Raw genomic sequence first — 1,128,984 nt, forward strand, 5'->3', positions numbered from 1 at the left:
TGCGTCACGTTGTGAATACCCCGCAGCATGGCGCTGGCTTTGCACCGCCGCTGTGTCACAAAAGTGACGCAACGGCGGCGGAAATGTGGCGTAAGGGGCTTGTAAATCTGCCCCCCCAGTCCTTAGGACTTTAGATTATACCTGGATGAAACTCTGCAACATATATCCTGGAACTTCAACATTCTATATCGACTAGAAGATGGAAGAATATCCCTTGGGGTCAAGGAGTGACTCCCCTGTTCAAACAGGCACCAAATAAGCATCTTGCCGGTCTGCATGTCCAAGGCACCCAACGGATTTGTGACTCAGGACACAGACTTCCAGACTTCTCAGGGGCTGACATGAGATCCCAGCAAAGCTGAGACCTGCAGCCCTCACAAGTGACATGGAACCGGAACTCCTGGACACCATGCACATTTGCAAGTGCATCAACTTTATGAGCTTTCCCGAAGTTGTGCATTAGGCTACATGTCGTCCAAGCCCCGAGCACCATTTGCACCGAAGATTGTGGGCCTCCACTCCACGAGTGTTCCGTGGGCCCGCTTCTAGCATTTCTGCCCGAGGCTCCTTTGCGATCCCTGGTCCATCGACTGGTGGGTCCCCACAAAGGTAATTCTTCTGATTCTTGGGATTTCCTGGTTGAGCCAGACGTGCTTTGACCCCCCACCACGTGGTGAGTCCCTCAGACCTTGCTAGTCTGCACCGAATCCAATCTTTGCTTTCTGCGTAGGTTGCTGTTGCCAAAGCTTGTTGGGTCCAATCCAGATATCGACACCGCAGCACTCGACATCCTTCGTGGTACAGCTCGAATCCAGCTCCTGGTTGTCATCGACGCCTCCTGGTCCTCGTGGCTGAAGAGTCAAGCTTCACCTTCTTCACTTGAAATCACCCAACATCGGTGGGCATCTGCTCATCACCCTCCTGGTCACTGGCTAGTGACCCAGACTCTGTCCCATCTGCTTTCAGGTTCTTCAGATCTTCGATCCACCCTTGGATCCATCCGGACACTTTCGATTTGGTCGCCAGCAGCACTTTGCAGCAGCTTGCCATTGAAACGACGACGAAACCTGACACAAAAGACACCTATGCACCCGGCTTCCCTGGGTGAGGTAACTCAAGTACTCCGGTGTTCCCGTGGGTATTGACTCTAGAACTACCTAGTTCTAAAGGGGTTTGCTCCAAGTCTTCTTCCAAGTGTCCTTAATCTGTAATTTTCCAACCACGACTTTCCCCATAGAAGTTAATGGTGATTCACAGCTGTGTTTAAACACTGCACGCCTCCCTCATGGGTCCCCTGTGTTACTACCTTGGGTGGTTCCTGGTGGCCCCAGCGGTTCCGAAGGCTCTAGGCCTTGGATCTATGTCAATCGTGGTTCTTATACCACTTTCGTAGTATATGGTTTGGTACGCCCCTAGGGCTAACCATATATTGTGCTAACTTACTGTGTGCTAAATAAGTTTACTGTATGTACTTTTGCCTATAGCCTCATAAAGAGATTATAGGGATGTGTTTAGAATGAATACATATATTTTATATATATACCTGGTGTGGTTCTCCTTTCATTTGGTCATTCATGAGATTATAGACTGGTAAAACAAGCTGCTTTACATTCCTGGTAAAATAAGCTGCTTTACATTCCTTCAAGACTTAGCCTGAAGGCTGCTCTCCACAGCTACCACTAGGATCTGCTGCCAGAGCTGACGCTCGTGTTCCTTTTGTGCCCCGTGGTGCGCCTCCCCTTGACTCGCTGGTGTGAGCGTGAGCTGCAATCTGCAAGCTCTGCCCTTCGCTCCCAGCTGGAGTCAGTAGGGTCGAGGCCAGGGTAAAAGAACTACAGCGCGTCAAGCCCGGGGGACTGCGAGGACCAGAAATCCCAGCTGGGGTCAGCTGGTTCCTCTTCCCCCAGGCGACACGCCCATCTGAGTCACAACCACTGACGAGGCAGGATAAAGCTTCGTGACACCCGCTTCGCGGGCGCCACTCACCGGTTCTCTGTTCACTCTGAACTGCTGCTCATCTGTGCCTGACGAGGGATCTGTATCCCTAACTGCTGATTGTATCCCGCTTCTGCTGCCAGAGCTGACGCTCGTGTTCCTTTTGTGCCCCGTGGTGCGCCTCCCCTTGACTCGCTGGTGTGAGCGTGAGCTGCAATCTGCAAGCTCTGCCCTTCGCTCCCAGCTGGAGTCAGTAGGGTCGAGGCCAGGGTAAAAGAACTACAGCGCGTCAAGCCCGGGGGACTGCGAGGACCAGAAATCCCAGCTGGGGTCAGCTGGTTCCTCTTCCCCCAGGCGACACGCCCATCTGAGTCACAATTATATACTACAACCGGGTCAACGCGTAGCGGGACGCGTGCGGGACCAAGCGCGGGGCTAAGCCCGGGCAAAGGGCGGGCCGTCTGTGGCCGTCCGGGGACGACCGAGGACGGGACGGGCCACCCCATTTACGCTTGGCCATTGAGGATCTACCAAACCTATACTCCGAAACCAATTCGTAAATACATCTTAAGTTTGACGGAAAAATTTTCTATTAGACATCTGAAATAAAGATCCTATAATTAAATAAAATCAACTGCGGCTAACATACCATTAATTAGACCTCTGATCCCAAATATGAGGGCTGTAAAAAAACTTCGCTCACGAACAATTTATATGAGGCGTATGGGGACTGAAACAGCTGTTAGAAAGACTGCAGATAAATCATTGAAACCTGGCCAAATTTCAAGTACTCCAGCTATAAACACGTATTTTTCTACCCTTTCTAAGAAAAAAACTGTATCTTCACTTTCAACTGAAAACCAAAATAAGCTAGAACCTTCTATAAATAAGGAAAATTACGATTCTCTACCTCTCTTCGTCCAGATTATTGACAATCAAGGACAGACAAAATCTGAAAGTAATTTGGCAAATATTTCTTTCACTGGGAAAGGCCAAAATCCTCCCGTAGATACGGCTCAAATAACCCCTATAATACCAATAAGTAAACAGGATTATGAGTTACCCTCTGATGTGTTTATAAGTATGAATATGAAGCCAGAACAAGATAAATCTGAAATAATATTGAGCCAAATACATCCTTTAACCAGCTCACCAGAAAAATCCCCTATCCTATACCCTAACCAGGCCAACTTTACTGATCCAATTTTTTCACATTTAACCTTTGGAAATACTACTTCTCCTCTCTCAAAGGCGCTTTTTACACTGCAAGAAATCTTGGAATCAGTGCTTACTCATCTTGGTCAAATTCTTGCTAATTCCGATGACACTTTGGACGTGCAAATAGGAATACTGAAATACTTGGTTGAGGAAAAAAAGAAAATATTCCAAAATAAATACATATCAAAAAAACCTGATTCACTCGAAACATTAAAAGATGAAGATCTTCAAAACAATGTAAATATAACTCCAAAACAGCGAGAAGCTAGTACACAAACGAATAACATAGCAAAAATTGTGACCAAAACAAAGGAACTAAGAAAGAAGAATAATCCTCTTATTACATATTCTCTTAAAAAATTGTTTAAAGAAGAATCGGAAACCATTACTGGAAATAGTAATAAGCATTTTCCTATCTTTTCGTACAAAGTGTCTAACAACAAGCAGGATCAGGGTATTAGGGACAACAAAGTAGAGCCATTGGGCGTTACTGCTGAACAGAAAAATAGTCAACAAGAACAGTCTGAAAAAAGAAATGAGAGGGAAAATGCTAGGGGGAAGAAGAAGAGAAAACCACTAAGGAGAATACAGAGGAAAAAAGGGAATAAACTGAAATTTCAAAAATTCACTCCCAAAATCTTGATGAACTCTTCAGAAATTCAAAAATCTCCGCTGTTAACACATCTGAACCCAAAAGCTGAAGAATTCTGTCCAGTGGTAGAATATAGAACAACAGAACGAAATTCTAAGGCTACTGAAGAAGCGAATAATATTATTACGCAACCATGGGAAGGAATTCCATCTAAGCACTTAATTATAGAGGAACTGTTTCCTATTGACAAGATGCCATTGAATCGCGGTAGAATACTGAATCTTTTACAAGAAATGCCACCTCTGATCTCTCTGACAAGCAATGAAATTGATCTAGTTCTCTTTCCAAATAAAGAGAATAAGAAACTAGCACAGGTATCCTTTTTTTCGCCAGTTCTGCCTGGAATCATACTCAGGGAGAAGGAAATTCTTCATAAAAACGGCTACGATGTAATATCCGTAGTGGAACCCACACCTACTAATAATTTAAACAAAGGTATCCTAGGACAAACTAACCGAAGAAACGAAATCACTAGTACACTCTGGGGAGAAACAGTATCAAATTCCACAAGAAAAGACTCGCTAAAAATACAAGTAAAGCAAGGTGAGAGGTCAGTATGGTCCAGGGATTTAAGACCTACCGATAATGAGAACTCAACAAAATCTTGGGCATGGTTATCAGAAACCTTAAATAGTAAAAAATCTGTTAAACCTCAAAAATATCAAGTTTAGCAAAGGTCTGACGCTACTGTCCTGGAATTTGGCTGGGAAGACGGACAAAAAAATGAAGTATGTAACTGAAATCCTCCCTGACATTATTGGTTTACAGGAAACGTGGAACATTAACCCTTTTAAACAAAAAGGATACTATGTATTTGAAACCTTGGCAAAAAGATCTAGAAGGGGCCATGCCAAAGGCGGTCTAGCAATCTTATTAAAAGAAGATTACTCTTGGTCACAGGAAATAATTAATACAAATACGGATAATTTACAATGCTTAAAGGTATCTCTTAAATCCCAAATATCAGCCACTTTTTTACTACTCTTCAACATCTATGCGCCTCCCAGCATCAACTGCGATCTGTTGTTTGAACGCCTAATGGAGACCATCTCTCAAATTATTGAAGACCAACTCAATTTGCCTTATATTATAATGGGAGACATGAATGCAAAAATGTCAAACTGCGAAATAAAGAAATGGGCTCTCCTCTTCAATGAGGAATCTTTGGAAACATCACTCCCTGTACTCCCAAAAGGAATGAAATCTGATAGGAGAGGTCGCGCATTATTATCATTTCTCCCAAGAATCAACGGGACAATTTTAAATGGTAATATACATGGTGATAAACCAGCATCGTATACGAGGCAGGGTAATGGATCTCCCTCTATCCTTGACTATTTCATATGTGGGATCGGAGAAAAAGATCGAATGAGTCAACTTTCGATCACATTCAATGAGGAAAGTGATCATGCTATCCTATGTCTATCAACTGAATGGATTGTACAAGCCACTTTCCAGTATCAGCCGATATTTCATCAAACCAAACTGGAAGTAAACGCAACGAGGGGCCGAATTTATTGGGGGACAGAAAATTTGGACCACGTGAGGCTATTGGTCTCCCAAACTAATCTGTTGACTACTACATACTCAGCTGATCTTATAAAGAACTTTGACTGCATATTAAATAGGCTGAAATATGCACTACAAAGTAAGTTAGAACAAACAAAATTAAGGAAAAGCAAACGAAGTAGTAAACATAAAAAATCAAATAAACCAGTCGTAAAACAAATCAACAGGTTGATACGTGCCCAGTTTTTGAATTTCTCATTTACAAATAAAAAGGAAATCAATAGATTAAAAAATCAAATACGACGAGAAAATACTAAACAGAAAAAACTGAAGCAGGACACCAATTGGATTGAAATCCAACAAGCAGCTAAACAAAAGAACCAGCGCAAATATTGGGCCCTGATTGCAATAATGACTGGAACCAAGAAAAAGTTAGAATCAACTCCTGTTACAGAAGAAGACTGGGAAATTTACCTTCGAGAGCTATATAGTCCAAACAAGTTGATTAATAATGGTGAGGCTGAAGTACAATGTTTGGGAAAGAATGACATAAAAATTAATAAAACGTCGGCAGTGTCTGTCTCTACGATCATAAGAAGGGCAAGAAGTACTGGTGCGTCGGGACCCGATCAGATACCTATCAAGGCCTATCAAATTGACCACAAAGAGTGGGGACGGCTGCTCTCGCCACTATTTAACTATATAATCGATAGTGGCAAAATGCCAATCTCCTGGAAGGGGAGTATAATTATCCCGATCTATAAAAAAGGAAAAAGAAGCATTCCGGGAAACTATAGGCAAATTGCCCTCATGGATGCTGTCGGGAAGATTTTTGCTGCAGAAATATTGGATAGGCTGAAAACTTGGGCATTTTCCCTGGGTTTAATCCCTAAGTTTCAGTCTGGATTTCGTCCAAACCATGCAGTGACTGACAATGTAGCGATCTTCCAAACCATTCTGGATAAATATGTATCAGGGAAAAAGCAAACCATCTATGCAGCGTTCATAGACTACTCGACGGCCTTCGATCGAGTAGATAGACCGACCTTGTGGTCAAAACTGAGAAGAATGGGCATACCGGAACAGCTATTGCTTTTAATAGTGAATCTTCACAGCGACACCTGGTGCCGTATCCAAATGGGAAGCGATAAGGGTCTATCAAGGGTATTTTGCACATCAAATGGCTTAAAACAAGGGTGCCTCTTGGCTCCAATTTTATTTTCTTTGTACTTAAGTGATTTACCATCCAAACTACAACAATGTTTAAGTACGCCGCCAAAGATAGCCAATGAGTATATTCATTCCCTGCTGTACGCGGACGACATTGTCTTGTTCGACCTAACACCATTCGGACTTCAAAATCTCCTAGACACTTTACATCAGTACTCCAGGAAAAATTTCCTAATCCCAAACATAAGTAAGACCAAAGTGGTTGCTTTCTCAAACCAGAAGAAAAGGGTGAGATACGAATGGAAGTTGGGAGGGGAGAAAGTAGAGCAGGTAAAGGAATATACTTACCTGGGCAGAATTTTTTCGCAAAACACGAGTAACAACAGTCAAATTGAACACTTAAAAAGGAAAAGTGACCTACATGCTGGGGCTTTGTCCCGCCTATATTCTGCTACTGGACATAGGCACTTTTCAGCACTAATTCAAGTTTATCGAGCGAAGATTCCGCCGGTCATTTCCTATGCTTCGGAATACATTCCTATTAATCAATGGACATATATGAACTTAATTGAAGGTAAAATACTAAAAAACTTACTGAAGATCTCCACATCTACTCCAGTACAGGCGTTGAGACTGGAATGTAACATCACGAGTGCCTATGCTACAGCTGTAGCTAGTATCATAAGGTGGGCTTATAACCTTCTCCACTCTAAAGAAGGCACTCTCCGAAGTTTACTAAAAACTGAGACATTTAACATCGGTTCTACCAATCTCACTTTTACAAAAAACATGCGAGAGGCCTTTCAGCTTGCTAAAGTAAGTGTGGAAATATTGTCTACATGGTCTCCAGCCCAACTCAAACTATTTTTAAAAAAATTCACCCCTAAATTGAGTTATGACATTGACCACTCACATTGTGTTAGTTTATCTTTGTATAAGACCTATGCAGACTCCCATGAATATAAGCAATATCTGCCCTATCTAGACTATACCCTCATACACGGTGCAAGGCGCGCAATTATGATGCTGCGTCTGGGAACCCTTCCTGTACTAACTTTTATCTCTTCCTGGAGATCAGATAAGACAGCTTTATGTACCTTTTGTCAAGGGGGCAATCAGAATTTGGAACATCTTCTTTTTATATGTCCTAATACAGTAATTGTGAAGGCAAGGTTATTATGTCTTATACCCATTTACCGATCATGTAGGATCGTAAACTCAAAGGACTTTTTATTAATTTGTAAAAACCCCCCAAATGAATATGTTTGCTATAGAATTTTTAAGTTTTTGAAAATTTCATTGAAAATGTATTAAATGAGAATGTATAATGTATATATTTTATTTTGTGGTCCTCAATAGAGTACCGTTACAAATAAACTTTTTTTGACTTGACTTTTGGATAGCTTTCTGAATAGGTTGTCTTTAAACCTACCATCAATAAGGGTCGTTTGGACTGGTGCAAGGTGCCCACTAGAACAGTGGAGAGCATTTATTTATTATTTTTTTTTGAAGTTTTGTATTACCAACTTACGAGCATTCACAATCAAAGTTACAATACAGATCTTCAGGCTGCGGGGTATCAGAAAGAGGAGTTAGTTGTCTTTCCTAGAGTCAATTGTGTAATTCACGTTGTGGTCAGGAGCGCCCAAGATAGAGGGCTTTGAGAAGGAACTTGAATTTTGGGAAGGAGGTGGTCGTTCTGATGTGGGGGGGATGGAGTTGCAGATCTTAGGTGCATTTCCCGCAAAGGATTTGTTTGCGGTTTTGAGTTTCCGTGATTTCAGTGGGATGAGTAGAAGTGTGTTGGAGCTTCTGAGGTTTCTGGACTGGCCGGCCCTTTTGAGTTTGGCAGCCAGGTATTCTGGTTTACCAGTGTGCAGGGCTTTGTGGGTGAGACAGACTGTACGGAAGCTGGCTCGTTGGTCAATAGGGAGCCACTTCAGTTCCTTGAGTGCCGGAGAAATGTGTTAGAATATCTTAGTTCCTGTGACCATTCTTGCTGCGGCATTGAGTGTTGTGGTCAGGGGACCTAGGTAGGGTTTTGCTGTCCCGGTCAGGGCTGTGATTCCGTAATCAATTCTGGAGAGCACCAGTGCCTGGGTGGCTTGTTTGAGATCTTTCGGGGGGGAGGGAGGGTTTTATTTTGTATAGTAGTTTCAGATTTAGGAATGCACTTTTGGCGGCTTTTGAAATGTGTTTTTTCATGTCCAGTTTGGGGTCAAGGGTAAAACCTAGGGATTTCACTGAGTCCTTTGGTGCAAGGGCCCCATTGAGGGCATCAATGGCTTTGAGCCATTCTTTGATTTGCGGGTTATCATCACTGTTAGAAATGAAGAGAACTTCTGTTTTCTCTTGGTTGAGTTTGAGGTGGTTCGCTGAGAGCCAATGTTGGACCTCTTTGAGCGTGACATTTAGTCTGTGTATGTCTTTGATCGTGGTGGTTTCCAGATAGAGTGTCATCTGCATAGAGGTGGAAGGGGATGTTAGAGTTCCTGAGAAGAGTGGTGAGGGGTTCCATGTAGATGTTGAAAAGTTGGGGAGAGAGTACTGACCCTTGGGGAACTCCTCTGTTGACGGGAAGGGGGTCAGACTCAGCGTTATTGATTTTGATTTTTTGTGTGCGGTTGAGGAGAAAGGAGGAGAACCAGTTTAATAAGTTTCAATGCCCGCTCTTTCCTGGAGGACTTTGAGGAGCAGGTTGTGATCAACCGTGTCGAACGCGGCCGATAATTCAAGGAGAATGAGAAGGCTGCATTGGTCTGAGTCAAGTGATTTGTGGAGATCGTCTAAGCTGTTTAAGATTGCGGTCTCGGTACTGCATCCCTTTCTGCATCCTGATTGAAGAGGGTCTAGTAGCTTGATATTCTCTAGGTGTTGGGTTAGCTGTGGAAGAACACGCCAGGCCAACTTCTCACATTGGTGGCAGTGGTGGGATTCCAGCTTGCCATTGTTTTACCAGATAATCTCCATGGATTGATCATTTGAAAACCATTAAAGGTACCAGAGGTACATATAATACAAGCTTAAATACAGTAAGTTCTACTGAACTTAGAGTTGTGTGTCAAGGGCTTAGGCACACCCTTTCTAAAACTCAAGAGAGGTTTAGTAGGTAAACAACTAGAGTAGGTAATGCATACACCACACCTCACTAGTTATATCTTTAGGGCCAGGAAGTAGTCTGTCCCTGCCAGATGTCAATATGTTACAGACATCCAAGTATGACACATTCACTTTTCTAGAGTTAAGGGCTCTGTGTACTATGAGGAAACTAAAGACACCAAAAAATGCAACCACCCAACATCTCAGAGAGTTAGTTCAGGATGACCTCACTGTCAGAGAAGAGGATGCTGATAACTACAAAGATCTGGAGAGTGCCCTGATAGATGGGTTTGACCTAACCACTGAGCAGTATAGGATACAGTTCAGGGATACCCAAAAGGCCTTGGTCTTGATGGAGGATCGGAATCTCGCTGCGGATGATCACTGCCTGAGGAGGCCCGTGTCTTGGCAGCCACTGTGTTTTTCTACTCTTCCCGATCTGACCCTCCAGGTGGTGCCGGTCCTCGACTGACATCCCTTCTGGTGTTCGCCGTGCAGAGACCATCATTTGGTCGATTCAGAACTTGGCACTTGGAATCTGGAGACTCTTGCTTGGTAAGGTTGTTTCATGCGACACTTCTTGTATGTAATTGGCCAATATCTTGGAACTTGCTTGGATATATATAAATTGCAATTTATATAGACAGGTAATGAGGAGATTTTTCTCTAATTTTCTTTCTTTATTTTTTATTGGTATTTACAGGTTACATATAATAACAGACATATAAACTTGACGTTCTTAGGATGATCATCGCGTTGGGCCTTTGTGATGAGTTTGATGGTTCGACTTTGTTCACCCAGAAGGACTGGCCCACAAGAAACATGTAACACTTATTGTCGCCATTGGCGGGTTTCTAGTTAGAACATATAACATAAAACATACGTATAACATTGCATATGCTGCAATATTCTTGGCATGCCTGTTCTTAGCGCACTTCGTGGAATGTGTTGCTTGCTTGGAGGTACCAATATGGAACTGGAACGGAATCAGTCGGCTCCCCCTGAGGGGACACCAAATAGGGATATGTATATTAAAAATTGTATTTCTTCTATAATGTACAGCACATTATGGAATAAATATACTAGTAAGGATCCTGTGATGCGATGGCCTATAAATGGGTCATTTGATCTTAGAAAGATTCAGTATTTGGAACAATGTATGTTCAAGCGCAAATGTAGACAAGATATGTTTGAATGTGTATGAATGTGGGAGAAAGAAGCGCGTGAACGAGTGAAAAGAGAGCAAGCTTTGGTAGAAAAAGAAAAACGCAAAAATATCCATGCGAAAGTGCTGGAACTAAAAAATAAAGAAATGAAGGAGATAAAAGAGAGAGAGGATAGGGAGCGTAATTTACAGGTAAATGGCCAATACCCTGTCCGGCGCCCCTCTACCCTCTCCTTAATAAACCTCAGAATGATTCAATGTTGTTGGATCACTCTCCGCCTCATTATACTTTTCCCTCTGCTCTTACCCTTCATTCTGATGATGATATATCTCCTTCGGATCAGGATAAGTTAGGATTTGATGCTCAGCGAGAGACTTGCTCTTTTCTGACCGCTGACCGTGCGGCCACTCTTAGATCTGCTGCTGGTAAAGCAGCCTGTGATAACATTTCTGCTTCAGATCTTGTTGCCGATGTACAACAATGGCAGGATAGAGAGCGGTTATATTTTGTAGAAATGTTTGCCACAGAAGTAATTGCACGGTTTAGAAAACATTCCACAGATTTAGAGCCTGTTGATATAGCAAAAGATTATAAACAATTGCGTGACACTCTTTTTCTCCCTTCCCAGGTTGCTGACATAATGAGACGCGTGGTTAAACTACAAGCTGATGCCCTCCGTTTGAAAGAGGAGAAAAAGGCAGCTGCTGCAGCTGAATAAACAATTGAGACCACCGTGCCGTGGGATGACACTCCAGGGACAGATAAGAATATTGTGATTCATGTGAAACTCATGCGGGAAGCCGCGCCTTTATATGTCCCTCCTAAGGGTGCGGGAACGGACGATGATAAAGATTGCACTGATGCGAAGGGTTATTTTATTTATAATTGGGTCTATACTCCTTGGAGTAGAGCGGATGTCATGGCTCTTAAAGCTGCTTTGCCTGATCCACGGAAGAATCCGGACGCTTTTTATGAAGAAGTTGAAGGAGCCATTAGTTCTTGTACTATGACTTTATCTGATATTGATATGTTTTGGGGCTTATTCTACCCCCTGATATGTGGAGGTCTATCCGTTAAGTCTATGATCATGCAGCTCTTGGAGATGTTTGGAAGGTAATAGAGAGGATAGATGCGGAAAGAGAACCAGCACAGAAGCAGCGTCAAGAACTTTTAGACCTTCCAAAGGCTATAATAGTTAAATTGAAAACTCTTATTCCTCCTAAAAAGATAGATTGGACTGTGTTAGCATCCTGCAAGCAAAAGGTAGATGAATCGGTCTCTGACTTCTTTACACATTTTGAGGAGGCATTCCACGAATTTAGTGGCCAGTCATTGCCAGATGACATGGGCAGGCATCTGTTTGTCGATAAATTTGTCGCAAACATGTTGCCAGGAATAGCTAGTCACCTAAAGGCCATCGAAAGGTCAACGACCACGTCTTCCCCAGTCTCTCTTTTGACTATGGCTCAGTATTATGAACGTCAGGAATTGGAAGCTAAGGGCAATAAGGATAAAATAAGGAGCTGAAAACAAAGGTTATGTTAGCTCAGGCTTATGGTCCATCCTATAGAGGTGGTGGCAGTGGCGGACTTGCATCGTATTGCCCGAGCGCACCCTCTTATGCTCGGCCTACTCTGTCTTCTGATCAGTATGCTTATTGTGAGAAGATTGGACATTGGGCTGTTGACTGTCAAGAATTGCGTGCTCAGCAGTATCAGCGCGGATGGGGGCAAATGAGAAGCTGCTTAGGGTATTTAGGACATAGGGGAGGCATGGATAATCGCGTCAGGTTTGAAACTGTTGCGCATACTCAGAATTCCTCTAATACTTTTGATAGACAAAACCAATATCAAATGTCTGATTATTTATCTTCTGATTTGAATGATTCTGCTAATGCATAGGAATGGCTAGGATGGGGTAAGGAATCAGTTGAAGTCCCAGTAGATCAAAAGGGTCCCTATGCTACAGCACATCTTTTGGGTTCTAATGATCGGTTTCTGGTCGACACAGGAGCTACTCGTAGTGCACTGTCTAAACAATTGGTTCCAAGGGCTTCCTTGTCTGGCTTAACCATTACATAGATAGGTTTCGATTGGACACCTTCCCTTAGCCCACTATCACAACCACTTGCATTTCATGCTGATAAATTTACCGCTCCATGTCCATTTTTGCTTTCCCCTAACACACCGGACAATATTAAGAGTCTTGATATGCTCAAGTATTTTAGGGCTACGATACTGGACTACGCCAGCTCGCTCCTCATTGACACGGTGTTCTGTGCTGTAAACAGGCACTGCATTGCTGATGTGGATTATCTTTAGGGTTTTTTATGGCCATTATTGAGAAAGGTGTATATATTTTTGTTCACACTTTGAGCATTATTGAGATATTGATCCATGCTTTTGTCTTGAAATTTAAAAAGCTGATTATAGTGCCCATTAGTGATCCATTGCAAAGTCAGTTTTAGGAGCTGCTCTGCTTAAATCCATGAGTGGCTGATGCGTTTAAAGGAGTTACACAGCCTGAGGTTTCACTGATCAATGGTGATATAAGAGCCCAACTGTGCGTATGATGAAGAACTATTAGCGGCGATACTACGTGTCTCTCGGACCTCTTTCACGTGCTCGCCGTCCTTTTTCCCCAGCACCCCTCCCCCCCAGGGGCGGCAATCTGAGGGATAGCCCCGGGCGCCACAAGCTCTAGCTACGCCCCTGTGCACAATAGGCTAATGACAACAGCCATAGTCAAGGCTAAACATGCAATTTTGCATAGCCCATTTCAGAGAACAAACACAAATGGTACAAGAGAAAGTACACAATAGTCCTGTCTTATTGGAAGGAGATTTTAATGCAAGGGATGGTGCTGACTGTGGGGAGGGGTGGAGACCTAGTAGTTCCATCAAATACCTTCTGTTACTGTTTTAAATCTTGCAAGCAAGGACATTGATATATAACTGGGTAGTAGGACTAGGCCTTGTAACTCTAATTGACATTTTCAAATTTGATAGACCTGCAAAGAGAACATCTATTGGTGGTAAGCTAGACACCACTATTAAATATTTCAGTCTGGATTATTTGGCTTTCTTGAAATGTTCAAGATGTGAAGTTTTCCAATGGGAAGGAAGTGTTCATGTGCTAAAAGCGGTTGAGGTGCCAGCGTCGGGAAATTGATTGCCTTCCATCAAAGAATAAATACTCAACTCAAGGGACAGTATTCATTAAAATAATTTTTGGGAAAGATTCTAAACACTTGAGTTAGAGCAATACAAATGTAAACACATTTTACAAGCAATGGCCTGCGTAGGCTATAGAACAATACAGTTATAGAATACTTTCCTGTTTTATTATTTCATATTGGAGAACAGCGATCATGTTATGTACACTTACATACTCACTTACATAGAGTCAACACATTATCATTGAAGCCAACAGTGTGTTCATATGGTTCATGACATTTATCAATGACAATCTGTCAGGTTAATAGTGTCAACATTTCAACTCCAAATGGCAAATGGGATGGGATCTTCCTAGGCAAATGGGATGGGATCTTCGTAGTGGCGTCCGCCACTAACAAAGGATGGTGGGTGGCGAGAGTGAGCAAGGGGGGATGGGGACCTGTTAATAAGAATAATTAAAAAAAACGTACTTGACGCCACCGGTCGTCTCCCGCATCACGTCGCTCCTGGCAATTTTGACGGAGGTAAGCGGTAGATGACACCACTAGGCGCGTTGCCAAGTGATCAAGATCAAATAATCATTGTTTGTATAATCCTGACGAACATGTTGTCTTTTGTGAATGCATGTAGGAAATGTAATTAACTATTTTTTCTGCACTGATGTAAGTGTATGTAACATTGAAAATTTAAAAAAAACTAAAGTAACAAATAATATTAAATAAATAATTTTCAACAATCAGTGCATGTTGTTTACATTGGCAAACAGGCTAATACCCTTTGTTTGTAACAACCCTAGAATATTTAACTTTGGCTATTACAAATCTTGCTACAGTCCCTTTACCCACAAGTTAAATTGCAACGCACAATTCAGTATGTTGCGACACAACCTATTAGTACACAAATGAGTTTGCAAAATGTCAATGCATTCATAAAAGGTGGTGCGAAAAATTGCAACCAATTGTACCAAATGAATTCTTAGTATGTGAGACCCTAAATGTTAAACTTTTTAAAATAAAGTCTTAGGTTTATTCCCTTCAGTGCCAAATTATGTTATGTGTACTGTTCGTCTCCAGAACAAATCACCAGCCTTTGAGGAAGCTGTTAAGAACGTTTATTGTGATAATGAGATCTTAGTCAAATATAAGTAGGCACTAATGTCTGTGATGCGCTGATTGTGAACAAGTAATAAAGCTAGATGGGTAAAGATTGGGACTGGATGGATGTTACACTTGCTCAAGGTGATTTCAGGACTTTTTGGTCCATGATGGCACACGGAAATGTTGAAGGTTGGGCTCAAAGGGTTCCTGAAATTGCTAAAGAAGCCTGGACTATGTTTCTTTAAAACTGGCTAAAAATAAACTTTGGGACTGTTTTGTTAACGAAGAGATAGTGAATAAGAGGACTGCATTCCAGCAAGCCTATGAGGAAAGTGAGCATGTGGGTCACGTTCTGGCCTGGTCTGTAAAATCTAGGGCCAATGCCAATTGTCTATCTGAGATTTTAAATCCAAATACTAATAACATTACAGCTAGTAGTAAAGATATTCAGAATATATTTTTTCAGCATTATTCGTCTCTTTACCAGGCACCATCGGAGGTGACCAACAGGAAAGTTTGTTGAATCCAGTTTCTGCGATGGAATGTAAGGGAGCGTTGGCCACTATGGCCAATGCTAATGCAGCAGGGCTTGACGGCATATCAATCAAGGTCTATAAAGAATTTACAGTTTTTTCCGCGATATACTAATACAACCTTTTAACAAGATAATTGCAGGTGGGCTGATTTCTACCTCTTTTATCAATCACTGTGTTATGATTTTTCAAAAAAGATAAATCACCCTTTAATCCTAATTCACAAAGGCCTACTAGTTTGCTGAATGCGGACTATAAACTTTTTATGAAGTTCCCATTGCCCAGAAATTGATTCATGGAGACCAAAATAGCTTTCTCCCTGTTAGGTCTATGGTAGCTAATACCAACTATCTGATCCATGCCATAGACTTCTTCTCGGTTACTAACACCAAAGCTGCTGTAATCGTGGTCGACACGTAGAAAGCTTTTGATCTAGTTTGTTTGTCAGCTCTTTTTGAGATTTTGAGGAGGTTTGGCTTTCCGGTTTAATTCATAACTCTTCTTCTGAATCTCTGCTCAGGGGCAGTTGCTGCGATTAGTATCAATTCAAATAATGTAGGGCAAGTTCACATCTCATGTGGAACGCAACAAGGGTTTCACTGACTTTATTTACTTTCTTTATTGAACCTTTAGCCATTCTTTTACGAAACGTTGAATCTATTCAATCCCCGGTCTTGGGTATGTCCAAAATAAAACTCTTTGTGGATTTTATTATTTTATATCTTAAGGCAGATCGGGCCAATAATAAAAAAAGAATAAATTAGATTAATGAGTATAGGCTAGTCGGGGATATAAGGGATCACTGACATAATATCGACGTCACAAATATCGAGATACACAAATATCGAGTGAAAAATATCGAGTGACAAAATATCGACTCCCTATCTACAAACAGGTAAGTACCAAAATATCGACTCCAAAATATCGACTTACAAAAATATAGACTGTCAAAATATCGATTTTTTTAAATGTCTTAAAATTAAGTTAAAACTAATATAGTAATATATATATTTAATATAAACTTAGAAATAATTATTTTAAAATTTTAATTTTAATAAATAATTTCTATAATTAAAAAAATTATATCACCAAAAATAATACATATATATATATATATATATATATATATATATATATATATATATATATATATATATATCCACGCTCCAAAACACCAAGTGCATGAGTCACTCTCAGGGCGGGTGCCGAGTAACGCGGTGGTGTCCGCGTAAAATATAAAGGCTCCAATTTCCAAAAATACCCAGCCGGGTTTACAGGGAAGCACAGCACTCACACGGGCAGCAGCAGTAAATTAGCAGATCGGTTTATTCAGAAAAATAAAGCAGACGCATTTCGGGAGTAAAATCCCTTCGTCAGTGTTATCGTCAGAACGCCAACAATTACACCCTTATCTATGTTCATGCCAAATACCGACATCAACAAAGGACTAATGCATTTAGAAAAAGGTAGCGCGCCATCTTTGAGCGCCTTTGATGTTTACATTTCGTCAGCATGGGATATTGCAACGCATAATATTTACATTGTATTCAAAAACATCAATAAAGACATTGGTGTGTAATTATTTCAAAATCTCGCCGTGTATCGGCAACAGTTATAATGGACACTGAAGTCCCAACAAAGCACGAACCTGAGAAACAAAGCATTACATGTAATGCATGTTTCAAGCGAAAAACGCTACCATTAAAAATAAACGCTATACTTTAGCATGATCTTGCCGTGGATCGGCAATTGCAACCCAGTATCAGGTTGCTAAATTCTCAGGTCAGTGAAGAAAAAACACACCACAAATAAATCCCATTATGACCAAAAAACAAAAAATATACATTCACTATATACATCTTCAGAATAATATCCAGTCCAATCATCACCGGTATTGCAAACAGTTTCATAAGATTACTCATATGTTGTATAACAAATTCTTAGCCAAGGTGAGTAGCAAGTTCTTCCCCCATATTCAATCCCTTGGGAGCCTTGGTCTCGAGATCTATAATAAATCTAGATTCTAGTCTTCTCAGGACCTGTAATCGATTGCCTCCTCTAGGGTTTTCGTCCACTTGATCTAAACAGAAGTAGCGCAGCAGAGTTCTATCACTCTTATGTTTAATGGCAAAATGCCGTGCCACAGGATAGCTGAAATCTTTATTGGCAATTGCCCGCATATGCTCCAGTATTCGGAGTTTAACTGGGTTGATGGTACTACCCACTTACCTCAACGAGCATGGACAGACTAAACAGTAAACTGCATGGTCAGTGTGACAAGACATAAATTTGGTTATTTTCTTGCCACCGAGGCAGCCTGGCACCTCGTATGTCAGAGTTCTTTTACTTGCCGAGCAGGCTTTGCATTTCCCGCACGGGAAGAAGCCTTTTGCATCTTTCAGCGTCTGGGCCCCTGGAAATGTTGCCTGGAGCAACAAAGTAGTGGCTTGGAGCAGGTACATCGATGACCTGTTCCTTGTGTGGAATGGGTCTATAGAAGAGGCGAATGAGTATATCTCTGTGCTTAACAACAACAAGTGCAACCTCAAATTCACAGGGGAAATCAGTAAAGAAAAGGTTAATTACCTTGACTTACAAGTGAGTGTGCGGGATGGTAAAATCAGTACCCAACTTTATCGTAAACCGACGGCGGGGAACAGCGTTTTACACGCCTCGAGTAGCCATTCCCGCAAGCTTATTTCTAATATTCCCTATGGTGAATTATTACGATTAAAGCGTAACTGCACAGACAATGAAGACTTTGAACTAGCTGCTACCGATAGCATAGAGAGATTCCAAAATAGAGGCTATAATGGTAACCAGCTTCAAGAAACGTTGAAACAAGTCAGAAAGATACCTCGCAGCAAACTGTTTGAAAAGAAAGAGAGTATTCAATCACAAGCGGTTCAATTCCGCATGATCACACCGTTTGCTGCGAATTCATTTAGATTAAGATCGATCTTGTCCAAACATTGGCACATTCTTAAAGCGGACCCAATCATCGGTCCAGATATTCCAGCTGTGCCTTCGATCACCTTTAGGAGGGCAAGATCGTTACGAGATGAATTGGTTCACAGTTACCTTCCAGTGGAGAAAAAACGTCTAGGGACGCTGAAAGATGCAAAAGGCTTCTTCCCGTGCGGGAAATGCAAAGCCTGCTCGGCAAGTAAAAGAACTCTGACATACGAGGTGCCAGGCTGCCTCGGTGGCAAGAAAATAACCAAATTTATGTCTTGTCACACTGACCATGCAGTTTACTGTTTAGTCTGTCCATGCTCGTTGAGGTATGTGGGTAGTACCATCAACCCAGTTAAACTCCGAATACTGGAGCATATGCGGGCAATTGCCAATAAAGATTTCAGCTATCCTGTGGCACGGCATTTTGCCATTAAACATAAGAGTGATAGAACTCTGCTGCGCTACTTCTGTTTAGATCAAGTGGACGAAAACCCTAGAGGAGGCAATCGATTACAGGTCCTGAGAAGACTAGAATCTAGATTTATTATAGATCTCGAGACCAAGGCTCCCAAGGGATTGAATATGGGGGAAGAACTTGCTACTCACCTTGGCTAAGAATTTGTTATACAACATATGAGTAATCTTATGAAACTGTTTGCAATACCGGTGATGATTGGACTGGATATTATTCTGAAGATGTATATAGTGAATGTATATTTTTTGTTTTTTGGTCATAATGGGATTTATTTGTGGTGTGTTTTTTCTTCACTGACCTGAGAATTTAGCAACCTGATACTGGGTTGCAATTGCCGATCCACGGCAAGATCATGCTAAAGTATAGCGTTTATTTTTAATGGTAGCGTTTTTCGCTTGAAACATGCATTACATGTAATGCTTTGTTTCTCAGGTTCGTGCTTTGTTGGGACTTCAGTGTCCATTATAACTGTTGCCGATACACAGCGAGATTTTGAAATAATTACACACCAATGTCTTTATTGATGTTTTTGAATACAATGTAAATAATATGCGTTGCAATATCCCATGCCGACGAAATGTAAACATCAAAGGCGCTCAAAGATGGCGCGCTACCTTTTTCTAAATGCATTAGTCCTTTGTTGATGTCGGTATTTGGCATGAACATAGATAAGGGTGTAATTGTTGGCGTTCTGACGATAACACTGACGAAGGGATTATACTCCTGAAACGCGTCTGCTTTATTTTTCTGAATAAACCGATCTGCTAATTTACTGCTGCTGCCCGTGTGAGTGCTGTGCTTTCCTGTAAACCCGGCTGGGTATTTTTGGAAATTGGAGCCTTTATATATATATATATATATATATATATATATATATATAAAAACATATTATTAAATAAACATATATAACATTTTTAGCGTAGCATAGAAAATGGTTAAAATTTATTGTAACAACTATAGTGAGTTCAACATTAGCAAAAGTGTTGGATAGCGTAGAGGTAAAATTTACTATTCCCACTCCAGTGGGTGCAACAGTAGGGAAAGCGCTGGATAGCGTAGGGGTTAAAATTACTATTCCCACTCCAGGGATGTATGACGTTACAACGCATACTTTTACAACACCTACCATTACATCAAAACTTTTACAACACAAAAACTTTTACAACTCATACATTTACAACGCAAGATTTTACAACGCATATACCTTTACAACGCATACCATTACAACATAAGTATTGGTAAGTATATAATATTATTTTTAATATAAATTAATTTAAAATATTATAATATAATTTAATTTTATTTAATTGTATTTAATTAATGTAATTTAAATGTAATTTTACTTTATTTTTACAAAGTACCCCTGTACCCCAAAAACCCTAAACTGACCCTGAACCCTAAAAATACCCCTTTACCCAAAAACTGAAAACTGACCCTGAACCCTAAAAATACCCCTTTACCCCAGAAACTGAAAACTGACCCTGAACCCTAAAAATACCCCTTTACCCAAAAACTGAAAACTGACCCTGAACCCTACAAATACCCCTTTACCCAAAAACTGAAAACTGACCCTGAACCCTAAAAATACCCCTTTACCCCAGAAACTGAAAACTGACCCTGAACCCTAAAAATACCCCTTTACCCAAAAACTGAAAACTGACCCTGAACCCTAAATATACCCCTTTACCCCAGAAACTGAAAACTGACCCTGAACCCTAAAAATACCCCTTTACCCAAAAACTGAAAACTGACCCTGAACCCTAAATATACCCCTTTACCCAAAAACTGAAAAGTGACCCAGAACCCTAAAAATACCACTTTACCCAAAAACTGAAAACTGACCCTGAACCCTAAAAATACCCCTTTACCCAAAAACTGAAAACTGACCCTGAACCCTAAAAATACCCCTTTACCCCAGAAACTGAAAACTGACCCTGAACCCTAAAAATACCCCTTTACCCAAAAACTGAAAACTGACCATGAACTCTAAAAATACCCCTTTACCCAAAAACTGAAAACTGACCCTGAACCCTAAAAATACCCCTTTACCCAAAAACTGAAAACTGACCCTGAACCCTAAAAATACCCCTTTACCCAAAAACCCAAACATATAACATTTTAAAAATAATTATATACTTAGCAATACTTACGTTGTAATGGTATGCGTTGTAAAGGTATCTGCGTTGTAAAAACATGCTTTGTAAATGTATGCGTTGTAAAAGTTTTTGCGTTGTAAAAGTTTCGTTGTAATGGTAGTGCATAGTAAAAGTTGCGTTATAAACGTTGCATACCCACTCCAGTGGGTGCAACAGTAGGGAAAGTGTTGTATAGCGTAGGGGTTAAAATTACTATTCCAACTTCAGAGAGTGCAATAATAGGGAAAGTAAATACTTCACAAATAGATATAAATAACATAAATAGTAATACCAATTACAAATAAATAAAATATTTTACTTGTGTATAAAAAATATTAAATATGTATTTATAAATAAAAAATAAAATTATTTAATTATAAAAATTGCCTACTCATACTAATTAATTACCTATTAACAATAAATTAATTTACAATTTCAAAATTAATAAATTTATTTTAATTACCAATTATATTTTAATTAATTACCTATTAAAAATTAATTAACAATTAATTCAAAAAAAATACCAATAATTTAAATGACATATTTAATTAATTATAATTAAATTACTTCCCACCCTATTCCCCTATAAACCCACAACCCGCTACAGAAAATAAATTTCTTAAATTAAAATATTTATCAATTAATCAATTATAATTAATTACCAAATATATTTTAATTAATTACCAATTAATAATTAATTAACAATTAATTCTAAATAAATATCAATAAATAAATTAACATATTTAATTAATTATAATTAAATTACTTCCCACCCTATTCCCCTATAAACCCACAACCCGCTACAGAAAATAAATTACTGAAATTAAAATATTTATCAATTAATCAATTATAATTAATTACCAATTATATTTTAATTAATTACCAATTAATAATTAATTACCAATTAATTCTAAATAAATATCAATAAATAAATTAACATATTTAATTAATTATAATTAAATTACTTCCCACCCTATTCCCCTATAAACCCACAACCCGCTACAGAAAATAAATTACTAAAATTAAAATATTTATCAATTAATCAATTATAATTAAGTACCAATTATATTTTAATTAATTACCAATTAATAATTAATTAACAATTAATTCTAAATAAATATCAATAAATAAATTAACATATTTAATTAATTATAATTAAATTACTTCCCACCCTATTCCCCTATAAACCCACAACCCGCTACAGACAATAAATTACTAAAATTAAAATATTTATCAATTAATCAATCATAATTAATTACCAATTATATTTTAATTAATTACCAATTAATAAGTAATTAACAATTAATTCTAAATAAATATCAATAAATAAATTAACATATTTAATTAATTATAATTAAATTACTTCCCACCCTATTCCCCTATAAACCCACAACCCGCTACAGACTTATATTACACAAAAAATAAAAATTATTATTAACTTACCTTAAATTCGATATTTTTGTTGGCTATATTATGTCTAGTCGATATTATGTCCATTCTATATTTTTGATTCGATATTATGTCCATTCTATTCGATATTAATTTTCTCTAGTCGATATTTTTGTTGTCTATATTATGTCTAGTCGATATTATGTCCATTCTATATTTTTTACTCGATATTCTGTCCAGTCGAAATTAAAGACTCGATATTATGACTCTTTACCGGATATAAGACCATTCATAACAAATCAGAAATGTTACTGTTTAACGCTTCCACTGAGGATCTCCCTATTGTACTTAGGAACAAGTGGGAACCCTCCAGTCTTATTAGATATCTTGGTGTTTTCATTACCTCCAGCATTCTTGATTTGTATGAGATAAATTATTGCTAATTTCTTTAAAAAGTTAAGAACATTTTGGAATCCTGGAGGTTTTTGCCCCTGTCCATTATTGGCCGAGTCGCCTTATTTAAAATGTAGATACAGCCTCTCCTTCTGTTTTTCTTTTCCGTTGTGCCTATCCAACTAAGTAAAATGTTTTTTTAAGGAAATGGACGATTTGGTTAGGAGTTTTTATGGCATCAATAGCATCCACGCATTGATTTATTGGCTATCCAATTAGATTAAAACATGGCGGGCTAGCTCTACCCAACTTTTATCAATACTGTCTGGCAGCCTTTGTCGAATATCATGCACACTTATACGCTAGTCCATTCTCACCCGATACTATATTTTAAGATCCATGGTGCAGGAGATGTGGGTACAGTTGTAAATCATGTAAATGCCCCCCCAAAAACAATATACAAAATATCAAAAGCATTAATTTTGCGCAAAAATAAACTAGGGATAAAATATCAGATTGTCGATGGGCACCCGTTTTTTTTTCTGCAGGACTGTGATAGGATGGGTCTGTGGATTTCCCAATCCATAATTGTACTTTGGAGTAGATTGTGGTCCGAGTCGTTATCTGATTTTAGTATAATTGGTAGATGGAAGATCTGGCAGCAGCTAGGTCAGTTAGTCCATGAGAATCCAGTCCTTTGATTTAGCTTCGCCCAAATTTCTATTTTTTTGCTGAACCTTAATCCTGGTTTTGATCTTTTTGATTGGGTTAGAAGTTGTTATACAGTGCTACATTCGCAATATCAACAGTGCTATATTTCTAAGCATCTTCAAAAAGTTGAAGTAGCTACAGGATGTGCTATTACTCTAAATCAGTGAACAGATATTTCCGTGTTTGGGTATAAACTTATTAGAGCAGCTAATTTTAAACAAATGAACTTTTTGCAAGATGGGTTCTCTATTATACTCCTCAATTTTTAAAAGTTTTCTAATGATAATGATATTTGTTTTAGATGTACCATAATGGCACAAGGGGATTGGGCACATCTTTTTTACTTACCCAGCCCTATATTCGCTTTGGCACCAGATATTCACCTTTTTATCCTTAAGAATATAGAAAACGAGGAGCTTGGCGGGCATCCGAGATGGCCGCGTGAGCACAGCGCTCTCCGGACCCTCGCCGCTCCCGGCATCTTATCCTGGCTGAATCCTGATTTCTTGCAAGAATTCGTGTGGGGGACGTTTGGCTGATTACCCTGGCACTTTTCGGAATTTGATTTGGATATCATAATCCTGAGATATGGTGCTCTGAACTTTTGGGCTCCGCCCTTGAGGTGCGCCCGGGACGGGGTGCGGTTCTGTAGCCGTCCTGCAATTGAACAACAACGGCAGGAGATCTGGCCTTGTGGGTCCCCCCTTCCTAAGTTTCGGTTTCGATTCTGTTCCGACTTGGGCCACGGGTGTGGATATCGTGTTGCGGCTGCGACTTGGAGGCAGATCGGCTGTTGGGCTTTCATGTGACCTGTTTGCTGGCTTTGCGACCTCTACCCGAGTTGTGCCCCCTTTTTTAGTGTACTTTTGATCCTGTACTTTGGGTGTCGGGCCCGTCGAACCTGGTGGCTTGTCCTGTGACGCATCTTCAAAATGGCGGGCAGAGGGGACAGAGAGACGCGCAAGACGAAAACACCTCTGCGCGGAGCTCCAGTTCAATCAAATGTCATGGACCGTTATACCCATTCTAAGGGGTCCCCCGGAGCTGCCCTGCCTGGTTCTAGTATAGCGTCCGAACGAGTTTTGGAAGAATCGGCGGAGCCCTCCCTACAGGATATCATGGGCGCCATCTCGGGTGTGAGGGAATCCATCGGCCTACAGTACGAGGCCTTGGCCCATAAACTCGACACCGTGGCTATTGAGGTGAATCTGATTCGTGCTGATCTTGGCAAGACGAATGAGAGGGTACAATCATTGGATATTAAATCGTCTAGCCTTACGAAGGACGTCTCGGAGCTCCAGACAGAGATCGGAAATCTCCGTCGGGGGAACGACTTCATGACCCGTCGCCTGGAGGATTTTGAAAATAGGGCGCGTCGCTGCAATGTTCGCCTGGTTGGTGTACCGGAGAACCCTGAACCCCACTCGGTGGATCTCCTGGTTGAGGATCTGGTTTTGAACCATCTGGCCCCTTCTGGTCTTACAAAATTTTTCACGGTGGAACGCGCACATCGTGTTCCAGGGGGCAAAGTCAAGCCGGGAGCCCCCGCCGAGACCCATTGTAGCGAAGCTTTTTCATTATAGAGACCGGGACGCTATCCTGCAGGCCTCGCGGGTGAAGGGCCCGGTGGCCTTTGAGAATGCTACAGTGAACTTCTACCCGGACTTTTCTCAACAGGTTCAGAGACAACGTATGGAGTTTCGTGGTGCCAAGAAACGTCTTCGGGATCGGGGCCTCCGTTACGCCATGCTCTTTCCCACCAGACTTCGGGTCGAATACAATGAGCGTACCCTTTTCTTTGATCGACCAGATGCTGTTAATGACTGGCTGGACTCATTGCCTGATCGTCCTCCTGAGACTGACTCCGCCGCTCACCCGGGTGGTGCCGAAGGTGGTGTGGAGGTCTAACTGTTCGGCTCTTCTGTCTTATTTTGTATACACTATCAGGAGTGTTGGCCGGCGTCCCTCTACATTGTGATTATTCTGTCTTTCGTTTGTTATTTTTTTGTTCTTGCTGAGGTCGGGGGGTGGGTGGAACGGAGACCTTTCCTCCTCCGGGGTCTTTGTGTAGAATAGGGGTTCTTGGGCGACAGGCACACTGCAGGTTGGGGTGGCTCTTTAGCTTTTTGCAGGGGTGCAGGGTGGGGGGTGTTTCTTTTCAGTTTGGGGGAGGGGGGTTGGGAAGTTTTTTCTTTATTGTGTGTTGTTTTCAAGGCGAGTTGCTCCTGTGTTTGCTGCTGTTTCTGATGTCTAGCTCATGGACGAGGGGTCTTGGCTCGGGCGGCTGGGATGGGGGGTAGAGGGTTGAAATTACTTTCCTGGAACGTTAATGGCCTGGGAGATCGTATTAAGCGCAGTGTTGTCTTAAAATGTATACGACGTTTGTCACCGGACATTGTTTTCCTGCAAGAAACCCATTTGATCGGTAATGTTTGTTATGCAATGAATAGATGGGGCTACCGCCTTGTGGCGCACTCGGGGTTTACCTCCGGATCTAGGGGTGTGGGCATTCTTGTTCGAACCTCCCTCCCCCTGGCGATCGATGAGGTGATTCACGATGATCGTGGGAGATATATTGTTTTGGTGGGTAGATATGAGGGCCGCACCCTATCTCTCTTCAATGTTTATGTTCCCCCGGGTTTGCAGGCCTCTACTTTTACTGATTTGGGCCGTGTTCTGTTAGATCTCCCTGATAGTACTCTCTTTCTGGCCGGTGATTTTAACTCGGTGCTTTCCGGCCTTCACGATCGCCATCCCCCTAGAGATACCCCGCAGGCTCAGCAGTGGTTGGGTGGGTTTCTAGATACCTTTGGCCTTGTGGACTGCTGGCGACTGTTGCATCCTACTCAGCTCCAATACACCTTCCATTCTGGGGCTCACGGCAGTCTGTCTCGGCTGGATTATTTCCTGATGCCCGCGGCCCAAGCGTCTGCGGTTCGTGAGATTTTGCATTTGCCAAGGGGTATTTCTGATCACTCGCCGCTCTGGCTTCGTTTCGAGGTTGGGGTAGAGACGGCGGGCCGAGTGGCTCCCATTAACCCTTGGTATCTTTCCTCCCCTGAGACTCGTACCCTCTTGCTCAAGTCCATGGATGCATATTTCCTGGAAAACGAGGGGTCGGTCTCTTCGGCTGTGTCCCTGTGGGAAGCCTTTAAAACTGTGATTCGTGGGCAGGCCCTTTCCTTGATTGTTGAAGCTAAGAAGGCTGGGAGGAGGGAGGTGGTGGACCTCGAGGGTGAAATCTCTGCTTTGGGGGACGAGTTAGAGTCTGGTGTCACGCCTGAGAAACTCCATGCCCTGGGTCTAAAACAGTTTGCATATAAATCCTTGGTCACTGACGCTGCGAAGGTGATGTTTCGTGAGCAACAGGGCAGATTGTATGATGTGGGTGACAAGGCGGGCAAACTCCTAGCGTGGTTGGACAAGAAAGAAAGAGTTAATCGTGTGGTGCCCGTGATTCAGTCTGCGAGTGGTGAGAATGTGATTGATCCGACTGCTATTGTTGATCGTTTTGCGGAATATTTCCGTGTGGTATATGCTCCCGTGTCTGTAAGGGATGTTGCCGACTCCCGCCTTCTTCTGCGTGATATCACTTTGCCCTGTGTCACCGACTTGGACCGTATTGCTTTGGACTCCCCTTTTACGAATGATGAGGTAGCCACTGCAGTTCGTTCGCTCCGTTCGGGCAAAGCATTGGGCCCGAACGGTCTGCCTATTGAGTTGTACAAGTTGCGCCCCGATATGGTGGCGCCGTATCTTCGCGCCATGTTTCTAGAATCTCGTGAGCGGAACATACTTCCTTATGATCAGCGTCTGGCGACAATCGTCGTCATCCCCAAAGAGGGTAAACCGCGTGACCTCTGTTCCTCGTATAGGCCCATATCCCTATTAAATGTTGAACCTAAGGTGTTGGCTAAACTTTTGGCGACCCGTCTCCTTTCGGTTCTCGGGGATTTGGTCCATCCGGATCAGTCTGGCTTTATCCCGCATCGCAACACTGCTCTGAATTTACGTCGCCTCCACGGCGTGCTGGCGAGGGCGGGGCGTTTGACTGAACCGGCCATTTTGGCGTCCCTGGATGCCTCCATGGCCTTTGACACAGTGGAGTGGCCCTATTTATGGGCGACTCTTGAGAAATTCGGATTCGGGTGCGAATTTATTAGCTGGGTTAGACTATTGTATGCGGAGCCTCTGGCACAAGTTGTAGTGAACGGTAGAGTGTCGGCTCCCTTCTCCTTGGGCAGGGGTACCCGTCAGGGTTGCCCCTTGTCCCCTCTGTTGTTTGCGCTCGCTCTTGAACCGTTGGCGGCCTGGCTCCGTTGGGAACCATCCCTTAAAGGGATTCGTTGGGCCCCGGACTTCGAAGACCGCGTCTCGCTTTATGCGGACGACATCCTCTTGTATCTTACTTCCCCTCGCAAGTCTTTATCTGTTTTATTTGATGTTCTTGTGTCCTTTGGCGCTAACTCAGGCCTCGTCATCAACTGGTCTAAGTCCTGTGTGTACGTTTTATCTGGTGTCTTACCTCCGTTGCCGAGTAGACTTCCTCTTCAGGTGGTCCGGGACGGCTTCAAATACTTGGGGGTTTTTGTTACCTTGGACCCGTCCCTTCGTTTTGATCGTAATCTCCTTCCCCCGTTGCTTAGGCTCCGTTTGGACGTTGCCCGTTGGCGCAAACTTCCCTTGTCTCCCCTGGGTCGGGCGGCCCTGTTTAAGATGATGTCATTACCGCGGTTTCTCTACGCTCTCCAGAATTATTACGATCCTATCCCTAAGGCCTATTTTCGGGAGATTGAGAGCCTTCAGAGGCAACTTATTTGGGATGGGCGACCGCGCATTGCTCTCGCGAAACTTTCCATCCCGTGGTATGATGGGGGCATGGCGCTCCCCGATGTTAAGAGATACTACTGGGCCTCCCATCTGTCCGCTATCAATCACGCTATGTTTTCGCCAGGTCGTAATCCGGCGTTTGAGATGGATAAACTTCAGCTTCCGGGAGGTGACTTTAACAGAGTGCTCTATTCTCGCTCCGCTGGGCGCCATCTTGTGGGGCCTACTTTGATTGCTTTGTCGGTATGGCGTGCCGCGAATGTGAGCCTGGGCTGGGAGGATCGCTTGACGTTGGCGACGCCGCTTTATGCTTCAGAACGTCTGGGCGGTCTTTGGTCTTCCAAGGGTTTTGACCGTTGGGAATTGATTGGGATCTCTAAGGTGGGGGATGTGTACTCTAAAGGTTCTGTGCGCCCGTTTCAGGCCCTTCAGGCTGACTACGGCCTGAGTAGTCGGGAATTCTTTCGTTATTTACAGGTCAGGCATGCTTTGGTTTCGGTATTTGCTCCTGGCGAGATTCCGCCTGACTCTTCCCCCCTTGAAGACCGTATCCTTGACGAACATCTTCCTGATAGCACTATCTCCCTGATCTATAAAAAGTTGATTAACAATCGGACTGACTTATTGGCCCGACTTCGGGAACAGTGGGTGGGAGATGGGTTGGAACTTGATGATGAGGATTGGCAGTCGGCCCTCTCCTCCCCGAAGGAGGTGGCTATCCCGGCTCGACTCCGTCTGGTCCAATTGAAGATCCTTCATCGGGTGTACGTGACGGGGCCGCGACTGATGGTGATGGGCTTTTCCTCCGATGGATTGTGTAAGCGTGGATGTGGTTTGCGTGCTACTTTCCTGCATATTCTTTGGGAGTGCCCGATGGTGGCTGCTTATTGGGTGGCTGTGCTTGATCTGATGACTGTGGTGACAGGGATGTCCTTGCGTCCGGAACCTCGTCGCTGTCTTTTGAACGTTTGGGAGCCCACTGACTATTCGGTGGCACAGACTAGATGGGCCACCCTGGGCTACATGATTGCGAAGCGAGATATTGCGCAACTCTGGGGGGCCTCCAGGCCCCCTGCCCTCTCGCAATGGGAGGATAACATGGATTGGTCCATGTTCCGTGAGAAAACCGTCTATGTGGCCAGGGGCAGACCCAGGGCATGGGTGAAGGTGTGGGGTCAATGGAATGAATACCGTGGCGACATTTGTACTCCTCCCCTTGTGGACACTATTGAGATTACCCTGTCTCCTTAGGCTAGCGTTCTCGGAATCTTCATATAGGGACTGAGCTGGTGTTTCCGGCTCTCCCCCCCCTTCTTCCTGATCTCTGCGCCCCTCCCCCCCCCCCTTCGAACTCCTTAGTGCTTAGAATTTTGCTACTGCACTTCCGTTGCTGTCCCCCCCTTGCGTCCCTTGGGCTGACCTTCAGTGATACACTCTCGCCTTTTTTTATGTTTGTTCTTTTATAAACATAAAACCTGTTTTTTGCTCTGTATATAATGTGGAGTATTGCATTGTTGGTTGACTGTTACCTCTGCGGGCATAAATGATATGTGTCTACTCCTTTTTAGCGGCTGGCCCGTGTGGTTGTAGGCCCATCCTTGTACCTTCTTGCTTGCTCAAATAAAGGTTTTAAAAAAAAAAAGAATATAGAAAACAGTGAACCCAGGCTTATTAGTAGCACTTTTTGGGGTATTGATTGACAATAATGCCTTTACGCGTTCAAAAAAGTGGTTCAATTTTGTGGCAGCTTTGACTGCTAGATCACTCATTCTACAGTGCTGGAAATCTTCTAGATGCCGGTCTTGTCACCAATGGCATTCTAAAATGACTAGGATAAAACAGCTAGAATATTTGTATGCCAAAAGAATGAACCAAAGTGATACATTTGACCAGCTGTGGGGCTATTTCCCCATTGTGTGCATTTGGAGATATTGATATATAAGCTCAGTCGGAAATACGTATTTGCTTGCACTGAGATGTTAGCTGCTTTTACTTACTTTCTATTGTTGCTATATGGCTCTTTTGCAGTTCCTATGCATTTTTGCACAGTGTACATTGCACTTTGGTAGAATGTTCCATGCACTTTATTGTTTACAGTTAGATTAGATGGCTATTAGCTTCTCCTGCTTGCTGAATACGTTGAAGTGCCCTTTTTTTAACACAAACTTTTTTTAATTTTTATATAGAGACACAGATGGGATGTTTGATAAACCAAAGCAGTTCAACACGGTGCATTGAATTGCAATAGAGGTAGTGTTGGTAGGTGTTTACAACATATAGCATTATATCCAACAACTTTGCATTGATTCATCGGGATCACGGAGTCATCAAAGTGCAGTCTAAACTACAAATGAAGGCTAGGTTAACCTAATAACCCCCCCTCCACCTTCATAAACTAGATGTTGTCCCTGGGGACAGGAATGTGTCCATAGTGTTAGCCTAATCATGGTGTCAAATGAGATGTACTCAACAGAAACCAGGAGTACATCAGGTGTTGGTCTCGGTCACTGCGTGAGGTGAGGAGCTGAGTCCAGTCCTAGCGGTACGCTGCCTGTGGGTGTTCAGCACGTATTACTGTGGTCTTGTTGCGAGGCAGGTGATAGTGGATATCTGCTGAGGTGTGCAGGATATGCAATCTAGTTATCTATCGGGTCTAGGGCTTGGAAGGATTCCAATAGCGCATCCCATTCGAATGCTTTGGGCTTCTTCCTTAACCCGCTGTACTCCTCTCTGCGCAGTGCCTCACTCTCTGCCAGTCTCCATTTCTCTACCTCTGCCCGCCAATGGGAAACCTAGGGTGCTGTGGGAGATTTCCAGCATCTTGTTGTTAGGCGGTTCACCAACAAGAGAGTCAAGTCCACCAAACAAGTCGTCACTTTTTGGCCTTTGGGTCTAGGAACGAGGCTTAAGATACAGTGCTCCATTGAGTGCCAGGGGCTCAGTTCTGTGAGTTTACTTAAGGTGGAACTAATGAGTGCCCAGTAAGAGGATAGTAAGGGGCAGTTCCATAACATGAGGAGTAGTCTGGCGTCTGGGGCATGAGTACAGGTAGGCAGGGCTGTAGGGAACATGGTGTGTAGTCGATGTGGTATGAGGTAAGCCCGATGTAATATGGAAAACTGAATTAACTTAAATCAGGAATTGCATGAGACTTTGGGGTATTCTAGAAGGAAAGTCCTTTCCTATCTTGGAGGGTTTGGAACAGGTCTCCCTCCCATTGAGTCCGTAATGTGGACAGATCTACCAGCAGATATGTGCGAATGCTCCAATACATCCAGCGCTCCAAGTGGCTTCCATGTCCCATTGTATGTAGTGTCTGAACTAGTTCATGTGTGGTGGGTTCAGAGCCACCAGGCGCCCAGTGAAGTCGCACGTAACAGGTGACTCTGGCATGGGTCAAGAAAAATGTGTTTGGTAGCCCTTGGGTGTGAGAAAACCGGTATGGTTCAGGAGGCAATCTGCAAAAAGGTTGCCGATAGAGGTAACCCCACCCTGCGTCCAAGGTCAGAATCTGGTCAGGGTCAGAGTCCCAGATGCGGTGGGGAGGCCGCGGAGGGGTATGTTTGGGGCATAGGGTACCCAAGGAGTGGTGTAGCAGAGTGCCATTTTCCAATATGCAAAGGCAATCCGCAGCAGCAGAGAGCCATCAGCCGGTGAGGTGGAGCCCGGGCGGAATATACTATGGAGTTTGTCCTGCTTTAACATGGGATTTGTGTAGCCAATCTCTGATAGATTGTTGCCAGCCAGTATGAAAGCTACTGCAGTTACCCGCTATGCAGTATGGGGTTTAAAGCCTGGGGAATCCATCCCCCTTCTGTCAGGCAGTAGTTGAAGTTTTGCTAAATGAACCCTGTGGTGGCTATTGCTCCATATTAGATCAGTTAATAAGGTATTAAGCAGTTTGAAAATGCAAGCGGGAATTACAGCTGGTATGTTCACAAAATGGTAAAGCAGGTGCAGTAACATCACCATTTTGGCACAGGCTAATTGGCCCACCACCATTCGTGGTAGAGTATTGCAGAAACTGATTTGGGACTTAAGAGCTGTGATGGTTTTTTAAAGAATGCACTCCACAACATCCGCCGTGTCGCAACATACCTGTATTCTTAGGTAGCAGAATGAATGTTCATGTTATCGAAGAGGATGAACAACCTATAGCAGACAGCGTTGAATGAGAACGCGTAGGATTTGTCCTTCTGCAGGTTGGAAGCATGCCCTGCGTCATTGGCTGCTGCTTTTCCCAGGGTAACTAGTCTTTTTTCTACTCGAGTAAGATTTCTGAGAACTGTCCTGAGGGCACCCACAACTGATCCTATGGATGTTCCCCATTTTACCAAATGTTATGTTAAGCCATCTTTAAAGGTTTCCCATTTTTTTAGCGAGGAGAAGGTGGTGTCAGTGTTCTCAGAAAAATAATTATCTATTGTGGTGGTTAGAGTATCCCTAAATACCCTATCTTCCCACAATAGGGGTTGTACCCATCAGTCTTTCAGCTAGCATACGCATATCAATTGGGAAATGCCAACATCCCAGAACCCAGCAATAGGTGAAATCAAGAAACACCACACCAGAAGGAAATCAATATGGAGAAAGTGCACCATGCAAAGAGTTTGACATAAGGGTGTATTCAGTTATTAGCAATTAAACATACCATCTTCAACAGGTCGAACAGTAATGGAGTGGAAGACAATTACGGAAGAATGGCCTTGTTCCTGCTTTGGATAGATAGTCTGGGAATGCAGAGCCTGTGGGCAGTGTGCAATGTAGGTAGTTGCGTTGATAATAGAAATTAACCCACATAGCAGCCAACCCAAATAGCTCATTAGCCATCTGCAGCATGAACGATGGAAACAGGGCGGAGCTACCCTCGAGTCCAGTTCTGATGCACTGTCCGATGAGGGACTGGAGCTGAGAAGTGGACGGCTTGCTCAGGTGGATAAAGCAGACAGTAGTACAGCTTGTTGACTTTCTGATGCTTGTTGGGGAAATGGCGCCGTTGAGTGTCTCCGTCGTCTGTTGTGTGGAAGTCGCCACACTTTGGACATCATGAATTGAGATATGCTGGGTCTACTAGAGTCAGAGAATTGTGGCTCCACCCGATCCCACGCCAGATCAGTCACTTCAAATATGTATCTCCTGCTCATGGATCACTTTGAGCCTGGCCGGAAATAACAAGGTAAATTTAATTCCCACATTGCATAGTTGTTGCTTCACTGCTTGGAAGGATGATCTTTTACGTTGAACTTCCAGCATGTAATGCGGAAACTGATCTGTTGACCTTCCCATCCAATCTCTCATAGCAGCAGCACACTGTGAGGATCTGTGCACTAACCTTCACATTTCAAAAAAGTATGTCCCTGTCCTTGTAATTGAGTATGCCGGCTACAAATGATTTAAGGTGGCACCTGGAGCCGGGCCCCTCGCTGGCACTCTATATGTTCTTTCCACTGTGAACAGTTCAGACAAGCCTGTTGGACCTACTCAGCTGTGAATCCAGTCTTTGATATATTGAGTGGCATTAGGGCCTTCCTCCCCCTGAGGTATACCAATTATCCTGACATTATAGCGGGGTGCTCGCTCCTCTGCATCCTCTGCGCGCTCTTGTAAAGTTCATCTCTGAGAAGACTGATATGTGTTGTAAAGTAAGGGCACCCAATCGATGCTCTATTGCTGTGAGAGAGTCTCTAATCTCCGGAAGTAAGGCATTCATCGTATCCATTGATGGGCCTGGTTCTGTCGGTGGAATGCAGTCCTCTGTCGTTAACACGGGGGAGCAGTCAGATACTGCAGAGTGAGTTCGGGAGAGTTCTTGCAGGTCTTATGGCTTGGCTCTGATGCGTCCCATTGTCCCAGGGGCTGTAGTGATGGGTGCAGAAACAATAGGAAATCACCACTGTTCCTGGAGAGGCAAGGTCCCCACCTGCTGAGGGGCAGGGAGATGGAGGTAATGCGTCTGAGGACGCTTAAAGTTGCGTCTTAGGGGTATCCGCCGGCAGAGCAAAGTGCGGGGAGATCAGAGTGCTAAACCTTAGAAGGAGGAGTCAGAAGGTGGCAGTGGTTGAAGGACACAGTGGCCTCTCAGGTGCTCAATCCCTGCTTGTATACCCAGGTAGACGAGTCGATGCAGATTTCAGCCCTGGGAGTAACTGCCGTGAGATATTGTGTCTTGCTGGCACATATATTGGTTATTATCTTCAAGGCGACAGGTATCACAATTACAGTGTAGCTGCAGTCGCCTGCAGAGGTGGATCCAGACCAGCAGAGGTGTTGATCAAATTAGTACCTACCAAGTTACATGTAAGCATATGAATGTAAAGTGCACTCAGCTTCGCAGGCCGTGGCCCACCAAATAGAAACTCGCTAGGTGTGAGATAGTAATGGTAATGGGCACTGCCCTGCTTTGTTCTACTAGGTGGGCTGAAGAAGGTTATGGGGCTGCATCAGGAGCAAGCGGCCATCAGTCCCCACGGCACTGCACTGTTTCGTAAGCAGCACCTAATCCAGCTAGGTAGTCGGTGTTTTGCTATGAAAGAGGGTGCTAGTGGCCACATTCCCCTTTGTGATGCAACAGGTACCGAGTGGGGTCTGAGGCAGGGTGGTAGGAGACTAAGCCACTATGAGGAAGCCCACCAAGACCCCGCCCGAGGCAGGATCCCATCATCTGCACGCTGCAGCCTGCAACGCCTGTCAGGGCCTGGTCATAGAGGTGCGGTGGTAGTAATGGGGCCCACTGGCGAGTTCAGGGCTGTGCCGCTGGTGCAATCAAGTCTTTAAGCCTCAGCAGATGGCAGGAGAGGGTCCAGCTTGCGATCGCCAATCAGCAGTCTCGGGTGGTGGAGGCAAATTTCATCGCCATAGAGCCAACTCCGCCCAGTCCTCATCACTGGGAAGCCTACCGGACTCAGGCCCCATCTGTTGTCCCCAAGACCGCGCTCCAGCTCCCGCGCCATGGTCCGCTCCTTGTCTCAGGTAGACAATGTCATATGCAGTAGCCAGACTGGCTGCAACCACAACTGGGCCGCATGCCATATCAGTGACACCAACACCAGTAGCAGCATCCCACCTCAGGCCAGACCCTCCGTTGAAGGGCAAATCCCATCGCTGTCAGGCCCGATGTAATCAGAGCACAGCCTGCCGGGTTCAGAAAGTAGCAGTTTCACAACTTGGTGTCATGTGGGGCACTACATGGTAGCAAGATGTGTCGGTGTGTTATGAGGGATAAATAGATTAGATTATCGGGCCAGGCATGGGAGCTCCACACGCCCGCTGCCGCTATCTTCGGGAGTTCTACGTTGAAGTCTTAATAATAGCTCTATTGCACTGCACGTTTTGCACTCTATGTATGATTAGTAGTTCTATTTTATCTCTAATCGACTTTTGCACTTAATAGTCTTGGTTATTTTTTTTAATCAAGTTTACAGATATTGATATTTAGTTGCTAAAGAGGGGACTTATGAAGCACAGTTCTTTTTAGGTCTTGCCTGAGCCAACGCATGTGCTGCCCTGGCGAGACATTTAGTGTGTGGGCTTTAAAAGGCCGACCACAGCTTTTTGGCTGGCATAGAGTGTGCGGTTACGCGCACAGTGACAAGCAGAGGCGCCATCTGGCTTTCCTCTCTCTGTCATGGTACGCGCACATCGCACACCACTCGCCAGCCTGCTTTCACTTTTGCCGTCACGTACACCACTCGCGTCCTTTTTTTTTCTTTTAGCGCACGTGCGCACACAACTCCCGCTTGTTAGTTCTATTTGTCTTTCTGCACTCTATTCATCTTAGAAAGAGACTGGAAGCGGCAGCTCAGCATTGCTTCCTTCCATGTTGTTCACTCAGTGGCTGTCTCTTCTGTCAGCTGTTCCCTCATCAACCCACGTTGTTGCTACTTTGCACTTGCATAAGCGCTTCTACAATTGTAACCCACTGCCTGGTCAGACTCCCCATTCACTCTTGCTACCTATCCATCTTTTCCCTCTTTCCCTGTCTGATTTCACTTGCCATCGGACATCTGGTTTCCACTGCACTTTTCTCTCCCTTGCCGGCACCTCTGCCCATCTCCGCAAGCTTCCATCCCCCTCTCTCTAGCTTCACTCTTGCTCTTCTTCTCTGGAGTCCCTCTCACTCTCTGCTTCTCCTTTGGCTTTCCTGCTTCTCATCCTCTCTAGCTGTTCTTTGCCTTATGTCTCTCTTACGCTCTCTTTCCCTCCTCGCTTCCTCTGGTTTCTCCTCACTCCCTCAACAATCTTTTCCTTTCTCCTCTTTCTTTTCACCCTCAACCATTTTAGATCCGCCTGTTTTCCTACATCACTAGCCGATTCTATCTCCCTCACTTTCACTGGTCTCTTCCCCCCTCACTCCCACCCCCGTCCTTCACTGGCTTCTTTTCCCCTCACTAGATTCTCTCCTTCTTTGCCTTCTCTCCTGGTGCCTGCAATTTCTCATTTTCTTTAATCTTTTTCTCTCCCTTGTGTATCTCTCCTGAACCACTTAGCTCCTCCTCCTCTTTCCGCTTCCACTCTACTTCTCATCCCAGTTCTAGCCAGTCTTCCTCTCTACTCTTCACCTGCTGCTTCTCTCTCACACCCTTTCTCATCCTTTCATCCCTCTCTAACCACATCCTTACTGGCTTCTCTCCTCCTCAGTCTTGCCAGCTTCTCTCCCTTACTCCTCACAATATCTGACTAATCTCAACACCTAGCTCCCTCCTCTCTCCCCTTCTTTTTCGGTGCATTGTACACCCTATTTTTCGTTAACTTTTAAATCCTTTTGCTGTTCGGTTTCTCCTGCCTCACCTTTTTTCCACATTTACCCCAAATTCATTATCTATCTTTTCACCTCTGTTAAACATTTGTCCATCAACTGTTACAATTTGTAAAATGAATTTGAAAGCTCAATGTATCTGAGTAATAGCATCACAAAATGAGCGTGTAGATGTGCCTATCTCTGCTTTTTTGGCCTGTGATTGTGAACTTTAAATCATCACTGATTTTTCCACCTTGATCCTTCCAAGTAGAAGCGGTAATTAGACAAATGAGATTCTGCACTGAAGAGTGAAAACGTAATGGGAAAAAAATCATCAATCTATTTATCTGCTTGTCTGTCTATCTATCAATCTATCTGTGTATCTATCTATCTATCTATCTATCTATCTATCTATCTATCTATCTATCTATCTATTATATGACATTTTGAAATATGCTGGGTCTTGTGATATATCTTTAAAAAAATAGTTTTCGCAAAATTTTGAAGAACATTTTCTGAAAAAAAATACTTTTTGGGCCACAAAAGCATTGGACAGCTCTTTCAGATCCCTTGGATTTTTAGCCAGTGTGTATGAACATTATTTAGTAAACTGTACTGTTTGTCCCTGTTGTTTCAAAATTCTCACCTTTTCCAAAGTTCACCAGCCATCAGTGAGCCACGGTTAGCCCTAGCACAACAATCTTTACTTCCATACTAATCTTTTGGGTCATCTATTCAAAATGGCTCTTTTCAGGTTTTAAAGTCTTTATTTCGATAATAAAATCATAAAAGACATATATATTTTTTAAAAACATAAAGTTTTTGGACATACAGATTATTATAAAAGTTGGTATTACAGAAACCATGATTATAGCTTCAGTTACTGTATACAGATCCGAATTTCATGAAATTCATACATATAAAGTATAACATTATTTTAAAATTACGATTAAACAGCCTAGCAATACAAAGACAAACCTGACCTAAAAATTGAAGAAGATTGGAATTAAAAACATTGGAGTTAAAAAGGAAACAGGATCATAATCATTTCTGCTTACTTCTCATTCTAATCACTCATGCCCACCCCAAGAATTTGGCTACGCTCACAACAATTACATCAGAGGTGTTAGTTCTAAGTGCCCAAATAGCCTCAGCACACCCTTTGTATTTAAGTCGCTTGCAAAGGGGTTTTATCCATTTACTTCGAGGGGCTTGATAAATCGGACAGGCAAATAGAAGATGTCCCACACTCTCCTTATGTCCCGGGCACCAAGAGCAATATTCGCTCACTCCATTAAACCAGTTTTTAGTGAACGAATTCAAGGGCAAGGATCCCACAAATGGCTCTTTTCAAAAGAAAGCCAGTACAGGTTTTTGCTGTACTACCGCATATGTGACTACATTCTGGCGCCAGTTTCAGACAAGGGTGAGAGGGTCATGTTTTGGTTGACTTAATTAGCGTGCACCGTTTTACGGATGCTGCTATTTATCTCTCAGCATTTTGGCCGCTTTGGGAGTCTGTGTGCCTTTAATAATTATTGCCACAACACTGTTAATCGTCTCTATGGGCCTTATCTTACATAATTTAAATTTTGTGCAGGTTCCTTTCTTACAATGTGGGGTTACAGATATGGTCTTAAAATTACATACTCCATTTCACAGGGCTGTTAGCCAACGCCATAACTCTAACATGGTTCTCTAGCTTCTTGCTCTGCAGCGCTGGTTATTACGCCACATCCTTGTGCTTTAGGGAAATTGCTAGTGCCATATTGTGTGCCTATGCTCCCATCTACAGTATGTCATACATTATTAACAAGCATTGGCATAGCCAATAGGTCTCGCCTTTGGGACCTTATAAGTGTTTAGCCATGCAACAGGTGTTGTTGCACCAAGGATATTGTGATGCATTACTAAATACTTATAAGGTCCGGAAAGCGAGACCTATTGGCTATGCCAATGCTTGTTATGATTGTCGTCTTTTTTCACTTTCTGTAGCCTAGCTTACATGTGATATGGGGAAGGAGATGTAATGTGCTTTGTTCCACTTCTTGTGATAAATGTGAAATGAAATTGTTAATTCGCCATCTAATTAAAAAAATGTTTATTGCAATTAATGCTAATGATATCTTAGTTAAATATAAGTAGGCACTAATGCCTGTGAGGAGCTGATTCTAAACAAGAAATAAAACTACATGGGTAAAAATTGGGTCGGGATGGATGTTACGCTTGCTCCAGGTGATTTGAGTGCTTTTTGGTCCTTGATGGCACATGGAAACGTTAAAGGTAGAGCTTAAAGGTTTCCTGAAATTGCTGAAGACGATGTTTTTAATGGATTTAGGTCTCGCACCTATAACTTTATCAGGCAAAAGTTTAACTTCCACTGACTCATTGTCAGTGAAATTGCTCTCCCTCCCTCGCAGTTCCACCATTAAGTGAGGCCTTCCCCCGAGCCCCTGCACTCTTGAGTGTTGGTGTTCGAGGCCCTCCTCCAGCTGCAGTTTTTACCTGCACCTTGTCCCTGGTGGTCCAGTGGACCTCTGTCTCCTTTCTCTCACTCTGCTTTTTCTCTCCTTTTTCACTCGTTTTTTCCCTCGTTTCTATCTCCCCTTTCACTCTCCTTTTGTGTCTCTCCTCCTTTTTCACTCATGTTTTCCCTCATTTCAAGTCCCTCTTCACTCTCCTTCTGTGTCTTTCCTCCATTTTTCACTTGTTTTTCACCCTCATCTCAATCTCCCCCTTGCACTCTCCTCTGTGTCTTTCCTCCACTCTTCGTGCACATTTGTTGCCTTATTGGCACTTTCCCCTCACCTTTTGACCTTTTTCTCTGCCTTTTTCCACTCGTTTTTCCCCTGCCGCTGCTGCCCCCATGGCCCCTACTCCCCCAGCACGACCGGCACGACCTGCCCAATCCAGCTCCCTTCCCCGCTCCCGCCTCCCAGCTGTCCAGCCCTCCCCGACCCCTACTTAATGGCGGCCGATGCGGGGACAGGCGAGCAAGACCACTGACTCATTGTCAGTGAAATAGCTCTCCCTCCCTCGCAACTCCACCATTAAGTGAGACCTTCCCTCGAGCCCCTGCACTCTTGAGTGTTGGTGTTCAAGGCCCTCCTCCACCCGCAGGTTTTACCTGTGCCTCATCCCTGGTGGTCCAGTGGACCTTTGTCTCCTTTCTCCCGCTCTGCTTTTTCTCTCCTTTTTCACTTGTTTTTTTCCCTTGTTTCTATCTCCCCCTTTCATTCTCCTTCTGTCTCTCCTCCTTTTTCACTCGTCTTTCCCTCATTTCAAGCTCCCCATCACTCTCCTTCCATGTCTTTCCTCTGTTTTTCACCCTCATCTCAATCTCCCCCTTGCACTCTCCTTTGTGTCCTCTGTGTCTTTCCTCCACTCTGCATGCACTTTTGCTGCCTTATGTTCACTTTCCCCTCTCTATTTGACCTTATTCTCTGCTTTTTTTCCACCTGTTTTATTCCCTGCCACTGCTGCCCCCTCGGCCTCTCCTCCCCCAGCATGACCAGCGTGACCGGCCCAATTCAGCTCCCCTCCCCGCTCCCACCTCCCAGCTGTCCAGCCCTCCCCGACCCCTACTTAATGGCGACTGGGGCGCCAAAGGCAAGCCCGTCTACGCCCGTCTGCGCCGTCTGCTCCCGTCTGCGCCCGTCTGTGGCAATCGCGACCCGTCCATGACCAGCACCAGGAACCATGGATCTCTGCCCCCAACACTACGACCCAGCAGCACTCCACACATTTAACCAGGCCCCAACAACAACTGCAAGCTAGCTTTGCCGGCCAACACCCACGGACCTTCCGCTGTCACAGCTGCCATCAAACCTACAGCACCGCCAGGAACACGGACCCAGCACAACCCGACTGCAAGAAGACACCCAAACCGAAGACCCTGCAATGCATCCTCCTCAACGTCAGATCACTCCACAAACACACCACCGAAATCTGGGACCTCCTCGACAGCACCACCCCGGACGTAGCATTCCTTACCGAAACATGGACCAACACTCCTCGGGACCGGACATCGCCATCGCCATCCCCTAAGGATACAAGATCTCCGGGAAAGACTGCCCCAACTGCCTGGGAGGAGGAATCGCTATTGTCCACAAATCCACCCACCGCCTGAGCACACTCCCCGACGAGTCCATACACCTGATGGAACGCCTTCACTTCAAGATACTGGCCAGCCCCACCACGACCCTCCAAGGAACCCTCATCTACCGACCCCCTGGACCCCGTGGACCTTTTGCCGAAACCATCCCGGACATCCTCTCCCCGCAGGCTATTGCATCCACCAACTATACCCTGCTGGGAGACCTCAACCTACTGGACCCCATCACCACATACCTCCTGGACAACCTCCACAACATTGGACTCCGCCAGATCGTGACCGAACCCACTCACTCAGCACACACCCTCGACCCCCTCTTCACAACAGGAAACTCCATCACCTTCAGCCACACCACCGAACTGCCATGGACCGACCATCGATGCGTCCACTTCACCTTCAGAACACCTACCATCCATAGACATGGGCACCTGCTCCCACAAAGAAATTGTACCAGAATCACCGACAACCAGCTAACCTCATCTCTCAGCAACTCAAGCCCAAACCCTGCACAGATGGATCACCGACAGCACCAACACCTTAGCCCCCCTCAAGAAAAACAACAACACGCATCCCAAGAAAGCTAGATTGTTTACCACCGAACTTCGAGAGTCAAGACGCACCTGCTGCTGCCTCGAAAAGGACTAGAGGAACACCAAATCCACAGAAGCCCACAACAACTTCAGAGCCGCCACCAAAGTCCACCACCAACTCATCAGAAAAACGAGGAAAAAAGCGATTGAAGACAGAATCTCCACCCATGCACACAACAGCAAAGAACTCTTCAACATCATCAAGGAGTTCACCGCACCTTCCACCCACATCCCACCCTCACAAGACCTCTGCGACAAACTAAGCACCTTTTTCCACCACAAGATCAAGAGCATCTACGACAACTTCGATGAAGACAATCAATACACTGAACCCTCACCAACCACCACGACACCATGAAGCCAACGATTGATAACTGGACAGCCCTCACCACCGAAGACACACTGAAGACGATGAACTCAATCCACTCCGGGCCTTCACGGAATCCTGCCCCGACAACAGTTTCAACAGACCCGCAAACACCATCGCACCCATGCACTGCCACACCATCAACCGCTCCCTGGCAACCGCATTGTTCCCCGACGACTGGAAAATCACGGAGATCAACCCCCTCCTCAAGAAACCCTCAGTTGACCCCACCGACCTCAAAAACTACAGACCCATCTCCCTGCTCCCCTTTCCAGCGAAAATCATCGAGAAAGCCATCAAAAGCCAACTCGCCACATTCATCGAAGAGCACAACATCCTCGACTCCTCCCAATCCGGCTTCAGAAAAAACCACAGCACGGAAACCGCCCTCCTCGCCGCAACAGACGACATTTGCACCTACTGGACAAAGGAGAAACAGCAGCCCTCATCCTCCTCGATCTCTCAGCGGCGTTCGACCCAGTCTCTCACCGCACCCTAATACAGAGACTCCACGATGCAGTGATTCAAGACAAGGCCCTCAACTGGATCCGCTCCTTCCTCTCTGGCAGAACGCAGCGGGTCAGACTCCCCCCTTTCCCTCTTGGACCCTATACCAACCACCTGTGGAGTCCCCCAGGGATCATCCCTCAGCCCTACGCTCTTCAACATCTACATGGCCCTGCTCAACCTCATCGTCAGAACCTACGGTAGAGCTTTCCAAACTCTGTGTCGCGACACGGTACTGTGTCGGCTGACATGGGTGAGTGTGTCGCGCGATGACGCTGGTACTCCATATTACAAGGTCTGTTTCAGTTTCTTAAGGAACTTGCCGTTCATCTTGTCCAAGCCGGTTTTATTAATGTAGTTATGCTTTTATACAGCACCAGTTAGGCCCAAGGAAAATCGGAGAGCTTTACAATGAAAATGCGGTACAAATAGAAAAGGCAGTTCGTATGCCAGGGGTACGTAGAGAAAGGAGAGGCACATGCACAGTCCGGTCCGCAGAGGCGCCCCTGCTACCCATTCCCTGCATGAGTTTTAGCCCGGGGACAAGGGGAGCACAATCCTTTGGCTGCCGGGCTCCGCTGTCTGTCTGAGCCCCAGTGGCACGGAGACGCCGGGCGCTACCGCCACAATGAGGATCAAGCCCCCCCCCCCCCCGCTGGCCTGACTGACCTGTAAATGTAAAATGTAGTTGAGCTTATATAGCGCACAGCTACCCGCAGTGGGTTTCCCGGCGCTTGCTTAGGGAACCCTTCCTGATATTCCCCTGTGAGATAGCAGGGTATCCACAAGGTGAAAGTCAGGCATCCCGCCGCGAGGGGCCGTTGTGGAGATTAAGCAAGCTATTGCCCAGAGTCGCAGAGTGTGAACCCGTGAGTCGAGGAGGCACCTTTCGACTCACCGGGGCGAGAATTATCGAGTCTGTGGAATTTTTAGCCCAAGACCCGCCGAGGCGGGGAATTGAACCCTGGTCCAGGACCGATCTCAGCTTCTGGGTCTGCCGCCTCTAACCCCTGAGCCACACTTCCCCACCTGCTGCAGGGCTACGCCATGGAGGTGCTGCGCAGCGGGCGCCGGACCTGGTGGAGTTCGCTGTACTTCAGCTGCTGGGTGGCAGCCGCAGGCACAAAATTCACATCAACTTCGAACAACAACAAAAAAATCATGAGCACCACTTCCTCATCACATGATGATGTTCTATAAACAAATGAAAAGTGGAGAAGGTGAAGGTAAACCGGGTTGGTAATGCTCGAATTGATTTTTTATGCTTTGTCTTTGTTTGTTTGAGCTGACACTACGACCACGCTCCTAACTGTACAAATTATAAAAGGCTCTTCATGGGCAGCGGCAACTCTGCAGCGTGCTTCCCTTGAAAAGCCCGCTTTTACAACAGTTCGCACACAACGTCAGGCAACACAAGAATGTCAGAGATGCACGTCAGTAACTACAAATGTCTATTTTTGTCCTGTTACCGGGTGACATCAGAGCCACAGGAACATGAGTCAGGAGGGAAGGAGGAAGGGCCGGACTGGGAACCAAAACCGGCCCTGGCAAAGTGCTCGGCCGGCCCCCCCCCTCCCCACTCGGGGGGGGGGGGTTGGAGGTGCCGCCGAGCGCTTTGCTAGGGCCGGTTTTCGGCCGATTTGGTTGCAGGGCCGATTTTGCAGCTATGCTGCAAAAACGGCCCTGTAACAAAATCGGCCCCCAGGGGCCCAAAACCGGCCCCAACCCTTGCGGCGCACCGGGGGATTGCCCGGTGCCCGCTATGGCCAGTCCGGGCCTGGGAGGAAGTGAATCCACAGGTAAAAGAACGTTCCCTCCCAATGAGGAGCATGCTATTAGGTACTGAAACTACATCATCCTTGGTCTGCTTAACAACTTCGTCCAAAGAACCGAAACCTGCTTAGCACCCCCAGAACAGCAAAGTAAATACAGGAAGGGCATAAGGTACCTGGAGGGCAGCAAAATCACAGCACAAAATATGAATAGCCCTCATGTCATAGCTTTCAGAAAGTTTAAACGCGGGTCGCTTGACATTACGATGCTGGTTTACTTTTTAACGAAATGCTTTGGTCATATATTTTTTGACAGCAAGAAAAAAATGCTAATTGAGTTCAGGACAGGCTTGCGATACTACAAGTGGGGCAACTTGAAAGTTGAGAAATACAATCAGTTGGGAGTTCTCTGACAGTGAGTTCTGAAGGGGGTGGGGGCACCCTTCGAGTGCTGGTGGTGGGCAGCTGGGGTTGTAGAGTTCTAGCTGCATACCTATTTCTATTCCCATGGAGGAAGTCTCTATACATTTTGTTATTTACAATTTCTAATCTGTTACATATGTGTTTGTCCGTAGCTCTTATATGCAGTTTAATTTAACCTCCAGTTTGCTAGTAAAACTGAATTATCGTGACGCGAAATTATGCACGTCTAAAAATGCAGTTAATTTAACCACCGGATTTCTAGCAAAATTGAATTACTGTGTCTCGAAATGATGCATGTCTAAAAAGTGTGTCACCAACATGAAAAGTTTGGAAAGCACTGAACTACGGACTCAACATTGTGTCATACGCAGATGACACCCAACTCATCCTCTGCCTATCCAATAAAACCAACACCGCCAGACACAATTTTCGAGAAGGCCTGGAAGCCGTCGCCAAATGGATGAAAAACAGCTGCCTTCAACTAAACACCAACAAAACAGAAATACTCATCATGGGCCCACACCCCGACCTGGTGGCCCCCGCCCTCAGAAGTCCTCCCACCCCCATGGACCATGCATGCAACCTCAGAATCATCCTGGACTCCGAACTCAAAATGGACTGTCAGATCAACGCCGTCTCGTCCTCCTGCTTCCACACCCTCCGCCTCCAATGCAAGACTTTCAAATGGATACCCCTCTAACACAGAAAGACCGTCACTCACGCGCTGGTCACCCAGGAGACTCGGCTATGGCAACGCACTCTACGCCTGAATAAAGAAAAACCTAACAGGCAAGCTACAGAACATCCAGAACGCCTCTGCAAGACTGGTCCTCAACCTGCCACGACTCTGCCACATCTCCCAGCATCTGCGCACACTCCACTGGCTCCCCATCGAAGCTAGAGTCACTTTCAAGATGCTTACCCGATCTCACAAGGCCCTCCCCGATACCTGACCAGCATACCTGAACAGCCGACTCCAATTCCATGCACCCCAAAAGCCCCTATGATCAGCTCAGCTCTCCTACGCTGTGGTCCCCCGCACCAGAAAGACCAGATCAGGCGGATGCTCCTTCTCCTTCCTTGCAGTCAGAGCCTGGAACGCCCTCCCTCTCCACCTCAGACAGATAACATCCCTCCCCATCTTCACAAGAATCCTCAAAACCTGGCTGTTCAAAGGACCCCCTCCTTGATGGACTGGAACCTGGGAAACTCCCCTCCCCTAGCGCCTTGAGGCCCTCACGGGTTAGTAGTAGCACTTAACAAACATGTGATTGATTGATTGATTGAACTTCTAACTCTGATTTAGCTATATCAAATAAAATCACTTCTGGGAATTTGAATTCTATACTTACGTCTCTTAAAAACAGTCCTACAGCAGGCTCTGAAGGAACCTCTAATAGTGAAGAGCCAGCATTATGGATATTTCTATTTTTGCAGTTGGTCTGTCGTGTAAATTATAAGTTTTTCATGCAGCTGTAACACTGCTTAATTAGTGCGGTGCTCTTGCTCTCCCATACTCAGTGCTTGAAATGGAAAAATAGAAGTGCTGGGACTCTGTACTAGAGTACCTGCTTGTTCCTAAGAAGTGCCGGTACTCTCTAGTTAATAGTATTACATTTCTCTCTAGAAGTGTCGGTACTCTCCCTCTAAAAAAAAAAAAAGTGCTAGTGCTCCGTACTGGACAGTACCGGCCCATTTAAAGCACTGGCCATACTCTAAATATGGCCCCAATTGCTCTGTTTCATATATTTACTTTGTGGCATGTTGCCCAACAGTCAGGTACTAATGAAAATCAAAAGACCCTTTTGTTTACGTTCAGCTGATCTTCAACACTGTTGATTATGATTGTTTACAGGGGTGGTTCCTCCGTAATGGCGGAGGACCGTCGCCCCACTAGTCAGAGTGAGCTGCAGAAAAATCAAATGATATTAAAACAATAAAATCATTTTCTTTTTCTGTGAGGGGCTCTGGTGGGGCGGGTTGGGCCGTAACAGGCAGAACTGGTGGGCACTTAGAAGTGCGCATGGAAGTTTGGCCGGCCATCTCAGGCCGGTCAAACAGACATGCAAACTTCTATTTCTCCAACCCAGCTGGGTTACAGAAAAGCAAAACCAAAGGTGGTGATGGACGGAGCGTTGACAATACAAGCACTCACCCCCAGTCAACTGATCTGGGTTTAATCCATCACCGTTCTTTAGCCCACTCTGCCACCCCAGTTCAGACATGGCCATATGCAAATCAGTCTGACCCTGTGCCTCATAGGAACAGTCCAGCCCGAACTGCCAAGCCATGCCTTCCCTGGACCGGAAACAAACTTCCGAGGACCGGTTTCTGGCATTACAGCCGTCTTCAGCCCGGCTTGCTTGAATTGAATGGATTAAACCCAGATCTTTTGACTGGGTGTGAGTGTTTGATTGATTCAGATGCTCCGTCCATCACCACCCCCTTTTGTACCGCTTTTGGCCGCCATAAGTGTGGCAGGGTATGCTCAGACGTGCTCACTTTGCCACTGGATTCAAGCAAGCCGGGCTGAAGACGGCTGGAATGCCAGAAACCGGTCCTCGGAAGCTTGTTTCCGGTCCAGGGAAGACATGGCTTGGCAGTTCTGGCTGGACTGTTCCCATGAGGCACAGGGTCAGACTGATTTGCATATAGCCATGTCTGAACTGGGGTGGCAGAGTGGGCTAAAGAACGGTGATGGATTAAACCCAGATCTTTTGACTGGGTGTGAGTGTTTGCTTGATTCAGATGCTCCGTCCATCACCACCCCCTTTTGTACCGGGTTACAGAAAAGGCGCAGGCTTCCAGGCAGTGTATGAGCAGCAGAGCAGGCCGCTCAGACCATTCTTGGCGCTGCTCTCATAGCATGAGAGCAGCATCTGGATTGGGTAAGGAGCCTGTGCCTTCCCATAGACTGCCGGGATGGGAGTCTAGCACTGAGGCGGCTGTCGGGGCAGTGGAAGGTAAGGAACTTTTTTATATTCTTTTTTCCCTCAATTCCCCCCTCCGCCCACTTTTGTTGTGCGGTGGCCACAAATGATTGTTTAATAAATAGCAAACATAGAAAAAAAGGTAGAAGTAATCATTTATTTACTCCGATTATGTTGTTGCTTACTAGAAATAGGACCCAAGTTCTTTTAAGATGTCTACAGGACAAATCCTGATATATAAGGACCTTGAAAATAGGGAAATGTTTTGGCCTTAATGTTTTGCTCTATGGCTGGTTGAGCTTTCATTACCTTTGTCAAATGTTCATGCTTTCCCTTTCTAAATTAATAAAAAGGCATATGAATATTTAATCTATGCAGATGACCTAGTTTTGTCGCATCATACGCCTAGAGGTCTGCGGTATCAACTGGATGCATTGTAGCAGTATTGCAAAGACAATTACTTAACAATTAACCCGAGTAAGACCCAAATAATGATCTTTGTAGGGAAAAGCACACATAGAGCAGGTGCCAGGTAGAGTGAACCTGGAAGTTGTTTTTAATGCAAATATTTATAAGCTTTATTTGCGTGTCGTTTGAAGTGGAAATTGCACCTTGAGGTGGTTATGAATATTGCATTGACCTATCTTAATGGGCTGCGCCGTTTCTACTGTGTGTTTGGATGCCATTAAGTTGTATTTTTAAGAAAGGAGTGTAATCGAATAATAGTACTAGCAGCAATATATATGAATGCCCACTTCTGTTACTAAATTTAAACCCTAACAAGAACATCTTTGAAGGGAAATATTTAAAGAAGAGGCTTCAACTCCACAAGAGTGAAAGAGTGGAAGTGTTTTAGTTGGAATCAGGGCAGTGAAGCGTGACATTTCTCCTTGATTATTTGGGGGGACATTTCTATGCAGGCTTATCAATTATCATCAATCTGTGGCAAAAAAAGGCATTTTGGGGACCTAAAAATGAGTGAGATGAATGGCCTGTAACAAAAACTGCAAAAGCTGAGATATGTTCAGGAGACATATAAGCTGCCCTCATCCCTTGAAGCAGAAGGATCAGGCTGTCCTGCCAGGGCAGATCGTGTTTCATGTGCATTGATCTCTGAGGTTCATTCATATAGTTCAGATGTCCAGTATGTTCTTTCTAAGAGAACGTTGACCAACTCATCTGAATGTGTTTGCATATATATCACCCTATCTGTCTTTTGTAAGGAATAGGGGCATATCTTAGTCAATAACATAAGGGGAGTATAAGTCTGGGATTTCCCAAGAGGCAATGCGGTGCCATTTAAAAAAAAAGAACACTCCACCTCTGAACCTATAGTGAAGAAATATTAATATGTAACAATATCCAAGTCTGTATTTTTCGACCACAGGAGCAGAGTTTCTTCACACCTCCTACCAGCTTAGTTCTAGGATTACTTGACATGTCATTGATCGGGCTGACAAATATAACATGTATTGACATAGCCAATAGATCTCGCCTTTGGGACCGTATAATATTTAGCAAGAGCTATTGGCTTTGCCAATGTCTATCGGCTCTGTTGTAGAGCACTCTGGCTGCCGTGCACCAAGTTGAAAAGTTATAATAAAAGAGTGATATAAGCTTCTTTGTTACCTTATATATAATTAAGAAGACATTATGTACAACTGAACCACCCTATTAAAAAAACAACAGCAAACACGATTTCTAGTTTATTTGTGCTGATAATGCTGGCAGCTTCTTCCTTCCTGTTCTAATGCATGTTTGTTCCAGCTTTATTTTGTAATGGGGGGACATAAACAACGGGAGGATGGAGGTTGGGAAATAGTACCTGAGACACAACACGAGCAGTGGACGGGCACTACGGCAGAATCAACAGATGCCAGATTCCGAGAGCAGACTGAGGTGGTGCTGAGTGATGCTGAGGTGGTGGTGTGCTGGCATTGAGGAGATGCTCAGGTGATGCTGAATGATACTCAGGTGGTGCTGAGTGATGCTGAGGTGGTGATGAGTGATGCTGTGGTGCTGAGTCAAGCTAAGACGGTGACGCCGCACTGTTGCACAGGTGGTGCTGAGCTGGTGCTCAGGTGGTGCTGAGTGATGCTGAGTTGGTGGTGTGTTGATGCTGAGGTAGTGCTGCGCTGATGCTGAAGTGGTGCTGCGTTGGTGCTTATGTGCTGCTGAGATGGCGCTGAGCTGGTGCCGAGGTGGGGCTGTGCTGGTGCTAAAGTGGGGCTGTGCTGGTAGTGGTGGTGCACTAATGTGGAGGTGGTGCTGTGCTGATACTGAGATGGTGCTGTGCTGATGTTGAGGTGATGCTGTGCTGGTGCTGAGGTGATGCTGCACTGGTGCTGCTATGATGCTGAGTTGGTACTGCACTGTGGTGGTGAACTGATGATGAAGAGGTAGTGCTGTGCTGATGCTGAGATGGTGCTGTGCGTATGCTGAGGTAGTGCTGTGGTGTGCTCTGGTGATGTTGAGTGATACTGAGGTGGTCCTGAGCGATGCCGAGGTGGTGCTGAGTGATGCTGAGGTGATGCTGAGTCATGCTGAGGTGGTGGTGAGCTAGTGCTCATGTGGTGCTAAGTGATACAGAGTTGGTGCTGCGCTGAGGCAATGTTGCGCTGATGCTGAGGTGGTGCTGCACTGATGCTGAATGAAGTGGTGCTGTATCGGTCCTGAATTGCTGCTGATGTGGGGCTGCACTGGTGCTGAGGTGGGGCTGTACTGGTGCTGGTGGTACACTGATACTGAGAAGGTGCTATGCTGATGCTTAAGTGGTGCTGCTCTGATGTTGAGGTGGTGCTGCGCTGATGCTGCACTGGTGCTGAGCTGGTGGTGTAATTGTGAAGAGGTGGTGCTTAGGTGGTGCTCATGTGGTGCTAAGGTGGTGCTGCGCTAATGCTGAAGTAGTGCTACATTGTTGTTGAGTTGCTGCTGACGTGGTGCTGCGCTGGTGCTGAAGTCATGCTGTGCTGATGCTGTGGTGGGGGCTACACTGGTGGCGGTGCACTGATGTGGATGTGGTGCTGGCTGATGCTGAGATGGTGCTGTGGTGGTGTTGAGTGATGCTGAGGAGATGCTGCACTGGTGCTGAGCTGGTGCTGAGTGATGCTGTGATGGTGCTGAGTGACGCTCTGGTGGTGTTGAGTCATGCTAAGGTGGTACAGCTGTACTAGTGCTCGGGTTGTGCTGAGCTGGTGCTCAGGTGGTGCTGAGTGATGTTGAGTTGGTGCTGTGCTGAGATAATGCTGTGCTGATGTTGAGGTGGCGTTGTTGCTGACGTGGGGCTCCACTGGTGCTGAGGTGGGGCTGCGCTGGCCGTGGTGCACTGATGCGGAAGCGGTGCTGTGCTGATCTGGGATGGTGCTGTACTGATGCTCAGGTGGTGCTGTGCTGATGCTAAGGTGGTGCTGGGCTGATGCTGGGGTGGTGCTGCACTGATGCTGTGCTGGTGCTGCACTGGTGCGGAGGTGGTGCTGCACTAGTGCTGAGGTGGTGCTGAATAAAACTGAGGTGGTGCATAGGTGGTGGTGTGCTTGTGCGGAGGTGATGCTGCGGTGATGCTGAGTGATGCTTTTGTGGTGCTCAGGTGATGCTGTGCTCAGGTGGTGCTGAATGATGCTGAGTAGGTACGGCGCTAGTGCGGAGATGATGCTGCACTGGTGCTCAGGTGGGGCTGCACTTATGCAGAAGTGGTGCTGCGTTGGTCCTGTGGTCGGGCTGCGCTGGTAGTGTGCTCTGATGCAGAGCTGGTGCTGTGCTGATGCTGAGGTGGTGCTGTGGTGGTGTTGAGTGATGCTGAGGAGATGCTGCGATGGTGCTGAATAATGCTGTGTTGGTGCTGAATGATGCTGTGCTGGTGCTGCATTGATGCTGAGGTGGAGGTGCTGTGCTGATGATAAGGTAGTGCTGCGCTTAAAGTGAGGTGATGCTGTGCTGATGCAGAGGTGGTGCTGGGCTGGTGCTGAGGTGGTGCTGCGTGGGTGCTGAGGTGGTGCTGTGCTGTGCTGGAACTGAGTGATGCTGAGGTGGTGCTGCAGTGGTACTGCTGTAGTAGTGCTGAGTGACACTGACTGACTGGTGCTAAAGTGGTGCTGCGCAGATGCTGAGATGGTGTAGAATATATTGTTAAGTTACCTCACATTATATGCTGTGTTTGGAAAGCAGGAGTAGGCATCCCTTGATATTGGTTTTATTTCACCAACGATTCAAACCTAAAAGAGAGCATCAAAAGTGCACAACTTAAAGCTGCTTTCATTTTCATAAAACAGAGTAATAACAGCATGTTTCCTCTTTAATCGTATCCCACAAATGATGCTGTAAACAGCACAATTTAAATAGGTTGATCCTACTGTCGGCCATCTGCTTAAAGTACACTTCCATTAAGTAAGTATATTATTTAAGGTTTGGATATTTGAGCTAATGAAACCAAAAAAGTTATAGGATGAAAATAGCATAGCCTCCAACTGAAAAAGTGCTTGTGAAACCAAAGACAGTGGAAAACAAAATAAGGACATGATTTGAAGTCTTTGGCTGTGCACGTTCGGAAAGCCAAACAAGCCGAGTTAAAAGAAAAAGTAGCGCGCTGAAACTAACATATATGGCCATAGTGAAATGATCCATGTACCAGGGCCAGTCTCCAGGGCGTGACCAAAACAGCAAAAGGAGGGACAAATGTAAAGTAGTCATCAATGAAAACAATAGAATTTCAAAAGGCACATGAAGGAACAAATCAAAACGGATGTCTCAAGAGACAGCACATGCGCTGCCTAGGCAAGACCAAAAAACCACTACACGTAGCTGCCAAATTCCCCATGTCATATACACCACAGGCCACCACTGGTGCTTTAGTCTACAGGACGTTTCAGGCTGGTTCATTTTAGTGGTATATGCTGAATTACAAGTTTTAAGATGCAAAGATTTCCAGGGACACCTTTATTCAGTGCTGGTATTTTAGCCAATAGCACTTTCATGTGGGATTTATTAAGGGAAATATTTAAAAAATCAAGAATACAAACTCAGAAAGAATGCAGTGTTGCTGGATAAAAAGCCAAGAGTACCTCAAGGCATTACCCATTACAAGATGCCACTTAGTGCAAGGGAAAATATGGGTTTCCTACCTCTGTGTTTATGTCCCCTTGCTGCTGTTATTCAACTTCACTTCGCTACTTTAGCAGCCCAGGAAGGATTAAAGACTGAGTTGACCATGACAGGTTTTCAAATTATTTTCTGCATGTTATACACAAAAAGTTGAAAGAAGTTTAGGTTTTTTTTCTACTCAGAAACAATAATTAACAGTACATTGATTAAAAAACTATGGCCTTGTGTCTGCAGAATAGTGCAGCATGTTAATTATTCACTATTGACTCCTGTTAGAATCCTCATAATGTCACAATTTAAAACCCCTCTCAAGCCTTCAGAAGCCAGTACGGTGAGCACCATTGGGTACTACAACATTCATTACAGCATGTCATAGTGTTGGGTGCCGCTGTATCATATAAAAACATACTGCTCAACCCATTCATTCAGTGTGGGCTTGGATGCCAGAGTTTCAACGGGTCATAATATCATGTGACCAGAATATCGCAAGACAAAATATCTTCTGTGTAAAGTTAAAAGAAAATGTAAAGGAAAATACAAAGAAATTATAAAGACTTCCATACAAGTGCGGAATGCATCTACACCACTAGTTTAGTTATTTATTTACAGATGTAGTTCAAAATGATTAAATTGATATATTCGGGGCAACTTCTGTGTAACAACCCCCAATTGGATTACCTCTTAGATCCACTGGGTGTGTTTTTTTTTTGTTTCCAATCTTTTTTATTTTCATTAAGGGAAGAGGGTCACACTCCACAGGGGAGCCAGATACACAGCGATAAGCCTACAACCCTAGTCAGGGCCGGCCACGTGGTAGGAAGGCATTTCAGGTGTCAATGAATTCCAGGGGGAAGAAAAATTATTCACAGCGTTGCGCCTACAACCCCAGAGGGGCCGGCCGCGATCAAGTGGCAGATTACAACTTCAGTGAGGCCTGTGGAGTGTCAAGACCCAAAGGGCCTTTCAATGCTGTAGACGGGCAACAGGCCCGTATGTAACCATCATGTCAATGGGGCACCAGGGCCCGAAAAGGAGATAGTGATAGCAAGAGGAGGAGCAGACAGAGAAAGTTAAGCATGAAAAGAAGGTAGGATAGGAGAGCAAGAAGAAAGACAGCGCGCGGGGGAGGGAGGCTGAGAGTCCAGTCTAGTGATGGTAGCATTGAGGCGCAGCTTAGGGAAGCAGTCATGGTAGCAATCTGCTCAGGTCAGGGGGGACAATAGCATCTTCAAACAATCGCAGCATCCTAAGTTTGGTAGGCGTGTAGCGCGCCCGCTCAACTGCGCAAAGGTATTTGACTAGGGGCTGCCACACAGCTTTGAAGTGGGTAGCGCGCGCCTGCAGCCGGGCTGTAAACAGCTCCAATTTAAGGACATGCCACAGGCGCACGAACCAGGCCGCGACTGGAGGGGCCTCGGGCTTCTTCCAGTATAGGGCTATAAGCTGTTTGGCAGCGCCCAGCATTTGGAGCGCCAGGATCCAATCACTCCTGGTTAGGGCCTTTAGAGCGGCAGGCTTGACACCCAGCAGGATGGTGGTTGTGAGTTCAGGCAGAGGGAATCCCAGTACCCCCTTGATGTGGCTAAGGACCTCCTTCCAGAAGAGGGTCAGCGCCGAGCACGCCCACCAGATATGAATGAGATCCCACGTTGCAGATCATCACCGCCAACACAGGGGCGAGGAGTTAGGTAACATCTGGTGAAGACGCTCAAAGGGTGTGAAGGCGCGCGTGGCTGCCTCGTACAGTGCGTCTGCAGTCACCCAATGCCGCAGCTGGGTATACTGTAATTGCCCCGTCAAAGGGACACGGAACTCTTCCCTACATTGGGTGAAGGACTTAGTTTGCCCTCCTCAAATAGGTCTGTAACCACCCTGCAGTCCCCTTGCGTCCACTTGACAAAGGCTTGTGTTCGGTGCGCCGGCAGAAAAGACGGGTTCCCCTCAATCTGGGTGTGCGGAGAGGGAAAGGTCGTAAGGCCTCTGCGCACAGCTACCGTGTTCCAGACGTCAAGCACCGTCTTCGTAGGGACCGCCAGGTAGGCGCTCTTATAGCGTGCCGCTCGCTGATGCCAGACTAAGTCCCAAATGGTTCGCCCCATCACGGCCCGATCCATTTGAAGCCATCCCTTTTCACTCTCCGTCACTCCCCACTCCACCACAAAGCGGAGGTGCGAGGCCCAGTAGTAGTCCAATAAATCGGGGCATGCCAGTCCCCCCTGTCCCGCGGTGTCATTAACAGTTTCTGGGAGAACCGAGGCCTCTTACCGCCCCAGATGAAGTTTGTGAGGGCACGCTGGAGAGCGCGAATGTAGTGGAGCGGGATGGGCGTGGGGAGACACTGAAATAGGTACAGGATTTTAGAGAGGATTGACATTTTGACAGCGTTGAGCCTGCCCAGCCATGTCAGTACTAGGGGCTTCCACTGTCGTAATTCCTCCAGGACCGACTGTCGACACTCCCCCCAGTTTACTTGCGTCCACGTGTCCAGGGAAGGAGTGATCTGCAATCCGAGGTAACGGATGCTCTGGGCGGCCCACTGGTATGGCGCCAGATGCTTAAGGTGGGGGATGTCTGTCTCCGGAACGGTAATATTGAGGGCCCAAGACTTGCTGTGGTTAATCTTAAGGCCAGAGTCCCGCTCGAAAAGGGTCAGCGCAGAGTGGAGTGCCGGCAGGGACTCGCCAGGGCGAGTAAGGGTGAGGAGAAGATCATCAGCAAACAGTGCCACCTTGTTCTCGAAGCCCCCCATGTAGATACCATGTATGTCGGGTGCCTGACGGAGCATTGCCGCCAGCGGTTCTACCACTAGGGCGAAGAGCCAGGGCGATAGGGGGCACCTCTGCCGGGTGCCCCTGCGGATGGGGAACGATGCCGAGAGCTGCCCATTGATCCGAATCTGGGCCTGCGGGGTGAGGTATGGCGCCATGATCCTAGTGATCATGTCCGGACCCAGACCAAGCTTGCCTAGGACCACCCACAAGAAGGTCCAGCCCACCCGGCCAAATGCCTGCTCCGCGTCCAGCGAGAGGAGGCAAGCCGGAATATTCCAATGACGCGCCTTCCCCACCAGGTGGGCTATTTTGCGGACGTTGCCCACCCCTTGCCGATTGCGGATGAAGCCAACCTGATCCGGGTCCACGAGACCTGGCATGTGGGGGTCCAGACGCTTCGCCAGGAGCTTGGTGTAGATCTTAAAATCGGTGTTCAGTAAAGCTATGGGGCGGTACGAGGCGCACTGCGTCGGATCCTTTCCCGGTTTCAGAATCAGCGCTATCTCCGCCATTCCCATGTCCCGAGACGGTCCCTCCGTGTCGGTAAATGAGTTAAACAGCCTCAAGAGATGAGGGCCAAGCTGCGCCTGGAACATACGGTAAAAGGATAGAGGCAGACCATCCTGGGTGTGTTTTTTGTGTTGGGGTCTTATTTAGATCTTGGCAGATGGAATACTCCGTCACAAACGTGACAGATATCCTGTCTGCCATATTACGATCTCCATAGGATATAATGGGATCGTAATACGGTGGACAGGATATCCTTCTCATTTGTGACAGAGTATTCCTCTCCGTCAAGATCTAAATCAAGCCCTTACTCTATGTCACAAGTGGATATGGCTCAATCAGGGTCCTCCATTTTGGATGAGGGAAGAGTGTTGCAATGGTGAATATTACATGGGTTATGATCTTGTGGAGGCATTGAAGAATTCAGTTAATAAATTAGTAAATTGGGGCTCTAGTTGTAGCACTGCAACCCTTCACCAGAAAACTGAAAAGTATGCGTAACACATGCTCAGAGAGGACACAGCAACAAACCCCACTGCTCTATCAAACAAGCCTGAAACAAGAAAGAGCAAGGCCTAGGCAAAACTTGGTAATGAGCATGCTTCGCCAAGAAATTGACAAGCATGTGCGTAACCATCTATGGGCAAAACGAACTCGACCTGCCCTGGTGTGTAATGTGGCTACAGCCCCAGAAGTTGATCCCAGTAGGACCACTTTTCTCAAGAAATTCTCCAAAGATCCTAAGCAGGGCAAAGACAGGTCCTGAAAGGACTGTCAGGGCAAACTATTGGATCTCTCTGAGCCCGTTTTCAGGATCCTGTAGACAGCTGATTATGCCAAAGAATCAGGGACTCTGATACATGCCTATGTACAAGCTGGTTGGGCTGAACGAGCAGTTTACTAATTGGGGGGATACCAATTGTGCGGTAGCAGCAGAAAGACACGAAACGACCCTCTTGAAGATTGATCCCACATTTACCAAGCTGAAGCTGGATCCATGGCTAATGGCCTTCTTTTGCTGACTTTCTTAAAGGATGTGGGGAGGTTTGTCAATACATTTTTTCAAAGATATTTTTATTGGTTTAAACATAAAACGTACATCACATAGCAAATAATTACACATAGTGCACCACATGTATTACATTCACATGGTCAAAGGACTCAATCATTGTATTGTATTGTATTGTAATTGCATTTATATAGCGCTTACTACTCCTGACGAGGCGTCAAAGCGCTTTTTCTGTGGGTAGCACGCTACTCCAGGACCCTTAGAGGATTAGTGTTGAATTAGTATATTAGTGACTCGGCTCTACGCTCCTAGAAGTTACAGAGCTGGCAACCAGTACTGCGTAGGTGCCAATGTTGCAGGTAAAGAATGTACAATTTTCCCAAGTAATTTTGGGGGCGCAGATACAGTATTTTATTCACAATTGGTATCAATTGACTCAAGATAAATGGGTGATAGAGGCTATTCAAGGTTTCAAGATAGAGTTGTATGGTTTCCCTGTGCGACAGAGTCCCCTGAAGCAACTGAGTTTTTCTCTTGAGGAGCAGAATTTTATAGATGCAGAGATTCAAGAATTACTGCAGGAGGAAGCGATTTGCTTTACAAAGCCCCACCAAAGAGGTATTTGCAGTAATGGTTTCGGTGGGCAAAAAATACAGGGGTTACAGGTTAGTACTAAATTTGAAAGATTTCAATGGCTGCATCATACATTTTTAGATGGAAGGGATCCATCTTCACAGAGGTCTTGAAAATGACTGGTTAGTCTGGTTGGTTCTAAACAATGCGTAGCCTACTATCCCAATCTTTGCTCCATTCAGGAAATTCTTACAATTCCAATGGGAGAGCCAGTGGCATGAGTTCTCTGTTTCCCTGTTTGGGATGTCGTCAGTCCCATGGTGTTTAACCAAGATTAGGAAACCGATAGTAGAGAGTCAAAGGAGCCTGTTTCTTTATCTGTCTATCAATAGGCTGATGGTGGTAGTTTACGTGAGGCTCCCACTTTCTCTTCAACACAATAGCACAGCATCCATGTTGATGCGATCAGCAGAGTCTGGTTCTCATGGGGGCAGAGTTACAATTTACGGTAAATGTCTTATTCCAACTGGTTTCAGAAGGTCTAGCTTATAGATTGGTAAACGGCTTAGGTCTGCAAACTTAGTGGACCATATACCAATTTGAGGGTAAACCAATTGGTGAAAATCATTTGGTGTGTAAGTTGATGAGAGGAATCAGAAAAATATTTGACGTTGTTCTGTTTTACTCATGCAGAATAGTGTCAGATGTACATGCTTTGGATCTAACAGGTAGAGTGTTTTCTCCAGGAAGAGTTACCTTTCATATTCCTAGGCATATTAACGCATATTTTAAATGTGCAACATACCCTAGCTTTCCGGATAAACCCAGATTGTGTGCAGTGCAATGCTTAAAGACTATGAAGATTGCATTAGAAAGGTCAGAGCGGATTGTAAAGGGCAGTTGTTTATTGCTGAAAAAAACCTATAGGCCAGTGACATAAGCCACACTGGCCAGGATGTCAAAATGTCTGATGTCTGATGTCTGAAGTGGGTATTGAAAATGGCTCATGCCCAGATTCCTCGGCGACTGACGGATGAGTTATCACATCACCGTCCTGGACCGTTTTCAGCTCAAATTTCCGGTACATGAGCCATTGTGCCAACACATGATCTGGCTGAGAAGCTCCGGCCACGATTCCAGAACTGTCATTTCCACTCCTGTCTTGAAAAAGACCCGCCGTGGCTACCAATTGGGGCACCATAGGGTCGAAACGTCAACGCATTTCTGGGGGTCCAGCACAGCCAGGATTCCAACGAGAAGAATAGGAAACCTTGGTTAAAAATTGCTAGCTGGCCACTGAAACCCTTGTACATATCTGTATATATGATATTGTCTACACTGTATATATCTTTCACCCTTTGAGCACTAAAACACAATTGTCACTGAACTGCACTTTGCCACTTATGCCGACATTCTACCCATGTATTGTATGATATCATTGAATTACGCAATTGTGATAAAGCGATACAGTACAGCCAATCAGTCGATCTTATGACTTATTTGTTAAGCATTTACCTTGAAAATAATGTATATATGAGAGCATCCATCCTAGATTGCATTGTATAGCAGTACCAAAAGTAATTTTGTTTTACCCAACAGAACCACTTTCTTGTTTAACCATAAATTACCCAGGTTCTGAGGGACACAGGGTTATCCCCTTTTTCTTTCGATCGTTATGTCTGAAGCAGCTAAAGAGGTTAGTACAGTTGGAGGTCATTCAGTCATAGGTGCTATGGTGTCTCAGACATTTTTGCTGGGTTCTTAATTAGAGGACATTATGAAGGCAGCTGATTGGTCTTTGAACTGAACCTCCAAAAGATTCTATTGTAAACTGTTTACTGATGTTTCTTTGATTGTGGTGGGCAAGTTTAAACAAGCACAAGCTGAGCCGTCGGCCCTGAGATTGAATAAAACTTTTTCTAACTAACCCGTCCGGAACTTCACTTCTATTAAGCGCACGGAGGCAAGGATTATCCCACCCAAATGTATGAGGGTATTAATGATATTGTATCATGTATCTGACATTTTTTTGGGAACTAATGCTTACCTGCCTTTGTAAAAATGTTGATAAGTATTTTGAAATTAAGGTTACTTTGAACATTCTGTTTTCAGGGAATAAACAAAAGCAGGATTAGTATTCTGAGGAGTATTGTTTTGGAGTAATGCTCACAGAGAGGATGCAGGTGGCTGCGTAATATTGGACCTGGATGACTGGATGTCGAAATATGGAGATGATTCAACTCAAAGTTCAGGAACACATGGTTCATGTGAACCGTTTATGCCAGTTGAGTTTTAAAGAGGCAACAAGATCTTGTCAATCCCAGTTTGGTTGGTCTTATCCATGGTGTTCAGTGGTCTGGACTATGACATATATTGGGTTATTTATTTGGGAAATGTGTTTTTTGTGGTTTGTTTTAATTGCATGCTGTGAATTTGCAATGAAGAAAATATAAGCATAATCCTCGGTTCTGTGTCCTTAACATAAAAGAAAATTCTTTATGCAATAGCTAGATTTTTTTATCCTTTGCCACAGCCTCTGCCTTCTCAGCACATTGTGTGCCACTCACTAAGCGTTGCAGTGACTTGAAGACAGAATCCAACTTCACAGTGGCGTGCTGATGGAACCCGACCCTTCACAGGCGTGACCTGACGGAAGTACATATTTAGGGACCTTCCAACCCATACACCTGGTCTGACCTGAGCCCCTTTGTTATAAATCCAGTGTGATGTTACCTACTCTTTATGTGACAGCTAGGTTTGTTCGAGTTCTTCATTAGGCATAATAAGGTGAAGAATGTACGTTGCTGCTGTTATACAATTTTTGAGTGTCCAGGTGAATTGCTTCTTTTGTTAATGAAATGCTCTAATTATGATTTGAGATAGCTTTTTCTTATGCCCCTGTGTAAAGTTTATTGATTGTGTTGTTATTATGGGACTTAAATATATTGTTAACCTTCCTACATTGGATGTGGTGGTGGCTATTAGTCAGCTTTTAGAGACTGTGAATTAGTAAGGAATTAAATGTAAGATTTATTTTGATTGTCAAAGATATTTTAACAAAATTGTATGTTAAAGGTTAAATGTTTTAGGACTATTAAGTTGTCTAATAAAACTATAGTTGATGATAATAACCCACACAAGGCTCATACATGCTCAGGTTTTGATTGTGTTGTGTTTTTTGTTGTGTCTGGGTGTGTTTTTTTGATGTGTTGCTTCAGCATGGTCAATGGTTGCTCTGCTACTCTGTGTTTGGTGTGTGAGCCTTTTAGGTCTCGCCTACCAGACACCTCAAGCTACCTGGTTGCAAAAGACCTATTGTCCACCGATTGCTTATCATTTATTGTCTCTATTGTCACTCTTATTTGCTTGCTTCCTCTTCGATAAGTTGCCTTCCTCTTCATGTGTTTGTCCTCCACTGGAGCATAGCTTCTTTACCATTATGTTTTGATTTGCTGACTTGTATCCTTGCACTGCTCACTTTTAGACAACAACTTTTGTCTTTTTTGGTTAAGCACTCCGTCATGTGTTTTCCAGCTCTCTGTTGTGTGCTTCTCCATCTCCAATTACCCACCCCTGTGATCTGTGTTGTTTTCTCCCTCGTGTGCTGCTTGCACTCTCTTGTGCACTTTTCCTTTGTGCTCTGTGCTGCATTCTCCCTTGGGCTGCTCACACCCCCATCTGCCGGGTGGTGTGCTGTTCTCTTATGCTGCTTTTCACACTCCTTCCCTCTTCTTTTATTCCTCACCTCACCTATTCAGTTTTGCTCCCCCGCACCCTCTCCCCCCACCCGCTGGTCTGTACCCAGTCCTATTTTGTAGTTGTTTGAAGGGTTCTGGAGCATCTTGGAACGGTAAATAAAAGAAACAAACATTGGCAAAGCCAATAGGTCTCGCCTATGCAGGAACTATTGGCTTAGCCATGTTGTACGCCAGCGTGGCAGCTGTTCAGCATGGCTAAAAGTTAGTGGCATAGAGGAGAGTGGTGTGGAGTGTTGTAGAGTGAAATTGCAAAGAATGGAGTAGTGTGTTGTAGAGTGGAGTGGCAGAGAGTGTCGTGTATTGGAATGGCATAGAGTGGAGTCGCGTAGAGTGGCTGACAGTGGCGTGGCATAGAGCAGAGATGACTGGTGTTGAGTGCATTGGCATAGAGTGTTGCAGAGTATAATGGTGTAGAATGCAGCAGCATGGAATTCAGCAGCATACGATGCAGCATTGTAGAATGCAGTGGTGTAGATTAGAGTGTTGAATAGTAGAGTGCAGTGGCATAGAGTGCAGTAGTGCAGAGTGGTGTGGTGCAGAGTAGAATAGAGTGGCGTAGAGTACAGTGGCATAGAGTGCAGCGGTGCAGAGCAGAGTAGAGTGGCACAGAGAGATGCAGAGCAGAGTGGCGTAGAGTGATGCAGAGTAGAATATAGTGCTAAGGAGGGCAGTGGCATGGAGTGCAGTGAAAGCAGCAGCATAGAATTCAGTGATGTACAATACAGTGTTGTAGAATGCAGTGGCATAGATTAGAGTGGTGCATAGTAGAGTGGAGTGGTGCAGAGTTTAGTTGCAAAGAGTGCAGTAGTGAACAGTACCATGGCGTGGAATGCAATGGTGTAAAGTAGAGTGGCATAGAGTAGAATGGCAGATAGTATTGTGGCGTAGAGTGGTGAAGAGTAGAGTTGGATAGAGTGCAGTGGGGTAACGTAGGGCAATGCAGAATACAGTGCTGTAGAGTGCAGTGATGCAGAGTAGAGTGGCGTAGAGTGCATTGGCATAGAGTGCAGTATTGCAGAGTAGAGTGGCAGAGAGTACAGTAGTCCAGAGTAGAGTGTCATAGAGTGCAGTGGCGTAGATTTGAGTGGCATAGAGAGCATTGGTGTAGAGTACAGAGGTGCAGACTAGAGTGTGGTGACATAGAGTGCAGTTGTGTAGAGTAGAGTGGAGTGCAGTGGCATAGAGCGCAGTGGCATAGAGTGGGGGGTCGCAGAGTAGAGTAGAGCGACATAAAGTGCAGTGGCATACAGTAGATTGTTTCAGAGTAGAGTAAAGTTGCATAGAGTGGAGCAATGCAGGGTAGAGTGCAGTGGCATAGGCTAGAGTGGTTCAGGGTGTAATGGTGTAGAGTAAAGTGGTGTAGAGTGCAGTGGCATAGATTGCTGTGGTGCAGAGTAGATTAGAGTGGCTACAGTGGATTGGGGTAGAGTGCAGGGGCATAGAGTTGAGTGTTACAGATTAAAGTGCGTTGGCGTAGAGTGTATTGGCATAGACTGCAGTGGCATCGGGTGCAGTGTTGCAGAGTGGCATAGAGAAGAGCTGTGTAGAGTAGATTGGAGAGGCCTAGAGTGAAGTGGTATAGACTTCAGTGGTGTAGAGTAGAGTGGCGTAAAGTACACTGGCATAAAGTAGAGTGGAACAGAGACGAGTAGAGAGGCGTAGAGTGCAGTGGCGTAGATGGAGTGGTGCAGAGTGGTGTAAAGTAAGTAAGTTCATTTTTATTTTGCTTGCTTAATTAAAACCATTGCATACAATAAATGCACATTAAAATTTGAACTCCTTGCTCAAATACAGTAAATTAAAACGATGTTAAAAATGTCCACATTATTTTACACATAAAACAGTTAAAAAGCTTTTCACATAATTGTTTTTTCAATCGACCCAGTTAACACATAATCTATGAAGACTCACATCAATGATGACGTTACAATTAAACTGTCAACCCTTCAAAAAATCCCTTGCAACCTTGCTCGTTGGTATGTTAGTAGGCTGTAACCATACAGTATTTTCCCAGACTTTTTTTTTTAACAACTTCAATGCATGCCCAGTTTAAACGTCTCAGTGCCATTGTTAAAATGTTCAGTAAGATTTAACAGGACTGTTTCAGGTGACACTCAAGTTCGTTGTTGGGGAATGATTCCTAACCAAAGGAGAAAGGTGTTTCAATCTCTGTGCTGTAATATCAAGAAATGTTATAAAACCGCAGTTTAACTGCACTGACGTTGGATTAAAGCACAGCATTACTGCCTGTCTGCATGACCTGACTCCTTGCTGGTTAAACAAGCATTTACAATGCAATGGTCTCGGCATTATTAAAGGTAGAGCTATTGGCATTGCTCATGACATTTTTTTTTCATTGTTTTAAAAAAAAACATAAATAAATGGTATTGTCATTTACAATGGCAATAGGTGAGCATTAGAGAGTAGTAGAGAGTATTTGCGGACACAGAGTCGCGCACACACACACACAGACAGAGCCAAAGATTGACAGCTATGGTTCTAATCCATGCCAGTTGAGGATATATCCTCCATAAAGTAAATTCGTACCACAAACCACAACAGATGCAATTGATACATTCTCTGACGCTGTCATCAGGGATCTGATGGCTATGAGAACAACCAATAAAGGAACAATGGATAATTTTAACATCACTAAGAAGCAGAGAATGGCGATAAAGACCTTGGCTGAAGACAAATCTATCGTCTGTAAACCTTCTGATAAAGGGGGAAATATCGTGATTATGTCACGTGAAAGCTATGTGGAGGAAGCTAAACGCCAGCTACAAGATGCCCACTGCTATGCGGAGATTGACAAAAAGGAATATCTTTCAAGTATTGAGACCTTACATGAACTTTTGAGGAAATGGCACTGCAAGCAAATGTTGGAATTGGAAGAATATTTGTTTTTGAAGACCACTAATCCAATTTTACCAACATTTTATCATCTACCAAAAGTTCATAAAAACATTGATAAACCCCCAGGGAGACCAATTATCTCCTCTATTGGCGGATTGACGGAAAACCTCTCCAAACTTTTAGATCACTATCTATTTGAGTTTGTTCTGGGATTGAAGTCTTACATACGAGACACTACAGACTTTATAGAAAAAATTGAAACCTTGATATGGCAACCTACCTATGTGATGGCAACGCTCGATATAACAAGCTTATACACATGTATTGAGCATAGACAAGGACTACATGCCATAGACTACTTCCTGAGAAAGAAGCCATTAAAATACGCTATGCATAATGAAATGTTATTAGAATTGGTTAGCTTTTGCTTACACAATAACATTTTTCTTTTCCAGGAGGTCCTATATAGGCAACAGTCGGGGACTGCGATGGGTTCCTGCTTCGCCCCCAGCTACGTGAATTTATTCGTGGGCTGGTGGGAGGAGCAGGAAGCTTGGGGTCCCGCGAACGCCACATGGAACAACAAAGTGGTGACTTGGTACAGGTACATTGATGACCTGTTCCTGGTATGGAATGGGTCCATCAATGAATTACAAGACTATATCAAGCTGCTCAACCAAAATGTCTGTAATCTCAAATTTTCTGGGGATGTAAGTGACATCCAGGTCAACTACTTGGACTTGCAGGTAACTGTAAAAGATGGAAAAGTTTCCACTTCCCTTTACCGCAAGCCCACGGCGGGTAATAGTGTTCTCTTTGCAACTGGCAGTCACCCCCACAAACTGATCAACAGCATCCCCTACGGGGAATTCCTCAGGTTAAAACGGAATTGTACCCATGAGGAAGACTTTAACTCAGCGGTCTCTGATAGTATAGATAGATTTGTGGAGAGGGGTTACAAACTGAACCTTCTACTAGACACCCTAAACCGTGTAAAGAAATTGCCACGAAGTAGTTTATTTACAAAGAAAGTAAAATCTACTGCTGAAGGGAAGTTTCGTATGGTTACCACTTACTCGGCAGATTCTGCTAAACTCAGGGCAATTATGACTAAACACTGGCATATTCTAAAAACCGACCACATAGTGGGGCCAGATATACCCTTAACCCCACAACTCACTTTTAGGAAAGCCAGATCGGTAAAAGATGCAATAGTCCATAGCCATTTGGAACCTATACGGAATACCAAAGGTACACTAAAGGATGCGAGGGGTTTCTTCCCATGCGGGAGATGTAAAGCTTATGCCTTCAGTAAACGTACATTGTCCTACCATGTGAGAGGGTGTCAGAGTGGAAGAAAGATTAACAAGTTTATGACCTGTCTGACAGACCATGTTGTATATTGCCTTGTGTGTCCATGACAACTAAGATATGTGGGCAGCACGGTCAATTCCGTGAAACTAAGAGTGTTAGAACACATGAGAGCTATTATGAACAAGGATTTCACCTACCCTGTTGCCCGTCACTTCGCAATTAAACATAATAGCAATAGGGATCTATTGAGATTTTTCTGTTTGGATTGCGTCCCAGAAAGTGCAAGAGGAGGGAACAGACTTTTAACTCTCAGGAGACTCGAATCACGCTATATTATTGATCTTGAAACTAAGGCACCAGGAGGTCTCAACATGGGAGAGGAGATGGCTACTCATCTAGGATGAGTTATTTGCTTTCATAGAAAGCTGTATATTGAATGACCTGGTTATTGTGACATTGGTGAATCGTATACTATAAAATGTATAATGATGGTACCAGCAAAAGTATGAAGATACTGAATTTGTTGTGGATGATGACTTTTTATGTCTGTCAAATTCTGAACTTTAACTGTATGTAGGAGGGGTGTCTAATGAGAGAGACTAAGCGAGTGCAACTTGATGCAGCCGTTTGGCTGCAATTGCCGATCCACGGCAAGATTACTTTATGGAGGATATATCCTCAACTGGCATGGATTAGAACCATAGCTGTCAATCTTTGACGTATAATATAAGTAGTTTCACAGCTTAGCCCAATCATTGGATTACCCCGTAAACATAGATAACCCATGAGGAAATAGCGCAGGGGGCGGTTTAAGCCGATACACGGCTCTAAATGTGTTATTTGTTGAAAGAAATTCTCTAGAAAACAGCTGATAAATATGTTTTAACAAGGCATGCTGTTATTAACTTTGTGACTGTCATTGAATACTCTAAGATGGCGCTACCGCATTGAACAAGGTTATGAGTCCGCTGTCTATTTCCATGACCCATGGTGGTTTTTAAAAAATGGCGCTGCGCAGTTCACACTGTTGAACCACTGACGAAGGGACGCTGTCCCGAAACGCGTTTGCTTGAAAAATAAAAACTATTGCTGCACCTTTCTGAGCCCGGGAGTGCTGTTTCTTGGTGTCCCAACCCGGCTGGGTATGGGGATAGGAGATTGGAGCTTCAATATATATATATATATATATATATATATATATATATATATATATATATATATATATATATATATATGTTCGCTCCAAAGTGCCCACCTGGCAAGTAGCACTCCGACAACAGCTATGAAGGTAAACCTTTTTATTGGGTATGGGCAGGGTCACGCTAGCTGCATCCTTGCAGCCCTGAATTGTCATCCGCCTGACGCGTTTCGAAGCAAAGGCTTCTTCCTCAGAGGCGTGGCACAGGAAGTGCGTGTGGTCCACTAACAGTTCTTTAAATTTTCCATGCCTCAAAGCTTTCTGGGAACTGTAGTGTCCATTTCAAACCCGGAATGGGTGCACAAATCACACTGCTGGATTGTAGAGAACTTGAATAGATCTCCGCCGGCGGGACCCGCCCTCAATCCCAAACTGCTGTCCCAAATCGCGACCCGGTAGGATACCGAGCTGCATGGCCCCCAGGAGTATCAGGATGGTGCTTGCTTCACGGCTGGGCGGCCGTGTAAAAATGTTCACTCCAAAGTGCCCACCTGGCAAGTAGCACTCCGACAACAGCTATGAAGGTAAACCTTTTTATTGGGTATGGGCAGGGTCACGCTAGCTGCATCCTTGCAGCCCTGAATTGTCATCCGCCTGACGCGTTTCGAAGCAAAGGCTTCTTCCTCAGAGGCGTGGCACAGGAAGTGCGTGTGGTCCACTAACAGTTCTTTAAATTTTCCATGCCTCAAAGCTTTCTGGGAACTGTAGTGTCCATTTCAAACCCGGAATGGGTGCACAAATCACACTGCTGGATTGTAGAGAACTTGAATAGATCTCCGCCGGCGGGACCCGCCCTCAATCCCAAACTGCTGTCCCAAATCGCGACCCGGTAGGATACCGAGCTGCATGGCCCCCAGGAGTATCAGGATGGTGCTTGCTTCACGGCTGGGCGGCCGTGTAAAAATGTTCGCTCCAAAGTGCCCACCTGGCAAGTAGCACTCCGACAACAGCTATGAAGGTAAACCTTTTTATTGGGTATGGGCAGGGTCACGCTAGCTGCATCCTTGCAGCCCTGAATTGTCATCCGCCTGACGCGTTTCGAAGCAAAGGCTTCTTCCTCAGAGGCGTGGCACAGGAAGTGCGTGTGGTCCACTAACAGTTCTTTAAATTTTCCATGCCTCAAAGCTTTCTGGGAACTGTAGTGTCCATTTCAAACCCGGAATGGGTGCACAAATCACACTGCTGGATTGTAGAGAACTTGAATAGATCTCCGCCGGCGGGACCCGCCCTCAATCCCAAACTGCTGTCCCAAATCGCGACCCGGTAGGATACCGAGCTGCATGGCCCCCAGGAGTATCAGGATGGTGCTTGCTTCACGGCTGGGCGGCCGTGTAAAAATGTTCGCTCCAAAGTGCCCACCTGGCAAGTAGCACTCCGACAACAGCTATGAAGGTAAACCTTTTTATTGGGTATGGGCAGGGTCACGCTAGCTGCATCCTTGCAGCCCTGAATTGTCATCCGCCTGACGCGTTTCGAAGCAAAGGCTTCTTCCTCAGAGGCGTGGCACAGGAAGTGCGTGTGGTCCACTAACAGTTCTTTAAATTTTCCATGCCTCAAAGCTTTCTGGGAACTGTAGTGTCCATTTCAAACCCGGAATGGGTGCACAAATCACACTGCTGGATTGTAGAGAACTTGAATAGATCTCCGCCGGCGGGACCCGCCCTCAATCCCAAACTGCTGTCCCAAATCGCGACCCGGTAGGATACCGAGCTGCATGGCCCCCAGGAGTATCAGGATGGTGCTTGCTTCACGGCTGGGCGGCCGTGTAAAAATGTTCGCTCCAAAGTGCCCACCTGGCAAGTAGCACTCCGACAACAGCTATGAAGGTAAACCTTTTTATTGGGTATGGGCAGGGTCACGCTAGCTGCATCCTTGCAGCCCTGAATTGTCATCCGCCTGACGCGTTTCGAAGCAAAGGCTTCTTCCTCAGAGGCGTGGCACAGGAAGTGCGTGTGGTCCACTAACAGTTCTTTAAATTTTCCATGCCTCAAAGCTTTCTGGGAACTGTAGTGTCCATTTCAAACCCGGAATGGGTGCACAATTCACACTGCTGGATTGTAGAGAACTTGAATAGATCTCCGCCGGCGGGACCCGCCCTCAATCCCAAACTGCTGTCCCAAATCGCGACCCGGTAGGATACCGAGCTGCATGGCCCCCAGGAGTATCAGGATGGTGCTTGCTTCACGGCTGGGCGGCCGTGTAAAAATGTTCGCTCCAAAGTGCCCACCTGGCAAGTAGCACTCCGACAACAGCTATGAAGGTAAACCTTTTTATTGGGTATGGGCAGGGTCACGCTAGCTGCATCCTTGCAGCCCTGAATTGTCATCCGCCTGACGCGTTTCGAAGCAAAGGCTTCTTCCTCAGAGGCGTGGCACAGGAAGTGCGTGTGGTCCACTAACAGTTCTTTAAATTTTCCATGCCTCAAAGCTTTCTGGGAACTGTAGTGTCCATTTCAAACCCGGAATGGGTGCACAAATCACACTGCTGGATTGTAGAGAACTTGAATAGATCTCCGCCGGCGGGACCCGCCCTCAATCCCAAACTGCTGTCCCAAATCGCGACCCGGTAGGATACCGAGCTGCATGGCCCCCAGGAGTATCAGGATGGTGCTTGCTTCACGGCTGGGCGGCCGTGTAAAAATGTTCGCTCCAAAGTGCCCACCTGGCAAGTAGCACTCCGACAACAGCTATGAAGGTAAACCTTTTTATTGGGTATGGGCAGGGTCACGCTAGCTGCATCCTTGCAGCCCTGAATTGTCATCCGCCTGACGCGTTTCGAAGCAAAGGCTTCTTCCTCAGAGGCGTGGCACAGGAAGTGCGTGTGGTCCACTAACAGTTCTTTAAATTTTCCATGCCTCAAAGCTTTCTGGGAACTGTAGTGTCCATTTCAAACCCGGAATGGGTGCACAAATCACACTGCTGGATTGTAGAGAACTTGAATAGATCTCCGCCGGCGGGACCCGCCCTCAATCCCAAACTGCTGTCCCAAATCGCGACCCGGTAGGATACCGAGCTGCATGGCCCCCAGGAGTATCAGGATGGTGCTTGCTTCACGGCTGGGCGGCCGTGTAAAAATGTTCGCTCCAAAGTGCCCACCTGGCAAGTAGCACTCCGACAACAGCTATGAAGGTAAACCTTTTTATTGGGTATGGGCAGGGTCACGCTAGCTGCATCCTTGCAGCCCTGAATTGTCATCCGCCTGACGCGTTTCGAAGCAAAGGCTTCTTCCTCAGAGGCGTGGCACAGGAAGTGCGTGTGGTCCACTAACAGTTCTTTAAATTTTCCATGCCTCAAAGCTTTCTGGGAACTGTAGTGTCCATTTCAAACCCGGAATGGGTGCACAAATCACACTGCTGGATTGTAGAGAACTTGAATAGATCTCCGCCGGCGGGACCCGCCCTCAATCCCAAACTGCTGTCCCAAATCGCGACCCGGTAGGATACCGAGCTGCATGGCCCCCAGGAGTATCAGGATGGTGCTTGCTTCACGGCTGGGCGGCCGTGTAAAAATGTTCGCTCCAAAGTGCCCACCTGGCAAGTAGCACTCCGACAACAGCTATGAAGGTAAACCTTTTTATTGGGTATGGGCAGGGTCACGCTAGCTGCATCCTTGCAGCCCTGAATTGTCATCCGCCTGACGCGTTTCGAAGCAAAGGCTTCTTCCTCAGAGGCGTGGCACAGGAAGTGCGTGTGGTCCACTAACAGTTCTTTAAATTTTCCATGCCTCAAAGCTTTCTGGGAACTGTAGTGTCCATTTCAAACCCGGAATGGGTGCACAAATCACACTGCTGGATTGTAGAGAACTTGAATAGATCTCCGCCGGCGGGACCCGCCCTCAATCCCAAACTGCTGTCCCAAATCGCGACCCGGTAGGATACCGAGCTGCATGGCCCCCAGGAGTATCAGGATGGTGCTTGCTTCACGGCTGGGCGGCCGTGTAAAAATGTTCGCTCCAAAGTGCCCACCTGGCAAGTAGCACTCCGACAACAGCTATGAAGGTAAACCTTTTTATTGGGTATGGGCAGGGTCACGCTAGCTGCATCCTTGCAGCCCTGAATTGTCATCCGCCTGACGCGTTTCGAAGCAAAGGCTTCTTCCTCAGAGGCGTGGCACAGGAAGTGCGTGTGGTCCACTAACAGTTCTTTAAATTTTCCATGCCTCAAAGCTTTCTGGGAACTGTAGTGTCCATTTCAAACCCGGAATGGGTGCACAAATCACACTGCTGGATTGTAGAGAACTTGAATAGATCTCCGCCGGCGGGACCCGCCCTCAATCCCAAACTGCTGTCCCAAATCGCGACCCGGTAGGATACCGAGCTGCATGGCCCCCAGGAGTATCAGGATGGTGCTTGCTTCACGGCTGGGCGGCCGTGTAAAAATGTTCGCTCCAAAGTGCCCACCTGGCAAGTAGCACTCCGACAACAGCTATGAAGGTAAACCTTTTTATTGGGTATGGGCAGGGTCACGCTAGCTGCATCCTTGCAGCCCTGAATTGTCATCCGCCTGACGCGTTTCGAAGCAAAGGCTTCTTCCTCAGAGGCGTGGCACAGGAAGTGCGTGTGGTCCACTAACAGTTCTTTAAATTTTCCATGCCTCAAAGCTTTCTGGGAACTGTAGTGTCCATTTCAAACCCGGAATGGGTGCACAAATCACACTGCTGGATTGTAGAGAACTTGAATAGATCTCCGCCGGCGGGACCCGCCCTCAATCCCAAACTGCTGTCCCAAATCGCGACCCGGTAGGATACCGAGCTGCATGGCCCCCAGGAGTATCAGGATGGTGCTTGCTTCACGGCTGGGCGGCCGTGTAAAAATGTTCGCTCCAAAGTGCCCACCTGGCAAGTAGCACTCCGACAACAGCTATGAAGGTAAACCTTTTTATTGGGTATGGGCAGGGTCACGCTAGCTGCATCCTTGCAGCCCTGAATTGTCATCCGCCTGACGCGTTTCGAAGCAAAGGCTTCTTCCTCAGAGGCGTGGCACAGGAAGTGCGTGTGGTCCACTAACAGTTCTTTAAATTTTCCATGCCTCAAAGCTTTCTGGGAACTGTAGTGTCCATTTCAAACCCGGAATGGGTGCACAAATCACACTGCTGGATTGTAGAGAACTTGAATAGATCTCCGCCGGCGGGACCCGCCCTCAATCCCAAACTGCTGTCCCAAATCGCGACCCGGTAGGATACCGAGCTGCATGGCCCCCAGGAGTATCAGGATGGTGCTTGCTTCACGGCTGGGCATGGGCAGGGTCATGGGCAAGAGGAAGAAGCCTTTGCTTCGAAACGCGTCAGGCGGATGACAATTCAGGGCTGCAAGGATGCAGCTAGCGTGACCCTGCCCATACCCAATAAAAAGGTTTACCTTCATAGCTGTTGTCGGAGTGCTACTTGCCAGGTGGGCACTTTGGAGCGAACATTTTTACACGGCCGCCCAGCCGTGAAGCAAGCACCATCCTGATACTCCTGGGGGCCATGCAGCTCGGTATCCTACCGGGTCGCGATTTGGGACAGCAGTTTGGGATTGAGGGCGGGTCCCGCCGGCGGAGATCTATTCAAGTTCTCTACAATCCAGCAGTGTGATTTGTGCACCCATTCCGGGTTTGAAATGGACACTACAGTTCCCAGAAAGCTTTGAGGCATGGAAAATTTAAAGAACTGTTAGTGGACCACACGCACTTCCTGTGCCACGCCTCTGAGGAAGAAGCCTTTGCTTCGAAACGGGTCAGGCGGATGACAATTCAGGGCTGCAAGGATGCAGCTAGCGTGACCCTGCCCATACCCAATAAAAAGGTTTACCTTCATAGCTGTTGTCGGAGTGCTACTTGCCAGGTGGGCACTTTGGAGCGAACATATATATATATATATATATATATATATATATATATATATATATATATATATATATATATATATATATATATATATATATGTGATCAAGCCTCTTCATGAGGTGAAACGCGTCATGACAGATTGCTGGCGAAATTTTTAGCACGAAATAAAGCACCAAGAAAATGAGCACTTAACTGTGGTTTCGCTCTGGCGTTATTTGGTTTCCACTGTTTATGGGAATACGATGGATGGCGTCCTTTCCGACATATATATATATCCGCTGTATGCTTTTGAAGATTGGTGCTTGAAATAAACCATCTTGCCTTAACTTTGGGATTCACTGGTCTCTGTTCGCCACTGGCTGAAGGTTCGGGATCGTCTCTTTGGATTATATATATATATATATATATATATATATATATATATATATATATATATATATATATATATATATATATATATATATATATCCAAAAAGCCTCAGAGCAAAGGAGCAATACACCCTACAGGGCGGCGAATCAAGCACTGAATATCTGGTACCAGAAACGGGTTTTGCTCATCGTCATTTTTTTGCAACAGGAGACGGGTTGGAAGCGCGCTGGCGTTTGGCGAGGATTTGTTCAATATATATATATATTGAACAAATCCTCGCCAAACGCCAGCACGTTTCCAACCCTTCTCCGGTTGCAAAAAAATGACGATGAGCAAAACCCGTTTCTGGTGCCAGATATTCAGTGCTTTATTAGTGCAATAAATCGCCCAGCATGCCTGCCATGACGTGTTTCGCCTCTGTCAAGAGGCTTGATCACATGGTGTGTTGCTAAACACTAGAGAGGGTACTTATAGTTTAAAAAAAGGCGGGGATTAATGGCCACGTCCGATGCACTACAATCTAATAGGTTGGCTCGAATCTGAGTTGGTCACAAACGGAACTATCTCATTAATATTAATTAGATAGTTTACAAATTGCAGCTCACTCTGATTGGCCACAATTTCAGTTATGGAGGCTTGCAAGAATCTGCAGACCATTGTGTCAGTCTTTACCTTTAATAAACATTTTTTAAGCAAACCGATTTACTTTATAGAAACAGGGCTGGTTTAAAAAAAAAAAAGGATTAAAAAAAAAAACTTTCTGGAAGAGTTGACAGTGGTCTCTTGGGACCCTGCCTATTCCCCTTGAAAGTTTTGCACAATTCACAAAGGAAATGGGTACAAAGGAGACCCCATCCCTTTTGTGAATAAGTTAGTGCCCTAACTTTGTAGTCAATAACTGTTCAATAGGGGGGAGGAGCCTAGCTCGCGACCGAGATGGCCGCGCTTTAGCTCGGCTCCGTTCGCCCGCCTGTGTTTTTCACATTTATCCTGCATTTATCCTGCCCCGGGAAGCCCTCCTTGCTGTGTGGTACTACTACGACGCACTGCAGGCACTTACCACTTGTTCCGGTTGTCCTGGCTGCTGTGGGTCCGGTGCAGTGCCCCCGACCATTCCCGGGACTCGAGAGCGGACTGGCCTGGTTCTTCGTCCCGGCTCCTGGGCCGGATGCAGCCTGCGGGCTTGCCCTTCGGGGCGCGCTGGAGGTGATTGGAGGGCCGCTGTTCGTGTGAGCCGGAGGTTCCTGGCTGAGAGACTCCTGTGTGGCGGCAGCCTTGGATGGTGACGCTGCCCTTCCTTATTGGGGTTCCTCGTGTGTTCAGCTTCCTCCCCCTTTGTTCTCCGGTCCGGCCATTTTGTTCTTTGCCGCCGGACTCGGAAAACGGGACTGGCGACATTGGGGGGCCGGTGAATCCCCTTCTTCTGGTGGCCCCCCTTCCTGTCCGGGGTGTTCTTCTGCCTGTCGGCGGGACTTCATCTGCTTGACTGCCGCCCCGGCGGAGGTTGTTGGCCGCGCGGCCTGTTCGGGCTCTCAAGATGGCGACCAACCCCATTTGTTTGGGCCGGGCCCGGACGAGCACTGGGGGCCCGCCGCAAGGCCCGGGTGTCGGATACTGTGAAGGTTTTCCTGCACTTAAGGGGATCTTGAACATCCTGCTATCCTGGCGGCTCTCGGTGGCCGCGCCACTCCTGGCTCTGGAGACGGTTCCTCACTGCGGGCCTCCCGGGCCCCCACGACCGGATGAGGCATTGATATCGCGGGGTGTGGCTGGTACTCTCCTGGCGGACTCGGCCCCGGCTGCCGCCCCGGAGGTGCGCAACCTGATGGCGCCTTCTCCTCCTGTGCTGCCTCCTCTGCCCTTGGCCCGGGAGCTGGATTTTGTTTTGCCGGGCTTTCATGATTCTCCTGGTCCCTCTCAATCACCACTGCCCGATGACGTCTCCTGTGCCGGCCCGGATGGGTCGGTTTTTATGGATATATCCTTGGAACTGTGCCTGCATCGTTTGCTACATTCTGTGCTTTTCCTGGATCTTCCGTGCTTTTCTTCCTGTGACTTTTTTGGACTCCCGTTGGACTCTCCTGCTGCCTGCCTTCTGTTCTTTCTGGCAGGGTCCTCGTTGGATCGGACCCTTACTGCTTTGGATAAAAAGGGTCAGGGCTGATGAAAACTGACTCTTATATGCGGTAGCTCATGAACGGTTTGGAAGATCTCTGTGTCCTGATATGGTTCTGTGTAATTGGTTAGTGTTCCTGGACTTTGGCCTGATACTCTTTGGCTTCCCGAGGACTTGGACCTTTAACCCGGGCGGGTGGATGGGTGCGTTTACTCCTGTCTTTGGCCCTCCCCCCGTGTGTATGTTTGTATGTCTTTACTCCCTTCTTTCCTTCCCTTCCTTCCCCCCCCCCTTTTTTTTTTTTTTTTTTTTTGTCTTTTAATTCCAACTTTTCTTGCTCCACTATATTTCGGGTTCTATTTAGGGCGACAGGCACGCTGCGGGGGGGGTGGGCCGTAGCCTTCTTCAGGGGTGCAGGGTGGGCTTAGGGGTGGGTGGGGGGGGTCTTTTTGTGTCGGGGGTCTTTTTCCCCCCTTATTTTCCCCTTTTTTTGTTCTATGGCTCTTGTGTATTCACTTTTTCGGGACTCTGTCACCTCGTGTCTCCCCCGGGGGTTTTCTGTCCTTCTTCCGGTGCGTGGCTGATTGTGGTTCGCTGCCTATTCTGGTATCGTGTTTCTGTTACATCGCATGCCGGTTTTATTGTCCTGTTTTTCCCCCTGGGGGTGCATGGTCTAGCGGGTGTTCCTTTTGTTGTCATTTTCTCCCTCTTTCCCTTCCTCCTTTATGGAGGTCCCCCTTTTCCGTTGGGGTGCGTATTGCATAGTCTTTGTGATGGGGCTTTTTGATCACGTCTTCTTTGTTCGGGTAGGGGCGGAGGTGAGTGAGCGCGATTGACTGTTGCCACTGTCGCTATTTGATGGTCTGATTCTGTTTCTGTCCTTTGCTAGATTTGATTATATGGAGTCATTTTCTTACGTTGTGTTTATAAAATGGCGGCTTGCCGCGGTCCCTCCCTTGTATTCTCATAGACGGCCCGTTATTCCTTTGGTCCCCTCCCCGTGCTAGAAAATTAACCTTTATTATCCTGCTCTTGCTGAACGCTCGATGGTTTTTATTGCTTCACCAGTGCTCCTGATGTTATATCCTGTGCAGATCTTCTTTTTGTATGCTGGTTATTCGACCATTCTGTTCTGGCCAGCCCGTGGGGTTGTAGGCCAGTATTTGTGAGCTTTCATTGTTCAATAAAGGTTTTTAAAAAAATAAAATAAAAAAAATAACTGTTCAATAGTTTACACTAGGAATTCCGGTTACAAACCACTGATTCTGCTACCGATTCAGTATTTTTTAGGGACGGCCACAACCTAAATTTTCAAAATACGCAATCCGATTTTATCAGTTGGCAAACCTTTATCGACTCCTACAATTGGATGGATACATGGCCCAAAACTTTTTTTGCGATCACAAACGCCGAATTTGAGCTTTTGTGACCCCAAAAGCTTTATAGATCTAACCCTTGATTCTGAAACAGGACGGCTCAATATACAGATATATATATATTTTTCAGATTGAAGAAATAGGACTTCGAAGATGGACCCTCCTTCCCACACAGAACACTGACCTGGAAGCAGCCCAAAGAATCAGACATGAAGAGTAATGGTCAGAGACTGATCAGCTGACCACTGAAGAAACGAAGCATAGAAGTACATGCCACAGAAGTGAAGGCGAAACAGGGACACTTCTTGCTTCATTAATAAATTACATTCCCCCTATCCACCCCTGTGATGGAATTACCTAAAGAGGAGGTTACTGGCACCTTACCTCCGCTCAATGGCACATTTCTTGGTTACTTCCAAGTGTGCACATAAAACAGAGTTGAAGCTGGGGTCAAATCATCCATCCCTTCAGATCTGGTGGACAACGTGGAGGTCCAGCTCTGTTACATCTGGAAACAAAGAAGGGCGTGTGTGGACATTCCAAAATGTAAGCAAAAAATACTCGACCGGTCCCTTTCCTTTTAGGCATAGAATGTGGAACATCTCTCAGATGCTTAGGAATGCCCCATTGTACACATATTTTACTTGAAAAATGAATGAATTAAGTAATAAAATATTTACCTAAATAGCTGCTCCCTTAAAGCTCCATAAACACAGGCCAATACTTCTCAAAATCCATAGTGTTCTATTATGCTATTACGAAGTACCAATGCTTACGTCTCTGAATCCTTAGACGTCTATTACGCTAGCATGGAGTGTCAATGTCTACATATGTTAATCTATAGAACTCCATTACGCCAGTACTGAGTACCAATGCTTACCTCCCAAAATACATTAGCCTCTATGACGTTAGCATGGAGTACAATGCTTACTCCTTTAAATCTATAGGCCTCTGTTAACAAAAGTTAACTTCTCTAAATACATCAGCCTCTACTACGCATGCTTACCCTTCTAAATCCATAGGCTTCTATTACGCTTGCAAGAAGCAGAAACACCTACATCTCTAAGTGCACTCCATACGCCTGTATTACGCTAGCAAAAAGTACCGATGCTTACTCTACTGAATACATAGACCTCTATTACTCTAGCAGGGAATAGCAATTCTTACCTGTCTATAAAAACCTTTATTGTGCTAAAACCAAATTCTAACTCAATTTATTGAATTACATTTCACTTTTTTGGGACGCTCAACCAGAAACAACATTGTAACCACGATGGAAGTGTAGGCGTTTCTGATTCAAAGCTAACATACACTCTTATTATGAAATGCAAACGCATGCGCTTTATTATTTAATGATTGCATTTTCTACCATCACAAAATGTAAATATTCATGAAAACTCTTTGGATGTTTATCCACAATATTTATCTGGCTATGCCTAATGTAAACCACTCTGTTGTTAAGTCTACTCGGTGCCACACGAACGTAAAATAAGTGAAACATTAAAGATAACATTTGATCTCTGCTGAATCCCAAACACACCTGGGTCACATCTCTGGCTCCCATGTAACAGGGCAGCCAACGATTCTATCATAGGACATGCTCAAACCATGCATCTTTCCACTCACGCAAACCCTCAGATAAAGTGGCAGTGCTACATGACTACATACGTGGGCTGTTAGGCACTACAGAAATGTCAATGACAATTTAAACAAGTGGTGAAGCGCAAAGAGACTGACAATGAAAATATTAGAAACAGATTTGGGAAATCACAGCAGTGAGCCTAAAACGGAAACGCTGTTTTTTAATCTACATTGTGTATTTTGCACACTGAGTTCACCCTTTTGAGCACACCTTTCAAACAATGATAATAACAAGGGTCAAAATATTGAGGTGGCAACAGTAAAAACAATGTTGTCAGGACAAACAAGGTTTGTACAGAAAATGCCGCCGGATTCCCGCCGCGGCCGCACCGGAAGTCAGGCATGGTCGCCTGTGACGGGGCGGGGCCGCGTCCGGACCGGAAGAGAAGGCAGGCAGACTCAATGCGTCTCGCGGCCTGGGGCTCCTGTGAGCGGTGGAGAGCCCCGGGGCCGCCAGCAGGAGGTTGCGCGTCGCGTGCTGAGAGCGGAGTCCCCCGAGATTGGCCTGTTAAGTTCGGGGGGGGGGGGCTTGGTGCACTCGTGTGTGTGTGTGTGTGTATGCTCGTGTGTGTATGTATGTGTGCGACGGTGGCGGGCGGGCCTCGGTGCACTTGTGTGTGTGCGGTGTGTGTATATGTGTGGGCGGGGGGTGTCTCTGTATGTATGTGCGTGCGTGCATGGGCGCTCGTGTGTGTGTGTGTCTGTGTGAATGCGCGACAGCAGCTGGCCACAGCGAGGGCGTTCGCGTGCCAGTTTCGAATCGCCTCAAAGGAGATGCGCGCGGCCAGAATTGTCTCCTGGAAAACAGACACGCCGACAAAAGGTCTTCGGCGAACGCGCTTCCGCGCGCTTAGCCGAGACCTAAAAAAGGTTTTAATAGAGAACTCTTTATGTCCTTTAGTTTATCACATATACAAATGATGTGGATAAGATCCTCTGTTCCACAGCCACACAGGCGCCAGGGTTGAACGCCTCCTTTTCTTTCCCAAGGGGGTAAAAACAAGTTGAGCGAAACAACTCCCAAAAGAGTTTTTAAATTTATTTTGTTTGTCACTATCTTTTTTCCTGATTTGAGATAAGGTTGGGGTTTCAGTACATCATAGTTGTTTAGCACAACCCAGCCATGCGCTCGTTTTGACAGAGCTTTCTTTTCCTCTGTGGCTGATAGTAGTCGTGTTGTCCTTGTGATTATTTTTTTAAATACTGAGTGAGTCATTGAAGTATTCCAGAGGTCTGTCAGGCCTAGGGACTTGATGGAATCCAGAAGGTACTCTTTGGCTGGCGAGTTTTTAGGACGGGACAGCTCTGCCCAGACATGGTTGTTCAGAGTCCCCTCCTCGGCTGCTCTGGTCTTATGCCAGCATTTTACATGAGCTCCCCTTCTTTCTAATGATTGATGTTGAAGGCCAAATGTCAACCTTATTTTGGACCGGAGAAACATATTTAGGGAGTTTGAAGATCTGTAGGAATTTGCTATTATTTTATCTAGAACTGTTGCATCTTTGCCCTTCAATGATTCCCTCCCATACGTTATTGTGAGCTTCAGTTTTGCTCGCAGAACTTTTAAGAAAGGCTCTAGCGTTAAACCCGGCAGCAGCTTCTTCAAGGGCTTTATTGCTAGATAGGTCGTAACTCCCTTTCTTTGCAGAGATTCCATCTGTGGCTTAAAGGAGCTGTGTTGACCTAGCAGAATGCTCAAATAAGTATAACTTCAGAGACCCATTGAAATTCCTTTTCTTATGGTGGTTCACTGTCATAATTTTTGTTTTTTTTAAATTTATTTTTAAGCTGTTCCGTAGCGAAAAGTTTTGGTTGACATCAAGAAGATATTACAAGCCAATGGGGGTCTGGCTGATCAGGACTAAATCATCAGCGTAAAGCAAGTTAGACAATATTCTACTTCCCAACTTCAGAGCGTGTGATGAGCAGCTGTCCAGTTCTTCCGGTAAATCCTCCAGGAAAAGTCTACAGAGCAATGGGGTTAGGACACATCCTTGTTTTAAACCCTTAGTAGTGGGGATTCTTTTTGAAAGGTGCATCACAGCATCCAGCTTTATTCTGATCCACGTATCAGTATGCAAGTTCCTATGTTGATCTAAAAGGGGAGTTGGTATTCCCCAGCCGTCCAGTTTTCACCAGAGCTTAGTCCGATCTACGTGGTCAAAAACAGCTGTGTAATCTATAAAGCAAAGGAAAAGGGGGTATTTTCCCTGTTTCGCAGCATCCATAAGCATTGTTAAGGCCATGATGTTTGTTGTAGTGACTTGCCCTTGACGGAACACCGTTTGCGTTAGAGGTATTAGATGATTCATGGAAGCCCAACTTGCTAATTCATTTAAAATGATCCCCGCATAATATTTGGCCTCGGTGTCTATGAGGGCTATCAGTCTATAGTTGTTTGGAACGAACCTCTTGCCCTGTGTGTAAATTGGGCTAATAGTTGAACCTCTCCATGACTCTGGTATTATGGTTATTCTCAGCACATGTCTGAAAACCAGAACTAATGCATTACTCCAGAATTCCTGATCAAATTTATACAACATTGGCGGAATGCCATTGGGGCAAGGTGCTCCCGCCGGTCTGCCTCTAGCAATTTGTTTCCTTATTAGCAGTGCTGTAAGATTGTTTTCTTCCTCAGTTGGACTAAGTAGGCAATCTTGACCCACTGACGGAACCGTCTCTTGTTGTATTAATCCCGGGGGACTACTGTCCACATCCGAAGGACGATGTTGGTTTGTTATGGCCATTGTAGCGTTGTTGATGTCATTCCCCAAGTGGACAGGGGGGACAGTTGTCTCCTTCTCCTTCCCATTGAAGTGATTAAAATGGTAGTCAACCCAGGTTGTTTCGGGAAAGTTAGAATTTATGCCGGCTGCTGCAGTTTATTTACTGTTTGCCAAAACTTAGAGCTGATTGCCTGATTTGCATCGTGGAGGAGCTTCACCCATACTTCATTATCCTTAGCTCCTTTGTTGGCCCATCTCCTCCGTTTTATTGTTGTCTTTAATTCCCGAAGCGAGCTTTGCAAACTCGAGTTGTTTAGTGATTTACGGAGTCGCCTTAAGATTTGGTTTATGGATTTCTTTAGTATTTTGGAGGCTGGACTTTTTGTTGTTTTCGAAGGTACTACTGCATACCTCTGTTTTGGACCTAACCTGGTTGCAAATTTTTCACCAAGAGCTAAGACAAACTTGTCCCAATTTTCCAATGTTTGTCTACTTCATGGTTATGTAGGTCTTTAGCAGTAGAAGATATTTCCGCGATGTTTTTTGAGTTGCATCTTATTTGTTTAAGATTATTGGTTTCATCCAGCACAATGGTTTTGTAAATTTCTAGCGAGTGGCTTGAGCTTGCTTTAAGAGTCACCTCCTGTGGCATATGATCACTAAATTCATTATTGCAGATCTTAAAGGAGGCGACTCTGTTAAACAGAGTCAAGGTTGCAAACGTAAAATCTGTGAGACGATACATTGGCCGAATGATACGTTGCTGCTGGTGGATTGTCCTCCTTAAAGGGACCATATAAAGCTCTCATATTTAAATGCTCCAGATCTTGGAGCAGGTTCCTCGCACTTCTCGCAGATTTAGTGATTTTTAATGAACCTTGCACGGGGGCATCATCCTGCTTGTGTCCTAAGAGTTGCATATTAAAGTCTCCACCCAGGATAATATGGTCTATGTCCTCCTCTTTCATTACTCTCTTTAGCTCCGATGACAGCTCCTTTGCTGCTTTCAATCTTTGTTTTGGGTGCACATAAACATTACTTCCTGTGTGGTCTGGTTAAGCATGAGCTTTACTTTTATGGCCCGAATGCAACTTGGAGATGTTATTTGAATCTTTATAGGTATGATCTTGCCTATTTCTGTTATTGAGGCTAAGAGCAGTAAACCTCCCGAACGACGACCAAAGACAGATCCCATGGTAGCCGGAGTTAGATGAGACGAATAACCTTGCAGGTCATAGGGCTTGTCTTCCCAAGTCTTCTGAAGGAGAATTATATAGAAGGATTTCAAATAATTTTGCATCTCATGATCACTAATTTTGGATGCTAATCCATTGATATTCCAAACGCAGATGTTAATTTCATCTCGCTCTGCTGAAGGTGACTAAGAGGCAGGCATGTGTTGTCAATTTGAATGTGCTGATGTTATGGTTCGCTGGGATGTACGTTGTTACAACGCAGGTTGTAACAACGCATACCTTTACCACGCGGCCGCTACAATGCAAGTGGTTACCACGACTTGCGTTGGAGGGCGCGGATTTAGGATTTTTATAATTTTATATTCCAACACCAGTCCCCGTGGATACTAGGGAAGGTGTTGGAATATACATTTATAAAATTCCTTATCCCACAGCGCCCTCCAGCGCAAGTCATGGTAACGACTTGCGTTGTAACGGCCGCGTGGTAAAGGTACCGCGTAGTAAAAACTTTGTGGTAAACGTTGTTTACCGGTTCGCTGTATTCCCAGCCAGTTGTTGTAAGGTGAAGTGGTGCACAGTACAGTGCAGTGGTGTGCAGTGGTGCAGAGTGGTGTAAAGTGGTGTAGAGTGGAGAATGCATGGTGTGGTGGCACACTGCCATTACAGACAACACATTTTCCATTGAAATGACCTTCACATTTACCCAGACATACAGTTTTACTGCGCGCAAACAATAATGTATGGAAATGTCATCACGTAGTGAAATGATTTGTTTTGATCATGTTAAAGTATTTGTTTCCAACACACATCCAAATAAACAAAATATGTGCTTCATTTGAGTTCCAATTTCTTAAATACTTGTACAGTTTGTTTAAATGTTTTTGTGTCAGAAAAAAAATATTTCCTATCTTTAGTATCCAGCAAGATGTCATAAAACTCCTCTCACTTTGAAGTTAACCCCGTCTGTGCGCGCAAAATTTCCACACTGTGCGGGAGTTTTCATTAGTGGGCTGGATTCGGGCGGCCAGGGGCCATCCTCCGCACACGCCCACCGTGACGCGTGACGGCTCCCGCCCGTCACGAGCATGCAAGGGGTTAAAGAAATAAAAGTAAACACCAAGCTTTCCTGGAAGACAGAGCATGATATTTGACCTCTGTCTTTGAATGCACAACAAATATGACAAGATAAGAACAAGATTTAAAGGCCTGTTTACAGAAAGGAGCACTCGTGTAAGACTACATGGAGAGGTACTGTGAAAAGGATTTGTTCCTTGGGAGGAACAAAGTCATCCTTGAAAACCTAAAACAAATAGAGCCAGCAAATGGAAAGCCAGATTATGTGAGTTACAAATCACAAAGCCAGTGGTAAGCAAGGGGCGGAACGCATTCCCAGGGAAACTCTCTGAATGTCCCCAAGATGCCTTTAGCAATCCAGACAGAGCACTTCGACCCAAAAAATGGCACCAGCATGCTTTCGTAGGCTTGCTCATGCGCTGCTGCATGCAGCCTCACGAATTTGTGCGCCTTCGAAATTACATGATAGACTCTAGCAGCCATGCTATCGCAGCTTTTTTTCGGGGGGAGGGGGGGGGGGGGAGGGGGGGGGGACGGGGGCTGTGCTGCACAGCTTCATTCAAAGGCGAGACATTTTGCCTTTCTTAGTGCTTGTTACTTCGGCCGTAGTTACATGTTCTGCTGTTATGTTTTTAATTGTACCGCTATCCTTCTCCGTGTTTGCTCAGTAAATGTGTGGCTATGTTGCTCTTTTTGATTTTGCTGCGTGCGTGTGTCCGGCTCCGTGTTTGCTCAGTCCATGTGTGGCCGTGTTCTGTGTTTTTGCTCTGCGTGGGCATACTGCTCTCTGCCCTCTACTGTTCGTGGATCTGATATTCAAAACATTGTGGGTGTGTTACTGTGTTTGCATTGATTTGTAGATAGTGATCCGTACGTGCACTGGGGGATAGTGTGTACGCACACACCCTGATTGTTGTGCATGTGGGTGCGGCCCAGCCGTCTGAATGCTTTTTCTGAGACAGATGACATTTTTTTATGTTCAATAACAATTAAAGTTGCAATTTGATAGAAAAGACACTAGAGGGAGCTCCGGGACTAAAAATGAAGCATGTGCAGGCATAGACCACGAAACAAGAAGACGTATTTTGTTTTGCAGACCTATAGGCCAGGTGTGCAAAAATCTGGTCGCAAAATTCTTTGGGACGAGTAAAGGCTTTAAAGTACCAACGTATTTACTAATAGGTCGGTTCTTAAAAATCCGAATCGTAGTGGGTCACAATCCAACTGACCAAATAAATAACAATGGACCGCTGGCAGAAAGTGTTTTAACAGTTGCAAACCTCAGATTCGGTAAATCTGAGTGAATGTGATCACTAGAATACTTTTGGAAATGTACTAAATCCAGTTAATGATTTGAAAAATATTGTTAAATTGTTAGGAAACAATAAGGTATCAGTATTTGAAAGGGCATGTCTCTGGCATCTCTTCCAAACACCAAGGGGAATATCTAACAAATATTCTTGCAGCCACCTCGCTGCGCTGCGTGAAACGGGGAGGACAGCAATGCACTGTATTTAACAATATACAGCACGTTCCTGCTCTCTGCCTGTGCTGGCGCACAAACTGCTGCCTAGCTTCAAAGCAGGCGCCCTTACACCATAGTGCAAGGGTGCCCTCATTGTAGGCAGGGTTGTTTTTGTGCAGGAGGGGGCACAGGAAGTCCCAAATAGGAGCATTTGCGACTGTTAATATGCTTAGTACATCTTGCACTGTATGTGGAAAATGTGATGTTAGTCTTTTGTCTCTTTACCATGCCTTTTTTTGCTACATGTACAAACAGGTTTTATTTTCACAGACCCATTGTGTACAGACATTTGCAGCCCTGCTCTAACTGAGAGATCCCAAGGTGAAGGCAGAGTCCCTGGTTTTCTCCCGAAGTGTTCCTCTTCCTTGTACAATGTGGGTAACCTTCATGAGAAACTTCCACACTGGGCACCCTTGTTACCCTAAGCCTCTGTTTAAGTGTATTTCTGTCGTTTTCTCATTGTTTTAACCTACATGTGACATTGTGTAACCTGTCTTTTTATGCACCTTCTTCGGTGGTATGTTTTCAATCATTCCTGCAATGTGCTAAAATACCCTAAGTGTATTGGTCCTGGTGCGCTTTCTAACTGCAAGATCCAAGGCATCACATTCTATACTAACTTTCCACATCCTAAAGTAAAGATAACGACCTTCTCACTTTTTACTTAAAGATGATTTGAAGGGTCTCATCTAGAGTTCGGAGTACAGGTTTTATTCTGTGATTGAAAAGTTTTTACTTCCACTCAGTAAAGCTGATGGCAGTATATAAAAATAAAAACTGACAGTTCAACCACCCACTCACTTAATAGGGCAGGCAGTCGAAAGGCCAAAGCTCCAATGGCCCGTACTACATTGGGCTAAAGGGAGGAGTATGTCAGTGAAAGAGACAGAGTAGTCTCCGTCGCTGACACACTGAAAGTCCGTCCATCTCTAAATGAGGCAGGCAGAGCTTCAGGGAGGCCCTTACACATGCTGGGGTATATATATATATATATTATATTCATTGAAAAAAACATAGGTTTCAGGGGTGTTATAATTAGCTGGACATTTCACTCATACAAAACCATTGAAATTCCTCCGTTATAGTTAGTTGTACTAACTGTAACTCGCGCGCCCACAATCCACTGCTGATGATGTCATATATTATTTCATTCATGACATGGTCAGTGACCTCACTGATGACATCACTGATGAAATCTCAAATGACATCACTGATGACATCATCCAGTGAATGTGGTTTGGTTTGTTATTTAAATATATATTATATATATAGCAATCTGCATTTAAGCATCAGTGAATATATACTTATCTTGAGGGAGGATTTAGTAGCAGTGTGATTGACTGTTTACTTGACTAATTTATAGTGTCTCACTAAATATATTGGATAGTGATTAAACTGTGTGAATATCTGTATAACTTTGTCAGTTGTTGTGTAAACTGCTGCACCTGTTGGTTACTAGCTACGTGAAAGTCTATATTAGTTATTGATTAGTTAACTGAATATTTGTATGGGGGAGTGAATGTGTGTGTGGTTCGGTAGGGGGTGTGTGACTGCCCAAAGATGTGTGAATAGTTGATTCAGTAGGTATATGAGGTTAAGACTACATGTTATAACAGTTGTTAGTATGACTGAATATCTTTATGGGTGTCGTGATGAGCAAATATATCTCTCAATGGTACATATCCAACAAACTAGAAAAATAAAAGGCAGAGTATGTGACATTTGTTGTATATAAATAAGTATAAATAGGACTCAGTGATTGTGAGTGACTGTATGGATAAGTGTATACTTGTAATAGTGATTTTATAACACACTGAATATGAGTTAATATCTAGAACCAGCAGAACCTTGCTGTTTGTGTGGTTTTATGCTGATAACCTACTGGAGTCAGAGACTTTTTTGCCATTTACTTGGCCGAGCCCATTGAGGAGGTGTGAATTTCTGGCGGACCCTGATAACTAGGATCCACAGCGGGCGCCCGGGACTGCGAGGACCAGCATTCCTTTGATCATGTACAGCTGGAGCTTCTTCCGGGGCGCGCCCCGCCCCCTGCCTGTATATATCTGTCTCTCCCACCGCGCATCGCGGGACGCGCGCGGGGCTCAGCCCGGGCAAAGGGCGGGCCCTCTGAGGCCCTCCGAGGCTGGAGCAGGCTGGGCTGGGGCTACCCCTTTAGTGCACTCTATATTATATCATTTTGTCTGGTGTATGGAATAATCTATTCCTGCAGTCTCCATGCCGCAGAGACGTTGTTGAAGAAGTTGTGCTAAGTAACCCCCTTTAGTGGTACAGCGTAACTAGGGAACACCAAATTGGATTACGGTTGTTGTGTTATTTAACTTGCTTCGTTTATATATTAGCCTTAGTGTCTCTAGTGGTGTTTTACTTGCTAAAATGACTGCAAAAGAATTAAGATCTGGGCGAGTACTAGTGGGCAGGACTTGTTCTAAGACTAAATCAAATCCCCTACGAAACAAGGATACTTCTGTTATACAGTTAAAGGGAAAATGTCAATTGTATAGTTTATGGGAAAGGGGAAAGGACAAGGCCCAGATGGGAGGGCCAAAGGTAGAAGATATCAACGGTAAAGGTAAAGAGGAAAGCGAACCTATAAAGAAAGGATATAGCAATCTTGAGGATACTATGGTTCAGACACACTTAGAAAAATCTGTCTCTAATGTTGGGGTGGTCGGTTTCCAGCATCCCCCTAATTCACAGAGGGAATTAAAGCTTGTTTCTGGAGAGTCAAACCTAAATAACATTGTGCCTATTCATGGTGCTACTACTAAAACAATTGAGGTGTTAGTGCACAATTCCCCTTCTCCCTTAGAGGAAGGTCTAAATGTTTCTCGCGGCCTGTCTCCTCCTATGGTTACTCCTGATAATGATTTTACTCTTCCCGATATAGATATCGAGCTTCACAAGAGACATACCAACTATGAACACAATGCGGTTTTGGATCAAACAAACACGCTAAATGTAATAGCTCCCCCAGGGCTTCAACTCTATAATAGTACTCCATCTAATAAATCTCTATTCTCCTTATCACAGGCAAATATTTCTTTGAGCCTCGCATTTAATATTATTGATACTCATTTTAATCCCCTTACTAGGCTTGATAACCCAATTTCCGATTCTCTAACCTCTTTAGAACATTTGCTATCTTCTATCCTACTACTATTAGAAAAATTTGTTGGAGGCTCGGATTGTGTGCTAGAAACAGTAACCCAAATACTTAGGGTATTATTAAATAGTAAACAGGGGATCGATTCTAGTTTGCATCATGAGTATTCCCTTTTAGATGCGATAGTAAGTAAAGATAAGAATCCTGAGAATAAGCCTGAGACTGTTTCTCAAGCTTTAGATTTAGTTCAGATTGAACAAGATGAGAATCTCCAACATATTGTTGGAAAGAAACCAGTTGTTATCCCGGGGAATACCCTGGTAGGTACACTAAAGGCAGCTGCAGCTAATTGCATTTCTGAACTAGACCAAGAAATAGAAATCCTGTCAGATTCCGAAAAAAGGTTGTCCCCGCGCCGCACGGCCACCAGCTGCTGCGTGTGCCCCATTGCCTTGCCCTCTGCCTCGCTGCCTGCCTCGCTGCCGGCTGACCCTGCTGTCGTTTGTTTTGTCTTGTTTTGTTATCCATTTGTGCTTGTTTCTTAGTAGATTTTGCCCGTGTTAGCGTTTTTTGTCTATCATTTGTGCTTGTTTTTCAGTAGTTTTTGCCCGTTTTGCCTGTTTCCTGACTTCCTCGCCGCCCCCCGCTTCCCGCCACCACTGCTGACCCCGCCCCTTTTTTCCTTCTGTTCCCTCCCCGCTCCCGCCTCCCAGCTGCTCCGCCCACCCGCGCACTTCGCCTTATATGGCGACCGTGCGAACGCGCAGCGTTGACGCGCAGCGGACGCGCCGATTGTGCGCCGAAGGCGCGCCAAAGGTAAGCCCGTCTGCGCCCGTCCGCGACCGGATCGCGACCAGCGCCAGGACCCCTGGCCCACGAATACCCCGACCGACCCGCCTGACGTACTCCGCCGCCACCCTCATCGCACTCAACACCGGCCGACTCCCAGAATGCCACCAAGCCTCACCACGACGCACCCACGGACCTTTCAGCTGCCACGCCTGCAAATTCTCCAGCACCCGGACCTGCCGCACACCTGCACCCGCCAAGTCGAACACCAGCAGCACCCACCTCAAGTGCATCCTGCTCAACACCCGCTCCGTCCACAGACACGCCATCGAACTCTGGAACCTCCTCGACACCACTGCCCCTGACGTCGCCTTCCTCACGGAGACCTGGATGAACGCCTCCTCAGCGCCCGACATCGCCATCGCTATCCCAGAAGGCTACAAGATCGTCCGGAGGGACCGCAACGCCAACCAGATGGGAGGAGGCATCGCCATCATCCACAGGAACACCATCCGGCTCACGACCAGCACCGACAACACCTTGACCACCGCCGAACACCTGCATTTCCAGATCCACACCGACCCGAACACCACCCTCAGAGGCACCCTGATCTACCGACCCCCGGGACCACGCACACAATTCAGCGAGGACATCGCCGACTTCGTCAGCCCGCACGCCCTCCCCTCCACCGACTACATCCTCCTGGGGGACCTCAACTTCCACCTGGAGAACAACAACGACCGCAACACCAGCTCCCTGCTCGACAACCTCGCCAATCTTGGACTCAAGCAGCTGGTGTCCACCCCCACCCACCTCGCCGGACACACACTCGGCGCAGTCTTCTCCTCCAGCCCAGACATCGACTTCAGCCACGCCACAGAGCTTCAATGGACGGACCACAGCTGCGTCCACTTCACCTTCAAGAGAACGACGACCCACTACCACCAGCAACAGACCGCCCGCAGAAGCTGGAGCAAGATCACAGCAGACCAGCTCGCCACCTCCCTGAGCCAGCACCCTCCTGCCAGCTCAGCGAACCCCAGCCAGGCTGCCGACAACCTCACGAAGTGGATCAGCATCTGCGCGGACGAGCTCGCCCCGCTAAGGACCCCGCCCAGCAGACCCGGCAGCAAGAAAGCCCCGTGGTTCACAGACGAACTCAAGAGCTCCAAGAAGAACTGCCGAGCCCTCGAGAAAGTCTGGAGAAGGGAACCTACACCGAACAACAGGACCACCTTCAAGCTGGCCACCCGGAAGCACCACCAGCTGATCCGCGCCGCCAAGAAAACTGCATTCAAGGACCGACTGGACAACAACGCACACAACTGCAAGGAACTCTTCAACATCGTGAAAGAGCTATCCAACCCCAGCGCAGGAAACAACGACATCACCCCATCGCAAGACCTCTGCAACTCCCTCGCTTCATACTTCCACAACAAGATCGCAGACATACACAACAGCTTCAGCACCCAACCAACGCACACCAGGACCGAACAACCACCCCCCACCGCCACCCTCAACGCCTGGACCCCGATCAGCACCGAAGACACCATCCAAACGATGAACTCCATCCACTCCGGATCACCGACTGACCCCTGCCCTCACTACGTCTTCAACAAGGCCGACGCTGTCATCGCACCCCATCTGCGAGACATCATCAACACATCCTTCGACACCGCCACCTTCCCTGAGAGCTGGAAGCACGCCGAACTCAGCGCTCTACTCAAGAAACCCACAGCGGACCCCACCGAACTCAAGAATTACCGCCCCATCTCGCTCCTCCCGTTTCCAGCCAAAGTCATCGAGAAGACCGTCAACAAGCAGATGGCCGCCTTCCTCGAGACGAATGGATCCCTCGACCCCTCACAGTCCGGCTTCCGAGCCAATCACAGCACCGAGACCGCCCTCATCGCCGCCACCGATGACATCCGAGCCCTGATGGACAACGGAGAAACAGCGGCCCTCATCCTCCTAGACCTCTCCGCGGCATTCGACACTGTCTGCCACCGCACCCTAGTACAGCGCCTCAGCAACGTCGGAATCCAGGACAAGGCGCTGGAATGGATCATCTCCTTCCTCGACGGAAGAACACAGAGAGTCCGCCTCCCACCGTACAAGTCAGAGGCATCCGAAGTCATCTGCGGCGTCCCTCAAGGATCCTCTCTGAGCCCCACCCTCTTCAACGTCTACATGAGCCCCCTCGCTGCCATCGCACGCCAACACAACCTCAGCATAATCTCCTACGCCGACGACACCCAGCTGATCGTCTCCCTGACCAACGACCCAGCCGCCGCCAGAGCCGACCTACACGAAGGGATGAAAGAGGTAGCCGAGTGGATGACGACCAGCCGCCTGAAACTGAACTCCGACAAGACGGAGGTCCTCATCCTGGGCTCTTCACCCTCCGCCTGGGACGACTCCTGGTGGCCTCCCGCCCTGGGCACCGCACCCAAGCCAACAGACCATGCACGCAACCTGGGCTTCATCCTGGACTCCTCCCTCTCCATGACCAGGCAAGTCAACAACGTCTCCTCGGCATGCTTCAACATCCTACGCATGCTACGGAAGATCTTCTGGTGGATCCCCACCGAGACCAGGAAGACCGTCACCCAGGCCCTCGTCACTAGCCGACTGGACAACGGCAACGCCCTCTACGCCGGTACCACCGCCAAGCTCCAGAAGAGACTCCAGCGGATCCAGAACGCCTCTGCCAGACTCATCCTCGACATCCCACGTACCAGCCACATCTCCGGACACCTGAGAGACCTTCACTGGCTCCCCGTCAACAAAAGAATCACCTTCCGCCTCCTCACCCACGCACACAAAGCCCTACACGACCAAGGCCCGAGCTACCTCAACAGCCGAATCAACTTCTACGCTCCCAAACGCCACCTCCGATCAGCCAACCACGCCCTCGCCGCCGTCCCCCGCATCCGAAGAGCGACTACAGGAGGAAGGTCCTTCTCCCACCTGGCCGCCAAAACCTGGAACTCCCTCCCGACCGACCTGCGCCTGACCCAAGACCACCTCTCCTTCAGGAAGAAGCTGAAGACCTGGCTGTTCGAGTAGTAGCGGCACCCCCCCTCCCCCAGCACCTTGAGACCCCACGGGTATGTAGTGCGCTCTATAAATGCCATTGATTGATTGATTGATTGATTGATAAGGAATTATTTCCCATATTTAAACCCCATATAAACGAAGAGAAAGGGGTTGTTATGGACTCTTCGAATGTAGAAAAAAAGGAAGTAATAGGAATTCATAAAGAGCATAAAGGGAAAAAGAGGAAACCAATTAGTAGATTTGCAAAAAAAAGACAGAGGAAAATTAATTTTGATGATAATAATATAGATACTACCATAGGAAAAAATCTTTCCCAAGATTTTTTGCCTAATTTACCTCAAGACTTAATCGAGCAAACTAATTTAGATCAAGTACCTATGACTATTGAACCAAGGGGGTCCTCTAATAGCACCCATTCTGTTGAACAGATAAATCCCTCTAATACCTTATTATCAGCCCTTAATCCTTTAGCCAAGCCTTTCTCTGACATAATTACAAATGAAAGGGCTTCCAAATACTCTAATGCAGTTCCCGAAAAGGAAAGCATAGATACTTTTCTTCTAGATTTCATCCCACTGTTTGATACAGATCTTACCCTAAATAGATCTTCACTCCTCAATTGCTTCTGGGAGATTGAAAATTTGAAATTGATTCAAACTAACGATATAGATATAGTCTCCATTTTGAATTCTGAGGTTGGGAAGATAACAAGGGTCAGATTTTACTCTAAATTGGTTGTAAATCATATTTTACAATGGTCTGAAGGCTTACAAAGTAGAGGGATTGATGTCATCCCTTTTTTTGTGGTACCTCGTAATGAAAGATCTGTAAACATGCCTGTACCCCCTGTTGCAACTCTAGGTAGTACAGAAAGGCCTTCAAAAATTGATGAATTAAAAATTTGCATTTCAAAAAGCGAACGGCATGTGATTTACAAAAATCCCCTCTCTCGCCAATTAAATTCAGTAGAAGAAAGTTCTAAATGGAATTGGTTGCCAGGTGTGCTATCTAGTAAATCTATGCCTATTCTTAAACCTTATTCCTATCTTTAACACTGATTTAAAAATAATATCATGGAATACGGCTGGAATAAAAAATAGTCCAGAAAAACTACTATATTTGCACACACTTGAAGCTGATGTGATTTGTCTCCAGGAGACTTGGTGTGATGAGAAATTGTTTGCGGGAACGGACTATTACGTGTTGGATGGTACTGCCATTCCCTCTAGGAGAGGCCATGCTAAGGGTGGAGTGGCTTGTTTACTCTCCAACAAAATAAAATGGAATTTTGCCCATTACTTAGACCCTAATAATTTTTTCCAGGCAATAACGTTGTCAAATCTCATTAATGGTGACCCACGAAAATCAATTGTATTGATAAACGTCTATATTCCTCCAGATGCATGTTTTAATGTAGGTTTACAGAAGGTTTTCTCCTTCATAAAGAATCTACTTGACTATGAATTCCCCCCATATAATTCTCTTAGGGGATCTAAATTGCAAAATCTCTAAATGTAGTCTAGAGCTGTTTAGGAATAAACACAAGGAGGAATCATTACAGATACCGCAAGCACTTTTCCCTGGCAATATTAAGACCAATAAGAGAGGGAAATTATTACTAGAGGAATTGCTAGAGGTAGATAGCATTATAATCAATGGAAGGCTTCCCTCTGATAATCCAGCAAATTTTATACATAAATCTAACAATAGTGAATCTATTCTTGATTGCGTGGCTGTGAGTAGTACTTCGTTCTTTCTACTGAAAGATTTGCTGGTCTCCAACACAGATCTTAGCGACCATAAGGTACTCGCCATTACTGTAAACTTAAATCCACCCTTGACAGATCCGTGGCACATAAATAACGAGCTAGTGAACTTTGGAGCCAATTCTGGGAGATGTTACTGGAACTTTAAGGCTATTAAGGGCCTTGTGAGCATCCTAGAGGCTGCTGTGAAGAATTTGGCCCATTGGAATGGACGCGTATTAATGTGTTTTGCTGATTTCATGAATACAGTAACCTCTATTGCTAAAAAAACCTTCTCCCATAAGAAATTCTAAAACAACTCCTAGCTGCCTTCGGCACCTCAATATTGAAATAAATAAGTTGGTAAGGGAACAGTATCTCTTGTATACATCAGAAAGATACCATAAAATAGTTCTATTAAGAAGGAGGAGGAGTAGGGTGAAGGCTAAATTGAAAAAAGAGAATGAAGACACCGTATGGATTAAATTACGGGAAGCGGCACATAAGGGCCAAGCCAGAATATTTTGGTCATTAATTGGGGAGGGTTGTGGATTAAGATCTAGACCTTTACCAATTCCTATTGAAGAACAAACTTGGGTTGGGTATATTGAGAATTGATATGCCAGTAATGGATCGGTGCCCGATTATGTTAGTACACATGTGGATAGCTCTCCATATGGACCACCGTCCGAAAGGGACATTGAATTAGCCATTTAGGGCTTGCGCTCTTCTGGCGCAATGGGTCCGGAGGAGCTCCCTGTTTCGGTCATTAAACAACATAGTAAGTTATGGAGTAAAATAATTTTTCCAGTTTTTAACTTCTGTTTTTCTTGTAAAACCGTTCTCCCCTCTTGGAGGGGGAGCATATTGGTACCCCTACATAAGAAGGAGTCTGTGATGTGCCACAAAATTATCGCCAAACTGCCCTTTTGGATGCCATAGGCAACATTTTTACAAAATGCCTTCTTATGTCGATTAACGATTGGGTGTCCAAAGATGAAATATTGCCCCTTGAGCAGACGGGGTTTAGACAAAAGCATGGTACTCTGGACAATTTGACGGCACTCCAAGTCATAACAGAAAAATATGTTAAGGTTCGAGGAGGGAGAGTTTATGGTGCCTTTATAGATTTCTCCACAGCATTTGATAAAGTAGACCGATCTTTGCTGTGGAGGAAATTATTAGAACTAGGTATGCCGTCCACTCTCCTGGAGCTAATACGAGCTTTGCACTCAGATACCTGGTGCAGAGTCTTGTTAGGTGGGGAAAGGCGACAGTCTCAAGTAATTACTACAGCCAATGGGTTAAAACAAGGCTGTTTATTGGCCCCCATATTATTTTCCCTCTATATAGCTGATCTTCCTCATGTTTTGTCCTTAAGTGAAGGAATCGCTCCTGTCTTGGGGGGTATCCCAATTGTTTGTTTGATGTATGCAGACGATATTTTAATCCTGGATTTAACACCAAAAGGATTGAATAGTCGCCTGCAGGCTCTCTATAAATATGCGTAGACACACCACTTGAAGATAAATGTCTCAAAAAGCAAAGTAATGTGCATGACGGGAAGGAAAAAGATGAAATATGCGAGCTTTCCATGGTCCGTTGGGGGACAAAGATTGGAAGTGGTACAATCTTATGTCTTCCTCGGAAAAGTTATTACTAGTAATTTAAGTGAAAAGGCTCACATAGTAAATAACACCCGGAAAGCAATTGCTGAAGGTAAAAGTCTACTTTCCCTCTATAAGGCTACTGGTAGAAGGAACTTCGCCATTATGCTAGAGGTATATTGCGCTAAAATTCCAGCTTCACTACTCTATGGTATGGAAATAGTTGATATAAAAACCTGGGGCTTTTTAAAAACTGCGGAAAGCAGAATTTGGCGCAGTCTAACTACGGTTAATACAGCGTGCTCCATGGCTGCTTTTAGACTGGAATTCGACCTACGTAGCAGTTGGGTCCAGGGTTTAGCGGGGATAGTGCGCTGGGTCTTTAGTCTTGCAGGGGGAGATCCGGGTACCCTAAGACATCTTATAAAAACAGAGTTGTTAGGAAATTTTAAAGAACTTTCGCTGATTGTAGAAAATTTTAGAACAGCGGTTGATTTTCTTCAACTTGATGAATCGGTTCTTTTTTCCCTATCTGCATATCAGCTGAAGTCCATCCTGAAGTCGGCCTCTTGGGAGTTAAGATTTAGGATGGATAGGTAAGCCCGTACCCTGAAGAAAGGCGCCTCTTGGGCCATAGATACCTGCCTAATGAAAAAAGCACAACCATATGTCACCTGGAATCTTTCTCATGGTGTTCGGCGATTTTTGTTTTTATTGAGGCAGGACCTACTCCCTTTGAATATTCTTTCGTCTAAATGGCACGGCTCCTCAGCTCTATGTAATCTTTGTAACAGTTCAACTCAGGATATTACCCATGTTCTTTTTGTGTGCCCGGCATTACTTGTGCATAGGCGTAAGTGGTTGAGACCCATTTGTCTCCAATTAAGCATTTTCCCTGCCTCGTCTTTTCTAGAATCTATTCATAACCCCCCCCCCCCCCCCAATGAAATGTTTTGTTAAAGTATCTTAGCTATATATTAAAAGGTGGGAAATGTGAATTTCATTTTGTATTTTATCTCTGATTGTATACAATTGTATTTACTTTGACAAACTTTTATGTGGATCTCTTTCGAGTTCCAAAATCATAAAATACTATCTATATGAATACATGAAGTGGTGTTTGTATAAGTGTGTAGCTGAGTAAATATACGTATGATCAATTGTTTGCATAAGTGAGTAGGATGACTGCATACGTGAATAGGATGTGTGCTGGTGTGTAATGTCAATATAGGTGTATAGGTATATTTGATAGTGTTCTATTGATCATTGACAACATGTATGAGTGAATCTATAGGTAAGTGATTAGATGTGTGTGTAGATCTAGGAATCACTGAGTGGGTTTTTAGAAACTTGTATTGGTGTGTCAATGGATTCAAATATGGTACTCTGTATTTTACAGTGAGTGATGAAAGGCTATACAAGTGTTTGATGAAGTGTATCTGATTGTCACATGGATGATGTCATCTGTGATGTCATTTGAGATGTCATCAGTGATGTAATCAGTGATGTCACTGACCATGTCATGAATGATGTAATGTGTGACATCATCAGCAGTGGATTGCGGGCGCGCGAGTTACAGTTAGTACAACTAACTATAACGAGGAATTTCAATGTTTTTGTATGAGTGAAATGTCCAGCTAACTATAACACCCCTGAAACCTATGGTTTTTTCAATGAATTTCTAAGGTTTTTTAAATGATAATTCCTAACTATAACTTGCCTGAAACATGTGTTTTTTTCAGTGAATTTCAAAGGTTTTTTAAATGATAATTCCTAACTATAACCTGCCTGAAACCTATGGTTTTTTCAGTGAATTTCAAAGGTTTTTTTTAAATGATAATTCCTAATTATAATGTTCATTAAGCATATCTGTTTTTTGTATCTTTTTTAATTATCATCCCAATCTCAACCTAGTAAAAACTGCAAATATCACCACTCTTCAATTGATTCCTTCCGCCAACAAAATCGCCACAAACCACTAAAAAAATAAGCAATAGCTCCACTTACCAGTAACAAATTAACATCAACATTTAAATGGTGTAAGGAGGTCGACTATCTACTTCGTGAATTACACTCAACTCACACCCATATTTAAAGACGAATATGTGATAGAGGTACTAATCATGCACCTCTGACACCCAACAAAATCACAACACCCAGCGCCACCACAACCACCCCCTCCCACCTGCTGCCTCAGAGGCAGCGCAAAACAGAACAACAAACCTTCCCAAAGTAATATATCCCTTCAAAAGCACACTAGCTCAATGTTCATAGATGTGGCAACCAACTATGTATAAGGGAAGGAACTCGCACATCAACAATAATGTACACACTGCTAATACTACCGGTGATATGCTATACACAACTCACTATACAAACGAAAAACATTTCTGTGTGTAGATATACCATTGATACGTGTGTACTGCACAGTGGGTACAACCATATTATCTCAGACTCTGGGGAATATCTCTGTCATGTTGATGTATTATCTCCCTCACCCTTGAAGCAGAAGTGTAGTGGGCTGATCCAACGTACGCAACTCCAGCGTAAGAGTATAAATAATTAGCTTACGCCTTGGGCGTGGTTCACTTCTGCAAAGAGAAAAGGTCCTCACCCTGCCACGTGGCTGCCGCCATGACCACGTGCCGCCTCAATACAGGCCGATTGCGAACTCAGCGCCACAGCACCGCAGACTTATGTCTGTATCGACTACTACCTTCGATCTACACTGCAGACAGCAGGGTTCACAACTTGAATTCAGCTTTGGACCTACACTACGCACAGCATTGAAGTTATCATTCATTTATGTAAGGCAGAGAGAATTCTACTCTATGTCCTCAGACTTTTTTAAAATAAGTGATAAAAATTCTTCGTCTGTATCTGTGCTGAATCTGCCTTCGATCTACAGTGCGGTCAGTAGAGTTTACAACTTGATACCAGTGGCGCATTAGCACTACAGAGAACATTGAATTCAGGCTCGATTTATTTAAAGCAGAGACAATTGTACTATGTCCTCAGATTTTGTTAAAGTATGGACAGTAGGAAATTCAGCCCTCATTTATTTAATGCAGAGACAATTCTACTATATGTCTTCAGATTTTGTTTAAATAAGTGACAAAAAGCATTCCTCCATGTCTGTGTCAACTACTGCCTTCGATCTACACTGCGGACAGCAGGGTTAACATCTTGAATTCGGCTTTGAATCTATAATATGAACAGCATGAAATTTAGCCTTGATTTGTTTAAGGTAGAGATATTGTTCTTTATGTCCTCAGATTTTTTTTAAAGATATGACAAAAAGAATTTCTTGATGTCAGTGATCACTACGCCCTTCGATCTACATTGTGAGGGTAGAATGGCGATTGTACATGACACATTCCAGTAGACAAGAAACATTATACCACTGCGATCCCCCGAACCATGAATCATCGCAGAGTGCGCACACACTGAGTCCACTAACTCACTGTACGACACGTCATCTCCCTGTAGCCTTATTAAGACAGAATTCACTAGGCAAAAAACATTGCTCCCAGTGCAGCCTCCCTGCACTACGCATTATTGCAGGATACGTACAAAGATAGTACTAACTCAGTGCTCCATAAATCATCGCAAAGAAGAGTCAACAGTTTTATGTCACGGTGAGACATACTGTCCCTTTTAAATATCCCTGAAACATACATATTTTAATAATGTATTCTATACATGTTCTATCTTTCATTTCAATCATGATTACAGATGATGCAGTCCACCCTAAGATCTACATTGCGGACAGCAGGATTTACATGTTCGGCTGTTGGCCACGCCCCCCTAGGGGTATATACATTCTTTTGATAAATTTTTTATATCTTTTATTGGATCCTTGTGCGAATCCTGTATTCATCATCTACTATGGAACATACACGATTTTTTGAGCCAATGCCCCTGACGTTTTAACCCACTTGGGGCATACATGCAACACCAGGACCACGTTCATACCAGTCATGCACTAGGTTTGATCACTTGACAAGTGCACATACTCTTGGGTCTGGTCGGATTTCAGTTTGTATGATTGTCCGTTTGTCCATCAACAAAGACTAATAAAGTTACATGGACCTTGGTATTCGGAGGAGCTTAGACAAAAGAAGGCGGAATGCAAAAGACTTGAACGTGGCTGTAGGCTGACATACTCTGCTGACAGTAAGACTAGCTATCGGGCTACACTTAAAGAATACCGGAGATTGCTTATAAAAAGCAAAAGAGAATTTCTAGAAGAGAGAATAGACAATGCTAGAAATACCTCCTCGGAAATTTTCAAAATTGTCAAGTCCTTTAACAATCCCTCAGCCCTTACCCATTCCTACCCCCGACACAGAGCCTATGTAATAAACTCTCTGAGTTTTTTGAAGAGAAGATTGCCATGATATATGCATCCTTTCCAGACTCAGGAGATGATCCCTCAGTCTCTACTGATTCTGGCTTAGGAAAGCCTCCTAATATAATCTTCTCGGAGTTTGTTGATGTAGCAGAGGAAGTCTCACTCTTAGAATTACAAAAATGTAAATCGGGCTCCCCAAGTGATCCCTGGCCAGCTAAACAATATAAAATCTTAGCGAGGTTCCTTAACCCGCATTTGAGTCCCATTTGGAATTTATCTCTAATACAGGGAAAATATCCGACAGCCTGGAAACACGCCTTTCTCCAGCCGATCCTAAAAAAGGTGAATGCGGATCCAGAAGAACCGGGCAACTATAGACCCATCTCTCTTTTGCCCGCTCCCACAACGATCTTGGAGAAGCTGGCCTTCCAACAACTGGCCAGCTTCATTGAGGCAAACAACCTTCTCCATGAGTCTCAATCCGGCTTGCGGGCCGGATATAGTACAGAAACAGCATTAATTGAAATGGCCGATTCAATACGCTGGGCGGTAGATGGAGGTTCAAAGGCGGTGTTAGTGCTGTTAGACCTGTCTGCAGCATTTGACACCGTCTCACACCCCATCCTCCTGAATTGCCTTAAGGCCATAGGAATCCAGGGCACGGTATTGACTTGGATAACGTCCTTCCTCTCAGACAGTAAACAACAGGTCCGAACCCATCCTTTTACTTCACCGGTCAAACCTCTTAAATGGGGTGTACCACAAGGCTCTGCCCTGAGCCCGCTGCTTTTTAATGTTTATCTAACCCCCCTGGCGGAGATGATTGCCAAAATGGGGATCAAAATTGTTTCTTATGCTGACGATATCCAGCTTTTATTTACCTTCAAGGCGGCATCTGTCACCACTTTTGATCCCCTAAAAACATGCCTCAGAGAAATCGTGCCTGGATGGACCGCAATTTCCTGAAACTAAACACCAATAAGACTGAGATTTTATTTTTTAACCAACCCTCCCCTCTTCCCCCCTCTCTTTGGTGGCCGGAGGATTTGGGTACGACTCCTCTCCCCAAAGATTTGGTGAGGAACCTAGGAGTTATATGGGACAGTCAGCTATCCCTCGGAGTCCAGGTCCAATCTGTTGCAGCTGCTTGTTGTGAGAAAATAAAAACCATTAGGAAATTTATCAATTACTTGCCTAATACCACACGCAAAACAGTAGTACATGCCTTAATAACCTCCCATTTGGACTATGCAAATGGCCTATATCTCGGCCTCTCCCTAGGACTGATTCGAAGACTTCAGACTGTGCAAAATGCTGCGGCCCGTTTAATCTGCGGTATCCCTCTCAGACAACATATTACCCCCTCTTTGCGCCAACTTCAGTGGCTTCCCATCGCTAAACGTATTGAATTCAAGGTCCTGACACTGGCATTTCGGGTGAGCATGGGGCTAGGGCCCGCCTATCTTAGAAGGAGACTCCGCCCCTATGCTCAGTCCAGATTGTTACGGTCCAACACCCAAGGCCAGCTGATCACACCCAGATTTTAAAAAGCCAGATCCGGTGGAAAATCTTTTGAGGTGGGTGCCACTAAATGCTGGAACAGACTTCCCGCGCACCTACGGCATTTCCAGGGGGAACCTCTGTTTCGAAAAGCCCTCAAAACCTGGCTATTCAGCCGGCCGGATTAATCCCAGCCTGTTGCTCCTGCTCTTTATATTGTCTGAGAGAGCGCCGGGACACCCCGTTGGGGTAGCTGCGCGCTTAATAAGTGCCTATAATAAATAATAAATAAATACATGGACTAACTCCCTGACCCGCAAAGACCAGAATTGGCCGATCGTCTACGGGGGGAGTCCCAGATTTACTCTGGGGATTGGCTCGCATTACCACAGTGACATTTCTTGCTCACAGGACAAATACCCATACAGTGACACACATTACACATCATGATTTTATTGATGTATTTGTACTGTCTAATATGGTTGTAACCTGGTTCAAAATGGCGACCGTATTCACAGGTGTTACTGAGCCATCTGCCTTGCACAAGTCCATTGTCAGTGTTTACTTGCAAGGATGTAATGAGGCTTTTCACAATGTGCACTTTGTGTGATCAAGTCGCAAGGCGAAACGCGTCACGTTGATTTATGAAGGAATAAATCATTGTTTTTCCTGATCCTGTCTCTGGTTTCTGAGAGCGCAAGTGACTGTCCTCACTGCATTTTACATATATATATATATATTCCAGCTCCGAAGTACCCAACGTACAAAGGAGCACCCGGACCTCAGCTGCACACAAGGAGCCTTGACTGGTAAGCACGCCTTCAGCACAACAATATCCTTTAACTGTTCAAACTGCCCTGGATGCCTGACGCGTTTCGAAGTGTCCCCACTTCTCTTCAGAGGCTTTGGCAGTTATGAAGGAGCGCTTGAGGCACCACACCCCTTCTTGCTTAGATGTACGCCCTGGATGGGACTTATGGGACTTGTAGTGCCTCACGTTGCGCTAATGGTCAGTTGGTAACTTTTCAAGCCCACAGATGGGCCACGCTGTGTGGAATTCGTGCAAAATCCATACGCTGCTGTCCCATGTTCTCGGCCCGTAGTCAAGACCGCATGGCCCCCAATTCTTTCAGTGTGTTGCTCCTTCCGCGGCATGGGTCGCCGCGTAAATATTCCAGCTCCGAAGTACCCAACGTACAAAGGAGCACCCGGACCTCAGCTGCACACAAGGAGCCTTGAATGGTAAGCACGCCTTCAGCACAACAATATCCTTTAACTGTTCAAACTGCCCTGGATGCCTGACGCGTTTCGAAGTGTCCCCACTTCTCTTCAGAGGCTTTGGCAGTTATGAAGGAGCGCTTGAGGCACCACACCCCTTCTTGCTTAGATGCACGCCCTGGATAGGACTTATGGGACTTGTAGTGCCTCATGTCGCGCTAATGTTCAGTTGGTAACTTTTCAAGCCCACAGATGGGCCTCGCTGTGTGGAATTCGTGCAAAATCCATACGCTGCTGTCCCATGTTCTCGGCCCGTAGTCAAGACCGCATGGCCCCCGATTCTTTCAGGGTGGTGCTCCTTCCGCGGCATGGGTCGCCGCGTAAATATTCCAGCTCCGAAGTACCCAACGTACAAAGGCGCACCCGGACCTCAGCTGCACTCAAGGAGCCTTGAATGGTAAGCACGCCTTCAGCACAACAATATCCTTTAACTGTTCAAACTGCCCTGGATGCCTGATGCGTTTCGAAGTGTCCCCACTTCTCTTCAGAGGCTTTGGCAGTTATGAAGGAGTGCTTGAGGCACCACACCCCTTCTTGCTTAGATGCACGCCCTGGATGGGACTTATGGGACTTGTAGTGCCTCACGTCGCGCTAATGTTCAGTTGGCAACTTTTCAAGCCCACAGATGGGCCTCGCTGTGTGGAATTCGTGCAAAATCCATACGCTGATGTCCCATGTTCTCGGCCCGTACTCAAGACCGCATGGCCCCCGATTCTTTCAGGGTGGTGCTCCTTCCGCGGCATGGGTCGCCGCGTAAAAATTCCAGCTCCGAAGTACCCAACGTACAAAGGAGCACCCAGACCTCAGCTGCACACAAGGAGCCTTGAATGGTAAGCACGCCTTCAGCACAACAATATCCTTTCACTGTTCAAACTGCCCTGGATGCCTGACACGTTTCGAAGTTTCCCCACTTCTCTTCAGAGGCTTTGGCAGTTATGAAGGAGCGCTTGAGGCACCACACCCCTTCTTGCTTAGATGCCCGCTCTGGATGGGACTTATGGGACTTGTAGTGCCTCACGTCGCGCTAATGTTCAGTTGGCAACTTTTCAAGCCCACAGATGGGCCTCGCTGTGTGGAATTCGTGCAAAATCCATACGCTGATGTCCCATGTTCTCGGCCCGTACTCAAGACCGCATGGCCCCCGATTCTTTCAGGGTGGTGCTCCTTCCGCGGCATGGGTCGCCGCGTAAATATTCCAGCTCCGATGTACCCAACGTACAAAGGAGCACCCAGACCTCAGCTGCACACAAGGAGCCTTGAATGGTAAGCACTCCTTCAGCACAACAATATCCTTTCACTGTTCAAACTGCCCTGGATGCCTGACACGTTTCGAAGTTTCCCCACTTCTCTTCAGAGGCTTTGGCAGTTATGAAGGAGCGCTTGAGGCACCACACCCCTTCTTGCTTAGATGCCCGCTCTGGATGGGACTTATGGGACTTGTAGTGCCTCACGTCGCGCTAATGTTCAGTTGGTAACTTTTCAAGCCCACAGATGGGCCTCGCTGTGTGGAATTCGTGCAAAATCCATACGCTGCTGTCCCATGTTCTCGGCCCTTAGTCAAGACCGCATGGCCCCCGATTCTTTCAGGGTGGTGCTCCTTCAGCGGCATGGGTCGCCGCGTAAATATTCCAGCTCCGAAGTACCCAACATACAAAGGAGCACCCGGACCTCAGCTGCACACAAGGAGCCTTGAATGGTAAGCACGCCTTCAGCACAACAATATCCTTTAACTGTTCAAACTGCCCTGGATGCCTGACGCGTTTCGAAGTGTCCCCACTTCTCTTCAGAGGCTTTGGCAGTTATGAAGGAGCGCTTGAGGCACCACACCCCTTCTTGCTTAGATGCACGCCCTGGATGGGACTTATGGGACTTGTAGTACCTCACGTCGTGCTAATGTTCAGTTGGTAACTTTTCAAGCCCACAGATGGGCCTCGCTTTGTGGAATTCGTGCAAAATCCATACGCTGCTGTCCCATGTTCTCGGCCCGTAGTCAAGACCGCATGGCCACGATTCTTTCAGGGTGGTGCTCCTTCCGCGGCATGGGTCACCGCATAAATATTCCAGCTCCGAAGTACCCAACGTACAAAGGAGCACCCGGACTTCAGCTGCACACAAAGAGCCTTGAATGGTAAGCACGCCTTCAGCACAACAATATCCTTTAACTGTTCAAACTGCCCTGGATGCCTGACGCGTTTCGAAGTGTCCCCACTTCTCTTCAGAGGCTTTGGCAGCTATGAAGGAGCGCTTGAGGCACCACACCCCTTCTTGCTTAGATGCACGCCCTGGATGGGACTTATGGGACTTGTAGTGCCTCACGTCGCGCTAATGTTCAGTTGGTAACTTTTCAAGCCCACAGATGGGCCTCGCTGTGTGGAATTCGTGCAAAATCCATACGCTGCTGTCCCATGTTCTCGGCCCGTAGTCAAGACCGCATGGCCCCCGATTCTTTCATGGTGGTGCTCCTTCCGCGGCATGGGTCGCCGCGTAAATATTCCAGCTCCGAAGCACCCAACGTACAAAGGAGCACCCGGACCTCAGCTGCACACAAGGAGCCTTGAATGGTAAGCACGCCTTCAGCACAACAATATCCTTTAACTGTTCAAACTGCCCTGGATGCCTGACGCGTTTCGAAGTGTCCCCACTTCTCTTCAGAGGCTTTGGCAGTTATGAAGGAGCGCTTGAGGCACCACACCCCTTCTTGCTTAGATGCACGCCCCGGATGGCACTTATGGGACTTGTAGTGCCTCACGTCGCGCTAATGTTCAGTTGGTAACTTTTCAAGCCCACAGATGGGCCTCGCTGTGTGGAATTCGTGCAAAATCCATACGCTGCTGTCCCATGTTCTCGGCCCGTAGTCAAGACCGCATGGCCCCCAATTCTTTCAGGGTGGTGCTCCTTCCGCGGCATGGGTCGCCGCGTAAATATTCCAGCTCCGAAGTACCCAACGTACAAAGGAGCACCCGGACCTCAGCTGCACACAAGGAGCCTTGAATGGTAAGCACGCCTTCAGCACAACAATATCCTTTAACTGTTCAAACTGCCCTGGATGCCTGACGCGTTTCGAAGTGTCCCCACTTCTCTTCAGAGGCTTTGGCAGTTATGAAGGAGCGCTTGAGGCACCACACCCCTTCTTGCTTAGATGCACGCCCCGGATGGGACTTATGGGACTTGTAGTGCCTCACGTCGCGCTAATGTTCAGTTGGTAACTTTTCAAGCCCACAGATGGGCCTCGCTGTGTGGAATTCGTGCAAAATCCATACGCTGCTGTCCCATGTTCTCGGCCCGTAGTCAAGACCGCATGGCCCCCAATTCTTTCAGGGTGGTGCTCCTTCGGCGGCATGGGTCGCCGCGTAAATATTCCAGCTCCGAAGTACCCAATGTACAAAGGAGCACCCGGACCTCAGCTGCACACAAGGAGCCTTGAATGGTAAGCACGCCTTCAGCACAACAATATCCTTTAACTGTTCAAACTGCCCTGGATGCCTGACGCGTTTCAAAGTGTCCCCACTTCTCTTCAGAGGCTTTGGCAGTTATGAAGGAGCGCTTGAGGCACCACACCCCTTCTTGCTTAGATGCACGCCCTGGATGGGACTTATGGGACTTGTAGTGCCTCACGTCGCGCTAATGTTCAGTTGGTAACTTTTCAAGCCCACAGATAGGCCTCGCTGTGTGGAATTCGGGCAAAATCCATACGCTGCTGTCCCATGTTCTCGGCCCGTAGTCAAAACCGCATGTCCCCCGATTCTTTCAGGGTGGTGCTCCTTCCGAGGCATGGGTCGCCGCGTAAATATTCCAGCTCCGAAGTACCCAACGTACAAAGGAGCACCCGGACCTCAGCTGCACACAAGGAGCCTTGAATGGTAAGCACGCCTTCAGCACAACAATATCCTTAAACTGTTTAAACTGCCCTGGATGCCTGACGCGTTTCGAAGTGTCCCCACTTCTCCTCAGAGGCTTTGACAGTTATGAAGGAGCGCTTGAGGCACCACACCCCTTCTTTTTTTTTTTTTGTCCTCATTAGCCATGTAGTCGATCCAAATGTGCTCCTGGCCACAAGACACAAGACTCGACCCCCCCTGTAGCTCCGAGGAGCCTATTGATTAGCTCCCAGTACCCCTTCTTGCTTAGATGCACGCCCTGGATGGGACTTATGGGACTTGTAGTGCCTCACGTCGCGCTAATGTTCCGTTGGTAACTTTTCAAGCGCACAGATGGGCAGTTTGAACAGTTAAAGGATAAGGCATCCAGGGCAGTTTGAACAGTTAAAGGATATCGTTGTGCTGGAGGCGTGCTTACCATTCTTGTGTGCAGCTGGAATATATATATATATATGTATATGTTAGTGAGCAAGGCGGGAGCAAGCCGCCGAAACGCGTCTGAGCAGAAACTGATTGAAAAATAAAACGTTTGAATTGAGATACACGGAGTCAGCGCCTTCTTTGATGGCAAGTGTGGTATGGTGATAATATATGTATATATATATATATATATGAACACAAAGTTGCAGCTGTTCCCTAGACTTTATGTCGGCGGGCTCACGGCAGAGGTAGTCACCCCCTTAAATCGAACACGTTCAAACCAGCGTATCCCCTCCTTCGGTCATGGAAAGGAAAACACACAGGAGCCGTGGCCACTATTATTTGTGCAGGTTTATTCAGACACAACTTTGGTATTGAAAACCATACTTATGATATAACAGTGATTATTTTAAATTATCATTAAACGAAAGAAAGTATTGCCCTAGTGGGCAAAAACAAGTTCATTTGAAACTGAAATGCAGTATTGCCCTAGTGGGCAAAAACAAGTTCATTTGAAACTGAAATGCAGTTGTGTCCATATGGACACAACTGCATTTCAGTTTCAAATGAACTTGTTTTTGCCCATTAGGGCAATACTTTCTTTCGTTTAATGACAATTTAAAATAATCACTGTTATATCATAAGTATGGTTTTCAATACCAAAGTGCAATAAATATGAAGATAGCACGTAACTCATGGATTGAGCATGAGGATTCTGACTAGCTCAAGTGATTAATAGGCTTCACAGAAGTGCTGTCTTTTGAGACCGTAGGTTAGTGTCTCGAAGTTGCCGAATTTTGTTTAAATATGATGTTTATCTATTTTAATACAGTAATGTACTGGGCAACCATTATTATATTATTTAATGAGTTGGATATATTGTCAAAGGATACAACAGGATAAAACACTGAAATATGAACTGAAGTGCTTTGTCAAGGCACCAACGATATCCACAGGAGCCGACGATGGTCCCAACGCCCCCCCACCTCAACCACCACTCGACAATATTATCAAAGTGATTTTTGAAGCAGAAGGGAAAGGGGAAGTGGAAGAGAAAAGAGAGACAACCTTGATTGGAAGCTTCACAGCTTCTTCGTCATCTGTTTGGGAGTACTGCGGTGTACCCAAAGGGAAGATATGTTATAACATCTACTGAATTACACTTTTATTATTACGTTCTAATGCTAATGTATCTTACCCCTGTTTAGTCAAGGCTATTGCTTCTCTCTCAAGGTAATGTTATTATGTGCTCATATCAGAAACCTGCAACAACACATATATCTACAGTCAATAGTTGCGACTTAAATAAATATTCTCCTGAAACCACCCTCCAGTACCACTCATTACCAGGTGCTGATACGAATTCACTTTGACTTGTTTTCAACTGGAACTTGTCGTGAAGAGGAATAACGCTCCATCAGTAACACAAACCCTAACTATGAGTAAACTAAATAGCACAATATTGTGTAGACAGTTCAAAATTCAGAGTCAAACGGACGATTCTTTTAAGTTCAAGAGTTCAGGAATTTCCTACCGTCGAACAACTGCTGAGTTCAAAAACGAGTTACCTCACTCGTACAGGAACATTTTCTGTCACAGGACTCTGTAGCTCCCGCGTTGCGCATGCGAAAATTCTAGCTTTGATTCTTCCTCCGACTCTTCAGACTAAAACACTCTGAGTTCTGAATAGCGAAGAGGAGCACCTCTACGCTCGGGGACAGTTACAGTTGAAGTGCGTAGTTCGCCTGTGGAACGCGCACCTCGTTAGTTTGGCGGCGCTCGTGCCCTCGAACACTAGAACGCCAACCTGACCCTTGTTGTAACCATTTCAGTCCACCATTTGACGTTCTGTTTCTCCTCAGCGCTGTCAAACACTGATTCACGAAATGAGTAGATACTATATGTCTTCTTCTCCACCTTGGGTATCTAGCCTTATCCTTGAATCGTGCACGAGTTTTGGCTTTTCTGTTAGCACAGTAGGTAGTGGCCACTGTAGTCGTGACAGTACCTCCCTCCAAAGGGGGGTCCCCCATTTTTGGTTTGTTAGGGTAAGCCCTGTGGAAACTTTTGATTAATCTTGGAGCATGTACATTTGAAAATGGTTCCCAGGACCTTTCCTCTGGCCCAAAACCCTTCCAGTCAACCAAGTAATACAATCTGTTTCTGGAGATTTTAGAATCTAATATTTTACTGATCTCGAATTCATTTTCTGATTCTACATTCACTGGTATGGGAGTGTCTTTAAGTCTAGCATTCTTTGGGCTTTTTTTTAATAGGGAAACATGAAAGGCTGGATGAACCCTTAATGACTTGGGAAGCTGCAACTTAACCACAACTGGATTTATGACCTTTGAAACCTTAAAAGGACCGATAAATCTGGGTTGAAATTTCCTATTCCCTCTAAGTCTCAGATGTCTGGTGGATAACCATACCTGATCCCCAACCTCGAAACTTGCTCCCACTCTCCTTTTCTTGTCTGCCTGTTTCTTGTAGGTTTCTTTAGCTTTAGTTAAATTTCTCTGGGCCTTTTCAAAAGAAGTTTTTAACTCTATCATTACATCTGTGACAGCTGGCACGGCAACATCCTGTCTACCAATCATCAAACTAGGATGCCGACCTGAATTTAAGAAAAAGGGAGAGTAACCAGTGGAATCGTGAAGTGCGTTGTTGTAAGCAAATTCGGCCGTCCACAATAAATCTGACCAGTTTCCCTCCTGTTCCAGCAAATAGAGGCACAAATATTGCTCCAATTCCTGGTTCACTCTCTCGGTCTGCCCATCTGTTTCAGGATGGTAACTGGTAGAATATCGGGTGTCGATGCCTAAATTGTGCATGAATTTCCTCCAAAATTTCGATAGGAATTGTGTTCCTCTATCAGATATAATAATTTGAGGGACTCCATGAGCACGAATAATGTGCTGATTAAATAGTTGTACCAGTTGAGGGGCTGAAGGCACAGACTTCAATGGGACAAAATGACTCATTTTAGAAAAGGAATCTACAAATACCAATATTACTGTGTTGCCCTGACTAGGGGGTAGATCTACAATTAGGTCTAACGTCACTGTATGCCATGGATGAGGTGCATTGGGCAAGGGATGTAACAAACCCTGTGGGGCCTGTCGATTAGGTTTTCCCTTAATACAGATCTCGCAAGTTGAAACATACTGCCCCACTTGAGCCGCCATGCCCGGCCACCAAAAATATCTCCTGATTAAATCCAATGTTTTCTTCATGCCTTTGTGTCCTGCCAATCGATCATCATGACACCCACTCATGGCCTTTTCCTGCAATGCTTGAGTTGGTAGGTACAATTTCCCACCGCAGTATGGGAGCCCATTAGTCACAGTTCTCTCTTCACCTAGCTCTGCCCAATCTTTAAATTCATCATCCGAAAAGGCCTTTTGGACTTCCTTAGTAAATTCCTCCAAGTGGATTGCTCCGATGATTTTGTCTGCTGGAATAATAGGTTCCTTAGAAGGAGCTTTCTCTTCTTCACTGGAATTCATTCGAGATAAAGCATCAGCCTTTCCGTTTTGGGCTCCCGGTTTGTAAGTTATTACAAAATTGAATTCTGAAAGTACAAAGACCATCTCAGCTGTCGGGGAGTTAAAGTTTTTGCAGATTTTAAAAAATTTTAAATTCGGAGATCTGTAAATACTGTTACACAATGTTTGGCTCCCAAAAGGTAATGACGCCAGTCTTGAAAAGCTTCTTTCACCGCCAACAATTCCTTGTCGGCTATAGAATAGTTGACTTCAGACCTTGATAATTTTCTCGAACGGTAAGCCACTGGATGGAGCTGTCCCGATTGTTTGCATCGTTGGGACAATATACCCCCAGTAGCAAAGTCCGACGCATCAGTTTCCACGTAGAAAGCCTGTTCAGGATCTGGGTGCATCAAAATAGGGGCTGTGACGAAGGCCTGTTTTAGAGTCTGAAAAGCTACTTCGGCAGCGTTGGACCATTCGAACTTTTTCCCCTTTTTCAGTAGTTGAGTGATCGGTGCTACCTTGGTAGAGAAGTTTGGAATAAATCGTCGATAGAAATTGGCAAAGCCAATGAAGCTTTGTATTTCTTTCACATTTTTCGGCGATGACCAATCCTGAATCACCTTAACCTTGGACATGTCCATTTCTACTCCCTCAGCTGACAGCACAAAGCCGAGGAATTCCACTCGCTCCACATGGAATGAGCATTTCTCGAGTTTGACGTAAAGATGGTTGTCCAGTAACTTTTTCAAAATTGCTCTCACATGCTGGACATGATCCTCTTCGCAATCCGAAAAAATTAGTATGTCATCAATGTATACCACGGCGACTCTGTTTAAAAACTCCCGCAGGACGTCGTTGACAAAGTGCTGGAAAGCTGCCGGTGTGTTGCTTAAGCCATAGGGCATCACCTGATACTCGAATAATTCATATTTTGTCCTGAATGCTGTTTTCCATTCTTCACCCTCAGCTACACGGACCAAGTGGTAGGCACCCCGTAAATCCAGTTTGGTGTAGATTTTGGCCCCTTTCACCTGATCCAGGAGCTGGGAAATAAGAGGCAAAGGATATCGGTTCTTGACTGTCACTTGATTCAATGCGCGGTAATCAATGCAGGTGCGCAGAGTTCCATCCTTCTTAGGACGGAAAAACAAAGGCGACGACACTGGTGATTCTGAAGGCCGAATAAACCCTAGTCGCAGATACTCGTCCAAATACTCCTTGAGATGAACATTTTCAGCCTCGGTCAAGGCGTAGATTCGGCTACAAGGCAATATGGCCCCTGGTTCTAGCTCAATTTTGCAATCATATTCCCGATGAGGAGGGAGTCTCTCAGCATTACGCTTGTCAAATACGCTGGCCAAATCCTGGTACTCCTCTGGAACATTCTGCGTCTCAAGAACACAAATGCTGGTAGTGAGTTGTGCTAGCTCGTGAGCAGCCGAGGCTTCGGACTTGAATTTTCTGTTCCCAAAACAGTTCTTCGCACAATGCTCTGAGGTCATCTCAACTGTCCTCCTCTCCCAGTCAATGGTGGGGTTGTGTTCGGTCAACCATGGCAACCCCAAAATTAATTGAAATTGTGGCGCATCAATCAAATTGAACCTTATGTATTCGCGGTGTCCCTGCAGCCCTTCCAACTCCAGCGTCTCCGTCTCTTCAGTAATGGGGCCAGAAGTTAGGTTGGTACCGTCAACTGCCTTGACTACCTCAATGTGTTTTTTCCTGATGGCTTTGATCCAAATTTCGTTTGCATATCTCACATCGCAAAAGTTCCCTGTAGCGCCTGAGTCAATCATTACAGACACCCCTGTGATAGTTCGTGATCCAAATGTGACTGTAAACGTGAGAGTCAAGTGTGGTGCCGCTGATTGCAGAGTGTTGACCAATTGTTGATGATCTTGAGTTGACTGTTCGGAACATCCCATCAGGGCAACTCCTTCTACTGATGGGATTTCTCTTTTAACCCCAGACTGATCTTTGGTTTTTTCGGACACTCCTTTACAAAGTGTCCCGAGGCTCCACAGTACAAACATAAATTGTTAGAACGTCGTTTCTCCTTTTCCTCTTTAGTTAGAGGGCCTCTGATAGAGCCTATCTGCATTGGTTCTTCTCCAGTAGTTACGTCGGTTTTGCTTTCTGATTTGATGCGATCTAGACGGGGAATCCAGGTTCTGAAATCTTTTTTCTTCTCAGATCGTCTCTCATACAGTCTATGATCTATTTGTAATACCAAGTCTATCAATTCTGAAATTTCTTGCGGCCTCTTTGGTATTTGAGCTAAGGCGTCTTTAAACTCATCTCGTAAGCCACGATAAAAAATGGCTGAGCGCTTGCCTTCGGGCCAGTCTGTTTCCACAATTAGTTTATTAAATTAGGCAATGTACGCCACCAAATCACGATTCCCCTGCTTAAGCTCCAACAATTCATTGTCTGTGGCTTGGTTGGCGGTTCGTCTATCAAAAATTCTTAGAAATTCTTTCTTGAAGAGCTCGAAATCATACAAAGCAGGATCATTTCTGGAGATAAATGGCATGGACCAGGCAGCAGAGTCACCGCTCAAGTAGGACAGAATAAATGCAACTTTCGCTTGATCCTCTTTAAACACTACTGTTCTACATAAAAAGTGTAGAGAACACTGAGTGAGAAAGATTTGGGCCTTATGGGGGTCCCCGCTAAATCTCTCAGGGTTAGCTAACGGAATGATTGGAGCTACCGAGTGTATCACTTGAGTAGTTGCTTCTGCAGTCGATTTACGAGTGGGATCCAACCCCGGTAAAGGAGTGGTACCCGCCAAAATAGCCTCCATTTTGTGTTTGATTTGTTGAGTTTCTTGTTGGGACCTTTTGACCTCGTCTCTAAGAACCCTATTCTCCTCAGACGTGCGAGTTAGTTGATTTTGTAACCCCTCCAAAACCCCCGCCAAGGATTTTAAATCCAAACCTTCAGCCATAGTCGACTCGGGTGGATATAAAGCGGGCACTTCAATCTGTCAAGGCACCAACAATATCCACAGGAGCCGACGATGGTCCCACCGCCCCCCCACCTCAACCACCACTCGACAATAATATCAAAGTGATTTTTGAAGCAGAAGGGAAAGGGGAAGTGGAAGAGAAAAGAGAGACAACCTTGATTGGAAGCTTCACAGCTTCTTCGTCATCTGTCTTGGGAGTACTGCGGTGTACCTAAAGGGAAGATATGTTATAACATCTACTGAATTACACTTTTATTATTACGTTCTAATGCTAATGGCAGGGGCTAGGGGCCCGTCTCTCTGCTCCTCCAGCCATCAGTTACCCCCCGGCCATCATGCTCTCACTTTATCATCTGCGTCCTCCACCTCTCACAGTGCTAGAGCGCATCACCTCTCTTGGGCTATGTAGGTTCCCCTCTTCACAGTCATGTCCCGATCTGCTACCTTACCAGCTGCCTGATGCCTCACTTCCCTCTGCTTACCTGCCACCTTCCCCCGCTTCCATCCCTCTTTGCACCCCTCAGTCTACCATCAATGCGATCCTGCTGAACACCAGGTCTGCGGTCGGGCATCAGCTTGAGCTATTTCACCTGCTCGACTCTCGTCAACCCCACCTATTGTTTCTTACTGAAACTTGGTTTATGGATGACTCTCTTCCAAGCCTCTTAGCCATGCTGCCCCCGACCTATTCGGCCATTAGAATGGATCGCCCTGGGGGTAAGACAGGAGGAGGCGTCGCCCTGATCACCCACACCGATTTTCATTTCCAGACACTTTCCCTCTCCCCTATTCCCGCTGTGGACTGTCTAGTAGTCCGCTCTACTTCATTTGGGGTCCCCCTGACCTGTGTTCTTATTTATCGTCCCCCTATGTCTACCCCCCAATTCCTTAGCTCCATTGAGGACCTCTTGGCCACCTTAGTAGTAAACAACTCAGCAGTCCTGCTCCTCGGGGATCTAAACTATTGGCCAAATGACCCGGCGGAGGATGCCAGATCTAAGGAGTTCACAGCCCTGCTTACTAGTCTCAATTTCCTTCCCCAGCTTTCCACACCCACCCACACCCTAGGTCATCAGCTTGACCAAATATGGACCCTCAATATTCCTACCAACTCCCCCATCATCTCGCCCTGTCCCTGGTCAGATCATTTTCTCATCTCCTTTGCACTGAACCTTGGACGCCCGCCTAAACCCCCCCTGCCTAAAAACACCTGGTTTAGAAAGTGGGACAAGGCTGTCCTTCCTGATGTCTGTTCCTCCCTTGCGGCATCTTGCCCTGAGCTCAGTGATCTACCCCTCCCCACTCAGCTCACAGCCATCAACACCTGGCTGCTAAAGGCATGTAACAGCATTGTTCCTCTTAAGAGAGTGGCCATTAAGCGTGCCCACACTGCCAACAGATGGTTCTCTCCCCTTCTCAAAGACAAGAAGCTGGCGGCGCGCAGAGCCGAACGAGCATGGCGACGCACCTACTGCCCCCTTCTCAAAGCAAAGTACTGCCTTGTAGTCAAGGAATACAAACGAGACATACTAACAGCTAAAGCTGAGTACTTCTCCGGTAAAATCCTGGCAGCGGAAAATCAATCGAAGGAAATATTCGCCACGGTACACGAGCTTGCTGCCTCCGACAGGGTGATCTCCAAAATCCCCCCGTCTCAATCACTCTGTAATTCCCTCAATTCCTTCTTTATAGAGAAGGTGGCTCTCATCAAGGCTAACATCCCTCCCTCACTCCCTACTCCGCTCACTGTTCAACCGCCCCCCGCTGCCCCACTTCTCACTCACTTCCCCCCTCTGACACGGGAAACTCTTCTCCCCTTACTGGCTCGGGTTAAATCGGGCTCACCTCAAGACATCGGCCCGGCTTTTGCTCTAAAAGAGATCTTCTCCAGCTGTTACTCCCCGCCACTCACACTTATCAATCATTCCCTTACTACTGGCATCGTCCCAATCGCCCACAAATCAGCAGTTATCATTCCGATTTTAAAAAAGGCTGGCGCTGATCCATCTCTGCCCGCCAACTATCGTCCCATCTCCCTGCTCCCTTATTTGGCGAAGGTCTCAGAGGCTCATGTTACCCGGACTCTGAGCTCCTTCGTGGAGTCTACAGGCCGCCTCTCCTCTTGTCAGGCAGGTTTTCGTCCGCTGCACTCAACCGAGAAGGTGGTAGTGTCGGTGATGGACAAACTGAGGGAGGGCATTGACACCTGCCTCCCCCAGGCCCTGGTCCTATTAGATCTGTCCGCCGCGTTCGACACGGTGGATCATGACATTCTACTGACCCGTGTCGAGGCGGCGGGCATTGGGGGCACGGCCCATGCCTGGCTCCGGTCCTTTCTAACGGACAGGGAGCAGGCTGTCCATCTGGCAGGTTTTGCCGCCCCTCCTCGCAGAGTGACATGCGGCGTTCCCCAGGGCTCCTCTTTGTCCCCCTTGTTATTTAATTTATACATCTCACCCCTCATTTTTTCTTTACAGCAGATGGTGGTCTCGGTGTTCAACTACGCCGACGACCTCCAACTTATTTTTAACCTCTCCCATTCTCCTTCTTCCGCCCAGAATTTTCAGAGGGTGATGCTTTTCATCCAAAACTGGATGAACTGCAACCACCTCAAGTTAAATCCCGACAAAACAGAGCTGGTTTTGACTGGGAGTGGTTGCAGTCCTTGGTCCCCGTCTTTCTGGCCCGACTCACTTGGTCCCCCTCCCCCCCCCGGTCCCCAAGGTCAAAACCCTGGGCATCTTTATCAATTCCCAGCTTTCACTCCACACGCAGGTCCACTCGGTGGTATCCTCCTGCTTCTTTTCCCTCCGCACCATCCGCAAGGTTTCCCGTTTTTTTTCCGTCCCTGCCCTTAAGCTCATCCTCATGGCCATGGTGCTATCGCGCCTTGACTATGGGAATGTGGTCTATAATGGCGCCCCAGACTACCTGATTCACCGACTCCAGCAGATACAAAATCAGGCTGCCAGCCTGATTTACGGACTCCCCAAATTTCACCATACCACCCCTTTGTTGCAATCTTTGCATTGGCTACCGGTGAAGGAGAGGGCTCTCTTCAAGCTGGGTTGTATGACATACCAGGCTAGGTCTGGGACTGCCCCTGCCTTTCTTTGTGAGATCATATCTCCTTACCTCCCGGCTAGAGAGCTTCGCTCCTCTCACCAGGCTCTCTTGACAGTTCCCCGCTTCAGGAAGAAGAGGTCTGGGGGGACGAGATTCGCGGTCCTAGCTCCTTCCTTTTGGAACTCCCTCCCTCTTGCCCTCAGAGCTTCCACTTCCTATGTGGAATTTCGTAAACATCTCAAAACCTTCCTGTTTCCTAGATCTCTAGCAGTTTAGCCTCTGATCCCCGACCCCACTGGCTCACCGCTGCCCAGCGCCAGGAAACCGTCTCGGTAACAGTGCGCTCTAGAAATTCATTAAAAATTCAAAATTCAAATTCAAATGTATCTTACCCCTGTTTAGTCAAGGCTATTGCTTCTCTCTCAAGGTAATGTTATTATGTGCTCATATCAGAAACCTGCAACAACACATATATCTACAGTCAATAGTTGCGACTTAAATAAATATTCTCCTGAAACCACCCTCCAGTACCACTCATTACCAGGTGCTGATACGAATTCACTTTGACTTGTTTTCAACTGGAACTTGTCGTGAAGAGGAATAACGCTCCATCAGTAATACAAACCCTAACTATGAGTAAACTAAATAGCACAATATTGTGTAGACAGTTCAAAATTCAGAGTCAAACGGACGATTCTTTTAAGTTCAAGAGTTCAGGAATTTCCTACCGTCGAACAACTGCTGAGTTCAAAAACGAGTTACCTCACTCGTACAGGAACATTTTCTGTCACAGGACTCTGTAGCTCCCGCGTTGCGCATGCGAAAATTCTAGCTTTGATTCTTCCTCCGACTCTTCAGACTAAAACACTCTGAGTTCTGAATAGCGAAGAGGAGCACCTCTACGCTCGGGGACAGTTACAGTTGAAGTGCGTAGTTCGCCTGTGGAACGCGCACCTCGTTAGTTTGGCGGCGCTCGTGCCCTCGAACACTAGAACGCCAACCTGACCCTTGTTGTGACCATTTCAGTCCACCATTTGACGTTCTGTTTCTCCTCAGCGCTGTCAAACACTGATTCACAAAATGAGTAGATACTATATGTCTTCTTCTCCACCTTGGGTATCTAGCCTTATCCTTGAATCGTGCACAAGTTTTGGCTTTTCTGTTAGCACAGTAGGTAGTGGCCACTGTAGTCGTGACATGCTTGGGTCGCTGATATTCTACTGAAACCGTATCTGGCATGTAGCTATCACTTTAACAATACTAAAATTGTAAATGAAATTCATATGATGCAGTTATATCTGAAATGAAACAGTGCTGTCTTTTGAGACCGTAGGTTCGTGTCTCGGAGTTTCCGAATTTTGCTTAAATATGATGTTTATCTATTTTAATACAGTAATGTACTGGGCAACCATTATTATATTATTTTATGAGTTGGATATATTGTCAAAGGATACAACAGGATAAAACACTGAAATATGAACTGAAGTGCTTGGGTCGCTGATATTCTACTGAAAGCGTATCTGGCATGTAGCTATCACTTTAACAATACTGAAATTGTAAATAAAATTCATATGATGCAGTTATATCTGAAATGAAACATTGTAAGATTTATGAGGACGAAGTATTTTGTTTATGTTTGTGATCACATGACACATTACTTTACTTTATTATCCATGTTGAAATGCACAAATTTTGCCCGTGATGAAGGAGTAGAATCACTCCGAAACGCGTAGGAGGTTGTGTCTGAATAAACCTGCACAAATAATAGTGGCCACGGCTCCTGTGTGTTTTCCTTTCCATGACCGAAGGAGGGGATATGCTGGTTTGAACGTGTTCGATTTAAGGGGGTGGCTACCCCTGCCATGAGCCCGCCGACATAGAGGCTTGGGAACAGCTGCAACTTTGTGTTCATGTTATTTAAAAAAGCCCTTGCCCACACGAAGACGCCACTTGAACTAAAGCAGCGGAAGGAGGGTGTAACCGGAGCACGAGTCGAGCGAAGAGAAAGGGCAGCAGGGAGCTGCGATCTCTAAACTCGGACCTTGGAGGTGAGCCGGTAATCACGCCGCGGGTGCTGCATTCAAGTGGGGAACGATATTGTGTTAATCGGAATAGCGCGTAAGTGTCTAACTACTTGCCGCATTAGCATATGTGCAGCCCGAAAACATCGGGATTTACGAGTTTGTATGAAGCCGTAAAGTAAACATGACAGACACAAGAAACACCAAGCGGAAGGCAGCAGCAATCAAATTATTCGATAAAACTGCTCGCGTTGATAATGGCGGTGACAAAACCACAACCACCTCCAACAGCGTGAAAGACAAGAAGAAGCTATGGGATAATCTATGGAGGGTGCTCAAGAAAGAACAATCCAAATGGTGGGAAGGCACAGCCCTGCAACACTATGTAGATTGTAATAGAATACCTCGGGGTTTGCGCATTTTCATAACCCCGACACTTCAACAACCAGATCCAGAACTAATATCACAGTGGATGGAGAACAACCATAACTGTTCAATGAACATGCTAAAGTTATTAATCAAATTTGCTGAGAAAGAAAGCGGAAAACTTACACAAGAGAGTGAAGAAATAATTGCGAAACTAAAGGAATTACTTGGCGATGATGAATTTAATACAGAGATGGAAAAAATGAATAAACGGCTAGAGAAACTTGAAGAAGAAATTAAAAAGAAAAAACTATCAAAATTTGAAAGAGACAAAATTGATTACAATAATGGTCAAATTCTAACCTTTGGAAAAAAGTTTGAGAAATTAAGGAATGAAAATATTACCCAAACTAAATCCAATGAAGCAACACTACAAGGAGCGATGAGAGGTGAGGAACCCTCAGTTTCCACCAGTGGGGTATCTCAACTAACTGAACAAATTATGCAGTGTGACTCTGAACCAACACGCAATGTGCATAGCAATGATGCAGAAATACTAAAAGCACGTTTTTTAAGGGAGTACGAACTGCTGGCAAAAGAAAGGTCAAATATAATGGCTAGCAGCGACAGCCCGGCAAGAGGGCGTGGAAGAGGAGGAAGAGGAGGCAAAAAGCCAAATTATTCTATGCAGTCAGACAGCCCGGTGGGAACAAGAACGAGGGGCAAATTTGCCAAGAGAACATGAAGATCAAGACTGTGGTAAATCTTTCAAATTATAAATTGAGTGAGGACGAATTGGAGGTTTTAATGTTAGGCTTATCTTTTTTGCCCAACTTCTAATTTTAACTATACTGAAACAAGAATTGACCTATTCCATTATGTACGTAAGTTGAAACTCAAAAAGTGGTTTTCAAATAAACCCAGTAAACAAGTTACTGAACGTTCTAGTGATCATCTAGATCTCCAAATAGGAGACATTGAGACTTTACATGTGGTACACGAGTTGGCGGATGTGGAGGGGAGGGTCGATGACCCAATCTTGAATGCAGTCAATAGTGATTTGACTTTAGATTTGATGGCAACAACTCCATTCAAACCTAAATCAGTGTTTTTACCCCAAATCAATTGTGAAGCGATCAATTGTTTTGAAAAGGGAATGGTCAACGAATTGAAAAGATTGAAATCACGCAAACTATTTACGAGAATTACTTTGAATATAAACCACCGAAAAGCTCTGAATGACTTAGAATCCAATCGGGATTTTGTCATTAAACAAAGTGACAAAGGGGGTAATGTAGTTATCTGGCCCCTTGACATGTATAGACAAGAAGGATATTCACAGTTATCTGACACCAGTAGATACTGTCGGACAACCAGGGCAATGTATGATCAAGCAATGGTGATGGTATCTAATCAAATGATTAAGTGGAAAGATGAATGTATATTGAGTACTGATGAATTTTCTTATTTGGCTTGCAAATATCCGAAACTGCCTGTTTTATATTTGCTTCCCAAATTGCATAAAAATGCCCAAAGACCACCAGGGAGGCCGATTGCCCTAGAAAATACGTCTAAGTACGTAGATTATTTGCTACATCCTCTAGTACAATCTCTTCCATCGTTTGTTCTAGACACTAGCGAATTTTTTAAGACAAATCAGTGACATTGAGTGGTCTCCCAACTATCTCATGCTAGGCCTAGATGTTGGTAGCCTGTATACTAGCATTCCGCAAACTCTAGGTTTAGAAGCCTGTAAACAATGTTTTCAGAACAGACCGCTATGTTTTCTTCAACACACCGAAATGTTACTCAAAATGATTGAGTTATGTTTAAGCAATAATTTCTTTCTTTTCGACAACAACATCTACAGGCAAATCCAGGGGACGGCGATCGGAACCTGCTTCGCCCCCAGCTTTGCAGGTCTTTACCTCGGCTGGTGGGAGGAGCAGGTAGTCCACAAGATCGGGCTGTTTAAAGACCACACCGTCCTCTGGTTGCGTTACATAGATGATATCTTTTGTGTGTGGAGTGGCACTAATACACAAGCTATTGCATTTGTGGAAGCATTAAATAACAATCAAATGAATCTCCAATTTACACATCAGATAAGCAATGACACCATGGAATTTTTAGACCTCAAATTGGAAATAAAAAACAACACCATTGAGAGTTCTCTATACAGAAAAGCCACAGCTGGCAATAGCCTACTTCACGCGGGTAGTTGCCATCCACGCAATCTAATACATAGCATACCATTTGGGGAATTGTTACGAGCCCGCAGAAATTGCAGCACAACCAATAAATTTGAGAAAGAAAAAGAAATCATGAGTGAAAGATTCTTGACACGAGGCTACAGCCCTAAAAGTGTAAAAGATGCCATTACTAGAGTGGATGCTCTCAATCGGCAAGAGCTTATATTCCCTAAAAAAGATGAATCTAAGAGCAAGTCTAAAGAAATAATAAGATTCATCACTACGTATAATACACATGCATGGGAAGTGAAGAAAAGTCTCAACAAATTTTGGGAGGTCTTAAAGACCGATAATGATCTGAGAGATTGCATTGGAGATCATCCATCCTTAACCTTTCGAAAACCGAGGTCACTACGTGATCATTTATGCAGTAACATGATTTCTAACCCCAGAAAAGATAATGCGATCAAAGGCTTTTTTACTTGCAACCAATGCAAGGCCTGCAAATTTAGCAGTAGCATCAAATCTTTAAAATTCAACAACAATGAAGCGCCATGGGTCATACAAAAACATCTAAATTGTAATACTGATTATGCCATCTATACCCTTAAATGTCCATGTTCAAAGTACTACATTGGGAGTACCATTCACAAAGGTAAAAAACTGGTGTTAAACATCTGAGGGCAATTAGCAAAAATGATAAAACTTACCCGGTAGCCCGCCACTTTCATGAGCATCACAAAAGCAACGCTAATCTTGTTAAATTTGCAGTTATTGACTGTGTTTCCCCCAACATGAGAGGTGGTAATAGATTATTGGAACTTAGAAAATTGGAGTCCAAATTTATTATCAGATTTAACACCAGGTACCCCATGGGTTAAATATGGATGAGGAACTGTCAGTGCATTTACATTAAATTAGGTGTATCAACACATTGAATATAATTTTGCTGCTATGAAACTTTCTGATTGCTGTTTTTAGAATTTTGTGTGTTTTCGTCATAAACCACTTTTTTGGCTATGAAGATTTTAACAGGACTTTGCCTCTGTTATCTTATTTGTTACAGATGTACATACAAGGTTGATTGATGAAGGACTACGCAGATGACCAAGAGAGTAGTAGCCCACTGGGGCAGTATTAAGTTGGACACAACTGCATTTCAGTTTCAAATGAACTTATTTTTTGCCCACTAGGGCAATACTTTCTTTCGTTTAATGACAATTTAAAATAATCACTGTTATATCATACGTATGGTTTTCAATACCAAAGTGCAATAAATATGAAGATAGCACGTAACTCATGGATTGAGCATGTGGATTCTGACTAGCTCAAGTGATTAATAGGCTTCACAGAAGTGCTGTCTTTTGAGACCATAGGTTCGTGTCTCGGAGTTGCCGAATTTTGTTTAAATATGATGTTTATCTATTTTAATACAGTAATGTACTGGGCAACCATTATTATATTATTTTATGAGTTGGATATATTGTCAAAGGATACAACAGGATAAAACACTGAAATATGAACTGAAGTGCTTGGGTCGCTGATATTCTACTGAAAGCGTATCTGGCATGTAGCTATCACTTTAACAATACTGAAATTGTAAATGAAATTCATATGATGCAGTTATATCTGAAATGAAACATTGTAAGATTTATGAGGACGAAGTATTTTGTTTATGTTTGTGATCACATGACACATTACTTTACTTTACTATCCATGTTGAAATGCACAAATTTTGCCCGTGATGAAGGAGTAGAATCACTCCGAAACGCGTAGGACGTTGTGTCTGAATAAACCTGCACAAATAATAGTGGCCACGGCTCCTGTGTGTTTTCCTTTCCATGACCGAAGGAGGGGATACGCTGGTTTGAACGTATATATATTTTTGTCCACAGTTCATCCAAGGTGCAGGGCGCACTCACAAACAGCGCGTTCAAGTTTTTGAGGAGAACCAAGGCGCCACTTGCATCAGCAGAGCCTGACGCGTTTCAGGAATCCTCCCTTTATCAAAGGCTTTTCTGCTCCCCAATAGACGCCAACCACACAGACACCAGTCTTTTGTCCCTTTCTTTAATCATGTCATCCAATCTCAAGTGAGTAAAATCAGCAATGAATTGTGGGACTGGTAGTCTGACCAAAATAATACCCCAGTGGGCTGGTGGCGCACATTAAGGAAAATAAAATAACAATCAAAGTGAGCCTTTTCTGTTACTCCTCCTTTCAAAATAACGCCAGAATGTCCCCAAGCGCCGATCCAAGGACCAGCAGCGGAACCGCCAAACTGTCCGCGGTGATGCACCCTCGGCCGGGTCGGCCGCATATATTTTTGTCCACAGTTCACCCAAGGTGCAGGGCGCACTCACAAACAGCGCGTTCAAGTTTTGGAGGAGAACCAAGGCGCCACTTGCATCAGCAGAGCCTGACGCGTTTCAGGAATCCTCGCTTTATCAAAGGCTTTTCTGCTCCCCAATGGACGCCAACCACACAGACACCAGTCTTTTGTCCATTTCTTTAATCATGTCATCCAATCTCAAGTGAGTAATATCAGCAATGAATTGTGGGACTGGTAGTCTGACCAAAATAATACCCCAGTGGGCTGGTGGCGCACATTAAGGAAAATAAATAAAATAAACGTGTTTGATATATATATATATATATATATATATATATATATATATGTATATATATATATATATATATATATATGTATATATATATATATATATATATATATATATATATATATATATATATTAACAACGCGAAGTCCCACAGTCCTCGGGACTCGTTTTCAATAAAGAGCACTCAAAGCCGCTGTAGCGTGGTTTCGCCAAGAAGTTTAATAACAGAAGTTTATTGCAAATAATTCGCCAAGGATACAAACGCGTTTCGGCGTTGCCGCCTTTGTCAGTGTGTATATATATATATATATATATATATATATATATATATATATATATATAACTGCTCAGAACCACACCAACAGCGAGTCACTCTTCAAAGCGGGTGCTGCAACGCGGTGGTGTCCCACATAATGTATCAAAGCTCAACCACTCTTCAATTTCAATGAAAAGACAGGCAGCACTCCCGGGATTTCAGCACAGATGAGTATTTATTATCTCGACGGACGCGTTTCGGGAAAACTCCCTTCCTCGGTGTCAAACAGACGCGCTATGCGCGGCGCCATTTATAAACAGATATCTGGTCCAACCAAGACTAACACAAACAAGGGACAACCACACGATTCTCTGTGTGAGAAGCGACATGTCTGAGTGTAGTATTGATACAGTTACATATTCTCACACAACAACACATTTCTTAATTGTCTGAGAGTTTAGGTTTTAGATTTTAAATATCGCCGTGGATCGGCAATCGCGACCCAGCCGGGTCGCGAAAAGACCTCCTGTGTCGAATTTAATTGGTGGGAGCAAAATAAAGGGAGCTTTACCGCTGGACTATTCCAGCGCCAAGTGTAAGTGACATACACTATGATATTAATTTCATTTAAACCAGTACATAGTTAGGATTGTTTTCTATAGGAAATCCGCAGCATTCTATTGGGAATAACTTTGGCACCGGTTGAGGAATCTGCCTGTAATTTTCCTTAAATTGGCCTCACTGCGCTCCGCTCCTTCCCTGAAAGTTTGGGGGGGATTCGTCAAGCGGGGGCCGAGATAAAAGGGGGGTCCCAAAACGTGTTTTCCCCATGTTAATTTCCATAGGGCGGTTGGACTCACTTTTAGCCCGAACGGCTGAATGGATTTCCACAAAACTTGGCAAAATTGTAGGGACTGGTAGCCCGATGTGCCTTTGCTATGTCTCAAGATATGTGCTCCAGTGGATTTTGAGTAATTTAGGTTCAAAAATATATATATATCTGGGCGGAGCCTAACCACACATCTGATCTGATTGGCTGTCAGCACTTCATCCAAGAAGTGTTGGCAGCCATCTTGGGATCAATATACATGATAGTGATGAAGCAAAGCTTCGCATATTTTGCGGCTTGCCGAAGTCAAGAACCTCGTTTATGTGTAATAAGGTAACAAAATGTATGTTTTACTAACATTTATTCTGTTTAGGCAAAGTTCCCGAAGCTTGCCTATGTGTATTTCTAATGAATTTAATCCGTGTCCTCTAATATGGCCGCCGCTTGTATTTTAGTTACTGCGCATGCGTCAGCCACACTCACGTGTCCTGACGCGTCTGCAGAAGTGGAGGGAAAGTTATGCGCATGCGTAATTCATAGCTGTGCTTATCATGTGGTACTGCTCGTGCCACTGCTCTTGTGCCCGTATCAATGTAGCTAACATTTAGATGCAATAAGTTTATTTCTTGATGATGAGTTAAAGGTACAAACCCTGTGATGTGTTTTCATAATTACATTATTATGTATTAATTTGTTTTCGCTTACTTTTCATGTACCGCGGGAAATGGGGGTCTGAGTGAGAGGAGAGCCATATTGGAGGTCCCTTCTGCGCCTGTGCGACATTCGGCAGCACGAGGGACCTTGACAGATGGAACACCGCCAGTTGGCAGTGATGGGCAAGATGCTCCTGAGAAAGTCACCTCTGCCCTGCGAGAACAGCGAATGTGGCTTATTATATGTTACAATGTAAATGTATTGCTGCTTGCCGTGTAGTCTCTCATGGGAACCCCTATCTCAATAGGCGGTACCAGAAAATGTTAATGTGGCATACAAATAGACTGTTCTGATTGGTGTGTTACCCAAATCCTACCTTAGGACCAATCCAAATTGAGGGATTTTGACACTTTGCAACATTGGGGGGTGGTACACTGTCCCCAAACTGTATATCTACCCTGGGTTCACCTAGTGAACCGTCCGACTTGTCTGGTTTAGCTGACCTGTCACTGACCCAACGCACTCAATAGGTGACTGAAGATACAGAGCGCTGCGAAGCACTCTGTCCGAATTTGACCATAGACTGAGGTTCTACTGAACCTTAAAGTGCTGGCAAAGCACTTAGCTGGGAGTTCGCTGACCCAATCGGGGTCTGGATCGATAGCTGCAGAGCGGGTGGAGCGCAGGCGTTGCTTCCGAACTGTGGGTTCCGGTCCTGTCCTGAAGAGGGTCCTGTCCTGAGGGTTTGCTGTCCTGTCCTGAGGGTCCTGTCCTGATTCCTATTCCGAGGGTATCCTGTCCTGTCCTGGGTGTCCATTCTGCACCTGCCGTCCTTGAGGGGTATCCTTCCTTGAGGGTTTCCTGTCCTTAACTGACCCGTGGCCAGGGTTTGGTTTCCACACCTTTCTAGGTAAATATTGCTCTGAACCTCTTGAAATTCTTGCACCTTCTGAATTTCTAACTTTTGCTTTAATAAAGTTCAACATTGCATATGTGATATTTTCCATGCCTTTCTGCAACTATTGAAAGTCATTTATATTTTCCATAAGTTTATTCCTATGTCTTCTCATTTGTTAGAAATTATATTTTGCATAGCAGTGTGTCATTTCCTGATATGGTCTAGAACTTCGTTGCCTAGATTGTTCAAAGGCCCCTTCACCTTAAGTGAAGCGTGTTATTCATTATAAGCTCTCCTATAGTCACTCACACTTAGGCTATCCCTGTTTAGATAATACTGACTTGCATAGTATCTTTTCTCGTTACATTTTATTAGTACTTTGATGATTACTCTGTCATTATTTCTTTATGCCTATGTGATTTACGTTATCTTGGTTATTGATTGCCTTGTTTTATTGTACCTCATGCAAGAAAATAATGAACTTTAGATAAACATTTTAAAACTTCCAGTTGTCCGTGGTCATTTAAACAGTACTTGAATGTTATTGGTTGGGTTTGTATTTTGCTGCCTTTCCTTACAGCTAGCTCCCTGATTCATTGTGGTCATTAGGCACCCGCATCGGTGGATGGTAAGTCGGGTGCACCGAAAATTGGTAGCAGGGAACACACACACACCAACTTGGTAGAGCTCGTGAAGTCACCTGATCGATGTATATGGTGATTTGAAAAGTATATGGGCCCTGAAGCCGGAAACGGCGAAAACTATTGGTCGGGTGGCCTCGCGCGCTCTATCAGTTTTCTGGTAGCTAGAGGATGGTTAGGGACTAGTTGAGAGTAAGGCAGGGATTAGTTGGACTAGTTAAGTCGGAAGCTGCTATTATATAAATGCTGCTATAAGAGCGGCTGTTCTGAGGGAACTGATCACTCTCTTGTGAATACGCTGCTGAAATTTATGAATTACTGTATTGCCATTATTCTTGTTCTTATATTGTTATATGTACTAATCCATGCAATTGTCAATCGTTTAGTTGTATGTTGTCCGAACTCCCCGGGGAATTGAAAGGGCAAGTGGTGAATAGAATCCATTGTCCTGAGGTCACAGGTTCGAGGAAAGTTAGGTGCAGGTTAGGATAACCGGGAAGCACTAACTAGGGTTTTCTGAATACATGTGTGAATAAATGACAGTAACGGGGTTCATTGGCAAAATTCCCATAGTGGCGTAACCTAGTAAGGGTCACATCGGAAGAGTAGCAGGTTCCTCGGAGCTAGCGTGAAAGCAGAGGGGTCCGCTGAGAAACCTTAAACTCGGAATATATCCCGGAAAGAAGTGGATGAGTTTAGGGGAATAACAGGTTCACCGATGCTAGAGTGAAGGGTAGGCAGAAGAGATCTGCCCGCAGCGAGTGAAAAGTAAATGGAAGTAGTTTACTTGCAGTAAAACAATTCTTTCTCTGTCTAGACACTTGAGCACTGTGGCGAATGTGTATTTGTTGTAAATTAACCAAGCACTGAGCACTTTAAAAGAAAGAAAGTTTCCGTTACCTTGTGAAGGGAGGGAGTCAGTCGCGAAGCGCCTCTGACGTCACTCTGTGCCGCGCTGGGATTGGCAGAAGCAGCGGGCGGGTAGCGGAGCTGGAATTGTAAAGGAGGGGTGAGCGCCGGAGCGTGGGAACTGTCCCACGAAGGGGCCGCGCACCCATTGGAGGAGCTTATTTAGTGTCGCGCACCCATTGGTTGCACGAATTTCTGAAGCGCGTTCTGATTGGAGGTAGTTTGTAAACAAAGTTAGCGCAGAAGTCGTATGTGGCACTCGCAGACTACAGGAACTCGACCTGATCCAAGGCACCTAGGGTTTGAAAGGGATCAGTGGAAGACTAATAGATACGATATTATGTACAGAACCAAGAGAAAAATGTCCCTTGTAAGTAAGGTGAAAAATTATTTTAAAACGGACAAACCGATTAAATCTAGGGAAGGTGTTCTTGTCCCAGCACCCAATACTCCCGCCTCATTCATGATGTTTGACCGAGGGTACAATACCTGTGTGTGGCTGGAGAATTGGGTGAAGTACACAAAAGATGACGGAGTATTGGCTTTTCCGTTAGATGGTACTTTCAATGGTAGGATCTTATTTAATTTAAGAACCCGAATGAATGAACTGCATCCCAGACCGAGACTAACGCAGTATGAGGCATTAGAGGAATGGGAGATTGAGGCTTTTGAAAGAGAAAGACCCCGAATGGACAAGGGTTTGACCAAGTGGTACCCCAGGCAGAAACAGGAATCCAGGGATAAAAGGATGAAACAGTGGAGGCAGAGCATGATTGTTGAGGGTCTGTTTCCCATGATGCCGGCATGTCATAACATTGGAGCGGGTGAGAAAAGTACTGAAAAATGTAAGCATTGGGGGGCCCTGGGGGATTCAGATGATGAACTAATAGATGACATCTGTACCAGAAGTCCGCCACCTTACAATGAGGGAACCCGACCTTCCAGTGTAGGAGATGTTCCCCGACGCCACTTCCTAAAGGAAGAAGACAGGTCCCTGGGACTGGGAGGGGGTGGTCAAGTATTGCCCTATCCTGAAAAACCCGAACCGGCGGAAACAAGGGATATATATCCCAAAGTGCCCGCGAGCCAGGAAGAAAAATATTCACGTACGAAAATCTTTTTTCCCAGACCCTTGTATGAAAGCGAAGAGAAACCATCGAATTCAGGACTGCCTTTTGTTCAACCTCCATATGGGGAAGAGCGCAGGTCCTTTAATACTGGAACTTTATTCCCGAAACCTAATTATGGGGGAGGACCAAGTGAAACGCATCCTACTGCCCCGAGTTTTACTCCTCCATTGACCCCACAGATATTACATGACACAACTTTAAGAAGGGTACTAGTGGAAAAGGAGCAAGAGGCTCTAGCTAGACAAAGGACAGAAATAATTCAGAAAATCTCCCAGTTAAATACCAGTCCTGAGGCATTGACTATTCCAGTAACTATTGGACCGGTGGTCCCGTTATACGGAAATAGTCAGGGAAATCCGATTACTCCAGTTATGACCCCAGTCATGGCAACCCCGAGACAGGAACCGATCATCATAGATGATCAGTCCAGTGAGTGCGAGTCTGAAGTTGCGTTCTTGGAATTGCCAAACAAACAGACTGGAAAGGGAATACAGCAGAGGCATAACCCTTTTAATACAAAAGAAATTAAGTTAGAGACAGCAACAGGTACTAGGAATGTCTCTCTGGTAACTCCGGATGAAATTGAGAGTTGGAGTCGTGAATTAGAGAAGCAGACTCCGCAAACAAAACCTTTAGACCTCTACAAGCTGAGGGTCGAAATAGAAGAATTAATGGCAGGAAATGTGGGGTTGGATCGATTGAATACCTACTCTGAAGAAGAATTGTCGTTCATATGTAAAAGCTTTACAAGGAACACCAGAGTGCTCCACGAAAAACTGACCGAAACAGCAGTTAGTATGGGGGTAGATATCTCAAAATCCAAGCCCTTACAGAAACCGTACAGAGCAGACTTCTCAGACAAAGATATAGAACACCTGAATGTGGCAGGGAAGAAGTTGCAGATTAAAGAATTAATGGGGGTACTGCAGAAATGGGGAGATGTGGAAAGATGGAGAAGCAGGTGGGCGAAAAAGAGAGAAGAGGTTCGCTCCCGACAAGTGACTCCCGAGTTTGCTTTAAGAGAGGTAGAAAAACCTGAGCAGTTATGCCCCATGCGCGAAGTTCCAGGAGGGAAATATGTGCATGTCCCCTGGTCTAGGCAGGATATTGTGTCCTTCACGAACGATTTTCCAAAATTACGAGAGAAACCAGTTGACTGGTACAGGCAGGTGGAAAGGTTCGTGAAGGTACAAAAATGTCTGTGGAAAGACCTGGATGGGTTTTTCGACATTGTGGTTCCAGTAGATTTATGGACCCAGTGTAAAATAAACATAGACTGGCCGAGTGAGGAGTACCCCAGAAACAAGGAAACTGGAGAGCCGTCAAAGGATGTCATGCGAAAATATGAGCAGGTAATTCAGCATTTGAAAGAAAAGGTGCCCGCAAAGGAAACTGATTGGACAAAAATAGATAGGACAACACAGGAAAGGGACGAGACAGTGCACTCCTTCTATGAGAGGTTATTGCAGGTATTTAAAACATACAGCGGTATTGATAACATCGACCTGAAGGATATGACGCACTTTATTTACAGGTTTGTAAATGGTTTAAGACCTGAAATTTGTCAGTGGATAAAAGATAATAAAATCTGTTGGCATACTAAGAAAATGGATGAGGTCCTGCGGTACGCTAAGTACTGCGAGGACGAGATGGCAGAGAAGAAAAAGGCCCTTAAGGAAAAGGTGATGTGGGCTCAGGTGAAGCTCGCAGAACAGCAGGAAAAACAATTGAGTAACATGGTTAAAAATGCTGAGAACAAAGGTCCTGGGGGAGGGGGTGGAGGAAAGCCCCGGCCCAAATTTAGCAGGGAAGAGGCTATGAAGAAATTTCCCTGCCATCAGTGCGGCGAAATTGGACACTGGCGAAACGAGTGTCCTCAATTAGTCGATGTTAATGAAAAAACTCCTGATTTAACTCCACAGACGCAGAAAGAAAGACCAAGAAAGACTCAACCCCAGGTAAAAACAGTTCAGGTGCCTCGAGCACCCAAGCAGGTATACAGGGGAAGACAGGCAGAAGATGAAGAGATAGAGGTTTGGGAAAGCGGGGAGAACAGAAATACAGCAACTTCGCAGTATCTGCTGAATGATACCTTCCTTTGTAATGATCAGGACTGACGGGGCCTGAGAGGGGAGGACGAGGAGTGCGTACTTGGCGCTTCCTTGCCGGTAGACCAGTCTGGACCATATATTGAAGGAAAGGTTGACGGAAATGATGTCACCTTTCTGTTGGACACTGGCGCTACCCGTTCTACTGTAAGAACAGTGGACGTTCCAAACCTACCCCTCTCGGGAGAAAATATCCAAGTAGTGGGTGTATCTAATCAATTGATTAGTACTCCTGTTACCGAACCAATGGAGATTTCAATTGGAAATTTTAAACAGATGCATAGATTTGTCGTCTGTGACACCAGTCCAGTGAATCTACTGGGTCGTGATTTGCTGTGCAAAATGAACTGTACCATCTTTTGCACACCAAAAGGTGTTGAAATACAGACCCCAGATGAAGACGGCATTTATAAATTATTGTTGCTTAGACCTGACTCAGAAATTAAAAGATTGACCCTGCAGGACTTGCCCCAAGAACTCCAGGAAGCCGTAAAGCCAGAGGTGTGGGATTTCACTGGAAAAGATGTGGGGTTGATGAAAGATGTGGACCCCATACAGATAGCCATCAAGGACAATGCAGTATATCCTAACACTAGGCCCTACCGAATGAATGCTGAAGTGAAAGCAGGTGTCACTCTGGAAATACAAAAATTATTAGAAGGAGACATCATACAGGAAGTGATGAGCAGCCCATGTAACTCACCGATTATGGGCATCAAAAAGCCTAGTGGCAAGTATAGGGTAGTGCAGGACCTGAGAAAGGTTAACAAAATTGTAGTTCCTTGCTGCCCTATTGTCCCGAACCCTGCAGTGATATTGTACCAGATTCCTTGGGATGCTGAATGGTTCACTGTGATTGATTTATGTCATGCATTCTTTTCGATACCCCTGCACCCCGACAGCAAATTTCTTTTCTCATTTGCCTTCGAGGGTCACGTGTATTGTTGGAACCGGGTCCCTCAAGGGTATACAGAGAGCCCCTCTATCTTTAATCAGATCTTGAAAAAATGTCTAGAGACTTTGATCTTACCTGGGAACTCTGTGTTAGTACAGTACATAGACGACCTTCTACTGGCGTCTAAAAGTCACAGGGACTGTGTAGTTGACACCATTGCCCTCCTAAATCATCTGTGTGAGAAAGGGCATAAAGTGGCCCCTGACAAACTACAGTTCTGTGCGAAATCAGTAAAATATCTAGGACACCAGATAGAAAAGGGTGTCAGAAAAGTCACATCAGAAAGAGTGAGAATAATTCAAAAGATGCAGTTGCCCCGTACTCAAAAAGATGTCAGAATGTTCCTGGGGGTATTAGGGTACTGCAGACAGTGGATTCTGGGATTTGCAGCCTTAGCCAGGCCCTTGATAAAAATGACCACGAGAGGAATGCCAGATGTTGTAGAGTGGGACGATGAAAGTCTAATCGCTTTCACAAGACTGAAAAACTGTCTGTGTACAGCCCCTGCGTTGGGAATGCCAGATTATTCCAAAGAGTTTGCCCTTTTCTGTGACACTCGCGATAATTGCGCATTGTCAGTCCTGACTCAAGAACATGGCACGACCAGAAGGCCTGTGGCTTATTTCTCTGCCACTTTGGACCCAGTAGCTGCTGGGTTACCAGGCTGTCTGAAAGCAGTAGCTGCTACCTGTGCAAGTTTGGAACAGTGTGAGTCCATTGTCATGGGACATCCTGTGACCGTGTATGTTTCACATGGAGTGGTAATTCTATTGACCAGAACTAAAACACAGTATCTCACCCCTAGTCGGCTGACTAAATACGAGAGGATTCTTGTGGGTGCAGCAAATGTAAGCATTGTTAGGTGCGGTATTCTGAACCCTGCCACCTTACTCCCCGACCCCTTGGAAATAGAAGGTGGGGATGATGATGAACATGATTGTATTGACCTGACAGAGTTCAGTACTAAGCCACGCCCAGACATAAAAGAAGTACCATTGCCTGAGCATGATAAAGAACTATTTGTGGATGGTTCCTGTCTAAGACATGAACTAGGAGGCTTGAGTGCTGCTTATGCAGTAGTGTCTTTCACAAAAATTGAAGAAGCAGGTTACCTATATAACATCAAGTCTGCACAAGTAGCCGAATTGATAGCCCTGATAAAGGCTTGCAAAATTGGGAAGGACTTACGCATAACAGTGTATACTGACAGTCAGTACTGTTATGGAGTTGTGCATGACTTTGGCCAATTATGGCTACAAAGGGAATTCATGACTTCCTCGGGTACTCCCATTCGGAATGCAAAGGTTGTTCATGACCTTTTAGAGGCCATCCAGTTGCCCAAAGAACTGGCAGTGGTAAAATGTGCTGCTCATCAAAGGAGCATGGACAGAGTATCACTGGGAAACGATTATGCTGATCGAGTGGCCCAATGGTGTGCCAAAGATCGGTATATTGTAAATCCAAAACGAGGGGGGCCAGGAACCAGCTGCCAGCTTCAGGTGTTTGAAGAAGTGCCTACGTGGGATGAAGTGAGAGAGTGGCAGGAATCGGCTCCCTGGCAAGAAAGAGAGAAATGGAAGGAGGATGGGTGTAGACCGAGACGTGTGGATGGTGTAATTTTGGGCCCAACTGGTATGCCTGTGTTACCCCGACACTTGCTTGGCACAATGGCAAGATTAATACATGAAGGATCACACATTGGTAGGGATGCCATGATTCTGGTATTTAAACAGACTTGGTACAGTAAAAAGTTCAGGAAGGTAGCAGAGTCCCTCTGCCAGAGGTGCCTGTCATGTCAACAGATGAACCCAGGCAAGAGGACAATGGTTGAACTGAGCAGGATTGGGAGATCAGGGGGTCCCTTTATAAGGATACAGATTGATTTCATCACCATGCCCCGTTGTGAAGGGAAACGATATGTCCTTGTCATTGTTTGCGTATTTTCAAAATGGGTAGAAGCTTACCCTACTCCTCAAAGTGACGCACTGACAGTAGCGAAGTGTTTACTAAGAGAACTGATACCTAGATTTGGAATACCATACATTATTGAATCAGATAAGGGTGGACATTTCCAGAATGAAATACTGGCTGAACTGTGTAAGGCCTTTGGAATAAGGCAGAAACTCCATTGTGCATACCACCCAGAGGCTTCTGGAATAGTGGAACAAGTAAATGGAACTATCAAAAACAGACTAGCAAAGCTGACAGATGCTACTGGCATGACCTGGGTGAAGGCCCTGCCCCTGGTCCTGATGGGACTGAGAAGTGTTCCTGACCGCAAGACAGGCCTAAGTCCCCATGAAATCATTATGGGAAGAGTGATGAGACAAGCATGGGTGCCAGGAAGCAAACTGTTGAGTATTACTGATGATTTGGTGCTTGAATACTGCAGAAGATTGGGTGACCAAGTGCGTTCTATCTCTCGCCAGATTGGAGACGACGGCATCCTCAATCCAACGACTCCTCTCCACAGCTTGGTTCCAGGAGACTGGGTCAAAATAAAGAAGCACACTCGATCAAGCTGTCTGGCACCAAGGTGGGGAAAGAAACGCCAAGTAATCCTGGTAACAACCACTGCAGTGAAGGTCGCAGGTGTTCCCCAGTGGATCCACGCTGGACACACCCAGAAGGTATTGCCAGACAAAGGATTTGAAGAAGAAGGGCAACCAGCAGAGGACCCTGAAGGAGCCAGACCAGAAGCAACTGACAACGAGCAGCCCAGCACCAGTCAGGTTGCAGGAACAGCAGACGTTGGCCCAGGAGTAGTTGACTACGAACTGCCAAGAAACCAGCCTGTGGAAGAGGTCCCGGAAACTGAGCCAGGAGTAGCTGAAGACGAGCTGCCAAGCATATGGCCAGAAGAATGGATACCGATGATTGATCTGACCGAAGATCCTATCAGAACAAGAGAACGACTTAGTGAAGGTAGAGAGTGGACTAGTCAGGAAAAGCAAGGCACAGGCGAAGAACCTCAGCCGCTTGAGATTCAAATCAAAACTGAGGAAGGAGAAGGTCAGACAGGGACAGAGCAGGTATTCGATACACCACCGCTAACACCTGATGCAGATAAGGGAGAGACTAGAAATAGAGTGATAGTTCGAGCAGAAGAAAATCAAGAGATCGAAGTGCTTGAACAGGATCAGAGAGGGTTGAAAGAACGGGTTCAGGAAACAGAAACAGAAACAGAGACAATCGAAAGCCAAAAACAAAATATTCCTGAACAAGGCCAGATTAGCAACCAGGCAGAAGAATTTGATGCTAGCCCTGGAACTAGTCAGATAAGGGAGGTAGGAGAAGAAAGTGGAGAAGAATTACCACAAGATAAAGAGAACAAGAGAATAAGAAAAGAAAGTGAAGTCCAAGTACCAACTAAGAGACTAAAGAAAAGAAACAACCTTGAGCCTAGGTTTGTAAAAAGATTGAGACTAAGGATAAAGACAGTGGAAGAAAAACGTGCAGAAGCAAGAAGAAGTGCTCGAATAGCAGAGCAAGAAGAAGACTCTTCCAAAAGAAGGAGTGAGCGAATAAAAAGACAAAACAAAAAGTACAAATCTCCTGAATGGACACTGGTTTTGGAGGAACTTGAAGATCTTGATATAACTGACGTGAGCGACGGAGAACCCGTCCCAGAGTACTCAGCTGAAGAGGAAGACGAACCACCGTGAATTTGCACAAAGTAAGCTAATTGTGTGAAGCCAAAAAGAGGGGTTCGAGAGACTCCTTCTGAGCCAAAATGTCTGATTCAACAGTGAATGGTAGACCTAGTTGCAGCCGTTTTAAGACGTGTTGCAAGGTGTGTATATGTAGTGTAGTAGTGCTGATAGTTATCTGGATAGGATTAACAATTTTCATTCCCTTTGCTGTAAGTAAAGATACTAACATTGTCCCTACTGAAGTTGTAAATACCGATAATGAGGAGCTAACAACACAGAGTGTAGCACGACATGAGAGAGCTTTGAGGCAAACAAAACAGAACTTAGAAGCATCAGATGAGGGAGGACTACATTATCATGGAATGAAGAACAGGACACACTTAAATGTTTTCGCAAACTTGTTAATACACTATGTAGAGACTATGGAAATTGAAGATTGTTATGTCTGCATGAAGCTACCTACTTCGGTGGCTGAGGGCGTGACATACCATCATCTGCCATTGACATATGGAATCTCCTGTAGCATTTTAGCTAGTTTATTCTATAAAAGAGGACCGTTACAGTACTATTACTCTAACAATGACGTGATCTTTTCTGAACTTCCTATACGTGGGAACTTGAATCCTGTACATACCAAAACTGACACCATAAGATATATGGGAGACTACTTTCTGACTATAGGTAACATTGACATAGCAGACGCACACAGAGATAACTTGACTTGTTCTTTGCGTGAGCAGGAAAAGATGTTCCTGAACATGGCAGAGAAAAGGAGAATTAAAATTCAAAAGAAGGCTAATGACGAAAGTCAGAAAAGGCCAAAGTGGGCAGAGAACATGGAAGGCACCTCATCTGGTGGAGCGGGTCCTGCTCTGTTGCTGGATTTTGAAAAGAAAGGCAAGCTATGTCTTCACCGCGAGAAGACTAGCTATTATAATAATGTTTTCATTGGTTCCAGTAAATGCGAACATAATTACAAGGTAATTGGAGGTTGGGGTTTCAAAAATGGGTCAGAGCCTGTGTTTCCTGGAATTTATTATATTTGTGGGGACAAGGCTTATTTCAAATTGCCGGATCACTGGTATGGAAGCTGCTATTTTGGCATTGTCTTCCCGAAAATATACCATGTGAATGGAAAAGCTGGAAGCAATGAAGATACTAATGGCTTAGTGCGTAGTAAAAGAGAAAGTATAGGTGAAATTATGGGTAGTATTTTCAGTGCACTGATACCTGGAGTGGGAGTGGTTCTGAACACTCACAGAATTTGCAAATTGTCTACTATAGTAGATGTGCTGTCTACTGAAACAGCTCATGGATTTCTGCTGGTCAATACCGAAATGGTTGCGATCAGATCAATGGTTTTACAAAATCGACTTGCTCTTGACACCTTATTAGCGAAAGAGGGCGGAGTCTGCCGGATGTTGAAGGCGCAACATTGTTGCACTTATATTCCGGATAAAAGTGTACAGATCAAAAGATATGTGAAAAACATTACTAATTTGGCAAAGGAACTCAAACCACTCGAGGTTGATAGTGCCTGGAAGAGACTGGTAGATGGTCTCTCAAATGTAGGTCATTGGCTTGCTAGCATAGGTAAAAGCTTATTATTCAAAATTCTGATGCCAATTGGTATTATAGGTCTTATTATACTTTCCATTTTCTTATGCTGTAAATACCGCAAGCGCACCAAAAAGCACGAGGTAAATGCAAGAGGAGTGAAACGAAGTGTGGATGAGATTGAATTAGAGGAGGTGAATGATCAGATATACAAAAAGGTGAAGACTTCTCACCCTGCTAAAACTGAGAGAGAAAAGTTAGAACGGCTGCTGGAAGAAATAGAACTTTATAAAGTATGAAAGAAAGTTGGCATCTGGTTCCATTATAATTTGTGATGATAGTAAATATCATCAAAGAGGGGATTGATGAAGCAAAGCTTCGCATATTTTGCGGCTTGCCGAAGTCAAGAACCTCGTTTATGTGTAATAAGGTAACAAAATGTATGTTTTACTAACATTTATTCTGTTTAGGCAAAGTTCCCGAAGCTTGCCTATGTGTATTTCTAATGAATTTAATCCGTGTCCTCTAATATGGCCGCCGCTTGTATTTTAGTTACTGCGCATGCGTCAGCCACACTCACGTGTCCTGACGCGTCTGCAGAAGTGGAGGGAAAGTTATGCGCATGCGTAATTCATAGCTGTGCTTATCATGTGGTACTGCTCGTGCCACTGCTCTTGTGCCCGTATCAATGTAGCTAACATTTAGATGCAATAAGTTTATTTCTTGATGATGAGTTAAAGGTACAAACCCTGTGATGTGTTTTCATAATGACATTATTATGTATTAATTTGTTTTCGCTTACTTTTCATGTACCGCGGGAAATGGGGGTCTGAGTGAGAGGAGAGCCATATTGGAGGTCCCTTCTGCGCCTGTGCGACATTCGGCAGCACGAGGGACCTTGACAGATGGAACACCGCCAGTTGGCAGTGATGGGCAAGATGCTCCTGAGAAAGTCACCTCTGCCCTGCGAGAACAGCGAATGTGGCTTATTATATGTTACAATGTAAATGTATTGCTGCTTGCCGTGTAGTCTCTCATGGGAACCCCTATCTCAATAGGCGGTACCAGAAAATGTTAATGTGGCATACAAATAGACTGTTCTGATTGGTGTGTTACCCAAATCCTACCTTAGGACCAATCCAAATTGAGGGATTTTGACACTTTGCAACATTGGGGGGTGGTACACTGTCCCCAAACTGTATATCTACCCTGGGTTCACCTAGTGAACCGTCCGACTTGTCTGGTTTAGCTGACCTGTCACTGACCCAACGCACTCAATAGGTGACTGAAGATACAGAGCGCTGCGAAGCACTCTGTCCGAATTTGACCATAGACTGAGGTTCTACTGAACCTTAAAGTGCTGGCAAAGCACTTAGCTGGGAGTTCGCTGACCCAATCGGGGTCTGGATCGATAGCTGCAGAGCGGGTGGAGCGCAGGCGTTGCTTCCGAACTGTGGGTTCCGGTCCTGTCCTGAAGAGGGTCCTGTCCTGAGGGTTTGCTGTCCTGTCCTGAGGGTCCTGTCCTGATTCCTATTCCGAGGGTATCCTGTCCTGTCCTGGGTGTCCATTCTGCACCTGCCGTCCTTGAGGGGTATCCTTCCTTGAGGGTTTCCTGTCCTTAACTGACCCGTGGCCAGGGTTTGGTTTCCACACCTTTCTAGGTAAATATTGCTCTGAACCTCTTGAAATTCTTGCACCTTCTGAATTTCTAACTTTTGCTTTAATAAAGTTCAACATTGCATATGTGATATTTTCCATGCCTTTCTGCAACTATTGAAAGTCATTTATATTTTCCATAAGTTTATTCCTATGTCTTCTCATTTGTTAGAAATTATATTTTGCATAGCAGTGTGTCATTTCCTGATATGGTCTAGAACTTCGTTGCCTAGATTGTTCAAAGGCCCCTTCACCTTAAGTGAAGCGTGTTATTCATTATAAGCTCTCCTATAGTCACTCACACTTAGGCTATCCCTGTTTAGATAATACTGACTTGCATAGTATCTTTTCTCGTTACATTTTATTAGTACTTTGATGATTACTCTGTCATTATTTCTTTATGCCTATGTGATTTACGTTATCTTGGTTATTGATTGCCTTGTTTTATTGTACCTCATGCAAGAAAATAATGAACTTTAGATAAACATTTTAAAACTTCCAGTTGTCCGTGGTCATTTAAACAGTACTTGAATGTTATTGGTTGGGTTTGTATTTTGCTGCCTTTCCTTACAGCTAGCTCCCTGATTCATTGTGGTCATTAGGCACCCGCATCGGTGGATGGTAAGTCGGGTGCACCGAAAATTGGTAGCAGGGAACACACACACACCAACTTGGTAGAGCTCGTGAAGTCACCTGATCGATGTATATGGTGATTTGAAAAGTATATGGGCCCTGAAGCCGGAAACGGCGAAAACTATTGGTCGGGTGGCCTCGCGCGCTCTATCAGTTGCACCTCATTAAAAAGCATTGTAGTTAATAGAGGGTTTTAGGACTTTAGTTACATTATAAATCATTTGTTGATGGTACCATACTCATTTTAGGAATTGTGGTGTGTTCTAAGGTGATTTTACCATGTGAAAAAGCCTTCTGCTGTGATATCATGAATCATGTTTGAAAGAGAACTAATATCTCATGATTTTCCCACAGTGGTTTGGAAGGGGATCTATAAGCTAAACTGAAAGCATATTTTCTGTAAATTCACATTATCTTTCTCAGTCATGTGAGAATGAAGTCTGACATTCTCAGTAAAACATGTACATCCAACAAGGACAGAGACTGTCAGTTGATTCCTTTGTGTTCTACTGCAGCCTCCTCGAGTGTTCTAAAGAACAACTAGAGCGCTAACAGTCCTACTTATTACAAAGGTATAGCACACCTGAAGCCATCGTGATGGGAATAAAGTGGTAACTCTTAAAACATTTAATTTAAAAAGGAACAAAATGAGGGGGTATATTATGCCATAGAAAGTATTATTAGTGCTGCAGAAAGAAAAATTAGGGCACATTTTAAGTGACTTCTCAAATCCTCTGCTATTTCATTAAAAAATTCTGACATGCAGTCTCCCAAGATGGCCACCAGAGACAAAAGAGCCCAAATGTCGCCCAAATATCACCCAGATGTAGCCCAAGTATAGCCCAATGACAGAATGTCCCAGAGTGTTCTAAATAACAACTAGAGCGCTAACAGTCCTACTTATTACAAAGGTATGGCACACCTGAAGCCATCTTGATTGGAATAAAGTGGTAACTCTTAAAACATTTAATTTAAAAAGGAACAAAATGAGGGGGTATATTTTGCCATAGAAAGTATGATTAGTGCTGCAGAAAGAAACATTAGGGCACATTGTGAGTGACTTCTCAAATCCTCTTCAATTTCATTAAAAAATTCTGACATACAGTCTCCCAAGATGGCCACCAGAGACAAAAGAGCCTAAATGTAGCCCAAATATCACCCAGATGTAGCCCAAGTATAGCCCAATGACAGAATGTCCCAGAGTGTTCTAAAGAACAACTAGAGCGCTAACAGTCTTACTTATGACAAAAGTATGGCACGCCAGAAGCCATCTTGATTGGAATGAAGTGGTAAGTCTGAAAACATTTAATTTAAAAAGGAACAAAATGAGGGGGTTCATTTTGCCATAGAAAGTATGATTAGTGCTTCAGAAAGAAAAATTAGGGATCATTTTGAGTGACTTCTCAAATCCTCTCCTATTTCATTAAAGAAATTCTGACATGCAGACTGAAACATGCACTTTGAATACCAGCAGCAGACTTCCCTGGTGAGCAGTAGCTTTACTACAGTGATCTAATGAGCAACTAGAGTGCTAACATTCAGAATTTATGGCAAATGTGTGACACATCTGAATGCCTTCTTGATGGAACCAAAGTAAACAAGCATTGAAAATGCAATAGATCTCGCCATCGTTTAAGTTAAAGCCATTCTGTTTGTAATGAGGTGGCTTTTTAGCTTTGCTTTTATTTGTGTTTTTTAAACTTTCATGTAAATAACATGCATCTGTATGCATATATGTATATGTATGCATGCATTTATATTTGTATTTATATAGATATACAGATTATATATGTTTATATATGTGTGTATCTATATATATTCATACACATACATATATATAAATGCATATGGATATATATGCATATATATATGTGTATATGTGTGCGTGTAGAGAGAGGTAGAGAGGTAGAGGTGTAGAGGTAGAGAGGTAGAGGTAGAGAGGTAGCGGTAGAGAGGTAGAGACTAGTAGAGAGAGAAGTAGAGAGAGGTAGAGAGTAGAGCGTGAGTAATAGAAAGTAGAGAGTGAGTAGTAGAGAGTAGTAGAGAGCAGTAGAGAGAGTAGCAGAGAGTGAGTAGTAGAGAGCAGTAGTGTGAATAGTAGAGTGAGTAGTAGAGAGTGAGTAGTAGAGAGTGAGTAGTAGAGAGTAAGTAGTAGAGTGAGTAGTAGAGAGCAGTAGAGAGTGAGTAGTAGAGAGTAGTAAAGAGTGAGTAGTAGAGAGTAGTAGAGAGTGAGTATTAGAGAGTGAGTAGTAGAGAGTGTGAGAGAGAATAGTAGAGAGTAGTAGAGAGTGAGTAGTAGAGTGAGTAGTAGAGACTAGTAGAGAGAGAGTAGTAGAGAGTGAGTAGTAGAGAGTAGTAGAGAGTGAGTAGTAGAGTTAGTAGTAGAGAGTGAGTAGTAGAGAGAGAGTAGTAGAGAGTGAGAAGTAGAGAGTGAGTAGTAGAGAGTAGTAGAGAGTGAGTAGTAAAGAGTGAGTAGTAGAGAGAGAGTAGTAGAGAGTGAGTAGTAGAAAGTAGTAGATAGTGAGTAGTAGGGAGTGAGTAGTAGAGAGAGAGTAGTAGAGAGTAGTAGAGTAGTAGAGATTGAGTAGTAGAGAGTTAGTATTTGAGAGTAGTGGAGTAGGAGAGAGTAAGTAGTAGAGAGTAGTGGAGAATATTCCAAAGTTTGGCACAGCACCACTTGCACAATAAGTCCAATCAAATCATATCACTTAGAGTCCTTATTGAAGCGCTGAATCTTGGTGTATATTCAAATGCTTTTATTTTCCCTAAGTTTATGTACCACAGCCAGCCGAAACGTTTCGTTCTGTACAACAGAACTTCTTCAGGGCGTTCTTATTTCCTTCAAGTTATGTTGGTATCCTGTTGTCATATAACTAGATATTTCTTCCAAATGTTAGACGAGACGTAAGTACATTCTTATTCAAAGTGACTAGGTATCAATTTTACCCACACAATTCGGGCAGACTTGAGTAATTTATAGCATCCTCAAAGTCAGTCTTTCAAAAATTCCAAAGTATAGGACATGATAATCCAAATCCAAATGTTTCTCAAGAAAAGTCATTTTCAATCGTTCGGAATAACGGTGTTTGGGCAGATATGACCCAGGGACCCCCAGTATGCAAGGGGAATTAGTCCCCCCTCTGCAAACGCGCCAGTGGCCTGTGTTGCAGAGAGGTGTAACAAGGGGCATAGCCTCATTACACCTCTGCAATGCAGCCCCCTGGCGCACACTGGAGGTTCCAGGTGGGCTAGTTGGCCCCCAGGGGCCCCCAGTATGCAAGGGGAATTAGTTCCCCCTCTTCAAACATGCACGGGGGCTGCTTTGCAGAGAGGTGTAAAAAGGGGCGTGGCTTCATTACACCTCTCTGCAATGTAGTCCCCTGGCGCATACTGGAGATTCCTGGTGGGCTTTCAGGTCTTATATAGTTAGGAATTAGCATTAAAAAAGCCTTTGAAATTCACTGAAAAAAACATAGGTTTCAGGCCTTATATAGTTAGGAGTTAGCATTTAAAAAACCTATGAAATTCACTGAAAAAACCATAGGTTTCAAACCAGTTATAGTTAGGAATTAGCATTTAAAAAAACCTATTAAATTCACTGAAAAAACCATAGGTTTGACACCAGTTATAGTTAGCTGGAAATTTTACTGACATAAAACCATTGAAATTCCCACGTTATAGTTAGTTGGACTCACTATAACTTGCGCGCCTGCAATGCACTGCTGATGACGTCACATATTACATCACTCATGACATGGTCAGTGACATCACTCATGACATCACAGATGACACCATCCTTGTGACAGAGTGACAGACTTCCTTTCAGTGTAATGTAACCCTTGAAACACATATTCAAAAATAGAAACTAAAATTTTCAAAAAAATAGAGATACCCATACCAGTTACAACAACCAATTCAGTAATACCACCATCTATATACACATCCACTCATTCACCAACAGTTCTATATAGTCACTCATACATACATTCACTCATCATATGCAGTGAAACACCTATACATCCTGTTACACACAGACAGTCATCCAAAAGTTACTCACACACATAATCACGCATGCAAATAAACTATTGAACATCCATTTATTTGCATATACAGCTATACACACACTACCACCTTACTTCTAAGGAAACTTATACATACGTACTCTCTTAAACAATCACTTATAGAAACACATACTTATTTAAACAAGAACTCTTTCAATCTCTCACTCTCACATATACTCACTTATATACATCAATACTCGCATATACTAGATTAAAACATATGTAGTTACTGATAAAGACACTATTGAGACAGTCATTTACTCACTAACACACACATATACACACTCATCCACCCATACAGTCCTGCACATATGCTGTCTTCAAAACACATACAAACAGTGAGTCAGTCATTGATGCATCTATGTGCTAAGTACACACCCCCACCAAACCATACAGACACTCATACTAATACAAAAAAAAACATCTAATAACCCATATACAAACACATGTAGCTACTCACCAACCCATGCAGCCACTGATACATAAAGTGAAACACTGATACAAACATTTAAATATTTAAACAATACTCGCTAATATATGTATTCACTAAGATACACTTAATAAGCCAGTTAACCAATCAATTTTTTTTTTAAACATCCATTAAGACACTTATTTAAACATTTATTCTTCCTTCGACCTTTACATATACATATATAAAACATATTTATTTTTCAGAAAGACACACATTCACTGGATGGTGTCATCAGTGATGTCATGAGTGATGTCACTGACCATGTCATGAGTGATGTAATATGTGACGTCATCAGCAGTGCATTGCAGGCGCGCAAGTTATAGTGAGTCCAACTAACTATAACGTGGGAATTTCAATGGTTGTACGTCAGTAAAATTTCCAGCTAACTATAACTGGTGTCAAACCTATGGTTTTTTCAGTGAATATATATATATATATATATATATATATATATATATATATATATATATATATATATATATATGAATCCAAAACGGCGTGCCAGGCGCGCACTCAGGTACTATAAATCCACACCAAACAGCAGGTAGTCAAATAAAGTAGGGTTTATTCACGCCATAAGCCCTACGTGACGCGTTTCGCACTCCATGAGTGCTTGTTCACACAAAGTGCTCAGAAAGTTTTTCGTATTTACCGTGTGTTAACAATTAACATAGACAGAGGACTCACATGTGATATTTAGTGGGCGCCATCTTATAATAGGTTTACACTTGTACAACATAACGAATATGATGTTATATACTTAGTGAACATTTCATCAGAAAGCCCTGAATACTGGGCGGCCCCATATGAAATACTGGACATTCACACCCGAAAATATCGGAAAAATAAGTGAATTACGTAATCATGTTAATGTCACATTGAAAAACAATGAAAGCTCAGGAGTTAAATATGGTAAACTCATAATTACTGAGTATATGTCCCAGATAGTCCTATCTGACAACGTGCCACAGTACTAAAATACATAGGTGCCGTCTTCCAATCCGAAGCGGGGCACTTGGCACGTGATCATATTCTGAAGGTTACTATGGAGACGTATTGAGCTATGTCATTCCTGCGTGTATACACATATCGGTGTATATAAAGTCGCTACCCCCTGGTTAGTGGGTGGGTGTATAGCATACAAATATTAACACAAATAATAAACAAAATAATTGCATATCCCCTGGTTAGTGGAGGAATTCACAGTGACAAAACGAGAGTCCAGTAGACAATGTCTTATACTCTATGCACGGTCTCAAGGTGAGCAATAAGTGAAGGGTCAACCACGGAACAACCCCGTTCCACAATCCATAAATAAAGTGCACCAAATGTGAATATAAGAGACATACTTCGTCTGGAGGAAGGAGAAGGCCAGAGTTGAAAAGTACTTGGTTGCTGTAATCACAAGCCTGTGCTACAGTCCTACTGTTTCAACCTGCAGGGATCAGAGTAAAGGGGCTCAGTTAGGCTGAGAGTAAGCATAAATGAGATGTCATTCAACATGAAAGATATACATACAATACATTCATGATCATTCTTGCTGTAAATGCACATTGTATTCCTCATCAAGATTATGTCCATTCGGAAAACGTGTACAGAGACCGATGATATGTCTCGACTCTCGTTGTCTCAGTCTTAGAGCACGATTACCTCCCCTGGTGGAAAGCATTACCTGTTCGATAACAAAGTATTTAAGAAGTTTGGCATTAGAGTAATGATGGCTTTCAAAATGCCTAGCAATGGGGTACTGTTTATCTCTGTTGGTAATGGCTCTGGTATGTTCCAGTATGCGTAGTTTTGCCATTTTCGTCGTACTTCCCACATACTTTAATCCGCACGGGCATACTAATACATATATCACAAAAGTGGTAGTGCATGTTAGGAATTGTTTTATGGTTTCCATTTTGTTGGTACTTGGATTCCAATATTCCTTTACCATGTGGCTATTTGCACAAGCTTTGCAATGGCCACATGGAAAGAAGCCAGGGAGATCTACCCCACGTGGTACAATGTCACTGATAACATTATGGACTAGTAAGTCACTGAGACTGCGTCCCCTGCGGTAAGTTATGCTAGGTCTTGTTGGTATGGTTTTTCCTATGATGGGATCATTTTTGAGGATGTCCCAATTTTTTATGATGCTTTTCTTTATTTGTTTTTGATTGCCATTATAGTCAAGGATGATGCGGGTGACCCTGTTTTCATCTTGCATCGTTTCATCTTTACTTTCAGTAGTTAGTAAGTTCACTCGTTCTACTAACTTGACTTTCTCAATAGCTCTTTTGATAACCCATTTAGGGTAACCTCTGTCGGTGAACCGTTGGACCATGATTTTTTCTTCTTTGGCATAGTCTGCGATAGTGCTGCAGTTACGTTTGGCCCTGAGTAGCTCCCCATAGGGGATGCTCCATTTTAGGGGTTCAGGATGGCTACTCAAGGCGTGCAGTAAGGTGTTTCCTGCTGTTTCCTTCCGAAATAGTACTGTAGTAAGTTTGTTATCTTGGACTTTCACCTTAATGTCCAAGTATTCAATTTCCTTGTCACTGATGTTGCTTGTGCTTGGATGTTGTTATCAGTCATGTCATCAGTGATGTCATTTGAGATGTCATCAGTGATGTCATCAGTGATGTCACTGACCATGTCATGAATGATGTAATATGTGACATCATCAGCAGTGGATTGCGGGTGCACGATATATAGTTAGTGCAACTAACTATATATGGAATTTCAATGGTTTTGTGTGAGTAAAATAAGGTTTTGTAAATGCTAATTCCTAACGATATATGGTCTATAACCTATGGTTTTTTCAGTGAATTTTCAAGGTTTTGTAAATGCTAATTCCTAACTATATATGGTCTATAACCTATGGTTTTTTCAGTGAATTTTCAAGGTTTTGTAAATGCTAATTCCTAACTATATATGGTCTATAACCTATGGTTTTTTCAGTGAATTTCAATGGTTTTTAATAGCAAATATCATAAGCTGTCGAATGTCAAGTACGTGGTAAGTAAAAACATTTTCATGTTTATGCACACTGATCTGCTTTGAATGCTGCCCCCCCCCCTCATTTCTATTAGGAGTACTCTCTCTTTGCAGATAGTGAAAGGTAGTTAACGCAGGCCTTTGCCCCCGTTGTAATACGTCGTGCCTGCTTCTCTCTCCATTTGATTGATTGTTATCCAAGCATTTACTGTTTTAGAATTGGTTCTCTTTGGTTCATTCTCTATTTACAAACAAACACAGAGTCGCAATACTCTGTTTAGTCTTTGCAGATAACGAAAAATCGTGTAAAAAAACAAAAGGAATCGAGCAAAATCAGTAGGCCACTAATGGGATCTCTTTTTGACCTCGCTAAAATAGAAACATTAGGAACAACCCCTCATGACAAATACGAAACTAGTGAGATGAACTGAACTCCACACAATGATGGCTGCAAAACAGCTCGGCTCCGCCACCCACCCCGCCCAAAATAACGATAAAGAGCGGCTGCCATGATTGGTTGCGGAATGGCCACGACGGAGCTACGAAATGGTGGTGCTCTCATGCTAACCCCAGCTTCAGTCTGAAACATCCAGAAACACTGTAGACTACCAATTCGATCAGTTCCGGTAGCGCCCCAATGTAACCCGGTAGAGAAGAACTAGCCCTCCCCTCTTTGACTGATGGTTCTTGTTGCCTGTCCCTTCTGTTGTCATTTAACAGAACTATTTAGCCTGCTGAAAGGGGTTGTGTTCCGACCGCTGGTTGGTGGAGACATTTTGACTATATTCTGGACCTGCGTTGTCGCGTAATGCGTCATATGACGCGCCGCGTTAGCGCATCCGGAAGTCATCCGGGGCGCGACGCGCAGCGCGTAACGTAAGCATAACAAGTCATGTGACTTGTTAATAAAACTTTTCATTGGTTCATTTTACTTTTCTTATTCTAATGATGAAAGGCTTGGTCATATGACCTAAAAATTACGCTTTTTATTACTTCCGAACATTATTTTTTGTTAAATATATGTTATAATGTTCCAGGCTAATGTACTTTCCCGGAAAATTTACAACTGTCCTGCAAGTAAAATATATTCTTTTTTCGAGAAAAAGAGCGTTTCTTCGTCTCATGACGGAGCCGTTGAGCAAAAGAGGGTCGACCTGCTGTCTTAGTCGCCGATACGCCTGAATATGAGATTCTTATCGATCACTTTATGTTGCAGGAGTAGAAAACACAACAGCCCTTGACCATTTATCTTTACTGCGTTCCTGCGTATTATACCTTTTACTCTTCATGTAATTGGTCTGCTTTATTTCACTTGCCTTTTAATGATTCTAAAACAGTGACTATTATTAAAAACTTTACCAATGTATATACTACTACCATGTTTTCTTTTAAAAACCTTTATTGTGAAAATTTCATTATACAAATACGAGCCTATAACCACGTGGGCCGGCCACGGAGCAAACTGTAATCGTATATGATGAGTAGACATTTACACTGTAGAGGAACGTAACGGGCGGGCCATTAGGTTGCAAGAACTAAGGTGTCTAACAGTTGCGGAATTGGTGGACGTACATTTTATAATTAAAATACGACAGGGCCAGTTACAATAAAATTATCTAGATATACATTTGCGGGCAAGTACCATGGGTGACGTTAATTCGAACTTTCAATAGTACAGTAATCAATAACACATCAGAACTTAATATCAATAGGGATGTCGAAATATTCAATCAATTCTCGTCCCCGCCCGCCATGTGCTTCAAAACTGCATACGTATCTCGTGATTTCAAGGTTCTGCAACCAGTACACAACAAGGAGTTACGAGTCCCATTTATTCCGGCGCCATTTTGGGCGAGGACGGGCAGGTCCAGGATATAGTCAAAATGTCTCTAGCAACCATCGACTATGATGATGTTCATATGCTGTATTTATTAGAGTAACACTCATCTGTCCACATGAAATTAATTTGCCACAATCTAAACATGTCATTTTAATCTTTCCAAAGTTCTTCTAAATATTTGGGACCGTTTCCCTTGCCTCTGATGCTGTCAGTGCCACTTCTTTGATGAATGTACTGGCAGGTCGGGGGTTCTCCTCCAAATCTCTCTTTTATGCAGCACTATAATTAATTGGTGCCACCTCTCCATATGACGATGCATGGTATAGTTACCATAACTATATTTTTTTTCGGTTCCTCTGGAGAGTACATCGTGGCAGATGAAGCGTGTAACGTACCGGGCATTTACCTTTTTTTGCATGTACAGGAAAGGAAAAAAAAATCGAGCGTCCGAGTTCTAAGGTGTCCCAGGGCCATTTTAGTGGACCAGGCCCAAATCCAAAGAACAGGCCGCCATTTTGAGAGTCCTGTTGCAGCCGCCTGTCGCTGTAGCATCAAGAGCAGCCGAAACTCAGCTGAATGGCAACTGAAACGGTAAAGGGGCGCCCCACTACAGCAGACGAGCCTCCACCTAGGAAGGCCCGTTCACGCCGCCTCCCCCCCCCCCTTCGGGCACTCCACGCCGTTATTCGGAGCAGTATTGTAGGATGGCCACACCAGTGCGGCAACTTGCTAGACATCACCTCGGTGGTAACCGAATCTCAGCGCCTTGTGGTGTCTTCTCTTCAGAAAATATTGTTGCGCTGCCTTTGGCCCCATTCGCACATCGGTCCGCTACTGACGCCATCTCACAGGCTAATGGGGCGCCCCACGCCGAGTTTCAGCATTGTAGGATGGCCACACCAGTACAGCAACTTGCTAGACATCACCTCGGTGCCATCCGGATCTTGGCATCTCAGCGCCTTGTGGTGTCTTCTAGTCAGAAAATATTGTTGCGCTGCCTTTGGCCCCATTCGCACATCGGTCCGCTACTGACACCATCTCACAGGCCAACAGGGCGCCCCACGCCGACTTTTACCATTGTAGGATGGCTACACCAGTGCCACAACTTGCTAGACACCACCTCGGTGCCATCCGGATCTTGGCATCTCAGCGCCTTGTGGTGTCTTCTATTCAGAAAATATTGTTGCGCTGCCTTTGGCCCCATTCGCACATCGGTCCGCTACTGATGCCATCTCACAGGCCAACGGGGCGCCCCACGCCGACTTTCAACATTGTAGGATGGCCACACCAGTGCGGCAACTTACTAGACACCACCTCGGTGCCATCCGGATCTTGGCGCGTTGTGCTGCCTTCGGCCTATTCGCACATCGGTCCGCTACTGACGCGAACTCACAGGCCAACGGGGCGCCCCACGCCGACTTTCAGCATTGTAGGATGGCCACACCAGTGCTGCAACTTGCTGGACACCACCTCGGTGCCATCCGGATCTTGGCGCGTTGTGTTGCCTTCGGCCTATTCGCACATCGGTCCGCTACTGACGCCGCCTCACGTGCCAACGTATTTTCTCCGCATTTTATACCCTATGCCGCATAACAGGTCATGTGACTTGTTTATAAAACTTTTCATTGGTTCATTTTACTTTTGGTTTCCTAATGATGGAAGGCTTGATCATATGACCTAAAAATAACACTTTTCATTGGATGAAAACTTTTATTTTTTCCCAAACGATGAAAGCCCCACCTTGTTTCTGGATGTTTCAGACTGAAGCTGGCGTCACCATGAAAGCACCACCATCTCGTGGCTCCGTCGTGGTCATTCCGCGAGCAATCATGGCAGCCGCTCCCCACCAGAAGCCTGCAGGAGTCGGGGGCCCCCAAAACTTTTGATGAATCCTCAAGGCGGAGGGGACGCTTTCGAGAATGGGGTCCAAGACCTAGCAGACAAGCGTCCGATTTCCAAGGTGTCCCAGGGCCATTTCAGTGGACCAGGCCCAAAAAGGAAACAGCCTGCCGCCATTTTGAGAGTCCTGTGACAGCCGCCTATCGCTGCACCGCAAGAGTGGGCGCAACTCAGCTGAATTGCGGCTTTTGACACAGTGGACCAAAAGCGGACGGAATGGCAACTGAAACGGTAAAGGGGCGCCCCACTACAACAGACGAGACTCCACCTGGAGAGGCCCGTTCACGCCGCCTCCCCCCCCCCCCCGGGGCGCCCCACACCGTTATTCGGAGCAGCATTGTAGGATACCAAAACCAGTGCGGCAACTTACTGGACATCACCTTGGTGCCATCGTTCTGCTGCCTTGGAACTATTCGCACAACAGTTTGCTACTGATGACCCACCCCCCGCGACGCCCCACGCCGGATGCCAAAATCAGTGCGGCACCCAGGCAACATCACCTGGGTGCCGTCCAGAAATCTGGACGTTGTGCTGCGTTGGGACTATTCGCACAGCCGACCGCTACTTCGTTGTTTTTCCCTAAAAATGTTTATATGTTATTACTGTTTTTGTTTTGTTGTATATATTTATAAGTTATTAAAGTTTTATAATCTTACTACTTTGTTGGAGTGCTATATATTTTTAATGTGACACATAATTGTAAAAACTTTGATGTACAAAGAGTCATCCCTGGAATCTTCCGCTTCAGGCTCGGTCCCCTCCCCAATCACAATACAGGATGGTTTTCAGATAATAGGAACGCGTCTGCTGTGACGGATCTCATCGGGTGTGGGCCTTGATCTACTATAACTCCTTTGAAGAGGGGTGATTCTTTACAGCTGGGGCCATAAACTACATCTGCAGGGCTAGCTGATAGCCTAGGACCGGCCTGGACAATCGGACACAGAGGAAAAGAAGTGTCAGAGGGTGCGGTAGTGAATAGGGCGAAAGGGAGGTGTCGGGCGGGCACAGGGTGTGATTCTCAGGGAAGACCAGCGCAGATGGGGGGAGGTTTATTACCCATGCATAAGACAGAGAGCGGGGGTGACCACTGCCTGGGGGAGATGCTTGCGAGGGTGGGGAGCCATGCTAAGGATCGACAGCGTGCAGAGAGTGGGTCTGGTCAAGGCATCTAAAATGACTGCCGTGCACGACAAAAGTGTGGCATTTGAAAAAAGGCAAGATGGCGCAGACAATGTTTTTCAACACTTCCTGATTTCCTTCGAATCGAACGTTAACAGACGTTGGGGCATATTACCAAAGTTAAGCGATATTTATCCCTAACGATGCTTAGCAACAAATTTTTTACCGCTAAGCATCGTCAGAAATTATCGCAGATAAACCTTGCTATTATCAAGGTTTATCGCAAATACGATAAAAAACGACCGCAATGCATTAATATCGCTGAAAACTCAGCGATATTCATGCATTACCGAGCTAATGCTCTTAGCCATGTTATCCACCTCCCATTGGATAACATGGCTAAGAACTGCTCAGGGCAGGTGGTAGCTTTTGGAGATATTCGCGCTTATCGCGAATATTTCCAAAAGTTGGTAATAGGAGATAGCGATGTTAGCGACTGTTTCCAGTCGCTAACATCTTGGCATGCCCACTTTGCATGTCATTAGTGATAAATATCACTCACATGCAAAGTGGGGCCCAAGATGGTCGCTATCTCCTACTAGCGGTCGCTAACTGGTGTTAGCAACAGCTAGGTAATACAGAGATAATTTTATCTCCGCGAAGCGGAGCGCTGTTACAGATATATATCTTTTTTTTAACGTTAATTTCTCAAAATCCACTGAAGCACATATATTGAGACCTAGCAAAGGCACATCGAGCTACCAGTCCCTACAATTTTGCCAAGTTTCGTGCAAATCCATTCAGCCGTTCGATTATTATCATTATTTTTTTTTTTGCCCCGCGGGGCCCTTTTAAAACCTCCACATCAAACCTAAGAGGTCAAGGAGGATCTACTATGCCCCCTTATGGTCATTTGCCCCTTCGCTTTGGCCTCCTCTTGTCTCTCGATCCTACCGAGAGACAAGATGGCGGCCGCTACGGACTGTTTGCAATGTTTACAGACGCCGGAGAACCAATCAGCTTCGCAAAGCTCCGTAACGCGAAAAGTACGCGAAGCGGAGCGCTGTTACAGATATATATCTTTTTTTGAACGTTAATTTCTCAAAATCCACTGAAGCACATATATTGAGACCTAGCAAAGGCACATCGGGCTACCAGTCCCTACAATTTTGCCAAGTTTCGTGCAAATCCATTCAGCCGTTCGATTATTATTTATTTTTTTTTTTTTGCCCCGCGGGGCCCTTTTAAAACCTCCACATCAAACCTAGAGGGTCAGGGAGGATCTACTATGCCCCCTTATGGTCATTTGCCCCTTCGCTTTGGCCTCCTCTTGTCTCTCGATCCTACCGAGAGACAAGATGGCGGCCGCTACGGACTGTTTGGAATGTTTACAGACGCCGGAGAACCAATCAGCTTCGCTTCACAAAGCTCCGTAACGCGTAAAGTCCGCGAACCGGAGCGCTGCCTGGTCCGCTGTTACAGATATATATCTTTTTTTTAACGTTAATATCTCAAAATCCACTGAAGCACATATATTGAGACCTAGCAAAGGCACATCGGGCTACCAGTCCCTACAATTTTGCCAAGTTTCGTGGAAATCCATTCAGCCGTTCGGCCTAAAAGTGAGGCCAACCGCCCTATGGAAAACTCAATGTTAAAAACATGTTTTGGGACCCCCCTTTTTTCTCGGCCCCCCCTTGACGAACCCCCCCCAAATTTCCAGGGACTGCTCAGAAACAAAATGTGCCATTTTCCTGAAAATTTCAGCCAATTCCGTCCACAAACGCCAAAGTTATTAGACATAGAATTTTCAAAAAACCCATAGAGAAAAAATCCTAACTATATATACCTACTGGCGACCGCCAGTAGGTAATATATATATATATATATATATATATATATATATATATATATTCTTCCCACCACCGCTGGTTAGGAGTAAACTGGCATGGGCGGTCTCGTTGCAGCCACCAGCTGGCTGTATGAATTCACTCCGATACCATCGTAATATTTACCGATGAAAAACGAGACACCCAGGGCTGCAATCCTCAAGGAGTTTATTAGGCAGATGAAGAAAGTTCAGCGACGCGTTTCGCCATTACGGCTTTGTCACGCTCGTCTAGTAGCATTCAACAACGTTATTTAAACACCACCCTAGTGCACATAGAAAATATTCGTGAAATGGCGGCGGCCATTTTGTAATATGCAAACAACCAATATATCAGTGTCATTTGAGATTCAATCAACTTTTGTCTATTGCTAGGTCATAAGTCCTTATACCTAATCAAAGTAAATCTTGCGGGAACACATATATTGTATTGTCTAATCGTTCGCCACCCAAATCCATCTTACGCAAATCTTAGTTTGCAGGGTGTCATTTAAAGCTGGTAATTAAGCATATTGTTGTATTTGCGGTTAGCGTGTACAAATCCTGGTATCCTTAAACATGCTCTTGACAAATATTTCAAAACCGGCAAGGGACTCCGCCCCTACACACGTCATGGTTTGTTTACTTCCTCATGCGCAAATGTCATTTGATACAAGCTGGGAGCACATTCATGTTTTACCGATCTGCCACTTATATACAGTAATGCCCCAGTGGGCCCGCAAATAAGAAATACATAATTGAGACAACCCATCCAAATGTAGTCTGAGCATATTATGAGCATTTTTCTCCCCGTCTGCAGACGTTGATTACCCTTATGCCCGACGAGAATATTACTATCATATTCTCCTAAACATAACGCCCAAGTGGGCACTATTTTACAGATTAATCATCTCAATCAATGTCATCATAAATCCAATTCAAATTCACTGAAGAAAGGGGTGGTTTAAAGTCTCACTGTGAAATCAATGTTCAAAGTTCAATATATTGACCCATAGGTTCAGAAGTGCATATTGATTGGATCAAATCCATACTGGTCCGCCACCACGTGAAGTGTCAATTCCTAAAAATAAAATACATGATATTAAAATCAAAGAAGCTGCGGAAAGTTGTCAGAACTTATTCATACAGGTGGACTCCCAATTCTTCAGTCACATTCAATCCCTTGGGAATTAAACATTCAAAATCCACAATGTACTTGGACTCAAGTTTTCTGAGTGATAATTCTTGGTTGCCACCCCTTGAACCCAACTCAACACTGTCAATAACAACCAATTGCACCAATTGTTCATTTTGCATATGCATTTCACAAAAGTGTCTGGCCACCGGATAAAGTTTGTTATTGTTATGAATAGCTCGTAGGTGTTCCAGTACTCTTTTTTTCGCCGTATGTTTGGTACTGCCCACATACCATTTGTTACATGGACAGATCAAAATGTATACACTGTAAGTGGTATTGCATGTTAAATGTTTCCGAATCGTAAATATCCTTTTGCTATTTGGTACCATCAGTGTTTTAACATCTTTGCTGAACTTGCAAGCCTTGCATTTTCTACAACACTTGAACCCCACATCCATATTATTCAAAACAGTTTTAGAAGTCACATTGTTGTGACTGAGTTCATCTCTGAGCGATTTGCCTTTCCTAAAAGTGATTTGTGGGTTATCAGAGAGATATTTCTTCAAGTGATCATCCGTTTGTAGAACATGCCAGTGTTTTTGGAGAATCTTACGCACATTATATGATTGTTCAGAATATGTGGTAATAAATCTGATTTTATCAGTCTCTTCGTTATGTTTAGGAGAATATGATAGTAATATTCTCGTCGGGCATAAGGGTAATCAACGTCTGCAGACGGGGAGAAAAATGCTCATAATATGCTCAGACTACATTTGGATGGGTTGTCTCAATTATGTATTTCTTATTTGCGGGCCCACTGGGGCATTACTGTATATAAGTGGCAGATCGGTAAAACATGAATGTGCTCCCAGCTTGTATCAAATGACATTTGCGCATGAGGAAGTAAACAAACCATGACGTGTGTAGGGGCGGAGTCCCTTGCCGGTTTTGAAATATTTGTCAAGAGCATGTTTAAGGATACCAGGATTTGTACACGCTAACCGCAAATACAACAATATGCTTAATTACCAGCTTTAAATGACACCCTGCAAACTAAGATTTGCGTAAGATGGATTTGGGTGGCGAACGATTAGACAATACAATATATGTGTTCCCGCAAGATTTACTTTGATTAGGTATAAGGACTTATGACCTAGCAATAGACAAAAGTTGATTGAATCTCAAATGACACTGATATATTGGTTGTTTGCATATTACAAAATGGCCGCCGCCATTTCACGAATATTTTCTATGTGCACTAGGGTGGTGTTTAAATAACGTTGTTGAATGCTACTAGACGAGCGTGACAAAGCCGTAATGGCGAAACGCGTCGCTGAACTTTCTTCATCTGCCTAATAAACTCCTTGAGGATTGCAGCCCTGGGTGTCTCGTTTTTCATCGGTAAATATTACGATGGTATCGGAGTGAATATATATATATATATATATATATATATATATATATATATATATAGACACATAATGGAATAAGGTGCTTTCCACAAATTTAGCAAAATACTTGGGTCTGAACTTGACCATCTTTGAGGGACCTCTACTTACACCTTCATAAAACTTGTCAACTACGCCAGCCTCCTCCCACCCAAGGTTGTATCTGGTTACTCTACTTACGTTTCAAACTTTTCAATTGGATGTCTTTACAGCATTTCTCTTGGTCTCTCACACCTTTTTTCAATTTGGAGAACTTCTTATGACCACTCAGTGGTTTTATTACAATCATATCTCTTATATTGTTTTGCTCACAGCTTTTTTGTGGTAAATAAATAATTAATTACCGGTACTATTTTTTAATACAATCAATAAAACAGATAGCTCAATAAATAAGAGTCAGGATTCGAGGTATCTTGAGTCTACAGGCTTTAATCAGGCATAAAGGACAGGAACAGGACAGCCTGTACGGGAATAGAATGAAGGCAGCTGCCGGGGGCAGGATCTGGGAATAATGGGAGCATAAGGGGTAACTTTTTGTAACAGTCCACAGTATATATATTAAAACAATTGCATTACATTCAATACAGTAGGCGTAGCAGTAGGCGTGACTCGTAGCAGTCGCGAAAGATAAGGGCAAAATGAGGTAACAAGAAGGCGTGTACAGGGCATATACATAGACATGTGATGTAAACGTAACAGAAATGTCATAAACGGGGCGGAAACATGGAGGGGGCTACCTGAGCAGCTGGGACCTCTAACCTAGTGGTGCGCGCAAACGGGCAATGACGTGTTACCAGGGAGAACTGGGGGCTATGACTTCTGCGCTAGAAGAGGAGACTAAAGTCTGGAGTGTCAGAGCGACATGTACCTAAGGCATATCTGGTATCTGGTGTTTGGAGTACATATTGATAGAATCCAAAAGTTATCAGGGCAAAGGCTACTAGACACTAAGACTGGTGCATGCATAATTCTACATGTGTGGCGTGTGCGAGGAATATTCTATGAATATTAATACAGTATTTCTCTTACATGGAGACATAAAGGCTAGACCATGACGGAAACTATTGATGCGATGCAGTAGCTTAGGAATGCGGAGAAGGAGGGCTGGACTGATAACTAGAAACATAACATACTCTCGGCAGACTGGGAGGCAGAGCCAGGCCGGGCCGGGCACTGCGAGGCATGAAGTAAGCGAAGGGTCAGGAATGCAGGTGGGGGCTGTATCGCTCCTCGGGGAGGGTTCAGGAGACAGGAGCTGAATCTGAGTCCGGGCCTTTTTGAGGCCTAGAAACGGGGACAATTCAATGAATTAACGTGCACACTGTGAAATGTGGCAACGTAGGTTTACATAAGCCTAATATTCGTTGTTTTCACGAGGACTGGAAACTGGCATACTAGAGATGGACACAACTGTTATTGCGTCTTTAATCGATCAGAGGGGAATACATGCATATCGATCATGCACATATAACATAAGATGGGGAACACGTAGGCACATACAACATGGCAAAATTTACTTTTCCACATTCCCTCCTTGTGCCCTACGTTTCCATCAGGAAACATCAATATTCATGATACCATCTATCATTTCATATAGCATCATCTGTTCGTCTCGAATTGTCTTGGAACGGGATTTAGGACTAGGAATACAAGAGGTAGCACACATGCCGCAAATCGCAGGGCCACATTGTATACAGAGGCAGCAACTGAATATGATCATTACTGCAATACCTAGGAATGACAATACTTTCCATCCCCAGGCAGATATAATACTCCAGAGCCAACCGGACCATGTCCAGGTGCCTGGATTCTGGTGTAACTGATGGGCAATTTTATGAAGTCTGGTTATAGCTGAATAAACAGACGGCGCGTTATTAGGAATGAAAATGCAGCAACTAGATCCGATGACTCTACATGCTCCTCCTCTATCGGCCAGTATGACGTCAAGAACGAGACGATTTTGGAGCACGACAAATCTCATAGCAGATTGCTCTTCAGTTAAGTTACCTAGAGCAGAAGTAGTCTCATTCACTACTGCTTCAAGGGTTCTGGTTAATCTACGTATTAACTTACTATTCTGGACAGGTCCTATAAAGAAGAAGAAACCTTTATTGAAGTCTTGATACTGTTCTAGAGTAGTTTCAGTTTGATCGACAATTGGGGACTCGATCTCCCTTCTATGTCTGACGTGTACTAGATGTGTGTTTCTGTGATAATCAGATGGGGCTAGAAAAACTGGTGGCAGAAGGAAGGCAATGTAACATGTTCCATCCCAATTGAGGGGCAGACGAACATATGCGGTCTGACCACAAACAAAATAAGAATGATGTGAGGCTTTGAAAATAGATTTCCCACTGTCACTATACTCGACAATAGTAGTACAATCACTATGTCCTACATGTACAGAACCATTCTTTCTGACACATAATTCGCCTTTGACTGGTAGTACTGAAATAGCAGGCAAATCTGGAGTAGTATCAGACTGAACATTTAGGACCATGAAATTCGAAGAATAATTACCTAAATCATATACTTCATTTTCTAGATCTAACCCTGTTCTATGGGAGAGACCTTGCTTGTCTGGAAAACATGTTCTATTCAGAAGGGACATATCATTGGAGGATGACGTTAAAGTGGACCATGCTCCACACGAACCATTATGTGAAAACGGATAAGGAAAGAGTGGCAGAACTCCCTTCGGTGTCTGGAAAGGGGGGAGTCGACCACACACCCAACAATTAGTGGCATTGCTGGTCTGGTGTGAATAGTGCAACATTCTGATGAATGTATTATTTCGCATAGCAAGACGATAGGATAGCTCGTGAGGAGGCAGATCACTAAATGTGTGCTCTACTGTAGCATTAGAAAACATATGTACATGTGAAATTGGAAAACATAAATGTAAAGCATAACTTGTGCAGGTAACCATAAGACTCAAAAATAACAAGAAAAATAGAACAATAATACATCTTTTAGAGTTTTGACTAACTCTCTCACTATGGGGGTCTGTCTCATACATGTCAGGAACCTGTCTAACCGTTTCACCCGAGAGGGACTTAGACAATTAAACTGGCTGACTTATTTTACTAGACCGGAGTTTCTCTTTATACTCCTGTTGCGGAGTTTTCTCTAACAGGGGAACTTTGAGTTCAGAGTCTGTTTTTAGGCAGTCTTTAGGAATAAGGCAGTCCTTAGCAAAAGTCTTTTCTCGTAATCCATGGAATTTTTTGATATGGCTCAGGTGGACCCACCCCTTCCTGCCTTCAAGTTTGACGGCGGTCCTTGTTGTTAGCAACACCATGCGAGGCTTCTTCCACTGGGGCTCCAGCGGACTTGAACGATCAAAATTTCGGACCAATACATGTTCACCGGGAACGACTTCATGCGGTTTCACCTCGGTGTTGTCTGGAAATGCGGCGGCAACCTGTGAACGACAAGAGTGTAGGGCAGACATCAAGGAAGCTAGGTAATCTGTCAGCATATTACTGGAAACATCTGTAATACTGCGGGGTCTAGGTGTACCCCACATGTTTGGGGGGCGGCCGAATACGACCTCATACGGGGACAGACCTGATCTGGAATGTGCAACCATCCTCATATAAAATAAAGCAACTGGCAGGGCAACTAGCCAGTCTACACCTTTTTCTCTACATACTTTTGCAATGCGGATTTTCAAAGTCTGATTATGTCTCTCTACGAGACGGGCTGCTTCAGGATGGCGCACACAATGGAACTTCCACTGGTACCCTAACAGAAGGGAAACATGTTTCATGAGCTCAGATGAGAATGGCTGGCCGTTATCTGAATACACGACCCTAGGGAGTCCATAGCGGGGAAAGAACTCACGAACCAACTGCCTGGCAGTGGTCGCGGCTGTGTAATCTGGAACTGGATATGCTTCTTTCCACCTGGACAAAGCGCATACAACTACGAGGACATACTTGAAACCTCGACATCGCTCCATCTGAATATAATCCATCTGGAGGACTTCAAAAGGGTGGTCAGGAGGTTGGAATCCACCTTGTTCCACCGGGACACTTTTACCTGGATTGAACTGACAACATATCATACAGGTACGGACTTTCTGCTTGGCTGCAGCTCGTAAGTGCTTGTTGAACCAAAGGTTCTGAATACTGTCTAACATAGCTTTTTCTCCTAGATGTGCTGGACTATGTGCGGTATTAATAATGACTTGAACCATAGAGTCGGGGAGAAACCATGTGGCTTTTCCCTTCGTCAACCATCCTTGATCTGTCTGGACCCCTCCTTGTTCGGACCATTTCTTGATTTCTTCGGGGGTAGCGTGTAACTGTATGTCTATGACATCTTGTGTAGGGTCCTTGACTGTCATACAAGTAGTCTGATCTGGAGTGAGTGTCTGTGTCGTGTTAACTGGAATGTCTGGGGTCTGAGCTGTAAGCTTGGCTGTTCGATCTGCTAGATCGTTACCTTGGGAAATGATGTCAGTAATTTTCGTATGTGCCTTGCACTTCATGATAGCGATAGCTGTCGGTAAATGTATTGCATCTAACAGAGCTTGAATGAGGAGACCATGCTGAATCTTGGTTCCATGAGAAGTCATGAAACCTCTCTCCTGCCAGAGCACTCCAAAGTCGTGTACGACTCCGAATGCGTAACGTGAATCTGTATATATGTTTACTTTCAGGTTCTTGGCACGTATGCAGGCTTGGGTCAGAGCAACTAGCTCTGCTGCTTGAGCAGACAGGGTGTCAATACGATGTGTTTCTATAACTTCAGTTTCAGTAGTCACTGCATACGCGGCTACTAGTTCTCCTGTATTTGTTCTCATACATGAACCATCCACATAAAGTGTCAGGTCGGGATTAGGTAATGCAATGTCTGTCAGGTCTTGTCTTGGCTTTGTCATAGTGTTAACAACTTCCACACAGTCATGTGTGGCAGGATTTGAAGTAACTGACGGTAACAGTGTAGCAGGATTTAGAATGTTGCAGCGTCTGATTTCTATATGTGGCTGAAACAGTGTCAGTTCATAACCTGTTAAACGTGCAATTGTCAAGTGCTGAGTCTGTGTTCGGTTTAAAAGAACTTCCACAGAATGTGGAACTTGTACTGTCAGGGAGTGTCCTAACACTATGGAATCACTTTGTCTGATAGCTAGAGCTGTGGCTGCAACTGACTTGAGGCACGCAGGCAGAGCCTGGGCTACTGGATCTAATGTGCTCGAAAAATAAGCACAGGGTTTGTACTGTCCTGCTTGATCTTGTGTGAGAACAGATAATGCAGTACCATCACGTTCTGTGACAAAAAGTGTAAAAGGCTTACTGTAGTTCGGTGTTGCTAGAACAGGTGCTTGACATAAGGCTTTCTTTAATTCATTGAAAACAAGTGTATGTTCCTGAGTCCAAGGGAGGACAGTCGATACGGCTGCCTCCTGTGTCGTTAACTGTATCAGTGGCTTGGCTAGAAATGCATACTGAGGAATCCATTGTCTGCAATAAGAAGTGAGGCCAATAAAAGCTCGTACCTCCTTCTGTGTCTTGGGCTGTGGAAGACTCGCTATTAACTGGATACGGTCTGGTGTCAACTGCCTACCCCACTTGGACAGTAAGTGTCCTAAGTAGACCACTTGCTGGACACAGAATTGTAATTTGGAAGGGGACACCTTGTGCCCCTGCTCGGCCAGAAAATACAGAACCGTGAGTGACGCACGCTCGCAGTCACGTTCGGAACGGGCTGTGATCAGTAGATCATCGACATACTGGAGCAGGGCAGTGTCAGTTGGCATGTGAATATTGTCTAGTTGTCTCTTAAGTGCTTGACTGTAAATACTAGGACTTTCTGTGAAACCTTGAGGAGCTCGTGTGAATTTATAGCTTCTTCCATTTAAACAAAAACCGAAAAGGTACTGACTGTCTGGATGAATGGGGACACTGAAAAATGCGTTCTTGAGATCGATAACTGTGAAGAATGTAGCTTCAGAATCAAGGGCTGTCAATAGGGAAGAAATATCTGGGACTACTGGGTACTGGGGTATGATACATTTATTAAGCTCTCGAAGGTCAATCACTAATCGATATACTGGAGGTGCATTTGGATCAGTACGTTTCAGGACTGGAATGATAGGAGAATTACATACATTGGAGTCAGTTTCTACAACCACTCCTTGAGCAATAAGTTCGTCAATAATTTTGGATAAGGCTGCTACAGCCTCAGGTGGCAATCTGTACTGTCTGATTCGTGGCAAAACTATACCTTGCTTGAGAGTCACACGATGGGGTGTGATATGCATACAACCTACATCAGTTGGACCTTGCGCCCATAAATGCTGTGGTACATTCAATAATCTTGGATCAAAATCACGTAATACATAATGACCTTTAAAGTCTCTCAGAAACAATCGGACCCCTTCTGGGGAGCAGCAAATGACTGCACCTAATTCTTTTAATGTCCTAATGCCTAACAAATTTTCTGGACATGATTTCGTGAGTAACAAATCAGTAGTTCGGGACAATGGACCAACTTCTAGAGTAATTGGTTTCGAAATTTCATTAACAATCGGCTTTCCTGAAAATCCAAGGGAAACATTTCTAGAGCCTGAGAGCGGAGCCCCTGGAACCTCGTCATAACTGATAGTAGTCCTACTTGCCCCTGTATCAATCAAAAACTTTCTGTCTTTCCCTAATACTTGACTGTGTACATAGGGACCCTCTTGATCTACAGGTATCTCGATGAGAGGCAAGCCTACCTCCCTCTCTAGGCTGTTTCATGAATACTGTTGATACTCTGGATACTCTGTCTGGGCATACTGGTACATCTGCTGTGTAACATGCTGTGTTGCAGCGATAGGCTGCGGTGCTGGAACTGTCTGTTGTGCATTCTGTGGTGGCTGAGAAGTCTGTGAAACTTGTTCTTGTCTAGGCGGACGTGGTCTTTCTTTAGTCTTACCAGTAGCTATGTTGTGTTTCAGAACTGCACACTCGTTTATAAAATGACCTGGCTGTTTACAATAATTGCAAGTCCCTTTAACGGGAGCTGCAGGATGACTGGCTTGATTCGGACCCCTCTTCTGACTGTCTTGTGGAACAGATTGTGCAACTAATACTTTCATTTTCGTGTCTTTCATACGTCTCCTTTCGTGTTCTTGCTCTTCCCTGATTCTGTTCTGGTGATACTGGAGCATTTGTAACATCTGTGACGGAGTATTAGCTTGCCAACTAATTTCGACTTTCAATACTCGATTTTTAACTTGTGGACTTGAATTCTCGACCAATTTGGTAACAAAAAGATGAGGGTACGATTCACTACTTGTTTTCAGACCACTGTTAATAATAAAACATTTTTCAAATCTAGAATAAAAATCACTAGTGTCTTCATCCTGTTTCTGTTTACAAGCTGAGATTGCATCCCAATCTTCCTTTTTCGTGGCTAGTAATCTTGGCAAAACCTGTATCAATAACTTGGGCAATTCTTTAACTTTACCCCCAAGACCGGTACCTGGTACTCGTGAATTATCCTCAGCTTCTAGAGCTGTCCAATCTATCTTTTTCTCCCCCACCTCCCATTCTTTTTCCTTGAGTTTTTCATATACCCCTGCGGGCAACAGGACCTTTAACATTTTAATGATATCAGGATACGTGTATTCTCCCATACGGAGCATGTCTTTTAATTCTCGATGGAACCCTGCTGGATCTTTGTCGTGACAGGGAATTAACTTTTTCATCTCTAAGAGTTCCATCTTTGTGATAGGGGTGTAAACAAATACTCGTTCTAGCTCACCACCCGCTGTCCTAACTGGGTGTACTTCTCGTAACGGATGCTGTCTATCTATGTAGAATGATTTACTTTCTGGAGGTGAGACACGAACAAAATGCGGATTCAGAAACGTTCGATATTTGTGGCGCTGTTCTAGAATGATACTAATTAAATCAGTACCTAGACCTCTCCATCTATACTGAAGTAACTCGTTCAGAACATCATGTAACGGACCTCGATCAGAATGCTGTCCCTCATACAGTGTAATGAGGTGCTGGATCATATACATACCCACCAGTCGCTGCTCGGCTGGGGGCAGTTTCAGAAACATTTGTGCCACTATTTCGTCTGGAAAAGTGGTAGAATCAGTAGTCCATCGGACTGCTGATCGGGCTAGTTCTTGTTCATGCATGGTACTAAGTTCACTATAACCGATTCGTGATTTCAGAATGTGATCGGTAACTTGAAATACTTGCTCAAGAGAACCTTGTTCTGGTGCGGGAGGAGGGAAAACTTTCTTGTGTTCTAGGCGTGAGTGTCGGTCGGGAAGTCTAGTTCTACCTACATACGCTATTCTGGAGGGATTCTCGTCGTCTACCTCTTCATTATCAGAGTTGTCTTCTTTCTCGGTTACTTGTGCTGCTTCTCGTTTCTCGTGTAACTTTATTATTTCCCTACGGATCTTCTTATACATACTCTCTATACAGTTCTGTGTCTTGTGTCTTCCCTCGGCTATATGGTCACTCCACCTGGTCAGGCCTTTCATTTCTTCCGGATCTTTATCCGGATAATCTTGTTCTCTTATTAAACAATTAATTAGAAACTTTAAAAGCATGAGCTGAATCTCGACTTTTCTTTGGACCATGGCGTCGCCAATACTTCCTGGATCTACTCCTGTACGGATGAAACGATATATTCTGTCTAGATATCCTTTCATATTCGGCAGGGTGTCCAAATATTCGGTCACCCGTCTTACACGCAATGAATACAGGACCATATCATCATCGCCTGGGACTGGATCATAACGGCATTCGGTAAGGGCTCGCTTGATATCTGCAACTGACTAAAGTTTGGGCGAACGCTGTAAGGCTCGTTCATGTAGCTCGAGTAGCGTTATACGTCTGGGTTGAGGCGGGGTTCCAGGAGGACTCCCCCCCCCGGCTCCTAGACTAGAATCGTCGACGGGTATTGTACGTGCTGGGAGAGTGACTGATGTAGCGGGTACATGGACTGTAGGCTGGACCGGGGGTACCGTAACAGGTGCTGCAACGGGTGCCCCGGTGGCTGGAGGAACAGGAATTACATTATTTACAGGAGCTGGCGGAACAGGATTTGCATATTCTGGAACTGTATCGTCCAGATAGGACGAGAGAAAAATGTCAGCTGCGGTCGGTTTGTGACGTAGCTTAATCGGAACTAATGGCGGCGGAAAATTACATGGTGCTTCCGGGGTTGCTTTTGGCAAGCCCTCGGCAAGAAGAGGATACATACCCTTAATAAGGGCATTTCTCTGTCTGTCTGACTGTTCGGCTTTAACTCGTTCACCTACTTCGATCAATTCCCTTTCTTGGGCTCTTTCTGAGGATTCCCTACTTAATTCTGTTTTTCTGATTTCTTTTTCGGTTCTTCTATGAGATTCTTTGCGCCATAACTCGATGGCATCTTTCTGGGACTGTCTGGCGTTCTTTTTCCATAATACTTCTTCTACTCGCATGATGCACTCGGCATCCCACGTACCTGATACGGGCCATCTATATTTCTCTTCTAATTCCTTGGTGTAATCCACCCATAAGTCTAGATATAATATGGCACTTAAGCCATGCTTATGATACATAAAATGACCTGGACTGTCCCTAGGCGGGACAGGGACTGCTTCCTCGAGCAATCCTTTTCTGGTTTTTAACTGACGTAACTTCGAGAATAGAGGCATTGTCTAGGCTGGAATCTGGACACAATACAATACACGATAGACACAATAATAACTGGAAAAACAAATCACTCATACCACGACATTGAAAACACATGGAATAACATTTAAAATAACAGTTCGGACAGAACACATGAATTTCTCGAGAACAGAACTTACTAGAATGACTAGATGCACTGCTAAAACAGCACGAAACTTACCGGTCCCATAAAGAGACACGTCAGGACCCGCGTCCACCTAGGTGAACACTTCGTGTTGGATCTGCGTACCCAAACCCACGGACCAGAGACAAATTAATTGACCCTGTCTAGATACTACCCCAGCAACGGTACTCACCGGGCAGCAAGAACGGAAGGCCTCGGACTGGACTGGACTGCTACGACGACGGACTACGAACTTCGGACTTCAGTTACAGGTGGGCCTCCGGATACCTCGGACCTTGGACTCTCGGCTTGGGCTCTGGTCGGGACTCGCCGCGTTCCTCACCGCCTCGTCTGGATGCTGGACCGCAACCTCCGTCTCCTCCGTGGGCCTGAGGGATACTTGAAGCAGAAATATCTGCACGTGCACGGTATGGTTCCGTCATGGCTGCAGAGGATCAGGGGGCCTGCGTGGCTTCTCCGGCGCGTGGGGAAAGGGCAAGTCCCTATTCGGGAGCCATTATGTGGTAAATAAATAATTAATTACCGGTACTATTTTTTAATACAATCAATAAAACAGATAGCTCAATAAATAAGAGTCAGGATTCGAGGTATCTTGAGTCTACAGGCTTTAATCAGGCATAAAGGACAGGAACAGGACAGCCTGTACGGGAATAGAATGAAGGCAGCTGCCGGGGGCAGGATCTGGGAATAATGGGAGCATAAGGGGTAACTTTTTGTAACAGTCCACAGTATATATATTAAAACAATTGCATTACATTCAATACAGTAGGCGTAGCAGTAGGCGTGACTCGTAGCAGTCGCGAAAGATAAGGGCAAAATGAGGTAACAAGAAGGCGTGTACAGGGCGTATACATAGACATGTGATGTAAACGTAACAGAAATGTCATAAACGGGGCGGAAACATGGAGGGGGCTACCTGAGCAGCTGGGACCTCTAACCTAGTGGTGCGCGCAAACGGGCAATGACGTGTTACCAGGGAGAACTGGGGGCTATGACTTCTGCGCTAGAAGAGGAGACTAAAGTCTGGAGTGTCAGAGCGACATGTACCTAAGGCATATCTGGTATCTGGTGTTTGGAGTACATATTGATAGAATCCAAAAGTTATCAGGGCAAAGGCTACTAGACACTAAGACTGGTGCATGCATAATTCTACATGTGTGGCGTGTGCGAGGAATATTCTATGAATATTAATACAGTATTTCTCTTACATGGAGACATAAAGGCTAGACCATGACGGAAACTATTGATGCGATGCAGTAGCTTAGGAATGCGGAGAAGGAGGGCTGGACTGATAACTAGAAACATAACATACTCTCGGCAGACTGGGAGGCAGAGCCAGGCCGGGCCGGGCACTGCGAGGCATGAAGTAAGCGAAGGGTCAGGGATGCAGGTGGGGGCTGTATCGCTCCTCGGGGAGGGTTCAGGAGACAGGAGCTGAATCTGAGTCCGGGCCTTTTTGAGGCCTAGAAACGGGGACAATTCAATGAATTAACGTGCACACTGTGAAATGTGGCAACGTAGGTTTACATAAGCCTAATATTCGTTGTTTTCACGAGGACTGGAAACTGGCATACTAGAGATGGACACAACTGTAATTGCGTCTTTAATCGATCAGAGGGGAATACATGCATATCGATCATGCACATATAACATAAGATGGGGAACACGTAGGCACATACAACATGGCAAAATTTACTTTTCCACAAGATGGTAAATCTATCTTTTCTCGCCTTCTGCCTCTTTAAAATTATCTGGATCTCCATTTATTCTCAACCTTCCTTTCACAGCAGCGTATTTTCTAGTTGTCCACACTAGAGATAAATATGTGTTTGGTTTCATATCCTTGAAGAGTTTGAAAAGACTCCTAACTGTGGTGGTATGTGGAGTGAGTCTGCATGCCCAGAGTTTGTTGTAAATGTCCATCTTATAGTTCATACCATTACTCCTTGTAAGTTGGATACTTTCTTTCAAGGTGCCGTTGAATCTCAAAACCATCACATTGGTTTCAGGATAGTAGAGGGCTGATTTCTTGTGTCTAAACCTTTGTGTACTTAAGAAGCTCTTAATGTCAGAAGCCGCCATTCTTAGCGCCTAGCTAGGAGTTGGACTACAGCTCCCAGAAGGCAGGCACAGGTGGGTGGAGCACGTGTCTATTTCAGGACATGCCGCACGTAGGAGTACATGCGTAATTCCAATTTGTTTGTTAGGCTCTCGGCTGAGAGCGAAGTCGGGACACGAGGAGAACTGTTGTTTCCACGTCGGGGTTTTAAGTCCCTCAGACTATCTCCACCTCTGGTTGTGCTCGGCTGAGCATTCTCGAATCTGCACGGTTTCAGGGCGTATTCCGCAAAGAGGAGGTTCCCATTGCAGGAGAAGGATCAGGTTTTGTGTGGAGTCAAGTTCACGGGAGTTCTTGCCCGGGAGGATAATTGTGCTGGGAGCGGTGAGAAAAACCGCTACTTTGCTGGTAGGGCGCACTTACTCCGAGGCAGTCGGCATTTGTTCGTGGGTAGCTTGTATGGAACAATACGAGAAATTGAAAAGGATTAACTTTGGTACTGTTAACGCGGGGGATTGCTCGTTACTCCTGGATTAAGGAATGAGTCTTGATCGTGCTTTTTACAGGGATTACTTATTGACTAAAGCACTGAACTGAAGCCTTTATCTTTTTTTTCCTTTTCTGATATTTTTCTCTTCATACATGAAATATAACCGGTATGTAAGGTGGGATACTAGAACTGAATGTGTTGGAGCAAAGGTGGTGTAGGCTGGTAACCTGTTGTTTTCTCTCTGTGTTTTTGTCTCTAGAACATATCAATGTATGATTGATATTTGGTTTGGGTTCCTGAAGCAAGGGACTGTGTTTGATGCACGTCAAAGTGGATAAGGTAGTCCAGGTCCTAGTGATATTATTTGAGAGTAGTGTTGCATGCCTCAGTTTTTCACCTCTTTGTTCTTTGTCTTTTAGGTTCTTCTCCCTGCTGTCCCCATCCTTCCCTTCCCTCATTTGATGGTCCTAATACTCGTATAATTTAATAGGAGTTGGGGATGTCGAAAGGTGGAACCTTTATTGCATCATCCGGACCCTGAGGAGTACAACCCTGACACTTAATATCCCAGGTGATAAACTACACTCCATAGTCCATGAGTATTACTTTGGCAAACCCATCTCTTAGGAAATTATAGTCCTGTAGACCATAGGTGCCATCCTTATCTTCTTCTGAATTGCTTAGCTGACACTCTATGTTTTGATTATCCTTTCCACCATGAGACCAAGCCTTGTCCACCACAACACACTCCATAATATTTCCTTAACCTTGGACATCCCTTAAGGACCCTCATTGGCTAACTTTACCACTTTTCTTCCCACAATTTCTAGTGGAAAAAGTCTCAATTCTCCAAAAAGTAACATTTGTCAAACTGACATCTTATCTCTTACCCCTCAAAAGGGCCAGTGTTTGTCACTCAGTTCTCGTTGGGAGGGCCACTTATTATTAATCATCCTGCAGACCTCTGCCAACACTTAATCTTTTGGCTTCTCAGGTACTCAATTTCTTTTTGTAGTCATGGTGATAGCACAAAGTTTTACTTATTCCCAGTATTAATTTCCTAAATCACTGCTTGCTTCACCATTGCAATTAACCAACTTTCTCATAATCTACTCAAACAATCTTCAGTCACAGTATTTTACAGAGAAATCATGGTCTTGTAAAGAAACCATTCACTTCATTAGGAGATACCAGAAGATATGTAATTCAAACTTTCCTTTAATATTTCTATTTGGGGATTCTTATCAGTTTTATGTTTACATTTGTTCTACAACCAAAATATTCTAATCTCTTTATTGCACAAGTTATGTCTAAATTTGTTACCTCATTATTGAATGCTTTTTTTCTCTCTCAAGGCCCTGGAGCCACTGGTGATAGTATTTTTCCCTATGCATCAATACAGCACTGTGAGGATAGGATCTCCGAGCCCCCCTACTTACTGAGAGGAAGACCCCTAGTCCACATGGACAGACACCGCCAAGTTTGGAACACCTGTGGAAAAAGGAAGGAATGGGTTAAACTGGGCGGACACCAGCAACAAATGACACTAACGAGGAACCACTATGCTTTTGGGTAGGTGGGCGAGAAACAATCCGAGAATCCGAAAGGAGGAGACAAGGATGCTGTCGGGGGTTACGGTGAAGGTGTTTTTTTCAGGTTATGGTTATGCGCTGTACATTGGATTTGGTTATTTTGTTAACGCATCGGTAATACCTATCACGATGTAGTTTGGAAACAAATCTAGCTCAAACCGCTGCATAAACATAATGTATAAGGCACTCTGTGAAGGGTCCGCTTTAGACAGGACCGATTACTCTATCTAGGTGACGATAACAGGGTGAGAGTAAGCTTGTTCACTGCGGTGCAAACAAGGTTGGGAAAACAGATGCATGAGGGTCCTTGAACAAATCATGGGAGCCCTATAGTACTTAAATAGCGTTTCATGAAAGAAAGAAGGAACAAATTCCTGGGTTGCCAGGGAACAGTGCATCAAGGGAGGAGTACCTCAAATAAAGGAAATATAGGTGTTTGTTATTTTATTGTACCACCCTCATTTTGTCACTAAAACTACATGGCACCGCTCGTCATGTCGCCTGACGGCACGACCTCAACATCAACTCCTATGCCGACGACACCCAACTGATCCTCTTCCTCACCAATGAACCCCACACCGCAAAAACAAACCTTCACAAAGGATTGAAGGCCGTCGCCAACTGGATGAGGAACAGCCGACTGAAGCTGAACACAGACAAGATGGAGGTCCTCATCCTCGGTTCCACCCCCTCGGCCTGGGACGATTCCTGGTGGCCGATGGCACTAGGAGCACCCCCTACACCCACCGACCACGCACGAAACCTAGGGGTTGTCCTCGACTCCACCCTCTCCATGACGAAGCAGGTCAATGCCGTCTCCCCCACCTGCTTCAACACCCTCCGCATGCTTCGCAGAATCTTCAAGTGGATCCCCATCGAATCTAGGAGAACGGTCACCCAGGCCCTCGTCCGCAGTAGACTGGACTACGGCAACGCACTCTAAGCAGGAGCCCCGGGCAGACTCCTGAAACGGCTCCAACGCACACAGAACGCCTCCACACGCCTTATCCTCAACATCCCCTGCCGCAGCCACATCACACCCCACCTGAGAGACCTGCACTGGCTCCCCATCAACAAAAGGATAACCTTCAAGCTCCTCACCCACGCACACAAGGCACTCCACGACACCGGACCAGCGTACCTCATCAGCCGACTCAGCCTCTACACCCCCACCCGCCATCTCCGCTCCGCAGACCACGCCCTCGCCGCCGTCCCCCGCATCCGAAGAGTGACCGCCGGTGTCAGGATCGCCAAACAACTGGCTTCCGATTACTTGCACAGGAACAGAAGATGCTAGCTCCCAACTCCCTCTCCAGGATTCTTCAGAGACAGAATTTGATCATGTCTCTAATTAACCCCAAAGGGGGACGGGGGAATGGATAAAATAATAAAGAACAACTGAAGAGACTGGTTCTGGACCTTCAGGTTTTCTATCTGGCTCTTCCGTCAATCAACCAGGTGACCAACTTGCTGAAGATACCTAAGGAAACTAATACAAACAATTACTTAGCACCCTATTAACTCTACACTGACTCTTTAGATATTTTCTTTCTTTTATTTTTTAACATACCCCTAGTCTTTTTGTGAACCTGCCTCTCTTCTCTTTTCTGATGTCTTGTTTGAGATTTTCCTTGATCTGGAAATGCTACATCTGCAAAACATTTAACACCTTAAGTATTTCTCTACGTGTTATTTACCTATTTATTATTATTTACTGACTGTTAACTCAACTACCAGTTTAGTATTTAATAGGTGCCTTCTATTTATTTCAATTTGTCTTTGTCTTGCTGTCTGCCGGTTTTCTGGTCTTCAAGGGTTAACCAGAGCCGAGGAGCCTGAAGCGGGAGGAGTCACGGAGTCCAACGTCAGGAAGACGACAAGAAGCTCCTCTCACCAGACTTACCGAAGCTTACACCACCACCTCGCCTCGAACTAAGGACACAGGTATTTGTAATTCTTGCTGCTTTCCACTAAATTCCAGATTCTGACTGGCTCCGAACGCCGACATAAACAGAGCTACGGGACACCGAACCTTTCTGGTTTTCTTTCTTTAGTGAAGTGTGCACTCACTAAGGAGTGCGCGCGCCACCACAATTCTGCACAGGTGCTTCTCCAACCACTAGACCGCTACGCATCAAATAAGCGGCGGCCATCTTAGAATTCCGCGTTTGCCAAAACTCAGACCACGTGTGTTTTTCTTTAGGTTTCTTCTTCTTTTTGCTCAACGGGAGATTGTTAGGGAACAAACTGATGCTGCCACAAGTGCTGGGTGACCAGCGATCCTGACAGCCGGCGGCAGATCATTCTCCCACCTCGCCGCCAAGACGTGGAACACCCTCCCCATCCGCCTATGGCAGAACGAAGACCTCCTAACTTTCAGGAGACTCCTCAAGACCTGGCTCTTCGAACAGTAGCAGCGTTCCTCCCCCTAGCGCCTTGCGACCCTCATGGGTATGTAGTGCGCTTTACAAATGGTATGATTGATTGATTGATTGATTGATTGACTAAAATGAGTGTGGTGAAGGCTTAAGAACAATAAACACCAAACTACCAACTGTATACTTACTGCTGTTTCTTTCTCAAGACTCCTAGGGGAGGCCACCTAAAGAGAAAGAAAGACAACCAAACATCAGTTATACCATACCGACAGATGACAGCATCAATCCTCTTCCAAGATTCATACAAACCTTATTCTCTATTTGTATCACGAATAAATATAAAAATGTAGAAATCTACATCTTTATTTCCACCCAGCCCTCCCACAATCACCTAAACTATTGTTGCTTCCATTTGGGATTATACTGCTTCACATTTCTGGATCAAATGCTGATTATGCTCCCAACTACAGGTTGGGAGCATACTCCTCCATGTCTACGATCACTCTCACCCTCATATGTTCTTCCTTAATACTGCTCACCACCAAAATATTATGTTCGATGGTTTTTGTATAGTGCATGGCCTCCCAGCACTGCAAAACAGACACTGTAAAGACATAAGTAGCTGATATGGGGTTAATCGTAAAACAGCCAGGACTTCAAGAATTTGCGTAAGGGAAGTTCATGCTCCAGGAGGCTCAATTCCAGAGGTAAAGGATTCCAGCGTCTGGGTGCCAAAAAGGAGAAGGAACGACCACCCCATTGGGATCTACAGTTCTTGTGGACCATAGGTAAGTGAGCTAAAGAGGATCTGAGGGATCTCCCAAGCAAATATGGGGAGGCTAAATATCTCAGCAGTAGGGGGCCTTTGTTGCTTATTGAACTGTGCATGGGGCATAGGGTCTTAAATTGTATTTGACGTTCAACAGGAAGCCAGTGGAGGTCTCTGAGAGCACTAATGATTCTAAGGGATATTCATCAAAAGTCAAGCAGTGGCATTCTGCACGGTCTGCAGGCTTCTAACAACATACCCGGGTGAGCCAAGATAGAGGGTGTTCCCGTAATCAAGACATGAGTACAAGGGCCTGCATGATTACCCTACTGGCAGTAAAAGGGAGGATGTTAAGAACCTTTGTCAATAATCTCAAGATGCTGTAGCAGCTGGCAGCAGGTTTCCCTGCTTTACACTCCAGCCACATCCCAAGGCTCTTTATGGATTTTTTCGGGTGGGCAGCTTGCTCAGGCAGTCTGGTAGAGGGGTTGGGACAATACTACGAGGATTATTGTCCAGCAGCATAACTTCAGTTTTGTCCATGTTCAGTTTCAATTTACTTCACGCCATCCATTTGGCTGCTTCCTGAAGACAGGGTGTCAACGATAGGTGACTAGAGCTGGGTGAGTGGAGGTAAACAGAACCATCTATGTGACATCAGCGTAAGACACCAATGATAGCCTAACTGAGCACACAGTATCAGCAAGGGGAAGCGTATAAAGGTTAAAAAGAGTAGGGCTCATGGAAGAGCACTGAGGAACCCCACAACTGAGGTGCAGCCTAGAAGAGTAGTAGGACTGATACAGAACCTGGAAGGTAGGATTTTCCAAAACGGAGAGCCAATCTAGTTCCATGTCCTTGATACCTGCCTTTGAGATTCTCTGAATGAGAGTGGGATGGTGTACGGTATCGAAGGCAGCACTGAGATCCAACAGAATGATGGCTGCTGAACTGCCTTGATCCGGGAGATGCCTTAGTCCCTCGACCACAGCCAGCAAAGCTGTTTCAGTGCTGTGTTGCGGTCGGAAACCCATTTGAATGGGATGATGAGGTACCTTAGATTCGAGGAAGGCAGAAAGTTCTTTTAGTAACATGTTTTTTTAATAGCTTGGAAGTTCCAGGTAGCAAGGAGATTGTCCTGTAATTACTCATTCAAAGGGGTCAAGATTGTTTTTTCAGAGTGGCTTCAATATAGCATGATTCCATTGATGTGGGAGCTGCCCACAGGTTAGGGAGAGTTTTAACAGCTCTGTCAATACGGAAGCAATACAGGACGACCCATAAAGGTAATTTATCTGGAACATGGTAAGGTTTGAGATGACCTTGAGAAAGCTATCTTTTTGGTCTCGAAAAAAATTGCTAACAGATGAATCTTCCAAATTGAACATGTCAGAAAAAGAGGAATAGATGTTCCATAATTTTCTTCAGAAAAAAACATGCAAGGTTATTTGCTATGCTCAACAGAAGAATCCGGAGTGGAACTAGCTGAGGGAGGCTCGGTGATACCTTTGAGAATCTTGTAGATCTCTTTAGGCAAATTAGAGGAGTTGGCAATTTTTTAGAGTAGAAGGTGGCTTGTGACAATTTTATTTCTGGATGATATAGCCTGAGCTTCCAGTTGTCTGGGAAGGTGCCCTTTTTTGAAGGTGGTGTTGATGGTGCATTGTAGTTTGGGTGCGATGGCGACCGCAGCTCTGTGGTAGATGTGAGGGGGCAGGGGGCAGTGGGGTCCCCTGGGTGGATGCTTTTCATGGTCGAGATGGTGTCTTCTGCCGTGATCGGTGTCCAGTTGGAGATGGTGGGCTGGCTGGTGTGTCTGGGGGGCCGTCTGTTGCACCTGGTGGATGGTCGATGAAGTTGTCGTAGAGGTTTTTGATCTTGAGGTGGAAATATTTCCAAACTTGTCGCAGAGGTCTTGGGATGGGGTGATGTCTGTGGCTTCGCTGCGTGGGTTGGTGAATTCTTGAATGACACTGAAAAGTTCCTTGGAGTTGGTGGAGTTGGCCAAGATTTTGTTGTGGATGAAGTTACTCTTGGTGGCTCTGATCTGGTTGTGGTAGTCCGTCAAGGCGTCCTTGTAGGTAGTTGTCTTGATGTTTCTCCAGTTCTTCTCCAAGCATCTGTAGGTGAGTCTGGCTTCTTGGAGAGCGGTAGTGGACCAGGTGGCTTTTCTGGGGCATTGTCTGTCAGGGTTGCGTAGCGGGGTGAGCCCGTCCGCGCAGTCGGAGATCCAAGTGTGGAGTTATCTGGCTGCGTCATTTGCGTCGGGTGCCCAGGTGTGGTTGTCTTGGGTGAGGGTGGGGTTAAGTTGCTCGTCTGTAACCTTGCTTCAGTTCCTTCAATACATTGATATACTGGTAGGCACAGGCCTCGTGGCCCACAGACATAGCAGATGGGAATGTGCTCCGATGAACGTCCACCCTAGCGTGAATCGTGAGGGATCAGTTCACAGGCATCCGCGCAGTGGCGGCCACCACTAACAAAGGGTGGTGTGACAGGTGGGGGGAACATTGGGGGGTGGGAATGTGAGCGCAGAGGGGAGCAGGTTAATAATGATAACTTAAAAAACGTAGCAAAACCAAAGGTGGTGATGGACGGAGCGTTGACAATACAAGCACTCACCCCCAGTCAACTGATCTGGGTTTAATCCATCACCGTTCTTTAGCCCACTCTGCCACCCCAGTTCAGACATGGCCATATGCAAATCAGTCTGACCCTGTGCCTCATGGGAACAGTCCAGCCCGAACTGCCAAGCCATGCCTTCCCTGGACCGGAAACAAGCTTCCGAGGACCGGTTTCTGGCATTACAGCCGTCTTCAGCCCGGCTTGCTTGAATCCAGTGGCAAAGTGAGCAAGGGACTCACGTCTGAGCATACCCTGACAACTTATGGCGAACAAATCAAAACTAAAGGTGGTGATGGACGGAGCTTTGACAATAAAAAACATACCTGACGCTGCAGGCCACCTCCCGCCTCGCGTCGCTCCTGCTGGCTTCTTCCTGGTCCCAGGAGCCCCTGGGACAGACTCATATCCAGAGCAGAGCACCGCAGGGATTGGCCTGAGCGGGCAGGAAAGACGCTTCGCTCAGTTCATGGAGTCTGTGGGGTTTCTTCAGTCTGGGTGGTAAATGCAGCCAGGCTGGAGCAACCTAAATGTGCATGTGTGTCTGAAACGGTCGGCCAAACACATATGGTACTTAGGGAGTGCACAAGCACTCCTCACCCCCTCCTGTGCCCTACCCCTCCATGCACAGGGTGGCTCAGAGATGGTATTCGCACGATGAAGAGGTGCCCCGAATGTTGCGTTCGGACAAGGGCCACACCTGGTGTCGCCATTATGGTGGCTCTGATCGCAAGCTTGTGCTGCAGTGCATAAAAAATTGTACAGGGAGACATGTTGCTCCCTACTGCTCCACACGTGCGGCTGAGCCTTTTATTTAAGAGCACGCTTATGTGGGGTGACCAGACATCCCTGATTTCCCCGGAAGGTCCCGGTTTTTGGAGAAGTGTCTTGGTGTCCCGACACTATCTCCCAAATTAAAAAAAATCCAGTTTTTTGTGTAAAGCCTGGGTGGAGCAGTGAAATGTCTAATAAAAGAGAGTGGGACCCAGCACCAAAGGGGTAGGGTACCGTCAAGACAAATGTAAAAAAAATGAGATCCCCTTTGGGCAATTCACAAACACATATACTCACTCCACAGCATCAAAGAACCTAAGTTCACACAATATAATGAACAAAGAGGAAATGTAAAGAAATATTTAGGTAAAAAAAATGTCCAATACAATTTATTCAAACAAAATTAAAAACATTGTAGGTTTTCTAAAAACACATTGTCAAAGCTTTGACAATGTGTTTTTAGAAAACCTACAATGTTTTTAATTTTGTTTGAATAAATTGTATTGGAAACATTTTTTACCTAAATATTTCTTTACATTTCCTCTTTGTTCATTATATTGTGTGAACTTAGGTTCTTTGATGCTGTGGAGTGAGTATATGTGTTTGTGAATTGCCCAAAGGGGATCTCATTTTTTGACATTTGAATCAGAGAAATGTCCAGTTTTTTGTTTGTTTAGTGCCTGAATTGAGCATGCGATTAGAACCCTTGTTGCAGAAGGGTAAGTTATGTTGTGACATCACTTCGGTGAGCGTTGTAGGGCAAACAGAAATCCATTAAAGAGAGACACTATCTCTTTGGATTTCCCTTCTCTTTCTACAAAGGCAACCCACCATTGTGACCCTGCTCTGCCCTTTAAAAGGAGCGAGCCTTGAATGTATGCACATGTGTGTGTGTATATTAGGGTACCAGGCGTCCCCATTTTGCCAGGACGGTCCTAATTTTTAACCGGCTGTCCCTGCAAATTTCAATAAATGTAGCTCATGTCCCGGTTTTTAAAGAGGGTCGACTGAAAACGGTGGGAGTTTTTTTTTTATATATTTAACAAAGCAGGGAGAGTTAGCAGTTGTTTCAAGAAAGCAATTTAATTAACAGGCAAGAAACTGGGTTTAAAAATTGCATTTTATGTATGTTCTTACTGCCTGTTCTGTACTTCTTCTATTTTTATGAAATGTCCCGGTTTTTAGCTTTAAAATTCTGGTCACCCTAGTGTGTGTATATATATAGATAGATAGATAGATAGATAAATAGATAGATAGATAGATAGATAGATAGATAGATAGATAGATAGATAGATACATACACATATCTATCACACACACACAGAGTACTGTATTTCTGTATATAGGCACATATGTACAAGGATACGCAAAAACCGGGACAGCCAGATATAAAAGTAAGATGAAAGGCTTTTAGTCCTACTTTTATTTCTGGCCTGTCCCGGTTTTTGGTCCTCAAAATCTGGTCACCCTACGCTTGTGTCATGGACAAACAAGCATTTACAATGCAATGGTTTTGCCTTTGTTAAAGTTAGAGCTATTGGCATTGCTCTTGACATTTTTTTTATTTATGTTTTTTTAACATAAATAAATGGCATTGTCATTTACAATAGCAGGGCAGGGCACAGGGAAGGGGGGCGAGGAGAGACGAAGGAGAGCTGCGGGCTCAGGGAAGGGGGGGCGAGGAGAGACGAAGGAGAGCTGCGGGCTCTTGTTGTAATGCTTGCATGGATGAGTTGGTGGATGCATGCATGGGTGCATGCATGGATGGGTGTATGGATAGATGCATGGACTGGTGGATGGGTGGATGGATAGATGCATATATACAGCCAATCCCTCAACAATTTATGCAATCCACCAACAACCCATCCATGCATCCACCCATACATCATGCATACATCCATCCATTATGCATCCATCCACCCACTGTGTCCCACTCCGACCCCTCTAAATATAACTCATTTTTTTCTGTATATAGAGATGACTGTATTCACTAGTATATGCAGTAGACCTTTCTACTCTAACATTCCTATGTGACTCTTGCAGTACATCTATTCATATCCCTTCCATATGTATATAGAAATATAACGAGAATCAACAGTCTCTTCTTTGTGTGACTACATCTAGTACATTTCAATTGTTTTCCTGTTTGTATCTTTTACTTAACGCATGTAAATCAAAGTCCCTAGGTTTGGCAACTGGTTCTTATGTAAACCGCTCTGACACCTTCGGGTAAAGTTTGCGCTACATAAAATCACATTGAATAAAACTTTACCCCACAAATGCAACCATTTATTTATTTATTTACAAATTTGTACCGCGCTAAGAATCGACTCCCGAAGGAGTATCTCCGCGCCTTTTAGCACCTTCAGCGAACAAAAGAGACACTAGCTGTGTATTGTCCTAACCTCGGAGTGGAATTTTATTTCTGAAAGAGAAAGGTTTTCAATTTTTTCCTAAAAGGAAGGCGTTCCATGCACTGTCTGATAGATAAGGGAAGGCCATTCCACAATGTTGGACCTGCCACAGATAAAGCTCTAGACCCCTGTCTTGCCTTCCTAGCCATAGGTACGCATAACAGAGCCTGTTCGCTAGACCTGAGAGATCGTGTGGGAACATACGGGATGAATTTGTTGGCCAAATAGGCCGGGCCTTTCCCAGTGAGACATTTGTGCCTAGGCTTACATTTTACGGCCTCGAAGCACACAGAGAAGGGACAGTTTACTAAGTCGAGGCTTTGTAGGGTGCATGGCAGGGGACAGTTTTAGGCGCCAAGGGAGGGTAGGGAGCAGAGTCAGAGTACTTCACGGAGGTAGGGGGCAGTTTTGTCATGTTCAGGGCAGGGGGCTGCGGTACTTTTTGGAGCATGGCCTTATTTTAAAGGGCTCAGTTCAGGTGGAGGAACGGCACAAAACACGAGGCAGACAGAGGGCAGAAGGACACAAAAACGAGGGGAAACAATTATAACTGAGGGCAGATTGGCCCAAAAAAAACAGGCAGAGGGAAGAAGGACACAAAAACGAGGGGGGGGGGGGATGATTGTAACGGAGGCCAGAATGGCACAAATCACGAGGCAGACAGGGCAGAAGGACTCAGCAAGAGTTCTAAACACACAAAGCTATTGAGGCTTTCATCAAGTTACAGGAACCCCCATCCATACACCACTGCCAAGCACAGAAAAGCAGCTAATAGAAGGTAGAACTGGTGGCAGAAGGCTAGATGTCATTCTTGCTGATAAGTACTCGAGCACGAGCTCTGCTGTGTGCAGGGTGAACCCCCGAAGTTACTGAGGGCAACAGCACCTCTAAGGGAGCCCCTCTGAAGTCCTCCATTAAACGGGTAGAGCTGCTTTGATGCATCGGGATACTGCTCCCCAAACTGCCAGCCTTGACTACCTTGTTATTCTAAGAATTCGACATTTAAATGTTATCATTTAAATGATGTCAATTCCTCGCCATTGAGGTTAAAGGTTGTGTGACATCACTCCTTGTCTTGTAAAATGTTAATTCATTCTAACTTCTAAGAACTTTCTAAAATGAAGAACAAAGGGGTGCCTGACAGAGAATATGAAGAGGGGGGGCTGAAACGCAGCAGGTCTGTACTGAGAAAGAGAAGGGAGGGGATGCAGACAGGAAAGAGGACGGGAAAACAATAGAGGAGGAGCGGGAGTCGCTGATTCAAGGCTGGGTTTAGAGGACTCCAGGGCACGAACCTTCTAGATGCCATAAACCATGGGCCAGGGCGGGTTTTGGGGCTATGGGAGGGGGCCCTTTTGAGGAGGTGTCAGAGCTGGGAGTCCTTCATAGGTAATGCAGCAGAAGCTCCGGCGAATGCATGATACGCACATAAACCAATGTATTCTTCTGAACACACTCTTCAATAGAAAAGAATTCTGGGAGGAGCCGCAGTGGGTGCTATGAAGCCGACCTAACGCACACTGATGTACATGATTTATTGTTTGGGTTAAGTCCGATAGCAGCACGACATGTTGATACACTTAGATCTACGGGAGTTCGTATGCAGATTCAGTAGACGGACTATATGTAAAATATGAATCTAATGCAGGCTGAAAATGATTTGAGCTCATATTTTTGAGGAATGAGAAGGAACCATAATGGACTGTAGGGATAAAAATTAGTCAAAACAAATTGATATGACAAAGCATTCGATTTGTATTTAAAAAACACACACAAACAAATTAGGCCTCATTGGATCTACGGGAGTTCGTATGCAGATTCAGTAGAAGGACTATATGTAAAATATGAATCTAATGCAGGCTGAAAATGATTTGAGCTCATATTTTTGAGGAATGAGAAGGAACCATAATGGACTGTAGGGATAAAAATTAGTCAAAACAAATTGATATGACAAAGCATTCGATTTGTATTTAAAAAACACACACAAACAAATTAGGCCTCATTATGGGTGCAAACGTGCAGTGGCATTAAGACACAGTAAAGCATTCAGTGACTAGGTGGTGGGGGAGGTCTCAGCGCATCTGGTCCTGGGTCGAAAGGTGCAAACAGTAAGTGGGGTAAGTAGCCTTACCCAGCACCGTGTGAAATGCACGAGGGATGGAGGTCACAGGGGTAGTCGAGGGGACAGCAGCGCTGTTCACCCCGGTGGGGCTGAGACTGAAACCAAACGCCACCATTTTAGGACTTGGTGCACTGAATGTTGAACGGATCGGAGGCTGTGTCCGGCTGGTTACACATAGCTCTGCCGCGAGCACTTAAGACAACGCAAGTCTTGGGTGGGAATTCACAGGCTGGGCTGCTGCGTCCCAAGGTCATTCGGCGCCTAAAGCATTGGAGCCCACCTCTCAGAGCTACTTTCACAGTCTCTGCCCTGGATGGGCATGCCCTCGGATGCCGACTGTTCTCTGTCTGAGTCTTTCTACTTTAGCTACGCGACCGCTCTGTCTCCTGGGGCAGTGCTGCCCCCTTCCCCCCAGCACTGGTAAATTGCACTAATGACAGCCCTACTGACTACATTCAGCCATTCACGCTGCAGCTTCTGCCCATGCTCAGCACTGGGCGCCTAAACCACTGGGTGCTAAAGTAAAGCACCTCTCTTTGACCATCTGTCCCCCTATTCACAACAGGGCAGCGCTGCATTTCTTAAAAGGCGAATGCTGTTTTCACCTATGTAACCCCTGGAAAGTACCCCCCATCTCCCACCCCCAGGGAGGCTTTAAGTAGCCGCAGGAATGCCAGGGTCACGGAAGGTACACATGAGGCCATGTTTGCAGTAATTGCTTCCACTACCCCTGCACACAGCACATGGACCAGCTTTGCCTTTCACAAAGCCTGGTGGGAAGATGCCTGTGTACAGGTGTACCGAGTCAGCAGAATTCGACCTTAAGACGCGGCTGAGACTCAGCAGCTCACCTTCGCAGTACCTAGGAAAAGAGAGAAATAGTGAGAAATGGAGAGAGAGGGGAGCCGAGAATAAAAAGAGAGGAAGGGGAGAAGGACGGAGAGCGAAAGGGGAGAGAGAAAAAGAGAGGGAATGAGAATAATAAACAGAGAGAGACGAGGATAGAGGAGAGAGAATGCGGGGGACAAAGAGTGGGAGGGAGAATGAGAAAAAAGCGAGATAGCATGCTGCAGTCAGCTGTTCCTCACAAAAGCAGCCGCCATAATCTGTTTGGGTTTCAAGGACCCCGTTGTGCATGTAAATGGGATAATAATCTGGGGTGAATCCAGGGATTGTGCGCAGTGAGAAAGCGTGCTTCACTGGCCTTGGTGGCCGCCATGAGTGATTGATCGGATTCACAGCACAGAACACGACACGAAGGGAGCCATCACGGGCCAGTCCCTGGCAGGGGAGACCCGCAGATGAGAGAGGAGAAGCGCCTAATATCTGAAACTGCGTCTGCAGGGGAGCGTGTAAAACAAGCATCTCAATATATTGCCAAACAAGGCACTCACCGGGTCGCTTAATTTTTCATCTGGATTTAAATGCATCGAAAGCTATATGTTGGCAGCGAACAAAACCTTAGTACAAAATATTTACGAAAATTAGTTTATCACCTTTACTCCTCAAACACACAAATCAGGTGCTTAACACAAACATAGCACATTGAACTCCATGGGGTTCTGCCTAATACAGTAATAACTACAAATGATGTCCAGATATTTAGGGTTCACGAAATGCAAATTAGAAAAATAAGGTGAACACCTTTGGCCAAGTATTTGCCTGTCAAATGGTTACCCTGTTGTTACCCGCTTGTTTCACTTCACTTCCTTCCACTTCCCTACCCCCACATTAATACGTCCTCCTCTAAATTCCCCTCACTTTCCTTCACTACCACACCCTTTGCTTACATCCCTGTTTCTGCATCACCCCGTTTTCTTCTTCTCTGCCTTGTATCCCTTCCCTCCATGAAGCAAGATCTACTATACCTACGCCTTCCTTCCTGCCCCTCCTACGCCATTTTACAGCCCTTCTAGCGCTGTCTCTTACCTCTCAAGCTCGCCCACCACATCGGCCGCCGCCTTTTCAAATGACCCTCCTCCGGCGTTTTCTCACCTGTGTTGTTGCTCAGCCCTATTGAATTCCTCGGCGAATTCTCTCGAAGCTCAGTAACGCCCCTCTCCGGTTTCCCTCCTGGTCATTGGTGAATTTCACACCAAAGAAACAAAAAGAGGACACACGGCGCGAACCCTTGAAGACGGTAACAAAATAGAACGGGCATCTTGGAAGGGCGCGCGGTAAAATAATTGTTGACATTATCAGTAAGAGGAAAATACGTTCTTCCCTAGACTGTCAACAATTTTGTATCGCTATCACAGTTCTCTTTTAACGTTAAAAAAAATAATAATATTTCAAAAAGAAAAAACGCACGTTATTCAGCTAAACGATGATTTGTTTTCTTGTTTAAAAATTGTATGCTCGGTTCGTATTCCTTATTGAACTCGTTGCTTCAATTTTAAATTGTACACAAGGATGAAAAAAGTATCCTCGCTATATGGAACGCCGTAAAATGTAATCCTTATTATTCAGGACGAGGCTGCGACGTAAACAATGTAAACGAGCAGGAAGGCGGGTGCCGGCTCAATGCCGGACCAGATTCGGGGGCGTTGCAAAATCTAATGATATCTCTATGTGGGGTCGGGTATCCGCCCCCTCTTCCCATTGGCTAGCTCCATAAATGGAGGCTAGCCATTGGTAGAGGGCTCTGTCTGTCAATCCCAGACCAGATTCGGGGGCGTTCCCGAGAACAGGCTACGTCACCAAAATGGAAAAATTCTCGGGAACGCCCCCGAATCTGGTCTGGGATTGACAGACAGAGCCCTCTACCAATGGCTAGCCTCCATTTATGGAGCTAGCCAATGGGAAGAGGGGGCGGATACCCGACCCCACATAGAGATATCATTAGATTTTGCTAGCGCATGCGTACTTCGTACGCATTACCAGCAAAACCTAAAACAAGCATTTACAATGCAATGGTTTCGCCTTTGGAAAAGTTAGAGCTATTGGCATTGTAAATGACAAAATTTGTATTTATGTGTTGGTTTTGAAAACAGATAAATAAATGGCATTGTCATTTACATTGCCATTAGCTTAATCTCTAGCAGTCACTTTGCAGTCACTCTGCACTCCCTAGCACTCCCTAGTCACTCTGCAGTCCCTAGCACTCCCTAGTCACTCTGCACTCCCTAGCACTCTCTCTACTCTGCACTCTCTCTACTCTGCACTCTCTCTACTCTGCACTCTCTCTACTCTACCAATAGCACTTTCCCACCTCTCAAAGACCAGCAACCCTACTCTACTAAAAGTCTAACAGAGTAGCAGTCACAATATCACAAGCACTCACAGACAAGCACCACACACTACCAGCAGCGCTAACAACCCTCCGAGAGTAGCAGTCACACCCCTCACAGACTAGCACCACACACTACCAGCAGCGCTAACAGCCCTCCGAGAGTAGCAGTCACACCCCTCACAGACTAGCACAACACACTACCAGCAGGGCTAACAACCCTCCGAATGTTGTAGTCACATGCAACTAAAAGCCCCCCCATCCACCACAGACTAGCAGTCACACACAACTGGAAGCATATTCACTCCCCTCACCGGCTAGCATCCACACGCTACCAGGAGTACTTTTACACATTAGCAGTCACACATTACCTTCACACCCCACACAGATTAGTCATAACACTACCGGCAACACTCACACCCATCACTACTGAAGCACACCAAGTAGGAAACACACTTTTCTAATATAAATAGAGGTGCATAGCACAAATTCGCTTAATAAAGCAAACCTATTTTAATGAGGCAACCAAGCACTCTAGCACTCACAAAAACAATGAAATGCCTGTATTGGCAGAATGTTAGTAACGGTTTCTATAAATGGTGGACATTCTTAAAATAGTGAGGCCTACTGGCTTGGTCTATGCTTCTTATTGTTGAAGTCCGGTTGTATTCATCCTCGCTTCTGCGTATGTCACTCTAGTTCTAGTGGTGCTGCTTTTACACGCAGGAGGTATTAGTGCTTCGGAGGTGGTGATTCCGGGCTGTACTGACAGAAAGAAGCAGAGAGGGGAGAGGGGAGAGCGGGAGGGGGAGGGCGGGAGGAGGGACACGGAGAACTTCAAAACTCACCGGACTGCTTAGGCTTTCATTACCAGGCTCCGGGAGGAAGGCAGGACCACAAGGAGAGCGGGAGGGGGGAGAGCGGGAGGGGGGACGGCGGGAGGAGGGACGGCGGGAGGAGGGACACGGAGAACTTCAAAACTCACCGGACTGCTTAGGCTTTCATTACCAGGCTCCGGGAGGAAGGCAGGACCACACGGAGAGCGGGAGGGGGGAGAGACACACACACACAGAGCCAGACACACACCGGGGCACTTCTACAATGCAGCCCCAAGTGTCCTTCTGATTGTACGTCCCTCTCCGTCTATGTCAACATGACAGTATAATTTGACACATTCATTTTAGTACGACACATTACAGCCTTTGCAGACAATACACTGACAATTGCTAAACACACAATTTTTATGTTGTTTCCATTCCTTCCTCTGAAAGTGGAGCAACAACGCTTGCACACATTTTAAAATTGTGACCTATGCTCAAAACGAGTCTTTTCAGAGGCCCTCTAACCCGTGTATTCCCTGTGCGATGTAGCCTGTGCTCGTTGTATCAACTAGACGTGATTCTGTTTGTGGTGTTCACTCTACAATTTTCAAATTCAAATCAATATCCTATCTACGACTCCCTCTAGAAGTCATATTTGATGGCCCTTGTTTTAGAATTACACCTGCGCTGGAATGTGTTTGCACCCCTCCCTCACAGCCACCCCCCTTCCTTATTTCAGATATGCGGCAGTGCTCGCTGCCATCAGCAAGAAGCGCATCGATTGCAGTAATAATGCTTCTCTTGATTGTCAATCAATTTCCGGATGCGCATCTTTCATCGTGGTGGAAACGAGGAGGCGGTCGTTATTGCCGCTACGAGCCCCTACCACGCAGCATGGCCACTTCCGGTCTCGCGGGTTACGGAAGAGTGCCATCGACAGCGCTTCTGCAAATATCTGCTCTCCCATCAGCCAGACAAGATTACAGAGAATTATTATGGGTTGAGGTGCCATCCGCGGCCTCTTTTCTCATTCATGGACTTTTCCCCATTCCCTAGTTTATAAGTGTTTAAATCACCGCCGAGCAGTCGGGTGTGTGGGTTTTGCTCACGGCGTTAATCGCTCGAGACGGCAGGTGTAATGGCTCGCATCGCAAGGAAACCCAGCAGTTTAATAGTGTTGCGTGTTATCAGGTCGTTGTGAATGGCAAAATCGCTGCGCTCTTCGGAAGAAAAATCTCATTTTGCATAAGGGAGCTTGCTCGTACAAATGAGTCACTGCGCTCCTCGGGGTGAGGCTGTCAGGGTGTTTGGAAGCGGAGAGAGAGCGGCCCTATCTCCGCGCAGCTGGCCGGGCTGCATTGGTCGCCGGTGGTCAGCCAGGCGCGGCTTACAGCCTTGGCTATGACTCACTCAGCCTTCGGGAAGATAAGGCTGGCTTACCTGCCGAGGGTAATCAGATACAGGCCCCTGCGCATTTTCAGATCAGCTCAAGGCACGTGACTCCACCAAAAGTGAGAAAGATTTATGGCCTCATTTTGCGTCTGATGAGCTGGCTGCCAAACCTCTGGAGCGGTGGGAGGGGGCGGGAGAGGACACGGACGGCGGGAGGGGGCGGGAGAGGACACGGACGGCGGGAGGGGGCGGGAGTGGACACGGACGGCGGGAGGGGGCGGGAGAGGACACGGACGGCGGGAAACGTGCACAGGACAGCGAGGGGGGGGCGGAAAGGCACACGGAGGGGGCGGGAATGGACAGACTTTCAGTGAAAGGGGAGGGAACGGGAAAAAACGTAACTCCGCCCTGGGAAAAAATCTCGGGAACGCCCCCGAATCTGGTCCGGCCTTGACGGACAGATCTCTGTTCCAATGGCTAGCCTCCATTTATGGAGCTAGCCAATGGGACAGGGGGGCGTATTCCATTTTCCTTACTGAAATCAAGAGATTTCTCTGGAGGCGGAGCTAAGAGCTCCGCCCTCCAGCGTTCTGTGGAGGCGGAGCTAAGAGCTCCGCCCTCCAGCGAAACCTAAAAAAGTAATGGAACACTGGTACAGAGGAGTGATGACCTGACAGACTCGGGCGTGCGTAGCCCAGAATGGGAGCGGTGGTACAGTAGAACAGGCGTGATGATCATGCCACGATGCGTGACATTCCAATGTTGATAGAGGTTGTTGGGTAAGGTATGGGTCTATAAAGTACGTAGGAGCTGCAACGCTTCCAAAAGCATTAAACAATGCTGCGTGAAAATACAAGCAGCGTGTGCCCAGTCGGGCACACTCACTCTAGTTTCACCGCGTTGCAATGTGAACTTTCACTTCCGTCGGTTTCCATGGGAACTGTGTACACAGCCACCTTGAGAGTTTGTTAGAAACAGGCACTGAGGGCGCTCACGCGGCCCTGTTGCTAAGCAACAGGAAGCTGAAGAAGGCCTCCAAGTGATGACATGTAAAAGTATAAACACCATAGTCCCTGTCACAAGGCATTCCTTCCGGGGTTTCACGTGTGTTCTGCATTCATACGGACAATGGGTGCAGAAAGAAATCTGAACATCTATCTGTACTAATAGACCAACCGAGGCCCATTCAGGCGTCAGAGCGCTATACAGGCTCCCCCAATTCATGGCGAAGGATACATTTGGTGAATGAATCCGTTTTACTGCATTTGTTTAGAGACATTGGGCCCGGGGAGGGGACTTACTGGGAGGCAATTCCGAAGTGTGTTTCACTTCCAGAGAACGGTTGCGATAGCAACTAATGTTTTTCAATTGTTAATTGTACAGACATAAAGTGCACTCGCTACATACTCGTCGAGTCCCCTGGAAAGGATCATATTTTTGGGGCAATATAGCCAGGCTCTGATTGGGATCACAATTAGACCCGGGCACTCCCAAAAAAGTGGCCCACAGTCCCACATTTTTGGTATTTTGTTATAGCTTTATATAGCGTGAACTCGGTCCGAAAGCATTGGAGCAATTCCCATGAGCACCAGCTACATTGCACAAAATCAAATCCGTTTTTATTTCAGGTAGATTACTTGTTTTGCCCAGACTCACTGGATGTTGAGCTGACGTCAGAACGTAAACGTACTTTCTCAGTTCCAACCTCAGCAGCTCTGAGACCATAATTCTGCATCCTACGTTTTTGTCCCTCTGGTAATGGTGACCTGACAGCGAGACCTATGCAAACACTCTCCCACTCCTCCACCAAGGCCCAAAAAACACTGTGACTGAGGTGACAAAACCTGTCCCCGATGTCACTTCTCTTACTAACCTTCGCCCTGTCCCATTATAGCCTTAGGGTGTGACCTGGCCAGAGGCGATGGAAGGGGGTGGGGTCAAGAAAAGCACAGGGCTGATGCTGCTACTCCAGGGGCTTAGCTGAGAATACCCCCACAATGCCTCCTACATACTCCTACCCTCCCCACATCTGCCATGGCCTGAAAGTGATGGCCCAGCAGGGGACACAGATTCTGGGCCAGATCGCCACACGAGGCAAGGGGCGAGGTGAATAATGCCCTAAGGGCCAGAACAACACCTGGCCAGAGCCTCAGTTTGGCAGCATGGCAGGGAGTGCCCATGATACTGGCAACACTTCACAGTGGGGCCGGGGAAGATTTTGAGTTTCTGAGGGTTGGTTTACAGAGGCCCAAAAAACACGGCCCACAGATCACCCTGAGGCACCGGCCCATCGCCTAATGCCCGACTGCCCGTATCCCCAATCCGACCCTGAATGTAGCATGTGAAGCCAAAGTGAAGCGCCTATTAGCCAGCGTTAGTTATCCATTGGTTATCTGATATTGCAGCAGCCGCACCCACTTTTTATTTTTCCTCACAGAGTTCCCTCTCTTCTTCTCTGATTTCAAAGAGACGCAAGTCTGAGTTCTAAATGTTACCCCACACGGGAAACAACCTTTACAACACAGTCATTACATCGCACTACACTTACAACGCAGTCATTACATCGCAACATCCCTTACAACGCATGTCACTACAACGCAGGCATTACAGCGCATACCATTACAACGCATGACAGTACATCGCATGTCACTACAGCCCCGGCATTACAACACATACCATTACAATGCATACCATTACAACGCGTAGTACCCCTACACTATCAAACACTTACCCTACTGTTGCACCCCCTGGAGTTAGAATAGTAATTTTAACCCCAACACTATCCAACACTTACCTTACTGTTGCACCCCCTGGAGTTAGAATAGTAATTTTAACCCCTACACTATCCAACACTTACCCTACTGTTGCACCCCCTGGAGTTAGAATAGTAATTTTTACCCCTACACTATCCAATGCTTACCTTAAATGCAATGTAATGGTATGTGTTGTAATGGTATGCGTTGTAAAGGTAGTATGCGATGTAATGGGATGCGTTGTAAAGGTCGTTTTTTATTATGCGATGTAGTGTCAGCGATGTAATGGAATGCGTTTTAGTGGATGTTGCGATGTAAAAACTGCATTGTAAGTGCTTGCGTTGTAAATGTATGCGTTGTAACGTCATACATTCCCCCACACAGTTCTAACCTCTCCCTGCTTTAGGACCACTAAACAGGAACCTCCTTCAGTTCTCTGAGTCAGTAGAGTAGCCACTGTGTAATGCGTCCTAGTGCATGGACGGAAATGGGCCCCAGTCAGCTGTTTGAATGAGAAAATATAGCAATTGTCAGGGTTCAGTGGGCCCCTCTGGGCTCGGTGCCACTGCACCTGCTACACCAGTTGAATCTACGCCACTGCTCTGAGCTCTGCCTTCTTCACCATTAAATCCATGATGCTCCTTGCAACAGAACATTTCCTTTCATCCAAGGGTGTATGGGGAACTATTTTAAAGAACGGCATTCCAGGGGGCGTGTGATGGCCTATTTCGTCCACTGGGGTGCTAAAATCAGCATGAGTCCCTCCTCTTTAAATGAGCATTTCTATATTGTATTTTCACAGAAGGAAAACATAATCAATATAATTAACCAAGGTAAAACGAACATGGCTACTGCAGTGGTTCATCCCAGCTGCAAATGTAATAGTAGGGACGAAGCTGTCACAGTTGACCCTTCTCCCCGTGCTCTACCCCAATTAGCTTTTAGATCTCGCCTAAAGACACCTTTAGCTATCTTTTGTTGAAATACCTATTGTGGACAATACCAACCCTTACAGTGGGCTTTGGGGTGATAGAGCGTCATGTTAATCTGAAATTTGTAGGGGTGCATCATAATCACTGATAGTCAGCACCCTCATATCTAAAGAATGTATTAACGTGTAGTCATTAGAAATATAGTAGTAATGCAGCATATATATATGAGAGTGAATAGAAATGTAATCATGTCATTTGTGAAGTTCAATGTAGTGTTTATTAGAAAATGTATTTCGATGATGAAAAATAAATTGGTTCACGTATAAAGTGATGCATTCGATTTAAATGTGCACCATATTAAAGTCTGCACGTGTAGGTTTGCTTATTCATTCAAGAAAATGTAATGCATTAAATGTTTATAGCTGTAATGTACTAATGTGTGATCTAAATGTGTAAAGGCCTAATCGTATATACTTTTAAGAGAAGGCTTATTTGTGATTTCTTATGTTAGCTGAATTTTGTAGGCCTGAAATGTATTTTCCTTGGGAAGGCTTTCAGTCGAAGGTAGTCAGCAGATTTTGTGTGCGTGCAAGGTTACTTCGCTCACATGCTTCTTGTTGCAGGTGCAAAGACGTAAATATTGTTAGGCAGAATAACCCTTTTGTTTTAGGAGTTAGGATGGTAGGAGAAGCCGCCATGGGAGTGTACAGGGATGCAGATATGATACTTTCAGCGGAGAAGGTACCTGGGACCCGAGGACATACCAACGTTTTTTGGATGAAGTCGGAGTTTCGATGGAAAAATACAGGAGGAAGACCTTTCCGAAGGGGCGTGTAAAGGGCATGTTTGATTGTTTTGTGATTTTGTATTAGGGACAGTGCCCGAGGGTTGGAGAGCAGTTCTTAGACAGTCTTGGGCAGATTAGGAGAGAGGAAGGCAAGGGGAGAGACTTGGGTAGGAAGAAGCATCTTAGATCAAGCTCTGTAGCTTTAGCTATCGAATCATGCAAAGTGAATGCACTTCTTAGGAAGTCTTCACTACTAACACCTTTTTCTCTCTTGCCTGGGGATGATGTTAAGTAGGGATGTCATTTTAGCGGCAGTGTAGGAACAGATTAATTATTTTTCTTTTCTAGGCTAATGAAAACTAAATTAGAGATTGGACCAATCATTGGATGCCTGATGCTTTTAGAATTAACTATTCTTCTTATTCTGAGTCTGATGAGACTCCTGGGTAGGATTATGTTTGTATTTCTGCCCATTTATCTTCTTAACCTCGTGTTGAGGTGTTTGTATGTTCAGTTATTTTTGGCTTTGTAATAAATCCCTTAACATTTGATTTCAGAGTCAGTGGTCCTTTGGAGTTACAAAATTGAACAGGTTTAATTATGTGGTAATATTGAGTTTTTACCCTTTACACTTCTTAGCAGATAAAAAAGATCCAGTCGATCAAGGATTCTTATAATTGGTAAGGTAAGATATTAGATAAGATAAGAATCAGAAGTTATCAGTTGGTAGCAGACGAGGATGGTTTTCTCTAGAGTAAGGGGAGATCTAGATTAGGATAAGCGATTCCTGAGCCCATAGCCATAAAGCTAGGTGATGGTTGTCCGACGTGTCGCTGATTATCAGCAGAGGATGACGGCGTTTGATGGAAACTGACGGAGAGTGACGGTGCAGTGAAAGCAGCAGCTTGTGGGAGAGTGAGTATGAACAGAGTCATGTGTTGTTAGATTGCGGTGTTGTTTGATGTTGTGATGTCTTGCAGAGTTGGAGTGACTGTTGAGTGATTTTGAGATCAGGTTGTGAGCGCGCGCAGCCCAGGAATCTTAGGCTCGACGAGTAGCCTGAGAGATTGTGGTGTAGAAGACACCCAGAGAGTAATTGTCGACCATTGATTGGGGAGTTGTGAGACATCATTTATTACTCAGACCGAGATAGGGGGAGCGAATGTGTGAGTACGTGAGTAACCAACGCTGGACGTGGGTTGCTGTATGTGGAACATCGAGCGTTTGAAACCTATCAGCTGAGGCGATTGTCTGGTCGGACAGACGGTTGCCAGATTGAGGTAGACAATTACAGAAGACTGTGGACGGACAGTCAGAGAAGTGACTGTTTGGTCGTTTTGCGGACAAACGGTTATTTCAGAGTATGAAAGGGACATTTGAGTGAGTACGAGGAAATTGTAAAGGAGGGGAACTGCTGCGAGTGGAGGAAAAGCGACGTCAGAGGGTGCCGCGCTGCCATAGGTCGGTTGGTGTAAAGCCGCGCTGGTATTGTGGATCGTCATCAGGAAGTAAAAGTGCGCTGCGAAAGGAGGAAAGTGATTTCAGCATGAAGTGTTTTAAAGTTTGACGTGATATGTGTAGAGAAGATAAAAGGGTGGTTACTCGAGGAGGAGAAGAATCTTGTTGGTAAAGACAGGGAAAAACAACAAAGACAGGGCATGCCCAAAAGAAGATTGTGGAGGAAAGCGATAGCGACACCAATGATAGCTTGATAGTAAGGTTGTTATCGGAGAGACCGCCTCCATATAACCCAGCCTCAGAAGAGGGAAAATCAGCACCGACAGAGGGAACGGGCGGATCACAGGTTCCATCTAGTGCAGGAATAGTCGGGAAACTCTCAACTGGAGGAATAGGAACACAGACCCCAGTGACCATGGAAGTCATGAGAGTCACAGATGTTAGGAGGTTGCCGGACGCAATTATGGTGCCGGTTACCATTGGTCCCATAGTGTCAGTGTACGATCCAGATCAGGCGAGAAATGGGAGTTCATCATAGTCAGTAGTGGGAAAGAGAACTAGCTCTGGAGGAAATGGCACAGTGAGCGGAATAGCTCATTTGCCGAGGCCCATAGAATCAAGCACGCCATTGCCAGCCACTGAAAGTTCGTCAAGGGGACAGATGGAGATAGGGACGGCGAGGCCAAGAACCTTTGCCGATTTGAGATCAGACCTAAGAATGTGGGAGCCACCTGTGAGGAATCAGAAGGACAGGATGACAGGAAGATGGGATCACAGAAGCAAAGGGAACAGACCAGTCCTTAGGGATGCAGCCGAAGCGAAAATATGTAGGGAACAGAGCAGTGGAAGGGAGGAATTGAACGGTGCATCCAGTCGTGGGACTCTGAAAGCGGACATAAGGGCGAAGATGTTGGATGGAGTGAGACTGAAAGCAGAGGTAGATGAGATAATTGAGGGAAACTTGCCTTTGGCGAGAGTGGAGCACTACGAACAAGATGAGTTACTGTTTGTAGCAAAGGATGTGACTCGTAAGGCAAGGTCGGCACATGAGAAACTGTCTCAATTAGCGAAGAGGTACGAGATGGATTTGTCCAAAACAAAGACGTTGGAAGGGGGGTCACAGGTTGCTGTACAGTGATCAGGAACTGGAAGAGAAGAGGCTCATTGGGTTGAGAACTCACATTCGGGAATTGATTATAGGGATACATGCATGGAGTATGCTTGATAAGTGGGAAAAAAGATGTTCCAAAAAGAAGAGTGCCAAAAAGAGCGTAGGAGAGACACCACCTCCAGGAGGGGGGGGGGGTGTTGGGAGTGGAGAATAACCCTTTGTGAGAGGTAGCAAGTGGAGGGTATGTGCATGTGCCTTGGAGTAGAGGTGAATTGGCAGTGTTCACAAATGACTTCCCTAAGCTGAGGGAGAAGCCAGCTGAATGGTACAAACAGGTTGATCACTTTGTTAAGATCTCGAAGTTGTTTTGGATTGATCTGAATACGCTGTTTGGCATTGTAGTTCCAAGCGATTTGTGGGCAACGTGTAAAGTTGCTATTGATTGGCCTACCACTGACCCTGATAGGGATTCTGCTACGAATGATCCTTCGCCTATTGTCATGAAGAAGTTTGAACAGGTGATCACGTGGTTGAAGTCTAAGATAGCGCCACAGGATATTGATTGGGTCAAGGTAGATCGAACAGTTCAGGAACCGAAGGAGACAGTACATGAGTACTATGAGACACTTTTGCAAGTCTGTAAACAGTACAGCGGGCTAGATACTTTAGACCCCAAAGATATTGGATAGTTTGTTTCAAAGTTTATCCTGGGTCTAAGACCAGAGATTAGCCTCCTGATTCAACAGCATTTGATCTGTTGGTAGAACAGGCCAGTGAACAAAATACTGCGATATGCCAGGTATTGCAGCGATGAGGTTGACTCAAAAAATAGGAAGCCTAAGGACAAACTGATGCTAGTCCAGATGCAAGCTGCTGACTAAGGACTCCAGATGCAGCCAAATGGAGGGAAGTCAGGGAGAAAACAGGGACGCAATCAGGGAGTAACACAGAATGGTCAGGATCAGGGAAAGGGAAAACCGGTAGACCCCAAAACGGGAATGGATGTGGTGACACTGAAAAAGACTACTGCATGTCATCTTTGTCACCAGATCAGGCATTGGAAACACGAGTGTCCATTGAACCCAGAAAATCAGTTGCAGCAAGAGGTAGAGACAGTGCAGGTGCCTGAAATGGTTAATACTATGATGAAGCCACGGGCGATGAAAGGGGGGACATCGGTTCCACAAGTACAGGTTCTCCAGCCACCGACGATCCCACAAGGGGTTCGGACATACCAGCAGATGCCTCTCTTTGATGGATTTGCCCTGACCCGTTGGCAGGACGGTGCTTGAGGGGGGAGGAAGACTGCACCCTTGGGGCAGTCTTGGAGGCAGACCAGAGGGGACCGTTTGTAGAAGCTGATGTTGACGATCATCCTACCACCTTTTTGGTTGACACTGATGCTATCCGTTCTACTGGAAGATCTGCAATAGTTCACAACCTACCCCTCTCGGGACAATCAATCCAAGTTGTAGGAGTAGCGAACAAGAAAATGACAAGTCCATTGACTGAGCCGATTCCGGTGAGAATAGGAACCTTGCGAGACAGACACCAGTTTGTGGTGTGCGACTCAAGCCCAGTCTGCCTGTTAGGGAGGGATCTCTTGTGTAAACTTAACGGCACTATTTATTGCACCCCCAAGGGAGTGGAATTGCAGACCAATTACGATGATGCCTCCTTTAAGGTTGCAAATCAGCACTTGTGCATTGAGATGTAGCCTGCGGTAACTGTGGAAGAGCTTCCACTTGACTTAAGGGATAGAGTCTCGTTGAAGGTGTGGGATTTCACAGGAGAAGATATTGGACTGATCAAAGGAGTTGAGCCAGTTAAGATCCAGGTTAAGCAAAATGTGGAGTTTCCAAGAACACCTCAGTATAATCTGTCACCAGAAACGATCGCAGGGATAAAACCTGTAATCGACTCTATGATCAAGCAGGGAATTCTGAAGGAAATAATGGGCAGTCCATGCAACTCACCTATTATGGGATTGCAGAAACCAAGTGGGAAATTCAGGATTGTGCAAGACCTGCAAAAGTTCAAGACAATAGTTGTTCCATGTTGTCCAGAGGTACCGAATCCATCAGTGATATTGTTTCAGATTCCATGTAGAGCAGAGAGGTTCACGGTGATCGATTTGTGTCAAGCCTTCTTTTCGATACAACTCCATGAGGCGAGCCAATTTCTTTTTGCTTTTAAGCTGGAAAATCGTGTGTTAACATGGTGTCGTATCCCTCAAAGGTATACAGAGAGTCCATCGATCTTCAATCAGATTTTGAAAAAGAATCTTGAAAGTCTTGTGTTGCCGCAGAACTCAGTTCTCGTGCAGTACATACAACATACAAGACAAGGTGGATTTGCTATTAATGACCTGCACATCAAAAGTGTCTCCTTATTGTAATATTTCAGCAACCATATACAAACATCAAGTATTGGGTGCAAATTTGGTGTCCAACGCTCATCGACCTAGGGCGTCAAGCTCTGTATCCACAATGAGTGCAACAGATATCACATAAACAGAAAAACAGCAGAGCACATCACATATGGGTAAATTTAATCCTTTGTGCAATCTGCACTCTTCTTCAATCAATGTTCTTATGAAAGAATTTTCAATCCATGAGAGTCACGTAGTGTAGATCAGTCAGAATGTATTCTTTTGAAAACACAATGTACCACAGCCGACGTGCGTTTTGCCCTATGCAGGCTTCCTCATGGCTTGCTCACGATGTATTGCACACTTTATTTGTATGTGAGGATTTGAGTTTCCAAAATTCAAGTCTCCAATATCCAAAATACTTCATGTAAGATTCACATTAGATTCTCAGCACCCATTCGTGCATATAGTATGTAAAATTCCAAGTCCTCTGTAATCACCCTCGTTGTGGAGCCATAATAAGTTCCATCACGCGGTGTCGATAAATTCAGCATTCGTCCATGTTCAAATTCAAGTTGTTTACCGTAAACAACTTGCATTTGAACATGGACGAATCACAAGGGTGATTACAGAGGATGGTAGGAGAAGCCACCATGGGAGTATACAGGAATGCAGATATGATACTTTCAGCGGAGAAGGTGCCTGGGACCCAAGGACATACCTACGGTTTTTCGGATGAAGTCAGAGTTTCGATGGAAAAGTACACGAGGAAGACCTGTCCGAAGGGCGTGTAAAGAGCGTGTTTGACTGCTTTGTGATTTTGTATTAGGGACTGTGCCCCAAGGGTTGTAGAGCAGTTCTTAGATAGTCTTGGGCAGATTAGGAGAGAGGACGGCAGGGAGAGAGACTTGGGTAGGAAGGAGCTTCTTAGAACAAGCTCTGTACCTTTAGCTATCGAATCATGCAAAGTGAATGCACTTCTTAAGAAGTCTTCACTACTGACACCTTTTTCTCTCTTGCCTCGGGATGATGTTAAGTAGGGATGTCATTTTAGCGGCAGTGTAGGGACAGATTAATTATTTTTCTTTTCTAGGCTAATGAAAATAAATTAGAGACTGGAGCAATCATTGGATGCCTGATGCTTTTAGGATTAACTATTCTAATTATTCTGAGTCAGATGAGACTCCTGCGTAGGATTATGTTTGTATTAGTGCCCATTTATCTTCATAACCTCGTGTTGAGGTGTATGTATGTTCAGTTATTTTTGGCTTTGTAATAAATCCCGTAACATTTTATTTCGGAGTCAGTGGTCCTTTGGAGTTACAAAAGTGAACAGGTTTAATTATGTGGTAAGATTGAGTTTTTCCCCTTTACACTTCTTAGCAGAGAAAAAAGATCCTGTCGACCGAGGATTCTTATAATTGGTAAGGTAAGATAAAAGATAAGATAAGAATCCGGCGTTATCACGGTCAACCCATTGCTAATCATTGCTTGGCTTTCTTGTCAATTTAATTTGCTTGCTTTTTATTTGCTGGTTTTCCTTCCTCTTGTTTTTATATCTCCCATGCGCATAACTGCTTTCCATTTTTAGGTCTCGGCTAGAAGCGCGCGAAGCGCGTTCTCGCCAGAGAACTATAGTGATCGTTTCAGCATCTAGCCGAGACCTAACGAGTGGAGACAAGAGGTGGCCGCGCACACCATTAAGAAGCATGGCAGAGTCGGATTCTGACGTGCGTCTTGGGATTGGGTCGCGCGCGTCGGAATCCGACTCTGCCATGCGCCTTGGAAACCGAAACCTAAGAGCCGCGCGACGTGAGCTGTCTACGGTAGAAGCTCACACACGCGGCTCTTAGGTTTCGTTTTGACTTGTTTAAAAAGTGCACCTACAAGCAGTCGATCTGCACGGGTGTCAGAGTTTTAGTGGCTGTGGAGGCGGAAATGTCAGTGAAGCAGCAGATATGTTGTTTACAATTCTGGCTGAAGCGTACGCTGTCAGAATGAAGGGTTGACTTTAGCGTTGGTAACGCCCACTACAGCAATCTTTGATGACGCCCCCCTGCCCCCAAAGATAACCTTCTTCACGGATTTCCCCGCTACCACCTCAAATGATGTCCCTTAGTTCTTCTCTCATAAATTTATTTTTTATTTTCCTTTTCCTTTCTTGTGAAGGGGAAGCAAGTGCGCGCACAAACCCGTGCTCCACTTTTTTCACTTTTTTTGGTTCCCATTTTAGGTCAAGATTGGAACATTTGCTTATAATATTCTTATAGTGGGCTTTGGGCGCCCCTCTGTGCTGTGTTTGCTTTGCAGAGGCTGGTGCATGGTGCACATGACCCATTTCAGTGCCTTTAGGCCCTCTGCTCAGCTTTGCAACTATTCCTGGCCATGCAGGGCTGTCTCAAGAGTGCATGCTTCAGCACTGCCCATTGTACTACTCTGAAGAGGGTGTCCACGTCACATCCCATGCTCGGCCAATCCGATCAGGCTCCGGTTAGCCAGCTAACAGGCTCGCTTCATGAACATTTATGTTTCAAATGTCTGTAAGAAGCATTTTGCCTCGCAGAGCTCGATGCCTCCTAATAATGGACAGCCAGAGCTGATTTCTTTCATTTCTGCTCATTTATTAGGTTACCCGATCAGGAAGGCTGTACCTAGTTTCTGCGGAAGTGGAGCAGTCTGTATATAAGAATGGTTTAAAACCACCAACATGACCGTGTTACGGGGAAAAAGGGATGAGTAGTTATACAGTACCATGAAAATAATACTACTGACGTGTATGTAATGTATATTTTATGTCCAATTTAGTAGATTGGTAGAGACCCGGGCCGAGTTGCAGTTTCACCATAATCTTTAAATTGCAGTAGGTGTTGCGTGAGATTTTTGATGGGGCTCAGGTTTGTAACATCCCAGATATTATACGAGCTGAGGTGTTTTCTATTTCTGGACAGGTAGGCCTCTACAATGGGGCTCTCTACTTCTATGCCACCACAGTGAAGCTTTCTCTACAAACACTGCTGTCGGAGTTGCTCACGACTCGGCACATATTGAAGATCATGAGAAGTCTCAGGTGTGCCAACACACTGGGGACCCAGGGCAGACATTCTGGAATTGTATGAGCACTCTTTGCCACCTTTTTGTTTATCCATCCACCGGAGACATTGTAGCTCCAGGGAGAGTGACCTGAGGCAGTAGGAGAGGAGGGAGATCCAAGGAGTGGTAGTGGGTGGCACGAGGCTGGCAGTGTGCACCCAGGGAGTCATGTACATCTCGGTGCCTGATACTTGTGCTGCTCTTGTCATCATTCCACCTATTCATCCTATAACAGCCCCTCTGTTGGTCAAGTGTGAGCGATTAGATCCCTTGGCCTGAGCAGTTGTGTCCTCATCAGAGCCTTCAGAGCCTTCAGCCAAGAAGGCGGGTATTCTGTTGTTCAGAAGAACCCGCTATCTTATGCAGCTCTAGAACATAGTACCACTTTGCCTCACCCTGCTGCGTACATAGTACCCATAATGCGATGGCTTTTCCCACTCTTTCTATTTTTTTTATTTTTTTATTTTTTTTATTTTCAAAAACCTTTATTTGAGCAAGCATAGAAAAATACAAGAATGGGCCTACAACCTCACGGGCTGGCCGCTAATAATAAGGCACAAGGAATAAATTAGAAGTGTACTCCCGTGGTCAGGCACAAATCAAGTACCAAGCATTACTCCCAACATATCACAGAGCATATTGAATTTTGTTTTATACAAAAAGAAAAACAAACACTAAAAAGGCGAATGCACAGTAATCAAGGCCAGCCCAAAGAACGGAGGGGGTGGTCAACAATCAGGAGAACATACCAAGAGCCCTGAGGCTCTAACAAGGTCGGGGGGGGGGGGCAGCGGGGAGAATCGGAAATTCACAAAACAGTATGAAAAGGTTCCGGGAACGCTCGCCTAGGGAGATAGGACAACATCAGTAGTGCCTACAAGGGGAGGGGTACAGATATCCCCACGATATTCATTCCACTGGCCCCAAATCTTCGTCCACGCCCTGGGTCTGCCCCTGGCCACATATACAGTCTTCTCACGAAACATGGACCAGTCCATGTTGTCCTCCCATTTCGAGACCTCAGGGGGCCTGGATGCGCCCCAGAGTTGCGCAATATCCCGTTTCGCAATCATGTAACCCAAGGTAGCCCATCTGGTCTGGGCTACAGAGTAGTCAGTGGGCTCCCACACATTCAACAGACACCGTCGTGGCTCCGGCCGAAGGGCAACACCAGTCACAGCAGTCATCACCTCAAGCACAGCAGTCCAGTAGGCCGCCACAACTGGGCACTCCCAAAGAATGTGTAAAAAAGTAGCACTCGACCCACAACCACGCTTACATAACCCATCCAGGGAAAAGCCCATTGTCACCAGACGCGGACCAGTGACATACACTCGATGAAGGATTTTAAGTTGAACCAAACGGAGACGGGCAGGAATGGCTACCTCCTTGGGAGAAGAGAGTGCCGCTTGCCAATCCTCGTCGTCCAGTTCCAACCCATCGCCGACCCAAACCTCCCGAAGTCGGACCAATAAGTCCGCCCGATTATTGATCAGCTTCTTATAGATCAGGGAAATAGTGCTATCAGGCAGGTGCCCATCAAGGACACGATCTTCGAGGGGGGAAGACTCGGGCAGGGCCTCATCAGGAGTCAAGACTGAGGCGAGGGCGTGTCGGACCTGCAGATAACGAAAAAATTCCCTACCATTCAAACCGTATTCCGCCTGGAGGGCCTGGAACGACTTCACACTACCTTTCGAACAGACATCACCCACCTTACATATCCCAATCATATCCCAGCGGTCGAAGCCCTTAGTAGACCAGAGACACCCCAAACGTTCCGAGGCATAAAGCGGCGTCGCCAGTGTCATTCGATCCTCCCATCCCAAACTCACATTCGCGGCTCGCCACACAGTTACTGCAATCCTGGACGGGCCCACAAGATGGCGCCCGGCTGATCGAGAATAAAGCGCTCTATTAAAGTCCCCACCCGGCAGCTGGAGTCTATCCATCTCGAATGCAGGATTTCGACCCGGTGAAAACATCACGTGATTAATAGCAGACAACTGGGAAGCCCAATAATATCGCTTGATATCGGGGAGCGCCATGCCCCCGTCGTACCAAGGGATGGTGAGTTTCGCGAGGGCAATACGTGGACGCCCGTCCCAAATCAATTGCCTTTGAAGACTCTCGATCTCTCGGAAATAGGTCTTGGGGATGTCATCATAGGAATTCTGGAGCGCATAGAGGAACCGCGGCAAGGACATCATTTTAAACAAAGCCGCCCTGCCCAGAGGAGACAAAGGAAGCTTACGCCAACGGGCCACGTCCAGTCGCAATCTAAGCAACGGGGGGAGGAGATTACGCTCAAATCGGAGCGAGGGGTCCAGCGTAATGAAAATCCCTAAATATTTAAAGCCAGACTGGACCACCTGGATAGGAAGTCTGCTCGGCAATGGGGGTAAAACACCCGAAAGAACATACACGCAGGACTTGGCCCAGTTAATAACGAGGCCTGAGTTGACACCAAATGAAGTGAGAACATCAAATAAAACAGTCAGAGATTTACGCGGGGAGGTGAGATATAAAAGAATGTCGTCCGCATAAAGCGAGACGCGGTCCTCAAAGTCCGGTGACCAGCGAATCCCCTTGAGCGAAGGCTCCCACCGAAGCCATGCAGCTAATGGTTCCAAGGCGAGTGCAAAAAGCAACGGAGACAAGGGGCAGCCCTGACGGGTACCCCTGCCAAGGGTGAAAGGGGTCGAAACTCTACCATTTACCACCACTTGCGCCAGAGGTTCAGCATATAATAACTTGATCCAACCAATAAACTCAGGCCCGAAACCAAATTTCTCAAGAGCCGCCCAAAGATAAGGCCATTCCACAGTATCAAAGGCCATCGAGGCATCCAACGATGCCAAAATGGCCGGCTCCGTCAGAAGCCCCGCCCTCGCAATCGCACCGTGGAGACGACGTAGGTTAAGAGCCGTGTTGCGATGCGGGATAAATCCGGATTGATCTGGATGGACCAAGCCACTAATGACCGTCAGGAGGCGGGACGCCAGGAGTTTCGCCAATACCTTGGGCTCAACATTCAGCAGGGATATGGGCCTATAGGATGAACAAAGGTCCCGCGGTTTACCATCCTTGGGGATGACAACTATCGTGGCCAGTCGCTGATCATATGGGAGAATACCCCGTTCCCGGGACTCCAGAAACATGGCGCGAAGATACGGCGCCACTCTGTCGGGACGCAACTTGTACAGTGCAATTGGCAACCCGTTCGGGCCCAATGCTTTGCCCGAACGGAGTGAACGGATGGCAGTAGCTATCTCATCAACAGTAAAGGGGGAATCCAACGCTACACGATCCAAATCGGAGACACTGGGCAGAGCTATATCACGCAATAGAAGGCGAGAGTCAGCCACATCCCTCACAGACACAGGGGTATACACCACACGGAAGTACTCAGCAAAACAGTCAACTATTCCAATCGGGTCCGTCACACTCTCACCACTCGAAGACTGAATCACGGGCACCACACGAATAGCTCTCTCCTTCTTATCCAGCCATGCCAGCAATTTACCCGCTTTGTCCCCCACATCATACAAACGACCCTGTTGCTCCCGAAACATCACTTTAGCAGCATCCGTGACCATAGATTTATAGGCAAATTGTTTCAGACCCAGGGCGTGGAGTTTCGCAGACGTGACACCCGATTCCAAAGCAACCTCCAATGCAGAAATCTCTCCCTCAAGGTCCACCACCTCCCTATTCCTCGCCCTCTTAGTTTCAACAATAAGGGAGAGGGCCTGCCCACGAATCACCGTCTTAAAGGCCTCCCACAGGGACACCGCTGAGGAAACCGACCCCTCGTTATCTAGAAAATATGCGTCCAAAGACTGAAGCAAATGGCTGCGGGTCTCGGGGGAGGTAAGGTACCACGGATTGATGGGAGCCACCCGGCCCGCTGCCTCCACTCCAACCTCAAAACGGAGCCAGAGCGGAGAGTGGTCAGAAATACCCCTGGGTAGGTGTACAATCTCACGCACCGCTGGCGACTGAGCCGCAGGCATCAGGAAATAATCCAGTCTAGACAGACTCCCATGGGCCCCAGAGTGAAAGGTGTATTGAAGCTGAGTAGGATGCAAAAGCCTCCAGCAATCCACCAGGCCAAAGGTATCCAAAAACCCACCCAACCACTGTTGGGCCGCAGGAGTATCTCTAGGAGGGTGGCGATCGTGGAGACCGGAGAACACCGAATTAAAATCACCAGCCAGAAAGAGAGTACTATCAGGGAGGTCCAACAACACACGGCCCAAATCGGAAAAGGTAGAAGTCTGCAGGCCGGGGGGCACGTAAACAGTAAATAGAGAGAGGGCACGACCCTCATAGCGACCCACAAGGACAGCATATCGCCCCCGATCATCCTGAATCACTTCATCAATAGCTAGGGGGAGGGAAGTCCGAACAAGGATACCCACACCCCTAGAACCCGAGGTAAACCCCGAATGTGCTACGAGGCGATAGCCCCACCTATTCATCGCATGACAAACATTGCCTACCAAATGAGTCTCCTGCAGGAAAACAATATCAGGAGATAAACGTCGTATACATTTCAACACCACACTCCGTTTGATACGATCCCCCAGACCGTTAACGTTCCATGAAACAAATCTCAACCCGCTACCCCCCATCCCCCCCAGCAAAGCCAGAACCCCCCACCAATGAGCATGACACAAGAAACATCTTCAAATACAGGATAAAGTCGCCTTGAGAACAGAACACACAAACAACGAACTTCCCAACCGCCCACCCCCCAAATAACAAGAAAACACCCCCCACCCTGCACCCCTGCAAAAAGCTAAAAAGCCACCCCAACCTGCAGTGTGCCTGTCGCCCAAGAACCCCTATTCTACAGAAAGACCCCGGAGGAGGAAAGGCTCCGTCCCACCCGCCACCCCGATCAAGACCAGTAACGAGAAAAAGAACATACATCAAATCACATAAGCAGTAGAGGAACGTAGGCATATACTCCTGGAAAGAGTTATTCAAAACAAGGCACCAGGCAAAGACGAAATGTTCAGCTCTCTACACCACCTTCAGCACCGCCCGGGTGGGCATCGGACTCAGTCTCAGGAGGTCGGCCAGGCAAGGAGTCCAGCCAGTCATTCACAGCATCCGGCCGATCAAAGAAGAAAGTTCGGTCATTATACTCAACCCGCAGCCTGGTCGGAAAAAGCATAGCGTAGCGCATCCCCATGTCCCTAAGACGCTTCTTGGCACCACGAAATCCCATCCGCTGCTTCTGGACCTGTTGGGAAAAGTCCGGATAAAAGTTCACCGTGGCATTCTCAAAGGCCACCGGGCCCTTTACCCGTGATGCCTGCAGGATAGCGTCCCGATCCCTATAGTGGAAAAGTTTTGCAACAATAGGTCTCGGCGGGGCACCTGGCTTACTCTGGCCCCCCGGAACACGATGTACACGCTCCACTGTGAAAAATTTACTAAGGCCAGATGGAGAAAGGTGGTTTTGGATCAGGTCTTCAACCAGGAGATCAACCGAGTGGGGTTCTGGATTCTCCGGAACACCAACCACGCGAACATTACAGCGACGTGCCCTGTTCTCAAAATCTTCCAAGCGCCGGGTCATGAAATCGTTCACCCTACGGAGATTGCCAATCTCCGTCTGTATCTCAGAGACGTCCGCCGTGAGGCTGGATGATTTGATGTCCAATGACTTCACCTTTTCGTTCGTTTTTGAGAGATCGGCTCGAATTAAGTTCACATCGATGGCCACGGTGTCAATTTTGTGGGCCAAGGTTTCATATTGTTGGCCTATCGACTCCCTCATGCCAGAAATGGCGCCCATGATGTCCTGCAAGGAAGGCTCCGTCGACGCATCCACGACGTGGCCAGACGCACTGGGACCGGGCAGGGCAGCTCCGGGGGACCCCTTAGAGTGGGTATAACGGTCCATGACGTTAGATTGGACCGGACCCCCGCGCAGAGGTGTCTTCGTCTTCCGCGTCTCCCGGTCCCCTCTGCCCGCCATTTTGGAGATGCGTCACAAGGAGATTCACCAGGATCAACGGACCGGGCACCAGAAAGGGAGGCCTCGGGACCAAAGGACCGCAACAAGGGTACCACTAGGATAGGGACAGCCAAATAGGAGAATAGTCCAGCCAAAGGCCCGACAGCCGACTCGTGCCCTGGACCCAGCTCTGGCCCGACCCTCTCGCCGATGTCCCAGTCAGAGGCAGAATCGAAACCGAAACTTAAGAAGGGGACCCACAAGTCCAATCCCCCTGCCGTTGTTGTTCAACTCCAAGACGGCCACTGAACCTCACCCAGTCCCGGGCGCACCTCAAGGGCGGAGCCCAAAAGTTCGAATCACCGTAACTCAGGCACCCGGTGTCAAAATAAATTTCTGAAAGGTCCAGGTAGATCAGCCCAACGTCCTCTATACAAATCCTCGTGAAACATCAGGATTTATGCAGGATATTATGCCGGGAGCGGCGGGGGTCCGGGGAGCGCTGTGCTCACGCGGCCATCTCGGATGCCCGCCAAGCTCCTCCTCTTCCCACTCTTTCTAAAGCAAATCGTCATTGGCTATGAAAATGGAGCTGCCCAGGAAGCGGTTTACATGTTCAGAGTCCTAGCTTTGAATGTAATAAAACTATTTGTGTATGTCCTTCTTTTACTTGGTGCTCCTCTGTGGTATTGCGGAGTAGAACTTTTTTTGTATTCTTGTGGGCTACGACAGCTTATTTTCTCTTGCACAGTGCGTAGCCCTCCATAGTAAAGACGAAACTTGCATGTATGTGTTATCCTGTGTGTACTGACTTTCCTTACGCGTGAACTGGATACGTGTTCTTTCGCGAGGTTCTGTGTATGCATCAGTCTTGTGTTTGCCATATGCAGGATACCAGTCTGTGCGCATCTGTACTTTTAGAAGTTGCCTTTTGTGCTTTCATGCTGTGATGTATGCTGTCTATGCCTGTAGAGTTGCTTATGCAGCTCTGTACATTTGTTGCAAACTGTGCATGCACTATATCAACAAGCATTTGCAATGCAATAGGTCTCGCATTTGCGAGAGTTTAACTACTCCCGTTATTGGAGCTACTTTTTTCTTTGTTTTCATGCACTCCATGTGAGTGCTTGTGCTTTCACTCTCTATCCCATATACCAAAGCCACCAGTGCAAACCTAATTTTACAGACTTAGACTCACGCTCTGTCCCTTTGCAGATCGAGGACCATTTTCTCTGCTGTTTTAGCACACCAGCTTTACAGGTTACACCCTGATTCCCAAGCATCCTAGTCCTACAACACCTGGACCATTACCCCTACTTTCCCAATTGGGCACCTGCTCTGTTGTCTGTTTTCACTGCAGCATGTTGGTGCATTAAACATGGAGCAGTCATCCACCTCAAACACCACTTCTTCATCAAACTCTGCAGTCACTGATCTCAACCATGCCAATCCGCTGTACACAAGGAAATGTAGTTGTGCAGAGCCTGGAAGCTGAGCATCTACAACTCCGGAATGCTATCCAGTTGAAACTACATCTCCCAGAAGCTCGTCGGGACCAGACTCCTGACTGCAGGAGGGCATCTATGGGTGGGACGCACAAGCAGGAGCAGGCCGCTCATTGGAAAATAATCGCCCCTGCCCTTTGTTAGTGTGTCATCATCACAGATGCTCTCCTCCTTGCAGACTGGTCTCTTCTCTACTGGGGGGCAGATCCTTTTATTGTGAAGTAAGAAAATCATTTCTGCTCCTTCTCCCCATTGGCTCTCCAGTAGAGGATTCCTTTCGCTTCACTATTATTAACCCCTTCCATGCTGATGACGGCCGGGAGCCGTCATGGCACACAGTGCTCGTGTGCTGATGACGGCTCCCTGCCGTCATGCCCGCACCAGCGATCGGAATGTGCTGCACAGGCACAGAATCTTGGCCGCGCCCAAGGGGTTAAAGCTGTTCATTGTGACGTCCCCAGCAGTTTTCCTTTCCATAGGAGGTAGATAATTTTGGACATCACAGAGTACCCGTTGTCATGTTTCATCTGCTCTTCATTAGCGCTGCATAGTAACAAGGGTAGTGGCAGGGCCACAATGCAAGTAGCAGCAAAAGGGCACATATGCCCTGCTTTAGCTGTAAAAACTGTTGTAAGCGAGCTGTAATGTGGCCATAGGACTCCTGGGCTTTGGAGCCACTGGGCTTGTTTGTTTTCTTCAGTTTTCTGTAGCTCAAACTCGACTCAAAGATATCGGAATGCTTTACATGAGCACCAGTTACATTAACCACATGAATGCTTATGGTATTCCCCTCCTGTGCTGAGATTTGTATATTCCCTTTATTCATGACGAGCTGGGCTCGTCATGAGCGTGCGAGGAGGCTACCTCATGACGAGCCCAGCTCGTCATGAGCGTCGAAGGGGTTAAACAAGGACGCATTCATTTTTTAGGTCTCGGCTTTAGTTTCAGCTAGACAGCGCATGCACTGTCTCTTCAAAACATTTTGTTTACAAACAGTGGGCTTGCGTCCCGCTCATTGCTTTATCACTGCTTTGCTTCAGCGTTGTTCTCATTTCCTTCATTCCAGTTTGTGAAGACATGCCTATGACGCTGCTACACAACATTGCTAAAAGACAGTGACAAAGCCAAATGCCCTCTCATTGGCGAGATCTATTGGCTTTGCCAATGGTTGCTTTAATTTGGCTGATGCTCATCAGCTTTGGCCAAATGCACTTTTTAAGCCACTAGGTTTGCATTATATATATAACAAATTGGTTCTGTTGGGATGACAACTAATTTGTACCATGTATTCAATACATATAACGACAATTATTTCAAAAAGGTGATGTTTTTCCAAAACAAAACACAGTTGACCACAGAGAAAGCAAGGTAAATCTTTAGTATTTAACCTTTAGGCGGTATTCTTCAAAACGTATTAAGAATGCTGTCCACAAAAAACAATACATAAAGTCAAATCCATAAAGTACATAGTCGTGACTGGTGACTGTGTGTGGGTAACAGGTTAGACAAAGACAATCCATATCATACAATTAGACATAACCTTTGGAGTATAGGGCACACGAGTTGTTTTTAGAGGTAATAGCTGCCTCTCTGTTGGTTTTTATTTCAGTAAAAAGAAAACGAGGTGGAGACACTTAGGAGTTATTTGAATAGAAGGGGAACCAGATAAGAGTCCGCACTACAAAATTAAATAAGGTGAGGAGCGTCACTGGGAGAATGAGACAGTTCTAGTAAGGCAATTGAGATATGGTTTTATGGTCTTTGGATAAATTAAGGTTTGCGTTTATGTTTCTGTCTTTGTTTAGCTCTCTACGAGTGGATTAGCACACTGATTTTGGATGGTGCATTGGCACGAATACATTGAAGGATTACAAGGAACCTTTACAGAGTATGTTATAGGTAAATGTAGGGAACTGCGATCTGAAACTCTTTTTGAACTTAAAGTGGGGGATGTTAAAATAGAGGGGTGAAATTAGGAAAGCATAACAAGGGGCTAGTATAAAAGAATTGAAGTAATCAATTTGTATTTTGAGAATCTACTTATTGTCATTTTTTAGATTCCACAAAATTTGAATTTTGGGTCGCCTTCTGAATAATTCTTTCAGGACAGGATTTTCTGTGTAGATACAAAAGTTGGATGAAATTTGTTCAAGGTGAGCCATCATATCATGTCAAATGATGCTGTTGTCGCTAAAACGAAGCTCCATGTAATGTAAATAAATCAGTATTAAATTTGCACGAAGTTTAGTATGTTCAATAGGTAGGGGCAATCTGTTGTGATTTAACAGGTATGCTGATTTGTAAATCAGGGAGGATGTATTAGATATATAATCTGCTTAACGGTAACAGACAAGCTAAATAGTTCAATTTGTATTATATTACTTATGTATTTTATCTGATGAAAACTATTTGTAGTGATATTCTTTTTCTTCTGTTTGTACTTTTTTCACAGCCCTGATGACGCCCTGGCTCGGGACCAAACGCGTCGGCTGTTGAATATATTGTGATCTTTCGTGACTTATCAAAAGACAGAAAGAAATTGAATTTCAAAGACAGAAGAAGCTCTGAACTAATTGTTATTGTGATTTTTATATAAATAGCGTGTGTTATTGGTACGCTCCTTCCTAATGTTTGGTTTATAAATCTATGCGTGGTAAAGGAATTTTCGTGCAAAAGGTTATGCGAACAAAAAGCATTCCGTTGTAACGCATGCGTGGTAAAGGCATGCGTTGCAACGGAATGCGTTGTAACGACATACAACCGAAGGGGCTGAGAGCGGGACATATGCTCGGTGTCTCTTGCCAGGGAGAGGAGTGTGACGTGTTACTGCACAGTGTTTCTGGGGCTGGCAGGATTCTTTACCTTTAGTTCTGCCAGCGGTGTAAGGGGCAGGCACAGTGCAGCTTGGGAGGCGGAAGCATTGTGCCAGCTGCTGGTTCTGCGTTGGGCATTTATTAACTCTCGCTCCTGACAAAGCCATGATTGAACAAAGCGTGCAAATTGTCAGGTGTCCCTTATGTCATAGCCAATATTATTCTTATGGATGGAGGAACATTACTGGCTATTGAAGCATATACAAGTGAGGTTTTTACACAGGATCCATCTTGAACTGGATTAGTTGAATGTGCATTCAAATGTCACTATCAAGTAAACTAGACACATGAAGTAACTTGATTTGACATAAATCACACAATTTAGGCATGTGGGTGATCCGGCAGAATTTGAACCCAGGTTTCCTGGTCGCACATAGTGCAATTAAACAACTGACTAGATTACTTTTGTTTTCTCAATTCCCTTTACCACGAGAGGCCAGTGTTTTTGCACAATTCTGACTGATGAATAGTACACTTTGTTAAGTAAATACAGAGGTTAATTTGACACCATGTCCCAAATAAAAGGTACATGGTGAAAGCGGGGGGCTACGGGACAGCATATGCTAACATCACTGGCCTTCTTAGTGGTCAAAGGGCATTCGAAAAAAAGGTTTGAATACTGTGATTCTGAGTGCAATGGGGATGTGGTCAGTGCCCGTGAAGGCGGGATCCAATGCATAGCTAAAAATAACAACATATTCTGTGGCTGTCTTTTGATCTTTCACTATCAGGTAACCACATATAAAATAATGCACACCTTAAATAAAAAGTAAATGCAAGTTAAAAAATCAATGGGAAATTAACTATTTTATGTTATGAAACGTTTGTTGGTTAATGTGATCACTGCAGATGTGTGTGTGTGCAACCACAAGTCTATAAAATGGAATTCTGTTTGGTGACTTGTGAATGTTTAGTCCTAGGAGGTCCCTGCCCGTCACATAAAGCACAGTCAATGTGTAAGTCATTATTTTAAATTTGCATTACACACAGTGTAGGATATGCTCCCACAAAATATGGACAGAAATGTAAGTTAAAATCAAAAAAGTGTTTTCATAGTGGCCTTTTGAGTAATATGAAGATTGCACCTAGTGTAAACAGTTTTACAACAGTCCATTAGAAGAACGCATTCCACAACCCAGCTTGGAACACCCCCTACAATAACTCTGAAAAAGAATACTTTTTTTTTTTCAGGAAGCTTAAAGTGTCTCAATCAGTTAACGCCATCTCTACCGGCTCCCAAGCACCCTTTACATTTACAGATTAATCAACTGTTCAGATTTACATTTCATTTCAGGCAGCCGGCACCCTGATGAGAAGGCTTGTTTCTCGTGTATGTGCCTGCCCCTCCCTCTGAATCACAGCACAGGAGAACTTCCACTTCAGCCGGCATTTAAACTGTAACATAGGACTTTTAGCACAATGCTAAAATTATGGACAAATGCAGTCCATTGAAATCTTCATCACTTACAACAGACATTAGGGTTAATTCAAGGATAGTCTGTGAAAATTACAGACGGTTGGTCACCCTAGGTGGGTAGTGATTGAGATTTTGCAGGAGGGAAGTGGCAGCAGGGTAGTGGCTGAGGTGGTGGCAGGGGTGTTGCGGTGAGGCAGGTAGTGATGGGGGAGGGGTATAGGTTGGCACAGGTGGGTAGGAACTGAGAAGGGACTGATGGATTGTGACTGAGGTGGGGTAAGGGTGGAGGCAGGAGAGTTGTGATAGGTGGAGCAGACTAGTAGCGACTAAGGTAGGGTCACATAGCCGGTGAATAAGATATGGGCAGGGGGTTGGGTTGGGCAGGTATTGCCTGGAGAGTGGTAGGGCGTGTGATGGTCAGATGGCAGTAATGTGTGCGGTGGAGGTGTGGGCAGGCAGGTGAGAGATGACTCCATGGGAGCAGGTGAGAAAGAATAGGCCATGTTACAGAGCATGTGATACATTACATGCCACTACAACGCGGTCATTACAACGGCCGCGTTGTTACATCGCATACCATTACAACGCAAGTCCTTACAACAACTTGCTGTAGGGGGCGCGCTGGATTTTGGAATAGTATTATTTATAATTTCAACTCCAGTCTGTGAAACAGTAGGGAAGGTGTTGGATTTTAAATCCAACTCCTTTTGCCCCCTACAGAAGGTCATTGTGACGACTTGCGTTGTAATGGTTTACAATGTAACAACGCAGTCGTTGTAATGACAGCGTTGTAATGGTATGCGATGTATCGCATGCGTTGTAAATAATGTTTCCTGGTGAGAAATGACAGTTGGGTGAAGGTGGGAGTGGGGCTGTAGGATGGAGGTGGGTGGTGAATGAGATGGAGCAGGGTGTGCGTGGGGGGTTAGAGGCACGGGTGGGGATAGTGATGTTGAAATCAAGACTGGTTTGCAGCCAGTGAGGCCAAGTGCATGGAGGCAGGTAAATGAGGTCAAGGAAGAAGGGTCGGCAGGTACTCTATGACAGGGGAGGGTATTTTTAGCATTGGAGGGGTCCACGTGGGGTCAGTTTTTTTCTTTTCAGAGATGCCGTGAAATTCAGCAAATGCAGGAATACAGCATGGGGCAGCACTGCACCCCTCCAAATTCCTCTTACTTTACCAGTCCCTGTCACCATCCTGATCGTTGGTAAACTCCCCATTCCTATCCCGCTGCGTATCAATACCATCCCCTTCCCTCACACTTTCAATCTGTGGTCCTCCCTGTCCATGTCACCCTCCCCTTCCCTGTCACCCTCACACCAAACTCCTTATTTGCATTAGCCTTCCCATGCCAGTTCCTGTAACGCTGCCCATCCTTGGCACACTCCCATTCTCTTTCACACGCATTATCACCCATCTCGTGCCTGCCACACTCCATATCCCTGTCACCCTCTCAACAGCCTATACTGACCATGGTACTCCTCAAGGAGCATTTGGCCCCCTCTGGTGCAAAAAACTCCTTCTGCCCGTCATACATTCCTTGCTCCCTGACTGCAGCTGGAACTCCAAATATGGAGCTGCTTACAAGGTGGCTGACATGGGAGCTGGAACACACATCTTAAGGCAAGTAAAACTAATTCTCCTCTGGGGGGAAATCCGAGAAACTGCCCCTCTCCCTCCTTCTTGCCTTACTACCGAAGCTATGAGATATGCTCTGTATTAATTAGAGTGGTCTCCTGCCCATTTCCCCATGAAACCTAAGATATACAGAATCCCTTGGGCCAATAACTTGAAAAGCCACAGCAAAATCTCGGTGGACCTGGCTGGCACTTCCTGGATGTTGGAGCTGTGTGCACCCATCCCTACCTCCATTTGAAGCCATGCTCAAAGAGTTCTTCCTGGACTGACCAGACTGGGCTACTTTCCTGCTGAAGAGCTTGTCCATGAACTGATGCCTCCTTAACATGAGAAGGATTTCAGTTACCATCCTCAGGCCCACCTACCTTGACCAGGAGACCGTGTAAGCATTCCAAGTGAGAAACAGTAGAAGCTGTAATCGAAGAGTAGTTCCAGGTAACCACAATGATGCCAATGACAATCAAAGTGCAAGAAAGCAGCCTGGAGTAGTAACACTGCCTGTCAAGCTTACTCCCAGGTATAAATGTGAGATATGTTGCTGCTCCTCGGCCCTTCCTATCACACAACTCACTTTATCTTGCTATTATCAGGTGCGTATACATGATACCCCACTTCGGTGTACTGTAGGAATGTCCAGAGACATTTGCTACTGGCAGTCAACAACTGGTTCTAGTTCATGAATTTTATTGACTTCTCTGTAGACACCCAGGCAGCAGGGACTCGCCAATGAAGGAATTGTCCGACCACGACCAGTAGTTACAGAGATATTGTCAGCAGAAATGTCCACGGATTCCCAGGACTCCTAAACCGCTAGAAAATCTTGACCATGACCAGCCAGATCTGAGATGTAGGCCTTTGAAGCTTGTTGAGCGTTAACCCCCACACCTCTTACAGCAAGTCCCAATATCCCATGAGTACAATCCAACAAATGGCCACTTGCAAGATATCAGCCAGTTAATCAAGAGCTAAAACCAACCACACCAATCTAAGCATGCATAGAGAAAGTGTTAGACCTTGAAGGGGTTAGATTTACTACTCCCACTCTAATCTGAGCAACAGTAGGGAAAGTGGTGGACATTGGAGGGGTTAGATTTAATCTCCCCACACCAATCCAAGCAAGCATAGGGAAAGTGTTGGACCTTGGAGGGGTTAGATTCACTACTCCCATTTCAACGTAATCAGAATCAGGGAACATGTCAAACTTTGGAGGGCTTAGATGTACTATTCCAGCTCTGACCTGAGCAACAATAGGGAAAGTGTTAGACTTGGAGGAGTTAGATGTACTATTTCCACTCCAACGAACAGCAGGTAAAGTGTTGGCTTTTGGAGGGGTTAAATTTACTTTTCTTGCTCCAATCTGAGGGCCAGTGAGTAAAGTGTTACAATTTCGAGGGGGCATATTTACTATTCCAACTAGCATGTAGGCAAAAGCAGGTAAAATGTTGAACTTTTGACAGGTTAGAGCAGGTCCTCGTGCCAGCCCCCCCTGCGATAGTCTCCTGTCCTGCTTTTTCTGCAGTCCTCTGCCCTCTGCTGCCTGTCTACGTTCTGCCCTCTGTTTGTGCCTCCTCCTCTTGCTTTTCTGCCCTCTGTTTTGCCTTTTCTGCTAGTTTTTCTGCCCCGTTTGGCATTTTCGCTAGTTTTTCTGCTCTCTGTTTTGCCCTCTTCGGCTCTATTTGGCCTTTTCTGCTAATTTTTCTGCACTCTGTTTTGCCTTTTCTGCCCTCTGTTTTGGCTATTCTGCTAGTTTTCCTGCTCTCTGATTTTGCCTTTTCTGCTTGATTTTCTGCTTTTTGTTTTGCCTTTTCTGCTTATTTTCTGCCCCTTTCTGTGCCTTTTATGCCCTTTTCCTTCCTTCTCCCGCCGTTACCTCCTCCTGCCAACCAGCACCCCGCCCTCCCCAGTATCTACTTAATGTAGGCCGCAGCACAAACCCATTGAACAGGTCCTCGTGCTAGCTGCCCCTGTGACAGTTTTCCTGTCCTGCTTGCCTGCAGTCTGCTACTCTCTGTTGCCGGTTTACCACCTGCCCTCTGTTTTGCCTTGTCTGTTCATTTTTCTGCCCTCTGTTTTGCCTTAACTGCTAGTTGTTCTACCCTCCTTTTTGCCCTCTTCTGCTCTGTTTTTGTCTTTTCTGCTCGTTTTTCTGCCCTCTGTGTTGCCTTTTCTGCCCTGTATTTTGCCTTTTCGGCTTGTTTTCCTGCCCGTCCTTTCTACTTATTTCTCTGTTCTCTGTTTTGTGTTTTCTGCTTTTTTGCCCCCTGTTTTGCTCTATTTTGCTCTTTTTTGCCTTTTTCTACTCATTTCTTCCCTCTTCCTGCCATTTCCCTCCTCCCTCCATTTCCTTCCTCCCGCCACCCAGCACCCGGTCCTCCCCCAGGGCCTACTTAATGAAGGCCGCAGCATGACCCCATTGAGCAGGTCCTTGTGCCAGCTCACCCTGCAACAGTTCTACTGTCCAGCTTGCCCACAGTCCACCACCCTCTGCTGCCTGTCTGTCTGTTGCCCTCTGTTTGTGCCCATTCTGCTCGTTTTTTGCTCTCTTTTGCCTTTTCTGCTCATTTTACTGCTCGGCAGTACCACATTTGTTCCATGTCTTTAAATTAAGCTTGCACTTGCTCTGCAGTACCACATTTGTTCCATGTCTTTGAAGGAAGCTTGCACTGACATACTTACCAAGCATGCCTTTACATTAAGCTTGCATTGGTTCTGCAGTGCCATGCTTGATCCATTTCTTTCAAGGAGGATTGTGATGGTCTTGACCAGTGCTATATGTCTTACGCATATTAGTCAAGGCCCCCTTGTGCTCCCGGTGCTCTATCTAGTTCTGTGTGTTTTAGGTGTGACCAAAAGACTGTTTTAGCTGCCTCACTAGCCTCATGTTTTCTCAAGAATAATATATAATCATGCTTAGAGAAAATGGGCTTTGGGTGAGCCCACTTCTGCTATTCATCAGAGTGCCATTCACATGTTAGGTCAGCTCTTCAGAACAGCATACATATAGTTGGGTAGTAGATCAGCCCTCTTCAGCCATTGGCTCAGATGCCAATGTTTGGCTCTGCTTAGAAGACAACCACCGGTCTTTAGGATGTCAGGTAGGCTGAGTAGCAATTTTTTGCCTACTTACTCTGTGTAACTCTGCATCCAATTTTTATTTTATTTCCTCCCACGGCAGCTCACCTGCAAATGCAGACTAGTGCTAATTAAATAATGAGAGTACCAGCAGTTCCGCTGCGATTGCTATAGGACTACAACTTTTTGATGCAGAGCGCCCGGCATTACTACTGCAAGCTTCAAAACCATGCAGCCATCTTGAGACAGTATTCTCCATTTTATACTGTTGCAAGATGGTAGACCAGTGCAAAGCTTTACTTTTTAGGTTTCGACCTGGGGAGGGCACGAAGTGCCCCTCCCAGATCGAAAACTTTTGTCAAGAGTATGGATGTCGGCACCGCCTCTGTCTCTCATTGGCTAGCTCCATAAATGGAGGCTAGCCATTGGGAGACAGAGGCTGTCAATCGCGCTTTCTCTTGAAAACGCGATTCGGGAGCGTTTCGCGGTGTTTTTTTAAGCCCCGCCCCTTTGTCCTGGGCCGCGCTGCGATTGGCTGCCGGCCCGGGACACCCCCGTGACGTCATTCCCGGGCCGCACTGTGATTGGCTGCCGGCCCGGGACACTCCCGTGACGTCAGCCAATCACAGCACGGCCCGGGACCTGACTTGTTTTGTTTGTTTTCGTCGCCATGTTGACACCAAACTCCAGGCTGATGCTTCTCCCGTATGCCGAGGCCCCCTCTCACCACACCGGATCAGGTATTCATTCTCTCAGTAACATCAATTCCAGCCGGAAGAAAAGAATTTGTTACAGAATTACGGGTAATCAGGGCAAGACTCTCTGGGGCCCTGGGCCACAGCCTACTTTGCCCCTTAAATCGTCTCTGTACAACCACCAGTTTTTGACCCACCTCTTCATGAGACCTTTGGTGTATTTTGCAGACTGCAGCAAGGATACCCTCCTATCTACTACGATGCTCAACTTATACTATAGCTAGACCATTAAAATGCAATAAATGCAATCAACGTGCTCTATTTGCTCTCACCCTTGTACATAGTGGGCACCTGTATTAAACCTCACATCCATCCTATTTGGCTTAAAATAAAGTTTACGAATAATTAGGAACATTCAGTGACCAGTTTGACATTGCCCTACCAAATTATCCGCTGCTTGTCTATGGAGACCTGTGAAGTCTACTTGCATTCCTTGGCCCTAGCTCGTGGCTCATATGAGCTGTCTGAGACTGATTCATTCACTCACGTAATTAGGCAGCGCAGGACGTGTCTTTTCAAATTTCAAATAGAGTTAATATTAACATTGTCAAATAAGTCATCAGCGCCTTGCAGGACGAGGGTGATGATCTGTGATGTTTGTTGTTCTTTGGAGATGTCGGAAGATGCTCCAGGTGACGTCACCGTATCTGTTTCAATGGAGCCTGCTTGATTGGTCCGCATGACGCATGTACGTGAGGCAGCTCCTCTGTTTCGAGAACAGCATGTTCGACCACAATGGCGCTGTCAGCATTAATTAATGAGATTGGTGTAAAAGTTAAACATCACCCCGTGTCTTTGTCATGCTCCGGGTTAACTCTGATTAATGGTCTTGAGAGCTGGAGACACGTTTCCAGTTTCCACTTATGATCTGAAGAGCTTCTGAAGTAGAGCTGGGGTTAGAATTTCCTATATTCGTTCACTTATTTTCTTTAGAAATCTAACTAACTTTGGTGGCTGGCCATTTGGCATCCCATTAGTCACCTCCAAGCTCCCCCCCCCCCCCCAGATTAATTGGTATTTTCAAGTGCTTGTGAATTTTCTTAGCTCCACCCTGGAGCAGTCCACTTAGGAAGGGTGTAGGCATTGGTTTTGAGCTGAATAGTTCACGTTCTCAGTTCAACATAAGGTCTTCTATTATCTTATTTTCAATCAGTGCCTTGTTTATAAACAATTAAGCGCAAATACCAAAAGTTTTACTTAGGAACCCATCAATAGCCATGCTGGTTGCCGGGCAGGCTAAATGCCAAGGTTGCCTTGTCCGGATTACACCTCATGCATCTTTCTTTCATCTCCCTACAGCTCCTGTCTCTTTACCTTGTGTTCAGGTCCTTTGTTATCTCTTCTTTCTCCCCTTGTCACATTTGTATTCCACCTTCTTTCTCGCTTTAATTCTTTTCTCTCTCTCTTGCTGTGGGTAAAAGACTAATAATTTGAAAGAAGTTGGGGGTCCCTAAAAAAAGGAGTGCTGGTGCCTGTGATGGTGGTCAGGCCTTGATCTATGCACATAAATGATCACACGTAGTCGCTTGTATGGCAGTGGCCAGATAACTGCGCCAGGCCCGGAGCCCTGGGATTTTTATTAACTCTTTACATTCTCCTGGCGTACTCCTGGTCCTACCATCTACACCACGCAGATGGGGGTCACGGCCGCTTCCCCCAGTGCCAGCAGGAATAGTGGACTAGTGACCATCTTCTTTCCTGACAGACCTCCCATTTTAAACATGGCAGTCCAGGATAGAAAAAGTAAACAAATGCGCTACACAAACTGGGAGAAGACTTCTACAAGCCATAGATATTGGTTCTCGTTTTTTTAAGGTAGGCTCCATCACATTTGAAGTCTGTCATTAGAAAATTAAATGCTGAAAGGTGCTTTATAGCTTGAAAAATATCAGACACCGTATTTTTCGCCTCTTAATGAACCAGCCAGCCCGGTACATTTTGGAAGGCCTCCCGCACTTGGGATCTCAGCATGGCCTTACAGCAGGCTGATCCAAGGGGATGAAGATGGATTGTTGAGGGAGTGCTCAAAGTTTCTTGAGGGCCGGGGTATGCTAGGCAGCACCCAAGGTCACCAGTGCGAAGGTTCCAGATTGCCCAGGAATCTTCAGATATAGCCTCATTGCTTGTGGAGGGAGAGGCGTGAAAAAATAGTGTAACAAGCATTTACAATGCAACGGTTTCGCCTTTGGAAAAGTTAGAGCTATTGCCATTGTAAATGACAATGCCATTTATTTATCTGTTTTCAAAACCAACACATAAATACAAATTTTGTCATTTACAATGCCAATAGCTCAAACTTTTCCAAAGGCGAAACCGTTGCATTGTAAATGCTTGTTCAAATTTGTATTGTAATATATGCTCTCCACTTATCATTGGCATATTTTTTCTTGTTTTTCTTTATTTCTATATTTCTTTATTTTAAGATATGATTACACTACAAGGAAAACACCATCTCGTTTTTTAGAAGGCAAGTGAGATTTTTTTTATGCCAAGACTTTTTCCCGCAAAAGTCCACAAAGATCAGACTTACATATTCTGTACAGGTGGTACAAGTGTGGCTGAAGGGAGATTAGATAACCTCAGGGGACATTCAGCCTTCAGTTTAGTTTACTACAAGAGCTTTAAATTCCAGCAGTGGACCGATGCACCAGATACTCAATCTGTGTCTCCTATGCCACCATCTGTCCAAACTCTGCTCCTTCATAGTGAGATGTGTACCTGTGTGTGAGCAGTGTGCCTGTGTGAGTGTAGGATATCCAATATGTGTTGTGAGTGCATTGTGAGGGATGTGCCTGCTGAGAATCCTGGATTAACATTATATTATGTGAGTGACAAGTAAGTCGTCTACAGGTTGAAATGTATGCCTTTTTGAGTGCATATTGAGGCATAGGCCCGTGTGAATGCAGCATGAGGGAGTCCCCTATGTCAGTGTGAGTGTGGGATCCCTGCATGTTTTGGCTTTGTCTGCATGCACTTTATAAGGGCCAAACCTATTGGCTGTGATCATGCTTTTATGGTTATGGCTTTGACTTGCAGAAATTCAGTGCAGGTAGTGAAAACACAAATTTAAATTAAGCTTGCATTGGTTCTGCAGTGGCATGCTTGATCCATGTCTTTCAGGGAGGATTGCGATGGTCTTGACCAGTTCTATATGTCTTACGCATGTTAGCCAAGGCACCCTTGTGCTCCCAGTGCTCTATATATTTCTGTGTGTTTTAGGTGGGACCAAAAGACTGTTTTAGCTGTCTCACTAGCCTCATGTTTTCTCAAAAAATAATATATATAATCATGCTAAGAGAAAATGGGCTAAATTACATTTGAAAAAGTAAAACTTAACTTCACTAAAACATCAGAATACAAATATTATTAATAGCCCCTTATAATGATACCATAGCTAATACATATTAAATTAATTAAAAGGATAGTTTATATATTAAATAAAACAATAATATATACAATATGTAAAAACAATATTATAAATCCATAAAAATGTATATTCTTGCCGTCCATGTTCTGTCCCTCGATATTTTTGAGTTGACAATATTTTGGACAGGATATTCTTGTATTAAAATAATTTTTCTAGGATATTTTGCCAGATTACACACCCTAAAACAGTAATCGGTGACTACCCCACAATAGTGTAACCTCCCGTGCTGTCTAGCATAGGGGCGTAATGTGGCCAGGAACAGAACATTATCTCTACATTGTTTAGTTATAGATTAACTTGCTCTTCAAAGGTACTGAAGAAATCAAAAATAAAACCCGTTCACATTCTAAAACGTCTGACATCCTAAGCCAGTGGCCCACAAGATGGCGTAATCAAGGCCTTGTTTCATTTTTTTAATGTGACAACCTCACCAACATCATCCCTGTCTTACGTTTGCTGAGTATTTGCCACGGGTTCCAGAGTGCAGGAAAAACAGACCTGAGATCATCTACATTAATATGAAACACCCCTTCTCCCAATGTCTGAAGCAATTTATGCAAATATACATTAACAAGCATTGGCAAAGCCAATAGGTCTCAACTATTAGACTTTTTGAATTTGCCAATGTTTTTTAGCCATGTGTGTACAGCATCGCAGCTGTATGGCATCATTCTAGAAGTGGGTGCACGCATTCAACATGTATGAGCGTGGCTACAGACAGACGTGCTTTTTATTTTATTTATTTTATTTACAGATCCAAGATAGATCAGTAAATAAAATAAAAGGCGCTAAAAGTGCTTTTTTTTAAAAAAGTAGCACAACTCTGACCCTGCCTTGCAGGCCCCAAGTCTGCAATCTCCAGTTCTGCTCTGGGCTTGAAAGCTTCAGGTCAACTACAGTGCTGCAAGCTGTGGGTTTGAAAGGCCCCCAGTCCTGCTAAAGTCCAGGAAGGTCCAGTCCTGTTTTATTCTTGCAAGCTCTATTTCTGCTTCAATTCTGTATGGTGCAGTCCTAGCTTTAGGTAGTCCCAAAGATTCCATCGTCTTGCAATAAAGGCCCCAGTGGGCCTTTGCCCATTGAAGGATTTTTGTTCCTTAGGGTTTTTTTTCGCGTATTGGTATCTGGTATCCTCTTTGTAACCTCAGGTATACACTGTGAAGAAAAGGTGACTTCAGGAAGGGATTGCCTTTTCCTCAGATGTTCCAGGAAATATTAAAATCCCACGTAGTAAGTGATGTCTGCCATGAAGTCATAGTTCTGCCCCAAAGTGACATGACAAGAAGTGACATCTGAGGAAGTGAGTTCATAGGAGCTGGCACCGGAGGAGGACTACACACAAAGTGGTGTAGACAACTGAGCCCACCATTTAGGTCAAACCACAATCTACCCTATATTGACATTCCACCATGCAAAGCTCAGGAAGTGACATCAGACGAAGTGACATAGGCAAATTGTAGTAGCTTTTAATTAACCTGGGAGTGGATGTTTCAACTTTCTGCACTCTTTGCATAAGAATCTGGGGCTAGGGTGTGGTATGGTCAGGCATGTGAACTATCAGACGTATATCCTCTAGCTAGTGGGGTGCGCCAGGGATGTGTTCTGGCACCCCTGCTTTTCACTACCTATATCAATGATCTCAGCACCCAATTATCCACTGCTACTAGGGATGTCCCAAAACTGGCTACACCCCTGTCGTGACATTATTATATGCGGACAATGCTGTGTTAATGGCTAGGACTCCTCGTGCTCCGCGCATTCTGGTAGAACCCTTAGTTGCCTTCATGAGTAATCTTGATATGAAGACACATTTTGGCAAATCCCATATAATGGCCTGTTGGCCTGGTAGGAAAGGTTTCGCATCACTGGAGCTCCAAGAGCAGCATCTGTGCTTTGTCCAGAATTTTTGCTATTTGGGCGGCACATTTGATGCGGGTAACTCATGTCAACCACAAGTGAACGCAGCACGTCTGCGGCCGGGGAGGGCAGCTGGAGCTATGTTCAGCCTCGTCCAGAAGGACGGAAGAGGAACTATTTTTCCCTTTCTTAAGATTTACAAGTTACAGTGTGTCTCTACAGCAATCCATGGTGCAGGGGTATGGGGATGTGTGGGTACCACAATGTTTCCCCTATACAGGTAGAGGAAAATAGAATTGGTAGGTGGTTGCTTAATGTTACACCATCTAGCTCTACCTATATTTTTTGCATCCTGTAAACCCTTAACCTGAAAAATGTCACACACTCTATTAAATTATCCCCCTCCTGCTTTGGGAGAGATGTTATTGTAGATTGTTTCAGCCAGAATTAGGGTCTATCCATTCCCTGGCTGAATTATGTATCCAAATATTTAGTCGAAACTGGTCTGCCTGAAAAGTTCACGTCTCTAAAATCCATGTGCAAGTCTCACAAAAAGCTGGTTAAATCCTGTAATGCTGAGTTAATTCTCTCCCAAAGAACTGAGGCAGCTCTTAGTAACTACTCCACACAGATCTATTATATCATGCTATCAGTAGGAGATTTACTCTTTTGGAGCTCACCCGGTGGGAGAGGTCGCGCCTTTTTAGATTTAGGTCGGTACTGTGTGGCGTTTAATGTGCTTTTCAGAGGGGGGAAAGTTGTGGGATAGTAATTTGTCTACTTATCCCTGCAATCCTCCTGACAGGGTTAAAGAACCATAAGTAGCCCAGTTTCTGTACTGACGAAGCGCCATGGACCAATTTCAGATTGTAGAATGCGAAACATGTTTACCGGATTACACTACACATAATTCTACATAATTCTGTAGCAACTTGGGTACATCATATCACTATAGTAGCAACAACCTATTTTTATGTTTTTTTAACCTTGTCAGGATTCTCACATTAAAGAGTATTTTGATATCTCCTAGACAGTTTAACATTAGTTATCTTCCCACACACACCACCCCACACATCTAGGACACCCTCAAACTTGCACCTTTCACCACACAGCTTAAAAACAAAAGATCTCTGCTAAAGTGACCATTTGGGCATTGCAGCACTGACTCACGAGGAGCAAAATCCAAATGATGAAGCATGACATCCCCAGGGATGTGTGAGGGCAACAAGAAGCAGTCCTTAGCATTCCTTCCCCAGGTCTTGTCCACCATTTTGCCTCTTCCTCTAGTTTTCTGATAGGATCAGTACCTCCCCTAATTGGTTTGACCATAACCTTCGGGGCCCAGGCACTAGACCTTCATTGGCACCTAGTCCCCCTCTTTTCATGTCTTGGATACAAACTGACAACAGTGATACAGATGACTGTGGGCAAAATGCAAGAAAGAATAGTGACTGGGGTTGGTACAGCAGGAAAGATAGGCAACAGAATAGCACTGATAGATCAAGATCCTGCACAAATCATTACGTTTCCGTACCACGCTTCTTGATAAGCAGAATAGGAGTTTTACAAATGTTAGCAGCGGGGATCAAAACTTTCTCTTTTAATAATGCAGCAATAACAGGCCATTCAGCTCCAGGTCAGAAAAGATAATGAGTTATGTGAGGAAGCTCCTTCATAGTATTCAGTCGTGTCTTTACAGGGTCAGCAGTTACATAGGTGGCATGCTTGTACCACAAGCCAGAAGGGACTAGCTTTGAAACCTCAGACATATTATGAGCGCTTCAGTGCCTCATCAGGAGTGGCAAGAACTATATAAATATAGACCCTTCCCTCTTCTATCCCTCCGCTATCCTTTTCAATCCAAATAACAAACTAACATGTCCAGCGCTCAAATTAATGTCATATTTTCCTAAACTAATTCACCACTAATCCTTTTTGGGTTCTGGAGTAGCGTGCTACTTGCCGAAAAAGCATGTTGACACCTCGTCAGGGGTGGTAACTGCTACATAAATGCAATTATAATTTCAATCACATCAGACTCGATATCATCCAAATTGGCACCATCACTAGCACAACATGCAGTACAGGTCACTTTACATAAAAGCTCCCTCGCCAAAATGTTAGCAGGAGGTGGGAGTTAGGGGGAAAGCTTGTTGTTGTGAGAACGGATCAAAGAAGATGAGCATAGGACAGGTAAAAGGGCGCAAAGGCATGTGTCTGTAATGATAATTGCATAAACAGTTTTGCCCAAAAGATGAATTAGGGGAAATTCTGAAGTTTTCAGGGAAGATGAGCTAGCACCAGTATCAATGAGACACAAAGTGGATTTTCAATCAATAAAACATTAAACATCCAGCCCTTAAGGCTCTTTTTGATCAACTGTTTCTTCCTGGCTATCCTAAAACGGCAAATGTCAATTTGGGGTAGGAGGACGAGGAGGGGTGTTTAGATCATCTCTTGGAAAGAAGGCATTTGCAAGGACAATACTTTGATCTTAGTGGGTTATTTGTTCCTTTCCTATAAGGCACACTGTGATTGGCCAATTAAACCAATGCAGACAAACTCTTATTTTGCCAAGTCACATCTATTGTTCGCAGTTAACCCTGAACGAAGGCTGCCCCACTACCTCCTGAGTAGTGTCAGCAGCATTCAAATTGACACTCAAACGCTTCCTTCAGTGGGTCTATGTAACTAGTGGGTGATTCACCTTTATTTTTATTTTTTAAATATGGCTTTATTGGTATTTCGCAATGTATAACATTTACCACACATTGGTGCTACTATAGCCTCACTGAAGGTCACAGTGGTAACATCCACATGAAAATGGGCTAGTGGGCTATAAAGAAGAATATATGACGTTATAACGCAAACAATTACAACGCATGCTTTTACAACGTGGTTTTTACATCGCAACTACCATTACATCACATGATTTTACAACGCATACCATTACAACGCATTTTTAAAAACTACCATTACAACGCATACCATTACAACGCATAATACTGTTAGGGCAACAGTAGAGTAAGTGTTGGATAGTGTAGGTATAAAAATTACTATTCCCATTCCAGTAAGTGCAACAGTAAGGATAGTGTAGGGGTAAAAATTACTATTCCCATCTACCCCAAAACCCATATCCACCCTAAAACTAAAGAATCTCCATTACTTACCTTATAATGTGTTGTAATGGCATGCGTTGTAGTGACATGTGTTGTAATGGCATGCGTTGTAATGGCAATCCAGCGATACAGTAGGAAAAATGACTAGTAACATTCCAATTGATCAGGGTGCTGCCAAAACAAAAAACATACAATATTTTTATTATAACAAAAAATACAAACAGACGAAAACCTGAGAAGCGGCAACTCAATGACATTAAAATGGACTAATAAAAATCTTATTACTTGTAAGAGGGGGAACTCTGCGGGGAAGGGTGGCTAGCCCACTGGGCGCATAGCACCTGACCCACAGACTTCCGGTAGGGCAGGGGGACACGCCAGCCCTTCTAGGCCTTCCATCAGAGATCACCGTCCTGGCCGGCAGCTATCCCGGTCTTCCAAAGAAATATATCCTTTACGTGGGGGTTTCAAGTTTTTTAAGGAGTTTAAGGATATAAGTGTCCCTTAATGTGGCAGCAACCCCCCTCCATTGTAACTGCATGTCATGGGACATGGCATCCGCCATCACCCATTTATGTACCACTGGTAGCCAACAATCCGCAGAGGGGGGCTGTGCTGCCTTCCAAGATATCGCTATGGGATGCTTAAATAGGGCCACAGTCAACTCTTTTCATTTTATGTAGCGTTTGGTGAATTTTGTCTGTTTGGCGACACCCAGAAGATACAGTAGAGGATCATGCGCCAGGTGAGCCAGGTAGCTGAAATATGCTCCATCACCTGCACCTCTACTTGTGCAATTGTCGGGCAGTCCCACACCATGTATAGAAAAGTGACATCCTGGTGTCCGCATCACGGGCACAACGGGGATGTTCCTGGAAACATCTTGTGGAGCCGGTGGGGTGTAAGGAAGTTTAATACTAGTAATTGAACTGCATGAACTTCACGCGGGCATTGCGAAAAACCCACTAACTTGTTCCAGTGCCATCCTCTGCCCATACTACCCTCAGGCACTCCTCCCATCGGGGTTTACTATGTAGTATGTGATCCTTATCAGAAGCCGATAGTTACGCATATAGCCTTGTGACCGCCCGTCTGCCTAGTCCGTGTATTAGGATGCACTGTAAGACACAATGCAGCCGCAGCTCCTCTTCTCCCACTGTCCAAGTGATTCTCACCTTCAATACAAGCGTATTGCACACCAGAAAAAGACCGCCGCCCCCCCCCCCCCCAGCTCATATACATCTCGCAGGTCCTGAAAGGAGTGCAGGGTGCCCTCTTCATGCAAGTCACCTACTTGGGTTACTCCCACCATCCGCCACCGAGTCAGGTCATGTACCACCAGCAGGGCTTTCATCCCAGGTATGCTCCACAGCAGTAACTGTAGTGTGTAAGGCATTTGTCTGCGCCAGGGCTGGATATACCTATTCAGCAGAGCTTGGCTACACATGCCAGCCTGTCCAGGAACCTGTCTGGGCCAGCAGGTGTCAGCAGCCAGTCCCAGATACCACCACTCTCCAGCTCCTCCCGTATTGCCCTACTCTCCACCATTGCGTCACCAGTCAGCCACCGTATGGGCCACTGCAATTGTGCCGCCACGAAATAGAGCTTGAGGTTGGGTGCCCTCAGACCCCCGCCCACAAGCAGCAGCTGAAGCATTTGAATAGACACTCTCTTCCAAGCCCCGACCAAGTTGGCACTACCGGTAGTGCCATAGAGAAGTATAGGAGCAGTGGGGCAACTATCATCTTGTCTATAGGTGTCCATCCCATAGGTGATAGGGATAAACGCGTTCAGAAACCCAGGTACTGGTGCATGGATGTCAGGTCAGAGCCCTGCTGTGATTGCCATCTAGCAAGTCCCTAGAGGTGTGGTACATGTTAACTCCAAGATAGCAGAAGGTTTCAAGTCACCAGGGAGGCTCCCAGGTTCCAGCCCCACCAACTCTGCCTGCCCCACACTACGTAAGGGAAAGAGACAGGACTCCCGCCAATTAATTCTGAGGCCTGTATTTTCCCAAAGTGTTCCAGCAGGTTGTATAAGGTCGCTGGCAAATGTTTATAATCCCAATTATAGACAAGCACATCATCCTCATAAAGGGAAATGGTGTGTCAATAGGTCCCCACCGCCATGCCCTATTCCAGACCCTTGGTCCGCATTAGCTCTGCCAGGGGGTCCAGAGCCAGTGTGAAAATTATGGGTGAGAGGAAGCAGCCTTGATGGGTGCCCCTCCCGATCTCAAGTTGGCGCGATATGTGGTGTCCCATTCACACCCTAGATCATGGAGCTGTGCATAGCAGTTTGACCCACCCGGGGAACTCAGGTCCAATCCCCAGAACCTCTAGCACCAGTAGCAGGTGTTAGGGTTTTGCGGCGCGGGTTGCGGAGAAGACCTTGACATGTGTTTAGCCTTGGTCTCCCCCTATGTCCTTTACACACGCCCCCCACCGGTTCCTGAAATACACTACACGATAATGTTCTTTTGAGACGCTCCCTTATTCACGTAAAGGGACGCGTCTGAACGTAAGCAATTGCTTGGCTTACTGTTCCGGTACCATGCCCCTTCCTTGCTTCCTGTTTGTAGAGCAGCGCCTCTTTCCCGGCGTCTCTGCCCCGCTCCTGCTTCTTCTAGTTTCCAGACGGAATTCTGCTCTGTCCGGAACTCGGATTCCTTACCCGCTTTCTGCTATCTGTCCCACGTCGGAAAGCACTTTGGAGCGCCATCAGCATTTTGTTCTGAGAAGTCTTTATTTTCAGTTTCGGTCCCGAGCCCCCGTCAGAGCCCCATTCACAGTTGGCGCGGAGGTTCTCTGTAATCTCCGTCCTCACCGGTACTCAGTTTCTCCGACCTCAGAGTGCCTTGGAGGTTTATTTCTCCGATTTTTGGACACTGCTATTCATTTTCCTCGTATTTGGGCAATAGTTTGACCGGATGGTCATTTCTGCTTAGTGTTGATTTATTTTTGCCCTGTTGAGAGTGTGCTCGCTCCGCTTGGTAATAACTTCCCGGGCCGGGTGGCACACCTCTTGAGTGTGTGGCTGCTCCACTCTTTCCCCCCCTTGGAGAGCCGGCCAGCGCACCTCAATTCCATTCCCCCATTTATTTAGTTTGTGTGTATGGTGTACGAGTCCGTCCTTTTTCATTGTCCTGCCCTATCTAACCTGGCATCAGACTTCCCAGGTAAATCTTTTCAGCACGGACATCCATTTAAGACGCCATTGGACTTCACTGGGGTAAGTGAACCTATGAACTAAGCACATTTCAATGTAAACAAATTGGTTGTGTTAAATACTGTTTAGTAGTATTACTACCTGCCCTGTTTTCTTACAGTGTGACCACACCAGACAGACCAGCATCCTCCCTATTGTTACCTCCCCTCGTATGGGGAGAGTGGTGGACACTCCTTGGGTTTTCCCCCATACTTTTAAGGAACAGCTAGCAGGAGTGTGTCTACCATTGCATTCCTGGTACTGTTTTTTGGAGGTTAGGAGGATTTATCTTCGTTCCCGTGGAATCCAGCTTGTATCCTTTTAAAGTCTGACAGCAGGTAGGACCACCCCAGGATGTCGAACACCTTCTTGAAATCTAGGGACACCACCACAGGGAGTTCTAGGGTTCCCTCAAATGCACTCAGAATGTGATACAGCCGGCATGTGTTATCATAAGTGGCTCTTTGAAGGATAAATCCACATTGGTCATGGTGCACCAGCGACCAAAGCCAGGGAAGCAACCTATTAGCAAGCACCTTGCTTAAAATCTTATAATCAATGTAAGCATTGACAATGGTCGATAGAAGCTTACCTCAAAGGAGTCTCTGCTGGGTTTGGGCAATGCTACTATGAGGGCCTCCCATAAGGAAACAGGTAACATTCCCTGCTAATGAGCCTCCCGGTAGACCTCAAGTAACTTGGGGGCGAGCGTTGCAATGTATGCAGTATAGTATTCCACAGGAAAACGGTCAGTTCCGGGGACTTTATTCTGAACCATGTGACGGATCGCTGCCTGCACTAACTCCATTTGTAGCGGTTGCTCCAATTCCTGAAATTGTAGAGCTGTCAGGCGGGGAAGGAGAGTCTCCCATGTATAGTCTTGGATGTGTTCCGGTGGTGATCCAAGGGTGGAGAGTACAGCGCCTCGTTGTACTGCACAAAGACCTTGTTTATATCTACCTGTGCATTCATAGTATTCCCAAATGTGTCATGAATCGCTCCTATGAAAGTTCTAGGGACTGCTGACCACAGCGGCCATGCCAAAGTGAGTCCTGGTTTGCCATCATCCGCATGCTGACGAGCCAGAGAGGCCTTTTAGTCAATATTATTGAATCAACATAAATCGTCCTTATATTGTTTGCAGAGCTATGTCAAACAGGTTAATTCACCTTTATTTTGCTTGCAATTATTTGTTTTTGTCCAATCAGTTTTAGTTGGCCAGACTTCATTTATTGTATTTAGCAGTGCATACCGAGCAGTGGTCAATGTGTCATTATCTCTGGAGTCCTGTCAGTTGGCCTTGATCACCAGTCTATCTTACATGCCTGCAGGCATCCAACAATTGTTTAATGATAGTTCAGTTGGCATTGTAACTAACAATCCAGGTCTCTAGTGATACTTGGTCTGTATTACCCATACTGGATATGCTCAAAATCTGAATCCAGCAGGTTGATCCTTGGTGTGAGGTCAACTGTCCCAAAGGTCTCACTGGACTACACATCAGAGCCTTACAATAATGTGCAGCAGATTAGAGACATATTCCCAAACAAAGGCAAACACTGTCAGAGGTTCAACGTAAAACGGCTGCTTAGAAACATGTTGTGTTTCGTCAAACACCTTGGAATCATACCTCCATACCAGTAACTGGTGTGGGAGGTATGATTCCACCCTTCTAGAGGGACACATGTGGGTCTCCGGTCTACCCGGTGCCAGCTTTCTCGACCTGGCCAGCACAAAATGGATGCTGCCAGCCACAGACACAGGTCAGCACTCCTGCTGCTGAGTCAAGCTCGTGCAGAGGAAGGCATGACTGTGGGCATCCTGTCAAAGGGAGGTGTAACCAACTCCCAAACAGGATTTAGTGTTTTGGGACTGGGTGGGTGCACTCTCTGAGTGCCAGAAAGTCTGCACTGAGGGCATATTTGGTGTCCCTGTGCATAGTCCAGCAAAAACCAGTTTTGGGAGCCATTGGCACCTGCTCTGGCGCAAAACTGGACAAAGGACATGGGTGTAGCCACCCCTCTGTCCTGTCCCTCCCATAGGAGGGTCCACAGAATCTATCCAACCCCTTCCCGTGGGTATAAAGTGGGTAACCTGATCACAGGACTTTAGATTTTACCTGGAGAAGATTCTGCTAAGAAGAAATCAAGTAGTTCGACAACCGGCACGACGCTGGACAACTGAATTAATAAATACATATTTTTATTTAAACCCTGTGTGGTTCTCCTTTCATTTAGTCATTTAGGAGGTTTAGGAGGTGATATTCTGGTAAAACAAGTTGTTTTACATTCCTTCAAGATTAAGCCTGAAGGTTGCTGTCCATAGCTACCACTAGGATAGCTTTCAATAAGGTTATCTTTCACTTCATACATCATAAGGGTCGTGTGGACTGGGACAGGGTGCCCACTTTAATTAGTGGACATCATATACCAACCCACCTTTTCACAGGGGGGCACATGATGTGCCCCCTGTGTGCATGCTGTAGGAAGGTGGAATCTGACTGCATGGTTGCCCCCACCTTATTTCTGGTGTTTTGATGGTTTTTGACTTAGTTTGGCTGGGTTACTGCTATTCAGGGCCCCTGCCTATCTGCTTTCCTCTCTAAAATGATAGCTTGTACTTTAGATACACTCCAGGTTGGTTACTGGGGTACCCTTGTGAGTCCCTAGTATATGGTACCTTAGGTACTAAGGGCATAGGTACCCCAGAGGCCTACCTGGGGCTGAAGCATGTATTTTGCCACCCCTGGGAAGCCTTCCAAAATGGCACCACACGTCTGCTACTGTTCTGTGATGCAGCCAGACCATATACTCTTAAGTGCATTATAACCTCGCGGTAAATGCTAACTTTAGATTGGCTGCATGGAAACATGTCATGTTTGGTGTCAAACACTTTGGAATCCTACCCCTTGCTAGTCCTGGCTGTGGGGGTAGAATTCCACCCTCCTAGAGGGAGAGACATGTACACACTGACCTAACCGGTAATAGAAAAAATCCTAGCATCACAAAATGGATGCTGCAGCCACAGATACGGGTCTGACCTCCTGCTGCTGGACGAAACTCCGGCAGGGGAGGCCTGGACAATAGGTTTCCTGTCACAGGGAGGTGTAACCACCTCCCAGGCAGGCATTAGTGTATTGGGGCTGGGTGGGCGCATTCAGAGAATGCTTTTCAGACAGTGCTGGGGGCACACTTGGTGTCCCTCTGCATACCCCAGTTCAAACCGGTTGCAGGGGCACTCAGCCCCTGAACTGGCACGAAAATGGACAGGGGTGTAAACATCCCTCTCCCCAGACCCTCCCATAGGTGGGTCCCCAGAGTACGTCCAACCCCCTAACTCAGTATAAGTATGGGACCCTAGTCCTTAACACTTCAGATTACACCTGGATGAAACTCTGCAACATATATCCTGGAACTTCGACATTCTGCACAACTAGAAGATGAAATAATCTCCCTTGGGGTTAAGGAGTGACTCCCTTGGGGTCAAGAAGTGACTCCCCTGTTCAAACAGGCACCAAAGAAGCATCTTGCCGGTCTGCATTTCCAAAGCTCCTGCTGGACTCCGAAGTATTTGCGACTCAGGACATGGACTTCCAGACTTCTCAGAGGCCGACACAAGATCCCAGCTAAGCTGAGACCCGGAGCTCTCACGAGTGATGTGGAAATGGAGCTCCTGGACACCGTGCACATTTGCTAGTGCATCAACTTTCCAAGCTTTCCCGAAGTTGTGCATTGGGCTACATGTAGTCCAAGCCTCGAGCACCATCTGCACCAAAGATTGTGGGCCTACACTCCACGAGTGTTCCGTGAGCCTGCTTCTAGCATTCCTGCTCGAGGCCCCTTCGCGATCCCTGGTCCATCGACTGGTGGGTCTCCATGAAGGTAACTCTTCTGTTCCTTGGGCTTCCCTTGTTGCTCCAGATTTGCCCTGACTCCCCACTGGGAGGTGAGTCCCTCAGACCTTGCTGGTCTGCACCGAAGCCAATCACTGCTTTCTGCGTGGGTTGCTGTTGCCAAGGCTTTTTGGGTCCAATCAGGAAACTGACACCGCAGCACTCGACATCTTTTGTTGGACAGCTCGAATCCAGCACCTGGTCATTGCCGACGCCTCCTGGTCCTCGTGGCTGAAGAGTCAAGCTTCACCTTCTTCACCTTAAATCACCCGACATCGGTGGGCATCCGCTTATCGCCTTCCTGGTCACTGACAAGTGACCCAGATTCTGTCCCCTCTGCTTTCAGGTTCTTCAGCTCTCCGATCCACCTTTGGATCCACCCGGACACTTTCCACTTGGACGTCAGCAGCACTTTGCAGCAGATCGCCATTGAAATCGACGACGAAACCCAACACTAAAAGACACCTATACGCCCGGCTACCCTGGGTGAGGTAACCCGAGTACTGTGGTGCTCCCATGGGTGTTGTCTCTAGAACCACCTAGTTCTAAAGGGGTTTGCTCCAAGTCCTCTTTAAAGGGTCCTTTATCTTTAAAATTCCGACCGCAACTTTCCCCATAGAAGTTAATGGTGATTTGCAGCTGTGTTTAGACACTGCACGCGACCCCTTGTGTCCCCTGTGTCACTACCTTGGGTGGTTCCTGGTGGACGCAGCGGTTCTAAAGGCTCTATGACAGTCGTGGTTCTTATACCACTTTCTTAATATATGGTTTGGTACTCCCCTAGGGCTCAACATATATTGTGCTAATTTACTGTGTGCTAATTAACTTTACTGAATACACTTTTGTCTCTAGCCTCATAAAGAGACTAGAGGGATGCGTTAAGAATAAATACATATATTTTATATATATATATACCTGGTGAGAGTCTCGTTTCATTTGGTCATTCATGAGATTATAGACTGGTAAAACAAGCTGCTTTACATTCCTTCAAGACTTAGCCCGAAGGCTGCTCTCCACAGCTACCACTCTGATAGCTTTCTATATAGGTGGTCTTTAAACCTACCATCAGTAAGGGTCGTTTGGACTGGTGCAAGGTGCCCACTAGAATAGTGGACAGCATATGCCAGGCCAACTTCTCACACATGCACCCCAGTACCTGCATGGGATGGACTGCAGCAGTCCATGTGGTGCAGGGACTGTCTGTGACGTTTCCATGGCAGTGCCAATTTCATATGCACTGCCATGGGAATGCCAAAAAAGATAAAAGGTAGAAGTTGAAGGAACAATTGTCCAAAAGTTGTTCCGATCTAGTAGGTCTGGCGTCGGTTTGTTTAAAACAGATTTCACACTGGAAATTTTCCACTAGATTGCGAAAATACATTGCCGGACATAAGCTGGTTGAGCAACAATTTGCAACAGCGGCATTAAAGTTGGTGTGAAAGAGTTTAAAGTAATCATAGTTTGGATGTTGTAAGCTCTCATAGAAAGGTTATCAGGTGCAGAAATGTAATGCTGTTGAAGAAGAATTGAGTTATAGTTATAAGGTAGCTCAGGAAGCTGAAGTGGATTGTAGTTCTAAACTTCTAATACAATACATAATAACTCATTTGACAGGGTCAAAGTAAGAGATATACAATCAGAGAAGTAGCTTTTCTTGGCTGCTCTGATTTTTAAAATGTATAGGTGGCAGCTATGTTGATTTGCTCTATTAGTTTATGAATATCATGGTCTCCACATCCCTGTGGTTATTCTCTGTTCACTCTGCCCAGTTTGAGAGATTTTATTTCGTTGGAGAACCAGACATTTTTCGTTCCATATTCTTATATCCCAAGAAGTTCTGTTGAGATTTTTGCTCTTATTCTCTGTTTTTGCTCACTAAAAAAGTGATGGAAGGATTGTGGAGCTGCTATCAACGCATACCCCAATATGCACACGTCTTTATGACTCAGGAGAGTTTGACTAGAGGACTCAATATTAAATACCCATTGGTGCGTCATATAGAGGTCTAAGTATTGGTTTAAGAATTTTGTTAACAGTGCCATGTTTTACTTGATTCCCTAACATTTGATTGGTATTTTTAAAGGGGTACTGGCAAGCACCCTAACAAGACACTCTCTAGTACATCCAGGCACTGATCTGGATAATTTCCCTTTGGGGGTCTCATTACTGTTTGCTCATTAACCTCACATCCATCCATACTTCCCCAACCCATCTCCAGTTTAGGAAACTCTCTAAAGAATACTACATCTTGGAGGAGTAACACTTCACAAACCAGTTACCCCTCCTTCTGCGCGTTCAATCAATCAGTCAATCAGGGGTTTATTATAAAGCACGCTACTCACCGTGAGGGTCTGAAGGTGCTGGGTGGGGGAGGGGCAGCTCCTGGTCAGTCAAAGAGCCAGGTCTTGAGGCTCCTCCTGAAGGTTTGCAGAGTAGGGGAGCGCCTGATGTTGACTGGGAGCTCGTTCCAGGTCTTTGCTGCAACGTAGGAGATGGCTCTTCTACCTGCTCTGGTTCTGCGGATGCATGGGGTCTCTGCCAGGGCGAGGTCGGTAGAGCAGACGTTCCTTTTGGGCACGTGGAAGGAGACTCTTTCGTTGAGGTATTTGGGTCCGATGTTGTGGAGGCATTTGTAGGCGTGTATGAGTAGCTTGAAGGTTACTCTCCACTCGACGGGGAGCCAGTGGAGGTCTTGTAGGTGCTGGGTCATGTGCTCATGTCGTGGGGTTCCGAGGACGAGTCTGACTGCGGTGTTCTGGATGCTTTGGAGCTTGTGTAGCAGGGTTCTGTTGATCCCGGCGTAGAGGGCGTCACCGTAGTCCAGTCTGCTGGTTATGAGTGCGTGGGTGACGGTCTTTCTGCATCTGGGGGGATCCACGTAAAGTACTTGCAGAGGATGCGGAGAGAATTGAAGCAGGTGGAGGCGACGGCGTTGATCTGGCAGGTCATGGTGAGGGAGGAGTCTAGGATGATGCCGAGGTTTCTGGCATGGTCTGACGAAATGGGTGGGTTTCTGAGGGCAGAAGGCCAACAGGTGTTGTCCCAGGTGGTGGAGGAGGGTCCAAGGACAAGGACCTCAGTCTTCAGACCTCAGTTGACTCTGTCGTTGGCTGTGACCCTGTACAGCTCTCTGCTGCCTCTACGTTTGCACATTGGAAGTACCCATTTATACATAGGAATGCACTGATCTTATAAAGAAATTGTTAACATTAAATTAAATACTTATGTTTTGGAGAGAAACATCCCTGTGATATCTTGTAATTTCAATTAACAGAACCTTAAAATATATGCACTTATTTTATTATCGTGTTTTTTAGAGATTGAGGGATAGCAGCACAAGGAAAGGTGCTTCTTGCGTACTTGAGTCAACAATATCCAGGGACTATACAAGTTACTTATTTTGATGTCATTTCCTGTGATGTCCCATTGCAGGCAAATTAGAGGGGCCTCGTACACACTCCCTTGCACACAACCTACACAGTGTCTTGTAACTCAGGCAGCCAAGCGCTTCAGCAACCCGTATAGGGGTGGTCAAGCGCTATATAAATGTTGCTATACAGTACAGTACAATCCCCTTTCTTAGACCCGCCCCTGACACAGGCCCATGTGTCGCCTCTTCTGTATTTGATGGAAGCTTGCTGCTGCACCTATTCTGTGGATAGAGGAACTGGTTTACAGGGCTTTCACTGTCCACAGGTCGCTACTGCTTATGATCTATTCCAAGTCTGTGTGTTTAAAAACAATAAAAATAGAAATACGGAAATGAGAAACTGCGAAGGCCGGAGATAATCAGGGCGCACACTTCCTCTTATCCCAGAACGCCTTGACGGGCAGTGCCCAGCCTGCATGAGAGTTTAATAACTTCCTTACTGACGGAGCAACATCCCGAAAGCACTAACGTGATGATTAAACTCATTACCGAATAAATATATACTCGAGGAGAGCGGATGCCGCATTGTGTGAGAGGTCGGCGCAGCGCGCGCAGACGGTGACAGATGAAATGCAGCGTTTGTCCGAGCCTGGGTGAGGCCAGGCCTGAGGGTGAAGCGTGGTGGCCCTGTTGTGGTGAGAAGGACACCCTGCCAGGGTTTCTTTTAGGCACTGGGTGGAGGTAGGAGGCAGGCCTGGGCTGGGGATCGAAAAGTAGCCCTGGAAAAAATGCTCAAACGAGCCGCCTTCCTTCTTCTCCTCGGGGATCACTCTCTTTCCATCCATCCATCCATTCTCTTCTCTCCCTCTATGGTCACTTTCTTTCTGTTTCCCCCTCCCCATAGACTCTTTCTCTCTCTTGAAGCCTCTCCTGCCTATTCCAATTAACCTCTGAAAGCTGGGAAAAGCCCTGGGCTTTCAAACTCGGCCTCCAAGATCTCAGCCCACCGGGGAAATGCCCGGAGGCATGAAAAGCCTGTCCTGAAAAGCCTGTCCTGAAAAGCCTGTCCAGCTCTGGGAGGAGACAAGGTCTACTACAGGAAGAGGTGTGGTCCAGTGGTCTGGTATTTAGTAGGTAAATTGTTGATCTTTGACGATGGAGACCTGTGTTCTAATCCCGGCTTTGGCACTGGACCAAAAATGTGTCTCTGGGCACAGCAGATCATGCCATTGTCTATTATTACATCGTATATATGCATGTTGGAAAATAAAAAGGATATTTCATACGCTATCTTTGAGTTGCCACTTTCATCATCAGCGGCCGTCATCACTAATAAGTAAGTTAATAGGGATAGCCGAGCCAAGGGGCGGGCTTGGCTCTAAGAGCATGGGCCCGAGCTGAGCCCTGAAAACGTTTGTCATGTACATCATGCAACAAACATCTAGTAAAACTATGATCAAATCTCTTCAAAATTCAAAAAGATGTATTTTTAACAAATGGGTGCTTAGTAGACCAGAATATGTCACTGCATTGAGAGGCGTTTATTAAAGGTGATGTTTTGAAATAACTATGTTTAAATATCTACAGAAACATTCATTCCCTTCCCATCTACAATGCTGTTAGTGAATTAGAAGGCAAGTCAGTTGTGGACGGAATAACATTATAGTCCACTATAGTAAGCCAAACAGACAATGGGGCATATTATCAAGAACAGGCGATAAAATTATCGCCGCTTTATCGGCAGGAAACTGCCGCTAAAGCGGCGATAATGGGCTTGATAATATGCCCTTGTAAATTCCCATAGCAGCCCAGGTTAACACCAGAACCCGAGCTGCTATGGGAATTCACAAGAGCATATTATCAAGCCCATAGTTTCCTGCCGCTAAAGCGGCGATAATTTTATCGCCTGTTCTTGATAATATGGCCCAATGTTTTTTTGTGCAGCGCACATCCTGAAAACGCGTATTTGAAGGGGTTTTTATGTGGTAATGAAGAAAAGAAGGCTCAGTCCAATCAGATATTCTCCTAGGCTCACGCTATGTGGTTAAACAGGGAAGCTGGGATAAATCCCAGGTTTTCTAGTTTTACACTGTGCAATTCAGCCACTAGGTGAGGATTTCGCTCTGTTTTGTATCAAAGGTTAATGCTTTGTCTTTCATTCTTGGCATGTGACGTAACACTGGGCATACGCCACATGAAAGCTCAGCTTGGTTTGGGCCTGAGGGTGGAAGAGGACCTTGAGCTGAGCAAGAGCCATCCACCTGACTCCAACCTTCAGTGGCTCGCCCAACTCTGTAAGTCACTGCAGGGTATTAGACACAAGGGGGAGAGGTAGAGGGGGCTGTTATATGGACAGGGCCGGGCAGGCCTTCTATCCCACCGGGCATTTCCCTTGTGGGCTTGAGTCCTTGCAGACCGGGTTTAACAGCCCCAGGGTCGCTCCTGGTGCTTCTGTCACATTCCTGGAGATACATTGCGGAAGGCACATGAAGGCGTCAAGAGGGGGAGAGGGAAGGTAGAGAGAAAGCATTGAGTGAAGGGGAGAGAGAGAGGAGAGAAGGACAATGAATGGATGGAAAGAGAAGTTTCACGAGGAGACGATGGAAGCGGGGCTGGGTTGAGCACTTTTTGCCAGGGCTGCTTCCGGTTCCCAAGTCCGGCCTTGTATGTGACATTGGAGGTGGTGAGAGAGCAGTCACGCATAGATAAGTAGGCACTGCTGAGAACAGAGAGACACAGGGATCTTGTGCAGCACTGGCAGTGGTAGGATAGTTGTGTTACATTGGGTTTGAGCAGCAACGTCAGGGGCACTGTGAAACACAAGTCGCATGTATAAGTGTTTGCATTAGTGGGGGAAGAGGAGGCCCATGAGACAATGGCAGTGATGGGAGGCCAGGGGGACAAAGATATGCCTCTGTAAAATTTTAATTATGCTAACGAAATTTGCATAATTTCAGAATTTCATGTTATGTGAAATTTTACATTTTGAAGTGTAGAGTAATTTTTGCCCACAGGAGAAGGGTTCATGCAGATGTCTCACTGAGTGACATTTCCTGCTCAATCCAGTCTGCTACTAGTATTTCACAACACTCTCTTCACATGAAGTGCCTGCTTGCGGAAAAAGTCATGCATAATTTCACAAAATGTCACCATAAAATTGACACAATTTTGCATTTACCTAGGCTTCGAGTCCTGTGCGTCACTGGCAGTGATTGGAGAGGTGTGCGTTGCAATGAAAGTAGAAAGGGGACCCAGAGTGACGACGATAGCATTGTGAGTGGAGGGAGGTGTGAGACTCAGGGCGCCTCTGGGGCACTGGCAGTGGAGGGAGGGGTGTGAGACTCAGGGCACCCCTGAGGCACTGGCAGTGGAGGGAGGGGTGTGAGACTCAGGGCCCCTCTGAGGGGGGGGGGGGGGGGGGGGGGGTTGGCATGGCATTGTGTTGCCGCCCCTCAACAGCAGTGATTGGATGCTGGCGGGGCTGTGACTCAGAAGGCACTTGGTGTGCTTCCGGGGATTGCGTTTGATTGGACCGCAAAGCCCCACCCATAAAAGTGGGTGCGAGGTGGCAGTCGGGTCATTTCGCTATCGCCCTCTGCCCCGCAAGGATGCTGGCCCCACTTTCGGAAGCCCCTGTCCACGCCAAGGTGACTGGGATTACAGACGTTTGGGTCCTAGGCCATTCTTATTTCCGAACCATAAGGGAAGCCTATCTTGCATGTTCTTTCCAGTTCAGAGCCCAGCACGCCAGTTACCGCTTGCAATTTTATTCCTGAGGGGGCTTGCAGCTGGTCCAACTGAGGACTGCTCTGGACACAATGTAACCCAAGGGGGTCACGCCCCCTGGGGTCTTCATACTGCATCTGGGTGGCAACGATTTGGTGCATGTTGGTTGTCGAGGGCTGTTGTACTTGCTGATAACTGAGATTGGTTGCCTGGCTCGGACTTTCCCTCAGACAGTGCTTGCATGGCCTCATCTCAAGGTCGGAGTGGAGGGATGGAAAATCAATCCTTTTTTAATCATTCAGTGAAACAGTTGAATAACAAAGTTAGTAAATTGTTCAGCTCACCTAAGCATGCATCCATCCCTCATGGTTTCATAAAAGGAAAGCATTTTTTCTTGCAGGACGGAGTGCACCTATCGAAGACTGGTAATGATATGTTCCTTGAGAATGATTTGACTTGGCTTGCGCATCACCCTTTGTAGAGGAGCAGCATGGGGGAGGCCAGATAGTAACTAAGCTGGTCTGCAGAGGATGAGGTCATGATTGGGGGGTCAATTAAGCCCCTCCCAAAGGGGGCTGGCAGGAGGTTGAATGGAGGATCCAGGTGCGCAGGGTTTGTGAACTATCGCTGTCATCTGGCCCTTCTGACCAACCACCCGCTCATGGGCAATGAGCATGAGGCTAGCACTGGCCCTTGGGGGGAGGGGGAAGTGATGGGTGTGCCCGAGGTAGGTATCCCAGAGGGCAGATGGGCAGCTTGCACAGTTGCAACCCGAGACAGGATGCAGGTGAGTGTGGTCCTCCCCTACGGAGGGACTCACCACAGATCATTGGGCAAAAGCCTGGGCCAAGTCAGGGAGACATCACAGGAACCAATCATGATCTCACTCGAGGGCATCAATTGGGATGTGCAGGAACATGTCTAGATAGTGGTAGGAAATTGATGTCTAGCATCTCTGTTAAGGTTGAGCATGCCTCACCATGTGTAAATAAAGCTGTAAATATTAAGGGTTACTGCATATGAAATAGTTGAAATGATATTTGTTTGTCTGTTAATAATGTTTGTAATAAAATACAGCTGGGGTTTACAACCCCTGATTCAAAGAACTGTGCAAAGTTTATACCTTCAGGTGGGGGCGGGCGGGGCGAGTGGATATGGTTAGGTGTAGAGTTGGAGTGGAAGGTATTGTCAAAACCAGGCTTTGTGGGGAAGGCCCACCAGCTCGGGGGAGCCGCACGCACGGCGGTTTTGCTGCACTGGCATTAGAGATGCCGGCAGCGTACTGTGCTGCTAGCCCTCAATAACACAGGCATAGATTGGACGCGGGCAGGTGTTCACCCAGGAGGCACAAAGTGTGCTTTCGGGGTGCACGTCCGATTGGACCACAAAGCCCCGTCCATAAAAGGGGGTGCAAGGCGGAAGTCGGGCTTTTCGCTCCTGCCCACCACCTCGCAAGGACGCTGCCCCCACTGCTCCCGCTGCACCGTGCTAGCGAAGTCTTCTTTGTCCCACCCACTATCCCATAGCAATTGGGGTTACACTGTTTTTGTTTGTGGAAGTATATGGCTTGCTTGTCTTGTTGTTAATTAACCTTTTTTCTTGAGGTCGATTGCTATTGTCATCTTTTTTCTTGTGGCCTTGCGTGTGAGGTCATGATTGGGGGGTCACTTAGGCATTACCCTTTCTTACGTTTTGCGCGACAACAAGATCATAGACCCCTCCCAATGGGTGCTGGCAGGAGGTTGAATGGAGGATCCAGGGGTACGGGGGTTGCAACCAACCTGAATGCGCAATGAGCATGAGGTTACCAATTGCCCTTGGGGGAGAAGTGATTGGTGTAGGGGTTGCCCGAGGTAGGTATCTTAGAGGGCCGATTGGCCCCTTACACAGGTGCACTTCCGAGATGGGATGCGGTGAGGGTGAGTGGGGTCCTCCCCTTAGGAGGGACCCACTACAGACCATTGGGTGAAAGGCTGGGACTGGACCGGGGGATATCACAGGAACCAATTATGATCTCATCTGAAGGAATAAGTTGGGATACGCAGGAACATGTCTAGATAGTGGTAGGAAATTGATGTCTAGCATCTCTGTAAGGTTAGGTATGTATCACCATGTGTAAATAAACCTATAAATATCAAGGGTTACTGCGTATGAAATAGATGAAATGATGTGTGTTCATCTGTTAATAATGTTTGTAATAAAATATGGCTAGGGTTTACGACCCCAGATTAAAAAAATTGTACAAGGTTTATGTCTTCAGGTGGGGTTGGCGGGTGAATGGATGGGTGTGGAATTGGAGTAGAAGGTATCAGCAAAACCAGGCCATGTGACATACATACATACATACATACATACATACATACATCTCAGGATCTTTGAGGATATTAGTGCTTTAGATTGTAATCATAGTCCGATGGGATGTTCTTGTAGTAGATTTTATGAGTAAGGCAGGCACTCTTAACCTGATTATTTGGTCCAAGGACAGCCAGTTAAGCTTATGCCTTACAGTTATCACATGATCATATGTTTTTAATTTACTGACCAGTCTTACGTAATAATTCTAAATATTCAGAAGCCTAGTCGTTTTAGCTCCAGGTAAGCCTACATTTTGGGAAAAGAAGTATCCAACCTAGCTATAATGCAAGAGCAGGAATCACTTGGAAGTAATATTAATATTTTCCTAAGGCTTCATGCCTTCAGTAACCGAAAGAAACAGAGAAAATATGATAAGCGAAGCACAGTTTCTCATGAAGGATCACACTTAATGAATGGACCTTTGCCAAGGGGATTGGGGGTCTCCCATGGATTAAGGCTGTAAGCAGTTGCTTCAGCGAAGTTTCCCTCCAGAAAGGTAAGAGCTCTGGCTGTCGGTGTTAAGGTTTAGGAAAATGGGGTCCATCCATTCTGGACAGTGTCCAGGCAATCATGCAAGTTTATTTATTTATTTATTTAAAGAGTATTATATAGCGCTGGCTAGACTCGAAGGTATCAGAGCGCTTTACATAAGGTTCAACATAGTTGCAAACATACATCAGTTACAGGTTACCGTTACCAAGGATACCAGTAAAAACTTTTAAGGAGCATGGAAGAAAACGAAAATTGAGTGAGGAAGGTAAAGGGGGTAGAGTATAGATATGGCGGAGAGACAAAGGGGAGGTCTGCCCAAGGTCCGGCTGGGTAGGTGACGGCCGGGAGGAGATCTGCAGCCAATCTCCTCTTCAGCTATCAGGTAGCTCCATCGGGCATTGGTCAGATAGCTAGGTCTCAACAAAAAAACATAAAAGGGATAGAAGACGAGAAGAAAGCAGCGTAGAGGGGGAAGGGGGTAGGGTGAATGGGAAAAAGCGGGGATACGACAGAGAGACAAAGAAAAGTCTGCACAAAGTCCGGCTGGGTAGGTGGCGGCTTGGGGGAATCCATAGCCTATCTCCTCTTCAGCCACCGGACCTCAGTCAGATAGCAGGGTCTCCACAGTCGAGGGAAAGTTCAAAGAGTGCATGTCCTGGATGTCGAGCAGGATCAAGGTCAGGTGAGGGATGTGATAAAGTTCAGGTCGATGACCAGTTTGATTGTCCAGGAGTGGTCAAGCATCGTGGAGTGACCAACTGAGGCGGCCATCTTGAGGTCAGGCAAGGGGGAAAATCTATGCAGTAATGCGGGGGGAGAACAGGGAAAGTGTCCACATGTCTTCCAAGGGGGTTAGTGATGGAAAGAACAACCGCCTGTGGGAGAGGTAACCGCCATTAGCAGGTCAGGCGAGGCGCCTCCAGAGTCATAGCGCCTCTGCTCGTCTAATCTGCTGCAGGCGCTTGCTTGTGAAAGGTATCGTGCTGAGAGGATTTCTACATTTAACACCTCTGCACGTCGAATCTGCTGCATGTGCTGCTTGTGAAAGTCATCGTACTGAGGGGATAGTGCCTCTGCACATCGAATATGCTGCAGGCACTTGCTTGTGAAAGGTATCGTACTGAGAGGATTTTTATGTATAGCACCTCTGCGCGTCAAATCTGCTGCAAGCGCTTGCTTGTGAAAGGCATCGTACCGAGAAGATTTCCATGTATTGCGCCTCTGCATGTCGAATCTGCTGCAGGCGCTTGCTTGTGAAAGGTTGCAGGGAGCACAAGGGTTCCCACGCCTCCAGCACAATGTCATCGGCAAATACTTTCCCCCACTAAAATAGTCTCTAGCAGCACTGACCGCTCCCTCCAAACAGCGCTCACAGTGCTTCCAGCGGTAATGGAGAGGCCCTTGTGATACTGACCATGTTGGAGATAGCTGTGGAGTAACCTACTACAATTGAGCCTTTATGGATGGTAGGGTGCCAAGAGAAGGGGAAATCTACTGGTGGTTCAGTCCTGGCTCGGTGGGGAGGGGTAGATGTAGGCTGTGGTCCCAGCAGTGAGGCGCAGCGATCTCGAGAGGCTGAGGGGAGGGCGAAAGGGAATCTTTGCTCTCCACCCACCCCAAAGTCCGATGAAAATGCTGCTTTGTAGAAGGCCCCCCCCCCCCCGCAGACCACAGTGTGAGCAAAGTGCGCCCGGCGGCACAGGCTTACCGGCACACTTCAACGTCATCCCCAGGGCCGACACAGGGGGATCGCAGCGGCCGTGCAGGGAAAGCAGCGGTCATAGCCGCGACAGGAGCCGGCCCAGCAAGTTGGCTCAGAGATCTAGTGCTTTTTGGTTCTACTGTACCAGGATCTGTGTGCCATCCTATACGAAAATACTTGGCAACCAGAGTGGATAAGGAAAAGCAGAGGTTAAACACAGCTTTAACTTCATCAGCGGCAAGGAGGAGCCCTGCAGCATAAACACGTCCCCAGGCATGGCATAGGTATTCTGTATAAGGGTCACCACTTTTTTCATCCTTGGCCAACAGCCCGCTGTGCATGATTGCATTTGTTTGGAAAAACATTTATGATTTTTTTTCAAAACATTTATGATTATTTAAAAAAAAATATTGATTCTAGAAGAAACCTTGGAAGGTCCACTCTAGTATATAAGACCCTCATTTCCCCCTACAAATTGGAGGAGAATTCCTTCCAAGCTGAGAAGGGGTCTTGCATGCTGAATCTTTAACACGCAGCGGCTGACATCCCTTGTGGGGTGTCATCCTTGGAGCAGAGACGGGGTCCTTCGTTCTCTACCCTCAGGTGAGGGTGTTGGAGCTTCCCTAGGGGATTCTTGACTAGCCATATACATATACATGCTACATCTACATATCTAGGCTAGGTATTTTTAGGAAAATTGCGTAGGGTGCACATTATAGGAGTATGCAAACACTACTGTTTTATCTGAACTGTATATGTTCATCTTCCTAGCACAATGATAGAAATTTATCTACTATCCTCTATTGGTACTAGCAATTTCTTTCATATGCTTCTGTCTCCTGATTGTCGCAGCACATATGTTTTACACAAGACTGTCACTGGACCAATAAATATTTACTGAAACGTCCTAATCGCCATCCTGTGTATTTTCTGAGAGAAAGCTAGCACGAGTGTCTGAGCGAAAAGTACTGTACTGTATTCCATGATCCCTGAGGAATCAGGGTTGTCATGTTCAGTGGTTGCCAGAAACTACCTACACCACTGTAGACTACAGGGGCATTGTAGTGATACTGTAGAGCTACCTGGTCTAAGAGCTGACATATCCTGTAGGGGTGTCCAGAGCCTGTTTGTACACCAAGCCCTCAGTTTAGGTCATCCAAAACTTGCAGGTCCTCGGGGATTCCTAAAAACTACACAACATGGTGCCCAACGTTGGTTTGTTCTTACATTAACAGTTAAAATCAGAGTAGTTCAGTCGTACTTTCTCAGAATGCCCTACTCACACTATTCAGAGACGTCTGAAGTGCCAAGTGAGATCCGCCACAGCTGACCAGATATACCATGTGTATTGGCTGAAGGTTTAAACAAGCTAGTAGGGATAAAAATACTCCCACATTGTGCAAAATACCTAAATACTAAAAACTTTTTATTCTTCTCCTTTTGAGAATGCCTGACAACACAAGTGGTTCAGGCTCGGGGAAGACGAAGTTGCAAACGCTTTCAATGTTACAGAAAACTGCAGACATGCAGTAACAATACAATTGTTAGAACACGGAGTAACATTAACAGGTGGCTGAATTACCTTCTTGATTGAGGCACACGAGGTGTTCGGATGAGAGGTTTTCTACTATTGGGTTCAGTTCCCGCCTGCAGATCCGGTGACTAAATTGTTTCACACATACATTGTAGTTGAACCACCAGAAGAATACATTCCATACAAAGACATTGAGGTACTGTTAACGTACCAGCAACACATACACTGGTTTAGAGGCGCCCTCCCACACACAACATTTGTTATAAGACTCCGTCCACTCAGCATAGAAGGAGCGATCTGGCCGGTCTTAGCGACATACACTCCACATCCAGAGATAGATACACTACCAGTGGAGGAAGTCCGTTCAATATACTAAGACATAGTCAGGCTATACAGACACATTGTCTAGTTCGTCATGCGAACATTAACAGTCCATACATGCTCCAGTCGATCCACATCAGACCACACCTGCAATTAATCCACAGACACCAAAATCAGTGATGGGGTCAATCCCCTCCTAATGGGAGCAAATTTCATTTTGGACAGCGCAATAAATTGCACAGCTGGAAGCAGTATATCCCCATACGGGTCAGCAGGAAAAACATAGAATGAGAACCATTTGCTTGCCAATGGGGATGGTTCCCTCAATTGAGGATTGTACCACTGGGGAAAAAATCTTTGCTGCAGTTTACATCAGAATACACAGTACCCCTTCCACAGCAGTCGTTCCAGAGGTATTGAAACAGATACAGAATGAGTATGGGGCAGGACCTTCCCTGGACTTGGAGATGAAACTGATGGGTAATTTTGCCCAAGTCTCTAAAATAATGCTGAGCAACATGAAGGGGGAGGCAGCATCAGTGGCAATACATCACTGCCTAGGGGAAATAGTTCCTGTAAATAAGGAGAAAGAATTACCAAAAATGATCAAATAAACCTATGCCACATTAGGTAGAGCTAGTTTGGGAGCCAGATCAGGGAAGCCACAAATGGCAGGTAGTCCAGACAAGGAAAAATCAAAGCAAGCACCCTTTTCTTCTAAAAAGAAATGGGATAACAAACATTCTAAAAAGAATAATATAGAAAAGAATTCACGATCAAGGCGTGGGTCTCCCCAACGCAAGTCCTCGGAAAAGAAGTATAACCTTAGGAATCGTGATAACATTAGGAAACCTGATAGGTATCAGGACATTGACACATGTTCCTTTCGTTTCTTCCAGGGTTCATCAAAAACCTCAGAGAGGGACAGACAATCAGAACAAAAGACTGAAGATCAACAAAAGACAAAAAGGGAAACACATCCTAATTCAGATTACTTTTTAAAACAGGAAGATCAACCTAAAGCGAAACCTCAATTCAAAAAGAAGAAAGTAGCTAGCTGAAAAAATAGATATGCCCAGGTTACTGAGGACTCAGCTTCTGAACAGGGAATGGGCTCTGACAATGCCAGACAGCGCAGGTGAAGTAACAAAAGTTTGTCATTACCTGAAGGTTTTTTCTCGTGACGGCAGTATTGAATGAACACATCATGGTGGAAACACCTGATACAAGAGTTAGTGTCCCACATCGATTACACAAAATTGCACTCCAAATAGAGGGGGACATCTCAAAAAAAGTTAAGGGTCTCTTTTGGGAAAATTTAAGATTTGGATATGACATACTGCTAGCAGAAAAAAATGTGCCTCCTGAGTTTGTGATGGATTGCCCAAAAGAGGAAAGTGTCATTTTGCCTGCTTTCTCCAACCTTGTTCCATTATCTTTAAAATATTCATACGAGCAGGAGTGGGCGCTACCGCTCGCTCCGGCATTATACCGTAACCATGTAGGGCGGGACGTAGAGTCTACCTTCCACAAAATCCCATTAAAATCTACTCCAAGTCCACAGAGACAGTTCCCTATTAAAAACAATGCAAATAGACAGGTCAAAGAAATCTTACACCAATTGGAATATCAAGATGTGATTGAGACTTGAACCCCTTGATGAACAATCCTTTGTTTGCCGTAATGAAACCTGACAATTCATATCGTCTAGTTTTAGATTACCATCACTTAAACACTTGCATGTGAACATTTGCAGTTCAAAACGCACATAGTGCCGCATTAATGAATAACATTGTGCGGAAGAAATATAAAACAACATTAAATATCTTGAATGGATTCTTCTGCCAAAATATAGCTCCAGAAAGCAGATATTTGACAGCATTCTCTACCCTCGGCATTCAGCAACCTTTTTGTCGTTTGTCCCAGGGGTATAAAAGCAGCCCGTGGCTATTCTCGCCAAGAGTGTCAGAATTATTACAAACATGTGACATGGAGGCTGTGTCCTATGTAAATTACATCTATCTGACCGCAATCAGTTACTTTTTGGGGGGGTTACATAGCGCGAACTAGACCCGAGATATCGGGTATCAGAGCGCTTTACATAGCACAGTTTCTTTACACAAGGACACCACATTCATTTTTCTTAGGCACAGGGAGATTAAGGGCCCGATGTAGGTGGCCCAAATACCGGTGGGTAATGGTGAGATTCGGTAAACTTCACCGTTACCGACCAGTATTTAGGCATTCGTGATGTAGGGAAGGATTCGGTAATAAGGAATCGGTAAATACCGATTCCTTAATACCGATTCCTAATTGGCCTTGCGTTTAAGGAATCAGTAATACAGATTCCTTAAATGCAATGTAGAAAGCACATAAAAGAGTGCTTTTGGCCCTTAAGGAATCGGTAATTACCACCAACTTCAAGTTGGTGGTAATTACTAAGGGTTATTCGCAAAGTAGGCGTAGTAGGCAACACTACGCACACGCCATGGCGGAGCGAAGTTGCCTGCCACCCGCCTCACTCCCGTCCTCTTCTAAATACCCAAAATAATGTTAAACATTGTAAAACTAATTAAAAAGGACTTACCTGAGATGTTTAACATTATTTTGGGCATTTAGAAGAGGGCGGGAGGGAGGTGGGTGGCGCATAGTGGAGCTACGCGAAGTGTGTGACTGGGCGTAGATTCCCCCCACTTCGTGGTGTTTCTCATAGCCCCACTACGCACACTACGCCCTGGGTTAGTAATTACCGAATTCCTTTCAAAAAGCACTTTCTTGCTTTTTTTTAAGTGCCATGTGGCACACATCCATGCCCTTAGGGCATGCATGTGTGCCACATATGCACACATGCACATTTCAGGGGTGCAACAGGGTGTCCTTTGGACACCCTGGCACCCTTGAAATACCTCCCGGTATTACAGATTGGGTAATACTGAATGTCTTCACATTCATTCATTCCTATGGGCCTCCAAACCCATAGAAATGAATAGGTAGGTATTTACCGAATCTCAATTACCGATTCGGTAGTAACGAATATTAAGAATTCAGTATTTTTTACCGAATTCTTACTTACATCTGAAATACCGATTTCTAAATACCGAAATCGGTAAAATTCAGTATTTAGAATTCGGTATTTCACTTTTACCTACAACAAACCCTAAGTGATTTGCCCAGATTCCCTGGCTTCGACGTCGACCGCTCTAGCCATAAGGCTACATCCTCTCCCCACTACTTGAACACTTGAGCAGGATGAACAACATAATTGTGGGGTTCAGCAATTTAGGCTACAAATTTAATTGAAAAAAAATCAAAAATAGCCCATCTCAATGTCCTATTTTTGGGATATGAGCTATCAAGTGATGGCAAGAGCCTGGCAGCCAACTTTTTAGAAAAGTGTGTCTGCTTCAACCTCCGAAGACTCTGAAGGGTTTGCAATCCATTTTAGGATTTCTAAATTTTGGCAGAACATACATTCTAGACTATGCAGAAAGAGTAAAATCTTTGTACGACTTAATCAGACCTGATTTCACAGCACATCAGTGGACACAGCAACACATGGATACTGCCTGTTCAGTTCAGGCTGGCATGATAGCATCAAAACACTTGTACACATGTGTGATTACTACCACCTTGGTGATCCGGGTGGTCCCGGGTTTATCAGGGTATACTTACATAATTTTCAATGAAGGTGAGACAGTTCCAATTGTACATAAATCCATTTATACACAAATGCTGAAATTCCATTTGCATCAACAGAAAAAATACTCACAGCAGTACAGACTGCTGTAGTGAGAGAAAGAGCACTGGCACAGGGGAAACCCATTATCGTTGTTACCCCAGTACCGACTTTAGAGGCGGTTACCAAAGCGAGTATTCCGAAAGCAAAAGCACTGCATCCACAACGGATACAATGGGCTAATTCTCTCACTGCAACAGATGTAGATTATAAATTTGATCCTATACTGAAAAAACAAGCGTTCCCGCAGTACGAACAAGAATGCCATCTCCCAAATGAAATCCTGCCTCTAGAAAAATATAAATACATTATCTACCCTGATGGTTCTGCTTAGCCTGCCATTGGAAGTAAACAACAGTATAGCGCATCATGTGCTATAGTGAAGGGACGTATGCGGGACGGTAAGTTCCATCCCAGCAATACGACTAAACAATCTCTAGGAGATTGTACAGCACAGCTAGCAGAGCTGAAAGCCCTGATACTAGCACTACAATACAAGGATCAGGAATTCCCCAGACTGATAGTGTGTGATTTGTTTTCCTGTGTGCACTCTTATAATAAATATGTTCTTTACTGGGGCCATAATGGGTTTAGAGATTCCATGGGTTGCACAATTAAACATAAACTGCTATGGGAACAAGTGGCAAAGCTGAAAGCATGCCTGACACGGGCACAAGTTATTCACACCTTGAGTCATCAGCGTTTTGGCATACACATTGAAGGCAATTTACTGGCTGATAAAGCCGCCAAGGCGACAGTGCGAGCTGCTGCCGTTGCTGCAAGGATAGACAGAGACATATTGATAGCTGTCAACACCTCAAAGAATGTCTCTGTCATCCCGAAAGGCTTTCAACTCAAATATTCCTACAAATTAGATGTGCAAAACACACTGTATGCTCAAATTCCAGGAGTGGGGGATAGATTTATACCAAACATGGATCGCAGATTAGGTTTAATTCTAGCTGCACACAAAGGTCTGGGCTCAGCACACGCAGGAGTCACTGCTACAATTTCGTTACTGAAGCGGCGATTCTGGTGGCCAAGTTTGTCTAAACAAACGAAGGCTTATGTCTTAAAGTGCAACATCTTTCAGCAGATGAAAGGTTCCATCATAGCATGGCCACCACAAACGCCATTACTCATTTCAGACAGACCACTCGCATGTGCCTATTTGGATCACTGCGGCCCCATAAATTCAGACGGGGCTTACAAATACATCTTGGTGGCAGTGGATTCATGCTCTAGATTTCTATGGGTTTGGCCTCAGCGCTCGGCTGATGCTCGAACTGCTATAACAGATTTGCGAGTTCTCATCAGGACATAGGCAATTGGCACATTACATTCCGAAAGTGGCCCTGCGTTCAGCTTCTGGGCTTACAAGGAAGCAATGGAAGATATGGGTGTACCCTTGCGGTACTCCTCCCCCTACTGTCCCGAGGGAAATTCGGTGGTGGTGAAAAAAAAACGGGACCTAAAGCAATCCTTAAAAGCAAGGGTTTTATGTGCGGCCGATAGTTGGATGGATCACTCATATGGGGTCCAGAGAACACTAAACAACATGCCAAGAAAATCCTTGGGAGGGCTTACCCCCTAAGAGATCCTGTTTGGGACGAGAATGTGGGTACCTGACCTTGATTGTGCCAGCACAGTGGCAGATGTAAAACCATTTTAAATAGAATGATCGTTTGGCTGTTTTACAGGAACTCAATGAATTCCGGGCATTACAAAGCAACTTCCAAGTAAAACGCACCGCCACTGGGTAAGTGAAACCAGTTCCTGCCAGGGTCCCAAAGATTGAGGACCTGGTCAGAGAAAAGATCGTGGACAAGAAGGAGTTTGGGCATTTTGCAGAACACCTGTATCTGTCCTGGCGGTTCAAGGAACAAGAACAGTACTTCTTCCGCCACTTGCTGGCCAAACAGAAAAAAGATTTGTCTCCATTGATCTGATCAAACCACACTATGTGGCTGATTCTCAACAGTATGCACGTGGAGTCCTGAGCAGTCGCAGATCTCCTCTCGCTTCTATACAGGAAGTTCAGATGGAAAGACTAATAACGTTTCAAGACTCCTCTGTGCGAGATGCTGGAGTAGACAATAACAGAGTACGAATTACACCTGTTGAAACTGAACAACATCCAAATGAAACTGAAACACTGTAGTATCCCAGCACCTTGTCCATGTTAAATACATGCTTTCTCCACCACTTGCCCAGTCTGTAGAATGCTGCAGATATTATGCGCATGAGAATGTTGGGAGTCTGTGGGCTGAGGCCTTCATTTGAGATTGGGCTGAGCAGCATGTTGGCTACTCCTGGTAGGGCTGTTCCATTTGATCTACATATCTTCAAATAAACATCTTGAACATCATCTACCATGTGTGGACTTAAATATTAGATTATTTATGGTGACAAGGATGGAGAGGACCACATGCTCTACTAAGAAACTAAAGGGAAAGAAGAAGAGAGATGAAGAGAAACCAAGAGATTACAAAATACATGAAATTCATACAGATTATATCAACTGGAATTAACTAAGTGTAACAGAGTTAAGAGCGCCTTGTTGGGAGCATATGGCAGCAAGCCCCACCAGCTTCTATGCCAACGGACGGCCCAACCACCATTGCCTGCCTTATAATAATTAGGGCTCCCGGTTTTCCGTTTAAACAGGTTTTTACATATAAATACAGACGTAAAACAATTTTTCCTTCGTCTGTATTTATATGTAAAAACAGCAAAATACTCGAAAAGTTTGCCGCGCTGCCGTGCTCGAATCCAGAGTTATCTCGCCACACCCCATTCCTGCTGGCTGAAATTCCTCCCGGGCACACACCCAGCTGCGCACCGAGTACTTCACAGGTCTTTTGAAGACCATTTACTTGTTAACAAGGCTTTATCTGCTATATTTTAGTTATATGTTTTCTATTTTTTAACTGTTTCTCCCCATTTGTTTGTACGCCAGGACTGTGGCACTAGCTGTGCTCTGGGCAGTAAAGCTGATGTCTTTTGAAAACGGATTCCTCTTTATAATTGCGTTTCCTTCCAGTAGGCTGCAGAGTACCAGTACTACGTCCTTCAGTAATTTATACTTGTTAAATAACTGCTAGTCTGTGTCAGTCGCTTTACATTAGGCGCACATCACCTTCTTCTGGAGGGATTAGGAAAGCCCCTCTGCACTATTAGAAACCGCATCACCTCCACCAGTGGTTAAAAGTTACCTGTTCATTTTTATGCCATAAGTAGGTGTCGCTGTGTGAAGCAGCAGGGGCTGAACCCTATGAATATTGTAAACTGTGTGCCCTGAGGCCAAAGATGCACACACAGACAAAGCTGCTGCTTCTTTAGAACCGGTCCTGCAGCCCTTTCTGGCATCAAAACCTCCACTTCCGGGGTTCTTTATCTAAGTAAACAGCGCAGTTCCTACTACTTAGGGCCCTTATATGGTGCGCTCAACCTCCTAAGTGTCTCGCGGCGCTAAAGTCCACCCTGAAGAGCACGTCTGGAGACCAGGTGAAGTGTTCTAGCAGTTGTGACTCATGGCTGCACCATTTCATCAAATGGTGTGATGCTGGCCAACTGCCTTTATCCCTCTGTGCTTTGGTTGCCATTGTCTGTAGAAATTTAAAGTGCACTCAAACTGAACAATTATTGTTGAGTGTTGTATGTTAAGGCGTGGTATTGGCATTTCTGTAGTGCAGCATCGGCCAGCTTTGTGGCATCACAAAAGAAAGAGGGCAGTTGTTCACCATGAGGCGTGTAATAGCCAGTATATTGTTGACTGTCCCAAACATCATCGGACCCAGGTGCCCTCAAAGGTGGTTCTGGCCCTGACTCAGACACTATCATCTAAACTGAAATCACCGGCCTCCCCAGGCGAGGGACTGACTCTGCCAGCTCAATGCTGACACTGTCCCAACCCTACCGGCCTGTTGGATCCGTTCCTCCCCTCAGATTGCTGCACTCTAGGCTCTGTCTTAAAAGACCATAAATTAAAGAAGTCGCCGCACAGCTGCACATAATGTTCAGGTAATGTGTGGGTCTCGCTTTAAACCGCTTGGGGCGCAGAATTTAATACATGCAAAAGCCATTCCCGCCTTTGATCTCATCCGGAAGCAGGCAGCACGTGTCTGCCTGGGCTTTGAAAATACTAAATTCATTCACTGTCTATGGGGGCATCTGTGAAACCGGAAGGGCTGCTAATTAATGCAAAAATGTCTCGATAGTTCAGCGCTCGTTGCTGAAACATGCAGTGAAAAGCAAGTCACATGGTTGAATCCCTGGATTCCTACAAGGCTGAAAAACAATAAGTGGGAGATAGTAGCATGTGTTATCTGCAGCGCTTAGAAACAGAAGAAGTGAGTTATAAAATATACATAAAAAACAAGTTGTCATAATTAATACTGGGCTAGCCTCTAAATATAGACAACCAATAGCTTTTCAGGGATGCCAGAGGCCCGGAAGACCCCCTCCAACATGTTTGGGTTGTAAAAGACAGCCATCTAGCTGGCTTTAGATGGAAATACAGAAGCGCTGGCACATGTTTGCTCCTGATAAGTGCTTGTACTCTATCCTAAAGTGTTTTCATAGCAGAACTGAGAAACACAGGTACTCTCCTTTTCAAATTAATCAGTACTGGACCATTTAAAGCACTTCTAAAGCCACAACAATTCGCTAGTTTAAGTGAGCGCATGTGTGCATTGTCAATTTAAATAAATGTGGAAAAATTCTAGCTGTAGAGTCGTCTTTTGCTTGTGGCAAAAGCAAAAATAAATGTGAATACATACAGAAAAAAATGCCCAAAAAATAAATATGGATAAATACAGATGGAAATGGCACAAAAATAAATACCATAAAACCGGGAGCCCGACTTCTAATGCTCCATTCGTTTTACAGAAAAGAACTGTGGTTAGGAGGTGCTTTTTCACATGTGAGTGATCCAGCAACATCATTTTCTGTGGTTCACAAACTATGTTTACTCAGAGGGAGAACCCTTTGTGCCTATCTGTCATATGCATTGGGTTTGGAGCTGAACCTATGTGAGAAGGTACGCGGGACCACACAGGAACGGTGTGGCTCTACACAATTTCAGTGAAATGCTTTCACAGGCTATAAGTAAAAGTGATCATTTGTAGCAGAAACCACTTTGTAGTTTCACATTTGCATTTCCCACATGCCAGCTGACATGTCTGTGAATGCAGTGATCAACAGGGTGTGCCAGCAACCGGCGTGAACTTTTCTACCGTACTAGTCATAACGATTATCGATTTGACCTCTGCGTTAAGAAGTAAATCAATCTGCCGCTTTCACATGGGAAATGGTTTTTGAACTTGATTGCCCTTGGCCCAGTGGAGTTGTTGTACTGCTTCGGAGGCAGTTAATTTTGAGTGGCACACAAATCAACAGAGGTGAGAAAGTTTCATTATGTATCTGTTGGCATGCTTTCAATATTGGGCTTGTGTTATGGCTGGATTTAACTTAAATCGCCTAGTCTCTCTGCCTGCTGCTACAGGAGTAGCCATCAGAGGGAAATTTGTACAGTTTCCTGGGCTTCTCATTTTCCTTACATTTAGGCCGGTAGGAACAACTGTTGTGCTGCGATTCAAATTTCGAGTTCAGCACGCGCATCTTACCTGGCTCGTGGTGTGGCACAGAGCAGCTACAGAACTCCTCATGACGTCTTCCTTCTTGCTAAGCTCACAATGCTGCCTATGGACTTTTTGCAGCAGGAGCACGCCGTGAGCCAATCGGCGTGTGTCTCCTGTGCTTGCCGCCATCTTTAGATTGGTGACTGCAGGGTCTTCATCATAACCATTAATGGACCATGTGTGCCAACCATGTTTTGTCCATTAAATAAACCTAATTGTGTTTTGTAACACAATCGTCGCGGAGTAACCATAGTTTTCAACTCATTTCTTCTGGTGGTCAACAGTTTTTGATAGAGTACAAAGACTAATATAATGAAAGTTTGTGCACGTTTGGGGAGCATGGAAACACATGGCTAATGACACTTGCTCTGCTCTTTGTTCTGCTTTTGATGCACGACTACCTGGCTTCATAACTATGTGTGTGAGAGACATTCTTCAAGAGACAGCTCGGGTGAGGAGTCGCTCACCGGTGCCTACTTGATTTACATAATAGCTATAACCATTGCTTTGATGTCTTGCTCGTCAATGTAGCCTGTTTAAGTATGGTTTCTTTGATGAAAAAAGGTTTGTGTAATTTAGAGCTTAAGGATCTTAGTCATTTATCAATGTACATTTACATCAGAGTTTGCTCTAAAGTTTTGACGCACACTCACCGTCCCTCGTTTTAGGGGCAGGATTTGGGTTAGAGCCCCATTATCCTTAGTTTTACATGGATTTTCTCCCTACATGGGGAGCACACTCACCGTCCCTTGTTTTTTTGGGGCAGGATTTGGGTTATAGTCTCATTATTCTTAGATTTACATGGATTTCTCCCAACATGGGAAGCACACTCACCGTCCCTCATTTTTTTGTGGCAGGATTTGGGTTATAGTCCCATTATCCTTAGTTTTACAAGGGTTGTCTCCCTATCTAGGGAGCATACCTATTGTCTTGTTTCAGGGGCAGGAATTTGGGTATTAGTCCCCCTTTCCTCGTTTTACTTTATTCACACTATGCTGCATTGTTAACGTTCCACAACGTTGGGTGATGGGTTATGGTCCTATTCGCTTTACATTTCTAATCGTTCATGGGTTATAGTCCCACATGTTTGTTTAAAGTCATATACCCTTACTAGGGGGATGACTTTATGGGACCCAGTGCCAACGTATGTTGTTATGGGTGTCAGTCCCATTTACACATGTTTAAAGTCTTATAACTTTACATGAAGGATGACTTTATGGGTCATAGTTCCAAGGTTTATTGCCATGGGTCATAGTCCCAAATACATGTTTAAAGTCATTTTTCCTTACAAGAGGGATGACTTTATGGGTCATATTCGCAAGTGTTGATCCCTCACGTGCGGGGTGTAAGATGGGTTTTTTAGCCCCATCTTTATAACGTATGTTGTTTTCCTTATGTAGAAATGTTTCTATTTCTTTGGTTAATTATCTTTTACTGGTTGGGAGATGGGTAATATTGACATTTTTTGTTGTATTTATATCCATCTTTTCGTGTTTTTAAATTGTTCACACTCTCGGGATATTGTACTTTTCTGTATATCCCTGACTGTTGAACTATTTCATACATTCGCTCTTGTACTATGTCTTTCCTTCTCGCATGCCTGTCTGGCCAGTAGGTGTGTCTGTTGTGTAGTCATTAGTATTTTCATGCTTAGTTTTCCTCCTTGTGGTTTTCTTTCGCTGTGTCTTTTCTTTTCTCTTGTTATTTATAGAAAGGAGGATGGGTAGGTTCATCTGTCTGTTTTTCTCCTTTTCTTCTTTGTCGTTCATTTCTTCGCATCGCTGTGCTGTTTATGTATTCCTTCTTTTCCGCATTCTTTATGGTTCTTCCTGTCCAATGTTCCTTCCTTTTTGCTTTCATTATGGAAGAAAGGGGACAATGTAGTATCCTAGCACCTTGTCCATGTTATATACATGCTTTCTCCACCACTTGCCCAATCTGAGAATGTTGCAATTATGATGCACATGAGACTGTTGGGAGTCTGTGGGCTAAGGCCTTCAGTTGAGATTGGTCTGATCAGCATGTTGGCTGCTCCTGGTGGGGCTGTTCCATTTGATCTACATATCTTCAAATAAATATCTTGAACATCATCTACCGTGTGTGGACTTAAATACTGCAATCACAAATTGCAATTCAGCCCAATAATGAAATTTACATCAATGTGATTTCACAAGAAGCAACTGACAGTTCTACAAATACTGCTGAGCTCCCAAAGATGGATTGAACTGCGTCTGGCTACTTCATCAACTTCAAGGACTTTTCTTCAGATCCAAGTGAACCTGAGCAAACGCCACCCAATGCTAAGAAAGAAAGATTGTGACAATTCTATCTCTGGCTGAAAAAGAATTACTTTGTGTCCCCTTGGTTGCATCTTTGGTTTCCATTAGGGATCCTGTTCCTATTAATTTGGATTGGCATAGTAACTGTCTTTTGCCTTCTACTGAATGGACATTACCACCCACAACACTCTGCAGTACAACCTGTGAACTTGGTCTTGAAACCACATATGTCATCACACCATGAACAAACAGACTTGTCCCTAGTGAACATTACAGCAGTTCCAGTACCGGATGGTATAGTTTGCGATAGGGTTACATATGATGTATTTGGTCCTACTGAACATTTGAAAATGTCACATGTATTTAACATTTCAATGAATGATGTCATTACTCTGAGTACACTCTCTGATGATTGGGACATTGAGACTGTAAATTCTATGCTCGCAGATTTAGAACAATCTGTTGCATTTTCTTACTGTGAATTGTATGAAGACACACCTGACTTCGATCTATTATTGTTACCAGCATTTTGATCATCACTTTTTGCACAGAGCTAGTGTTCCACGTACTATAAACACTTACCATCAATGTGAACATTGCCCAACACCATCGAAAGGTAGTTCTGCCACATTCGCACAGAAATTCGCATAGCTTTCAGGGTTCAATACATCAGACCCAATGTCATACTACTGTAAGCTAGCACAGACAAATGAAGCTGCGAAGAAAATGATGCTGACAAACACCAAACTTATATATTCAGAACCCTTTATCTCCCAACTGTCTATACAAGGTTTTGACTATTAGAGGGACACGATACGCCCAAAATGCATCATGGGGACTAAAGATTTGCAGGTTCAGGGATCTGAGGCCTTATTTAGAGCTTGCCTCATTCCATTACAGATAATTTTCCTGAACAGAACAATGCAACAGACTACATGCTATGGGTTTGCAAAGATAAAAGACCTGAAAACAGCCATGCATCCCCCCACTCACACCTATTGAAGGTATATCAAAGATACACTGACAAGTGAGGAAGTGCTGTGTGCAATAAAATGGAATGGTACATACAATTACTCAACTCCCAACTGGAAGGGATGGTTTGTTTGGCCTATCAACACAAATAGGTGTCAAACAAGATTCAAGGGTACCACCAGAGGGCTTAGTATCCATAGGCCTGATCCGCGCTATGTACACTCAGATGACCCAGAGGTAGTGACTTTTTAAAGTGTTGGGAAGTTGTGCCTAGAATGGCTCAAATCTAAGCCTGGGCGGAGTCCATGGAGTTGCGCTACGCAGAACTCCGCGAAGTGGGAAAAAACATAGAAATATGCAGTTCGCGGTGATTGTTATGTGCGGATGCTTGTCCGCACTGTGCAATCATCGCAAACAGCACCTTGCACAGCACAAGCGGTCCCTTCTTTCCCTTTTCTGCCGCTCAAGTAGATTTGTGCTCGAGCGGTAGCTTTCTCTATGCGAACAAGCAGTTTCTCATCGTGAGCGGTCGCGAGCATTCACGAGCAGTTGCGAGCATACACGACCACTCGCAATGAGAAACCTGACCACCCCGCGTTGAGACATCTCGCCGGAATGTTTATTTTCCATGCTCATGCTCGTCAACTTGATGATGACGAACGTGAACGTGGAAAAATCTCACCGGGAAGTTGATTTTCCTCACTTGCGGTCGCCAACTTGACGTTGACGATTACGAGCGAGGAAAAAAACTCCGCTCCGCTGCGTGAAGCAGAGTTTTTTAGAACTCCGTGAGCTCCACGTAACTCGGAGTGCAGGAAACTCCGCGAGCGGAGCGGAGTTCACCGCCCAGGGTTACTAAAAACCTACACTACAACAGGTAAAACAGCACTCGTCTGTCAGACAACATGGATCCTAGGGATTTTTTTGCTAGGTCCCAAGAAACCGTGTAAAAAAGGCATCTTAAATGCAATCTACAATGAACTATGGAAAGTCTCCCAACAAGATGCTGCTGAGAGATTATGTGAAATTGATAGGCCTAACCTAGAAACGGTCCAGGCTGGGGTAGACAATGGTATGACCACACTTTCTTCACGCATTTATTCGCTGAGCAACATTGTGTCCTCAGCGATTGATATAATGGAACAAGATTTGTCTGATGACAAGATGTGCAATCTCAATTGTGCTCCATTTTCCTTTTAAGTTGGACGCTTCAATCATTGCATTCTGGCCCCTTGCCATGGTGGCACATTAACGGCTCAAATCTGTTTTCGGCTTACAATCTAACCAACAGACATTTGACCATGTCACGCAGAGATGTAAAATACACAATGGTGCTCATTGAAAAATTAGAGAAGTTACCTTTTACAGTAGCAGATTCACCTTCTACAGAATGGTTAATTTACTGCAATAGCATGATGCCAGTCATGACATTCCAGTTCCAATACTGCCTTAGATACATCCAAGCAGGCAGGTATGAAGCATTGGATGAAGGGAAAAAAGCACAAAGAAATGTCCTCTGGGAATAATTTGAAAGCCCTACTGTTCAGCACTTCCACACACACCACACCATACCTCAGTCATCAAACATTCAAGTTGAAGGGTTACTGTTAAGACCATATCCACAATGGGTTTACACAAGATCTTTCAAGCTATATGTCTGTCTATTCAATTTATTAAACATATTTCACAATATCAAATTAAAAAACACGTAACATGCAAAGTACTTTATGTAGAGTGACAATCATCAATAGAAAAACCTTCATATGGCTTCCAATAATTTCATACAAAGAATTAATTAAAAACAATGTTAAAAACAAAACACAAGAGTTGAAACAGACATTAATCTTTGTCATAAAAGACCATATCCATCTGTGTAAATTGCTCAGATGAACCTGATGCACTGCAGTCCATCAGCAACTAGGGTAACATCAGATTGACGGATTTATAGTGACCAAGCGTCGACGTGTTTCGATGGTTTAGTCTGGTTGAATTAAGGGTACATACAGGAAACCTGGGAGTTACCGTACAGATATAGGTGTAGAAATCAGGACACTGAAGTTTTCTTAAGTGGAACAGACTGTGAGAGGGCTTTAAGTGGATCTTTAGTGTGTAAGGAAGTCTCGCTTTATGGAGTATGTAATGCGTCAAAAGCGAATTTATCATGCTACTTAAAAGGCTCCCCGGTTGCCGTGACTCTTCCTGTTTTCGAGTTACTTTCGAATGGGAGTTATTTAATGTTGAATGATCAAGGCTGTTGTGGGATGATGCCAGGCATCGCATATCTAGTCACAGTAGACCTCAGGGATGTTTGTTGTAAGCAAGTATTGTTTCCCCCCGGCTTGCACAGTTAGGGAGGCACCACTGTGGCCTTCATTAAATGTTTCCTGTATAAGGTTTGATTCACTGAGTAGACTGAAAGCCATATTGTTTCAACAAAATATGACCTTAACTTCAGCCCGAGAGACTTTTGATCACTAGGTTGCAAGGTCTTCAGCAGAGATACAGGCCCTAGTCCCTACAAACTTACCCATCCATTTCTGAGAAATGGTTCATAGTGTATTTAACCTGTCTGTTACAGGTGGGATTGTACACTTATTTAAGCGACTGGGATCAGGACTCTTAAGCAACTTTCAGACCATCTTCGGAGTAATTCTAGCTTTCATACACTCCGTACTCGGAAGTGTTTTTTAAGGGCTTCCTTTGGTCCTGCTATCTGTAGCGGGCATTCTGATTTTAGTCCTATTGCTTCGCAATGGACGTCTCAATCCATCAAGAAATGGAGAGAACACTGCTGGAATGACGTTGTGGTGAGCGTATGGTGTTATACCTGGGTACACCTCGGCTTCGAGAGCTGAGTGAGCATTGGTTCTGGTCTTTCAGGCCAGTCTGGCTAGACTGTGTCCTGCCTGTGTTCCGCTGACATTTCTGTGGATCTGATTGAATGTTGGACCTGTGTCTGACACTTCCATTGGTTGCGCCACCAGACACAGACGTGCTCCTGGAGACCTTGCAGGCCCACGTGTACAGTTGTCCACAGCATATTTCCATTTTGATAACGGCATTCATAGAGCCTCCAATGGATGCTTCAGCTGCTGTTGGAAGGAAAATCGGGCTGCTCCTGACATACAGGCATCGGTTCAAGGTGTGTAGGCATCTAATTCTTCCCCGGTGGTGGCTGTGGGAACCAGAGATGACCATCTGTGCTCACTCAACATCATATTGGAAGTGCTGGGGGGATTGCCACCTGCTGATGCAATGTTCAGCGATGTTGAGTCTTCAGCACAGGATTCATAAACAATCTGGCCTTTCCTGTCCTGGGAACTAATCAGCATTTTTATTAAAATGTAAATTTAAATTGAAGGTCGAACCTGACTCTAAATGAGCATAATGGCTTTCAAGGTGCTCAGTGTAATAACAACCTCTCATATAAGTTTAGAGGACCTTTTGAACGCTTTTAGGAAAAATTGCCTTTTCTCTTATGGACATTTTTTACAGGCTTTTTAAGTGCTTTTTAGTGTGATTTTGTGATTTTACTTGCCTCCAGCTTTATCATTATCTAGCTAACCCGGTTGACCTTTAGATGAGGCGTGGGTGTCATGTTCGTTAGTCCAGTCCTTTCATGTATGGCCTCTTTTACATACTTTGTCACATCCACACAACAATAACGGTTCTGAGGGGTGACCTTTAACCTAGTAGTTAGTCCTGTCTCTTCGTAAACAGGCGCTTAGTATATTATCATAACAATGCTGGACCTGACATACATAAACATGTCCCCAGGCATTGCATACTTATTCTGTATAAGGTCATCACTTTTTTCATCCTTGGCCAACAGCCCGCTGTGCATGACCGTACTTGTTAGGAAATACATTTATGATTGTTGTCAAAATATTTATAATTGTTTTAAAAACATATCAATTCTAGAAGAAACCCTGGAGGGTCCACTCTAGTATATAAGACCCTCATTCCCCCTACAAATTAGAGGAGAATACCTTCCAAGCTGAGAAGGGGTCCTGCAGGCTGAATCTTCAACACGCAGTGGCTGACATCCCTTGTGGGGTGTCTTCCTTGGAGCAGAGGCGGGGCATTCGTTTTCTACCATCAGGTGAGGGGGTTGGAGCTTCCCTAGGGGATTCTTGGCTAGCTATATACATATACATGCTACATCTACATATCTAGGCTACCTACATTTAGGCAAATTACGTAGTGCATGCTTTATAGGAGTATGCAAATGCTACTGTTTTATCTGAACTGTACATGTTCATCTTCTTAGCACTAAGATAGAAATGTATCTACTATTTACTATATTGGTACTAGCAATCTCTTTCGTATGCTTCTGTCTCCTGATTGTCGCAGCAAATATGTTTTACACAAGACTGTCGCTGGATCAATAAATAGTTATTGAAATATCCTAATCGCCATGCTGTATATTTTCTGAGAGAAAGCCAGCACAATTATCTGAGCCAAAAATACTGTACTGTTTTCCACGATCCCTGAGGAATCAGGTTGTCATGTTCAGTGGTTGCCAGAAACTACCTACACCACTGTAGAACACAGGGGGATGGTAGTGGCACTGTACAGCTAGCAGGTCTAACAGCTAACATATCCTGTGGGAGGTGTAGGAGAGTAGGGTCTGCTATCCTATGGTCACCCCAATTTTTGCTTTTTGCTTCACTGGTTTTCGACTTAATGAGGCTGTGGGCCTGCTAATCAGACCCCCAGCCTGCTGTTCTCTTTCTAAATTCACAGACATGTACTATAGGTACATAACCAATTTGGTACTGGACACCTTGTCAGCCCCTATACAGTGCACTATAGGAGCCATGGGCATAGGTGCATCCAAGGCCTACCAGGGGCTGCAGCACATCTTTGGACACCCCTGGCTGGTCCTTAAATCAACACAACTGGCTGTTCACACAGCTGGGGCAAGGTGGTGTAATCACCCCTTGCTTAGATATAGTATACCTATGTCTAAACCTATATCTGGACACATATATACCTATAAGTCACTCCTATGGCAGGCCTTTACAATCCTGGAGGCAGAGTGCTTGGTTTTATGTGAGATGGAGCTCTAGCATGAGCTGAGCCTGTCTGCAGTGTTCGGAACCATTTCCTTACTGCTGTTCCAGTGATACTGCCATACCATATACTCTAAAGTGCATTATAATCCTCGCGGTTAAAGCTAACTTTGGTTTGGCTTTATCAAAACATGTCGTGTTTGTTGTCATACATTTTGGAATACTACCCCCTCGCCAATTCTGGCGACGGGGGTAGCATTCCACCCTTCTAGAGGGATAAGACATGTTACTTACTGCAAATGCGGTTAATCCTAACCAGAGCCCCAGCATCACAAAATGGATGCTGCTGCCACAGACACATGTCTGACCTCCTGCTGCTGGCCGAAACCTGGCAGAGGACGCCTGGACAAAGAGTTTCCTGTCACAGGGAGGTGTCACACCACCCCAGACAGGAGATAGTGGATTGTAGCAGGGAGGGTTGAAAGAAACTAGACACTGCCTGGGGCACACAAGGTGTTGCTGGGCAGATTCCAGTCAAACCGGTTCTGGGGCCATCCAGCCCCAGTCCTGGCGCGAAACTGGACAAAGGGAAAGGGGTGTAACCACCCCATCCCAGGTCCCACCCATAGGAGGGACCTAGCAGGTAATCCAGCCACCAGATTTGGAATATAGGTGGGAGCAGTGCCAATGCACATCAGATTATCCTGACTGAAACTTATGAAACGAAACTCTGGACCCTTCGACATCCCACTCCTCATGGAAGACTGAAGAATCTCCCCTGTGGTCAAGGAGTGACCACCCTGTGCAAACAGGCACCATCCAGCACCTCAACATTTGCTCTGTTGCAGTTCACAGCGGAACTCGAGCAACAGAGATCAACAAGAGCCAGCTTTCCTGACTTCTAACAGCCCGATCCACAGTCCATGCAGAGCTGGGACCCGTGGAGGCGACCTGAAGCGTGGGAGCAGCCATCTTGAAGTAACTACGAAGCGCTGACCATGCAGCACCCGAGGCCCCCTCGAGGCTGTGCATTGGAGTCTGAGAAGATCTAGCCCCGAGCAGCTTGTGCACCGAAGCTCACCCCTCCACACTCGACAAGTGCTGCGTGGGGCCCTTTTGCACTTTCCTGCTCGACGCATTGGTCCGGTCGCTTGCCCCTTGGCTAGTGGCCCCAGTACCAACGAAACCTTGAACTTGAACAGCTGATCTGGTTGCTCCAGATTGGCACCAGCTCCCCTGAAAAGGAGCACCCGCTCAGACCTTGCTGGTCCGGGTGTTAAGCCTTCTTTGAAACCTGCGTGGGTTGCCTTTGCCAAGGCCTGTTGACTCCGATCGTAAAGCCGACACCGCCAACAGCAAGAGCCTTTGTGGGACAGCTCGTGATTCACTCCAGGACATCCTCGGTGCCCCAGAGTCCACGTGGCAGCGGAGACAAGGCACCCGACAACGACCTGACTGCGCCCGACATTGCCTGGTTCCTTCCTGGTTCCTTCCTGGTCACTGGCTAGTGACCCAGACTCTGTCCCCTCTGCTTTCAGGTACCCTTTAACTTCGATCCACCCTTGGATCGCACCGGACACTTCTCTCCTGGACGCCTGCAGCATCTTCATCCTCAGGCACCATCGAACTGCGTGACGAAACCCGACACAGGTTGGCACCTGTGCACCCGCTTCCTGTGGGTGAGGTAACTTACTAGCGCCGGTGTTCTACACACCTCTAGTGCCTAAGTCCAAAGTTTGGTAGTCCTAGTCCAGTCGGAAGACTCCTTTTGCAATAACATTGTAACTTTTACGCACCATTGACTTTGTATTGGTGAAAGCCGTGCTTCCCGCACTGCTCCCGAATGCCGCGGGCTACTCCCGTCCTAACTGCTGTTAGTCCAGTGTAGTCCCAGCGATTCACAAGGCCCTAGGCCTTACCCCAGATCGATTAGTGATTGTTATACCACGTTTTTGATATATGGTTTGAGTGGCCACCGGCCTCATCCAAAAACATGCAACTTGTCTATGTTTAACTGTGCTTTTATTTAAACGCTTGTGCTTCATTGCTCATAAAGAGTAGTGGGGATTATTCTAAGAATAAATACATATATTTTGATAATATATAACTTGTGTGGTGTCCTTTCATTTGATATTACAGGATTGTATATGGTAAAACAGCTGGCTTCACATGTCCTTTGGAGTTAAGCTTTTAAGGCTGCTTAGTCCATGCTACCCCTAGGATAGCTTGTCTATAAGGTTGACTTACAACCACCACCATAAGGGATTGTTTGGACTGATACAGGGTGCCCACAGAACTGTGGACATCATATACCAGGCCAACTTCTCACAGGGGGTGTCCAGAGTCTGTTTCTACACCAAGCCTACAGTTTAGGTCATCCAAAACGCGCAGGTCCTGGGGGAGTCCTAGGACTACACGACAAGAGCCAGGAGCATCATTGTACCTACATAGTCATGATCTAGTATGAAGCTGATGCCATCTGTCATAGAGACAAGCACCAGCTCTGAATCCCCCATTTGGCAACAGCCCATCTGCCAGTCACCCAGCAGGTTGCCTTCTTTCAGGACAATGCACAGTTCTTTAGCTACCAGCTTTTCTAAAGTTTTTCCTAAGGCTGGTAGAAGTGTTTCCCAGAGATATATATATTTTTATGCATCAGATGCATACAGATTGAATCTTGTTTAGTAGCGTGGTAAATGCATCTCACTTTTATGAGCCCTGAACCATAACAGATAGAAGTAATAGTTTAAACAGTTCAGTGATCTTTCCAGTCAGTAAAAGCTCAAGAGCTTGGGGTTCTGCAGGGGTGCAGGGGGTCATCAGGAGAAACAACTAATAGAGGATAAGAGTGAAGCCACTACTTACTTTGATACCAACCTGAAGCTGGACCACTCTTAGGGGCTTATTTACAAGGCCCTTGTGCATCCGGTGCTTCACTTTTAATATGGGACTAAGTGACAAACCGGCAGCGCAAGGGGCTTGTAAATAAGCCCTAAATTGACGGCCTCCTGCAGCGCAAGGGACAGATTTTGTACTAGTGCATGATCCTTTCAACTTGAAGAAAAATCCAACTGGAATACACTCACTATGAAATCCATAAAACATACTTTAACAAAAAGGGTTAAAATTACAGATGAGTTACTCTTCATGCACCATAGCAGATATATTCACAGCTACTACTACTACTATTATATTCCGCAACTGCCAGTATTCATGGGTATGTTGCAAGTTTGGACATCAATTCTTTACTTTGGGTGAACCATGTACACTCACTCCTTGTGTACTGTTTTACATTCACTATCTTTGCAAAGCGAGGGCTGCATTTAAGGTTTTTAGATTCCTAAGCCTAACAAAATCAAGAATATTTGGTGATAACTGGAACTTAGGGTTACCATGTAGTACCAGGATGTACACTTCCTGCATTCTGCATGTTTGAGAGCCTCGACATGATGTACCTTGCCGACAAGAGCCGGACGGTTTCTCTTTTTTGCAGTTTTATATAGCACAAACTCGACCTTACAGTATCGGAGCACTCTACATGAGCAATAGCACACAGTCACATTCATTTTTTTAAGGCACAGGGAAATTAAGTGATTTGCCCAGAATCACAGGATATCGAGCTGACGGAGAGACTCGGACCTAGTTTCCCAGTTCCAAAGTCGACAGCTCTGGACATAATATCATATCCTCTCCAAAGCTATCTTGTGTCCTAACGTCCCATCTTACAAATACTCTAAAGGAATTGATGCCGATGGTGTATGGACAGAAAATAATTAAAGAAATGTACATAAATGACACCACTGGCCACTAATTTTCAAAAACATCTTGGAAGTGTGGGGGAAGTGAGGCCAGTTATCCCAAATAAAGTCAAAAGATTTTTTAAGACCTATTCAACTACCCTCAATGAGGTCACAAAGCACAGTTTGCTAATAAGTTTCCCAGAAACTGAAGCATAAGGTTCTATATTCCATTGAGTATTAAAATCAAACATGTATTACTCAAATCAGATCCTAAGTGTAATTGTGACTTTAACTTTGATGAGGGCTCCACCCCCACATTCAAATTCTTAGCCCCCCACCCCCAAGTTCGGGTCTAGTTGCACCCCTGATCCTAGGTGCAAACTCTTTCTCCAATAGCTGCACGAGCAACGGTGGAGGCTCTTGAATAAAACTTTGAACCTAAACTGAAGACATTGTGACTTAGGGAAGTACGCTCATTTTACCAGCTCTGGGAGTCTGGCAGCAATTTGTGGAAATTGAACAAACACCAAGCCATACACTCAAATGTTATTAATATTTCACTCATACTATATACTGCAGTTGATAACAGAGAAAGAAAGGGTAATGAGACAGATTCACAAAGGAAATCATAAATGTACAGCCATTGAATTACTTCTGTGCATGAGTGCAGATTTACAATGTTTATCAATTTACAAAACAACCCAGTAGTAAGTCTGGAAAGGAGGTCCAGTCACAGATGTGCAAGCATAATCCTGGGCATGTCAGGTGCCCTTTTTTGGGCATAGCCAGTTTCCCAATTTTTAATAGTATGAACAGTACAATCTGGAGAAATATTTTTCTCAGTGGAGAAACCCCTTCAGGGGCGGCCTTAGGCATGTGCAAGCTGTGCACCTGCACAGGGCCCCAAACCCCAGGGGTCGCCACGCCAATATATATCCTTAATATAATAATCCTCTGAGGATGGATACATATTTGCGTGACGGCCCCTGGCAGGGATTTGGCGGCCTCCGGCTCTGTTTCACTTCCAAACACCCTGACCTCGCCCCCCTCCTTTTTCACTGGCCTCCGCGCTTGCGTTCCTCCATGGGCGCCCTACCTACGCTCCCTGCCCAGGGCCGCCATTAGCCTAGAGCCGCCCTTGACCCCTTCCACTAATGCCCCTTGAAGCCGGTGGTTGTTTTGCTACCCTTCACTCCAAGAAATGGGACCTACTCCAGCTCTTGACTGGTCAAATTCAGGGACCATTGTGAGGTTGGGAAATTGTCAGAGAGGAGGTTGAGGCGTATTTCTGAGCGTTCACAGACTTTGGGATCTATGTATTTCCTCCTATTTAAAAAAAAATATTATTATAAGGACTGGTTCACTGAATACTCTATATAATAACCGAATTGCATTTCATTTGAATGTATTTGTAAACCGTCTTGACTGTTTTTTTGGTGTGTGGCCATTTATTAATGTAATCAACATTTGATTGAGTCAATATCTGTGTTTTTTAATGAAACAGTGGTTTAATCTGCAATAAAATCACGGATTAAAAAGTTTCTGCGGATAAAATTCGCGGTTTTCCCCACTTTCAGCAGAGAGCGTGGTCTGAGAAGAGCAATTTTCTGCTGCTTTTGCCAGCATTTGAGAGTCCTGCATCAGCGGAAGTTACTGAGTTTGAGCGGGCCGGAATTACCGCCCTGATGATAGAGAGCCTAGACTCGAAGATGGCCGTCACCGGGAGGCAGGAAGGATGTCCCAATGAGTTGGACAAGAAGTAGAAACGTTGGCATGCCTTTGCCTTTGTCGAACAATAGTGTAAAGTTTGTTTTGACACACACGCCTCTACACCCTGGGGGGGTCACTACGGTATGTTCATTGTCTTTAAGTTGAACTTATACTATGGCAGGAACGTGTGCGCGTGTGATGCAAAGGCTTTGACAGGAGCCAGCCAATAGACGGAACCGATAGCGAATACATTATTAGAAGCCACATTTGTAAAAAAACAAAACAAAGATTGTATTAAACATATACAGCGCATAAGTAATACCGTTGCGGACGAACCAAGACTACAAATCTTATTGCCTTTACTCTAGAACATCTTAGTAATATACAAAATAAAGTTATCTTCAAAATGTGATACCTGCCGATCTTTACATAATAAAAAACAGGCACCTACACTCTCCCTGTTCCTCAATGCCTCATCAAGAAAGTCTAGCGTTTCTCTTTACAGTCACGTGGAATAACCAGCACCCACAATCGTTTCACCACTTTGTTTTTGCTACATTTTAATTCTGTAAAAGTTGATATTGTTGCTTTGTTATTGTTGCACAATGTAATTCATTCTTTGTTTTAACCATGTATCAAAAGTTGTTGCACAATGTAATTCATTCTTTGTTTTAACCATGTATCAATGTGCTGCAACAGGTAGGGAAGTGTCATTGATGTTTTTTCTGTCTTCACTTTATCTGACTCATTAAACTGAGAACTCTTCTCACTATCCCAGGACGTATGAACTCGCATCCGCAGAACCTTTGATTCTCTTCGTTCTCAATAGTGATTAAGCTTGCTGACATTGCTTTTGGAATATGGACTTTTAGGTTAGCTCTAAAGACTCCTGTTTTCCCCAAAAATTATAAGAAAAATGTATACGTGTTTGTATGTGTGTGAATAAATTTTTATATGTAATATCTATCTATCTATCTATCTATCTATCTATCTATCTATCTATCTACACACACACACACACATATATATATATATATATATATATATATATATATATATATATATATATATATATATATATATGCTCCAGAAAAGCACCAACAACGAGTCACTCAAGCAGCGGGTGCCGTTTTTCGCGGTGGTGCCCCGCGACGTTTAACGGTTGCTCAAAATTCCCAAATAATCCCAGCCGGGTTGGAAAAATACACAGCACTCTCGGGGTTCCAGTTCTCAACAGCAAGGGTTTATTGTTCAAACAAACAAACGCGTTTCGGGAGAAACTCCCTTCGTCAGTGTTTACATGAGAACGCGCGAAGCGGCACCATTATATTGCATCACAAAGGGATTTTAGAATGGTTTTAACTATGCCTATGAATCAAGTATTCCATGTCTACAACTTTTGCCCTGTGATTGTTCATAAGACTATGCACAAGCACTTTAAACTTTGGGACACTTCGCATGCGGGTTATGTGAACAAGACCTCTTGAAGGTCGAAACGTTTTTTGGCAGAGGTGCGTGGCAACAAATAAATAGTTACGCATTGCAAATTGGGTCCTTTTTCGTCCTTGTCATCTCAAGTGGATGTTGTGTGGCGAAGTTCTGGGAGATATATATATATATATACATATATATATATATATATATATATATATATATATATATAACCGGCGTTGGAATATAGCGAGAATAGCAGCTAAATTTAACAATCATGAATGGCGCACACACATTAGCCAATATCAAGTCATTATCTTGCAAGAGACGTGGGCCCTGGATAATTGCCCATTCCACATGCAGGGATATAAGTGTTTTTTCGAACCGGCACAAGAAACCAGATCGGGGAGAGCCAAGGGTGGCTTATCAATTTATGTGAATCTGAGCTTGGAGGGTAGTTGGTCAAAAGTGGGCCGGTCTGCATGTGATTTACAGGTAGTACAGTTTAGGGGGAGAGGACTAACTATGAGAATTTTTAACGTTTACAATAGAGTCAGTGATAGCAGAAACCATTCAGTTCTTTTAGAATTGGCAACAAGACTGGGTGAAGTAAATATAGATAAGAAGGGGGTTACACCCAGCATTACTATAGCAGGTGATTTTAATTGTCATCTTTGTCAAGCGCTGGTTAGCACTGATGAAACATGGTCATCTTGCCCAGTAACAACCGGACCCCATTTTGAACATTCAGAAGCGGGCCTAACCCTCAGTAGGATTATAGATAAGCATGACCTTGTGCACACTATCAGTATGATGGCTAGGGAAGAGAATGGTACCTTACCACCCACATTCAAAGGAAGAGGGTGCCAGTCATGTATTGATTTTATATTGGTGTCAAGGGCACTTAAAAATAGAATAATCACTGTAGGAATCACATGGAGCATATTCAGTGACCACAACCCTTTAGAACTTAATCTGCAGTGTGAGGAAGCGTTTGGGGGCTGCAGAAAACATACTGGGATTATGGAGAAGGTTACTGATCAGGGACGTCGGCTCAGGTGGGTCAATTTAGATGAGGCACGTTTTTACAAGTTATTGATGGAGGTAGGCAGAGCCAGCATAGAGGGCTGTTTAGACATGGAAATAGAGGGACAATTGTTGCTGAATACATTTGGACAATTAACTGACATAGTGGACGGGTTATTGAGAATTAAGGCACCATTGAGAACCAAATCAGCACCTAGATGGTTCGATGGTAATTGTTCTCGAGCCTTAAGGGAACTCAAATTTAACCTTAAAAAAAGACCTAGGGATAACCTGGAAATACTACGGAGCAGACAGGCTTATAAAAAGGAAGTAAATAGAAGGAAAGAGGCATTAAAGGTGGAGGCCTGGGTGGATCTTAGAGAAGCCGCAGAGAGCAAGGACATGTCAGAGTTCTGGAGGGTAATTAACAACCCTTGTTTTAATGAGACTACTGTCAAGAACATAGGGTCTAACATCCTACCGGAACAATGGATTGAACACTTTAAGGGCCTATACAACCACGAGGCTGCAATGGAGGGGGATGATGTAGGTAGTACACTTCGTCATGTACCAATAGAATTCACCCTTAAAGAGATTAAAGATGGGATCGAGAGCTTGTCAAAAAATAAAGCCCCAGGTCCAGATGGGCTCCCACCTGATTTATTTTTGAGCTGTACGGACCTTTGGGCACCAATAATGACACGGGTCATTAATGCTGCTGTTAAGTCGGGTCTCCCACGATCATGGTTGACCGCCACTATAGTTCCCATCTTTAAAAAAGAAAATAGGGACAAACCGAAATGCTACCAGCCTATCTCCCTGATAGACGTGTCAGCTAAACTATTAGGGAGGGGGATTCTTAATCGCCTAACTGAGTGGGCGGAGGTAAACAATATCATCTCCAACACCCAGTACGGGTTTAGGTCAGGAAGGTCTACGGGTGATCAATGTTTGAATCTTTACATGTTAACAGCCAAATACACTAAAGTAAGTAACGAGAACATGTATTTGGGCTTTATGGATCTGGCGGCCACATTTGACCAAGTAAACCGGAAAAAATTATGGGCCATGATGCTGAGCATGGGTATTGAGGTGGGCCTGGTTAATATCTTAAGGGAGCTCCATACTGACACCTCGGCAAAAGTACGGTACAACATGGAGGGGGGTCTGACTGATTTGTTCCCCTGTAGGAGTGGGGTTACCTGAAGACTGATTGTCCCAGAGCTGGTGCACGTTTTATCCCAGTACTGCTATACGCGGACAACGCGGTTTTGCTCGCCCGTACCCAGAGGAGTCTTCAAATCCTAATAGACGGGTTTGTCAGCTTTATGGGAGAACTGGATCTGTCTGTAAATCTGGGCAAATCATTTGTCATGGTAGCAGGGCATAAACCAGGGGTAAAGCCTGCTTTCACGATTGGAAATCATAAGATCAAAAGGGTGAAGTCATTCTCATACCTAGGCATATTGTTCGATGAAGCCTTAAAATTTGATAGTCTGGTGGAAGACTGGTGTTCCAAAATGTTATCCACCAATGGAGCCATTGCAGGTTACGGCAGGAGGGTGGGCAGATGGTGCCCTGAGCAAGTAATGAACTTGTACAGCTCCATGTGTTGCTCAAAACTCACGTACGGGGCTGAAGTATGGGGTTTTGTCAATGTATGCAAATTACAAATGGAAGAAAATAGGCACTTAAGGTCAATTCTTAAAATCCCCCAAAGTATACCAGCATCAATAGCTCACAGAGAATTGGGAATGCAATACTTGGAAGATTTGATCAAAAGGAGACCAATACTGGCTTGGATTAAAATATGGTGCAATCCTGATGCCACCTTGAGTAGAGAAATCCTAAGTGACTGCCTTAAAAAAGACAAATGTATGAGAATATCATGGCTCAGCTATGTAAAGGAAAATTTGGACGCATTGGGGTATAGCTTCCTCTTTAGTAACCCAGGAAAAATTGTTCCTTCGCATAAGCTGCATATAAAGAAGGCTTTTTTAGATTTTAGAATAAAGCTTAGAGTTGAGGCAGAAGATGCTAAAATTACGGTAAGAGCACACAATTTAATAGTAACCACGGATGATATGGAGCCTTACTTGCGCCTCATGCACAATGCCCAGGAGAGGTATTTTATATGTTGTTTTAGGCTCAATTTATTACCGTTTTTATTAGCATCCCCTATGGGTTTTAACACATCAATTGAGCAGAAGGGAGCCTGCGGCTGCGACAATAGGTCTCCGCAGGACTCCCTTCATTTTGTACTTTTATGTCCCATTTATTCGATGCCAAGGCGGAAATTTTTAATCAGTGTTATTAAACGTGCTAAAATTAGACATGCAAAGACAGCTTTACTATTTCTGCAACAGGCCAATGACCCCTGGGTGTTATGTTGTGTAATCAACTTTATTAAAATTGCAGTGAGATTAAGGAGGTCCCTAGGGGATGAGTAAAAATTCCTGTGATTAGCCCTATATATTGTGTATAGTACTGCACTATGATTAGTTTTTATGCTATGTATTGGACTGTACTATGTAACCTGTTTTTTATGAATTGTATTGCAAGTTGGGTTCATTATTGATGTAATCTTTTTTTAATTGTATATAATCTGCGCTTTTATGATGGTTTTTAACCATCGAATAAAGAACTCTTGACTTAACTTGACTTGATATAGGAGACGGGGAAGCGCTACCATCTTGAAGATGGCCGACCTGCCGTAGAGCGTCAGGGGCATGCGGGACCACACCTTAAGGTCTTCCCGGTTTCGATACCACACTGGGGCCAATTTATGGTCTCTGGATACCGCCGGAACATCAGACAAGAATACTTCATTCCACCCAAAGCCAATTGAAGGGCTAAGGCCCAATCACCCACCCTCGATCCACCCCCCAAGACCCACAACGTGGACTTGCATTGGTTCATATAAAGCCCAGAGGTCTCGCCGAAAATCGGAAGGATGTGCATCAGCCGTGGCCCCGACCTATCTAAGTCAGTGAGGAAAAACAGGACATCGTCCGCGTAAAGTGCTATTTTATCCATTAGACCCGGCGCCCATCTAAAACCCCTCAGCTGGGCATCTATACGCACCCAGGCCGCCAGCGGCTCCATGGCAAGCGCAAATAAATAAGGGGAGAAGGGACAGCCCTGGCGCGTACCCCCCTACCCGCACCGATGCTGTGAGATCAGTATGAAGCAGCTGCAGATAAGCCAGGAAGCGCGGACCGAGATTGAGCCTCTGCAGCAGAGCAAACAAGTACACCCAGATCAAGGAATCAAAGGCCCTATCCATGTCAGCCAGCAGTAGCGCAGCCGGCTCCCCAAGCCGCCCACTGGCCAATACTGCATCATGGCAATGTCTAATATTATGGCGAGTCGCCCCCTGAGGCATAAACCCAGCCTGATCCGGATGCACCAATGCTGTGATGTGTGGCTTGAGCCGATTGGCCAATGCCTTGGCTAACACCTTCGCTTCAATATTAAGAAGGGAAATGGGGCGATATGATGTATGTTCCTCCGGGGGTCTGCCCGGTTGGAGGAATACTACCACCTCCGCATGTTTCCAGTCTGGGGGAAGCAAGCCGCGCTCCCGCGCCTTATCCACCACCGGCCGAAAATGTGGGGGTAATTGCACAAAAAACTGCTTAAAAAACTCACTGGGGAAACCATTTGGACCCGGCGCCTTCCCGGGATTCAACTCCCCAAGGGCCGTACCCAGCTCATCGTCCGACAGAGGCCTATCCAATTGCTCCCGTACCTCATCCAAGACGGTCTTGGGAGGAAGATCATCAATGAACTTCTCTATAACCTCCGCCGCAAGACACTCCCTTGGCGCGTACAGGACCTCATAATATGCCGCAAAGCTGGGGATTCGAGAATCGGCGCCCCGGCCGGGTCCAGGACCCGCGGCAGAGGCTGGCCGTGCCAGGTATCCTGACACAGGCGGTGTAGAATCTTACTCGACTTATCTCCCCACTGATAGACCCTGCTACGTGTTGCAAGCCAAGCTTGGCGAGCCTCGTCCAGCAGTATCGCTGCATATTGTTGCTGAGTCAACACTAGCTGCCTTCTAGCCAGGCCTCCATCCGCCTCCCGACCCCTGCGTTCCAGCGCTTCCATGTCACCTCCCGACGCACCAGGTCCCTCTGCCGCTCCCTCTGCGTGGCCACAGGAAATATCTACTCCTCGCAAAGTAGATTTCAGCGCCGCCGAAGACTCAACCGATCCCACATTAATCGCCAGGTAATTATCTATCTCTTTGGCCATGTGCTCCCTATATTCCTCTTTTTGTAGTTGCCACCCCGACATACGCCACCTGAGCGGCTACCGTCCCGGACCAATCTGAAATGTGAGAGCGACGGGTGAGTGATCTGACAAAGCCCTAGGCATGATGGTCGCCGACAGTACTCTGTGTGCAAGCACCCTGGGAACAAATATGTAATCTAACCTCGAGAATGAGTCATGGGATGTGGAAAAGAAGGTTTATTCCTGACGAGGGCCATGCAAGTGTCTCCACACGTCCGTCCAGTCTAGCCCCGTCACTAGGGAGTGCAATCACTGCTCCTCCATCTATCTCGATCCAGCTCCATTACATCATACCACTCACCTCCAATAATAGAGAAAGTGTCCGGCATATCTCCCCACAATGTCAGAAGCCGTTCCACCAGGGACCACTGTAGCGGCGGTGGGGTGTACACACTACCCAGCGTCAAAACATCCCCCCAACTCTGGCCTGTATAAAGACATACCTTCCCTGTGTGTCTAACCAAAGCTTCTCATGTACATTGGGGACCCTGCGATGGATCAATATTGCCAGCCCCCGTGAGCCCCGTGTGACCCCTGAATGAAACACCTGATGATACCCATACCGCTGCAGGCAAAGAGGTTTAGTGCCCAGCAAGTGTGTTTCCTGGAGCAGGAGCACCTCGGCCCCAGCTCTCTTGGCATAGTGAAGAACGGCCCCTCGCTTGACCTTATCCAGTGCCCCTCGAACATTCCAACTAATTACGTGTAGGGACCCAGGGGTTACCCTCTCTTCTCCCTCCGTGCCAGACATGTCAAAAAACAGACGCCCTCATGGCCTGTGCATGTGTTCCCCAGAGCGTACAAATTATGACGGGCAATCAACATGTGTGTGCAATCAAGCATAGAACAGGAACCCCCCAAACAACGCCCCAAACCCCCCACCCCATACCTCGCAAACATGGAAGTACCTATCACGGTCAAATAGGAACCATGTCCCCAACAGGGTGACAGGAACCATATCTTCCAATGGATCCCCAACTGGTCACCCAGAACACTTGGGCCTTACCCCTCCCCGCTGTCAAGAAGGCCTGGATGATCCACAGGAGTCGACGTTAGTCTCAACGCCCCTCCACCTCAACCGTCACCCGAAGTATAATTCAAGGTAACGTCTAAAGCAGGGGGGAAAGGGGAAGTGGAAGAAAAAAGAGAGACAGCCTCTGGGTGGAAGGTTTTGTCGTCTTCCCTATCTGGTTCCACTGGCGTCCTTGCTTGTAACACCTGCAGAAAAACACTGCATATAACCACAATACAACTACAACTGCAATTATCAAAAGATATACAACTTTGCACTGCTCTTACCCTGTGAACCCGGGCTATAGCCTCTCTCTCTGTGATTTGAAAGTGTGAGTATTCTGTATCAGCACCTGCACAACACAAAGCTATTAGTGTGCTATTCAAAATATCAGTGTATATGTTTTATCTTATTTATATTTATCTAATTTATCTGATACTGTCTGATACCCAATCTGTAATTAACTCCAACTGTAGATATGAGACTGAACAGGAATTCCTAATGCCCCAATATAAAGGTAGAACTCCCTAACTATGAGTAAACTAATTTTGTATTTTTTAAGGAAATAACTGATAGTTATATCGTCACTATCTCCCATGAAATGAATTCAAATGACAGTGCCTACTGGGATAAATAAGATTAGCTTCCGACGAATGTCACAAAAGGATTCTCCAAACTTGTTGTCAACACTTCTCAAGTCTTTTTCAACAGTCACAATGATAACTCTTACTGTCAATATCCCTCGTTGCGCATGCGTTTAGTTTTCTGTCTCACCAAAGGTTTGTTGACTGAATTTCTACGAAAAAGTTTGGGCACACTGTAGAGACGCTGCTTGTCCTGGAATCGTTACAGTTGCAGTGCGTAGTTCGTTAGTTGAACGTGCGCTTCAACACCGCCGTTGCTCGCGAGCCCAGAAAGACTAGACCGGCAACTTGATTTCTGTCGCGTCTCCTTCACTCTGCCATTTGCTGCATCGCAGACTCCCAATGCGGACATGCATTGTTGCAGGAATAACGACATCACTCTGTGATGTCTTCTCCACGGATATTTGGATTTAGTTTTCAAATGTAAGTTTCTTTTGTTCGTCATTCTTACAGCATGGGTGGTAGCCACAGAGGCCTTGACACCCGCCCACCACTGCCGGACCGGGTTAACAGCCCCGTAAATGTACCTGACTGGACATCACAACACAGTTTCCAGAGTCCCAGCCTCTATCGGGCCCACAAATCAGTCCGCTGAAGCCTGCTTCTCCGGAAACAAGCCCTTCTGTCGGAGGGCGGAGCTGGACAGAGACCGCCGCCTAGACCGCGATCTCCTGCTGCCACCGCATTGGCCTCGGCGGCCCTCCGGGCTGCCTCGCTCGACGATGAATCGGAATCTCTGCCAGGCGGCGTATGGACTCGCACCCTCACAGTCTCATCGGTCCATTTAAAGATTTCCTCAGGGGAATCAAAGAAGAGTGTGCGAGATCGGTAGACCACTCTCAGGCGGGCTGGATATAGTAGCGCATATTGGAGTTTTAGGTCGCGGAGGCGGGCCTTGGCTGCCATGAAGGACTGTCGCTGTTGCTGCACTAGGCGCGTGTAATCCGGAAAAATAAGGATGTAGGCGTTGTCACCGGTGAGGGATTTCTTGGCTCTGGCCTGCAGCAGGGTGATATCGCGGTCCATATAATTTAAGAATTTGGCTATGATCGGCCTCGGGCAAGCCCCTTGGGGAGGTTTCTGCATGAGGGCCATATGCGCCCGCTCCACCACAAAGCAGCGAGAGAGAGCATCAGGGGGGACCCAGCCCTCCAGTCACTGTGTTAGGAAACGCTCCACGCTATCCCTCTCGCAGCCCCCCGGGAATCCCACGAAGCGAAGGTTGTTTCGCCAAGCCCGCCCTTCGGCATCCTCAACTCGTAGCGCCAGACCTTTCTGTATTTTTTCCATAGCTGCTACTTTCTTCTTTAAGGTCGTGACATCATCCTCCACCTCAGAAATGCGGGTCTCCGTCCCCATGATGCGCTCAACTGCGTTGCATAAGTCCTGCCTCAGCAGCATGATGTCAGAGCCCACGGCCCCGATCTTGACGTCCAGCATGTTCCTGGACTGGGTAATGGCCGCCATGAGCGCCACGTTGTCAGGGACCTGGCCTTGTGATCCCTAAGCACCTGCCGCAGCCCCGGCTCCTGTAAACTTATCAATGGTGCCCTGCTTGGTGTTGCCTCCGCCGCCCCTTATCGCGCGTCATGCCGCTCAGTGGGTGCTATCCCTAGGGACCAGGGGGCGACCTCTCAAGGGGCCAAACGAGGAGACAGTCCCAGATGTAGGAGGCAAAGCCCCTGGTCAATAGCCTCTTCCTCTGGGCTGATTGCTGCTGCCACGAGGGCCGTATTATGGCCGCCAGTCCACTCTCAGCCCTATCTCAAAGGGCCTCACTGCGCATTGGCTATGGCCCGACCGGCCACCGATGAGCGCCGTGGGCCCTGGCAATGGCCGGGGGGCCGCTGAAAATACTGTGTCAGTATTGCCCAAGTGTACCTGTGCCCCCACCGCTCCCGGAGCTCCGCTGGGCGGCAGACCAAGAATTGGCTGATATCCGGCCCGCACCACAACCCCCATGCTGGCTCAGGGCCTCTGGTGACCGCTGGACATTCGGTGGCCCCAAGGGCACCACTCCTCCCCTTTCACCTCCTTCGCCGTGGCCCGACTCGGCCGCCGAGCACAGAGGCACCACCGGGGCAGAAAAGGATATTATGGGGGGAATCAGAACCCCCAGCGCCTTCTCTCACACCCCCAGCTGGACCAACCACTTACTGCCGCCCTGGAACTCCTCAAGCAGCCACTGCTCCTCTATGGCCCCTCTCCCAGGGGCTCCGGCACCACAGCCCGGGGCCTCCACCAGCACACGCCTCTCCTCTCCGCTGGCCACCTCAATCCCGGTTCCCCCCTGCGTCACTATCCCGTGGGGGGGTGAAATCCGGCGAACCCCCAGCCAACGCGTCGCCCCTCAGGCCTCCGCCTCCGGCCAGGCAAAGCACGTGATGTCCTGGCTTCACTCGGGCCGACTCCCGCTAGGCCGTCCCACCTCGTGGGTCCTCAAGCACCGCCGCCGCACTGCCCCTAGATCTCCCCATCAAGTCGGGGGACCACTCGTGGGTCGCAGGATGTTTCCCTTCACTGGGCACTCTACCGCTGATGTCCAGAGGCAGGATATTCAGGCAGGATATTGAATGGCTGGTCGGAGCGCGGTCCTCGCTGGCCAAGCCACGCCCCCAGAATCACTCATTCTTGAAAAGTATTATTCACAACTTCTGACAAACTGTGCAGCGACACCTAGGTGATCCCGTCGCAGCACAGGTTAGTCATAGATCACTCTCTTCCTCTGAGTGCTCCTCACACGGAGAAAGTGCTGGGCTTCTCCCCCTAGATAGTCTCTACTCCTGCAGGGACAGGCATACTTCTTACCTTTCTTAGCAGGCAGGCAGTCTTCTAAGAACTTTGAACAGATTCTCAGCTCTTCTAGAGGAAAATGTTGACCTCAGGTGATGTCCCCTCACTTCTGGGAAACTGACTGTCAGGCAAACACCAGCCCTGGTTCCACAGAAGCTCTTCGAGTACCCTGTGGAGCATTCCTTTCCTTGGTCAAGAAGAACTTGGGACATAAACAAAGTGGAGTGGTTTGTATCCTACCTGTATGCACATTTTCCGAGCAGGGGATCTGGTTGCACTATCTCATGTGTCAGAACAGGTTTGGATTGGTTCCCTTTCAAATATAATTCTCAGGCTGTTCTTCAGACACAAGCTTTGTGTAACGTTATGCTTCGCTAAACAGGTAGCACTGGGGCTAGCTCTAAGCAGGAGTACTCACAACAGGGGCAGTTTTCTGCACCTGGCTGTCATCAGCCTTTATGAAGAAGTAGTCTGGTTCAAGCAAAAGGGCAGACCTGGCCTAGAAACATCTTCATATTGAACAGCAGAATGTGTAGTCCCACCCTTCACCATAACATATATCAAATCAGTGTTCAGGAAGAACTAATCAGCAAATCCTTGCTTACAACGTTTTCATGGATTTTCTAAAGGTAGTCCTTTCGCCATTCACCTTACTTCAGTGTGTGGGTCTCCATCCTCCAACAACAGCAATGCAGATAATACACTTCCACAGTGTGGGGATAGCTATCTTCATCCTCCATCTTGTGCCACGCTACAACCAGGGGCTTCCAAAATGGATGCCACTGTCTTCAGTACTCACACACACACAGAGTCCTACTGACAGGGTGGAAATTTGCCTTCAATGTTAGTTGTTAAGTAAATTTTATCAGTCATAACATTTCAGTCATATTGTTTCAGTAATAGCCACCATAGTGCCAACTGAGTTCAACTCAAGTCAATGAGCTTCATGTTTGAAGGATGAGGAACCTTCATACACTAGACTAGAGAGGACATAACTCTACTTTAAAAGGTGTTCATTAAATAATATATTCACCTTCTGCATCGGCCTCACCAAACTTCAAGCAAAAGAGGCTGGCAACATTTTGATGCTCAATCCCCAGAAAAAAAAGATTGTTCACCTAAGAGCAACTGCCCATGCTTTGGTTATCTCCTATATAGACTTTGACACCTCTGTTCCTAGGGTGCCCTAAATCTCCCTTGCCACTCTCAAGGACAATGTGCATTCCACAACCAGACTCTTATCTTCAACCAGAAATGTTCATATCACCCTAATACGTAATAGTTGACATTAGAGACTCACTGAAGCAAGAGTCAAATTTAAATTGGACTACCTAGACTATAATTTGCATCTGAATAAGCATACCGCCTTAGCTAATCTTTTCACTATCTTGGACGAATAAAGAGTTCTCAGCAGTGGGAACACTTCTCTTTCAAAAGGCAGGAGATACTGGAATTCCCCCACTGAAAATCCATCCTTCTCCGGAGCTGCAATTACTCTCTGGAACTCTCTTCCCACTGATTTGTGAACCAAAGCGTCTCTTCTATCCTCCAGAAAACATTTAAAAGCCAATCATGCCCAGTTCTATCTCAAGTAGATACAGCTCTCGATCAGCCATCACCCTTGCAAAGTCTGAGCTGCCTGTTGTTTTATACCGGTTTGGTCTAGTGATAGGCACGTGTCGAAATGTGTAAATGTATGTCGTATTGTAAAGTACCTTAATACTTTACTCTATGTAAGACTGTTAAATAAATAAATAAATAAAAAGTAACGTTTTCATGTTTGGTTTCACGAAGGGATTTGTCAGGAGAGGTTCTTGGAGTAGTTTTAGCAGCTATGTTTCGGTGGCCTTTTAGAGAATGCATGTCAACTCTAGATGTGAAATTAGAGTGAATCTGATATCTGATGCCAATTGTTGGGACCTCTTGAAACATTACGTTGAGTGTGTTGTCCTGTGTGTTGATTTTGATGTATGTCAGGCAGTTTTTATTTTTATTTGCTTAGCTAATTAAAACCATTGCCATAGTAGCATTACAAAATTCATAAAACATAATTGTTAAAATCGTTTAAAAGCCAAAGATGGAAAATTCATTACAGTTAAAACACAATCAGGTTGTGCTAGTTAAGAAAAGTCAATAGATCGCTGGATGCTGAAATGTGTTTGTCTCAGATTATCTGTGTTCTGGCCCTGCTTGCCCGTTTATCCGAGCAAATTGTCGCTGCTTATTACAAAAATGTTCCCACTGCTGCCGCTGGTATCCTTGCTGAGGTTCTGCTAAAAGCCTAGTACCCATCTGGCAGTCTGTTTCGTGGTGGTGGGCTTTGCGAAGCATTCTTTAATATTTGTGGCATTTTTTGTTCAGCCATCATCAGGAATTTTACCAGTCTGCAGTTTAGTTGAGTATTTGCTGGGTTTAAGCAGGCCAGCACTGCTTGCCTTCTAGTGCGGATGTTTGAAAGGTTCTTTTAGAAGTTATTTCCGTGCTTGGTGCAGTTCTTCGCATAGGCAAATTAAATGAAGAATGTCGCCATTCTCGATATTGCACAGCCTGATGTATGTCAGGCAGGGATCTTGATCACCACCTGGATTGGTACCAGTCAAGATAAACAGTTCTTTTTGCCCAAGGGGTCGAATACTGCTACCTGCATGGAGACATTTTTCTCTGCTCTCATGCCCTAAGGTAACTCTAACCCGCTCCCAGGGGCGTAGCTTTGGGGTAGGGGGGCGGGTTACACTTCCCTAATAAATATATTTTCTAGTAAATAGTTGGGTACAGGCTCTTTCAGTTGGGTATGGTCAGGGGTTTGTCGGATATCCCCAGGATTTTTTCCATACACACAGACAAAAGCTCACACACTCTCTCTCCCTGTCTGTTTTCAAAGTCTTCAAAAATGTTTGTTGCTTTACAAAATATTATATTTCTCTTACTTAGTACCCCTACCATTCCGCATTCATCCCCCTCTCCACTGCCACTTTAGCCCCTCACAAGCGCCCTGCTGCAGTTTAATATATTTTAACATTATATGCCAGAGTGAATATTGGCAAATCTGAAGCTCACCCCCCCAATCTTACAGACCAAGCTACGCCCCTGCTCACGCCCTCGCCATGAACTGCTAATTACCCCACATATTACATCAGTCATGACATCTTCTATGTCATCATTGATAATATCACTGCAACATTCGCAATAAAATTATTGATGCGAAAACTGTGCAGGGTAGGGCTGTGAGTTATAGTTACCTTAGGGCACAAGTTAATAGTTTCTTGACTTAACTAGAACTGCTGAATTTCTATGGTTTTATGTGTGTAAAATCTGAACCTGACTATAACGCCCCTGTGACCTTTGTTTTTTTAGTGAATTTCTAAGGTTTTTTAAACTCTATTTCCTAACTATAATGGCCCTGTAACCTTTGGTCTTTTTTTCAATAGATAGATAGATAGATAGATAGATAGATAGATAGATAGATAGATAGAGAGATCCCTGCCGAGTTTACCAGGTCAATGCATGGCGTGCTACTACAGTCTGGGTTGTTTCTTTGAATTCGAGAACTTTTACTCTTGCTTATCTATACTACTATTATAAAGAGAGAACTGTGTCCTTTGAGCCAGGTAAACTCGGAAAGTACACCACCAATCGCAACACCCAATAAAGCGTTGGAAAGGGGAGGTCCAGTAGATGGACATAGGCTATATAAAAAAATATATACGTTATTTAAAAAATGTACAATAAAAAAAGTAGTCCCTTCGAAGTAGCGCCGGCCGTGTGCGCTAACCACATGCGTGCTGACATCATCATCGGAGGACGGGAGCGCGAGGAGGAGCGGCGGACAACAGCGCGGGGAGGAGCGGAGAACTTAGCCACACTGGAGCGGCCTGAGGTACGTGAACCGCGGGGAGGAGCGGTGAAGTAAGGGGGACTGGACTGCAGCGGCGGCGGACAACAGCGCAGGGAGGAGCGGAGAAATTAGCCACACTGGAGAGGCCTGAGGTACGTGAACCGCGGGGAGGAGCGGTGAAGTAAGGCGGACTGGAGCGGGATGACAGGTAAACTTTAGCGCTGCAGCGGGGCGTGTATACTGGCTTTGTTCGTTTGCAGCGTCGAATGCGTGGCCACAGTGTTAGGGAGCAGGGCATGAGCGGATGATTAGGGGCACTGAAGGTGGCGGTGAACTTGGGCTGAGGAGGTGGTTGGGGGCCTGGGTTTCGGCGACTGGGAGCAAGCCTGATTGCCCCCGGACAACGTGGGAATGGAAGTGAGCCTGGGGTTAAGCAGAGTTAAGAATAAGTACCAGCGCCCAAAACTCTGTTTAGAAGTACGGGACCAGTGCAATTACATGTCGGCGGGTGGAATACCAGCAAGCCTGATTGCCCCCGGACAACGTCAGGGCGGGCTGCTAGTTGTATTATAAAACAGGACTACAAGTCCTAAAATTCAAAGAAAATAAAATCTGGTCTGGAGCAGCACATCACACAAAGGAAAATGTATGGATAGATAGATAGATAGATAGATAGATAGATAGATAGATAGATAGATAGATAGATAGATAGATAGATAGATAGATAGATAGATAGATAGATAGATAGATAGATAGATAAAGGTGCCATTTAGATATAGCTATACTGAGCGGAGGAATATCTCAGTGAATTGGGTAAATTGGTGCAATGTATTTATATTCCTAGAAAGGGGTTCGTTTTGGTGGATTGGGCCTGTATAGTTTTCCATCCAGGGTGCAAATCTTGTAGGACTGCCCCCATTTACATTTGTTTATCAGCGAATGGGCAGTCCGAGCGGATTGGTTCCATGGATATTCTGTTCATTTGAGGAGCCTCAAAGTAGGTTGTTTTGAACTGGTCAAACACTCAAAAAGGAATGAGGGGAATGCTTGCAAATAGTATAAACCCCTAGCAATCACGCTGGGTAGCATTCCAACCCATAGTTTATCGCCCACTGAGCCACACTGGACAGAAGCCTGACTTAAACAATTTGGCACTGACCCTGCTCAAGACAAATCCAACCCAAACTGTCAGACAAACCCCCATCTAAAAGAAAGGGCAGGCAACCCCATGCCGGAATTGGCCTTTTTAGGCTTCACAAGCGAGGTAGAGTTTGGATTCGATGGCACATCGAAGAAGAAACACACATCTGGGCATAACTTTGGCCACTTAGAGCATTACATCAATCACACAAAAGGTGACGGGAGCAATGCTTGCAAATAGTCTAAAGCATGTGCCAACCACTCTAGTAGCATTCAAACCCATCATTTCTAATCATTCTGCCACTCTAGACAGAGGCCCAACAACCTCCTTCCTTTACGCAAATTAGTACCAACCTGCTCCTCAGGAGAACAGTCTTTCCCAAACTACCAGGCGAGGCTCCCTCTGGAAGGAAACCCAAGGAATCCCAGGCTGGTTCCAGCCCAGGGGGAACCTGGCTTGGCAGTTTGATCTGAACTGGTCCTACAGGAGCACAACCAAGGCTTATTTGCATATAATTGTTCTCTGTCTAGAGTGGCATGGTGGATGAAAAAAGTGGATTGGAATGCGACCACAAGTGATCGTTCGCCAGTGGCTGAGACTATGGACAAGTATACCACCAATCAAATCACTTTTGGCTTTTTCTCTGTGTTGAATACGTGTCATGAATTGGTCCATCTTCGGTGCCAAATTGTGGTCAATCGGTGTCACGTATACTTTCATCTTTGGGGCGTGTCTAATAAGATTGGTTGAATTAGTATTGTGTATAGTTCTATCATTGAAGGGCATGTCTCTTTGGATTTGGTAAATCGATTCCATATGTATTTAGATACTGGGGTGGCATATCCAGTCTCCTGGGTGCCACACATTTTTAATCCTTCTGGTGCGTCTCGATTGATTAGGGGGATTTTGGTTCCATGTGTAGTACGATCTTTGGGGCCATGTGACCTTGAATTGGGAGAATAAGAGTCACATATATTTGTATCCTTAGTAGGCATATCTCTAGAGAAGTGGGTGAACAGGTGTCATGTGTGGTTCCATCTTTGGGGGCGTGTCTCAGTGGGTGGCTGTCAGGCTTGTTTCTGTGATGGATGGAAACCATGTTATCTCCCACTGACTGCATATGTAGCCCTCATTATCTATGTATTCATGCCATCGACTGCAGTCTACTGTAACTCGAAATCAATGAGGTACTTGGAGCTAATTTCATTACTAGCTACCAGTCAATTCATGGTTTTCTTGGCATGATTTTGTCACAACTTATGACCTGTCCTTTGTGAAACACTCTCGCTCTGTTTATAAGGCAGCAAATAAATAAAAATACAATAAAAATATTTCTAAGTTCGAGCTGCGCTGCAACGCAGTGGATTTGCCTCATGTATAAGTCAGACCTGGGTGCTTTAGAAATGTGATCTTATATGAAGGGGAACTATATATCAGCATAGCTTCGAAGTTTTAAACAAGAGAATCTCCACAGCGGATCAAACAAAAAGCACCTCAAATTTCCATAGTCCCATAAAATGTTCAAACTTTTGTGCTGTTCAACCTCCAAGACCTGCTGTGGTTCGATCCTACTGGAATCCCAGATAGAAAATTTGAAGAAGATGGAGGCAGCACCAATCGCAAAGTAAGTTGCAAGAGACCAAAGTTTTTTGCAAAAATAGATTTTTCTTTTCGTTTTTTCCAGAGTGCACAAGACAGCCAACGCGTTTCACTCCCCTACCATGGGAGCTTCATCAGGGCAGAATATAATAAGTAGATTTCTTCTATCAATTCGGTATGGATGACGAAAGCAGAATGCACCACTATAATGGTACAAATACTAAAAGAGATTCCGTAATATGACTGTGTCCTGAGACGTAGGGGGCCGTGAAGTTCGTCACGTAAATCACGTAAATGTCAAACTGTCCTCACAAGATATTTATTACTATCCATAAAATTTCACGAAATGTAGAAACGGAAAGGCAGTCCTTGATAAGCTGCTTTCCTGAATAGCTCAAACAAAGGTGTACGGACGTAGAGACCCCCGGCGGATTTTGCCAAAATCCGCCGGGGGTCTCTACGTCCGTCAACTTACTTTGCGATTGGTGCTGCCTCCATCTTCTTCATAGCTTCTAAGTTTCCTAAGGTCCATGTGTGACTAGTTAGGCCTGTCTCACGTCTTTTTCTTTGAATTCTGGGACTTGTGGTTTTTTTTGCCGCAATTCTTTATTGGCATTTAGTGACGCTGTGCGCACAGTACACATTACAGTAAACAGCAAATAGTAAATTTACACATTTTGGCAGAGATGTGGTACAGAATTACAGTATCTCAGTCTGCAGAATGTAATACAAGCCCGGTGTCATAATGTGGGGCAACCCAGCTGGAGAGAGGGACCAGGGCTTCCTCCCACAGTGAGTGGTGTGGATTAGCATCTGTGCGGTTTACATTCAAGAATTAATATACAGATTCACGCCCAACACGGGACAGGGATAACAACAGCAGGTTTACAGGCAATGGTCCAAGTCCATCCAAAGACCCTGTACCCTTATAGGCAGGGCTTTAAGTGGGAAAAAAAAACTGGGGGTGCTCTAAAAGGGGCATAACACATTTCTTAAAGGGGTGTGGCCTATCCGAGTAGGTGTGTGGTCTAAATCAAGATAACTAGCATTGTGTGCTTATGAAAATCATGAAGTCGCATCCAGTCACAGAATCACCCAAAGTAGCGTTTTCCCATAGATCACAACTGTAAAACACCTTCTTATTACACTACAATGGATTAGTTGGGGCACCTAATGTGTAACTAGAGATGGGGTCAACAGAACGTACTCAGGTCTCATCAGAGAGGTATAGCTTGGTTCCTATGACAACTGAGCGTGGTACCCACAACCGGGCGTAGCCGTTGCATTTAGAGAGTCAGTCGCAACAACCAACAAGGTGATGGGAATAATTCTGGAAAGAAGGGGGTTCCCCGGTGGGTTTTAATGATGTGGGCAGGCAGATGGGGAGAAACAACTAGAGAGAGAACAAAAGAACAACCCTGCCCTTGATATATTAAGGTCCCAAGAGGGATCCAACTAATACTGGAGGAGTGGTATATCTAGGAACCAGAACTGCACAACATATAAGGCAAGTCAATGTACATATACATCAGGAGAGTTTTGACTTTTTTGTATGAATATTATTTATTAATTTATTTTGATTTTATGTATTGAAAAAACAACATACAAGAAGTGATTTACATTTTTTTTTAATACACATAGTATATACATCATCAGATATACATGATAAAATGGAAAAGATAAAATAGAGAAACAAAATTCTAAACCTGTAACAAGTTCTACCCAGCAAAGTGTTATACAACATTCATTCTTTCACATTCATTCATATCATTATGCTCATTCTCAAATTCTTACGCACAACTTTCATTCCCGAGTATAGTTCTATTATTTACAACATGGCGAGGTTCCTAGTATTTACAACATGGAGATGTTAGGTTTGTTCCAAGGGCATACGACAGTTAGGGAGATCTTGGTGGATATAGGGAAATCCTGATGTATACAGATCTGTCGTTTTCCTGGATGCGCAAGCCACAAAAGCCGACGCGCGTTTCGGTGTCAGGCCAGATGGCCACACCTTCGTCAGGGCTGAGGGATTTTTTTTGCTGGGAGGGGGACAGGTATAGGATCTGGAAATAAAAACAATATCTTAGACTTCCATACAGAGTGTAGTTTTCAAATCATATACATTAACATGCCTTATAATTTCAATAGATACGTCTTCTTGGATTTTAGACTTTAGAAATAAGGTTAAATCATCATTTTCTGGTGGCTGTGCAGTGCTAGATAACCTAGGGGTACTCCCTGTGTACGACTTTCCATTCGGTAAAGTCAATTTTGAGGCAATTAGATAACCAGGTTGAGGTGAACCATCAAACGCGTACCGTACATTCTTTCTCTCATATATATACTAATAGCACTTCCCTTATACAAACACACGTTCAATCTAGAGCATATTGTCTGGTCCTTCCCTACAAAATTATAGCTATTTTCAAGTTACCCTTCTCAGACTCTTCTTTAGAAATATTGAGTTCATTTTAGAGACCTAAATTCCCAACTGTCAACTAAATCCAAACATTTTTTAGGCTAATAGAGTTAGGAGCCAAAGAGGGAATACTGGCCAAGGTTGTTGGGGGTTTCTCTGTTTGTCAGAAATGGACTAAAACAGGACAATAGGTAAGAGAAGGTCTCACAAAGTTTTTCTCCCAACCTAGTGGGATTATTAGGCTAATGGATACAACAATTATTATAGGGAAATATTACCTATTGTTGTGGGCACATGGTCATTTCCAAGTTAATCCACGTGGTAGGCTAAAAAGCACCAACTGGTTTTATTTGTTGAATATATGGATTTCCTGAAATAACAAAACACTATGCATGAATAGAGTCCTAGATGAACAATTGGCAAGATTTCAGGGGACATGGCCTCAGTTCTATATACATTTCTAAAGAAGGGATTTTACATAAAAGTTTCATTGTTTGTTTTTACAGAATATAGAGCCTAATTACACATGAGTCTCTGTATCACGCAATATTCACACCTCTCTCACTGTCCTTCGCTGCTTACCAATGGTACTGTTTCCAATAATCTTCTAAAGAAGGTGATGGCGTACTGGGTTTCAATGCTTGGTTTTTTTGCAATAATAGTCTAGGTATCTAATTAGGGAGGAAAGTAATATTTTAGAAACTACTTTTATCGGTCACTGAGGCATTTCTAGTTTAAGCTCCTATTATTAGGCTCTGTTTAAGATATGTTCTATACTTTTAGTTGCTTACCGGGAGAGGGTCGCGTTCCCTTCCAAAGATACTGTAGGTTAGATATGGTAGCTTCCAAGCATAATTTTTAAGATGGTCGGAAAAGGAAACCTAATGAGTAAATACGGGGGTAATTAAAATCAAGGATATGCTCAGGGTTCAATACTTTTACATAAACGTTACACTAAGTAGATCCATAACAACACTCTCTCTAGGTGGCAAAGCAGCTTACCCAGGCATAGGGTCCAATTGCTTATCAACGGAGGAGGGCAGTGTAGACGAGCCTCGGTCGCATAGAGAAAAGTTTGTACAGGACCCTGCCATCAGAGAGAAGAGGGGAGATAACGAACACCTGTGTTATTTGAATATGAGATCAAAGATTTCCCTATCTCAAAAGCGGGGGCAAGGGGTCGCCATATGGGCTACCTTCCAGAGTGGTTACCTATGCCTATCGAGAGAGGGTTCTTACCTGAGGATGTCCAGGATTCGTCCTCCTTTGGGGTTCCGTCGGCGCCGATCCGCCGACCAACTGCAGCCGGAAACCACTGTCTCGTGTTGGTTATGTCTGCTAGGGTTTATATAGGCAGTCCTCGATGCGTCTCGTGATAGTATTCAGCTGTATGCTTCCCATGATAGTATTCCGCCGTATGGTGACTAATGAAAATAGAAGCAGGACATAGATCTCCTTCATAGATGCGTGGGGGCCATCTTGGAGCGGTGTGTCGAGCTTACTAAGTTCGATGCTAAAGGTTTCAGTTCATTCCCCAGATATCGAATCTTCTTGACATTTATCCAACCTGTACTGTTATTATCATTTCATTCTGTGCCATAACGTGGGGACTATTTCATATAAGCTATATAGCCACTAGGCTAATATAATGGACAAAAATGTCCATGTATAAACCAAGATAGACGAAGGCCATCTTGGAAAGGTGAATTTAGGTAGAGAGACCTCAAGTAGATAAGGTCGGTCCACATATTCAGAGGTGTCAACTGGTGACACGATTGTGTAGCTCATTTTGAGAAGTACCAATTTAGACACTTATATTTTCATGGTTCCTCCTAATGAATTGGCATGACTGAGAGAATAGAGAGAGAGAATAGAGTGAAGAGGAGTTCTTTATAACAGAGCCTGGTGCCATGGGCATTCTTCATTCAATCCCTTGTCAACTGTGTTCAGAAAAAATATCCAGAACACCTCTCGTTTTTTTCGGAGGTTTACCGGGTCGCTGCCTGGGCCAGCTTTTATTTTTTCCAAGATGAACCAACGTAGTTCCAGTTCATTATGTCCTTTTTCAAGCCAATGTGCTACAATGGGGGCTGCAATCTTCTTGTTTCTGATATTTGTTTTATGCTCCCCTATTCGCACGCGACATTCTCTCCCTGTTTCCCCAACATAGGGGAGATTGCAGGGACACAATATCAGGTATATGATATTGCTGGTGCGACAGTTGGTCATGGTAGCATGGTAGAGGTGTTCTGGATATTTTTTCTGAACACAGTTGACAAGGGATTGAATGAAGAATGCCCATGGCACCAGGCTCTGTTATAAAGAACTCCTCTTCACTCTATTCTCTCTCAGAGTATCATCATATATTTTATATATGATCTAACTGTAATCCCCTCCATTGGCTCTCTGTTTCATACTATAGACAGTCATGCCAATTCATTAGGAGGAACCATGAAAATATAAGTGTCTAAATTGGTACTTCTCAAAATGAACACGAACAAGCGGAAGAGAGGAGGAACCGCTATAAGCGTTCCTGTTTAAACTACTCGGTAAGAATTTTTAGCGTGATAAAGACTGTGGGCTCTAACATTAGCATGTGGACATTGAGAGTAACTTCAGCATTTTATTGTTAACAGCGAGGAACAAGCATTGAAACACCTCGAGTGGAGACCAATGATAGAATACATGTAAGTGGATACACACAGGTCAAATGTGAATGCACCGTGGAAATGTTGAATTAGACAGCGTGTTATTCGCACAAGGGTTATAAGGTGGCAGGCAACAATTACAGGAATACATAATGTTGGAAGGCTTATACTGTATGGAGATTATGTGCTTGCACGTTCATATGAAAATGTACCGACATATGATTATTATTTCAATTTTGCAGAACGAAGTCCCCTGAGGAAGGGCATTTTTGCTTGAAATGCATTGGGCATAACAATAATCATGAAACCAGCAAATTAATTTTTGAAACGTTAATGATGGAATAATTAACGAAACACTGAAAAGTAAAGAAAACAAATACATGAATAAGATGTGATGATTCTTTATTACATTGTATGAAGTAGATTTGAGAGTGCCTTGTGATTGTGGAGCTTGGGATCAAGTAACGCGTGTCTGAGTATAATATCTCCCATGCTCAGTGGGAGTATCACAGGTGCACCAACTACATTGATGAAACACTGATAAAAATTGGGAACAATAGAGGAACAGAGTGCGGAGCCATACCCAGAGTGGTATTAGTATCATACTATAGACAGTCATGCCAATTCATTAGGAGGAACCATGAAAATATAAGTGTCTAAATTGGTACTTCTCAAAATGAGCTACACAATCGTGTCACCAGTTGACACCTCTGAATATGTGGACCGACCTTATCTACTTGAGGTCTCTCTACCTAAATTCACCTTTCCAAGATGGCCTTCGTCTATCTTGGTTTATACATGGACATTTTTGTCCATTATATTAGCCTAGTGGCTATATAGCTTATATGAAATAGTCCCCACGTTATGGCACAGAATGAAATGATAATAACAGTACAGGTTGGATAAATGTCAAGAAGATTCGATATCTGGGGGAATGAACTGAAACCTTTAGCATCGAACTTAGTAAGCTCGACACACCGCTCCAAGATGGCCCCCACGCATCTATGAAGGAGATCTATGTCCTGCTTCTATTTTCATTAGTCACCATATGGCGGAATACTATCATGGGAAGCATACAGCTGAATACTATCACGAGACGCATCGAGGACTGCCTATATAAACCCTAGCAGACATAACCAACACGAGACAGTGGTTTCCGGCTGCAGTTGGTCGGCGGATCGGCGCCGACGGAACCCCAAAGGAGGACGAATCCTGGACATCCTCAGGTAAGAACCCTCTCTCGATAGGCATAGGTAACCACTCTGGAAGGTAGCCCATATGGCGACCCCTTGCCCCCGCTTTTGAGATAGGGAAATCTTTGATCTCATATTCAAATAACACAGGTGTTCGTTATCTCCCCTCTTCTCTCTGATGGCAGGGTCCTGTACAAACTTTTCTCTATGCGACCGAGGCTCGTCTACACTGCCCTCCTCCGTTGATAAGCAATTGGACCCTATGCCTGGGTAAGCTGCTTTGCCACCTAGAGAGAGTGTTGTTATGGATCTACTTAGTGTAACGTTTATGTAAAAGTATTGAACCCTGAGCATATCCTTGATTTTAATTACCCCCGTATTTACTCATTAGGTTTCCTTTTCCGACCATCTTAAAAATTATGCTTGGAAGCTACCATATCTAACCTACAGCATCTTTGGAAGGGAACGCGACCCTCTCCCGGTAAGCAACTAAAAGTATAGAACATATCTTAAACAGAGCCTAATAATAGGAGCTTAAACTAGAAATGCCTCAGTGACCGATAAAAGTAGTTTCTAAAATATTACTTTCCTCCCTAATTAGATACCTAGACTATTATCGCAAAAAAACCAAGCATTGAAACCCAGTACGCCATCACCTTCTTTAGAAGATTATTGGAAACAGTACCATTGGTAAGCAGCGAAGGACAGTGAGAGAGGTGTGAATATTGCGTGATACAGAGACTCATGTGTAATTAGGCTCTATATTCTGTAAAAACAAACAATGGAACTTTTATGTAAAATCCCTTCTTTAGAAATGTATATAGAACTGAGGCCGTGTCCCCTGAAATCTTGCCAATTGTTCATCTAGGACTCTATTCATGCATAGTGTTTTGTTATTTCAGGAAATCCATATATTCAACAAATAAAACCAGTTGGTGCTTTTTAGCCTACCACGTGGATTAACTTGGAAATGACCATGTGCCCACAACAATAGGTAATATTTCCCTATAATAATTGTTGTATCCATTAGCCTAATAATCCCACTAGGTTGGGAGAAAAACTTTGTGAGACCTTCTCTTACCTATTGTCCTGTTTTAGTCCATTTCTGACAAACAGAGAAACCCCCAAAAACCTTGGCCAGTATTCCCTCTTTGGCTCCTAACTCTATTAGCCTAAAAATGTTTGGATTTAGTTGACAGTTGGGAATTTAGGTCTCTAAAATGAACTCAATATTTCTAAAGAAGAGTCTGAGAAGGGTAACTCGAAAATAGCTATAATTTTGTAGGGAAGGACCAGACAATATGCTCTAGATTGAACGTGTGTTTGTATAAGGGAAGTGCTATTAGTATATATATGAGAGAAAGAATGTACGGTACGCGTTTGATGGTTCACCTCAACCTGGTTATCTAATTGCCTCAAAATTGACTTTACCGAATGGAAAGTCGTACACAGGGAGTACCCCTAGGTTATCTAGCACTGCACAGCCACCAGAAATGATGATTTAACCTTATTTCTAAAGTCTAAAATCCAAGAAGACGTATCTATTGAAATTATAAGGCATGTTAATGTATATGATTTGAAAACTACACTCTGTATGGAAGTCTAAGATATTGTTTTTATTTCCAGATCCTATACCTGTCCCCCTCCCAGCAAAAAAAATCCCTCAGCCCTGACGAAGGTGTGGCCATCTGGCCTGACACCGAAACGCGCGTCGGCTTTTGTGGCTTGCGCATCCAGGAAAACGACAGATCTGTATACATCAGGATTTCCCTATATCCACCAAGATCTCCCTAACTGTCGTATGCCCTTGGAACAAACCTAACATCTCCATGTTGTAAATACTAGGAACCTCGCCATGTTGTAAATAATAGAACTATACTCGGGAATGAAAGTTGTGCGTAAGAATTTGAGAATGAGCATAATGATATGAATGAATGTGAAAGAATGAATGTTGTATAACACTTTGCTGGGTAGAACTTGTTACAGGTTTAGAATTTTGTTTCTCTATTTTATCTTTTCCATTTTATCATGTATATCTGATGATGTATATACTATGTGTATTCAAAAAAAATGTAAATCACTTCTTGTATGTTGTTTTTTCAATACATAAAATCAAAATAAATTAATAAATAATATTCATACAAAAAAGTCAAAACTCTCCTGATGTATATATACATTGACTTGCCTTATATGTTGTGCAGTTCTGGTTCCTAGATATACCACTCCTCCAGTATTAGTTGGATCCCTCTTGGGACCTTAATATATCAAGGGCAGGGTTGTTCTTTTGTTCTCTCTCTAGATGGGAATAATTCTAACATGAATTGCTGTCAAGTTTCGGACTCATAAATTCACTGAAAGCCCGTGCCATCCCTCAATCTCTGCACTAATGCACAGGATGGAAAGTGCCAACAGGTTCACAGGATGGAAAGTGCCAACAGGCCCAGAAGTCAGGTGAGAAAGAGAATCCCTCTGTCTAGAGAACCAGGGAATGGGAGCTGAAGTGCAATAGCGAACTGGAGCCCACCTCCTTTGCACAGCTCTGTTTCAAGAGACAGCATCCCCTGTCTTGGTGTTACAAGGGGAGGAAAGCTGACTGGCTGTAGGACTGAGGGGATATGCTGCACAGATAATACTGGGCATATAACAAGGAATAGATTTCTTATGAAACAAGCCGTACTGGTTTCAGCAGTGAGTGGTACAACAGTGACCCAGGGGCTTGCCAGGAATCTGACTGAAGGACCCGGCGCACTGCTGCAAACACACTTGTAAGACCCACCAAACAAAGTAGGCAAGAAGCAGCACTACAAAGGGGCATGGCAGGAGAGGTGCTAACGGTGACCCAAGAAATAGAGAGGGCAACAATGAGCAACTGTGAGGGCTGCCAACCAGATGTGAAATTAATTTTAAACTGGAAAGCGAGGGAAGTTATTGGGCTAAAGACCAGAAGAAGTCTTGAATATGGATCTCCCCCAGTGGTGTAACAAAGGCCCCCTGCAACCCCCACGATGCAGGGCTCCCCAAGCTCCTGCGTGTGGTCAGAGGGGGCCCCCTCCAGGTACTTTGCAGGGGGGCCCCCTCAAGTTTTGTTGCGCCACTGACACGTAAGTAGCAACAGGGCGACCTGTAAAGAGAAGGCAGGCCCACCGGTAGCGTGTGTGATCATAATCTCCACCCCTGTGCAAACTCCGGTTACCTTAGGATGTGAAGGGGGCTCTGCGGTCCGCGCTGATCTCCGGTGAAGCCGCTTTCGCCTGTAGGACACACCTCAGCCTCAGGTTCAGGCAGCTCCTTTCCTCAATGACGAGCGTGAGGGAACCTGGTTGCTGGGGGACGCCTCACGCCTCTCCAGACGCAACGTAGCCTCTCCTGACGAATCGCCGCGTTGCTGGGGGAAATCCTTGTTGCTGTGACCAATCCGAGCACAGCTCAGAAATGATGATCCCGGGCCGGTGGTGGTGAATACTGGCAAGGTGTTTTCAAGGCTCCTTCTCTGAGCGGCGAACCCGGCCTCGGGCACACAACACAGCTCGAGAGGCGACGGTGGAGTCAATGTGCACACAGCTCTTGGGGGCAAAGCAGGCGCTCCAAAGTTCCTCAGCGGTGCGTTTATCCACACACACAGAGCGCGAGGGACTCGATCCTGGGGCAGATCACATTTGAGGCAGAGCAGGCTTCACTACCGTATGCCCCAGCTGTGTGCCGATGAGCACACCGAGACAGATTTCACAGGGAGGCAGCTTCACGAAGGCACAGCGCAGAGACCCACCCAACAGCTGGAAGGGTGGGTGCTGGAGAACTTTTGTATCCCTGAGTTCCCAGCTCTTCTTAGGCCCTTGGAGACAGGCAGGCTTCAGAGGGGCAAAGCACACAGCACAGCTCCTTTTCAAGTTAGGGGGACACAGCACACAGCAGACAGTCCCTTCCTCACCAATCACAGCAACTGTAGGTCGGCTCCCAGACACTCAGCACGGATTCCTTCTTGATCACAAAGTTTCCTAATCTATTTTTACTGGGGCTCCAGTCCTACTTTTATACCCCAAAAATCTTTGTTCTTCTTGTGTGAGGGGTCCTGGACCCAATCTAAACAAGTTCTGGGTGCACTTTGCCAGTGCACCTCTTCTTCCTTTGTGAGTTTGGGCCAGAGCCATCAGACACACCGCAGGAGGTGGAGCCAGCATTGTGGCAGGCAGGCACAGCCCTATTGAGACCCAGGTGCTACTCCTCCCACCACTCCACATGCAGATGGGTCTATTCAGCCTTGTGCTGACTCAGCCAGGATCCTGGAGCTGCCTCCAGCCCCTGTCACTCACAAACCAGACAGTAAATGCACAACCAGGCAGAGGCACACAGAAAGGTTGAACAGGAAAATAGCCACTTTCTAAAAGTGCTATTTCCAAACTTAGGGGTCGATTAGGATGGCGGACGGAAACGTGTACCGTCCGCCGCGGAAGGTGGCAAGATACTCCGGACCTGTCCGCGGAAAATCCGCAACAGCAATTAGGATAAAACATGCAAAAAACGCCGACCGCGGCGTACGGAGCACACCAATCCCCGTCCGCGGCGGTCGGAGTACACCTGAGTCCGCGGCAGGCGGACGGAACAGAAAGAACACCGACCGCCGCGTACGCACATGACCGCGAATACATCCACCACCCCCGCGATACCTGCGCAATGTCCGTGTCCGCAATTAGGATAACTCCGCAAGTACCCCGGTAGTCACCGCCATCCACGTCCGCAGCGGTACCAATGCACCGAGAATCCGTGCACCACAGCGGAACGACAACACAAACAACATCCCTACTGTCAAACCAATGCCATACATTGCCACAGAAGTTTATCACCAAACACACGAAAAAAAACGGCCACCCACCGAAAACATCCAAACCAATCACAACACACAATGATCCACCGCCAAGCACCACACAATCCACACCTGGCAACACTCCCACCTAGCACCTGACTGCCAATAACCATTCAGACACGGTCTAGACACACACCATAAAAGAACTCCCACCCACTCCACAACTCCTCTGCATCACAGCATAGCTGCTAGCAGGACACACCACTGAACTGAGACCAAAGAGAAATAGCATTCACACAACCCACACCCAAACACACCCACCACACAAACACCCACCACACCATTCTTACACACCACACACCTGCACCTCCCCATCCACGCAAACCCACACCCCGAGCACCACACACCATGGCACCAAAAAAAAAACCAAAATTCACTGACACCGAGTTGAAGGTTATGGTAGATGAGATTATCCGTGTGGAACCCCACTTATTCGGGGCCCTAGTGCAGCAGACCAGCATAGCCAGGAGAAACAGCATGTGGGACCGGATAGTCACCAGGGTTAATGCCTCCGGGAGCGTCCCGAGGACGAAGCAGGACATCCAGAGGCGGTGGCATGATCTAAAGACCCGAGTTAAAGCCATACGAGCCAAGAACTATCTCCGGGCTAATCACACAGGCGGTGGAACCCCCCCGGAGCCCTTACCCTACACCGAGTGGGAGGACAAGGTGATGACCATCATCCACCCTGAGAGCCTTGATGGACTTCCTGAGGGAGAAGAGGCTGGTAAGTACAAACCAAGCACCACGAGCACTACTACATGGTGTGCCTCACACAACTGTGAAGACACATCTCCCAGACCCCAACCCATGCATGCAGTCCACATACTCACCAACGTCGAAATCACTCCAACAGGCCCCCATGTCCATAGGGATGGCGGTGGTGGTGGGTGTGAGGGGATGTAACTACAACTCCCAACAGGCCCCCATGTCCATAGGGATGGCGGTGGTGGTGGGTGTGAGGGGATGGAACTACAACTCCCAACAGGCCCCCATGTCCATAGGGATGGCGGTGGTGGTGGGTGTGAGGGGATGGAACTACAACTCCCAACAGGCCCCCATGTCCATAGGGATGGCGGTGGTGGTGGGTGTGAGGGGATGGAACTACAACTCCCAACAGGCCCCCATGTCCATAGGGATGGCGGTGGTGGTGGTGGGTGGGGTGAGTACCAGTGCAGACAGAATCGGCAAAAAAAGTGAAAACAACCTGTCAAGTCCACATTACTCATCCTCACATTTTTGTTTTGCAGGACATCCTAATCTGACAGCTGGAAGCAACACCCGCCCTCCAGACTCGCCAATCACAGACGTCTCAGGGGACGATTGGCCAGCCACCTCCGGGGCAGAGGATGATCCCGGCACAAGCAGCCAGCCAGGGCCATCTGGCTCCCAGGTCACCCCTGCACCAACAACTACGGCCTCTGCCATTGTGACAACACCGGCCACTGTGACCTGCACAGCCACCACCAGCACCACCTCCACCACCACCACTACTACCACCACTCCTGCCCCTGCCACCCTGCCCAACCCAACGGCCAACGCCGTGCCAGCGCCATCCCAGCCACGCAGGGAGAGTGTGAGGCAAGGCAGAGATGCAAGGCCAGATCCGGCAGGCAGGAGCATACGCCAAAGAAGACGGGAGGATACCAACACACCCAATCCTGTGCAACAGTCATTGGAGGCACTGGGCAGGGTGGAGGTGAGCTATCAACGTGGTCAGGCACAGGCAGACCGGGCCCACCAGGACTTTGTAGACAACACTGCAATGTTGGGGGCCATTGAGAGGCGGCTTGGCCAACTAGTGGACATCTTCACCAGGACAATCAGGCCACAAACAACGCCACCGCCACCTGCGGCGGATGTGGTACCCGATGCCCCAGCGCAACCAGCTGACTCCGTACCGGCACAAAGACGGAGGGGCCGTCCGAGGCTGGAAGTGGGCGACAGCAGTGTGGAAGCAGCTGGCACACGCTCCAAGAGGAACAGAAAATGACTGTACCAGTACCTGCGCATGCCATTCACCCTGCCAACTATCCGGTCCCACCTGCCACAGGCCTGCTGTACTAGGCAGACACCACCCTATGTGGTGTCCGCACGGACATTTCATCTGCCATAACCTTCTACTCTCACTCCCCCACCCCTTCACTCATTTGTAAATATGCACCTACACCCATGCACAATTTGTAAATAAAAGCCACTTACTCACTCAATCATGTGTTGCCTCCATGTTTATTCACATGAATGCATCAGAAACAGATGTTACTAGGTACAGGTATCCAACTGGTACAGAATCATGGCGCTGCGGGAGTGACCTAGGGAAAATAGAAACCGCAAAGACACGTCAGGAAACATGATCACACTCATCAGAACACACTGCAGTGCAACATTTAACAACCCACACGCATCACAACAGTAATGGATGAGACGACACACATCATGGAGACGTGCATTGGCCACAATTTAGCACACACACACACATGCATGCATCACATAGCAGAACACAGAGATGAAGCACACCACTATGCCACAACACCAGCACACATTCACAGGGCATACCCAAGCAGCACAAGAGGAGCACACTCACAATCAAGGGAAGTAGCGATCAATGATCTGGCGCCTCTGGTCCACACCTTCCTCCTCACCACTATCCTCATCAGTTGACATGGGTGGGTCGGGAGGGCGAGGAACTTGCAGTTCATCAGGGTCCAAGAGCAGTTCAATGTTATAGCGCACAGCCAGGTTGTGAAGCATGCAGCACGCTATCACGATCTTGCATACTTTGCCTGGTGAGTAAGGCAGGGCCCCTCCAGTCTTATCCAGGCACCGAAACCTAGACTTGAGCAGGCCAAATGTCCGTTCTACCACTCGACGTGTCCTACCATGGGCATCATTGTATCTCATTTCTCCAGCTGTAGTGGGATTGCGTAAGGGACTGAGCAGCCAAGGCCTGTTTGGGTAAGCCGAGTCGCCTGTGTTGGTGGAAGAGAGAGAGAGAGAAACATCACAACCTGCATTGTGGGGCACACCATGCCACACAGATATCACTCCTGTCACCACAGCATACTCACCAACAAGCCACGCTTGTGCCGGACGCAGATTAGCCATCAGTTGGGGGACCATGCTGCTCCGCATGATGTGGGCGTCATGTGCAGAGCCAGGGAATCTTGCACACACATGTGAGATGATGTTGTCGGCCTGGCACACCACCTGCACGTTCAGGGAATGGAAGTGTTTCCGATTCCTATACACCTGCTCACGTGCCCGTGGTGCAATGATAGCGATATGCGTGCCATCAATGGAACCCACAACGTGTGGTATACGACCCAGGGCATAGAAGTCAGCTTTGACCGCTGCCAACTCCGCCGCCTGAGGGAAATGTATATAGTCATGCTTGTACAGCATCATGGCTGTCAGTACATCCCGGAGTACCGTGCTGAACATGGCCTGTGACATTCCCCCGGCATCTCCAACTGTGTACTGGAATGTGCCTGTTGCAAAGAAATGGAGTGCCGCCATCACCTTTTGCGTGGGTGTCATGGAACCTGGATAGGTTCTTCGCGGCTGCAGGTGAGGAGACAATAGGGTCACAAGTTCCAACAATCGACGGCGATCCAGCCTGAATTTCCGGATCACCTCCTCGTCCACCATATCCTCCAGCACAGTGTATGGGCGATGGACATTTGGAGCCCTCCTGTGTGGGAGTAGATGGAATGGAAGTCAAATCACATACAACGCATGTGTGTGCACCTCAATCACATGTCAACGCCCTCTACCAACATGTAGTATCCAGTGTATGCTTGTCATATGTGTGACTCCTCTGATTTTCAGGACAACATGGATCGACGTAGCAACAATGTGCATCCACTAGCAACATGATGTTTAGCAACATGTGCAATGCACAGTGTCTCACCTCAACATCACTGCCAACCAGACATGTGACATGACCCACATGTGTAGGCCCAACATCACATGCACACATGCAAGTACATGCACTCATACTAAATTAAACACCCCCCCACCCCCCCATATCATGATGCACCAATGGCAACACCAGGAATGGTGGGCATACGGACATCACATGCATGGGGACACAATAGGCAACACACATGTACAGTACACAACAGAACCCCCACCATAGTCATCATCTGACACATACCACTCACTGACAACTGATTCACAGGTGCCCATACATACGGGATCTACTGTGTACATGTGAGGTACGACAAAAATGTGTAGGGTACTACCCGATGTGGACATGCACACGTGATGGACACTTGTGGCTCACCGATGGCCATGGTATGGACACACATGGGATGGAGCATGACATGTGTAGCCACGCAATCACGCACACAACCGTGAGCAGGCAGCTGCAGACAATGGTACAAGGTGCATCATCGGCTAAGATGCAAACATTGACCACGCCATGGCGGTGCACTGCATCCGCTGTTTACGTCTGGGCATACGCGGGCCGCCTTCGACATTCACATTGTCTGCACGTGCACAGACCGTCACGCCCACACACCGGCAAGTGCATGTGCAAGGTTCCGGGACGGATGGTCGATTTGCAACAATGTTGTATCACTGGCGCCTCCATGGCGGTGCACGTACACAGCGGGGGAGGTGCAGGCCTATACACCCTGTAGATGTACTCAATGGACATGCCAGTTCATGACCCCCCTTACAGTCACCTTGCATCAGCCACCGTACACCGGCCGGAGCAGCCGGCCCATGAACAACCGCCGTGCCAGGCCCTGCCCAGGACCGCCGTGCCGGCCATGGCAACAACCGCCATTGCACGGCCCTTCCACTACCGCCGTGCCGGCCATGGCAACAACCGCCATTGCACGGCCCTTCCACTACCGCCGTGCCAGGCCCTGCCCAGGACCGCCGTTCCGGCCATGGCAACAACTGCCATTGCACGGACCGCCAGGGAACGCCGGTAGTGGAAGGGCCGTGCAATGGCGGTGGTTGCCATGGCCGGCACGGCGGTCCTGGGCAGGGCCTGGCACGGCGGTTGTTCATGGGCCGGCCGCTCCGCCCGGTGTACGGTGGATGATGCAAGGTGACTGTAAGGGGGGTCATGAACTGGCATGTCCATTGAGTACATCTACAGGGTGTATAGGCCTGCACCTCCCCCGCTGTGTACGTGCACCGCCATGGAGGCGCCAGTGATAGTACATTGTTGCAACTGAAGCATCCGTGCCTGAGGCTTGCACGTGCGGTTGCCGATGTGTGCCCGTGACGGTCCCTGCACATGCAGCCAATGGGAAGAGGGACGCTGGCCGCATACGGCCAATCGCAAGTAGCGGAAGCTGTGCACCGCAACAACAGGGCCAGTCGTTGGCCCATTTCACGATCACGCTTCCAGGGCTGACCAATTGCTGGCGACGTATGCCACGGACACGTGCTGAGGGCCCTATATATGCGTGTTGGCCAAAATGAAACTTCCTACCCTGGGGACCATTGCTGCCTGTGACCATCACCTCGACCTGCTGCTGCTGCTGAGCTGACCACCGACTGCTGCCTGTGACCATCACCTCGACCTGCTGCTGCTGCTGAGCTGACCACCGACTGCTGCCTGTGACCATCACCTCGACCTGCTGCTGCTGCTGCTGCTGAGCTGACCACCGACTGCTGCCTGTGACCATCACCTCGACCTGCTGCTGCTGCTGAGCTGACCACCGACTGCTGCTCTAGTGCCATACTCCGTGATCTTGCCATGTCGAGAGGCAAAGAGATCCGGTCTCGACCCTTCACCGCCGCGGAGCTTGATGTCCTCGTGGACGGTGTACTCCGCAACTATGGACGCCTCTACGGCGCACCGGGACGGGTGGTAAGTGCAGTGTGGGACATGTTGGTGTGCATGAGGGGGCCAAATGATCAGGCCTATTTCTATCTTAGCTGTGTAGTGTGGGCTAGACATATGTTCCTGATTGTGCATGGCTGCTGACAGTAACGTCTTGCCCCTATGTGTGTGACAGGCCACCTGTCCACTGACTTAAACCCTTTTGTCTCCCATCATGGTAGGTCAAGCTGCACCTTCGCAAGGACCTGTGGAGGAGCATAGCACGGGAAGTACGGGCATTGGGGGTGTGCAACAGACGACATACACACTGCCACAAACGCTGGGACGACATTTCCAGGCTGAGCAAGAATGTAGCGGAAGTAACACTGGGCCTGATTCCAAGGACGCCCCGTCTGGCCCGACGCTCCATGACCCCTCTCATGCACCGTATCATTGCAGTGACGCATCCTGAACTGGCCGAACGTCTGAGTGCCGATCAACAGCAAACTAGCGGTGAGCATACTGTCTGTGTAGGAAACTTGTGAGTGCTATGCATGTATTGGTGCACAGACACACTATTGAGTTCCGTGTTGCGTATGTATGCCTGTGATGCCATTTTGGTCCCATTGGGTGGTACTCATTTGACATCCAGGTCCGCCATGTTGACACGCCACTTGCTTAGTAGTTGAGTGTAAAAGCACATCCCCTAGTGGTCCATGGCCCCATGGCAGAAAATGTGAGGATGACTGGTAGGGGTGGGCCATGTGCAGGATGAGGGCTCCTAAACCTTTGTCTGCTATGTGATTTGGCTATCCTGTTCCTTCTGTACGTGAGTGTGCCCATGACTCACACATCTTTTCTGTGCATTTCAGCTTTGACAGAGGACACTCAGCCACAGACGGTGGAGAGTAGCCGAGGAAATGAGTCCGGCTCAGACTTCGCACACACGCAGACTGACACGGAGGAGGCCAGCGCCGGAGAGGGGGACAGGACCGTCCCTGAGGACTCGCATGTGGAGACACCATCGTCCTCCTCGTCGGACACTCTTGGTGAGCCTGCACTGTTGTCACAGACTGGGAGTGGGCACTCATCACCTTCTGTCGTAAGACAGCACACAGGGCCCACACTTCCGCCAACTGCACCATGTACTGTTCGTGGCCGGAGGAGTAGGGGGAGCAGAGTGGCGTTCGGTGCAGGCACCGCTGCCCCTGCCACGGTGAGCCAAAATGCACTGTGTGCTGAGGCCGTTGATCTGCTGCGACAGCTGTGTGTGGGGCAGACCAATATGACAAATGCTTTCCAGGACCATGATAGGAAGTTGGGGCAGGTGGTGGCATTCATGGAAGGGATGCATGGCGATCTTGCAGGTCTACACAGGACAGTGCAGTCATTGGCAAGCAGTGTGTCGTCTGCAATAGTACAGTCGAACGAACAGGGTGCTACTTCTGTTTCACCATCTACACCGCTGGATGTCTCAGGGGGTAGTGATTATTCTGAGCAGGACTCAAATACAGGTTATTGCACTAGAAGCAGCGTCAGACAGCACGTCAGGGCACGCAGGGCACAGACCCCATCCCCTAGATCAGCTAAATCTGTTCACGTAGACGACGTCAGATGCACTGGAGTACACACACAGGATCCACAAGTGTTGTTGGGGGACATGCCTTCCGGAGCTACACAGGCATTCAACACGAAAGGTACTCCCAAGGCAAGGGATACTCACATGTCCATGGACTGTTCCTTGGACAAGGCCAGTCAGAAGACAAAGGCACCTACTAGGAGCAGGGAGACTCCCAAGAGCAGGCCCACAGCAGAGGTAAGGGACACTCCCAAGGACAGTGAGAAGACTAAGGCACCTACTAAGAGCAGGGAGACTCCCAAGAGCAGGCCCACAGCAGAGGTAAGGGACACTCCCAAGGACAGTGAGAAGACTAAGGCACCTACTGAGAGCAGGGAGACTCCCAAGAGCAGGTCCACAGCAGAGGTAAGGGACACTCCCAAGGACAGTGAGAAGACTAAGGCACCTACTAAGAGCAGGGAGACTCCCAAGAGCAGGCCCACAGCAGAGGTAAGGGACACTCCCAAGGACAGTGAGAAGACTAAGGCACCTACTGAGAGCAGGGAGACTCCCAAGAGCAGGCCCACAGCAGAGGTAAGGGACACTCCCAAGGACAGTGAGAAGACTAAGGCACCTACTAAGAGCAGGGAGACTCCCAAGAGCAGGCCCACAGCAGTGGATAGGACCACTCCCAAGGGCAGGGACACACACAGAGAGCAGGTGTCTGCTGGAGACAGGTGCACCACAGACGACAAGTCTGCTGGCAGGAACAGGGCGGCGAGCAGGGCACAGGCTACATCCAGAGACAACACTCCACCTAAGGATAAGGCACATCCTACGGACAAGGCATCTAGCATGGACAATGGCGCTATCAAGGACAGGCATACTTCACCCCTGGCTGCACTGAGGCTGATGTTTTCTACTAAACGCCAAACTGATGTCTCCGCGGCGGAGTCCCCCCATACCTCCACTCCCATCCAGGCCAGTCAGAAGCAGAGGAGGGTGTCCCCTGTTGTTGCATCCCCCATTACACATCATTCCGAGTCCAGGCGGCAGGCACAGAGCAAACGACAAGCAGGCTCCAGCACGTCCCCCGAAACCAGATCCCCGGCAGCAGTTGCTCCACCTATGCTGGGTGGTGATTCTTTGGAGTCCCCACCACTTGGCAGTCCTGTCCTGTCCAGGGTGCACTCACACCTCCCTAAGAAACGCAGACACACACCATTGACACCTGCCAACCCCGATTTGGCTCTAGGTGAGCTATCCCCAGCTCCCAGGCCCACCCTGCCTCCTGGCCCATACAGCCCTGTGGCTCATCATTTCAGTTGTCCCAGTGGCGCTGGTGCAGTTGACTCTCATGTATCAGATGGTGGCACAGTGTCAGTTGTGCCCTCTCCTGTTGCAGATCCTGGCAGGGTATGTGGGTCTATGGCTCACGTGTCAGTTAGGAGATCTGTGGCTGTGTTGCACACTCCTGTTTCTGGTGCTGGCAGTCTGTCTGGGTCAGTGGCTCACGTGTCAGTGACTACATCTGTGTCTCACACTCCTGTTGCTGGTGCTGCCAGTGTGTCTGGGTCCGTGGCCCATGTGTGTGTCACTCGGGCTGTGGCTGTGTCTCACACTCCTGTTGCTGGTGCTGCCAGTGTGTCTGGGTCCGTGGCCCATGTGTGTGTCACTCGGGCTGTGGCTGTGTCTCACACTCCTGTTGCTGGTGCTGCCAGTGTGTCTGGGTCCGTGGCCCATGTGTGTGTCACTCGGGCTGTGGCTGTGTCTCACACTCCTGTTGCTGGTGCTGCCAGTGTGTCTGGGTCCGTGGCCCATGTGTGTGTCACTCGGGCTGTGGCTGTGTCTCACACTCCTGTTGCTGGTGCTGCCAGTGTGTCCGAGGCAGGTAGTTCACGCAGTCCCCCTGATTCTGTGATGTGAGGTGCTGTACACTTCACTCAAATGTTAGTTCACATGGTGTGTCCATTGAGAACTGCGTGGCACTCTTGTGGTCCCTGTGACGGTTTGGTAGGGACACGTAGTTGTGCTGCCTCTGATGTACCTGCTCTGTACTGCACAATGCCCTGTTGTTGCTCTGATACTGCATACTGCCCCTCTCACGTGCTGCCTCTGATGGACCTGTTCTGTGCAATGGACTGTTGATGCACTTAGCCCCTCTCACGTGCTGCCTCTGATGGACCTGTTCTGTGCAATGGACTGTTGATGCACTTAGCCCCTCTCACGTGCTGCCTCTGATGGACCTGTTCTGTGCAATGGACTGTTGATGCACTTAGCCCCTCTCACGTGCTGCCTCTGATGGACCTGTTCTGTGCAATGGACTGTTGATGCACTTAGCCCCTCTCACGTGCTGCCTCTGATGGACCTGTTCTGTGCAATGGACTGTTGATGCACTTAGCCCCTCTCACGTGCTGCCTCTGATGGGCCTGTTCTGTGCAATGGACTGTTGATGCACTTAGCCCCTCTCACGTGCTGCCTCTGATGGACCTGTTCTGTGCAATGGACTGTTGATGCACTTAGCCCCTCTCACGTGCTGCCTCTGATGGACCTGTTCTGTACTGCACAATGCCCTGTTGATGCTCTGATACTGCATGCTGCCCTCTCGTTTACTGCCTATGATGTACCTGCTCTGTACTGCACAATGCCCTGTTGATGCTCTGATACTGCATTCTGCCCTCTCGTTTACTGCCTATGATGTACCTGCTCTGTACTGCACAATGCCCTGTTGATGCTCTGATACTGCATTCTGCCCTCTCGTTTACTGCCTATGATGTACCTGCTCTGTACTGCACAATGCCCTGTTGATGCTCTGATACTGCATTCTGCCCTCTCGTTTACTGCCTATGATGTACCTGCTCTGTACTGCACAATGCCCTGTTGTTGCTCTGATACTGCATTCTGCCCTCTCGTTTACTGCCTATGATGTACCTGCTCTGTACTGCACAATGCCCTGTTGTTGCTCTGATACTGCATTCTGCCCTCTCGTTGACTGCCAATGATGTAGCTGCTGTGGTGCCCACTTTGCCCATGCTCACGCATACACTGTGATTATACCCCTATTTTGTACAATAAAGGTAGTCTATCAGGTCTCGTGGTCTGTCGTTGTCATTCCTGCTTGCGTACTACTAATGTGTATTTGTATTTGCTTCTCATCAGTGGTTTCGGTAACATGACACTCCCCCTCCCTACGTCACGTCCCTTACTGGTATTCCCCTGCAGACAGCCAATGGTTTGTGCCTTACCTGCGTCGTCGTCCATGGTGGGCCATGACTAGGACGTGGTGGATCGCGAAGAGCATCGGGAAAGCGTGTAGCGCTGGGTCCATGGTGTTGGTCAGCTTGCGGTGGGTATCTCTGCTATGTCACCTATCTTCGCAGTGGGGATTCCGCCGTGTTCAGACAGGTTGTTTTTCCGCTGCGGTTTTATGTGTATTTTCCGCCATCTTGATTTGGGGGACGGTCTTCGACGTCAGTACGTACGGCGGGGCCTCCGGATGTGTTCCGTCCGCCACGGTCTCGTGTGTAGTTCGGCGGCGGAGCGTGCTTTTCCGTCGCGGACGGAAATTTGACACGTTTTCCTATCCTGATATGGCGGACGGAGTATCCACGGCAGGCGGACACGGAAAAGGCTTTTTCCGCCTACTCCAGGGCCGCGGTGGCTCTTCCGTCCGCCATCCTAATGAGCCCCTTAGAATTTAAAAACCATCTTCTGTATTCTGGATGTATTATTAAATTCTAAGGTCAGGGATACCAGATTCCACATTTCTATCTTGCTGTTATGGGAAAATATGCAGGTAAAAGTGCAGCCCCTATGAAGGGCTAGTCCCCCAGTGCACAACTTGTGAAAGGCCTATTGAGGCTTGCATCAAAGTCATTCAAAATTGTACCATAAAGAACATTAGATAAACAAGATTGAGTCAATCCTTTTTCAAAAGTGTTTTAGTGATCGCTGTTCATCAGTAATCAATGATTTTTTTCAAAATCATAATGTTGATTGTTATATGATCATATCAAGTTTTACATTAATCCCAATGCATTTCGGGCACTGCCGGTGCCCTTCGTCAGGGGACATTTCTATAAACAAAAGATGTAAGAAAAGGTCTCAGTAAGGAAGAACACTCTCGTGTCTGTAGGGTTAAAGTGCATGAACATGCATGTATTCGTGGTAGTTATATCAGACGCCAAAACGAGTGATTAAAACTTCTTGCTTCTGTGTGTTAAAACATGCCAGATACAGTTGTTAAGTCATAGCGAGGGTGATCAGTGGACAAACGCTTGATAACCAAAACATAAAAAAACGTGTGTATCCAAAAAGTGAACGGAGTCAGACAAAATGTAGTGAACCCAAGTTAAACCGAAAACGACATCAGTGTGTGATTAACGAAGCATGGAAGTGGAAAAATACGTAGAGGTCTCACGTTTTCAAACAAGATCATACGCGTGTTGCCATGTCTGTAAAAGAGACAGGTAAACTATTAAGGTCTGGCTACATTTTACTGAAGAATGACCAAATACGTGAGTCCATATAGGAAGGTACTTACTGTGTCGGATACACTAGTGAAATTTGCCAGCAAGTTCGGTCACGCCCGATGAATCCGTGTGGGTGATGGCCGTACGAGTGAGTGTGTTGAAATACCAAAGTGAGTAAACGTGGAAAAAGGACTTCGCGGTGCAATGTAAACGGGTGCCATGTTGGAGTGGGTTGAATAAATAAATCGGGGTGAGGTCTACCAAAGTGGTGTGTGTGGGAGTAAATCGCTATAAAAAACGGTAGGTAAACAATATGACATTGGTATTGACACACTTTAACATGCAGAATGTTCTAATCATAATCATAATGAGCATGCGGAATGTTCTAACTGTATACATGAAACAAAATAATCACAGATAACATAAGAATTCCATGCGGTAATTCAGCCCATTAGGCTGCATCATGCACAGGAAACGAATCCAGTGATTTTCTCTTTGTAAAAGCCTGTTTTTGTTGTGAATACCGGCTCTGGGTTTAATGACCTCCAAAATGAGAAATTTCAATTGTGACACGTTATGTCTTTTTTTCTGCGAAATGTGTGGCCACCGTGGATCTGAGATTGTTAGTGCGAATGTTACTTTTATGTTCCACAATGCGGGTGCGGATTTTCCTCTCAGTGTGTACCACATAGCAAGCCCCACATGGGCACTTCAACATGTATATGCTGTTCACAGTGTTGCATCTGGCATTGACCTTAAGTTTAATAGGTGTGCCCTTCATAGGATGGTTCATGACATTTCTTGGGATGATGTTATGACAACTGCTGCAGTTATGACAAGGTACTGTTCCTTTATATTGGCTGGTTTGTAAGTCATCTGAGGTTCGGTGAAGCAAATCTTTAAGAATTTTATTGAGTTTTTAAGAAATCTTTAAGATTAAGACCTCTGGTGTATACAAAGATGGGTGTTTTGTCAAAAAGTCCCTTTAAATCTGGTTCGTTAGTAGTGGCCAATGTTTTAATATCAGGTTTCTGAACTTGTTGCTGGCTGTTGAGTATTTGGATACTACAACCATTCGTTCTTGGGTTTCTTTTTGTTTGATTTTCAACAAATCTTGTCTTTTGAAAGTTTGACATCTCCTTTTGACATTTTCCAGGATCTGATCGGGATAGCCTCGTTGTTTGAATCTCATCAACATGTTCTCCATTTGTGCAATGCATTCTGAATCAGATGAAACAATCCGTTTGACACGTAGTAGTTGAGAAAACGGCAAGTTACATTTTAATCCAGATCTGTGAAAGCTGTTGTAATGTAGAATACTGTTTCTATCGGTGGATTTTCGAAACAGATTTTTGAGAATTTGCCTTCATTGAGTTGAAGATGAACGTCTAAGAAATGTATTGATCGTTGATCAAACTCCCAAGTTAACTCTGTATCTGTTCGTCAATGTCATTCATTTGCTGTAAAAAAACTTTGAAGGGTGTTCTCATTGCCAGACCAGACAATGAAAATATCGTCAATAAATCGAAGATAGATTCTGCCATGTTGCAACCATGATGGATGGTTCGTAATGTGTTGTTCCTCAAAGCGTCTCATAAACAGATTGGCGTAGGCCGGTGCCGCACAATTTCCCATGGAAGTTCCGCAGAGTTGCATATACCAATCATCTTTCCAAGAGAAATAGCTGTGATACAAGGTAAACATCATTAGTTTCATCAAGAAAACTTGTAAATCTGGGACCAAAGATGAGCTGAGTAAAACATGTTCGATGGATTCTATGCCTGAGTTGTGGGGGATTGATGTGTACAGTGATGAAACATCAATAGTACATAACCAAAGTTCCTCATGTTGATGCAGTTGAACGAAATTGATCTTGATCAAAAAATCTGTGGTATCACGGATGTATGATGCTGTGGTAATCACGAAGGGTTGGAGATGTTTATCTATGTATTTACCAACTGGTTCATGAATACTTCCTCGGGTGGAAACAATGGGTCTGAAAGGTGGTTGTGTTTGGTTTTTGTGAATTTTTGGTAACATGTAGAGAGATGGTAGTCTGGGGTTATCCGGAGGCAGGTATCTCTTAATGATGACCTCACCCCGTTTTATTTATTCAACCCACTCCAACATGGCACCCGTTTACACTGCACCACGAAGTCCTCTTTACACGTTTACTCACTTTGGTATTTCAACACACTCACTCGTACGCCCATCACCCACACGGATTCATCGGGCGCTACCGAACTTGCCAGCAAATTTCACTAGTGTATCCGACACAGTAAGTACCTTCCTATATGGACTCACGTATTTGGTCATTCTTCAGTAAAATGTTGCCAGACCTTAATAGTTTACCTGTCTCTTTTACAGACACGGCAACACGCGTATGTTCTTGTTTGAAAACGTGAGACTTTTACATATTTTTCCACTTCCATCCTTCATTAATCACACACTGATGTCGTTTTCGGTTTAACTTGGGTTCACTACATTTTTTCTGACTCCGTTCACTTTTTGGATACACGCGTTTTTTTAATGTTTTGGTTATCGAGCGTTTGTCCACTGATCACCCTCGCTATGACTTAACAACTGTATCTGGCATGTTTTAACACACAGAAGCATGAAGTTTTAATCACTCGTTTTGCCGTCTGATATAACTACCACGAATACATGCATGTTCATGCACTCTAACCCTACAGACACGAGAGTGTTCTTCCTTACTGAGACCTTTTCTTACATCTTTTGTTCATAGAAATGTTCCCTGACGAAGGGCACAGGCAGTGCCCGAAATGCATTGGGAATAATGTACAACTTAATATGATCATATAACAATCAACATTATGATTTCGAAAAAATTCAATGATTATTGATGAACAGCGATCACTAAAAAAGTTTTGAAAAAAGATTGACTCAATCTTGTTTATCTAACGTTCTTTATGGTACAATTTTGAATGACTTTGATATAAGCCTCAATAGGCCTTTCACAAGTTGTGCACTGGGGGACTACCCCTACATAGGGGCTGCAATTGTATTATTCATATCCCAGCTGTGAGGACCAGACAGCCAAGCCCCGGTTGCACACTACAACATTACAACTTTCAAAAAAAACTTTGATGCACTGGAATATGCAGGTAAACATGTCACACAGCATTCCCCCATGTTATCCTATGGGCAAGATAGCCTTTCAATAGTGAAAAACGAAATTGGCAGTATTTCACTATCAAGACATGTTACCCACACTAGTAACACCAAACAAAAACCGGGACGTCTGCTCACCCTACCTTTGACCTTTGAGGCCCAAAAATAGAGCCCCCTAGAGCCCCCTTTCGAGGCCCCCCCCAAAAAACTGGGGGGCTCAGCCCCCCACAGTCCCCCCCCACTTAAAGCCCTGCTTATAGGCCATACTCAGCAGAAGAGAGAGGCTTCCATCGCCTAGCCCTACGCACTTCAGCAGTGCAAAAGCGTTCCCATACCAGGGTGTAAATTTACATTTGCTCGTTCATCTTATAGATGATTCATTCACAGGTTGCCATTTTTAGCATTTCGGAATGCCAATCTGCCCCGCTAGGGACCATAGGTTTCCTCCAGTGGCGTAGGACGCAAAGCTTGGCCGGGGCCAATCCCGATGCCAACCTCCATTTCTCATTCTTTGTGGGTATCTCACAACCGGACAAATCATGTAGATGAGCCAGTCTGACCGATGGAGTCAAGGGACTTGCAGTCTTATTTGCCTCAGCATAAAACCAAGACTACAAGTCCCAGAAATCTAAGGTAAAACACCCAGGACTGGCCTTATTGGTCATGCATGGCCCTGGGAAACGTCGCAGCTATGGTTGTATGATGGAACAATGCATGTGATTACCACGCATGTGATTACCACGTGACGATTATTACGCGGTACCGTTACCACGTGTTACCTTTTCCACGCATGGTGTTACAATGAATATGCCTTTATTACGCAGTCCTTTACAAAGAATTTTGTTGCAAAGGAATAACTGGTAAAGGCATATGCATGGTAAAAGTTACGTGTGGTAACGGTACCCACATTGTTACTGCCGGCATCTGCCACGGACCCTCCCACGGCCTGAACCCTAAAAATGCTGCGAACCCAGCCCTGAACCCTAAACCCTGCACCTGCTGCAGCCTCTCCCCAGCCTACAGATACAAAGTCTCTTCCCTACCCCTAAGCCATGTACACCACTCCTTCCCTCTCCCCCTGCCCTGAAAACCATTCCGCCGCCTGCCCTCAGCCCTAATACCTGGCCCCCAACACTGAAAATGACCCTGGCCCCAGCCAACAGCTGTCCTTCACAAACCTACTGCCAATCCCTTCCCTGAGCCCTAACACGCCCTCGTGTAGCGCTCATCCGCCCACACCGTCCACAGCCATGAGACCTAAAACCCAGCCCCCTGCCCTAAAAACAACCCCAACCCTCACCAGAAAACTCGCACCTGCCCTGAACCCTAAAACCCTGGCCCCCAGCCTTGAAAACAACCCCAAACCCAGCCCTGACCAGAAAACTCGCACCTGCCCTGAACCCTAAAACCCTGGCCCCCAGCCCTGAAAACAACCCCAGGCCTGGCCAAAAAACTCGCACCTGCCCTGAGCCCTAAAACCCTGGCCCCCAGCCCTGAAAACTACTCACCAAGTTGCGTCTTCATCCTTTCGACGCCCCGACGACTTTTACCTCAAACACCGCCAACCCCACCCATTCGCACCGAAGGCGGTTCTGTGCTGAGTCTAGAGCGCTGGCTACCTTTACCACACATGTGCCTTTACAACAACATGCATGCTAAGGCATAGTCGTCGTAAAAACATGCATGGTAAAGGCTATGCGTGGTAAAGATAGTCACGCTGTAATGCAAGCGCTGTAAATGTAACGCATGGTAACAGCTGCGTTGCAATGACTGTTTCCTAGCAGGTATGTATCAGTCACATAAAACGGTGTTGCTGTTTGTGGACATGCCTTCGTAGGTGCAGCCATGCCAAGATTCCCAGGTCCATGTGTGATGTGCTGCACCAGCCCATGTATTTTCTTTGAATTCTGGTACTTGCAGTCCTGTTTATTTCATTATAAATCAGGACTACACGTCCCAGAATTCAAAGGAAAAAGTCTGGACTTGAGCAGTACACCCACATGGTCCTAGGAAACTTAGCATCTGTGTAATTGGGTCCCGTGTATACTTATGTCCTGGGTGAGGCACATCTGAGGAGGGGGGTATCTCTCAACTATTTGGTCCCATGTATGTCTAACACATGTTCGGGGACATGTATCGCTGGATTTAGTGTCATGCACATTTCTTTCGGGGGGGGGGGGGGGGGGGGGGGGGGTGGGGGGTGTTCAGTGGTTTAGCCCCATATACATTTTTGACGTGGGGGTGGGCGGAGCGGGATGCACTGGAATGCAGCTGTCCTCGTGCTCTGTTCTCATAGAGAGGGGAGGGGAGGGGGGTTGGAGATGGTAGTTCACGTCTGTGACCCATGCTTGTGTTAGCGGGTCTCGCTGGTGGGGGCCCTTTAACAAATGCCCCCCTCCTCTGGAATGGGGCTCCGGCTCCTTTAAGCCACACTCGCTGGCGCTGTGTTCTGGATCCGGGGTAGAGGGCGTTTTCCCTGGACAAGAAGAGAGGAAAACAGGGAAGAGGAGGGAGAGATATTCAGATACATATATTTATATTAATGGGAAAGCGGGGGCCGACGGAGGGGAAGATCTGGTGCACACAAGAGAGAAAGAGCGATAGAGTGGCGGGAGAGTAGTAACATACAGGAGGAATGGGGAAATGTGCATAGGTGGAGGAGAGAGCCACATGAAATGTGCATGGGGAGAAATATTGATACATAAAGTACAGGGTGGAGGAAGGTCAGAGGGGAGAAACAGGAGGGTGGAACATTGATAGATAGATAAGAAGGGGAGACAGGAGTTAAGTGACAGGGTGAGAAGGGTCAGGAAAGAAGAGGGCACAGAGATATTTGAAATATTTATAGATAGAGGGGAGAAAGGTTGAAATGGTAGTATATACACAGTAGTAGGAGCTGGGTCCAGAGAGAAGGGGAGAAAAGGAGGAGCGGTGACCATATAATATATATTTATATAAAAGAGAAAGAGGGGGAAGACAGGGAAAAATACCAGGGAGATAGTGTCAGCCAAGAAGATATAAAATATTTTCGTGAGTGTGTGGAGGAATAATGTCTGAAGGGGAGAGAAAAAAAGGGGAGAATTGTTGATATATACGGTAAAGAGTCACTGGGAAGACCTATAAAGAGAGGGGGGGTAATATATTGGAGACAAGATACTAAGAGATGCGAAATGTGAACAGGAGAGGGAGAAGCGAAGAGGCAGAAATAATGTAAAATATATAGAGAGAATATAGTAAAAAAAGACCCTTAAACAGGGAATCAGAGGGAGGGGAAAATATACACAGGAGTGCAAAGAGCGGGGGAGAAAAGGTGGAGGGAAATAGGGAAATGTTGATGCGAGATGCAGGGAAAGAGTGAGCGAGTAAGAGAGAGGGAAGGTGAAGCGAGAGGGGCCCGCACACGGGGCGGCGAGAGGTGGGGGTTAAATATTAATACAGAACGAAAGGGGAGACATTAATCCCGGCAGTGGAGGGAGGGAGAGCCCGGCCCTCACCGGGAGGAGGCGGAGGCCGAGGCCGCGGAGGGAGGAGAAGGAGGAGGGCCGGATCCGGCCGCAGGAGGCGAGCAGGCAGCAGCAGAGGCCGGAGCAGGAGCCCGGGCCGGGCCCAGGCACCATTCAGCCCCCCCGGGGACCGCACAGGTGGGTGCCGGCGGGTGAGGGGCCGCGGGGGAGGCGGGAGGCGCCCCCTCGCTGCTGCGGGGGAGGGGCGCTGAGAGGCCCGGGGACAGATGCGGGGCTGCGGTGGAGGGACTCCAGGGAGCGAGAGGTCTGCGGGGCGGCAGCGAGAGGCGAGCCCGGGGCCGGGACCCTCGGTGGGGGCCCTGGAGCCGAGCCTGGGGGTGGCAAGAGAGGGGGCTCTGCGGAGTCCGGGGAGAAGGGGGTATCAGAGACCAGGGCCTGCCCCTGGGCAGTGGGACACGAGTGCCGGGGGGGGGGGGTATAGCAGAGGGGCGAATGGCTGAGGAGAAAGCTGACATTTGAGGGAAGCGGTAGGGATTTTGGGGGGGACCCTGGAGGTGCTGTTGGGACATGGTGGGCCTGGGATTGGCAAGAATGAAGGGCTTGTTTGTTGACAGTTGGATCTAGGGAGCATGGAGAGACCCCCTGGAGCCTGGAGATCGGTGGAGAAAGGGTGGTGGAGGATCTGAGGGGAGGGAGAGCGGGGGGGTATCGTTGCATGTGGATTAAGGGGTTAGATAGGGATTCTGGAAGCTGAACTGTGAGTGGTGGCATGGACATTCAAGAGGAGAAATGAGGAAAGAGGGAGAGAGATTCTGGGAATGGGTCTAGAAAACCTGGGAAGTGCGGGAGAGGGGATGAGATTTGGAGTGAAGGGACACTTGAGGTCCAGTTCGAGAGTGAATCTGTTGAGCAAAGGGATGAAACCTTGTATGTAAGGTGGAAATAATACTAAAATAGAGGGAATACTGAGGCTATAAATCCTACCCACTTTATCTTTTTCCTAGCTAATTTCCTCCAAGGCCCCTTTCCCCGCCCAGAGGATCTTTTCTTTTTTCTTAACTTTTTATTTTGTTAGGTGGGCAGGTTGGGGTTTCTTTGTTTAGCGAATGAAAAGCATGGGCACTTAAACTCAGTCTTACCTTTCAGGTTTGTGAGTGATTCTTTGTTTCTCATTCGTCTGATTTTTATTGGTACCGCTCCTTTGGGCTCTACTTTTTAGGTTTCGCCCACCAGACTACCTTTAGCAGTGTTTTCAAAAGACCTCTTATGACCATGCAAAAACTTACAACGGGCTAGAGTCCGCCCATTGGTTGGCTTTATTGTCACTCTCACCTGCTTGCTTCTTATTGAAGCCTTGCTTTCCTCTCCTTGTGTTTGTCCATCCCCTGGAGCATGGCATCCTTTTGATTGGATGACTCATAGTTTTCCACTGATCACATTCAGGGAACTACTTTTTTCTTTGATTACTTCATGAAACTGCAGGTGTAGCTATTTCCCTCTTGCGTTGCATCCCCCTCTTACACTCACCCACATGTGCTCTGTGTTGCTTCCTCATCGCTCCTCCCAAATGCGTCCATTACATTTTTTTAATTCAAGCTTTTAGGCTGAGCCATAGTTCTGCCATACCTGACTCGCAAAACTGTTTGCCAGTGCAGTTCTTTACTGTCACCTGTACGACCACCAAGTTACCTTGGGTTGCGGGTGAGATTGAAATTCCACTGTTTCAGGCAAGGTAGGCATTGGGAATTAATACCAACATGATAAATTGTTTTCTAACTACATGTGAAATATTACTGACAACATAAGATTGATATGCGTCATAAATATGTTTCTGGAGTAAAGACTCACCACAGTACCTCAAGTTACAAGAAGTCTTGAATCTCCTTTTGTTATTGTCGGGAACTGGTTTATCATTGACAATATGTCTGCATGTCAATTTGGACTACTAAATAACCTTAAAAAACTCCTTTTGTTATTGTCGGGAACTGGTTTATCATTGACAATATGTCAGTTTGGACTACTAAATAACCTTAAAAAACTAGAAGAGATACAATCAGTACTGTCCACCTGCTCCTGTGAAGAAAAATTATTTCATAGTTAACCGCTAGTGTCACTCAAATGTAGCTGTTTTTCTCAGAGCCTTTTTTAAATTGCCAAGAGATACATTTTGTCAAAGTTTGTATGGTTAGTCTAGGATTTGACTCCCAATGGTAATGAGGTAGTGCATGGCTGTCAGCAGTCAGGCTGTCCCCATAATCAAAACACACATTTCTGGCACGGTGCGACGTGTTTGGCAGTTTTCGTAAACAATGTAGGTCAATTCCTTTATCGGACTTCTTGACCGATACATCGGCTTTAAACTAGCAGTCACCTATCAAACAACCTTCTCTGTTTTCTTGCTCTGGCAAGAACCAATTCACAAAGGTCTGCCATTTGCAAACTCTCAGGAGGTGCGTGATCCAACCATGTAACACGAAGCAGGACCAAAAATTCAGTATGAAATGGGCCAGAGCCATTCTGTAAAGAATTTAATCGAAGCTCGCACACTAAGTGTCTACAAACGTACTACTTACTTATGCCTACTGCCCCATCTCGGGTACAGGCCATCAACCAGGACTCTCCAGCCATCTCTGTCCTGGGCTTTTCTTTCAATCTGACTCCAGGTGTAAGTCTCTTCAAACACATCTGCAAATCCTTGAAGAACAATTCCAAACTAACAGGCATTGGGGTTCAGGTTTTCACGCTTCCCTACTTGATGCATGACAAAAACATTGCTTCTGTAGCGCTCAACAGTGTAGTGCTGATCTCTCCCTGGCTCTCTGTAGTAGGCCCTCTGTTTTACCCATCCCAAGTAGCACAGCTGCTCCAGTGCAGTCAGTCCATACTTTTCATAAAGTATGCATGAAACCCCTACTTTACCATGGCAACCAAAAACAGCAACTTGAAAAAAGGTGTACCACCAGACTTAAGGAATGCAGACCTGGCTCACTACATTAGCATGTAGTCTATTCCATCGTGTATGAGATTCCTGTATGAGTGTGCCTTACAAATGGTGAATTACTGACAATTTGTTCTCGATAGAACTATTGTTGCTACGTCAGCGCTATAAACAAGGCACTTCTATTACTCAGTTGAGTGGTACTCATTTTATCGGTCCCTGGTTTATGGTAGAGTGAGTCAGGTATGCTGCATTTTAAGCTATGACCAACAGGTTATATAAACGCAGATTGCTGTAGCGTGCACACAAACGCAGTGCTCGTATGTTATATCTTGTCAGGCTGTAGATATGCACAGCTGAAAATTTCTGTCCTTGTTTGTTTTTAATTGGGAAAAGAAAAACAATGCTCTTTGTTCCTTAGCCATAAATGTTGAGCCATAAATGGCACAGAAAAAGTTGATTTCCAAGCGTTGTCATTGCAGTGGTTTAAACTAGAAGTCCACTGTCTCAAAATCGTCTTACAGAAGTTAAACCATCTTAAAAGCGAACATGTACTTTTTTGGTCTTATCCCAACTGCTACCACTCAACCGACAAGCACAACATTGTATTTTTCACCAAAACACTAGTCCAGGTAAGAAACCACGTTGAAAGCACCTAACAGTTTGCTGGCATTCCTCCTAATAAACTAAAGCGGATCGCCTTCAAAATGCCCACACTCGCCGACCTTACTGATAGCATCACCCTACCCTTCCGCAAAGCAACCATTTAACTATGTCCCATTTACCAGCATGGTGTCCGTCTCTGGAAAAACACTTACACTGCATATTCCATGTCTCCATTGCACAATGTTTTTTAGCACATGCACAAAAAAACTAGGCAGACTTACCAGCTACTTAAAAACCGAACTTCGGCCCTTACAACCAGCCAATCCCATCATGCCGGTCTTCTTTGAAAGGACAATCAAGAATGTGGTCACCATCCAACTGCAAGCTCCAGTCAATGCCATCTCCTTCCTACATGACAGCCGCGATTCACGCCACTCTGCAGAACCAAGAATGGAAATAGCCATGTGCTGTTGCGGACATACTCCACAATAGCCCATCCCACCTTATCCAACAGTCGGAGCCTTCCTGTGAGTCAAACAGGAGGCCTCTATGTGTATGACCAAGTGAACTACTAGAGATTGTTAGTTTTATCTGGCTTGGGCTTACCATGTATTCCCCATGAATACATTCTCTGAACCTTCTAGGTCAATTTTGTAGGTTGCGTGGATCTACTAACATTTGTGCGCACCAGTGCTTGTTAGTGTCATGTCTCTGGGCTGGCCTGGGATCCGCAAGTGTATGGAGATTGAAGCAGCCAGGGCTCCTCTGTACAAATCAGGCCTGAATCTGTCTGGGTTCTCCTCTATATAACATACCCATAAATATGCCCCCCCCCCCTTTTATGGCTGCTAGCCACCCAAGGTTCCCTAGTACATATTAAGGTCACTGAACTAGTCCGGGTTTCCTTGAGCATATCTTGGTGGATCTGTCAGTGCCTGCTTCTTTTACTATAACCAAGTATACCCTAATTTGCTTGAACAGGATAATGTCTCGAACCTACCCCCCTTCCCCACACGCCACACATGTTGTTTGATATGCCTAGGTGAATCCCAGTGAGTTTAAAGCAACTTGATCTGCTGGATGTCTCGTTTGTGCTGTATCTGGATTTGTCAGGATTTATCTGACATTTCCTTTGGCATGTACGGCTACTGAATCTGGTGTTAAATTTTTCTTTTTGATGTAGGGGGCTATTTATCAGACCTAGTCACAGGTGCAGGAGAGCATGGTACATTTACTACAAGAGAATGGCACAAGCTAGACCAGCGATACTCAAAGTGCTGCCCACGGGCCGCTTGTGCCCCTCTAGACCTGTATATGCAGCCCCCTGGTGATGGATTACACCCAGATCTGTTGACTGGGTGTGAGTGTTTGATTGGTTCAGAGGCTCCGTCCATTACCACCCCCTTTTGTACCACTTTGTTCGCCATAAGTTGGCAGGGTATGCTCAGACGTGAGTCCCTTGCTCACTTTGCCACTGGATTCAAGCAAGCCGGGCTGAAGACGGCTGAAATGCCAGAAACCGGTCCTCGAAAGCTTGTTTCCCCGGTCCCGGGAAGGCATGGCTTGGCAGTTCGGGCTGGACTGTTCCCATGAGGCACAGGGTCAGACTGATTTGCATATGGCCATGTCTGAACTGGGGTGGCAGAGTGGGCTAAAGAATGGTGATGGATTAAACCCAGATCTGTTGACTGGGTGTGAGTGTTTGATTGGTTCAGATGCTCCGTCCATCACCACCCCCTTTTGTACCACCCTGGTGAACAGCAGCACTAAATAGCAGACATTTGTTTTAAATAAACGGACAAACATTTATTTGCAGGTTAAATTAAGTTATGAAATAATTACGGTGATGTCCTGCACCGCTTAACTTTAGTTGTCCTGCACTTAAATGCTTGCATGCTCATATAAAAGTTTTTTACATTTTTTTTTTTTTAGACTTCCTTACACAAGCCCTGACCCACCCAGACCCCCTACCACCACCCTGCTGGCATCAGTGCGGCCCTCTGTCACACCACAGACCATACTTTGTGGGCCCTGTGCAAATGTTTGTGATTACCCACGGGCTAGATGGTATAGTTCATGCTGTTGATGATGACAACAGATTCTGTGCACCTGTTTGTGGCATTCGGTGAATTTAGCTCACTCATGCCATGATGAGACCTAAAGCACTGGTAGACTCTACTAACACATAAGTCCCGCATATAAACAATCCAAGGCCCTCATCCATCTTACTCCCCACGTAAGTTCAACGCTTTATTTTATGTTTTGCCCAGAGTAGCTAAACAGAACCCCTAGAGGACATATTATGCAGTTTTTGCATTGTTTGGTTAAGTAGGCTTTACAGCAGTGATATTCAAAGTTCGGCCCTCTTGACCTTTGCATGCAGCGCCTGGGCAACAGCAGCACGAGGCTGCTGTGACTCAGCACTAACATTACAAAAAAATGTAAATTAACAACAAGCACTTATTTAAAGGTTAATTGCAGTTTTTTCAAAGTCTTTTTATTGATTTTTTTTTTTTAAAATAACCACAGGACCAAATAACCACAATATTTTACATGCCAACAAATCATTTTGTACAATTTCACAGTTTGTATTGCAGCAGAGCCCTTACAAACACATGCCAAGAAGATAAAGCGAATGGCAGAAATTTAAAAGAAATGGGGATAAATAGAAAGTGGGATAAGAAATGTCCTGAAAGACATGGCTCTTGACGTCAGTAGTTTACTGGCTGTGGGAATCTGGCAGCGCAGTGGTGATGGCCGCACAGGGATGCGTTGGAATAGGCAGTCGGTGTGCCGTCGTGTCTTGTGCAAGAGTGCATAGGACGGTAATCACGCAGGGGTTGTCAAAAGTCAATGGGGTGCGAAGTCGTGGGTTGGAGAGTGGCATAAACTGAGCTGGTAGTGATGCAATAAGAAGTGTTTTAGCCAAGAGGCAGGGGTTGGGGTCTTCGCTCCCCCCCCCCAATGCACTGCAATCTCACGACATAGAGACAAGCCGGCGCACCGATCTGGGGAGCTGAGAAGTGTAGCCAAGGATTGCTACCTCTGGATCTGGCTGAAAATCCACTCAGAGCATAGTATTGATGTTTGAGTACACTGTAGTCCAATACATGGATATACTGGGGCAGGCCCATGTGAGGTGCAAAATCGGGCGCGGCATTTGGGGCAGTGATCTGGCCTGGTGGCGTCATATTTGGCAATGTCTGTTGGGGCGAGGTATGCCCGATGAAGGAATTTAAAACGGAGTAGTTTATGTTTGTGGCTGAGAGATACTTTCTGGATTTGTGCACAGCAATAGGCCCACATTTTGTCTGGGATCGGCATGCCAAGGTCTTGCACCCATACCTCGCGTGTCCTGGGAGTGGTGTTGGGTTTTAGCACTAGAGTAGCGCAGTACTGTTTGGATCTCAGATGGGCACAGACTTGGCTGGATATTACCAGCGTGAGCAGTGGGAATTCCCCAGGGCCAATAGGATAACTAGAGAGCCGGGAGCCCAGCTTTGTATAGAGATGTTGAAATAGGAAGCGGTGCCTGCGAGTCATATTTAGAAATCGGGCATTTTAGGCAATCCGCAACACATGGCCATCTGGGAAGAGGTCGTCAATAGTGTGAATGTTATAATGTCGCAGAAGTCCTTTATAAGAGGTTCGCTAGTCAATGGTAGCCATGGGTCATTCTTTAAGGGGAGCATTGGAGAATATAGACTGCCTTCCCCAAGTTTATGCCACAGCGTTTGCCATGCCCAGTTTGTTGTGGCTACAGTCATGATGTCAGTAGTATCTAGGGGAATACCCCTGAGTAATAAGGCTGAATGTGGAATGTCTGCAGTTGATCTAGTTCAGATAGGGAATGCGAGCGTCAGGATGGTACCATCTATATGCATACTGCCATTGGGCTGCCAGGTAGTATAGCTGTGGGTCTGGCACTCCTAGGACTCCTCTGTCGTATGGTAATATCAGGGTGTCCCACCTCACCCGGGGCTAGTGTCCGGCCCAGATGAGGCGCAGCAGGTGACTGCGTAATGTTTGAAAGAAGGAGTTTGAGAGCGAGATTGGAATTTTAAAGAAGAGATATAAAAACCGAGGGAGTACAATCATTTTGATAATGGCCACTCGGCCTGCCATTGAGAGTGGCAACTTAATCCACCGCTAAGGTTAATTGCAGTTAAGGAAAGGAAGTAACCCAGCCCTTAACTTTAGAAAAACCTTCATTTTTAAATAACACAAACATGTAAAAATATGACAGTCTTTTCAAAATGCAAAAGTGTATTTCATTAACCTGTAGAATCATTTCACATTAGTGAATTCGATTATAGCAGTGCATTCAGAAGCATTTTTTTTAAGTGATAGTTTTCAAACATGAATTTAGAAAATGTCATGCTTCCACCCCCTCCCCTTTTTCACCTTGAATGACAACAATGCCATTAGTGATTAAATCCAAACATGGAGTAGGTTTTGTATAGCGTGCATACTGAAGTTGGGTATTTCAAGGTCCTCTTGTTTGTGATTGTGAAAAAAAGGAGGTAAATTAAAATAAAACAATTGTACAGGGGCACAATTTGGTCAAGTGGGGAAGCCGGGATTCATCCAAGGTTTTCAGGTTCCACATTGTGCAATTCAGTTCAGCCACTAGATTTACATGCTATACTTCCCCCTAAACCCACATTATACATTCCCTCCTCCTTCATCAGTGTGGCCCTCGGTCACACCAAAGACAAAACTTTTTGGCCCCCGGGAAAATGTTTGTGAATACCCATGCTTTACAGTGTCCCTACACACTGAGTATATTCATGTCACCTCACATACCTGTGCAACCAAGGTACACTGATCCTTTGTTATACTGACCGATTTTACTCAGTCTGAAATCTGAGAATGGATTACGGGGAGGGTTAAGGTGGCAGAGTTCGGAGAAACACGTGACTGCCACCTTAACCCTGACATCTCTGTTTCTCCTGTGACACATGATTTTCTGTCAACATCATCCCTCAAAAGTCTCTCTCTTATGGGACCTCAACTTGTGCAGACATCTATTTCTCTTGGTCTTCCTCTCTTTCCTTCTTGATTCTCACCACACGACACCCATCCATATCCCCTGAGACACTAATAATAATAATAATCCACATTTGTAAAGTGCACAATCACCCTAAGGGTCTCTAGGCGCTGGGGGCCGTCGGGAAGATTAAGCAAGCTATTGCCCAGAGTCACATGGTGCTGGGCTAACCTGCCGCCGGTGCCAGGGATCGAACCGTGATCCCCAGATTCCAGAGTCAGTCACCCTAGCCGCGGCGCCACACATCTTCCTTGCACTTGCATACTGTTTCTGGATCAAAAGTTATTAAGGCACTTTCTGTGGAACAGATAACCTGTTACATGAAACCATAGAAAGGAAAGAAATTTGATCTAGAATGTATACAAAATGTGAAATAATTGAAAGTCCATATGTGTACAATGGGATTGATTTGTGCAACAGTTAATTTTTGGGAAACATTATTTTAGCAACTGACGTAATAGTTAGGTTTTTGAACATATTACTTACCAGCAATCTTCAATACCCGGATCCTAGTATTCCCAGTCGCAGTCAAAACTATTTGAGGTGCCTTGCATCCTCGAGACAGAGAGTTCAGTAAAGGAAAAGTGTTCCTTGCGTTTCTTTTCTTTTAATCCCTCCCTCTTTACTCTGAATACCCCCCCCTCCCATTATGCATCCTTAACAAGCATCATTGAGAGATAAAGAAATACAGGGTGGAACGGAACAACTATGACTATGACTGGGATGACTAGGTCAGGGCAGTGAAGATCATCTGTTAGTAACATGTTCATTACCCCTTCATCTGTCCTCCCAGTCAGTCGTTTTTGATGATTTATAAAAGCCCTTACTTTTCTGCAGTCACTCAATGAATCATAGGTGCCATATTTATTGCACAGAAAGAAATTCCTTATGGCTAACTTTTGTAACTGTTATTTACTTCATAACAAATTTCAGTACTTGACTACCAAAGTTAACCAACTCGTTAGCCAGTTCTAAACCATACAGCTTTCCAAAAGGAAGGAGGAAGACAGAGGAAAGTGAATGCGTGGTCGAATTGAGTTAGATGAGGGTTGGAAACAATATAATTCTGGGTCAGAAAGAGACTTTCAGAATTACTGTTTTCTTCTCCTCCTGAATCTTCCAGGGCAGGCTGGAGAAAAGGGGTTTGGAGTAAAGGCGTACAGTTGAGAAGACTTGTAGAGCTTACCATACTGCTGGCGGCTCCCACATATTTTAGAACTGGATCTTTTTTCTTAGACCACTTGTTCCGTACTCCAATTATCCCAGCGTGGCCACCCCAATCACATTGGCCTGCATCATTTATTAACACTACTGTAATTGGAGGGAACAAAGTTACTCTTTTCAGAAGGTTTTCTGTTGTTTTCTACCGGGGTCCTATTTCAATTCTCGGGACTCAGGATGACCGTCTCGAAGTCATGTGTTTTCAGAAACCAGTAAAACCGAAGATGATCTAAAAATGGTTTCAGATGAAAATGTGCCCAAAGCACCGTCGCTTTAATTACAGCCATTGAACCAACCCTCAACCACGTCCTTGAAGTAGCTTATCAAAGAGACAGAAACATCCTTAAGTCTTCCTGTAGAATCTCTGATCTTGGTTCCGGTAGACATACGTAACCTTCTGTTGCTAAAAAGAGTCCCAATAAAGAGTTTTTCTTGGCTGAGATAAATTAGAATTTTTTCTGATTTAACACACTGGGCCTGATTCTGATGCGGATTGGAAAGCTTCCCGACCGAATGGATTTGGGAATGGTTTCCAATCGGCTCGGGATAGTCGAATCAACTGAGTTTGATGCATCCGGATGCTTCCAGATACGATTTGGTTGGACTCCCATTGACTTAAATGGGAGCCTTTGTTCCAACCGAATGCATAGGCTCCCATTGAAGAAAGGGGTGGCTGGGGAAAATCGGGCACCCTGTGGCGGGCACCCCCTGGTGCCTGACACACTGTGCATGGCTGGTAAGGGAAGACACATGGGTACCCCAATAGGCCCGATTGGGAAGGCTCCAGGTGCAGGGGGACCCACTATGGGCCCCCAAAGTCTGATTCCGACTGCTGATTCGAGTCGGACGGCACGATTTGGAAATGCTGTCCAAATGTAGCATGGTCTCTGTTGTTTATAAACGTGGCCCATAGAGACGTACAATTCTGCTCCGTACGACTTGGTCATTCCAAATGCCATCGGGTATGGATTGGGATATTCCTAACGCCTAACTTGCATTGTACCCGGTCGGTTGGAAACCTTTCCGATATCAGTTGGAAAGACACATTCCCGATACGATGTGGACGGAGCTAATGCCATTAAGAGGACTTCCTAACCGCATCAAAATCAGGCCTAAAGCCTAGATTTTTCAGACATTCTGAGATGTTCTGCACATCGTCTTGTGCCTTCGTAAAAGAATGAAAAGGAACTAGCCTATCATACGGATGTGGCATGATTTGAGTACTATGTGTAATCTTACCACCACTGGAGCTAGTACCTTTGTGAAAGTCTTTGGTGATGGCAAGAGGCCAAGTGAGAGCTCTGAACTGATAGTGACGACCCTACAGTGCAAACCTCAGGAAAGACTGACTTTTGTATGCATGGACACATGAAAGTATGCATGCCGGAGATCTATGTTTGCCAAGTAATCCATTTTTGATATCAGTGGAATTACTGTCTGTAGTGTTGTCTTCCTGGATGGAATGTGGTACACAATCTGGTTCACAAATTTTAAGTCTAGTGCCGGACAGAGCAATCTGACTGGCTTAAGAACCAAAAACAAAACAGAATAAATGCCCTGATGCCTCTGAGAAAATGGCCCCTCTCTGATGGCTCCCTTCTTTAGGATGTTTTCTTTTTCTGCTTTTAGATCTTCTTACTTTATCGGATCTTTTGGTGTTGAAGCCTCTTGGTAAACTGGCGATGGACTGTCTTTTAGTTCTATACAATATCCATTTTTCACCAATGATATAGTACCACTTGTCTTTTTATTAGTTGTTTCTGCTTGCCGGAAAACGTTAAAAGTGTTGCTCCCCTTACCTCCCATTGATAGCCGTGTTTTTGGAAGTTGTGATTGAGATTGCTGATAACGAGTTTCCTGCAAACGGAGCCCCAATCCACAGGATTCGGCTGCGAAAGGGACATCTTGCCTACTGCTCATTCTATGTTTCCTTTCTTTGCAAAACAGACTTTCTCATGCAAAATGTTATGAAAGGTTGAAAAACGTCTTTTCCTCTTTAGTCTTCCAAACCAGCTAATCAAGTGCTGGTCCAAAGAGTTTATGGCCTGAAAAGGGAACATGATGGATCAAAGCCTGATGGCCTGCGTCCAGCTTCTCTAAATTCTGGTCCTATTGTAGGACAACCTGTGTCTCTGTTCTGTGATCTTACAATCACATGGCCCTGACAGATTAAACAAAGGCCTAAACAGCAACTTGTTCCCAGTAGGCTACCTAGAACATGCCCAGGCTTAAATGGACACCCATCTTACTCCCTTGCTGGGTGCTCTGTTTCTGTGACACAAAAATTTTTTTTTTACTGTTGGTGTGATGGATGGAACATCCTACTGTCGCTCCACAAGCCTGTCATCGTATCACCCATAAGTCTGTCTTCTTATTGGCTCTCCTTGCAAGCAGCCACCTCTAGTCATGAGAGCAAAAAGAGGATGTAGAGCAACAAGGTTGTGATGACTGTTAAGTCTGTGTTTTCTTTTCATGAGAGAGTGAAAGGATGGGGAAACACGGTTGCTAAGTTTTCAGTTGGATCATGTGTGCTAATTTCTCATTTGTACTGTATGTATGATCAACTTTGTCTTGTGTGGAATAGTTCAGTTTAGCTTTAGCTGTCCGGTCTAAAAAGACCTGTTGTGTTCAATACCAGTACTAATCAACAAGGAAAAAAAGAAGGTACTCCCTAATTTCTTTAAGGTCTAAGAGGAGGGGGAAGCAAAAATCTAACAAGAAAAACCTCTGGACTGACCTATATTACTTTTGATATGGCCAATATTGGCTCTAAGCTAACCCAACCCTAATCGTTTCATATGTGGAGAGTTCCTTTAGAGACAGACACACCAGAGATATCTGAAGGGTGTGATTCACATCACCAACAATTACAGAGTCTGTCTCTATCAGATGGTTATGGAATCTCCCTTATGTCTGAATCTCCTTTCGGTTGAGCGCAGGTGCGAATGAGTAAGTTTGAATGGTGAGAGAGGTTTGCGGATGGTGATTGTGGGGTTACTTATTCATGTATTGATTTGTGCTTCTCAAACTATTACACGTTGATTTAATAAATGCTTTTGTGATTACCTAGTCTATATATAAAGAATATATAAAATAATTCAAATAATAATTGTATACTTTAGTGATGCAATGATACATGACTATAGTGCATCTAAACTTCTGTGATTGTATACCTTTCTAGGTAACTGTCTGTTGCACTTACCTTTTATGTACATATATGTGTAGGTAACTTTGTATTTGTCTTTTTTTAAAGTAACTATATAATTATATAATAATTTTAAATAAAAGCACAAAAGTAATTTTGTATAAAGAAAAATTAAATTTAAAAAATGTGTATTTTGTGATCAACTGTGTTATATGACAGTGACATTGGGGTTGGGTTCGTTAAGAGCCAATATTGTCCAAATCAAAAGTAATATAGGTCAGTCCAGAGGTTTTTCTTGTTAGATTCAATACCAGTACTTACAGTGGTCTTTGGGTCAACCCATTCCCTACTATTTGTTGGCTTTCTTGTTAACCTAATTTGCTTTCTTCTTATTCATTGGGTTTCCTTCCTCTTCCTGTGTTTGTCCCTCCTCTGGAGTGAAGCTTCTTTGCCATCTTTCCAATGCTTACACTTATGGAAGAACTTTTTTCCTTTTGGTTTCACCACTCTATGGGAGTGTACATGTACTTTGTTGCGGTCTCTCTCTTTTGTGCGGTTTCTCCGCTCACGTCCCCATCTCCAGCGCTATCCTTGTTGGTCTCCCAATCCCCAGCTCGTCTTTGCTTCACCCATGCCTCACCATCCTGTGCAGCTTTGTTTAATGCTTCCCAACTGCTCAGCGTCCTGTTTTTTAGTAGAATGTCAATTGTTTCTTCCTGTTCAGCAGCTGCAATTTGCTACAGGGCTCCTCCTTTCACTTAAAATCACTTTTGCCAATCCCAGATAAGCACCAGCCACCTTGAATCAGTAAATTTGATAAAATGGGCACCGCATCATGGCATGCAAATGCCATCACACTGGAGCAAGAGCCCAAAATGACCACTATGTCCTCATTCTGGGGTCAATAATCAAAGAGTGTTCCCTATGTAATTCTTCCTCAATTATCAACACAAATAATAGCTCATACTCATTCATACATTTAAAGCATACAACCAATAAGCCTTGTTTTTAGTAAAAATTATATCTCCTACTTAATTTTACAAAACAGATTAGGCAAATTGTTGATAAAAACACTTCATGAGTACATTTTAATATCCCATTCATTTAAAAACACAATAGTTCTTATATATAATTAATATCTCCTCCAAGGGACAATCCTTAGTTTTTATCGAAGTGTAGAGGTTAGTTCAACAACTTTGGAGTACACATCTCACTCATTGGTGATTTATATTGATCTATATATGATGTGTAATTTTACATATATTCCCAAAGAAACATATCATGAGAAAATATTTTCAAACATACACACAGATTGTCTATCAGTGGAAAAAACAATTAGAAAACAAGTATCATTTAAAACAATTATCATATTATTTAAAACCAAATGTCGACGCTGCTTTTTGGTGGACTGGAGTTAGTTGACACCACCTTCTGGGCTGGACTGTTCCCATTAGGAGCAGGGTCAAGACTAATTTGCATATGAATGGGTCCAAACTGGGGTGGCGGGGTGAGAAAAAGAATGTTCGATTAAACCCAGATCTTTGTGACTGGAGGTGAATGTTTGCTTTGTCCAGCATTCCGTCCATTTGTTCCTTTTGCTGGTTTGTTAATGGAAAGCCAGGAGCAGTACCACCTGGTGCTGCCAGAACCGCTAGGAATAACAAGGCACTGCTCACCACTGGACTTTGGGGGCATAGAGGGTTAGGCTGAGACTGGCTTGGTGGATTTGTCTGGCTCCCTTCAGAGGGATGTTTTCTTATAAGATATGATAGTGCTCATCAAGAGGGGCAAGGAGAGAGGGTAGAAGCGGCCTAGGATCTTAGATAGCTGCGCCGTTAAGTGAAGTTACGGGAAAGAGGAGCAGCGACATTTTCACAGCTAAAAGTGGTGAGCAGGGGTGTTTGGTGGCTGGGAGAGTGCTGGAGTACTTGGGGGAACTCCAACACAAAATACAGTTTAGAGATGCACTCCCAGCTCTCTTTATTTGAATGGGATTATTTGTTTTAGGGTTTCTCCATATTTGGGGTTGATGTCTACTGCACACACAGGCACACGTTGCGTACCTATGGGGCACACAAAGTTTCTGACCCTGCAGGGCACACATCTTCAGTTGCTCAAGGGCACACACATGGTCTTTCCCAATCACACCCAGGCTCTGTGAGGGAGAGACGGGGGTGTGGAACCCCACATACATGCACCCACTCACACATCTCCGGTGCTGCCTCAGCCTCCTCACCCAGTATTGATTCACAGGGGGGCATTTCCTCATCCTGCACACCTGAGCCCATGCCTCAGAGCATCCCCTGATGGCCTCAAATGCATCCCTTGTACCGCACCCCGTGCTCTTTTTGTCACTTCTTTAATGTTTTAGAATCCCAAATCCCTTAGTAAGCGGTTTCCTGACATTTTCACTTGGTTTTGATGAAAAGAAAACTTGAAATTGTATAAGTAAGGAAGCAGTGGGGAGGATCCACTACCCTGCTTCAGTTGCTCGGGCCAGGACACAATATTTTTTCCCGTACGGTCTCTGGGATAGCTTAAGCACAACATTTCTATTTCGGTGTCTTGTTTTTTGTTGTTTGGAAACTGTTTTGAGATTTCATAATCCAACATCTCACTCCTCCACATGGGTTTTAAGACCGTGATTCAGCTCTTCACATGTTGTGCTCTCTTTGGTGTGTAGAAAGTTGTTTGCTTCCACTGATATCACAAAGGTTCTCCTCTGGTTTTAAGGTGTGAAGGCAGGCATTGATTCTACATAGTGCTTGTCCTCTCTTACTTCTCCTCAATTAGTCACTTTTTGTCTCCATCCAACTTCCTGCCCCAGCCTTAGACCATCATTTCAGAATGCTGGACCTCGGTCACATGTGAAGCACCTAGTACAAAGCTGCTCCATCTGTAAGACATAGCACCTCTTTTTTCTCAAAAGAATTGTAAATAAATATTTATTTTAAAAAATGTGTTTCTTTAGCATGGTCCTATGTAATTTCTTTTCAAAAGTATTGCATTTTTGTGATAGTCTTAAGCAAAATAGGAATGTTAGCCCAGTACTATAAATGTTTAAATAAAATCTGCTATAACCAATGTAGCATAAGATATGTAAACACCCAGGTTTCTGTGAAGTTCAGAATAGGCTTTTCTATCTTAAAGGACAATTACCTAGGCCCGGGGTGAAATTTTCATTATATCAATGTTCATCTCGTAACTAATTTATGGCATTTTGCGCGAAATGCTGACAAAGACACCGTAGCGCCACATCTTTTCGTTTTCCGTCTATTCAAGAAAAAGTCTGAGCACAGGAACAGCACAAACGAACAGAACGAGGGAGGCTGCTGTTTGATTCACGTGCGATTTCGCATTTTGCGCTAAAAAAAATAGTGCTATGTGGTTTGCCCATTTTTGCTGAAATTCCACGTAAGTAGGGAAATGGAGATTACGTGAATTTCGTTTCCCCTGATCTGCTGGGGTGGCTGTTCCAGTGAGGCCCTACTGTTTCGGCCTTTATCGTGCTAAACTAGCAGAACAGGGGCATTTTTCGTGAGTATGGCAAGGCCTTGGCACGAATGAGGGCCACGCGCCTGCTCTACACTGATGTTTTTGCGGTTTGGAACGCCCTCCAGCCCAGCGCGCGAGGAGGTGAGGGGCCTGCAACGGTCCGTTGTAATATGTCACGTCACGTGACGTGAGCACGTGACGTGAGCACGTGGCTCACCGGGTCCTGCGGGGACGCAGGGTTGGCAGGCGCTGCCTTCCAGGGGGGTCATTCGGGCCGACGCTAGTGAACCCTAGAGGGGGCACCCCTTGCAATGTGAGTAATTTGCTTGGGCAGTCTGGGGTCAAGCTGGGGTCAGGAACTCGGAATGTCTCACCCGTACAGTTTGTGCTAATCCAGTTTGGGCTGGCCGTGCATTGGTTTGCCTTTTGCAAATGTAACGCAGGAGTGTGTTTGCACGATCATGACCCTAAATTAGGCTGCCAGAGCACTTCACAATTTTGTGACGCATTTAACATTAATTGATGGTGGTAAATTGCGAGTATGTGTGTGTAATATGTATATGTGTGTCTGTGCCATGCAAATACATTTTCCAATAAAACATGCCACTTGCTGTTCTAACCGCAGAGTCCGACATTTATTACAGTAGTGCAAAGATCAAACCCCATGTTATCATCAGGCGAGGGCAGAAGAGTCGTCGCTCTCCTGAGATTCACGCAGTGGCCTCTGCAGTGGAACTGCTCTGGTTCAGCCTCGAGTTCATAACTAATGTGCTGGCAGCATGGCTTAACCCTTGTATGCTGATGAGCAGAGATTAATAGGCTGTTTATTATTAGAAAAAGTATGACCAGAAGTATCGGGCCAAGGTATGGTAGAAAAGGATGTACTGTTCTGAAGCACAGACTTTGTGGAACATTCTCTCGAGTTCCTCCCGGATGCTGTAGATAGTTTTGAAATTACTTGGATGCAGCTAAATCAACTCGTTTATTAAACAAGCATTGAAAATGCAATAGGTCTCGCCTTTGATTAGGTTAAAGCCATTTGCCTTTCTAATGGGATTGTATAGCAAAGCAAATGGCTTTAACTTAATGAAAGGCGAGACCTATTGCATTTTTAATGCTTGTTTCATTTTTGTTTTGCTCCGTTCTCTATTATCATTCCTCAATTTGCTTTCTCTTGTCTTTTTCTTCTTTTATATCCCGTCTTTTTTGTCTTTCCTTCCTTCTTCCTTCTTTCCTCCCTTGTTTCTTTCTCACTCTTTTTTTCTCTTGTTCTTTCTCATTCTCTTTATCTGTCTCTTTCTTTGAATCTTTTTTCTTAGCTTTTTTTCTTCCTTTATCAGTGTATCTCTATTTCTTGCTCTGTTTGTCATCCTTTCTTTCACTTTCTATATCCTTGGTAGCAAGGTCTGGCACTGCTGCCCCCTGCAACTCTCCTTCTGCTACTGCTGCACACGGACCTCCCTGGCGATGGGTGACAGATGCCATGGCTGGTGTGTAGCACCCTCTGAGAGTTGATAGGGTTGTGCCCCAGGTGTGAGACTGCTGCCCTCTGCTGCTCTCCTGGAAGTGGTGGCCCACTGTATCTAGGGCACGTGTTGTTACATGTGGAGGCACTCTTGGTGGGGATTCATGTCTGACAAGTGTATGGGGGGGCTGGCAGGGCTGGGGAGGGGGATCCTCTGGAAATGAGAGGGGTGGGGGATAGTGTTGCCCACTATAGATAGGTGTTTTTTTTAATAAAAACAACGGGGTTTACCCTGTGTCCCTCAGAACCTGGGTAATGTGTAATTTAGAAAAATCTGTCGGGTTTGAACAACAGATGATTTATCCAAACAGTTTCCTTTATACACTGCTCCTAATAGAACCAACAGAACACCTCTGAAATACTGTGACAAATCTTTATAATAAATAAAGAAGGTAGACCTAAATACTCCTTTATAGTATCTTTATATCATTTTATGAGTCAAAAAGTCATTTCTATACATTATCTACAATAGCTGTCATTATATCAAATATAGTGCAAAAAACAAGTGACATTAGTGAATAGTGAACTTGTGATCAACAATATATCCGAATTTCGTGTAAAAAAGCTATACACATATGTACAAATTATTTCATGAGACCATCAAGCAATACAATCAAGGAACCCTATAATTTCTTTCCCATTCGTTGGGAGCTCCGAGTTTATGTGGTCTGTGAATAGATGTCGACGTTTCGACCGCACCGAAACCGCCCTCATTGCGGCGACCGATGACATCCGAGCACTCCTGGACAACGGTGAAACAGTGGCCCTCATTCTACTTGACCTCTCCGCCGCCTTCGACACTGTCTGTCACAACACCCTCACACAACGCCTCAACAACATCGGCATACAAGGAAAAGCCTTGGACTGGATCATCTCGTTCCTAGCCGGGAGAACACAGAGAGTCCGACTCCCCCCTTTCTACTCAAAGCCCACCGAAGTCATCTGCGGCGTACCTCAAGGCTCCTCACTCAGTCCCACCCTCTTCAACGTCTACATGAGTCCCCTCGCCTCCATCGCACGTCAACACAACCTCAACATCATCTCCTAAGCCGACGACACCCAGCTAATCCTTTCCCTCACCAAAGACCCTAACACCGCCAAAAACAACCTTCATGAAGGTATGAAAGAAGTAGCCGAATGGATGAAACAGAGCCGCTTAAAACTCAACTCAGACAAAACGGAGGTGCTCATCCTTGGATCCTCCCCCTCAGCTTGGGACGACTCCTGGTGGCCTTCCGCTTTGGGATCAGCGCCCACACCCACTGACCATGCACGTAACCTGGGCTTCATTCTAGACTCCTCTCTCTCAATGTCCAGACAACGCCATATCGTCCTCCTGCTTCAACGTCCTTCGCATTCTCAAAAAGATCTTCCGCTGGATCCCCCTCGAAACAAGAAAGACTGTCACCCATGCACTGGTCACGAGTCGACTGGACTATGGCAACACACTCTACGCCGGAATTACAACAAAATTGCAGAAAAAGCTCCAGCGCATCCAAAACGCATCAGCGAGACTCATATTAGACATCCCGCGCCAAGAGCACATCACCGGTCACTTAAAAAACCTCCACTGGCTTCCCGTCAACAAAAGAGTTACTTTCCGCCTTCTTACCCACGCACACAAGGCCCTTTATAATCTGGGACCCGAATGCCTCAACACCCGACTGTCCTTCTACTATCCCACCCGCCAACTAAGATCATCCAATCAAGCCCTCGCTGCAGTCCCGCGCATCCGAAAAACCACCATGGGTGGCAGATCCTTCTCCTTCCTGGCTGCCAAGACCTGGAACTCACTCCCCACCCACCTCCGCCTTACTCAGAATCACATCTCCTTCAGAAAAGAACTGAAAACTTGGCTATTCGATAAACAGTGAACCCCTCCCTCTAGCGCCTTGAGACCCTCTGGGTGAGTAGTGCGCTTTATAAATGCCTGAACTTGAACTTGACCCTTAACGCGCCAATGTTTTCAGTCGCAGCGGGTCTTTATCAAGACAATAATATGCGCAGCACGACAGTCCTCTCAACCAGGTCCATTAGTCACATGGAAGTGAAGATTGTTCTTTAGTCATGAAGTTAATCGCAGTAGGAGATCTAAATAGTCCGCTTCATTAGGCTCTCGAACCGGCTGCTGGAAATCAGCTGATTTCCAGCAGCCGGGGCAGGTGATGGTGGCTGGGAGGGAGAGTGTTCTGGCGGGGGGCACTAAAGAAAGGAGCTGGTGATCATGGTTGGGGAGGGAGGGTGCTCTGGCGGGGGAGTTTGGGAGGTAGTGCTGCCCATTAGAGGAAGGGGTAGGTGATCATGGCTGGGGAGAGATGACACGCACCCCCATCACTTCCCCACCAGAAGCCCCGAGTAGGAGGGTGCAAACTCTCGAGGCCTCTTTACCACTCCACAGGTGGCAGTAGGAGTGGGAGTCTTCAGAGCAGAGGAGAGGGGGCTCACTGCAGAGGGTCTCGTGCGGGCTCACTGTAGGGGGTCCCGCGAGGGTCAAATTTACCCCAGCACAGGTACAACGATTGGGGAGTGCAGAGATAGGGGGCATGGAAGAAATGTGTAGGTACAGGCCACGGAGGAGTGCGAGGGTAGTGGCATAAGGGGAGTGCGGAGGGGTGGGACACAAAAAAAATGTGGAGGCAGGGAGTGCAGAGGCAGGGGCACAGGGGAGTGCCTAGGTATGGGGCACAGGCGGGTGTGGAGGTAGAGGCACAAGGGAGGTGGAGGCAGGGGCACAGGGAACTGTGGAGGTACGGGCTACACAGGGAAGTGCGGCGCTACGGGGTTCAGAAGAGTGCAGAGGGAGGGGCACAGGGAAGTGCGGAGATACAGGACACAGAGGAGTATGGAGGTACAGGGCACGGAGGAGTGCAGAGGTAGTGGGCACGGAGGAGTGCGGGGGTAGGGGCAGTATGGAGGTACGGGCACAGAGGGGTGCGGAGGTATGAGACACAGAGGGTGCGTAGGTAGGGATGAGCACAGAGGTATGTGGCACAGGGAAAATATGAAGGAACAGGTTAAGGAGGAGTGCGGATGTAGATACACAGGGAAAATGTGGAGGTACGGGGCACGGAGTACGGAGGTATGTGTCACAGGGAAAATGTGGAGGTACAGTGCACGAAGGAGTGCGGATGTAGATACACAGGGAAAATGTGGAGGTACAGGGCACGGAGGAGTGCGGAGGTATGAGAGAGGGGGTATGAGAGACATGGGGTTGTGGAGGTATTGGACATAGGGGCACAGAGGTATGGGGCACAGGGAAGTGAGGCAGTAGAGACGCAGGGGAGTGCCGAGGTATAGGCACGGGAGTGCGGAGGTATGGGGCACATGGGAGTACAGAGGGAATATAATGAAGTGCTGAGGTATTGGTTATAGAGGGGCACAGAGGTATGGGGCACAGGGAAGTGAGGCGGTATAGACACAGGGGAGTGCGGAGGTATAGACACGGGAGTGCAGAGATATTGGACACAGGGAGGGTGGAGCTCTGGGGCACAGGGGGTGCATAGGTATGGCGCACAGGGAGGGCAGAGGTATGAGATACAGCGGGTCCATAGGTATGAGACACAAGGTTGCGTAGGTATGACACACGGGGTGCAGAGCTATGCGATACGGGGGTGCAGAGGTATGCATTACAGGGCTGCACGGAGGTATGGGGCACAGGGGGTGCGTGACACGGGCATGCAGAGGTATGGCTCATAGCCTGGGGGAGTACAGGGTTCAGTGGTAGGGGGATAACTAGGTACACGGGGTGTGCAGACGCAGTACTGGTCGAGTAAAAGGCAGCGCATGTGAATCGTGACACAGACAGAGGCCGTGTGTAGGGGTGCTTTCAGGCAAACTGGGGAGAAAAGCAGGGTACAACAGAATTCTGAGAGGGTACTGGGTGCAGGGTGAGTCTCGTGGAAGGAGGTTTGGGGCAGTACAGAGGAGGGCTGGGAAAGTAAAATAAGCCTGCTAACTGTGCGCCGCTCTGGATCCTATGACGAGGAGTTCTGGTGAAATAGAGAGGGGCGGGGGGAGTGAGCGCGGCAGCGTGGTGAACGCGGCAGGGGTGGGGGAGTGAGTGTGGCAGTGTGGTGAACGCGCTATTTAGAACAAGATGGCATCAGACTGTCCAAAGTCCGTACGGACACGCGCATGCTGTCTGCTTTGGACAGATGGTGAGAGCAGCCATCTTTGTCCATGCAGACCTGTGCACGTAAGCCCACTGGGAGAATTGATTCTAAAAGGTCCTCTCCATGGCGAGAGTAGCGCATGCGTTGCTTTCGCCAGGCGAGACCAAAAAATCAGCATTTGGTAGAGGTGTACGGAGACTCGCTTCAGTCCTTTTTGTGCCATCGGAATGGCTGAAGTTGAGGATAATGTTAATTTTCTCTCTTTTAGGTCTGGTGTTAGACCATATGATGTTAGAAAAATTGTATGTATATTATGCTTACGTACGGGGACTTTCAGCCAGACCTCTTCATCCATTGGTCTGTTCTTGTGTATTTCACTTTTTTATTCCCCCCACTACTACTGTATTGGGCGTTGGTTCAGCCCACTTCAGCCCCTGGCTAATATCACTGTTTACCAATGTCCGACCTATTGGCTTTGCCAATGCTTGTTTGCAGCCTGAACAGATGATCAAGAAACTCGTTGTCCCCAACCATAATTAAGAAAAATGGACCTCAATATCCTAAGCGTCATATGCAGTTATTCCTACATCTAAGAATTTGGATGTACAACATAAACGTAACGAATATTTAAAAAGAGCTTTTCGACTCAAAGCAATATAACGAGGAAAGCAAATATTGTGAATGTACCTGATTGTGATGGGATAGCAGATTTCCTTGAAAAGGTATACCCATGAGACCCGCTTTTAGGTGTGGCTGGGCACAGCTTTAGCCAGAGCCCAGTCCTATCAAAATTAGAAATCAAAAATAATAAACCGTGGTTTTAGCTTCACACGTTTGTTGATTAGCCGCTTGTTCAGTATTTGAATGGCAAACAGTTGTCAGTCCGCCTAAGGTGTACTTCCATTGCATAAACTGTGGACAGACAGCTCGATGGTCATGATTAGAGGAGCAGACTGCTGAGGCACAGCCAATACTTCATAAGCACAGCAGATATTGCAGTAGCCAGCATAGGACATGGGAGTACACACTGCAGGAGCACAAGGCACAGAACATAAGAACATGTTAGGCTTGGAGCGCGACAGAGACTGCACAAGCAAAACTCAGACTGTAGGAACAGGCTGCTTGTATCCCGGCTCAGGGAGAACCGGGCCTGGCAGTTCAGGCTGAAATGTTCGCACAAGGAGCAGGAGCAGGGTCAAGGCTGATTTGCATATGGCTGGGTCCAAACTGAGGGGGTATGGTGTGTGAAAAAAGATGGATCGGGATGTTGCCCTGAGTGATTGCCAGTGGCTGAGATTAATTCAAGCATTCCAATCACCACCCTGTTGTTTATGCAGTTAAATCCGTAAGTGCGACGAATATGCCTAGACGTGTGTCTTATGCTCACTGTGCCACTGGAATCAAACTATACCTGGCTCATCGGGGCACAACTGGTCCTAGGTTGCTTGTATTCTGGTTCAGGGAGAACCTGGCTTGGCAGATTGGTCTGGACTGTTCCCATGAAGAGCATGGTCAAGGCTGATTTTCATATGGCTGGGTCCAAACGGAGGTGGCGTGGTGGGTGAAAAACAATGGATTGGAATGCAGCCTGAGCGATTGGCTTCGGCTGATATTAATTCAAGCATTCCATCCAGTGGCGTAACATAGGCCCCCCGCAGCCCATGCAGAGTGGGGGTGGCCTCGAGCTGCAGGGGTGTCTCCTCAGCACAGTACCCTGGTCTGAGAGTTCCTGATTGAGTACAGAGGGGGGCCTGGAGGGGGCTCCTCCATGTACCTTGCAGGTGGGCCGCCTCAAGTTTCATTACGCCACAGATTCCATCCATCACCTTGTTGCTATTGCCGGAACATGGCTGGCACTGGAGCACAGCAGAGACTGCTGGAGCATAACACGGGCTGCTGTGATACAGCACAGACTGTGGGAATATTGCAGGGATGGGTGTGCACATCAGACTTGCAAAGCATAGAGTGCTGGAAAAAGCTCAAACACTGGAGAATGACAAATGCACGACAGAGACTGCAGGCACAAAGTACAGACTCAATCAAGACTGCTGGAACACAGCAACATGGACTGCAGGAGCACATCATAGAAGGCTGCAGCATAGAAAACACACTGGGGCATGGCCGGGGTTGGTTTGTCATCTGACAGACTGCTGGGGCACTGGGTTACACTAACTTCCCCAGGGACATAGTAGAGGGTGTATGGGCATCAGATGATGCTGGTACACAAAATAAAGGCTGCTGGCACTTAAAAGCAGAGACTGGAGGAGCACTTCAGTGGCTAGATACCCCATACCCTAGGAGCAGGTACTAGTCTCGTGGGCATAGGGCTGATATCCTCCCCCTAAAGGGGTGGAGGAGGGTACTGACTTCATTTTTTTTCTTTATTTGCATTTTCTGTTACATACAAGTACATCATTTTCAGTATATGTTTTACAGATTGAATGTCAACACTTGTCATGTACTTGATGTATTATACTGCGTAGGCTTGGCAGGTCGGATACATTACTATGTCTAGGCAGCTTTCAGTTAACTGAGCTACTAGGTTCTAGTATACAGGGAGAATGTAAGAGGCGAAAATGGAGAGGTATACAACATTCCTATATTATCCCATAACATACTGAGCATGCCTGGCATTTAGTTACCTACAGGTTTCACAGATCCTGTTTTTTGCTCTTATTTTGCGGATTAGGACAATGCAACATTAACATAGGAAGAATTTAAATCAACAACTCGACAGACATTAACCGATCAATGCTACCCTGATAGCTTTGTCTTGAGATTACCCAAACCCTCCCCCCGTGACCTCCCAATTTGGATCGTCTTATATATGTCTGTTCCCGGGCTCGCTTTTGGATGTATCGCCAGATCAGCAATATTAGCTAATTTGTTGTTAGTACCTGGATTGTGTGTTAATCAGGATTCCAATTCATTTCCATCATCGTTCCCTTCCTGTGAATTGTCCCCCTCCCCCGGTTCACTCCTCGTGTGATGTAGCACCACCATTATTGTGTCCCACCATTGTCCAAGGAGGTATTTGCGCAGGCCGGCTACCTCTTCTCTGTGCAGAGCGGTGCTTTCTGCCTGGGCCGAGACCAATAGTGAGCACCCCCAATTTTCCGTAGTGGGGGGATGCTTGTTTTTCCATCTCCGGGTGACTAGCCTTTTTACAACTATAAGCCCTAGATCTATGAATCTGGAGGTGACTTTGTGCTTCTTGGGTCTGGGGAATACTACCAGTATCCCTTCCTCCCATGTGGGCGATCAGTAGATTCCGACAGGCCTGCTGTCACCTCCTGCCAATACAAGCGTAGTGAGGGGCAGGACCACAGCATGTGGAGGAAGTCTGCTCTCACCTGTATACAGAGGGGGCATGCCGAATTAGTGAGCCGGAAATATTTAGTTATTTTTTCTGGTGATAGATACGCCTTGTGAATAATATAAGTCTGTATAATGCAAAATGTAGCTTTCCCTGGGATTTGTGTCACGCTCACTAAGATCACTCCCCATTCCTTCTCTGTCCACGACCCACCCCTGTCATCCTCCCATTTTGTGCACAAACACATCAGGGGTTTCAGGGTATGCAGTAGTAATGCTTCTGTTATCCAATGGATTATATGGATTCCATTCCCCAGTACATGCAAATATTGAATCACCAGATGTAACTAGGGCTCAGTGCCCATATCCCCCATGCCGCCGTCAGTACCCTTATAATTGAGTTATATATAATATGAATTGGCCTGTCGGCATGTCTGTTTCCTGGGCTAACCTGTCAAAGGGCAGTAACATGCCATCCTCCTATAATTCTCCCAGGGTTCGCACCTCTGTGGCATGCCAGGGCACAAGCGCACTGTTTGATGTGCCCCCTCTACTACTCGGGGTGCCAAGGAGGGTGATAGTGCGGATGCGTAAGGAATCTATTGTCTGGTAAGGTGTAAGCTGCGTTTGTGGCATCGGTAGGCCAGGGCCAGGCAGGTCGGCGCCGGGGTGGTGGGTCTGCCCATTGGGTAGAATAAATGACATACCCGGGATAATGTCTATTCTGGTTGTGCTGTGGCGGTTTCTGCAAAGTGTAATCCTGCCAGCCACTTTTTCCCCATTGCAGCTGCACGGCTAGGTAGTAAAGCTCCATAATTGGGACTGCCAAGCCGTATTTGTCTGCAGGTGCGTACAGTTTCCAGAGTGCTACTCTGTGGCGTCCTTTGTTCTAAATGAAATCTCTGATCATTTGTTCCAATTCTCGGAATGTTTTGGCCTGGACATAAACAGGAAGATTTGCAAAGTAATACAACAGTCTAGGTAATATCACCATTTTGGTCAAGGCTATTCTGCCCATTACAGTTAAGGGCAGTGTTTTCCAGACCTTGAGTTGGGACCGGATAGAGGAAATAGCTCTGTCTTGATTCTGAGCCCTGGTCCTGAAGGGATAGAGGCACGACTTGTTCCTGTTTACCTTCTACCCAAAAAGTACTACAAATCATAGTAACATCTCCGCTATAGTCTCTGGTACATTATTCATGTCCATGATATACAGTAGGAGATAATCAGCATATAGGGATACCACATGCAATCCATCTCCCAGAGGGATGCCCCAGTTGTCTTCCCTCTCGCGCAGCTGCACAGCTAAGCATAGCTAACGAAAACAAAAGAGGGGATCAGGGGTCTATATGAGCCTAAATGGGTTTGGTCCCTATATGGTTTAGGGAGTGAAATTAATAGCTCTTCTTGCTGCATATCTGTGAGGGTGCAGGCCAACAGTGCGGCCTCGTAAACCGTTTTTACCTGGGGCACTAATAGCGCAGCATAGGCATTATAGAAATCAGCTGACAGGCCAGCAGGGCCTGGGGTTTTCCTGTCGCTAGAGTGCGTATTCCGGCCAGAATTTCATCTGGATTAATTTGAGCATCAAGTTCCAGTCTTCGTTCTGGGATTACTGTAGGAAGAGTGATTCTGGGAGAAATTGATGAATCTTTTCGGGCAATGCCACTGCAGTAGATTTATATAAGTTAGTATAGTGTTGTATGAAGTCATGATGTATTGTCTGTTGCGTATATAGGAGCGTGCCCTGCGGGCATCAGACTGATGTTATGGGGGACCTGGTGTCTTCCAGTCTAATAGGCCATGCGAGTAATCGGCCAGCCTTGTCTGCGGTGCTGTGGGTGCAGTTAAGGTATCTTAATTTTTCTAGCAGTCGAAGGTGTTCTGCCCTGTTTTCTTTCAGTTGTGTTTTGATTACCGGGTTGGTAGCTGCGTGTATTTCAAGGTGCGCTAGCCCATTGTCTAACTTTAAGATCTGCCTCAACCCCTCTACGTATTCCTATTTGTATGTCTAGACAATGCCCTCGGATTACTACTTTAAATGCATCCTATTCAGTGAGGGCTGATGTTGCACAGCCTGTATTTTCATCAAAATAATTTGTAATGGCCGAGCTTAGGGATTCTCGAAATGGTTTGTCCTTCAGTGTTTCAGGTTGTAATCGCCATCTGGGGATTGTTGGTGTGCCATTATCCAATGTCGTTCGGAGTGTGTGCGAGTTATGGTCGGAGTGAGTTCTTCCTAAGTATTCGGTTGCGGTCACAGTCGGTAACACCTCTTTCGTGGTTAGTATCCTGTCTAGTCGGACGTGTAAGTTGTGGGACCCTGAGTAGTAGGAGTAAACCTTATCTGTGGGATTTCTGTGTCTCCATACGTTTACTAGATGCCACTGCGTAATCTACGTATTTAATACCTTCACGGCGGTTGTTGTGGGTGCGCTAGGTAGGATAGGACGGTAGAGCTGTCAAGGGACACAATTGAAGCCCCCCACCAGCCATGGTATTCCATGCCAGTCCGACAGTCTGCCAGATAATGTATCCAAAAATGTTGACTGCTCTGTGTTGGGTGCATAAATTGAGCCCAGCACAATTGGTCTGCCACCCAGATGGCCTTTTACAAGGGCATGTCGTCCCTCTGTTTCTATCATTAATTTGTCCAGCTGAAAGGGAGTCATATCAGAGCGCCTCTGGCAAAGGCAGAGTAGCCAGTGGCGTATATATCTGCCCCCTCCACCTCCTCTGCAGTGTCTGTGTTTCAGGTGCTGTGAGATGCGTTTCTTGAAGGAGAACTATTTGGGCCGGATGTCTTTTAAGGTAAGAGTATATCAGGTACCTGCTGGAAGGTGTATGTATTCCCCTGACATTCCAGTTGCATATTTTAGTGACAGTCGTGTTCGGGGGATGATTAGAAACCAGCAGCCCGGAGGCAGCAAATCTTCGTGTATGGGTCACAGAGGTGGGGCCAGACGATACAGTGTGCCTGTGGTATTGCTAGTGCATAATCGGATCAGTGTGTCTTGATTAACTAAACTAATATTAATGAATATATGAAATACCAGTAGGGCGAGAGTGCAGCATGCAGTTGTCCAAACTTTTCAAACGAGAAGACATGCCAAGGTTGGCTAGTGGGTCGGGCTACGCAAGGACTGGGTGTCAGTAGAGGAAAAAGGATTGTTAGTCCCCCATTAGTCTGGTGGTTAGCGAGAACCGGAGTTATACATCTGATGGTTTAGGTTGGGGGTATGGCTTGTAAGCATGTTTACATACGGTACTTGTTGGCGTATGGTGACCACCCCTGCGTGTACAGTGATAATGGCTATAACAGAGTGGTACATTACTAACAAGAGGAAAGTAATTAGACTCTTAAAGAACATATCAAGTCCTGCTGTACTTGCGTGATCTTCACTGTTGCAGAAACACTTGGGGCGACCGGATATTTTTTGGTTCAGCTATATGATGTTATCTGCAGTTTGTGGTGTGACCTCTGGCAAAGTTCCTGAGTCCTGTGAATTTGAGGTCTCATCAACTGACACCACATCGCTTACTCGATCTTGCAAGCTTTCCTCCGACAAAGAGTCGCTTAGGTGACTTCTGATTTCAGCTGCTGCTTGCAGTGCACTGCACAGGTCCTGTATCATTTGTTCTAGGTTGGATCCATGGCACAGCAGTGGTGATTGCCGCTTGCGTCTTTTTCCATTGTACGGCCCAGATTTAGTACTTAGATGTGATCTCCCAGATTGTTCGTTGTCTAGGTTGTTGTCCCCAGGGTTCATAGTGTCTAACCAGTCCCATGCAGCAATAGGAGTGTTGAAAACGTGTGTCTTGTCTTTTACCACAACTTGCAGGCGCGGAGGGAATAACAGTGAATATTTAATGTCCAGCTTACGGAGTCGCGGTTTCACTTCCAGAAAAAAATTAAGCTGTTTTTGTACCGTTGCTGTGTAGTCTGGAAAGAGCATTACAAGACTGTTTGCTACCTGTATCTTTTGCAACTTCCTTGTCTCTTGTAAAATCGTGTCCCTATCCTTCTAGTTTAGTACACAAAATAGCAGTGGTCTGGGGCTCGTTCCCGGTGGGGGGGGGGATCGCGCCGGCACCCTGTGTGCTCTTTCTGTGGCGAAGTGTTGTGTTAGTACACCGTCTGATAGCAATCCCTGTATCCCTAGTTTTCGATATAGGTGGTAGCGTCTCTGCTTTCTTCACCTTCTGGGAGGCCTATGACACTCACATTGTTTTGCCTGGAACGGCCTTCAGAACCTTCTGCTCTGTGCTCGAGAACTTTCACCCGGGCCAACTGCTTGTTAAGGTGTTTTTCGGCTTCATGAGCCTTGGGAGATAGCTCGGCTATGGTCACTTCCAGCATGTGGGTTCTGTCTGCTAGCTTCAGGTGATCTGCATGCAGGAGGTTTAAGTCAAGGGCCACTTTATCAATCTTATTTTCAAGTGAGGTGCTTATTTGTTCCATTGTGTTCCCCAACTTTTCTATTGCGGCCAAAACTGCATCCAGCTTACTCAACATAGGGTCTGTGGATGGCTCCCCAGATGTTTTGTCTGGTTGGGATCGGGGCGGAAACGATTGGCCAGGAGGCCCTCCAATGCCGGAATTAAGTCGACCCATGTCTGACATGTGACACCAGGGAGTGAATTGACGAGTTTGTGTGCCTCAACTTCGCAAGCATTATTGCAGCGTTGTGCTGTGTTATCTTATGCTACTAGTCCAGTTGCTTCATGAGATTTGGTCAGATGTGGATTACAATGACCGGATCAGCCTGTTAGAGCGACAGGGACTGCACGATCCTCAATTTTCAGTCCCGAGGTCACTCCTGGTGTGTCAATATAGTTTGAGAGTATATGAATGCTTCCAGTGTTTTTTGGTTTCTTGGCGCCTTCTAAGTTTTTACCCCTCTGTGTAACTGTCCAGGGGTGTCATTTATGTTCACCACTATGCTTCCCGAGCGAGAGTGGCTCATTACTGCGACATGACCTCCCTCAATAGTCCGCTGTAGATCCGGCACGGTTCCAGCATGCGCCCTCCTAGGAGGCCTCTGCCTGCTCTTAAGGTCGACTGTCCTCAGTTATTCTACCTCGGCCCTTTTTACGATGTACGCTGTTCAGGGTGATTTCAGTTCTGAGCGGCCGGCGGTACCCTGCCCTGCTGTGTTCGGAGGCTGCCCCCCCCCCGCTGCGCTGGTGCTGGGCGGTCCTCACCTGTCTGGGTGTGCTCGCTGTACCTTCTGAGGTGAAGGCCTCTGGATGGACACCGGTCAAGTGAGCCTGCTGTACTGCGAATGGGGCACCGGACCCTATTGGCATGCCCAGGCCTCACCCCCCCCATTTTGATGAGCTCAGTGGTGTGTCTGGGTCTTCGCGCCTAGTAAGGTGGCGTTATTTCACTTGCAACGGTCTTCCTCTGCCACCCCCGCATGATCGCTTATCACCTCTGCGATTGTCATTTTCGGTTATCAGGCACTGCGGGTGCACCTGGGGGGCTGCCGATGCTCCTTCTGTTCTATGGCTCCTCTGGGCCCACCGAGTCTCGTGCAATCTTCAGGCTCATGTGACCCATCAAGGCCACGCTGGTGCTGGGTGATCTTCAACCGCCCAGGTACGCTAGTTGCGCCTTTTAAATGAGGGCTCCTATCTGCATGAGCACCAGGTCAGGTGTTGGCTCCCTGTGTAGTGCTGCCCTGAGTGGAGATTACGACCTGCCTGATCCACCTGGGCCTCGTCTCCCCGCCCCAGTAAGCCGCGATAACCAGGGATGTATCCTGAAGTTCCTCACTTAGCAGAGTATGCAATTGTGCTTCCAGCTTCTGCCCTCCTCTGCTCCCATTCAATCGCTTCTCACTTCTGCGATCGTGTTTGTCTGTCCTCGGGTGCTGTGGGGGTGTTTGGGGGCCGGCCGTTGCGCCCACTGCACGGTTGCTGATCTGGGTCTGCCAGGCCTTGTGTTCGTCCTTGGGCTCGCGTAGTCTTTCCAAGCCACGCCTCCTGCCCTCGCAGCTCGCCCCGGGTTGATTTGGGCCAAATTCACCTGCTACTTGTAGGGTTGGAGCTCTTTTTAACCTCTCTCCCGGACGCGGGTGCTCCCCGCTGCTATTAGGCCGCTTCTGTGCCTCCGGGTATGCTGTAATATGGAGAAATGTATGGATTATGGGGGATGAATGGCGTAGCTCCAGCAGTTTATGTCCGCCATCTTCGCCCGCGTAGCCATACCCCCAGGAGGGTACTGACTTCATGAAGGGGTAGACTGTGTTCCTCACTTTGGGGAAGTGGAGTTTATTCAGCTCATGGGTGTATGGGTAACTGTTCCTTACCTCAGTTGCCAACAGATGCTCTGGTACAGTTGCTATGTGGGCATAGGACGCTTTACCTCGTTCTGTGGGCGGGGTAGAGTGGTACTTTCATCCTTTAGGCAAAGTTTACATGTAAATGAGTAAATGCAATAAAAGGGCAGGAACTCCCTATTCCAGGTTAGGGAGACCTCTTTTTCATGTGGACATAATTCTGGTGTCCCTCACTCTTAGTGGGGTGTAGGAAGAGAGAAGATGGTGACCTCAACATACTTTTTTGCTCCCTTGTCCCTGAGCAATCCCAGGGTCCCTCTTGCATGGTAGTAGTAAAGAGGTCGCAGGATGCCGGCACCAGATCTCGAAGTAAGTTCAGAATATAGGTTTTAGTAGTAAACTGGGACCCAGAATTTTCTCCTAGGTTCTCATAAAATATGGCAATTCGGCTTTCACTTAGTCTGCTCTGGTGTGCTTGAAGGATTGTTTCCATCTGCTCTTGCTGCTGGTATTGCCACACAGTGCTGTGGTGTGCCACCATCATGTTTGGGCAGTTTTATTTCTGTCTGTTGGGTATAGAATGTATCTTCTTGATGAAGTTCTAGCAGATGCTTCGCCTCTAGATGACTTTGATACCACGAAATATCCAGTCCTACTTATGTCTGACTATTTTTCTAGGTCTCCGGCCGAGACCCCTGCTCACCAGGCTCGGGCTGCAGCTCCTCATGCCGTAGAGATTGTGAGCGCAGAAGAGGAGGTTACCGGCCACCTCTCCACTCGACGAAATAAATGCCGCGTTTCACCAACCCTGCCAGGAGCACCTGGAACAAGGCCCTCACCCAGACCGGACAGGTAATGTGTGTGTCTGTCTCTGGCTGTGTTTGTGTGTGACATAGTTGTGAGTGCATCCTTGCCATTGCTGTGCTCAATGTTTTTTTGTGTGGCGGGACTGGAAGCATTTGTGTATCTAGGAAGAGCAAATAGTTATTTGAGGATGAAGAGTTGCTGCCCGCATGTGGGTGGATAGGTACAACTGGTTGTGTATATCCTTTAGGCAAACTGAGTTGTGTACTGCCTGCGTATATGTCCGTGGAGAGTGGCAGCGTGTGTCCTAGAAGAACACCAAGATTGAGTTGCGCGATCAGGGATTATATGACATTTAAATGAATGCTCAAAGTGATTCGTTTATTTTCTTGGAAGGGATTCCCAAAAATCAGGCCATCTGGTCCTCAAGGTTCTTCAAAAGGCACCCTTACCCCATCCCTTAAGCCTCAATCCCCTATGTATAAGAAGACCTTGTCCTCAATTCTGACTCTTCACTCAGCAGCTTTGACAGCTATGATGTAAACAAGAGAACCCTGCAGCGCGCTCTCTGAAGGAGAAGCGTAAATGCTCAGTCAGAAATAAAGCCAAACCATGGTCATCCATGGCCGACTGCAGATAAACGTTTGCTGGCCATAGTTTGTCAGCAAAATGCAAATGGGAAAACACCTAAATGTTTAAATCACCTTATACACCTCTTTACTAGATTGACATGTTTGTGTTATGACTAGCTATCAAAGAGGATCAGCCTCCTGATGCCATCTTGGTTTCATCATTTTTCCACCATCAGGGATCACTGGAACCCCACTGGCCCCCCTTGCTAGCCCACACCATCATCAAAACCAGCTGCATCACCTAGAAAGCCATCATGACCAGCACTCCTGTCTGTCTGGCAACCTCTGGTGTCTGGCACTCCCACAGCCAGGACACCATCCGAGTGGAGATGAAGAAGTGCAAACAAAACATGGCAACATGCCTTTTCAATCAATATACTGGGATTCTGAAATGATATCTGCGTATACATCTGGAGCACTCCAACACTGATGCAATTTAGGAAAGGACAGAATATACACCTTTTTAAAGAATGCTATGCCTCGATGCAGTACCTGTCCGCTCTTGCTCATAGGACTAGCTACAGTCACACGTTAACTGTCTTTGCCTTAGACCCTGTACAGGAATCTGCTGCCTTTACTCTAGGTCTGCACTATATAAATACCATATACATACGTACAAGCTGCATTTTGAGACCCAGGCCCCTATTCCTAGTTGCTCGGAGTTACTGGGATTAAAACTGCCCTGGGAACAAACGGTTACCATTAGTTTTGTCTTACATCCTAATTCCAAGTTCTTACGATTGGAAAGAAGTATAGGTTAGGGATCCATTTTAGGGCAATGGTAAAACCATACTTGTCCCTGCATTCTGATATGTGTTCCCCAAGGAAATACATCTAGGCTGTACCTCAAGGAATTTGTGTGTGGGTAAAATGCTGCTCCCTGTACAGATTTGGCAAAAATTAGAATTTGGGTTCAGGTGCAAACACAATGTATGCCTGATCCTAAATTTATTTAGCAACTGGGAAGGAGGGGGCTAGCTTGATGCACTTCCGTTTTGTGGGGAGTCTTCTGCAACTAGTCTTATCTTCTTTTTGTACTATTCTTGAGTGAGTTTTTTTTACTTTGTCCTCAACATTTGTGTTTTTATTATTTTCCTCTTCATTAGTTTTTTTGGCTATGATTAATCTGGATTTCAATTACATTATTCATTTTCTGTAGTCTGTCTGCCAGTTGTGCCTGAAGTAGCCCTCGTCCTAAACAGATTTTTGCTGATTCCAACAGGGGTTAGGTTTATTTGCTGCGTTCTTTCATATCCTAGATCATTGTAGTGTGAGATCTCTGAGAAGTTAAAAGCTAAGATAGTCAGCGATGGCAATGTCAAGGTTTTGGCTAGTAAGTCTCTGAAAGCCAAAGGAGTGCTACCACTGAGGAATATGGAAGAGTCATCCTCTGAAACCTCTGTCGCCGATAGTCCATGGAATTTCCTTAAATTAGCAATTCATAGAAAAGGGAAAAAATAAGGGATCCATTTATCTCATTTGTAGAAATCTAAACCCTCCTTTGACCATCTAAGAATGGTGCCTAATCATAGCTCCTCTAGGAGAGTTTGTTGGTTTCTTCAAAGTTAAAATAGCTGTAAAACTAGACCCTCCTTCTCAAAGAAGCTAACTTTGAAAGCGCTACATTTCTACTGCCGGACCTCTTGAAATGCGACTTATCTTCAGGGGCTTGGTAAGCATCTTTAGCATCAACAGTTACTTTTGAGAATGCATGGTGTTAGCTGGGATATTTGATACCACATTATGCCCAGGTATGATTGGACTCCATTATGTTTATTAGTAAGTGTTTGAGTGCAAGCATCCTTCTCATGCTCTGCAGCTACTTGTGGTGGACTCCGATCTGTAGAAATGCTCATAAAATGAGGTGTCGCCTCGTTTTGGAGAGTCACTTATAATAACAACAGAACACAAGTTAGACCCTCTCTTAAACGTGAGTTGATTCAGTACTTTTTAGGGCTCGGACTCCTCCCCACTGTAAGTGGGGGAGGAGTTTCGAGATCCTAATGTTAGAAGAAAAAAAAGAAGTATCTCCTAGGGCCTTGGGGAGAGGAATTCCACACATTCCTTAGCGTTTTCTGTCATCTGGCCAGTGATTCGTCTTCCTTGTGTTTTCGTTTTAATAGGCTTGAAGTGATAGGGTAAATGTAGTTTTGTTCCGCCATTTTGGGCATATTTCGTTCGTGCTCGCGCAAAGAAGTACATAAATTATAATTAGGAGCTGTCAGGGTGCCTCCGTTAGTGAATCCAGATGGCCGGGCGCGTTCACAATTCTGCAGCGCTCAGCGCGCAGCTTCCTTGTTCTTGTTTTTTTTACAATTGGATCGCTTTCGCGATCTGTGGTCCGGCGTTGTGAAGCTTGTTTGTTCGGGGATTCTACGCGCGTTCAGTTTTTCATCGGAGGTACATGCCGAGTTGTTATGAAGTACATGGGAGCAGTTTAACAGGATGTGAGCACTCGGATAACTCTATTGTGCGGACCAGGCATGTGAGTGAGCACGAGCTTATTGCCAGCGCGCCGGAGATGCACCTTAACCCTGCGTGTAAAGAAGCGTCGCTGTGTCAGGTACCGAGAACTCCGACTGCTCTTCCGTGGGCTTCTATCCTGACCCCCCGCATCCTTATCATTGTACAGGGGCGCCATAGCTCAGGCATTGGGCCTCAATTCTGATTCCAGGGAAGCCACTCCCTCTGCTCTTTCATTACTAGGCGCGCACACCACAGCTGTCGGTGCACCTCAATCCCGACCTGCCACATCGTCTGCTATTTCAGTTCCGGAGCGAGCTTAGCTCCGGCAGTGTACCTCAATCCCGACCTGCCGCATCCTCTGCTATTTCAGTACCAGGCGTGCACAGCTCTGTCAGTGCACCTCAATCCCGACCTGCCGCATCCTCTGCTATTTCAGTACCAGGCGTGCACAGCTCTGTCAGTGCACCTCAATCCCGACCTGCCGCATCCTCTGCTATTTCAGTTGCGGAGCGAGCATAGCTCCGGCAGTGTACCTCAATTCTCACATGCCATGCACACTGCTCTTTCAGTACAGGGGTGCACAGCGCCATTTTCTCCTGTTTTTAGGTCCGGGGCGCACACAACTCGGTCAGTGTACCTCAGTCCTGAACTGTTGACCCTCTGCTATTTTTGTACTGAGGCGCATCCTACCCACCTCAATCCAGACCGACCGCACCCTGGGCTCCAGCAGTCCCGGAACGCCGCAGCTCTGCCAATGTGTCTTAATGCAGAGCTGCCGCCCCCCCCTGCTGTGCAATACAGGGCGCACTCACTTCAGCCAACGTATCTCAGTCGGGACTAGCACAGCATCTGTTACAGCACCACCACACTGTGCCAAAGTACCTCGACCCAGACCTTGGCAGCCTCTGCTGTTACACGACTGACGCACACTCTGCTCTTCCGATGCACACCAATCCTGACCCGCCGCAGCGTCAGGTATTACAGTACTGGGACATACTTAGTTCTGGCAGTGCCCTCTGTACAGACCCGTCGGACCCTCGGCTCTCACAAGCACACACTATCTCTTCCCTGTGGCTCCCCATCTTTTTCAGGGAGACACCCACACACTGCAGAGTGTGAGTGCAGAGTGTGAGTGCAGAGTGTGAGTGCAGAGTGTGAGTGCAGAGTGTGAGTGCAGAGTGTGAGTGCAGAGTGTGAGTGCAGAGTGTGAGTGCAGAGTGTGAGTGCAGAGTGTGAGTGCAGAGTGTGAGTGCAGAGTGTGAGTGCAGAGTGTGAGTGCAGAGTGTGAGTGCAGAGTGTGAGTGCAGAGTGTGAGTGCAGAGTGTGAGTGCAGAGTGTGAGTGCAGAGTGTGAGTGCAGAGTGTGAGTGCAGAGTGTGAGTGCAGAGTGTGAGTGCAGAGTGTGAGTGAGTGCCGAGTGTGAGTGAGTGCCGAGTGTGAGTGAGTGCCGAGTGTGAGTGAGTGCCGAGTGTGAGTGAGTGCCGAGTGTGTGTGAGTGCCGAGTGTGTGTGAGTGCCGAGTGTGTGTGAGTGCCGAGTGTGTGTGAGTGCCGAGTGTGTGTGAGTGCCGAGTGTGTGTGAGTGCCGAGTGTGTGTGAGTGCCGAGTGTGTGTGAGTGCCGAGTGTGTGTGAGTGCCGAGTGTGTGTGAGTGCCGAGTGTGTGTGAGTGCCGAGTGTGTGTGAGTGCCGAGTGTGTGTGAGTGCCGAGTGTGTGTGAGTGCCGAGTGTGTGTGAGTGCCGAGTGTGTGTGAGTGCCGAGTGTGTGTGAGTGCCGAGTGTGTGTGAGTGCAGGTGCAGAGTGAGTGCAGAGTGAGTGCGAGTGTAGAGTGAGTGCAGAGTGTAGAGTGAGTGCAGGTGCAGAGTGAGTGCAGGTGCAGAGTGAGTGCAGAGTGTAGAGTGAGTGCAGGTGCAGAGTGAGTGCAGAGTGAGTGCGACTGCAGAGTGACTGCAGAGTGAGTGTGACTGCAGAGTGATTGCAGAGTGAGTGTGACTGCAGAGTGACTGCAGAGTGACTGCAGGGTGACTTCAGAGTGACAGTGACTGCAGAGTGACTGCAGAGTGACAGTGACTGCAGAGTGACTGCAGAGTGACAGTGACTGCAGAGTGACTGCAGAGTGACAGTGACTGCAGAGTGACTGCAGGGTGACTTCAGAGTGACAGTGACTGCAGAGTGACTGCAGAGTGACAGTGACTGCAGAGTGACTGCAGAGTGAGTGTGACTGCAGAGTGATTGCAGAGTGAGTGTGACTGCAGAGTGACTGCAGAGTGACAGTGACTGCAGAGTGACTGCAGGGTGACTTCAGAGTGACAGTGACTGCAGAGTGACTGCAGAGTGACAGTGACTGCAGAGTGACTGCAGAGTGACAGTGACTGCAGAGTGACTGCAGAGTGACAGTGACTGCAGAGTGACTGCAGGGTGACTTCAGAGTGACAGTGACTGCAGAGTGACTGCAGAGTGACAGTGACTGCAGAGTGACTGCAGAGTGACAGTGACTGCAGAGTGACTGCAGAGTGACAGTGACTGCAGAGTGACTGCAGAGTGACAGTGACTGCAGAGTGACTGCAGAGTGACAGTGACTGCAGAGTGACTGCAGAGTGACAGTGACTGCAGAGTGACAGTGACTGCAGAGTGACTGCAGAGTGACAGTGACTGCAGAGTGACTGCAGAGTGACAGTGACTGCAGAGTGACTGCAGAGTGACAGTGACTGCAGTGTGTGTGTGCAGGGTGAACAGTGTGTGAGAGTGCAGGGTGAACAGTGTGCAGAGTGAGTGTGAGTGCAGAGTGAGAGTGAGTGTGAGTGCAGAGTGCAGAGTGAGTGAGTGCAGAGTGAGTGAGTGCAGAGTGAGTGAGTGCAGAGTGCAGAGTGAGTGCAGAGTGCAGAGTGAGTGCAGAGTGCAGAGTGAGTGCAGGTGCAGAGTGAGTGCAGGTGCAGAGTGAGTGCAGGTGCAGAGTGAGTGCAGGTGCAGAGTGAGTGCAGGTGCAGAGTGAGTGCAGGTGCAGAGTGCAGGTGCAGAGTGAGTGCAGAGTGAGTGCAGAGTGAGTGCAGAGTGAGTGCAGAGTGAGTGCAGAGTGAGTGCAGAGTGAGTGCAGAGTGAGTGCAGAGTGAGTGCAGAGTGAGTGCAGAGTGAGTGCGACTGCAGAGTGACTGCAGAGTGAGTGTGACTGCAGAGTGACTGCAGAGTGAGTGTGACTGCAGAGTGACTGCAGAGTGAGTGTGACTGCAGAGTGACTGCAGAGTGAGTGTGACTGCAGAGTGACTGCAGAGTGAGTGTGACTGCAGAGTGACTGACTGCAGAGTGACTGACTGCAGAGTGACTGACTGCAGAGTGACTGACTGCAGAGTGACTGACTGCAGAGTGACTGCAGAGTGACAGTGACTGCAGAGTGACAGTGACTGCAGTGTGTGAGTGTGCAGGGTGAACAGTGTGTGAGTGTGCAGGGTGAACAGTGTGTGAGTGTGCAGGGTGAACAGTGTGTGAGTGTGCAGGGTGAGCAGTGTGTGAGTGTGTAGGGGCAGTGTGTGAGTGTGCAGGGTACGAACACTTGAACTAAGTCCACCACACACACATACATAAGACCACACACACATCACACACACACCACATACACACACACACACCACACACACACCACATACACACCACATACACACCACACACACACACACCACACACACACACCACACACACCACACACACACACACACCACTCTCTCACCACCACACACTCACCACCACACACTCACCACCACACACTCACCACCACACACGCAACCACACACACACACCACCAGCCGTCAGTGCACGCTTTCACCAGGCACAAACACCACCAGCCATCAGTGCACGCTTTCACCGGGCACAAACACCACCAGCCGTCAGTGCTTGCTTTCACCAGGCGCACTCACCACCAGCCGTCAGTGCACGCTTTCCCCAGGCACACACACCACCAGCCGTCTGTGCACGCTTTTACCAGGCACACACACCAACAGCCGTCAGTGCACGCTTCCACCAGGCACACACACCTCCAGCCGGCAGTGCACGCTTCCACCAAGCACACACACCACCAGCCATCAGTGAACAATTTCTACAGGCACACACACCACCAGCCGTCTGTGCACGCTTTTACCAGGCACACACACCAACAGCCGTCAGTGCACGCTTCCACCAGGCACACACACCTCCAGCCGGCAGTGCACGCTTCCACCAAGCACACACACCACCAGCCATCAGTGAACAATTTCTACAGGCACACACACCACCAGCCATCAGTGCACACATCAATTGTTAACGCATCCACAATAAACTATTGTAGCAATCGCAGTATGGTGCACTTTACTTTTAAACATATTCATCTAAAGCGCAGCATGTCACCATTGCTACAATTCCAATCCAACCCACATAATTCCACTACACACCACATGCATACACTCCATAACACATGGCTAAAAGACATTGCCATTGACAATGCCATTAGCTCTAACTCAAATAAATCCGAGACCTATTGCATTTCCAATGCTTGTTCCTTCTGTGATGAGAAAGATTCTGGAGAAAGAAAGATGAACACTGCCTGACGTAATATCTGCTCATTCCCAACAGGGCACCAAGTCGCCCAAAACACATTTCTTTACAGCAAGCACAGAACCCACTGTATTCATTTTTTAAATCTGCATTGCTCCAAACTCCGCTTCTGTTGTTTTTATCGGCGAGCATACATCTTTATGCTTAAGTCCTCCTTTGCCTCCTTTCGTGCCTGTCAGCCCTAACAAAATTCTAACTTCAAAGTCAGGTATTGCTTTGAAGGAATTGTATAAATCCACCAGTCTGACCATGCTCATGTCATGGCCCTTGATAGAAACTTGAGATGGATTAGTATTGACAAAAGCCTGATCTTCTCAATCATTATCACCGAGGGCATGACATTTTCAGCACATTATACTGGTATGACAGTGATTCATGGGAATACAACCTCATTGAAGGCCCAAGAGTCTTTTGATGGAGAAATACATAAGAAAACACTTCCTCTGAGCGTGTGTTGAAATGAAGAACCTAGCTGGATGGGAGAGAAGACAGTTGAGCCGTCGTGCCAGAGGTTCTTTACTCTGGGTGTCATGGAAGTGCTGTTCATGGGGCTTTTTAGTGGCTGTTGGCCCATCCATAGGAGGTAGAAAAATCTAAAAAGAATGCTGTGAAGGACATGGAAATCTTGTAGCAGTCAGAGGAACACATCCAGTGAATGCTGTCTGCGTTTGGAGGGTGCTGCCCCATTCGAAGGACCCTCTTTAGGTTGAAACCTACCAGACAGGGCAGCTGACCTTGGAATGGATTCTGCTCTTTCCTTACCATTGGCTTTGTGGTTTGTAACTCACAATTTCTGGCTGTCTATTTGCTGGCTTTATTTGCTTTAGGCTGTTCAGCTTGAATTCGTCCCTCTCGTAGCCCAAACCTTGTTTACTGTATTTTTCCACAAACTCACTTTCTGCAAACAGGATTGTAAATCTTGTTCTAATCTTGGCACATTTTCTGTGCATTCAAAGACAAACGTTGAACGTCAAGCTCTCTCTTCTGAAGGAGCTAGGTGTTTTTCTATTCTTTCTCTGACTTCAAAGTGAGAGAATTTATGTGACAATCCTGCTGAATATCCATGTACGGTGAGGGGGTGTAGGATGTTTTTTTTCCTAGCAAACAACAACAAAAAAGTAACTGTGCTGATGTTTCAGAATATATCCAAATTAGTACAAATGAAGCACTTTTTTGTAATTCTGAAGTGTAGTGGAAACAAGTATTTGTAGACTGTCAGTACACTAACTGATTTCATTTGCACAAATTATCGTTTGAGTGCAGTCAAACCATATTTCGGTACAAATATAATGGTAATTTGAATTTAAAATGTGTTATCTTTAATGGCAATGCACTACCACACCATGCATACTCCACATTCGCCACTGCACTCCTCTCTTTGCCTTTTCACTCTGACACACCACTCCACTCTACGACACTCCACTGTACGACAACCTACGACACAGCACTCCACTCTACGACAACCTATGACACGCCACTCCAATCTAAGCCACTCACTCTGCGACACATACCACACCGCTCTACGCCCCTCCACACCACTTATCCCACTCAACTCTAACCCACTCCAATCTACCCCACTCCACCCCAATCTACCCCACTCCCCCAAACTTCCCCACTTCACCCGAATCTAATCTAATCTACTCCAATCTACCATGCTCACCCATCCAACTCCCCCACTCCAATTTACCCCACTCCACCCTATGCCAATCTACCACACTCCACTCTACCCCAATCTACCCCATTCCGCTCTACTGCAATATACCCCCCAATCTAATCTACCCCACTAAGTTTTATCCATGCTGAACAGCAGCCTCACTAGTGTACATAATGACTAAAACAAATGGCAAAAGACAATTGCTCTTGCATAGGGTAGACCTATTGGCTTTGCCAAGGCTTGTTTTTCTTCAGGCTTTAAGAGCAAAAAAGAAGAGGCTTTGTAGACTCTTATACACTCGAAAGGCAATCTGAACTGTTTCAGAAACAACAAATCTTTATTGTCTGACTCTCTTTGGGTCACTGTAACACTTTTACCCTTGTTAAATGTAGTCTTACTGGTTTTCACTGCTCCGGGAAAAGGATATCTTAATACACGTCAGACGATTGTCTTCCGGATACTGTTCATCTTGGCCTCAGCCTACAATTTTTTTTTGGGATCTCACCAGACATGGCTGCAGGCTTTGCCAAGGGATCACCTTGGCCTTCCTGGAGCCGGAGGTGTACACAGGCCTTGCCAAGTAAACGCGAATGCGTTGACAGTTCACCGGGCATCCGTCAGCATCTGCCCTTCTTCCTGGTTCCCAAAAAAGAAAATCTGTTCTTTGGTCAATCTTAAGCTTTAAGGGCCCTCAATAAACAATGACAACAGCAAAAAAAAATCACAAGGGTTTCTCGTGTTTATAAATGAATTTTAATAAAAAAGAAAAGTCATAATTTCTTGAAGACTAGCATTTTCACATTATTGTCTGAATTGATGGTATTCAAAAGTATAAAATCTTTGTATATTTACCAAAAAGGTAATCTTTTTCAAGGTCTTTAATTGTTCATCCTCACAAGTATCAACAGAATAATTTCCCTGTCTGGCCAAATTGTTTTTTTGTCACTTCTGTTTTCATCAATCTGGCATGGTTCATTTTAAAAGCCAGTGTCCAAATTACCAAATGATGTTTTATTATTTAGATACCAAAATCCTTACCGGACAAAGGCTTAAAGCATGCTCATACACGTGCACGTGTGTGAACGTTCCTCTGGTTGGTGTTGGTTTTGGTTTGAGGTGAACCTCTGCTTCCGTTCCTCTTTTAAGTACTTCCTCTTCTGAGGGCTTTTTAGGCTGTGTGCCAGGGCAGAGGTCTGGGTTCCAGTTTGTTTCCTTTAGAAGGGATTAGTTTTAGAATTCTTATTTTGCTGTTTTATTAGGATGCCTGTTTCTTTATCTAGTCCTAACCCTTTAGAAAACATGTAGTGTTTTTCGTCTTCTGGCTGTGTTTTCATGATACTTTTCCCTCTTTTCCTCTTTGTTTTTTTTCTCTCTCTGACGGAATCAAACCCTTCATAGATTCCTAGATCTAATCTGCCCCACATCTTAACGTATGGCATACATAATAGGTACCTGATTTAGGCCTTTTGTGCAAAAATACACTAAAATCCTGGCAAATTAATATTTTGAAGGCTAGCTCCTTCGAAGACCTGCCATTCAAGCAACGTTCCACATCCACAACCACACAGGCAATCCTGGTCTTCTCCAGACTGCCCGCTAGGACAGCGGTTCAAAGAAGAACGTCTAACACTGGAATCAAATAATGATGGGGCGCTCAATAGAATAACTAGCATGCACAGTTCCAGTGTGTAGACAGACTCAAAGGACCAGGCAGCTTCGATCTGTAATGAAGCGCAAGTCCTAGAATCGGTCCCGAGCCAGCTTAATGGGCCCAATGTGTCTTTGGAATAAATTGACCAGTGAGATACCCACAAAATCAGGTTTATCGTACGTCCTCCGCATTATCGTACAACCTCCGCATTATCGTACATCCTTCGCATAGGTCAAGGCCACTGGGGATAAAATATGCAACAGGTGGTCTGAGATTGCAAAAGAAATAGTGGTAAAATAGTGCCTTTACCTCAGCATCAAACCTATACACTGCAGGGCGAACCTATAAACCTTAAAGGAACTGGTATAATTGAGTTAATAAATTACAGTGGTTCCCAAGGCATCACTCAAAAATGTAAGAATGTAGGAGATTAACATTCCAATTAAAGTAAACATATAAAAAATAAAAGTAATTCTTTAAAGTCTAAAACATACTAACATGTTGTCCTATCCAAGTATACGAGTTAGTTTCGTAGATCAATTAATTAATGCAAACAACTGCACAACATTGTGGATTCTTGGACCTTCTTGTCTTCAGCTGGGGACCGGATGGTCCTGGAAGTGGAGCAACAAATTAACTCACTGTTTTGGGTTATGAGTTCTTGTTGAGCCTATTTTTACCATTTCTAATTCCTTTCCCATAGGCAGGCCCATGCATTTGGTCCCTTAAGGGTTGAAATGTTTACATTTTCCTAAACTAAGGCTGACTTCATAATTTGTTTTGATTTGTCAAGTAATTCTCATTCTTATATGCAAGTCTAGTTGGATTGTATAGCACTTGGTACATTATTACTTCACGATCACCAGTATCGCCAGGCACTGAGCCATCTGCAATATTTTACTATAGTTTGTTCCTGTGTCAAACATCTAAATCTTATACTTGGATATGAAAACATGTGTTACTGCGTTTCTAGTGCTTTTGAAAACATGACTTCATTTTGATATGTGTGCCTTATTTCCTAAGGACTTGGAGAACGTTCGTATATTTTTGAGTGAAACCTTGGGAATCATGGTCACTTGTTATTACAACAGACTGTCACTAGAGCTATTAAGAGAGATGTGCAGTCGATGTATAGGAAACAAAAAAATGGCGCATAGATACCATCTCAACCCTCCATAAACTGACCCACAAAGGAATAAAATGAATAAAGAAAGTCATGCAAAGCCTAATCTCCATTGAAAATAAAAACAGAGCCCTTACAGCTTTCCCAGGCATGTAGCAACACAACACTACGTCTTAGAAAACGAAATCTCACAATGCAGTGCAAAAAAAACAACAGTTATTTTTGAATCGGCAAACATTGCGACAAACAGGTAATCCAAATGGCTGCTAACACGCCTATCCAATATTTCAATCCTAAAAGAGAACATTCACTCTGCTCGCCCTCCTTAGAATGGTGTGCACACATACAGAAGGTCTCCAACATTATAAAATCATGAGAAGTGACTTGACTAGCGTCAGGAACCCAGTTCAGCAGTTCGGTCTCTTGGTGAAGTATCTTTTTGCCTGCGTAACATCTCACTAGTATTTAACTAGGGCACTTCGTAGGAAATGACGAAAGTCCTAATGAACACGAACACACAGACCATCTGGTTTAATTATGCCCATCGGAAGTTGTGTGGGTTATGCCCAGACATTGTGGCACGAATCATGTACCCCAAAATGCCTGGGACAACAGCAGCTTCAAGCTGACCATACTCTTGCACTTGCAGTCTCTGATCACTCTGCTGTTAAAAAGAAATACTATACTGGATGGACAAACCCACCAACCACAGACTAAAATCTAATTTAACTTTCTTTGCAAAACCGATGAGAAACTGTCCCCTAGTCAGCTAGGCCACACCAGTTACTAAGACAGTGAAGTCAGACTTGAGGCCAAGAAGAGCAACAGTGAGACTCCTTTCGATTTGAGAGATCTGTCTTCCATAGCTGATGAAGGAAGAACATTCATTGTGGTCCTTGACCTTTCGGTAGTATCTGATTTGAATATTCACTAGTTTTTGGTCACTAGGTTAAAAAGGATGGCTAGAATAATGGAGGTAGCACATAGGTGGTTCTCTAACTTCCTGCTGAACAGATGCCCGCAAGCGACCTTTAGCTCCTCAAAAACATTCTGCATGCCGAAAGTATCAGACCCGCCTCTGGCCTTCCGCCGGCCGTCCAACGTCACGATGGGCGTGTGCGGAGCACGGCCGGTGGTTGTCCAAACTGAACGCGTCATTTTTTTCCACACCGCGGCGGAATGTCTGCCAAGGCGAAGCGGTTAAACAGGGTGAACTTTGGGTATGGGCGAGCTGGGCCCAGGCCCGGGGCACCAATATTCCGAGGGGCGCAGCAAGGAACTGCCTGACTTCATGTCATGCAAACAGCAGCTCATCCATCCCACTTGGTCCTAATCGGGTCCCGCTAAAAACTTTGTAATTACCCCTTAGTGAACCTCAGCGTAATTGTTTGCACCCTATCAACCCACTGCCCTCCTCCTATCTTCCTCACACCTCCTGCCATCACACAGCAACGGCCCCCACAACAAATACCACATTTTCTTTCCGCCCAGGGCGCAGTCCCAGTCAATCCGATTTAGGGGCGGCCCGGGCTATAAACCTCGAAAAAAGAGATTTATACATGTGCCAAAAACAGCACACAGCAGTGTTTTCCATTTGCAGGAAACACCGCATTAGCGGTAAACACTTTGCGCCATGTATGTCAAAATGGATGGGCATGGTATGGTTCTTCAACAGTCAAAAAAAAGAACTTGTTTCTCATATGATCAAACACATCCCATAATCCTCGAGACTGTGTGAATCGCCCTTGAGAGCATTCCTGTCCGCCTAAGAGAAAGCTAAACATTTGGAGTTCAATTTGTCTAGGAGCTAAATTTGGAGACTCGAAAGAGCATGGTAACATACACTTCTGTTATGAGACTCTGGGAGAAAGTGGCAGTGATGAAACCAATGTGAGCAATTATAGGAGCGAAAGGGGACGGGGAGTGCCTCACTCTACTTCATCCTGCCAAAAAGAATGAAATCCAGACTCCGGAAGACTCCCAGGACAGCATTCGGAACAGTCACAGGATGTGCTATGTTTGTACATGTCACCCCCTATCTCTTCCTCCCAGCGATTTCTCGAAATTGCGCTGGCAGAATAAAGAAACGGATTCAAAGCCATAAAAACATTATCTGGGGCTGCTATATCCCCAAAGGCAGAGATTAAAAACTCGACACCCCGCTCGCCAGCTAAGATCGGAGTAATAGTAGGGCGCTCCTTCTACGAGAGGGTGCATTGGGTGGAAGGATATTTAGTACCCCTAGAACTTGTTACACACCAGTGCTGACCCACTTCACAGACCCCATCTTTCTGCACTGTTCGAAATCTCTTCCGCAGTCCAAAAGGCTTACTTGTAATCCTAAATGATCATTTTGGGATCTGTGTGATGCATGCATAGAAATGTACAAACCTAATGGTACCTCTTCTTTTAACAGGAACATGCAATGCAATATTAGTAAGTGGTGCGTATTTCAGCATTCACAGATGTCTCAATTATTTGTTTTTAGGTCTGTTTTGACCGCACAGTTGTCTACTGCTAAAGGTATACATGGAACAGGCCTTTGGTCCACCCATTTTCAACCACTGGCGTTCTTTTATCAGCCCCTTTAGCCATTAGCTTCTGACTTTCAGTCATGTTTGCCTCAGCCCAGTGGCGTATACTATCTCACACCTAATGCTGTTTGCTGTTCGGGTGTATCCTTCCACCTCTACTTGAGTGCTTTATATTGAACTGCACGAGGGACTATGTTGCATAGTAGCCCTCTCTGTCCTCATCTGCTGGTTCCCTCCCATGGGTCTCGCTCTAATGTGTTAGCACTCCCGAGGTTAGAACATTAAACCAAGATCTATCACCTTTGCAAGTGCTTATTTAAAAATTATAAACACCCATTTTCCTTGCACTTATAAACCGAAGTGCTGAAACTAAGAAACATCCTGTCCTTCTAGACTTGTATTGAATGGCCAGTATGAGATTGGCTTGGGTACTCATAATGTTTGAGGTCTGGCAAAACGCCTTCAATACCAATCCAAGACTTTTTGTTTTATTAAAACTAAATGTATAGCTTACTTGGTATAGGGAGTTTCAGCCAGCACTAATCAGCCATTGTTTCGCTAGATACAGCATGCTGCCTGGGGCAATGGGTCAGCCAATTTCAGCCATTGACTAACTTCACTGTGAGTGATCGCTTTCTGCTGTTTCACATGGAGCACATCTGAAGGCAGAGTAGTTCCTTCCCTTTTTCAGGTCTCGCCTAGCGAATGCAGTGCAAGCGCTGCATCACCTTGGCGAGACTATCGTCGTCGCTTTGGTTTGCGAATAGAGACAAACCATGTGCGTGCCTGGACAGGCGATGCGCACGGCGTCAGGACACTCTGTACGCGTGCACATCTCCTGTGCCCGTGTAGGGCTAGGCTTACACAGCGTGCGCATTGCGCACTTTCCCTTCCCCCCTCCCCCCAGCTCCACGGAGACAGCTTGTGCTTTTATAGCAGCCACCATTCTAACCTAGGCGTTTGTATACAAACTCTCTTTTTTCCTCCTAAGAATTCTAAGCTTTCAGCTTAGAGTTGTACGTTTATCAACCTTTCATGAGAGGAACTTCAGTGACAATCTGAATGCTTTTCTGAGTTCTTTTTTTGTTTCAGACAACACTTATTGTCAAAGCAGTGAGTACCACAAGGACAGCGAAATGGATCCTCCCCGACTATGAGAGTTCTGAGAAGTCTGTAGCTACGTTACAGGGTAAAACCCATCCTTCCACAAATATATTAACTATTGAGGTTGGAATAGCGCGTCTGACCATTTTGTCTTTGGCAGTTCAACCATCATCGCCCTTGCGGTTGTCTCCCTGATGCGCCCTGCACAGGGAGTGGTTACGGGTGTGGATAAAGGTATTCAGAGGCAGCCAAGCCTGGAGCGGCAGGCCCTTCCTTCCTCTGACGTCAGCAGAGCAGTGGAAAAGGGACCGGCGTCCTTGTCAGGTGACAATGGATCTGCAGCCCTGCTGGGGCATGGGCTGCACCTTCTGCCTGGATGTACTGTGATGGAAAATAAAGCTAGTTACAATCAATCAGTCATTTGTTAAGCGCACTACATACCCGCAAGGGTCTCAAGGCGCTGGGGGGGGGACGTGGGGCCGCTACTGATCGAACAGCCATGTCTTTAGTATCCTCCTGAAGGTCAGCAGGTCTTGGGTATGTCGTAGGCTCAGTGGGAGGGTGTTCCATGTCTTGGCGGCGAGGTGGGAGAAAGATCTCCCACCGGTGGTGGTTGTTCAGATGCGCGTGACGGTGGCGAGTGAAAGGTCGGCGGAGCGTAGCTGGCGGTTGGGGGTGTAGAAGGAAAGCCGTCTGTTGAGGTAGGCTGGGCCGGTCTTGTGGAGTGCCTTGTGTGCGTGGATGAGGAGCTTGAAGGATATCCTCTTGTTGACGGGGAGCCAGTGCAGGTTTCTCAGGTGGGGGGTGATGTGGTCGGGTCGTGGTACATCGAGGATCAGTCGTGCCGAGGCGTTTTGGACGCATTGTAGTAGATTGATGAGCTTGGTCAGGGCTCCCGATTAGAGGGCGTTTCCGTAGTCGAGTCTGCTGCTGACGAGGGCCTGAGTAACTGTCTTTCTTGTATCTGTCGGGATCCATCTGTAGATCTTGCGGAGCATGTGGAGGGTGTTGAAGCAGAAGGAGGAGACGTCGTTGACTTGCTTGGTCATTGAGAGCGTTGAGTCGAGGATGATTCCCAGGTTGCGTGCGTGGTCGGTGGGGGTCGGGGCTGCCCCCAGTGCTGTTGGCCACCATGAGTCGTCCCAGGCTGACGGGTTGGAGCCGAGGATGAGGACCTCTGTCTTGTCCGAGTTCAGCTTCAGACAGCTGATCTTCATCCAGTCAGCGACGGCCTTCATTCCTTCATGGAGGTTGGCTTTGGCGGTGATGGGGTCCTTGATGAGGAAGATGATCAGTTGAGTGTCGTCGGCGTAGGAGATTATGTTGAAGTCGTGCTGTCGCGCAACCCGTGCGAGCGGGGCCATGTAAATGTTGAACAGTGTCGGGCTGAGGGAGGATCCTTGGGGTACGCCGCAGATGATCTCGGAGGCTTTGGAACGGGGGGATGCAGACGCTCTGGGTTCTGCCGGAGAGGAAGGGGGTGGTCCATTCCAGAGCCTTGTCTCGGATCCCTGCGGTGTGGAGGCGTGCGAGTAGTGTGCGGTGGCAGACGGTGTCGAAGGTGGTGGAGAGGTCTAGGAGGATGAGTGCTGCAGTATCCCCATTGTCTAGCAGGGTCCTGATGTCGTCGGTGGCGGCGATGAGGGTGGTCTCGGTGCTGTGGTTGCTGCGGAACCCTGACTGGGAAGGGTCCAGGATTCTGTTCTCTTCGAGGTATCGGGTTAGCTGTCTGTTAACGATTTTCTCTATGACCTTGGCCGGGAAGGGGAGCAGAGAGATGGGTCAGAAGTTCTTGAGGTGTCTTGGGTCTGCCTTGGGTTTTTTGAGTATGGCGTTGATCTCGGCGTGTTTCCAGCTCTCTGGGAAGGTCGCTGTCTCAAGGGAGAGATTGATGACGTTGCGTAGGTGGGGTGCGATGGAGCTGCTTGCTTGGTTGAAGACGTGGTGCGGGAATGGGTCTGACGGAGAGCCGGAGTGGATTGTGTTCATGGTCTTGATGGTGTCATCGACGCTCACGCTGGTCCAGGCTAGCAAGAGGATGTGGTCGATGGTGTGCGGAGGGTCTGTTGTGTTGCTGTCTGTGCGGGCTGTCTGGGTGTTGAAGTTGTCGTGGATGTCTGCTATCTTGCGGTGGAAGAAGGTGGCGAGGGAGTCGCACAGGGCTTGCGACGGTGGGATGTCGGTGTTGGAGCTGGAGTTGGAGAGTTCCTTCACGATGTTGAAGAGCTCCTTGCTGTCGTGTGCGTTGTTGTCGAGGCGGTCTTTGAAGGAGGTCTTCTTGGCAGCCCATATGAGGTGGTGGTGGTTGCGTACGGCGTCCTTGTGTGCTGCGTGGCTGTCCGGAGTTTGATCACTGTGCCATTTCTTCTCTAGTTTCCGGTAGGCTTGCTTGGAATCTAAGAGTTCTGGGGTGAACTAGCTGGTCCTCTTGCTGGTGTCTCTGTTGGGGGGTTTCTTCAGCGGGCGAGGGTGTTGGCACAGTCCTCGATCCAGCATCTGAGGTTGTGGGCAGCGACATCGGTGTTGGAGGGTTCGGTGGGTGGGCTGAGAGCGAGATTTGCATGTAGTTGGTCTTCGGTGAGTTTGCTACAACGGCGGTGGGGAATCTGTTGGGTGCGGTGGTGTGTGGTGGGTTTCTGGAAGGTGAAGTGGATGCAGCGGTGGTCGGTCCAGAGGAGTTCGGTGGTGTGGCTGACGGAGACGTGCGGGCTTGAGGAGAAGATTGGGTCGAGCATGTGGCCGGCGGAGTGGGTGGGCGTTGTGACGAGTTGCCTCAGTCCGAGGTTGGCAAGGTTGTCGATCAGGGTGGTGGAGTTGCTGTCGTTGTTGTTCTCAAAGTGAAAGTTCTGGTCTCCGAGGAGCATGTAGTCGGTGGAGGTCAGGGCGTGCGTGCTGATGAAGTCGGCGATGGAGTCGCTGAACTGGGGCGGGGTCCGGGGGGTCGGTAGGCGAGAGTGCCTCTGAGGGTGGAGATGGGGTCAGTGTGGATCTAGAAATGCATGTGTTCGGCAGTGCTGAGCGCGTCGTCGGTGCTAGTCGAGACCCTGATGCTGTTCTTGTGGACGATGGCGATTCCTCCTCCGACTCAGTTGGTGCGGTCTCTGCAGGTGATCTTGTAGCCGTCTGGGATGGCTATGGCGATGTCGGGTGCGGAGGTGTTGTTCAACCAGGTCTCTGTCAGGAAGGCGACATCCGGGGAGGTTGTGTTGAGCAGGTCCCAGAGCTCGACGGCGTGTTTGCGGGCGGAGCGGGTGTTCAGTAGTATGCATCGGAGGTGGTTGAGGTCTTTCTTGGCGGGTGGTTTGTTGGCTCTGTGCCTGGTGTAGCTGCTGTTCCGGCAGGTGAAAGGACAGTGTGTGCGTTTCGGGGCGGCCTTGAAGCAGTTGTGCGTCTGTCCGGGGTTGAGAGCGTGCAGAGTGCTGGCATCGTAGTGGCGGCAGTCGTCGTGGCGGGTGCGGGGGCAAGGGGTTCTGGCGCTGGGCGCGGTCCAGGCACGGACGGGCGCAGACGGGCTTGCCGCACGCCAGCGGCGCGACCGCACTGCGGCCGGCATGTATGGGGAGGTGGGAGTGAGGAGCAGCTGGGAGGCGGGAGGCTGGGGCAGCGAATGGGCAGACAGGGGGGCGGAGCCGCAGGGGACACAGCGGCGTGGGCGGCAAGGGGCGATGAAGGAAACAGAAGGCAAAAGGGCACAACAATTGAGGGGGAAACGAGTGGCACAGAGGGCAGAAAGGTCACAAAAGGGCAAAAAGGTCACAAGAATACAGGGGGAAACGAGTGGCACAGAAGGCAAAAAGGTCACAAGAAGGGCAAAAAGGTCATGGCACAGAGGCAGAAAGGTCCCAGTAAAGGGCAGAAAGGTCACAAAAGGAAACTGGGGGAAACGAGTGGCACAGAGGGCACAAAGGTCACAGGAAAGGGCTGAAAGGTCACAGAAATGCAGGGGCAGCTAAGCAACAGAAGGCAAAAACGGGCAGAGAGACACGGGGGCCGCGAAGGCAGCAGAAGGAAAAACCGGGCAGAGAGACACGGGGGCAGCGAGGGGAGCAGAAGGGAAACCGGGCAGAGAGACACGGGGGCAGCGAGGGGAACAGAGGGAGAGAACGGGCACAGACCACATACAGGCAGCAGGGGAGACAGACAACAGCAGTCACAGACACAACAATGAAAATGCAGTCACTACAACGGGAGCAATGAAAGAAAATACAGGCAATACAATGGAGGATGAGCAAACCTACGGCCTACCACTGGCCACCAGGGATGAGGCGCAGGTGGTAGCCTGCGGGTGTGGGAGGGCCTAATTCTTAAGGAATATCGTAAATCTATGGCAAGGGATGGGTGCAGATTTACAATGTTCAGGAACTCACCATAGTTTACCTTAAAATTCTACAAACTTTGTGAGATTTATTCAATAAACTATTGGTGCTTTCTAGCACATGCCACACTCGGAAAGGCAAAGGATCGCCGCTCATTTCGAAAACGAAAGCTGTGAGGAACACATGTAGGATTACATTTCATAGAGTAAGTGACTGGGTTTCCAGTAAGCCCACACGCGGCGTCCTCTTCGGAGGTTCCTGTGGGAGGTTGCTAGTTCTTGTCAATAGGTTGGCCGAGGGGCAGTGTTTCTTGGCTGCCAGAGGAAGCCTTTGGACATGGCGCTGACAAACCTTGCTACGTAGGCAATGAATGTGAATGTATCAGAGAAGCGCTCAATGTATATTCATGGGCATGTATTTCATATGTTTGTGCTGAAACCAGTGGACGGGCTCCAGGCTGCACAGTCTTGCATACTACACACGGGCGTCTCTGTCTGATGTTCCTTTCCGCAGAGAGACTGGGCTGATCCTACGTCATCCACCGTGCAGGCTTCTGTGATGGCTCACTCGGTTTTCTCTCTACCTTCACTTCCTTTATCCTCTTTTCTCGCCTCTCTCCACCGTATCTCTTCTTCATCCTCACGCCTTTTTTGCCTCCTCTCTCATCCAATACTATCTTCTTCACTAGGTCCTCTCTTCTTTACTTCTGTATCACCTGTGACTAATGTCTCGCAGTGTCTTATCCTTTTCATTCCCCTTACAGCAATCTTACTCCAACTCTCCCATCATTCTCCTGCCTTGCTGCTTTACAAAACTTTTCTTTTAAGTCCAGTTTCACATTATTTTTGCAGTCTCACTTCAGAAAACTCTAGCTGGTTGTCTCTGACCGCATTGTGGAGCGGGCGTTGCCCAGTGGCCAGGGTGTCTGACTCCGAACCACAGGGTTCATGGTTCGAACCCTGGTTCCAGGGGCAGATTAGCAACAGCACCATGTGACTCTGGGCAATAGCTTGCTTAATCTTCCCGAAGGCCCCCAGCGCCAGGACTCCACGGCTGGAGGTAGCTGTGCGCTTTACAAATGCTGGCATTTACATTTGCATACAGAGCTACATATTGTCTGTGGGCCAGTCCCTTGCTTGTGATTGCTCTAGACTGTCTGGGTTCCTGTTCTTTATTGGATTGGTTGTCCTCCCTAGTCTTCTGTTTGTCCTGGCTCCGAGTATTTCCTCTTTACACTCTTTGGATTGGCTCAGTTTTATCCTTCCACTGCTGATGTCATAGAACTATTTTTGAGGATTAATCTCTCATTGATCACTCAATGGGAGTGCATGTCCTGCTCCTGCCTCCGGCTCCTTTTCATCTAGAGCACATTTGTACACTTTCCTTGCTCCCCCATCTGTCTCCTACCTCTCTCTCTCTCTCTCTCTCCCTCCCCCTCTCTCTCTCCCTCCCCCCTCCAAGTACAGTGCTATCTCTGTGATCTTTCAATATCCCCTCTATGCTCACCGTGGAGTGAGGAAGACCTTGAGCACCCCGCGTGTCTCTCCGTGGATGAGGATGCTCGCTCGTGACTCCTCTGCGGTATACCAAGCGGCGGACTCGGTGATGCCATGCACGTTGACCTGCAACAGCAGCGGCTTCTGCAGTAACAAGCATTGAAAATGCTATAGATCTCGCCTTTAATTAAGTCAAAGCCATTTGCTTTGCTATACAATACCATTAGCAAAGGAAATGGCTTTAACTTAATCAAAGGCGAGACCTATTGCATTTTCAATGCTTGTTCTATATTGTCGGACGCACCACCTTCTCCAACAATTACGTTTTTCAAAAAGCATAACAAAAAAAGCATTGACAAGGCCTAAAGGTTTCAAGCCTATGCCAATTTGCTTTGCCAGTGCTTTTTTTCTCTGTGCATAACTGGTTTCTTCCTTTAGGAGTAGTCTTTCAGTGCCAGAAATGACTGTGTGCTTTTGAGGCCAAAAATGTCTTTCCTTATAGCCAAATTGCTTCCCCAACAATTAAGTTATACAAAAACCACAACAAAAGAAACAAGAACTGCCTTTCCTATTGGCTCTGCCAGTACTTTTTAGGTTTGGCGTTTGCTATGACCTTTTGATTTTACCTTAATTGTATGTATTATATACTTACTTATAGGGGTTTTTAGCCCCCCTTCCTCCATTGGCCTGTTATTGTGTCATTTACATATTGATTCCGTCGACTGCAACACACAGCTTGAAGCAGTTGGTCGACTTGTTTCAGTCTTTGGCCAACTTCACTGTGAGTGGCGGCATTCGGTTCCTTCACAAGGAGCACTTCTGCACAAGTACGTCCCTATAGTGCCAGGGACCACTATGGCAATATGTGTGTTTTGAGACCAAATATTTATGATTTTATCTATTTATTTATTTATTTTTTAAGATTGATGGGGGACTGACAGCTTCCCCAAAATTGAAGTTTTGCAAAACCATGACAAAACAAGTGGTAACTGCACATCCTTCATCACTGTTGAAAGCAAGTACTATGCACTTGGAATGAATGAAGCCTGAATAAATGGTGTGGCTGCTGTATGAAATGCAGGGGGAGGGTGGACGTAGCTGAATGGTTAACAGGGAGGAAAGAATTAGAAAGGCGGGAATTTGACTTTGACCATTTTTCTTTCCCACAGAATGTCCTGGTTTAGTGGCATCTTGGTGCCCAAAGTGGATGAACGGAGGACAGCGTGGGGGGAGCGTAATGGCAAGAAGAGCAGGCGCCATGGGGGTGGCTCCCTCTGTGGCCCTCGCTACATGAGCTGCCTGCAGGACCCTGAGATGGAAAGGAACAATCGGGGCAACTTTAGTCTGCGCTGCACTTGGCAAGAGGACCACTATGGGAAGAAGGGCCTGGCCGGGGGGCCTGGGCCATGTGGGGACCTGGGCCTTAAATCGGTGGACTTGGGTTTTGAGGATGGTGAGCTTAAGGGGTCTAAGATGCTGGGCTCCAATGATGGGGGCAACATGGAGGAAGGCAGTGGGCACCGGCTGACGCCCGGCGAGTGCTGGGCTAGGGTCCTTCAAATTTTCCACTCTAAGAAGTTTCAGTCGGCCAAGCTGGAGCGGCTTTACCAGCGTTATTTTTTCCAGATGAACCAGAGCAGCTTGACCATGCTCATGGGGGTTCTGGTGCTTGTCTGCCTGGTCATGCTGCTCTTCCACTGCACCCATGGGGAGCCACAGGTGCCTTACGTGGCGGTGCTGGCTGTGGCGATGGCGCTCTTCATTTCCATGATGGTGGTCTGCAATCGTCATGGCTTTCACCAGGATTACATGTGGATTGTCAGCTACTTGGTCATCGCGGTCCTCTTCGGAGTGCAGGTGCTAGGAGTGTTCATGGTGACTCCGCGCAGCGCATCTGAGGGCATCTGGTGGAGTGTCTTCTTCATCTACATCATCTACACCCTGCTCCCAGTGCGCATGCGGGCCGCCGTGCTGAGTGGATTCACCCTGTCTGCGATGCACCTGATCATTTCCTGGAGGCTTAACCTTGAGGACTCCTTTCTCTGGAAACAGGTAGGATCTTTCTGACTGTAAGACAAATGCATGCTGTCCGTTTTCATCAGATAATTTATGCAGATGAATCTCTGCCCAGCGGACCAGGGATGATGGGTCTGTGTTACTGCTTAAAGCATAGGAGTATGCCCTGTGTGCTACAGATTGGCGGGGGGCGTCATGGCTCTGTCATTCTTTAACACAGGTGGGTTCCTGCACGAAGTGCCATAACCACGGAGCAGTGCAGCTAGGTCATTCCGTAGCAAGTGGTCCAGTGCACCGTGAAGTCACAAATTCAGCCGTATAGATATGTTGTTCCATAGTACAGGGGGGCCTATTCACACTGTTTCCCAGACTGTGGAAAGTGGGTCTGTTGTCCCTTAGTATAGAGTACTCTACATGATGTGACTCATATGCAGGCTATAGATCATGTAATTTGTTCCTGTAACATCTACGCATAATGGACGCCGTGAGGTCGGTGTTGTTGCCTAGTACAGAGGATCCTATGCACAACGTCAAACAATGAGTGGACAGTGGGCCCGGCTTTCCTTAACATAGCGGCTCTATAAAAAATGTGACACAGGCGGTAGGCCACTGGGCATTGGCCTTCCTTATTGCAGCATCCCGTCAAAGTGGGCCTGAGACGGTAGTGATGGGTATCTCTTAATACAGTGCGACACCGATCAGGTAGCTTGACTGTGCCCTTCCTTAGTATGACGTCCATGAACCGTCCCAGTGGTGGTGTGGCTGTGTCATTCTTTAATACACTGCAGTCCAAGTACAGCGCGTCACAGACCGGAGATGTTTGGTCAGTCTCATTCCCTTATGCAGGGGCCTGTGCACGGTGTGAGCCACAGATGTGGTGGTGGGTCTGTGTCATTGCTTATTACAGAGGGTTCTGCACATGGTGTGCCACACACAGGTCAGTCTTTGCCCCACGACAAAGAACTGTGGTGTATGTGGCATTTCTTACGATACATAGGTCTATGCATGATTTGCCACCACCCGGGGAAATGGTAAGGTCTTTGTCATTCCTTAACACATGGAGTAAATGCAGAGTGTTCACAGGCAGGCAAGCTGGTCAGTATCATTCGTTAATACAGACAAGTCTGTCCTAATGGGTGCTACACTCGAGCGATGTTTAAAGGCAGAAATGTGATGGATGGAAATGCTTGGATGAATCTGAACCACTGGCAATTACGCCGAGTGTATTCCACACCATGGTTTTCTAGCCTGTCAGTGGCATTATTTAATGAGACCAAACATAAGAAAAATCAGCCAAGTCCTGCTCCAAAGAAACAGTCCAACCCAGGCTCCAAACATATTTTCCCTCTGAAAGGGAACACGAGCAACCCTAAAACTGGGCTGGTCTGGGCTTACCCTTCTTGGGTGTGCCGTGTCAGATTTGCATATTGTCGGTCCCTGTCTGTGATCGCACAGTGATCAAACAAATGATGGAATGGGTCTAGAGCAACTACTAGTGGCTGAGATTAATTCAACCATTGCATCCATCAGTTCTTTGTCTTTCCCAGTGAGACTTGGGGATGTTGCACAGACCAAGGATTGTGGGTTTGTAGTTCTTTAATACTTGTTTTATGGACTGTGTACCACAGGCCTGAGGCGTTTGTGCTGTGTAATTCCATTATGTAATGTTGGAAGCACGGTGTGCAACAGAGAATGGCGGGTCAGTCCTATTCTTACCTTTGTAGTGTTCTGTGTGGACCATTTGGATTGTACACAACCTAATGAGATGAAAGAAGTGGTTGACTTTAGCTGTTTCCAGTGAAGGTCCTCAATTACCCTATACAATGGGCAATTCTGGTGGTGGGCCTGCAGTTGTTTTGACCTAATTTGGCTCTGTTATACAATTCTCCATAGTATTTGTTTATATTTGTTGAAACATGAGTTGGGCTCTAATTTGTTAAGGAAAGTGCACCTAGTGTGAAAAGTATTTGTTTTATTTCACTTAAATCACCGCTGCAAATGTTTACCTGACAATGCGCCCAAAATGTTGTGTTTCACAATTTACAACTGGAGGTCAATTTGGGTAGAGTCCTTCAACACTGCTGCAGTGTCTGCATTGTTTACCATTTAAAGAGGTCACATGTTGTATTTTGCGATGATGTACTGGCATGTGCACAGAATGGACCATATCAGGTGACTGTTGAGCATCAATGTCTCCATTTGTTTTGTACATTTCTATGCTTTGGCGTACTCTGTAGGATCCATACTCGCAGCGCAAAAAAGTCTTGATAGGTTGTGACTAGAACTTTCTGGAGATTATATAATGTTGGATGATTTTTAGGAGATTTTGGTGGGAAATGCTTTTAGGTCTAAAGATTTATGATTCCTGGACACCGCTGTGATCTTAGCTGTGAATCTTCATTGGATTTGAAATGTGGAATTGGAATCTACAACTCTGAGGATTGAATTTTAATTGTAGAGTTTCTCTTCCTTTTTGAATGTAACACATTCTGTATGGTACTCGGTGGCCATTTGATTGCATGTAGCATTTACACTGTGGTGTGCGTCTTGTTTGTTCTTCATTGCCTTTCTATAGAAGCCCACGGTGTCCTTTCTAGCTTACTGTGCTAGAGGATGAGTGGAGGCCGGTGTTTCTTCTACTACTTTGCTTTCTTTCTCTTTCTTCCTTTTTCATTCTCCCTCGCTCTTTCTTTCTTTCTCTCTCCCTCGCTCTTTCTTTCTCCCTCGCTCTTTCTTTCTCCCTCGCTCTTTCTTTCTCTCTGAGGTCTGTGGTGTTCTCTGGGCCTTGGACACGTTCTCTTCCTCTCTCCTCTTTACAGCTGGAGCTGGCCTCCCGGCCTCTATCCCCAGCTCTTTCCCTTGGAGTGTAGCAGTCTGCAGTGACTCTCAGCAGCTGACGCTGGCCACAGTCTGTGGTACACGTGCTTTCACGCGTTCTGTTGCCTATGGCTGGCACCAAGCTGTGGTTCGTGCCTTTCTGTACTTCCAGGCAGGCGGTCCGCAGACTGTGGTGTCCTACCTCTAGCCAGCTTTGGTAGTAGACTGTCCTGCAACAGATCATATTAAGACACACCTGTTACTGTTAGCACACATTTCACACTGCTCGGAGTCGGATATGCCTTCGTGTGGCTATTAATGCAAGGTGCGGGACACGCTGTCGACAACTGCTTTAAACACATGCTTGTGCCTGGTACAGCTAAAGCCATTTTGTTTGGATGCGTAAGCTGACAGTCCGTGTGCTGCACTGTACAGTTTCGAAAAACAGAGCTTAGTGTCCTTTTCTTCTACATACTCTTCGAGCTGAGGCTGCCGCAGCCTCTGGGCCATAAGCTCTGTTTCTTTTCCAGTCGCTGAGCCGCCAGCCTCTGCGGTGCGCATGCGCTGTTCCTACACTGGCAGCAGTCTCAGATGCCTGTTTCTCCGCTTCCTGTACTTCAGGTCTGACTGCTTTTCCTGGCCCGTGCAGGGAAAGGATTAAAAGCAGCCTGCCTTCGTCCCGCCTTGGCCATGTGGGTGGGATACCTTCCCTTGTGTGTATTTATGGAGCAGGGTTGTTTTTTGTCGGTTTGATTTTCAGCTCTTTGAAGCACTGTAGTTTGTGGAGCTATGTAAATAGAATATCGTGCAGGCAGGAGAACTATAGTATAGGATTTGACCAACACCGAGAGCCAACATATTTGTCATGCCCACTTACCACATATGAGCTTTTCGTTTACTTTTTTATTTATATTTTTGATTGCTGTATTTTTCTTGTTTCAACCATAAGTGAGATTTTTTTGTGTATTTATTTTTGTATTCTAACGGGCCTCGCCCACTAGGGAAAATTGAGTCAGTCCCTTTTATATTATGCCACCGATGTATCGGCAAAATATGTGAGAGGATAAATTGTATGTAACATGCATAGACAATATCACATGCAGGTGCTGTTCAGCGATTAGACCTATTGAGATGAGCATAATATTGGAATTCAGTTAGAGAACGCAAGTCGTTTGTGTCTTAAGGCAATTGGTCAGTTAGCTTATCTGTAAAGGACATAAGACATTTTCGAAGACCCTTCTCTTTCTACCTAATGGATTTCCTGCAGTGTTGCTTGCCTCTGACACTGGTTATGAATATTTTAAAAGACAAGGCCTCCTGTTGGGAAATTGTTAACCAAGCGTTTCTTTTACAGTGTTTCGGAATAAAGTATGAAAATGCCTTGTTAACTAAAAACATTGCCACTGTCACGAATTGAATTTTTTTTCTCAAACTAGTTACTCTTGAGATGGTTACTGGTTTAGTCAAAGCCAATAGGTCCGAGTTTAATGTGCTGACGCATGCAGCACTAGCATATTAAAGTGAGATCAGCAGGAGGGAGGCAGCAGGAGCAGACAGACAGGCCTGTAGTTGTAAAGTAAACCTCGTACAGTCCATTTCAAAAACTTGAGTAGAGGTGGAAGAATCCACACAGAGCCAAAACCGTTAGGTTAGAGAGATAAATACCCCACTTGGTGGACCCAAAACATGGTTTCAAACTCTCCATCCAGGCAGTGGCTGGAAGAGGATGGTGAAGAAAGCCTTTGAAAAGGCAGACTCAAAGCCCACTCTAAATATATTGTTAGCAGTAGGTCCGTTAAACATGTGCACTGTCAAAACAAAGACCCAAAGCATGTCTTTTAAGGGAAAAGCACAAGAAGTAGAATTATCCACACAGAGACGAAAAACTTGACCGAATTGCTTATATGGGATGAAATTAGATATTTAGGTAGATCTTGGCCAGCAACTGATCTGACTAGTCTTTCGAATTCACAGGAAATGAGATTCTCCCTCGGCAAGGGCAGGCAGCCTTCAACTGAGAACTAAGCTAGCAAACAAAGACGACGTGGAGGTGGTCCTGAAGATCTGAGGCACTTCCTGCTGCGGAGGTGGCTGTGAAGATGTGCGCCATTTCCTGCTATGAAGGTGGTCCTGAAGATCTGAGGCATGTCCTCCTGGGGTGTGGTCCTGAAGATCTGAGGCATGTCCTCCTGGGGTGTGGTCCTGAAGATCTGAGGCATGTCCTCCTGGGGTGTGGTCCTGAAGATCTGAGGCATGTCCTCCTGGGGTGTGGTCCTGAAGATGTGAGGCATGTCCTCCTGTGGTGTGGTCCTGAAGATCTGAGACATGTCCACCTGGGATGTGGTCCTGAAGATCCGAGGCATGTCCTCCTGGGGTGTGGTCCTGAAGATCCGAGGCATGTCCTCCTGGTGTGTGGTCCTAAAGATCTGAGGCATTTCCTCCTGTGGTGTGGTCCTAAAGATCTGAGGCATTTTTTTCTGTGGTGTGGTCCTAAAGATCTGAGGCATTTGCAGCTGTGGAGGTGGCACTGTAGATTTGAGACATTTATTGCTGTAAAGGAGGCCCTGAAGATCCATCATTTCCTACGGTTACGGACGGCCTATACAAGCTATCAAGAAAAAGAGACTGGTCGGGATTCCAGAATCAGTCCGCATGAGGGACATAAAGCATGCAATCAATTAATTATTGGCAGACTTTGACCCTCGTGTTACGGAATTTACAGCTAGCTCAAGAAGGATGAAATTGGTGGTCTCTCCAGATTGTGTATAGTTTTCTGTGATTTAGTGGAAAATTGGGTCATAAAAATGCCTTTAACTTGAAAACACCCAATTCAATGCTCCACTTTAGCTGTAGTTTTGCTGCGTCTTTTCCCTTGTAAGGAAAGCAGGCACATCGGGGTATCCTGACAGGGTACTGTACTTTCTTTTTCACTTTTTTAAAACCATGTAAATATAAGTCTTTACAAGTAAACATTTTTGTCATGTGCAGTAGTGCTGGAATTTCTTTTCCCAGAGTGAGGGTGTTGCCATCAATGTTACATCACTTAAGTCATAGTGATAGTGAAAAATCCAAGCGCCAGACTAACGCAAGTAAAGCAAATGAGCTGCGCCAATTAAGCAGGAGTGTGGTAAGGGTGTGGTATCTACCTGGTAGTGCATTATGAAGCACACATATATTACTAAAGCATGGAGTAGTAGGGTGCTGCCATTTACAGACCCACATTTTCCATTTAAATGCAACCCAACTCACACCAATATTCAGTTTTACTGATAAAACTATATAGTGCACAAATGTGGGAATCGGGTTCCAGTAAATGTTTTCATTTGCACATCACCAATTAAAGTGTCTTGTGTTGATCCTTCTAAAATCTTTGTTTCTATCACAGTTCAGAATTACAAAAAAGTCCTTCATGTTAAAAGAATAAGCAGCAATTTGTCAGAAGAGCCTCTATTGACATTTGACCTCTGTCTTTGAACATATACTCAACGTGACCAGATAAAAACACAATTTAAAGACACTTTTATTACTCATTTACCTTCTGAGCTCGGCGTGTTTATTTTGGAGGTGCTGCATCACCCCTAGTTCTAGCGCCCATGGTCCTATGTACAGCGCAAGTCTCATTTGGAATTTGTATTTTATTGCATTATTCTGCGCACAAAAGGTGTATTGTAACCAAAAGTGTTTCCTAAATGCACGGTGTTGAGTTGATCTGTCCGCCTGTGTTACACCGTTTCCTAACCTGCGAAAACTGAAACTACAACACATTCCCCTCACCCGACCCCTGTGCCAACCACACCTCAACTCCACTCCTGTTCGCATGTAGTTTTGCGACTAGTCAAGATGCCTACCTAATTAACTAGAAGGATCTTGATGGAAAGTAAAACAGTTTTAATGGGCTTGTAAGTTGCTAATAAACTGTGGAATATGTTGAAGCCAGGTTTTCCAAGATAGTGAAATTCACTATTTACATGGGAAGGTGTACATTCTAAACTGTCGGGCTGACTTGTTATAATACACAGAAATATCCAGACTGGCTGTGTGTCTGCAAACCTAGTCAAGTTGGGGCGCACTGCCTAATGTGAATATTTTCCCCAGACATTTACTCATTTTAAAAGCTTTTGCGAAGTCTCCCTGTCACCCGCTTTTCCCAAAGGGAGTTTGGGCTGCAGCTTTTAAATGTAAGACTTACTTGTGTATGCTGTCTGAGAGGGTGGTGTACGAGTACCGTGGCTGCCCCCAAAAATGGGCTAACATTTGGGGACCGTGAAATGAATATCGAGGTTTTGTCTGTGATTCTATTCCTCTGGATGCTTTGGAAAGATCTTAGTCTGGTTATTGGGGATCAAATTCAGTTAGTGTCAGTACTGGGGGGGCTGAGGGGGTGGCTGCCAATAATATTCTATGCTGAGATATCACCTGCTTTGTTAACCATGTCTGTGAACGGCAATGCTTGTCCCTGTATTTTTAATACAATGTCAATAAAAAGATTTACCAAAAATCTACAAATAGTATAAAATTGAATACTTCTGTTAGGTCTACACCAGGCATCACACTCTAGTTTGTTTCCCTTAGACTCTGAGTCTTGGACCTCCTGGTTACCATATATCCCTCAGGAGTTAGTCGTAGCATGCACCTTTAGTCCTACAATGAGACACAGGTAGTCCGTCATAGTTAATATGTATATACATATGTACTTTAAATGCTGTACAGATGAGCGTTCTTACCGCATAGTGATTGTGCATAGAGACTGCAGGCCTACTCCTCCTGGGACTAAAACCCTTTGCTCCTTTGAGCCGCTCAGTCATCTAATCCTCAGCGCTTGGCCTTATTTCTGATCATCCCCAGTACCTGGTCTCTGCAGGACTCTTTCCTAGGGAGGATCGTATTGCTGATTTACGCTACTCTCCAGGTTGGTGAGCTTTGATACTCAGTCCTCGGACTGTCTGGCACGAGGCGCTATTTATTTCCGGTCCTCCTTGCCCATCACAGTATTCTAGGCAAACACCAGTGGCTTTGGACTCCCTCTTCTTCAGTGTCAACCTCTTAATTCGTATGTGCCAACAGTGTGATCTACCACCTATGTCTGTGCATTACGAGTATTCCTATAGTGGGTGCTTCGTGTTGTGGCCTACCTGATCCTCTGTAATGTAAGATATCCCACCCTCAGTCTAGCCTCCATCACACCACTTGTCCCTAACAAAAATGTTGAGGTAGAGCGCGCCGACTCTCCTGCATCGGCGGTCTCTGTATCACTGGGAAGAAATCTAAAAATCACCTGGGTCCTCTTGGTCTCTGTCATCATGAGGTGCTCCGTATTGGAGTTATTGAATCCAAAGTCCTATTGGATGTGACCTAGGACCCACATGACATCAAGGAAATATTGGTGACGAAGCAGTGATTGATGTGAACCTCCTTAAAGCCAATGTAACAGTTTTCAGGACAGAGCAGCATATCTAATCGATCGCCTGCACACCTACGGCCATCTCGCTAGTCTTGCTGCAAAAGAAGGTGCCTATCTGTTGACCTTTATACGGTCAGGGTTTTCTGAATTCGGGCATGGAGCACAGAACATCTTTACACAGGCCTTTGAACATGCAGTGGACTGAACCACACAGAAGGTCAAATCTGTGGAGGTAGTTCCAAGGTAGTGGAAGACTTTCGGCTATTTAAGATTTCTAGCCTCTGAAGACATTTGCAGTTCTTGTTATCAATCACAGGTAAACAAGAATGTACGAAGCATCAAGGTTCTGGGCCTCGCCCAAGAACTGGGGGCAGGTGACTTCTCCTAATTACTTTGCTTAATCCAAATCCATCAGATTTTTCTAAATACGCCGCCCTGCCCACCCCAGTGCTGGCAAGAGTAGTAGTAAATAATGCAGAAGAAATCTTTACACCAACTGGTGTTCGATATAATTGAAGTAAGTTGTAGGCCTTGTTTCTCATCACGCTCCAGGTATGTCTCAAGGTGTAGGCGTAGCTATGAGCCCCTCTCCCATCCTGTAACAAGCAGGTTAGTCATTGTCCATAAAAGTAGTAGAAACAAAGCCAAACACGTCCATTAACATGTATCTAAAGAAAGACCTGGTCTCTCAGCCCATTCTAGACTGCAGGTGCCCCACACACTTATTCATTGTAATCATTTCCAGAGGGTTTCACTAGAAATGCAGGTCAACCGAGCTAGCCTCCTAACTTCAAGTGTTCTGCACCTCAACAAGAATTTGGTTTCACACCATTGAGGATCATAACAATAGGGGTTGTGACTAAAGAGATGTCCTAAAGTTGAACTTTTTGGGGGGGGGGGGGGTGAATGGGGGGACTCAACAAAGTACATCTCATTCCATTCATGTCTCCGTCGAGGTGGCTGACCAGATGTTTTGCAGGACAAACCAGACTATTCTTCTCCACCACATCTTAGGCTTCTGAATAAACAGCGAAAACATACTTTTACCAGTGCATAGGGTTCACTTTCTGTCTGCACATTTAAATTCATAGTAAAGTTACCTGCTAACTAAACCTAGAGTGACACAGCCCCAGCTGAATGCTCACCCTCAGTGAGGAACTGCAGGACCTTGTGTGTTTGGTGGCATAAGGCACCTGCTAGCAGTCTGCTGCCTCAGAAGACCTGTTAAAGTAATCCTATACACGTAAATGTGCCTCTGCCATCTCCAAATTCTTCTTCTGATGAATCCTACCTATTGCGCCTCCATCTTGGTTTTGTAAATGTCTAAGTGTTGTTTTTATTTAAATAAACTTTTCTTTCGTACAGACTATTCTCGTCTTTATGCTGTTTGAGAAGCAGTGTGTTTAAAACTGAATCCAGCATAAATATAAACATTCTCAGAATTTCATACACCAACTGTACGAAACCCCCTACTAGCTGTGGGCTCCCTTTCCCTCTAGGAAATTTGTTTACACTGGTGCTTTAAAAGATCTGCAGCGGGATGGGGAATTTCAGCCCCAGTTGGCTTTATCATCCCATTGTGAAGACAAGGAGTGCAATTCCTTCTTTTTAACATTTTGGATGGTAGATGTTGTGTAAACTTTAGTAACGCAGTAACAACATGTGTGTACCTCTATGCAGAGGTCCAGTTTTGGTAGTAAAATTAAAACAAAGGAGGAGACATCAAATGAGGAGCATATGCACGAGCCCAGTTGTGGCACTCTAGCGTGGATTTAGAATTTTAAGTTATCTAGCTTTGAAAACAGACCTTTTTCTTGTTGACAGTGGATTAAAAAGTTGGAGCAACAGTTTTCACTCTTATCCATTCCTGCTATATAAGCAATGTCAATCAGTTATTATTTTGTTCTTTTTTCAAAACTTTATTCGTGAATGTATATTCATCACATATGCTTAGTGTTAGGCAACAAACATGCAATACATCACGCTTTTTAATTTAATCCCAGTCCGCAAATGGGGGGCAGAGTCTCAGTCCCTAGGTCATTTCCATACAAATTTGAGCTCAATATCAGAGTCCTCCGTTAATATCAGGACCCGTCCCCATACCCGCCCTCACCCTCCCCAACTATCCCTCCCCCACCCATCCTACCCAGGTGTCTAAATTCTCCTAACTCTTCAGCCTGTGCTCCCCGGCGCTGACCACTCTTTGTCCCGAATATACGGTAAAAGCTCTTCTAACCACCTCCGTCCCGCCTCAATGTCCAGTATACATAGCAGTATTCCCCCCGGGGCGCAGCACGCTCAATTATCCTGGGACAGTGGCTGATCCATACTGTCTAACTCCAGTAGCATGACCTCCCAATCCAGTGCCATTAGGGTTTTCCGCCTCCCGCCTTCTTCCTCCTTTCTAAGGGCAATACATTCTGCTCTGCGCCATCTCACCACGTCTGCCCGCCATGTCTCCACCCTGGGCGCTCTCGGGGACTTCCACTGCATTGTAATCTTCCTGATCGCTAAGAGGAGAGCTAGGTCCACAAATCGCAATTTGGGTTTTAACGGTTTGGGGCGAGGGCGGGCTCCTACTAAACAATATAGTGCACTCTCCTGCACCTGTATCTGAGATACCTCTCTCACTATCCGGCAGATCTCTCTCCAGTAACCGCCCAGCCGTGGGCATGACCAAAGCATACGTAGGAGGCCCGTCCCGTCCGCCCTGCATCGCGGACACTGATGGGGGGGCATTGGGAAACATCCTGTAAATCCTCTCCGGGGTGAGGTATGCCCTGTGAAGTACCATGGCTTGGATGTATTTAAATTTCACATTCCGGGAAACTCTCTTTGGGTGTTCCAGGGCCACCCGCCAGGTTGCGTCAATAAAATCCTCCCCTGTGTCCCGTGACCAGATCTCTCTTAGGGTGTCAAGGGACAGTGCAGCATGAGTTCTAATCCCTGGTTATAGCCATCGTACTAAGTGGCCCCCGGCCCCCATGTAGTGCATCAGGTGTACTAGTTCGTGTTGCTGTGGTTGGATGCGTTTCGGCGCCCAAGTTGTCCTAATGAAATGAGATACAGTAGCGTGTAATAAGTAGTGTTTGTCCGAAGACCCAGTCGCCTGCACGAAAGTGCGATGGTCCAGCAGTAGGTTGTCTCCAAAGAAACTACCCACCCCCTCAATCCCGCATGCCGTCCAGTCCCTTAGAGCATATTTGGTAAGCCTTCCCTGCGGTGTTGGAATACCTAGTAAGGGAATGTTATCTGCGTATGGCTGTATCGCCGACGTATAAGCCAGCGCCTTCTTCCAGCAAAGAAGGGCAGTACGGAGCCGAGGGTGACATAATCTTGGTATTCTACTTTTGGGTAGCAGTAAGGTATGTAAGTCACCCCGGCCTAACCAGTCTGTTGTCCATCCAATCTCTTGGAGGTTTTTCCCGGCCAGCCAATAAGACAACCATTGGAGTTGACTTGCGTAAAAATATCCTTGAAAGTCGGGGGCGCCTAGTCCCCCCAGAGAGGTGCTAAGTTGTAATTTACGCAGACTGATCCGTCGTCTGCCCGACCCCCATATAAGGGTGATCAGCAAGGACTTGATGGTCGCAAAAATACGGTGCGGGATACATATAGGCAGGTTCACGAAGTAGTACAGTAAGCGAGGTAGCATTACCATCTTTGCTATCGCAATACGGCCCATGACTGACAAGGGAAGTGAGGTCCAAAAGCCAATACTACCACGGAGGCCGGCGATGGCCCTAGAAACATTTGCAATGTCAATAAGTTATGCTGTGAGGTTTCGACCCTTCAAGAACTTCTTCAGGAGCAGGGCTCAAAACATAGCATGCTTCGTGCCACAGAATGTTGTATAATTGTCATGAAATTTTGGCCCAAAGGAGTAGACCCAGTTTGTGCTTGACGCAGCCAGCACCTTTTTTCAAACTATGCTTTTTCGGTTATATTGATCTTTTTTTGCATAGCCATGGATAGTGGATGTTTGTTAAATAATTTAAAGCCTCCTGGCTTGTAGTAAGAACAACTAATTGTAAGGGTTCGCTAACATCTTTTCTCCACTATCAAACTTTCTTGTCACACTGTTGAGCACCTTACTAATTTTCAACAGGGTAACTTTGTCTCTCTTCTCTTTCCATCTGACTCTGTCTTTCTTTCTCTTATCTCTCTCTTGCGTACTGATTCTTTTCGTCATGCGCAGCTTTACCGATATTAATAAACCCTAAATAGTACCATCTGTGTAGTGAATCTCTGACTACTTTATAAGAAAAACGTGTTTTTTGTTATTTAGAATGTTCTTATCAAAGAATTATTTTTAGTGTTTAGGAAGTAGTCCACTAAAACCTACATTATTGTTTAGCTGTTCCGGCATGTGAATTTCCCTTGCCCTTCCATTTTAACATACAAAAAATGAAGGTGGGTAGATATGTAACCAGGTTTCCAAAATTAAAAATGGCACTGTGCCTCAGGGTTCCATTAAAGGTTTACATGTGTTGCAATCCCCGCACCCCTTCCGACTTGTGGAAGGTGGGACTGAAAATGGATTGTTCTGTGTCTAAAAAGCCTTTTCATTGCTCATGGGTGCGATTTTGAACATGCACAAAATAAAATGAATGTTTTGAATCTCAAGCCATGTTTTTGCTTTTGTCTGTCTTCTTTGTAATTTAAAACCGATGTAAATAGAGCATTTTTAGGTCGAGCGACCTATCTCAATGCGCATACGCATTGAGCGGGAGCGAGATATAAAGGAGCTTAAACAGAGGTTTAACTAGCTGGCGATTTGGTGCTGTGCCCGTGCGCTTTTAAGTTAATGCGCAAGCGCATTGACCTAAAATGCGCGTGCACAGCATCAAATCGTCAGCCATCTGTTGCCCAGCTTGGTGCCGCTCCACCCCCTGCGGCATCAAAGGCTTTCACGGCCGGCCGGCCGTGCTTTCAGTTTGCCGCTCCACCCCCTGCGGCATCAAAGGCTTTCACGGCCGGCCGGCCGGCCGTGCTTTCAGTTTCACGAGCACTGCATTGTTTTCACGGCCGGCCTCCCAGCGCTGCCTTGTTATTGCCTTACAATGTTTAGACCTCTTCCAGGCTCCATTAAATATGTGCACGAGACATGTCTTTGAGGTGCTGAGAATGTCAGATATCTGCAGATGCCACTACACTGCACTGAGGGGAGCTCTGTACATATAATGTATGTTTATACATATCTTCACATTCTCCGAAACCTCACTGCGCATCAAACCTCTTTCAAGCATCACAGCATCAAGTCATACACGTCACTGTGTTAAGCCCCGGAAATAACCTTTAACATATGTATTGAGTTGGATTCATTTTGCATAAAATAAACTGTGCACTACATAAAAACGTTTTACATCGTAATTGTATTTATTCTTTTATTTTTGTTATCTTTTTGTCGAAGGCTCCCGCATCACGCACCTCGGTCTGCATTCTTAAGATTTGCTCCTCGGGTCTCCCCTGTGCTTAGCCCTAATGATCAACATAGAAAGCGCTTCCACAGGGATCCCTCGCATCCCGCCAGGCGCTGCAGCTTCTTAGACATCCCCCAACTACGTTCACATCTGAGCCCAACTGCGCCCTCTGTCTGCAGTTTCATGTCGGGTGTTTCATTCAACACGCAACGCGTTGAGACTGCAGGGCGTCACTCAAGTCCTCCTGGAGCAGAATAAGGAAAGCAACTCCAGCAATCCCCCCCCGCCCCTCCCCCAAGTAGTTTGTTTTTATTACGCTTTCTTTCGTTCTCTCCTTCCTCTTTGTCCCTTCCTCAGTCTTCCATTCATACTTCTCTCCATTCTTCATCCCTTCTTCTGTTCCTCTTCCTCTTTTACTCCCTTCATCCACCCCCTTAGTTATTACTCTCCTCTTTCATTCTTTCCTTCTTCCCTTCGTTGTTTCCTTTCTTCATCGCATCCATTCTTTCTTTCCTTCTCGCTGTCATCTTCCTCCCTTCGCATACTTTCTTCCACTCCTCCCTTTCCACTTCCTTCATTCTTCCCACTCACTCTCTCCTCGCCTCTTCTTTCTTCCTCATCATTCTTTTTTAGGTCTCGCTGAACCAACCCTCTCACCCTGACACACCCTCACCCTCCCTCACACACCCTCCCTCACACACCCTCACTCACACACCCTCACTCACCCTCACACCCCCTCACACCCTCTCACCCACCCTCACCCTCACACACCCTCACCCTCTCACCCCCTCACCCCCTCACACCCCCTCACCCTCACACCTCCTCACCCTCACACACCCTCTCACCCTCTCACCCGCCCGCACCCTCACACCCCCTCACCCTCACCCTCACTCACCCTCACTCACACACCCTCACACACCCTCGCATACCCTCACCACCCTCTCACCCTCACACACCCTCACACCCACTCACCATCACACCCCCTCACCCACCCTCACACCCCCTCACCCTCACAACCCCCTCACCCTCACACCCCCTCTCACCCACCCTCACACCCCCTCACCCTCCCTCACACACCCTCACTTACCTTCACACCCCCTCACCCTCACACCCCCTCACCCTCACAACCCTCACACACCCTCACTCACACACCCTCACCCTCACACATCCTCACTCACCCTCACACCCATTCACCCTCACACCCCCTCACCCTCACAACCATCTCACCCTCACACACCCTCACCCACCCTCACCAGCACAGCATAACAAAACATAGCATAGCATAACAAAACATAGCATAACAAAACAAAGCATAGCATAGCATAACATAACAAAGCAAAGCAAAACATAGCATAGCATAACAAAACACAACAAAACATATCAGAGCAAAACAGCATAAGATAACAAAACATAGCATAACAAAACTAAGCATAGCATAACAAAACACAGCATAACTAAACAGCAAGACATAGCATAACAAAACACAACAAAACATAGCATACATAACAAAACATAGCATAGCATAACAAAACATAGCATAACAAAACACAACAACACATAGCATAACAAAACATAGCAAAATACAACAAAACATAGCATAGCTTGCACAAAACAAAACATAGCAAAATACAATAAAACATAGCATAGCTTGCACAAAACAAAACATAGCAGAGCAAAACAAAACATAATAGCATAGCATAACATACCAAACACAAAAAAGCATACCATAAAAAATTGCAATGCAAACAAAGCATAGCATAATAAAACACCACAAAACATTGCATATCATAACAAAACATAGCATAGCTTAACAAAACACAGCATAGCATAACAAATCAAAGCATAGCATAACAAATCAAAGCATAGGATAGCAAAACAAAATATAGCATAGCATACAGCATCACTCAGCACCACCACAGCATCACTCAGGGGCTCCACAACATCACTATGCGCTACAACAGCATCACTGAACGCCACAGCATCATTCGTTCGCCATCACAACATCACTCAGCGCCACCACATCATCAATCTGTGCAACCATTCAACAACAACTGGTTCAAATATGTTCTCTCAATGTTTCAAGCTTTATTACAAATGTAACAAAAAGATGTTAATATTTCACTTCTGTTCTTGGATTTTTGTCACAATAAAATACACTGAACATAATCTTCACAAAAGTTATTTACAAAAGTTTAAGCTATTGCCATTATAAATTACAATAACTTTTATTTAAGTATTTATTATTAAAAAAATTTAAAAGCCATTGTTATTTGTACTATCAATACATGTAAGTCACGTAAATACAACACATATTGCTTTACAAATGCTGTAGGTGTCACATTTGCGAAAGTTATAACTATTGGTATTGTAAATGACAAAGCTATTAATTTAGCTATTTTCAAAAACAAAACATAAATAAAAAATGTGTCATTTACAATACCAATAGCTAAGACTTTCCAAATGCGAGACCTATTGCATTGCAAATGCTTGTTATCTTAACTTTCCTCTTCACACGAGTTAGCAACAAAAATAGAGTATTCTTTGACAAGTCCCCGAACTGGACAAATCTTTAGAACAGTGCATGGAAAGGGCTGGACAAAATCCTGCTTCTCTTTCTTCCGGTCTAAAATATTTTCCTATTTAAAGAGTGTGAAACAGATCAGTGCGCGTGCCTATCTCCTGCCTTGAAGCTGATTTTCCACTCCCAGAACTAAGTGCTGTGGCACTTGATGTGGAGTAAATTTTATACTTTATTCCTTAATTAACCTCGATGAATAAAAGTTATTTGATACTTTTTTTTTTTTTTTAGCTTAATCTGTTTCTCCCGCAAATCTTGCACAGATATCTTACGCCTTCCATATGCCAGGAATGACTCTCGCATAAAAAAGTTGGTTAAGGATATGAATGGTGGGCTTCCAGTTCCTCCATGATAGGCACACAGTTGATGAATGTTTACTTTGCTAGACATAGTGCTTTTCGTTGAGTACTCCCTTTTACACAACATTGTATTACTGATTTTTGTGTCAATTCTATTTATGTAGACTTCCCTCTCTCTTACAGAACTGGATATTTGTAAAACCAGAAGTAACATCTAAAATTATTCTAGAAGAAGCTTATCTAGTGCATCGTATTTCTACTCCACGATCAACATCTTCCAAAGGATACATTATTGAGTTGCATTCTGACCACCATTTCACGCAACCGTTACTCCCTAATGTTTTTCACACAGTGCTCAAACGCCTCTTGAAGGTAGAAGAGCCTTCCTTAATGCAGGGGTGGACCCTTCAATCCTTTCCCTAGCCTTCATATCTCTGCTTTAGCCAGGAAATGTTTAGACTCGGCTTTCACCATTTCTAATACCTTCTACCACTCTGGATTGTGGCGTGTGTCGGATTTGCCTTTTCTCTTCTGGCTCTTTACAAGCCTAGTTTTTCTCTCTGACTTTGGCTTTTTTAGGTCTGTGTTTTGAAAGTACAGCTCTCAAGCATACCTGTTGCTTATACATTAGCTGTATTACAAGCTGCCCCTTTAAACCATTGGCTTTCTTTAACCAGCCACTTTAGGCCATTGCCTTTACATTATGTCAATCCACCTCTTTACTGGACCCAACAGAGTATTCATCTTTCACCAAATGCCATTTGCTGTCTGGGTGCATCCTTACCCTCAAATACACAACTGTTGCGATAACATAAAGGTTAAAAGGGGGAACCAGTCCTACTTCGAATGGAAGAGAAAGCCTCAGCCACATTATAGTGGCATATTTCATCTTAGGCTGTCTCATCTCACCCTGACAAGATAGTACTGCCAGCCTTCTCTCCTGCGTTAGACTTCAACAGTATGAAAGAATAGTTGACAACTCAGGAGACTACAATAAAATCTGTTTTTCATTTCTTCTTTGGCTTTAATATGCTTACGCTGCATATGTTTGTATAGTAAACCCCGACTTTTTGGCTTTGTTAATGTTTATTATATGTTTTAAATTGGGAACAATCTGGAAATATTTGAGATCCTATTTCTTTTCAACAACATAGCTCTGGGTGTTGTCAAAAATGAATTCACTATTAGAACTGTTGTTAATATTACCATTTTAGGCAAGCAGTCTTCAACATTGTTGATTAGCAACTATTGGGGCTTTTAACGAGGGTTTTACTTGGTCATGTGATTTGAGGAGGTGCATCTAAAATTGTTTAATTTTGTTTCCTATTGAGAAAGCTAGCAGATACTAGTGAAACACCGGGAACCTTAGAACACATTTCTTTTTAAACTTGAAAGTTACATTAAGGTGCATTTTTGCCTCTGATGAATCTTTGGTTTTTTACCTCTTAAGAGGAATAGGATACTGAGTGAAATGTGGCTCGCCTCTAATCAAGAGTAACAATACTCACAAGTAACTAACCTTCAGCTTCCACCTTGTTTGAAGCAGTCCCTAACCACATCTAGCAGTTTGTGCTCCTCAGAAAAATAGTGCCGCAAACCAATGGCAACCTATTTTGACATGGTCTATAATTTGCTAAATCCTTCAGATCTGCTTGGGGCTTTTCAGTCCAAAACCTGTTTCAAGATGGCTGGACCAAGCCACTGGTGAGTGGAGAATTAGTTGCTTCAGTCGGGCGTAGCAGCATCATTAAGTGCACGAAAACCTCAGTCTAAGACTAGCTAAGGATATTATGTAACATCTTTGTCCATTTGCACTTCTGCAAATCATCTAAGAAATAAAGTGTTCCATCTTTCCACTGCAGTGCGTACATACCCAGCGTATGTGGTACCATGTGAGCTTTATATTTAAAAAGCATACTTGAGCCTAGGCTGTGTGGGTGCCATGCAGTTTCCCGGTGCTGGGTGGCAGAACCAGTTTGTTAAATTCTACTTGGATATCTTCCAATCTGTTTCTGCGATTTACATTAGGAACCCCATCCTGCAAACATTACTCGGACAAGAAAGCACCACGTGTTTACTAAGCATGGACAGTAACATTATTCAACACTCTGTGGTTGAGCCTATGCAGCAGGAATCTAGGTCAGTAGACGTTAGATCACATACTAGTACAATGTGTGTATGCACTTGTAGTGCGTGGGAATGTGCCGCAAGCTTGCCTGCAGCCCTTTGTGGCTTCAGAAGTGCTGCACTCTTGCTTGTCTCTGCAAAACGACTATTTGCCGGCATTCTTTAAGTGTGGTCTATAGACCTGCGTTTTTTCCAATCTGTTGAGCAGGAAGGGTGTTGGCTTCTGTCATTCAGGGGAAAACAAAAAGGTAATTGGTGGGATGCTTGAATTACACTCATCCACGGTTAATTACTCTGGGCTGCATTCCAGTCCATAGATTTTTTTTGTGACCAATTTGGCCCTGTAGACGAAGACCAGCCCTAAGCTTATCAGGTTTGGTCTTGCTTTGCAAGGAAAAATCCACTTGGAAAAGTCCAGTTTGAACTACCAGGGTTGGTCCTATGAATAGGAAAAGAAGCAACTCCAGACCAATTTTGGCCTCGAGCAGGACAAATCCTAACTTCATGAGAGTGGTTCATGTCTAGAGTGACAAAGTAGGCCAAACAAAATGGTGGCGTGGAATGCGACATTAGCTATTTACAAGTGGCTTAGTTTTAAGCATTTGACCCACCTGGTTTTTGTTTTCCTCATCTGGGGTCATTCAGTTAGATCTGCTGGGGATTGTTTGTGTAAGGGAAGGGTATGAGCCACAGAAATCCTGGTCATACAACTAGAAGGCACCAATTACTGTAGCAATTTTGCCCCTTACAAAATGCTAAACTGCAAGTTAAAGGTCCTCAACCCGAGTTCTTGATTTGATCTGCAAGTGAGGGTCTTTAAACACTGGTGTAGCCCTGAGGGTAGAATGTCCTAAATTGATAGGGTCATCGTATAAATACAATCATAGGAATGCTGTAGCAGAACTCTGTACCAGCTGTTATTGGACAGGACGCATACAGTTGTCTTCAGTGGAGCAGAGAAGGACATGTCCCTTGCATTTATTGAAGGTGATAGTGTCAGTTTTTCTCCAAAGATTAGTCTGTTGGTAACGGGAATTCATGTTTTCAAGAAAGCTATCCATGACCAAACCGAACTCTAGATTTCACTCTTTCTTAGGCTTGAATAGTAATACTCTTTGCTGTCATTTTATGGAACGTGCACAACTTTATCAATGGAGTAGTTTGTTTCTTCTTGAGCAAACTCTCATTAATGGCTGTCTCAGATTTTTGTAAGATTATCTGGGATATGTGGTGGGAAAATAATGGTGGCCCTTGTGTTTGTTGTGGATGATCCTATTATTTGGTCCGGCTTAAACAGATTTAGCTGTTTTCAAGCCTCATGTTTACATTTAGTTTTGAATTAAAACGCATATGTGTGTGCGTGTATATATGAAGTGCCGAGGTTTCCTGGTTTGGAATAAATCTGACTGGAAACCCCCCCTGAGAGTGCTTTCTTTTCTTTATCGGGACGATTACCTGAAGGAATTTGGGAGCTGTGATACATAGACGGGTACACCCCCGTCAGGGAAGCACCCGTTCTAGGAGTGCGGATGGCTGAGCTATATATATAGACATATAGATATATATATAAAATTTCATTCTATGTTTGTGCCATCGGCCAACCCTTTTTGTCTGTTTAAATGCCCCTCACACTTTGGTTCCCCCCCGCACTGTCCAGCAGTAGGATAGCCCACTTCAGGCACTGGTTCTCTTAACTCTGAGTGGTAGCATTTTGTTCTTGCATATGTGCACATCTTTCAGAAAAATAGTCCTCTTCATTGTCAAGGCTAGTGGGCTAATTTCTGCTTTAATTTCACGTTTTTAAAAATTCTTTCAATGGTTCATTTTTACTTACTTTTTTTGCAAACATGTATGCCATCTTTAGACATCAACATTTTTTTCTTTTTACACATTTCAGGCTTTTAATGTCTATTGCATATGTTAAAAAAAGTCATGATAATTTGCAGGCTTTCCTAGGCCAGACCTAATAGCTTTGCCAATCCTTGGTAGTAATGCTGTTACAGTCCATTTTCATTTCATAGGCTTGTCCACTTTAAATTTTGAGAACTGTGTATATTTCAAAATTCTGCTTAAGTCTAAACTATGGCTTGGTGTCATCCGGTATGACACTCTTTATAGATGTACTGTGAAGAATTATTAGACAAGCTGATAAACCTTTGGATAGAGAGAAGAGGCAGGCTGAGAAGGAAGGGGCCAACTTCACTGATGGACTTTCTTAGCGAACATCCTAATGCTAAATCCAATAGGTCCGACACTGGCCATCGACCTTTTGGCAGTGCTTGGTTTGTTTTGCCATCGTTTTGTAGCACTGTATGTGCAAGGCCTCCACCAACATCAAAAATAAAAATTGTCTAAGAGCAAAAATATGTTCTGTTCTCTAAAAGCACGGATTGTCATTGTAGTTTCTGGCACTGAAGGAAACTACTTTGTGTACAGATGTGTGCTCATTGTGAAAGAGCAGAATTCCAGTGAAGTTAGCCAATGGCTCAAGTGAGGTGTCCCTCTACCCCATTCTGAATACTGTAGTGTGCAGAAGAGACACAAAAAACAGACTAACGGATGAAGATGACTAAATTACTGCAAAAGTCCTAGAAATGTGCAAATATATAACTAGATATGGGATTGGTTAAAGACAGACGTAAAAATGACCTACGCTATATTGTTGGTAAATATTACAGATTTCAAAGTTTACTGGAAATGTTGAAAACACTAGGAAGTAAGTAGGTTTATTGTATAGTTAATAAAAGCCATTACATAAAAATACCAGAAACGCAACTAAATCATACCGTTATCATTTGCAAATATTCTAATAAAACACTTTTGTAAAATGTATGGATAAATAAGACGAGTCTGTTGCCTGCGGGTCGTGGGCGGACAATGTGCAAATGAATAAAAAAAACAACCGTCTGTTTTTGTTTTAAAGTGCTTTGTCTATCCAGACTCGGATAGGATGGTATCTTTTTGCTAATTCTATTCCAGCGTGCTATTTTAATGTGCTCGTGATTCTTGCAAATTTATATCTTTTTTTTTTGTTTGTTTTCTATTTTTAACACAACGGACCGGAGGAGAGTCCTATTATTTTGTTGTGTTTTTTCGTCCGATTATACATTATGCCCGGTCTAGCAAGGTTTCCTTTCTGGGGCGCTGTTTGGGCTGCGTACTACCGCTTTTTGTACAATTTTGGCTTAAATTGTGTGGCTAATTATTTATCACATTATTTATGAAAGGCAAACCGCAGGATTGTCAATTTAATGATAGTCATCTGTTGTTAGTATTATAATTATTGTTGTATTTATAAAACACCCTGTTTCCCAGGGGACACGGTATGCTGGCTTCAATCTTGCTGGTTGATCAGCAGGGAAAATTACAAGATGTTAATAAATGAAGATGTTTTCGGTTGTTTGTAAAACAGCAAATGGTTTTCAGTGCACGTGAGTGCAAGAGCGGCCACCTATATCTGCAGTCTTGACTCTGGGAATAACAACGATCTGAAAGGAAGAAGAGCGAAGGGACCTGCTGGGGCAATATTTCTTAAGTATGCATTTAATGCAGGTGGAATACCCACCCACCCCACCACCCTCAACATGGCCACTCCTTGACTGCCTTTACAACCACCTTTTATAATGCATTGTGGCAGAAGCCACACATTTCGCCACTGGATACCAGTGGAGACCAGCAGGATGAGCAGAAATTGCAGACTCCGTATTGCGAATGTGGGGCCTATAGGAAGGCATTCAACCACTTCCTTTGCTACTCAGGAGGTTGTTCAAGCGATACTGAAGGAGTCCTGGATGTGGGGTTTTAGTAATCAACAGAGGACCTAATAGCAACTTGAGTTAAAGATTTCCTGTGGGTAGCAGGGAGAAGTTGAAAGAACTGTTCAAAAACCTTAAGGAGAAAAAAAAACAAGTGATGATTACATTGCTGACAGGAGGTTGGAAGGTGCGCATGTTATCAATGGTGGCAGGCAAAATTGTTGCTGCTAGTGCAAGATCCAGCAGAAAGCCAGATACAGTGTGGAACCACAGAATGACAAATTGACCTGAAAGAAGCTGCAGGGAGTTTTGCAGCATGAATCTTTCTGGATTCACTATGCTGTGCGTTATTCTGTGGTCTAGTGGTTGGGTCCGGATCGTAGTATTTTTTTCTGCTTTTTTTTTCCGTAGTGGAGGTGGGCGTCGACGTCCCACCATTTGGTGTCCTCCTGGGACGTCGACGCGCTTCCCCCGGAAGCTCCCACCTTTGGGCGCCATCTTCAGATTCTTTTTTCCGCCGTTGGGTCTGGATCGTCAACAAGAGGTTCCAGAGTTTTTGGAAAGAAGCGGCGAAAATAAAGCAGGAAACCCACTGAAAAATTGGAGAATACATCTAGCAATCAAGAACACAGAGCCGGGACAACGAAGAAGGAGAGGAAGATTGAAAACTTCGACGTCTAATGGAGAATGCGCATACAAGGGGCCCCCTGAGCGCAGGAATGGACAAAGCACCTTTCAAATTCAGCCGTAATTGCCACCACAAGTACGCGCAGACGGACCAGCACTCGGTTTGCAACCTCTGCCTGCCAAACGACCACGAAAGCAAGGATTGCAACACCTGCTCAGCATTCACCCTGAAGACCCTCCGGGTAAGGGAGAGACAGAGGAGAGCCAACTACAACATGCAGGGCCAAGGAGAACCTCCATCTCTCCGGGTCTTTGGCCTCTCCAGTGGAGAAGAGGACAACATCGCAGAGGGACCTGAGGCCTACACGGTCATAGAGATTGATATGAAGTTGACAAAGGAGGTAAGAGAGACGACGGCCCCTAAAACCCCAACAGACTCTCGAAAATCAGAGTCAAAGTCCTCGAAAGGAGCACTGGCGCCAAAGCTATTGACAGCCAAAGCTGCATCCAGGGACAAACAGCCCAGCGGATCCTTCGAAAAGGACTCCCAGGCGGCGAAAACCCAAGACAAACAAACCTAGGTCATCGAAGCACGTCCCCGAAAAGGCGCGCTCGACACCGAAGGAAAAAGAGCCAACGGCAACTTCATCGACATCGAAGAGAACCGCCGAAACACTCGACACCGAACAAGCCGCCGAGATGGAGAGGAAAAGAGAAGGCTCGATGCCGAAATGGACAGTATCCTCCAGAGAAAGGATTTCGATGAACGGATGAGCAGATACACCATCCCTTCGAAGCCCACGACGATTGTCGAAGTAGAAGTCCAAGAGGAGTTCGACGTCGAAGAACTGCCGAAAACTCCAGAACTCGCAGATCAGCAGGATGAAGAGGGCCTATATGACTACGAGGGAGAAGGCGAGGAAGACCAACAAACAAGCTTGGGGTCGGCATCCTCTGTGGCGCAGGATCTGGATTGGCAGGACCTCAACGCCGAAAGCCCGGAAGAGGCCGTAGAAACATACCCTTTGAGGCCTTCGCCGCCAGACGACATTGGCATCTATAACATGGTCATCAAGAATGCAGCTGCAGCATATGGGGTGAAACTAGAGGAAGAGAAACCAAAAGCTTGTTTCCTCTTAGAAACACTGCTCCCCACTCAAACTAGGTGCCAATTCCTGCCTATACTCCCAAGTGTCCATCGACCTGCAGGTCTGTCACACCTAGGGCAGAGAAAAAATATAAATATTCCTCCAAGGACCCAGCATACATCCAGGGATCCATCCCGGCTGACTCCATTATTGCAGCAACAGCCAGAAAGAGGGACAACATTCCCACAAACTCAGGGCCACCTCCAGACAAAGAAAGTAAGAGGATAGACCACATAGAGAGGAATGCAGCTATTCACTGGCACATTGCTAACTCTAATGCCCTACTAAACAGGCAAACGTACCAGCATTGGGAGGAGGTCGGGCAGCTACTCAAACACCTCCCTGAACAGTACCAACAGAGAGCAACACACCTGTTGGAGGAAGGCAAGAACATGGCAAACTCCTGCCTCAAATCAGCCCTGGATGCGGCAGATACATCCAGCAGACTCATGATGGTGGGGATAACAGAGAGGAGACATGCCTGGCTGAGGATCTCAGGTTTCAAGCCGGAAGTCCAGAATTATATTCTAAACACACCCTTCAATGGGGAAACGCTGTTCGGGGCTCCAGTAGATGACAAACTGACGTAGCTCAAGAAAGAGAATGAAAGTGCGAGGTCCATGGGAGCGCTGCAGTTCAGAGGTATGAGAAGGGGCACCCACTCAAGGAAACCAAACGGCAGAGGAGGAAACCAGCCGGGAACGTCCCATCAGACCTTCCAACAAACCTACCAGTGCAACAACTAAGCGCAGCAGGGTCAGCAACAGCAAACCTGGCACTACCAACCTAGGGGCCATTCCTTTCGAGGGCGATCAAATGGACGTGGGTAGCCAAGAAGAGGGCCCAGCAACTCACCTCAAAGTGACTCTGCTGCACCATACGAGCCCACCCACACAACACCTCTACGGGAGCGGCACAACAAAGGACTCAAAAAACAATTACACAAACACAAAAGAGAAATCAACGAACATGTAACACCAGTAGGAAGCAGGCTAATACACTTCTTCCAGGAGTGGAAGAAAATAACAAAAGACAAATGGATAGTGAACATCATACAGTTCGGATACTATATAGTACTGGAAAAGAAGCCACCAAACAGGAGGCCGAAAAGCAAGACACGCTCTGCAAAAGAACTCTTGCTCCTTCTACAGGAAGCACAAGAACTCCTGCACAAGGAGGCGATAAAAACAGTACCGTTCAAAGAAAGAAACAAGGGAGTGTACTCAAACTACTTCCTCGTACCAAAGGTAGACGAAACGTTAAGACCCATCCGGGACCTATGGTTCCTAAACCAATACATAAAGACTCAAAATGACATCCCTACTGGAGGTTATTCCTAAGATAAGGGACGGAGATTTTATGTCCACCCTAGACCTCAAAGATGCCTACCTACACATTCCCATGAACAGACCACACAAACATCTACTAAGATTTGCCATCAACAAAGCGCACTACCAGTTCTCAGCCCTGGCCTTCGGACCACAATTCGCACCAAGGGTCTTCACAAAATGCCTCGCAGCTGTAGCGGCGCACCTGCGGAGGGAGGGAATTCATGTGTACCCCTACCTCAACGACTGGCTGATACAGGCAAGTTCCTACAAACAATGCCAAATACATGCACAGTGGGTCACACAGACGCTGACAGAACTGGGATTCTCAATACACTAGGGGAAATCCTCAATGGAACCAGAACAGGTGAAGATCTTCCTGGGGGCACAGATCAACACCATTCAGAGCAAGGTGTTCCCTAGCGAGAAGAGAACACTTGCCCTGCTGAAGGAGACTCATCAATACCGGAAGGGGCAAGCTCTGACAGTGAGGACAGCGAGCAAGCACATGGGGTTGATGGTGTTCTGCATACACCTAGTCCCCAATATACGATTCCACATAAGACCATTCCAGGAATGGCTGCAACAACAATGGTCACAAGCTACAGGGAGTTGGGAAGATCTAGTGGTTGTAACGCACTCCGTGCAAGAGGAGATAGCATGGTGGAACAAAGAGAACATAACAAGGGGGAAGCCTTTAACACCACCAACCCCAACAGTGACCATCACCACAGATGTATCCCAGATGGGGAGCACACATGAACCAGCTCAAAGTGAGGGGTCTGTGGACTCCAACAGATGCAATCAGACACATCAACTACCTGGAACTAAAGACAGTGTTCCTTGCCCTGAAAACCTTCCAGAAAGAACTGTACAGGCAGAGAGTGGTGGTAAAAAACCGACAACACCACAATGATGTTCTACATCAACAAACAGGGAGGAACACAATCAGTAGCGCTGTCCAACCTAGCACTGGAAATATGGAGATGGGCCATTCCACTACAAATAGACCTCCTGGCAATACACCTACCTGGAAAAGAAAACGTGGAGGCAGACAGACTCGGCAGACAGACTACAGCATCCCACGAGTGGGAGCTCAATACACAGAAAACGCAAAAGCTATTCAAGAAGTGGGGGACCCCAAAAATAGACCTGTTTGCAACACACCAGAATGCAAAATGCCAATACTTCGCATCCAGACAGCCAGAGGAACAATCTCAGGGAAATGCCCTATGGATAAGCTGGTCGAAGACATTTGCCGACGCTTTTCCCCCGATACCACTGATACACAAAGTGCTCAGCAAATGCAGAACCACCAACACGACACTGATTCTGGTAGCACCACAGTGGGCCAGACAGTCCTGGTTCTCACAAATAGTGGAGATGGCGCAGGGCCCTCCACACAACTTCGCAAGAAGAAAAGGTTTGCTCTCCATGCTAAACGGGGAGGTGCTTCACCCAGAGAGCCTCTGCCTAGCAGCCTGGCTCTTGAAGACGTAGAGTTTGCACACCTAAAACTCCCAGATAACACACTGCGGGTGCTGCGAGAGGCAAGAAGGCCTACCACACGGAAGTGCTATGTAGCAAAATGGAAACGGTTCACACAGTGGTGCATCAGGGAAAAGCTACACAAGAAAATCACCAAGGAATCAATAGTGCTAAAATATTTAACACACTTGCTAAAAACAAACCTAAGCTGTACCTCGCTGAGAGTACACCTAGCAGCGATAGTAGCCTATACAAGAGGGGAGAGTGGAAAAAGCTTCTTTACATCCCAGGCGGTAATGAGATTCCTGGAAGGGGCTAAAAGAATCACCCCCCCCCCCCCCAAAAAGGATGCCTCCGCCGGCATGGAACCTTAATATAGTTCTAACAGAGCTTATGAAAGCACCTTTTGAACCCATTCACAAGGCCTCACTACAAATGCTCACAATAACAACAGCCTTTTTGGTAGCAATCCCCTCGCTACGCAGGGTAAGCGAATTGCAAGCACTAACACAGAGACTCCATTGCTCTCCTGAGGCGGAAAGCCGGGAGACTGTCTGTAATTCTGACAGTGTTTTTAACTTTCTTGTTTATTCTGTGTTCGAATATTATTTGTGCCGCAAAGCTTTTTTCTTTTAAAATAATACACTTGCCTGCAGCTACCTGCATTAATTTCGTTATTCTGACGCCCCGCATACAGCCGAACTAGTTAATGAGTGGGAGGTGGTATTCAGCGGCCATATTAGGCGTAGACCCAGCCCCAGCACTCTAGCGCTCGAGGCTACAGTATGAAAACATACAGTGATGCCTCCGCGCAGCGGACGCGGTCAGCGGGCGCGCCGGAGTCACGCCGAAGTCAAGCCTAAGTCCTGCCCATCTGCGCACGTCCGCGCCGAGGACGGGCAAAGGGCCAGACATACTGCTCAGGTAAATACTCTACCGAGAGAGGAATTAATAGCTCTAAACAAATATACTAATAATTGCCAACATGCACTTAACGTGGATACCTGGGTGGGGCCAATCAGTTGTTATGGTTGTAGGCGAACTTTAGAACCCTACCACACTCCTAAAGGGGAAACGTAACCCAAGCACATAAAAGGGGGACTGATAAATGCACGTTCAATGTGCAAAAATTTTCTCCACATATACGATCTTATTATTGAAAAAGAGCTAGACTGCCTATTCATTTCTGAAACCTGGCTATGCGAGTGGTCTAACCCTGATATAGTACTTGCCTTACCTCCTGGGTTCTCTATCCGTAGACAAGATCGATTAGAACAGCGAGGCGGTGGGCTGGCTATTATCTATAGAGACACTCTTAAATGCTTAACAATGGAGCTTACAGACATCAGAGGAGCGGAAAGCCTTGGTTTCTGAATCCAAGTGTGTGACACATTCACTTTTGCAGGGGCACTGCTATACCGCCCTCCTGGCGAACCCACGCAGTTCCTGGATAGCGTAGGGGATGTCCTTGGTGATTTGACTCTTAGGTTCCCTAATTTCACTCTATTAGGAGACGTTAATCTTCATTTGGATGACCTAAACGACTACCATGCATCCAGTTTTAAAGAAAAGCTGCATGTTTTGGGGTTGACGATGAAGATACTAGAAGCGACTCACGAGGCTGGACACACTCTCGACTGCATTAGTTCCAATATGGACGCAATGACGGTTGAACCCCCTGTACGGCAATCTTGGACAGATCATTATTTCATTGAATTCAGCCTCAAGATTGAGAGAAATGAGATAAAGGTAAAGGAGACATCAAAAAAGGGCATATCCTCACCTTGTTGGGGAAAAATCATAGAGCATCCGGACCTTGGTGAATGGGTGAAGGAGAGCAAACCCGCTCTCACAGGGTACACCACGATAGATTATCAGAGATTTGAGAGTTGGATGACCACGATCGGAAACCAGATTAAAAACCCAGGTAGAAATTTTGAATTAAGTGAAAGGAGGATATCTGCACCCTGGTTCTCCTGTGAACAAAAAGAAATGCTGGGTAAAGTCAGAGTTCTAGAGCGAAGGTGGCGACGAAACTATGGGAACGAAGAAAAGGAGGCATACAAGAGAGCAAGGAGGCTCTATCATGCCTCTATAAAAGGCGCAAAAGCTAAGTATTTTACATCACAAATTGAAGCCTCTAGCAATAAACAGAAAGAAATATAAAAAATTGTTAACAGCTTTAGAAAGCCCAAAGTTCTAACACAAGAGACCCCACCCTCCCAGACCCTCTGTGACGAGAAAGCTAACTATTTCGTACAGAAAATAGATACCCTCACGAAAGACTTCCCTCAGTTTGAGAAAAAGGATTTAGAGGATAAAACTAACATAAATATATACAAACCCTGCTGGGAAACCTTCAATCAAATTAGTCTGGAAGACACATACCAGGGGATATCTGCGATTCAGTCAGGATCTCCCTTCGATCCCTGTTCCCCTACGTTGCTTAAAGCAATAATAGAAGAAGTCAACCCAGGAATTAATTCTATCATAAACTCATCCCTCCAATCAGGTGAAATCCCCCCCCACTGGAAAGTGGCAGCAGTCAGACCACTCCAGAAGAAGGTTTTGCAGGATCCTGCGACCCTTTCTAACCTGCGCCCCATCTCCCTCCTCCCAGCACTTTGCAAACTAACTGAATCGTTTGTTAATAAGCAATTTATGGCTTTTTTGGAGGAGAATGAAATTCTTCACCCATGTCAAGCAGGCTTTGGAGCACACCATTCTACTGAATCTGCACTGTTGTCCTCAACTGAAACCATTCGAGCTGCATTGGATCAGGGCAAGATGGCAGTCCTGATCCTACTAGATCTCTCTGCAGCGTTTGATACGGTGTCCCACGCTATCCTTCTACATCGCCTAGCAAATGCGAGCATAGCGGGAACCGTTTTCGAATGGTTCAAAAATTATCTGGCACACAGGCGTCAGATCATTATGTTGGGAAGTTTTCGTTCCAAGGAGAAAGTGCTGAAAACAGGGGTCCCGCAGGGCTCCAGTTTGAGCCCCACATTGTTCAACTTGTACATGGTTCCCCTGATCAAACTGATCTCCTCCTTCGGTATTAGTACGATTGCATATGCCGATGATACCCAGTTGGTATTGGTTCTTGAACCAAACCAATGCGGAAATGACCCTGAGGGAATGCCTATCGGCAACTTTTATGTGGATGACGAACAATCATTTAAAGTGTAATTCTGCAAAAACAGAAATTCTGCCTTTTGGACCTAATAACTGGTTTTCTCCTCACGACTGGTGGCCTAAGGAGACAGAGGCTCCACTAAAGACCATCAATGCAGTACGAAATTTAGGTATCAAATTTGACAACACCCTGTCCTTTATACAACAAGCAAAAGAAGTGGCAGGTGTCTGCTTTCACATCATCAGGGGTCTCAGAAAATTCTTCGACCTGCTCCCCCTGAGTGCCCGACGGATGATTGCAGTGATGCTGATAACATCTAGATTAGATTACTGTAATAGTCTGTATGCAGGGGTAAATAAATCTGCCCTGCACACACTTCAGATGCTCCAACATGCAGCCGCCAGAATGGTCCTCAGATGGCCCAGAAAATCTTCGGCGTCTGCTGCATTAGATGCCCTACACTGCTCCCAGTACAAAAGCGCATCTTGTTGAAGGTCCTTATTATCACCTACAGAGCCTTTCACCATCAGGGCCCATTGTACCTGCGTAGGCACTTTATACAGTATCATCTGACGCGGGACCTCAGATCCTCCACAGCGAATCTCCTCTCCGTTCCTAGATTTAGACTGACAACCAAAGGAGGAAAATCCCTACCAGCTATCTGCGCTAAAGCATGGAATAAATTACCCCACTTCCTTCGGGAAGACACCACGGAGCATAGGTTCAGAAAAATATTGAAAACATGGATTTACACACTGTCAGACACAGGCTGCAAAGCCCTGTTATGATCCCTCCTTTCCAATATGGGCAGTCCAGCTCTGGTTATCTGCTGGTAATCTGGTGTCGCAGCGCCAAGATGCTCCTTGGACTGGTAGCACGCTATAAAAATGTCACATCACATCACACAACAAGAACCTTACATTCAAATTCACAATGACAGGGTGGTAATGAGAACAGACCCACACTTTATTCCAAAGGTGGTGTCAAGGTTCCACATGAACCAAACAATACAGATACCAAGTTTCTTTCAGAAACCACCCACAAGGGTGGAGAGAGCACTGCACACTCTAGACGCTAGAAGGGCAGTAATGCATTACATTGAAAGAACTAAAGATCACAGAAAAACAAAACAGTTCTTTGTGTCCTTCGCAAGCAGTTTCTTGGGAAGACCAGTAACAAAAGGCACCATCGCAAGATGGATCGCACAAACTATCCAATTCTGCCACAAGCAGGCAGGCCAATAACTACTAGGAGGGGCACAAGCCCACTCTACCAGGAAAAAAGGAGCAACAATAGCCTTCCTGGCAAACACACCCATCCAAGACATCTGCCTGGCGGCAACATGGGCTTCAGTGAACACGTTCACTAAGCACTACTGCGTGGATATACAGATGAACAAGGAAGCACAAGTAGGACAAAGGGTGCTTTAACATATATTCAACAACCAACGCTCAACTTCCACCCAGCCGCCACAAACCTAACATACCGCTACAAAGTCTATGCACAGCATAGTGAATTCAGAAAGATTCACGCTGCAAAAAGAATAGTTTCTTACCTGTTGGTGTAATTTCTGGAGGTTGAAGACTTTCTGGATGTACTAGCAAACCCACCCACCTCTGCCAGAAAGATGAGACAGGAGGGAAATGACAAAAAAGAAGAAGAAATATATATATTTATATATGTATATAAATAGAAATATATATATATATCTCCTTTAAGAGACACAATTATAGTTCTGTTAAATGGGAAAAGGACTTGAGAGGAATGGAAAAGGATAAACAAAGAAGGCACAAAAGCAAGATAAAAAGAATCCAAAGATGGCACCCAAAGGTGGGAGCTTCCGGGGGAAGCGCGCCAACGTCACAGGAGGACACCAAATGGTGAGATGGTGACGCCCACCTGGGCTACGAAACATAACCCCCAAAAAGCCCCCAAAAAAATACTACGATTCTAGACCCGACCACTAGACCGCGGAATAATGCACAGCATAGTGAATCCAGAAAGTCTTCAAGCTGCAAAACGACACCGACAGGTAAGAAACTATTAGTTGCCCTGCGTCCGTACTGCAATGGCTGATGGGATCTCTGTTCATATGTGGATATTAAGTTGAGTATCATCTGCGTATCAGAATGGTTTTAGTAGGAACAACACATTCAACTTTTTTTGACGAACCAGATGTTGAAGGCATTGGCATCTCTCTTCAAGTCAGATAGGAACGCACTTCCTTGTACTAATGATGTACTCTGTTTCAATACATGCTTTGTAGGGAAAAAAGGAAATGCTAAATGCCAAGGCAAAGTGGTCCTCCCAAGCTATTGTAGTGGAAAGAACAATGAAGATGTTTTCCTCATTGGAAGGGATGAGGTTGAGCTTGTAACCACCCTCTCGAATCGAGCCAGTAACTCAATGGCCCACAGATTCACCTACGTCAATAGAAGTGTGACTGCCTCAGTGGTATGAGGTAATTTGAAGTCACCAGACACAAGCATATGATTATATTACAAAATCATGGGTGTTGCTTTTAATTGACTTCTAATTGAGTTTTTATGGCAGGTGCTAATGTTCAGGGCATCATTTACGTTTCCACATAAGGTTGCAAGGGAAGAATGGATGGTGCATCTAGGACTATTGAGGTCAGGAAAGATGCATGCTCCTCTTGGAGCATTCTAATAGAACAGGGGTTGGGGTTCCTGGTCTGGTTATCAAGGCAATGTATTGACAGTGTGGTTTTAATGTACATAAGTGGTAATCACCTCATTTTGGCGTACTGATGAATATCTTATGGGAGTGGGCTGATCTGCGGCCATGTTTTGTTCCCCCTCCTACTCCCCACTGGACATTGTACAGTGGTGGATTGTCTTTGTGTGTGTTTATGCCTTGTCTGCTCTGCTCTAGTTAAGATACAAATAAGCCTGTGATGTTGTCACACAATTCTTTGGATGGCAATATGTTGGCAATTAGACTTGTGGGTGGTGTGCCTGGACTTGTGGCCTGAAACATTTGTTTTGACTTTTCAAGGCCTTTGGGATTCTGCAAAGAATGTTAGCAAATTATTTTTGTTAATTACTGATTTTTTTTTTATTGCTAGCTGTGTATGTGGGTGCTGCAACCACACCAATTTCTTTTGTCTTGCATCAGGCATTTTTAAAATGTGCCTATACTCAATTTTGACCCAGTCTTTCTTTCTCTCTCTCCCCCCCCACCATCACCATGCACAGTGATCTCATTTCAGATGTTATCAGTGATATTTTAAATGTTGTCATAGAACTTATCATGAGTGATGTAATATGTGAGATCATAAAAAGTGCATGGCAGGGCCTCCAACAACTTTTAACTGGGGAATTTCAATGTTTTTCTTTCATTTAAAATGTTATGTTGTTACTGAAATTCCCCCCTAACTATAACCTCACTTTAACCTTTGTTTTTTTTTCAGTCAATTTGATTTTCTTTTCTTTTGGTTGTAATGTACAGTAAGATACGATTACCAAAACTAACCATAACATTTATTTAACCTTTGTTTTTTTCCATGAATTGCTATACCTTTTTACACACAGTCAGATTTTAGCAGCATACCGAACTATGCTGGCTCCACCACCACGCGCAGCCATCAGCTGTGTGCAGCAATTAGTTGGATGCAGGGCCTTGCCTGTCTCTAGGCCATGCCTCCAACTCCCTACGGGCAACCAACGAACACAGCGTAGGAAGACCATGCATGTGGTTGTCTGCAGGGCATGGCCATCGTAATAGAAGATGTGTAATTTTAAAGACTACAAACAACAATGGTTCTGTCGGGTATTGCTATTTCTTTGTGAATTAGAAGCAATCATATAAACAGTAATTCAAAAAAGACTGCGCTAGAACACAGCCCAACATTATACATTTATTAGCTTAAATTTGGTATTTCAAAATCACAAGTTTTATTCACTGACATTTTTCAAAGGCAGGCCGTCAAGTAATTCAATTAACAAAGAGATTATTATCTACAGTGACGAGGTGAATAAAGTGCATAAATGACAAGATCAAAGTGTTTGATCTATGCGTGCTAACAAACAAACGATTGTTTTTTTTAAAACAAGTCCAATAACAAACAATAATAGAAGTATCCCAAGCCCAGGGGTTGAACCACATTGATTTGGAAGCAAAGAGACCTATTATGGATTGGACAATTAAAACCGTCAACGTTTCGACCCTGACAGTAGCAATAATGTAAATTAGTCAATCTTCTTCAGGACAAGAGGATGATGGGACAGCTGGTTCAATGAGTTGGATTGATGATAAAAGGTTAGATGTTGAAGAATAAAAATTAATTTGATCAGTAGATCCTGGACTAGGTGAATCGCACTATAAAGCTTGGGGATGGGATTCCGTATTGCTTCCAACCCTAGTGCTTGAACACAGCCTTCTTTAGTTAGGCCTTTCCCAAGTGACTCGAGAAGCTGAAATACTCAGAATTTGTGCTTCATTTATTCCTATTTTCTCATCATGAAGCCAGTAATTTAAGTTTAGGGCCACTTACACAGTCACGAAGGAGTTATGAAATTTCCAGGAGTGACTTGTCTCCTGTTGCATGCAAATTAGTCCATGTATTTAAAGAAGGTCACTGGTGCCTCTCCTGTTGATGGGCAACAAGCGGAGTCACTGATTACTCGTGACAAATCAAATCGTAACTAGTCTCTCCTGTTGCATGTGAAATAGTCCATGCTTTTAAGAAAAGTCGCTGGTGCCTCTCATTTAATTGGCAACAGTCGGAGTCACTGTTAACTATTGAGAAATCATAACTTGTTCGTAGCAAACGGGCAACTGGGATCCATGCTTATAAATGCGGCAGACCTCCTAGCTTTGTCAAATGTCCAAACATCAATCTATAAAAGCAGGCCTGTTGGCATTGTCGAGGGCGGGAGGAGTCACCACATCACTATACATAAAGCAGATCATTGACTTTGTCAAAAGGTCACCACATTCTTCAGTCCATCCAACCAGCAAGCATACATGCCCACCACTCCCAAAAACATCTTCCCATTACTAATCCACTTCACTTACCCTATCCGTATTTTTAACACAAAATTAAAAGCATGAGACCCCGAGAACGCAAACTTAAAGCAACTCATCCTACAAGGAAAAGGAAGCGCCTATTACGAGTCCTCTACCTATTCACCTCCAACTATGGGTTCCAGGGTAGCATCCTACTTGCCGCAAAGTGCTTCAAAGCCTTGTCTGTGGTAAGTGTGATATAAATACAATTTGCAGCCAGTTCTGTTTCATACCAGAATATCCAGACCTCAAGCATCCACCACAAAGTCTTGATCTTGTGAAACCTCGGCTGGGTCAAGCAGTGGCGATGTGCACAAATATCACAGTGGCCATCCAGTCACACCAGAAGAGCTCACCCAGCTGCATGCTGGTCACCCCTTGGGCAATTTATTGCACAGAGGTATAACACATACAAGAGTAATCTCTGGTCTTTGAATGCCCGGCTCTGTGTGTGTCATGATTCGGATGAGAACAGATTTCTGCTGCTGTATTTGGCCATGCAGCACACTGATTTAGTGCATAATGATCCTTTTTTGTGCAGTTACTAGCTAAACAAGATTGGATTATTTAGGATCCTTTTAGGAAGGTGTGATGCTTGACCTGATTTGGTAGTGTTGGCTTGTATTTGTCCATGCACACACAGATGGGATCGCAAAGGCATCCGAGACGTACTTGATGAGTCCATGTCCTTCGTTTCTGTGTGTTTACACCAACATACCAAGGATTCTATATGTACAGCCCCCCTCCTGTGCTACTCATTCCCTTTCCTAGAGTAAGTGTTTTTGCATCAACAAACATGGCGCCTTAGCTTTGAAGTGGTGGTGTTTCGAAGAAGTGCAGATGTAAAGCGCTGTCCTCTGCAAGAAGGGTGATAGCTCGGACTGGGAGTGGGGGGTGTGGGTTTACTTTGAGGAGGAAGCATCTTATTTATTTCTGCAGAGCAGCTACCCAATGGCATGTGAATCCTGTAGTCCAGTCTTGTATTTTAAACAGTATCACGTTGCATAGGGCGAAATGGCGAGGAATGAAACAGGCCACTTGTAAAAGCAAAAGACTGTTTTATTAGGACAGGTAGGTAGCTGAAATTCCAGGTCAAATACAACATCTATCCAAACCCCACCGCGTTAATGTTTATTCAACATATACCCTCCCATCCTTAACCGACCTGAACATGAGCAAATCCCCAACAAACCATCCAAGCATTCATCGCCATCCTCTTCATTTCATTGACGGTCCCTTCACTTCATTGACGGTCCCTTCACACCTGACCTAAGTGTTGCTCATGTGTACTCCAGCTGCCAATGTTCTCCTTGCAAGGCCCGCCCTTCCAGCCTTATTCCTGAGCCCTATGTTTGCCTACCACTCAGGAAACCCCTGCTTGTGCTCCTTGAAAGGCAAACCAGCTGTTTCCCCAACAGTCAACTCCACTAACTCTTACACCAGTTCCAAACACCTAACTTTCTTGCTAACTGGTTCCATACCTCCAGTAGATAAAATCTTTTATCCAGGAACGATCAGTGCACCTTATCTTGCTGAAACAAGGTAAAGTCCTATTTCGTGATATAATTATGTTCTATCACACTACTACGCCTATTCTTACAAAAATTGTGCATTTCTCTGTTTACTTTATGCCTGGCATTTTCAACTGTGTGATATTTAACGGTACCACACCAAACTATTCTAGGAATGAAGGCTGTGGTGCTTCTTACATAATGTGTTCGACCAAAATCACCCAGTAGCTGTCAAATTATTTTCAATTGCCTTTATCAAATCTAAACCCAAGAGCTGCACCAGGTCATTCTCGTCTAAATGTATCAAATACGCATCTGAACGAGGTATTTCCCAGACCAATTAAGCCAACCAAGGCAACAACAGCTTCCATTGCATGTCCCCTCTCTCCCACCATTCTATTTCAAATTCGGACACTCAAACCCCCAGATTTCTTCCAAAGAGTTGTGTTTTGTCTTGCTTCTCTGCCCCCTTAAGGAGTGACCCATAAACCACAATGGAAAATAACATCACACTTGGCCCTGCTACACTACCTAGAAATGAAAGGAAACTGTGTTAACATACATTTTGTGCATCACTTCAATATGTCTAATATAACGCATACAGCTTTCCGATGACCACCTGCCCAATTACATAATGCCCTTTAGTGAAAATCCTATCGGCCTCTGAGGCCACCCTGAACCGAAATGAATGGCTGCCAAAAACGTCTGACCTCTCCTTAGCTGAAGCTAGGACCTTCCTCATGACCACTAAGACCTCTGATGCCAGCAGCGTCTTCTTATCCTGGCGACAACAAAAATCCCACTCTTTTCCCCCACCCTCTGCAGTGCTCTAAATGTTGCCACACTTTCACGGGGCACGCCAGACGTCCAATGCTGTTTAAAATCACGATTGCCCTCTTTTCCAGTTGATACATTTATGATTTCTTCAGATGCTACCACAACGCCTGCCCCTTAACCACCACATCGTCGATACGTGTGCCAGGTTGTGTTAGTGTCCGACAACTCAAACTCTAAAGGTTCCAAACAATTCACATAACATGCACAGGTTAAACAGCAACACCTCAAAACTCAAGAAACAAAATAGTCTGCAAACCTTCCACTATTCTAATCAAACTACTTCTAGTTATAGGTTCCCTATGTCTGCATCTCCATTTTTGTCTCTTTAGCTCAACCGTGCAGCATCCTTCTGCCCAGCTGACCTGCTGGGAGCTTATAGCCCCCCAAATAAGCGCCATAAAAGCAGATTCATGATGATTTATCTCCAATCGTGGTCAGTGAAAAACCCTTGCCATTGTTATTCAGAATGATGCGCACCACATCTTTTCCTCCTTTACATGACCCTACAATTCTGGCCTCTTAATCTCTCACCACTAGACATTCTTCCCACGCCTGTCAGTAGGAATTCAATAGCAGAAAGATCTAGTGCTTTGTGCAGTTGAATTCTCTACCAACCATAGCATTCTCAATCCCCCAATTCCCAGATCTCTTTCATTACCTCAGTGATCTGCGCGTTGTCTCCAGGTGCCACACCACAGAATCACTTCCATTGTGAACAACACAAAGCGCATGTGATGTACTTGTCGAAACCCATCATGTGTCAGGCTTTAAATGTAATGTTAAACCTCAAACAACGGGTGTTTGCGAACACTGCACCACATTCACCAACTACTTGTCTCTGTCCTTCTGCCCATTCACCAGTGCCACTGCTGTCTCGTTGTCAACATTGCAGGTGTTATCGCTAGTTCTTTGCCCTTAAAGAGAGTGCCACCAACAAGGAAAATAGTTCTAAAAGGGCAATGCTTCTTCTGTTCCATCCATCTCTTGCGCCAACTCTCAGAACACCATCTTCCTTCCGAGAACAAGCCAAAGCTATTGTAACCTGCTGCATTAGAAAAGATCTGAATGAGGCATGTAAAAATCTATGTCCGGTGACCACATGGTCACCCCATTAAAGTTCATGAGGCCATGACCCAAACTTTGTGATCAGCCCGCACTGCGACTGATATTCTCGCCTAATGATTTGGCAGTTTTGCTCATGGTATTTCAAAACCCAGTCCCCTGCAAATGGATCTCACTGCCTCACCACTCTGCATTCAAAGTTTAGATGACCCAGCAGCTCCAGCACTTCCTTCAAATCTAATGTTGAAGCTGAAGCAGCTTCCAGTGCCTTATTCTGGAGGAATCTAGCTTCCATGTTCAGTGTGATGGTCAGTGCCCAGAAAAAACAAGTTGTTCTTGGACCTTCAGTTTTCTCTGGACCCAGCGACATCTTTAACTCCTCTCTCATTGCCTGAAACTCCATTAATGCCTTACCACACACACCCGTGCCTCCAATACCCAGGAACATGAAGTCCTCAAGATAATGGATAACTATATCATTGCCTTATTTGGCTATGAAACATCATTGCAAAAAAGAACTGAAAGCCTCAAATAGCACACATGAAATTGCAGAACCCATTGGCAACCCTTTATCAACAAAAATGTAGGCATGCACTTAATCTCCAGTAATGGAAAATCAACTAGGTACTTTGGTAGCAAACGGGATTAAGACTGTTATGTTTCCCGTTCTGCTCCTGTCAACTGAGGCAAACTACTGCCACAAAGTCCTTAGCGATGAAATCACTGAAAGATAAACTTACGACCATGGCAAATGATGGAGCCGACATCTTGGGAACAACTCCTAAAGGTGATATCCGAAGGTCTGGTAATGGCCAATGATCGAACATGCCTGCCATGCTTCCCTCCGCTACCTCTTTGCACAATTTCTGACAAAGCACCTGTGACATTTGGCTTGTCGATTTCAAATTGTCATGTAATCTTTTCAATCCTAGGTCCCTGAAAACACTCTTTAAATCCCAATTGCAACATCACTGCAGCTTCTCTGTTCGGGTAAAAAGAAAACAATATATCAATGTTAATTTGCGTAAAAACCCTTGTGGGCATATTGTTGTTGCCTACCTCTCTGCATACCTTGGACAAGCTGCCCAGACTTTAGTGTTTTACCAAAGCATTGCAAAACAATGTGTTTCCCTCCACGTTTTACACTGTCATGTTTGTATCTTCATGGGTTTCTGATGCTATAGCACCTATTAAATCCCCAGCATGCTCCTGAGTTGAGCCCTTGCTCCCTACCACATATGCTCACTCCCCAAGAGTGGACCTCCCAAGAAAGGGCTGATATTGTACCAGCCACTATAAGTATGAAGTTGCGGGAGGGCGTGTGTGGTATATATCCATTGTAACCACAGTGCATTATCAACTCCTACCAGCCGTCAATAGTTTGTTTGGGTTTCACCCTCAGTTTGGCCCTAAACTCATCATCATAGTGCTGCTATCTCCCCCCCGAAATCTATCAGCGCCTTTCTAATGATGTCCAGGTATTTCAAAATGGAAGCAGACCTGTCTTGGAACTTTTCACAATAGACACTTGTATATATAAGAAAAGCGAACGTCCAGGTATCCATATTAGTAGATACCTGTGGCTTGCAAGCCAACGCCCATGCTTCGTCCTTGGACCCTTCTTTAGATTGACTCTCCCTGTCATGCAACTTATAAACATCTGTAAACTCACCTTTCCAGATCTTCTCCTTGGTGGCTGTGGCTACATTCTCCTCTGGAGTCATGGATATCCCCATATAAGGTAATTTTTTATAGCCCTCCGTTCTTCCCTTTATCTCCTCTTCTGTTATTTGTGTTTCTTTTGCAGTGTTAGTAGTCTCACCTTACCATCAGTACATTTTTCCCTGTCTCTCACCATGTTCTTGTCCAACTCCCCTTCAGTACCTACTCCTTTATCCTTGCAACTTAATGTTGGCAAGCGGGGAAATGCTCCACTCCGCAGAGTTTTTCAGAACGCCGCGCTCTACGCAGAGTGGGAAAAACTTAGCAGGCTGAGCGAAATTTCATGCCCAGCCCTAACTTAATGTACACTCCCACAGTCTATCAGGTATACTTGCTGTTCACTGTTGTTCAGGGCCCCCTGAGAACTTTCAGGCAGGTATTGTTCTTGTGTAAAGTGCAGGTATTATTCTTGTGCACAGTTATATATTTTGCATTTTTGTGCACTTTTAGCCATTTACACTTGTTGTTCTTTGCCAGGTACACATATTGTTCATTCTTGGTCAGGTACCCTTGTGCACTGTCAGACCGAAACTATTCTTCTACAGTCTTGCATATGTTCCATTTGTGTTTACTGGGGACCAGGTACACTTCCTGCTCGCTGTCTGTCCGGCATACATGTCGGTCTCAGCCTCTCAGGTACACTTATTGCTTGCTGCTGGCAGATACGTTTGGTGAACACTTGGGTAAGTACGACTTTTGTGCTCTGTCACCAGGGTATACCTCTTCAGCAATGGTGGATATGCCCTATTCGCGTATGCTGTCAGGTATATAGTGTTGTCCTGCACTATCTTACAGATACTTGTAATAAAGTGCATTAACTTCCTTTTTCATCTAGCTTGATCCTGCCTGTTATGTATTCATTTGAAGCAACACCATGGTGATAGAACCTGGTGTGGCTGGTTACTGGTGAGTCTGTTGCACTTGACTCAGCCAGCTGGATGGATGGGATCTTCTTTCTTCCTGGAATAAACGTATTTCTTCCTAAACCTGATCCGTGCCTGAATGTGTAATGTAAATGCGGTGCTCATGTAAAGCACTCCAATACCTTCGGGTCGAGTTCGCGCTATATAAAAATATAGAAAATAAAAATAAAAAAAATGCTATCCTGGGGCACTACCGCGCATGTCCTGATCTTGTGCCCTAGCGGTCAGGCACTGTTTTTTGTGCTCTCAGACGTGCGTTGTTTTACAGGTACCAACCAGTGTGACAGTGTGACAGGTTCTGACGGTCCGTCCCTCTTTGAGCACCCGCGCTGTGTTTGTGCACTGTGGCTGGTTTTCCTTCGGGTGCACCTCTCGCATAGTGTGGCAGGCAGTGCCAGGGCGCTGGTGGCGGTCCGCCCGGGACCTCTGCTTGCCGTCGCTGTGTTTGCCCTCTGAGCCGCCTGACCAATGATTAACTCCGGGTAGGAGGGAGATAAGCCAGTCGAAACATGCCCTCAGAGGGTTGATTAACTAGGGCATGGCCGGGCGCACTGATTGATTTCTTGGGCGAATGGCGGGCAGAGTTTGCTGGAACCGATGGACTTTTTTGCACCGTCAGAACGGTCGTATCTTGGGGTATTGAGTGGCTGCCATAAATACATGTTCTTTGGGGCTGTGAGAGTCAGACTCCAGACCAAGGAGGACGGAGTGTTTGGTGGCACATGGAAGACGCAGGCAGTGCAGTACACATTCCGATGCAGGAATTCATCTGAGGAGTGCTGTATTTGCGAAGAAGCGCCACAGGCAGTGACCCCACATAACCACAGATTTTTTTGGTCTGCGTGGACTGATTCTGTATTAGTTGTGTGCGGCTTATCAGTCTGAAGTGAAGTGGTTTAGTTAGGTCAGTGTGACATTTTCTTATGCTTAATTACGCGAAATTCTGTCAAAAGTAAGCAAAATGCACTATATTGAGTGAAAATGTTTCCTCACGTCTAAACTTATTGTGCCAAGCCCCTTGTTTTCTGGTCGTTCGTATTGTTTGCATGCTCATGTGCTAAAATTTTGCTGCTTATGTCACGTGGCATAATTGTGCAATTTCCAAAATTGCGTCTATCAAGCATAATGTGAAATTACACAAGATTGCACTGGCGTAACAGAAATTTCAGCCAGGCCTACTTGTAATGTGCCATATTGATTTCAACAAGGAACACAAGCATGAGCATAGAATTTCTTAAAAGCAACATAAATTGTCAAATCTGTCTTAAAGTCTAATGGCAAGCAGCACACCACAGCCTGAAATAGGTGGCAATGTCCTTCAACTCACACATCATAGTACATAATGCTGCTCACAGACCAAAAAATGATTCTAGCCGTCCACCATCCAACATAATTCACCAATAAACACTGCACTGGTCTTCTCCAGCCCTGCTAGACACTCTGTAATATGACTCAGGAATCGCCTTCAGACAGTATCAATGGTAGTACGTGCTGTGAGTACACAGAAGGGAACATATCATTTGTATTGATAGTTGTAAGAGTGTGGGCCTTGCTGGTAAAGTACATGGTGGTTTTGGAATAGTGGCTTTGCTCAAGTGATGGTGTACTAATTGGGTCGCTCTCTGGTTGTAGGATACCTATTGTTGGACTGAGGCTAGCACCCAGGATACATTATTGCAGTTGAGGTTAAGACTGTGCAGTCAGTGGATCACATGTAACCTATTACGGTGCCTTGCAGAGTTGGGGGGCAAGGTGTGATAACACATGCCCTGTGGTGAAAAGTTCAACATTTGCATCGGGTTGAGGTGCATTCTGTGGTTTGTGTAGGTGAAAGCTATGTGTGATGTGGGCCTTAGCATAGACAGATGCAGAAAGAACAATTGATGGACAGAATGCAGAACAATGTCATACATTCACCCCAGTACAGAGATCTGGGTCTAAATCCATCGTTGTTTTGCTCACTTCATTCCAGTTTGGACCCAGCCATATGCAAATCAGTCTTGATCCTGCGCCCAATGGGAACAGTCCAGCCGGAACTGCCAGGCCAGGACCTCCCTGGACTGGAAACAAGCATCCTACGACCGGTTTCGGACTTTCTGCAATCATGAGCCAGGATAGCTTGACTGCAGTGGCATGGAGAGCACAGGACCCATGTCTGGGCATACCCGACTGTAGCACAATGTAACCGAACATTATGTGGATTTAACTGTGAACTGGTGTATAGGTGCACAATGTGGTATGAAGGTTGGCACATAGGTTGTGCTGTAGGGGTGAGGTGCCCTCAGTTGTGTTTTATGAAGACTTTAGGGGTGCAGTTTCCATGATGGCTGTTTACTTATTTACACAATCCGAAGCCGGTTAACCCTGTGCGTGTCGTTGCGTGTCGTTAGAAGAAGAAGAGGAGAGTGCGTGTGTGTGTGTTCAGTGATGCCTACCGCCCCTCACAGTCCCTGTAGTTCAGATTTTGACATTGGACTTGGGAAAGAAACTCATTTCGTAGCTTCCATTCTTGATCAACTGCTGGGCCGTCAATCTCGGGGCTGCTATGTGGACATGCGTAGGTTCTGTTTGGTAGTCATGGCACCTGCAGGATTTTATTGCCAAATGCATTCGATCCAATGCTTCTACAAATGGTATGCACTCTCTTTGGGGCCATTTGTTTACCTTTCTGTCCTGCCAAGATGAAATCATTACCTGGCATGGATCAAGTGTCACAGGTTGTGTGCTGCCATTGTTTTGCTGCCTTTGACAACCTTCACCTCTCCAACACCCTTGCGTGTTAAAATATGTGGGAAAGAGGGCCTTTCACTTACTGCAATCTCCTGCTCTTATGCCAGGAAGACGACTGGCACTGTCCAGGTCGGCCCCTCCTGGATTTAAGTACCCATAAATAACGCTGTATCCTACATCTCAAATCTACAACAGCGTAGAGACACAAAACTGCACTCCGAGGGCCCAAAAAGGCTGTAGCCTTGACTTGACTTTAAGAGTGACAGAATCCTTCTAATTGAATGTTTGTGTAGACTAGGTAGGGGGGAGCCCACAATTAGAGTGCATCTGTGTTCACTTGACAACTGCCTGGTGTCTCTCAAGAAGTTGGTCTGGGGAGTGTAGTCCGTGATGGCTCTATCCTTACCGTATGACTTGGTAAGGAAATAAACCCCAACACGCTTCTTTCAGGCATGGTTTTCGCTACCACAGTAAAGGATGACCTTGAGCATTATCCTTTGACCTTACCCTTCCCCGATATTCCCCGCCCCTCGCCTCTATGCTCACATACTGGATAATTTGGGACAACAGAGTTTTGTCTTCCTGTTATCTCCTGTTTACATGAATATAGGCCATTGTGTTCATCCAGACCTTGGGAGGGGGAATAGCTTGCTTCAATTTTTTGGGGCAATTTCAGCCATTTTTAGCACATACTCCCAACAGTTGACTATCAAGGGGCCTACAACGCCCTCTCCTCAGACTGAAAGATCTTCATGGCACTCTGCAGACCCCGATGATGCCATCATATTGAGGCCATCCCATGTATCCAGCTCAACCAGAGTGGCAATCATAGACGCACCCAAAGACTACTGCAAGGCTGGGATGAAATGGCACGGCATTCCCTATTACGGTTTACAAGGTTTATTTATTTATTTATTTATTAATTTTCTAAAGCGCGACAGCTACCCAACAAAGGGTTTCCCGGCGCTGAGAGACACTAAATTGCAGAGCAGGATGTTAAACTCTGAGAGGGAGGCTAGAACAATTTACTGGTTAAAAAGCCACGTTTTGGTTGCTTTGCGAAAGTGGTCATAGCGAATTTCCAGACGTAAGTTCAGTGGGAGAGTGTTCCATAGCTTGGGGCCCAGCAGTGAGAAAGACCTTCCTCCGATCGTAGCTCTGCGCACTTTCGGTACGCAAAAGAGGCCTTGAGATGCCGACCTGAGACAGCGGGCCGGCATATAAGCCTGCACAAGGGATTGTAGATATCTGGGGGCATTACCCCATTTGATTTTGTGCATGAGGCACAGAGTCTTAAATTTCACGCGGTTTTCGATTTTTAACCAATGGAGCGCCTTGATGTGTCCAGATATTCTCTCCCTTCTGGGGCACTTGCAGAGTAATCTGGCCGCGGCATTTTGGGCAAGTTGGAGACGTCTCTTGACTGCTTGTGTTGATCCCAGGTATAGGACGTTCCCGTAGTCTAATCGGGAGGTGATCAGAGCATTGACTACTGACTTCTGCGTGTCTTCTGGCAACATCCAGATGATTTTTCTAAGCCATCTCAGTATGGTGAAACAGATGGCTGCGACATTGTTGACTTGTGGCTCCATGGTTAATTTATTGTCGATGATGATACCCAGATTACGTACTTGGTTAGACGGAGTAGGGAGAAGGCCCATTTCAGAGGCCAGTGCCTAGGGTTCCACAAGTAGTGATCTGAACCCACTACTAGGACCTCCGTCTTGTTGCCATTTAACTTGAGTAGGTTGTTACTCATCCAAGTTGCAATCTTTCTGAGGCCATTTTGAAGGCAAGAGGGAGCGTCCTGTTCACCCTTTGAAAGGGAGAAAATAATCTGGGAATCGTCTGCGTATGTATACATATTTAGACCTGTATCTTCCGCAATCTGGGCAAGAGGGGTTACGTACAGATTAAAAAGTAGGGGACTCACGACTGATCCCTGGGGAACCCCATAGGGGGAATGATGGATTTTTGAAGTCGAGGTATTGGAGGCAATCTGAAAAGTCCTAAGAGTAAGGAACGATGCAATCCAATCCAATGCAGTTCCTCTAATGCCCATGGCCGAGAGAGATTTTAACAAAATGGGATGGGAGATGGTGTCAAATGCTGCGCTGAGATCCAGAAGGATCAGCGCAGCAGACTCCCCTCTGTCGACCAAAAGGCGAAGATTTTCCGTCACCCCGAGCAATGTAGTCTCGGTCGAGAAGCCAGGGCGGAAACCCGATTGTGAAGAGTGTAATAGGCCATTTTTCTCCGAGTATTTAACAAGGTGCCCATGGACATGGGTCTCCAGGATTTTGGAGAAGGCAGGTAGCAGTGATATCGGACGGAAGTTGGCCATGATTTTGGGGTCTACAGAAGGTTTTTTTAACAGTGGCGAGACCATTGCGTGTTTCCACATGGATGGAATCTTCGCTGAAGATAGGGATAAATTGAGGGTCTGACATATCACAGACATTTGTGAGATGTCAAGAAGTTTTAATACTGAGACAGGAAGGGGGTCAATCGGGGAGCCCGACTTCAGTTTCCCTAAGATGGCTTGAAGATCCTGAGTTTTTAATTCCGGCCAGAACGACAAGGGCTCGTAAGGCAGGTCTATAGAGTGGGAGGAATTCACCTCGCTAGGATCAGGATCAGGGTGAGTCTTTGCCTGAGTCTGTTGTTGCGTGACTATATCGTGGTAGATGGTCTCTATTTTGTTTGTAAAGAACAGTGCTAGCTCTTCACATTGTACTTCGTTCAACGAAGGGGGTTTAGCTGTGGAATTTGCACCGGCCAAATCCTTTACTAGGTTGAACAGTGTCTTTGATTTGTCTGTAGCTTCGGCAATGGTTTTTGCCACATAGGTTGCTCTGGCCATGGTACAAGCTTTATGGTAAAGTTTGAGCTCCATTCTGTAGGTGGTTCCAGCTATGCTGGAGTATTCTTTCCTCCATTAACCTTCCAAACGCTTGCATTTGGATTTTAAGATCTTCAATGATTCATTGTACCATGGTGCTGGAGGGTTATGGGCTTTAAGTTTTTTATGAGCTAAGGGCAGACATATGTCTAGGGCTCCTAACAGCCAGTCGTTGGTCTTTTTGGCTACTATCTCAATATCTTCTGAGCCAAATATCTCGCCGACAGGGGCGGAATCTAAGATGGAAGTGAGGTGATCAATATCCAGCTTCTTCCAATTTCTATTCCGAGGAAGTGGCTGCGGGCTGAATAGCCTGTTGACCGTAGGATTGGGTATGCTGAAATTGACTAAGAAATGGTCCGTCCAGTGCAAGGGTAGAGCAGGAGGGCAGTGGAATAAAGGGATACTAGAAAAGATAGGATCCAAGAGATGGCCTCCTTTGTGAGTTGCACCTGAGTTCCACAGCACAATGTTCATGGCCGCCAGGTCTTGGATTAAATTACTGCCTAGCTTAGAAGATGGATCATCCAGGTGAATATTTAAATCACCTAGGATAGACAGACTGTCATGATTACTACTAACAGAGGCGATCCAGTCCACAAATTGGGTGGCCCAGGCTTGAGCAGGACCAGGTGGTCTATAAATCAATAGACCAGTAAAGGTAAATTTAGGGTGCAGTTGTAGTTTGAATAGGGCCGTCTCAGAGGCATTAAGTGAAATTGGTTCCAAGGTGCAATGAAATGATCTTTTAAATATGACAGCTATGCCTCCCCCAACTCCTATGCCACGGTCTTTTCTAATAATTGCATAGTTAGGTGGCAAAGCTTCCGCGACATCAGGGCCCGCGCTATCGTGAAGCCAAGTTTCTGTGAGAAACCGGGCATCAAAGGTATTCTCCAACAGAAGGTCGTGGATATCTTTTTTATGTTTGCAAAGAGAACGACAGTTAAGACTGCCAATAGACCACTTTTGTATGGGCTGGTGACTTGTAGTAAATCTTTGGCAACGCCAAGGAGCTTCAAGCCAGAAATTACATGATGGACATCAAATGGACGTCAGTCGGTCATTCGGTATGATCTTACAATTATGTTTCACCGGACGTCTCAAAGAGTAAAGCATGTCTGACGTAAAGGACCGCAACAGTGGGCCTTTTTCACCAGGGGTTTGGGGCTCTGCGCCCGGCCTGGCGCGGACGGGCGCAGACGGGCTTGCCTTAGGCGCGCCCGCTGCGCTCGTCCGCTGCGCTTCCAGGGAATGCACATACTTGAAGATGGATATGGGCGTGACCTCAAGTAGTGGGCGTGGCCAGGGTGTTTGGCGCGCGATGGTGGCGCACTTTCTATCTATCTGTAAGCGCTAAGCTCCGCTTTACAGTGAAGTCTCCAGCAGCGTTTCTAACAAGAAAGTGCACAGGGGTGAGTGACAAATAGTTAAAAACAGTTTACACAGCAAGATGAATGCAGTTTAAAAACGAGCAACTGCTCCCGGCTTCCGCCTCAGGAGCTAGAGTGTTGGAGGTTGGTATTGAACCTTCAACATATCTTCAAAATTTGAAATACAATGGTATGAAGAAAGTGCAACCAGAAACAAAGTGTTCTCCAGAAACATTCACGAAAAATATCTGGTCTTTGGCAAGACAGAAAGTTAAACAAATGCCTCCATGCAGTGGACATGGAATTTGCCAATTTGCTGTCTAGTAAAAAATAGGTGGGAGTGTCAGTCTAAGAATTTTTAATGAGATCGTCAGTTAGGCTACAGGTCTTTTAATCCTACAGCATCTATCATTCAAACGTGGAGACCTGGAAGGCACAGTCCTCTGATTTGCAATCCCTCTCTTCAGAAGAGCAGGACATGGAGTTCCGAAGGGGCTTCTTCAAGTGTACCAGAAAAACTTTTTGAACAACAGTATGAATCGGGACCTTTTTGTTTTCTTCCTGTATGTTTACATCTCCGATACAGACATGTTTAGCTGTCTCTTTGGCAAGACAGGTTGTTTCCAATATACTTAGAGTGGGCTTTGTCTCAGCCCTTTGCTCATGATTGGACAGGTTTGTTGTCCATCTCAGTTGTCTCCTCTTGATTCAATGGCTTTTCTCCATGTTCTTGTGTTTCCCCCTGCAGAGCATTTCGGTCTCCCAGTGTTATGATTGGTTGACTTGTATTCGTACACTGCTGTTGTGACTTGCAATAAGGGAACTACATTTTATCTCCTACTTTAACCACGGCAAGGCTGTGCATGTGTAATTTTGCTCTCTCCTCTTGTGCTACTTCCTCCTTCACTTTCCCCTACCCCTCCTCGCTCTCCTTGTTACTTCCCTATACCTCTGACCCATGTTGGTCCATTGCCCCACCTCATCCTGCTTGTTTTTTAATTATCCTGCACCCACGCTGCTTTGTTGCTCCTCCACCACTCCACACACCTACTTCATTTTTAGTTGTTCATACCTTTTTGGCACCCACCAATCAATCGGCAGGAGTCCATCTTAATTTTTTTTTTCTTTACTGATTTGCAGATAGCTACCCACTAGTGTACATGTGCAGCGGTCACCTAGATATGGGTTTGAAATATTTTAACCAAGTCATTCAAGAATGGCCATTGCAAATGTACTTCTATCCAACACAGCTTTCTTTCAGTGAGTTTGTTAAAATATTTAAAATGTATTCAAAGATAGCTGCCAGGGATGCTCGCATATCCATGGCGGTCTTCTTACAATGATCTAACAAGACTATTCCAAGATGGCTGCCGCGAATGTGCGCACATTTGTTGTAGGCATCTAACGCCTAAAACGCCGTGGCAGAGCCACTAGCTTTCACTGCTGGGACTAATTGCCTTTGACGACGGTGCTTGTTTCTTGTCTGTTGTGCATTGCATGGATTGTCTTGCATTTTTAGGGTTTATGAACACAATATTTTTTTGGGGGGTAGACTCGTACCTTGGGAACAGCTCTTCATGACCTTAATTATTTCACCAACCTTGGAGGTATTGTTTACTTTGAAGGCATCTACATACATTGTGATGGCAAAGGCATTATGCATGCCTTATCAAATCCATGGGCCACTTCATGGTCTCTTTAAGGCAATCGTGTTGGAGACTCTTCAAGATTTTGTAAGCATTATGTTGATGTCCACTCAAACTTGATCAGACCATGACGAGTCCTATCTTTGGCTGAATATGTGGAGGTTCACAGTTTCCTTCCCTTATTTGGTCTTCAGCTTTCTGTGTTTTACCCACAAATGAGGAGGAAGAGGGTGGGCAGAAAAGATGCAAGTCCATGTTTCTCACTGTTGGGACTCATGTGTTTTACATTTTTCACTCCCTTACACCTGTATCCGCCATCATGACCCTCTTTGTTGTCTCTGTGAGCATCATTGGTTTACACAGTGAGAAACGAAAATAGCAAGATGAGGTGAAGAGCGTTCATTGTGGGCAGTTGGTGGGATGGCTGCGGTGGCAGCAGGTGAGCTCAGGCCTTCAAGTTGCTGTTTTTGGTTGATGATCAGAATCCTCCTGTTGCCCTTTCGCTGAAGGATGGTGAGCTGGTGGGTGACTTGCCAGAATAGAGGAGCAGAGTCATCTGGACTAGAAGTTCAACAGGAAGTATGGGAGGTATCTTGTACTTCTATGGCTGGTCCCACTTCCTGTTTTAAAGCGCGTTCTATTGTATTCATTCTAGAGGGTATATGTCAATCAACCTTTTGTGAGTTTACTGCTTGACAGGTATTGTTTGAGTCTCTGTTTCAAGCTATCTCTCTGGGATAAACCTAATTTCACTTTAGTATCTCCAACCATGTGGCCTACATTCGGGAGTCAAGACATCAGCAAACCGTGATAGTGTTGTAGACTGTAGCATTGAGGTGTGGTTACGGTCTTTGTAGTATTTGTTTGCTCTGGTATTGCATCAAAACACAGGCTATCATGTGGGTTACGGACTGCGTTTATGAGATATTTAACTTTGACTGCCACGTTGTTTCCTTAGGAAAAGGGAGTACTGTTTCAGAACAGGAAGTCATAACTGGATGCACACCACATATTTCTAGCAGGTGTCATTTTGATGGTGCTGGTGTGACTGTTAGTCCTGGGTGGTGGTGCAGCTGATGTTTCTGGATGGTGCTGGTGTAGCAGATTCTACAAGTTTGCTTTGCTGCACCTGGTTATGTATTGTGATGGTGGGTTCATTTTCTAGACGAAGGTAGCATACAATACTATGATGTAGCGCTTTTATGGATTGATCTGTAGTCTTTTTCATGGGTGATAGTGTCATTGTTTCTGTCTTGTTATGTAGCTGTTTCTTGAAGGTGTTTTGTTGTGGTCTCTCGGTGATGTTCTAACTTCTTCTGAGGTACTTTGGTGGTGTTTTTTGTTTTTATTTTTAGATGGCCTTGTGGCACTGTCTTGGAATTGATTGCAGTTAGGTCAGTTTCCCAGTTGATTTCCTCTTGTATCATGTACAATAGCTTATTTTCCTGAACTTTTTTTATTTTCCTTGCTTTTTAAGTTGTTTTGTTGTGATATATATTCGCCTGGAATTGTTCAGGGTACAGTAAACCGATGAAAGCGGGTGACACTTCCAGCTAAGCTGGCCAGCCTTGGATATCAGATCACGCTGCTCTGTAGGCCAGGCACTGGCTTGCATGCCAATAAAGACTGTGTTTTCCTTGGCAGGGGAGTCTGTTGACTGACAAAGTACTAGAATAAGGTTTTTATTGTTTTATCACAAGAACAAGAGAAACATTTCGCAGAACCTGTGGGTGGATGCTGCAGCACCTGTAAAGCATGACTGTGCTCCTCCTGGTGATTGCAATTTAACTTTTTGGCCCCTTTGTCCACCGTTACCAAAGCTAGGGTGTAGTACGGTGCAACACTTTAGGTATAACCTTTTGAAACTGCTTTAGCTGTTTCGCCAAACTTGTTTTTCCAAAAAAGTAATGCAAAATATAATCAACAGAGGGGCATGCAGTAAGTGGGCTTTGTTTGTTGGTCTGTTAAATGATCATTCACATTTTGCATCTGCCCACCACAGCATACAGTAGTGGTTCCGAAACTTTTTCGAACTTGACCTATTGGGCGTGGCTTGCGGCTTCCCATTATGTCATTTTTTTCCCGGTGAGGGATATAAGCCCTCCTTGGCTCACTACTTTAGGATCTCTTGGTGCGGGTGTTTCAGTTACTCTACAAACTAGCCGAATTTAGTTCCTTTTTCTGAAGGAGCCAAGAGAGGAGGGAAATTTTGGGAGAACAAGCCTTTTGAATTGCGTTCCATCTTGGGTGGGTTGGGGAGTTTATATTTGCTCCTTAGGTACTGTACACCAAGATGCTCTGAGTTGTATAGCAGGAGGAAAGCGCATGAATACATAACAAGGTATGGCAAACTAATCTGATGAAAATACGATCGCTGTCTGAACCAATGCACAGCCGCCTGCCCTCCATAACGTGGTCTCTTCCCCCTGAGAGCAACTGGACAACAGCATTTTGAGTTCCTTGGAGATTATGGACTAGTAATGCAGGCAGGCTAGCAAAGACTGAATTACAGTAGTAGTCGATACTAGCACAAAAAGTGAAACCCACTGGTAGTTGCCTTCAGTAATGGTTTGTTACTATAAAAACACAAAATCGAAAGTACTATTTTTCGGTATGTATTTTAATGGGTAGAACGGTAGACTCGGTATCGCTTATTTTACAGAACAAAAACTACAATAAGGCTTACTAATTTTCTCTCTCTCAAATTTTTACAAATAAATACATTTAGAATTCTAATTGTTTTCCCCGCCAATCCTTTTTATTGAAAGCAGAAGCATAAATGAACCGTTCGACCGGTGTCCAGCCAATGGTGAGAGTTCGAATTGTTTTGACATTAAAAAGGAGCAGAATGAGTATTAACCACTGCACACCTTCTTGGGGAACATTACAGATGAACTTAGAAATCTTATCGAAGAACATGAGCAAACGAGGAAGCGTCAAAATCATTCAAATTGGCTCCACTTGTGCTAATCATGGAAAAGGGAAAAGATATGTTGCACACTGAATGGTTTGCGACCCGCTTTTCATTTTGCAATGCGACCGATGTAGTAAAATTCGCAGGTCCCACAGGACATAATTTGTGACCACCTTTGAAGGCTGCGGACACAGGCGTGTGGGCCTGTGAGGCCAGATATAGTAGATCGCCATATGTGCACGAACAGTCCCTGTTTTGGAAAAATACATCAGACAGGGAAGACTTTCGGGAGGGTGAGTTGTTTGGGCCGATGGGGTGGGTGACATGCAGTAGTCCAGCCTAGACTAGTTAAATGACTACGAAGACTGAAGAGGTTCGGTATATGTTTAAAGAAGTTGTGATGTATAGTTCGGGGTAATCTCACATGATTACCCGATTTTCCTGGTCGTACATTTCATATTTCCTACTAGTCACTAAACCTAATTGTAATGACATGGCCTAGAGTCACTGCAGAACACCAGCAGCAATAACACTCGGCATCGTTGTGTCCTGATTGCGCCTGGCCCTGCCTTAGCGGAAGCTCTGTATTACATTGAAGCACGTTACGCACTGGACCAAACCATGATCGAGACGCTGACAGGTGGGGATTCAGTAACTCTCCGGCATGACACTGCCAAATGGGTTACTCGGGCTGAAAATAGTTAGTTTTACAAACTGTGCAAATTACAAAAATCCTCTTTGAACACTCTGTTTTCCACATTCACAAAACATGTGCGGTGCCCCGATGCTGTGGCACATAGTTTGGGAACCACTGGCATACAGTATGGGGCAATGGGTCAGCCCACTTTACCCGTTGGCTCCATTCACTTTGAGTGACTGCTCAAAGTCTGTGCACATTGTTCATACCCACTTAAAAATAGTTCCTTTCTCCTCAATGACAAATCTAGTTAAGTGTGTTTTGGTTATTTTTTCATATGAAATTTAAATACCAGCTATTTATTTTTCCAGGAAGTTGAGTGTCAAATTATAGTGATTAATTTACGGTCTCCTTTCAAAAGTTGCTTTTATAAATCCATTAATGAAGATGTTTTACGAAAACCCTTTAAAAGTCTATTTTGATGGTTGAGAAACATTCACAGTTGTCTCATGCCCAGACCTAAAAGGGACAATATGAATCCTCTGATTGGTTAGTGATTGACTAATCAAAATATTATGGTCTATAAATTCGATACCCGTGTAGAGCAGGTTGAACATTTGGAAACCAAGAGAGTCTTTTTAATAGCTTCACCACTCGCCAAAATAGTTTGATTCTTGTGATTTTTTTTAAGGAGACCGCATTCCAAAGTGGAGAACAACGAGAAAAGGGGATCTGAAATTTGAAATGTTACTAGACCGGTGGTTCTCAAGCTTTTTAGAATTACAACCCACCTTTTTGGTGCCTCAAAATTTCACAACCCACCTAGATTTAATGGAGATGAGGCAGTGCGTTTTTTTGTTGTTGTTTTTTTTGTTTATATATATATTTTACTAAAGCATTGTGTGGTAGCGCATTGTCATTTACAAGCATCACATTTTCCATTGAAATGGTCACTAAATTTGCACAGACCCACAGTTTAACTGATAAAACTATACGGCCACAAATGAAAATGGGTAGAAAGCGGGTTTCGATGAATACGTATCATTCGTGCATTACCAAGTAAATGTCTTGATTTGTTTTGATCCTATTAAAATCTGTTTGAGCACACTTCAGAATTACACAAACGTGCTTAATTTTTGCTTTCCTGGCTGCTAGATGCATGCAGCTCATTTACAGGTATTTACATTCTTGTGGTGTGTTGCAAAAAAACAACATCTTACATTGTCATATAATTAATTTTAAAAGCTCCTCTCACTTTGCAGTCAACTAAAGAAAAGTAAATACCAATCCCTGTGTTAAAAGAATAAAGCAGCATGACATTTGACCTCTGTCTTTGAATCACCAGCAAATGTGACAAGTTAAACACAGAATTTAAAGACATATTTATTTATTGCTCTGACGTTCACAACCCATCAAAAATCAGCTTGTGGCCCACAATTTTGAAAAAACTGCACTAGACGGTTTAGGGACCCACAGATGTGTAGGGTTTGAGATCCAGGTGGCAACTCGTGGTAGAACAGGAAGCTGTGATGAGATCAGACTGTCACAATGAGAAATTAGCATGATGACTAGTGGGCGACTGTGCGACCCTTTGTGATGTTTGCATCGGGGATGAAGTAGATTGTGGAAACCACAACAATCCTTTAGCAGGAATATTGCACTTATTCTAGAGACTGGAAAGCATAGTGGGGGTAAAGAAGGGAAGGCTATTCTAGTAGGCAAATTTACAGTTGACAATGATTATTAGGATATTCTATATGTGAAAAAGAGAATGGGTGGAGTGGGTGGATTTTGAGTTAGTGGTCAAAGGTGGCTGACAAACAAAGACATCTCCTTGCTACATCTATGGTGAAAGCAAAAAGAGCAACTTCATCCTGTTGGAGGGAAGCTATCCTTTAAAGTTAAACCCCTTTTGAAACATCTAAAAAATTACCTTTCCCATTGTGTCTGGATCTTTTTCTCAATATATATAATTTTCCCAATATATGCTTAGAGTAAATATGTCCATCTGCCTGTTAGTTGTCTGCAATGGTACCTTCTCGTACATGGGCACCAACGATGGTAGTACACAGAATAAGTTAATCATTGGCTGTAGCTCCTTGAGTGCTTACTCATTGATATTGTACAGAGCAGATTTGGTTCCATAGGAGGCTACGCATGCATCTTCGACCACACAGCTTTTTAGTGTTTGTAGTATTGGCCACTAGACAGCTTTACGAGTCTGAAGGCAATGGAGATTAAAGTGAATGTACAGTGAGTTAATCTAAGAAGGGAGTAGCTCATTTTCCTTCAATATGCATACTTGTAGCATTTGTGTGTGTTTTTCTCATTGCTTCTTGTACGATATTGTATTTGGAAGAACTGCACTCTGCTCAGCAAGTTGTTTGATTGATGACGCCTTCGCGCCACACTGTTAATTTGTTACTAATGTTCCCTAGCATAACACTTTTCTGAGACCTGTGGCGTGATGGGAGTAGATAAACTTTGGAATAACTGGGGGATGTGCTCCACAAAAAGCCTTGTAACACCACAACATAGGTGCTGGGGGCAAAGGTCAATCAAACTGCGACAGAGGCAGGACAGCAAATACAGAGCTGAACTTTAGAAAGAGTATGTGGTGTGGGGATTGCCAGGGGAGTGGGCAGGCCTAGGCCTGTTGGCTCTCCTCTGCAGTTAATGTATAATTATATATAGGTTAGTATTTATGGCTGTAGGGCCGAAAGGTGGGCGGTGTCCTGTGGGGGGGCTACTGGACCTGGGTGGCGCATGGCTTTGACCAATGCTGGGGACAGACTTCCCCTTTTCACTGGAACGGGTGTGAGGAGTGGTTCTAAACTGGAGGACAGGAGAGATTTCCAATCCGGGGCTCCCCTCCAGACTAGGAGCCTGGGGAAGAGGCGAGGGTCCTGTCATGGATGACAGTGGAGGGAGAGCTTGATCCAGCCTCGATGGAGGTGTGGTTCTAGCCAGGAGGGCGGGTGGATGGATGGAGAGTTGGTTCTAGTTTTGAGGACAGTTCTTCTACCGTGGATGGAATTCATAATCATTAGGAAGGGTTCTAGGACATAGGAGCTTGTGACGCACTTGCCCCTCTCAGGGCAGTTGTGTGCCCTCTCCAGTGACATAGTGCCAATATTGGCCACACACCCAACCCACAAAAACAACACTATCATAATAAAGAACTCACAGGACACATTGGTTGTTGGAGAAAACGTTGCTGCAGGTTTATTTTGCACAAGAAATATGCCAACATGGTGGGTCAACTTACGAGCGATCCAAGGGCAGGCAGCCCCTATGCTGCCTGCCCACCTGATGAGCCATATTGCACTGTGGCATAACCAATCGGTGCTAACCATATTAGGGACATTACCTCTTACATCCTGTGGACCATCATTCCACCCATTTACTCAGGCCCCTTGAGGGGGCAGAGCGTATCCAGGCAAGCCCCCGGTTGCTCAGGTTTACCACCGCCCGAAGGACTAACGGGGTGCTGTCGTTCCTCCAGGGTCCTGCCGCAAGGACTTGCTGGGGCTATTTGGCTTTAGCACCCTTCTTCTGGTCCTGAAGAGGGTACTCCTTGGTACCATTCAGCCTCTGGAACACCCCGCAACTCAGCCTGCAACACAAAATAACAAGTTAACAGCCTTCCTACCCTAGCCACCCTTCCAGCCAACACACCGGGTAAGCGGTAGGGAGGGAGACGGCGTGATGGCTCTGCACAAAAGGAATCGCCAGCTGGGCCGGGGAGGTAGATATACCTGTCCCCCCGACCACTGGTGCGCCGGAAATGACGCAGTAGCGCTAGACCCCTGGGGGGCCCAAACACTAGCCCTGTCGAGTTTGTGCCATCATGTGGCATTATGGTGGCCGCCCTCCTATGGATCCCCCCTGAGTGAGCCGCGGGCAGCCTCATAGTGCCAATATCGGCAACACACCCAACTCGCAAACACAGCAGTACCATAATAAAGAATACACAAGACACATTGGTTGTTGGAGAAAACTTTGCTGCAGGTTTATTTTGCATAAGAAACATGCCAACACGGGTCAACTTACAGGCGATCTAAGGGCAGGCAGCCCCCATGCTGTCTGCCCACCTGATGAGCCAAAGTGCACCGTGGCATAACCGATCAGTGCTAACCATTTTGGGGGATTACCCCTTTCATCCTGTGGACACCAGTCCACTCATTTACTCACACCCCTTGAGTGGGCGGAGCATATCCAGGCAGGTAAGCCCCCAGTTGCTCAGGTTTACAACCCCCCGAAGGACTAACGGGACACCGTCGTTCCTCCAGGGTGCTGCCGTAAGGACTTCCTGAGGCTATTTGGCATTTGCATCCTACTTCTGGTCCTGAAGAGGGTACCCCTATGTACCATATTAGGGACATTACCTCTTACATCCTGTGGACCATCATTCCACCCATTTACTCAGGCCCCTTGAGGGGGCAGAGCGTATCCAGGCAAGCCCCCGGTTGCTCAGGTTTACCACCGCCCGAAGGACTAACGGGGTGCTGTCGTTCCTCCAGGGTCCTGCCGCAAGGACTTGCTGGGGCTATTTGGCTTTAGCACCCTTCTTCTGGTCCTGAAGAGGGTACTCCTTGGTACCATTCAGCCTCTGGAACACCCCGCAACTCAGCCTGCAACACAAAATAACAAGTTAACAGCCTTCCTACCCTAGCCACCCTTCCAGCCAACACACCGGGTAAGCGGTAGGGAGGGAGACGGCGTGATGGCTCTGCACAAAAGGAATCGCCAGCTGGGCCGGGGAGGTAGATATACCTGTCCCCCCGACCACTGGTGCGCCGGAAATGACGCAGTAGCGCTAGACCCCTGGGGGGCCCAAACACTAGCCCTGTCGAGTTTGTGCCATCATGTGGCATTATGGTGGCCGCCCTCCTATGGATCCCCCTGAGTGAGCCGCGGGCAGCCTCATAGTGCCAAAATCGGCAACACACCCAACTCGCAAACACAGCAGTACCATAATAAAGAATACACAAGACACATTGGTTGTTGGAGAAAACTTTGCTGCAGGTTTATTTTGCATAAGAAACATGCCAACACGGGTCAACTTACAGGCGATCTAAGGGCAGGCAGCCCCCATGCTGTCTGCCCACCTGATGAGCCAAAGTGCACCGTGGCATAACCGATCAGTGCTAACCATTTTGGGGGATTACCCCTTTCATCCTGTGGACACCAGTCCACTCATTTACTCACACCCCTTGAGTGGGCGGAGCATATCCAGGCAGGTAAGCCCCCAGTTGCTCAGGTTTACAACCCCCCGAAGGACTAACGGGACACCGTCGTTCCTCCAGGGTGCTGCCGTAAGGACTTCCTGAGGCTATTTGGCATTTGCATCCTACTTCTGGTCCTGAAGAGGGTACCCCTATGTACCATTCAGGCTCTGGATTGGCCTGTAACGCCGCCACAGCTCTGGGTGTGGTGCCTGTCATACCCAGGGCCCCCCACCAAGGCATGCATTCTTACTTAAACCTTGCTGATTCTAGGGCATCACTCAGGTCCAACAAAACAGGTCCATGCCCATACTAGACAAGTGTACCCCCCCTCTTCATCAAAACATTCTGAGGTCGTGGTATGCAAGAGCTGAGTCTGATAAAGCCAGGAACCCCTCTGTTCCGTGAATTTTGATCATGGCGCTGTTTACCCTCCTGCGAGAAATTTCAACGGCCTCTCCAGACCCGGACAATTCCCATTTACCTCTGACATTGTTACCAGTCCTTTTGGCTGGACAATTCACATCTACCTCTGCAGGTATTTCCCGGCCCTATCGGGGAAACCTTGCGATGTAGCACTAAAGAGACTATGCCTAATTCACTGAGCCCTTCAGATTTTATATGGTTCTGAATTTGAGTTGAACCAAGCCCTCATGCTTGGGGTGCTTGCACATGGCTTATTTGCCCTTCTGTAGGCAAGTTCAATGGCCTCTACTTATTTGGGAGCTACTGTTCCCTGTTTTAACCACTATTTACCCCCATGGGCATGTTCAGTGGCGTCCCCGGAGTTGCGGCAACTGATCTCTACTTTTACCACTTATTAGAAAGACATCCCTATGGTGCCCTTTGCGCCAATAAGCCCTTCTTTTTTGGGTGTTGCCGCGTCATGCGTTTACCCATTACCGCTCAGTCCCTGGTATAAGGCTTCGCTTGTAGTCATGGTGGAGTTAGCCTCCAAGGCCATCAGTATAATTAACAGTTATTAATTGTGGCCGCACAATACCTTTTTCTCTACCCGCTGACCTCCGCTGTCTGGGAGTACAGTGCGGCCAGAGATGTTACCATAGAAATGAAAACTACTGCTCTCCTCTTGACCATGCTTTTGGGTGGTATACTCCATTGTGCACTATGTACCATTATGCGCAGTTCCATGTGGGGGTTGACTAAGCCCTTGGTTACCCCCCTTGCTTGGCAAGTCCACTTTTGGGGGTTCAAACTGATGACCATGTGCGGCATCAAGAGAAATATAGACCCCCTGGAGAGGGTCATCGGGCGGGGACAGAGGGAGTCTTGTGACCGACGCTGTGTTGCCATGCTGGTGTCCCCACCCGAGTAATAGCCCATTGACTGCATATGCCAATGGTATACCAGAGTACCAAAAGGTTTGCCAATGCTTTTAGATTTTAGGACATGGGGTAGAACATATGAGCAAATATTCCTGCACCTTCTTAAATATGAATGCAAAATGTGTTCTGGTAGTTGTCTGTATTTGTGCTCCAACCCAGCTTTTTCAGCACCATGGAGGTAACAGCACCCTCTTAGGAATGACAAACTCACGCCCCACCTGACTGAAAAGCGCTTTTTCATGTGTCCCCCATAACCCTATTTTTGCTAAATGTATACCAGGACTATGCTGTATCTTAGCTTACTTCACTGCTGAGTGTGCCCGTACATTCACAGATATTTATTTGCCTTTTCCGTTTCTGGCTGCAAAATTTGAATGACATTGCAAGCACCAATCCCGGGTGAATAAAAGAAGCATATTTTGTCAAGGGACTTAGCCTATTCTTCACCCTCTATGGTGTGCTCAGGACTGCTATGACAAGTGTCAATAAGGCCTCAGCAATCACGTCTATCAGTTCCTATTGTGATACACATCCGCTGGGTAGCTAATATGCTCTCTATCTGTAGTACCTTGTAGTAATTCAATGATGACAACAGTGAGGCCTATACTGGGCTGTAACCATGGATGCTTAAACCAGGACTTGTATAAGAGATATATGGTGGTCCTGTCGGGTATGACAATTTCTTTGTATCTTCAAAAATTACTGGCATGTAATCACAATAAAAAATCTTTAAGTGAAAGAACAATGTAGCACACACCGGGAAACAAGTTTCAAGTTATATATTTGAGTTTCATATCAAATATTAAAGGCTAGAACAATATATTTAGTTAAGCAGAAAAGGTAATCAAATTACTGTGGTGACTTGTGGTGATAGGTGAAAGGAAAAGCACACTATATCATATATTTATACAGATTCAAGATGTGTCCTGCCTACGCTTCATCGCGAGTAAGAGAAGGCAGGACACGACTTGATGCTCTATAATTCGGGTCAAATGTAAACCAAGACTGGCCCGATAGAGCTGCACCGTTCGCCCCTACCAGGAGGTCGGAGCCAAGGGCAAAAGGGGAGGAGGGGTGGTTTGGGGTCCATGCCCCCGCATTCACCTCAACCGACACAAGCAGAGTCGCCAGACCAGGGCATGGAACAAGCCAGAAATTGTGTATCAGCCCCTTGAGTTATTTGGAAAGTCTGGTGCCTGGCAGGTGGGCCCGGTCCAACTCACGTCGGCTGAGCAGTCGGGAGTCTTTCAAAACACCCGTTCAACCAGTATGCTGCCCCAGCATTGCAGTGTTTTGCCGGGGCGTAGCGCAGCAAAGACCACAGCTGACACTGGGGGCCGAACCCTCTTGCGGCACAGCGGCCCCTCCCATCCAACGAGGCCTAGCAATGGTTACGAGGCTGAGGGTGCCAACCGGGGGCAATGCTGGGCCGGCACAGGACAGTTGAAGGCCACACCCCTCTAGAGGGAAGGGCCAGGCCAAGAACGGTAAGAAACGAGCCCAGGGCTGAAGGAACAAACCCCTGGTACCCCAACCACGGCCCCAGATTCCCAGCTCCAAGTCGGCAGCTCACTTTTTGCAATTATTTTATAAGTGGGTTTCTCGTCTCAGCTATCTGAGGTATTGCTACACGATGGCAGGCTAGCCTTCTGGAAAAAGCATGGAGAAGCCTGGAGATGCCGGGGAACAAACCCAGGGCCCCGTACATGCGAAGCATGCGCTCCACCACTGAGCTACATCCCCGCTTTTGCGTTGGGGAGGGCCTAATGGCTCTGATTACCGCCATACCTGTGAACTGCGGAAGCTGCAGAGGAATGGAGAAGATGTTGAGGCACCTGGTGCCGGTTCGGGAGTTGCCTGGCTCCATCTGCTTTGTGCGCCCGCTTCCAACTTTAGAATGCCAGCTGCACTGCGGCCGAGATGGACTCCGCATCGGACCACCGACCCAGTTAGGGCAGGTTCCCCCTTAAATCTCCCGGGCAAACAAGGGCGTCCACGGCTGCCCTGCGTTTTAGCCTGTGCACTCGTACGGCCACCACCCCCCCAAGCGGCCACAACAAATCAATGAAATGTGCTGCCCCAGCATGCCTAATTGCTGGGGCGAAGGCGGCCTCTCTCTGAGGCCAATCGGGAGGGCCTGCGCACTCTTGCGGCCCCCCCAGAGGCCGCAAAATCCCATATGCCGCCTCACATGCCCGCTCACTGGGGCGGAAACGGCCTTTCTGCGCCATGCAGGACAGCCCACGCGCACTTGCGGCTCTCCCAGTGCCTTTGTGCCACTGGCTGGAAAGCACAGTGCCGCGGGGGAGATGATATCAAGCTGTACCTAGGTCCGGGGAAAGCTGCCCTCTGCCGGGGAAGGTCAACATGGTGTCCCGCACAGAGGGGCAGGGGGAGGGGCACACTATTCGCACTATAGCTCGCAGCTCCCGGACCCAACCGAAGGACACGTCCAGGTGGCGTGATGCCTCGGTGCAAAAAGGATCGCCAGTTGCGAGTCTTGTCTTCGTCTGTCAGATGCCTTCGGACAGTGAGGAGTTTTTGGATAGCGAGGCAGTAGCCTCATTTCTCTACATTCATTATAAACTTTTAGGCGCTGTTTCGATTTTCTTATTGATGTGTGACACTTTGTCACAGTTGGAGTTGGTTCAGAAGGTCAGCACTGTGATGAGCCGCGGGTAGCGGTCTAGTGGGTTTGCAGAAATCGCAGCAAGTTTTGTCCCAAAGTCTTGTCTTTTGTCTTTCAAGATGCTTTCTGGCAGTGATGAGCTTTGGATGCCTGCCGAGGCGGAAGCCTTCTGACAGTGAAGAGTTTTGAGTGCCTGCTGAGGCGATAGCCTTCTGGCAGTGATGAGTTTTGGATGCCGAGTTGCTGTTTCAGTTTCACAAGGTTAGTGTTGTGATGGGCCGCGGGTAGCGGTCAAATGGGTTTGCAGAAATGTCAGCAAGTTTCCTGATCAGTGTGTTTTCTTTTTGATCCAATCCTTTGTAGAATGTCTTGTTGAATTTGTGGAGATGGCCTTTCAACATCTCAATGCCTAGGTCTCTGTGGAGGTCTGCTGTTCTTGTGAAGATGGGAGCGCCTGCTGCAATCCGTAAGGCCTTGCTCTGTAGTCTCTGTAGGTCCTTCCGATACTGCGGGCGGCAGCCACTCCAAACCAGTGAAGCGTACGTCATTGTTGGTCGAATTATTGCGGTGATTGCCCACACCTTGCTCTGCATAGGCATTGACTTGATTCTCAGGAGTGGGTACAATGCGACCAGTTTGGTCTATGTGGTGTCTCCAGCTGACTTTGGGGTCCAGAGTAACCCTTAGGTAGGAGCTGCTGTTTTCCCATTTGATCTCCTCTCCATTGAGGAGCATCTGGGGATGCTTCCTGTTCAGCTTTATGGTGAATAATGTTGCCATTGTTTTGCTTGTGTTCAGGGTGATCTGCCAGTCGCTGTACCATTCGGAGATTTTTCTGAGCGATGTCTCAAGGTTCTTAGCCACTTCCTGAAGGATTGGGAGATGACAAAAACATCATCGGTGTAAAGAGCAAGATCAGTCTTCTTTAAGTCCGTGGGGATATCGTTTGTGAATATGTTAGAGGAATGGTCCAAGAATTGATCTCTGAGGCACTCCAGCAAGAATAGGGCGTGATGTTAAACATTCTTCTCGTACAGCCACGTGAAAGGTCCGCTCTGACAAGTAGCTAGACAGCAGCTGGACAAGGTAGCTTTGAAACTTGAGCTTGATAAGCTTGTAAAGCAGTCCCTTGTGCCATATTCGGTCGAATGCTTTGGCTACATCCAGATAGACTACTCCAGTAGACTTGTTGATGTTGAATCCATGGCCAATGATGTCCACAACTCTGAGAAGTTGGTGATTGGTTGAGTGGTCTTTCCGAAACCCAAACTGTTCTTTGGAGAGGAGGTTTTTGCTTGTCGCAAAGTCTATGAGACTGGCGAGGATAACTTTTCGAAGAGCTTTGATAGGCCAAATAGCAGACTTGTGGGGCGGTAATTTGCAGGGTCTCGTAGTGATTTCCCAACCTTAGGGAAAACGATGACTCTTGCTTCTTTCCAGGCGTTCGGGAAGTACTGGTGCTGCATAGATGCATTGAAGAGCTCAGCAAGATGATCCACTGCGGCATCTGGGAGCATCTTGATGGCTTGGTTGGCTATTCTGCCCTTTCCTGGTGCCTTGCCATTTTTCAGTGTCTTTGCCAGGGTCAGCACTTCGTCCGTTGAGCATTCCTTATTGGTTGCAGCTTCTGTTTCTGGTGGGTGCTCCAGGTGGTGCTTAGCGACTTCTTGCTCGACTTCTGCTGCTACTTTACCTGCCTGGTTAGGCCTGAAGGATGCCTCCAGTGTGTCAGCGAAGACCTCCCCTTGTAACTGTTGCTGCATGCTAGGTGAGTCTTTCCTTGTATTGGTGGGTTTGGTTCCTTCTTCCCAGTCAAGCGCCTGGTCATTCTCCAGAGAGAGCTGTCAGAGTGTGTAGGAGAGTAGGGTCTGCTTCCTATGGTTACCCCTACTTTTTGGTGTGTTTTACTGGGTTTTCGACTTAAGACTGGCTGTGGCCCTGCTAATCAGGATCACACCCTAGCTGTTCTCTCTCTAAATTGATACCATGTACTTTAGGTACATACCAGATTGGTTACTGGGTCACCCTTATGAGTCCCTGTATATGGTACCTCGGGTACCCAGGGCATAGGAACCCCAGAGGCCTACCAGAGGCTGAAGCATGTATTAAGCCACCCCTGGTTAGCCTTCCAAAATGACACCACAGGTCTGCACTTGCAGCCTGGGTAAGGTGGTGTAAGCACCCTTACTTAGACTATGGCAGGACTTGACAATCCTGGAGGCAGAGTGCTAGGTTTTGTGGGAGAGGGTGCCCTAGCATGAGCTGAGCCCCTCTGCAGCTTTCGGAAATACCTCCTTATAGCTGTTCTATTATATAGCCATACCATATACTCTTAAGTGCATTATAAACCTCGCGGTTAAATGCTAACTTTGGTTTGGCTTTATCAAAACATGTCGTGTAAGGTGTCAAACGATTTGGAATACTACCACGCCCCCCCCCTCCCCTGCCAGTTCTGGCGGCGGGGGTAGCATTCCACCCTTCTAGAAGGAAAAGACATGTACACTCTGGTATACCCGGTTAAAGTTAATCAGAGCCCCAGCATCACAAAATGGATGCTGCTGCCACAGACACGAGTCTGCCCTCTGGCTGCTGGACAAAACTCCACCAGGGGAGGTCTGGACAATAGGTTTCCTGTCCAGGGAGGTACCAGCACCTCCCCAGACAGGCTTTAGTTTATTGGGGCAGGGTGGGTTGCATTCAGAGAATGCTTTTCAGACACTGCCTGGGGCACACACGGTGCTCCATGCATTTCCCAGTTCAAACTGGTTGCTGGGGCACTCAGCCCCAGCTCTGGCGTGAAACTGGACAAAGGGGAAGGGGTGTAACCACCCCCTCCCCAGGTCCACCCATAGGTGGGACCTTCGAGTTAGCCCAACCCCTAAACTTAGTATAAGTATAGGAACCCAGTCCCTAGGACTTTAGATTACCCTGGACGAAACTCTGAATAAGAAATCCTGGACCTTCGACATTTCATTTCGACTGAAAGACTGAAGAATCTCCCTTGGGGTCAAGGAGTGACCCCCCTGTTCAAACAGGCACCAAAGAAGCATCTTTGCCGGTCTGCATTTTTGAGGATCCCGCCGGATCCCGAAGAATCTGCTACACAGGACATGGACTTCCAGACATCCCTTAAGCTGACACGAGTTCCCAGCAGAGCTGAGACCTGTAGCTGACACGAGAGACGTGGGACCGGAACTCCTGGGCATCCTGCATATTTGCGACTGCACCTACTTCCCGAAGTTGTGCATTGGGGTATTTGAAGCCCCTGCCCCAAGCACCTTTTGCACCGAAGTACAGAGGCCAGCACCCCACGAGTGAACCGTGAGTCCCCTTTCTTCACCGCAGCTCAAGGCTCCTTCGCGGTTCCTAGACCATTGGGTAGTGAGCCCCCACAAAGGACAATCCTTTGTTTCTTGAGCTTTCTTGTTGCCCCAGATGTGCTCTGACTCCCCTCCAAACTGTGAGTCCCTTAGACCTTGCTAGTCTGCACCAAAGCCAATCTAGTCATCTTGCGTGGGTTGCTGTTGCCAAGGCTTGTTGGGTCCAATCCGGGTTCTGACGCTGCAGCACTCGACATCCTTTGTGGGATAGCTTGAATCCAGCTCCTGGTCATCATCGACGCCTCCTGGTCCTCGTGGCTGAAGAGTCAAGCTTCACTTACTCCCCTTGAAAGCATCCAACATCGGCTGGCATCTTCCTGTCGCCATCCTGGTCACTGGCTAGTGACCCAGACCCTGTGCCCTCTGCTTTCAGGTTCTTCACATCTCCGATCCACCCTTGGATCGACCAAGACACTTTTCCTCTGGTCGCCTGCAGCACTTCTTCCCAGCTCTCCATTGGAATCGATGACAAAACCCAACACCAAAAGACACCTATGCACCCGGCTTCCCTGGGTAAGGTAACACGAGTACTCCAGTGCTCCCGTGGGTCTTGACTCTCGGAGTGTCCTAGTCTAAAAAGGTTCCATCGTAGTTCACCTCTAAGTGTCCTTAATCTTTAAAATTGTAACTTGTTTGATCTCCATAGAAAGTCAATGGTGATTCTCGGCTGTGTTTAGACACTGCACACGTCCCCCGTGGGTCTCCTGTGTCCCTACCTTGGGTGTTTCCTGGTTGCCCCAGCGTTCTACAGGCCCTAGGCCTGACTTCTATTCCTCACGTGGTTTTTATACCACTATTTTAGAATATGGTTTGTGAGGCCCCTAGGGCATAACGTATACTGTGCAACTTATTGTATGCTAATTGAGTTCCTTGTATTGTACTTTTACCTCTGACCTCTTAAAGAGACCAGAGGGGTTGTGTTGAGAATAAATACATATATATTTGATATATACCTTGTGTGGTGTACTTTCATTTGATCATTCAAGAGATTATAGACTGGTAAAAACAACTTGCTTAACTCGCCTCTAAGTCTTAGCCTGAAGGCTGCTCTCTACAGCTACCACTAGGATAGCTTTCTATAAGGTTGACTTTAAACCTACCATCATTAAGGGTCGTTTGGACTGGTGCAAGGTGCCCACTAGCATAGTGGACATTGTATGCCAGGCCAACTTCTCACAGAGTGCTTCAAGTTAAATGTAGCTGCTTCCAATTTTTCACCTCTGTGCTGGCTTATTTGCATCTTCAGCTGTCTTGTCAGCTCGTTGTACTTCTTCAGCTGGTCAGGGATGCAATGCCTTTTCACTCTCTGCGGGCTCTGTTCTTGTCAGCTATCGACTTCATGATGCCATTCAGGAGGTCATAGATGGAGCAGCATTGGGTTTTCTGATGGGGAACGCTGCGTTCAATAGCAGTGTGGACTGCAGCTGTGAAGTTGTGGACCCCCTGGTCAATGTCTTCAATGCAGCGTAAGGGGCAAGGGACCAGTGTCTCCTCCAGGCTTCTCTTGTATAGGCTCCAGTCTGCCTTCTTGTAGTTGGTCCTGGGGCCCTGTTGCTGGTTTTCAAGCACGTCTCCAACTGTGATCCGGCATCAGCGCTGTTAAGGTTTCCTGCTCCATAGACTGGGAGAGATTCTTCATGACGACTATGTCCAGAAAGTCCGGTTTATGTAGTGCAGAGCCTGGATAGTGTGTTGGTTGAGTCGGGCCTGCCACTACAAAGTCCTCCTTCTTTGAGTGGGCAAATAGAGAGTGTCCTTTGCTGTTTACAGTTCGAGAGTTCCAGCTCAGGTGCTTGGCATTAAGGTCGCCTACAATTAATGTTGGGATGCTGGGGTCCAGTAAAGCATCCAGGTCCTTTGGGCATAGCTTGCCTGGAGGCGAGTAGGCGGCAATCAACCGTAGAGGGCCTGCAGGTGTCTGGATATGTATACCAGTTGCTTCAATACTCCCCACCGGTGGTAGTGGGGTCTCGTGGTGCTTTACTTTTGTGCTGACGATCACCGCTGTTCCCCAGCCCTTGGCTCCTGTGGCGCAATCGGTGCAGTACACCATGTGGTTTGCTAGGTTAAGCTTCTGGTTTCCTTGGAGATGGGTCTCGGAGATAAGCGGTATACCCACATCCATGGTTTCCATCAGGTGCAGGAGTTCTGCAGTTTTCTTCTGAATGCTGTGGGCATTCCACATCAAGAAGAGGGATTTTCCTTTAGATTTGGATGCCATTTTGGTTGTTTTCTTCACCTGGGAAAAGTCTGGCGATGAGATTCGCCACCATTGTCACCACAGGGTGGATGTTCACATCTGCGACTACTTTCGCAACCTTCACAATGAGTTCCTGCCAGTTGATGGCTGAGCCTATTTCACAGGATGGTCCTGGGGCAGTTGTTGGTGGTGGGCAGTCTTGTTTGGGTACTGTAACTTCTGTGTATGTCCTTCCATCCACATGCGCTTCACTACGGCTGTTGGTTGGATTGTGGGTTGAGATCCTGTGTGCCAATGCAGGTTTATGGTTGTGAGTCTTCCTTTGACCCTGTTCTTTTGCTGGTTGGTGTTGAGAAGCCCTTTGTGGTTAGGGGAGTTGCTTGCGTTGTTCATCCTTCTTTGCCTTCTACAGGTAGGGACAGCCGCGATAGCTTGCTGGGTGGTTTCCTGTGCAATTTGCACATATCGCTGGTTTGGTTCTCGGTTCCTGGTGCATTGGTTGGAGGTGTGTTCGCCTCCACAGCTTACACTCCTTGGCTTCTGATGGCAGAATGCAGAGGTGTGCCCCAAGCGCTGGCAGTTGTAGCATATGACCGGGTCCCGTTTCCCCCTAGGTGCGTCTGTGGTGACGGTGCCGCTGCAGAGCCGTGTTACTGCTGAGAGGTCTGCTGGCTTCCCATCCTTGCTTGGCAACAGGATTGCAATGAACAGGGGACATTTCTTGTTCTTGTCCGCCGGTGAGGCAATCTGTGTTATATTTTTAACTGGAAGCCCAAGGTCCGCTAAGTCCTCAGTGATGTGTCCAAGGGATGCGTTTACCAGTAGTCCCTGTATCATGAAGCGCTGGGCTTTTGCAGTGGTCAGTGAGAAGGTGTGGTATTCCATTTTCTGTTCTGTGACCATGCCGGTCACACACGTGTAGTCCTCTGGTGTGGTGAGCATGATCTTGGCGTGGTCCTGCCGGGGATTGATTGTGAAGGTGGAGGTGCTGTGTTCCTCTAGTAGCTCCACAAGGTCCTTGTGGGTGGCTACGTTTTTTCAGGATGATGGGAGGGATCCGCAGTCGCTTTGTAGGGCCTGAGGAGTTCTCAGGTTCAGCAGTCTCGTGATCCTGAGGGCGGGCGTCACAGACCTCAGCAGTTTGAAGAACATGGAAGTGGTTTGAGGTTGCTATTGCGGTGTTTCTGGGAGGTGCGCGGGCAAGCTTTGGGACTTTTTCTGGTGAATTCTGGCACGAGTTGCGTCCTCTCTTTGACTGTGTGTGCTATTCCATTTTGCCTTCAGTGTTGCTGCGGTGAGCCATGGTGTCCGTTTCCATCGTTGATGATGCCTGGTGGGGGTGCAGTGGACCACCATGGGTAGATACTTTAGCTCAGGTGCTTTTACAGATACTTTAGCTCAGAAGCTGCTGCTACGGTCCCTGTCCCTTTAGTTGGCCTGGACCTATAAGGCGGTAGCGTATTTTGGAAGCCCCTCCCCTTAGGTTCCTTCCCCCTCAGCGCAGCCTTGCTCCAGGCCTACCAGGGCACGAAGACCCAAGCTTGGGGTTTAGTCCCACTGGGTATTGACCCTTCACCACCATGATGCGCACCCTGGCCCCGGTGAAGCCAGGGAGACGCAGGCCCAGCACCGAGGTAGTTCTGGGGAGAGCATTTAGAAAATTCAGCCTTGCCCTTCCCTGGTGCGCAGCCTGGCCCCAGTCAAGCCAGGGGGACGCAGGCCCAGCACCCAAGAGGAGCCAGCTGGGTAGGGGATCAAGCCCTTCTCCTTCCCCTCCTAGGCACGCAGGCTGGCCCCGGTCAAACCAGGAAACGCAGGCCCAGTGCCTTAGAGGAGCGGAGAGAGAGCGGAGCGGAAGGAGGACCTTGATGGGAGCGCGAGTAGATATACCTGCCCCCCCTTCCCCAAACTGACAAACCGGAAATGACCCCTGGGTGTCCAATCACTAGCCCTGTCCGGTTTGTGCCCTCAAGTGGTACTAAGGTGGCCGCCCTCCTATGGGGGCCCCTGCGTGAGCCGCAGGCCGCCTCAGTGTGCAGGGTCTGTCCCGGGGAAATAACACCGGTTTCTACAGCAGGTGGTAAGCCGGTTATAAGGTGGTGGACAGAGCTTGGGTGCGGCTCACGGACAGAGGGCAGAGCAGGCTCTGGTCTGGAGGACAGGGAGTACAGAGCAGCCAGAGCGGGTTCCAGTTTGGAGCAGTGAGTACAGAGATCTGGTTCTACCCTAGGGGCAGTGAGGACAGGCCGGCCCTGGCCTGCAGTCCACTGAGTGCCCAGGCAGCTCTGGACAGGGCATGCAGAGTGTGTTCCCGCCTGCAGCGGCGAGGGCAGCGCTGCTCAGGAGTGCACGGAGTCTAGGGCTGCGTGTAGGCTTCAGGGCAGTGCAGGGATGCCAAACCTGGGACAGTACAGGCGACGAGGGCTCCGGGTCGGGGGTGCTGCAGCCCGGGCCTGCAGGAGCGGGGGGATCGGTGCCGGCCCCTCCCCTGCGCTCCGGGCAGGGCCGGGGTGGGCGATGCGTTCACTCGCGCTGCTCGGGAGCTCGGTTTTAAATCTGGTACAAATCGATAGTTCTCTTTTGTTGAACTTTCCATTCTCTCGCCCTGTTTACTCCTGTCTAAATATTTAATTGTGCGCCTTGGCATGTGGAGCGGCCCTGTCACTGACAGCCGCGGGGACGTGACACAAGGCAGAGGCCTCCCCCGCCTGGCCTCTCGGTGCCGGGATCTCAGCGCCGGATGCAGGAACACGTGGATGGGGCCCGAAGCGGCGTGGCCGCCGGTGCATCCGCCGGAACACCAGGCGGAGAGGGGAGCCAGATCTGTTTATTCCTTCTTTCAGAGACTGTTTATTATTCTACCTTTTCGTCCTTGTCCTCCCAGCTGAACCCATTTCCCAGGAGAGGGCCTTCTTCCTGTCCATCTAACACTCCCGTACCCCCTTCCACTCCTCTCCACCCCTCAATAACCTCTACCTGTTTTATCCACGTATCCCTCTTAGTCCGTCCTCCCTCTGTCATCTCGAACTTTCTTTTGTCTCTACCTCTCTCCACGACCGCAACCGTCTCTAGGGCTTTAAGTGGGATAACAAAGTAGAGGGGTCTCTGCAAGTGGTGTGGCCTAAAATGCTTAACAGTGAATCCCTTGAATGGGCCGTGGCCCATGTAATTAATTGTTGCACTTAAAACATGTTAAGTATCTTCCTGAGCTTGGCATACTACCACCGCACCAGTTTTGTGGGGGCTTCTCTTTAAGCTTTCGTCAAGGGCCTATTTCGCCGTAACAGACATGCCCCTAAACCGAGCCAGACCTATCAGCTTTGCCAGTGCTTGTTACCAGTATCGGATAAATGATTTTGAAAATGAGTGAACTAAACATGTGAAGATCTACGGAAGGGGTGGTAGCCGTCCGAGTACCTCAAACATTCTCTTTCTTCCAGTCACATTACTTTCCTCTGCAGTCTGTCTGCACACTTACACCTAGGGCTTTAAGTGGGATGAACAACGTAGTGGGGGGTGCCTGAAATGTCAGAGCCTAAATTAGTTAAGGGCGAAGCTTAAACAAATAGACAAACAATCCGATAGAGTGCTCGGAGCCACCGTACCCACACGTGCATAAAATCGCAACGGCAAACGCATACCTGAACATTGCTCTGTGCACCTTGCAGCGGCGAAAAATGAACCACCAAGGTTTCTGAACACCTTTTTGCCCCTGACAGGAACTGAGAGAAACCCGGTCTTACCTGCAGCCACGGCTCAATTGTGCCCGCTATAGCCACCTGGATGGAGCTCCGTTCGAATTATGCACCAGACAAGAGTAATATGATGCCTGGAAAAAGCGAACACTCACAGGGAAATGCAAGATTAAGTGAATCTCTGAAAATATTGACGATAATACACTCATTGTTCAGAAGTCCATCGGTGTCTTTTGCATGGAAAGTTAAGGACATAAATACAGGGCCCGAGACTCCTTTCAATGTGCATTTTAAATCACTACTGTGTTTGAGACCCAGGGGGATCCGACCCTCTTAAAGCCCTGCCCACACCCCACATCTATGAGAAATGCGCCAGTTGCATAGCGCACATTTCATCTATTTATCCTGCAGCTCCCTCTTTTCACCCTCGCCTGCATGTACTTTTATCTCCTTCGCCTCACCGTCCCCACACACCGCAGGCACTCACTCACCCACCTGTCGGCGCTTAATTTCCTTTTGTTTTCGCAGTGTCAGTGTTTCAGCAGCCCTGTACCTCTTTCCAACGCTTTCGCACAGCATCACAAGTCAAGTTGGGCCACATGGCCATTTCTGTGTGCGATCTGTAGAGGCCAATGATTGGATGAGCATGTATTCTTAACTCCTTTATGACCCACTGAAGGACACTGTTAGAAACTCGCACTGCCTTCCACCTCCGGCCTGCTATAAATACCTACCCTCAGCCTGAACTCTCAGAGACACCTGGATACGACGTTAATATGCTGCGCAAAATACTACAAAAATAGAACGTCGTTGAAACATCAAACACTTCTAGGGAATGCAAGATTGAGTAGAGCATGTCAGGGGCCGCCACGCAAATATGTATCTAAGGATATATATTGGCGTGACGGCCCCTGGGGTTTGGCGGCCCTGTGCAGGTGCACAGCTTGCACATGCCTTAGGCCGGCCCTGAGCATGTCAAACGTTAACAGGAACAACAGCGCCGACATGGATTGGATTTTACAGTCGTTGATTCTCCGATCGGGGTGTTTTGTATAAAACGCTAAGGACGGAATTATAGGGCCCAATAGGCGACGGTTTTAATGTCTGTTTTTAATTACAGCCGGGTCTGAGGCCAGGAGGGACCCGGGTCTGAGGTCAGGAGGGACCCGGGTCTGAGGCCAGGAGGGACCCTGCCCCAGATTTCACGTGTATATTGTACCCTGCCCAACTTGTTCCGTTTTACTCACTCTCTACTATCGTACTACCCTCCTTTCCCCAGTTCTCTTCCCTCTGTATTTCTGCTCTCCAACTTTCTTCCCTTAGCGGCTTTCTCTTCCCCTCTACCTTCCTCTGCTTTCTTTCGCTTCCTGTCCCTCTCGTTCCCCTCTTTTGTTTTCTACATGCGTCCGTCCCCGTTTTCTCAATTTCTGTATCCCCTCCCGCCCCTCCCTCTTTATTATTCCACCCCCTGTTTATCTTGCCATGCTCAACTGTTTTTCCTCTTCTGCCCTTCGTCCCTAACGCACCCCCTATTTATCTTTTCTGCTCTGTCTTGTTCTTTTTTCACGTCACTTACTACTTTTCCTCCCTGTTTGTTTTCCCCCTTTATTTTGCCCACCCCGGATCGCTCTTTCTTCCCACTCTATCCCTTTCTGCCCGTGTCTACGGCCCTCGTGTGCCCCGAGGCCCGCTCTCGACTCATTAAGGCGCTGGAATGCGCTGGTCACAGAACGGAACATTAAGAGGCTCTTAAAATGTAATGAACTATTAACTTCTAATACACTCCATTTAAAGGGCAGAACAGTGCCCCGTGACCCGCGAGCGGCCGGTGTGTGCGCAGTCACTCTGGCACACCTAGGGCTGGTCTCTGGGGATTTCGCTTCTCAAAGGAGGGTAACATTTGCAATCCGAGTCGCCGCCTCTGACATGCATAGGAGTCTAGTTCACCTCGGTTTGTACCTGTGATCTTCGTGGTGCACAGTACACACCTGTGTGCCCGGAAGCAGGCTCCTCGCAGCTTTCTTCCAGTGTTGAGGGCCTAGCTTCCATTTGGTGCAGCAGGTGCACCGGCGCCTTGACCCAAAGACCCGAGGGCCCGCTGTGATTGAACCCTAATCATTGCCCCATTTCACAGTTCACTCCTGTCCTTCCTTGCGCACAGATCGCCCTCTGCACGGAAACCGAAGCTGGGCGTAAGCGCGCACCGAGCTGCATGTATTTTTAATGCTCCGTCTCCGCTCCCTGAAGGGTCATCGGCACAGGGCGCGGCCTGGGGTGAGCCGTGAAGCCAGGCCTGGCGCCGGGGGAGGGGAGGTCCGCACACCAGCAGGGCGGGCGGGCACACGTGGAAGGAAGGAGGGCAGAGCAGGAGGGCAGAGAGGCGGGGGTGGCTACTGGCTGCGGCTGCTCTGAGAACACACGGGGGTGCAGCGGTTCATGATGGAGGCACTGGACAGGTCCGGCTTTGCTGGGCATTTGAGGTGTGGACATTCAGAATGCGTCGTTGACCGGCAGCGTCCTCTTGCGTGAGACCGGTGTGGGATTAACCTAAAGGTTGCAGGGGGGAGGCTGGGCAGGGCAGACCCAGGAGTATAATACAGGCCCCTGCTTGCGGGAAGGGCTGCATTTAGCCCAAGACCAATACATTTCTGCGAGACACAGGAGTCTATGGGCCCCTCCTGGCTTTCTTCACGGGTGGGGGCATCATTTTTTTTACAGAGTTTTATATAGCGCGAACTTGAGCCGAAGGTATCAGAGCGCTTTACATAGCAAAAGTTGCGTTACATGAGGACACATTCATTTTTTTTGTTAGGCATCATCGTTTTGCGTTAAGCCACTGTCCAGACCGAGCGAGCAGCGCTCTGGCCTGGAGCGTTGGGAGGCTCCCTAGTAACCAGGGCCCCCAGACCCAGGGCCCCATTGCAGCTAGATGGCAGTAGTCTGCTTCCCCAGTCAGTAGGCTGTGATGAAAATATTTTGTTTTGGTTGGTAAGACCCCTCTGGCCTATTCCTGTCAGAACACTACCAGCATTCCCCCTAGCTAACCTAACCCTACCCTACCCTGTCCTGTGCTAGTGAAGACTAGTCTGCGACCTTCACGTCCCCTGGGGGCCAACAGTCTCAACCATCATGACAGGAAAAGGCAGGCGGACTCAGGAAGTATGGCTGCCGCCCCACACCTCACAAGCCACACCCCTGAGAGTGGCCGTTCCACATGGCTCAGCTCAGTCCCACCCTGTTCAATGTATATGTGTCGTCCCTTGGCAGCTCTCGCGGAGTCCTTAGGCACAAAAGTCATCTCTTATGCAGATGATATGCAGCTTCTTTTCGGTTGTGAGAAGGGTAAAGACTTATTTGGGAAGCTGATCTCACGATGTCTCACCGAGGTGTTTCACTGGCTGGATTTGCACCATCTGAGGGGCAGCACAGATAAAACAAAGGTCGTGACCTTCGGAGATCTCCCCCACAACTTTGTGGAAACCTGCTGGCCCAGTGATGTGCCCCACCGTGGCACCCCACAAAGCTGCGTGAAGAACTTGGGGAGCAAAATTGACCGCTCCCTCTCCTTCCAAATTAGGATTCAAGCTCTAGTTGGGTCTCAACATGCTTCACATGTTGAAAACATTTCTACCTCTTCTAGCAGAGTCTGCTGGTAGAAAGGTTGTGCAGGTCCGGATTACGTCGAGACTCGACTATTGGAACGCTCTGCACCTCTGTCTCACAGACTATCTTCTTAACAGACTGCAGGTGGTGCAGAACTCAGCCACGAGACTGCTACTCAGACTCCCACCTAGGCCCCCCATGACCCCTCGCCTGAGGGCACTTCATTGGCTGCCGGAAAAAAGAGGGCGGTCTTTAAGGCTATGGTCCTAATGCACATGGCCATGCACGAGATGGGCGCGTCATATCTCAGTGAGCGGATCAGCGCATACATTCCAGCACGCACCCTTCACTCTGCCTCAGCGTACCTTGCAAGGGTGCCCGCATCAATCGCCTCAGAATAGAATAGGTGGGAGATCTTTTTCCTACCTGGGACAACTCTATTGGAATAAACTCCCACTAGACATTCATCTAGCACACAGCCTGGATATCTTCAAGATGATACTAAAGCACTGCTCTTTAACAGCTAATCAATCCAGTTGCCTTGTTGGTCTCCCACTACCTAGCGCCGGGTCACTCTGTTGTAGCTGCGTGCTTTACAAAACAGTATAACACTAACACGCGGGGAAGTTGTTCCGCAGAGAGCGATGGCGCCTCCATTGAGTGAGGATGATTCGCACGGGCCCAGACCCATTCCACCTCTGTGCCACTCATAGTTGACCATGGCCCTCTCTCATGACTGATGGAAGTGGCATGCCAAGGAGGGCCAGAAGGGCCCATCTGGAAAATGGACACGACTGGACCGTTGGCACACGATTCAGGATAGCTGATTCCTAGCGAATTCTCTCTTCTTTGTACGTCTGACCGGTGCTGGCATAAATCTCCCACTGTACTCATTAATAATAGACTACCAGGAGAAGTGCAGCTTGCTTTAAATATTAGCAGTTTGTGCCTTTTGCCAGTAGCTGCAAAATTCAGAAAAGCAAGAATCCCCCTTCAAACTCGAAATCCCACAGCACTACAACTCAACCCCACCCCACCCTTCCGCCCCACACACACACACACTTTCACCAGGTTAGTACTGTCCCTTTTACAGTAGAGCTGTTCATTTTACCAAAATTGGGGGTACTCATTTTAACAACTGCATCATCCTAGCTGAGATACGAAACCGCGCCCTTGGAGAGGGCGAGCTTTGTTGGTGGTAAGTAGTGGCTCGAGGTTAGGGGCTGCAGGGCAGCAGCATGCTCAGTAACCCACAGAGCAGCATTAGATTTCGTTTAAAACGGAGATCTTGCTAAGGCAGTCTTCCGGGTGGGCCACCGTCACTGGGCACAGGTTCATTCTGCCTTCAGTGCTGCGCCTTCTTACCCGGGGTGTTTTTACTGGATAATTCCTTCCTCGTTGTAATGCACCAGCCCAGAAAGCAAAAGGTCGTCGTAGGATTCATCACCGTTGCGGTGTCACGCGGCATTAAGTAGATGTGTGGCGGTAGCTCGGCTCATTGTGAAATATTTTCCACAAAGGCCAGGTTCACATGGTTCTATACTGTGCCTGGCCCCGAGAGGCACGGATGCCGCATACCACCTGCAGAGCGCAACCTTTCATTCCTGAACTCGCTGGCACGTTGGCAGCGGGCCACCAGGGATGTTACATGGCAGCACCCGGCTCACTTGCAAACACAGACCTTGCTAGCGAAAAGGGAAAAAGATTAAGGCACAATTGCACCCGCTTGGTAAACGTCCGGGAAGGTTTCCACCGGGTCCATAATGGTGAATTGCAGGTCCTGGGCCTTTAGAAAACTAAAACCAAGAAGTAAATACAAGGGCAAAGTTCTACCCGCTACAATGCGACAGTCAATTTAAGATTCCCAGCCAGGAAAAAATGCACAATTATTACATTTCAAACAGATTACCGTTCTTTACACAAAGGTGGAATTCCTTTAGGTTTTTACCACGTGCTTCCATTGCCTGCATATTCTGGTGCAGCGCTTGTGAGAACCAGGTCGCTACAAGGAGCTTTGTGCTGTTAACTCCTCTCCAGACCAGAAGAGCGGTGGTTGCCTGAGATTTCTCATAATGGTGACCCATTTTTGCTACCCTCAAAGCTCACACTCCCATGATGTCTCCCTTGCAGTGAGGGTGAAGGCCTGGAATGTGCCGCCATTGGTGGTTCTGCCCTATGGTGATGAGGCCTAGTGACCTACCCGATAGAGTTTATTCTGACTGCAGCCTTGTGTGCTCCAGTTTGCTCAGGGGTAGTGCTTAATTTGTAAAAAAAAAAAAAAAGTGCCAGGGCTCTTGTCAGGAGACCACTGCAGCTAGCACAACATATTGTCTCTGCTATACTGCAAATGATAGTAGCAACGCAACTACTACCCATCACACACAAGTGTGACTATTCAGACTGTTCCAGACACCCAAAGAACGACTTGGGTTGCAGGTAAGAGCCTTTTTTAATGTATATTAAATTATTAGTTAACTGTGGTCATCTTCAAATTGGCCAAGCAGTGCCATTTTCTGGCAGACTGTCACAAGCGCCAGTGTTGATAATTCAGTGATTGTGGCGAGCACTGGAAACCAGCGGCTCAAATCAAGCACTGCTCAGAGATGATCAGCAGCCCCCTGAGCATCACAGCTTCTTGTCCCGTTGCTCTTTGTTTGCTGCCAGTGCAGTTTGACTATTAAACGTGTGCCAGGAGTGTTAACTGGCTTTGTACATTGAAACAGTGGAGCACGGCCATCGCCATAAACAAGCTTAACTGATACACTTGGTTAGTTGCCCTGAGACTCATGCCGGCCCGTTTTTCAAAAGAGGCCTTTTTTTTTTTTTTACAAAAAGACCTTTGGGAATGCTTGGACTTTTAGTTGAGCTGGATTTTTAGGTCTAGTTTTTGACAACGCTGTTTTGAAATAGACCAATTGGTAACAATATACATAGAGGCGACTTTGAGTCCGCCCCTTTCAGCCATTGGCTTTCTTCAACTAGCCTCTTTCATTCATTGGCTTGAGATTTTGTAAACCATGTCTTGGCTCAGACCAGTGGAGTATTCATCTGTCACCTAATACTATTGGTTGCATGGGTGTATCCTTCATCCTCCACTCAGATGTTTGAGTTGAACTGCATGCGGCACTACTTTACAACTGTATCCGTCTGTCTGCTCCTGCTGCTCCCTCCTGTGGGTCTTACTGTAATGTGCTAATGCTGTGTCAGTTAATTCATAAATCTCAGACATATCGACTTTGCCACTGCTTGTTACCACAGTGGCTACTCTTGTGCCAGCGATCCTTTTTAGGTCGAGGACTCCGTCACACTGTGTAAGCAGTGGGCGGAGCTCCGAGATTTTATGTTTCTTAGTGTTCGGGGCTTGAACCCGCCCCTCTTCTCCATTGGCTGGCCTCGTAAATGCTGGCCAGCCATTGGAGGAGAGGGGCATCACTCCCTTTAAGCCCCGTCTTTTACTGATTCGGGGGCGTGTTTTTAATGTTCTTTCTATCTGTGACATCATCCGTCACTCAAACCTAAAAACCACCCCCCCCAGTCTGAAAAAGACGGGGCTTACATCTGATTGGACCGCCTCGCACTGTGCTATCCTTTCTCCCATCGAGCCGCATTGTCACTGCCTTCAAGCCGCCCCGGGACAGCCAGCTCGTACCCTGCAAAGTACAGCCCGCACTCTCCAGCCCCTGAACTACCAGCCTAGAAAACTTTTCACTTAGGGGAGAGGTTGTGGTCTTACTTTGGAGATGGAAAACCAAGGTTCGATTCTCGGGGTCAGCTCCACACCCTGTGATTCTGGGCAAATAACCTAATCTCCCCATGCCTACCAAAAAAACAAAAACAAAAAAACCATATGCGTCCTTGTGTAACGTAACGCACTCCAATACCTTTGGGTCGAGTTCGTGCTATATAAATCTGCAAAAAAAATTGTAAGCCTAGCCACGATTGTCCATCTTGGGCCTATCCTACTCACTCTTGATTGCACCTGTAGCATCTCTGGTGAGAGGATATCATGCTTAAGGAATGGAAACCACTTTGACCTGCATATCCAGCCTCTGATTTTATTCGAAGAAAGCCAGCTGACAACTGCGCAAATATAGCTTCAATTGCTTAAAATTTGGTATCATTTCATCAGGTTTAACATCATGAGATGAACTTTTTCGTATTAACGCAATTTGCAGATGTATAGATAACTTTAACACCCTTTCCGTGATTGCACGGTGTCAAAGGACAACTAGAATGGAAACTCTGAACTTTGTTTGAACTCCCTATTCATTTTTAGTCTCCCTCGCACTTTAAGTAAAATAATTACATATCTGAGAATTTCCGCACAGATGCTCTTAAAAGGGTAGTTCATTAGGAATTTCACATTTCAAGATTTTTACTCACTCCTGGACCTTGAGCGGATTTTATTTTTGTCCCAAAATCCAACTATCCTCCCTGACGGACACCCGACTTTCTCAGCCGTAAGACCACCAAGACCCATGCATGCCAAGTCCCTGTACATCCCAACCTCACAGTTTCTCCCATTCACCTCACGGTTCGAGTACTTCAGCATTGGCGCCCGGTGATTCTTAGTGGTAGGTCTGAATGTACTGTCTTGAGAACTTACGTCAGACTACGCTCGGTTGCCACCCCTGCTCAAAGCAAATTAAAACACAGTGCTCTTACGAGTTCCTAACTAAAGTTGTGAAACTCACCCATAAAACACAAATTATCTGATTAGATGGTGGGGGAAAAGATTTACGTATTTATCCCATCCAGTAAATACCAGTTTCCCCGGGGAGCGGTATTTACCAGGCATTTTACGCGCTACATTTCTCGTGTGGCAGAATTTGCCTCATATTTGCCTCCAATGCATTTTTACAAGGTTTGAGCTGCCCTAAAATGCAAGGGGGAGTGAAGTGCACGTTGCAGTTGCTGCTGTTTCAGTTATTCACTTTCTCACAGCACTGTATTATGTGTAACTTACTTGTCCGATATTTGTGAATGAATGTTTGTTTTCTTGAACTTCAATCTTTGCAATTCGTATAGAAGAATCACATCATCAAGAGTAAAAACATCTTTCCAATCAGGTCTCGACCTCCTCAAACAGGTCAGTGAATTCCCCGAGGTGCGAGGACTTCACACTTTGCTCTGTGGCATGTTGATACAAGTGACTAGGTCCCAGTGGCGGCTGGTGACATTTGAAAGTGGTGAGGCGTAAAATGATTGACATTATGCACCGTAGCGAGCGAGCGAAGCGAGCGAGCCCGAACAACCTGAGGAGGGTTCGGGGGGATTTCCCCCCGAGAAAATTTTGAAAAAATAGTGGCCAAATGGTGCATTTTCAAGCAAATTTGAGAAAGCAGGAAGGTTAATAAAGCAATTGTGAAAGTTCAGTTACTACATTAATAAAGAGATGTCCTATAACATAGGTAGCTGCTTATTCAAGCTTTTTTTCACCCCATAGTCCTGCAGGGTCTTGATAAAAGACAGACAAGAGAAAAAGCAGTGTGGTCCTCGACCAGGAAGACACTCATATTTCGTTGGTAAGAAGTCAAAAGATTGGTCAAATTGAAAACCTGAAATGCAATATGCAATCCAACAATTTGCAAGTACTTCTCATCTATGTTTAACAAGCCGTGTTTTTCCCATGATTGGAATTGTGAATCACCAAATAAACTGAGCCACTGCAATCAAAATCAACCAAAACTGTGGCTCAAGTTTACATATTGGCAGAAACAATATAAAACAGAAACACAGTCTAAATAACTATGAAAGTGACACATAAATATTGACCATGCAACTCAAACTCAGAAATTCCAGATTCAATTCACTGCCAAAGCAGGCCTCCAGTCCCACATATCATTTCATGTGGGCTAAGTGCAGTCTACAATGCATTACTTGCCAAAGCAAATTAACATTCTCTCATATTCACAAATTCCTGTAGCAGACAAAATTTTAAGTTACCCCAAAGCGGGAAAAGATTTTACATTCCAACATTCAATGGTCTGTTCCAGTGTCTGATTATACTAGAGATATCACAGCCACACTGGTTTTGTAAGTAGGAATACTCGTTATACCCCTCTCTCTCTTTCTGCCACACTCTCTCATTCTGGCTCTGCTTAGCTCCATCTCTCTCTGTTTCACCCCTTCTCTCTCGTTCTCTCTAACAATCCATTTCTTCTCTCTCCCACACACACACTCTCTCTCTCTCTCCTCTCTCCCATTCTGGCTCTTCATCTTTCTTTCAATTTCACTTCATCTCTCTTGCTTTATTTATCAATCTATTCTCTCTCTTATGTTATCAATTACATCCAGTTTAGTTCCATTACACACCAGGCATGACATTTTGGTTCACAGGTGCGTCCTGTGTCTCTTTTCTCTTTGCTTTCCATTGACTTTATCTCCAAGTATCTGTTTTCTCTTTTTCTAGGCCTGTATCTCTTTCTTTCGTTTGTTCTCTATCTACATCCATATTTCTTTAGGTCTGTCTTTCTCTTCTTTGCGCCCTCTTTCACCCTCTGTGTCTGTCTCTTGATTTCTCTCTACTGTCTCTAGCACTCTTTGTTCTCTCCCAGTCCTCCGTAGTCACACTCTCTCAGGGGAGATCCCCATCACTGCCCAGATATAAACAGAAAAGTAATCAGAGAAGTAACCAACAGACAATATTCAGAAGAATATAAACACCCCGTTCATGGAACTGTTATTGAGCAGTTAAATAGCCTTTGTGAACAAACATGCAAAGGAATAAAACAATCTCCTACTAAACCAAGGCTTAAATGGGAAATTAATAAAAAAAAGTGGCCAATAACTCGAATAATAAATTGAACCTGTCATTTCAAAATTCTCAAAACAGAAAAGATGAGCTAGAGCAACGTGTTTCTTCACCCCTCTTAAATTTTGTGACTGATGTGTTGGAAACATTTATAAACAAACTGGAGACCTTTGCTGGTACGGAAATAGACTCCATTTTCTGTTTTGGTAACCAAAACGCAAATAATCGAACAAAAGCATCAGTTTTCAAAGGGAGTCAACAGTATTCTAATTTACCAAGCAAATATTGAAAACAAAATAATTCAGAATACTTTGTGGAGAAAGAAGCAAACTTTGCAGTGCCTCCTTTTAAATTTGACGATCACACACCAGCCCAAAAAGGAAAATTTATGTTATGATACCTGGCACGCACGAAATTAAAAGCAAATTTGCCACACGTTCCATCTCATCCACAACTTTCTGCATACTTTGCATATTTTAGCAAAAAAACTGTTTCTAGCTAAAATGGATAAAAAGTTTTAAAAAACATACTGCCACGCATGTTGTAGGCCTTTGTCACACAGAGGCAGCTCTCATTTCATTGCAGACTGCTGCATTTAGTAGTTTAACTGATATTAATACGGTGAAATGCTTGCAAATATTGTATTAACGTGTAAAAACTACAAATTAGTAAAGCAGCATTGCTTCACCGCCAAAACAAATTTTTGCTGCATTATTTAGTCAACCCTGCCACATTATTGGCCTCACCTGTTGCTTAATTCTTGCGGCCCTGCATATAGTTTACCTAATATGTATCACCATGTGTCCAATCTAAAAGGTGCAATATGTCTGCACTCTGCACACACCGAAAGTACCTTTTCATTCATAGAAAATTGCAAAATGTAAAACGAATTTAGATTTGGCACACCAGCAATGATATGACAGTGAAAATGAAATAATAAAAATCTGCTGTCAAGCTATGCTTGATGTGTGGCAAGTGTAGTTAACAGCTGCCGACCAGCATGGCACCCTCCAAGGAAAAGGAAAATAATGTAATACTCCTCATTCTTTCGAGTCCCGGGCATTAAGTACAGGGGCTCTCATCAGCGCTTCTTACTTTTAAATGGATAGTGTTGTCTGTAACAAACATACGGAAATTGGTTATAAATAGATCAATGTGAAGGCTCCCACCACCTCACTAAGAATCCTAATAATGTTTTAAGTTTAAATGTTACCAAATCAAGAAGACTGGTAGCCAGTACTTCTACACGGTTTCTTGTTGATGGGATCAGCGTAGTAGATTCTGTTAGAAGCAGAATCAACTCGTTTATAAGAGTTTTAGTTATTACACTCACACTCAACATCTTTGTAAAAGCATGAATTGCCATAAAGCCTAGCTTTATCACTGTAAGAGGCTCAGAAGTCTCGTTTTTATGAGGGTACAATGCAGCCGTGGACCTACAAACATAGACTGAATTATAATCCTGTGTTTTAACATCATAAGGACTCACTAGATCTTTATGCAATTTTTAAGAGAAGAAGCGGCAAACCTGGCGGTTTTGCGTTTGTTCCCTCCACCTGTGTTTTTTAATTGCCTTCTGGCTCTTGCAGCGCAGCCGGCCATAGCCACTAGAAAACGCTGTGGAAATAGATGTATAATTGCACCTGATTAATTGGGATCGATCATGTATGTTGAACAGTACTGATGTTGAAAGCTCATGGGTCTGATGCTAAGAGCCCAGGGGTCTTATGTGGGCTCTACACGGGGTGGGGTCACAGCCTCTTAGGGCTCTGATCCTATGAGGGGGCTTTCACAGCCCCTCCCAGGCCTGACCCTCAGATTCACAGAGAAGCCCCTCTTCTACACTGAAGGTGGGGGCCAGGGACAGAGGAAGCCCATTTTCTCATATTCGTGACCTTTGCCCCGTGGCCTGACACTGTAGCCCTCAGCGTCTCTTGGGTGACACGTGCCGCAACATTACCCTTTTGAGGTGCTTATACAGAGTCGATGTCTTTAGAGGTCGCTTTGTTTATTCACTGTATCTTCCGATATGATTTCGGTTCTGTCTCTCGTGTAACTAAATTCCGTGGCAATCGGGTGCCCCTGCGGTGTTTGGCCTCTCGATCAGACTCCACTGTGTGCACTCATCCGAGTGACGGGCACTTGTCAGCTCCTGGTGCGTCTGTCTGCACATCCTCGCGAGTGAGGCCCTACCCCAAAGAGATGGCTTTTAATACTTGATGCTGCCTGCTCCACTGATACCAACCTGATCTTATCCTTGCGGTAAAAAAACTGCAGCACACATATGAGACACGACTGGTGCACATGGACACGAGGGTGCACATCCTTTCACATTATATCCCGGATTACTTGGACAGGTGCAGAAGGCGACATGCAGACCTGCGCCTCTTTTCTCGTGGTGTTTTGGCATACTATTGGGTGAGAATAGCTTTATTAAAAAAACAGACCGGTAATAAAACTTAATTGCCATGTCCTTTTTACTTTAACACACATGCTCCCTATAGTGATATTTAAATGACGCTTATGTACCAATGTGAACAAATTCTAAACACACGGCAATGCCACACGGATCTGCTCTTCTGCACGATGCTAGTGCATTAGAGGTGAAAAGGGAACCGCACAATGTCTGTTTCAACCATTCACCGCACTGAGGATACACTCCGTCCTTTGCTGAAAGGTGCTTCTAAAAGCACTTTATTTCACGGTTTACAAGAGTAGGGAAGTCCATGTCTTCCTTAGCTGTTGGCACATTTTCGATCCATTTCTACTGTTCATTAATCTTTAGTCAATTACTCTCCCCACCTTTAACGGGTTTGAAAATTGGCAAGCCTGGGTGCTCTGACGTGCTGCTTGTTAGGCCTGGTCTGCATTAAACTCATAACAAGGGTTTCGCTTTTCCAAGTACACCAGTTTGCCAGAAAGCATCAGAACCGTTTTATTAAAACTATAAACAATGGTCCTTTTAACTGAATATTGCAATTACGTATACATGCTGCCACAGTTTAGGTGGATCTTTGCAGCATGTAATAAAAAACATAACCGTTGCACCAGGTTGCCAATGCCAGACCTACTACTTGGCCAATTGTTTATCTATAACATTCATCTCTCCTCGTGACACTGAAACCGAAACATGATTTACTAGAGAGCTCCTCATGACCCAGACGGAGCTTCAAGGTGCTGAGCATGTTGTGGTGCCCTTTCCTAAAAACTGCACGCAGCCAAAGTCCAGTACCAACAAACTCTCTCTATTCCCCTTATCACATACTCCCACAGAGCCCTGGGCATCTATTTCCTCAAGTCTTCTTATTTCCGGGTATACACCTGCAATCAGCGCATCTCCTCGCCTCTGCTTGCATGCCCTTTATTGTAGGTTGCGACTTCTTGACACACATGCATAATGCAAACTAACTACAGGTCACAGAATAAAAGAACGGGAATGTCTGAAGGCGTCACGTGATGCGAAGCCGCTTCACAGCGCTGGATGTTCACTCCACCTTTATTACGGCACGAGGGTCAGTAAACGACCACTTCTAACACGTCTACCCCAAAATACCTGCCTTTACAAACTGACTTCAGCAGCTGCCTGTGGGTGCCACCGGTACCACAGCTCTGCCAGCTGATAAACACATGCCTGTCTTGAGTCACAAGTATACTGTCTGACTCACAGGTGCCTGGGGATGTTTATCAGGTCTCAGCACAGCCTGCAGGCACCTGCCTCCCCCTGCTGATCTCTGAACATCTTACTTCACCTATGCCCCCCCCCTTCTTGTGTACTCCGTACTCCACACCGCAGAGCACAACAACAGGATTAATTGGGTACATAATTCACCAGGAAGCCTAGTAGAGCCTTCAAAGTGTCAACCGAGCAGAGAGCACTGAGTTCTAGCACAGCCAACCGTCATCAAGTACTTCAGAGTGAAGAACCGATTCCGAACCCTCAATACAACGTTACCCCTCCCCAGAAGAATCACAGGGTCCCCAGGGCACCTCACTTGACCCCACCCCAAACACCTCACATCAAACGGACAGAGTACTGATGCTCTGCTTAAGAGAACCTTAACTATTCAAAATTGTTCAAAAAGGCGCACCCGCTAAAGAATAAAACAAACATACCTTTTAATAGCGGGACGGGGACACGCACTCAATGCGAGTCGACGTGAGGCAGGCCTGCTTTTTCATTAAGCCTTTTCCCCATCTTTCCAAAGCTGCCGAAAGAGGAAGCGAGTAATATGTTTTCCCAAAGTGCGTATTCGTAATACTTAAAATTGTAAATAAAGTTATAATAGCCCTTTCTGGGCTCCTACCTACTGAGCCAATCAGCCACCCACCCACGCGCGGCAGCACCACCATCCTCATGCGCGTGAACTCGTATTAGCCCTGCTCTTTAGCCAATCCTGGCGCAGTGGCGATGTTATGCCTGCGCCAGGATTGGCTGAGACTCAGCCAATCCTGGCGCAGGCATAACATCGCCACTGCGCCAGAATTAGCTAAAGAGCAGGGCTAATACTGCCCATAATGAGACCCGGCTCCCCCGGGTCTCTGCCTGTGTCACGGCTAGGGGAGGAGGAGGAGGGAAGGGGCTTTTGAGTGTGTGCGCATGCGTGGGCAAGTAATGAAAATGACTTGTCCTAAATGCGCACACACACTGCTGCCTGCAACATGCCACTCACTGCTGCAGGCCCGCCCCCCACACCTTCCGCGATCGCACTGGATGACGTCACGATTTGTGACTCCGGTAGCTCATAATTTTACTTTTGTCGCTCATAATTTTACTTTTTTTAGTGTGTCACAGTGTCAGACAGTGACAGCAGTGACGGTCGTCCATGGATGGTGGGGCAACGCCCCAACGCCCCCAATGGACGAACCGCCACTGCTAGGTCCTCTACTTGCCTCTCCAATCGTGCTTTCTCAGGCTGAAAGTGGTTATGAGACTCCGTTTTTCATCAATTGTTCGCTATAGGATGACATTGCTATTACAAGATGGCCGCCATGGAGTGCAGCCTAGTTAGAATGTCGAACGGAGACATTTTGTGTTGGCACACAACTACTCGCATTTTCATTTCATCAGCTGGGAGTGTTTAACTGGCCCGGTGAAGCTATTCGTCCCCCATCCTTCCTGCTGTGACGTCTTGGCTCTTGCAGACCTGCTGACAGTCTTATACCGGTAAGCCTACTTAGGGGACATGTTGTTTTCTTTTGCTTGATGCCTGGATTTTCTAGTCTTTGATGAATTGTGTCGGGTATAATGTCTCTTGCCTGAGCGGCTACCATGTGTATGTATTTCCAAGGGGGAGATGGGCTATACTTTAACTCAGGATCACTGCCTTGATTTCATACTTTAAGGGGTGAGACTCTAGGCTGAATGAGGAGGGCCTAGCCATATGGTCATTACATTTATCTATCAGTGATGGCAATATACCTTTAGTTAGCAGAAGCTTGGATCATAGGTGGCTCTGTCTGTGTGTGGCTCTGTCTGTGTGTGGCTCTGTCTGTGTGTGGCTCTGTCTGTGTGTGGCTCTGTCTGTGTGTGGCTCTGTCTGTGTGTGGCTCTGTCTGTGTGTGGCTCTGTCTGTGTGTGGCTCTGTCTGTGTGTGGCTCTGTCTGTGTGTGGCTCTGTGTCTGTGTGTGGCTCTGTGTCTGTGTGGCTCTGTGTTTGTGTGGCTCTGTGTTTGTGTGGCTCTGTGTTTGTGTGGCTCTGTGTTTGTGTGGCTCTGTGTGTGTGTGGCTCTGTGTGTGTGTGGCTCTGTGTGTGTGTGGCTCTGTGTTTGTGTGGCTCTGTGTGTGTGTGTGTGGCTCTGTGTGTGTGTGGCTGTGTGTGTGGCTCTGTGTTTGTGTGTGGCTCTGTGTGGATAGCTTTTTTTGTAGGTGGCTCTATGTGTGGGTCTTGTGAGGGTGGCTCTGTGTAGGTGGCTCTATGTGAATGACACTGTGTGGGTGGCTCTGTGTGGGTGGCTCTGTATGTGTATGTGGGTGGCTTTGTGTGTGTGGCTCTGTGTGGGTGTAAATGCAATAGGTCATGCATTTGCGAGCGATTAAGCTATTTGCATTGTAAATGACAATGCCATGTATTTATGATTTAACAAAAAAAAAATGTCATGAGCAATGCCAATAGCTCTACCTTTAATAATGCCGAGACCATTGCATTGTAAATGCTTGTTACCATTCAAACCTGGTTAGGCTGAGCTCAACCTTTCTCCATGATCTCATTAAAGTATTTGCATCGCAAATTCAAAACCCTCTTCCTTATTTCTGTGCCTCTCACATTTTCATTGTCTTTAATTTATCAAAGTTTTATATGCTTTGTTTGCTTAAGAGCTCCCTCAACAATGTACAACAGTGAACACTAGACAGGAGCTTTGCCTGTTCTTTCGAAAGGTGCACACAGATCTACCATTTGTTTCCATCGGTATAGCTGCAGGTGTGTCTCGAAAAGTACCTTTATTAACTTGCCCCGAGAGTTACGTTGGAAGGGCAGACGTTTGTATTGTAAGCACACAATTAAGGTGAGATTGTGTTGAATCAGTAGGGTTGTGCTGAGGGATACTGTTTTTGTGTAGTTGACTTGCTGTTGACCATAACGTAAGCTGTCCTGAGGGAGCGTTAGTGAAGTACAGATTCATGGGAGGGATTGAAAGAGCAGAGAATAGTCATTTTTTACATAATTAACTGAACGATAATGTGCCTCTGAGTCAAAATGTTCAAGCAGCAAAGACTGCTTTTTGGAAAGACTAATAACTGAAGTTGGTCAGCATATGTCAACTGATTGTCTGCTGTTGGATTCTGTTGGAGTTGCTCTTACTGGATTAATAGTTTTGAGGTAAGCATGCTATTTTGCATGGATGTTATCACATGATTGGTATTTGTATAGTTCAAAGACGGCCATTGGCTTTTCCTTGCAGAATATATTCTGTCTTGCTTTGAGGTTACGGCTATTGTATTGTGATCTGGTTCTCAGTTGAGTGACAATGTCTTATTTGTAGAAAGGTGGATACGTGACTTTGTGTTTAAGGGTTAATGCCAGTTTCTTACTCATCATGTAGGTCAGCAGACAAGTCCTTTGCCAGGTGGCAGACACGTGTTTGGTATTTTGGGTGTGTACAGGACTGAGTGCGACGTAATGCAGGGGTCTAGTTTGTTTAAGACGCAAGTAGGTCTTTCTAAGCATGGCACTTTGTGTATTATGTAAATACATTTTAACAAGCTCTCAAAGTTGATGATGTAGCCACAGCTTTTGGCCAAGTTGGCATGAAATGCCTCGCCTCCTAATGCCCTATGAGTTCAACCAGTGGTAGGTCAGGAGTCGTCAAAGTCCCTGTTCCCACATCCCAGGAAGAGTAACTTACAGTAGTCCAGACTGGTGAGCACAATACCGTGGTGGCAAGCGTGACTCCATTGAGGGCAGGATTTTTCTTCCGTTAGACTCGTTTGTGCCCCAGAGCTGATGGCAGTTTTCATCCTCATCAAGAAAGGAGGATAAAAAGGAGTTGGAGATGAGACACACTTCAAAGATTAGACTTTTTAGCTAATTTCGAGCAGTAGATACAAATTATTTTTGGCGCAGGCTGTTTCCTGTTCTGGCCAAGATGAATACATTCAATGTTGTGTTAGAGGCAGCGTTCGCATGCACAGGAGAAATGAATTCAACGACTCACAGTTAGGGAGTGATGTCACAGGCTCAGTCAAAGTTAAAGCAATTTCACCAGAAAGCTGCGAAAATGGATCTCGATGCTGGGAAGGCTATTAATGTTGTTGTACGACCCCATATGGTGCCAGAGCATCATTGAGGTCTGACTAGTATTGAGGCATGGGGCTGAAAAGTTGACGGTCGTGTAGACCTTACAAAGGAGGGCTGACCGGGTAGATCCATTTGATATCGTGCAAGTAAAGGATAGCTGTCGGTCCGCAGTGTCTAATTCAGAAAAAAACAAAGCATTTGATCCAGGACCTTCTACCCCTGCAAGACACACTTGGTTCCCTGAAAGCAGGATGGTGGCATCACAACAAATGTGACTGCAATTTGTCCAGATCTGCTAGAGACACTGCTTCTGTGTTGTGGCAGTGGAGAAGAATGGATTGGCAGCAGTGGTGTGGAATTTAATAAAATATCTACATGTCCATGGGGCAGGATGCTTCATAAATCTACTTGTCCTGTAACAAAATCCACATATCCCTTTGCTGCCATGTAGTGCGGCGACAAATTAGGGCAGCAATCTTATTATATAAGAGCTCTGATTATGCCAGGGCTCATACCATAGTAGTGTTTGACTACTTGCAATCCCCCGTTGATGCCACATTTCCGCTGATCTACATACTGGGGTTGAAGGTAAGGGTAAGCAATAGTTCCAGGGTTCGAATGCCCTTTTAAGTCTGTACAAACCTACTAACTTGCACCATTTAAGGGTTTTCAACAACTCTTCTCTAATCTTTTCCCATACTGAGAAATGTTGGAAATTTACTTCTTACAATGGTAGACGTGAACCTTCTTCCAGAGTTTGGAAAAAAGTGGTTGGAGGGAACGTGAACTTGCAAACACTCAGATTTTCGCATGAGCAGATCTACCACATGTACATTTGCTCATGCTAAAATGCAGTTCACAAATATTTTCAAGGAGTACTATTTCTTGTCCTACTTCTGTAAATTCTTAGGAATTCACGTAAGCTGTGTAGCTGCACTTAGTGCAAGGACACATCCCATGGGTGCACTTTTGAGACTTTCTTTAATAATTGGGCCCCTAATTTTGTCTGGCGTTGACCATGACCTTTTGTGTTTATTAAAATTCTGTCTTTCTCTGTATCGTCTGGCTTCACTGTGAGTGACAGTATTCTGCTCTTTCACAAGGAGAATATCGGCACACAAAATAGTTTTGTTCAGTGCCAGTAACTACTGTGGCAGTGTCTGCTTTATGAGACCAGAAATTATTTTTGCTTTTGCCAACGTTTGTTATAATGGTGAGGGCCCGGCAGATCCCACACCAACAAGGTTTTACAAAAACCATGCCAAAAGAATTCACACATTGACTAAACTGAAAAGCTGACCACCAATTTCAGACCTATTGGCTATGCTAATGCTAGTTTATTTTTATTTCTCATAATCTTATGGAAAGCAGTTACACTGATTTTCCGTTCTCAATATTTTTGGAAAATACTAGCATATATCAAAACATGTTACTAAATGATGCTTCAAAGAAACGGTACCTGAAATGTTTTTTTCCTGCTTTAATTTTTAGGTATCGTGCCTAGCATTGCATTGCGCAACACTATGCAGTGCAAGACATTTAGTAGGTAAAAATGGGGTTTCAGAAGCTGACCTAGGAATGGCACACACACAAGTGTGTGCTTTTCCTTTTGTGACACGCTATTGGGCTTTGTGTGCATGTTTTTTACCAAGAGAGCACGCAATAGGCCAAAGGGGGCGCATTGCTCCGCCCAAGCCTATTGGTGTCTATTACACGCACCGGCCGTCATGTGGTTTCAATTATCGTGCCCAGACACGGGCGCGATAATTAAAACCACATGTCTCGGAGCGGCGCGCGCGCAACACTCGCGGGCTTGTTCTTTTTTTTTTTTGGGGATCTATTTCTCAGGGAAGCAACTAAATGAAAGAAGCCGTGTTTTGTTTGGCGCCACTTTCACACCTTCCAGGATAGTGATGTTATAAAACAAAATCTACCTATTTTTATGTTGTTGGCAGACGGTGAAATTGTTAAGCTTCACAGCAGACAACATTCGTAGCATATACATTGTCACCCATGGGGGTTGCTTTGGTCAGCGCCTGGCTTTCTAACCGGAATCACCGGTAGCAGATACGCAGACTCTGTCGATTCTCGGAAGGCCGATCTGCTCATTAAGTAAAGTCAACAGCAAGAGCTTTTCAAAATCTGCAGGAAAACAACAGCAACAGGCACCACATTTCAGTGTTTTCAAGACCTGTTTTAAGTGAATGGGAGTAAACTTGATGACAGCAATGGGACTAGTGCTGATGACAATTAAAATAGCGCTGATGTTACCAATGGGACTAGTGCTCCTGACAACAATGAGATTAGCACTGATGAAAACAATGGGACTAGTGCCCATGACAACGAGAATAGCACTGATGAAAACAATAGGACTAGTGCCCTTGACAACGAGAATAGCACTGATGATAACCATGGGACTAGTGCCGATGCCAACAATGAGAATAGCGCTGATGATATCAATGGGACTAGTGCCGATGCCAACAATGAAAATAGCACTGACGATAACAGTGGGACTAGTGCTCCTGACAACAATGAGAATAGCACTGATGAAAACAATGGAACTAGTGCCGATGCCAACAATGAGAATAGCACTGATAACCATGGGACTAGTGCCCATGACAACAATGAAAATAGCGCTGATGATACCAATGGGACTAGTGCGGATGCCAACATTGAGAATAGCGCTGATGATAACAAAGGAACTAGTGCCGATGCCAACAATGAGAATAGCACTGATAACAATGGGACTAGTGCCGATGCCAACAATGAGAATAGCACTGATGATAACAATGGGACTAGTGCCGATGCCATCAATGAGAATAGCACTGATGATAACAATGGAGCTAGTGCAGATGCCAACAATGAAAATAGCACTGATGATAACAATGGCACTAGTGCCGATGCCAACAATGAGAATAGCACTGATCACCATGGGACTAGTGCCCATGACAACAATGAGAATAGCGCTGATGATACCAATGGGACTAGTGCCAATGCCAACAATGAGAATAGCACTGATGATACCAATGGGACTAGTGCCGATGCCAACAATGAGAATAGCGCTGATGATACCAATGGGACTAGTGCCCATGACAACAATGAGAATAGAGCTGATGATATCAATGGGACTAGTACCGATGCCAATAATGAGAATAGCACTGATAACCATGGGACTAGTGCCCATGACAACAATGAGAATAGCGCTGATGATACCAATGGGACTAGTGCAGATGCCAACAATGAGAATAGCACTGATAACAATGGTGTAGGAGAGTAGGGTCTACTTCCTATGGTTACCCCCACTTTTTGCTGTGATTCTCTGGTTTTTCGACTTTAGTGTGGCTGTGGACCTGCTAATCAGGCCCACAGCCCAGCTGTTCTCTCTCTAAATTGATACCATGTACTTTAGGTACATACCAGATTAGTTACTGGGTCACCCTTGTGAGCCCCTGTATAGTGTACAATAGGTACTCAGGGCATAGGTGCACTCTAGGCCAACCAGGGGCTGCAGCATGTATTGTACCACCCCTGGTTTGCCTTCCAAACTGACACCACAGGTCTGTTCACACAGCCTGGGTAAGGTGGTGTAATCACCCCTTACTTAGATATAGTATACCTATATCTATATCCATATATAAACACATATACACCTATAAGCCTCTCCTAAGGCAAACCTCGACAATCCTGGAGGTAGAGTGCTTGGTTTTATGTGAGAGGGTGCCCTAACATGAGCGGAGCCCCTCTGCAGCTTTCGGAACCATCTCTTTATAGCTGTTCTATGATATAGCCATACCATATATTCTTGAGTGCATTATAATCCTCGCGGTTAATGCTAACTTTGGTTTGGCTTTATCAAGACATGTTGTGTAAGGTGTCAAACACTTTGGAATACTACCCCCCACTAGTTTTGGTGGGGGGTAGCATTCCACCCTTCTAGAGGGAGAAGACATGTAGTTACTGGTTTACCCGGTTAAAGTTAAACAGAGCCTCAGCATCACAAAATGCATGCTGCTGCCACAGATATGAGTCTGCCCTCCTGCTGCTGGACGAAACTCCAGCAGGGGAGGCCTGGACAGTAAGTTTCCTGCCCAGGGAGGTGCTGGCACCTCCCCAGACAGGCTCTTTGTGTATTAGGGCAGGGAGGGCTGCATTCAGTGAATGCTTTCCAGACACTGCCTGGGGCACACTAGGTGCTCCATGCATTTCCCAGTTCAAACCGGTTGCTGGGGCACTCAGCCCCAGCTCTGGCACGAAACTGGACAAAGGGGAAGGGGTGTAACCACCCCCACCCCAGGTCCACCCATAGGAGGGACCTTAGAGTTAGTCCAATCCCTAAACTTACTATAAGTATAGAACCCCAGTCCCTAGGACTTTAGATTACCCTGGACGAAACTCTGCAACATATATCCTGGACCTTTGACATTCCATTTCGACTGGAAGACAGAAGAAATCTCCCTTGTGGTCAAGGAGTGACCACCCTGTCCAAACAGACACCAACAGCATCTTTGCCGGTCTGTATTTTCGAGGCTCCCACTGGATCCCGAAGAATCTGCGACACAGGACACGGACTTCCAGACATCTCTGACCCGACCTTCGCTCACAGCAAAGCTGAGACCCGTGGCAGACACGAGAGACGTGGGACCGGAACTCCTGGACATCTGCATTTTACTACCTGCACCGACTTCCCGAGTATCCCGAAGTTGTGCATTGGGGTGCTTGAAGCCCCAACCCGAGCACCTTTTGCATGGAAGCTCTGAGGCCCACACTCCACGAGTGTCCCATGGGCCCGCTTTGTGCATTTCAGCTCGGCGCGTCTTCGCGGTTCCTAGTCCGTTGGCTAGTGATGCCTCCAAGAAGACCATACTTTGTTCCAACTTGCTTTCCTAGTTGCTCCAGGTTTGCTCCAACTTCCCTGTAAAAGAGAAGTTCCGCAGACCTTGCTGGTCTGCACCAAAGCCAATCTTGACATCCTGCGTGGGTTGCTTTTGCCAAGGCTTGTTGGGTCCAATCCGGATACCGACACCGCAGTCAACTAGATCCTTCGTGGGACAGCTCGAATCCAGCTCCTGATCATCGACGACGCCTCCTGTACCTCGTGGCTGAAGAGACAAACTTCACCTTTTCACCTGAAATCACCCGACATCTAGTGGCATCTTTCTATCGCCGCCCTGGTCACTGGCTAGTGGCCCAGACTCTGTCTCCTCTGTTTTCAGGTTCTTCAGATCTTCGATCGACCCTTAGATCCACCCAGACACTTTTCCTCTGGTCGCCTGCAGCACTTCTTTGCAGAGCTCCATTGAAATCGACGACGAAACCCGACACCAAAAGACACCTATGCACCCGGCTTCCGTGGGTGACGTAACACGAGTACTCTGGTAGTCTCGAGGGTATTGGCCCTCCTAGTGTCTAAGTCTAAAAGGGTTCCATCGTAGTTCATTTAGAAGTGTCCTTAAATTGCAGCTTGTTAGTTTCCCATAGAAAGTCAATGGTAACCCGCGGCTGTGTTTAGACACTGCACGCGTCTCCCGTGGGCCTCCTACTTCCTAACCTTTGGTTGTCCTGAGTAGCCCCAGCGATTCCACAAGCCCCAGGCCTGCTTTCTATTTCTCACGTGGTTCTTATACCACTATTTTAGTATATGATTTGTGAGGCCCCTGGGGCAAAACGTTTACTGTGCAACTTATCATATGCTAATTAAGTTCCTTGTATTGTACTTTTACCTCTGACCTCATAAAGAGTCCAGAGGGGTTGTGTTTAGAATAAATACATATATATTTGATATATACCTTGTATGGTGTGCTTTCATTTGGTACTCAAGGGATTATAATTGGTAAAACAACTAGCTTAATTCGCTCTCTGAAGTCTTAGCCTGAAGACTACTTGCCATTGCAACCCCTAAGATAGCTTTCTATAAGGTTGACTTTACAATCACCATCAATAAGCGTCGATTAGACTGGTGCAAGGTACCCACTAGAACTAGTGGACATCATACATCAGGCTAACTTCTCACAAATGGGACTAGTGCCGATGCCAACAATGAGAATAGCACTGATGATATCAATGGGACTAGTGCCGATGCCAACAAAGAGAATAGAACTGATTATAACAATGGGACTATTGCTTTTGACAGCAATGAGAATAGCCCTGATAACGGGTCTAGTGGTGATGATAACAATGAAAATAGCTCTGATGATAACAATGGGACTAGTGCTCATAACAACAATGAGAATAGCACTGATGATAACAATGACTATAGCTCTGATGATAACAGTGGGACTAGTGTTAACGAGAACAGTGAGAATAGCGCTGATGACAACAATGAGACTAGTACTGATGACAACACTGAAAATAGCGCTGATTGTAGCAATGAGGCTAGTGCCGATGACAGCCAGACTAGTGCCGATGACAACCAGACTAGTGCCGATGACAGCAATAAGAATAGAGCTGATGGTAACAAGACTAGTGCAGATTGTAAAACTGCATGAATAAGAGACTGTTACTCAGGGTCCCCACTGCTCATTCATAGGAGACACTGTCCTAGACTCACATGCCACTCATCAGTGTGCACACTTGTCTTTGACCTTATTCCTCCAACAGATTCTAGCTCATTATTAAAGGTTAATATGTTCCTTGTGACTCCTGCCTTTGGGATTTAAGTTCTGCCACTATGTTGATTATAATTCCAGTGCTGGAGCATTGTGCTTTTGGTAACACAAAGCCATCTGGTGCTTTACCTGTACTTGTTTGTTTTTGTGAGTAACGTTAAAAGAGCCAGTATGCGCTGTAGAAAGGGCTTTCTTGTAACAATAAGCATTTGCAATGCAATAGGTCTCGCAGTTACGCAAGTTTGACCTATTGGTATTGTACATGACAATGGCTTATATTTATGTTTCAAAAACCAAAACATAAATAAAAGGCAATGTCATTTACAATAAAAATAGCTCAAACTCTCACAAATGCGAGACCTATTGCATTGCAAATGCTTGTTTATGAACTGCAGATAAGTTACTTGTTTCTGGCTAGGTCATCTGTGTAGGAAATGGGATCCCCGGCCGACCAGAGCTTGCGCCAGAGTCAGTCAGAGACCACCACTCCCCCGTCAGGGCCAGGGGGTCACCCACCAAGACAACCCCTACTCGCCCTCTAGGTAACAAGGCGCGAGCAGCCAGGCCAATCTCGGAGGTCATGTGTAAAGCATTTGCGCACGTACCCCCAGCAACAACCTCCCGCCCCCCCCCCCCACAAAAGGAACTCCACACCAGGTATATATGAAAATAGTCTTTGTATTAAAAAGGACACATAGGAACACATACCTTATAGGGTGCCAGAGGCACGGGCAGGATTTACAAGGGAAAATATACAGGACAGGGCCATGGGACCACTGCCAGGAATATGCACATGATGGAGTTGGCATTTAGAGCATATAACAACTGGGAGTTTCCTCGAACTAGGACTAGAACTCATAATCACCAGGAGCTTAGCATTAGAATACGTCACGCCCCGGGGTTTTCATAGGACTAGCCATAGAACTCACTCTAACCAGTATCAACATACATGAGGCAAGGTTATACAGGAGGGAAGGAATGGGATGGTACATAACACCACAGACGTACCTGTAGGAAGGAAACACAGAATAACTCTCAAGAAGCAAAGTTAACATTAGCCAATACTTTCAACAGGCCCGCTGGCCTCCTGGGGCTAGGACGCCCAGAGTCTCAATGTTCAGGACAGGCTGTAAGCAGCCCAGCGCACACCTACACGTAGCAGCTGCCCACGAAGTGCTGGGCAGCTGGGGACCAAGGATGGGGCCAACACGTGGGAGCCTCACAGACTCGGAACAATGGGCTAGGGTGTAGCCTCTCAGGCTCAGGAGGAATGCGCCAAATGGGGGAGCCTCTCTGGGCTCGAGAGCAAGGGCCACGTGGGAGCCATCTCGGGGCTCGGGAGCAAAATGGTGGGCGGAGCCTTGCAGGCTCATAGGGACAGGGGCCAAAGGTGGAGCCTCTCGGGGCTCGAGGACAATGGTGGAGCCTCTCGGGGGTCAGGGACAAGCTGCGGCCAGGCGGGGCCCCCCCTCGGGGGACCCGGCATCACTGGGGGCCCCGCGGGCCTCTAAAGACATGCGTGCTCGCGCTGGAGGGGAGGGGCGGGCCCCGACAATGAGCCCCGAAGCCCCGCCTCCCCTCCTGCAGCACTCACCGGCGGGCAGACGCGCCGGTCTCTCCTCACTCTCCGGGGCTCCCTCTCGCTCCTGGGGGCCCCGGGGGGGAAGCGGCACTTCTTCTGGGGGACGCAGGGGCGCGGAGTAGGCTCCCGCCGCTCCCTGCAGGCTCGGCTCTCCGTCTCTCACAGTTACAGCTCCCCGGGCCGCCGGCCAATCAGAGCGCGGCCCGGGGAGACGTCATCAGCCCAGCCCGGGCCGGCAGCCAATCAGAGCGCGGCCCGGGGGCGGGCCTCACGCGGGGTCCCGGGCTGCAGCGGTGAACTCGGGGGGAAATTGACGAGGGCCAGGATCCCTCGGTAAGGGCAGCAATGACGGGGCAAGCTAGGTAGGCACTCGCTGGGGCAGAAAGGCAGCGCCTCGAGGCGCTAGGACAGCCGGAAAGCACTAGAAGCCGGGATGAAGCGCCCCAAGGCGCTAAGACAGCAGGAAAGCGCTCCCAAGCGCTAGAAGCGGGAATGAAGCGCCCCAAGGCGCTAGGATAGCAGGAAAGCGCTCCCAAGCACTAGGGCCCTAAATAGCAGAGACCAAAGGAAGTCCAGGATTCCAGTAGATCAGGAGCAGGGCAGGGCTCAGGGAGGCAAGCCCTTCCCCTGAGCCCAAGCAGCAGCATGCCCCTGGCAGGATGCCATTCAGGACAAGCAGGAAAGAGAGCGAGAAGAGGGCACACCCTCCTTTTATACATGAGATCCCTTTGTCTAAAAAGGGGCAGGCAGGATGAGAACCAGCTAGAACTGGTTATAAGGGATTTCCTGTTACTGGCCAGGCTAGGACACCAGACACACCCCAGGTGGGTGGGGCCAGCATTGTGGGGGAAAGCCCAGACCCATACAGGACACAGGCACAGCCCCTCCCTCACATCAGCATGTTAATCTCTCCATTCCCAACCGGGGCAGACCCACACAGACTCCTGGAGTCAGGCTCCCCAGCTGGCTAGAGCCAATCACGCGCCAGCATACTTACTGCACACACACACCGATGTCTAGAAGTGGCACTTCCCTTCTAGACACACACACGCCGCATATATCATCTTGTAGCATTCAATCACACGAGTCCATTCATACCAGACTCGAGCCTGTACCCCTCACGCACCAGGAACCATCAGGGACACACATTCCCCATGCATTCCTATGGGAGGGCAGGCCTCACCCATCTACACGCACTCCGAGTGGGAATCACCATCCCCAGGTCACATTTAACTAGCAAATCTTCAGGGGCAGACCGTCCAGAAGGGCCCAGTCCAACACGGCCCCCTTCCAGCCAAAACGCAGGTAGGCCAATCACCACCGTGATGGACTTCCCTGCTTTGGGCGAAAAGAAAAAAAAACATGGACGCGGGCCCGCACTGCCGGGACACCCTCCAGTTCTACGCCACGTTGATCTCATCGACACACACAGACTAAAAAAAGAAAATAAAAAAACATAGGCCCAACTAGGCTACCCCACTGGTACTCCTTAGTTGACCACGGCTAGGACCAGGCCCTAGGCCACCCAGATACCACTGGTCCATACCAACCCGGAGTGGGGGGTGGTAACCCCTGGCCCACGACAGCCATTCTCCACTCCCTTTCTTCGTGTAGTACCACTTTACCACTTTCTCTTCCACCCAGGGTCTGCACCCTCAGGCTGGCCAGAGGTCACGGGCAAGAATGCCCCACCCTACCTCTACTTCTGAAGTTCCGCGCTCTCCCAGGAGAAGCACCCTCAGAACACGATCTCCTACCAGTTTCAGAACTTCCTCCCTCCACTGGTCTACCACCTGGGAACTAAGTTCACCGGATGCCCAGGAGTCAGACTCCCTCTGACCCCCGTCCAGTTCCGCACCTAACATTCATTCAGCAAGATGAGCCGCGGCAGCGCCAGCAGGACTCAGTGTTCAGCTCTCCCCAAGGCAAGCCGCGGCAGCGCCAGCAGGTCTTCCTTGTCCGGGATACAACTTAACATTCATTCAACAAGGTGAGCCGCGGCAGCGCCAGCAGGCCCCAGTGTTCAGCTCTCCCCAAGGCAAGCCGCGGCAGCGCCAGCAGGTCTTCCTTGTCCGGGATACAACTTAACATTCATTCAGCAAGATGAGCCGCGGCAGCGCCAGCAGGTCTCAGTGTTCAGCTCTCCCCAAGGCAAGCCGCGGCAGCGCCAGCAGGTCTTCCTTGTCCGGGATACAACTTAACCTTTATTCAGCAAGGGGGAGACCTGACGCATAAAACACATTCAGCGGTGTACGGAACACATGATGCATCAAACACATTCAGCGGGGTAGGTAGGATACAATTATCGTTGCTTCAGCAAGCTCCCCATTCCAGAGAACTTACACTCCATTATTCAGCAAGCTCCCCCTCTCAGAGAACTTACACTCCATTAATCAGCACACCTCAACATTCATCCACACACCATCCCCTGGACTGGTAAGACAGTTTTTACCGCCCCTGATTCCTCAACCTGACCCATGTGGCACAGGTACCATTACTCTAGGGAAGGGACAAGGACCGCACATATTGGACACAATTTCGCTCCCACCACTGGATCCCACCCTTCTGGTGAATCCAGAAAACACATTGCACTTAGGGGGATGATCGACCCTCCCGAGCTAGGGACACCTAACTCACAGTGCACCAGAACCACATTTTTCCCAAAAACAGACATCTTTAGCCAAGTGCACCAGAACCACATTTTTCACAAGAACAGACATTTTTAGCAAAGTGCACCAGAACCACATTTTCCACAAAAACAAATATTTTGAGCAACGTGCACCAGAACCACCTTTTCCACCAGAACAGACATTTTTAGCAAAGTGCACCAGAACCACATTTCTCACAAAACAAATATTTTTAGCAACGTGCACCGGAACCACATTTTCCACCAGAACAGACATTTTTAGCAAAGTGCACCAGAGCTACATTTTCCACCAGAACAGATATTTTTAGCAACGCGCACCAATAGTTTCTCTTCTTTGCGACAATCTAAACTGCAGAGTGTTGTAGTGGGGCCGGTTATCACTGTGGTACTGCGCAAACACAAGTCCGGATCCCACCGCTAGCCGCCAATGTAGGAAATGGGATCCCCGGCCGACCAGAGCTTGCGCCAGAGTCAGTCAGAGACCACCACTCTCCCGTCAGGGCCAGGGGGTCACCCACCAAGACAACCCCTACTCGCCCTCTAGGTAACGTGGCGCGAGCAGCCAGGCCTATCTCGGAGGTCATGTGTAAAGCATTTGCGCACGCACCCCCAGCAACAACCTCCCGGCCCCCCCCCCCACAAAAGGAACTCCACACCAGGTATATATGAAAATAGTCTTTGTATTAAAAAGGACACATAGGAACACATACCTTACAGGGTGCCAGAGGCACGGTCAGGATTTACAAGGGAAAATATACAGGACAGGGCCATGGGACCACTGCCAGGAATATGCACATGATGGAGTTGGCATTTAGAACATATAACAACTGGGAGTTTCCTCGAACTAGGACTAGAACACATAATCACCAGGAGCTTAGCATTAGAATACGTCACGCCCCGGGGTTTCATAGGACTAGCCATAGAACTCACTCTAACCAGTATCAACATACATGAGGCAAGGTTATACAGGAGGGAAGGAATGGCACGGTACATAACACCACAGACGTACCTGTAGGAAGGAAACACAGAATAACTCTCAAGAAGCAAAGTTAACATTAGCCAATACTTTCAACAGGCCCGCTGGCCTCCTGGGGCTAGGACGCCCAGAGTCTCAATGTTCAGGACAGGCTGTAAGCAGCCCAGCGCACACCTACACGTAGCAGCTGCCCACGAAGTGCTGGGCAGCTGGGGACCAAGGATGGGGCCAACACGTGGGAGCCTCACAGACTCGGAAAAATGGGCTAGGTGGAGCCTCTCAGGCTCAGGAGGAATGCGCCAAATGGGGGAGCCTCTCTGGGCTCGAGAGCAAGGGCCACGTGGGAGCCATCTCGGGGCTCGAGAACAAAATGGTGGGCGGAGCCTTGCAGGTTCATAGGGACAGGGGCCAAAGGTGGAGCCTCTCGGGGCTCGAGGACAATGGTGGAGCCTCTCGGGGCTCAGGGACAAGCTGCGGCCAGGCGGGGCCCCCCCTCGGGGGACCCGGCATCACTGGGGGCCCCGCGGGCCTCTAAAGACATGCGTGCTCGCGCTGGAGGGGAGGGGCGGGCCCCGACAATGAGCCCCGAAGCCCGCCTCCCCTCCTGCAGCACTCACCGGCGGGCAGGCGCGCCGGTCTCTCCTCGCTCTCCGGGGCTCCCTCGCTCCTGGGGGGCCCGGGGGGGAAGCGGCACTTCTTCTGGGGGATGCAGGGGCGCGGAGTAGGCTCCCGCCGCTCCCTGCAGGCTCGGCTCTCCGTCTCTCACAGTTACAGCTCCCCGGGCCGCCGGCCAATCAGAGCGCGGCCCGGGGAGACGTCATCAGCCCAGCCCGGGCCGGCAGCCAATCAGAGCGCGGTCCGGGGGCGGGCCTCACGCGGGGTCCCGGGCTGCAGCGGTGAACTCGGGGGGAAATTGACGAGGGCCAGGATCCCTCGGTAAGGGCAACAATGACGGGGCAAGCGAGGTAGGCACTCGCTGGGGCAGAAAGGCAGCGCCTCTAGGCGCTAGGACAGCCGGAAAGCACTAGAAGCCGGGATGAAGCGCCCCAAGGCGCTAAGACAGCAGGAAAGCGCTCCCAAGCGCTAGAAGCGGGAATGAAGCGCCCCAAGGCGCTAGGATAGCAGGAAAGCGCTCCCAAGCACTAGGGCCCTAAATAGCGGAGACCAAAGGAAGTCCAGGATCCCAGTAGATCAGGAGCAGGGCAGGGCTCAGGGAGACAAGCCCTTCCCCTGAGCCCAAGCAGCAGCATGCCCCTGGCAGGATGCCAGTCAGGACAAGCAGGAAAGAGAGAGAGAAGAGGGCACACCCTCCTTTTATACATGAGATCCCTTTGTCTAAAAAGGGGCAGGCAGGATGAGAACCAGCTAGAACTGGTTATAAGGGATTTCCTGTTACTGGCCAGGCTAGGACACCAGACGCACCCCAGGTGGGTGGGGCCAGCATTGTGGGGGAAAGCCCAGACCCATACAGGACACAGGCACAGCCCCTCCCTCACATCAGCATGTTAATCTCTCCATTCCCAACCGGGGCAGACCCACACAGACTCCTGGAGTCAGGCTCCCCAGCTGGCTTCAGCCAATCACGCGCCAGCATACTTACTGCACACACACACCGATGTCTAGAAGTGGCACTTCCCTTCTAGACACACACACGCCGCATACATCATCTTGTAGCATTCAATCACACGAGTCCATACATACCAGACTCGAGCCTGTACCCCTCACGCACCAGGAACTATCAGGGACACACACATTCCCCATGCATTCCTATGGGAGGGCAGGCCTCACCCATCTACACGCACTCCGAGTGGGAATCACCATCCCCAGGTCACATTTAACAAGCAAATCTTCAGGGGTGGACCGTCCAGAAGGGCCCAGTCCAACAATCTGCTTCTTTGACAACATTTTGCACACGGTTTGAACGATGCCACATAAATACATATTTTAAGTTTATACCCAGAAAGAGTTACCAGCCGCTCTTTACTGTGCCCATTTTGGCAATTTGCCCGGGCACTAGAATTATGGAAGCTTAGAATGTGTTTCTTAGAATTGGTGCCTTTAAGAACACCTGAATAATCACAACATGAATGTCTCTGCCTGTATGCTAATACGTATAGAGCTAAGCAATCACTGATAGATAAAAGACAGCCCAAATATCCTGACCTTCCAAATTATGATAGAAACAACAGAATGTGCTAACAAGTCACATTTATTTATTTTGTTTTGTGAAATGCCACTATGTGTACTTCATATTGGAGATTGAATATAATTCACATGGCTCTGGTATTTATAGCAACGTTATTCATAATAGACCACCAAACTGACCTGAAATGCAAGGACTAGTTTTAGTGAAAATAGCACTGCCAACAGACTGCTCATCCCAGCTTCCACCCGGTTCTGCTCTACTCACGACCGTAGTTACATGCATACATGCCAACATGTACTAGGATAGGCGCTTTATCTGTCTTTTTCGGCTCAGCGCTTAGATGCCTGCGGGTTTTATGTGCTTTACAAATACCTCAAATTCAAACGTTTTTAAACTAGAAAGGGAGATTTAGAAACTAAATTGGGGAATGCATTTTCCCCATCGACTTACGTTGAAACTGAGTACATTTTATGGGGGAGACAGGTAAAATAAAGCAATTTCTGGCTTCATTAATCGGGACAGTGGCATAACAATAGCCCCCAGGCGGTTCGGGGGGGGGAGCTCCTGACTAGGTCCAGAGCGTGGGGTGGCCCCTCTCCATGCACTTTGCAGGTAGGCCCTGAAAGTTTTGTTACGCAACTGAATCGAGAGTCTCCCTTCCTTCTGAATCGTTCCTGTTGGCATGTGTGCACATGGTATGTGCTGCAGAGGATATTGAGGGCTGCGCCTGCTTGCACCTGTATCAGTGGTGCCTATGTAGTGGTAGCCTAGCTTGTGTGCGCTTAGTCCTTCATTAGTATTTATACCTTTAGCACCTCACACCAGCGTCTTCTGTAATGTTATGTAATGTTTTCTTTTGTAGTATGTTATGTTTCTCCAAGCTTACACTCCGCTTTCCTTCTCCAGGGTATCTAACCCTCGATTTAACAGTTGCGGCCTGCATGCTCAGGAGGCTGGATCTGCGGGATGTGGCGCCTGTATGTCTACAATAAACGTACAGTTTTTTAGGTCCTGCCTGAGCCCGCGCATGCGCTGTTCTGGAGAGACATTTAGTCAGTGGGCTTTTAAAAGTCTGATCACAACTTTTTTGTGGCATACAGTGTGCGGTTACGCGCACAGGCACGAGCAGAGGCACCATCTGGCTTTCCTCTCGCTCGCCCAAGCGCGGGCGCCTTACTTCAATGCCCCTCCCCACCATAGAGCGAGTCTCGCAGCTTGTTTTTTGAGGCGCGCTCCTTTCTTGTCACCCTGACGCCACCGCCCTTCGAGGCGTCCACTTCCTTCCCCTCTCTCACCTTCATCTCCAACTCTGAAGGTTTTCCCTCAATACCTTTCTATCTACTTCTGCCCCCGTCTTCTTTGCTATCCTCCATCTCATTCTCTGCTTCTTTTCTCTACGATTCTGTACGTGCTTTTAGGGAGCATTAACTTTTTATGAAACCTAGATGCTTTATTGTGTGACTTTGCGACTTTCGAGGTCGCTAGCTGAGTAGACATTCATTTTCAGTGGCAGGGGCCTACTGCACCTCACCCAGCCCCCTTCTTAATATATACACCGCCGGTGGTGCGTGTAAGTAAAGAGGAGTTATCATTCAGGGCAGGTCATCTCGCTCTGAGCAGTGCATTGGCGTTCTGTGAGTTAAAACCCGTGACGTGTGGGGTTACAAATAGGAACCAATTTTCCCTGCAACAGCACAAATCCTTTCAGTAGGGTTTCCCTTTATTGGATATTTAAGAACGCCTGCTGTGACGGCTTACAGAAAGTATTAATGAGCTGAGAGGTTTATTAATAGATCTTCGGAGAGACCTTTATTTCTAATTAGTAAGCTTTAAATCCCTTATAAGGCAGGTGACCTAATACATTTCACGTCTCATTCGCTGTTCAAGTGATGTGTTTTTAGAGTTACCCCGATGAGGATGTTTGCAGAACCGCATGTGCTAATTTTCACTTGAGAAACCCTTTCCATCTACGCTATTTCCTGTTCAAATTTCCAGCAATTACTTCCAAGCTAAAGAGCCCTGCTGACAAAGGCAACTTAAAAGCTTGGTTCTGCATATCCCTGCTGCATGGGGGGAGGCGCAGTCCTCGCACCTCTACTGTTAGGTGTGTTGAAACCTCGTGTTGAAATCTATGGTTAATCAGAATTACCTCTGCACAACTTGGAAAGCATGATCCCTGACGTGAAAGATTCACCACCGCTGTCTGGAAGGGAACGTCTTTCAGAAAGAGCTTTGCGTTTCCTTTGAGGGAATACGTTTCTGCAGCATTTCTGATTTCACGCTGCGACTATGAGAAACCGGAATTTCAAGTCTAGTGTAGTGTTGGTCTGAAGACAATAATCGTTTAGCGTGCGCGTACTTTTGCAAACCGCTAGCGGGCCACAAGTCACTTGCAACACCTTTTTGCTCGTGCTGATTTTAAATCAACAGTGCGTTGCATTGAAGTCCATAGTGTTTGTTAAAAGCTTAACTAGAGGTCCCAGAACTCAGCTGCAAAAAGTCCTTCAAAGTACGACAGGAACCCCTCCATTTATTTTGAGTATGCCTTAAAAAAATGCCACTGGTCCAGGTCTACTCACCCTGACAGCCACTTCGCTGTCATGTCTCATGGTTATTGGATGCTCTTGCCTACTCCCCCGATGATTGCACAGTAAAGTTCGCCCTTCGAGACCACCCTTCCATCTCGCACTTTCTTTCCCACATAGTTTCTCTTTTCTCTCTATTATTGTCTAGCCACCCTTTCCTCAATCTTCCACCGTCTCACACATCCCACGCAGTTATTTTCTCACACGGTTTCTCTTCTCCCTCTTCCATTGTCTCACCGCCCCTTTCTCTTAATTCCAAAGTCTCTCACATGGGTTTTTGTCAAGGCTCTGTTCCCAGACTGATTCCTATCTCACAGACTGATTCCTATCTACCTGCAGACCTCCCGAGGCTTCTCCGGGAGCAACGTTTCTTTTTACTTGTGACTTTTAGACTTTGCTCACCTGCTCATTTTCACTGCCATAAGCGCTCAGGACCCAGCGCTCAGTTCCTCCCTGGCTGCCCTCTCTCCTGCACGCGACCCAGACCGCCAGACCGCCTCTGCTGATCGCCCCCTCCTTGCCTGGCTCTCGGAGTGGGACGGGCGGCTCCTCCATCTTGGGCGGGTCTGGGTTCGGCGCGGCAGCTCTCTGGCTCCTCCCCCCCTGGCAATCAGTTAAAGGCTCATTCCTGTCTGCTCGCCTCAACCTGCAGACCTCCCGAGGCTACTCTGGGAGCAACGTTTCTTTTTACTTGTGACTTTTAGACTTTGCTCACCTGCTCATTTGCACTGCCATAAGCGCTCAGGACCCAGCGCTCAGTTCCTCCCTGGCTGCCCTCTCTCCTGCACGCGACCCAGACCGCCTCTGCTGATCGCCCCCTCCTTGCCTGGCTCTCGGAGAGGGACGGGCGGCTCCTCCATCTTGGGCGGGTCTGGGTTCGGCGCGGCAGCTCTCTGGCGCCTCCACCCCCTGCCACGCCCCCTTGACCCTCTTCCCTCATGTGTCCCTACATAATGGCTCCTCCTTTCCGGCGGCGCAGCGGACGGGCGCAGCGGGCGCGACGAAGGCGCGCCGAAGTTGCGCCTAAGTTAAGCCCGTCTGCGCCCGTCCGCGGCCGATCGGGGCTAGGGGCACGTCATTCTGCCCAAATCATCACTTACACTTCCTCCCAACTCCGCAATCTTCATGGCTCGTGGCCTTTGCCTGCCTCCATTTGCTCTCGCATATCTTCACTTGATCTGTCCCCTGTCTCTTTATTTTCCCGCCCTCTAGTTCCCCCCACTCCCCTTCATTTCCCCAGAGAGGATGCCAGCCTAGTTTCATCTAGGACTCTCTCGGCTTACTATCTTAACACCCGGTCAGCAGTGGCCCACTCACACGAACTGTCGGTGCTGCTGGACCTTTACGCACCTGATCTCCTCTTCCTAACAGAGACTTGGTTTAGTGATGATTCTCTCCCTGCCCTATTGGCCACTCTCCCTGCTCCATACTATGCTCTACGAGCAGACCGCTCTGCTGGTAGGACTGGGGGTGGCGTAGCGGTCATTACCCGGGTTGACCTCCCCTTCCAACTTCTATCTCTGCCAGATATCGCCACAACAGAGTACCTTGCCATTCGTACTACATCTACCACCCCCCCTCTTACTTGTATTCTCACTTACCGGCCCCCTCAGTCACCTTTACTCTTTCTCTCTGATTTTCAGGAGGTACTGGCCACACTTACGGTCAATAACTCTTCCTTTTTATTATTGGGAGACTTTAACTTTTGGCCTTCAGATCCAGCGGAATGTCCATCTTCAAGAGAGTTTTCAGATACACTTCAATCCCTCAATTTTGTGTCACATGTTCATTCTCCCACTCACGTCAAAGGACATATCTTAGATCAGATTTGGTCCTTGAACTGTCCGGTAGACTCCCTGTCCATCTTACCTTGCACCTGGTCTGACCATCATTTGATTTCGTTTACCCTTCCCATTAACCCTACCGTTAGGCCCCCACTCCCAAAGAATGTTTGGGTACGCTCATGGAACCGAGTGGATCCGGAGAATTTATCCGCATTGTTAACTTCTTCCTACCCTACAAGGCCTATCCACTTTCTCAGGCCGCTGCTATTGAACACTGGCTCTCCTCAGGCTGTAATTCCATTGCCCCGCTGAAGCGGGTGACATCAAAGCGGGAGAAGGATGCCAACTTGTGGTTTAACGAGGATCTTAAGACCATCAAACTAGCGGTACGCCGAGCGTGCCTGGAGGAGGAATTATTGTCCCTTACTCAGATCTGAGTTTACCACTCTTCTGGCTCAATACAAGAAGGCCATTTTGGCGGCAAAAACGGCCTACTTCTCCTCTAAGATTCTTGCAGCTGAGAATCAACCGAGGGAAATTTTCTCGATTGTCCACAATTTGGCATTCTCCGATACGACATCTCTTAAGCCCTCCCCCTCCCAGGACCTTTGTCACTCCTTAAATAATTTCTTTATTGAGAAGATTGCTATTATCAAAGCAAACATTCCCTCACCTTCCCCGACTTTTGTTGACCCTCAGTGTCCTCCACCTAAGGGACAACTCGATGCCCTTCCCCTCCTAACTAAGGAATCTTTGATCTCGATAATTCCCCTTGTTAAATCTGGCTCCCCATTGGACACTTGCCCCGCGCACATCCTTCGCCACATTTATACAACTTGTCCAGATCCCCCTCTTCACTTCCTCAACAGTTCTCTTTCCCAGGGGGTTGTAGCCAACCCACTGAAAACAGCTGTTATTGTTCCCATACTAAAGAAGCCCGGCGCAGACCCTTCGGTCCCCGCCAATTTTCGCCCCATCTCTCTCCTACCATTTTTGGCTAAAGTGCTCGAACGCCATGTTACCAAGTCTTTGAGCACGTTTGTGGAGGAGTATGGGGTTTTGGCTCCCCGCCAGGCCGGCTTCCGCCCGCACACTCTATGGAGTCCGTAGTACTCTCGGTCCTTGACAACCTCAGGGAGGGAATGGATACCAACTAGGCCCAGGCTTTGGTCCTCCTCGATCTCTCAGCCGCCTTTGACACGGTTGACCATACCATCTTACTTTCCCGTGTCGGGGCAGCAGGGATCGGGGGTACCGCCCTGGTATGGCTATCCTCCTTCCTGAGGGACCGCACCCAGGCTGTTTGCCTGGGTGATTTTTCTGCGGACTTCCGGAAAGTTCAGTGTGGGGTCCCCCAAGGTTCCTCCCTTTCACCTCTTTTGTTCAACCTCTATATTGCCCCCCTTATTTTTTCGTTGCAGCAAATGGAGGTCAGCGTATACAATTATGCGGATGACCTCCAACTTGTTTTCAATCTGTCTTCTTCCTCTGCTTCCATTTCAAACTTCCAGTCTATTATGATTTTTATCCGGGACTGGATGAACTACAACCACTTGAAACTTAACCCGGATAAGACCGAGCTGGTGTTGACGGGTGGTTGCTCCAGTCCCTGGTCTTCACTTTTTTGGCCCCCTTCCCTAGGTTCTCCCCCGGTTCCTTCTACCTCAGTTAAAACTTTAGGTATCAAACTTAATTCTCAGCTCACTCTTCACTCCCAGGTTAGTTCTGTGGTGTCCTCTTCTTTTCTGTCACTACGCACCATCCGCAAGGTATCCCGCTTTTTTTCCTTTGATGCCTTGAAATTGATCATCTTGGCGATGGTTATTTCCCGCCTGGATTATGGCAACGCCCTATATGCAGGTATTCCTGCATATTGTCTAAGGCGCTTGCAGCTGATCCAGAACCAGGCGGCACGGTTGGTGTTTAATCTTCCAAAATTATGAAAAAGAAGGGAGGTCTCCTCACGTTTCCGTTTAGAGACAAGGAGTAATAAGTAAAAAAAAAAAAGGGGGGGACCCTATTGTTACCACACAATGGTTTGTTGTCTGTATACCACCATATTTCAAGAGACCCTTACAGTTATCAACCACGTTAATTATTACATATGTTTAAACAAACAGCAAAAACTTTTTATGCATTTATATCATTTATTTACTTTTTACATAGATTTAATCTAAACAGTTACAGTGCCTAACACAAAAAAATGTATTTAAACATTGTTTATATACATGTACATCATTTATAAAGTAATACAGTTGATACCAAAATAGTTAAAAAAACAAAGTTTGTTAATAAACAAAGTGTCTGACTAGGGGTAATTAAAATCAGGTTGTCACAAGGGACAGTTAAAAACCAAGTTGTCGACGCAGCGTTTCGGTATTTTTAAAATGACACCTTCTTCAGGACAGGGTTCTATTTAATAAAGAAAACATGAAATTAGAATCCATCATCGTTTGACACCTTATTAACATGTTTATACGTCTCACTGTACATTTGGTAAACAACATCATCTATTTAACTAGACTTGTCAACTCATATTCCACACATTTTTTACAGGCACATTTTTTTTAGGTGGTTTTAAGGATCCTTGAGTTATATGGGGTCAGTCAACATAATTACACAATTAAAATTACTACAAAAAGAAATAATTTTTCTTAAATCTACACGAAGAAGGGGCCAGCTTGTACACGTGTTTACCCAGTTTGCATACCTTGTTGAGTCAAAAGCGTTTTATTTAGCATTCAACTATGGACCTCTGTTCTCAATTCACGAGGTTACCCATTCGATGTTCAGGATGCTTATTTGTTCATTTAGTTGAGCATCTTTAGAAAGAGGATCCTCTCTGTGGAATGGATCATTAAGGATATTTAAGTCATCATTCTAAATGTTCTATAATTTCTTCAGCTATTATGATGTGTTATACATGGAGGGAGGTCCATTCAATTTACCTTTCTTAATGAGATATAGCTTCTATGATGAAGGACAAGGGGGCCACCGTAATGTAGAGTTGGGTCTATATTTTCCCTGTGGTCTGTGCTTTTTATTAAATTAAAAAAGAAAAAACAAAAGAACCTATTAGTTTATTTTCTTTTTATATCCCATCTTACATTTATACTGTGGCCTGACCTCTCCTGTTTGAAGACACTTACCCTTAACAGCAGGGATTATGCTTTCAAGGCTGCACGTGACTGGATTATCACTGTGTCCCTCGATTGTGCGGTATTCTTCAATTTACCGTTTCTGTAATAAATTAGATTTTTTCACATTATATTACATGCCCTAGTTTCTGTTGGGAGCAAATGTTTAAATCGTTTTAAACGTTTACGATCTGCTCAAATGTCAATGTTTGGAGGATGGTTTTTATCATTTACCATTGTACCCGTAACGGGTCGTAACTTTCTGATGTTTAATCTAATCATTCTCAACGGTACTTTCCCGTTCTGTTTTTAATCGAGATGTCGAGATATTGATCTGGCAAAAGCGCCACTAACTAAAAGCTAAAAGAGAGTTTATCTCGATTAAAAACAGAACGGGAAAGTACCGTTGAGAATGATTAGATTAACATCAGAAAGTTACGTTTAAAACGATTTAAACATTTGCTCCCAACAGAAACTAGGGCATGTAATATAATGTGAAAAAATCTAATTTATTACAGAAACGGTAAATTGAAGAATACCGCACAATCGAGGGACACAGTGATAATCCAGTCACGTGCAGCCTTGAAAGCATAATCCCTGCTGTTAAGGGTAAGTGTCTTCAAACAGGAGAGGTCAGGCCACAGTATAAATGTAAGATGGGATATAAAAAGAAAATAAACTAATAGGTTATTTTGTGTTTTCTTTTTTAATTTAATAAAAAGCACAGACCACAGGGAAAATATAGACCCAACTCTACATTACGGTGGCCCCCTTGTCCTTCATCATAGAAGCTATATCTCATTAAGAAAGGTAAATTGAATGGACCTCCCTCCATGTATAACACATCATAATAGCTGAAGAAATTATAGAACATTTAGAATGATGACTTAAATATCCTTAATGATCCATTCCACAGAGAGGATCCTCTTTCTAAAGATGCTCAACTAAATGAACAAATAAGCATCCTGAACATCGAATGGGTAACCTCGTGAATTGAGAACAGAGGTCCATAGTTGAATGCTAAATAAAACGCTTTTGACTCAACAAGGTATGCAAACTGGGTAAACACGTGTACAAGCTGGCCCCTTCTTCGTGTAGATTTAAGAAAAATTATTTCTTTTTGTAGTAATTTTAATTGTGTAATTATGTTGACTGACCCCATATAACTCAAGGATCCTTAAAACCACCTAAAAAAATGTGCCTGTAAAAAATGTGTGGAATATGAGTTGACAAGTCTAGTTAAATAGATGATGTTGTTTACCAAATGTACAGTGAGACGTATAAACATGTTAATAAGGTGTCAAACGATGATGGATTCTAATTTCATGTTTTCTTTATTAAATAGAACCCTGTCCTGAAGAAGGTGTCATTTTAAAAATACCGAAATGCTGCGTCGACAACTTGGTTTTTAACTGTCCCTTGTGACAACCTGATTTTAATTACCCCTAGTCAGACACTTTGTTTATTAACAAACTTTGTTTTTTAACTATTTTGGTATCAACTGTATTACTTTATAAATGATGTACATGTATATAAACAATGTTTAAATACATTTTTTGTGTTAGGCACTGTAACTGTTTAGATTAAATCTATGTAAAAAGTAAATAAATGATATAAATGCATAAAACGTTTTTGCTGTTTGTTTAAACATATGTAATAATTAACGTGGTTGATAACTGTAAGGGTCTCTTGAAATATGGTGGTATACAGACAACAAACCATTGTGTGGTAACAATAGGGTCCCCCCCTTTTTTTTTAATCTTCCAAAATCCCACCACGTAACACCCCTTCTCAAATCCTTACACTGGCTCCCTGTCCGTGAACGCGTCCAGTTTAAGCTTGCTTCTATCACCTTTCAAGCACGACTGGGCGCGGCCCCGGCCTTTATCACATCTGAGATCGTTCCCTATGTTCCAACTAGGGAACTACGCTCATCCACCCAATCCCTGTTGTCAGTTTCCCGTTTCCAGAGGAAGAAATGGGGAGGATCGAAGTTCGCGACCCGTGCCCCAGTCCTGTGGAATTCCCTGCCTTTAGAGCTTAGATCTCTAACTCTTTACCCTCAATTCCGGAAAAAACTCAAAGCCCATTTATTTGCTAAATCTTTTAACTAGATCACTTGCTGTTTTTGTTTCCTTCTTCTTATTTTCTGTTACTCCTCCTCTGGGGGTCTGTCTGTTGCAGCGCCATGAAACCGCTGGTGAAAGTGCGCTATATAAATATTTTAAAACTCAAACTCCCTCTCACACTGTCTCTCCCACCTTTCTTCTCTCTTCCACACTCTCAGACATCCCTTGCAGTTCCTTCCCCACGCTGTTTCTCCTCTCCCTCGCTCTACACTGCAGCCTCCCTCTACACTGCAGCCTCCCTCTCTGAATTCAAACAAGTAGGCCACGCCTGCTAAAATTATATATAAGAAAAAATACATAAAACTTTCTGTTGAATTTGAACTTAACAGTCACGCCCACTTTTGGATTCTGTTTTAACCGATCTTTAATTCTCCAGGTAGGTAGCATACATTTTCTTATACTGCACTGTGGCTTACTGCGAAAATTATACGGCGTGATGTTTGCCGTGTTTATATCATCTCGCATTCCTTCTACCCATTCAGCTACAGAACTGCTTCAGGAAAGGAGCGACTGCATGATGACTCCCCCTAGGAAAGTTTATTTCTTAACCTTAGCAGTTAACAACGGTAAGCACCAGGACTGTGGTGTTAGATTAACATAGAAGAATAGCTTTATTGATTGGGTGTGAACTGAACCACAGAGAGCACAGCTAGCAACAAAACAAGCATTGGTCTCGCCTTTGGGACCTTATAAGTGTTTAGCCATGCAACAGTTGATGTTGTTGCACCAAGGATATTGTGCTGCATAACTAAATACTTATAAGGTCCCAAAAGCGAGACCTATTGGCTATGCCAATGCTTATTTGTTAACACGTACTGCTTTCCTGGTGGATCTTAGTACTCAACATATTTTGCGACGACTGAGGAACCAGCATGAGCCCCTCATCTTAATTCTGCCACATTTCTGCTGTTTTTGTCTTGCTTCTCCACTGCTCGGCACTTCACCCCAGTGACGGACCCCGCTGGACATTCCTTAAGAGGAGCGTTTTTTCAGCCACGTTGAGTTTGCGGATCTTTTTGGGCACTTTCCTGCCCATGCATTCATTTGTTTAGAACGAGGTGCATGTACACCTCTCGCTCTCCTCACCCAGTGCACATAACGCTGGCTATGCTCACCTCTCGCTCTTCACCCAGGGCTTTAAGTGGGCCGGGTCTCAAGGGGTCTGAGCACCGGCAGTTTTTTAAAGGGGGCCTCGAAACGGGTCTCTATCGGGCTCTGTTTTAAGCCCTGGCACAGGCGGTCCGCTTTTTTTTCTGGACTGCAGTGACAGCAGAAAAAAGTGGCAGGACGCAAAACAGCCCGATAGAGACCCGTGTCAGCAGGCACATTGATGTGCGCTGCACACTTCTCACTAGTGGAGAAGTTACGGCATGAAGTCATGCCAGGTGAGCGTTGTGGGAGAAGGGAAATCCTTTAAAGAGACATTATCTTTCTGGATTTCCCTTCTCTTTCTGAAACCCAAGAGCAGCAGCATTGTAGTAGGGTCACCAGGGCTTTAATTGGAAGCTTTTTCAATATTACATGTAACAAGCAATAGTTGCAGCTTATTTATCTTATGCAACTAATAACCATTGACAAAGCCAAAAGTAATTACTTGTTGTAGGTGTGATGTTACTTGTTGTATCACATATCTGGATGCAATGACAAACAGCAAAATACAAGAGGGATGGCACACTATGCTAAACACAGATTTTTAGCGTAAGTGTTTGAAAGCCACGCCCCTAAGTACACTGGCCACGCCCCTTTGAGAGACCCTCCAGTTTTTTCATCCCACTTAAAGCCCTGTCTTCACCTAACATGCAGCAGGAAGTGTTAACGTGCTCAGATGTGCCTAGTCATTTCCAAATAGCTGCCTTCTTGGTTTGGTCAATATTATTGAGTTCCCCATTTGTTTATTTCTCTGTCAGTTGTTTCTGGCATCACGACTGAGTCAACAGACTATCTGCATTTACCTCACATTTATACTTCTATACTTGGAGCAAACCATATTTAAGGGACATGCTTTATCTCTTTTTGAGTCACATTAAGTCTAGTGTTCAGCAGTATGTTCAGTTCCAGCCATTCCTCAAAATCTCGAAAAACTACCTCAGATATGGAAAAAATTGTTTAACTCTTCTGCAAATTATTTGGTCGCTATTGATGCGGAAAAATTCCCACCAAGAAGAAATAATAATAATAATTTGGGTGCGGAAGGTCAACAGATCTTTTGACAATCTACCTGTTTCAGTTCCATCTTAAGACTGCAGTGATTGGAATGAATTTATGGAGGCCATTACTAGCTTAAAAACAAATTTATTGAACAAGCTAGCGTCCTATTTGAAAGATTTAAATTTAACAAAAGGAAACAGTCTCAGGAAGAGTCCAATGAAGAGTATGTTTCCGCACTCCGACTTCTTGCTGCGAAATGCAAGTTTAGAACCACTTTGGACACTGCTATCATTGATCAATTCTTTTTTGGATGCAACTCTAGAAAAATGCAGGAATGTTTACTTTCCTTTCATGATCCCACCTTGGGGGAAGTAATGGATATGGCTAAAGCAATAGAACGTTCCATTATTTCGAGTAAATGTATCTCAGCTGACCTCAATCCACAGCTTGTGAACACTGTTCAAGTTTCAGATTCTATTAGTGTTTTGTGTTACAGAGTTAAAACAACAGATTTCCACAGAAAAAGAGCAGGACATATTGTTATAGATGTGGTTCTAATTTCCATCTTGGCAACCATGCTTCCTGTGCAGCTGTTGGGAAAAGGTGCATTAAATGTCACACAATGGGATATTTCAAACTGTCTGCAAGAGGGCACGGGATTCTTCTTGGATCGGTTATTTTCATAAAGCCTCTTTTACAGAGGACTGTTCACAGGACTTGTCTAGAGCGGTTCTTACACTTGGTGTGAACACTGTGGATGATAAGGCCGCGAAGGGTCCATTTTGTGATGTACATATTGGTGAAATTAAGCTTGATATGATGGCTGATTCGGGAGCTCCCATCATGATTGTTTCTGATACATTGTATGATCAAATCTGGGCTAGGACTAGACCTTTGCATACTCCTGATGTATTTCCAAAAGCAAATGGTGAGCAGGACATAGATATTGTTGCTTTCTTTATGGATAGTCTGAAATGCTTAGGCAAGGAGGTATATACAAAAATATAAGTAGCTAAAAAAATGCATTGTAGGTTGGCAAGACCTAGTAAGGTTGGGTCTTATGCTTGTGCCTGGCTCACCTAATCCAGTCAGGGTGAATGATGTGTACATAGTATTGATTGACAACTGTGATGACGGTATATCATCTGAAGTAATGCATAACTTTTCCAGAGGTTTTCACCAACGAAATTTGTAAAATCCACAAATTTGAACACAGAATTAAACTTGAAAAAAATGCCATTCCTATTTCACACAAGGTTAGACCTGTACCTTTGTTGGTCAGTTCTGAACTCAAAACTTTACTGTAGAAATTAGTTAAAGATGAGGTAATTGCACAAACAGATTCTTCAGAGTGGGTACGTCCTGTGGTTATAGTACGCAAAAAAAATGGGGACATTAGGCTCTGTGCAGACTTGCGCACCCTTAATAAAAATGTGGTGGTTGATTGCCACCCATTGCTCAAGATAAATGATTTACTATCAAACATAAGTGGAGCTAAGTTTTTCTCTTTGTTTGATCTTCATTCCGCATATCATCAAATCCTGCTTGCTGCCGATTTGCAAGACCTTACAACCTTTGTCACTCCTTTTGGAGCTTTTACATTCCTAAGGTTACCTTTTGGCCTTGCATCTGCAGGTAGGGTGTTTCAGAAATTGATGGACACCATTTTTGCTGACATACCAGGTACACAAGCGTACCAAGATGACGTTTTCATCTTTACAAATACGATTGCATAAAGTGCTTGAGGTATTTAAGAAAATAGGTATCACCCTGAAACCTGAAAAGTGTCCTGTACTTAAAGAGGAGTTAGACTATTTAGATCATGATATATCCGATTGTGGTATACATCTTAAATTTTCTTTGGTACAGGCCACACAGGATGGAACTCCTTCTCATGATAAGGACACTTTTAAATCTTTCCTTGGCATGTGTGAATATTATTCTAAGTCTATTCAAGGATATGCCATGATTGTACAATTGCTTGAAAATTGTTACAAAAAAGGTGAAATTTGTCTGGGATGATGCAGCTGAACAAGCTTTTGCAAGAGTCAAGTCTGTAATCATAAATGCATCAGCTCTATCTGCATTTAAACCTGATTGCAAATGTATTCTAACTGTTGATGCAAGTCAAATTGGGATAGGTGCTGTCTTGTCTCAATTTTTTCATACCGGGAACACACTGTTGCCTTCGCCTTCCACTCATTGAAAACATCTGAATTACATTACAGCACAATTGAGAGGGAGATGTTAGCTTGCTCTTGAGCCATTGAAAAGTTTAAAATATTTCTGTGAGGTATGAGTTTTAAACTTTTCACTGCCCATAAGCCCCTAATTCACTTACTCAATTGGAATGGCTCAGGAAATGCCTCAGCAAGATTAGTCAAACTACTCTCACAATTACAGGAGTACAATTTCACAATTGACTACATCCCTGGGGGCAAAAACTCTATGGCAGATTTTTTCATCCAGAATGTTGATCTACAGAGGAGCTTGACAATGTTGAGTCTGTAGTGGCAACTTTGGATCTGGGTTCATATTTGTCTGCTGTTAAAGATGATAATGTTTTATCATTAGTAATGGAGTTTGTGACAAAAACGTTGGCTAAAGGAAAGATCATTAGATATATACAGTTATTGCCTTGCAACAGCATCTTGTTTAATGTCATGTAATGTTTTCTTTTGTAATGTGTTCTTCCTCTACAAGCTTACGCACCACATTCCTTCTCCATGGCATCCAACCCTCGACTTAGCAGTAGGGGTTTGGATGCTCAGGAGGGTGGATCTGCGGATGTGGGCTCTGTATTTATACAATGAACTTATGTTTTTCTTGATCGTGTACTGCTTTCCTGTACTCAACAGCCTATCAACCGTTTAACCTGTGCTGAACATCAACTGCTTTGTGTGAGAAGGTGGCTTGATATATGCTGTCCACTAATTAAAGTGGGCACCCTGTACCAGTCCACATGACCCTTCTGATGTATGAGGTCAAAGATAACCTTTTAGAAAGCTATCCTAGTGGTAGCTTTGGAGAGCAATGCACACAAACAGGAAGGGGAGAGGGAACTGAACTCACCTACTCCAGTCCCCCTATCTAATACTTTTAAACCCCAAAAGGAGTAGGGAGAGAATCGCGGTGTGGTGATTCAGTGGTGGCATGTGCTGTGTGTCCTAATACTGCCCTCATTCTGCCCTCATTCACCTAGTGTGTGACATGCTTCAGCATAAGGCTGCTTACAATACACCCGGCGCAGCCAACGCCTGGGGTGGAGCAATAGGGTGGGGGAACACAAACGGAACACAAAACAAAGAAAATAATGTTCCCAATGGTGACTGGGAACGACGGTAGTGAAAGTGCAGTGTGGTATGGGGTTAAAACTAGCTTGGAGGTATCACTATACCTATATTTTATTCCTAAATCCCCGGCCAGGATTAAAAACGTGAAGGATGGTGGTGTTTGTCCAGTTTTGCGCCGGAACAGGAGCCAATGGCTCCCAGAACTGGTTTGAGATAGACTATGCACAGGGACACCAAATGTTCCCCCAGTGCAGACTTTCGGACGCTCTCAGGGTGCACCCACCAAGCCCCAATACACTAAACCCTGTGTGGGAGGTGGCCGCGCCTCCCTGTGACAGGATGCCTATTGTGCTGCCTTCCTCTGCTCGAGCTTGTCTCAGCAGCAGGAGGGCAGAAATGTGTCTCTGGCTGGCAGCATTAATTTTGTGTTGTGCGGGTCGAGAAGGCTGACACCGGATAGACCATGGAGTTCCATGGTCCACCAGGTAGGTAACCTCTTCCTTCTGCTCAAGTATGGTATGAGGTCTACTCCACTTATCCTGGAGTGCTGCTGGGGCCACAGGCTCCAACACCCATACTGTCTGCCCTGGCTGGTACAGAGTCAGAACAGCCTTTTGGTCATGCCAAGCTTTCTATAATTATTGGCTAATTTTTGGATGCCTCCTTCATGTATTCAGCCATCCTGGAGTGTAGAACAAGTACATAGTCCACTATGTCCTGTTTAGGTGGTTTGAGAGGTAACTCACATCCCTCCTTCACTAGACACAACAGACCCCTAACTGGATGTCCGAACAGAATTTCAAAAGGGCTGTAACCAACCCCCTACTAAGGAACCTCTCTGTAGGCAAAGAGAAGGCAGGGCAACAGGACATCCTATTTTTGCCTAAACTTTTCTGGGAGGCCCATGATCATGCCCTTCAGGGTTTTGTTGAACCTTTCAACCAACCCATTGCATTGTGGGTGTTAGGGTGTGGTGAATTCGTAATTTCCTCCACACTCCTTCCACATAGCAGTTCTGTAACTTGACATGAAGTTTGTACCTCTGTCAGTTAAGAACTCCTTAGGGAAACACTCTCTGGGAAAAATTCCCAGGCGGGCCCTGGCCACCACAGGACCTGTGGTGGTTCTAGAGGGTATGGCTCCTGGGTAACTAGTGGCTTGTTCGGGGCGCTAGAGGGCGCACAAGCAGCATGGCCGCACTTACGTGAGGCTCCTGCAGCCTGTGCCGCTATCCTGTAGATATCCTTCGTTCACCACCTCCAAAGCCGACGACACTTGGTGTGATTGCAGAGACCCGATATCCCTACACTCGCTGAAAATTTGAGACACCTAGGACCCGTACTTGCGGAGATATTGCCGCGACAGGATCCGGCCGGCCACGGCTGTGGAGCTCACGCTGCGCGTGATCGGACACTGAACCTACGCAACGCCGGGGAGCCCACGTGGTCGGAGGGCCCCGGTCTGCTTGGAGCAGAGCGGACCTACCCACTGTTTGATCGGGATCCTGAGGAGATACACTGGACACGCTGCCTCCGAAAATAGCCGATTGGATCAGGTCAGAGGCTTCAATGAGTGGACTGGCGAGAGCCTGAGGTACGTGGGGGAAAGCTGGAGGTGCGGAGAGACACTGAACGGGCGGTGAATGTCGGATGAGTGGTGATTTGACTCTTGCTCTCTATTACCGACACCCTCCTATCTTCCCCACCTTCCCCGCGTGGTCAGTAGCGAATTTAACTGCTGTACTGTGGGCTACTGGGAGCGGCGCTATCACGGACACGTTGGCGCCAAAAGTGAGATTGAGCGCGCAGTACATAGAGGCGACCGTTGGATACCTAGACGGAACTGCCGTGATCCAGCCGAGCGCTCCGCGCTGCACAGTTTCGCCTGAGAGCAGAGAACGTACACCATCCCACTGGAAGAGTGCAAGGTGGGAAGTGTATGTAGCGACACCCTGATGCTCGCCTGCCCAACAGATCGATAGGGCTGTGCTGAAGGTGGACAACACTATATAACTTACCTTGAGGGACGGAGCTTGGTGATCACGCACGGAGTTGCCGACTCCCCCTCTGGTGCGAGGGGAGACCTGTATCTACTGCACTACTATTGGCGAGTGAGAAGTAGCTTGGAAGGCGCGACGTTAGGGCTATTTGTGGAACATTGACTATCGCACTACGCTGAAGGAGCTGAAAAATATCTGAGTGGTCCTGTGAGCATTGCGCCTTGGCAAGGGACGCTAGACACCAGCAAGAATAGGTCGGATTTGCCCTGCACACGAACCATATCATAACGTGCCGACTCATGACAGTGCACACGGATCTGGTAAGGCTAGCTGGGTGGCTCAATCACAGTTTATTTGTGCTAGTTTATGACGGAAACCTCCGGATCGCCCGGTGGCGGAGGGGGCAAAGTATCCTCTGTCACCAGAGTCAGATCGGCAAAGGGCGCTACCATGGGGCGGCAAGACACTAGGCAGCCAAAACTATCCTTCGACTCTTCCCAACCGTCGAAGAAAAATGCTAGATTGGATTCGGACTCTGGAGGGCCACAAAGCACGTCCACGGCTGGGACTAGTCGCGACGCAGCTGCTCCGGATATGCAACTTATTCTGCAGGAGATGAAACAAGGATTCGCTACGGTGGTGGACAAGATGGATCGACTTTCCTCCAGGATGGACGCTATTGCACAAAAAATGGACGTTCACGAGGAACGCATCACGGCGGCTGAAAGGAGGATCTCGGACAACGATGATACCACGGCGTCCCACGCTACTAGGCTGTCGAGAATGGATAATATCCTCCGAGTGATAGCCGCAAAGAACGAGGAGTTGGAAGCACGCAGTCGCCGCAATAATATACGCGTGGTAGGTGTTCCGGAATCGACGAACACAGGGCGGATGGAAGAGTATGTGGAGCGGATTCTAAAAACGGCGGTGGGAGAGGAGGCCTTTTCACAACAATTCATTGTCGAGAGGGCGCATCGCTCTTTAGGCCCTCAGCCTCAACCGGGAGCGCCGCCCAGACCGATCATAGTGAGGCTACTGAATTATAGAGATCGGGATACCGCTTTACGAGCTGCGAGAAACTCGAAACAACTAACGTGTGATGGAGTGAACTTTTCCTTATAACCAGACTTCACACCAATGGTACAGGATCAGAGACGAAAGTTCCTGGAGGTGAAAAGAAAGCTCAGAAACTTGCAAATTGATTATGCTTTACTATACCCTGCGAAGCTCAGAGTCATGCACCAGGCGAAACAACACTTTTTTGTGAATCCACAACAAGTTGAGGACTTCCTGAAATCACTGAGGAGAGAACAAGGATCTCGTCGTGCCGAGGTAGAAGCGGAGGAAGATGTGGACTGACCTCTCAGTGATAATTGTTGCGCTGTATTGCCCACTGACCTGGGACAACTAAGGGTCACATTGACTGACTTGAAATATGCTGCCACATCAGGGACTATGAAAGGATGCTGCTGTTATGGATGCGACCTGCGGTTGAAATCGGCGTTGGGACTGATGGTGGTAATGTATGCCAGGCGACACCCCCTTCTCTCGTTAGAATCTCCGCGGGGAGGTTCGACACGAAAGGCGGGATGAAGGGGGTGATGAAGTGCGTACCTCGATGGCCCCACTAGGGTGTACCCCATTGGCATTGTTTGTTGCACTGCGGCTCATTGGGGGTTTGCTGGCGGTGCTGAGGGAGGCGGGGGGAAGGATTGCTGAAGAGTTGGGGATGCTTCAGTGGGAGGGGGGTGAGCGGGGAATGCAAGCGAAATGGATGCATAAAGCACTTCTGGGGAGGTTATGGATCTGGGCTGTTGAGATATTGTATGAGGGGGGGTGGGAGGGGGTTGAAATGATGTTTGCAATGGGTGGGGGGAGGCTTGGGATGTGGGGTATGGTTGCGATGTTTGGTTATTACGGCATATGGTTGCACAGGAAATTGCATTACCACTGGAAGGATTGCTTTGAGGGGTCTGGCGGGAGGTTAGAGCGGGTGGGTTGGGGCAATGTTATGGCTGGCACAGATGATTATGGCTGATAAGTCTAGACGCTCACTGTCAATTCTGTCATGGAATGTGAGGGGCATTAATGATGCTAGAAAAGGTAGAAATGTACTTGCATATCTGGAAAGGCACAATGTGCACATAGCACTGCTGCAGGAGACACACTTTAGGCCGCGGATTGACCCCAATTTTGCTAGAAAATGGGCTGTGATCAGGAAATTCTCATCGTACTCCTCGTACTCATGGGGCACAGCCGTGCTGATCAAACACTCCGTTGCTTTTCACTTGATGGGGGAGATTTTGGATCCTAATGGTCGCTTTGTCCTATTGTGGGGGAGGCTGGGCACGGATACAGTTGTGATTGTGAGTTGTTATGCTCCAAATGTTGATACTCCGGATTTTTTTACGACACTGTGGGGGCATATACTGGGGGTGGGCGCCACTCATGTTATTTGGGGGGGGGGATTTCAATGTTACACTGACTCCTGGTATGGATAGGTCGGATGGCTGTGTGCAATATAACAGACAAGCGCGAGATGTGCTGGTAGGCATACTGGAGGAAGCTGGGCTGGTAGATAGTTGGAGGCACGCACACCCTACACACAGAGAAGGCACGCACTTTACATCACACACTAACACCTGGGCTAGATTGGACTACTTTTTTGTGACGAGGGGCCTTTGTGAGGGGATGGGTACGGTAACACACTTGCCCAGGACTTACTCTGACCATTGCCCAGTACTGCTGTCTCTTGCTGTACCGGGTCATGACCGTGTGAGACCTCCTTGGAAGATGCTTCCATCCATGCTACTGGATGCGGTGTTTAAGACGGAACTGGGTGCTGAAATTGAGGAATTTTTCCCTAGGAACAAAGACTCGGTGGCTAGTGTGGAAACGGTGTGGGAGGCTTTCAAAGTCACGATCAGAGGGATTTGTATATCCAAGGGCGGGGGGGTGCTGAAAGATATACAAAGGACATTAACCAGGCTGGAGCATGACCTGAGAATACTGGAAATTGATATGGCGACAAGACCGGACGCGGGATTACATAAGACATTTAGAGATAAGCTAACTGAATACGAGGAAGAGGCGGCGAGAGAGTGCAACTTCAAGGGGAAATACTGGACGGCGCGTAGATACTGTGAGGGAGAGCGACCGGGCAAAGTATTAGCTGCGATGACGAGGAAGCCACGATATAGCTCCAATGTATTGGAAATTGTCGCGCGGGATGGTGAAAGGTATCGCGACACTGAGCATATTCAGAAGGAATTTCTGATGCATTATGGTTACCTTTATACTTTGCAACAGCCTACTGCAGTTGACATGGGCGGCTTCCTTGATGATGTTGCACTATGTTGGATCAGCGACGTACATAGGGCGTTCCTTAGCGCGCCGCTGGAGATTGATGAAATACGCGACGCAATCATGTCGTTGGCTAACGGCAAAGCGGCGGGATTGGACGGGCTCCCTGCGGAGTTCTATAAATGTTACATAGATATTATGGCGCCGGTCCTTCGGGAAGTTTATGTCGAATCCTTGGAAACTGGGATACTGCCGGGGTCGATGAGGGAGGTGGTCATTACCTCTTTGTTGAAACCGGGAAAAGACTCGACAGACACGGACTCCTATCGTCCCCTGTCACTTATCAATTGCGACGCTAAAATTCTAGCCAAAGTCCTCGCAACGCGCCTTTCTTTGATTATGTCTAAATTGGTGTTACCGGATCAGGCCGGATTCGTGCCGGGGCGTGCCACCTCGCATAATCTCAGAACGTTATTCTCTTTAATTCAGACGATCTCCCCGGATATTCCAGTCGCCGCCGTATTCCTGGATGCCACGAAAGCATTCGACTCTGTTGAATGGACGTACCTGATTAATATATTGCACAGGATGGGGTTTCCGAAGATGTTTGTCAGCTGGGTGGAACTGTTGTATACAGCACCGACAGCCAGAATTGTTATTAATGGATTACTGTCTGCCCCGATACCGATAACCAGAGGCACTAGGCAGGGGTGCCCCCTCTCCCCGCTGCTCTTTGCTATAGCGATAGAGCCACTGGCATGTCGTGTCCGACAAATGCACAAAGGCAGTGCCTTTCGCTGCTGCCAACGCCAAATTGGTATATCGTTATATGCGGACGACATCACGCTTTATGTGAAGGACCCGCAAACCACTCTGAATCCTATCTTAAGAGAGTTTATAGTTTTTGGACAACTATCAGGGGTGCAAATAAATTGGAAGAAATCTCAATTCTTTCCGCTCACGGGAGCAGTACGGAGGTTCCAGTTGGACTATCCACTGGAGTGGTGTGATTCAGATCTTAAATATCTGGGAATAATGATATCCCTGAATAGGGAAGAAACGCTGAGGATGAATTACGGAGTAGCCATATCGAAGCTGACGGATACAGTTATGCGGTGGCAGACGCTACCGTTATCAATGGCGGGGAGAGCATCGCTGATAAAGATGGTGATACTACCACAGTTTTTATACCTATTTCAAAACATACCCTATTTCCCTGGTTCCTTTTTCTTTAAACAACTGAGGTCGGAACTTCTCCGCCTTTTTTGGGGGGGTAAACAACCGCGGCTGCGATGGGACGTCATCACCCAACCCTATGAGAAAGGAGGGTTTGACGTGCCTGACTTTGAAACCTTTTATATGGCTGCACAGGCGCAGTACGCCTATCATTGGATTAACCCCACGCCTTTTATGCCGCAAATCGCGGCGGAGGACTGGATCGCACGGCCATTGCCCCTAACTGGCCTGCTACAAGGCTCGGTGCAGGATATAGACACACCGTTCACTACGGTGACATGCACCATAGACGCTTGGACTCACATTGCGAGGAAACTTCAAGCCACGCAGCTGTACTCACCTGCCATGCCCCTCACGTATCGCCCTAGTATATCGCTCCTACAAGAGGCGGGCATTCAGCTAATGTGTAAGCGCCTGAAGATTGCCACATGGGGAGACATCTTCCACAACGGGCAGTTCCGTACACGGGAACAAATGTTTCAGGGCGTAGTGCCTACTGCTCTGGAGGTTTTCTACTATGTTCGGCTTCGACAGGGGCTGAGATCGATCCTATCTGACTTCCCGAGGGAACCTGAGGTGGTTTTGCCACTACATGTCATGCTGCTGTCCGATGGCCGTCATCTCGTTTCCAGACTATATAACAATATCAGAACACAGCAACAGGGAGCTGAGAGCTCCGCTCGTAAACAGTGGAGCGAGGACCTGGGCAGAGATGTCTCTGACGACCACTGGCAATTCTGTTGTGCCATTACAGCTAAGATCTCATCTAGTAGCAGGTTGAAGATTATACATTTCAAGTTCTTACAACGATTCTACTGTACGCCTGTTAGAAAGCTACGCTTTCGTTTAGCGGACAACGATAGGTGCGAACGCTGCAGGGCGGGAGGGGCGGGATTCATTCACTTGGCATGGGAATGTCCTGGAATATACGACTACTGGACGCAGGTACATGAAGCTTTGCAGATTATGACTGGAGGGGTGATTAATAGAGACCCGTTAATAATGCTGTTGGGTTACACACGAGAGGTACCTAAAACTGTTCGTAGGTTTCTGGATATCGCGCTGTTACTTGCCAAAAGGCGGGTTGCGTGCAGAAGGGGCAGGGGGAGGGCCCCGAAGTTTAAGGAGTGGATTGCTGATATGGTTTATTGCCAGGATAAGAACAATGTATATGCTGATTTGATGCCAGTACGTAGCAGGCCAGGCGATATATGGGGTCCATTACAGAACTATTTATTAAAAGAAGCGGCGGCATCGGTAGACTCGGAGGCAGACAGCCGAGAGTGAAGGCGGCGGCGGATGGGTCACGGATGGTGCCGCAGGTACTCCCTTAAAAATTTTGGTGTGAGATACTGGGTCCAACTATTCCCGAGCGAGGGACCACACCCTCCTAACTACTGATTGCTCAGAGGGACGATTGGGAAATCATACGATATGTACTGTGGGGCTAAGAGTTGTACAGATTTTCTTTCACGAGGGTATAAGAATGTCCGTAGACGCAATCTTACTGGCTGCTGTTAATCTATTATCATGTTATTTTTTATGCCCCCCAGAGACAACTAACTCTGCTGTAGTGTCTTGCTGTGTCATATAGATAACTTAAGAATTGCAGTACAAATTATGGGCTGATGTCTACATACTTCCGGCCCGCTCGCACTCGTCAGACTCCGTATCATATTTCTATGTATGCTAGGTGGTGCATTGTGAACTTGTGTAACCTATGTGAATGCCGTCTTTTTTGTTTTACTCTTGCTGTTTGTCAAGAAAAAATTAATAAATAAAGTTAAAAAAAAAAAAAAAAAAAACTAGTGGCTTTTTCCACCACCACTAGAATATATTTGTGCCCATATGCAGTTGGAGGATCCATGGGACCAATTATGTCACTCCCAACCTTCTCAAAGGTAACCCCCACCACTGTTAGTGGCATCAAGGGTACCTTTGTAGTACCACCTGCCTTACCACTGGCTTGACAAGTGGTACAGGAGCGACAAAACTACTTAGTGTCCTCTAACATATGAGGTCAGTGAAAGTGAGGTACAAGCATGTCCCAGGTCTTACTTTGGCCTAAGTGTCCTGCTAAAGGGATATCATGTGCCAGTGTTACTAGGAACCCCCTAAACTTCAGAAGAATTACCGACCTCCTGGTGGTACGAGGTTTGGGGTCTCTACCCTCTGAGTAAAGGAGTCCTTCATCCCAGTAGATCCTGTGGGACCCACTGGCACTCCCAGCAGCCTCAGGGCAGCTTGCTGTTCTGAGGGGTTCAAGAGCGTGGCAGCTGTGCTGCTCCTGACTCAGATGTGCCCTGAATTGCCCCCCTGTCCCCAAGAACTCAACCTGATCATGTTAAAGTTCCTCTGAGACAGTTCCTTCACAGGGACTGGGATCATCTTCCTCAGGAGACTGATTTTCACTCTGAGTCTGGGGGGGAAGACGCTGCCTTACCCCTACTGCTCCTTCTCTTGGAAGGCACTTGGTCCATTCTTCCAGGATCCAGGGCCTGTTCAGTAGAATACATTTTTGCCTGTGACCTGGTCACCGCAAACACATCTGTGGAGATGCGCAACATTGCTGCATGTGTCCTGAGTTCCACTTCAGCCCAAGCAGAAGTTTCCAAATCAGTGCCTAACAATCATTCCACGCGGAGGTCTGAGCTAACCATAACAATCTTAGGGCTAGTTACCCCTCCCCAGCTGAAATTCACAACTGCCAAGGAATGGTCTGTCCTGATATTGCTAGCATTGGTCACTGGGTAAATCTAACCAACTATGATCTGGTCAGGGCTCACAAGGTCCTTAATCACCATTGTGACAATGTCTTCTGTGTCCCTGTATGCCATGGCCTCCTTACCATTTATTATAGGCTGTTGTCTGTATTTTCCCAGATTACTGGGACTGACAAATAGGGAGGCAATATCCATGCCTCCATCACAGACTAGAACAGCCTGAGCTGAAGTTCTGACTCGGCCAGAACCCATCTCAGATCCCAGGGTTAACCCTACTACACCCTTGTTTCCAGTACCACCACTTGGAGATGAACTAGGGGGAACAGTTGCCTTAGGGGCAGTGGTGTTGGTAGGAGGATCCTTGGCTCTTGGGCAATTGGCATCCCTAGGCCAATGTGTCTTTTCTTTACACAGGAAACACAAAGGCTTCTTTCTGCCTTTTGCCTTCTTAGATTGTGACCCACCCTCAGATGCATGTTTTTAGGGCCGTGAAGAAGACTTCTGGTCTTTACCCTTCTCCCCACCCTTATCTGCAGGTTTAGCATCAGGCTTCTTTTGGTCACCACCTTGGTTCTGACTTTTCTTCTTCACCCTGATTCTGACCTCTTTCCCAATTCTTGGGGAGAAGTCAGATCAGAGTCAACCAGGTATTGATGCAACAGCTGGTTTTGACAATTATTAAGGATCTGCTCCCTCATAATTGAGTTGCACAATCCCTTGAAATCATTCATGCTGTTGGCAAGTAACCAGCCTTCCAGAGCCTTAGTAGCACAATCAACAAAGTCTACCCAGTCTGTGTCTTCTGGGTGTCTCTGAGCTTAATCCGGTATTGTTCAGTGGTTAAGCCAAACCCATCAATGAGAGCACTCTTCAAGACTAAATTGTGAGCAAAGGAGAGCCACAAGATAGCTGCCCACTGCTCACACAATAGATAGTGCTAGTGCATCAAAATCAGTCCCAAACTCCTATTTTTGGTTTGTGCTGTGTAAAGCTGCCAAAAAGAACATCTTCATATATGTCACAGACTAAAATATCCCCCTCCAAGAATTAAGGACAAAGCAATGATCCCCGATTTTCTAGTTGCACACTGTGCAGTTCAGCCAGCCAGTAGATGGGTACCTGCCTCTGATATTAAAGGATATAGATTTCTTAGAGAGTAGAACCAGCAAATTAACAGGGAGAGCTGAGCCAGGAGTGTGGCTTGGCTTTTAGTGCACGTGCACGAGCTGAACAGTGAGAATGTTTGCTATGTACATCATACAACAAACATCACGTAAAATATGACAAAATCACTTCAAAATTCATGAAAGTGAATTTCTCTAACATGTAGAAGCTTTAACATTAAAACGTCACATTACAGCACTGTACTACGAAATACATACAAGTGACAGTTTTGAGGCACAAACCATTAGTGAACTAAGAGGCAAGGCATGTGTCATGTAAAACCTGTAAACTGCCCAGATTAACTGATATTCTGAACTCACATATTTGAAAATGCTTTAATATGCGCTCTTGAAGGAAAATTAGTTTTGGTGAAATAAAGTATTTGCCTAAGGTCACACAATTTAAACAGGGAAGCCACAATTTACAAATCAGCCACTAAATAGGTATCTATTTGTCTTGACTTATGCTAAGGCTTTGGTTTTACCTTTTTGTTCATTTTTCATGTAGCATGAACTGAACCAAAGGTACTGGAGTGCCTTAAGGACAAAGCATTAACCTTTGATGTTAAAGATAGTACCCATCTGGTAGCTGAATTGCACAGAGTGAACCTGGAAAAGTTGTTGATTAATTCCAACTTCTCTGCTCGACCAAAATGTCTGAGCCTTCGCTAGTGCGTGGAATACAAAGCATGTCCCTTTATTAGTGGCCCAGCCATCTTCCTGTATAGCTTCAGTGATTCATCGGTATTTTGATAACTTCCACCTTCTGCTTAACAGCATCCAGTAATGTGATTCTGTAGCCATTCCATATGCACCATTCTTCGTCAGGTATCTCTGTGTGGGATTATGAACATTCACTTATTTTAATGACAGAAGACACAGAGCTGGATGTGTATTACACCTACCCTTTATTATATGTATGAAGAAAGTGGTATAAGAATCACAACTCGAGTTGACACACAGTCAAAAAGACCTAGAATTGCTTGGGACCCAAGAAACCACCCAAGGTAAGTAAATAGGGATCCCAGGGAGAAGGTGTGCAGTGTGCGAACACAACCGCGGTCTCCGTACAATTCAATGTGTATATTAGTGCACGGTGAAAACAGTGCTTTAATGTGCTCTCAATAGGTTTGTGCTGATTGAGTGTCATTAAGTGGTTGTGTGCATGTGTGTTGTAATGCTGTGTATGACTTGGCATATTCTGAACAGTGACCCATGTCATATGACGTTTCATTTTGGAGATGCATGTAAAATTGTATGTCTGTGATTTTGTTATTCCCAGGTTTCACAACATGTAAGCATTTTTGAAATGCGCTATATATTTTATTGTTTGTAATTTCATCTGTGTATTTATTCCATTTATTTATGGTAGTTTAGGTTTGTCATTTAAGGTGATGGTTTTTCTTCCATTTCTAGGTGAATTAGATATATTTTTTTTTACTTTATTAATGTTTGCCTTTCTCCTATTCTTGTTCTATCCTGTCAGCATTGGTTTTCAGAGTGATTCTCTTGCAGTGCATGTGAGTGGCTTACTCCAAGGCTTGGCTGGAGGATATTTGAGCCTGTCTCGGCAGTTGTACTGCTTGAATAGATGTTGGTGTAACTTATGAGCACTGGGTCTTCCTTACACTTTTGTAATAGTGGTTATACGTATTCATGGCCCTCCTTATTCCCCCTTACTTTTTGTGCTTTTCCCTTCTTTTCTCCCACTTTGTAGTAGGTATTGTTTATTTTTCTGGCTACTCCCACACATACTACAAAGTAGTAGGTCTACGTTTACCTGAGTTCTGCTTGTATTGGTAGGAGCCCTCCGAGAAATGCAGCAGATTGAGGTGAAAATCTATAGTGTGGATTTTGGCAAATAGCACTTAGTTATTTGAGACGTAGTACTACAATAGTATTATTCTGAAACTCGCAAATTGCCTATTGTTTATAGTTTCAACAGTCGTAGTCTCTATGGCCCAAACGTAAATGTTATCATTGACCGTCAGAGGCAATTGGAACAATTGAAGGACAGTCGCACAAAGCAAATGTGCGCCTTCGTCCAAAGCAGTTCTGAATTACCTTTGGGTTGCGTTCCCACTCTAAACACTAACACTCTTTGAAGTGCAGAGTGACTCTGCACTTCAAAGAGTGTTAGTGTTTATAGAGTGAGAACGCAGACTGGTGCAGAAAATGTTTCTCACTCTGAAGCTACAGGCCCTGCCACGCGTGACGCACCTCTGAGAAGCATACACACTGAGTGCCAGCACCGGGCCTAGCTTCAAAAACCTGACGATAGAAATGTTTCTGACGCTAGGCCCTTCTGGCACGCAGAGTGTATAGTGGTCAGAGGTGCGTGGCTCTGGCAGAGCCTAGCTTCAGAAACATTTCTATCTATATGTTGTTTTTTGACATCCCTTTTATTAATGTACACTGCACTTTCCCAATTGCTTCAGCAACCTTCTTGCTTCTCAAATTTGCTTGAAAATTAACCATTTACCCACTCTTTTTTCAAATTTTTCTCGGGGGGGGGGGGGGGAGGGTGAACCCCCGAACCCTCCTAAAGGTGTTAAGGCTCGCAAGCTGTGCTCGCTCGCCGCATTGCACTCCCACAGATAATTACACCCCACAACTTTCAAATGCCACCAGCCACCACTGCCTGCAATCTATATTGTGTTATCCTGACCCGTTTTGTGTTACGCGTTATTCAGGTCTTTCCGCCCGCGAATATTTCTCCATCTTATCGAAGTTGAAATGTTGGCATGTATGATTCTTGGAGCGTCTAGTATACTCCGTGATGGTTAACGTTATCTATGGCTAGCTAAGGAGGAGGAGCCTCAGCAGGCAGACGTGTCCTGCTGAGGCTCCGTGATCGGGCTCTCATGCTGCCCGCTTCCTAGCGTCGCCCCGACCTGTACTGACATCGGCCGGGTGACGGAGCGCATGCAGCGCTGGGAGATGCCGCGAAGTCATGCCTGGGTGCGCTCCCAACAACAGAACGGGGAGAGTTGGACTGCATGCTCCCGGTGGCAAGATGGCGCCCGCCGGGGCTCTGGGAGTCCGGATCGGTGCCTCGAGCTATGCACCAGGAGCAGCACGGGGGCACTTGTTTGCGGCCGCAGCGGAGGAGTGGCGGCACTCCGACAGTGCCATTCCCTGACGCGAGTTCTGGAGGGCACACGCGGAGGCAGGTGGCGGCGATCGGTGATGGCCCGCCATTTTGGCTGTCCTGGTCTCTGACTCGTCGCTCCACAGCCCCGCGATCACACCGAGCATGGTAGTGACGCCACCCATCCATTGGCGGCGATCTGGGAGCTGGAGAGTATATTGCTGCCCCAAACACCGCATTGAAGCACGAAATAGCCCCCGATCGGCAACAATCGCCTGACTCCAAAATGGCGTCCAGTGTTGAAAACGGCCGACTAAGCCGATCCTGAATATCTGGAGACTCCTGGGGGTGTACAGCACCATCGGGACAGAGGTGAGCAGCGGACCACGCGCTTCCAGGGACAAACCTAAAGGGAATTTCTCTCTCTGCAGCAAGGACATAGTAAACACACGATGGTAAACACCCAACCGTTGCTGCGGACTGCCTTTCTCCCACCGGACTTGCTGGCTATGGCAGCACTCTTCCTGGATTTTCAGACCTGGACCTCTGTGTTCCCCGCCATTTTCTTTTTATGACTCACTTCTTCTTCTACCTTTCTCCTCCGCCTTATTAGCGATCTCTGACCTCCCCCCTCTGTCCTAGTGACCTCTCTATTGTCTCTCCTGATGCCTCTGACACAGTCCTCGCTGTCTTACTTGTTACTATCTGCTTCCCTCTCTGGTTTGTCTCACTTTCCTGCCCTTCTCTGTCCCTCCCTTGGTGCTGTGACTGTATATCCAGTCATATCCCCTCCCTATGTATATAGAGATAACTCTAATCACTAGTATATGCAGTAGACCGGTGCGCTCTCTCCCATTTCTATGTGACTCTTAGAGTATATCCATGTGTATCCCCTCCCTATGTATATAGAGATAACTCTAATCACTAGTATATGCAGTAGACCGTTGTGCTCTCTTCCATTCCTATGTGACTCTTAGAGTATATCCAGTCTTACCCCTTCCCTATGTATATAGAGATAACTCTAGTCACTAGTATATGCAGTAGACCGTTGTGCTCTCTTCCATTCCTATGTGACTCTTAGAGTATATCCAGTCTTACCCCCTCCCTATGTATATAGAGATAACTCTAATCACTAGTTTATGTTGGAGTCCGCTCTGCTCTCTACCATTCCTATGTGACTCTTAGAGTATATCCATGTGTATCCCCTCCCTAAGTAGATAGAGATTTCACTAGTATATGCCTAGAGTTTATCGATTTGTATCTCTTCCTTGTGTGACTTTATCTCTTGTACATTTGCAATTTTTCTCTGTTTGTACCTTTTTATAACGCATGTAATCCTAAATCCGTATGTTTTCAACTGGTTCTTATGTAAGTCAAAAATGTGCAAATTCTTTTTGTACTGTCAGTCCTTATGTTTGAAACTGGGTCCTATGTAAAGCGCTCTGACACCTTCAGGTAAAGTTCGCGCTATATAAAATCGCATAAATAAAATAAATTAATAAATAAAAAATAGCTTTTCCATTCCATTATGGATGCCACGATCTAGCTGGTGGTGGCCTTCACTGTTAATGGACGTAACGTGGTGGCCATTTCAGGTAGGTCGCGTTGGCTTTTTCCGGCGAGCGGAGGCCATCTTGGGGCTGGACTATTCTTTAATATGGGTATAGAGATTTCACGCGTTTAGTCCGTCTTCTTAAGGTTTAGTGGGAACAGCTCCCTAGTGTGCGCTTAAACCCTTGCTTTTTGAATAATATGAAAAGCCAGATTGTTCAGGAACACAAAGTGTAGTGAGAGACATGGAAGCACGCAGTCTTGTTTAGTGCTCCCACACTGTATTAAACTGTAGATTAATTATGGTTTACCCTGCTTAATGGTTCTCGCGCTTCTCTAATGACCTGGTGAGACTTTTGTGTCCACTTCTTTGGTCATCAGGTTGTCTATATTTCTCTGGTTGGTGAGATGCAGACCTTTCTGACCCTTTCCACGCAGGCCCGGTTCTAGAGGGTGGGCCGGGTGGGCCAGGCCCACCCAAACATCAGCCTGGCCCACCCAAACATGATGTGAGCCGTTTTTTTACCCCCATCAGTGTTCGGGCTGGCTCTCCTGATCCGATTCAAGAGGCTGCTGCAGCCTCTGCGCAGCCCAGCACAGATTATCGCGGCCCATTGTCACATATAAATGACAATGGGCCAAACCCAGCAGTCACAGCATGTGGTGGGAGCTCCTGCCCTGGCCTTAGGGCGGAGGTCTTCAAACTGTGGGTCAGTGGCGGCAGTCCTAGGAGGGCGCAAATGCCTCTTTAAGTACTGTAGAATGAAGATGGCCTGGAAGAGCAATTTTTTTTTTTTGAATTTCTAGGCTGTCTTCATTTAAAGCCAACAGCTTTGCTAAAAACAACACAATATTTGATAAGTATTTTGTTGTATTTACACGTTCAGCAACTGCACTTAAAATAATGCTCACGCCTACAAGTGAGTAATGAGGTGTTAAATAAATGCACATTAAACTAATTGATGGGACACGCACATCATGAAACTTGGTTAATGTGATCCCTGAAGATGTCTGTATGAGAACAGTCACAAAATTGAATCCAGGATTGTGCAGTGCATAATAGTGACATGTGTATTTATATAGTTTTGCGGTCCCAGCATGTAACAGAAAGCAATGTGAATATGTAGGGCATTATTCTAAAATTGTAATAAACACTTTATAACATAGGTTGCCACACAATGATTATGTGATCAGGGCCAATGGAATTATGTGGAAGGGTAGCACCATAGACAAATTATGCAGTGTAATGCAGCACATTGTTTACTAGTATAAGTTAATTATTTTGACATTTTTTTACTTGGTAGAACTGTCTGGGTAAAGATTTCACCCCATTAGTACCAATTTAACAGCCAAATACAGAAATAAGCTACTGAAAGTTGGCAAGTTATCCTTTGAAAAGGGCTTCCAATGCGCGCAAACACGTCACCATGTTTTGTAGTAACTTTTGATCCATTTGAGCTTCAATTGTTTTTTAAATCTGCATGTTATACTGCATGTGGTGGATTATTTGGCAAATACATAATTATGTGAAAAATGTCACGGATGCAGAATCGCATAATTCCAGCAGCCCTGTATCAGATAAAACCAGTGCTTTCAAAGAATACATAGCAGTAATAGCTAACCAGACTGTACCTATTGCAGGCATTTTTTATGACCATTAAAAGTACACGTTTTAAAACTCAACAACCTTACATTGCCTCTAATTTTTTTTAAATTTTTTGTCATCATGATGCTTCAAGTTATTCCATAAATTAAATCACATTAGACCCCCCTCCTTGAACTCACACACAGAGGTACCTCCAGGTACCCATTAAAACATCTGGGATGGTTGTTTTTAGCAAAGGGTATGGGAAGTCTTTGCAAAATGGGCACCTTAGTCCCCATACCTCAGCCAAATTGGCCTCTGTTTACATGCAGATGTCCTTTCAGGTGAGTTGAGAGGGTACACGGGAAGAGACCCTGCATTCAGAAGTTTGTGGGTTGAGTGGTGCTGTACTCGGTGGGGATTGAGTGGCGCTCTAGGCATTGCAAGTTGAGTGGTGATGTAGGCGTGCAGGTTGAGTGGTGCTGTAAGCGGTGAGGATTGAGTGACGCTGTAGGCATTGCGGGTTGAGTGGTGATGTAGGCGTTGCAGGTTGAGTGGTGCTGTACGCGGTGGGAATTGAGTGGTGATGTAGGCGTTGGGGGTTGAGTGGTGCTGTAGGAGGTGCATGTTTTCAGCAGGCACACTCCTCCAGCCGTCAGTGCACACTTTCACCAGGCACACACCACTATCCGTCAGTGCACACATCATTTGTTAACGCAGCACACACCACTATCCGTCAGTGCACACATCATTTGTTAACGCATCCACAATTAACTATTGTAGCAATCGCAGTATGGCGCACTTTACTTTTAAACATATTCATCTAAAGCGCAGCGTGCCACCATTGCTACAAAAATACATACACATTTTTTTGGCCTACAATTTATAGACTTTTGTTGCAGTTGGTGCTCAAATTTAATTATCCCGAGACCTATTGCATTCTAAATGCTTGTTATCATTATATTGACCATGGAGGCAAGGCAACAATAAAAATGTCCAGATAACTGATGATTACTGATCCTGCTGGAGAGCAATCCTTTGTTGGTAGTTTTGAAATGCAGATAAACTGTATTTTATGTGGATAGCTCAGTGGGTTACTGTCTTTGTCACAGTGATTCTTGTTTTATTTGCAGCTCAGAAGTTACAATCCTAACATAGAACAGTGACCTATGAACTGTCATCAAAGAGCTGCATACAAACCTGAATGGTTTAGTTAGAACTTCACATTTTGTTTGTGTTGCGATATAGTTAGAACTTCCTCAGTCTTTCATTTTTCTAATGTTGCTAAAAAGAGTTAGCTTGGGCAGATAGAACTTCCTCAGTCTTTCATTTTTCTAATGTTGCTAAAAAGAGTTAGCTTGGGCAGATATACATTTTTATTAGTATAGCCAACCCACCAACCATTTGGGTATGCTTTAAAGCCTGAGTTTGTGCTTCTCCAGACCACACCCTCTTAGAATATACTGCCCACCAGTATGGATGACATGAGTCCTACACTTTCTAATCCTCATTGGCTTATGCGACATTCCCTATAAACTAATTTACCTACTTGCATCATTCATTATCTCTGTATAATGTGTGTGTGATGTGAAGTACTGTGACACCCTACACTGATATGAGTAGCGCTATACAACAAATGAAATGCATATGAGAGAGGGGCTACAGAGGGATGAAGGGCACTGTTGGAGGGTGGTAGTAATGGTATCTACGGATGAAGAGGTCATTGGTGGGGCGCCAAACAAGACTTTTGCATTAGTGCTAAAGCCGGCCCTGTCATGCCCTTTTGTTTTTTGTTTATTTAATTAGCTGTCAGGTAATGAGTGCACAAAGACTGTTTGGTCGGCCCTCTGGGGCTGCCCAAACTAGTCATGCCCACTCTGTCTTTCTCCATACAGGCTGCATTGGCTGCAATGCAGCCTGCATAGAGAACATGGCCTCCACATAAGGCCCTGGCTGGGCGGTGTCCCGACCAATCGCAACACTGCTTGCAGCGTTGTGATTGGCTTCGGGCAGGGAGCCAGGCTGCCTGCATCTTGGTCCTGCCAGAGGCAGGAGAGCAGGAGCCGAGAAGACGTGGGTCCCAGCCAACGGAAAGGTAAGCTATATTTTTTATTAATAATTAATATTAAATTAAACACCACCCCGCGTGAACCCCCTGCCCCGTCTCCCTTCCCCCGCGAGTCATGCCGGCCGCGAGTGCTGCAGTGGCCCACCCTAATGCACCATTGGCCCACCCAAATAAAAATTCCTGGAGCCGGGCCTGTTTCCACGACGCATAGCCACTTTGATTTCCGTAATTTATTCTTGCACAGGCGAATGCTAGGTGCAGCAACACCACCATTTGCACTGTTCTTCAATCGCCCTGAATTTAGCGATTTTTAGGTTTTGCATCGCATTCTTATCTATTTAGAGCCAGTGTTGTGCATCGGTGAGATGCAGTTAAGCGTCCTGAGCTTGACAAATGTGCCTTACACTGAGCGGGACCAGCAAACAAGATACCTTCCTTATCTGGGCCTACATGACCAGGACTACTGTAGCTGAAGCTCTCAAATGTCCAAAAAGTTCGAATATACCTTAAAATAAGCGGGACAGTAAAAGCTATGAGCTTGTTGTGGTTTGCTTCCTTACTGCCAGCCTACTATGTAATGTAATGTCCTTTCTGCTGTTTACTGTGTGTAGGTAAAGCGCTCGGATACCTACGGGTCAAGCTAGCGCTATATAAAACTTTAAAAAATATAAAATTAAAAATAAATAAAATCCCACATTCAGCTACTTACCTCCGTCTTCTCTACCCCTCGGGTTCTTCCTTCCTTTGTCTCTTTTCCCTCTCTTTTCTGCCCTTACTCTCCCCTCCTCTCCCCTCCTCTACCTCTGTGCAACCCTCTGCGCCTCATCCAGCCTTCATTCTTTCCCCCTCGTCTTCCTTATCCCCCTCATCCCATCATGGTCTAAAAATTGTCCCTCCCCTACTGTCCCCTCCCTCCTCCCATTCTTACCACTATTCCCTGCTTTCCCTCCTTCAGCGTTTCTGTTACTCCCTCTCACCATCTCCCCGGCACTGTGGGAACCTGGCAGAGGTCCCGCCATTTTATAACAAAAGCTGTTTTATGGGATGAAAGGGTAGACGCAGAAGTTATTTTTGGCAAATCCAGTTAACTTGCGCAATAAATCATGTTGCTGATAATTCTCCGCGCAGCGAGTGGATTGTTGCTCCAGCAGGGGCAGGGCTCCAGGGCTCTCAGAGGCCTTTCCTGTGCCCGCTTCCCTTTAATAGAAAACACATGGGGGAGACCCGGCGGATGTCGCGGTACAGAAAGTACTATTTGAAGTACAGTGTGATGGGCTCCCTCTCGGCTCTGTGGCACTGCATGGTCGCTAGTGAGGAAGAGACCTGTGCACTGCTGGAGGAAATAAAATGCACGTTGTGGTGCGAAGGTCACGCTGTTTAGAAGGCACCGCCCAAGGAACCCCCACTGCTGGGTGATGCTCTCACTATACAAGGGCAAGGCACATCTGGAACAAGTATACGACGAATCGGCCAATCAATCAGGGAATTTTGAAGCGCGCTAGTCGCCCGTATGGGTCTCAAGACGAATGTGTCCTTGTGTAACATGACTGGTGCTCATGTAAAGCGCTCCAGTACCTTCGGGTCGATTTCGCGCTATATACATCTAATAATGAAAAAAAAAGCATACACTGCTAGAGTCTTGCAACACTAGCCAGTGTGCCACTGGCAGAGGCTTTGTACTGCTGGGTGGGGGGTAGGGGCTGCTACACCACTAGCAGACACCAGGAGGAAGTTCGCATACTCTTAGCTGCCAAGGTTTCAGATTGCCATGTGTGACATTTTTAAAATTTCTGTGAAATTATGAGTGACATTCCAACGACTGAGAGTGACACTTTCTCTCCAGCAAAAATCATGCAATGAAGACTAGGGAAACTTCTGAATATCCGAAATTACAGACATTTGAGCCACAAGAAACGTCCCCCCCCCCCCCCCCCTCCACACACCCCACCCCCTTGTCCCTGCCTGGGCCCCAGTGCCGAGAGAACAACGAGAGCTAGCCTGGCTGGTAAAATAGTCACGCACTGACCCGTGGTCTGGGAAGATAAACCCAGTTAGTCAGGGCGCCTATGATAAGGATGAGGAGACAGAGCAGCCCTGCGGCCGGGCCTGCAGATTTACTGTGTTTAAATCAGATCTGCAGATAAACCAGGCTCATTCAGAAGGATGATGAGACAGAGCAGCCCTGCCTGCAGATTTTAAACTAAATTGATTGTGTGTGAATAAAATAATTTATCAGAGATCAGACTGTGCGTGCCCCTCCACGGCGGCGCTGACACAAGCACTAATTATTAAACTGTACATAGCTGCAAGGTTTCAGATTGCTATGTGACATTTTCATAATTTCATTGTAATTGAGTGACTTACAGTGACTATGAGGGACACTTTCTTGTGTGCAAAATCAAGCAGTGAAGATGAGGGAAACATAAATATCAGAAATTACACCAATTTGAGCAACAAAACACTCTAAGGAAATCTTAAAACTTTTGCACAGTACCAGAAATGGAAGGGCAGTAACTTCACACGAGGGCGTGTCGTGATAAATAAATGCACAATTTCTATTGCAATAAAAGAGCGCGTGACAAGTGCACTACAGCTGCAGGGATGGCCTTGCGCCTGAGCGGTGATTTACACAGTAAAGCTCTCGGCTCCTCTGGCCAGCTCTGCTCCCTGAAAGTGTTGCAGGGCTGCTTGATAGTGCTGGCGCTGTCATCTGACAGACCGCCTTTGTAGTAGTATCTCTCTGCCACGGGTCATGTTAGTAGGGATGCAATAAAAGCCTGTCCTCCAAACTGTGACAAACGCACATGACTGGAGGGCTTCACTAGTAAGTGTGAAGTTCAGATCCGTTTGGCCTGCCATCATTTACTTGGAGATATAATTGGACTACAACATGACAGCTTTACTAGGGGCTAAAGGAGATGCACAATGCTAAGGGTACTGTAAATAAGGGTATGCTCTTGGTGACTAAAGCAGGAGGGCTGCTGTAGTAGCAGGGTTGGACTGGCCTGTACAACAATCGGGTAGTGCCTAGGGCTGCTACCTCCGGTTTCCTAACAGCACCACCGGTATTTTAATGTCCTGGCAGGTACAAAGATCAGCAAAATGAACTAAAGCTGGTCTTTTTATCCCTTATCTCTACTTCAAGTAGCACATATAGTTACATTTAATTTAAGCACTTTTAAACATGTCCTAAGGCTGCGTTAACAACGACCCATGGCTAATAGTTAAAATTAACGAAAAGCAGAAGAGTGATGTTACAAATGAACGCGTTCGATTTTGTTTCAAATCCTATATAGTGTCATGTCCAGGCCTTTGCAGACTCTTGTAACAACAATGATGCTCGTAAGCCCTGTCTGTATAGTACTAACTCTAGGCCGCTGCCGGAAGAGGCTGCCGGAAGCCGAGTTGCGAACGAGGCCTGGCATTGACACGTGATGTGATGTAGCTCTGCCTGGATTCCAGTTTCCGCCCGCCGGGCTTCGGCACTGGGACAAGGCGCTCACCGACTGAGCCACCTGCCCGGGGCTCCCAAGGCCTGCGGCAGACTCCTGGCGCGGCTCCAAGCCGCTGTGGTTGACCACAGTAACCGCAAGGTGCCTCCCATCGAGCTCTCCTCAGACCCGCCGGGGGGGAGGGAGCTGTGCAGGTGCAAGGCATCCCGGACGCCTCATGCGTGATAGTTAGTGGACTGGCCCGGCTGTTTACGTGTAGTACTGCGCTTAGTTTTGGTGGACAATACATTGAGGTCTTACACACTTGTGTGGTGGTAGCTGTGCTTTATACCTCCACACTGGCCTGGTAGTTGCTCGCTGTGGTGCCTCCTGCTGGTGTGCTACTGTGGATTGCGGTCGCCGTGCTGGGGAATCAACCCTTCACCTTGATATGACGCCGTTAATTGGGATCGCATACCTGTGCATTGCTGTGATTTGTGTCCTGCCGCGGTGGTTCGGTCGCTTTGCCTGACGATGCTGCGCTGCACTCTGGTGTGGTGGTAGTGCACCCTGGTTCACCTTGCTGACCTGCCACTAGTGCATTTTAGATATCCTCAGTCCCGAGCGTTTGTCTAGTAGCTGTGCCGTGCAGACTGCCACTCTCATGTGATGTCCATGCATTGTCTTGCTGATGGCTTAATTATGTTTCTGCAAACTGGCCTCGTGAGTGTTGTTCACTGTGAGCTGCACTGTGATAGACGTATAACTGCTCTGGAGAGATTTAAACCCAGTGCTTCCCTGGGGAGCAACCGATTTCAATACTATTTTGCATTTGTTGTTCCTCATTGATGTACATTGCCCGTCTTCTTTAAGGGTTCACTGTCCTCTGTTGGGTATACCAGTGATGCACAGGTATTCTAGTGCTGATATTGGCAACCCTCCCCTGCTTGGCAGTAATTGGCCACGCTGCGTAAATAATCAGTCCACACAAATTTGGTTCGTAAACAGTTTGCTGTAGGTTTTTTTCATACATAAAGTATGCCAACGGGATTGATTAACTTATGAGCGATCCAAGTGCAGGCAGCGGTGACTGACCTGTGCTGTCCTGCCCGCCTGATTAACCAAACTGCAACATGGCCAACCCAGTCGGTGCTACCATTTGTGTGGGAATTATCCCCCTTAAATCCTGTGGACCACCAGTCCATGACTTTACTCACACTTTTTTAGGGGTTAAGCGTTGTGAGGCAAGCCCCCGGTTGCTCAGGCTTACAACGGCCCGTAGGGCTAGCGGGGCACCAATGTTTTCATTCAGGTTCCTGCCGTAAAGACTCCTGGGGTTTGGCATAGGGCTCTCCTATTGTGCTCCTGAAGTAGGGTACCACTATGTACCAATCAGTCTCCGGATTGCCCTGTAACTCCGCCTGCAACACAAATTGATACATTAATACATTCAATTCCTTTTCCTGCCATCCCACTGTCACGCAGGGTAAGCGGTTAGGAGCGTGACAGCATTTCCAGAGGGGAACAAAGAGGATGGCCAGTGGGTGGGGGCAGGTATAAATACCGGTCCTCAGCCCACTGCATGCCGGAAATGATGCCGCAGAGGCACCAGACATCTGAGGGACTCCTGTAAAAAGGGGTTCCAGTGACTGGTGTGTGGGGGTGTGTCGAATGCGGCACTAAGCGGGCTGCCCCCTTACAGGGGCACACTGCATGCGCCGCGGTCAGCTGCATAGTGCCGATATCGGCAACACTTCCTCTCTTTGCAGTAATTGATCACGCTGCAAAAATAATCTGTCCACACAAATTTTGTTGGAAAACCGTTTGCTGCAGGTTTATTTCATACATGAAGTATACCAACGTGGTGGGTTAACCTACGGGCGATCCAGGGGCAGGCCTCAGTGACTGACCTAAGCTGCCCTGCCTGCCTGATGAGCTAAACTGCACCGTGGCCAACCCACTTGGTGCTACCATTTATGTGGGGATTATCCCCCTTAAATACCGTGGACCACCAAACCGTGACTTTACTCGTGTCTTTTTAGGGGCGGAGCATTGCAAGGTAAGTCCCCAGTTGCTCAGGCTTACAACTGCCTGAAGGACTAGTGGGGTGCCAACGTTTTATTCCAGGGTCCTGCCATAAAGACTCCTGGGGTTTGTCATAGGGTGCCCCTATTGTGCTCCTGAAGAGGGTACCCCCTATGTACCAATCATCCTCCAGATCCTCCTGTAACTCCACCAATGCACAGGATGTGGTCGCCGTCATATTAGGGGCCCAAGCATGTCCAGAGGAGAACAAAGAGGATGGCCAGTGGGCGTTGGCATGTATAAATACCTGTCCCCCGCCCACTACATGCTGGAAATGACGCCACAGATGCACCGGACATCGGATGGACTTCTGTGGGAAGGGGTCCCAGCAATTGGTGCGCTGGGTTGTGCCTAATGAGGCACTAAGAGAGCTGCCCTCTTACAGGCGCACACTGCGTGTGCCGTTGGCAGCCACGCTCACACGTTCCTATGTAGCGCACTCAACCTTGAGGCGTCCGTGCACAGCAAATCAAAGGAGTAGACGTGCTTTAACTTGCATCAAATGATACAGAATTAAATAAAATTCAACATTCTTGAGAAAAACCAAGAATAAATACATTACAAAAAAAAAATTGAGCAAGCGCAAGCCAATAACAGAGTCATGCTTGTTAGGTTGGTTCCAGAATGGTCCGCAATGACTCAGTAATCTAAGTGAGGAGGGCAGTGGATAAAACCGGGGAGAACCTGCTTCTACGGTGCTGCACTTTACTGCAGCTCAGTTTTCTATACTGGCCATCGTTGACGTGCACTGTTCCTCTGCGGTGCACTATACCATTGCCTGGTTCTCTGTACTGGGCATCGCTGGTGTGCAGTACTCCTCTGCTGGTAGCCACTTACCCGCCCACAGGTAATTCCTGCAACCGCAGCGTAATTGGAGGCTGCTGACTCCAGATGCAGCAGTGCTAACCCCTTCTACTGTAATCTTCAGTGACTACCAAAGACAGGAATCCTTTTAAGGGCTTATGCACATGCCACAAGGCCCTCCATGGCAAAGCCTCTCTCTTCTTTAGCCTACAGTGTCAGCCCTGGAGAACTCTGAGACCCTCCCGTCAACTACTTCTCGGGGCCCTCAGTTTTAAGAAGCACCTCCTTGGCGGCAGGGGCTTCTGACTTTGCTCCTTCCCTCTGGAAACTCTTGCCTGTGCATCTCAGTCTAATCTTTTCCTGACTTTTCTCTGTTTTTCAAGAAGTTGAACACTTGGTTGTTCTCTTCCACATTCTGTAAGTGTTCAGTGGATTGGTTCATTTCCTTCTACTTCAGCGCCATAAACCACCTTGGAAATAACACATGCTGTAACTATATATAAAAAAAATACAACATGAGAACTAGCAAAGTATACAGTGCAAATTGTGTATCCGAAGTGTGCAGTGCTTTCCTGCTGTGTTACTGGTGAACCTTCTTTCATCCGTTCGACTTTGCTGTGTACTTCACTGATTTGCAGTCCTGTTTATCATGCTTTACTGCTGTGAAATTGGTTCTCAGCTACTCTAAGTCCCATTGACAGTATTGTACTGATCTCCAGAACTGGTGGCATTTTAGACTTGGCATGGATCTTGGAACACTTTATCTTGGAACATTTTCACTCATTCTTATTAGTCTTGCACCTCTGGTTTTCCAGTAGCATTCGTTGTAGGGCCTGCTGCCTGTTTATACTGGTTGACCTACTTCTATTCTTTTTTTTTTTTTTTAGTTTTGACTTCACAATGCAGGTTTTGCCTGACCTTATGTGATCAAAAGATAAACAGTTTTAAGAATCAGTACAGAGAGGGGCTTTGGCTCTGCCCAAATATTATCTTCAAGTACAGATTTTGATTGGACAGACATCGTGTGCTTTGAACGAAGAAGAGTGCTTGTATTGTACTTTTTGCCTTGTGGGAAAGCTTATTCTCATCAGGACTGAGTTGGTTATGGTGACAAGCCACTGATTGAGCACATATGCATGATCTGTTTTTATGAAAAAATATGCCAAAGGCATTAGGTCTGACATATTTATTTTGAAAAGCAGATGTTAACTTCAGTCAGCCTTGAAGGGTGAATTATCATTCCATACACTGTCAACCCGTTCCGTGCTCGCGCAAGCACTATTTCCCTGGTACTGCGCACGACCGTTGGTCGACGCAGCCCCGCCCACTGAATAGAACACCTGCACCGCCGCGGTATCTGTATTTTGTAAGGGTGGGTGATGAACTTCGCTCCGCCAGTGGAGATTATTGATAATGTGTTACTCCGCTCTCTTATTGATAATGTGTTACTCCGCTCTCCTCTTGGAGTGCGGAGTTTGGCAGAAACTCCACAACTTTGGCGTAACGAAATTTAGTGGCACCCTCCCATAGTTAGCAGCAGGCCTAGCTGACACACGAGCCATATCGGCTGTAGAAAAAGCTTTGAAACAAGCTCCGTCCACACAGCAAGCAGATGAGGAGATACGCTCATCTGACTGTCAGATGCAAAGCACGCATCACCCCCAATGAAAAGAGGCCCAAACGATGTCTTGATTCCTCAACAACAACAGGTGAAGGCTACACATTTAATTTAATTTTCTTATGTCCTATCATTTATTTATAACGACTCTTGCATGATCGCAGAAAACTGACACCAACTCCTTAATGAGCCAGGAACCAAATCATTCAAGGAATGAAACCGGCGTGTTTTCTTTTGCTCCAGTGTCTAATTTTTTATTTATTTATTTGCGCTGGGCTCCACTTACCTCCTTCGCCCAGCTCTCTCATGACTCCCACAGGACAGACTAGAACAGTAGTCTTACTTCTCCCTGCGAGTCTCTGCCGTGAGGTCATGTGACGTCCTGCCACTCCTTTCCCTCCTCGGCGGACCCGTGCTCTGCTGCCTTCCTGGCTCAGCAGTCGGCACACACTGGCTGCTCCGCTCCTTGCAGGATGTGCCTTCAGCATAGGACTGCAATTGGTGGGGGGGCCTGTGATGGAAGAAGGGGCTCTCCTGAAGCCCGCAACCCATGGATGATATTGGAGGTACTAACGCACACACCAGCCGAGGAGGCTTTGTGAGCGAGGAAAAAACAACTTCATGCCTGGCTTCGGATATGTGGAGGCTCCAGCTGAACCTCTACGGTGAGTGAGTGAGTGTGTTGGGGGAGTTAGTGGTTACAGGGGTTCAAGAAGTTGGTTGTGCAGTTCTAGGAATAGTGTGAGTTCATCAAGGACACACACTGCTTGACTCTGAGTGATGAAGTGCGTTGGCAACAATTAACTGTGTGGTTGGAGCTGGGCTCCTTTAAAAAGCTAAATGCCAGCTCTTTTCATCAGCCTACGCAATTCCGCCAGATCACGGAATTTTGACTGAGTTTTTGTGCAACCCTGCGGAATTACGCAGAGTTGAACTCCGCGAGCTCCGCCCACCCTAAGTATTTTGATAAAGGGGATCTCTTAGATTAACATAGTAGGCATGGTTTTGGTTTTGATTACCTCAGTGACAAGCCATCAGGCTAGAAGATTTGCATTTTGAGAATTCTTGTTGTGCCGTTTTGGCAAGGCGTTGTCTATTATTTGGCCAACTATGATTTTTGTACATAGTTGTGATTTTTTAATTTTATACTAGCATTGGCTTGTGGGAAAGCTTATCTGGAAAATAGGAGTCTTGTGTTTGTTATGAATCCGAGAAGCATCTTGATTTTTGCATCACAAATCTTTTGTGGATTCTCATTTATTGATCTGGGGCGCCTGATGGCTAAGTGCCTTATCACCAGGTGATGGAACTCTCCTGAGCCCCCCTCCCGGTGACATGGAGTCGATAGCTGTCGATATGGGCCCAAGCTGAAGCAATGCACTGCACAGAGAAGACAACCTGGGACTGTGCAAAATTCCAATTGCTGCTAACTGGAGCGCCATACTGCAGGACTTCCATAATGACCAACTTCCAGACACTGATCACTCAACCACCATAGGCGAGTTAGAAGCGCCAGGCACAGTGCCTCCATAAAGCACATAACAAACACGTGCAGCGGGTGAGGCACCAGACTGGCCCCTCACGAGGTTCCAGGTCCCAATAGATCACTCGAGGGGTTATATGCATGCTACTACATTGTTAATGAGAGCAGGAAGGTGGTGCGGGCGGGCCGGAGGGACCCGAGCCGGGCAAAAGAAATTCCCCAGTTCCCACTCTCCTTCCCTTTCATCAAACTGCCCCTTTGACTACAGCCGTTACCAATAACCTCACTTCCAGCTTACACCTACATCAACCATGCATGATTTAGATCCATATCTGGAATAATACTAGCATCAAATGTGGGCTCTTGCGCCCTACTAAACCTAGCCAACTAGGCAACACAATTGTTCCCTCATGCGCTCACTGCTGCCCATATATTGGATGCCCCTTGCCTCACTCGATCAATTACCACATGCACTTTCTCATGCACTAATGATGTATGTATGGCGAGTATTAATACTGAAATGTCAACCTATACTATGTTTCTGTCTATTTTTTTTTTCTAAAAATCAATAAACAGTTTAAAAAAAGTCTTTGGTGGATTCTCATGCTGTGCATTATTCTGCCATCTAGTAAGGTTCGAAATACTACATCTACTCCCTTTTATTGCTTTTTAAAATGTATTTGCCTTAACTGCCATCGCAGATTCTCCCTAAAGGTCTGTAACATCTATTAGCCAAGGCACCTTCAGTCAGAGGGCTGCGAAGCGTGGTCTGGATTTTCAATTGAAGACACTGAAGTCAATGGAGAACCAAAGATTGATTCACACATGGTTGCACAGACTCCGAAACAGTCGCGCATTGAAGAGCTGCAAAACTGCAGCAATGAGGAAGAGCCTGAAGGAACTGAACTTGCGCAGGCAGAAACTTTAGATGTCGAGGAAAGAGTCAACATCAAAAGAGAGAAGGCACTGAAAAAGTCAACCCATTAGGCACTCAAGCATCATGTAATAACACAACTGTGCTTAAAGCAGAGCTGAACAAGCTGAAACAACCCAAGTTGAAACTCCCCAAAACCACAACCTCACTGAAAGTTTCAGCAGTCGAGTGGAAACAAAAATACAAAGCGCCTCATGGATCCAAGACCAATGATACCACTGATGGCAATCCCTCAAATGTGGCCTTGACTCGAAAAGTGATCAAGAGCACAAGAAGGAGAAGAAAGCCCATGACTCTCTAAAAATGCTCAAGAGGCTGTCGATAACCGGCATCAAACAAGACTCTAGAGTTCATGACAAAGAAACAGAGGCTTGAAGCCGAAATGAAGGCTTTAAGTTGGCATAAGGACAAGTTTGACTACTTCTTAAAGGCATCCAAGATCCCCACTTTTCCACTTTCATGGAAAGTGCAAGTGTTAGAGGAACCAGGACAGGAGGCTCCAGCCACCCTTGAACCTACTTAAAATCCAGGAGAGTAGATCTAACAGTATGAAGGTCAACCTTCTGAAGATTAGCTTCACCACAAGTTCTTTGGTGGCGAAGGCACAAAAGATAAAGTATGTCAGGATGTCGCTACAGACTCTCCTGGAGAGAAAATGTGTATATTATTCAAGTCCCACTTCACCGGATGAAATTGCAGCATACAATGCATTCACGAAGAGAGCTGCAGACAGATATGGAGTAAAATTAGAGGAGGATCAGACACAATCTTTTTTTTTTTTATTATTATTTATTGGAAAGACCGATTCCTTCAGAAGAGTAAGAATCGGTACCTTCTGGTGTTATCTAGAATTGTGGGCCAAGGAAAGGTGGCTTTTAAGGAGCCAGTCGCCACTAAGGTAGTGACCACCAGGGTGAAGGAAAAAAGTGTAAACATACTCTTAAGACCCAGCCAACATCAAGGGTACTGTGAATGCAGACTCCATTATTATCATCGCTCGGAAAACGGCAAGCACACCAGCAACCATGGGGCCACTGCCTGACATGGAAAAGCAAACTTTTAGAGATTGTAGGCAGTAAAATGGAAAGTTCTGTCACAATTCAGTGGCGCGTAGCCAATTCATATGCACTGCTAAACAGGTATGGACATTGCAATGGGAGGAAATTGAAGATCTGATGCAACCTCTACCAGATCAGTACAAGAAAAGAGATGAGTGTGATACCGGAGGAAAAGAACATTGCCAACACCTGTTTAACATCGGAGTTGGATGCAGCTGATATTGCTAGTAGGCAGTTAAGCACAGGCACCACCTTGAGGATATGCTTGGTTGCCGGAGTGTGGTTTCAAGGAGGAAGTACAGGCGGCGACCATCAAAATGCCTTTCAGTGGACACCCTGTTTGGAAACACAGTGGACATGGCCTTCCAGAGCATGAAAAAAGACTATTTGACCGCAAGATCAAAGGGAGCATTCCAATTCAAGTGCCCTTCACAGGAGCTCAAACCCCAAGGAAAAGCCCCCCCCCCTCCCACAAGGGGAAGGGCACAACCAGTAGTGGTGTACTCCTCTTTCATGCCACGGGCCTCTTCTCACAGTGCACCAACATAGTGGCACTGCACCAACGTGCCAAGGCAGCTGCTTCAGGGGAGAACGCGATTTAGATAATCTGCCCCAAGTGTGGCAGGCCCCCTAAGCAAGTGACTCCACACGAAGGTGCACCCCTACATCTAACACCGGGGGGGGGGGGATGAGCAGATTCTTCCAACAATAGAGTGCCATCACTTCTGACAAGTGGATTCTAAACATTATCCTACATGGATACTGTAGAGAACTTCTAAAGCAACCATGGAACAGAGGCAAAAATCAAGGAACAAAGTCCTCTCAAAGAGGAGGTACAGGCCCTATTGCACCAATTGCGATAGAGAGTTACAGCAAGGGGCACAGTTCAGGGAGCACAGTCGGTTTCCTTCCTTGTGCCAAAACCAGGCAAAACTTTAGAACTCGCCTTAGACCCGAAGCTCTTAAACTAGTATGTCAAGACTCAAAAATTCAAATTGGCAACTCTGAAATAGGTCATTCCACCACTGCAAAGGGGAGACTACACAGCAACTATAGGCCTCAAGGATGCATACCCACATGTGCTGATGAACAGTTGACACAACTTCCTGGGGTTTGTTGTTCAGCGTTTTTTGCAGTTTGGGATAAAATCTTCTCCCAGGATATTTATAAAATGTTAAGTCGCTCTGGCGGCTCACCAAAGGAGATTCATGTGTATCCAAACGTAGATGAGTGGCTAATAAAAGAAAAGTCGTTCACAAAATGTCAGGACAGTATAAACACTGCCATATAAACTCGACACCACTTCGGTGTCCCCAAAAAACCCAGACAAATCGTCATCCTCTCCACAGAGGGAAAATATTCTTAAGAGCAGGGCTAAACTCAAGAGAAGCTAAGGCATGCCCTCCTGAAAGGACAATCTCTGACAGTAAGGAAATTGATGGGTGTAATGGTTTTCCTGCATGCCACTAATCCCCAACACAAGACTGCACATACAGCCACCAGGAGTGGCTGCAGATTCAATGGTCACAAGCGACAGGGAGTTGGGAGAATCTTGTGACTGTAACAGCAAGAGTCCACAGAGAGCTACAGTGGTGGAACATAATCGGCATTATGAAGCCCATAGCTCAAGACGGTCCCTCTAGTGTTCAAAGCCTTTTAAACACAGATAATGGGATGAACAGTACAAGTCCAGATGGGTACCCAACAGCCATGGTTTACCTCCACAAACGGAAGGGGGTCACAGAACCTGTCCACATTAGCACTGGAAATTTGGACGTGGGACATATAGAGACACATCACTCTGGTGACAACACATCTGTTAGGAGTACAAAACACAGAGGCCCACAGGTTAAGCACACAAGCAAGCACTTCACATGAAAAGTAGTTGAAACAACATGCTAGTCAGAAGGTGGGGGTACACTTTCAACAGATCTCTTCCCATACGCTGCCCCAATACCCCTGACACCATTAGTGAAAGAGAAATATAAGCAGATCGCCGTGACACTAATCTTAATCTGCCCCCCAATGCATAAGGCAGCCTTGGTTCTCCGACTTAGTGGAGATGTACAGGACAGGATAATACCACTGTCTGTGCATTAGGACCTACTTACGATACAAAGGGGACAATTGTTTGATCCAAAGCCACACACGCTCAGCTTGGCAGCATGGCTCCTGAGGACATGGAGTTTGGGTGCATACTTTTATCTAAAAGAACAATGGGGTGTTAAGGGAGCTACACTACAAAATGAAACACATTCAGACAGTGTTACAACACGGTAGTGCCCGAAATCAGCTGCATACTAAGATACTTTACTTACCTACTAGATGATGCTCTCCTACGCTTTATTTAAAGTACATTTCGCTGCCATAGTAGCTTACTCAACATGTGCAATAGGCGGGAAACATCCATTAGTAAGCGGACATTTCTTTGCGTACCATTACTACGCATGTGTTAGTACGCAGGCGATGTAACAACGCGTCTCCTTTAGTACGCGTGCTGTTACATCGCATGCGTACTCACAACGCATGCGTAGGGGCGGGCGCCGCTTTTGGAGGTCGTCATGGTGGCAAGTTGCTCCCAGGGTCTGCTGCTTTTCCGGGTGCAGGCAAGGACGTAGGAAGCCCACGATGGAGGAAGCAGGAAGAGGGAGAAGATTGGAACCACGTGTGGAAAGAGGTAAGTGGGGCTGTGTAGGGAAGTGCAGGGTTGTGTACTTGTGTAGGGTTGTACTGTTTTAGGGTGGTGTCGTGCAGGATAGTGTTTTGGAGTAGGGACGGTTTCGTAGGTGTAGTGTATTTGGGTGTAGGGTAGTGTAGGGGGTCGTGAAGGGTAGTGTTTGAGAGTAGGGAACGGACTGGTGGTAGGGGCAGGGTCGTGCTGGGGGTAGTGGTTTAGGGTAGTGTTGTGGGGTTAGTGTAGGGTAGTTTTTTAGGGTTTTGGGTAGTGTCGGGATGTCGTGCAGGGTAGTGTTTCAGTGTAGGAACAGGTCTGGGGTAGGGGCAGGGTCGTGCTGGGGGTAGTGTTTTAGGGTTTAGGATAGTGTCAGGGGTTGTGCAGTGTAGTTTAGGGGGTCGTGAAGGGTAGTGTGTGGGAGTAAGGACAGGACTGGGGGTAGGGGCAGGGTCGTGCTGGGGGTAGTGGTTTAGGGTAGTGTTGTAGGGTTAGTGTAGGGTCGTTTTTTAGGGTTTTGGGTAGTGTCGGGATGTCATGCAGGGTAGTGTTTCAGTGTAGGAACAGGGCTGGGGGTAGGGGCAGAGTCGTGCTCGGGGTAGTGGTTTAGGGTAGTGTTGTGGGGTTAGTGTAGTGTAGGGTTAAAGGGTTTAGGGTAGTGTTGTGGGGTTAGTGTAGTGTAGGGTTTAGGGTAGTGTTGGGGGTTGTGCAGGGTAGTGTTTGGGGGTAGGGACTGGGGCTAGGGGCAGGGTCGTGCAGGGGGTAGTGTTTTAGGGTTTAGGGTAGTGTTGGGGGTTGTGCAGGGTAGTGTTTGGGGGTAGGGACTGGGGCTAGGGGCAGGGTCGTGCTGGGGGTAGTGTTTTAGGGTTTAGGGTAGTGTTGTAGTGTTAGTGTAGTGTAGTTTACTGTAGTTTACTGTTTTAGTGTTTAGTGTAGTATCGGGGGGTTGTGATGAGTAGTGAATGAGTGTAGGGAGCAGAGTAGGGGAATGTGTATGTTAGTGCAGGGGGTAGTGATTGAGGGTTTAAGGTAGTGTAGTGTTGTTTCAGTAGGGTAGTGTAGTGTTTTAGTGTTTTAGATGTGTAGGGTAGTGTATTTTCTATAGTGTTGTGTTTTACACTAAAAAAAAAAAAATTACATGTTATTCCGCATACCATTTTTATTACTAGGCAAGTTTTAACTTCGCATATATTAACACATTTTCCATGTATTGGTATGCGAAGTAAAAACGTGCGTAGTAACGGTTATTGCAAAGTAATAGCAGCGTAGTAATAGCATTCAAAGTAATGGCAAGCGAAATAACATCTCATATTCGCAATAGGCAGTATATTTTTACAAACACCAACCATCAAGAGGTTTTTGAAAGGTGAAAAGTAATTGGCACCGCTGAAGTCAGCACCCACACCAATAGTGCTTACCCAGCTCATGCAACCACCCTTTGAGCCGATGCACAGTGCATGACTAAAATTTGCAACCTGATAGACAGCCTTTTTGGTCGGTATTGCATCTTTGCCACAAGTGAGCAAACTGTAATCACTCACATTGCAGGAGTCTTACCCAAAAATCTTCAAAGACAGTGTGGCGATTTGATAAATCCACACTTCCTTCCAAAGGTGGTCTCATCCCTCCTCATCAGTCATACCATTCAGCTACCTGCTTTTTTCCCAGCAAACAAAAACACTAGCAGAGCAAGCTGTTCACATTATATATATATATAGGTCAGATGAGCTGTTATGAAGTACATACAGAAAACAGAAACTAGCGGGAAGAGAATCACATTGTTTGTTTCTTTGCACATGCCTCAAAGGGCTTACTAATAAGCAAATGGGTTATAGCAAAAATGGATAGTCCATACAATATAAAGATTACATACAGCAGCAGGAGTTATCTTGGAAGGAAAACCACAAGCACATTCCACATGAAAGATGGGAGCAACACTCTGCTTCATCCCTGAAGACTTCATTACGGATACTTGAAGGGCGGCCACTTTGGTCTTCAACGCACACCTTTATCAGAAGCAAACGGCTAGACATCCAGGCAAACAAGAAAGCTCAGGTGTTACAGAAAGTACTAAAACATGTGTCTGCAAATATAAACTCATTGTAACTCAGCCTGCCAAGACAATTCAAACCGCTACAACGTCTATGCACAGCATGAGAATCCAGAAAAGAATCACACTGCTAATAAAATGGTTACTTAACTATGGGAGGAATATTGCAGCTTGAAGAACTTTCTTTATTCACATTCACCCCCCGCCCACCTCCCTCCCCCACCCCCAAAAAAAGAGATGAGCGATATTTGCAATAGAGGAAAGGAGAAGGTATTACAGCAAAGGAAGAAGCTACAGCATCGCACAAACAAAAAAAAAATCTAAAGATGGCAACCACGACGAGGGCTTCAAGTGTGTACATATAAAAAAAAAGAGAAAAGAGAATATTCTGATCCCAGCCACTCCACTAGATGGAGGAATAATGCACAGTATGTGACTCAAGAACATTCTTCAAGCCTTTAAACTTCTCCTACAGGTTAGTAACAATTTTATTTTCTGCAACGAGCATGCAAACCCAGGAGTTAGAACTCCGTCCTACCAATCCTGTCAATTACCTTTTTCTCTGACCATAACGTCAAGCAAACTCTCCTGATTTATCATTTCGGCACGGGCACAAAATAGTTTTATTGAGCAAGCAAATCTTTGACTAGAACTGCTTCTAAGTAAAGAGGAATAAGATCAAGATTTCCCCCCTTGCAAAAATGGATACTGTTGCAGTTCCAAAAATTGCATGCATTTTGTCATACTATACAAGTCAATTGATCCCTTTCGATTTGTAGTATATGATGCCATCCTTACTGTGAAATTCCTTCATTTGCCAACCATGACTTCCTTTCCTGCCTGAGTTACTAGGCCTAGGTTTTCCATAAGCAAAGCAAATATTGTTTAAATACAAGGGATATCTAGTCACAAACCATTATTTGTTTGGAATTGTTCTGTGGCAGGATGGTAGGAGGTTGGACTTATGTCGATATATGCACCAAGTTATTTGAATCAATCATTTTCATTTGGTGAATTAATGTTTTACTGATGCCTGTGTGTGTCATTGGGGTATTAGACAAGCCTGTGAAATGTTTTTTCAGCATCAGGCCAGGATAAAAGAGAATTTCTGTTGGTTAGTAATATTATTTACAATGGAGTAAAGTTACTCCTCCTCCCTAACTACATTCATGACTTTGTTCGCCTATTACCAAGGTTGGGGGGTGGGGGGGTAGATTGGGTACTTTATATATGCATCATTTGATGAAATCCCATGAATTATGCAAAATTACGCTTTCACAGCAAAATGTAGTTTGTTGGTATCTCATGTAACTTTTTTTTTCACCCGAGTTACGCGCTCATGTTAAAAAAGGTTCTGGAAAACCGTGCAATACATTTAGAAAAATTTCAGGAATTTCATGTAAGGCAGAATTATGGAGCTTTGCAAATTCTGTACAAAACCTACTTTGGACAGGACATTTGTGCCTGAGTTTAGGAAGGAATGATATTGGTTGATAGCTAGTACAGATTTTCTTGTCTTGAGCAAGATATGAGTACTCTCAGCAAGGTTTCCTTCGAGTTATCGTAACATAGCCCCTCTCTAGGGCATCTCCTCTCCTTGAGTGGAATTAATGCCCAGGTGCTTGGGAGGGAGGGCGAGGGGTGGGAGAAAAGTAGACCAAAAATGTTTTGAGTGTGAAAAAGGCCGCTTTATTAGGAAACAGGTGCACATTACAAATATAAAAAACCCTGGCAACGCCTTACAAAACTATACCTCACTAAATAAATAATTAACTACAAACTCCGCCCCCACCCCCTCCCCTAAAACTCTTTGGCCCCTCCCCCACCCAACAATACAGCAAAACATTACAATAACATTATAAACATATCATCAATAAAACATTACGTCATTAATCACATCATTACATCATCATTTAACCCCTTAGTCATCAAACCCCAATCACATATTAAAAGCCAGGCCCGCTATAACCAGAAACCCTGCCTGACCCTTCACTCCTGCCAATACCCCCCAAAACCTGAACGGTCAAACAATGACCAACTTCCCCTGTACTTGTCAATGAATGAATCAGCCCAATACTCAACAAAATTCTACCATAAACCGCACCGAGACAACAAAAACCCCGCACAGCACCTGTTCCTAGCGACAATACAAAATACAATAAAACCCCCCTGCACACCTATTAACCAGGAAAACAGCCTTTGAAGAACAAGATTTTTTAAAAAATTTTAAACCTTAAAAGGGATAAAAAATATTCTATAACTAACCAAAAGTAGTGGGGGAAAAAACCCAGGAAAGGGAAAAATATAAATAAAGGGAGGGGCGGGTGGGGACAAAAAACGCTAACTGTCCTCCTAGCCACCAGGTCACCAAACCTAAAATGGTGGCTAGGAGGCGGGGACACAGGAATTTATAATTGGGCTGGCCGGTCCTACTAGGCCAGCCCAAATCCAGAACATTCTAGCAGCTACTGTCCATGAAACCCCTCGCAGCCCTCCCAAACCGCCCGGGGGAGGAGACTTCCCTTCGGTCAGCTCCCTCCCCCAAGCCCCCCTTGGGAGGGAGGGCGAGGGGTGGGAGAAAAGTAGACCAAAAATGTTTTGAGTGTGAAAAAGGCCACTTTATTAGGAAACAGGTGCACATTACAAATATAAAAAACCCTGGCAACGCCTTACAAAACTATACCTCACTAAATAAGTAATTAACTACAAACTCCGCCCCCACCCCCTACCCTAAAACTCTTTGGCCCCTCCCCCACCCAACAATACAGCAAAACATTACAATAACATTATAAACATAACATCATCAATAAAACATTACGTCATTAATCACATCATTACATCATCATTTAACCCCTTAGTCATCAAACCCCAATCACATATTAAAAGCCAGGCCCTCTATAACCAGAAACCCTGCCTGACCCTTCACTCCTGCCAATACCCCCCAAAACCTGAACGGTCAAACAATGACCAACTTCCCCTGTACTTGTCAGTGAATGAATCAGCCCAATACTCAACAAAATTCTACCATAAACCGCACCGAGACAACAAAAACCCCGCCACCCAGAAAGGTAGGGGGGGGGAGAGAAAACTACACCACCTTCCTTTCTGCCCCCCCAAATAGAAAAATAGAAGCAGAAGTGAACAAATATCAACGTTGCATAGCTAACGAACGTGCCAAAACTTCACGTAACTCCAACAGATATAAGTCCATCCCCACCCTGGACAGGTGAACACCATCACCTCTGAAAAATTCCACAGTGTCAAATTTAATCTCTCTATGGGAAATCCTGCTGAAACCAAGACCACGGCAACTACGAGAAACCTCAGAGTTTACTTTCTTCCTGGCTCTGTCAACAGCCCTGGGGTTGACCGCTCCTCTCCAGATCCTACGCGGAATCAACTCAGTCCAGAAGACATGGCACCCGGCCCAAAACTCCTTTATAAGGCTCAAATCCTTCTTAATAGCTCGCAGCAATACCACACCTTTAGTAGCACAAAGATCGTTCTCCCCAAGATGAATGACCAGAATATCAGGACATAGCCCGCCCACCATATTGTTGTTAAGACATGGGATTAACTCTTTCCATAGCATACCACCTTTTCCCTTACAAACCACATTGAACATGCGAGCGTTAAAACCCAGAAGTTCTCCAAAGTAACTCTGCGCCGCCTGGACTCTGACCCATTTCACGAAAGAATGCCCAACTATCCAGACTGTCACCACAGGAGAACGAGGCCCAGCAACAGATCCTATAAAAGAAAACAGAGTTAGAGCTCATGGGAAGGAAGATGACGCATGCGCCTCCTCCGCTTGACTCCTCACGTAGCGCTGAAAGCAGTTTGAAGACCAACGCCCCAGCCTCATGATATCCCTTTGAGTCCAACCTCTGTTAAAAGCTTCAGTTGCAGCCCCAATCCGGAATGAATGTGTCCCATATAGGCTCCCATCCAGACCCAAGTGTTCCAAAGCTTTACGCAAAACCATGCGGAATTGGTATGCAGTAACCAGGGTGCCATCAATATGCTGAAAAACGAGTGCATCATCACCACCCCCGCACAAATAACGCCAGCGCCGCGCTAGCAGTAAAGGGCAAGTAAGCCTTGGGGCACGCGCTTGCAACCACACACCCTTCCCCTTCTTAGTCTGATCAGTTTTGGAGCTGGCTAACCATATATGCACCCCTTCATCAAAACAAAACAAAAAAAACATCCCGCCAAAATAGGCCACACTTGCATTTCGAGCCCAACAGCTCCGAAACCCTAAAAGCTCCAAAAAACATGAAGGCCATTAACATGGAAAATAAGCATGACTCAAAGTCATCTGAACAAACCTCAGGGAGAACAGTTATCAACCGAGCCAGAATCTGCCAAGATAAAGGAGCCCTGAGTCTACTGGTGTGCCCTTGCTCTCTAGACCAACCCTCAAGCATCCTCCTGCCAATCTCCCCTGCTGACGGAGGATAACCCCATAACAACTTGCCCATAAATGCTATCCCTGCTAATTTACCTGCGATGGTCACCTTAGTCAGCCCTTTGCCATGAGCTCTAAAATGAAGTTCACGACATCCTCAGAACGACGCCAAACCTCCTCACGCCTACAAGCGCCAGACTCCAGAAATTCCCTCCAGGCCAGAGTATAAGCAGAACGCGTAGACACAGACAAAGAACCTACCACCAGTTGTAAGACCCGACGTTTCCTACGTGCCACAGATGAATTGGCATCGGGGTCGGTGCTTGGTCGGCCTCCCTCGCCAGTCCACGGAATCTCTCCCACTGTGAACGAGACAGAGCATCCGCAATGTCATTGTCCACCCCAGGAATGTGCAAAGCACGAAAGTGAATGTCGTGTTTCAAACAGCCCAGCACAAAAACTCTCATGAGCTTCAAGACCTGTTCATCCCTGGCAGACTGTCGATTAACAATTTCCACCACAGCCATGTTGTCCACACGAAAAAGCACTTTCTTATGTTCCAAGACCTCCCCCCACAGGGTCAAAGCCACCAGCAAAGGAAAAAGCTCCAAAAAGGTAATGCTGCGACCACCATTCAACCACTCATCCTGCCAACGTTCCGCACACCATCTTCCATTCCAATACAGACCAAAACCATCACTGCCAGCTGCATCCGAAAACATTTGCACATCCCACTGAAAGTCAACGTCCCTAAACAAAGGAACACCATTAAAAGAAGAGAGAAAAAATTTCCACATTCTCAAATCCTCCTTGACGCCAGCAGACAACCGAACACGATGATGGGGCAAATGTTGACCTGCAAGAGCCCTGCCTAATCTGCGACAAAAAGTCCTTCCTGCTCGCACGACCCTACAAGCAAAATTGAGATGGCCTAGTAACACCTGAACATCTTTCACCAACACTTTCCGTTTTGCTAACATGGTTTCCAGCAACTCCAGCATCTTCACTTTCTTATCCTCAGGCAAGCGAGCCCGCATTGCTACAGATACAAGTTCAATTCCCAAAAAGGACAAGACTGTGTCAGGACCCATAGTTTTCTCGGGAGCCAAAGGAACTCCCAGATCCTCCATGAGCCCTTGGAAAGTGTCCAGAGCAGACTGGCACTCCGTGGAGCCCGGGGACCCGACAAAGAAAAAGTCATCTAGGTAGTGCGTTACCAGTGAGTGACCAGACTGATGAGTAAAGTACCATTGTAGAAAAGTACTGAAACACTCAAAAAGAGCACATGAAATGGAGCAACCCATCGGCAAAGCCTTGTCCACATACCATTTTCCTAAAAAATGAATACCCAGAAGACACCAGTCATCCGGATGGACAGGCAGCAGCCGGAAAGCAGACTTTATATCACACTTGGCCATCCCAGCAGCTGCGCCCGCGGTCACAACAAGTGACATGGCCACGTCAACTGAGGAATAAGAGACTGAAACAGCATCTGGATCAATAAAATCATTGACAGACGACCCTTCCGGCCATGATAAGTGTTGGATAAGCCTGAATTGTCCCGGATCTTTCTTCGGGACCACTCCAATAGGTGATATTATTAAATTAAGGATCGGCCAATCGTGAAAAGGGCCCGCCATCCTCCCTTCATGCACTTCTTTATTCAACTTGTCTTGTACTACCGTGCCATGCTCAGATGCAGATTTTAAATTAGCAGACCATCTTCTTTGTCGACGACCTGTGTAACCCAACTTGAAACCAAATTCAAAACCATCCAACAATGTTTGTTTCCCAGCTACATTATCATAGTCATGAAGTGCAAGGCGCAGATTCTCCAACTTAACCGGTGTATGAGCCTTTGGGCCCAACACCCTGAGTACCTCTGGATCCTCTACCCCCTGAAAAATGTTGGGATGTCCCCGACCCACCTGCCCCTGCCTGTTTCCCCTGTGGACCTCCTGCTGTCTTGTAACCCCAGCATTTAGAGAATGGGTGTCGCCTACCACAACCAGAGCATTTGTGTTTAAACTTACAGTATTCTCTGCCACAGAACCCTTTATTAAACTCCCAGCATGCGCCAGTTCCGGGCTGTGTATTTGAGTTACTCCCCACCCCTCCCCGGGTGGGCTTGTCCTGAAAGGGCCGGTAGATTAAAGGAAGGCCGCTGGCTGTAAAACTAGTCTTCCCACCCGTTGCAGATCCCATAGTATGCTGCCACAGGTCAGTGTCTAGTTCCCCCCACTTGGCCTCTGGATCCCATGCCATCCTGGCCCTGAACTCCTCATCATATTGTGACCAAGCAAACCCCCCCCCCCCCCCCCCCCCCAGTAAGCTGTGCCTTGCGTATAACATCCATGTACTTGAAAAGTGACACGCTGCGCTCTGGAAACTTTTCACAATATACACTTGCATAAATAAGGAATGCAGCTGTCCAATTTTCAATGGTTAATGGAACTCTAGGACGTTTGGCCAGCTCAAATTCCTCTTCTTTTGACCCTTCTTTCGACCGGACTTCCCGGTGTAGTAGCTTAAGAATTTCGACATACTCTCCCTTCCAAATACGTTCTTTCGTGGCCAGCATCAAATGGGCACCCAAAGGCTTCGTGACGCCCATATAAGGCAACTTTTTAATCTTCAACTCCTTGCTGGCCAATGGCTCCTTTACCACAGTAAGAGCATCAGTGCTAGTACCACTTTCAACTTTACCTGTGACTTCAACAACGTCGTCAGTGCCCACAGCAGTGTCTTTAACATAACGTCCTTTCAACAACCTCCCTTCGCCTAAGACAATCGGTACTTCCCCCCCTGTGCCCACAGACACCATATTAGGTTTGGCCTGTGTAGCTAATTGCTCACCTGGTAATAAAGAGACCACTCTCGAAGGCTCCGCCCGTGGTGCTGGGACCAATGTATGCTGTCCGCGAGGCGCCCTGACTGACGGGCCGTGCTCTCTTCTCACTTGCACTTGGCTTCGCACCGCTGGAGCCTGAAAAATACTACCAGACACATGAGAGGGTTCCCCCCCTCCACGTCCCGTAATTCTCCTTCTTCGGGACTGTCTTCATCATAATCCAGTACCACTGGGTCAAAACCAATAGGCAATACGTCACTACGGGTCTTACCTAACCCGGTATCAACAATAGTAAATTTTAATGCTTGTGAAGAACCTCCAGGGGGGGAGCAGACTGTACCCGCCTGTAACTCCCCTTGCGTTGACTCTGCGGCTCCATAGCCGCCGGCAAGGTAGGACACCTATACCTGCTACTCGTTGGGGCCAGCGGGGTCACGCCGGACCCTCGTGTGCTGACCGCGGCGGGTTCCCTCGGTGGAACAGAGAGGGCCGCGCTAGGCATTCTCCTCGCTTCACCTCGGCGAAATTGGACTGGACCGCGCCCTGCCAAGTCTGGACCACCGCACCTATCCCTATCCTGAAAGGAAAAAGTTTGGACTGGTGTGCTAGGGTCCCTGAATACAACTTCTGATATATAACCTGTCCCCTGCAAATTAGAACCAACACCCCTCCCTTGAAACCTAGCCAAAGAACGCTCTCTAATACTGCCCCTCAAAGGCACACCTCTGACCGGAGAGTCGCCTATCACCTCATCATCATCACTCTCATCCAAGTAATCCCCCCCCACCGCTGAAGAAGAAACCAGAAGAGGGGCCCCTGCACCCCGAACTTGACCCTCACCAACCTTCTGTAAACCACGCTGTGCCAAACCCACAGCACCAAAATGCTCCCAACCAGGAGAACCATACATGAAAGAGGGGCCTCCCGCACCCCCAGACCAATAAGGAACAGTCTCCCTAAAACCCTGCCCATGTCCACCAGTTACCTGTGTGAAAGCCCTGTCATGTACCGCCTCTCTGTCAGAGAGACCAACACCCCCCACACTCTCTAACACAGGATGACAGTCCCCTATAGAATGACCCACCACTGCCCCTCCAACACTAGCATCGTAAGAAAAAGATCTCTGGCCTACCTGTGACCGACCCCTGCCCACCCACTGACAACGGTCATCAACATCCAACAAATCAGAAGACCCTGTATCCCCAGGCCTTGAAACATTTAAATCCAAAGGAGCACCAGAAATGGAACCCCCCACTCCCATTTGGGCCCACTCCCCTTCTCCCCTGGATCCCCCCCCCACCGACAATGCAGCACCCACCGAAGAACCAGGGGTAGAAAAAAGCAAAGGACTCCCCACATTACCCTCTATTTCCTGACCAACCAGATGTATACCATCACCAAATGATACCTGGCACCCTGAACGATCCAGGCCCCTAGAAACCTCCAGACCCACCGACGAAAACCGGCCTGGAGTAGGCCCATGTACAACCTGCAAAGGAGGCCCAGTCTGCCTAGAAGGGGGTTAATAAAGCCCCAACCTCAATTCCAGTCAGACCCTGTGTCTCTGCCACCACATGACCCGTAGGGGGGAACAACTGTTCTACCGGCTCCCTTAATGTCTGCCCTAACCCCCTATATTCAATAAACTGAAGGGAGCCTCTCCGAGCATTACGCGCTGCCTGCCCCTGCAATGGCTCCGATATCCTCGCTCCCGCTGGGTCAGAAGCGGAGCGCTTCGTATTTGATCTCCGCCCCCCCCTCTTACCGGCCGCCTTTACTGCAGCAGCCGGCGTCGCTGAAACCAGGTCCTGCCCCAGAGGAGCCCCGCCCGCCTGAAACAAAGGCACGCTCCCCGCAGCGCCTCCCGCTTCGAAGCCAAGCCCACCCCGAGCAGCAGACACCGCCGGAGGTCCCTCCAGCACAGCCGACACTCGCGCCTGAAGCGCAGGGGCCGGCCGCACTACCCGCATAAATTCCAAGGGAGCGGCCGATAGCGCCGGAGCTCCCCCCTCCCCCACCGCAACACGCGCTTTGCCAGAGGGGGCCGGTTTCCTCGTGCGGGACCGGCCCCTTTCACTCACCTGCGAAGCCCGTCTCTTCTTTGGCGAGGAGCACGCCAGAACAGCCGCGGACACACCCGCGGAGGCCTGGCGCTGAGGGCGCGCCGGCCCCCCTCCAACCAGCAAGTCCATGCGACCCGCCTCAGAAAGAAGGCGCATCGCCTCAAGGACCCTATGATTTTCCATTACCACGACGTAAAAGGGGAACAATAAACTATAATACCACCTAAATGCTCTCTACTGAAGTACTACGACAAAAAACGCTAACTGTCCTCCTAGCCACCAGGTCACCAAACCTAAAATGGTGGCTAGGAGGCGGGGACACAGGAATTTATAATTGGGCTGGCCGGTCCTACTAGGCCAGCCCAAATCCAGAACATTCTAGCAGCTACTGTCCATGAAACCCCTCGCAGCCCTCCCAAACCGCCCGGGGGAGGAGACTTCCCTTCGGTCAGCTCCCTCCCACACGCCCCCCCTGTGGTCTTGTATTGTGAGTCTTCAAAACATTGTTTAAAATTCTGGAAAAATCATGTACACAATTTGGATGAATATATCTGAAGTATTTCGGCAGTATGTTTTCTCTTGCTGGGGCGGCAGAACAGAGAGCTGGATCAAAAGATGGCGGCCTGAGTAGCGAAGTACGTTGGCCTGCTTTTTAAAAGCGGTTTTACTGCCTGCCGCTGGCCACAAACAAGTACATTTATGGGTGTGCAAGCAGCGACAGCACACATTGAAAGTGTTCAGGGCTCCGGGGCTGCACTGAACAGCGGGATAGAAATGGAGTTTAGAGGTGCGGCCTGGGTAAGATGCCTGTGATGATGCCTTGGCCTTGTGGGAGTTGCAGAAAAGCTACTCCTGCTGTGCGGGAGGCTCAACTGGGACCTGTTAGGGCATGGAAACCACAGTCAGATGGCCTGCCTGCCACTGTGGTGTAGCAGCAGCATCGACTGCGCTCCCTAGGAGCACCGAGGATGGAACGCAGACGGGATGCTGCCAACTGTTGGCCAGTCTGATCATTGGCATGATGTATGGACCGGGGATCTGTGGTGAGGTTTGAGAGTGCTGAGGAGCCTGGTCACTGCTGTGAAAGCGGTCTGAAGCCGAAGGTTCCCCAGACACCTGCGGCTTTGAAAGCGTGAAATTGGAGATCAAGTGGATAGAGCAGGGCTGCCTCCAAGTGGGCGGGACAACATAGTCTGCCATGAATAGGCCCGTCCTGGAATCGGGCTCTGCCATGTGCTTGTTCATAGCCACAAACAAAATGGTGCCTTGGAAGTAAGCCTTGTCCGGGGCCTCTTGTGGGACAGTGTGCGCCCCCAACGCAGGAGGTTGCAGCTGAAATAATGCTAGGTTGTGTAGACATGGAGGTGCTGGGAGATTTGTTACCTGCTGGAGCTTTCATATCCCTCCGGGATTATAAAGAGATGGCTGAAAGCACACCCTCGGCTTTTTTACACTGCCATAGATTACGCTTTGCAGCTAAACCTGCCATCCTTAACTTCCTTAGTCCCCCCCTGAAGAGCTTTTGATTCTCACCAAGTACAATCAGTGTCCGAACACCGGTAAATGACCTTCCTTTTTAGTATTCAGAGGTTGTCCCTGGCTGGACATGATGAAAGTCAGACGAGATTGGGAACGGGAATTGGGCACCCAATCATTTGCCAAAACTGGACCTACTATTATGCTCAAATTAAACAAATACCATTTAATTATAGGCATACATTGATACAGAGTAAATTTCTGCACCACTTCTACTATACCCTGGAGTGCATGGCTAAATTCACTCTGAACATCAATATTGAATGCAAAAAGAGCAGATGATGATTGACAGTTTCATTTCCCAGGTTATGACTACTGGGTCAGTGTGCTTACGACATTGCAGTCTATCGTCGTCTTTTCCCTTGACTAAGACCCAGGGTTGACATTGCTTCGGGCTATGGCTTGTTTGCCAAAAAAGTTAGACACTTTGTCAGCATGGCTTTGCCTTTTGCCGAAAGGTGCGTGCCAATGTTTTGCTATAGGAGAACGGAGCCGAAGCTTACAAACTGGCTTCTGGATATGATATATTGCAGAGACCAGCCAGAAATGTATGATGAGGGACTACACCCTAAATCACAACCTAAAGATCCTTGGGTCTCATACCTGCTAGATCAGGAATCACCAACACACTCATGAATAACTCCATTGTCGTGCAGTTCCTTCATTGTAGGACCTGCGCGTTTGTAGACAAAATAAACTTTGGGTGAGGTGCTTAGACTGATTCCAGGCACCCCACAGTTTAAGTTGGCCTAGAGATCAGCTGGCTCACAGTGCCACCATAAACACCCAAACCCAAACAGGGAGCAACTGGCTTCTGGCGACCACTGACCCTGACAACCCGGCCCCTCTGATATCGTGTTAACAGATCTAGAACCCTTTTGCGTAGTCACTCGTGCACCCTCATTCTCAGCGAAATATACTGAGAATACACAATGGGATGTTTTCATTATACTTATTGAACCAATGTTATTCTTGTATAGAATACATGTGCTGAGGTAAGCAGTAGACAGAAGCATATGAAAGTGATTACAAGCTCCAAAATAGTGAATGACAGGTATAGTTCACCATGGTGCTAAAACTGTGTATATATGCAGGCATATAAAATAACATGGTAATCAGACGTACTCCTACTATCCAAACCCTTCTGTATATTAGTTTAGAGTATGTGTAGGTGTATGTGTCTAGAGCCAAGAATCCCCCCACGGGATGATCGAACCCCATTGCCTGGCGGGAAAGAATGTAGGACCCCGTCTTGGTTACGAACTGGACACCCCTCACAGGGAAATTAGCTGCTTGGCGAAGCCTCAGAATGCAGAGACCCCTCAACGTCAGCTGTAGTGTCTCCTCTGCTAACCCCCGGAAATGCTTCTTTATTTTTAATAAAAACCATCCTTGCAATGTATATGCAGATTAGTGTTATAGGTATGCAGATAGCCCTGTCACGCCCCATGGATGAAGATAGAATGACATTTGCACAACATGCGCAAAGGGCTTGTACTCAGTGTACGAGTCATCAGGATAATGTTGTTCGAAGCCAGATGTGTAAGCAAAGCAGTTTCAGGGAAACTTATCTAACATTGTCATGCATGCAAATACGTGCGAAAGATCTCAGTAAAATGTTATTGTGCAGAAAGAAGACAATGTAAGAAAACGTGCAGCATTGCTACATGGCCTAACCCGGGCACATAACACTGTGTGTTACCAGTTCAGGTGCTGTGAGCGCACCATTTCTTTAACCGTGGTATTGATATTATTTGTTCAAGGACTCCATGTGCCACCAATGTCTTACTGAATGCATCACAGCAGCGTATGCACACGTGTGAATGGTGATAAGCTGAACGCGTATCCCATTTAGTGTCACAAAGTTGTACCTTACAAAATAATAAAAAAACAAAAAAAAATGTTTGCACGTGCTTACAATTTCTGTTTTACAGAGCAGAATGGTAAGTCACTGCACTGTCTCTATTTTATTAAACATTTTTTAAAATTCCAAGACACTCTAAGCTCCTTTTTGAGCGAACTGTTTTTAAAATTTACTAGCCTCGTGTCTTGCCAGTTCTGTATCCTGTGGTTTGCTTGCTGCATTCACTTCAGGTTCATTTTAAGTTTATTAACCACTTCAGAATTCATACACTATACACACTCTAGTTCATTCCGAAGGAAAAATATAAATTGCATATTTTTCAATTTCAATTAAACTACTTTGAAAAAATAACATCACTGGTGATCCTAATATCTGTTCCATTTAATAAAAAGGTAACTTTGTCATGATCCTTAAAGTTCTTCCTCCCAGGTAAATGAAACGTGATGTTCTTGTGTTAAGGCTAATTAAATCCTACACTTCTCAACATCATTTGCTTACTCAATTATTACGAATAAAGCAATGTCTTCAAAGCCTTTCTTGGTTACCGAAAAAGCTCTCCGTATGCTGAATACCAGTAATTGTTCCAAGCGAACACGAATTAACCTCCGCCATGACAGCAAATATATACAGATATTCAGCAGTAAATTAAGCAACTTGGTGTATCTTGACTGCCAGTAAGCCAAGATCTTTTCTAGGAGAGACTTGACAAGTGAACCACTCAACAGAAGCTTGTGTTCTACTCTAAAGCATCTTTTACATGCAGATTATATAACTAAATTCATAAATGTAGGATGTGTTCCAACGAATCCACCCATCCTAGCAGATAACTTTCCTGTGCACTCTTAGTTTGATCATATACTGTTCTGACCTTCACCTCTACCCGTGGAGAGTATCTTGCTCAGGTCAGCATTCATAATGTTTATATCAGAGGCAGACGTTAATTTGCAATGTTACTGTCAAGATGGGTTTGAAATATAGATGTACACACACACACGCATGCGTGCGCCTGGGAGTTGGTTTTTCCAGTTTTGTCAGAAATGACTGGACTCGGTGGACAGCAAGAATTTGATCAAATTCATTGAAATTAATCCAAAGTTGGACTGACACATAGCATTGGTTGGACCCACTTCCAGTCATCCGTTTCCCAGATAGTTGTCTTTTCCATAGCATTGTCTGGCCCACTTAGCCTTAGAAAAAGCATGTTTTATAATGAGCACACCCCATAGATGCCCATTCCTTGAGTTTAAACCATAATAAGGTATGGTTTACAGAGCAGAATGGTAAGTCACTGCACTGTCTCTATTTTATTAAAAAAGAAGATGCGTCAACAGAGGCGCAATATAAAAATATAAAAAGGTGCAGTAGTGGCTAGTAGTAAAAAAACGAACAAACCATTCACCTTGTAGATACTTACTTTGAACCTTATATGAGAGGCAAGCAACATTTTAGGCTATGTGACCCATAATAACAATACGCTTCTCTTCAATCCAATTTTTATATGTTGCTAGACACAATATTTTTCACTTGTAACCATTGCCAATGATTCTATATTTTTTTAATGTAAACATAATTGTATTTTTCAGGATATATAATTTGTTCTTTCACTGTTTTTTCGCTGTTGGTAGACTTTTGATTCCAGATTCAATTCTATACAGTGAAAATACTTCTGAAAATCTTCAGCAAGTATCGGACTTAAATCCGTTTTGGTGGACCATTAAGCTATATACAATTATGGAAGAAGTGTTCTATTAATGATTTCCATTTTCTGTATGACAGTTCTCTCATTAAGGTGGTGGTCTGCTGGCACATGTGCCTTAATTCCGTTTAATAAGTTTAATTGCTATGAGAACTTTTGTTGAGTTTTCATAACCTGCCCCTCCTATCAGTCAGATTTGTGTCCATGCCCATAACAATCATATCTTTTGTTGCCCTGTTATTTGCTGTTTGACTCTTAGCCGATATTGGTGCAGTTTGGTGATCATGCTCACCCTCCTGAAGTGACGACATTTAGCAAAACCTCTGCATTTTGCATGTGGGCATTGAAGAGCATGGTGCATGAATGAACAGGGGCGCATGGTTCCCTCCCCTATCCTATATCGCTCCCCGGTACCAGATTGGCTTCCGGCGCTTGTGTCCTGCTAGACCTGATCAAGAGTAGCTTCAAAAGGTAGAGAGCAACCTCATCACAGTAGCTATGCGATGTATATAAAGTGTAGTTGCAAATTGGGTGTATAGATGGTAGACCGGGCTCAGAGACTTTTGTATTTTAGCACTTGGCAACCTTATTAGTCTTTTGGCTTAGTTATTTTATTCATCACTAGTCAAGTTTTAATCATTTATTTTTTCTACATACTAACCAGAAGAAAGCTTACAACACACGCAGTTGACAATGGTCCACTTAACAGAAACAATCCATCTTGCCCATTTTGAATCAAACCTGCTAACATACAGCGCCCTAAAATGGAAAAGGGGTCCGGTACCATGGCGATATCTTAAGTATTGCTTATTCTTTGGATTTTGTTTACTATTTAACATAATGCTTCATCTTGACTATTGTTGCAGTTAAACCCTTTCGAAAGGCCTTATTTGTTTAAAAATAGGTTTCTGCTTGCTGTATAAGTTGGAATTGTCTATAGAGGACAGGATCATTTTAGCTACAGCTTTATTTCTTCTTTCTTGGTAGGCGAAGAATTAAAAGATCTTAACAGGTGAGTTTTGCCGAAAGCTGAATTTTGGCCGTAACCAATTTGTTTGACTATAGCTTTTTTTTTTCTTTCTAAGGTGGTTCTTGCTTCTTTGACCAAACCAGTCTTCGGGCATTTCCACATCCTGAAGTGGTGGTTTTAGATTGTAGTTTCTGCTGCAGTGTTTCCACACATGTCCCTTATCCTTTGCCGGGTAGACTGTAGCTTATTGCAATGTATATACTGGTTCCATCACCCTTGCCTTCTTTTCATACTCCATGGTCTTGGGGAAACCGTCAGCATCCACATATGTGATTGGGGGCAAGTTTTCCTTAACTGTTCTGGGATGGTCATGGTTATGACATCTATCATAAACAACTAAGGAGTGACTCAGTGAAAAAAGGATGAAAAAAATATTTGTATTTTATTTTAGTATACTCCCCAAAAACAAAGGTGAACCAAATTAAGGAAACGACCACAATGGGCAACCTATGTCCCTGTGTGTTTATAAGAAAAGGGAAAGACAAGTCTTTCTCTTTATAAAAGGACCCTCACTCACCACTAATTGGTGACATGCTTCATCATAGCGTCCCCGCTGGGGTGGCCGAGTGCCTCCCCAGCGTGCTACAACCCCTGAATTACAGCGGAGCAGGATGGTGGTGAGTGCAACAGTGCTCTGAATGAAATGTGAATATAACAGTGAGTGCAGAGTTAAAAAATACTAGGTAGAAGCCTATACAAAAACTTTTAATTAAGGCCAACCCGTATTGGATTAAAAACAATGTGAGCGGACAAACTAGGTTTCCTATTAGGAAACCTGTGTCCTTAATTAAAATAGATGGTCAACATGTTTCTGCTGCTAATTGCGCAATTTCGCTCAGCATTCGTCAGGACCTAGATACGATAAGAAGATGGTCCTCCGGTGGTATGCGCGCGCTACGGCGCACCCTCCCGATTCACAGGAGCAAAAAATACATGGCGAGAGAAAAATGCTCTCTCCCTGGGTTCTGACGACGCGGGATACCTTCACGCGGTGTCAGTTTTGTACACACGCGACTCCCCTCTTAGTACCTACACTCTGGGTTGCCGTCAGCCCGGAAGTGGTTATGACATCCACTTATCTTTTCAGACATGTTCTCCTGCCATGCATTACCAAAAAACGTTAAAGATATACAGTTTGACAGGAGAGCTCTCAGTGGAGGAACTCTGTGCTGGGTAGACACTTTTAGCGCTCTAATCCAATGTTGCAGAGTACAGGACACACCCTTTCCAGTAGCAGAGAAGATCCTCCCGCATGGCCATGTGCACCAGAGCCTTTTTGATGATCTTGCCTGCATGTACTTGCAGCTGTCTTCATTCATCAGTTTAATTAGTTGTCATTTTTTTTTTGATTTTGCGTTACATTCCTATTCGAGAGTTTGTCAGAATTGTTTTTAGCACTTTAGACTCTTCACACCATCCATACCATCATATTAGCCATGGTTTCCGACCAACAACACAGGATTATATTTGCTGGGTTTGTTACTCTACAGCCCATTCGTGAGATGGACAAGTAATGTTTTTTAGTATGTTTTGTTTTATATTGTTTCATTGGATCAAAAACTCGGCATTCAGTTCGATTTTTATGTTTTTTAGCACTAGTTTTAATTTTTGTAATTTTATTTTGATTGCTTCCTTGCATTTTTTAGCACAGTAAACAATGTGGCATGCAGTTGCTCCCCTCTAAGGTCCGAAATCGGGGTCTCTTCAGGTTTCATAGTCATAAAATGTGAACAAATGCCCCCCCAATTCACTATTACATTCATTCAGCACCAGAAGGGTTTTGCTTCAGCATCCAACAAGATATTTTGGACTCTACATCTCTTCTTCTAACATGGCTCTGGGTCTGTATTTGATTTTTAGGTCTCACGCCAAGCTTACATTGCGCAGCTGTGTTCGCGCAGCGAGAGTCCTTTTGTCCGGGTTTCAGAAATGGATCCTGGAAATGAACACGCTTGTGCTTGTGTTTTTACTTTTGTGGCCTGCTATTGGCCCTTGCCACACAATAGGCCAGAGGCGGGGGTCTATTACGTGCATTTCTGGCATATGGTTTCAATTATCGTGCCCAGACACGGGCGCGATAATTGAAAGCATATGGTGCGCGCGCACCACTCGCTGCTTTGTTTTTCACAAAAGCAATCGCTTTCGGTTTCGCGATCGCCTTTCTCCTCCCTCCCCACTCCCCTTAGGTCCCCTCCCCTCTTCCCCCTCCTCTCTGCCGCTGTGCCGTAGGCCTCCCTCCCTCGTCCCCTCCCACGAGCTGAACTGGCCTCCGCAGGGCTCGGGAGATGCTAGGATGCCGCTCACCGCCATGCTCCCAGGTAGGAGCCTCTGCAACCGGGCCCTGCGGCCGACACATGTCTCTATCTCTGGCCCACGATCAAACACCCCACAAAGTCTGTAGAGCTCAGATAAGGGGTTCTGACATAAGCGAACCTGTTCTCGAGTTTTTAAACTTCTTAGGAGTGAGAACTAAATAACAGCACAGCTTTTGACAACAACTGTAAAATGAGTACCGTAACCCAAAATCCTCACTAGAGTAGGCTCTTGCCTTACAAAACGAGGCTTGGATTGTGGTTGCTGTTTCCTAAAGTGAACTTTGTGCCGTCCTGGGAGTCACAGACACAAATCCCGCACAACTTCTCTGAAAGATTTGACACAGACGCCGTGGGAAATGGCTGACTTTCAATTGATCTTGTGGGGCTGTGGTGTATTTATTATGGGTACTGTATCGATCCCCCTGTTTCTGACCCTTGTCTGGTTAATAATTAACTAGCAGCCATTCAACTGCACAGAAATCCGTTATCGGATTAGCCACACAACGGCACAGAAGCCCGTTATCTGATTAGGTCATAGCGCATGCCATCTCATTAGGCAAGCACTATTCCTCCAGCCCCCTAATAGGCATACGGTGTTCTCAAAACAAATCAAACCTACCACGATCTGGGAAATCCCCACAGCCATTGTTTTGATTTAGCCGAGAACTTCAGTAAAGAATGTGCGAACGATCAAGTTCGTATGACATCCTTATTGACGTATTTATGTCCATCCTTACGTCAATCCCGGCACCTTTCAGGTATAAATAATACCGACATTGCCTTAAGCAAACACACGAGGTGGTGACAAGATTGGAGCAGCTAGACTTGCCGAGGAGCCCAGCTGACAGCGAAGCCCACAGACGCTGCCCCTCCTTTCTGACGCGCTGAGAGAGAGACGCTGCCTTTTCTCCTGCCGAGAAATCCAGCTCCGGCGCTTCCAAGCAGCCCTCGCAGGCAGCTGGAATATCAAGACCTGAGATAGAGATACCAGCCTTCTAAACTCCCAGGTACTGAACTGAATCATCCTTTGTAGAGAATTCTTGAAGCAGACCCTTGGCAAAACAAACTTAAACTTAAACTGCTACTTATCTACTCCCGCCCACGTATTAGGCTTAGGTCAGGTACATTGGGGTAGGCGTAGTTAGAAGCACCAGTTGAGTACGATTAGTCAATGTATATATGTATGTATCTATTTTATCCATTTTAAGTATCATATGGCTAAGAAACCATATCAATGCTTTTACAGTATTATTTTATAATTCTGTTATTACTGTATGCACTTTACTTAACTCTAAGTATTGCAATAATAGCGATTCATTTCTCTTGTATGAGAAAAGAGACTGATCAATAAATAACATCTTTTTATTGAACACGCCAGTCTCTTCCTTTTCTCTACAATCTGGTGAAACTAAGAATGCACTGAACTGACTGAGTAAAATAAGTTGTCTTTTGTTTTCACACGACTCTAGAGATACACTCTTGATTAGGGGAGAGCAAAGTTGTCATGTTCTATGGTTGTCAGAAACTAAATCCCTTCTTGTCTATCCAGGGAAGTTAAACTCCTCCTTGTCTATTCGAGAAAGTTTCTAGTGAACTCTGAGCTAGCTGGCAAACACTAAACTTTAAGTCTAATATCGACAGTAGAAGACCTAGTTAACCTCTGTCCTACGTCTATACTATTGAAGATATTATTCCAATGCGCAGAGCCTATTGGGATAATAGGAACTACACTACATGGCGCCCAACGTGTTTGGATGGGCGATAAATCTAACGTAAGACATTAGAGTAACTCAGTCGTGCTTTTTCACACAGACCCCTTTTCCCCATAATACTCCAAAGACGTCTGGAGTGGGTGAAAGGTTAAATCTGCCAAACTTAGTAGGAGGAGACTCCTATGTATGGTTCTTGGTTTATTCAACGTTGAAGGATACACTGTTCCAAAATATTGTGCATCTAATCTTTGTTTCCATAGAAACCTGATCTGCAAATAAATAAAATAACCTTCTTGACATTAAAATGTCACTAGAAGAAGAAGAAAGGGAGACAGTTAGAATAGCAGCTGACAATACTCTACTACAGCAAGACCCGGATGCAATACTCATCCCGGTCAACATAAGAAAATCTATAACTTTAAAACTTATAGAAAATGGGCTGACACCGAGAGGTGGTACAGTCATATAAGTAATCTAGGCACACGAATATCGGCAGACAGAGGTATTCTATTCATGGATAAACTTTCCAGCAGCAAACGCTGTAACAAAGGACTTCCACTATTACAAAATAGAGGAACCTCCGAATGAGTACACTCCTTTCGAGGAGGTGGAAATACCACTCAAATACCAAGAGCACCTGCTCTGGTTTAATGGCGCCCTAAAACATAATAATCACATCACCAGGCTCGGTCCACTAGGTAGACCAGGAGCAACGTGGCCGGTCCTATCCGGATACACACCACATCCAGACATTGAAGAAATGTCTGCACCAGAACTTTTAGCACAGCTAAAACAACTAATTAAAATACACAGACAATTAGTCCAATATGTAATGCGGACTTCAACAGTCCAACCAGCTATTAAAATTCCACAGCTGATCCCTCACCAGGGGAACACAAATAAAATTACACCACAGAACATACAGTCCTGTCTAGGTAAAGTACCCGCAAAACGGGAACAAATTCCATTCTGGTTAGCACAAAAAATCACTCAAATAGAGGCGGTATTTCCAGATACCACCCCGGTTGAGAAACACCGGATTCTGACTATCTGTCTTCCAATGGGAATCGCACCACATGTGGAGGACTGTGACACTTGGGGTACAGTCTTTGCTTCCATTTACACAAAAACACATGGTGTTCCATCCATGTCAGTAATACCAGATGTGCTAAAACAAATTCAAGATGAATACGGTCCAGAACCTGCTTTAACTCTTGGTATGAAATTACTAAAAGACTTCCAGCAGGTCTCGGCAATATTACTAGCCAATATAAAGGGAGAAGCAGCAAATGTGGCGATCCGCCAGAGGTTGAAAGAGACAGATATAGCAGACCAACCATTTGAAATTGCCAGAATCATAGAAAAATCCTATGAAGAACTAGGAAGAGATAGTTTGGGTGGAAAACCGGTGAAACCCCATCTAATTGAAAAACCTGAAAAAATATTTATTAAAAATAATCTAAACACTCAAAAAAAGAGCTGGGATGGAAATAAACAATCCACTCCTAAAGAAAAGAGATTCCAGTCCAGAGAAAGGTCTCCTCGGCAGAGAGAAAGATCTCCGGACCAAGGACACAAGTCTCCCTAAAGGGAGCCCTCTGAGAAAAAATACAACCTTAGAAATAGGGATAATCTGAAAAAACCCGATAGATATCAAGATATTGATACACGTCCCTCTCAATCTTTTCAGACTTCCTCGCAGAAATCAGAAAGGAGAGGACGATCAGAACACAGGGAAGAGCACGTCAAGTCCAAAGACAAGGAACCTGCTCATCAAAATAAAAAATTACAGTTTCCAAAAAAGAAGGTAGCCAGTATTAAAGTAATCAACCATGCCGAGAATACTGAGGACACAGCTGAAAAACGGAGAATGGGCTCAGACAATGCTAGACAGCGCAGCAGAAGTGAGCATAGCTCGCAAGATCCTTATGAATCATCTGGAGACAGTGGACACGAATGAATACATTCAGGTGGAAACTGCCGATACCAGAGTTAGCAAACCTCATAAAATATATGAAATAACATTGCGTATAGAGGGGGATAAGAGTAGGAAAATAAGGGGTCTCTTTTGGGATAATCTCTCCAAGGGCTATGACATCCTTCTAGCTGAAAGAGACTGGCCACCAGAGTTTGTCAGGGAGTGCCCTCATGGCAAAGAAATAATTATGCCTGCCTTCTCAAATCATATTCTAATTCATAAAAAATATACACTTGCAAGAAAGTGGGCAGTAGCCCAAGCTCCTGCATTATATAAAAACCATGTGGGATGGGATGAGGACTCTCCTCCTCACAAAATCCAGTTAAAATCACAACCTACTGCACAGAGGCAGTACCCAATTAAGCAAGAAGCTAGAAAACGGGTAAAAGAGATCCTAGATCAACTTGAATACCAGGGGGTGATTGAAACTTGCACCTCACAAATGAATAATCCTTTGTTTCCTGTCTCCAAACCAGACAATTCATATCGTCTTGTTTTGGACTACAGACACCTTAACTCATGTTGCAAAACCTTTGCAGTACAAAACTCGCATAGTGCTGCACTAATGAATAACATAGTGCGCAAAAAATACAAAACAACATTAGACATCTCTAATGGATTCTTCTGTCAAAATATAGCACCAGAAAGCAGATATTTGACCGCGTTCTCAATAAATGGCGCGCAAAAAAAATTCTGTTGTTTGCCCCAGGGGTTCAAGAACAGCCCAGGATTATTCTCAGCAAGAGTAACAGAGTTACTACAAATATATGATGATGAGGCATTATCTTATGTCGATGACATCTATTTAACAGATGATGACTTGGATACTCACTTGAAGAGAGTGAACACCATAATACTTGGATTCGCAGCAGAGGGTTACAAATTCAACTTTAAAAAGTCAAGAATTGCCCATCTAACTGTCCTGTTTTTAGGATATGAACTATCAAGTGAAGGCAAAAGCCTGGCTGACAATTTCCTAGAGAAATGTGCTGTAATCCAAGCACCTAGAACACTAAAAAACTTACAATCAATTCTAGGTTTCCTAAATTTCGGAAGAACTTACATTATAAATTATGCAGAGAGAGTTAAACCTCGCTATGATCTTATAAAACCGGATTTTAAAAGAATCAATTGGACTCAAAAACATACAGAAATTTTGAGATCTTTACAAACAGATATGTTAGTTAAAACAAAATTACAAACACGTGACAACACACGCAACCTTGTGATTCGAGTCATCCCAGGAAGATGCGGATTCACATACCTGACCTCTAATGAGGGAGAGAAGGTACCAATAGCATACAAATCACATTTGTACACAGAAGCTGAAAAAAGGTTCAGCATTAAGGAAAACATTGTTCATACGGTTCAAACAGCTGTAGCAAAAGAGAAATACCAAGCCGACGGTAGACAGGTTACAGTCAGAACAGCAGAATCAGCTTTTGAGGCATTAACAACACCATGTAATTTACCGACAACTGCACTGAATCCAGAATGGATACGATGGGTAAATTCTGTTGCTACAGACAAAGTAAAATACTATTTTGACCCAGAAATGAAAGAATTAAAATATCTAGAATATGAGAGAGAATGCCCTCTGCCAATCGACATTCTGCCTTTACGACAGTACGCCTGTGTAATATATACAGATGGACATGCTCAACCCTCAGTTTGGGGAGAGCTGGCTTACAACGCCACATGCGAAATTGTAAAAGAAGTGTGGCGCGGAGGTAAATTAAGACCTCTACTTACAAAAACACACTCAGTGGAAAATAATTCAGAACAACAAACTGAAATAATAGCGTTAAAAATGGCGCTAGATAATGCCGATCGCGAATTCCCGACACTTATAGTGTGCGATTCGTATTACTGTGTCAAATCATACAATAACGATTTACAGAAATGGATTCAAAACGGTTACAAAGATGACACAGGTGCAACAATAAAGCAAAAAGTGCTTTGGGAACAAGTAGTTCTTTTACAGAAAGAACTACCAAAAACTCACGTGATACACTCACTGAGTCATCAGCGTGATGGCGTTCAAGTTGCAGGGAATTCATTGACTGAGACAGCCACAGCGGTAGCAACTAAATCGGCTTCCGTAGCTAAAAAAAAGCGTGCAGTAAAATACATTGACGGGGAAACTATGCTGGCAGTAAAAACGTCATCAAAAGGCGACTGCTCAGCGCTACCGATCAATTACCCACTCAATTATACATACATAATCGATGCAAACTCAGTCCCTTTTGCTCGAATCCCTGGAGTGGGGGATAGAGTAATTCCAAACACGGACAGGAGAGGCTTGTTAATAGCAGACGCACATATGGGTGAGGGTCTCAGACACCTTAAGCTAAAAGATTCTCTGGAAGAATTACAATCAGTGTACTGGTGGCCAGGCATGAGCCTGCATCATCACATTTTTGTAAAAAACTGCCCAGACTGCAATAGAGATCGCAGTGGCGAGAGAAACGGGTTAATACCATGGCGTTTCACTCCAGAAGGTATCAAATCAACAAAAAAATAAAACCCAGTATGAATAATGCGTCGTATTAACATGAAGAGACTATTTTCACTTATAATGTAGACCCCAACTTTCGGCTGACGTCTGAACTGTTATAAAAGATTTGCGAGTCTATAATGGCATATACGCAAGAAGCATGTTACGTTCTGACCAAAATCTTCACTCTAGCTCTAAAACAGCTTATGGGGGGTGCCTGGCCAGAATGAACATTGCATTGCGGGACTCTTCTCACTTCCTTCCTGAGGGAAACGGGATGGTGTAAAGAAAAAACCAAGGCATAAAGCAATCTATAACAGCAAAGGTATTAGGTTCAGGAGCTGGGTGGGTCAAACATTTAATAAGTGTCCAACGTAGTCTAAATAACCTGCCAAGAAATTCTCTGAAAGGACTCAGTCCGTACGAACTATTGTTTGGGACTAGAATGTTAATCCAGGACTTAGATAGTCAGACTTCAGTGGTTAAAGAAAAATGCTTTGATATCAAAGATCGCTTGGCTATTTTACAGGACTTAAATGAAACAAGAAAAGACCTGAGCAACATAAAGTTGAAACAGCAGCCAGCAACCACTGAAGAAAAACCACCTGTCCCAGCAAGGCCTGTCTGGATTCCAAAAGTCGGGGATCTGGTCAGAGAAAAGATCGCGGTAAAGAAGGAATTTGGGCCTTTTTACAGAAAAGCAGTTCCTGTCTTGTCTATCAACGGGACAAGATCAGTAGTATTACTGCCCCTTGCTGGTAAAAAGGAGAACCGAGTCATATCCATCGACCTGGTTAAACCACAATCATGTGGCCGATAACAAATAGTAGGCCAAGTGGACTCCCAAGAAGTAGCAGAACACCAAAGTTTGCTACATCCACAGAGGTTCAAACTGAAAGACTGATCACATTTGGAAAATCTACAGTGAAACAACAAGGACTATGCAACAAAGCAATGGAACTTGAACCTCTTAAAACCCAAATCAAAGCTTTTCATCAAGAAACAACTACCTACAATGATGTAACTACAGAGTTTTCTAATGAAACAAAGCAAAGGCCAAAAGCAAAAAGTAATCCAGAAGCAATTGGAACAATTGACAGAACAGCATTCGGCTACTTCATCAACTTCGATGATTCTTCAGAAGAACAAAGCGAACCAGAAGTACAGCCACCAACAAAAACTTTTAAAGACAAAGCAAAGGAACTTTTTCATCAACTAAAGAGAACCTATCTGACTTCTCCATGGATTGAAATTTGGGTGACATTAGGTGCATTTATCCTCATACTTTGGCTCATCATGGTACTATGCTTGGGACATTTCATTGAGGGAAAATATGCTAAAATGGACACAGCAAGCCAGAAAATCAACTTGGTCCTTAAACCACACACAACTTCACACGTCAAGAAAAGAGGACTTTCTTCAGTGAACTTCACAGCCAATCCTATACCAGGCGGTGTAGCATGGGACAATACTGATTATGAAATCTATGGCCCGGTTGAAATCCTGAAGTATCTACACCAATTTAAGATCTCGTTAAGTGACTTTGTAAAACCTAGCACATTTGCTGATGATTGGGACTTTGAAAGTATTAATGATATGATGTCTGACCTAGTAATGTCTGCAAAATTTACAGAACATGATTATTTGCAGGGTTCATCTAATTATGATCAAATGTTCTGCTATAACCACTATGGTAACCATTATCTCCATAAATCTGCACAACCTAGAAATGTTTTAAATTATAACCAATGGGAACATTGTGCTACTCCACCAAAGGGTAGTTCCAAAACATTTTTTGATAAATATTCATACTTTTCAGGGTTTAACACAAGTAATGCAGAAACATTTTATTTCAAATTGTCAAATAAGACAGGTATGAAGACCATGCTTACCAACACAAAATAGATATATTCAGATTCATTTTTTGAGCAAATGAATACATTTGGTTTTGATTTCTGGAACAGTAACATTTAAACAACAAGCATTAGAAATGCAATCGGGCTCGGATTTATTTGAGTTTGAGCTAATGGCATTGTAAATGCCAATGTCTTTTTGCCATGTGTTATGGAGTGTGTGCATGCGGTGTGTAGGGGAAGTATCTTGGTTGAATTGTAATTTTACCAATGGTGGCATGCTGTGCTTTATATGAATATGTTTAAAAGTAAAGTGTACCATACTGCGATTGCTTGGTGGAAAAGTGCACTGCCGGCTGGAGGTGTGTGTGCCTGGTGGAAGGGTGCACTGACGGCTGGTGGGTGTGTGCTTGGTAAAAGCGTGCACAGATGGATGATGGTTGTTGGTGTTTGTGCATGGTGAAAGCATTCATTGACGGCTGGGGGTGTGTTGTTGTGTGTGTTGTTTTCTGTGTGCTGGTGAGTGTGTGGTGGTGAGTCTGTGGGGGTGAGCCTGGGGAGTGAGTGTGGTGGTGAGTGTGTTGTGTTGAGTGGTGACAAGTGTGTGGTGTTGAGAGACTGAGGTGTGTGGTTTGTGTGTGTGGTGTATGTGTGTGTGGTGTTTTCTGCACACTCACACACTGCCCCTACACATTCACACACTGCTCACCCGCACATTCCCAATGTCACCCTGCATAGTCACACACTGTTTACCCTGCACACTCATTCTGCACACTCACACAATGTGCACCCTGACACACTGTCTCTGCAGTCACTCTGCACTCACTGTCACTCTGCACTCACTGTCACTCTGCACTCACTGTCACTCACTGTCACTCTGCACTCACTGTCACTCTGCACTCACTGTCACTCTGCTGTCACCCTGCACTCACTGTCACTCTGCACTCACTGCCACTCTGCACTCACTGTCACTCTGCACTCACTCTGCACTCACTCTGCACTCACTCTACAGTCACTCTGCACTCACTGTCACTCTGCACTCACTGTCACTCTGCACTCACTGTCACTCTGCACTCACTGTCACTCTGCACTCACTGTCACTCTGCACTCACTGTCACTCTGCACTCACTGTCACTCTGCACTCACTGTCACTCTGCACTCTACAGTCACTCTGCACTCACTGTCACTCTGCACTCACTGTCACTCTGCACTCTACTGTCACTCTGCACTCACTGTCACTCTGCACTCACTGTCACTCTGCACTCACTGTCACTCTGCACTCACTGTCACTCTGCACTCACTGTCACTCTGCACTCACTGTCTCTCTGCACTCACTGTCACTCTGCACTCACTGTCACTCTGCACTCACTGTCACTCTGCACTCACTGTCACTCTGCACTCACTGTCACTCTGCACTCACTGTCACTCTGCACTCACTGTCACTCTGCACTCACTGTCACTCTGCACTCACTGTCACTCTGCACTCACTCTGCACTCACTCTGCACTCACTCTGCACTCACTCTGCACTCACTCTGCACTCACTCTGCACTCACTCTGCACTCACTGTCACTCTGCACTCACTCTACAGTCACTCTACAGTCACTCTGCACTCTGTCAGTCTGCACTCACTGTCAGTCTGCACTCACTGTCACTCTGCACTCACTGTCACTCTGCACTCACTGTCACTCTGCACTCACTGTCACTCTGCACTCACTGTCACTCTGCACTCACTGTCACTCTGCACTCACTGTCACTCTGCACTCACTGTCACTCTGCACTCACTGCCACTCTGCACTCACTGCCACTCTGCACTCACTGCCACTCTGCACTCACTGCCACTCTGCACTCACTGCCACTCTGCACTCACTGCCACTCTGCACTCACTCTGCACTCACTCTGCACTCACTCTGCACTCACTCTGCACTCACTCTGCACTCACTCTGCACTCACTGTCACTCTGCACTCACTGTCACTCTGCACTCAAGTCAAGTCAAGTCAATAAACTTTATTCGGTTGTGCGAATTGACAACCATAAAAGCATTTACACTACATATAAAAATAACACAATTAATACATAAAAATAAAATACAGTTGTAGAATAAGCAGGTGAAGACAAATATACAACAAGCAATCAGAATATTTAGCGGAGTCCATTGTAAAAGAGAGGTGATAGCAATTCATATATTATTTTTATCCTTCCATACTATTTCTAAATTTAACTTCACTCTGCACTCAGTCTGCACTCACTGCCACTCTGCACTCTCAAACTGCACTCTAAAAATGCACTCTCAATCTGCACTCTCAATCTGCACTCTGCACTCTCAAACTGCACTCTCAAACTGCACTCTCAAACTGCAATCTGCACTCTGCACTCTGATTCTGCACTCTGATTCTGCACTCTCAAACTGCACTCTCAAACTGCACTCTCAAACTGCACTCTCAAACTGCACTCTCAAACTGCACTCTCATACTGCACTCTCATACTGCACTCTCATACTGCACTCTCATACTGCACTCTCATACTGCACTCTCATACCTCACTCTCATACTGCACTCTCATACTGCACTCTCAAACTGCACTCTCAAACTGCACTCTCAAACTGCACTCTCAAACTGCACTCTCAAACTGCACTCTCAAACTGCACTCTCAAACTGCACTCTCAATCTGCACTCTCAACTCTCAATCTGCACTCTCAACTCTCAATCTGCACTCTCAACTCTCAAACTGCACTCTCAACTCTCAAACTGCACTCTCACACTGCACTCACACTGCACTCCCACACTGCACTCCCACACTGCACTCCCAAACTGCACTTTCAAACTGCACTCTCAAACTGCACTCTCAAACTGCACTCTCAACTCTCAATCTCCACTCTCAATCTCCACTCTCCACTCTCAATCTCCACTCTGCACTCTCAAACTGCACTCTGCACTCTCAAACTGCACTCTCAAACTGCACTCTCAAACTGCACTCTCAAACTGCACTCTCAAACTGCACTCTCAAACTGCACTCTCAACTCTCAAGCTGCACTCACAACTCTCATGCTGCACTCTGTAACTGCACTCTCAACTCTGAAACTGCACTCTCAACTCTGAAACTGCACTCTCAACTCTCAAACTGCACTCTCAACTCTCAAACTGCACTCTCAACTCTCAATCTGCAAACTGCACTCTCAATCTGCACTCTCAATCTGCACTCTCAAACTGCACTCTCAAACTGCACTCTCAATCTGCACTCTCAATCTGCACTCTGCACTCTCAAACTGCACTCTCAAACTGCACTCTCAAACTGCTCTCTCAAACTGCACTCTCAAACTGCACTCTCAAACTGCACTCTCAAACTGCACTCTCAAACTGCACTCTCAAACTGCACTCTCAAACTGCACTCTCAAACTGCACTCTCAAACTGCACTCTCAAACTGCACTCTCAAACTGCACTCTGATTCTGCACTCTGATTCTGCACTCTGATTCTGCACTCTGATTCTGCACTCTGATTCTGCACTCTGATTCTGCACTCTGATTCTGCACTCTGATTCTGCACTCTGATTCTGCACTCTGATTCTGCACTCTGATTCTGCACTCTGATTCTGCACTCTGATTCTGCACTCTCAAACTGCACTCTGCACTCTCAATCTGCACTCTCAACTCTCAAACTGCACTCTCAAACTGCAGTCTCAACTCTCAAACTGCATTTACAAGTTGTGAAATGAATTCTTTGGCAGACTGTTCTAAAAACGACATAATCAAAGTATGTGTTCCGAGTTGCTAGACTTGGGGAGTTCTACAAACTTTCCTACCAATGTTCTTTACTTTATAAAAAATAAAAACAATAAAACTTAGCACACTTCCTCTTTTGCCATCGCGCAAACGCTGCAACTAGCAGGATACCTAGATTCCATTCGGGGTTTCTCCCAGAGCTCGGAAGAATAGAATTTAAGTCAAGAACGGAAATCTACTTCTGCTGCTCCGCCTTTCAGCACGACGGTCAATATACAGTCCCCAATGTTGATAGGGCGCGAGCATCTGTATCAGCCCCACGCAGCCCTCGTGACACGCTTTGCCAGGCGCGTCTTACAAGCGCAGCTGTGGGCAGTCAATTTTCTCGCAAACACCAATCCCATTAGGAAAAACAATACCAAAAAAAAACCCAAACGAAGGTCCGTAACTGCAAGCAAACAGTTACCTCACCTTTCGTTGTGTCAACAACTGACGGGCTCCTTGAATCATTCCTTTAAAACTCTGCTTGCTGTCTGAAGGAAGTAACAAGGTGCATTATTCAGAGAGAACAAAACTGTTGGAAATTCGTGTGTGGAAAAAAGTTGACGCAGGCGGTATGGGAAAATACAAACCATACAGCAGGCTGTCAGACTATGCAGAAGTTCAACACCGCTGCAGGACTCTGCCCAGAAAGCAAACAGTTCTAAAAGGCGCTGCCTGCCAGCTTGCTATTCATTACCTCAGCTCCGAAAACAAAAGCTGCTGCAAAGAAACACATTATAAACTCGAGAGAACAATTCCATTCACACCGGCCACGGACCATTCCAGAAAAAAAATGAAACTGAGATTAAAAGAACAGCCCATGACAGAACGTCAGACTCTTGTTCTTGAACTAATGAAGCCCTTTCCCGGCCTGGCATGGAGCAGCTGCGCGCTGAGCACTGCTGAATGGTGAACGCGCCCGGCCATCTGGATTCACTTACGGAGGCACCCTGACAGCTCCTAATTATAATTAATGTACTTCTTTGCGCGCACACGCACGAAAAATGCTACACATGCCCGACGAAAACGACATTTAGCCTATCACTTCAAGGCTATTAAAATGACACCACAACGAAGACGAATCACTGGCCAGATGACATAACACACTAAGGAATGTGTGGAATTTGTCTCGCCAAAGCCCTAGGAGATACTTTTTTTTTTTCTTTAACATTAGGATCTCGAAACTCCTCCCACTTACGTGGGCGGAGGCCGAGCCCTAAAAACTGTTTGGGGTACAAAAGATTGGCAAGTACAAGGTATAGAATCATTGTTCAGAGCCTGCATGATCCCAGAACAAAATATATTTTTGAAAGACACTATTCAACAAACTACCTGTCTTGGCTTAGCCAAAATCAAAGACTTAAACAAACCGTCTATTCCAAAGCCAACAACGAATAGTAATACCTCTATAGATGCTGAGATAGACGTAAACCATATTTTAAACCAAAACAGAACACATCCTGATTGGAAACAATGGTTGATCTGGCCCACAGACACAAATAACTGTCAAGACAGATTCCTGAACAAAATACAGGGGTTCAAATTGACCAGGCCAGACCCTAGATATTCCCAAAGACAACATCCAGGGATAGTAACTACTTACAGTGTGGGCAAGCTCTGCCTTCAATGGCTACAAACATCCACACTGGCAGAAATTAAGCAACACCTAACTTTACTTCAAGAAGGTGCTGACTTGCGTGATTTCATTATGGGACCACGCAAACAGCGTCAAAAACGTTTCATAGCGGCCTCTATATATGCAGCTTACAATGAAGTTTGGAAAGTAACTCAAATTGAGACAGCAGAAAAAATACGGGAAATTGACCGTATTAATTTGGAAAAATCACTTTCTGTTGTGGACAATGGGTTAATGACTCTGTCCTCCAGAATATATTCACTGGACAGTATTGTATCTTCAGCAATCGATATAATATCGCAAGACTTACTGATGTTACAACACGGTCAGTCCCAATTGCGTTCTATTGTACAGCTTGGCTGGACGTTACAAAATCTGCGTTCAGGCTATGTGCCTTGGCGTTTAATCAACACAACGTCACTATTTAATATCTTTAACCTTACTGATAAACAAATCAGTTTGGCACAGAAGGGTGCTGACTATACAATTCTGAGCATTGAAAAACTTGAGAGATTACCATTGACAATGTCAGAACGACCTGTCATTGAATGGATAATACATGGGATAATAAATATTCCGATAACAACTTTCCAGTTTCAATACTGCCAAAAATATATACAGGCAGGCCAGTATGAAAGGTTGGGTAAAGGATACATTAAGTCAACATGGAACTTGCCCTATACACACGCATGTGTTAGTAATAAAGGACAAAGTGTGTTCCTTAGTGGCAATAATTGTGAAAGGTCACTAAGCGGTACACTTTCGTGTCAGGGTATTAGTTTGCATGGAGCATGTGAAGGGAACTCAAATAACCTTTCATGTCACCAGCTAGGCACACCTGCAACACAGATAGAACCATTCTTTAGGAGACTCTCGAACGGGAGTTACATTCTAATTGTAGATCGCAGATGTTGCAGTCTGCTGCGCGGAAAACCTTATCTCATAACCGTGACTACGAAGGTCATGTGCTGTGAACGAGTATTGTACCCGAACGATGCCCGAGACAGGGAGGCAAGGTTGTGGCCCAGTTTGAAAATTTCTTCTATTCGAATTGATACTTTAAGCAGAATGAAGACAGTGCTCCTACAGACGCCAACCATGTTATCATCATCAAAAGAAACATATGATCTCCAAGTTGCAAGGACAACGGCTGAGATTCATTCACTGTTATCAACCAATTCCCCCATACATTTCGCAGAAATACTGAGCGAAATCTTAAATATTTCTGATACAAGCGGAATCGCGAGTGTATTTAAGACAGTGTTTTCAGGAGCTTTAACCCCATTCAAAGCCATCCTGGGTATTTTTCCTGATTTTGTCCATTCCATCTTTGGCGGACTTCCTCTCCTTTTGGGACTAGTGGCAGGCATCCTATTTTTGATCCTGTTGTCTTCGCTATGGCAAACCACGTCACAGACAACACACCAGCGATAATGGAAGAAACAATCCGAGCTATTGGCTACCGGGACCGTATAACTAAAGTCCTTGGACTAGCACGGCTACGAGATTTGAACATGACTTGGTTTCTTTCATTCAGACCGATGTGGCAAAGTTGTGTTATGCCTGTATTAAGGTGCTTGCTATGCGGCAAAGAATGCGTGTTGGACACCTGTCTGACACTACAATCGGATGTGCCAATGGACGCAGAGACTTTGTTGGGTCCGGTAACGGCTCATGCATTGTGCTGTCCCCAGCGGCTACCAATCCTGATGACGGCATTCATGGAGACTTCACCACTACGATTGAAGAGTTGTGAAGTACAAGATGAAAGCAGCATCGATCAGGTACAACCTTCTGTCAGCTATGCTGATCGAAACATCAATGAAGGCAATCATGCTCATGAATGCATGTTACAAAATTTACCCGAGTTAGTGGAACTTTCACAAGAAGCAGTTGACAGTTTTTTCGAAAGTCTCAACAATATGATGTTTTCACCAGAGCAGAAAGAATGACTTTGAGCAAACTAGCACACGGCGTTCCCTACAACCCTGTATTTGGCCTTCAACCTTGAAAATACAGCAAAAGAAATTTTCTCACCAGTTTTTACAGAGAGCGAGACATTTTTTCCCCTTCCATTCCAAAATATTTACGAATTTTTTGGGACACTTAACTTCTGCTTAAAGTAAGACTATTCTTAGAGAACAAAATTTCTATATTTAGCTACTCAAGACACATTAGCTACACTCTAGCATGTTCAGGAGTATTATGAATTTGTGATGAGATGGTCTCGACTTTTTCTTCTGTATTAAGAGCCATTTCATGTGTAATTTCCGCATTTCATTCATGCTTATTTCAAAATATGCGTTTAGATTTAGCATTTATTATACTGCTTGAAGTGCATATAGTAACTATACTCATCTTTTCGTGTATTTCGCATTTCCAAATTTCATTATGCAAATGATTGTATTTTGGGGTGGTTCGGTATACACATGCACTACTAGTATGTTTACTATGCCTAGACATGTAAATATGGACATAGACTACGTGGAGTGGGTGTGGTGTATTTATTATGGGTACTGTATCGATCCCCCTGTTTCTGACCCTTGTCTGGTTAATAATTAACTAGCAGCCATTCAACTGCACAGAAATCCGTTATCGGATTAGCCACACAACGGCACAGAAGCCCGTTATCTGATTAGGTCATAGCGCATGCCATCTCATTAGGCAAGCACTATTCCTCCAGCCCCCTAATAGGCATACGGTGTTCTCAAAACAAATCAAACCTACCACGATCTGGGAAATCCCCACAGCCATTGTTTTGATTTAGCCGAGAACTTCAGTAAAGAATGTGCGAACGATCAAGTTCGTATGACATCCTTATTGACGTATTTATGTCCATCCTTACGTCAATCCCGGCACCTTTCAGGTATAAATAATACCGACATTGCCTTAAGCAAACACACGAGGTGGTGACAAGATTGGAGCAGCGAGACTTGCCGAGGAGCCCAGCTGACAGCGAAGCCCACAGACGCTGCCCCTCCTTTCTGACGCGCTGAGAGAGAGACGCTGCCTTTTCTCCTGCCGAGAAATCCAGCTCCGGCGCTTCCAAGCAGCCCTCGCAGGCAGCTGGAATATCAAGACCTGAGATAGAGATACCAGCCCTCTAAACTCCCAGGTACTGAACTGAATCATCCTTTGTAGAGAATTCTTGAAGCAGACCCTTGGCAAAACAAACTTAAACTGCTACTTATCTACTCCCGCCCACGTATTAGGCTTAGGTAAGGTACATTGGGGTAGGCGTAGTTAGAAGCACCAGTTGAGTACGATTAGTCAATGTATATATGTATGTATCTATTTTATCCATTTTAAGTATCATATGGCTAAGAAACCATATCAATGCTTTTACAGTATTATTTTATAATTCTGTTATTACTGTATGCACTTTACTTAACTCCAAGTATTGCAATAATAGCGATTCATTTCTCTTGTATGAGAAAAGAGACTGATCAATAAATAACATCTTTTTATTGAACACGCCCATCTCTTCCTTTTCTCTACAATCTGGTGAAACTAAGAATGCACTGAACTGACTGAGTAAAATAAGTTGTCTTTTGTTTTCACACGACTCTAGAGATACACTCTTGATTAGGGGAGAGCAAAGTTGTCATGTTCTATGGTTGTCAGAAACTAAATCCCTTCTTGTCTATCCAGGGAAGTTAAACTCCTCCTTGTCTATTCGAGAAAGTTTCTAGTGAACTCTGAGCTAGCTGGCAAACACTAAACTTTAAGTCTAATATCGACAGTAGAAGACCTAGTTAACCTCTGTCCTACGTCTATACTATTGAAGATATTATTCCAATGCGCAGAGCCTATTGGGATAATAGGAACTACACTACAGGGCGGGGCTGGCTGGGGCCAGCCGTGCTAGCGCCCCCTTGTCCACCCCCTGTGTTGGAGCCACCTTTCCTGAGTCCCTATGGCCGCTCTCTGTAACTTCCCATGTTATGCCCCTCAGAATCTCTCTATTTTGGGTCGGGGTCCTCTGCAGCGCAGCGCATGTGGACGGGGGCGAGGGTGGGTGAAGAGCCGGGGCTTTAGAGGCAAACCTGACACAGGATGAAAAGTCGTGGAAGTAGGGTGTGTTGTTGTTGGGGGGGGTTGTCTTGGCCCCTGGGGGCACTGACGCAGGATTCTGACGGGGGGTGGCACAGTACGGATGCGGCGTGGGTCGTACAGCTCTGCGGGGCCTTGGTCCAGGGGTTCCTAGACTCCACACAAGTTAGTCCTGGTCATACAGGTGGGGCCAGTACCCGCCGCGCGTTGGGCCGTTATTGACGCAGTGCTGGCACAGGTGGGTTCTCGGTAAGTGCAGGTGGGTTGGGGCACAGGTGTGCTTACAGGTGGCTTCAGGATTGGGGGAAGGATGTCTATGAGAACAGGCACATTTGGAATGTGTGGTGTCCGTATTGGTGCAGGGGGACTCCCAAGTAAAGGTGATGTCAGTACTGCTGCAGGTAGACTTGTCCGGTGCAAGGCATGGGGTTGGCACAGGGAGCTTGGCAGAGGCGGGTTCAGTATTTGTGCAGGTAGGGAGATCGGGTGATCTTGGTACTGATGCAGTTAAGAGTCACATGCGACCTCGGTAGCACTGGGGTCAGCATCAGTGCAGGTAAGGAGGCTCTGGTGACCCCCAGTACCACCCTTGTGACCCAGTGCATGGTGCAACCCCTTTACCCCATACCATAGGTCCTGGCGAGACATGGCAACTTTGGGGCGCAGTGGTGATGGCTGCGGGCCTCCTCTATACATTACATCCAATGACGCCTCTATGCATTACATCCAATGACTTGTCGTCTCTGCTTTTAATGAATGTCAGTGTTCACAATTATGTGATTGTGAGCATTGTTCTCTCCGTAAACACCAGGAGGTGCACTAATAAGAACGGCTTGTTTCCCTCCAGCCTCTAAAACCACCAGCAGCGGCTGATGGGGTGGGGGGGGGTACCCCATCTTTGCATACATGGCTCATGCAAGATAGCGTCTGGCTGCTGCCCTCAGGACCAAGGGCCACCGTCCAGGTCTCCCCGGGGGTGTTATGGTGAGAAGCACAACACATCCGTCCAGAGCTGCCCCTGGACAATCTGTGTGAGGGCAGTAGCCCTCACACAGGACTACTGCCCTGTGCATGCTGGGAGCAGGGCCAGAAGCGGTAAAATCTGAGCCTATCTGAGTAGTGAATCGGGGGAGTAACTTAGTCAACAAGACAAACAAGCGGAAGTGAAAAAAAATAAAAAAACACGCCCGCATCTGAGGCATATGTTTTCAATTATCGCACCCGTGTCTGGGCACGATAATTGAAAACATATGTGCTTTGGTGCTCGTAACAGAGACCAATAGGCCGTGTCGGAGCAATGTGCTCGCCTTTGGCTTATTGCGTGCTCTGTTACCAAAATACAAGCACTGAAAGCCCATTCACATACGCACTGGGTACCCATATTAATAGCTCTGTTAAGTTATGGTGGGTGCTTAGTGAAGTAGTTAAGATGAGATTTTGCTGTGCCCCATGCTCCTTGCTCAAGATTGGCTCTTGCAGTCTTTGTATATCAGCCACGTGTTTCATCCATTCTCCAAGGACACCGTTGGATGTACATGGCCATGGTGGTTGGGTTGATGTGTCACCTTTCGATCCCTGAACATCCTCTCTTGTACCTCATGCTCTATATGGTGCACATGACATTAGCTGGGATAAAGTATTCCCCTCTTGGTTACCCCATTCCAATCTGCCTCCTACAATGTGTTCTCTTGAGTTCTTCTGGCCACCTATTGTGGTTGAATAGTTCTCTACAGTTTCCCTGATAACCTCCCCTCCTATGTAAGGTACTTTGGCCCCTCATGATGACCACGTTTGGATTGTGATACATTTTACTGTTGTTGACTGGTCATCTCGCCTTTCATAGCATATTCTGTCATTTTCTCACTGTAGTGGTTGCAGTGGCATAGCAAGCGGTAGTGGGGGCTGGTCCACCCCGGGTGGCATTAGTTATGGGGGGTGGCGGCGGCCTCCCCACTCTTAGCTTCGGCCATCGCAGGTGGCTGCCACAGGAATCACCAGCAATACTCTTACACAGGGCCGCCGCGGGGTGGCCGCCACAGGGACCTCCACAGGTAGCATAATGTCTAGCTACGCCACTGAGTGGTTGAGTAGAAGTACTCCTCATACAGACTCCTGAACCACCCATCCTTCTCCAACATGCTCTGCTGAGTGCTCACGGACATCCGTGGGCTGAAGTATTAATCTATGCATTTTCTAGTTATCGTATGAACTGTTGTGTGCTCATGGTCGTCATTGGGTTGAAATATCGTGGTGCACCCCCTCAACTGTAAAGAATGCTCTGCTGGGTGCTAACTGCCACAGTCGGTTTCTGGGTCAGACTGAGAAAGATAAAAGGCGCGGGCACCATAATAAAAGTGGCCCTTGTTTGCAAATTTGGGCCGTTTTGAACTGGTAAAGACACACTGTAAAATTGTTTTGTGAGGTGTGGTAGACTGCATGCATTTGTGGTTTACAATAGGCAATGTTTGTTTTCATGTAAGCATATGTCTAAAATGCAAATAGAACTACACACACAACCACACACACAACCACACACACACAACCACACACACAACCACACACACACAACCACACACCCACAACCACACACGCACACACACACAACCACACACACAACCACACACACACACAACCACACACACACACACACACAACCACACACACACACACACAACCACACATACAATCACAGGCACACACAAACACAACACACACAATCACACACACACACAGCCACACACACACACAGCCACACACACAACCACGCACACACAACCACGCACACACAACCACGCACACACAACCACACACACACAAACACACACACACAAACACACACAAACACACACAAACACACACACACACACACACACACACAACCAGAGGCACACACACAACCAGAGGCACACACACAACCACACACACCACCACCACCACCACACACACCACCACCACACACACCACCACAAACACACACCACCACACACACCACCACAAACACACACCACCACAAACACACACCACCACAAACACACACCACCACAAACACAACACACACAATCACAAACAAATCACACACAACCCCACACAAACACAATACACACACCACACAACCACACACAACCACACACCCAACCACAACCTCACATACAACCACACACAACCACACCGTCAGTGCACACTTTCACAAGGCACAGACACCATCAGACGTCAGTGCACGCTTTCACCGGGCTCAAACACCACCAGCCGTCAGTGCACGCTTCCACCAGGCACACACCACCAGACGTCAGTGCACGCTTTCACCAGGCACACACACATCACCAGCTGTCAGTGCACGCTTTCACCAGGCACACACACACCACCAGCCGTCAGTGCACGCTTTCACCAGGCACACACACACACCCCCAGCCGTCGGTGCACGATTTCACCAGGCACACACACACACCCCCAGCCGTCAGTGCACGCTTTCATCAGACACACACCACCAGCTGTCAGTGCACGCTTTCACCAGGCACACACACCACCAGCCGTCAGTGCACGCTTCCACCAGGCACACACACCACCAGCCGGCAGTGCACACTTCCACCAGGCACAGACACCACCAGCCATCAGTGCACAATTTCTACAGGCACACACACCACCAGCCATCAGTGCACACATCAATTGTTAACGCATCCACAATAAACTATTGCAGCAATCGCAGTATGGCGCATTTTACTTTTAAACATATTCATCTAAAGCGCAGCATGCCACCATTGCTACAAAAATCAATACACATTTTTTTGGCTTACAATTTATAGTCTTTTGTTGCAATTGGTGTTGCAATATTTAGCAATGCCAGTAGCGCTAACTTAATTAATGCGAGACCTATTGCATTGTAAATGTTTGTTACTTTTGCTAGTAGCACAGTTTGTTATACGACACCGATAGGCACCCCTTGTTGGTTCCTGCCCGGTATCACTAATGACTATGCTAATCTGAAAAAAAAATCAGAACTTAAACCTTTACAAAACTAGAAAGTTGGGACCACTGAATAGTCTCGAGCCCATTTTGAAGTGTCTCTTGTTCCCTTCCACTATATTTTTATTATCCATTTTGCTGCTGTCTTACCTGATGGTATCTACGGAACAGGAGCTATGTCTATTTGCTTCAAATCTACACCCTATTCAAATAAGAGATCTGTACAGGATAGCTTGCTGCCTTTAAATTTGTGTCTTTCGTCTGTCAAAAACCTGCCAAATTAAAGCCATAGATTGATAGCTGGGAATGTTCTCAACTGAATCATTGTTTGAAACCAGTTTCTCATCTTCTGCGGGCTTACCTATTTTGGGTTAATTATAATCCAGTCAAAGTCTTTCACTAGTATATATTGCAAGGGCTGTAAAATAAAATTGATTTATATTTTGTTTACATACCGATTTGACCTAAAAGCAGTGATCCATTGTTCCTGTGAGTCCATTTATAACTGTAGAGTTCAAATTGGACTTCCTCCTGCCTGCATCCTGTTAACAATTATGAATAGGGCACAGGAGCTGGTGCCAGGTTGGCAGCTTCACATGTTTGGTTGTTTTTTTTAAGCCCCCTTGCCTTTAGCAAACATATTCGTCAACCTTATCTACCTTTCATCTTTAATTTTTATATACCACTTGGAAACTACAAAACTTCACTCTTGAGTGCACTGAACAAAAAAAGTTATTATCTTTTTTGTTTTGAGGTCTGGCTTGACACCGCTACTGGCTGTAAGTGAATAGTACTAACCAGATAAAGAGATTTAAGAAGCGATACTGAGAGAAGGGCTTTGACTCAACCTACTTTTTGATCTTTTTCACTAAAAGCATTTCAGAGAGGATTTAAAAATAAAAAATAAAGTTCCCGTGTGATATTAGTTGCCTTTCTCATTTCAGGAAACTATATGTAGAGTTAAGAATTTCTTCATCCCTTCCTAACTTGGACTACAGTGAGGTGCCTCCTATAGTTCTTAATCAAATGACAACCAAAGCAATTACCATCATAATCAACAGTTTGAACAGGTCCTAGACACTAGTTCCTGTTATGAGCCTTCAATCTGCCCCATTCATTTGTGCAGAATCGGTAAAATTAAGAAAACACTGGTACAATGATGCACCAGCACTTGCAGCCTCACCATCCAGTAGGTGTGCACATGTTACCATGCATGCATGCATGCATACTCTAAAGGAATGACACAGGCACGATTTGTAGTTTTTTATTCATCAATCCAAGATGGCAAACAACACCACTTGAATCAGATATATATATATATATATATATATATATTATCCACTCCCGGTCAGCAGTAGATAGTTATAGTTAGAACCTAGTTTCCATAGGAAAAGCATTTTTTGTTTTCCCAAGAACTTTGGCGCCGGTTGACGAATCTTCGTGAAATTTTCAAAACTTGTGGCCCGCTTCGGTCAGCTCCTATCCTGTAAGTTTTGGGGTGATTCGCCAAGTGTGTGGCGAGGAAAAAAGGGGGTCCCAAAACGTGTTTTCTCCATGTTATTTTCCATAGGAAACTGTAAACAAGGCTACAGCCCGAACTGCTGACCGGAATTACACTAAATGTGGCAAAAAGGTAGCCCTTGTTTCAGAAAGTACTCTTTTTGTAAAATGGTGTAAATCCGTTTAGTAGTTGCTGAGAAAATCAAAAAATAAAAGTTTTTATATTTAGAGGCACGGAGGATCCGCGGACCCTCATGACCACAAGCTGTATTCTAATTTTCTGTCAACACCTGGGTGGGCCAAGTCCAGGGGGCATGCGAAAATGTAATAGAGGGGGCCGAGGGAGGCCCCCGTGGGCTTTCCATAAATATTTGCGGGGGGAACATGGCCCTCTCACAGCCCCGGCGACCACCACCCCCTGTGGCTTCTTATTTTTAATGTGTGGGGGGGGCCCACCAAGCCCCGGGGACCGCCACCCCCAGGGCTTTCATTAATTATTTTTCGGGGGCACACGGGCCCCCGCTGTCCCGGGGACCGCCACCCCTGGGGCTTTTATTTATTTTATTAACACCTGTGTGGGGGTGCTCAAGCCCCCCCAAACGCCCTTGGACCGCCACCTCCCCGGGGCACTAATATTCAAATTCAGGGGTCCGTAACGGACCCCCACCACCTCACTGGGGCTGTGCAATAGGTGGCCCCCCTCCTGGAGCCCGCGATGGCCCTGGGGACTGCCACCCCCCAGGGCCGGCTCCTGCAGTGTGCCGGAGTGCCCCCGGTGCTCTGTGACGCTTACTGGAGGTACCTGGTGGGCTAGTTGGACCCCAGGGACCCTCAGGATTCAAGTGGACTTAACCCCCCAACTTACGTTCTTTCTGCACATCTTGCTTCTTCCTGCACTTTTCTTCGTCTTTGTGGACTTCTGTTGCTTCTTTCGGCATTTCTTTTGCTTCTTTCCGTTCGATTTTTCTTCTTTATTCACATGTCCTACCTCTGTAGGCATAGTTAGAAACTAGAATTTAAAAAACCTTTGAAATTCACTTAAAAAACCATAGGTTTCAGGCACGTTATAGTTAGAAATTAGCATTCAAAAACCTTTGAGATTCACTGAAAAAAACATAGGATTTAGAGAAGTTATAGTTAAAAATTAGCATTAAAAGAACCTTTGAAATTCACTGAAAAAAACATAGGTGTCAGGCACGTTATAGTTAGAAATTAGCATTTAAAAAACCTTAGAAATTCACTGAAAAAAACGATAGGTTTCATGGACGGTATAGTAAGTTGGACATTTCACTCGTACAAAACCATAGAAATTTCCCCGTTATAGTTAGTTCAGCTAACTATAACTCACGCCCGCAATGCACTGCTGATGACATCACATATTACATCATTCATGACATGGTCAGTGACATCACTGATGACATCTCAAATGACATCACTGATTACATCATCCACGTGATATGCACCTCCTCATACTCTAATATAACCTTTGAAACACCCACTGTAAAACACAGACTATCATAATCGAAACCATTGACGCACTAATACCAGTTACTACATACGCACTCACTGATTCCTAGGTCTACACACACATCCACTTATTCGCCCATACAATTACTCTTACATGTAGTCACTCATCAAATCAATACAATACAATACTATCATAAGCACTCCTACACCTATACAAACACTCACACACCACCACTCACCCAGAGTTACTCACACACCTAGTCAGTCATGCAAAGAATCAATCACACTTCCATTTACTGACCTATACAGTTATACACACACATTTTGGAACATCGTAGGCCCGTTGCAACTAAGGATGCCACGTATCCAGTTGCACAGCACTTTGAAAAATAACATGAGAGCAATAGGGATCTGTTGCGGTGTTTCTGAATGGATCATGTACCCAATAATATACGAGGAGGATAATTGATGCTTCGTCGATTTGAATCGATGTACATTAGTGACACTCAGACCAAAATACCAATGGGACTGAACAGTGGGGAGGAAATGGCTGTACATCTGTAAGGAGAAAAGCGCAAACTGCACCATCTTTAACTTAGAGAATATGGGGATATATCTAATGTGACGGGTGGATATGTCAAGCGGCATTTTGAACTGGTTTCATTTGAAATGTTTGAGGCATGAGCACATGTATTGCCCATCCAGGGCACAAATTTGTAAAACATACAATAGTACATTCAAGTATTTGGGGCTCATAGCTAATATGAGCGTGATGAGAGTTGGTAATTATGAATTGACCATAATGTTTTAGATTAAAACTGTATATCCTAATATAAAAGGATGTAGATGTGTGTCTTCTACAGGCATTGATATACAGTGTCTAGAGAAGAGACTAAGTCAAAACTATGCCGATCATGTAACTATACAATGAATTTAATGTACGTGGCGCCTATTCAGGGCTTAATGAAATAGAAGGGTCTTTAAATTACAATTTGTGCATAAGCTCAATACTAAGTTTTGCATGTTACAAAATGGCCGAAATATGACTGTGTTGACGTATATCCGTCATTTGTGTTGATGAAATGCATTTAATGGCGCCTGCTATCGTTGAGAAAGGCAAAAGCCAAAATGCGCCTGTGTGTATTATCACCCGAATAAAATCTGGGTGAACTGCTCCAGGGAGTGCTGGTGTTATTTGCTGTGCAGTGATAAGATGTAAGTGCATTTTTCACCTTTGCGCTGTGAAGCACCCGTTTGTGAGTGCGGAGACCAAGGTGGAGTGTCAAGGCGCTGAATTTGAATATATATATATATATATATATATATATCAATATCAATCACGAGCTGTCCCGTCACAGAAGGAGCACTTGGCAAGTTGGTGCCGGATTCGAGACCGGGACAGGGTCTCGCAATTATCTCACTCACAAAAATATTATTCCGGCACTCCGCTTGATAGATGAAATTGATGTTTATTTGATACGCTGTTAAAGCCTTTAACAGCATATCAAATAAACATCAATTTCATCTATCAAGCGGAGTGCCGGAATATTATTTTTGTGAGTGATATATATAAATATATATATATATATATATATATATATATATATATATATATATATATTGCTATATATATAGATATATAGATATAGATATAGCTATAGATATATAGATATAGCTATAGATATAGATATTCTCTGAAAAAAACAAAGTTTACAGGGACATAATAGTTAAGCTCAGATTTCAATCGTACAAAACCATAGAAATTTAGCAGTTATAGTAACCTGAGCTAACTATAACTTACGCCCCCACAATGCTCTGCTTATGACATTACAAATCTCATCACTCATGACATGGTCAGTGACATCACTGATTACATCTCAAATGACATCATCCACAGAACCACTCACACCCCATAGAACAGCTCATAACATTCACTCCCACACAACCACTCACCCATTCACAGACCCATATAAGCACTCACATACCCACTCACTGATCCATACAGCCACTCACACAACCGATTTCGGATCGTCCAGCCAATATTTCGTAGCGATAACATCTGGTGGGAGGGTTAATGAAGTATTGTGTATCTGTTCATCAGGCAATCTAATCTGTTGATGTTTACAGGACTAAAATGAGGTTTCCGCTGAAAGTTATTTGTTTATCCAGGCATCGCTTTATTATTAGTCCTCCTACCCATTCACACCTTCAATTCTAAATAAAGATTCGGATACTTTACATAAAAAGCTCTTCCATATTGTTTAAACTGGGTGTATGGGTAAACTTTCAAGTTACTAGATAACTTCCTTTAGCTTAAGCATGAAAACTAAGTTAATTCTTGGACTCAGGCACAGCCTGATGTATTGCAACCTGCACCAAATATAATCTTTAAAATTGTCCCCTCCATTTGCCCTGTGGCACATTCTGCTTTGCAACCACATGGAGCTCAGCACACGCTTTTTGCGTGCCTTGCCGCACGTGAACCAGGTCTGTAGATGAATACCCGCGTGGCCTAGATACTGTAAAGCTCTTAAAGTGAAGGTTCATCTTCTCTTACCATTTATTCTCCTTTGGGTTTTTGGTTATTATTACAGCTTGCTTCTGTGTACTCATAACTTACTTCAAAGCTATAGAAGATGCATTTTCGCCTTGTGATTTAGACATATCATCCTGGTATCTCTAGAGCATAGGTACTCGCAAACATTAGCCCAGGGACCGCAAAGTACTGTCTGCGGTGTGACCGAGGGCCGCACTGATGGCAGCAGGGTGGCGGTAGAGGGTCTGGGTGGATCAGGGATTGTGTAAGGAGGTCTAAAAACATGGTGAATGAACAGGCAATCATTTATTTGCAGTTTAATAAATGCTTGCCCATTTATTTATTTTCAAAAATATTAGTGCTCAGCAGCTAGTGCTGCTGTTCACCATGGGGGCTGCATATAAAGGTCAAGAGGACCGCAAGCAGCCCCCAGGCCGTACTTTGAGTATTGATGGACTGCTTTAGAGTCACCTGTGTGCCTCCTCAGCTGCTCCACATCTGTCCGCAATCTTTCCAGTGGGGTGACATTAGTTCCGCAACCCCCGTTCCAGGAGGGCCTCTGGCCGGAGAGCTCCTGACAGGGTCCAGGGGGGCCCGTCATGTACTTTGCAGGGGGGCCCCCTCCAGTTTTATTACGCCACTGAATCTCTTGTATCTTCTTTTTAAAGTGATCCTATATATCATTTATTTAATTAATTTGACATTTTGTTTCTAACTGTCAGACCCTAGGGGTATAAAAGTGATAAACACTAAAAAGAGGAAAAATATCACACTAAAATTGATTACATTTTGGCATGAGTATAGGATATTTTTCATAGAATTGGTCATTTTTGTTTTTGATCAGGGACAATCAGTAACGCTAACAAGGACATGCATTGTCTGCCGGCTCAACGAGACCCACACAAGTATGCAGCCTAGAGTGTATTTTCACCCAATTATTAGAGGAGAGGGCCTGAAAACAGGAGCCAAGTTATTATTTCCCCTTTTTTGGCACCCTTTCGAACAAGTCTTGAGCCCACCTTAAAGAAATGGAAAATAGTTCACTTGGCATGTCTACAGTGCTTTATTTATAAAACAAAAATAAAAGAACACACACAAAGGTGCCTAAGTCTGCCGAATGCTGGGGCTGCCGAATACCAAGGCTCTTAATCTACCTCCACCTTACTATTCATTGCAGGTTCTTTTTCTTACCCGCTTTCTCTCTTCCCCAACTTTCTCATCCCTTTTCCCTTTCCTGCCTTTCTCGGTTTTGCTCTGGGTCGACGTCTGATTATGAATAAGGGCCTGGTTACGAGTTTGGCAGTCTGACAACCCAAATGCTGCATCCGCCAGAAGACCACAGCGCTGGGGGTCTTCCGACCGCTGTATTACGAGTTTACCACAATGGCTGCGGTGTGGCTGCAGACATCTAGTGGCGGTGGTGATTAGTTTTCTGTATGTATCGATCCCTGTGTGAGCATTTCGACTGTATATGTTTCAAATGCACACATATTCATGATACATGTGGAAAAATACCTCCTACCGATTGCTGGAGTATGGCCCATATCTGAGTAGTCCAGGCATTGGATATATGGTGCAAAAATAACTCCCCTGTATATTGTATCCTTGGGGTAAAGATGCTGCTGTGAACGGGGGGACCTGAAGAAAGGGATCCACATCAAACTCTGGACTGAAATAACAGGAAAGGGGTGAGTAGGCACCCGAAATCTTTAGTTTCCCTTGACTTGAAGCTGGTGGACCCACCGCCACGGTCAGCTTGTCAGAAAGCCAATCTATAATACGAAGGGTGGTAAAACTCCTATGTACCACTTGATGGCAGCTGCTTTTCCCAGACCGTGACCCCGGCAATCTGCGGTGTAGGGGGTTCAGTCTTAGCAATAGAAATCCGCTCATCTTGTAATACAGTGGTCAGACTGCTGAGCTTGCGATGGTTGGACGGCGGGTGCAGCAGCTCATGGTCCTCCAAACTCGTAATAAGGCCCTAAATCTTGGTTACAAAAATTAGTGAAGGTGCCCACCGTGTGGAACTACCTACACAAAAAGGCACAATGTGCTTGTACTTCCTCTGAAATATCACAATGCATGTCTCCTATAGGCTTTGCAAATTAGTCTTTCTGACTGTTTTCAGAATCTCTTGTCCTGCCAGTCTGTCTCTGACTCTTCAGTGGGAGAGGGCCAATGCCTGCCACAGTTTTTTTAAAAAAAAGCTTGCACATACGCTGTTTGATTGAGTTGCATACCCAAATGGTGTTTAGCACATTAAAACCAGACCCATTGGCTTTGCTAATCTCTCTAGAATGCCCATAGGAGATAAAGAAATGAATGCGACAAATAATGTGATAATTGAATGTAAAGTAGTCCCTTATGCATTGCCAAGGAAGTACTCCTACAAAAAAGCATGCAGAAATATGAAAAAGATCACACTTGCTGCCTTTTCATATAATTTTCAGATGGACCCAATAGATCTGAAGGCAAATGTTAACCTAGCAGCAATTCATCTGGAGTCAGCCATCGGCAGGGCACTGGATAGGATTGCTGCTTTACGAATGGTCAAGTGCAGGGAGAAATTTTCACCCTGGTTTACTGACCAATTAAAAGATCTTAAGACCTTGACAAGAACTGCCGAGAAAACCTGGCGGAAAAGTAAAAACTGAAATGACCGTAAAACCTATCAAACCCTACACACCAAATATATGAGGGAAATAAGAACTGTTAAGAGAACGCATTTAGCTGAACGGATAACCAAAGCTGAGAACTCTTCTAAAAAGCTTCACCACATTTTAAAGGAATTTGCTTCCTTTAAAAGTCCACAATCAACACCAAATACTGAAGAATGGACGGAAGAGCTCTCTAAATTCCTAGAGGATAAAATCACAAATATATGCAATTCCTTCGGACTGGACACTGCATCCATTCAGCATCCAGACCAGGACTCATATATAAATGAATCCTCATATATAAATGAATCTTCCTCGAGGTGGGCCACTTTTGAATTGTTTGATAATGAAAAAAACATGCTAGTAGGGCGGAAAATTAAATCAGGCTCCCCTAATGATCAATTAACTTCTAAACTATTTGCCATCCTTGCCCCGGCGCTAGTGGATTGCCTTTCTAGCCTTTTAAATAAATCCTTGAAAGAAGCGGAGGTTCCAAAAATCTGGAAGGCGGCAAGAGTTAGACCAATGTTAAAAAAAACTGGTGCAGACGCAAATGCCCTTATAAACTATTGTCCCATTTCCTTGTTCCCATATTCAGGGAAAGTGTTGGAAGCATTTGTAAATGAACAACTGGTTAACTACTTGGAGACTAATGACCTACTTGATCCATCACAGTCAGGTTTCCGGGCTGCCCTTAGCACGGAAACAGCACTGATCGAGGTTGCTGACAATATTAGGCTTGCCTTGGACAAACGTCAATCTTCTATTCTTGTCCTTTTAGATCTGTCGGCCGCCTTTGACACCATCTCTTATCAGATCTTGATTAGAAGGATGTGGGAGTGTGGTGTCAGAGGGCAGGTATTGAGATGGTTTGTCAGCTACTTGGCCAACCGGACGACCACAATACAAGTAGATAAAACCTTGGCCAGTACTCGGCCTGTCATAAGAGTTGTGCCTCAGGGCTCTATTTTGAGCCCCTCGCTCTTTATGTTTACATGGCCCCCAGGCCAAAGTGATCAGAGCATTCGGCTTTGACGTACTGTCGTACGCCGATGATACGCAAATACTGGTCACACTTGGCCCTGACGCAAATTAGACAAAAAGGCGTTTTAGAAACTGTATGGTAGAGGTAAAAAACTGGATGAGCCAAAACCACCTTCAGCTAAATGGCAGTAAGTCTGAGGTTATGTTATTTGGGAGAGCGAGTGAGTACTGGACCCAGGACTGGTGGCCTTCTGAACTGGGGGAGTGTCCTGTCCCAAAGGAATCTGTCCGCAACTTAGGTTTCCGCATGGATAACAAGTTATCCATGAACGACCAAGTTAACCATACTGTGGGCACCTGTTTCGGAATTATGCGTAGTCTACGCAGAGTCTTTAAATGGATACCAGCTGAAGCACGTAAAATTCTGGTTCAGGGCCTGATTGTAAATAGACTAGATTATGGCAATTCACTACTCATTGCCATAAACGAGTGCCATATCAGGAAACTGCAGGTTTTACAGAACACGGCTGCTCGTCTGGTCTTAGGCCTGCCCCGAAGATCTCCTTCATTGCCGTGTCTGAAAATCTTACACTGGCTCCCTGTAAAAAAAGGATTACTTTTAAGACCTTATGTCTGGTTCACAAATACTTGTAGTGACGGGGACCAAAATATTGGACCCAAAAACGTACATGGTATACGCCTGGCAGGCAGTTGAGATCGAGCACTAAGTTACTGCTCACGCCTTTCAGAGCTCAAACTGCCAGAAATGGTGGTCGCGCCTTTTCTTTTATGGCACCATCCCTCTGGAATAAACTACCTCTGAGTCTCCGTACTATCGTTGAATATATGAACTTTCGAAAAAAATTGAAAACCTGGCTTTTCTGCTAAATCTATTCTATGGCTCACCTCCTTCTCAGGACTGTCTGCATGCGCCATGAGACTCCTTTGGCCGTGATATGTGCGCAATACAAATGTCCAGACTAGACTAGACTAGACTCCCTAGAAGACGGGATGACATACCAAACACCCAGTAGCATGAATGAATGAGAAATGCCTCTCTATGAGGAGCTAAAGCCCGCTCTAAGTATATCTTCAAGCAGTGGTTCTTACCTTTTGACTTCTCTGGATCTCACAATTAGAAGCTGGGGGCCCCGGCCTATGCAATTTCTACGATTTGAATGTCAAGCAAATACATAAATCTACATAAAGAGGTATACCTCAAACAAATGCACACATTTTGAACTATTTTCTTTAATTGACAACCCAAAAAATTAAAAAAATCGAATTTGTCATTTAAGTGGGATTGTTGGATCTTTTCTATTTTTTTTCTAAAAGATAAAGCAGTCTGCTAGACTCGAAGATAATATTTTGTCTGGTTCGCTTCTAGTGCATCCTCTTTTGGTTGGCGTATACTAGTATGTTAATTGAGGCTACCAGTTGTTCATATTACTGTTTGCTGTACTTGTGTTGGTCCCACAAACAAATCAAAGGATGCCTACTTAATTTTTAGCCTTCAATTACAAATTTGTTCGCATCGAGATGGTGTTTTAAAATGTTTTATTTTCTATTTTACTTCTTTATGTGCATATAATTGATAAATGTGCTAATATCATATTGTCAAAACCATTGGGGATCTCCAGTGTTGGTTGCCCCTAGTGGTCCATGGACAACAGCTTAAAAACGCTATTTTAAAGAATTGGTAGCAGTAGGTGTAGCCGACAGTTGAGCTATTAGGCTGGTCAAAACACAGGGTGACTACACCTGGGCTTTCGATAGGCAAATGAGGTACTTGACTGACAGTGAGGCTGACAACACAAGGGCGTGTTGTGAGTTATACAGTGCTTTAATAAAGAAACATTTTCTTGATTTATTGTTTGGAATAAATAACCATTTGGTTGGTAGCACTGTTGCATTCATATGTCTACGAGCCATTGTTATGTATTACAGGTGTTAACTTGAGTATTATGGGAAATGGAATGGGTGCCAAGTGGGACATTATAGGAGCTGCAGTGTGGGTTACTGATGCGTTATGGTAACTGTGCCGAGGGTGCTAATGTGGGCCTAGTGAAAACGCTCTTTAGTTGCTGACCAGGTGTTTATGAAAATGCTCCTGTGTGTGTGTAGGTGGTTCCTGCAGCACATTGCACTGGGTGCCATGTGGGGCAGTTTTCTAAACTGTGCTATGATGAGTGTCATTGATTGTAACTGGGCCTTTCTGGAAGCTGTATACTGGGGGCGCTAACTTTAGTATTACGGGAAAAAAGAAAATTATACGTACCTCCTCGCCGTGTCTCTCCGCATCCGGCTGGAACAGGAAGCCCCCAGGCTCCCCGAAGCCAATCACAGCTCTGCAATGCAGTGTTGTGATCGGTCGGAACACTGAGGTTCGGCTCTCAGCTGTGGACTGGGATCCTGGGCATGTTCTCCACCCAGGCTGAGAACATGCAAAGTGCCCATGACTGTTTGATCGGCCCAAGAAGGCTAGCCAAATATTTGTGCACACTTACAGACTGCCCACCACTCCTCCCCTTGCTCTGTGAGCTGAGCAGCGCCACCCTGCCCCGCATCGAGTTATCGTTTTATTTTTCCTTTAGGTACACTGTGAAAAGCAGTGGGGCAACTCTCCGACGCCTTAGTGGAGGGGCTTCCACTGCTGGTATTTATACACGCACTGCAGGTAGTTCATGAATCTACATTGTCAGCTTAGTGAGGCCTGCTCTCTCAGAACAAGTGGATATTGTAGCATTAAAACTGAGACACTTGTCTACTGAAGTCTTCCCATTTTTTCACAGTGGCCTTGTTAAAACCCATTCCGGGGTACTGCAGTACACAGGAGTCACTGGGCCTCAAATGAGGAGGCTGTCAGTCCACCACTGATGTTCCGGGCTGACTTGCTATGACCACTAATAACTGAGCATGGAGCAAACCCTTAGGGTAATATGGTGAACAGTGCAACACTTGTTAAGGGTGGTGGTGTGAGATTAGAGACTCAGAACTCTCAAAACAATAGTTGCTAATAAGGAATCTACAGCCTGGTGATATAAGAGCTACTTATGTTCAATTAAAATCATCCCGCGCTACTATTAATAGTGTTGTAATAGTAATCCCGTCAGGCAAAATCACATTGGTGGCCACCATATGCAAGATTACCATCTGTAATCACCTCAGTGCATCATGCAAGATTGCTAGCCGTGATGTAAAAAGAAAAGGCTTTGTCGATGCGGAAAGTCTCGATGTGGGTAATACATAGCAATCATAGCTCCAGTGCCTCTGGCACCAAAGTAATATTATTATTAAGTGTTATCAACACCACATGTTTGAATATATTTTGGAATTGCATTTTCAAAGCTCATAATCTAATATTTTGAGTAAAATGGTTGCAGCATTTTCTTCTGAAATACATAATTTTAAGCTTTAGTATACAAATATTTATTCAACTAAGCAAAAGCTTCTAATTTAGCAAGTTGGGACTGCATGCAGGAGAGCTTATATAGGTAGTTGGAGAGCTACTGGTAGCTCCCGAGTTACTCGTTGGAGAAGCGATATCTTAAGTCATGAGATCCCTGCTGTTGTTCAACGCATTCAGCCCGCCTCTTAGATGTACGGGAGGTTGCTGATCTGTGGTCACCCTCGGGAAGCATTCGCCGTCCTCCGTGTGGTGCAGGCCCGGATACAAAACTAGTGCCACCCAAAGGCGAAGACGTGCTCTCAGGAGCCCATGCTCCGGTGTCCCTGTCGCACGACACTGGTGGTAGAAGATCGCAGGGGTGCCTCCCAGCACTGGTTGCACATTGCACTGCTGGTGGTGGTGACTGATTCTCTCGAGGCCATAGATGCTCAGTCGGTCACGGGTTGGCAGCGAAAACGCAGTGGCCCATTCTGCTCCAGAGAGCATGTCTCGCTCTCCGCCGGCCACTGCTTTGATTGCTCTGAGGCCAGTTCAAGGATGAGAGCACTTGCTATGCACTTGAAGTGTAGTGAGAGGCCCCGGCTACAGAATTCGGCCAGATCTCTAGGTCTTTGGTCACTAACGCACTCGCCAGGGCTGGGAAGAGACAAACCTCTGGGGTTACAATATATGTTGCCAGGCTCAGGGTCGTATTGGGATCACAATTCGTCCCAGGCACTCCCAAAAAAGTCGCCCTCATTTCTAGATCAGGCCCGTTCATGAAACAGCATTGGGCTAGTCTCATCTGGCTCATTTTTATAGAAATATTTGATAAATTATGTATTTTAAAGCTCTTAGAGCCAGAAACATTGGTGAAAACTAGAAGCACTACATTTTGGCAGGCAAAGTATTTTAATGCCCTTGCCAGTAAGAAAATGAAGAAAAACACCTTAAGCTGATATTTTCTCCCATGATCGATATGTACTTCGAAGTTTGAACAATAAATGTAAGGTGAAAGCATTTTAAATGTGGTCTAAAGCTTCTTTAATGATCTGTGACTGATAGTTAAAACAACTAAACACAGGAAGAAAAGCCATGTTAAGAAGGAATACAGACTTTTTTATTATTGAATAAAGAATCCTTTCTCATTATTAAATTCCAGCCTTTGCAGATTCTTAAAAAATGAGCAAACAGAAAGTTATGTTTTTTTATTGTAGTTTTATATAGCATAAACTCGGCCAATGGGCGCAATTATATGAACACCAGTTAAATTACAGAAGATCAAATTCATTTTTATTTTAGGCCTTGTGCAATTAAGGCATTTGCTCAGAATCACAGGATGTTGAGATTAGGCTAGGACATGAACCTATTTCCATAGTTCTACATTCGGCTGCTCTGACCCTACCATTACATTATCTAAATGTTCTCCTCTGGGAAAGGTGCTTCACAGCGAGGTTTATAGAAACATAAGCCCCCACCCCACCACCAAGGCCTGAAAGACACTGTAGCCGAGGTGCCAATGACAGGCCATTCCTTTATTCACTTCAGCCCAGCCAACCTTAGCTTCAGGGTGATGGCCTGGCAGGGGAGGGGTGAAGAAAAGCACAGAGCTGCTGCTGCTCCAGGGGAGCTGAGGTGATAATGGCCCACAGCAGGGGAGTGGGACATTGCTTCTGGGTGTCTGCGCCGGCCCCATTGGAGGCCAAGATAAAGTCTGCAGCGGACAGAACAATATTGGCCTAGCGACGCTGCTGAAAGCAACCCCCTCAGAGTCTCCTTGCTCATGATGCTGCCCCCCCTTTACAGTGGCCTGGTGGGGAAGACAATAAGGCTCTGTGGGCCGGTTGACAAAAACCGGCCCACAGGTGACCCTTAGGCACCAGCCCATCGGCCAATGCCTGACTGCCCGCCTTCCCAATCCGATGCTGGTAGGCATGTCTGCCAACACAAGGACCGTAGCCCCGTGTCCAAGGAAGGTACACTTGGGTTTCCCTCCAGACCACAGAGCCCACATACTGGTGCCACAAAAATGCCAACATACTAGAGACTTGCTGTTCAGTAGCTAAGACCAGGGCTCGCTCACTCTTAAAACCACGCAGAGGGCATTTCCATCCCACCAGGTCTCCTCTGGCATTGTAGTTTGCTTTAGACCCCGGGCTGTATTCAAATTTCGTGATTGAGTGCTCCAATATGTGCTGTCTTCCTGCTTATGCAGTTGTAGTTTAAGATACCTTCCAGCGATAGTCGCTTTTGTGATTGCGTTTGTTAGCAATGGGGTTTTTGGCGAGCTAGGTCATGTGCCAAAGCCAGGCAGAAACCACCACTCAAGTCAGTTCTGGCTGACCGCAGCGTCGCGGACCAGCTACGGTGTCGGGAAGACCTGCAAACAGTACCTTTTAGAAATGCAGTGCGTCAGCGACATCTCGTTGAGCTTCCGAAAGCACGGCGTCCATAGGCGTTGGTTCCAGAGGTCGGTGCAGGAGTCGTCGGGGGCCCTCGAAGTCGCATGCTTTGCAGGTTGATCTCCTCTCTGATGGAGTCAGGAGTGCTGGCATCGGCAGGCGTCGTGTGCTGCGGTGCGAAGTGCAGCGGTGCGCCGGGTGGTGCCAGGTCGTGGTGCGAGCAGTGGCTCGTGGCGGCATCTGATGGCGTCGTCGGTGAGACCAGGGTCGCGGTGTAAGATTAAGGCGGTTCTCGTCACAGTGCTGGCAGGTCACGGTGCAAGCAGCGGCGTTGTTGTTGCTGAAGCATTGTCATCAGCTGACGAACTGGAGTCGATGGTGCCGGTGTCAGTAGACCAATGCTGCGGTGCGGGATGAGGGTGGTGCGTTGTGTAACTTTACAAGCGGTGCCCTCGAACCACGGTGCAAGCAGCGGCATCGAGTCCCCAGTGCTGCAGGCATAGGAGCTTGAAGTCTTTGTTGTTCCTGAGACTTCTTGAACAAGGGGCAAGCTCTAACTCAAGCCCTTGGAGAAACTCCCAAAGTAGATTGCAGAAAGTCCAGTCCAGTCCTTTCACTGCCCAAGACAGAAGCAGCCACTGCAGGCCAACACAGCAAAGCACACAGCAAAGTGGTAGTCCCCCTCCTCACAGCTTCTTCAGCGCTTTTTCTTGGCAGTCTTCTTGATCCAAAAGAGTTCCAAAGTTCAGGGGTCAGCGTCTGCCGCCGCCCGGCTGGTGCCTCTGTGACTCCCTGCTCCTTTCAGAATCGGTGGTCACGCGAATACGGTATACTATTACTAATTATCTTGCAGATAATGAACTGGAAGGCACATCCCTAGCGTCGGTATGGGAGGCACTGAAGATAGTGGTGCGGGGGGAGTTTATTGCGCTTGCGGCAACATATACACGATTACGCAAAGAGAAGCGTGCTGAGTTAGAGAGGGAAGTGGGTGCCTTGGAAGCGATACATAAGAGGCCGGGGGCCCGAGAGTGTGGAGGGAGTTGGAGACGAAACGGCGCATGTTGATGCACCTTGATTTAGATAGAGCTGCACACGCCTTATTGCGCTTGCGACATAAATTTTACCTCAGCGGGGACAAAGGGGGGGAGGATGTTGGCGCATAGATTGTGGGCACGGGCTCAGTTAACGGCCATACAGGCCATTAGAGATCCTCAGGCAGTTGAACATTCCACTGATGCCCTTATTGTAGACTCCTTTCGACAGTACTATCAGGGCCTGTACAGGGGGGAGGAGGTGGACTCTGGGGGAATAGCAGACTATTTGGCGTCCTGCGCCACTACGCCTCTTGTCCAGACATCGGTGGACGCTTTAGATTCCGCGATCCGCATAGAGGAGGTCATATCTGCGATTGCTCGGCTGAAGGTAGCTAAATCCCTGGGGCCGGATGGCTTCTCTTCCATATTTTATAAAACCTACTGTGTGGAGCTGGCTCCCCTTTTAACCCGTCTATTCAACTCCTTTTTCGATACGGGAGAGGTGACCCCCTCCATGTCAGAGGCAGCGATTACAGTCATTCTTAAGCCGGGAAAGGGCCCTAAAGATTGCGGCTCATATAGGCCGATCGCTCTCAACATCGATGCAAAACTCCTTGCGAGTATTCTGGCGGCGAGGCTCAGCCCCCTGATAAACGGAATCATAGAGCCGGACCAGGCGGGCTTTATCCCAACGCGACATGGGGGGGGGGATAACACCAAACGGCTTCTTCACCTCATGGATTTGGTCCATCGGTCCCGGGCCCAGGCCGGTTTTCTTTCCATTGATGCGGAGAAGGCCTTCGATCGGGTGGACTGGGATTACCTGTTCACAGTTCTGAAGGCCTTCGGGATGGGTGACAACTTTGTGCGTTGGGTTTGGTGCCTCGGTGCGGCCCCCAAGGTGGCGGTGCGAGTGAATGGGTGCAAATAGCCCTTTTTCCCATCACTAGAGGAACACGGCAGGTGTGTCCCTTATCCCTGCTACTTTTTGCGCTCTATATGGAGCCTTTTGCCCAACGCATCCGGTCAAATGTGGGTATTGCAGGGATTAAGTTTGGTGCTGACGCACATAAAATGAGTTTATATGCTGATGATGTTATTCTGTCGCTTACTCAGCCTCACTCCTCCCTGCGGTACCCATCGGCGGAACTCCTCGAATTTGGAAAGGTTGCGGGCTTCAAAGTTAATTTTTCAAAATCTCAAATCCTTAACATCTCCATACCCGACGCAGATGTGCAAGACCTGCAGTGGGACTTCGCTTTTCAATGGGTACACTCTGATATTCAATATTTGGGTATCCGGCTGACCTCCTCTATCGCTAAAACGGTATCCCTTAATTATAGGCTGCTGGTAGATCAAACCACCAAAGCACTCTCAGACTGGTCCCGCCTCAACATGGCCTGGTATGGGCGGTTGGCTGCAGTGAAAATGACAGTTCTCCCGCAGGTCCTCTACCTTTTCCAAATGCTGCCTTTGAGTCCCCCACCGGGCACTCTTCGGAAGCTGCAGGGGCTCCTTAATAAATTCTTATGGAGCAACAAGCAGCTGAGGCTTGCATTGTCCCTCGTCACCACACCAAAAGCTGCAGGCGGGCTGGGCTTTCCCTTGCTGACTGCTTACTATCAAGCGTCCTGTCTCCGACATGTCACTGAGTGGAATAGGCCCTTGTCCAGCAAGCACTGGAACTTTATGGACCAGACAGTAGCGGGCTGTAACATTTGGCGTGAGCTGTGGCTGCCCGCCAAGCATAGGGCGTGGGGCCTATATTCTTCCACGGTGACCTCCCCGACTTTGAAAGCCTGGGATCAGTTGGGGCAGCGCAAGGGCTGGACTACATTTCCCTCCCCGATGACTCCCATTGTTGATAACCCCGATTTTCCGCCGGGGTGTGCGTCTCCAGTCTTCCACCGCTGGCGGTAGGAAGGCTGTAAGAGGGTGGGCTCCCTCTTTGACCTTGAAGGCCTGATCCCTTCCCCCAATTGTGTAGGGAATACCTCCACCTACCAGAGTCTGATGCTTTTCATTATGCGCAAATGGCGCACTGGGTGACCCAACCACCTAACTTTGCATCCATGCCCCGCCCTTTGACTACCTTTGAACGATGGTTAGCCTGCAAGAAGGATGACCGTAAGCTCATATCTGAACAATATACGATAATTCTGTTGCACCCCAAGAATCAGCATACAAAGGCGCAGGTTCACTGGGAGAGTTAGGGTGCCCCTTGACACGTAAAGAATGGGAGCACATCTTTTACCACGTACACCACACGGCCCCGAACACTGTGGGTACTGAGTCTGCCTATAAGGTGGCCACTTATTGGTACTATACCCCAGCGCGCATCAAGGCATGGGATGTAGCAAAGTCAGGTCTCTGCTGGCGTGGGTGTGGCCTTCCGGGTACTTTGGTGCATCTGTTGTGGCATTGCGCGAAGTTGGTGCGGTATTGGAAGGCGGTTCTCGATGACCTGGATGATTCTTTCTAGATTACATTCCTTCGGGCACCTGAACACACGCTGTTGGGACTCCCCCATCCAAAGTCTTTTCCACTGCGCTCGCTGAGGGGTAGGCAGATTTCATTAGCTCTGCTTGCGGCACGGCAGGTCCTTCTGGCGCAATGAGGCTCCTTGGCTGCACCGGACACACGGGATTGTATCCAAAGGCTTTGGCATCTCTTGGCTATGGAACGTCTCTCTTTGGGCACTGAATATGTGAAGTTATGGGGTCCATTCCTGCGACACCTTTCTAAGGATCTGAGGAAGGTCACGTGCCCGAAGTACCTACAAATACTGCAACTCATTCCTTTGGAGCCTAGGGGGGCCGTTGATGTTACCTGAGGAGTGGCGAGATGGGTCTGGGGGTTTTGGAGGTGGTTGGTGGAGTTTGAGGCTGATGCAGAGCTGGGAGGGAGTGGGGGGTGAGGGGAGGGGGTGTTTATCTTTTTTCTTTGTCTGTTCCCATCTGTTAAGTGTTTTTTGTGCCATTAGCTTGGCAGTTGTTAAGGCTCGAAATCTCTTTCGAGGGGTCGCCCTCCAGGTTGTAGACCTGCACGCTGTGTAGCTTTCCAGAGATTACGCTCTGCCGGCAAGTTGATGTAGGCAGCTGAGCTGTGTATTACGATGTTTTACCACACAATAAAAATGATTGATTCTAAAGTTCAGGGACCTGGGACCCAATATTTGTATCTAAAAAATCCTTTGACCCTCTAGGCAGAGGGTGTCTGTGCCCAGCCAGAACCAGTTCTGCCTTCTCTGGTGTGATTTCATGGCAGGGGGTGGAGACTGCATTGTCAGAGGCAGACCAGGCTCTTTGAGGTGCAAGGAAATCTCCTCCCCTTCCCCCATCGCAGCCCAGGTCTATTCAGCCCTTTCCTGACCCACCTAGACTTTCTGGAGCTCCTCCTGCTCCCCCAGCCTTTCTGTCATCCATAACCCAGATAGGCAATCCACATTCCATCAGAGGCACACGGGATGACTGAGCAAGAAAAGACATACTTTCTAAAAGGGGTACTTTCAAACACAGAACGTAAAAATCACCTTCACTAAAAGATGCATCTTTAGATTCTGAGTTCAAGCATACTAAATTTTATTTTCCTACCTAGTTCCCAGGGACTGTTATGTTAATAAGATGTTATAAACAAACTTTTCATTCTGTCCTATGTGGAACAGGTAGCCTTGCCATAGTGAAAATTGAAAAGGACTGTAATTCACTATCAGGACATGCCACACACACCAGGGCATGTCCTACTTTTCACATACACTGCACCCTACCCACAGAGGTGCCTTGGGCCTACCTAGGGGGTGTCTGACATGTAGAAAAGGGAATGATTAGGGCCTGGCAAGTGGGTGCAATCGCCAAGTCAACATGGAAGTTACAAACTGCACAAAGACTCTGCAATGGCAGGTCTGAGTACCTTTTCAGGGCTACTCACGTGGGTGGCACAATCAGCCCTGCAGGCCCACTAGTAGCAATTGATTTACAGGCCCTGGCACACTTAGTGCACTTTACTAGGGATTAACAAGTAAATCAAATAGCCAATCATGGAAACACCAATCCATAACACAATTTACTCAAAGAGCATATGCACTTTAGCACTGATTAGCAGTGGTAAAGTGCCCAGAGTCCTAAAACCAACACAAACATGTCAGGAAAAAATAGGAGGAATAAGCAAAATGTTTGGGGATAACCCTGCAAAAATGGCTATTTCCAACAGCGTTGCTCTCTGCAAAATGTCTTATTGTCCTGCACACACTGCATTTGAGTGTGTGTGGCCTCAGTATTCATTGAGAGGCGTGTGACTGCTGTGAACAACAGATGTATGTGCACCTGTGAATCACCCCTCTTCTTTCTAACTTGATCTGTTTCTTTCAGTTTCTCAACCTGCTGATAGGACCTTTAATTTTCAGTTTTGATTTAGAAACACAATTTGTGCAGCAAAATGTGCCCAGTTTCTAAAACCAAGCTTTACTCTGCTCTAGGCCTTTCTTTTTGAGCATGTTATTGTTTGGATTAACTTTTTACTTAAATGTTTAAAAAGGACGAGAGATAGCTTAGACGCGGCAATGAGATGGCGTAACCCTTGTGTTGAGTGGTGGAAGACTCTGGCTGTCATCAATAGATCTATAGGGAAATGACCGATAGAAGATGATCTTAGTCAATTCCGCACTTGCTGGTAATGGAGGGAGTCCTATGGGCCATTAACATTTGACTCTATTCCATGGCTGCCCGGTTGTAGTGGTCGCGAGTGCGCAAGAGTGGGTGAGTCCACAAGGAATAGACGTGGCCAGACCAAACAACTCTCAAGCCTGTTAGTAGCAGGGCTACTAAATGGTGCAGAAGCTGAGAGAACTCACCCTACTACCCGGAATTGCACTTTAATGTCTAGGGAGCAATAGACACACAAGCAGCACAAAATGCTGCTGTGTACTCCGGCTTTGCTGCTAGCAGATCTTCCACGCATGAGTGAGGTACTTGGTACCCGAAGAATGAATGCTTGGACTATGATAGCATAACCAAGGTTGGGAAATGTTTCGCGGCCAGGCGAACTAAGGACTTTGAAGACTCTTAACTGAAGAGAAAGGCATTCCATCTAACCAGTTCCTAACCTACGGAGCAGGTTTTAGAATCAGACAGGTGAAATGGGGACAGCATGCAATGGCGCCTCAGACACACAAAGTAATGCATCTCCTTTTTAGGTCTCGCCTAGCGTTGCAGCGTGCATGCGCTGCTCGCTCTGCGAGACGTATTGTTAGGAGATTTCAGAAAGGGGCTCGAAGCCCCGCCCGTCATTTTCATTGGATGACATCATTGTTTATGGTAAACGGTGGCCTCCGATTGAAAATGAGGCTTTTTTGTTACTGCCCTTTCTCCTTTTGGGACGGCCCATCCGGACTGGATTGTTTGCTTCACGGCTGTTGTGAAGCAATTTCTTATCTAAAGGAGGCGGTTTATGTAAACAAGCTGTGAAGCAAAGGATCCAGTCCGATGGGTCGTCCCAAAAGGAGACCGGGTGGTAACAAAGAAGCACTGGGAGTGATTATAGGCATTTTGCTCCGTGTTTCCCTCGTTTTAAAGTCTTACACGAAAGCGCTGAATTTTCCCATGCGTCACACGTCTGTGTCAGACCGAGCGGGTTCCCTGCGCGCGGCGCGTTTGTAGTGAATGTTAGATATTGAAGGCAGCTCTTCATTACGGAAACCATGTAGGGCTGGCGTTTTAAAAGCTACTTAACTTCAGACATCCCTGGATCTTATGCAAGTATACGAGCGGTGTTGTTAAAACGGCTGTGTACGAACCCCCCTCCTGTCCACCTCCCAGGAGTTTGTGGGTGAGTTCTGTTTATTTGCACCCCATGCTGGCTCCCCACACACCTTGCAGCTTGTGGGGTATATTGAGTCTGGGTGGAAAGCTTCTATTACTGCCGTCAGTCCCTGGGACTCCTGCTATAAATGGCTGCGTACGCAGTGCAGGGGCCGGCAGTTTACTGTGTGAGAACAGGTGCCCCTTGAGCGGCCCGTGAACGGTAGAACTAGTGGGGCTTGCCAGCCTTAATCTTAACAGGAGCCAAGACGCGTCATGACCTACACTGCAGCAGCCTTAAACAGACTCTGCCATACACACACTACCGCGCACTGTCCTGCGCGCAATCATACTACTACCAAATCTAGCAATAATGACAACAATAATAAAGCTGCAAATTGTATATGGCACCTCATAGTGCGGTACTGGCATTTCTAAATATAGAACAGACTTTGGCATTAGAGGATGTAAAAGTATTCAATGAGAAGTGTGGCTCACTGGTTAGAGGCGGCAGACCCGTAAGCAGAGAACGGCCCGGGACCAGGGTTCGATTCCCGACGCGGCAGGGTCGTGGACCAGGGTCAGCGGACTCGATAATTCTCGCCTCGGTGCCTACTCTAGTCAGAGACCACACGCGGCAACTCTGGGCATCAGCTTGCCTCATCTTCACAACGGCCCCCTCAGATCGCCGGGGATGCTTGGTCGCACCTTAGAGATACCCATCTGGGACCATCTCTCAGGGTGAGCCAGGACGGGTTCCCCAGCGGTCGAAGCGTGGAGATACTCCTCCGGGAGTCGATTCCTAGCGCTATATAAACCCGCAATTAAATTATACTCTGGGGGATTAAACGCTGAATTGACTTGTTTATCTATCTCTCTCTCTCTCTATCGATTTATCTGTCTGTCTTTCTATCTATCTGTCTGTCTATCTGCCGGTCTTGAAACTGCTTGAGACTTGCCCTTGATCTAAGATCTTTGCAGCTCAGGTGTCTTATTTTAATTCATGTGACGCTAAAATGGTTTACGGCCTTTACTGAACCCCCTTCCCGCACCCACATCCCCCTCCAGTGATGTGTTATTAAGCACAGTTGCATATTAATATACCCAAGATCACGCACCGTGGGGTAAACCCAGCTCCCCAGATCCACTGTCAGCAGTGTTGCCTCTAAATCATAGTTTCTCTATGAATGAATAAATGATTGGATGGATGGGCTCGTGGGTTTCGCTGCACTGCTCTGCATTATTTCCTTGTTGGCTTGCATTGCATTGAATGAGCGCTGAGAAGTCCTTAAAGCTGGGGGATGAGTGTGTTCCTGAATGAGGGGAGTTGCTTTTGGTGCAGTAAAGTGATTTAGTGAGCGTGCTTGTAGCAGCGAGTAGAAATTGAATGTACTATTTTTGCATTGTGTAGCTGCTGATAGCGAGTTATTTCTTTCTAGACGCATTGGTCACGCCCCCCCCCCCGTCCAAATCCCTGCCTTCCTTTGTCCTGGGGTCCTCAGTTCCTCGCTATACTATCACTGCCAATCAAAGTTGTTTTTCTCCAGTGCGGGGCCCTGCAACTTGTTTAGTGCTGCGTGGAGAACAATGGGCTCCTTCTGCAGGATCGGGGGGGGGGGGGAGGGGGTGAAGGGGGTTGTTTGACACTTCTTGGACTCTGTTTTGCATGGTGTGTGTATTATCCGAACCCGTGCCCTCTCTCCCCTTGCCACATTCTTGCACATGGCTTCTTTGGCGAGGGGAAGGGGCAGAGTTAAACGCCCCCCCCCTTTAGCCCGTTTTGGGGTATTTTCGTAGTTAGAGCGGCGTGTCTCTGCCCGTTTCCTGTGCTCCCTGCGGATCGCATACTGTTGGAACAGATATTTTTAAAATGTTGTTATACTCCATCGATGGATTCATATTTATTCGGCCCCCGACCGCCGCCCCGTTAGCCGTTATTTATTGGCCATCTCAGACAGCAACTAAGACCTTTAGATGTTTGCAGCATATTTATTCATGGTGACTATTTACCATGTTACACACTTTGCGATGGTACACAGTCTGTGTACCCCATAACGAAGTGCAATAAACGGATAAACACAAAACGTCAGGATTTCAGTTTCGCCTCATCTGGACTTGCATTCATTTCCATTCTGTTTTTCATGTTCTTGTGGTGACAAGACCTATATCTGCAGTAATAATGATCTCACACCTATATCGGAAGTAATGGTAACATCACACCTATAGCTGAGTGACCGTAATCTCACATCTATAACTGCAATAATGGTGATCTCACACCTCGATCTGCAGTGATAATAATCTCACACCTATCTAAACAAATAATGATCACACACCTATATCTGCAGGAATACTGATCTCACACCTATATATGCAGTTATAATGATATCCCACCTATATCTGCAGTGATGGTGATCTCACTCATGTAACTGCAGTCATAGTATCAATACATGGGTATATGTAATATCCACTCAGTCCTTATTCCAAAACGAGTGGGTATTAACATTTGTAATGCATTAGATTAATGTGATAAAAAAATCACATGTATAAAAGCCAGTACCATTTACAATACAAAACTCAAACTAGTACAACAGCAATGCAATAGATTTCGCAGTTACAACAAAGTGAGCTATTGCCATTTTGCATTACACCATTTGATTAATGCTTTAAGAAGGGGAAAAAACAATGACATTTTCAATGCCAATAGCTCAAAATAATGTAATTGCGAGACCTATTGCATTGTAAATGCTTGTTACAGTGGGGAACAGCCGAAAGTGACTGACGTGGTTATACAAATCCCTCGTCTCCATGGATAAACAAAGTCTAGCGAGGTCTAGAGAGGAATGGGAGAACGTGCTAAGAAAAGAATTGCATTACGATGAATGGAAGAGGGCCCTCAAACATCCTCATAGTGACACAAAAAGGTTCAGATACACACAGCTAAATCATTTTCGCTAAACATATCTGAGGCCCAAAATAATAAGTAGAATAACAGGATATAACAGGCCGGCCTGTCCCATTTATGCTGATTCAGAGGGAGATTCTCTACACCTAGATTAGGAAAGCCTGAGTGTGACTCGGCTCTGGAGAAGAGTAACCGCACATTTAGAAAATACCCTCAACAGGAAGGGCTTAATGGGACCTGATCATTGTTTACTAGGTTTACTCACTCCTTGCAAAAGAAAGCAAGCAGGAAATGGATAGCTTGACCTAACAATGGTGTTTGCTAAAAGAACCATAGCGATGCATTTGAAAGTAATAGACCCTCCCCTATTGAAACAAGCATTTGCAATGCAATCAGTCTTACCTTTGGGACCTTATATGTATTTAACTATGCAGCTTATTAGCCTGGGTGGTAAAACATCTACTGTTCTTTAACATGGAAGGAAAGTAAGCACCAAACTGTGTGACACGCCCGGTATGGGAACACATGGAGAGAAATATCGCCTTTCAGCGTGAAATGGTATAGTCCAAAGCTCTGTTTTTAATATAAACTCAGGGCCTTCGGTGGTCATATCACTGAAAATGCAAAATGTGAAAAAAGAATCATTGTCTATGGGTGCTTGTGGAAGACAATTTCTATGGACTGGAATCTAGAGAATGCTAAAGTGATTCTGGTATTTTACTGACCTCTCAGCTTGTCGTTTTCTATTAAAACAGTCAAATAGCGGTGGTTGAACAGAAAAAACGCCCCTAAGCAGAATCAGACAAGTCCTAGGGCTGATATCCAGAGCCCACAAAGTATATACACATATAAGTATATACTAAAGTATAGTGTATATACTAAAGTATGATACTAAAGTATATACAAGAGGTCTTGAATGCTCGACCTAAAAAAATGGAGGAGGTAACAGAGGCATGGGCTAAAAGTGAGAGCATGGCCAAACATGCAGAAGAAAGCACACCGCTTGCCCAGTTGTGGGATGAGGTAACCGCTGCGCTTGAATGTATATAGGAAAATTATCAGACTAAAACCATACTAAGATGACATACACAAAGCTGGAGCGAGAAAATGCTGGGCCTACAGAACAACGTTTGTAGACTTTTGCACTTCCGAGTAGAGTTCGTTAATATCACAACATAATCAACCCTAATTTGTGAAATCCAACTGTTAAACTCTGCCCACGAGAAACAGCTGCCTTTTAGTAAGCCCCAACAGATCAAGTTCGGCATGAAGCACCCACGACCCAAAGATCGCTTTTTTACTTGCTAGTTTGTTTTCCAGGACTGACATATATTTTGTAATACAAATCTAAAGTAAGCGCAAAAACTAAATGTTGTAATTCAATATTACTGCTATATGTCAAAACTAATGAGTTTGAAATGTAAAAAAAAAACGATGTACGTTTTTCCCCAGAGTGGACCTACTTTGCGCGATCTGAGTCAAGTTATTGGGCGATACTGCTGGCATTTATTATTTACATTTTTAATCATTTCACAGGATAACATTGGTTTCATGCCTGCTCTTTGAATCCAAATAAATTCTATGAAACGTTTGTTATGTAATTACCTTTCCATTGATTGTTTATTGAAGATTCGTGCCATGACCATTGAATACCATCACTCATTGCACACCTAATTGCTTCTTACAATCTCAAGTTGCCAATCTTTTTACTACTTTACAAAAAAAGCAAATTTTCCTAGAACTCGGGGTTTTCACTTGCTGTTGTTTTGACATTTTCTCTTTAACTAGACCAATTTACTGGTTGTGTTTTTCTGGTTCCCTTGGCTCAGCCGGTGCCCTCTGCAGCTCCTGAACCTCGTAGCAGTATGGTCCTATTAGCAGGTTCCCTCTTTAAGTCCCTACTCCTTATCTGTGAATATTGTTCTTTCAATATTTTGTTGATGGACAATTGCTGCCTCGTCTGTCCTTGGCTTTGCCGCTCATCCAATGTGTTCTCTTCTCTTTTAGCTGAGTGCTAATGTCCTGATATTTCTCTGCACCAACATTATTGGGATTTGCACTCACTACCCAGCAGAGGTGTCGCAGCGTCAAGCATTCCAAGAGACTCGAGGCTACATCCAGGCCCGGCTGCATCTTCAGAGGGAGAACCAACAGCAGGTACTGTTTAGGGCAGGTGGAACAAACAGCGGCAACCAGTAGAGGGAAAGGAGAGGAAGGGAAGGGAATACTCACTAACCACTAAAGGGTGAAGCAAGGCTGCAGCAGTAAGAAGAGCAGTAAACGGGGAGAACATTAGCTTTGTTCACACACCTGTTAGCCTGAGGTTACTAGTGCAGGATTGTAGGACAATGCCGGTGAACGAGGGCACTTGGTTAGGTTGGTAATGGTTTAGATGATAAAAGCAAAGCCTCTGACGGTGATTCTTGAGTATGCTGGGGAGTGTTGGAGAAGATGTTGGGAGAAGCTGAACCTGGCCCATTCTACCACCCATTCTCTCTCGCCTTCTAGGAGCGTCTCCTTCTTTCGGTGCTGCCCCAGCATGTGGCCATGGAAATGAAGGAAGACATTAACACCAAGAAGGAAGACATGATGTTCCATAAAATCTACATCCAGAAGCACGACAATGTCAGGTGAGAATGGCTTAGCCCGCTGCGGACACTTGTGGTGTAGGCACCTGATGAGGGCCCCATAGACAGTAGTTTAAGGCCTTTGAGACATGTAGTGTTGCTGCCACGGGTGGTTTGAAAAATCTGTTGCAAAAAGGGCACAACTCAAAAAGTCTTTTTGGAAGTGTTTACGAATGATCTGTTAGTTCACATATGCAAATGTTTTAGTCTGTCTCAATTTTGAGTCATATTTGGGTTTCTGGGACATCCACCACCATTTAAAAAATGTTTTGAATTATGTTCAACTACAAACTGCACATTACAACCTTGAGCAATAAATTACGAGTTGCCAGGGACTGCCCGATTATCGTATTTTGAAAAAGGGAGGAGGGACTGTGCTCAAAATTCATAGTCCATTTTGGCTTTGCAAATTGCTCCCTTTTGATGACATGATTTGTGATCCCCAATTGGAAATGTTCCCTCTGGACAGGGACCTGCTGGTCGCACTTGCTACAAGCTAGTTGTTTCTAAACGATCGTCGGTTCAGACTGCCTAAATGGTTTAATTTTTTATCAATATTGCATTCCATGTAAGTTGACCTGCCTGTGAAGCCTGTTGGTATTTTTCCACGTTTGTATATTCACGGTTTCCTTAAAAGGACCAATCTTATTTGACTCTTCCAGACTCGGGTCAAGTGAACTGTTGCAAGCTTCCTAAAAAGGTGACAATCTGTGTTTCACCCATACCTTTGATCCTACCAGTGTGGGTTAATGGAAGCTCCTCTCTTTCAGCATCTACGCTCTTTTAAATCTTTGAGTCTGCTGTCATTAAAGGCCAATTATTTATTAGCTTCTGTGGAGTGAGAAAAGGTAGAGCGGTGATAAACCAGATGATCTGAGATTGGGTTGTGCTCTGCATCAAGTAGTTCTATAAATGGAATCTCGAGGGGTAAATAATCATTAAGAGAGGTAGAGGAGCTACCTCTGAGCTCTTGAGAGGGGGTTCTGTTTTAGACATCTGTGGGCAATGACTTGATTTTCTCTTATTTTAATGGGGGGTATTTTTTGAGGGACTGTGAATTCCCTTCATACATTTACTAATCCGCAAACAGTTCTTCCTAGAAGTGAGAAGTGAGTCTCTTTCCGTAATTGTTTAATGTTTGTTTGCCTTTTGTTTGCTCTTCATATTACGTGGACTCTCCTCCTGACATGGTTGTTGCTCTGGGAACTTTTCTCTGTGATGACTCTGCAGGAACAAGTATTTATGAAAAAAACAAGATTCCATACCTTCAGTGTTGTGCTGTCTTCTAAGGAAGTATTTGTTCTTTGCCCAAGATTTTTCTAACTGTTTACTTCAAGTGGACTCCACAGTTTAGTTCTGTCCTAATGGAGAAATTAAGCAGAATTGAAGGCTTGGGCAATGCTTTGATGGCACCACTGTATCAGTGATTCCCCATGGATTCTACTGAAGCAGCATGGCATAGCTCCGGGTGAGTGAATTCCTAACAACATTCAGATCCATTCTGACTCCTGTAGACGAAGAATCGCTGTGAAGGTGAGGGAGTCGATTCTTAAGAAAAGCTTGAAGTTAAGTAACTTATTCACTCCTTGTTTTTTGTTTCGTTTGTTGACTAAATCTTATCATTTAGTGAGGGACATTGTTTATGTATCCGTTAGTTAAGATGATTCCTAGAAGATGGAAGAGGATTCTCTTGTGTTTCTCTGCACTATCCCAGGACCTAAGTGTAGCTCTCTGTAAACGTATAGGACATTTGCTGTCCATCTGGCTTGGGAAATGTTTTTCTTTGAATGTTTGGTTTAAAGGTGCTTTAACTTGTATGGTAGGTGAGATACATGATTTAGTTATTCGATGTGCTCTTTGGTCTTTTTATATGCATATGGCTGACCTTAGAACTCCACTTACATTTTTTACTGCATGGATTTCAGATTTTCATGTAAAGCAGATCTTTATTTGCCAATATTTTCTGAACTCTAGTTACACTGAAATGGTTTTTAAAACTGCTAGACTGGCAATCAGCCTCTCCCATCTTCAAATCCCAAAAGCTGCACTGATTTTGTTTGACATTGGTTTTGTCTGTGTGTGTGTGTGAGTAATTGACTTATGTGTGCTTCCCTTGCCCAGAGCACACTGGTTCAGAGGCTGAAAATCTTTTGTGACTTTGCCCATAATCAAATTTCAGGCCTGAGTGCCATTGAAAGCTAAAGCCAGGTTCACTCAAGTTGACAGCTGGATATTAGCTTGAGCTCATGCCTGGGTTGCCCATTACAGGTAATGTAGATATCCACCCAATCTTACTTTGTTCTTACCCTTCCAGGGTTGCTTGAACTTTAGATCAGAGTCCGTAAGGTATCCCTCAGATCTCCTTCATTCTAGCAAGAAGAATAGTGATATTGCTTCAGACGTCTATGAGAGAGAATATCTTTCAAAGCATGATTTTAAGACATGGCATACTAGTGAGGCATCCATTTATGCCTCCAAAAAAACTCTCCCTTTCTGGCTAGTTATTTGCATTGTGCAGTCCGCTTTCTTGGTCATGACATTCCCAGTACCAGTTGATGGTATGCTGACTCAAAAGTACCATTGTCTGCCAACTTACAATTTACTGACACTTGTGGAGCAAGATAATCATTAGATAGATTTACGTTGGATGCTGACTTCATAGATTGGAGGTGGATCGCTCTCCTCTCCCCTATTAGTTTCCCATATAATAGTGGCGAACCGTTAACCTCACACAGGAAATGCCTTAAGATCTTGACTATTATGTGCAGAGAGTCTGACTAGTTTCAACTCTTCTTTTTACCCATACCTACATCTCATTTGCCAGTTTCTAAAGCATGAATCATAGAGGTCCAGAAGCTATCATTTGAGCGCAATAGAGGCGGTTCCCTTGTCGGAGAAGGGTGAAGGCTATTATTCATAGTTCCGCAAAGTGGAAATGCCGACACGTGGTCTTGGCACCAGTTCAGGCGCTCTCTGCAAGAAGAGCACAAAATGTGTGCCACTCAAAACCACACAACAGAACAAAAGAAAACTAGCACCTTGGAGAAATACAGAGATAAAAGACATGAAACTACAAATTAGAAAGCTGCAATGTGCCTGGCTCAAAACAAAAACCAAACAAGACAAACTTCACCTACAGAAAATTAACAGATGATACAAGTCCGCTATCAAAAAAGCAAAGAAAAGGTACTATTCAGACAGTATTCAAAATGCTAAATGTGCAAATAAAGAATTCTATAAAATACTCCATGAATTTCGTAAACCAAATTGCCTAGAAGGAATCATCCAGTTACTCAACACTTCACAGACAAACTGGCAAATCATTACAAGGACAAAGCAAACACATTGGACTCATACTTAAAAGAGAGATAAAGCACCAGCACTAACCCTTGTACAAAACAACAATCCAAGAATACTCTAACTCAGCCTCTCTGTTCCTTCCAACACATTTCATACAATTAATTTATGGACCTGGTCAAAGCAAGTAGGGCTGCCGGCAGCCCTTCTGACAAATGTCAACCGCAAACTTTCAAGACAATCTTCTAACAACCTCTGTTGCCACTCCAGTCAGAAGTATCATCAACGATTCCTTAACTACCGGAATATTTCCAAAAGAAATCAAAAAGTCATATATATGCTATTTACTGAAGAAAACAAACTTGGACCTGCTGAACCCTGACAACTACAGACCCATTACAAATGGGCCTTTCGTGGGCAAACTGATAGAAAGAGCAGCGTTCGCCCAGATGTCACAATTCATTGTAGACAATGCCATACTTTCAGGCTTCCAAACAGGATTCTGTCCGGGAAGAGGCACAGACTCTGCCCTCCTTGCCATCTGGGATGACCTGCAGAACACATTTGACTGCAATGGGGTTGCTGCGCTACTGCTCTTGGACCTCTCGGCTGCCTTTGACACGGTTGACCATGACACTCTGGTACAAAGACTCTACGAAGCCTGCATAGAGGGGACTGCTTTAGACTGGATCACATCCTACCTTCAAAACAGAACTAATGTCATCTATACCCCACCTTTCTCGTCCAAACTGTACTCCACAATAGCTGGGATCCCTCAAGGCTCTAACATCTCGCCCATGCTTTTCAACATCTACATGAAGTCATTACGGGTACTGATCAATCAATTTCACCTCACGTGCTATAACTATGCAGATGACACGCAAATAGTTCTTTACCTGGAATGCCCCAAAGACATTGGAAACTCGCCAATTTTCAGTTGTCTCAAAGCCTTGGATCAATGAATGACTTGGAGCCATCTCAAATTGAATGCTTCCAAAACGGATATACTCACGTGTGGCGATTGGAAACATCATGACCTGCTTGCTGCCTGGCCTGATGAACTGGGATGACCGCCTAAAGTATCGAAGGAAGGAAGAAACCTCGGAATGACCATGGACTCCGAGCTATCGATGAGTGCCCAAGTGGACAAACTAGCACGATCAAGCTTTGTTACTGTAAAAACTCTGCGACAAATCTTCCCCCAATTTGGGATTTCCACACAAGGTCCAAGCTACCATCTCCCTTGTTCTGTCCAAACTTGATTATGCCAATAGCCTCTACCACTGATCACCTTTAACGACTATGAAAAGACTACAACAGATTCAGAACTCGCCTGCCAGACTACTCTTGCATATCAAACCGCGAGTCCACATCCCCCCTGCCTTGAAAGCCCACATTGGTTACCAGTTGCCAGAGGATCCACGTTCAAGCTGCTTTGTACCACCCACAAAGCGATACATAGAATGGGACCGCTCTTCATCAGGAAAAAAAACATCAAACGCATTCAACAGGGGAACCTCCGCTCTAGAGTGGCACCTCGCCTCAACATCCCAAGATACAAGAAAAAAACATAGGCGGCACATCCTTCTCTATTCAACAACCACCTTATTGTCATAAAACTACTCAAGAATTGGCACTTCCCCACATAAGCACCATATGCAAACAGTAATATACAGGATATCCCTCCTTATATAAGCATTTATTTGTACTATAGATATGTACCTTTATATGTGTATTGCTTGGTATAAACATGTAGAATAATTATGTTTAAAATAATAATAATTAAGTACAACACTTGAAAACCAGAGTTTATCTAATGCATCTTTAATCTAAATATACTTACTTCCTTTATGCATTTATATGCCTTCCATGAACCTGGATCTATAGACTGATTACTTTTCTCCCAAAAAAAGCATATTTAATGCAATACCATATTTTTCACCATATACTTCTATCAATCTCTTTAATCTACATATATTTACTTTACTTTCCATGTACTTATGGATCTATACATTTATTACTTTCTTCTAATTCAGCATATTCAATGCACTACCCTATTTCACACCCTATACCTCTATCAATATATCTTCTACCTCAACTCTGACTCATCTCAAACCTCTTTCTTCTACTTTCTTCAATGCACTAGCCTATTTCTCACTCTATACCTCCATCGATATATCCTCTGTATCCACTCTCTCATTCATCCCGAACCCACTACTATGATCCCCAAAATAGCCCTTTCTAGGCACTCCCCTACTCTACACCCCCTTGCACCATCTGACACCTCTTTTACCATACAGATCCCCTAAAACAAGCCTTTCTAAACTCTTCCCGATCCCTTGTTACTCATTCTAAGCCTCCTACTAAGGCTATGACCTCCGAAACAAATATATAAAAATCTAAACACTTCACTCTTCTGTCCCGCCACTATCCTTTTTAATCAAAATAAGACTAACTTGCCCACTTATCAAATTTCATACTTCACTATACTAATTCACCACTAATCCTTTAATGGGTTCCGGAGTAGCGTGCTAATCGCCGAAACAGTGCTTCAACACCCCATTAGGGGATACAAGCGCTTTATAAATGCAAGCCTTTTTTCCTCATCTATCCCTCCGCTATCCTTTTGAATCTCAATAACTGACTAACCTATCCACCACTCAAATTATTTTCATATTTCACTATACTAATTGAACACTAATCCTTTTATGGGTCCCGAAGTAGCGTGCTACTTGCAGAAAAAAGCACTTTAAAACCCCATCAGGGGTAACAAGTGCTATATAAATGCAATTACAATACAATGTCTTTGACTCTCTGAAACAAGAAGCCTGGTTGTCTGGAATGGATCTACAAGGTGCTATTATTCAGGTTTCCGCTTGCTCTTTCAACTGAGTTCCTCTGGTTAGTGTTTTTGGGCTTCAACTCTGCCCCAAGAGTTTTCACCAATATCCTCAGGTCATTAAGTGGGATACTTGAGTGCAAAAAGAACACATAGCTATCCCCTCCGCACATGATTGGCTTCAAGAGTTCCCTCGTCATGGAAATCATATTTTCATCTGTTAAATTCTGAGCTTCCTATTGAACTCTGGTTTGCTTTCAAGTTGAACTATGAACACAAAAGAAAAGGTGTTGGGAGGATGCTTGCAATAAGTCTAACCACTGGCAATTGCTCTGGCTAACATTCCAAACCGTTGTTCTTCTGCTCACCATGCGAACTCAGTTTAGACCTATGCATATCAGTCTTGACCCTGCTCCAATCGGAACAGTCCGGCCTGAACCGCCAGGCCAGCTTCTCCCTGAACTAGAACACAAGCAATGCTGTCATGTGCTAAGGAATTTACATCTAGGGCTCTCCTCTTTCGAGTTATTTCAGCTGCTACTTGCAAGATTTTTCTTCTGCAACTTTTTTTCCGAAATCTTCATTGCAGATACAAACTTTTTTGTGTGTTCCTTTCTAGCTGCCCCAGGTGCAGCTTGTATGGATTTGTGCCTTCTTTTGGCTTCTCTTTGGTCCATTTAAATAGTAAAAGAAAGGCTACCATAACATCTAGGGATCTCCCATTCAGAGAGAGGTGATGACTTGATTCTAGCCTCTTTGGATAGCCTGCCGTCCCTTCTTGAAACCTTTGTCGACTTAAAGGCCCTGCAAAGTGTTCTTGAAATGTCTTATGTATATAGGGTTAAGACATCGACCTTTGAATCTGTTGCCAACTAACTTCCTGTCGACCATTGTCCCATTAGAAACTGCTTCATTAAGCACTCTACCAGTCCTCACCCCCAACCACCAAACAGACTGCCTCATTTTCGAAGAGTTTTTAGGACCAGTGGTCCCTGTGGTAGTAATAATAAAGACGAGAAATGTATTTTAATTTAAGAAACCTATTGGTATTGCTTAATGTTTAGATCATAAACAATAAAAAAATGTAAATAGTAATCAGTGATGTCAAGAAAGTCCTCAAACCTGGCAATATGCATGTGCAAATTGCAAAATATGAAGTATCATCAATTCCATACAGCCTGTAAAACTTATCAGAATAAGGACCGGTTCCTCCAAGGCAACCACACACTCATAAAAAAAAAAACTAACTCTACCCCCCAACTCTCTCTCTCTCTCTCTCTCTTTCTGTCTCTCGCTCTCTCACACTCAGTCATCACCTGCTTTCTGCACTCTACTGGGAGGACTGATTTGACACTTATCTGGATGTTCTGAAATGATTGCTCATGAGTAGGCCCCAACCACGCCATGAAGGCATTACTACTAGGCCTATGCTGAGAAGACTGACGATGCAGTTCAAGTGTTTATAGTAAAATGCGCGCATGCAATGCAAGGATCATGCACAAAGAGTTCCGCTGAAGCATGTAGCTGGAGGCTCACACCACCTTCTGAGTGTGAGTGTAGCAGTCGCCTTCAGTTTTGATATGCGGTACGAGGGCACACACATGAATACGCGACATTGGATAACCCTCACATGGGACTAAAGTTAGTAAAAGAGATGTGGGTTAGTGGGCAAGTGGTGCTGAGATAACGCAAGCAACACGGCATAGCATTTTCAGAGAGAAAGCCAATAGTCCTGTCCCTCTTCTGGTTATCTTTACTCCCTTCAAAACAATTCTAGCGCCCTGAATAGACGTCCCTCTTCTGGTTATCTTTACTCCCTTCAAAACAATTCTAGCGCCCTGAATAGACTAACGTTGATAGAAGGTCAGTGCTTTAAATGGGCCGGTACCCACCGGTACGGAGTACCAGCACTTCTGATTTTTCTCCCATTGGCCAAGGAGAGTACTGGTACCCATACGGGGGTAGCAAGCTCAGTGGAATATAAAGGTGCTCCTGAATAGCTACCGACAAGCATGTCAGTCTCAGAGGTAGAATTTGCTGCTTACCACGACTCGCTGTAAACCTATAAGTGATGACAACAGCAGCACAATTGCAGCAGAGTTCCCCAGGACATCTCTGTAGCCAGGCAGAAGTGTAAGGGGTGAAACTGTAACAGTGAGGCAGAGCATGTGGTAACCTAGGCACAGCTTAATAGACAGCAGCGAAGATCAGCATTTCTAAAAAAAAAAAAAAAAAAGACATGCCTTGGCTGATATGTAAGCTTATGTGATTGCCAGTATGTTCCTGTGCATATTTGCATGTGTGGGGGTGTTGTTTCCAATCACCTTCGCCAGTATATAGCTTGCATCAGACAGCCAGTCCTGTCTCTCAATTGTACTCCGCAGTGTTGGCTTGTAGCAGTTCAGGGCCTCCCGATCTCACCAGAGATGCGTACATAAAAAGCTGGCGTAAAATCAGAGGCGCAGAACAAGGATCTCTTAATGCCCACCTATGGGCAGAGCTGACAACTCGAGAAAAATCACCTGCTAAGAAATACCTATCAGAATCACTAGAGTATCTCGAACTAACAAACCTCTGGGAGACATCTGCAGATAATAAAAGCTTTAAAAAGATAGTAACAAAAGTAACCAAAATGGTATCAATAATAGAAGACAAGGAAATTCTGGCTAAGAGGGCTCATGGTTGGACAGTATTGAACGATTATAAAACGCTTAAATCACAAGCATATCTGAATATGGGACTAACATGGAAGACAAAAGCAAACTTCTTAAAATTGCTCTTCGGTGGTTTAGCAATCCTTCCTCACATTGCACCCTGGAAAAGGAGAGATGGAGAACAGTCCTGCCGCCTCTGTGGGATAGGGAAAGAGGACTTAACACACATAATCTGTATTTGCCCAAACTTGGTGGACAAAAGGCGTGCCTTATTACGATTAAAATGGAACGAAAAGGGAATAAGAAGCTGCTGGCAATTGTGAAGCTGTGTTTCAATCCAGAGGAAACTCAACTAAACTGCCGATTAACAAAGTACTTTGACATAGTGGCTAGCAGACTCAAAGACTTATAAAATAGCTCCAGAAAGTATAGCACGTAGCTAAGATCCCTTTGTCAATCACAGAGGCGGCTAAGATCCCTTTGTCAATCACAGAGGCGCCCGTCTAGAATCAGGTCAGCTAAAATCAAGACAGCACTCTTTATTACTTCGAATTGGATTGCACAGACAATGTATTGTCTTTGATATGTCCTTTTAACATACGAGTTAACCACTTTTAAATGTAATTGTACAAAGATATGGCTGTACACAATTTTAACCTTAATGTTTAATGTTTTGTCTTTTTATATTGTGAGTTTTAATTAACTGTACAATAAATTCAATTCCAAACGATCTGCCTTTTTCTGTGGTTAGGCCGCAGTCTCAAAATGAATGCACCTTGGCTCGAAGAGGCCATTCCCTTTGCAAAGGTTATAATAGACTTTTTCTCCTGCTAGGGTTTAAAGTGGTTAACAGTATCTACAACATGTTAAGGTTTGTACAAACCATACACGTTTAAAGGTCATACCGTGGGATACTCATGTAAGGCTGCTCTGCAGGCATGCATTTAAAACCACCCATTTTGTTTAACCTACCCTTCTTTCTGCTCATTGGTATATACTATTTGTATTAAAGGACATCTATTTCCGTATTGTTCGAGGCTGTGATGCTGATGGTTTTGTAAATGTATTTACGTTTCATCTTAAAGGTAATTCTTTAAGGGGCAAGTGCAGTATAGTAAGGTGTTGGGGTACACCATTTATTGAAAAGTGTCTTGTTTAATTCTAGGGACAAGGGCAATGATTTTGCCCTACTTTTTTCTACGATTTATTACCCGCAATGTATAGACCAAGGAGTACAGTAAACTATGTAAAGACAGCATGGTCAGTCTAATGTGGTTTGAAGTTTTTGGGCACCGTAGTGATAATACATTAAACACTAGAAAAAGAAAACCACAGATGTTAGAATGAGATCATGGTATATATAATTTGTCAAGCTTTCTTTTTTTAGTGCCCACACTATGCGTTATTGTCCATGGTATAGAATTCCAAAATGTTTTCTATGTGTCATGCATTGAGATAATTCGCCCACATGGAAAATCTGAAAGATTACATTAAATGTACACTTTTGTACATATAAGGATAAAAAGAATACTCCAGATACCAGAAACGCCTCTTTAAAATCTCGATCCTAGTTGTTCCCTCTTGCCCGCTTCTTAGCCCCGCCCCAAACTCACCCCTTGTCGACAGAGTACCTACACTTATTTTTTCCCCATTTAAAGCACTGATGAAGGATACTGTCTCCAACACTGTTTTTGCAGAGTAACAGTCTTCCATAGCTTTAATGTGTAACCCTCTCATTACTATCAGATTTTGTAATCCGCATGCCTGTTACCTGACATTGAACATAGAATATGAGCAACCTTTCGGGGGGGGGGGGGGGGGAGCTACTTTGAGACATTATTTCAGTTTTACGAACAGGCTGCAAATGAAGCACAGAGTTCTAAAAAAAAAAAACTCCAATTGTACAAGAAATTTTTGTGAAGCCAGAATGGATTTTCAAAGCTTATTGAATCTCTGATAAATGTCTGTGCTGGGAAAACTGTTAAACAACTATTTCACCGCGCCTTTTGGATCATTGCAGTTGTACGGGGGATGTGACGTGTCTTTCATCCTTTTTTCCCCCCACAGCATCCTATTTGCAGACATTGAAGGGTTCACTAGCTTGGCCTCGCAGTGCACCGCCCAAGAACTGGTCATGACACTCAATGAGCTCTTTGCACGCTTCGACAAGCTGGCGTCGGTAGGTGGGATAGGTAGCAACCGCCCTAAGTGTATATGTGGGAAAGCACCGTTCATTCAGGCAAGAGAGAGCGCGCGCGTGACTGTGTGCGCGCGCTTGTGACACCTGAGCAGACTCGAGGCCTGTCGGGTAGTTTTGCATCTGTTCCTTAAAGTGCACATTGCTCACAAAGTAAAAGGTGTGACGCCTATTTATAGGGCGCACAGAGTGAGGGTGCATAGCGGCTGTCAGAGGCACAGATGTATGGATGTATGTAGTGGAGCTTATATAGCGCACAGCTACCCGCAGTGGGTTTCCCGGCGCTTGCTTAGGGAACCCTTCCTGGTATTCCCCTGTGAGATAGCAGGGTATCCACAAGGTGAAAGTCAGGCATCCCGCCGCGAGGGGCCGTTGTGGAGATTAAGCAAGCTATTGCCCAGAGTCGCAGAGTGTGAACCCGTGAGTCGAGGAGGCACCGGGGCGAGAATTATCGAGTCCGTGGAATTTGCTGGATGAGTTGATTGAGCCTGCTTTTGTTGTTTTGTTTTTCAATTTTTCTCATCATGCATAATGGTACTGGTGTATTTATGCATCCAGTTTTGTGTGTTCGTGTGAGTAGTCCTTTTATGTGTTTTTGTATGCGCGTCCATGTAGCTTACTACTGAGATTTTGTGGCTGTTATTTGCCTGTCTGCAAGTGTTTTTTTTTGTTTTGTTTTTGTTAGTGGATGTCGTTTTATTTAACAACGCGCTAACAACGTTGTTCTGCGGTTCGGGAGAACACAGTTCTAACACGTACTGGTTTTGCATATTCCAGGAGAATCACTGCCTGCGAATAAAAATCCTGGGAGATTGTTACTACTGTGTGTCCGGCCTTCCGGAGGCGCGAGCCGACCATGCTCACTGCTGTGTGGAGATGGGAGTCGACATGATTGAGGCCATCTCGTGAGTACTGTTTCCATTTACCCTTGCAGGACTAACCTGTTTCACTCCACAGCTGTCTTACTTAGCCCCCCTATGAAACTTACTGTTTCCCTTGAAATTCTTTTCGAGCTCTTTTCTGATTTCTGCTCCTCCCAGCTCTCTGCTCCCCAGACGTGCCTGACCCACCCTTGCACCCCAGACGTGCCTGACCCACCCTTGCACCCCAGACGTGCCTGACCCACCCTTGCTCCCCAGACGTGCCTGACCCACCCTTGCTCCCCAGACGTGCCTGACCCACCCTTGCTCCCCAGACGTACCTGATCCTTGCTCCCCAGACGTGCCTGATCCTTGCTCCCCAGACGTGCCTGATCCTTGCTCCCCAGACGTGCCTGATCCTTGCTCCCCAGACGTGCCTGACCCTTGCTCCCCAGACGTGCCTGACCTTCTCAGCAGTGTTTGTGGAAAAAAACCGAGCGATGAGATTCGTTGTATATGGGAAATCTGTCTTTTCTCCAAGGCGATGATTGATTAATTCCAGAAACATTGCAACACTCGATTATTGTTGTGAGCTATGTACACATCCAACGCTACATTCTGTGACCAACCACAGCACCGGACTGATTGGACACAGTCCATGAGAATTTTTTTAAACATGCCATTGCTTCAATAGGGCAGAGTTAGTCTTCGAACTAAAGTGTGGCTGCTGCTGTGTATTAGAGTATTGGCAACTCGAGGTAGTGGTTACAGTTCATGATGTAATGGTGATGACTGTGGGTCATCTGATGACTGGCTGCAAGCTGCCCATGTTTCTTGCTTGGGTAAAGGCAGCAGCATTATCTAAGCAAGAAACACAGGAGGAGGGCAGGTAAGAACCCCAACGTAGGCATATGCGATAAGGGAATGGCACATGAAGCGGTGTGTTGCATGTGTGCTTAAAGACAGAATGCGAAAAGACGCTTCTGAATGGAAGTCCATGCTAGTGTCCAGTAAACTGAGGTCCAGGTTGAGAAGGCACCACAGCTTCGTAAATCAGTGTCCAGAAGACTAACTTCCAACATCTCACCTCCATCCTCGAAGACTCACAGTTGGCAACATTCTGGCTGACACTACGTATTAATCTCTGCGATGCAGGCGTGACATGTGAAGGAAATTGCCTAAATTGCAATGGCCTACAGAACTATTGATGTGACTGCCTCCACACAAGCCCACCCAGCTACCCCTAGGCATAAATTCAAAATGCAAATCACTACTCCTGCCCCACTATCAATCCAGAGGCATTGACCTGACGTGTAGGTAACCTTGACATGGTGCCAACTGAACTCACTTCGTGGCACAGACAACAGGCTGTGGCTCGCTCTGTCAAGGTGTTGGAGTCATGTTCCTGACATACACCCTGCATCATCCCAACTGGCCTTTCAGAGGCACTGACTTAACTGGACTGATTCCATTCCAGCCCTTCAGGCCTTCCATGGGCAGAGCTAATGGTGTGGCATTTGACCGACCAGACACTGGCCCTGGTGGTGGCGCCTCAGAGCCTTGAACATGTCATTTTATCAGCTCTGACCTGAACGAAAACCCTCTCACAGCCATTAGAAATGCCGGCTCTTTTCTGACCATACCAGCTCTCAGAGGTAAAACTGCTTCCTTTAGACTTGATGTCCTCTAAAGCTATGTCAGGCCTGTGAAGGACTTAAAGATCAGCATAGCCTTTAGCCGAATCTTCCCCAAACGTGCATGTCTTGTATCCTCCCCTCATGTTGCACTGTGTGCAAGGCATGACTTATCTACAAGAGTACTTTACAACATGATGTTTACATGTTTCACATGTAACTCAGACATGCGACGGACATTGGTGCGATTTTTTTTGTTTTTTTGTTTTAGGAGCCAGCTTGTATTAATCAAGCATTTGCAATGCAATATGTCTCACATTTACACAAGTTTAAGCTATTGGCATTTTAAATGACAATCCCTTTTATTTATGTTTAAAAAACATAAATAAAAGGTGTTGTCATGTACAATGCAAATAGCTCAAACTTGCGTAAATGCGAGACCTATTGCATTATAAATGCTTGATTTTACTCACTTGGATTGCCCCTAAGCCCCACCCCTCATGCAAGGGAGGAAGGGTGCCAATAGAACAGGCGAGCGCTGACTGGCTGAGTTAGTGGGCAGCGAAGAAGCTGAAGAAAGTTGATAGCAGCAGCAGCAGCTCCTGGTTCAGCGTGGTGTCCGTGAAGCGGGCGCCGCACTGATTATTAAAGTTTTTTTTTAAAAAGAGTGCGGTGTCCCTGAAGCGGGCACCGCACTCAGCATGCAAATACAAAGAAAACCAGCCGCCATTGTCCCCATCAGTGTCATTAAACAAAATAGTGCTCACCCACTTATAATGCAGACTGTGTAACAAGCCAAGTAAAAGGTCCAGTCATTTTGGGCGGTAACTAATGCAGACAAGGCGTTAACAAGGAGGGACTAAAAAGCCTATTTACGAATCAGAAGTCTGCCTTTAAGAAGTACAATGACACAAGCCAATGACAAATATGGACGGAGAGTGGGCGGGGCGTCCACTACATACACTATTACAGCAAGTCTCGCAGAGCGAGAAGTGCATGCACGCTGCCGCTAGGCCTGACTTAATAAACGGTGCACACTCTCTGCGTCCGGGCATGGGAGGTGAAGTGAAAGGGAAAATGTCTGACTTCAGAGTGTAATGTTAATTAATCCTGGTCTTGCTGGCTAAAACTCCTCAACTTAGTAAGGGGCTGTGAAAAGAGAGAAGAATTGTCAAAAACAGGAAATTGTGCATGTTACTTTCAAAGCATCATTTTGATATTGTGCCCCACCTGATCTGCTGTATGACTATTCTAAGCATTCTTGGGATGGAACAAAATATTATTGATTTTATTCAATTTGATTTTTGCAGCCGTTTTAAATCTAATTTGCGTTTTGGACTTTTTTGTTTGCCTGCTTTGCATTTTCCTCCCTTTATTCACTGATCACCAAAGCACGCTCTAAAACCACTTCAGCAGCTTGGTAAATAGTCTAACGTTTTTAGATCCTGTCGTTCTGTTCTTTTCTTGTATAGATATGTGTCCTTCCTTCCTTGTGTACCTGTTTTATGTAGCGTAGAATTCATATATATTTGTTTAAATCCTTAATTGGTTGATCTAGTATGTGTTTGATCAGGTGGCTTCGTAGAGGCCTCCCCTTTTTAAAGGTGTTTACCTTCTATGTCCTTCAAGTACAGAAATACAATTCAGGACTAGATACTATGACCCCTTTGAAATGGAATGGTGCGGAGAGGCAGGGTGCTGGAGACCCTCTTTGCCCGCCTTCAAAGCATCTGAAATGTGTTACTGAATTTACTGTGTGAGAGTGGGCTGTAGAGGATAATGTCTCCCAAACTTTGGAAGAGAGGCCAGGTAGAGCCCCCTCACCGCCCTGAAATCGTCTCCTCCATTGTATGTTTAGCGCTGTGCAGTAATGGTCTTGGGAATAGCTCTCCTCCGTTTGGTGTAAACAACTGTGTCCCAGTGCTCCTCTCAAATATTGGTCCTCGATATATTCTTTCCCAGTTCGGTGTCTGAGCGCCGTGCTCAATGCTCCCTTATGTTCATTTTGTCTTTACGTTAATATCTTGCACGTTCACACAGCTCTAAGATCTCTTTGGAGCCCTGGGTGCAGAATGGAGAGGATGGAGTAGTGAAGGGGGCTCCAAATATTGAGACTAAGAGACTTCTTTTGGGCTGGTTTGAGTCCCAGGTGGAACAAGGGGAGTTCACAAAGAAACTCTTTGGATACATATAGGTTGCCCAACACTAATGTGCTTGATTTATGTTGTTTGGAAGCATCATCTGATGAATGATCTCAAGCAGACAATCAAATTTAGGAAAAAGTCTGGTGCACGTGGTTGGGTTGGTGATTGTTGACGATGTAGGATTGAGTAGAGAATATTTTTTTTCTCTCCACCACGGATGGCCGTTTTGAGGCCCACCTCTGCCTTTCCATCTCTGTTCTATAAACCCATGCTCCTCTTAGGTAAATGTCGTAAGTGAACCCTCCCCTGTTTGGTTACGTATCACTGCACAACCCTGCTTTTCGCTATCAATGCTTCTGGAGATGCTGCTTCTCGATTGGTTGATTATTCTCCTGTTAGATAATAATGGCCCTGCAGGTAAGCACATCATGGCATCTCATGTTGTCTCACCCTTCTGCAGGCTCGTGCGAGAAGTAACCGGGGTCAACGTGAACATGCGTGTGGGAATCCATAGTGGCCGTGTTCACTGTGGGGTTCTTGGGCTGCGCAAGTGGCAGTTTGATGTTTGGTCTAATGATGTCACACTGGCCAATCAAATGGAGGCTGGTGGCAAAGCTGGGTGAGTGAACCCCATAACAATCTCTCTTTTTGCAGTAGTAGGACTTGCAGTGATGTCATTTCCTTGTCCAGAAAGAAGGAAAATTATGATCTGATTTCTGCCTTGAAGGGCAGTAGAATGTGGGACAGTGGGAGGAAGTAGGTGGACTCAGAGGTAATGTCAAGCGCTACGAATAGATTTTGCTTATAGGCTGCTGTTTACCTGTGCCAAGATCCACCACGTGATGCCATTTCTTTACTGCATGTGGCATTCTGGTGATGCTGTAGAGATTTCCTTGGGATTGACTGTATTATGACAATGCACCGTGTGATGTCATCTCCTGGCCCCATTTGGTGTTATGGGAAGCATCATCTGTTGCTGTCGCTCAGGAACTTATGATAATGCGGTGAGGCACTATGTGATGTCATATCTTGGTCCCTTGTGTTATTTTAGTCACACCATCCTGTTGATCTGGGATCGGCTCCCTTCATCTGAAAAGACCCTTGAGTTAATTGATGTTCGCCAGTCACCAGGCCACCCCAGTATACTAGTAGTCTTGTAGTGCTCCAAGCCCTAGGCCTTTCATGACTTTTTGGTGCTTGACTTTGCTGGGTCTCTCCTGGTATTGTGTTGATGCTGTGTGTCAGGACACACCTGGTACTGTGGTAAATCATGAGACCCCGCCCCCCTTGTGATACTGTTATGCAGCACTCTCTGATCCCCCTTGTTTTATCGTTGTGCACACTGGTTCATTCCCCCGGTGGTAATCTTGTGTGCCATATCCGCGAGACATGGTGGTATTCTGCACCATACCCTAGGTCCCTGCTGGTATTGTAGTGCCATAAGCACTCCATGATATTGGTGTGCAACATTTTCTGGTCCCTTGTAATAAACTTGCGCTGCCTACCCCTTGTGCTATAGGTAGATGTATGTCACTTGACACTGGTGTGATTGTTGGGCACCGTGTCTCAACCGTGCCATGGTGTTAGTGCAGTGGACCATACACTTATCACCCCATAGTATTGTTGTGTCCCGACCCCAAACTACCCTCCAGGTTTGGCGATGTACCATACGGTGAGTCTTTGCTGTTCCTACCAAGGGCCCTACCCTACCTCCCTCGTAGTATTGTTGCACACCGTTCCCTTTGTGAGTCCTAGACTTGTGCTGTGCAATCAATGTTTGCCTGGTTCTTCTACAGGAGGATACACATAACAAGGGCCACACTGCAGTATCTGAATGGAGATTATGAGGTTGAGCCTGGGCATGGAGGAGAAAGGAACGCCTATCTCAAGGAGCACAACATTGAGACTTTCCTCATCGTAGGGTGCAGCCAGAAACGAGTGAGTCCCCCATGGTAGTGAGCGGGGTGTTACACCTGGGACTTCTAATTCCAGCACTGGGAATCAGGTTTCCATTCTCTGATGTGTTTTGTCTTTGTCTCGGCTCCTAGAAAGAAGAAAAGGCTCTGATTGCCAAACAGCAGCGTGCCCGGGCCAATTCCAACGAAGGACTGGTACCACGCTGGGTACCAGAACGCTCCTTCTCGCGCACCAAGGACTCCAAAGCATTCCGGCAGATGGTAAGTTTCTGAGCTTAAGGAGAGAAGAAATGATACCGGTATGGAGGTGGTGTTTTGTATGTGGGCAAAGGAGAGTCTGAGGCAAACAGCAGGTGATGTGTCTCTGAGTCTGTGCAAGTGAGAGTCTAGGCTAGCCTGCAGGTAGATTATCTGGGCGTAGAATAACCTGTACCAGCTGGTTGGTGGTGTTTCTTGGAGAATTTGAATTAGCTGGTAGATGATGTGTATGGGCTACTAGAAACGTCTGAACAAGGTATGGGAAACCGCATTGGAAAGCTGGACCAATTGACAGTTGTTGTCTTCTGTTTGGGTCTGGGAAATGGCGAATAGGATTCAGACTCGCATGGTAGGGGCTAGGAGATAGCCTTTACATCCCAGCTCGAACCACGCTGTGCCTTAACAACGCGGTCTGAACCACAAATGCGTCTTTACAATGCATTCTTTTAAAACGCAAGTCGTTAAAACTGCTTGCCTTAAGGAATGCGTTGTTGGACTGATGTTAAACTTTTAAGTCCATCACTTTCCTTACTGTTGCACAGACTGGAGCTGTAGTGACTGTGAAGGCAGATAGATTTATAGACAGTGTTGCTAGAGAAGATACCAAAGGGGATTATTTTTCTATTAACAATAAAGCAGCCCAGTCTAGTCTTTTCTGGTGAATAACTCTGTAGATTAATCATTTAGGTGATTAAGAGGACAACGGTTAGCAAAGTTTCTTTTTCTATTTTGGCAAACCCATGAGCACGGTTAGTGCTTTGGTTCAGTCAGATTTAGTTCTGTAGTGTTGTAAAATGTTATTCACATGATAAAATGTCATTGGCAATTAAAAATCTTCACCTATATAATATTCGGATGTGTCATGTGCAAACGTAATTGTAGACAAACCAATTCACTTAGAGTGTTTGAAGCTACATCGTTAAGTTTCTGAAGGTTGAGAATGAGATCCAACTATCCTTGAATCTTCAAGAGCAATTCCTTACAGTCTTTAAAGGACTAAGTTTGACAAAGAATGTGCGAACTGAATGCAAGGCTTGTTTCTTATAAGTCAGTCTTAATATCTAGAGGCTGTGGTTTAAGATTCTCTCCTGTGTGAATTGCAGATTGAAGTGCCACCCTTTCAAAGATAAGAGATGGGAATGCTAAAACTTGCAAAAATAATTGACTGCACCTTGATTTGATGGAATCAAAGGGGTCTTACACCTTTCTCCATGAAATTCTTCCATTTTCTTCACTGTGTTTGACAAACTATCTAAGGGATATTTTTTCCTGGAAAGATGGACGGATACACTTGACTTTCCACAGATCAATTTGAGTGCCCTGTGCCAGGAAATCTGATGTCTGCCCATCTTCTTTAGCAGAAGTAGCACCTTGAGGTCCCCAAAACAATAATGAAACCACGCTTTGTGTTATTTTTATCAACCTTTGATCTAACTATTAATCCTGTGATTTATCCTATTGACTTACATTTTTCATTTACATCATAATTGGCAGATTCAATTGTAACAATTGTTGCTTGCAAAGTGGATTTGGTTGCTCTCTCTTAGTCCTTACAAAATCACTCTTCCTGGTCAGTTCTACCAGTGGTGGATGTCACAAACAGTGGTGGGGCAAGTGGAGTGGGCGCGGGAGTGCGGGAGGAGGAGCACATGGGGGTTAATAATGAAAAAATGTAAACGTACCTGAAGCTGCCGGCCACCTCCCACGTCACGCCTCTGTGTTCTTCCTTGTCCCAGCAGGCACTGGGGCAGCATTACAGACTCCCTGTGGAATCCCCGTGATGCTCACATTATCTAAGAGCAGCACAAGGATTGGCCTGAGCAGGCTGCTTTGACACTCCGCTCCAGCACAGGAGTCTGTGCTGTTTCTCCAACCGGGCTGTGCAATGGAGCCGCGTTCGAGAAACCTAAGTGCGCATGTTTATTTGGCTGGCCTAAGACGGCCGCCAAAGACACATGCACACTTATAAAGTGCACCAACCACTCCACCCCCCATGTCCCTACCCCGCCCCTCTCCATAGCTCTGGCTCAGAGCCAGTAGCTGAAATACAAAACGCACGTAAAATATCATTTTCTTTTTTAGCTCCTGGCTCTGAGCCAGTTGGGAGACACTCCTCTGCCATACCGGTGAAGCTGCTCCTCCGTTCTACCCATTGCATAAAAAGACAGCCAGAAAACATTTTGAAGGACCTACCCCCGTGGCAAGTTTGTGTCTGCCATTAGCTTGTTTTTTTGGCGTCCTATTCCGTTGTGGTGAGCAATGTGAGCTTTTCACTCGTTCACTTCCTATCAGGTGGGATACAGTGGAAGAATATAAAGTAGTGCAGGCTTAGAAACTGTTAACACACGACTTTTTGAACGCACATTTTAGCCTCCGTTTCTCTGGTTTTGTTCGTATTACTTTTATTTTTGTGTAGTGCTGCTTCGACCCAGCTTCCAGTGCTTCCAGTTGGGTTGGTTTGGCTTGTGAAATGCTCTGCCTGTGTTTAGAGTCAGCTGTTCTGACTTCGTTCCTATTTCATCAGTGCTCTTGATGACACTGGAGCTCACTTACGCCCTTTGGGCTCTTTCCTTCATTCATCGCGATCTCATTTCACTTGGTTTCCTGGGTTGTGTTGTGAACCGACAGTGAGTTTCGGATTCCTGAATATCTAAGGGGGAGACTCAAGGCACAGACCATTGAATGTGTCTCTTGGCAGTGTCGATGACTGCCTTTTAATTGTGCCAATGCAGAGCTGAAGGGTCTCTTAGCTGAGGACACTTTTTGCCATTTTAAGATGGAGAATGTGGTTTAAAACAGAAAGAGGCCAATGCGCCATTTCAAAGTAGCTGTTCTCATAGGACTTCTGTAAGTAACCCAGGCAGGTGGGTTTAGCTTTTCATAAAGATAAAAAAAACGGAGTGTTTTCTAGAATTAGTGTGATATAAATGAAGGTTTAATTTGTCAAATCCAATCTGGTTGCCTTTCAGCAAGACCCTGCCTGCATTGAACCCTCTGTGGGAGACCAAACCAAGCTCCCCCTACTCACAGCCGTCCGCCCTGTCTGTATACATAATGCTCACTTCACGTTTTATCTGTGTATTTTTGTACTGGGATTTTTTTCCTTTGTTATTTTTATTTAATTTCTGCTATTTATCTTTAGGATTTACAAAAGCAGTGGCGGCATCAAATTTTTCAAGAAATTTGCCGATCCACTCATATATTCAAATAAATGATGATTCAAAATTTGGGTCTGCAAAGTCAGCGATTCACAAACATTCAGTTGCCGGGATTATCAAATCCTTCGGGATCTGAAATCTCTCATTAGACAAGGGGAAAAATATTCCCTCATCCAATGCAATTTCTTTATTTTTCACATATACTAATCTCCGATGATTTGAGGATCCAGATCCATGAACAAGGTGCTCATATCCACTGAGATGTACAAAAATAATTTAGTCATTAACCTTTGAAGCCCCCCAACACATGTTTGTATAATGCAGATTTTTCAAAAACTACTGCACGGATTTACACCAAACCAATTAAAGGGCTGCCTATAGCTAAAGTTCTTATTTTATGTAAATGTCAGTATTTTTTGCTGTTGTGGAGAGCAGAGTTTCCTACAGCAATTAACAGAGTATGAAAAAATTGGCACTTCCCTACTTATTTTATTTTGCTCCCCTAAATGGAACACCATGAAAGTGATCGTGCCCAAAACTCTGGGATTTACTTCGTTTTGTGCACATTTATTAAATGGTGCAAAAGGTATAAGCAATCTGCATTGGGTTTTCGGTCAAAGAAAACTCTATTCCCAACTGCACAGTGCAGTGGGCTATCACCACTGTGCATGGTCTGTATAGATGTCTGTAATTATGTTTATATAAGGGGACGGTGTGGTTTCTTTTCACTTCTTTGGATTGTGTGAGCGAGTTACACTATGCATTGAGCTGTGTACTTGTGTCTTACCACAGTACCTAAAGGGGTGTGGGTTGGGGTACAGGAAAGACATGCAGTGGCAAACGTCTGTTGTGAACAGATGGGCATCTTCCCCACAAAGGGCTCTGTGTCGTGCAAGGTCCCTCGAATGAGACGAATCCCTGTACAGTGAAAGACAGACCTGTCAATATCTGACCCCTGCCATCTTTTAACGACGTCGCTCAGGTAGCAAAGACCCAGTGGTAGCTGTGGTTGCCAATATGTGTACAAATATTTTGATGTGAGGTTTTATTAAGTGTGTGTTGTGGACATGTGTGCAGTTGGGTTCGGTCATTGACACTTGAGACAATGTCCCTATTGACTAAACATGTGGACAATCCACATATAGGAATATTATGCGGAAGACAAACTTTTTGAAAAATGGAAGAATATTGCTGTAACTTTGACCATCCGGAACCTAGATCAAGTGGGATTCCAGAGAATCCAGGCCATCCATCCTCCCAGGGCTTTGGGGAGATCAGCATCACTTCACAGCTTGCCATTAATAACAAAAGATTAGGGAGAAATGTCACAGTTCTAGCAGAACAACAGTGAAAGGAGCTAGAAAAAGGTGCATGGAATAAAAAGCATTTCTGCCTTTCATTTCTGTAACCAGGAGCATAGGTGAGCCACACTCCTTCCCTGAAGCAGAGTGACCTTCAGAGTTTTCTTTCCTTCATGCTAAGGTCTTGTCACATCCATCATCAGTATATTAATCCCCCCAAACCCCTATCTGTTGTCGGATGAGGAGGCCTTGCTCTGTTTGGATGATTTCAGGTCTTCCTGTTTTTTGCCATTCAGAGGAACACAACCACTTAGTAATGAAAGTATTATTTGTCATATATAATGGCCAGCCCCTGGTAAAAACATTGTAAAACTCAGTGTAAGAGGAATCATTCCCTGCATTTCCAGCAGTTTTGAGATTATTCATGCTCGTTCCAGCAAGCCCAAGCACCCATAAACCCTACCAAGCATTTACTGAGCAGCCATGTGGGCTTCTCCTCACACCTTTTGCAAGACTAGATCCACCACAAAGCTTTTGATGTCCAGAAAGACCAATACTATACCTGACCAGGTTAAGCAATACTTTATAGTTCATCCCCGCTACCATCCACTATAGCGTATTGCTTTGCACTGCTGTTAATGATAGGGTTTTTAAAGCAGACTCATGTTGTTGAGAGTGCTCCGAGCTAACAGCATTCGCGTGCCCTACCACATAGAGGAGGGCTGGAACTAAACATCCGCATAAGTAAGATGGTAAATTGTGTTTTTTCCCCCTGATCCTGAATAGTGCCTCCCTGTATGTAATGGTGGTGTGCAGGCCAGCAAATTCAACCTGGGCTTTGATTCTGGGGGACTGTTTTAGGGTGTTGATATTTATGTACCTAATTACGATAAACAATTATTTTCTGCTGCTCTGTAACGGGTGAATTTCCTGCGCTTGTCTTTGTTTAATTGAGCCTCAAGAGTTGGATAATGTTTCCCCAAAGGATTTCAGAGCGGTGTCATTCGCATGGTGTAATTTGCCCCTGGGTGCTCTGTGGTCTCAGAGCTGCTCTGTGTGTACGAGTGCTCAGGGCCAGCGTTACTCTGGGAGCCTGGGAGTGCGTGTAATTAAAACCTGCTCCACTTCCTCAGGGACTGCTAGGCGCTGGCGGCCTTTTCACGCCCAGGCTGCAAGGGAAGGATGCTCTTTCTAGTGATTATGGTAAGGTTTAGTTCCTCTCTGTGCTTCTGAACACTGGCAGCGGTTTCATACTACAGCTGATGAGAGCAGGTTGCACTGAGTCTGTGCAGAGGCCTGGCTCTTCCAGTAGCTTCCATGAGCTGGAGGTGGCTTCAATCAATCAATAGGGGGCTTATATTGCACTGCTACAAACCCGTGAGGGCCTCAAGACGCTGGGGAGGGAAACTGCTTGTCCTTCTGGGTGTAGGATCATTCGAAGTGCCAGGTCTTGAGCTCCTTCTTGAATTTGGTCAGCGACGCGGATTGCCTTAGTTGGAGGGGCTGGGTGTGCCAGGTCTTGGCAGCGAGGTAGGAGAAGGATCTTCCTCCGGTTCTGGTCTTGTGGATCCTGAGGCCGCTGCTAGTGCGAGTTGGGCAGAACGGAATTGTCTGGCGGGGACGTAGAATGCAAAACAGTGGTTCAGGTATGCTGGTCCGTCATCATGTAGAGCTTTGTAGGTCTGAGTGAAGAGCTTGAAGGTGATTCTCTTGTTGACTGGGAGCCAGTGGAGTTGTCAGAGGTGTTGCGTGATGTGGCTGCGACGGGGGATGTCGAGGACCAGTCTGGCTGCAGCGGGTTGGACGTTCTGTAGTTTATTGAGCTGTTTCTGGGTGACGCTGAAGTAGAGTGCATTGCTGTAGTCGACTCTGCTGGTGATGAGTGCGTGTGTGTGGAAGAAGGCTGTGGAAAATGCATTGATTTGGCGGTTCAATTTGAGCGATGAGTCCAATATGATGCCTAGGTTGCGTGTGTGGTCCCTCTGCGTGGGAGGGGATCCCAAAGCGGCTGACCAGCAAGAGTCGTCCCAGGTTGAAGGGGTGGGTCCCAGGATGAGTACTTCAATCTTGTTTGAGTTGAGCTTGAGGCAGTTATCTTTCATCCAGGTAGCAACGTCCTTCATCCTGCTGTGGAAGTTTGTACTGGCGGTTTTCGGGTTGTTGGTGAGGTAAAGGATCAGCTGGATGTCGTCAGTGTAGAAGACAATGTTGAGTCCATGGTTCCTGACGATTGCTGTGAGGGGGGTGATGTAGAGGATGGGACCTAGGGAGGAACCCTCCGGAACTCCGCAGCTGGCTTCCCATGTGGTCGGTATCAAACCTAGCTCTTTTGAGGGCTGCAGGACACTGGCAGTCTCTACATGTCTATTCATGGGGAAGCACGCCTCCACCGACGTCTGTGATGAGGCCACACTTTTCCAGGGACCGCTGAGTCCTTCACAACAGGGCTAGGGATGCTACTTTCCTCAGAGAAAAATACTAACTGTTCGTGCATCTTTTGAGGGTTATGGATGGGCTAGGAGCTAACATTCAAAAAGCAGTTTGCATAAAATGTTCCATATCATTTTTTATTTTTTTTGGAATGTATTTTTATTTGTATACTGAACAATCAGCACAAAACAGTTTTACATGGTGCATCTGCACAAAATAAATCGCAAAAAGGTACAAACATTGTTGTCGGCATCAAAGCCACCTCACCCCCCCTTCCCTTGGATTTGCATAAACTAGTATTCGCCACCAGTGCCTTCTCATCATGGTTATGTGGATTCGTTCTGAACCAAGGAACGGTAATGAATGGGCCTCAATGATGATCCCCTGTACGGTATGCGTAGTGGACAGTTGCATGTCGTCGCCCATGTCAAGGCCGAAGTTTCGTCTCCACGGGTCCCAGATTTTATGAAATTCTTTTGGGCACCCTCTGCTATGGTATGTGGTCTGCTCGGCCATCATATATATGTCCATAGCCCTGGTCCACTCTTGAATAGTCGGCCTATCGGCCACCTCCCATCTCCAGGCTATATCTCTTTTGGCTACTAACAGCCCCAAGGAGGCGAAAGTTAACTGTGTTCTGGTGATGTCCACCTCGCTTGGTATCCCTAGTATCACAAGCCTGGGCTCCCATCGGCAACGTCACCCCCAGGACAGTTCCCAGTAATCCAATAACCTGCGTCCAGTATGGTTGAAGTTCGGGACATGCCCAAACCGTGTGAGAAAGGTAGCTGTTAGCCGTGGTGCAAGTCAGGCAAAGTGGTGATTCTACCCTTCCCATCTTATGCAGCCTGTCCCTGTCGTAGTATGTTCGGTGTAATATCTTAAACTGGATAAGTAGGAGTCTCACCTTCATGGCGACTTCTATGGGGTGCATTAATGCCACCTCACAATCTATGTCTTCCATGGCCTCCATCTCCCTCTCCCACCATGATCAGAGTCCCACTAACCCATCCGGGATATTGTTGTTAATGGTTCTATATGTAAAAGAGACCACTTTATGTGTTAGCTCTTCTTGCAAGAGCCTGCCCTGCAAAGGTGCATATTCGGGGAGTTGATCGCTGGGCATATTCTCTGCCTGCCAGGCGTGACGCAGTTGCGCGTACTTAAGGAATTGGGAGTTGTTCATGTCGTGTTCCTGCTTGAGCTTTGCCCATGTTTTAAGCTCCCTTTTTTCGACTATGTCCCCTATTGTGAATATCCCCAGGAGATCCCAGGCCCCAAGCCCCGTAAGCTTATGTAGTTCCCTGAACTAAGACCCCTCCCAGAGCGGTGTGCTCCTCGTGATCCGTCCTGTCCAGGCCATAGTCTTGGTCGCCCTTGTCCACGCCGCCAGGGTCACAAGAGTCGCGGGCAGCAGGTGGGAACCACCCTTCCCCTGTATATATAATGTAGGTGTGTATGAGGTAGCATTGCCTCTCTTTCAAGTCGGTACGTGGGGTAGTATCTGTGTTTGTGTATCCATTCGTTTATGGGTATCAAGTGGGACGCCCAGTAGTAGGCCACTTTTGGGGAGTGCAATCCCTCCATTGTAGGGATTACGTTGCAGCGTCTTGAGTGCAATTCTAGGTTGACCTCCTTGCCATAATAGTGTTCTTAGCTTGCAGGCTATTTCCGTAAATATTGCTTTGGGTAATGGATGGTACGAGTTTTGAAGGGCGTAGAGGCGTTGAGGCAGGGTGATCATTTTAAAAATGGACTCCCAACCGAGTAGGGTATGGGGGAGGTCTCTCCACCTTTCCACGTCTGACTTAGTTATTCAAGACTGTTCCCAGATTTTCCTTCCTGCACACCTCCGGATGGGGAGTGACAAAAATGCTCAAGTATTTGAAGCCCCTTTGCACCACCTGCAGTTCTCCGGGCAGGGGGCAGTCAATGTGCGCGTTGGTCGGGCAATAGAGTGTGGATTTGTTCCAGTTTATTTCGTATCCTGAATGGCTTCCATATTCAGTGATCAAGTCGAATAGGGCTGTATGTCCATTTCAGGGTGAGAGATACACATCTAAATATTGTCTGCATAGAGAGAAATTTTCTGTTCCTCTGTCTGCAGGTGTGATATGGAAGCCAAGGCTAGTGGGGTGTACCCTGACGGTGCAAGCCAGAGACTCGGGGGTGAGCGCAAAAAGAAGGGGTGAAAGGGGTCAGCCCTTTTGCGTTCCTCTCTCAATGAGAAAGGGTGCCGACCATTGACTTGCACTGTGGCCCTCGGCTGGTTATACAGGAGTGCCACCCAGCTGCTTAATTTCGTCCCTAACCCAAATTTGGCCAGAGTGGCATCGAGAAACAGTCAATTGACAGCGTTGAACGCTTTTTCTGCGTCTAATGATAGAAAAACACCTATGGGCTTGTCTGGTTCTGTATTTTCATGAGCCAGTTGTGAGTTTGCCTGACGTTTAGGTGGGTAGATCTGCCTGGCATAAATCCCAACTGATCTTCATGGATCAAGTCCATGATCACTCCCAAGAGACGCATTGCCAAGATGGTGGCCAGGATCTTAACTTCCAAATTCAGCAACGAAATGTGTCTATAAGACCCACATTGGTCATGGGGCTTGCCCTCCTTGTGTATGACTGCAATAGTAGCCATCGCAGGTCTGGAGGGAGAACACCCTCCTCGTGGGAGTTAGTGAATATTCGGAGGAGGTGGGGACATTGGATATCCATGTATGACCTGTAAAATTCCACGGGTATCCTGTTTGAACCCGGTGTCTTCCCAGGGCAAAGTTGTGCCACTCCCTCCTGACCCTCTATCAATGACAGGTCGTTGTCTAGGCCTTGGGCTTCCACTTCTCCTAGTACTGGGGTGGGAATCCCTGCCAGGTAGTCCTGTATGTCGGCCCGTGATTTAGGTGTTCGAGCCTGATAGAGGTCTCTGTAGTACTCTGCAAAAGCATTAACCACCTCTTCATTGGTGGACTGAATGGTGCCCTGGGAGGCCAACACCTCCATCACCCATCTATCTTGGACTTCTCGCCTGCTAATCCAGGCTAGGAGCATCCCGGCCTTGTCCCCCACCTCATAGAGGCGGTGCAATGTCACCAGGTGCATTTTTTTTAGCGTTGTCTGTGGCCAGTTCCTTGTATTCCAATCGCAGGTTTGTAAGTCTAGGCGTGATTTGGGGTCTCTGCTGTGAACGACCTGCATAACTAATTTGCTTATTTTGTGTTGCAGCACTACCATGTCTTTATCCTTTTTTCTCTTTCCCCGCGCTATATGGGTTTGGGCTCTATCCCACAGCACGCTCTTATAGACTTCCCAGACCGTCACCCTGGAGGGGACCGAGTCTTTGTTTTCCCGGAAGTAGACTTTGGTATCCACCCTGATCCCACTCGCAATTTTGGCGTTGCTCAGGTCCCATGGATCAATACCCAATTGAGGGCGCTGTCCCGTTCCCTCAGATCTATCTGAACCAGGAGTGGGGAGTGGTCCGAGCGGCCCCTAGATGTGTAGTCTGTGCGTCCTGTGTTGCGCAACTCCCCCTTAGGGATAAATATGATGTTCAGTCTGGAGTGTGTGTCATGGACCCTGGAGTAGAAGGAGAACTGTCTGTTCAGGGGGTATTTTTCCCTCCAAATATCCGTCAGTCTCATCGTTGTGGAGAATCGCCATAGCCGTGTAGTCAGTATGGATCTGTCCCCACCCCCCCGAACGGTCCAGAGTTGGGTCCATTACGCTGTTAAAGTCGCCGCCCACTATGTGCAAGGCGGAGGGTGTCTCAATCAGGATGTCAAGCACCTTGGTCATGGTGGGTGCTTGTAGCCTGCGTGGTGGGTACACGCAAACCAGTGTGACCTCAGTCCATCCCCATATTATTATTATTATTATGCGTTCTTATATAGCGCTCGATTACCCGTAGGCATCTCGGCGCTTGCCTTGGGAACCCGTCCTGGCTTCCCCAAGGTGAAAGCCAGGCATCCCGCCGCAGGGGGGCCATAGTGGAGATTAAGCAGGCTAATGCCCAGAGCTGCAGAGTGTGAACCCGTGATGCAAGTAGGCACCAAAGCGAGAATTATCGAGTCCGTGGATATTTGGGCTCAAGACCCTGCCGCGTCGGGAATTGAACCCTGGTCCCGGGTCTGACCTCTGCTTCAGGGTCTGCCTCCTCTAACCAGTGAGCCACACTTCTCCCACAGCTTCATAGCCCGAGACTCCCACGTATCTACCCAGAGGGTCCTGCCAAAGGCATGAGGTTTGAAAGAGAATGTTCTTCGAGATCAGGATAACCACCTCCCTCGCCCCCAGATGTGAATCCTGCATGTGCCAGGACCTTGTAGGCCCCACGACCGATAAAACCACACTGCTTGCCCTTGAGGTGCGTTTCTTGCCGCATTGCAATATCTGGATGGAGCCTCTTAATATGTTGCGACACTAATCCACTTTTAATCTTGTCCCCTAGCCCATTAATGTTCCAAGTCATAACCGTTAAGGTGGGTTTCGGGTCATGTTAAACCTGGCGGCATTGTACCTATAGCACTAAAGTCTAAGGGTATGTGCGAGTGCAGTTCTCTGGTGTTCCACGTTCCATAGGAGTATCCGGTCGTGTCCACCCTTGCGCTCAACAAACCAAAGTGGAAACCTTTAAACCCCAGTGTTCCTTATTCTTATACATCAATTCTGCCTCTATTTGGTTTAAAAACACAGAATGAAAATTATTTTGATGTTTTCATATTGTATTTGTTATTTTAAGTCTATTTGGTTCTAATTGGCAAACATAGTGAATTTTAAATATTTCAGTTGGCTCTTTTAAAAAAAATATTTTTTAACTTTCTCGCATGAAAATACCTGCTAAGCGGGTAAAGTACTGATCAGGTGGCAACCCAGCCAGGACTAGAGAAGAGCAACTTTCCTTTTGATTTCTGCTTCTTTGAGGTCCTTTAAGTATTGGCTGGTTTTCTACTGCATGTTTGGGGCAGCTTGGCCTCACAGGTTTCTACGGTGAGGTGTAGCTGCTTGGAAGCACTCCCCGCTCTCCTCTCCGGAGTCTCTGACAGGGGCCCGTACTTCATGTGATCGAATGGTAGATATGGCTCCTTGCTTGTAAGTGAGCGGATGCGGAGACTGTGGTTCTCACCACACCGTTGCTGATGACAGCAGTGGGCGGGAAGGGAACCCTGCTGTAGGTTGGTTAGGGTTGATGACCTTGTGATGGGCAGTTCGTTATATAACCCTAGCCTCTGCCTACTTTAGTGACTCCAGATGAGCCTGTGTGTGGGTGATACCAGGGTCTAAGGTGGTGTTTGTGGCAGAGCTGGATTGAGAGCTGACAGAAAAAGGAAGTACATGGAACGGAGTGTGGTGGAAAGGAGGGGTCAATAGTACTGAGTTGGGAGAGGGATGGATACTGCGTATGGTGTAGACATGGTGGGCTGCTGAGTATTGGAAGAGGATCGGTTTGTACTACTGAGTGTGATGGAGATCAGGGGGGCATGCTGTTGGGGAGACTGACATGACCTTCTTTGTTAATTTAATCTATTTTCCTATCCACAGGGTATCAATGAGTCCAGCAAAGACAAGTAAGTGGCTGATGTGAAACTGATACCTGCCTCCAGAAACTTTTTAATGATTTGGACTATACAGGGAAAAGGGGTGTGTGGTTAGGGTGGTGCAGGGGTAGAGGGGATTTCCTAGGGAACTGTGGGTACGGTTCTTAGGCATCTGTGGTTGGTACTGGAACAATCTTAGGGCTGTGGGAGGAAAGTGGCAAGAACTAGCATTCTGTAGCTTTCTCTCGAGCATCAACGCCAATATTGTAACATTTGGCAGGGATTCTGGTGAGGGGTAACACCTTTGGGAACTGGGCAGCTGAGTGTGGGGGAGGCTTTGCTAGTGAACCGTGGGGTGTATTGTGACACATACAATGAAAGTAGAATATGGGGGTTGTCAAGAATACTGGGACCCTGGGGACCACCGTGGCATATGTTGGAAAATAGACGGGGCAAAAACCTGGCATATTTTGGGGGAACTTCACCAATAAAACTTGTCGGTTTAACCACCGAGAGAACTATAGGAAGCACTGGGCACATACTGGGAAAAAGTGGGAGGAGAAGCAATAAACTGATACTGAGAAATTGGGAGTTAAGACTGCATCCTGAGAACCTAGGGTCCGGAGCACTGGTCTTTCTTTTGTAAATTGGAATGGTGGTGGAAACCTACTGAAATGTGGGGGGGGGTTCCCGCTCCCTATTTCTATGTGATGGTTCTTCCCTATTCCCAACCTGCTGATATACTGCCAGCAATTAGAGACTGTAAACTGCATCTCCAAACTGTTGATACCAAAATCATTAAAACCAATAAATAAATGAGCTCAAAAGGCGGGACTGCATGCCTTCCCCAGCATGGGCAGCTACTCTTCCCGGGTCCTAGGGAGCAACCATCTTGTGCATGCCTTTGCTACCAAATCAACAAGGCTATCTCTTATGCTTCCTATTGGTAACTGCATATCACAGGCGATGTTGAATTTTATTGGAAGAGTCAAGTGGTTCGTTCAGGGCATCACAGACTCTTTCTGTATCAATGCTCTTCAGGGGTCAGTTTTTTAAGGAGGGACCATAACCGAGGGACCCTACAGTCCATAGACAATAGTTATTAATCGCCCCAGGCTTTTGAACGTACCAACTCACACATCTGTCTTTCCCCATTGCCATGGTACTTGATGACTTTATGGCTAGATAGGGTTGAGGTTCTAGTGAAGGCATTTTGCATCCATAAATTAAGACTTTCTTCATAACTAAGGTTTTGCTTGTAGTAGTGATGCTGTTACAGCGTCTGGTGAGTCTGACTGCGCATCTGGCTGTGAGCATACTAGATAGTCCTCATCTGTGGTGTGTGTGTGATTGTCCTTGTGTCTCTCGGCATGGTGACACAATGATGTTGCACCAGGACCTCAAGCATTCTACCTTAGTTTCTGTCTGACAATGTACCTGAAGAGTTGTTATATTAGAGCAAACAACTAGTACTCGCCACGCTGTGGGTGCCCCTTACAACATTCCAAGCCTGATAAGGTATGTCTAGTGTTGTAGTCCTCTTCCTACCTGGTGGTCGACATTGATCTTGGTTGATGAAGGATCTGGTTTAGCAGCAGAACTCTGCTTGTTCAGCAAAGGCTGCTTCCGAAGGCGTGGAGAAGGTAGAGATCTCTGAACCTCCTAATCTATTCATTTTCGTACATCTCTTCAGCGGCTGTGTAGATCCCATCTCAAGGTGCTGAGCAACCACAACAGAGTATATGAAAATAAATATGGCTATTAGTGATTTTGGGTATTGGACCCGGCTGTTCTAGCTTTTTGGGTGATGGCTGGAATTTCTATTTTGACTCTTCTCCACGGTGACAGAAATGCAAAAAAAGATGCACAGACGGGACAAAGTTTTAACCAAGGCAGAGTCTGCTCCTAAACTTTGCCTCTTTCGGCATTCCTGTTGGTTAATTGATCCTGCTTCATGCCCACTACTGCAGAACAAAATGTGCATGAACCTATATCCTGCTTTACCTTACAGATCCTGGAATGGGCTGACAGGGACCCTAGATTTCCCCCTGTTGCTGAGCAGTCCACCTCAACCACTCAGTTCATGGGCCGCCAATGGATGTGCCTTTACCAGGGACAGACAAGCAATGGAGGAAATAGCTGAGCCAATGATCTAAAACCCAGTCACAGGCCACTGACAAAGCTTCATTCCTCCTCCAGCCAGATGCACATCTCCAAACGTGTGGCACTGTTCATGCATCACGTTGTTTTTCAAAATATTTGAAAAATTTCCAGTCTCTGGGTGGCAGGGTTCCCCAAGCCCTAAAAAAAAAGGCGCCAACTCCATTCTCCTAGCCCTACAGTTTCTCTGATAGGAAGCTTCAGATTAACTCCACCGGTGATGGGAGGCTCTGTGTGTGTGTGTGGGAGGAGTTCCGGACTTAAACTAATCTTGTAATTTAAGATAAACCTAGTATGGCATGCATACAATGGTGTACTGTGGTCTAATCTTGTTACTGTGCCTTTACTGTCTTTGTCTACACGTATTCCTTGTTTCTTTCTTTCCGCTTTCTCCTGCCTCTTTTGCCACCTGTATTTTCTTCTTCCTCTCTTCCTGACCGGCACTCCAATCTGCCTCTCACTTTACATTCACTATCACCTCTCATTTCACTTTTCCTTTTTTTCTGTTTCTTTTTTCTTGTTCTCTCTTTTGTTTACTATCTTGCTTACTTTGTTTCACTTTTTTCTTTCTTCCCTTTGTTTTTTTTGTTTGTGGTTTGCTTCTTTTCTTTCCCCTCTCCCCACTGTCCCTTACTTTTGCTTTATCCGGATTGTAGTAGGAATGCTCAGGAAGCTCTGAACCCTGAGGACGAGGTGGATGAGTTTCTTGGAAGAGCAATTGATGCCAGAAGCATAGATCAGCTGCGCAAGGACCATGTCAAGAAGTTCCTCCTCACTTTCCAGACAGCAGATTTAGAAAAGAAGGTATGAGATTCAGCTTCTTCTCCCTCTCCATGTAGCCTTGTGTCCTCCTTTCTCTCTCTCCTCCTGTCACCATTTCCGTATTCTCTCTTTTTTAAACTTAAATGTAATGGCATTTTCAGTACAGTAGGCAATATAAACAACACAACTTACATCTCTGCTTTAGAAATGCGTGGATAATTAAAGGATCATAAACAGTAATACATTTGGGTGCTGGGACTGGTTTCAGATAAGACCATTTTGGGCAATATCTCCCCATTAGGGGCACAGAAAGTGGCAATCTATATGGATGAGGTAACGGGTGAGCTTGCAGGGTTCTACCAGTGCGTGGCATCAGCGTGAAAGCCCCATCTCAACATCTTGATGCTGTGTCCCCCGCTTTCAAGAGTCGAAACTTTTTGCCAAGTGCAGTTTGAATGGTGCTCAGATGTTTCTCCCTCTGGTTGCTGGGAGTTGACTTGAGAGACCAGTATTCCTTCAGTTCCTCCTGGCAGAATGTAACAGCCACCCAGTGGCAGGCGGTGGGCACAGTGGCGCGCCCCCAGTGTATGGTGACTCCTTTCTTCACCAGCAGCACCATTATAGTACGTTTGCTCACACTGAATGGGGCATCTTTCACATTCCCAAGGATGGCCACCACAGGCAGTCGAGATAGCATGGTAACTTATGTCCTCTATCACCCAGAATATCTGATCCCAATAATTCACGTTTTTTGGGCACAGCCAAGCCAGGTGCAGGAAGACTACACCCTCCGCGTCACATCACACGCACCAAGCATGTCTGTAATACCCAGTCTATGCAGCTTAAAGGGGGGGGTGGTATAGTCTGTATAGCATTTGTTGTGGATAAGAAGGAGTGTATTGTTTGGGAGGATTGTACTAGTGTGGGTGCAACAATAATTCCACTGTTGATCCGGGATCTTAATGCCAAGCTCACATTGTCACTCTGTGTGCCCCGGGCTTGATGGCCGGAGCTGCTTTGCGTTTCCTATTGCTATCTCGCTCTCTTCCTACTCCAATCTTATTTCCCCCTTCCTCTTGCCATCTTACCCCCCCACACCCCCTCCCCCCTCCCCCACACACATACACATTTACGTTCTGTGACTTCTCCCACAGTATTCCAAGAAGGTGGATGATCGCTTCGGGGGATACGTGGCCTGCACGCTGCTTGTCTTTTGCTTCATTTCTTTCATCCAGATTGTGATATTCCCGCAGTAAGTAATATTGATACCAAAATATCAAAAACACTTTACAGGCTGCCGAGACTGTAGAACTGGTCAGAAAGAGAGCAGGAGAGAATCTGTGACAAACTAAATTTAGGGCTGATTTTAATCTTGCTCACTTTAATAGGAAAATAGAGCCAGAGCATGGTGGGAACCCTGTGAATAAGCAGTCTGGGATGCCAAAGGGTACAGGTTGCCTGAAAGGGTAGCAGGACATTTTTATGAGGTCTAGTCTAAAGATAGTAAGTTGAATCGGGGGAAGGGGCAATGGCTAGCACAGATGCCGAGTCGCCCAAAGAATGGAGGCTGAGCATGATGTTTGAGGCTCTAGGTAGTGGATAGAGCCAAGGTTAGGGTCAATGTAGATCAGGCAAGTTTTCAGATGGACTGTCTGCAGTAGTTTGTGAACATGGGTGTAAATGAGTGGCTCCCACTTTTCTCAATGTCTCCCACTTGGAGATTCTTCTCTTGAGAACCCCGTCTCACTTTAAGGAAGATAATGTATTTCGGGTGAGGGCATCCTGAAGCCAGGCTAGGCTCTCTTAAAAACGGATGATTGATGTGTAGTTACTGACCAGATGTTTCCCTCCATTTTAAAAGGTCTTGTAAACCTACTAGCACTGTTTCAGAAAGCTTAGCATGCAGTTGCCAGATCATTGATGACAGCACACACACCATAAAGCCTCCCAATCTGCTCCTGGCACCACCACCTGTAGATGTGCGAGATTCAATGAATGGTAGAGAATGGCACAACTATATATACACTTAACCAAGAGATTATCTGAGAGAGACTCATTGATGCAACTCCATTCATCTTGGTATTGAGACTCTCAAATTGCATCTATCCCCCCCCTTTTGCGTTTCTTATTGACAGTGGGTTGTGTTTGGGAGGGCGTGCGCAAAATATCACTGATTGCTGTTGAGAGACTGTAACAAACTGGAGAGTTTGGAGAGGGTGTCTGTCTGCATCGAAAGGCACTTCCTTGGCAGACTGCACATCGAGAGGACTATCTTCTGCGCATTTTCTCTGATTATGATAACATTTTAATTTTCACCCACAGCACTCCTCTAATGCTTGGCGTTCACGGAGCCATCTTCATCATTCTAGCCAACATCCTGTTTGTATGTGCTGTCTACTCCTGTATAAATGTGAGTACCTGACCTTCACCACCTTAAGCCATCCAGGGCTCTGGTGTAGATCTCGTTCGCTGTGCTTTCTGGATTGTACAATATATACTTATCTGAACATATCTCTTCAATTTTCCAGCTCTTTCCCTCGGCTCTGCAGAAAGTTTCCCGCAAGATTGTCCAGTCTCGAACCAACAGCACTTTCATCGGGATTTTTACCATCCTCCTTGTCTTCATCTCTGCGTTTGTCAACATGGTACATGTACCTCTATACTTCAGACACATGCATCTTGCTCACCGCCTTTAGACAATTGTACACCTCTCCTGTAGTTTGCTCTTCGTGCCTCTAGCTCCTCTGCTCTTCACTCAGAGTCCTCTGCCACTCTACCCATCTGTTGATTGGTCTGCCTTGCTCCCCTTCCAACCCTGTGCCTCTCTTCCTTCCATTGAGTATTTTGCCTCCTTTCCCTTTGTGTATTCTGCCTCCTCACCTACTCTATGGTTTCTCCAACTTCAGGATGAAGGAGGCTACTTTTGATGCAGTTCAAGGTCCTCAAGCTGCCCAACATGACGATGGCAGTGATGAGAAGGCAAATAAGGGACTGTCCCCTCGTTATACTGACGTTGGCTTATATCAACTCACATAATGCCAGTTGCCTGAAACCCTACTTCGACTCTTTCCTTGAATCTCTTTTCGGGCCCCAGAAAGATAGTCCCTCTTTTGCTATTAAGATTGCGGATAAAGTGCTAGACTTGCCCATCTGCACTGAAGAGCCTAAGGCAAATGTTACGGAGATTTTGCAGCGTGGACCTTCTACTTCAGAACCTCGGTTGCCATTTAAAGAGTCTGTGGACGAACCATTATGCCAGCCTTACCAAGCCCATTTTTTGCATCAGCAATGATTCACCCTATTGCTAGATAAAGTAAACATGGCATCAAGAGATTTTTTGACAAAGAAAATCTTCTTGACTCAAAGAAATAAATCTATAAAGCCCTCAGTAGTGGCTTCAGGCAAACAAATTAACAAAATCAATTAAATTCATTCAAAGCGAGTACATCGACTGAGGAAAGCAAGACGGGTGTATACTTTAAATATACAAATTTATGTAGAAAATTCCAATTATAAATAGGGTACAAAATACAAATCACGTAAATACAAAAGTGACTGAGATAGATTATCTTCATGGCAACTGTTTTCTCGTGAACACTTTTGTTATAGCCTATTTCAAATATTTTCAAATGAGGAAAACATCATTGAATATACAATGAACATTTCCATAAAGATCATTTATACATGAACATGGGTGGAATTGTCGAGGATGTAGCAGGGTTGAAGCAGTTTCTGCACTACTGTGCATCATGATCTGTTCAAGAGGTCAGTGAAAGAAATGTTTCCAATTGTACAAAAGGCCAACTTGGGTTATGCATCCATAAGAGTATATGTGTGGCAGTGGTTTCTTACCTACAGAACAGGCAATGCCAATTTATTTTGAGAATTCCCGTCATTAAGGCTTTTGTGGAGTGATTAAAATTGATTATTCTACCCAGAGTTGTCCCGGCACCTTCTTGGAATGTAATTATAGCAATGACACGATTGTTACCTTTTGAACCGCTGCATTCCTGCACGTTACAATACCTCACATGGTTGTGTTCCCAGTGGCAAAACATGTTCTACTCTGCAATAGTGTTCTTCGGTCTTTATCCACTGAACAGATATACTTGCAGGTACAAAAGGACCGGAGAGTGTTATGTACTCCCCCACATTTTGTTCTGAAAGTTGTATCTCATTTGAATATTAATTGAATTGCCTACGTTTTGTACCAATCCACAGACTTTGGCAGAAGGATTTTTACACACACTGGATGTTAGATGAGCTTTTGCGTTTTGCATTATATTACAAATCCATATTGTAAAGCAAAACCACTTTTTGTAGCCGATTACCCACCACTTTAGGGGAAATAATTTCTGTTAGAGATTGCTTGGTGAATTGTTAAATATATACAAGTGTGTGATGCTAGATCAAAACATTCACTTACAGGTAATTCAGGAGTACACTCTACTGGTGGATTTGAGGCCACAATGGATTTTCTAGGTTTTATTCTATTGGCTGACCTCTGCAAAGCTCCTACGTGGTCATCAGTTCACAAAGCATGGCAGCTGACATAGAGGCTAGTTTGGCCAGACTGTTCTTAATACACTCTTCATTACTACTTTTTGTAAGTCACCGCTTCAGGGAGAAAGGGAGTACTGCTTTACAATCTATGCACAGTATGTGATGTACGACAATACATGCTGCAAATGGGAAACTTTACTTACCTGTGGCAATCTGTTTGCAGATGGTAGTCTTGTAGGTCCCCGTGCGCTCCATCGACCTCCCCGGATGCAAGACAGTGGCCTTGTGTTCTTTAATCACATGCTGTGCATATATTGTAGATCAGCAACTACAAATTCTAGAAATGCAGTACTTTACTTGCCTTTAGCAATCTGTCTGCAGATGGCACTCCTGTAGATTTGTGTGCAATCCACCTGCCTGCTTGCGAGAATGTAGTCTGGTGTCCTTAAATAAAAAACGTAATTACTAGGTTCACACATTTTTCTAATTAGGACACGTACACCATTCTAATGGTGAAGACAGTACATAGTTTTAGGGGATTACTGTGTCCTGGGGCATTTTCGGTTTCAGGGACCTGATTACAAGTTGTTCTGTGCACGCTCAAAACCAAAACAATGACTTCAAAGAAGAAGAAATAATATTTTGAACCGAACACTTACTGCTAGTAGATTGCGTTGCTTGTGAGCTACAACAATACAAGCTACAAACTGATTGTTAAATGATGTGTTACAGTCAGACTGAAAATTAACCACTGTAAAATCTAAACACATTTTTGAAAATACTCCATGACCCCTTTCAAGACGTTACATTCTTTTAGGTTGCTTTGTTTTACGCAGCTGTGCTATACATGTTCATTATAGAAATCCCATACACAGGTATTTCTTCGAATGCCTCAGGATACTGCTTGAAAATAGTTTTCTGTTGCTCTGCGGTCCCTTGGTTAATAAACCCTTTCTTGTAGGTTTGGTGAGTTTTCTGGCCTGTAGGCTTTTTTGTGATATCCTTGTGCATTCTACACACTGCTTTGCCTACTTGCTTCAGTATTTGTTTATTTGCATATGTTTTTCTGGATTTTGCAGACTATGGAATCCGCTCCTTTCAGGTTATATATCCTCAGTACACTTGTAGGATGGTATGAATTGACTAGAATGAGGAGAATAGGTGCCTGTTGTGTGGAACGATGAGTTTGAATGTGTTGCCTGCACAATGTCGAGGCTCCAAAAGCTTTGAATACTAGTTGGGTTGCGTTGTTCCATCCTCTGACTCTGGGACGAGAGACCCTAAGAGGCCCTGGTGCCCCATTGAGACAATACACCTCCTTCTGAAGAGATAGAAGATACTTCATCAGGGTAAAGCACTTCAGAGGGCTGGCACTTCCACTGGAAATATGCAAAATTGTGTCTTAACATTAAGAACACTTTTGCCCTTTATTTCAGAAGCTTTAGTGGCCAAAAAGATAATATAGACCAGATAATAGAGACTGTCCTTCCTTGATTACAGAAATTCACTCTTATCGCGACCTTCATCCTTATCATCCTCACCCTCTGTAGCTGGTACATATTGCTTCAGCCAAGCCACTCTTCGGTGTGCGTCAGAGACCACAGTTCCCTAAAGCTGTAGAATACTTTGCGACTGGGAATTTGAAAACCTGCAAACAACGTGGTCCCTAAGAATCCTCTAAACGTCTCTCTTTTCATTGTATTAACTCCCCTTCTGGTGATCAGTTTGTGTAGCATAGCACCAAGAAACCAGTCATGGTTGTAAGCTGTGTAATCCTTATGAAGAGTTTCAGCTCTTGCACACTGCTGTTCCCATCTCAGATACATGTGTAAAACCCACTACTCCTGCCAGCTGAGCAAACTGGCAAAAGGGTCACCACAGCAACCAAGCCACATCTGCTGCTGATTATTGTGTGTGTCTCACATGCTGAGTTCATAGGAAACGCCTCTGACACTGTCACCCCAGATGTTAATTTTCGGTGGGCCGAGGTACAAATGTGACCTTCTGTTAATTAGTTGAATAGTTGTTTGTTGTTGGCATTCATCTGTAGAAGAGTTAGTGAAGTACATGTTCTGTTTTTTGACTAGCCGGTAATAATAACATTGAACTCACCAAGGCTTGTTGTTGCATATTGTTAATCATTTTCCTCCTGTAACTTACAGTGTTTCCGATTTTCTATTACAACGGCTGGGCAGCCCTAAAATTGAATTGACAATGTAACTGTTTGTTAATGTTTCAATAGGACTAGTGAAAAGGACTAGAATTCAGTAGAACTATGCAGGTTGTTGTGGCTTAGGGACACAAGACTAAGGCCTCCTCTTCATCATTTCTCATAGCATTTCAAGGTAACCAGGACACTTTCCACCAGCCCCCAGTATAGGAGTAAAGGACTCTTGTTCTAATGCCAGGCCCGCGTAGATTTATCTCATTCACACCTTGTGACAGTCTCAATTGTCACTCAGACAAGGAAAACAAGGCATAACATTTCAATGACCCTTCAAAATTATATGAGTTGCAATGCCAGTGCTCATCCTATCCTTAAAGGTGGAGTTTCGTTATTGACCTGTCCGATGTGTGTCGGTATAGCATTCCAAACCGTGGTCTCATCTCAGTACACATCTGCTTAAAAAAATTAAATAATATTGGCAGATTGATAAAATATATATGTATAAATAAAATCTAAAATTGGAAATTTAAAATGCCCTGTAAATTTAAAGAATGTGAAATTGGAGGCTACAAATTACGTTGACATCCTTGGCTTGATTCGTGGGAGCACAACAAACTGTAGTCTGGACGATTGGTGCTCTTATTCGAAACACTGGTATGGTCCTACAAAAAAGAGAGCATGCATTTAGCAGAAAAAAGAACAAGTGATCAGGTAATTTATTGAGAAATAAAACCACATTTTGAAAAGGGCTAACCTTCCCATTAGAAGTAAAATGTCTGTTTTTGTATTTTTGTGAGTTAAATAAAGTGTTGTATAATGTGTGTGTTTTGTTTTGAGGTTCAAGTCATAGAATGTAGCCAAGGTCTGCTGATACCAATGGTGATGTCAGGGAGGAGGGTTTAGGAAGGCCTGTGAAAATATTAAGAACCAATTCTATAGGGTATTCCTAAAAAGGATGGTACCCTCACCCACCTAGAGGCATGCGTCATCCTCGGGTACCTCTTCACTTTGACCATTCTGTTGATATCTAGTTCGCTCCCTTGGGAGCTGTTAGCAGTGTGAGAGGTTTTTGTATAAAGAATAAAATGAATTACCCGCCGTTCACACATTTTTAATTCTTGTGGTCTAATTCACGCAACCTGCAGCCACAGGGAGGGACATTAGATAAGAACATTCCACTACTCACTCTGGAGTGAAAGTCCTTCTACTCTATATTTGTCTTTACACAAGAGTACACAAAAGACCTCTAACCCCATCATGATGAAGCATGCAACTGAAAGTGGGTGAGGATAACTATCCTTTCTTTGGAATAACCTCTCTATCAACTACCCTAATACATACATTAATGTACCTATAAAGAAGCTATAGGGAACTATTTTATATGGATATCCTTAACCTCTGCCATAGATGCTGCCCTCCATGTCATCAATGTATTACCCTTAATGTATGGCAGTCAGTCCCATATCTCGCTTGCAACAAGAGACCGTTCGACCGGTCATGACTATAAATACGTTTGTAGCAAGAGGAGCCAATCCACCAAATTCTGAATCCGGTCATAAATTTGTAAATAAACACTTCGAGACCCAACCATTAGATGTTGGAAAATGCAAAGTATGCAAACCTGTGCTTAAAGCTACAAAACCATTATTACAAGCAAGTAATTCATTTTGTTTTCCCCTGCCAATCTATTTTTTCAGTTTTATTTTGTATCCCTTGTTCTTCTCTTTCTTACTCCATATTTTTCTGTGCTTCATCTAGTTTGCCTGCAGCCACCTTCCTTTGTCCGTTTGTGCGGCCAGAGAGCTGAACAGCACTCCCGAAGCCATCAACGCCTGTCACATCCAGAGCCTGAACTACTCCCTGGACATGGAGCTCTCGCCCTGTGAGGGGAGTGGTCCCGCCTGCAACTTCCCTGAGGTATGGAGGGCGGATCCAGGACCATTGTCTTCTCTAGGGAAAAGAGCTCCAGAAAGAAAGCATAAGGATTGGTGAAAAGGCAATAGTCTTCTTAGCAGAATGGAAAAAGAGCACACAGTAGACATCAGACATGTCTCACTTGCAACTTCTCCCTAGTGCAGAGGCACTTAGTGTAGGCTAGAGCTTGTGGCATTTTAACAGTTTACAGTGATACAGGATATTCATCATCAGTGCACATCATAGTGTAGAATATATAGTGACCTCTCACAGTCTGGCTTTTATGACAATTGGAAAGTCAGTGCATCCACTCTTGGACATGCCCACATCATGTGCCAACCAATATTACCGACTTCTATGAATAAACATACAAATAAACAAACTTCACTGATAGCGTTGCCCCCCCTCCCTCCGGCCAGCGTCATCGTTTGTAGCATAGTGTCTAGGCGCTGTAGTCTTGGCAACAAAGAGGATAGTCCTCTGTTCCGTCCACAGTGCTGTGTCAAGAGTTGACTGGAGCGGCCCAACAATATAGAGCATGTAGCAGAGGCAAGAGTCTATGGCAGCACAGAGCAGAGCACAGAGAACCCAGAATAAAAGGGCACGGTGATTAATTGGAAGGGAGTGTAGGGCTGAAGGCATACGAAGCCGAGGTCATTGAGAGCCCGGGGACAAGGGTGTGGGTCAGTGTAAGGTTCAGCAGATTCAACAGTAGGCGTGAAATGTTTCCACATTTCTAAAACACTGTGAACTGCAGATTCATCAGCTCAGTGCAGAAAGCCCAATGTCCTTCATGCAGTGTCTTTCCTCTTGCTGCTCATGTTCTGCTTCTATGTGCTGTAATTACACTTTTCTTTAAATGTTCTGTACATTGCATTTGAAACATGGTAAGAGACAATGTCAAGGCCCTTGGGGAAAGAGGGTGTAAAGGTGAAAGAGAGAGGAGTGTGATTTTTGTGCTAGGGAAAGGAGGGCAGTACCTTGGTCTGGGTACCAAGTTGACAAGTCCTTCGCTAAATTGCTGTGTCATTCTTGAGTGCCCCCAAGTGTGCATGTGCTAATTGCTTCTGAAGTGTAGTTGTCCTTTTGCCTTTTCTCAGTGCACCAGGTGTGCACTGCTGAATGCATTTGATTGCAGAAGGACTGTCTTACCTGGCGCTGCGTTCCTACTATTCATCGTGTGACTAGTCTGACCACTCGCAGGATGTTTTTTAGGTATTGTTTATCCTTCATAGATTGAAATGATAGATTAGCACTCCCAAAAATGGTGGCTGTCTAATAACTTTTCTTCCCGTCAGCCTATCTTAACCAAACATGACAAATGAAAATTGCTTTCCATGGATTTTGCCAAATGTGGTGCAGAATAAACTTTGGGCAGAGGGCAGAGTTATAGAAAGTGGGGAATCATCTTTAATAATTGGCTTTTTTTCTTATTGTGACATAAAGGGAATTTCTCTTTTTTCCAAGAGCCAACAGATATATAATATATTTAGTGAGATTAATACATGAAATTTATACTAAACGCACCACATTATAGATCTTCGTGGGAACACATCAAATTAATTCTGTATCTGATTATATGGCAATCTACAGAAAGAGATACCCAAATTCAATCTCGGTAGTAAACATCTCTTTAAATAAGTCTGTGTATGAAAAAATGCATGTAGACTTATCTCAAACCCGCAGTGTAGATAAATCTCACAAGACAAGGGTGTAGTGTAGAGGTGTAGTGTAGGGCCAGATCCAACAACGGACCTATATGAGAATGATTATCATGCTCGTTACTATACATCTGTGCCATTTACGGTCTACTATTAACTCACATGCACCACCAGTGCGTAACACAGTAAAGTAATTGGTATTCCACAATTACCATTGTATATACATTCTGTGCTCAATCTTGACTATGCTAAATCTAGAGGATGCCTATTTCCACATACCCATCCACCCTGCTCATCAACTGTACCATGGCTTTGTGGTAAGTGGACAACATTACAAATTCAAAGTGCTTCCTGTCGGGGTCACCGTAGCTCCAAGGGTGTTAGGAGTGGTGGCTGTGCATTTGCGAAGGAAGGACATTCATATATTTCTCTGCCTTGATGATCAAGAGCAGTTGCATGCTGTAGTGTCTAGCTTGGAGTCGAAGAACAGGAGTAACCAGCTAACCCAGCTGAGACCCTGGTGCAATTCGTAACAAAAAACAACATCTCAACCGGTAATCATTTAAGGTGGGCAAGTACTAGGAGAGTACCAATCACTCAGAGAAGGGAAAAGAAGGGAGACCACAGAACGTTTCATTAAGAAGTAAATTCATGCCATCAACTTTGGACATTCATAAAGTGGCCTCTGAGTTCATTATGTCTAGAACACGTTTGTTATACGTAGTTAAATCAGCACTACAAAACAGTTTATGAGAATGTAACCAAAACAAACAATTGTGCCCTGAATGTGCTCGTGATAGTGAATGGTGCAGTGACACAAGGGGATGAAAACAGCATGGGTGGCGCTGGGATTATATACAGAACTAGTGGTCAAAAAAGATAAAGATTCTATACAATGATGGTTTCTTAGATAAGGCTGTTTTAAGTAGACTACGATGGCGCCAAGTATACGCTGAATAGTCGACGGCGTTTCGACCTGTTCAATTCCAGGTCATCATCAGGACAGGGTTACTTTATTCAGAGAAATGCTGTACTCCGGAAGTACAGGGCTATCCACAGGAAGAGAGGAATTAAATTTGCAGGGTGCCAGGGTCCTCGGCGAATGGCCCATCACTCGTAGTAGTGTGGCCAGCGGTCCATCAGGAGAACGGATATTGCATGCGTTGGTACCAGGTAAGGAATTCAGACTGCCGTTGTCCTGAATAATTAACGTGGCCAGCTTCCAATGCGGGTTTAAACTGTGCGTGTGGCAGGGTTTAACAAGGTCCTTAATAATCGGACCGTAACATAAGGAGTAAATCCAGGGACGCAAGGTGCTCTGTAAATGCGTGGTGAATGCAGTGAGCAGCCAAATGAAGTGCCGCATTCAACAGCGCTCCCGGAATCTGCTACCCCATTTCCTACGCGGTTACTCTAAAGTTGAGGCACCTCACATATAGACCTATTCGCCACTAGAGAATTGCAAACTGTGCAAAACATCACTTCAAGCTACTCTCACCCACAGTCCATGGGCAATGCCCTATGGATGAATTGGTCAGGGATATTTGCTTTTGCTTTTCCACCTCTCCTGTTTTCTTACATGGTGAGGAAACTGAGACACACATCACTAATCCTCATTCTGGCGACCCCAGCTTGGGCAAGACAACCACCCCTGGAGATGTCCGTCAGCCCTCACAAATGACTTGGGCTCAGGCTAGACCTTCTCTCGCACAGTCAAGATTGAGTGAGGGATCTGGATCCTGGACAGATAAACCTTGTGATTCATTACCTGAAGTTATAGAATTCAGGTACCTCAACCTTACCAAGGAATGTATGTCCATCGTAAAGAAAGCCAGATGACCCACAACCCAAAGTGGAAAAAGCTTGTTTACTACATTTCTAAGAATCATACCTGTTAAATCCTACTGAACAGCATATTATCGCCTACCTTTTGCCTTTGCAAAAAACAGGCCTCGCGTACACTTAGCTGAAGTTGCAGCCTTCATGCAGAGCATGGACATTTGTCCGTCTTTAGTTTTTTAGTTAAGGCTAGACGGAGAGTCTCAGGAGAACGATACCCCCAGCTCCCTTGTGGAATCTCCATGTGGTCCTCACTAGGCTCATGAAACAACCATTTGGATCTGTACAATAATGCACTCTTCAGTTCCTCTGCTGGAAGGTTGCCTTCCAGAGGGCCTTCAGTTCTCTTGGATGCATTATCGAACTGCAAGCGTTCACCCTGCAAGTGCCCTTCATTCACATCCACAAGGACAGGGTTGTTCTTAGAACCAATCCTTCGTTCCCCCTTAAGGTTACATCACCTTTCCACCTTTTTCCACCTTATTCAAACCATAGAGCTCCCAGTCTTGTTCCCACAACCAGATTCTGTTGCAGAGAGACCACTGCACACATTAGATGCAGTGACTGCTTGCAACTATGCCGCGTGGAGCGGCATGCAAATGGATGATGGTTGAGTGGGTACATAAAATAAATGCATTATTAAAATAAAGTAAAAAATGTAAAACATTACCTACTGTGCTTGCTGTGTCCTCCTTGCTCTGGTTTTCTTCTTCCCTCATGACGTCCAGGGCCCCAGCCAACTCCCCTAACCAATCCTGGTGCTGCTCTCATGCTGTCAGAGCAGCACCAGGATTGTAGGGAACGGCCACTATCCGCGCTCACAAAAGTACTGGAGGATTTTGTTTTTTCGAACCCAGCTGTCTCAGACAGCTGGGTTAGAGAGGTTTAGAGTGTGCATGTGTTGCTGGCTGGCGCAAGACAGCAGCCTTAAAAAGACATGCGCACTTTAAAGTAATGCAGCTCACCCACCCCTCTATGCCACTGCTGCCATTCAGCTGGCCCCTACCCGTCCTGACATTAGGTTCAGGGTGGGTTGACGAAAAATAAAATTGTAATGAATTAACTTCATTACCGTTTTATTTTTCGTCTCTGGGACTTTTCGGGGGGCAATTCAGTGGGGAGACGCTCCTCAGCTATAACGCCCCTGAGTAGAAGCCCAAAAAAGTTTGTCTACTAAGCCATTCCGTAAATCAGCCATTCCGTAAATCAGATCATCTCTTTCTCTCCTTTTCAAGGCCTCAGCAAAGACATCCCATCTCCAAGCAGGTATAGCTAGGTGGAGAGTAAAATGTATTCATACCTTCTATTATAAAGCAAAGGGTGTTCTTCCTCCTCCAGCCAGGGTGCACTTCACCCACAAGAAATGAATGGCTATGGCCACCGTAAAAAACATCCCACTTGTGGATATTTGTAAAGCAGCCACCTGGTCACTCCTTTACCACACACCTTTACCAAGTACTACTTTGTGGACTTCTTCACCCGCCAACAGGGCATAGTGTACAGACGGTGTTAAAAAACTTGATACAGCCATCTACAAGCTAGCCACTGCTTCTGGAGAACACTGCATTATAGTGTGTGCTAAGCATGTGTATCTACAGCCACACATGCTATGAAGAGATAATGTTACTTAACCTGTAAGCATCTGTTTGTAGCATGCAGTTCTGTAGATTATCATATGCCTACTTTCTTCCGTGGATACCTGTGTCTTTTGTTGATCTCTTGCCCTCTGTATTTCATTGAACATTGTGCTTTAGTCGCAATACTTACGTTGACACTTCATAAATACTCTCACCCCTGTGCAAAACCAATCTAACATGGATCCTGTGTCCCTGCCCAGTGTATTTCAAAGGGAGTCACACCACATCTTCTGAATTTAGAGACTTCTTAAAAGAAAACTACCTTGCAAACATCCAAGCTCTAAAAACAAATGCTTACATGGCAAGTTGTATTTTCATTCCTATCGAGAACATTGTTCAGTATCTCTTGACTAAGCCGCTCATCCATTGTGACATAATTTTGGATTGATAAGTAGATGTTAAGAAATTAATAGAAATATCTTTGAAACCTAAATGCTTGAAGCCAGCATAGGTCACCAGGTTGTGGGAGATGTTGCGTCGATTTTTGGACATCTTGTAATTCCCTACATTTGTGCTCAAAATAGAATGCCAAGCTGCTCTCTATTGAATGTGCTTCGTTGCTACGGCTTGCTAAAGAAAGATTTCTTGTACTGTAGAAGTTAGACATGTTCTCAGAGGAGCCCCCAGTGAGGTGACTATGTGTAGTATGTACTCTTGATGTTTGAGCACCAGATGTTTCGCCATGAGTCCATTGAGTGTTTTTCTAAGATGATTTATTCTGGGCCGTTTGGCCTATATTATGTTTCTCTATGTTTGAGACATGTGGGCTGCTGAATTCATATCTTGTGCATAGATCGCCGCCTAGTGTTGAGTCCGGATGAGTGCACATTGTTGTCCTGGAAGAGTCTTCGAAGTATCACGAGATAGGTGGCTCCTCCCCTGGACTACAGTGCACATGGGCATCCTCTCCATCCTCAGATTGTTTTTTTCCGCCATTGGGTTCGGATGTACTTTTCTTTACTCAAGTTCGGAAACTTTTCTACAAGGCCAAAAGGCCTTCGGGGTCGTCTGTATTGTTCTTTCGATCGGTGCCGAGTTCTTGTTCCAGTTCTTTTCGAGAAGGACGTCGCCTTTTCGACACCAGAGGCCCGATCGTCGATGGAACGGAGCCCGTTCAAACGATGCCCCCTTTGTAACTCTAAATACCCGCACATCGATGTACACCCAGTGTGCAACAAGTGCTTATCACCAGACCACAATGAGGACAACTGTCTAGCTTGTGCTCGATTCCGGTCAAAGAAGACGCTTAGGCTCCGACGTGCAGCCAGACAAACCATGACGAAGCCAGCGCCTGACCCGGTGAATATCTTCGATGAAGACGACGATGAGGTCGTCGAAACTGAGGATCCAGAACAGCCGTCGGGTCCGGGTTCAGAGCACGACTCCAACTATTATGACGACGACGAAGAAAACGTCAATGATGAAAACATCGACGAGGTAAGGGATCACGCATCCCCCATTGTAGCGGTCGATGACGACTCGAGCGATGAACCAGGCCCAGCAGTGGGTACTGGGCCCAAAAAGACACTGAAACACTTCCAAAGGCTCAGGTCGAGCCATCGCCAAAAGGCCTTAGCCAAGATCATGACAAACATTCTATAGCCCCGCGTCTCGGCCCGGCTAAGAATATATCACACAAGCCATCGGTCGCACTACTAAAAGCGAAACCGAAAGCTACCGAGTCGAAAACGAAACCGAAACTGCTGAAAACAGTCTTCGGATCGAAGAGTTCGAACACATCGGATTCGACGAAGAAAAAAAGTGTCGACGACCCTGCGGGGTCGAACGTAAAGGGTGTCGAGCCGAAGATTGGTGCGCTAAAGTCCATCGCTAAAGCCAAGCACGTCGAACCGACGAGGTCGACGTCGACGGACAGCGACACAAACAAGGGACTCGAGTCTCGGAAGGTTCTCGATCCGAAGCAACGAGTCGACAGACCACAGCTCGTCAAAGCCCTCGAGCCAAAACACAAAGGCGCCTCGATGGAGCAAGTCGAATCGAGGCAAAAGAGCGCGCCTCCGACGCAACAAGCACCGAAGTCGACGCAAGGCCAGAAGCACGGCGACAGGGCGAAGTCGGTCGGTCCTATATCGACGTCGGCCCCGAAGAAGGTCAGTCTGTCTAAAGACCCTATGCCACCAATAAAATTCGGCCTGCCCCCAACTGCACGTCCTAAGGCGATCGATCCGAAAACAGGGGTCGAAACACCCAAGACGGTGTCACTTGGAAAAAGGAGTCATCCTCTGGAAGAGGACGTTATGTACCAGGAGCCCTCCTATGATGATCAGTCGAAGCTATATATCGACTCCGACTCCGGCAGACTTACTGTTTATCAAAAAAAGATCAGGTCGGAAAATCCTCTGGAATCATATAAAATTCCACTCAAAAAGAAAAGGGTTTCTTCTACATCGCCTGTCCTTTTTGAGACTGTAAGATACCATGGCCAGGACACTTCTGCATACTCACCCACACGCTCTAATGAGGATATGGGGTATGACTATGATGAACAAAATTCTTACCCTGCGGACAATGATCAGGATGACCAGACTCAAGCCTGGACAGACCCTATTGACCAGGGAGAGTCACAAACTATTCCTGATATTCCTTCTTTTCCTGTCAAAACTTTGCCAACAGAAGATACAGCAGCGCTTAAAGCATTAATAGAAAGGGCAGCACAAAATCACGATGTGGACATGCATGCTGACCCAATTGAAGAGGACTTCTTGTTTGACACTTTCTCCACTTCAGAGAAATCAGTTAAAACATTGCCAATGTTAAAAGGTGTCCTTAAACACGCAGGAGACATTTTCAAGGAAACCACAAGAGCAAGGGTTGTTAACCCCAGAATTGAAAGAAAATACAGACCGGCACCTGTGGACCCTACATATATTAAGGGACAGCTGCCGTTGGACTCTTTGGTGGTATCCAATGCTCGTAAACGTGCCAACTCACAAACTACTGGTGATGCTCCTCCTCCAGACAAGGAGTCTAAAGTATTAGAAGCTTCTGGGAAAAGGGTAGCTGCTCAAGCAGCTAATATCTGGAGAATTTCCAACACACAGGCCCTATTAGCCAGATACGATAGGGCGCATTATGAAACATTAGAGCAACTGCTACAACATTTGCCTGATGCCTACAAGGAGGGAGCAGAAACACTGATACAAGAAGGGAAACTCATATCCAACGCATCCATTAAATGTGCGCTGGACGCAGCAGACACCGCAGCCAGGGCCATCAACACAAGTGTCATGCTCAGAAGGCATGCTTGGTTGCGCATCTCTGGGTTCAAACCTGAGATTCAAACCACATTATTAAATCAGCCTGTGAACCCTGATTTTTTATTTGGTCCTGATGTGGACACAATCTTAGAAAAGATTAAAAAAGACACAGAGACAGCCAAATCTATGGGTGCCTTGCAGTCACAACAATTCAGAGGAGGCTCTTTTCGTCGCTCCAATAACAGAGGAGCTACAAGAGGCCAGGCATCCCAGCAGACTCAATACAATAAAGGGAGCACGCAAACCACCTATAATAAAACAAACAGAGGTGGATACCGTGGCAACAGCAGTAAAGGCAGAGGACGAGGGAATAACAACACCAGATCCTCTGCAAATACTAAACAGTGACACCTGGTCACTGCCCCCGGGCCATGTAACACCGGTCGGGGGCAGATTACAACAGTTCCTGCCAGTCTGGGAAAGCATTACCACAGACAGGTGGGTGAGACAACTTATTCAGTACGGCTATTGTCTAGAGCTAATCTCCACTCCATCCAACATACCCCCAAGACACCGTCCTATGTCCGCAGAACACATACACTTATTGCAGCAAGAAGTCATCAGCATGCTGAAAAAAGGGGCCATAGAACTCGTCCCTATACAGCAACAGGGTACAGGGGTGTACTCGCTGTACTTCTTAATCCCCAAAAAGTACGGGTCTCTCAGGCCAATACTGGACCTCAGGCCCCTAAACCAATACATCTTGTCAGAACACTTTCACATGCTCACTTTACAGCAAGTTCTACCATTACTCAGTCAGGGTGACTTCCTCGCAACACTAGACCTAAAGGATGCGTATTTCCACATACCAATACATCCAGCACACAGGAAGTATCTCGGGTTTACCATCCAAAATCAGCACTACCAGTTCAAAGTACTGCCTTTCGGGGTGACAACAGCCCCCAGGGTGTTTACCAAGTGCCTAGCGACAGTGACGGCGCACCTACGAAGAAACCATATTCACGTCTACCTCTGGACGACTGGCTCATCCAAGCAAAGTCAGCCCAGCAATGTGCCAGCCACATGTCCCGCACTATTCACCTCCTACACAGCCTCGGATTCTCATTAAACTACCCAAAGTCTCATCTTCAGCCCGCCCACGTACAACAGTACCTGGGGGCAACAATAGACACTCTGGCGGCAAAGGCGCAGCCAAGCTCAGCAAGAATCAACAGCATTCTACTACTGATTCCGAAATTCAGACCCCAACACTCGCTCACAGCAAGGGTGTTTATGCAGTTGATAGGCATGATGGCCTCCTGCATCTTCATAGTCCCTCACGCGAGACTACACATGCGTCCGCTTCAGGAGTGCTTAGCACGGCAGTGGAACCAGGCTAAGGGACAATTGAAAGACGTAGTGTTGGTGACCGGTCGCGCATACAGCTCTCTGCATTGGTGGAACCCACAAAACCTTTGCAGGGGACGACCTTTCCAAGAGCCTGTACCACAAATAGTGCTGACTACAGACGCATCTCTCCTAGGATGGGGAGCGCATGTCCTCCATTTCACAGTGCAGGGACTATGGACGACACAGCAAAAAAGGATGCACATCAACCTGCTGGAACTGATGGCAATCTTTATGGCAATGAAGGCGTTCAAGGTACATTTGTGCAACAAAGTCATGAAAATCCGGAAGGACAACATGACTGCCATGTACTACATACAGAAGCAGGGAGGGACGCACTCTCCACAGTTGTCCCATCTAGCGCAAAGCATGTGGAAGTGGGCCATTCAGAGAAACATCTTCCTCATGGCGGAACACCTCCCAGGCAGGGACAACCAGATGACGGATCTGCTCAGCAGACACAGCCACCAAATGCACGAGTGGGAGATACATCCCTCAGTGCTGCAACCGTACTTCCAGCGGTGGGGTCACCCAGAAATAGACCTGTTCGCCACAAGGGAAAACGCAAAATGCCAAAGCTTCGCCGCCAGGTTTCCACATCCGCAGTCTCAGGGCAATGCGATATGGATGAACTGGTCAGGCAAGTTTGCGTACGCTTTTCCCCCAGCCCCGCTCATACCACTAGTGGCACGCAAACTGCGACAACACTCAATGACACTCATCCTAGTTGCTCCAACGTGGGCGCGGCAACCATGGTACACCACGTTCCTAGAACTTTCCGTGGTTCCTCATCAAAGGCTGCAATTAACACCCAGTCTTTTAACGCAGAGCCATGGCGACATTCAGCACCCAGATCCGCATCAGTTGAACCTTGCGATCTGGCTCCTGAAGTCATAGAGTTTGGTTACCTGAACTTGCCTCCTGACTGTATGAATATTATCAAAGAGGCAAGAAAATCTACAACCAGAGCATGCTATGCGGCGAAGTGGAAACGATTTGTCATCTATTGTAACAATAATTACATAAATCCGCTAGATGCATCTACTCAAAACATCATATGTTACCTGTTACATTTACACAGATGCAATCTGGCTTACAGTTCCATACGTATACATTTAGCTGCGGTGGCAGCTTATCTTCAAAACAGGCAGCACCTTTCACTCTTCAGAGTACCTGCTATTAAAGCTTTCCTGGAGGGACTCGCACGAATCATTCCTCCAAGACACCCACCTTCACCTGTCTGGAACCTAAACGTGATTCTAACCAGACTAATGGGACCTCCTTTTGAACCTCTACACTCCTGTGAGATACAATTCCTAATGTGGAAAGTGGCTTTTCTAGTGGCGATTACATCGCTTAGAAGAGTTAGTGAGCTGCAAGCCCTAACTATTCAGGAGCCATTCATACAAATTCGCGCAAATAGGGTAGTGCTGCGAACAAACCCTAAATTTATGCCAAAGGTGGTATCCCAGTTTCACATCAATCAAGCTATCGAACTGCCAGTATTCTTCCCGAATCCAGACTCTGTGGCAGAAAGAGCTGTACATACCCTAGACGTTAAAAGAGCTCTCCTGTACTATATAGACAGAACAAAACTTTTCAGAAAGACTAAGCAACTGTTTGTTGCCTTTTCACCACAGCACAAAGGCAACCCAATTTCCAAATCCGGTATAGCCAGATGGATTGTTAAGTGCATACAAATTTGTTATCAAAAAGCTAAACGCACATTAACAGTTCCCCCAAGAGCGCATTCAACACGCAAGTTAGGGGCATCCATGGCTTTCCTAGGAAACATTCCTCTAGAAGACATATGTAAGGCAGTCACATGGACTACCATACATACATTTACCAAACACTTCTGCGTAGATGTACACTCCAAACAGCAGGCAGCTGTAGGCGAGGCTGTACTCAAGATTCTTTTTCAGACTGCTGCTGCTGGCACGGGCAACCGCCGCTAGGGGGAGACTGCTATACATTCTATGCACAAGATATGAATACAGCAGCCCACATGCCTCGAACGGAATATGCTACTTACCAGTATGCATCTGTTCTTGGCATGTAGGGCTGCTGACATTCATATCGCCCTCCCTCCTCCCCGGTGCCTGTCGCAGCTGTAGCACTCAGAATTAATCTCTAGCATGGACATCACTTACTGTATCATACTCCATCCCTGCCACAATGGCGAAAAACAATCTGAGAATGGAGAGGATGCCCATGCGCACTGTAGTCCAGGGGAGGAGCCACCTATCTCGTGATACTTCGAAGACTCTTCCAGGACAACAATGTGCAATCATCCGGACCCAACACTAGGTGGCGATCTATGCACAAGATATGAATGTCAGCAGCCCTACATGCCAAGAACAGATGCATACTGGTAAGTAGCATATTCCTTCCTCAGTCAGTTGTGTGAGAATTCCTTATAGTGGTGCAAATTAGAGTTGGGAGTTTATTTTAAACTCATCTGCCCCTTTGTATCACCCTTCGGACCCATTCATTGTTGGGTTATAACGATCCAGATGACCAGGTCCTGGAGTTTAGGTCATTTTTAAGCTTTCACCAAATGCTTAGCTTTGGCATCATCACTCTCAGGGTGAGGGCCCATCTTGCCTACATCTTGAGCTTTTTGGATTTTTAAAGCTGCTTTATCAAAAATTGGATAAACTCCTGCATCCGTGGGCTTAGAAAGTTACAGCTAATATTGTTTGGTTATCTACCAGTTTTATTCTTTATGAATAAAGTTTTACACGATTAACCTCCACAATGCATTGATCAATATCTAGATTTTCAGTGGCACATTAAATGATGGATTCAAGGTCATTTCATTTTGCCATTAGTTTGGTACTTAATAGTATCCATAACTTACTTTCCCATTTGTCAGACCAACAGCCCCTTCAGATTTGCTAACGTCATACCCTCCTCCGGATCCCCATGTATTTGAGTAATGTGTGCTGCTGTGTATGAAATGGAAAATTATATTACTTTTGATTAAAACGTTTTTCTACCCTGTAGAATCGACTTCATTACTGTAGGCAATGCGCTTTTCCTAATTTTGGGGAGCAATTGGAATTCATGTGTTTAATTTCGCTTTCCTTTGAGTGCATTTGGTTACATTGATTAATATTTACATTGTAAAATCTGTAGTAACAGTCTAGTTGGTTAATGTTTGTCATCTTTCTACCTGAAAGTCAAACTTGTTGGCTTGGTATGATAACGCCTTTGCCATGGCAGCAAAGTCGAGAGTGGACACAATGAAAGTTTGTGAAAAGTCTTTTATAAACATTATTCCCCCGCCCTTTAAATGTTGCGCTCTACCGAGACAGTAAGTTTCTTTCTCTTGCTCTGTAATTGTGTCAGACATCACAGGTTTTACATATCTGTTTTATGTTGGAGTGCATATCTTATTAAACACCTTTCACCCAAACACTCAGTGTTTTTTTGTAACCAGGTGTTGTATCCTTCGGGTTTGTGGCCATCCGGCCTAATGGGATGGTCACAATGCAGCATCCTGCAGACCTATATAAATTCCTCCTACTCTACTTCTTTTGTATTTAATGTTGGTATGGAGAGTTCTTTTGGTTTGTGGCTCCATCGCCCACTTGTCTTTGCTGACTCGATGTCAGTACCACCAAGAGTGGAATTGGACTTTGGTTAACAAACAGCAAATAAAGTGTCCTAAAAATCGGCACCAGATATGAAAATAGTCAAAAGCATTTTCGAAGTGTGTTACTTACTACCATAAGTCTAAAAGATGCGACATATGCTGCTAAATCAATTGACAGTCTTGTACTGTGTCAACTAGCAGATTTATTATTTATCTTTGTCTCTTATTATAGCTTCTGGAAATCGCAACTCGGGACTGAAATCTGTGCTGGAGTACAATCTATAAGCCTGGTAGCAGGTGCACTGTCTTGAACTACAAGTGAACTATGAGCTTTCACACCTTCTGAACTCATCACAACATTTTTAAGAGAGAAAGCATTTGGGTGGGCTCACCAACAACTCTTATTAAGTTTTTTCCCGAATGGCAAACAATTCCTAAAACTCAAGCACCAAGATTGAAAAAAGCTCTTTCTTTGGGCGAGACTGTAGGCATCTGCAGGGAAGTAACACAAGCACCTTTGTCGCATGGAGGCCTCCACCTCATCAGGGACCCCCCAACCCATCAGAGGACACCCATTGAGATGAAGTCCAATACATATCTGTTAGATATGGAAGACTCAGTGCCCCTCTTCACATTCTGCATGGTGGTCCCATCATTTTGTGTTATGTCACTGGACATCCAAGCAGCAAAGATAGATGTTCATCTGTAAGGAATTGTGGAAAAGTAATATCAAGTCATGAAATTGCAGGATGGGTAGTTTCAAAAGTAAAAGTGGATTCTCACAAGATGGATAGTTTCATGCATTTGTGCTTGTGGGTTCTAGGTCTGAAAATTCTACCACAGACATAACAGCAAAAACTGCATTTGAGACAAGCATATCGCTTTAACATATATGCAAGGCAGCCACATGGAGATTAGTATTTGTTAGAAATGGGGGTCTCTAGTGGGCAATGGCTGGCCACAGTCCAAGTAGGGACACTTTTTCCTAAGTCAGAGTAAGGGGGCTATACACCCTTTGATAACCCCTGCTCAACCCTTCGGTAACGTAGCACAAGCAGCTAAGCTTATCTCAGAGGCAGTGTGTAAAGCATTTATGATCATACACAGTAACACAGTGAAGGATACTACAAAGGGACACCACACAAGTAGTTATAAATAATAAGTATCTTTATATATAGACTTAACACAAGACCAATAACGGTAAAAAGCCACAATACTGAAAAAGGGGGGTACTCTTGAAAAGCTGGAAAAAGAGTTCAAAGTGTTCAAATAGGGGTTCAGTTCAAAGCAGGAGTCTCTGCGACCCTTTTACTTACAAAGTACCTGGATTTCGTAGCACAACAAGCAAAATGTTGCAAACGAGCTGTAGCGATGATTTTCCCCACGCTAGGCCGGCGATGCGTTGAATCCTTGCCGCAAGGGAGGATGATGCGCCGGTCTGCGAGTGCGTGTGGGACAAAGCAACAGGCTTCTTCACGGTAGACCAGCGATGCGTTGAATCCTTGCCGCAAGGGAGGATGATGCGCTGACCCTGTTGCGTGTGCGATCTTGTTGCGATAAAAGATAATGGCACCCAGCGAGGGAGCGACAATCCCGGTGCGATGCGAGGAAAATGGCGGACGCACGGCACCCGCTCTGCAATGTCGTGATGCGATGATCGGGGATTAGCGAGCCTTCGACTCTGCGTAGTCTCCCGTGACCCGGAATCTGGACTCCACCCCTTCAATGGCGATAGCGGGACGCTAGCTGCTCTTGTCCGGAGCTCCCCGCTCGAAATGCAGGCAGAGTAATCTTGTTGCACAAAGACATCGGAAACGGGCGAAGGATAAGAGCAACGCCGAGAAAAACGCCGAGAAAAGCTGCTGCCGATCCAGTCTCTGCCATCACGTGTGTCTGGACCTGAGCTGGACCTGAGCTCTCTGTTTAAGGTCAGACAGAGTCAGACAGAGTAATTGATCAGCAAAACGCTTTGGACACTAGGAGGAGGTAAAAAAAATATACAAAGTTGCTGCTGCAGCCTTTTTTTTTTCTTCACCCCGTGTATTGGATGGACTGTGGTTGGTCTATGGAGCAGTGTCTTATGTTTTTCAGGAGGTGCCTCGTAATACTTTTTTTTTAGCTATCAGCTGGGAAACTCAAGCACATTTTTCTGTCTTCTGTCTTTGAGATGAATAGCTGTTTGGGGTGGTAGTTACTTGGACTGTGGATTGTGGATTGTTATGGACATCGGTCACCCCCAAATCAGCTAGACCAATAGATCTCTGGATCAGGACCAGAGTGCACCACCCGGATTCCGTTAAAACCCGGTGCGGAATTTTTTTTTCTTTTTCATTTTTTTTTAATACCCAATATCAATTAAACCTGAAACAACCTGAAATAACCTTGGAATCCTGCAGTGAAGGAAAAAAGAGGGTGAAAGGAAGGTGTAAAGGCAGAGAAAAGGCAAAGAAAAGGAGAGACCACAATGGGCAAGCCCATGAAAGAGGGAGAGGAAGTGGTAAAATTAAGTAAAGTCGAAATGGCCGCCCGTTCAAAGGCAAGGACCCGACTTGCTCAAGCCAAAAAAGCCGCACGTAAGGCACGTAAGGCAGCCGAAGAAGAGAAAGGTAAAGATAAGATTAGAGAGGAGAACTCAGCTGAAGACACTACACCGGAGTCCTCAGAGGATGAACTTTCTCCCTCCTCTCCCTCCCTCCCTCCCTCCAAGATGAAGGTCATATGAGAATAGCCGTAGAGGGGTGTAAAAGTTTGGGTTCTCTGGATCAACCTGAGGCAGGGGCTCAAGTACAGAACCCCACTCCTACCCCTACCCAGGTCTCAGTCTCAGTCTCAGTCTTAACACCATCCCAGACAATGGAGGAAAAAAGGAAGAGTGATAATGGAGCAAAGGAACTGAGACACTTCCCTCTATTTGCCAAAAAAGTCTCCCCGAAATCTCTAGCGCCACCACCTCCTCCACAATCTTCTATTGTCTCTATTGACATTGCTGATACTAGAGACTTTGTTCTAACGGAGGGGGAGGGTCAAAGCTCTGAGGCTCTATCGACTTCTGGACCCCAAACCCCCCACTTGGCAAGGAAGGAGTCAGCCATGGAAGGGGAGACTCGACAGAATGAAACATCAGGAGCAGAAGAGGCAGAAGATGCTAGTATACCCACGGAAGTAAGATATCAGTTAGATATCCGTGAAATGTTAAACCTGATCCTAGACGAAATCCGGGAAATAAAGAACAACCAGCAAACCGAGATAGCTGCTCTCCATGCTAGGATGGATAAATTTGAAGAGCTATACATGGTGCTCCCGAGCAGAATTCAAGAGGCAGAGGGGAGGATTTCTGTCCTCGAGGATCGTATGAATCTAGCCTCGGGGGATGCCAAGGAAGCAGCAAAGAAGAGGATCTCTATGGAGAACAAGCTGGAGGAGCTTGAAAATCACTCACGAAGATCAAATTTAAGGATTGTGGGGGTTCCGGAAGGAACAGAAGGCTCTGATACTGTCCAGTGGGTCAACTCCTTCATCCAGAAATCAGTTCTACCCGATTTTGAAGGAGACCTGACCATAACTAGGGCCCATCGAGTTCCAGCACAGAGGTTCGCAAACTCAACATTCCCAAGAACTATTTTACTGAACTTTGCAGATTACAGGATCAAGGAAAGGATTCTTTCGAAGGCCTATCAGCAACGCCAATTTGCAGTGACTGAAACTACAAAATGCAGGATCTTTTCCGATATGACCGCGGCAGCTGCAAAAAGAAGGAAAGAATTTGTAAAACTTCTGCAGTTATTCAAAGCAAACGGTGCTCAAGCCTCGATTGCTCAGCAATCAAAGCTGAAAGTTTTGGTCAGGGGGAAGTTTTTCTTATTTTCAGATTTAGATGAGGCGCAGTCTCTTTTGAAAGAGATATCAGGGGGTAGGGAGTGAAACGGAGCGAGAGGAAATTTCTTTGCGTTCACCTTCTTCTTCCCCTTTTCCCTCTCAGCCCAATGGTTTTTTCTCTTCGTCTTCTCCTGGTATCTTGTGGGCATCTTGCGAGGAAGGAAGAGGCATAGGGTGAGCTAGCGTTCTATAAAAGGGGAAAACATTTTTTTTTTTTGTAAAAAACGGGGTGGGTCCAGTCAGACGGGTCACTAAGGGTGTAGGAAGAAGACACCCAGTTGAGAAGGAAGGGAGGGAGGAATGTGGTCAGCGTGGAAGTACAGGGTGTTGCCACATTCCTGGGGTGGGGGGGCGCAGGGGGTGAGAAACGCAGTAAAAAGGTACATAAGCAATGGATGTAATAGTTATTTTCTCAGTATTTGGTACTTAACAAGGATAAGACACTTCATTCAAGATGAATCATGATATATGTAAGATACTGTCAATCAATGCTAATGGTATGTTGAACAAACAAAAGTATGGGGCTCTCTTGAAATGGGCAATCTCACTAAATCCTCAAGTAGTATACTTTCAAGAGACACATCTGAAAACGAATGACCCTAATTTATTTATTCCGAGATATTTTAGTCAAGGTGTTTTTTCATCTGCAGGGGTTGCCCAGAGAGGGGTAGCAATTTATTTCTCTAGGAATCTACCCTGGGAGTTTATTCAGACCAAAAGGGACTCCAAAGGAAGGTGGCTTTGGGTTACAGTTAAACTTCATGGGAAGGCTCTAAATTTTGTGAACTATTACGGCCCAATTCTTGATGATGTTTCTGCTTTGAAAGAAATTTATGAGGTGTCCCAGGACAAATTATTTGTGATGGGGATTTTAACTTTATCCAAGATCTGAAAAGGGACACTTCAAATAAAAATTAAAAACAGCTGAAGCCTAGAACTAAAGGCTCTCTCGAAGCATTCGTAGTTGAATACCAACTACGGGATCCCTGGCGCTCCAAGAATGTAGAGAGGGAGCTGTTCACATGCTATTCTCATCGTTTCCGGACTGCATCCAGAATAGATTTTTTTCTTGATATCAAGATCTTTGCAGATCTCAAATAATATGATTGGATGCAATCCTTTCTCCGATCATGGCAGAATCGAATTGGATCTTGTTCTGGGAGGGGCCGATAGGGAGCGCCCGAGATGGCAGTTAGATCGTACTTTGCTTCAGGACCAAACCTGGGTATCTGGATTTAGATCATGGATTGTTGAATATTTTGAAATAAACCAAGATTCAGCTGAACCCTTCTCAGTCTGGGGCAGGTTTAAAGCAGCAGCACGGGGCAAGATAATCGCTTTCACAAGCGCCCAGGCAAAGGAAAGGAAACTAAAAATAGCTAAACTACAATCTACTGTCGAGGAGCAGTATTTATTACAGCTTCAGTCTCAACCAAACCATTTGGAACAAGCTAAAGCATGCTTAAGGGATTTTTTTATTCTCGAAGAAATAAATAACTCAAAAACTTTCCAGCAAAAAATCTATGAAGACAGTCAGATGGTTGGGAAATTACTAGCCAACTCTGCAAGAAAAAAACAGGAGTCTTCTCATATACTGAAAATTCAGGACCCTCTGAGTGGGATCGAAGCGGTAGAAAATGAGAAGATCGCTGGGATTTTCCTAGACCACTTTAAGAGAATCTATTCCACAAACTACCAGGTAGAGGAAGAAAAGATTCACGAGTATTTCGCGAATTCAGAGATTCCTAAAATCTCGGAATTTCGGAAGACACAAATAGATAGGGAATTAACTGTTTCAGAAATTCGTACAAGTGTAAAGGCAGCCGCTGGGGCAAAGGCTTGTGGCCAGGATGGGTACCCTATAGAATTTTATAAAGTATTTCTTGCGGAATTAGAACAACCTCTATTAAAATTATTTAACCATATTAAATTAGGAGGTACCGTTCCTGGGGTTTTCAAAGAATCGACAATTATATGCTTTTAAAAAAAGATTAAAAAAAGGATGATGTAAATTCATACAGGCCAATCAGCCTTTTGAACTCCGATTATAAAATTTTTATGAAAATATGGGCAGAAAGGTTTGTTCTCGCAGCTCAGGAAGTAATCCATTATGACCAGACCGGGTTTATTGCAGGACGTTATATGGCCGCAAATACGGAATATCTAATTCAGGCATTGGACTATCTGAACACCAATTCAGTGCCAGCTTGTATTTTAATGGTCGATGCCGAAAAGGCATTCGACTTGGTGAACTGGGACGCCCTATTTTATTCTCTCGGCCAATTTGGATTCCCGGATCAAATAATTAAGATGCTACATAATATATATTCTGGAGCCTCTGCTCAGGTAATAATTAACGCACAACAGGCCGGTAGGATCAATGTAACTAGGGGCACTAGGCAGGGCTGTCCCTTATCTCCCTTGCTTTTTACTTTTTTTATTGAGCCCTTGGTGGCAAGGATCAGGGATAATGCAGCTATCATGCCCCCCATCATCGGCATGTCTAAACTAAAACTATTTGCCGACGACATTATTCTTTATCTTGCTCCTGAAAAGGAGGTAGTTGAGAACTTACTGAAAGAGTTTAAAGCCTATGAAAAGATTGGGGGATATAAGATAAATGCTAAAAAAACTGAAGTCCTTGCTTTAAATACAGATACAGGATTTCTCCCTAATTTCTTGCAAGTTCAAGCCGCGAGAAGAGACCCAATAAGATATCTGGGTATTTTTGTAACTGCAGAGTATGATATGCTTTTAGATCTAAATTACACTAGAATGAAAAATAAAATCAAGCATATGTTAGATAAATGGCTTTTGTTACCTCTGACAGTGATTGGTAGGGTGTCAATGGTTAAAATGTCAGTTTTGCCTTTACTTATATTTTTGTTCACTAATGTACCGTTAAAAATTAATCTGTCTTTTTTTAAAGAATTAGAAACAATGTTAAGAGGATTTATCTGGGGTAATAAAACTCCTAGAATTAAGCTCCCGGCGGTGCAACTCTCAATAGATCAAGGAGGGCTAGCGTTACCCCACTTAAAAACATACTACGAAGCTGCTTTTTTTGATATAGTGGCAGGTCTTTTGAGGGTGTATCAGACAAGAGACAATTCTTTTTTGGAGAAGATGGTTGAAGAAGCGGGCTCTCAAATCCCAATTTTTTTAAAGACCGCAAAACTTCCCAAGAAATCGAGGTATAGGACGTTGAAAGAATATACAACGCGCTTATTGCTGCTTTTTAAAAAACTTGGTTCTGATGGTTCCCAATATCTAAGTTTGTCTGAATGCAGTAAAATAGGCCTTCCGTTAAGCTTGTCGAAGATTAAAAAATGGGATTTGTGTGGGTTTCGGGAATTGAGAGACTTGTTAGTCCAAAATAGAGTTATTAGTTGGCAAGAGGTGATAACTAGAACCAACATTTTAAGGCGACCGTCCTTTTTTGAATATCTACAGGTTATTCATTTTATTAAAAAGGAAGGAAGTGGTTTGTTGAATACCCCTAACAACTTACTAAATAACCTTTATGGTAGGAAGAGCAGCGGGATAGGGCAGTGGTATAAATTGCTCCATTGCTCTGGTCAATCCCCACTCATTGTTAAACATCTGAATAAAGTAAGTCTCTCGACCCAGTGCTTTTTTTCTTTGAAAGATTGGGAGGCTCTCTGTTTACTGGGAAACAAATCCTTGCGCGCTGCCAACTATAAGAGGATGGCCTTTCTGTCTCGTTGGCTAGCCTATTATACGCCTGAGGCTATGGAAAGAATGTTTCCTGGAACAGAAAACAAGTGTTTTAGATGTTTAGCACACGGCCAGGGAGGATGGTATCATATTTTTTTTGCCTGCCCGATGTTGGAGTCTTTCTGGAAAGAGATATTCGCGGAAATTGAATTGGCCATTGGAAAATCATTTCCGCCTACGGTAGAAGTAGCCTTGTTTGGCATAAGCAAGGATAGAAGCAATATCAACAAATCGGAGGAGGTATTTATATTTATATCATGTGCGGTCGCTCGCTCTTTAATACTACAAAACTGGAAATCAAGGGAAATTCCATCACGTATAAAATGGTTTAATAAGATGAGGAGAACCTGTCTCTTTGAAAAAGCATATGCGGGCAGAGTAGGTTCTATTAGGAGATTTGAAAGGAATTGGAAATATTTTGGGGATTTGGAACAACTGAAGGAGGGATGAGCAGCAAAAGAAGGATAAAGATAAAGAAAGGGTCAATACATTTGATTGCACTAGCACTTTTTTTAGATATCACTTTATCATAGCTTTTTGCACATGCAGTAGCACTTTATTGCAGGTTTTTGCACTTTTTTTGCAGTGCCACTTTATAAATTGCGGATTTTGCACAGACCCTTCTTGATAAAATTGTTGTTGGTATTCCTATTTTTTTTTTTTTTTTTTGTGCTTGATGAATCTCTTCCCCTTTTCCTAATTCTCATGTCTGATATATATATGTATACAGATGTCTTTCTTTTTTATTTTTATTTTATTTTTTTCTATTTTTAATGTGGTTTTTTTTAAGTCTGTTTAACCATTGAAATGATTATTGAAAAAGAAAATTGTAAAGATGCGTTGTACCATTGATCATCCATTGCTATGTTCAATAAAAAAATTATAAAAAAAAAAAAAAAAAGCAAAATGTTGCAAACGAGCTGTAGCGATGATTTTCCCCACGCTAGGCCGGCGATGCGTTGAATCCTTGCCGCAAGGGAGGATGATGCGCCGGTCTGCGAGTGCGTGTGGGACAAAGCAACAGGCTTCTTCACGGTAGACCAGCGATGCGTTGAATCCTTGCCGCAAGGGAGGATGATGCGCTGACCCTGTTGCGTGTGCGATCTTGTTGCGATAAAAGATAATGGCACCCAGCGAGGGAGCGACGATCCCGGTGCGATGCGAGGAAAATGGCGGACGCACGGCACCCGCTCTGCAATGTCGTGATGCGATGATCGGGGATTAGCGAGCCTTCGACAAGCCCGCAAACGTGCGATGTGATGGTCTCAGGGGTTAGCGAGCACTTTGTGGCCCGCAAGCGTGCGATGCGATGATATTTGGTTTGCGAGCACTCGGCGGCAGCAGCGCAATGATTTTTCTTACGCTCTTCCGCTGCAGCGGCTCAAAAACGGGCGTTAGTGACTATTTCAGCACTCTTCTCTGTAGTAGAACTAGAGGCCCTGGAAGTCACAGGGGCCTCACCTGCAGATAGAAATCCTCGCTGGGAGGAATCAGGAGGGTGGTGGGGGAGCCAGATGTGCCTGTGACTCCAGCAGGAGACTCGCTCTCTTCTAGCCCTTGGGTGATTGCTTAGCAAAATAAAAAGTCTTTCAAAAGTCCTTTTCCCTCTTCTTCCAAGTCCAAGGGGAACTACTGCAGGCCAGTCCAAGAAACAGCAGACAAGCACAAGGACAGTCCTCTCCTGCAGATTCCTTCAGTAACACGGACAGAGGTTCAGCTTGACATCCAGGAGCAATACCAAAATCAGGGGTTTGGGCACAGATATTTATACCCCAAAAGTCTTTGTTCTCAAAAGTCTCTAGTCAGAACCAGTTCTGCTCAGGCCGGGAGCACTTTGTTTATGAGGCTGCATCCTTCCGTTCAGAAAGAGGGGGTCTGTTGGACGCACAGTAGGAGGTGGAGCCAGCATTCACCTTGTCAGGCACAACCCTATTCAGGTCAAGGAGCTACCCCTCCCCAGTGCTCAATGCAGATCTCTCTATTCAACCCAGGTCTGACTCCGCCTGCCTTGCCCCTCTAAACCCACACAGTCAATACACATAACAGCAGAGCACACTGGAAGGCTTAGGCAAGAAAATAACCTACTTTCTAAAAGTGGTGTTTTCAAACACAGAATATTAACACCAACTTTGCTTAAAGATGTATTTAATTATTCTGAGCTCAGGCATACTAAACTCGAATTTCTAGCATGTTCCTTGAAACAGTTAGGACTATAAGATGTAATAGCCAGGCTGCCCATTCCAACCTATGAAGAACAGGTAGCCTTGCAGCAGTGAAAAAACAAAATGGAGTTTAATTCACTACCAGGACATGCTTCACATATCAAGTCATGTCCTGCCTTACACACACAATGCACCTACCATAGGGGTGACTGACATGATGCTAAGGGAAGTTTCAGGGACGGGGAAGTGTAGGCACTTCTCAGCCAAGAGGGCAGTTCTGGACTGCACACAGACACTGCAGTGGCAGGTCTGAGGTACCATTTACAAGCTGCTTCTGTGGGTGGCGCAAACCAGCGCTGCAGGCCCACCAGCAGTTTTGGGTTATCAGCCCTAGGCACACATGGACCACACTACTAGGGACTAACAGGTAAACCAAATAAGCCAATCAGGGATATACCAATTCACAGTCCTATTTACACAGGGAGAGCATATGCACTTTAGCACTGATCAGCAATGGTAAAGTGCCCAGAGGCATAAAACCAACAACAGCAGATCAGAAAAAATACAAGAGGAAGGCAAAAAGTTTAGGGATGACCCTGCAAAAAGGGCCATTTCCAACACTATTCAGCTTCATAAGCACAATGGCCTCTACATCAATACCAGAGCACAGATAAGTAAGTCAGACTGTGCTTAATGGAGGACAATTCTACCAAGAACTGTGTTGTTTATAAGAATGGGGCTCTAGCCTTGATATCATCGTTGATAGTTTCATATGTGGCTGGGCCAGATTTCTCTTGTACTCCAGAAACACCATTGTGGAGCACTACACCCTGCTCAAAAAATCTAAAATGGCTGCCAGAGGCTGTGTTTGGGAAGTGTAGCCATAGAAAGAGTGCAAAATAATCCCAGAAAGGTTGGAAGGGCTCTTAATGTGATATAGGTTGACTCTGCATTCCAGTCTGTGGATAGGAATATTCTAAAACGTGTTTAAATCTATGAAAGGTATCAATCGTATGGAACCATAGTTGAAATCCTCATCTGTAGTGTTGTCACTCAATCGCTCTCTCTTTTTGTCTCTCTCAATTCGTTTTCTCCTGTCTGATTCTTTTTCTGCTCTTCTCAGTATTTTAACTACAGTATCCTGCTGAGCCTGCTGGCATGCTCCGTCTTCCTTCAGATCAGCAGCATTGGGAAGTTGGTGCTCATGCTCTCCATTGAAGTGCTGTACATCATCATCGTTGAAGCCTCTGAGGTGGTCCTCTTTGACAACTACGATCTACTGGTCACAGCTAACGCCTTGTGAGTGCTTTCTCCTTCTATTCCTCTGTTCCCCTAGATTGCTTCTGTCACCATTTCTCACACACATGTAGGCATCACACCTTCCTTCAATAATAATAATAACAATAATAATCCACATTTGTAAAGCGCGAACAATCACCCTTAAGGGTCTCTAGGCGCTGGGGGCCGTCGGGAAGATTAAGCAAGCTATTGCCCAGAGTTGTATATAAGATTTGGTGGTAGTGTCTCTCAAACGAGAAAACGTCCGCACATAACGTCAATATAACTCTAACTGAAAACAATTCAACGTGTAATGTTACTACTATAGGGGTCTTAGTATTGGCCAACAAGGTGCACTGCTATCCTGATTTACACCCACCACCAAGGGTGTCAAAAATTAGCAAGAAAAGAGATTTCAAGCTAATATCAAGAGCCAAAGGAGAACAGGTTAAGCAAGCACTCTCTAGATTACTTGGTATTTAACCATGTAGTTATCATCATTCTCAAATCCTGATATGGGTAAGGTAAATAATTTGACTAATAATCATTCTTAGCTAATGAGCCAATAAAAAGTTCATTTGTAGATGGTGGATTTCAAAATACGGATCCAAAGCTGATGTTTGTATTCCAAATCCTTTATTCCATAAACATTTAAAAAGGTATTATATTTTCCAGCATACACCGCCGACACGTGTTTCGTCTTTTTAAAAGACTTTTTCAAGGCAAACGAAAGTTGTTGTAAAAGGTTCTACTAAGGCAAATCCTATCTCGCAGCCAATGTTTTGGAGAAATCGTTGGTCACATACTATATCTGCCTCCAAAGGTGGTAAGCCCGGAAGACGCAGTTAGAATAATCACGCTCTTTTCCCATGTATTCTTATGCGAGGCATCAAATGTAGTTCACCTTCACAGTCCGTAATAGTGGGGATTGTCTTGATTGGTTCAGCTGTCTTGCTGCGTGGAGGTTGGTTCTTTCTTTTATATTTGGTTAGTCGACCATAATAAGTCTTCTGAATAACGCCGCGAGGAGTCACATGGTGCTGGGCTAACCTGCCGCCGGAGCCGTCGAACCGTGATCCCCAGATCTCAGCGTCAGTCGCCCTGGCCGTGGCGCCACACCTCTCCCTATTTTTATCTGTTTCAACTTGGGCCTGTTTCATTTTATGGTATTTCAGCCTATATTTGGTGAGTACTGCATTTCAGGCCAGCAGTTTTACACATTTGAGTTCTTATTCATTTGATCTGTGACAAATCTGTTTCGTTGACTGTGAGGAGTGCTCCCTGGATGATCCTAGCTGCATCTCTGATGAGGCCCACAATGTACTTAGCTGTTTTTCCCATGGTGTCCCTGTGTTGTCCTAGGTGTGGGACTCAGTAGCCCATATTTGCCTTAATTGTTATGTTTTAAAGACTTGTATACACTGCTTTATACAACCGACAGGCAGCTTCAAAGGTCTGGGTGCAACGCCATGGACCACGCCAAAAATGCCAGTACCTAAAGGACGGCTTTCTTTAAAAAAACAGTGTTCGTGGCATATGGGCCGCAGATTACACACTGTGCATAGATCGCCACCTAGTGTTGGGCCCGGATGTTTGCAGTTGTTTTTGTCCTGAAAAGTCTTTGGAAGTCACGGGATAGGCGACTCCTCCTTTGGACAATAGTGCGCAAGGGCATCGGCTCCATCCTTAAATTGTTTTTTTCCGCCACCGGGCTCGGATGTGTCTCCTGCGCTCCGTGTTGGAACCGATTTTCCTCTGGCGCGCAATTACTCACCAGCATCGACGGTATTGTTTCAAACGCGTTTCCAATCAACACTACTCTTCAAATCCAAAGTCTTCAATTCCGGTCGTCGACGAAGGCCTTCGGGCCTACCTAGGCCTCATCTTCTAGCTCATGGAAAAGACGCCATTTAAAAAGTGTCCTCGATGTGGGTCGAAGTTTCCCCACACTGATCTCCATGAGGTGTGCAACCTTTGCCTCTCACCGGAGCACGAGGCCAGAGACTGTTCCGCTTGTGCCTCTTTCCGCTCCAAGAAGACGATCCGGGACCGACGAGCTCGAAGAACAATGGCTCGCTCGTCAGCTTCGATCCCAGACGATATCTTTGAAGAGGGCGTCGACGTCCCAGAGCAACAGCAGGAACATGGTGTCGACAGTAACTCCGAGGCTGAAGATTCAGACGCCGAGGACATCACTCCGGCACAGAGGGTCCTAAGTAAGAACGTCGACCCGGACCCTTCCTCGACACCTTCTTAAGAGGCTACAGTCACACTCTCGCCCTCTGGCCCGGATGCACACCGAGCCACTGCTTCCCATGCCCCGCCTTCGAGCTCGGCAAAGAAGCCTAATAGACCTTTAGGCGACTCGGCCTCGAGTCAGCCTACCCCTAGTCCCGGCGCACACTTACCGGCACCGAAAAAGAAAGCATCGTCTTCCTCCACGCCAGCTGCTTCCACATCTAAGCACTCGGTTATATACGTTGTGCACTAGATGCAGCAAATACTACTTCAAGGGCAATTAATACCAGTGTCCTGTTGCGCAGACATGCTTGGTTACGCATTTCAGGTTTTAAAACTGAAGTACAAAGTGCCATCCTCAACCAACCCTTTGATGACCAACACTTATTTGGTCCTAATGTGGACGTGTCTCTCGAAAAAATGAAAAAAGATACAAACACAGCTAAATCTATGGGAGCCTTGCAGTCGCAACCTCCCAGACGCTCCTTTTGCTGCTCATCTTACAGAGGCACCACCAGGGGATACTCCTCAGACAGTCCCTCTACTTTTTACAAAGCCCCTACACAATCCACCTACAATAGGGGCTACCAAAGAGGTGGTTACAGAGGTAACAACAATAAGGGCAGAGGGAAAACCAACAACTCCCGCTCTGCCTCCACCCCTGCATAATGACTTCCCTCCCCTTCCCCCAACACATTCCACTCCAGTTGGGGGAAGACTACAACAATTCCTACCAGTCTGGACTAACATCACATCAGACAGGTGGGTGCAACAAATAATTCAGTCCGGTTACGGTCTCGAACTAACATCTACCCCCCAAACATACCACTCAAACAGCGTCCAATGTCACAGGAACATTTGATACTACTCAGGCAAGAGGTAACATCCCTCTTACAAAAGAACGCAATAGAATTGGTTCCATTGCATCAGCAAAACATAGGAGTTTACTACCTGTACTTTCTAATTCCAAAAAAGGATGGCTCTCTAAGGCCCATTCTCGACCTCAGACCACAGAACCTGTACATACAATCATACCACTTCCATATGGTCACACTCCAGCAGGTTCGTCCTCTCCTTTTACAAAACGACTTCCTTGCCACTATAAATCTCAAGGACGCATATTTCCATATTTCCATTCACACAGCTCACAGAAAGTATCTCAGATTTGTACTAGACAATCAGCACTATCAATTCAAAGTACTCCCATTCGGGGTCACAACAGCACCAAGTGTGTTTGCCAAGTGCCTTGCAGTAGTCGCAGCGCACATAATAAGACCGCATATTCCCGTATTTCCATATCACGATGACTGGCTCATAAAAGCCAGCTCATACAGTCAGTGTGTACAACACACTCACACCGCCATCCAATTACTCCACGACTTGGGGTTTACAGTAAACCATGCCATGTCCCACCTGCATCCCTCCCATGTACAACAATAGCTAGGTGCCACAGTAAACACCTCCACAGCGCTAGCTTATCCTTCTCCTGCCAGGATAACAAATATGCAAACTCTTCTAACCAAATTCCAACCCCAACACTCTTCCAGCTCGAGTGTTCATGCAACTCATAGGAAAGATGGCCTCCTGCATATTCATAGTGCCTTATGCAAGACTACAGATGCGTCCTCTTCAAGAGTGCCTAGCACGACAATGGAACCAGGCTCAGGGTCAATTAACAGACCTAGTGTTGGAAGGTGGTGGAACGCACTGCTCTCTGCAATGGTGGAACACCAAAAACCTTTCCAAAGGGCGACCGTTCCTAGAGCCAGTTCCTCAAATAGTCATGACAGCGGAGACATCGCTCTTCGGCTGGGGAGCCCACCTACTGCAGCACAACAGCAAGGAAGGTTGACACCGCAACAAAAGTTACTCCACATCAACCACCTGGAGTTACTAGCCATTTTTCTAGCCCCAAAAGCACACATCGGGCAAAGCTGTCTTAGTTCGCACGGACAATATGACAGCCATGTACTACATAAACAAACAAGGAGGGACACACTCTCTGCAACTCTCTCAGTTAGTGCAGCAGATATGGAGATGGTCTATACCTCTGAACATCTTCCTCTTAGCCCAACATGTTCCAGGGGTACAAAACACCATGGCTGATCTGCTGAGCCGACAGACACAACAGATCCACGAGTGGGAACGTCATCCACAAGATTTCCACCCGTTCTTTCAGATGTGAGGACAACCTCAGATAGACCTCTTTGCCACCCACGAAAACACCAAATGCCCAAGCTTCGCCGCCAGGTATCCACACCCGCTGTCCAAAGGCAATGCGATATGGATGAACTGGTCTGGCAAATTTGCGTGCGCATTTCCACCTCTCCCACTGCTTCCACTAGTGGTGCGCAAACTTCAGCAACATTCCCTCACTCTCATTCTAGTTGCTCCAACTTGGGCCAGACAACCGTGGTACACCACACTGCTGCAACTTTCTGTGGTACCGCACCAAAAGTTACGCCTATCTCCACGCTTCCTAACCCAGAACCATGGAGAGATCAGACACCCGGACCCAGCTCAGCTCAACCTAGCGATCTGGCACCTGAAGTCCTAGAGTTCGGTTATCTTAACCTTCCTCCAGACTGTATGAACGTCATTAAAGAAGCTAGACGTCCCCTAGAGCATGTTATGCAGCCAAGTGGAAACGTTTTGTAATATACTGCCATAACAACAACATCATTCCTCTAGATGTGTCTATTCAACACATCATAGGATACATATTACACTTACAAAGATGTAACCTAGCGTACACCTCTATTAGACTGCATCTTGCTGCCATTGCAGCATACCTACAAAATAGACAACATCTATCACTCTTTAGAGTACCTGCCATAAAGGCTTTTATGGAGGGCCTCAAAAGAATAATTCCTCCCAGAGCACCACCTTCACCGGTGTGGAATTTAAACATTGTTCTCACGCGGTTAATGGGACCTCCATTTGAACCTTTACATAAATGTGAGTTGTAATTCTTAACCTGGGAAAGTTGCTTTCCTAGTAGCTATTACCTCTCTAAGAAGAGTTAGTGTGCTACAAGCATTAACCATTCAAGAACCTTTTCTGCAAATGTATCATAATAAGGTTGTTTTCTGTACCAATCCTAAATTCCTTCCAAACGTCATTTCACCCTTCCATCTCAATCAATCTGTAGAGCTGCCAGTATTCTTTTTGCAGCCACAGAGTCGCAGAAATAGCTTGTCATATTCTAGATGTCAAAAGAGCATTGCTTTACTACATTGAAAGAACACAATCCTTTCGTAAAAGCAAACAACTTTTTGTGGCTTTCTCACCACCACACAAAGGTAACCCCATATCAAAATCGGGGATAGCTAGGTGGACTGTCAAATGTATACAAATTTGCTTCCACAAAGCTAAACGAACATTATCTATTCCTCCTAAAGCCCACACTACTAGAAAGATAGGGGCTTCAATGGCATTTTTAGGGAACATTCCCCTAGATGACATATGTAGAGCAGCCACATGGTCTACACCGCATACATTCACAAAACACTATTGTGTAGATGTGCGAACCAAACAACAAGCTACTGTGGGCCAGGCTGTACTCAAAACACTGTTTCAAACTACAGCAACAGATACGGGTGGTCGCCGCTAAGAGTGGGTACTGCTATACATTCTATGCACAGTGTGTAATCTGCAGCTCATATGCCTCGAATGGAAAATGCTACTTACCAGTATACATCTGTTCTTGGCATGTAGAGCTGCAGAGTTGCACACTCCCACCCACCTCCCCTTATCTGTTCCAGTATTATCTTAATTAGATACAGTTTACATGAGCATCCTTCCTGTTTCTTACAAACTCCATTATTTCCTTACTGGCGAAAAAACGATCTAAGGATGGAGCTGATGCCCCTGCGCACTATTGTCCAAACGAGGAGTCACCTATCCCGTGACTTCCAAAGACTTTTCAGGACAACAACAACTGCAAACATCCGGGCCCAACACTAGGTGGCGATATATGCACAGTGTGTAACTCTGCAGCTCTACATGCCAAGAACAGATGCATACTGGTACGTAGCAATTTCCTTCTCTAAAGATAAGGTGGTGCTCAAAAGTCTGGCAGTCCAAGCACATTCCAGAATGAAGCACCATAAACTACAGAAGTTGTCAGACTTGATGGCATCCAGACAGAGTAAGCCTCATCTGAGCCAGTACTCTGAGGTGTCTCTTGGGGCAGTATCGTCTGAAGACTGGTTGTAGATATTGGGATCTTTTGTCTTTACAGCACTATGGTTTAGACAGAATCTTAAACTACGCTCGCAGTTTCACAGGAAGCCAAGAATGATGAGCCACCCTGGCACTTTATTTAGCCTAACATCGAATAGCACTGTTTGGTAACTTTTGTGGCCTGTAAAGCTATGCAGCAGGTCATTTACGTAGTCCATGATAAATGAAACCATGATCCTAATGAGCTCAGCTGTATTTGAAATGTTCTGATATGGGAAGATGTTTTGGCTTTGTCGACCAGTAGAGCCTGTATTGATTTAGATGCTGCTTCTTGTAGGTCTGTAATAACCTAGCTGTGTCTCCCAGTAGGCCAAGTATTACCTTATCTGGGCCTCAGTTGGTTTTGTATTGCTCCACCTCTGCTTTGTTTCGTCCAGCTCTGTTTCCCAGTAGAGCTTGCTCAGCCCTGGCTGTGTAGAGTAACTTAGTAGGGAATGTAGTTGCTCCAGTCTACAACCAGGGTTAAATCTTCTAACTGCTGTTTTCTGTGATGCACATTTGTCAGCACGTGCCACTCCGGGATTTTAACAATATGATGTAAGAATACAGCAAATATTGGATGGGGTATTAGCCCCTGTTGTGCCTGGTAGTGTCTGGCACTTTTGGTTAACTATTTATATGACATCCAAATCAAAAATGGTCTTCTGGCCATGAAGGAGGACAGGCAATCTCGCCTGTAAATGCTTTATGGATCTATTGTACGTCTACATGCTTTGCATTCTTCTTCCATCTATTGACTTCATTTGTTATATTCTAATGAAATCTGTCAGGGAACGAAAGAGGGGGGAGAGCCTATTACCAGAGCTTGGCTCGTGACGTGGACAGTAATTCCTGAATCTTTGGCTTTCCTGCCTAATTTACAGAGTTCTTTTGCCCCGTCACGAATCTCTCCTCTTTGTCCTTTTAGACATCAACGTAGAAAGTTTGGGAAAACTTAGCAGAGGGACCGGTTGGTCCCATGTCCTGTGTGACACCCTCAGTCAGTCCTTGCTTTTCAGCAACAGCACTTTACATGCTGGCACATTAATTTCCATATCAACAATGCCACAAAGTAAATGGACAGTCTGTCAAATACACATGCTTTTGGCTTAAAACCCAGGACTGGCTGAAGGTTGTCAACAGGATAGAGATTCACATGGCAGTTATGCATTTGGTTATGACTTGTTGTATATTGGTTTATTTAAAACACTTTTTTTCGAAACTGCAGTGGGTTGAAATCTTGAAAACACTCTCTTTAAACATTTTCCCTGTATTTGCTGAAGATGTTAATAAAAGATTTGTTTGCCATGTGATGTTGATGCAGAGATTTGTGATGCCAGATAATCTAACCAGTTATCTTTAAAACTAAGCAGATTATCAAGCAGGCTAAGTAGGTGTGGTGGGTTCTATGACTGTTACTCTATACTAATCCATGTTGATGTCTCTAAAATTGGTTTGATTCAGGCAATTTTGTACATTGGTGTTAAAGGGAAGAATTTTATGTTGATGTTGAGAGACATGAGTGGATAATGGTTAGACACTGAAGCACAGGTGAACTCATCTTGCAGTAAGAAAGGCTTCACCGACTCCAGTGTTAGTACTGAGAATAGTCTTGAAATTGCAGACCTCACGGGCTAGACTTCTGAGAAATTTGTGATTATTAATAAAAAATTAGGTGACGCAAGGAAAAATCCTCCAGGCATGCTTGCTTCAGAAACATTTTAAATTATTTGTCTGCATTAGACAGTTAGTGGGGGGGTTATTGTAAGCCATTATTGGGGCTTTGGCTCTTAAAAGTTATCAACCCTTACAGTGATGTCAGCACTTAAAAGAGCAGTGGTTCATACATTAGCGGAGGTAAATAATGATAGAGCTCAGCAGAAGCTCCATGCAAGGGCTTTCTAATAAGGACTTAAGAACAACCACCATATACTTTGTGTCTGTATAGTATATTGTTACCGAACCAGCAAAGTCTGTGACTTTGACTTCAGTATAAGTTAAAGCTGTAGCTGTCAGATGAGGGGAAAAAAATCCCGGTTCCTGCTTTGCCTCAGTACATAAAGGGATAATAGGCTTCTTCCGATCCCTGTACCTACGTACAAAGGAATGCTATACATTGAAATGTGGGATTATCTTCTATAAGGTGAGCAGCAAAGAGTAGCGGACATCATGCAAGAAGCGAAAACAAAAGTCAAAACAAGTTAATGAAGGTCTACAAATCAAGAAACAATGGTGTCTGGAGTATCACTACAGAGATATGCATGGTACACAATCTCTGAAATCAGATCTGACATTTAGGTCCATGCCAGTGGTTTTCCATCCTCCCTAATGCATGCCAAGAAGGTTTTTTGGGTCCCAAACAGTAGTGTTCACTTAATTCTCGGATCATGAAGTTATACTTACCAGTTGTGTGGAGAGGAGAAACAGCCAGGTGTCCACTCAACCCCTTCCTCACATCCAGCGGAGGGAGAGCCCAATTTGGAATCTTCAGTCAGTCATGCCAGAGGCCGACTGTCCCTAATTCATGAACTGCTTCAGGCATCCACCCCTTCTATGCTGCACACTCAAAAGACACCTATAGTTTGTACACTTTGGGTGCTCATTATTTGCTACCTTAGGACACACCATATGTAACAAAATCATGCATATAGCGGTGATAATGTACATGGCTAAAGTAAAGCGAATGACAACCCAAACATATTTTTGAGTTTAGATATATGTATATATACATTCACACACGCACACAAACTCAAATGGATTCCTTACAATGAAAAACAAGCCTGCATTCCAGCAGGAATCAGTGCTATCAATGTATTTAATTGCGATGTATTTACTCAGGAAGATTCCTCGGGTGATCTTGTAGTGTAGTTTCTATTATCCCAATAGGCTCTGCGCATTGGAATAATACCTTCAATAGTATAGGCCTAGACCAGACGTTAACTAGGTCTTCTACTGTCGATATTAGACTTAAAGTTTTGGGTTTGCCAGCTAGCTCAGAGTTCACTAGAAACTTTCTCGAATAGGCAAGGAGGAGTTGAACCTCCCTGGATAGACAAGAAGGGATTTAGTTTCTGACAACCATAGAACATGACAACTTTGCTCTCCCCTAATCAAGAGTGTATCTCTAGAGTCGTGTGAAAACAAAAGACAACTTATTTTACTCAGTCAGTACGTGCATTCTTAGTCTCACCAGATTGTAGAGAAAAGGAAGAGACGGGCGTGTTCAATAAAAGATGGTATTTATTGATCAGTCTCTTTTCTCATACAAGAGAAATGAATTGATAATATCGCAATACTTATGGTTAAGTAAAGTGCATACAATAAAAGCAGAAGTATAAAATAATACTGTAAAAACATTTATATGGTTTCTAAGCCATAAGGTGGTTTAAAATGGATAAAATAGATACATACACATATACATTTGACTAATCGTACTCAACTGGTGTTTCTAACTACGCCTACCCCAGTGTACCTGACCTAAGCCTAATAAGTGGGCGGGAATAGAAAGTAGCAGTTTAAGTTAAGTTTGTTTTGCCAAGTGACTGACTCAAGAATTCTCTGCAAGGGGTTATTCAGTTCTGTACCTGGAATTTAGGATGAATGAGGGATGGTATCTCTCGTCTCTGGTCTCGATATTCCAGGCTGCCTGCGAGGGCTACCCGGAAGCGCCGGAGCTGGATTTCTCGGCAGGAGAAAGCAGCGTCTCGTTCTCAGCGCGTCAGGAAGGCGGGGCTGCGCCAGCGGGGTCTGCTCTGCTCTGGGCTTCGGCAAGTCTGGCTGCTCCGATCTCGTCACCACCGCGTGTGTTTGCTTAAGGCAATACCGGTAATATTTATACCTGTAAGGTGCCGAGATTGACTTAAGGATGGACATAGATACGTCAATAAGGGTGTCATACGAGCTGGTCGTTAGCACATTCTTTTGCTGAAGTTCTCGGTGAAATCAAAACAATGGCCGCAGGGTTTTTCCCAGGTTGTCATAGGTTTGATTTGTTTTGAGAACTCCGTATGCCTTATCAGGGGCTGGAGGAATATCGCTTGTCTAATTGGATTGCAAGCGTTATGACCTAATCAGATAACACGTTCCTGTGCCGTAGTGTGGCTTCATCAGATAACGGTTTCTGCATCATGGGATGGCTGCTAGTTAACTTGTTAACCAGAACAGGGTCAGGACTAGGGGGATCGATACAGAACCTATAGGAATACATCACACCCACTCCACGCTAACTATGGCCATATTTACGAATCTAGGCATAGTAAAAACATACTGTAGAGTATCGTGTATACCTTACCACCCCAAAATACATATAATGCATTTCGAAATTATCTAATATACGGAAAAAGCAGTCACATGTATTATATGCACTCACGCCGTAGAATAATGCTAAAGTAATCACGCATATGTATACACTATTGCTAAGTTGTATATGAGAATTTACACATGAAATGGCTCTTAATACAGAAAAAAAAGTTCGAGACCATTTCATCACAGAAGAAACATAATTATGAACATACCAGCGGGCAGCTAATGTCTATAAAGTTTCTGAAAATAGAAATTTTAGTTCTCTAAGAATAGTTCTTACTTTAAGCAGATGATTAGTGTCCCGAAAAATAATTTGGGGCTGCTGAAAAAATTGCTGTCCGTGAACTGGAGGGGAAATTGTTCATGTAATTTTATCATTAAAGTTGAAGGCCAAATTCAGGGTGTTGGGAACGCCGTGTGCTAGCTTGCTCAAAAGTCTCTATTTCTGCTCTGGTGAGAACATCATATCATTTAGACTGTCGAAAAAGCTGTCAACAGCTTCCTGGGAGAGTTCCACTAACTCGGAAAAAGGTGTAACCATGCATTCGTGCGCATGATTGTCTCCATTGACGTTTTGATTAGTATTGCTGCCAGAAGGTCGTACCTGATTGATGCTGCTTTCATCTTGAACTTCACTACCCCTTAATCGTAGTGGTGAAGTTTCCACGAATGCCGTCATCAGGATTGGTAGCCGTTGAGGGCAGCACAAAGCATGAGCCTTTATCGGACTCAACAATGTTTCTGCATCCATTGGCGCATCCGATTGTAGCGTCAGACAGGTGTCCAACACGCATTCTTCTCCGCACAGCAAGCACCTTAATACAGGTAAAACACATCGATGCCACATTGGTCGAAATGAAAGAAACCAAGTCATGTTCAGGTCTCTAAGCCGGGATAGTCCCAGGATTTTTGATATCCGGTCCCGGTATCCAATGGCTCGGATTGTTTCTTCCCTTGTCGCAGGTGTTTTGTCTGTGACACGGTTTGCCATAACGAAATATAAGGACTAAGAATAGGATTCCTGCAATTAGTCCCAAAATGAGGGGAAGTCCGCCAAAAATCGAATGGACGAAATCTGGAAAAATACCCAGTATGGCTTTGAATGGTGTTAATGCCATTGAACATACTGTCTTAAATACTTTTGAGACTCCACTGGTATCAGAAATATTTAAGATTTCATTCAGGATTTCTGCGAAATGTATGGGGGAATTAGTTGATAACAATGAGTGAATCTCTGCAGTCGTCCTTGCGACTAGGAGATCATACGTTTCTTTTGATGACGTGAGTCTGGTCGGCGTCTGAAGAAGCACTGTTTTCATTCTGCTTAAAGTATCTATTCGAATAGAAGTAATTTTCAAGTTAGGCCATGCCCTTGCCTCCCTGTCTGGAAAGGAGCTGGGGAACAATAAGCGTCCACAGCACTTGACCTTCGCAGTCGTAGTTACGAGATAAGGAGTCCTGGGCATAAGACTACAACATCTGCGATCCACAATTAGAATGTAACTCCCATTATAGAGTCTTTGAAAAAATGGTTCTATCTCTGTTGCAGGTGTGCCTAGCTGGTGACATGAAAGGTTATTTGAGTTCCCTTCACAGGCTCCATGCAAACTAATTCCGTTACACAGAAGTGTACCGCTTAGTGACATCGCACAATTATTGCCACTAAGAAACACTTTCTGTCCTTTATTACTGACACATGCATGTGAATAGGGCAAATTCCATGTTGTCTTAATGTACCCTTTTCCCAATTTTTCGTACATGCCAGCCTGTATATATTTTTGGCAGTATTGAAACCTGAAGGTTGATATAGGAATATTAATTATCCCATGTATTATCCATTCACTGACCGGTCGTTCTGACATTGTCACTGGTAATCTCTCGAGTTTCTCAATGCTCAGGATTGTATAATCAGCACCCTTCTGTGCCATACTGATTTGTTTATCAGTAAGGTTAAAGATATTGAATAGTGACGTTGTGTTGATTAAACGCCAAGGCACATAGCCTGAACGCAGATTTTGTAACGTCCAGCCAAGCTGTACAATAGAACGCAATTGAGACTGACCGTGTTGTAACAACAGTAAGTCTTGCGATATTATGTCGATTGCTGAAGACACAATGCTGTCCAAAGAAAAAATTCTGGAGGACAGAGTCATTAACCCATTGTCCACTACAGAAAGTGATTTTTCCAAATTAATACGGTCAATTTCCCGTATACTTTCTGCTGTCTCAATTTGAGTCACCTTCCAGGCCTCGTTGTAAGCTGCATATACAGAGGCTGCTATGAAGCGTTTTTGACGCTGTTTGCGTGGTCCCATAATGAAATCACGCAAGTCAGCACCATCAGTAAGTAAAGTTAGGTGTTGCTTAATTTTTGTCAGTGTGGAAGTTTGTAGCCATTGAAGGCAGAGTTTGCCCACACTGTAGGTGGTTATTATCCCTGGGTGTTGTCTTTGGGAATATCTAGGGTCTGGCCTGGTCAATGTGAACCCCTGTGTTTTGTTCAGGAATCTATCTTGACAGTTATTAGTATCTGTGGGCCAGATTAACCATTGTTTCCAATCAGGATGTGTTCTGTTTTGGTTTAATACATAGTTTACGTCTATCTCTTCATCTGTAGAGCTATTGCTGTTTATAGTTGGATTTGGAATAGACGGTTTATTTAAGTCTTTGATTTTGGCTAGGCCAAGACAGGTAGTTTGTTGAACAGTGTCATTCAAAAATATAATTTGTTCTGGGATCATGCAGGCTCTAAACAATGATTCTATACCTTGTACTTGCCATTCTTTTGTACCCCAAACACTTTTTACTTCAACATTTTTGTCCCAATAATCAAAACCAAAAGTATTCATTTGTTCAAAAAATGAGTCTGAATATATCAATTTCGTGTTTGTTAGCATGGTCTTTGTCCCTGTCTTATTTGACAATTTGAAATAAAATGTTTCAGCATTACTTGTGTTGAATCCTGAAAAGTATGAATATTTGTCATAAAAGGTTTGTGAGCTTCCTTTTGGAGGGGTTGCACAATGTTCCCATTGATTATAATTTAAAACATTTCTAGGTTGTGCCGATTTATGTAAAAAATGGTTACCATAGTGGTTGTAACAGTACATACTATCATAATTAGTCGAACCCTGCAAATAATCATGTTTGGTAAATTTAGCAGACATCACTAAGTCAGACATCATATTATTTATACTTTCAAAGTCCCAATCATCAGCAAATGAGCTTGGTTTTACAAAGTCACTCAATGAGATCTTGATTTGGTGTGGATATTTCAGGATTTCAACCGGACCATAAATTTCGTAGTCAGTATTGTCCCATGCTACCCCACCCGGTATAGGATTGGCTGTGAAGTTGACTGAAGAAAGTTCTCTTTTCTCGATGTGTGAAGATGTGTGTGGTTTGAGGATCAAGTTGATTTTCTTACTTGCTGTGTCCATTTTAGCATATTTTCCCTCAATGAAGCGTCCCAAAGTTAGTACCATGATGAGCCAAAGTATGAGGATAAATGCACCAAAGCCCACCCAAAATTCAATCCATGGAGAAATTAGATATGTTTCTTTCAGATGTTTCAAAAGTTCTTTAGCTTTATCTTTAAAGGTTTTTGTTGATGGCTGTGTTTTTGATTCACTGAAGTCTTCAGAGGAATCATCGAAGTTTATGAAGTAGCCGGATGCAGTTCTGTCAATTGTTCCAATTGCTTCAGGATTACTGTTTCTTGCATATTCGTTTGTTACTTCATTGTAGGTTGGTGTGTCTCTACTAAATGTTTTTATTTGGGTTTTCAGAGGTTTAAGTTCCATTGCATTGTTGCACAGTCCTTGTTGTTCTTCTGTAGGCGTTTCGAATGTGATTAGCCTCTTAGATTGAACCTCTGTGTTTGTAGCAAATCTTGGTGTTCTACTACTTATCGGGAGTCCACTTGGCCTACTGTTTGTTATCGGCCACATGATTGTGGTTTTACCAGGTCGATGGATACAACTCGGTTCTCCTTTTTACCAGCAAGCGGCGGTAGTACAACCGATCTTGTCCCGTTGATAGACAAGACAGGAACTGCTTTTCTGTAAGAAGGCCCAAATTCCTTCTTTACCGCGATCTTTTCTCTGACTAGATCCCCGACTTTTGGAATCCAGACAGGTCTTGCTGGGACAGGTGGTGGTTCTTCAGTGGTTGTTGGCTGCTGTTTCAACTTTATGTTTCTCAGGTCTTTTCTTGTTTTGTTTAAGTCCTGCAAAATAGCCAAACGATCTTTGATATCAAAGCATTTTTCCTTTACCACTGAAGTCTGACTGTCAAGATCTAAGACTAACATCCTAGTTCCAAACAATAATTCGTACGGACTGAATCCCTTCAGAGAATTTCTTGGCAGGTTGTTTAGACTACGTTGGACACTTATTAGATGTTTGACCCACCCAGCTCCCGAACCTAATACCTTTGCTGTTATAGATTGCTTTATGTCACGTTTTTTTCTTTCTACAATTCTGTTCCCCTCAGGGTGAAATGGACAAGAGTACCGCAATGCAATGCCCATGCTGGTCATGGCCTCCTTATAAGCTCGAGAGCTAAAAGCAGGACCCTGGTCAGAATGCAGCATGCCAATTGCGTATGTGCCGATAAAGACTCGCAAATCTTTTATAACAGTTCTGGCGTCAGCCGAGCGCTGGGGCCACATCCATATGAATCTCGTGCATGAATCCACTGCGACCAGGATATATTTATAGTTACCATCCCTTTGTAAGGGTCCACAGTGGTCCAGATAAACACAGGCTAATGGTTTATCTGAGATTAGAAGGGGCGTCTGCGCTGGTCGTCTCACCGTTGATACTTTCATTCTTTGACATATTTAACATTCTAAAACATAGTTCCTTGTTTGTCTTCTCATTTGTGGCCACCAGTATCTCTGTTTTAACAATGATACTGTGGCTGAGGCGCCAGCATGTACAGAAGCGAGCCCTTCGTGTGCCGCTATTATTAGTCCTAACCTATGTTCCATGTTTGGAATTGCCCTATCCCCCACTCCAGGGATTCGAGCAAAAGGAACATTGTTTGCATCAGTTATGTATGAGTATTTTACTGGAAAGCCTTTCGGGAGTGTTTCTATCGAATCCTTTTCTGTAGCGCTGACAGCCTGTAATATCTCGCTGTCTATTTTTGTTTTTGACCGTGTGATGGCAGCTACGGAAGCTGTTTGCACAGCTGCCTTCGCGGCCTCATCAGCCAATGAATTCCCTGCAACGTGAACGCCATCACGTTGATGACTCAGTGTATGTATCACGTGAGTCTTTGGTAGTTCTTTTTGTAAAAGAACTACTTGTTCCCAGAGCATTTTATGCTTGATTGTGCCTCCTTTTGCATCCTTAAAACCATTCTGAAGCCAGATCTGCAAGTATTCATTGTAAGACTGAACGCAATAATACGAATCGCACACTATGAGTGTGGGGAATTCTCGATCGGTATTTTCAAGCGCCATCTTAAATGCCAGTAGTTCAGCTCGCTGAGCTGTACAATCTCCCAGAGATTGTGTTTTGGTGATAGCTGGTTTAAATTTCCCTTCGTGCCAGCGACCTTTAACAATCGCGCACGCAGCACTGTAAGCTTGTTTACCCCCCACTGCGGGTTGTGCTGATCCGTCTGTATATATTATACAGCCGTAATGATCTAGAGGCAGAATTTCGGTCGGCGGAGGACATTCAAATTCGTATTGGAGAAATTCTTGTGTTTTTAAGTTGGGATCAAATTCGTATACCACGTCTGTTGCAGCAAGAGAATTAGCCCATTGTATCCATCTCAGATGGAGCGCTTTAGCATTTGGAATGCTTGCTTTTGTTACAGCCTCTAGGGCTGGTATCGGTGTTACGATTATTATTCGTTTACCTTGTGCCAGGGCTCGTTCTTTCGCTATAGCTGTCTGTGTTGCAGTTAGAATTTTTTCCGTTGGGCTAAATTTCATTTCAGCTTTAGTGTACAAGTGTGATTTGAATGCAATTGGTACCTTTTCTCCCTCATTAGAGGTCAGGTATGTGAATCCGCATCTTCCTGGGATGACTCGAATCACAAGATTGCGTGTGTTATCACGTGTTTCTAATTTTGTTTTTATTAACATGTCTGTTTGTAAGGATCTCAGAATTTCTGTGTGTATTTGAGTCCAATTGGTTCTTTTAAAATCTGGTTTTATTAGATCATAAAGGGGCTTGACCCTTTCTGCGTAATTTGCAATGTATGTTCTTCCTAAATTTAGGAAGCCTAGAATTGACTGTAGGTTTTTTAGTGTTCTAGGTGCTTGGAGTACGGCACATTTCTCTAGGAAATTGTCAGCCAGGCTTTTGCCTTCACTTGATAATTCATATCCTAAGAACAGGACTGTTAGATGGGCAATTCTGGATTTTTTAAAGTTGAATTTGTAACCCTCTGCTGCGAACCCAAGTATTATGGTGTTCACTCTCTTCAAGTGAGTATCCAAGTCATCATCTGTTAGGTATATGTCGTCGACATAAGATAATGCTTCGTCATCATATGTTTGTAGTAACTCTGTTACTCTCGCTGAGAATAATCCTGGGCTGTTCTTGAACCCCTGGGGTAACCGACAGAATTGTTTTTGAGCGCCATTTATTGAGAACGCAGACAAGTATCTGCTCTCTGGTGCTATATTTTGACAAAAGAATCCATTAGAGATGTCTAATGTTGTTTTGTATTTTTTGCGCATTATGTTATTCATTAGTGCCGCACTATGCGAGTTTTGCACTGCAAAAGTTTTGCAACATGAGTTAAGGTGTCTGTAATCCAAAACTAGACGATATGAATTGTCTGGTTTGGAGACAGGAAACAAAGGGTTGTTCATTTGTGAGGTGCAAGTTTCAATCACCCCCTGGTATTCTAGTTGATCTAGGATTTCTTTTACCTGTTTTTTAGCTTCTTGCTTAATTGGGTACTGTCTTTGTGCAGTAGGTTGTGTTTTTAACTGGATTTTGTGAGGAGGAGAGTCCTCATCCCATCCTACGTGATTTTTATATAAAGCAGGAGCTTGAGCTACTGCCCACTTTCTAGCAAGTGTGTATTTTTTATGAATTGGGATATGATTTGAGAAGGCAGGCATAATTATTTCTTCGCCATGAGGGCAGTCCCTGACAAACTCTGGTGGCCAGTCTTTTTCAGCTAGAAGGATGTCATAGCCCTTGGAGAGATTATCCCAAAATAGTCCCCTTATTTTTCTAGTCTTATCCCCTTCTATACGTAAAGTTATTTCATATATTTTGTGAGGTTTGCTAACTCTGGTGTCTGCAGTTTCCACTTGAAGGTATTCATTCGTGTCCACTGTCTCCAGATGATTCATAAGGACTTTGCGAGCTATGCTCACTTCTGCTGCGCTGTCTAGCATTGTCTGAGCCCATTCTCCGTTTTTCAGTTGTGTCCTCAGTATTCTCGGCATTGTTAACTACTTTAATACTGGCTACCTTCTTTTTTGGAAATTGTAATTTCTTTTTTAGATGAGCAGGTTCCTTGTCTTTGGACTTGGCGTGCTCTTCTCTTTGTTCTGATCGTCCTCTTCTTTCCGATTTCTGCGAGGAAGTCTGAAAAGATTGAGAGGGGCGTGTATCAATTTCTTGATATCTATCAGGTTTCTTTATATTATCCCTATTTCTAAGGTTGTATTTTTTCCCAGAGGGCTCACTTTGGGGAGACCTGTGTCCTTGGTTTGGAGATTTTTCTCTCCACCGAGGAGACCTTCCTCTGGACTGGAATTTCTTTTCTTTAGGATTGGATTGTTTGTTTCCATCCCAGCTCTTTTTTGTGATGTTAAATTATTATTAAAAAATACTTTTTCAGGACTTTCAATCAGTCGGGGTTTTACTGGTATTCCACCTAAACTATCTCTACCTAGTTCCTCATAGGATTTTTCTATAATTCTGGCAATTTCAGCTGGTTGGTCTGCTATATCTGTTTCTTTTAACCTTTGGCGGATCGCCACGTTTGCTGCTTCTCCCTTTATGTTGGCTAATAGTATTGCCGAGACCTGCTTGAAGTCTTTTAGTAATTTCATACCAAGAGTTAAAGCGGGTTCTGGACCGTATTCATCTTGAATTTGTTTTAGCACATCTGGTATTACCGAGATGGATGGAACACCATGCGTTTTTGTGTAAATGGAAGCAAAGACTGTACCCCAAGTGTCGCAGTCCTCCACGTGTGGTGCGATTCCCATTGGAAGACAGATAGTCAGAATCCTGTGTTTTTCCAACGGGGTGGTGTCTGGAAACACCGCCTCTATTTGGGTGATTTTTTGTGCTAACCAGAATGGTATTTGTTCCCGTTTAGCTGGTACTTTACCTAGGCAGGATTGTATGTTCTGTGGTGTAATTTTATTTGTGTTCCCCTGATGAGGGGTCAGCTGTGGAATTTTAATTGCTGGTTGGATTGTTGAAGTCCGCATTACATATTGGACTAATTGTCTATGTACTTTTATTAATTGTTTTAGTTGTATTAAAAGGTTTGCTGCAGACATCCCATCGATGTCTGGATGTGGTGTGTATCCGGCTAGGACCGGCCACGTTGCTCCTGGTCTACCTAATGGACCGAGCCTGGTGATGTGATTATTATGTTTTAGGGCGCCATTAAACAAGAGCAGGTGCTCTTGAAATTTAAGTGGTACTTCCACCTCCTCGAAAGGAGTGTACTCATTAGGAGGTTCCTCTGTTTTGTAATAGTGGAAGACCTTTGTTACAGCGTTTGCTGCTGGAAAGTGTATCCATGAATAGAACACCTCTGTCTGCCGATATTCGTGTGCCTCTATTACGAATATGACTGTGCCACCTCTAGGTGTCAGTCCATTTTCTATAAGTTTTAAAGTTATAGATTTTCTTATGTTGACCGCGATGAGTATTATATTCGGGTCTGTTTCTTGCATAGTAATATCAGCTGCTACGAGTTCAGCTGCTATTCTAGCTGCCTCTCTTTCTCCTTCGCTGTCTGACATTTTACTGTCCAGAAGGTTATTCCGTTTGTTTGCAGATCAGGTTTCTTATGGAGACAAAGATTAGATGCACAATATTTTGGAACAGTGTATCCTTCAACGTTGACTAAACCAAGAACCATACATAGGAGTTTCCTCCTGCGAGGTTTGGCGGATATGACCTTTCACCCACTCCAGACGTCTTTGGAGTATTATGGGAAAAAAGGGGTCTGAGTGAAAAAGCACGACTGAGTTACTCTAATGTCTTGCGTTAGTTTTATCGCCTTTCCAAACGTTTGGGCGCCATGTAGTGTAGTTCCTATTATCCCAATAGGCTCTGCGCATTGGAATAATACCTTCAATAGTATAGGCCTAGACCAGACGTTAACTAGGTCTTCTACTGTCGATATTAGACTTAAAGTTTTGGGTTTGCCAGCTAGCTCAGAGTTCACTAGAAACTTTCTCGAATAGGCAAGGAGGAGTTGAACCTCCCTGGATAGACAAGAAGGGATTTAGTTTCTGACAACCATAGAACATGACAACTTTGCTCTCCCCTAATCAAGAGTGTATCTCTAGAGTCGTGTGAAAACAAAAGACAACTTATTTTACTCAGTCAGTACGTGCATTCTTAGTCTCACCAGATTGTAGAGAAAAGGAAGAGACGGGCGTGTTCAATAAAAGATGGTATTTATTGATCAGTCTCTTTTCTCATACAAGAGAAATGAATTGATATTATCGCAATACTTATGGTTAAGTAAAGTGCATACAATAAAAGCAGAAGTATAAAATAATACTGTAAAAACATTTATATGGTTTCTAAGCCATAAGGTGGTTTAAAATGGATAAAATAGATACATACACATATACATTTGACTAATCGTACTCAACTGGTGTTTCTAACTACGCCTACCCCAGTGTACCTGACCTAAGCCTAATACGTGGGCGGGAATAGAAAGTAGCAGTTTAAGTTAAGTTTGTTTTGCCAAGTGACTGACTCAAGAATTCTCTGCAAGGGGTTATTCAGTTCTGTACCTGGAATTTAGGATGAATGAGGGATGGTATCTCTCGTCTCTGGTCTCGATATTCCAGGCTGCCTGCGAGGGCTACCCGGAAGCGCCGGAGCTGGATTTCTCGGCAGGAGAAAGCAGCGTCTCGTTCTCAGCGCGTCAGGAAGGCGGGGCTGCGCCAGCGGGGTCTGCTCTGCTCTGGGCTTCGGCAAGTCTGGCTGCTCCAATCTCGTCACCACCGCGTGTGTTTGCTTAAGGCAATACCGGTAATATTTATACCTGTAAGGTGCCGAGATTGACGTAAGGATGGACATAGATACGTCAATAAGGATGTCATACGAGCTGGTCGTTAGCACATTCTTTTGCTGAAGTTCTCGGTGAAATCAAAACAATGGCCGCAGGGTTTTTCCCAGGTTGTCATAGGTTTGATTTGTTTTGAGAACTCCGTATGCCTTATCAGGGGCTGGAGGAATATCGCTTGTCTAATTGGATTGCAAGCGTTATGACCTAATCAGATAACACGTTCCTGTGCCGTAGTGTGGCTTCATCAGATAACGGTTTCTGCATCCTGGGATGGCTGCTAGTTAACTTGTTAACCAGAACAGGGTCAGGAATAGGGGGATCGATACAGAACCTATAGGAATACATCACAATCTTGCAGCAAGTAAAAATAATAAACATAAAGAAGGGACCAAGGCATGGATACAGATGGTCATGCTGATACAGGGGGCTCCAGATTATGGAACATAGGACTATCCTAAACTGTCTAGGTCTCATCCAATGTGAGCACCCTCTCTTCCATGTTAAGGCCTGTCGGGTGTTTGATTCCCACTTCTATGATGTACTGGGACTCCAGTTTTCTGATCTGGCTCTCTCTGTCACCTTATCTTCTAGATGTTAGTATTCTGTGTATACCCAAAACATGATAAAAGATTGCTCCTAGGATTATGATGTTCGGAGAAATGTCTTGAGACACGATAAGTAAAATCTCTATTTTTGATGGCTCTTGTGTTCTGACATCCGTTTATTGGGTGGAAAAATGAGGCTGCTTACATAATTAAATCCACAGGGACTCACCAGTACATAAAGTAATAGGAGGTCCATTTAGGGACTTATTTATCAGCTTAATCTGCCTCTATACAGTGTCATTGTGTTTAATGTTAATGCTATTCTTGCACTTCGGGAATTCCTTCACTGAACTTATCCAGTTTTACAGCGTACTATGCAATTTTCTGCCATCTAGTTGCTGAGTCCGGAACTCTCCTCTTGTATAGTAGTCCCTTCTCCGCCTTTTTTGTTGTTGGTCCTAGACGGTCTCCACCCTTTGGTGCTTGTTCCAGCCTCCCCTGACGGATGTCATCCCCGGAAGTCCCCACACGTAGTCACCATCTTCAGATTCTTCTTTTTCCTCCATTGGGTCGGAATGCATTGTTGAAGTTATCTAATCACCATGGGGAAGAAGAGTAAGTAAAACATGATTTTGTTGATGATAATTGAGAAGATTATCGCCATAACCAGTAAGGGAGAGTTACCCAGGGATTCCACCAAATTGCACCGAAAAAATATCGAAGTGAAACTTGTGTTCAGCGAAGGATGGAGAATGCTTGGACAGAACGTTCCTTGCTCTGCGTGAGATGGAGAACACATCTTTCCCTTTCTGTCCAGAGTGCCCTTATAAGTTCGCCGCAAGGAACAACCACCAGGTGTGTAACCTTTGCTGTACGAGAGACCACAAGACCGACACCTGCGAAGCGTGCACAGAGTTCAAACCAAACATGCCGAAGGAATTCAATAAACAAAGGCAGGCTCACTGCACAATGCAGGGGCAGAAGGAAACAGGTTCGCGCCAAGATCTTGGACTGCCTAGCAAAGAATAGAATACCGTTGCTAAAGAAGAAGTGGAAGGAGAGGGCTCAGAGCACACATGTAACGCTGAAAAAGATGGGAGCGGTCAAGCCCAAAGCTTCGGACTCTACACCACATAAGACTGCCTCAGTGCTGAACCTCATGCCAACCAAAAGGAAGTTGAGTCAAAAAGAACCCCTCAGGTTCTATACAAAGGATACTGCCGGTGGAAGAGCCTCGGAGAAGACACCAGTGGCGAAAAAAGAGCTAGAAAAAGACAAGACGATGGCAGCTCAGGCGAAAGCAGCTGAAACTTCAACGCCGAAAAAGAGAACATGACCACAACGGACACTAAAGAACGCACCCTCAAAACCAAGCACAGGAAAAGACCGCTTGAAGCCCAAATGGCCCTAATCGTTCAAAAGAAATTGTTGATGCCTCCCTCCGGGAATTTTCAAAAACATTTGAAACTTGCTCCGGAAACCAAGCTGGATGAGAAAGACTCTGGGGAGCGTGAACCCTCTTTGACGCTAGAGCCACAGGAAGAGAAGGAACAAGAGCTCTTCTATGAAGAGGACCCAGAGGTACAGGGTCTGTTGCCAGGACATCAAGAGGTCAGAAGGCATTGAACAGTGGCGAGACCTCAAGGCCGATTCACCTGAGGAAGCCGTAGACACTTATCCATCGAAGTAATCACCCCGAATGTCATTGCCATGTACAACCCACTGGTTAAGAAGGCGGCAAAGCAGTTCGGGGTCCAACTGGACGAAGAGAAGTCACAGACATGCTTCCTTCTAGAGACCAAAAAATGTGGGTGCTAACCTGCACACCTGTTTTGTGGAGCACTAATGAAATGTGGCGGCAAGATCATAGTCTATTATCTTCATTCATTAAGTCTTGTATTATTTTTGCTTTGTTCCAGCTGGTGGCTACAAACACTTTGAAAGTATATGAACAGAATTCTACAATATTTACATGTTTTTCTCCTGATGAAGGGTCGTACCCGAAATGCATCGGGTCTTTGTTAAACATTTTGCCTATGTCAAAAGTTGCAGACTTAACAGAAGGGTCGTACCCGAAATGCATCGGGTCTTTGTTAAACATTTTGCCTATGTCAAAAGTTGCAGACTTAACATAAGATTTGCACATTTTGTTTATGTTGTGATTGCATCTAGGTCAATGTTCAATTGACATAACTATGTTAAAGAAGACTGTTTAATTCATAACAATTATGAAATGAATAAAATGGGGATGTCATTGATCACATGAAAAAGATTTTTTATTAGCGATACTGTTATATCATAGGAAGAAACCCTAGGGACATCACAAAAGTGCACTGAGTGACAGGTACAGAGTTTTCCCCACCTTGCATTACACTCCTTCTAGAGACCATCACAGAACAAAAGTAATTTCCTTCCGATGCTTTAGAGCATCCTGAACCAGGGGAGAGTGGCGTTTAAAGAGCTAGCAACCTGCAAGGCAGTGACACCCCAGGTCGAGAAAAAATACAAATATTCCTCTAAGGACCAGCGCTTAATTTGAGTCTGTGTTTGGCACCTGCACTTAATTGTCAGCACCAGCTCTTATGACAGTCTGCGACATGGTGGTGCTGTCTGCCTAATTTAAATAAGACCACAACAACAGCTGTTTAATAATTCAATATATATTAGCAATGACTAATACCTGCCACCCAAGCCATTCTTATAGCTTGGGGGGCTGGAATAGTATTGTCACACATGTAAGAGTGTGATGGTTAGTAGTTGTGGTCATTGGCAGTGCAGGCAGGGGCAATGAATGGTGCAAGCTGCAGTGTCCGCCTGACAAGAGCCCTGGCACTTAATTATTCTTTTTTTACTTTTACAAATTAAGCACTGCTAAGGCCCAGCATACATTCAGGCCAATGTGGCGGCAGGTTCCATCATTGTAGGCACCGACAGGAAAAGAGCTAATATACCAACCACCTCCAGATAGAGAAAGTACAAGAAGAAAAATATTGGGAAGAAAATGTGAGGGGCAGTAACATGGTGTCGCACAGCAAAGTCCAATGCCCTACTTAACAGGTAGGTCCATCTGAACTGGGAGGAGAGGGTGGAACTATACCTGCGGGAACAATACTAGAAGAGGGTATGTGCCCTTGGAAAAGAAGGGGAAAATATAGCCAACACATTCTGAAAATCAGCTCTGGGGACCCAACAGCTAGACAACTGGGGATATGAACGACCTTAAGACGACACACTTGTCTAATATTATCGGGGTACAAACACGAGGTGCAAGCCAACATTATCAACAGCCCTATTAGTGGAGAGTATCTGTTCGGTAGTGCAGCAGATGACACACTTCAACAGCTGAAAAAAAGATAGCAACACAGTAAGGTCGAGGGGGGCACTACAGTTTGGAGGGCAGCAGAGAAGGGGAACCACCCCCATTAGATGACCGACTGGATGTGGAGGGTTTCAAACCATCGGAACACATCAAACCTTCCAAAACATGGGCCAAGCACAAACACTGGCACAACAGTGGCAATTCCAGGCTCCAGAGAGAGCGGGCGACGAGAGGCAAAGGACAGCGGTCAAGAGGGGCTGCAACAGCAAATAAGTGACTCATTAAGTTTAGACTCCCACCCACGCACATGTGGGGGGAAGAACACAGCAAGTACACAACAAGGAAGCAGGCAGGTATCTGCCTCACATGAGTGGGAGCTGAATCGCACAGTGAGAGAAAAGGTGGGGAACACCAGAAATAGGCCTGTTCGAAACACCAGAAAATGCAAAATGCCAGTACTTTGCTTCCAGACACACCTACTTCCACTCCCTAGGGAATGCACTGTCGATAGACTGGTCAGGGAGATTTGCTTACGCTTTCCCCCACATATCACTACTAAATGTTGATAAACAAACGCAGGTGGTCATAGATGGCACTCATTCTCCTAGGTCCCCATTGGGCAAGACAAACTTGATACTCCGATCTGATCGAGATGACACATTGCATGCAGAAACGGCCAGCACCACAAGTCCAGCTTTCCATGCAAGGAGGGAAGGTTTTTACCCAGAACCAAACACACTGAATGTAACAGTGTGGCTCCCGAGAACATAGAATTTGGTCCTCTGGGACTGCCAGAGAAAGCAGTGGCAGTCCCTGGGGGAGCAAGAAAGCCAACAATTAGGAAATGTCACACAGCCAATTAGGAAAATGCGGACAATGGTGCCAGGGAGCTGGCCTGTTTCACAAGAGGACACATGAAACTACGGTCATCAGATATCTTACACATCTGTTAGGGAAAAAGCTAACTTATGCCTCAATAAAAGTACACCTTGCAGTGATAGTAGCCTACACAAGGGGATCCATAGGGAGAAGCTTCTTCACAGCACCAGTGATCAAAAGGTTTCTGGAGGGGGCAAAAAGATTACTGCCATCGAGAAGTGGGCCTACACCCACGTGGAATCTTAACGTGGTACTAATACAATTGATGAAAGAACCATTGGAACAAAGCCACAAGCACACCTTGCAATTAATCACGCTAAAAGTAATTCCTAATTGCCATGACATCAGTCCGCAGAGTAATTGAGCTGCAAACACTAACCAAATAGGAACCATATGTCCGAATACACAAGGACAGAGCAGTCATAGTGACCAACCTAAGCTTCCTCCCGAAGGTCCTATCCCACTTCCAACCTATTCCGATACTGAGTTTTTTCCAAGAGCCAAAGACTCAGGCAGAAACAGCATTAGAAGGTCAAGAAATACTTTATTTCGGCTTTACAGCCATAAAAGCACAATACATTTTACATTCAATAAGATAAAAAAAATAGTATTACATTGAGAAGAACGGTTGGGGGAAAAAATCAAAGCAGCCAATCGACAGAAATAAGTTACACATTTGTTTTTGCCTCGACTTTAACAATCATTAGATCACTACCTAACCCCCTATATAATGGCATGCAGGTTGCCAATGAAGCCCATGTCACTTGGTTAAAAATTATAAAACTGTTTTTAAAAAAACAGTCAAAACAATTTTACATTAATCAAAGCTCTTGATAAAAAAATTAATTAAAAGGAAGAATGTTAAAAAATTACATTCCTACTTAAGTTAGATAAACACAGTTAAATTCAACAAATTCTCTGGGCGATACAATTTAAGAACAAAGGGCAATAGGGATATCATGTGGAGGGCAGCATCAGCTGTTGCCCATCTCTATCCCCTTTTAAAATTCCTCTACGTGTTCACCACATTGCAAAAAGGAATTTCGAGGTAGCAACTACAAATAATGGTAGTGTTTCAAATTTGAGTAGCCTAAAAGCCTTGATGTGATTTCTGAGCCCTAGATTTCTCCATAACTGGAGAATCCACTTTGATCTAGACCTATGATATGCAGGAGAGAAAAGCATTACATGGTGTTCTGTTTCTTCCGAAGCGGAGCAGCCAGGACAGTCTAATTTTGCTGCACCCTTCCATTTATTCGTGAATACAGGTAGCGGGAGTGCACCGTGCCTAAATTGTAAGAACAGTTTTTTTGCCATGAATGGTTGGATACTGTCCAAGGTCGTTTCCAATTTATACCCTTGCTTGACATCCAAAAACCTTGATGTCACGGAACAAGAAGTTGTACTTCGAATTAATTGGGCAAGTTTGAATTCCTTGAAGGCTAGAGCTAGGGTCTTCTTAGAGGTGCTGGAGCAGGTCTCCTCCGGATGTAACCACAAGTTACCACACCCCAATGAGAAGCAGACACTCCTAACATAGGACAGCCATGGTAGGTTAGTAGCCCCCAATTTACACATAACATCCCTCAGTTACTCCCTATAGTTGATTAACTCTGGCGTGCTCCAAATGCAACACCAGAATAGGCGAGAGCGAGAGGCTATTAAGTCTGTGATGGGGCCAATGCCTAGATCCATTTTAAGCGGGGCTAAAGGCGTACTTTTTGGGAGACCCAACAATTGCCTAATAAATGTATTCAGTCACCAGTAAGGAATGGGATGAACAATGACCCCAAAGTTCAGCATCATAGAGAGATGATCCCCTTGCTTGAATTTTATAGATTTCAGCTGGGGGACCAATCACTCTATGAGAATAGTTTTTATGAACCTTGAGGATCCCTCCCATTGATTGTGTTAATTTCAAATTGTCCAACCTAGGGGATACCACAGTGAGGGCTTTGTGATGTCCACATGACCGATAAATTGAGTCATCAAAAACAGAAATGAAATGGACAAACCAGGATATTAAGAACACGCACAAGTCATTTAAAGAATATAAAGGAATTGAATAATAGCAGTCTTCCATAAATTAAACAGAAATACACATTCATAGGACCAACCCTTGGAAGGTTATTGTTCCCTACTTCCCCGGGTGATTCAAGTTATTACCATTGCATGTTATCATCTAGATATCGAATGGCATAGCTGATAGCATACAATCTGCTATAAATGAAGTGTAAATAAAAAAGATGAGCTGCGTCGCCGTAGTTCTCTAGATATCGATACAGAACATTTAATTTTCTTTGGTGAGATCGGTTATTCTGCTAAGAGGTCCTGAGGAAGGTGGTCATAGCCCACCGAAACGCGTCGACCTTGCATATTAGATCACACAACTATACGTGATCCCTCTGACACAGAAGGAAGAGTGAATGGAGTGTGTATGAAAGTGGTTGTATGAAAATTTGGTAAATTAGTACTAGTTTCTTTTTGTCTGTACGATATCTGTATACTAATTGCCTTTATGAATTTTATGTGCCTTTTTGTAAAGTAATTCTATGAAATGAAGTAATAATATAAAGAAATGATAAAAAATAAATAATAAAACACTTCAAAAGAAAAAATATATGGAGCCACCTTGTGTCTAAAAAGTTTATAGAAAATATAAAGTTTTTGTGTATAGATATTAAGAGGTCGTGAGGGAATTCTTGTTCTTTGATGTTAATTTCAAATTAGCCTTCATTGTTCGTGTCCTCCAGTCCATTTTATCATTCAAAGTGATGCCCAAATAGTCAAAAATGGGCACTCTCTCTAAGGGCCTACCACCCATTTGGAGATGAGGGCAATTGGTAGTTTTGGCATGGAAAACCATATATGTGTTTTTTTTTTTTTTTTACATTTATCTCCAAGGGCCATATGTATGAAAAACTGAAATTGCGATTCCCAAACAGCGATTCATAGCGAATCGAATTTTGAAAATCGCAAATCGGTATGTAAACAAAAAATCGCGAATAAACAGCAATTTCTTAAAAATTGCAGATTTTTATGCGATTACCCGTTTTCCGATTCCTTAAGTGAAAATTCACAGATTTTGCGAACTCGCAATTAAGGAATTGCAAAACGGGGAATCTGAAACTCAGGTGCAGCTTGATGACATCACAACCACGAAGTGTGACTACCCATGCTGCACCTGAGTTCCAGAATCAGAGTGAGAGGCTGGAAGGAGTGCTGAGGCACCAGTGCAATGCAACAGAGAGAGGAGAAATGGCTACACAGGAGCAGCAGCAGGGTGAAAGCCAAATAAAGGGAAAACAGAAGTTTTCAGAAAGGGAGCAGGAGGTGCTCATCCAGGTGATGGTGCAGAGCCATGAGCTATTATTCGGAAAAAATCCCTCAGAGTGCCAGAGACCCGGAAAAGGAGAATATGGGTGGAGATCCAAGAAAAGGTCAATTCCATAGGTGTCACCCACCGCAGCGTCGAGGAATTGAGAGAACGCTGGTACGATATGCGCCAGCATTCGAAGGAAAGGGTTGCTGCCAGGCTGCAGGAGGCAAAAGAGACTGGTGGAGGGATATCCACTGCCCCTGCTTCCACGCCAATGGAGGAATTGGTGGAGGGTGCTCTACTACCGGAGAGTGTGAGCGGCGTGGCTGACCTCGACAGCTCCGACCTACCAGGACCAAGACAAGGTAAGAAGTATGCCATCACACCCCTGATACCAACCACCCCCACCCCCTTGAGAGACCCAGGCACACATCACAGATGCCAATCCAGTGCAGGCACACACACAACCACAGCAATGCATTAGGGGAGATGTAGTCACATCAAACAAACAGTGTAACAGTGAAACCCAGCTAGGCTCAAGCAGTATGTGTGTATGTGTGAAGGTATTATACAGACAGTCAGGACCCACGTAATAAACCAAATAGTGCAATTTATTGCATTACCAATGCAAAGCTGGACAGCAAATGAATGTGTGCATTTACGTCCACAGCACCACAAGAAACGCAGAGGCCTTGACGGGAGGAAGAGTCACACAGCGCAGCAGTACCGGGGCAAGTGGAGGAGGAGGAGGAGGAGGGCAGCCCAGTCATCTCACCCAAACGCCCCCGGCTCATTTCAGTGGCTCCATTGCCACCTCTGGAGGACTAACTCGGTGACACATATGACGAAGCCAATGAAGTCCAGGGACAGTCTGTGCCACAATCCAGACCGCAAGCAATTCAAAGTCCCACACCTGCCATTCCATCCAGGCGCAGGGCCCGTCCATCCCCAGGAACATCTGCGGCAGGAGAGGAGTCAGTGTTCCGCGGCCTCGAGGGAAACATGCTTCAGGCACAGCTCCTGCAGGGGAGAGGAATACGGCAAATTCAAAGACAGCTTAAGGTGGGCTTCAGGGGCATTATGGGTGGCCTGGAGGCACTCTGTGTGGAGATACGGGCGGACCGTGCTGCTAGGCGCCGTGAAACTCAGCGCCTCTACACACGCCTTGAACTCTTCACAAGGGCTGTTAACTGACTGGCCTCAGCCACCTCTATCCAGTCCCAGCGCAGCATTAGCATGCAGCGGGAGGTTGCACACAGCAGTCAGGACATGGCCAGGGGATTACTACAGGTCACATGTGCTGTGGATCAGCTGGGGACAGTTGCTACTGGTGGGACAGGAGTCCTCCGTTCCCTAGACGAGGACGCACAATCGAGCCTTAGCAGCCTCACCTCACCCCCTCAACAGGACAGGCACCGTAGCGAGCGTCATGGCAGGTCTGCAGATGCCACTGATGAGGGGAATGTGCACTCGGGCGCAGAGCAATGGGACGTCAGCGCCGCCGTTGAGGTGCCAGGACATACTGATGGCAATGGGTGGATCAACCCATGGCACAAAGAGAACAGTGACAGTTTATTGTTTGTGCACTGTGAATCAAACATGTGCATGCTACTACTATCCACATTGTGTGCCACACAGGCTGTGAGATATTATGAATCCTGACTTAAAGGATATTAAACAAAGTTTATGCTGAATACATAGCATTGTGTCATCATTTCTCACCTAGAAATAGTTCTGTGTTATGTCATCCCGCCTCTATCGCCCGGCTGCCGCTCCAATCACACCGGCTGGCCTGCATCCTGGAGCTGAGCCCTCCTCATCTGATGTGTCTGAATCGCTGAGCTCCACTCGGGTTCCTTTCCGGGGGGCGATGTTATGCAGCATGGCACACGCAACCACCATCTTGCAGCAGGTCTCAGGGCTGTATTGCAGTGCTCCCCCACTCTTATACAGGCATCTGAAACGGCTCTTGAGTATGCCAAAGATCCACTCAATGGTACTGTGTGTGGAAGTGTGGGCACTGTTGTACCGCCGCTCCCTTGCGTTTGCAGGATTTAAGTATGGGGTCAATATGAAGTCCCAGACTGCAAACGCACTGTCATCTGTGAGACAAGAGGAAATAGGTTACACACTGTCCTGCCACTGCTGTGCTTTACTATTATGTCACTATTTCCTATGCAATTACCTAGAAGATAGCCCTCTCCAAACTCCCCATTAGTGAGCAGACGGTGGATCCCACTGTGGCTAAAGATGAACGAGTCGTGGGTGCTGCCTGGGTATTAAGATACAATGTCAGTGATAATGTGATTGGCATCACACACCACTTGTATATTCAGGGAATGGTATGACTTTCGATTCCTGAACACATACTCATTCTGGGAGAGGGGATATGGCGACATGTCTTGCATCTATGCATCCAATGACGTGGGGGAATTGTGCTATTTGATAGAACTCCTGCTTGGTCTGGTCTAGTGCCTGTGGGGTGCAGGGAAAGTGCATGTGGTGGGGCAGCCTCTGTGCCATGGCATCAAGGAACGCGTGGAAAAAACGCGACAATGCACTCTGTGACACCCCTCCTACTGAGGCTATCACCCCCTGGAAGCTACCTGATGCCAAGAGGTGCAGTGAGCACAGGACCTGGATGTGGGTGGGGATGGTGTGTGTCCTGCGTGTGGGGTGTTCAAGAATAGGTTTGAGTTCCTCAATTAAATCAAGGATGCTCTCTTCATCCACCCTGTAGTGTTTATAGATGTCAACCTCTGTCTGCTGGAACAGGGTAATGCGCGCACGGAATATCCTCTCCTGGCGTCTCCTCCTCTGTGCAGCAGCTCTGAGTCGCAGCCTCCTGGCTATCACATACAGCCCAGCCATTGTGGAAAAATCTGTTGCATTTTGGGACTCCTTAAATAGTTTACACCTGGTTACCACCTGGTCATACTTGGTGTTAATTGCAGTTCTCTAATTTGCGAATTTCGTGAAATCGCTATTTGCGATTTTTTCATACAGTGCATAGCGATTTCTTCATTTGCGATTTCCCGTTCGCGATTTTCGCAAACTGAGAAAATCACAAACTAAGAAATCGCTAGGGAATTCAAAGAATTCTGGTTATCGCAACGTAAGAAATTGCTATATTTGCAATTTCTACTTTTGCGATGCGATTGTGCCTCATACATAGGAAATAGCGAATTTTTAACCGCAAACGCTGTTTTTTGCGAATCACAGCATTTGCGACTAAACATTTGGTTGATACATATGGCCCCAAGTTCCTTTTCCTGCAAAATGCGCTGAACTCATCCAGAACACGCTGCATCCCCAAGGATGATTTGGACAAGAGCAGTGTGTTGTCAGCAAACATTAGAGCTGGTATTTTCCTGTTTGCTAACCTAGGTGAGTCAATATCCTTCACTGCCAAAAGAGTGTCAATTAGGCCGTTCAGGAAAAGAGAGAAGAGTGTAGGCGCTAGCACACATCCCTGCCTCACCCCTTTCTTCACAGGGAAAGGGCCAGTCAGTTCTCCATTCTTGCCAAATCTTACCCTTGCATAGGTACCTTCATGGAGGCGTTTTAAGAGCTGGCAAAGGTAGACCGGCACCCCTAAGTCATATAGGAGTCCCCATAACTGTTCTCGATGGACCATATCAAAGGCGGACTTAAAGTCCACCAAAGTCAAATAAAGACTACCACCTCCCAAGGTTACTGTTTTCCAGTAAATTAATTGCAACCTAAAGATTTGGTCTATAGTTGAGATTTTGGACCTAAATCCTGCTTGTAAGGGGGTTAGAACATTGAACTCGTCTATCCATGATTGGAGTCGACCTAGAAGGACCAGCGCAAATATTTTTTGAATGACATCAATAAGGCTAATAGGGCGGTAATTTGCCGGGTCTAACGGGGAACCTTTTTTTTTAAAATTGGAATAATCTCCGCACCAGCCCATTTTGTTGGGAGCTCCATACCTTGGATGATAGCATTAAATAAGGACTGTAAATAAGATGCCCAAACAGTCTGTTCTGTTCTGAACAGGTCACCAGGGCTTTCTGTCCAAACCCGGTGCTTATTGGGAAGTATCTTGCCCAATGCCAGAGCAACTTCCAACAATGTGCAAGGTGGTGGATCGATATGTAAGGGGATATAGAAGACCTCTACTAGCCCTTGTGTCATAGTTTCGTCCAGGGACTTAGAATATAACATTTTAAAATGCGACGCAATAGCTGAGTTGCATTACACACACTGGACAACCTCAGGGCAATAACGTATAACATGTTAAAACAAAGTCAATCAGGAAAGGGAAAAACCTCTTTGTGTCATTCGCAGACAATAAAAAAAGATAATAAAGATTCCAATTAACATATGTATGGCAGCCACATGGTCGTCAGATTCACAAGTGGGGCAGATAATATAGAAATATCTGTTTACAAGCTCACCCTCATCTCCAGCTCAGCCCCCACAATGAAAAAAATGCAACAAAGTCAATGCACAGCATGTGAATTCAGAAAAGATTCACACTACAAAATGATATAGTTACTCACCTGCAGTAGTAGTTTTTGAGCTTGAATTTCCTGCATTTACATGTGACCCACCCGTGTCCCCAGGTAATGAGGCAAAACAAGTAAACTGGAAACATTGAAGCCACAGGAAATTAAATATACAAAAAGCCCCCCAAAAAACATCTAAAGTTGGCAACTACATGTGGGGACTTCTGGGGAGGGTGTCAGATGTAAGGGGAGGCTGGAACAAGCACTAAAAAGTGGGGACAGTCGACGCCCAACAACAACAAAAAAAAGAGAAGAAATTACTACTATTCAAGAGGAGAGTTCCGGACCCAACCACTAAATGGCGGAATATTGCACAGCATGTGGTTCCAGAAAATTCTTCAAGCTACAAAACTACTCCTACGGGTTAGTAACCATTTTGTTCTCCCCTATATTGGGATTTATGTCACTTTATATCCCCTAAAGTTTTGCGCTTGAGGTATGATAGAGACATGTTTGCTTAGAGTGTTGACAGTTACATTATCCCCCTTCAAAATATTCCAATGACCGTTTATAATTTTGCACACTTGGGTGTTGGCCTGATTTTACGTGGTGATGAATCTGATCTCACTGCTTGCCCCTGGTTGTCTAGTCTTTCTTTTAGGACCAATAATGAAAGAATCCCTGGTGTGGTTGTTATACATGAAATTGCATGTTTCAACATTCTAGGGGGTTAGCCCTGTTCTAAAAACCGTCCCACAATCCGCAGTTCTTTAGATTTGTAGGCCTTTTCTGTACTGCAATTCTTCTATCTCTCTAAAGCTCCCCATAAGTGATACTCCATGTTAAGAAGTTAATCTCTGACTGATGGCTAGTTAATGTTAGATTCAGATAATTCCGATTCAAGGTCATGATGAGCTCCTCGGCCAATTCTCGGTTTCCCTTCAATATTACAAAGAGGTCATGGAAGTATCTGGCCCACATGCAAATATGGCTGGTGTACCTGTCATAACTTTGTGACAAGGCTACCTGCTCCTTCCACCAGCCGATGAGTAAAGTTGCATAGCTGTGGGTGAAGCAGGTGCTCGTCGCAGCCCCAGACGTTTGTATGTAGTACTCCTGTTTGAAAAGGAATAGATTAAGATTCACACAGTATTCCATCATTTGTATGAATATGTTGCTGTGATCATACATAGCCAAAGGATTCCCTCTGAAAAACTTTTTTACAAACTGTGATGCCAAGTGTGTGATGTATGGCGGTAAACAGTGATGTGTAATCTAGTGTGATCTGTAAAATTATGGATCCCAGCTGATGTTAGCTAACTTACTAATAAAGTCCTGTAAAGGCAGTAGGTTGAGAACAAAGAGGAGCATGTAACTAATCATATACTGTGCAATATGCTCAATAAGACGAATAATAGAGGCTACTGTTGGCTGGCATGGTGGTTTGGTGGAATTCATATGTATTTTCAGTAATTCGTAGAATACCGGAGTGACCCGTTTGCCATTGTTTAGGAACTGATATTCATCGAACCCTAAACAGCCATTTGCTAAAGGGATGTTCCGTAAAAGAGCTAAAGTGACTTTCTTTATGCGTGTAGACTGGGCTGTAGTGTAGCAGTAGTGCGCTTGACCTTGGCATAACATCCAGAGTGTGAAGGACCCATTCTGCTACAGACTCTAGTTGTAGGAAGAAGACGGGTCTAGATCATATCAAAATGTGAAACAAACTTGGGCATGAATTTGGGAATAGTACAAAGAACTAACCTGTTGTTGCGAACCTGGATGAGTGGTTCCTGTACTGCTAGAGCTTGAAGCTCATTAATACGTCTGATGGCAGTGATTGCAACTAGGACAGCCATCTTGCAAGAATTGTAGGTCACATGAGTGCAGGGATTTAAAAGGAAAGTCCATGAGTTGTGTCAGGATCACATTGAGGTTCCACGTGGCCACACATGTGCAGTGGGCCATCTTTGACGATATTGTCTTCTTTAGACCCTCTATAAGAGCCTTATTGCCTAGGAACGTAAAGAGAGCTGAATGTTGTGTGTTTTGAAGGTAAGCCACAACTACTGTTGATTGTAAGCGTATAGAAGTGTAGGCAAGGTCTGCCTTGTGTGGGCAAAGGAGGCAAGAAACAATCTCCGGCACGAAAACCTTAAGGGCATCTGTTTGGGGATAATGTAATGCAGAAACCTTTTCCAGTAAACTGCATACCAGTGCAATGTAGTGGCTTTTGCACTTCCCACAGGATAACCATCCATTCTTTTGGAACATTGAGGTAGCCGACCTCCATGGACTCAGACGCCTGATTGCGAAGTTCATCTGTTTGTGATCTGAGTGCCTAAGCTGACTCTGATGCCGAGTGAGAAGGTCTGGCATGAGCTACATATTTTTGTGGCGATTGGCTGACACCTCTAGGAGCATTGAATACCAGGGATGTCTTACCCAGGTTGGTGCTACTAGGATGAGGGTTACATTTTCTATATAAATATATATCCTAGCCCTACTAAATAGTAGCTCAGTTCTGCCATCATGAGAACTGATATAATCGCATACTTTGCTGGACCTCCTGAGATTCCCCAAAGCGTCAAAAATCAACTGGTTTATTGCCATACAGAAAATCTTGGGGAAGCTGGGCATGGACTTTTTTTGGACAAACCCAGGGAGTATGAGGCGAATATCAAGAGCAAGAATGAAGGAAGTGTTCTGGGAAACTATTTTAGCGGAGGATGCTTTAGCTTCGGAATCTAGCCTGACCAAAGACTTTTTTCACATTTAAATGCTTTTTATCCTTTGAACCAAGTATTGATGACGTTGTTATTACCTCTTGGCCTTCTTCATGTCCAGTAGGAGCTGGATTGTCCAGGTCTAGGTCATTGTCACCTGCCTGGCCAGCATCAGATTCCAAGTCAAGTGGTTTGAACCACTGGCCTCTTCTTCTTCTGTCCCCACCCCACTGATGCCTGTCTAAAGTAATATAGCAGTAATGTCTCTCTGAGACATTGGGTGTTGGGGTTCTGACCGGTCTTCAATTTCCTCAAAGCACACAGAGCCCTTAACTCTTGAAAAGGGAATGTGTCATACTTGGATGTCTATACTAGACTGACATCTGGCAGAGATCTACTGATTCCTGGCCTTGAAGACATAACTAGTGAGGTGTGGTGTATGCACTACCTACTCTAGTTGTTTGCCTACTAAACTATTTGAGTTGTGGAAAGGGTGTGCTAAGCCCTTGAAACACAACTCCAAGTTCAGTAGAACTTACTGTATTTAAGCTTGTATTATATGTACCTCTGGTACCTTTAGTGGTTTTCAAATGATCAAGCACTTGAGATTATCTGGTAAAACAATGGCAGGCTGGAATCCCACCGCTGCACCAATGTGAGAAGATGGCCTGGCATATGCTGTCCACTATTCTAGTGGGCACCTTGCACCAGTCCAAACGACCCTTATTGATGGTAGGTCAAAGACAACCTTTATAGAAAGTTATCTTAGTGGTAGCTGTGGAGAGCAGCCTTCAGGCTAAGTCTTGGAGGAATATAAAGCAGCTTGTTTTACCAGTCTGCAATATCGTGAATGACCAATTGAAAGGAGAACCACACCAGGTATATATGTAAAATATATGTATTTATTCTAAGCTCATCCCTCTAGTCTCTTTATGAGGCTAGAGGCAAAAGTATATTCAGTAAACTTAATTAGCACACAGTAAATTAGCACAATATACGTTGAGCCCTAGGGGCGTACCAAACCATATATTAAGAAAATGGTATAAGAACCACGACTGACATAGAGACAAGGCCTAGAGCCTGTAGAACAGCTGAGGCCACTAGGAACCACCCAAGGTAGTGACACAGGGGACCCACGGGGGATGCGTGCAGAGTCTGAACACAGCCACGAATCACCATTAGCTTCTACAGGGAAAGTTGCAGCTGGAATTTTAAAGATGAAGGACACTTAGAAGAGGACTTGGAGCAAACCCCTTTAGAACTAGGAGGTTCTAGAGTCAACACCCACATGAGCACTGGAGTACTCGAGTTACCTCACCCAGGGAAGCCGGGTGCATAGGTGTCTTTTGATGTCAGGTTTCGTCGTTGATTTCAATGGCGAGTTGCTGCAAAAGTGCTGCTGGCGACCAAGTGGAAAGTGTCCGGGGGGATCCAAGGCTGGATCGGAGATGTGAAGAACCTGAAAGCAGAGCGGACAGAGTCTGGGTCACTTGTCAGTGAACAGGAAGGCGATGAGCGGATGCCCACCGATGTCGGGTGCTTGCAGGTGAAGAAGGTGAAGCTTGACTCTTCAGCCACTAGGACCAGGAGGCGTCCACGACGACCAGGTGCTGGATTCGAACTGTCCCACAAAGGATTTTGAGTACTGCTGTGTCGGTTTCCAGATTGGATTGGACCCAACAAGCCTTGGCAACAGCAAACCACGCAGGAGACCAAGATTGGCTTCGGTGCAGACCAGCAAAGTCTGAGGGACTCACCCCTTGGTGGGGAGTCAGGGCACGTCTGGAGGAACCAGGGAAGCCCAAAGGAAAGTAGAGTTTCCTTCGTGGGGACCTACCAGTCGACGGACCAGAGAACCTAAACAAGATTGTCCCTCCCTACCAGAGTGGGGATGACATCCACAAATGGATAACTGCACTGGAAAGGGCCTGCAAAGTTCAGAAGGTCCTCCAGGAGCAGGGTGCAGCTATCTTGTGGCTCTCCTTTGCTGACAAAGGTAGAGAGAAGCTCCTCACTGTAAGATAGGAGGATGCTGATGATTATACAATCCTGAAGAGTGCTCTGATTGATGGGTTTGGTCTACCCACTGAGCAGTATAGAATACAGTTCAGAGATACCCAAAAGGCTCAGACTCAGGACTGGGTTGACTTTGTTGATTGTGCTACTAAGGCTCTGGAGCGCTGGTTACTGGGCAGTAACGTGTGTGATCATACAGGATTATATAACTTGATTATGAGGCAGCAGATCCTTAATAACTGTCAGAATCAGCTGTTGCATCAGCACCTGGTAGTCTCTGATCTGACCTCTCCTCAAGAATTGGGAAAGAAGGCAGACAAATGGGTCAGAACCAGGGTGAAGCAGAAGGCACAGAGCCAAGGTGGTGACCAGAAGAAGCAAGATCCTATTAAGGATGGGGAGAAGGGTAAAGACCAGAAGTCTTCACAAGGCCTCCAAAAACCTTCTAATGGTGGGGATTCCCAATCTTCCAAAAAGAAAGGCCAAATGAAACCATGGTGTAAAGTCTGTAAGCAGCACAGCCATTGGACCAGTGATTGCACTAGAGCTAAAGATTCAACTCCATCCACCATTGCCCCTAAGGCAACTGTTCCCCCTAGTTCAGCTCCAGGTGGTGGTACTCAGCAGAAGAGTTTTATAGGGTTAACCCTGGGTTCTGAGATGGACTCTTGCCTAGTCAGAGTTCCAACTCAGGTTGTACTGATCTGTGATCCCTTCTGTTCAACAACAGAATGTCGAAGTTCCAGGATATACGTATCAGAGTTTCGTCCAGGTGTAATCTAAAGTCCTGTTGCCAGGGGTCCAATACTTATACTGAAGAAAGGGGTTCGACATACTCTGGGGACCCACATATGGGAGGATCTAAGAAGAGGGGTGGCTACACCCCGTTCCCTTTGTCCATTTCCGCGCCAGAGCAGGGTCTGAGTGCCCCTGCAAAGGGTTTGAACTGGAGTATGCACAGGACACCAAGTGTGCCCTCGGCACGGTCTGAAAAGCATTCTCTGAATGCACCCACCCAGCCCCAATACACTAAAGCCTGTCTGGGAGGTGGTTACACCTCTGTGTGACAGGAAACCTATTGTCCAGGCCTCCCCTATGCCAGAGGTGTGAGCACAGGTGTATGAGCCCTGTGTCCCTACAGTACCTAGGGCCATTCATGGGCACTGTAAGTGCAGTGATGCCATTAGGAGTATTTGGTGCTGGGAGGTTGTCATTACGAACTCCACAGCACCATAATGGCTACACTGAAGACTGACAAGTTTGGTACCAAACATCTCAGCACATTAAACCCGCACTGATGCCAGTGTGGGATTTAATGTAAAATGCACCAGAGAGCATCTTAGAGAAGCCCCCTGAAAAACCTAACCTACAATCCACGTCTGGGCTGAGTGGCTGCAAAGGCTGCTACACAGCAGACATGTTGCTGGACCCCTGGGTGGAGAGCCTCCTGCTCTCCTGGGCCTGCAACAATGCACATCCTGGGCGAGGTGCTCGGTCTCCTCCCCACATATGCGTTATGGCATTATCATTGGGTGTCCAAATTTGTGCTGTATGCCAGCCTCAAGCCTGAGGCAACCTCTGGTATGAGTAGTAGTGTCCAGAGATGTGAGGGCACCCCCCAAAAAAGTAGAAGGAAGAAAGAATGTATCTAAAAAGCAAGACCTCACCGCAAGAAACTTTTAATTAATAATAGTGAGGTTTTGTTATTTAAAAGTAAGTGGGTATAAATGCAGATAGTGTTACTGGATCTCTTTATCACTTTTTGACAGAGTCAACATGTTTCAGCTCCTTTTCGCCTAGCCGGGTCTACGGAGCATTCGTCAGGACAGACAATATAAAAACAAATCAGTTACTTACACAGCTTGTGAAGTACTCAGTGGTGTTATTATTAAACACTCTGTTTCTAGATAGGTCAAGTAACCTGAAATAGAAGAAACAAACATACAGATATGGGGGTACATGTTCAGCACTCTGTATAAATCTCCATTTGAGATATCTCAAAAAAGTTGTGCCAATATTGTGCACTCAATTCATCAGAGCAGTCCCATTAAAGACTACCGTGTTTATTACTACACTTTTAGGCGATAAAGATATTGCAATCTAAAGATGGTGCGTTTCGGTAGATAGGTTCTTATTATCTAGCAAGGTTCTCTTTGTGTGTCCCTATAGGGTATCCATATACTATGCCATAGGGGCGTGGTGTCATTAGTAAAACAGTATTGTGTTTGAAAGGTATTTTGGCAGCGTGGTGTTCGCAAATTTCGTTACTGGTCTAAGAGATTATAATTCTAATTGTGTTCCTCTATGCACATCTTGTGTTTAAATATCAATCACTGTGTTGACAACGCGGTAATAATTCCGCGCAGGTAATGACGGCTCAAGGTGATTAATAATGTCACCCTCTTTGCGCTCTTGGTTATTAATGTCCGGTTTCACGGGTTTGTTCTAAGTAAAGCCCTAGTCGGTTTCTCACTTAGGTCGCTTTGCGTGGTTGTAACTATCTGCACTATAACGCATGTATGGCGCTATTGAAAAGAGCGTGTAATTTACCTTTTGTTAGAAATCTACAGGCTTCAGCAGGGAACGTTAGGACACTCTGGTCCTCAGCTAGAAAAGGAGAAAAAGTCAGCATTAATCTTACCGCTCGATAACTTAGCCGTGAGTGCTTTTTGATGCCGCCGTTCTCACCCGCGTTTAGGAAAGTTTCCGCGTCTTGTGCTGGCTCCGCCCCTGGACGTCGGAGACTCGTTTCCTGTTCCTTATCTATTGATGACAATAGAAAGGGGACTATGGGTGTTTTTCTATTTTCAAGGCAGAGCAAAACTTTATTTCATGCTGGATTAAGAAATGTCCTGTCTTTCAGCGCTGTTAATATTTATTAAACCTGCACTTTGTATTAATGTCAAACATTTTAATGTGTTTTGACTTATGGAATTGTGCACATGGTAAAATGTGGTGGTCAGTAGAAGGGAAGTTTGTTCATCGTTTTAGGTGATTCAATGCATGTTATACTAAGAGATGTCCTATAATTCTCAGAAGGAGGCCATATGTCTGTAATCAGAATGAGGGGGTTTTCTAAAAACTGGTGGGTTATTCCCAAAACCGGTTCACTCATAGTTTTCAGATTTTGAGTTAACTGCCAGGCTCCCAATTCATATTCTCATGAGAGAACACTAACAATGAGTATAATTCCTTTTATATGTTTTGGGAGCACTATGTAACCTATGCGAACTGATGCCATGGTATGTTATCATTCAATCCTGTAAGGTGTGTTTGTAGCCGATTCACCCATCTCTGCTCCTTTTCGAACAATACTTTTTCAACATTGGTGGTTTTGTCATTGAGCATTTCTATTATTGTCCATCTTAAATCTTCAACTTTATGACCAAACTCAACGAAATGGGAAGACAATTTCGTGGTGTTTTTCTTTAGTTTAATGTTGCTTTTGTGTTCTCCAATTCTTGTTTTTATTTTTCTGCAAGTCATCCCTATATACTTTTTTTCACAGGGGCACCATATCATATAAACTACATGAGTAGAATTACAATTAGTATGTTGTCGTTGTGTCCAGTTTAGGGAATCTGTTAGTTGAAGAGATTTTGTCGGTGTTGTTAGTTTGCATACTATGCAGGTACCACACGGATAATGGCCAGTGACAGGGGTCATTTCTATATTTCTCGTTTGTGTAGGTTTCTTATGTCTCGCTGGTCGTGTGTGCATAAGTAGATCCTTTAGATTACGTGTCCGCTTGTTTGCAAATCTAGGTTTTGGCCAGTTGAATTTCCCGGTTGTGAGAATTCGCCAGTTTTTGTTAACTATTTTCTGTACCTCATATGTCACTGGGCAATATGTAGTGACACACTTCATTAGATCTGGGATTGGGTCTTTTGTATTTGTTTGGAGGAGACACTCTCTAGGCTGATATTTTGCTCTTTTCCGGCACTTAGCTATCGTTGTTGGTGTGTAGTCCCTGTCCATTAGTTTTTTACTAAGTGACTGAGCTTGTAGTCTATATTCACTTTCTTTGCTGCAATTTCTTTTCAGCCTCAAAAACTGGCTGTGTGGTAAATTGTCCCGCAGTGGTTTTGGGTGAAAGCTTTTGTATGACAGAAGGCTATTCTTTGCTGTTGGTTTGGTATATGTTTTCGTTTCTATCCTTCCTCCTTCAATGAAGATTGTTAAATCAAGGAAGTCCAGGTTGATATTGTCTGATGTGCATGTAAATTTCAACCATTTGTCTCTTTCATTCAGCCAGTCAATAAATAAGTTAAGATCCTTGTCAATTTTCCAGATCATTAGGATGTCATCTATATATCGTTTCCAATATAATACACTGGAAACGAAAGGATTGGTGTCATTCAGTACAAAACAACTTTCAAATTCACTCACATAGAGACCCGCTACTGATGGAGCAAATGCACTGCCCATGGAAGTTCCATGGCTTTGCAAAAACAGGGTCCAGTCTTATTCAAAAAAGTTTTCAGTTAGGGCTAGTCGGCAGCATTCAAGCACAAAATGTCTAGGGGTTCGGTGGGTCCAATCCTCCATAAATAATACATTTTCCAGCATTTGTAAGGTTTCCTTTTGTGGGAGACTGGTATAGAGTGACTCTACGTCTAGACCTACGAGTAGCATAGTATCTGAGTCGAAGCTCATTCCGGACGCTTGGGTCAGGAGATCACGGGTGTCTTTATTAATTAAAAGTTTCTTGCGGTGAAGTCTTGCTTTTTAGATACATTCTTTCTTCCTTTTGGGGGTGCCCTCACATCTCTGGACACTACTAATCATACCAGAGGTTGCCTCAGGCTTGAGGCTGGCATACAGCACAAATTTGGACACCCAATGATAATGCCATAACGCATATGTGGGGCGCAAAAACTATATACACCGCATAGTTAACATAGCGTTTATGAGGGTGATTCAAACCAACCTACGGTTATGTAGTTACAAGTGTCCACTCTCTCACTTGGTTATGTGGTATATTGAATTGGGGAACTGAATGGACTAGAATTCCTCCTCCCTACCTGTTAATTATAAGGTTCTAAAAATAAAACAACTATATCTTTGATATAAAAACAATTGACCTGGAGTTCGGTCTTTGAGTGTGTGAAACCCTTTGCTGACTGAGTGTGGACAACAAATGCTTTACACTGTCCTCTGGCACTGCCTTACTGCTCGTCCAAGCTACCACTTTAGAGAGTAAGGTCACACCTGGCTTTAACCTCTGTTATACCTCTGGGGTTTGTGGACTCTATACACACTGTACATTATTCTGGTCCAGTATATATAGAGCCACTTTCTCACATTCACTAAACCACTCACCGGGACCCTTCAGAGACAGGCCCAACAGCACTTGTGTTTCTCTGTATCCCTCCACCCTCGACCACAACTTTATTAGCTGGTAGCAGCCATCGGGTGCTGCCTCGGGGATCCCTTTAAGGAACCTTGCAGACCCCCACCCTTGTGCCCACCCGTTGCCTTCAGGGTACATTTATATGCCATCATTGGGCTGGTCTGTAACAAAGTGTTGACTCTCACCAGCCGGTTCGACAGGCCTTAAGAGATGCTTTTTCCTGCACCTGTAGCCAGTGCATGGTGTGTAGCAGGAGAGTATCTAAGTGGAATGAGTGGCCCAAATAATAAGTCAATCATTGCGTTATGTGAGACGTGTAGTTGGCCAAACGCGTGTGCCTTTAGGAAGCCCAGCAAGAGTGAGTACGCACAATTGAGCTTGAAACCCACAACAGCGGTGAGATTCACCCTCAAGCAGTAAGACCGTGCCAAAAATTAGGTGCAATAATTGTGGAGAAAAAGCAGACGGATGTAATATGCAGTAAATTGAGGTTCAAAGGAAACATGTGGAGCCCCACAATATTCACTTCTTTAATCATGTTGTGGAACTCTCTAAGCATATGAGCCTTAAATGTCAGGCTTCGCAAGTGCTTTTTACTTCCTTTGATCATGACCACTGTATTATTTGAATTGTGCTAGAGGCAGAGGCGACCCATCCACACCGACACTTCCTGCAGGCTCTTACTGTCTCCTATTACGTGGAAGAAAAACTGAATGTAAAAGGTGCCTGATTCTATCGAAGGCACTCGAGCAGGATGTTAAACATCAGAACACGAGTCGCAGGCGAGTGGACGGCGTCCACCCGCTATTTTCACAGGGCGAACGCCGTCCACCCTGCCAAGAATTTGGGCCCCACTGAATAATGTGTTGGACTCGTCCCAGTGTAATTTCCAAACACTGGCACACTTTCAGAAGCGCCTGCACCTTGTCTGCTTTCCATGTGCAACAACGTGCAGGCGGGGACTGGACTTTCTTATTAAAGACTCCTGCTGGGCCCATAACAAAGGTCGAATTTGAGGGGTCATAAGGCCTCCTTTTATTCGAGTCTCTTGGCTGGGAGCAGTAAGGAGCCTCACACCCGATGCAAGTGAAGCAGAGGGGAATCAAAGGTTCACACCTTGTTAGCACTTCACACATATTCAAGAGAGGCAGCGTTTCACTTTGTTCAGTCCCTGTTTATGAGATATGCGTCTTGCATTGTAAGAATATCAGATGTGTAGGTCTTTCCCAGAATTTACACAAAGCAAATTGCATTTATATAGAGATTACTACACCTGAGGTGGCGTTGAAATAATTTAAGTACCAATATTTTTTCTTGTATAGCCCTACTCATCCCAATGCAGGGTGTCAGAGCTCTTTCCATCAACACGTGCATATTACATGTACAATAATTTATATACGTTTGTAAATGAAACTGGGGTATTGCAAGGTGTAGAAGTCCCATATCTTCCATAGCTCACTGTGCTATTATCCTCGCAATGTGCTCAAACGTACACAAGATAGACCTGCTAAACATATATGTGAGGGCTTTAATTATTATGTCACTTCTTGTGATGCCACTTCCTGTTAAGTCGTGGCTTGTGAGGCCACTTTCTATGATGTCAATTCCTGTGATGTTGTGCGCCGTGATGTCACGCGCAGTGATGTCACTTGCATATTGCCTAACTAGGTTAGTCCCCCCCCCCCCTTTTTTTGTTAGGACGTGTGCCCTGTTTAACATACACTTTACATAGGCAGGCTATTTGTGCAGCTTAGCTGATGCGATGTGTAGGATCTGTGGAGCAAAGGGGCACCTAGACAGTTTGGACATGGCTAGACAAAAAGGATCTAAACCACTATTATTACAGGAACTCTTACACCCATTGTCTTTGCACTGTGTAACAGGATAGCATAATTGGCCGTGTCAAATGCTTACCAAACGTTCTTGATAATCCCCATCTCGTTAGCAATCCAAATAAAATGTAGAAACAAAAAGGGGACTGAAGGAAGAAGGGGACACAACAAACCATTGGTGTATAGGAACAGGCAGTTAGAGAAGTAGAGGGTCTTTGGCACGAGGAAGTCGGATTACTGAGAGAGTAATGAAGAATGAAAAATAAAACCTGGGAGCTGTGATCGAAGAAAAACAGAGGGTAGGAGCAGCGTGGGAATATAGACTCTCGCCTGAGAAGAAGGCTCCATCGCAAGCAGTCTGCCTGTCCATCAAGGTTCCCAGCCGGCATCATCGCGGGCTCGTGGTGCTGCCACGGCAGGTACCCCAGGAGCACTGAGAGGAGTTTCAAGAGGAAACGGATGGAGCCCCCCGGACACAGCCCAAACATCCTGAGAACACAGTTGAACGGAGAGTAATACCGAGGAACGAGGAGAGCTGCCCCTTGCCGGATGGTATCGCTCGGCTGAGCAGATAGTCGATGGAGGCGGCATCCGATAGATTCCAACGCGGGTAAGATGAAATCCGTGAAAGTGTGGCTGTGAGGGTCGGGAGGTGTGCGCATACTGCAACCCGCAATATATTTGGACGAATCTGGCACCGGATCTAATAATTTGAAAGAAGCCTTCAAACTACAGGAAAAATATAAAAGATAAAAGCAGTCGAAGTGGTGGGAGGCGCACTCATTGAAGAGGTACCTTCACGTAGGGAGAATCCCTAGGGGGCTGCGCATCATGTTAGCTCCCAGTTATGAGGCGTCAAACCCCTTGATGATGGAGGAATGGGGTGAATGTAATCTTGAATCATCAAGACGCCTAGTATAGAACCTGGTCAAATATGCTGAAATTGATGGGGCGGAATTACAAGTTAAAATTGACGCCCTAGAAGTAAGCATAAGACATCAGGGAGGAGAGTCCTGCCAGGAAGTGAAAATGAGGGAGAAAATGACTAGTAGATTGGGCAAAGAAGAAGAAAAGATAAAGATGCGAAAAATGTAAAAGTTCAAGAGAGACTGTGACGACTATGCCAATGGCTAGATTTTCACGTTCGCTCGCCGCTATGATTCACTGAGGGCGGCCACAGCGACTAAACACAGTGAAGGAAGCAAAGGGGTACAGAAACAACAAGTAGAACTTTCCTCAATGTCGGAGCTAAGCTCAGCACCAGAAAGCGGATCCGACAATGAAGGTGCAAGAAAGAAAGCAGAGCAAGGAATCAAGCTAACGTTGGGGGAAGAATTGGACATTTTAAAACAGGGCAAGAGGGACACTTTGAGACTGCGCAACCAAGGGACAGTTGCAAAACAAAATTCCAAAGAAGGGTGAGATGCCAGGCCCGCAAGCAGTGGAGAGCCAAAGAAGAGGGTCGGGTTGTGCCAGGAGAAACTAGTGACCCTCAGCAAAGAACAGCCATGCTCTGGCAGTATATCAGAGACACAGGAAACAAAATCTATAATTAACCTGGCCAACATAGACCTGTCAGAAGCGGAAAGGCAACTACTTTATCTAGGTTTAACCTTTTGCCCGGAGTCCAATTTCAAGTACACAAGAACAAGGGCAGATGTGTACCAATTTATACGAAAATTAAAACTAAAAAAACTTCATCTACAAAGGCCAGCAACGGAGCATAAAGTAGATTCAATAGCTGGCTATTAAAATTCGGGACTTATGGTCTCTGATTTAAACTTAGATCAAGATCTATGTCAGCTAGCGTCAGGAGAAGAGATAAATAATCAGGAAGCACCATTGAAGAGGGGGCAGATGAAGCCTGACACACCGTTTAAGATGAAGTCCAAATTAATTCCCATTGTAGCGTGTGATGGCTTGGATACCTTCAGTGATCATGTGGTGGCACAGATTAAAAAATTGACCCTCGCCAGCAATAGAACAAGGAAAAAATACTTGAACGAAAAAAGGAAATACAATCAACTGATTTTAAAACTGCACAAAGAAGATTTGGTAATACGAAATTGTGGTAAGGGCGGAAACATCATCCTCTGGCCATCATCAGACTATCTAAAGGAAGCATACACTCAGCTAAACAATGTCCAGTGTTACAAAAAAGTACTCCATCTAAATATAAAGTAATTCAGGACTCCTTCTTCAAAAGCCTGTTAGCATGGAAAGGTTTGGGCCTCCTGAGTTGGGACGAATATAAATTCATCAAAAAGGAACATCCATTGGTACCTTATATTTATTTTATACCTAAGGTCCATAAAAGTTTAACCTCACCACCAGGGAGACCCATCATTGCGACCTGTGACGGACCATTGGAAAACCTCTCAAGATATATTGATTATTTTTTACAGGCACATATAAAGGATTTGTCCTGGAACCCGAACCTACTGCTGATAACATTGGATGTTGGCTCCCTATATACTTGTATAAAGCATAGAGACGGGTTGAGGGCTGTTGAGTATTTCTTGAATACTAGACCCATGATGTATGCCCAACATACAAGGATGTTGCTAGACATGCTATTCTTTTGTTTAGAAAACAACCACTTTCTTTTTAATGGCCAATTTTTCCAACAGGTGCAAGGTGTTGCAATGGGGGCCAGTTTCTCCCCCAGCTATGCCTGCCTGTTTATGGACTAGTGGGAGGAACTGGTCCTCAGGCATAAGTATGAACCTGTATGCACCGCAAACATAGTTTCCAGGATGCTTTTTATAGACGATCTTTTTATTGTATGGCCAGGAGGTGAGGAAAGTGTGTTGAAATTTGTGGAAGAAATTAATCAAAATGACCTTAATCTTAAATTCACTTTTAACATCAGTAAGCACTCAGTGACATTTTTAGATGTACATGTCTTAATACAAAATAATGTTTTAACAACTACCCTTTTTAGAAAACCAACGGCTGGAAACACCCTCTTACACGCAACAAGTGCACATCCTCCACATCTAATAAGGAGCATCCCTTATGATGAGATGCTCCATATCCGACGCATCTGCAGGGATCCAGCAGATGCAAAGGAGAAGCAATTGGAGAGTTTCGCCAAGTTTTTAGACAGAGGGTACAGCCATAGAGTAGTAGAGGCCGCTATGAAAAAATCTCGAATGAAGCCTCGGGAGGAACTCCTTAAATATAAAGTCAAAACTAAACAGGGAGATGTAGACCATAAGGCTGAACCGGTCCGGCTTATCCTGACATACTCGAAACAGGAAATGGAATTGAGGAGCATTATACGGCACAACTGGCACTTCGTCCAGGATGATCCTGTGATTGGTGACCTAATGCCCTCAAATCCTTCCATCTCTTTTCGGAGATCGATGAGTATGGGCAGCATGTTGGCCAGAAATAGTCAGGAGAGCTTCAAGAAAGATACCTGGTTGTCCACTAGAAAGGGATTCTATTAATGTTTATCATGCAAAGCTTGTCAGTTTGGTAGTAACACTAAGACCTATAGGACAGCGCTTTCCGGAACCATTAGAGAAATCAAACAACACTTGACTTGTAAAACGGAGTATTGTGTTTATGTTCTGGAATGTGAATGTCACCAAAATATATAGGCAGCACTATGCTGGCAGTACATACGCGCATCTTACAGCATTTAAGGGCAATTAGAATCAAAGATCAAAGTTACCCTGTTGCAAGATACTTTCAAGTCGCACATAACAGCAATCCCCAGCATCTCCGATATTATGCAGTAGAAGCCATACCCCTGACAAAAAGAGGTGGAGATAGAGAGGCTAGACTAAGACGGCTGGAGACGAGCTACATATTGAAGTTCGACTCCAAGTGGCCAGGAGGGCTCAATGCGACAGAGGACCTTCACACATTTTTATGAGTGAACTAAGTTGTTCTTAGCTAACTGATGCATGTACATTTATTTAATAGTTACATCATGATACATGAGTAAAATCAAAAGCAGAGTTTTAGGAATTGAAAACTATTTACCCCCAGTTAAAATTGATGAGTGGGAGATGTACCTTCTGTACCCAAGTATTTATTGAGCTATGTTTTTAATTGATTGGTTTTTAGACATTTGGGTAGGTTTTATCTATTTGTCTTTTTACTGGTTAATTTTTAACATTTGTCTCTGGGCAGCTGGTATTTATATGGTCTTTTAATATATCCATTGTTTGCACATTTCCTAACAGAATATGTACATATTATTTCGCATTTGATGAATTTCAAAAGATTGTACCAACGTTTGCACTTTATTGGCACCAGTCACTTTAAATTCTCGTACTGTAGCACTTTGATAGTTTCGTCATGCAATGAAAAAAGAACTGAATCATTAGTCTATTAATAGAATTGTTTGAGGAGCTTGCTTAGCATTGTGCTAGAGGAATGTAGGCACAAGTTCTTCAACACTTGAATAGTATATGTGGTCATGATAAAGATACAACTCGAATGCCTTGCACAGATTTGGCGACAATTAGTCCAAACTGTAGATTATTTGCTGCTAGATAAAAGTATCTGTAGTACTTTGCATATTTTATATCTATTCATTTCTTTCACGTTTAGGGGAGCACGAATGAGTAATAATTTTTGTACTGTATTAATTAGTCTGACTTGAAGAAAACAGGTTCAGGATTGCATTTAAGCAACAAACTTTTTCGATATTGACATAATTGAAACTGTATCTGTGATGAATTATCATCTCGTAAGCATTCATGCTGTTATTATTATATACACGAAATATAGTTGCAGAAAATGATGTCTGTGAAAATATATAATATGTATTGAAATGGAAAATATTTAATCTATGTCGACTAATGAAGTCAGGCACTAGCACTTTAAAATAGGGTTACTCACTATGCATAGTCATGTGATCAAGGCCGCCTGGGCGGCCGAAATGCGTTGTGACTAGTATGCTGAAATAAATAATGCTGGCACATGAGAAGGTCTACGCCCGTTATTCTGCGCCTAATCAGAGAGAAGTATTAAGAGAAAGAGAGAGCACACACCATACTCCTGCAGCCCATGGCCTTTAATATATATTACTTTACGTAAAACAAAAACATAGAAATTTACTGAAAAAAACGAAAGGTTATGGGGACGTTATAGTTAGGTTCATGTTTTACCCACACAAAACCACAGAAAGTTCACAGTTATAGTAATACTTACCTGAAGAAACTATAACTCGCACCTTTAAGTAAATGTAGGCCATGAGTTATAGTTTCTTAACACAAGTATAACTATAATTGCAGAATTTCTATGGTTTTGTGTGGATAAAACATGAACCTTACTATATTGTCCCTGAAGTCTGTTTTTTTTTTGTTGTGAAAAAAATAAATATATATATATATATATATATATAGAGAGAGATACATCGATAGAGATATATAATGCTGTATAATATAACAATCCTTTTGTACAAAAGTTATACACCATGGCTTAAGAAATACATTAACAAAGCCTAATAGATCTTGTATACACAAGACATGATGGCTTTTTATATCTTCTCTTTTAGAATTCCTAATTTTATGTGCAGTGATGTTTTTTACAGAACTGAACTTGCAAAGATTCAGTGGCTATTTTGTCCCCTTCAGCCTTTCTTTTTAATAGTCAGCATCTTATTTCAGGTTGATACAGCTACATCGGGTCAAATATCCTATGCAGTTTATGTTTCTTCTACTGGTGAATTAAGGCATGTGTCTTATCTCCATCTGTTTTGTTTGCTTTTTCCGTTGACACTCATCTCCTGGATCCTTTTTCTTTGCTCTTTCTTTACAGGTCAACTTTCAATCAGACTTTGGAGAGCGGTGAATGGTAAGTGTATCAACATTGCTTTCCGTTCCGTTCTGCACGCTGTCTGTGTGTCTCCCTCTTCTCCACATTGCATAAAGGTAACAACATAACGTAATCATTGTGCTCATGTGTTCCTCTGCAGTCACGAGAATCACACGTCTTCTGACTACTCTGTTTTGCGGTTTTGCCTTTGGGGTGCTGTGGTCCTACATTTGCTGGGCTCTTTCTGTATGTTTGGGGATATGGTGATTTGATGGTGGGTTTGATGCTCTGGTTGTGGTGGTGGGTGAATAGGCTACCTTGATCATTTTATTTGGTCCTGAAGTGCCTTGATTGTTCTGTTTGAGCTGGGGGTGCTCTGTTAGTGGTTTGGTATTTTGGCTGTGGTACCAGGTTTCATTGAGTAAAGATTTGGTTTTGGTGATGCTGATTGTCTTTTTGGTGTCCTGGGGTTACATTAGTGAGTTAAGTGTTGGGATGACTGTTTTGTGAGTTTGCTGTTGCAGTACTGTAGTTCTGAGTGTGGTCATTGAGAGCCTCAGTTGTTTGACTTTGCTTTGGGGTGTCTTAATTGTTGATATGATGTTGGGGCACTTTGGTTGTGTTTTTTGGTTGATGGTTGTGTTTTTGGGTTTATGTGCTCTTCTGGTTTTATTGTGACTTGGGGAGAACTGGCCGGTTATTGGGGTTGCTCCACTGTGAGTCTGGTGTTCACAGTCTTGGTTGTATGTTCAGTATTGAGGAGGTTCCTCTTGCGCTGGTTTGCTGATGGGGTGCTTTAGTTCTAAGTTTGTGGTTGGATTGCTCCAGTTTTATTGTTGTAGTGTTCTGATTGTGGATTTTGTGTTGTGATTTTGTGTGTGGTGGGATATGATTGTGGACTTTGTTTTCATGTGCCTCAATTGTGACTTCGGTAATCAGGTTGTTCTGGTGATAGATGCCATGGTTGCACATTTTGTGTAGCATTGTCTAAGTTATACTTTCACTTTTGTAGTGCCCCATTTATTGGAATAATATTAGGGTGCTCTGGTGGTGTTTGATCATGAGGTTTACCTGGTATGGGATTGGTGATACTGGAACCAATTGGAAATTGGTGTGGTACATTTTGGGGTTGTTTCGGAGATGCCTCCGCTTTCGAGTTGGTGTTGGAATTCTCTAATTGTAGCTTACTTATTGGGGTGCTTGATATGTGGTTTTGGTGTTCCAGGGCCTTTAATGAGGGTTTTGTTTTAGGGGCTCCAATGTCAACGCTGGGGCACATTGGTTCTGGACTTGGTGGTTTGGTCTTCAGTTGTGAGCTTTCGGCTTGGGACTGTTGTGGCTTTGGTGTAGGGATAAACTGGTTATAGATTTCATCTTGGGGTTTCTGATGTTAGGTTTGGATTTTGGGGCCCCAATTGAAGGTTTGATATTGTGGGCATTGGTTGTAGGTTTGGTGCAAGTGTGCTTTAATTGTTAGTTGATCCTGGGGTACCTGGATTGTGGGTATGGTGCCTCAATTTTAGGTTTGAAATTTGGGTGCTTCAGTTTGGTGTTGGAGTTTTCTGGTTGTGAGTTTGTTGTTGTGGTACATCAGACTCTTGGTGTGTGGGTTTGGTGTTTGGTTGCCTTTATTGTAGGTTTGGAATTGTGATTTTTCTGGGTGTGGGTTTGCTTATTTAATGTCTCTGTCCGTTTCATACACGGGTGCTGTGTCTTTAGCATTGATGTTCAGGCCCCTTGGTTGCGATTAGGTGCTTTGGTCTAGTTTAGACTTGTGGTTTCCTGTGTATGAACTAGTTGGTAAAGAGGGGTCCTGATAGTGTTTTTAGTATTGAGGGGGGCTCTGGTGTTGTGTTTTGCTCAGCTGTTTGGTGTTGCGCTCAACTATAACTTTGTTACTCTGAGTTTGGTTCTAGTGCGCTGGAGGTGGCCTTGGGTGTGGGTTTGGTATGGGATATTCTGGTTGAGCTTGATATATAAGTGAGTACTAGTTGTGGTCTTCATGTGGTGTCCCTTTGTCCTGACTTGTCCGTCCTCTTCCAGCATGGCGAGCAGCAAGGTGGCGCTCAAGTACATGACTCCTGTGATCCTCATGGCATTTGCTCTAGCTCTTTACCTCCATGCCCAGCAGGTGGAGTCCACCGCAAGGCTAGACTTTTTATGGAAGCTGCAGGTAAATGGGTTTGAAGGGGTTGGGTGGGGTGGCATTAAAAGATGAGTGGTTGGAGCATGGCCAGTCTCTGTATGGATAGTGCCCTGGGCAGAACCGAATTTGGTACCCCTTAATTCTCTGTTTTTTTCCGAGTTGTAGTCTGTAACTTAAGAAAGATAAAGAGCAAACCATTATCTCCATTAACTTAGCAAATATGTGTTTTCTTTGTATCCTGGTACTTGTAGTCCTCTTTTTATGGTGAGTACAAACTAAAGTGCAAGTACTAGAAAGGAAAGAGAAACATTTTTATACAGCACAAATTTGGCCGCTTTACATGAGCACCAGTTGCATTATACAAGGTCAGATTCATTTAAACATGGGTGATTAGCCCAGAATCACGAGATGTTAACCTGATGCTGGTTCTCGAACTTGGTTCCTCCGGTACGATATCTTAACACGACATCCACTCTCTTAATAAAGTACTGGCTATCGAATAACACAGTTGTTTTGTATTTGTATTTGCAACAAGGCCAGTAATATGCAAGATGTTTCACGTTTAGAAAACAATAATTAGTATGTAGTGTTATTAGAGGTTCAGCAGCTCCAACAGAGACCCTCCTGCCCGGCTGTCTTCTGTCTTGTCCTACCTTTTCTGTCTCAGCTATCTGCAGTCTCGTTCAACATTTTCTTCCTTGCTGCTTATACTAAGTAAACTTTGTCAGGGAGAGGACCCTGAAGGCTATTGTATTCAGAGCAGGATTTGTCCGATGACACAAACTTTGCTAGTCCTCCCCCATTTTCACCTGAATCACCCATGGCTGACCTTCTTCTGCCAGTGCTAAACTGTAGCTAAGGCGGGGTAGAGGATGTAACTGTTACGGAGATGTGAAGGAGAGAGAATTTCAATGGGGCATCTGAATCCGGAATAAGAAAATAGCATCATTAAATACAGTGTGGGTTGAATTGCAGGAGTCATTTCAGAGGGTGACTGCTGCATGGTCTGCATGCTGACAGCTCCTTGCGCCCCTACAAATGTAAACGCCCTGAGCATGGGCCCAGCTTGCCAGTGCTAAAGGCTGGCCCTGGGTCAGAGGTTTGAGGTGTAAAAGGTAGGTGCTGTTGGAAGGTACATTAATAATGAGGTTCCTTTGTATCATCCCTCTTTGTATACCACTATAATGAATCAGATTTGCTGCTCACCTTCCAGCATCCAAGAGGCCCCAATGAGGTTCTGATGACGAGGTTGGCATACACTATCGACTGAGATGTTGGCACTGGCAGCTTAGGGTGTGTTCTTTGTGCATCCCCTGTCTGGCTTTGGAGATCGCAGGTACAGCTCTGGTAACCCTTTTGGTGTAGGTTTAGTTGCCACCGACCGCTACGCACTGCCAGTACATCTCCAGGCAGTCACCAGCTATGTGCAGCTTTTGAGGCTCTTTAGTGTGTCTAAGGCCATGCTGGTTTTAGCTATGGCAGCCAAAGGTGTAGTTGTTGCTACCCCTGGGTTTTAATCTTAGCCCCTCTTTCTCTGTGCTTTTGTATAGTGCACTGGTATGACTCTGTTCTCAGTTGTCTGGGGTGAAACAGAGGTGTCCCTTGAATCCCTGTGTACTTCAGATATTTCACGTTCCTTACTGTGAGAGCTTGGTTCACATGGACTGGATGTCCCCATAGTATAACTAGAAACATCTCGTCCATAGCATGTGTCGCTGAAGATGCACATGCTCTGTATACAGCTGCTATCTAGTTTTGGGTTCAAACGTTTGTAAGTTATTTTTCTTCAAAGAGGTTTTTCGAGTCACAAGGTATGTTTTCTCCTCCCTTAGCTGGCAATGCACATGGGCACTGGCTCAATGTTAGATTGGTTCTACGTGTTCCAGCCCAGCCGGTCTATTCCTTGACTCTGACATCTTTCATAGCATTTCCTCCAACTGTTACCTTCCAAACACCGATCCACATAGGCTCCCTGCACTGCAGGGTTTCAGGCCTCACCGGTGTGCAAGGTGTTGTATCCTTCCTACTTTCCTTTCCTTTCTTCTCCCCCTCCTTAGTACGTTCCATCCCCCCTCCTGCCTTGGAACGCTCCGCTGGAGTGTGCCTTAGAATGTTGGCATATCTTGGCAGTTCGGAGAGCGGATGACTGAATAAAGACACACTTGAACTTACTTCGCTTCAGCGTCTTCATTTACAATACTCTCGACGAGGATGGGATCTTATGTTTGAAGAAGACTCCTTAGTATCTGCAGGAGAGGCAGTAGGCAAATACAGAGGCAGGCTTCCAAGGACACCCCCGACAACTTTGGAGAGCAGTCTTTCTCCGACGTCAAAGAAGGTGGTCCCTTGGTCCTTCCTTTCCAGCAACTATCACCTAGCCCAGAGTCCATCTTCTATGGCTGTTGGCATGAAAACCTCGAGACACCCAGCGACTTCATGTCTTCTGGAACTCGAGTGAAGACCTCATCACAGAGAGCAATTACAGTTGAAGTTGAACCACATAGGCCTCCTAAAAGGCCTTGAGTTGAGGCAGAGGACCCCACTCAGGGGTATCAGGCACTGAGTCCTCCAACAAAGACTCATCCCTCTGGGGTCCCACTGCCATATAGCACCGGTCAGCACCAGCTGAAATCCTCATAGCCAACTCCACCTCCATCCAAGGGCATTACCCCGTCAAGCCCAAAGGCCCAATATCCTCTTGAAGCCAGTGCCAAAGAGCTTCTTCTTCGAAGCCGCCATCAACGCCAAAGGTACCATCGGTGCCCAAAGCCCATGTGGACCCAATACACACTTGGTGCCTAAGCCAGCCGCGTTGAAGACAGCATCCGATCCAAGGCCGGCATTTACACCAAAGAGATTGATGCCGAAGATGCTCTCAGGGCAGTACTCCAAAGACTCAAAGTAGCCTGTCCTTCAACCCCTTCAATAGAAATTGGAGTAGAGGCAAAAATGTCTCTTCAGCCATCCCAGCCTCAGCAAAATTTCCACAAGCCTGCCTCCAAAGCCATAAGAGATTTGCCTCATAAGCGGAAGCCCACCTTTGAGTTGTAACTTGCATGCAGCCTCCCCTAGTACCCAAACGCAAAAAGCACAAGGACAAAGACACTAGCCCTATGCCATTTGGGCCCCCTCTTTCATCCCACACACACTTCACCACTTCCATACTTACTTAAGGGATCCCATCACTCCTCTTATAGACCGGGCAGCTCCTTTTATCCCAGTGTCCCCAAAAGACACTCCTTTTGATTCAGTGCCCACTGATGACCTGTGGGAAGTCTTTGATGTCAATCCCCTGGGGGATGCGAACTTGGACCGCTATCCAACTAGGACATCACCCCCATATGGCACAATCACCTACTATGACATTATTCAAAGGGCTGTTGCACAGCCTCTATGGAAAGGATGATGATTTTCCTTGTGAAGACTATATCTAAATTAGAGCGGACAGTTCAATTTCTGCCTATGCTCAAGGGGATGATGAAGTCCGCCATGAATACATTCAAGTATCCAATCACAGACAGGGTGGTAGAACCTAGGGTGGGTAAAAGAAATATAAACCCTCCTCCAACGACAGTCCACACAGTGCATAAGCGTGCTAACTCTTAGGGTACGTGTGGTGATCCTCTGCCTGTAAAAGTAAGAAACTCAATACTGCAGGGAAAGATAGTGGTGGTAGAAGCTACCACCCACAGGAAAATCGGTAACTCAGTCGGCTTGCCTCTTGAGTTATGGAACTGGGATGAGATGTACAAGCAAACACCTGCAGATGAGTTTAAGCAGTGGGGGAAGGAACTAGTGGCAAAGGTTAAAACCATTTCTAATGCCACCACCTTGTTCTCCCTAGATGCTGCAGATACCACCACTCATGGTGTTAGTACTAGCTTCTTAATCAGGTGCTATGTGTGGCTCTGCATTTCAAGTTTTAATCCTGAAGTCCAGCAGCATCTGCTCAACCTACCCTTGGATAGGGAACATCTTTTCAGGCACAGACACTTGAGAAAAAATTATGCCAACACCGCCAAGGCCTTGGGTGCCCTCCAGACACCTACATCTCTCCCGTGTCATCAATCAATCAATCAATCAAGGCATTTATATAGCGCACTACTCACCCAGAGGGTCTCAAGGCGCTAGGGGAGGGGGGTCCGCTACTGCTCGAACAGCCAGGTCTTGAGCTGCTTCCTGAAGGCGAGGTGGTCCAGGGTCAGGCGGAGGTGGGTCGGGAGGGAGTTCCATGTCTTGGCGGCGAGGTAGGAGAAGGACCGACCCCCTGTGGTGGCTCTTCGGATTCGGGGGACGGCGGCGAGGGCGTGGGCGGTCGATCGAAGCTGGCGTTTGGGAGCGTAGAAGTTGAGGCGGCTGTTGAGGTATCCTGGTCCTTGGTTATGTAGGGCTTTGTGAGCGTGGGTGAGGAGGCGGAAGGTGATTCTCTTGTTGACCGGGAGCCAGTGCAGGTCTCTCAGGTGTTCGGAGATGTGGCTGCGACGGGGGATGTCCAGGATGAGTCGTGCTGAGGCGTTCTGGATCCGCTGAAGTCTCTTCTGGAGTTTGGCGGTGGTTCCTGCGTAGAGGGAGTTGCCGTAGTCCAGACGGCTGGTGAGAGGGCCTGGGTGACCGTCTTCCTGGTCTCGGTGGGGATCCACCGGAATATCTTGCGTAGCATGCGCAGGATGTTGAAGCATGACGCGGAGACGGCGTTGACTTGTCTGGTCATGGAGAGGGAGGAGTCCAGGATGAAGCCTAGGTTGCGTGCGTGGTCTGTTGGTTTGGGTGCGCTGCCTAGGGCGGGGGGCCACCAGGAGTCGTCCCAGGCGGAGGGTGAGGATCCCAGGATAAGGACTTCCGTCTTGTCCGAGTTCAGTTTCAGGCGACTGTTCTTCATCCATTCGGCTACCTCTTTCATCCCTTCGTGGAGGTTGGCTCTGGCGGTGGCGGGGTCGTTGGTGAGGGAGAGGATCAGCTGGGTGTCGTCGGCATAGGAGATGATGTTGTGGTTGTGCTGGCGTGCGATGTCTGCGAGGGGGCTCATGTAGACGTTGAAGAGGGTTGGACTGAGCGAGGAGCCTTGAGGAACGCCGCAGATGACTTCGGTGGCTTCAGATCTGAACGGGGGGAGGCGAACTCTCTGTGTCCTTCCGGCGAGGAAGGAGATGATCCACTCCAGAGCCTTCTCCTGGATACCGACGTTGTGAAGTCGCTGCACTAGTGTGCGGTGGCAGACCGCGTCGAAGGCCGCGGAGAGGTCTAGGAGGATGAGGGCTGCTGTTTCTCCGTTGTCAAGCAAGGCTCGGATGTCATCGGTGGCTGCGATCAGGGCGGTCTCGGTGCTGTGGTTGGCCCGGAAGCCAGACTGCGAGAGGTCTAGGGATCCGTTCGTCTCGAGGAAGGCGGCCAGCTGCTTGTTGACGGTCTTCTCGATGACTTTTGCAGGGAACGGGAGCAGCGAGATGGGGCGGTAGTTCTTGAGGTCGGTGGGGTCGGCTGATGGTTTCTTCAGGAGAGCGCTGAGTTCGGCGTGCTTCCAGCTCTCCGGGAAGGTAGCGGTGTCGAAGGAGGTGTTGATGATGTCCCGCAGGTAGGGTGCGATGACAGCATCGGCCTTGTTGAAGACGTGGTGAGGGCATGGGTCGGTCGGGGATCCGGAGTGGATGGAGTTCATTGTGCGGATGGTGTCTTCGGTGCTGATCTGGGTCCAGGCGCGGAGGGTGGTGGTGGGGGGCGCTGGTTTGGTCGTGGCGTGCGTCGGTTGAGTGCTGAAGCTGTTGTGTATGTCCGCGATCTTGTTGTGGAAGTAGGAGGCGAGGGAGTTGCAGAGGTCTTGCGAAGGGGTGATGTCGTTGTTTCCGGCGTTAGGGTTGGAGAGCTCTTTAACGATGTTGAAGAGTTCCTTGCTGTTGTGTGCGTTGTTGTCCAGTCGTTCCTTGAATGCAGTTTTCTTGGTTGCGTGGATGAGTTGGTGGTGTTTTCGGGTGGCGAGTCTACCTCTTGCTATCGGAGATGGCAGCAGCAGACTTACCATCAATACATATCACAAGGCTACAGCAGGGGAGACTACAGGGGCAATATCAACAAGGGTAGGGGCACAGGGGGCTAAGGCCAGGGGGCCTCTACCTTCAAACATTGACTCCGTCCAACTCCCCATCCTCCTCCTTCCGGACTACTCAATGCCTGTGGGAAGGAGAATCCAGTATTTCCTCCAACTTTGGCTGGAAATCACATCCAACCAGTGAGTCTTAGTAGTTGTTCATCTCTGCTACTGCCTAGATCTTCGCTCACATCCTCCCAACATCTCACTCCACAAACACAGCCTCAGCAGAGATCATTTCAGCCTTCTAGAGGAAGAGGTCCAAACACTCTTTCAAAAAAGGGGCCATAGAAGCAGTCCCTCCCCCTGCAAACATTATGGCAAAAGGGTTTACTCTACCTACTTCCTCATCCCAAAGAAGAATGTCTCGCTCAGGGCCATCCTGCATCCCAGGTCTCTCAACCATAACATCCTATGTGAGCACTTCCATGTGGTAATCCTACCGAGTGTCATCCCTCTGCTGCAGCCAGGAGACTTCATGATGACGTTAGACATCAGCAACGCCTACCTCCACATTCCCATCCATCCCCCCCACTGACACTGCCTGCATTTCTTGGTAGATGGCATCATTACCAATTCAACGTGCTTCTTTTCGGCGTGACCACAGCGCAAAGGTTCTTTATCAAATAAATGTCTGGCAATGATCACCACACATTTAAGAGGGTGGCATGCACGTCTACCCCACCTAGATGATTGGCTGATGGAGAGTGCAAGCAAGCTTTTGTTCTCATGCACACCCAGACTACCTTCTCCCTCTTCTACAGGCTCAGGTTCACCATCAATGCCACCTAGTCTCATTTATTACCTTTGCAGATATATCCTTCCTAGTATCAACATTAAATTCAATCACAGGCAAGGCCTAGCCCTGCCAACAAATGGCCATGGCTTTTCAGCAATTAGTGCCTATTTTTCAGCCAAATTATTACCTCACAGTCAAAACTGTTATGCACCTCTTCTGCATGATTGCCTCATGCATCGCCATAGCACCCCAAGCCCAGCTGCCCATGCGCCTCTTACAACAATGTCTATCTGCAAAACTTTCATAAGCGGAGGGTTCCTTGGATGATCTAGTGTTGGTAAAGGCCGGTGTACAACAGTCTTTCCAGTGAGGGAACAGCAAGGCAGGCTTTTTCTAAATCCATTCCCACAAGTCACTATTACCACGAATGGCTCTCGAGCCTGCTGGAGAGCACAACTCCCTCTCACTACTGTAGAGTGAGTGTGGGCCTCACATCAACTACTTCAAGCTGCTAGCAAACCACCACACCTTCAAAGAATTCTATCCATCCATTTGCAGCAAAATAGTTCTAGCCAGAACATACATCATGACCACTGTGTACTATCTATAAAAGCAGAGCAGCATTCATTCCCTGCACTCTCCTTCCTAGCCCAGACCCTTTCGCAGTTGCCACTCCACAACCGCATTCCTTCATGCAGAGTGGACAATGACCTTGCAGACTTGCTCAGCAGGACGCACCAACAAGTCCACGAGTGAAAACCCCATCCACAATTTCTCCGCAGCTACTCCCAGCGCTAGGGCACCTTACAAATAGATCTATTTATTACCTCTGATAATGTGAAATGCCCAAGCGTCGCATCTAGGTACCCACATGCAGAGTCCCTTGGCAACACACTATGGATAAACTGGTCAGGGATTCTTGATCACACTTTTCGCCTCTCCCGCTCCTTCCATTCATGGTGCAGCAGATGTCTCAGACTCTCATTCTCATATCCCCTACTTTGGCCAGACAGCCCTAGTATTCAGCTGTCCTCAAAATGCTTCAGTTCACACAAGAAGATCACTAGCAGGCCAGACCTTCTCACTAGGAACCAAGGTCAGATCTGGCACCGGGACCTCAATCAACTCAATCTACCATCTGAGACCCTAAAGTTTGGTTACCTATGTCTCCCACAGGAATGCACAGACATCGTACAAAAATCCAGTTGACCAACTACCCAAGCATGTTACAAGCCAAGCGGAAGATATTTGTTCACTACTTTATTCCTAAAGATCTAGACCTCTTAAAACCTGAGGCCTAAAATACCATATGTTATTTATTTAATTAATCTGAAAAGTCCGGCTGAGCTTATACTTCCATAAACTGCCAAAGCAGCTTCCATGCAAAACAGGGAACGCTCCTCACTTTCCCCATACCAGAAGTCAAGGACTTCATGGAGGGTCTCCTAAGGGTCATCAACCCGAGGGATCCCCCACACAGGTATTAAATCTAAAAAATAGTCATCATCATCATCATCATCATCACACTCATGGGTCCCCCTTTCAAACCTCTCCATTCTTGGCCTCTCTAGTACTTCTCCTGGAAAGTGGCTTTCCTGGTTGCAATGACCTCTCTGATGCATTAGTAAAATGCGAGCACTTACATTACATAAACCTTTCATTCAAGCTCCTATGGTCAGGGTTCCTTCCATAGGTAGTCGTCCCTTTCCACCTTAACCAGACTACTGAACTCCATCTTTTTTCCGCAACCGGACTCAGTAGCAGAGTGAGCACCGCACACTTTTGATGTTCAATGTGCTCCATTGACAGAAATAAGCCTTTCTGTGTCTAACACTAACTCTTTGTGGCCTTCTCAAAGCAGTTAATATTAAAAGTTCCAACTTCAGGTCTTCCATGGTGCAAGGGCAGTCTCTGCCTGGAACTCTGTACCTCCTGAAGCGAGGGTTCTCACACTGATCTTTGAAAAGCGCCTAACCATCCACTTCTTGAGGCAATACCTAAACAAATCTTTCATCAAGATCTACCTTCCCTGAGCATGTTCTATATCGACTTTGTATTTTAATGTTCTCGGACTACTGTTCCTCTGCTTTTCTCTTAAGTTTCTGATTCCTTGTGGCATAGCTTTATTGTTAACTGTAGAATGAGATACTATGTTTTATATAATCTACCCCTGTATCTTTGGGTCCTGGAGTATTATGCACATTAACTAATAGATTGGATTCTACAACCCCTTGAATGAGAGTTGGTCAGATGCATTTGCATCCATGCCTGGATTCTGCTCACGTCTAATTAATAAATGGGTATCCGCATTTAAAATTAAATGGCAGTCAGGGATACTTTTTCCACAAGAGCATTTTCAGATAAGGATACACACGCGTAAGAGCCTCTTCATGCCTCTCGGTGCGTCACCCATAAGTTCATACATACCTATTCAGCCATAGCAGTTGATGTGTGATTACAGTGTGTTATCCTTCTCACTAATTCTCTTCATGTTAGTACAGTACAAGCCTTGTCCTTCAGTGGCATGACAACCTGATAATGTTTTACCTCTCCTTCCCAATAGGCCACGGGGGAAAAGGAAGAAATGGAGGATCTCCAAGCTTACAACCGGCGTCTACTGCACAACATCCTCCCCAAGGATGTGGCTGCACATTTCCTAGCACGTGAGCGGCGCAATGACGAGTTATACTACCAATCCTGTGAATGTGTGGCAGTCATGTTTGCCTCAATCAGCAACTTCTCAGAGTTCTACGTAGAGCTGGAAGCGAACAATGAAGGGGTGGAGTGTCTTCGGCTGCTGAATGAGATCATTGCGGACTTTGATGAGGTAACTTATGCTGAAGGGAAAGGTCATTATTGTGGGCTTCAGGTAAATAGTGATAGGTAAGCAGTGTCATTGTGGACTGAAGAGTATCACTGTTCTCATGTTTTAGCCAAGTGTCTTGAATGGGTTGCTTTGTGCTGATGTGATGGAGCATAATTTGAGACCATTTTTAAAGTGCATTTCAGTACTGTGTGGCATTGTGGAATTGGAGTTGAGGTGAAAAAGGCAGCTTGTTCCATGTGGGTAGGTTATTGTTGAATTATTCAGCTGGCAATCCTTTTTACCCACAACCTTCGAATTTGTCGCCGGAGCTATCAATTTGGTACCCCCAAGAGCTGTCCATTTAGAACTCCTCTCCCAGACCAGTGTCTCAAAGGAAGTTGATCAGTTGTCGGTTGGGCGTCCCTGGGAGGAGTTGATCAGGTGGTGGGCGGAGGGTCTTCCTTAAAGATGCTAGTGCAGTGCCCCTGGGAATCTTTGGTGGGGTGCCTGTTAGTGTAGTCAGGCTGCCCTTTGTCAGGCATGGGTCTGGTGGCCTTTGCAAAGCATGGGTTGAGAGGCATTTGCAAGGCATGGGTTGGGTGGCCTTTGCAAAACGTGTCAGATGCCCTTGGCAAGACATGGAGCGGATGCCTTTGCAAAGCGTGCGTCTTGTCCCGTTTTAAGGCCTGGGTCTGATGGCCTATCCAAGTTGTAGGCAGGTACTTTTGATGAGCCATGGGACGGTACTGTACTGGGGCACTTGTCCCAGGTAGAACATTTGAATGGGGAGTTGGATTTCATATTTCTGTCGTCAATGCTGTTCTTTCCCTCAGATAATCAGCGAGGAAAAGTTCAGGCAGTTGGAGAAGATCAAAACTATTGGAAGCACGTACATGGCAGCGTCTGGCCTGAATGACACAACATATGACAAAGAAGGCAGGTCCCACATAACAGCACTGGCTGACTACGCCATGCGACTCATGGAGCAGATGAAGTACATCAACGAGCACTCGTTCAACAACTTTCAGATGAAGATCGGTAAGCGAAAGATAATGGAAGGTTACCTTTTAAGGAAGGACCGAGTGAAGTAGACATGTGTTAACTGCAGCTAAGGGAAAGAATACAAAGAAGATGAAAGAAAGACCTATTGGAATGCTTAAAAGAACAAGAGAAGCTATGCATGGGAAGGGGTTACAGGAAGTGGTGAGACAATGGAATAATATTAGAAGAAGGAGGATATTGAACAGTTTAAAGAGGGGCAACAGAACCATATGAAAGTGTTTTTAGAAAGTCACTCAAACATGGATTAAAATAACTCATTTGGCTTTGAAGGGAGGTTTGGAGGCAGTAGAGAAGCGATTGAGAAGAGTTAAAATAAGGAAGGCAGCACATGCAAATCATTAAATGAGAAGGACAAAGCCATGGTGAAAGGTTTCTGGGAGGATGTCTATGAGTAGGGTTAAAAGTTCAACAGTAGCCAAAAAGGAATGCTTACTGAATGTAGATAGGCCTTGGGGGTTACCGGAACATTGGAGATCCTCAGGGAGTATCAAAGAAAAGAAAGAGACCATAGGAGAGTTTGAAAGTAAGGGAGGGCAGCAGAGAAGTTAGAGAAGTGCAGAGTGCTTGGGAAGGGGAAATGTCCATGTGGTGAGTTAAGACAAATGAGAAACGCAATAAGGAAGGAAACTGGAAGGCAATGAGAATATGTGACGGGAACGAGATAGTCCTTTACAGGGACGGCACCAGGAACTGTGCAGCACACAAAAAGAGTGGGGTTTACAGATAGTGGAGAGACCATACAAGGTGAAATGGGAAATGTCTTTTAAGTAGACACTGGAAGATGAAAGCCCAACAGTTAGGGTGACAAAAAATGGAATAGCAAAGTGGGAGGACAGTTACTAAACTAGGAGTGGCCATGAACAAGTGTGACTGGAAGAGAGGACACAATACGGGAGCGTTACAGGAAAAGCAAAGACTATGAGGTAGATTGACCAGAAGGAGGTGAGTGTGAGATATGATGGGGAGAGATTCAACAGTGGGGAGGGTTTAACGGGGGGACTTGAACTAAGGGTGAGTCTGCTAGTTGCTTTCAGGTAAGAGAACATGAGCTACTGTAAAGATGATGAAAAGTTACTTGACACAGTGAAAGAGCTGAAAAAAAAGACCTTGTGATAGGGTAAGGGCTTTGTGGAACATCTAAAGAAAAGGGAACACTGTTGCTGCCTCTTTTTTAGGGAGACGCCTTATTGTTAAAGAAACTATATATTTTACAAGGGTATTTTCCCTTTTATAAGTATATATCTCTTTTGACCTAGGAAATAAGTACAAGGCTCAATGGATGGGGCAATTCGCAACAATGGTTATAAATTGAAACTGTTATAAATAATAAATAAATATATAGCACATGAAAAAAGTTCTTTTTTCTGGCTATTTCCACCAGTCCTGAATTCTCTTTATGCTGTTTTTCCAACTGTCGCATCCCAACTTAACACACAATAATGAAACAAGATTCATCATTATAGACACACACCAAGCAAAGGGCATTCAACCAGCTTGGAGGAATAAAAACTTCAGACATACATACCTCCGTGACTCTTGGGTGCATTCAGATACTGCCCGCTCGTCATCAGAAATTCTCTATTCTTGATACTTCTCCAAAAGGGCTTTGGGCTGCTTCTGGGACCAAAAGGACATACTGCTTGTCATCTCATATGATTCATAATTTCTCAGGAAACAAAATCCCTGCCATTGCTCTAAGGCCCTAAAATACTTTTCTTACTGCTTCATTCTTTCCTCCATTTCTCAGCAACATGCTCATGCTCGGAAAGGTGAGGATCTGAGTCTTTTATAAGGACCCTTCCTTTTTTCTGAACCCCTTTTAGGAACATGTTACCATGCCTACTCCTTGTTGAGCAGCACCATGATTGTGGAACCACTGTCCACTTCATCTGCTGCCCCACCTTATATTTATTGTGGTCATATCTACAATGTCCAATCAGAAGCTTGACTCTGTAAATCCATGTTGCTTCTCTAGCCGCCTTCCTATTAAACGATTATTGAAGATCTGATCCCTCGTCACCTGAGGGAAGTTTGATAACATTCAGAGGTGTATCGCATATGTGGTTCTCTTTATACCCAAATCTGGCTCACCAGTAGTTTGTCATCATTCAAAAGCTCATAGTTCATGTCTTCCATATCTTCCATTTAGGTGACAGTTTTCATATGACTATCTGATCCATGCAAACCATGTTCTCCGTTGTATTCAATCTAGTCTCCACCTTCATCATGTGATAGACATGCCGTTTGATGGCAATAATGTTTTTGCAAAAAAGGTTGATGAAGCATTGCAAGCAATTCAAGCAGACACATACACCGCTCAGTCGCTAGGAATTCTGTAGAATAAAGAACAACATAGAGATTTCAGGAGACCATATCAAAGGCAAAGTCAGAATCAACAAGGAACCCTTTCTCTACCCTCTAGGCAGTATTGAAGCATATGGTCAGCATAGAAAATGAGAGGACGGCTATAGAAGGGACAGGCAACGGAGAGGCAGTCAGCCCTCTAAATTCAAGACGAAAGGAGGAAGAATGTGACATTACAGTCAGCATTCTCTTTCAGATCCATCCGCCACTGAGAAGAAGAAAGCAATTTTTTTTAGGAAGGATTGGTGCAAATAAGAAAGGACGGGTGGGTCCTCGATGTTGTGAAGCAGGGGTATACTCTAGAATTTCTTGAGGAACCAACGTCTTTATTACGAATCTCAGGAAGACACACACATTTGCAGGAAGAAAATCAAACGTTGGTAAAGTTTAACGAAGGAAGCTATTGAGAGAGTGCTTTTAGGGAAGAGGAACATGGCCTACTCAAGGCTCTTTCTCATATTGAACAGAGGCGGAGATTGGTGACCAATATTGGATTTGAGAGCGTTAAACAAGTTGATAAGAAAGCAGCGTTTCAGGATGGTAACATTGCAAGAGATTCTGCTCTTTATAAAGTGAGGCTATTATTTTTATTTCTTTTGCCATCGATAGACTTGTAAGATGCTTATTTCAATGTACTAATACACAAGAAACCCAGAACCTACCTGCATTTTCTGTTTGATGGACACAATTACCAGTTCAAAGCCCTTTCATTTGGCCTCAGGCAGCTCCTCTAGTCTTCACGAAGTGCTTAGCCTGATCGTGGCATACATAAGAAGGCAAGGATGGTTGGTATACCCATACCTAGACGACTGGCTCATAAGGGTGGACAACTTTCAGAAAAAAAGTATGACCAATTATTTTGATGGCAGTACTTCTAAGGCTAGGGTAAGCCACCAACAAAAAGAAATCTAATTTGGCAAAGATCTAGTGTTTCTGGGAGCAAGGATAATGACAGAAAGAGTGATGGTGTAGCCTTTGCTGGAAGGAGGCAATAGATGAAATATGGTTAAAGAAGACATTTCAGCTTTGAGGTGACATGTAGTACCTCCCTGAAACTCACCTTGCACCAGAACACAGATTCCATCTCAGATTGTATTCGGCTTGTACGTGATTTAAGTGCTTAGTCACTGTTGCAAACAAAAACATGGACATTTTCTATGCTGCACAGCCAGAGAAATGTATAGCGCTGAAGACCAAATCAAACAACATAATTGACACCCACCCTGCTGCCATCCGTCAAGTCTGGCACTACGGAACAGGCCACATTCGAGTGATTAGGTTGTGGAGAACGTATAGAAAACATTTAACGTTTTGCCTCACTTTCAAAAGCAAGTTCCAGTGGTCAGACCAGCATAAAGTTTCTAATCTGCCATTTGTTTACCATGGGACCTCAAAGAGACTTCCTGCTCTAAGTGTAATGTCTTTCAGTCTAAAAGGCAATCCAGCATTGACTAGACAGTAGGTTGGGTGCACTATTACAAAATACAGCCCCAGGACATCAGAGTCTCAGTCTGGAGTGATGGCTGAGGGCTTCCAATCTGACGACAATCGGGGAGGACCATCCAGTACACCGAAGGAACAAAGAGAGTGGAGTCCTATTTCTAGAACTCCCAAAAAGCCTGACTTGTCAAAGCCCACACCCAGGACAGGGACTACACTTCTTGTCTCTAATGCCTACTCCAAGGCTTCAAAATAGCGGACTTCCCTTTGGGGGTATGCCTCGACAGGAGTCTCTAGTCCAGGGAAAGAAACGACCCTGAGACTTTTGTGCCTTATCTGGAAAATAGGTGCCAGAAAGGTACCACCCACACTGTTTGTGCTGAAAACCACAGTTGAAATCTGAGTAATGCCAACCTAGCAGTCCAGATTGTCAAAGCGGAGAGGAATTTTGAAGCCAAGAAGCCAAGAAGAATCTCATGGCAGAGATAGTGTTGAAAGTACTTCAATAACAAAATCAACTTTGAAGCCCCATAAAACTTTGGCGCCAAGCTCAAAAACTCTGTAAGGTTTTGAAATGCCAGCTGTTAGACAAAGGGCCTTATATATAGTTTCACAAGGTCACATTGTTGCCAGGCCAACCCTGGAAACTGCATCCTTCCAAAGAAATGCTAACTCTTTTGAGGAGGAAAATTCCGAGCATATTAGGAATTTTCCAAATCCCCAATTAAAAGAAGCCAGCCACTTCATCTACCTTTCAACCGTGAATGTCGCCAAAGTTTTTTTTTTTTGCAGAGTTTTATATAGCGCGAACTAGACCCGAACCGAATCAGGTATCAGAGCGCTTTACATATTTTCCAGTTACGTTACAAGAGGACACACTTTCATTTTAGGCACGGGGAGATTAAGTGATTTGCCCAGAATCACAGGAGGTTTTGGCGTCCTTACCGAGACTCGAACCCAGATCCCCAGGTCCGAGGTCGAGCGCCCTAGCTGTTAGGCCAACTCCTCTCCCCATACTTGGTTCAGATGTGGAACCCTTATATCATCCATCACCAATATACTTGGAGCCCAAACCAGCTGATCAGCAAGGTGAGGCCTAAAATTACTATAGGGTAGACACTCACAATGACATAGCCTCAGATACCCTATGCAGTGAAAGCCTCCCTACCAGATGCCACTACCACATATCATGTGGTTATTGTAAGGACAGCAGCACATCACAAGGTCGCAGTGAATGTAGTGGAAAAGGAGGATGACTTCCTCATTGAGACACTGTCAAAAGTATGAAAACAACACAATTTCCACACATGCTTATAAGTATGGTGAAGTGTTCCATGGATAACTTCTGACTGCCTCTAAAAGCTAGAATGGTGACAACAAGAGTGGAAAAGAAGCTTAAGCCAGCGCCTAAAGACCCTCTGTGTGTCAGTGGACATGTGCACAAGTCCTCGTTAGTTATGAGCATTGCCTGGAACCGTACACTTGTACAGTAATACATTGCCTTCAGAAATCAAAAAGGTTAAAACAGCAGGAAAAAGAGGAGCCAATAGGGTTACAGATCATTGGAGAATTGAAAATTCTGTGGGTCTTTTAAGTAGTTATGATAGAAGTCATTGGGCATAGAAGGACGATCTTACGCAGCATCTACCATCCCTTTACAAACAAATGGCCAAAGAGATCGTAGAAGAAAAATAAATTATTTGAGAGCATCAGATGTGTCTTGATTGAGTGTTCTGACAGAGCCTTAAGGCAGGTAAATAACAGTATTTTCCTGTGAATATCTGGTTTCCACCCTACACAGAAAGTTCCCACTACGTTCAGACCAATACATTCAATACCATGAGAGGTTATGGCATCCAAATTTCAGATCACTCAGTCTTGCAATTAGGCATCCAATGTCTTACAATTTGGCTAATTGGAGTTACCACAAAAATGCACGCAAATTCTAAAAACACCTTGAAAACCTACTACTTATGCATGCTATGCAGCTGCATGGAAACATTTTGTGGTTTACTTTTCTAATCACCAAAGTCAACCTTCACAAGTCATCTTACAACATGTTGTGTTATCTGGTACACTTACAAATGTCCTCGTTAGTCTACATCTCTAGAGTTCATTTGACAGCAATTGCAATATACGTGCAAAAAAGATAACATCTATCAATATTAAGAGTTCCTAGAATTAAAGTCTTTTTTTAATGTTTTTAAAAAAAAATCCTTCCAAATTGCTTTGCCTTGATTCTTGGGGCTCAACATCATTGTTACAGAGCTTGTGGTGGTACCTGCTGGTCTAATGCAATTGTATCCTCTGCAAATTCTTACATTAAAGGTAGTCTTTTTTAGAAGTTATCACTTCCCTCTGGATGGTAAGTGAGCGAAAGGCTCCATTAGGTCAAGAGCCATTTATGCAGATTTACAAAGATGGACTAGTACAACGCAGGCACCCATGTTTCTTGCCAGTGACTGTTTAACCATTTCAAGTCAACCAGCTAATACATTTACCTTATTTTTTTACCGCTTCCATAATCGCTAGTCTACAAAGCTCTGCAAGCATTAAATGAGTGAAGAGCCATAGTGTACTATGTACACAAAACTCAATCTATTTGGAAACCACAGTCCCTATATAGTCAGCCATGTACTTAGAGATAGAGTGTAAGATGGATTGTTTGATGAAATCAGGCATGTTATGTAAAGCCAATCGTGCTCATAAGTTACACCTTTGCACATTCAACACAGAAAAAGCCAATATGGCTTTCAGAGGAAACAATCCATTAGCAGATATTTGTAAAGCTGCAGCATGGTCTTATATCCACACTTTCTCTAGATACAGTTTATTGTTTTTTGGCCCTAATTTGCCTTTTTTCCACCCTTCTTCTAAAGTAACCGACCCGGCGTTCATGCCTCATATACTGGACGAAGAGGGGGGAGAGATAGCACAAAGTGAGGCCTCCCAAAGAGGTGCCCTCGTATTCCTGCTGGGAGACCTTGTCCTTTGTTTGACCGCCAACCATTCCCCAAGCCCTCCTGCTTACACAGAGAAGACTAAAACCAACCGAGGCAGATAAAAGGCTTAATCATTGAACCGTTTTAAAACACCCCAACCATCAACCACACCAACACAGAAAGGGATTCCAGAATTCATGTCTCTTTCTCATGTGATCCGAAGTATCCAACTTAGCAATGTATTCCATAGATTGCAGCCAGCCACACTCCATTGGGGAAGCAGGAGATACCCATAATTTACATATCTCTCTACGAGCCAAGAGTATAGCATAAAATACCAGCTTTGCACCGTCTTTAGTAACACTACTTTGCAGATCTAATCTCCCAAATATTATCAGCTCAGCGCTTACCTTGATCTGCACTTTCAGCATATTAGATAGGCAATTACTCAGGGCCTACCAAAAGGACTCCATCTATGGGCAGCGTACAAACATGTGTAGGTCATCTTCATTTGGACTGCCACACTTAGGACACACCACCGCTCCTCCTGACCCAAATTTCGACAGCCTTCGTCGATTCCAGGAGGCCCTATGCATGGCAAAGAAATGGTTCCTCCTCAGATACGCAGGTTTGACTGTTTTGTAAAGCATGGATACTTGCCATTGGTCTTCCAGCGCAGTCTCAGGCAAGCATCTTCCCCACAAATCCTCAGGTAACGTGAAAGCACCGTCCTCCGTCTCGAGCAGCAGCCAGTACCAAAGTGCAATTTCTTTTTTAACACAGCACTGGACAAAAGCTTTTCCTCAAGTTCATTTAGACCACCTATCTCTTCACCCGACGCCATATGTCAACTCTGGATTTGGAGGAATTTAAATCTTGAGAACCTTGAACCCATCTCCTGCTCACACTAAGCCCACAAAACTAAATCACCATCTGGAAACAGCTGCTTCCATCTTAAAAAAACCTGCCTCTTTAAGTGGCCGAGCCAAGAGATCCTTAGTTCACATTGGAGAGCCTGGTGCATCCCAGATCGGGGCTGACTAGCTTAAGTATGGAATTTTAAAAACTTTTCTAATTCAGTACCATGTTTCAGCCATAGCTTTTAAAACATTTGTTCGGACTTTCTTAAAATACTTCGGATCAGCAACTTTAAACATAACCCCCATTTCTGCTCCCTTTTCTTCTCTCAGCATTTCTTTAAACATCATACTTATCTCTGTATTTGTCAGAGAATCTAATAACATTATACCATTCTTCAATAGAAATGCCCAGAATAAAATAACAAATCCGGCAGAGCTAGACCCCCCCTTGATCAGCCGCCTCCTTAATTTTTTCCAGGAAGCCGCGGTCCTTTTGACGCCCAAATAAATGAACTAATTTCGCTCTGCAGTTTTATGAATCACTCTTTCCGAAAAGTTAAGGGGATTGTTTCAAGCAAAAAAGTTACCTTCAGTAAGACAATCATTTTCACTAAATTCACTCGGCCATATAATGTGAGTGGGAGATGCATCCATCCTCGTAAACTCTCACTAATCTCCTTCTTAACTTTATAAAAATTCACCTTGGTGAGATCTGCAATATTCTGAGTAACCCTGGCCCCTAAATATCTTATTTCTTTTGTACATTCCATCCCCTCTGTCTCCATATTCCAGGCCATAACTTCAGTTTTCTGCTTGTTGATGCCATATCCCAAGATTTTCCCGAACTCATTCGTTATTCCCAACAGACACCCCATCGATTGTTGTAAATTTGTTGTGAAGATTAAAATATCATCAGCATAGAGCCCAATCTTTTTATTCCATCCATGAAATTCAAAAAGCAATATACCCTGACTACTCCTAATTTTTCTGGCCAAGTATATGATAGAAAGGTCAAACAAAAGTGGAGACAAAGGGCATCCCTGCCTAGTTCCTCGCTCAATCTGCGCCTGTTGTGTCAGCACTGCATTAACTAGCACTCTAGCATTCGGAGCCTTATATATGGCTTTCAATATTTTACACAAATTTGCACCCATATTAAGGAACTTTGCAGGTGTCTGCAGGTATACCCAATTTACGCAATCAAACACTTTAGCAGCATCTAACGCTATTAGTGTCAAGGGAAGATCGTAGGCTGTAGCCATATCTATAGATCCTATCAGAGAATATGTCAGTTCCTTCAGAGTTCTACTTTTAATAAAACCCTTCTAATCCTCGTGCACTAAGTAGGGCATTGCCGCATTTAACCTTCCTGCTATTACCTTCGCAAAGAGCTTATAATCAGCATATAAGAGAGAAATAGGCCGTTACAATTCCACATTTTTTAATGACTTGCCAGGCTTTGGAACTAATGTTCTATTGGCCTCTTTCCAAGACTCTGGTAGCTCAAAATCAAACAGAAAGATCGCATTAAAAAGCTGCCTCAGTTCAGTTATTATTTCACTAGCCAGGGCTTTATACACCTCAACTGGAAGGCCATCCGGCCCTGGAGCCTTTCCCCTCGTACCACCCCTAATAGCTAATCGCTGCAGTCAGTCGTAGACCATCTTTAGACGATGGATGAATTTCTGACATCCTAGGGGTTTTCAATCAACGAGTTGAAGTCCCACCTGTGTTCCATGCTGAGGATTCCCTTTATTGGGGCTGTCCCAGACTTGGTGATATGTAAGGCATTTCCTCTACTGCAGCAAGTCTAGGAGATTAAGGATCTGATCCCAGTGTTTCAGACTGTATCCTAGGTATTGCTGAGAACAGCTCTGATGTTTCTTGTACTCCTAGTCTTGTACATCCACCTCGAATGCCAGATAACATATGCAGGCCCTGCAGTTGAACCTCATGTTTCAGTGTGTCCAGCATCAGGGTTGACTCTCAGACTCCATCCACATCTCACAGGAGACATCTCAGGATCTTCTATGGTGACAGACAAAAGGCAGCCTGACCTATGGCATACCATTCTTCTTTTCCCACTCAGACCACACGGTTGTGACAGATTCCTCCCTGCTGAGGCCTTTGGTTTCCACTAACGTTCCAGATATTTATCAGTCTTCTGGAACTTCGTGTGAGCAGTCTGGCCCTGAAAGCCTTTCTTCCATCCATCAAACAGAGGCTAGTGTATGGTCTCAGGGACAACATGTCCGCCAAGTGGTACTGCAACAAGCAGGACGTAGAAAAGTCCTGGATCCTTTGCCAGGAGGCTGTTTGCCTCTGGAGGTGGGTGAGCCAGCAACACATCTTCCTGATAGTAAAAATGTCACAGCGAACAAACTGACCATATTTTGTCTGATGGACAGTGAGCAGCTTTTAGATCCTGAGGTGATGCGATGTGTTAATGTTAACGGGATTTGTAAAGCGCACGAATACCTGGGGTTGTCTTGGCGCTGAGAATACAGTAAGCCCGATCAAGCATCTAATTCTAGAATAACCAGGTTTATAGTACTTTCCTGAAGATAGTGAGGGAGCTAGCACTTCTAAGTTCACTCGGAAGAGTATTTCAGAGTTTAGAGGCACCATAGAGAAAGCTGCGGCCACCCCAGTGAGATGTTCAGATTCTAGTTACTGTCAAGAGTCTGGCCCCTGTAGAATGGAGTTGTCTTGCTGGTTCATACCAGACAAAAAGATTTTGAAGAAAGGAAGGACCTGTGTGATTCAGTGCTTTATAACCTAGACACAGGGCCTTAAATTTGATGTGTTGTAATACAGGGAGCTAGTGCAGGCCACGAATCTCTTTGGATACCGATTTGTACCTAGGAATGTTGAGCAATAGCCGTGCTGCTGTATTTTGAATGATATGAATCTTTTTTAAACACTGCTTTTGTATGTTCAGATAAAGCCCATTGCAGTAGTCCAGTTTGGTCTGGGTTAGTGATGTTACCACAGTTTTCCTGGTGTACCCGGGGATATGAGGAAAGATCTTCCATATTTTCTTAATAAGAAAGTGGGAGGCGGAGACAATTGCATTTGTCTGATGAGAAAGTGATAATTTGTTGTCAAACCATACTCCCAAGTTCTTGGCCTTGACTGCTGGTTTTGGTGATTCTCCCGTCTCTGCTGGCCACCACAGATTGCCCCAATTTGGCTGTATGTTACCAAATATTAGGACCTCAGTTTTTTCAGAATTGAGTTTGAGACACTGTGTCTTCCCATGGAGATGCTTTCCGGCTAGAATGGAATGTGGGTCTCTTTTGTGCATTGCCCCTGCTGAGAAGGACCTAAGACGCAAGTCACCTTAATTGCCCTGGAATGGGTCAGGACAGTGTGATACACAGAGCACCTGAGCATTTGTCTTCCATTCAGCTACCGCTTCAGGAGGACCTCCTATCAGCAACAGGAATGGGCCCTGCATCTGAGTCTCCACACACTGCATAGAGATTTAGGGATGGCAATTGAATGCTTTTGACTTGCCAACTGAGGTGATTGATGCAATCCTTGCAGCCAGATGCCCTTCCACAAAGACTTACATGTGCTGTTGAAGGAAGTGACCCGATTTGGGCCACCGGTAAGCCTCAACCCATTTACTGAATGCACAATTGACCACTAACACATATTTCAAATTGTTGACTCGATCCATTTCTACATAATCTATCTGGAGGACCTCAAAAGGGAAAATGGGAGGTGCAAAATTACCAGGTGGTGTAGGTATACCTTTTCCTGGTTTGTGCATCATACACATCATACAATATTTAACGAAATGAGCGGGTGTCTTCGGGATGTTACCTTTTTGCCATACAGGGTCTAACAACTTACAAATACCTTTAGCACTGATATGAGCTCGCCTGTGCTTCATGGTGACTACAGGAAGGAAATATGCACCTGGTAGCATGCATCTGTTTCCCTGACTTATCAGTCCAACACCCATCTTCATCCAAATGTGCTGTGCTTTCCTGCCATATCGCTAATTCCTCAGTAGTTGCCTCACTTTGAATCTCCTTGACATTTTCCAGTGTATCCTCAAACATGGTGACCTCGGCCACCCACCTAGCGGAACCTGCTACAAACATCCTTTTCACCTTTGTTCGGGCTGTCTCCTTAGCTGTCTGGTCTGCAAAGGCGTTCCCCTTACCTACATTATCAGTATTTTTCTTGTGTGCGCTGCACTTCACTATCGCTAATTTCTTGGGAAGTGTCAAAGCCTACAAGAGCCTATGTATAAGGGGGCCATGCTGCATCTTCATCCCATGGGAAGTGAGAAACCCTCTCTCTGCCCAGAGCCGTCCAAAATTATGGGCAACTCCGAAGGCATACTGACTGTCAGTATAGATATTGACCGCCAGTTCCTCACTCAACTCACAGGCTCGAATAAGGGCAACAAGCTCTGCAGCTTGAGCCGACTGATAGGGAACTCGTGACATCTCAACTACTGTGTGCAGTGTCGTGATTGCATATGCAGCTGTTGTTGTGCCATCTGGTAACTGAAAACAAGAGCCATCGACATATAGTTCCCCCTGAGGGTTACATAAGGGAACATCAGTCAGGTCTACCCGTCCTTTTGTCTCTTCCTCTGTCCGGAAGATACAATCATGTATGTGAATTTCCTCACTTTCAGAAATGAGGGGTAGCAACGTGGCTTGGTTCAGAGTGGCACATCTTTTGATCGTCAGTGAAAAAGAGGGGCCCCCTGAGGATAATGATATGAGGCAGACAAGCAGGGGAGAAACAGGATTTCAAAACACAAGAAACAGTCTGCCCCCTAGGGTTTATAAAGCGGCTCAGCTAGAGTCCTATCTTTAAAGAGAGCAGGGATGAGCTCACAAGGACCAGAAAATAGACCACATGTTTAAGAAAGCATTAACATCTTTTAATTTATTTTCTTTCAGTTTTCAATATATTATTTCATTTCAAGAAATTACAATAAAAAAATAAGAATACACAATAGTAATTACTTAAATGCATACCCCACACACTCCCCCACTTCATCAATCAAACAAAACCACACACATACTCATTTCTATAATATACCCAATATCATCCACACTCATACATTCTTCATTCATTTCAAACTCATCGTATTTCCAGACTCCGATGTAGCACAAATATTCTGTCAAGTTGGATCTCCCCATAGTGGAATGGGAGGCCAGATGGTGACTGATTACAAGACAGATAATAACAATGCCAACGTGCGTTTCGGTGCAGGGCCAGGTCTACGGCCACACCTTCATCAGGGCGGTCAGTGATTGATTGATTGATTGATTTAGAACTTGTATAGCGCTTACTGTCACCCCACGAGTATCCTGGCGCTTCGAGGGACGGGGTAGGACATGGGGGACAGCAAACAATACGGAACAACGAAAATTAGTTGTGTTGTTTCAATAACCAACTGTTCTCTTCACAAATCCTCGTCGATTTCATGAAGAGGATGATGTAATGCGGCACGGGAGCCCCAGCAAAGGTGTCAACCTATTACCGAACTGAGGTTGAAAACGCCCCCTTTGAAGGGCAACTTGGGTCCGCTCAAACCAGAAACGAATTTTCGTCAAGAGGATTCTTAGCAAGCTTGTAGAGAAGTCGCAGCTCGGAGAGAATGGCGTAACGATAGGAGGGTGGGTAAATTCACTTTTACTCCTGAAATGCCTGGGGAATAGGGCTGAAGACCGCGATCCTCCTCGCGATAGAACTGCAAGCGGGACGAAAATGGACCCGAAAGTCTTTTGATCGTGCCATGCGGGGCAAAGAGATTTAGCTCATAACCGGTCAGATGTGCACTAGTGAGGGGCTGCATCTTGGTCTTATTCAAAAGGGTATCCACAGCATGGGGCACCATGACTGTGAGGTCACGATCAAGTACGAGCCCAGCCTATTGTCATATTGAGATGGCCACAGCCGCAACCACTCTTAGACAGCTCAGGAGAGCTCTTGCGACAGGGTCAAGAAGAGCAGAAAAATAAATGCACAGCCGTTGCATACCTCCAAAGGCCTGTGTTGAAACAGAGAGCGCACAACCAGCCTTTTCGTGTACGTACGGCACAAACTGCTTCACATAGTCAGGCGTACCAAGCACAGGCGCAGAGCAAAGCACAACTTTTAATTGCTCAAAAGACTGCTGACATTCAGGCGTCCAAGGCAAGGGTTCATGCACATCTTTAGTGGTTAATGCCAGCAAAATCTTTGTTAGTAATGAAAAGTTAGGAATCCAGTGGCGACAATAGGAGGTAATGCCAACAAAAGCACGCACATCCTTTTGAGTTTGAGGGATATGCATTTTAACAATGGCACTGATGCGCTCAGGAGTCAATCTCCTACCCTCCTTCGACAGTAGGTGACCTAAGTAGGTGACCTCCTGTCGACAATATTGACATTTGGAAAGGGACACTTTATATCCGTTGTGTGCCAAATCAGCAACAATTTAACCGTACTGTCTTTGCTACCCTTTTCTGTGTCAGAAGCGATGAGAAGGTCATCTACATATTGAAGCAATACGTTACCTGAGGGAAGCGTGAGGGAGTCCAATTGGGCTTTTAAGGCTTGACTATATATACTAGAGCTCTCAGTATAACCCTGAGGAGCGCAACAGAATCTAAAGCTTCTGCCAGCTAGTGTAAAACCGAACAAGTACCTGCTGTTTGGATGGATCGGGATACTGAAGAATGCCTGTTTCAGATCAATGACAGAAAATAATTTAGCAGAGGGAGGAATAATCGTTAGAAGAGCAGTAATGTCTGGGACCACCGGAAACTGAGGAACCACTGTTTTATTTATTTATTTATTTTACGCAAGTCAATTACAAAACGATAAACATCAGGATGATCATCAGAGGAGCCCAAAGGTACCCTCTTAAGAATGGGAAGAATAAGACTATTGCACACATTTGCAGTCGTCTCTTCAACAACTCCTGACTTAATCAAGTCATGTATAATTTGCAACAAGGCTCGCTCCCCTGTTTTCTGTATTTTGTACTTAGGAATACGGGGCCAAATAGCATTGTCTTTGACTTGATAGAAACTGGGGATATCTACAATAATCCTACATCTGTGTCACCAGTTGCCCACAATGTGGACTGCACATCCTTAAATTCAGCAGGGAGGACAGACACTGCTTAGAGCGGACTACATTCAGGCCCATCGTCATGTAAACACCTTCCAGGGAACAATAAATGGTAGCATGCAATTTCTTTAATAAATTCAAGACCATTACATTTTCTCCACAATTAGATCTCAACAAAAATGGCAAATCCACAGTAAAAGGTAAGGTAGGTAAGGTAGGTAAGTATACTTGTAAAGCGCACTATTACTCCATCTCGGAGTGTCCTGGCGCTGTATACCACTGGGGAACCCGTCCTGGCTTTCCCTGTGAGATGGTTCCTCCTGGGCACCTCCAAGGTGAAGCCAGGCATCCCCGGAGCTGATGGGGCCGTTGTGGAGATTAAGCAAGTTATTGCCCAGAGTTGCAGAGTGGGACCCATGGTTAGCGTAGGCACCTCGGCGAGAATTATCGAGTCCGCAGACATTGACCCAAGACCCTGCCGTGTCGGGAATTGAACCCTGGTCACGGGCCGATCTCTGCTTCAGGGTCTGCCGCTTCTAACCAGTGAGCCACACTTCTCCACTTCTGGAACAACATGGGGCCTATAGTTCGTGTAAGAGGTTTGGAAATGGGGCTTAAAACGGGTACACCAGAAAATCCTACCAAAACATTATTATGGCCAGACAGAGCTGCCCCGGAGACCAGTGAACGAGAGATAGAGCTATTCATTGCACCTGTATCCTCCAAAAATTCCTTAGCTGAGCCATGCAAATCTGCAGTAACATAAGAACCGCATTGATCTACAGGTATCTGAACTGGTCCCTCACTCTGTCCCTGGCTGTCCTAGCTGTGAGACAGTCCCCTCACCTCGTCCACATCATAGTGATCATGATAGTACTGTCCGCCTCTATTGTCATCGAAATAATTACTGTCAGGACTATCCTTTGAGGCTGCGCCATGCTGAGCTCTCTCCTGTCCACCAACTTCACGAGAACCCCGTCCTCTAGGGACCGCGACTTTCTTCAACAGCACCGGATACTCACTACGCCAATGTCCCTCCTCTTTACAATATGCACACTGATTAGGCCTTACAGGAGTAGTTTTCTGGCTGGTGCGCGGAAGCTGTCGGTCCGAACCACCTCGTCCTCTACCATTCCCCCTAGAAGCCTGCTGCAACAACATCTTTGTCTTCAATCCCTTATGCTTTATCTCCACCTTCTCCTGCACCATACTCGATATTACAGAAGGGGAGGAAGTAGTCCAAGTGCTCTCCGAGGCCTGTAACCTAGTTGCAATCTCAGGAAGCAAGTTCATAGCAAATCGATTAGCGAACAATCGGACACCTCTCTACACCGACACATCCTGTCTGCTAAAATCCCAAAACACCCTTCAAACCGAGTGGAAAAAATCAGACACACTCATCTTTCTCCTGATGACATGCCCTTAACTTGTGCCAATCTAACCTTCTCGGTGGAATGAGAGAGTGCATATACGTAATAATCCGAGCAGGCAAAGCTGATATCTCGGCCTTAGGCTTCTCTCCAGGCTTCTTCTCCTGGTCCCATGTTTTAATCTGATCCCATGTACCACCCAATCTCATAACGAGGTCCTGTGTGTGCACCTGCCTCCAAATATCAACGAGCACCAATAAACCAAAGAACATCTCAATATCCGCGAGAGTCATTACTGTCGAAGAAGCTGCCTCAGTCAACTACTTATAATATGCAGTAGGATTTTTCCTAGGGTCAGGTATCTGAAAGAGACACGTTAGTGATAGATTCCTTACCTTAGAATATCCCCAGGTGTCAAACTGGATCCGGAAAGCTTCCGTCAGCAGTACCTCTGCGCGTCAATTGGCGTCGTTGTACGGCTCCGCTTGCGTCGTTGGCGTCGTATTCGCCGAGATGACGTCACTGGAGCTACTTGCACGCGCCCACGCGCGCTGACGTTAGTTCTTTATTTTTCCGCACCAGCAAGTGCAGATCTGGAGAGAGCGGTACCCTGTCACTTGTTGACTAAGTCATTTTTTGTTATTATTTGTGAGTAATCTGTACCCCTGGTGCATAGGGATGCCCGGTTTCAAGCTTTGCGAGGCCTGTCCGCGCACGATGTTGCTGACGGACCCGCACCGCGAGTGTCTCTTCTGCCTGGGGCGTGACCACGGCACCGAGTCGTGCTCCCACTACCGGGCCATGGCCCGAAAACTTTGCTGTGGCGGTCCCGAAATTGGCTGGAGGCCCGGGGGTCGGCCCCATGTCGTTCCAGGCCCCGGTCCCATGGGAGGTCGAGGGCCTGGTCACGGAGCAAGCACCATCATTCGAAGTCTTCACACTCTGAGTCAGGTAAGGCGAAGCACAAAAAGTCGAAGAAGCGTCACCACTCTTCGTCCTCCCCTTCACGGTCGCGGGAAATGGGTAAGGGGCAGGTGGCACTGCCCCTGCGGCTCCAACGGAGCCTGAGCAGTTATCGTTGGTTTACCCACCTTTCCCTGGTCCATCGGCAACTCAGGCCGAATTTCAAGACTTTGTGTCTGCAATGGCACGTATCTTTGTCCCAGTGTGGCCCTTGCGGGCCCCACTGTTCCGCGTTCCTCGACGTCTCCGGCTCCGGCCCTGATGTCGTCGACGCCCAGAGGCCTCCATGGCTCCGGCCTTGGCTCCCCGTTCTTGCCGGTGGACCCCGTATGGCCCCCACCGACGTCGCCGATGCCGGCATCGCTGACACCAGCGTCGACTTCTTTTCCGACATCAGCATGGTGCCGAAGTGATGTCTCCCGACGCTGATGGGGGACTTTTACCCTTTTATTCACCCACGCCCTCGTCCACTTGTGGAGGAAGGGGAGGACTGGGAGGGGTTTGAAGACACTCTCGCAGCACAGTGCGAGTCTGTCCCCGACTGGGATGAGGGTGCAGATGCCGGTGGCCCAGATTACACTCCGGCGCTTAGTTCACCATCCCCTACAGCTACTATGGAGGAGAGTGGTACCTTTTCCACTGTGCTACGTAGGGCGGCCGAGGCTCTTAACCTCGCGCTCCCTACAGTGGCTGTCGGGCCCAACCTACTGACTGAAGTGATTCGGCCAGCTTCTTCGACTACGGAACCGCTGCTGCTGTTTAATGATGCATTTACTGATGTGCTTCTGGGCACTTGGTCCCGGCCCAACACTGGGGCCCCTGTGGACAAGGGTGTGGGCCGATGCCATCGTCCGGCCCGGCGACCCTGCCTTCTTCAACCAGCACCCTACACCTGAGAGTTTGGTGGTTCAGGCCCGACATCCCCGCGTGCATTTCCTTCTGCTCCACCAGACAAGGAATCCAAGAAATTGGAGCAATTTGAGAAGAAGATTTATTCTTCCGCAAAGTTCTAGACACTGCCTGTCTCTTGGGCTGCTATTTCCATTCTGTATGGGATGTGGTTGAGCAGGTGCTACCTCAGTGTCCGGAGGGAGCCCGGAGAGTTCTCTCCCGTGCTCTTATGGAGGAGAGAGATGCAGCCAAGTTCACTATACGTTGTGGTCTTGATACCGCTGATGCGCTGGGTAGGGCGATTTCCACAACGGTGGGGCTACGCCGTCATACCTGGTTGTGGTCGACTAGTTTTTCTGCACGTCCAGAATTCTTTGATGCCTTTTTGATGATAAGGCGATTTCCACATTGGAACGTTTCAAGGACTATCGGGCCACAGCCAAGTCCTTAGGCCTTTCGGCCACACGTACTCCTTCAGCTTTTAACTTTTGTTCCTTTCGAAGCTCCGGAAGGCGTGTACAAACACGGTAATTTCAGAACAAGCCTGTGCAGCAACAGTTCCAGTGCAGGCGCAGACGTGGGGCTCGCAGAGGCGGGTCACGGGGCCAGCATGCGGGGCAGTCCACCAACACCCCCGCTGCCAGTGCCACCACACCTTCCTAGTCCGGTATTTCAGGCCCACCAGACTCCAGTAGGTGGAAGGATTCGTAAAATGTAAATGTAAATGTATGTGTCTTGTAAAGCGCACTGCTGCCCTGAGGTGTCGTGGTGCTGTAGACCGCTGGGGAACCCGTCCTGGCTATCCCTGTGAGATGGTCCCTACTGGGTATCTCCAAGGTGAAACCAGGCATCCCCGGCGAATGTGGGGTGGGCCGTTGTAGAGATGAGGCAAGCTAAGGCCCAGAGTTGCCGAGTGTGATCCCTGGTTAGAGTAGGCACCGAGGCGAGAATTATCGAGTCCGCTGACCCTGGTCCACGACCCTGCCGCATCGGGAATTGAACCCTGGTCCCGGGACGTTCTCTGCTTCCGGGTCTGCCGCCTCTAACCAGTGAGCCACACCACTCCACTTCGTCATCACCTATCCCACTGGTGCACAATTACATCAGACAGGTGGGTTCTGGAGATTGTTGGAAGGGACTACCCCCTCCCCTTTGAGTCTACCCCTCCAGCCATGCCACCGCAGTTTCACCGCATGTCGGGGGATCATTGAGCACTTCTCCAGCCAGAAGTTACGGTCTCTTGGCCAAGGAGGCCATCGAGCGCGTTCCAACGCCAGAAGTAGGTCATGGTTGTTACTCCCACTACTTCTTGGTTCAGAAGGACAAGGGTCTACGTCTCATCTTGGACCTTCGGAGCGTAAATCGCTTCCTCCGGAAGGAGAAGTTCAAAATGCTCACTCTGGCTCAGGTCTTGTCTGCTCTCAACCCACAAGACTGGATGGTGGCGCTGGACCTGCAGGCCGCTTATTTTCATATTGCCGGCCCATCAGTGTTACCTGCATTTCACGGTGGGCCAGGAGCATTTTCAGTTCAGCGTGCTGCGCTTTGACTTTACCAGCGCCCCTCGGGTGTTCACAAAAGTGATGGCGGTGGTCGCAGCTCATCTGCGCAGATCAGGGGTTTCAGTCTTCCCCTATCTCAACGACTGGTTGTTCAAGGCGGGCTCGCCCCAGACGGTCGTCTCCCACCTCCAGACTTCGGCCGACCTCCTGCATTTGCTGGGGTTTTCCATCAACGTGCCGAAGGCGCACCTGATTCCCTCCCAGAAACTCTTCTTCATCTGAGCGGTTCTGGACACGGCGCAGTTTCTGGTTTATCTTTCCGTACAGCGAGTCCAGGACATTCGGGCTATGATTCCGATATTTCAGGACTTGTCCTGAGTTTCGGTCATGACGACCTTGAGGCTGCTAGGACTCATGGCCTCCTGCATCCTGCTGACCAACCATGCCAGGTGGCATATTCAGGCTCTGCAGTGGGACCTGAAGTTCCACTCGGCGCAGCATCAGGGAAACCTGTCTGATTACGTCCAGATCTCGGAGGGCACTGCACAACAATTGCAGTGGTGGCTCACGAATCAACATTGGGTCAGCGACAGATCCCTCTCCCTTCCCCAACTGAAGCACACAGTGGTGACAGATGCGTCCCTCCAGGGATGGAGCGGCCACATGAGAGAGGCGGAGATCAGAAGCCTCTGGTCTCCGGCGGAGTCCCGGCTCCATATCAACCTGGAGCTTCGGGCGATCCTTCTTGCACTGAAGGCATTCCTCCCCTCTGTCAGGGGGAAGGTAGTGCAGGTGTTCACGGACAACACCACAACCATGTGGTATTGCAACAAACAGGGCGGGGTGGGGTTGTGGACCCTATAAGGAGGGTATTCGCCTCTGGACATGGCTGGAACGTCACAGCATTTCCTTGACGGTGCAACACCTGGCGGGTTCTTTGAATGCCAGGGTGGACAAACTCAGCTGCCGGTGTCTGATGGATCACAAATGGCGTCTTCACTCGGAGGTGGTGCAAGGTCTCTTTCTACTGTGGGGAGAGCCTTGGTTAGATCTATTCGCCACTGAAGAGAACGCACAATGTCCGCAGTTCTGCGCGTTGGAATTTCCAAGGCGGCACTCGCTCAGTGATGCTTTTCGTCGCGAGTGGAGCTGCGGTCTTTTGTACGCCTTTCCGCCTATACCTCTTCTACCCAGAGTGCTGAAGAAAATCAGGCACGACCGGGCCCAAGTCATCCTTGTGGCTCTGGACTGGGCTCGAAGAGTTTGGTATCCCGAGCTACTCAGTATGAGCCTGGACCACCCGATACGACTGCCTCTGCGGGAGGATCTTCTGTTGCAGCAGCAGGGGACGGTTCTCCACCTGAACCTGTCCAGCCTCCACCTACATGCGTGGAGATTGAGCGGTGACAGTTGATTCCATTTGATGTCATTCTGGCAGCCAGGCGTCCATCCACTAAATCTGTATACGCCTGCAGGTGGAACAAATTTGTGGCATGGTGCACACCCAAGACTGTGGATCCCCTTTCTGTCCCTTCTGAGGTCCTCCTGTTCCTTCTTTCTCTGGCCTGGCCGGGCTCTGCTCTGGGCACTATCAAGGGCTATCTTTTAGCCATTCCAGCCTTTCTGAGGCTTCCAGACCAGCTTTCTCGTTTCAAGTTCCCTGTTGTACAGAGATTCTTAAAAGGCATTACGCATATGTTCCCTCCTGTTCCTTTCATAATGCCTCAGTGGGACTTGACTTATCTCATGTGTGTTCCCTTTGAGCCGCTTCACAATTGTCCTTTACGTCTTCTGACTTTGAAAACTGCCTCCCTGGTGGCTATCACCTCTGCCAGGAGAGTGAGTGAGTGAGCTTCAGGCTCTTTCGTGTAAGTCTCTTATTCTGTCTGTTCATCCAGACAAGGTTGTGATTCTCACTCGTCCTTCCTTCTTGCCAAAGGTTGTCACTGCCTTCCACATCGGGCAGACTATCACCTTGCCCACCTTCTTTCCGCCTCCGCATCCTTCCAGAGAGGAAGAGAGGCTCCACCGTCTGGTCCCAAAACATGCACTCTCCTTTTACCTGAATCGCACACAAGCATTCCGAGTGGATGACCAGCTCTTTGTTGGCTACGTAGGCATCAAGAAAGACTGGGCTGTTCACAAGAGGACTATCTCCTGCTGGTTCATCTTGTGTATCAAGGACTGTTATTCTATTGCTAAAAAGGAACCTCCGGTGGGGCTGCGTGCCCATTCTACCAGGGCGATTGCAGCTACTACGGCATTGGGACGTGGTGTCCCCCTGCAAGACATCTGTCAGGTTGCCACATGGGCTTCGCTGCACACTTTTACAAAGCATTATTGTCTTGACAGTCCGGTACGGAGGGACGGCTTCTTTGGCTGTGACTTTCTGGTGTAATCTTGTTCGCAGACCCACCACTGGGGTTGGTATTGCTGGGGTATCTATTCTAAGGTAAGGAATCTATCACTAACGTGTCTCTTTCAGATGCACAAGTTACTACTTGTCTAACGATATATCTGTAAGAGACGTTAATTAGTGATAGATTCCTTACCGCCCCACCCATCCTCCCGGTTCTACGAACTGATTTCTAGGGTAACAGGTCATCCTTTGGGGCCCTAGTTTCTATGCACCAGTAGTCAGTATCTTACATGGCTCTGCGTTCCTGTCGCGGAAAGTTGTGTACAGAACTGACATCCGCGCGCGTGGGTGCATCTAAGTAGCTCCAGTGACGTCATCTCGGAAAATATGACGCCAACGATGCTTGCGGAGCCGTACGACGACGCCTATCGACACGCAGGGGTACTGCTGACGAAAGCTTTCAGGATCCAGTCTGACGCCTGGGGTTATTCTAAGGTAAGGAATCCATAACTAACTAGTGTCTCTTACAGATATTTCGTTACACAAGTAGTAACTTGTACAACTGAGTCGTAAGGGACAAAACCTCACTCCTTTTCCACGTAGTGTAGATCCACTGTTCTTGGAAACTGGCCTCCACTCTGTCTAATAACAGTATTCTGCTGATCCTGTAGCTCTCGTAGTTCTGGGTGATATATGGGGTGAACTTCCCTCATCGGGAACTGGGATAATGTCTTCGGGCTCTTGTCAAACAGTCTACTTTGATAAGCGACCAGCACCGTGACGTTACTAAAAACCTCACCTGGTGCCATACCAGTAGCATATGCATGATCCCTAATATCATAAATAATTTGGGGTGCTACATCATTAAAACACTGTTCCCACAGTCCAATCAATGTTGCCAACATGTACATCTTCCACACTGTAAATGGGGGTTACGAGCCCACTGGCCGTCCTGATTGGCTACCACCTTTTTCTCTTCATCTCCCACATCAGAATGTATCAATATCCACCCCAGTCGCTCCCTAGCAGTCGCCCAGAGTCCGTTTCACAAGTCCATGTACAGGTGTTCCACTGCTCAGTAATGTCGGAGGGATGGGGGAACAGGGGAGGAGTAGCAACAGAAGTAACAGGCACCAACGCTGCTGCCAGCTGCGTCGTAGGGGTGAGAGCTGGCGAAAGAGATGTCGAAATAATAGGCACAGCAGGGAGACTAGCAGTTATTGTAGCCACTGAAGGCAAAGTCAAAGAAAGGGCAGGAGGTGCTGAAGCCGAAACAGCTTGATCAATAGCAGAAGAAACAGAAACAGCAGAGACCGAAGGAACGGATGACTGAGGCTGTGGCATAACAGGGTATATTTTCTACGGGGCGTATGGAGGTGGAGGTAGATTATCTAAAAATTCCTCCACAAGTGTTTATTTTTCTAGAACAACATAAGACTTTTCACATTGTAATCGCAACTTCCTATCAGCACACTCTGTTCCTTTTTCTATTTTCTCTCTATCATGTGCTATAGCTTTCTGAGGCAATGTCTGCATTCTCCGCTTCCTGGACTCTTTCTCTGTTATAATTTGTTTCTGTCTAGCCTCCTTTTGCCATGTTCTGAGGGAATCAAACATAGACTGCCTACTTCTTTTTGCGAACAATTTCTCCTGTAGAAAATTAATGTTTGGGGCATATGAGCTGTAGATCATATGCTACGCATAGATTGCCATCTAGTGATGGGTCCGGATGCTTGCACTTTATTTTCAACGAAGAAGTCTTTCCAGTCACGAGGTAGGTGACTCCTCCTTTCGGTGATAGTGCGCATGGGCATCGACTCCATTGTTAGATTGTTTTTTCCGCCATCGGATGTGACTCGCTGCACTCCGGTTCGACCATTTCTTCGGTCTACCTTGGTGCGCAAGACACTCCACCTCCACGGTATTGTTTACAATCGTGCATACTATTCTTCACGTGTTGGATTTTCTGGTTAAAACTCCCTTTCGATAGGTAAAGTTCGTGGTGGGCCGTCGGGCCTACCCACTTCGATTCGACTATCGGCCGATGGAACGAACTCCCTTTAAATGCCACGCAAAATACCCGCGCACCGACTCACATGGAGTGTTTAACCTGTGCTTGTCCCCTGAGCACAGAGAACAGGACTGCGGCGCGTGCAAAGCTTTCCGCTCCAAGAAGACCCTTCGCGACCGTCGGGCTCAATGTCGCGACATCAAAGTCAACGCACAGCTTCCATCAGGGCCGCTTCAGATCTGATGAAGAAGCTGAGGGCACTATTGGAGCTGAAGTGGAGCAGGAAGTGATCTCCGTTTCCGATTACGGCTCCGATCAGAATGATGACATCCCACAGGGACAACGTACTGTGAGTACAGAAACACCCTCGCACCCACATCCACCTCAACCCAACCTGAAGGCTGAGGATGAACCTGCTCCCTCAGGCCCCGGTCGACCCGAGATCACGCTTCTGACGCCCCGCCTTCGGGCGTGGCACCGAAGCCTACCAAAAAGCCTTACGGCTCCGAAAAGCCCCAATCAAAAAAGGGAACCGAGCTGAAACCTTCGGGATTGAAATCTAAGCCTGGCTCCGAACATCATCCATCGGCACCGAAACATACTTCGGATCTGAAAACACCAGCCCCTAAACCATCGGGACCGAAACCTTCGGCGCCGAAAACACCAAAAAACACTGTTTCAACGATCCACTTGATAAACTGGACCCGAAACAGAAGGTGTTGTACATTCATCCAAATACTGGCCACATCACCACCACAGTGACTCTAAAGAGAAGGACTGATGCTGAAGAGGAATATCACATTCCTTTGAAGAAGAGAACTATCTGAACTAACTCTTCCCCTCCTCCTCTTCCTATCTCATCTCCACCTTCTCCACACTCTATACCTGTGCCTACTTCCCCTCAGCATTCACCACATACACCTGACAACCAGGATGATAGGGATGATAATGGGGATGACGATGGCCAGCCAATACCTGCAGACCCATGGGACGACTACAACATTAACTCCCCCATAGGCAATGTTCCTGACCGGTAGCCTACCAAACCCTCTCCACCAGACCATATAGGTTACATTGAATTGCTGGGTAGGGCTGCCAATTCCCATGGTGTGCAGCTCCACAAAGATTCCCTTGAAGAGGATTTCCTATTCGAGACCCTTAGCACTACTTAAAAGTCGTCACACACTTTACCGATGCTCAAGGGTATTATCTGACATGTGGATGATATCTTTAGTGATCCTGTCAGGGCATGTATCATTACCCCTAGGGTAGACAAAAAATATAAGTCAGCACCATCTGACCCAACGTACATTAGGCGACAATTACCGTTGGACTCACTAGTAGTGTCTAACGCATGCAAAAGGGCTAACTCCCAAACCACAAGAGGATGCTCCACCCCCAGATAATGAATCTAAGCTTCTTGATGCTTCGGGGAAGAGATTTGCATCTCAGGAAGCAAACTTCTGGCGTATATCCAACACACAAGCGTTGCTAACTAGATATGACAGTGCGCATTGGGACGAGATGGAACATTTGCACCAATATCTACTCCAAGAACATAAATCTAAAGCTGAAGACCTAATAAGGGAAGGACAACTTATTTCTAACAATCAAATCAGGTACTCCCTTGATGCTGCTGACACAGCTGCCAGAGCAGTCAATACCAGTATCCTTTTAAGAAGGCATGCCTGGCTACGTATATCTGGATTAAAACCCCAGATTCAAACCTCTATATTAAACACACCTTTTGATAAAGAACACCTTTTTGGCCCAGTGTTAGATTCTTCACTGGAAAAGCTGAAGAAAGACACTGAGATGGCCAAATCCATGGGGTCGCTTCTGTCACCACAAGGCCTTGGTTCTTTTCGGTGCTCTTTCTATCGAGCGGGGGCCAAGAATTCTTCCTCAGAAAATACCTCCACCTACAAGGGTAATAACCAACCCTCTGGCTCTAAGAACTATTTCCGAGGGGGTTACAGGGGAAATAACGGTAAGGGAAGAGGTAGCGGGGTCAAACACACCTACCTCCCCCTCCAATACAAAACAGTGACTCACCTCTCCTTCCCCTCGACCACCTAACACCTGTCGGAGGAAGATTGTCAAATTTCTTACCCCTTTGGCAGTCAATAACAACATACAGGTGGGTTCTGCAAATTATCCGTTCTGGTTACTGCCTGGAGTTTATCAACACTCCTCTAAACATTCCCCCAAAGTCACACAAACTCTCACCGGATCATCTACACCTCCTCAAACAAGAGGTGCCGTCTCTAACTTTAAAAGGAGCTATAGAGCCCCATACCCCCACAACACCAAGGGTCGGGCATGTACTCCTTTTACTTCCTAATACCAAAACAGGACGGGTCTCTCAGACAAATCTTAGATCTCACAGAACTCAATTTCTGCATACAATCGGACCATTTTCACATGGTAACACTTCAACAGGTACTACCTCTTTTGCAAAAGGATGACTTTCTGTCTACTCTAGACTTAAAGAACACCTACTTTTATATTCCAATCCACCCTGCTCATCGCAAATTTCTCAGGTTTGGGTTAGCTTGCCAATATTACCAGTTCAAGGTACTCCCATTCGGAGTCACCACTGCCCCCAGAGTTTTCACAAAACATCTAGCGGTAGTAGCTGCTCATCTCAGGAGACAAATGCAAAAAGAACAGTTTGATGGACAGAATGCCATACAATGTCATACATTCACCCCAGTACAGATATCTGGGCCTAAATCCATCGTTATTTTGCTCACCATGCCATTCCAGTTTGGACCCAACCATATGCAAATCAGTCTTGACCCTGCGCCCACTGGGAACAGTCCAGCCTGAACTGCCAGGCCAGCCAGGTCCTCCCTGGACTGGAAACAAGCATTCTAGGACCGGTTTCAGGAGACAAAGCATCCATGTCTTCCCATACCTAGATGACTGGCTCATCAAAGCCAGTACGTACCAACAGTGTTTCAAATACACTTCTGTAACCATCAAGTTACTGCATCGACTGGGGTTCACAGACAGTGTGCAAAAGTCACATCTTCAGCCAGCCAATATTCAGAACTATCTAGGAGCCACTTTAGATACTCAAAAGGTTCTAGCGTTTCCCAACGCAGCCAGAATTTGCAGCATTCAGGCTTTGGTTCTCCAGTTTCAACCCAATCAATCTCTTCCAGCTCGAGTTTACATGCAACTGCTGGGGATGATGACATCTTGGATCATGATCATCCCGAATGCCAGGCTCCACATGCCTCCACTTCAGGAATACTTAGCCAGTTAGTGGAGCCAGTCCCACAGTCTGTTAACTGATCTAGGTGTTGGTAAGCGGCTGTACTCATCGCTCTCTGCAGTGGTGGAACACACAAAATCTGTCAAAAGGACGGCCCTTTATAGATCCGGTTCCACAGACAGTACTAACAGCGGATGCTTCTCTAACTGGCTGGGGTGCTCACCTACAGCAACACACAATACAAGGACTGTGGAGTCACCAACAAAAGTTGCTCCACATCAACCATGTAGAGCTCATGGTCATATTTCTAGCCCTCAAAGCCTTTCAAACCCACCTGGCTAGCAAAGCTGTCATGGTCCGTACAGACTACATGACAGCTATGTATTACATACAGAATCAGGGGAAAGCACACTCCCTCAAACTGTCCCACCTAGCCCATGACATCTGGATATGGGCCATTCATCACAAAATCTATCTCCTACCAGAACACCTCCCAGGAGTAGACCATAAGATGGCAGATCTGCTAAGTCGTCAGACGCAGCAAGTCCACGAATGGGAACTACACCCTCAAGTTCTCCTCCCATTCTTTCAAATGTGGGGCTTTCCAGACATAGACCTGTTCGCTACACACCTAAACGCAAAATAACCAATTTTTGCGTCCAGGTATCCACACCCATTGTCCAAAGGCAATGCACTATGGAGCAACTGGTCAGGGATATTTGCTTACTCTTTTCCGCCTCTCCCACTCATTTCATTAGAGGTTCGGTAACTCAAACAAGCGTCCCTGACGCTAATCCTGGTTGCTCTCACATGGGCACGTCAACCATGGTTCACAACACTATTGGAACTTTCTGTAGTTCCTCTTCAAAAACTACGTCTTACACCCAATCTCCTCGCACGGAGCCATGGAGACATAAGACACCCAGACCCCATACAACTCAATTTGGTGATCTGACTCCTGAAGTCCTAAAGTTTGGCTATCTTAATCTGCCCATATCCACTACAACCTGGTCCTGAACTGAATAGGCAATGTATTCCATAACATCCTGTGTTGACTCGTTAGTGTGGTTACACTTAACCTTACACTCGCTCTAGGAGTTACAACAAGGTGTGCCTATCTTTAAAATATCCTCGTGCAGTCTATGTGTGTCACCCAATATGTGTCTAAAATACCTGCTCTCTATCAAAGCTCGTGCGCATGTATACAGGGGCTCAGAGAGAGATAAGTCAGAAAGAAATCAGAAAAAATGTGTGGATGGTGGGAAAGAACCTCACGGGAGCAACCACCAGGGGAACTGCTGACTGGTTCTCGTCAGTATGTTCCACTTCTCATCATTGGCTCTTTCCCACCGGAAATAAACAAACTTGAAAAGTAGGAACAAATTGGTTAAAGTATATCCTAATCAACTCAAAGGTGTGTATCCCTATAGCACTCATGTACTGCTACCCCCAAGGTATCAACACCGCTACTCAGTGGATTCCTGTGTTAAAACTGGAGTTAGATATCCCTGTTCTTCGTACCCTCATGTGCTGTTGTCGACCGTCTGTGAATGCAGACTGCTTGCACTCAGGGCTCCCGTTCCCGCTGAGCGGGAACGGGAGCCCTGAGTGCAAGCAGTCTGCATTCACAGACGGTCGACGAGAAGCAACCACTTCATATAAATATACAGTGGACCACAACAGCACATGAGGGTACGAAGAACCCCAGGTATGCGGGTTGACACCGCTGTAAAGATTCAAGTGCTGGCAGTGTCCAGCTGTGTGTGGTGAAGAAATTACCCCCAGCCCTGAAGAAGTTGCCGACCAATTTAGACAGGCAACGAAACATGTTGGCTTCATATAATACAAAACGAAGCACAACGGCAGAGTTTTGATTTTAATGGGAGTAGATACCCAGCACAGAATAAAGTAGTCCGTATGGCCAGGGATATCTAACTCCAGTTTTAACACAGGAATCCACTGAGTAGCGGTGTTGATACCTTGGGGGTAGCAGTACATGAGTGCTATAGGGATACATACACACCTTTGAGTTGATTAGGATATACTTTAACCAACTTTTTCCTACTTTTCAAGTTTGTTTATTTCCGGTGGGAAAGAGCCAATGATGAGAAGTGGAACATACTGACGAGAACCAGTCAGCAGTTCCCCTGGTGGTTGCTCCCGTGAGGTTCTTTCCCACCATCCACACATTTTTTCTGATTTCTTTCTGACTTATCTCTCTCTGAGCCCCTGCATACATGCGCACTAGCTTTGATAGAGAGCAGGTATTTTAGACACATATTGGGTGACACACATAGACTGCACGAGGATATTTTAAAGATAGGCACACCTTGTTGTAACTCCTAGAGCGAGTGTAAGGTTAAGTGTAACCACACTAACGAGACAACACAGGATGTTATGGAATACATTGCCTATTCAGTTCAGGACCAGGTCGTTGTGGATATGATGAGATGAGTGGAGGGTACCTGGGTCCGGTGTTTCCCTCTAAGCTCCTTTTTGAGAGATCATATCTTAATCTGCCGCCAGACTGCATGGATATTATCAAGGAAGCTAGACCTCCTACCAAAAGAGCCTGCTATGCAGCAAAGTGGAAGTGGTTTGTGATTTACTGTAATAACAACCAGATTAACCCTCTTGATGCTTCTGTCCAAAACATTATATGCTATTTGTTACATTTACAACGTTCCAATTTAGCATACACTTCCATATCCTTACACCTGGCCGCTATAGCTGTAAACCTACAGAATAGGCAACATTTATCTCTTTTTAGAGTGCCTGTTATCAAAACCTTTATGGAATGATTCAAAATAGTAATTCCCCCAAGACGTCCACATGATCCGGTATGGGATCTCAACATTGTCCTCACCAGACTAATGGGTCCACCCTTTGAGCCATTGCACAAATGTGAACTGCAATTTCTCACATGGAAAACGGCTTTCCTTGTGGCTATCACTTCACTCAGAAGAGTGGGTGAACTTCAGGCATTTATAGAAGAATCTTCTTTACAAATGCACCAAAATAAAGTGGTTTTTTGGACTAATCCTAAAGTCATTTCTGTTTTTCACATCAATCATTCTGTTGAGTTACCCATGTTCTTCCCTCAACCATATTCAGTAGCAGAATGTGCCCTACACACATTAGATGTAAAGAGAGCATTGCTGTACTACATAGAAAGGACAAAACCTTTTCGTAACACAAATCAACTGTCGCTTTTGCTCCACCACACAAAGGCATCCCATATAAAAATCAGGAAGCGCAAGGTGGATAGTCAAGTGCATTCAAATATGCTGCTCAAAAGCAAAACAAACATTTACAGTTCCCCCTCAGAGCACACTCGACACGCAAACTGGGGGATTCTGTGACCTTCTTAGGAATATACCCATAGATGACGTATGCAAAGCTGCAACATGGTCTATACCTCACACATTCACAAAACACTGTTTTGTAGATGTGTTAGCAAGATAACAAGCAAGAGTGGGCCAGGCAGTTTTACGTACACTATTTCAGCCCACTGCAACAGATACAGGTTAGCCACCACTTTGGGAAATAACTGCTTTATAGTCTATGCATAGTATATGATCTACAGCACATATGCCTCAAATGGAAAATGCTACTTACCCAGTATGTATCTGTTCTTGGAATATAGAGCTGTAGAGTCATATGTGCCCACCTGCCTACCCAGGTACCTATACCTGTTGCAGTAATATCGTATTTAGATACATGCATTAATGGACATCTCCTTTTACTACTCCTACTATCTCCATTATCATCCTCTGCGGGAAAACAATCTAACAATGGAGTCGATGCCCATGCGCACTATCACCGAAAGGAGGAGTTGCCTACCTCGTGATTGGAAAGACTTCTTCGAAGAAAACAAAGTGCAAGATTCCGGACCCAACACTAGATGGCGATCTATGCGTAGCATATGACTCCACAGCTCTATATGCCAAGAACAGATGCATACTGGGCAAGTAGCATTTTCCTTTCTGTTCATCAAAAGTGCCCGTCAACGGCCACTGCAACTCTGCATTGTCCCTCATATATTTGTGCCATAATATACTAAACATAATAGTGCCAAGGCCATGTTTTACATACATGTCAAAATTTGGAGTGCCTTCTGGAGGCACTGGCTGACTTTCTCCCAATCGAACATCGGCAGAACAACGACGACAGCCCAAACAAAACACCTTACTAAGGCAGGGCATCTTTGAAAAGAAAACAAGTTCACTACTTATGCCGAGCAGATATTTGCAAATATATGTGTTCGAGGCATGTGGGCTGCTGATTTTATATCTATCTATATCTATTTTATACCAGCGCCGGGACGCCCCTTCGCTGGGGCAGCCGCCGCGCTATATAAGCAGATGTAACATAACATAACATAGATCGCCGCCTAGTGTTGGGTCCGGATGATTGCACATTGTTGTCCTGGAAGAGTCTTCGAAGTATCACGAGATAGGTGGCTCCTCCCCTGGACTACAGTGCGCATGGGCATCCCCTCCATGCTCAGATTGTTTTTTTCCGCCATTGGGTTCGGATGTACTTCTTAACTCCCGTTCGGAATTTATATTAAAAGTTACTCTTTCGAGGCCAAAAGGCCTTAGGGGGACCGGTATTGTCTTTCGTTCGGTGCCTTTACCTTTCCAGTTCTTTGAACTCGACTTCGGAAGGCTTTTGCCTTTCGACGCCAAAGGCCCCTCGGCGATGGAACGGAGTCCGTTCAATCGCTGCCCCGTCTGCAACTCAAAATATCCACTCATGCACCCGGTGTGCAACAAATGTCTCTCACCGGACCACGACGAGGCCAGCTGCATGGCCTGTTCGAAATTCAGGTCGAAGAAAACTCTCCTTCTTCGACGCGCTGCACGACAGTCGGCGCGAGACTCTGCACCAGACCCAGAAAACATCTTCGGGGCTGACGACGAAGAACATGTACAAGAAGAGGATCCGGAACTCTCGGATCCTGCGTCGGAGTCCGACGCCACCTACAACGAGGACGAGGGAGAACTCTACGTCCATGATGAAGACATCGTCGAGGTAGGAGACGACGTACAACCTATTGGAGCCGTCGACGACGACTCCAGCGAGGAGCTAGGCCTAACCGCAGTAGCGGGGCCACATAAAAACTCTTCCACGACTCAGGTCGAGGCATCGCCGGAAGGCCTTAGCCAAGATCTTCAACACCGTTCTATAGTCCCGCTTCAAGGCCCGACTACGAACATTTCAAAAGAGCCCTCGGTCGATCGCCCACGCTCAGTGGAGGAATCGAAACCGAAAGAAAAAGACATGAAATCGAAACCGACACTGGTTAAGACAACCATCGGCTCGACGACTTCGGAACCTTCCAAGTCCAAACATGCGATCGACCCCTCGTGGTCGAAAGGGGGCGTCGAACCGAAGATCGGATCGACTACGCCTGTGTCTACAGTGAGGCACGTCACGCTCCCGTCGGCGTCGACTTCCGGCTCCAAAGATGGCGGCTCTTCCGAAGGAGTCTAAGCCTGGAAAACCATCGATCCGAAGTTGAAGAAGCCACTGCTGGTCAAGGCCTTCGACCCGAAGCCAAAAGTCGGATCGAAAGACCCTACCGCGTCGAAGCACAAGGGCGTTCCTGCAGCGCAACAACAGCTCGACTCGACGCAAGGCCTCAAACGCACTAAACCACCTCCATCGAAGGCAGTCAGTCCGTCGCCGATGCTTACGGCGCCGATAAAGTTCGGACTACCCCCAACAGCACGGCCTAAACCTGTTCTACATGCACAGGCTACCGGGTCCGCCAAGTCGACGTCAGTTGCTGCATCCGCTCAGCCTAGGACGGAAGACGTTGTGTTCCAGCCACCGTCCCACGACAACCAGTCGAAATTATACATCGACTCCGAGTCAGGTAGACTTACGGTTTACAAACGTAAGATCAGGCCTGACGCACATATGGAACATTATAGGATACCGCTGAAGAAAAAGTGAGACTCTACCACCTCTCCTATACTTTTTGAGCCCGTGCAGTCATATGGTCAGGAATATGCCTACTCTCCCACATATACCACTGAGGATGTGGAAGGAGGGGACAATGAGGACCAGTTCAACTATCCCATTGATACTGATCAGGATGAGCAGCCGTGGGCTGACACCGTGGACCCTGCTGACCCTCACACCACCCCTGATACTCTTTCATATGCTGTCAAGCCTACGCCTACTGAAGACACTGCTGCGTTCAACGCGCTGATTGAGAGAGCGGCACATAACCATGACGTGGATATGCACGCTGACCCCGTAGAAGAAGACTTTCTTTTTGATACATTCTCCACATCAAAAAGGTCTATCAAAACTTTGCCTATGCTCAAAGGTGTGCTCAAACATGCAAGTGACATTTTTAAAGAGCCCACTAAAGCACGGGTGGTGAACCCAAGGATTGAGAGGAAGTACCGGCCTGCGCCCGTAGACCCTACCTACATCAAGGGCCAACTCCCACTGGACTCCTTAGTGGTGGCTAATGCTCGCAAAAGAGCGAACTCTCAGACAACGGGTGATGCTCCTCCTCCGGACAAAGAATCCAAGATCTTAGAGGCTTCTGGAAAACGTGTAGCGGCTCAAGCTGCTAATATTTGGAGAATCTCCAATACCCAAGCCCTGTTAGCAAGATATGACAGGGCACACTATGACACGTTAGAGCAGTTACTGCAACACCTGCCAGACGCTTATAAGGAGGGAGCTGAAATGCTTATACAAGAAGGGAAGTTAATCTCCAACGCGTCCATTAAGTGCGCGTTGGATGCAGCCGACACAGCAGCTAGGGCCATAAACACTAGCGTTATGCTTGGGAGGCATGCCTGGCTCCGTATCTCTGGATTTAAGTCGGAGATCCAGACTACCCTGCTCAATCAACCAGTAAATCCTGACTTCCTGTTTGGTCCGGAGGTAGACACCACTCTTGAGAAAATTAAGAAGGATACTGAAACTGCGAAATCCATGGGAGCTCTGCAGTCTCAGCAGTTCAGGGGCAGTTCCTTTCGTCGCTCCGGTAACAGGGGAGCTTCAACTGGTCAAGCGTCGCAACAAGCTCAATACACCAAGGGAGGCACACAATCCACCTATAACAAGAACAATAGGGGTGGATACCGTGGGAACAGCAGCAAGGGCAGAGGACGTGGAAATAATAATACCAGATCCTCAGCCACTAACAAGCAGTGACGCCTTGTCACTGCCCCCTGACCATATAACACCGGTCGGGGGGAGAATCCAGCAGTTCCTGCCAGTCTGGGAAAGCATTACCACGGACAGGTGGGTGAGACAACTTATACAACACGGTTATTGTCTAGAACTGACCTCCACTCCACCCAACATACCCCCAAGGCACCGTCCTATGTCCGCCGAGCACATGCACTTATTGCAGCAAGAAGTCATCTCCATGCTGCAAAAAGGCGCCATAGAACTCGTGCCTTTGGAACAACAGGGTACAGGGGTGTACTCACTCTACTTCTTAATCCCAAAAAAGGACTGGTCTCTCCGGCCCATTCTAGACCTCAGACCTCTGAACCAATACATCCTCTCAGAACACTTTCACATGCTCACGCTGCAGCAAGTTCTGCCGTTGCTCAGTCAAGGAGATTGTCTAGCAACATTAGATCTGAAGGATGCCTATTTCCACATTCCCATTCAGCCCAGTCACAGGAAATATCTCAGGTTCACCATCAACAACCAGCATTACCAGTTCAAGGTCCTGCCTTTCGGGGTCACTACTGCCCCCAGAGTGTTTACGAAGTGCTTAGCAACATTAGCCGCGCATCTTCGAAGACAACACGTCCATGTATATCCGTATCTGGATGACTGGCTGGTACAGGCAAAGTCAGCCCAGCAGTGCGCCGACCACATGTCCCGCAAAATTCACTTCCTACACAGTCTGGGTTTTTCGCTCAATTACCAAAAATCCCATCTTCACCCCGCACACGTACAGCAGTACCTGGGCGCAGAAATCAACACGCTCTCTGCCACAGCGCAACCAAACACAGCGAGAGTCAACAGCATGCAAGTGTTGATTCAAAAATTCAGGCCACAACACTCACTCCCAGCGCAGGTGTTCATGCAACTCATAGGCATGATGGCCTCCTGCATCTTCATAGTCCCCCACGCGAGGCTACACATGCGTCCGCTTCAGGAATGCTTGGCGCGACAGTGGAACCAGGCTCATGGGCAGCTAAAAGACCTAGTGTTGGTGACCGGTCGTGCATACAACTCTCTGCATTGGTGGAACACACACAACCTTTGCAGGGGACGACCGTTCCAAGAGCCTGTGCCACAGATAGTGCTGACAACGGACGCATCTCTCCAGGGCTGGGGAGCGCATGTCCTCCACTATACAGTGCAGGGGCTATGGACACCGCAGCAGCGGAAGATGCACATCAACCTACTAGAACTAATGGCAATCTTTATGGCGATGAAGGCATTCAAGTTGCATCTCTGCAACAAAGTCCTGCTGATCCGGACGGACAACATGACTGCGATGTATTACATCCAAAAGCAGGGAGGGACACACTCTCCACAGCTGTCCCATCTAGCCCAGAGCATGTGGAAGTGGGCCATTCAAAGGAAGATGTTCCTCATGGCGGAACATCTCCCAGGCAAGGACAACCAGATGGCGGACCTGCTCAGCAGACACAGCCATCAGATGCATAAGTGGGAGATACACCCCTCAGTGCTCCAACCATATTTCCAGCGGTGGGGTCATCCAGAGATAGACCTCTTCGCCACACACGAAAACGCGAAATGCCGCACCTTCGCCGCCAGGTTCCCACACCCGCAGTCTCAGGGCAATGCGATATGGATGAACTGGTCGAACAAATTTGCGTACGCCTTTCCTCCAGCGCCACTCATACCGCTAGTGGCACGCAAACTGAGGCAACACTCCATGACGCTCATCCTGGTTGCTCCAACGTGGGCAAGGCAGGCGTGGTACACCACGTTTCTAGAACTTTCCGTGGTTCCCCACCAGCACCTAAGACTCACGCCCAGTCTCCTCACTCAGAGCCATGGAGACATTCAGCACCCAGATCCGCAACAGTTGAGCCTAGCAATATGGCTCCTGAGGTCATAGAGCTTGGCTACCTGGACCTGCCTCCTGACTGTATGGACATCATTAAGGAGGCTAGGCGACCTACCACCAGGGCCTGCTACGCGGCAAAGTGGAAGCGTTTTGTTATCTATTGCTCCAATAATAACATAAATCCGCTTGATGCTTCCACGCAAAACATCATATGTTACTTGCTGCACCTATACAAGTGTAATCTAGCGTATAGTTCCATCAGGATACATTTAGCTGCTATGGCAGCTGATCTGCAAAATAGACAGCACCTGTCCCTTTTCAGAGTTCCAGCCATTAAAGCTTTTATGGAGGGCCTAAAACGAGTCATCCTCCAAGACACCCGCCTTCGCCGGTCTGGAACCTCAACATAGTCCTCATCAGGCTCATGGGCCCACCATTTGAACCTCTTCACTCTTGTGAGATACAATTTCTCACATGGAAAGTGGCTTTTCTGGTCGCGATTACGTCGCTACGACGTGTTAGCGAGCTACAAGCCCTCACTATTCAGGAGCCTTTCATTCAAATTCATGCTAATAGGGTTGTGCTCCACACCAACCCCAAGTTTATGCCCAAGGTAGTGTCACAGTTTCACATAAACCAAACTATCGAACTACCTGTATTCTTCCCCAATCCTGATTCGGTGGCAGACAGAGCACTGCACACACTTGATGTTAAGAGGGCTCTCCTGTATTACATAGACAGGACTAAAGACTTCAGGAAAACTAAACAACTGTTCGTTGCCTTCTCTCCACAGCACAAAGGCAACCCCATCTCTAAATCAGGTATAGCCAGATGGATTGTTAAGTGCATCCAGATCTGTTATCAAAAGGCTAAACGCACGTTAACAGTGCCCCCAAGAGCGCATTCCACACGCAAATTAGGGGCATCCATGGCTTTCCTAGGTAACATTCCTCTAGACGACATATGTAGAGCAGCTACATGGACCACCATACACACATTCACCAAACACTACTGCGTGGATGTACACTCAAAACAGCAGGCTGCTGTAGGTCAGGCTGTTCTCAGAACTCTCTTTCAGACTGCTGCAGCTGGCACGGGCAACCGCCAATAAGGAGGGTACTACTATTTATTCTATGCATAGATATAAAATCAGCAGCCCACATGCCTCGAACGGAATATGCTACTTACCAGTATGCATCTGTTCTTGGCATGTAGGGCTGCTGATATTTATATCGCCCGCCCTCCTCCCCGGTGCCTGTCGCAGCATGGTCATCACTTACTATATCACACTCCATCTCTGTCACAATGGCGAAAAACAATCTGAGCATGGAGGGGATGCCCATGCGCACTGTAGTCCAGGGGAGGAGCCACCTATCTCGTGATACTTCGAAGACTCTTCCAGGACAGCAATGTGCAATCATCCAGACCCAACACAAGGCGGCGATCTATGCATAGCTGTAAATATCAGCAGCCCTACATGCCAAGAACAGATGCATACTGGTAAGTAGCATATTCCTTCAAAGTCGGTCCTCAGACCTCATCAAGTACAAATCAAAAATGATACCATGTTCATAAAGAACTCAAACAAATACAAGCACTTGTCCAAAGACGGTCCTCAGACCGTGCCAAATACAAATCAAAATAGCGCCATATCCACAAAGAACCAAAGCAAACTCACCTGGTGCTCACAGGTCAAACGAGTTTATTCTCCATTGCTGACTTCGGAACAAAATATCAGATCCAAAGATTTTAGGACCCCAATCGGTAAGATCACTGGATGAGGCACCGCCCGGTCAGACAGATGGGGCAGCTGTGAGTACAGGACTCTCATGCAGGGATCTTCGGTCGGCCCGTCCTCCCTGACATGAGCCGACCTCCTCACCCGTCCGCAGGCAAGGATCGGTCACCCTGATGGAGTTCCTGTTCGGGTGCCAAATGAAGGAAGTGATCCGATTAGGGCCACCTGGGTCACTCACGACCACCTCTCAACCTTCCTCACGAATGAAAAGTCGGTCAGACAGTAGTGTTGTGTAATTCCTATATAGCCTTTACAGAATCTGCGCGTTTGGTTTAACATAAACTGTGGGTTTGGTGGCAGACTGGCTCTGAGCACCCCCACATAATATGTTAGCCTGTTTGCATTAGCTAGCTCACAGTGCCACTAGATTCTCCTCTTATCGGGGAGAGAATAGTTTCTGGCAACCTTAGAACATGACAACCCTGAACCCTCAGTATCGTGGAAACAATGTACTACTTTTTGTTCAGTCACTTGTGCTCACTTATTCGGTCTCAGAGAGTTACACAGAAGAAACAGTCGGGTGTGTTCAAATGAGAATTTATTGCACAGTTGTTCTTCTAGTGTAAAATAGATGTGCTGCAACAACCGTTAGACAGTAGCAGATATATATGATTAGCAGTACAGAGAATATAAAAGGATGGTACAGTTCTACCATCTTGCAATAATCATGAATACATACATGAATATAAAATGCATGATAAAAATGTGCCTACTCCTACAATGCTTATCTATATGTACCTAAGTGTACCTAGCATGTGAGTAGGTGTGAAGCCAAGAATCCCTCTAGGATTTAGTCTAACCCCATTACCTGAAGTGAGAGAGTGTGGGACCCCATCCTGGTCTCGAGTTGGACACCCCGCGAAGGATGTGTCATGTCAGACCACTGTCAGCTGAAGTGTCTGCATGCAGGAGCCTCAGTTTCTCTGGTCAGTGTGTCGGCTAGAAGTCTCGGTTCCCTCTAGCTAACACTAGCTCCTTAGATTGCTGCAGAGTGACTGACTTCTAACAACAGGGCAGTGAGGTAGGAAGGTGGTTGCGGGCTGCCCCGGGTATCATCACTGAGGGGGGTGACTAAATGGCAAAAATATGCCTGCTTCCTGATAAGCTTTTGTTTTCTCTTCTCGACTTTCAGTGTTGCAGTCAAGAGAGCGAGATTTGTAGGGGTGAAAGGGCGCCACACTTTTGAATTAGAGATTCTGCCTTGAGAGCGACTGGGCTGACTAAAACTGCAGGTGAAACAGGTGCCCTCGCTGGACCAGTTCATCTAAAAGCTTCTGTGAAAGTGGTTGACAATCGTCACATATTTTTTAAATGTAGTTTTTGCCATGAAAGATATGCGCTTTTTCTATCTGTTCTCAACCTTAAAGCGCGTTAAATGTATTGCAGCGTCACAATTTTCCCTTCCAAAATCTGCAATGTTTTCCACATCACTATGTGCCGACCCTCTCTTTTAGTGCCAGCTCTTTAACTCCAGCTATAAATCGATAGTAGACATGTCTTGAACACTAATGGCCCTTTTCACTTAGAATGGGAAAAAAATAAACATCGGAGCTGTTTATTTAGTGTTCAAAACTTTGGAGAGCCGATAGGTAGGAGGGCAGGAGGAGTTCTTAGCTGAGCAATACAAATCAAACTAATAACGTGTGAGATGGAAATTACTGCGTAACTCAACTTTTTGTAACAGGTGTTTTCCCCGAAAAAAGCTAGCGCTACTTTCCCAACCTGTCTTGGCACTTCTTTAGAACAAGCATTAGCAATTCTTTATTTTTAAACAGCGGAGTTATTTAGCAGCGACTCCCTCTATGTTGCTACGCTGTCATGCAAATATGTGCCGAGAGCGTATGGATAAGGAAGGGGAGGGGGTTTTCTTTCCGGCGGGGGTGACAAGACATTTTCCGCACCGGGTACCACCTGACCTTGCTATGCCACTGCAACAGGGTAACATGTAGTGTACATTTTCAGAACCACGAAAGACATGCACAGACTGGAAATTTCCAGTTGGTAGCTAGTGAACAATGGAGATACAGAAGGATGAGTTGCAATCCCAGGACCGGGTACATATTATCTCAGCGTCAAGGTTACTCTGCCTGCACCCTGCCGCTCTAAGGGTGGGAGCAGGCCTATCTAAAGGTATGCGTTGACAAAAACAGTCTATTCATTAGCAGAGCAAAGCTCAACCTTGGAGAAATATAAGAAAGGAATAACAATAATATAGCAGCTGCTTTCGCTGAGGCAGACACAAGCGAGACAGAAATGAGTTTCAATCATGGCTCAAAATGGCGACTTCACTTAAAATGGTGCCGCAAATGCTAACTTTACATAGAGCAATACACAAGCCAAATTAATGCATAACATTTACATTTCAACACTGTCCTCTAGGACATTATTGTTGCCTGGTACCTGGCCAAAAACACTGACCAACTTACAGTCCAGACTTTCAGACGTTCATTTGTTTGTTCTTTCGTTAGGCCAACAAGGACTTGTAGTGGGCACAATGAAAGATTATTTGCGCATCCTTTCATCCTTCCATCCTTCCTGTATTTGCCTTATCAACTGACATTTTTAAGTCTTCAGTTGCTATAAAGAATTGATTCACATGTTTCCACCCAAGCTGTTATGTCACAATTGGACCTTGATTTGGTTTTCATTATCCTCTTGTGCACGCCCTTCAAGCCAATTCACAGCGTTTCTTTGCGACTCTTCAAACTAAAAACATTTGACACTTTTACTCATTGCAATTACATCAGCACATTATGTGAGTGAACTATTGACTATTTTGATGTACCTGGCCGCCACATTTCTCGATTAATTGGTACTGAGAGCTGTTCGGTCTTCCTACTGAGGTTTTTGACTCTCTTCCATGTTCGCAATCGAATATTCCGGCAACCTTTTTTGCAACCCTCACCTTTAAAAGAGGACGAGAGGCTCCATTGATTTAACCTTAAGAGGGCTTTGAGCTTTTACATCAACCGTACCAAAGACTGTGTGGATGATCAACTCTTTGTGGAGTTCTCAGGGGCAAAAAAAAGGGAAAGATGTGCAAAACAAGCATTTGCAATGCAATAGGTCTCGCATTAGGAAAGTTTGAGCTATTGGTCTTGTAAATGACAATTTTTTTATTTATGTGTTGGTTTTGAAAATAGCTAAATTAATAGCTTTGTCATTTACAATGCCAATAGTTATAACTTTCGCAAATGTGACACCTATAGCATTTGTAATGCAACATGTTTTGTATTTACGTGACTTAGATGTATTGATATTACAAATTACAATGGCTTTTAATTTTTTTAAATAATTAGTACTCAAATAAAGTGATTTTAATTTATAATGGCAATAGCTTAAACTTTTGTAAATGACTTTTGTGAAGATTATGTTCAGTGTATTTTATTGTGACGAAAATCCAAGAACAGAAGTGAAATATTAACATCTTTTTGTGACATTTGTAATAAAGCTTGAAACATTGAGAGAACATATTTGAACCCGTTGTTGTTGAATGCCATGGTCCTTCTCCTTCTAACTCCTTCCTCAGTTCCCCTTAACAGTGCCTCTTCTTCTGTGACCACCCTGGTGTCCCACCTACATCCTGGAACTCTTTTTCTTCAGCTGTTTTTGCTGTTGCGTAACTAGTTACGATTCCAAATGGGGATATTTCACCCAGAGAGAAATGCCCCATCTCGCCATCCCTAGTGCCTGAAAACTCCGTCACTGATGCTGCAAGGCAGGGCCTGCGAGCAAAAGCACAACTCAGCCCCCCACAGCCCCCTGCAGCAGTCCGCTACTGAAATCAAAGACTTGGCAGTGGTCGCCAGCAGTGCACACCTCCATCATACACAGGCCAGGCAAAGTGAGGGAAATATTTCTCACTCTTAGAACAACCACTGCACGTGAGTACATGGGCATACATACCAAGAGAAGATACAGTGCAGGCAGCAGCTGTGCCCGATAGACCTGGGCAGCAGGGAGAGTAGCAGTGCAAGCTTCACATACATACATTACAAAGTGCGGGAGGCCAGTGCAAAGTTTTCGTTCATAAACATCAGTCTGACCTTCACTCGAGCCAATTAGAGACAAAGCACACAGTAGTGGCCGGCTTTGAGTAGAGTGGCGGGGCAGTGGTGCGAGCAGGGGCGGGGTGGGGGCAAAGGGGGTAGAGAAAGAAAGAAGAATAAACTAATATTGGCATAGCCAATAGGTCTCGCCTTTGGGACCTTATAAGTATTTAGTTATGCAGCACAATATCGTTACTGCAACAACATCAACTGTTGCATGGCTAAACACTTATAAGGTCCCAAAGGCGAGACCTATTGGCTATGCCAATGCTTGTTCTCAATGTATTGGTGTCTGTTTCAAGGAGATGTATTGTAAGGCAGGCTGATTGAGTCACATTTGGTGGCGAAGATATTCTGTTTGAGAGATTTGCTGCCATAATATCCATTTATGAAAAGGTAGATGGATCCCTTGCTGGGAAGAACTGTCAATCTAGGTCACAAGTTGCAATCCTACTGGGCCCTTCCATGTCTTCCACCTATTTGACTTCAATAAAGTGATATTATTTGATTATGTACTGGTAGGTGAAGTCACTGACAAATGGTTCGCCCAGTCCACTCCTGAGCACTCAGATAACAGTAAAATGTGCTCGTTGAATGCAGTCTTCGGTCACTTCGTTTGGACTAAAGTAACAGATTGCAAGTTCTGCTACTGATAAATTAGTGTTTGCGTAAATAAACGAGAGAAATCTGGGGGGGATATTTGAAAGGGAGGCGAAAAGTCCATTTCAGAGATGCCAAATGGCCCCATGACTTGGGTGACAAATGCCTTCAAGTCCCTCCTTGCTGACCAACGTTACTTTATATTCTGGATAGTTTTGTGACGGTTTATAAACCGTTGTGTTGCACAAAAGGGACTCTTTCTAATATTCCTTTCATCACATCGACATAACTGCGTCGTTCTACTCAGAATTAAGTGCGAGTCAAAGTGTCACACGTGGCATTGGAATGCCACATTTAGCACTCCGAAAACATAGGAATGTCACGCATATTAAAACTCAAAACTTGGCAGCTATGCTTAGTTAGCTCTGCCTGAAGCACCTCCACAGCAATGTGGAGGCTGCTGAGGGGGTGAGACTGGGGCCAGGGTTCAACTCTGTGATGTCACATCTGCTATTCTCAATTCCTGCCTCCGTGTTTCCGTAGCTTACCCACGAGCGGCTTCTCCACCCCACCTCGTGTCCCTCCAGTTGGAGAGGGATGTTATGTTTACATCATGACACCTGGTGTTCTTGCTATCCGTATTAAAAGCGCTTGAGCGCCCCACACAGAGGTACAAAGCGCTATTAAAATTATAATTACAATTCAAACCGGAGCTCTCCTCTGATCCTTGCTGCGCGGCATCAGAGCGCCAGGTTTACAGTAACAGGTACAAAACTTCCATACACCTTACTCAGCCCGGAATACTTTCTGGACAATAGAGTAAGTAAATAGTTACTGTGTTTATTCCCTGCGGTTGCCAAAGTGTTCTTTTTAAGTTCGGTACACTGAAGGCTACATAGTCAAGTCTTCCAAAGGTGACACAGCTTTCACCCTTCTGAAATGATTATCTTTTATTTGAATAACAGCAACGCGGGGAGAAACTTGAAAATGCATTTCAAGGCGCGCGCTATCCATATGTCATCAAATAGTTATCCTGTGTCCGAGAATATGCTTGTACAATGCTCCTTTAAAGCTTAGAATGCCTGGTCAGCCAATAGGATGGCTCAAAGCAGTGTCCATGGTGACAAGGGGAACCCGATCTACTCCAGACACAGCCGTGGTTCCCACTTCCTACTCTGCGGGCGGAGAGCGGGAGGCGAGACGCGCTCCGTGTCCTCTGCACCCCCTCAACACTGGAGGCGGCCCCTGAACCTGTCCAACACTCTGGTGCCAGAGCCGCCGGCCTTAAAGACCCCGCAGCTGTGTCATAGCTTCTCCCCGCGAGTGGAAGCCCCTCCAGCCCCGCCCCCGCGGAGAACAGCGGCCTAAGATTCTCGCATCCAATGGACCTCGCAGGCCAAAAATCGCTGCCGTGAGTACTCGGCTACAGTTGATTACCAATAATCGGATTTTTACTATGAACTCATTCGCTTTAGTACTTTGATTGTTGCTATGTATTTAACATAGCGCTTGATAACCGGCGCCCTTGGTGTTTTCAAAAGCGCATATTGCGTTCCTGGCACTTTTGTTTTAAATAATAAAGCGTAGGCTTCTCAAACAGGTGTGCGAATTTGAAAATAGAGCGTAATACCTTGATTTAAAAAGGCGAGGAAGATAAAACAATATAAAAGAGTGCACGTTACACAATAAACGTTAAAAGTTACATCACAACTAAAAAGATAACCATGTCTGTTTCTTCAGAGTGAGTCTTGCGGCTCCTCCGGAGGAGCCTCGCCCCACTGCTTTTTAGCAGTGACATAAAGGAACAACGAAGCCTCTCGATGGGCTCATAGCCAATAAAAAAAACGGAAGTCAGGCACTTTTGCCTGAGACGGGGGCGGGGCCTGCAATCCGGCAGTAAGTCCCGCCCGCCGCCGCCGAGGAAGAAGTGGAGCCGGCCGACTGATGGCCTCTCCGCAGCCCGGGGCTCCCAGGTGCTGGAGGGAGCCCCGGAAGTGAAGTCCTGCCCCCTGGTACCAGCGCTGCCGGAGATTAGACACTGAACACACCGAAAGAGCCCGGTAAGTGGTGGGGGTCGCGCGTGTGTCTGTGTGTGTTCGAATGTGTCTGTGCGTGTTCGAATGTGTCTGTGCGTGTGTCTGTGTGTGTGTGTGCGTGTGTCTGTGTGTGTGCGCGTGGGCTTGCGTGTGTGTATGCAGTGTGTGTGTGTGCCTGTGTATGCCTGTGTATGTGCGCATGCGTGAGTGTAGAGTGTTTGCGCAAGGGAATGAGGCAGGAGAGGGGCACGGCGCCGTGCGCGCTCACAAGGTCAAAACTGAGCAGATCTGCGCTCGTGCACCCTCTCCTGTCCACATTCCTAAAAACGGGTAGCAATAGTTGTCGAAGCCGACTGCAATCAATGCTTACGCATTGAAGCAGGTCGTGCTTCGACCTAAAAAGGTTACTGTTAAGGTGGATTGTCCACTAACTAAGTCTCCTATGTACGGCCCGGTGCCAGAGTTGCAACAACAGCATTGATATTAGAAGTGCCTGTTTTGGACATCTGCCAGACTGGAAAGTGGCGCATGCATTTATGAAGCACTACTACCTCAACAGTCTGATCTACAGAGATGGGCACTTTGCAGCTCTCTGTTTCGTATTGGTCCGCTTCTACGTCTGAGACCCTTCACCTTGGGATGTACTGCTATGGTATCTCTCCTAAAGGTGACGAACCTGCGGTTAGAAGTATCCATCAGAAACAAGATTTTTCTGGTGGATACTATATCTGACAACAGATCCCTCACTGCCCTCCCCATTCTGTGGACTGGCCCACAGGTCATCCTCTACATTTTCATAAAGATCTCAGGGTCCTGAGTTTTGACATTTGGCACACAGTTGGGTCCTCAGCAGTAGGGTAATTAGTCACACCGCAGACACAGAGGCTTTCTACATTGCCTCACACGTGATACGTTCACCTCATGTGATAGTGATATTTATTTGGGAGAATACAAACGTAGACACCCCATTCTCTTTTCTCAATCCCCACTGACTGTGGGGGTCAATTTGTGCCACAAGGTCAAAAGGACAACCACGATTTTTGTTTTTAAATCCTTGAAAACTCACCTTTTCAGCATGGCATTTGAGTAATCATAACTGTCCTAGTGACATCCTACCTCAGCTTTATTCCAGTCCTGCCACTCAGACGCCTAAGACCGGCTCATTGCATGCCCAAGGCTTTGACATCTTTCAGCATATTGGTGGAGCTTCCGTCCATTGTACCAGAAGCAGGGATTAGTTCCCATACCCAGCTCTTGCACTTGTTCGTGACTTTCCCGCTACTCATTTTGCTCCCCCTCCACTAGCACCTGCCACCATGAGAGTTTTTAGTTGTGCTTGATAAAAAAATCAAAATAAACAGATGAATAAACGGGTGTCGCGGCGCCGCCTCCGACGTCGGAGCAGGAAGCCGCTTGGGGCTATGCGCTGACTGACTGGGTGGGCTGTGCTCTTGGCCCTGGCTTATTGGCATCGCGTCTGCTCCGGAATCTGAGTCAACACACACAGCCGGTGCCGGGGAAAAGTCCGCAGACGAGGACTCGACATGAGTGCCTGCTACCTCTGTGGGACCCGTAGGCGCACCAGGGAGAGGGGGTGACTCAAAGCAAGCCTGGAGTGCCTTAGAATAGGCCTCCATTTGGGCATGGGTTGCACCAACTCCCGGAAAGGGAGGGTAAGGAGGATGTGGCTGCCATGCGCCCGTACCTGGCACAGCACGAGAGGAATGGGCGGCAGTGGCACGGATATTGGCCCGAGAGGTAGAGTGGCAACGGGAGGGAGTTGGACCGGACATCCTTACGGCCAGCAGTTTCATACAGCGCTCTCTCAGGGGCTTGGGCTTCATCCGTTGACATTCGTTGCATTCTTTGGAGTCGTGGTGCACACCGAGACACCACTTACAGGTAAGGTGCGGGTCAGTGCCAGACATCTGACGAGCACAGGCTTTGCAAGCATTAAAGCCGGAAGGCATTGCACACTGTTCCCACAACACTGAGGGTGTCGAGGAGGCCCAAAACCAGGTCAAGGAACTGCTGGTTTTCCAGGATCCGCTCTCGACGTGGAAAAGAAGAAAACTGATGTTAGCACGCCGGGAGGGGCATATATGGCTCCGCTGACGTCATGTCTGTGGACGACGTCAGGGTGGAGTCCGGCGTCGCCGCCTCTCGGCGCACAGAGGTGCTGCTGCTGAAAGTTTTCCGGATCCAGTCTGACACCTGAGGATATTCTAAGTTCAGGAATCTGCGGCAAGACTATGTCTCTACCAGATTCATCGTTACCGAAGGTAAGTAACTCGTCCATTCAGTCCAAGTGGACAGAAAACAAGCCCAACCACACATGGTACAATCTAGTTCAAGAATATTATTTTCAGCACAATCCTTGGTATTATTTTTTTGTCATGTAAAATGTTTAATTTGCGTTATTAAGCATCTCGGGGTAGATTACATAGCAGTACACTATTTTTGAAGTGATTTGCTAATGTACTTGGTGTTTTAAGTTATTGTTCTCAAAGAGAAAATAAACTGCCTCTATGCTAATATTCCCTGTGATTTTTCTGGCCTTGTCATAAAAATACCGGCCTTTTGGGTAAAATACTGGCCAGGTGGCAACCCTACTTCATGCACAGTTGTCCATCTTTAGCGATTGGGTTGTCACTGCACCATTCTCACTGGCACACAATTGTCCCCACCCACTCGCCCCTACTCCCCCCACTGAACATACACACACACACAACAGTTGAATAATTAGAGCACCTGCTCTATCAAGTCACTGTGCACTGCAGCCTCCCAGCAACCATGCTCACGAGTTCTCTCTCCCATGTAGGTTTGAATATCGGCCCAGTAGTCGCTGGTGTCATTGGTGCCCGAAAACCACAGTACGACATCTGGGGCAACACTGTGAATGTGGCCAGTCGCATGGACAGCACTGGAGTCCCTGACTGTATCCAGGTAAGCACAGCCTGCATTGAGCATTTCACGTATATTTCATTTTTTTATTTGTGGACTTTTTAAAAAGCTCAATTGCCCACAAATGATTTCTGATGCTCTAGACACGGCCAGCTTAAATATAATTATTTAAGCCGCGACAAGAGGAAAATCAATCATAAAAGTGCCTTTTTTTATTGCTGATTATTTAAAATCCTTATAAATCTTTGATATCAAATAAAAAACTGAACATCATAGTAAACCAGTAGTTAATACAATGTTACGCTATAATTTCAATAAAACAATCACAGCAGTAAAATGTATACAATTAGGTACTGAAAAATAAATATATATTTAATCCCAGTTGCTTCTAAGTAATAGTAATAACATAAAAACAAGAAGTCTTCCTTTTTTTCTTTCTTTTGCTGAATCACAAGAGTTTAGGTGTAAGACTAAGGGTCTGATTTAGCATTTGGCAGATGGGTTACTCTTTCACAAGCATCAAAAATATACGTCCAATTTATCACGGATGCCATTAGATATAACAGACCCTCCAGGATTTTAGGATTTTGAGATTTTGTGATTTGTAAAAATAAATGGTGAAATCGGGGCTTTTGTAAAAATGCTGCAATTTTTAGAACAGCCCCCATAAAATCTTATCAAATCCTTTCTTTAACCATCCTTTTATTGTCCCTGCGCTGCTGAGCTGGGCCAATAAAAGGAGGCTTAGTAGGAGAGAGGTGTTTCCTACTCTCACCGCTGCATGGTGTATTGAATATGCAGCTCCTGCCTCTAACCAGGCAACACCGGCTCCTCCACTACGGCGGAGTATCCTAGCCCCACTGCTCTCTGAGCAATTCAAAAAGGGAAATATAATGATAATAATGCATTGTTACTATCATTGTATTTTTCCGTACTGGCTTAGGTGCGGGTCGGGCTGAGCTGGGCCTGCCAGAGCAGGGGGAGGAGTGGCGGTTACTCTCTAAGTGCGCATGACGGTTTGGGCAACCGTCTTGGGCTGGCCAACAGTTATGCACGCTAAGCATGTTCTCCACTTGCTGTATTGCACAGCTTGGTGAGAACATGCACAGGCTCTCAGTCCCTGTCTGAGTGCTCAGACCAATCACAACGCTGCTGTCATGCTGGTAACAGCAGCGTCGTGGTTAGCTAGGGGAGTCTGGGAGCCTTTGTGCTTCAGTGCTGCTGGGAGTCAGAAGAGAAGAGGACTGGGGAGAAGCGGTGGCAGTACCCAGGTAAGAGCTGTTTTTGTTTTTTATTCCAAATCCCCTTGCCCAATCACCCCCGTTCAGTAGAAGCTGCCACTGTAACCAGGAGCAAAAGAAAAGACTGCAGGAGATTGGGACTAAATGAGTATGTTAATGTTCCGGCCTCCTTTGGCAGTCTTTGGCCCCTACACCCCTACTGCCCTCCACCTTTTTCTCAAAAACACCCACCCGCAGTCTTTGTAGATAACTCCCTACAACTGTCTGTCCAGCCTCCTGCCCCTTTTTCTTGTCCTGCCTTCCACTAGTCTTCCTCCTTCACGACCCCCTCCCCGTGGCACCCATTACGTGCAATTAGTATCGTAAAATACATGGTGCTGGAGGGAAGCTTTTACTTTAGCCTCCTTTGCACTCTTCACACCTTAACTTAAGGTGGGAGGACGGCGGAGGGGGCTAAAGGAACAGCTCCTTCCAGCACCATTTATTTAATGCTGGAAAGCAGGGTGGTGACCAGGAGAGTGCAGCTTTAAAATTAAAATCTGTGCTCTCTCTGTCACCAGACATTTGTCATCCCAGGTCTGTCATGCTGTGCAGTGATGTTTTGCTGGCCTCAAGATTCTCTTGTGGTGTCTAATGCACGCAAGAGGCCAAACTCTCAAAGTACAGGCGACACTCCCCTGCCTGATAAGGAGTCTAAACTAATGGATGCATCTGGTAAACGTATTGCGTCACAGGCTGCACATCATTGGTGGATTGCCAATGCCCAAGCTTTATTGGCCGGGTACGACAGGGCGCACTGTGATGAGCTTGAAAAGCTCATGCAATACCTTCCTGACCAGTACAAACAAAAAGCCAACAACCTTATACAAGAGGGGAAATTGATCACAAACACCTCAATTAAATGTGTGCTCGATGCGGCTGATAACGCATCTTGTGCCATTAACACTGCTGTTTTGTTGCACAGGCACGCATGGCTCCGGGTCTCCGGATTCAAACAAGAGGTGCAATCGGCTATTCTTAATCAGCCCTTTGATCAAGAGCATCTTTTCGGGCCCTCAGTTGACACATCTTTAGAAAAGATGAAAAAAGATACGGATACTGCTAAGTCCATGGGGGCCTTACAAATCCCTTCCCCTAGAGGTTCTTTTCGCCGCTCCTTCTACAGGGCTGGCTCCGAAACGAATGCTTCAGAACATCCCTCTTCTTCCTACAAGAGCCCCACTCAAACATCCTCCAAAGGATACTTTCACGGAGGATACAGAGGCAACAATGGTAAGGGAAGAGGTCGCGGCAACAATAACCGCAACTCCTTTACCATCAAACAGTGACTTCCCTGCACTTTCCCCCGATCATCCCACTCCTGTCGGGGGACGTCTCTCACAGTTCCTTCTTGTCTGGAATTCAATCACAACAGACAAGTGGGTAAGACAAATTATCCAGTATGATTATTGCCTGGAACTCACCTCTACTCTCCTAGATATTCCTCCCAGACAACGTCCGAAGTCCTCGGAACTTCTGACACTTCTCAAACAAGAGGTTCTCTCTCTATTACAAAAACATGCAATAGAACCAGTCCCCTTGCCTCATAAAGGCACATGGGTTTACTCCCTCTATTTCCCTAATTCCAAAAAAGGACGGCTCTCTCAGGCCCATATTGGTCTTCAGACCCCAAAGCATCTACATTCAGTCGGATCACTTCCACATGGTCACTCTCCAACAGGTGCTCCCACTGCTTCAACAGGGCAACTTCCCCTCCACTCTGGACTTAAAGAACGCCTACTTTCATATTCCCATTCACCCCGCTCACAGGAAATATCTCCGGTTCGTCATAGAAAGACAACACTACCAATTCAAAGTCCTCCCATTCGGGGTGACTACAGCACCCAGAGTCTTCACCAGGTGTCTAGCAGTAGTTGCGACTAGCAAAAAAATGGTTAGGGGTTCTGCCCACTTAACCCTCCCGTACCTGAGCAGGAGACATCCAAGGATGAGAAAGTAGCAACACAGGGTACCGAAGGGATCAATCCAATTTTAATTTAGCAGTAGTTGCAGCCCATTTACGAAGGCAGCATATTCATGTCTTCCCTTATCTGGATGACTGACTCATAAAAGCCAGGTCACACAGCAGCTGTGTTGCAACACACACAAAACAATCCAACTGCTTCACGACTTGGGATTCACGGTAAACCTCACCAAGTCCCACTTCCAACCGTCCAGCATACAACAATATCTAGGGGCCACCATAGAAAGCTCTAGCATACCCCAGCCCAGGCAGGATAACCGCCATTCAAGCTCTATTGAAAAACTTCAGCCTCAACACTCGCTGCCAGCTTTAGTGTTCATGCAGCTTATCGGGATGATGGCCTCTTACATTCTCATTGTCCCTTATGCAAGACTCCAAATGCGTCCTTTACAGGAGTGTTTGGCACGTCAGTAGAACCAGGCTCAAGGTCAACTAACAGATCTGGTGTTGGTAGACGACCGCACCCATCGCTCTCTGCAGTGGTGGAACATTCAAAACCTTTCCAAAGGGCGGCCTGTCCTCGACCCAGTTCCACAGATAGTGCTAACAGCAGACACATCGCTCACCGGCTGGGGAGCTCATCTTCAAACCCATACCATTCAGGGCATGTGAACCCCTCAACAGAGACAATTCCACATAAATTACCTGGATTTTTGGCGATCATCCTAGCATTAAAATCTTTTCAACTCCACCTTGTAGCCAAAGCTGTCCTGGTCCGTATAGACTACATGGCAGCAATGTATTGCATACAAAAACAGGGGGGAACACATTCTCCAGCTTTCACACCTAGCTCAAAGCATATGGAGATGGGCCATTCCTCAGAACATATATCTCCTTGCCGAACACCTACCGGGAGTACACAGTCAGATTGCAGATCTGCACAGTCGTCAGAGACCGCAGATCCACGAATTGGCACTTCATCCTCAAGTTCTGCTTCCATTCTTTCAAATGTGGAGGTCATCCAGAAATAGACCTGTTCGCCACACACCAAAAGGCAAAATGCCCAAGTTTCGCATCCAGGTATCTACACCCATTTTCTAAAGGCAATGCGCTATGAATGAACTGGTCAGACAAATTTGCTTACGCTTCTCCGCCTCCCCCACTCATTCCGCTAGTGGTTCGGAAGCTCAAACAGCATTCCCTCCCAATGATCCTGATTGCTCCCACATGGGCTCATCAGCCATGGTTCACAACCCTCTTGGAACTATCAGTAGTGCCTCATCAAAAGTTACGCCTCTCACCCAAGTTTCTCACTCAGAACCATGGAGAGATAAGACAGCCAGATCCCAGTCAACTCAACCTTGCGATCTGGCACCTGAAATTGGCTACCTCAATCTCCCGCCAGACTGCATGAACATCATTAAAGAGGCTAGACACCCTACCACTAGAGCTTGCTATGCCGCAAAGTGGAAAAGATTTGTGATTTACTGTACAAACAACCAAATCAACTCACTAGATGCTTCTATTCAAAACATCATCTGTTACCTTTTGCATCTACAACAATGTAGCCTAGCGTATACATTCATTAGACTACATCTCGCTGCCATAGCAGCTTATCTTCAAAACAGACAACACTTGTCATTGTTTAGAGTACCAGCTATCAAAGCTTTTATGGAAGGACTTAATAGAACAATTCCACCCGCTCCAGTATGGAGCTTAAATGTGGTCCTTACCAGACTCATGGATCCCCCATTTGAACCTATGCATAAATGCGAATTACAATTTCTCACCTGGAAAGTAGCTTTCCTGATTGCCATCACCTCTCTCAAAATAGTCAGTGAACTCCAGGCGTTAACCATACAAGAACCATTTCTACAAATTCACCATAACAAAGTGGTTCTTAGGACTAACCCAAAATTTCTACCTAAAGTCGTGTCTGCTTTTCACCTTAACCAGTCTGTAGAACTCCCAGTGTTTTTTCCTCTACCAGACTCCGTAGCAGAACAAGCTCTTCACACGCTAGGCGTGAAAAGAGCGATACTTTACTACATTGAAAGAACAAAATCCTTTAGAAACACTAAACAACTTTTTGTGTCCTCCTCCCCACCTCATAATGGCAATCCTATCTCAAAAACAGGAATTGCAAGGTGGACTGTTAAATGCTTCCAAATATGCTGTGCTAAAGCCAAACGTACATTAACCATTCCCCTTAGAGCTCACTCCACACGTAAACTAGGGGCATCTATGGCATTCTTAGGGAACATTCCCCTAGATGACATCTGTAAAGCAGCAAATTGGTCTACAGCTCACACGTTCACAAAACACTATTGTGTAGATGTCGAAGCAAAACAATAATCTAGTGTGGGCCAGGCTGTATTAAGAACACTTTTTCAAACCATTGCAACAGATACAGGTAGGCACCGCCAAGGGGATAACTACTGTATAGTCTGTGCATAAGTATACGACCTACAGCTCATATGCCTCGAACAGAAAATGCTACTTACCAGTATGCATCTGTTCTTGGCATGTAGAGCTGTAGATTTGTATACGCCCCCCGCCCCCCCGGATACCTCTATCTGTTCCAGTACTATCTTACTTAGATACATTACACATGGACATCTTTTCTAATTCTTACTAACTCCATCATAACCCTCCATGGCAAAAACAATGTGGAGATGGAGTCGATGCCCATGCGCACTATCGTCCTAAGGAGGAGTCACCTACCTCGTGACTACAAAGACTTCTTCCAAGACAAAAACAAAGTGCAACCATCCAAGCCCAACACCAGATGGTGATCTATGCATAAGTATACGAATCTACAGCTCTACATGCCAAGAACAGATGCATACTGGTAAGTAGCATTTTCCATATTGGCTAAGTGGGGGAGCAACACCATTCTGCTACGACCAGACTGGCATCATGAACTCTGGGGTCTTCTGCGCATGGAGAGATTAACAGCAGTGGTGACATGCAAACTGCCACGATTCAACAAGAAATGGGGGGCCATGTATAAGCTTTTTCTCTCAGGAATTCAAAGAACGTACCTGCCCTGCCTACACTCGGGTATTCTACCTTCCAAAGGCTGCACTTGGCATTGATGGAGCAACAGCGTCATCCTAGTCCGGACACTAGACCTGTTGATCTGGGCACGTTGCCTTTCTCCATGCTACGGCTTGTCAATGATCTCCCTATTACTGTTTCCTAATAATTTACTTTCTCTGTACCTCTACACTCAGGCTAATCTACTCCAGTTGTATTCTCATCCTGCTTCTGGATGTAGATGAAAGTGGATTTGTGTGGTTGGTCTTTTTGTTTTCTTTGAAAATCAAAATAGATTCAAACCTAAAAGTGTCAACTCTAAAAGCTAGAGGAACCCACTGAACGAGTATGAGGGGCCAAAGAGAGTGCTGTAACTTTGATGCCTGAAAAAAGACTAGGAATGGAGGAGGCACCATCAGAGAACAGGAAAAGCCCAAACTCCAGATGGCGGTTTAACCTACCAAGTTCTTAGTCTTGTTTTAGTTGTGTTTGAGTACGTTTGTTGTCATGCTGTCAACAGAAACTGAATTGTTCAGTGTTGTGCCGAATGTCCTCTGCATGGCTTTGGATGGTGGTCTCCTTGGTCCCAGCCTTTATGTAAACACACACTTGTCTTCTTCCTCCCCACAACTGGTGTGTCTGGCAGGTGGGAAGAGGTAGCCAGCCAGTTCCACTTATTTGGCTGTTAATCACCAACCACCCCTATCGCTCACTGGGTCTTTTTGTATAATTGCTTTATAATTTCTAACTACCTCTTCAGTTTGTGCTTGGCACACAGCCCCAGTTTTTTGTATACCCTACTTTCAATCAACTATCTTGATTTTCAAAACGTTTGGTATCAATGGCATTTTATTTATTATGGCCGACCATGTACAACTCCTTGGGGAGTAATCTTCTATTTGCCACATAGTGAACTGAGCAGTAGTATTCTCGTTTAATGATAACTGCCTGGCTACTCCTTGAAATATTTTGACCTGTTTTTCCGATTGAAAATTTAGAGCACTAGCTGTGGCATCCATCGTCCTGCACATTACTCCCATCATGGTCATCATCAGCCATTCAGTGGTGTTTTTGGAACTTTTAAGCCACTCTCCTTCCTTCCTCCATCACTCATAATCTTTTGTTTTTTTGTTGGGGGTATGCAGCCATATTAAGACCTCATTTGGAGATTGATAGGGTACTTTGCAGCAAATGTGGTGAGGTACGCTGTCCGCATAACTCTTGGTCCACCCACTCTACACAGGGTCTAACAAACTATCCTTTATCCTTAGTGGAAACCTTAGACTGGCAGCTTCACAGTTATCAGGCTATTGGTCTAAGTACCTCAGACCATCCACCCTACTTAGGGTGGATGCGCTGATGCATTTTTCTACTTTGGGAGTTTAAAAAAAAAAAAAAGAAACTTCGTTCCAGCAGCCGCATGAAACATGGTGGCTGCTCAGGAAAGCTACAGAGCCTCCTCATGAACTGCAGTGGAGGCAGCTTGTCTACAGGCACTGAAATCTTTACCAAGCAGGTGGAGCTCTCGAACTATGGCCAGCGGTCATCCCATAGGCTGACAGAGGACAACACCTCCGCCATCCAGGCAGGACTGGGGACCAAACCTCGAATTAGACCCTCAGGCCCTGATTACAATTCCCACACGTCTGTCTGGGTGTTAAATCTGCATGCAAACCTAATGTTATCCTGCGGTAACACTGCGCCAGTACCATGTAAATAAGAGTTAAACCACATGGAATGGGGAATTACTGTGTGAAACCAGATGTTCAAGGCATATGAGCTGTAGATCATATGCTTTAGCATAGATCGCCATCTGGTGTTGGGTCCAGATGTGTGCACTTTGATTTTGTTAGAAGAAGTCTTGTAGTCATGAGGTAGGTGACTCCTCCTTTCGGTTATAGTGCGCATGGGCATCGACTCGATCCTTAGATTGTTTTTTTCCGCCATGGGTTCAGATATGTATTGCTGCGCTCCTGTTCGGTACTGTTTTCGGACCCCTAGACGCACAATCCACTACCCTCGACGGTATTAATGTAGATCGCGACCTACCATTCGACGCGCATCGTCTTACTTCGGAAAGCTTTCCATTGGAAACCTAGAGGCAGGCTGTCGGGCCTACCCGTGCCAACCGCGTTAGCAGTCGATGAAACGGACTCTATTTAAACTGTCCCGGGTGTCGTGCTAAATTTCCACGCACCGACCTGCATGAAGTTTGTAACCTCTGCTTGTCCCAGGAACACGACGAAAGAAGCTGCTACGCGTGTCTATCCTTCCGATCAAAAAAGACACTTTGTTATCGTCGGGCTCGGTGCCACGAAATGCAGCACCAAAGCGACTCCATTACGGACCTCTTCTGAGAAGATTCCAGCATTCATCCTTCAGCTTTGGAGCCAGAGGAAGAAGAACAGGTCTCCGTATCCGATGCTGACTCCGACATGGAGGAAGAGGAAGATATCACTGCTGGACAGCGTACAGTGAGTTCAACTCCCCCTGTGCCCATTCCACAAAAGACAAAGGCTCGGGTCCCTCCTTCACCGTCCAGTTCAGGTCATCACCGACAATACGTTTCCGATGCCCCTCCCTCCCGACTCCGAAACAAAAAGTAAAGCCTTCAGGCTCGGGCTCGAGCCAGACCTGCTCCAATGCCGCACCCACACTTTCAGCTTAGAAACATAAGAGCAAGATACCTTTGGGACTGAAGGTTCTACCTGCTTACACCTAAAGGTTCGGAGCCAAACCCCTCCAAGCCCAAAGACTCGGAGACGAGACATTCCAAGTCCGAAGAAACGGAGCCAAGACCATCCAAAGCCAAAGACTCAGAGCCCAAATCCTTCAAGACCAAAGATTCGGAACCGAAATCCTCCAAAAACAAAGACTCAGAGCTAAAATCCTTGAAAACCAAGGACTCAGAGAAGCCCAAATACACTGAACCTAAATTATCAATGCCCAAGGGCTCGGAGCCGAAACCTTCGGCACCGAAGTCTCCCCGGAGAGATAAAGACACTTTCCCCAAAGAGCTTCCGTCTGATGAGCCAATTGTCAACCCAAAACAGAAAAAAGTAGTTATAAATCCTAACACAGGACATATTCAAGCACCCATTCCAAGGAAACAGAAAGCTGACTTGCCAAACAACCACCATGCCCCTCCTAAAAAGAATATGGGCACTAACCCTTCTCTTCCTTACAATCCACCCCCTTCTCCTCCTCCTAATCTTAACTTGCTCATTACACCTATCAATTCAACACTTAGGCCTACTACACCTGACCCACAGGATGAAGGGGGTTGGGATCAGGATGAGAACACTGATGCTTGGGATGATTACCACACTGACCCAAATACAGACGAAGACCCTGATTTGTATCCCTCTAGACCTTCCCCACCTGAGGATAACATTGGTTATCTTGATCTCCTTAACTGGGTCGCTTATTACCATGGGGTAGAATTTCACAAGGAACCTTTAGAAGAGGATTTTCCTTTTTGAGATGCTCTCTTCCTCCCAAAGAACAACTCATACCTAGGCTGTCCGGAAATCGGTTAAAACTGACTGTGCCCGACAGTATCCTACCGGATGAAAATCAGCTGACCCGGTTTAAACCGAGTATCACTGATTTTCATAGTTGTTGCACCACTTGATGGAGCCAAAGCATTACAAACCATTGGCCTGCCTGTGGTGGCCTAGCGCGGAGGTGTCGGAAGAGGGGGGGGGGGGGGACACTGCTTCTTATTTATTTATTTTATTTTGAAAGTTTTATATAGCGCGAACAAGATCTTTGCAGATATCAGAGCGCTTTACAAGGGCATGGGGTAAAAAATACAAAGTAATAAAGCGTATATACAGAGTAATATATGAGGTAGTTAGGTACAAGGTGCTAGTTACATAGGTGGGATAAAGGACATGAGGTAGATAACAGGTGAGGTAGTGTCGGTACACAGTGTATAGACAGACAATTGCGTCAATAGTATAAAGTGCAATAATAAGGAGCATATACCTGCTTAAACGTGTTTAGAATATTTAGAGTTTAAAGGAGGGTACAGTTGAGGTAGGTGTGAGCAGGGTGTATAGTCCCACAGGTGCGAGAGTAGTAAGGAACGTTGAGATGGAGAGGGTAAAGTGTGCAAAGTCAACCAGGTGCGTCAATAATATAACAATATAACAATATACATAATCAACCAGGTGCATCAAACATTATAACAAAATACAAAGAGTGAGCGTATACAGTTAGGTTAAGGTAGGTGTGAGCAGGGTGTATAGTCCCACAGGTGCGAGAGTAGTAAGGAACATTGAGATGGAGAGGGTAAAGTGTGCAAAGTCAACCAGGTGCGTCAATAATATAACAATATAACAATATACATAATCAACCATGTGCATCAAACATTATAACAAAATACAAAGAATGAGCGTATACAGTTAAGTAATTCGAAAACACGGGTGGCACAGTAGACCAGGGTCGGGAAGGACTTGCAAGGCAGATTCATGAGTGATACGGAGCAATAGATCATGTGTATTTTGCCATGAGGATCGCTTTAACTTCCCTCTTAAAGATTGTTTCGGAGGAGATGAGCCTTGTTTCCGGAGGGAGTGAGTTCCAGATCCTGGGTGCCATTCCTGAAAAGGAGCGTTTATAAGTTTTTTCCTTCCGAAATCTTCGAGGTTTCAGCAAAAGATTGTTTGTGCCTCTAGTAGTTCGGGAGCCACCCGAAATTGTCAGCTTTTGAGTGAGATAGGCGGGTGAATTCCGGTGCACAGCCTTGTGTGTCATGCAAGCGATTTTCAGTTGTATTCTGGCTTCAAAAGGTAGCCATTTCAGTGATTTAAAGTCCGGGTAGATGTGCGAGTGTTTTTTTGAGCCAGTGACGAGTCTCGCTGCGGCGTTAAGGGATGCTCTTAGGGGTGCCGTTGTAGTTAGGGGGAGCCCGCAGAGGGCGGTGCTACCGTAATCTATGTGCGGGATGACTATAGATTGTACTGCAGTTTGGAAGTCTTTGGCAGGAAGGAAGGGTTTGTTTCCTCAGGGTATTGATTTGAAAGTTCGCTCCTTTGGTTGCCTTGCTGATGTGCTGCTGCATGTTGAGATTGGTGTCCAGTGTTATGCCTAAAGATTTTGCGGAGTCAACTACGATGGGCTGTACATTTAGAGCCGTTAAATGCTTAAGCCATGTTTGAGCCGTGGATATTTTAGCGGGAGGTGAGATCAGGAGGAACTCTGTCTTCAGAGCATTGAGTTTGAGGTGATTCTCAGAAAGCCAGGATTGGGTGTTTCTGATTGTGGTGTTCAGAAGCATGATGTCCTTGGGAGATTGTATTTTGAGATAAAGTTGGGTGTCGTCGGCATACATGTGAAAGTGCACATTAGATGCCTGTAGCAACGTAGTGAGAGGTTCCATAACTAGGTTGAACAGTGTTGGGGAGAGGGAGGATCCTTGAGGGACGCCTAGCGATACAGGTACCGAAGGGGACAGCAGGTTGTTGCTTTTGAATCTTTGTGTCCGGTTGTGTAGGAATGAGGTGAACCACTTTAGAACAGTCCCAGATATGCCCATTCTTGTGTTTAACAGTTTGAGTAAGTTCTCATGTTTAACTGTATCGAATGCTGCGGAGAGATCCAGAAGGATGAGGAGGCAGGTGTCGTTTTGGTCTAGGATTTGGAGGGCATCGTCCACTATGTGAGTCATGGCAGTTTCGGTGCTGTGCCCTGCTCGGAAGCCTGACTGATGAGCGTTTAGGAGATCAAACTTATCTATGTGTTTAGTCAGTTGTTGCTGTACACATTTTTCCAGCAGTTTAGCGAGAGTGGGAATGTTTGTAATAGGGCGGTAATTGTTTAGATCAGTGGGGTCTGCTGTTGGTTTTTTCAGTAGCGGAGTGACTTGCCCTACTTTGAGGGCGTTGGGGATGGATCCTTGTTGAAGAGAGCTATTGATAATCTTTGACCAGAGTGGGAGAAGCCAAGGAGAAAAGTCCTTTACAGCGTTAGCAGGAAGGGGGTCGGAGAGGTGATTGGAAGGTTTCAAGGTGTTGAGCAGTCTGCCAATTTCCTCTTCGGAGTAGGTGTCAAAGGCTGACCAAGTAGCATTGTTCTTTGGTTGAGGCACTGCTGTGTGTCGGGGGTTGGAGTACAGGATAGCGTCATTGAGGAGATCGCTTCTTATTCTCTCAGTTTTTTGGATAAAGAAGGCAGAGAAGTCTTCGCAGGAAGGAGTATCGCCCATAGGGCTGGGTGTCTGGGGTTGCTCTTTGCATTGTGTTCTGACTAACTCAAACAGTTTTTTTGGACGGTTTTTAGCTTGGGCGAGTTGGAGGCTGAAGAAGTTTCTTTTTGAGCGCTTTATTTTCCTGAAGTAGGCGTTTCTCTGTATCTTTAGACTTTTTAGGTGCACTGCAGAAGGGGCTGATCTCCAGGTGCGCTCTGCCATTCGCATGGCTCGTCTATCCTCATTGAGGCTACCGTCATACCATGGGTTGGAAGTCTTCTTGGACGAGACTCTTTTCAGTTGCATGGGCGCCGCCTCATTGATTATTGTGGACATAGTATTGAGATAGTAGTCAGTCAGAAGTTGAACGTCTGATACGCCGGGAGGGGGAAGTAGGCGATTGCAGCTGTTAGGCGGTAGGGAGTTTGGATTGAGTTTCTTCAAGTCTCTTTTCCACACTTTATGCTTAGGGGGTTGAACTGAGTTAAGTCTGATTTTTTCCTTGATGAGGAAGGAGACAATGTAGTGATCTGACCAGTCACAAGGTTGGATTGATTCCAGTTGAATAGCGCCCTCTTTGGAGATGATAAGGTCAAGGGTTGAACCTCTCTTATGGGTCGGGTTATTGCATATTTGGTTGAGATCAAATGCGCTGAGAAAGCTTTTGAGGCTGTTTACCACTGCGTCCTTGCTGTCATTCCAGTGGAGATTGTAGTCGCCAAGGAAAATTTGGGTGTGCTGCTGTCCTGAGTTGGCTGATATTGTATCCATGAGTTGTTGGACGAAGGAGAGATTGTCCCCAGGTGGGTGGTATATAATGTGGAGTGAACATACCGGTTTGCTTTCGCTGATGATATCGAGGCAAAGGTATTCACAGGAAGTAAGAGAGGGGACGGCCACTTTGGAGACTGAGAGGTTGCTTCTGTAGATGCAGGCAATTCCACCGCCTGTCTTTATGGCCCTGTCAAGTCTAATGATACAGTAGTTGGGCGGGACTAGGATATCCAGTATAGGTGTGGAGGAATCAGACACACACGTTTCAGTCAGAATGGCTAGGTCCAGTTCCCGGGACGTGATGAGGTCGGCGACCTCCATGGAATGTCTTTGGGCCGATCTGCAGTTGAGAAGTATGCATTTAAGGCTAGGGTGCATAGGGTGGAGGACGATTCCGTAATGAGGGGTACATTAGTGAGGTTGTTGGGGACAGCGCCTCTGTTGTTATCCTTTTGTTGCCTAAGGGGGTTGGATATAATCGTTGGGATGGACATGTTGTTGGTAGCTAGTGGCTTTTGGGGAGCCGGGTCGTAAGAGTGGAGAAGGGTGTGTACGTCGTGGTCAGAGATCGGGTTGGAGGTGCGTCTGGGGCGATTGGTGGTATTGCAAGAGGGGGTAGAAGTCCAATGTGGGGGGAGATGTGTGTTAAGGCGAGTAGGGGGAGAGGAGGAAGTGTTGTTAGGAGGAGAAGGGGGAGTACTGCGCTTGGTAGTGACGAGATTGCAATTGTTACTGCGATTGTTGGTATTGCGAGGGGGGATAGAGGTCCGGTGTGTGGAGTGTTGTGTGGTAGGGCGGGTAGGAGGTGAGGGGGAAGTGGTGTTAGGTGTGGTAGGGGTGTTGATGTGGGGGTGTCTGGGGTGTGTGAAGAGCAACTCTTTAATGGAGTGTACTTCTTCTTTCAATTGGAGGAGGGTAGACATAATAGTGTCCAAGGTGATGATGGGTGCGTTGACTGGGGGTAGTCCGGGTGGAGAGTCGGAACTGATGAGGGTGTTGGGGGCGTTAGCGAGAGGGCAGGTGTTTGGAAGCGCATCCGTGCTAGGGGGGGAGCGGAAAAAGGGGGTGATGTGTAGGCTGGCTGTTGTGGGGGAGGATGTGGGGTATTGAGGAGTGAGCGAGGGGGGTGGGCGGTTGATGGAGGGGTGCAGGCTAAGTGTGGTGGGAGTGCTAAGTGTGGGGGGGCAGAAGTCGGAGAGAGAGACAAGTTGTGTGTGGTGCCATTGGGGGAGAAGGGGTGCTCCGAGAAAAAATGTGTGGGGGAAGGTATGGGAGTGCACAGTGTGGAGGGGGAGACAGGAGGAAGAGCGGAGGTACGAAGGTTAGTAGGAAAGCTGGGAGAGCGAGTGGTGTGCGTAGGGTCTAGGTCTATGTCTGTGAATGAGGGGCGGGGAGGGGTAGCTGCGAGGGGCAGGTGATTGACTGTGGAGCAGGGTGTGAAGGTGAGGTGTCTCTTCTTGCTGCTGAACTGTGTTAGGGGAGTTAAGGGTGGGGGCTGTGACGTTAGGGGAGGTGGGACAGGGGGTGATCTGCGTGTAAGTCCGAGTGTTGGAAAGGTGCTCTTTGAGAGAGGGGAACATGTTGTCCAGTAGTTCCAGGTTCCTGTCTATCGCTTGAATTAAAACAATCCCGTTGTTGTAAATAGTGATAGTGGTTCTGCCTGGGAGGAGTTGGGACGATGTGATGGAGAGTGTTAGGCCATGTGCGGCCATGTTCTTCACATGGGGAGCCAAGGTGTGAATGGCCCAAGGGCCAGAGCAACACCAGGCCCCCGGCCTGGCTACCGTGGGGGGAGAGGAGCTCTTGTGGCCTGCCATCTGTCTTACTGCAGCTGCACTCGAGTACTTCACAGGTCTTTCAAAAGACCATTTACTTAACAAGGCTTTGTTGTTGTTAATAAAGGAGTGGGCGATGGGGAAAGAGGCGGCACGCTCAAGATTTTTGCTTGTTTTTTTAAATGTGCGCGATTCCCCGTCTTCATTGAATTGCCACTCAAACTATGCAGCTGATGTTTACCAAGTCTTTAACCAGGGTTGCTGGGCTACCAGAAAGGTGCGTAAGAAGCAGACACTGCACTAGTCAGGTGACCATGTCCTTCGTGGAGTGCTAGCTTAATTATTTACAAGGATATTCAAGTGCTTTCTAAGAAGCAAAGTGCTTACCTTACATTGCGTCTGCCCATCGTCCAAACCTCCATCCATGTTTTGAATGAACATTACCTGTGTGTAACATTGGTTATCTTGATCTCCTTAACTGGGTCGCTTATTACCATGGGGTAGAATTTCACAAGGAACCTTTAGAAGAGGATTTTCCTTTTTGAGATGCTCTCTTCCTCCCAAAGAACAACTCATACCTAGGCTGTCCGGAAATCGGTTAAAACTGACTGTGCCCGACAGTATCCTACCGGATGAAAATCAGCTGACCCGGTTTAAACCGAGTATCACTGATTTTCATAGTTGTTGCACCACTTGATGGAGCCAAAGCATTACAAACCATTGGCCTGCCTGTGGTGGCCTAGCGCGGAGGTGTCGGAAGAGGGGGGGGGGGGACACTGCTTCTTATTTATTTATTTTATTTTGAAAGTTTTATATAGCGCGAACAAGATCTTTGCAGATATCAGAGCGCTTTACAAGGGCATGGGGTAAAAAATACAAAGTAATAAAGCGTATATACAGAGTAATATATGAGGTAGTTAGGTACAAGGTGCTAGTTACATAGGTGGGATAAAGGACATGAGGTAGATAACAGGTGAGGTAGTGTCGGTACACAGTGTATAGACAGACAATTGCGTCAATAGTATAAAGTGCAATAATAAGGAGCATATACCTGCTTAAACGTGTTTAGAATATTTAGAGTTTAAAGGAGGGTACAGTTGAGGTAGGTGTGAGCAGGGTGTATAGTCCCACAGGTGCGAGAGTAGTAAGGAACGTTGAGATGGAGAGGGTAAAGTGTGCAAAGTCAACCAGGTGCGTCAATAATATAACAATATAACAATATACATAATCAACCATGTGCATCAAACATTATAACAAAATACAAAGAATGAGCGTATACAGTTAAGTAATTCGAAAACACGGGTGGCACAGTAGACCAGGGTCGGGAAGGACTTGCAAGGCAGATTCATGAGTGATACGGAGCAATAGATCATGTGTATTTTGCCATGAGGATCGCTTTAACTTCCCTCTTAAAGATTGTTTCGGAGGAGATGAGCCTTGTTTCCGGAGGGAGTGAGTTCCAGATCCTGGGTGCCATTCCTGAAAAGGAGCGTTTATAAGTTTTTTCCTTCCGAAATCTTCGAGGTTTCAGCAAAAGATTGTTTGTGCCTCTAATAGTTCGGGAGCCACCCGAAATTGTCAGCTTTTGAGTGAGATAGGCGGGTGAATTCCGGTGCACAGCCTTGTGTGTCATGCAAGCGATTTTCAGTTGTATTCTGGCTTCAAAAGGTAGCCATTTCAGTGATTTAAAGTCCGGGGAGATGTGCGAGTGTTTTTTTGAGCCAGTGACGAGTCTCGCTGCGGCGTTAAGGGATGCTCTTAGGGGTGCCGTTGTAGTTAGGGGGAGCCCGCAGAGGGCGGTGCTACCGTAATCTATGTGCGGGATGACTATAGATTGTACTGCAGTTTGGAAGTCTTTGGCAGGAAGGAAGGGTTTGTTTCCTCAGGGTATTGATTTGAAAGTTCGCTCCTTTGGTTGCCTTGCTGATGTGCTGCTGCATGTTGAGATTGGTGTCCAGTGTTATGCCTAAAGATTTTGCGGAGTCAACTACGATGGGCTGTACATTTAGAGCCGTTAAATGCTTAAGCCATGTTTGAGCCGTGGATATTTTAGCGGGAGGTGAGATCAGGAGGAACTCTGTCTTCAGAGCATTGAGTTTGAGGTGATTCTCAGAAAGCCAGGATTGGGTGTTTCTGATTGTGGTGTTCAGAAGCATGATGTCCTTGGGAGATTGTATTTTGAGATAAAGTTGGGTGTCGTCGGCATACATGTGAAAGTGCACATTAGATGCCTGTAGCAACGTAGTGAGAGGTTCCATAACTAGGTTGAACAGTGTTGGGGAGAGGGAGGATCCTTGAGGGATGCCTAGCGATACAGGTACCGAAGGGGACAGCAGGTTGTTGCTTTTGAATCTTTGTGTCCGGTTGTGTAGGAATGAGGTGAACCACTTTAGAACAGTCCCAGATATGCCCATTCTTGTGTTTAACAGTTCGAGTAAGTTCTCATGTTTAACTGTATCGAATGCTGCGGAGAGATCCAGAAGGATGAGGAGGCAGGTGTCGTTTTGGTCTAGGATTTGGAGGGCATCGTCCACTATGTGAGTCATGGCAGTTTCGGTGCTGTGCCCTGCTCGGAAGCCTGACTGATGAGCGTTTAGGAGATCAAACTTATCTATGTGTTTAGTCAGTTGTTGCTGTACACATTTTTCCAGCAGTTTAGCGAGAGTGGGAATGTTTGTAATAGGGCGGTAATTGTTTAGATCAGTGGGGTCTGCTGTTGGTTTTTTCAGTAGCGGAGTGACTTGCCCTACTTTGAGGGCGTTGGGGATGGATCCTTGTTGAAGAGAGCTATTGATAATCTTTGACCAGAGTGGGAGAAGCCAAGGAGAAAAGTCCTTTACAGCGTTAGCAGGAAGGGGGTCGGAGAGGTGATTGGAAGGTTTCAAGGTGTTGAGCAGTCTGCCAATTTCCTCTTCGGAGTAGGTGTCAAAGGCTGACCAAGTAGCATTGTTCTTTGGTTGAGGCACTGCTGTGTGTCGGGGGTTGGAGTACAGGATAGCGTCATTGAGGAGATCGCTTCTTATTCTCTCAGTTTTTTGGATAAAGAAGGCAGAGAAGTCTTCGCAGGAAGGAGTATCGCCCATAGGGCTGGGTGTCTGGGGTTGCTCTTTGCATTGTGTTCTGACTAACTCAAACAGTTTTTTTGGACGGTTTTTAGCTTGGGCGAGTTGGAGGCTGAAGAAGTTTCTTTTTGAGCGCTTTATTTTCCTGAAGTAGGCGTTTCTCTGTATCTTTAGACTTTTTAGGTGCACTGCAGAAGGGGCTGATCTCCAGGTGCGCTCTGCCATTCGCATGGCTCGTCTATCCTCATTGAGGCTACCGTCATACCATGGGTTGGAAGTCTTCTTGGACGAGACTCTTTTCAGTTGCATGGGCGCCGCCTCATTGATTATTGTGGACATAGTATTGAGATAGTAGTCAGTCAGAAGTTGAACGTCTGATACGCCGGGAGGGGGAAGTAGGCGATTGCAGCTGTTAGGCGATAGGGAGTTTGGATTGAGTTTCTTCAAGTCTCTTTTCCACACTTTATGCTTAGGGGGTTGAACTGAGTTAAGTCTGATTTTTTCCTTGATGAGGAAGGAGACAATGTAGTGATCTGACCAGTCACAAGGTTGGATTGATTCCAGTTGAATAGCGCCCTCTTTGGAGATGATAAGGTCAAGGGTTGAACCTCTCTTATGGGTCGGGTTATTGCATATTTGGTTGAGATCAAATGCACTGAGAAAGCTTTTGAGGCTGTTTACCACTGCGTCCTTGCTGTCATTCCAGTGGAGATTGTAGTCGCCAAGGAAAATTTGGGTGTGCTGCCGTCCTGAGTTGGCTGATATTGTATCCATGAGTTGTTGGACGAAGGAGAGATTGTCCCCAGGTGGGTGGTATATAATGTGGAGTGAACATACCGGTTTGCTTTCGCTGATGATATCGAGGCAAAGGTATTCACAGGAAGTAAGAGAGGGGACGGCCACTTTGGAGACTGAGAGGTTGCTTCTGTAGATGCAGGCAATTCCACCGCCTGTCTTTATGGCCCTGTCAAGTCTAATGATACAGTAGTTGGGCGGGACTAGGATATCCAGTATAGGTGTGGAGGAATCAGACAGCCACGTTTCAGTCAGAATGGCTAGGTCCAGTTCCCGGGACGTGATGAGGTCGGCGACCTCCATGGAATGTCTTTGGGCCGATCTGCAGTTGAGAAGTATGCATTTAAGGCTAGGGGTGCATAGGGTGGAGGACGATTCCGTAATGAGGGGTACATTAGTGAGGTTGTTGGGGACAGCGCCTCTGTTGTTATCCTTTTGTTGCCTAAGGGGGTTGGATATAATCGTTGGGATGGACATGTTGTTGGTAGCTAGTGGCTTTTGGGGAGCCGGGTCGTAAGAGTGGAGAAGGGTGTGTACGTCGTGGTCAGAGATCGGGTTGGAGGTGCGTCTGGGGCGATTGGTGGTATTGCAAGAGGGGGTAGAAGTCCAATGTGGGGGGAGATGTGTGTTAAGGCGAGTAGGGGGAGAGGAGGAAGTGTTGTTAGGAGGAGAAGGGGGAGTACTGCGCTTGGTAGTGACGAGATTGCAATTGTTACTGCGATTGTTGGTATTGCGAGGGGGGATAGAGGTCCGGTGTGTGGAGTGTTGTGTGGTAGGGCGGGTAGGAGGTGAGGGGGAAGTGGTGTTAGGTGTGGTAGGGGTGTTGATGTGGGGGTGTCTGGGGTGTGTGAAGAGCAACTCTTTAATGGAGTGTACTTCTTCTTTCAATTGGAGGAGGGTAGACATAATAGTGTCCAAGGTGATGATGGGTGCGTTGACTGGGGGTAGTCCGGGTGGAGAGTCGGAACTGATGAGGGTGTTGGGGGCGTTAGCGAGAGGGCAGGTGTTTGGAAGCGCATCCGTGCTAGGGGGGGAGCGGAAAAAGGGGGTGATGTGTAGGCTGGCTGTTGTGGGGGAGGATGTGGGGTATTGAGGAGTGAGCGAGGGGGGTGGGCGGTTGATGGAGGGGTGCAGGCTAAGTGTGGTGGGAGTGCTAAGTGTGGGGGGGCAGAAGTCGGAGAGAGAGACAAGTTGTGTGTGGTGCCATTGGGGGAGAAGGGGTGCTCCGAGAAAAAATGTGCGGGGGAAGGTATGGGAGTGCACAGTGTGGAGGGGGAGACAGGAGGAAGAGTGGAGGTACGAAGGTTAGTAGGAAAGCTGGGAGAGCGAGTGGTGTGCGTAGGGTCTAGGTCTATGTCTGTGAATGAGGGGCGGGGAGGGGTAGCTGCGAGGGGCAGGTGATTGACTGTGGAGCAGGGTGTGAAGGTGAGGTGTCTCTTCTTGCTGCTGAACTGTGTTAGGGGAGTTAAGGGTGGGGGCTGTGACGTTAGGGGAGGTGGGACAGGGGGTGATCTGCGTGTAAGTCCGAGTGTTGGAAAGGTGCTCTTTGAGAGAGGGGAACATGTTGTCCAGTAGTTCCAGGTTCCTGTCTATCGCTTGAATTAAAACAATCCCGTTGTTGTAAATAGTGATAGTGGTTCTGCCTGGGAGGAGTTGGGACGATGTGATGGAGAGTGTTAGGCCATGTGCGGCCATGTTCTTCACATGGGGAGCCAAGGTGTGAATGGCCCTAAGGGCCAGAGCAACACCAGGCCCCCGGCCTGGCTACCGTGGGGGGAGAGGAGCTCTTGTGGCCTGCCATCTGTCTTACTGCAGCTGCACTCGAGTACTTCACAGGTCTTTCAAAAGACCATTTACTTAACAAGGCTTTGTTGTTGTTAATAAAGGAGTGGGCGATGGGGAAAGAGGCGGCACGCTCAAGATTTTTGCTTGTTTTTTTAAATGTGCGCGATTCCCCGTCTTCATTGAATTGCCACTCAAACTATGCAGCTGATGTTTACCAAGTCTTTAACCAGGGTTGCTGGGCTACCAGAAAGGTGCGTAAGAAGCAGACACTGCACTAGTCAGGTGACCATGTCCTTCGTGGAGTGCTAGCTTAATTATTTACAAGGATATTCAAGTGCTTTCTAAGAAGCAAAGTGCTTACCTTACATTGCGTCTGCCCATCGTCCAAACCTCCATCCATGTTTTGAATGAACATTACCTGTGTGCCCTGTTCACATGTAGTATTTACAACAAGGGGTGGTGATGGACAGAGTCTCTGAATTAAGCAGAGTACTCTCACCCAGTCAAGAGATCAGGGCTAGATCCAACACCGTTTTTTAGCTCATTGCACCATCCCAGTTTCAGAACCTGGCTGTATGCAAATTAGTCTGTCCCTGGCCCAGTGCATCATGGGAACAGGGCAGACCAGACTACAAAAGCCAATTCTTACACTGGGAAGGAAACAAGCTTCCGGGGACCGGTTTCTGGCATTACAGCCGTCTTCGGCCCGGCTTGCTTGAATCCTGATGGTGCAATGAGCAAGGGACTCACATCTGAGTATACCCTTCCACGCTTAGGGTGGACAAAATTATTTACAACAAGGGGTGGTGATGGACAGAGTCTCTGAATTAAGCAGAGTACTCTCACCCAGTCAAGAGATCAGGGCTAGATCCAACACCGTTTTTTAGCTCATTGCACCATCCCAGTTTCAGAACCTGGCTGTATGCAAATTAGTCTGTCCCTGGCCCAGAGCATCATGGGAACAGGGCAGACCAGACTACAAAAGCCAATTCTTACACTGGGAAGGAAACAAGCTTCCGGGGACCGGTTTCTGGCATTACAGCCGTCTTCGGCCCGGCTTGCTTGAATCCTGATGGTGCAATGAGCAAGGGACTCACATCTGAGTATACCCTTCCAGGCTTAGGGTGGACAAAATTATTTACAACAAGGGGTGGTGATGGACAGAGTCTCTGAATTAAGCAGAGTACTCTCACCCAGTCAAGAGATCAGGGCTAGATCCAACACCGTTTTTAGCTCATTGCACCATCCCAGTTTCAGAACCTGGCTGTATGCAAATTAGTCTGTCCCTGGCCCAGTGCATCATGGGAACAGGGCAGACCAGACTACAAAAGCCAATTCTTACACTGGGAAGGAAACAAGCTTCCGGGGACCGGTTTCTGGCATTACAGCCGTCTTCGGCCCGGCTTGCTTGAATCCTGATGGTGCAATGAGCAAGGGACTCACATCTGAGTATACCCTTCCACGCTTAGGGTGGACAAAATTATTTACAACAAGGGGTGGTGATGGACAGAGTCTCTGAATTAAGCAGAGTACTCTCACCCAGTCAAGAGATCAGGGCTAGATCCAACACCGTTTTTTAGCTCATTGCACCATCCCAGTTTCAGAACCTGGCTGTATGCAAATTAGTCTGTCCCTGGCCCAGTGCATCATGGGAACAGGGCAGACCAGACTACAAAAGCCAATTCTTACACTGGGAAGGAAACAAGCTTCCGGGGACCGGTTTCTGGCATTACAGCCGTCTTCGGCCCGGCTTGCTTGAATCCTGATGGTGCAATGAGCAAGGGACTCACATCTGAGTATACCCTTCCACGCTTAGGGTGGACAAAATTATTTACAACAAGGGGTGGTGATGGACAGAGTCTCTGAATTAAGCAGAGTACTCTCACCCAGTCAAGAGATCAGGGCTAGATCCAACACCGTTTTTTAGCTCATTGCACCATCCCAGTTTCAGAACCTGGCTGTATGCAAATTAGTCTGTCCCTGGCCCAGTGCATCATGGGAACAGGGCAGACCAGACTACAAAAGCCAATTCTTACACTGGGAAGGAAACAAGCTTCCGGGGACCGGTTTCTGGCATTACAGCCGTCTTCGGCCCGGCTTGCTTGAATCCTGATGGTGCAATGAGCAAGGGACTCACATCTGAGTATACCCTTCCACGCTTAGGGTGGACAAAATTATTTACAAAAAGGGGGTGGTGATGGACAGAGTATCTGAGTTAATCAGAACACTCCTACCCAGTCAACAGATCAGGGCTGGATCCATCACCGTTTTTTAGCTCACTGCACCATCCCAGTTCAGAACCTGGCTATATGCAAATTAGTCCGTCCCTAGCCCAGTGCATCATGGGAACAGGGCAGACCAAACTACCAAGCCAATTCTTCACTGGAAAGGAAACAAGCTTCCGGGGACCGGTTTCTGGCATTACAGCCGTCTTCGGCCCGGCTTGCTTGAATCCTGATGGTGCAATGAGCAAGGGACTCATGTCTGAGCATACCCTTCCACACTCATGGTGGCCAAAATAATTACAAAAAGGGGGTGGTGATGGACTGAGTATCTGAGTTAATCTATGGCATTTAAATAGCTCCATAATAATAAAAAAAAATTGGTTTATAATATTTGCACTTTAGACCTAAGGAGTAACATGTACAAATATTTTAAATACCTGATTTTTAAGGTTCAGAATCCGTTGCATTTACTCATAAGCTTAGTGCTTTGTAAAGCGCAAGCATGTTGCCTCACATGCACTGTAAGGTTCCACCCTGTTAATTAACAATGCTCGATTACAGCACCATTTCAATCAATTACAACCTGTGCTAACTAGAGACTTTACATGATTGAATACCCTGTTACGGCTAGGTGCTGTTCCTCAGAGCAATAGAGAGCCATGAAAGTTTCTAATATAGTTCTAATGCTCTAAAGGCGACCACACCAGCCTTCAATCACCAAGTCAATATGGGCAGAGCTAATATCTTGAAAGTGGATGGGAAAATGCAGGCTGTAGGAAATGGGAACATAAGTGTCCGACCGAGAGGCAGAAGAAATATTGATGTGACACGAGCCATAATAATAACTTACTGACATGTATACTGCATGACCACGTACGGATGGTAGATTTAGAAAAGCGAGATTCAATAATAACACATCATCCGTTTTTATGCCCGGGGTCACACATGGCAGCGCCTGCTGAAAACATGTGCAAGAGGCGCATCATGGTGTTCCAGGACAATTCTACTTCCATGCAGGTCTGACTTTCATGTATACTTTCTCTGTTTTCAAAGTATAGAGAGTCCAATTTTATACGCACAACACAGTCAGGTCTCATACAAACAGCACATCCATTTCCGGGGTGGGATCTCTCTGGGGGACTAGCGCCCACGCACACTGGGCTCATGAGCGGAACTGTCTCTTCTTTAGAGGGTGTAAGTAAGGTGGACCTCTCTTCCAAGTATCAATTCACTTTAATAACAATACATTTGGTAGCTTGTTTTATGTGGCGTGTCATACCACACTTCTGCCGTTTCTAAGCGCTGTACAGCCCATGGCTTTAATTGAAGTACACTTGTATTTCAGACACCTCGCAGCCGCAATAGACCTCACCCTCCATTCACTTCAGCAGCCACAGCAGTATTAAATAGCGGGAACTCGACCCAAAGGTATTGGAGCTATATGTGAGCTGGGGGGGTGGGGGGGCACCATATTTAGATATTGGCTCCTATGGCACAGGCGGCCAATGAAACCACGCGTAAACAATGCAGAAAATGCAATATATGTGCAGTCAGCCATTCCTTCGAAAGACACCGAATGAAGTGCCAAACAGCGCTTCGCACACACAACACGTATGAGGGCGCTATATCGATGATACAATGCAATGCAACACTGAGCTGGAGAGGGGCAGCGACTCTGGAACACAGACTGTAACTTCCAACTTGCTGAGTGACCAATTCACGCTTTCATTTAAAAACAAGCATTTGCAATGCAATAGGTCTCGTATTTATGCGAGTTTGAGCTACTGACATTGCCTTTTATTTTTATTTTGTTTTTAAAACATAAATAAAAGGCTTTGTCATTTACAATGCCAATAGCTTAAACTCGCATAAATGCGAGACCTATTGCATTGCAAATGCTTGTTAAATCTGAGCTGCAGAATCAAAGGACAATGGAAAGTATTTCATGCCTGTATCAAGCTTCTGAAATGTAGAGCAGTATACAATTTCTGAAGAAAAATGAAAAAAGCAATAATAAAAGCAAAGCATTCCGTAAACACCGGTAAAACACTGTTCAGTTGTTTTTTATGGCGCAAAAATGAGTAGCCACTGAAAAGCACTGTTTTTTTGAGGTATTGAAAAAACACCACCAGAATTTCCCAAAAATAGAAACTAAAAACAGGAAAGCCTACTCAATGCTGAAAGGTATGCTAGAACATACAGACAAGGTCTTTAAGGATACCGTAATGGCTAGAATTATCACTCCTAGAGTAGAAAAAAATACAAATCAGCTCCTACCGGTCCTATTTATATTAAAGGACAGCTACCCTTAGGCCCTCTTGTAGTCTCCAAAGCAGGAAAGAGAGCTAACTCCCAAGCCACAGGAGACACCCCTCCTTCTGACAAGGAAACTGTGCTTATCGATGCCTCAGGCAAAAGAATAGCTTCGCAGGCTGCAAATAACTGGCGCATTGCTAATGCCCAGGCGCTGCTAGCCCGTCATGACAGGGCTCACTACGATGAGCTATAAAAACGAATACAACACTTGCCTGACCAATACAAATCTAAAGCTAACAGCCTAATACAGGATGCTAAGCTTATTACTAACACCTCCATTAAATGTGCACTGGACACAGGAGACACAGCATCTCGTGCAATTAACACAAGAGTATTATCACGCAGGCACACTTGGCTTAGGATCTCTGGATTTAAGCCAGAGGTGCAAATCTTCTTCCTTAACCAGCCATTTGATAAAGCGCACCTTTTCAGCTCAGCGGTTGATACCATGCTGGAAAAGATGAAGAAGGACACTGAGGTTGCAAAGTCCATGGGGGCTTTACAGTTACCAGCCAGTAGAAGTTCCTTTTGCCGCTCATTTTACAGGGGTGGCTCAAAAACGATGTCCAGTGACCATGCCTCCTCCTTTTACAAGGGCAACAATCAATCCCCCTTGACCAGAGGATATTCTAGAGGAGGTTCTAGAGGAAACAATAATAGAGGAAGAGGTAATTCCACACACTCTTCCCCTGCAAACAAACAATGACTTCCCTCCAATACCCCCCAATCATCCCACTCCTGTGAGGGGACGTCTCTCTCAATTTTTACCTGTCTAGTAATCCAATATGGTTACTACCTGGAGCTTACAAACACTCCACAAAATATTCCTCCAAGAGTGCATGCAATGTCACCTGAACATCTCGCTCTCTTAAAGCAAGAGGTTCTATCTCTGTTACAAAAACACACTAAAGAACCTGTTCCGTTAATACATCAAGGGACCGGTTTATACTCCCTGTATTTCTTAATTCCCAAAAAGGACGGCTCTCTCAAGCCTGTACTAGACCTCAGACAGTTGAACCTCTACATACAGTTGGACCACTTCCACATGGTCACACCAACAGGTGCTCCCTCTACTTCAACAATGCGACTTTCAATCCACTCTAGACCTAAAGGACGCCTACTTCCATATTCCCATTCACCCTGCTCACAGAAAATATGTCAGGTTTGTGGTAGACGGACAACATTACCAATTCAAAGTCCTCCCAGTCGGAGTAACTATGGCACCCAGGGTTTTCACCAACTGCCTAGCAGTTGTTGCAGCTCATTTAAGAATACAGCATGTTCATGTCTTTCCTTATCTAGACGACTGGCTGGTAAAAGCCAGGTCACAACAAAGTTGCATACATCCCACTCTAAAGACAGTCCAGCTGCTTCACAACTTGGGCTTCACCGTAAACCTCACCAAGTCTCACCTCCAACCATCCAACCCGCAAGTGTATCTAGGACCCACAATAGACACTCGCAAAGCTTCAGCGTACCCCCAACTGGTCAGAATTCGCAACATGCAAGCTCTAATTTCAGTTTCAGCCTCAACACTCACTACTAGCCAGTGGTTAGTTACTATTGATGTAGTATCCTTGTATACTTCCATCCAACACAAAGTAGGCTTGATGGCAATCAAATACTTCTTGAATCAAAGACCCTTATCGGAACTACGACATACCAATATGTTGATAGATATGATAACTTTCTGTCTCGAGAATAATGTCTTTGTCTTTGATAAGTCATTTTACTCCCAAATATGTGGCTGTGCCATGGGCGTCTCTTTCTCTCCAAGCTATGCGAATCTAACCATGGGGTGGTGGGAGAAAAACATAGCTTGGAGAGATGAGAATGAGCCATATACCACGGATGTGGTACTTTGGCTCAGATTTATCGACGACTTTTTTCTCCTGTGGAAGGGGTCAAGACAAAAACTGACTGAATATATTGACATCTTAAACTGTAATGATGTAGGACTAAAATTTACATCAAACATCCAGAAACAAGAGATAGACTTTTTGGATACAAAAATCTACATAATGAACAATAAACTGGAAAGCACAGTTTTTAGAAAAAAAACGGCAACCAACAGTGTTCTTTTCGGAACAAGCTTCCATCCGGCTCCACTTAAACAGAGTATCCCTTTTGGGGAATTTTTACGAATGAAACGTAATTGTTCTGAAACGAGAGAAATGGAGAACAAATTTACTGAAACAAAAAATCGTTTCACAAAAAGAGGGTACAGACACACTGATATCATAAAAGGTGAAGCCAAAGCAAGAGCAAAGACCAGAGCAGAAACGTTAATACCCAAAATCAAATCGACTGAAAAAAATCTAAATGAGAAACCGAGATTGATCTTAACATATTCAAAAGAAAGTCACAAAATACGACTAATTCTGACTAAATACTGGAGTGTGTTGAAGAAAGATCCAGAGATAGGCACACTAATTGGTGAAGGCCCGCTCATTGCATACCGAAAAGCACCATCAATCAAAGACACTTTGGTTAACAGCCATTTTAAAGATGTAAAAACTGCTACATGGCTAGAAAAATGTCAAAGAGGATTCACCAAATGCCTAACTTGCAAAGCTTGCACCATTGGACAAAATATGAGAACCTTAAAAGATCCAAAAGGCAGAATTTTCGAAATCAGAGACAAAATAACTTGTGACTCACAATTTGTGGTATACCAAATCCAATGCTTCTGTGGCAAGAAATACATCAGCTCTACAGTTTGCCCATTAAAGAAAAGAATACTGGAACATACTCGAGCAATCCAGAATGGTGACTTGAGTTATGCCACTGCAAAACATCTGCAAACTCATCCAGGCAAATCATGGAAAGATATGAAATATGCCGGGATTGCTCTGATAAAAGACAATGAAAGAGGTGGAGACCGCATTAAAAACTTAAGGCGCTTGGAGTCTAAACTTATAATTAAATTTAAGACAAGAAGCCCTTGGGGTCAGAATGCGGATGAAAAACTTTATGTTCATCTATAATTGATTTATTGACTTGCTTTCATTTCAATGTATAATTTAACAGGAACAATTGATGAAACTGAATGATTTCAGATACAAATGTCTAATGAAACATCTATTCAAAACTCGTGTGAGAAAAATCTTGAAATATATATCAGAATACATAATAAAGAACTGCTTTTGTTTACACTTTGATTGCAGCACCGATAGCACCTTCGGGACACAGGCATTCAGCCTGGCATTTCGGGCACTCAGCCCGGAATTCCATCAAAATATGAATAAATATACAATCACATCAAAATGCAATATGTGTAAAACCATATACAATTTGGGCACTCAGCCCATGACTCCAATTGATAGCGCAATACTATATGTTGACCACACATCGCGCTTTGAATTCACAACTAATTAATAAAAAGGAGAGTGTGAAAAGGTGCTGCAATTGGTCTAAACAAAGTGTCAGCTAGTGTTGAAATTACACTTAAACTACTGAGCCCATAATGCATCTTGAATTGCTCATTGGTGTCATCAGTTAAATAACAAACAGTAATGAGGGACAAATGTTTGTACCGTGAACAGGGACAGTCCATGTCCGAAACGCGTAGGTGGGGAACCTATGGAGCAGTAAATTAAATTACAACGTGAAGTGGTGTGCGGTGTCTTCTTTTCTTGAAGAATTCTTGCTATTTGACATTAATTATGGGGACGTCCCGGGCGCCGCCAACAGCACCAGCCAGAAAGCAGCTCCTCTCGTACTGGGACAATTGCTTTACAATAGCCAGAGTGTTCATGCAACTAATCGGAATGATGTCTTCTTGCATTTTAATCGTTCCATATGCAAGACTTCAAATGCGTCCCCTACAGGAATGCTTAACGCATCAGTGGACCCAGGCTCAAGGTTGATAGATGGCCGTACTCCTCGCTCTCTGCCGTGGTGGAACATACAAAACCTTTCCAAGGGGTTGCCATTTCTCGATCCGGTTCCACAGATAGTTCTATCAGCAGACGCACCCCTCACTGGTTGGGGAGCACATATGGGAAAACATACCATCCAGGGCATGTGGACTCCGTGAGAAAAACAACTCAACATAAACCACCTAGAGCTTCTAGCAATTTTTCTAGCATTAAAAGCCTTTCAACTTCATCTAGTAGGCAAAGCTGTCCTGGTTCACACAGACAACAGGACAGCCATTTACTACATACAAAAAACAGGGGGGATGGGACGCACTCTCTACTGCTGTCAGAGTTAGCACAGAGCATCTGGAGATGCATACCTCAAAAGATATATCTCCTTGCAGAACATCTTCCAGGAGTACACAACCAAACTGCGGATTTGCTCAGTCGTCAACGACAGCAGATACACGAATGGGAACTTCACCCTCAAGTTCTACCCTAGTTCTTCCAAATGTGGGGCTTCCCAGAGATAGATCTGTTCGCCACCCACCGAAACGCAAAATGCCCAGACTTCGCGTCCAGACATCCACACGCATTGTCCAAAGGCAATGCACTATGGATGAATTGGTCAGGGATATTTGCTTATGCTTTCCACCTCTCCCACTAATTCTGTGAGTGGTTCCTAAACTCAAACAACACTCCCTGACTTTTATCACAACTCTGTTGGAACTATCAGTAGTTCTCCACCAAAAACTACACCTCTCCCCCAAGTTCCTTACTCCGAACCATGGAGAGATAAGACATCCATATCTCAATCAGCTCAACCTTGCGATTTGGCACCTGAAATCCTACAGTTTGGCTACTTTAATCTTCCACCAGACTGTATGAATGGTATCAAAGAGGTTAGACCCCCCTACCACAAGAGCATGCTACGCAGCAAAGTGGAAGAGATTTGTTGTTTATTGTAACAACAATCAGATCAATCCACTAGATGCTTCAATACAAAACATCATTTGTTATTTATTACACCTGCAACGTTCTAACTTAGCGTACACATCCATACGCTAACATCTTGCTGCAATAGCTGCAAATCTGCAAAATAGACAACACTTGTCTCTTTTTAGAGTGCCCACTATTAATCCTTTAATGGAAGGACTCAAAAGACTCATTCCTACCAGACTTCCACCTTCTCCAGTGTGGAACCTTCACATAGTCCTTACAAGACTCATGGGTCCACCATTCGAGCCATTGCACAAATGCGAAATACAATTTCTCACCTGGAAAGTAGCCTTTCTTATAGTTATCACTTCTCAGAGGAGAGTGGGTGAGCTTCAGGCACTAACCATAGAGGAACCATTTTTGCATATACACTAAAGCAAAGATGTCCTTAGAACTAACCCCAAATTTTTACCTAAAGTAATCTCTGCCATTCATATCAACCAATCTGTTGAGTTGCCCGTGTTCGTCCCTTAACCAGATTCAGTGGCAGAATGTCAATAGAGCATTGCTTTACTACATAGAAAGAACAAAGCCCTTTAGGAAAACTAAAAAACTCTTTGTTGCTTATGCTCCACCACATAAAGGCAATCCCATTTCAAAATCAGGCATTGCAAGGTGGATAGTTAAGTGCATTCATATATGCTACATCAAAGCTAAACTCACTCTAACAACTCCTTCTCGGGCGCATTGTACACGCAAACTAGGGGCTTCTATGGCATTCTTAGGAAACATACCCAAAGATGACATCTGCAAAGCTGCAACATGGTCTACACCACACACATTCACAAAACACTATTGTGTGGATGTGTTAGCAAAACAACAAGCTGGTGTGGGCCAAGCAGTTTAAGAACACTATTTCAAACCACTGCACCAGCTACAGGTTAGCCACTGCTTCAAAATAACTGCTTTATAGTCTATGCTAAAGCATATGATCTACAGCTCATATGCCTCAAACGGAAAATGCTACTTACCCAGTATGCATCTGTTCTTGGAATATAGAGCTGGAGAGTCATATACTTAGATACAATTTACATGGACATCTCTTTTATTACTTTACTAACTCCATCATCACCCTTTATGGCGAAACAATATAAGGATGGAGTCGATGCCCATGCGCACTATGTCCGAAAGGAGGAGTCACCTACCTCGTGACTACAAGACTTCTTCGAACAAAAACAAAGTGCAAACATCTGGACCCAACACCAGATGGCGATCTATGCTAAAGCATATTACTCTACAGCTCCATATGTCAAGAACAGATGCATACTGGGTAAGTAGCATTTTCCTTATCCATCACAAAAGCAATTCAGCGAGGTTTAACACATACATTTACCACCTTGAACATTGGACTATGTTCATCAACAGGGTTGGCATCAAAGCTGTAGTTTGTAACTTCCATCTCTGTGGAGATCTGTATTGGGGAGACATCAACTGCTTGTCGCCTTGGCTACAGTTAACCAGTGTACTTATTGTACTTCAACCCAGCCTTTATTACTTGTTTCAAGTCTCTTTTATGGCGTTTTTGTGATATTTGTATTTGCTTTGTACCTTGTTACATTCTGCAGTAGCACCCTGCTTTAGCTGCAAATTGACATTTCCCAGTTGGCAACAATTAGGAAATAACACTTGAGTTGTGTTGGGCAGAAATTCCTGCCTCCTGGTGTCCACGCACACCAGTGCGTCGCTGTTAGCTTAAAGTGCCACTTTTAAGGGATTTAAACCACTAATGAAAAACCACGCTTGCATGCTGGCTTCCATTTCTCTGCCCACTTCAACTTCTGACAATGCCCTCTGTGCTGAGCGGGCAGGGTGCAGGCATCGCAGTAGAGGCAGACTTCCTCAGAGAAGTTAAAGAGAAGTTTAAGTGTACAGTGCACACCAATATCATATACTCTGCGCGGGTTCTAACGGAGTAGGCCACTATTCTGGATCTGTTCTTGGGTGGTGGCTGCCCCTTTTCCTGCCCTACTTCAATGTCAGACAACTCCCTCTGTACGGAGCGGGCTGGCTACAGATGTTACGGTGAAGGTCGATCTTCTCAGAAAGATTAACGTATACAGTGCATAAATATTTCAGTAGATTAACCAATTTCCATTATTTATTATTCCACCTCCCAGTGTCCACGACCCGTTGCACTCTCTCTGTTTAGGCCTGGATATTATTCTAAAGAAGTGTGTATTTCTGAGCAGCCCTGCAACCTATGCATGCTTTTTGCACTGGGACAGCTTCTCGGTCCATAGCAAGGTGAATTGTCTTTGCCCGTTACTAAAGAGCAAACAGACCTTTACTTGGCAGACTGAAAGCTCTCTCTATTAAGAGAAAATTAGCCAGAGCTGCTCTAATTGAGTTATGTACCAATTCCAGACCTACCTGATGGAAGCCTGAAGATGAAGATAACTGCCTTTGTGGGTCAGGTCTGTCTGGATAATCTGTTTGCGTAGTTTAAGTTTTCTATATGTCAGTAACAGGAGTGAACAGTTTACATTCCTGTTACAGACATCCTTATTTTATAATTTCAAGGCCATTCATATAGTGATATTTTCACTCAAAGTACTTAATTTGAACTGGTTTGGTTTAGTTCAGTTAGCTGCATTCCAAAGTATAGAACATGTTGGCTACAATAGGTATGTTTTCTTTTACATCATCAACCGACTTTATTTCACATTGAAACAATGCATACATGTACACAATAAAAAACATTTAATTGCAATCAAAATGACATTTAAAATCCATTAAAAAAGATCTAATAAAATGATGAATACAGTACAAGAGCCATTGGGTTTAAAAACATCCGATTAAGACAAGGATATAACAGCAAGCTAGTTTTTGAGCCTGTACATTGATAAAACAACAAACTTAAGCAGTGACAAATGTTGTACTATGCACCTTACGGGTTGTCGGGGCGCCCAAAAAAAGGAAGCAAGAACGTAACAAACTAATGGCATTTCTAATCGATAAAATGTGAACCGGGCTTATTGTTCATATTTGAAGATGTGTTTAGAATGTACTCTGGTACACAGCAGTTGTGCAGAGCTATTAATTCCTATTGAATTCTTTGAGAACATTATGAAGGAGAACCAGGATTTGTAAGTTGCTTTTTTAGGTCGAGCTGGCGTAAGCAGCGGAAAGCGCTGCTGTCTCCAGCGAGCTCTATTGTTAACGACTTGCTCTGGAAGTGGGACAGGAGATGGACACGTGCAGAGCCCTTGGCGATTTCAGTAGGTGTACGTGCTTTTGCAGGCGGGCTTGCATCATGTGTACAGTTGCTGCTCGTCGCCGTCGGTCTGCTAGAGGCAATAGCTGTGGGTGCGCTTCCGAAGACGTGCTAGGCTATAGTTCATGTTAATTACTTTATTTCTTTGTTTCGGGCAATCGGCAATTGTTATTTGCGGGCCGTATTTTTGGCGTCAGTTCGCTTTACAAAGTCGCATTTACGTGCCTTCTTCTATCACAATCCTCTGTGAACACGCGCTGCTAGCATGCTCTGCAAGCCGTCACCGTTAATTTTGGTGTCTATGTGCACGCGTGCTCAACTTGGGATGTCCGTGGCGCGTGCACATTTCATGGTGCCCACAATGCACCCAGCCCAAGGTTTCATCCCCAAACGCACCTTCACCTCCAGAGTGAACTTCTTCCAGGCTCCTAGCCACACCGCCAGCCAGTGCTCATCTTTCAAAAGCCCGAGTCTTACTGGGTCGCGGTCGACACTGAGCGCCTATGGAGCCCCCCCAGCCCTTCTGACCTTACCGGGCTGCTCTCCGGATGACTCCCTTGCGACGGCAGCACTTCTCCTGCGGGGCTTCCCTGGACTCCTGGGAGCCCCGCACTGCCGTTGGCGGCCTCAGCCGCCTTCCTTCATTCACCCGGCCCCCTCTTGGAAACCGGGGCTCTCCTCCATTTGGCCGCCACCACGGGGCTCTCCGTCAAGCATGGTAGCCCCGTGGCACAGCTCACACGGCCTCTTCCGGCTTTTTATTTTTTTGCGCGCGTGCACACACCCGACTCCTGGCCAGGTCGCACGTGAGGACATGGGGCTGCAGTGCTGAGTGAGGTGGGGCAGGCAATACAGCTATGTTATTAGTGGTGGGAACGCTGGGTGCGGGGAGGGGGGTGCATTGAGGTCCGGGTGGGAGAACAGGTAGCGCGAGTCGACCTCCAACTGAAAATGCTAGAATCAGCAATGTCCGCTTTAGTGAAAGAGGCTTCTGATGACGTAAATGGACAAAAGAGGACATGCTCTGCATGGCCAGTGTAATACCCACCACTGACTTCCTCCCAAGCAGATATCTTCTTGGACAGAAGAGACCCCCTCCTAACCCTTATATTGACCATAGACTATAGTCCCATGCAGGCTGTGTTCACCAATGACTTTAAAGAGGAAGAACTCTGTCTGAGTCATAAAGATAGTGAAAACATGTCAAGGAATAATTACATGGATGTTAGATAGCAGAGCGCTGTGTCTTTTGGTTTGTTTTGTTATTGCAGAACCAGCAAGAATAAAAACAGATTTAGTTTCTAGGTAACAGGAATGTGTCTATAATATATGTGGCTGGTACTTTGTGATTACTTTTTTAACATTGTGTAATAATAGATCAAAAGTGGCACTATCAGTACTGTCCTGCTGACCGTTTTCTGAATTCGGGATGGGAGCACTACCAAAGGTCACTCTCGATCTGAGGTCACAATACTGCATAATACCATTTTATACGCTCTAAGCCTGGCAGTAACTAGAGTTTAAGCTATAGGCATTGTAAATTAGAATACCTTTTATTTATGTCTTTAAAAACAAACAAAAAATAAAAGGCATTGTTATTTTTAATAGCGGCTTTTTTTTCTACAATACAAACGTTTATTCATTACATTATTAAAACCCAGTTACTAAACATGCCGTTTTCTGTAACAGCTGTTACTTTTAGCACTGCAACGTCTAAAACATTGGAACATAGTGCTATATAACAGTAGAATAAATAGGGGGAGGAGCCACGCTAGCGAACAAGATGGCTGCTTAGGCTCCCGGCTCCGCCGACCTCAGTCTCCTGCCAGATGATCCTGTCATTAATCCTGTGTTTACGCCCTTCCTCCTTGTGGATGAACCGGAGAGCTGTCTGACGGTGCAATCCCGGAAACTTTACCGGCTTGGCAGACGGAGTCGAGTTTAAGTTTGAGGCCTTAACCAGCGTGGGAGCCGGGGCCTCGAGTACTGGCCCAGCCGGGTTCCAGTTGAACAACATCGGCCGTGGGAGTTCGGCAGGGTCGGGTCTATTGCTGTGGAGGTTGTTTTTGCCCGATTTTGACAGCGGTCCTCTGAGTTTGCAACATCAAAGGAGTGGCGACGAGGTACGACTGAGGCTGTGGGCGGAGGCCCCTTACCCGGGGACACTGTCTGTCCCCCTCCGGTGTTCGTTGGGTCTGGGTCTTCGCTCGCGGTAGCGGATTATAGATTGCTGCAGTGGTACACGATAAGTCGCCCTCCACAGACATCCGTTCCGCTCTTGCCTGCTCCCCCGGAGAGACCGGGCTCTCTGCGGGAAGTAAAAGTGGTCGAAACCGAGTGAGGAGAGATGGGAAGGGCCGAGTGTGAACCATCGCTGGGAACTGTACTGGCGGCCATCGGGGCACTCCATTCGTATGTGGAGGCCCTCGTGCATAAAATGATTGCTGGTACTTTTGAGACAGGGCGAGTTAGACCGGACTCTGCTCCATTGAAAGAACTAATGCGAGCTACGACACCCGCAATGGCCATTTTATCGAAGGATGAGGTTCCCGTGCAGCGAGAGGTGCTGCAGCCACTAGGCAGTGTGGTGGGCGATAACCGCGAGCTTGGTGATTCGACCGGATCGTTGTACCTATCATCGCCTCTGACTGTGGGAAGACCAGTGCTCCCTCTCCGGAGACTCCTGTTGGGAACTGTTTTGGGCTGGAAACAGCGTCTCTCCCCTCCCCGGCAGTTTTATTACGACTGCGATGGAAACAACGTTGGGAGTTAATGTCGGTGAGGGGGGCCCTTAGTGGTGATGGGGTTCACAATGGCTTAACATCTTTGATTCGTCTCTGGATGTACTCTGCTGAACTCTTTACGCACTTCGACTCTCCTGCGGAGGCGGCAGTTCGACCGGATGGGGTTCGCACGACTGATCGGAAGGGCCAAGGCTGAGACTGATGGACTGGGTTTGGAATTGTGGCCCCGGTGGATGAGGGATTTGCTACCATTGTGCCTACGGGAGGGTGGGCGGTGTTTAAAGCTTCCCCTGTATTATTATGTACGAGTTTTTTCATAAAATGAAGGGTCCGTTATAGGGGTTGCTTGGTTCTGGCGGGGAGGAGGGGGGACCGGGGGCCCATATGAAGACGGCCCTCATCCATTTTCCACTTTTAGTAATTAGTTATTTGGGGCGACAGGCACACTGCTAGTTGGGGTTCGGCGAAAGCTACATTCTGGGGTGCACGATGGGGGGAAGGGGTTTGTTTATTGTGTGTGTTTTTGTTTATTCTTAAAATCCTACCCGAATCCTGATATTGGGTGCCTTATCGACGAGTAATCCTGTTTTGTGGGTGGACGGGTTCTGAGGGCGGTACTGATTGAGCTGACTTTAGCAATGTGTTAAGTTTCTTATTGCTGCGTGCTGGTTTCGGTCGTTGCCTCGGTCCATTGAATTGTTGCGCTTCATTTCTCCTGCCACTTTAAAATTGCTTCTCAATGACAATCCTGTTTCCCTCGGGTGGAGGAGTTTGTGGGCTTTACTGATTGGACTGGGCTATAAATATTTATCGTAAATGATACGGCCGCATGCTTGCTACAGTTTTTGGCAGCTCTCGTCTTGGTGATCATCCGTTTATTCTGCACTATATGTTTGTATATTCTCCTTTTGTTTCGGAATGTACGGCACCTGCTGTTGATTTTTTGTGTTCAATTAATAAAAAGATTTTAAAAAAAAGTAGAATAAATAATGCACCACGGACGCTTTTAAAAACGAATAGATAAAAAACAATGCCATTTACAATACCAACAACTTTAAACTATGCTAATGCGAGACCTATTGCATTGCAAATGCTTGTCTTATTAGCATCTCATTGACAGGACGCAATTATACAATTTAAGAGTTTTCAGCCAAGTGAGCCTATCTAAGGTCCTTTAAAGATACAGTGGTGCTAAAACCAAATCCACTGTTTATCTCCGAGCTACTGAAGGGCTGTCATCTAATTCAGCAGGTGGTAATATATATTTTTATTTATTTATTTGAGGTTTTATAGAGCGTGAACATGACCTGTTAGGGTATCAGAGCGCTTTACAGGGATAAGCATGTTAGGTGCAGGTTAGGCATAGGCAAAATACAAGGAATGGGGGTTAGGGAATTGGACACAATAGGACACGAGCAGAGATATATATATATACAATATTCAGTACAGCACCAAAATCAGCGAGCGACATGTTGGCGATAAAAAGGGAAAACTGGCAATTGTATACGATGGGTCAAATTATAACAAAAGGCAGAGAGAACCGGCAGAACATTTGAAGGAGTGGGAATTGGTACACAGAGAGGGCCGAGTAGTTCAGGAGATTATGCACAGAAACAAAAGTCATGATAAAAGGTGGTTTGCGCGACAAAAAGAGTTTTTGGAGGAATTTGCTCATTAGGATGGTTTTAGCTTCCTTTTTAAAGACTGACAGAGAAGGTATTCTTCTGAATAGCATGGTAGCGAGTCCCAGATTCTTGGTTCAGCCCCCGAGAATGAGATACCCTTTTGCTGTGTTCTACTGCTACAGCAGAAACATTTTGCCACATACTAGATATCAATAGGTGTTTATGATGTTTTCTGGAATGCACCAGAGCACTTTTCATTACAAATTAGCTGTTTTAATGTTTGTAAATGGTAAGAAAGACCAAGCTCTATGAAAGCAAGATATTCCATACTCCATGGCTGCATTCATAACTTAATGCTACAACAAACTGGAAAACCTGCCCCTGTAAGAATGAGATAACCTTCCACCGGAGGCATAGTGACAAGGCTGGTGGGCTCTTGTCGGGAGTCTCTCAGACAGATGTTTACAGATTGAACACCAGTGCTTAGTAATCTCTCTCATGAAGGGGGAACTTCATTGCCACCTCCCTGTGTTTGCTCGAGTGCTTCTGGCTAGTCTTAGTTCAAAGCATGGGACTCTAATTGACCTGGTGTTGTGGATGAAATGTTGCTGTAACTACGGCTGTCCCGCATTCCATGTCTATGATTCACTTATGAGACACCCTCCTCCGTAACAAGAGGTTTTAAGTTTTTCAAAGAATACAACTAGAGGTGCACCCCTTCAAAATATTTACAGTGGTTATGTAAAATAACAATTATCCAATCAGAGTGTTGTAAATCCATAAGTGATTTTCCTTTATTGATGCTTCTTAAATACACTTCAAAATCCAGCCAGCGTGTTTCGTCCAAAAGAAAATTGACTTCTTCAGGGCAATAATATGATAAAGACGATGTTTATCATATGATCCAATTGTGTATGATGCATGGGAGTCAGCCGGATAATTTAAGTGGGAAAGTTCCCACCATAGTCAGCACCATGATAAAGAACAGGAAGTCATGAGATAGATGACACTCCGCCCCAATAGGTGCATAAGATTCCCGTGTTCCGAGTGTTCATTAAACAAAAGGCATATCACCCAAACATTGCGCACTTCAATTGGTGCCGTAAAACGGGAAATGGAGTATTCCTCCTGGTCTCAAGCGCTTGTTTGGAGAGGACAAAAAAGGTTCTAAGTGTAGCTGTTGACTTTAAAGCTGTAACAATCTGAATTGCAATGTTCTCTAGTGGAGAGTAGAGTCAGAACGCCTTACCTCCCCAAGTCCTACCACCCTTCTCATTGGCTGCATAGTACATAAAAGAAAGAGGTGAGTATCTTGCACAGTACTTTGTTAAATGTGTGCATTCTGGCACAGCAGAAAATACTTGAAGTATGCAATTCTATGAAAGATACCAACACTGGGGAATCGTAATTACAAGTAAGTAATGTATTCTATAAATAGTTCCCTTTTTCCTTTAAATCTTCTATTTCCAGAAGATGGAAATCCTCTGAATATGGTCCTTTAAACTAGTATAAGAATCAGTATGACCAGAGTGAGGAATACGATGACAGGAGCTGTAGAATAGGAAGGGTGAGTGGATTCAGATATTGTACTGAATGCAGAATTTATATGGTGCATCATACCCAGGCTGATTCCATCATGTGCTCAGATTTACATTGGGTTAAGTGATGGGACTGACAAATGTGCCTGAGAAAGGTGGGAAGGAGAAAGGCCTTGAGAATAGCATTAGCAGTGTGAACCGATCTTCATGGTCAGAAAGAATCAGAGAGGTGGGGGATTGCTTTTAACGGCTTTTCCTATTACAGGTTTGGTTTGTGAATGGATTCCTGTAAAATGGGGCATGGTGGCAGTGATAAGGGAGCGCCATCAAACAAGAAGTGGGAGATGGTGGCTTTGGGTATATGAAGGAATTGGCAGAGCCAAAAAGGAGGTGATGAGATAGGGCATTTTAAGTGCAGAATACCTTCATATTTGCAAATGAATTGTCAGGGTAGATGATAAGGGTCTGTTAAAATGGAGTGAAGTGAAATTTGCTTTGAATGATGTCAGACCAGTTTTTTTGGGGAGGGGGAGGGATGCAAGGTAAGCAGGGGCTATTGGCCCTTAACTGTGGTGGTTGAGGTTGTTTGCTTCTGATGTCCTGGTGCCTCTCCTACTACCTCTCTGCAAACTGGGCCAAGTACAACCTCTTAAGATCTTGACTCTCGGTGTTAGCACTGGTGAGCAGTGGCAGGCTTCTCAGAGAGGTCACGTGGGGGTGCTCAAGCTCAGGATGCAATGACACAAACAATGGTTCCAGATAGACCATGCATGTGGGAATTAACAACGAGAATTGTAAATGTGTCAAAACAGTAATTACATTGAGAAAATGATTTTAAAAATACCCAGTTGACTTGCATAAATAATTGTATTGAACCCATACAATATAGCAGTTTCTAGAAAATAGTGCTCTGTGCTCAAATGATCACGTGGTGAGCGGCTATAAGCTACTGCTGTAGTGTGTATAATACAAGGCAGCAATGTAACAATAGGCAAAATACAGGGTATAGAAGTTTGTATCTCACAAGGGCCTCCAATGATCAGACTTCTGTACAGCTCATTGGTATTAATTGTTCACATGACCTAAGGTGTTGAGGATGGTTTGACCCGCTGTGGCTTCATCATCATCATCAGAACTAGTGGGAGATTATAGGAGCAAGGAGCAGAAAATAAATCCAGGTCCATTTAAAAAAAAATCCACTACTTGACCACTGGGTGCCAAGTGATTAAAGCAAATTCAACAGTGAAGACCCAAAATAATGCATGTCAGCAAATGGAGACAGGGCATCCACAAATCTCAACATCAGAGCATCCGTCGGGACAATCTGAATGCACGCAGGAAGCTTGCTAACTGACAAGACCCGAGCTGTTGCTCAACAGCAGAATAACCAAATGTCCAACCCATTACTTTATCTATTAAGACAAAAAAAGGACTTTACTATGTACTACAATGGAATACTGCACATATGCATAAGCAAAGCACAATTTGTGCTCTAGGCCATAGTGGGCAAACATGTGCCTCTATCTGCTATCGCTCCCCGATCCTTACAGTTCAGAAATGTTAGTTCAGTTCAATTACTCAGTTCTTACCACCTGCGATGTAACAGTCCATTTAGGTGGCCACCAACTTGTCTACGTGCACCTGTTCCTTTCTCAACCCAGGGAGGAGGAGGGCTCACCAGCAAATTAATCTATACTCCTTGATAGCTGAAAGCGCCCAACCAGAAGTCTCCTCTTCCACGGTCCTCCTTCTGCATGTCTCCTTTGGTCTCGCACAGAATGTGTTTCTCCAGCATTGGATCTTTCATAGATTCACATTCTTGAATTCTTACCCGTCATCAAACTGGGAACCCTAGGTAACAGAAGTACACAAATATACACTCATTAACATTAAAAATCAATTAAAACCTCCCTTTCCTATCCTCATTAATGTATACAATCCAAACTGCAGCCGATCAGAACTCACCACACCCAGCTGTTCCCTTGACTGAAGCTTCCAACTGTGCAGATTTTCTACCGCACATTCAGTGTGAGGAACCCTTATTTTGATAGTTCTAGAAGAGAATTTCAGTATTTTTTCATCATGGCTGAAGGAGGCACTAAAATCTTTTGTGCAGGCCTGTTAATCTTGTGGCAAGAAGGAGATACAGTTAATGAGAATGAAGGCTATCTAGAGGGTGCCATTGAAAAGGAATATAAGGGCTTCTACTTGAGTGACATTCTCATTTTGAAAAAATCTGGAGGGTGGCGTCCAATATTAGATCAAAGAGAGCTGAACACGTTCATAAATAAACAGAATTTTCACATGCTCACAGTATAGGAGATTATTTTGTTTGTAAGGAAAGGAGATGTTCCGAGTTCATTAGATTTGGAGGAGGCATATTTCAATATCCCATTCACTAAAATCACAGAAAATATCTCCGTTATATGGGAGACAACATCAATGGGGATGGTATTTCCATCGCAGGAAAAAGGCAAATAGTTAATGAAACCTGTCCCTATTTTAAAATGATAAGGAGGAGTATCAGTGAGAATGCTCAAGGAAGTTCTAGGGACAGTCGTCATGCATTCTTTTGGTTTTAAAAAATTTGACTTCAGACAAGATTTGTTCATTAGGAGTTAAGTGGGCAATGACAACAGATAAGCAGCGGATGGGACGATATAATGCAAGAAACACCTGTTACGAGGAAGGTTTGGTGGGTGCCACGCGAGAATGTTTTCAAAGATCAGACACTGCAGCTAAAAAAAAAGCATAGGTTTACCTGACTAAAAATGCTTCTATGGTAGAATGGAGAGCACATCTACAAAACCTTCAAGTGCATGATTTGTGGACAAAGAAGGAGCAGCAATTACACATAAACATATTGGAGGTGAGAGGTAGAGCGGATAGCTTTTCTGCCTTCAGTGAGGGACTGCCATGTAAAGATCAGGACAGACAATACCACAGCAATGTATTCTATTCAGAAATTAGGAGGAACGAACAAGGCCAATGTTACTTTCAAAGGCAGCACAGAGGATTTGGAGATGGGCGATTGTCTACAGTGTTTCATGGATGGTGGAACACATTCCAGGATTGGCCAGTGATGAGACAGATCTGTTGAGCAGGTGTTATGAGGATCCTCGTCCACTAGCAGGAGATAGACAGCAGACAATTGAAATACATTTTTCAAAGATGGGAAAACCCAGATTAGAAATTATAGCGTTCCTCTCCCTGGGTAATGCACTTAGAAATTCTTGTTGAGTTATCTCCATCTATCCCAACCTTTCATCATTTCTCTTTAGCAATTTTTAGCATTTTTCTTTCCTTTTAAAACACATCATGATGTGAATCTTTATATTACAATGGCCGACCTTCTAATTTTACCTGATTTCCTATTACTTTTGAAAATTATGTTAGTGTATCTGTGTTCAATCATTATCATATTGATTAAGCAATTTGTTTGTTAGAACGCGTTTTCACCGCACTCATATTTCTTTGTAGAATCGTTATCCCCTGATGAAGGGCAACACCAGCTCGAAATGCATTTGGGATGATCTACATTTGTTAATGAATTTTCATGCACATCACAAACAAAAAATTGCTAAAGTGAAATAAAGAAAACATGATGAAAAGTTGGGATAGATGGAGATATCCCAACTAGAGTTTATGATCTACTTAAATTACATCATTGAAAATCAATCAACGTGTTGAACTGCTGATTAATGTGAACACTCCCTCTTTTGGGAATATTGGCAGTGCATTAAGGGGACGTTCCCCAGGGAGCTATAATTTCCATATGTTACAACACGCTTCATAGATCAGAAAGCGATACCCTACTGCACGCTTCAACATAAGTACCTTCCCTTTAATTGAAAAGATTACAAAGGAGTGCGTGATCCATTTATGTTTATGAAAAACAGATTAGTAAATCTTTGCAACAGATCAAACTTGAATCCTTCTCCTGTACTATGCACCTGATGGCAGTACAAGAAGTCTTAACACCAATCTCTTGCTAGAAAAAAAGGCCTAATTGGATTTCAGAAGGAGGCTGGTCTTCACTTCCCACACTGCATTGTGTTGGCAGCCTCTTCAGCATTGTCAGCAATAATCATTCCCATTCGAGGGGTATCCAAAATTGATCCCAAGAGTCTCCATTGCTCTTCCTCTCACAGACAACATGCATGTACCCCACAGGCTATATACGACAAAACATGCCTAATGTGCACTTGAGAGGATAGCTAGGATTTGGGTAACCACATAGAAGCTGAACTTTACATACTATTGCCAGAGATAAAAATGTCCGGTCACAACTATGGATTTACAAAAAGCGGCACGTTGTCACCCGCACTCTGTGCTAAAACCATGACGAGACAGTAATCCACTGTCAATGAGACCATGCTTGGTGCGCACCTCCAGTTTCACAAAACAGGTCCAGAACCTTACTCGGATGAAGGGACAGGCCTAGGCCAATGTCTCTGACCTCACGCTAAAGTAGGATGACATCAACAGGGTCACAATTCAAAATCCAGGATACTACATACACTTAGTCAGGAACTCGGGCAGAGGAACATGACAGTACGTCCAGTAGGAGAGCATTCCGACCCCCACAAATGGTCTTGGGCTTTTGCAAGATCAGCAACAAGGATGGTGGGAGAGTGCTTTTAGAGGTCTAAGAAGTTTCTTTTGAACCAGAGAATGTTACATCCCGCATGGGGGAGGTAGTGCAGGGCATCCATTGAAGAGGAGGTTGACTTTAAGTGTGTATATAGGCTTGTAGGGATGCATAAGATAATGAGAAACCTTTAAAAAGGAGGAAGAGGCTGGCTTGTAATGGACGCTGAGGTTTTCAAGCTCTGGGATGACAGTGGTGAGGGAGCACTTCTATAGACTTGAAGAATTGGACACAATGAGGAGAACAACTTTAGTCCTATAAAGAAGGGTATATGTTGAGAATATAAACTGAAAGATGCCTCACAACATTCTTTGATTTGTGGCTAGTGTGCAATGGTAGGGCTTAAAGAAAAGGGGGAACCCTGTGTCCCACAGAACCTGGGTATTAGTGGTTAAACAAACAAATGGTTCTGTTGGGTAAGGCAAATTGCTTTGGAAAATGCTAATACATGCAAATGAAACAAAAAAGAGAACTCTCTGATACACATATGCAAATGAGAAATCACTGCTCAAGCAGAAATAAATAAATTGTATAGCCAGGTATTGAATTCGTAGGTATTTATGTTTAGAATTCAATTATGTTCATGCTGAATTACTTCATTCAGTAACAAACAATAAATACAAATTGCGACCATCAAACATAGATACATTTCAGTGACAATTAGTGAAAGAAGTGCTCAAGTGCTGAAGTATGCGGGTCTTTATCAAGACAGGAGGCGTACGATGACAGTCTGCAATGTATAAGGATGCAACAGGAATAATGATTTGCCTGATGTACTGCCGCTCAGTTGAAGGTCATATCCAGCGACCACCAACTGGGGCGCACCAGGGTTGAAACGTCGATGCCCAATTAGGTCTAGAACACTCCATGATTCCTCTACAATGCACTAGGATTCCTTGGAGATCAATCAATTGCTGGCCTATCAATTACTTGTGTACATATTTGTATCTATTCATTTTCACTGTACATATACTTCAGCACTTGAGCACTTCTTTCACTAATTGTCACTGAACTGTATCTATGTTTAATGATCGCACTTTGTATTTATTTTTTGTTACTGAATGAAGTAATTCAGCATGAACATAATTGAATTCTAAACATAAATGCTTACGAATTCAATACCTGGCTATACAATGTATTTATTTCTGCTAGAGCATTGATTTCTCATTTGCATATGTTTATCAGAGAGTTCTCTTTTTTGTTTCATTTGCATGTATTAGCATTTTCCAAAGCAATTTGCCTTACCCAACAGAACCATTAGTGTGCAATGGTATACACACCCCTGTACAGATGCAAGTATGACACAACATGTCTGATTTTTGCTGCATGTACTGAAGTTAATGTTTTTCTGATTGTTTTTGTATGGGTTTTGCACTTTTTCAGGTGACGACTGATCTGCACCAAGTCTTGGCAGACAAAGGTTACAAGCTGGAGTGCCGAGGGGTCATAAAGGTGAAGGGCAAGGGTGAGATGACCACCTACTTTCTGAGTGAAGGACCCACGAGCAGCTAGCAGGAGCCTCGACACAGAGTAGCACGGAAGAAACTTCGACAAGAGTGACGGCCGCTTGGCCAGTGTCACCCACTACGGCTGCCCTTCAACAGGATAAAGGAGGCAGAGCGGCCTCCACACACCACTTCATCTTGTACTTGCCCACGTCTTGAGAGTTGGTGCTCTGGCAGCCAGCCAGACTTCAGACAACAGGCTGGGTCTTTTGTGGTTTTGGAAGCCGGTCCTGCAGATTGAGTGCAACTGCAGGGCGAGGCCTGGCTTTCCAGCACTTGGCCGGGACCGAAGGCGGCTGCTTTCCCTATTGTGGCATTTACCAGGACAATGCGCAAGAGAAGCCACGCTTCTAATGTGGCGCTAACAGGAGCCAGCGAGAGATGTAACTTTAAGGTAACCCCTTTGCGTCCAGTTCATCACACACAAGCTCCCTCCATCTTGAATCATCCCCTACTGACCTCCTGTTACTGCAGCTAGTTGGGGAAGATTCAGGACGTCAACAACCTGTGCCAAAGTGGGCGTCAAGGAGACTGGAACCACCCCCTTTTCACCAGAATGCATTTGCAGACGGTACTTACAAATTATTTATTTTGGAGGGACTTGTTTTATTTTAGTTTCCTTCTTTTTAATTATTTTAAGTTTTAAACTGACAAAAACTAACGATCAGCAGCAACAAAAACAATGAAAGGAAATGACAAAACAGAAACACTTTGACCAAAGAACAAGGATGTGCCGCTAGTTGTGGTGCTGGTGGCAGCGAGCTGCGTGCTGGGTTGCCTTGTTCAGCTTATTGCACGGTATGCACTACATGGGGGTAGGGAGAAGGAGTGCGAGACGCTGAAAGATCCCAGAAAGAAAGACTACAAATCCCATCTTGATTTTCCAAGTTCATTTTTATCCATTTGGAGTTTTCTTCTAAGAGCTGCACTGCTAGTGTCTTAGTAAACTGCGATTGTTTAGAAGTGGACAGACTGGGAATGATAGGGATACTCAGTCAGCATTTGTCCCATTTAGTGCAACACTGAAAGGATGTTGGCTCATGCATATGGCAGCGAAATGGGAGACATCCAAGTGGTTGGACGAAGGGATGCGTGAAAGAGACCTCTGAACCCCCATAGTTCTGTGCTAGACGTGTTGAATGTGTTTTTCAAGAAGTATAGGAAAACAGTGAATGTTCCCTGTTCAACCTCTTCCCTCCCATTTGCTGTCCCCTTGATCTTTTGGCAGCTTCTCTTAAACAGGTTGGGGCATGTCGACTTTTATTTTATTGCGTGCTGTGCATTGGAGATGTGAATGGGTGGCGGGGTATGAGGAGGTCAGACAGATATGCTGTGATTTCCATAGCTGGGAACCCCACACCCTCCAAAATGATGCTTCTTCAGATGAAAGACATGAACGATGGGAATATGGCACAGACTTGGTGTTGTCTGCTTTGTAGGAGGTGATCGTAGGCCCATGACAGCCCAAGCATTCTTGCAGGTTCAGAGCTGTGTGTTTTTTGGATTGTATTCCCTTGAGTATTGCTTCTCGGTGCTGCACCACCTCACAAACGCCTTGTCTCTCATCACTGTGACGCTGCTGCTTTTAACCATTTCCTCATGTGCCAAATTGCATGGATGTTTTGATGACGGAGAGGATGCCGGGACCGACGTGTACAGCCGCCTTGGACTAAGCAACCAGCTGTGTGCTTGGGGAGCAGGTGCTTGAAAGGCAAGCCTGAGCTGTGCTTCGTTGGGGGGGTCAAGACGAGCTCCAGTTTGCTCTGGAAATACTGCTTATGCGTGTGTTCGTACCACCTGTCTGCTGAGGCCGAAAGTATATCCTGGATTCTTGCTCAGAAATTGGATTCCCGTTTGTGGTGCCAAAGAGGAAAAAAAAACTTTTTGAAAAAGGGACAACAAATGAGCCGCAGCAAAGGATGTACTTGGTGGTTTTTGTTGTTGTTTTTTTTTTGTTTAATTTGCAGGCACTTGCACCTAACCGCAGATGCACCAGATGCCAGGGGGTGCAATGCAGCGTGTCAAAAGGGACACACTGGGGGGATGTCTGAAGGATGCCAGGCACCTCTCTCTTAGGAGCCGGCACCAGGGGACTGCAACCAGTAATTGCCCAAGCTAGGCCTGCACCAAGGGGTGCTAGCAGGCCACCTAGACAACCTCAACAGTATTCTGCAAAGTTGTACCAATGCTGAGTGCCTCCAGAGTACTCCGAGTGTCACCAGCAACTTGTTTGCAAGTATCTCATCCCTTTGCTTTGCTAATTTGCAAATCTACCTGTAAGGGCTGTATCACGAAACGCAATGGCGAGTCTCTGGGGCAAAGGCCTATGCCTAGGGGGGTGCACAGAAGAATCATTTAAAATATTTGAGAACCAACCTCTCCTCATCCCCTATTTTCTTTTCTGTCTCGCATTAGACGTTTTGCATTGCCTTGGGTGCAGCCATGTCAGCTTGTTCTTGCATCCCAGCAGCATCAGTCCTTTGAAAGGGAAGGGTTTTGTAAGATAATATTAGGGAGTAGGTGCACTAGCCCTTTAAGAATTTAGAAACCCAATCTGCAGAATCTCGCACATAGGTTGTTGCATGCATTCCCAGGCTCCAACGGTCACCCAGCTAGCTCATGCAACCAAGTTTTCACATATTTTCTCCTGGATCAGACAGATTTGTCTTTTTATAAAAAATATTATTTTTCTTTTTTTATTTGTGTCTTTTTCGTTCTATTTGTATTATACGTTTAACAGACAGGTTTTTAGAATGGACAGAGGCATCATCAGGGTTTTGTTTGAGTTTCCGTCTGTCATAATGTCCACCTTTACTGCTGGTGTTTCTCCAAACACAAAAGCCTTCTGATGCACTTTTGATGTCTGAAAAATATTTTTGTCATCATCCTCCAGAACAATTTTACATCCTGCTGAAGAGGAAATGCAGGCAAGGAATCCCCTATTCAGAGACACCTCTAACTCAGTATCCTATTTCTAGGCCACATGGTAAAGGACAGATTTGTTAAATCCACTCCTAAAAAGAGGAATTAAAGAGAAAAATCGTCTATCTCTTCTCTCACCTATCTGGGTGATGCTTTTAGGCCTGACAAGCTCTGATGAATGCATCTTTGGTGCCTGCAGCATTGGAGTGCATCTCGAAGCATCTATTAATAACTCGGGTTAGCATGTTTTTTGGGAGGAGACTTGTGGAGCTACAGGTACTTTGTCTTCCTTGCCCACATTGCAGTTGAACCACCATGAGCTCTGGTTGCACCTGAATTGTCAAATTTGAGTCCCTCGATTCACCTTAATTGATACTACTGAGTGTTGGTTAAGCTTTCTCTGCCTAGCTGCTCCACCTGTTAGTGAGCAGCTGTCACATCCGCCTGACGTGCACTTTTGACGCTGTCACTGCAGACACTCATTATACAATGTCCGTTCCTCTGTGGGTTTCTTTTGCCCAATCTGTTGATATATGTCATGCTGGCCCAATCTGTATACAGTCCGGCCCACTGGTAGTTGATAAACCCACCTCTCTAAAGTTCAACACCACCCTACACCCTCAGAGCGCCAGCATCATTAATCACTCCCATTGCACCGAACCGGGGCAGAGAGATCCTCTAAGAAGTGCAGAGCACTTTGCAGTCCACTGCATTTATTTCGGACCGTATTAGGTTGTACTACGCAAGACTGTGAGCAAAAAGAATTTTACACCATTACTTCTTTTTCTTGCGTTGGAGAAAAACAGGTCAAAATATAGTTGTGGAATTTTCAGTTTCAGTGAATTGCTTTCCATAGACAACTTGAAAGGGTGCTTTTAGCTCATATTCTGAAAATCCTTGCATGGTGATACTTGGATATCATGAAATATTCTGAAAGGATGTCCTACTATTTCCTGTAACAGGGGAGTCCTATTTGAGCAACATTTCAGTTTTGGGCTCACTTCACCACCAAGGTATGGAGCCATAGTAGCAGTAACAGCCCATCAGTGATACCAGCGGTTGCACCTTTACCCTTACATGGACAACTGACTGATGAAGGTCTCATCCAATATTTTGTGGCATTTCCGTTTATTGCTGATTCTACCTTTAAAGGGGCAAGAAGTCTCTATTATTTTTAACATAGACCATGTTCTTGGGAAGAATTCAAGGCAGAACCCCACAGTCTTTATATCAAATTAATGGCATCTGCTAGAAAGTTTTGCCCTTTCAGAACAGAAATGTCAGCTTAGTGGTACTGAAGAGTTGGCCTCATGGCACTGTGAGCATAAGTCAAGCAAATGTATCTGGCTTCGCTCTGGGATCAAGAGTCAAGTTTGTGATGGACATTAATTCAGACGCCAAACAAAACCCAAGTAGTTCTTGGGATGGTGGAGTTGAAAGTGACTTCTTACAAAAGTCCTCGTCTGGATTCTAGGTCTGGAGTTAGAAAATCATATTTTTAGGATTTTGGATGGTGTGCAAGATTGTGTGCAAAACCCCTTCGACTCCACAAGAAGTCTCACATGACACAAATTACTTCGAGATCAAAGGAGTCTTACTAGTAATGTACACAGACAAAGCTTTACATAAACAACCAAGAAGCCTCTGACTTTTGATGGTCCTTTATCTGCTGATTACGAATCTCTGGTCTTTGACAGTTCAGAGGAAAATGTACCTAACAGCAAAACGGACAGGTTGCATCTATGCACAATCCATAGCAAGAGATCCCTTTATATAGCCACTTCAGGTCCCACTTTATAAATGTGTTGGGTCGCCCCAATATACGAAATTGCAAGACCAGAACAATTGGTGTCTCTCAGTTATGCATTCTGGAAGAGAATTGTATTATTACCTCTGTGCATTCTGCTGTTTTCAATGGTAACAAACTATGCAGGAGCTGTCCATTCAAAATGGTTCAAATAGCCTCTTCTTGGCCAAAACAGGTCTTCTCATCTCTAGTCCCTGGTCTGTTTCTCTGATTTGAGGACTTTCGGTAGCTAAATTCAAGGAAAAGTCCAGCACAATTTCTGAGTTGATTGCTTTCCATCTGTGCCTTTAACTTGTGAACACATAAATCTTTCAAAAATCTTGGAAGTTATTCATGTGGCAAGCAAATTTTCTATCGCCACAAACAGTGTGTTAAACAAATGTCTACATTTTCTTTATTGAGTGTTGGAAATGGTTATCAAACAATTTACCTCTGATTGATAGTATTCTTCTATTTGTCTCCTCTTGGGCATATGAATGCAAAAAGATGAGTTCAGTAAGGATTGCCTGGCCGGCACTGTAGCTTATTAAATGTGCATCAGTACAGTTCAATTCCCTGAGAAGACTTTTCCGAGTTATTTATGCCTATGAGACACCCAGTGTGATATATCAATGCAGTAATGAAGTCCTTATTCCATAAAACATATAAGTTATGTCGCTACACCGGATATTGGGCCATTTACTTGGGAGAGAACCATAGTTTGGTTCTATTGCTAACATCTGCCTTCCTCCCTGGTGTGTTGCATGCCTTGTTAATGGGTAAACTTTACAGTCTTAAAGAAAGATCAATTGTGTTTAAACGTTATTCTACTTTCTTACCTATAATTTCGTAGTTTTACTTCGACCAAGAGATTTGTGTATCTAGCTTTATACCTGAGTCCGGCTTTGTAGACCGATAGAACCCTGCTTAGCTTGGATGTTTGTGGAAGATTGTGCTATTTCCTAAAGTAGATAATATATTTTAGACAATGCTCTTACCTGTTTCTTGCTTTGGAGTGGCCTGTGCCTGACGGGCTTTATCAATGCATGCACTATGCTGGAAAGACCCTCCTGTTCACTAAAAAGCTGTTTGTTAAAGAACATTGCTCTTCCATTAGGTAAACATGCACTTGCTGCTGGACAACTTTGTTAATCCCCTTGCTTTCTTTGAGCAGTATTTCCTAGATGTAGCTTCAGGACTGATGCTCAGTTTGAACAAGCCGTGCTGAGAAACACTTTTTAGGTTAGGCCACCTGGATCACAAGTCTTCAACCTTCATACTTTTATGATTCGCAGGACAAGAGGGACTGGGATACTAGCATAAGTAAAAGTTACTCGCCGTAGTAACCACTGTACTCATGCCTACAGTTACTCAACTAGCCCCTTTTTTCAGAACATTTTTAGTTGCTAAATAATAATAACACAGGGTGGAAAAAAAGAAGACTGGAGTGCAGAAGCTGGCTGGGTGTAATGTGGAGGCTGGAGGTGTGTGAGAGGCAGACGCTTCCATTCGCAGGCTTCTTCTGCTTTAAAAGCACCAGGGCACCTCCTCTTGTACCATCCCATTTGAAGGTTTTCCATCGAACAGCTGAAGGGCTTAGAGTGAAGGCATTTGTGAATAACAGGTACCTTTTTACCCCATCAGCTGACTTCGGTATCCCATTGAAGGCTTTGTGTTGTGCATCTTTTAAGACCTCCAACTGTGAGGCCTTGGTTCTTTCTACACCAGCGATGCTGCTTTATTGTGAAATCGCCTTGCTCGCGATGCCCACTAAATGCTCTCTCCGTAAGGTAAGCAAAGGACTGAAGGCAAACCTTCCGTTTGGAGTTTTGTTTTTTTACTTGTCCCCACAGTGAATTGAGAGTGTAAGAGTGCACACTGGGAGGTTGTTCGCTCCTTGACTGGTAGTTCCTTGTGCACAGTGTGCAAGTATTCCACTTCTCGTGCACATTTGCAAGATGACTAACTTTGCTGCGCGTAACAATTTTGGGGATTTGGAACATTGTTGTATGAAACAAAACGGTGCCTCCTGGTTTGTGGGTGTTAAGCACAACAGCAATCTTACAGTGAACACAGCATTCACTAGAGCGCGGTTGATGTTCTTGGATTAGTGTACTGCGCTGTCACTAAAGTGTTGAACTAGAGTTGTTTTTTAATGTATTTGGGAAATGTTTGCAGTTTTCCGAAGCCCCTTTCAGGTGGGTGGTACTTAGGTTTCGGGGGGAGTTGACCGAACCTGCTTCTATGTGGTATGATTTTCATGTGTACGCTTGTACATAAGGCTGCTTTGATAGGGCCAGTGGGTTCTCGTGCTGCATTGTATGAATGTGAATTAAACTTCGTACATATTTAAGGACCTAGGAGGAGGTTGGTTTGGTATCACAGGATCACTGTGCCGATACTGCAACAAGTGAGTGTAAGTTAAACTCCTAGCACACACTTGCAGCAGACTGCAGAATGAGTTTGAATATAATCGCCATAAGCTATGCGGATCACAAATCCTCAAAAACCTGTACAACATCATTAGGGTAAACAGGTGAACTGTGGTCTAAAATGAAGTTATGTCATGGCAGCTGGTAGTGCACACCCAGAGACTTGTGATTGGTTTCTTCAGGTCTGCATTAAATATGGAATTGAGTGCTGGGCACTCAAGGCCCACTCTGAGGGACATAAGTTTGGTTTACAATCCAGACTTAAAACTAAAGAAAACCCTTAAAAGGCAATTCCAGCATTGTGAAGAAGGATCAGCTTGCTGCTCACCCCATCTCTTCTTTGGAGCTTGGCTGCAGTAAAGAGAACGGCTTCACGGTTCTGCCATAAACGCAATAATTGGAATACACCCAAGCCCACCCAAGCCCACCAAATGGAGCTCATTGGGCATGCCCTCATGTAAGCCATATGGAATCACTGATCGTCAGAGTGACCGGCCACCTGTGTTATGTTCTAGGTCATTGTGAGTGTTGGCTGCGCGGAGTGACGGTGTACATCACAGTAAATGGCCTTGCTGGTATTGAGGTGAGGGAAAGTTGTGAACTGTACCAATGAAGTAGTTCATCGTGACTGTTTTGGTGTAGGAGTGTGGGGTTTGATGCCAATTTGACAGTGACTTATTGGCTGTGGTAGTAGGCCAGCATTTGACCAGCAGTCACCTGTATAATAAACAATCTTAGGCAGCATTGCAAGAAAGTGACCACTTCCTGAATAACAAATACTACCTATTTTGTACATTAGGGTTTGTGTCTGTTCTATTATATTTTAATTACAAAAAATCCCATTTATGCTGGCTCCTTTGATTATGAAGGAACTAATGTTTTTTCTGCCACGCATTGCCCCCTGAAGCGGAATCCTACCTGGCCCTTAAGCTGAGGCCTGTCACTGTTTTGAAAAACAGTTGAGTACGAACTTTTCTATTTATCATTTATTCTATTCTTGTGTGTCGTAGCTTATGAGGGGGGGGACCTAAGTAGTTGTTCTTGCCTGTGCTTTATCCCGTGGCACTATGAGTATTGTAGGAAGTGCAAGCGATGGCACAGCCTCAGCGGTGAATCTTAAAGGGGCAAGGTGCTGTGGCAGATGAGCCTGAAAAGTTTTCCTTGTACTTGTAAACCGGGTACAGTTTATCTGTTAGTCATGACCATGTGTGTGCATTTCCCATGCGATGCCTAGTCAGCCTGATAATATGTATATGTGTTGCAGGTGACTTCATATCTGCAGTGGCCACTTATGTCCTTCTCTGTGCCTGCCAAACGCGGCTCCTGAACAGTAGCAGTCATACACAGCCATCTGTGAGCGTGCCACAGACCACCCCTGACCAGCTGCGGCTTGATGCACCTCTTTCTTTACCTATGACACGTAGCTCATAACCAGCCAGGGTGCGCACTGTCTTTAATGTGACGTGCGGCTTCTGACCAGCCGTGATTGCCTGCCTCCGCAGCCAGTACACTGGGGATCCTTGTTTGTGAAAGTGTGTGCCAAAGAAACTGAGGCCTAAATCAAGACTCGAGGTTTCTAAGCCCGAGGTGCTTGTGTATTGTCCGAAGTCTGCTGGTCATAATGCCACCACTTGAGTTGTCATGCAGTGTAATGATTTTTGGGGGTGGGGGAGGGGTTGGGGGGGGAAGCAGAAAGGCTAATGTCAGTAAAGGGTGTAGAATTGTCCATGGTAGAAGAGATGAAGTGATGAACCTCAGTGCTTTGCAACTAAGGTTTGTAGTTGCATATGGCCACCCTCTCTCTGGACCCTAGTTGGACTCTAAACATGGGATTTTCTGAATTTAATTTGCAAGGGGCATCCTATGGCCCCATTATATGCCCCAGGACTACTTGCGACACTCTGAACCACCCTTTCAAATGAGCATGGGGTAGCAGCTACTTCGGTTTGGCTGCTTTTAACGGTGAGCAGTGAGCAGTTGGGATAAAAGAAGTGGTCCAAACCAACACAGCATGTGCTTAATGCTGAAGTTTTATGTCTGAGTTTGATGCACGGTTCAGCAGGTGTGTGTTATGTATGGTTTGTGGGTGCCTTGTAGTCTGTGTATGCGGAAGTGGAGTTTGTGCCTAAATCACTCAATGTAGGATGCTGGGGTTATGTCCTGGGTATTCGCTCACATGTTGTTTTACCCCTCACAAGTCACTTTATCTTTCTGTGCCTCAGTCATGAGATCTAGAGTCTCATTCATTCATAATTGTGCCTGTTGCAGAGGAATAGTGAACGCAGCTCTCACTTTTTAAAGGGAAAACATGTGTTTGTGTGTCTGTTTGATATTGTCAATACTTGAACTTCTAATTGGTCTAAGGTCCCCCCTTCTGCTCACGTAGCTGCAGTTTGTTCCCACCTTTCGAACGGAGTCAACCAGAGCCCCTTTACTACGGTGAATAAGTCAAACTCCCCTGCTCTTTACTCCAGTATGCAACTTTTAAAAAGCGATTACTGCTTCAATAACATCTGGGTCTGACCCATAAAGGATTAAGCTCTTCTGCAAAAAAGGACGTCTCACTTGCAGCCCCTTGAGCCGAGCCACGGGGACTCATTGGGAGCAGAGAAGCATACTACAATCCGGTCTGAACAACCTATCTCACTACAACCCAACCTCACTAGGAATGCCACCATGAATAGACTTGTGGTTACACTAGGTCACCTTCAGTCTGGTCCTTTAGTTGTCACTGAAGGCATCCCGTACTTGCTATAAGAAGCCACAAGACCTACCAGATGACACTACGGAAGTGATGGGAATGAGCTGACTACTTCTTGTAATGGCATGAGCTGGTCCATGTCCATATTAGTCATTGACTAAAAGAGGAAGATACTAGGGTGTTACCGTCTCAACCCTCACACTATAGAAACTTTGCTCAGATAACTCCTAAAGATGTCATGATTCACATTTTAGGAAACTTTGGGTTTCTGGAGAACTCTACAGCGTCAGATAGCTTGTCCATTAAGCTGATGGATGTCTTCTTTTTCCTTTAGTATATCTTTAACCTTCTGTTGTATTTAAATCTGCCTCTATCTCTCCATGGCTGTGCATTGGTGTCTGGTTTCGACAAACCTTAACGGTCCACTCCACTTGCGTTGTTGCAGCTTTTAAATAATAAACTAATCAATGACACACTAAGACATGAGAAGCCCTACAGTCATGTCACGGGAATCATACTCTATCTCTGTGGTCCACAAAATAATGCCTCTGCCAGTCAAGGGTCTAGAGTTGCTTTCTCCTGCATATGGAGTAGGGTGCACTTTGGCAAGGTGCCCCGGCCTTAAAGACACAAAGACCTGTATGGAGCCGCAGTGTCTTCTTATGTTCAGGGCTTGCCAGTGCTACTAGATCTAAACTAGGGTGGTTGTCCTTCTGGTGATCCCAACCTAGTGGGTGAAGAACAGAAGGTTCATGTGTTGAGAATCTTTTTCCTAATTTCCTGGGCCATTACCCCAATAACATTTTCAGGTATCTCTTAGAGCAGAGATGGCTGCTTCCACAAATCTCTACAGGATACAAGCAGCATATGCATGGGAACTGGCTTTCATCTTATCTTTAAACAAGAATTCTGCTGTTGCTCATTCACAACTGCATTCGCACCACGCAAGGGTGAAATTGTGTATCTCATCGCCAAAGGGAATATAGTGTGTGTGTGTGTGTGTGAGTGAGAGTGTGTTTTCCTGTCTGTAAGAGTGGATGGTTTTCTGTAGAAAGGGAAATATGAGTGTATAATTTGAATTTTAGGTGGGGGACTGTTTATATTTGTGTGTGTTTATATGGGATTTGGAAAAGGGAAGCGTACATGCTGTAAATGTGACTGATTATGTGAAGGACCACACCTGCATGTCACTCAAATTGTACAACCCTCAGCCTGCATACCTGTGGTGCCTGGCCAAGGACTGTTGGTGTTTCTGTTGCCATCTAGGTAAGGTGATCTGGTATGCGTCTGAGGCAAGGTGCATCCTCACCCCACTGCAGGCACTGGAGGTGATAGTCAAGCGCGTGCCACTGGCTATTGGGGTTAATTCTTTACCCCCATGGAAGGGATATAGCAAAACTGTACCTAAATCTATGGGTGTATACCAGACAGTGTGTTAGTTCTAAAGATCCTTTCCACCCTCGTCCCACAGTTCAAATTGTTTTGTGAATGTAAACAGATAAAATCTGACTTTTCAGTATTTGTTTTTTAAGAAATTAATTTACATGCAACATGTCATTGGATTCAATATTTTTGTAACTTCTCTTAAGGTAACGGATAGGACAGGTTGCGTTGTCCAGTTTAGGGTGATGGCAGTGGATGAAAGGATGGCGCCGGTGAGCACATTGAATTGTCCATATTGCTCGCAGTAATTTGGTTCTGGGCTGTCCAAGAGGTGCGCAAGTAAGGGTTGTATTGTCCAGGCGAATAAAATGGGTCTTGAGGCAGTCCAGTCAGTCTATTAGAGTTCAGCAAGTTTGGGGTGTCGGTGCAAGGTGGCACAGGGATGTTTGGATTGCCCATGTGAAGTAGAGCATAATCACTGTTAGCTGACATGCTTTCCATCACATGAAGAACATTGATGCCATAATACACTCTGAGTTGATCCCAGCTCCCTGGCTCATTAGGTGGATTCTGACAATCCCAGCACTGCTCCTACACCCATTATGAATTGAACCCACTTCCTACATTCATGGCTCACTCTTCTACAGAAAGGGCATCTGAAATGTGGTAAATGGATTAGTCAACAAGTTATTGAGGAAAAATGAATGGCCAAAAAAAGACATTTGTCAAATAAAACGGACAGTGGTGAAATGGTGGAATTGACAAATCCCAGCAAAACATTTTGAAAGATGTTGCTTCTTTATCCCCCTTGTTTAGCATCTTGTTTGATTTGGGCTCTGGGGCAGGTTTCACTTCATCTGAGCTGCGTGGAATTGTAAAATGTCTGCCGCTTGTAAAGAAGCATGGCCCTTCTCCCCACTGAGCAGTACAGTTACTAGGATAAAATATGATGTAATGATGTGTGTGTGTTTGTATAATATGCATATAAACCATGCATGTGAATGTCCTCAAAGAAATGCATATTTTTCTACAAGTTATTGAAAAATTATCCCTGTATTTTCTGGAGCCCTAAAATATTTTTCTACATTTCCCCCTCTGATGATGCCAGTGAAGTCATTCTGTGCATTCACTTTGCAAGGGTTGTTTTCCTCAAAGTTGAGGAACTATACAATTCAATTACATTTTATCAAAAAGATTAATGTGTGGCCCACACTGCAAAATGTAATTCTTTTACTTTTTGGGTTCTGCTCCATATGCTTGTGCCATAGTCTTCAAATTGCAGAGCCTAGAGAGAGAATTCTTGTTTTTTTACAGCACACTGTCCACAGTATGTTTGTGTCAATGAGTGGTGCAATATGGCAGTGTCAGTGTTTATTGAGGGGAGGACCATTTCGCAAGAGAGGCAGATGAACAGGTGAGGCATGCAGGCTCGCTCAATCTCATTGTGACTTTGTGGCTGTCATTGTTCACTACTAACACCAGTTGTTCATTCCACATAGAAACAAATCTGAGACTTCTCTTATTGGTGACTAATTTATGAGCTGAATTACTAATGGAAGCTAATTAATTAATACGTTATGGAAAAAACATTATTAGCGGCGCAGTTTTTTCTACATACATGCAGTGGATATAAAATGACTGTCTAGTCGCTAAAGCATGTTAACATGAATATGGGCGCTATGTAATTAGAATGACGTATTACATATGTTGACATGCAACCCCAGGCACTGTTGTATTATTGTGACCAGACAGCTTCTTGGTGTGTATGTGAGCAGTGATTCTGCAGGTGTGGCATCACTGATGAGTGAGCCTGCGGGTGTACCTTGGAAAGCAGTGAGTTTGCTGTTGTGGCTGCTGTGGCTGCTGTGAAAAGAGAGCCTGCTGATGTGGATGTGGTGACCAGTGAGCTTGTTGGTGATTCAGTGAGTCTGCGGTGCGAAGTGTGGCCCCAGTGAGTATGTCAATGTGATTGTATATTTCCATTAGGCTTTGAATGTAAACTTACACTCAAGAAGAACAAACACTTGTAAGATTGTTATGGACAAAGATCAACCTTCACCTTAGTGACTGCTACAGGATAGATCTGGGGTGTGGATGCCCTACTTATTCCTCAGGTTTTGTTCAAAAAAGGGATATTCATTCAGTTTGTCAGGTCATCACTAGAGACGGTGTGGAGCTTTTTGTTCTTATAGAGATCAGTACTGTAGGCTCGGGGCCTGTTCGGGGACCCAGCAGGCTTGATCGGTATGATTAAACATTATTTCCCTAGTGTTACTTGTGCAGAATTTACCAGCAATGTAGGACAGGTGATGGAGTGCACCACCCTCCCCTGCACACCCTATACTCGTGGAACTGCAGCTGCCCTCTGTGTGTGCGTTTTGACAGCCCCTGTGCTAATTCTTTATGAAACAAAAGCAAAAAATTGTGTTATTTCTGAGTTTAAAATTTCTGTTTTCTTCTCTCTCTGATCTTCATTTTTCTGTCTGCCTTACTTGGGGGCAACATTTGTTCTTTGCTCTTGTCTGGTATTTTGAGAGAAACTTTCTACAACATTCTAAACCTTTTTTGTAATATAACCACTAAAAAAGAAGAAATCACAATGTATTTCATTGAAATATTTAATATATTTAAATATCAATAAATTCTGAACCTTTGTAAGAATTTTGTTGTGTTTTGTTTTTTAGGGGCTGCAGGTGGGCTAGTTTAGTTTAACAAACCATTATTAATTGAATCTTAGAAAAAGACGCAGTTCCTTTTCGCCACTGAGTTCCAAAACATTTGTTTGATTCTTCATTTTATGTGTGCAAATGCCCAACCATTAGAGCTATAAGGTGCAGTTTGTGATGAAGTCATTGCTGCTGTCAGATCCAAATTTAAGGATACACACTTCATGAAAAGTTGCACATTTGATTTTTCAGTATGACTCCTGCCACCTATTTGCAGTGCAATTCTGTTATAGATTCACATGATGTGCATAATTCAACCCTGTGGTGGTTGGTTTAAAACGTTTAGAAAAGTGGGCATTGATGGTGTTTGTATGTGTTTGTCTGTCTCTCAAGCCTTCCCTTGAACTTTGATGATTTCTTGACTGTACCCCATGCAATGGCACCATAATCAGATTGTTTTTTCTGCCTTTAGGTTTATTGGTACAGCAGCAAAGCTGGATGATTCCCACCAAAAATCAAACATAGAGGTATCAGCTCTTACGGCAACCATTTTGGGATTTGGCTATCTCAGACTAGAGCATATAATAAAGTTTTGCAGCATGAATCTTTTTCTGGTTTCACATGCTGTCCATCTATTCGGCCTTCCAGTGGTTGGGTCCGAAATCGTGTTTTGTCCTCCTTCTGTCTTTTTTTCTTTTTTGTGTGTATGTGTGTGGGTGTCATTGAGCACCGCTTGGTGGTAAATCCATCCCTTGTGTGGTGTCAGACAGCACCCCAGAAGTTTCTGTGCATCGCCGCCATCTTCAGATTAAATTTTTCTGCCGTTAGGTCTGGAAGCACACTAGATGAGCTCCAAATGATCTTCAAGGATATGCAGAGAGGTACAAAGAACATCGAAGTCCGGGAGGAGAGGCGAGCTCCCCTCGGGAGGGACCCCTTTGCTGGAGAACAGGTGGCCAGAGAATGCAGAGTAGATGGACAGATAAAGGATATGGAGAACACCCCCTTTAAATTCTGTCTAAACTACTATCAGAAGTTCGTGCAGATGGATCCACACGAGGTTTGTAACTGGTGTCTTCCTACGAATCACAATGCTGAAGGCTGCAAGGCCTGCGCGGAATTCCTGCCAGACTGAAGAAGCGACTCGCACATCACTCCATGGCCGGTGCTCAGAAACCGCAAGAATCCCTGAAGGACCCGAGTCTCTCCAGCAACGACTGAGAAAATGTCAAAGAAGCCGAGCCAGCACAGGGAGGAGACACAGACGCCAAAGAGAGCCTAGTCAACAACAAATGAACAGAAGCTGTGAGGGACGTCGAAAAGAGGAAGGTAACGAACGAACCCAAAGGCCATCCCGGCTTTTACGTTGAAACAATCGACGACCGAAGGTCGGCACAAACACGAAGAGCAGCACGGGTTCTAAACAAAGGAAGCGGATGGATGCACGCCTTCAAAACAAGTCTCGACTCCAGCAGGCACAAAGGAGGTACCAAAGAAAAGGGCCAGGGAGGCAAAGGACAAGTGGCTTATCACCTTCAAAGAGGAAGCCCTCTTCGACAACTGATGCTGAATGATCACTCGATGAAAGGAAAAGACTCCTAAACGAGGCTGAAATTGCAGCACTCCTACAGCAGAAGAAGGAGTTTGACTCTGTCAAGACCTTTCGTATTTTTCTGGGAAAATAATTGCCTGACATTGATGCACCATCGATTCCAGAACCGCATTAATGGGACAGGAGAACCTCTTTGATTATAAGGAGGAAGATTCCAGCAGGACACAGAAGCAGGGCCGGTTCCACAAGTGGCAGGACCTTAACTCTGAATCCCCTAAGGGAGGAGTCGACCGCTACCCTTCGAAGCCCAAGGCCCGAGACGACCTGTCCATGTACAATGGACTAATTAGGATGGCGGCAAACACATATTGGGTGCAGTTGGAAGTAGGGAGGGAGGAATCATTCTTTCTCCTTAAAACCCTGATGCTATCTCAGAAGGCAAACCTATATCTTTCCATGCACACCAGAATTATAGACCAAGGCAAGGAAGCCTTTAGGGAACCTGCCTCAGCTAGGGTGATTACCCTTAGAGTAGAAAAAAAATCTATAAGCCTTCTACTCAGGACCCCCACATTAGTCGGTCCACTTCCAGAAAAAGAAAGCAGAGGATGGCCTTGGTGGGAGGGAAGATGGGGAAGGAGGCAGCGACACAATGGAGAATTGCAAATTCCTACACTCCACCTCAACAGATATGGCCACCAGCAGTGAAAGGGCTAATGCAATACCTCCCAGAGGAGTTCCAAAAAAAGAGCAAAAGCGGTGATTCTGGAGGGCAGGAACATCACCAACTCCTGCTTCATGTCTGCGTTTGTCACAGCGGACACTGCAAGCAGACAGATAAGCCTGTGGACCACACTTAGGAGGCACGCATGGCTCAGGATCTCTGTATTAAAGGCTGAGGTACAATCTTCGTTGATAAATGTGCCATTTACAGGGGAGGCTCTCTTTAGGACCGCCCTGAGCACTCCAGAAAATCAAAAAGGACAACGAAACGGATAAGGCCATTGAGGCCTTACAGTTCAGAGGGTCCTTCAGAAGGGGAGGTACCGCCAACAGGAGACTATCAGCCAGAGACTATCAGCCAGAGCGGGATTCTCAACAACACCAGCAGCAGGGCTTCAACAGCAACCTGTTCAGCAGCAGTGGCAACGGGTGGCAAGGAAGCCCTTTCGCTGAAAGCTCGGAGATAGGGAGCAACCCGCGAGGGTAGGAACCACCAAGTGACTCACATGGCCAGCCGCCCGGCCACGTAACACCAGTAGGGGGAACAATAGGAGGATCCCTCCAGGAATGGAGATCAATCGCCTCAGACAATTGGATCTTAAACATCGTAAAACACGGTTACTGCATAGGTTTATCAAACCACCGCCTCATGTCCCCCCAAAAACTAGAACATTAAGGGAACAAGAACTCACTGTTGCGAGAAGAGGATAAGGAACTCATCAAAAAGCAGGCCATAGAGAAAGACCCACAGAGGGAGACAGGCTGTGGAATCTACTCCGCATACTCCCTAGTACCAAAACAAAACTTAGCACTGAGACCTATCCTAGACCTCAGGTACCTTAACAAGTTGATACAAACGCAACATTTCAAGATGTGAATGTTGCAGAAGTGATCCTGCTCCTGAGAAGGAGAGTCTATATGGCCACATCAGACCTAAAAGATGCCTACCTTAATATATCATTGAACCAGAAGCACGAGAAATACCTCAGGTTCCTCGTGGACGGAGTACACTACCAAATCAGGGTGCTACCCTTCTGGATAAAATCAGCACCAAGGGTGTTCACAAAATTCCTGGCAGTGGTGGCTGCACACCTGAGAAGACAGTGTATACAGGTCTACCCATACCTGGGTGACTGGTTGTTAAAGGCAAACTCAAAACAAAAGTGCCTCTGGGACATGCAAACAGTCATTAGAATGCTCCAAAATCTCATATTGACTGTAAACTATGAAAAGTCGTCACCAGTCTCAGAGAGAGTGAAGGGGTTCCTGGAGCCAACATCGGACTTGAAGAACAGCACGAGCATACCCAGTCCCCAAGTGTGTCAAGAATAGTGGAGCAAGCTCTCCTCTACCAGAAGGGACAGTCTATGACAGAGAGGATGTCATGAAGCTGATTAACATGATTGCCTCATGCAACCCCCTCATACCGCATCCAAGACTACATATGCAACCCATACAGGAATAGATCTGCAATGGATGATCACAATCCACGGGGAGCTGAGAGGATACTATTGGTTGCCACAACAAGGATTCAGAAGGAGATATTATTGGAACCCGACAAATGTGAGTGTAGGGAGCACTTTGAACTTACCAACTCCCACAGTGACCATAACAGCAGATTTGTCCCAGAAAAGATGGGGATCGCACATGGGGAATCTGAAGTTCAGAGGTCTCTAGAGCTCTGTGAAGCTGTGAAATGCATAAGCTATCTGGAACTAAAGAGTGTCTACCTAGCTCTGAAAGCTTTTCCGGGACACACAGTGCTTATACAGCTAGACTACACAACGACTGTTCTACCTCAACAAGTAGGGGGTAACAAAGTCTTTCCCACTGTCAAAACTAGCACAGGAGATATAGAAGTGGGCGAATCAATTGAAAATTACCCTGTCAACAATACACCTTCCCTGGAAGCAAAATACAGAAGTGGACAGACTAAGCAGGCAAGAGAACACCTCTTACAAATGGGAGCTAAACAGTGTGTTAAAACAGTGGGGAACGCCAAACATAAATCTGTTTGAAACTCAGAAAATGCAAAATGCCCAGACTCTGCATCCAGTTTTCCACACCACCAGTTTGAGGGGTCTGCCCTGTTGATAACTGGTCAAGGAGATGTTCCTGTGCCTTTCCACAGATTTCTCTGATCCCAAGGGTTCTGGACCAGGCCAGACAACCAGGAACGTCACACATACTAATCCCACCTCAATAGGTCAGATAGGCGTGGTATTCGGATCCACTAGAGCTGTCGAAAGGACAAATCATACCAATCAAGGCAACTCAGGACCTGTTCAACATACAGAATGGGAAAGTGTCAGCGACGTGGCTCCTGAATAGTTAGTTTGGTACTTTCAACTGCCCCCCTAGACAATGGAAATCCAGAGGAAGGCAAGAAAACCGAGCATCAGAAAGTGTTATGCAGCTAAGTGGACCAGATAGATCCACCGGTGCAGAGACCAAGAAAGATTAGAGACAAGGACAGAACTTGGAAAGATGCTAACATATTTTACCCACCTACTAGACTGTGCCTATTCAACGCATCACTAAAGTTTAAGCTGACTGCCATAGTCGCTAACACCATGGGAACAACTGGGAACAGCTTTTTCACACTACCAGTAATGAAAAGATTTCTGGAAGGCTAAAAGAGAATGTGCCACCATGGTCAGCACCAGCCTCCTTGTGAAATCTGAATGCAGTGCTCATGCAACTTATGACAGAACCATTTGAACCAATGCACAAAACAATACTGAAGTTAAGAGTCAGTGAGTTGCAAGCACTGGCAGTACTAGAACCATACCTTCAAATCCACAAGGACAAAGTGGTCCCAAGAATGTTATCACTTTGCACGTCAACCAGAGCATCCTACTGCAAGCCTTCTTTCAGGATTCAAAGACTCAGGTAGAGAGGGCACTTCATACCTTGAATGTGCAAAGAGCACTCATGGACTACCTACACAAGGCGAATGCAATCCGGATGGGGAACCAGTTCTTTGTCTCCTTTGCCATGGGTAGCAGCAGTACACTAATAACCAAGGTGGACAATTTCGCAATTGATAGTGGAAACTATCAGAACAGGTTATGCAAGGGCAGGGAAGACCTTACCCTCATGCCCTAGGGTGCATTCAAAGAAGGGCACAACCCAGGCATTCCTGGCGAACATACTGCTTGCCGACATCTGCATGGCTGCAACCTGGGCATCTCCACACTCCTTCACAAAAGACTACTGTGTGGACATCCATTTGAACAAGAAGGCACTAGTGGGGCAGAAAGTACGATGACACCTGTTTGCCAATTCTCCCACAATGCAATTCACCCTTCCCAGAGAACTAAACACCACTAGATTATCAGATACACAGCATGTGAATCCAGAAAAGGATCCATGCTGCAAAACAAAGGGGTTCTTGCCAGTAGGAGTAGTTTTGCAGCCTGAATGTTTTCAGGATTCACAAGCGATCCTCCTGCCTCCCCATGAAGGCAAGAAAGCAAACGGGTGAGGAGAACAGCGACTCGAGACAAAAGGAAGTTATTTTTTTTAAAAAGAGAGCGAAAGGAGAGGGGGGGGGAGAATCCGAAGATGACTGTGATACACAGGAACTTCTGGGTCACCGTCTCAAGTCACACAAGGAATGGACTTACCACCAAATGGTGGTAGATGATGCCCCCACACACAGGTAATAAAACAAGCATTGGCATAGCCAATAGGTCTCGCCTTTGGAACCTTATTTAGTTATGCAGTACAATATCCTTGGTGCAACATCAACTGTTGCATGGCTAAACTCTTAAAAGGTCTCAAAGGCGAGACCTATTGGCTATGCCAATACTTGTTTAAAATGGCTTCTTTTATTAAAGTTTCAAGTTCCAATTGTGCTATTAGCCTCTCCTATTCCTATAGTCACATAATTCGGGGGGCTCTGTCCCTGACCACGCTGGTGCCAGGGTTCCAAAAAATCCCAGCTCCTAGAGCAGGAAGCTCCGTAAAAGGCACATAGTTAGGGTGTGCTCACGTCAGAGTCACATCCTGCTCAGATCACTAAAGCGTGGAAATGCTTTGAATACAAAACAGAATTCCTAAGCAAATATATACAGCCCTACACACAGTCTTTTATCCCACTTAGAAAAAAAACCTGCGAGGTCTTTAGATCACATGCACAGTAGCAAAACGTTTTGAAGGTTTAGTTTTAAGCAGGAGACAACTTGATGCAAGACATGGGGCGGGCTCAGGGCCAGATTTCAGGGCTGCATTCGGAAGGGTGGTCCGCACATAGCAAACTAAATAGATGCTTTGGGACCGTGCCAGCCCACACAACAGAGGCTTCAGACTTGGCCTTCACAATTCCCCCTGTTACATGATTAAATAAAAACCTGCAAGACAAAAGGTGGCTGCCAGGGGCGTAATGCAGACCCTGCAGTCTGTGTGTTGCATTCAAGGGCCCCCTATCAGTCAAACACAGATCTGGTGTCAGTGGTCTGTGCTGCTCCCCTCTTCCCGAAACATCTGACATAACTGAGTATTCTGTACCAGCCTCATGCTCCATATGCTAATAATATAGTCAGCAATCAGCAAGTCTGTGTGTGGAATGTTCTCTAAACATACATTCGGAATACATTTCTTCCATGTGGTTCCTTAAATCTAACCTTCAAGAAATGGGTGACGTACTTGCATAACTAAAGCTGTTCCTGGGGTGAAATGCGTTGCCACTGACAACACCTGTGGATCATTTCAGCAGGCCAGACAGACAATGAAGCACTCCTCTGGTCATGCCCAGAATGTGAAGCAACATTCCTCTGCTGAGCAGGCCTGCCCGGGCGGTTGCCATGGATGGTTTTAGTGCTAAGGGGCCCCCAGCGCTCACCCGACTCTCCTCCCCGTGACTTCACCACTTTCTGACCTCCTTGTATACTTAGGGACATTTTTCCATTTTCAGAGGCCCTGGGAGCAGGACATAAGCTGAGAGGCAGGAAATAAATAACCTTTGAGTCATCCCTTCCCCGCGGAGCGCTTGCAGCCTGTCTCATTATTACAGCAGTAGCACAATTACTGCTTTCGAACCGGAGCTGCGAGCAGGGAGTTTAAGGCTGTGGCAAATGCGTTCAGCAATTAACTCACTTAAGAGAATACGTTGGGAGAACAGGAAGTTCTGTAGTAGGGGATCTCTGTGTATAGTCATAATCTAGTGAATAGTCCCGCCCATGTTCGTGGACCCCGGAGCAATCAAAAATAATCTCTTAAGGTGTCGAAAAATGCAGAACTGCACAGACACTTAAGAGAGAATTTAAAGACCGACAATGCAGCCTATATCCACAGGCTACACTGTCCAGTACTTAAACTAGAAATTCCACCAAAAATCCACAAACAGCAAAGCCTGTCCAGATTTCCCTTGCTTTAACAGCAAAAACCCTCTGGAATGATAGAGAGAAAGACCTGGACAGATAAGCCCCGTAGGCTGCCATTATGTGGCTCAGAACAGGATACTGTGCCTTTAAGAGAATTTTCCAGAACCTCACAGTATCCCAGAATGCACTGCAGGTCCCTTTTACTTCCAGTCCTTTTTCCGGCTCCTGCTAGCAGGACCCTGGAGCATTGAGCTCTCCCATTTGGGATTTGTTTTGGGGATTTTCTCACTTTTTCAAGTGTTTTTTGGTGCTTTGTTCAAAGTACTTTGGTTATTTCTTCTTTGGTATGCTTTTGAGGCAGTCTTTTTGTCGAATATGCCAGCATTATTTGACAAATGCCCGGAGTGTTCCAGGAAGAAGGCCAAGACTGACCCACACGAAGTGTGTATCCTCTGCCTTCCCTCCTCTCATAACCCTGATGAGTGTGAGATTTGCCAGGGATTTACCACCAGGACCCTGAGAGACAGAAAGAAGATCAGGCTCCAAGGCATGGAGGAGAGAAGACTGCAAGCACGAGGTGGGTCTGGGCAGGTTCCATCTGCCAACTGAAGCATCTTGGGGTCCAGCAAGCGTCCCCATTCTCCGTCGGCGTTGATTGCACCGACTACGGCGTCGAGAGGGATGACTACAGTCTGTTCCCCGTCTCCCCAGGGCTCTGGGTCGAAGCGGTGTCGACGTTCGACGACGAGGGATCTGAACAGACCGCCGTCGAGATCACCGTTGACTGTTTCGTCGTCGAGGACTTGACGTCGACGGGTGGCCCGGCGTCGGCGCTCGCCGTCGTGGCAACACTGCCGTTCGCCTTCGGCGAAAAGGAGAAGGTCGTCGTCGAGGGGATCCTCGGCATCAACGCGGCGATCGCCGTCGAGGCGCAAGAGATCGCCGTCGAGGCACAAGAGATCGCCGTCGAGGCACAAGAGATCGCCGTCGAGGAAGAGATCGCCGTCGAGGCGAAGGCGATCGACGTCGAGGCGATGGAGGTCGCCATCGAGGCGGAAGCGTTCGCCGTCGAGGGACAGGCGTTCGCCGTCGAGGAAGCGCAGTTCGACATCGAGGGGCCGACGCTCGCCTTCGGGTTGCCGTTCTTCGACGCAGGAACGGCGCAGAAGGAGTTTGGGTGCCAGGAGTCAGTCTGGCAGGCATCAAGTGCCTAGGAGAGACTCTCCCACATCCCAGCCTGATAAGGAGGGCGGGTCACCGGGCTCGGTGTACTCCGTTATGTATACCCCTCCTAAGCCGGGGACAGTGACGCCTCCTCCTCCACCTCCTTTGCCGAGGGGACTTCCTCTGTGGGTCCCTACCCCTCCTCCTCTACCACCTCGGCCTCAGCCCCAGCCTCAGCCTCAACCTCAGCTGCCAGTTGACAAACCTCCCCCGCTTCCTCCGAAGTCGGTTTCCCTGCCCAGGTACCCGACTCCTCCGAAGGGGACCCTTCGGCCGAGGGGCCCACCCAAGCCACAGTCTCCTGTCCCGGTGGAACCGGCAGGGCGACCAAAGCCACGGAAGTCGCGATCCCGCTCCGGACGGAGAGGGAGGTCGCGCAGTCATCACAGATCCTCGACGAGGTCAAGACGGCGCCACAGGAGGCGCGGATCACGATCCCGCACGGGCTCTTCCAGGACAAGGTCCTACTCCCCGACCTTGTCAGGCTCCCCGGGGACTAGGGTGTCTCCCGTGGATGACATCAGCACGTTCCAGGATGTTCTCCTGAGGGGTGATGGCTCCCACACCTACGACGTCTGTGATCTTTGAGACACTTCACAAGAAATATTTGTCTCGCCCTCTACTACCGCTCGTGCCAGACTTGGTAGAGCCAGCGGTGGAGCTGTTCCTTACGCCTGCAGTGACGAGAGCTGCTCCATCCAGTCTTCTGAAGAAGTATAGGGCTCCGGATTCCGACCCGGCTTTTCTAAGGACTGACCCTGTTCCGGACTCCGTTATAGTGACGGCAGCCAGAAAACAGCATTCTACCTCTCCGTCTTCTAACGTGCCTCCGGATAAGGAGAGCCGATGGATCGACTCTAATGGCAGGAAGGCCTGTGGGATGGCGGCTACGGCCATGAAGACCGCTAGCGATACGGCTCTGCTGGGACGGTATGATCGTTCCCTGTGGGAATCTCTCCAGCAGTTCACGGAACTCCTTCCACGAGACAAGAGGGAGGATTTCCTAGAAATCCTGAAGGAAGGGATGCTGGTTTCGAACCAGGTTATCAGCGCGGCGTCGGATGGTTCCTTGTTGGCGGCCCATGGTTACTGTCATGGGATCAACCAGCGACGCCATGCTTGGCTCAGGCTCACATCACTCAAGCCGGAGGCCCAGCAGCAAGTGGCTAATCTGTCCTTCTCGGGGGAGACCCTGTTCGGAAAACATGCGGATGATGAGATGGCCCGCATGAAGGCGGAGGCAGAGACTCTGACGGCTGTGGGCTTGGAGAAGCCCAAAGAAAAGAAAGCCTACCGCCCGTTCCAGAGACGGTTCGGGGCGCAGGGCCGAGGGCGAGGACAGGCTTCGGGACAGCAGCAGCAACAACAGCAGCAGTTCCGGAGGCCCTTCCAGAAACGCCAGAAGGGTAGGGGAGGTCAGCAGTCCTCTACAGCGAACAAGGGCGCGGCCGGGTCTCGACCCTGAGCTGTTACTTCCCCTACATCCGTTACCCGCTCCGGTGGGGGGAAGCATCCAATTTTTTCTGGCAGAGTGGAGAAAAATTACTCAGGTCAAGTGGTGCTGAATATTGTTTGCAATGGATACAGTCTTCGGTTCACCAGCCCGCCTCCATCGATTCCTCCGGTCAGCTCGCAGTTTCAGCTGCGAGAGCTCCAGGCGGAGGCCGATATCCTGTTAAGGAAAAGGGCGATAGAAGACGTACCTCTGTCTCAAAGAGGAAGAGGTCTGTACTCCCGGTTCTTTCTGGTCCGCAAGAAGGACAAGAACGAGTTCAGGCCCATTCTGGATTTGCGACAAGCAAACAAGTGGATTCGCAGAGAGAAGTTTCGCATGCTGTCGTTGCATCAGATTTATCCTCAGCTGCAACAGGGAGACTGGCTGTGTGCCATAGATCTACAGGATGCATACTTCCATGTGCCCATTGCACACAAACACAGGAAGTTCCTGCGATTCCAAGTCGGCGCCAATCATTATCAGTACACAGTACTACCATTCGGACTGAAGTCTGCGCCCAGGACATTCTCGAAGTGCATGGCAGTGGTAGCAGCACACCTAAGGAAGAACAAGGTGTTTGTCTACCCGTACCTGGACGATTGGTTGATCAAGGCTTCCTCCTTCTCGGAAGCTCAAGCGCACTTCCGGAAGATGTGCGTTCTCTTGAACAAGCTGGGGTTGCACATCAACATGTCCAAGTCTGTCCCGACTCCGGTCCAGTGCATACAGTACTTGGGAGCCTCCATCAATACGCGGTCAGCAAGCGTGTCTCCTTCGGAGGAGAGACGATTATCACTCCTTCGGAAGGCTCAGGCTCTTATGACCGCTCCATCTACAACAGTGAGGACGGTGTCTTCTCTACTGGGGTCGATGGCCTCTGTTATCTTCCTCACGCCACACGCACGGCTGCACATGAGACCATTGCAGGAGTGCTTGGAGGATCAGTTGGAGCAGAGGAAAGGATCTTGGGACCACAAGATACGACTGTCTCTGCATGCTCTTCAGTCTCTGAAGTGGTGGTGTTCAGCGGAGAATCTCCTGAGAGGGGTTCCCTTCCACAAGGACATTCCCACGCAGACTATTGTGACGGATGTGTCTCTCCACAGCTGGGGTCGCACTCCGGAGACCTACAGATTCAAGGGACCTGGTCCCAGATGGAGTCCACGTACCACATCAATTTCCTGGAACTCAGAGCTGTTCACTTGGCACTGAAGGCCTTTCTTCCGTCCTTCCGGACCAACTCTTTGCTTGTTCAGACAGACAATACGACTACGATGTATTACCTCAACAAGCACGGCCACCCATCTACCAGATGTGCAGAATGTTCAGGCAGACGCACTGAGCAGACTGATTCAGGAAAACCACGAATGGGTCATAAACTACGAAGTACTAGCAGAAGTCTTCGCAAGGTGGGGGACTCCAGACGTAGATCTGTTCGCCACCGCAGAAAACAGCAAATGCAGAGACTTCGCCTCCAGGAACTACCAACCAGGGACGCTGGGGAATGCGCTATGGATCAACTGGTCGAACAGCTTTCTGTACGCTTTTCCACCCATTCCCCTGATTCCGGCAGTGCTCATCAAACTGTCTCAGTCCAGGGCGCGGATGATCCTGATTGCCCCGGAATGGCCCAGACGGTGGTGGTTCACGGACCTGCTTCACCGGTCGCTCCTTCCTCACATACGGCTGCCGTGCATGCAGGACCTTCTCACGAAGTTCGGGGGCGGATGTTACACCCCAACCTCGCGTCTTTGAGTTTGGCGGCATGGCTCCTGAGATAGTGCAATATGGCCATCTGAATCTCCCAGAAGATTGCATGGACATACTGAAGGAGGCTAAACGACCTTCCACTAGGACTTCTTATGCTTACAAGTGGAAGAGGTTTTGCATCTGGTGCAAGTCCAAGAACTATGACCCGACGACATGTAAGGAAGATGTCATCCTTCCATATCTTCTACATCTGGCGCAGTCTGGCCTTAATGTCCATTCCATTAAGGTTCATCTGGCTGCTTTGACTGCCTACAGGAAATGCCCTTCACAGACTTCCTTCTTTCAGATCCCTGTGATCAAAGACTTTTTGGAAGGCTTGAAGAAAGTGTTCCCTCCTGTCCGGCTTCCTTCGCCTTCATGGGAATTGAATGTGGTGCTGTCCAGATTGATGAAGGAGCCTTTTGAACCTATTCATAAGGCTTCGTTGCAGCACCTGTCCTGGAAGGCGGCGTTCCTCGTGGCCATTACATCGGCCCGCAGGGTGAGTGAAATTCAGGCGTTGTGTTGCCAAGAACCTTATACTGTATTTCATGCTGCTAAGGTTGTTATGCGTACTCACCCTAAAGTTATATCTGATTTTCATGTTAACCAGACCATAACTTTGCCTACGTTTTTTCAGAATCCTTCCTCTCCAGCGGAAAGGTCCCTGCATTCCCTGGATGTCAGGAGGGTATTGAAATTTTATCTGGATAAAACCATGGATATTCGTAGGTCAGACCAATTGTTTATCAATTATGGATCAGTCAGGACAGGTCTTGCTACCTCTAAACAGTCCATTTCTAGGTGGATTGTGTCCTGTATACAGTTGTGCTACCAAAAAGCTGGTAAGACCTTAGGGGGTAAACCTAAGGCTTATTCCACCAGGGGCAAAGCTGCCACGACTGCTTTGCTCTGTAATGTTCCCATTGCAGAAATCTGCAAGGCGGCAACTTGGAAGTCGGTCCATACCTTTGCTAAGCATTACTGCCTGGACACTGATGCCAGGGCAGACGCTCAGGTTGGGCATGCTTCGCTGCAAAATCTGTTCGCACAGTAGTGGTGTTATTTCTCTTTTCTCCACCGCCGCTTTGGTGTGGGGATGGGCTTGCCATTCTATTCACTAGATTGACTATACACAGAGATCCCTTACTACAGAAGGAGTAGTTTCTGTCCTGTAACTCCAGTTCTGTAGTAGGGGTATCTCTGTTATAGTCATAAGCACCCGCCCTCCTCCCCGGTGGAGAGAGAGATTCATGTCAGGAATGCTACAGGTCTGGCGTGTTACGCCTTCAAAAAGAACTGAAAGTAAAAGGGACCTGCAGTGCATTCTGGGATACTGTGAAGTTCTGGAAAGTTCTCTTAAAGGCACAGTATCCTGTTCTGAGCCACATAATGGCAGCCTATGGGGCTTGTCTGTCCAGGTCTTTCTCTCTATCATTCCAGAGGGTTTTTGCTGTTAAAGCAAGGGAAATCTGGACAGGCTTTGCTGTTTGTGGATTTTTGGTGGAATTTCTAGTTGAAGTACTGGACAGTGTAGCCTGTGGATATAGGCTGCATTATCTGTCTTTAAATTCTCTCTTAAGTGTCTGTGCAGTTCTGCATTTTTCGACACCTTAAGAGATTATTTTTTATTGCTCTGGGGTCCACGCACATGGGCGGGACTAGTCACTAGATTATGACTATAACAGAGATACCCCTACTACAGAACTGGAGTTACAGGACTGAAACTACTCTTTCACACTGCGGGTGACGGCATCTCATGATGTTGCATCACGCCCAGGTGACTACTTGATCTTTCATGACAACATGCATCTCCTTTTCAAAGGCACTGCACTTCTAACCACCTTAAATAAGTCGCAGCAGAAACTCTGCCCTGTAGAAGAAGCACATTTTAAAGCACACACTCCCACCACAAAATAACAGGAAGTGAATATACGTCTTCATCAAAGTGACAAATCATCACCACCTACATATATATCCGTGAAACCCAACTTACAGTAATAACGAGGGTCACCAAAGGTGGAAAGCAGCTAGCAAGTGAATAACAAATCCGTAGGTATTCCCTCAAAACAATGGACTGGGCACTGAATTATGAGAGGGCTTCATACAAAAACACCTGAATAATGTACAAAAATGGTCAGTAATAGAACAAACAAAACAAGAAATATTTAAATGTACACAAGTATTTAAAGGTGCGCAAGAGCGCTTTTGAAAAACGGAGTGGTGCACCAGCAAATAGGAGTTGCAGGGCCCGAAAAACAAAATAGAAAAACATTTATTTATTGTTTATTTTTACACACGGGCAGGGATAAATGGGGAGAATAACAAAGCATCAAAAACTGAATGGGGAAGCAGTGAGAAGCAAGTAATGGCCAGGCTGGGACCAGCGAGCACAACACAGAGCGTGCAGAGGTGTATGGTGTTTGAGTTGGAAAGTGGCACGAAGCGAGCACGAAAACACAGCATACTCATGGAGTGCTAAAAGCAGCAAGTGGGAGAGGAGGGGGAAGTGCTGGGAACAGGCGCTCTCAGAATGCCTGTGCGCCGCGTGTGCCAATGGACTTTTCTTATCTGCTTCTTAAATAAACAAGCAGATAAGAAAAGTCTATTGGCACAAGATGGCGTCGGACTGTCCACAGTCCGTACGGACACGCACATGCTATTTGCTATGGACAAATGGCAAGAGCAGCCATGTTTGTCCATGCAGACGCTTGCTTGAAAACCCTCGGCAGAATCGATTCCAAAAGGTACTCGCAATAGCGAGAGCAGCGCTTGCGCTGCTTTCTCCAGGCGAGACCTAAAAAGAAGACCGGAGGACAAAACACTATTCCGGACCCAACCACTAGATGGCGAAATAGATGCATAGCATGTGAATCCAAAAAACTCTTGAGGCTGCAAAATTGCTCGTACTGGTAAGTAACCATATCGTTTTGGGAACTGACAAGTTTCCAATTTGTTAAATCGGTTTTTGAGACCATCTATGGCAAAAAGCTATTTTAAATCCTGTCCAAAGTGTAATCGCCTGTTCCCCGTGGATTAGAAAACACAATGTGCAGACACAATGGAAAGCACCTTGGAAGATGAAAGCCTTTCATAGGTTGGTGGCTTGGATGGAGGCTGGGAGAGCAGTTTTGCGCATATTTAATTCAAGTGGTGAGGCATTCACATAGTTGTCCTAATTCACACCTTTGGCACCACTCTGGAATTGCCTGAAATTCTGTTGCAGTCACCTGAACCTAGAGCGGAGCTCAATGAACAACTGATAATGTTGCCCAGGAGAGCATCTTTCTGTTGATCTGCTCTCCAAGAATCATTCGAGCGTGTTAGTTCAGAAATCTGAGAACTGAGGCGTAGCAGATAATTACTGTGGTAAAAATAAAATAAATGGACTCTATAATTAGCTGACACTCTAAAGCAAAAACAAGGTGTGTTATGAGAAGGAAAGTATATTTGCTTCGAGTTTGTTGGGAAAATATACATTTCAAGCTAGGACTAAGGTGACTGCACCTAGGCAGGCAGGAAGGCCTCCATTAAGTGACTGGTTAATCAATACTAAAATCAATATTCGCAGTAAGTGCAATGGAACTATCCTGCTTTCAAGAGAGAGTTGATTATCAGTCATGCTTCCTATACATCAGCTACCTCTTCCTGGACTTTTACTAGGAGATATAAATATAGTGCTGTGAGGTGAAGTAACGCGCCCAGCTGCAGGTAAACATGTACATTTTTGTATTCTATAATTAGGGCACAAGTCCTAAAAAAAGAAGTGGGGGGACTAACTGTGGTCACCTGGTCATATAGGACACCTACACAGGAGTGGGGTTGTCATGGGTTTATTGGTCGAACGAAAAGGTAACAAGGGAGGTTTGAAAGTCGGGGGTAGGGAAGAGGACAGAATCCACAAAATAACTGCAGGGTTTCTTTCATGACAGTTCAGTCACTGCACGTTGGGATATTCCCCTCTCTTTCAATGGTCTTGGACCGATCTTGGAGTTGCCTTTGGTTCTTCCTCTCGTCTCGCCAGTGTCGTATCGTTATGCGTGACCCTGGTTTCAAGACAGGGCAGGCATTTCAGGAAAAGGCGGGGGCAGAGAGGGGGCGAGACCGGAAAAAGAGCAGAGTTGGAGGACGCTCGTACAATAAAGAAGCACAATTACAAACTCCAGTGTCTTCCTTGGGGGTCAAATCCTTAAACTGGCGACGAAGGTGGGATTCCCTGACCCACCGCATCTGCTCTCCCCAACTGCCGTAGCGCGAGAATCGCACGCTGCCGAAGACGCGCTGCAGAACGCCTGAAGAAAACAAAACCCAAAAAAACAAGCGCGAACATCGGGCTGACCAGACGAGGCAGCCTACAATGCACAGGGCGCGTCCCCAGGAGCAGCACAAAGGAAATTAGGGTGAGTCTAATAATAGCTTCCCTGCAACAAAATGCACCCCTGATTAGCCCAGTAGGAGTGAATTATCCACGTCCCTCCGGTGGGCATTTTGGAACCAGGCACTGGGCATAGGACAGCATTGGATCCTGTTATGGCGGCCATCTTGGGGTCAGGCAAACTAAAAAAAGCCCCAAAAAATCTACCGTTTTGCTAATTAGAAGCCCCCACGGTCCACCAGAACCACATTTTCACCCACCATGTCAGTAGAGGCCACCTCCACGCAGCCCACAGCTACTGGGTCCACCCAAAATGCCCTGCAACTTGGACCGATGCTCATGGGAGTACCCTTCCTGCGCCCCCCAGAGCCCCTGACGCTGATGACGGGGAACAGTATGGGGCCCAAATGGAAAAGCTGGGCTGAAGATTTTGAGGATTTCATGACTGGGTCGCAAGTTCATGATCCCAATCAGAAACTCATAGCCTTGCGGATTCTAGTGGGGAAAGACATTGCCCAAATAATCAAGGAACTACCGGCTGCCAATACCGCATCCTACGAAGATGTGAAAGAAGCTCTGGATAAGCAGTTCCTCCACAAGCGAAACCTAGACTATGAACGCTATATGTTCAACCTCGCCTCGCAAGAAAAGGAGGAGTCAATGAGTGACTTCATCGCCCGCATCAGGCGTCTCGCCCGATACTGCGAATTCGACAAGTTCAACTCCGAAGATGCACTTCGCCTGCGCATCCTTGAAGAATGCCAATCACAATCACTACGTCGACGACTTCTAAAAAAAAAAAAAAAAAACTACACTCTTGAGGAGATAGAAGAACTCACTTGCATCAACGACCAAGCGGAAGAACACGCAAAAAAGATGGAGGCTAGCAAAACTGAAAAACGAGAACAAGCTCTCCGGGTGCAGTCCCACACCGACTCGAGGCGTCGCCCTGACCGTCACAAATCTGGTAGGCTCACGAGAACACATCGCGCAAACTCTCCTCGCAGCAGTACCCAAAACAGCCAACCTAGGAGAAAATCATCGCAATGTTATCGGTGTGGCCAAGACTACCCTCACACAGGCCCATGCCCGGCAGTTGGTCAACAGTGTCATCGATGTGGAAGAGAGAACCACTTTGAAGCCGTCTGCCAAACCCGCCGCTCAGAGGTAAAACGGACCAGACAGAGCACGGAGTCACGTCACCATGCAAGAGCTGTACAGGGATGGAGAGATCATTCCTCCAGCTCATCAAGGTCAAGCGCTCATTCAGTAAACTCCTACAAATCCCAGCGGTCGACGTCTAGAGAATCATCTTCCCTCACTCCTATATCACAGGACAGTGTGTGCATGGTGGCAGACCCAGATAGGCTGAAGAAAAATCCACGGCTAGATATCCAAATAGGAAGCCACTCCGCCAAGTTTGTACTAGACACGGGCGCATCACTTAACTACATCTGTACCACAGAATTTCAAAGCATGAGTCCCAAACCGAAACTAGAAACAGCAGAGGTGCGAGTCTACACGTGGATGTCCAGGAAACCACTGCCATGTCTGGGGCAATTCCGCACTACGCTGACTTACAAAGACCAACAAATTCAAGCACATATTCATGTGATCGAAGGCCCTGAAGCAGCAGACTGCCAACAGCAGAACGTATGAAGCTGGTCGAGATCCTATACAAAGTGGATGACTCGCCGGACATTCTCAACAAATTTCCGAAATTATTCAGCGGACTAGGAAAACTAACCCACTTCAAAGTCAAGTTACATATCAACGAACAAATAACACCGATAGCTCAACATCACTGGAAGGTACCATACCACCTGCAACAGGAGGTAGATGATGAGCCACAAGACCTACTGCGAAGGGACATCATAGAGCACTCAACAGGACCCACCCCATGGGTCTCGCCGGTCGTGGTTGTGCCCAAGAGAGGTCAAGACAACAAGGTACGCATCTGTGTTGGCGTGCGAGCCCCTAATATGGCCCTCAAGAGAGAACTGCACCCTGGACCCTACATCAGCGACATGATCATGCGCTTCAACGGAGCGACAGTCTTTTCGAAATTGGACCTTAACAAGGGCTATCACCAACTAGACTTACATGAGAAGTCGAGATACATCACCACATTTACCACTCACCAAGGCCTTTTTCGATATAAACATCTCAATTTTGGAATTTCCTCGGCAGCCGAGATCTTTCAGGAGGCCATTCGGCGGGTAATTCAAGACATTCCAAACACATTTAACTATAGTGATGACATCCTGGTCTGCAGGGAAAACCAGAAAGAACACGACAAAGCACTAAATCGGGTATGTCATGCCCTCTTTAATGCCAACCTCACACTCAACCAGGACAAGTGCAAATTTCATAAGTCAACACTCAAATTTTACGGCCACATCTTCTCTAAAGACTGCATGAGACCTGACCCGGAGAAAGTATCTGCCCTTTCGGACACTTCACAACCATGGGACGTCAGTGACCTCCGATCATTTCTAGGAATGGCCAGCTATTGCGCGCGTTACATCAAAGACTATGCCACCATCAGCTATCAGCTATCCACTCAGAGAACTGACACGTCAAGGACACAACAATTCCTGTGGTCCGATAATTGCGAACATGCTATCAACAAGATCAAAGAGGCGGTGAGTACTGCGATTAACCTAGCCTACTTCAACACCAAGCGGAAGACCGAAATCACTGTGGATGCCAGCCCAGTGGGATTAGGTGCAATCCTGGCACAATATGATGATGAAGCTGACCAACGTCACATTGTCGTATACGCCAGTCGCAGCCTCACCAACACGGAAAAAGCTTATTCCCAACCGGAAGAAGAAAGCCTTGCGGGTATGTGGGCGTGTGAACACTTTCATCTCTTCATCTAGGGGAAACACTTCAAGCTCATCACGGATCACCAGGCGCTGACAACCATCTTTGGTAACCCGCGGGCCAAGATGCCCCCACGGATTGAACGGTGGGGAATTCGCCTTCAAAATTACACCTACACTATTATCCACAAACCGGGGAAGGCAGAAAACCCAGCGGACTACATGTCGCGACATCCACAGACCTGAACACCAGTGCGATGCTCTGTGGCGGAGGAATACCTCCACTTTGTCATCGGCCATGCCTGTCCACCCGCAGTCCCGTTAGAAGCCATCCGAGAAGCATCCACTCAAGGCGCCACAGTTCAAAACATTATACACTGAACCCGCACCAACTCGTGGAGACATTTAGACAACGCTCACAGAAAAGAAGCTGTCAACACTAAAGAACTTTTTGCCTTCAAACACATCCAAGAAGAACTGTCTATCAGTACTGACGGACTACTACTGAGAGAAAGAAGAATCGTGATCCCTCAAAGGTTAAGACAAGGAGTTGTCAACCTGGCACAAGAAGGACACAGAAGAGAAGTGTTACGAGTACGCCTCTGGTTTCTGTCCCCTCGACCAGATGGTGGAAGCTACCCTCCGAGACTGTGCATCCTGCCAACTAATGGAACGAGATGAACCACCAGCGCCACTGCAAATGTTGGACCTCCCAGACAGCGTATGGCAACAAGCAGCCATTGACTTCTTCGGCCCGTTGAAATCAGGAAATTACATCGTTGTCATCATGGATGAGCACTCTCGGTTTCCCATTGCTCATCAAATCTCTTCCACCAAAGTGACGTCCGTCATACCCGTCATCGACGAAGCATTCGCAGCATGGGGAATACCTATGGTGGTGAAGACAGACAGCGGGCCACCATTTAATGGACAAGAATTTGCAGAATTTGCTAAACACCTGAATTTAAAACATCGGAAGATCACTCCCTTATGGCCCCAGGCCAATGGGATGGTAGAACTTTTTATGAGAACAATCAAAAAAGCCATGCAGCAAGCTGAATTGGCTTGCCGTGACATTCAACCGGCACTAAATGAAGTGCTGTGAGCCTATCGGACCACGCCACACAGCACCACAAACCAATGCCCTGCCACTCTAATGCTTGAGTGAGTTCCACGTACCCGGCTCCCAACTACAGATGCTGTCACGAGTCGTGACCACAGACCATGACACTCTAGTAGAACTTGATCACGCCAAGAAAGCCAAAATGAAGGAATATGCTGACCACCGCAGACATGCCAAGACGTCCGACATCCGTAAAGGAGATTGGGTGTTAGTGAAGCAGGACAAGAGAACCAAAGCAGACAGTTGTTATCTTGCACACACGCCCGCAAGTCACAAGAAGAAAAGGGACAATGGTCACTGCAGAGTCTGAAGGCAAGCCGGTGACCAGAAACATATCACACTTTAAAAGGTGCAACCCCTCTACCTATACGGGAGCCTGACCATGACATGGACTCGTCAAGCCAAGAAAGAAACTGTGACTGTGAACATCGTTGGGCCTTGGAGTCTGACGACACGAGAGACAAGAGCCCGCCTGACCAGATCCAAGCCAGCCGACCACGAAGAACAATTCGGAGGCCTGCTTGGCTTATTGAAGAACTCTGAAGTAAGGTGAACACTTAAAATATAAAGGGGGGAGGTGTCGTTTTGTTATGCCTGACCCTGGTTTCAAGACAGGGCAGGCATTACAGGAAAAGGCGGGGCAGAGAGGGGGGCGATACCGGAAAGAGAGCAGAGTTGGAGGACGCGCGGACAAAGAAGCACAATTACAAGCTTGCGTGTCCCACGTCTTCCTTGGGGGTCAAATCGTTAAAGCCAGGACATAGATGGGGGGAAGAAAAAAAAAACAATAATCGGGTTTGTAGGCCCCTTTTTAAGTAGGACGCCTAGACCTTCACTCAGGACCAGGGCTGTGCAGTTTGAATGTGAATAAAAGAAATGACCTCAGCAGTAGTATGCAGGTTTACGCTATTAGTGCCCCAACCGCCACCACCCCGTGGTGAGGTAACCAAAAAAAGGTACTTGCCAGAAGCCACAGCCCTCCTGGGTCGTGGCAGGGGGAGTCCTACTGTCCTCCTCCTCTCCGGGTCAGCTAGACTTTCTGCGGTTGCCTCAAGGCGGTTCCTCGTGTTGCGTTGTTGCTTCTTCTTCATCTGCGTCTTCTCCTTCCAACACAAGGACTCATAGCTGACCTCTGAACTCCGGTTCTCCGTCACCAGACTCAACTACCTTTTCTCACCCCTCATCACTTTCGTCCTCGCCTCGCCCCTCCTCTTGACGTGTCCGCGTTACGTCCCACGCAGGCTCTAGAACCCTGACCTCCTCATCCTGGCATTCAGTCCCAGGCGCCATGTTGGAAATCCCAACCAGGAGAGGCACAGGATTACCTGCCTTTCCCCTAAGTATGGACATTCAGGCCAGGCAGATGTCGGATACCATGGCAAAAAGTCCACGTTGGGCTCGACCTGGTGCATAGAGGGCCTGGAAAGAAAAAGGCTGTAAGGACAAAAACCTTGGGGTTTATATCTTTTTGAGTGGTGAGCCAGGTCAAGGGGGCATGTTCAGAAGAAAGTATGGCCTAACAAAGTACGTCCTAACTAATAGTACTGTAGTGCCACCATGGCCCACTTAATGGCCAAGCATTCCTTCTCCATGGTTGTGTAGTGGGTTTCTCGTGGGAATAACTTTCAACTGAGGTAAAAGACAGGTCGAAGGTCTCCCCGCTGGTTGGGCTGAGACAGGACGGCCCCTAAGCCACTGTCGGAGGCATCCATTTGCAGGACAAATGGTTTATTGAAATCCGGATACATCATTATAGGGGCCTGACATAGCAGAGATTTCAATGTTTGGAAGCTGTCCTCCTGGCTGGTAGTGCTCTCTATTTTGTAGTTTGGGTGTCGAAGTGACAGTAATTTAGTGAGAGAACATGCTATGGTAGAAAATTGAGGGATAAACCGACTGTAATACCCCACCATACCAAGGAATGCTTGTACAACCTTTTCGGTGGTTGGCCTTGGTATCTCCTGTATTGACTCTAATTTGTTGCGTTGGGGTTGTAGTGTCCCTGCGTGTATGGAGTATCCCAAGTACTCTGTGTTCAGTACCCAGAGTGGTCTTTTTGGGGTTTAGTGTCCGTCCCGACTGCTGAAGAGAGAAGATGTGCTGCAAGTGTTGCATGTGTGTATCCCAATAAGGACTGTACACCATTATATCGTCAAGATAAGCCATTGCGTACCTTTGATGAGCTCGTAATATAATGTCCATTAGCCTTTGGAAGTTAGCAGGGGCCCGTGCAGACCAAAGGGCATAACCTTAAAGTGATACAGGCCTGAGGGGGTGGAAAAGGAAGTTTTCTCTCTGGCGGTTGGACTGAGAGGTATCTGCCAGTATCCTCTTGTTAAGTCGATGGTGGACATAACTCTGGCTCCTCCTAGTCTTTCGATGATCTCATTGACTCTTGGCATGGGATAGCTGTTCAATTTGAAGTGGGCTTTCAACTGGCAGAAGCTGATGCAGAATCTGAGACTTCCGCCTGGTTTGGGGACTAACACCACCGGTGAACACCAGTGGCTATGAGAGGGTTTTATAATGCCTGCTTGTAACACTGCTTCCACTTCCTGTTCTACGACCTGGCAGCTGGGATGCGATAAAGCCGTAGTTTTATTACTTTCCCTGCTTCTGTCTTAATGTCATGTGTTACTAGGGAGGTTTGACCCGGTTTGCTAGAACTCAGCCCTGGAAAGCGGTCGAACATGTTGTATAGCTGATTTCTTTGAACAGGGCTAAGTCTCTCCCCTGTATTGGGCTTCTCTACGGATGCTTTGCAAGAGGGTTGGATGGGTATCACCATACGATTAGTGAGAGTGATGTGGTTAATAGAAATAACAGCATTCCCGCTTTGAGGAGGTGGGTCTTCCCATTTTGTTAACATATTAATAATGGTATACATGCCCACTGGGTCCGGTTCGTGGCACAGCTACTCTATAGGTAAGAGAAGTCACTTGTTCTAGACCTGAGTAAGGCACTTGCCAGGTCGCTAGAAGCTTCTTGTCTGAGGATTGTAGGAGGATCAGTACCTTGTCTCATACTGTTAGCTCTCTTAAGCGTGTACCTTGATCATAATTAAGGCTCCCTGTTTTCCGTTTTTACGGATTTTTACCGATAAATACAGACAGAAAACAATGTGTTTTCTGTCTACATTTGTCTTTAAAAGGGGATAAATACAGAACATTGAGCTGCTTTTTAGTGACTCTCCGTGCTGTCTTTCATGCATTATATAGCCCAACAGCTGAGCAGATGGACAATCAGGGAAATTAAAAAAACATGAGAAAACTTCCTTAAATACAGGCATGTGTCACTACACATATGTGGTATAATGCTAGTATTTACCAGTGGATGTATAGTTATGTAATTTTTGGCAGCTTAAATAGCTTAAAAACGACAGACATCAAAGTATGAGTGCCTGTCTATCAGTTAAATATGGAAATGTACAGTTTTACACCTTCATTTATATGTAAAACACAAAATAAATATGGATTAATACAGATAAAATGGCCAAAAAGTAAATATGGATAAATACTGACAGAAATGTTCAAAAAATAAATACCCTAAAACCGGGAGCCCCAATCATAATACGATTTCTGCTTTTGCTGTGCCCTCTCCAGGTTCCGGTGTACCTCCTCCCACAGAGGATCTAGGGTCGTTTTTAAGGCCTTTGGGTATCCTAACAATGGTTTCCCTTCATCCTCCTCCTCCTCAGTCCATTGTTCGGCTGTCATGTCCAGAAGGGTGTGAGGTCTTTGCCCAAACAATAGCACAAAAGGACTAAACCCCATAGACTTCTGTTTATGAGTTCTGATCGCGAACAGTACTAGAGGGAGCTTGCGGTCCCAGTCTTTGCCGGTATCAGTAAAACACTTCCTCAATATTGTCTTTATGGTCCGGTTGTAGCATTCCACTAACACGCCCGTTTGGGGGTGACACTCCTCCATTCGGATCCAGCAAACCCCAAGGAGAGTGCAGATCTCCTTCATCAACCAGGACAGAAAGGGAGTCCCTTGATCGGTTAAGATTTTTGATGGAAACCCAACCCTCGAAAAAAAGAGATCCTAGCCTGAGCAACTGAAAGGGTGATCATGCTGGTCAGCTGTATCGCCTCTGGATACTGCGTGGCACAGTCCACCAGTACTAGTATGAATTGGTGGCCCCTAGCTGAGGGCAAAATGGGGTTTATAGGTGCTCTCATCAACCTTTTACCTAGTCCGAAATTTTTATTCCCGCTCTGCCTGGGATACGTTTTATGGGGTGTCGGGAAGCTTGTACAGACTGTGCCCTAAAAGCTGGTGACCTATGGTAGGCACATGCCAATTCCACCGCAGTTTTTACTGTCAAATTTATTGATTTATTTTTGTGTTTTATAGAGCACAAAATTGACCCGTTAGGATATCAGAGCGCTTTACAGGATTAACAAGTTGTATACAAAAGACCTAGGAGAGAGGTGGGAACATTCGGGATATACATTTTACAAGAACAAGAGGTCCCAGATCCCAGGGTGGGATGCCCGGAGGTGCCGGGTGGATAGCACCTGGATCGTCCAAGGTGTGGCAGTAATAGGATGTAGAGCAAGGTCGCTGGGTGATTGCAATGCAAGAGTTAGGAGAGGAATTTGCCCATTAGCGTGTTGCTTTACCCAGGTGTGTGTGTTGGTGGGGAGAGCCTCCAGGTACTGCTCTAGATAAACTTTTTCAGTGACTTCCTCCATAGGGGATAGGTTAGGCTGTAACCACCTTTCCCCTAGGTCTCTGATGCGGTAATAGAGCGTTCGGCGGTTATCGCCCGCAACCCACCTCTCCTTACGGAACTTTGCCCTATAGTACCTGTGTCATACCCCAAGCTTTCAATTATGGTTTTCTTGATTTCAGGGTACGGTGTAAGTCTGGCGGGGTTAGCAGCCTGATAGGCGGCCTGCAACTCGCTGGACAGAAGGGGAACTATATACTGGTCCCGTTGCTCAGGGGGCCAGGTGGCAGTTGTTGCTACCCTTTCGAAATTCACAAAAAACACTGAGCAGGGGATGTTTGTGTGCACCCGGGCTGTGGATATGGGGTCAGTGAGACGTAGAATGGCGGTGTCTTGGATTTGTTGGTTAGTGGTTAGAATGGCAGCCTGTTCTTTTAGGGGGGGTTGGAATGCTTCTCTCTGTTTCTGCGCAGTTTGGTTTTGGCGCTCTATGACCAGCTGTAGGTGCCTGTGGCTTTCGGCTAAGTGGGTGACCATGGCCTCCATAGTGGTGGGTTGTCCTCATTTGCCTTACCCCTTACCTTGGAGATGCCAGCCACCTTACGAGTTCCCAACCAAGAGAGAGAACCATGGAATGATGTCCCTCTCCGGCTCCGGAACGCGAAATGCTTTATTGGTGGAAGAAAACTCCCACAAGGAAGAGGGGTCTTTAGGTCTTGCACTGACTCCATCTAGGTATATTTCAACCTGTCGGACCTACAACCGTATCGAGCCCAGACCCGGTCCAAGGAGTGTTGATGGCATAATCATAGGACCCGGGGGAAAAAACCAAAAAAATCCCGGAATACTATCTCCACTGTACCAGGAAATCCCAAAAGGCCAAGTTACGATTGTTGCCGGTTCTCGCCATGTCCACCTTTGATGTTTCATATAGGGACGTTAGCCAGTCCGAGTGTAAAGGAGCAGATTCCTCCACCCACCGTATGCATATCTGTCTTCTAGCCAGCAAAATGGCATAGAACAAAAAAGATCTCGCCTTACCAGAAATGCTGTCCTCTAAGCCAAAGATGATAAGTGGCAATGAAACTACTAATGATACATTCAGGATGGAATTTAAGGTAGCCAACACTTCCTCCCAGAACCGGCCGATGTTGGGGCATTCCATAAACATGTGAATGTCTGAAGCTGCTAATAAATTGCATTTGTTACATTTCTTATCTGGGAGAAATTTGGAAAGTCTCAACGGTGTTATGTATGCCCGGTGGGCTGTGAAAAGATGGTTGCGCCTCAGCCATGATGGTTTCACCACTTTGTAGAGGAGCGAAAAAGATCTTAACCATAACTCCTCACACTGAAAGCCAGTTGCCTCTTCCCACAGCTCGTCTGGAAGAGTAAACTCCCCATCAATTTTGTTCCTGCAGCTGCCAGTACCAGAAGGCCACCTCCTTACCACCCAATGGTCTTTCTAATAGCAGTTTCTCGAGCGCGCTTGATTTCCCAAAAAGTATATCTTTGCACCGCTGGGCTCTCCCCCAGCTTTCCAGCTGGATGAATTTGAATCTAGAAAATGCTGGGCCTATACGTTCGTGTAGTTCATCCCAAGATAATATCGCTCCATCTGCCATTAGATCTCCCCATCTAACAATCCCAGCCTCCTCTAATGGGGAGGATAAGCTGTCCCTTAGGCACTCCGGTAAACCTGGGGAGTCTCATATGGGAGCGAAATCCGAGTAGTAGGACAGGCCTAGACTTCGTCTAATGGCTAGCCAAACTCTGGCCCTTGACTGTATAATTTTTAGCCTTATTTTCTTAAAAAATGTCTGGCTCCCAAACTTATATAGAAATCCGTCAACTGGTAGATTTGCTCCGGTTAACATGGCTTTATACATTGTCCCCTCTGGAAGATTAGATGGCATTTTTAGTAACATCCTAGAGTAGCACAGCTGAAAGGCCCATGCATAGTATACTAAGTCCGGTAGGGCAAGACCCTCCTTTTCCCTTCTCCTCCTCAACTTCTTCCACGCAATTCTTGTGGATTTGTAATTCCAAATAAAGGAATTAATCTCTCGCTGACATCTGTCCAACATCTTCACATCAAATCCCAACGGAATAGCACCAAAAATAAATATATACTTAGGAAGGATAGACATTTTTATTAGGTTCACCCTACCCATTATGGAAAGTGGCAGGTGAGTCCAGGATTTCAATAAGCCCTTACATTCCCTGGAGACTCGATCTAAATTGTTCTGGGCAATGGTATCAATATCTTGGGTGATACGGATTCCGAGATACCGCATAGAGGTGGTAATGTTTATGCCTAACCTTGAGTCCGGAATATTCCATACCATGACCTCGGTCTTACTTGAGTTGATACTATATCCCGAGATCTTACCAAACTCTGCTGCCCTTTGAATTACTGCAGGAAAGGACAAAACCGGATCCGAGGTAAAGATTAAGATATCATCAGCATATAATGCTGTCCGTCTCTCCCACTCCTTAAATTTAAACGATGGTATATTTTCGTCAGCTCGCAAAACATGAGCAAACGGCTCAATATATAAATTGAAAAGGAGGGGAGAGAGCGGGCAGCCCTGCCTCGTGCCTCTAGTAATCTTAAAGGGTTCTGTCAAACTTCCGTTAATCAGAAGCCTAGCCGAAGGGGCTCCATAAAGCAAGGTAATAGTTCTGCGAAAGCCCTTCCCGAAGTTAAACCTTTTCAATACATCATTTAGATAGGGCCAGTTGACCCTATCGAAGGCCTTTGCTGCGTCGAGAGTTGTTAGGGTGGCCAATGGAAGGGAAAAAGCCGAGGCAATATCGATGGCCCCTACCAGGTCATGTGTGAGGTCTGAGAGATGGCGCCCCTTAATAAAACCTTTCTGGTCGTGATGAATAATGGAGCCTATTACCTTTCCCAGTCTTGCTGACAATATGGCGGCAAAGATCTTATAGTCGCTATTCAGCAACGATATTGGTCTGTAAGAACCACAGTCTGATACGTCCTTCCCTGGCTTGGGAATGAGAACAATTGTGGCCTCCCCCCACGATTTTGGTGGTAACTTTCCTTCCCTAAGGATACCGTTAAAAAGAGTTGTCAATACTTGGACGATATTCTCCCCCAAGACTTTATAAATCTCCCCAGGAAGGCCATCTGGACCAGATGCTTTCCCTTTTTTTATCTGCCGTATTGCTTCCTTTACTTCTGCCTCCGTTATTGCAGTCTCTAAATTATTACTCTGTGTTGTTGATAGAGTTGGGAGCCTTATTCCTCCCAGCCACATGTTTCGTGCCGTCTGGTCATCCGGTAACTCTTCCCTGTAGATATCCTCGAAGAAATCATAGAAGGCCTTACCTATCTCCTGATTAGATGTCCTTAGTGCCACCTCCCCTTCCACCTTAATTTCTCTGATATATTTCAGAGCTTGATCGGCTTTTGTTTTCCACGCCAATACTTTTCCCGCGGCCTCTCCGAACTCAAAATGGGAGATCTTACTTACTTTCCATCTTTTATTGACCCTATCTTGTAAGATGTTCTCTAATTGGAGCTTTAACTCAGCCAATTTGGACATCTCCTCAGGAGATCCTAGAGACTGTCCTAAATTAGACTCAATGCTCTTCATTTCCTGTTCCAAACTGGATATCATATATCTATATTTCTTACTTCGATATGAAGACCTACTTGTTATACACCCCCTTGTAAAGGCTTTAAAGGTCTCCCAAACCACTGCCGAAGAGGAGGACTCAAGATTAGTTTAAAAAAAAACATTTATTTCTGTGACCAGGAAATTCACTTCCCCTTCATCAAGTAGGAGTGTCCGGTCAAAGGACCAAGATGGATGTTCCCTCCTACTGTTGGTGTTAAGTGAAAAAACAAGAGCCGAATGGTCTGACAGGTGAGATGGGAGATAATCTATCGCTATTAAGGTATCTTTCAACTCATAAGTAAACAATGCGTAGTCGATTCTAGATACATGCTTGAAACGACTATTCCGATAGGAACCCCCATTTTACTGCCTGCTTTTTCCCGCCATAGGTCCGCCAGACCTAGCTGAATCATGATTGCGGAGAGAGTTTGCCTAGACTTTGGTGAACTACAAGCTCTCGAATTTGCCGATTTGTCTAACTTAGAATTCAGAACAATATTAAAGTCGCCCATCCAAATCACAGGATCCTGAAAAAGTAATAGGTAGTTCCTAATGGCAGCCATATGTGACGGGTCATCTGAATTTGGGCCATAATAACCCACCAGAATGTAACATTGACCCACCAACTGAACTCTCAGTATCAGCCATCTCCCTGTATGGTCCTCTATTATCTCCAGGATTTGGGCTTTAGCAGCTTTCTTAAATATAAATATAACCCCCCTGATATTTGCATTATGGTCAGTTGAACAAAATTTGTCAACCCATCTCTGTTTTTTGAGTACCTCAACTGCCTCTAATTTAAGGAGATGTGATTCCTGAATAACAATGATCTGCGCAGGGGAGTCCTTCAAGTACTGCATTATGCGTTCCCGCCTTCTTCTCACTCGCAGACCATTAACATTCCAAGACATATAGTGGAGGACTGTCATGATGCCACCACTACACCCTTCACATCTACCTTCCCCAACCGCTCCCGCGGGAATCTTAAAATTGGGCATTTAGTCTTCTGATGCTGGACAGATATCAGGAACAAACATCCTATAAAACAAGAGGCAGACTTATGAGGATTTTTTGTTTTTTTCCCCCTCCCCCCCTGCTCCCTCCCTCCCCAGGAAAACCCTCCCCTACTTACTCTGACCTGGTGGATGGCCAGATTTACACCCACAACAGCTCTTCATCCTTACCTCCACCCTGCTAGTATACTGTGTCAACTGACACCAAACCAGTATGGATATTAAGGGGTATTATGGAGGGGTAGGACCTTTATTTAGGTGCAAAGAAATTAGAGCGTGGATTGTTCTTGCCATTATTATCGTCAGCTTCATATATATGTGAATATACATATATAAAGATTGTTAAGTTTTGAGAAAAGAGGCAAGAGAAGCCAAAAACAACAAAAAAAAGGAAACTTACTTTTTATGTTTCCTTTTATATATATATATATATATATATTTCCTTTTTATCAATGCGTGTGTATCTATCCTATATTAAACTATCTACATTACTATCTACCTTTTCTGCCCCCCCCTTTTTTTTTTCCCTCTTCTCTACCCTTTTTTTTTTTTTCCTTTCCTTTTCCTTCTTACTTCCCCCCCTACCAAATTTTTACCCGTTTTAACTATGATCTAAACATACTCTGAAATTCGATGTCTGAACTAATATAGGCCAGTCATGGTTCTATATTGGCAGTTAGCCTGTTCAAACCTACAAAAACCCACTATCTTTTACTCTGGGCCTGGGCATGATCTCTAATAGAAGCTAGTAGCTCGTCTGCTTCCAAGGGTGAACGGATATTGTGCATTTTATTATTGTACATGATACGCAAGAAGGCCGGGAACCTCATCTGAACAGTGGCACCCACCGCTCTAAATTCTTCCATGCGCTGCCCCAACTCCCATTGCCTATCAAGAGTAGTCTTAGATAGGTCTGACCGCACCTCAAAAGAGAAGTCCGGGCCTTGTAGTGATCTGGCTTTCAGTGCGAGGTTCAAGATCTTGTCTTTGAGTGAGAACGTCTGGAAGTTAATCAAAACCTTTCTGGGTTTGTCTCTCCCTGGCTTTAGACGAAATGGGTCACGATGGATTCGCTGGATCTATTGTCTAGCTCCTCAACTGACTCTTCCAGATTAAGAGAGTCCTTTAGTATCTTGATTACAAAACTTTTAAGATTCGTGCCCTCTTTTCCTTCCGGGATCTTTAGAAGTCGCAGATTTCTCCGGGAATAATTTTCCAAACTTTCCACTCGCTCTCTCATACTCTCCCCATCTCTTTGCAGCGTTTGGATTTTAGATCTGGCCATTTCAAGATTTGATGTCCGTGATCCCACAGAACTCTCCAACACCTCTGTTCTTGCACATAAGCCATCCACCTTCTGCTCCAGCATCTCACAGGATGCTCTGATTTCATTTTGATTTGAGTTAGAAACTGCAAAATCAGCACGGATTTCCTCCCTCATGGCAGTTATTGACTTTACCAAAGCCTCCAGTGTATTCTCAACTCCTGGGACCGCCACATTACCTCCCCCGCCATCCAACGACGCTACTTTATTTAGTGCGACCCTCTCTTGAGACCCCTGAGACCCCTGAGACCCTTGAGACCCTTGAGACCCCTGGGACCCTTGGGCTCCTTCCTGAGCTTGCTGGGATTGCTGATTATTTGCAGCGTCGGCCTCTATGTCATTAGCAAGCACGGAGGGCTCAGATAACTCAGCTGCTGTTTTAGCTAGTGTGCCTGGTACAGAGGTTGGTAATAGCAGTGAGACCCCTAAAGGAGCTGTTATCTCCATTGACCGGAGTGTGGGCGTTGGCGCAACTACTGACACTGACTCTTTCTGTGCCTCTGAGCCCCCTGCTACAGCAGTCGCCATCTCTGATGTAATATTCAGTATTTGGGGCAACACTTTAAAAAATGTGCGTAGAGATGGTGTAATGCCACTAGATCTCTTTGAGGGTTGACTTTTTACCCCCTTCTGCTTAATGTCTTTAATGCCCTTAATCACCTCCCGGGGGGCACTGCCTTTTTCTGAGTTATACTCCTTCCCCCCAATAGCGGTATTTGTAACAGTATTAGTATTAGTTACACTCTGCCCTTTTTTCACGGAGCAACCTTGAAACTGCTTCTTTTTTTTTTGATCCCCTGGGCCCCTTAACCACTTTCTTGATCCCACTCCTGGTGCACCTTGAGGGCTTATTCTTCCCTTCCGAATCAGAGTCCGATCCTGTGCTAAACTTTCTGGCCACTTTGCTGTCTGCAGACCGGGGGTCGGCCGTATCGTCCAAACACACTGGCGTTCCACTGCTCACACTCCCCTTCAATCCTGCAGCATGAAGAACGCTGGCTGACTTACCCGAACTTTGGGCTGCGACGTGGCCATCAGCGATCCCCTCCCTTCCTTGCTCAGCAACCACGGATCCTCGGAGCACCCGGGCAGCCGCCGTGCGGCCGCGCCTGAGCTCCACGGCTGCTTGTCTCCACCGAGGCAGGAACGCAGCGGGGAGAGGGCGGGTCGCAGCAGCAGGCAGACACATCAATCGCGACCGGAGGCGGTGAGCTACTCACACAAGTTTAGATATTTCACGTACTTCGTTATTTTTTTGTTGTTTTTGTTTTCAGTCCAGCTTCTATTGTGCAAAATAGCCGCGTCCCCTTAAATTATATCTCGGGTTGAGAACCGCCGTCTTGTGGCATGTTCTCGCTAGGGCAGGGTGAGGTGGAATCTGAAGAGCTGATTCTGGGCGTGCGAGCCGCGCTAGCCTGCGGCCGCCATGTTCTCCCAATACCCTTCGAGTCATGGCAGTCTTACATGACCAGATCCCACTTCTGCCACCACTGTGGTCTCCTGGTCATATAGGACACCTAGACAGGAGTGGGGTTGTCATGGGTTTAATGGTCGAACGAAAAGGTTACAAGGGAGGGTTGAGGGTAGGGTAGAAGCCAGAATCAACAAAATAAAAATTTAGGGGTTCTTTCATGCCAGTTCAGGCACTGCACATCTGGATAGTCCTCTCTCTTTTAAGGTTCTTGGCCCGATTCTGGAGTCGCCTTTGGTTCTTCCTCTCATCTCGCCAGGACAGAGGAGGAGGAGGAGGAGGAGGAGGGGGAGTATGTAGGCCCCTTTTGAAGTAGGACGCCTAGATTGTCCTCTTCAACCAAGAAAGGGTCTTTGCAGTTTAAATGTGAATTAAATAAATGGTCTCCGCAGTAGCATGCAGGTTCACGCTATTAGTGCCTCATCCGCCACTACCCCGTAGTTAGGTAACCAAAAAAAGGCACTTGCCGGAAGCCACGGCCCTCCTGGGTCATGGCAGGGCGAGTCTCACCGCCCTCCTACTATCTGGGTTGCCTAGACTTTCTGGCGTTGCCTCTGGGCAGTTCCTCATGTTCCGTTGTCACTTCTTCTTCCTCTGCGTCTTCTCCTTCCAACACAGGGACTCGTAACTGACCTCTGAACTCCAGTTCTCCGTCAGTTGACTCGATGACCTTTTCTCGCTCCTCGTTGTCACTTTCGTCCTCGCCCCTCCTCTTGAGGTGTCCACGTTACGTCCCACGCCAGCTCTAGACCGCTGACCTCATCATCCTGGCATTCGGTCCTGGGCGCCATGTTGGAAATCCTGCTCGGGGGAGGTGCGGGATTACACTAACCAAGTTAGGTAGTATGCAAGTGAAAGCATGACAAGTGCCTTCACAGCAAATGATGTCACAATGTGTGACATCAAAGGAAGTGACATAACAAGAAGTGACATCAGATATTAAGACTTCACACATATGTTTATCAAGTATATCATGAGTACATTTAAGCGTATTATGAGATTTGACAAATGAGATTTTGCGTTGGAGGGTGTGCCAAAAAAGTGGAACAATCCTGACGCAAAAAACTTGCCCTCAACTAATACATTCATGTTTTTTTAAAACCCTGCCACAAAGATATTGGCAACAAGGAGAAGAATGGCAGTAGATCTGTTCTGCTTAATTAGTTGCAAAGTATGCATTTTAAAATATTTGATTGGTTAAGGTATCTGCTGTACAGATGTCCAGTAGATCTGAGGGAAAAGTAGTAATGGTGAGATAACTCTGGAGGTTAACGCATTTGTGGGAGAGATCTGTGTTTTGTGAAGTCCCAGTTTGAATCAAAGTAGTGTAGAAGCTTAATGTGTCTCTTGCTAAGCACACCATGTAACATGCAGATGACATATTTATTTTATGTAGATAGGTAAGTGGGTTACTGCTTTTAACAAAGAGGTCCTTTTGTTACCTGCAGTTCATAAATTGGAATCCTTTTAATATAGCACAGTGAGATATGGACATGTGACTCCTACACCTTGTAACCCTGTCTCATGTCACTCATCTTGTACATTGATTTACACACTTACATGATTTATTGTCAATGTATAATGTGCATGTTTTGTAAAGAGCTCTGACACCCTGCATTGGGATGCATAGGGCTATAAAGGACATAAAACAGTGCTGTTGAAATTGTTATTTGTGTAAATACTGGGACAGACCAATACATCTGACATTCTTACATGTCATGCACCTATATACAGGTACTGAACAAAGTCAAAAGCATGCCTCTCCTAAGTACCTGTGAAGAGATAACAAGCTGTGTGTCTTTATTTCCCCTCTGTTGCATTTACTTGTAAGTGTGATGTTCCAGGCTGGCTCCAGTCAGCATATTCAAACAAAAGGAGGCCTGATGGCACCTTAACTTCGGCTTTTATCTTCCGCCCAGCTGGAGGTGAAAAAAAGCCCCCTCACCGCCTGCACGTTGCTGCTGGGAATGGAAAGCAGACAACATACAGGTGCTGCTGAACGTGTCCCGGAGTCTGAAGATTAACTGGGACAAGTTCAACATACTTCTGTGGGATTTAACTTCTTGGCAGGGTGGATGGCGTCCACCCCCTGAAAATAGTGAGGGGACACCCTGTACCTGCATGTACCCCAGACTTGAGCCCTGTCTATAATAATCCATTCTAATTATGCGCCATAGTGTACGTTTCTGAATGGGATCTAACACACATGAACATAGGTGTTGGACACTACTGTTCAACATTCATCAAGTTCAATGTTGGTCACAATAATAATGTAAACAATATATAATTCGCTCTGGTAACTTTCTTGCCCCTGACTAAGACATTTTGTCAAATCAGATAACACTTAGATTAGTGTTGATTTCTGTTATTAACCTGCCGGTATAGAATCATGTCATTTTTTAGGTCTCGCCAGAGAGACCTATTGTCGTTGTGATGCCTCCCAAGGGAGACAGACCGAGGCACGCGCAGATTGTGGTCTGTGGACGCGCACGTCCAGCCACACGCACATCGCCTGTCCCTAGAGGCTGGTGCGAGCATGGTGCGCTTTCACTTTCGCGGTTTGCCTCAAACCCCCCCCCGCCCCCCTCCCCCCCCCCGGTTGGGCTCAGCTCGCTCCCTCTCTCCCCCTCCCTCCCTGTCTACGCGCACGCAGGACAGGAGAAATGCATGCACGCATCGCGCGCTTTCACTCCCTCCCCTACCCCCGTCTGCTCCAGGAGAAAGCTTGTTCACTTGGCTGGCTGGCTGAAGCATCCATAGAGAAAACAAAGATGTTCAGGTTTCAAAATTGAGTTTTTCTATAGTTTCTAATCTCTAAATCTGCCTTAACACTGAAAACATCCCATTGTTCATTGCTTTACTTCCATTTCTCTGGCTCCCTATCTCCTATCGCTTTTATTCCTCTGGTATCTAAAAAATGCAAACGCTTTTTAATTATTTGTATTACTGATAAACCTGGATGATAACATCGTTGTGTAAAGACCAGCAGTGATTTCAAAATTATTTTAAATCATGTATGTATTCTTTTATGAGAAAGACAAGCCAAACAAAACAAATGGTGACAAAGCCAATAGTTTGGGAGCCTGTACAGTGTAATGGCTTCCTCAGGCTTCGCTTCAGGAACCAGCACTGCCTCATGAGCAGTCCTGGAGCGGAGCAATTATATATAAACATACACGCACAGTACAGCTCAGTCAGCATCATTCTAGTTTGAAAAGCACACAATTTCCCTCAGGACAGCCATTGTGAGAAGGGCTGGAAAAGTGACTAGTTCGAATTTGTACCTTTCTTAGTTTCAGGAATTACCAGTTCTGTAGCTGGTTCAGGCCATCTGAGATCTGATGGCACACTATCCACAATGTTGGTGGTAATGCTGCCTAGCCACTGTACTTCTTTGATGGTCAAAAGATCGTTTTAACGTAGTATTCAGTACCTGTACATACCATGATTTGGGTGAAACAAAATTTCAATACTGGTGTGTCAGACTGGCATTCTGCCGCAAGGCATAGATCGGTATACTCCGAGACAAAAAGTTATATTTTCCTGAATGACTCAAGCATAGTATTACGTCTTTGACTCCAGGAAGCATCACAAACTCCATGGTCTTCAAACCATGTGGGAGTGGTTTTTCTTCTTAGATATATGATAACCAGCTGACACTCGACTCAATTGCTGCTTTAACTCCTCCACTTTCTTCATGTGCCTGTCAGAATCACAAAAATCAGAGTTCATCCTTAATCACAAATAGGCAAGTATTCTGTTTGTCGAATACCCTGTTGAATTCTTGTCTGTTAATGTATATTCATGTACATTAGTGCATGCATGCAGGCTTCTTCATAGCTTCTTTACAGACTGAAGGATTTCCCTTGGCCGACCTACTAGAATGATATGGTGTAGTGGTGTAGTGTCTTATCACCATCTCAGCCATTTGTAATATCTTTCTGATTAAGTTTGATTTAAAATACACTCTCTGATAAGAGTATCCGCAGAAATATTACTGTCACAACTTTTTTCTACTGTAGGATCTTCCTGGCCTTTTACTGAAATGTCTTGGTGAGATGTGGTAAAATTAACAAATTGCGTTGAAAAGGATGTTCCCCGATAAGGATGTATGACGTTACAACGCATACTATTACAACGCAAGCTTTTACAACGCATTTTTTACAATGCGAGTACTTTTACAATGCATGATTTTACAACGCAAACCTTTACAACGCAAAATTGACTAAACATACAAAAAGTACCATTACAACGAAAACACATATTACGCATACCTTTACAACGCATAAAAAAATATAATATATATATATTTTTAAATTTTGTCAAATAAAACCTGGCAAGGGATGCAGGGAAAATAGGGGTTTGGGGTGGGGAAGTGTATTAAAATGTGGTAAGGAACTGCACGTAAATTTTTTGAAAAACCGGGCATATTTATTAAATTAATACTCGGGTATTAAAATAAATACTCTAGTATTAAAATAAATACTCAAACATTCAAATATGTAATTTTTTAAGTTAAAAAATATTTCAAAATAACATTTAAAAAAAAAAGAACAATTTAAGAAAATAGCTTTACGAAAAAACAAACTATTTACAAACACAAACCAGCCATTTTGAATAGGGTAGATAAGAAAGTAGTCCTACAACACTTTTCATGAACGCAAAATCAAAACACTGTTAACAAAATGGATGCCAAAACGGATCTAGAAAGTTAAACTACACTAATTAAATCGAGTAATTAAATTACATATTTCCACAGAAAAAAAAGTGACAAAAAGCGATTTAAAACGCAGTTTTTCAGTAAAATAAAGAACACACTGACAGAAACATATAAATACGACCAAGACACCATTTTGAAACCAGTTGATTATCAACTCCCAGAGACAGCAGACGCCAAAACCTGAACCTCTGACCTATTGAAACTGCGACGACCCAGAGTATTTCCAAAAGCAATTTTTTGAAACATACAAGTAAGTTTATGAAAAAATAACAGTATAAAAAAGAAATTTTAAGGGCAGGAATAATTAGAATTTTAAAGTAAACAAAAACAGTTTCAAAAATGAAAAACTTCAGAGCATAATTGTTTTTTTAATTATTAAAAATGTATTTAAATAATGTTTAAAAAGAGAAAATCAATTTAATGCGAATTTTAAATAAATAAATGTCCAATATAATTTCTCGACAGCAAACGAAAATTATTAGATAAAGCGAAAAACACAATAATAGCAGCGTTTTCGCAAAGGAGCAAAACTACAAGTCAATAGTATCTCAAAGGTACTTCTTTTAAAAAATTATAACATTTTTAAAAAGTCGTAAAACTTGAAATCCATTTTCTGATACAAACCAGTATGTTTCCATTAACACAGAGATAAGAAAAATAAAACACCTACATTATTGGAAAATACCAAGGACCAAGGACTATATTTAAAAAGGTAAATTTTTTTGAAAAAAACTAGAGATAGCATTTACCATTTTAAAACCAGCATATTATAGCAGAAGCAAAGGTGTGTGAAAGTGTAGGTGAACCATTTAGTATTCGAAACTCCAGAAAGGGGGAACAATAGAGAAATGGAAGGAAACTATAGAGGTACCATTTAATATTGTAAAAGCTACAATATGTTGCAAAACTAAAAATTTCAGATAGTGTAGAAATAATATCTAGCAGTCAGAAAGTGAAGGTTAGAAAAATAAATCAATATACTATTCTAAATTGAGGAAGGTGCAACAATAGAGAAAATAAGTGATAAAGTAGGGATGTAATTTTCTACTTTAAAGTCAAAAAGATGCATTAGTAGGGAAAGATTAGGCAAAAAAAAGAGATTATAATGTACTATCTACTGGTGAGGATGGTGCAGCAGTAAGGAAAGTGACGAATAATGTAGAGATATATTTTACTTTTCTAACTCCTCAATAGTTCAGAATTTTAGATAGAGAGAGATAGTGTAGGGATTTAAAATTATAATGTACTACCTATAAGTAGAATCTGTTGTAATAAGCTTAGAAAATGCAGTTAAATTCATTCAAATAAAATTATAAATCGATTTTTAAATGTTAAAAACATATTCTTTCTTTTGAAGAATTACAGATTCTGAAAAACCTTCAAAAAGAAAGCAAAGCAAATCCAAAGAAAACACTTCCTGAAAAGTCAATATCCCAAAGAAATAAGGTAAATAGTTCTGAAAGGTTTCAATATAACACGAAAGTGTTGGATAGTGTAAGGGTAACAATTACTATTCTAACTCCAGGAATGGTGCAACAGCAAGGTAAGTGTTGGATAGTGTAAGAGTACCAATTACTATTCTAAATCAAGGAAGGTGCAACAATAGAGAAAGTGTTGCATAGTGTAAGGGTACCAATTACTATTCTAACTCCAGGAAGGTGCAACAGTAGGGAAAGTGTTGGATAGTGTAAGGGTACCAATTACTATTCTAACTCCTGGAAGATGCAACAGCAGGGAAAGTGTTGGATAGTGTAAGGTTACCAATTACTAATCTAACTCCAGGAAGGTGCAACAGTAGAGAAAATGTTGGATAGTGTAAGGGTACCAATTACTATTGTAACTCCAGGAAGGTGGAACAGCAAGGAAAGGGTTGGATAGTGTAAGGGTTCCAATTACTATTCTAACTCAAGGAAGGTGCAACAGTAGGTAAAGTGTTGGATAGTGTAAGAGTACCAATTACTATTCTAACTCCAGGAAGGTGCAACAGCAGGAAAAGTGTTGGATAGTGTAAGGGTACCAATTACTATTCTAACTCCAGGAAGGTGCAACAGCAAGGAAAGTGTTGGATAGTGTAAGGGTTCCAATTACTATTCTAACTCCAGGAAGGTGCAACAGTAGGGAAAGTGTTGGATAGTGTAAGGGTACCAATTAATATTCTAACTCCAGGAAGGTGCAACAGTAGGAAAAGTGTTGGATAGTGTAAGAGTACCAATTACTAATGTAACTCAAGGAAGATGCATCATTAAGCAAATAATAATATTGTGCACAGAAATACAGTCTTGTAAATATATATCAATTTTGGAGCATGCTATAACATATTTTTTCTTTACAAACTTTGCACATTCAAAACACCAATTCAAAGAAAACAAACGAAAAGACAAAATCTAATTCACTTTCTTCAAAACAAAGGAAAAAACTGCACACTTAAAAGGTAAATCGTTAGAAAATGCACTGCACAGGAATACAGACATCTAAGCTTTTTCACCAAAGAAAACCATGCTGAAAAATATTTATACATTTTGTGTTTTTGCAGAATAACAACAATCCACGAAAGAAACCCAACGCATAGACAAAACCAAAAACACAGTTTTCAATTACAAGAGTTAACACCAAACTAAAAAGGTAAAAGTAAAGAAAATGCAACTCTATCATATAAAAAATTATTTTTTTGAGTTTTTTAAATGTAGGAAGATGCAGCAGTAAGAAAAGTGTTGGATAGTGTAAGAATACCAATATCTATTCTAACTCCAGGAAGGTGCAACAGTAAGGAAAGTGTTGGATAGTGTAAGAGTACCAATTACTATTCTAACTCCAGGAAGGTGCAACAGTAGGGAAAGTGTTGGATAGTGTAAGGGTACCAATTACTATTCTAACTCCTGGAAGATGCAACAGTAGGGAAAGTGTTGGATAGTGTAAGGGTACCAATTGCTATTCTAACTCCTGGAAGATGCAACAGTAGGGAAAGTGTTGGATAGTGTAAGGGTACCAATTACTATTCTAACTCCAGGAAGGTGCAACAGTAGGGAAAGTGTTGGATAGTGTAAGGGTACCAATTACTATTCTAACCCCAGGAAGGTGCAACAGTAGGGAAAGTGTTGGATAGTGTAAGGGTACCAATTACTATTCTAACAAATATATTAATAATATTTTTATTTTTTATTTTTCAGAAAAGAAACAGCAACCTACGTCAAGTCTAAAAAAGGAAACCGTTTGTGGAAACATGCAGGTTATATATATTGTAAAGAAAGGATAAGTGAACCACGTAGACATTGGAGGTGTGTGCAATATTACTCATCCCATTGCAGTGGCAGAGCGGTTACCCTTGATGAAATAATTATTAAAACCACCGAACATAACCGCTCTGCCTCTGCAATGGAGATTGAAGTAAGGGAAACAATCAATTAAATGAAAGAAATTGCATGCACCTCCAATGACACTACTGGATCTATTTTAAGAGCAGTTGCACAGCATGTCCCCAGTCATGTTGCTAGTAATATGCCTATTATTCCAAATGTGAGAAGAATTATTCAAAGACAAAAGCAGGCAAGTAATACACAAACTACAACTCCTCATACCTTTTCTGACATTCAAATTCCTACTGAACTCACTATTTCTTTTTCTAATGAACCTTTTCTCCTACATGACAACCAAAACCCTCTTAAACGTATTCTTATATTTAGTACACCCCGCAACCTTGTAAAGTTAGAGAACAGTGAAATTTGGATGATGGATGGGACGTTTAAAAGTACACCCCATCCTTTCACCCAAATTTACACTGTTCATTCAAAGATTAACAATAATGTAATTCCCTTAGTGTATAGTTTGCTACCAGATAAGCAATCTGCAACCTACACTGAACTTTTATCAGTGATTAAAAGGAAAACATCCAATAAAAGTCCTCGGAAAATAATTGTGGATTTTGAATTGACCATGAGCAATGTGATCACTAAAACGTACACGGTTACCCAAATTCAGGGATGTTTTTTTCATTTTTCCCAGGCATTTTGGCGTAAACTTCAAAAAACATCCTTGGTTACAGATTACTCAACTGATGGCAAACAACAGTTTGAAATAAAAAAAATTAACAGCTCTTTGTTTTGTTCCTCCTGAAAGTGTAGACGAGTACTACACTGCAATCACTGAATCAGATTTTTTTTAACGAAAATGAAGATAAATTGGCACCCTTACTAAATTATTTTGATGACACATGGATTGGGCATCTAAGCAGATCGGGTCGCAGGAGGAAGCCACGTTTCCATGTGGAGTGGTGGAACTGCTACATGAGCTGTTTAGAAGGAGAAGCAAAAACAAACAACGCCATAGAGGGATGGCATAACTCCTTCAATCATACAATTGGCAAACCACACCCTAACTTCTACTCATTTTTAGAAACTTTGAAGAAGGAGCAAAGTTTTCAAGAAATGAGAATCTCTCAAACCTTAACAGGTAGCCTAAACCCACGCATTTCCAAAAAATCAAAGGAAATGTCTGAGAGACTATTGGCTATTCTACAACAGTTTTCGTTGTGTGTGGCTTTAGACTACCTTGATAATGTTGCTAACATTCTACATTTCTAAAATGAATAAACACCTTACTTTCCTGCTTTTACCTAAATTATACAAACTTTTCAATTCAATTGGCTTTCAAATTTTTCCAAAATGTATTTTTTAAATTAACGTTGTGTCTGCTTACCTTTAGTTGTCTTCTTTCTTTTTTTTCATCTTGTTTTCCCAAAAATAAATCCATTTGCAGTCAAAATCCAAGCAAAGTAAAGATGTCAAAAAAAATTCTTTTTTCTCAAAAAAACTTTTTACTATGGAAGTGCATCCAAAAAAATAATCCAAAGTCCAAAATTTCCCAGAAATGTCAAACTCCTTCCTGGAAATTTTTCAAAAACCACGAAATCCATATTCTTCCAAAGTTAATTTGCAAAGTTTTCCACATCCAGAAAGTCATCCAAACTCCACGAATTCCAAATTTTTCCATAATGCCTCTGAAATAGTTTCCAAAGTCCATGTGCATCCCGAAAGATATCCAATGTCCACGGAATCCATGTTCTTTCCTACTCCATCTGAAAAATAATTTAAAGTTCACAAAAAATATGTTCTTCCCGAAAAACATGTTCTTTCCTGGTCCATTTTCACAGGTTTACACATCCTGAAAGTCATCCAAACTTGACGTAATTATTCTTTTTCCAAAATCATCTTGAAAGTATTCCAACGTGCATGAGCCTCATGATGGTAATCCAAAGTCAAGGAAATCCATGTTCTTTCCAAATGCATTCTGAACATAAATCACATTCCACGAAATCCAGGTTCTTTCCATGACCTTTTTTTTAAGTTTCCAAAGTCCATAAACATCCTGTAAGTCATTTTATATTCACTGAATGCATGTTTTTTCAATATACATCTGAAAATGTTTCAAAAGTTCTTATGCATCCTGATTATAATCCAAAATCAACTTTGTTGGATTACTGAACTCAATAAATATATTTTCTTAAAATTTAAAATAATAAAAATCCATTTTCTTTAAAAATCAAACTGAAAAGATTTCTAAATTCCATATGCATCCTAAAAGTAAAACTTCGTGAACGAAATTCAAAAACTTTCTAACTCGAAACATGAAATCATTGTAAATCCTAGAAAACCTTGTTTTTACTAATTCCATCTTCCAAAGTCCATATGCTTAAAATTCTAAAACTCTGTAATAACATTTTTTGGTAACTAACTTCATTTCCACCAAATCTCCAAACTAATCCAAATTCCATGAAACCAGCAATCTGTCATTCTTCAACACCAATTTATTACCAACTTCCTTAATTCGAAACACTTCCGGATAATTTTTTTCAATGTATTTTCATTTAAATCTTTAATTTGAGAAAAAAATTAGTCTCACATTGTAAAATATCATTACCATTCAGCAATCTTTTACATTATATGTGTATAAATAACATTACCCTTTTTTTTCTTTAGACACGACAAAGGCATACTCTACTAACATGATCGGCGACATGCTGAAATTACAACGTAAACTTATCATTTAACAAATGCAACTTCTCCTTATCCTTTCTTTACAATATATTTACCAATAAACATTGTAATGTAAATAAATAAATGTTAAAGTGTTTCCAACCTGAGCGCAGATCAGCTTCCTGCTGCTTCCTCCATCGATGCTTTTCAAAATGACCGCTTGCATGGACGTTTACGCGTCAACGTCATCTTGAGCAACAAAGATGAAAAAGGGACTATTTCATTATTTTTATTAAACGTGATAAAAGATTTATTAATTAATGTTCAATTACATTAAAAAAGTTACAATTATTAAAAAATATAGAAAATTATTCTACTAATTGATTTTTTTAATTAAAATATATATACTGAAAACTTTTGTGTTCATTTTTTTTAGATTAATTATTCTAAAAGTGATTTATTTTGCAATGTAATTTCATAGTTATTAATGATAAATATAACTTACCTCTATCCTTGTTCCATTACCATCCAAAACTTCTCTCTTGTAGCTTTTTTGCAGCTTGTAAAAAAGTACAGCGGGATGCTTAACTTCAACTATTGAAATAAATGAAGGACAAAAGTCTCCATTGAGTGCAATTGAAAAGCGTGGGAAAATGTCATTTCTTAATGTAAAAACCTACTTTAATATCCATTAAGTGTACACCATTGTTAATAATTTTATTTCTTTCTTTAATTATATTCAATTAAATGTAATATTCTTTTTTTAAAATATTTAAAAAATATCACTTAAACTTTAAAATGTTAATTAAAAAATATAAATATTTATATATATTAATAAATTACATATAAACAAAAAACTTTCAAAATACATAAATACTTAATAAAATGATTTGAGTATTAATTTTGTATTTAATATTTTTAATAATAATGTTTTAATTAATACAAAATTATTAATATATTCCATCTATTTTTAACTTACATTTTAATACTTTTTTTAATTAAATAATACCTTTCATTAACATTTTCAGAAAATATTACTTGAGTATAAATTATTATTTATAATTACTTGAGTATTAATTTCATTTTAAAATTAAAAATATAATAAAAAAAGATCTATTAAATACTTTTAATAATCAATAAAAAATATTACTTGAGTATTAATTATAATATAACATTTTAAAATATTATTATTATATTATTTAAACATTTATAATAAAATATACATTAAATATATAAAAAATAAAAATATATATATAAAAAATTCGAATATACTTACGTTGTAAAGACTTGCATTGTAATGACATCTGCGTTGTAATAGCATGCGTTGAAAAGACATGCGTTGTAAAAGCACTTGCGTAGTAAAAGTTGCGTTGAAATGGTAGTGCGTTGAAAAAGTTGCGTTGAAAAGGATGTTCCCCGATAAAGTAGATCATTTTCATATCCATTTACGATGATAGAAAGTATATTTACACCAAGTAAGAGACTAGGTGCTCTGTACGTATCCCTTAGGAACGCTGTCTGGGCCAGATTTTACCAGGTAAAATCCATGGTTCATGGTTGATAAAAGCCTTTAATATACAAGACAAAATGTGCCCAATGGATTCATCATCTTTTTGGTTTATCGGTCCTGTCAGTCACCATTTGGATATATTAGTGATGGGCTGTTGTATGTGACGTGTTTCAGGTATGGACTAAGTGAAACTAGCCAGGAAAATGTGTGATTGACTGCATACTGAACTCTTTATACAGGTCTCTTTCTTGGACAATGAATTTTATTCCCGTCGTCTATATATGTAGATGGGCACCAGGATGCTCACACCACAGATCTTGGTATTTTAGGTTTCAGTGCATCAGTGCTACTATTTTTTTTTAGTCCGTACCGTTTGCTATTCCTTCTTTATCAGGTAAGGAAGATCAGATGGTTAAAGGGTGGGAACATCACAAATAGACCACTAGAATTACATCACTTACCCCAAGCTAGCATGAGGTTTGGTACTGGTTTTGTATGCCACCATAATTGTATGGTAGACTGTCCGCATTAGATCTAGCTTCGATCTAGCACTGAAAAAGACTGATCCAGTCATCAAACTGCTCTGTAGAAGAATATGGTTTACTTAATGTCCCATTACCAATATTTGTTGCATTAGGGTGTTTGCAGCTGAAACTGGTACAGTGATGAAGCTGGCAGCAGACTATGTTCAGTGAAATGTGTTGGCAAACGAAAGGGAGAATTCTTGTTTCTTCACACAGTGATCTCAGACCTTTAAGGATAATCATGTAACTTTCTGAATACTTTTGATTTTCTCACAAGGGATTTCAGTTTGCAAGTGCTGTATTTCACAAGCATTGATATATGGCTGGCAAAGCGTCTTCCTCCACACTTTGATAAAACATTGCTCTCAAACTGCGCTGGCTGAAGTAAGAGTGCAGAATTTTGATAGACCTAGCACGGAAAATTAAAATTTAGGGTACATGTTCCCAATTGAGTTTTTTTATTAATAGATTGAAAACCTAATAGCCCCATGAAATCTATCTTTAATCAAAAGGTTCCAGTACCAAAAGGAAAACTGGATTACCTTCCGTCCCTCCCTCACCTTCCTTCTTAACCATTAAGAAAGAAGGCGAGGGAGTCGTACTAGGAGTAATGCCATTATCAGTAAGTAATGAACACATTCTTTTTCAAAGGCTTTTTGGTAAGAATCATGCTTTGGTTAGGTCAGTTAAAAGTTTGCTGATTCTGAAAAGACCTGGAACGATTTTAGGGTATTAATTATAAAAAAGTAGAAAACTTGTAGTTAATCAGTCTACATTCCAGTTTTTAGATGAAAACTAAAAAGCCCCATAACCTGTTTAGCACAACGATTTTAAGACATTTAAGCACTTCAGGAACAGAGTGATAGTGACAATTATAGTCCAGGAGATGTTTTGATCTAGAACAGTGACCTCACATTCGTTTATCTCCAACACTAAACCTCTCCCCCTTGCCCACACACCCCTCCCCCTTGTGCCTCTCCTGAGCTCCTTAGAAGTTACACTGCTCTCTTGCACCAACGTAGGTTTTCAAACGTACTGCAACGTTCCCTCAAGGCACGACGAGCAAAAACTATAATTACATCATCAATTCTTGCAGACTTGAGAACTTCAAAAGATCTAACCAGTTCTGAGGCAGAGTAGATCAAACACACTGCACACTTTTTTACTGACTCCTTAAGTCTGATACCAAGAGATAAGATGTCAAGAATTTTAGAAGGCATGAAGTTGTCAGAATATTATGATTTGTGAAAGGAACACAGATGCCCTGCATAAAAGTTAGTTGACAGACAGTTGGATCTCTTTCCAAAGTTCAGGTTTTCTTTAATCAGTCCCTGTGTTTGTAATAACAAGGAAATGCTCATTCCCAATATTCATTCTGTATCTGACTGCAGCAAGTGCCTTGCAGTGTATTATATTTATATTGTTGCAAATACATTTACGTCCACTAGGAATCTTCCAAAAGAAGCAGGTTCTCCAGGAAGAGTTCTGTGCACTGAACGTTTTGCTCTTCTATGGGAGCGGGTTATTTGTGTGTGCTGGGTAGAAAACAAACACTTGGATAACTGCAATACCTAAATAAATAAAAATGCAGAGATCACATTGTAGAGCTGCAATGTCATAATGAACTCCCCCAGAAGAAGCCAAAGCAATCTTTGGTAGTGGCTGCAAAGTTTTCACTGGAATATAGTTAATTTTTTAATAGAACCTTTAAGGGCATTTATTTTTCATCCTGCTGAATCTGCACATAACCAAATTGTGTGACAACTTTAAAGTGATTAATGCCAAGTCTGCAACTAATGTATTCATGTTATAGAATGAGGATAACCAGACCTGTGGGTAAGCATTACCGGTTGATGGGCATGTGCATGAAAGAATTACTTTTGCTGAACATGTAGCGGCTGACATTATGGAGAACAAGGGCGAAGAGCATGTCTCATTTTCGTCTGCTGGATGTTTGACATAAATGTTGGAGGACATGAGACTGTATTAATTGTAGCTGGTTTGCGAATCTCATGTGAATTTACATGACTGGCATTTAGTTTTATTTTGCCCTTCTTGCATAATTTTATTTTGTACAGTTTAAATGGACTAATTTTATTTAACTCTCTCCTCTGTGTCGACTACCAGCATTATGCCTCTTGGTGACCATAAATAAGCCATGTTCTTCTCAGAGTGCGACCTTCGAGTGGGACGTAGGCGATTTTAGATTGAAACCAATCCTAACACATACAATCACGTTTTTTGAAGTCAAAGAAAAAGAATCATCACTCGTACAACTTGTGCAAGAAGTCTCTATCTGTGCAATATCTGCTAGTGTCATTTAATTGAAGTGAAGGAGGAAGCTGCTAGAAGGCAGACGAGCCTACACTGGACAAACAAGTATGAAAAGGTATATTTAGACTACAGCGAAGAACAATGAGGTCAGAAGAGCCACAAGCATTGGCAATGCGAATAGGTATGACTTACGAATGCACTAGACATAAAAACCTATGTAGGTTAATGACTGCCCTCCTCCTATCTGTGCTTATGCAGAGAAAAAACACCATACTACCTGTCCCAGTGAACACCAGGGCAGCGACAAAATCGACGAAGAAATTGTTCTATCAGAACGGCGCTTATTCGTAGCGATGGGTGGGTGGGAGGGGGTGAGTACCCTTTGAAGCCTCAGAGAACACAGAGACTGATAGGTGACATGGAGCCCCCCCCGTCTGATTAAGCTTTACGATTGAGGTTGTTGGTCCCAATCTACAGACCTCTACTTCCCCTGCTATAACAGCTACAATGAATTACCTTCTAGCAGCGAGGGAGGTGTTGAAAATTAACAAGGAGAGCCAAGCAAGCAGGCCAGTCCAAGGCCTCCAGGGCCGCTAACACTAAAAAGCATTGCCTCTCAGACAATCTCCTCGCCCAGCCACCCTTGCCCATCTCTGTTAAACCTTTTATTTTTTGGAAGCACAGATCTTGTTCCTAACATGTATTGGATTTTATTTTGGGCAAATTTCAAGATATACTGACCGTTAGTTTATCCCCAATTTTGGACAGATTAAGTAAACTGAAAGTCAGTCACCCAGTGTTTGAAATCAACTGACTGTGAGGGGCGTGGTTTGGACGCCGAGAGAGATGGCGGCTCGGTGATTCTCTCTGTCCGTGCGGAGTCCGACTATCAAAGGTGGAACGCATCTCACCGCTCCGACGCTGAATCAGGCTGTGGAATCGACTCTCGGAATGTGAGGGGCACATATAGAGACTAAGCTCGTGGATTTCGGGGGCTGGGAAGTGCTATCTAGCTGTGCCGGATGACCTGCCCTGAAGGCTGCAGCAAGTGAGGCGGACGAGGGACCGCATGGCCCGTGGCTGCCCAGAGTATCGGCGGACAGAACACACAACCCTGACGGGAGTCGGAGGCAATTGGTAGGAGCAGCGGTGTCAGAGCTGACCCCCTAGGTGAAAGCGTGAGTAATGGAGACGACATTAAACCGGGGAAGAAATGCCAGCGTCAGTCGCAAACTACAAAATGGCGGCTTGTATTTACTTTTAAACGAGGACTATCTGCCCTTCACGGGTGCGCACCGGCACATGTGGAGATTCAGTACTTGGCGCTGAGCTGTAACCAGCGAGTGTTTACCGCTATTATCAAAAGGGGGGTGTCTTAACATGTGTGAAGATAATATTTGATTTGGGCACTGCTCTCTACCGGCACCTGATGTGAGGAGAGGAATAAGATCAGCTCACTTTGCAGTTCAGTAACGGCTGACACTTGCACAATGCACAATTCAGTACTTGGTGCTGATCTGTAACCAGCGAGTGTTTACTGCTATTATCAAGAGGAGGGTATCTTAGCATGTGTGAAGATAATATTTGATTTGGGCACTGCTTTCTACCGGCACCTGATATGAGGAGATGAAATAAGATCAGCTCACTTTGCAGTTCGGTACCGGCTGGCCCATGCACAATTTACTCAGTATAGCAAGATGGTATTAAAAGGATTCGTCTCATTACTGTAAAGTGGTGCTTAGGATGACACATGGAGGCAAGGTCTGCTTTGAAGTGGTGTGAAATGTCGCTGAATTGATGATTGGAGATCAGCAATCATATGTATTACTTCTGGGCTGCACCATGAAGTCTTAGACTTTAAACACAAGCTCTTCAGGATACAATAGTCACTGCTTACGCTAGTGGGGTTGCTGCCGTGTCTCCGTTTATGAAAGCTTAATACGAAAGGTGGCTTACAAAATGGCGCCGCGGGCTTCAGACATCGTTCGAATATGCGCACTTCCTCACGGTGCCTGACAAACGCTGGAACAGCTATCATTCACCTCTTGGATGTTTATTCTGGCAACTGTTCATTTGTTGGCTTTAAGATAGTACAAGTGAAGAACCAAATACGCCGGAGGGATCAGTGACTGTATACAACTCATAAAGAGCAGTTGGGAGTATAGGGAGCATAAGGATACCAATCGCTTCAATTAGGAATCCACGCCAAATCACACCACACCAAACTAGCCATGGCGGATAATAAGGAACTAATGAAAAGCCTGAAGAGGCTTAAAACGGACCAGTCGAATCCGAATTCGTCCAGCAAAGGGGGGAAAGGCAATCCTGATCCAATTGATCTGATACTCAGCAGACTGGATGAAGTAAGAGATCTAGCAAAGGAGACCAAAGAGGAAGTGGCGGCGATCAGGCAGGATAACCGGGACACTAATGCAAAACTGCTGGAAGCAGAATCAAGGATTAGCAAACTTGAAGACAGGGAAGTCAAGTCAGGTGAAGCCATTAAACGTCTGTGCATCGCTGCGGATCAAACGACATGGAAGCTGGCGGAATTGGAGGACAGGAACAGAAGAGGGAACCTACGTATTTTTGGAATTCCGGAAGGTTCAGAAGATCAAGATGGGGGCTGTGTGGCATTCCTGGAATCCTGGTTCACCCAAGCCACTAATATGACCTTTGCGCATCCGTTAGAATTTGATAGGGCGCATAGAGTGCCGGGCAGGATAAATAAGAATCAAAAAGGCCCTAGAGCTATTGTGTGTAAACCGCTACGCTACCAGCATGTAGAACAAATTCTCAGTTTCATGCGGAAAAATAACCATATCCTATGGAAATCATCTAAAATCTACATATCCCAGGATTTTAGCAAAGAGACCGTAGACGTTAGGAAAGCATTCTTGGCACTCCGACCGCTGTTGAAGAAGAGAGGCTTCCAGTATGGCTTTATGGGTCCAGCAAGATATCGTGTGATTATCCAGGGTTGTCCACACATCTTCTCAGACCCATTGAAACTGAAACACATGCTATATGGCCCTGAAGACCTGGACATGGAAACGAGCAACCCCGAGGATTCAGCAGGCCAAGCCTCGGCCTCAGGATACAAGTGAATAGCCTTCATCCACGTTTATCATGCAACTTTCATATATGTTCTTTTCCCTCACCATGGAGGGATTCTGAAGTTCTAAATTTGCTGGTGTTCTCTTACATCCTGGCAGCTTTTGCGATGTTTGCTACTGTTATTGCCCTATTGGATGTAGAGAGTGTGTTACAAATGTCTGCTAATATAATGGTGCTTGCGTTGTTTATAACTGATAAGGACCTACTGGTTATAGAGAATGATCTGATATGCTTACTATGTTGGGGGGGCTATGTCAGAAGTCATTGGTGTTGTTTTCTTAACTCCCCATAAGATTAATAGGAGCTATGATACTCACGCTTCACGCTTCTCCTCACAGAAGTCACTAGTTGTGGTTCCCGAGACAGTTGTCTTAGCTGGGCCAACCTTGGTTGGCGACAGTCCGCAGGTATGCTGCGGGAGTTAGTTTGTTCCAAACTTATTCTGATATGTACATGCACGGGGGGATGCACTGCAATCTCTCTTAAGTCACCATGCCTACTACGTACAGGTGGGGTGGGGAGGGTGGGGGGTTGTGGGGATCCTGGGATGGGATGTGTGTTATATGTTTTTTGCTTTACTTCTTTGTGCTTGCGTCTCTCTCATTTTCTTAGTGCTTGGTGGTGGGGAAGGTTGTGGGCTCTACTATTGTGCTACCACATGTATAGGTCGTACTGATCTCGAGGAGTTTTGTCTCTCTACTATGCGACTTCTGTTACCATATGTGTTATATGATTTTCGCCATGATGGTACGCTCTATTGATGCCTGATAGAACAATTAATACTCCGCTGGGGGTATGTAATGTGGATAGTCTGAAAATATTATCTCTTAATGTTAAAGGTATGAATCAACCTGTCAAGAGGCAAAAGATTTTAGACTACATACGGAGATTGAGAGGTGATATTGTCCTGTTACAAGAAACGAAACTTGAGTCTAAACAGTTTTATCACTTGAGGAATACGTTTTATAATGAGGTTGTGGGTGCAGAGGCGGTGCGCAAAAAGAATGGTGTCATAATTCTTTTAGCAAAGAAATCTAAGATAGAGCTTCTGTCTCCGAAACGAGTGATGATGGGAGGTGGGTTATGGTCAAGTTAAGTAAGGACAATGTAGAGTTTTATGTCACGAATGTATATGCTCCTAACACTAGCGACCTTAATTTTTGGGAGGCTCTTAATAAACGTATTGAAAATATCCCGGATAATGCTGTTCACATACAGTCCGGAGACTTCAATCTTCCTGTGGATGCAACGTTAGATAGAGACTCCCACTGCCCTTCAAAACAAATAAATCACACAAAGCCTTCCTCAATTTATGTCAACGTTTTCACTTAGTGGATGCATGGAGGCTCCAAAACCCCACAGGGAGAGATTACACTTTTTACTCCGCACCACATGATTCGTACTCCCGAATCGATTACATCCTCATATCACAGAATGGAGTCCCTAGAATTGAATCCACGTCCATAGAACCCAGAGTCATGTCTGATCACTCTTGCATCTCCTTATCTATAGCTAATGTCAAGCCCTCTTCTCGTCAAACGTCTTGGCGTCTTAATGACGAGATTCTCAGTAATGACCAACATCGGGCAACAATACAGGAGGAGATTTCCTCGTATCTGCAGATCAACAAAGAGGGGGACACATCTGATCTCATTAGATGGGAGGCCTTGAAAAGTAAAATTAGGGGTGTGTGTATCAAAATCAGATCAGCAATGAACAAAAACTATAACGCAACTCTGGAGTCCCTGGAGAGTGAAATTGTAACCCTAGAGAGTAAACATTTGAAAGACAGAGATGATGTGTCGCTCCATGCCTTAGCAAATAAGAAATACGAATACAATAAAATAGTCAGCGAGAGAGCGGGTATATGGCTTGATAAGAGAAGGAGGTTTAAGATTTGCGATTCTAACAAAGCTGGGAAAAGTCTAGCGTCATACTTGAAGTTTAAAATCCAAAATTCCTCGATCAGTGTCATCAAAGATAACTTAGGTTCCTCACACTCGGACCCAGACAAAATAACAGAGGTGTTCAAGGTATTCTATGAAGACCTTTATGCAAAGAATAAAACAGTGGAGGAAGACAAGATTAAGCGTTACCTTGATGAATGTAATCTTCCACGACTCTCTGGGGAGGACCAAGCTAGTCTTAATGGCCCGATTAGTGCTCTAGAAATAGGAAACGCAATTAAATGTCTGAAAACAGGTAAAGCACCAGGCCCGGATGGCTTCACGGCTAAATTTTTACAACACCTTCCCCTCCCTCCTAATAGAGCCCCTCCTACATCTATTTCAAGAAATAAATGATACAGGTGAGGTCAGAGGCACATTGGCGGAAGCAATAATTGCGGTACTTCCTAAGGATGGGAAGGAACCATCGCTCCCGAAAAATTATAGACCTATCTTATTGATTAATATAGATTGTAAGATCCTGGCTATGATACTGTCCGCCCGCCTACAGAAGGTTCTTCCCCAGATAGTCCACCCATCTCAAGCAGGCTTCCTTAAAAACAGGTTGTCCAGTGACAACACAAGGGTTCTGGCACATGTCCTAGAGAAGGCGAAATTACTAGGTACACCCCCAGCGGCAATCACACTAGATGCTGAAAAAGCCTTTGACAAGGTTGACTGGTGTTTCCTTGAAGCAGTTCTTCATAAGTTTAACTTAGGGGACACATTTACAAGACTGGTGATGTCCTTGTACTGTTGCCCGTCAGCGAGAGTGAGAGCTGGTGGATCCTTTTCTTCCACCTTTTGTCTGAAACAAGGTACGAGACAGGGATGCCCCCTGTCTCCCTCTTTGTTCTTATTGGCAATTGAGCCGTTCTTATATCATATAAGAAATGACCCCAACATCGTAGGCATCCCATTTGGAGACTGCACGGTTAAATTAACGGCATACGCCGATGATGTGCTCATTCTGTCCGAGAAAGCCAATGAAGCAATACCTGCGCTCATGTCTGACATTGAAGAATTCTCCAGGGTTTCTGGGTATAAACTCAATAAAGACAAGACGGAGGTTAAACTCCTGAATAATATTGGGGATAAAGGTATCATTGGAGATTCCGGTCTTACATGGCAGCCTAAATGCTTCAAATATCTCGGATTAGACTTCGATAAAGATTTGATCTCCACCCTGAAAATAAACGAACACCTGACTCTTAAGAAGATATCCACCTTACTCGAAGGGTGGTCTCCAAAATTCCTCTCCTGGTGGGGTAGGGCGGGAGCGCTCAAAATGATGTCTACTCCGTTGGTTAACTATCTAGCCAGCATGCTTCCCATGACGTTCTCGAACAATTTTATCACTAAAGTGGACCAGCTGTTTGGTAGTTTCCTGTGGCGGGGTAAGAAAGCCAGGGTAGCACTAAAGAAGCTACAATTAGCCAAAGACAAAGGAGGCCTGGGACTGCCTTCTTTCCGGAACTATCAGACGGCCTTCCTTTGCAAGCAAGGAGCTCAATGGCTGATTAAATCGCCAACCTACACACCCATATGGATTAATATTGAGGAGTCATTAGTGAACCATGCCCCACTTGAAACCCTTCTCACTATGGACCTATCGCACTTACCACACTCCAAATACATAATGCTAAATACTAGACGAGCTCTGCTTAGACTTGATCAAACGCACAACACTAAGTTGACATTTACTAAAACATCTTTTATGTCACTATGGAGAAATCCATACCTCAAGTACAATGGTAGTGTACCCTTCTGGAACTCATGGTCCGAGAAGGGTATTAACTTAGCAGGGGACCTATATGATGAGAGTGGTCCACTCCCGTTCTCGACTCTGCAGCGGAAGCATGATCTCACTCCGATGGATTTTTATGATTTCTTGAAAATAAAAGCGACACTGACTGCGCGTAGCTTTTCTCCCTACACACCATGGTTAGTGATTCATCTTCCGCGTCTTGTACATGCGGGTCACTTCGTATCTAGGGTGTATAAACTTTTATTGCCTGTTCCCAGGAAAGCTCACAGAAAGATGGAATTGAAATGGGAAGCGGAGTCGAATGTGACAGGTATAGATTTTGACTGGGAGATGATTCATAAGACGGCCCTTACACACAAAGTCTCACCCATCCTATTTCAGACAAAGTTCATGCTAATAAACAGGCCATTTTGGACTCCAGATAAGCTCTTCAAATTTAAATTAAGGGACTCACCTACATGCTGGAATTGCCAGTCAGGCCCAGGTGATCTGGCACACATGCTTTTCAACTGTCCTTCTTTAAGTGTATACTGGGGGAAGATATTTGACTGCATTTGCCACGTTTTCAAGATAAGGCCTGTACAGGATTTTGTATATGTAATCCTGGGGGCGCTTGATCCACAGTTATCAAATGATCAAGACCGCCTGCTTTTGGACTTGATGCTAACACTTGCGTGTAAGGTAGTTTTATGCAATTGGAAAAGTGCGACCGAGGTAAACTTTAAAGTCTGGCAGGAGTGGTTATCATTTCTGAGAGGCGCCAATAACCCTGTGCTACAAGCAGCCTCATGGAGACCATCAAATAGGAAGCTGTGGAAATCATTAGGTATATCCTCATTCCACTACGAACCGCCTTGATGCAGTATAAGTGATCCCGTTACATTGACATATGGTATCAGAAAGTACATTTGTTGTCATCCGCTAGAGTCTAATCCGCTATCTCCACACATTGAGTGTTTTGTATGTACCTGTTCTATGATGATGCAAGCAACAATCGATTTATTTCTACGTTAATTTCATTTTGTGTGTGTCTATCAATAGATGAATCGACTACTGTTTGTAATGGAAGAATTACTGTACTGTCTTTCCTTTTGTTTTTCTAATTCAATAAAAATGACGAAATAAAAAAAAAAGAAATCAACTGACTGTATGAATGAATACAGGTCCCAAAGACATGATTCAGCTGGGGCGGTCGCCGTCACAACAATCGTGCACCCTGCCCCTGTCAGAGCCCCGATGCATTAAGCGAGCACTTGAATGGATACGCTTGATTGCGAACATTTCACAAGGAGAACCCCCTGGGGAAGGGCTGGTCCCGAAATGCATCGGGGATTGATGTTGATATTCCTGTGAAATCAGCACTAACATGAGCATCATTTGATTGCAATGAAATTTGGAAATATACACGTTGTATGAACAAATGGATTTTTCCACTATCGATATATGATGTTAATAAACCACAGCAATACATCAATAATGAATTATTCGCGCCAGAGTGCTTACATGAGTTCATCCTTTCATTGGAGAAGGATTTTTCTTCTACCAAGATCAAAGATGAGGTAGAAGAGTGTTGTGCCACACACCAGCCTATGAACTATTTTTTTATTTTTTTTACATTTCAAAGAGTTTTATTGTTTTTTTTTATCATAACAAAGAAAAACAGACAGAACAAAGGCGACAACTATATGAAAGTATAGCAGGGTACATGGTAAGCAAGTTACATACGTTGGATCAGATGATGACCTGTGCACTCTACAAAAACAGAAAATAACCTACAAGAGTGGAAAAGCAAAATCCAGAGCACAGTATCTACAGTACAATAAGGGAAAAGCAAAGACATTAAAAGAAATTAAAGAGTGGTTCACTGAGGGGCCCATTGCTGTCCACGAACAGGATGCTAATATATCAACCAAGTAGAATAGTTATGCCAGAGAGTATAACACATTTTACCAGTGACAGTACAGCATAAGGAATCCATATTAATACCTAGTTTAGCATACATATTTGGCACGCAGAGATGAAATGAGTGCCGCTCGCTGCTAGAGCACATACCTTTGCTGCCTGGAAGGATTTTGGAGGCTCCTGGACCTTGTTGACCCGTCGCGGGTCCCTGCTGTTGCTGTGGAACTTGGGACAGATCTACTAACACACTGGGCAGACGCGGGATTGGGGGACCGCGAGGACCAGCATTCCCTGCTGCTATCTGCTGGTGCCTTTTCCCCTAATCAGCCCGCCTTCCTGCCCTATTTAACTAGGCCTCTCCCACGCAAGGGCGAGCCCGTCTACGCCCGTCCAAGCCCGATCAAGGCTGGGCTGGGCCACCTCCCTTGGTTCTACCCGCCGGGATCTAAAGGCATCAAGAGGTACTACTGCTGTTTGACTCTAGAAGTAGAATAAGACTTCTGGGGGGGGGGACAGTGTTAATACACTTTAGCCAACATGCGTGTTATCATTGTCGGGACATTGAAAATGACTTCTAAACCTGGTAATGGTAGGAAAACACAGTTGGGGGGAGTGTAAGAGGCACTTTGGACGCGTTTTTATCAAAGGCAGTCTCGAACTTGGATCACAAAATTTCTGTTGCTGAGAGCCGCTTGTCATTTGAGCTGCAACAAAATAAGCGTTCTTCTCTGGGCTCAATATTATTGATACCTTTCCCCCCCCCCACCCATGGCTCACAGAGCAAAGATAATCCTTCTATCACAGAAACTAGTATTCCCTTGCTACTCCAGGATAATTCCCCACCATTATCTCAGGCGTCAACTAGGAGGGTGCATTATGATGTTGTAAACTTGGACCCGTCTCTAGATCTCTCACTAGAGGAGCCCTCTTTGCTACAGTTGCCAAATCCCACCCCTGTGAACAAAAAGAGTAAAGCCCCACAAAAACCATCACGCCAAGGAACACTACTGAAGAGGAAGAGAGGGGGAAATTCACATCGGGGTAGGCGAACTAAAATGGTATTGGTAGTGCGTTGAAAAAGTTGCGTTGAAAAGGATGTTCCCCGATAAAGTAGATAATTTTCATATCCATTTACGATGATAGAAAGTATATTTACACCAAGTAAGAGACTAGGTGCTCTGTACGTATCCCTTAGGAACGCTGTCTGGGCCAGATTTTACCAGGTAAAATCCATGGTTCGTGGTTGATAAAAGCCTTTAATATACAAGACAAAAAGTGCCCAATGGATTCATCATCTTTTTGGTTTATCGGTCCTGTCAGTCACCATTTGGATATGTTAGTGATGGGCTGTTGTACGTGACGTGTTTCAGGTATGGACTAAGTGAAACTAGCCAGGAAAAGGTGTGATTGACTGCATACTGAACTCTTTATACAGGTCTCTTTCTTGGACAATGAATTTTATTCCCGTCATCTATATATGTAGATGGGCACCAGGATGCTCACACCACAGATCTTGGTATTTTAGGTTTCAGTGCATCAGTGCTACTATTTTTTTTTAGTCCGTACCGTTTGCTATTCCTTCTTTATAAGGTAAGGAAGATCAGATGGTTAAAGGATGGGAACATCACAAATAGACCACTAGAATTACATCACTTACCCCAAGCTAGCATGAGGTTTGGTACTGGTTTTGTATGCCACCATAATTGTATGGTAGACTGTCCGCATTAGATCTAGCTTCGATCTAGCACTGAAAAAGACTGATCCAGTCATCAAACTGCTCTGTAGAAGAATATGGTTTACTTAATGTCCCATTACCAATATTTGTTGCATTAGGGTGTTTGCAGCTGAAACTGGTACAGTGATGAAGCCGGCAGCAGACTATGTTCAGTGAAATGTGTTGGCAAACGAAAGGGAGAATTCTTGTTTCTTCACACAGTGATCTCAGACCTTTAAGGATAATCATGTAACTTTCTGAATACTTTTGATTTTCTCACAAGGGATTTCAGTTTGCAAGTGCTGTATTTCACAAGCATTGATATATGGCTGGCAAAGCGTCTTCCTCCACACTTTGATAAAACATTGCTCTCAAACTGCGCTGGCTGAAGTAAGAGTGCAGAATTTTGATAGACCTAGCACGGAAAATTAAAATTTAGGGTACATGTTCCCAATTGAGTTTTTTTATTAATAGATTGAAAACCTAATAGCCACATGAAATCTATCTTTAATCAAAAGGTTCCAGCACCAAAAGGAAAACTGGATTACCTTCCCTCCCTCACCTTCCTTCTTAACCATTAAGAAAGAAGGCGAAGGAGTCGTACTAGGAGTAATGCCATTATCAGTAAGTAATGGACACATTCTTTTTCAAAGGCTTTTTGGTAAGAATCATGCTTTGGTTAGGTCATTTAAAAGTTTGCTGATTCTGAAAAGACCTTGATCGATTTTAGGGTATTAATTATAGAAAAGTAGAAAACTTGTAGTTAATCGGTCTACATTCCAGTTTCTAGATGAAAACTAAAAATCCCCATAGCCAGTTTAGCACAACGATTTTTAAGACATGTAAGCACTTCAGGAACAGAGTGATAGTGACAATTATAGTCCAGGAGCTGTTTTGATCTAGAACAGTGACCTCACATTCGTTTATCTCCAACACCAAACCTCTCCCCCTTGCCCACACACCCCTCCCCCTTGTGCCTCTCCTGAGCTCCTTAGAAGTTACACTGCTCTCTTGCACCAACACAGGGTTTCAAACGTACTGCAACATTTCCTCAAGGCACGACAAGCAAAAACTATAATCACATCATCAATTCTTGCGGACTTGAGAACTTCAAAAGATCTAACCAGTTCTGAGGCAGAGTAGATCAAACACACTGCACACTTTTTTTACTGACTCCTTAAGTCTGATACCAAGAGATAAGATGTCAAGAATTTTAGAAGGCATGAAGTTGTCAGAATATTATTATTTGTGAAAGGAACACAGATGCCCTGAATAGAAGTTAGTTGACAGACAGTTGGATCTCTTTCCAAAGTTCAGGTTTTCTTTAATCAGTCCCTGTGTTTGTAATAACAAGGAAATGCTCATTCCCAATATTCATTCTGTATCTGACTGCAGCAAGTGCCTTGCCGTGTATTATATTTATATTGTTGCAAATACATTTACGTCCACTAGGAATCTTCCAAAAGAAGCAGGTTCTCCAGGAAGAGTTCTGTGCACTGAACGTTTTGCTCTTCTATGGGAGCGGGTTATTTGTGTGTGCTGGGTAGAAAACAAACACTTGGATAACTGCAATACCTAAATAAATAAAAATGCAGAGATCACATTGTAGAGCTGCAATGTCATAATGACTTCGGTTCATCAATACACTTGGGACTTCTTCGTAGGTCATGTTAGGCTGAATTTTTCCTCCCCCAGAAGAAGCCAAAGCAATCTTTGGTAGTGGCTGCAAAGTTTTCACTGGAATATTGTTTATTTTTTAATAGAACCTTTAAGGGCATTTATTTTTCATCCTGCTGAGTCTGCACATAACCAAATTGTGTGACAACTTTAAAGTGATTAATGCCAAGTCTGCAACTAATGTATTCATGTTATAGAATGAGGATAACCAGACCTGTGGGTAAGCATTACCGGTTGATGGGCATGTGCATGAAAGAATTACTTTTGCTGAACATGTAGCGGCTGACATTATGGAGAACAAGGGCGAAGAGCATGTCTCATTTTCGGCTGCTGGATGTTTGACATAAATGTTGGAGGACATGAGACTGTATTAATTGTAGCTGGTTTGCGAATCTCATGTGAATTTACATGACTGGCATTTAGTTTTATTTTGCCCTTCTTGCATAATTTTATTTTGTACAGTTTAAATGGACTCATTTTATTTAACTCTCTCCTCTGTGTCGACTACCAGCATTATGCCTCTTGGTGACCATAAATAAGCCATGTCCTTCTCAGAGTGCGACCTTCGAGTGGGACGTAGGCGATTTTGGACTGAGACCAATCCTAACACATACAATCACGTTTTTTGAAGTCAAAGAAAAAGAATCATCACTCGTACAACTTGTGCGAGAAGTCTCTACCTGTGCTATATCCGCTATTGTTATTTGATTGAAGTGAAGGGGGAAGCTGCTAGAAGGCAGACGAGCCTACACTTGACAAACAAGTATGAAAAGGTATATTTAGACTACAGCGAAGAACAATGAGGTCAGTGCAATGCGAATAGGTATGGCTTACAAATGCACTTTGTCAAGACCTAAAAATCCATGTAGGTTAATGACTGCCCTCCTCCTATCTGTGCTTATGCAGAGAAAAAACACCATAAATGGGGGGAGCCGCCCTTGCTGTCAACTAGGGACTACCTGTCCCAGTGAACACCAGGGCAGCGACAAAATCGACGAAGAAATTGTTCTATCAGAACGGCGCTTATTCGTAGCGATGGGTGGGTGGGAGGGGGTGAGTACCCTTTGAAGCCTCAGAGAACACAGAGACTGATAGGTGACATGGAGCCCCCCCCCCCGTCTGATTAAGCTTTACGATTGAGGTTGTTGGTCCCAATCTACAGACCTCTACTTCCCCTGCTATAACAGCTACAATGAATTACCTTCTAGCAGCGAGGGAGGTGTTGAAAATTAACAAGGAGAGCCAAGCAAGCAGGCCAGTCCAAGGCCTCCAGGGCCGCTAACACTAACAAGCATTTACAATGCAATGGTTTTGCCTTTGTTAAAGTTTGAGCTATTGGCATTGCTCTTGACAATATTTTTATTTATGTTTTTTTTTAACATAAATAAATGGCATTGTCATTTACAATGCCACTAGCTTGATCTCTCGCAAATGACACACACAAACACCCACAGAGAGCCCCCCCAATACACACTCAGAGGCCTCCCCACACACACACCCACACAGAGCCCCCCACACACACACCCACACAGAGCCCCCCCCACACACCCACAGAGCCTCCCTACACACTGCGAGCCCCCCCACACACTGCAAGCCCCCCCCACACACTGCAAGCCCCCAACACACTGCAAGCCCCCAACACACTGCAAGCCCCCCAACACACTGCAAGCCCCCCAACACACTGCAAGCCCCCACACACTGCGAGCCCCCCCACACACTGCGAGCCCCCCAACACACTGCAAGCCCCCCAACACACTGCAAGCCCCCCAACACACTGCAAGCCCCCCCCACACACTGCAAGCCCCCCACACACTGCGAGCCCCCCCACACACTGCGAGCCCCCCCCAACACACTGCAAGCCCCCAACACACTGCAAGCCCCCACACACACTGCAAGCCCCCCCACACACTGCAAGCCCCCCCCACACACTGCAAGCCCCCCCACACACTGCAAGCCCCCCAACACACTGCGAGCCCCCAACACACTGCGAGCCCCCCAACACACTGCGAGCCCCCCCACACACTGCGAGCCCCCCCACACACTGCGACCCCCCCACACACTGCAAGCCCCCCCACACACTGCAAGCCCCCCCAACACACTGCAAGCCCTCACACACACTGCAAGCCCCCCAACACACTGCAAGCCCCCACACACACTGCAAGCCCGAGCCCAAGCGTAGTTACAGGCAAATAGAAGGGGGTCACGTAAATGAAAAGGACGAGAGTTCGTAATGATACGTGTATTAAGCACACAAACGCACTGGAGAATGAATAAAGGCAGTTACGCAGGTGACACTGGAGAGTGGTAGGAGAAGGTAATATAGTGTCATATAGTGACATGTAAGAAGCTCAAGTAGTGCATGGTCTAAAAACAGTCTCTGGGAGAGTCTACATCGAAAGAGGATATTAATATTGTGTGTCAATAACACAAGAAGAACCCCACAAAGGTATACAAGTAACAGAGGAGGGCGGGGGGGAGGAAATCATGGAAGAACCGCTAGTCGGAAGGAATGTAAAATGATGCACGTTTCACCTGCTGCGCTCTGTGGATGTCCAGGTTCTCTTCGGAAGACTAAAGAAAAGAAAAAAAGTACGGGGTGATTATCAGAGGACGAGAGTGCGAGCGGCGTGATGACTAACAGTGACAGGGGGTCTTACCGTGGTGGCGACTACTGGATACAAAGTCGGCCACGTGGTAAAAAGTACAGTAAACGACCAGGGCACCCCGTGCCAAAGGTGGGAGTACTGTACTGGACTTGCCCGCCCTGTGTCCGGTAAATGTGTGATGTTTGCAGCTTGGACTGTCGTAAGTGGCAAGTGGGACACAGCCAGAAGGGCTGGCCAAAAGAAGGCCAGTACAGCAGTTTTGTGTCAATATGGGTTCGTTTAATAGTGGTTTCTGTATGAGTACACCAGTACATGGATTTGTGGAGCCATGGAAAACGTAGGTAAGGTAAAAAGGCTAGGGGGGGAAAGACAGGCGACATCCTTAGCCTTTTTACTTTCTTTGAAATACCATTAGAATGCACAACCAGCCACAAATGTCCCCCATATTTCTTTAGTGGATGTTTCTGTTCTGTGAAGATGCCTTAACATTCTATCCACTTTTGCTCAATGTCCCTGGGCCACTATGATTTCCAATTGACTACTTAACTTCCCTCCGAGATACAGCAGTGTGTCGTGAAAGGTCTTAATTTGCATTTTGTGAAGGAGGTAGGCTTTTCTTTTGGGTGCTAAGGTCTGTTCTTTGTCCCAGGCCATCCACTCCTCACCCCACCTAGCCTGCCCTATTCATCTCTCCACTTATCCCCTGCTCCGCCGGCCCTCCTCCGTCTTTTCCACCTGCCACGCTCTCTCCTACTGACTGCATGTGTTCTCCCCCCCCCCTCTAATAGACTTGTAGAGAGGGAAGGACAGATTCAGTAGTACTAGTGCGTGTTTTCTCCCTCAAAGTCCCTATTTCCTCTCTCCCCACCCCAGCTGCTCTTTTCTGCCCTTTTCATTCCCATGTCTCCCCATCTCTGTTCCCCTTCAGCTCGCGCTCAGTCCCCCCCCCCTCCCTCCAGTGCTCCCTCTGTCTCCCTCCTTTGGTCTGCACATGTCCCACACTATCTCCCCAGATCTCTCTCTCTTTCTCTTTTCACTCCGTCTTTCTAGCTCTCTCGTGATCTCTTCCGTGCTCACTCTCTCGTGCGGTCTGTCTTCTTGCTCTTCTCCCCCCGTGTCTCGTCTGTCACATCTCCCGCGGTCTCCTCCTCTTCCCTCCTCTCTTTCGCCCATCTCGCGTCCTTTCTCCTCCTCTTATCATCCCGCCGTTATCCCACCTCACCCTTGGTCGCTCTGTTGCTGTTCTGCTGCATCTTCTTTCGCCCCTGCTCCCTCTCCTGCGCTCTCTCAGTGTTGTCCTTTCTCTCTCCCTCTTTCTGTCAGGCACTCTCCGGCTCTTTAATCTCTCTCCCGCTTTACCCGCCTTCCTTCTTCCTTCTCTCCACACCTTCCTTCCTGTCTCTATCGTGTTCGGTTTTTCTTCTTTACTTGGCTGCTCTCGCACTCCCTAATTGTTCTCTCTTTTTTTTCCTCCTTCCATCGCGTCGTCTGCTCGCCTCCCTCCCCAATGGTACCCTCCTCTCTCCCGCGCTCTCTCTCTCTTCCTATCTGTCTGATGCTCTTTTGTCTTTTTTCCTCCTCTCCCTCGTGTAGGTGTGTTTTTTCTCTCTCCGTCTTTCGCTCAGCACTCTCCTCATCTCTCCGTCACTTCGTCTGTCTCTCAGTTTCTCCTGCTCTCTGCCCACCTCTCGTGTTCAAACCTCTCCCGTCTGGAAGTGTTAACTCTTGAAATGTAAGTTCACCCCTTCGACGCTCATGACTAGCTCAGCTCGTCATGAGTTACGCCTCTCGTACGCTCATGACGAGCTGAGCTCGTCATGAACCGTGGGTTTTCGCAAAAGTCAGCGCACAGCGGGAAAATGCGCCGCACGCGTGGGGTTAAAGAATGGATAATTAGTGCTTATAGATTTGATACTTGCATTGGACTTACAAATGATCCGAAGAAACTAAATATGAGCGCACAAACTTTTCTTGCATACATAGTGGGCATGGCTTACTTACTTTAGCTAATGTTGATATAGACAATATCAACAGATTGAGACAGATACATTGCTGAATGGAACGGACAGCGTTACTCAGCCTTCCAATCCTCCTGTGTCTTTATTTGGCTGTAGTCATCTCCTCGTGACGTACACTCATTTATCCACTATCTTTCACTTCTCTTTAAGTTGTAATCAGTTTTCCTTTCCTGCATATACCAATCCGGAAAAATGGAGTGGTTCTTTCGAGAACAATTAAACAAGCTGCTCCAGCAATGCAAACTTTGTGTTGCAATTTTCAATGCAATGGCACAGCAGCTGCTTCTGTAGATATTCTTAACTTTATTTTACAACATGTATTACAGCTAACTGCTAATATTCTTATACGTATTTAATTTATTACACAAAATAAGTTCTTATGTGTATTTATTATCCTATTATTTTCACTGTCGTTAAAATAGTTGAAATGAAAAAGAAGGAAGGCAAAGAGAAGAACGTGGAGGGAGGAGAGGAAGAATAAATAAATAAATAAATATATATATGTATACACACACACATATATTTATGAGCAAGAAGGAAAAAATGACCAGATGCGGAACAGACTACAAGGAGCACAAACATAGACCAGAGTTGTTAAGTACAAGAGGCAGCGATGGATAAGGGAGGTAAGCTAGAGAGAAGCAAGGTCACGAATACACGAATGACCAGTTCACAGGAAGCAAGAGATGGATGGAGGAGCAGAAGACAGACTGAAGAGGATGAAGACAGTGATCAGGGAGACTAAGAGAGATAACATTTTAGCTGGGTAGAGACAAGGGTAAGAGTCCGAATTCTGTCTCCAGGAAAGCGGAGAAACAGACCGGACTTCAGGACGCCGTGCAATGGACACTGACAACTGTCAATGACTGGAGAGTACGGACGGAAGAACTGAAGCAAAGGATCGAAGAGCACACCTCGGTTGTGTGCAGCGGGATGAAGATGGAACAGAGTAACAGGACAAAAACAAAAGTTTGACAAAGACAGGCATAGGGTGAGGACACAGAAACGGAGGGTGCTACAGTGTCCCAACTGAAGATTTAGCAAATTTCTGTCAAGTTGTGTTTACAAAAACTACCAACGTATTCCTGTACACTGGGGGTAACAGAGCCACTAGGACAGAGCTCATATTTTTCTATGCATCCATTATCTCCTATGGAATTTATATTTCGTTGCCACGGCTGTGAGGGAGTAACACGAGCACCGAGATCAAATTCAGGCCCGCAGTCTGATCTGCGGAGCTCCGAGGCAGAAGGATTCCAATTCCGCAATACTCTCTCTCATACGATTCAAGAGCTCATCGGGTGCTTTCAAACTCCATTGGCAGGTGTGAGCGCGCGGAAGATTGTGTTCCTGAAAAGCAATTGGGAGCCCCGTAAAAGGAATCGCAGCGGTTGCCCTAGTAGAGAGACACAATCTTGAAAAGGGTGGCGCAAGACATCTTTCTATTTTTGCTATCAGTGACTCACTCACTGCTCAAATTTATAACGAGTGCAACCTGAACGCTTCGTTTAGGCGAAATGTAACACAGATCGAGCGCCATTTGCAGCACATCACTGCCACCTAGCGGAATTAGCTGGAAAATTCAATTTATACATTTTTTTTGCCGCTAGAAAACCTAGTTTCTTTCTCGAGAAGACAAGTCTTGGGGCGTGCACAGTTGTGCAAAAAGCGAGATAACGGCCGCAAGCTGAAAGACACAATCGGGGCAGAGGCGCTTTTACCATCACCAGCTCCGTGGTGGAAGGGAGTAGGAACCGGAGGATCGCAGAAGTGCCGGCAATGCCGGACCAGATTCGGGGGCGTTCCCGGCTTTCGGCTGACGTCGCGTGACGTCGGCAAAAGCCAAAGAATCTCGGGAACGCCCCCGAATCTGGTCCAGCATTGACGGACAGGCCCCTCGTCCAATGGCTAGGCTCCATTTATGGAGCCAGCCAATGAATGACGAGGGCCGACCCAAACCCACACTACAGTTCTCATCAGGTTTTCGCCTGCGCGAAAAAGATGCGCAGAGCGCATCTTTTCGCCAGGCAAAACCTAAAAAGCATTGCCTCTCAGACAATCTCCTCGCCCAGCCACCCTTGCCCATCTCTGTTAAACCTTTTATTTTTGGAAGCACAGATCTTGTTCCTAACATGTATTGGATTTTATTTTGGGCAAATTTCAAGATATACTGACCGTTAGTTTATCCCTGATTTTGGACAGATTAAGTAAACTGAAAGTCACAATCACCCAGTGTTTGAAATCAACTGACTGTATGAATGAATACAGGTCCCAAAGACATGATTCAGCTGGGGCGGTCGCCTTCACAACAATTGTGCACCCTGCCCCTGTCAGAGCCCCGATGCATTAAGCGAGCACTTGAATGGATACGCTTGATTGCGAACATTTCACAAGGAGAACCCCCTGGGGAAGGGCTGGTCCCGAAATGCATCGGGGATTGATGTTGATATTCCTGTGAAATCAGCACTAACATGAGCATCATTTGATTGCAATGAAATTTGGAAATATACACGTTGTATGAACAAATGGATTTTTCCACTATCGATATATGATGTGAATAAACCACAGCAATACATCAATAATGAATTATTCGCGCCAGAGTGCTTACATGAGTTCGTCCTTTCATTGGAGAAGGATTTTTCTTCTACCAAGATCACAGTTATACAGGAAGTCAGTTTTGAGGTAGAAGAGTGTCGTGCCACACACCAGCCTATGAACTTTTTTATTTTTTTTTACATTTCAAAGAGTTTTATTGTTTTTTTTATCATAACAAAGAAAAACAGACAGAACAAAGGCGACAACTATATGAAAGTATAGCAGGGTACATGGTAAGCAAGTTACATACGTTGGATCAGATGATGACCTGTGCACTCTACAAAAACAGAAAATAACCTACAAGAGTGGAAAAGCAAAATCCAGAGCACAGTATCTATAGTACAATAAGGGAAAAACAAAGACATTAAAGGAAATTAAAGAGTGGTTCACTGAGGGGCCCATTGCTGTCCACGAACAGGATGCTAATATATCAACCAAGTAGAAAAGTTATGCCAGAGAGTATAACACATTTTACCAGTGACAGTACAGCATAAGGAATCCATATTAATATCTAGTTTAGCATACATATTTGGCACGCAGAGATGAAATGTATAATATTGCGGGGAGAGGGCGGGGTAGCTACCCTGTTGTCCATCTCTGAGCACTGACTCAAATCCAAGTCCCAGTATGGGGCAGTCTACATCCCATGGAGGATTATAGGAGGTTTGTCGTGGCAAAGTAGTTGTCCAGTGACTCCCAGACGTTATTTTGTTGTTTCGAGGGGGAGTTCTGGAGAGTGAGATTATTTGCCCCTCTTAGGAAGGTAATCCAGTTCAGCCAAGCACGAAAGGAGGTAGAAGCGGTGTTCTTCCAGTTGGCCCATATCGACTTACATGCAGACATTAGTTGTATGTCCACAAGAAGTCTATCATTCTGTGAATGGATTTCGGGATCTAAAAATCCCTGAATTAGGGAAAGAAAGTCCTTTTTAGGTCGATTATTTATACTCAAACCTAATACATCTGAACCAAAGTCTCTTGATCCAGCAGATTTGCTACAATGCATGTTGGGCACTCGAGCATGAAGCTTCCCCAGGCTCGCGCTTGGCCTCGCACACCACCATCAAAGGCTTCTGCTCCCCCTCACTCACACCCCATCTCCATATGCTCCTTTCCTCCCTCCCACTCGCTGGCCACGTCAAACGCGAGAGCTTTTGTAACTCCGCCAGTGCATGAGGTGCGCGACCCGCAGGCATTTGTCTTCAAAGGCTTGAAAGCTTGAAGGCAATCTGCTTCCCCGCCCCCGTGGTGTTTCTGGTTTTTCTCGCTCGCTAATGCGTTTTTTTCCCCTCCCACCCTTCCTTTGATGTCCGCCGCGCGTGGCCTCTGCCTGTCGCCTCTCCGTGCAGCCGATAATGTCCACTTTTGCTCCTCACCTGCCCCGCCTGGACGTGAACATGGTGTGCCAACACCTTCCCTGTACCAATCTTTTATGCAATCTCTTGTTTTGTAGGCTGAAATTATCGAGCATTAATAATTAGCCTAACTTCGCAGCCGCGGAGGTCGTCATTTCAAAGGGGCAGGTACTTGGGACTTGAGCATAATTTCATATGCAGTTGTTTGCTTCAGATGTCAATGTTGATGGCATGCTCTTAGGGTTGGGATTTCTCCACCTATTTGGAGATGTCAATTTTAAATCCATACATTTGTGCGTATGATTAAAAAAAATCGGTACAAAGTGGATGTTTAATCAGTATGAGCCACCAGTTTTCACAAATCTCGTAGTGGTCTCAGTAATCTTCTGCGTCTCCATTCTCTGTCACTCCACAGCGTGTTCTACGGGTTTTATGTAGCACTTCACACCTCATTTCTAAGTGGTGCGTGACAAGTGTTACTGTTACACAAATTTGTTGAAGTTTAACTCAGCCATCCTGTAGCCTTCTCCCTGGCACCGCGTTCCGAGACACAGAAGGAAACAAATGCTTCTGCAACTTATGACTCCCTCCCCCTCAGTCCCCTCCACCTATCGGCACACACACCATAGTGAACACATACACACCACATACATATACACATTGCACACGGCACACACCCCACACAAATCACACTGCGCGCACACAGACATGAACAACACATTTGCACCGCACACATACTACACTCACACTACAGATATGCACCAGACAAACACACACACACACACACACACACACACAAACAATCCCCATGTGATGAAGTACGAACCTGTGAGTATGAGGTCTCCTTTTAACACTTCACCCGAACGGCATAAAGATGCTTTCTCTGGGTACATTACTGAACGCCACAGCATCACTCGTCGCCACCACATCACTCAGCGCCACCCCAGCATCACTCAGCGCCACCCCAGCATCACTCAGCGCCACCACAGCATCACTCAGCATCAGCACATCATCACTCAGCGCTACCCCAGCATCACTCAGCACCACCACATTATCACTCAGCACCACCACATTATCACTCAGCACCACCACATTATCACTCAGCACCACCACAGCACCACTCAGCACCACTACAACATCACTCAGCACCACCACAGCACCACTCAGCACCACCACAGCACCACTCAGCACCACCACAGCACCACTCAGCACCACCACATTATCACTCAGCACCACAACAGCACCACTCAGCAGCACCACTCAGCGCCACAACAGCACCACTCAGCACCACCACAGCATCACTCAGCGCCACCCCAGCACCACTCAGCGCCACCCCAGCACCACTCAGTACCACCACAGCACCACTAAGCACCACCACAGCACCACTCACCACCACATTATCACTCAGCACCACCACATTATCACTCAGCACCACCACAGCACCACTCAGCACCACCACATTATCACTCAGCGCCACCCCAGTATCACTCAGCACCACCACAGCACCACTCAGCACCACCACAGCACCACTCAGCATCACCACATCATCACTCAGCGCTACCCCAGCATCACTCAGCGCTACCCCAGCATCACTCAGCGCTACCCCAGCATCACTCAGCACCACCACATTATCACTCAGCACCACCACATTATCACTCAGCACCATCACAGCATCACTCAGCACCACCACAACATCACTCAGCACCACCACAGCATCAATCTGGATCACTACAGCATCACTCTGGAACACCACAGCATCACTCTGGAACACCACAGCATCACTCTGCGCCACCACAGCATCACTCAGGGCCTCCACAGCATCACTCAGGGCCTCCACAGCATCACTCAGGGCCTCCACAGCATCACTCACGACCTCCACAGCATCACTCACGGCCTCCACAGCATCACTCACGGCCTCCACAGCATCACTCACGGCCTCCACAGCATCACTCACGGCCTCCACAGCATCACTCACGGCCTCCACAGCATCACTCAGGGCCACCACAGCATCACTCAGGGGCACCACAACATCACTATGCGCTACCACAGCATCACTGAATGCCACAGCTTCACTCGTCGCCACCACAACATCACTCCGCGCCATCACAGCATCACTCCGCGCCATCACAGCATCAATCTGTGCAACCATTCAACAACAACTGGTTCAAATATGTTCTCTCTATGTTTCAAGCTTTATTACAAATGTAACAAAAAAGATGTTAATATTTCACTTCTGTTCTTGGATTTTCGTCACAATAAAATACACTGAACATAATCTTCACAAAAGTTATTTACAAAAGTTTAAGCTATTGCCATTATAAATTACAATCACTTTTATTTAAGTATTAATTATTTAAAAAAATTAAAAGCCATTGTTATTTGTAATATCAATACATCTAAGTCACGTAAATACAAAAAATGTTGCATTACAAATGCTATAGGTGTCACATTTGCGAAAGTTATAACTATTGGCATTGTAAATGACAAAGCTATTAATTTAGCTATTTTCAAAACCAATACGTTAATAGAAAAAAATGTCATTTACAAGACCAATAGCTCAAACTTTCATAATGCGAGACCTATTGCATTGCAAATGCCTGTTTAAAGAGGAATTTTTTAGAAAGTGATGCTTTGGGTTGTTTCTTAAAATGTGGCAGACCTGTAGGCATTCGCATATCACCAGGCAGGGAGTTCCGGATTCGTGTCACTCAGGCAGAGCAGGATTATTTTAGGATTTTTTTTCTTTACATTTTTGTATTTCTATGCTAGGGGGTTGTTTTTTCTTTCTTTCTGTTTGGTTTTGTTACCTCCTTTTCTTACCACTCGGTATTCCTAGTGTCAAGATCCTACCACGTGAATATTTGCTATTTTATAAGTGTTTATTTCTGTCCATTCCAGGTACGGTGGGCTCTACTAGAGACCTTCATTTGATGTGTACCGCCCTGAGCCTTTTGGCCAGGTAGTGTGGTGTATTGTGATGGATAGCTTTGTATACCATGCAGGCTTCTTTGTACATAAAGTGAATTTTCATATGATGCAATTGTAAGGAGACGAGGGAACCCACTGCCAAACAAATAAGCTGCAACAATGCCAATTACGAACAAACACTCCCTCCCCCCCACCCGGCCGAATAAACCTGGGATGCCTACACTAGTTGTGAGGAACCGCCTTAAAGAAAACCCAGATGAAACACAAATCTTTCTAGCTGAAAACTAAGCAAAAGTGGCCGACTATTATAAGCACCGGTCCCACCCAGGCCAACTTAGTGAAATTTATAGGCATTGCCATAAAGTGACGTATCGCTAGAAACCTTGTGAAATGTAGAAAAGAAGTGCTTCAGTCATCTGCGTGCTTATGCTATGCTGCGTTACCCAGTTAAAGCATACCACCTCCATGATGAATGTATGACGTTACAACGCCTACATTCACAACGCATGCCATCACAACGCAACTTTTACAACGCAAAATCCATTACAACGCATGCCATTACAACGCAGATGCTATTACAACGCATGCCATTACAACGTAAGTATAGGTAAGTATTTAATTTTATTAATATTAATTTATTTTTAATTAAATTGCAAAAATTGTTTATTAAGTTATTTAAATTAATTTTTGTTTTTATTTAATATATTTTAATTTCGTATTCTAACTCCTTGGAGGTCTAATAGTAGGGTAAATGTTGGATAGTGTAGGGGTTAAAATTACTATTCTAACTCCAGGGGGGTGTAACAGTAGGATAAGTGTTGGATAGTGTAGGGGTTAAAATTACTATTCTAACTCCAGGGGGGTGTAATAGTAGGGTAAGTGTTGGATAGTGTAGGGGTTAAAATTACTATTCTAACTTCGGGGGGGGTGTAATAGTAGGGTAAGTGTTGGATAGTGTAGGGGTTAAAATTACTATTCTAACTCCAGGGGGGTGTAATAGTAGGGTAAGTGTTGGATAGTGTAGGGGTTAAAATTACTATTCTAACTCCAGGGGGGTGTAATACTAGGGTAAGTGTTGGATAGTGTAGGGGTTAAAATAACTATTCTAATTCCAGGGGGATGTATTAGTAGGGTAAGTGTTGGATAGTGTAGGGGTTAAAATTACTATTCTAACTCCAGGGGGGTGTAATAGTAGGGTAAGTGTTGGATAGTGTAGGGGTCAAAATTACTATTCTATCTCCAGGGGGTTTATTTTAAATAAATTAAATTAAAATTAAATGTAATTAAAATATTAAAAATGATTAAAGTAAATGAAATTATAATTTAAAAAATATTAAATGTAATTAAAATATTATAACTATTTTAAATGAATTAATTTAAATTACAAAAAAAATATTAAATTAAAAATAAAAATATTTAAATATTTAAAATAAATTAATTTTATTAAATTAAAAGATTGATATCTAAATTAAATACTTACCCATACTTACGTTGTAATGGCATGCGTTGTAATAGCATCTGCGTTGTAATGGCATGCGTTGTATTGGATCTTGCGTTGTAAAAGTTTTGTTGTAATGGTAGTGCGTTGTGAAAGTTGCATTGTGATTGTTGTTTCCCCTCCATGATTTATTCAGTCAAGGCCAAAATGGCAGGACCCATCATCACCCAAAGATGTTTCTAAACAAGGTCTATAACAGCACTCACTGACCCTGAATCACAATGCATATTTCCGACCACCCACAATGTTCCACATAATAGTCTCGCAAGACAGGCAGGTGACAACACTTATCTGACAAGAAGTTCTTAGTAAATTCATCAACATATGCCCTCTGCCCAACCGACCACAAGCAACTGACCACTATCCTCCGTCTTACCACCCTCCATCAACTTCAAACTAAGCAGGAAGGCTCCCATACAAGATATTTAGTCAATCAGACCGAAACTGAAACCCACCTTTACTTCCACCCTACCATCAAACCCGGGATCAGTACACTGAAGTCACCAGCAATCCTGTGACCTGCTGACACACCACCACTGAGATATCTCACCTTAAAATCCCTCCCTAAACCTCTAGCATCTGTAAATGCTAAGCCACACCTGATACCAGGGCTTACGGCCTGCTCAGACTATCACGCAAAACTTAATCACCAACAAATATAAATCTTTATCTGCTACCCTAACCCTAAGCAACGGGCCCCATAGAGGTTCACACCACAACTCTCATCTCTACACACATTATTAAAGCAAGCCATAGTGGAGACCATTTAGATTTCAACAAACCGCAAGTACACGTCACCTGTAGTTAGCTGTCTAAAATCCTCCATCAGCCATTACATGTGCACACTCGAAGCAAAGTTGCACCAGACACCAGGCTCATATAGAAGCTGGTCGTGCACCAAACCCCATTGAATGGTTTAACACATGGATAAGCATACCAGGACTTGGACACAGCACGTATTGATCGGACATGCATGGGTTAATGGAAAGTTGCAAGACCAGAACCATGCACAATGGAGACAACTATGGAAATATCCACACCCTGCAGATAAGAGTACTAGAGCGCTTGGTGTACTGTAGCAAGATACATTGCCCCCCCCCCCCTGCTCAGAGAGAACAGGCAAGGTGAGCAAGCAAGCAGTCACACGGTTAGCATGCACAAACTGGCATGATTAGATAGCAGGAGGAGACTACAAGGCATTGAGATGCAGTGGGAGGATGTCTACCTTCTTCTCTGAGTGAGGTGCTGGTAGCACATGCCCTCAAGTTCAGAAATTAAAGTATGTATGACCTGACCCCTCCCTTTGGGACAGACCACCTCTGTGGCAATGAGACCATACACGGCCTATGCTAAGTTCACTAGGTGCAGAAAACAAATTCCGGTTGGGTCTGAACAAAGCTCAGGATTACTCAGTAAATGGAGCGCCTGTAGAATTTGAAGACCACGTGCCAAGGAGGAAATGAGAGTACAAATGTCCCCTTTAATCAAAAGAGAGTAGAAGAGTCTTCTTCTCGAATGAATGAAATGTTTTTTTGTATTTGGGTTACTTAAAATCACTGCAAAGTTGCAGCACTGTATCAAAATTATGCTAAAATACGTGTCTCACACCATTCTAATAAAGATATCTATAAGTGTATAAAACTTAAGTGTCAATTAAACCACAATAACTAGCCCATTTCTAAAATGTGAGATGCATTCTAAAATTCATTGGTTTGAAAATTGTATATTAGAAAAATCTCTATTCCTATCTGTACTTGAGACAGTCACTTGGTCCGTTGGGGATCTTGTGAGGCCCAAGCAGTCTTTTCCTGATAGGGACTCTTCACCGCTCGTCTCCTTCTGTTACTCCAGGTAACACGCTAATTGCAACAAGAAGATCTTCCTCTGTGATAATTTCATTTAGGGCCCTTCGTGTAATATGTATGAATTTGCCAAATTTGGCCAGGTGAGAGGGCTCCGTGCTGGACTGGAGCAGGGCCACTGCGCCTGCACAGTTTCTGATCCCATGCCTTAAGAACATTGGTTAGAGTCTTCTTCTCCATTGATGATGCCTACAGAGTGTGCTGAGATGCAAAGCGATCTCTAGGAGCTGAAAACATAGTTTACGGACTGCTCAGCCATATCACCTCTGGGTGACGAGCACCCTGCATGGTGATGAGCAACATGGTGTCCATTGTGATATGCTTCGCCTAGCTGCATCTCAGCAGCCGGGTGATGCGTTGTCCAAGACTGGTTCCCAGGCACAGAATTCCATTGTCAGCTGTCGCTCCTCAAAAAGATTTACTGTTGCCAAACCTTACATTAGAGTTTTCTTTAGGAAGGGAGGCTTCTCTTTGATACCCTTTAGCTGACAAAAATAGCTTTCTGTTCCAGGTGTTTATCTGTTTGACAATATTGTCTTTGCTTCAGACATCTCTACATACCATCTTGTGGCAGGCTTTTTTCTGAGGCGTGTTTAATAACCTTATAAACAAGGGGAGCTTAAGAGTTTTTGTGTGTTGGGGCTATACTCCTAGTCCCCTGGAGTTAGAATTCTACTAAACAAATGGAGGAGTATCCCCAGGACGCAGAGGTCCTAGTGATTTTAAACTAAAGTGGGGAAAGAATGCAAGAGAAAGAAAAAATGATTTTCTTTTAAGAAACCCCTCACACACCAGCCTGGCTGGTGACATGCTTCATCATTGGGGTCCACCCGAGCGACCGAATGTCACTCGGGTGTGTTTCGACGCCTGCAACTGCAACGGAGCTGGTGGTTTGTGAATTGGTGATAGTGAAGTTAAAATAGTGTGCTACATGTACTCCCTTAATTCTTTATTCTGGGATCATGTGCCACTTCTAAAAGCAAAAAACAGGTACTTTTAATGGTAGCAATTATCCAAAAAGTACCGTAATTACAGTGAGGATATGGTCAACATGTTTCAACCTTTTAGGTTTTCGTCAGGACCAAGTGGTAGAGTCGAGAGGCCTGCACTCGCTAACGTGCACCCATCACAGGCTCTATTAAATGCCAGACCGTATACTCACGGTTATGGCCTGCTTACATCCATTCTGAGTAAGGATAATCTGAAACAAAAAATCAGAGCAAAACCGGTTGTATAGATATACCTTTCATGTCAATGACATGGCTCCGATTTCATTCATATCGTGCATTCCTTTATCGTCAACAATGGTTTATTTGTGGCATATTGCAAGACATGTATATTTGCATCTCATGGCCCCTTTCCCAACTGTATGTATGTGGTAGGTGACATGCATTACCAGCAGGATGGCCGGGTAGCGTCCGCCGTGCCTGAAAAATGCATGCATTTATTTTCAATCCATACCCACACACAATCTATATTCTCAAAAGTTAGGTGTCAAGCGTTTTGCCAACATTATTGCGCTTATAATCGGAGCCACGTCATTGACATGAAAGGTATATCTATACAACCGGTTTTGCTCTGATTTTTTGTTTCAGATTGCCCTTACTCAGAATAGATGTAAGCAGGCCATAACCGTGAGTATACGGTCTGGCATTTAATAGAGCCTGCGATGGGTGCACCTTAGCGAGTGCAGACCTCTCGATTCTATCACTTGGTCCTGACGAAAACCTAAAAGATTGAAAAGGTTGAAACATGTTGACCATATCCTCACTGTAATTACGGTACTTTTTGGATAATTGCTACCATTAAAAGTACCTGTTTTTTGCTTTTAGAAGTGGCGCATGATCCCAGAATAAAGAATTAAGGGAGTACATGTAGCACACTATTTTAACTTCACTATCACCAATTCACAAACCACCAGCTCCGCTGCAGTTGCAGGCGTCGAAGCACACCCGAGTGACATTCGGTCGCTTGGGTGGACCCCGATGATGAAGCATGTCACCAGCCAGGCTGGTGAGTGAGGGGTTTCTTAAAAGAAAATAATTTTTTCTTTCTCATGCATTTTTTCCCCACTTTAGTTTAAAATCACTAGGACCTCTGCGTCCTGGGGATACCCCTCCATTTGTTTTGTAGCCTGTTTAATAACACCATATGGTTATATAATGGTAAATGCAGGTCTATAAAGACGTTGACTACTCTGGACCGCCAGTTAAACTTTTTCAAGTGATTACTCTACTCACTACTGCAACACACTCTATGCACACCCAGAACCTTGGTCTTATAGAAGCAGTCAATCCCATCCACACTGAGCTTTGCGGAGCACCTTCACTAGTGCAGCAACACTGTTCACCAGCATATATCCTGCACCGCACTGGAGAATTCTTCTGTGCGCTTGCACTTACGCCTCTGTCTTTTAAGGCCCCCCCCAATATTCTCTGCTGCTCTTCCTTCCATTCACTATGTGTGTGAGCTGATATCCGATTTAGTTACATTTCACCCTCACCTAATCTTGGGCCAGACAGTAGCTGCTCCCCCCCCCCTTACAAGCCCCTGCGCATCCCCATCCCTGACATCTGTAATCAGCACTCACACGTTGTGCAGTGAAGGGTCCACCCACTGTATGATGTCCAGGACATCTGCTCCTTGTGACAATCGAGAAAGCCTTTGAATTGAACCCTGCCAGTTTTGCCCAGGTCAATTTCCTATGTTCCTCTTGTTTCCTAAAACTGCTTCTCACCCCAAACACAACTCCAGTTCCTGGAAGTGCTGAGCCCCTTGCACATGGCTCCTGGTGAATGGGGGTTTTCAGAAAGAAGGGAAGGGGGTTGAGCCCTGTCTATCGCCTCCCAAATACGTTCGCAAGTTTTCCTTGGACCAAGAGGATTCAGCCCTCACCGAGCACTCCAAAAGGAAGACTTGAGCTTTGGCACCATAGGCCACCCCGCCCTACCCACAGTTATACCAATAGCTGACTTCAGCCCCCAGGGATGGTTTTCCCAGTTCCTCCGGGAACCGGGCACAGAGGGAAATAAAATGAGGATATGTACATAGGTACCCGCCAACGCCCCCATCACACTAACTTTACTCCCCAGGAGTCTGCGGACATATAATGGAGTCTGGGGGTTAGGGGTGAAGACTCTTCCTCACTAGGCTCTCTTTCAGGCCTTAGTACTCTCTGCCTTGCATTTTCACAACTCTAATGAAGTGATGAGGACTGCACCAACGCATTCAAGAAAACACAAGTGTTGTCCACGTTTTCCCATAGATCAGCAGCTCAAAACATGATTCCCTCCTGCATCGGAATGTACTCATTGACGTCGTCATTCTTCTCTGTCGGGGAGAAGTTGTGCAAAACCAATTCAGTCGCTTCAGTTCAGGGCTTTGTGATTTTTATCCCAAGTGCCCCACGATGTAACAGTGCCAAATTGTCTACTTCAGCTTCTGGTTTGCTTTTGGTGTTGTGTGACGCCTACTATGAATCTGGTGGGTTTGACTGGGGCAGTGTTTCTATTGATGGATTCTGAGCTACACCTAGGCCAGAGTTCTTAGCAATTGGTGTAGTTTGTCTGGTTGAGTTCTCTCACTGGACATATGTGCTCTAGGGATAGTTTATGAGCTCCGACACATTGCTAAAGTGTATGCACATCAGTGGTTCTTGATCTTTTGACTTCTGTGGACCCCCACTTAATTGGAATACGGGGGTCCTGCTGGATAATCGTTCGAATCCGGGCACCCCCCACTGAGTCATTTACTTGAAGCCAGCGAGCCCGGCCTAAGCAATTTCAATTATTTGAACCACAAACAATACACAAATGATGAAATATTGAACTCGCAATCAAATATAAAAAAAAAACACATTTTAATGGGAAGGTTGGAGCTTTTCTAAATTCAATTAAGGCAAACCACTGCCAATACTGTATACTGTCTGATGCACTTGCACTGCCCCACGAATCAATCTAAGGAACCAAACTTAATTTTAACCTCCAGTTTCAAATTCCTCGACACTTACAGAACGTTTTAAAATGAGCACTTTTGCATTTGCTTCATTTAATACAGTTTATTAGTATGGTAATACAATTTAATTTTCTAAGCAGCCGCAGACCCCCTGAGTAGGCTTTGCGAACCCCAGGGGTCCCCGATCCACAGGTTAAGAACCGCTGGTGTACATGAAATAAAGGCACCATGGAAGGGGTCTGAAGCAGTGATGGCAGCATATCAGTCCAAGTCAGTAAGATGCACTGAAAAGCAGTTGCATTAGCTAGAGCACGAGGTCGGGTACTGCTGGAGGGAATACTACCATTACATCGCAGTCAGTACCACTCTGTTAAGCACATAAGTACATCAGATTTTTTTCCATCAAAGCCAAGTAAATCAAGGGTACTTTTTAGTACCTTTACATAGTGACACTATACACTCCAGGCAAGTAATTGTTTATGATTTTATTTGACATAAAGTGTGTGTGTGTGTGTGTGTGTATATATATATATATATATATATATATATATATATATGTGTGTGTGTGTGTGTGTGTGTGTATTTGTAGCATGGGAGCCCGTAGATTCACATGTTTAACATACTTCTGCCATTATAGACCCACCAGGGAACCCTGATCTAGACCATTATCCCATCACAGCTTTCCCTCAATGACAAATCAGCACACCACAGAGTAATTAAAGGGACAGCTGCATGCCACAAAGTGGACATGCAGTTATAAGGGGAAGACTATTTCCTCATGGAGATGCTCTCCAAGTCAGAGTGCTCCGTCCATTAAGTTAAAAGGGATGCTCAAACCTACCCCTGAAAATTTCAAAGAGCCTGTCCTGGTTAGAGACCTCACGCAACAATTCAGGAAGAGAGGAGAGGAGATTGTGTCAGAAGACAAAATCATCTCTAACGTCAACATCCAGTGTGCACTGGATGCCGCTGACGTTTAAAAACAACACACCTCTAACATTCAACAGTTATAGTTTACTGAGCTAACTAGAACTTTGACCCCACCATGCACTATTTATGACCTCACACATTACATCACTCATGGCATGTTAAATTTCATCATTGCTAACGTCTCAAATGGCATCATTGATGACATTGATGATGACATCAGTGCTAACACCATAGTCATATATGGCACAGAGTTACTGAATTGTACATGTTTGGGTCAAGGAAATAATGGAAGTCCTGGAGATAAAAGTAATCGTTCATTTTAAAAGTTATATGGTGAACGGTTTTAAAATGAATAAAGTTTGGGGTGGAAGAAGTATTCCATGTTAAACCAGATAAAAGGCTGAGCGCCCGATGTGGGTTGCAGAGGTGGGTTTAAAAGTAGGTTGTAGCTTTTACCCAAAGCCTTCTCTAAAAAATAATGTTAAAAAATCAGTGAGAAAGACCAAAGCTGCTGTTGACAGTACATTATCCAGCAGTGGCTATCTGGGTATGTGTCCAGGTTAAATAGTTGTAATACAGTGGTGTACACAAATTATATGTATCAAGGATGTTTATACGGTGTGGATGTTTATTCCCAGAACTTTACTGAAGATTGTGAGGCATTGCAAACTGTGAATTATATAGAATGTAGGGGTGTCTTAGATGTTGTTTATCTCACACTGGTGTTGTAATCATGGCTCTATGGTTGTATATCATTGTGACCAATTGAGGAACATGTGTAGTGTATTTTACTAAAGTACGTAGGGTTGTCCATTGGGACTCACAGTAGCTTCTTTTCTATGGCAAATGTACACCTGTCAACATTGAGGTAAAATTGTGGGTTGTGTGAAGTTTTTAAGGGGGTATTTCCATTAAGATTAATAGAAAATTGTCCACAGGTGTAGCATGATGAATTACTTCAAGCCCACACACCCTATGGGATGGTGTCCTAATGATTTGAGGGCGTCATCAGTGATTCTTTTAAGTTGTTTTTTTTTATAACAAATTTTATTTGGTTTTCTTGGCACAATATGCGCCAGAGCCCTACAATACTTTCAAGGTGTAATATAAATCAGAAGTACCATAATATGTTGAACAATTACAACTCCCGCAGAACTGCAGGACCAACAACTTGAACAAAGTGCAGACAATCCCAGATCCCAGCAGTAACATAAAGATCCCAGTAATACAGGGGTATACAAATATATGACAGGGAATGAAGCGTCTAATGAACATGGGTAAACAGTGGGGGTTCATCAAGGGTCTAGGGGTGGTGGTGGGGGGGGGTGTCTATCCCTTGGTAGGTCGCCCAGCGAGTCAATATTTTCCTAAGCTTCCGGGGACATCCACGGGCCTGAAACAACACCACCTCTGCACCCATGCACCTATCTAGTTCAGCCTTCCATTTGCCCATAGTCGGGGGGGGGGGGAGGTTCCTTACCACAGCTGGGCAATGTCACATTTGGCAATTGTAAGAGCCAAAAAGAGTAGATGTTGCTTAAATGTGTTGCCCCTGATCTCGTCAGTGCTGTGCAGAAGAAAGCGTCTCGGATCTAGTGGGAGTTCCCATGCAAGTACCTCACTAAGACAAGAAGCCACCCTCCTCCAAAACGGCTGCAGCACTGAGCAGATCCAGACTGTATGTAAGAAAGTACCCTCGTCCCTCTCGCATCTCGAACAGGTGGGGACTGAATTACCCCCATTTTCCAAAGGCGGGTTCAAGTGTAGTATGCTCTGTGTATATATTTAAATTGAATAAGGCTGTAGCGCGTGGATACCGCTGCACCCCGAGGACTGGCTATAGCTTCAGCCCAATCATCCTCCGTCAATTCTGGAATATCCTCCTGCCATGCTCTTAGTTTTATCTAGAGTTGTACGTGTATGCATCGTCAGTGTTGGTAAATTTGCCTGATTTTATGGAACCCCAGGTCACCCATCAGTAGGGGACCCTCCAGTGGATGGAATTCTGGTAAAGTTTCCAGGGCACGAATATGGGGGCCTAATGTGTGACGTAATTGAAGATATTTATAAAAGTGCGTCTTGTTTAGGTGGAATTCCCTTTGCAGTTGGTGGAAGGACTTCAGTGTAGTGCCTTGCATCACGTCTCCCAATGTATATATCCCCGCTAGGTCTCATTGATGAAAACCCTACAGGGTAGTCACAGGGCGTAAGTATGTGCCTTGCCAGCGAGGGTTGTCTGAGTCAAGGTCTCACACAATCCCATCTGTCTCACTTTGTACCGCCAGTGCTGAATTACAGTTCTACTTGCGGGGGCAGTGCATTAAGGTTTCTGATTCTTTTAGTTTTTAAACCTTATATTTTATCTCATTTCAAGACATAACTATAATATATTGCAGTGAATTTCTACATTTTGTTGAGCATGTTCAGTCGGCTCCCCTGCTATGAATGGCTTTTGGCAATACGCATTGGGGTGTAAGCTGCAAGGCCTTTTCTCTGGCCTTTTAAATCACAATCTACTTTCAATCATACCTTAGAAATCCACATGAGGTGCGCTAAGCCTTTACTTTGTTTAACATCGAGCTCTACTTGCACTCCAAACTTCAGTGATTTGTAAATAGTGCATAATTTATCTTTCAACATGCACAATTACATTTGCCTCCAAGGCTTACGCTATTTCCGTGCTATGGACCCATAAGTGTACACTCAGTAACTATGCAGTATATGACTATGGTGTAATGAGTAATGTAATTTGAGATGTCATCAGTGATGTCATTTAACATGTCATCAGTGATGTAATACTTGAAATCAATTACAGTTAGCTCAGTAAACTATAACCTCATCACTGCGGCGCGAATTCCACCGCAGTGCTGATCAATCCTATTGCGGGCGTGGTCATGTCGGCTCCCGGTCGTCATCAGCACACGCCCACCGTGACTCATGATGGCCGGGAGCCGTCATGAGCATCGAAGAGGCTAATGGGTGAAATTCGGTGGGGTTTTTTCGTTTTTTTTAAACATTAGTTTTTATCTCCTTTCAACACCTAAATATAACGTCACTTTGACCTTTTGATTTCCTGTGAATTTCTAAGATTTTTTTTAAAATGCAAGCCAAGATCTTATTAGCATACCTAACTATAATGTCACTTGAACCCTGGCACGTTTTCAGTGATTTTTTTCTCCTGAAAGGGAAGATCTTATTGCCATGCCTAAGCATGTCATTTTAACTTTCATTTTTTTCATTGAAATATATAAATATAATCTAAGCTGAAATGTAAAGTCACCATGAGGTAAAACATTGTAAAGTAAAGGTAATCATGATGTAACCTATAGTGACGTACGAACATGCAATGAAACAACTGACATTCAGCTGGAGAATACGACTTTTTGGCTGTGTTACACTGTGTAGACTGCAGAAAACCCTCTGTCCATCTTTTTTGAATAATTATTTTAGGTTTTGTCTATAAATAAAATCATCAGAGGCTAATAAGCCACTTTATTGGGGGGTGGGGGGTGACATCGTCGTGCTCTCACGTTTATGGTGTAAGAGGGACAATTAGTCACGAGGGTGGAGGAGAGTACACCCTAATGCTGTGCTTTTTTTTTCTTAGCCTTTCAAATACACTGTGCTCAGCCTGTGTAGCAACTCCGCCCTCTTTTGCTGTAAGAGAATGTAGTTGCACCACTGAGCAGTTTCTGCCTCCAGAAAAAGATGTATGTGTGTGAGGTGTACTGGCGGAAATGCACCGTTAAACAGATTCTCTGAGAACTGGTTAACCACTGCTGTTAAGCAAGCCATCATTCTTCCCTGATGAAGATTATGCGCGAGTTGTCCATGATGGCACAAAAGGGGGTGGCCATGTCTGAACTGGGGTAGCAGAGTGGGCTAAAAAACGGTGATGGATTAAACCCAGATCTGTTGACTGGGTGTGAGTGTTTGATTGGTTCAGATGCTCCGTCCATCACCACCCCCTTTTGTACCGCTTTGGCCGCCATAAGTGTGGCAGTGTATGCTCAGACTTGAGTCCCTTGCTCACTTTGCCACTGGATTCAAGCAAGCCGGGCTGAAGACGGCTGTAATGCCAGAAACCGGTCCTCGGAAGCTTGTTTCCGGTCCAGGGAAGGCATGGCTTGGCAGTTCGGGCTGGACTGTTCCCACGAGGCACAGGGTCAGACTGATTTGCATATGGCCATGTCTGAACTGGGTTGGCAGAGTGGGCTAAAGAACGGTGATGGATTAAACCCAGATCTTTTGACTGGGTGTGAGTGTTTGATTGGTTCAGATGCTCCGTCCATCACCACCCCCTTTTGGACCGCTTTGACCGCCATAAGTGTGGCAGGGTATGCTCAGACGTGAGTCCCTTGCTCACTTTGCCACTGGATTCAAGCAAGCCGGGCTGAAGACGGCTGAATTCCAGAAACCGGTCCTCGGAAGCTTCTTTCCAGTCTAGGGAAGGCATGGCTTGGCAGTTCAGGCTGGACTGTTCCCATGAGGCACAGGGTCAGACTGATTTGCATATGGTCATGTCTGAACTGGGTTGGCAGAGTGGGCTAAAGAACGGTGATGGATTAAACCCAGATCGTTTGACTGGGTGTGAGTGTTTGATTGGTTCATATGCTCCGTCCATCACCACCCCCTTTTGTACCGCTTTGGCCGCCATAAGGGTGGCAGGGTATGCTCAGACGTGAGTCCCTTGCTCACTTTGCCACTGGATTCAAACAAGCCGGGCTGAAGACGGCTGTAATGGCAGAAACCGGTCCTCGGAAGCTTGTTTCCGGTCCAGGGAAGGCATGGCTTGGCAGTTCGAGCTGGACTGTTCCCATGAGGCACAGGGTCAGACTGATTTGCATATGGCCATGTCTGAACTGGGGTGGCAGAGTGGGCTAAAGAACGGTGATGGATTAAACCCAGATCTTTTGACTAGGTGTGAGTGTTTGATTGGTTCAGATGCTCCATCCATCACCACCCCCTTTTGTGCCACTTTGGCCGCCATAAGTGTGGCAGGGTATGCTCAGACGTGAGTCCCTTGTTCACTTTGCCACTGGATTCAAGCAAGCCGGGCTGAAGACGGCTATAATGCCAGAAACCGGTCCTCGGAAGCCTGTTTCCGGTCCAGGGAAGTCATGGCTTGGCAGTTCGGGCTGGACTGTTCCCATGAGGCACAGGGTCAGACTGATTTGCATATGGCCATGTCTGAACTGGGGTGGCAGAGTGGGCTAAAGAACGGTGATGGATTAAACCCAGATCTTTTGACTGGGTCTGAGTGTTTGATTGGTTCAGATGCTCCGTCCATCACCACCCCCTTTTGTACCGAGTTGTCCATGATGTCACGCAGAATCCAGAAGATCAAAATTCCCTTGTTGATCCCCATCTGCAGTTTTATGATGTACATGGACTCCCGGTCTCCTGTCAACCAGATCTTCATTTGTACACAGAAGTGTGACAAGGCACCACACAATTAGCACATGGTGAAGTTGTGAAATCTAGCTGCTGGCATTGCAATATTAGTCCAATTCCCAACCAAATTGATGAACAATGGTTGTGACGTCACAGCAGTAACTTTTTTTGAGCAAAGAGAGGACTGGGTTGTTCTTGGGGTACAGATAAAGGTCAAAAGAAGTGGATATTTAGGAGTGGTTAAATGGTAACCATCCTGTGGGTATCCGTTTTGTTGGATATAGTGGCCTCACACACCCTTGCAGGTGTCATGCTTCATCATGGGCAATGCTCCTCGTTGGGTGGGCGGTGCAATACCCAACGGGCAACACCTCAAAGAGGGGCTCTTTGGCGGAGATCTTTTTCCAACTGCCCGTGGGTGAAGTGTGGGTGAGGGGCCAAGGTAATGGTAGACGGGAAGTGAATGTAAAATAACGCAGAGGTGCCAGAAGGAACTTTATTCTGATGGTCCCATGCATTAACTAAAAACAACAGTTAGTCTAGGAGTTCTGGAAAAACAATGTATTCCTTACTCAAGACTATACTATAGGGTGAAGATAGTGGTCGACAGGTTTCTCGCATTGGGTAAGGTCACCCGCGATTCATCAGGACCTATAAATTCGCTGTCTACAGTGTGTCTGATCTACCTTAGTATCAGTATTCACTTTAACAGTATGGAAAGTACCTCTTTACACATTGTTCCATACCTAGGGGTCAATATTTAATTGTACCAGCAGTGCCTGGCGGGATGGACATCAGTGAGTCTAGCCTCTGTAGCTAAGGTTCTAGCTCCCGTGTCTGGGCTGGAACGCCTACCCTTCGCCGCCAGGACCGGATAGTCACAGCAGTAACCACAGCTGTAAAAAAAAGTCTGTTTTGCATATTAGCTCCCACTTTAAGCTATAGACAACATTTAGAATTATAGATAGATAACAATGAATAAAGAGGATGTTTTTTTGCCAATGGGGTTTTGAGTGTCACCAAATAGACAACGAGAGCGAAGCTTAAATTTTCTAATATCACTTAGAACCCCAGTGTGTATGTGGGTAAACCTTCAGACACACACATGCCAGCCTCCTTGCTTCTTACCACCCCTCCCCGCTACCCTGGTCCACAATTTCAATGCTGTGTCTTTAAATGAACCAATTCCCATTGATTTACCCCCAAATTTCTTAAGTGATTAATTCTGAAAAACTCTATAGAAACAGTAAAATCCTTCCCCATTTTACACAACGTTACTGCCTCAACATGCATTGACCTACTGTCCGTGCCATGTAAAGCACTATACACTATTTACAGCTATCTGGGCAGTGTCTTGAACCAAAAATGTGTGAATGTGGGCAACATTTCTTTTTGGTATTCTGATAGATCGACCCTGGTGAGGGGCTTGTCCTGACCCCTCTAGCAGTAGGTTATGTCCAGCCTCCTGCCCCCACTGGCCTCCATAGAGGCACACCCTGGCCCCTCCTGCTTTTACAACTAAGGTCCTTGTGAGGGGGCGCGCCATTTCTGATGTCGCATTAGCACAGAGGGAGGAGCATAGCTTCACTCATCAAGAGCCAAGGTATCTACTTGAGGCACACCCTGGCTTTCTAGAAATCACATCTGCATGCGCAACACACTCTGTACCCTGTGATAGTAGGCTGTGTGTGAGGGGTACACGCTGACCGCTTAAGTACCATGCTTCAGTTGAGGGGTACCATTGTTCCCTCTAGCACTGTGTGAGGGGCACATCCTGACCTCTGAGAGTAGGCTCATTGGTAGAAACTAGCCCTGATTACACCTTCTTCTATATGAAGGGCTCACTCTGCTCCTCAAGCAAGGTCTGTTTGTGCCACCTCATACTACTGAATACCAGGTAAGGGATCACCCAGTGAGGGGGCACAGTGATCTTTGGTGCGGCTGCCCTTGGTGTGTGAGGATCACCCTAAGCCATCCCGCTCCGAGCACTGCGAGGCGCACGCCTTGACACCTAGCACCAAGCAGTGAGCAAGACACCGGGCACCTTTAGCACAAAGAAGCGTGAAGGACAGGCCCTAACCATCTTACGTAAGGGGCACCGCCTGACCCTTTAGCAATGAGACCTATGTGAGGGACACACCTTGATCCCCCCTATTGCAATGAGGGACACACCCCTATTCCCGTACCCCCGAGATGTAGGTGACGGGGCACAGTGACCACTGTAGCTCTGATGGGGTGTGCGTGAGTGAAACACTACCCATCCACTGCCAAGCTCTAGGAGAGGGTCACTTACTGACGCCTCTAGCATCAAGCCATGTGTGAAGGGCGTGTACCCTGTCCCTGACCCCCACCTTTAGCACCAACAGGCCCTGGCCCCTCTTGCACTGAGCTATTACTGATGGGCATCTCGTGCGCCCTCACCCCTCCCCAACAGCTCACAAGAAGACAACATTCTGATCGCTGCTAAGGAAGAATAATGCTGAGTGTATTTTATTAAGCATAAACAATAGGTCTGGTGCAAGGGAAGCGGTGTGAAAAAAAGCCAGCTAGGTTCAAAGTGCTGTCGTCCGCCCACAGGGGCCATCAGAACAGGCTGAAAGTTCTGTCGACCTTCGTCATTTGATCCACAAACCTGCAAAAGAAACAAAGTGTCAGGGCATGCTATGTAACATCTCTGTGACCCTCAATGTCTGCATCCTCCCATCACCCTGCAGCCCTCCCTTCCACAGACCACCCCACACTAAACAACCATAATCACCCCCTGACAAGACTCTCCTCCAACTGCACAAGTGTAAACGTTTGTACGTGATCTTTTGATAACCAGGACCCTGAGCGCTGGCAGGCCAGGCTTTCTGCAGGACACTGGTCTGTAGGGGCAGGAATCTCTTCCTTGTGGCTTCGCTGTTCTCACATTTACAATACATTTCAGAGAGCCAATGTAGATGGATGGCCTTGTACATGCATATAGGTATGGACTGTCCCTCCTCCAGATGGAAGGGCAACAGTTGCTGAGGAAGAGCAGGGGCCAGATGTACGATCCATTTTACTGGACCAGTAAAGTACATTTGTCTATGTACAAATCAAAGTTTGTGAGTCGCTAACCTATTACCGACTAGCAAAATAGGGTTCACGAGTCGCTATCAGGAAGGGGCATGCCAAGGGTGTCCCCTGCCTCATAGCGTGTCTCAGGGGAATGTACGATTGTTTTGCAACTGCATTCCAGTCGCAAAATAATCTGTTTACCACCTACTTCAAGGAGGTGGGAAGCCAGTCGCAAACGGGAAGGAGTCCACAGGAAACCCCTTTCTTTTTGTGAATGGTAGTGAAAAGTTTTTTAAGAGCAGTCAATTTCATTTTAATTAATTAATATTGATGAAGCAGGTCAATTGTCACCCCATTGGGAATCGCTAATGTGTCTGAAACACATTAGTACATTTTATTTTGAGAGTCTCTAATTGCGTGTCACACAAAATCGCAATTAGAGACTCGCAAAATGAAATGTTTGTACACATGGGGCCTACCACTATCCTAGGAAGAGGTCTGCACGGTCCAGAAAGCTGCCGCAGAGTTGGGTCTGAGTCCTTTTGGTACACCAGACTGCCTGTGGTGCTCAGTACTTGAACACAAGTTGTTTTAAACAACGTAGACTTATGTTTTGTGCCCACTAACCTGTGAAATTGTAACACAATCGCCAAAATGTTTTTTCATTCGAATCCGTCTCAGAAGTACAACTCCTGCAAGGTGACCAGCCCCGGCATACAGGTAAGGGTGGAGAAGTTGGGGACACTGTTATGTATTCCTATTTGAAAGTTTTATAACCAGGTAAGGCCTCTTGTCAATCCCTATCATATCCTTATTTTCCTAAGCCCGTCACTCCTGAAGTCATAGAACATGCTACTCATATTCCTTCCGTTGTGGTACCAAACAGCCATCGCTTTTCGTAGTGTTAGTCGTGAGCTGGGGCTGCACCCTTGTTGGTCACGGGTGGATTCAGTAGTGTATCTGCCCTCTCTGCCTATGTCCACTGCACTCTGTGAATTGGCCCTCTCCTGGGTGGAGTATAGAACACACGTCCTTGTGAGCAAACACTGAAATGTGCTTGCCACTGTTAATTCTTGGTGACAAAGGACTGGCTGTGGCTTGTACGAGTAGGGAATTAGGCGACTACCTCCTTGGTTTGTGACTTGCACATCTGTTAGCTTCTCTCCACGTTGTCTAGTATCATGTGTTGTGAGCTTGCATGCCTGCTCGTGAACTCAGGGTCTGGACTACCACTAACCAAAGAGTTGCTCTGGGCTGGCCCTCTAGCGCTCTGGGTTTTCTTTAAATACCATTTAGCATGCTTCTGTGTCGCCTGTTCATACTCTTGGCTTTACTATCTCGCCGCTCTTGGATGAAACCTTAGTATCATTCACCAAGGCTGTCTATGTCCATTGGATGCCAGTTGGTCGCTCTCCTGCTGGATGGGCTGCGTAGATCATCTACCTTGGCTGCCTTGTATCTAGTGCATGCTGAGGTTTGTCCCTCTCGTTCTGGGAAAACTATATTTATAATTCGCAAATTCCGTCTGAACCCAGTGCATGCCCGGGTGTTGCTCTTCTGTCACTCCGGTGGTGCTGCAAGTAATTGACCCTAGCTGCCTAGAAGGAGGCTTGCCTCGGAGTTGCCCTCTGTTGCTTTTTAGATCTTCTACTATAGCTTCCTGTATCCACTGCATGACCGTGGGTTGCTCCTCAGCCACTCTGGTTGTGGCGCTTCAAATCCTTTACCTAGCTGCCTACAACGAGGCATGCCGCGGAGTTGCTCTCTGTCACTCTTCAGATCTTTTAACATGACTCCCTGTATCCACTGCATGCCTATGGGTTGCTCATCAGTCGCTCCATGTTGGAATCGGTAGACCATTTACCCTGGCTGCCTATAATTGGTGTATTCCTGCAAAGTGCTCCTCTACCCAATTAAGCAGTGGAACATATGCCTTCTTAAAGATGGTAGACCAATCCACAAGAACAGCCATCTCTCCTCTACTTCATTCCACTCCAAGCATAAGCGCAGCTTCATCATTACAACAATGCCAGGGATACTTTCCATTACTAATTTCAAATGACACCAATATTCTTTCCAGTGGGCCTAGACTCATACCACACACTGTTTCAACCTGGCACAGCAATAAATTAATGTAAATCGTAAGTGCTCTATTCCCCACTTCTTTTCTTGTTTGCACGGTGGCGACAGCAAATGATGTCAAGATAAGAACACCACTCCTAGAAATCACTCACCACACCAACAAGCTTCCCATGCAAGCCATACTACATACCACCACTCTTTCCGCCGAGCACTTCCCATGCTGTATCATGATATCTGTCTGCTAATGTACTTTGGTGCATCGTCAGGGCCATGAACCACTGTAAATGCAACTACTTGCTTGGTTCCTATACTGTATCAAACAACGCTCGGTATGCGCACTTGGCTCTGCGTTAATTATGCTGCGATATTTTGCTGACTGCACTAAAACAATGCTGCAGTAGTAGGTGGCGAAATGCCTGTGTGGAGTAGGGGCGGTTGGGTTCACCCCCTGTTAAAATAAACAAAAGTCTGTCACAGTGGGGAAAACACTGGCTTCCAGAATGTTTCCGTGTTTCCCTATGGACAAATGTCCGCAAAACATTCTGCTTGGTGGAATGGATAAAGCGTTTTGAACACTTAAGTGCACTAAATAATTCTACACTGCAGTGTAGTTTTCTTCAAAAAACGGAATCCCCCTTGTCCGCAGCAAGCCTCTCTTCCTGGGGTGTCTAGTGTTGCTGCCTCTGCGGGCCTCCCTGATGTGTCACAGTGCGTTCCTAGTGGGGTTGATGCGGTGTTTGGTTGAGTTGTAGTTTGGTTGAGTTGTAGTTTGGTTGATAACCTTTGCCTCTAGAGTGTGACTGTCATGCCTAAAGGTGCCTTTATGTTTTTAGGTCGAGCTTGGGCAGCGCATACGCTGCTCTGCGGCATGCTGTATTCAATTATGGACTTGAAGCTCCACCCACTCCCCGCCCTTATTTTTCATTGACTTGTGTCATTGTCCTTTGTAAATGCTGGCTTCCGATTCCTTAATAGGCTTGTCTGTCCCTCTTTAGTACCACCTTGTCTTCATTTGTAACCTCCCATGAGGCGTGGCCCTTTTACTTCTGTTGTTACACGGTATGTCTTATTTAGCCTGTAACCACTCTTTTCTTTAAAGAGTTTCTCCTCCTGCAGGCACAACATGCTTTCCTGCAACATCCAGCGTGCCACGCGTGCTTTCACTTTCCAAGCAGCCCTGGACAATGGCGGCCACTTCTTTGACATGAAATAGGTCTCACATTTACAAGAGTTTGAGCTATTGGCATTGTAAATGACAGTGCCTTTTATTTATGTGTTAATTATCGAAACAGATAAATAAAAGGCCTTGCCATTTACAATGCCAATAGCTTAAACTCTCACAAACGAGAGACCTATGCATTGCAAATGCTTGTTTGAAGCTTACATTCCGGCTTTTGCAGCAAAAGGGACCAAACATTTCAGGTGCCCCAGCTGATGCAAAAGTGTTTGCATATATACAAGTTACTGGAGCCTCACCACAGGTTTCGGGCTCAGCGCCATCATATTGCGTCGCGCAGTGGCTTGTATTAATTACCACCATTTTTGATTTTTTTTTCGCCGCCCTGACGGTTGTATGTTATTACAACGAATTCCGTTGCAACGCATGCCTTTACCACGCATGCGTTACAACGGAATGCTATTTCAACGCATAACCTTTTCCTCTCTTTGTTCGTGGTGACGTCGTACGTCGTTAAGAGGAAGCGGAAGTTTCTTTCCGTTTCCTTTTAAACGACGCCGAGTGACTTTAGGTGAGTTTCTCTTTTTTGGGGGGGGGGGGGAGACCCCCCAAGCCCCCTTTTTTAATGTTAGCCTTTACCACACATGCCTTTACTACGTACCTCGTAGTAAAGGTATGCGTGGTAAAGGCTTTCGTAGTAACCACGCATGCGTTGTAATGCATGCGTGGTTAATGTTTCCGTGGAAACGGCCGCGTTGTAGTGGCCGTTTTCCACTAGGCATATTAAAATTGATAACAACTTTTGACTGGGGACGACTGCGGGCTATTATTGAAAAATGCATGACATAAAGCATTCCCTTGAGGGTTCTACCAATTCTAATAGAATTTCAATGAAACACCTGGGCCGAGTCGTGGTAGAGAAGAATAGTGACCTGTTACCTCACATTGCAACCTAGTCTGGGGATAATAGGGTTGCTTTCTCATCTTTCTCCTTTTTACCGTATATTTAGCATACTGGAAATTTTGAGCTGGGCTATATCTTTCCACAGCATCTGGGTGGTAGGTTAAGAAGATGTTTCTCCTTCATATTACCTCTATGGACCTTCAGGGCTCCCCGAAAAGACGTTTTGTACTTCAAATTAAACACTATTCCAATAAATCCTGACATATCAGAAATCGTAGCCCTATGAAAGTTACCTAGAGATTTCAAATGAAGTTTGGATATCCTCCCTAAAACACAATTGATACCAATGGGTATTTGGATTTGCATTTTGATGATCAATAAAGGTAGAAGAATCACAAGGACACCAGTGGAACACCACTCTGCTCAACAGAAGAAGGGAATGCCTTGAATACCAAATCTGGGAGTCCCTCGCTTTCACCTTTACTTGAAGTCTCCTGAGGAAAAACCATGCACACTTTGCACTAAGTCTACAATTTGGTTCCTTCAGTCCCAGCACAGTTTCAACGCCTTCAAGAGCAGTCTAATCAAAACAGAGCAGAGGCTCATGCGGGGAAGCTGAAGAGAGGTGATCAAGATGAAATTAAGTAAAAGAGTGTGTGGGGTTAGGTTCTTGTACCTCAGGCCAGGCGTTCGACTCAAAGCATAAAAATATAAATCTTCACCTTTTTTTGTGTTTGATCTCCTCTGTCCAAATGCCCCCTAACTAAGGCCAAATGCCCCATAACTAAGGATTTCTTCGTTCCAATGTGGCCTCTACTTATCGAAAGGTACAGTTCACTTTCTACCATGCAACACACATTCACAAGTTTCCTCAGGATTGGGGATTTCCATGACTCATGATGCATTCCCTTTCTTTGTACACAGGGCAAGATAATCTTGTACAAGCCATGAGGAAGACCCTCTGAGCAGAAACAGGTTGAAATGTGTTGACACTTCATTAGGAAAGACTATGTTTACATTACAAAGTTACTTAACAGAGGCAGCCAAACGGAGGGCATGCCTGGGTCCAAGTCGGAACACATATGGCCTCCCTCAGATTTTCAGTTAGGACCATGGTGAGAGGTTGAAATTGGTCCCGTCCATTCTTAATTCAGAAGGACTGAAGTTGTAATTAAAGCTAAAGGGAAAAATTGTTTCTCATCAAATATGATGCTTCCCTTTTGATAAAAGTATATTTGTTTTTTCCCTTCATATTTGAGCACTAATCCTTGTACAGATTGGTGGGCATGTTTGTTTCAGTTAAACTCTTTATGTGCATTATTGATGTTAAATGCATTTACCACTGTCTTTTTTCATCTCCCTAATTATGTTCTCAAAAGTACGATTTTCAGGTAAAATATGATTTGCTCCAACACAATCAATTAACAATTTTTTATGTGTAATTTATCATAACCGTTTACTACCAACGTTAAAGTAGGATGAGTATTTTCTTATATTTTCATGGAATTAAGCTAAGTGCCTATTGATGTCTAATTAGCTCAGGACACATTCGTTTTTCATGATCTTTTAAATGCTCCAGTTAAGCTCCTCCTTTCCTCTGTGAAGAGGTGGTGAAATTGACAACAAAGAGGGCACGAGGGAGAGGAAAGAGCTATCTTTTACATGTGGAAAGTGATTAGTCTACCTAGCATTGATTGTGCGCATAGATAGTCATGAGGAGACAGAAGATGGCTTTAAACGCTCATGCAATTTTCTGTTAACGTACATCCACAGGAGGGAAAACTGCTGCACTGATTTTGGCTCATTTCAAACCTCTGGTTTCCATATCATATCTGTGTAAGCTCCCTTGCTCCCTGCCATTCCAGCCACACCTAAGTTTTAGATCTGGTCACAAAAGAGGGTGAAAGACTGAATTCCCCATTTAAAGAATATTTTGCTATCAGTGTTGGCCATATTGTATGGGAGTATGATGTACGGGGTGGAGTTCTTAACAAGCCTGAGGTTGGCTATAGAGAGAATTTGTGCAATTTTTGAGAGCCTTTAAAAAAGTTTTAAAGAAATTCTGTATTTTAAAATAATTGTTCCCATGTTACTACTTTAAAATGTACCTAGCTTTGTGTAAACCAAAAAACTTCAATTTGTGAACTGCCCTTCATCCTGTCATTTCCCCACAATCTAATTTTCCAAAATAAGCACAGACAATCAATCACAAACCCCAACATTTCTATCCTGGTGTGCATCCAAAGCCCTTGCCTGAACCCAGATATCTCTGAAGTTAAGTGAGATGATGAGGGAATTACACATGTTCAGAGTTCTTCTGTCAGAGGATGGGTGTGGCACAGGTGGGTGTGGCACAGGCGAGTGTGGGCATTTCACACATTCAGAGCCCAACCCCTTCCTGCCCTTCATGTTGCGCTCACCTGGTCATAGGGCTGCTGATCATCGGGTGGCGCGGGGTTTTGATCCAGGGGTCAACAGTCTCCGGTCGCACTAAAGGGTCACGTGGCATCCACCACCCAAAACCCTGGCCTGCTGTCAAAGGCAATCTGTACATTTGGTTCGGTGCTGAAAGAGAAACCGCATAGTGTTAGAGTAAGTCCTGATTACCTAACAGTTACCCCGATTGTTCTCTCGCTCTTCTGATTCACCTGGATCCTAACCCTAAACCGGTTGTTTCTGATCATCAAGCGGCACAATGGTCGGCAATTCTGGATGTGTGCCCATGATTCCTAGACTTCTTATGTGTAGGAGCTCACTTCATGCCCCATTCATCTGACAAGAACCTCACTGAACTGGCTGTGTAAAGCAACCTTGTTAGAGGTAGAATTCAGGGGCGGCACCTCCGCTAAGGCGTGGCGCCACTGCCTACCAGCATGGCAAAAAAGGAAAAATAAAATGTTAATGACGCAATGTTATAATCATTTTTTTTTGCTGTGCTGGGGCAGGTTTGTGGTGCGGGCGGGGCTAGGCTGCGCAGGGGGAGGAGTGGGAGCACCCTCCTAAGTGTGCATGAAAGTTAGGCCGGCCCTGGGGCCGCCCAAACATTCATGCACACTTTGCATGGTCTCCACCCAGGCTGCATTACAGCCTGGGTTGGAGGATATGCATAGGCTCTAATTCCCTATCTGAGCCCAGACTAATCACAATGCTGCATTCCAGAATTGTGATTGGCTTAGGGGAGCCTATCCTGCTTCCTGTTCGAACAGAAGCCAGGAAGAGGATGGAAGAGAGACGGTGGCCAGCCAGGCAGCCTGACGGCAAGTGTTTAAAAAAAAATGTTCTCCACCCCCCTTGTCTACAGTGACATTCCACTATACACCTACGGTGAAGACTGCCTTAGAGTGCAGTTTTGCTAACCTTTGGCCTACAGAGACCAGCGACTTATGGAATTGGGGTGGAATCTGTATTGCCAACCCAAATATGAGAGTTCCAAGACGATATATGTACAGGTTTATGGGTTTTCATATTTCTCTAGCTCAGTCCAAGATCATAGCTGTGCTATGTTAATTACACCTCTCTCCAGCAGCAAGAACAAAAGCCACCCACACACAAAGGGGGCCTTTAACAGCGCTTCACTCAGCTCCTGAGCAAGAAAGGGTTGGGGTTGAAGGATCTACATCCATTAGCTGTCACACTGTACCAGGGATGGGCAGCCCAAGCCCACGGAACACAGGAGGAAGCCCAGACAACTGATGCTAACAGAGTAGGGAGCTTCCCTTTGAGGATTTAGTGGTCAGGGTCCTGGCAGTGGTGTCAGCGAGAAGTGGAGCGGAGTCCCCCAGAGGGGATGTGACTCCTGGTGGATGCCATCTTGAATTGTCCCACCATGCTGTCCAGGAGGATTGGGACAGGGGTGGAGTGGTGGTGATGTACCCCAGGATAGGCCAGAGCTGTGTCGCTTCTGTAGCCTTCCGCCCCCCACTTAAAATGCCTTGCTCAAGGTGGACAGCTCGCTCTTGATTGTGTTTTGTGCTGGACACTGGAACTGGAGGTGGCAGCCATGGACAACTAGAAGGAGGAACCCCTGATATCCATCTGGACTAAGTACTCGAACTACAGTTACATTCAGGACCAGTGGGGCTCTCCCCAGGACCAGGGAAGCTGGTCCTGTTACACCCCCTAAAGACTAGTTGGGGAAAGAACTGGACTTCTTCTCCAAGGTGGAGTAAAGCCCCATATTAGAAACAAGCATGGGCATAGCCAATATGTCTCGCCTTTGGGACCTTATAAGTGTATAGCCATGCAGCACATTATCAGCCAGTGTCAGCGCAGGTGCAATAACACAGGTAGTCACTAGAGGTTCCTGGATAGGAATATGCAGCGCTGGGTGCACTATGTTGCACTACCACATGTCATTACTAGAGGACCCTAGAGAGCCTGACGTCAGCTCTCGGGGCAGTGACAGACTGAAGGAGAGAATGGAGCCCAGAGTGCTTGCTGCAAGATTGACAGAACCCAGTGTGTTCCAAGGCTCTGCCCACAATTGTCTTACACCTCCGTATACTCCCCAGCCATGTAAGTTGTATGAAGCAACTCCTTTAGAATGCCACTCACCACAGACACAGACCAGTGTCAGATAGAAGCGATGTCTTTGAAAGAGAGAAGGGGTATGCAGGAGAAAGCAACGGCAAATTGATAATTACTTTATGGTGTGATTTATTATGTTCCTTTCTCCGAAAGACTCTCAATAAAAAATCTTAAGCAGGAGGGAATACAAAGAGAGAGGTTAAACAAGAGGGGGACAATGAAATAATATATGGTGATGAGAAAAGAAAGTGTAACAATTAAAGAACGGAGGTGATTTATTGCATAAACACAGGATCCCAAGAAAAGAACAAAGAATATCCAACGAGGTGATGTGAGACAAACCTGACAGGGGCCGTTTGTAGGAATCCCGTAGCGCCAAAACGCAAGAGATTCCAAGCACTATGGGTTAACAATGAAGGGTGGGTGATGTGAAACAAACAGGCAAACACATACTGCACGCTCCCCATGTACTTGTTTGGTACTAGCATGCACCAGGGAGAATTGATGCATTTGTACAGTGCGCCTCGGGAATCAACTGGCTTGTGAGCGCTAGAGGGATTGGTCTCGTTCATTGCACTGTTAGTGAGGCATTGTGTCCAGCTCCCAGTCAGGAAGATGCAAGCTCAGTATTGAGGGGTCCTGATGGCACCGGGGCGGTGCCTGCCTCGTGCAAGGCTCGCCGGGAGTGAACAATAGATAGCCTGGAGTCAGGGAGCAGGTAGTCACAGAGCTCGGGGATATTGAAGGAGCGCCTGGAATGCTCTCTGTATACACAAGGCGCACTGCCTGTTAATCGGATGCCAGCCAGCAGCTCTGCAGTGCCCCCTTCTTCCCGTGGCGTTAGTCGTCAGTGTGGCATCGGGAGTGGACAGACCGGTGAATAGAACAAGCAGGATCACACTAACAGTGTTTCCACATTACACTCCACGCTGTCACCAAATAAACAGATAACTCGCGCTCAGCACCATCCTATACAGGGCACTCTACCCTAAACGCACTTGCTTCTCTCCATGCCCCAAAACAAACAAGCATTTACAATGCAATGGTCTCGGCATTATTAAAGAGCTATTGGCATTGCTCATGACATTTTTTTTCATTTTTTTTTTAAAACATAAATAAATGGTATTGTCATTTCCAATGGTAATAGGTGAGCATTAGAGAGTATTCGCGGACAAAGAGCCACACACAGACAGAGCCCCGCACACACACACACAGACAGAGCCACGCACAAACACACACAGACAGAGCCACGCACAAACACACACAGACAGAGCCATACACACACACACAGACAGAGCCACACACACACACAGCCAGAGCCACGCACACACACAGACAGAGCCACGCACACAGACAGAGCCACGCACACACACAGACAGAGCCACGCACGCACACAGACAGAGCCACGCACGCACACAGACAGAGCCACACACACAGACAGAGCCACGCACACACACACACGCAGACAGGGCCACACACACAGACAGAGCCACACACACACACAGACAGAGCCACACACAGACCGAGCCACACACAGACAGAGCCACACACAGACAGAGCCACACACAGACAGAGCCACACACAGACAGAGCCACACACAGACAGAGCCACACAGACAGAGCCACACAGACAGAGCCACGCACACACACACAGACAGAGACATGCACACACACACGCAGACAGAGCCACGCACACACACACGCAGACAGAGCCATGTACACACACACGCAGACAGAGCCATGTACACACACACACAGACAGAGCCACGCACACACACAGAGCCACACACAGACAGAGCCACGCACATACACACACACAGACAGAGCCACACACAGACAGAGACACACAAAGACAGAGACACACACACACACAGACAGAGCCACGCACACACACAGACAGAGCCACGCACACACACACGCAGAGAGAGCCACGCACGCACACACACAGACAGAGCCACGCACACACACACACAGACAGACAGAACCACGCACACACACACAGCCTACGGTCCTCGACCTAAAAATGTAGTTCACTAATACAATAACATTTTCGATTACCTTCAAGCGGGTTTTGAATACCCACAAGCATGCATGTGGCTGTATTCTACTTTTGCAGGCTATTATCGTTAGCTATACATAGTTTTACAGTCACTTATTTAGACAATGATAGACGTTGACAAATATGCTTTCCAATCATAGGCAGTCTCCATGCATCTCAAGGCGAAGCAGGAAACTCCTTCGAGGCTAATAAAACTGGTAAACACACGTGGTAGGGACTTTCCAATGAGTCAACAGACAGGGGCGGGCTCTGACAAAGAGAAAATGAAACTATTCATCCTGCAGTCCAGTATCTTCCGGTGCAATGAGAAGTTCTCTTCTTCATCAAATTGTATAACTGCTGTTTAAAATGATCCGTTTACGGTGTTGGCTGCTTTTGCTCACAGTAAGTATTCACGTTTAAACTTTGTACTTTACAAACGTACGAACATTAGTCCTAGCAGCGCAGTCAAACTAAGTGGACGTTGTAAATGCACCCCAATGGCGTGTTTTAAACCTTCAAGGATGCCATTGCAAGACAGACTTCCCCACCTCCCTCCCAGTCCCCAGGGATATCATTGAATACATATGAAGCAGACTTTTAAGGGAGCGAGTGTGGTTTGTATTACTTTACTAAGCCTAAATTCGGTGTTCACTATCCGAAAACGCGTTTTCAAAAACAATAAAACCGCGGTGGTTTATCCGGCAGGCATCCGGGCTCTTATAAATGCAGTTCTCCCACAATTGGTACCGAGAGACCGTATACCATCTTTAATGAAGGAAAACACAGAAAGTTTTCCAATGTTTCGGGATAGTCAAACCCGGATCTAAAAGAGGAACGCAGAACTCGGTGACTCTGACATTGTGGCTATGCTCACCTACTTGGTTGCGGTCTAGTTATGTTTTCCTTTTTTTGTAAAAGAGTTTCTACTCGCACTCCGTAACAATCAATGTTTTTAAATCCTGTATTTACGCTTCGAATATATAAAAAGTATACATTTCAATAGAAGCTAGTTACTGTTTTCTGATAAACGTAAAATCAGGGCACAAGTCCTAAACGAGAGCGGGGCGGAGGAGGGCTGCGGGCAGAGGGAAGAGGGGGCGTGGCGTGACATAGGAGAGCTGGGGCCGGAGGGAAGGGGGGCGAGGAGAGACGAAGGAGAGCTGCGGGCAGAGGGAAGGGGGGCGAGGCGTGAAGGAGAGCTGCGGGCAGAGGGAAGGGGGGGCGAGGAGAGACGAAGGAGAGCTGCGGGCAGAGGGAAGGGGGGGCGAGAGCGGGACAGAGGAGGGCTGCGGTCAGAGGGAAGGGGGGGACGCCAGAGGAGCAGAGCAGCTCCGGAAACCACCACTATGTTTCTCCGAGGCAAAGCAGAAATGCCTCGGAGAAAGCACGGTCATTTTCGCATTCGGGGCGTGTTTTTAGGTTTGAGTGACGGATGATATCACAGATAGAAAGAACCTAAAAAACACACCCCCGAATCCGAAAAAGATGGGGTTTAAGGGGAGTGACGCCCCTCTCCTCCAATGGCAGGCCAGTATTTACTAGGCCAGCCAATGGAGAAGAGGGGCGGGTTCCAAGCCCCCTCTAAGAATCATTAAATCTGGGGCTCCGCCCACTGCTACGCAGTACGACAGGCGAGACCTAAAAACTAATTGTAAGGCTTCCATAAGACATCTAGACTACATTACTGCTAGTAGTGGCACAACAAGGTAGTTATTCTACCAGCGCATCAAAACGTCTTGTGACTGCGAAGGCATGTCTTTCCCCAAAAATGTTCTCGCCAAAATAGCACTGATCACTACTGTTTGTTTTTCTGGAATTCGACTGTAATTATGACATGCCTTTAGGTATCGTAAGCCTGCCAGATTTGCAGTTTTATAAGCCCACTTCCTTTAAATGACCACAGATATTAAGATGTTAATTAATTGAAAGTAAATCTGAAATACCTTTCAACGAAACAAAGTTTCACCGTGTTCACAAGAAATATTTTTAAGTTGCCACACAATGTGTCCCCGTGGCCAAAATTGAAGTAAAGTTGCATTTCGTGCTACAGTACAGTGCTAAATGCCAGATTTGCACTTTGCTACATTTTTTCCAAAACTTGGTGTATTTACGCAAAAGGAAATTACACAAATTTCGCACACCCCCAAGTCCTGGCTTTCTCATAAGAAGGAAGGAATAGACTCTTCCTGGACTACAAGGAAGCTAGCAGAGCAAGGGTTGCAACAAAGACATTGTAGAAAGACACTCTCAATCAAGAGGCATGGTTTTAGTGACCCTGGAACACTAAAACATTTAACACACAGAGTTTAAAAAGTAAAATATTATTAATAATGACAAATAGATTGTTCCCAACAAAATAAATCAGCATGAGAACCGCGTGTGCTAGTCGTCTGCAACGGGTTTGTTAATTGGTGTCGTTCTTAATCTTAACAAAAGTAACCATGCCATCGGAAGGGTGAGACGTAAATTTGCCCCAGTGGGTTTGAACCTGGCATCAGCAGGTTGCACGCTTTCTTGCTTCACAGCTGTCCCCACCTCGCCATTCCCTCCACAAACACCTCATCTGCTTGGCTACTATATCACCTTGTTGCCATGGCAAACAGCAACTGTGGTACTTTTCTTATGAAACACACACTGCCCATCAACTGGACAGCGTGACGTCACGCTCTCTCGGATTGGCTGATTTTCCACCGGACCCACTTACTATGCACTCAATTAAACCATTTGTCTAGCGTTACCTCTGCTCCAACCGGATGGGACATTTATTATTTATGAGGCTTTTTTTTTTTTAAATAACCTTGAATGTATGGATAACAGACCCATTTTCAGTACACATATCATTATCGCTACAACAAACACATGTCACAGGCTGAATTATCTTAAGGGTTAAACTCAGATGTTAGGGTCACACAATATCCCCGTACTATGTTATTAAGCTGAATCAGGAGAAAGGCTGACACATGAACCTGTGAGACAGCAGGGGCATTTTTACAGTAAACACCCAACCCACTGCGTTTTCCTCGCCAGTCTAGATGTGTTTCTCACTAGAATATCGGTTTAATAATTCCATTATAAGGAAATGCAAAGACTGGTGTCAGCACGAATGTGAGCTGGTGGTTGCTGCGGCTATAGAATATTTTGTTAGGATTAAATCGCGCAAGATTTCTTTTCGTAGCCCGAAATTCATTCTCACCCTCCCAAGTCGCATGCAGAGAATAACAAGCGCTAAAAGACATGCGCGGCCCAGCGTCAGTGAAAGTTAAAGAGAACTTGTGCATGCAGAGCTTTTGCCTTGCGGGAGCAAGCAGCAAGGCGCGATAATTGCAAACAGATGGCTACGTTACGTGTTAAGCCGACAAACCTTCTGTGGGACGCTGTGCCATCCTGTTTTTCTGCCCGCACTGCTCGGTTTGGACCGGGACTCGCTGCAGCGCCTTGCCGCACCCGCTTCGCGGGTCCCGCTTCGTGGCGCTTTTTTGGGAGCTGCTTCTTGGACTGCCTGCTCGAGGGGGAAGAAGGTAATCTGCCTCAGGTGTGAGCGCTGCAGGGACTCGCTTGTCCAGGAGTCCCTGCGTGACCCGAGTCAGCTGGTCTGCGCACCCTGAGAGCCCCGCCCCCAGGCCGGTAACCAGGATTTAAGTGCCCTCCCTCCCTGACATCTGTGGGTTACGTGTTAAGCCGACAAGCCTTCTGTGGGACGCTGTGCCATCCTGTTGTTCTGCCCGCACTGCTCTGTTTGGACCGGGACTCGCTGCAGCGCCTTGCCGCACCCGCTTCGCGGGTGCCGCTTCGCGGGTGCCGCTTCGTGGCGCTTTTTTGGGAGCTGCTTCTTGGACTGCCTGCTCGAGGGGGAAGAAGGTAATCTGCCTCAGGTGTGAGCGCTGCAGGGACTCGCTTGTCCAGGAGTCCCTGCGTGACCCGAGTCAGCTTGTCTGCGCACCCTGAGAGCCCCGCCCCCAGGCCGGTAACCAGGATTTAAGTGCCCTCCCTCCCTGACATCTGTGGGTTACGTGTTAAGCCGACAAACCTTCTGTGGGACGCTGTGCCATCCTGTTGTTCTGCCCGCACTGCTCTGTTTGGACCGGGACTCGCTGCAGCGCCTTGCCGCACCCGCTTCGCGGGTGCCGCTTCGTGGCGCTTTTTTGGGAGCTGCTTCTTGGACTGCCTGCTCGAGGGGAAGAAGGTAATCTGCCTCAGGTGTGAGCGCTGCAGGGACTCGCTTGTCCAGGAGTCCCTGCGTGACCCGAGTCAGCTTGACTGCGTACCCTGAGAGCCCCGCCCCCAGGCCGGTAACCAGGATTTAAGTGCCCTCCCTCCCTGACATCTGTGGGTTACGTGTTAAGCCGACAAACCTTCTGTGGGACGCTGTGCCATCCTGTTGTTCTGCCCGCACTGCTCTGTTTGGACCGGGACTCGCTGCAGCGCCTTGCTGCACCTGCTTCGCGGGTGCCGTTTCGTGGCGCTTTTTTGGGAGCTGCTTCTTGGACTGCCTGCTCGAGGGGGAAGAAGGTAATCTGCCTCGGGTGTGAGCGCTGCAGGGACTCGCTTGTCCAGGAGTCCCTGCGTGACCTGAGTCAGCTGGTCTGCGCACCCTGAGAGCCCCGCCCCCAAGGCCGGTAACCAGGATTTAAGTGCCCTCCCTCCCTGACATCTGTGGGTTACGTGTTAAGCCGACAAACCTTCTGTGGGACGCTGTGCCATCCTGTTGTTCTGCCCGCACTGCTCTGTTTGGACCGGGACTGGCTGCAGCGCCTTGCCGCACGGGTGCCGCTTCGCGGCGCTTTATTGGGAGCTGCTTCTTGGACTGCCTGCTCGAGGGGGAAGTAGGTAATCTGCTTCAGGTGTGAGCGCTGCAGGGACTCGCTTGTCCAGGAGTCCCTGCGTGACCCGAGTCAGCTGGTCTGCCACCCTGAGAGCCCCGCCCCCAGGCCATCACGTACTCTATTTAATTGACTCACTTTACCGCTGCACGGGACGCCGGGCTAAGCCCGGGCAAAAGGCGGGCCCTCAGAGGCAAGAGGAGGCTGAGCTGGGCCTATACTCTAATACGTTGCAAAGGATTATTTGTTTGTACATTTTGCTAGCTTACCATGGCCTTGAACCTTGAAAAACTTATACCCGTAAAGGCAGGGGGAATTAGTAAAGGTATACTTGATAGCTACTTTACTAAGGTTGCTCCAGATATAGAAAGGGAGAGTGCATTGGCTGAGCGCCGGGCTGAGCGACGTCGCTCTGTTGAATGTATGAAAAATAGACCTCCCTTGGATTTTTTGCAACAAACTACTCCACTTGATGTAAGCTCCCATACTGAAAATGAGGACCCTTTATCTATAGATAGCGTTCCTATGCTCTTGCGAGATATGTCCCCTCTACTTGATATGTCCAACGACCTGTATACGAACATTATATCTCTTCCTAGTAATTCTATCATAGGAGTAGATGTGATAGTTGAGCCACCTTTACCAGTAGTTGAGACTATTAAAAAGAAGGCCAAGAAACTAGCGATGCCCAAAGTTCATGGTCCACCACCAAGCAAAAGAAGAAAGAGGGGTGGTGATCCGCAAAGAAGCAAGATCAGTCATTCCGATTTTGGTAAAACCACAAAGGCTATTGTTACAACTGCGCCAATCTCAAAGGCCTCTATAACAACTGCGCCAATTTTAACGGCCCCTACAGCAACTGTACCAACTCCAAAAGCCGCTGTAATAACTGTACTAACTCCACCAGGTTTGGTCACTCCTCTATATTGTCCGCCAAAGGAAGCACTGTCTGCTGTTCCTTTTGAAAGTATGAACATTTAATTAGGTCATTTATATTACCTATAATAGAGAGGTTGAAGAGGGTGGAGCAACGGCTGGGGAACTTAGAGCTGGCTATTAGTAATAATGCTGGGTTAACCAAGGACCTTGCGAAGCCGGCGCTGCCCCCCGCAGCCATAGTGTCATCTCCCACTCCTGTTGCCCATAAGGGTGCAAACAAAACTAACAAGCCCATAAACCCTAAACAACACAGGGTAATACCCTCTAAATTAGTCCAACAATCGGCACCGCTTGTTGCCAGTGAAGTTCAGAAGGGAGAAAAAAAATCTTACACAGGACATATGCGAGATGAGAGGGGAAGTACCAGCCCCGCTAGGACAGTGAACCATAGGGGGCGTCAAGTTGAATTACCTCCAGAAGTGGTTCCTTTTGTGGTTGTTCTTACGGGAGTCCCTACATTAGCGGATGGTAAGAGGGAAGGGTTTTCTCAGTTAAAAAATAAAACCTCGCACTGGCTTAGTCAAAATCGACCACTTCCTTATAATATTAATGGCGAGATCCTGCATGTCCGGCGACTGCCCTGGTTGGGAAGCAGAGCAAAAGACATAAAGGGGGACCTAATTGTTATCAGTTTTAGAGATACTGGAGCTGTTAGATACATTCTAAATTGGTCTCCAGGGAATGTCGGTAACTCCATCGTTCCCTGTGAATTGACATATTTTTATCCGAGATCTCTAGTGGCCCCCAAAATGTACCCTGGGGCTTTAGCTTGCCTGCAGACTAACCCTTCTATACCTTTTAACAATCAGTATATGATGCATGCATTTAACCCTATGACTTTTGAAAATGTACCTGGGTGGGACACTGTACCATTTAGGAGCCATAGAAACAGAAATAGGAGGATGGACCACCTGTTACCGTTCACCCCGCTGGAAGTTGCAAATAGATTCGATGCCCTTTCAGGCTTTGATGATTGCGATTGACAGACGGGGCCCCCTATCAATATGCTACCCACTACTAACAATTTAGATGCAAATGTAAAATTAAGCCCCTTAGTAAAAATCTTGGTACCAGAACAAATCACTCAGTCCGCAACTGTCTCCTCCTCTGATGATCGACATCCATTGAATTGTGAGCCTGAGCAAGGGGTAGATGCTAGCTCTTCTGTTACTAATGATCTTCTTGGTTCTTTGGACTGTGAACCAATTAAGCAAGATTTGTTCGCTGCCCAAGTTAAAATCCGCTCCTGGAACGTGGCGGGACTTAAGAGTAAATTGCCCATCCCAGAGTGGGGCTCTTTTATGGCTTCACATGATATTTGCATGTTGCAAGAAACTTGGGCGTTAAAAGAAAGTATAGCCCAAGGTTTTGCAACATACAATATCCTGGCAAGCATGGGTGAAAGGGGCAGGCCCTCGGGCGGGTTGTCTATATGGGTTGGCACGCACCTGGGAGTGAAGGCATCACAAATTTCAACTAACTCATTGGATGTCCAGTGTGTATTGCTGATCTTGCCAAATGGGCCAAATATTGCTTTGATCAATGTATACTCAAGGCCAGTTAGGCGGGGCCTTGAGTCAGAGGCTATCGAAACTTTGTTAACCCTCATTCAGTCGATTGACCCCTCCACCGTGTTAATTCTGGGTGGAGACTTTAATTGTCATTTTGAACCCCTCATGGACCCGAATTTTGGTGACCCGGATGATGTTGATTTGCTTTGGGCCATCCCAGAGCCATTGACTCCTCAGGTCAAGGTATGGACCCCTCTTGTTCTGCAATTGCAGTCATTTGTGTTAGCTACATCATTACGAGCATGCAATGGGAGGGTGGAGCCCGATAGACCAGGGAGAGATACGTTTAATCGACTAAACCAGACCTCAGTAATCGATTATATCTTCATTGAGGCTAGGCACTGGGATAGGCTGCATGAATTTAGGGTCATTGAAAGACTTGACAGCGACCATAACGCCTTAGTTTTGTCCCTTAAACCGCGGAGCTTTGGGTTGAAAGGCTCAACTCCGGTTGAACACTGCACTACTGTGCCATTAATAATAACAAACTGTAGGCGAAGGGTTAAATGGCCAGACCTACAAGCGTCCACTAGCAAACTCGCTGAATTATATGAGACCGTTATTCCGCTCATTGAAGAGATGGGGAAATCCGGCCATTTGGGCAGGGCAACTGAAATACATAATCAATTGGTTGCCACATTAAAAGATATCCTGTACCCTGTGAGAAGGGCAAACCAGCCCCGGACCACGATCCTTCGATGGTTTAATACCTCCTGTCAGCAGGCCAAAAAGGCCTTGCTTACAGTAATAAAAACCAATGACAGTGAGGCCATCAGGGTGCATCGCACTATGAATAAAAAGGCAATTTGTGATGCTAAGAAGGAATGGGAGGCCACAATGTGGGAAGAGTTGGGATCTGCACTTAGTTGTAAGGATTCCAAATCATTCTGGTCCATTGTCGCAACCGGACTTAGTGGGCATACCCACGCGCTTGCCCCCAATATTGCCCCTTCAATCTGGGAAAGCCACTTTGGTGTTCTATATGGCACCTTTGAGTTTGACGGTTCGCCTGTTAGTACTTTTGAACCTCAGCAATTTCAAAGCATCAACGGGGCTGAAGAGCGTGGATGGTTGACTGTAGTCCCTACATGCCTCGCCCCAGTTGAACCCTTTACCTTGATTGAGGTTGAGACAGCTATAGGTAAATTGCTCCCTAATAAGGCTCCAGGATTGGAAAATTGCCGGGATATTTGTTTAGGGCACAACCTAAAATTTGGGCCCCTTACTTGGTTGTTCTATTTAATGGCATTTTGCAAGGAGACGACCTGCCCCCTACTTGGTTAGGAGCAGAAATTGTGCCTATTTTAAAAAAGGGCTGCCCATTAACCCCCTCCAATTATAGACCCATCAGCTTAATTGATACATCGCAAAAGCTGATGGGGAGGGTCATCCTTGATAGGATTCTCGGGTGGATCGATGAGAATGGGATTCTGTCTATACTCCAGGCAGGCTTTAGGTCCGGCATCTCTACCTTAGATCAGATATTTCGCCTGCAGGTCCTGTATTAGAAAACAGCAAAGGTGGAGGGTGGCAGCCTCTACCTTGTGTTTGTGGACCTGTGGGCAGCATTTGATCTAGTCCCGCGTGAAAAATTGTGGAAGGTGCTGGCAGACCTGGGACTCCCGCTTTATTTATTAGCCGTTCTATCTAGACTTCACGTAAACAACTTTGCCCAGGTCAGGTGTGGTAGGCATGGCGAACTCACAGAGCAATTTCCTGTCCAAAAAGGAGTTCGCCAAGGGTGTGTGTTGGCACCTACACTATTCAGCCTCTACATTAATGGGCTTGTGGAACATTTGAATGGTGTGGTAAACAATGATGCCCCTAAATTGGTTACGGGTAGAGTGCCCGCTCTGATGTTTGCAGACGACACCTTGTTGTTGTCTAGAACATCATCGGGCATTCAAAAAACACTTGATGGATTCGTGGAGTTTTGCGAGCTTCGGGGATTAGAAATCAATCTGGGAAAAACAAAGTTTATGATTTTTAATCCCCCTAAGCGGGTACGCCCTAACCCGGTTTTACATGGTACCCCCCTTGAAAGGGTTAAGACATTTGTTTATCTGGGTGTTACTCTAACTGAGAATTTCGACTGGAACACGCAGATTGCTAAGTCCACACTTAAGTTATCCCAGCTTGCGGGGGGTATAAGTAAAGTTTTTAGGGAGTCAACTTTTAGGCCGGTGTCCCCAGCTCTGGAGATATATTGTTGCCAGGCTAGAACAGTAGCAATGTACGGGGCTGAACTTTGGGGGCACAAGCAGATAATGAACCCTAAAAAGGTAGAGCAGTCTTTTGTGAGAAACCTAGTTGGGTTACCACCTAGTACACCTTTGATCCCTCTCAGACTTGATCTTGGCATGGTGCCAATAGAGGAGATCATAAGTGCAAGACCAATTATGTACTGGAAGAGGTTGTGGTCAGTCCCCGAACTGGCCGCTTACAGAGCGGAATTTTCTGAAATTTGGTCTCTTCTCACACACAAAATGATCCCCTGGCTTCAGCACATTAGTGCTGTTAGTACCCGGTTAGGCCTTTTGGAACTGTGGGAAACCCCTGAGACTTATTGCCTAGGGATATCAAAGAATGAACTCCTTTCTCAGATAGGTATGCAGAACTTTCAAACGCTATCGAGCTCTGCAACATTGGGTAGGTTGACATCTGAGTTCCTCCTAGTTAAATCAGAATCCAAAGCTGAGGAATTCATGGATCTAATTGAACCCCCGCTTGCTCGAAAGCTATATCTTCAGTTAAGGCATGGCACTTTACCCATTAGGTCTTTTACATCTAAATGGCTAAAACCTAATAACGAAGTTTGCCCTGCATGTAGTTATAAAAATGAGAATGTAACTCATGTACTGTTTTTCTGCCCTGCCTATTCTGCAATTAGAAAATGTTGGCTGATTCCTATTTGTAAGAATTTGGGACTCTTGCACGTTACACAGGCCTGCAGGATATTGACCTATGATACCCATCCTCCCATTGTTTTTGCGGTTTCTCGTTATTTATTCAGTATGTGGCGTAGGAGACAAACCTTTCTAACCTAATTGAGGTACTTATTGCTTTTTACTTCTCGTGTCTTGATAACTTGTAGTTTAATTCTTTTTTTAACATTTTATGATTATTTATTGTGTTATTGTTCGTGCTGATGTATTTTATGTGCACTTTTATGGTCATTTGACCGAAATAAAGTTATCAATGACAATGAATGAATGGCAAACAGATGGCGCCACTGCTCGCTCCCGCAAGGCAAACGCTCTGCATGCACGAGTACTCATTGGAAACAGGTCAAAACATGCATGAGTTTCCAAGAAAGTACAGAGCGATGCCAAGAGGTAATCTCCTAAGCAGCGCTTGCGTGCTGCGTAGACGATACCTAAAAAACTCAAAGGCTGGCGCAGGGAGCCAATGGAACCAATTCCCTCCAAAAGGTGCCACCTTAAAGGCCAGGAGGACTAAGGAAGGCACTCAGGCGGCTAGGGCTTTCCACAAGTAGCAAAATGAGCTCAATATGGAGCAAAATGGCCCAACGGGCCTGAGATATGAGCAGGAAAAGGATTTGACATTTGACCTCCCCCCCCCCCCCCCACCCGTGCGTAATCACGGAGTTCGTGGAGCTCCGCTGCCCAGCTGTTTAAACCCCCTCTGGGTGGGCCAGAGTCTGGGGGTTGGCCCAAGGAGTACTCTAATTATTTAATGCTGGGAGGGGTCATGCAAGTAACTGCCTCCCCTGATTTATGCTGGTCTTGGAATTCCAACCCCCAGGCTGGCTCATAGTTTAGGAGGTACAGGACCCCAACTCTGGGCCCCGGAGGCTAAAAAAGGACAGGGGAGTGCCATTGTGCTCCCCTGAAGAAAACTGAGAGAGAAGGGGCCGTGATCCCAACCCCGCTCCCTTGCAGTAATGGAAGGACAGGGAAATGCTGCCACTCTCTCCCCATCAGTGGTGGGCCTATCCTGCTCCCAGGCTTGTGTCTGGCAGCAGCGTGCGGCCATCACCGGGAATGAGATCCTGCCTGCTGGAGCGGGCAGGGGAGAAGAACTGCTGGCTCCCGCGGCAGCACAGGAAAGTGCTGCAAGCAGGGCTGCCAGGAGTGGCCTCCTGGGCTGCCCCCCACCGTTGGTACATGGTACATGTGTTGGATGTTCTGTTTAAAGAAGGTTGTCAAAAGAATTGAAATGCTTTTGAAAAGAAAGTGTACTTTATCGAAGTTTGGCAATTTTTTCTTTCAAAGTCTTATGCACCCATGAGATTAACCAATGCTTTATTCAAAGACCTCAATGGCGAAGAATTATTTAAAGGGGTTTTAAAGCGGTTAGTGATTCTTAGTCCTAATAGGCTGCAATGTTTATTACAGATTATGCAAACACGTTATTGTAATGCCTGGTTATTTATAAGTGCAGAAGGGGATGCCATGCTTTATTGTTGATAATGCAGGGATTGCATGCATTATTACTGGTGTGTGGGCACATGAGTTCAATGCTTGACTATTCTTAACAAGTGCAGAGGGATTATGGTTACTGAAGTCAGTGGTGATGGATGTAATGTAATGTAATGTATAGGCATTTATATAGCGCACTACTTACCCGTAGGGTCCCAAGGCGCTTCGACCGCTGCGAAACCCTTCCTGGCTTCCCTGAGAGATGGTCCCTTAATGGGTATCTCCAGGGTGAGACCAGGCATCCCCGGCGGTCTGGTGGGGCCGTTAGTGAAGATGAGGCAAGCTAATGCCCAGAGTTGCCGAGTGTGATCGCTGATCAGAGTGGGCACCGAGGCGAGAGAATTATCGAGTCCGCTGACCCTGGTCCAGAAACCTGCCGCGCCGGGAATCGAACCCTGGTCCCGGGCCGTCCTCTGCTTTCGGGTCTGCCGCCTCTAACCAGTGAGCCACACTACTTCATGGTGATGGAATGACGTATTACCATAACATGTGATTTGAGGGGACAACATTGACTTATTACAAACACCTCCCATATATGATTAAATGCTGTTCTGTACAGGAAGGGGGTGTCCTTTGAATTAGGGGGTCATATGTAATGTTAATAAAGGTATTTCCATCAGCCTCATGTATATTTGTCAAATACTGCACAGTATGGAGTAGTGTGTCTGTAATAAATATACTTTTACTTTTCTAAAGAAAAAGCACAGACCGGGCAATTATTTATTGAGTGTTATTACAGTGTGCCAGAAAATGGTGATTACTAGCCCACACCACCTCCCTAGAGTAGGCCTTGAACTGCTTCGCAATTCTGAGAGTCAAGGGCTACAATGGGGTGTTTGGTTCCCAATGGAAAGTGACTGTTGACCCATTATGTGTGCAGGCCATACAACTAATGACTGTTTGTCACACCTGCACACCACAAAAGCGATCTTCAGTGGCAGGGATGTAAGCAAGCTGGTGATTGCTACCTTGATAGGGCCTTTTTGCCAACAGGTACTCCTTCTCATCACCATGGAAACAGACACTCCAAACAAAGGGTTGTTGCTGAAATTGCTATCTGCATGCTCCAATCACTAAGGCAAGGAACTGTTTTGGACCTATCCTCCAGGCCATGGTGACACACATAGGTGTGGCATACAAAAGATCACAAAAACAATGGTCAGGATAGGGCCTAAACACAGCTCCTCTGGACATAATTCACTGTGCATGGCCTTTTTTTACTATAAGCAGCAGCTGAGGGGTGTTGTGTCTGGCCTTTGGCCAAGCCCTACACTCATACTTTGCCACACCAGGTGTGCTAGGTCTTCAAGCGTACACTGCAAGCCTTCAGTCGGTGCATTGGCCTCTGGGCCCACAGTTTAGACTACAGCCAGGCTCTGCACCCAGTCCCTGTTTCATCAAATCCAGTTGCACTTCACATTTGGCCATATGCAGCAACCTCTGAGGACAGAGATCCCTAGGTTATAATAGATGCTTATTTCTGCCCCATATAATATCAGAGAGCCCATCAAGGCCAGAGTAGTCATCTCAAGGGCAGAAAAGAAATTCAAACCTTCTCCCGGTGAACCTGTGTGCAAAGTGGATATTAGGGGACATGGATATATATCAATGGCAGCCATGCCTTGCCCCAGTCCCTGTCAACCTTTTTCTCTGACAAGGGGAAGCATGCAGCCCTCCCCTACGGCCTTCATTCCATCCCTGCCCCACACAAAAGCCCTCGCACACAATTTTCCACATGCTCAGAATTAGTGGCAACGTTTGTGTTAAATTACTCGTAATAGGGAATACCATAAGGATTCCATGTGGTAATTCTATGTCTAAACTGTTATTTCCCATTCTGGGGGGCGGGGGTGGGGGTTAACTTGTAATATGTGATATTCCATGTGGAGATACTAGCAAGTAATGGTAATGTTGCCTACATTGTAATCAGGTACTGAGATGTTGTATCAAGACTGTTTGACATATACTCTACTGATGTTGAAATTATTCGGGAAGGATGACTACCCCTCTTGGTTAAAAAAAAAGAAGCAATTAAGAAATTTGTGTCTGCAGGAACAAATCACTTTTTTAAAGTAACTTTCCATATAGAGTTGAAAAAAACAGTTGACCTTTCAATTGTTGTATATAGTTAATGTTTATTGGGTCGTGCCTACCAGACAGCGCATACTCTATGCTTGCAAAAGACCTACAGCAGGCTTACCAAGAACTTACAAGGGCTTACAGCTGGCCCATTGCTTACCATTGTCCCAGCTTTTCCATTTTGTGTTTATCTCTTGCCTGGACCATAGCCTCTTTATTGTCTCTTTGATTGTCTGGCTTCTGTCATTCCCCTGCTCTCTTTTTGGGCACTTTTTTATTTTTACTTAAGCACTCCATGAGAGTGCATGTGTTTTCCTGCTCTTTCCTTCTCTCCTTCCCTCTCCTGTATGTTGCCCCCAAACGCCCACCCATGCTCCATGTTTCTCTCTGTTACCTCTCCCTTCATGATTCATGTTGTTGACACACTTGTGTGCTTCTCCACTACTCCCAGCATTGATTTGTGAGCATCTCACTCTCAAGTGTGCTTCTCCCCATCCCTTTGCTCTGTGTTTACTCTTTGTGTGCTTTTTACCCCTTCCCTTATTTTCCTCCCTCCTTCGTGTGATGCTTTTCCCTCCCTCTCCCCCTCCCATTCCTCCATTTCCACCCATTGTCCTGGTACTTTTTAAAATTTGTGCTAAAAAGCTAAAACAAATCATTACAAAGTTAAAGGAAATTGTGACCGCGTTCTTCCACTGGTACGCACTCGTCATCATCTATGTGGGCTGCAATCAAATGATGTAGGTCGATTCACTTTATTTATCTGAATACATTTTTTGATGATGCTGCACAACATAAGGAAAACACCTAGTGCTATACAGCATCTCTAAAAGGTAGTGGTAAAGCCAATGGGTACTTAAGGCGAAACCTATTGCCGTTGCCAAAGCTTGTTAGTAAGTTATTCTGTGAGTTTTAATGACTCGTTATATAAGTGATCACTCAGATAATTCTCCTCTGACTAAAAGTGAGCACCTAAAAAATGTCCTTTCTTTACTACTACAATTGGTGTTCAGCTCTCTTTGCCCTTTTTGGGGGGAGCAAAATCTTTTCTTCTGAATAACTGACTTTTGCTTTGTATTAATAATGTACATTCTAGAAGATAATTGTGTTATGTTAATTCCATTCCGATGGGCCCAAACCATTAAATAAGTTTGTGAAATCTCTGTACTAATAGCAGATGTGCCAAGAATGAACAAAGAGTCTGTGATAGAGTATATCTAGACATTTGTTTAGATACGAACTGAGAGGCAAGGCCATGTATCGCCTTGAAAACCTGGCAACAGGTTACACATTGCATTTGTTATTTAACTGGCAGCCAATTAAGCTTTTGCAGAAGAGGTGTATGAGTTTTCCGTGGTACTTTAAAAACAAACCTAGCTGCTGCATTTTATATCATTTGCAGTCTGGTTAAACTACCTTCAGGAAAGCCGAGATAGATAGCATTAGCACAATCTAGTCTGGAGCAGGGCTAGAAAAATCCACTTGCTATGGCAAGCCAGATTTAATCAGGACAAGCTATTTTTAGGGCCTACTCACCTGTTCTGGTGAGCTAACAACAGGTGTTCTGCTTGCTAACATAGTGAATGAGCAATAAAGATGCCTTTAAATCTTGTTATCTTGTCACATTTGCTCAGCTTTCAGAGACAGAGGTCAAAAGTCAGTTTGTCTTCCTACATTTACCTTTCTTTCTGTGACTGAAGTTAAAAGTGTTTGTAAAGTGAACTGTCTGACAATCGCTCTGTGCAAAGCATGTGAAATGAAAGGCTGTAAGATTCCAGGCTTTTTTTTCTAACACAACGCTTAAATAGCTAACACATGACCTGTTCAAACATTAAAATATATGTCCCTTGTTATGAAAACACATTTTTATAATTCTGTGGTGAACAAATCTTTTTTTTAGGATCAAAACAAATCGGAACACTTTACTTGGTGATGTGCACATGTTAAATATTTCTGTTGAACCCCAATTTCCACACATTGTTTATGCGCTATATAGTTTTATCAGTAAAACTACATGTTGGTGGTAAAGTTCTGTGTCCATTTCAATGAAAAATGTGCGGTCTGTAAACGACAGGGCACTACCACACCATGCTTTAGTAATATATTTATAGGAAGTAAGTTTTTAAACATGAACTGGGAAATATTCCTGCTCAGATGGTAATGCTATTAGTGAACTAAAAGGCATGCCAGCGTTCGTGTGTAACCTATATGTGGGCTTGATTCTTATTATATACGGAGCAAACGTTAAGTCTAGTAAATAACGAGTTTTTTTGTACAGTTGAAATAGTGAACTTGCATATTTGAAGGTGATCTCTTATAATGAAGAAAAAAGGTGGCTCCGCAGGACAAAATATTTGCCTAGGATCACACAATTTGAGACCAGTTCACGGGTCAAATACATTACAGTTAGGGTGAGTAGATTATTCAAGTTACTAGACCTGCAGGTCTAGTAATATTTATATGAATTTTCGAGCCCTGGGGAGCCATTAAATGTTGATCTGATGATTTTAAGAGCTTTGGTATGGAAATAGTAGTTTCCTAGTAATTCGTACAATAAAAATACATTGTGATATTACTGCATTATTGTGCTGTCTCAATGAGTAATGGTAGTCAACTACACTACCAAAACTTTTAAAGAGATGTTTATTTCCTAAAATATGAACATCTTACTGGACAATTACACTATAACATATCACCAAAGGGAAAATGTATCGGGTACCACTCAACCCACCTCGGGTAAAGCTGCAACCGCTGCTACCATAGATAAGCACAGGATGCAATAGCTTTTATCCAGCCTCTGCATCCAGAATATTCTGTATCAAGGCCAGTGAGGAACAGGTACAGTTGCTGGCTTTCAGGATAATCGTTACAAAGTCATTGATTTTTTGGGTATGATTGAGGTAGGTGCTAATTGCACTAAAGGTACCAGAAATCAGTTGTCTATTTAGAATACGGGGTGTCTGTTTTTCACAAAGATGGAGTTGCCACCAGACATAATATCTCAACCAAAGGACTTGGCATCGACCTGTCGGATGCTGTGTCACTTGCTATCCAGTTCCCTTAACTACACCATAGCAATACCAGGCAGAAAAAAAATCAAAAAATGGAAGAGAACTTCCACTGTGTTAAGGATATTGCTTATTGGTATTTTCAGATGACACACCCCTTCTTTGGGTGTTTGTCTACAGAAAATAAAGAATAGACGGTTCGACCATTGCCTGGTGGACACTAGGTCAATTATTTTTTCCCACTGTAACTGCTCCTGCAATGAAGTGGAACTGCTGTGGGGGGCAAAAAACACTCACCTGAGAGGAAACATTAAATAGGGCAGGCAATCTGGCAGTTTTCTGCCATAATCCACATGACTTCTCTTCTGGGTCTATGCTTCCATAAAGCGAGCGGCTGCTTAGGGCACAGCCTAGGCATAGAGGCAAATGATATCAAAAATACCTAAAAAAGGCATTTTATCCCATACTTTGGGACTTCTACAGCGGGCAAATTTTTATTTTGCCCGGAGTTAAGAAAATCTGTCACGTTTCTGCCTTTTGTACCACAATCAACATTTGTGAGAAGAATTATATGAATAACAGATTTTCGACAGTCTCTTGACATCGACACTTATATGAATGTTTTGGCAAGAAAATACACTTGTGTGTAAAATGTTTATAAACAAAATATATAACTTACCTTAGCCAGCATGATCCGGTTCTGTGTCGTCTCTGCTCCTCACAGGAGGCATGCAGCCCCCCTCCCCTCCCCTAAGCCAATCAAAACGCTGCAATGGCAGCGTTGTGATTGGTGGGGAAGGCGCCCAGCCAGGCGCCTATGGGGAGGCCATTTTCTCCATGTAGGCTGCATGCAGCATACATGGAGTTAATGGCAGAGTGCGCATGACTGGTTTGGTTGGCCCCAGAGGGCGAACCAAACAGTCAGGGCCCGCAACTTTGAGCTAGCCACTCCTTCCCTGCCCTGTTGCAGAACCGCCCGCCCCCAACCAAACCATTTTGCTTTTCTATGTTACTGCTTCTCGCAATGCGAGAAAGCAGTGTGGTGATGCTCCTCCGCCCACATGGAGGAGCCGTCTTGCCAAAAAGGTGGAGTGCATCTATGCATTGTGACACTACCATTATTTGCCCATAGGGCCTGTACCTACATTTCTTTAGCTGGCCGCGCCTCTTCGCTTCCTGAAGCTGCTGGTAGCTGCCATGGATTGGGGCTCGTTCCCACGGGCCTCTGCTGGGAAGGGTTAGGCACATTTCATGGCATTCACGAGGCTGTGGAGGGTCCAGCACACTGGTCTGCTTACAGATTGGTGGCAGGAGTGGGGGGCACGGTGCTCTTCTTTCGCATGCCACTGCAGAAAAAGCAAGAGTTAGCATGAGCGGGACTGTCCACCTACTGCTCACTGAATAACACCGGAGGGAAAAAATGGCCTTTGAAGAGGCATTCAATAAAAAGAAAACAATTTCCTTCTACTAAATTTGTCTCGTAAACAATAAGGAACTTAGATGGTGGTTTTGTTAGAGGAAGTCTGGTTCGATTTTGATTTCTGTAATGTTGGTTACTTTATTTGTTAGTACATATATATACTTTATTGCACACATAGATAAATCATACGAGGTTTTAAGTAAAATAGTGCTTTCATGTACTCATGTTATGTTGTTTAAATATTCGTTATTAATGTTTAAGTCACAGCCTTTCAAAATTTTTTATTAATATATCTATTAAAGGAATTTGCATGAATTTTCAAATGTTAAAAACATTCCATTACTCATCTTGACCCTTTTAGTTTAAGATTATAGTTCACTGAATTTTCCTTGCTAGGTCATATAACTATTCCCATATCAAGAACGTGTCTCTTGACCACAATTAATAACCCTTTGCTTGTGGTCCGACAGTAACATTATACAAAAAATAATTACAAATAGACATGGTTGGGCAATGTCCGTTAGATAAGGCACCCTATGATTTATAACGCTTTCATTGAGGAATTATTTAAATACTGGTGTATGTAGACATTGATCTTCAATAACAATAAATTCTCCTTTGCTCGCACCAGCCCTGAGAACATACAAATGATAAACCCAGCTAGAGGTAACATGAAGTTGAGACATTATCTAGCAACCATAGTCTAAGGGTCTGATTACATTAATAAATTCCCACTAGCGGTCTGTCGTATTTTAGTCATTACATTTTTTGAATGGTTCCATTAAAAACAGCTAAACTGAAGTAAACAGATGGAGAAAAAAAAAATCCAAAAATGTTCAAGGTAATTGAACAGTGATTTCGTTACAATTAACTTGTCCAATTATATGAAAACCTTATGATTCACATATGTAGTGAAATAAAGTTTCTGTATATTTTGCGAGCACGTGAAAGGCTTAAAAACATATTGTATAAATTAAGATCTACGAATTTTTCCTACAAAGCCATTTCGAAAACTTGTTGGAGTTATTGAGACTTCAAAAACTAGATGGTCCCTTTAGCATCCCTCTGAGACATTCTCACTGTGAGACGGGGCCTTACTCTTCAGGGGCAGTGGGTGTTTCATGAATAGGCATGGGGCAGTGGAGCTTTCACGGCTATGACTGGGGCAGGGTGATGTTTACCAGAAACTGGATGGGCCATGTAATATTTCACCATTAGATGTGGTGCAGAGAAAAGGGCCTTTATCTGGTCTTTGAATAGAGGCCGGGGCCTGAGATCCCCCGTTGCCTCTGGGACTGGCACAGGGCCACAGAGTCTGTTGTGTTAATATGTAGCACAAAGACAGTCTTTTGTGCTCCAGTGTTAGAGCCAAACCTCTAGCTGTTGAATTGATAGAAAAGGTTGACGTTTTCGGACTTAGGTTAGGCATAGGGACCCACTGCCTCTAATATTGGGTTGTGACTTACATGCACAAGCACGGTGTCCAAAGTCAAAACGGATTGGATAAGGAATGCCTATCCTCTAGCCAGAGAACACTCACAGAAGTACAGGCTTGTATGATGTGTCTCGGACTGGAAACAGACAACCGTGCTTTTCGCCTGTACCTGTGACTGGCAAAAATATATGAACGCCTCTTGCAATAACTGATAAACTAGCAAAGAGAGTTTTCTTGATGCAGTCGAAACAGTCATCTGAAATGTTTATGTGCCTGAGACTAGTTTCCCAGGAATTGGACGCTCACGTTCAAAGGTGGTAGGTGGGTATTAAAATCCAGGTTTCCACAAACCATTGATCAACCTTTTCCTGTCACCAGATGCAGATTTGAATGAGGACATGCAGACATAAAATGTAGGTTCCCCACTTGTAATCCGGGTAAAATCTCTCCAGCTGAAAAGCTATAGATCAGTTGTTACAGCAAATTGAGGTGCAATAGCCTAAAAGGGGAACCTTTTTGAAAGCTTGATGTATGATCCACCATGATAGATGCTCTAAGACATGGCTAGAAATCATCTTTATTGGGTTATGATCTATCTGTTTAGCTCAAGAAAGGACCAGGTGGTGCCAAAGAGTTCTCATCTTGAGATGATCTAGCAGCACAACAGGTATGCAAGATGCCATGCAGATTCAGAAATTGCCATGAGAGGATTACAGCCCTTATAAGGAACTGGAGAATAGAACTCTTTCGGGAGAAACCCCAATGCCTTCCATAGCAAGGTTCCTTTAGGGCTCTTATAAACTGCAGTCTCTGGTGGTGAACCAGCTCAGATTTCTTGTGATTGATTGTGAAGGGTGAACGTGAGACCCTTCAGGAGACAGAGGTCTCACTAGTGAATCCCTGCGGAGAAATTTTGAAGGATGCCACATAAAGCACATTGGAGATCACTTAGTGTAAAGTCCAAGCAAAGAAGAAAGCACTTGTGTCACTCGTGCTCATTTTCTATAGATTATTTCAGGTGTTGGCTATCCTCTTTCTTGTAAGGTATCGTGAAAGGGAATATATCGTAGAACCAATATAGCCATCCATGTTTCCAGCTGCATCACATCAGAATCTGGGCTAGAGTCACCATACGGATAGACTCCACTTGCAGGAATAACATGAGGCCGTATAGATCAACTACAGGTTAAAAGCCTACACTCATTTTGGGTGCAATGAATCGGATCTGTGGAGCAAAATACAGGATGGTTTTCAAGTCAAGTCAAGTCAAGTCAATTAATGCTTTATTCGAGGTTCACTCATAAAAGCAAGTACATTAAACAATATAAAACCAGATTGACAATCATTTCTGTTAATAAATAAAGCTTTCAGTTGAAAATGAGACTTGATTACTGATACCAGATTAAAATTTGAATACAAGTGCAGAGTAAAATTTTATAGATAACATTTTGTAAAAGTACTGAATAAAAAGATTTTTGGATAAAAAGAATTTTAAGATAAAAATGACAATATAAAATGCAGACCGACTAACAATAGGAAAGACAATCAAGTGACTAACAGTTTCTGTCTAATAGACCACGCCCATCCTAGATACTTAGCTGTAGCTATCGCTAAAGGCATTAAAGTGCTAGTGCATATAATACGCAGAGCTACAGTACTACTAGTGGTACCCAGGTTCTTACACGTTGGTGTTAGCCAAATACGTCTTGGGTCAGAATAGGCTGTACAAGAAAATAGGAAATTACCAACTGTTTCTTTAGCGGCACCACAAGCAGGGCAACTATTATTAAGTCCGCCTCCCCACCTTTCTGTCAGTGATCTAAGGGGGAGTACGCCTGCTCTTAATTGGAAGAGGAGCTTTCTGTCACCTGGTCTAGTTATAGCGTCCCAGTAAGGTTCAAGGCAAGGATACTGCTTGGCTTCTAGAAATCCTCCAGCCATAGACGCTGCACTAGAGCTATTCCAAGTCCGAGCGGCTACCCTCTCACAATAGATTTCTTTTATGATTCTTTTGGTTGGAAAGATGGTTCCCGCTGGATCTTCCCAAAGTGACCGGAGACCAAGTTCACTCAGAGTTACACTAAGTGTTTTGAGCCATCCGATTTTGTGGAACACATCCGATTTGATGATATCTAAGAACCCCTCAGCATAGTGAGAGAGCTCAGGCGTAGTCCAGAGCCTTCGCCAATACAAGATCGGACAAAGCCTAATCAAATCGGCAACCGCTTTTCTGCCCAGATCGTACCTAAGAGCCACCAGTGGGGTACTCTTGGGGACACCGGTAATGGCCCGGAAGAACTTATTTTCCGAAGTTTGGAGTGCCGCTACCTTCTCAAATCCCCACAGCTCTGCACCGTAAAGTGCAGAGTCGAGAGCCTTTGCTTCATATACCTGCAATGCTGGCTTGATTGGTTTCGTCAAAGATTTTCTGTGTTCTAAACCAAGAGCGCCAGCCAATTGCCTATGCCTTAGTGTAGCAATATCTATGTGCTGGGACCATCTGTGATCGTTGGATACATGGATTCCCAGATATGTAAAGGCATTCACTACCTCTAAAGAACGACCATTCATAGTTAACTTAGATTTAAAACTACAGTGGGGATTGAAGATCATAAGTTTAGTTTTGGCCACATTAACTTCTAGGCCATGCTCCCCGCAAAATTGGTCAAAGATAGACAGAGCACGCTGTAATCCGCTCGGCGTCTTAGATAAAATCAACGTGTCGTCTGCAAACATTAAAATAGGAATTTTTGTGCCAGCTAATGAGGGAGCATCCACATTTGAAGACAACATACGAGCAACAACCCCGTTAATATATAGTGTAAAAAGTGTGGGCGCCATCGAACACCCTTGCCGGACGCCTCGCTCCACCGGAAAGTCTACAGTCACCATTCCCTGGCCCCCCCCCACTGAATCTTAGCGAAGTTTGCTTCGAGGGAGCCTCATTATCATTGTCAGTAGCTCTCCTGGTAGGCCCTGGTTCCTCAACACCAGCCACAGCTTGGACCTAGGAACTAGGTCGAAGGCAGCCCGCAAATCGACAAAAGTCGCGTATAAGTTGCCCCCGCCCAGCAACACAGTCCTCCACTGTAGTAAGGTGAAGCGGAACACCTGATCCACCGTACTAGTAGACCTTCGAAATCCTGCTTGGAATGGGGACAGGGCGTTGTTCTCCTCGGCCCAATCAAGGAGCCTATTTACAACTAAACGTCCAACTACCTTTTGAATGGTATCTATAAGGCTTATGGGCCTGTAATTGCCCGGCTGGGATCGGTCACCTTTCTTGAGGACAGGTATTATTACTGCACCCTGCGAGGATGTCGGTATGGCTGTACCCCGAGCAATTGCGTTGGTAAGAAGATGGATATTCTTACACCAACGCTCTTTATGGTTTTCGTTTTCGCGAATCAATTTGATGGTACCACGAAAATAAGTTTCTGGATCATTAACAACACTTCCACTGATGACTTTTTATATATTTCAAAGTGAGATGTGGGGTGGATTGGTGGATGATTCAGTGAGTCCTTCATTGATAATCATTTAGATCCACTGATCTCAAGGGTAGACCCCCCTCAACTAGAGTCCTCTGCATCGGCGTGGTTACATTTGATAACCTATATCAAAATTGTCACTACTCAGGGTGAAACTAAATCGAATACATTGGACCCCCTTGAGAGGCAAGAATCAGTTTTTACTAATACATTCTTAGCCACCATTGATGGAACAGGACAGGGGAATATTATAGGGGTCAAAAACTAAATTTCCAGAAATCCCCACTCCCACCAACAGAAGTTTGTGAATACCGACAAACATGTATTTGTAGGTTTAACTCGCTCGAACTTTCTCTGTGAGTATTTTTACTCAAACAGGAAATTCGGCAATACTGCCAGAACTACAAGCATATCTAAATTCATTTATAAGCACAGATTCACTTTTTTTAGTTGTTGACGCGAATATGCACAAGTAAATAATGGTATTTGAGCATTTATTGTAGATGTGCAAATACTTTTATGAAGTATGTGAGAGGAGCTATGGGGGCTGTCCCAGTGGTTTAACCGTCAATTGGATTTCAATTGCCACATTTCATACCCTAAAGCTCTCACCCACCCTCATTGGTTTTTCGATATCTATGAGCAGGACCCCTGGAATTATGATTTTGCACATGTGGTGTTTTTCACTTAATTATGGATTTGCTGCATTTGCCACTGCAGCAACATTTTTTTGCTCATAAGGATCAAAAGTTATAAAAAATGCAGCAGTGCGTATTGCAGTGTAGTGGAAGGCCTTTCGCAAAAGTAGACTCATCACCTTTCAGTTCCTTATTGCTGTATTTCAGTATTAAACTGTTACTAATGAGGCAGAACCTCTGCCCAGACAGTGTTAACGTGAAAGAAGAAGAAATAATGCAGTAGTACGGTCACAGCATGTGCTGCATTACGCTATGTAATTTAGGCAACCCTACTGCATAATTTGATCTTCCCCCTCACATAATCCCAGTGCCTTTGCATAGACTCAACATCCATGAGGGGCATTACTCCCTTTCGATATACCGCCACATAATGGAATACCACGTCTGTTTCCCCCCTCTTCTTTGTAAATTTGTCACATATGTTTATATTTTTGCTGTACTTCCTGTGCTTGCTGTGTTTGAAATTGTTTTCCTTTTGCCTGCGTTGTTTTGATTCTATGGCCGGCTATTGTTCGCCAGGAAGTTCTTTAGTCATTGTAAAATATGTCATATTTATTCTTACTTTTGCTTGTACACTCTGTTCAGGCTATTTTTGTTTGTTCTATTCCTGCAACAGTTCTCTCATGTAACGTAACTGGTTCTATTGTACAGTGCTCTGACACCTTCGGGTAAAGTCCGCGCTTTATAAAAATGCATTAAATAAAAGTAAAATAAATAAATAAATAAAAATAAAGTGCCAATCTCATGGGCAGGCAGGCAGGCACAACACACAATGACCCCTGACTCCCTTCAGACCCATGAAGCACCGGAGAACATTGCACTTGACCCACTGAATGCACATTTAGGGTGCACTCCCCTCAATAGAGCGCCACCACTTGCACACTGCTTCACATGAATGGCCCTAGTCAGCAGCCACCCCTCACCTGTTGTCGAGACCATTCTTCTGGCTTGGAAAGGCTCTTGGTAGCCGAGGGTTGTAATCCCGAAAAAGGCCATTTGGGATCAGGAGAGTTCGGTGTGATTGATGGCTACTGCACTATCTCGGTGGTGAGTCACTTGTGATTTAGGAAAGGGTGGTCGGTGCTGCTATGTATGGCGTAAGTCTTCTGCTTTGTGGGGCTATGGAGAGGGGGGGGGGGGTAGCGTCCTCTGAACTGTTTCGGTGGTGAATATCTTGTTGTGAAGTAGAAGTAGGTGTTTCGGTGGTCCTTACTCTGTGTCTTGGATAAGTAACTGTCTTGCTGTTTGGTGGAAGGGGGCAATGGCCGTCGGTTGTTCTTTAGCTCTTCCTAGATTGTGATTAATAGAGAAGGTTGAGGCTTTGCTTGTTACTGGCTTTCTGTGAGTAGTAAAACAACCCTGTTGTTGTAGGTGGTCCCTATATGTGGAGTGTAGTATCTGTGAGGTTGGTCTATTTGTCTGGGGTCAGGGACAGTTGATGCCTCTGCGTTGGGAGTAGTCGGAGTATTGTTGTATCTGTGATGTGGATCCGTCCGTAACGGGTCTGTTGCTGAAGAAGTCGCTTCCGGCTGCACATCGGGTTATTGCCTGGAAATGTGGACCTCTGCAGTGCAAAAGCCTATTGTTGCGGGGAGATCTCTCGCCGAGTTACTCGGAGCCCAGGGACCACCCGGTCCTCTATTTTTGAGTCGGAGTCTGAGGTTTACAGCTATTACTATGGCAACCCGACAACGAGACTCGAGTCAACACAGAAAAAGGACCAGTGCCGTTCACTCGCAGCCATCTTGCATTGGGGCGCTCACATCATGGGATATTCAGCATTGCTATGCTGATAGACGAACCTCCAGCGGATTGCCCGAGTGGCTGCCAACGTTCTGGACAACTGCCACGTTTGACAGCGTTTCAGCAAAGCGGTGCCATGCCATTTGTGATACCTTTTGCCAGTCCTGGCTTGTTTGCCATTTGTGATACCTTTTGCCATTCCTTAACTTTTCGTTACGATAGCTAGAAAATTAGCTATCAGGTCATTGCATTCTGGGAATTTTTGTTTCCCTTTCAGCAGCATTTATACTTTCTCAACAAGTTCATCAAGTATTGTGCTGTTACCTATAAAGCCAAGACTGGCTGAAGGTGTCACACATGACATGGCCGCTGAGCAGCTATGTTTATAGCTGAGCCTTAGGTGCTAAATGTCCTCATGTCTAGGGTTGCCTCCGTTGTCCGAAAAGAGCACTGTCCATTTGTTAACGTTTTCCTATTCAGAGGGTCCAAGAGCTGGTAGATGAAAAATAATTTCTGTAAAAATATTTTAGTAAAATCACGATTATCCATTTCGTTGCTCTAGTGATCATTTTGAAAATATGTATACAGTTGATTTGATTTTTGATTTGAAAGATTTTATATAGCGCTGGCTAGACCTGGAGGTATCAGAGCGCTTTACATAAGCAGGAGCAGTCAGGAAAAAGGAATTGTACATGGAGAAAAGCAAGTAGGTACTTGTGATGGAGCAAGGATTCGCACGTTACGCGACTTGCTTGTACTCATGAACCTCGTATAACTATAATGAATTAACTCAACATGTTTGTCTTACTAATTTTCCCATTATTCTGACATTTTGGGTGTCCCAGAGACGCTTGCTTATGTGTGTATTAACCTTAACAACGCTTGTCATTAAAATGGCCGCTGCTTAGCGAGGTTTTCTTCTGCGCATGCGTTGGTCACAATCACGTGACATGACGTACTCGCAGTTCTGGTGGGAATCTTTTGCACTTGCGCACTAGCATTAAGATGGCCGCTTTGTGTTCTCACATGCCGAAGCTTGCGCTGCTGCTTTTGCGCCACTGTTCGTGTGCCTCTAACACTAATGCTATAGTTATTATAAAGTAAGGGGTATAGAGTAGCTATTCACGGTATACAGTGTATTCATTTTTTCCTGTATTTGTAATTTGTTTTCGCTTACTTTTCATGTATCGTAACTCTTGGGCCTGGGAGGGAAGCAAACCCCATCTTAGAAGTCCCTACTGCGCATGTCACCCTGGCAGAGGGAAGAAAACCTTGTAACAGTGGAACTCAGCCAGCTGGCAGCCACAGCCAAGATGCTCCTGAGAAAGTGACCTCGACCCAGCAGAACAAAGCTGAACTGTCCTGCAAAAGCAACAATTGTATATAATCCATTGTATTCTGTAGAACATCTCATGGGAACCCCAAATTCAATAGGCGGTCCCAGAGTATGCTAATGAAGTCTTGTAAAGGTGAAATGTGGTTGGTGTGTTAACCTGGCCTACTTGTGGTCCAATCGAAATTGGGAATTCTTACACTTGCAATATTTGGGGGGTGGTACACTGACCCGAAAACAGTATAACTAGCCTAGGTTTGCTAGAGAAATTGTCCGACTTGTCTGAATAGCTGACCTGTCACTGACCCATCGCACTCAATAGGTGACTTGATACAGAGGGCTGCGGAACTCTCTGTCCGCAATTTCCATAGACTCGAGGGTTTTGTTAAAGAAACCTTAAGTGCTGGCGGAGCAGTTTGCTGGGGAATTCGATAACCCAATCGGGGTTCTGACCGATAGCTGCAGAGAGGGTGGAGCGCAGGCGTTGCTTCCGAACTGCGGGTGCTGGTCGTGCCTTGGTGGTCCTGTCCTGATCCTAATCTGGGTTTCCTGTCCTGTCCTGGGGTGTCCCTTCCGTATTTGCTGTCCTACTGGCGACTATCCTTCCTTGGGGTTCTTCTCGTCCTTAACTGACCCGTGGCCAGGGTTAGTCTTCACACCACTCTAGGTAAATATAGTGCTGAAAGTCTACTCTGCACCTTCTATATTTTCCTTCCTTTTGCTTTAATAAAGACATACTCTTGCATATTTAATTCCCATGCTTTCCGCAAAAGATCATACCTTATGATTGTAATTCTAGCATGCTCCTTATTTTCACCCGTCCTTTAGTCATTTCATATTAAGTTCAAAATCTGAAACTGCTGTCTAGCATGTTCCCTGTTCTTACCTCCCTTTAGATTCACAAATGGTTGGTTTCATTTACTTCTTTTATGGATATGTACTCTTTATGATCTTGGTTATCGACTGTTTAATCACGGTAAACTTTATGCTTTCTGATATTGATTAATTTTAGATAAAGGTTTTCAAAACTTCTTGAGTTTGTGGTTATTATAAAAGTACAAATAGAATATATAAAGTATAGGTATTTTGGTGTCTGCCTTTTCTTTACATATAGCTCCCTGATCCATTGTGGTCATTAGGTACCCGTAGCAGTGGAGTGGTAAGTCGGGTACACTGGAAATGAAATAGGAAGGAACTGGGATACTGATAGTAGAGTGTAAGGTTACCTGATCTATGATTATGGCGAATTGAATTTTTATGGGCCCGATACGTGTATGGTAAAAATAATAGTCGGGTGACCTGCGCGCTCTATCAGTATTTTTCTGGTAGCAGAGGATGGTTAGGGACTAGTTAAGATAGGTAGGTAGGTTACTTGCTGCTAATTGTGGAATTTTTTTTTATTGCTGCTATAAGAATTACAAATGTTTTATTGCTTTGGAAATTATGAAATGTTTTAAATTGTTTTTCTTGCTGCTATATTGATAAATGTACTAATATTACTCGTTAGTGACTGTTATATGTTTGTCTGGAATCCCCGGGGAAATTGAATAACGGGTGGTGAGGAGAATCCACGCCATAGAGAGGTCACTTGCTTGAGGAAAATTGGTGCAGGTTAGGTAGTATAAATCCCGGAAAGAAGTGGATGAGTCGAAGAAGTAGCAGGTTCTCTAATGCTTGAGTGAAGGGTAGGCAGAAGAGATCTACTTGTAGTATTTGAAAAGTAGACAGAAGAGGTTTACTTGCAGTGAAACAAGTCTTTCCTTTTTAGACACTCGAGTACAGTGGCGAATGTTTTTACGTTGTAAATTAAATAAAGCACTTGCACTTTAAGAAAGAAATCAAGTTTCTGTTACCTTGTGAAGGAGGGAGTCAGTTGCGGAGCTGCGGTGACGTCACTCTGTGCCGCGCTGGGATTGGTAGAGACAGCGGGTGTGTAGCGGAGCTAGTATTGTAAAGGAAGGGTGAGCGCAGAAGCGTGAGAACTTGTTTCACGAAAAGGCTGCGCACCCATTGGTCAGAAAATTTTGCAACCACTGTGTTGATTGGTTGTTGAAAAATGAAAGACGCAATTGGATTGGAAGTGATATTGTAAACAGAGTTGTTTGCGGAAAAGTATATGTGGCATTCGTATACACCGGAGACTAGACCCGATCCAAGATATCTAGGGTTTGGAAAAGATCAGTGGAAAAGTCGTAACAGCGTCATGTACGGAGAAAAAAGGAAAATGACCTTAGTAAGCAAGGTGAAAAATTATTTTAAAAAAGACAAGCCTATCAAAACTAGAGAAGGAGTTGCCATCCCACCACCTAATACTCCCGCATCTTTCATGATGTTTGATAAAGGGTACCACTCTTGTGTATGGTTGGAAAATTGGGTGGAGTATACAAAGAATGACGGAATTTTAGCATTTCCGTTAAATGGTACATTTAATGGCAGAATTCTATTCAATCTGAGAACCTGAATGAATGATTTGCATCCCAGACCCAGACTGACACAGTACGTAGCCTTAGAGGAATGGGAGATAGAGGATTTTGAGAGAGACAAGCCCCGAATGGATAAAGGGTTGACCAAATGGTATCCTAAAGTAAAACCCGAAACCCGAGAGAAAAGAATGAAACAGTGGAGACAGAATATGATAGTAGAAGGACTGTACCCTATGATGGCACTAGAGGAACCTGTGGGAGGAAAAAAGACAGAAAAGGCCAAACATTGGGTGACCAGTGGGGATTCAGATGACGATTATTTGGATGACTTGTTCATGAAAAATCCACCTCCTTATAACGAAGGACTCCGATCCTCTAGTGCAGGGGATGCATGCCCGAGACCTCCTTACCAAGAGGGGTCTAGACCTGTATCAGTAAGGGACGGCTGTCAAATACCTCCTTATCAGGAGATGCCGAGACCTTTAAGCACAGGAAATCCATTCATGAAACCTAATTATGGTGAGGGACCAAGTACGACGCATCCAACTGCCCCAACTCTGACTCCGCAAATAGTACCTGAAGTAAGCCTGGAAAGAATACTGCAGGAAAGAGAGCGAGAGGCTATAGCCAAACAGAGAACAGAATTAATTCAGAAAATTTCCCAGTTAAACACAAGTCCTGAAGCTTTGACAATCCCAGTGACTATTGGACCAGTGGTTCCTTTGTATGGGGATAAGCAGGGGTGTCCAAAACTCCAATTATTTCCCCAGCTGTAGTACAGCCGAGAAAAGAACCCCTAATTGTAGATGATCAGGAAAGTGAATGTGAGTCTGTGATTTCCTTGATGGATTTACCTATAAGGGAACCAGAGAAGGGTTCAAGAAAGAAAAACACTCCTTTCAGTTCAGGAGAAGTGCAGGTTGAGTCAGCTTCTGGTACTAGAAGTGCCACTGTAGTGACTCCTGAAGAGATCGAGAGATGGAGTAGAGAATTAGAGAAACAAACTCCTCAATCAAAACCACTAGATATTTACAAATTAAGAATAGAATTGGAAGAACTGATGGCTGGTAATGTGGGGTTAGACAGACTAAATACCTTTTCTGAAGAAGAACTGCTGTTTATCTGTAAGAGCATCACCCGGAATACTAGGGTGTTCCATGAGAAGTTTGTGGACACCGCGGCTAGTATGGGAATTGATATTGGGAAATCTAAATCATCGGAAAAACCCTACAGAGCAGAATTCTCAGACAAAGATCTGGAAAATATGAATGTGTCAGGGAAAAAGGTACAGATCAAGGAATTAGTGAACCTGTTGCAAAAATGGGGAGAATTAGAAAAATGGAAAGCCAGGTGGGAAAAGAAAAAGGAGGAAATTAGGTCAAAACAGATGGCTTCTGAATTCGTCTTAAAAAAAGCAGACAAGGCAGAAAAATGATATCCGATGCGAGAAGTGCCAGGTGGAAAGTATGTACATGTTCCATGGTCCCGACAGGATATTGTGTCTTTTACCAATGATTTCCCAAAACTACGAGAGAAACCAGTGGATTGGTACAGGCAGGTAGAAAGGTTTGTGAAGGTGCAAAAGTGCCTGTGGAAAGATCTGGATGGGTTTTTCGATATCGTAGTTCCCGTAGATTTGTGGACAGAATGTAAAATTGCCATTGGTTGGCCTAGTGAGGAATTCCCGAGGGATCCTATTACAGGAGCCCCTTCTGATGAGGTAATGAAAAAATACCAGCAAGTAATGTTACATCTGAAAGGGAAAGTGCCTGCAAAGGAAACTGATTGGACCCGAATAGATAGAACTACCCAGGATAGGGATGAAACTGTGCATTCCTATTATGAGAGACTGTTACAGGTGTTCAAAATGTACAGCGGTATAGATAACATTGAGACGAAGGACATGACCCATTTCATTTACAGGTTTGTAAACAGTTTAAGACCTGAAATATGTCAGTGGTTCAAAGACAATAAAATCTGTTGGCAGTCGAAAAAAATTGATGAAGTTTTAAGGTATGCAAAATACTGTGAAGATGAGATGGCTGACAAACGAAAGGCCTTAAAGGAAAAAGTCATGTCGGCACAAGTAAAATTAGCTGAGCAACAAGAAAAGCAGTTAAGTAAAATGAATACTAATACCCAAAACCAAGGTTCTAGGGGTGGAGGGAAGCCCAAAGTAAAAATGAGCCAAGAGGACGCCAAAAAGAAGTTCCCCTGTCACGGGTGCGGACAGATAGGGCACTGGAGAGACGAGTGTCCATATGCACAAAATAGTAACCCACAAACTAATGATTTAAATTCACAGACGCAGAATGAAAAACCAAGAAAGACCCAGCAACAGGTAAAACCGAATCAGTTGCCCCGAGCACCTAGACCGAACTTTAAGGGTAAAGCATAGCAGGGTGAAGACAGAGAAATTTGGGGAGGAAAGGAGGATAGAAATGCAGCAACTTCACAATTTTTGTTGAGTGACACCTTCCTCTGTGATGAACCTTACTGACGGTGCCTGAGGGGGGAGGAGGAGGAGTGCGTACTTGGCGCCTCCTTGCCGGTAGACCAGTCCGGGCCATACATTGAAGTAAAGGTTGAAGGCAATGATGTCACCTTTCTGTTGGAGACTGGGGCTACCTGTTCTACTGTAAGAACAGCAGACGTTCCAAACCTACCCCTCTCGGGAGAAGCGATCCAAGTAGTGGGTGTATCTAATCAATTGATTAGTAAACCAGTTACTGAGCCCATGGAGATTACCATAGGGAATTTCAAAGAAATGCACAGATTTGTTGTCTGTGATTCCAGTCCTGTAAACCTACTGGGACGTGATTTGTTGTGTAAAACGAACTGCACCATCTTTTGCACACCAAAGGACGTCGAGATTCAAACCCCAGACGAAGATGGAATATACAAATTAATGCTAAGAAGACCTGACTCAGAAATTAAAATACTGACGATACAAGACTTACCTGAAGAACTCCAACAGACAGTGAAACCAGAAGTATGGGATTTTACTGGAAAAGATGTAGAACTAATGGCAAATGTTGACCCAATTAAAATAGCCATAAAGGAAGATGCAGTTTACCCAAATACTAAACCATACAAAATGAGTGCAGAAGTGAAAGCAGGAGTTGCCATTGAAATAAAAAGATTGCTAGACGCAAACATCATACAGAAAGTGTTGAGTAGTCCATGTAACTCGCCCATAATTGGAATCAAGAAACCTAGTGGTAAGTACAGGGTAGTGCAGGACCTACGAAAGGTATACAAAATTGTTGTTCCTTGCTGTCCTATTGTTCCGAACCCAGCAGTGATTTTATATCAGATTCCATGGGATGCTGAATGGTTCACCGTTATTGACCTATGTCATGCATTTTTCTCGATCCCATTGCATCCAGACAGCAAATTTCTCTTCTCATTTGAATTCAACAGTCACGTGTTCGTTTGGAATCACGTCCTTCAGGGGTATACAGAAAGCCCCTCAATCTTTAATCAGATTCTGAAAAAGTGCCTTGAATCCTTAGTCTTACCTGGAAAATCCGTTTTGGTGCAATATATAGACAACCTCTTGGTGGCGTCTAAAAGTCAGAAAGACTGTGTTGTTGACACCATTGCCTTACTGAACCACTTAGGTGAAGGAGGACACAAAGTATCACCTGACAAACTACAGTTCTGTACCACTTCAGTAAAATATCTGGGGCACCAGATAGAGAAGGGTATCAGGAAAGTTAATTCAGAGAGAATTAGGATAATTCTAAATATGCAGTTACCAAACACTCCGAAAGAGATCAGAATGTTCCTTGGAGTTGTAGGATATTGCAGACAATGGATTGTGGGATTTGCAGTCCTAGCCAAGCCATTGATAAAAATGACAAGGAAAGGAGCAAAAGACCAAGTAGAATGGGATGAAGAAAGCATGACAGCATTCACTAAATTACGAGAATGTCTATGTACAGCCCCCGCCTTAGGAATGCCTGATTATTCAAAGGAATTTGCACTATTTTGTGATACACAAGACAATTGTGCACTGTCAGTCCTAGCTCAAGAGCATGGCTTGACTAGACGTCCAGTAGCATATTTTTCTGCTACTTTGGATCCAGTGGCTGCTGGATTACCTGGATGTCTGAAAGCAGAAGCTGCAACTTGCACGAGTCTTGAGCAGAGTGAATCCATCGTTATGGGACATCCTGTAACCGTGTATGTTCCACATGCAGTTGTAATCCTACTGACCAGAACTAAAACCCAGTATCTCACACCTAGCCGGCTGACTAAATATGAGAGAATCCTTGTGGGTGCAGCAAACGTAACCATTACTCGATGTAATATACTGAATCCAGCAACCCTATTACCAGATACCTTAATTGCAGAAGCAAAGGGAGAGGTCGAGCATTATTGCATTGACCTGACAGAGTTTAGTACCAAACCACGCCCAGATATCAAGGAAATGCCCCTACCGGTAGAAGATTACGAACTGTTTGTGGATGGCTCATGTTTGAGACTCGACAATGGAGGCTTAAGTGCTACCTATGCTGTAGTCACAGTGTCACGTGCTGTAGAAGTATCCTATCTATTTGGAGTAAAGTCTGCACAAGTAGCCGAATTGATTGCATTGGCAAGAGCCTGTAAAGTTGGGAAAAATAAAAGAGTAACAATATATACGGACAGTCAGTATGGTTACGGGGTTGTGCATGACGTCGGCCAATTGTGGCTGCAGAGAGAGTTCCTGACTTCTTCGGGTACTCCTATCAGAAATGGAAAAGTGGTACAAGAATTACTGGAAGCAATCCAGTTACCAAAAGAATTGGCGGTGGTCAAGTGTACTGCTCACAAATCTGGCGATGACAATGTGACAGTAGGTAATCGATATGCTGACCAACTGGCCCAACATTGTGCAAGACATCAAATGTCAGTCAATATCAAATTGGGAGGGAGCGGAAACAGCTGCCAACCTATGGTGTTTGAAAGTGTACATACGTGGGAGGATTTGAAAGAGTTACAGGATGCAGCAGCACCCAAGGAAAGGAGAAGATGGAGAAAGTTTGGGTGTCACCAGAGGAGCGAGGATGGTGTCATTGTATGCCCTGATGGTATGCCTGTATTGCCTGACAGCTTGCTTACTCCTATGGCCCGGCTAATACATGGAAACACACACAATGGTAGGGATGCCATGGTTGGTGCCTTCCAACAGACATGGTTCAATTTGAAGTTCAGGAAGATAGCAGAGAGACTCTGCCAAGGTGCTTGACATGTCAGCAGTACAATGCCGGGAAGAGAACAGTAGTTACCCTGGGAAAAATTGGAAAAGCAGAAGGCCCTTTTATAAGATTACAAATTGATTTCATTCAGTTACCCCCTTGTAGAGGAATGAGGTACGTCCTTGTCATTGTTTGCCTGTTTTTAAAATGGGTAGAGGCTTACCCGGCCAAGAAGAATGATGCCATCACTGTAGCTAAATTGGTATTACGAGAACTAATACCTAGGTACGGGGTTCCAGTCACCATTGAATCAGACAGAGGTGGGCATTTTCAGAATGAAATAATCGATCAAATCTGTGAAGCATTCAAAATTACTAAAAAACTGCACTGTGCATATCGTCCAGAGGCTTCTGGAGTGGTGGAACAACTGAATGGCACTATCAAGTCGAGACTAGGAAAGATGTGTGAATCTACTGGCATGAACTGGATAGAGGCTTTACCTCTTGTACTGATGGGAATCAGAAGTATTCCAGACCGAAAAACAGGCCTGAGTACCCATGAGATCCTGATGGGAAGAGTAATGAGACAAGCATGGGTACCAGGACACAAACTGATAAGCATTTCTGATGATTTGGTACTAGAGTACTGCAAGCAACTGGGTGACCAAGTGCGTTCTATCTCTCACCAGATTGGGGAAGACGCCGTCGCCAGGCCAGCAACTCCAGTCCATAATCTGCATCCAGGTGACTGGGTGGTACTTAAGAAGCACACTCGATCGAGTTGCCTTGCACCGAAGTGGGGAAAGCCAAGACAAGTGATTCTGGTTACCACGACAGCGGTGAAGTGTGCAGGAGTACCAAAGTGGATCCATGCCAGTCATACGAAGAAGGTAACCGAAGACTAAGAAACTGACGCTGAAGGTTGTCCAGCTGAGGGGTCTCCAGATGTTGGTCCTGAAGTAGCTGATGATGAACAACCGAGCACCAGTCAAGATGAATGGTTCCCAGTAATCGACCTGACCGTTGATCCAATAAGAACCAGAAGCCAAACATACCCAGATAGAGAGTGGGATAGTGAGGAAGAGACAGGAATAGAAGGAGATAATCAGATAATCGAAATCCATGTCAAATCTGATGAGGAGGAAGGTCAGATAGGGACAGAACAGGTTATTGACACACCTACAAGAACTCCTGAGATTGAAAAGGGACAGATAGAAACTAGGGCGAACGTTCAAGCGGAAGAGAATCAAAGGTTCGAAGTGCTTGAACAGGATCAGATAGAAATAGACGAATGTGTTCAGGACGCAGAAATTGAAACGTCCAAAAGTCAAATTCAGTATACACCTGAACAAGGCAAGTTTAGCAACCAGGCAGAAGAAACTGAAATAAGACCTGGGACTAGTCAGATAGAAAGAGAAGAGGAAACAGAAGCAGAAGTGCCACAACAGAACGAAAATAAAAGAGGACTAGACGAAAGCCCAACAACAGTGCCAGTTAAAAGACTCAAGAAGAAAAATAAAGAACCAAGGTACATCAAAAGACTGAGACTGAGACTGAAAACATTGGAAGAGAAACTTGAGCAAAGAAAGCAAGGTTCCAGTAAAACAGAGCTGACTGGAGAAAACACTAAGCGACGAAGTGCCCGAATAAAAAGATTGAACAAAAAGTATCAGGATCCTGAATGAACTTACCTGGTGTTGGAGGAATTTGAGGATCTTGAAATAAGTGACGAGAGTGACGAAGAAGTGAATGCTGACCAGTCTACCGAAGAAGAAGAACCAACCTGAAGTTGCCCTGTGTAAGCAACCAGTGTAAAGTTACAAAGAGGGGTTGGAAAGCTTCTTTTGAGCAAAATGTCTGATTCAAATGTGAATGGAAGACCTAAAGGTAATTGTTGTAAAACATGCTGCAAGGTATGTGTATGTAGTGTAGCCTTAGTATTAATATTATAGATAGGACTAACAATTACTATTCCTTATATGATGAGTAAAGATACTGATATTGACTCTACAAAGACTGTGACGAAAGACACTGACGAACTAACACCACAAAGTGTAGATGAACATGAGAAAGCACTTGGCATTAAGCAAACCAAAAAGGACTTAGAAGCACCAGATGAGGAAGGACTACATTATCATAGAATAAAGAACAGGACTCATTTAAACGTATTCGCGAACCTTTTAGTACATTATGTAGAAGCCATGGAAATAGAAGATTGTTATGTTTGCATGAAGCTACCTACTTCTGTAGCTGAGGGAGTGACTTACCATCACTTGCCATTAACATATGGAATTTCTTGTAGTATTTTAGCTAGCTTATTCTATAAGAGAGGACCGTTACAGTACTATTACTCTAACTCATACGTGATATTTTCTGAACTTCCTATACGTGGAAATCTGAAACCTGTACATACGAAAAGTGATGTAACACGTTATATGGGAGAATATTTTCTGACTATAGGTACCATAGATTTAGGTGAAGCACATAGAGATAATTTGACCTGTTCATTACATGAACAGGAGAAAATGTTTCTAAACATGGCAGAGAAAAGAAGGGAAAGTTTCCCAAGAAAAGCGAATGATAAAAGGCAGAAAGCTCCTAAATGGGCTGAAAACATGGGAAGCATCTCAAATGGTGGGGCTAATCCTGCTTTGTTGCTGGATTTCGAAAGAAAAGGGAAACTTTGTCTTCACCGAGAAAAGACTAGTTATTATAATAACATTTTCATTGGTTCCAGTCAATGCGAACACAATTATAAGGTAATTGGAGGTTGGGGTTTCAAAAATGGGTCAGAACCTGTGTTTACCGGAATTTATTATATATGTGGAAACAAGGCCTATTTCAAATTGCCGGATCACTGGTATGGAAGCTGCTATTTTGGAATTGTCTTCCCGAAAATATACCATGTGAATGAAATTGCTGGAGGCAGTGAAAGCACTAACAGTTTAGTACGTAGTAGAAGGGAAAGTATAGGGGAAATAATGGGTAGTATATTTAGTGCATTGATACCTGCAGTGGGAGTGGTTCTGAACACACACAGAATTTGAAAATTGTCTACAGTAGTGGATCGGTTATCTAAAGACACTGCAAGTGGATTTCTGATGATCAATACCGAAATGGTTGCGATCAGATCTATGGTTTTGCAGAACCGACTTGCCCTTGACACCTTATTAGCAAAAGAGGGCGGAGTCTGTAGAATGTTGAAAGCGCAACATTGTTGCACTTACATACCTGACAAAAGTGTTGAACTCAAAAGGTATGTGAGGAACATTACGAATTTGGAAAAGGAACTCAAACCACTGGAGGTTGATAGTGCCTGGAAGAGACTTACTGATGGTCTCTCCTCTGTAGGTCATTGGTTTTCCAATTTAGGTAAAAGTTTTTTGTTTAAGGTACTGATGCCAATTGTAGGAATAGGTTTTGTCATATTCCTCATATTTGTCTGTTGCAAATATCGCAAACACCTAAAGAAATATATTGTGAACAAGAGAGGCATGAAACAAAGTGTGGATGAATTTGAATTAGAGGAACTGAATAATCAAATTTATAAAAGGGTGAAAAATTCTCACCCTAACAAAGAGACCAAAGAGAAATTGAATCGAATGTTGGAAGAGATTGAATTGGGAAAAATGTAAGTTGGCATCTGGTTCTATTGTTTTGTGATGATAGTAAATATCATCAAAGAGGGGATTGATGGAGCAAGGATTCGCACGTTACGTGACTTGCTTGTACTCATGAACCTCGAATAACTATAATGAATTAACTCAACATGTTTGTCTTACTAATTTCCCCATTATTCTGACATTTTGGGTGTCCCAGAGACGCTTGCTTATGTGTGTATTAACCTTAACAACGCTTGTCATTAAAATGGCCGCTGCTTAGCGGGGGTTTCTTCTGCGCATGTGTTGGTCACAATCACGTGACGTGACGTACTCGCAGTTCTGGTGGGAATCTTTTGCACTTGCGCACTAGCATTAAGATGGCCGCTTTGTGTTCTCACATGCCGAAGCTTGCGCTGCTGCTTTTGCGCCACTGTTCGTGTGCCTCTAACACTAATGCTATAGTTATTATAAAGTAAGGGGTATAGAGTAGCTATTCACGGTATACAGTGTATTCATTTTTTACTGTATTTGTAATTTGTTTTCGCTTACTTTTCATGTATCGTAACTCTTGGGCCTGGGAGGGAAGCAAACCCCATCTTAGAAGTCCCTACTGCGCATGTCACCCTGGCAGAGGGAAGAAAACCTTGTAACAGTGGAACTCAGCCAGCTGGCAGCCACAGCCAAGATGCTCCTGAGAAAGTGACCTGCGACCCAGCAGAACGAAGCTGAACTGTCCTGCAAAAGCAACAATTGTATATAATCCATTGTATTCTGTAGAACATCTCATGGGAACCCCAAATTCAATAGGCGGTCCCAGAGTATGCTAATGAAGTCTTGTAAAGGTGAAATTTGGTTGGTGTGTTAACCTGGCCTACTTGTGGTCTAATCGAAATTGGGAATTCTTACACTTGCAACATTTGGGGGGTGGTACACTGACCCGAAAACAGTATAACTAGCCTAGGTTTAGCTAGAGAAATTGTCCGACTTGTCCGAATAGCTGACCTGTCACTGACCCATCGCACTCAATAGGTGACTTGATACAGAGGGCTGCGGAGCACTCTGTCCGAAATTTCCATAGACTCGAGGGTTTTGTTAAAGAAACCTTAAGTGCTGGCGGAGCAGTTTGCTGGGGAATTCGATAACCCAATCTGGGTTCTGACCGATAGCTGCAGAGAGGGTGGAGCGCAGGCGTTGCTTCCGAACTGCGGGTGATGGTCGTGCCTTGGTGGTCCTGTCCTGATCCTAATCTGGGTTTCCTGTCCTGTCCTGGGGTGTCCCTTCCGTATTTGCTGTCCTACTGGCGACTGTCCTTCCTTGGGGTTCTTCTCGTCCTTAACTGACCCGTGGCCAGGGTTAGTCTTCACACCACTCTAGGTAAATATAGTGCTGAAAGTCTACTCTGCACCTTCTATATTTTCCTTCCTTTTGCTTTAATAAAGACATACTCTTGCATATTTAATTTCCATACTTTCCGCAAAAGATCATACCTTATGATTGTAATTCTAGCATGCTCCTTATTTTCACCCGTCCTTTAGTCACTTCATATTAAGTTCAAAATCTGAAACTGCTGTCTAGCATCTTCCCTGTTCTTACCTCCCTTTAGATTCACAAATGGTTGGTTTCATTTACTTCTTTTATGGATATGTACTCTTTATGATCTTGGTTATCGACTGTTTAATCACGGTAAACTTTATTCTTTCTGATAATAATGAATTTTAGATAAAGGTTTTCAAAACTTCTTGAGTTTGTGGTTATTATAAAAGTACAAATAGAATATATAAAGTATAGGTATTTTGGTGTCTGCCTTTTCTTTACAGCTAGCTCCCTGATCCATTGTGGTCATTAGGTACCCGTAGCAGTGGAGTGGTAAGTCGGGTACACTGGAAATGAAATAGGAAGGAACTGGGATACTGATAGTAGAGCGTAAAGTTACCTGATCTATGATTATGGCGAATTGAATTTTTATGGGCGCGATACGTGTATGGTAAAAATAATAGTCGGGTGACCTACGCACTCTATCACTTGTACATTTACATTCAAAAGGGGGCAGAAAGCACTTGACATGAGAAGAAACAATCAAGGAAATCAATTGATTCAGGGTCAACAAAACAAGCAATTACATATCACTTTTAGGGGGGGAATCAAGGGATGGTTGGTGCTTCTCGTCAATCTGGAGAGACCTGCTTTGTTGAGTTTGTTAGTTAAGTATAGTGAGGATTGTTGGTAAAGAGCTTTGTGTGTGATGCAGGCAGTGTTGTAAAAACATCTGCCTTCAATGGGTAGCCAATTAAGGGATTTAAGGACAGGCGTGATGTGGTCAAAATGTTTACAGTCAGTAATGAGTCTGGCCGCCAAGTTAAGCACAGATCTAAGAAGGGGTGGTCTAGGTGAACTTTAGGGGTTCCGGTGAGGATAGCGTTGCCGTAATCCAGTTTAGAGAGGACTAGACATTGGATAACCAATGTGAAATCATCTAGAGGAATGAAGGATTTGATTTTCTTAAGGTGTCAGAGCTTAAGGAGTGCTCCTTTGGCCAAGTTTTTTATGTGGTCTTTAAGAGCTAGATATTGCCAAGAGTAAAACCTAGGGATTTTGCGGTGTCAGACAAGGTGAGCGTACAATTGGGGGCATTGAGGTCTGTGATCCAGCCTTGGATGGGGAGACAGTTGTTTTTAGTAGAGAAAAGAATAATTTCGGTTTTATTAGGGTTCTGTTTGAGGTGGTTGGAATGGAACCAGGATTGGATTTTGATCAGGGTATTGTTTAAATGAGTACACCAGAATGGGATTTAATCTTATGGTAGAGTTGGGTGTCATCATCGTAGAAGTGGTAGTTAATTCCTGCTTTTTTCAGAATGATGGTGAGGGGTTCCATAAAGAGGTTGAAGAGAGAGGGGGAGAGGATGGAGCCCTGGGGACACCAAGGGAGACAGGGGTAGGATTGGAGAGGCAGGCATTGATTTTTATTTTTTGTATTCTATGCTGTAGTAAAGAGGAGAACCATTTGAGGACCAAACCATTAAGGCCAAAGTGAGCTTTAAGCGAATTAAGTAAAGAAGAATGGTCGACTGTATCGAAAGCTGCAGAGAGGTCAAGGAGTATCAGCAGGCAAGCATCTCCATTGGTTAGAGATGGGGCGGAGGTTGTTAGGATCATTAGGGTCAGCAGAGGGTTTTTAAGAATGGGAGTGATTTGTCCAAGTTGGAGGGAGTCAGAGACACAACCAGTGGTAAGGGAGGTGTTGATGGTTTTAGCCCAGCAAAGGGCGTTGATGTGGTTAAGATTGCGAACTAGGTTATAAGGCAGTGGGTCTTCGGTGTGCGAGGTCGGCTTAAGTTTAGCGATGATGTGAAAGACTTTGAGCTCATTCATAGCACGGAAGTTATACCAGGAGGCATTATTTTTCGGTTGTGAGTTGGAAAGGAGGACATCAGGCGAAGTTGGTATGGGAAGGAGAGAGAGTGGTTCAGGCGGTAGGGACAGGGTAGAGCAAGGGGGGGTCAATGGCAACGTTAAAGGTATATTGGGGGTTGGGTAGGACCAAGTTTTGAGGGAAGGATTGAGCAATTTTATCAGAGAGGAAGTTGGCAGTTTCTTCACATTTATCAATTGAGGCCTTCAGCTCTGGAAGGGCAGATGACGTTTGTTTTCTAATAATGTTAAACAACTCTCTGGGCTTGTTTTTAGCACGATCACGCTGAGCTCGAAAGAAAGATGCCTTTTCATTGAAAATTAGCTTTTTGTAAGTTGATCTAGCAGCTCTGAGAAGGGCCAAATGGGAGGATGAGGGGTGTTGTCTCCATGTTCTTTCTGGGAGTCTAAGTTGTCTTCTTTCGTTGTTGAGTTCAAGATTGAACCAAGATTTGGATTGGATTTTTCTTTGTTGTTTAAGTTTGAGAGGGAGATGTGGTCAAGCACATCACTAATGGTCTTGTTAAAGTGTTCCATGAGCTCATTAGCATTTTGTGAGAGAGGGGTGTGATGAAGTTGGGCTTGGAGTCTAGTCTCAAGTACACCGGGGGGGGGGGTTTGTTTAAGTTTTCTGGTCCACTTCATGGGTTTGTTATTGGAGGCTGGAGGGAGTAGGGGAATGGTTGTGATTTAAGCAAAATAAGGTGGTGGTTGGACCAGTTAATAAGCATGATAGTGGAAAGGGAGGTCAAGTCAGTATTAGATATGATTGCGTCGAGTTTGGCCCCTTTGATATGAGTTGGAAAGTGGCATATTTGTTTAAGGTCATTCACCTGAAGAACGTTGATGAGGCGCATGACCGTGGGATCCACTGAGTTATTCCGTTGGATATTGAAGTCACCTAGAAAGAGATTTTTAGAGGCAGAAAGTGAGGTGTGAGTGAGAAGATCGGAAAATGAATCTGCGAACCGTAGAGGATCACCGGGAGGGTGGTAGATGTTATGTAGCCAAATCGGAGAAGAGCCCTTGACAGTGAGTTCAGCACCAAGGTTTTCAAATAACAAGTGAACCGTGTTCTTTAAAAGGGAGAGTTGAAATTCATTTTTATAGATTATAGTGAGTCCACCCCCTTTTCTGTTAAGTCTGTATTGCCTAATGATGGCGTAACCAGGAGGGGTGAGTAGTTCAAGCATAGCCGTAGAATGGCCATTGAGCCAGGTTTCGGTGATGAAGGCTATATCAATAGCCTCGATGAGGATGGTTTCTGATATTTCAGAAGCATGTAGGACAGCCGATCTGCAGTTAAAAAGCATGCAAGAAAGGGGATGAGGGTTATCCTTAACAGGATTAAGTGAGTGGACTGTGGTGAGTTGGGCTGGGGGTCTAGGTGAAATGGGTGAAGAGGGGACTCTTTTGATGCCCACAATAACTGGGATGCTGGAGTAAGGGGGGAGGATATCCGTAAACAGAGCCTTAGGAAGGTAGGAGTTACATAGGTTAATAAGGTCAGCAGTGGAGAGGCATCTAACATTACAGAGAGGCCTGTGAGTTCGGTTGCAAAGGGGTGTAGTCAGCCATTGTGAATGTTGGGTAAAGTTATGGGAGCAAGAGTGACCGGTATCAGCATATTTAGGATGGGTTCTGGGTTTAAGGGTGTAGTGTAGTTCCTATATTCCCAATAGGCTCTGCGCATTGGAATAATATATCCTATAGATTAGACGTAGGACTGAGGTCGACTAGGTCTCTATCGAATATACTAAACTTAATAGTGAGTGCCAGCTAGCTCAGAGGTCACTAGAAACTTTCTCGAAATCACAAGAAGGGATTCGTTTCTGACAACCGCATAAACATGACAACTTTGTTTAGCAAGAATAAGAAATAAATCTCTAGAGTCGCGGAAACAATAGATAAGTATTTCACTCAGTCAATCGTGCATGCTTCGTTTCAACAGAGTTTGCAAAGAAATAGGGAGACAGTTGTTTTCAATAAAAAGGTTTATTGAACAGTCTTCTTTCTAATGCAAGAGAAGTGAACTGCTACAATCGTTAAGCAGACTGTAAAGTATAATGCATAAAGCGAGAATAGTATAATAAAATAATACTGTAAAAGCATTGTATGGTTCCTAAGCCATATAAAAATACATACATAAATAACATTGACTAAAATACTCAACTGGTGCTTCTAAATACGCCTACCCCAATGTACCTAACCTAAGTCTAGTACACGGTAATAAGTAAGTAATCTACCACAGGTTTCTCTAGCTTCTAATCCGCTCCATACCTTGGTTTAGAATGAAGGAGGTCTGGTATCTCTGTCTCAGGACTCGATTTCCCAATACCCCGCAAGGGGAGCTTGGAAACACTTTAGCTGGATTCTCGGCGAGAGAGAGGCAGTCTCTTGATCAGTGCGTCAGCTGGAGGGTCGGCTTCCTTCGGCACTTGCTGTAGCGAGCTGCGTTGGGCAAGTAGATAGTCGACCTGCTCCAAACCACCGTAGTTTGCCATAGCAAGTGAAGGTATATTTATACCTTGAAGGTGTTTAGGAATGCCATAGATTGACGTAAAGTCGGGCATAATAACGTCAGGAAAGAACCCCTAGGGAATAGTTGTTCTTTGCAAAGTACATGAGTTCTTGGACAAATCAATATTCAAGCAAGGGGAAGTTCCCTAACTGCTTAGCCGATTTTCCAAGAAATCATTGTGACTTTTGGTACGGGTGGAAGTAGCCATGCCTGTATTTGGTCTGCATGGGCTACGTCTAAATAAGGGATTGATTTCTATGCCTATATAAGGGCAATGTGAATTGTACCTATATAAGGGCATGAATCAGGAAAATCCACTCGGAGCTATAAACGCCACACAACACCCACTCCACTTTATTATGTACGACATTACTAAGTTCTAAACACATTAAAACATATCTAAACATTATGTGTCAAAACCCACCTAAAATACATAAAGATGAATTGGTACTGGTTGTACACGAAAATCATTTGTGCTGTACGCATTTAAAGCATTGTTTTATTCAAAGCATATAGATGACATTTGAAAATGCTATCTGAATAAATCATGTAAATACAGTTAGGAAATGGCTCTTAATTACAGAAGAAAAAGGTCGAGACCATTTTATGGCAGATTATATGAACTGGTTGAATGTGGACAAGGTGAAATATTTCAAAGAATTCTAGTTCTCTATGAATAGTTCTACTATGAGCAGATTACTTTGTGCCAAAAAAATAAAAAATACAAATTTGGAAAAACAAAAGCATGATTATAGAAAAAATAGAGTTCCAAAGTTAGAAATCTGTTTTGAAAAAATGAAGGTCGAATTCACAGTTTCTCTGAACACTGTGTGCCAATTCAAAAGTCAGTGTTATTTTTTTGAGAAAACATCAAGTCTTCTAAGTCTAAAAAGAATTAGTCTACCATTGTAGGTGAAAGTTGGATCACTTCGTTAAGAAGAAGAATTGCACAAAGGTGCGAAGCATAGCCATCAGCGTTGGTCGCGTTAGCAATGTCCGAATTGGATGGTACCTGTGTGCCGCTTTCCTCTCGTACCTCACCGTCAGCATTTTGCATCTGTGAGATCTCAATGAATGCCGTCATCAGAATTGGTAGCCGCTGGGGAACACACTGCGTATGGGCCTTTACCGGGTCCAGCAAAGCATCAGCATCCGTTGGCATGACTGATGGGAGTGTGAGACAGATGTCTAACACGCATTCTTCTCCACATAGCAAGCATCGTACAACAGGTAAAATGCAATCTTGCCAGATTAGTCTGAATGACGTAAACCATGTGGTATTTAATTCTCTTAAATGAGTTAATCCCAAAATTTGGACTATGCTCTCATGACACTTCATCGCCAGAAGAGTGTTCTCCACCGGGATATGGGTATTGTTTGTGATTTGGCTTGCCATATCAGAGCAAAATGAGCAAAAATAGTATCCCTGCTGCGAGTCCCAAGACGAGAGGCAGTCCACCAAACACAGAGTGCACGAAGTTTGGGAAAATTCCTAGGACTGCTTTAAAAGGTGCTAACAGTCCAGAAAAAATCATCTTAAATACATGTACAATCCACTCGTATCAGAGATGTGACGCTGGCAGACACAGTTACGAGATAGGCTAAACCAGGCAACATGCCACAGCAGCTGTGATCATTCAACATAATGTAACTTCCATTAGAAACTTGCCTAAAAATTAGATCAATCACTGCAGCTGGTGAACCTTGAAGGTGGCAGGATATGTTGTTCGAGGAACCATCGCAGGCCCCGTTAAAGTTTATACCCTGACATAGGAGAGAACCGCTTAGTGCGTTTTCACAATTTTTGCCACTAAGAAACACTTTTTTCCCCCCCACTCCAACATCTGTGTGTATAAGGTAATTCCCAGGATGTCTTGATGTATTGTTTACCCAACCTTTCATATAGGCCTGCTGGTATACATTTTAAGCAATACTGAAAATGGAAAATTGTAACGGGCAGAGTGATTGTACTGTGTATTATCCATTCAATGGCTGTTTTTTCAGCGACTGTAAATGGCAATCTTTCCAGTTTTTCAATGCTCAGCACCATATAGTCTGCTCCCCTCTGCACCAATTTGATTTGTTTATCTGTGAGATTAAATTCAGAAAACAATGACGTTGTGTTAATTAAACGCCAAGGCACATAGCCTGAACGAAGGTTTTGTAACATCCAGCCTAATAACATTATAGACCGCAATTGCGACTGACCATGTTGCAACATGACCAAGTCCTGTTCCCTGATGTCTATGGCAGAGGATACTATGCTGTCCAAAGAATATATTCTGGATGACAGAGTCGTTAACCCATTGTCAACTACAGAGAGAGATTTCTCTAAATTAATACGTTCAATTTCTCGTATTCGTTCTGCAGTCTCTGCTTGCGTAATCTTCCATGCTTCATTATATAGCGCATAGATACCGGGGTATATAAAACATTATGACACGTTTATTTAGGTCCTTGTAAGAAGTCCCTCAGGTCAGCGCCATCTTTAAGTAAAGATAAGTGTTGTTTTACTTCCTTTAGTGTGGACTTGTGAAGCCATTCAAGGCACAGCTTCTCTACACTGTATGATGTTACTATCCCTGGATGTTGTCTTTGAACATATTTTGGATCTGGCCTAGTGAATGTGAACCCTTGTGTCTTATTTAGAAATCTATCTTGACAATTGTTTTTTTATCCAATCAGGATCTGTTCTGTTGTGAAGCAAAATAGTATGTACGTCAACCTCCCCCTCTGAAGTGTTACTGCTATCAGGTGTAGGTGTAGGTATGGACAGGTTATTTAAACCTTTCATCTTGGCTAACCCAAGACAAGATGTTTGCTGAACAGTGTCATTCAAAAACATTATTTGCTCTGGGATGATGCAGGCTCTAAATAAAGCTTCTAATCCCTGCACCTGCCAGTCTTTTGTGCCCCAGACAGTTTTTGTCTCAATGGTGTCTTTCCAAAAGTCAAAACCTAATGTGGACAGCTGAGCATAAAAGGCCGCAGAACAAATTTGCTTTGTATTTGTCAACAAACTTTTCATTCCTGTCTTATTAACATGTTTAAAGTAAAATGATTCTGGATTTGAAACATTATACCCTGAAAAGTATGGAAATCTGCCCAAAAATGTTTGAGGTACCCTTTGGTGGCGTAGGACAATGTTCCCATTGCTTATAAGTTAATACATTTCTAGGATTTGCAGATGTCTGCAAGAAATGGCGACCATAGTGATTAAAACAATACATTTGTTCATAATCCAATGAACCTTCTAAGTATTCATGATCTGTAAACTTTGTAGACATTTCTAAGTCTGACATCATATTATTAACAGTCTCGAAGTCCCAATCATCAGAAAAGGTACTAGATGAAACAAAGTCACTCAAAGAAATCTTGAATTGGTGTAGTATTTTCAACAGCTCCGCCGGGCCAAGAATGTCATATTCAGTTCTGTCCCAAGCTATACCACCTGGTATAGGAACGGCTGTGATGTTCACTGATGACAAGTCTCTTTGTTCACAATGAGATGTGGCTTGAGGAGTAAGTTGTATGTTTTTACTTGCTGTGTCCTTTTTAACATATCTTCCATTTATCAGTGTGAGGAGGGGCAGGGTCGGGAGAATAAACATCCCATTGGCGACATAACGAGATGGAGTCCTTACATATCGAAGACTCTTTTCCCCACCTCAGCTGACGCAATAACCAAGACTCTTTTCCCAGCCCCACAGTGCGCCGGACTTGACCCAGAAGTGGTTTTCCCGGGAGGTGGACCTCCATGAACGGGCCAATCAGAGAGCCTGCACCAAGGTCACAAGGAGCAGAAAAAGCCAGAAGAAATAACAATCGGCGCGCCTGCTGAAACCGGACCTGCAACGCCGAGAGGAGACGCCGACAGCACCAAGGACATCATTGACAGAGCTCAGGACGCCAGCGAAGGAGCCAAGGATGCCACCACCACGCGAGAGGACAAGGAGGAGACTCTAGCTGAAGAACCAGAGGATCCTGGCATCTGGTCCGAAGACTGGTGGACCCCGGGGGACACGCACAAGCCGCCACAACTCAGGAGAGTTGTGGCAGCCAGCGGTACGTAGCGGATACCTCGCGCTCAAGAGGGGAGTGGGGTGGGAGAGACTGGGAGGCTGGAAGGCAGGGAGGGAAATGGGCACTGTTTTTGTTTTCCTTCTATCCCTTTAGCACACTGCATTCCTCCCATCTTTATGCCCCGCCTGTCAGACATTTAAATAGCTGCCTATAGAGAAATAGACTGTCCCCATAAGAACCCCTCCCTCACATTGTCTATTACCCTAGAGCACGGTGAGGTGACGGACTTAGTAAAATCCCACAAAATAGAACCAAACAGTGACCGCTGTTCTCCTTTCTTTTGAGTGACTTCGGTACCCCGAGAAAACCCACCACAGAGGAAATCACGATTCCTGAGACCACCTGACACTATACCGGAGGAAGACCCCTGGAAGATAACGCTTTGAACTATTTTTTGGTTGTTATGCCCAAAGACACTTACTCCCTAGTTTACCCTATTCACTAAGGGTTCTTACTCAACCTAAATAAAACCTACAATATTCACCCCATACGGCCTCCTCGCTTCTGTTTCCGACCTTCCCTCCGGCATTTGGTGTCAGAAGTGGGATCGGAGGCAATGGAGGCCGTAGTTAAAAAAATGGAGGAAAGTCAAGATCGTCTTGAGGAAATTAGGGCCCAATTCCTAGAAACCGCGGAAAGTGAGAGAGAAGCATTACACAAAGCCCTCGCAGGACAAATCCAAACGGAGGAAACCACCATAGGCAAACTCGCAGATGTATTGGGACAACCCAGAGGTTACACGCCCCTCCCTCTGTAGGAGTGCAGAAGTGTGTGGCAGGAGAGGAACCTGATTTCTTTCTGTCCAATTTTGAGAGACTTGCCCGTGCAGCCCTTTGGCCTGAGGATAGGTGGGGACAATATTTAGGACCCCTTCTTTCTGGGGATCTCCAAGCCGCCTACCAGGCCGCCAATCCTCTGGGGACTACCCCATATCCAGAAATAAAAAAAATGTATACTAGAGCGTATGGGCATTGACGACGAGACTTACAGGATGCGGCTCCGCCAAATAAAAGAAGGACCGCAAGAAAACCCCAGGGCCTTGTGTTATCGCATAAAGGACATTGCTGACAGATGGCTTAAACCCCTAAGTTCAACGAAGGAGGTCATACTCGAGAAAATATACCTGGAACAATTTCTTAGTTCCTTACAACCACCCATTCAAAAATGGGTACGTCAACATACAGACTTAAATCTAAAAATAAGTGGTAGAAGTAGCAGCCGCCTACTTTTGAGCACAAGAGTTACAAAAGGGAAAAGAAGATGGTAATTGGAAACAACCCGCGGGTCACTTAGCAAGAAATCTCCGACCCCCTCATGTACCACGGAAACCTGAGACTGTAACAATAGTCCCCAATCCTGTATTACCTGTGCCCCGGCCCGCCCCTCCTTTGGGGCCCCAATGCTTCCACTGCGGTACCTTTCGTCATATAGCCCGAGTATGCCCCCAAAAAGAAGAACCCATGCAAATTGGGTATGTGAGAACTCTGTATTGTCAAACAGAAGGAGACCCAGCTCCATTTCAAAGACAGATAGCCATTAACGGGGTGCCAAGACAGGCCCTGATTGATACAGGAAGTCGCCAAACCATAATGAGACCCCGAGTTATACCAGGCGGGCCTCCTCCTACCACGGGTGTTGTTAACATCAAATGTATTCATGGAGATTGCAAAACCTATCCTATGGCTATTGTCAACATTCAACATACCCCCACCAGAAGCCCAATAAACATGCAAGTAGGACTCCTTCCCCATCTTCCAGAAGCAGTGATCCTTGGCACAGACTATCCCCATATTCATAACCTACTTCCTGGCCCCACATCAGACCAGATAGAATGGAGAGAAGAGGCACCATTCTTCCATGAGATAGATCCCGGGTGGGAACAAGGAAAAGATAGGAAAAGTAAGCAACAGAGAAGAAGGGAAAAAAGAAATGGGAAACCTGTTCTTTTAACACAGATGACCCGCTATGGAGTCACAATCGTAATTTCCACAAAGCTCAGAGAGAAGACAACACCCTACAGGAAGCATGGAGACAAGCAACCGAATAGATCCACTACAAGTAGATCCCCAGTTTTTTACCAAGAAGGGTTTGTTATATAGGAAAGGGAGAAAATCTATGCCAGCCAATTGTTAGTACCCCTTCCCTACAGAGAAAAAGGTCTGTATTCAGCTCACAGCCATCTACTGGGCGGTCACTTTGGAGGAGATAAGACAGAGAAGGCTATTCTGGACAGATTTTATTGGCCAGGTATTTATCAACAGGTCAGACTATATTGCCGTGAATGTGCAATATTTAAAAAAACTAGCCATTACATTCCACCCTGTATGTCCTTGAACCCTTTGCCTGTTATTGATGTACCCTTCACTAGGGTAGGAATGGACATAATAGGACCTCTTTTACCCTCACGTAGTGGTTGTCGCTACATGTTGGTATTAGTTGATTACGCTACCAGATTCCCAGAAGCCATCGCACTTAGACAACCCAATACAACCCAGATAGCTAAAGCCATGATCAACATCTTTTCACGTGTAGGTTTCCCTAAGAAAATAATCACTGATCAGGGTACCCATTTCACCTCCAAACTGATGAAGCAAGTATGTCAGGAGTTAAATATTAAACCGATCCATACCGCTGCCTATCACCCTCAGATGGACGGATTGGTGGAGCGCTATAATGCAACTGTAAAAAACCACCCTCAGAAAATTACTCAATTTGGAAGCCCGCAGGTGGAAGACCTGCTTCCGCTCGCCCTGTTTGCTATAAGATGTAGTCAGCAAAAGAGTCTGGGATATTCTCCATTCGAGTTATTGTATGGTAGACCACCGCGTACCCTCTTGGATATGGCCCAAGAAGAGTGGGAAGAGGACGCTGACACCTCTAGACCTTTATTAGAGTACGTAGCCAATCTTAAAACCAACTTGAATCAGGTATGGGAAATAGTGAAAACAAACCTTAAACAAGCCCAAAATGCGCAAAAGAAACACTATGATAAGGTCCTTAAGAACAGGTCCCTCCAGGTAGGAGAACAGGTCCTAATATTACGCCCCACATCCGAACACAAGCTACTGAGCCAGTGGCAGGGACCCTTTAAAGTTGTTGATAAGGTAACACCTGTCACATATAAAATAGAAATGGATCCCTCTGGTAATACCACTCAAATCTACCATATCAATCTATTGAAAAGTGGGAAGGCCCTAAGCCGGTACTAGTCGAAGATCCAACCCCCGCTTTAGTGTACCAAAGCATAGGTGCAGATCTGCCTGACAACCTTAGCCAAGAGTTAAAAACAACTTTATAACCCATACAAGACGTTTTTCTCTTAGTCCCAGGTAGAACTAGCTTAATAGAGCATGAAATACACACAATACCTGGTAAAACGGTATGTCTGAGGCATTATAGGATCCCTGAGGCCAGGAGAGAGGCCATCGAACAAGAAGTACTACAAATGCTAAAATTAGACCTTATTGAACCCTCTAAAAGCGAGTGGAGTTCCCCAAAGCTCTTGTGCCGAAACCCGATGGGTCCATTCGCTTTTGTATCGACTTTAGGGAGGTAAATAAGGTGTCCCAGTTTGACGCATACCCACTCCCTAGAGTCGATGAAAAGATAGAGACGCTCGGAAAAGCCCAATACATTAGCTCCCTCGACCTCTGTAAAGGGAATTGGCAGGTGCCCCTAAAACCTCAGGACAGAGAAAAAACAGCCTTTTGTACCCCTACTGGCCTGTACCATTTTAAGGTATTACCCTTCGGGTTACACGGAGCCCCTGCAACGTTTCAGAGGTTCATGAATGCAATGCTACAGGATCATAGTCAATATGCGGCTGCCTACTTAGATGATATTATCATCTATAGTAATTCCTGGGAAGAACACCTTCAACACTTATTATCTGTAATCCAAACCTTGGGAGACGGTGGCCTGACCATCAATCCAGCCAAAAGCAGACTAGCCGCCAACTCTATAAAATACCTGTGCTTTCTCCTAGGTGAGGGATGTATTAGACCACAGGAAGAAAAGGTAGCAGCCATTTCCCAGGTACCCGTCCTGAAAACCAAAAAAGACCTAAGGGCATTCCTAGGTCTTCTCGGATATTACAGGAGGTTCATCCTTCATTTCTCACAGATTGCCAGTCCTTTAACAGATCTACTCAAGAAAGCCATACCCACAGAGAAAGACTTGAAAAATCCCTCTCCCACAGAGTTAAGGTCCTTCCAACAACTGAAATGCCTCATCACCTCCCGACCCTTTGTCTTAACTATGAGAAGCCTTTTATTTTACATACAGACGGATCGGATAGTGGTATTGGCGCAGTATTGTCCCAAATAGACGAGGAACAACAAGAGAGACCAATTATTTTTATCAGCCGCAAGTTATATCCCAGAGAAACCCGATATGCGGTGATCGAAAGAGAGGCCCTAGCCATTAAACGGGCAGTAGAAGCACTCCGTTATTATCTTGATGGTAGGGACTTCCTTCTAATACAGATCATGCCCCTCTTGAGTGGCTCTCCCAGAACAAGGGACATAACCCCAGAATCTTACGATGGTTCCTAGCTCTTCAACCATTTACATACACCGTCCACCACCGGAAAGGAAAGGACCACGCTAATGCAGACTTCCTTTCTAGATACCCTCAAGATCCTTTTCTTGTAAACAAGAAAGATAGGGTAGGGGGATGTGAGGAGGGGCAGGGTCGGGAGAATAAACATCCCGATGGCGACGTAACGATATGGAGTCCTGACCGTCCTGATGAGGGCGAAGACACCGATATCCCAGCTTCCACCATATCGAAGACTCTTTTCCCCACCTCAGCTGACGCAATTACCAAGACTCTTTTCCCCGCCCCATAGCGGGTCGACTTGAACCGGAAGTGGTTTTCCCGGGAGGCGGACCTCCACGAACGGCCAATCAGAGAACCTGCACCAAGGTCACAAGGAGCAGAAAAAGCCGGAAGAAACAACAATCGTCGCGCCTGCTGAAACCGGACCTGCAACGCCGAGAGGAGACGCCGACAGCACGAAGGACATCATCGACAGAGCTCAGGACACCAGCGAAGGAGCCAAGGACGCCGCCACCACGCGAGAGGATAAGGAGGAGACTCTAGCTGAAGAACCAGAGGATCTTGACATCTGGTCCGAAGACTGGTGGACCCCGGGGGACACGCCTGAGCCCCCACAACTCAGGAGAGTTGTGGCAGACAGCGGTACATAGCGGATACCTCGCGCTCAGGAGGGGAGTGGGGTGGGAGAGGCTGGGAGGCAGGGAGGGAAATGGGCACTGTTTTTGTTTTCCTTCTATCCCTCTAGCACACTGCATTCCCCCTCTTTATGCCCCACCTATCAGACATTTAAATAGCCGCCTATAGAGAAATAGACTGCCCCCATAAGAATCCCTCCCTCACATTGTCTATTACCCTAGAGCACGGTGTGGTGACGTACTCAGTAAAATCCCAAAAAATAGAACCAAACAGTGACCGCTGTTCTCTTTTCTTTTGAGTGACTTCGGTACCCCGAGGAAACCCACCACAGAGGAAATCCCGATTCCTGGGACCACCTGACACCATACCGGAGGAAGACCCCCTGGAAGATAATGCTTTGAACTATTTTTTGGTTGTTACGGCCAAAGACACTTACTCCCTAGCTTACCCTATTCACTAAGGGTTCTTACTCAACCTAAATAAAACCTACAATATTCACCCCATACGGCCTCCTCGCTTCTGTTTCCGACCTTCCATCCGACAATCAGCATTCCCAAAGTAAGTACAAGAGTCAACCAAAGTAGAAGAAAAAGTACACCCAACACAATCCAAAGTTCAGTTCATGAAACTAGACAAGTCTGTTCCAATTGATGAAAAAGTTCTGTTGCTTGTTCTTTGAAAGTTCGTTTCAGGTTCACTGGGATCCTCGGAAAACGTATCAAAGTTAATGAAATAGCCAGAGGCAGTTCTGTCAATTGTAGGGTTTGCATCTGGATTTGGTAAAATCTCTGGAACCACTTGATCACTTGTTACATTTGTATAGTCAGTTGCTATTTCATTGTAGACAGGCGTTTCTTGACAAACTGTTATTTAGATCTCAAGAGGTACAAGTTCCATGGCTTTTTGTATAGTCCTTCTTTTCGCACTGCAGATTCTTCAAAAGTGATGAGTCTCTCCTTTTGAACCTCTTGGATAGTAGCCAGATCCAGGCGTCTGCTACATCTTTGGAGTCCACTTGGTCTACTACTTATGATCGGCCACATGATGTGGTTTGACCAGGTCGATGGACACGAACCTGTTTTTTTTTTACCAGCAAGGGGCAGCAGTAATACTGTTGATCCGTGGATGGCTAGGACAGGTACTGGTTGTCTGTAAGAAGGCCCAAATTCCTTCTTGTCTGCCATCTTTTCTCTGACTAGATCCCCAATCTTTGGAATCCAGACAGGTCTTGCTGGGACGGATGGTTTCTCTTCAGTGGTTGTTGGCTTCAGGAGTACGTTACTTTGTCTGGATCTTATTTCATTTAAGTCCTGCAAAACAGCCAAACGATCTTTGATATCAAAGGGTTTTTGTTCCACCACTGAAGTGTGACAATCAAGGTCCTGCACGATCATTCTAGTTCCAAAAAGGATTTCATATGGAGTGATTCCGCCTAGAGAACTTCTTGGCAGATTGTTAAGACTACGTTGGACACTTATTAGATGTTTGACCCACCCGTCACCTGAGCCTAGTACCCTAGCTATTATAGATTGCTTTATGTCCCGGTTTTTCTCTCCACTACCGAATTTCCCTCAGGATGGCATGTACTAGAATACGGCAATGCAACTCCCATGTTGGCCATGGCCTCTTTGTAAGCTCGAGAGCTAAACGCAGGACCCTGGTCTGAATGTAGCGTGCTGACTGCGTATGTACCGATTAAAGACTCGCAAATCTTTTATAACAGTTTGAGCGTCAGCCGAGCGCTGAGGTCACATCCAAATAAATCTTTAGCACGAATCCACTGCGACCATGATATATTTATAGTTACTATCCCTCTGTAAGGGACCGCAGTGATCCAGGTAAATGCAAGCTAATGGTTTGTTTGAAATCAATAGGGGTGTCTGCGCAGGACGTTTCACTGTAGACTTTCATCTTTTGGCAGATTTCACATTCCAAAACATAGTTTCTGGTGTGTTTCCTCATGCACGGCCACCAGTATCTCTGTTTTAATAATGATACTGTAGCGGAAACACCTGCGTGTGCAGAAGCAAGCCCTTCATGTGCTGCTAAGATTAGTCCTAATCTATGTTCCATGTTTGGAATTAATCTATCCCCCTCTATCCCCCACTCCAGGGATTCGATCAAACGGAACATTATTTGCATCAGTTATGTATGAGTATTTGAGTGGAAAGCCTTTTGGTAATGTTTTACCACTGTCTTTGGTTGAAGCATTGATAGCTTGCATTATTTCGCCGTCTAGTTTTGTTTTTGAACGAGTAATTGCAGCTACGGAAGCCGTTTGCACAGCTCCCTTAGCGGCTTCATCAGTCAATTAATTCCCTGCAACGTGAACGCCATCACGTTGATTACTCAGTGTATGGATCACGTGTGCTTTTTGTAGTTCTTGTCTTAACTGAACTACTTGTTCCCAAAGCAACTTATGCTTGATTGTGCCACCTTTTGCATCTTTGTAACCGTTTTCAATCCAGTTCTGCAAGTATTCATTGTAAGATTGAACGCAATAATACGAATCGCACACTATGAGTGTGGGAATTCGCGATCAGTATTTTCAAGCGCCATCTTGAATGCTTATAGTTCAGCTCGCTGAGCTGTACAAACTCCTAGAGATTGAGTTTTAATGACCATTGGTCGGAATTTGCCATCTCGCCAGCAACCTTTAACAATCGTGCATGCAGCACTATAAGCTTGTTTACCCCCAATTGCGGGCTGTGCTGATCCGTCAGTATAAATAATACATTCATACTTTTCTGGAAGTAGAATTTCAGTAGGCAGAGGACATTCTTGTTCATATTGTAGAAATTCTTGTGTTTTCAAATATGGATCAAAAACGTATTCAACGTATGTTGCAGCAAGAGAATTAACCCATTGTATCCATCTCGGATGTAAAGCCTTAGCATTTGGAATGCTCGCTTTCGTTACTGCCTCTAAGGCAAGTACAGGAGTAACGACCATTATGCGCTTACCCTGTGCGAGGACTCTCTCTTTTGCTACTGCAGTTTGAACCGCTGTCAGAATTTTTTCCGTAGAAGTGAATTTTATTTCTGCTTGTGTGTACAAGTGTGATTTGTAAGCTATTGATACTTTTTCTCCTTCATTAAAGGTTAAGTACGTGAATCCGCATCTTCCTGGGATGATTCGTATCACTAAGTTGCGTATGTTTACGCCTGTTTGCAAATGTTTTGTTGCCAACATGTCCATTTGCACTGAACGCAACATTTCTGTGTGTTTTTGAGTCCTATTAATTTGTTTGAAATCTGGTTTGATTAATTCGTAGAGAGGTTTAACCCTTTCTGCGTAATTTAGAATGTAAGTTCTTCCGAAATTTAGGAAACCTAGAATCGACTGTAAGTTTTTCAGTGTTTTTGGAGGTTGGAGCAGTGCACATTTCTCTTTAAAGTTTGCTGCCAGGCTTTTGCCTTCACTTGATAACTTGTATCCTAGGAAAAGGGCGTTAAGGTGGACAATTCTCGATTTCTTAAAATTGAATTTATACCCTTCAGAGGCGAATTCCAAAATAATGGTGTTCACTCTGTTCAAGTGCCTCTCCAAGCCATCGTCTGTTAGATAGATGTCATCTACGTATGATAATGCCTCATCATCATAGGTTTGTAGTAACTCTGTTACTCTGGCTGAAAATAACGCTGGGCTATTCTTGAATCCCTGGGGGAGACGACAGAATTGACCCTGTGTCTCCATGATTGAGAAAGCGGTCAAATACCTACTTTCATGTGCAATGTTTTGACAGCAGGAACCGTTAGAAATATCTAATGTGGTATTGTATTTTTTACGCACAATGTTATTCATTAGTGCTGCACTGTGTGCATTTTGTACTGCAAAAGTTTTGCAACAAGAGTTTAAATATCTGTAATCCAAAACTAGACGATATGTATTGTCTGGTTTGGAGACAGGAAACAAAGGATTGTTCATGGACGAGGTGCATGTTTTAATCACACCTTGGTATTCAAGTTGACCTAATTCTCCCTGACCTGTTTTTTAGCTTAACTGAGTACTGCCTTTGTGCAGTTGGTTGAGTTTTTAACTGGATTTTATGTTGAGGAGAATCCTCATCCCATCCTACATGATTTTTATATAATGCAGGAGCCTGGGCTACTGCCCATTTCCTGGTATAGGTATATTTTTTAGGAATTGGAATATGATTGGAGAAAGCTGGCATAATGATGTTTTCAGTGAAGTAGGTTTGTGCGCTGCGTAAATCTTTAGTGAAGTTAATGCGTATGCCGTGCTCCAGAAAATCGTTCCCCGCTCAGGAGCGTAATGTTACATATCCAAGTAGCACTTCCACGACTGTGGGAGTGTCTCTCTGGGCACTGTTGCTTTGGTGCTGTAGATTACAGCAAAGATTCACTGACAAAGTTCTCAGAAGCAAATGTTGGTTTGTATGTTTTTACTTTTCAAAACATAAATCCATAAAGGTTTTATCTTCTGTATTCATTTCAAACGAATAGATTGAAGTATTTCAGCATACGTCGTCATTGTTGTTACACATGGGTTCCATCTTCCCTATGTATTTCAGCGTTTGGCCTTCATCAGGGGAATATCTACGATAGATGTAAAACAACCATAGTAACTAAAGGGTAATAGCCACTAAATGAAACCGTCACCACTAAGTGCTGCATGAGATCTGGTGTAATCAATAACTCATGTACACTCGGCAAAATGTGAATTAAAATAAGGCACGATGAAGAATAACCGTACTCATGGTGACCTCACTCAGTTATTAAAATTATATCACACTGATTATATAACAAACCTGGTGTTCAAAGTGAAGTGAAATGATTCATAATGGCGGTAGTGATTGAAATGCAGTGCAAACATCTAGATAAGGGTGAGCGGTTACAAAGTGCTCATTAACGTGACGCTAGGTAACGAAAGGACTAAAAATGAAACCCGCTATCAGCCCAATGTGGTACAGCCACAGGACGTGGCAAGACAAAATGTACTCGGTGCATAAAGCAACCGCTAACGAAAACGTGCCTCGAAAAGTTTAAAATTTACCATCCATAAAGGTGAACGTAAACGCTTACCTATCTTAACCGTAGTGGAATTCATGTGTATACGGTGGACGGGCGGCTCCGTGTCCGTCATTCAACAAACTACTTGGCGTGTGACACGGTGGGTGTGGTTAAATACGGAGATAACGTAACGCGCATGTCGGGAAAGTGCAAGGATGCGGTGAGCGTGTTTGTACACAAGTGTAGGACTAATAAAGTTAGGAAAAATAGTATAGCAGATGACTCTGGTGAAAGGTGCATTCAGTTGAATACACGCAAATGATTATAAGCAATGTCAAATGCATTAATATTGAAAAGTAAAACTAGTATGCCGATCAGGTACCATATGAGAAATTGTACAATAAGGCCCAACTAATATCCACTAAAGTTCGAAAAATATCCTGATTCAAATAAAATGCATGAAAAATACAAAAACAAGATCAGAAGAGCCATAGGTGAAAACAGTCAATTATAGATAACACGAAAATTCAGTCCTTTCATTCATCCCATTGGGTTTCAATATATTGAGATGATAAATCCAAAAATTCTCCCTCATGAGTAATGTTTTTTTACTGTCTCTTCCTTCTTGTCGTAGGATAATCTCCAATATGCATGCTTTGATTTGGCTTACATGATGGTTGGCCTCAATGAAATGTGCTGCTACCACCGACTTCATTGATTTAGTTCTTATGTTACTTTTATGTTCGTTAAATCGGATTTTAAGTTTGTGTTCAGATTGACCAACGTACGCTTTACCACAGGCTCATTTAAGCAAATATACAATGTTCGATGTGTCGCAGGTGGCATCCACACGTAATGGGATTTTAAATCCCTTCATAGGATGAGTGATAACATTTCCTTTGAGGATATTTTGGCAGTTATTACGGTTCCAACACAGAATAGTGTCTTTGTGTGGATGTATATCTTTGTCTTCCATTGGGTGTTTAATAATTTCGCCAATGTTTTTAGATCTTGTGGATGCAAATAAGGGTTCATCCTTGAAGATGTTGTTGAAGTCTTGTTCCATTCTTAAAAGAGTCCAGTGTCTCTTGATAATTTTTTTATATTGGTGGCTCATGGTGGAATATTTACTCACGCAGGTGATTTTCTGTTCCTTCCTCCATGTTTGCATTGCTAATAGTTCTCTTCTGCTCTTTAAGTTGGCCCTGCTGAGGGATTGTGTCAAAATTTCTTCCGGATATCCTCTATCTCAAAAACGTTGGATCATGTTGTTGGATTGTTCTATGCTCTACTCGGGGTATTAGACAATCCTCTTCACACGTAGAAGTTGAGAAAATGGCAGATTTTGCTTGAGTGGTTGCGGGTGAAAACTGGTGTATATCAGTGAGTTGTTGCAATCTGTAGGTTTTTGGTATAAGTTAGTTTCAAAACCTGTCTGAGTTCTTGTCACCGCTACATCCAGAAAGTTGATGGTGTCATTCTGTATATCGTGTGTAAATTGTATCCGTTTGTCGATTTTGTTGAGGTTGGCAATATTTATCTTCAAGTTTTCTTCAGTGCCCTTCCATAAAATAAAGATGTCGTCTATGTAACGCAAATATAGACGAATGCCATCCTTCCATGCGGGAGAGTTAAAAATGTGTTGTTCTTCATACTCATGCATAAAAATATTTGCGTACGTGGGTGCTGCGCAATTCCCCATAGAAGTGCCACTCTTCTGTAGGTACCAGTTCTCTTTCCACTTAAAGTAGCTGTGCATGAGTTTGAATTCAATTAATTCCATGAGAAAATCTTTCATGTGATCATCATATTCCATCTGCATTAAAGCTTTCTGCACTGATTCTATACCTAACTGGTGAGGTATCGAGGTATATAGCGATTTAACATCTATAGAATATAGGAGTATCGTTTCTTACGCATTTGTTTTCACTTCACCTAGTTTGTTAAAAAAAATCAGTGGTGTCTTTAATAAATGATCTCATGGACTGGACAAATGGTTGAAGGTAACAATCTAGTAGCTGAGGTACTGGGTTTTTAAGAACCGGCACAGAACCGGTAACCCAGCGGTGTCAGGGAATCAACACCCAGAGACCTCGGGTTCTTCCTGATTCAGACCTACAGAAACTCAGAGTCTTCTAGGTGAAGTCAAAGATTAGTTTATTGGCTGCAACCAAGGTAACAGGGTCCTAGAAGTACAATACGGGTATATTCTCAGGAGACTGCACACTTTCACGAAGTCAGGCTTCTCTCTTTATACATAATATTCGGCCTTGGGCAAACATTCTTCGAATTCGTGGTATGTCATTTATAGTTACTGGTTACAAAAGAAAAGCAGAGTCATGATGACATGTACATATTTCACGTCGTGCTGCCCATAACAAATCATCCGGCAAGGCCCAACATTTCATCAGATATCGCTGGACCCCCAATAAAAACGGTCACCTCCCCATCATAAAGTAAGTGAAGCAAAGGAGTGGAGGAAAGATGTGGGCGAGATATGGCAGGTGTGCGCGCTGAAATGGTTTTATGGCTGGTTGAGCCTAGATGCTATCTTGCTCGGCCACTGGGAGGGAACTGACCTAACGAGTTCGGCCTGGGGCAATGGTTCTAACTTGTACTGAGGTCAGGGAGAAGTCGATTAAGGAGTATGTGCCCTTGTGGAATCAAATTCAACTGTATTAAGGCCTATGTAGAGGGCAACATATAAATGGGAGCCAAGGGTTCAGAATGTGAATGACGATTTCGAGGTGAAATCGTCACTCGAACACACCGAAAATTCATGTACATGATGTACTCGTCATTCTCGGTCTTTTGATACCAAATTCGTCATATTTCGACGAAGTTTTATTTCTCGAGTCCAGAACTATCATACGAATCCAGATTTTCAGAACCTCAAACCCTCCTTTTGCCCTTACATAGGCAATTAATCTATCCTTATGTTAGTCTGAGTCCAGATCTATATTCCTAAAGTCATTGAGATGTTGCTGTAACATCATTCTAGTACTTAGTTCATCTCTCGACACAGGCTTCCTTACACATGATGTAACACAGAGGCCACATATTGCAGGAGCACACTGTATGCATAGACAGAACAGGAAAAGAATGGCTAAGACCATCCCAATGACCATCAGAATTTTCCATCCCCAGGCAGATATCAGTTCCCAGAACCATCCCATTAACGACCAATCCTTTATCCACATGGATAGATTCAGAAATCTCATGTAATTTGGAGATGGCCCTGTACACGGTTGGAGCATTATCTGGGATGAAAATGCAACAACTAGACTGGATCAATTTGCATACTCCACCTCGGTCCGCAAGTATTACATCCAAAGCGACCCGGTTCTGAAGGGTCATAAGTCGATCCGACTAGAGCTCAGCAGTCAGGTTACTAAGGGCACCAGCAGTTTCAGTCACGGTGGATTCAACTACCCTTGTCAATTGCCTTATGTTCCTGCTGTTAGCCATGGCTCCCCAGAACGGCAGAAAACCCATTGCAAAGTCACCAAATTCTTGACCTGCAGTGTCTTCTTTACTCAAAACACCTCTAACTACCCTTGTCCGATGGTAATCCGCCGCTGCTGTGTAGGTGGGAGGTAACAGGAATGAAACAAAACATGAGCCCGAGAAGTCAGGGGGCAACCATGTATAGGCTCTATCATGGCAGAGGAAATAAGTACCCTTAGCGGCTAAAAACGCAGGGGAAGTCTGAGATCCAAAAACATACGTTTCTGTACAGACACTCTTCCCTAGCTGAGCTCTGGGATTCTTGCCAATACCTTGCAGACACAGGTGACCTTGATGGGGTACGATCCAGATAGGGGACGATCTTTTGGCTTGCTGTTTCTCACTTAATGTAGTGCCATATCCGGTCACGTTCCAACCTACATATGCAAGTATCTCATCATCCGGGGTATCTTCGTAAGAAGTTACTTCCTTGATCATGTCAACTATACCTTTGACTAGGGCGCTAGTCTTGAGGTTGTCTTTTACAGAACGTAGGGGTTGGATTTCTCGTGCATATATGAACATTGTCCTATATGCCCAGACTGAACCATTGTGACTAAATGGCAGGACCAAATAGGGGATACCTTTATCCGTGGTGTGGGGCATGAGACCACACACCCAACAGTTAGTTGTGTTCATTACAAGTTGGTGTTGGTGTAATAACTGAACGAAGGAGTTATTAATGAACTCTAATCTCCTATTTGATTCGTGGTCAGGCAGAGGGTGGAAAGAATGAGAGGAAACAGTAGGAGGAGGTATGGGTGATGTAGTGGGCGCAAATGTCACATGAAAAGAGAATAAAACATAGCTTATCAAAAAGACGATTACGCTGGATAGCATAAAAATACACACTATTATAAAACTTTTCTTCGTCATCGTGTTAAAAAGTCTCTGCTTAAAGTTCATTTGTTTGGCAGGCCTCTCCACATCAGGAAACTCCATCCTCTCTAAGGTGCTGCCCGCGGTGGTAGGTTGCCTCTGCTAAAGGATGCTTCCGTCAGTCTAGGGCAACTCCCTTGGACCAACCAGAACTACCGACCTAACGTCGTCAGCTGCACCCAAAAGTCTTTAATCAACCGCGGCCCTAGCAGCGGAACCCGGATGGCGGTTCGAAAAAACAAAAATAAGCAAGTTACCTAGATGGGAGATCTGCACTTTTAAAAATAGGATTTGGGGAAAAGACACATTTATTAGTCCATAGGTTTTTCTCTCGGATCATAAAAAGGAATCACTTTTAATTAGTCTGTTTTTCTTGGTCGCAAATTGTAGCATCTTCTCCCTGGTACTGTCTGGTCCAGAAACAGTAGTTCAGGCTCCACAGAGTTCAATTATTCTGGTGGTGGCACAGTTTCTTGAAAAATGTTCTCACTTTCACAATCAGGGTTAGCTTCTTTTACACATTCATCAGTTGTGCGCTCTGAGTCAGCGCCACCTTTCTGGACCCATTGGTCATGTGGCAGAGGGAAGGGTATCTTTTTACAATGCATCCCGTGGACCCAATTGGCCTTCCCCTCCACCCTAACAGCTGACCTTGTAGACAGGAGGACGAGGTGAGGCCCGGTCCATCTGGGCTGGTCGTTTCTTGTTCTTTGAAAGTTGCGGACGAGAACCCATGAACCGGGGTCAATGGAGTGACCCGGAGTCTCAGAGACCGGAGGCAAGGTGTTGTGGACCTGTTGATATAAAACACGCAATTTAGCCGTCAATTCATACAAGTAATCAAGCAAAATAGGGTGTTGCAGCTCGCTAAACTTCGTGGGCCTAGGCACTCCCCATATGTTGGCTGGCCGGCCAAAGATGATTTCGTAGGGGCTGAGTTTCACTCGCGAATGCACAGTCATTCTGGTGGATAGGAGTGCTAAGGGTAGAGCGTCAGGCCATTTAAGACCTGTGCTCGCTTGGATTTTGGCCAGTTTTAGTTTAAGCGTGCCATTGTAACATTCCACTAATCCAGCTGATTGGGGGTGATTTGCAGCGTGGAACTTCTGTCTAATGCCTAGCCCTTCACACACTCTTTTCATCACACGACCCACAAATTCACTTCCGTTGTCAGACCAGACCATTCTCTGCATTCCGAACCTGGGGAAGTACTCTTTTACAAGGGTTTTCGCTGTGGACAAGGCAGTATTGTCTTTTAGGGGATAGGCTTCTACCCATCTTGAGAAGGCACAAACAACCACGAGCACGTATTTTAAGTTGTTGCACCTCTCCATATGTATGAAATCTAGCTGCAAAACCTCGAACGGATACGTAGGAGGTGCAAAATGACCAGCTGGAGTTGGGGTTCCCCTACCAGGATTGTGTTTCAGACATACCATGCAATTCTTGACAGCGTTCTCTGCACACTTGGGAATCCCTGAATTCCTCCACACTGGGGCCAACAACTCGCAAATCCCTTTCGCGCTGATATGAGCCATTCCATGGGCCATTGTAACCACTGCAGGCACATATGCATCGGGTAACAACCATCTCTGATGCTCTGTCAATTCAATCCAACAACCATTTGCATCCATTCTCCCTGTACTTTCTCTCCACGTGCTTAACTCTTTCTCCGTGGCCTCAGCTTGGATGGACTTCACACTTTCTATCGTGTCCTCACATATTCCAACCTCACCAGTCCATTTTCCAGGGCTTGCAACATACATTCGGCTCATCACATTCTTTGCAGTTTCCTTAGCGGTTTCATCAGCAAAGGCATTTCCACGACCAACATCATCAGTCCCCTTCTTGTGAGCACTACATTTCACAATCGCTATTTGCAGGGGCAACGTCAGTGATTCAAGAAGCTCATTCACCAACTGACCATGCTGAATCTTAGTTCCATGCGAAGTCAGGAACCCACGTTCTCTCCACAATCGTCCAAAACTGTGAGCCACTCCAAACGCATACTGACTATCAGTGTAGACAGTCACTCTCATTCCTCTAGACAATACACACGCTCTCGTAAGTGCGACGAGTTCTGCGGCTTGAGCTGAACCATGTGGTATTCGCGCAGTTTCAACGACTGTGTGCAAAGTTGTGACAGCATATGCTGTAGTCACGTTCCCATTTGGGAGCTTAAAGCATGAACCATCTACCCATAATGTGCCCTCACATTCAGCAAGAGGAGTGTCAAATAAATCAACTCTCCCTTTCGTCTCTTCTTCTGTTCTAAGAAAACAATCGTGCTGTTCTGAAGTATCTGATTCTTCTGCAATTGGTAACAACGTGGCTAGATTTAAGGTACTACACCTTTTTATATGCACATGGCTCGCTAGCAGCGTCAATTCATAGCTGGACAGTCGAGCACTAGTTAAGTGCTGTGTCTTGGTCCTATTTAACAATGTGTCTACTGCATGCGGGACCATCACGATTAGTGTATTATTCATTACTAGACCAGCAGACTGTCGAATGGAAACAGCTGCTGCTGCTGTGGCCCTTAAACAACTTGGCAATGCTCGTGCTACCGGATCCAAAGTTGACGAAAAATAGGCGCATGGCCGCTGTCTATCTCCGAATAACTGAGTCAGCACAGACAATGCACAGCCCTCCTTCTCGTGGACATACAATGTGAAAGGCTTACTGTAGTTGGGGGTACCTAACACAGGGGCCAAACATAATGCTGTGCGTAATTCGAGAAAACTTTTCTGACACTCTTCAGACCAAGGAATGGGATTGGGTGTATTTTGACACGTTAATGCCACCAAGGGTTTGGCCAATAACGAAAAATTTGGAATCCACTGTCTACAGTACGATGTAATGCCCAAGAAAGCACGTACTTCTCTCTGTGTTCTTGGCACACTCAATTTCGCTATTGCCTGAATTCTTTCTGGGGTCAGTTTCCTTCCCTCCTTCGATAAGAGATGACCTAAGTAGGTCACTTCTTGTCGGCAATATTGAAGCTTGGAAAGTGACACCTTGTGATGCAGATCACATAGTTGACGCAATAATGACAACGTGGCCGTTTTACAAATTTTCTCAGTATCCGCAGCAATGAGCAAATCGTCCACATACTGCACAAGAGTAGCGCCTGTAGGTAAAACAATCGTATCAAGCTGTGTTTTTAGCGCTTGACTGTATATTGATGGACTTTCGCAGTAGCCCTGAGGAGCGCGTTTAAAGCGGAAGCTGCGACCTCCTAAACTGAAGGAAAAAATATCCCTGCTTTCCTCAGCAATCGGGATACTGAAGAAAGCATTCTTCAGGTCAATCACCGAAAACCAGGAGGCAGAGGCTGGAATCATAGTCAATAATGTGGTAATGTCGGGGACAACTGGGAATTGTGGCACAACTATTTTGTTCACCTCTCTAAGGTCAATCACAAATCTGTACACAGGTGGCTGAGAAGGGTCAGTTCGTTTTAAAACAGGCAGGACAGGACTATTGCAAACATTGCCTCGTGTTTCTTCAATCACATCCTTTTCAATCAATTCGTAAACAATTGCTAGCAAAGCTTTTTCACCCTCATTAGATATTCTGTATTGGGGAATTCGTGGCATTTTGACATTTGACTTCAATGTTACAACATATGGTGGAATTTCTAAAAGACCTACATCATTCGGACCAGTAGCCCAAAGAATATCTGGGAGAATCGACAATTCTGCTGGAAGTGCATCTCTCGACAAATAAATGGGAGAAACCACTTTCTTACCTAAAGTAAGTTGTACTCCTGAAGGAGAACAGTACAAAGTCGCATATAATCTTTTTAGCAAATCTAATCCTAGCAAATTTTCACCACAACCTGTTGTCAGAATAAGGGGTGCTTCGAATTCACAAGGACCAACAGAAAGAGATAAAGGGTCAGAAATCGGATTTCTAACTGGGGCGCCAGAAAAACCTACAGAAACGTTCATTTCGCCAGACAAAGGTGCGCCGGGTAGTTTGGAGTGCATAATAGAACTCTTTGTAGCACCAGTATCCAACAGAAAAGGTTCTGACACACCTGATGTAATCACCTCAACGTAAGGTCCACTCTGATCTACTGGAACTGAAACAACTCCCTCTCTTTGTCTATGGCTGTCCTAGCAATCCTCATTCTCCCACTGCTCATTTTCTGTGTAATACTCATCAACGTAGTATTGAGCTGTCCTGTCAGATACGTTATTTTGCTGATCAAACCTGTTCATAGAGTTTTGTGGTGGAAGGGGACGTGTGTCCTGTGGGGCGTTTCCACGCCCTCTACCTCTAGGCGCTTGCTGACTGCCACGACCTCTTACACCAGAAATTCCATTTGCACGTTGTGATAGGGCAGGACAGTTATACTTGTAATGACCCTCCTGTTTGCAATATAAACACTGGTTAGGACCTACACGGGGTTGAGTGTAATCGAATCTTTGCAAGTTTCTCTGATATTGTTGAGGCTGCTGAAAAGTATTCTGGTAGTGATTCTGGCCATTATTATGTTGATTACCACCACCACGTGGCGGATAGGCTTGCTGTAGCAAAACCTTCGTTTTGAGTTCTCTAGTTTTCTTTTCTACTTTATCTTTCTCATCTTTGTCTCTATTCTTGTAGTACTGTGCAGTAGCTAATATCTGGGCTGAAGATGAGACTGCCCACGAACTTTCTGAATCTTTTAATTTTTTACACAATTCTGGAAGCAGATTGTGCACGAATTTATCGACAAACAATCTCTGACCACCTTCTGTGGTCATATCTTGACCGCTGTGGTCAATGAATGTTTCTTCAAATCTGGTGAAGAAATCTGAAACAGTTTCTTCTTTCTTTTGCTTGCATGCAGACAACTTATCCCAATTTACGCGTATTGCAGGCATTATCGTTTTCATGTAATCTACTATTCTACCAGGTAGTTCTGCTATCAAAGGTTCGGGTTTGGCACCACCAACTTGGCGGGCATCTGCAGCAGTAATATTAGCCCACGTGTCACCTAATTCCTGGTCATGATCTACATGACGAATTTTACCCCATAAAGGCTGTGGAACAACTTCCCAAATAGCATATCGATATCGGCCAAATTCATTATACATGACCCAGCAGTTTGTGACAATTCTTTATAGTACCCTGCAGGATTTTTACGTGGATCTGGTAATGTTTGTTTGAGTGCTAAAACTTCAGCTTGCTTCCATGGGACATGTACCCATACTCGTTGGAAATGTGGCAGAATAGGTGGATTAGCGGTTGTGTCACCCTCTCTCCATTGTGGGGGAACTTCTCTCATAGGGTATTGGCGTGCCTTTTTCCTACTAGATGCACTAGATTCCGATGGTGACCCAGAACTGTTTTCCTTACTTCGATATGATAACAACATTTCAACTGCTTTTTCCACATCGGGACCTACAATCATACCCTCTCCAAATTTAAACCGTACACGACACATCTCTTGTGGGATGCATTCCTGATCATTGTCTTCTAAATCCTCGCAAAGGAAAACACACATCTGTTCGAAAACGTATCTCTGGGTCGCTGCTTCCCATTGATGGAAGACTTCTATAACAGACTGTAAATCATATCTTGCAGTGTCCATGATCCATTTCCGAGCTAAACTATTCAGTGAGTCTCTCTCTTGATAATCAGGCAGTTGACTTCGCAACTGTCTTCTTCCTATGTTAGGGGTCGTAGTAGGCGACCCGAAAAGCGGTAAAAGAAAGTTAGTAACAGTGCTGGCCATTTTCTGCCGAATAGAAGGTGAAACTGAAGGAAAAATAGGTGGAAGAACGGGGTGTGATAAGGTGGGGGTAGGGATAGCAGAAGAGGTATCAGGGGAAATAGAGGGGGCACTAGGCAAAATTGTAGAGGGAGCATTAGGAGACGTAAAAAGTACAGTAGGCAAAATCGTAGAAAACACAGGTGAAACAGAAGTGGTCGGTGGGCCTGGAGGAGGCTGCACCGAAGAACTAGGAGCCAACTGAAGAGCAGCTGGTGAGTGCTGTTGAGGAACAGGAGGCGTAGTTTGCGCAACTAAAGGTTGCGAGGGTGCTGTGGCATTCTGCGCATAGGGGGTGGTGAAGTTAATAATTGCGACATTAATGGGTCTTTTTCACGCTCTTTTGCTGCCTCTTGCTGAAGAGACGGCAAAACTGGATAACACTTATCTATTGGCATTTTACGTTGCCTGTGCAACTGATCATTTATCTGCTCTTCCTCATTATCTTTTTATAAATTCTTCGACTTCCTCCCCATTACAGCTAGAAAATCAGTCGTGGTTGCTTTAATTCTCTCCCGTCTTGATTACTGTAATGGATTGATGGCAGGATTGAAGAAGTCTACTCTTAGAAAACTTCAAAGCATCCAACACGCCGCTGCCAGACTTGTGCTTAAACTTCCCAGAAGATCCTCTGCTTCAGCAGCCCTCAATGTCCTCCATTGGCTACCACTCCACAAAAGAATCTTGTTCAAACTTTTACTGACTGTATATAAAGCAACCAGGAAAACAGGTCCCCTCTACTTCTCCAAGCGTTTTACCTATTACAATCCACTACGCTGTTTAAGATCCTCAGGGACCAATCTTGTTATAATTCCAAGATTTAAGTTAAAAACCAAGGGGGGAAAAACCTTTTCCTTCCTGGCTGCCAGAGCCTGGAACAACCTCCCTGTTAATCTTAGGCAAGCTGAAACTGAACCCCACTTCAGGAAACTTCTGAAAACCTGGGTGTTCCAGCAATCTGACACTTCAATCCTAGCAGCTATATGATCTACTTTACTTCCTCGTCTCCAACTATCTTCTGCTTGCTTAGCGCCAAGATGCTCCTCCCGGAGCGATAGCCGCGCTTTATAAAATTCCACAAATATCAAATATCAAATATCTTTAAACTGCACAGCAGCTTGCATTACCGAAAGTCCCCCTTCTCTCTTATTTTTCTTAGCTAATTTAATTTCTTTTTGTTTGGCTTCTTTACGCCATAAGCGGAAAGAGTCAAACATCGCCGGCCGGGCTTTCTTTTTGAAGAGTTTTACTTCAAGGTTGTCTAAGATTTCAGAATCAAAGCTACCATATTGGGGCCATTTTAGAACACCATCTTTTCTAGTGTATTTAATCCATACTTCGTTGTAAGTGATGGGGCCTACCCCATGTTTTACATATAGCTCGTAAGTCGGAGTTCCAACTGGAGGAACCGGATATGAGTCCTCCAATCAGGAGTCCCTATTATTACCACCAAGACAAAATAAATTCCCAAGTCTAAGACTAGGCATCCTCGCTCTCTAGTCTAGTTCCAAAACTTCAAAGGATTATCGATTACGATATTTCTCGTGAATACACGAGTCCTTCGGTTATGGTGCTTGCAAGTACCAATACAAAACCTTTTGTATCCCAAAGATACCACAAAGTAAGTCCAACTAAGGACTGGGAGACGCTCCACTTATACTTAACTGAAAATATCGATGGCGTCACCAGAAGACTCGTCTCAGTGTTTCGCTTTACCAAAAACTTCAAGGGTCCAACATCAGGGCGACTGCCAGGGCAGCAGTCCTTGTAGCCGTCGGGAAGCGGGGAACCTCGCAGCAAAGACCTTCGGACCACGTCGACATGCAGGGGTCGATGAGGTGGTTGGCCCTCCTCCGGAATTTCCACACGAAGCTCCTCACGATCTTCAGGCTGACTGGTACCACTGGAATCGCCCCAAACGTTGGGCGCCAACTGAGGTACTGGGTTTTTAAGAACCGGCACAGAACCGGTAACCCAGCGGTGTCAGGGAATCAACACCCAGAGACCTCGGGTTCTTCCTGATTCAGACCTGCAGAAACTCAGAGTCTTCTAGGTGAAGTCAAAGATTAGTTTATTGGCTGCAACCAAGGTAACAGGGTCCTAGAAGTACAATACGGGTATATTCTCAGGAGACTGCACACTTTCACGAAGTCAGGCTTCTCTCTTTATACATAATATTCGGCCTTGGGCAAACATTCTTCGAATTCGTGGTATGTCATTTATAGTTACTGGTTACAAAAGAAAAGCAGAGTCATGATGACATGTACATATTTCACGTCGTGCTGCCCATAACAAATCATCCGGCAAGGCCCAACATTTCATCAGATATCGCTGGACCCCCAATAAAAACGGTCACCTCCCCATCATAAAGTAAGTGAAGCAAAGGAGTGGAGGAAAGATGTGGGCGAGATATGGCAGGTGTGCGCGCTGAAATGGTTTTATGGCTGGTTGAGCCTAGATGCTATCTTGCTCGGCCACTGGGAGGGAACTGACCTAACGAGTTCGGCCTGGGGCAATGGTTCTAACTTGTACTGAGGTCAGGGAGAAGTCGATTAAGGAGTATGTGTCCTTGTGGAATCAAATTCAACTGGATTAAGGCCTATGTAGAGGGCAACATATAAATGGGAGCCAAGGGTTCAGAATGTGAATGACGATTTCGAGGTGAAATCGTCACTCGAACACACCGAAAATTCATGTACATGATGTACTCGTCATTCTCGGTCTTTTGATACCAAATTCGTCATATTTCGATGAAGTTTTATTTCTCGAGTCCAGAACTATCATACGAATCCAGATTTTCAGAACCTCATAGCTTACCAACTGGCTCATGGATACTGCCGCGTGTAGATACTATGGGGTGGCAGGGAGGTTTTATAGGATCCTTGTGGATTTTTGACATCATATAGAAGCTCGGGCTTCTAGGGTTGATCTTGGTGAGGTATTTCCTAACCTTCTCGTTAATGATCCCATTGTCTACTGCTTTCTGAATGATGTTAGATAGCGTCTCTTGAACTTCAGATGTGGGGTTAAAATCTAGTCTCATGTAAATGTTTTCATCCCGCAAGTGCTCATTTACTTGTTCCAGATAGTATGATGTGTTAAGTATGACTAAGGCACCACCTTTGTCTGCTTTTTGGCACGTGATTGCTGTGTTGTTAGCTATTGCTCTTAGAATTCCAAACTCTTTATTGGAAAGATTTTTCGCCGTTAATCTTTTGCGATAGTTGAGTGTAGACAGATCCTGTTTAACCAGTTGTTCAAAGAAATCTAGGGTCTTATGGCTCATGGGAGCCATAAATGAACTAGAAGATGTTAAGCCTTTGAGTTGATCTTCCACTTCCGTACTATGTTCTGTCACAATGTTTTCAAAGAAATGCCTCAATCTTAATTTCCTTATAAGTTAAAAAAAGCTTATGTTGACTTTCAAAAGATTTGTATGTGCAGTAGGTACAAACAATGATCCTTTGTGTAATGTGCGGATTGGTGCCTGGTTGAAATGAATATCAGAAATGTTAATGACCAAGTTATTTATTGTGCTCCTTTCTTCTTGTCTTTTTTTGAAGTCACATTCCGTGTCTGGGGTGGTTCTTTGCCCCTCTCCTTGGGTTTTTCTCCTCTTGGACCTCCTGGGTCGTCCCTTTCGTCTTGGCCTCCCCATAAAAAAGAAGGGGGCGAGGGTGAAGTGCTGGTACTTGCTAATCTAATTGTTCCCCTTCAGAGTGACTTCTATCTGCTGTGTGTCTTATTGTTTCTGAAGTGTCAGTATCTCTTGACGAGGTATCCGTGTGAGCTGTGTAGGGACGTTTTTATCTTCTTTTGAGAATTTTTACAAGGAGATGGTTTTAATGAAATTCTCAGCCCCCACGGAATTTTTTGTGCCTTATGGTACCGGATCATAGTACTCGCGTGTAGGCGCTGATTGATAACTTTTCGTGACAAATATAAAAGTTGTTTGATTTGTTGTTCCTCGGTGTAGATGGTGGTGTATTCAGTGGCGTCCTCTTGTATTAATGAATAAATACGTGAAATTTCTTTATTCGCGAAGACGAAAGTCTCTGCTCTGGACTCAGGCTCACTGAGAGGGAGGAAGAGAATGAGGCGGGGACATTGTTAACAGGGGAAGGCACTCTAATGAGGAGAGGGGGAGAAAGGCTATGGGTGGGGGTGGGAGCCGTGTTCAGACAGTTAGGGAAAGGATTTTGTGTAGAGAGAGACTGGTCAGTGGAAGAATCAGGAGATGTGGTAGTAGAGGGCAAGAGAGAGTGGGGGTTACGGGCATCAGTCACTTTCGATTGGGTGGGAGGCATGATATTAGGGGAGGATGAGACGTAGGGGAGAGAACAGTAGGAGATTCCGGGGGAGGGGCCAGTGAGTAGGAGTGGGGTTGTCGGGATTGGCCGCAGCACAAGAATAAGGAATCGCCACTAACCTTGTTCTGATGACCAGCAGAGACGATGTTCGTAGATATTCCTCCCAATCCCTCCCAGCCACAATTCCCAGAGTGTAAATATAAAGCCTCTGCATGAACTTGTGCCAAGGAGGGGAAAGGGAAGTGGATAAAATAATAAACAGGTTGAATAAACCTTCTGTGGGTCCCTCAAGGTTGAAGAAAAGGACTGTGAGATCTCAGGATGATAGTCCACACTATATGAGGGGAATGACAAGACAAAAAGAAAAGGATTAATATCAATCCCTTTGTAAGTTTGTTTTTATATTCTCAAAACCTTTCCCTTTGACTCACCAAAAGGTCACCCAACCGAAACTATAATTTCAGATCCTTGCGTCCTTGCAGATTACCACCAACAGGGGGAAAAGTCTGGTAGACCAAGGAAAGGTAACTGAAAATGGATTCCCCTTTAGTAACAGCAAGGTCTATATGACCAGAGAGCAGGAATAACCAGTTGCAAATAAAGAATAAAGTCGTGGTCAGAAAGGCACCATACACGTACTGGACAATGTCTCGAAGGTGTTCCTATGTTACTTCACAAACGAAAACATCCGAATTCCAGATCAGGCAACACAAGTTCTGGATTACTTCTCACAAGTTCATAGGGACGTTTGTCACCAACACGTGACCACAGCTACTACTAAAAGGAATTCAGAGGGAGCGTCTTAAGTATCAGACGCTTACTCTGTAAAATTCCCTTTTTTATCGCAATGCCCATGCAAGTACAAACCGCGCGATTGCAAGAGACCGCGACTTCCCTTTAACTGAGGAAACACGGAAAATAAAACGTAACACGGAGGAGGCGAGCCCGCGCTCCTTCCGTTACTGTACTTAGCGTTGTTTACACGAACAACTTCAGGAGTTCAAAAATCAAGGTCCAGGGCGCTTTCCTGACACGGGGAACTTCTGTCTTCCAGCTGAAATCCGGCGGGGAGCACCATCCGCCATCCACTCGATCAAGATTGTTTGACAAGCACATTTCCATGGAAAGGGAGGTGCTTATATAAATTCCTCCCTATGACTCCGTGTGCCTGTCCCATAGCACGCTGGTTGTTGTAGTACTTCCGGCCATTGGAATTCGCACTGCCTCTAACAGACATACAACGGGATAGCCTAGGAAGGAATGGCTTGTGCCCCCTTGATCATAGGATCGCTACAGAACCCCCTCTCAAGGACTGCCGACCCGGCGGTCGACCCGGCCTACCCGGATGCAAGGCATGGAACTGCACCACCAGGTCAGGACAATTCAAGTTACCCACAGGTTCCCAAGTCCATTCCTCAGGACCATAGCCCTTCCAGTCCACCAAATACTGCACCCTCCCCCTCACCAACCGGGAATCAAGGACGGTCTGCACCTCATACTCCTCCTGGCCATCAATCTCAATAGGAAGAGGTCTATCTGGGAGTCTCATACCGAGAGAGCAAGGATTGAGGAGGGAAACGTGGAACACAGGATGTATCGGCCAAGAATCAGGAAGGGAGAGTTTCATCGCCACAGGATTGATGACCTCCACTATACTATATGGACCCACATACTTTGGCTTTAACTTGGTGACACCTTTTATATGGAGATTCTTCGTGGAGAGCCATACCTTATCCCCCACCCTGTAGTCTGGTTCTGGGGTCCTCCTCTTATCAGCAAAACGTTTCTGTGTGGACTGAGCATGGGCTAGGCTATGTGTGGCAGCTGTCAGCACCGCTCTAAGATGTGCATGATGTTCATGTATACTAGGTACAGGAGAGCGAACAGGCCACTCGAATGGAAGAATGTTGGGGTGATAGCCATGAAGACAAAAAAAAGGTGAACCACCCAATGTAGTGTGCACAGCGTTATTATAGGCGAATTCAGCCATCCATAACAACGTAGTCCAGTCCATATTGTTTTGCAGAGTGAAACATCGGAGGTACTGTTCCAACGTTTTGTTCAAACGTTCTGTTTTACCATCCGTCTGGGGATGGTAACTGGAGGAGAGCCGTGCATCAATGTTCAAAGTTTTGCAAAGTGCCCTCCAGAATCGAGACGTGAACTAAGTCCCTCTGTCAGTTATCAAAGCACAAGGAATACCATGAGCTCGTACAATATGCTGGAGAAACACCCCTGCCAATTCCGCAGATGTAGACAATCCTACCAATGGCACGAAATGTCCCATCTTGGTCAAGTGGTCAACGACAACCAAGATTACAGTCTTTCCATCACAGGGTGGCATTTCAACTATGAAGTCCATCGATAGCGTATGCCAGGGTCGAGGAGGAATAGGCAAAGGTCTGAGGAGTCCTACAGGCTTCACATGAAGGGCCGTTCCTTGTGCACAAATAGCACAGTTCTTCACGTATTGTTTTACATCATCTCGTACACAGGGCCACCAAAAGGAACGTTCCACACCGGCAATGGTTTTATACGTCCCCATGTGTCCACCCAACACGGAATCATGGGTCCAGGCTAACACTTGTTGACGCAATGCTTCTGTTGGAACAAATAAAGCAGTGCCATGATAGGCAAGATCATCTATTTCTGTGCGATGCTCTGGATCTTCTTGGACCCATTCTAGTATATTCATATCTGCTAGAGCAATCTTCACTTCCTCTATGAAGTCCTGGGATGACAAGAGGGCTACTGATGGAGTAGGATCGCCCACTTCCGTTAATATAAAGGGAGGTTCAGCGTCAGCTGATTCTCGCTGTTCTTCTGCTTCACCTATGCGGGAAAGGGCATCCGCCTTCCCGTTTTGTGGCACAGGTTTAAACTTGATGATGAAATCAAAGTCTGAAAAGAATAATGTCCATCGTAGTTGCCGGGGGGTGAGTGCCTTGGCGGTCTTCAAAAACAGCAAATTCCTGTGGTCAGTGTAAATTTCTACTGTGTGCATCGCACCCAGAAGATAATGACGCCATTCTTCACATGCCCTTTTTATAGCCAGGAGTTCTTTGTCTGAGATGGTATAATTAAACTCACAAGGTGTAAGCTTTTTGGAGAAGAAGGCTACAGGATGTATTTGACTCGTCACAGGATGACGTTGAGATAGCACACCTCCCACAGCATATTGAGATGCATCCGTTTCAAGTATAAAAGGCAGTTGCGGATCTGGATGACGAAGTATCGGAGCCTGGGTAAACTGTCTCTTCAAGAACTGAAACGATTGAGCTGCCTCTTCACTCCAAATAAAGGGGGTATTCCTCCTCAAAAGGCGAGAGATCGGATGTATTATTTTTGAGAAATCCTTGATAAATCGACGATAATAATTTGCAAAGCCGAGGAAGCTCTGCACCGATTTGACAGTCTGAGGGGTGTTCCAATTAGTGATGGTATCGACTTTCTTCGTATCCATTTGGAAGCCTTGTGCATTGATCACATAACCAAGGAATGAAACTTCCTGAACATGAAACAGGCACTTCTCGAGCTTCGCATAAAGCGAATTTTGTTGTAATCTCCCAAGCACAATTTTCACATGGGTTACATGCTCCGAAAGGGTAGAAGAGTACACCAGTATGTCGTCGATATATACGACGCAAAAGGTTTCCAGACATCCTCGCAGCACCTCGTCCATGAAAAACTGAAACGCAGCAGGGGCGTTTCACAGCCCAAAAGGCATCACCCTATATTCAAACAACCCAAATTTTGTTCGAAATGCCGTCTTCCACTCATCCCCGCTATGGACCCGAACCAGATGATATGCTCCACGAAGATCGAGTTTGGTGAAAAAACGGGCTCCTTTCAGTTGGTCCATGTGCACTGGTATCAAGGGGAGAGGGTATCGATTCTTGATTGTCACACGATTTATAGCTCTATAATCGATGCGAGGTTTTAATTCGGCACAATCCTTCTTGGGAATGAAAAACATAGGGGATGAGGCTGGGGACGTTGAATGTCTAATAATCCCAGAAGCTAGGTTGTCTTCAATATAGGTTTTTAGGTACTGTGTTTCCTTCTCGGTCATGGCATAGACCCGACTGCAAGGGATGTCTGCTCCGGGCACTAGTGCTATTCTACAGTCATATACTCGATGTGGAGGCAGAGAGGTAGCCTGTTGTTTGTCGAACACCGGAAGGAATTCGTTGTACTCTTCGGGAAGGACGGTAGCACAACAATAATGTTCTTGAAAACATTCCGTCGCCAGACACACTGAGGGTGTTATGCCGGGGACGTTGGTAACAGGCGTGTCCTGTCTGCAATGCTCCTTACAGTAGTTAGATGACAGAGAGATGGTACGTGCCGCCCAACTGACTTTGGGATCATGAAGAGTCAACCACGGCATACCCAGAATAAGCCGAAATTGAGGAGCATCGATAAGATCGAACTGGATATACTCCTGGTGATTTTGAATGGTCTGCATTAACAGGGAACATGTGTGATAAGCCACAGGACCAGAGGACAGAACAGTTCCATCTACAGCCTTCACCTGCTCAGGCTTTTTTCTTTCTTTTCACAGATGATTCCGATCTTCAGGGCATACTCTTGATCAATGTAATTTCCGGTAGCACCGGAATCAAGCAATGCATCTATATCCAAGGCGTCTTGGGAAGTGACCCATATAGTGACTTTCAGGTTCATATGAGCAACAGCCGGATGCAACGTATTAGCAAGCATAGGTGAGATCATTGGAGGTTGATAACCCAAGGCAGAGACCTCTTCCTGTTTTGGGTTCTTCAGTTTTCCGTCGGAGCATCGGACTGCACAAGTGCTTGAACACGAGGCACAAAGGATCTTCCGGATAATGCATTCCTTGCTCTGCATTCCTTAATGAAATGTCCTCCTTTTCCACAATACAAACACTGTTTCAATCGTCATCTTTTCTCCTTTTATTCCTGAGAAAGGGGACCACGTAGGCCTCCTATATGCATAGGTTCTGTTCCTTCCGTTATTTTGGGTCGCTCTTCAGTTGGACTTTTGATGCGAGGATAAAAGGAACGACCAACCCCTCTGTACCTATCCCCTTTTCGTTCAAGGAGTCTGTGATCCAACTGGACTGTTAAATCAATAAGTTCTTCGCAAGTGTTAGGAAGTTGTACCACTTGTGCCAAGACGTCTTTAAGTTCTCCCCTCAGTCCTTGGTAGAACAGCTTAATTCTCTTGGCAGGAGGCCAGTCGGTTTCAACCACTAGTCTGTTGAACGACGTGATATATGACAGCAGGTCCTGAGAGCCTTGACGTAAGGTTAACAGTTCCCTGTCCAGGGTCATCATATGGGATTTTCTATCAAAAAGTTTTCGTAATTCCAGACAAAAATTTGGAAAGCTGTGCAACACAGGGTCGTTTCTTTCTAACAGAGGAATGGTCCAGCTTGCGGCATTTCCACCCATATACGACTTCATAAATGCCGTTTTTGCAGGATCATCATGAAACACCCCAGGTTTGCATAAAAAATGTAATCTGCACTGGTTCAAAAAAGTCTCAAACTTCCGGGGGTCCCCGAAAAAGCGCTCAGGGGGTGCCAATGGGATACCTACGTTTTGTATAACGTGTACTGTATGAACAGGGTCAGCATGGGGAGATGTAGGAGAAGGGTTTACAGATGGAGGGATAGAAAACCCACCCCCTTCCGCTCCTAAAGAAGGAGTATGGATAGTAGTAACAGGAGGAGGTAATGTAGCCGGTTTAATATAAGGAGCCCCTCCAGTCCCTTTACGTGTTAACCCTGCTACCTCTCTCCGCAAGGTGCCTACTTCTTTATATAATACCTGGTTCTCAGTTCTGGATGTGTGAACCTCCTGCTGCAAAGCTGCCAAGCTTTCTACCACAGAGGCTAACACGACCTCAACATTCATCGTCTAGGCCGGGCGTATATACTTGGGCTTGTCAATCTGTCGGGATTGGCCGCAGCACAAGAATAAGGAATCGCCACTAACCTTGTTCTGATGACCAGCAGAGACGATGTTCGTAGATATTCCTCCCAATCCCTCCCAGCCACAATTCCCAGAGTGTAAATATAAACCCTCTGTGTGAACTTGTGCCAAGGAGGGGAAAGGGAAGTGGATAAAATAATAAACAGGTTGAATAAACCTTCTGTGGGTCCCTCAAGGTTGAAGAAAAGGACTGTGAGATCTCAGGAGGATAGTCCACACTATATGAGGGGAATGACAAGACAAAAAGAAAAGGATTAATATCAATCCCTTTGTAAGTTTGTTTTTATATTCTCAAAACCTTTCCCTTTGACTCACCAAAAGGTCACCCAACCGAAACTATAATTTCAGATCCTTGCATCCTTGCAGATTACCACCAACAGGGGGAAAAGTCTGGTAGACCAAGGAAAGGTAACTGAAAATGGTTTCCCTTTAGTAACAGCAAGGTCTATATGACCAGAGAGCAGGAATAACCAGTTGCAAATAAAGAATAAAGTCGTGGTCAGAAAGGCACCATACACGTACTGGACAATGTCTCGAAGGTGTTCCTATGTTACTTCACAAACGAAAACATCCGAATTCCAGATCAGGCAACACAAGTTCTGGATTACTTCTCACAAGTTCATAGGGACGTTTGTCACCAACACGTGACCACAGCTACTACTAAAAGGAATTCAGAGGGAGCGACTTAAGTATCAGACGCTTACTCTGTAAAATTCCCTTTTTAATCGCAATGCCCATGCAAGCGCAAACCGCGCGATTGCAAGAGACCGCGACTTCCCTTTAACTGAGGAAACACGGAAAATAAAACGTAACACGGAGGAGGTGAGCCCGCGCTCCTTCCGTTACTGTACTTAGCGTTGTTTACACGAACAACTTCAGGAGTTCAAAAATCAAGGTCCAGGGCGCTTTCCTGACACGGGAACTTCTGTCTTCCAGCTGAAATCCGGCGGGGAGCACCATCCGCCATCCACTCGATCAAGATTGTTTGACAAGCACCTTTCCATGGAAAGGGAGGTGCTTATATAAACTCCTCCCTATGACTCCGTGTGCCTGTCCCATAGCACGCTGGTTGTTGTAGTACTTCCGGCCATTGGAATTCGCACTGCCTCTAACAGACATACAACGGGATAGCCTAGGATGGAATGGCTTGTGCCCCCTTGACCATAGGATCGCTACAGGGGTTAAAGGGAGGGATAGGGAGGATTATCGGGGCTGGAGGGGATCGGACTCTAGTAAGAGTAGGAGTAGGAGCATAATACCTATAGGACAGTGGAAATGGAGTGTCAGGGAGAGGCGTGTGAGTCGGGGAAGAGTTAGAGGGATACTCTGGAAGGATGGGAGTGACAGGAGGGAATCAGTCGATGGAAAGATGAGAAGTCAGATGATGAGACATAGCGGAGTGAGCAGAGAGCGTCCCCAGCGGAGGCAAAAGAGAAGGATCATGAGACATAGCAGAGTAAGAAAAGGACGCCCCCAGCGAGAGCGGGAGAGTAGGCTGGTAAGGTGGTAGTGGTGGGAGGAGAGAGATTGAAGGTAGGAGTAGGAGGAGAGGGAGAAGGATTAGGCAAGGAGCAGAGAGTAGAGGGAGTCTCAGGGAGGGGCAAGATGGTAAGGGTAGGGAGAAGATGAAACAGTCTTGAGGGATTAGGGTGGAAGGGTCCACCGGAGAGGAGTGGGTCCTCATCTACGGCGGAGAGTGAGGCTGGTGAGGGTAAGGGAATGAGGGCCATCATCGGGTGGAGGGAGACGGAAAATAGGCGTCAGGCCATGGAGTAACAGAAGGGTTAGGAATTGGTTGGGAGAGTAGGTAGGACAAGGTGCTGAAATGGTTGTCAAAAATGTGGAGGTGGAATTCAGATGCTTGGATAAGAATGTTACTGGTTCTAAATATGGAGATGTCAATTTCACCGTAAAAGGCTAGGGATGGGGTTCATGATAGCTTAAATCCGTAGGGAATCTTGCTTGATTAGTGATGGGAAGGTGGAAAAGGAAAGTGTTTTTCCATTTGGTAGGGCGTTTGGAGTAGAAAATAAAGTTTGTTTTCAGTGGCGAGGACAGGCTATGGTAGGTATCAACAATTAGCGTTTCGGGATGACATATCAATAATTGATGTTTGAAATCTTTTTGGGCGCTTTTGGAAAGATTAGATGGGTAAGAGATGATCCATGACTTTGGGCCATGTCTGGAGAGACCCGGGTCAGGGGGAATGAGGGGGGTATTGGGGCAAGGACATGGTCAGTAGCACAATTGGACAGGGGGAAAAGGAAGGAAAAATGGAAGGAAGGTATGGAAATATAAGATAAGGGGAGTGAAATTCAGGAGGATAGATAAAAGAGAGAGGGAGAGGAGAGTCCAGTATAGGGAGATAGGAGGGGTGATATGAGAAAGTAAAATTAACAATTAAAAATAGCTACAAAAAAGAGCAACAATATTGAGAACCAGGATAACATAATTTGAAGGCTAGCGAAGTAAGTCAGAAAGAAAACAGGTACAGGAATAGGTCAAATAAACAAGGCAATGCATAAAACAAATTAAAACAGAATAGTAGTATAAAATTCAATGGAGGGCAGGTAGGCAAACTAGTATCAGCAACACAGGTACAAGAACAGGTCAGTTAAAACAAAGCAATGCATAAACAAATTCCAACCGAATAGTAGTACAAAATTAAATGGAAGGCAGGTAAGCAAACTAGTGGGACTATATGTTAGGAAACATCAACATCAGCGCAGGGTAAAGTTTTTTTTTTTTCTTATCCAAGTAGGTGTCAGACCTGGCACCATTGGCATTGGTCTCCCTTCCATTTTTCGCTTTTGTCTCCTCTGTGTTTGCTGGTGTTAGATGCCCTGGGTGCTGTGCCACTGCCATTCATTGCCACAACGCGAATGCGCCCAATAGTAAATTGACTGTGTGAATTGGTATAATCCTAATTGACCCAAGGAACATGATAGGAAAGTTGAATTTAGTATGCCTGAGCTCCGAATATTAAAGAGCATCTTTTAATGATGATTATTTTTACATTCTGTGATTGAAAATACCACTTTTAGGAAGTAGATATTTTCTTGCTGTAACAGGGTTGGGACGGGTGGCCGGGTCGACTGGTGGACACCTGATGATGCCTCCCCTTCTACCCTACAGTCGGAGTCACCGAGGGATGAATGGAAACCACGCCAAGGAACATACGAGGAAACATCAGCAGGTTCCTTTAACTGGGCGGACATAGACGGAGACGAGGCCACGCCTACCACTGACGTGGACGCATCGGGATGGTTGAAAACAGGGGAAGCCCTGTATGCGGCGTGTGACGTCACCGACGGCTCGAGAGGCGAAGGCGAGGAGAATCCTACGTTGGAGAACGAAGAGGACGATAGGACCGGTTTACCGGATTGCGGAGGAGAGCCAGGAGGCCAACGACCCTGTGTTCCGCCGTGCCACACTCCCGAGGGAGGAGTGTGGCTTGCTCAGGTACGGCGGCGTTGGGCGGCTTGGGTGGGGAGAAAGAGTGCTCCCAGTACTTAGTATAAGTTCCCCGTTCGTGCCTCTCCTTGGTGTGTTTTCCCGATACCTGTTACCCGCAAACCCCCCTTCTACCCTTCCTACTTCCTTCCTCACCTCGCTCCTGTTCCCTGAAGCACTATTCACGAGTGTGCCTGTTCGAGTGCACGTTCACACCGGTGGCCCATCACTAGCACGGGGTTCCCCTGGGGAGACTCTGTATCAGATTGGCAACTAACGGCCTCCCTCTTGTCCGTTTTCTTCCCCATCTTGGCTCCACCATCACTACACCGGGGAAGGCGGTCCCGAGAGAACACCACGTGTCCGGCACTCTGGAGAAAGAAGGCATCAACACGGATAACCGGGAGTTCGCTAAAGAAAGACTCACTTACAGGACAAGACGCACTATAAAAATAAAGCCCAGTCTAATCCGATACTCTGGTCAGCCTCTTCCTGTTGCGGCGCCTGTTCCACCTCTAGCAAGTGTCCCCAGCCCCTCGCCCCAGGTTACAGTGGTGTCAGAAGTGGGATCTCTCCCCTCCGTACCAGACACAGCCATGGAACAGGTGGTGCAGCAGTTGATAGAGGGACAGCAAAAACTGGAATGGGCCATAGGCCAACAGATGTCAACTGCAGACGCAGACCGCGACCTGTTTAAAAATACGATTGCAGCGCAAATCGAGGGCTTGCAAAAAGTAGTACAAAGCGCCAACGTCCCTGTACCAACGGAGAGACGGGCATATGGGCCACATCCCTCGGGGATGCAACTTCAGAAGTATGTGCAAGGGGAAGATCCCAACGCTTTTCTCCTTAACTTTGAGCGTGCAGCAAGAGCGTGTGGGTGGCCTGAAGACAAATGGCCCTTCTTTCTTGCACCCTTGTTGTCTGGTGAGGCACAAGCCGCCTACCAAGTGGCTAACCATGCTGGGATAACACCATATGGAACAATCAAAGCGGTAATCCTGGACCACTTGGGCTTAGACACAGAGGCCTACAGACTGCGATTCCGAAAAGAAAAGGGGGTTGCTGGGGAACACCCAAAGACATTATACCTAAGACTGAAGATGGCAGCCGATAAATGGCTGAAACCAGAGAGTAGGAGTAAAGAGGAGATAATGACCAGCATCTATTTAGAACAGTTTATGGAGGCCTTGCCATACGGCACTCAACGGTGGCTCAGACAGCATTCAGGCCTTACGGCTGAACAAGCGATTGAGATGGCTTCCAATTACAACAGGGCACTGCCCCGTGCCTTTCCTTGGGAAACGGACAAGGGTCACAAAGGACCCCCAGGAATAGCAAAGCAAGACAGAAAACCAAAGCAGACCCCCGAAATGATAAAACCCAGACCCATTCGCCCTGAACTGCCTACCATAAGGGGTCCACAATGTTTCGATTGCGGAGAGTGGGGACATATCGCCAGAATGTGTCCACGGAAAAGACCAACCGAAGAACCCATGGAGGTTGGATACATTCCAAGGGCCGTGATGTACACCGCGGAGATGGGTCCGTCTTTTTATGTAAGGGTACGAGTAAACAGCAAGTGTGTGAAAGCCCTGTTAGATTCTGGTTGCAAACAGTCAGTTATTAAGAAGCAGCTGGTCTTACCCTCTCAGCTCGGCCATAACATGGTAGTACACATCAGATGTGTACACGGAGACGTGAAACCGTATCCTGTGGCTCACCTGACCCTTAGGCCCTTGGGGGGAGACCCTTGTGTAGTAAAGGTAGGAGTAGTGGAAACGCTACCTGAGGACCTGATTCTAGGGGTAGACAACCCTGACTTCCTGAGTCTCTTCCGGAAAAATATAGAACAGGCACCAGCAGCTTACTTAACCACAGACCCCTGGGAGTTAGATCGGGGTTTTAAGTTCGCCCAGATGAACGATCCATCCCTTTTGAACGCATGGGAGGCAGCCCATGTAGCCGAGGCAATGCCAAATCAAGGGTATCCCAGGTTCAGAATTATCAACGACCTCTTGTACAGAGAAGGGAAGGCAGGTGATCCGCCGCAATTAGTTGTTCCACAAGACTTTAGGGACCAAATCTTGTTTTATGCCCATGCACATCTAACGGCAGGGCATAGTGGGGCTGAAAAGACTTTACAAAACATCACCAGACTCTTCTTCTGGCCTGGTATTTACAAAACAGCAGAAGTATACTGCCGACAGTGCGAGGTATGCCAGAAAAAGAACATGACTAGACCACCTGCAGTGCCCCTCCAACCCTTACCAGTCATAGGCAATCCCTTCGAGAGGGTAGGAATGGACCTTATTGGTCCCCTACCTCGCACCACCAGGGGACACACTTATGCCCTAGTAATTGTCGATTACAATACTCGGTTCCCTGAAGCCTTTGCCCTCAGTGCACCTACAACAAGAAACGTGGCCGACAAATTAATTGAGCTGTTTTCACGAGTAGGGTTCCCCAGGGAAATCCTCACAGACCAGGGAACCCCTTTTGTTTCCAAACTGATGAAGGAGGTATGCCAAACATTGGAACTAAAACATATTCGTACCTCAGCATACCACCCCCAAACAGATGGCTTGGTTGAGCGATACAACCGCACTCTCAAGACCACTTTGAAAAAAATGTTGACAGCCGAGAATAAAGACTGGGACAAGTTGTTGCCCCTAGCACTCTACGTATTGAGGGCCCAAGTACAGAGCAGCCTAGGGTATTCCCCGTTCGAACTACTCTACGGACGTCAGCCCAGATCCCTCCTGGAAATCACAAAGGTAGCATGGGAGAAAGAAGAGGCGGCTGAACAAAGGTCCCTGTTAGAGTATACCAGACAGCTAAAATCAAGGTTGGGCAAACTGAGGGACCTGGCGTACTCCAACTTGGAGAAATCACAGGAGAAACAGAGACACCAGTACGATAAGGGCAAGAAGTGGAGGACCCTAAACCAAGGGGATTGGGCTTTGGTGCTTCTTCCGTCATCCACCCAGAAATTCAGGAGTGAATGGAAGGGGCCCTATAAAATAGTAGAGACCATAGGTAAAACCACTTACAGGGTACAAGTCACCCCTGAACGACAACAAACCCACCACATAAATATGTTAAAGAAGTGGATAGGGCCCCCACCCAAATCCGCTAACCTAACAGTGCCATCAGGAGAGGAAGGAACCACACTAGACGAGTTACCAGTTAACCCCGAATTGACAGAGTTGGAAATGAAGGAACTCAGACAAAAGCTACAGCAGTTCACTCCAATGTTCTCAGACATTCCGGGATGTACCCATCTAGCCGAGCATTGCATAGAGACCGAACCCGGTAAGGTGGTCAAACAAAGAGCCTACCGTATACCGGCCGCCAGGAGAGCTGACGTGAAAAGAGAGGTTAAGGACATGCTTAAGCTAGGGGTTATCCGTCCCTCAAAGAGCAACTGGGCCTCGCCAATTGTGATGGTCCCTAAACCGGACGGGTCCACCCGGTTTTGTATGGACTTTCGGGCGTTAAATGCGATATCCTCCTTCGATGCATTTCCAATACCCAGAGTAGACGAGCTGATCGAGAGGATAGGTGAAGCTAAATACATCACCACCTTAGACCTGACTAAAGGCTACTGGCAGGTACCACTACGTGAAAAAGATAGACACAAAACAGCGTTTTCCACCGATGATGGGCTGTTTGAGTTCACGGTATTACCTTTCGGGCTTCACGGAGCCCCTGCTACGTTCCAGAGACTAATGAATACGGTGTTGGCCCCTCACAACGGATACAGCTCGGTGTACTTGGATGACATCGTCATCTTTAGTACCACATGGGAAGACCACCTGGAACACATAGTCCTCATTTTAAAGGCCCTACAAAAAGCAGGCCTGCACATAAACTCAAAGAAGTCAAGGGCGGCTTTTTCCAAGGTGAAATATCTGGGGTTCATGTTAGGGGAAGGGGTTATCGCTCCTCAAGAAGAGAAGGTAAAAGCAATCACTAGCACCCCGTTTCCGTCCACAAAGAAAGAACTTCGGGCTTTTTTAGGGCTGATAGGGTATTATAGGAGGTTCATCCTGAATTTTGCAGATCTGGCGGCTCCTTTGACAGATCTCCTTAAAAACAACAACAAAAACAGCATCGGGAAATACCCATCCCCAGAAGCCTGCAAGGCTTTCGAAGCCCTAAAACAAGCCATCACCTCAAGCCCGGTGCTGATTCCCCCGGACTTTGACAAACCCTTCTCTCTCGCAACAGATGCCTCGGATACTGGAATCGGAGCAGTTTTGTCGCAGTCTGGCGAGGATGGGTTGGAACACCCCGTCCTCTTTATAAGCCGTAAACTACACCAAAGGGAATGTAAATACCCTACAGTGGAGAAGGAATGCTTGGCGATCCGCTGGGCTGTCGACAAGTTGCGATATTACCTTGAAGGAAAAACGTTCACTCTATACTCAGACCACGCTCCCCTGCAATGGATGCAGAGAAACATGACTCAGAACGCCAGGGTACTCAGGTGGTTTTTGTTTCTTCAGCCTTTTGCGTTCCAGATAGTACACAGAAAAGGGACTGAGAACGGCAACGCTGATTACCTGTCGAGGGTGCCCCTTCTCCCCGACCGGGAGAATCCAAGGGGGGAGGAGTGTAACAGGGTTGGGACGGGTGGCCGGGTCGACTGGTGGACACCTGATGATGCCTCCCCTTCTACCCTACAGTCGGAGTCACCGAGGGATGAATGGAAACCACGCCAAGGAACATACGAGGAAACATCAGCAGGTTCCTTTAACTGGGCGGACATAGACGGAGACGAGGCCACGCCTACCACTGACGTGGACGCATCGGGATGGTTGAAAACAGGGGAAGCCCTGTATGCGGCGTGTGACGTCACCGACGGCTCGAGAGGCGAAGGCGAGGAGAATCCTACGTTGGAGAACGAAGAGGACGATAGGACCGGTTTACCGGATTGCGGAGGAGAGCCAGGAGGCCAACGACCCTGTGTTCCGCCGTGCCACACTCCCGAGGGAGGAGTGTGGCTTGCTCAGGTACGGCGGCGTTGGGCGGCTTGGATGGGGAGAAAGAGTGCTCCCAGTACTTCGTATAAGTTCCCCGTTCGTGCCTCTCCTTGGTGTGTTTTCCCGATACCTGTTACCCGCAAACCCCCCTTCTACCCTTCCTACTTCCTTCCTCACCTCGCTCCTGTTCCCTGAAGCACTATTCACGAGTGTGCCTGTTCGAGTGCACGTTCACACCGGTGGCCCATCACTAGCACGGGGTTCCCCTGGGGAGACTCTGTATCAGATTGGCAACTAACGGCCTCCCTCTTGTCCGTTTTCTTCCCCATCTTGGCTCCACCATCACTACACCGGGGAAGGCGGTCCCGAGAGAACACCACGTGTCCGGCACTCTGGAGAAAGAAGGCATCAACACGGATAACCGGGAGTTCGCTAAAGAAAGACTCACTTACAGGACAAGACGCACTATAAAAATAAAGCCCAGTCTAATCCGATACTCTGGTCAGCCTCTTCCTGTTGCGGCGCCTGTTCCACCTCTAGCAAGTGTCCCCAGCCCCTCGCCCCAGGTTACAGTTGCTTAAACCTTCCAGTGTGCTCTGCTGTTATGTGTATTGGCTGTCTGGTTTTGGAGGGTAGGGGCAGGCTGAGCCCAACCTGGATTGAATAGAGAAATCTGCAGTGGAGTATGGGGAGGGGTGACCCTTTGATCTGAGCAGGGCTGTGCCTGGCAAGGTGAATGATGGCTCCACCTCCCACTGTGCGTCTGATGGCAGACCCCTTCTTCCTGAAAGGCAGGATGCAGCCTTGTAAACAAACGGGTTCTGGCTCGGTTCAGTGATTTGTGACATTTTTAATAACAAAGACTTTTGGGGTATAAAGATCTTTGCTAAAACCCATGCATGGTGTGTTACTTCTTGATGTCAAGACGAACCTCTGTACGTGTAAATAGAGGGAAAGGACTCTGAAACTTTCATCCTTCTTGCTGAAGCAACTACCCAATGGCCTGATTTGAGCTTGCCTCCTGCTGAAGTCTCAGGGATATTAAACTTCATCCATCAGCCCTCCGGATTCCTATTTGAGGGGGATTCTGCTCGCAGGTGAGGCCTCTGTTGAGAATTCTAGAGCCTCTGATTCTATTGCGGGGAACGCGGACTGAAAGTCATCGCATCGCTATTGTGGGCCGCCACAGCTGAGGAGCTGTTGCCTTTGACAGCCCGCATTTGCCTATGTTACCAACGTCATCGTTATCGCTATTGTTGGTCACCGCAGCTGAGGAGCTGTTGCCGCTGAGAGCCCGCATTTGCCTGTGTTACCAAAGTCATCGTTATCGCTATTGTGGGCCACCGCAACGGAGGAGATGTTGCCGCTGAGAGCCCGCATTTGCCTGTTTTACCAAAGTCATTGTTATTGCGGGCCGCCACACCTGAGGAGCTGTTGCCGCTGAGAGCCCGCATTTGCCTGTGTTACCAAAGTCATCGTTATCACCATTGTGGGCTGCTGCAGCTGAGGAGCTGTTGCCGCTGAGAGTCCGCATTTGCCTTCCAACAAAAATCATCGCTATCGCGGGCCGCTGCAGCTGAGGAGCTGTGCCACTGAGTGCCCGCATTTGCCGTCCTACAAGAATCATCACTATCGCTATTGTGGGCCACTGCAGCTGAGGAGCTGTGCCACTGAGTGCCTGCATTTGCCGTCCTACAAGAATCATCACTATCGCTATTGTGGGCCGCTGCAGCTGAGGAGCTGTGCCGCTGAGTGCCCGCATTTGCCGTCCTACGAGAATCCTTGCAATCGCTATTGTGGGCAGCTGCAGCTGAGGAGCAGTGCCGCTGAGTGCCCGCACTAGTCCCCACTTCGAGGATCTTGTTACCACCTGCGTGTACCGCTGGGTGCCCATCTTTAAGCCCCATCCCAGGATAATCGTGAGGGCACGCTGCGGACCGCTACAGCGGGGAGCTGTGGCCGCTGCAAGTCAACCTGTCATCACCTCGTGAGGCTGGGTGTTGTGCCCCTTTAAATCTCAGGTACATTGTGCACCACTGGGTCATGTGGACCCCGACCTCAATCTAAATTCTTTCCACATGCTTTTTGAGTGCCTTTATTGCTTTTGAAGGGAATCTGTAATCATGTGCATTGTGGCTCTTTGAGCACTTTTAAGCCTCGTGTTCAGTCTATATAAAGATAACTATTTTTCTATAAATGCTTGTGGTATCTGTTTGTAGCATCTTCCCTGAGTTATTGTGTATGGTCATAAATGCTTCACACACTGCCTCTGAGAAGGCCTGTCTGCTCTTGCTACGTTACCGCAGGGCTGAGCAGGGGTTATCAAAGGGTGTAACCCCTTTACTGTGACTTAGGAAGAATGATCCCTATTTGGACCTCGGCGCTAGCCACTGCCAACTAGAGAGCCCCATTTCTAACATTGGCGGTCAGCGGTGAGGATCAGGACTTGCATTTATGATCCACATACAATAACTGGTGTACGCTACTAGTGAGTGTAGGCCCAGGCGCAACCACATATGGTTTGATTTTGTTCTATTGTTGATTATAATTGCCAGTTATGTCTACAATGGGTAGGCCAACGTCCAGTGCTTCGGAGGATCTCATCTTTGAGGAAGACAGGTTAGAAACCCACACTGCCAAACAGCTAAAGTCTTTTTTCAAGCGATTCACAGTCCCTGTTACATGTCTCTCTAGGAAGAAGGAGTATCAGAAGATCCTTAAGGCCTGGTTAGAAGCGAGAGAGTCCACTAGGAATAAGGGAGAGAAGGCTGGAGGGCAGCAGTATGACGAAGTGGATTTAGTGGGAGGTAAAGCACTTTACAATCCAGGTACTAGTGTGTCCTCAAAGGGTCTGTCTCCAGAAGAGATGGAGGACAGGGAGAGAGATAGGAGGCATTGTTTGGAGATGGCCAAATTGGAAGGTCAGAAGGACCTAGAGAGTAAAAAATTGGATATTGAAAATAACAGGTTGCCATTTGAACTTGAGAAAATGAAACTTGAGCATCAGAGAGTATTGAGGGAGCTGGAGATCAAGGCTAAGAGTCTAGTGATCTCCCCCTCTGGTGGCAGTATTCCTTTAGTACCTACCGAGAGTAAAGTTTACATACCCAAGGATGCCATCAAGGATTTCCATAAGAGTGAGGATATTGGGCAATGGTTTGCCGCATATGAGATAGCCATGGTGTCCCACCGGCTCTCTGAGAAGGGTGGGGGAGCGGGGTTGTGGGGACGCTTTGTGAGTGATGGGAGGGATACCCTGTTGGATCTGCCAGAAGAAAGCAGGGTGGTGTATGCCCATATGAAAGAGGCCTTGATGACACAATATGGTTTAACCCCAGAAATGTACAAGCAGAGATTTAGAACCTGTAAGAAGTTAGAGGGTACCACTTGGGGTTGAATATGTGTCTTTATTTTTGCAGAGCAATGGATCGCTGGGTAAAGGGTAGCGAGGTGGAAACTTTTGAGCAATTGTATGATTTATTTCCTTGGGGGCATTTATCTAGTAACTGTTTTCCAGAGCTACGCCATCACCTTATTGATAGCAAGCTAACTCACCCTAGGAAGCTTGCTGAGGAGGTGGACCACTGCGTGAGCACCCTGGTTCGCAAGGGTCCGGTGGCAGACTTCGCCAAAGGTGGGCAGGGTCCCCAGAAGAGAAGTGAAGGGGACAGGGGTAAACAGACGGATTTCCAGAGAGGGCCCCACAGTAATTCCAAAGGGAACCAAGGAGTGGTGTCCCAGCCTCCCCCTGAGAAGACACCAGTGCCCCCAACAGGTAGGCCTGTTCAGAGGAGGGGCTCTTACTTGTTTTAAGTGTGGTCAAGTGGACCACCGGTATTACGATCCCAAATGTCCCCTGAGGGACTCTAGCGCACCACCCCGTGCACCCCCGCCAGATTGCCAGGGTAGCCCTGGGATGGGAGGAGATGGGTGCCCAAGGTGGGTGGGATCCCGTAGAATTGACCCTTGTCTCGCTAGGAGACTTAGAGAAGGTCCTTAACCCCACGCTGCCTGATAACACTAAGAAGTACAGGCAGTGGGTGACCATCAATGGCCATAGGGTGGAGGCTCTGAAGGACACACGAGCTAGTGTGACTGCTGTCAGCTCCCAGTTGGGGTCCAAAGAGCAGGTTGTCCTCCATGCATTCTACCCAGTAGTGTCAGCAGACAACTCTGAGAGCCAGTGTGAGGTGTGTCAAGTTCCCTTTGAGTGGGGGGTGGTCTCAGGAACTCTTCAAGTAGCTGTGAGTCCAGCCATGCCGGTAGACTGTCTGTTGGACAACGATTTAGAGAACTCTCCATGGGGTATGGTGGAGAGGAAATCTCACTTGGAAATGTTGGGTCGGTGCATGGCAGCCAGTTAGGATATGCAGAAGAACCTGGAGCCTGAAAGTATGGCCCAGGTTCCTGCCTTAAAGAGAAGGGGTAGAGGGCGCGGGAAACCAGCTCCCATGCTTCCCACGGTCAAGGAGGGAGCAGACCTTGAGGGGGATGCCCTGGAGCCTACAGGGGAACAAGTAGCCAGACTGGGGGACCTGTCTGAGCTGACCCATTGGCAGCAGGAAGGGGGGTCCACCAAGGAGGAATTTTGTGAACAGCAGAGAACGCGCTCTTCTCTTGAGGGGCTGCGGCAACAGGCTGCGGCCCAGGCTAGCAGGTGATCAGTCAGGGTCACATCTGATCTATTGGGAGAATTACCTCCTTTACAGCAAGCCTAAGGTTGCAGAACCTGGGTCAGCCTGTGTGCTGGAGGGACCCCAGTGCTTCAGAGCCTTCCTACTGGGGTTGGCTCATGATGTGCCTTTGTCCGGACATCTGGGGCAGACCAAGACCTTTGAGGGGCTGGCTACCCACTTTCATTGGCCCGAGATGTGCAGGAGCTCAGATGCTCACTGCAGGACATGTGAAACTTGCCAGGCAAGTGGGAAGAGTGGAGAGAAGATCAAGGCCCCACTCCAGCCCTTTCCAGTTGTCCGTACCCTATTCAAGCGAGTGGGCATTGACAGTCAGCCAGTCAAAGATCTTTATTTGGCTTAAATGACAGCCATAAAAGAACAGATAAAAACATTATTTAGCAATGATGAGCATAATAAAATATCAACCAACCTAATGAATACCCGAGATTTCAATTTCCAACGATATTATGGAGTCAGACTGCAGAGGACATGTACTTATAAACCATAAGACAAGTGAATATCTTGTTTAAAAGAAGTAGATGACAATGCAGGTTTACACTTTCTAATGTTTAAAAGTCTTAATAATGGTTTAGAAAAAGGTTGTCTCTAATTAAGATACAGTTTACAAAAGAACATAAAGTGCAAAGTGCAGAAATTGAATTACATGGACACAGGTCTAGTTTGGCATCACAATATACATCACGTGGGTACAAAACGAGCAAATTGGCAAAACCCATCCTAAACCGGATCAGATAAAACATTTTTGCTTGATTAAAATGAAAAGAAAGAAAAGATTCAATTTGCGGGGAGCTATGTAACAACGAATGCTCAACAACCCTTTTTTTAGTCATCTCTTGCAAGCTTCAAAAATGAAAGGAAGTCACTTTTCAACTTAGCTTTAGGAATTGCAGATATATTTCCAGGGCTACTAAAGCAGTCCTGCAAACCCATTTTCTCCAATTTATCTTGCAAATAAGAGAGCCAGGGAATTTTTTTTACATGGTCCAGTTTCAAACAGTCTAAAATTATATCTCAATCCAGTGCTGGTTCCTCTTTTACCCAGATGCTGCGCCAAAGCATCAAAGGTGCCAGTTGAATACGAAAAGATAATGGTATTTCACCTAATTCATTATGACACATTTTAGCAAGGGTACTTTTAGGTAGTGTCAACACACGTTTTAGCATTGTATTCTCTACTCTCTGGAGGCCCGATGCGTTGGTACATCCCCAAACTCCGGCGCCATATAGAGTGACTGCACAGGTTCGTGCTTTATAAATGTCAATGATTGCTTTTATTGGGCGTGAACCTAATTTTTTTGTGAATCTGAAAATGGCCTCCATGTTCTTATTAAAGCCCCCAACCCCAGCGTTAGCTAGGTGAGACCAAGAATTTTTTTCATTAAAAAGAATTCCTAAATATGAAAAAGTTGGCACTTGACATAATGTTTCGTTCTTAATGTAGAAGGTTTTCGTTTTAGATGGGGCTTTACCTGCTACCATAACGTGAGATTTTGCGACATTCGTTTTTAGCCCGAGGTCACTCATAAAATCATTAAAACTGGTTAAAAGCCTTTGTAGTCCCACCCCAGTTCTCGACATTAGGACGCAATCGTCCACATATAATAAGGCTGGTAAAGCCCTGCGTCCTATTGTGGGTGCATCTGTATTCCTATACTGATATGTTTTTCCAAATTATTTATAGATAGACAGAATAGGAAAGGGGCGAGTACGCATCCCTGACAGACGCCACAATCCATCTTCATAGGTGGGGTGAGCTCGCCGGCAACGCCATACCGTACTCTGCCTGTAACTCCCTGATGCATTGCGGCTAAAAAGTGAACAATGGATGGGTCAATGCCCATGAGCATCATTTTCTCCCCCAGTTTCCCCCTCTGCACCCAGTTGAAGGCAGACGTTAGGTCCATGAACCCAAGGTATAAGGACCCTGGCTTAGCCATAGTGTATTTGCCAATGACCAGGTGCAGATTAAGGCACTGTTCTACAGTGCCCAGGCCTTTCCTAAATCCATATTGAACAGCGGAGAACTTCCCGTTATCTATTATCCAGGTCTCCAATCTCTCCAATATTACACGTCCCATAATCTTACAAGTACTATCAATTAGAGAGATTGGTCGATAACATTTAGGATCCGACCTGTCTCCCTTTTTAAAAATAGGGACTAATATAACTGCTCTCCACGACTCCCAGGGGCCCTGGGCCGCATGGCATTTTAATATGTTTGTTAATCATGCTTGCCACAGGGGAATATATATATTTTTATTTTTCCATAATAAAATGGCACCTGAACAAAGTACACACATATTAAGGTACTCCACAGTACATTTGGTGTGTTTGGTAGATCCACCGATAGAAATGTCTATCTTCAGTTATCTTTACACCGTCGTATATACATATATATTACATCGCATGCTAATCACATCATAGTATTTTGAAAACCTCTGCTACAGTACTTCTGGGTCTTGGGGTATAAGTTGTAAGGTGCATATCTCCCCCTGTATGTGTTCCACCTTTTCCATAGTCGTATCCACTTTTTCGGGCACCCCCTGCGTACATACACAGTCTTTTTCGCCACCTTAGCCAAATCCATATCTTTACACCATTCCGCAAGTGGGGGGACGACCACAGCTCCCCAATGTCTAGCGATATTCTTTTTTGCTAACATCCTTCCTAAGGTTGGACAAAATTGTGGTGTTAAGGTCTGTGGGTTCCCATATGTTTAAGAGGCAGCGTTTAGGCTCAGGCGGGACTGGACTGCCACTGAATCGTGTGATTTTTTCATGACTAATCTCCAATATACCGCGCAGGGGACTCCCACATAGTGTGAAAACAAGTGCTGATTGCCCCACATCCCCTCAAACAAAGTGGATTGTCAGTTCTCCCTATTTTGTGAAGTTTCGGTCATGTGTAGTACACTCTATGTATCTTAAGTTGTATCAGGCGAAGTCTAGATGGGATTGCCACCTCCCTAGGTGAGGCTAGTGCGTCCTGCCAGTCTGAATCGTCCAATTCTCCCAATTCCATGACCAATTTATCACAGAGCTTTTGCATGGGGTCAGGTGCATTGTTAATAATTTTCCGGTACCTCATAGAAATTGCCTTTTTATCCATATGTTCCGTAAGTAATCTGTCCTCTAGTGGCGAGGGCTCGGGTAGATGGGTGGCGGGCGGGATTGCTGCCTCTAAGGCGTGCTTTATTTGATAATATCGGAATCGTTCCGTTGGTGCCATACCATATTTGGAATGGAGTTGATCAGAGGTAAGCTTTTTCCCCAATACCGAGAGGTCCCCAAGATTTTAGCTTCCGCATTTATCAGGGATATAGGCCTCTAAGAGGTGCATTCCATCTGCGGTTTCCCAGGTTTGCGAATGGCCCCTATGGTCGCCATTCGCTGGTCCCGTGGTAATTCTCCCGCTTCTAGACCAGCCTTGAACATTGTTAGAAGGTAGGGCACTAGCGTTGTAGTGTTACATTTAAACCATTCTATGGGGATTCCGTTGGGGCCGAGGGCCTTCTCAGAATGAATTTTATTGATTGCCAAGGCTAGTTCGTCTGTTGAGAGCTTTGCTTCCAGAAGCTGAGACTCCTCCTCCGTAAGTTTAGGGAGACGGATGTCACGGAAGAAGTCTTCCAACTCCTCCTGTGTTCGCGCATGTGCTGAGCCATAGACTTGTTCGTAATGGTTTGGCAAGAGATCTATTACCTCTTGCGGGTTCTGCATGGTGTCTCCCGAAGGTAATCGGAGTTCTGCCACCCATCTATCCCCTTTATCGCGTTTATTAAGCCAGGCCAGCAGTTTGCCCGCTTTGTCGCCCATTTAATATATTGTGTGCTGCGTTGTTGAGAGCCGTGACCTGGTTTCCTCCCATAAGTGGTCTTTATACTTTTGTTTTTTGAGGAGCAGCCTATGTGTAACAGCGTCAGAAGGATCCTGCCCCTGATTCTTTTCTAGATCGTCTATTTCTCGCTCAAGTGTTTCCACCCGCTGGGTTTTATCTCTTTTGTCGCTGAGTGAAGCGCTGGGGGGAGATAAAGTGAGACTATATTGAGTAAACGGCCCTCCCATTGACATGTTAGTGCCGCGAATCGGCCTTGGTCATCTGTATATGTCCTTTTAATTATTATTGGGTACTGTTTTTTAATAAGGATCCCTCCGCCGCGGGAGCCGGTCGTGAACTCTGAGTGGACCGCTAATTTAAAGCCCTGTCTGTCGAGGGCTTTACATTTCGTCCCTGTCAGGTGGGTTTCTTGTATCATTGTTATTGCTGGTGCCTTGCGCTTTAGGTATTGGAGGACTAATCCGCGTTTCAACTTATCTCGGAGACCATTAACGTTCCAGGAAATCAGGGGCAGGGTTTGCATGCACATTCAGTCCTGTTGAGGTGCGTCAGGAGTAGTGATCATGTGTAGTAGTGGTGGTGTGTGCTGTACGGTCTAAGTAGCGGTGTAGTTTCGGTGGAGTCGCTGACATAAGCATACAGTGTGCCTTGAAACATAACAATGCAACCAGATGAACCAAACCAAAACTTCCTTTATTATCCCTGGGTCCCTCCCCCCTCCCTGCTTCCCTGCAAGACGGTATATAAACTTCTGGCCACCCTAACTTTGCAGAGGGCCTAAATCCCTTTACCCAATACATCTGTGGGGGAGAGGAGCATTCACAGGTTGCCCCCGTTTTTCTTGGCCGCATCATGTGGTCAGTGTCCCAAAATGCCTGTTACGGCGAGTTTGTAGTGGAATGGCTAGTGTCTTTGTTTCACCCTTCTGTGCATATCGTGGCCCAACAGCGGTCGGTTCCAAATGGATTCGTTCTCCATTGTAATAGCGCTTATTTTCTGCACTCGTCCAGTTTGCCTCCTCCTGGGTTTCATCATTTTGTCTGAACGTGACTGTTGTGTCCGATTTGTAACCAAACCTTCCTCTAGGAGTGTCTGAAGTTTGGGGTTCGATCAGCTGTACTGTGGCCTGATTATCCACCGCTGTTGCTCTTTCCGTTCAGTCATGAGATTGGGTCCCTGGTGGTGTATGGTTATCGTTCTTTTTCTTGCGTCCGGGGCCATTACGGTAGGGAACTTGTCACCAGCCCTCTAGCCACTCCGGCGCCTTGTCTGGTATGTTGAAGAACCATGTTTTTCCGTCTGCCTTCACTCTCAATTTAGCAGGGAACATCATAGAGTACTTTCTGGTCTCGACTCCTGAGCTCTAGTTTTATGGCAAGAAAGTTTTGCCGCTGCTTGGCGACAGATGCAGTGTAGCCCGGAAAGAAGGAGATTGTCGTGTGCTGGTACCATAGGGGGGGTGCCGTCCTCGCCGTCTGCAGGATGAGAACCCCGTCACGGAGGTTAAATATTCGCGCAAGAATAGGTCGAGGGGGGCACCCGGTCGTGGCTTGCCTCCAGGAATGCTGTGGTTCTGCTCCAATGAGAAGTAGTTGGAGAGTCCTTTTGGTTGTAAGTGATTCTTGATCAGGTCCTCCACAAACAGGTCCATTGCATGACCTCCTGTTCACTCCGGCACACCTATGATTCGGGCGTTGTTGCGATGGGAGCGACCTTCAAAATCGTCTAGTTTTGCCTCCATTTGCTTGTTATCTGACTCCAGCTGCTTCACTTATTTCTTAAGTGCGCGTGTGTCTGTGCTTAACTCCGTCATCGTCTTTTCCACTTTCGTCACACATGAGCTGAGGTTTCTAAAGTCTTCACGTATGAGGGACAGTTCCGTGGTGACTGTGTCTATGCGGGATTCCAGCGATGCGTGGACCTTGTTGAGCGTAAGCATAATGTCTTGTAAGGTAATGTCCTTTGCTGGCGTGGGACCTTTATTCATTGCATCATCCTAGGCAGCCCCTTCTGGGACAGTGGATTCATTCTTGGAATATGCATATTTATCCAATCTGTTCTGTTGGACCCCTCTTTGGCCCCGGCCCCCCATGGTGCCCTGACCGGGTGCAACAAGCGTCAGTCACTAGATAACAGTAGGTGGTACTCACCGCCACCTGCCTGCACCTCTCTGGGTTGCACGCGGCCTGTCGGGTGTCTCACCAGCCGTATTATTCCTCTTCTGCCAAGTTGGGGAGGGGGTCAAATATTGCGCTGCTCGTGAGTAGTGTGGCCTTGAGCAGTCACTGATGCTTTTCCACCGATCTTGCATCCGGTAGTGTGGTGGTTGTTGCCAGCGTGTTAGCAGGGCACTCGGGGTGGAGGCACAGGGGCTACTCTTAGCCTCAGTGGCACCTTCCTGTTGTCTCTTTTATTTCCCCCCCGATCTTAGTGGTTCAAGGGAGTGGGAGCCGGGTAAGTTCGCTTCTTGTAGGCCGCGCGCGGGGTTGCTGCTGCCTCGTCGTGTTCTCAGCAGTTTGGCATTATTGTCAGGGCAGATTGTGATGGTGGATGGGAGCCTGCACTCTCCCCGCAGGCCCGTGTTTGTGCCAGCCCGGGCGTAGGGCGGGCCGCCGTGCCCGCTCCCAGGGGCACTACAGTCTTTAGCGCTCAAGTTTTGGGGCTAGCCGTAGGCGTCCTCTGGCGTTATGGGGCACTGTACCTTGGTGTCTGGCTGTAGAGTGGCACGGATCTGTGAGGGGGGGAGGCGTCGCTCAACCTGGCCCCAGCCGCACCGGCATTGCATCGCTGTTGTCTGCCGTCTGGTTCTCCCGCTGGGCAGGTTCGTACTCGAGTCCCCGGTTTGTCACGCGGTCTCAGACCCCTCGGCAAACGCTCCGCAAAGATGTCTTTGCCAGCCGTTATTGCCAGGCTGCAGGAATGGATAAGTGTGCGGATTTTAACTGCGGCCTTCGGGGGTTCTGGAGCTCTTCTAAGCTGAGGCCATCTTCGTTGGCTGCAAGCCATGCCCCATCGCCACAGGGGAATATTTGCTAAAAAGAAATCTGTGGGTATACCATCCATCCCTGGGGACTGAGTCCTAACAGTCTGAGAAAGTGCCCTATTTACCTCATCTAGGGCCAGATGTAGGAGCCCTAATACCGGTCGGTAACGGCCGAATTCGGCCGTTACCGACCGGTATTAGGGTTTTCTAATGTAGAGGGCCTATATTTTACCGATTCTGTAAATTTACAGAATCGGTAAAATACCGTATCGTATATTTACCGATTCGGTAAATCCATATGTAGCTGACACTCCTAAGAGTGCCACAGGCCCTTAAGAGTCGGTATTTTACCACCCAATCCTATTGGGTGGTAAAATATCGAATTCAGGTGTGCATGCACATCTGTGCATGCACACCTGTGCAATGGGACACACAGACATGCCCTTAGAGCATGTATGTGTGCCACATGTCACACAAGCCTGTACTTGGGGTGCTAGAGGGTGTCAAAGTGACACCCCCTGCACCCTTGCAGGATTCGGTATTTACCAATTCGGTAAATATCGATTCGGTATTGCCCATTGATTCCTATGGGCTTCAAGAATCTGTAACATTCGGTATTTACCGATTCGGTAAATACCGAATGTTACAGATTCGGTAATTCAAAATAAGAAATTACCTACATCTCCCTCCTTCTAATTTACTGATTCATAAATACCGAATCGGTAAAATTCGGTATTTATGAGTCGGTAAATTAGAGTTACCTACATCTGGCCCCTAGTGTTGGGGGTTCCAGGTGAGATGCCACATGTTGGAAATGTTTCACAATACTTCAATAGATACAATTTAGTCACCAAACAGTGATCTTCAGTCAACAAAATGTAAGGAAATACAATTTGTCATGTTATTTATTGACAATTTTAAAAAAAAATGAAATATGGCAACATACATACTACTCAGATATTAACACTTAGTTATTGGTAGTATAAAAACACTTTTCGCTCCTTTATATGGACCAGTGAAAAGACCATACATCACATTCACTTTAGAATATCAATGAACCCATTTTGAGGTCATAACCATGATTTTTATATTTGCGAAACAGTGTTTGACTGTCGACGTTTCGGTCCCCCGTTGGTCTATACAATCCTTGGGACCATCATCAGGACGGACAGGTTGCACATCAATATCTACAAATAAATACAATCAAAAGAAGGAAAACCTTAAGCTCCCTGCATATGAGGTATCGTCTACTCACTTAAAAGCAAACCAAGTAACCAACACCCAAAGTGTTAACAACCAATTCCCCACACAATGAATAGTGTGCCAGAACCACCTGTGTTATATTTACCACAAAATACCAAAACTTAAGTTATTCAGTATATGGCAAGACATCTTTACCAATCACTTCCAGCCGGAAGTTGAGATCCTCCACGCAACTCTAATTTCCTCTCATCTACCAAACATAGGGAATATAATATAGCACAAAGCTAATGTCAATATCTCGTACAGGCTAGGCACCCTCTGTCATTGTAGAGGCTTTGATAAATGGGACACATTAGGCATATCCACTATTGGCGACTTGCTCCACAAGGGCAAACTACTGACATTCAAATAACTGCAAAACACATCAATCCGAGACCTACCGATACCTCCAAATTAAACACGCCATACTCACCAACGTCCCAGCTCTCGCCTCCCTTCCACAATCCTCGCCCCTCGAAGACAGTCTCTTATCAGAACCCCTTCAAGCTAAAGCGCTATCTTACACATACCGTAAATTGTGCAACAATATGCCAAACACTTTTCACCTCCTGAGGGATAAATGGCAGACTTACGTTGGCACTCTGGATGATGTAGAATGGCAGTCAGCATTGATGTCCCCGCGCGAATCAGCCATCAATCACAGGTTCCGGTTGATACAGTTGAAAATATTACACAGGACGTACATGTCGGGTCCCCTTTTAGCCAAAATAGGCCGACGCCCATCTGACCTTTGCCCCAGCCAATGGACCGTTTTGTTTTTAAGCTGTTTCCAGACTTCTTTCTTACTCTTAGGCAAGGGTGGGACGTTTGTGAGAACAATAACATAGGCGGTGACTTCCGGATGTAAGGTGGAGTGTTCTCAGACTTTTGTTAGTACCAGCTGAGTGGACATTATGATTTCTACCATTGAAATTAATATCACTTTTTGCCACATTTGCTGTTAAGGGTCCTGGCCATGCTTTATGCAGTTGTTTTAGTGAGTGTGTTGCAGTCTCAGAGTTGTTAACAGCACCAACCACCGGAATTGATGTCTGAGGAGGTGGTGGGGGATGGGAAATACCCAAATTTGCAGTCACAACGGAATTCATCAGAGACTCTGGACCTGCAGTGGCCTTCGAAATACTCAAGCCAATTAATATTTTTAACGAGACATCAATGCTGTTTAATACCCCTACCAGGGGATCTAAAATCGATTTTATGATGACCTCCACTGAGCTCATGTAATGTTTGATTAACGCATTATCCCCCATTTGGTCAATATTATTGGGGTCCTTGACAGTACCCGTTGCTAGAGTTGTTGGCTTTCGTGGCGGAGGCGTGGTTTTCTTTTGTGTTGCTAAGGGCAGTGTATCTTTCTTGGCTTTCCCACAAGCCTTAGATTTTTTAGGTGGCGGTGGGCACTTGGTGTCAATATATCCCCCCTCCTGGGTGGTGCCAGTGTTGGCTTCATCTCCCCTAGCATCCAGACTAATAGATAATATATCTTCTGAGGTTTTATCCATCTCACGTGCAATTTCCGTTGTACTCCCAATTTGCAATGCACATTGTGTTTCCCCCAGTCTCACCTCTATTGACTCTATTTCGCTTGTAATAACCAGCATCGCTGTTGTTAAAAAGTTAGTGATTGATGAAGTTAGCGGCCTAGCTTTGGTTGTCATAACAGTTTTCCTTTTCCCCATCTACTTACCTTCTTGAACTGGCTTTCCCCGAAGAACTGGCTGTGCAAGGGGCTCTTACCAGACGCACCTCTCTTCGTTGTTAAACCACCAAGGTTCCTGGTCCAGACCGGCCTCGTTCGGTCGCAGACGGGCACCGACGGGCCCGCCCTTTGCCCGGGCACGACCCGCGCTGCGGGAGCCTGCAGCCGCTTAAGTGCACCTGCTGGCGCAGAGCAAGCGCGCTGGCGCCTCCTGGCGCAAGAGCTGCTGGAGGTTGCAGTCCGGACCCCCCGGCGGCGCTAGAAAGTGCACTGAGCTTTCCAGTGAAGTGTGACAACCCCCGAAGAGCTCCTGCCCTGTTAAAAGTGCGCTATGCGAAGAAAGCCTGTCACCGGCTGCTGGAGGCTCCCACCCCGCGGGAGCCCGCGGCCGCTTAAGTGCGCCTGCTGACGCACTGCAAGCGCGCTGGCACTTCCTGGCGCTAGAAAGTGCACTGTGCTTTTCTGTGGGGTGTGACAACCCCCGAAGGGCTCCTGCTCCTGCCCTGTTAAAAGTGCGCTGTGCAAAACAGTCTGTCACCGGCTGCTGCAGGCTCTCCTTTCCAGTTTTCAGTACCCCATTCGAGCGAGTGGGCATTGACATTGTGGGGCCCCTGGACCCCAAGACAACCATAGGGAACAGGTTCATCCTGGTCTTGGTGGACCATGCTACCCGGTACCCAGAAGCCATCCCACTCAGGACAGTGACAGCCCCCGTGGTGGGACGTGCACTGATGGGGATTTTCTCCCATGTGGAGTTCACCAGAGAGGTGGTGTGTGATAGGGGTACTAACTTAATTTCCAAATATATGAAGTCCCTGTGGGAGGAGTGTGGGGTAACTTACAAGTTTACAACTCCTTACCACCGCCAAGGTAATGGGCTGGTTGAGAGATTCAACCAGACTCTTAAGGGCATGATTATGGGCCTAGAGGAGTCCATGAGGCGTAAGTGGGACGTCTCCCTGCCATGCCTGCTGTTTGCTTACCGTGAGGTGCCACAGAAGTCCTTAGGGTTCAGTCCCTTTGAACTGCTCTATGGTCACCTGGTAAGAGGACCTCTGAGTATGGTCAAGGAAGGCTGGGAGCAATCTCCCAGGAAACCTCCCCAGGATGTGTGTAGTTACATGCTGGCCTTCAGGAACCAGACTCAGCGTTTCAGAAAACTTGCTGAGGCAAATCTGGAAGCCAGCCAGGAAGAGATGAAACACTGGCACGATCAGAATGCCACTCTGATTGAGTTTCAGCCTGGTCAGAAGGTTTGGATCATGGCCACAGTGGAGCCCTGTGCACTCCAGGATTAGGGGACCGGCCCCTCTGAGATGGTGGAGCGCAAGAGTCCTGTTACCTACATGGTGGACTTGCAGTCTCCCAGGAACGCTTCGCGGGTCCAGCATGTTAACCGCCTGAAGCCCCACTTTGAGAGGTCTGAAGTGGGCATGCTTCTGGCCACAGATGCTGGAATAGAAGAGGAGAGTGAGCCTCTTCCTGACCTCCTGTGTGCAGAGGAACAAGATGGGTCAGTGGAGGGTGTGGTTCTCTCCACCACACCCACCCCTGAGCAGCAGAGCGATTGTCACCAACTGTTGGGGCAATTCAGTGATCCCTGGTGCCTAGTGTCACTGATTGGTGCGTCCATGACGTAGACACTGGGACAGTCCTCCTGTCAAGCACAAGGCTTACCAAGTGACTGACCGGGTCAGTGCATACCTTAAGGAGAAGATCTCCAAAATGTTTGCTTTAGGGGTGATTGAGTCCTCTAGCAGCCCTTGGTCCAGACCCGTGGTCCTGGTACCAAAAGCTGCAGCGCCTGGTGTCACCCCAGAACTTCAGTTCTGTGTGGACTACTGAGGTCTCAATTGAGTCACGAAGACTGACGCACACCCCATCCCCAGGGCTGATGAGCTCATAGATCAGCTAGGGGCTTCATGGTACCTCAGGACGTTTGCTTTGACATCTTGGTTTTGGCAGATCGCCTTGAATGATGGGGCAAAGGAGAGGTCCGCATTCTCCACTCCTGATGGGCACTACCAGTTCCAAATGATGCCCTTTGGGATGAAGAATGCCCCTGCCACCTTTCAGAGGTTGGTCAACAGGGTCTTGGTTGGGCTGGAAGATTTCAGTGCCGCCTACCTGGATGACATTGCAGTGTTTAGTTCCTCATGGGAGGACCACCTGTGCCACCTCTGGGAATTTTTGATGGCACTGCGAAAGGCAGGCCTCACAATCAAGGCAAGTAAGTGCCAGATTGGGCACGGTTCTGTGGTGTACTTGGGACGCGAAGTGGGGAGTGGCCAGGTGGCGCCCCCACAGCCCAAGATTGAAACCATCCTGGCTTGGGAGACCCCAAAGACCCAGACACAGGTGAGAGCCTTTTTAGGACTCACAGGTTATTACAGGAGGTTTGTCAAGGGGTATGACAACATTGTTGCACCCTTGACTGAGCTTACTTCTAAGAAGCATCCAAAGATTGTGAACTGAACTGGACTGACACCTATTAGAAAGCTTTTGACGCCCTGAAGACTGCTATGTGCACGGCACCAGTACTTCAGGCGGCCAACTTTTCAAAAGAATTTGTTGTCCAGACTGACGATTCCGAGCATGGTGTGGGGGCCATTCTGTCACAGATCAATGAGGAGGGCCTAGACCAACCTATACCTTCATTAGTAGGACGTTACTTCCACAGGAAAGAGGTGGAGTGCAATTGAGCGTGAGGTGTTTGCTGTGGTCTGGGCACTGAAGAAGGTGAGACCATACCTGTTTGGGACTCACTTCCAGGTTCAGACAGACCACAGGCCCCTCAGATGGTTGATGCAGATGAGGGGAGAGAATCCCAAGTTGTTGAGGTGGTCCATTTTCCTATAGGGTATGGACTTTACGGTGGAACACCGCCCTGGTACAGAACACGCCAATGCTGATGGTTTGTCCAGATTTTTCCGTCTTAGTGATGAGAACTCCCAAGTGGGTGGGTAGTTCTCCCCACATTTCATCTGGAGGGGACGCCTGTTAGACCTGGCACCATTGGCGTGGGTCTCCCTTCCATTTTTCGCTTTTGTCTCCTCTGTGTTTGCTGGTGTTAGATGCTCTGGTTGGTGTGCCACTGCCATTCAGTGCCACAGCGCAAATGATCCCTATTGTAAATTGACTGTGTGAATTGGTATAATCCTAATTGACCCAAGGAACATGATGGGAAAGTCGAATTTAGTATGCCTGAGCTCTGAATATTAAAGTGCATCTTTTAGTGACGATTATTTTTATATTCAGTGATTGAAAATACCACTTTCAGGAAGTAGGTATTTTCTTGCCTAAACCTTCCAGTGTGCTCTTCTGTTATGTGTATTGGCTGTCTGGTTTTGGAGGGTCAGGGCAGGCTGAGCCCGACCTGGATTGAATAGAGAGATCTGCAGTGGAGAATGGGGAGGGGTGACCCTTTCATCTTAGCAGCGCTGTGCCTGGCAAGGTGATTGATGGCTCCACCTCTCACTGTGCATCTGATGGCAGCCACCCACTTCCTGAAAAGCAGGATGCAGCCTTGTAAACAAAGTGCTCCAGGATGACACCAAACTGGTTCTGGCTGGGTTCAGTGATTTGTGACTGTTTTGAGAACAAAGACTTTTGGGGTATAAAGATCTGTGCTAAAACCCCTGCATGGTGTGTTACTTCTGGATGTCAAGATGGACCTCTGTCCATGTAACTAGAGGGAAAGGACTCTGAAACTTTCATCCTTCTTGCTGAAGCAACTACCCAATGGCCTGATTTGAGCTTGCCTCCTGCCGAAGTCTCAGGGACATTAGACTTCACCCATCAGCCGTCCGGATTCATATTTGAGGGGGATTCTACTCGCATGTGAGGCCTCTTTTGAGAATTCCAGAGCCTCTGGTTCTACTGCGGGGAACGCGGGCTGAAAGTCATCGCAGCGCTATTGTGGGCTGCCGCTGCTGAGGAGCTGTTGCCGCTGAGAGCCCGCATTTGCCTGTGTTACCAAAGTCATCGCTATCGCTATTGTGGGCTGCCGCAGCTGAGGAGCTGTTGCCGCTGAGAGCCCACATTTGCCTGTGTTACCAAAGTCAGAGTTATCACTATTGTGGGCCACTGCAGCTGAGGAGCTGTTGCCGCTGAGAGCCCGCATTTGCCTGTGTTACCAAAGTCATAGTTATCGCCATTGTGGCCCGCCGCAGCTGAGGAGCTGTTGCCGCTGAGTGCCCGCATGTGCCGTCCTACGAAAATCAGCGCTATTGCTATTGTGTGCTTCTGCAGCTGAGGAGCTGTGCCGCAGAGGCCCCGCATTTGCCGTCCTACGAGAATCATCGCAATCGCTATTGTGGGCCGCTGCAGCTGAGGAGCTGTGCCGCTAAGTGCCCACACTAATCCCCACTTCGAGGATCTTGTTACCACCTGTGTGTGCAGCTGGGTGCCCGTCTTTAAGCCCTGTCCCAGGATCATCGTGAGTGAACGCAGAGGACCGCTACAGCTGGGAGCTGTGGCCGCTGCGTGTCCGCCTGTCATCACCGCGGCTTCCTTGTGAGGCTGTGTGTCGTGCCCCTTTAAATCTCAGGTACATTGTGCACCACCGGGTCACGTGGACCCCAGCCTCGAACTAAGTTCATTCCATGCGCTTTTTGAGTGCCTTTATTGCTTTTGAAGTGAATCTGTAATTATGTGCATTGTGGCTCCTTGAGCGCTTTTAAGCCTCATGTTCAGTCTATATAAAGATAACTATTTTTCTATCACTGCTTGTGGTGTCCGTTCGTAGCGTCTTCTCTGCGTTATTGTGTATGGCCATAAATGCTTCACAAACTGCCATAGGCCTGTCTGCTCGTGCTACGGTACCACAGGGCTGAGCAGGGGTTATCAAAGGGTGTAGCCCCCCTTACTCTGACTTAGGAAGAAGGATCCCTATTTGGACCTTGGCGCCAGCCACTGCCAACTAGAGATCCCCATTTCTAACAGTAAGGTTAAGGAAGACCTTGATCTAAACAGTGGTAGTCCATAATTAAGGCTCCCTGTTTTCCGTTTTTACTGATTTTTACAGATAAATACAGACAGAAAATCATTTATTTTCTTATCTGTATTTATTTTTAAATGTGGATAAAAACGGAAATTGGGTGCTTTTTGAGTGATTCTAAATACACTTTGCCATGACTGCCAGGCCAATAACTGTGTGGATTGATAGGTAAGAGGGTGAAAAAAATGAATTTTAGTAAAGAGGCTTAAGCAGCAGTAGATATACACAAGGCTGATACTTAAATGTGCATATTTTTATAGAAGTGCATTGATTTATCTTCTGTAGGTGTTTATATCACTGAAACCTGGCAGGCATTCAAGCGTGACTGCATATTTTTTGGTTAAAAAAATGCAGAAATATAGCAGTTTCAGCTTTATTTCTTTCACAAAATCAATAATAAATATGGGTAAATACAGATAAAGTTGACAAAAAATAAATATGAATATATACAGACGGAAATATCAAAAAAATAAATACCATAAAACCGGGAGCCCTATCCATAATCCAGTATAGATAAGGCAGTCCTACCTCGTTTCTGCGGAGGAAAATGTTAGTAGAGTCCTTTGTTTATTCTCAAATACTTTTTATTGTGACTTTTCCATATGATTGCTGTTTTGGTTCATATTTTGAAATGGAAAATATACTGGATTTCACAGTTTTTCCAACTTTTTTGTGGTCCTAGTTATGAAAATACAGGCCAGGCCTTAATGGAAATGCCACCAAAGGGCACAGGCCCCTCAATCTCACAAATATATGGTTGCTTGCTTGATGAGGTCCCGTATGATCTGGATAATCATAATGTAAAGTGGCAGGGGAGGCTTAAGCTACCGGACTCTGGTTTTTCTAAATTACTCGAGTTGGGTGGGTCAATTTTGTGTTCAGCAAATCTGCAATCACAACATTATAAAACACTCTTTGACCTGTTTACAACACCAGCAAAAATTGCTAAATGGGGTGGGGACCAGTTGCTTTAGCTTTTAGGCATCTGATGTGGATTTGGGCCACATGTTCTACACCTGCACTAGCCTAAAACTACTTGGCCTGGAAATAGCAGGCTTTCTAGGCAACGTACTTAAGTTAACGTCTCCCTGTCACCTCAGCTTATGATACTGGGGGTAGACAAATCAGATAGAGGGGCTGAGGAAGGCCTAATCTTTGTTGCTATGTCAATTTGTAGGATCTGTGTAGCTTCAGCATGACTTGATCCTCTACCCCGAACTTTCAGCAGTGGAAAAGGTGCTTCCTGTTTATCTATAATTTAGAGGCAGCACTTTATGAACGGAAGGGCAAGAACGGAAGGATTAAAGGTAAAAGAATGTGGGGGCTTGTCTCGACCTGGGTCTCCTTGATCAAATAAGCTGCTGGTGTTTTTTAGGGGGCAGAGACAGCATTGGGGTAACTTCTGGTATGAATTAATTTGTTATCCATCCGATCCTGATTTATTGTTGACTTCTATTTTTGAGTGACTTAATGAAATTTGTCCTTTTGTAACGTTTTTGTGTAGAACTTGCCGCTACAATTTTACTTTATCAATAAAAAAGGTTAAGTATAAAAAATAAAAATAAGAAAATACAGGCCAAGCCAGTAAAATACTGGCCCAGTCCTACTCATGTAATTTATGGCACCTAAATCACTAGTGTGTGTGTTTTTTTTTTTTTACAGCCCCGATCCCCCCTTCCCCCTTCCCCACACCCCCCCCGCCCCCACACCTTTTTATCCATTCCTATGATTATAAAGGTACAGTAAAACTCATAGACTGCAACTAAAGAGGGGATGAAGGTGTCATATATGACAAGGGATATTTGTCTGCTAGACTGTATAGAGACTTACATTTTAGAATACTTTATACATATGCCATACATGTCAAAATCTGGTAATAGCAGGAGGGAGATTTAAGGAAAAGTTTGGGGGATTTTAATTTCCCAATTTACTTGCACTGAGTTGGAGCACTATATAAGTGGGAAATAGCTAAAATAAAGGTACTTTTTGTTTTAAAAGTGGGGGTCTCAGGATTAAAAATGATATGTTGACATTCGTAACATGATTAATTTGTCCTAAAAACCTTGTACTAAAATAAACATTTAAAAAATAAATAAAACATTATGAACAAAAATAGCAGGATCAAAGCGGGTAAGTAAAATCGGTTAGGTTTAATAGGGAAGAGACATATATATTATACATCTCACAAAAAGACTTCCAGTGTATGAAACAGGAGAGGCTTCACTCCATCCAATATGATAAAAACATATTTATTTTTATTTCACGAGACCAAACACAAAGGTTTCTTTTGGCTCACTCCTTGCTCACGTTACTCGCAGTTACCTTAGGACACAAGTTATAGTTAATTGAGATAAGTATAACTATAACTGCTGAATTTCTCTGGTTTTGTGTGTGGAAAATCTGACCCTAACTATAACATCCCTGTAACCTTTGTTTTTTTTCAGTGATTTTAATATATATTTACATATATATATTTATTTATTTAATTCCAAGTGGCATTTATAGTTAGGTTAGCGTTTCCATAGTAAATGTGTTTGTTTTGTTGCTAATAACTTTAACACCGTTTGACGAATTTCCACAAAACTTTCTAAAAAGGTACTTTTTTTTGCTAAATTTGTGCATGGAAGGTTTCTGGGTGATCCGTCAAACAAGGGCCAATGAATGAGGGGTCCCAAAACTCAAAATCCCCATTCATTTTCCATTTTCAAGTCAAGTCAAGTCAAGTCAAAAGATCTTTATTCGGAATAAAAGAACATCCATAAAAGTACAAACAAAATACATTTAAAAAACATTCAATTCAATAATGACAATTGGAGAATAAATCCGAGGACAAACGAGCATAATCAAATTCCATTTGCAATTTCGCATCTATACAAGATTTGTCCCTTCATAAAAAAGAAAAGAAATTATTTTACAGCACTATTTAAAAAACGCTGTTTTAAAAACACTTATTGGGGAGGAGCCAAGATGGCGACCGGAGCAGACCTGTAGGCTCCCGGCTCCGCCAGTCCTTTTCAGCCGTGCCGATATCCTGATTCTGATCCTGGCGGAATTGACGGCAGAGTGGGTGCGATGCGGCGCTGATCCCGGCGGTGCTTTCCCGGACCCTCGACCTGCCCGGCAACCGGAGATAGCCACTTGCCAGTCCGTAGCCCTGGACCCCGCTTGTACGGGCTCATCCTGCCGTGCCTCGGAGACCTGCTGTCGGCCGGAGTGCTCCGTCGGCGCTGGCTGCTGGACCACCGGCGTGACCCTTGAGAGGCGCTGCCTGAGCCCAACCACCTGAAGGGATTCAAAGCGGGCGGAGGGACGGCGGCGCTCACGAAGCTGCATTACCCCATCGGAACGGCGCCTTTGTTTGAGGCTGAAGGTACGGGGAGAAGATTGCCCGGCCATGTTGGATTGCCCAGGACTGCCTGACCCCATGCCTCTCTATCCGGGATTGTCAGGGGGCGCCTAACCTGCACTGCGTGTCTCCCTGACATGGCACATAGCACCCCGCCAGCATTAAAAGGGCGTATACTAGTGCTTTAATTATCCTGGTGAACGTCCCGGGGTTTTGCCATAATGGCTTTGTGTGCTGACATGTTTTGTGGGGAGATGCGCCCGTCCTCGCCAGCGACCTGTGCTGCCCCGCCTGTAGGTGAGCCCGAGGTTCGAGAGGTTCCCCCGGGACCTGTGGGACAGCCTATATTTTCTCTTGGCACCGTTCTGTCCGCTCTGTGCGACCTCCGTGCGAAGATGCACCACTGCTACGGAAGATTGGGAGGCAAGCTAGATGACATGGCGTCTGCGCTGCGGTGGGACAATAACGATCTGGTTCCGCAAAGCTGCCGCCTGCCCCCGCCTACACTGCACGAGGACACAGCGCTTTCTCCGGCCTGTTGGACACCTGAGCCCGCTTCCTATTTTGTTGGCACCCAAGATCGCCCGCCTGACAACTCCACCCGGGATACTTTGTTTTCCCTTACAGTGAAGAGTGATACATTGTGGCTGGACTTATTATCGTGTGCGCCTCGGGATCTATCTGTGGCATTGCTGGTTCTACCGTCTGCTCCTGTGTTGTGCCCCCTGACTTTGCTGCCTACAAACTCGTGTACTCCTGGTGTCTCTGTGGAACTTTCTGCTACATTCGACGGATTTCCTGGTGACTCTTTGCGGCCATTTTGCGCTCCCATATTGCTTTCGTTCTATCTCTCGCCATTTTGCTTCTTTGTTCTGCGGTGGGTGGGCCTCTCTGGGGAAACGCATCTGGGGGTGTATCCACGTTCGGGCCAGGGCTAGGCTGCCTTTCCTGTTATCGGCTTCTTGGCTGGTTGACCGGGGTCTGGGATTGGGTTTTTTTTGACATCCAGATTACTTGACCGCTGTGAATTGCTGATTCACCTTTTCTCGCCGGCCATATTGTCTCTTTGTATCCGAGGGGATGGGTTTCCCTGGGGGACTGTATGCAGGGTTGCATCCACGGTTGGGATAGGGCTAGGCTGCTTTTCTTTGCCATCGACTACCTGGCTGGCGAGAACGGGAATGGGACTGTTTTGTACATGCCTCGAGCGCGCACTGCGTGATGACTTTCTCCGCCTGTATTAGTGTTGCTATTTACTACTGTACTGGGTGTTCAGGGAGGAAGGTTTTGTGGACTGCGATCTTACTACCCCAGCCCTACTACGATGTCTCTTGCCCTAGGCGGCCAACAGCCTCGCCCTCAGCATTCATGGAGCCGCTGCTACAATAACTGGTTATCCTGGCCGACTGCGCCTATTCTGTGATGTTATCGATAAATTGTACTTTGCAACGCACTGATGCTTTGAATGCGCAGCTCCTTTTGCTTGATGGCGCTGTTTGGGAACGGTGGCGTCCATTTTGTCTAGGACCATCTCCTTTATGTTGAGTACGGCCATTTGGTCTCTTTGTTTTCAGTGGGGGCGGGCCCTCTGAGGGAGTCATGTTCTGGGATACGGTTGCGGACGGGCCAGGGCTGGGGGGCATTTTTTCTATGGCCGTGTGCTTGATTGGCGGGTGGGATTCGGGCTGGGGCGCTTCTTCATTGTGTGTCGCTGTTCTCTGTGCTGACTTTCCCCACTCTCTCGTGTGCTTAGGGCTGTCCTGTTGTGTTCGGGGTGGACGATTTACTTGTGGCCGGGGTGACCGAGAGCATATAGATTTGGCCCTCTTCTTAGTGAGGCTATGCCTGGGGGGGTTTTGTTGTACGGGCCGGGGCTGTGGGTGTTTTCCCCGTTTGTTTTGCTAGCCCGGCTGTGGGGGACCCAGATTGCACAACATTTTACTATGTTTCTTGCGTTGAATGTGCTGATTTTCCCCACTTCAGTTTGTAATTGCTATGTCATGTTCTTTACTCTTGCTGATGGAGGGGCGTACTTTGTGCTGGCCGGGGATCTGAGTGTGACTGATTCTGCCATTCTTTTGGACCTATCTCTTCCGCATCTACTGCTCTGCACGGCGTGACGGTTTTGTATGGCTGGGAGTCCGGGAGATCTGATATTGGGTGGGCTCCTCCCCACCTTCTCTTTTTCTGGGAGTTGTGGATTGGTTTATTCTTTTCTCACTCCCTATATTTCAAGTGTGAGGGGTTTTCTTTCCTTTTTCTTCATTTTTCTTTTTCTTCCTTTTTTCTTGGTCTATATTTCGGGTTCTTTAATGGGCGACAGACACTTTGCCGGGGGGGGGGTAGGCCGTAGCCTCCGCATTGGTGTAGGGTGGGGGGAGGGTTTTATTTTTCATTTAGTTTCTATGGGCCTTATTTTTCTATGTTTCTGCGCTTTCTTGGTCTGTTTCTGTTCTGGGTCCGCGGTAGGGGTTGATGGGGAGGGGGTGGCGCTGTAGGTGGGGCGTAAATGCTGGCTAATTATCTTGTTGTTTTACTTTGCACCGCCATACTGTCTGTGGTCTTATTTTCCGTTGTTGTTCTCAATGATGATGCCACCTGCCTATGTTGTGATTCTAATGTGTGGACTCAGTTCCCCTTATCTCTTATTCTTTACTGATTTATGTTTAGATTGGGAACGAACTTAAAATTAACCTTTAATGCTCCTTTTCCTCGGTGACATGATTCTATTCAGTGTAACGTTTATTAATTGTTGCTATGTCATCCGCTGCCGCTGAGGAAATGTATTGCTTGCAATTGTGCTTCAAAGTGTCGTGGCCGGCCTGACGGTTGTGGGCCCGTATTTGTTCTTTTTCGTGCACAATAAAGGTTTTCAAAAAAAAAAAAATACAAAAAAAAAAAAAAAAACACTTATTAAGAACACAATTTTAAAAACCATGATTAAAAAAGGATGGCTAGCACATTATCATAAATTTATCTGCATACACATGAACATTTTTTATTACAACAGGATAAAACAGACAGATAAAAATTCTCTAAAATACATAATCGAAAGTGCAGTGTGCAAAGGTTATACCTCAGTATTTAAAGTGGTTCTCAGTCTAACAGCAGCTTTAAGAAAACAGCTCACCCTAAAAATGACTTCATCTGATCCCAATAATAAGAGGGACCGAGATGCTAATTTAAAATTAGTCAACCCATTTTTTCTGCAATAGGGCATAAGATAATGTCCAGTGAGCTTTTTATAGAAACCACAAAAGAACAAGAAATGCATAAGATTTTGCTTCATGTCAGGGTTACAAGGGCAATTTAAAGTTTCGAGGTGTTTATTATATCCCAGCGGGAAGTTCAGTAGATTAACTATACTCCCATCTCGGAAACGAAACAGTAAACCCCTAACCCATCTGCCAAGATGCAGGCGCAAATATCTATACGGTAGGCCAGGTTGTTTAGTGTGCGGTTCAGAATAGGCCAAGTATTTTACAACAGTGCATTTAGTCAGGTTCTTTCTATTACGCTCTTCACTGTATAAATCATACAATGCCCTTAAAGTGATGGTCTTATGGGAGCGATTTATTAAGTTTGGTGATGTAAACAGAGAGCCCAACCCTACACTTACAAGGCACTCTTTTACTGCTTTCAACCATGGTATGTGGTGTCCCCTATCACACTTTAGGCAGTCCAAGATAATTTCACGCGTCAGGGTAGCAGCCGTATTATTCCATATCTTTATCCAGAATAGGGCTGGTCTGGATCTCACGAAATCCTCTATGTATGGAATATTTAATTCATTATGACATACATGATTGGGTGAACAAATAACCCCCCCCCAATATCTTACGGCAAAATCTATTTTCTTCTCTTTGAATATGGGAGCAGTTGGTATAACCCCAAACTTCTGCCCCATAAGTGCCGGTTGGCATACATTGGGTTTGATATATCTTAACCAGGGGAGTTATTACATCAGCTTGGTTGGGTTGTCTTAGGGAAGTTACACAGTTAATGGCCTTACCCAACTTATTCCTGGCATAAGATACATGTGCATGCCACGTACCACTGTTTGAAAATAGCAACCCTAGGTAGGGGAAAGTGCTGGTGCTTTTTAGGACATTTGACCCTGAGTTGATCTGAGAGATTTTGTGATTTTTAGGCCCACAGCTCATGATCAATGATTTTTTAAAATTAGTTGTTAGGCCTAAATCAGCCATAAAAAGGACAAAGCCTGAAATTAAAATACGGAGTGCCTTGGGAGTGCGGCCCATCAGGACCGCATCATCTGCATAAAGAAGGGTGGGTATGGGGACTCCATTGATGTAAGGTACATCACTAGTTAGAATACTCAGAGAGCCACTTAGCTTATTGATATACAAAATAAACAGGAGGGGGGCCAGCACACACCCTTGTCTGACCCCCCTACCGATGCTAATATCATCGGAGACTTCACCCATTTGATTCACACGTACACATGCTTTAAGATCACGGTGTAAAAAAGCTAAAAAGTGTACCAGATGGTCATCTAGGCCATATTCAAGAAGGGTAGACCAGAGGCGGGAGCGGTTAACAAAATCAAAAGCCGAGCTCAAATCCATGAAACCAAAATATAAAGGGGATTTCTTAGCAATGTTATATTTTGCCATGATCAAGTTCAAGTTCAGGCATTGTTCCACCGTTCCGACACTGCTACGGAACCCAAGCTGGCTAGGGTGTAGGATATTATTCTCATCAGTCCAAGTTCTAATCCTTTTAAATATGATCCGTCCCAGAACTTTCAAGGTATTATCTATTAGAGAAATAGGACGGTAACACCCTGGATCCAGCCTGTCGCCCTTTTTAAAAATGGGGACAATAATGCTACGTGACCATGTTTCCGGAATTTGCCCGTCCGTTAAATTGTTAAAAACATTGCAAAGCAATGCGGCCCAGAAATCGGGCTCACATTTTAACTGGTCAATAGAGAGCCCATCGGAACCGGGCGCTTTATTCCCAGCGCTTTCTAAAATGGCATCAAATACCTCCGATACAGAAATAGACAATGGGCATAGGGGGGGTAACAGCAGAGGAGGATTATCCGGTGTTGCATACATTTTTCCAAAATGTGCAACCCAGGTAGGACCAGTGATGTTACAATTAATTTCGGTCAAGTTGGAACCAATAGATCTAATCACCTTTACCTCCTTCCAGAACCCAGTGGTATCTTTCAGGTCAGCAGATCGTGCCAGGGAATCCCAGTGGGTTTTAAGTAATTCATTTGATCTGGTGCGTAAAGCACACTTATACTCTGCTCTAAGCAACCTTACGCGTGGTATATCCCTCGGTTCAGTTTTTAAGGCGGCTCTAAGCATCCTATTTGCTTTGGAGCATGGGGCGTCAAACCATCTAGGCGTTTCCTCAGCCTTGCTAAAGGCTGGTCTGGAAATCTCACCTTTAATTACAGAACAAAGTTCAGAAAATGATTTAATCACGTTAGCGCCATGGTCCTCGGTAGTAAGACAATCTTCGATCAAAGTTGGGTATTTTTTACAAATTCCTGCTAGGATTCCCTTATTGTCTGCTCCCTTCCAGATTACCCTCAATTTGTCTGTAGAGACTTCCAAATCCCTTGCGCCTATTTCATGTCTTGGACACTTACCCCTCGGCAATGATAAGTGGATGGCAATTGGATAATGATCACTGTAAATTTGACACACTACTTCTGCCCTAATTAATGCCTTGGCGACAGCGGGTGAGACAAAAACATAATCAATTGTTGTGCCTCCCCCGTGTCCAATAAAGGTAGGAAATGGGGATTCTCGGTTTTCCATACCTACATATTCCATGCAATTAACCAGTTCGCTAGTAACAAGAAAATTTAACAGTTCTATACCTCTTTTACATGGGGGGTTTCTTAAATGTACATGTGCATTAAAATCCCCCCCTAAACAAATGCCATCAAATTTCCCATGTACCTGACCATCCATAATTTCATTGATAAAATCAAATAAAAGAATAAAATTTGGGTTAGGCTGGGACAAAAAATCATTGTTATAGAAATTAATTAAACACAGTTTTATCCTCTGAGTATATGAGAGTGCCATGAAACTGGAACAATTAGTTTGTAGTTTGTCAATTGTTACTTCTGCAGAGATTTTTATCCAAATGGACAATCCTCCACTGGGGCGACCAGACAAAGGGGCCGTAGCAGGCCTATTGTGGCAACTATACCCTTCGAACAACAAGTCCTCAACACACCAAGTTTCTTGAAACATTAATATATCGTAACAATTGACACAGTTCCTCCATGAAGGGATTCCCATCTTGGTTTTCAGACCCGCAATGTTCCAGCTGAGAATTTTTAGATTATTATTATTATTCCTCAGACAAGAACCCTGATTAATTCTTGAGGCGGATTTAATTGTAACATGCCCCTGTTGGTTGCATAATGTACTTGGTGGAGAGATCTCCAATGTTAACGGGGCCGCCTCTGGAGGTGTTTCCACTGGCTGGACTGCCTCGAGGCACACAGAAGGCAATTTGGTGCTTTCGGGGGGGCAGTCAGTCCAATGTGTCCAGGTCCTGAAATATTCCAAACCTATTATGTAATGGGAAAACTGATGGGGGTTGCATCATCTTGTGGGGAGGGCGATAAAAATATTTTAATGGTAAAGGGGTCACCACAGTAGATGGGCCATGTCGACCAGAGTTGTTGTTCAGCAAGAATTTTGCAGTGCCCGGGTTTCTAAAGTTAATTACATTACAGTCCCCATTAATATTTTTGAAAAGAGGACCGACCCAAGTTACTCGCCGTGTGGTTATAATCTCTTTTGAAATATCATAACCCACCCCCTTATGTTTTGTTAGCCAATCTATACACTTATTGTGCAATTGAACCCATGATTCTCCCTGACCTTCCCTAAGCGGTGGGATACCAGCTAGAACTAAGACATAAGGACAAGCCTCAGGTGGAAGATGTAAGGCAGGGCCTTGGTGTTTTATAGGCCTAGTGTCCTCATGCGAGATCTTTTTATCGCGCTGGCTGGTATTAGCAGGACCCTTCTGTATTAAAGTTGTCTGCATCGCTGTGTTACTCTTTTTGTTAGAATTAATTAATGGTCCGCTTGCAGCGTTAGCAGAAACAGAGGGTTTGGACGAAATGACAGGTCCGCGTGTAGAATTGCATGGGAGTAAGGGGGTGACAGTTTGAGGGTCAGGCGGATTGTTGCCTGTTGTGCCTTTACTTTTAGTCACCTTTGGTGTAACAGACTGCGTTGGATTAATGCTATCCTGCTGTTCCACAGCCCTGATAATGCCATGGTCACTGTTAGTAAGAACACGGGTAGTGGATTCAAGATCTTTTAGCAGACGTTCTACTCTCATTTTGTCCAAATTCGCTATACCTTTTCTCTTGGCATCCTCATTTTTAATTAGGTTCTCCAATTTGTCAAGTCTTTTAAAAATATTATTAAATTGTTTAATCATTTGACCTTCCAGGTTATTAAAAATAGTATCTGCGATAGTCTCAATAAGGTTCCCCTCAGACTTAGAATAATGACTGGATTTGTCAGTTCCTTTAGGGGATTCAGTCTGGGTGGAAATAGATATGTAATTTGACCCGTCGTTATTTATAACGACGACGTCACCCAGATGCGGTTTTCCCTGTGTAGGTACAATATGTTGAACCAGCTTCTGTCTCTTCCCCTTATTCCACATGCTTTGTGGGGTTGGTTGGTTTACAATTCTTGATGGCTGCTTCCGTTTGTTGTGAGCTAATTTAACAGGGCCCCTCTTTCTCTTGGCTACAACTTTATCAGATGCCTTATTGGTAGTCTCAGTAGGTGGTGTTGCCGAGGCAAGGCCAAGAGCTACCTCTGGTGCTATGTACGTAACAGTGTCATCATCGTCTAAGACAATTGGTACATCAACAACAAGATGCGAGGGTTTTACCACAGTAACTTCAGGGTTTATATGGGTATTACCATTGAGACTGCTCATGGTATGTGGTTGGTTACTACTCAAGGGACCCATAGAGAATCTCCTTTCAGTCGCAACAATCTCATTGAATGCAGTATCTATCAATGCCTCAAACGACGTTAGCAATGATACAGGGGACTCTGTATCCTGAGTAAGGATGTCAACATTATTACTTGCAGCGGTGCAATCAGCCATTTGGAAACCAGTTAGGGGACTGACCTTATAGAAGAATGTAAGAGGGGTGGCCCGCCCGACCACTGTTGACCTCTGAGGGCCTCAGAGGGCCCGCCCTTTGCCCGGGCTTCGCCCCGGGCGTCCCGCGACGCGGGGGCTCTCCTCCCTTTGAAGGGCTCTGGCGCCCTCAGCAGCGCGACCCGCGTCACTGCGTACGCGCCGCCGCGAGGCCTGCCGGGATTTGTGGTCTCCCGGAGCGGCGGCGCGGAGTCCGGTGCCCTGGGACTCTTGGCAGTGGCGGCGGAGATGGCGGCGTTCCCTCGAGCCTGCTGGCTGCTGGCGGCTTACTGACTCGTGGCGGTGGCGGCAATCAGGTATGTTCCGTTTTCCTTCCCCCCCGCTCTGCCGGGGCTCTCCTCCCTTTGAAGGGCTCTGGCGCCCTCAGCAGCGCGACCCGCGTCACTGCGTACGCGCCGCCGCGAGGCCTGCCGGGATTTGTGGTCTCCCGGAGCGGCGGCGCGGAGTCCGGTGCCCTGGGACTCTTGGCAGTGGCGGCGGAGATGGCGGCGTTCCCTCGAGCCTGCTGGCTGCTGGCGGCTTACTGACTCGTGGCGGTGGCGGCAATCAGGTATGTTCCGTTTTCCTTTTCTTTGGGCAGGGCTACTGTAAAACCTGCTGAACGGGACTATACCGTATTCAGCCCCGGGGTTCCCAAATTATTAATCTGGGGTGGGAGCACGTCGCCACCCTCCCTGAGTCATATTCTGCTCCAGGGCCACCTTCTCCCAGGGACCAATTTAATAAATAATATTAAGTATTAATAAGAATGAGACTTATAAAGCACATAGCTACTCCTTGCAGAGTGTCCCAGCGCTAGAATCCTGACACCAGAGAAAAAGATCGCCCACCTTATGAGCCAGTTCTCAACCGGAGCTGCCTTCGATTCTGATTCTTTTGAATTTTGGAATAAAGGCCAGTTTCGCATCGACTGACCTCAGATTTCAGGATGCAACATAAGGTATGATCATCGCCTGAAGATAGCTTGAACCATGAGAGGTTAGAGCCTTATAGCAATAGCAGGGGACTTTGAAGGTGATTATCTGCCTCACCGGGAGGCAGTGCAGTTTCTTGAGTGCAATTCTAATAAAGGCACGCTTGGGCAGATTTAGCAATACTCATTCGGCGTGCCAGCTGTGCGGACGCACCCCTACATCTAAAAAGCATTGGCATAGCTAATAGTAAAGATGGGCGTCAATCTTTTTGCGCTCTGGTTTATGTCAATTGGGCACTAAGGGTGGTTGGTGGTGGTGGTGGGAGTAGGGGTTTGAAATGTAAGAGCAAGTGCAGAGTGGCACACACACAGCCAGGGCCTCACTGCTTTAAAGCAGTGGGGAGATGCTCCTTTACCTTGGCGGAGGAGCCCCCTGGGCAGAATATTGCATGGTAAGTTTGTATAGATATTGTATACTTAACTCCATGTATACATAAATGGATATTATCAAGGTATGTAGATGTGGAGTTAACAATCGTAAACCCATACCTCCCTGTTTCACTTACTGCTTCGATATTTTGTCCCTCGATGTTCTGGTGGGCAGCAAAGTGTGGATTCATGAACCACTTTCTGTTCGTATTTCTGTAATTGGGTGGTAAACTGGAACTAACGAGGTACAACCTTTACCCAGACAGTTTTAATCTTTGTAAAAATGACAACGTAATGAATTAATCTCACAAAATGTGCTGCATTACGCCACACAATGTTCCTGTTTTTGCGGCATACTTGGTCAACGCTGCCACATAATTGGTGTCCCCTTCCGCATAGTTCCATTGCCCTTGCTTGCTAATTGTTATTTGTTTGAACCTGATGATGTCACTCTGATGGAGCAGTCAAAGTGACACGTGTATTTTTTCCAGTACCGTTCTGTCACCATGATTCATAGGCACCCAGTCAGGTGCAACACAACAGCTGACATCGCAAAGAGTGCGGTTGCTTTGAGTTGATTTTCCACCCCACCACCAACCATGGGATACCCCGTTTCTAGTCTCTGGATTTTCTTGAACAAAACAGAGCATTTTAGAAGATGTAGTCTTGGTCCAGTTTAAATGAGTAAATTCGACTAACACACCTGAAAACGATGTGTTGAACGAGGGCACAGGGTTGGAAGCGTCGTACCTTGGTGACATGGAGGGATCTGGTACTACTGTGACCGACCGCCACCCGCTGGTAAATTATGTCAAGTTTTGTAACAGTTACGGTTCCTGGGTACGTTCTAAATTGTTCAATTAATTAACTACACTTAGATTTTAATGTAGCTGATACTAGGTAGGAAAAAAAAACTCTTTTATTTAATATAACCTGCTATTTTCAGCAGTTAAAAATCCAAACACTGCCATGTTAACTGCTAAACAAAAACAAACTGTTACAATTAAGTTAAGCAAATAAGTCATATTCCACCCAGCAGACATAATTGTAGCTACAATCCGACAGCAGCACAATAGCTCCTAACCGTGAATAAAATAATGTTTAGTATCAGACAGCACACACTATTATAGCAAAATAGCCTCACGGTACGTGACGTGTGACATCTTCAGTCAATCTGGTTCTATTTTAAGACCGCTGCTATCGTGGACTTGTAATTCCATGGACATTTTCGGTGTAATTAATGATGGGCACAACACAGTGACGGTAAGGGCGCAGCTACGAATGTCTTATCTAATTCTGATAATACCATTCAGCCCAGTTCTCAATGTTCTATGTGCAAGACTAGCATATAAACACACATGGAAGTTCGTTTTAGTTGCAGTGCAAAAAATGCTTCATGTTTGTGTGAAAACTGCACCAATACCTTTAGCTGAGGGCACCACTCAAGGGGGTTTGAGTGGAGCGGGCTCGGCAACGCCACGGTGGGGAACGGGGTCGCGGCTTCGAGGCTCAGTCCATGTACAGTGTTTGCCTTGCGGGAGCGAGCAGTGGCGCAATCTGTTTCCAAAGCGCGGTCACGATAATTGCAAACAGATGGCGCCGCTGCTCGCTCTAGCAAGGTAAACGCCGTACATGCACGAGTGCTCATTGGAAAAAGTGCAGCACATGCACGAATTTCCGGTAAAGTCCTGAGTGATTCCAAGAGGTCACTCCTAAGCAGCGATTGCACGCTGCGTAGGCGAAACCTAAAAATAGCCAGCCTCCTAAAAAGGGGGTGTAGCTATGGCATGACGACATGCTGAAAACCGGGGTAGGGGAGGCAAAAGAAATCAAACTGGAGCCCAGCAACTCCCCTCCCTACGGAAGGCTTCCTCTCCAGATGGGAGTACTGGTAAATACATGCACAATGATAATAAAAGAATGAGAGAAAGGTAAAAAAAAAATAACATTAGTAAAACGCTATGGGCAGTCTCTACCAAAATCGTTCCCAAGGATGTTGGAGCCAGACACCCCCTGCACAGTGTAGCAGCATAAAAAAAATAAAGGCAACAGTGTAGCAGCTGGCAGGCGCCCCTCACAGGAGCTGAATACATTGCAGATGCGCACTCTTCATCTCAAAATAGCCACCTCCTAAAAAGGGGGTGTTGCTATAGCGTGACAACATGCCGAAAACAGGGGGGGCAGGGGGTGTGGGGGGCGAAAGAAATCAAACTGGAGCCCAGCAACTCTCCTCCCTAATGGAAGGCTTCCCCTCCAGATGGAAGAACTGGTAAACAGGCGCACAATGAAAATGACAGAATGGTAAAAGCATAAAATTAGTAAAACGCTATAGGCAGTCTCTTCTGAGATGGCACCCAAGGATGTTGGAGCCAGGTACCTCCAGTGTGTTGTAGCCAGATACAAGGAAATAAAGGCAACATTGTAGCAGCTGTTTGTAACAGAGTAGCAGCTGGCAGGAGCTCCTCATGTGAGATGTAAATATTGGGACCCCCTCCCTGAGCCTTTAAAAGGCCATGGGAGCCCCTTTTTACAGGATAGTCACTTTTTAAGAAAGAGGGGGGCCGTGCAGCACCCCTTCCTGCGCCTTTAATGGCCCCACCCCCCGGGGCTGGCTCACATACTGGGGCAGATTTATGTAGGGGTTGCGCCACGTTTACGCCGCCGTTGCGTGACACAACGGCGCGGAAACGTGGCGCATCCCTGCAACCTATTTACAACATGACGCATCTAGGCAGATGCGTCACGTTGTAAAGCCCTGCGCCACATGAAACCTGCGTCAGGTTTCTTGTGGGCGTTCTGTCACAGGGTGGGCGTTCCCTCGTAGGGAAGCCCCGTAAAACTGACGCAGTGAAATCTACAAGATTTCACTGAGTCAGTTTTACGACGCTGCTGCGTCAAATCCTTCCGCCTGCTTGAAGCAGGCGTAAGGAGTGACGCACCACGTTATGTATGGGTGGCCTCTGTACATTGCGGGAGTTGCGTCGCACTTGCGACGCTACTCCAGCAATGCGCCACCTGTACACCACAAGATGCGTCACGCATCTGCCCTTCCTTGCACCATGGTGCGCCGCATTGTAAATGCGGCGCATCGGTGGTGCCGCAAGGAGGGAATTGCGTGACGCATCAGTTCTGGCGCATCCCTGCTGATTTGCAGAGATGCGCCAGAACTCATAAATCTGCCCCACTGTGTACATTGGAGCCACTCCTGGGACACAATGGTTTCCCTGCCCACACCAGCGCTGACAGGAAAACTTGTGTTTGCTCCCGCCTGGCGAGAACATTTTTAAAACTCCTTCCAAATGGGTACTAACACAGAGTCTGCTGCTAGTGAGCAGGAGCTTTAAGAGTGCTCACACTGGCTGGGAGCCGACTTGAGATCTGTTTCTCTGCTCGCACTTATGCAGGCAGGGAAACAGATCAACAGATTGCTCCCACCTGGAGGGAGTAACATGAATAGCTACTTCTTTCGGACGGGCGTAATACTGGCTCCTGCACCATGTGGGGAGCCTGATGGGGCGAGGGGACCCTGGGGATCCCTGCGGCCTCCAACGTGTGTATGGTCATTGCCCTGGGTGGGCACAGGGGCACCCACCTTTAAATGATACGGGCCCAAGGGATGGGGTCCCTGAGACCATAACAGGCTCAGGATAGGGGGAGGGGATAAAGAGGCTTGGGAGCTCGCGCCGATAGCATTAATGATGCTTCATATTATTCGAGCTATTTTGTACTAACTTTCAGGCCTCTAATGCCATACTAATGTGTAGCATAATGTGTACAAAAGAAGCTTGGATTAGGTAATTTGAGATGTCATCAGTGATGTCATAAATGATGTCATTGAAGATGTAATTAGCGATGTAATATGTGAGATCATAAGCAGAGCATTGAGGGGGCGCAAGTTATAGTTAGCTCTGCTAACTATAAGGCATGTCAGGACAAACTCTTAGATTTGTCAGGTCCTAGCACAAATATTTTGTAAATGGCACTTCCTGCCAAGGATCAAGCATCTAATATTGATCCAGACATTCTTGATGGTTGGGCCTGATGGGTTATTTGTTTATTGTGGAATGTGAATTGCTTCATCTCTGCTGAAAGACATCATTCATCCTTGGGCGCATTGACCCTACATTGACCAAGATGGCTTTGGCTAAAGCTGGTCCCATCACTTAAGACCTTCAATTTAGTGACACCTTTGTTTAGGATTTACAAAGGTTTAATAGTACCTGTGTGGCCTTGGATATAGCCCAACTCTCCCTGAAGAAGGTTTTTAAGCCTATCCTTTTTGGAAAGCCCAGATGAGGCAGGATGCACCAATTAGGCCAAATTGTTTCACAGTGTCTTCAGTGAGGTTACTTTGCTCAAAGAAAGTGCAGATACTTTGAAAGCTCAAGAGAAGGAACATTCTTTCAATCCAGAACCAGGTGTGGCAGAGGGGGTAATAGACGCTGCCCTCCAATTAACCACAACTCTGGATTAACAGGTAAATTGTATTCCATTATCCCAAGTTGCACTTGATCCGAGTTTGCAGCTTTGTTCACAACTGCCGAAAATGTATACAAGATACTTTGGTCATAAAGACAGCTCAAGGGTTCACATTACAGTTTTACCGCACCCCATCAGAATATTCTTTCTACAGACAATTGGGGTTTTCCCTTCAAGAGCAAGCTTTTATTGATTCAGAAGTTTGCACAAAGAGACACTATGTCCTAGTGTACCCCACTCAAGGTTTTTGCAGCAAAATATTTCTAGTTCAAGAGAAGAGAGGCAATTACTGGTTGGTACTGAATCACTGAGATCGTAATGACTGAGCCCTTTACAAGCATATCAGGATGAACAGTATCAATCTTTTGAGGATTCTTCGCAAAGAAAATTATTGAGTGGCCTATCTGGACCCCAAGGATGCTTATTTGAATATCCTAATGTTTTCAACTTGGAGAAGAGGAATACAATTTCAATAGAAACGCCAAATGTTTCAAATTCTCTGTCCTTCCATTCGGACCTTCATCAGCTCCTTGGTGGTAATGAAATCGGTTGTGAAGAATCTTAGAGCAAAAGGAGTATAAGTCATTGTTCATTTAGACAATATTATCATCATGGTTCTTTGGAGCAGGAAGAACTGATAACTCATGTGACCTGGACTGTACATCTATTGCAAGAGTTGGGTATTGTCATCAACAAGAAGAAATTGGTTCTGGCTTGGACTTGATGTATAAAGTTTCTGGAATTTTCAGGTAGATTCAGAGAAGGCACAATACCAGTTGCAAGCAAAGAAGATAAAAGATATAAAGAAAGAACAAAAATCTTCACAAAGGTCTATCATATGCAGACATGATCAGACGATTGGCAGAGGCCAGATCAGTGCTACAAAGGTGACTAGAACATATGGAAGCCTCTAACGGGAGGGTCATTTTCAGATTTCAGCCAGATGACGAGGCTGGGAAGCCAGGTGCAGATCACTCTCCAGAGGGGGTCATTGTCAGGGACAGAGTTGTAGTTCCACATCTGGAGCTCCCAGCGGGTTTCTTTGCCATCAGAGCCTTATAGACTCAGAAAGCAAACTGTTGTATCCTTTTCAGATGTACAACTTATTGGCAATTTGATACATCAGCAGGTTGGGGGAAAGAACTCAAAAGATTTTACTTGAGATAGCCAAAGACTTTTGAAACTTCTGCCATCAACACTAAGATCTGGTCTGATGGCGGAATGTCTGGCAGGTTAAAACAAAGCGGTAGCAGATTGGGATTCACGTTACCTGAAGGGTGCCAACGATTGGATGCTGCATCACCAAGTGTTTTAACTTCTTCTGAACAAGTGGGCCTCATGTTCTATCTACCTTTTGCCTCCCATTAGAACAGACAGTTGATGGAATTCTTCAGTTTAAAACCGAATCTCCAGACAAAGGCGACTGACACTTTTCTCTAAGATTAGAGCGGGAGTATTCAGTATGTCTTTCCCCGTTCATGATAATTCCTCAAGTGGCAGCTCAGGTGAGGAGACATCAAGCAGACCTGACTCTGCTGACTCCTATTTAGATGGTCAACCATGGTTTTCGGCTCTTCTGGAAATGTTGTGGAATCTCCTGGTATTGCTACCTTATTATCCAGAGATCCTAAAAGACCTTTTTGGGCACCTACATCCTCTTGTGGTGTTGTGTCAGTTGAGACTCGTGGCTCAGAAGATTTTGGGCATTGTTGGCAAGTGCAACTTTTAGAACAAGCTGCTTTCCACACCAAACAAACATGTCCAGCCAGTAATCATATACGTTATTCTTCTTCCTGGAAGACAGGAGTACCTTCATGTAACAAACAAAGTGTGGGTCCCTTGGGCACAGATCTACAATTTGTGATGAACTCTCTGCCCCAGTTGGCCTCAAAAGGCTTAGGCTGTAGATCAGCAAATCATTTTCGGTCTGATATTCCTGCAGGTCATTCCCCAGTGGATGGGAGACTAGTTGGAGAATGCCCTTTGGTATACAAGTAGATGAAAAGAGTAAGATTATCGAAGCATCCTGTGCCTAATTATTACAGTCTGTGGGATGTAAATGTGATACTGAGATTTCTTGAAAGATGGCCAGATAATTAAGATTTGTCTATTAAGTAACGTTCAGTGAAACTGACAACTCTATTATGTTTGATCTCATGTCTAAAGTAAGGGCGCTGGGTCCAACAGTTAAAATATTTTCGCCTAACGTTTATTTTCACATTTCTAGACTTACTAAGACACATTCAAAATGTATCTCATATCCCAGTTCTCCTGACAATCCGAAATTGTGTGTTGTTTGCTGTGACTACTATACAAGAGAATCTAGATCTGATAAGAGCCAATTGCTTATTACTCTCCAACCACCTTATCAGCCACCAAATTCAGCTACACTTTCAGGTGTGTAAGATGGCTCATGACATGACCGCAGCAAAGAAAGTGTCAAGATGGTATCTATCACATTTGGTCTCTGTGCTGGATGGTGATTGGTGGTCTGGACTGCTTATGATTTTCTCTTATGTTCTTGGGATATGTAGTTGGTGTTTACTGTTATTTTCATTGATTACTGATTTGATACAGTAAAGAAATGGAAGCATAATTTTTTGTCCCACCAAAGGGTGTTTACTGTTATTTTCATTGACCACTAAATTGGTACAGTAAAGACATGGAATCTTAATTCTTTGTCCCACCAGAGGCTTATATAATGCTCCTCTAACTTTACTGGAGTTTTAAAATGTAGCTAATGAAAAGAGAATAAATACAAAACTACATTTCACATTAACATACTGTGAGAAGCTGGCCTGGTATATGATGTCCACTTATGAAAGTTGACACCTTGCACCAGTCCAGACATCCCTTATGGTGATTTAAGATTTCTTAGACAACCTTAAAAAGCTCTCTAAGTTGTAGCTGTGGAGAGCAGCCTTCATGCTTAGTCCAGAAGATGTTTATAGCAGTTTATTTTACCAGAATGCAATCTTACAGTATAGATTACGTGAAAAGAACCACACCAAGTATTTATAAAAAATATGTATTTATTATATAATACTCTCTAGTATGTTCAAATATCTCCTGCATGGAGATAAACTCAATGCACACAATACTTTAGGAAAGAAACACAATAAATAGCACAAAATACACAGAGGACCCCAGGGGGAACTGAGCCATATACTAATAAAGTGGTATAAGAACCATGACTTGAGTCAGGACGATGTCGAGAGGACGTAGAATTTCTGGGGACCCTTAGAACCATCCAAGGTAAGTAGATAAGGACTCCACGGAGAGTGTGTGCAGAGTAGAAACATGACAGCATGCTCCATAAGTGTATGTGCAAGTCGCAGTTGGATTTTTAAAGATTAAGGACCCTTCCCAGTGGACCCTAAAGAAACCCAGTGGAAGTCAGAAGGTTGGAGAGCCACCCCACCCGTGGATACCCTAGTACCCACGTTACCTACACCAGGGAAGCCGAGTGCATATGTGTGAAGTGGTGTCGGAAACTGCTATCTAACCCAAAGGAGGATTTCAGGAAAGTGCCGCTGTGGAAGAAGGAAGAAATGTCCAGTGGAATCCGAGGCTGGATTCCTAATGACAGGTACCTGCAAGCAGGTAGACGAACGCCCTCTGATGTCGGGTGTTGCAGGATGGATGACGATGACCTTGACTCTGCGGCTGTGAGGACTCGGCGACGCTGAAGACGACCAGGAGCTGTGCACAAGCTGCCCCACAAAGGATGTTGAGTGCTGAGGGGTTGGTGTCCGGCGGGAGCACCAACAAGCCTTAGCAAATGCAACCAATACAGGAATCAAAGAAGGAGCAACGTCGGGACCAGCAAGGTCCAGGGGACTCACCAACAGCAGGGGAGTTAGGGCGGGCCCGGAGCAATTAGGTTAGTCCAAAAGAAACAAGACCTCAAGTGAACCCACAGGCTGGAGGCACTGGAGTCACGAGAGGACCTCAAGCACCTCACCAAAAAATGCAGACCACGATGCACACGAAGCGGTGTGTCTGAAGATTCTGGTCACTGGAGGTGCTTGAGGTCGGGTCTACTTGGAGCCCGAAGATCTCCTTGGAATAAAGTCAACAAGCCTTTGCAACTGCAAGTTGACGCGGTGCACAGGGGTTCGGTTATTGCAACCCCCACAAGAGGTACTGCACTCAAACTTGGTGAGAGGGCAGGGCAGGTCTCAGGAACTCTGGAAAACAATCACCTGTGTTGCAGAGCCTTTGGAGTCTGGAGAAGCTCAGGATCAGCAGACCAGTCAACTTTGTTGTGGTGCCTGCAAATGCAGGGGGGTGACTCCTTCACTCCAAGGGAGATTCCTTCAAGTGTCTTTGATGCTTCACAGGCCTTGAAAGGTTCCTGTATGATGCACAGGCACAGACGATGCAGCAGACTGGAAGGGAGATGAAGTCAGGCCCAAACAAAGTCCAGCGAAGTCAAGAGTGGCCTGACGTTAGAAGTAGAAGTGGTGTCTGATCTGAATCTTATTCCATTATGAATCTAGGGAAATACACCCAGGTAAGCTCTTAAGAACCCTAGGGAAAGGTTTGGCAAGATTCAGGGGACCAGTCTAGCAAGGGGGGAGATTACTCCCATGCCCTTTGTCCAATTTTGCGCACGAGTGGGAGCCAATGGCTCCCAGAGCTGGTTTGAACTGAACTATGCACGAGGACACCAAGTGTGCCCCTCATGCAGACTTTCTGATGCTGGCAAGTGCACCCACCCGGTCCCAATATACTAAACCCTGTCTGGGAGGTGGTCACACCTCCCTGTGACAGGATGCCTATTGGTCCACCTTCCTCTGCTAGAGCTTGGCTCAGCAACAGGAGGGAAGAAATGTGTCTTTGGTCGTCAGCAGCCATTTAGTCTTGTCCGGGTCTAGAAGGTTGGCACCGGGAACACCGAGAGCCTAACGGAGGGCTCTTCCAGTGCTTGGAATCATACCTCCCACACCGTTTACTTTATGAGGGTACGATTCCAACATGTTTGATACCAAACATGATCGGATTCGTTGCAGCCGTTTTCGAGATGGTCATCGCGTAATTAAGCGGTGCCCCTCTATATGGCTGCTTCACTGACAACCTGGGAGGATGGACTCTGTATGCTCCAGGGGTGTCTTGCTCATGGAGGGGCACCCTCTCACTTAGAACCAAGCTCCCTGCCTTCAGGATTGTCAAGGCCTGCAATAGGAGTGAGTTATAGGTTTTAAGTGCAGGGACCCTAGATATAGGAAACCTATATCTTTAGTAAGTAGTGCTAGAACTAATTTACACAGGCCGCAATGGCAGGCCTGTAGTTCCATTTTGAATGGTCTCTCAAGGGGGGCATAAAACATGCTTCAGCCCATGGGATACCTCTGGGGTACCTATGCCCTGGGTACATGGGTACCAAATATCAGGGCCTGATAAGGGTACCCAGTATCCAATCTGGGATGTAAATAAGTACTGATCATAACCATTTAGGGGGAAAGCAGATAGACTGGGGTCCTGATTAGCAGGATCCCAGTCAGACTAGTCAAATACAGCTTAGCACCAGGCAAAAAGTGGGGTTAACCATAGAAGCAGATCCTACTTTCCTACACATACCTTGTCATATATAACATGTACCAATCACATATGATACTATCCCATAAGTAGACCACCATATAATTTCCTCTTTCTTTGCTGCTGCGCAGTGGCCAAATTAAATACCTCTCATTGTCGTTTGTATACACATTGATATTTGTGGTTGTTACCTTTGGTGAAAATTGTTTTCTCTCCTTCGCTGACTAGCTCTTCAGGCCTGAACCCCTTGATGCATCACAATATTTTTTGTGATGTTTGTTGTGACATGTATTCTAATGGTCATTTTTCACCTCAGATTGAGTGTTTTGAGTGAGTGATGAGCTACCTATCCTGTGCATGCGTTCCTCAGCAAAGTTGACTGACTTGTTCACCTTGTATAGTGGGGAGTGGGCTGTGCCGCTTGGCTTGCTGGCATCATTTCTATCTCCACAGGTTGGTTTGAGCAGGTGTAGCCCCTTCTGTGTTGCCATTCAAATGTGGAGTTACGCCATAGTCCACGGTTCTATGAATCTGGGCTTAGTAGTGGTTCCTACTACTTGTTAGATACATTGAATCGGGGCAAATCCATGAGACACTTGGTGACGTTTTTGGGCCTCAATCGACCCATGGCTGATTATTTTCTCCTCTTCCCGCCTCCAATACAATCACCATGGTCATCTCGTGGGTTGTAAAACTCAACAGGTTAATCCTAGGGCTTTCGCCAGGCCAGACCCACTTCCTGGAAAGGCAATGATACAACACAAAACGGCCCTGAATGGAGGCTTTGGAAAAGTTTTCTATCACCTATATGGGGAGATCATGTTTAAGGTGTACCCACTACAACAGACAACTCTGCCCTAAAGTCCCCTGCTAGGGACACCGATGCAGATCCTGAACACTCTTCTGAGTCAAAATCCTTCTGTTAGGAGGACAAACCTGGGACAAACAAAAAGAAATGTAAAACTAAACATTCTGCTTAGGACTCTGTTTCCAGAGTCTTAGATTTTGATCCATATGGCATCATCCACCACGGTGTTCAGATTGGGTTCCACTCCCCAAGGTGGCCCACAACATCCAAGAATAGTTAAGGAAGGGCTTAAAGAAATATGTCCGAACTCGATTAAGGGTGGAATTCCCGAGACACGCTCTGCCGGGTAAAGTGACTAAGACGCCAGAGGTAGACCTGAGCATGGTTATGTTCCTGAAAAAGATATGCAAAGGACCCGAACAGGGGCCTGGATTGTGCTTGGCGCAATGTCCAGGATAAAGCCCTAGACTTAGGGGGTCCCCTCACAAAAATGCTAAAAATGGCCTACAGAGCCAATGATTGATCAGAAAATCCTAGCCAGTAGGTCACAAAGGGCAATCTGTCAGTTAGGTCATGCAAATTTTGCGATTTCTTCAGAAAGATGAAGGCCTATCCTTATTCGTATTGATCCCAAGTTCGATGATTTACGAAGGAGGAGGCCAGCCCCATTGCTGATGAGCTATTTCATGTGCACCTTTTGCAAAGGACCTTAGTACGTTTGTATTCATCTTTAGTGTCCTAGATAAGGCCCAAATTCCCTTAAAAAGGTGTTCAACACTGGCTTTTTGGCAGGCCCATGCATTACAGTGGTTGAAAATTCAGCCATGGCTCCTTCCAAGGATTTGAAAGATTCAAACTCTACTTAAGGTCGAAGTGGATGGTATGACTCTTCAAGAGGAGACGCCTTCTTCCCGTCCAAATCCAGAGGGAACAAAGGACACTTTAACAAGGGAGCATGTAGTGGACTAGCCCTTTCAGAAGCAGAGGCCGGCTTTGCATGTTAGATTGATTCCTCCAGAGGAGGTGATTTTGGGGATACAAATTAAGTTTTTCCTCTCCAATTGGCAGAAATATTGCAAGATGCATGAAACCTGGTGACAGTTCAGGGGTACAAAATTGAGTTTTACAATACTCCTCCACAACAATTTCCCCTGAGACAACATGTTTTTTCCCTTCAAGAGCAGATTTTCACAGATTGTGAAATTCAAGAGTTCTTGGGGAAAGATGCTAAATGATTCCCTACCCCAGAGTATCAGTACAATATTTTGTACATTTGTTATGAATTTACAGGAGTTCAATTCTTGGATCTGGTATCACCACTTCAAGATGGAGGATATCCATCTTCTGCAAGATCTCCTGCAAGAATAGGACTAATTGGTGCATCTGGGCCTAAAGGATGCCTATTTAACAGTCCCAATCTTTGCTTCCTACAGACACTTTCCTCAATTCTTCTGGTCAGACACTGGTCCTTCTCCTTCGACCGATCTTCGGCTCCATGGTATTTCACCAAAATGATGAGACCAGTGGTGGTGTCTCTAAGGATGAGAGGTGTTTGACTCAACGTCTATTTGGAAAATATGATTATCATGGCACAGGACCTGCACACAGTTTTCTTTAAGCTCTCTTGGGTAGTCCAGTTGCCACAGGACCTCGGCTTTGTGATCAACTCTCAGAAATACATCCTAAGCTCGAGCCAATCTATACAATTTCTGGGATTCCAAGTGGATTCAATGCAGGTGCCACTTCGGTTGCCATCCCAAAAAGTGAGGGTGATCAATAAGAAATTGAACTTAGTGTTATCCAGCCAGATTGTATCGTGAGGTCCCACCCTAGGTTAGTGGGTCTTTTGGCCTCGTCGATGCAATATTCCTGGGTCCTCTCCACTACAGACCAGTTCAGCATTTGAAAATTCAACACCTACGGAAAGGGCTTTCATACGCACATGTAGCTCTCTTAGCAGAGGCCAAAACAGAGTTGACTTGGTGACTCAACCACATGGAAGCCTGGAACAGCGAAGTCATCTTTGGCAAGACACCAGATGTGGTAATAGAATCGGATGCTAGCAGGTGGGGCTGGGAGTGTGAGATGTGAACAGATTTCCACAGCTGGTCACTGATCCCTGAGGGAGTTGCAAGCACACGTAAATTACCTGGAGCAACTGGTGGGATCATTTGCGATCAAGGTTATATCTCCATAAAACACAAACTATTGATATATTGGACAGTTGAGATGTTGTTCATGTGAAGCAGGATGCAGCAAACGGGGTAGAACGAGATCTCGGTTGTTAGCAGAGGTAGCCTAGGATTTTTGGCAATTCTGTCTTTAACATCAACTCTCTATTGTGACAGAGTAGATTCTGGATCAATGGAATGTAATTGTTGATTTGAACTCTCAGCAACTGGTGGAAAACAGTGACTGGATGCTCCATCCTCAGATCTTTGAGAATCTGAACCAGATTTGGGAGCTGTGTCACATAGATTTGTTTGCGTCCCACCTCTTCAAGCAGTCCCCAATGTTCTTCAGTTGGCGATCAGATCCCCTGGCTCTAGCCATGGACACCTTCCTTCAAGACTGGTCGCAGATCCTTCATTAAACCTTTCCCACCTTTGTGATGATTCTTAGGGTCTTGTTGCAAGTGAGGCATCGATTAGTGGAGATAGTACTGGTTACTCTGATCTGGAGAGCCCAATCAATGTTCCCAGTGTTACTGGAGTTGCCATAGGCTCTCCTGATCTAACTCCCAACTGTCTAGAACCTTCCAAAGGATCTGGGATATTCTTTGCATCCCCTGATCGTGTCAGGACAATTGAATCTCATGGCATGGATGGTTTCCAGTAATGATGGTGTATGCTGGGCATTTTCCAGCAAGCTAACCGCTTTATCTGATAATCTTGATCCTCCAGTACCCCCAAGAGGCATGCTTTGGCATGGCGGAGATGGATTCATTGGTGCGATGAACGAGGTGCTAATCTCTTAATGGTAATTAATTTTTTATCTTATAAAGTGGAATTGGGGCTTGCTTACAGGTTGGTAAACAAATCAAATGTTGCTATTTCTGTAGATCCCTCCCTGCTGAGAAATAAGCTGGTTGGGGAACTTTTCCTGGTTTGTAAATTGATGAGGGGCATTAGCCTTTCTAATCCCCCGAGACCAAGGTATACAGTTCTCTGGGATGTCAATTAAGTGCTTACATTTTTGGAGATATTGCCAGATAATGGTGATTTAGTAAACAGTTATCAGACAATTTAGTGATGCTGGCATTGTAGTGTAGCTCCTATTTTCCCAATAGGCTCTGCGCATTGGAATAGTACCTACAGCAGTAAAGGCCTAGGCCAGACGTTAACTAGGTCTACTACTGTCGATACTAGACTTAATTTTTGGGTTTGCCAGCTAAGCTCAGAGTTCGCTAGAAACTTTCTCGAATGTTCAAGGAAGGATTAACTCCCCTGATTAGACAAGAAGGGATTTAGTTTCTGACAACCATAGAACATGACAACTTTGCTCTCCCCTAATCAAGAGTCAATCTCAAGAGTCGTGTGAGCACAAGGCAATTATTTTACTCAGTCAGTACGTGCATTCTTAGTCTCATCAGAATGTAGAGAAAAGGAGGAGACGGGCGTGTTCAATAAAAGATGTTATTTATTGATCAGTCTCTTTTCTCGTACAAGAGAAATGGATCGATATTATTGCAATACTTATAGTTAAGTAAAGTGCATACATTAAAAGCAATAGTATAAAATAATACTGTAAAAACATTGATATGGTTTCTGAGCCATATGATGTTTAAAATGATTAAAATATATTTACATACACATATACATTTGACTAAACGTACTCAACTGGTGTTTCTAAATACGCCTACCCCGTGTACCTGACCTAAGTCTAATACGTGGGCGGGAATAGAAAGTTACAGTTTAAGTTAAGTTTGTTTTTGCCAAGTGAATAACTAAAGAATTCTCTAGGAGGGGTTATTCAGTTCTGTACCTGGAATTTAGGATGAATGAGGAATGGTATCTCTTTCTCTGCTCTCGATATTCCAGGCTGCCTGCGAGGGCTGCCCAGAAGCGCCGGTGCTGGGTCTCTCGGCTTGAGATAGCAGCGCGTCTCTCAGCGCGTCAGGAAGGCGGGGCTGTTGCCTGCGGGGTCTGCTTCTGCTCTCGGCTTCGGCAAGTATGGCTGCTCCGTCTTGTCACCACGCGTGTGTTTGCATAGGGCAAGGTCGGCAATATTTATACCTTAAAGGTGCCGGGATTGACGTAAGGATGGACATAGGTACGTCAATAAAGATGTCATACGACTTGCTCGTTAGCACATTCTTTACTAAAGTTCTCTGTGAAATCAAAACAATGGCCGCACGGATTATCCAGGTTGTCATAGGTTTGATTTGTTATGAGAACGTCGTATGCCTTATCAGGGGCTGGAGGAATGTCGCTTGTCTAATTAGATCTCAAGCGTTATGACCTAATCAGATAACACGTTCCTGTGCCGTAGTGTGACTGCGTCAGATAACGGTATCTGCATCATGGGGGATTTCTTGCCTCATGGGCTGACTGTTAGTTAACTAGCTAGGTAGGTTAACCAGAATATGGTCAGGAATAGGGGGATCGATTCAGAACCTATAGAAATACACGACACCCACTCCACGCTAACTATGGTCATATCTACTAATCTATGCATAGTATAACATAGTACAACATACTATAGAGTATAGTGTATACCTTACCACCCCAAAATACATAAATGCATTTTGAAATTTTCAAATATACTGAAAAATTGCAGTCATATATATTGTATGCACTTAAGCTATGAATTAAATGCAAAAGTAAACACGCATTGTTATGCATTATTGCTTGTTGGTATATGAGAAATACACATGAAATGGCTCTTAATATGGCTATACAGAAAAAAAGTCGAAACCATTTCATCACATAAAATATATTGTGAACATACCAGCGGGCAGCTAAAGTCTATATAAAGTCTATAAAGTATCTAAAAAAATAGAAATCTTAGTTCTCTAGGAATAGTTTCTTACTTTAAGCAGAAGGTCAGTGTCCCGGGGAAAAATATATTGAAAAATATTTTAAGGGCTTGCTGAAAAAAGTTGCTGTCCGTGAACTGGATTGTAATTGTTCATGTGACTTTATTTTTTAAGTTGAAGGCCGGATTCAGGGAACGCCGTGTGCGAGTTTACTCAAAAGTCTCTATTTCTGTTCCGGAGAGAACATCATATCATTCAGGCTTTCGAAAAAACTGTCAACAGCTTCATGGGAAAGTTCCACTAAGTCGGAAATAGGGGTAACCATGCATTCATGCGCATGATTGTCTGCATTGACATTCTGATTTGCATTGCTGACAGAAGGTCGTACCTGTTCGATGCTGCTTTCATCTCGTACTTCACTACTCTTCAATCGCAGTGGTGAAGATTCCAGGAATGCCGTCATCAGAATTGGCAGCCTTTGAGGGCAGCACAGTGCGTGAACCTTGGTAGGAACCAACAGTGTATCTGCATCCACCGGCGCATCCGATTGTAGCGTCAGACAGGTGTCTAACACGCATTCTTCTCCGCATAGCAGACACCTTAGTACAGGTAAAACACACCTTTGCCACATTGGTCGAAATGATAGAAACCAAGTCATGTTCAGGTCTCTAAGCCGGGAGAGTCCCAGGATTTTTGATATCCGGTCCCGGTATCCAATGGCTAGGATCGTATCTTCCATTGTCGCGAGAGTTTGATCTGTGACATGGGTTGCCATATCGAAAAATAAGGACTAGGAATAGGATTCCTGCAATTAGTCCTAGGATTAGGGGAAGTCCGCCAAAAATCGAATGGACGAAATCTGGAAAAATACCCAGTATGGCTTTGAATGGTGTTAATGCCATCGAAAATACTGTCTTAAATACCTTTGAGACCCCTGTGGTATCAGAAATATTTAAGATTTCGCTCAGGATTTCCGCGAAATGTACGGGGGAATTGGTTGATAATAATGTATGTATCTCTGCAGTCGTCCTTGCGACTTGTAGATCATACGTTTCTTTTGATGACGTGAGCCTTGTAGGCGTCTGAAGAAGCACTGTTTTCATTCTGCTTAAAGTGTCTATTCGAATAGAAGTAATTTTCAAACTGGGCCATGCCCTCGCCTCCCTGTCTGGAAAGGAGCTGGGGAACAAAGAACGTCCACAGCACTTGACCTTCGCCGTCGTAGTGACGAGATAAGGAGTCCCGGGCATAAGACTACAACATCTGCGGTCTACAATAAGAATGTAACTCCCATTATAGAGTCTTTGAAAGAATGGTTCTATTTCAGTTGCAGGTGCGCCTTGCTGGTGACATGAAAGGTTGTATGAATTCCCTTCACAGGCTCCGTGCAAACTAATACCGTTACACAGAAGCGTGCCGCTTAGTGACATAGCACAATTGTTGCCACTAAGAAACACTTTCTGTCCTTTGTTACTGACACATGCATGTGAATAGGGCAGGTTCCAAGTTGTTTTAAGGTACCCCTTTCCCAATTTCTCGTACATGCCAGCCTGTATATATTTTTGGCAGTATTGAAACCTGAAGGTTGAGATTGGAATATTTATGATTCCGTGGATTATCCATTCACTGACAGGTCGTTCTGACATTGTCAACGGTAATCTTTCTAGTTTTTCAATGCTCAAGATTGTATAATCAGCACCCTTCTGCGCCATACCGATTTGTCTATCAGTAAGGTTAAAGATTTGGAATAGTGACGTAGTGTTGATTAAACGCCAAGGCACATAGCCTGAACGCAGATTTTGTAACGTCCAGCCAAGCTGTACGATAGAACGCAATTGTGACTGACCATGTTGTAATAACAGTAAGTCTTGCGATAATATATCGATTGCTGAAGACACAATGCTGTCCAATGAAAAAATTCTGGAGGACAGAGTCATTAACCCATTGTCCACTACAGAAAGTGATTTTTCCAAATTAATACGGTCAATTTCCCGTATTCTTTCTGCTGTCTCAATTTGAGTAACCTTCCAGGCCTCATTGTATGCTGCATATACAGAGGCTGCTATGAAACGCTGTTGACGCTGTTTGCGTGGTCCCATTATGAAATCACGCAAGTCAGCACCATCAGTAAGTAAAGTTAGGTGTTGCTTAATTTCAGGCAGTGTGGAAGTTTGTAGCCATTGAAGGCATAATTTGCCCACACTGTAGGTTGTTATTATCCCTGGGTCAAGTCAAGTCAAGTCAAAAACCACTTTATTCGATTTAGTTAAAAATCATAAAAGCATACTACAGCAAATAAACAGATCGAATACATGTTAAAATTTACATACAGTACAATATATAAAAACAGTAAAAAGGTTCAGGTTAAAAGAAGTCAACATGTGCAAAAAAGCGAAAAGTACCACATTCCTCATAGTCCCCATAATATGACTCATAGTTTCATCTAAAAGGGGTCAAGTTGTAAAGAAGGTCATCATGTGCAAAAAAGCGAAATATACCACGTTCGTCAAAGTTACCAAAGGATAAATCACAATTTCCTCTTCCTGATTCGTACAGCAGCAACAAGGTAATTTGCTACGCTGAACATCACCATGGGCGTATCTAGCATTTGCAAGTACAGTAAAGCTGGTTTCGCTTGCATAAAAGCTTTCTCTTTCAACAGAGGTATCAAATACTTCTGCCTTGGGACATTATAGAGGGGGCAGAACAGCATATGGTGCATATTATCTTGAATAGAAAAATTGTCACATTTACATACAGGTGCATCCTCCGGCTTAAACCAGCCCTGTCTGTCACAGAGTACCAAGTAAATCTGGTTAAAACGAAACTTGACTAGGAGCCACCTGTGAAACGGAATGTTAACTTGGGTAAGATATGGTTGAATTGCCGGACAAATAATTGTCATATAATGTGCTCTAACCGTAGGTTTTATTAACTGGAGTTGCTCTCGCTCCAGGATCTTAAGCTTGTAAAAGTTTTCCTTAACCCAGGCTAAGTCAGCTTTTTTTAGATCCAACGGGGAGGAGAAAATCTCCGGGCGTCCAAGTTCTGTTGAGCACTTTTTGATATATGACAGCCAGGCAATATCTTTGTGTTTGTCAAGTTTTAAACAATCCATCAGAATTTTATGGTTAAGACCTAGGTTGTTATTAATCCAGACCCTAATCCACAAAAGAATGGGTGCCATGGAAAGGATATCAGTAATGTACCTTACTCCAAGCTCCTGATGGACAGAAAAAGTGGCTGTTGACAGAGGAAGTCCTAACACAGAACAAAAAAACGTATTAACCTCTGTTTGAATGGTATCAGTTTTTACATAGCCCCAAACACCTGCTCCGTACCTAGCTATTGCCAATGATTTCGCCCTGTACAAAGCTAATAATGCACCACTTTGCTTCCCTCCAAGTCTCCTTGAGAAGCTCAAGATGGCATTAACAGAGCTCCTCACTGCTTTAGTTTTTGATATTATCTGAGGAGACCAACAGCCCTTATTGTCGAAAATTATGCCGAGGTAGGTGAAAACTTTAACATTAGTGATCACTTCCTCCTTACAATAAAAAGGTTTAGTATTATTTTTAGCAGCCCCAAAAACCATGACATGGGATTTAGAATTATTGACCACAAGTTCAAGAGAAGACATGAAGTCACTAAATGCATCTAAGAGTCTCTGGAGGCCGAGATGTGTTCTGGCTATTAAGGCGGCATCATCTGCGTACAGGAGCACTGGGATGTTAATGTCTCCTGCACGTGGTGTATCCACACAAGCAGCCAAAAGATTCTTTTCCAGAGAATTTATATACAAGGTGAACAGCATAGGGGCGAGGATGCAGCCTTGCCGCACACCCCTTCCTGATTTAAACCAAGCTGTACGATGTCCCTCTTGGTCCATTCTAATGGAGGCCTTTAAGTCCTTGTGCAATTCAGCTAAAAAATAGACCAAAGGGGGATCCAAACCCATTTTTAATAACATGGCCCACAGCTTCGCTCTGTTTACTAAGTCAAAAGCTGTGGATAAATCCATGTAAGCAACAAAGATTGTCCCCTTTTTTGCCTTTGTATATTTGGAAATTAACATGTGCAAATTTAGGCATTGGTCCTCTGTCCCTCTTCCTTTCCGGAAACCATACTGGGCGTTGGACAAAATGTCATTTTCTAATGTCCATTTATCAATTTTAGCCAACAATACTTTACCCAGGATTTTCATAGAAGAATCCAACAAGGAAATAGGGCGGTAACATTTGGGGTCACTTCTTGAACCTTTTTTGAAAATTGGGACAATGATTGAGCATGTCCAGGTATTAGGGAAACCCCCTACGAGTACATGATTAAACACATTCCTCAATATCGTGGCCCACATATCCGGGTTTGATTTATAAAAATCTAGAGGAACACCATCGGGTCCCGGGGCTTTACTCTTGGCAGAGCCAATTATCGCAGTCTTGACTTCAGTATCATTAAAATCTAGATTTAGTTGCATGTCAGAATAACAGGGTATATGGAATGTTTCATAAGCTTGGTTACTCCCATAAATGGCTGAGAAATGTTTAAGCCACTCTAATTCTGGTATATTTACCTCAAGATCTAAATTGCATGATTGAGCAAATAAGGGATTATTTATTATAGACCAGAATTTAGAGCTATTTTTAAGGGTAGTTGAGTCCATTAAAGCTTCCCAGGCTTCTTCTTTTATGGCTTTTTTACGTGTTTTTACCGCCTCGGAATATTTTTTCCTTAACTGTGCTACCTCTAGCTTATTTCTAGGAGAATGTTTGAGTGCTGCCAACAATGCAGAATGGGCTTTCGAACAAGCATGGTCGAACCAACCAGAGACTGGGGCAGGTCCCCTCTTTGGGCTAAGTGTAAGTTCTTCTTCCACCTTAGAACAGATAGCCTCAAAGGCGGCGACTATCTCTTTACCTCCCCTTTCCGGGTCTCTACAGGTCTGTAGTTCCACCATCATGTCTTGTTCGATAAGATTTAAGAAATCATTTGGGCAGACTTTACACCATTTTAGTCGCCTCCCTTGATCTTTGCTCTTAACATTCTTCACAGAAGTAACCAACACAGCCCTTTTGAGCAGTCCAAGCGACCCATCCAGAATTAAATACACCGGGTTGTGGTCACTAAAACCACTTTCAATTGCATTATAGAAATGAACATAATGGAGGAGTCCTGGGGATAGAAAAATATAATCAATAATGGATTCACTACCCCTCGCATTATATGTGGCCACACGATCTTTCAAATCTGAAAAACCCGGTTCATATAAATCATTTACAGATAAAAGATATTCCAAAGCTGATCCCTTCAGGTTATGCTCAAAATGAGGGGGACTCGTAAGATCAGGCCCATTAAAGTCTTTAATCTGACAATGCAAACTACATAAATGAACGTTAAAATCGCCCATTAAAATGATTTGAACAAAAGTGGTTTGTTTTGACATGTAATCAGCTAGAAACGTATTTAAACTTTCTAAAACAAAATTTGGGGGTCCACCCAGCAAGGAGTTATAACAATTAATTAAAACAAGCTTATTTTTGTCTGGCTGACGGATTTCTAGAAACTGGAAATAATGTGACGAACTAGTCAGTTCCCTCACACTTCCAGCTATATTAAGTGAAACCAGTAATATCAGGCCGCCTTTGTCCCTTCCCACTGTGGTACACTGAGCTTTGACAAAAAAAGACGAATAACCATCCAGCCAGAAAGTATTTTCCCGTGCCCATGTTTCCTGCATGGCAACTATATCATATTCTTTTAGCATACCCAGCCAGATTGGGTCATTTTGTTTGGCACGTAGACCCGCAATATTCCAAGACAGGATCTTAATTTTTCTATTACCTAACTCTGTTGTAACTTCCCCTTCATTCGATGTAATGATACCTGGGGTAATAGTAATAGCATTGTCTACCAGGGCATTAGCTAACAGATTCGTCTGATGGGGCTCTAGTCAGTCCATATTTGCCTGGTTAGCGAGAACCGCAAATCTATTTGTAAGGGGCAAGTTATCTATGTGCGTATTCATAGTAGAAGTAACTGCGCCAGCAACCCTTGGTTTCCTTGTCACCCATTCATTCCCTTGGAGTGGAGAAAATTGTCTACTCTCTACCCCACGGTTGTTATTTTGCAGCGGCCTACTGTGCCCTCCTCCCGCTGTCAGAAGAACAGGTGGATAAAAGAAACCCAGGGGCATGGCGCGCACACCCTTACCTAAAGGATCCAACGGGGATGCATCCCAAAAAAGACGACTAACAACATCACGGGATTTAAAATTAACTATAACACAGTCTCCTGCCACACATTTCTTTGTTTTCCCCACCCAATTGACCCTTCTACACATCAAGATATTAGCTGCGATGTTACCTTCCCCCGAACAATTCGCATTACACCATCTTTCCGTGTGATCAAACAGCGTTTCATATTGTTCCACCTCCCCTGCATCTAATTTGGGCACATTTACCAATACCGCTACGAAGGGAGTCGCATCGGGGGGCAAGTGCACTGGAGGTACTCTACCCATACGCTCTCCCGGAATACCTCGTGGGTTTTCCAATAAGACACGGTTTGGCGCTGTTTGCGGCAGAGGCATATATCTACCATTTACAACTTTCCCAGTGCTTGACACAAGGTCTACAACAGGTGTCTTTATAGCGGGGACAATAGGCGGGTCGATTTCTATAGGGGTAGAGACCTGTGGAACCTGAATGCAAGTCAAAATTTGTGGTGGCATTACAGGGGGCTGTTTATCTAAGAACTCATTAATGCGTTCACATTTATTGAGCAAAGTGTTAACACAGTCCTTCAGAGTCTCAGTTATATCTGTTGCGATCTGGATTAAAGCAGATTCAAGTCTTTCTGAGAAAAGTTTTTCCAGAAGAGACGAGAGGCCCTCCTCAGTAATATAGATAGCATTCTGATCCCTGGGCTGGGAAACAACCATGTTTTCAGTAGGACCCATGTCTATAGCAGGTACAACAGTAACTGGGAACTCCGGGGAAGGTAATGTTGTGGGGGACTGCGCCACATTAAGATGACATGAGTCAATAATAATCGTCGGCTCCAGTGGAACACAAGTGGAAGGCAAAGTATTCATAGAGCATGAGTCTGCTGATGTAGTTTCCAGACCCAACGCACGTTCAGAAACCTTAATCTGGGAGGATAGTTCGTCAACTTTAGAAGTCAAGTATGTAATTATGCTTGTAGTGTACTTGGGCACCTTGGCCTTCGCCTCGCCCAGCACTGGGGTTACCAATTTGCGCTTACCCATGATGATAGAGCTGTGGCCGTCCCGTCCCTGGTCGTCCTTGGACGGCCTTAGACGGCCCGCCCTCTGCCCGGGCTCCGCCCGGCGACGCCCGCGCGCGTCCGCGAGGCGGAGATAGCCGTCTCCTTTTGTGCGCCTCCAGGCGCTGACCACAGGAAGTGGGCGGTGCAGTGGCAGTGGACCAGGCAAGCTGGGAGTTGTGGTCCGCTCCTCTCCGCGGCCACACCGTCAGGGACCCAGCGGTGTCAGGGCAGCTCGGCGTCAGGTGACTGGGGCAGCGAGACCCCTCAGCAGCCGGTCGGCAAAACAGGTGAGACCCCCGCTCTGCTCCGGGAGCCGTCTCCTTTTGTGCGCCTCCAGGCGCTGACCACAGGAAGTGGGCGGTGCAGTGGCAGGGACCAGGCAAGCTGGGAGTTGTGGTCCGCTCCTCTCCGCGGCCACAACGTCAGGGACCCAGCGGTGTCAGGGCAGCTCGGCGTCAGGTGACTGGGGCAGCGAGACCCCTCAGCAGCCGGTCGGCAAAACAGGTGAGACCCCCCTGGGTGATGTCTTTGGGGATATCTAGGGTCTGGCCTGGTCATTTTGAAACCCTGTGTTTTATTCAGGAATCTATCTTGACAGTTATTTGTATCTGTGGCCCAGATCAACCATTGTTTCCAATCAGGATGTGTTCTGTTTTGGTTAAGTATATGGTTTATGTCTATTTCTTCATCTGTATCAGAGTTATTGCTAAACATTGTTGGCTTTGGAATAGACGGGTTATTTAAATCTTTGATTTTGGCTAAGCCAAGACAGGTGGTTTGTTGAACAGTGTCATTTAAAAATATCATTTGTTCTGGGATCATGCAGGCTCTAAACAAAGCTTCTAAACCCTGTACTTGCCATTCTTTTGTGCCCCAAACACTTTTCAAATCAACATTTTTGTCCCAATAATCGAATCCAAAAGTATTCATTTTTTCAAAGAATGAATCAGAATAAATCAATTTTGTGTTGGTTATCATGGTTTTGGTCCCTGTCTTGTTTGACAATTTATAATAAAATGTTTCAGCATTACTAGTGTTAAAACCTTGAAAGTATGAATATTTGTCATAAACGGTTCTAGAGCTCCCTTTTGGAGGTGTAGCACAATGTTCCCATTGATTAAAATTTAAAACATTTCTAGGTTGTGCAGATTTATGCAAGAAATGGTTACCATAGTGGTTATAGCAATACATACTATCATAATTTGTAGAACCTTGCAAATAATCATGTTTTGTAAATTTAGCAGACATTACTAAGTCAGACATCATATTGTTTATACTTTCAAAGTCCCAATCATCAGCAAATGAGTTTGGTTTTGCAAAGTCACTCAAAGAGATCTTAATTTGGTGTGGATATTTCAGGATCACGACCGGACCATAAATTTCATAGTCAGTGTTGTCCCAGGCTACCCCACCAGGTATTGGAATTGCTGTGAAGTTGGCTGAAGAAAGTTCTGAAGAAAGTTCTCGTTTCTCGACGTGTGAAGATGTGTGTGGTTTGAGGACCAAGTTGATGTTCTGACTTGCTGTGTCCATTTTAGCATATTTTCCCTCAATGAAGCGTCCCAAAGTAAATACCATGATGAGCCAAAGTATGAGGATAAATGCACCAAAACCCACCCAAAATTCAATCCATGGAGAAATCAGATATGTTTCTTTTAGTTGTTTCAAAAGTTCCTTCGCTTTGTCTTTAAAGGATTTTGATGATGGCTGTGTCTTTTGTTCGCTGAAGCCTTCAGAGGAATCATCGAAGTTGATGAAGTAACCGGATGCAGTTCTGTCAATTGTTCCAATTGGTTCAGGATTTTTGTTTTTTGCATTTTCACTTGGTACTTCAGTATAGATTGGTGTGTCTCTGCTAAATGTCTTTATTTGGGTTTTCAGAGGTCTAAGTTCTATTGCATTGTTGCATAGTCCTTGTTGTTCTTCTGTAGGCGTTTCGAATGTGATGAGCCTCTTTGTTAGGACCTCTGTACTGGTAGCAAACCTTGGTGTTCTGCTACTTATTGGGAGTCCACTTGGCCTACTGTTTGTTATTGGCCACATGTTGTGGTTTTACCAGGTCGATGGATACAACTCGGTTCTCCTTTTTTCCAGCAAGTGGCGGTAGTACAACTGATCTTGTCCCGTTGACAGACAAGACAGGAACTGCTTTTCTGTAAGAAGGCCCAAATTCCTTCTTTACCGCGATCTTCTCCCTGACTAGATCCCCGACTTTTGGAATCCAGACAGGTCTTGCTGGGACAGGTGGTGATTCTTCAGTGGTTGTTGGCTGTTGTTTCAACTGTATGTTGCTCAGGTCTTTTCTTGTTTTGTTTAAGTCCTGCAAAATAGCCAAACGGTCTTTGACATCAAAGCTTTTTTCTATTACCACTGAAGTCTGACTATCAAGGTCAGAGATCAACATCCTAGTTCCGAATAATAATTCGTACGGACTGAATCCCTTCAGAGAATTTCTTGGCAAGTTATTTAGACTACGTTGGACACTTATTAGATGTTTGACCCACCCAGCTCCCGAACCTAATATCCTTTCTATTATAGATTGCTTTCTGTCTTGGTTTTTTCTTTACACCATCCCATACCCTCAGGAAGGAAGTGAGAAGATTCCCGCTGGGCTGTGCTCATTTGGTCATTCTTTTCCCCCCAGGCTGGATTGCCTGAGAAAAAGAAAAAAAAATGGTCGAACGTAGCATGCTCTTAGCGTATATGCCATTTAGACTCGCAAATCTTGTATAACAGTCCGGACGTCAGCTGAGTGCTGTGGATCTACATTATAAGTGGAACTAGCCTGTGTATGTTAATCGCAAGCCATTTTTTTTGTTGGTAATATTATCTGCCTTGATACGACGAGGTATTAAACTGCTTCTCTCCCCACTGCGATCTCTGTTGCAGTTTGGGCAGTTTTTTACAAACATGGTGTAGTGCAGGCTCATGCCTGGCCACCAGTACCGTGATTGTAATTCTTCCAGAGAATCTTTTAATTTAAGGTGTCTGAGACCCTCGCCCATGTGTGCGTCTGCGATTAACAAGTTTCTCCTGTCCTTGTTTGGAATCACTCTATCCCCTACTCCAGGGATTCGAGCAAAAGGGACGGAGTTTGCATCGATTATGTATGTATAATTGAGTGGATAGTTGATCGGTAACGCTGAGCAGTCGCCTTTTGATGACGTTTTCACCGCCAGCATTGTTTCACCGTCAATGTATTTTAATGTACGCTTTTTTCGATCTACGGGAGCCGATTTAGTGGCTGCCGCTGCGGCTGTCTCAGCCAATGAATTCCCCACAACGTGAACGCCATCACGTTGATGACTCAGTGAGTGAGTCACGTGAGTCTTTGGTAGTTCTTTCTTCAAAAGAGCTACTTGTTCCCAGAGAAGTCTCTGCTTTATTGGTGCATCTGTGTCATCTTTGTAACCGTTCTGAATCCATGTCTGCAAATCCTTGTTATATGCTTTGACGCAGAAATATGAATCTGACACTATAAGTGTCGGGAATTCGCGATCCGCATTATCTAGCGCCATTTTCAAAGCTATTATTTCAGTTTGCATTTCTGAATTTGTTTCTACTGAGTGTGATTTTGTTAATAGAGGTCTTAGTTTACCTCCGCGCCACACTTCTTTTGTGATCTCACATGTGGGATTGTATGCATGTTCTCCCCAAACGGAGGGTTGAGCATGTCCGTCTGTATAGATTACACAGGCGTAATGTCGTAGAGGCAGAATGTCGATTGGAAGAGGATACGTTTTTTCATATTTTAGATTTTTTAATTCTTCTAGTTCTGGATCAAAGAAGTAGTATACTTTGTCCGTTGTGATTGAATTTACCCATTGTAACCATTCTGGATCCAATGTTGTTGTTGGTAAATTACACGGTGTTGTTAATGCTTCAAAGGCTGATTCAGCTGTTCTGACTGTGATATGTCTACCGTCAGCTATGTCTTTTTCTCTAGCTATTGCGGTTTGAACTGCTTGAACAATTTTTCCTTTGTTGCTGAATCTCTGTTCAGCTTTTGTGTACAAGTGTGATCTGAATGCAATTGGTACCTTTTCTCCCTCATTAGAGGTCAGGTATGTGAATCCGCATCTCCCTGGGATGACTCGGATCACAAGGTTGCGTGTATTATCACGGGTTTCTAATTTTGTTTTAATTAGCATGTCTGTTTGTAAGGATCTCAAAATTTCTGTGTGTGTTTGAGTCCAACTGGATCTTTTAAAGTCTGGTTTAATTAGATCGTAAAGGGGTTTGACCCTTTCTGCGTAATTTGCAATGTAAGTTCTTCCGAAATTTAGGAAGCCTAGAATTGACTGTAGGTTTTTTAGTGTTTTAGGAGCTTGGATTACGGCACATTTCTCTAGGAAATTGTCTGCCAGGCTTTTGCCTTCACTTGATAACTCATATCCTAAGAATAGGACTGTCAGATGGGCAATTCTGGATTTTTTGAAGTTGAATTTGTAACCCTCTGCAGCGAAACCAAGTATTATGGTGTTCACTCTTTTCAAGTGAGTTTCCAAGTCATCATCTGTTAAGTAAATGTCATCGACATAAGATAATGCTTCATCATCATATTGTTGTAGTAATTCTGTTACTCTCGCTGAGAATACCCCCGGGCTATTCTTGTACCCCTGGGCTAACCGACAGAATTGTTTTTGAGTGCCATTTACTGAGAAAGCTGTTAAATATCTGCTCTCTGGTGCTATGTTTTGACAAAAGAATCCGTTGGAGATGTCCAAGGTAGTTTTGTATTTTTTGCGCACTATGTTATTCATTAGTGCAGCACTGTGTGAGTTTTGCACTGCAAAAGTTTTGCAACATGTGTTAAGGTGTCGGTAATCCAAAACTAGACGGTATGAATTGTCTGGTTTGGAGACCGGAAACAAAGGATTGTTCATTTGTGAGGTGCAAGTTTCAATCACCCCCTGGTATTCTAGCTGATCTAGTATTTCATTTACTTGTTTTTTAGCTTCTTGCTTAATTGGGTACTGCCTTTGTGCAGTTGGTTGTGATTTTAACTGGATTTTGTGAGGAGGAGAATCCTCATCCCATCCTACATGATTTTTATATAAAGCAGGTGCTAAGGCCACTGCCCACTTTCTAGCAAGTGTGTATTTTTTATGAATCGGTATTTGATTCGAGAAGGCAGGCATAATTACTTCTTCGCCATGAGGGCACTCCCTGACAAACTCTGGTGGCCAGTCTTTTTCAGCTAGAAGTATGTCATAACCCTATGAGAGGTTATCCCAAAATAGTCCCCTTATTTTCCTAGTCTTATCTCCCTCTATACGTAATGTTATCTCGTATATTTTGTGGGGCTTGCTAACTCTGGTATCTGCAGTTTCCACTTGAAGGTATTCATTCGTGTCCACTGTCTCCAGATGATCCATAAGGACTTTGCGAGCTATGCTCACCTCTGCTGCGCTGTCTAGCATTGTCTGAGCCCACTCTCCGTTTTTCAGTTGTGTCCTCAGTATTCTCGGCATTGTTAACTACCTTGATACTGGCTACCTTCTTTTTTGGAAATTGTGATTTCTTTTTCAGTTGAGCAGGTTCCTTGTCTTTGGACTTGGCGTGCTCTTCTGATCGTCCTCTTCTCTCCGATTTCTGCGAGGAATTCTGAAAAGATTGAGAGGGACGTGTATCAATGTCTTGATATCTATCAGGTTTTTTAATATTATCCCTATTTCTAAGGTTATATCTATTCCCAGAGGGTTCACTCTGAGGTGACCTTTGTCTCGGGTTTGGAGATTTCTCTCTTCGCCTAGGAGACCTTCCTCTGGACTGAAATTTCTTTTCTTTTGGATTGGATTGTTTGTTCCTATCCCAGTTCTTTTTTGGTGAATTATTATTATTATTAAAAAACATTTTTTCTGGACTTGTAGTCAGTTGCGGTTTTACTGGTATTTCACCTAGACTATCTCTGCCTAGTTCTTCATAGGATTTTTCTATGATTCTGGCAATTTCAGCTGGTTGGTCTGCTATATCTGTCTCTTTTAACCTCTGGCGGATCGCCACGTTTGCTGCTTCACCCTTTATGTTGGCTAGTAATATAGCCGATACCTGCTTGAAGTCTTTTAGTAATTTCATACCAAGAGTTAAAGCAGGTTCTGGACCGTATTCATCTTGAATTTGTTTTAGCACATCTGGTATTACCGAAATGGATGGAACACCGTGCGTTTTTGTGTAGATGGAAGCAAAGACTGTACCCCAAGTGTCACAGTCCTCAATGTGTGGTGCGATTCCCATTGGGAGACATATAGTCAGAATCCTGTGTTTTTCTAATGGGGTGGTGTCAGGAAACACCGCCTCTATTTGGGTAATTTTCTGTGCCAACCAGAATGGTATTTGTTCCCGTTTAGCTGGAACTTTACCTAGGCAGGATTGGATGTTCTGTGGTGTAATTTTATTTGTGTTCCCCTGGTGAGGGGTCAGCTGTGGAAGTTTAATCGCTGGCTGAATTGTTGAAGTCCGCATTACATACTGAACTAATTGTCTGTGAATTTTTAGTAGTTGTTTTAGCTGTATTAGCAGCTCTGCTGCAGGCATTCTTTTGATGTCTGGATATGGTGTGTATCCGGCTAAGACCGGCCACGTTGCTCCTGGTCTTCCTAAAGGACCGAGCCTTGTAATGTGATTATTATGTTTTAGGGCGCCATCAAATAAGAGCAAATGCTCTTGGAATTTGAGTGGTACTTCCACCTCCTCGAAAGGAGTGTACTCATTAGGAGGTTCCTCTACTTTGTAATAGTGGAAGTACTTTGTTATAGTATTAGCTGCTGGAAAATGTATCCATGTATAGTATACCTCTGTCTGCCGATATTCGTGTGCCTCGATTACGAATATGACTGTGCCACCTCTAGGTGTCAGTCCATTTTCTATAAGTTTTAAGGTTATAGATCTCCTTTTGGCGACCGGAATGAGTATTATATCCGCGTCTGCTGCTTGCATGGTAGCATCAGCATCTGCTATTTCAGTAGCTAATCTAGTAACCTCTCGTTCTTCATCGCTGTCCATTTTGCTGACAGGATGGTATTATGTTTATTTGCAGATCAGGTTTCTTTATGGAAACAGAGATTAGATGCACAATATTTTGGAACACTGTTTATCCTTCAACGTTGACTTAGACCAAGAACCATACATAGGAGTTCCCTCCTGCGAGGTTTTGGAGGATATTATAACCTTTCACCCACTCCAGACGTCTTTGGAGTATTTGGGAAAAGGGGTCTGAGTGAGAAAGCACGACTGAGTTACTCTAAATGTCTTACGTTAGTTTTATCGCCCTTTCCAAACGCGTTGGGCGCCATGTAGTGTAGCTCCTATTTTCCCAATAGGCTCTGCGCATTGGAATAGTACCTACAGCAGTAAAGGCCTAGACCAGACGTTAACTAGGTCTACTACTGTCGATACTAGACTTAATTTTTGGGTTTGCCAGCTAAGCTCAGAGTTCGCTAGAAACTTTCTCGAATGTTCAAGGAAGGATTAACTCCCCTGATTAGACAAGAAGGGATTTAGTTTCTGACAACCATAGAACATGACAACTTTGCTCTCCCCTAATCAAGAGTCAATCTCAAGAGTCGTGTGAGCACAAGGCAATTATTTTACTCAGTCAGTACGTGCATTCTTAGTCTCATCAGAATGTAGAGAAAAGGAGGAGACGGGCGTGTTCAATAAAAGATGTTATTTATTGATCAGTCTCTTTTCTCGTACAAGAGAAATGGATCGATATTATTGCAATACTTATAGTTAAGTAAAGTGCATACATTAAAAGCAATAGTATAAAATAATACTGTAAAAACATTGATATGGTTTCTGAGCCATATGATGTTTAAAATGATTAAAATATATTTACATACACATATACATTTGACTAAACGTACTCAACTGGTGTTTCTAAATACGCCTACCCCGTGTACCTGACCTAAGTCTAATACGTGGGCGGGAATAGAAAGTTACAGTTTAAGTTAAGTTTGTTTTTGCCAAGTGAATAACTAAAGAATTCTCTAGGAGGGGTTATTCAGTTCTGTACCTGGAATTTAGGATGAATGAGGAATGGTATCTCTTTCTCTGCTCTCGATATTCCAGGCTGCCTGCGAGGGCTGCCCAGAAGCGCCGGTGCTGGGTCTCTCGGCTTGAGATAGCAGCGCGTCTCTCAGCGCGTCAGGAAGGCGGGGCTGTTGCCTGCGGGGTCTGCTTCTGCTCTCGGCTTCGGCAAGTATGGCTGCTCCGTCTTGTCACCACGCGTGTGTTTGCATAGGGCAAGGTCGGCAATATTTATACCTTAAAGGTGCCGGGATTGACGTAAGGATGGACATAGGTACGTCAATAAAGATGTCATACGACTTGCTCGTTAGCACATTCTTTACTAAAGTTCTCTGTGAAATCAAAACAATGGCCGCACGGATTATCCAGGTTGTCATAGGTTTGATTTGTTATGAGAACGTCGTATGCCTTATCAGGGGCTGGAGGAATGTCGCTTGTCTAATTAGATCTCAAGCGTTATGACCTAATCAGATAACACGTTCCTGTGCCGTAGTGTGACTGCGTCAGATAACGGTATCTGCATCATGGGGGATTTCTTGCCTCATGGGCTGACTGTTAGTTAACTAGCTAGGTAGGTTAACCAGAATATGGTCAGGAATAGGGGGATCGATTCAGAACCTATAGAAATACACGACAGCATATCCTGCAGTAGGGTGTCTAATGTCAAAACGCTCGACTTACAGGTAGACTGTTTTCTTCAAATGGAGTTCGCTTTACTATTTTGAGGCTTACAAAATCAAATTCTCATTGTTTATCTTATTCTGCTTTTCAAGACCATTATAAATTATCTGTAGAATGTTGTTTCAAAGAAGAGGAGACTTACACACAAGAACTGCTGCAAGCACTACATGGTCAATTATTGGATCAGTTTCAATTGCTACCTTGGCCAGGTAGGTTCGCTAGCTTTTGGTGGAATCAGGTATTGATGTTATCAGGTTTGATACCCTCTCTCCAAAGGAGAAATGACCTCCGAGGCCTATTGTTGGACGTGGGGTTACCAGTCCACATGGGGTAGCCTGCCACAGAGTGGAAAGACCTATCCCAAAGGCAATCGTGTTATGCTTGCATCACACCTCTGACAGTAATCTAGCGCCCATCCACCAAAAACTAAACACCACACCGTTTTTAGAAAAGTAGAAAATCTTTATATTTTCTGTTGCTTAGTTTCTTGTATTTCTCTTAGTTGCAAACACATTACCATATTTCCATTTCTTACATTGTATTTGAGTTACCTGCTCTGGTTAACATTTCCCATGACATAGTAATTTGGTTCTCTGGTAAATCTCATTTAGTATAACTAACAAAACGGTATCGGAGGGCTAAAGGGACATTTAAAGACCCGTCTAAGTTCTATCCCCTTGAAGGAACAACATGAACAACAAACAAACTTAGAGGTCTAAATCAGAAACCTGATCTGAATATCTTTCAAAATACCTTCATGTCTAAAAAGTACATCAAGATAAAGAAGTGGCTAACAGTTATGAACAACAGACCAGATCGCCAAGGAAAGTGCCACCTGTAATTGCTAATCAAAACCCATTATGGATTCCCATCAATAACTTGTATGGATCAATGTTTTCATTTGGTAATCCTGCCAGAGTATTCTGTCTCTTGATCATTGAGACATACGGCATACCCCCATCTTTGGCATGGGGTAATGACCTACAATTACTAGATTAGACCAAATGATGATGATCTGATGGGAAAGTGCAGTGCAAAAAAATGAAGATGAATGTGATGGTTAAAACAGGATAGGGAGCTTTAACAAAAATTACTTTATTGGGCATAAGCCCATTCCTTGTTAAAAACAAGAACAGTGCAACAACATAAATGCAGTTTAAACAAATAGCTGCGAGAGGACCAACATGTTTCCGCCTATTATGGGAGGAAACCCAAGGCTTCCGTCAGGGTCTCTGTTCTCAAAGAATGCTACTGCCAAATTAGTGAGAAACGTGTGAAAAAATTATAATAAAAAACACACAAGTGAATTAATAACAGTAAAGGATATATTTCTCCTACATCTGTTTCAATTCCTCCTTGGCACCTGGTGTGATCTATAACAACAAAAACATATGTGGACCCTTATTAGGTTCAAAGGTCTGTTAAAAACGGTAATCTATTCATTAGTGTTCAAGATTTTCAAGTACTCACCCAGTGTGCCCGGGGAAAGGACCTCACCTCTTCCTGGACCTGGCTCAGGTAAATGTGAGACCCCGCTCTGTAAGGACAAGACAACCCCTACACTTAGTATAGATAGAGCGAGCCCATTTTACCCTGCTCTGTCTATTAATAATGCTTGGGGTGCACCAATGTGTCTTGCACATAGAGCCTGACTTCCTGGTATAAGCGTATCACCCAAGAGAGTCCTCGCACGCACGTACAACTCTCTAGCTAGACTTTACAAAAAATATTTTAGCATATATAGTTTAAATAAACTCAAAAAATGATTGCCAATACAGCAAAAAGACCTTTTGTCCCCCAATCAAGGCTGACAGATAAAAGGGGCCAAACTTTTAATGAGACAACCATGAGGTAGTTGGCTTGTTTATCACTATTTATTGTTAACCAAGTCCTCATAAAACAAGTGCCAAAAAACAGCCCAGACTGATTCTAGAGCCTACCTGTCCGTCGTTGTCCCAAACGATGACTGAGTCAGGGGGAGGCATTGGGCTGCTCGAAAGAGCCTCTATTTCATACATTGAGCCCAGCTTAACTCGCGTACTCTCGCGAGATTTTGATGGACTACAGAATGATGTCACCAGACCAGGAAGGAGTAGTTTTAACCAACCGCAGCCTGATTGTAATTAAACATAGTGTTGGAAATAGCAAACAGAAAAGGGAAACATTTCGTAAGCTCTACAGGATGATGTCACCAAACCAGGAAGGAATAGTTCAAAGCAACCCCAGCTTAACTCGCGTACTCTCGCGAGATTTTGACGGACTACAAAATGATGTCACCAGACCAGAAAGGAGTAGTTTTAACCAAGCACAGCCTGGTTGTATTTAAACATTGTGTTGGAAATAGCAAACAAAAAAGGGGGGAAACATTTCCTAAGCTCTACAGGAAGGGATAGGAAAAACAGATTGCGTATACCGGGATATAGTTGTTAAAGCAAACAGTGTTTACCGATAACATCTTTAATCGCGTGCTCTCGCGAGATTTCAAACGGACTACAGGATGATGTCACCAAAAACAGGAAGGAGTAGTTCTAAAGCAACCCCAGCTTAACTCGCGTACTCTCACGGGATTTTGGACGGACTACAGGGTGATGTCACCAACCCAGGAAGGAGTAGTTCTAACCAACCACAGCATCAAGAATGGTACAAACCCCAGATCTTATGAAATGGGAACAAACTACAGAGTAATGTCCCTCAAATAACAGCTGTAGTTAAGCAGAAAATAAGCTCAGCTATATGCACTCAACAACTATCATCTCTTGCATCTTCTGAAAGTTATAAAGACACTTAGTATGGTAGTCTTATAGGTATCATAGAATGCTGCAAACACATTATAGTGATAAAATAACTCCAACTGTTAAGAACAACATGGAGTGGAATCACATCTTACTGACAGGGTGGTCATGATCATTGTAAATTGAACCACGGAATATCATCGTTGAGCCCAATCCTGTCAGTGCGTAATTTGAAGACCCATTTCTGTTCCTTATAAAATAGGAATTTTGATATATCACTTATATGTGATGGAATAAACGGTTTCTCAAGAACAACCCACATAAAATCTGTTTCACTGTGGTTGTGTTGTAAAAAATGTTTAGTTAATCTTGAGACATCTTTTCTGCAACGAAACGTGCTTTTATGTTCTTGCATCCTCACTCGCACCTTCCTGGTGGTCATGCCTATATAGCGTAAATTACACGGGCATGTGATTTGGTAGATCAGGTTAGTGCTGTTACAGTTAGTAAAGTGTCTCAACTGCCAAGGGTGGTCGGTGCCTATGTCGATGCTTGTTGTCTTGGTCGTTAAAGGACAGACCGAACATCCCCCACATGGATGGTATCCCATTACGGGAGGTATGTCCCACAAGGTGCCCACCTCTCTGGTAGAAGTCTCTCGAGGACGGGTGTGTATCAGGCGGTCCCTTAAATTGCCCGACCTCTTAAATGCAAAAAGGGGAAACTCAATCTTATCATTGCTACTGTTTAGTATGCGCCAACGACGCCTAATGATTTTCTGGATACAATTGGATTTTGTATTATAGGTAGTAACCAGAGTCAGGTGATCCAGTTTGGTCTTCTCTCCTTTCGGTTCAAGAAGTGCCTCACGATGATTGTTGGCTGCACGTTTCAACGATTGTTTGATGAGTTTCCTAGGATAATGTCTACTGGTTAGCTGTTCCGATAATTCCTCTGCATGATGTGCAAAAGTTTCTGGAGTTGAACAATTCCGCCGAACTCGGAGGAATTGCCCAAAAGGCAAATTATCGCGTAGAGATTTGGGGTGCTGACTCTCGTATAGAAGTAGTGAATTTCTTGCCATCGGTTTTCGATACAATTCACTTTCGAGACCAGTCTCCGTCGTGTAGATGGAGAGGTCCAGAAAGGAAACCTTCTCTTTGCTTGTTTCGATGGTAAAGTGTAAGAAATCGTTCTGATTATTCAGCCACCGATGGAAGTTTGTAACTGAATCTATGTCCCCTCTCCACACCACTAGAACATCATCTATATAGCGTTTCCACCACAATATAGACGAGAAAAAGGGGTTAGTTGGATTTAACACTGTTGTCTGTTCGAACATATGGACAAACAGGTTTGCTAACGAAGGAGCAAAAATGCTGCCCATGCTCGTCCCTGAGACTTGATGGTATACCGTGTCTTCGTACCTGAAAACATTTTCTTTCATAGCTATGGTGGCTAAAGACATAATGAAAGGTACAGGGGTGATAGAGTCAAGTTCAGTGTCACCCAGGATGGATCTGATGGTCTCCAAAGTCTCATCCTGGGGGATCGAGGTATACAGGGACTCGACATCTAGGGAGACTAGATAGTCTGTCTCCTGGTTGAAAGGGATATCCGGGATCACCCTCAGGACATCTGTGGTATCTTTCAGATAGGTAGGCATAGTGTGCACTATTGGTCTGAGGAAGTGATCTACAAAAGCCGAAAGGGGCTCTAGACCTGATCCTTGGCCAGAAATAATAGGCCTCCCTGGTGGTGGTCTCTGAGGTTTATGCACTACAATTACTAGATTAGACCAAATGATGATGATCTGATGGGAAAGTGCAGTGCAAAAAAATGAAGATGAATGTGATGGTTAAAACAGGATAGGGAGCTTTAACAAAAATTACTTTATTGGGCATAAGCCCTTCCTTAGGTAAGGTGTAGAAGTAGGGCATAATGGGATGCTGTGTCTGTAAAAATTGGGACTCTAAAGGAGTTATCCAACCTTCTGTTAAGGCTTCCTCTGTTAAGAATTTAATCTCATTCATTAGTCTTGGGGTAGGATCTATAGTGAGTGGCTGGTATGCATTGGTATTACTCAGCTGTCGAAGGCATTCAGTCCTATAAGTCTCCACATCTTGTAGTACAATCGATCCCCCTTTGTCGGTAGGCTTGATAATTACTGAGGAATCCTCAGTTAATGTTTTCAAAGCTTGTCTCTCCATTCTGGACAGATTATTATAGCCAGACTTAGGGGAGATCCAGATTTTTTCAATGTCATCTTTGACCGCCTGTTCAAAGGTGAACACTTGGGACGGTATGGCATGTGTTGGAGGTAGGAAAGTAGATTTGGGTCTTAGGCCGGTATTGACATCTCTCTCCAAATCAGACTCCTCATTACTTCTATTGTTAAAGAAGTAATGTAGTCGCAGTTTCCGAAAAAATTGGGTTAATTCAATCTGGAGTAAAAATGGATCGCCATTATCTGTCGTCACAAAGCCCAACCCTTTATTAAGAACCACTTCTTCAATGGCGGACAAGGTTTTCTTACTTAGATTAATCACCAAACTAGTCTCAGGTTGTAAGCCTACTCCTGAGCATTCTGTCTGGTGTGGCTCCTGGTCCCGGTATGAGGACCTGCCGTATCTTCCCATTGGACCTGTGGTTGTCCTTGTGTTTGTCTTCTTTTGCCCCGAGATCGTCGGGGGCCAAACGGTAAAAAAGGCTGATTATTGTATTGTGGGTAGCCTGGAAAAGGGCCCATTGGTGGCTGGAATGGCTGCTGAAAATTGCCCGGATGTCCCCACGGTGCTGGAGGCCACCACATTTGTTCTGCCATGTTATACTGTCCTCTATGGTTCTGATATCTACCAGCCCTACCTCGGCCGCCACCAGCAGGTGTTTGTGGATTGGAAGCTCCTTGGTCACTGCCAGAATCAGAGCTAGACCCAGAGCAGTTGGATCCATACATACGCCCGCTGCAACTGAAGTCGGGGGCTTTATAGTTGTCACTCGTGTATGGGTATATACGTTCAAGGTTGAACTTGGCCAAGTCCTTTTTGAACTTATCTACCTTAGTCTGCAAAATGGGATCAAAAAACTCCTTGTTTGATTTATCTGACTCGTCTTTCTGTTTCTTAAAGGCTGTCGGGGTAACTGTAGCGCAGATCTGGCCCTCGAGGGTTTGTATTTCCACTAAAATGCCATCTGCCACCCGATTGGCTGTACTGATAATTAGTATCAGCCAATCGCGGGTGCAGCGCCACGCAATCATCGACCAGTCCTTAAGAAAGGGTTTATCAGTGAGAAAAAGGCGAGGGACATTCGTTACTATAAGCCCCGGGGGGGCACAACTTGCCCTCAGATACTCTGCCATGGTGATCCCGTGTGCCTTTGTACGAGAATGAGCTTTTTTGAGTGTGAGAGCTTTAGTCCAGTCATCAATGGCAGTTACAGCAGGTGCTGGTAAGGTCTCAAGAATACTGGGCATATTGTCTAAGATAGATTGGTATACTGCATCATCATAGGCTAAACCGCTGCGTTCAGCCATGTTTGTGAGCTATTTAGAGAGTGAAGGGAGCAAAGAAAAACTAGGGACCGGTATAATACCCGAAAGTCTGAAATCCAGTTCCAAAGGGAATCTGGTATAAAAACCACTCACCCAGATGTGGGCATCACATTCTGGCCCGCAGCTGGAGGCTGCTCAAATATATAACTAACAAAACGGTATCGGAGGGCTAAAGGGACATTTAAAGACCCGTCTAAGTTCTATCCCCTTGAAGGAACAACATGAACAACAAACAAACTTAGAGGTCTAAATCAGAAACCTGATCTGAATATCTTTCAAAATACCTTCATGTCTAAAAAGTACATCAAGATAAAGAAGTGGCTAACAGTTATGAACAACAGACCAGATCGCCAAGAAAAGGGCCACCTGTAATTGCTAATCAAAACCAATTATGGATTCCCATCAATAACTTGTATGGATCAATGTTTTCATTTGGTAATCCTGCCAGGGTATTCTGTCTCTTGATCATTGAGACATACGGCATACCCCCGTCTTTGGCATGGGGTAATGACCTACAATTACTAGATTAGACCAAATGATGATGATCTGATGGGAAAGTGCAGTGCAAAAAAATGAAGATGAATGTGATGGTTAAAACCGGATAGGGAGCTTTAACAAAAATTACTTTATTGGGCATAATCCCCTTCCTTGTTAAAAACAAGAACAGTGCAACAACATAAACGCAGTTTAAACAAATAGCTGCGAGAGGACCAACATGTTTCAGCCTATTATGGGGGGAAACCCTAGGCTTTCGTCAGGGTCTCTGTTCTCAAAGAATGCTACTGCCAAATTAGTGAGAAACGTGTGAAAAAATTATAATAAAAACCACACAAGTGAATTAATAACAGTAAAGGATATATTTCTCCTACATCTGTTTCAATTCCTCCTTGGCACCTGGTGTGATCTATAACAACAAAAACATATGTGGACCCTTATTAGGTTCAAAGGTCTGTTAAAAACTGTAATCTATTCATTAGTGTTCAAGATTTTCAAGTACTCACCCAGTGTGCCCGGGGAAAGGACCTCACCTCTTCCTGGACCTGGCTCAGGTAAATGTGAGACCCCGCTCTGTAAGGACAAGACAACCCCTACACTTAGTATAGATAGAGCGAGCCCATTTTACCCTGCTCTGTCTATTAATAATGCTTGGGGTGCACCAATGTGTCTTGCACAAAGAGCCTGACTTCCTGGTATAAACTTATCACCCAAGAGAGTCCTCGCACCCACGTACAACTCTCTAGCTAGACTTTACAAAAAATATTTTAACATATGTCGTTTAAATACTCAAAAAATGATTGCCAATACAGCAAAAAGACCTTTTGTCCCCTATTCAAGGCTGACAGATAAAAGGGGCCAAACTTTTAATGAGACAACCATGAGGTAGTTGGCTTGTTTATCACTATTTATTGTTAACCAAGTCCTCATAAAACAAGTGCCAAAAAACAGCCCAGACTGATTCTAGAGCCTACCTGTCCGTCGTTGTCCCAAACGATGACTGAGTCAGGGGGAGGCATTGGGCTGCTCGAAAGAGCCTCTATTTCATACGTTGAGCCCAGTTTAACTCGCGTACTCTCGCGAGATTTTGATGGACTACAGAATGATGTCACCAGACCAGGAAGGAGTAGTTTTAACCAACCGCAGCCTGATTGTGTTTAAACATAGTGTTGGAAATAGCAAACAGAAAAGGGAAACATTTCGTAAGCTCTACAGGATGATGTCACCAAACCAGGAAGGAATAATTCAAAGCAACCCCAGCTTAACTCGCATACTCTCGCGAGATTTTGACGGTCTACAAAATGATGTCACCAGACCAGGAAGGAGTAGTTTTAACCAACCACAGCCTGGTTGTATTTCAACATTGTGTTGGAAATAGCAAACAAAAAAGGGGGAAACATTTCCTAAGCTCTACAGGAAGGGTTAGGAAAAACAGATTGCGTATACCGGGATATAGTTGTTAAAGCAAACAGTGTTTACCGATAACATCTTTAATCGCGTGCTCTCGCGAGATTTCAAACGGACTACAGGATGATGTCACCAAAACAGGAAGGAGTAGTTCTAAAGCAGCCCCAGCTTAACTCGCGTACTCTCACGGGATTTTGGACGGACTACAGGTTGATGTCACCAACCCAGGAAGGAGTAGTTCTAACCAACCACAGTATCAAGAATGGTACAAACCCTAGATCTTATGAAATAGGAACAAACTACAGAGTAATGTCCCTCAAATAACAGCTGTAGTTAAGCAGAAAATAAGCTCAGCTATATGCACTCAACAACTATCAACTCTTGCATCTTCTGAAAGTTATAAAGACACTTAGTATGGTAGTCTTATAGGTATCATAGAATGCTGCAAACACGTTATAGTGATAAAATATCTCCAACTGTTAAGAACAACATGGAGTGGAATCACATCTTACTGACAGGGTGGTCATGATCATTGTAAATTGAACCACGGAATATCATCGTTGAGCCCAATCCTATCAGTGCGTAATTTGAAGACCCATTTCTGTTCCTTATAAAATAGGAATTTTGATATATCACTTATATGTGATGGAATAAACGGTTTCTCAAGAACAACCCACATAAAATCTGTTTCACTGTGGTTGTGTTGTAAAAAATGTTTAGTTAATCTTGAGACATCTTTTCTGCAACGAAACGTGCTTTTATGTTCTTGCATCCTGTCTCGCACCTTCCTGGTGGTCGTGCCTATATAGCGTAAATTACATGGGCATGTGATTTGGTAGATCAGGTTAGTGCTGTTACAGTTAGTAAAGTGTCTCAACTGCCAAGGGTGGTCGGTGCCTATGTCGATGCTTGTTGTCTTGGTCGTTAAAGGACAGACCGAACATCCCCCACATGGATGGTGTCCCATTACGGGAGGTAAGTCCCACAAGGTGCCCACCTCTCTGGTAGAAGTCTCTCGAGGACGGGTGTGTATCAGGCGGTCCCTTAAATTGCCCGACCTCTTAAATGCAAAAAGGGGAAACTCAATCTTATCATTGCTACTGTTTAGTATGCGCCAACGACGCTTAATGATTTTCTGGATACAATTGGATTTTGTATTATAGGTAGTAACCAGAGTCAGGCGATCCAGTTTGGTCTTCTCTCCTTTCGGTTCAAGAAGTCCCTCATGATGATTGTTGGCTGCACGTTTCAACGATTGTTTGATGAGTTTCCTAGGATAATGTCTACTGGTTAGCTGTTCCGATAATTCCTCTGCATGATGTGCAAAAGTTTCTGGAGTTGAACAATTCCGCCGAACTCGGAGGAATTGCCCAAAAGGCAAATTATCGCGTAGGGATTTGGGGTGCTGACTCTCGTATAGAAGTAGTGAATTTCTTGCCATCGGTTTTCGATACAATTCACTTTCGAGACAAGTCTCCGTCGTGTAGATAGAGAGGTCCAGAAAGGAAACCTTCTCTTTGCTTGTTTCGATGGTAAAATGTAAGAAATCGTTCTGATTATTCAGCCACCGATGGAAGTTTGTAACTGAATCTATGTCCCCTCTCCACACCACTAGAACATCATCTATATAGCGTTTCCACCACAATATAGACGAGAAAAAGCTTTGAAAACATTAACTGAGGATTCCTCAGTAATGATCAAGCCTGCCGACAAAGGGGGATCGATTGTACTACAAGATGTGGAGACTTATAGGACTGAATGCCTTCGACAGCTGAGTAACACCAATGCATACCAGCCACTCACTATAGATCCTACCCCAAGACTAATGAATGAGATTAAATTCTTAACAGAGGAAGCCTTAACAGAAGGTTGGATAACTCCTTTAGAGTCCCAATTTTTACAGACACAACATCCCATTATGCCCTACTTCTACACCTTACCTAAGGAAGGGCTTATGCCCAATAAAGTAATTTTTGTTAAAGCTCCCTATCCTGTTTTAACCATCACATTCATCTTCATTTTTTTGCACTGCACTTTCCCATCAGATCATCATCATTTGGTCTAATCTAGTAATTGTAGGTCATTACCCCATGCCAAAGATGGGGGTATGCCGTATGTCTCAATGATCAAGAGACAGAATACCCTGGCAGGATTACCAAATGAAAACATTGATCCATACAAGTTATTGATGGGAATCCATAATGGGTTTTGATTAGCAATTACAGGTGGCCCTTTTCTTGGCGATCTGGTCTGTTGTTCATAACTGTTAGCCACTTCTTTATCTTGATGTACTTTTTAGACATGAAGGTATTTTGAAAGATATTCAGATCAGGTTTCTGATTTAGATCTCTACGTTTTTTTGTTGTTCAAATCTCATTTAGTCACAACAGTTTTTAAGCAGGATAGCAGTGTAGTTAAACTCAATTTACATCCCTCTCCTTCATCTGAAAGAAAATGAAGCGATAGGCAGTTCTGATGTACTCTGTTATCACAACTAGGCCGCTGACATTAGTATCCATACATTTTACATCCACAGGAGTGGCTCAGTTTGAGATACCAGGCAAATAAATAACTAAATTGCTCTAGAATTAGTTCATCCTGAGGCAGTCATTTCAGGCAGACAGTTATTTTTAGTTATTCAGCAAAGCCCTGGTGGATTCTGCAGTTCTCACTCAGCTGGCACCTCCTGCCGTTTGACTCTCCCCTTCCGTAGCGCTGTGTGGGACAATAGTACTGTTTCAAATACCCCCTTCCCTCCGTTACTCCTCCGTGTCCTTCGGCAATTCCCACCAACTTTGGAGGAAGCAGTGAGGCCCTCTCAGTACCTGGGGCTCCCCACAACACTTTAACAGTCTTACCAGGTCATTGCAGATTTCGTTTCAGACCGCTCACTCAGCCACATTCAGCCCAACTTGCGTGTCTGTAGCTTCGATCTGTTTCCTGCCCCGACGCTGCAGGCTCCTAGCAGCTGTCGAGGCCGGGACTGCACAGCGACTTCCGCGGCGTTTCTTTCAGCCGTGTGTCCCGCCCTCTCCTCACTCGTCAAAGAGGGAGGGTACTGAACACGGGCTGGCCTCCTCGGATTCCCGCCCCCTTCTTCCTGCGCTCGCTTGACAGCGCACACGGACTTCCGCAATGCCTCCACTGGGGGAAACTGATCCTCCGCTGACTAAAACCGGGCCCCCTCGCTTATCTCTCAATCTCCTCAGCGGGGGCCCGTGGACGCCGTCAGTCCGCACCGGAGACAACAGCCTAGCGGCGAAGACCTCAGCGGGGCAGCCGCACTAAGGTAGGGTTTTTCTTTCGATCTGAAGGCCAAAGTTCTGAGGCAGTGGCGGTGATCTACCTGGCTCTCTCCCCGTTCTATGGCAGCAGTTTAATTAGGTTTGATGGGGTAAGGGAGAAACCTGACAGTCACTGGGCACTCTAACTCCAGGCAGCAGCAAAAATAAAGTGAGCTCCGGCTGGGGTTATAAGTCTCTAACCAACGATAACTCGGCTTCTTTTCCCCCTCATGTACTCCCGGGTCAGATGTCCCTCACCTGTCAGACTCAATTCAGGGTTTATCACAAGAGCTCAAGAGGAAAGGTGCTCCCAGGAAGGTTGTGAGGTTCAGGGCTCAATCAACCAGTAGGGGGTAGAGTCAGTTGAGAGGGCTAGAGAGTCCAGTACTAGACAATCCCCCCTCCTCAGTGCACCTTCCTGCCCACAGGTAGCCTCCACTCCTGACCTCTCTTCCTCTCCCTCACAAGAACACAAGACCTAAAATGGCTGCCCCTGTCCACCTTTTATAGTCCAGGCCAGGTGAGTCCAGAAGGATTTGGAACTCCTCATACAAACCTATGGCCACAGACCCTGTGGTAAAAATTGGCAGTTGGCAGGCCACCATTTTATGTTTCCCTACTCTCCATTTTAAAAGGGCACCTGTGCCTCAGGTTTTAGTGGACATGATGAGGCACCCAAGCCCTAAGACAACACCAACAATTTTAGTGGACACAAAAATAAAAGAAGGTTAGGAGGTGAGAAGGGAACAAAATAAATAAATAGGAGGGACCACCCAAAGGGCTGACAGGTCTAACACCTATGCTTTAGGTTCTCCCTTGGAGGACACCATGCCAGCAGTAGACTTGGCTTCAGAGTCAACTTTCAATTCATTTTATCATAAACCTATTATGGATTTTGCGTCTGTGGTTTTGGGACATCTTCAAGTAAGCATAATCTGAGCTTCAGGTCCTGCAGAATAAACCAATTTTTAGCAGATGCATCAAGAATTTACAATTCTGAGGAGGCCTGGGTTGGAACTAGTGTAAAAATGGCCCACTGTGCCAGAGCTCTGGCGGTCAATGGTATAGCTGGTGAAAATTCTTACTCTAGGGGTCTGATAATCTCCCTAAAAGAACTGAGCTCACACACAGCGGCGGCGGTGGGACAGAGGACAAAGATCCAGTGAGGGGGACCGCCAGCCTCTTGAGATGCAGACTGGAGTGGGGAGGTTCCGAAAGAGGTGACAGCCAAATTGGTGTCTGCCTGTAGAGAGTGATCCCCAATAGCGGGTGAGGTGTGCGATCACTGTGGTGCTTCCGACACACCTGAAAGCCAGGGGCATGGCACTAATAGATGGAGGTAACAGGCAGGGGACCCCCGGACTCCTAGAACACATCCCAGAGCAAAGCTTCCTTGCTGTGGTGATAGCTACGATGACAACCTCCTGCTGGTACTAACCCAACTGGATCAGTGGGGCCTGTGAGCATTGCGCAAATGGGTAGCAGCAGTAAATCGAGCCCACGCTGCACCAGAGAGTGGAAGTACGGTGTGGCAAAGAACTCCCCAAGAAAAGGCACAGCCAGCGGGGACTGGAGCCCTCCAGGCACACCCGGTCCAATCCTGACATTAGGAGGCGGAGACCACACCTATCAAAACAGATGTCAAGCACAGGGTTGCCGGGTGGATAGGTACTGAGGCTGGTGGCTCTCAAAATACAGCCACATCAGAGGAGGAGTGGGGTGGCATGCATTGATCCTGGACCTTTGAGTGTTCTGTAATCCTACATGCCCCATATAGAGCAAGAGGGAGTCTGCAGTGAACCCTGAGAAGGCATAGTCCAGAGGGAGCCTGGCTGGATATTTGACACTCCCTATCAAGATAGTTATGGGTCATAAAAAACCCTGCAAAACAATCCAATCCTCCAGCCTCAACCATTGCTTTCCAACAGATTCCCCAGAAGGCAGCCTGGCAGCTCATGGGGCACAACTTGGACCCAGCCCTAGAAACCAAAATTGACACTGACAGTGGATATAAATTTGCAGCCAGAGTGAATGTGCCGGAAGGCATCTTGGCAAAACCTTCAGACTCAACCACTAGCATCAAAACAGAGAGGCATTGCCTTTACATTGAAATTCAGCACCTTCTGCAATGGCCGAAGACATGTAAGGTAGATCCAGGTGCAATATTATCAGCCTGATGGGCCTCCCAGAAAAAACAGAAGGTTGGGAGGTAGACCAATTCATCGAGCACTTTCATTAAAATTACGATTGGCCCGGCAAACCTCTTCCCACAATTTGCAGTTGAATGGGCTAAAAGTGTTCCTGGAAGACCACCGAAGCTGGAAACGAAACCCAGGATGCTCATCACCAAGATGCTCACTACGGAGATCGGGATGCGATCCTGAGAGCAGCCTGCCAACGCAACCCAATACTGTTTGAAAAACAGACTATCATGGGATTCCCGACTTCCCAAAGGAAGTCCTGGTGCAACTTCATACATTTGATGAGGCCAAAATACAACTGTGTAATCACTACATCGTATACATGATGATTTTGATGAAATGAACATGTTTTTGCTATTCTTTCCGTGCAATTGTTTTAAGTAAGTTAGCATTCGCGGCAACATTTTATGTTCAGCTGCCATTTTGAATCATGCCATTAGCAGCTTATTGTCTCTTTGCGAAGCAGGCTGTAAAAAGTTTCATTTCCCCAAGGTTAGGCCTTGCTCTGCTAATTAATACACGGCTTTTATTAGCGCATACTATTCCCACCAGTCTCGCGGCAGCCACGGACAGAGTGACCCATCCTACTGTACTTATTTGTCTTAGCTGCACCTGCTTGGAAAATACCATTATGGGTGGGTCTTCCTTGGTTCTGAAATGTACCTAATGTATTGCTATGTTTGCTGCAGTCAGTCCTCTCTGCAACACCCCTAAGCGACTGGGCAGACAGGGCTCCACTTGAGTGTACCTGAATAAATATACTTGGTTTGTATTCTCTACTGTCTGACCGACTCTTCATTTGTATGGAAGGCAGAGAGGTGGTCGTGACTGACCTGGGTGGCCTTAATTAGGTCACTTCCTTCATTTCTTCCTGCGAAACCTAAGTAATTTCTGAGGGCCGCTCATGTTTCTTTATGACATGGAAAGACGTGTCGGAATTGCTGGATCGTTTGCAGCCAGACACGTGAAAAAGATCCACGGACGCGCAAGAGAGAGCTTACACCGGAACCCTGAGATCCATGTCCTGCGGTCCAAAGAAACATAGACATTGGAGACCAATCTGATGCAGGAAGAAGACACTGACACCCGCAGGACACAAGGCTGTCGGGGGGGGGGGCAAGCCAGGAACATGAACTGAAGAGAGGCAGCTTTGGCTGGTGGTCCACGGGTGTTTTGGGTGATGCTGTGTCACAGCCCCATTATCCCAAAATCCCAGATGAAAAGGGACAGGTTGAATCTGCTGTTGTTGTTGTTCATTTAATGTGCTGATGTTTGTGTTTGGGAAACAGACTGCTCAACCGTTGGGGTGGCGGGTAGTTCAGGACCCATGACGTGAGGTAGGAGGGTGGGGAGTTTTGGGGAGGTGGAAAAGGTTGGCAGCCTGAGATGCAATGCAAATAGTGTTGGAAGCAATGGGTTGGATGATGAGACTAGTCAGGTGAGGACACATAAGCCTATAATACAATGAAATACAGTAAACCTTAGGAGGAGTGGTCACAAGATTTCTGGTGAGCTAGGAGCCCGGCTTGATACTGCTCCAGGAACCATACCTGGTGGGTAATAATTGTGGATTCTTGGGTAGGGGCAGAGACAAAGTCTTAGCACACTCGAGCTTTACATTAGGTTCTCGAGGAGCAGAAATAGTGGCACGCAAATCTCTCTCACTTACTGTTACCCGCACGTGGCTCGACCCAGGGAGCTGCTACTCTGCCATATTGGGGGACTAGAATGGAGAGAAAATACTAGCAGCATCAATCTGTTCCCTCTCCCCCAGGACCAGGCCTCTAAATATTGATGCTGGAAATGGCTCATACAAGCCCCGAGGCAATTGTGGTTATGTGAAGAGACTATAACCTCATGATGCAAACATGGCTAGAAAGGTACTGCCCTGCCCAAATGGGTAGAGATGCAAATAACTATTCAAATTCACTAAAGCGCTAGAGCTGGTGGACCTCTAGTGGGGGGCCCATGGGGGAACCAGCAAAACTATTATGTCCCGGGAGGCCTATGCGCTGGCTCCATACTAAACTATTCTGTCTTGATTGGGCAGAGATGAGTGTGGACATATGGACAACCCAGGGGAACATATCCAATACTGCCGGAAGCATTGCTGAGACCTTTGCGGATTACTTAACTAATTTATACCGTGCCAGGAGTGACTGGACAACTGAACAAATGACGATTTGTGGAGGATCTACCAATCCCCACCATCCCACTTGAAGATAGGGTAAAACCAGACAAAAAGATAGAGCTGTCAGAGGTGGCGGAAGCCATCAAACAAATAAAGAGTGTTGAAATTCCTGCTTCTAAAGGCCTGCCACTGGAGTTCATCAAGTTTGTCAGTGTGCACCTCAGTGAGCCTCTCACAAGGATGCTTTATAAGGGCAGAAAGAAGGGTTCCCTAACGGAGGATCGCTGCATTGCCAATATTGCCCATATACATAAAAGTGGGAAACCAGCGTAAGACTACGCAGCCTACACAACCATCCCGTTGTTAAATATTGAGATGAAAATTCTGGCAAAAATACTGACCACAACTGCACAACGTACTTGATAAGCCCACATCGCCAGACTAATCAGGATTTATGCCCCATAGATTGACAAGGCTCAATCTGCGCCACTTGTATGGTGTTTTGTACAAAGCTTCAGAGATAAAGGAAAATGCAGTCATACTTTCATTGGATACTGAAAAGGCCTTTCATTCGCTTGAATGAATAATTGATAGTGGTCTGCTGTAGGATGGGTTTTGGTCTGGTGTTCATGTCTCAGGTTCAAATGCAATATAAGGACCCTATCACCAGAATAAGTGGGATTGGCACACTGTTGCATATTTGCCCACTCTCCTTTGCAGATCTGATGGAATGCACAGATAAAGAGACTAAGATGGGACCTGGACGTGGAGGATGTAATCTCTCTCTCTCTTTCCTGACAATATTCTTCTTCATCTGGAAGATAGCACATGATGTATTCCTAGAATACTTACGTGCTACACATATTTGGGGCATACTCAGGATATGTATAAACTGGCAGAAATCATTAGGATTTCTCCTTGTACATTGGTAACCACTTGGGACTAACCGCTAAAGTAGACACGCACTGGATTACAGTACCTTGGTATCTACATCATCAGATACATAACAGAATGAATGTGACAGAACCTGAATACAATTTTTGACGAATACCAGTCGGATGTCCAACACTAGAAGAAACTACCGTTGTTGATACTGGGGAGGGTACCGCTCTATAAAATGATCAGTCTCCACAAATTCCTATATGTGTTACAGAGAATACCATTTAAGATACAAGATAGCGTTTTCACAGACGTGGACGCTACCAGCAGAAGACTTCTGTGAGACGGTGGACCACCTAGAATAGCACACATGTAGCCCATATGAGGGTGGAATTGCACTACCTGGTCTGTGACTGTATTACTGGGCATCCCAGATGATCATAATAAAGGATTGGGCATTTGCCACCGAACAACAGCCACCAGTAATGGCAGACAGAACTCATGCATCAGTGGTTATTCGAAGGCTCTATAAGCCAAGACTGGGAGAGATTACCATGCAAACACTGTAATGAAGATTTGGCATACAGCAATGGCACCTATGGGACTGGGTCGGAGTCAAAACTACACTAGAAATGGCCTTATGGTACTCCTTACCCCTCAGTGAGCTGGTAGACAAGTGGGTTTGTGCGGGTGGTCTAAGATCGCCATCTCCAAACTGGGTGACATATGGGGCCAAGAAGGTCTGCAGTTCTTCTCGGATACACAAACCCAATATGACATTGCTGACTCCCAATGAGAGTGTTGAGGTGCTGCTCAACATAAACATAATGAAACCATAGAGGGTATCAGAATAATTCCTGCTCATAGAGCAAACATCTGCTCTGAGTAGGGAGTGAATCCAAGGAATAGTTCCTTACTGTGATGGGAGCCGCTACAATGGAAACTGGGTCTTGTAGAAACTTAAACCATGCAATGGGTTATCTTCAATGTGATAGTCCCTTATAGGCCAATTAGTGCTCCTCTTATGTCTGCCTCGCAGTGATTCACCAAGGCAGCTCTCAGTCGAATATGCGTGTATACCCTCTATTGTTTCATTATGTTACATTATGTTTATGTTAAGCAGCGCCTCAATGCTCTCAGTCAACCACAGAAAATGTCAGTCCTGATGAGAGCCTCCTATCCTTCTAAGGGTCGAAATGTCATCGGAGGTCAATGGCCACGATGTTTTGGCCAAAGAACCAGAGGGAGATGTGGTTTGTGTGACCGATGTTGAAGACTGTGTGTGTGGAGCTTTTACTGCTGCTGAGTGGTATAAGTGTATGGAGGAAGATCATGTTCTAGAGGGTGTGAAGAAATTAGTGGTAGGCAGAGGGAGAGCACCGTTGCTCCTTCTTTGAGACCACTTGTGAAGGTGGTGGATGAATTGTCACTGTACAGTGAGCATGTAATTGCCTGAAATGAGAAATTTGTGCCGCCGAAGGGTTTGAAGTAGAGGATTATCAGTTTGGCACAAGAGGGGCATTTGGGGCAAACCTTAATTAAAAAAAGGACATGTGAGAATTTCTGGTGGCCAGGGATGGATGAGCAAGTGATCCAGTGGGTTGAATAGAGTGAGATCTGTAGGGAAAGTTTGAGGAGGCTTTAAACAGGTGTTTGGGTGGTAGAGGGCCATATAAGTGATCCAGGGCAACTATGGAGCACCATTTGTTTGGATTTTATAGGATCCATGTGTCCACAGAGGGGAGACGTCAAGAATGCTTTTGTGTTGGTGGATGTGCACTCCATGTGGCTAATTGTGAAGTTTGTTTCAGAAGTGACTACTAAAACCAACATCAAAACTATATGGTAATTTTTTTAGAGGAGGGGTACTCTTGCCTCTTGATCACAGGCAATGACACCAAACTTACCTCATATGAAATTAAGACATTTTTGGGAAATTGCAGGTTGAAACACCATCGTACTCCCTTCACAACCCTCAAGCCAACGGAATTGTAGATAGGGCCAACCGGTTGGTCAAGGGTGCTATTTTGATGGCAAACCAGTGTGGCTGTGATGTGGAAGTTGTGATGGCTGACATGATTTGGGCTCATTGCACAACGGTGAAAGTGTAACCTGCATCTTCTCGTTTGAGAGGATGAAAGGCTGGTACCAAGTTGATACCTACGTGGTTGATTGGAAAGGGCAACAAAACAGTGTGGAAGGCAGGGAGAAGATTATTAGGACTCTGGTCAGAGCTGGTGATTCGGTGAAGGTCAAACATGGCAGAGTGTCTGGTGGGTTGTCCAAGTTTTGAGAGGCCTTGCAAAGTCAAGGAGGTACATGAGGATTATGTTGTGTTGGAGAGTAGGAATAAATGGAGTCTTTGGAAAATAGCATTGTAGCGCAAAGGAGACAGTGTCCTTGCCAAAGGCAAACAAGGTATGGGTGGTATCAGCAGTTTTATGTTGGCTGATGAGGAAGAGTTAATTGGGAAGTCCACTCGTGGTGTGGGATGTGCCATGGAGAAAGGTAGAGAGGTGGAGGTGATATGAGGGGGAGTAGGTCATTTGTGAACGATGTGAGATTAGGTGTGGGTGATGTTGGTGGGGGAAGTGGAGTGAAAATTACTACCCCATCTGGCGGTACGGATAGTGTTCCTGTGAGTACAGGGGAAGTATGCCATGTCAGAAATCACAGACTGCCACATTACCTGGAGGAGTATATCTAAGGGTTGGATTCCGGTATGGGGCTTTAGTATTTTCTAGTGTTTCATGTTTTTCTGTTCATTGCAAGATGGTACTGCTTCTTCAGTCCTGTTCTTTTCATATATGCACCATTTCTTTTGGTGGTAAGTTTCCTTTGTCTTCTGTTTCTCTTGTTTTTGATTTTGAGGGTAGATAGTAAGGGGATGTTTAGTAATGTGGGTGGGCTTGATGGCATGTGTGCACCAACGTGGTTGAACCCTCACCTATAAGGGTTCTGTAGAATGAATCTGCTGTGTGGTGGTGATTCTATGTCAGGACCGCTCCGATTATGTTTCTCATTTCTTTACTACAAAATTTCAGCAGTTAGTCACAGTAAAATAAAACAAAACTACATTACCCATGTTTCTCTGTACCTCCCATATCACATGCTCCAATAATATGTGAACCACCCATATAAGTATAGAAGCCACCATTGTGTGTCCTCTTTCTTTGCTGCTTCACAGCCAGATAAGTATTCTTAATTGTATATGCTCGTTAACTGTGACTCGTTTTATCAAATTAGGTTAATGGTATGATGAGGCAGTGTGTCTGTCTATTATTATGTTACTGATGATTGCTGAAAGGTTGTGGCGTGACTTCTTATAGTGTGCAGCTATATATGTTGCTAGATTTAATGTTACGTGCATTGTAGCACCAATGTAATGATACTTAAATCATCTCTCATGTATATGTAACAGCGGTCGGATATCTGAAGCTGAGTGATGCCTCTGTGGAGTGGGAGTGGACTGTGCACGTCTCAGTGACAAGCGCAATCCTATTTCTACTACCAGTAATAACCCCATAATGCGCATGTGCTGAATTCAAACGTGACACTCAGTGAAAGTGATTGGAGCATTCACGTGCGTTTCTGTACATAGAATGATCCTTGATTCCAGTGCGGTGGCACATATTTAATGCTTCTCTTACGCCCTGACTGCAGAATTTTTACAGGCTTATACACAATTCTGCCTTTAGTGGGTTTTTCCAGGCAGTTCCCTTTACACTTAATCTGAGGTGGACTCTCTTGCCTGGCAGAGGTTTCCACTCCCTCTTTACTCTCTTAATCCCCCGTGAATCCAATACTTTATCAAGAGAATGGCACAGAGGGAGCCTTATGAGGCGGAGGTAGGGGAGAGGAGTTGGCCTATCGGCTAGGGCGGTCAACCTCAAACTGGGGAACCGGATTGGAGTCTCGGCAATGACGCTGAACATCTTATAATTCTGGGCAAATCACTTAATCTCCCCGTGCCTAACAAAAATGAATTTGTCCTCATGTAACGTAACTGGTGCTATGTAAAGCGCTCTCATAACCGGTGCCGGGTCAAGTTCGCACTATATAAAACTCTGTAAAAAAAAAAAAAAAGAATACTACCATGATAATGCTAATGACAAGCTGGATTTAGTGGATGCACTAGACTGCAGCGGGCAACAATCAGTTAATAAGGCCCTTGTGCATGCACTGGGCACCTTTACTGGGACTTGAGGCTGACAACATTTGATCCCTCCAGCCAGCAATGAAGCTGTTCCTTCAAAAAATGACAACGTCAAGGCTAAGCCCCATGCAGACGTACATGCAGATGCTTTTGAAAAGCGGAGGAATAAGAGAGAGAGACCGAGCATAACAAGCACGATTATAGCACCCCCAAAGCCCCCCTCCCCTACCCCCCAGGGAGAGTCCTCTCAATCACGCAGATCTTCGGTTGCCGAAACCCTGAGATAGGATTTGTCTTCACATACTGATGACCGCGATGAGGGTGATAAACCAGGGTCTAGTAAAAAGAAACGAGCCCCCCTCGGGTACCCCAATTCGCGCCCACAGAAATAATGCACCCCAGAGCTTCAAATTAGGCCCAGCTTCCAGAAGTTGTGGAGGATGTTCAGTCTCACCTCCAACAGAGTTTTGATTTGAAGGTCCGTGCTTGCCTTCACACTTACTGGCCAAGCTCAGACCTTGCAAGTAAGGTCAGATTTATGAAAAAATATGCAAAGGACCTTAAGAAGGGCCATGACCTATCAAGGCATAATTGTCAAGACAAGCTCCTTGACATTGCAGGACCTTTGACGGATATTCTTGAGTTGGCATATTATAGCAAATACTTAAATTACCCTGTGAATACAGATTATCTAGTTGGCTGGGTACAGAGAGCCATTTGCCTGCTAGGCAACACCAACTGCACCATATCCATGGAACGCCAGAGATCTATCCTCATGAGGATAGACCCAAAATTTAATGATTTAGCCACCTCGGAAACCAGCTCAGTGGCCGATTGTCCATTGTTCAGGGGTCTCTTTGTTAGGGAACTTTCTAGATTTTGCTCTGGCTACTCAATTGACAGGCCCAGATGTCACTCAAAAGAGTGTCATCCGAAGAGGCCTTTTTTTTGTTAGGGCCAGGTGCTAAGGAGGGCGTGCATCAGGCCGAGGAACCTACCAGGGCTCTCAACAGGGATACTACCACTGGGACACAGGTGGCTGGTATAGAGACCAAACCGAACCTACCTTCTACCCCACATGATCCAGAGGTGGTTGTCCCCGATTCCGCTGCCACTCCTGATGCGGACAACAAGAAGCAAACCAGGACACAGGATATTCTGGTAAGAATAATTCTGTTTTCCGAAGTGATATTGGGGAGGGGGGAGAGTGGGTATGTTTCCAGACAACTGGAAAGGGATCTCCATGGATCCATGGTTACTAGAGGCCATACAAGGCTTCAAACTGGAATTTTACGACTCCCCAAATGAGTGTGGTACCCCAAGGTGTGAGAAAGAGGCTCTATATATACTGGACTAGAAGGAAGTACAGTGTGTATAGAGTCCACCAGCCCCAGAGGTATAACAGAGGTTAAAGTCAGAACTGACCTTACTCTCCAAAGTGGTAGCTTGGTCGAGCAGTAAGGCAGTACCAGAGGACAGTGTAAAGCATTTGATGTACTCACTCAGTCAGCAAAAGGTTTCACACACTCAAGGACTGAACTCCAGGCCAATTGTTTGTATATCCAAAGATATAGTTGTTTTATTTTTAGAACCAACAGTTATAAAGATATACTTTTCACTTCACGAGTACTCTCATGTAAATTCTTTGCAGAGGAGCAACAAGTTTGTACACACAATAATCACAGGTTAGCTAATAGCAATACAGTTCTGAAACACACTCTAGCATTGAGCTCAATGGGTTTTCATAGGAAAGTACAGTTGATTACTTTATGGATTACTTTGGTAGTTCCAGGACTAGATCTTGGATTCAGTCCTGGGGTCTAAGCTGAAACCAGATTAGCAAAAACGTTTTAGTTACAGTGATGATTTTTCCTGAATATAAAGCTGTTTTAAAAGTTCACACTTAGAAACTTTTTGAGGTGATTCTCACAATGTTATTCAATGGGAGGAAATTCAGGTTACAGGTAAAGTACGATCGTGTTACTTTTGTAACCCAGCACTAGTCTCCTAGGGCCAGCACTGGGGGCTTAACTCAAAATAGGTAGGTAATTGCGTTTCAGTATTTCGTACGATTTTTAAAGAATATTTGCAGTTTTCAAAAGTAGACACTAAGAAGAAATTTCATAGAAAAGCAGACAATGGGTTCCTATGGAGAAAATACAGGTTACTAGTAAACCCGCTAGGGTTTACTTTTGTGGTTCAGTACTGGGCTGAAAGGTACAGTACTGGCTTCTCTCCTGATCACAGGTGAGTATTTTCGAATTCGGACTTTGGCTGCTTTTATGGGAATATTTTCCGTTTTCAAAACTTCACACTTCGAACATTTTCGAGTCTCAATGGGTCAATGTTATCCAATGGCAGGTAAGTGAATTACCGGCCTCCAGGTGAGTACTTGGCTGGTGAAGGTAAGGTTCTGGGCACAGACTCAGGGGTCCCCAGGATCAGCTAGGTACAGTTAGTACACCCTCAGCGGCACAGGGGCGGCCGGGTGCAGAGGTAGTTAGGCCCAATGTTAGTCAATGAGAGGCAGGGGGCCTTCGGTTGGTGGCGGCTGGCTAGCAGGCCACCAGTTCGGGCTGGACTGTTCCCATGGGACACAGGGTCAAGACTGATTTGCATATGGCTGAGTCCAAACTGGAATGGCATGGTGAGCAAAAAAACGATGGATTTAGGCCCAGATCTCTGTACTGGGGTGAATGTATGACATTGTTCTGCATTCTTTTTGAATATGGCATAGGTCAGCCAACCCTCTAGCTGGGTGCACTATGCCACTGGTGAGGGTACAGGTGCATGAGCCCTGTACCCCTAGTGTCTCAGTCCATTCTTAGACATTGTAAGTGCTGTAAAGTCATAAAGAGTATATGGCCTGGGAGTTTGTCATTACGAACTCCACAGCACCATAATGGTTTTACTGAAAACTGGGAAGTTTGATATCAAACTTCTCAGCACATTAAATCCACACTGATGTCAGTGTGGGATTTAATGCAAAATGCGCTCAGATTTACATGACTCTAGTTTCTTGGCTAACTGGCTGCTCACCAGCTGCCACCCCCAGAAATGTTTCTGGACCCCTGGGTCGAAAGCCTCCCGCTCTCAGGGTTCTGAAACAAAGCACATCCTGGGCAGAGTTGCCAAGCCTCCTCCCCCAGGATGGGCAGGGTCCACAAAGGGGAAGCTTCAAAGGCGTGTCGCCTTTGTGAGCTGCCCCAGCTATTTGCTGCTCCCAGAAACTGGCCCCCACCGGTTCTGACCCCAACTTTGGGTGGGAGAATAGGTGGAAAAACCAAGACAGGAGGAGAAGTGTACCCACCTTTGTCAACCCCACCCCTAAGGGGGGGAAGCTAAGCAAAGCACAACTCTCAGTTCCCGCCATCTTGAAGATGGGGGACCCAGCCAACAAGAGTGAGGCTTACTCCCCCTCCCACTGGAGGGTGGCATAATAGGGGGTGTACCCACCCCAAGGAAGGGACCCATTGGTCCCAACTTTTACCTACCTTAATCACCCCTACATTTAGTATTTTGGGGCAACCCTGTACATTGCCTCCTCAGACAAGAAGAAACAAGAAGAAGAAGGACCGAAGAGCTGCGCCGAAGGAAGAAGAGGACACCAAATGACTTGGCCCCAGCCCTACCGACCTGTCCCGAACTTGGCCTGTTCCAGTGGAATCCCAGTGTATCCTGCAGCCAGCAGCTGCCCGGAACCCAGAGGACCTGCTCTGTCTTACCTGAAAAGACTTTGTCTCCAGTGAGCACTGGATTTGCTCACCAACAGACTCTTGCTACAGCCAAATCTGCGAGTCTGCACCACTCTAAACCCGACGCCACGGCCCGAATTCGAGAGGCCCAACACCATCAGGAGGTCTCCCCGGCGATCCTGACCTGGGATCTTGTGCCTGACCTGCCTCAAGTCTCCGGAGGATGCCTGCAGCCCCTTTCTGGAGGATCAACCCGACTATGACCGGAGCCGGTAAGAAAAACCCAACGCCAAAAGACACCCCTGCACCCAAATCCCCACGGCTTTGAGTGGCCCAACTGACAGTGTGTCGGCATCCCACGACTTCCCAACTTACCTCTTCAACTGGTGGTCGCCTCCAAAAGATCTTTGTCCCCGAGCCTGCAGTGTTTCTTGCAACCGGAGAATCCCCATTGAAAACAATAGGGCACTCAATGCCAAAAGAGCATCCTGCACCCAGCCTCCGTTTGCCGCTGTAGGTGCACTTTGTGTGCTAACTTGAACCCCCCCCTTTGCCCTGAGCTTAATTCTAGGAGCCTTGCTCGCTCAAATGTGTGGCCTGATCGTGAGCATCCACCAACCGGAGGCCCACCCAAACCCTATTGGATAATATTGGGCCTCAGCACTCTCTGCACCCGGCCGCCCTATTGCCACTTAGGATGCTCTTGGAGTGCATCCTTGACCCTGGGGGAACCCTTGTTCTAACCCCAGAAACTCAAACCTCAAAACCGTTTACTTGCCTGCAAAATGATAACCAAATTTTTCTCCAAGGGATTGCATTGACTGGTTTCCTCTGAAAAACCTCTAAGTGTTAGGGGTGTTTTGTATGGAAACCTAAGAAACTGTGTTTTGATAAAAACTGTTTTACTCACCTTTTATCCAGGAAATGTCCCAGTGTGATATCTAAACATATCACACTGAGTAGAAAAAGTAATCTGAAATGTAACTTTGAAAAAGTAGTCACAACCTAATTGCAAAGTAACTAAAAAGTAATTTCAACTGTTTCTCAACATTTGACCTACTTGTAACTGCATTCAACTGTATTACATGAGAAAAGTATTATTTTACTTACCTGCACCAAGTCTGGCTTGGTTCTAAAAATAAAATACAACAAAGATATATGTTTATACAAAATAATTGGTCAGAGATCAGTCTTTGAGTGTGGGAAATAATTTATTGCCTGAGTGTGTACAATAAAAGCTTAACACTACCCTCTGATAAAGCCTTACTGCTGCCCACACTACCACAAATAGAGAGTAAGGTATTATCTACTTTAGCCTCTGTACGCCTTTGGAGAGCCACTGAACTCTGTGCGCACTATACCTTACTTTGGTATAGTATATACAGAGCCAGTTTCCTACACGCATAGAAGACAATAAGAGCTGTAGACGAGTCTTCAGAGTATACAATTAAGAAATAATACTTTAAAGCTATTGTAGATGTGATGTCTGTGGTGGTAAAGCAGCTTTGAACTAGCATAATCGGAGCCTCAGGGCCTGACATAGAATTAAAAAATTTCTAGCTCGTGCATCCAGAATTTTCATTTCTATTAAGGACACGGAGGCGAGAATTATCCCACCCATTAGATATATTTACTTTGGGACATTGGTACAAGTTTGAAAAATGGCATAACAGTGTGTTGATGAAAAATTGTCCTATTTATTCTTCTCCCACCCGATAAATGTTGGCAATATTTACTGTAGTACAGCTTTCTGGTACCAGACTTTAACATTGGTTGTTTTCCGTTTCAGGAAATGACCAGAAAACAGTTGAGATATTCACCTTGATCTGGTGGACTACATTTCCTTGAGAGGAGTAAAAAAAATGTCTAGCTAGCGCGTCAAGAATGTTCAATTCAATTAAGGAAATGGAGGCGAGGATTATGCCTCTCTTTCTCTACTGTAGCAATAACAGCAGTCAGTCAAATCTTTAAACTACATAACCCTAAAGGCTTAGACCCTCCTTGTCTCCACCAATCACTTTTCACCACATAGGGTATATATCACTGTGACGTGAAAGTCCTTCCTCTTTCTTTACAAACCCACAAATTAAGTCCATGAATATCAAGACCATAGAAACAGAACTCCTCCAGCCATTCGACACCGTCCCGAAACCAGCTCCCACAAATGAAGATGGAACTCTTCCTGCGTCAACCAAAACAGCTGCAACAGGCCTTAAAGATCCTTTAGGTCATTTTGGTCTCAGCTCCTGAAAAGACAACATAAGCCATAATATTCCAGTTCCAGGAAATATATCAGCAGCATTTAGGGGTAAAGGCATAATCAATCACCATGAACATATGTTAAAACAACAACTCGCAACTCATATATCCAGAATAACAGTCAATAGTAAGACACAACAAATCCTAGGGTGAGATAATCCTTGTCTCTGTGTCCTTAATAGAATTGATCATTCTTGACACGCTAGCTAGAATTTTTTGCATTCTATGTCAGGAACGGAGGCTTCTGATTATGCTAGTTTAAAGTTATGCAACCACATTAGCTGCTACATCAACAATTGGCTTATGATAAAAGACTTTAAATGTTTAATCAGAAGACAAATCCTCCACAGCCATAATGTCCTCCAAATGAGAACAAGTCATAAAAGCTTTCGAGGCCATTGACCCCCTCCCTAAATGAGCCCCAAAAATGGATACATCAATGCCGGCTACACCCAGCAACCATTTAACCCATCTGGCCAAAGTCGCTGAAGAGACAACGCAGGGAGGTTTCTGCAAGGGAATCAACAATTGACCTGCCACTTCATTTTACAATTCACAAGTATAGTCCTCGTAGCATTTTAAACATTGTACAACACATCATTTCTTATGATGTGGAAATGTAGGATAACTCACACAGTGGGCGGTTAAAACCGCCAAAAAACCTCGCGTCCGCTTTCTCCTGCCGATTCAGTACTGCACTGCTACACCTGCATAACAGGAAGAAGAATTCCCTTGGAGGCTCCCTGTAGTCCTCCAGAAGCTGGTCAGGAGGCCGGTGTTCGCTGGCAGGGCGGCGGAGAAGGAAGAGGCTATCCCACAGCTCTACTGTGGCTCTTAAAGGGGTCCTACTCCCCGAGCCGGTTAGAACTGGTCCCGGCGAGATCCGGGACCGTTCGTATTACATTTGCCCCAGAAGCACTTGAACTGCTTCCGGGGCAACAACCTCTCAGCCAATGGGCAAGGGCGGGACCGCCCGCGTGTCATCAGCACGAGACCCGCCTCCCCCACCCTCGCCGGGAAAGTACACCGGGGACTGGTACAACCGCCATATTGGCGGCATAACAGAGGTGTCGCCTGTGTAAACGAACTCCTGTACAGTATTTAGCTGAGTTTGCTTTTTAGGCTCACACGTAGGATGCATCTGCTGATTCCTTTCTATAACACTTTCCTTTAACGCCTTAACCGCTGCGGACATTCCGCCACGGTGTGGGGTGTTCCATTGAGTGGGCGGGGCCGCGTCGGCTAACGGACGTGCGCAGCACTACGGAGGTAGTGCTCGCGACGGCCGTTGGCCGACAGAAGCAGCCACGCTATATAAAACTTTATAAATAAAGGGGTTAAGTGAACATCTTAAATCTGACAATGTAGTCTGTTCATGAAAGGGGCACCACTCCCACCTTCTATATTTTTTGTAGCCTGCAAAGTTGCTTCATTATGGGACTTTATTTCTAGGATAGCAATGGGCAACACTCAGTGGCCCACTTCCCCAAACAAGACCGAAGACCTATTGGCTTTGCCCATGCTTGTTATTTAGTTCTCCCATTAGTTCTCATATTGTCGATCTCAGAAGGATGAAATACAGAGTCTGGCATTGCTGTGATGTGGCTGGGACTCATCCTCCAGCAGAGCTGTCCACTGTGTATGATTTCTTTTTAGGAGACTGCATACCCGCTGTATGGGATTGTTTGGTTCTTTCAGTGGTTTATATAGATTTAAAATTCTGTATAATTGAAGCTACTAAGCTCCTTGAGGCATCGTAAGCACCTGGAAGCTGCGGCATGCTCACAGTGGTTGGTGGACATCAAAGGGATTTGGGTTGATGGGAGATCTGAAGTAGGGATCTCTAATGTTTTCTGTAAGACGAGCTACAGGAGAGCTACTTGCAGGTAGCTGGAGAGCTACCAGCAGCTCAAGAGGCACTCGTTGGAGAAGCCTGATCTGAAGGAATGTATCCTTAGATGCTGAAGAACAATTCACATGTGGGAGTTGGGCATTGATTCACGGGTCCCCCACGAACTGCAATGCCCTCACCCTGGTATCTTGGCACTTCTGAGTGCTGCTTGCAACATGTTTTTGGGATTCTGTGGGGCACTGACATTGCACTTTGGTTAGTCAGGTAGGTGAGTCCTCTACAAGAAATCTGCACTAATCAGCCCTTGCTACCCTCTCTCCCTGCACTCATCTGGTACACTTACCTTCTCTCTGAAAATCCTTTATTCTAATAACAAACTTCTTAAAAGTATACGTTGCTGAAGCTAAACTTTGCTAACTTAGTCTGGAAACGATATTTGTATAATTATGATCACACATGCAACATATGATCAGTATGCGATGTTTGTTTTTGGGTTTGGAGTAGATTTTATGGTGGTGTTCTGCTCCGGTGTAGAATAGGGGTACCCAGCAAAGGTCCTGGATGGGGCAGATCTGTGCTAAATTTTTCAGAATAACCACAAGCTACGTGAACACCTTACATAAAGATCACTTGTTTTTAAATACATTTTTTGAAAAAAGAGAAGAAAGCGGAAAATTCAGAAAATTTTGTGAGTTGGGAGTACTGTATTTATTTTATAATATTTAAGAGTAAGTGAGTGAGTACATGACCTGGTGAGTAGTATCACCTCTTTCCCGCCACCCATTCTAGGGCAGTGAAGAGGTTAAGAAAGACGTTTGAGCGATTCCGTGAAAACACCCACCAAATATGTAGAAATTCTAATTTGGTTCCTCCAAATAAAATTGGATGGAATTATAACTGAAAGTCCCAGCCCTCTCCACCTGACTGCTTTATTTGAGGTGTTTGTATTACACAGATATCACTGCAAGGTGGAATGGAACCCTTCAGAGAGAATATCATGACGGGCCTGGCTTGACATCATGAATGCTGGCAAATGTCCCTGATCGTCTGCTCTAATGCATTGGACTTACACCTTTAAGCCCTTGCGCTGGATGTTATTCCATCTCGATATGTACGTGTAACCGTTCTTGTCCTGTGAGTTCTATTTTGATATGTGATTTTGTCTGTATTCCTATTTGACACATGTACTGCAATTGTTACCTTCCTTTCCCCACAACTGTAAAGCGCTCTGATATTCCTCGGGATCATGTTCGCGCTATATAAAACTTTATAATTATAAATAAATAATTAGTCTTAGTCAGTTGAGAAATTGTAAAAGATACTCCTGAAGGAGTAAATACTCTATATGCCAAATCCAAGGCTCTCACATCAGAGACCCATCTGCAGGAAATGAGACACAACAATAGAGTACGTTTTGCTTATAATTGTTTGTGTGAAAGCCCTTAATTTGCGGGCCAATTCCTGATGTAACAAAGTACCACATGTACATCCCACACAATGAAATACTAAGGTTTTGGTGGTTGAACCAACCTAATACCCCTCAAGAGTTTACAAACAAGAGGATGTTCTCCCACAGGTTTGCCATCTACATGCCGATGGTCAGCCGAAATTATGGAACGAAAGTTTTTAACTGTTCTATGTGCCAGTCCCTGACTTGCCACGTCTGATAGAAAATTAACAGTCATATGAATACCGGATTCCGGGGCATCCACCTCTCGTTCACGACATCAATCAACCCATCTACGCCAAGCCGATTTTTAATGTTTGTGTGTAGAGGGAGCCCAAGATTGTGACAGAAAAATATTGCATCCTGCGAAACCCCCGGCACTTGCCAGTGTCGCTGGAAAGTATCCAAGCCTGAGGGACAACTGTCCTTAAATCACAAGCGGATGTCGAAATCCCTTCAGATCCCGAAGAAGGTTCGGGAATGAGAGAAGTCGAACCGGAGGGGGACATGACCAGGTTAGTGCCACCAGAAACCATGACTGCACCTTCCAGTTAGGAGTGATCAAGAGCACCTTTGCTCCTTGGCGACTAATCTGCGCAAGTACTCGCTGAATCATGGCAAACAGGGGAAATGCATAAAGCATGCCCGTCGTCCAAGATTGAAGAAATGCATCCGAATTGAGCGCCCGGGGATCTGCCTGCCAACTGTTAAACAGGGTTAGTTGAGTGTTCAATCGAGATGCAAAAAGGTCTATTGTGCACAGACCCCACTTCAAGTCCAGTTGTTGAAACACCTTGTAGTAAAGTCTCCAATCACTGGAATCCCGAAGAAAACAGGAGTTCCAGTCCGACCCCAAATTGGAGCTGACTGGAATGTATTCTGCTATCACTGAGAGATGGTTTCGAAGGCAATAATACAAAGTCTTAAAAATTAGATCCCTTTGGGAATTTCTGCATCCAACTCTACTCTCGTAACCCAAGTATTAGTACACACTCACCCAAAAGGAGCTTAATATATTGGTCAAATAATCAAAATGTAAAAATTGTTTTATTTACTTGTACATTCTAAGTTCATCATAACACAATTAAAAACTAATTTGCCCCTTTGGGGACATTATTGTGTGTACTAATACTTGGGTTATGAGAGTAGAGTTGGATGCAGGAATTCCCAAAGGGATCTAATTTTTAAGACTTTGTGTCAAGTGGCGTCCTGCCCCTTTGGCAGAGTGGGACCCCTCTCATTTGTTTTGGTATTTGAAGGCAATAATGCCAGAAGTCCTTGGCAATTTCGGCCAGGAGACATGACCTCGTGCCCCCCAAATAATTGACGTACCCTACCGCTGACACATTGTCCATTCACAGCAGGATACAGCAACTCGTTTTCTGTGGGGATCCCATCAGGAGTTCCAGACAATTGATATGCAGATGTAGTTCTTCTAGGAACCATCTACCCCCCCCCCCTCTCTCCACAGAGCTGCTACAGGGGCCCCAGCCCCATCAACTGACATCCGATTCTATCACTAACTCTGGAACCAAAGCAAAGATGGCCTTGCCATTCCATGCATCCATATGATCCAACCACCAGGATATTTCTGTCCTGGTTTCCCTGGACAGACCAATATGTTCCAAGTAAGTTAAACCCTTGCGAAGATGCAATATCTTCAATCCCTGCAGGGCCTGATAATGCAGAGGGTTCAAGAATATCGCCTCATCCGAAGAGGCCAAAAGGCCCACCAGGTGAGCCAGAATCCTCAAGGATATTGTTGGAGAGGCAAGCACTCTCCTCAACTATTTTTTGATCGAAATCCGCTTCTTCAAAGGAAGCAACAGCTGTGTCAACAGAGAGTCCACTTGGAACCCCAGAAACTCCATTGTCTGGGAGGGAATCATGACCGACTTGTCTGTATTGATGACGGACCCCAGATCCTGGAGGATCTGAGTCGTCCAAGATAAATGGAGTAAGACCGTCCAAACGCTCTGCTCACTGACTAGAATATCATCTAGATAAATGATCAGATGAACTCCCCTTTCCCGGAGATATTGTATAACGGGTCTGAGCAACTTGGTGAAGCACCAAGGGGTAGAGGAAAGACCGAAAAGGCATGGCGATAAACTTGAACCATCGATGACGCCTTTGAAACTGCAGCAACCTCCGATGTGACGTATAGAACTGCCAAATACGCTCCCTTAAGGTTGAGACGAACCATCTGGTCTCCCCCTAATAATAGTTCTCTCAACAAGTTTATGCCCTCCATCTTGAAGTGGCGGTACACAATCAAGGAATTGAACTTCTTGAGATTTAAAACAAGACGGAACCCTTGGTCTTTCTTTAGAACCAGAAAAATTGTGCTGGTGAAGCCGTGAGGGTGAGGACATGATTCTATAATCACCCCTTTCTGTAACAGTGATGTAACCACGTTGTCTATGAAAGCACTCTCAGCTAGGGAAAAATAGAAAAGGCTCAGTCTCTGAGTTAGGGACGGGGAGGAGTAGAATTCCACACAAAATCCCTGGACCGTCTGAAAAACCAATGCATTCTGGGTTAACCTCTCCCAATTATGTAGAAACAAAGCAATCCTTTCTCCCACCAACACTTCCCAAGATGGAACAATCTCTACCTGAACATGAGGTGTCACCAGAGTTGTTTCCTCCTCTATAGCCTCCACGGTTTTGTCTGCCTTTACCACGCTGACTGCTGGTGGGATAGATATTGGAGCGGGGAGCTCCACCACGTCCTCTGGTCTCATATTCTCTGGAAGCCTGATAGAATCCACGGCCAGATGCCCAACTCCTGAAGCATCCAGCAATGGCAAAAAGGCCACTGTGAAAAACTTTTTAAAGTGAAGTTTGGGCCTTGTCCAGGGCAGAAAACGTGGATACATATTTCCCCAGATCTATGACGAATTTGTCGCCAAACAAAAGACAGTTGGCCTGGGAGCCTGCCTCTGTCCAGGCCAAGTCTGCCAATTGAGGGTTGATCCTCATCAGAAAAGATTTTCTATGTTCTGTAGATAAGGCGCAGTTAGCGTTCCCTAAAAAGCAAAGAACTTTCTGTACCCACTCAAGAACTTCAGTTGGGTCGAGATGGGAGTTTGAATCCTTAGCCCGGACTGCCAGGCCCAAATCTTGGTGAGGGGACCATACACATCCAGGAGCTTGTCCTGGCATCCCCTCCAAGCTCTATCCAGACCCCTTTAGGGTCTGGATAGAGCTTCTTCAGAAAGGTTGCCATATTAGGGACCAGTTCCAGGGTTTCTGTTACATTACCCAGAAGGGTAGGACGAGGGCACTCCGATTTTAAAGTGTTGCACACCTCGCGCTCAAAACCCTGCCTCATATTCTCCTGCACATAGAGTGTGACCTCTATGCAGGGCACCCATTCCATAGATATCGGGTGAACAATATTCTTGGGGTCAAAAAGTAGGCTTTTATTGGTCAGGACATCCGATCCCAAAAAGTATTTTATTTATTTATTTATTTAATGTTTTCTATAGCGCGAACATGACCCAGTGTAGGGTATCAGAGCGCTTTACAGTAGCGTATCATCAAAAGAGTACATTAGTGGAAAAACCAGAACATACGAGGACAAAACCAGTCAATTACAGAATCACACTTCAGTATAGCATATCAACATATATACAGTCAATGTTTGAGTGACCAAGGCACATCCAAATAACAGGATCATCTTTGTACCAACATTGGATAGCGGAGCACTGAATGCAAGTGAGCAATTAATATATAAGTGATCAAATTATAGACAAGCTGTCGTCCAATCAGTCCTATGGGAGAAATTTGCTCATATAGAATGATTTTGCTTCCTTTTTGAAGGTTGCGATGGATGTGATTCTTCTAATGTTTGGTGGGAGTGCATTCCAAATTCTTGGTGCTGCTCCTGAGAATGCTCGGTCATAAGTCTTTTTCTTGCGGAAGCGAGCCGGTTTCAGAAGTAAGTCTGTTTTGCTCCTAGAGGGTCGGTTAACTCCGGAAAGAGTAAGTTTTTGAGCCAGGTAACCTGGAGTATTGTGATGGATTGCATTATGGGTGATGCATGCCAACTTGAAATGAATTCTTGCTTCGAAAGGCAACCAGTTTCGCATTTTCAAGTGAGGGGAGATATGGTCGAATTTTTTGGAACCCACAATCAGCCTTGTGGCTGCATTAAGACAGGCTTTCAATGGGGCCGTTGTGATTTTGGGGAGCCCTGCCAGGGTAGTGCATCCATATTCAATCCTTGAAATGACCAGTGCTTGAACTGCAGTTTTAAGGTCTGTTTTGTTCAGGAAGGGTTTAAGTTTTCGCAAGTAACTTAAATGGAATCTGGCGTTTTTTGCCATTGTATTGATATGTGTTGACATGTTCAGGTTTTTATCTAGAGTAATTCCCAGTGATTTGGTAGAGTCGACAATCTTTGGAGTACAATTTAGAGCAGTGATAAGGTTGATCCATTCTGTTGTTTTTAATTTGCTTTTCTGCGGTGAAATAAGTAGGAATTCAGTTTTCTGAGGGTTTAGTTTCAGATGATTCTTGGTTAACCATTGGAGGGTTCTTGATAGTGCATGGTTCATTGTCTTTATCTCTTCTGTTGATACAACCTTGATGTACAACTGAGTATCATCTGCATACATGTGGAAAGCAATATTTGCTTTTTGTAATATTTCCGTGAGTGGTTCAACGTATAGATTAAAGAGCGCTGGCGAAAGTGTTGATCCCTGTGGAACTCCGATTGTATTATTGGTCGGGCCAGAAAGGGTTTGGTTGACAATGAATTTTTGGGATCTGTTCTCAAGAAAGGAGCTGAACCAGTTGAGTACTGTACCCTCTAGGCCCATTCGGTTTTCCAATCTATCTAGGATTTTGGCATGGTTCACCGTGTCGAACGCCGACGACAGGTCCAGTAAGATTAAGAGGCAGGTTTCATTATGGTCAAGAGCCAGCATTGCGTCATCTACTATGTGCAAAATTGCGGTTTCTGTGCTGTGGTTTGGACGGAAGCCCGATTGGCAAACATTTAGCAGGTTGAATTCGGAAATGTGTAGACTCAATTGTTGTTGGACACATTTTTCCAATACTTTGGCTAACATGGGAATGTTAGTTACAGGTCTGAAATTGTTTGGCACAGAGGGGTTCTCTGTTGGTTTTTTTAACAGAGGAGTGACTTGTCCTGTTTTAAGGCAGGCCGGGATTTGTCCTTGTGATAGTGAGGCATTTATGATCTTCGTCCAAACTGGGATTAACAGGTGGTTAAAGGTGGACCAACATTTTGCTGGTAGGGGATCGTTATAATGGTTGTTAGGTTTAGTGGTCGACATGATCTTTGCAATGTCCAATTCACTGACCGCTTTAAAACCTGACCATCTTGCATTGTTTTTAGGTTTCGTTAATTCTTGTTGAACCAGTTCTTCGTCATCCATATCCTTCCTACTTTCCATGTCTTCGGCTGCTTTTTTTAGTTCCCTCTCCAAATCGTTAGCTTTATTTGTAAAGAAGACTGAGAAATCTTCACTATTTAGACTTTTTGTAGTAATAGATGGTGCTACTTTAGCTGATTTGTTAGATTGTTCTTTGAGTAGATCAAAAAGTTTCCTGGGTCTGTTTACAGCATCATCCAGTTCTTTCCTGAAAAATTCTTTTTTTGATTTGATAATGCTTTTATTGTAAGCTTTTCTTGATTGTCTCAGAAGGGATAAGTGGGGCGAGGACGGGTGCTGTCTCCATTTGCGTTCTGATAGTCTCATTGATCTTCTTTCTTCATTAAGGGCATCATTGAACCACGGGTTTTTGACCTTGTCAGTGATCCTTTTCAGTTTTAATGGGGCTATGTCCTCAAGAATAGTTGACATAGATTTGTTATAGTGCAGAGTGAGATCATTGACGTCAACCATGCATTTGGGAGCTTGCAAATCTAATGTACAGCGTGCGATTATATTTTCCATATTAATTCCTCGAGTGTCCCTGATCCATTTTTTTGGTTTAACCATTTGTGCAGATGATTTGATTTTTTTGAAGGGAATTTCGAAAGTGATTATATGGTGATCTGACCAATCACATGGTGTGATTACAATGTTCTCTATCGCTTTCTCTTTAGCTATAATCCAGTCTAAAATGGATCCTTTAGAATGGGTGGGAAGAAGGCATCCTTGGACTAACGATTGCTCTACCAGGAAGGTCTTAAGGATTGAGATATGACTATCTGTCTGATCTTCCCAATGCATATTAAAGTCTCCTAAGAAGATATCGTTAGACTGCAGATTAGAGTTGGTGGTCATGATTTCTATTAGCTGGTCTAAGAATTTGGTCTTTGTACCTGGAGGGTGGTAGAGTGCATGGAGTTTATAGTTTTGGTTATCAGCTGTTCTAAGGGACATGCCCATATATTCACAAGATTCTAATGGGTCAGCATGAATTTTTATGATGGAGATGTCTGATCTGTAAATACAAGCGATACCTCCACCCCTACCTTCCTTTCTGTCCTGTCTCATGATTTGGTAGTTCGGTGGGACTAACATGTCTAAACAGGGCGAAGATGTGTCTGATAACCAAGTTTCAGTCAAGATGGTAACGTCTGCTTCATGGCTAAGAATGATGTCGGCTATGTCAGCCGCATGTTTATTTGCTGAGCGACAATTTAGTAGTATACACCGCATGTGTTTCTGATCATTGGTCCTAGCCGAGACAGACACTTCCGGTACTAACGGCACATTTTTAAGGTTGTTGGCATTAAGCCCTCTTACTTTGGACTGATAGGTTCTGTCCCCATTCGTTGTGATTGTTTTGATTGATTGGATATGGTTTTCTCCTGTCCCATTATGAACAGTGGGAGAAGGTTCATAGGACGATAAAATGGATACAAGTTCACTATTTGACAAATAGTTGAGTTGGGATCGTGGACGGTGAATTCTGTTTGATACCGCCATGGGGGTGGATCTGTGTTTAACTTGTGTTTCCCTCGAGGTAACTTGAAGGACCTCCATTCTGGCAATCCATTTTTCTGATAGGCACAGCAGATTTTTCATATCTTTAATAGCAGATAGCATAGCTTTGTAAGTCTTGCAGGTTTGCGTGCTGAAATTTATAACATCCCCATTTATGAGATGTGGTCTTGTTATTCCGACGTCCGAACTGTGGGGTATACTAGAAAGTTGTTGTGTGGGTGTTCTTATCGAACTGTGGGGTATACTAGAAAGTTGTTGTGTGGGTGTTCTTATCGGATGGCAAGTTTTGATTGTCTCTGCAGTAAGTGTCTGTGTATTTTTAAGCCTGGAAACGGGTCCGCCACTCCCTGTAAAGTCACCCTGCGTGTCACTTCCTCTACCAAGATCTACTAGTATGGTTTTCGCTTGTGATTAGTCACTGAGCATAACTTCTCCTATGCCTTTTCTAAATCTGAAGTATCCAGTGAAGAAGGGGAAGGCCCATCAGGTCCCTCTGGAGTGGAAATGGAGGAGGTACCCAGAGTACCCTGCACATATGAGCTTCCATTACCATGGTCTTTAAGGACCGCAGAGGCCACCTGCGACAGCACTTTTGCAGAAGAATTTAAGGAAGACACCTTTAGGGCAAAGCCCTGATCGCCCAACTGCACTTCTTTAAGTAAGGATTCATCTAAACGGCCTCCCAACACACATCTGCCATAATTCTTTAAGTATTGGGTAAAAGGTGGCAAGGCGTTAATCAATGCCCTGTTCACAGTCTTGCACGTGTGAATCCAAGGCCTCCAGAAGCTGCTCCTCCATATAGTGCTCGTAAGGCACTTCTTTATATTCAGCATATTCGGTATAGTCATCTCCCTCCTCGGCCAAGTACGCCATTGTGGTAATGGAGAGATGGAGGAGGTCCAGGGGGAGATTATGCCCAGGAGTGATATAGTGTTGGACCGTCACAGGCCTAAAGCCTTAAATCAACAAGTCTGGAAATTATGTAAATAAGTAACAGCACCAGACTGCTTAAATATTTCTAATGTCACGGGAGCCACCCCAAAACTCTCCTAGGGCAGTGCCCTTCATCGTTTAAGGGCCCCATCGGGTGTTTCAGGGATCGGGATAAGACCTGCCTGTAAAGCACGTAGCGCAGAGCTGATTGGAAAGCAATTATATCCGATTGGCTGCTCGCGCTTGCTCGAGCCAGGCTGAAGCCGGAATGAGACTTCCCCTCTGGACCACGCACAGCGCGTTTGGCTCACTCCCACTCCCCCAGTAATTACGGGTGATTCTAAACCTGTGATGAGATCGCAGCACCGGCATAAATAGCAGTATAAGCACTAACACTCCAATGCAATGAGTAATAAAGTTACACTTAACTCGCTGCTGCAGTAGCAAAGACAGAGGAAGGACTTTCCTGGCCTATGGGGTGAACAGTGATTGGGTGCGAGGAGGGTCTAAGCCTTCTGGGTTATGTAGCTTAAAGTTTTAATTGGGGGGGCGTGGCCAAGATGGAGGCGGAGTAACTGCGTTTTTCCGGAGCTCTGCCTGCCAAGGCCGTATATGAGCATCCACAAGGCATCCCGGGACCCTGAATCCGACCAGAAGAGAGCGGAAGGCAACAGCTCAGAGCTGAGGTGCCTGTGGGTGGCTTTGGAGCCCTGCACCTCGAGGCCCGCAGCGGAATCTTGGAGGGCCGTCCCGGCCGAGGGGCTTAGGCGCGGTGTTGCCGCGGACCACTAGGCCTTTGCTGGTAGTTGCCGGGGGCTGCAGTAGTCGAAGGGGGGCTGTCGTGGTCCTCGGCGAGGGACGCTGTCGGCCGCGATAGCGGCAGAGCCCCGGGCAAGGCCGGGTGGAAGACGCGCCGCGCCCTGAGGTAAGGGCCACCGATAGGCGCTGGGTGAGGTGCAGTCTGCTGGGGGAGCCTGGTGTCTGCGCTGGTCCACCCTTCCGCCTGAAGAGTCAACCTGGGACACGAGCGGCGAGTGGTGGACACCTCAGCCTCGGTGATGCCTCCATGAGCAGACTGCTGGGCCCTCTGATCTACGACACCAGTGCCGGGGCAGTAATCAGGTAGGCCGCACCCCAGTGAGTCCACAGCGGTAATGAAGGATTGGCCTGGTGGGAAGTCTCGACCATGTGGGCGCCGCCAAACAAGAAACCAGCAGGGGATTCAAGCCATTATAAAGTGACATTCCCGGGGCTTGCAGGCACGCTGCGGCTGGGGAGCTCAGACTGAGGAGGCCTAAAGAAAACATAGAGGCGAGTGGGAGTGGCAGTACCCCGGCTGTGGTTGAGGTGAAGGCGTGAAATCGTAGCGGCAGACGCACTGCGCTATGCTGGTTGGGTGAACCACAGGAACAGGCCATAGCTATATTCTGCCTGCACCCATAGCCGGGTCCTAACGTGCGTTAACCTGGCCTGCAGTCTGCGGCAAGGCTGTGACCCAAAGTCTAGGATTAGGGGAAACCGGGGGCCTGCGGGTGTGCGCTCCCCACAACTGAACAGTGACCCTAGGGGCTTGGTTACAAGTTGCACTACCTGGACAACCCGGCTATCCTCATACTGGGTAGGCCCTGCGCCAAGAGTCTACACATTGTGTCCCCCAGGCGAACGTGCCTACGACACAGAAAGAAAAGCCTGAATAGTGTTTGTGGCCGGCACCTCTACCATGGTGTATCCTCATCCTGAAAGCAACGTCCTTGATCTAGGTGACCCTGGGCCCCCACAAGCAGCGATGACTACGCTCAGGGCTAAGAAGGTCTCCTCTTAAAGACCTTCGACAAAAACCAAACCCCCATAAGACTGAGAGTCAGGCCTTGAATCAACCAGTAGCCCACACCCAAGAGACGGAAATGGACCCCACCAGAGAGCGCTCAGAGGAACCGGTCACCCGCAGATTCTTAGAACAACTGTTCGGAATACTAAGAGAGGACATCGCTGGCCTGCAACAGGATGTCTCCACCGACATCAAACAAATCAGGGCCAATATGCAGGAACTAGGGGACCGAGTGGACACACTTGAACAAAATGGCGACCACAGGGAGAAAGACCTCACCGAACAGTCACAAGAGCTGCTGAAGCTCAGAGACCGCAACGATGAGCTCTACCTGCGACTGGAAGATCCCGAAAACCGCTCTCAGAGGTCTAACATTCGCATCGAAGGTTTCCCTCTATAGGCAGACGGGGGAAGCTAGGGGAATGGGTAATCAGATTCTTTCGACATGCAGCACCCACGCTTGGCGACAAGGAAATAACCCTGGACCACACACACCACGTGGGAAGGCCAGTCAATAACCCTGGGCAGCAACAGGACATTCTCACTTGCCTTCTCTCCTACCTACAGAAAGAGATTATCATGAGTGCTCCTCGAGATAAGGCAACCATTGCTTTTGAGGGCCTGCAAGTGGGAGTCTATCAGAATCTTTCACCGCTTACCCTACATCGACGGAAAGCCCTGAAGCCGGCCACGACATTCCTGCGCGATGAAGGATTCTGATACCGCTGGGGTCACCCATTCAGGCTCTCCTTCGTTTGGAACAAGGAGCTCCACTAAGTTCGATCTCTCAAGGAAGCGCAGGAGGTCTTGAGTCTAAAATTCGAGGAAGTGAACGTCCTTGGATCACAGAAAGAGGATGTGAGCTCATGGGCATCGCTGAAACCGACTCGGAGACGCGGCGGCAAAAGACAGAAACCTACTAAGCCTTCAGAACTAGAACGTCAACAAGAAAGAGAAGCCCTCTTGCGTCAGTTACGAAGTCAAGATGAACCCGGAGCCTCCCTGAATTTCTGATTCTTCAGCATCAGTCGATGTGGCTTATGAAGGTGATGACGAAAAGCTGCGTCCTGGGATGGGCACTACCGGCCTTGGTGGGTGGAGCCGACTCTCCTGAAGAAATATCCGACGAACGACCATATGGACCCATGCACGCTAGTGCATAATCTGCCATGTTGCAAGCGAACTCTAGTTTTCTCTCTTTATTCTACTTGTTTCTTTCTCAACTCTTCCTTTCACTTGGCTCTTACCTTTGGATGTCTGAAACTTCCTCTATCGCGGGGGGGGGACCCCCGATGGGAGGCCCATGGGCACTGTGGGGGCTGGATGGGTGAATATACAACCACGAGGGGCTGGGCGGCGACACTCAGAGCAATATATCCTTCTCAAGCATTACGCACGATACACGTGTATACAGCTCAGCTGGCCACTTAGTGTAGTTGCAGATCTGAAACCGGGCACTGAATTCTGGGACCCCAGTACTCTCCCATGTTGGGGGAGTGGGATGGAGGGTCTGGATTTTGCACACTCAACGCAACGTGGGCATGGCGAACAACAAGGCAGGAATGGTTGGGTGGGTCTATCCAAAATCAAAAGGGAGAGCTAGGGAAAAAAAATAGTACATGGGTACGTCTTTTCCTCGAATCAATACAAGACTAAAACAATGTGAATGGACCCACTATGTGTATGCAATTAGATCACTGTGAGTAGTAAGAACATGGACCCATTAGGTGTTCTTATAAGACCCCTCACACACCAACCTAGTTGGTGTCATGCTTCATCATTGGGGTCCCAACCGGGCGGCCGAATGCCTCCCGGTTGTGCTACGACGCCTGATTACAGCGGAGCTGGTGTTGTGCATAAATGTGAGGTGAAGTATTTACAGTTAAAATTATCTCTGAGGATCCATGCCTAAAGCTTTAATAGTGGCGGCTCAGGATAAGGTTAAAAGGATAATATGTGTTGTGCAACTAATCTGGAATTATGTACCGTAAGTTGCTTTATGTGTGGCGGTCTACATGTTTCAGCCCGTAAAAATGATGCAAGGGCTTTCTTCAGGACCCAAAAAGTGGGTGAAAAGTGAGTGGCAAAGGTGAATTGTGGGTCTATCCACACACTCTGGGGATCCCCATGTTTGCTCTCTTACATCTCATCACCCACCTGGCAACACTTAGGGTCCTACTCTTAAGTCTTAATACCCGAAGCAAAAACTCGCCAGTTAAGCGACACACACTCCTCACGATGCTCAGGGACGTCAAGTGTGACATCTGCCTATTGCAGGAAACGCACTTAAGGCGCTAAGACTGGAAACGTCTCCGCTCTAAATGGTTCGATAGACAATACTTTTTCTCGACAACAAAGAACGCAGCAGGGGTGGTCATCCTACTTGCCACTAACTTCCCTAAGGTGGAAAAGGGGTTTTATGCAGAAATACCAGGGAGACTACTGGCATTACGAATATCCATAGGAGCCCACACATACACAGTTGCATCCATATACAGCCCAAATGAACAGCAAGAAAGTTTCCTAAGCCGTACACTGAGTACCCTCCTTGAATCCCCGGATGAGGACCTGTTTTTGGGGGGTGACTTCAACATTGTCCCGGGCCCTCAACTCGATAGATCGGGGCGAGAACAGTACACTCAGGCTCGCTCTCTGGCCCTATGCTGTGGAGACTGGAGGAGGTGGGCCTGACGGATGCTTGGCGACATCGAAACCTGACAGCACGGAAATATGTTTCTCTCAGCGGGTCTCCGCACTAACGCAAGAATAGATCTCTTCTGGAAATCCCCTCGGGTCACTAGCTACACGTAGGATGTCATCATATGCACAGCCGCCCTTTCAGACCACACTCCAATATCCCTGGAGCTATCTCTGCCTGGAGGGACCCCAGGTCGGAAGACTTGGCACTTAAACCGCACCCTACTCACATACGAACCCATGGTGGCCACGATACGGCCAGCTATAAAATCCTACTTGCAGCTTAACGATGACGGAACGGGGGCTGAATATGAATAGGAGAGACAAACTAACACAGCTAGAGGCAAACGTAAGGGAGTTCGTCACACAAGGGCGACCCAGGCCTGACGACAGCTCTATGCCACCCGCAAGCAATTGAAGGCCTTAGATTATGACAGAGTGAAGTATGCCCTCCTACGCACTAAACAGTGATATTATGAGGTGGGAGACAGGGCAGGTAGACTTGATGCTTCTCACGCTGGGTAAACTGCGTATATGATGGCCCGAAGTTCCGCATTAGGGTAAACGGGATAGCGTCCCGACCAATAGCAATTGCGAGAGGTACATGCCAGGGGTGCCCTCTGTCACCCTTACGTTTCGTGCTCTACATGGAGCCATTTGCAGAGCGAGTCCGCGCTCTCCCAATGTCACCGGGATTAGGATGGGGGATAGAGAGCATAAAATCTTCCACTACATGGACGACATAGTGGTCTTTCCCCCACGACAACTGCTTTCCCTGCCTCCTCTTTTGGAAGAAATGTAGGCCTTCTACAAAGTCTCAGGCTTCAAAGTCAATATACAGAAGACCCTTGCCCTCAGTGTCACTTTACCCGCAGCGGATCAACAGCAACTGACCGCCTGCTTCCCGTTTGCCTGGGCCCATAAGGGGGTAAAATACCTGGGGCAGCAGATTCTTCTCACGATCGAGAAGATGATCTGAGCAAACTATTCATCTCTCTTGGCAGGGACATGTCGAGAGCTCCTTAACTGGAAGAAGTACAGAATGGTCTTGGTTGGGTAGATTAGCCATACAAAAGGGGATGATGGACGGAGCGTTTGAGAAAATCAAACACTCACCCCCAGTCAACTGATCTGGGTTTAATCCATCACCATTCTTTAGCTCACTCAGCCACCCCAGTTCAGACATGGCTATATGCAAATCAGTCTGACCCTGTGCCTCATGGGAACAGTCCAGCCCGAACTGCCAAGCCATTTCTTCCCTGGACCGGAAACAAGCATCCTGGGACCGGTTTCGGATTCATAATCCTCATCAGCCAGGCTATCTTGAATCCAGTGGCCAAGTGAGCAAGGGACTCACGTCTGAGCATACCCTGCCAACTTAGGGCGAACAAAGCGATACAAAAGGGGATGATGGACGGAGCGTTTGAGCAAATCAAACACTCACCCCCAGTCAACTGATCTGGGTTTAATCCATCACCATTCTTTAGCTCACTCAGCCACCCCAGTTCAGACATGGCTATATGCAAATCAGTCTGACCCAGTGCCTCATGGGAACAGTCCAGCCCGAACTGCCAAGCCATTTCTTCCCTGGACCGGAAACAAGCATCCTGGGACCGGTTTCGGATTCATAATCCTCATCAGCCAGGCTATCTTGAATCCAGTGGCACAGGGTCAGACTGATTTGCATATGGCCATGTCTGAACTGGGGTGGCAGAGTGAGCTAAAGAACGGTGATGGATTAAACCCAGATCAGTTGACTGGGGGTGAGTGTTTGTATTGTCAACGCTCCGTCCATCACCACCTTTGATTCTTCTGGGTAGATTAGCCACCATCAAAATGACTCTACTGCCTTGCATCTTATATGTGCTGCAAACATTACCATTGATCCCCCCACCCCACTTGCTGTCTCAGATGCAACAAGTAATGGAAAGTTTCATTTGGGGAGGGAAGAAGGCACTTATGGCGAAGCGCCTGACATACTTAAGCCAAGCAGATGGTGGCTTCGGAGTTCCAAACTTGGAGAAATACTTCCAGGCAGCGCAATTGCACTACATGACAGAATGGTACAAATTAGAATCTGAGAAATACTGGTGCTTTATAGATTGAGCGATTGCAGGCATGCATAAATGGAAAGTGCCCTGGCTCCTGAAGAGAAGCCATCTGATCGGGGTGTATATCTCCCTGTTTCTGCGGGCAACCATGGGGTCTTGGGATAAGGTACAGGTGGTGTGTGGCCTTTCTACCCTGGTATTGCCACTAAAGCCCTTTATAAGTAACCCAGACTTCCCCCAGCCCTGGAGGGCAATAGTCACCTCAAGTGGCAAGAAGCCAGCTGTAAGGGAATAGGGGACCTCTTTGATGAAAAAAGTGATATGGACTTCCCCCAACTAGTTTCAGGATTTGGTATCCCTAAAGAGGCATATTGGCAATATCTTGCTCAGCGGCATTGGGTTACCCAACCACATATGCAATCCCATGCAGGTTACCCCCTCACTAAATTTGAATGATGGTTCATAACCCGTACCTCGGACAAACACCTGCTCTCTGACATATATGCCTTCCTGAATAAACCCAAGGGGAGCGACAAATCCCCAGCGCAGCGCAGATGGGAATCAGAGATTGAATACTAGTTTCCCCCCAAAGAATGGCGGGACATCTTCCACAGAGCACGGGCCTCCTCTAGTAGCACGGCAGGAAAGGAGATGTTTTTTAAAATTGCTCACTACTGGTACTATACCCCAGCTAGAACTGTGCGCTGGAAGCCCGTGGGAGAACGCCTAGTGCTCGCGCAAATTTTGGGCAACGTGGTACATCCTTTGGTAATAATACAGGCATATTGGGATACAATCCTAAATTATATTGACACTATACATCAAACCGAAACTCCAAGACTCTCTAGTTTCTTCTACTAGGCCTCCCTAACCCTCTCATCTACCTTCTTAAGTCCGACCATGGGAAAGCAATCACTCTAGCACTAGGCGCAGCCAAGCAGGCACTACTGGCGCCCTGGGGTACAGAAGAAATCCCAACCAAGATTTGGGAACTGGTAGGCATGGAGAAGATTACAGCAAGCCCCTCCCGCACTTTACCCAGATGTGAGAAAATGTGGGGCTTCACCGTCGCCTTTCTTCCCACAGAGTTCCTGGAACTTACCAGCCCACGATACATCTGAGTCCTCCGGCTTTCTAATGCGAACATACCACCTGAAGACCAACCCCAGGTAACACAAACACATAATACAGGAGTCTCCCTGACCCACTGAATCGCAGAACACACCCAGACATCCTAACTATCACTCTTTTCTTCTAATATTCCTCACCTTTTGTTCTCTATCAATTCTTCTTGGATATGCTCCCCACCAGCCATTGGATGTAGGTGGTGGTTAATGTACATGCATATATCCATTTAAAATCAATAAAAATGACTTAAACCATAAAGTTTTGATTGGCTGCTGTTATTGCTTCAGTATAGAAAGAGAAGCATAATCAGAAGCCTCCATTCCTGACATAGAATTGTGTATGACTTGTTGCCGTGCTTTGCTTTTGGATGCCCAGTTGGGAGTTCTTGTGCGGGCCCTGGTTTGTTGTTTGGCATCCCTGTGGGAACGTCTGGAAATTTTGAGTCCATGTTTGGACTGATTGGCACTGAAGATTTTCCTAGTTAGCATGAAGGAAAGTTTCAATTCTATTAAGGACGCAGAGGCAATGATTATGCATATCTTTCTTCACTCTTTATTCATAGCAAGTTCAAAGGTAAAAGTAGAAAACACAGCAACAATATTACAACTCCCATGAACCACAGGGAGTAACCATGGTCCCCAATAGTCCAATCCAGTAACAGTCAGATAGTCTATATAACGCAGAACATGCCGTGGTCCTTCGTCTTCTTCACTGAAGGAGGTTAAACACGCTGGATGTCATTCCATCTTTGAATCCGAACCGAAGAGGATATGGGAAAACTTTAATACTTCCCATTAACGAATACCATCTACCAAGCGTGGTATAACAGGTCACAACTGCAACAAACCATATGAGAGCATAACTATAATAACCACAACATTAGTCTGTCATTTCCTAAGTACGACTACCATAGTCAAATAACATTTACATAAAGTGTCTGTTTGTCAGGGAGAAAGAAAAAACATTGCACTCTGCGCCACAGTACATAACATTACATTGAAAGGGAGTAAGATCCAGAATACTTTCCTGTTAGACAAGTAATGCAGTTCACTAAGTTCCTGCATAGTGTAGAGTTAGTCCCCCTTTTCCTTCAAGGGCGGGTGGAATGAAGATACATGCAAGGGAGGGATAATCCTCACCTCCGCGTCCCTAATGGAATTGAAATTTTTCTTCATGCTATCTAGGACTTTTTTCATTCTATGTGAGGACTGGAGGCGAGGATTATGCATGTTTAAAGCGTATTTACCACCAGTGAGACTGCGTCGTAGATTGGTTTAAAATAGAACCTTTTGAAGGTGCTGTCCGAGGACCAATCTGCTGCATTCATGATATCCCCGAGTCGTCCCCCTACCTGAACAGCCTTGGAGGTCTTAGCCTCCTTGGTGGAATTAGCCCAAAAATCAGTGATATCAATGCCGGCCTCTGCCATGACCCATCTCACCCATCTGGCAATGGTCGGAGAGGACAAAGCTGTGTAAGGCTTTTTGATGGCAAGCAAGAGTTGCCGTTCTCCTGGGGGATGAACCTCCAGTGTCATATCTTTGTATGCCTTAAGGCACCTGACCACACACACAGTTTGGGATTATCTGGAAAAGCTGGATAAGATACCGACCTGGTACTAGTCTTAGTTCTCCTGGCAATGTTGAAGGTGACCTCTTCGGGGGTAAAAATTTGAGCCAACAGATCTAGAGCCTGCACATCCGAAGCTCTCTTCAACGAAATAAGACAGACCATCATTGCCAGTTTCGCTGATATCACCTTCCTAGAAAGGTATTGATTGTTTTGCTAGGATGTCAGCAAATGTAGGGTGAGATGGATGTCCCACAAGCCTGCATATAGGGGCTCTGGGGGAACGGGTCATCCTGATACCCTTGAGGAGCTTACTTACCATGGGTGTTCACCCACTAGAACACTGTTCACTGGGATATGGCTAGCTGAAATAGCCGATCTAATGGAGTTGATGGTGCAGTATGCCAAACCCTCTTGGAAGAGTTCTGCCAGGAAGTTTACTACATCGATAACGCTGGAGCCTACAGGATCCAGGTGCTTCTCCACACATGAACAAACCCATTGTCTCCAAGCCGATTTGTACCTCTTGGTAGTTCCTGGGGCCTATGCCAGCTGGATGAGTAATTCCGCTCCCAACGAAAACTTGACGTCTTGCCAGCCTTGCCTGAAATCTGCCATTCTATAGGACGAAGATGGCCCTGGAGGACCAGAGGATGTGGATGGCCCAGGGGATCTGTCATTATCCAGACAAAGGATGGTTGACATACCGGCACAACCCATGCCAGGATGTATGACGTTACAACGCATGCTTTTACCACGCATGCCTTTACAACGCAGGTTTTACAACGCAAGCCGTTACGACTTGCGTTGGGGGCGCTGAATAGTGAAGAGTTTAATTTACTATTTCAACTCCAGTCCCCGTGGATAGTAGGGAAGGTGTTGGATAGTAAATTAAACTATTCCCTATCCTAGAGCGCCCCCCAGCGCAATGCGTTGTAATAACTTGCGTTGTAAAAGTTGCGTCATAATGGTAGTGCATTGTAAAAGTTGTGTTGTAAAGGATGTTCCCCCCATGCCAGCTCCAGAAGAGCAGAGAACTATGCTTGTGAGCACCAGATTGGAGTGATCAACACCAAAAAGGCCCACTGATACCTGACTTGAGCTGCCACTCGCTGGATAAATAGGAAGGGAGGGAAAGCATAGGCCTGAGATATCGACCAATCTTGCAGAAAAGCACACACCGCCTCCTCCCCCGGATCCAGTCTCCAGTTGACATAGTGCGGAAGTTAGGTGTTCCATTTGGAGGCACAGAGGTCCAGCTGGCAAGGACCCCAGAGTGACATGAGAGCTTTAAATACTCCCGGGCAGAGTCTCCGGTCGCTGGTGTCCCTGAGGTGTCTGGAGTTCCAGTCTGCCAACAAGTTCATGGCTCCTGGGAGATATTCTGTTGTCACAGAGATTTGTCGTTGGAGGCAGTAATAATGACAGAAGTCCTTGGCTAGTTATGCCCAAGCACGTGAATGGGTACCACCTAGGCGATTGATATATTGCACTGCCGTCGTGTTGTCCATACTCAAGAGTACAATGCACGATATCTTGTCCCTCATGCAGGATTGAATAGCATTCAAGCCTGACAGAATCTCAAGACAATTGATGTGGAGGGTCAGTTCCTCCTCCGTCCATCTGCCTCCTATGGAGATTGAGCCGCATCTGCCTCCCTAACCCAGACGGCTGGCATCAGATTCTATCACTGGGTCCGGACGGGAGCCGAAGATTGCCCACCCGTTCAAGGCCTCCATGTAGTCTATTAACCACTGCATCTCCGTCTTGGCCTCTGACGTCAAGGTCACCAGCTACGAATAAGTAAGGCCTCTCCGAATGTGAGCTGCCTTTAGCCTCTGGAAGGCTCTGTAGTGTTGAGGTCCCAGGAAGATGGCTTGAATCGAGGACGATAAGAAGTCAACAACCCGGGCCAGTTGTCACAAGGAAATCCTGTCCCTCCAGAGAATCTTCTTCAGTTCCTTTTTGATCTTGTTTATTGTCTGTCCCGGCAAACTCAGGATTGCCGCCCTAAAATCTATGTGGAAACCTATTATGGGGCGTCAGATACAACTTCTGTAGGTTTATGACAAACCCAAGGTCTTGAAGGAGAGAAATTGTGGTGTTCAGGTAGGCTACTAGGAGGTTCTGTGATTGGTCCATCAACAGGATGTCGTCCAGGTAGATGATTAACCTGATGCCCAGAGTCCGGCGGTATTCCACCACTGGTTTGAGGAGCTTCATGATGGACCAAGGCGCCGAAGAAAGACCGAACGGAGGAGTCCATCCATAACTTGAAGATCTGCCCTGTCAATTCAAATTGGAGGCACCTGCAATGAGGAGGGAAGATGGGGAGTGTCCTTCATGTCCTTGAGATCCAGACACGCTAACCAGTCGTCCTGAAGAAGCATATCCCTGAAGAGGTGACTACCCTCCATCTTGAAGTGGTAGTAAACCAACCACATGTTGAAGGACCTGAGGTTGATCACTGGGCGGAAACCCCCGTCCCGTTACTGAGGAACCCACTGGGTTGAAGGTGTGAGAAGCATATTGCATTCTTGGCCAGAAAGTACTACATCTCTTAGTCTATCAGGGACATATCTTGAGCGGAAAAGGACAAAGGGCGGCATCTGTCTGTGTGGGGGTTCCATAGAACTTTATGTGGTACCTTTGGACGGTCTCGAGATCTCACTGGTCTGCAGGTATATCTGCCCAGTTGTGTGCGAAACGGCGCCCACTAGGCCCAGCCGTCCCCTTCCCCAGTATCCCTGTAAACTTGGGCTGACAGTTTGGCCACACTGTCCTGCAGAGGAGCAAGCGCC

The 1,128,984-nt window shown here is 45.5% G+C and overlaps 2 protein-coding genes and 1 pseudogene across 2 annotated transcripts; 2 read left to right on the forward strand and 1 right to left on the reverse strand.

Annotated features, from left to right (window-relative positions):
• Nucleotides 1-315,712: 315,712 nt before the first annotated feature.
• On the forward strand, nt 315,713-822,142 carry ADCY6 (adenylate cyclase 6). Its single transcript, XM_078685913.1, has 23 exons — nt 315,713-315,817; nt 348,010-348,183; nt 370,858-371,740; nt 591,472-591,621; nt 591,973-592,094; nt 602,949-603,060; nt 603,856-603,983; nt 608,177-608,335; nt 609,513-609,654; nt 609,765-609,893; nt 622,323-622,348; nt 625,135-625,282; nt 626,395-626,492; nt 627,563-627,650; nt 627,769-627,885; nt 633,669-633,827; nt 658,087-658,262; nt 709,505-709,540; nt 711,545-711,674; nt 721,032-721,295; nt 722,108-722,312; nt 769,698-769,822; nt 814,963-822,142. The coding sequence occupies exons 3-23, from the start codon at nt 370,859-370,861 to the stop codon at nt 815,089-815,091; spliced, it is 3,525 nt and encodes a 1,174-aa protein (XP_078542039.1). The 5' UTR covers nt 315,713-315,817; nt 348,010-348,183; nt 370,858; the 3' UTR covers nt 815,092-822,142.
• LOC144782498 (uncharacterized) lies at nt 746,219-763,973 on the forward strand (annotated as a pseudogene).
• A 94,081-nt stretch (nt 822,143-916,223) lies between the features above and the next one.
• Nucleotides 916,224-953,121, reverse strand: SPMIP11 (sperm microtubule inner protein 11). Its single transcript, XM_078658302.1, has 4 exons — nt 952,358-953,121; nt 945,536-945,736; nt 923,385-923,529; nt 916,224-916,391 (listed from the first exon to the last, which is right to left on the reverse strand). The coding sequence occupies exons 1-4, from the start codon at nt 952,428-952,430 to the stop codon at nt 916,343-916,345; spliced, it is 468 nt and encodes a 155-aa protein (XP_078514428.1). The 5' UTR covers nt 952,431-953,121; the 3' UTR covers nt 916,224-916,342.
• Between the last annotated feature and the right edge of the window lie 175,863 nt (nt 953,122-1,128,984).

The sequence above is a fragment of the Lissotriton helveticus genome, chromosome 1_1, assembly GCF_964261635.1.
Source record: "Lissotriton helveticus chromosome 1_1, aLisHel1.1, whole genome shotgun sequence".
In the NCBI taxonomy this organism is placed as follows: Eukaryota; Metazoa; Chordata; class Amphibia; order Caudata; family Salamandridae; genus Lissotriton; species Lissotriton helveticus.

Bases quoted from the DNA above. Each gene is read 5' to 3' on its own strand.
- ADCY6 (XM_078685913.1), top strand. From the start codon at position 370,859: ATGTCCTGGTTTAGTGGCATCTTGGTGCCCAAAGTGGATGAACGGAGG. The intron at 626,493-627,562 runs GTAAGTAATATT...TTTCACCCACAG, and splicing joins CAGATTGTGATATTCCCGCA to CACTCCTCTAATGCTTGGCG. The intron at 627,651-627,768 runs GTGAGTACCTGA...TCAATTTTCCAG, and splicing joins CTGTCTACTCCTGTATAAAT to CTCTTTCCCTCGGCTCTGCA.
- SPMIP11 (XM_078658302.1), bottom strand. From the start codon at position 952,430: ATGGCCTTTTTCGGGATTACAACCCTCGGCTACCAAGAGCCTTTCCAA. The intron at 945,737-952,357 runs GTGAGGGGTGGC...CTTTTTCTGCAG, and splicing joins AAGAATGGTCTCGACAACAG to TGGCATGCGAAAGAAGAGCA. The intron at 916,392-923,384 runs GTGAGCGCAACA...TTTCTTTTGCAG, and splicing joins ATCAGCAGCCCTATGACCAG to GTTTGTGGATCAAATGACGA.